This window comes from Ambystoma mexicanum, chromosome 2q (genome assembly GCF_040938575.1).
Source record: "Ambystoma mexicanum isolate Mex_15411 chromosome 2q, UKY_AmexF1_1, whole genome shotgun sequence".
Lineage (NCBI taxonomy): Eukaryota > Metazoa > Chordata > Amphibia > Caudata > Ambystomatidae > Ambystoma > Ambystoma mexicanum.
In genome coordinates, this window is record NC_090924.1 from 1,408,617,144 (window position 1) to 1,409,770,576 (window position 1,153,433).

General features: G+C 49.1%; 1 protein-coding gene across 2 annotated transcripts; it reads left to right on the forward strand.

The window, feature by feature from the left end:
• The first annotated feature begins 14,978 nt into the window (after nt 1-14,978).
• DAZL (deleted in azoospermia like) lies at nt 14,979-905,624 on the forward strand. Of its 2 annotated transcripts, none has more exons than XM_069646760.1 (11): nt 14,979-15,354; nt 241,411-241,557; nt 241,643-241,734; nt 299,975-300,026; nt 369,478-369,544; nt 369,661-369,797; nt 415,784-415,864; nt 488,591-488,641; nt 581,527-581,646; nt 705,222-705,323; nt 904,618-905,624. In XM_069646760.1, the coding sequence occupies exons 1-11, from the start codon at nt 15,352-15,354 to the stop codon at nt 904,675-904,677; spliced, it is 912 nt and encodes a 303-aa protein (XP_069502861.1). In that variant the 5' UTR covers nt 14,979-15,351; the 3' UTR covers nt 904,678-905,624. The 2 variants fall into 2 exon arrangements, with proteins under 2 accessions (XP_069502861.1, XP_069502862.1); XM_069646761.1 differs by lacking the exon at nt 14,979-15,354 and adding an exon at nt 16,134-16,346.
• Nucleotides 905,625-1,153,433: the final 247,809 nt, after the last annotated feature.

Here is a 1,153,433-nt window from a genome sequence, read left to right on the forward strand (position 1 = left end):
AGATCGGGGCTGCCGCTGCGGTTGAGGATAGCAGTTGGGGTGCCGAACAGGAGAAGGAGAACCATCTGGCCCCCCGCCCGTGAAACAGGGCATAGTTGCTGTGAGCCCCAGGAGGAGGAGCGCCTCACCCCGGGGGCATTGTGGTGAGTCGGGGACCCCACGGGGGAGCCTGTGGTGGAGCGGGTGGGTCCCTGGACGTGGGTCCCCGGCCGCCTCAGAGAGTGCAGCTGTCGGAGGCGGCGGGGGGGCCCGGCTGCATCCGTGCTGGAATGCCCACGGGAGGGGACGGCTGCTCTTGAGGAGCTTGTTGTGACCCCCTCCACCTGCTCAGGGCTTTGGAGGCCGATTGAGTACAGCTCTGGGGCGTCGGGAGTGGGGGCGGCGCTGGAGGCGGCAGTGGAGCCCAGCTACATCTGTGTTGGACCTTCTGCGGGAGGAGGGGGCTATACTTGAGGAACCCGCAGTGCCCCTTCAGCTCATGGCCATATGGGCTAAATAACATTTCATCCGGGGCTACGTCTGCTGATGAAGGAGTGCTCCAGGCGGTCTGGCACCCCACATTACCTATAGAAGTTGGGATTGGAGGCTATAGTATCCCCCACAGCATTCTCCCCCCCCCATTGTAGCCCTCCTGCTGGGCTGGAGAGCGGTTCACTGAGGAGAGGACTCCCAGGGCACAACAGCAGCAGGCTTGCACTTACTGGGGGGCCCTGATGGGTGAAGCACCCGGGGGGGGGGGTCATCGGGGTTGTGTTGGCCCGCGCTGGGAGGCGTGTGGGCAGGCGGATCCTCGCGGCGCTGCAAGGGGGAGAGGCGGCCGCATCAGGAGGCTAAGACTTGTGGGGGGAGCAGATACTGGGTCTCGCCCTGAGAGCCTGCAATCGCTGCGATGGTGTCACGGAGCAAGGGGAAATGCGGCAAGTCGACACAGGACCCACGGGACCCGCAGAGTACCCTCCGTTCCTTGTGGTTGGTGCAGGACAGAGTGGATAGCTCGGAGGGCAGTCCCGAGGGACCCGAGGGGACGGGATCCGCGGAGGAGATGAGAGACCTATCCCCAGTCAATAGGCAGGACTTGGTGGGGGAGATTCAGGCCCTCCATACCAGTTTGGCCAAGACTTTTCAGGAACAGTTCCAGCTTATGCGGTCTGACTTAAACGAAGCTCTGGGGGAAATCAAGCGAGACTTAAGGCAGCTAGGGGAAAGGACTGATCTCTTGGAGAGGGGGCTTCAGGAAATGGAAAAGGACTCTACTGCCAACGGTGAAGCCATAGAACGCCTCCATGTGGCAACCCAAAACTTTGAGGTGCAGATGGGGGATTTAGAGAATAGATCTCGGAGAATCAACATTCGGGTGAAGTTGCTGCCTGAGTCGGTATCGGATAAGGACCTAAAGCAAGAAATCCAGTGCCTCTTTGCGGGGATACTAGGGGAGACTGCCCCGAGCGATATTGAGCTGGACCGCGTCCACAGAGTGGGCATGCTGTATGGGAGGCCCTCCTCCAGACCGAGGGACGTCCTTGCGGCCTTCACCAGATATGCTCAGAAAGATGCAGTCCTCCAGGCCTTGAGGAAAAAAGAGCCAATAGAATTTAGGGGCCACCAAATAGAATTGTATCAGGATCTGGCGAATGTCACTTTGATAAAGAGAAGGCAGATGGCACCGGTATTGAAGATATTGAATGAGCGGGGGGTGCGCTACAGGTGGACCTTTCCTTTTGGCCTTGTCTTTGACTGGGGGGGCCGTCAGAGACGGATAACATCGGTCCAGGAGGGAGCGAATGTGTTGCAGCTTGACCTGGACGGGGGGGTCCTCCGGCAGTGAGAGATTGTTTGCAACCAATAAGCCAAGGCAGAGGGTGTGGGAATGGTCGACAGTGGGGGATAAAAAGTGGAAGGGAACGAGAGGGAACGGCGGTTCACCTAAGGAGGGCGGGAGGGTTCCTGTGTGAAGTCTGATATTGGTGGCAAGGGGGCTGATGTACGTGTAATTCAGTGGGCAAGGGGTGGTGGACCCGTAAAGGTGGCAGATGAGCTTGGGGGCTGGGGATGCAACATGTTGGGACCAGGAAGGGCGATGAGGCCCGGGTGGGGGGGAGGGAGGGAACAGAGAGGGCAGCAGCTCTGGGGAGTGGGTAGGGAGGGAGGGTGCGGAGCGGATAGGGGGTCTCACCCTGAGTTGGGGCTTCGGGGGGTGCCATGGGTGGGGGGGAGGTGGTTGGGGGTCGTAGCGTCCGGTGGGTGTTTGTGCTTTAAGGGAATAAGATTTGAAGGTGAGAGACATGGGTGTGATGGAGGCCCAAAACTTTTTGATGAGCGGAACGAAGGGGGGGTATAGGGTATGTCCTGACGCGAAGGGCAGGCTCTGAGCAAGAGACGCGCATTAGTCATCAACCCAGCGCTCAAGTGGTTAACACATAATGTTAGGGGTTTGAACTCCCCTCTTAGACGTGCGAAATTGGAGCAATTCACCAGATCCCAAAGACCAGATGTTCTGGCGATTCAGGAAGCCCATTTGTTGAGGCAGGATCAACATCGCCTGCGGCTGAAAGGCTACTCACAAATATTGTTTGCTTCGTGTCCCACTAAGAAAGGGGGTGTGGCCCTGGCCTTAGGGAGGGGGATGGACTTTCGTGTGCGTGACACCCTCCGGGATAAGAATGGCAGGTTTATCATGGTGAGGGGGGAATATATGGGCATCCCATACACGATTGCTTCAGTATATGGCCCGAATGCGGGTCAGGATCAGTTCCTTCGAGAGACCTTGGGCATTTTGCAGGATTTTGCGAGAGGGCAGGTGGTCTTAATGGGCGATCTCAATATAGCCTCGGAAAGGAGGGGGGATCGCACGCAGCTGGGGAGGGGGAGTGGTGGAGCAGTAGCATCACCTCAACTAATGGGACGATGGGAGGAAGCGGGGCTGAGGGATGTATGGAGGGCGCTAAGGGGAGAGGAGGAGGGATTCACCTTTCTTTCAGAGGTTCATAGATCACAGTCACGAATTGACTACATTTGGGTCTTGGCAAGCTTGATCGGAGGGGTGGAGTCAGTGGAGGTAGGTCCCATGGGGATCGTGGATCATAAGGTTGTCCGAATGGACCTCCGACTGGGAGGGCGCAGGTCAGGGATATGGAGCTGGAAATTTCCGGAGGCGCTCCTGAGGGATCGGGCGATGAGGGAGGAGATAGAGGGTAAGATACGGGATTTCTTTGAGCGAAACAATAGCGTAGATACGAACCTGGGGACTAGGTGGGACGCTTTTAAAGCGACTCTGAGAGGAGAATTGATTGCCCTACAATAAATAGATTATTGAGGAGGCTGGAGGCACAGTTGGAAGAGGAAGTCGAGGCCGCCAGAATGTGCGTAGAGGCGAACCCTACCAGAAAGGTATACAAGGAGTATAGGGCAGCGGAGGGCCACTTGAGAATCTTACGGACTAAAAAGGCAGAAGCGGCTATGCTTCGAGTCAGACAAAAATTCTACGCGAAGGCTAACAAAGCGGGCTCACTCCTGGCGAGGTTACTGAGGGGGAATAGGGAACGGAATGTTATCACGGCCTTGAGGGATAAGAGGGGGGTGCCGTTCACGCGGACGGAGCAGATCAAGGGGAGGTTGGCGGAGTTCTATACAGAATGATATTCTTCACAAAATGCGGCATTGGGACCGCAGAGGGAGTTTCTCAGGGCTCTCCCCCTCCCGCGGATATCCAGGGCCGAGAGGAGCGAGCTAGGCCAAGACATCACGGAGGATGAGGTCAGAGCCACTATAGCGGCTCTTCCCCGCGGAAAAGCCCCAGGTCCTGACGGTTACTCAGCGTTGTTTTTACAAGACCTACTCCCATCTTTGGGTCCCATACCTAACACAATTATTCAATTCATTCGGGTCGTGAGGTGGTATAACCCCATCGACGGAGGAGGCTAAAATAACACTCATACACAAAGCAGGGAAGGACCCGGAGGAGTGTACATCGTACTGGCCTATTGCCCTCATAAATACGGAGGCGAAAATGTATACTTAAATATTAGCTAGACAGCTGGAAAAACTTTTGCCTTCGCTGATCCACCAGGATTAGACAGGATTTGTGGCCGGGAGACAGACGGCTGATAATATTAGACGGGTGGCTCACGTAGTCGAGAAATCACGGAAGACGACCACTCCGGCGATCCTCTTGGCGCTCGATGCCGAAAAGGCGTTCGATCGGGTGGAGTGGTCGTTTCTATTCCTAGTCATGGAATCGATGGGCCTAGGATCCGACTTTATCAATAAGGTTGCGGCGATCTATAACAATCCTAGTTCACGGATCCTAGTTAACGGGGAGGTATCGCATTTAATTAGGCTTCGGCGGGGAACTAAACAGGGATGCCCTCTGTCTCCCTTGCTTTTCGCTATATGCTTAGAACCCCTGTTAATAGCTATAAGGGAGATGGACAGAATTCGGGGCGTACCATTTGGGGGATATCAGCACAAGGTCGCAGCTTTCGCGGATGATATGCTTCTCATGTTGACGCAGCCGAAGGACTCCGTCAGGGCCTGTATGGAAGTGCTGACTGAATTTGGGGAGGTGTCGGGGTTGCGGATTAATTGGCAAAAGTCTGAATTGATGAATCTTTCTTTAGGGGAGAATGAAGCTAAGGAATTGAAGGCACTCTCTCCATTCAAGTGGAGTCCTGGCGGGTTACAGTATTTGGGGTCAGTGAGACCCCGTCCCTAGATGGCTGGTATGGCGCAAATTACTCTCCCATGTTAAAGGCAATCAAGAGGGATCTCAACAGTTGGGGTAACCTCGGAATTTCGTGGCTTGGGAGGGGGGCAGTATTAAAAATGGTGGTCCTCCCCCGCTTACTTTATCTGTTCCAGGCAATTCCTCTTTCTGTCCCCGCGGGTTTCTTCAGGGAATTGGACCGGATGGTCAAACAATTCGTATGGGGGGGAAGAGGCTATGTGTCTCTTGGCGCCTTCTCACGGCGTCCAGGGGACGTGGGGGTCTGGGTCTACTGGACTTTAGGCAGTATAATGAGGCGGCACGTCTTCGGGTGATCAGGGAATGGTTTGCAGCGAGCTATGAGAAGCATTGGGTGAAAATGGATAGGGCAGTTGCCCAACACCACCTGGGTGAAGTACTTTGGCTCCCCCGGGGGTTGAGACCGCCTCATTTATACTTGAGCGATATTACGAAGGGTATGGTAGACACCTGGGACAGGGCAGTGGAGAAGCGGGGGATCTCGTCATTCCCTTCTCCGTTCACTCCGGTATTCAATAATAGGGACTTCACACCGGGGCTGGAGAGAGGAGTGTTCCGAGCGTGGGAAGAGGGGGGATGTAGGACCCTTAGAGATATGTTTCGGGCTCAGGAGGTGAAGTCCTTTGAGGAATGCAAGCTGGAATTTGGAGTGGGCGAGGGGGAATGGTTCAGATATTTTCAAATTAGACATTGGGTCTTGTCAAGGGACATGAGGGAGGCAGCAACACGTGAGATGACACGCTTCGAGCGCTTCCTGCTGACCCACGATGGCTCCTGAGGTCTTATTTCGGACCTATATAAGCTATTGGAGAGCATGACCCCCAAGGATATTTGGCCGTACATGAAAGGGTGGGACCGATGGATGGGGGCGGGGATGGAGTGAGATGACTGGGTGGTGCTATGGAGGTTAATTCCAAAAGTAGCCCGGGCTTCTCAGCTACAGGAATGGCATATTTATGGATGGCATTACACCCCCGCCCGGTTGCATGCAATGTACCCAGGGACTTCTGAGGCTTGTTGGAGGGGATGCGGGGAGGCGGGTACGGCGGTACATACATGGTGGGACTGCCCGCGTATTAGACCCTTCTGACGCGATGTTGCGCGTGCCCAATCCACTGTCTTGGGGACAGGGGGCGGCCAAGACCCTCGCGAGATTTTGCTGGGGAAAAAAGGAAAGGGTGAGGAGGAGTGGAGTCCGGGGAGTCATAAGGTGAAAGTGGTCTTTACCCTTGTGGCAATGGGGCTCATCGCTCAAAAATGGAAAAGCCCGGTGATTCCCGTGGAACAGGACTGGCTTAGGAAAGTGTGGGATATTGTTTCTCTGGAATGGGCCACGTACGCAGCGGAGGGGAAGTTGGAAAGCTTTGCTGCCGATTGTGGTGAAACACTGGGCTATTTGAAGTGGGAGTTCAGGGAGCAATGGTGCCCACAAAGACTAAAGTTGCTGGACTTCCAATGCTGAGGAGGTTGACTAGGGCCCTTGAATGGTAAATCTTACGTACGCTACAACCAGGGCTGGGGGGGTGGGAGGGGGGAGGGGAATGTTCCTGGTTGTTCTTGGTTTTGCATTTGTTATGTTTATATAAAAAAATCAATAAAGAGATGTTTTAAAAAAAAAAACTGAGGGCCACTGGAGAGTTTCCCCAACCTGGGGAATTATACAAGTGCTTCCCTTTTGATTGTCTCTTGTTGCTATTCGGTGCTTAGATAGCCTTATCTGTTGCTTTGCTTTGGGTCAAGGCGGCTTGGATGCTGATGGTGAGCTTAGCTTTACGTATTTCCGTCCTGCTTTGCTCCTCTTTCGCCTTTGTGGCAGCATTTCCGTCTGTGACGACCTCAGGGAGGGGTTCCCCGAGGGCCTATTGGGCCCCTTGCCTCTCCATTCTCTGTCAGATGTTTTAGCACTTGTTTTGCCTCTTCCGGTGTTGTGACTCTGTAGTCTTGTCCTTTGACCTCAAAGATAAGTGCAAAGGGCTATCCCCATCTGTATCTTGTGCTCCTGCTCTGTGAGCCACGTAGTGAGTGGTTTACATTCTCATCATCGGTCCAGGATTGGGCTAGATTGGTCTTGGTACATCCTGACCTTCGAGCCTTGGTATTCGATCACTTGTGCTTGCTTGGCTTTGAGGAGGATTTCCGCTTTCTCCTTGTAGTGGAGAACTTTCACCATCACTGATCTTGGCCCCCCGTTGAAGGCTCTCCCCCCTCTGTGCGCTCTTTCCATCTGAACTTTCTTATCGCCTTCGACCTGGAAGAGCAGGTTCACAATGTCTTGCACTTTCCTTTCAACCTGGGCTGGGGTCTCACCGTCTGCCTCTTCCAGTCCCACTATCCTTATGTTGGACCTTCTTTCTCTGTTTTCAAGATTGTCCACTTTTGGTGTGAGCTCTTCCTCCCTTAGCCCAATGTCCCACATTCTAGCATTTAGTTTCATTTCCATTAGGTCTGAGTTGACCTGATCGTGTTCTAGGTTTTCAAATTTTCCTTCAATGTTTTCCACCTTTCCACCTAGCTCGGTTGTGGACGTCTGGATATCGGTTTGCAGTGCTCTTATCTCTGCCATCACTTCCGCTATGTCTTCTTTAATTGAGGCGTTGTTCACAATGGGGCCTAGTGTGGGGGATTTCCCAGCTTAAGGGGACTCTTCTCTCCTAAATCGTTGCAGCGCCTCTAAGCCTTTGGTGTGAGGTCCCTTTGTCGGCTCCTTTTCCCCTTCTTGCCTCTCTATCTTGTCACCTGCAGGGGCTTATTTTGTCCCTGTTGGGCTCCTGCTTTTTGGCAGTGCGTCTGCTCTGGAGTATTGGCAGTTGTGGTGTCTCTTCTGCCCCTGGGGCGTATGGGGGCTTGGTGTGTCCCTGAGGGGGCTCTCTGGTGCCTGGGTCCTTTGGGTCCTTCCTTTCTGCGGAGCACCACTCTTTCTGGTCTTTTTGCTTTGTTTTGGGGGCTAGTTTTTGGTCCTGCCTTGTGCTTGTCTCGAGACCTTGTTGTTGGGCTGGGGGGTGCGTGGCACTTGTGGTGAGAGCTTCAGTTTCCGTCACACCTCCTCCTCAGGGTCCCCCGTGGTCCTACTCTAGTGGTATGGGTTTTGGGAGACAATTGCAACGATTTCTGGGTTGCTCTTTTATTCCCCTTTATTCCTTGCAGTTTGGGTGCCTCTTATGTAGCGTGGGCTAACTGCGTTCTCAGGCCTAGGGTGTCTTAGTCCTACTTAGCCCTTTCAGGAGCACATCTAGCACCTTCAGGGTTTATTTTATTTTTATTTTTCCTCTACTTTTTTTCTCCTTCATCTTGGGGTGCCTTTGGCTCAGTGGCCCTGCTCCCCCAAGTGAATTGTGTCCCTCTTAGGCGAAGTTGCGCTGGTGCTGTGGCTGAGTAGGGGGGGTCGCGTTTTGGACTCACCCCCCCTCTAGCGCCACCCGCTGTCTAGATCCCTTTTGGTCGGCTCTCGCTGCAGGTGGGGGGCCCCGGGACCAGGGCGAGCGCTCGATCCCTCCTCCTACTGCTGCCCTTCCCGGCCGGTGCCCGGTACAGTCTCATCTTCTGTTCGCTGCCGCTTGTGCCCAGTCCTTTTCTGCCTCACCTCTGCTGGTTTTTGGGCTGGTCCATGTGGTCCGATCATTCTGGGCTGCTTTGTCTCTCGCCTGACGTCTTTGGTGGTGCTCCTCCCGCGCAGGAGAGCCTTGGGTATTGCCAGCTCGATCCGGCGTGCGGAGGAGGTCGGCTTTTCACTCTTGCGGGGTCTCTCACACTCTCTTCTTCGCTCTGGTGCAGTTTTTGTAGATCAGGGGACCCTTTTCACCTCTCGTTTGTTGTGGGGTGCGCTCCTCTCAGCCGTGGCCTCACTGCTGGCGGCTGTGTATCTCCCCCACTTGCTTTGCTTTTCGCACCTGCGGTTCACTTGCCCACACCTCCCAGGCTGGATGGTGAGGATTATCCGCTCCGATTTTGGGTTGCTGTGCTCTCTGCTTCTTCCAGCAACCGTAATGTCACATTTCCACTGATTTAAGTTTGCGAAAGCGCTCGTTTTTCATCTCTTTTTTATCCTGGTATGGGTAGCTGTGTTTCAGGCAGCCATTGCCATCCGAGCCCCCTAGTGGTCTCCCCTCTGTCACCTTTTAATTGCCACCGCTGCAATGAGAGAGCCACAAATAAAATCCTTGAAGGCGTCCCACACCGAATTAGCCGAAACATCAGATGTATTAATATCAAAGTATTCTACTATCTTCGCCTCAATGTTCCCCCTAACCACTCGATCCTGAACCACCTCTGACGGAAATCGCCATGCCCATTCTCGTTGGGTCATCCCTTCTATTTGTATCTGTATTGTCAGTGGTGCATTATCAGAGAGCGCAATAGGATGGCAGGTCATGAATGTGACCCCGCCCATAAGAGTGTTGGAAAGCCACACACAACGAATGCGGGAAAACGAACGTTGAGTGCAGAGACAGCACTCCGGTCCTGAAAGGGGTCCCAAGCTATATTAATATCTCCTAATAGTATAATGTCCCCCTCACAAAACGTTTCCACCTGGGTAATTACTGATTTCAAAAAGCACTCTTGGCCTGTATTTGGAACATATGTCGACGCCACCGTAACTTTTTTGAGGCCTATTTCCAGAATAGCAAACACATACCGTCCCTCTTTTTGAACATGCGTTTACAATATTTTAAGCTGGGGGCCAGGTTTCAAAGCCAACAGCACACCCGCTACTTTTGCCTTTGCGTTTGCCTGTATCACCAGAGGGTGCCGACGAAGATGTAGTTTGTGCTTGTCCCACAGACATATATGCGTCTCTTGGAGTGTCACCAGATCCAGTTGGTGACGCCCCAAAAGAGCATCCAGCTTCCTACACTTCGTTCAAGCCCCTAATGTTCACTTAAATTGACCCACTTGACTGCATTTGGTTTAATTTAGCTTGGATACCGCAAATTCAAACATATTCTCGTATTTAATCCAAAAATACCATGCAGCCTCCCTCTGACCCCCAAACCTCCTGCTTCCCCCCTCCCGTTACACCCCCTAACCCCAACTTGTCACAAACAACCCCCTTCTAAAGTCTCCTGGTGTGAGCGACAGTTCCTAACAAAATCCGAGGCACCTGGCCCTGGCCATGAACCATCCAATCCCCCAGGACAACGTGTGGGGTATCCTAAAAACCCCATCTGTACTATGACAGATAATTCCAAAAAGAAACCCCTGCACGAACAACTCGTCTCATCCTCCATCTTCATATGCTATTAGGGCTTCATCAAATCCATAGGCTTTCTAGTCTTGCATCAATTTCCCCGTAATCAGTTTCTTTGGGAGTTGGGCCTCTGAAACAGGCCTTCCAATCTTCCTTTTGCTGCTGATTCTGCCTCCTTGCACGGCGCAACACTACCGACCATTCCCATGGTTTCGATTGTTGGGAAGTGCGACCCACATCTGAAGCCGTTACACCTTCCCCTCGTCATCAATATGCAGCAAAGCCATTCCTGCCTCTCGAGATGTGACCCTGCGTTGCATGCCCTCAAAAGAGTAGGGAATGCCAAATGGAAATTTCCATCTATACTTAATTCCCCACTCCAGTAGAGCTCTAATAACCGGTTGCATTTCGCACCTTTTCTGGAGAGTGATTTGCAACAAATCCTGAAAAAGCTGAATTTCCATTCCATTATAGGTAATCGTAGTGTGTTCACAGGCTGTTCCTAGAATCTGTTCCTTTTGTTGATATGAGGTACACAGAGACAAGACATTGCGTTGGTGAGCCCCTGGATCACTTCTCTTTGGGCCCGACCTATGTAGATGGTCAATAGATATTAGTGTATTCTCTTCGACCGAGAGCAAGTCCGCAAAAATCTGGGTTATTGCATCTTTTAGCTGTGAGTCCACGACCGTTTCGGGTAGATTTCGCACCCTAATATTTGAGCGACGGGACCTATTCTCCAGATCTTCATATTGCAGTTCCAGGTTTCGTGTTGCCCTGGCCAGTTCCTCTAATGCAATGTCAATCAATTTGCTTTCTTGTGACAGAGCTTGTATTGCCTGTTCGTTGACCTCAACCCGCTCACCGAGGGTAGCAATGTCTTAACCAAAGTCTGTTAACGATTGTTTTATTTCCGTTGAAAAGGACGTAAACTTAGCTTGGAAAGTGGCTGAAAATGTATCTTGAAATGCTTGAAAACTTGAGCGAAATCATCTTTAGCCGCTGCCATTTCCTCTTCTGGGGAGTCAATACTATGGAGCTCAGTAGGTCACGCCACTGGACATGTATAGACTGTCTCTAAGCCTGTTGCTCCGCAGATCTTCTGCAACGGATTGTGTTTACCCTTCAAGTTCCTGGGGGGCGGTGAATGATGTTTTTTTTTTCTTTCCCCTCAGCATATGACAGATTATACCAACCAGAGTGAACCTGTAGGGGTTGGGAGTACTACTACATCCATGCACAGAGGCAGTGTGCTAATGTTTCCACATACATAGTTCATGCCATGCTGCAGCTCTTCTATGTATTGGACTGAAGGCGTATGCTATTACGTGCCGCCACTCCCTATGAAATAGTCTCAATATTAGATTCCACTAGGTTGGCGTATGTTGATAATCAGATGTAGTTCCCCCAGCAGTGATAGTCTGTTGTTGCTAATGTGCCAACAAATACCCCACTGCTGTGCCACTGTCCTCTGCCAAAATTCCTACACTGATATTAGCATTATTCTTGCCACTAGGGCAACGGCAAATAGGCAGTGCTCCCACCTACATCACTTATGGGGCTTATTGCACAGTAGTACGCCGCCGGATACAGAAAGCAACACTGAGGCCTGAAGGTAGTGCTAACCTTAATGTCCCAGAGATCCCCACCTGGCTATGTTATTAGGGAATAGCGCCCCAGCGTGCACCAGTCCCTGTGCAGTAAGTTGCCTCAGTCCTAGCCTGACTGACTCCACATTGGCGCTGCCTGTGCAGAGTTATGCACGTTGCAAAAAGTCTAGTGGCACAAATCTAGTATGCAGGCTAGCGCTGAATGAAAAATTCCTAGTCAGAATCTTACCAGAGTCTCCTGCCGTTGCAGAAATAGAAGATGCAGCCCATCACCTCCGCTTTCCTGATACAGTCTGTTAGGCAAGAATGTATGCAGTACCCTTTGGGTGCACTACAACAACCTTGACCTCCTGGCAATAGGAACACAACCTTTGGTATAAGCCTGTACTACACAGGTTGGTAGTGTAGTCGAGTAGTCAGGCTTATCTCAAGAGGGGTCAATGTGAGCTGTAGGGGAGTTACACAGAGATTCACAGTGACAAGTGTCCAAATAAAATCTAACACAAGGTTTCTTGAGTAGACAATTATAAATGTATTTACAAGTCAGTTATAGGAAGCCTTCTTCAGATTGGCCCCTCATGTCTCATAGCATATGTTACAGTGGCAATTACCCTTTCTACGGCCATGGGTCTCCCCAGAAGATAGCTTTCTGGTATTTTCCTTGAAGAACATGTAGATCCGCCAAGGCGACTCGCCCTTTATAGCTTAGCTCCATTGTGAACTTTCTGTGTTTTCCAACGGGTGCTTTTGCAGCCCACTGAAACACTTTGAGCACGGATGGTGTCAACGTGGGTGGGTGTGCCATCTTGCGGAATTCAGATATATGCACATGATGTTTAACGTGGTTCCAGTGTCGATAACGAACTTGGACGGATGCTGTCCCACTTTGATGTCGATGTCTACTTCTGGGGCAGTCACCACATCTGTCATCATGTATGCATAGTCTTGTTGCCTTCTTTCTTGAGAAGGTGTGGGCGATGGGGTCCGGCCTGTTACTTGTCAGACATGACTCACCAAGTTTCTTCTCGCATCCACATCCCTTCTTGGCCCTGACATGTGCATGTTCGATTCAGGTCTCCTGCTTGGGCTGCTACTTCCTTGCATGCAATTTGGTGGCGTGTTACACACCCTTGCCATGTGATTTTCTCTCCCACAATTAGCACATCTCTTTCCAAATGCAGGACACTTCACCCCTTCATCATGCAGGCATGGTAAACCACACCAGTAACATTTTCCTATGGTTCCATATCTCGTACAGGTGGATTTACACCTGTCATACTCCTTCATCATACTCCTTCCGTCTTGCCTGATTTGTTATGCTTGTTCTCTCACTGAACCCTTTCCAGTCTCTATTTGTGCTGCTTGGGTATCCGCTCTCACTTCTGTTCGCGCCATTTGCAGGATGATGGCAAGAGGGAGAGGTTCACAGAGCACCTTCTTCCTGAATGTTGATGAGAAGCATCCTCCTATAATTCGTAATCTGATAGCTTCTTCATTTGTAAACTTGTGAAATTTGCAATGGGCTACGAGCTTGCGCAGCCTAGTCTCAAAAACGTCCATTGACTCCCCATTCATTTGACTGGCCGTATTAAACATGTGCCTCTTATGGTCGATATTTTTCTAGGGGTCAAAGTATGTGCTTAATGCTTCCTTCAGTCCCCTGTATGTCTTTACCTCCTCAGGCGGGAAAGTGGGGATGAGGTCTTCGACTTCATCTCCTACCAGATTAAGAAGCAGACTCCTGGCAAATTTATCTGGAGCGCTCTCATCATGTGCAGTCATGCGGCTTTCAAATCTCCTGATCCATCGTTCCCATCTCTGCCCGAAAGCTTGCTTGTCCCCCATATCAAATGGGCCTAGGCTGCGAAATGCGACGTGCCCTTCATCATCAAATGTCTCATCTCTGGTGGTATCACGTTCACAGGCAGCTTCTTCAGTCATTTTGTCAAGGATTACAAGTGGAAATGTAATATCTCACTGTGCAGAGATCACTGGAAACACTTGGTGGCAAAGCAGAGTTCAAATCCTACCCTCGTCACCAGTTATTGTGCCCCCTTGGCTTGCTGGGCACAGGGGTTTGGAGCTGTGCATGCAGCATGAGAAAGGTGCGCCAATAAAGCACACACACAGGTTGAGGGAAACGCTTCCTCTTACACACTGCCGTGTAATGGCAGTTCCTGTCCTGCGCATGCCCGCTAACTCTCTCCTCACTGGCTCTGCCTTTGAACAGTTAGTTATCCGTGTCCTGCCTGGACACGACAGTGTGCTTGGAGAATCTTGGAAGTTTGGTGGATTATTTGCCTGGGCATCGCTGTACGTTGTACCCTCGGTCATACTCCAGTAAGTCATTTTTGTGACTGCCAAGCCTGTGTCGCGAGTGACTTAGTCAAGGAAAGACTTTGTATAATGCTGAACGTTGTTGAGAACATAAAGGCATGAGAATGGAGTTCCTTATGGCCTTACAAAAGATTCTGATCTTGCTACAGTCCTCAGTCATTACATGTTGAGAGGTCAAGCTAATAAGACTTCTACTATAACCTGTTCCTCCCTCTGACAACACTTGTTTTTTAGTTTTTTTTCTCTTCACTTAATTAGTTATGGCAGACGTGATATAAAGACACTCAAATGCACCTCTTGGTCTTTATACTGGATATTTGCACATTTCGACTTTCTCATCCTGCTTGAAGCACAGTGTTCAAGTTTCATTAAATGGAACGGGGCCTAGGGGGGTGGGTTGTTCTGGGGTCATGGCCCTGGTTCTTTGGAAGCACCAGTTTCACGTTCTTTTAAACTGCTAATACTCTACAAAAGATATTCTTCTCTTAAATTTAGATTTTCTTGGCTACTGGAAGAGTGGATAAAAGAATATTGCATAGCTCTCACCGATGTCTTAAACAGAATCTTAAACCCCACTCATGATAGTGGGGGGGCGGGTTAGCCATTTGTAGAGAGGCCTTGCCCTAAAAGAAAACTGCCTTAGAAAAGTCGTTCTAGGGCCGGGCATGTTTTTGCCATACTGGTCGGTGTTTCAGCGCTTTAACTTTGATGGCCTTTTTAAGTACTTTTCATTCTTTTTACAAAATGCTACTCTTCATTGGTTCTGAAAATATGGCCACGATATTATAAAATGACGCTGTTACTCCTATAACACTCGGTAGGAAATGTATAAGGCCACAGACATGGACTAAATGTAGAAATGCTGGAAGAAACACGCGGCATGTTCAGAAATAGGTTTATTCGTGGGGTCGCACCAAAAGTATAAAGTGAATGTTGTATTTTGTCACTTTATTGGATCTACCAGAAGGTGTTGGTTGGCATCGCGGGTTCTGGTCAATGCCTTCTTTCCGTGCATTGCCTCGGGGCCCTACTTCTTTCGGTCCCTTTCTGTTAACATGTTGTGCCCACCTTGCAGCTATAAAGTAGTGCCTGGGGTGGGGCTGGGAGGCCACCAAACCCTTTCTACCATGGCGACCGGGCAAGGGTGTGGCACGCGGAGAACCCCTGCGGATGGGTCATGGTTTCCACTTCTCGGACCCCTCACCTAAGGTCCGCGGTGAGGCCTAACTTGGACTGCCCGCTGGCTGAACACCAGCTTGAGCCCACGTTTGAAGCCAGGACTCCCCTACTAATGGACTCGCCCGTCCGCAGTTAGAAAGGGGAGGAGCCTTCGGGCGCGCCCAGTAGGTGGCGCGCAGGGGGGCTTGGAGGAGCCGGCCACCGGCAACAGTTTTGTTTGTTCCGTTTTGGTTTAGTTTATGTTGTTTCTCGTTATTTGTTGTATTTAAAGTTGTTGCGGGTTCCAGTTGAATTTCACGATGGTGAGTAGTAGCGCCGGCTGCGCAAGGGAGGGTTGGAGCAGGGCGGCTTGCCTAGCGCGCGCGCGCGCCCCGTGACGTACTTTCCGCTCCGCGGGAAAAGCGCTTATTTTTCGCACCTTGATAAATGTCGAATGTGTGGATGTATCTGTGCTTAAAGGAGGGCTGGAGAGTAGACCGCACGACAGGGCCTGCAATTAAGCATAATTCATCCTCCTGTTGTGCCTTACAAAATTGTTTTTGAATTATGTAATCAACAGCTAATTAACATTTCAATTTTAACGAAGATGACCGAATTTCATCCATTGTAAAGTTATTTGTGTGGTGTGAAGAAACTTGTTTAAACGGTGATAGAGTTTTTCCAGGTAGTCGCAATCGAAATGAAAATCAAAACGACCGTGTCTTTATCGCATTTTGGACCGATGTGTATATATATATATATGTATATTTTATAACTTATTTTTATTATTTTCACAAAAACAAAGATGTATATTTTATGCTGGCGAAAACAAACTCGGAACGTGATTAGTTAAAAATGGGCCAATATGCATGTCGGTAAATGGGCTTGCGCATGGGCGTGTACGCGGGCTGCCAAATAAGGTGTCGCTGTATCTATAATGGTGAAGTTCCCTGGTACTCGGAGTCTCTGTGCATTCCTGCCAACCCCTCCCTCTTGGGCAAGACTCCATTTTAATGAGATAATATAAGCTGTCGCCGGGTATAATTGGGCGTTGGGCTGAGGCAGTCGGTGTGAAAAGTACGTCTCCAAAATGGCGGCAGTTTCCCGCCCAAAGCCTGTGCAGCGTGTGCAATCATGGCGGCTCAGGAGTGGCCCCGACGTGGACGACACACGGGTTCTCGGCGCTGGCCGCCGGGCTTGCAACCCCATAACTCACCAGGAAAGATATATGACGAGGAACTGTGTCCGAGGCACCATGGTTGATCAACTTTTTTTTTGTCAAAACATCTCAACCAGTTGAGGTGACGGTGTGAAGGTCAATATTTAACCCTTTGGATCGGGGAGGGAGGGCGTCTTAGTGTGACTTTTTGTAGGCGTTTCCCAGGTGTTGGTGCGGATGTAATTGTCCCAAGGCTGGTTACACGCTCCAAATGAGCGCGTCATTGGGGAGGAGAACGGAGGAAAAGCAGTTTTTGGTCCCTACAAATGGCTGTTGGTTGACGGTTTCTCTCCTTTGGGATGACGAGGTTAGGCAGCGTTATAAAGTCCACAAGCAGTGCCTCCCGCCCCTCATTCACTCCTGCCAATGAAACGTTTCGTTTAGAGACGAGTTCATTGGACATTTTAATTTACTCTCGTACACCAGAAGAGGACGAACATGAAATAAATTATATGATAGCTTAAGATTCCCCCTGAGCTGTTAACTGCCTTTTTTTTGTTTGAACTGACATTTTGTTGATCACACTTTACTAAACCTGCACCTGGTCCATTGAACAATCCTTTACAATAGTATCTTGGAACTATTTTTCATAGAACTGTTGACCCCAGCCCCCCTTTGCCCCTTACCACACCTACGTTTGACTCCAAGGCAATTTAAATCAGGTGTGGGTGATCCACGAAAAGTCCATGGGGACTAATGTGGGGTTACTTACTGTTATCTTCATTAATCCTAGTTATGTTATGTTACTTTGCATTTATATAGCACCTTATGTACCATTGGTATGATCTCAAGGCGCTGGCAGGTTGAACGCCCTCGGGAACCGTAGTTCAAGTCAGTAGTGAGAGAGTCATAAGGTGTGTATGTGCACCGGATATGTGTGCAGCAGGTGTGGAACTAGTATGATAGCTGCTTCTTAGCGGTAGGTGTGGTGGTTTGGAGATAAGGAGTATGTGTTCGTTCTGGCAGAGTGATACCAGACTGGCTCTGGCTGCGTGAGGCCTGAGGAGATCGCCTAGGGTGGCGGGTGTGCAGCCAGCTGTGTTTCGTTAGGATGATGGGGAGTATGTGCCTGGTGTTGGTATGAGAACAGCTATACCGAATGTGTCATAGTATCGCTGTCTTCTAGTTGAGTGGTGGTGTAAAGAAGAGAGTAAGCGTGGTGATGTGATATGGTGGTTTTCAGTAGGTGCTTGAGATCGAGCGCCTTCATGCTTCAAGCATTCGCTGCACTCCATCCGTTCCATGCACTCGAACCATTCCATGCACTACTCCTCTTCCTCGTCTCAGTACTCGCATATGGGGTGTCTTACCTCACCCAGGAATCCCTCCTATTTATTTTTTCCTTGGGTCCGTACCCCGCCCCTCCCATGGGGATAAAACCCCACCTCCGACCTGACCATCTCAGTTTTACCTAAAACAATTCAATTTGTCATTCAGCCAGGTCGGCAAGGAGAGGTGGGACTCAAGTACTGGGACGAGAAAGTGTAGGAGTAGGAATATTATTACCAGAATTTTTTCTTTTGCTTATTGTGATTTGGCTCGACAATCGAACCGTACACAAATCCTTAATTGAAATTCATATCAAACATTAAACACTTGCTGATCTCTGTAATCACTCAGTTGCTACTGGTTCCTTATCCTTCTCCCTCAAGCATTCCCTTGTGCGCTCCCTCCTTAAAAAAAAAAGTCAACAGGCCCTACATGTCCAGCCAACTATTGCTCTATCCCCATCACCCTATTCCTGGGGAAACTGCGGGAGAAGTTGGCCCTGTCCCAACTCTCTCACTGAACTAGTTGGTGGTCTCCACCACCATCAATCTGGATTCTGAGCATCCAGAGGCACGGAAACTGCTCTTCTGAACAGCCATGAAGAATTGCTTGCCTCCCTGGATTCCAACTCCCCAGATGTCCTCATCTTTCTTGATCTCTTCTGCATTTGACACAGTCAACCACTCCATCCTCATACAGAGGCTTCACAACACTCTTGGTATCTCGGAGGGGGCACTGGACCGGCTGACCTCCTTCCTTATTGACCGCTCATCTCATCATCCTGGGCACCTTCTCTCCTACTTATCCACGTGTGTTGTCCCCAGGGATCTATCCTCTTGCCTTGGCTCTTTAACATCTACTTCACTCAGCTGGCACTCTTCATCTCCAACTTCCAGTGTTATACTGATGACACAAAACTTCATAAAACTTCCTACTGATCCTCTTGAACCTTCCCCTATGCCTGACTGCCTTTCTGTGATCCAGGCCTGGTGCACTTCCAGTGATCTGTCTCCAGCAAAACAGAGATGCTTCCCATTGTGACCCCTGCCACCGACTTCTTCCCTTCACTCTGGCCTTCCTCCATGGGCTCTCCCCCTGCTCCCTCTTCTAGAGCCAGAAACCTTGGAGTCATCTTAGACTCCCCTCCTTCCTCCCTCCCTCACACTCAGGACATTGCCAAGAAGTCCCACTTTCAGCTCTTTGTTCTTAAAGCAATTCTACCTTTTTTTAAAATTTATTTTTTTATTGTATTAATAGTTTACAGAAAACCTTATACAACATTTAACATACAAAAACAGCAATTCATTTATATAAACGCAAATACTCTATTTCAAAGCCCTACAATATTAAAATGCCATACAGATAAAAAGAAAATTTCATCAAATTACAAATCACAACAAAAGAAATCACATCCAGTTTAATTTAAAGATTTTCCATCCTTAGCCATAATATTACAGTTAACGTATTCCATTATAGAAGCATTACATATTACATTCTTTGTTTTTATCCTCCAATTCTTCCATAATATTTTGCAACAGCAAATTCAATGCAAGAATTAGAGAAATATTTACACCCCACATACAGCGACTCCAAAACAAGTGGATAGACATTTCAAGCTCTCTATTAAATCTATCTTTAAGATAGAGAACTTGTTTATGATAAAAATGGGTGCAAGTTAAAACAAGGTGCTTTAAGGTTTCTACCTCATCAGAATCTCCACAAAACCGACATGTAAGATTAATTTGCTCTTGCATACACACCTTTCCTTTATGTGCCCAATGGTGCATTCTTTCTAAAGTCGGCATCTGATTAAGCCTAAAGCGCATATATGTACCTCTCACCTTCTGACAGGAACATTTCTGTAAATAAAGAGGAATACATTCCCTTGCATGCCCAAAGTTAGCATATTCTTTATAAGTTGAATGGGACTCTACACCATTTACTGTTTCCACCCAATCAGCCCTAAATAACAGTCTCTTAACTAGTCCAGGACGCTGAACCAAATCCTCTAGACAGAGACCCAGGGAATCAAGTAGGAGATTCATTTTATCACTAAATCCTCTAATAGATTTTACTGACCTTGACTTGATCACCTTATTCAGCGACTCATATAGGGTGTTTACCGGTGGATCATTCATCTTTCTATATGAGGAAAGTTGTCTCCACAAATATCTGGCTTTGAGCGAGATAAGGCATAGCTCATGACGGATAATAGCGTTCGGAATTGCCATTGACCGGCCCATTACTTCTTTCCACATTTTCCCCTGGAGCACATTCAGATATGAACTCATATCTAAGTTACAAATATCCAAGCCGTACAGGAGAACTGATACACATTTTTCCAAATAAAAGCGTCTTATAGGTAGAATAGAAAATTTACATACCCTGATTTTCAGAAATTTCATTTGGGTATTCAATTTTGACACTTTTTCTAGAAGACTTAATTTCCACATCTTCAAACTGGACTTATTGGAAAGATTGTAACCCAGATATGTTATAACCTGAACCTGTTCAACCGGATTATTACCCATCTTCCAGATATATGGTTTAGCATTTCTTTTCTTTGTAAATACAATAATTCTAGATGTTGATGCATTGGGGCAAAAATTATTTTGGATTGCGTATTGATAGAATATCTCCATCTTCCTACGAAGACCTCGAGGGGTACGATCAAAAAGTATAAAATCGTCGGCAAAGGCCAACCACTCGATAACCAAACTCCCCAACCTGACCGGGGCAATGGAAGGACCCTGCCACATGCCCTCCACATCGCTAACATACAGGTTGAAGAGCGTGGGAGCAAGTGAACAGCCTTGTTTAACCCCCACTTCAGTAATAATAGCATCAGAAAGCGCACCTTCATTAGTAAGGCACACCCTAACAGAAGTATTCTTATGTAACAGAGCAAGGAGTTGGACAATCTTACAAGGAATGTTCATTGATAACATTTGAGTCCATAATCTTGCTCTTATGACCCGGTCAAAGGCACTAGAGAGGTCCAAAGATGCCATAAAGACTTCACCCATGTGAGATTGATGCACTGTATCTAAGATGGGCAAGAATATTTGAATTCAGATCGGTTCCCAGGCCTTTTCTAAAGCCAACCTGAAATTTACTAAAACAAACTTTACTTCTAATCACTTTATTAAGGTCCCTAAGCAATAAGATACCAAAAACCTTGCTCACCGCATCTTGAAGAGCTATTGGTCTATAGTTCTGGGGTTCATGTACGTCCCCTTTTTTAAATATCGGGACAATAATGCATTGGGACCAGGATTCAGGCATAATATGGGTTTTGAAAATGTCATGAAATATGGGTTTAAGCAGGGATGCCCACATCTCCGGAGCCGCCTTAATGACAAATGGAGGAATGCCATCGGGGCCCGGCGCTCTCGAAGGTTTGAGTTTGTGGATAGCCCACTTAATATCCTCAATATCCCACAAACATACACTCTCCACTCGCGGGCCTTAGTCCAATTCCTGTTCCCCGGAAAAAGCTGGGGGAAAGGCAAACTTTTCCTTATAATAGGAACACCACACCTCTGCTTGAATTGGACTGTCGAGGCGATCTTTAATAGGCCTAAGTGTATTAATAGTTGCCCAAATTTTACGTCTCTACCCTTACAGAGGTTGTTCATCATCACTTGATGAACTTCCAGATATTGATCCATTCTTAGGGATTTAATGAAGTTTTTATGTTTCTGAATAATTTTTTTCTTTTTACGTTGAAATTCAAGAGAAGAGATTGGTAATTTCTGCAATGATTTGATATCCCTATATTTAAGACGTTTAGAACATTGAATTCTAGGATCGGCCACCCTCCCCTTCCATCTCATCCCTTCCTTCCCACTTATTCTACTAATTTTGTAAACCCATGACATAATTACATTATAGTAGGATCCCCACGAATCAACGTTTACTTCCCTTTTGATTTGGTGCAATAATCGTGGCAAATTCTCCAAGACTAAAGTATTGAATTTCTTAATCACTTTCCTGTTCCATATAATCCTTCTGCCATTATTTTCTGCCTTAATGCCCAAAAACATAGGATTAATATGAATACCGACGTTAGGTAATGAAAGGGAGAAACATAGTAGAACATGGTCACCTAAATCGACTTCCAAGAGCGTCAATTTTCCACATGCTTGCTTCCAACTATTGGATGCATAGAAGAAGTCAATTCTAGAGATGTTACTTCTTCTTTTCCAGGTATATTTAGGTAGCTTCCAATCTGGAGCATGATCTAAGAGGCCCAAATCCCATTGATCAAGATAGTTATCCCACCATATACCTCTCTTAAGGTTAGGGTGGAGTAGCCTGGAGAGGACACCTCGTTCATTGACCATAGAACCCTCAGCACAGGCCAAATTAAAATCACCTCCCAAAATAATACGATTTCCATACCCCTTCTGAAACCAATCTCCCAAAATAACTCCAAATCTTCCATGCTTTCAATGGTCGCCGTTCAGGGATTCCAGTACAAATTCAAAAGGAGAATAGATTCTACATTATTCTTTGATGAGAGAGCAATACCCAGAAGCCAATCACTCTTAAAAATCACATTGCCATAAAACCCCAAATTACGATCGACTGCAATAATCAGACCGCCACTCGGCCTACCTGCTAGGCCCCTGGATGCTAGTGAAGAAAAAGTATAGAAACCTTCTATATCCATATCTGACAGCATCATAGTCTCCTGGAAAAAGTAAATGCAGGGGCGAATGCGATTATCCCTTTTTCTCAAAAATGTATTCAAATGCAGTCCCCCACAAGTATTCCAGGAAATCACATCAATGTTGAGACTATTAGGAACATCCCTTCCCCTGACTAAGTTTCTCTAGGGTTTTAAATGCCGGTTGCAACCATGACCAATCTTGGCCCCTTTTAAATAGGCTAGAGATTAGCGCCAACCCTGGATCAGGATTTTTTACATTACTATTACCCAATTGTACCATTTGTAAATTTTGAGTTATTGTTGGCTCTTTATATTCAAGGAAATTATCTGTCTCCTTATCATCTATAAGTGTGCATAGATCATAACCCAAAGAATTGAGGTTATTTTCTTGTGCACGCACCATATCTGCTACCATCACCGAATGAAAGCAGCTTACCATACGTTGATTCTTATGATTCGGCAGGGAAATAGCATCTATACCATCTGATGTTATCGCTCTTAATAGGGGAATTTGTTTGAACAGATTTAGGAGAAATGTTCTATTTAGGCTAACATGAGATTCTGTTTTATTATTATTGCTCCAGCCCAAAATCTTCCCTGTTGTAGCCTTTGATGAGGGCTGGATCAAGATAGATTCCTTTTTTGTGCTATCAGCTAAAGATTTAATCATTGGCTCTCCTTGCAAGTCCTGGATTTTACAAACATGGGTATCTATAGAATTTTCTCCATTAGTGATCAAACCATTCCCATTTTCAGCCGTCACCATCGGCCCCTCAGGAGACAAAGTACTAGAGCATACAATCGATGTTGTTGCTTGCACAATATTATTGGCATTCGTCTGAAAAGGCTTAATTTGTTGAGTTCCTAAAGATGTTCTAGCATGTTTAGTGCTAGTTATTTTACCAAAAGCTGTCATCTTAGTTTGTATCGTCTGAAGGTGCTCTTGTCCACTTTTCAACGACTTCTTCACATTCAAATTGTTATCCATATTTCTTGCTTCCTTAACGGCTCTAATGTTTGAATTACTACCTTTAACCTTAGTGTTGGGCATGTTCTTAGTTTTTTTTATACATCCTAACATGTTTTTTTGTCTTCTTACGTCTATATAAGGGGGATTGAGGTACCTCATTGATATCATAGTCGGAGCCATTAACAGGAACCGATTCATTGGTATTAGTTATTACACCTATATCTAATACCTGATCCACTAACTCTTTTTCTCTGTTTTAGCTTTTGTTTGCATTTCTGCCCCTTGTTAGGAGGAGTCTGTTGGACATTTGTTATATCTTCACTACTAATATTCACACACTCTCCTTCCTTAGATATCTCCATCTCATGCTCCTGAGCACTAAGATTTTCCATATGCTGTTCTTGGATATATCCTCCTGCTGTTCTGGTAATAGCATCCAGAAGTACAGAGGGACTATCCTGACAACTCAATTCCTTACCATGATTATTGACATCAAGCTTATCACTTCCCTGACTTGGGAGATCCAAATGTACTATCTCTTTATGTGAGGAGGAGGGACAGTCCCCTGTAAGCACAAATTCCAACAAAGTTGTAATCTTAGCATCCATAGTTATAAACCTAGCATCTTGTTCCTTTCTGTATTTATCAAATAAATCCTGTTGTTTAATATTCTGTTCCTTAATAGTCTTAGCCTCCACTATACCCTCCAGGAATGCCAAACGGGTCACCAGTTGATTTAAGGCAGCTTGTTGACCTACCATAGATCCACTAAATATCTCCTATGACTCACTTATAGTTTTCAGAGCCAAATTCAGGTTAATGTGTAGATTGGATAAGAGGGGTAAAACAAAGTCCCCTCTCTCTTCACTACCGGGACCAAATGTCTCATGTTTATCCTTAATTGCCGGAAAACTATCTCGTATAATTAGACTAGGATCGGTAGCTCTATCCACTATTTTGGGACAATGGTTCCCTTCCCTGTCCTCAGTCTGAGTGTAGCCTATCTTTTTCTGTGTGCAGGTTATAGCTGATTCTTGATAAGGATGAGTAGCACTATCCACTGTTTTAGGACATAGGTTCCCTTCTCCATCCTCAGTTTGAGTATTACGTGTCTTTTTGTATGTGGAAGTTGTACCAATCATTTGGCTCACTTTGGATGGGGATTCCAACCTACCATCTTGTTGTTTCCCTATCAAGGTACAGTTTCTAAATTGTACGGGTGCCACTCTCGATGCTCCTTCTGATAAACTCCTTACCCCCTTATCTTTAGATAGAATTCTCCCTGGTGGTATCTCTAAATCAATAATTTCTTTAAGCAAATCACCCGTGGCATCTGCCATAAGTAGAAACGAATCATCCAACTCACAGTCCCCCATAGGTTGATTAAAAATAAGCTTAGAATTACTAAGGGTTCCTTTAAATTGTTCCCCCCAACTAGCATGCTTGTTAGACACCACCTGGGCAGTTCCAAGGTCACTTTGCATCTTATCGTGATCATCCTTCCCAAAAATGAATATCGCTGGTGAAATATGATTGGGCTGCTTAATACCGTACGGGTATGCCCCCTCGTTATTGCTTTTCGTAATTGATTTTGTTAAATCCAATCCTTGAGTTTACCCAACTAGCCTTTTTTCATTAAAAAGCCTTCTCTGGAGAGGGGTGGAGGCATGAAAACGTACCACCCTTTTATTACCATTCATATTTTGTTGAAGACATTCCTCATCTGTGAGTTCCTGTCTCGACTCCAACCCGTCCCTATAGATTCCTGAAGCCTCTATACCCAAACTATTTGGATTTCCCCTTATAGCGACTAGAGACTCAGGGACTGCAGGACCAACAATCGGATATTCCCCCATACACCCTTCAGATATAGATTTAGGATTACCATTACTATTTTCAACCAATATGTTTGAGGCACTCATATTTTCCATATGCTCTTTAACAGTAGGTTTTTCAGATTCTATAGGTGCCCCCAATTGGGCTCCTGCTATCTTAGTTTCTTGACTCTCAATCGTTTCAAACCCACTTCTAAGTGCCGGCATAGTTAAAAAAAAAAATCAAACTATTTCCGTAAAAGCACGTAGGGAAAAATTAAGAAGGAAAGAGGAGAGTATAGCTCGCAGCCTCGATTGGAAAAAAAAATGACGAAGTAAGAACCAACAATTCCTTTAAGTATTAAAAGGCTGGATATGGGATAAAAAGTAATAAAAAAATCTGTATGGCAAGATATAAAAAATATATAACCTTCAGTTGAAATCCAATAGCCATAAACAGAATAAAGTCATGTTAATCAGCAATAGTCCAACACAGAAAAGAAATATAGTTGGCCAGTCACAGGGTAAGGAACGCCCGACAGCTTAAGGAGCTGCCAGAGTCCGACCCCCCCCCCCCTTACCCTGAATGCCGGCTGGAGTACAGTCAAAATGCGAAGTCAACAGGATTTCTCATTCAAAAGTACTCGCAAAGCTACAGCACTGACACAGATCACAGCTAAACAGCGGATCCAGCCCTTACTGCCTCCAGAGCTTAACGCCGCAAGGGTGGTTGGGCCGGCTATTTCAGGCCGAGAACAGTCACGTGATACGTCACGTGGGCGTGCAGGACCCCGCCTCCTCCAGGAAGCAGGGGGAGCAGCAAGAGCTCGGCTCGCAGTGCTGCAGGGAGCAAAGATGTAGGAATCAAGTTGGAACATTAATACGTTCAAAAACACAAAGCGCTCCTCACACAGAACATAAACCACGCCGCTCGGGCGGTTGGGCCGGCTATTTCAGGCCGAGAACAGTCACGTGATACGTCACTTGGACGTGCAGGACCCCGCATCCTCCAGGAAGCAGGGGGAGCAGCAAGAGCTTGGCTCGCAGTGCTGCAGGGAGCGAAGATGTAGGAATCAAGTTGGAACGTTAATACTATCTTTTCTCACCTTCCCCCAGAAGCTCAATATTACCAGAACCCTGGTTCTCTCTAGGTTTGACTAGGCTTGACTATTGCAATAGCCTCCTCCTCAATCTTCCTTCATCCATTCTGCGACCTCTCCAGCTAATCCAGAATAGGGCAGCAAGACTTATCCTTGGCCTCAAGCCTAGGAACCGCATCTCATGCCCTAATAAGTCTTCACTGGCTCCCGGTTGCTTCACGGATTAAATTCAAATCCCTCTGTATCATCCACAAGGTTGTCTGGGGCGGGGGGACCACAATATCTGCAACTCTCTCTTGCTAAATATTCCCACTCTAAACCCTTGTGCTCCTCTGGCACCAACGCTATGTGTGTAAAGCGTTCCGCTAAATGGAGTGCAGCTCAATCGCTTTCCTCAGCTGGCTCCCTTCTTGGAACAGCCTCCCTCTTCATCTTGAGCAGGACTTTAAGCTCCGGAAGCACCTCAAGACTTTCCTCTTTACCCCCCCCCCACTCTCCTCTGCTAATCTCACAGTTGCTTGTTTGGTGTGCAGGCCCCTTACGCATTTTCAACGCCCTGACCTCCTACACCTTCGCCCCCGCTTCTGTCTATCCTCAGCACTTGCTTCGGCTGACCCTCCTCCCTGGAGGCTCGCACTTACACTTCATTGCACTTCACCTGTTGCTCACCCATGAGCCCCACAGCACCTACCCCATTCCCCCTCCCTTCTGCACTTGCACATACTGAACACTCACAAGGCATAGTAGGTATGCCTCCGCCACCCCCACCCACTGTATTTAATATTTCTTTATGTATTTAATTTGTATTGTTTAATATTGCCTTGTCCCCTCCCTGTTGCCCTGTGGGCGCTATGAAACGGTATTTAATTCCTGTATAAGCCCCTAACAAGCAAACAATAAATACAATTAGAAACTACATGTAAAAGTATTAACGTAGATGCATATTAAAAGAAAAGAACACTAAATAATGCACAAAACAGCAAGACTGATCTTGGTCTATTTGCATTCCCACAGGCACTGAATACTTATGATTTTTTAGGAAAAATACGATCAAAAAACCTAATGGCTGCTATTTCCAAGCAATTTGGGGACCTATGATTATATACCAAAGGATCTATGGCGAGATAATTATGAACCTTTCAGAAGCCAACCAAAAGGTTGAAGATTATCGGTAAGTAAACCCCCCCCACCCTAACTTCACGTCCCTCTTCCTTGTCCCAGTACTCGCATATGAGGAATACCATAGGCATGTGCTAAATGATGAAGGAACACACAGACCAGGAGAAATCGTGAATCCCATCACCAATCCATTAAGAACAAAAATGTAGCAGACCGCATGAATGGTACCAACCCACAGAACCCTGTACCAAAGGCACCTCAGCTACTGAGGCAGCCACTGCTCCAGAAGAACTACCGGAAAGCCCAAGGGGGTAGGAGTACCAGCAGATGGAAAGCCATGAAACCAGCCGTCCACACCCCTCTATGAACTGTAGGAACAGAGGGCATGTAGCCCAGACAAAGTCCTCATAAAGCAACAACGAGACTGCCAGTCCCTCAAAGGGACTGCAGCGCGCAGGACAAACCAAACCCGCTCACCGGGCAGGAAGAATGCTCCAGCCCCCTCTAACTGCGACGGGGCCTACAGGACAAGACGCACATGTCCCCAACCCCCTAGCCAAAAAAGATGCTACGAAGCAAAAAAAGAAAACTGGGGAACCACCCGGGGTAGCACAAAAAAGGCCTGCCAGGATAGCCCACAAAACAAGCTGGAGGCTCAAAGGGGGCAACCCAGGGGGTGGTACAGGGAGTGACTGGGAGAACTGGCCAGCAACCTAGACAGCAGAGTGAACAAAGCTGCCCCTGACCTCTCGGCCCATGGAAGACGCCAATGTCGGCCCACTAAGTCTGCAAGGCAAAGACTACCAAGCCCAGAACAAGACCCACCTGCATGAACAGGAGAAAGTCAGGAGCAGGGCAGAAGCTGTGGATCAAACAATTCTGCAGGCACCAGCCCCTAACACTCCTCTCTGCATGGAGCCGTCACAGATTGAGGCATACCTCCCCTTATGGAGCCATGCCTGGGCAACTGCGAGACCCCCCAGGAGTGGACCAACCCCAGAGCCAGAGGTACGGGAACAACCGACTGAAGAAAACAATGGGGCGACGGCCAGAACAGAGGACATGAGAGAAGACCAGCAGCTCTACTGCTAAAACGGGGCTACCAGAAGAACCACTGCCCCCAAGACTTCAGCTGCCAAGAACACCTCCTTCAGGAGAGGCTGCAGGGGGAATTAACTTAAAAGACCCACTGGCAAAAGGGGAAATCGCGTCCAGAGGAGGAGGCAGCATATCCAGTCAGCAAGGTCAAAGCTTGCAGATAGAGCGGAAACTCCTCCTGCAGTACCCATTCTGTACCTTTTCAAATGTTTAGCGTTTTCGATCTGTTTTAAACGTTGCCTAAGCCCGGATTCTAACCCACGCCCTAATGACCAGGGTTACAAAAGTCAAAGTTCACCTGTGACAAGTCGGTGCCCGGTTTGGCACCGAAGTTTCCAGTTGTGAAGAAGAAACTTCTACTTGTTAGGCCGAATTGTGGAGCCACTGGAGAAGAGGCAGGCACCCCAGGCTCGTGCCGAGAAACACTACCCACACCTTCCAAAAAATGGACCTGAACATCATCTACCAAATAATTAGAAAGTACCAGAGCATCAGGACAACTCTTGGGGTTTCGGGATCTTCAACACTCTTCCCTGAGTGTTGACAAGATGCCTCTGGATTCCAGAGACTAATTTTTGTTGATCGAATGTGAAGACTGCCTCTTGTGCTGAACCGAGCTCCCAGGGACACCATGACAGGTTGCTTGGAGTGACAGGCATTGCTTTAGGGATGCTACACCCCTGACGTCTGACATGACTTACCTGTGTGATTGTGTCCATCAGTAGGGCGTTTATGTTTTCAAATCTTTTTAATGGGCCTTACTCTGTTCCAATGGTAAAAGTAAATCACTTGGTGGTTTTGATGGTTGTATTTTTTATACTCAACACCCAGGTATTAGCGTTTTGGAAAAGTACAGGTTGTACAGTTTCAGCGTTTGATTACTCTTCTCTCAAGTACCAAACTAGCTAGTTTTATTATGTTATGCACCTCTTTAATGGAAGCATGGGTTTTGCTTTCGTTCACTATTTCATCATACTATAAACTGGTGATTACACAAATTGAACCCCTTCACTAGTTCGTACTCTACTCTCAGCCCTTCCTCCCCTTACTACTCCCACCCCCCACACACACACACACACACACATACACGTCCAAAGCCCCAACTTGATGTCAGTGCTGTTACTACTTATGAAAATGGATTACCACGACACTTTACTGAGGTTCTGCACCCCTCTTCATCTCTCTGGTCTCTGCCCCCAACAGGGCTAACACTGCTTCCCAATCTATAATTTCACGGCCATTTCGGCCAAAGCCCATTTCTTCATATGCGTCACCACTCATCCACAGCTGGACTCCTGGGGGACTTCCATGCCATAGCGATTCTGCGTTTGGCCAATATATACGCCAGATCCTTAAAATTGGTGATTTGTCTTGTCCCTCTAGGGTGTGGGAAACAGCCTAATACACCTGCTGCCGGGGACCCCGCATTCAACTCCAGACCCCCCTTATTCATTCTACTCGCTACCTCTCGCCAGTATTGTTCCACTATTGGACACGTCCAGAACATATGGAGCATGCCCACCTCCGCTCCTTTGCACCTAGGGCATACGTGCGCTGCAGCACCTGGGAACATTGAAATTCACGGGGGCGTCATATAGGCTCTGTATGTAATCAGTAACTGTTTCAATTGCAATCTCGCGGTCTGCCACACCTTTTAATATACCCATACCCCTGTCCTTTGTGTGTCTGTGAAAGGGGCCCCTAGATCCTCTTCCCATTTACCCCTTATTGATAGGGGGGTGGGAGTCCTATTAGTTAACAGGAAGTCATATTCTAGATATGGCATGCCTACCTTCCGATATGTCATACAAGATATCTACCATGGCATGCTGTTCTTTCTATTCATTATATACACTGCTGCATTATTTTTCCTTTACTCGTGTTATGCAAGAAGTATTGGCCTTTGTGCAAGCCTTTGTGGTCAGCCAATTGTTCAAAGGGTATAACTGAGGCATCATGCAGTTGGTTCCCTATCGTGGCCACCCTGTGGAGATCCCAGTACACTTGTATCTTCTATCTCGCCTGCAATGAGGTGGCCACTATGGTGACCAGGCGAATCTGTACCGAGAACAGGTCTGTGAGTCCTAATGTTGATGCTCTATCCCACATCCTTACCCCCAACGTCACTAAGTGCGATCAGTGTTCTCCCTGGGGCTTTTTATTCCACACCAGCTCCTTTAAGTAATATTGGGACCCCACAGGTTGCAGCATCAATGTATCTGAAGTCTCGTCATCTGCAAGCCAGTCCCCCACAAATTGCAGCTGTCCCGCTATATAGTATTGATCAAAGCGCAGGACCCTAATGCTGTCCTCTTTGTATGGTCTGTGTAACATGTAGAGTCCTCCTGCCATTCAACAACAAGCTTCTACTAACGCTGTCTAGCGTTTTGAAGGACTGTGGTATATAATATGGAACATTCACAAAAAAGTGCAATAGTCAAGGCAGCACTACCATTTTCAATAATGCTGCCCTCCCCATCAAGGAGAGAGGCAGCTTAGTCCAGAATTTCATGGAGCCTTGGATGCCCTCTAGGGCCTTTCGCATGTTGTGTACATGCTCTTTAACCAGGTTGCAATATATATTGAACCCCAAATATTTGAACATGGACTCTTTCCATTGTAGTGCTAAAACGGGGAGCGCCCCCTGTCCTACCATGCACAGTTTTGCTAACGGGAACAGCGCAGATTTATCAGTGCTGACCGTGATCCCTGTTAATCTCGCAAATAACTCTAGCGCCTTCAACAATATCTCTGGGTTGTCTTCCGGGTTCTATATATATATATATAACATGTTGTCGGCATACATCGATATCAGGTGCACAGCTCTGTGTATTTCTATGCCTGCCCCTATGTATAAGTATTGTGCAATTGGTTCCATAGCCAGGCTATAAAGAAGTGGGGACAGTGGGCAACCCTGTCAAGTACCTTTACCCAATTCCCCTGCTTCCGAGATACATCCACCAGTTTTAACTCTTGCAATCGGTCTAGTGTACACCAACTGAACCCACTTAATGTATACCTCCCCGAATCCACAACTGCGCAGTGTTGCGTTGCATACAACCAGCCCCATCTCACCGAGTCGAACGCCTTCACTGCATTCATCGTGGCTATGGCGCATAGGGTCTCCCAGTCAGCTGTGCTATATATCACATGGTGCAGCCGCCTCAGATTACAAGACCTGCTACGTCCTGGCACATAACACTTCTGGTCTGGCTGCACCAGTGTGTGTATTACCTTCTTCATTCTATCCATTAGTATAGATGTCAGCATTGTGTTACCTTGATTAAGCATTGATAGGGGCCTAAAGAGCTACATTCCGCGAGGAGGAGACTAATAACAGATTCCCTTAGGCTTGGAGGGAGGACACCCGCCTCATAAGAGTCGATAAAGGTGTTAAGTAGATGCAGGGCCAGCTCATGGGCATATTCCTTATAGTATTCAGTGGCCAGTCCATCTGTGCCGCCCAGTGTCTTCCCTGTCGGCAAGGACCTGATCATCCCTAGTATTTCCTCTAACGTGATGGATCCCTCCAAACCGTTCCTGGCCTCCTGATCTAGTTTAGGGAGGTCTATCCCATCCAGCACCTCTTCCAAGTGCTCTTGCAATATCAAGGGCCCTTCTTTGTTCAGACCTCATTTGTTTTTATATAGCCAGGCCAATAGTCGACCTATTTCATCTCCTTCTTTATGCTGCCTTTTGATAAATTTAGAGTAATTATGTTTGCCCAGCCTCTCCCAGAATTCGATGCATTTCTGTCTTAATGTCGCTACCTTCACTGCATCCCCTATTTGTCCTGTGGGGGACTGTTTCAGTTCTCTAAGTTGGTCCTTCTGCAGAGGTCAGCTCTCTATTAATTGTAGCTTGGATGTTCCCAGGGCCTGCGATTGCGGCTCCTATAACTACAACTTTCAGTGCTTCCCAGAATATTCCTGCACTGGCTACACTTCCTTCATTGTATATGACACCGTCCACACTGCTTCTCCTGACACAATCTCGAAATGGGAGGTCTTGCAGAGATTCCCCCCTGAGTCTGAATGTGAGTATTGGGCTCTAGAGGGCTTGAGCTGCCATTGTAGACTCAGCGCGGTGTGATCCGACAGGACCCTCCCTTCATACTGTGCCCTAGTAATTACATAGGTAATTTCCTGCCCTACAGAGAGTAGTCTAATCTAGTATGCACTGCAGGCAGTGCTGAGTAATGTGATTAGTGTCACTATGGAGTACTCGCCAAATGTCAATGAAGTCAAATGCCCCTAACGTCGTTCGCAGAGCCTTGGCTGGTGGGGCTGGCTTACTATACTTAGCATCTGATCTGTCTAGGGTTGGATTAAGCGTGCAGTTGAAATCGCATCCCCCATATAATATTACTATTCCTATATGGACTCAGCCACAGGTATAGTTAATGGAAGAATACTGCTGCATTGTGGTGGGTGTGTACGTATTAATAAGACAGGTGTCAACGTGTTCGAGGCGGCCCTGTACTAGGACCATTCTCCCTTGTCCGTTTTAATGTGAGTCATCTTAAATGGTACCGTGGGCGCTATCCACATTAGAACCCCCCCCTGGGCATAGGCGGTTGACAATGAGCCAAACGCCTGCCCACTCCATTTACTTGCTAATAGTGTCTGCTTTTTGGGTGTTAGGTGTGTCTTCAGCAACATTACGATATCTACCCTACTTCTCTTCAGGTACGCATAAACCCTGTTCCGCTTGACATAAGCATTTAGACCCCTTAAAAACCATTATTGTTCCAGCTCTAAGCATCTTATCCGTTTGAAAAGGCATCTGCCCCTGCCACTATAGGAGTTACCCCTTTGCTACTATTTGGAAATCTATTTAAGTTTGATATGCTACTGTTCTTCGTTGACACTCGGGTGGACAAACCCCAATCCCCTTTAACTCTCCCAACTTCCAATACCAATAACAACTGCCCAACATGATCTTCCATGTTCGGGCATATCCGCTTCCCGCATGGACCTTTGGTGTTCATACCCCAGGCCGGTGCACAGCGGGTGGGCGCATAAAACAAGAGCCCTCTACAATAGAGCTCTGAGGAAGTGGCGTAGCCCAGCTGTAAGTCTGCTCTCTGTACACGTAGTTTGTGTTGTTAATCAATGGCATCTCCCGCCATGTAAATCTGATAAAACATTCGCAACATGTTTTCAGATACAAATAAGCTCCTTGGCCAGGCGTTTTATGCTTCATAAGATCCCGTTTGTCTTGGGGCTCTCATGATAACTCTGGTGTCGCCCTGGGCGTGCTGATGATCTGCTGACTTTGGGGGTGGTACGTCTGACGACTCCTATTGCTGGTTAAGACCTGTCATGTTTGCACCACCCGTGATCCTCTTTCTCCTCTCTTTCATAGGGACCTATTTTCTCCCTGTGTATCCATGTTTGCGCGTCCTCCGGGAGGTCAAAGAACCAGGCTCTGTTTTTGTGTATAACTTTCAGTTATGCTGGGTAAATTAACATGCATTTTAGGTCCGCTGCTCTGAGTCTGGCTTTGGCCACTGTGAATTTTACCGGCTTTTCTGCACCTGGAATGTGTAGTCCGGGTAAACCGCCAGATCGGCTGAGGCTCTCCTCAGTACCCCTCCTTGTCTGGAGTAGGCCAGTACCTTCTTGTGATTCAGGACCTTTGCAATTATTGGTCTGGGAGGCGCTCCAGGAGGCGGGCCTTTGGTCAGCGCTCTGTGCTCTCTCAATTGTAAATCCTTGTGTAAGGTTGCCAGGCCCAATTTCCTGAAGTAGCAGGTTTTCTATATATGTGGTGGGGTCCGCGCCTCTCCCTCAGGCAGTCCCACTAAATGGATATTGTTCCTCCGGGCTTCTGCTTCCTCTACTGTTTTCTAGGAGGCTTACCTTCTGCTGTAAAATGTGGACGTTAGCATGCATCTCTTGAAACTCGTCTGTGTTCTTCTTCATTTGACCCTCAAGTGTAGTGGAGCGCTCTGCCAAACCGCAAACGTCTTGGCGCAGTAGTCCCACATCTAGTTGTACTGCTTCAATCTGTGTCCCTAAAGAGGCCTTGAGGTCTGCAATGGCCTGCATGACTTGGTTATGCAGTTCCATAGTGTCACCAACTGTCACCTGTGGGGGCTCCGTGTTCCCTTTTGGGTCCTGTTGCACCACCCTAGCATAGTTGTCTATCGATGCTTGTCCTGCCTTCATCTTAGTCTGTTTTAGAGGAATTCAGTCTGCAGGGCTTTGTGGTGGTCTGCAAATATCCGTGCAATGTACAGCTGGCAAGTATTGGGGTGCAATTTTTGGCGCTTTAACCGGGGTCCACATTACATATGGGCCTCCTGAGGCGCTGCCGTTATCCGGGATATTGATTGGGTTTTATTTCAGTTATGCCCAGGCTGTCTCTTTCCTCTTCAGTGTCTTAGCCTTCTTCCCCAACTCCTGCTATCCTTGTGCAAATGTCTGCGCTCTGTAGCCTCCTGCAGTCATCACTGCTTCATAGCTGAGGGGTCCCTGAGTTCAGCCTGCCTTGCTCGGGTAGAGCTTTTTCTGGTGCAGTGTGAGATGCTTTAATTGAATGCTACAGGGCATCTTGGCCTTCCGCTGGCATTGCTGCTGTGCGGACCATGACTATTAGCTGCTTATGTCTTATTTGGAGTGTGCTCCACCTCTTTGTCGCCTTTGTCTGTGCCTCAGCCCTCCTCTTCAACCTCACGTTGTCCTTGCAGGGATGTCTGCTTTTAGTTGGGCCCCTTGCCGTAGTTGCCACCCTCTACTGGAGTGGCCACCGGGTTCTGCTGGCACTCTGCATTCTTTGGCGGTAGGGGGATATGTTCTCCCGACAACACCGCACTGCGTAGCCCTGGTTCGCCCAGGTGACCCTCCGCCTCCACGACCTTACTACAGAAGTTATGCAGCCCAAAAGGGTTTATGCGCTGGACCGTCTGCGGTTCCCATGCGTCGCCTTTATCGGTGTTGTCCCTGGCGTCTTCTGCGTTCCTTCCCAGGCACCGGCAAATGTTGCAGTGCGCACCTCCTCCTCGACGCTGTGGGTGCTTCTCTTCTTCCTGGGTCGGCCGCGCTGCCCAAGATTGTTTCTCTTCACTTCTACGAGAGTACACACCTTTCCAGATGTTCCCGGCCACAGTCCCGCAGTCAGCTCTAACACCTTCTCACGCCGCCATCTTAATTTGGGGTCTGTTGTCAGTTCCGTTTTTCGGCGTGTTGTAGCCGGCGTTCCGTGAAAGAGACCTGTCCATGCTTTTGACAATGCACTCCCGGAACCTTACTGCAGTTGCTTAATTTCGGGGCAAATGTCAGCTGAGGAGTTGTTTGTTTTAACGGATCATGAAGGATCCGGCGGGAGCTAGCTCTGTAGACGACCTACTTCATGGTGGCTAGCCACGTCCGAGATCTTTTGGATTAATAGTTATGTGCGCTTTAAATGACATGAGGAATATGGACCAGGACAAGTCTGTCCCCCTTGCACAACAAACACTATTATTTACCTGCTCTGAGACAGGCATTGTATCAAGAAAGACACAGACTCCAAGAAGCACATTTCAAAACCTTTATTTACTACGGTTCCTGGGTTGGTTTAATGCCTAACTGGCCCTAACTCTATAGGGATGCTTCCCTAACTGATGTTTCTAAAGGCCGTCGAAGTCTGATAGTCCAAAATAAAAGTCAGTCTGTGTCTAAACCTATGCTTGCCCTCACTCATTAAAAAAATATGATAGGAAGTCTTTAAAAGGGAAGAAAACAGTGGTTCAACAGAAAATAGGAAACCAACGTTGGTTTCAGGTGGTCTTTGCACCAGGTGTAGTTTGGTCAATGTCACAAAAATTAGTTTGTGAGACCACCTTCTTCACAGAGCCCTTGCAATATTCTCAAATACCTTCAGCGTCTTTGGTTCCTTGGGGTCCCCTTCCCCAAGCTTCAACTTGTTCAATCTCGAAACAACACACACGCAATATAACAGTTCCTTTTGAAACTTTTCAGGGCTCCCTTCCCCAAGCTTCAATCCTTTCAACACTACAGAACAATGTCTCCCAACTTGCTTAGGCCTCTCAGGGTTCCCTTCCCCAAGCCTAGGCTCCTTTTGGTTTCAAACACAAGTTCAGCTTGTCCGGATGTACCATTCCTTTCAGATACAGTTCTTTCACACACACTTCACCTGTGGGGTACAATCGGAGACTTTCGAAACCGCCTGGTTCTTTGCTCCTCCTAGGCGTGACCACTCTGATCTGTAACCACTCTCTTCATTCCTTACTCCTCCTTTTAAACCTTTGACATTTAGGTGCTTCCTGCACCCCTTCTTGTTCTCCTTTGCTTTTTCCTTGTGCACATTTGCACCTTCCCTTTGCTTTCTTATCGTGCCTCTTGCGCACCTTGTATACTTTCTTTTCGCTTAACTTGCACTTTATGTGTCCTTCTCGTGCTTCCTGTCCTCTCTTTACTATGCACACTCACCACTCTTTAAGTCTTTATTCCACTTTTCCTTCTTTGCACTGTTCAAATGCCTTTCTTTCACTTTACTTTTCTTACACGCCACCAGCAGCTACCTTCTATTTCTATTCTGATTATCTCTTACACTTTTCTGTCCTTCATACACTTTATCTCATTTTCTGCTCGGTACAGCTTTAAAACTGTCTTTATCTGGCTCCACTTCAGTCAAACGCACGCTCCCGAGTTTCTCACACTCACCGGGCAGTGCAGGTGTTGACAGGTGGCCCCTCTGGATACACAGGGTTGAGGCCAGGGTCTCACCACCTGCCTCACGGACACCCTTGGGACCGGCACACGTCCCAAGGGAACAAGCATTTTGCTGAACGCCAGGATACAGGCTGCTTTAATCCGGCTTCTTGGGGGTATGGCTTCCTACCCATGCTGCAGCCCCTCACAAACACCGGGCCAGCATTTTGGCATGTCGTTCTCCTCCAGGCTTCCACTCCTGCTCCTTGGCGGCTCGGGTCCGGACATCATACCCTCACTGTTTTTGTAAAAAACCACACCTTTTTATAGTTGAAAAAAGTCAGGTGTGAATGGTCATTATTACATGCCTGACTCGTATTAGTCGGACAACTTGTACTGCTCTTAGTTGCTTCCTCCTCATCTCAGTTTTTGTTGGAAATGTGGTGGGGGAGATGGGGTGAGGTTGAAAATACCCCATGAAGGCTGAGGGAGAGTGGGTTGGGGTATTATTGCAATGGGGGCATACAATGCCTCGCCCTTTAGTATCCTCCTAATCCCTTGGGACCCTCCACCCAGGTGATCCTCCATCGCCTGTCCACCCCTAGGGTCGGGATCCAAAAGGGATGGGCCATCCCTGGCTACCTGAATGGAAGATCCCAAGGGAGTAGGTGGGATAATACCGTCGGGTTACTCACTCTTCTTGGATAAAAAGATGCACCCCTTGGAAAAATTGCTTTTCATTCTGTAACATGGACCATAAGCTTAGTTGTGTTCGTTTTGAGCGTTTGCGACTTCATGCAAAGCTCAGTGTCTCTTCATGCTCCGTGTCTAAGAATGCAATTTGATTGTTAGTGAATATCATTGTGAGCATTAGTACGTGGTCCTGTTCGTTTTGATAATTCAGTTCTTTAGGTTGTCCTTGTTGCCTCTCCAAATCCCTGCATCAGCATTGTAACATTTCAAAATGAAGCTACCATGCCCAGTCCAGTGACCTCTATGGATGCAGTGGTACAAGGATACCTTGCCTTTGTGCACCCACACTGACTTGCAAGGCGATTAGGGTCTTTCTGCAAGTGTAAGTTATCGGAAGCCAGTTCCTCTGTGCATATTCAGGTGTCTAGACAGTTGAACTTGCTTAGAAGTGCTGTCCCTCAAAGGGTTGGGAATTGAGGTCAGCCTACCCATGAGGTTTCAGGGGGTGCATGTGCAGTGACAGACTGTCCCTCCAAATTACATTTTGCATTTCCACCTCCTTTAGGAATGTGGAAATGCAAAACAAAATTCTTGTTTGAAGTGTGTTAAGGCAGAGTAATGATACACCTGTCGCACTAAGGGTATGTTTTTAGCAATCAGCTATATTAAGGGTTTTCAAGGAAGGGGTTGGTCAAAATGCTTATAGGTTCTTGGGAAAACTATAAACGGGAATGAAGTATTTGTAGTAAACAGTGTCGGGATTGGACAATGTAAAGTGAGGCTTGTTCCAAACGTTAATCGCCTTCTGAGTTCTGGGTTCATATGCAAACAATTGAAAACCTAGTCTTAGAAGTCCATGCCCTTCCTTTGGACACCGTATGTTACAAAGTAATGTTGAATGATGTGGTCTTCAGAAAGTCTCCAAACAACCTTATCAGGTATTTTAGCCTCCTGGCAACTGTAGGCTTCAAACACCATGTTTCAAAGTTCGCCCATCAATCATTTATCAATCTTAACCTTAAAATGTCCATCCATAAACTACTAAAGCAAAACAAACAATTCCTTCTAGGAAGGCTCTTCCAGTGTTCGCCCAGTTTTGTCTCTCGTCAGTCTTCCTGCTTTCTCTGACTCTCTAGTCTTCCTGCTTTCTCTGACTCTCTAAAGACCTCTTCCATGTATCTGGTTCTTGTGACAAGACCAGTAACCTGACCTTGTCAAAAGGGGTTGGGAACCGTTTTCAGAGTGGAATGGGAGGCCTACCAGGGATCAATCCAATGCCATTCCTACCCCACAGTGTGGCAGATAACATTTGGCAGGGTCTCAATTCCTATTCCGCCTCCTCATGTGCCAACTTGTGTATGTGTGGTACCAAATTACATCACCATATGCCTGTGACCCAAAATTCTGGCAGAATGTTCTCTTCTCATTTCAGAAGTGTAACAAATCATGAAGGCAAACGCCCACAAGGAGATCGCCCCTGCACACGGGACTTGTGAACTTTCTGGCCAATAAAGAAACCCTCCAGGGGCGAGCAGAAGGTGCCTGGGGTAGGCAAGAGAGTGAAAATATGGAATTACTGGAAGATTCTTTTTACTCAGGTTCTATAGTCCGACCAGGGAAGAGGTGGGGCACTGGTAGATGCCTTATTCAATAGGGGATTGGAAACAATGGATATTTCTTTACGCTGGGATATACTTGCTCAAGCTCAAAGTGTGGCAGAAATCTCATTCAGCCCCAGCGGCCAGTTAAAAATAAAAGTTACCTTCTGAAAAGGTACTTGCATAAAATGTTCAACCTTTGTCTTTGAAGGTGGCGACTATTGCCTTTTACTCCAAGCTATTGCCTCTGCCTCCGCTCATTAACGAGGATACATTTGCAGAGTTGGAAGGCAAAAGTGTGTCTCCGAACCCTACTCTGCATCCTTCACCACGCTACTGGATTCTGTGTTTGCTGCATCGAATTGTAAGCTCTGGCAGGAGGTTGTAAACGTATACCAGAAGATAAATGCAGCTGGGTTGCTGAAGCCTGTCTGGTGGCTCAATGCCTTTTTAGCTTCTGCAGCTCACCATGTGGACACAGTGGCTGGGGGCATCTTGCTCGGCACAACATTAGGCACCAGGTTTGGATGCATGCAAGCAATTGAATTTAATCCAGTAGTGTATGATACAATCTTGGATTTGCTTTTTGTTTGCTTGTACCCAGGGGTAAACATTTCAAGTTACAAGCTACTAGCCAGGCATAAAAAGTTAATTGGCCCACCAGTTCCCAACCTGCATGCAGGAAACCATTTTTTAACACTCAACAATGGCTAGTTGTGAGTGACAATGTTGAGACTTGTAGTTGTTCCTTATTGGGCTTATGTTTAAAACAAATCTTGCGCAAAAAGTGTGAAACAAACAAAGGCAATAGTCTATTTCTCAGCACATTTCATAATTAATGCAACTATATAAATATTATTTTGAAACACACAGTTACTAAAATAATTCCCAACACCAATACTGGTTTAATGGCCTATTTCTCAATTCATTAACATTAAAAAAGTGTTTCTACGAAACGCACTGTTGTTAAAGTGAAAGAAAGTTGTGTACCATTATGTTTCTGCCCCTAAAAGCAGAACGTGTTTAACTTACGTACAGAACTAGTAAACTAATAAGTCTTGGCTCCATCACAACAGGACAATACACCACAAGATTTTCGCAAGTTTCCAAAGAGGCATCACGGTAGTGTGACAAATCGCAGGATTCAGTCACTTCTCCCCAGGGAGGTGGGGTCTTTACCTGTGAGGCTAGGGAGGTGATCCCACTACACAATACCCTCCCTAGGGGTAGAGGCAAGTGGAACCTCTACGGGAGACCCTCCCTAGGGGTAGAGGCAAGCGGGACCTCAACGGGAGAAACTCCCTCCTGCAACCCTCACCCCCTTGGGGACAGGGACTCACTCCCTACCCAATTCATCTGGACACCTGGAGTGACAACCTTTTGAAAGAGAACAGTAAGGACCAGTGGATGTATGTTACTGTTATGCTGAAACTTTCATAAAACCTGAAGAAAATTACTCAGCTGGTACTTCAGCGAAGAAAACTACTGGAGTAATATTGAATACTAATAAGACACAGAAGAAGAACATCTATGCTCTACATGGGAAGTCCCAGCGCAGCATCATAAATGTGGGAGGAGAGATAATCCCTGGAGTTCCAAATCAGCTGTTGGAACAGAACTGAGGCACACAGGGAAACGCTGCTTCCCGGGCTGAAAGGAAGCTGGCATATGCAGGTGCCCGTATTGCACTGCCAGAGAGGTTATGTTTATTTGGGGACATATTGGTGAAATCTAGGGGGAATGAGATGGACTCTCTGCGCCGGGACCACTTAGGGAGAGGCACAATCAAATGTGCCAAAATGAGGAATAACAAGTAATGACGCCGTCTTAACAAGAAGAAAAAACGCATTTGAGAAAGCTCACCCGTTGACGCAGCCCCATTATTTAGAAGGTAATGGGCAAAGTGGGAGAACCGGGGAAAGCGCAGAATAGAGCAATTGGATAACTCACACTCGTCCCAGTGAGGCACAAACTGTTGAGAAGAGTGAGAATTAACACTGGGTTGTTCATACTCGGCCCAGTGTGGCACACATGGCTGAGAAGAGTAAGAAAAACACATAGAAGGTACTTTTGAATGCCAACCTGATAGAACTAAATGGAAAAGGTGATTTGTGCTGCAATTCTCCTGACATGAGACGTCAGTTGGGGGAAATCTGGGACCAGCATTGCCTAAGTCAAGAGACATTGTTAAAAGAACCCTCAGGGCAAATAGGATGCAATTCTCCTGACTTAAGAAGCCAGTCGGGAGAAATCTGGGACAATCATTGCCAAGAGTGAAAAGAGATTGAAAGAGAGATTAAAAGTCAAAGATTGGACAAGCCCTCAGACATGGGATGTCGGTTTAGGGGAAATTGGTACAAGTAACAATGGAAGTCAACAAAAGGGTGCTTGTGAGAAAGCACTGTTATATGATACTTGAAAGTGAATGTGTAGGGAAGCCTGCTAGTATCTGGTAGTGGGCCCTTTTTGGCAACAGATACCTGGCAAGGGAGTAAAACCAGGGGGATCTGGGTGAACCAAAAGGTGATATTCCTGGCAGGAGAGTAAACCAGGATATCAAGAGTTCTCCAGCATGGGGTCTGGCCTGGATTCACATGCTCATGAATATTCCCCGTCGTCCAGATGGGAATACTCGGTAAAAGAAAAAATCAGTTTGTTTAATTTCTGAACTGTCTTTCTCCTAACAACGAATCACTGAGCGCTGGGTCATACTGCCCCCAGCCAATGACTGCTCTCTAACTAAGCCCCTCCTCAGGCAGCCATCTTCAGATTATTACCACACGTTCAAGTGTTGGGAGTCCTCATGCTTTGCTCTTCAAGCTTTTGCTTTGTTTTTCTTTTTTTGAGAGTTAAATACTATTTTTCGGTCAAACGAGTGGGTGCTCCCATCGATCATCCTTCTGACTAAAAGGGAACCGGTATTTGGATTTTTCAACACCCCTCAAGGGCTGTCTTCGTCGATGCTTCTTCTTGGAGGCTTCCAGAAGATTCTTCAGGCCTACACCGCTTGGATCATGTCGGAAGAAAAGAATAACCCTTCCTTCTTGAAGCTGTGCTCCGACTGCAGTTTGTGGAATGCATACATGGACGACAAGCATTCCCAGTGACTGTATTGCCTGCATCCGATGCACAAGGAGGTAAATTGTGTGTTTTGCCGTGGCTTCTCAAAGCACAAGGTGAGGGACCAACATCAACGGTTGGAAGCGTGGCTGCAGGCCAAGGCCTCTGCACCGGGTGGTACCCAGGGGCATGCCTCTCTCGGATACGGGAAAGTTGAGGAGGCTTCTAAGTCCTTTGAGGGTGCCCCATTCGTGGGGGTCCAACACAAGGCCAAGCACCATGAATCCGCTTCTGTCGGGGTCGCTGCTGCTGCGGGTTCCGCGAAGGTCACGGCGCGCCCATCATCTCCATCTATGACAATCTCCAGTCAACACTCTAGTTCCTCATCCAAGAGAAAGTCGGATAAGCTACGGGAGAACCTGGAGAAGACCAGACAGGAGAAGGCCAAGCATGGTACGGTGTCCAGCCTACCTGCAGCAGAGAAGGCCAAATGGTCTGTTCCGGCTCTGAAGGCGAAGGCCAAACAGGACACGACCCCCGAAGGTGAAGGCCCAGGTGCACCAGGAGAAACCTTCACCCTCCCTCGAGGTGGTGGCGGCGTTGCTTTCAAAGGCTGTAGGGGCAGTCCCGCAGAGTGCCCCGGCGACGGCAACAGCTTCCAGGACGGAGGCTTCGAATATGCCTGCTGATAGGACACTGGAGAAGAAGATGCCTGAGACCGACCTCTCTGTACCCAAAGAAAGGGACGGGTCGGTGTTGAAGGTCTTCAGGGGATGGACATTTCTTTGGCTGAAGAGGAGGACAAGGTCATTTCCGTCCATACCGTCCAAGAGGGCGATGATGACGACAGAGGCGCCAGGGACTCGCCCCACGACAAGGGCGATGACGATAGCGACGACGAGGGACGGTGATGGAAGCCCAGCCCCTTCTCCTACCCCCTAGAGACTTTGCACTGGATATCATCTCGGCCCTAAATTTGCTGGTGTCTGAGTTACAGTGAAGGATAGCGGCGATCCCGCTATCCGCCCCGCCAACGGCTCCAGTGCTGGTCGACCTGTTCACATAGGGGGAACCACCGACCAAGAAAAGGAGGAGACACCTAATGCTTCCATGCCACCCTTTTCCACCCCCAAAGGGAGAAGGAAACGGACACGGCGACAGCAGGCATGGATGGCGACGGCGGCATGGGGGACCTCCCGTCACCTCTGCCCAGAGCCTTTCCCCTGTACAAGATGGGATCGTTACACGTGATGATCTCCCGAGCATCAGAGCTAGCTTTTCCAGCTTACGCCAGAGGAAAAGAAGGAGGGTTTCTTGTATCGGTGCCGAGAGGCGAAGAGGAAGACCATTCTCTCGGTCCCTCTACTTGACGATGTTTGGGACGAAGGGCTGGCTCTGATGAAGAACCCCGCCACAGCGAAGGGATACCAGCTGGAGAAAAAGTACAGGGTGCCGGACTCTGCACCCAAGTGCCTGCGGTCTCAACCGTCGCCCGACTCAGTGGTCTCAGCGGCCACTAGGAAAGAATTGGCGGGCTGGCCATCTTTTGCTTCTTCCACCCCTCCAGACAGCGAGGGGAAGAAATTGGACTTTTTGAGTAGGAAGGTTATCTACTCTGTGGCGACCATGATCAAGGCTGCCAACGTCCTCGCCATCGTAGCCAGATAAGACCGGGAGTTGTGGTTTAAGCTAGCTCCTCTCCTGGACTTCCTCCCCGACGACAAGCGGGTTGAGGCCTTGGAACTCCTTCAAGAAGGCGAGATGGCATCGGATCATGCCATTACGATGGGAATGGACCATATGGGGAAACTTTGTCTGCCTTCGATGTCGTGGCTGGCTCAGGGCCACCAAATTTAGGCAGGAGGTCCAGACAAGGGTTTTGGACATGCCCTTTGACAGGGACAACCTATTAGGAAAAACAGTGATGAATCCCCCCAGTCCATCAAGATGGGCACATAAACAGAGACGGCACGTGCCTCAGGCACTCTACAACGACGGAAGTCCTTTCGTTCCTCAGGAAGGAAGTGTAGCGGATCTTCAAGGGTTTTCAGCAGGGGCACATCTTACCGCCAGCCCTCACGCTCCTCGACCCAGGAAGCCAACAGGGGTCGCTCCAAGGCTTAGGGGGCAGACGCCTTTGTCGTCAGGGGCTGCAGGGCGTCCCGTCGACCTCCAAACAGGATTGAACCGACCAGGGCGCAGGTTCCCCACCCGTGCACCCCGGTGGGAGGCCGGCTGGCAAACTTCGTCAGCGTGTGGAAGACGCTCTCCACCGACTATTGGTTGCTGGACGCTCTCGCCCTCGGACACACACTAGAATTCCAACAAAAGCGTCCCAAAATACCACCGGTGGCCCCGCAGGAAAACCAGGTTCCTCAGCTGGAGGTGCAGGCCATGTTAAGGAAAGGGGCAATAGAGCTAGTTGCAAAGCGGCTCTGGGGTTCCGGTGTTTACTCAAGATACTTCCTCGTATGAAAGAAGACTGGGGGCTGAAGGCCCATCCTCGACCTACGACAGCTGAACAAATACATAAAGTCCCAGCAGTTCAAAAGGGTCACTCTTTAACATGTGCTCGGACAACTGGAAGAGGGAGACTTTCTGTCGTTGTTAAGCCTTGAAGATGCGTACTTCCATATTCCAAACCACAAAGGACACTGCAAGTTTCTGCGCTTCGTCGTTCAAGGGAAGCATTACCAATTGAAGGCCCTTCCTTTCGGACTGAAGTCGGCACCCAGAGTTTTCACCAAGTGCCTGGCTCCGGTGGTGGCCCATCTACGACTACAAGGGATCCACATCTACCCTTACTTGGACGACTGGCTCATCCGGGCCAGATCAAGAGACATTGCTGTCGCCCACACGGCGAGGACCATCTGCTTACTGACGAATGTGGGCTTCTCAGTGAGTTATGCCAAATCCTGCTTGACTAATTCGCAGAACACTCTGTTACCTGGATCCTGGGTCAACACTGTATCATGCCTGGCGTCACCGTCGGAGGAGAGGATAGCGGCCATCCTGGGCAAGGTGCAACGGTTGTTAGCACTGAAGATCGCCACAGTGAGGGCCATCAAGTATCTTCTCGGCATGATGTCGTCATGTATTTACCTCATTCGACTCTGCAGGTAATGGATGTGCCCGCTACAGGAGTTCCTCGACGCCTGTTGGGTCTAGCTCTCCGGAAGCTTCCAGGACAGGATCGCGCTCGAGGAGGAGTTCGGTCGAGCGATCAGGTGGTGGGGCATGCGCTCTCATCTAACCGGAGGCAGGGATTTCCAGACCTCCCCGTACCAGGAGACGGTCACGACGGATGCTTCCCTGGATGGATGGGGAGCCCACAATGGGTGTCTTCACGCCAGAGGCCTGTGGTTACCGGTGGAGAAGACTACATTACACATTGATGTCCTGGTACTACGGGCAGTATTTTGAGCCCTCGGGTCATTTCTGCCGTCCTTCAAGGACAAGGTGGTGAGGGTCTTCACGGACAATACCACCATGATGTTTTACATCCGGAAACGGGGGCACCAGATCCCCAGCACTCTCCAAAGAGGCACAAGACTTAAGACACTGGGCTGTCGCCCAGGGGATGTTCCTTGTTCTATTTCACCTGGCAGGAGTAAAAAACATTGTCCCCGACTCCCTCAGCAGGGAGCTACGCTCCTTCCACGAGTGGGAGCTTCTACAGGATCAGGTGGACTACCTTTTCCTCAAATGGGGCAATCCCAGATCGATCTGTTTGTGTCACGACCCTCGCCCAAACCCCCCTCTGGCAAACCCATTGGCCAGTTGGAGTCAGGACTCGGGCCTCTAAAGCCTGGCATCCTCTTCAAACGCCCTCATGGGGCCAGTCCTGGCGCCTATGGCGCTAGGCTCATACACCATGAAAAACAATGTGCTTGGAAACTACTTTATTGTATTGTCAGCCAACATGGAGGCATCCACATAGCTTGGTACCTAAGAACCAAGCTATGCGGTCTAGTGTTTTGGCCGTGGTAACCTAGGGACTAATTTACCTGGACTATTTTGTTGGGGCTATTTAAACCACACCGGGGCAAGACAACACGCTTCGCGTTACTTTGCAGCTTGCAACGTGACGCTCACCGTGTCCGGCTATTCCCTCAAACCTCGGAGAAGCAGAACCTGCAAGGAGACAAAAGGAACATCATTAGCAGCAGCATCTTACCTGCAGTCTTCATCTTTAAACACTCGCAGCTACTGAGAACAGCTTACTCGAATCTGCACGCCTCCCGGACAGAACGACCTGAAAGAGGAAGATAGAGGCAACATTAAAGAAAGCAGTAGAGACATTTACAAATTACGAACTGCTCAAAAGGCTTACCTGGCTGGTCGCCTCTCGGCTGGCACCACTCCGGACATTCCACTCGCGCTGAAGAACACTGCGACCTACAAGGAAGGAAAACACTGGTTCGCAAAGGCAAGACTTCGCAGCGCTGCGCATAGCGCTTACCTATCGCATCATAGCACTCTTAATGCGCCATCATTTATCAGTGGGGCTCAACCAAGCCAGATCGCCGCGCTGAAGCTCCGCATACCTAAGGGAGAAAAAAGAGGTATTTTAAACAAAGAAAGGCATGCAGACTAGCAACAAAACTAAAGAACAGCAATAAGACCTACCTGAACAATATCAAACGGGCCGGCATCAGTGAAGTAACTGGACCGCACTCGCCCATGAAAGACAACGCGCCCCTGCAAAGAAGGCAGGACGGAGAGCACGCCTAATTCTACCACAAGGTGAGGAGAGGGCGCCAGAGGGACTGAAATCATACGGGGGCAGAGGGAGGATACTTGAACACAGTCCTCCTGTATTTTCAGGCAGAACCTTCCCCGCAGACAACATCAGGGCAAAGCTGAGAAGCATACCAGCGAGTAACCCGGCTGGGTGGCGTCCCTGTTGATACGTAACAGTAAGTGAGCGTAACAGTTTGCGACGGCGACGAACACCAAGTTTTGTAGGTTTGCCAGCAGGTTCCTCCACCCGGGGATCATGGGGGATGCATTCACATTCCCTTGGGAAGGCCTGTTTCTGTGTGCGTTCCCTCCGTTGCTGTTGCTTCTTCGAGTCATCAATCAACTCAGACGGTACTGGTGCAGGAGGATCCTCGTCGCGTCAGTGTGGCCGAGACAGATCTTGTACCCCGTCCTTCTCAGCATGTCAGCGTCACTGCCAGTTAAGCTGCAGTGGTCGCGGATATTCTCGCCAGGGAACGAGGCGCCATTCTTCCCCACGACCTGGGGTCTCTGAACCTGAAGGCCTGGCTCCTGCAGCATTAGAGTTCAGTGGCTACGATATTCCGGTGGACTGCTAAGAGATTCTCGACCAGGCCAGAGCATCATCTACTTAAAATGCTACAGACACAAATGGAAGCGCTGTGCAATTTGGTGCCGTTCTCAGAAGATCAACCCTCCGTGGGTCATGGCCCCTCAAGTACTTCCGTATTTCCTGTCGTTGGCTAAATCGGGACTGGCTCATGCCTCCATTAAGGTTCTTCTGGCCGGCTATCTCCCGCTACACCAGATCTCCGGGACGGTCTTCTCTGTGGTCGCACCGTCTGGTTAAGGAGTTTGTCAAAGGATTGTTCTGCTAGTTCCTGCCGGTGAAGGCCCCACCCCCGGCGTGGGAAGTGTGGTGGTGACTAGGCTCATGTGGGCCCCATTCGAACCTATGCACTCGGCTTCGCTCAAGTTTCTGTCATGGAAGACAGCTTTCTTTGTGGCCATCACCTCTGCAAGTTGAGTAGGTGAGATCCAGGCCCTGTCATGCAAGCCGCCTTACTTGACTTTTCACGAGATGAGGGTGGTGCTGGGGACGCACCCCTCCTTCATGTCCAAGGTTCTGTTGGAATTTCACCTCAACGAACCCTTGGTTTTACCTGTGTTTTTTCCAACGCCTTCGTCGCCGGCTGAAAGGACTTTGCACTCGCTGGATGTGGCATGAGCGCTGAAGTTTTAAGTGGCCCGCACAAAGAGTTCCTAGAAAACACCTCAGCTTTTTGTGAACTTTGGTCTTGTGAACCATGGAAGGCCCTGTCCAAGGCTTCCATTTCCAGGTGGCTCTAAGGCTGTATCACTCACTGTCACTGGTTGGCAAACTGACAGCTGCCTGGTCGTCCGAGAGCCCATTCCAACACAGCGATCGCTGCTACAATGGCGTTCCTGTCTGGCATTCCCCTACTGGACATCTGCAGGGCTGCTACGTGGAGGTCGACACACACCTTGACCCAGAGCTCAGTGATTGGTTGTTAGGAGAGACAGTTCAGAAATGAAACTGAAACTGATTTTCTTCTTTTACTGAGGATTCCCAGCCTGACGACGGGGAATATTCATGAGCATGTGAATTCATGCCAGACCCATGCTGGAGAACAACAGTTATAGGTAAGCAACTTTTGGGATATTCCTGGCAGTAGAGTAAACAGCATATCAATAATTTTCTGTTGAAGTTGGGATATCCCTTGCAGGAGAGTAAACCAGGATACCAAGATTTTCAAGTGATGCATTTCCTGGAAGGAGTTTCCTGAGAGATTCAGTTTGTTTCAAATGTTGGAAAGAGACGTGGTCCTATGAAGTTCTTGTTTTCTGTGAACATTTTGTCAACCCTAAACTTTGAAAAGACTTTCCTTTTGCCTCACTTTAACATCTGTTGTGAAAGAGTCATTTGTTCTGCTATCCTGAAAAGTACTAAAGAATTTCCTTTGCCTTATTCCAATTAACTTGGTGGAAAATATACTTTGCTTTGCTATCCTTAAAGACTAGCAGAGACATTCTCTTTTGAAAAGCAGTCCCATGGAAAGAATATTTTTTTTGTCATCTCAAGTAGAGTGTTAGGCGAAAGAAACACTTGTAAGAACTTTAAGAAACTGGTTTTGAGACAGAACATTGTGTATAGTATGTGTGATACAATCCAGGGGAAGGGAGTCAACCCTTGGATACAAGAAGTTTTTTGATTGAGGTTATATATTTGAATTGTTGCACTTTGAAGTATTAACATTGTACATTTAATTTGACTGAATTCGTGTGAGGGGTAGACTGAGTTTGGACACTAGGTCGCCCTGCTTTTGTTTTAGTTCATAGGAAGGGATGCTTTTTAGGATGGGGAAAGTTAGGCATTTATCCAAACCCTTTTTATGATAATAAAATATCTGAACTTGAGAAAAGTATCTCTTTGTGACTGCCTCTCATTGCTGACCCTTCACGTTCTAACCCAAAGATTGTCTCGGCTTCCTCTGTGGTAAACCCTAAGGTCTCTGCTTTTTTTGTTAGTTAATAGTTTGTCTTCAAAAGCCACGTTAGCCTCTGCCCAAAGTATTTGCGAGAAAATATAATCAATAAAGACTTGGGTAGGCAGGCATCACCTTCACGTTATTCAAATGTGCACGACTACTAACTCAAAATACAATATTAATATTTGGACAATTTATACATATACAGCAAGGACCAAGGGAACAAAAAAGACAAGTAGTGAAGTACCTCCTACTGACCGGGTGGTAAAAAGACGTCTCTGAAGCTGCTAGTACAGTGCAGGATGGGAGTTAGGACCTCCTGACTGCTTTTAAGTGGCAGTGGCATTTTTTTCACTTTTATGGTCTAGTCCTGTTAAGACTTTTGATGTTAGAATGTCTCCTTTAGGTCCACAAGTGCATTTTGCTTAGGGAATGCAACAATGGGTTTCTCACTATAGAGACTGATACACTCCTAGTCCCAATTACCTTTATCAGACTAGAACCCTCATTTTTCTTCTACAACAGGCTGTATAGCATGGTATGAAATTAGGACTGGCTTTGGGAGTCGACAGCAAGCCAGCAAGGAAGGATTTGTTCTGTGCTTGGTCTTGTGCCCGGCAAGTCTGTTTTCTGTCTAGAATGCTGTTTTGAATCCTTCTCTAGTGCCGTTTCCATTGGGGGCAATAATCTGCAGGTTTGGAGGGAAGGGAACTATGCTGTAGGAGTACAGTAGTGACTACTGTGAGATATTGTTATAGAACTACTTGGGTTTTTACGATATTAGACTATTTTGTCTCATGATCTCCACCAACAATTTTCATCCAATTTGCAAGCTTTGGCCTATTTGGGATCAAAATATTGTTTGGCAGTATGGCTCCTGTGCTGAATAAAATATAAGTTATTCATCGACTTTAAACTTGTCTATTTATGCGATTGCCTTCGGTTGCTGTTTCCTTAGCCCGCAGGCACAATGTGTTACGTGCCTGGTTTTCTTTGGCTCTTGAGAGCTGAAGTATCTTGCTTACCTTTTTCCTCAAATAGAATTTTATTGAGTTTTGTAGAGCAGATCTCAATCCAACTAATTCAACAGTACCATTTGATGAGAAGAATAAAATAATCTCCCATATCTCGCAACAGTCTGAGACATCTGTAATATAACATCACACGATAAGCATACCCAGTCTGCAACCTGCAACACTCAAGTAAATGATTCAAACTCATCAAGCTTACAAGAAGCCTACACCAGGTCTTTACCCTAATATATTCTACATTAATCAATTCTGTCAGAAGTTCCATGGTATAAATATCCCTGTCGATCCGAGTAAGGCTTTTTGGAAGTTCCCTTGTTCTACAATGCCTTGCTGTCCTAGCTGTCAAAAGCAGGTTCTGGGTCACATTTTTCGTGGGACATACTGGTCTTCCTCCTGCCCCTGTCCGAAAAGAACTAGGAGAGTATGAAGGGCCCTGCCAAATCACCCAGTCTCCATATTTATGATGGGATCACCCTCCGATACAATTGAATATGAGTACAGGCCCACCACAGGTGCCAGTACGTACCAAGGACGCCAAAGACCCTGCATCATTGCAGATCCACGTTGTTATATTTTTGATAATTGTGCAGCAAGCAGTTTCAACTTAATGGTGTTCAGCCTATGATGGGATGATATGGAGATCGGTTTGGTCGACCTGCACACATAGACGGATTTACAGTAATGCCGACTAGATCCAGGCCCAGGGCAGCAGATTGCCAGAGGAGCAGCATTTTATTGCAGATTACTTCTAATTTACTGGTTGTCATTTTTTAAATTTAAAGCCAATTTTGTTGAGTCTAGCTGATCCACAACGAGTAATGTTCAGTGGTTATCAGTCATTCCACTCTGACAACTAAAGTCTTTGATGGCCAAACTTGAATAATATGCTTGATGTTTACAAAAACGTTATTGTTAGGATGACTTTTGTTTATTAATAAAGAGAGAAAAAAAGGAAGGACTTACGAAACCTAGCGTGCTTTATGTATTTAACGATTCAGTCATACAACTCTCATAGACCTATATATGGCTAATATAAAGCTCATTGGCCATTCTCATCTTCCCAATATGGAAAATAGCCACACAACTCCATTGGTTTTATTGCTGCCACTTCACATTGTCTTTGGAGTTCTTTCTAGTCAGTACACAAATACTCTGTGTTAAGCAATCACTTTTATATTCCAATACACAACATGGACTTTTGACACCGTTGCAAAAATTGGGGTTTTACCTTCAGAAAAGTAAAGGTCGAAAATGATGCATCATTTTACAAAATTAAACGCATACTTATGCTTAGGTCAAGCACAGAGTTCCCACAGGTGGTACAAAAATGATGTTCAGAAGCAAGCACTCCTTTCCCTCCCTGGCCCGACATTTCAGAGGTCTGTGGCGACCCAAAAGGTGCAAGCATGATATAGATCATAGAGAAGTTAAAATGGAAAGGAGTAAATCTGAATGCGCAAGTTTATCACGAAACATGTGAAAGGATACCCAAAGCTACAGAAGGGTGAGAACATAAAACGGTGTGCCAAAGGATTCACAGCTGTAAAGGTGTCCCGTAAAGATATCCATTCAGCAATATTTGCAGAAGCTGCTCCGTGCTAAGCAGGCAAATTGCATCCCTGCTGTGTTAAACAAGTGTCCTTGATGCTGCACACCTTGCACTACCAGGGGAACCAAGTGCAAATTATGTCACACAATGCATAACTGATGTTTATAACTTATCTGCACGTTAATTGTATTTTAAGTACATGCTAGGACATTTACTGTTAAACAGTACTTCAAATGACAAGCAGGACATGTATATATATATATATACCCTCAAATCTCAAAATGTTCCTATGTATTGTACAGTCCAACCAACTTTACGAGTTAACAAACATTTTACCATTGGCGTGTTGGGTATTCTGCACAATTGCACAAACAGCACACTTTTTATAAAAGGTGACTGCATTGTGCAGCTACGAAGAAAGCTGTTGCTTCCCACACTCCACCGTGAGAATGCACAGCCAAAGATTTCAAGAACTTTCTTTAAGTATCTTTACTCTACTGAGGTGTCTATGCCCAGCAAGAGTTTACCAACTTCACTTGTGATTTTGCCATATTTTAATGGCGTTCTAGCCCAAGGGAATGAATGTACATCGGCAGCACCAGGCAACTCTTATTTCTATTTTGCACCCTGCTAACACCACAGCTGTAACCAAGAGAAGGGGGTTGACATAATTTTAATCTACATTTCTAGATGTGCCTTTACCACTTGCATATATTTCATATGTAAACATTACCATTTCACAAGAGAGCATGAAGAAATTTAGTTTTGTTACATTAATATTACAGACCAGTCTAGGTGCTTCTCATAGAGTGACAACAGGCACTTTGTTAGCGAAACCAGATATTAGCATTGAAAACAGAATTCCTTGTCTCAACTTTCTCTCACTTGTGTCCAGTTGGTGACAGATTATCCAGTTGGTATTAGCTTATATTCTTGTCGCTTCCTCTAAAAGATGTTTTTGGACCTTACCAAAAGTAGACAATTAGCTGCAACAATGACCTCTAGTGCACTCAACGGTAGAACACATAACCTCCAAATCTTGGCAGCAGAGATCTGAAAACACTTTCAACTGACATAACATAGAATATGACAGGTCTGAATTAATAGAGATAAAGCAATAACTTTCTAACCCCTGCAACCTTAAACACGTCTTTATGATGTTATGGAGCGCACATGCTGGTGAAGGGCCGTAGTTTGGAAAACGCAGACATAGTTTGTTGAAGGGGCTGAATCTGGTGAAGGTGCGGAGTCTGGCAGAGGTAGAGAAAAGGTGGGGGGCATGCACCTATTTGGGCGTAGGGAAGCAGAAAGCCTACATACGCCACTGCCTGCACATAATAAGCCAAGTCTCATCCTATAATTACCCTCCCAGGTTCTGTTCCCATTGTAACTTCATCTTGAGATCTTCTAGTGGCTCTGCCTGCCTGTAATAGAATTCAATATCCTTAAAATCTTACCCCTTTCCAAATCACCTGACACCAGGATATTTTCGAAGGCAGTGAACTCCCATGCCAGATTATTTCCCCATTGCTTGTCAGTGAGTGCCCCTTTCAAACTGAGATATAGAAATACTGAGAGGTGTCCCACATGAAGAAGCTCCTTAAGCCTGTGAATGGATTTGAATTTCCCATTATCCCAGAACTTTACTGCTCTGCCTATTCCCCCTCATACCACAATTCGTATTGGCTTGGTTCCGGTATACAATCTCTTAGGGGAGGGGGCCAGATGGCATTAGGAGAGGGCCACAGTGAAAGCCATCTTGTGTCTGCCCTTTCCTTCCCCAGGTCCCATTCGACCCTCAAAATCAGGTGGGTCAGAATCCTGTGAGAGATATACCTCTGCGGTACCCATAGCCATTCATGCAGTGACACTGGGAGGAGTATTTAGTTATCCAAACCCCCCCAAAACCCATGCCCCCCATTTTCTTCTTGATCTGGGGATTTAAATGGTCGGCCAACACCCTCTGTTGTGAAGTATGAAAAGAGATATGGAAAACCCACCCCTCCTTGGGTCGGATGAATGCCTCATAGGCGATTGTAGGCCGCAAACCCATCCACAAGCAGTGTTTTCAGGATCCATGGAAAAGGTTGGTTACTGGGATTGGTAGCATTTGGAACAAATACTAATATCTCTGTATCTCTGTAAATCTTCATTATTTTAAGTCCTGCTATCCAGGATAGAACCATTCCTCCACACCTCTCTCAATTTCCTCTCACCTTTCCCCAAAGTGGATGATAGTTTACATGGTATAAGTCGCTTAAGGGAAACGTTATCTGTATACTCTAGTATTTCATTGAGGCCATCTCAACGGTGAACTGGGACTCATACACTTGCACCTTGGCAGAGACCTCCCCCACTGGAAAGAAAACATATTTGCAATATTTAACTTGAAAACCAGACTGGGTGCCATATTCTGCCAGTTCTTTGGCCACCAGTGGCATTGTCGCCATAGAAGAGCGGTTGTTGGCAAATGGAGCTACGTTATACTGGACCTTGCAGAGTGGAATCCCCTTATCTCAGTTATTTTGTATGTATGAAGCGAGGGGTTCCATAACCAGGGCGTACAGAAGGGGAGAGAGACACATCCCTGTCTAGTAACCTTCTCAAAGGCAAGGTGTCGGATTGTGTACCATTCAGAAAAATTCTGGCTGTCAGCGAGGAATATAATAATTGCAACCACGAGCCATTGGGAGCAAAACCAAATTTTGCTCCCATTGGCTCATGGTGCAGGAAAGTCCAGTGGACACTGTAAGGGAGCCATGGTATCACAAGTAGACACTGACACAAGAGCTGCAAGTTTCAAAACCTTTATTGATGGCTTAAAAGGGGTTGAAAAACTCCCATCTTGCCCTATAAATAAGATCGGAGTATTCTCGACCATCAAACAAAAAGAAAATACAGTCCTAGTCAGTCCTTCGTCAAAATGAAATGGCCTATCCTAGTAAAACTAATGCCTGCCCTCTTTCTAATACAATAAATGTGTAAAGGGAATGCGTAATACAAAAAGGAAAATCAGTGTTCAAAAGAAATGTCATTATGGCTGTGTAAACTCCCTTCCCCACGTTTTGTAGCACGGGTTACGGTGGCACACTTGGACCTTGCGACACCCTCTGGCTTTGAACACAAGGATGCAGTTTGTTTTGTGGACCTGGGCCCACTTGGCATTCCACAAAAAAGTCGCTAGTTTATCTGCTAGACCTCTCGGCTTTCTCTCACTCCAGCCCAGGTTACCTTTTAGCTTATGATACAGTTCAACAAAAGTTTGTTTCCTTCTGATAACCATAATTTAGTACAGGATTCCCTCTGCCGGGCTTAAATCACTATTTATATTGGTTCCTTTCCACAAGCTTCAATCACACTTTCATAGGCTTCCCTCAGTCGGACTCAAGCCTCCTTTCACTTTCCTTCCGCTTTCGAAGACTTTCGAAGCTGCAAGGCTTTTGCTCTTATCTTGGCATGACTACTTAGACCTTCTTTCCTCAAACGTCACTTTTTCTCTCCTACACCAAGGTCTCTTGATAAATGTAGTTTCGAGCACAGTACTTAGTTCAAAGTTCAAAGATATATCGCTCAAATCCAGGTTCCCCAATGCCAGGATCAAATCTAACAGTTCAAATCTTGCATCTCAGTTTCTTTCTCTGCCTGCCGCTTCTACTGCATTAGACATTTCACAGAGTCTTTCGATTGTCGGACCACTCTGTTACTTTGTATCTGTAATGTACAGTTCTTTACAATGCTTTGCTTTCTCAAACGTTTTATCGGCACATGTGCAACCTTCATTCGTCGGATATGTGAGAAATCAAAAGGTGTCGGACTCACTAGTCGCCAGGGATCTGTCATCCAGGTGGCCAGGAGACGGCCATCGCTTTTCGGTCCAGTTCTTTGGGGTGGACCAGTGCGTGAGGATCACGTGGGTGAGGGCTCTTTGGGGCGTGGGATGAGCGAGGCAAAGCACTTGAGGAAAGAGCAGTTCCAAGATGGCAGTTTAATGAGAGGAGAAACACAGCGAAGCACAAGGGGGTTGCAAGAAGGGAAGTTCCCTTGACCTCTTCGACACAGGACCGTTATTTTCACAAAACCTTGAGAGAAAGCGTAAAACCAGGAAACCAGGTTGAAGAATCCTGCATTGTGTGTCTGAGCTACCTGGGGCCCTCACGCATCGGTAATGAAAGCAGGGGGAATCTCCAGCCACCGTGGTACTGTCCTTGGCTCCAAGAACAAAGCCGCTTCAGTGGAAGAAATGCTGCTGGTAAGTTGTCGAGAACGATACAAGACTGGTCTGTGTTGAAGCCAACGTTGAAAGCAGCAACATTGTATTGGGAGCCCTGGAACGAACATTGTTAAAACATGTGTGATAAGAGTTGCGAATTAAGCTAACCTGCTGATGAGTGATTGAACTTTTAAGGAAGTCGAAAGTCTCTGTAAGGTACCCAGCTAAGAAGTGATAAAAGTAGATGGATTTGTTCCGACAGAGGGAGATAAGACTAATAAATGCGAATCGAAGTGGTCCTGCGATGGGTCAAACCCCACGCACAGTTGAAGTCTCCGATTCTGATGAAGTAGATGTTTGGAAAAGTGTGTGAATTTGGTCCGAACCCGACAGAGCAATTGAAAGCTTTGTGTTAAAGTGGGTCTGAGCCCTGCGGAGTGGGAATGAAGTTATACATGAGAATCCTGAGGAGAAAGGAGACTTTGAATGGTAAAGAGACTTTGACATATAAGGCCCTGATACTGAGATTTGAACTGCACCCTCGTGTTAGGCAGGGACGGTGCTAAGCTCGAGTGTGCCTCCTTGTCCCGAGCTGAAAATGCGGCGAAAGGAGGCCAACAGATTATGACATATTATTTCTTGAACACTTTCCTTTTGCATAACATTGTTTCTCATACTTTGTATTTAGAAGTAAGCATAGGCAATAGGCTTATTAGCGTAGGCCCTTTTATTTTGACAATACACCACTAGGACTGCGTTATCATTATTTAATGGTCGTTGCTTTCTCCCATCTTTAGATTTAGGATTAGATTGGTGTTTTTCAAACCTGATTGAAGTTCAATAAACACGCTGGAACTTTGATCACGTGTGTCTGTCTTACTGTTTGATACCATGGCTTCCTTACAGATACTGTTGCCGTCAAGTTTCATTTAACACAGCCCGGACTTTCATTGCTTTCATCAACTCACTAGCTGATTCCTATTCTTCTTACGCAGCTTTGATCCTTAAGTCAAGGCTGATACCACAACTACCGCTGCACTTCCCCAACTCTGCCGGGAGGGTCGCTGGTGTCCTTGAAACACAAGAGGTTTGTCTCTTCTCTCTAGCTGGGCTTTTTTGCGCAACTTTCAAGGCCCTTCGGTGGTAACGATCTCTCGCCGGGGTGTCCAAGGTTGCTCCGTACATCGGCAACCCTCAGCCTGTCGCTCTGTTCCGTCTTGTTTGCCGTCACCCTGGAAGACCTGCTCCTTCTCGTGCACCGCCTTGTTCAAAAGTTTAGTCATTTAAAAAAATGTCTCTGAACTTCGAGTCCCATAATACAGTGTTCTTGTTTTGCCTCCATTTCGCCAGCTTCCCTAAAACAGCAAGCTGGTGGTTTTGGGAGCTGCAGGTTTTAAAATAGGATGATCCCTAAGATCAGGGTCTCACAACCTGCCCCTCAAAGGCCTGGGCTTTAGTATCTGATCCAGGGGAGGAGCTCTGGCTTGGGCACTGCCAGGTAAACCAACCTGCCCCTGGTTTGGCTCCCTGGAGACAGAGCTTTCTCGCCATACTGCAGCCATCCCAGTACTCCCATGCTCAGGTATTTTGGCAGTCCTTCTTCATCCAGTCCTTCCAGTGTTCCTCCAGCTGCAGTTCCTTCCTCCTGGCCTCTGTGCTTCCTCCAGCATCCCCAGGTCGCTCAAAGTGTGCCTGTATCCTCCACCTTTTTATACTGCCTGGGGGAATTAGCTGGAGTCAGGTGTGAGTTGTCCAGCCCTGTCCGACTCTGCCTGACCTGGTTAACGGAACAAGATGGAGACTGCCCATAGGAATACATGGTACATTGGTTCCAATGTGTAATCTTCATAGCTCCAGTTTGCCTCTTCTTCATCCCAGTGATATTGGGGAAAAACGGTGACGAGGAATTATAGGAGTTGTAGTGTTTGAGTGGTGGTAGGAAAATTACAAAATATGCTGTTAGGAGAAGTGAAACAATCTTGGTGCTGTAAAACATGGGATGATATATGTATTCTCCTTTTCCTGGTTCTTCTACGCCTCCCTTTTGTGTAGATACCTATTGGAATTGGGGAGGAAGCAACGGTATAGGATTCAAAATGGTGTTTGGTAGAAGGGGGAATGTCAGGTAGGGAGGTGTTCAGAAAAAGGGGACACCATGTCAGACACCATATCTCACCTTGGGACGATTCCTCCCTCTCTGGTCCACTCCCCGGGTCCGGACCAAGTGGCGATGGCCGTGAACTGACCACCTGAGTAAGGGATCCCCGAGGTTTAGGTAGTGAAACACCCTATGGTTTTTCACAACCCTGTCAAAGGCATTCTCTGCGTCCATTACCAAGAAGAGAGTTTTGTATTGTAACCTGTATCAATGCCATCATGTTGAGGGTCTTCAGAAGATTATCTGCCCTGCCTGTGCCGTATAAAGCCCATCTGGTCGGCGTGGACCAGTTTCGGAAGGAAGGACTCCAGTTGAGCCTCCAAAAGCTTGGTAAAAATGTTTGCATTCAAATTCAGCAATGAAATCGGCCTATATAATGAGCATCAAGTGGGGTCTACACACTCCTTAGGTAACCACCACTATTATGGCCCTAATAAGAGGGCAAGAGATCCTGGGCCTCATTGAAGGTTCTATAGAGCCTTGCGAGAAAAGGGGACAGGCCCCCCGAATATGTCTTGGAGAACTTTTCCTCTCCCATTGACTTCCCCACCTGCAGGCCCCTAATTGCCTGTCCCACCTCGGTTTGGGATATTGGTTTATCTAATTCAGCCCTATCTTCATCAAGGTTAGGAGGTTCAACATAAACAAATATTGTACATGATATTCGCCATCTAAGAGGCATTCTGGGGTATACAGCTCATTTTTAATATTCAGAAAAACAGTGCTATCTCCTCCGGCTGATCACCTACATCTTGCTTTTATTGTGACATTTTTCCTCTACCACCTTCCAATACCCTTTGTTTTATGCAAAACCCTCTATAACCTTGATGCCATGGCGAAATTGGGATGGCATTTAGTTCAACTTATGAATTAAAGTCTCTTCATTGATATTTGTAAGCATAGGAAATATCGGCCTATGTGCAGGATTCTGAAACACTTTTTCCCCCCAAATGTCTTTGACTCCAGTCATACCGACAATAGAACAAAACCCCCTCCTCATCACTGCTCTCTTCCCCCCCAGCAACCCATCACCAGGATTTGTGCGTTTCTGGTTAGCACATCTGTGCCATCATTAATTTTGTCGATGCCCTACCTCTGCCTGTTTGCCCCTGAACACCATCATCTTTCGTACTACCACAATAAGCCCACCTTCCCATAAATACAAGATCAAAGTATGGGACAGCTATTCAAATAAATGTAAAGCCCTAAAATGTTGAGGACAATATAATTCAAGGTGTTCCTTTGTTTCATAACCCAGCAAAGGGCTTTGAATTTCTTGGAAAGTGGGCATGAGATTGAGTACATTTATTGTATTGATAAAATGTCCCATTACTTTGCATCTACAGAACCAAAGAGGGTGAATCCTTTTTTTTCTAGAGTGTAGTGATGGCAATTTTTGTGCAATAGCGAATATAAAGACTGTTCATCGTTTTCCATAGTTTCTAAAGCATGACACTGGAGACCCAAAATGAAAAACGACTGGTTATTCAGAATTGGAAAACCTTAACTATTCTCTTTGACATCTAGGACCGTCTTCCAAAATATGGTATGCTTTGGACATGGCCTCCAGATATGGATTTTATCCCCTCCAATATTGATTGGAATAATCTGGGAACCATGTATGCAGTTTCACTGTGGTTTGATACCAGTACTACATTTTTTTATTTTTTGTATCGTGCACCTAACTCTGAGGTAACTGGGCGCTGGAAAACTTAACAAGTTACAGGAAACATACTAATAGACATAAACATACATAGGTGTTCAACAGGTGGGTCGACCAGATGTTAGAAGTAGGTCTGAGAGTCAGGATAGTAAGTACAGTTTATTTTTTTAACACTTTTTATTTATTTTATTTCAACAAACAACATAAACCAAACTTGCAGTGCATATAATAACATTTTAAATTTACATCATTTTCTCCTTGTCCACTGCTTCACCCCTCCCCCCCGTTCAAGCCTATTCTCCTTCATATTCTATTCCTTCATCTTGCCGTAGGGATTCATCTCCTGTGGTCTCTGCTGGGTCCCGGTAACTAGCCCAGTTGTGCGTGGGCCAAAATAACGTGGCTATTAGATGTTTCCAGGCTATCAAGGTTTCAGCCTCCTCCTCCACTCCAACATTACTAGCTTCCTGCCAAACTGTGGTTTCAGCTTGTGCCCATTTCTGTAGGTCTTTCCACCATACTTCTATTCTTGGACTATGGCATGCCTTCCATCCCATGGCGATTCTATGCTTTGCAAGTATATATTCCAGGTCTTTTAGTTTGCTTATCTGCTTGAGAGTTTACATGGTCTGGGAAATCCCCTATCAGGTATGCCCACGCTGTTTCCACCACTATCTTAATCCCTTTTTCTTCCAACCTATGCGCTATTTCTCCCCAGAATCTCTCAGTTACTGGACATGTCCAAAACATATGTACCATACCAGCATTTTATTCATCACATTTGGGGCATTGTTGCCGTCCTACATTTTTGAATTTGGCTATCCTCAGGGGTGTCGTATAAGCCCAATGTGTTATATATAGTTGTATCAGCTGTAGCCTTGCATTCCTTGACACTTTCATATGGTACCCTTGGGCTCAATCCCACATCCCATCACTCATTGGGACACCCACTTCCTCTTCCCAATCCTGTCTCAGTTTTACCATTTCATTCCCCACTTTGGACATCATCAGCTCATATATTTTAGATATCTCGTGTCCTTCTGCTATGTCATACATTGAAGCTATGGTGGTGTCCGGTTGATCTTCTAGTACTACTTCGGACCATGTCTTATTAATTCACTGCACCACCCTATGGTATGTAACATATTGTCCTTTATGTAACACCGTTTCCTCCTCCAACATCTCAGTCTTTTATCTTCCCCTCGCCATGTCTCCCATTGTTGCTATCCCAACTGGTTCCCAGTGCTTCCTGATCGTCATCCTTAGTTGCTTTTCTTTTCCTGACAGTGCAACTAGTGGCACTTGCGGGGAACACGGGAATGGATTCTCCATTACCTGACAGGCCCTACGCCACACCTCCCACCCCAATATCATCATCTTTGGGCGCCCTTCCATATCCGATCTGGGCAACCACATAATTTCTTTAAAAGTGGGGCACAGTCCCGTCGGAACAACCTGGATTCTGTGGTTGGTTCTTCCGAAAGCCATTTTGCTACATATTGTAGCGGGCTTTCTATATAGTAAATTTCGTAGTTTGTCAATTTTATTCCCCCTCTTTCGTATGAGCTTTGTAGCTTCCAAAGGGCAACTCTGGTCCTTGTTCCATGCCACAGAAATTCCCTGCATATGCCATGTATCCTAGCAATAATTGCCTTGGTATCAGATATGGGATGTTCCCAAAATAATGCAGTAGTCTTGGCAGGACCACCATTTTCAGCATTGCCCCTCGTCCCATTATCGCCAAGGGGAGCTTTACCCAGAACTTCATGCTATTTTCAATACTCTTGATCGCTTTCTCTGTGTTATGGTTGTGCTCTGCCTCCACCGTGTGATAGATGTCTATCCCAAGATATCTGAACTTATTGACTTCCCATGGTATCTGTAAAACAGGTAATCGATCTAACGGGGTGCCCTTGTATCTGCCCAGTGGAAATGTACAAGATTTTTTAGGATTCACTGCTATGCCAGACAGCCCTGCAAACCGCTCCATCACTTCCAGAACATATTGGAGATTTTCATCAGGGTACTGTAGATACAACAGCATATCATCTGCATACAATGAGATTAGGTGCGGTTCCCCTTTTATGGTGATGCCTATGTCATACTGCTGCCTCCGGTATATCGCCAGGGGTTCTAGGGCTAAGATATACAGCATAGGGGACCACGGGCATCCCTGTCTAGTGCCTTTGCTGAGTTGCCACCTCTCTGATATTACTGCTCCCATTTTAACCCTGGTCAGCGGCGTGCTGTATAATAGTTTGACCCATTTGAGATACCCAGGTCCTATTCCATAATTGGTCAGTGGTGCAATCAGCCAAGGCCATTTGACTGAATCAAAGGCCTTTATTGCATCTAGCGATACAATTGCCATTTCGCCCGCATCCTCATTCGCGTGTTCAATAACACAGTGATGTTGTCTGAGGTTGTTGGATATATTCCTATTCGGGACATAACCGGTTTATTAATGATCCTCCTCATTCTGATGCCAGGACTGCCTTTAGCATCTTGCTGTCCTGATTTAGCATTGACAGCAGTCTGTATCAGCCACAATCGTTGCCAGGCTAGTTGGGTTTAGGGAGCGGTATGATAATCGCCTCTCTGGTCGCCTTCCCACTTCGTACGCCTCATGTAACATCACCAAGAGCGGGGGTGGGGGGGAGAGAGCAGCTCATTTGTATACATTTTATAAAATCCGCTAGGGAGTCCATCGGTCCCCGGAGTCTTGCTGGTGGGTAGTTGCTACTACCTCTTCTAGTTCTTCTAGAGTAATCGGGGCATCCAGCTCCTCCCGCTCCTCTGCGCTAATTTGTGGCAACCCAATGTCTTCCAGTGTGTCCCTTATTTTCCTGCAATCGCTTCCCTCTATATCTCCATACAGGAGTCTGTAATAGTCTACAAATTCCTGATTAACGCCTTCTTGGGTGTCCACTATGCGACCATCTTCCTTCTTTATTGTTCTGATTGTGGGTCTAGGGGTCTCGCTTTTATATAACCATACCAGGGCCCTCCCTGGTTTATCCCCTCCTGCATGCTGTCTCTCTATGTACTTTTATAGTTGAGATTACACAACCTCTCCCAGTGCACAGCACATTTCTGTTGCATCCTAAGTACTGCTTCGTTATCTTCCTTGGTATTGCCGCCTCCTCTTAGCGCTGTTTCTAAATCTTTTTCTGCATCTTGTAGTTCAGCTAATATCCCTCCTTGTAGTCCCTTGGACTTAGCTATGGCTATCCCCCTCACTACCACTTTAAAGGCTTCCCAGAGCACACCCGCTGTCTCCACACTGCCAGTATTGATCTCAAAATAGCTTATGATTTCCTCTCTCAAGTCCTCCCTAAAAATCATATCTTTCAACTCCTCTGCTCTGAGGCGCCACATTGGTATCCTTGCTCTAGGACCCTCGCTTTATATTCTATCTGCGTTATTTCTGCCATTAGCCCCTATGTGGCAAACATGTAGTCCAACCTAGTGTGTACATTTTGTGGGGCACCCTCCATGCATCCTCGAGCCCAAAATCCGTTAACAGTGACTGCAACGCCCTGGCGGCTGGGGTGGGTCTGTCTATTTTACCATCTGATCTATCCATTTTTGGGTTTACTGTGCAGTTAAAGTCTCCTCTCCAGATCACTGACCCCCATAAGCACATGCTGTTTTTTTAAAAAAATTTTAACAACTTTATTTATATTTGCACACAGGTTATGCACATACTTTAGCAGCTTACTTTGATTATACAGACATATTACTTATATAGTTTATTAGCCTTCTGTGTTCAGGTTCTCCGATTCACTGAGGTCAGCCAGATATTGCTTGTATCGCGCCCATATGTTTCTGGGTCTACTTTGTGGTGTGACCAAGTCAATATACAGTTCCTCAGTGTCATTAATCCACACCATATCTCTGTTCCAGTCCTCTATTGTAGGGGGTTGTACGTTCTTCCATCTCATCAATATGACTCTTTTGGCTATGAGCAAACTCAGATTCAATAATTTCCGCCACGTCGGATTCAATTTCCCTTCTGCCCCCAACATACAAATCTGTGGTGTCCATGTCACCGGCTGGTCTGCCATCTTGTCTAGCGCCCAGCATACCCCTGACCAATAATGTCTCAATTTGGTGCAGTCCCACAGCATATGGAATATATTAGCGTTTCCAGCATTACATCTTGGACAGGCACCATTCGATGTGGGGTATATCTGCTTAAGCCTTAATGGAGTGTAATGTATCCTGTGCACTATTTTATAGTGTATCAATTTGAACCTTGAGTTACACGATATCCCTTTAGTCAGTGCGCAAATCCGAGACCACTCTTGATCGTCTATCAGTTGCCCCAAATCCTGTTCCCATCTCCCTTTAGCTGTGTGGTTTATCGCAGGGCGTGTTTGTATTATAGTTTTGTACAGCATAGAGACAGTGACCTTTTGGGTACCTCCTGTGACTATATAGCCTAATGCCATATTTATTTCTTGTTCTTCTGGAAATGTTGGGTGGGTTTGTTGTGCCATGGCTGCAACCTTGTGGTATTGCTGTTTGTGTGTATGTGTGTCTCCCAGTGTATCCTTAATATCCTCCCAAGATATAAAATGTTGGTCCAAGAATAACTGGCCCCACTGTGTGATGCCTTTAGCGCTCCAGTGCCTTGCTATTTCACTATCAGCACTGAGTGATGTGTATGGATTTCCCCATATTGGCATGCTTGGATGATATAGTTTACTGGCACCATATATGTCAGTGATTCTGGACCATGCCGTGGATGTGACTTTGGGGGGGTTAATTGTATTGTATTGTTTCGGGGTGGGTCTGGACATTCTTTGCAGCGCCCCTATCGCCTCTCTCTCTTGTGGCGACAGGGAAACATCAGCAGGGTTAAGAAAGAATGTGGCCCATTTTCCCCCCTGTTGTGCCGGTGCCGTCAAGTAATAAAGTTCCATGTCCGGTGCCATCAGTCCTCCCCTTGGATATGTGTCTGTCAGGACTCTCCAGCTTAGTCTGGGGTGTCCGCCCCAAGCAAAATTTGCACAGGCGCTATTGACTTTGGTGAACAGAGCGCGGCCGCACCGGAAAAGTGCTAAAGAGGTAGAAAAGTTTCGGTAGTATCACCATTTTGTTTAAGGCTAATCGTCCCGCCATTGATATTGGGAGTACACTCCATCGTTTCGTTTTAGTGCAAAGGGTGTCTGCTAGTGTTGTGTAATTTAATGCTCGGGATAGTTGGGCCGTTCTGGCTATGTGGGCCCCTAGAAACACTATGTGTATCGGACTCCATATAAGTCTGTGAAGATTCCGGGGTTGTGGTGTGGCGTCTGTGAGCGGGAATATTTCAGATTTGTGGGGGTTGAGGTGTAGTCCTGAGTATTCGCCAAATCTTTCTACTTCTGCCAGGATCTTGCCGAGCGTTCTGTCCGGGGTTTTTAGGTATAAAAGAATGTCATCTGCATATAGCGTTATAATTTGCAGTTTGCCTTCAAGCCATATCCCAAACGAGCTGTAACGAGACCTGAGGATATCTTCCAGTGGTTCTATAACTAGGGTAAAGAGCAAGGGGGAGAGCGGGCAATCTTGTCTGGTGCCTCCCAACAGCTCCAGTATGCCCGTGAGGGCTCCATTCACTCTTATCCTCGCATGAGGTCGAGTATATATCACCCTGATCCACTTTATAAATTGTGGGCCAAACCCGTAGTTTCGCAGTACTCCAAATAGAAAGGGCCATGAGACTGTATCGAAGGCTTTTCTCATGTCTAGGGACACCGCTATCCCTTGAGTGGTGGCAGGAATGGAGGTCATTATATGATGGCATCGTCTAATATTAGTGGCTGTGGATCTACCTGTTATAAACCCGGCCTGGTCTTCATGTACCATGTATGGCATATATGGTGTGAGTCTCGTAGCAAGTATTTTGGCCAGGATCTTGGCGTCAGTGTTTATTAGTGATAATGGGCGATACGATCCACATTCTGTAGCTGGTTTACCGGGCTTCAGTAGAAGCGTGATTATTGCTTCTCTGGTGCTTTCGGGGAGTTCTCCTATTTCCAGAGCTTCCTTCCAGACAGCGTGCAGTCTGGGTGTAAGGACTTGACTAAACTCCTTATAGAACTCTGCTCCTAGCCCATCTGCGGCCGGAGCTTTTCCATTGGGAAGAGCTTTAATTGCTTTATGTATTTCGGCCTCCGTAATGGGTGCCTCTAGTAATTCTCTAGTAGATTCTGATATAAGTGTTGTTGGTATCTTGGAGAGGTATTGTTCAATCTCAATGTCTGTGACCGTGCCCTGGGGGGAGTATAATTCTTTATAGAATTTATAAAACGTGCCTTTCACTTCATTCTGGTCTGTGGACACCGTACCATCATCTATTTGTATACAGGGTATGCTAGTGGGTCCCCTTTCTCCACGTACTGTTCTGGCCAGTAATTTCCCAGGGCGCTCTCCCTCCCCGTATCTACGTGCTGCTATAGGCCTATCAAAGTATCTTATCTCTTGGTCTGCCGCATCCCGGTACTGCTCCAGTCTTAATTTCAGCACCCAATTGGGGGGTCGGGGTTGCGGCATATTGGGTTTGTAGTGATGCTAATTGCGTCTCAAGCCTCTCTAATCTGGCCCTGATGTCTTTGAGGATTCTCCCTTCGATGGATATCGATTGGCCCCTTATACAGACTTTAAACGCTTGCCAAAGTGTGGCCTGAGTTGAGACTGAGTGCTCGTTGTTCTCAAAATAGTCCTGCACATATTGCGCCATCGAGTTTTTGTATACTACGTCCCTTAGTGCTGCTGGTTTAAACCTCCATGGCGGTCTTGGAGTGGCCTTGTTCATGATTTGCAATGTTAGTTGTATCGGTGAGTGGTTGGAGTAGGTTCTGGGGTATATGAGAGATTTAGTAACCCAGGGCATGCTATCCGTGTCTATTAACCACAAGTCGATCCTGGAATGCATATCGTGGACTGTTGAGTAGTATGTGTATTCTCTGCCAGTAGGGTTTAGCGTTCTCCAGACATCTTTTAATTGCAGATCTGTCATTTGTGTGTTTATTGTCTGTGCTGCCTTGGTTAGGGTTCTGGTTTTTGTTGACGTACGATCTAACTGTACGTCCAGTATTGTGTTGAAGTCCCCACCACATATTACCCGAGCTGTGGGGTATCTCGCTAATTTTTCAAACACTGTGGCGTAGAATTCGGGTTGGTCAATATTTGGGCCATATATGTTCAGAAAAACTATTTCTTTGTCGTATAGCATACCATGTACTATAACATATCTCCCTTCGGGGTCGCGATCAGTCCCTTTACATACGAACGGAATTGTTTTGTGTATTAGTATCGCCACCCCCCTTTCCCTAGTGGAGTAGGTCGTGAAGTATTGATGAGTGCCCCAATTCGAAATCAATTGGTCGCCCTGTCGAGGGCCTATATGTGTCTCCTGGAGGAAAATTATCTTGGCTTTTTGTCTATTGAGGTAAGCCATGATCTTCCTTGTCTTAATCCTAGATCCCAACCCCCTGACATTCCAGCCTCGAGCATTGATAGTTTCGGTGTTAGGCTTATCCATTATCTATGTAGTATTTGCGATGTTGTGTGTCTCTATATGTCTGTATTTTGGCCTGAGAGTTTCTGTGCCTGGTACCTGTGTGCTTTTTGTGCTTACAACCTTGCTTTTTTAAACAATAATCAAACTCCCCCAGTCTTTTCCCTCCCTCACAGTTCCCCGAACTTCAACCGTGCCTTGATTTCCTCCCATCTTCCCACCCCACATCTTCTCTAGCACCTGCTACAGGGGGGGCTGCAGCGTTTCCTGTGCCCAAGCCATCCATTATTATCAGTGTTGTCTCCAGTTCTGGTCTGTTGCTCTCCTTTAGTTGGCATCTTCAAATCAGCATTTGTGTTATGTTTCTTCTTGTTGTTTCTCGACATCCGTAGTATACGGCTCCTGACTTGGAGCTGTCACTTCGCTGGTCCTGTTTTCTTCTTGATCATAATGTCTGCGAAGTTGACTCAAATTTCTCCTTTTGATTTTACTTCCATTTCAGGATTGTCCTTTATTCAGCGGTATGTGCGTCACTATGCAGGTCGCGGCTTCCTCAGGAAATGTAAAAAAGTACGCTTTATTTTGATGTTGGATCTTGAGTCTGGCAGGGTAGAGCATTGCATATTGTATCTGCTGATCACGCAGCATCTTTTTGATTCCTGTGAAAAGCTTTCTCTCCTGCTGGACTGCTAGGGTGAAGTCTGGGTAGATGCGTATTGTGCTGGTTTCCCATTTAAGCTCTTGTTTTTCTCGTGCAGTTTTTAGGATCAGGTCTCTGTCTCTATAATTAAGTATACGAGCTATAATGGGCCTGGGGTATGCTCCTGGTTTCGGTTTTGGGGCCAATGTTCTGTGCGCCCTTTCCACCATGAATACTGGCGACCATCCTGGTTCTCCTAGCAGTGTTCGCAGGAGATTTTCCACCGCTTTCTCCATCGTTCCTTTAATTGCCTCTTCCGGAACACCTATTATACGGATATTATTCCTCCTTGATCTCGCCTCTAGGTCTTCACACTTAGATTTAACTGTCCCCAGTTCAATGGCCATCGTGGACACAGTGTTCTGCAGTGTTTCCATCTTGTCTTCTACTCCTGATATTCTGGTTTCTGCCTCTGTCATGCGAGACGTCGTTTTGTCAAGCTGTGTTTTGATGCTTGCAACACTTGCCGTGATTCCGTCCAGCTTGTCTGTTAGCGTTGCAAATCCCTGTTGCATAGCTTGGCACACCGCTTGTGGGTCCATCATGGAGGCAGCAGGGGTCTGTTCAACCTGAATTAGCATTACCTCTTCTTCCTCGGGCACGGAACCTTTCGGCATTGTGGTTGTGTATTTCTCAATTGTACCCTTGTTCCTTTTCGGGCCAAAGCTTTTGGGCATTGTCTCCGGTCTGGGAGCTATGCCGGTGTATGTCTCCTCTGTATACCTTGTTATTATATTCACGTAGCATTCGTTTGGTCTGTGTCCCGATATTCCTTGCGTAGTTCTCTGCCAGGATCGGGGTGTTATTGGCCGACCGGTGGATTTGTTCAAGTCCAGTTCAGTGTGGGTTGCATTAGCTTCACTCCGTGGGGTCGCCGAGGCGCGGGTTTGTGTAGTATCGTGTCACCTCTGTGGCAGGGGGGGAGGCAATGTTATTTGCGCCCCTTATTTAGTCACTCTTTAGATGCGGGGGGAGCTGTCCCAAACCGGCCTTACCCCGGTTCAATCATCAGTCTCTTAAGGCCAGCACCGGTAGGTCGACAGTCGTCCGCCCGCCCGCCTGCCTTCCCAACTCGTCAGTTGAACCGCGGTCCCACCCGCAACCCAGCGGTGACACGCTGCAACGGCCGTGCGGCCTACCTTTCTGCTGTGGGCCGGGTTCTCGGATATTCTCCTCTTGTGTGGGGAAGTCGCTTTGTTGTGGGCGGCAGGGGGTCGCAACACTTCCCTCCGCGCCGAGCGGTCTCCGTGCATCGGGTTCCGCCTCCGCTTTTACTGCTCCCGCGCCGGGCTCCTCCTCTCGATCTTGTGCGAGTCCGCCACACCGAGTCCCACTCAGCTACGGAGTCCCGATCCTGCGAACCGCTGTACCTTTTTTCCCAAGATTTCGTGTGGGTGGTCTTGGTTCACTGAAGCATGTTTCCCTTAAAATTTGTGCCGAACCGGAGTGTATAAATGTTATAAGCAGGCTTTGTGGCCCAGGATATCGCCGGAGCTTACTAGGACGCCGCCATTTTGTTCCGTGCGCAACAGCGCCCGCATGCTGTGTTTTTTGTATAGGGTCCTAAAGTATGCCGCTGTATCCTGATTCTGGGCATATGTGTTTATAATACTTATTTCCTTGTTTTCCACCAGCCCTCTTATTATAACCATCCTCCCGTCTGCTTTGGCTGTAGATTGTAGTAGCTGGAATGGGACATGCAGCCCTACCCAGGTAATCACCCCTCTAGCATAGGCCGAATATGTTGCGCCCACACCGGTCCCCCTCCACTTCTTCCGGATCACCTCCAACTTTTCTCGTATGAGGTGAGTCTCCTGTATCAGGGCTATGTCTATTTTCTGTCTACGCAGATACATCATTACCTTATTCCTCTTTAGATAGCTATTGAGCTCTCTAACATTCAAAGTAATTACTTTAAGGTCCCCCATAACGTATAAGGATCCCGCTCCTCCCTCCGCAAGTGTAGTCCATGTCTACATTTTTTCTCATTTCGCATAGGCTCGTTCCCCTACATAAAATTCCCTTAACTAGAAACACATCAACTTCTCCCACCTCATTTCCTCCCTCTTCCCATCCCTTCCTGCATCTTATCATTTAATCACTTATCGTGTTCTCCACGGCCTTGCTCCTCATCATGCTACGGGCAGCCATGTGCGTCCAACCATGTAGCCACCTCCTCCGGGGTGTCAAAAAAGTACGCTTTGCCTTTGTGTAGAATTCTGAGCTTTGCGGGATACAAGAGCATGTATTTGAATCCGGCTGTGCACAGTCTCCTCTTGATCGCCACATAGCTATAGCGGTGTCTCTGCACCAGCATGATGTAATCAGGGTATGCAGTGATGGTCGCAGATGCCCTCGTTTTTTTATTTTATTTTAATTTTTTAATTTATTTTATTATTTCAACAAACACTGCAAACATTACAATTTTTTAGGACGTTCATGATCAATTTTCAGACATCATTTTATTGCTCTCCTCTGTCTTCCCCCTTCCTACCCCACAAACTTGAGCCGTCGTATCTGTGCCACCACCTTGGGCATCTACAGGTGACTCGGTTATTGCCAACACCTCCTGATTTTCCACACCCCGATCCATCTGGTGGGGATTTGCCATTGAGGCCACCAGCTGTCTCCAGGCTATCAGGGGGCCTACCTCTTCCTCTCCCCCACTCATGTCTGCTTCATACCAGGCCGTGGTTTCTGCTTCAGTCCATTTCAGGAGGTCTGCCCACCACAACTCCACTCTAGGCCTGTGGGCAGCTTTCCAGCTCATCGCAGACGCCCTTATTATCGTTCCTCCTTTACGAAAGAATTCCAAGATCTTCTCTCTGTCCCTGTATTTCAGGATCTTTGCTATGATTGCTCGAGGGGCTTGCTGCTATTTCTTGTGTAATCATGTTCTCCACGTAGTCCGTAGGGTCTTGGCCTTCTTCCCCCTCCAGCAGGCCAACCACACGTATGTTATTGCGTCTCGCTCTTCCTTCGGCTTCCTCTGCTCGGTTCTCCAGTTTGGCCACCCGTTGCTTCAGTATGTGGACTTCCTGGGCATTTTTTGTGCTAGTATCCGTGTTGGTTTTCACTGCGCTCTCTAGGCCACTTGTTCATTCCGCAAGCGCTCTCACGTCTTGTCTTAGCAGATTAACCTCTATCCCCACTGCATCTATTTTGGTTTCAAGTCAGTTCTCAAGTCTGCCATTGCTGTTCCCCACAAGGTTTTCAATTCCGTGATGGCTGTTAAGATCAGGTGGTCTTCTCTTGGCGAAGCCGCGGCTGCGGGTGCGGCAGCCATACCCTGTGCTGGGTTGGTGGGGGACTGCTGCAACTTAACAAAGATGTCCATTGTGGGCTGCTTGCCCTTGGTTTTACCTCCCTTCACAGACATTGTGCCACCCTCTCTTCACCTTGGGATCCGTTTCACTAGTAGTGTGCAGGTCTTTTGTCCCCTCGCAGCTTCTTCTCCATGGCTGCAGGCCTTCTATGGCACTGCCCGTCTTGAACTTGCCTGCGTGCTGTTCCAGTCCGCCTTGTTGGGGATTTTGCAGCTCTCACTTCCTGTGTGCCTCGTGCGGGCTGGCCATTATCAGTATTGTCTTTGGACACTTATTCCTGGGTCCCTAATTCCTTGGTCCCCCGGCCAGCTATTCCGTTTGCATTCAATTGTTACAGGTGTTCGCTTTTCCTAGGCAGTGTGCCAGCACCTGCTCATGAGCTGCGCCTTCTCCTTGCTGCAGTATAATTGGTGTCTCACACCACGCCACAGCATGCACTCCAGCCAGCCCGCCTCCTCAACTCTTTATGATGCGTGTTGTTCGTGGCTCACTTTTGTCCTTGTGTCCACCTCCACTGCCTTTTATCGACTATTCCTGGTCTTTTGTTATGAGCCTCAACTTGGGGGAGTGTAGTTCCAGGTGCATCCGCTCCCTCCAGGAGATGCCCGTGTCTGGTGATTCGCTCGGTGATTCGCTCGGGTCTCCAATGCAGTCCAGTTCTGCTCTAATGCTACCTTGTTATGCTGCTTAGCTTCTCTGCCTTTGTTACTTGCAGAACCTTCCTCAGTGTGGTGCTGCACGCCCTATAGAATTTGGGCTTTGCCCCCCCCTCTTTGGGCAGCGTGTTATGGCAATATGACTGACCTGTGCCATCCGCTCAATGGATCTGCGTTGCCACAACTGTGAACAAAGCCTTTCCCAAAGCTCCCAACGCTCGGGCAACGTTATATATTCATATATATATGTGTTGTGCGCACTTCGCCTCTTCCGCTTCCAGCACTGGAGACGCACACCTGATTTAACCCCTGACGTGCGTGTCGGCGGGCTCCTGTTAGTCAAATGCAGCTGCGTACAGGCTTTGTTTGTTTGCTCCCCACCGTCCGTGTCTTGTGGCACCATTCTTTGTCTCCGATGGCTTGCCGCTAGATGTTTGTTTGCTCCCCACCGTCCGTGTCTTGCGGCACCATTCTTTGGCTCCGATGGCTTGCCCCTTCCTTAATCACCCATGCGCCCAGGCCGACACCCTTATTCATACAGTGCCAAGTTCGTTGCTCTTACTGGCGAGAGTGCTCCCAGGGTTCCCCCCACCTGGTTGCCGTTTGTTAGCCTCCTCTGATACCAGCGATCCACAGTGCCGGGTCTTCGCAAGGAACTTGCAACAATTTTTCACTGTGATTTGAACACTGTATCGGGCTAGTCATGCGCTCTCAATGTGTTCTGGCTCGCCGGCTCAATGCAGATCCTTCGCGCTGTACGTTGCGCACTGTCTTCAGTCCATCGGGTGCACTGGCGAGTCCCTTTGTTCTTCTGCATCCACCATCTTGGTGTCGTCCTCGCCGGGTCGCGTCTCTGCCTTCATGAGGCCATATCCGACTACTTGCTCGTTCGTTTCATTTCATCATGCGCTTATTCTGCGCTCCATGCGTTTCGACGACTGCATGTGCTTTTTCTATAATTTCAGCTTCCCTTTTTAGTCTTCTGCATCAGGATCACCGTCGGATGTATAGGAGCTCACGGGAAGAGCTGCCTACTCCATGGCTCTTAAGCCACGCCCCAGGACAGTAAGTACAGTTAAGGGCAAATCAAGGTCAAGTCAATAATTACAGTTAAGGTGAATCAAGAAGCAGGACAGCGAGGATAGAATATAGATCCGCGGGCAGCCGGGAGTTATTTTAGGAGGGCCAGTAGAAGGGATGCCAAACCTCTTACATACATCTGTTATGATGGTCGAGTTTTGTTTTTTTCCCCTCCAACGTATTGCTACAAATGGTGCAGAAAAAGATGCATCCCCTTCAAGAAATGCAATTGGAAAAAAAAAGATGAAGGTAAGTTAGGTTCTGCATGAAAAGAATACTGGTGAACAAAATAAGCAGAGCTGCTGCTTCCTGCTACGGATGGGAAGAAATGAAGAGACCAGTAGCAGTTGGATTGTTGAAGGTTTCTGTGAAGAGGGAGTGTAGGAATCATCCTGTTCTTCACTGGTCCAAGTAGAATGATCCCACTGTTAATGTGTGCTACCGAAACATTCCCACCCATGACTGAGGTTTAAATCACCCATGATTAAACTATGATAGTCGGTAGATTAGCAGTCTAGTCAAACATTCGTTTAGAAAGGAGGTACATCTTCAGGTACCACCAGGTCACGACCGCAGAGTGAAACGGTTGGAACAAGGCATTTGCAAACCAATGATTTGAAGGAGGTTGAGGTATTGGTGGGGAGCACATCAGTGGGAACGGGTAGGCGGCCCCCACTGGAACTTGCAACCTTTAGGAAACCGGGCATTAACCAAGCCTACAAAGTTGGAGTACCAACAATCTGGCAACGCAGGAAATCTATCATTTTTGTCTGACTATATAACAAGATTCCCTCGATTACATACTAGTGTTAAGCTTGGGGATATCACACCACTTCAGAACTCGATCTTATTTTTGTACCTGCCCCCCCCTTTACCTGTGATATCTCACTACAAGTTGGTCCAAAAGTGCCTATTGTTTGTTTGAGGCACCCTGTGTCCATTTGATTGTAATGCACGATTGTGCAGCATCAAAGTATACTCTGAATTCTGGGAAAGCCAAACTCCCCCCATTCTGATGTTCTGGACTTCTCAGCAGTTTCTTTGGAGTTTAGATGCTTTTTTAACCCCAAACAATAGTGGGCCTTTCCAGATTGTGCAACAAAGTGTGTGGTATCTAAAACGTTAGGGCCTGAAAATGGTAGAGCAGCTCAGGCAGAACCACCTTTTTACTTTTTCTTCACATTCTAATCCCTGATATTCTCCAGCGTGCAAGTTACATGCAAATACATTTAAGGATAGTTTCCCGGATACAGAACTGTATAATCTCTCCCTTCAGGTTAATGTGCTCCTTTGTGCCCTTCTGAGGTGAGACCCCCTTCACACTCGTACCTCTTGGAAAGGAAGATTTAGGTTTAGAAACTCTGACTTAGAATGGTTAATCTTAAATCCCCAACCCCTCTTGTACTTGACTAGTGCGGAAATGCGCCAGGTCCGACAGAAAGACCCATATATAATCCACAAACATAGTATGTTTATGCTCTATGGTCCCAAATAGATTTGCTTATGTGGATGTTCTTCTAATTCTCTCAGAGATTACAGAGCACAAATAATGGCAGGGAAAATTGACATTTATATTAAGTGCCGCTACTTATCACATACTTCTCTGAGCTTGTGCCATTGAATAATCATACCTGTGCGCCTAGTGGCATATGCTGGGATCGAATTTGTTTCAGATAGCTCTCCTAAGCCCATAAGAGGTAATCTTTTAAATTGGAAAGATTAATCTTCCTGTTTAAAAGCTTCTTCCAGTGCTGGGGGAGAGTAGGTTGATAAGGTAATTTTGTTTTAGTAGCCTTTTCACCCAAACGTGTGCTTTTTTTTATATTGCCAAATGTTTGATCACCTTATACAAACTCGGATTGATTCGATTTCACTGTATAAGGGAGTAAACCATCCATGCGGATGACGAAGAGACATCTTCGTCATCTGCATTAATGCAGGGCTATGAGCACGCATGTAGGACACAAACTCAGAGGGGTTTGAGGTAGCCCTGGGTATAGGTAGATTTTCCATGAACCCATCAGTCTTTCTCTTTAAACATTTTAGTTACTTACGAACCTCATCCAGGGGTGCCGAGTATGTTGGGGGCTCTGGGGCCCGGTCACCCCCCCCTGGCAAAATCAAGTCGAGGCTGATCCCCCACCCCCGGGCCGGAGTGTAGTGATGCAGTATCGATGGCCCTTTCCATCAATACTGCATCACTTCTCTCCGGCCGGGTAAAAGAGCAAAATTGTCCAATTAAGCCCTCCCCTCTAGGACTCCTATTGGTGTATGGTCCTGGAGGGGAGGGCTTAGGGGCTACCGGAAGCTTCTGTGTTTTGCTTCCGGTTCGCCCGTGTTTAATGGAGCGTCAGGAGCAGCAGACACTATTCCAGCCAGGGAGGCAGAGAGCAGCACCTTCGTCGGAAAACAGCATTCTTTTTCTTTTTCATTTGCCATTTTCAAAATGCCTCACACCTGTCTCGCCGGTCTGCTAGAATCTGTATTTCCTAAATAATTCATTTGATTTTATTCGGCAGTGCAGAGTCAGCGCCAGCGTTTGTCTTTTCCTCTGGCATGCCATCTGTTGGGACTGTGACTCTTACATCTTTTTAAAATGCATCTCACCTCGTGGGGATTAGTGGTCTAGAATAGTGTGGGGATTGGGGGGGCTTTGAAGGTAAGCATTGTGTAGTTATGGGGTCACCTTGACCCAAGATCTATCTATCCCAATGTAAAGTGACACTTCCTGGAAACTGGAACTATTGATGGGCAAGTCCCCTGAGCAATAGGTATTTATTTATTGTGTTTATGTATTTATTGTGCATTTGTAAGGCACTTCAACCTCAATAAGGTATGTTTCAAAGCGCCCACAGGGCAAAGGGGAGCGAACATGGGAGCAAAGGCATAGAACAGACTGATGAGCAGGAAAGGGGCGGTCCTACCGGGCCTTGGCGCATTCAGAATGTGCAAGTGTAGGTATAGAGAGCAGGGAGAGGGAAGGGGGGGTAAGTGCTAGTAATTCCACAGAGGGAAGTGCCAGGGGGGTGAGTTGAGTGCAGCAGTAAGTGCCTGACAGAGATCACTTTTTACAGAGTGATCACCTGCCAATAGTGAGTGCTGACCTGTGAGGACACAAGCCAGTGCGTGCATGGATTAAGTTCAAAACCCTATGCATTATCCGCAAGGCCTTCTGTGGCCTGGGGCCAAAATACCTTCAACTCTATCTTCCTAAATATCTTCCTTCCCGAGCCCTTCGCTCATCCGTCTCCAACTCCCTCAGGGTCAGCCGCTTCTCAAAGCAACGAGCTGGGGGTAGATCTCTCTCTGCGGCAGGGGCCTCCCTCTGGAACAGCCTTCCTGCCTCCCTGAAACTTGAGGAGAACCATCTCCGGTTCCGGAAGCACCTCAAAACCTTCCTCTTTGCTTCTGCTTTCTCTGTCCCTCTCCCCTGCTAAATTCTACACTGAAATTGCACTGAATCTGCAACTGGGCCACTCTCACCGACCTCGGTCCTGGGCCCAGCCACTCTCCACTTGCACTATCACCCTGGCATCCCCTGCACTGCGGGACTGTCTCTGTATCCCTACAGCCCCCCCTTCTCAGCACTTGTCTGCACTTACCTAGCACTTGCCACCAGCTGGCCCTATTTATTTATTTATTTCTATTCTACTTACTTGTACTGCACTTCCCCCTCCCCTTCCCCTTGCACTTTTCCCTTCCCCTACCCCTGCACTTGCGCGGTCTGAATGATACCTGGCCTAGTAGGATCGTTGTCTGTCTTCCCCTTGTTCCCCCCTCCCTGCCTCATCGCGCCTTGAAACACTTGTGTATAGGCGCGTTACAAATGCTACATCATATCATATATCATATCATATCATGAAGGCAAGTGCTGGGATGGGGCGGAAAACTCAGGGCGAATGGGCGGAAGGGCCGGACCCAGAAGAGCACATAAGGTCCCAAGCCACCAATCTCAGCGACTGTGGGCTATTAGCACAGGGGGAGGAGGTGAAGAGGAAAGTCTTTTGGAGCTTCCGGAATTTGAGGCGATCCGGCTCAATACTGAGAGGAAGGGGAGGCTGTTCCAGAGGAGAGAGCCAGGCGAGGAGAGAGATCTGCACCTGCTCGCTGCTTGGAGAAGTGCCTGTTACACAGAGAGTTAAAGCAGGAGGAATGTAAGGGTCTGGAAGGAAAGTATTTAGTGAGTGCAAGTTCTAGATAGATTGAACCTCAGCCCCAGACAGCCTTATGGATGATGCAGAGGGATTTGAATTTGATCCTTGCAGCAACTGGGATCCAGTGGAGAGATTTTAGGGTTGGAAAGATATGGTCCCTGGGTTTTAGGCCAAGAATAAGTCTTGCAGCCCTTTTCTGGACAAGCTGGATGGGGCGGAGAGAGGAAGAGGGTAGATTAAGGAAGAGGCTGTTGCAAAAGTCTAACCTTGAGAGTACCAGAGCTCTAGAAACATTCCTCTTCTGAAGAAAAGTGAGGAAAGGAAGGATACCTCTGAGGAGGTGGAGTTGAAAGTGGGCCTCCTTGGCAAAGTCCAAGATAAGAGGCAGGAAAGAGAGAGAGGAGTCTTAAGATGACTCCAAGGTTTCTGGTTTCAGATGCAGGATGAAGGGTGGTGCCCAAACAGGGTGGCCAGTGTGAAGTGAAGAGGGAGTGTGAGTCCCAATAGGAAGGATCTCCGTCTTGCTACCATTGAGGCAGAGGTCGTTCGAAGCACACCAGGATTGTATGGCAGATAGACAGTCAGGAATGGTAGAGGAAGTGGGGTGAGCAACAGAGGGAAGTGTGGAGAAGAGTTGGGTGTCATCTGCATAGCACTGGAAGTGAGGGGATAAGGTAATAAGGTGTGCGAGCGGATCAAGATAGACGTTAAAGAGCCAGGGTGAGAGGTTGGAGCCCTGGGGGACACCACAGGTGGAGAATGGAGGTAGGAGAGGAGAAAGAGCCCAGGATAACCTGGGAGGGATGGTCAGTGAGGAAGGTGGTCAGCCGGTCCAGTGCTCACTCCGAGATACCAAGGGTATCATGGGGCAGTTTTATGAGGATGGAGTGGTTGACCGTATCAAATGCAGAGGAAAGATCGAGTAGAATGAGGACAGAGGGAGAGTTAGTGACAAGAGATGGCAGCAGTTCTTCACAGGTGTTCAGAAAAGCAGTTTCCGTACCTCTGGATGCTCGGAGTCCAGATTAATGGTCATTTAGGCAACCAACAAGCTCAGTGTGCTGGCCAATCGGCGGAGAACCAGCTTCTCCAGAAGTTTCCCAAGGAAGGGAGTCATGGAGATGGGATGGTAGTTAGACGGACATGAGGGGTCGGCTGAAAGGCTTTTTCAGGAGGTGCACACAAGAGAGTGCTTGAGGGAAGAGGGGAAGACCAGTAGCAAGAGAGTGGTTGCATAAATCTAAGCGCAGGTTTCAGGGTAGCCATAGCATTCAGATGAATCTTTGAGGGCATCACATGTATTGCATTTAGATGAATGTTTAGGGTAGCCAATGTATTTTGTTTAGATGATTTCTTAAGGGAAGGGAATGCATTGCATTTAGATGAATTTGTGAGGGTAGCCAATGCATTGCTTTTAAATGAATTTGTGAGGGTAACCAATTCATTGCATTTAAATGAATTTGTGAGGGTAGCCAATGTATTCCATTTAGATGAATTTTGAAGGTACCCAATGCATTGCATTTAGATGAATTTTGAAGGTAGCCAATGCAATGCATTTGGCACATCAAAACCTACCTGAGAGCTACAATGGGCCAAGCTGGATTAAATACTGTTGCTTTGCTACATGGCCACAAAGATGAAGCTGCACATCTGGATATTGAAGCCAATGCAGATGAATGTATTCAACGAACTGTTGTCCGTAAAAATACATTTAGCCTTGGGAAGGTGCTGCAATGAAAACCGTTCACCTGTTCTCTTGGCTGGCCAATCTACAGCATCACAATTGTAAGTTTGAATTGTTGATGTTTTACTGAACTATGGCACCACACACGTCTTGCTTGGTAGTTTTTAATCGGGAAGCGTCTTTACTTCTCGTTTCCCTTGAATTGGGAACTTCTTTTGGGTGGTGGTGGTACTCCATCTTGCAGCTGTTCCTTCTGTTTAGCAAGCATTTCATTCTCCCATCCTAGTTGTGTTGCTCTGCCTTTTGAGGGAGGGCTACTACAGCCTGGATGATTATAAAGGGGTAGAGTAGGGGCAGTGATGGCTTATTGGAATTAACTCAAAAGGCTTAAATCTCCTTCTTACTTGACTTTAGTATATGCAGTACACGCTAGCCAATGTTTCCACTGTTCTGCGCTGCATGCACCCCCACGCCTCCGCTGTCATGAACTACAGAACACGTCCCTTTTGGACTTCCTGGTCCTTGTCACAATGGGGCTTGCACTCCATAATACTCCCAACATGGTCGTCCAGCGTGAAACCCCTTTCTCGCTCCACGCTCTGGACATAATGTATTCTATTAATAGACCACGCCTTCCGCGGCTCCGCGCGTCTCAATGCTATTGCAAAGTAGCGATCCGACATGTGTCCCGTAGCTCGCGGCTTTGTTTCCTTGTACCTGTATATCTACCCGTTCCTTGCCCCTTCCTTTCCTCCTATTTCCTGGACTCGTGTGCTAGTTGCACCTTTCCTAGTTGCCCGTATTCCTGGACCCGCGTCCCGGAAACTGAACGTACTCTGGAGTCGGAAGAGACTCGGGCAGCTTTGTTCAAAACCAGGTCCGTCCGCAAGAAGGCAGCGACCAAGGACTCCAGCAAAGAACGGACCCAGGTGAGAAGGGGGGATCTCCTTGACACCCTCGTGCCGTTGCACCAAGTTGGCAACTACATGCAAATTTGCGGTCATCTAACTCCAAGTGATGTCACCTCCTGTATTTGCCCCCCGCCCCGGAAATTCATAAGTCTGATCCCCTGACCTCATCCTTCGTAGTGTTTAAAGTCGAGCACTCATTTCAGAGTTCAGCGAAGTGACCGTTGCCACTTGTTGATGTGGTACTTGGCCCTCCCACAAGAGGCTCTCCTTAGAAGAGAGGTTGCTATTAAGGATTCCAAATATTATTACTGTCAGAGCCTCGTTGGTCATCCAGAATTCTAATATCTCACATATTTCTTAGTAGCAACACCTGTCTGCCACTATCTTTCTGCTTTATTGCATTATTCTCAGAACTTCTTTCAAGTCTTGTGAAGTAGCAGCTCTGCTTTTTTTGTTCACCAGTATTCTTTTCATGCATTGCATTTCTTGAAGGGGATGCATCTTTTTCTGCACCATTTGTAGCAATACGTTTTGTCATCTGTTTGCTGCTGTAAAGTAGAGCTTTGATGAAATGCGTGTTAAATAGGAGTCTGCGTTGTCAGACAAGATTCTTGCTAGGATGGGCTCCTTGAGCGTTCTGCTATTGGAAGGGCCATCAATCTGTCCCACCCACTCTGGGAAAGATGCCCACATGCAGGCTCACAGAGGCATGGTCCGATAAGAGTGATGCACGCATTCTTTGCCCCTTCAGTATACTGTATAAAATGTGAAGAAGTATATGTACAGTCCACATGATAAGGGAAGGTATAGTCCCTTGCCATAAGCCTCCCTGCAACTATCTACCAGTCCCAATTCCAGATTAGATTTCAGTTTCTTGAATGCTGCAAGCATGTTATGATTTGGCTGTGTTTCCATTCAGAAAGGGATCCCAAAGTAGATTAAAATATTTTTTTTTTTTTAAAAACTTTTGTTTATTGGCAGGAAGTCAAGACAGGAATAGCATAGTTTACACAGAAATTCACATATTCGCATTAGTACAGTCAGGTATTACATCATACATTTCTGAACGGCTCAGGGAGGGGGGGGGGTGTTGACAACTTAGGAGGAGGGGGGGGGGGGCGGCCGCCCCCGTCTTCATGGTAGCGTGTCCAGAGGAACGGTCAAGGGCACCGAGTCCTCGATCTCATCTTTATTGTTCAAATAGGTGCAAAATTCCGTCCATACATTTTTGGGGCGAGATGGTGCTGGCAGAGACCCAATGTATTCCTCCTCACAGGTCTGAACCCAAGTAAGGGCTCTGAGCCACATTTCGAAGGTGGGGGGAGAGCGGCGTTTCCAACATTGTAAGATGCACCGTTTAGCAACCATGGCGCCCACATTCAGGAATCTGGACATTTTTTTAGCGTTCTCCCCTGTCCATATTCCAAACAACAGGGCCTGTGGGACGGGGTCTACGGGGGATCCAATTATCTCTGTGAGCGCTCCCGTTACCCCCTGCCAGAATGCGCTCAGCGCAGCACAGGACCAGAACATGTGAACATGATCTGCCTCTTCGGAGTCGCATTTCGGGCATTTGTGGGCAGAAGAGCGTGTGAAATTCGCTACTCTAAGCGGTGTGTAATATAGTCTATTGAGTAGCTTATACTGTATGCAACGGAATCGAGCGCTCAGGGAGACTTTGCGTGTGTGCGCGCACATGTTGTTCCACAGCTCGTCAGTGATCTCTATTTCCAGCTCCCTGGCCCAGGCCTCCCTTGGTTTTAGGGACGTATTCTCACGCTTACCTAGCTGCATTTTATACAGGGAGGAGACCACCCCTTTGCCACCCACGGAATTTGCCATGAACTGGAGTTCGGGCGCGTCAGGGGGCTCATTTGGGTATGATGGCCACATTGCCCGGACCGCCGCTCTCAGCCTGAAGTATTGTAGTAGTTCCAGAGCTGAGTTAGAGTGCCCTGGTTTCCATGTTTGGGGGGTGATGAATTTGCCCTCTGGATACAGGTCTGCGAGTGCGCGGTATCCCAGGGCCTCCCAATGTTGGATGAAATGGTGGTCATGTGTGGGGGACAGGCCTGGGAATTGTCGCAGAGGTAGCCATTTGTAGTATGGGCGGTGCCCATCTGTGGGGGTCAAAATCATATTCCATGCCCTGATCGTGGTGGCCACCGGATCCGCAGGGGCGTCAGTTTGGAACGTGTGGTGTAGTAGCAGGGTCATTATGTTAGTGCCGTCTCCCGCCAGTTCCTCTAGTTTGACGTGTGAAGGTGGGTTCAGGTGTGCATACCAGTGCGTGGCGTGTTGGGCCTGTGCCGCAATCCAGTACATAGTGAGGTCTGGGGTTGCAAAGCCCCCTTTTTCGTAGGGGGGGGGTCATGTGAAGCCACTTTTTCCGGACTGCCCCGGAGTGCCAGAGAAATTGGGCACACGCGGCGTGGAGCCTCTTAAAGTACTGCTTCCCGGGCCATACCGGCACGTTAGCGAAGACGTAGAGGAGCTTAGGAACCGCTATCATTTTGATCAGTGACAGTCTGCCTGCAAGGGATAAGGGGAGGTTGCGCCACTTGAGCAATTTGGATTCGACGTGCTCTGCTGTTGCCTCATAGTTGTCCGCCAATAGGGAGGTCTTGGTCCGCGACACCCGCACTCCTAGGTACTTGATGCCTCCTGGTGACCATCGCAGGGGGAATTCACATGTCAGCTTCTGGGTCGCCGCAGTGAGGGGAAATATCTCGGATTTTGAGTAGTTGATGGTGAAGCCTGAGTATGTTCCTATTTTTGTTATGTCTCGAATTATTGGGTCGAGATGTGTTGAGGGGTCTCTGACATATAGGAGAACATCATCGGCGTATAATGAAATGATTTCCGGCGTGCCCCGTAGGCGGATACCCTTGCGGGTATGCCTGTGCCTGATGTGATCCGCCATGGGCTCGATGGCGAGCGCAAAAAGGATGGGGGAGAATGGGCAACCCTGTCGGGTGCCCCTATGTAGCACAAAGGGGGAGGAAACAACAGAGTTGACCAGCACCTTGGCTCGTGGGTCAGTATACAGGAGTTTAATAAAGGAAAGCATGCTCGGGCCTATCCCCATTTTTTCCAGCACCGCCCACAGGTATCTCCAGGAAACCATGTCGAACGCCTTCTGGGCGTCTAGCGTGACTGCCACTGCGTCTGCTTTTGGGTCAATTCTGGACATTATATTGAATAATCGGCGGATGTTAAGTGCAGTGGAGCGGCTCGGGACGAATCCGCTTTGGTCTGCATGGATCATATGGGGCATGAATGGGAGGAATCTATTCGCGATTACTTTGGCAAAAATTTTTGTGTCCGTATTGATAAGCGATAGGGGCCTGTAGGATCCGCACTCATCTGGAGGTTTCCCTGGTTTGGGAAGGACGACAATTAGGGCTTCCCTTAGGAAGGGAGGGAGAGACTCCGCTAGGAGGGATTCGGTCCAGACACCGTGCAGAATGGGGGCCAGGATGGCGATGTGTTCGCGATAGAATTCAGCTGTGAGCCCGTCGGGGCCCGGGGCCTTGTTCTTCGGAAGGTCGGAGATCACCTGGACTATCTCGTCCAGGGTGAACGGGTTGTCGAGCTGTTCCCTGGTGCTCCGGGAGATGATGGTCATGGGGATGTGTTCCAGCATATCGTCTAGGTCATGCGTGTTGTGTTCCGGCTGGGGGCCATAGAACTTGGCATAAAAGCCAGAGAATATATCAGATATAGCCTGGTCCGACCAATGTCGCTCGTTATGCTCGTCTAGGATGCTGTCTATTCGGGATTTGCCACTTTCCGCCCGCACCAGTCTGGCCAGGGTCCTGCCAGGTCTGTCACCTTCGCCGTAACGGCGGGCGGCCACGGGTCGGGCCAGATACCGCAATTCACTCTGGGCATGAGATTCAAACGTTTCTAATTCCTTTCTGATTTGTGCAAGGGTGGCTGGAGTTGGGGCGGAGGTGTGTTGTTGTTCAAGCGTTTTGAGCTTCGCTTCGGAGCTGTGTAAGGCTTGCCGTATAGCTTTGAGAACCCCAGCCTCCCTCGAGATACACATCCCCCTAATGTAAACCTTAAATGCTTCCCAACGAGTCCCCTCAGTTGTATCCTGCGTGTTGTTGTTTTCAAAGAAAGCATTTATGTCAGACAGTATCTCGGCCTTGAAGACAATATCAGATAAGGCCTCCGATTTAAACCGCCATGCGGGCCGGGTGGTCATAGCGCTACCCAGTTGAATCTGCAACAACACGGGGGAATGATCGGAGAGTGTGCGGGGGAGTATCCCAACATCCAGCACCCTGCCCACCCGGCAACCCGACAACAAGAACAAGTCTATACGGGAAGAGCTGTCATGCACCGTGGAGTAAAAGGTGTAATCTCTAACCCGGGGATGGAGCGTCCTCCACACATCATGTAGGTTCAGGGAGCTCATGTGTGTAAGGAGCCGCCTGGCGGCTCGGGACACCACCCTGCGGGTCGAGGTTGTCCTATCCATGTCATTATCCAGTATGAGATTCATATCTCCACCCCATATAATGGGCACCGCCACATATTTCATGACAATGGCCATTACGGCGTCTACAAATTCAGGGGAGTCGGTGTTGGGACCGTACGAATTTACAAGTAGGCACTCCTCGCCCGCTAGGGTGCAATGGAGGATCACATACCTGCCCCCCGTATCGATGTGGGTTGCATGGAGTTTAAATTGTATAGATTTGTGAATGAGTGTTAGGACTCCTCTGGATTGGGTAGAAAATTGGGTATAAAATCTATTGGGGCCCCAGGACGGTGCGAGGTTGGACGATAGGAGTTTCTGGGCATGTGTTTCTTGTAGCAGGAGTACTGTGATTCCGTGTCTTTGTGCGTACGCTGTGATCCTACGGGACTTTGTAAAGTTTGTCAGTCCCCGAATATTCCATGTCATTATTTTGAGAGCCATGTTGACATTTTATGGGACATCCCAACTGTAGGTGCAAGGGGATCTGTGTCTGATTGCCATGAGATGTGTGTCTGTGGTATTGTCATGCATCAGTACACACCCGGTCATCGACTTCCTGCCAGTTTTCTCATAACTTCCCGCAACTTCCCCACCCCCCTCCCTCACCGCCCAGGCAGAGCCAGCAGTGTAACATAACCCACCCCCGGTATAACCAACCGCGTGCCATTTGAAGTTAGGCAACGCTTCACCAACAGCCCAACAGGGGCTAAACCATAAACTCTTTGTCGCAAACGGCATTGCAGCTGCAGTGGGGGCTACCGCTGCCGACGACCCACATTTGTTTACACATATCATGATGGTACATCATACGTATTCTGCACGGCTGTTGAAACAGAGGGTTACAAAGAAAGCAAGTGCGTACTTGGGTCCCAAAGTCTGCATTGTTGTCGGAGTGATTTGGTGCCTGGTCTCTAGGCTGGGGTGGCGAGGTTCAGGACCAGGGGTGTTATCCTGATCACGAGTCGCGGTGGCGCACCCCTATCCGGCATATAGCGCGAATGGAACCTTCAGGTTTAGCTGGCAGGGTCTGGGATTCAAACATCGTTCACTGGTTCTTCCATTTGGTTCACTGGCGGGATTTGCGCCTCGATAAATTTGACTGCTTCATCTGGGACGGTGAAAAAGTATTTTTTGTTACGATGAGTGAATTTTAGGCGCGCCGGGAAGAGCATAGCATATTCAATTTTTCTGTCTCTCAACATCTTTTTGACTCCTCCAAATTGGCGACGTTCCATTTGTACTCCCACGGAGAAATCGGGGAAGATTCTGATTGTTTGGGAGTCTAGCCTTAGTTCCCCCTTTTCTCTAGCCAGACGCAATATGTGGTCTCTGTCTTTGTAGCTGAGCAATTTTGCGATTATTGGTCTGGGAAAGTCTCCGGGCTTGGGTCGTGGGGCCAGTGACCGATGTGCCCTCTCCACCGTGAAGAATGGTGATAGCTCAGGGTTGCCAAGTAGGTTCTTGAGTAGCTGTTCGACCGCTGGCTCCATACGCCCTTTTAGCGCAGCCTCGGGAACCCCGACAATGCGGATATTGTTTCTTCGCGACCTCGATTCGAGGTCGTCGCACTTGGCTTTGACATATTTCATGTCCCGGACGAGTCCTGCGACAGTGTCTTGTAGTGTGTGGACGTTGTCCTCGTTTGTCCCTATTCTTTGTTCCGCCTCCGTGATCTTTGCGCCATGTTGGTCCAGTTTGGCCCTTAGAGAGGCCACGTTGGCGTTAATATCGTCCAGTTTTTCGTGGAACGCTGCAAAGTTTTTTGCCATGGACTCCATCATTACCGTCAGGTCGGGCTGTGGTGGATCCGGCTGGGCCTCATTGTCGTCTTGTATGGTGGACGAGGATGCCTGGTCCGGCCTGGGCGCCGCCTTGGCGAACTTGTCCATAGCTCCTGTCTTGTTTGCTCCCCGCGATCTGTTCGACATCCCTATCTCGGATGGGCGGTTTCGCAGCGGAATTGCCGTGGCAGGGGTGGCAGCCGGCTAGTAATTTGGCAGGTATCTGCCGAGTGTCGCAGGTGTTGCCCCAGTCTGTATTTTGTAGAGGGAGGCTAGCCAGGGGGGCCCGTAGGGTGCAGCTGGAGGGGATGATGGTCTCCGGGGAGGCTAGTGTTGTGCCCGGCGGTGTTCGGGGCTTTCTCGGGTAGAGTCTATGAGCGGGCAGTCCGTGGGGTCTTCTGGGTAGTTGATCGTGCTGCCGGAGTCGCCAGCGTCGGGTGCCCGTGGTGTTGTTGTGGGCCGGGAGCCTCCACAGGGAGGCTAGTGTTGTGCCCGGCGGCGTTCAGGGCCTGCTGGTGTACAGTCCACGAGCGGGCAGTTCGTGGGATCTTCTGGGCAGGGGTCCGCGCTGCCGGAGTCGTCAGTGGTGGGTGCCCGTGGTGTTATTGTGGGCCGGGGGCCTCAACAGGGCGCTTCAGGGCGCTTCAGGGCTCGCGAGCTGTCTCTGCGCCGTTCCCCGCCTCCGGATGAGTGAGGAGGGAGTCCGGCTCCCGTACCGCGGAGGGCCGCGGCCAGGGCTCGCGAGCTGTCTCTGCGCCGTTCCCCGCCTCCGGATGAGCGAGGAGGGAGTCCGGCTCCCGTACCGCGGAGGGCCGCGGCCAGCAGGATCCAGGATTGCCAGAGGCCGCCGCCGCACTCGGAGGGAAGGACAATCGAAGTGAGGGGGGGAGGGAGCGAGCCGCAGCCACCTAGGAGGTGCCGCCGGGCTTGGGGGAGCCCCGGCGAGGTAGCGGATGGCTGGCGGCCCGCTCGACCGTCCCCAGGCACTCACCTTACACACCCACTGTCCGTGGGTTTAGCGGCTCAAGGCAGCGGCCCGGCAGGAGCTCTCCTCGCGGCTCGGTTCTTCGGCGCCCTCGGATGGCCAAGCAGTCCGTCCTCGCTCCACGTCAGCGCAGGCCCGGCCGTCACCGTCGGTCGTATCTTGGCCGCCGCTGGGTCTCGGGCGGCGGGATTTCGACGGCGTATGCCCCACAACTAGGGGAGTCAGCTGGTGCTGGTGTCGGGGTCAGTGATGTGCGGATTCCGCCGTTTTTTATCGCTCGTTGTCTGTGGGTCTCGGAGCTCCGTAGCTAGGCGGCCATCTTGTCGGCAGCTCAACAGCGCCCCCCCAGATTAAAATATTCTATCAAATTGATATTCGGGCCTGCAAATGCAACTAGATATTTAGAACCTCAAAGAGCTCCCATGTCGAGTATCTGGAGCATTCAGCGTAGCCAGAATATCACCTCTATTTGCCACTGTTCCTCTAGCAATGAGAAATATGTAGCAGTTCTTAATCTTTAGTCCTTGTTGGTCAATGAGGCAGTCCAAATGAAATGCTAGCAGTACCCAATGTGTTTTCATTTTTGCCTGGACTCTGAAGGGTTGTGTTGTAAAACATAACCTGGTCACTTTAGAGTAATTATGTTTGACGAAGGGCAAAATCATCAGGGGCTCGTCACACAGAAACTCAAGTTCAAATGGATTGTGACCTCCCACGTATTCCTCATCTTAGATATACCCTTACCTTTAGCTTGCTGGTTCAAAAAAATGTTCTCCTTTGCACCAGAGGGCGCTCCCCTCGAGGCCGCGGCGTCGATGTCCCTCGGCGGCACCCGTCGAACACCGACGTCATTGCCTGTATAAGAGCCTCGAGTGCACCCGCTGGCTTCAGTTCCGTTTTTCCATTAGCTTCGCTTCGGATCGTCTCAAACGGCGCTTTAATCTTTTGTGAAGAAAAAGCTATGTCGTCTTCTTCGAACCCTTCTACGCCGAAGACTGGATTAAAAAAATGTCTGAAGTGTGGAAAGAAAATGTCTCTGACAGATCCACACAAAAATTGTCTTTGGTGCCTCGGTTTCCGACCACCGAATTGAAGACTGTGGTTCGTGCCAGTGGATGACCCATAAAGCCTTGAAAGAACGCAGAGGTAAATTGGCGATGGGGGAGGGTTCATCGAAGTCTACTTCGAAAGGGAAAGACTCGGCTGAGTCTTCGAAAAAGGATCGTAAAAAGCATAGGTCGAGGAGTAGATCGAGAAAGTCTTATTCGTTATCCAAAAAGGCAAAGAAAAGACGCATCGATCTCCCTCATCCTCCTCGGCGTCTTCGGAGGATGAAATAGCATGACTCCCCGAGTAAATGGGAAGCTTTTTGAGTTTCCATGCTTAACATTTTTGAGAACGCGACCCAGACCCCCTCAAAAAAGGCTAAAGAAGCCCATGCCCTTACTCGCGGAAAACGTGACCGAGGGAGGTCCAAAACAAGAAAAGTCATCGAGGGTTTCATCGAGGGAATCTTCTCGATCACGTCAATCTTCTCAACCTTTTGGTGCATAAATCGAAGGTAGAGGGAAACAAAATGGGGTCGAAACATCATACGCCATCGAAGTCGATATCAACGCCATCGAAGACTTCGAAGGCCCTCGAGTCAAATTCCTTCGAAGGAAGCTACGTCGAGTTCACGTTCGATAACTCGAAAGCTCCTTCGACAGCTTCCGCAACCCCCTCAACGATTACATCGAGGTCATCGAAGATTCCCTCAACGACGGATGTGGTTATGACATCAGCGCCATCGACGTTTACGTCAACGCCCAAGCCTTTTATAAGGGAAAAACCCACACTACCAGAAAAGGTTTTTTAACCTGAGAATAGACATGACTTTTTCTTTTCAGGATCATGTCATCTATCTATGGGGGAGAATCATCAGAAGAGGAAGAAGTCGCCTCTGCTGGTGTTAAATTTAGCACAAGATCTGTTCCAGAGGAATTAATTAATCCTCAATCAGAAATTGAAGATCTACAAGAATGTTTACAGACTGCAAGTGGTCTGGACACTTCTCCAGAGTACGAATTTGACAAGCCAGGCCTATCTGAGCAGGCTGATGCGGGTTACAGAAAACTCATTAATAGAGTTACAGAATGTATGGGGTGGGGTACGAGTTCACCAGTCTTTCAAGATGATGACATGACTGATATACTATCAGGAACTCCTCAGCAAGACCCCATTCTCCCTTTTCACATTTCCTTGCAGAGAAGGGTTAGTTCTGCATGGGAACACCCTGAAGCCATCCCGGCAGTTAATTAAACATTTGTGTCTAAATATAGACCCTGCAATTCTGATCTAGAATACCTGAGTAAACATCCAACTCCAGAAAGTCTGGTAGCATAAGCAGCCACTTCCACAAGAAATGCTGCATACCCTACAATCCCTCCAGATAGGGACGATAAAAAGGTGGATTCATGCTCTAGGAAGATTTTTACATCCGGGAGTATGGCTTTGAAATCTACTAATGTAACCTGCACCTTGGCAAGGTTCACATATACCCTGTGGGACTGCATGTCAGCGGCAGCTGAACACATCCCAGAAGGTGAAGAGCGTGATGGATTTCTAGCCATAATAAGGGATGGAAAGGAGGCTTCGGGAGAATGCCTTCAATCAGGTTTGGACACAGCTGACCGTATCAGTAGGTCCATGGCAACTAGCACAGAATTTGTATGAAGTTGTTCTTGTGTACTCGCTGTATATTAGAACCGTATGTGCCCGCCTATGGAAGTTTAACTGTATTCAAATAAGTACTGTGGATCACAAAATGTATGCCGTTGCAAAGTTTGTGCCATTAGGTTTTCTAAATGTTCAAAATTAAGTTCTATACGTGATTGACTTGTTTTTGCAGCCAGCCAAGCCTTGGTTCATTCAATCTTGTGCACCACAGGGAGTCTGTCCTATGGGGCCTTTTTATTCCGTCAATATGGCGCTATATATGCATGCACATATATATATAGGGCTCCTTTTTGAATTCCTTCTTTACTTTCCCTGGTTCCTATGTAGAATACGTAAGTATGTGCTTAAGCTCCATCGGCATTGCTGAGACGTGGACGCGGCCCTATCTAGGCCGGGGGTAGGTGTTTTTTAAGTAAGTTTGAATTTGTACGCTGGTATGTTCTACTGCTTCTACTAACGCAGCTGGTGTTCGCCGTAATGCCTGACGCACCTGCCTGTGATATCCATTACGCCGGGTGTCATGCTATGAGATACTGTTTTTGATATATGCAATAGTCTGAGATATATCGTCCCCCCGTTTGCTTAAACACGCTGGCTAGTTTTCCAATTTTGCCAGCATGCAATGTTGAGTTGAAGCTCCGATTTAGGTCCCAATGTGGGGGGCAGTATAGTAACAGGGTTTGTTTCCATTGTTTTCAGATTTATGAACACCTCCGAATTCACTTTTTCCAGTGAACCTACTGTATCCTGACGTAGTTTGGGACTACCTCATTTAGGTGATCTCATTGTTGGATCACGGATATTGAGCAGGGATATTATACTGCCAGGTAATGTTTAGATGTGTCTTGCCATTCTGGTATAGCTGGTAATTTCCCACAGTACTTCTTTCGCAAAATTTCTCTCTTTCCCGTACACTTCGGGTGATAGTGTGCTCTACTTACCTTAGGTGATTCATTCACCTTCTATATTAATTTGACCACATTCCAAGTGGTCAGGCGAACAAATAGTATGTTTTGTCGCCCGGAAAGTGACTATTGATAGTCCTCCGTTTGAAGATTGTGAATCTGGTTTCACGCCGAGGGTGATTGTCTAGACTCTCGGTAAATGTGGTCATGGTGACTTTTTTTCTTACCCTCTGTTTCACGTTCGAGGCCATGGACCTCGGCTTTTATAGAGATGGTGAATGTTGTTGAGTTAAGGTTTTGTGATTACTGAGTACTTAGGTTTTTGTGTCCCTTATATCTTGCAGCTGGTGTGTACTACATCTGTTGGTGGATGTGCTTAGGACCCCTACTGCACAACATTGAAAGAATTTTAATACTACAGGAAAGAAGTGTTTGTTTTCCCCTGAAGAGAGTTCAGCCATTGTATGGCAATAAGAACTGAAACATGTTACATGTCGGGATTATGTACATCGTTGAGAACACATTTGTTCTCCAGCATGGGGGTCTGGCATGGATTCACATGCTCATGAATATTCCCCGTCGTCAGGCTGGGAATCCTCGGTACAGAAAAAGATCAGTATCAGTTTTGTTTCTGATCTCTTTCCTAGTAGTAACCAATCACTGATCTCTGGGTCATACCGCTCACAGCCAATGACTGCCCTCTCCCTAAGCCCCGCCTCCGGCAGCCATCCTCAGATTTTTACCGCACGTTCAAGTGTTGGGAGTCCTCGTGCTATAGCTCTCGAGCTTTTGCTGCGTTTTCACGCTTTTTCAAAGAGAATTTGCCATTTTTCGGTTAAATTGAGTCTCATGCTCCACTGTCTTTACATCCGATCAACGGGGACCCGTTTCGGAAGTTTCTACGCCCCTCAAGGGTGAAGATTTCTTCAAACAACTCTTTTGGAGGATTCCAGAAGTTTCTGAGGCCTACCTCGGACATGGCCCAGGAGAAAGGCAGCTCGACACCCGGGAAGCTGTTCAGGGCCTGCCCTGGATGCCAGCTGCAGAACGTGTTCAAGGAAGACGAGCATTCCTTATGCCTCTACTGTCTTCACGCTGACAAAACGCACGTGGAGGAGGACTGTGCGTTTTGCGGGAACATGTCAGAGCGGACCATGAGGGACCGCCATCTTCGTCTCGCCAACTGGCTGGAGGGAAAGAGCCCGTCAGGTGAGAAGAAAAAGAAGAAATCTGAGCGGTCTTTTAAGTCCTGTGAGGGCGCCCCAGCGACAAGGGCCCAACAGAAGGCTGCCTCCTCAGGCTCCTCGGCTGCCAGGCAGGGTGCATCCTCCCCGGTGCCATCGACCACGAGCCAACGCTCTGGCTCGCGTAAGAGGAAATCCGAGAACCCGGCCAAGCTTCTGGAGAGGCCTCGGTCGATCTCGAAGATTTCGGCTGATGGGGTGCGAGGCGGGAGCCCTCCCCCAAGGTGAAGGCCACAAGTACGCAGTCAGTGACTAAGGCCGTGATTCACCCAGCCAAGGCCTCTATCGAGGAGGTCGCGGCAACCCTGGCGCAGCCTGCGGAGGTTACACCTGTGGTAGCGGCCTCGGGGCCCAGAGTCTCCCTGCCACCTCGGAGGGAGTCCTCTTTCAAGCACATCGAAAGAACCCCCACGAAGCCCCTGGTGGAGAAAGAGGGGGGCCAGTGGCCGTTGTGGATTCAGACACAACCTCCGAGGAGGAACTTGTCGAAGTCCCTGAGAGCCACAACGCGGCGGGCATTAAGGGAGGACCAGCCCGTCGAGAGGCATCCCGACGAGCGGGACGACGGAAGCGACGGCTGCACCGACAGGACCCCAGACCAACCGTTGCGTCCGTCGCTGCCAGTCCCGCAGGACAATTTGGCAGCCATTTTGATGGCAATTAAATCCTTATGCTCTGAAATAAGGACTAGATTTCCTTTACCCCCGACGGAGGAACCGGAGCCAGGCCCGACGGAGGAGCCAGGGGCAGGCCCGTTGGGAAGTCCACCACCCAAGAGGAGAAGAATACATCCTCCTACACCCTTCCAGCCCTCGAGGCCTGCTCAACCCTCCTCCCCGTCCACGGTCCGCGGGGATGACACGGGCATGGACACGGGCACGGACGACGAGGGCGGCGACGGCGGGTTGGACCTCCCATCGTTCCCCCCGTCTCCAGGCTTCCCCACTCAATGAGATTGGATCCTTCCATGCGATGATCGCCAGGGCATCCAAGCTTTTCCAGCTCTGCCCCGAAGAAAAGAAGGAGGAGGGGTTTGTCTATCAACGTCGAGAGACCAAGAAGAAGACGGTCCTTGCGGTACCTCTACTGGATGACATCTGGGACGAAGGGCTCTCCCTCCTCAAGAACCCGTCCACGACGCCAGCAAAAAGGGACCGATACGAAAAGAAGTACCGGGTCCCTGACGCGGCCCCTCTATGCTTTAGAGCACAGCCGACCCCGGATTCAGTCGTCTCGGCGGCGGCCAGGAAGAAGGCGGGGGCGTATCGGCATCGACTTCACCGCCGGACGGCGAGGGAAAGATGCTCGACGCGATGGGACGAGTCATCACGTCAGCGGCGACGACGATTAAGGCGGCCAACGCCCTGGCTATCGTTGCACGTTACGACAGGGAACTTTGGTAGAAAATCGCTCCCTTGTTGGACTTCCTGCCAGACGACAAGAGGGCAGAAGCCCTGGAAATCTTGCAAGAAGGCGAGGTGGCGTCGGACCACGCCATAACGGTGGCGACAGACATCGCTAACACCGGTTTTCGCCAGTTGGGCAACAGTGTTTGCTTCAGACGGCGCGGATGGCTTAAGGCGACGGATTTCCGCCAGGACGTACAAGCCAAAGTGTTGGACATGCCCTTCGACGGGAACAACCTGTTTGGGAAGACAGTCGATGAGTCCCTGCAAGCCATCAAAACGGACACGGAGACAGCCCGGGCCCTGGGAGTTCTCCAGCAAAGACGGCCATCCTTTCGGAACATCGGAGGCAAGCAAGGGGCCTCTAAAGGTTCCTGGAGCATCTCCTCTACCTACCGTCAAGCGGCCCATTCCTCGTCGCAGGAGGCCTATAGAGGACGGGGCAAGTCTGGAGGTTCCCGCCGTCGTCGCCAGGGAGGTCAAGGCGGCAAGGCGGGCCTCGAAAAAGGACTGAACCGACCGTGGTGTCGGGGGCCCCCACCAAAGCACCCCAGTGGGAGGCCGGCTGGCGAAGTTCGTCAGTGTCTGGGAGTCCATCTCCACTGACCGATGGGTGCTGGAAACCCTGGCCCAGGGGCACGCCCTCGAGTTTCTAAAGAAGTGCCCTCGCGTGCCACCCGTGGCCAGGAAGGAAAACCACGTAACCCAGCTGCTGCTGGAGGTAAGGGTGATGCTCAAGAAAGGTGCCATCGGGCTCATCCCAAAGACACTTCGGGGCTCCGGGGTCTACTCAAGATACTTTCTCGTAAAGAAGAAGACAGAAGGTTGGCGTCCCATCCTGGACCTGCGGCGACTGAACAGTACATCAAGGCTCAGAAGTTCCGGATGGTCACCCTCCAGCACGTGCTGGGACAGCTGGAGGGGGGCGATTTCCTGTCGTCGTTGGACTTGGAGGATGCCTACTTCCACATCCCCATTCTAAAAGGACACCGGAAGTTCCTCAGGTTCGTGGTCCAAGGATGGCACTACCAGTTCAAGGCCCTCCCGTTCGGATTAAAGTCGTCACCCAGGGTATTAACCAAGTGCCTAGCACCAGTGGCGGTGTGGCTACGCCTGCAAGGGATCCACGTCTATCCCTACCTGGACGACTGGCTCATCCGAGCAAGGACAAGGGAGCTCGCCGTAGAACACACACCGAAGACCGTCCAGCTACTCACGGACCTGGGGTTCTCCATCAACTTCGCCAAATCCCACCTGGTCCCTTCGCAGGTGGCCCTCTTCCTGGGAGCTAAGCTCGACACTGTGGCACGACTGGCCTCGCCGTCTGACGAAAGGATGAAGGCCATCCTGGGCAAGGTGCAACGCCTGCTAGCCACGGACGTAGCCAGGGTAAGATCCATCAAATCCGTTCTCGGGATGATGTCCTCCTGCATCTATCTGGTACGACTGTGCAGACTTCGAATGCGTCCACTGCAAGAGTTCCTCGACGCACGCTGGATCCAGGCGAGGGGCAGCTTCGAGGACAGGATACTGCTCAACGAGACCTTCCTACGAGCGATCCGGTGGTGGGGCACCCGCACTCATCTGACGGCGGCTGCAGACTTTCAGACCCCAGCTCACCAGGTAACGGTGACGACGGATGCCTCCCTGGAAGGGTGGGGAGCGCAAACCGGAGATCTCCACGCAAGAGGCCTTTGGCTCCCGGAGGAAAAACAGCTTCATATCAACATTCTGGAGCTCTGCGCAGTGTTTTGGGCCCTCAGGTCTTTTCTTCCGTCCCTCAAGGGCAAGGTGGTGAGGATCTTCACCGACAACACCACCACGATGTTCTACATCAGGAAGCGAGGTGGAACCAGAGCCCCAGCCCTGTCCAAGGAAGCCCAGGATCTGTGGCACTGGGCCGTCGACCAGGGGATGTTTCTGGTACCCTTTCATCTGGCAGGGATAAAGAACACCATTGCCGACTCACTCAGCAGGGAGCTGCGCTCTGCCACGAGTGGGAGCTACGCCAGAATCAAGTGGATCGACTCGTCAGGCTGTGAGGCAGACCCCAGGTCGATCTCTTTGCGACGGCAACAAACTCCAAGTGCCAGAGGTTCGCCAGCAGGTTCCCCCAACCGAGGAGCATGGGCGATGCTTTCTCGTTCCCCTCGGACTCTATGCTTTCCCGCCGTTGCCACTGCTACTCCGGCTAGTCAACCAGCTCAAGAGGTCCCGGTGCAGGATGATCCTCGTTGCACCAGCGTGGCCGAGACAGATCTGGTTCCCGGACCTTCTGGACTTATCTGCGTCCTCACCAGTCAGACTGCCTGTGGACGCGGATCTTCTCTCCAGAAAAGGAGGCACCATTCTTCATCACGACCCAAAGTCGCTGGCCTGGCTCCTGCAGCACTAGAGTTTGGGGGATACGATATACCGGCCGACTGCAGAGAGGTTTTTGCAAAGGCCAGGGTGTCCTCAACTCTCAAGTGTTACGGACACAAATGGAAGAGGTTCTTTGTCTGGTGCCGGGCCCAGAAGTTTAACTCTCTATGGTTTACGGCCCCTCAAGTACTGCCGTACCTACTGTCGTTGGCCAAGGCAGGTCTAGCTCACGCCTCCATCAAGATACATCTGGCTGCCATCTCCAGATACACCAGGACAACAGGACGGGTGTCCTTGTGGTCTCATCGCCTGGTGAAGGAATTTGTGTAGGGACTATTCCGCTCGTTCCCGCCGGTGAAGGCCCCAGCCCCGGTGTGGGAGCTCAACGTGGTGCTGACTAGGCTCATGGGGGCTCCTTTCGCGCCTATGCATATGGCACTATTGAAGTTCCTATCGTGGAAAACAGCTTTTCTTGTGGCCATCACCTCCGCACGGCGCGTGAGAGAGATTCAGGCCCTATCTTGCAAGCCTCCATACTTGACTTTTCACGACACGAGGGTGGTGCACAGGACGCATCCCTCCTTCATGCCCAAGGTGCCGTCGGACTTCCACCTCAACGAGCCCTTGGTGTTACCAGTTTCCTTCCCGTCGCCTTCATCGCCGGCCGAGAGGACTTTGCACTCGCTGGATGTAGCTAGAGCGCTGAAGTTCTACGTGGACCGCACAAAGAGTTTTCGGAAGACGTCACAGCTTTTTGTGAACTTTGGGCCTGTGAATCAAGGGAAGGCTCTCACGAAGGCTTCCATTTCCAGATGGCTCTCCGGCTGTATCATGCACTGTCACCGGTTGCAAATCGACCGCTGCCCGGCCGTCTGAGAGCCCATTCGACCAGAGCGATCGCTGCTACCACGGCGTTCTGGTCTGGTGTGCCCCTGCTGGACATCTGCAGGGCTGCTACGTGGAGGTCGACACACACCTTCACGAAATTCTACTGCGTCAATCAGGATTCCAGGGAGGAGTCCAGGGTCGGCCAAGCAGTGCTGCGCAACCTGTTCTCCTGAAGGGCCTGGTGAGGAGGTAAGAGTTGCTTAATGTTGAGTTTATGTATTGCTTAATGTTGAGCCTTTTGCCACCTCCCGTGGTTGTGCATGTGTGTACTGCTATGTAATCTTATATTCATGAGCATGTGAATCCATGCCAGACCGCGTGCTGGAGAAGGAACAAGTTACTTACCTGTATGGCATGGATTCACATGCGAACCCTCCCGCCTACCCCTCTGCGGCTCTTCACTTGGTCATATTGCCACTTAACGTGCTACCAAATCTGAGGATGGCTGCCGGAGGCGGGGCTTAGAGAGAGGGCAGTCATTGGCTGTGGGGCAGTATGACCCAGAAATCAGTGATTGGTTACTACTAGGAAAGACAGATCAGAAACAAAACTGATACTGATTTTTTTCTGTACCGAGGAATCCCAGCCTGACGACGGGGAATATTCATGAGCATGTGAATCCATGCCAGAACCATGCTGGAGAACAACAGTTACAGGAAAGTAACTTATTCCTTTTATGATATTGTGATTTGCTGCTAATGTTGTGTCTGTGTATGTGGTATAAAAGTTTTATGAAGAATGGAGTAATTGAACTGTATTTTTATGATCAGTTGTTGGGGGGTCTATTTTTCTAGTTTTTCGAATTTTTCAATGTTGATGTATAATTTATATTTTTGTATTTTGTTGTACTTTTCATTCAAGATATAAGTATGCATTTTCTATTTAGGAATACGTGAAGGGTCTCAGTATTAGACTTGTATTTTATTAGTCTTGTGTCCTATCGCTTTGTTTAAGTATATTGCAATAGAACATGTACCTGTAGCAGAGAAGAACAAGGGTTGGTATTCACCATATTTCCTCATCCCAAAGAAGGACGGAGGACTGAGACCCATCTTGGACTTGAAAAAACTTGAGCAAGTTCCTAAGGAAGGACGAGTTCAAGATGGTCACACTTTCTCAGATCCTTCAGGTTCAAGATGGTCACACTTTCTCAGATTCTTCAGGCTCTCCAACTCCAGGATTGGTTGGTATCATTGGACCTTCAGAATGCTTACTTTCATGTGCCAATACATCTCAAGCACAGGAAGTACCTAAGGTTTGCGATTGGCAAGTCTCACTATCCGTTTTGAGTTCTGCCATTCGGGTTAACCTCCGCCCCAAGAGTTTTCACCAAGTTCATGGTGGTGGTGGCAGCGAGTCTCAGGAGAGGGGGGATTCATGTCTACACCTATCTGGACGATTGGATGATCAGAGCACGTTCCCGGGAGCAGGTCCAGGATCATCTGTCCAAGACTTGTCACTTCCATTACAAACTAGGGTTTTCTCTGAATTTAAAAAAGTCAAACATTATACCATCACAGAAACTACAGTTTATTGGCGCAGTCCTGGATACTTGCTCGGGCAAAGCCTTGCCTCCCGAAGAGATAGCTCACCACATTCTGCAGATGGTAAAAATATTCCAGAATGCCCAGTATCTCCCGGCCTTCGATTTTCTCAGGTTGCTCGGTCTGATGGCATCCTGCATTTTTCTGGTGCCAGAAGCCAGATTGAGAAGGAGATCCCTTCAATGGGCTCTCAGAACTCAATGGTCTCAATTCTCGGGGGAAATGTCAGATCGGTTGCAGGTTCCAGCCAAAGTAGCATAGGGTCTGCATTGGTGGGCTTGCAGACATCATATTCTCAGAGGAAAATCTTTTTGGCAACCATGGCCGGAGATAACAGTAGTGACGGACGCCTCACTCATCGGAGTCCAAACTATACATCAACCTTTTGGAGTTGAGGGCAATCATACTAGTTCTGAAGGCCTTCCTGCCCTCTGTACAGGGAAAGAATGTCCTGATAATGACGGACAACACAGTGGCCATGTACTACCTCAACAAGAGAGGAGGAGTGAGGTCACTGCCGCTGTGCAGAGGGGCGATGCAAATCTGGTTCTGGGCAATACAAGAAATGATCTCTCTTTCGGCAATTCATCTAGCTGGAGAGCAAAACACAGCAGCGGACGCTCTGAGTAGGCAGAGTACAATCTCCCACGAGAGGGAACTAGCTCAGGAAGTGTGGGTGCGATTTCTCGCCTTCACCATAACCAGTACAAGAGGGACCCTAAAAAAAACTCAAACAGAAAAGAGTTGAGTAAACATTGCTTTATTAACACACAAGCATTCGCGAATGGGCCACAAGTTCAACCGTCTCGCAAAGCAAGTCGTCAAAGTGCCGCCCTTTCCCCTGCACATCGTGGTCCTTTTATACCCATCTGTTTTACATTGTCATACATTGCTGCACATAGATTATGTCCACCACAAGGCGGTTCCTCCCAGTCATGACTTTGCATCAACGGTCAACAGTTCAACATCTGCTATTGTGGTTTCCTGTTATCTGTTATTCGCTCTCTCTCGTGCCCCTCTGTGTCCTTATCTCTGTGCACGAGGCTGTGCTTACTCATTCCTTCCCCCCACCCGCATCCTGCAGACAGTTTCAGTTAGACTCAGCTCATTTCGACACACATGGACCAAGCACAATCCTTCTGCAAAACAAGCTCTTGTCAGGTTAAACAGGCCTCTGTCTAATTTACAATTACTATCCCTATATGGACATTCTCAACAACTCATGCTAGTCTCGGCATCTTCAAGTATCGCCATCAAAAGTTAAGCCTCTTTTCTTTTATAAACGCACATTCATTTAGCGCACATAGTGAAAAATACAAAACTCCAAGTGTGAGCACAATATTACACATGCGGGCTCACCTTCAGAAGTCCTTCAAGAGCTCTTCGCCCTTTGGGGAACCCCACAGGTGGATCTGTTCGCGACCAGTGTCAACAGGAAGTGCAAACTGTACTGCTCAAGGGAATTTCCCCCGAGAGGAGCTATAGGAGACGCATTCGTAGTGGAATGGGAGTTTCCTCTTCTGTATGCGTTTCCTCCAGTCCCTGTGATTCCTCAGGTAATAAGGAGGTTTAGAAAGTTCAGTCAAACCATGATCCTAATTGCCCCGGATTGGGCCAGGAGAATGTGGTACCCGGACCTTCTGGACATGTCCATCTGCCCTCCAATACGTCTTCCAAGAAGAGAGGATCTTCTCTCGCGAGAGGAAGATTATGTTCTCCATCCGGAGGTCAACACACTCAACCTTCACGCATGGCTTCTGAGAGGTTGAGATACAAGGTTTGGGCTCTTCTGGGTGATGTGATGGAGATTTTGCTTTCGGCCAGAAGGCCAGCAACCAAATCTCTGTATGAGTGTCAATGGAATAAGTTCAGTAACTGGTGCAGAGAAAAGAATGTGGACCCATTTCAATGTAATATCCCCACAATTTTATCTTTTCTGTTACATTTAGCTAATCTGGGGCTCCAGGTTGGTTCGATAAAAGGATACTTAGCAGCGCTATCCATTTTTAAGCGCTCTTCAGAAGAAGAATCTTCAAGATACCTTTTTAATAATTCAATTCTTGAAAGGGTTAAACAATATATTTCCACCAATACCTTTCCAGGTTCCAGTATGGGATTTGATCTTAGTGCTAACATTTCTCACATGTATTCCATTTGAGCCTTTGCACTCTTGTCCGCTAAGGCTCCTTACTTGGAAAACAATACTACTTGTAGCATTGACATCAGCCCGCAGGTTAAGTGAGTTGCAGGCGCTCTCTAGCGGTCCTCCTCACACTATCTTTTATAAGGACAAGTTAAACCATCTTTTTTGCCAAAAATTGTTTCGGACTTTCATCTGTCACAAAAAATAACTTTACCTACTTTTTGCCCTCCTCCTCATGCAAGCAAAGAGGAGCGGCTACATAGACTAGATCCCAGAAGAGCTCTTAGTTTCTACATTTCAAGATTGGCAAAAATACGTCAGTGTGATCAACTTTTTGTGGGGTACACTGGACGCAAATTGGGACTGGCGGTAACCAAAAAAACATTATCTAGATGGATAATTTTGGCTATGACAGAATGTTATAGATTGGCTGGTAAAGAACCACCTGATGGATTGAGAGCTCATTCAACCAGGGGCATGGCAATTTCGACAGCACTAAAAAGGGGTGTCCCTGTACAAGACATTTGTGCAGCAGCCACATGGTCATCCATGCATACCTTTATAAAACATTATGCTCTGGATTCGACTTTTTCTGAAGGAAGTCTGTTTGCTAAATCTGTACTCCATTCTGTACTCCCGCCTCCGAGACAAAACTGCTTTGGGAGTCTATCTAAGATGAGCAATATGTGGGAGGACACAATCCATTCGAAGAACAAGTTACTTACCAACTGTAACGTTCATTCGATTGGATGTTCCTCCCACGTATTCCTCATTGACCCTGCCAACCAACCCCAAAGTACAGTTTACATGTGTTACACACTGTTCTTTTAAGGCTTGGGCCAAAAAAGGCACGCCATTAATCAAAATCAATTGACTACAATATACGAAAAAACAGAACTGAAGCCAGCGGGCGCGCTTGAGGCTCTTATACAGGCGATGACGTCTGTGTTCAACGGGTGCCGCCGAAGGACATCGATGCCGCGGCCTCGAGGGGAGCGCCCTCTGGTGGAAAGGAGAACATTTTTTCCGAAGCAGCAAGCTGATGGTAAGGATATATCTAAGATAAGGAATACGTGGGAGGAACATCCAATCGAAAGAACGTTACAGTTGGTAAGTAACTTGTTCTTCTCACCTAATTAGATGCCCGTGGGACCAATTCATGAATCAGACTGTGCAAGCCCAGACCCACCTAGTGGTTCCTCCCCAAGAGCTCGAGGAGCAGGTGGCTCACAGGCCCCTGTAATGTGTCCACTACCATCTGTAGCATATATTCGGCAGTACATTTTTCCTACAAGGAAAACAAAAAAGAATTAAAAAAATAAAATGAGCTATATGAGACAGGCATGGTATCAAAAGAGACAGACTCAAAGATACATTTTCAAAACCGTTATTTCTTAGGGCCAGTTATGCATTACACCAACCCAGGGGCTCTAACACTAAAGGGATGATTCCGTTAACGGATGTCTCTAAGGGCCGTCGAAGTCTAGAAGTCCAAAATCAGTCTGTTTGTGTCTAAACCTATGCTTGCCTCACCCTTTGATAAAAATGGGCCGGGAAGTCTTTCAAAAGCAAAAGGTGTTGGTTCAACAAAAAGGGACTGTTCATTGGACCTTGTCTATAGTCCAAACAATGTAATGCCTCTGGGGTCCCTTCCCAAGCTTCAGTTCCTTCAGTAACACAAATTCCTCTTTGATGTCTCTCAGGTTTCCCTTCCCCAACCCCCGGCCCCTCTTGAGCTTAAAAGAAACCATACGTTCAGTTTGTCTGGATGTACCTTGTTTTTCATAAACAGTTCTCTCTTAGCAATATGATATGATTGTTTATATATATAGTGCCTATACACAATGTGTTTCAAAGCCCTTAAAGGCAAGGGAGGGAACAAGGGAAAATACAATGACATTCTTACAGGCCATGAACAGTAAGGATGTGAAATGAACGATCGTACTCGGCCTGGCGACATTTCAGAGCGTGCAAGAGCTAAGACAAAGTTAAGGAAGAGAGGGGGAGAGTGGGAAGGAAATGGAAACAGACAGGCGACTACCGAACTAGACCTGATGACATTTCTGGTAGAGCTGGAGAAAACAAAAGGTGAGGGAGAGGGGTGCAGAAAGGGAGGGGAGGAGGAACAAAACACGTGACTATCGTACTAGGCCTGATGACATTTCAGATAGTCCTGGAGAGGGATGGGGAGAGGAAAAAACAAGTAAGGGGAGGGGGAGGAGACAGACGAGGTTGCTATCATACTGGGGTCAGGGACAATTCTGATAGACAATTCTGATGTATAGATAGATTGTGCATAGAAGAAAGCAAGGGGAGGAGGGGAGGAGATAGGAAAAGGGAGAGGAGGAGAGAACAGAGAGTAAGCAGTCAAAAAGAGTGAAGCAAGAGGGGAGAGTGAATACAATTGCAGATGTATGTAGTAACACATAATGTTGCAAGCCTGGATACAAGATGAAGATGGGAACAGCATGATTCAGGGCCACCATGAGAAAGGGTGACGCACCGTGAATCAATTAAGTCCATAAAAGTCAAATCCAGCATTGGCCACAAGACGACGATGGTGAAACCAGAATGTATCAGGACACGCTCCTGTAGAAGTAAGCTGGAGGGTGGCGAGGAGGAGCAGGGTAGAAGAATCAAGCAAAACAGGCAACTCCTGTGTGCAAGAAGGGGAGGCACAAGGGAACATCACAGGGGATGAGAGGGTTGGGGATGGCCTGTGGTGTCAGAGGGAGTAAACACATGTTGGTGCATGCTTACCAGCTGTCTGAGCAGGGGTTCGGGCCTTGGATCCTCCTGGTCCAAACAGGTCCAAACAGAAATTGCCCTTTTCTTCGACTGCCCTTCACTTCAGACGCCCCGAGCGAGAGACACCCTTGATCTAAAATTTAAGAGCGGGAAGGAAGAGGCAGGGCTAAGAAGGTGGGCGGTGCTTAGGGGAGGTGACCAAGATCCACTTGCACCTGCTCCCCATCCGCAAAGGAAGTTAGCATCAGAGACCGCCTGGTTATTTTCTCCTCCTAAGCGGAGTGATTATAAGGACAGGAGCCTTGCAGAGGTTCATGACTCAGACAGAGGATGAGGGATCTCAATACAGGAACTCTGCCCTTGTGTCACTTGAGTCTTCTTCCTCCCCTTTTCTCAGGCAACTGACTCCCCTCTTTCTCCTTTTTGGGTCACAAATGATAGGAAAGGAATCGCAGGCCACGACTCCTGAATACAAGTTGTAGGAATCATCACAGCCCAAAAAGCTGTCGGGGATTTACATTTTTCCCCCCTATTGCCTTGTTAGGATACCACGTCTCCACTAGGGTATCACACTTCAGACCGCTCTGGGTTCCTCTATCCAGGTGATCCTCCCTTGCTCGTCTACCCCCAGGTTTGGGATCCAAGAGTTTTGGCCCTCCCCCTGCCACCTGAATAGAGGACTTTTGGGGTTTAATGGGGGAACATAGACATATCTTTCTCCAAGAAGATTGGCTACCCGATGTAGGACCATTGGAAGGGTATTTTTTTTTTTGTTTGTTTTTGCGATCTGAAGGCCACGTCCAGACCTGTGTTGGAAGGAGAAAGCCTGTCTTGCCAGTGGTAGCAAGGAGAACTTTCGGGCCTCTAGTCTGCATGTTATGGATGAGGGAGGAGAACTCTGAAAAATCTCTTCTGATTGTTACTTCTTCTGCTAGACCTGGTATCACTGCAGTTGGGATGGTGTTATCTTGATCTCAAATTCGGATGGATATAGGGATCTTGGGATAGATCTCCTGATCCCCGTGCACACAAGTGATACAAAACCCTTTCCCTTGTTTGATGTTATCTGGGAGACCAGGTCAGATCTTACTGTGGTCTGCTTTCTAGCTGAGTCAATGAGGGCCTGTACTGCCTACCCATTTATTATAATAGGTTCATGGACAGTTGGATTTGGGATGTTGGAGTAACGTGCTTTGGGTTTCTATATCTTCTCCATGTTCTTCCCTTTCGTCCTCTATTAAGCATCCGATTTCCATCGGTTCTACCTTTCAGTTCAGGGGACCGTTCGGAGCTACATGTCCGGGCTCTTTGCAAGAGAAGCTAAAAAATGGGAAGGACTTACTGGGTTTGCTCTCCTACTTTTTCATCTCTTCCTTGCTACAGAACTCTGGTCTCTTTTCTGATTTTTCTCGGGGGTGGGGGGGTAAGGCTCTCTACTCCTCATAAAGGTCCCTGTCTTATCCTGTGGAGAGGGATAGGGGCGAGTACCGCACCGGTGTAAGGAATGAAAGTGCCGGTTGGCCTGTGCGTGGTTTTGAGCGGCTTCAGTGGCTAAGGTGAGAGTGGGTTTATTAAGGTGGAGTACTGCCCTTTCAAGATTTGGAGGTAAGTAATTTATAAACTGCTCCATAATTAACTTCTCCAGTACTAGGGACAGGGTATTCTGTATTTATTCCCTTAATTCAATGGGTGTCTCCCCGGGCCCAGTTTCAAACTCCGTAATTTGTGGCAATAAAAAATACTAGTTTGTCCTACCCTTTGCAAGAGAGCCTCCTTGATCTCAAGAAAGGAAGCGCTTCCACAGAGATTTAAGAGCTGATGAGTCTGAAGCTCGCCTTTTAGAAGGGGTTCAAAATAGCAGAGCTTTAAATCCTCCCTCCACTGAAACTGGGTGGTAAGTCTCTCAAAATTAGAAAATCTTTTCCTAAACCTTCTCCTTCTTAATAGGGTTGTAGGACTCCTTGGGGAATGCTAGGTTTTTACCTGTACCACTATCAGTCTTTCCAACCCCTCCTGAAACCGTTTTTCCGCCTCAATCTGGTGGTCTGCTGAACATGTTAAGACTGTTAGGGCGGCCATATTTGTAGGTAGCGTGATTGTTTTCTCTGTTTTCCCTAGAGTGCAAAAATCTTTCGGAGCTGGTGTCTTCTCCAGCATGGGGTCTGGCATGGATTCACATGCTCATGAATATTCCCCGTCGTCAGGCTGGGAATCCTCGGTAAAGAAAAAACCAGTATCAGTTTCGTTTCTGATCTGTCTTTCGTAGTAATAGCCAATCACTGGTCTCTGCGTCATACTGACCACAGCCAATGACTGCCCTCTACCTAAGCACCGCCTCCGGCAGCCATCTTCAGATTTTTACCGCACGTTCATGTGTTGGGATCCTCGTGCTATTGCTCTCGAGCGTTAGTGCTATTTTTTCGCGCTTTTTCACAAAAAACTTCGATTCTTTCGGTCAAAAGAGCCTCAAGCTCCACCGATCCTACATCCGATCAACGGGGACCCGTGTCGGATTCGTCTGTGCCCCTCAAGGGTGAAGATTTCGTCGAGCTACACTTCGGAGGACTCCAGAAGCTTCTCAGGCCCGGTCTCGGAGATGGCCCAGGAGAAGGGAAGCTCGACGCCCGGAAAGCTGTTCAGGGTCTGCCCTGGATGCCAGCTGCAGAACGTCTTTAAGGAGGACGAACACTCTTTCTGCCTTTACTGCCTTCATGAGGACAAAACGCACGTGGAGAAGGACTGTGCGTTTTGCGGCAACATGTCGGAACGGACCATGAAGGACCGTCATCAACGTCTCGCCAACTGGCTGGAGGGTAAGAGCCCGTCTGGCGAGAAGAAGAAGAAATCTGAGCGGTCTTCTAAGACCTTTGAGGGTGCCCCGGCGACGGGGGCCCAACATAAGGCCAAGCACCGCGAGTCCGCTGGCACCGGGAGCGCCGAACGGTCGGGCTCTACGGGCGCCAGGCAGGGCGCACCCTCCCCGGCACCATCAACCACGAGCCAACGCTCTGGGTCGGGTAAGAGGAAGGCCGAGCACCCGGCGAAGCTCCTGGAGAGGCCCCGGTCGAGCTCTAAGGCAGAGGAGGAGCGTGGCAGTGCCCCCTCCCTCAAGGATAAGGCGGTGAGCGCACCTAAGGTGGTGAAGGCCTTGATCCATCCGACCAAGCCCTCTATCGAAACGGTCGCGGCGGCCCTGGCTCAGCCTGTGGAGGCTGCACCAGTGGCGGCGACCTCAGGGCCCAGAATCTCCCTGCCTCCTCGGAGGGAGTCTTCTTTTGTGCCCATCGATAGGACCCCCGTGAAACCCTCCGTGGGGAAGAAGGGTGGGGCAGGGCGTCGTCGTAGATTCGGCCTCAACCTCAGAAGAGGAGCTGATCGAGGTCTTAAGCCACGGCCTAGGCGTGGAACAAGGCCAGCCCGTCGGAATGGACCCCGACGCAGGTGACGACGACGACATCGTCGAGGATACCGACGGGGCCCCTGCTCGCCCGTCGGATTCCCCTCTGCCAGCGCCGCAAGACAACTCGGCGGCCATTTTGTTGGCCATACAGTCCTTATGCTCCGAGATAAGGACGAGGCTACCGTTACCGACGGAGGAACCTCTCCCGTCGGGGGATCCAGAACCGGGACCTTCTGGTGTTCCCCCTACCAAGAAAAGAAGGATCCATCCACCACCTCCTTTTCAACCGTCGCGCCCCGTCCAGCCCTCCTCCCCGTCCACCCGAGGGGATGATACGGGGACTGACACGGCAGCGACGGGTACGGACGACGAGGCATACGACGAGGATATTCCGTCGTCGCCTCCCACCAGGGCTTCTCCGCCCGACGAGATCGGATCTTTCCACTCCATGATCTCCAGGGCTTCCGAGCTTTTCCAACTCTGCCCTGAGGAGAAGAAAAAGGAAGGCTTCCTTTATCAGCGGCGCGAGGCCAAGAGGAAGACGGTCCTCGCAGTGCCTCTGTTGGACGACATTTGGGATGAGGGCCTTTCTCTCCTCAAGAACCCTTCCACGACGCCAGCTAGGAGAGACTGGTACGAGAAGAAGTACCGGGTCCCTGACACGGCCCCCCTATGCCTCCGGGCGCAGCCTACCCCGGATTCCGTCGTCTCCGCGGCAGCCAGGAAGAAAGCGGGGGGGGGGGTGCGGCCTCCACATCGACTTCCCCTCCGGACGGCGAGGGAAAGAAATTGGATGCTATGGGGCGTAGAGTCATCTCGTCGGCAGCGACGACGATTAAAGCGGCCAACGCCTTGGCTATCGTGGCCCGCTACGACAGGGAGCTCTGGTACAAGATAGCTCCCCTGCTGGATTTTCTGCCGGACGACAAGAGGGCGGAGGCCCTGGAGATCCTGCAGGAAGGTGAGGTGGCCTCGGACCACGCCATCACCGTGGCGACGGACATCGCCGACACTGGGTTCCGCCAGCTGGGCAACGGCGTTTGCCTTCGACGTCGTGGATGGCTCAAAGCGACGGACTTAAGGCAGGACGTCCAGACCAGAGTCCTGGACATGCCCTTCGACGGGAACAACCTGTTTGGCAAGACAGTGGACGATTCCCTTCAGGCCATCAAGGCGGATACTGAGACGGCCCGGGCCCTTGGAGTCCTGCAGCAACGACGGACGCCCTTTCGGAGCGGCGGAGGCAAGGGCGCCTCCAAAGGTTCCGGCGGCGGTTTCGCTTCCTACCGTCAAGCGGCCCGCTCGTCGGCGCAAGAGGCCTACAGAGGACGAGGCAAGTCTAGCGGACCCCGCCGTCGTCGCCAAGGAGGTCAAGGCGGCAAGGCCGCGTCCAAGCAGGATTGAACCGGCCGTGGGGTCGGGCCCCCACCGAAGCACCCCGGTGGGAGGCCGGCTGGCGGGCTTCGTCAGCGTGTGGGAGTCCATCTCCACCGACCGTTGGGTGCTGGACGCCCTGGCCCGGGGCCACGCGCTCGAGTTTCAAAGAAGGTGCCCGCGCGTCCCCCCCGTGGCCAGGAAAGAACTTCACGTCCCTCAACTTCTCCTGGAGGTAAAGGCGATGCTCAGAAAGGGCGCCATCGAACTCGTCCCAAAGAGGCTTCGGGGCTCCGGAGTCTACTCGAGATACTTCCTCGTGAAGAAGAAGACGGGAGGATGGCGCCCCATTCTAGACCTGCGACGTCTGAACAAGTTCATCAAGGCGCAGAAGTTCCGGATGGTCACCCTCCAGCACGTCCTGGGTCAGCTGGAGGAAGGAGACTTCCTATCGTCGTTGGATTTGGAGGATGCCTACTTCCACATTCCCATCCTAAAGGGGCACCTAAAATTCCTCAGATTCGTGGTCCAAGGGCGTCATTACCAGTTCAAAGCCCTTCCCTTCGGACTACGGTCGGCACCCAGGGTATTCACCAAGTGCCTCGCACCGGTGGCGGCGCAGCTGCGCCGCGAGGGGATTCACGTCTACCCCTACCTGGACGACTGGCTCATCCGCGCCAAGACGAGGGAGCTCGCCGTGGTCCACACGGCAAGGACCGTCCAACTCCTCACGGACCTGGGATTCTCCGTGAACTACGCCAAATCCCACCTGGTGCCCGCGCAAGTCGCACTGTTTCTGGGAGCGAGGCTCGACACAGTGTCTCTTCTGGCCTCCCCGTCGGAGGAGAGGACCAGGACCATCTTGGGCAAGGTGCAACGGATGTTGGTGGCCGACGCGGCCAAAGTGAGGTCCATCAAGTCCCTCCTCGGGATGATGTCTTCCTGCATCTACCTCATTCCCATGTGCAGGCTCCGGATGCGCCCGTTGCAAGAATTCCTGGATGCGCGCTGGATCCAGACGACGGGCAGCTTCGAGGAAAGGATCAAGCTCGACGAGAGTTTCCGACGAGCGATACGGTGGTGGGGCTCCCTCGCGCATCTGACGGCGGGCATGGACTTCCAGACCCCAGCCCACCAGGAGACTGTGACCACGGATGCCTCCCTGGAAGGGTGGGGAGCGCACACCGAAAATCTGCACGCAAGGGGACTCTGGCTCCCGACGGAGAAGTCCCTGCATATCAACGTCCTGGAGCTCCGTGCAGTGTTTTGGGCCCTCAGGTCCTTCCTTCCGTCCCTCAAGGGCAAGGTGGTGAGGATCTTCACCGACAACACCACCACCATGTTTTACATCAGGAAACAGGGCGGAACCAGGTCCCCAGCGCTGTCCAAGGAGGCGCAGGACCTGTGGCATTGGGCCGTCGCCCAAGGGATTTTTCTGGTGCCTTTTCATCTGGCAGGGATAAAAAACACCATCGCCGACTCACTCAGCAGGGAGCTGCGCTCGTGCCACGAGTGGGAACTACGGCAGGATCTGGTGGATCGCCTCTTCCGACGGTGGGGCACACCCCAGATCGACCTGTTCGCGACGGCGACGAACACCAAGTGCCGGAGGTTCGCCAGCAGGTTTCCCCAGACGAGGAGCATGGGCGATGCTTTCTCGTTCCCCTGGGAGGGCCTGTTCCTCTACGCGTTCCCTCCATTGCCTCTGCTAATCCGGCTCGTCAACCAGCTCAAGAGGTCACGGTGCAGGATGATCCTCGTCGCACCTGCGTGGCCGAGGCAGATATGGTTCCCGGACTTGCTGGACTTGTCAGCGTCCCCGCCGATCAAGCTGCCGGCGGACGCGGATCTACTCTCCAGGGAAGGAGGCGCCATCCTCCACCACGACCCGAAGTCGCTGAACTTGCAGGCCTGGCTCCTGCAGCGCTAGAGTTTGGAGGATACGACATACCGGCCGATTGCAGAGAGGTTCTTGCAAAGGCCAGGGCGTCCTCGACTCTTAAATGCTACGGACACAAATGGAAGAGGTTCTCTGTCTGGTGCCACGCACAGAAGATTAACCCTCTACGGATTACGGCTCCCCAAGTACTGCCGTACCTGCTGACGCTGGCCAAGGCTGGTCTGGCACACGCGTCCATCAAGATTCATCTTGCTGCGATCTCCCGATACACCAGAACCATGGGGCGGACGTCCTTGTGGTCTCATCGTCTGGTGAAAGAGTTCATGAAGGGACTGTTCAGATCGTTCCCGCCGGTGAAGGCTCCGGCCCCGGCGTGGGAGCTCAACGTGGTGCTGACCAAGCTCATGGGACCTCCGTTCGAGCCTCTGCACTCGGCCCCGTTGAAGTTTCTATCGTGGAAAACAGCTTTTCTTGTGGCCATCACCTCCGCACGACGAGTGGGAGAGATCCAGGCCCTTTCCTGCAAGGCCCCGTACTTGACTTTCCACGACACGAGGGTAGTGCTCAGGACGCACCCCTCCTTCATGCCCAAGGTACCGTCGGACTTCCATCTCAACGAACCCTTGGTGTTACCTGTGTTCTTCCCGTCGCCTTCGTCGCCGGCTGAGAGGACTTTGCACTCGCTGGATGTAGCTAGAGCGCTGAAGTTCTACGTGGACCGCACGAAGGGTTTTCGGAAGACGTCACAACTCTTTGTGAACTTTGGACCTGTCAATCAGGGGAAGGCTCTCTCGAAGGTTTCCATCTCCAGATGGCTCTCCGGCTGTATCATGTACTGTCACCGGTTGGCAAACCGACCGCTGCCTGGCCATCCGAGAGCCCATTCCACCAGAGCGATCGCAGCTACCACGGCGTTCCTATCTGGTGTGCCCCTGCTGGACATATGCAGGGCTGCTACGTGGAGGTCGACGCACACCTTCACGAAATTCTACTGCGTCGACCGGGATTCCAGGGAGGAGTCCAGGGTCGGCCAAGCAGTGCTGCGCAACCTGTTCGCCTGAGGTGAGCCTGGTGAGGAGGTAAGATGCTTAATGTTGAGTTGATGTGATGCTTAATGTTGAGCCTTTGCCACCTCCCGTGGTTGTGCATGTGTGTACTGCTATGTATTCTTTATTCATGAGCATGTGAATCCATGCCAGACCCCATGCTGGAGAAGGAACAAGTTACTTACCTGTAACTGTTGTTCTCCAGCATGGGTCTGGCATGGATTCACATGCGAACCCTCCCACCTACCCCTCTGCGGCTCTTCACTTGGTCATACTGCCACTTCACTTGCTTCCAAATCTGAAGATGGCTGCCGGAGGCGGTGCTTAGGTAGAGGGCAGTCATTGGCTGTGGTCAGTATGACGCAGAGACCAGTGATTGGTTATTACTACGAAAGACAGATCAGAAACGAAACTGATACTGGTTTTTTCTTTACCGAGGATTCCCAGCCTGACGACGGGGAATATTCATGAGCATGTGAATCCATGCCAGACCCATGCTGGAGAACAACAGTTACAGGTAAGTAACTTGTTCCTTATCCCTTTTCCGAGACCTCTTTACTCTCCGGTTTTTTTTCTGGTGGATAAAGGGGGATTTTGTCGAGACAATGGAAGGTCTATGGCCACCAAAACCTTCCCCCACAAGTGCTGCTCCCAATCCACTAAGTCTAATATATGCATGGGGATATCTGACTTTCAGGTTGAGGTGGTCCCACTGCTTGAGCTTGAGGTAATAGTAAGACAGAGGAAGAGGATCAATGAGATGTTGACCTGAAAGAATAAGTCTTGATGATGAAACAGGATGTTTGTTTTGCCTAGAATATGCTGTTTGATTACCGAGACTCTGGTCTGACCTTCTACCTGTACAACGATTTTATCCCTGCTAGGCGGAAATACTATAAACAGCATGGGAACTTTTATCAATTGAACTGCATCCCATTTCTGACAACAAATGTGAGACAGGCATGGTATCAAGAGAGACATAGGGCCTCATTACAACTCACCCGGTATGGAAACAACGGTGGCGGTAAACCCGCCGCCACTGTTGTTTCCATACTGGGTGATCACGACTCCTAGAGGCGGAGGTGTCAATCCTGCCAGGTCTGACCTGGCGGGTTTAGCACTGTCCGCCTGCAGGCGGACGAGGAAACACCGGCACCATCACGAGATGGTGCCGGTGTTTCCATGAACCCCATTCCCGTTGAGTCCTATAGGACTCAATGGGGATTTACACCATTCCGGCTCCGGAATTCCCGGGTCATCGGGGTTGTAATGCCCCAGTAATTCCTGGAATCACGGAGGCGGAATGGTAATACGAGTCCTGCGGTAACCAGGCAGTTTTACCGCCTCGGTTACCGCCGGACTTTTCAAAACCTTTATTTCTTCAAGCTCCTGGGTTGGTGCAATGTCTAACTGGCCCTAACACTAAAGGGATGATTCCCATAACTGATGTTTCTACGGGCCGTCGAAGTCTAGAAGTCCAAAATAAAAGTCTATCTGTATCTAAACCTATGCTTGCCCTCACTCGTTAACAAAAATGGGTTAGGAAGTCTTTCAAAAGCAAAAGGTAGTGGTTCAACAAAAATAGGAAAATCAGTGTTGGTTTCAGGTGGTCTTCTCACCAGAGGTAGGTTGGACAGCCTCAAAAGGATGAGTTCAATCAAATGGGACTGTTCATAGGACCTTCTCCATAGTCCAAACAATGTCTATGTCCTTAATGCCTCAGGTTCCCTTCCCCAAGCTTCAGTGACTTCAGGAACACAAAAAAGTTAAGATGCATCTTTGGTAGGCCTCTCGGGGCTCCCTTCCCCAAGTGTAGGTCACTTTCCAGTTCCAGCACAAGTACACCTCTTGGGCCTCTCAGGGTTCCCTTCCCCAAGCTCAGGCCCCTCTTGATCTTAAAATAAAACACAAGTTTAGTTTGTCAGGATGTACCTTGTTATTCATATACAGTTCTCTCAAAGGTTTAGCAACAGAGACTTTGGAATACGCCAGGTTATTTTCTCCTTGTAAGCACGACCACTCCGAGCCTCAACCCCTCTCTTTAATTTTCCTGCTCTTGACCTTTTCCTTCAGGGGCTCTCTGCATCTATTCCTGTTCTTCTCTGTTTTCTTGGCTTTCCTTCTTGTGCCCCCTGGCACCTTTTCCTTCGTCCTGCACTGTTCTCTTCGTGCCCACAGGCACCTTTTCCACTCTGCTGGGTTGCTCTCACCCTTCTCTTTCTTTTTGGGTCGTTTGCACCCTCTAATAGAGTCCTTTTCCGTCTCGTCCCTTGCAAACTCTTGATTTCCGACTTTCTCCCTTTGTCTCAGTCTTGTTACTTTTCTCTCAATATGCTTTCTTTACTAGTTTCCTTTTTTTCCACTCCGTGCCGCTTCATACAGTCAATCTCAGGCTCCCGAGCCACTCTAATCTCTCTCTACTAGACTCAAGCGGGCAGCAGCACAGTGACAAGCGCTGCTTCCTGGCTGTGCTGGCCTGAGGCCGGGTCTCAACACCTGCCCCTCAGACATCCTTGGGGCCGGCAAAGGTCCCAAGAGAACTGGCAATGTTTTACCCGCCGACAGCAGCCTTCAAGATACTTCACCTCTTTCCCAACACTGTCTAAGTTCCTTCTGCCCACATTAGTTGCAGTGTCCCTTCATTCATGCAATCTCCGTTTATGTTGCTGTGAATCAGATGAGCCTACAGGTCCTAGATGGGATAGGCTGATTGCTCTGGGTGGCGTCTTCTAATCCTTTGGTGCTTTAGTGCTGCTCAAGTTTGGTAGTATTGTGCACAAAATTACCCAGAAGGTGTACAGGCACACAGATAACTCAGGAATCCAAGACATCGTTTAGGTTACCACACCTTCCCCAGGTTTAGTGGGATGGCACCTCTTAACATATGATCGGGCTAATCCTAAGATTGATGACTACTACTGAAGGTGTATTCCATCATTTTCTATACAGGATTTTACTATGTGCAGGATAATACCACTTACAAAGCTGCAGGCCCTTTTCAGCCTCCAAAGCAAACGGGCATACAGACCTACCCCCACCAGGATCTCCTCTTTCCCCAGGTCAACAACATGGAATCTGTGGACAAGATAGCCTGCATTCTTTTTTTCTCCCACTAAAATGTTATTTTTTTAAAAAAAAAAATGTTTTTATTGAAACGTCAGTCTGAAATGTCACAGCGTTATCGCTGTGGCATCAGACTTTTATTACAACATTTGTTTACAGTTGATCACAGTGATCCTCCTAAAAAAAGACGACAGAAAAAGAAAAAAAGGAAGGGAAACAGCCAGTGCCAACATTCAATCGCTCATCAGCATCTTAGTTAAAGATGTTGTAGTTAATCAGTTGCCTCCAATTCTAATGAGTCCACAAAGTCAACTATCGCACAGCATAATTTCACGGAATTGCCAGCCATGGCATATGACCACCAATCTCGAGACTCTCGCAGAACTAAAGTTTCCAAGGTGCAACATTCGTTTTGACGTAAGCTTCGTGCATTTTGTTAAGAGATGTTCTATGGATTCAGTTTCGTTCAGACAAAAGCGACACTTATCATCAGTTATATTTTTTAGATGACGAAGGCGCAGCGTCGCTCTAGTATTTATAGCATTTAGGCGAATTTGCAAGAACTGTTCACGGTGATGTCTAGACGGGCAATTTATTAGGTAGCTACATGGAGCACCCAGCTTGTGTTCGCCTATTCCGGAATCCAAAGTTGAAGCCATCTTAAGCCGTAGCTCATTATTCTGTATCCAATTCGCAATTTCAAACTTTTTTTTCACTGATTGCGGTCTCATTTTCAGATCATCGATTTTCAACTCAGCACAAGCTAAGATCTGTACCAGGCATTGTTTCCACTCTTCAATAAGATTTGATTTACGTGTTCCAGATCTTGTTGAAAAAATCTGATAAGCAGGTGGAATGGGCGTAGTAATCATCTTCTAGAGTGTCATCAAGGATTTCCACATGACTCCGGCATGTAAGGAAATTAAGGACAGCTCATATCTTAACTGGATCATTGAGATGTAAGTTGGCAGCTTCAAGACACGCCGCCAGAATATGCCTTCCAGTTTCTGCCAAAAAGTGACATCAGTGCTCCAACCTGCTTCTGATCCGAAAGTGATTGCCGTAACTACTTTTTGAGAGTAGAATGTCAATATCGGGGTTAGAGTAAATTTCCCGTAGGATTTATTTAACAACTGAGCTTGAATACTGAATTGAATCATAGGATTTGTCAAAACAGTTTTCCAATGATGTTCACATAGTGAGTTGTTAAAAGAATTTCCCAAATATCTTATTGAGTCCACTACGTCAAGATGTTTCTTATCAGCTTGCCACGTAAAAGAACGTTGTTTTTTGGGGTTTGTTTTGCCAGTGATGATGATCTTTGTTTTTTCAGTGTTTATTGCCAAGTCGTTGTTATTAAGATATTCATGTAAGTTTGCCAATTGCCGTTGTAGGCCTATCTGGGTCTTATCTAAGAGGACCACATCGTCAGCGTAAATGAGGCATCCAATTTCTCTGTTTAAAATTGGTGGAAAGCATCTCACGTTTTTAAGGTGCGCTGGAATATCGGCAATAAACAGTTTGAATAACTCGGCGGCTAATTTCTCACCCATATTCGTAGATATTTGTTTGGATAAGGTCCCTTGATTGTTTAATCTTATACTAATGACTGTATCTGAGTATAGTGCTCGTATTGGCTCAATCAATTTACTTGGACAGTTCCAATTTTTTAGTTTTTGCCATAGTTTTGACCGATTGATACCGTCGAAGGCGCCACGTAGATCGATAAACGCTACATACAGTCGTGTTTTGGCCCTTATACTTTTGAGGTTTAATATGGTCATTATCAGCAAATTCACTTCAACCCCAATGCCTTTAGTGAATCCAGTTTGTCGAATGTCGGGAATTTGTTCCACTACTGACCATTGTACTAACTGTTGACGTAAAAAAGACGCAAAGATTTTACCAATGGTATCCGACAGGGCAATCGGGCGATAGTTGGTTGGATCTGCCCGATTGCCTTTCTTGTAAATGGGAATTATTATTGCTTTGCGCCAAGACGCCGGTATCGTCATTGTTGATGATAATATTGAGAATAAAGATTCTATGAAAATCACCCATTTGACTTTGTTGTTTTTCAGCATTATATTGGTTATTAAGTCTAGACCGGCGGCGTTTGAAAGACCGAATGGCCGTTTTTATATCTTCAGCAGATATTTGCATACCCCATGAAGGAAGGTTTTGTTCAACGCAACCTTCCTCTTCGTATTGTGGGTTGCTGAAAATTTTTGCAAAATGAAGTTCCCATTGCGCTGAATCAATCCCGTTTGTTACGATGGACTGATATTTTGAGTTACCAGTGTTGAGGATTGCCCATATTTCGCATGTGTTCCTCTGGACTATCTGTTTCATTAGTAACTCTGCCTTGTCTTGTTTTATTATGAATTTCTGAGATTTTAGCCAATTTCGATACATTTGGCGACGTTTGTGGATTGCGATTTTAATGGAGGTTGTGACGTTGGCGATCATATGCCACTTCTTCAGGTTCCTCACGTCCCGTCGCATCGCTTTTTTGGCTTGCGTCAGTATCATTGATGATAGATGTTTATGTTTTTGACCCATAATAGAGTTTGACGCTCGTACAGTTACAAAATCTGAAAACAAGGGAACGTACTCAACCGACGATTCTTCGTCATTAGTAAAATTCGGATTGATTTTTTGTATTTTTGATCTATCGATCCTAAGACGATTTCCGCCAGCATTCACTAAAACAGGAATGTCGTGGGATCTAGTTTCTGTTGACCATTCCTCTGTACAGGTGAGCCGCATAAGATTGTGGTCACTATCTGGCATAGGTAGAATTGATAATGACAATTCTTTTTCAATTAGATTTTGCGAAACCCAAAAGTAGTCAATGATTGAGTGAGCCTTGTTGTTCGACCATGTTTGTCTGGGTGGTTGATCTCCTGACACATGTCCATTGACCATTTCACAGTTCCGAATATAAAGCGCCTGACTCCACTTGTGCCCACGACAGACTATTTCGTTGGTCGGAGCTAAGTTATATATCTGGTTAGCATGATCGTATTTAAACCATGTACAGTTTAAATCACCGGCGCAAATGATTGAAAGATTCTTGTAGTTCAGTATGGCTTTATCAATGATATAAATCATTGAATCAAGGAAGGATTTTGTGTTGATTTTATTTGGGTTCCAATACCCTTTTAAAATGAGCAAGTGCTTCCTTGTCCCTGTACTTTGGTTGTTTGATTGCAGTAAGGCTCCTTGCACAAACGGGTTGGGAGTAAATGAGTCTATAAGCTGCCACCATGTGTTTATCCTGATCATCATCAGTAGGCCAGAGGAAGGACGACCCTTTGCATTTTTAATTGCTGGATTTAATAAGATCACAAATCCATCTCTGACCGGGGGCACGCTTATCCATGTCTCTTGTAGGCAGATGACAAATACCTTTCCCAATTCCACGTCAAATTGATTTAATAAATGGGTGAACCCTCTGGTATTCCAAGAAAGAAATTCTCGCAAACATTCACTTGCGCGATGGCTGGTGTCTAATGCCGGTTTACTTTTCCGTTTCGCATGTTGTGTTTTGCGGTCTGATTCGAGCACGAACTTTGAGAATCCGCGTTATGCAGGTTGCGGCATAAATCAACACATCTTTGTTCCGCTTTGTTGAGAGCGACGTGCTCTGGACTGGACTTTGACATGGCGGAGCCGGAACTAGATGGTTCAAGTGAAATGTCGAATCCAAAGCTCAGTAATTCATCTGCAGCATTCAAGATGGTGTTACGAACTAGAGCTGACGAGATGTGCAGTAGAACTTGGTCGCAGCATCGTTCAGTTGCATACTCCACAATTCGTATGTCGTCAGACGTGATTGTTCGAAGTGAAGGAATGCAGTTATAGTTTCATCACATTGCTGCGATTCAAGTTCAAGTCGTCGTCGTCCTGATGGAGATTTTGCAATCTCAGTTTACAATTCGCAAAGTTGTTTCCAGATCCCAATGATGTAGAGGCCCGTGATATGTAGTGTGCTGGCTTGTTTCTTTGAGAGCTAGTGTGTTTTGGATTCAGTCGTGATGGCATCTTTTCCTTTTTTTCCTTAGACGTCCCTGGCCTATGATCAGGCTTCTTGTTCCTGTTTGACTCAGAGGTTAAAATCGATGGGCGTTGAGCTTGAGGGGCTTCCCAGGCCACACCAGAATTAGATGTAGGTTGTTCATTCGCTACATCATCGGAATATGTGGAAAGATCACAGATGTTGATCGTAGATCTGGGAGAATTGCTTGTGATACTTTCCAGATCAGAGTCAACTCTTTGACGCTTACTAGGAGGAACTGCATATGAGCCAAGGTCCTTTGTTGGATTTTCTCCATCCTTTATGATGTTCGGGGCGTTCAGATTAGACGTCTCGACCCGGTCAAATAGACCTGACTTGGCGTCTGCAGGTAGATTTCGAATAAAATTTCGAGGTTTCTGAGACCGTGTTCCTTTCCTGATTGCCTGCCCTCCTTTTCCATGTCTTGTTTGAACCAATGGTCGCTTCGAAAAACTGTCAACCTTCTTTAACGGTTCCTCTAATGATTTTGCTGGTCCTTGGAAAATTACAAAGGACACAGTAGACATCGTAGATGTGTGTTTTAAAGGTTGTTCATTCATTGGTTGACATGTTGATTGAACTGGAACTTAGTCATTACAAGGTATATCAGAGTTTATTTCGCTTGCAAAAGAACCTAGACCAGAATGAGAAGTTGTTTTAGAAATCACCTTGGATGTTAATTTTATTTCAGGTCTATTTATAGACCGTTCTTGTGAATTATTTGGGTCCTGAGTCGTGGGTTCAACAGTGAGGGTTGAAGTTACATCAAATCTTCCCTCGCACAATGGGACAGTTGGTCAAGATTGGTGTTAGGCAGAAACCTGTGCAGTTCCCTTGGGGAACACTGCAAAAGATTTAAGACTACAGGTAGAGCAGTAAACCCCTTTGGTAGCAGTCCGCACCACCCAGATTTACCTGGTAGCTGTGGCTGAGCAGTCAGACTTCTCTCAAGAAGAGTTAGGTAGTATGCAAAGTATACACAATATGTACCAAAACACAATAGCACAAGCAAACACTGACCAGAGCTTGGTTTCAAAAGTATATAGTTATTTATTTAAAATACACATAAGTTAAAAACACTCTAGCAAAATATAGTAAACACTTCAAACACAGTTATAATGAAAGTAGATTCAATCCTTTCTCCTATCTAGACAACTCTAGGTTAACACCACTTAATTAAAACAGAGGTGAGTGCTTAACGTTAGATGACACTCTAGTAGTTTCCAAGAAAGGGAGAGAAAAAGCAGAAATGGGTTAAACACACCACTCTAAGGTCCAGAACACTTGCAATGGGCTCAAAGAAGCACAAAGTCACAGGTGAGCAAAAGTCACTAGGCAGGGCCCACTCTTAGAGTAGCCGGAGCGAAAATGTGCCCAAGATCACACTGTTAGTTAGAGATTCAAAGTCTTGCAAAGAGTCAAAAAGAGTTTAGAGTGGCTCAGAAAGTTTAGCCAAAGTGTCCCAGGCACTCCCAGGTTCGAAAGCCGGGGACTAAATCTACCCCGTACAGTCGGTGGCAAGGGAAGCCAGGCGGAACACAGTACCTTAAGCGGAAAGGATCCTCCAGCGGGGGCAGTTGTTCCAGGCAGCGACAGCAAGGCTCGACGTCGGTCAGGGGAGAAGAATATCTCGCTGAAGAGCAGAAGAGAAAGGTCGTAGCACTGCCCGGGAAGAAACCAGCCGCGGAGTCCTCCGGTTAAAGGGTTGGTACCGACTTTCGCGGTATGGGGGTAAAGTGTGGTATTCCGGATGCCGGGGTGCTTGGCACAGGCAAGGCGGCCACGAGATACCTCAAAGAACGGAAAGAAGGCGAAAACTGGTTGTCCCCACCAGTCAAGGGAAGGAGCCACTCCGTTAAGAGTTCTCCTCGGTCGTCGGGAAAAAAGTGGTGAGACGGTTCAGCAGGGCTCCACCGGGTGGTGTCGTCGAAGCAGATCGGCTCAGCTCTTCCCTCGTCGGATTCTTGGTCCTGTGGCGACTTCTGAAGTCCCAGTCCCCAAAGCCCTGCTTTTATGCAGCAAGCCCCCATTCACCCAGCCTAGCTGTCACTCAAACATGCTAAGTGGTGAGCCGGGCGGCTCACCACTTGGGCCAATCAGGACGGAGTGCGACTTGAGTTACCAAGGTAACTCAGTCCAGGGTGCCTAAATCCCCCTCCACCCCTCCTAAGTACCCCAGACAGAGTGGCACCACTTTGGAGGGCTTCTGTGGAGAAGCCCGCCAAAAGTGGAACAAAGGGCTCCACTTTGGGTCAGAGTTACAGAGGCGAACACCAACGCCATTTTAGAATCAAGTTTTGGCAAAAAGTCCCAACCGGAGTTATAAAAATAAATATATAAACCGGCGGTATGTTTAAGGCTACCGTAAATAAATAATTAAATGTGTTAGCCTAAAACAATGGGAAATCCCATAGGGAAATATTCGCGGTCGAATATAAAAAGTAGTTTCCACTGCCACCAGCCAAAACTCGATCAGGGGGGACGGAGACGTGCCCCCTCGACTAACAGACCCTGGGGCAATCGAATTGCCCCAGCCAGTACGTCCACAATATGATGGTTTGTACTGGTTCTGTTCAGGATTCAAGACTAGCAAAGTCTTTGGTGACTTTACATGCCCTGGGAGACAGTAGTCAGTCCCAGGGTATGGAGTCTATGTTGGGGAGTCCCTAGGACACCCCGGGGTCACGGCACAGAGGGTGCTGTGTGACCCACATCACAAAAATACATGAGGCCCTATGGAGTAAAAGACCCCATAGCCCATTCAACACAAGGTTTAACCAAGAAAACACACTTCAACATGTCCAAGAGTGAGGGTAAAAGAGTCTCACTCTTGGCAGGAGAAAAAAATTAAACCCCAGAAATCCAGCAAAGCTGCTGGGGGACTCACTAGGTAGGGAAATTCAGCCTAAACAGAGAATTCTCCCTAACACTCGCCCCCCCCCAGACTAAGGGACAGGAGGATTTAATCCACTCCTGGATGAACCTCATACCTCTAGTCGATGATATACATCCTAGAGAGTCCATCAGCATTTTGATGGTGACACCCTGACCTGTGCTCAATGGTGAAATCAAACCCTTGCAGGCAGATTGACCATCTCAATAGTTTTGGATTTTCCCCTTTCATTTGCATTAACCATCTCAAGGGTTGGTGGTCAGTCTGAATAACAAAAGTAGAACCATACAAGTATGGCCTAAACTTCTTCAGTGCCCACACAATAGCAAAGCATTCTCTTTCGATAGTTGCCCACCTTGTCTCAGGATCCTTCAGTTTCCTACTGATGAAGCAAATGGGGTGCTCCCTACCCTTCTCATCCAGTTGGCTTAGAACTGCACCTATACCTACATTGGAAGCATCAGTTTGTACAATGAAAGGTTGGTGGTAGTCAGGAGCTCTCAATACTGGAGCCTGGCAAAGAGCTCTCTTCAGTTTTTCAAAGGCCTGATTGCACTCCTCATTCCATTTTACCTTTTTAGGGAATTTGGGAGAGGAGATTACATTCAGTGGAGAAGCTATGGTCCCATAGTTCTCAATGAAATTCCTGTAATATCCAGTGAGGCCTAGAAAAGCTCTCACTTGGGTTTGAGTAGTTGGTGTTGTCCAATTTTGCACAGCTTCAATCTTGCTGGGCAAAGGCCTTATTTCTCCACCTCCTACCTCATGTCCAAGGTAGACCACTTTACTTTGACCAATCTGGCACTTACTGGCTTTGATTGTCAAATGGGCCTGTTCCAGAGCCTGCAACACATGTCCTAGGTGGTTCACATGTTCTTCCCAGGAGTGGCTGAAGACTGCAATGTCATCCAAGTATGCCATGCAGAAATCTTCCATCCCAGCCAGAACTTGGTTCACCATCCTTTGGAATGTGGCAGGTGCATTTTTTAGTCCAAAAGGCATGACCTTAAACTGGTACAAGCCAACTGGGGTTGAAAATGCAGTTTTCTCCTTGGCATGGTCTGTCAGGGCTATTTGCCAATAGCCTGACGTCAGGTCAAATGTGCTGAGGTACTTGGCTGCACCAAGTTTATCCACCAACTCATCTGTCCTGGGCAAAGGGTGGGCATCAGTCTTGGTGACTGCATTTAGAGCTCTATAGTCCACACAGAATCTCAAGTCTTTGGATCCTGCCTTTGGTACTAACACAACTGGGCTAGACCATGGACTAGTAGAGGGCTCTATTACCCCGAGATCAAGCATCTTCTTGACCTCTCCTTTGATGTGGGCTCTGATATGTTCTGACATTCTGTATCCTCTGCTTTTGACTGGCAGACAGTCACCAGTGAGTATCTCATGCTGGCCCCAAGGGGTCAAGCCTGGTGACAGTGAGAACAGGGAGGCAAACTGATTTAACATAGATTTGCACTCCTCTTGTTGCTCAGGTGTCAGGTCTGAAGAGAGATTGACTCCTTCAACTTTTTCATCTAAAGGTACACCTCTGAGGAGATCAGGGAGAGATTCACTCTCTTCCTCCTCTGCAGCTGAAGCTAGAAGCAAGGCTCCTACATCAGGTCTGGAGATGTATGCTTTTAGTCGGTTGGTGTGGAAGACTCTAGGAGCTTCCCTGGGTCTGCCCAGATCCACCAGATAGTTGACCTCTCCAAGTTTTCCCACAACCTTGAAGGGTCCCATCCATTTGTCTTGCAAGGCCCTCTGCCTTGTTGGGAGCATAACTAGAACTAGCTGGTCTTGAGTAAACTCAACCATGTTAGCCTTCTGGTCGTGCCAATGTTTGACCAGGGCTTGACCAGCTTTCAAGTTGTCACTTGCTTCTGCCATCATGTGTGACATTCTCCTCCGGAGACCTATCACATAGTCAGTCACTCTGACTGGCTTGAGGGGAGGAGCACCTTCCAACCCCTCCTTAATCAGGGCCAATGGACCTCTGACTGGATGGCCATAGAGAAGCTCAAAGGGAGAATAACCTACTCCCTCCTGAGGGACTTCTCTATAAGCAAAGAGAAGGCATGGCAGTAGAAGGTCCCACTTTTTCTTAAGGGGTTCTTCCAAAGCACCTATCATGCTCTTCATGGTTCTGTTAAACCTTTCAACCAACCCGTTTGTCTGAGGGTGGTAGGCGGTTGAGAACTTGTAGGTAACTCCACAGGTTTTCCACATGGCCTTCATGTAGTGGGACATAAAGTTTGACCCCCTGTCAGAGATTACCTCCTTAGGAAACCCAACCCTGGTAAAAATACCAAGGAGGGCCTTAGCCACAGCCGGAGCTGTAACAGTCCTCATAGGAATGGCCTCAGGGTATCTAGTAGCATGGTCTACTACAACAAGGATAAACCTGTTGCCTGAGGAGGTTGGAGGATCAAGGGGACCAACAATGTCAATCCCTACCCTCTCAAATGGGACTCCCACAACTGGGAGAGGCACTAAAGGTGCCACATTCTTGGAACCAACCTTACCAGAAGTCTGGCAGGTATGGCAGCTCTTACAATATCTATCTACTTCAGCCCCCATCTTTGGCCAATAAAAGTAGAGTGAGAGCCTTTCCTTGGTCTTCTTGAAACTCAAGTGGCCAGCCAAAGGTATCTCATGGGCTAGTTGTAAGAACTGTTGTCTGTTTTCTTGTGGGACTACAAGGCGTTTGTAGTCTCCAGGTTCAGACTCAGTGGGTTCACTGTAGAAGAGGCCATCTTCCCAGTGCAACCTATACTTCCCAGGCTCTTGCCCATCAGCTTGAGAAGCTGCCTGGTGGCGGAGACCTTCCAGAGTTGGACATTCTCTTTGCCCCTTACGAAAAGCTGCCCTGCTAGGCCCACCTTCTGCCAGTAAAGACTGCAGCTCAGGATGGTCCTCAGGGTCCAAATCTCCAATAAGGTTGGGGCCTCCTTCTAGCTCTTCCTCAGAGTCTAGCTCAACCACACAGGGTTGTACCTCCCTCTCAGCCTCAGCTGGAGGGGGAGTTACAGGTGTAACTTTGGACAACCTAGGGGAAGTCCTTGTTGGAAGCACTGGAGTGCTTGCTGCTGGCTTTTTCCTAGGAGTCTTGGGTTGCCCCTTTGCTCCTGATCTGGTAGTTACTGCAGTAAGTTGCTCCAGTGGTAGAGGAGTGATTTCTGTCATCATCTCCTGAGATAACCCTCTCAGGGTTTTCTCCCTTGCAGGTTTTGTGAGTTCCTGGAACCTTTTGCTAGGAGGTCTGGGGGTATGAGATACAACTCCAAGAGCTTTGAGGTCATTACCCAACAGAACCCTACCTGGCACTTCACATTGTACACTGACAGGTATTTTTACAGCCATGTCATTACATTGGATGAGAACTGGTAACTGGGGACACATCTGCACAGGCCCACCAGCTAACTTGGTGAGGCATTTGGGTGCCTTAGCAACATCCTCTGCCTTGAAAAATGATTCATCCACCACAGTTATGCTGGCTCCAGTGTCCCTAATGGCAGGAGTCTCCTGACCATTCACCTGGACACTGTCCTTATAATACTCTTTAGTATTATCTGGGATAGAGTTATAGACATCTAAATTCTGTTGCTCCCACAACCCCAGAGAGACTAAAGAAACACTAGCTGAGACTCCAGTGGGTTCATCAGCTAGTAATAGAAAGTTTCCACTTGCCATATGTACTTCCTCTTCTGGAGCGAAGGCTAAGGAGGCAAGCTGGACCCCTGAAGGTTTACCCTTACATCTGGGATCTCCTTTCACATGGTCAGTAGCCTTACAAACAAAGCATGAGCCAAAGGCTCGCTGGAATGGAGGCTTGTTCTGACCTCCTTCTGGTCTGGGACCAGAAGGTACACTAGCCTGATTTGGTTTCCCTTGTGGCTTACCCTTATAGTTTTGTTTGGGGCCCTCTTTGGAATTTGTAGTATTAGAATTCTCTTTGGAGTCCTTCTTAGACTGTTTTTCCCCATCCTTCTTCTGAGTTACCCCAGAATCCTTGTGAGTGGCCCTGTTGGCAACCCACAAGTCAGCAGCCTTAGCTAGTTTCCGGGAATCCAATTCCCTGGAATCAGCCAAGTGTTGTCTGAGCTCAGGAGAGCAGGCATCATAAATAGTCTCCAACATAAACAAATTCTTCATACCTTCATAAGTGTTCACCTTGTAACCCTTAATCCATCCCTCTAAGTTTTTCAAACATTCATTCACCCAGGTAGCCCAAGGGGTACCATCATGCTTTTTGAGGCTCCTAAACCTCTTAAGATACTGGGAAGGGGTCTTCCCAAACCTAGCTATCAAAGCTAGTTTCACACATTCATAGTCCTTCCTATCCTCCTCCCCCATCTCCATTACCACATCAGTTGCAACAGGGGGAAGCCTAGAGAACAACCAGGTGAGTAAGTCATTTCCTGTGATGTTCTGGAGCCCATGATTATATTCAAACAGAGACAACCAATCCAACACATCCAACTTAGGCTCATACATACCAACCAATTCTTTAGGCATCCGGGGTCTTTTAGGACTGGAACTTCTAGAGGAGCCAGAGAGAGAAACATTCTCAACAGATAATTTCTTCATTTCTAAGTCATACTTGAGCTCCATTTCCCTTAGCCTTAGTTCTTTGTCAGTTTGAGCATTAAGTTTCTTATACTCCAATTCTAGCTTCATTTTCTCCAGTTCAAAGTACTGAGGACTAAATGTGGGACCTGGTAAAGGTCCAGTAGGCACAGCAGGTAGAGCAGGCAGAGGCCTAGGGGGGGACAGTTACAACAGCCTCACCCTCCTCTTCTGACTCTTCCTCAGAATCATCAACATTTTGCTCCATGTTAACTTCAATACTGTCATCTACAGTTGCTGGAGTGGTAGGTTCCTCTGAACCATCACCCAGACTTTGGTTAGCCAACAATCTTTCAATCAGCTCCATTTTCTTGCCCTTAGTCAGGAGATCCTTATGTTTACAGAGCACTCTTAAACAATCAGCAGTTTTGGCTGCAAGGGACTCTTGACTATAGCTTTCTATAACTGACATGTTAGAGGATTACTTTTACAGTGCTAAGCTTTGTGGTTAGTTGCACTAAGGTATCTAAAGCACAATAAAATGTATACTCAATACAAATCCCACCGCTGTACACCAGTGTTAGGCAGAAACCTGTGCAGTTCCCTTGGGGAACACTGCAAAAGATTTAAGACTACAGGTAGAGCAGTAAACCCCTTTGGTAGCAGTCCGCACCACCCAGATTTACCTGGTAGCTGTGGCTGAGCAGTCAGACTTCTCTCAAGAAGAGTTAGGTAGTATGCAAAGTATACACAATATGTACCAAAACACAATAGCACAAGCAAACACTGACCAGAGCTTGGTTTCAAAAGTATATAGTTATTTATTTAAAATACACATAAGTTAAAAACACTCTAGCAAAATATAGTAAACACTTCAAACACAGTTATAATGAAAGTAGATTCAATCCTTTCTCCTATCTAGACAACTCTAGGTTAACACCACTTAATTAAAACAGAGGTGAGTGCTTAACGTTAGATGACACTCTAGTAGTTTCCAAGAAAGGGAGAGAAAAAGCAGAAATGGGTTAAACACACCACTCTAAGGTCCAGAACACTTGCAATGGGCTCAAAGAAGCACAAAGTCACAGGTGAGCAAAAGTCACTAGGCAGGGCCCACTCTTAGAGTAGCCGGAGCGAAAATGTGCCCAAGATCACACTGTTAGTTAGAGATTCAAAGTCTTGCAAAGAGTCAAAAAGAGTTTAGAGTGGCTCAGAAAGTTTAGCCAAAGTGTCCCAGGCACTCCCAGGTTCGAAAGCCGGGGACTAAATCTACCCCGTACAGTCGGTGGCAAGGGAAGCCAGGCGGAACACAGTACCTTAAGCGGAAAGGATCCTCCAGCGGGGGCAGTTGTTCCAGGCAGCGACAGCAAGGCTCGACGTCGGTCAGGGGAGAAGAATATCTCGCTGAAGAGCAGAAGAGAAAGGTCGTAGCACTGCCCGGGAAGAAACCAGCCGCGGAGTCCTCCGGTTAAAGGGTTGGTACCGACTTTCGCGGTATGGGGGTAAAGTGTGGTATTCCGGATGCCGGGGTGCTTGGCACAGGCAAGGCGGCCACGAGATACCTCAAAGAACGGAAAGAAGGCGAAAACTGGTTGTCCCCACCAGTCAAGGGAAGGAGCCACTCCGTTAAGAGTTCTCCTCGGTCGTCGGGAAAAAAGTGGTGAGACGGTTCAGCAGGGCTCCACCGGGTGGTGTCGTCGAAGCAGATCGGCTCAGCTCTTCCCTCGTCGGATTCTTGGTCCTGTGGCGACTTCTGAAGTCCCAGTCCCCAAAGCCCTGCTTTTATGCAGCAAGCCCCCATTCACCCAGCCTAGCTGTCACTCAAACATGCTAAGTGGTGAGCCGGGCGGCTCACCACTTGGGCCAATCAGGACGGAGTGCGACTTGAGTTACCAAGGTAACTCAGTCCAGGGTGCCTAAATCCCCCTCCACCCCTCCTAAGTACCCCAGACAGAGTGGCACCACTTTGGAGGGCTTCTGTGGAGAAGCCCGCCAAAAGTGGAACAAAGGGCTCCACTTTGGGTCAGAGTTACAGAGGCGAACACCAACGCCATTTTAGAATCAAGTTTTGGCAAAAAGTCCCAACCGGAGTTATAAAAATAAATATATAAACCGGCGGTATGTTTAAGGCTACCGTAAATAAATAATTAAATGTGTTAGCCTAAAACAATGGGAAATCCCATAGGGAAATATTCGCGGTCGAATATAAAAAGTAGTTTCCACTGCCACCAGCCAAAACTCGATCAGGGGGGACGGAGACGTGCCCCCTCGACTAACAGACCCTGGGGCAATCGAATTGCCCCAGCCAGTACGTCCACAATATGATGGTTTGTACTGGTTCTGTTCAGGATTCAAGACTAGCAAAGTCTTTGGTGACTTTACATGCCCTGGGAGACAGTAGTCAGTCCCAGGGTATGGAGTCTATGTTGGGGAGTCCCTAGGACACCCCGGGGTCACGGCACAGAGGGTGCTGTGTGACCCACATCACAAAAATACATGAGGCCCTATGGAGTAAAAGACCCCATAGCCCATTCAACACAAGGTTTAACCAAGAAAACACACTTCAACATGTCCAAGAGTGAGGGTAAAAGAGTCTCACTCTTGGCAGGAGAAAAAAATTAAACCCCAGAAATCCAGCAAAGCTGCTGGGGGACTCACTAGGTAGGGAAATTCAGCCTAAACAGAGAATTCTCCCTAACAATTGGGTTTTAGAATTCGTCACAGCAGACGAATGTCGCATCCACTTCACTGCCTCAAGTAAGCCGTCAGATAAAGAATCCTTTTGACAATGATGGCGTGCAGCAAGATCGCTTAGGCGTTCTTGCCACCGCAATGTTCGTTCAGCTTCCTGCGTCAGCTGAGCTTGTAAGAAGTTTGTGGCTGAGTCAAAACTGTCCATCTTTTCTTTTAATGAAATTATACGTGAGGTCTGATTCTTATGAGCCTCATGAAGGGACTCATACATCTTCAAGAATGGCAAGAGAGCTGCAGATGAAGCAGCCAATACATTATTGTATATCTGCATAGCAGCGGCTGATGAGAGACTGGGTTTCGACTCAACACCGAGCTTGTCTGCTGAATTTGAGTGAATGCTGTTTGCTGATTCTGACTGGGGATCAGATGTTAATAATGAATCCCCAGTTGCATTCATTGAAGCGACTTTTGATGAGTGTAATTGAATTGAACGCGTTCCCCTGATTCTCGGTACACACACTAGAGGTGTCTTGTGATGTTGAATGCAAGATTTATGTGACGAGTGGCTTGTTTCCTGGGTTACTCCATCATTGGAGGCACGGTTGTTGCCTGTTGATTGACCGGTCAGAATGAAATTCCCCGTTAAGACGTCCCTCTGCACCCCACAAGATGATTCCGAAATTTCATTGCTGGATTTGAGTTTGTGATGAAGTGAATCAATTTGAGGTCTTTGATCTACACGAACGGATATTGAACTGCTTGTTTGTTTCATAACGTTGACTTTCTCAGAAAAATGGGGCCGTGGATATGTGAATATAGCACATGTCAGTGATTCTGTAATTGTTTTTGTTTTAATTTCTCGACGTGGCACTACTCTTAGTTCTTTGTTATCAGAATCCATGTGTTTCTTGGTGTTTAAATTGGCTACTGATGAACTGCCAGCCAGGATTGTGTCGTCGTTGTCGGCGATGAAAGTTGCAAGTACTGATGAGGCCTTCGGCAATGTTCCGGCCGAGTCATTCAGTGATACATTATCCTCCTCATGTTGCGAGGCTTCCATTAACTCTGCATCTGTTAGATCGAATGCAGTGAAAAACTCATCACCCATTTCAGATTGGTTTTGATTAGATGGGGCTGGCCTCACTGCACTCCGTTCAAAAGGTCGTAAATCAAGTAGAGATAATAATGGTCTTTGTTGAGGACTGGCAGGGTGAGCAGCCTCATTATGCAAGTCTGCCGTTGCAGCTGTGGCCTCGACTTCGCTCTCAGAGGCGAAATCGGACGCACAAGGATCCGCCGGATTATTTACCTGACTCTGCCGCACCTCATCGACAACGAGATCGTCAGCAGACGTTGCGCCAATACTTCGGTCAGCGTGGTCATACAGCGACGGACAGTTTAAGGTGTCAGCATTATCGAGTGGAATGGTAAGACTCATTGAGCCTGCAGTTTCGGCCCGATTCTCAAATATGGATGTTTCTGCACTGGCTTCAGGTACGTTAGTAGATAAACCTTCCAAAGATTTTTTTATTATTGCAGGGGGCGTACCGTCTGTGTGCAATTTGTCACAATCAATGGAGGTCAAGTGTGTGCAAGACTCCAAATGTTTCTTTGGCGCACGTTTACGTGACGCAGAGCTTACCTTCAAAGTCTCGAGTGACGAGTCCGCTTTAAGGGCAGTCCAGGGATTCTGCATCCTACTTTGCTGGATGGTCTTTCGTTGGGTTACAGGGCCATCCTGGCCTGCTATGCCTGATTGAGCCATCATGACAGTCACAACACTCCATTGTGGTCAGCTTAAATAAGCCACCTAACAGCCACACAACAGTCGTCGCCCTTTACCCCTGACGGGCTTAACGCCTCAACGGTGACTGTGGCTGGCTTTTACAGCAGAAAAAAGTCACGTGATACAGCACGTGACTGCCAATAGGCTCCACCCCCTCCTCGGAGCGAGCACAAGGCAGCAAGAGTCTCGGAGACTCACAGTGCTGAGCTGGATTCAGTGAACACTCGCACACGTTCCTTCCTGCAGCGTAAGTACAATTAAACAGTTATTGTAACAGTCAGAAAATAGGGTGTGGGTACTGTGACGAATCAAGTGAATTATTCCCTTCTCCCCAAAGGTGTGCCCCTTCCTCTGAGGCTAGGGAGTTGAGCCTGCTCCGCAATACCCTCTCTAGGGGTAGTGGCAAGTGCGACCTTACCAAAGACTCCTGTTCCCAAGAGGAACTCTCTCAGGCTAGGTATAGCATGGCATACATTTGATGTATTACAACACAAGAAGATATGAACTGTTACAACTGGGATGAAGACGCTGTTCAAGGATATCCTATCGAAAAGGATCATGTCCCTTTAATTCAAGACGTTCACCATACTGGGACGAGTTAAGACACAGGTCCCGTGAATGAGGAGAGAGCAGCAGCTGATGCAGAGAGAGTTGCAGACACAAGCTGAGCGATGTGCTCAACAGCATGACCAGTGATGTGGAGAGCGAGGAAGCCTGCAAGTTTCGAACTCACTTGCAAGGGCAATATGGGACACCGAACAAGCAGCGGACCCAAACGCTGAAAAGGCAGCATGGCAGGAGCCCAAGAAGAGGTGGTGGTAAGACCATGGGAGCCAATCCGTGGTGGACAGCCGGTCTACCTGGTAACGGGAGGTCTCACGGCATCCAGGCATGCTGTCGCGCACAGGGATCCCGAGACAATGAACGAGAAACCAGAGCCGAACGCCCGAGAACAGACAGTGTCTGTGTTGCCTAGAGCGAGGTTGAATCCCAGAGAGAGAAACCCTCCAAAACCATCATCCGTCAAGATCGAAGGTAATCAGGAGACCAGGTAGGTACAGGAAGATTCTGAGCAACCATTATCTCGCCTAGCTAACTTGTCGCAGTAGGGGATGTGAAAGAGAGTTGACTTTGAAGACAAATTACTAAGAAAGTTGTGAGTGACAAGACAATCATTATAACATATAGATAACTCGGTGCAGTAAAAAATATGAAACGAAGTTAAGTTTGAAACAAAGTAGATATGAAGATTGCGAATTCAGAGACAAATCATTATTCTCCTGCATGGGGTCTGGCATGGATTCACATGCTCATGAATATGACTCCTCTGTAAAAGAAAGAACATACTGTCATGATGTCTACCCCCGGGCATCCAGATCAAGCCCATCAGCCCCGGGAGGAGGCATCCAGACATTTACAAAAACCCCAGCAGCCCCAGCTAGGGGCTGTCTGGGTTCAGTCCTGGCGCCGTAGGCATCAGGCGCATAATAAAAATCAGTCCTGGTGCCATAGGCGCCAGGCTCATAGACTTTACTTACCTCATGTAGACCATGCTGCAAATAAATCCAAGACGACGTGAGGCCTGGATGGGACTATTTTACTACAGGGACTATTTTTTACTCGGGTGTGGTCCTGGGGAACTTCTTTCCTGGGACTACTTTGGAGGCTATTTAAACCACGCCCGAACAGCAGCACAGGCTTCGTGTTATTCTGCATCCAGCAGCGTGACTCTCACCGTGCCTGCAGCCTGCAGCCAGCATCCAGTCTTCTGCCACGCCCGCGTGCCTGCAGCCAGCATCCAGTCTTCTGCCACGCCCGCCTCGAATCCGGAGCTCCTAGAATACAGAGGAAGAAAAGGACAAGGTTAGAAAACTAACTTATTTCAAATTCCTCACCTGATTCCGGATCCATTTCATCTCCCGACTTGGAAAGTACATCAGTACTGCACGCGTCGCTTCGCCAGTTCCAGCACGGCGCCATACTTACCAGTTCTCACAGCATCTTTCGATCCGGCACTGTCTCCATCATTTCTTCGCCGTACTCCGGCACCTAGGGGCACAAGAATAACAAGGTGAGCCAAGGGAATCAACAAATACCTCTTACCACCATAGACTTACCTGATTTACCACCAGCGGTATTATTCTCCATATCTTCATATGCCGCATCTGTAAAGAGGGAGAAAAACAACATTTTAACGCATGCAATAGTTAGCGGACAGTGTTGGGTAACACAGACTCTTACCTTACTTACTGGAACTCTCCCAACGCCTTCAAACCAGTGAAGTAACTGGTATCTACGTGCCCCTGCAAGACACGCAGGATGGAGAGCTCACCTTTTACAAACATAAGGTGAGGTTACTAAGGGGATATCAGAGGTGATTAGTGGGAGAGAGCGAGAACAGTTGGGAGGCCATCACTAAAACCCACAGGTGGCTAACACCTGTCTCCACTTGCAGGAAAATACTTGTTCGGGTCCAGCAGACAAGACTAGGCGGGCCAGTCCAGACAGTCATCTCTGCACTACGCATCACGTTGACGGAGACCGCAGCTGTCCGGGTCCGATCGACACCCCTGTGGGGTCCAAGTGAGCGTAACAGAAAACGAAGCCTTTCTAAAAATACCCACCCGGGTGTTATGGAAACCCCGGAAACCGACCAACTGGCCCAATTATTGAGGGAACTTTGGCGGAAGTACATGCCGTTTACCAAGAGACTAATGCCCTCAGGAGAGAACTGATTGTCTCAAAGGAACGCACTGATGATCTGGCTAGGCAACTACTGCAAAACCAAGCTGGGCAAACCCCCCTACCTGGATATGGGGGAAAACCAACCCCCGTTTCATCAAGCAATCCTGTGCAAGTGGTTTTACCAGGAAATATTCCGTTAGCTACACCTGAACGCTTTGCTGGGGACCCTAAAAGGTTTGCCGTGTTTATGAACCAATGCCGCTTGCACTTTTTATGCAGACCGGGAGCCTTTCCAAATGACCAAGCCAAAGTAGCCTTTGTATTGTCATATCTTAATGGCAGCGCAGCGGATTGGTCCATTCCGTTAGTCAACCAGGATGATCCTCTTCTCCAGGATTTTCAGGGTTTTCAAAGGAGCATGGAAAAACTATTCGCCAGACACTCACAGGGTCAAGCCCTGGACAACAAACGTTTATCCTTACGACAGGGTAGCCAGGATCTGCTAACCTATATTGCAACCTTCAATAGGTTGGTGGTGGAAACCGTGTGGCCGGAGGAAAAACGAATTACATTGTTTCATCGTGGACTTCGGGGAGAACTCAAAGACGTCTTGGCTCAAGTTGTGAACCCACCTCAGGATTGCACAGAATTTATAGACTTAGTGGTCCAGCTAGACCACCGACTTCAGAACCGAAAGACTGATCGAGCTAAGTTCGAGAATCGGGTATTGGTTAAACCAAACGTTGCCCCAAGGGAACAGATGCATCTGAACCTATGCAGATCTGGGGGGTTAAAGGACCCTTAACTCAAAAGGAAAGAGAAAGAAGACGACAGATGCAGTTGTGTCTGTACTTTGGAACCTCAGGACATTTTCTACGGGATTGCCCTACAAAACCACCCAAGAATTTGGTAGGAGTTGCTGATAAAAGCCACATAGAGCCTGATTCGGGAAACGACCACGCCCGACAAGCGTACAGGTCCGCTTGCCGAGTTTAAAGTAGGACACTCGGACCTCGCATCTGATCATCCCAATGGTCCTACTTGATTCTAGGCAGCCATCACGTATGTACGCAGTAAGGGCATACATAGATAGCGGGGCCGTAGGAAACTATATGGACCACAAATTGGTGTCAAGGATGAATCTACTTCTTTGAAAAAAGACCACTTCGGATGTCATCACCACAGTTGATGGAACAGAGATTGCCTCAGGGCCTGTAACTCATTCCACTACAGAGATGACACAGTTGAGTCAAGATGGGCATCGAGAGACTATTGTGTTTGATCTAATCAAAGCCCCACAGTTCCAGATAATACTGGGGATGCCATGGTTGGAAACACATAATCCTTGTATAGAATGGCGAGAGAAGAGAATAACCTTCCCGGATTGTGCGCACACCTGTTACCCGGAGAAAACTTTGAACAAAGGCCTGGCTACAGTCGTTAACCCAATCGTGCAGTTACCTCAGGAATACCAAGAATTTCAGGATGTTTTTCAAAAAGAACAGGCCAATACATTACCTCCTCACAGATCATACGATTGTCAAATCGACCTCCTACCCGGTGCACAACCCCCATGCAGTAGAATCTACGCCCTCACGGAACCTGAAAATCTTCACCTACGGCAATACTTGGACCAATACCTTGCTAATGGCTTTATTCGTCCTTCCAAGTCTCCTGCATCCTTAGCTTTATTCTTCGTGCCAATAAAGGAAGGTGACCTTAGAACGTGCATAGATTACCGGGCATTAAATCAGATTACGGTAAAAAACTGATACCCATTGCCTCTGATCCCAGAATTACTAGACCAAGTAAAGGATGCTTGTATCTACACGAAGTTAGATCTCCGAGGGGCATATCATCTGGCACATGTCAAGAAAGGCGACGAATGGAAGACTGCCTTTCGCACCAAGTGCGGATTATTTGAATATCAGTTGATGCCCTTCGGGTTGTGCAATGCACCAGCAGCCTTCCAGTATTTTATGAACAATGTCCTTCGTGAACTCATTGAAGTCTGTGTCGTCGTATACATAGATGATAGTCTAATGTACTCCTCCTCAGAATCAGACCATGTTAAGGACGTGCCTGCAGTCCTTGAGAAACTATGCCAGCACAAGTTATATGCAAAATTGGAAAAATGTGTTTTTCATGCTACGGAAGTTGAATTTCTTGGATTTATCGTGACTCCAAAGGGAGTCCGAATGGACTCTCGAAAGGTGGACGCAATTCTCAAGTGGCCATCACCCAGTTCAGTCAAAGGGGTACAAAGCATGCTCGGATTTGCTAATTTCTACCGCAGATTCATTCCGGACTTCTCCCATGCTGTACACCCCATCACAGCACTTTTGCGAAAAAACAAACGCTTCTTGTGGACCGAAGAGGCTGAAAAGGCCTTCCAAGAGCTGAAAGCGAAATTCACATCAGCACCTGTCTTAAAGCATCCACGCCCTGAGCTTCCATACATAGTAGAAACTGATGCATCCAGTTTAGCCATGGGAGCTGTCCTGTCCCAGAAGGATCCTGAAACCGGTCAACTTCACCGAGTAGCGTTTTGGTCCAGAAAGTTCTCAGCACCTGAGTTAAACTATGCGATTACCGATAAAGAGCTATTAGCTATCAAATCCGCCTGGCGGCACAACCTTCTTGGTGCCAGGCATACCATTACCGTAATCACTGATCACCGGAAGCTGCAGTATTTAAAAACAGCCAAAGCCCAATCATCACGACAACTTCGATGGGCATTGTTCTTTGCCGAATTCGATTTTGTGATCACTTATCGACCAGGCCGCAAAAATGGCAAAGCAGATGCCTTATACAGCTGGGGGCTGTCTGGGTTCAGTGCTGGCGCCGTAGGCACCAGGCTCATAATAAAAATCAGTCCTGGCGCCATAGGCGCCAGGCTCATAGACTTTACTTACCTCATGTAGACCATGCTGCAAATAAATCCAAGCCAACGTGAGGCCTGGATGGAACTATTTTACTAAAGGGACTATTTTTTACTCTGGTGTGATCCTGGGGAACTTCTTTCCTGGGACTACTTTAGAGGCTATTTAAACCACGCCCGAACAGCAGCACATGCTTCGTGTTATTCTGCATCCAGCAGCGTGACTCTCACCGTGCCTGCAGCCAGAATCCAGTGTTCTGCCACGCCCGCGTGCCTGCAACCAGCATCCAGTCTTCTGCCACGCCCACCTCGAACCCGGAGCTCCTAGAATAAAGAGAAAGAAAAGGACAAGGTTAGAAAACTAACTTATTTCAAATTCCTCACCTGATTCCGGATCCATTTCATCTCCCGACTTGGAAAGTACATCAGTCCTGCACGCGTCGCTTCGCCAGTTCCAGCACAGCGCCATACTTACCAGTTTTCACAGCATCTTTCGATCCGGCACTGTCTCCATCATTTCTTCGCCGTACTCCGGCACCTAGGGGCACAAGAATAACAAGGTGAGCCAAGGGAATCAACAAATACCTCTTACCTCCATAGACTTACCTGATTTACCATCAGCGGTATTATTCTCCATATCTTCATATGCCGCATCTGTAAAGAGGGAGAAAAACAACACGTTCACGCATGCAATAGTTACTGGACAGTGTTGGGTAACACAGACTCTTACCTGAACGCCAGCAGCAGCTACGAGACCTTCTTCTCACGAACTCAGTTGCAACTTAAGGAAGGAAGGGGACAAGAGTGAACATCGGGCACATTGAACACTTTGAACTTGATACTTACCAATTCCGCCTGCGACTTCAGAGTCAATGCTTACCGGAACTCTCCCAACGCCTTCAAACCAGTGAAGTAACTGGTATCTACGCGTCCCTGCAAGACACGCAGGATGGAGAGCTCATCTTTTACAAACATAAGGTGAGGTTCCTAAGGGGATATCAGAGGTGATTAGTGGGGGAGAGCGAGAACAGTTGGGAAGCCATCACTAAAACCCACAGGTGGCTAATCCCTGTCTCCTCTTGCAGGAAATTACTTCTTCGGGTCCAGCAGACAAGACTAGGCGGGCTAGTCCAGACAGTGTTCTCTGCACTACGCATCACGTTGACGGAGACCGCAGCTGCCCGGGTCCGATCGACACCCCTGTGGGGTCCAGGTGAGCATAACACATAATCCTACGTCCCGTCCCCTTTCCTCCATACTTGTGGACATCTCTCCGTCCTGTGGGACGGGACCAGAGCACTTTGTAAAAAGCATCCACATTTTTCACAAAATTTGTCCTTCCTCTCTTTCCTGCGCGGGGCCCGGCACGCGGCTGTAACCCCGCCCACCTTGGCTCCGCCCCGCGCATCACCCCTCAGTCCTTTTCTCCGCTCGATCGGGGCTGGACGCACTTGCATCCTCGGAAGATTTTCCTCCCTGTTTTCCTCTCTGGCTCTCGCTAGCATTCGTCTTCTAGTCTATGTCTTTTAAATTAGACTTTCCAGACTGTTCTTCGTGTCATCGTCGCTTCGCGAGAGCGGATCCCCATCCTCTTTGTTTAGAGTGTTTGGGTCTGGAACACCGTTGGGACTCCTGTTTTTACTGTGACTCCCTTTCGGTCCGGGCTCTTCAACGTCGGTTGGAACGGTGGGAGGAGGTGTTCCGACGCACTCCCCCATCTCATTTTCAGGCGTTCATCGACGAGAAGAAGAAACGCCCGGTAAGTTCTTTACTTCTCCAGCATGGGGTCTGGCATGGATTCACATGCTCATGAATATTCCCCGTCGTCAGGCCGGGAATCCTCGGTATAGAAAAAAATTACTATCAGTTGCGTTTCTAATATGTCTTAGAAGTAACCAATCACTGGTCTCTGGGTCATACTGCCCCCAGCCAATGACTGCCCTCTCCCTAAGCCCCGCCGCTGGCAGCTATCCTCAGATTTTTACTGCACGTTCAAGTGTTGGGAGTCCTCGTGCTGTAGCTCTCGAGCTTTGCTGCATTTTCGCACTTTTTTCAGGAGATTTTTCTCATTTTTTGGTTAAATAGAGCCTCAAGCTTCACCGTTTCTACATCCGATCAACGGGGATCCGTTTTGGAGTTTTCTACGCCCCTCAAGGGTGAAGATTTCGTCGAGTTACGCTTTTGGAGGATTCCAGAAGTTCCAAGGCCTACCCCGGACATGGCCCAGGAGAAAGGAAGCTTGACGCCCGGGAAGCTGTTCAGGACCTGCCCTGGATGCCAGCTTCAGAATGTTTTCAAGGAGGACGAGCATTCGTTATGCCTCTACTGTCTCCATGAGGACAAGACGCACACGGAGAAGGACTGCACGTTTTGTGGGAACATGTTGGAGCGGACCATGAAGGATCGCCACCTCCGTCTCGCCAACTGGCTGGAATGGAAGAGCCCGTCAGTCGAGAAGAAGAAAAAGAAGTCCGAACGGTCTTCTAAGTCCTGTGAGGGCGCCCCGGCGACGGGGGCCCAACAAAAGGCTAAGCACCGCGAGTCCGCTGGCACCGGGAGTGCCGAACAGTCGGGCTCCTTGGGTGCCAGGCAGGGCGCATCCTCCCCGGCGCCATCAACCACGAGCCTGACTCGGGTAAGAGGAAGTCCGAGAACCCGGCAAAGCTTCTGGAGAGGCCCCGGTCGATTTTGAAGATTCCGGAAGAGTGGGAGCGAGGCTTGGACCCTCCCCCCAAGGTGAAGGCCCCAGGCATCCAGAAGGTGACAATGGCCTTAATTCACCCTGCTAAGACCTCGATTGAGGATGTCGCCGTGTCCCTGGCTCAGCCTGTGGAGGCTACACCAGTGGAGGCGCCCTCAGGACCCCGAGTCTCCCTGCCACCGCGGAGGGAGTCGTCTTTCAGGCCCATTGAGAAGACCCCCACGAAGTCCTCGTTGGAAAAGGTGAGGGGCTGGTGGCCATTGTGGATACGGACACGACCTCTGAAGAAGAGCTCATCGAAGTCGTGGAAGAGGCCCAGCCCATCGGGAGGGATCCCGACGAGGGCGACAACGAGAGCGACGGGGTCGCCGACAAGGCTCCTCAAGAGCCCTCGCCGCGCCCGTCGTTTCCGGCGCCGCAGGACACTTCGGCTGCCATTTTCTCAGCGATTCAGTACTTTTGTTCGGAGATAAGGACAAGGTTGCCCCTCCCCCCGACGGAGGTACCTGAGCCAGACCCGACAGGGGTACCGGAGCCAGGACCTTCGGAAAGTCCACCGCATAAGAGGAGGACGACGCATCCTACGCCACCTCTTCCACCTCTGCGGCCTGCTCTGCCTTCCCCCCGGTCTACTACCCACAGGGATGATACAGGCACGGACACGGCTACGACAGGTACAGATGACAACGGAGGGGACGACGGGACATGTCGCCCCCTGCTCGGGCGTCCCCGCCCAACGAGATTGGATCCTTTCATGCCATGATTTCCAGGGCATCCGAGCTCTTCCAGCTCTGCCCAGAAGAGAAGAAGAAGGAAGGGTTCCTTTACCAACGGCGCAAGGCTAAAAGGAAGACGGTGCTCGCCGTACCGCTTCTTGATGAAATCTGGGATGACGGGCTCGCCCTCCTCAAGAACCCTGCCACGGCGCCGGCAAAGAGGGACCGGTACGAGAAGAGGATTTCCGCCAGGACGTACAAACCAAGGTTTTGGACATGCCCTTCGACGGGAACAACCTGTTTGGGAAGGCGGTTGATGAGTCCCTTCAGGCCATCAAGACAGACACAGAGACTGCCCGGGCACTGGGAGTGCTCCAACAACGACGGCTGTCCTTTCGGAGCTCCGGAGGCAGACAAGGTGCCTCCAAGGGATCCGGCAGTGGCTCCTCCACGTACCGCCAAGCGGCAAGATCTTCGTCCCAGGAAGCCTACAGGGGACGCGGCAAGTCAGGTGGTGCCCGTCGTCGTCGACAGGGAGGTCAAGGAGGCAAGGCGGCCTCCAAACAAGATTGAACCAACCGTAGGGTCGGGCCACCGCCGAAGCACCCCGGTGGGAGTCCGGCTGGCGAGGTTCGTCAGCGTGTGAGAGTCCATCTCCACCGACCGTTGGGTGCTGGACGCCCTGGCCCAAGGGCACGCCCTCGAGTTTCAGAAGGGCACGCTCTCGCGTTCCACCCATGGCCAGGAAGGAAAATCACGTCCCTCAACTACTGTTGGAAGTAAGGGCGATGCTCAAGAAGGGTGCCATCGAGCTCGTCCCAAAGAAGCTTCGGGGCTCCGGAGTTTACTCAAGGTACTTACTCGTAAAAAAGAAGACAGGAGGATGGTGTCCCATCCTGGACCTACGACGCCTGAACAAGTACATCAAGGCACAGAAGTTCCGTATGGTCACCCTCCAGCACGTGCTGGGACAGCTGGAGGAGGGCGATTTCCTGTCGTCGTTGGACTTGGAGGATGCGTACTTCCACATCCCCGTTCTAAAAAGACACTGAATGTTCCTCAGGTTCGTGGTTCAAGGGCGGCACTACCAGTTCAAGGCCCTCCCGTTCGGATTGAAGTCGGCACCCAGGGTGTTCACCAAGTGCCTCGCACCAGTGGCGGCGCGGCTGCGCCTACAGGGGATCCACGTTTACCCCTACCTGGACGACTGGCTCATCCGGGCAAGGATAAGGGAGCTCGCCGTGGAGCACACTGCGAAGACCGTCCAGCTGCTCATGGACCTGGGATTTTCCATCAACTTTCCAAAATCCCACCTGGTTCCGTCGCAAGTCGCCCTGTTTCTGGGAGCCAAGCTCGACACAGTGGCGCGGCGGCCTCGCCGTCGGAGGAAAGGACCAGGACCATTCTGGGCAAGGTGCAGCGTCTGCTGGCCACGTACATGGCCAGGGTAAGATCTATCAAATCCCTCCTCGGGATGATGTCCTCCTGCATTTATCTGGTGCGCCTTTGCAGGCTTCGGATGCGCCCCTTACAAGAGTTCCTCGACACCCGCTGGGTCCAGTCGACGGGCAGTTCGAGGACCGGATCCCTCTCGACGAGACGTTCCGTCAGGCGATCCAGTGGTGGGGTACCCTCTCCCATCTGTCGGCGGGCACGGACTTTGATACACCAGCTCACCAGGTGACGTTGACGACCGACGCCTCCCTGGAAGGTTGGGGAGCGCACTCTGGAGATCTTCACACGAGCGGCCTTTGGCTCCCGGAGGAGAAGTCTCTCCACATCAACATCTTGGAGCTCCGCGCAGTGTTCTGGGCCCTCAGGTCCCTTCTTCCGTCCCTCAAGGGCAAGGTGGTGAGGATCTTCACCGACAACACCACCACAATGTTCTACATCCGGAAGCAGGGCGGAACCAGGTCCCCTGCCCTATCCAAGGAAGCCCAGGATCTGTGGCATTGGGCCGTCGCCCATGGGATGTTTCTGGTGCCTCTTCATCTGGCAGGAATAAAAAACACGATCTCTGACTCACTCAGCAGGGAGCTGCGCTCGTGCCACAAGTGGGAACTACTCCAGGATCAAGTGGATCGACTCTTCCGACGATGGGGCGAACCCCAAATCGATCTCTTCGCGACGGCGACGAATTCCAAGTGCCGGAGGTTCGCCAGCAGGTTCCCCCAGCTGAGGAGCATGGGTGATGCTTTCTCGTTCCCCTGGGACGGCCTATTTCTTTATGTGTTCCCTCCGCTGCCATTGCTGCTCCGGCTCAACAACCAGCTCACGAGGTCCCAGTGCAGGATGATCCTTGTCGCACCGGCGTGGCCGAGACAGATCTGGTTCCCAGACCTTCTGGACTTGTCAACGTCCCCAACAGTCAAGCTGCCGACGGACGCAGACCTTCTCCCCAGAGAAGGAGGCGCCATTCTTCACCACAACCCGGAGTCGCGTGAACTTGCAGGCCTGGCTCCTGCAGCACTAGAGTTTGGAGGGTACGACATCCCGGCCGACTGCAGAGAGGTTCTTGCAAAGGCTAGGGCGTTCTCAAGTGCTACGGACATAAATGGAAGAGGTTCTCTGTCTGGTGCCGTGCACAGAAGATTAACACTCTGCGGATTACGGCCCCTCAAGTACTGCCGTACCTACTGTCGCTGGCCAAAGCTGGAGTGGCTCACGCCGCCATCAAAATACATCTGGCTGCAATCTCCCGATATACCAGGACTACGGGACGGGCGTCCTTGTGGTCTCATCGCCTGGTGATAGAATTCATGAAGGGACTATTCCGATCATTCCCGCCGGTGAAGGCTCCTGCCCCGGCGTGGGAGCTTAATGTGGTGCTGACCATGCTCATGCGGGCCCCATTCGAGCCTATGCATTCGCCGCCTTTGAAGTTCCTGTCATGGAAGACAGCTTTCCTCGTGGCCATCACCTCCGCACGACGTGTGGGAGAGATCCAGGCCCTATCTTGCAAGCCTCCATACTTGACTTTTCATGACACGAGGGTGGTGCTGAGGACACACCCCTCCTTTATGCCCAAGGTGCCGTCTGACTTCCACCTCAACAAGCCCTTGGTGTTGCCAGTTTTCTTCCCGTCGCCTTCGTCGCCGGCCGAGAGGACTTTGCACTCTCTGGATGTAGCTAGAGCGCTGAAGTTCTGCGTGGACCGCACAAAGAGTTTTCGGAAGACGTCACAGCTGTTTGTGTACTTTGGGACTGTGAATCAAGGGAAGGCTCTCTCGAAGACTTCCATTTCCAGATGGCTCTCCGGCTGCATCATGCACTGTCACCGGTTGGCAAACCGACCGCTGCCCGGCCGTCCTAGAGCCCATTCGACCAGAGCGATCGCTGCTACCACGGCGTTCCTGTCTGGTGTGCCCCTGCTGGACATCTGCAGAGCTGCGACGTGGAGGTCGACGTACACCTTCACAAGATTCTACTGCGTCGATCGGGACTCCAGGGAGGAGTCCAGGGTCGGCCAAGCAGTACTGCGCAACCTGTTCGCCTAAGGTGAGCCTGATGAGGAGGTAATAGTTGCTTAATGTTGAGTTGTTGTATTGCTTAATGTTGAGCCTGTTGCCACCTCCCGTGGTTGTGCATGTGTGTACTGCTATGTATTCTCTTATTCATGAGCATGTGAATCCATGCCAGACCCCATGCTGGAGAAGGAACAAGTTACTTACCTGTAACTGTTGTTCTCCAGCATGGGTCTGGCATGGATTCACATGCGAACCCTCCCGCCTACCCCTCTGGTCATACTGCCACTTTACGTGCTACAAAATCTGAGGATGGCTGCCAGAGGCGGGGCTTAGGGAGAGCAAAACAAAAGAGGTGATGGCTGGAAGGTTTAGAATGAATCTTAACCTCTGGCATTGCTCTAGGCAACCCTCCAGACCATCGTTCTTCGCCTGCCAAGCCATTACAGAAGGGGAAAGACCATATGCAAATCAGGCTTGGCTCCACCCCCAAAGGGGTAGTCCAGCCTGAACTGCTAGGTCACATCCCTTCTGCACGAGACCACAAGCATCCCCAGACATGTTTCAGCCTTGTTGGGCGTCATCAGTGAGGAGTAGCTTGGGTCTCTAGGCACAGCAGGCACGGGACCCACGTCTGGGAATACCGGTCCCACTCGGGGTGACAAGAACAAAACAAAAGAGGTGATGGCTGGAAGGTTTAGAATGAATCTTAACCTCTGGCATTGCTCTGGGCAACCCTCCAGACCATCGTTCTTCGCCTGCCAAGCCATTACAGAAGGGGAAAGACCATATGCAAATCAGGCTTGGCTCCACCCCCAAAGGGAACCAGGCTGCACCTCACCGAGGAGGTCCAACAAGGCCGAAACATGTCTGGGGTTGCTTGGTTTTCTGTGCAGAGGGGACCTGGCCTAGCAGTTCGGGCTGGGCTGTTACCATCGGTGGCGGCAGCTGCTGACTGGTTTGCACATGGCTGGTCCCCTTTTGCAATGACGCAGACGGGCTAAAAACGGTGGTGTGGAAGGTTGTCCAGAGCAATTGCCAGTGGTTTAGATTCATTCGAAACTTTCCACCCATCTCTTTTGTGGCCGGGGCTTAGGGAGAGGGCAGTCATTGGCTGGGGGCAGTAAGACCCAGAGACCAGAGATTGGTTACTACTAAGAAAGACAGATCAGAAACAAAACTGATACTGATTTTTTTCTATACCGAGGATTCCCGGCCTGATGACTGGGAATATTCATGAGCATGTGAATCCATGCCAGATCCATGCTGGAGAACAACTTGTTCCTTTTCAGAGCACCCCGGCCGGGTGATACCTTTCCGGGTTCCTCTCGAGCCGGGAGGGGCGTTGATCGCTCTGTCACCGGGGTTCGCCCTGAGGTGCCTGTCGCGCCTAATAATTCTACCGGAATTTTCTCTGAGGATCTCCGTAAGGGGCCTTTGTACACCGGAGTATCTTCCGAGGCCCCTCCTGTGGGGGCTGTGTGTAGACCCAGATCTGCTGAGTCACAGGGTACCGGAGCTTGCTCTGAGGCCTCTCTTTTGGCTTCCCTCAAAAACAAGACCGGGGTGCGCCCCAAGGCCTTGGCTGGGCTTGTGTTTACCGAACGGATGTTCGAGGCCCGTGCCGATAAGGCTATTACCGGGCCTAGGCCCGAGGTCCCTCGTACAGAGGCTAACGCTACCAACAGTTCTGAGGGACCGGGCAGGGCCCCGTCGGTGAAAGCGGTTTCTCACCGTTCCCGCTCTTGTGGTGATACCAGATCTGTTGAGGGGGCAAAGAAGCAAGGTTCTTCTTTTACCGGCAGTGCCGAGGTCCTTCCTTCGAAGGCTCAGTTGGCGGTTGGTATGTCGCAGAAACATTCCAGGCCTCACAGAACGGGCTCTGCCGAGGTTCCTTATGTTAAGGCTAAAATAAAGACCCCTGATCCATCGACGGGGACCCTTGCCTCACCTACTCACGTGCCGCAGTTCCCCTCAAATGAAGACAAAATGGCGGTCGTTCCCGCCACGACCACGGCGGCCATTTTAGGTACTACCCCTACAACTACGCCATCGGTCCCTGGTGTAGGGTTCGGTCCTTTGGGTAAACCTAAGGTCAGTTGTGTGTATCCTTACCGGCCCGTTTATGATTGGAACGCCCGGATGTCTCTTCCGCACAATGTTTCGTTGCCTGCAGGGGCGGCCCCTTTGATTTATGTGGATACGTCGGCGGAGGGCCCGGCGTGGCACCCTTCTCCGTTACGTCCCTGGGTTTGTCCACCTCATGAGAGGCCTCCTCAGGTTCCGAAGCAATCTCCTGAGGACGCTTTTTTCGGTAAATTTCAAGCGCTTATGCGCACCGACCCCATGAGGGAGTATTTCAAAGGGCTTTTTAAGGAAATTTGTCCACCAGCGCCCCCGGCTCCACCCGTTCCTCTGGTGGTTCCGCCGGCGCCTCCTTTGCCTGTGGTGCCTGCCCCTGCTCTTCCGCCTTTGCCACCGTTGTCCCCAGTGGACACGGCAGGGCCTGACACGGTTTGGCAGGATCCTGACCTGTCAGATGACCCTCAAGGCGAGCATGACAACGAGGACCTTCCCCTGCTCTGTTAGAGATTTTCATGACCGGTTACTGGTCATGATGAATTTATTAGATGTTCCCGAGGCACCTGCTCCACAGGAGGGCGTGCTTTCTGGGGTGTTCACCCTGTCTCCTTTGGAGTGTACCAGCCTTTTCCTGCAGAAGGATGTTTTGGCCGAGGCCCGAAGAGTCTGGGAGAAGCCACACTCGGGACTTTTTGTCAATAAAAAGATTGACGCGAGGTACAGGCTGCACTCTTCGGAGGAAGTGGCCTTGTCGTCTTGTCCACCTCCCTCCTCCACAGTGATGGCTGCGGCCATGTTGCAGTCTAGACCTGCAGCATCCTCTTCCGCGACAGCTACTCAGGTCTTGGGAAAGGACAAGCTCCTGGACTCCCTAGGGAGGAAGATCTTTGCCAATTTGGCCTTGAAGCTCAGGCAGGCCAATGCTGAATTGATTTTGGCGGGAGCTTACATGCGGATGTGGAAAGGTCTGTTGGAGTTTGAGGAGCACATTCCGGTCGAGAAGTTGGAAGACTTCAGAGGTGGCCTTTCCGATGCCAGGGTCTTGTCCCAGGATCTCCTGGAGGCTGCGGCTCATCACGTAGACACCTCGGCTCGGGGCATGATGCTCCGGGTTGATACCTCAAGGCAAGCGTGGTTGCATGCCACTAAGTTTTCGAAGGAAGTGCAAGACAAAGTATTGGACCTTCCATTCGATGGTAAGGAGCTTTTTCATTCTTCTACTGATGTAGAGCTCAACAAAACCAAGGATAGCACTCAGACGGCTAAATCATTGTCTGTTCTGGTTAAACCTCCCTTCAAGGCTTAAAGGCCGTTGTCGCAAGGGCGACCTTCCTCTGGTTTTAGGGGATTCCTTGACCGCAAGAATCGCAGAGTGGATACTCCTGCGGGGAATAACCGCCGTAGACAACAGCGTACGTGGTATTTCTCCCGCTCCTCAGCCTCCTCATCAGGTTCAGGTGGCACCGCCACTGATAAACCTGCCAAATGAGGGTTTTCTGCGCTCGCACGAGACCCCGGTCGGAGGGCGCATTGTGTCTCATTGGGAGGCGTGGCAGACCATCACAGAAGACAGATGGGTCTTGTCAGTCACTCGGGCGGGCTTCCGCTTACCATTACCCCCTACCCCACCCCTCAACCCTCCTTTTCAGCCTTTGGGCTCGCCCTCCCTCAACGCCGAGGTTCAGAAACTCCTGGACGTCAGGGCTGTGGAACCCGTTCCCTTTGGGGAGCGAGGGGAGGGCTTCTACTCCCGGCTATTTACGGTGCCCAAACCCAACCAGGCTGGCCTGCGCACCATCCTAGACCTTTCCCAGTTCAACCTCTTTCTACCCCAAGAGAAATTCAAGATGGTCACGCCCAGCCAGATACGCTCCTCTTTGCAGATGGGCGACTGCTCACGTTTCTCTTTGGGAGAGGAGCACTTCCAGTTTCGGGTGCTTCCTTTTGGCCTCAGCTCGGCGCCGCGTGTCTTCCCGAAGATGATGTCGGTGATTGCGGCCTATCTTTGTCTTCAGGGTATCCATGTGTATCCTTATTTGGACGATTGGCTTTTACGCAGCCCTTGTCCGCTGGCAGCAGCGGGCAACCTCCAGTCTCTCCTTCAGCTCCTGTTCCATCTTGGGCTGTCGGTGAACTGGTGGAAATCCTCCATGACGGTCTCTCAGGACCTGATTTTTCTGGGTTTTCGTTGGAACACGATCGACTGCAGAGTATACCTGACCGGGGACAGAATGGCAGATCTTTTGGCCATGTGTCAGATGTTTGCGCAGTCGGAGAGTATGTCGGCCTGGTGGTTCCAGAGGCTTCTGGGCCTCATGGCCTCGTGTGCGCTTGCTCTTCCTCTTGCTCGTCTCAAAATGAGACGGACTCCGATGGCCCTTCGGAATTCATGGCGTCAGGCTCTGGACCCAGACTCCATGCGGATAATGATTCCGGATTCCATGAGAGTGGACCTAGACTGGTGGTCATCTCTCAGCAATCTGTCTGGGGGCGCGAGGTTTCAGGACGCGGTCCCTATGGTGACGATCACAACGGACTCCTCCCTCCTCTGGTGGGGTGCGACGTTAGACCTCCTTCAGGTCTCGGACCTCTAGTCGCCTCAGGTCAAGCTCCTGCACATAAATCATTTGGAGCTTCTGGCGATTTTTCTGGCGCTCAAGGCGTTCAGACCTCTCATTGTCAACAAGGTGGTCCGCATAAGAACGGACAATGTGGTGTCAATGTACTACATAAACAAGCAGGGGGGAACGAAGACTCCCCCTCTCGTGGATCTGGCCATTCAGATTTGGGAGTGGGCCGTGCTTCATGGGTTCTGGCTGCTTGCAGTGGACCTCCCGGGCCGGCTGAATGTCACCGCGGATGCCCTCAGCCGGCGGACAGTGGTCAGCTACGAGTGGGAGTTGAAGGCGGAGATCCTATCATGGATTTTCTCGCGTTGGGGCACACCGGAGGTGGACCTCTTCGCCACAGCGATGAACAAGAAGCTTCCTCAGTACGCCACCAGAGGGAGGCTGGGAGCCTCCTCTCTGGGGGACGCACTCGAGATCCCATGGCACAACATGAGAGCTTACGCCTTCCCGCCTCTTCCTCTGGTTCATCGAGCAATTTGGAAGTTGAAGGGTTCTGTCAACTGTTCTCTTCTACTGATAGCTCCGTGGTGGCCGGCCAGGTTTTGGTTCTCAGAACTTCATCACCTGTGGTGTGACCGCCGATCAGGTTACCAGTAACTCCCGATCTTCTTCACCAAGGGGAACAGCAGATGTGGCACCCCTCCCCACAATCGCTCAGCTTGGCGGCATGGTGCCTGAGTTCAGGTCTTTAGAGCATCTGAATTTGTCCGCGGATAACATGCGTATTATCCAGGCAGCCAGAAAACCCTCGATCAGATCTCCGTACAAGTGTAAATGGCTCAGGTTCTGTCATTGGTGTCTAGAGAAGAAATTGGATCCAAGGGGGGCCACGGTTGACACGGTGTTGTCCTTCGTGTCCTCCCTAGCAGAGTCAGGGGTTCATGTTCTGTCATGCAGGACTTACCTTTCAGCGGTCTCCGCTTATCTTTCTACGGATCAGTGTTTGTTTTCTCTGACTAACCCAGTGGTAAAGAGGCATTTCACTGGTTTAACACGCCTTTACCAGTTCGTAATCCGCACCCGCCATGGGACCTGAATGTTGTCCTGACGGCGCTGTGCCATAAACCCTTTGAGCCAATGGCTACTGTGGACCTGAAGTACTTGTCTTGGAAAGTGTCCTTTTTGGTCGCCGTCACATCGGCAAGGAGAGTGAGTGAGCTCCAGGCATTGTCGGTGGAGCATCCTTTCTTGGTCTTTCACAAGGACAAGGTAGTCCTTCGAACTAATCCGGCTTTTCTGCCGAAGGTAGTGACCGAATTCCATTTGAATCAATCGATCTCCCTACCGGTCTTTTTTCCGAACCCCGCCTCTGAGGCGGAGAGGGTTCTACACTGTCTTGATGTCCGAAGAGCTCTTAAGTTCTACCTGGATAGGACTTCCGAGCTTAGAAGTTCTTCTCAACTTTTTGTGACTTTCGGCAACCCTCAAGGCAAGCAGGCGTCTAAGGAAACTATTTCTAGGTGGATTGCCGCCTGCATCACGGAGTCTTTCACTATCCAAAAGCTGAAACCTAAAGGTATTCATGCACACCTGGTGCGGGGCAAGGCAGCTGCGGTTGCTTTTCAGAAGTATGTTCCCTGGGAGTCCCATCGCTAGGGCAGGTACTTGGGCCTCTCCATCTGCTTTCTGTAAGCATTATTGCCTCGATATGAGTTCTAGAGCTGATGCTCAGTTTGGTCAGGCTGTGCTAAAGAACCTTTTTCAGTAAGGGGTATTTCCATCCACCTGTAGTTTCTGTAAGGAGTGCTTGGGAATCTCCCACAAGTATGGAGGAGAGGGGACGGGACGTAGGAGTATTACCAGGTTACTCACCGTAGTGACCACCTTACTCCTAGTCCATAGTCCCCTTTCCTCCATACGCCCGCCCGCCGTCCCCTCTAATAAGGTTCCTCTGTTATTGGTAATTGGTCTCTGACCTGGCAAAGAAAAGGACTGAGGGGCGATGCGCGGGACGGAACCAAGGTGGGCGGGGTTACGGCCGCGTGCCGGGCCCTGCGCAGGAAAGAGAGGATGGACACATTTTTGGAAAAATTTGGATGCTTTTTACAAAGTGCTCCGGTCTTGTCCCACAGGATGGAGAGATGTCCACAAGTATGGAGGAAAGGGGGCTATGGACTAGGAGTAAGGTGGTCACTACGGTGAGTAACCAGGTAATTTTCACTTTCACTTACAAACTGTCTTTCTTCTAAACCAATCACTGATCTCTGGGTCTTTCTGCCCCCAGCCAATGACTACCCTCTCCCTGGGCCGATTTCCTGAACTTGTACCCACGGTACTACTGTCGTTTTAGTGGGCCATCATAATAGTTCCCTATTGTTTTAGGGTGTTTGGGCTTGCTGGCTGTTGACAGACAGAACTTCGGAAGGAAGGCTGTGGGGGATGGTCATTTTGCAAGCTTCTGCCCTATTGTATATTTCTTTATTCCGCGAAGTGTGCAACCTCTTTGGAGTATAAATAAACTGTTGAGAACTCAAGAATTGCAGGAGAGGCACAGCCAGAATGGTCTTCCTCTTGGCCTCATGACGTTGGTAAAGGAAACCTTCCTTCTAGGTCTCTTCTGGTGTCAGCTGGAAGAGCTCAGCGGGCGACCATGGCATGGAACGACCCCACTTCATCCGGGGAAGAAGCCCTTGGCGGCGGAGAAACGCTGTTGTCCGTGTCCGTAGTCACTGTGTCTGTCCCCATATCCCTCGGGGGGTGGTGGGGGGTGGAGGGTGGGCATGTGCAGTGGTTGATGAGACGGCGTAGAGTGCTGTTTTCTCTATGCCGCCGGGGGTGCCGGCGGCATCCTCTTCTGGATCTCCGACACCACTTCTTCCCAGAAAACCTTGACAGGGGGGCAGTCCCAATTTCAAATGAATGGATTTTGCCGTGTTAGTGTTACATTTGGGGCAGGTTGCCTCCCAGGTAGGGTCGAACTTGGAGACCTTGTGTGGTGTTGTATGCAGATGATTCAGGACTTTAAATTGAATTAATCTAAAATTAGAGTTGAGTAAGGTGGAGTTGGTATGTAGACAGTATTTGGTCCATTTGGAATCCTCGATGGTAATACCTGAATCCTGCTTCCATTTCTGTTTTATGCAGTTTCTGGATGGAGTATGCTCCTGCGCTGCCCTATACAGACTGGATGTTGTGCCTGTAAACCCATCTTGTGTCATAGTACCCATTAAGAATTGGTGTGTCTCGGGGCCTCGGGAAATGTAGGCCATTTTCTTTTGCATGCTGCTTTTCATACGGTAGTACTGTAGTGTAGTGGTGAGACCCGACCCCACCTTACACTGCACAACCTCCAGTGAGGCAAACCTGCACTCCGGGTATAAATCCCCTACACTCATTTCCTTATCAGGGTCCCATTTTCTTTGTAGTGCAGTGTCAAATGTGGGTTCTAGGTCTGGATAGTACCACAAGAAGATAAACGGCCAATATGGGTTATCTCAGCCAACCCTAGCAAACGGGCTAGACCATGCTTGTACTGTTGTGCCCACTGGGTCCACCTCCTTAATGTTTCCCTTAATTTTAGCATATTGCATCGCCTGTATGTTTATAGGGGCTTCTGCAAACCTTTCCGCCCGCACATGTGCGTGTGGTTCGGCTGTGTCCACCCAGTATCTTGCGAAGTGTGCCTGTGCTGCGTGAAAATATAATGTCGATAATTTCTGTAGTTTCTGAAAGAAGTCCCTGCCCGGCCATATAGAGATAGAGATGCCACAAAACAAGTACAACTGTTTGGGGGCCACAACCATTTTAAGTAGGGCCACCCGCCCATAGAGGCATATTGGCCGTGCTCCACATATTTTGAGTTTATGTTCCAGAATTTGCAAGTATGATTCATAATTGTTTGTGTAAAGGGTCTGTCTATCTGTGGCCATTACTATGCCCAGGTAGCGTGCAGAGGTAGGAGCCCATTTGAAACCAGTAGTAGCCTGTGATTGCCTCGTAGTTGGCATCCGTGGGATGATCTCAGACTTGGTCTAGTTGATTTTATAGCCTGAGTAGGTTGAGAACATAGATATTTCCTTCATAATACGGGGAAGGTGTGTTTCAGGGTGCCTAACGTATATCATTGTCATCCGCATATAGCGAGTGGAGTTGGGGGGGTCCCTCTGATACGGATGCCCCTCCAGGTATGTTCATGTCCTACCTTATCCGCCATCCCCTCTATCGTAAGGCCTTGCCGGGTGCCCCTCCCCAATGTAAAAGAGGATGACAGGGTGTTATTTGTCCTAACCATTGCAGCTGGGTTCTTATATAACACTCTGATGAAACCTATGAATGTCAGTCCAAACCCCGTTTTACCCAGAGTCGAAAATAATTCCATGATACTGAGTCAAACGCTTTTTCAGCGTCCAGAGATACTGTGGCAGCTTTGGCGTTTGGATCCAGTTGTTATGTAATGGCGATGAACCTCTGTAAATTCAGTGCAGTTGATCGGGAATTTACTGCCGCGAAGCCAGCTTGGGGAGCTGCCATATATGGTTCTGTTGGGTCATCCGTCGGGCACTGAGGCATCGGCGTGCCGGCTTGTGGCGCTTCATCGCTCCTGCCTTCCACACCAGCGTTGGGCCTCTTTTGTTTGCCTTGTTGCCTCTGGGATTAACTCACACAGTAGTTATGCGTCGGCTAGGCTGCAGGAATCCGAATGGGTAGTGGTGTACAGCTGTGGAGGCTGGTCACTTAGTTTGTTGGGTTATGATGCGCAGGTCTGAGTAAATTCAGTCAGTTGATCGGGTCGGGATAAAACCCGATTGGTCTGTGTGGATTAGTTTGTTCATGTGAGGGATCAGTTGGTTCGCCATTGTTTTGGCATACATTTTTGCGTCCGTATTGATTTGTGATAGGGGGCGATAGGATGAGGGATCCTGAGGGGGCTTGTGTGGCTTAAGCAGGACAGTTATTACTGCTTCTCTCATGGTGTTTGGCAGTTCTCCCCTCTCGAGTGCTTCCTCCCAGACCTCCAGCAATATCGGGCCATCTCGGACTTGAATACCTTATATAGATAGTCAGGAATGCCGTCTGAGCCCGGTGCCTTTCCTGCTTGTAGATCAGCGATGGCTTCTTCGATTTCCTCGGTCGTCAGTGGGAGTTCCAGCAGTGCCCTTTCCTCTTCTCCTAACGTGGGCAATGGGATGGACTCTATGTATTCTTTGAGTTCCTCGGGGTTCACTGTGTCTGCATTCGTGTAAAGCTTGGAATAGACCTGTTTGAACACTTCGTTAATTGTTTCTGGGGACGTCTGTACCGACCCCGGAGAACCGCAAATGCAGGTAATTTGTCTCTCTCTCTGCTCAGTTCTGATAAGGGTTGCCATTGATTTGCTGGCCTTGTTCCCCTCTCCGCATCTCCTAGCCCTCGTAGGTTTTGTTATGTGGTACAATTCTCTATCCGCCAGGCGTTTGAATTTGTCCATTTGAGTGTGTATTTTCCGTCGGTGTTCTTTCTCGTCATTCATGGGTTGTTGAGTCTCGAGACCTTAGCTCACACTCAGCCTGGAACAATTCCTTTCTTATGTCACTCAGCATGACGTAGGAAGTCCCCATCAGTTGGCCTCTCAGCCAGACTTTAAATGTCTCCCATACTGACATTTGAGTTTGCATAGATCCTTCGTTTCAGGCAAAGAAGTCTTCTATTTGGGTTCGAAGTGGTTCTATTACTGATTCATCTCACAACAGTATGTACTGTATTCCTCGGAACCAGCTGCAGGAGGACCGGGGACTGGTCCGACAACATATGAGGGGTATGGTGCATTGTTCCACCTCTGTGACCAGCTCAGGGGAGCATAGCCAGTAGTCGATCCTTGAACTGGACCCATGTGCCCCGCAGTAGAATGTATATTCCCTTGTTTGAGGATATAATTCACGCCAAGTGTCTACCAAGGGCAATGTGGTCATTGCTTGCCTCAATGTCATCGCTGCTTTGGTGTGTTGTCTGCAGCTTCCCTTTGAACGGTCCAGGCCCAGGTCCAGTATTACACTGAGGTCGCCCCCTAAAATCACAACCGCCGTGCCCAGGGGTGGCAATGGTTCCACAATTTGCAAGTAGAACTCTGGAATGTCCAGACTAGGGCCATATGTATTTATCAGGATAACGTCTTTGTTATGATATTGTCCCCATATGATCACATAGCGGCCTTCATCATCTGCTATGGATTTGAGCATCTGGAAATTGAGCCGCCTGTGTACAACTGTGAGTACTCCTCTCTCCATTGAGGAGTAGTTTGTGGCAACTTTCACGGGCCTCCAGTTTCGCGCAAATGTGTCCGTGATCTTTTTAGTGGTGCGTGTCTCTTGCAGAAGAATATCAACCTTGTGCCGACTTGCGCATGCTATCCTTGCCTTTATTGGGTGTGCCAGGCCCCTTAGGTTCCAAGTGAGTAACTTAATCCCCTGTCCTTTCGGCGACATTGAGGTTGGTGTCATGGGCTTGCAGGTAGCTTGCGTTTTATTATCTTTGGTGCCTTACTCTTTAAGCTTCTCCCGTCATTGTTTTTGCAATTTTCATACCATTTCTGGTTCAGCTTGTTTCCCATGTCAGTATATTTCCTCTTGTTTCTTGCTCTGTGAAGTGGATTGTCCCTTTTAACTTTCGGGCCCCGTATCCTACCGCCCCTCATCCCCCCCCTCACCCTCACTATCCCCCCAACTGGACAGTGTATTTCCCACTTTAAACTTCAACTTTTGCAAAAAAAAAAAAAATTATTGGGCGGCTCTGTTTGGATAGTCTTTCCTTTTTCCACTGCCGACCAGACTGACCCGAGGGCCGCCACACAGTTATTGTATAAATCCAGATGGCTTGACCAAATTCATCCCTCCGTGCTCTTACTGTGCCTTCAAGTGTTTGAGCCGGACTGGGGGTTCTTATCTTACTGTCATTGCGGGATATTGTGTTCAATATATCCCATGGCTTCTTCTGGGGATTCAAAGAAATGTGTCTTCCCGCCGTGCTACAGGCGGAGTTTGGCGGGGAACAACATTGCATACGGGATGGAGCGTGTCATGAGTGTTCTCTTGACCTGATCAAAGATGCGGGTTGCGGCCTGTACTCTGTTGGAAAAGTCAGGGTATATGTGTATCCTGTTGGAGTCATATAGTAGAGTTGCCCTTCTCCCTGGAGAGGCGCAGGATCATATCCCTGTCGCGGTAGTTACGAAGGCGGGCAATGACTGCGTGGTGGTGCACCCGGTTTAGGAGGAGCCATCAAGGCTCTATGGGCTCTCTCAATTAGGAATTGTTGCGTAAACTGTGCTTCTGGGAAGACAGCACGGATCACTCCTTCCAGGTACACCTCCATTGTGACGTTCAGCTGCTTTTCTGCCAGCCCGACTACTCTTACATTGTTGTGGCATGATCTCGATTAAAGGTCATCGCACTTTATTTGTACCTGGGTTAAGTTCTTTTTGATGGCTTCTATGTCCTTGCCATGGTTTGTTATGACGTCCTCCACCGTACTTATGCAGCTCTCCGCCTCCACCACGCGCGCATTCACCTGATGTAGCTTTGCTTTTATGGACGACATAGTGGTCCCCATATTGTCCAGTTTAGAATTTACTGCCGCAAAGCCAGCTTGGAGAGCTGCCATATATGGGTCTGTTGGGTCATCCGTCAGGCGCTGAGGCATCGGCGGGTCGCATTGTGGCGCTTCATCGCTCCTGCCTTCCACACCAGCGTTTGTGAATGCATCCATGGGGCCTCTTTTGTTTGCCTTGTTGCCTCTGGGCATAACTTACACAGTAGTTATGCGTCGGCTAGGCTGCAGGAATCCGAGTGGGTAGTGGTGTACAGCCGTACACGTCAGTTTGTTGGGTTATGATGCGCAGGTCTGAGTAGTAGTCTATGGTTTCAGTCCTGACTGATTGTAATTTTGGAATATGGTAGATCAATTATCCATTTGCCCCATGGGCAGCAGTGTGTGTCCCACCCAATTGAACCTTTTATCTTCAGCGGCGTTGTCCAACACCCGGAGGGGTTCCACGAGGGTAAACAAGTGGTCACAGTCTCACAATTAACCCACCATCCCGATCAGCCATCCCTGTGATCGGGCGCAAGTATCAATTAAACTCGTGTTATGGGCTCAGTTCGGCGTGTATGGCATGTAGGGCTGTGTTTCTGCCCTTATGATTATTCCACCTACCTGGTGGATCGAGTATGGAGAGTGGCGGGAGGGCTCTCCCTCTACCCAGCAGGCCGTGCCGTTCGCTCACTGCGCACACGGCGGCCGCCGGGGAGAGGAAGCCCTTCTTCCCGCTTTCAGCTGCAGAATCAAGGTCTCCACGCAGGCGGGGAACTAACTCCGTTTGTTTCTGCGTTTTCTCCTATCGCCTCTCCCTCAAGCAGACACAGACTATCGCCAGAGCTGGGGCTCTGAGGTGACACACTCGGCCTACTAGCAGCTGTTCTCCAGAGCTTGCACAGTCTCCCCGCTCCTGGACGCAGGCAGCAGGTTTGCCGCGGTGTTGAGGGGAGCACGCCAAGACCACGTTCTTCTCTCATGGGAGCCACAGGTATTTCAGCACAAAATTTCTTCTTAGGCACTTCTTCTTAGGGTCGCTCCACGGGCGTCAGCAGACGCTTTGGTGTTTCAGCTGTCCAGTCTGATGCTGTATATGTAATTTGCCTCTCTGGATTCGCAGGATTTCAGTACGGATATACTTTCAACTGCGCAGCTACTCATTCAGGCAGCCATTACCGCCGGCGTCGAACAGCGCCCCCTCCACCCCCAATATATAATTGATTTAATATCTTAAACTGGATCCCTCTAAAGTTGGCATTCATGGAAATGTATCTGGTATAGTAACAGTATCTTGCCCATTGTTGGTCGTCTATTGTACAGCGTGGATATGTTGCCTCTAAATCCCTTATGCATCAGGACGTCCGTCAGGAACTGGTGTGGGGTCGGCGCAGTTGGAAATGATGGCCACTTCTTTCTGCATGCAGCCTTCAGCTGTCAGTACTGTAGTGCTGTGGTTAGGTTTGCGCCCACTCTCCCTTGGACTTCCTCTAGTGACACAAATCTCTCATTGGGGTAGAGGTCTCCAAGCCACATTTCTTTCCCAAGGTCCCACTTCCTCTGTAATGCCGCATCTAGTGTGGGCTTGATAACCGGGTAGTGCCAGAGATGGATGGAAGGCCAATAAGGTTCTCTGCACCCCACTCTGATAAATAGTTTCGTCCAGTCTCGTACAGTGGCGGCCAACGGGTCTACCTCGCCCATCTCTTTTATCTTTTTTTAACTGTGGAGAATGTCATGGACTGTAGGTTTATGGGGGCAGCCACAAACTTCTCTGATTGTATGTGTGCATATGTTTCTGTTGAGTTTCCCCAAAGTGTGCCTGCGCAGTGTAATAGTAAAGCAGGAAGTTCGGCGCTGCTATGTCCCCTGTATTGTATCTCTCACACATTTTGGACCACTCTAATCTAACTGTGCCCCGCCCCCATACAAAGTTCGCGGCAAATTTTTGGAGGTTATCAAAACATTTTCAGCCAGGCCAGATCGGGTGTTACTAAATAAATATATAAACTTCGGTACCAGCAACATTTTTAGTAGAGCATTGTGGCCACTTATGGATATTGGGAGTTTGTCCCAGACCCTCAGGTTGCATTCAAGCAGCGATAGATATGGTTCGTAATTTGAGGTGTATAGGGTATATTTGTCTGTTGTCATAATGACACCAAGGTACCGTACGGATGCCGGGGGGCCACTAAAACGGCACTGTAGCTTGTGATTGTTTAGTTGCTTGTGTTATGGGGATGACTTCAGATTTAGCTTGATTAATCTTCTATCCTAAGGATTTTGCAATTTCTTATATCTCGTTCATTACCGGGTGTAGATTTATCTCAGGGTCTCTTGGATACAGCATGGTGTCGTCTGCATAGAGCGAGATAAATTTGGAGGGCGCCCTATTACGGATTCCAATACATTTGTGTTTATATCTTAGTCTTGCAGCCATGTCTTCTATGGTTAATGCAAAGATGAGGGGCGAAAGGGGACATCCCTATCTGGTACCTCTTTGGAATTTGAACCCCGTTGACATGGTCCTATTGGTTCTAATTTTGGCCATCGGATCTTTATATAATAGACGTATATAGCTCAGGAAGCCTGGTCCAAATCCCATCTTACTGAGGATAACGTACATATACCTCCATACATGGATCAAATGCTTTCTCAGCATCAAGAGTGACTGCCTCGGTCTTGGCCATTGGATCTAATTGTGAGGTGATGGTTAAAAATCTACAGAGATTCAAAGCGGTGGATCGAGTAGGGATGAACCCTGATTGTTCTGGATGGATTGATTTGTTCATATGTGGCAGCAAGCGGTTGGCTATTAGCCTGGCAAATATTTTAGTGTCCATGTTTATTAGGGGCAGGGGCCGGTATGATGTGGGTTCATGCTGGGGTTTAGAGTAGGACCGTAACTATGGCCTCCCTCATGGATTTTGGTAGTGTTCCGTTCGTCAAGGCCTCGGACCATACCTCCAGTAGCCTATGGGTGAGTTCTGTGAAGTTTTATAGAGATCTGCAGGGATACCTACCATTTGCTCGAGAGTCTTAACCAGTTGTAAATCTTTAATAGCTTGCCCAATTTCTTCTGCACCCAGGGGGAGTTCTAACACATCCTTATCTACCGTCTCCAGCATGGAAACGAGTCCATGTATCCTTGGAGTTCTTCCGCCGTTACCAGATCAGCATTGGCATACAATTTGGTATAGAAACCCAGGAATATTCCATTTATTGCTCGGGCGTCTTTTACCCCCTGTAAACTGCCTTACTCCTTGTTCAGCCTTGATGAGATTCGCCAGGGATCTACTAGCACTGTTCCCCTCTCCATACCTTCTGGCCTTTATCGGTTGTGTCCTCTAATGACCTAAATTTAGTTAACTGGTACTGCAATGGCTTCAGTGTATCAGTCCCCATCCTCTGTACATATGTTTTTTCTAAGTCCTTTAGTGTGAGCTCAGTTCGATTTATTTCCCTCCTTATGTCCTTTAGGGTCCCATGTGAGCACGATAGATGTTCCCTCACCCACACCTTAAAGGTTTCCCATACCGTGGCCGGCAAGCCCACCGACCCCCATATTGCGATCAAAGACATCTGTTCTGTCTTATCTCAGTGGTTCTATCACTTACTCATCTTTCAGTAATGATGGAGGCATCTGCCATTGGTGTATATTCTGGTCGTTGGTTGCCAGCTGTAGGTCTAAGAGTACTGAAGAATGGTTGGACCACGTGCGGGGTAGTATAGCAGTGTCTCTCACACTTGGAGTAAGTTCAGGCGAGCACAGCCAATAGTCTGAGGGAGCTGGACCCATGTACGTATGAATGCAATGTATATTCCCGCAGGTCAGGATGGAGTTCTTTCCATGTATCTGCAACTGGCAGAGTAGCCATGGCTTGGAATATAATCAGCGCTGACTAAGTGTGGTTCCTCTGCCCTTCGGATGACCTATCTATACTCCCCATAATATTCTAGCATCTCCCACTGGCGTGATCAGCTCCAATATTTTTAGGTAGAAATTGGGAGAGTCTATGTTAGGCCCATATGTGTTGATTTTAAGATTAGTTCTTCGTAATGCATTGTCTGCACACTACTATGTATCTTCCTTCCACATCAAACATTGACTTGGACATCTGGAATCCTGGTCGTTGGTGTATTATAGTTAGTACCCCTCTAGCATGCGAGGAATAGTCCATCGCTATTTGTAGCTGGCCCCAGTTGAAAGCAAATGTGTCTGTGACCCACTTGATGGCGTGTGTTTCCTTCCTGTATAAGGAGAATGTTGATTTTGTGTGATTAGCGTAGGCCAGAACTTGCCTTGCTTTTATGGGGTTTTCCAGCCTTCTAATATTCCAGGACATAAGCTTGATACCCTGCATCATCTTGGCTGTAGCCATTAGTATTGTGTTACCTTGTTTGTTGTGTAGATCTGAACTCGACCGGGAATCATTTTAACTATATAATCGTCAGACTTTTTTGTTACCCAGCATTTCCCCCAACCCCTTCCCATCCTATCGCGTTTATACATAAACAGTGTTAGCTGCACATCTTTTCCCATTATGTATCAATTTTTGCCAACAGGCCTTCCCCTTCCCACCCTCACCATTCCCCCAAATGGTTAGTGTAGCCCCATGTTCAAACTGCAACTTCTGCAACTGTGGTGATGCTGTGTGGGCGTCGCTGTGATTCTCAATACAATCCGCTCTTGGGAGCTCTGCTCTTTTGAGCTGCTGCGCTATCTTCTATCGGATTCGGGTACAGTTTTCTTGCTGATAGTATCCTAATGCTTCGTTGTGTATCTTATGGCTGGATAGGTTTGAGGATCCATTCCGTAGTGGATTGTTGTTTTATGTATCCCATCGCTTCTTCAGGTGTCTTGAAGAAGTGTGCTCTTGCGGAGTATTGTATCCGGAGCTTTGCCAGGAATAGCATGGCATAGGGTATGGAGCTTGCTCGAAGTGCCTTTTTCACTTGATCAAAGGTGCATCGGGCTGCCTGGAACCCGTTGAATAAGTCGGGGTAAATATGCACCCGGGCAGTCATAAGACAGTGTTCCTTTTTCTCGGGAGTGGCGCAGGATCAAGTACCTATCCCGGTAATTGAGTAGCTGTGAAATGATGGTTCGCGGCAGAGCCCCTGGTTTGTGTGGGGGAGCGAGGGATCTGTGGGTCCGCTCAATGAGAAATTGCTTAGAAAACTGAGCATCTTGCGTATCACCGCCTGTAGGAAGGCCTCCATTGGCACATTCCGGGGCTTTTCCGCCAATCCCACCACCCTAATATTTCGGCATCATCTGCATTCTAAGTCTTCGCACTTTGATTGGACCAGCTTCAGGTTTTTCTTGATATCTTCGATGTCTTTACTTTGTAAGGTAGATGTGTCTTCCAGCACCTCTATTCTTGATTCGGCTTCAGTGACCCTTGTGTTCATCTTTTGCAGATTTGCTCTGATTGAGGCTATGTTGCTGTCAATTTCAACAACCTGCTATTTACCGCTGCAAATCCTTCTTGTACTGCCGTCATGTAGGGGTCCATTTCCTTTTCCATAGACGCTGGGGCATTCATGGTGCTATTCCGCCCAGCCCCTGCCCCCTCCTCCGCCATATTTGGGTTAGTGAACGCATCCATGGGGCCTTTCTTATTTCCCTTGTTTCCCCTAGTCATGACCGGAGTCACCAATGGTTTTTGTACTACAAGTATGTAGGTCCCAGCCCAGGCTAGTCAGTCACCCCTCAGTCTTGCAGTCTAATTGCTATGTACCGGCTAGGTTACCACGAAGTAGAGGTTGTCGGTATGGCGCGGTAGGAATACTTGTTGGGTTCTTGCTGCAGTGCAGAGGGAGGGCTCACTGCCTTCATGCTCCCAGCTACAGAGCTCCTTTGTTATTCAGATGATCAGGGGGAAGGGATCAGCACCAAGTAGCTAATACCTGGCGATGCTTATGCACACGTTGAAGTCTCTGTTGCACTTCCTATCATTTACCCCTCAACGATCTGGAGGACTTGAAATGACTGCTTGGAGTTGAGCATCTGCCAGTCAATAGGGCATGTATGTAAGATTATCTTGCCACGTATATACGTCTGTGAGCAAGTCCCAGCCTTCTTGCACGCCCCAGGCTCTCGTGTTCGATCTGGGTGTGCAGGATATTTGAATTATCAGCAGCCCGCCTCTGCCCGGTTCTCTGAGGCTGCCGCTTATTCGCAGAACGTGTTTCCTGGGCAGAGGCCTGCTCTGGTGTTAAGGCAACAGTCTTTCCGGCTCCCAGATCCTCTGTGTTGAATAGGGCTGCCCATCTTCAGCTTGATCGTGTTTCCGTGTGCCCTTAGGCTCTGTTTCACCATGGGCTGTGTAACGTTATGCTGATGGCGCCCCACGTACCTTAGACACCGCTCGCCCACAGCGCATACGGTCCTCGGCCGGGGAGAGAGTTCCACCGCACTCCGCCCGGATCTGTTGGTAGTTCTCGGGCTGAGGGTCTGCTGAGAGGTCGGCAGGTCCTGTTCCTCTCCCGTACAACCTCTCGCTCCTCTGCAGCATGTATACTTGTCCAACGCTGCGGTACAGTTTATTTCTATACCCGGCGCTTCTGCGTTCCGTGACTTCGCAGTGGCGGAGCTTGCGCTCTGCGAAGGGGATATCCATTGCAGGTTCTGTTTCAGCTAACTGCGGGGGGCTGGGCAGGATTCAGGAAGTTCGCGCTCTCCGCCGCACGTCCTCGCTACGAGCGTTCCCTTTTCAGCACCCAGATCTAAGTGTTATTACCACTGATCTGCCTGTGAGCTGATTCGCAGATGCCCAAAATCTTGAGCTACCCAAATCTGCTTCTGTATTCCTTCCAAAGTTCCCCGTTCCGCAGGATTTTCTTATAAGGATTTGTGACTCGGCGCCGCTCTACACCTTGGCAGCCATATTAGCTGGCGTCCAACAGCGCCCCCTCCTTTTTTGATGTATTTGCGCAACATTTGTTTGGTCCACCAGAGATCGAGTTCAAGGAGTTCACATCTTCATCAGTGCATCGATCTCTAGAACACTTTGTACCATCGGTGAGAAAATCTCTTATTTGATGCTCATTAAATAACTCACAACGCATACTTCTCGGAATAATAAACTATACAATAGGGTACTAGCTTGCCAACAGCCAGCCAGCAAGCCCAAACACCCTAAAGCAACAGGGAATTATTATGACGGCCCACTAAAACTACAGTAGTATAGTGGGTACAACAAATTAAGGAAATTGGCCCAGGAAAATGTATTTTTTATAAAACTCTATCTAGGGAATGGTGTTCCTGAGCACCACTTTCGTCATGGCAGGGTCTGGCCGGTCGAGACTCACATCGTAGTATTAGATCTGTTTGGTGTGTCAAATCCCTCAATGTCGTCACTTCTCCCACTTGGGGATGGTTTTCAGTACAAGGATCCGATGGGTTAGGACTCCCTCTAGGAGAAGTGAGGACTGTTAAGGGAGAGCGTGGTATTCACACCATCAATATGCTACACATATTTCATCCAACCGTACAAATGGGGCTCAGACACCCCATCCTCTCTGTCTCCTCTTTCTTCTACTAGTTCCCTTATACATTGCAATTATGTAGATCAGGCAGCTCATACTGTGACGAGGAAGAATGAATATGGATGACTCCAAAACTACTGCCACGAGGAAGAAAAAGACAATGCAGAGCCCTATGCGGAACCGATACGAACATACTAGCCATTGGAAGCTAAAAAGACAATTTGATATAAAAACTGACGAAGGACTCAACTCAATATCAGTCCTGCCCTGGAGCAGCTTCACACTGGGGAGAGGAGCAACATGGAGAGGAATTACTGCAGACCTGAACGCCTGGAGCAAGAAGGGGGGGCAGAGAAGGCAGAGAAGAGCCACGACCTACCTGGTTGTTGGGGAACCCGGGGTCCGGTGGCAGAAACCAAGCCAGCAGAGTGGTCCAGGCGAGACCAGACGTGCAGTGAGATCTGTGGGTCTGGGTCCCACAAAACGAAATGAGAAGATCGAGGAAGGAGTCCCTTGGCACAAGTCACGAGACGTCCAGCGGGGAAAAGATCCTTTGGCACAAGACAATAAAAGCCCAAGGGGAGAAAAGATATTTTTGGCACAAGTTACGAGAAGATCGGTGGAAGGGGGATATACAATTTGGCAGAAGATAGAACTGTGATAAATAAGGCTATTGGAAAAGAGAGCCTGATTAAGGCTCGTGGAAGGCAGACACCTTCCCAATATTGTTTAGGAAATTGAAACTTTGCTGAGAAGGTCTGGAGAGAGACACTTCCCCGATCACAGGGTACAACACATTAAAACCTAGTGATAGCTAGGGGAACAAGGATATTCCCCCACATTTATGAACTGCCTGAAAAAATCTGAAGGAGGGCGCCATCATGCTATAAGCGGGTACAATCTAGTTCTAGGTTTTGGTTGAAGTGTAAGGGACGGAAATAGGTTTGGGGGCATAGGAAAGCGGACTATTTACTTTTGACGAACATTCTCACGTTAGCATTAGTTTTGTTTGAGGCAGTGAAACCCCTCTTAGTTATAGGGCTTACTTTAGTTCAATAAAGGCTTATGCCAACAAACATTCCACTTGTGTGTCCTGCGTCTACTTCTGTACCCTTACATAGGCCAGGTGGCCTCCTGCGACTCTTGATGGCCTACAGTGGTCATAGAATTCCTTGTGGCCTCAGGGTTCTGGAACGGGCAAGTGCGTGGTTCGCTGTCATGCTCTACAAGTCTCCCTTATGCCTGGCATAGGCCAGCTCATAGAATGGTCAGATGTGTAGTTCTCCCTCCTGGCCTATGTATCTCTTTGGCTGAACTTTACTGCTTGGGACAATTTGTGGTGTTAGTCTGCCCCCTCCCTACCTATGGTATCCACGTGGTGTTGGCGTCCTGCTCACTGCCACGCTGGTCTTAATCTAACCTTGTGTTTTTGGTATAGCTGAAAAAGGGGGTATTGTGCACTTTATTTGTTTCACCAATTGTATTGATACTCTGTTCGCCTCCAGCCAGCTACTTTCTTTCAGGTCCTCAGTAGGCTGTCTGCCTTGTTCGGAATTCTTCTACTGGGCATGGGATTACTGGGGTCCTGTGAAACGGATGATCTACTGGTCTCTGGTTCTGCCATCTGGTGGCTCTGGCTCCTTAGGCTCCTTACTTTTCAGCATGCAACTCTTTCCCATTTTATTTTTCCTTCAAATATGTCTTTCCTGTGATTAACTTCAATCTTTTTCTGCTCACTCTCCTCATTTCTACTCTTTAGCACATCTTGCCCTTTTCTAGCTCCAACCTCTCTTTTCCTTTTTGTAGATTTCTGATCTACTATAGTGGTGCCCTGAGCATATCTCCTGGCACCGTGTCTCCTAATAGACTACCAATTTATAGTCTGTAGTGCCTGGTCGTCAAAAATTGGCAGAGAGACTAGACTGGTCAACAAGTCTACCTGATGGAACAGTTAATGCCAATCAGATACCAAAGATGGGGGGAGGGACGAGGAGAATTTGTGGGGTACATGTCTTAAAGGTAATTGCTCTGGGGGCAGGCGAGGGGCCGCTTGTAGTGCGGGATGCTGGGACACCCCGATAAACTTATCAGCTGACTGATTTGAGACAATGGCCTGTTTTTTGGCAGTGAGGTCTTTTAAACTTCACCTCCTGGATTAACCCACTGAAGTCTGTCCTTAAGGCTACCAGTGAAAAGGTACCCTGTCTTCTATCTAAGTCTATTGCATTGCTTCGTCTTTTAAAGAAATGAATGCAGGGAAAACTGATCTCCCTTTTTTTCTGGGCTATAGTGTATTTATTCCATGGTGAGCGAAGACCAGACAGGCTAGTGGCAGTGGTACCACTATATTTACCTTTTTGGGTGCATTCTTGTGTGTGTTTTGTTTTTAGTGCGCAGTAGCACTTTTTGCACTACAGTGCTCAAATTTGCTGGCCCTGTTTTTCTAACCCTTGTCTCTGTGCATCCCTGTCCTTTTCTACATCTTTCTTCTGGACAAGGGCATGAGGTGGCAGTATATGAGTAACCTCTTAGGTGCTGGCCAGAAGGATGTGTAAATTCTAAAGTGTAGTGGGTATCCCGTTTTGGGTACTTATCTGGATTGTATGTGCAAATATTGTTTTACTTATATTTTTATATTTTGACGTAATACATCTGTGTTGCTAAAGAAGTGTACTTGTGTGGATATTCTATTGTTTGACATCTCTTGCCTATGTTAACTTTACTTTACACCAAGGCTCTGATCACTGAAGTGTAAGCCTTACTCATCAGCCTTGTTATCAGGTGACAGGTTTGTTAGTGTTTTGTGGAAAACCTTTCCAGCTCCACTAAGGTCGGCGTCTCAGAACTTTTTGACAAAAGTGGTTCAGAAAAAGATTCTTATGTCAGTCCTTTTCTCTTCTCATCTGCTCGTCCCTCCTTGGCTGCAACACCAGCTCCGAGGAACACCATCCGTTCTCTTACCAAAGTTGTGGAAACTGTCTTTTTATACAGCAAGTAATTGTGTCATTTGGACAATAAGAGCTCCGACCGGTTTCTTTCTGTTTTCTCTTGCTCTGATTGACCCTGCCTCTTTTGCCTCTTTTCCCTCTTCCTTGCCTACAGTGAACAGAAATGTTCCTCTGTTTTGGATTGTTTGTCGCAATGTTGGTGTAATGTAGATGGGTCGTGGTTGCTGTCTGAGACGTTTGCAGGAAAATGTCTGTCCATCGATCTGTGTATATGTGGGATTTTTTTAAATGGTTATGGCTTCTTCATCTGTATGAGACACCAGTGCTCTAGGTCTCTGCCGACTGCCTTGGGAAGACTGGGGGAGTTTGGTGAGATCCCCCACTTTCCAACTCTTAAGGATTGCATCATAGAGTGGGGGCTGTCGTAGCTGGTCTGGCTATGGTGGATTTGTCACATAAAATACATTTTTGATATTTGGCTTCTGTATTGTTTTCCAGTGTCACCTCCATTAAGCACACTTGTGGCATTTAAAACTACCCCTTGCGCTTTAGGAGTTGCAGAGAACTCAGAAAAAGTGTGATGAAAGGAACTAATGATACCAAAGAAGGACGCAAATTGGAAGTATGTTTTCCTTTTCAGTACCACATGACCTGGGCTGTGGTAACAACGAAATTAAAAAGCCTGGGGTAAAGAAAGTAGTGTGATCTACTACTTGGTGTGGGGAAGCTGTCCAGAGGAGGGGGAGGAAGGGCGCAGCAGCTATGACGAAGAGAGGGAACGTGCAGTGGCCATGCAAGAGTTCTTGCCATGTGAAGGGTCAAAGAAGCAGAGAAAGGATTATTTTCTTTTTCTCTGGTTCATAACTCTCATTCAAGATTGGACTACTTATTGATTTCGGAGAGATTGGTCGATGTAGTAACTGATGTGGAAATAGGGGAGCAGTGCCTTTCTGATCATTCATTGGTGTAGTTGATCATGCATCAGAGTATGTTTAGACCCACTAATAATACATGGAGGCTTAAAATGTTTATATTGCAGGAGGAGAAAATATGTGATGCAATCAATACTTCCATTGTTCATTTCTTTGAGGATAATGTGGACTCTGCTGATTGTTTGGTGTTGTGGGACGCCTTTAAAGCTACTATACGTGGATAATTGATTAACTGGACAGCCAGAGCGAGGAGGGAGGGTGAGATGAAAGTTAAAGATCTGGAACCTGACCTAAAGAAACTGCAGCAAACATATGCTTTATCCGGTAAAGGTGCCGATAGGTTAAAGATGGAGTGTGTTATGGATAGGTTGAAGAAAACCTTGGATGAACAGGCCGAGAAAGGGTTATATTTTATGAGGCAAAAGTTTTGGGAAGAGGGGGATTAGGGATGACGCTTATTGGCTAGAAAGCTGAAGAATTTGTCAGAGAAATCATTTATACAAAAGATTGTGGATGAAACAGTTGAGGATTAAAAGCATTGATGCCCCTGTTTACTCGGTTGTGTCACAGGTTGAGGAGGACAAAATGACTGAGTTTTTGTTTGCTAACATTGACATTCCCTGTTTGTCAGAGGAAGGTAGAGAGGCACTTGATGCTCAGATTTCAGAAATGGAAGTAAGGGAGGCCATTTCACAACTCAATTTGGGTAAGTCTCTGGATTTAGATGGATTACCTGTGGAGTTTTATAAGTCCTTTGATTCTGTTCTGGTACCCAAGTTGTGTGCTTTATTTAATCGGTTTCTCTCAGATGGAGTATTATTTACCTTGATGTAGGAGGCGATTATTACATTAATTCCCAAGCCGGGGAAAGATTCTTCAAAATGTGCTAATTATAGTCCTATTTCTCTGCTCAATGTAAAGATTTTTGCAAAAGTTATGGCTATGAGGTTACATAAATATATAGGGGAATTAATAGGTGGTTCACAAGTGGAGTTTATGGACAATAGATATGGATATGATAACATTAGGACATTATTGAATATAATAGGTGTGTCTCGTGAGAAGGTGGAAGAAATACTTATTTTATTTGATGCTGAAAAAGCATTTGATTGCGTGAATTGGTCATTTCTTAACTTTACATTACTTCGAATGGGCTTGGGCCAAAATTTTTAAATGCAGTAGGCGCTCTGCAGTGTAATATTTCAGCAAAAATTTGGATTAATGATATTTTATCTCAAGCTTTTCGGTTATTCAGAGGAACTAGACAGGGTGGTCCACTTTCGCCCTTTTTATTTAATTTAGTTCTTGAACCATTGTTGATATCTTAGACAGGAACAGAATATTCATGGGTGGAAGTTAAGGGATGGAGAGGTGAAGGTTCTGGCTTATGCTGATCTGACAGTGGTTTTGACAAATCCGGAGATGGGGGGGCCGTTATTAAGACATATGCTACAGGAAGTAGGGGTGTTGTCTGGGTATAAGGTAAATTGGGGGAAAACGGTGGTCTTTCCACTTAAGATAAATCCACTGAATGGAAGATCGTTATACTGGGATTGACAGTGGGCTGATGCGTCAGTGAAATATTTGAAATATTTAGGTATATATTTAGTGCGTAACATTAGAAGATATGTTGAATATAATGTGGATAAATTAACGGAAGTGTTGATTAAGGATATACAACGATGGGATAGATTGCCTTTGGGTATTTTGGCTAAAATAAATGCAATAAAATGATGTTGCTGCCAAAGGTTTTTTTTTTAATACTTTATTTGTGTTTGTTCCAAATGGAACTATAGAAAGCTCTTGATCTTATGATTATCAAATCTTAAGTTTCCTCAGCCTAACATTTTCAATGTTTCTTGTATGATCTTCACCGGGGCAATTTGCCATGTTGTTCTGTCGCCACCGATTAGTCTGTGCCACCATTGGTTGGTGACGAAAGGTCCATTTGCCCGGAGTGGATCGAGGTAGGCTGATCTTATATTTTGGTTCTTTGGGCAGGACATTAGTAGATGACATATAGTTTCCTTTTCTGCTCCACAAAAACGGCATTCACATGTGTCTGAGATACCTCTGATGTAATGGATCTCGTTGGTTTCTATTAGGTTTAGTCTTATCCTGAGCAAGTAATTCCGGGATGGTCTATTTGGAAATTTTTTAATGTACCTTTGCAGTTCGTTTACTTTGCACAGAGTCTGTGGAAGGTGAGCTAGGAGTTTGTTGTCTGATGCTTCAGTCTGAGTGTTGGCACAGTCGAGGTTTTTGAGTTTTTCGCACACTTTGACTGGATTTGAGTGGAGGTCATCTTCAGAGCATGCGACTGAGTCCAGAAGGGCTACATTTTCCTCACTCCATTTTGTCAGCATTTTCACCGAAAGGGATTTTGTTTCTTCAGCTATCATTGTGTAGATGTTCTGGACGTCCTGGCAAATGCACTTTCGGTAGAGCAATATTGATGGTTACCGTGCCTGCTAAGGCTAAGTTTGTGGCGGATTGCTGGCATTGAGGTTGAGTTTGGCAGGCACAGGACCTTTTTCCAAAAGAGGCATTCTAGTTTTGGCCAGAGGTTTTTTGGTATCTCAGGCATGGCTTCTGCTCCGTAAGTAATTGAAGGCACTACTTTTTTCTTGTAAAATTCAATTACTGGGATCATTGAGAATTTTCCATATTTTAGGTCGATGGCTTTTCCTTGTGCCGCCAACTTTTTGGTTTTGAGTTTCAGACTGTCTTGCATTGCACTTTCTGAGCGGGAACTGTCTAAGGTCACACACAAGTATTTGAAATCTTTTATTCTCTCGATTTCTGTGTTTTCCAGGTACCACTTGTACTTATCAGATTTTTTTGGCGCTGATTCCAGAATTAATATTTTAGTTTTTCCTTTGTTGATTAGAAAGTTGTTTTCCTCTGTGTAGTGAGAAAGGTTTGTTAATTGTCTCTGCAATCCAATTTGAATCTGATCGAACGGAACAAGGTTGTCAGCGTACATGAGCCTGCTGATGTGTACTTTGGCCAATTTCGGTGGAAAAGTTTTTGTGAGATCTTCTGTTTCTCCGAAGTCACCCATGTATGCTAGGAATAACTCCGGAGCAAGAGGGCAACCCTGTTTAACCCCACTGCTCATCATGATTTCTGCAGAGACTTGGCCTTGTGGAGTCAGTCGCACTTGCAGAGAAGTGTTTGTGTGCAGTGCTTTTAGCGGCAGAAGAATTTCCTTTGGGCATTTCCATCGTTCAGGTTTTGCCCAGAGTCGAGACCTATCTACCAGGTCAAACGCCTGAGAAAGGTCGACAAAGGCCATGAAGCATCTGGATTTTCCTTCAATGGCTTTGCTCTTCAAAGTGCTGACAGAGAAGATATTCGCTGATGTACCAACGTTTTTCTTGAAACCTGTTTGAAATCTGTCGTAGCATGGTGCCTGTTTGACCCAGGCTTGGAGTCTTTTCAGCAGCAATGCTCCAAAAACCTTTCCGATACAATCCAAAAGTGCGATTGGTCGGAAGTTCGAGGGGTCACCCACATCCCCCTTTTTGTAGATTGGGACTATAGTCGCTTTAGTCCACGAAGATGGAATAGATTTCGTTTTTGCACAGCGGTCGAAGATCTTTTTTAAGAGGGTTCACCATTCTGTTGGGGTTTTTTTTAGGTCCATGTTAGAGATCCCGTCTGGGCCGACCGCTCTGGAGTTTTTCAGATTTTTCCGGGTTTCAAGAATTTCTTCGTAGTCATCGAAGTTTAACCAATTCGAGAGGTCGTTTTCGGTGTGGTTGTCGTTTTCGTTGGGGGCAGCTTTGAAGAGGGTTTGGAAGTGGTCAATCCATTTCTGCTCCCCAATCGAGTTGATGATGGAGTTTTTGATCGATGGATTTGTAGATTTTATAAGGGACCAGAATTCCCTGGCTTTGTTGCCGCAGATCATTTTCAAGACTTTTTCTGAGTCTTGCTGGTAAAGGAAAGCCCAATGGTTTTTTATCTAGTTTCTGGTGATTTCTGACAGCCTTTGCTCCTGTTTGCTGGGCGATGATCATTTCAGCTGTCGCTCGAGTCTTCGAAATTCGCGTCTTTTTAGGACCAGCTGTTCGTTGTAGCTGTGTTTGTGTGATTTCAGAATTTTGAAAGTTCCTTTTCTTTGTCGCGAAAGCCACGAGTAGAGGCACATAGTCTGGTTTGGGATGCTTCTCTGACAGGCCCTCTTCTGAGTATCTTTCTGAGAGCAACCCCACTGCTGATGTTGAGAGTTTTAGGCGGTTGCCTTGGTTGTTTACTTCCGTACCGTATGGTTCATCCTTGGCTTTCTGAAAGTTGGTTGACCAAGTTGTTGTTAAATGATTGTGGTCACTAGTCGTCGTTTTGTGGATCTTGAAAGTTGTTATAGTCTCTAAGAAAGGACGGGACACGTATATGTAGTCGATTCTTGCTTTTGACATTCCCTGTTCCCATGTCTGGGGACGATCTTTTTCTTTGAAGATCGTATCAAGGTTTAACATGTGTCGTGATGACATCAGCTTACACCAGAGCTTTCCTCTCTGAACTGCAGATGTGGATTTAGGGTTTTTTTCCCCTCTCCTGTGCCTGGTTGAGTGCATGTTATATTGAGGTCTCCACAGATGATGAGAAATGGAACCAGGCGAGTTGACTGGATTTTGTCAATGGTATCTTCCATCATTTGAATGAAGTCCTTCGAGTCTGTGTTTGCAGGATTCCAGTAGGAGTTTAGGATTACAATTTCTGAGCTTGACTTCTTTCCAGGCTCTTCAAGTTTGTAAGGACTGCCAGTATAGATAGGTTTGTCAACAAAGTTTCTTTCATTTTTATGCCTACACCATTTCTGCAGGCCACAAGCAGACCCGAAGATGGACGGCCAAACGGACCCTTTTTTGCAGGTGCCAAGACTAGATCATATCCATCTAGGATCGGTTTGTCGGTAAGCCACCTTTTCCTGAAGGCAGATCACGTCACATGATGCTAGGTCCGCATCGTTCTGAGTCGTCAGGTGTGTATATCCGCGTGTATTCCAAGAGCAAAGTTTTAGCATAGTCTGGGACTGGTCGGCTTGCAAGATGTCATTGACGTCACTCTGCCGACCTTCGCATTTCTATTTGTTCATAGGTTTTGAGAGTGCTTTTGGCATCCAGGACCAGATTCCCTGCGAATTTCCTTTCAGTTTAGAAGTTTCTGGCATTTTCGATCGATCTGGATTGTTTGTTTGCGGCTCTGTAGGTGTTTGTTTATTCCAGTTTTCTTAGTTCACCTGTTTCCGTCGGTTGTTGCATGGACTTTTTTCTCCGCTTGTCGATGGTCTTCGGTTTCTTCTTCGGGGGCTTCTTCTTTGTTCTTGGGACGATTTCTTTTTGTGAAAATGATCCTCGCTCTTCTTCCTTGTGTGGTCTGGGCTTGCAAGCTTTTCTGGCACATTTGTCTGCGTTTCTCTGTGTTCTGTGGGTGACGATGGAATTTCAGTCACCCTGAAACCAAGTTCGTGAAATTTCTCTGTTTCTTCGATTATTCGAGAATGTATTGTCTTCGAGAAGATGTACAGGTAGGTTTTTGCTCTACGGTTCGAGTGGTAGCGATCCACTAATTTCAAATCCTCCGATTTGATCTGACGTAGCACTGGGATGATGCCACACAGGGTTAGGACCCCTCGTCTGTTGAGGATAACTTTGTCGCGGTTTTCTGACCGCTGTTCAATTTTTAAGTAGCAAACGCTTTTTTTGCTGGAGTTTCGTCTGTCATGGTAAGATTCAGTTTTTGATTTATAGTGAGTTCTCCTTTTGGGGTCCTTAACCCCGAGCAGGTGGTCATTCGGGCTCTTTTTGTCCGCCGGGCGGCACAGATCCTGCTTGGCAGAATTTCTGGCTCTTTCTCTTAGTTTGTGTTGAGGTTCCGATTTTGGGGTCCCTCGATTTGGTAGGGGAGACTCTGGATTTGTGGAGAATGAGACTTTCCTATGGTCGGGCTTGAATTGGTTTGCATTTGAGGGCTTGTGAAGAATGTTTCTTTGCTCTTCCATGGTTCGGAAAGGTGGACTCTGTAATTCGTCGGGCAAAAAGCTGAACTGTGTTTTGTGTCTGTTCTTCTCTAGTGGGGATACTGCTTGTTGGTTCCTCCTCCAGGTGTTCACTGATGTTCATGAGCTGATTGTCCTCTAGGAAATCTTCAACTGTTTTAGGAGAATAGTTTTTTCTCGAGTCGTTTGGGATCTGAAAAACAAGCAGAGGTTGCTGTGGAGTCGATAGACAACCCTTTTTAATTTGGTTCTTCTTTGGGTTCTGCAGTGTTGGCCCTTATTTTCGCTTTTCTGTTTTTGCCGGCGATTAACCTTTTTGTGGGCAAAAAATTGGATAAGCCTGGTCGTTTTCGATTGATTGCGTTTGGATTGTCTTCAGGCTCGGTACTGCTTCTTTTTTGCTTGGCTGAGCTTGGGTTTCTTTTGGTCTTGGAGGAGTTTCTTCGCTGATGTGGATGACTTCACTTTGGGCATACGATACGGCACCATGTTTGTTGGATGGGTGGGGTTCGTTGATCACTTACGGTCGTCGGTGAAGGTGTTGGTTGGTTTTGTGTTTGCGTTGAGGAAGTAGACCTCTCTTGGTCAGGCACATTTTCTCCTTTCGATTTTTCTTTTGAAGACATTGTGTGTGTTTTCAGACGTTCGTCCAGTGCAGTGATATAGCCTTCAAGAAAGATCAGTTTTGTATACATCATTGCCTGCATGGTAGTGTGATCTTTCAAGTTTTCGCTGATTGATTCATATAACTTTGCAAAGGGTGCCAAGTCTATCGATACTGCAGACATAATTGAGATGAAGTCTAGTTTCTTTTTTGCTGGTGAATCGTTTGGAGCCCCTGGTGGATGTCTGTTTGAATTTTGCTCGTTGGTTGTTGACATTCTTGCTGAGATGTTGGTAAATGGCTCTGTAGAATCCAGCCTGACTCTGCTTTGTCTACCTCTTGGTGTTTTACTCGGGTCGGCCCATTGGAGAGGTCCACTCGTCCGTTTTCTCTGATCGTTGTTGTAGTTTGGCTCCGTGTTGTTGGGTGTTAAAGGGTCATAGGAGTATTTTCAGGGTGTGGCAGTGGACTTCTAGGGGTCGGTCCTCGAGGGGCCCTTGTGGGGGTTGGCGGTTTAGCAGACGGGCTCTTGATCTGGGCCCGTGGCCCCCCCCCCACATAGTTCTGGATTGATTTCTGGGCAAATGGGAGCCCGGGGGGACTCCCCTAGGGCCTTTTCAGTTTGAGTCACTTGGGTTCTTGGAGGGTTTTGTTGGTGAGGTGCATCCGCACTTGGGGCACTTTTTTGTGGTGGGGCAGGAGAATCCTGCATTTGGGCATGCGGTTCGTGTGGTACTGGAGCTGATGGATTCGGGGGAGGTGCGGATTTTAGAACGGTGCTAGTAGGGAAGTCAGTTTTCCTGGATTTCAGAGGTGGTTGACAGGAACTTATGGTATCTCCGCATCTGTAAGGTTTTCTTGGGTGCCCCTTGCTGTCGGGGCAAATGCGGTGAAGAAATCTGTTACCAGATTGGCTACTGGGGTTTTGCCCTGGTCCAGTGCCCACAGTTTTGTTTATAGTTTTTGCCCCAGGATTTCCACTTTTCTGAGAAAGGTGTGTCGAGAGTTTCTTTTTCTGGGTTTTTGACTTTGTGTTTACTTTTGTCTTTTGTCTAGGGTTTTCCCCCTTTTTTGGTGATGCCGTCTGGCTCCTGCACCGTTTCTTTTTGTTGCTCATATTTTCGAGCACAGGAATATAGGGTAAATCCTTTTCCAGCTTCTTTCCCTGCTGTGAGAAGAAAGGGTCGGCCCCATGGAGCCGTGATAAGTTGTGTGATTTTGCTGGTATCTTTGCACACATTTTTTTTTGTCTGGTGTGCATGAATCTTGGCGCTGATTTGCACTGTATTTCCTTCACTAGCTTCTGTTTGGAGCACTTTTTTGAGTGTTGCAATGGGCAACTGACCCTCTGTGGACTCCAGGTCTATGGCGGGCCTCCATGCTGTGGGAGCCCCCACAGCGATTCGGGGTACCGACGAGGTCGGGGATATTGGATACTTGGGGCCGCCGTCTCCACATTGGAGTCTGTCGCTCGCGTCTCCATCGCTGGGCCGACATTCGGCTCTCCTTGTCAGCGCACCCGTGTCCCTCCCCTCAGGCTCACCACGCCCGCCCCTCCCTCCGGAGGAACCAGGGAGCGGGAGCGAGAAGGAGGAGGCAGCGGGGGCCAGCGTAGTATTCGGAAGAACTTCTGGGGGCCGTGGCGACCGTCCGGGGGTCCGTGACTCGAATTCGGATCCTCCGCAGTCCCCTGCCGGCTGCTCCTCTATGGTGACGGTCTCTGGCGACGGTAAGAATGGAGGATTCGAATTGTCTTCGGCTGGCATGGTGGAAATGTCTTTTTGTGTTTTTATTGACTGTGGGCAATTTTTCTCAGGGTAACACATTCCCAGTTTGTCAGGTGCTGCAGTTTGACAAGCGCGGGCATTGCGTAGGAGACACCCTTCTTCCGGGTCCTGGGTCAGAACCTCTTGGGCCGCAGGCTTAGCGGAATTTGCGGACCTGCCAGCCATGACAGGCTGAACCAGGCTGGACCTGCAGTCTCCGCACCAGAGTCAGTGGTTGCACCAGACAGTGCAGCCAAACAGTGCAGTAGGAGATGTGTTTCTTTGTTGTGCGGTCATTGTTTTCTCTCAGGTGGCCGCTTCCACCAGTTTTCGTGCATCTACAGGATCAGTATCAGTAGGGTGTATATAGGGTTACTGTGCACGGCTCGCATGCGTTCGTGGATGATTATTGTGATTTACCATTGGTACTTAGTGTGAACGTGTTATACAAGGGCAGCGTTTGTCAGTTTGCCGGGTGTTTTACCGGAGTTCAGTCGTGCTCGATGACCTTGGTGATCTTATTCTTCTCCAAACTCGCGATGCGGGGGGGTTAGAACAGCCGTTTAACCTGCGAAAACCCGTCAAACACCGGCAAACACCACTTTCCCTCCACTTTCATTTTATATTACATCCAGTCTCTCCCTCAGGTTTACTAAGAAGGTGCTCAAGAGTATTGATAGGCTTTTAATTGATTTCTTATGGGGGAAAGGAAATAGGCTGAAAATTCCACGATTTATTATGATACGTAGAGTTAAGGATGGGGGTTTTGGTTATCCAGTTTTGGAAAATTATTATCAAGATTTCTTATTAAAAAAGGCTTTGTACTCCTTCAGAGAAAGTAGGGAATTAGATCCTTATTGGCTTTTGATAGAGAGGGAGAATTGTTTATTTTCCTATGGAACAATACTAAAATCTGTGACAAAAGTGGAAACAAATTGGAAACAATGGTAGTTTCGAAATCCGCTCTTGCTTCTTGGATCGATTGGATTGAAGGGTATGGACAGTCTTTATTTTTTTCAGCGTCAATTTTGCTGAATCCAGGTTTGCAATTTGAAAATAAAATGCTTAATTGAAGAGGTTTTGCCAACAAAGATATCTTGAAGATAGAAGATGTTTGGAAGGGAGGAACGATGGTTTCGTTTGAGGATCTGGTTAGTTGTTATGGTTTGAACAATAGGGAGTCAAGGAGATATAGGTCTCTAGAGCAGTTGCTGAGGGAAAGGTTACAGATGTTGAATGGACCTTTGAGTTGTAAACCTCAAATTTGTGAATTATTTACCACTCCACCAGGGGCGGTTTCGACCTCTATTAAGTTGATGCCTTTACAGAAAAGTATGTGGAATTATTGGGACAAGCTGAGAATGGATTGGGAGTCAGATGGGAATGGAATTGTCCGAGGAATCGTGGAATTATGCATGGAGAGTAGCGGTGAAAGCCAAGGTGGATATAAACCTGAGATACATCCATCACTGCATTTTAGGACGTATTTATTGGACACCTTTGGGAATGAATAGGAGAGAATTGGTAGATACGGACTTATGCTGAGGGGTGTAATTGCGTAAGTGAGACTTTCCAACATATGTTAAAGGAGTGTAGTAGAGTGTTAGATTTTTGGAAGGATGTTTTAGATCGGGCTGATTTGGTGGTGAATTATTTGTTCTCTCGGACTTTTAAGTCAGTAATATTTCTCTCAGTTGATAGAAGTGTAAACATATGTGATTCCTTGGATTGGATTGATAGGGCATTGTTAATGGCTATCAAGCATATAATGAAGGTGTGGAAATCTAGAAAAAAAAACACACTATGAAAATTGGATATTGGATATGCGAACACTTTCATGGTATGAAAAAACACAAGCTCTGAAACGCAATAGGGCGTTTGAATATGGTAATTGTGGGGATCATTTAAAAGTTTGTTTGATTAAAATGTAGGACTTGCTCTGTAGATGTGACAATGATATTGGGGTGGGGTGATGGGAGGGTGTTTGTCTTGTTTATTATGTTGTCTCTGCTATGAAATAGTTGTAATATTTGGGGGTGGGTATCTTATAGTAATGTATTATGACAATTGGTAGTGATGTGTTATGTAGATATTGATTTAATTGTACTACCTACGGATCTGTTCTCACATGTATTTTCTTATGTATTATTTTGTGAAAACATGTTAAATACAATTGGGGAAAAAAAGCACAGACTTGAGTGGGAGCCCCTACATGCTAGACAACGAGGCCATAAGTCAACAAGTAAGAGCAAGAGGCCATGCCAAGTGGAGACCAACAGCAGAAAGCTGATGACTGAAGCTCTTTGCCAACAGAGCGAGAATGCAACATCACACATAATCTGAGCATCCCGTAGGCAAGAGAACAATTTGCATCAAGGAGAGTGGGAGAAAAAGCGAGGAGAGATGGTGAGTAAACTCCAGTGGATTACAAACCTTAAAGGAAAAACGAAGTGGATCCTGGGAGTACCTCTCGACCGGCCTATATTCCGGGAGAGTCTCAACCAGATTATTTAGCTCGCTCTCTTTTACAGAATAGAAATTTCCATTACATGGCAGTCCAGTTCCGAAATACCAGGCAATTCTCTTCTGAACAAGAGTACCAACAACAATCCCAGACACATGTTTCGGCCTGCTTGGGCCACGTCAGTGAGGTGGAGCTTTGCCTCTCAACAAGGGGTCCACGTCTGGAGTACCCTAGTAACATAGGCTGGGTACCCAAAGCTACTTAATATGCACAAACAAGGGGTCCCTCTCTACCGGCCTATATCCCCAGAGAGTCTCAACCAGATTATTTAGCGCACTACCCCTTTCACAGAAGAGACATTTCCATTACATAGCAATCTTTGTTCTGCCCAAGGACAGTCCAGCACTGAAATGCCAGGCAATTCTCTTCTGAACAAGAGTACCAACAGCAACAGCAGACACTTGTTTCGGCCTGGTTGCGCCTTGTCAGTGAGGTGTAGCTGTGCCTCTCTAAGAACAGTGAGCAAGGGGCCCACGTCTGCATTATCCTCGTAACTTGGGGTCGAAATCCAAAGCTACTCAATATGCTCAAACAATGGGGGACCCTCTTTTGCTTAAAGGAAACAAGTCTGCGATAACCAAGAAGTCTGCATGAAAAGTATTACGAAACCGGCAGAGCCAGAGGAGATGAGAAACCATCTCCAAATACAAGGAGTACATCTGCTGAAAAGGCATGTTTGGAGATACCAGAAGAAACTTGCAGCAGCAAACTGTTATTTAACATTGCATAATGGGAACATAAGGCCTTAAAACTATTTTGAATTGAAATGCGAATTGCACAAAACACCAACAGTGAACAGAATAGTTTTATGGAATTCTGAATTGTGGTAAAGAAAGTGGTGATGGCCAAAGTGTTGACACGAAATAGAAATTTTGGACAGAAAGAATCGAGGCTTATAGTGCATATAATCATTAAAAAGTTAAAATGCATGAACTGTGGCCTAGATTACGACCATTGAGTGTCTTTTTTAGCCAAGCCCGGTGGATATATTTGGCTATAAAAAACATGACCTCCATCTCCGGTGCTTTTGCAAAATTTGATTGCCTCTGATAAGTTGTGGATCTTATATAATAACAGGGGTTTGAGATACATAACTTAGGTATGTCAACCCTTCACATACGTACATAAAATGGATGATATATTATTTACGCGCATCACAAAATACCAATTCTGTATTCAATATAAAGTGCCCTTGCTTAATTTGGAGTAGTTATGTCCAGGTTTTTTCATAGCCAAATGAATCCTTAGAAGACAAAAAATCCATATCGCGGGATAGGGAAAAACGCACATTTACCATTGTGCTTGACCTGAAGTCAACCCATGCTTTTTTTCACCCTGGGGAGGCTGTCTTTTGAAATGAGTTTGGGATTGTGAAGTAACAAACCAAATCCAGTCCTGTTAAAAGGTTTTTTATATGTAAGAACCACCTTAAGTTTCGCCCCTTCGCTATTCAATTGACAGGGCATAGCTTCACGGTACTGTCAGTGGCAGCATTTCCTCATAATCTAATCCAGTGGAGAACAGGTATTCATGCAGCTTTGTCACCAATTTTACATATATTGTATTCCATGCGCCCTACTGCTGTCCATGCGCTTTGCAAGAGTAACAAAATACCTTCTAAAAATGTGTTTTCAGATATTGTCAGTACTTTGCTTTTTTTAAATCTCCCAAACTTTTGCACCGTACAAGACAGCCGACTTGCGATTTGTAAACTTCCTATACAGGGCGTATCGCACCACCACTATGCTTAAAAGAGAATTTTGTCTAAGTACTGCAGCTTTTATCAAGGGCGATGTTAGAGGTAATCGTACCAGGTAACTTGCTCTACTTTACAGCTTCCCACTTTCAGGTGCAAGAGTTATGTCATTTTATGCTTTGTATGAAAGATCATAGATTTTGTTTTTCCAACATTCAAATTCTAGGCCAATATCAGCACAGTTCTTTACAAAACATGATGCACATCCTTTCAATCCTGACGGTGTAGTGGATAGGAGGACTGCATCGTCTGCAGATAGTAGTGCCAGTAATAAACGCGGGGCATCAAAGTTTGTAAAAAAAAAAAAAAAACAATTTGTCTCAATTGTTTTTCTGTTTTATACCCAACTATCCCGCCTCTTACACATAACTGCCTCCTACATGCTCGATTCCACTTCCGTGGGGCTGTCCGTCGACTCAGCTTGTGTGGTGCATGAGAGTTTAGCTACCACGTGTCTCCAGGCCATTAGCGTCTTTCCCTCCTCTTCCCCGCCCCGGCCCACTGCTTCACTCCATATCGCTGTTTCTGTGTTTGCCCATTTCAGCAGGTCCCGCCACCAGGCCTCCACCCTCGGTCTATTGCTAACTTTCCAGCTCATTGCAATACTGCGCTTGGAAAATATGTATGCTAGATCTTTAAGTTTACTCACATGTTTGAGTTTACGCGGCCTTGAAAATCCCCCAATCATTTACATGCCCACAACGAGCCCACCTCTAAGTTTATTTCCTTCTCCGCTAGGAGGTGCGCTACCTCCCCCCAGAATCTCCTTATTTCTGGGCATGCCCAAAAGTGCAACATTCCTGCGTCCACCTCCCCACATTTCGGGCATTTCTGTATACTGGCCCCGTTAAACTTAGCTATCTTCTTAGAGTCATATACGCTCTGTGAGTAACATACAACTGGATCTGCTGTAGCCTCGCGTTTCTGGACACCTTCTTGTGGTATCTTTGCACCTTAGCCCACAGTGCATCTTCTATCGGCTACCCCGCCTCCTCCTCCCCCCACCCTTGACGTGCCTGGGTAACCTCTTTTCCAACTTAAGACATCACTAATTCATATATCCTGAATACCTCATGGCCCCCTTCCGACATATCACAAAAGGTCTCTATGGCAGTGTCTGGTTGAAGGGTTAAAAAAGGTCTCTATGGCAGTGTCTGGTTGAAGGGTTAATGCTTCCTCTGGCCACATGTTTTTAATCAGTTTCCCCCAATCTAGCGTATGTAATATATTGCCCATGATGTAACCCTGCGGTCTCTATCAATGTATCAAACCCTATGAGTTCCCCCGTCTTGCCACACATCCCCCAGGGTCGCAATGCCTGTCGTCTCCCAATGTGATCTTATGATCTTCCTCATTTGCATGTCTATCCCTTTGAACGCCAATAGCAGCGTTTGTGGGGAACATGGTTACGGGTTTCCCATAAACCGGCAGGCTCCCCGGCAAATCCCTCCGCCCAGCCTCAGCAACCCAGTGCCCTTCTTTTGTTGTGCGTCAGGTAACCGCATCCATTCTCTCAGAAGATAAGGAGCGCACTCTGCCCTTGACAGTCTAGCTTCTGGGTTAATCTCCTTAGATTGCCACCTAGCTACAAACTGCAATTGGCTAGCTAGGAAGTGTGCTTCAAAGTTAGGCAGCCTAATGCCCCTTTGTTCATATGGGTTCTGTAACTACCATGGTGCTAACCTATTCCTGGTGCTGTACCATATGAACTCCCTACATACACTCTTAACTTTGGCAAAGAACCTCTTGGGAACCATAAATGGAATGTTTAGAAAGTAATGCCGTAGCCTAGGAAGCACCACCATCTTCAAGAGTGCCACCCTCCCCGTCATGGTCAGCGGTAGCTTAGCCCAGAATGACCTACTGTTTTGGATTCTAGACACCGTTTTTTCTGTATTTTGTTCGTGCTCATATCATGATACACTTCTATTCCCAGGTACCTGAACGTTTCAGTTGACCACCCGATCTGCAATATTGGAAGAGTGTTTTAGCATCCCAACATATCGGCCCAGGAGAAATATACAGGATTTCTTGGGATTTACTGTTATACCTGACAGTATGGCGTAGCGCCCCATCACTTCCAAGATGTATTGATATGATATGATATGATATGATATTTGTAACGCGCCTATACACAAGTGTTTCAAGGCGCGACGAGGCAGGGAGGGAGGGAAACAAGGGGAAGACAGACAAACGATCCTACTAGGCCAGGTGTCATTCAGATCGCGCAAGTGCAGAGGTAAGGGGAAAAGGAGAAAGTGCAGGGGGAGGAGGTGGGGGGGAAGTGCGGTACAAGGTAAGTAGCGTAAAAAATAAATAAATAATAAGTAATAAATAAAAGGGCCAGCTGGTGGCAAGTGCGAGGTAAGTGCAGAGCAAGTGCTGGGAAGGGGGCTGTAGGGATGCAGTGACAGTCCCACAGTGCAGGGGGAGCCAGGGAGGCAGTGCAAGTGGAGAGTGGCTGGGACCTGGACCGAGGTCGCTGAGAGTGGCTCAGATGCAGGTTTAGTGCAGAATTCTCTTCGGGGTATTGCAAATACATGAACATACCATCTGCATACATAGATATCAAATGTTGTCCTCTCTTAGTGTTAATCCCCACTTCACCATTTTTTTGTCTCAAGTATAATGCCAGGGATTCAAGTGCTAATATGAACAGCATCGGGGACCACAGGCATCCTTGTCTAGTACCTCTACCTAATATCCATTGGGCTGATATAATTGCTCCTGTTTTCACCCTGGCTATTGATTCGCTATATAACGATTGCGCCCACTTCAGATAGACGGGTCCCAGGCCATTTAACTGAGTCAAATGCTTTTACTGCATCCAATGAGACCACTGCTACCTTTTGAGCACTCCCTTCCGTCTGATCTATAACATGATGTAGCCTTCTAGGGTTGTCGGAGATACATCTGTCTGGAACATAGCCTGTTTGATCCGGGTGTATAAGCCTGTTTATGACCTGTTTTAGACTGTTGGCCATCACCGCTGTAAGGATCTTGGTGTCTTGGTTCAGCATCAACAGCGGTCTCTATGATCCGCAGTCCGTGCTCAAATTATCGGGTTTAAGGAGCAGTATGATGATTGCTTCTCTGAATGACTCCAGCAACTGGCCTCTCTCAAATGCCTCATTTAGCATTGCCAACATCGGGGGGAGCACCTCTGTCTTATATGTCTTGTAGAATTCACTCGGGAGCCCATCCATCCCTGGGGCCTTATTAGTTGGCAGAGATTGTATTACATGTTCTAGCTTTTCTAGCGTGAATGGTGCTTTTAAGGCCGGGGCATCAAAGTTATGTTGAGGTAGTTCTTCCACTACTGTATTAATAAAAAATGAACAACGAAGGAGCTAAAACACATCCTTGCCGGACTCCTCTTTCCACTGGAAAGGGTGCAGTAATAGCGCCTGCCAAACTCGGCGTACTGTAGCTACGTTATCTGGATGCAGTAGCTGGATTGACGTTCATGTCTCTGGGATATCCTTTATCAACGCATTACACAGGAGGCTCCGCAGACACTACCAAAGGCGAAGATAGGATACAATTTTGTCATTATAATTGCCACCTGTTTTTGGATATGCAAATATAAAAGAAATTCCTGGTCCACGGAACTCATGTCAGACCTAAAACCTGCATGTATGTGTGTAAGAAGGCCTTCGCTATATACATATTCCTGGAGTTGTCTTAGTAGGACCTTGGCAAACCGCTTCCCCGAAATGTTCAAAAGTGAGATCGGCCTTTAATTTTCTGGATTTTCCCTGCCACCCATTTTGTAAATTGAGACTATTTCGGCAGACCTCCAAGACAGGGTAATCATCCTCAGAGCGATTATGGTATTGAATATCTTTGTTAATACTGGGGTCCATATTGTTGGTTCCTCCTTGAAAATATCTCCCGGTATTTTCTCAGGACCGGCTGCTTCCCCGGATTTAAGGATTTCAAAGCGTTGTATACCTTATTTCTCCAGCATGGGGTCTGGCATGGATTCACATGCTCATGAATATTCCCCGTCGTCAGGCTGGGAATCCTCGGTAAAGAAAAAACCAGTATCAGTTTCGTTTCTGATCTGTCTTTCGTAGTAATAACCAATCACTGGTCTCTGCGTCATACTGACCACAGCCAATGACTGCCCTCTACCTAAGCACCGCCTCTGGCAGCCATCTTCAGATTTTTACCGCACGTTCATGTGTTGGGATCCTCGTGCTATTGCTCTCGAGCGTTAGTGCTATTTTTTCTCAAAAAACTTCGTTTTTTCGGTCAAAAGAGCCTCAAGCTCCACCGACTCTCCATCCGATCAACGGGGACCCGTGTCGGATTCGTCTGCGCCCCTCAAGGGTGAAGATCTCGTCGAGCTACGCTTTTGGAGGACTCCAGAAGTTTCTCAGGCCCGGACATGGCCCAGGAGAAGGGAAGCTCGACGCCCGGAAAGCTGTTCAGGATCTGCCCTGGATGCCAGCTGCAGAACGTCTTTAAGGAGGACGAACACTAATTTTGTCTCTACTGCTTACATGAGGACAAGACGCACGTGGAGAAGGACTGTGCGTTTTGCGGCAATATGTCGGAGCGGACCATGAAGGACCGCCACCAACGTCTCGCCAACTGGCTGGAATGGAAGAGCCCGTCATGCGAGAAGAAGAGGAAGAAATCCGAGCGGTCTTCTAAGACCTTTGAGGACGCCCCGGCGACGGGGGTCCAACACAAGGCCAAGCACCGCGTGTCCGCTGGCACCGGGAGCGCCGAACGGTCGGGCTCTACGGGCGCCAGGCAGGGCGCACCCTCCCCGGCACCTTCAGCCACGAGCCAACGCTCTGGGTCGGGTAAGAGGAAGGGCGAGCACCCGGCGAAGCTCCTGGAGAGGCCCCGGTCGAGCTCGAAGGCCCCATCGGAGGGGGAGCGAGGCAGTGTCCCCCCCTCAAGGATAAGGCGGTGAGCGCACCTAAGGTGGTGAAGGCCTTAATCCATCCGGCCAAGCCCTCTATCGATACTGTCGCGGCGGCCCTGGCTCAGCCTGTGGAGGCTACACCAGTGGTGGCGACCTCGGGGCTCAGAGTCTCCCTGCCACCTCGGAGGGAGTCCTCTTTTGTGCCCATCGATAGGACCCCCGTGAAACCCCCGGCGGGGAAGAAAAAGGGGGGGCAGGGCGTCGTCGTAGATTCGGCCTCAACCTCAGAGGAAGAGCTGATTGAGGTCTTAAGCCACGACCTTGGCGTGGAAGGAGACCGGCCCGTCGGGATGGATCCCGACGCAGGTGACGACGACATCGTCGAGGGTGCCGACGGGGCTCCTGATCGCCCGTCGAATTCCCCTCTGCCAGTGCCGCAAGACAACTCGGCGGCCATTTTGTTGGCTATACAGTCCTTATGTTCAGAGATAAGGACGAGACTACCGTTGCCGACGGAGGAACCTCTCCCGTCGGGGGATCCTGAACTGGGACCTTCTGGTGCTCCCCCGCCCAAGAAAAGAAGGATTTACCCTCCACCTCCTTTTCAGCCGTCGCGCCCCGTCCAGTCCTCCTCCCCGTCCACCCGAGGGGATGATACGGGGACTGACACGGCAGCGACGGGTACGGACGACGAGGTATACGACGAGGATCTACCGTCGTCACCTCCCACCAGGGTGTCTCCGCCCGACGAGATTGGATCGTTCCACTCCATGATCGCCAGGGCATCCGAGCTTTTCCAACTCTGCCCTGAGGAGAAGAAAAAGGAAGGATTCCTTTATCAACGGCGCAAGGCCAAGAGGAAGACGGTCCTCGCGGTGCCTCTACTGGACGACATTTGGGATGAGGGCCTCGCCCTCCTCAAGAACCCTTCCACGACGCCAGCTAGAAGAGACCGGTACGAGAAGAAGTACCGGGTCCCGGACGCGGCCCCCTGTGCCTCCGGGCGCAGCCTACCCCGGACTCCGTCGTCTCCGCGGCGGCCAGGAAGAAAGCGGGGGGGGGGTGCGGCCTCCACATCGACTTCCCCACCGGACGGCGAGGGAAAGAAATTGGACGCTATGGGACGCAGGGTCATCTCGTCTGCAGCGACGACGATTAAAGCGGCCAACGCCTTGGCTATCGTGGCCCGCTACGACAGGGAGCTATGGTACATACTGACTCCCCTGCTGGACTTCCTACCGGACGACAAGAGGGCGGATGCCCTGGAGATCCTACAGGAAGGCGAGGTGGCGTCGGACCACGCCATCACTATTGCGACAGACATCGCCGACACTGGCTTTCGCCAGTTGGGCAACGGCGTGTGCCTTAGGCGGCGTGGATGGCTCAAGGCTACGGATTTCCGTCAAGACGTACAGACCAGAGTCCTGGACATGCCGTTCGATGGGAACAACCTGTTTGGGAAAACAGTGGACGATTCCCTTCAGGCCATTAAAGCGGACACTGAGACGGCCCGGGCCCTTGGGGTTCTGCAGCAACGACGGACACCCTTTCGGAGCAGCGGAGGCAAGGGCGCCTCCAAAGGTTCCGGCGGCGGTTTCTCCACCTACCGTCAAGCGGCCCGCTCGTCGTCTCAGGAGGCCTACAGAGGACGAGGCAAGTCTGGCGGACCCCGCCGTCGTCGCCAAGGAGGTCAAGGCGGCAAAGCCTCGTCGAAACAGGATTGAACCGGCCGTGGGGTCGGGCCCCCACCGAAGCACCCCGGTGGGAGGCCGGCTGGCGGGCTTCGTCAGCGTGTGGGAGTCCATCTCCACCGACCGTTGGGTGCTGGACGCCTTAGCCCGGGGCCACGCGCTCGAGTTTCAAAGAAGGTGCCCGCGCGTTCCCCCGTGGCCAGGAAAGAGCTTCACGTCCCTCAGCTTCTCCTGGAGGTAAAGGCGATGCTCAGGAAGGGCGTCATCAAACTCGTCCCAAAGAGGCTTCGGGGCTCCGGAGTTTACTCGAGATACTTCCTCGTGAAGAAGACGACGGGAGGATGGCACCCCATCCTAGACCTGCGACGTCTGAACAAGTTCATCAAGGCGCAGAAGTTCCGGATGGTCACCCTCCAGCACGTCCTGGGGCAGCTGGAGGAAGGAGACTTCCTGTCGTCGTTGGATTTGGAGGATGCCTACTTCCACATTCCCATCCTAAAGGGGCACCGAAAATTCCTCAGGTTTGTGGTCCAAGGGTGTCACTACCAGTTCAAAGCCCTCCCCTTCGGACTACGGTCGGCACCCAGGGTATTTACCAAGTGCCTTGCATCGGTGGCGGCGCAGCTGCGCCGCGAGGGGATCCACGTCTACCCCTACCTGGACGACTGGCTCATCCGAGCCAAGACGAGGGAGCTCGCCGTGGAGCACACGGCAAGGACCGTCCAACTTCTCACGGACCTGGGATTCTCCGTGAACTACGCCAAGTCCCACCTGGTACCCGCGCAAAACGCACTGTTTCTGGGAGCGAAGCTCGACACAGTGTCCCATCTGGCCTCCCCGTCGGAGGAAAGGACCAGGTCCATCCTGGGCAAGGTACAGCGGATGTTGGTTTCCGACGCGGCCAAGGTGAGGTCCATGAAGTCCCTCCTCGGAATGATGTCTTCTTGCATCTACCTCATTCCCATGTGCAGGCTCCGGATGCGCACTTTGCAGGAGTTCTTGGACGCGCGCTGGATCCAAACGACGGGCGGCTTCGAGGAGAGGATCACACTCGACGAGAGTTTCCGCCGAGCGGTCCGGTGGTGGGGCACCCGCGCGCATCTGACGGCGGGCATGGACTTCCAGACCCCAGACCACCAGGAGACAGTGACCACGGATGCCTCCCTGGAAGGGTGGGGAGCGCACACCGAAAATCTGCACGCGAGAGGCCTCTGGCTCCCGACGGAGAAGTCCCTCCATATCAACGTCCTGGAGCTCCGTGCAGTGTTCTGGGCCCTCCGGTCCTTCCTTCCGTCCCTCAAGGGCAAGGTGGTGAGGATCTTCACCGACAACACCACCACCATGTTTTACATCAGGAAACAGGACGGAACCAGGTCCCCAGCACTGTCCAAGGAGGCGCAGGACCTGTGGCATTGGGCAGTCGCCCAAAGGATGTTTCTGGTGCCGTTTCATCTGGCAGGGATAAAAAACACCATCGCCGACTCACTCAGCAGGGAGCTGCGCTCGTGCCACGAGTGGGAACTACGGCAGGATCTAGTGGATCGCCTCTTCCGACGGTGGGGCACACCCCAGATCGACCTGTTCGCGACGGCGACGAACTCCAAGTGCCGGAGGTTCGCCAGCAGGTTTCCCCAGGCGAGGAGCATGGGCGATGCTTTCTCGTTCCCCTGGGAGGGCCTGTTCCTCTACGCGTTCCCTCCTTTGCCACTGCTAATCCGGCTCGTCAACCAGCTCAAGAGGTCACGGTGCAGGATGATCCTCGTCGCACCTGCGTGGCCGAGGCAGATATGGTTCCCGGACCTTCTGGACTTGTCAGCGTCCCCGCCAATCAAGCTGCCGGTGGACGCGGATCTACTCTCCAGGGAATGAGGCGCCATCCTCCACCATGACCCGAAATCGCTGAACTTGCAGGCCTGGCTCCTGCAGCGCTAGAGTTTGGAGGATACGACATACCGGCCGACTGCAGAGAGGTTCTTGCAAAGGCCAGGGCGTCCTCGACTCTTAAATGCTACGGACACAAATGGAAGAGGTTCTCTGTCTGGTGCCACGCACAGAAGATTAACCCTCTACGGATTACGGTTCCCCAAGTACTGCTGTACCTGCTGACGCTGGCCAAAGCTGGACTGGCACACGCGTCCATCAAGATTCATCTTGCTGCGATCTCCCGATACACCAGAACCGCGGGGCGGACGTCCTTGTGGTCTCATCGTCTGGTGAAAGAGTTCATGAAGGGACTGTTCAGATCGTTCCCGCCGGTGAAGGCTCCGGCCCCAGCGTGGGAGCTCAACGTGGTGCTGACCAAGCTCATGGGACCTCCGTTCGAGCCTCTGCACTCGGCCCCGTTGAAGTTTCTGTCGTGGAAAACAGCGTTTCTTGTGGCCATCACCTCCGCACGACGGGTGGGAGAGATCCAGGCCCTTTCCTGCAAGGCCCCGTACTTGACTTTTCACGACACGAGGGTAGTGCTCAGGACGCACCCCTCCTTCATGCCCAAGGTACCGTCGGACTTCCACCACAACGAACCCTTGGTGTTGGCTGTATTCTTCCCGTCGCCTTCGTCGCCGGCTGAGAGGACTTTGCACTCGCTGGATGTGGCTAGAGCGCTGAAATTCTACGTGGACTGCACGAAGTGTTTTCGGAAGACGTCACAACTCTTTGTGAACTTTGGACCTGTCAATCAGGGGAAGGCTCTCTCGAAGGCTTCCATTTCCAGATGGCTCTCCGGCTGTATCATGTACTGTCATCGGTTGGCAAACCGACCGCTGCCCGGCCGTCCGAGAGCCCATTCCACCAGAGCGATCGCAGCTACCACGGCGTTCCTTTCTGGTGTGCCCCTGCTGGACATATGCAGGGCTGCTACGTGGAGGTCGACGCACACCTTCACGAAGTTCTACTGCGTCGATCGGGATTCCAGGGAGGAGTCCAGGGTCGGCCAAGCAGTGCTGCGCAACCTGTTCGCCTGAGGTGAGCCTGGTGAGGAGGTAAGATGCTTAATGTTGAGTTTGATGCAATGCTTAATGTTGAGCCTTTGCCACCTCCCGTGGTTGTGCATGTGTGTACTGATATGTATTCTTTATTCATGAGCATGTGAATCCATGCCAGACCCCATGCTGGAGAAGGAACAAGTTACTTACCTGTAACTGTTGTTTTCCAGCATGGGTCTGGCATGGATTCACATGCGAAACCACCCACCCACCTACCCCTCTGCGGCTCTTCACTTGGTCATACTGCCACTTGGCGTGCTACCAAATCTGAGGATGGCTGCCAGAGGCGGGGCTTAGGGAGAGGGCAGTCATTGGCTGGGGGCAGTATGACCCAGAGATCAGTGATTGGTTACTACTAAGAAAGACAGATCAGAAACGAAACTGATAATGATTTTTTCTTTACCGAGGATTCCCAGCCTGACGACGGGGAATATTCATGAGCATGTGAATCCATGCCATACCCATGCTGGAGAACAACAGTTACAGGTAAATAACTTGTTCCATTTGCCACGTCCACTACCCAACTCCATGGGACTTAGAATATCCATTGCAAGATCTTGCCACACACCTCCCGGCAACTCCACTTTAATAATAGGTTGCCATTTTGCCTGAACATTTTTCCCTGACTCAACACTTTCTCCACACATTCCGACCACTCTCTCCACATCACGATCAAAACCTGGCAACCAATAATCTGCCTTGATCATCTCCATGGTTCTAATAATCCCAATATGACCTTCGTGACCGACATCGATCAGTCTGTTCCTCAACACATTGGGCACCACGAGGCGATCCCAACTATACAACAATCCTTCCTTCATGCTTATTTCCAACCTCACTTCCCACAACGCCCTTTCTTCACCACTTAACAATCTCTTCTCAGGGCAGCCATTCTGTACAAAACCTAAAACTCGCTTCCACATTCCATCGCTCTCCAAAGCCCTAACCCACTCGTCTTTGGTTATCACACCTTCCCGAATGACATACACCATGGCTGTCATAATATCACTATGACTGTCCGAAACACCATCTGTATTGATATTTTTCCACGTCGAAACATGATACGCTTGTACATTTTTCTTGCCGGGTATGACTTCTATCTTGAATTTATGGCATTGCAATCTAGTCACCCAACAAGCAACCCTCCTTGAAACTTTGTCTAGGCCTTTGCTCTCAAAGATTGCCTTGAGCGGTTTATGATCAGTGCGTATGATAAACTCCTTCCCCCACAAAATTTCTTCAGCTTACTTCTCGAGCACAGAATAGTTAAGCTCAGGACCGCTTAACATCCTGGAAGCATGTGTCACCTCCACCTCATTTCCATCCGCACCCACTTGTGACAAAACAACTCCCACACCCGACTCACTGGCATCAACAGCCAAAATGGTTTTCTTGCGAGTGTCAAACATAGCCAAAGCCTTCGACATGTCAATATTTCTTTTCATATCCTGGAACTCGTTTTCACATTCAACATCCCACTTAAAATCCACACCCTTCTTAAGTAACCTTCTCATCTTAATCACACCATCAGTAAAGTTATCTACGAACCTATGATAGAATTCCATCATCCCAAGAAAAGATCTCAACTCTGCTTTGTCCCTCGGAGACGGTATTCTCTTGATCCCCTGAACCAGTTCCTTTTTGGGTTTGAGATCTTCCTCTGAAATTTCATGTCCCAAATAGTCTATTACCTTGGTAGAAAACACACATTTCTCTGCAACCAGCGATATCCCTCGTTCTCTGAAGAGCTTCAAGACTTTCGTCACATTCCTTTCAAGATCATCTTAATCTTCACCAAATATCAACACATCATCTTGAAAACACCATACCTTATCCACACCACCTGGAATCTAATCCATAACTTTTTGGAAAACAGATGATGCTGAAATTAAGCCAAAGGGCATACGCCGAAACTGAAAAATATCATTGTGCGTAATAAATGCGGTGAGTTTCCTAGACGCACGATTCAACTCTACTTGGTGATAGGTGCTAGCCATATCCAACTTGATGAATAACTTTGCTTACCATTGCGATTGAGCAGCTCATCCATGTTAGGCAAGGGATGACGCTCAGCAACAACGCATTTCTCCAGCATGGGGTCTGGCAAGGATTCACATGCTCATGAATATTCCCTGTCGTCAGGCTGCGAATCCTCGGTAAAGAAAATATCAGTATCGGTTTCGTTTCTGATCTGTCTTTCTTAGTAGTAACCGATCTCTGGGTCATACTGCCTCCAGCCAATGACTGCCCTCTCCCTAAGCCCCTCCCCTGGCAGCCATCCTCAGATTTTTACCGCACGTTCAAGTGTTGGGAGTCTTCGTGCTTTAGCTCTCGAGCTTTTACTGCGTTTTCACGCTTTTTCAGGAGATTTTCTCATTTTTTCGGTTTAATCGAGCCTCAAGCTCCACTGTTTTTACTTCCGATAACGGGGACCCGTTTCGGAATTCTTCTACGCCCCTCAAGAGTGAAGTTTTTGTCGAGTTACGCTTCTTGGAGGATTCTAGAAGATCTGAGACCTACCTCAACGGACATGGCCCAGGACAAGGGAAGCTCGACGCCCGGATCCAAGCTGTTCAGGAGCTGCCCGGGATGCGGATTGCAAAATGTTTTCAAGGAGGACGAGCATTCGAGATGTCTCTACTGCCTTCATGAGGACAAGGCGCACGTGGAGAAGGACTGTGCGTTATGCAAGAACCTGTCAGAACGTACCAAGCAAGATCGTCGTTCCCGCCTCGCCGCCTGTCTGGAGAAGGGCACAGCAGGTGACAAGGCGAAGAAAAAGTCTGAGCGGTCTTCTAAATCCTGTGAGGGCGCCCCGGCGACGGGGGCCCAACAGAAGGCCAAGCACTGCAAGTTCGCGGGCACCGGGAGTGCCGAAAGGTCGAGCTCTTCGGCTGCCAAGCAGGGCGCGACTTCCCCGGCACGATCAACCACGAGCCAGCGCTCTGGTTCGTGGAAGAGGAAGTCCGACAACCATGTTAAGCTTCTGGCGAGGCCCCGGTCGATCTCGAAGGGAGCCGAGGGGGAGAGAGGCGATGACCCTCCTCCCAAAGCGAAGGCCCAGGACGCACCGAAGATGGTGAGGGCCTTGATCCACCCGGCAAAGGCCTCTATCGAGGTTGTCGCAGCAGCCCTGGCGAAGCCGGCAGAGATTATGCCAGTGGAGGTGGCCTCGGGGCCCAGAGTTTCCCTGCCGCCGCGGAGGGAATCCTCTTTCCAGCCCATCGTTAAGACCCCTGTGGAGACCCCAGTGGAAAAAGAAGGGGGGGCAGTGGCCATTTCTGACTTGGATTCAGCCTCCGAGGAGGATCCGGTGGAAACCGTAAAAGGCCTCAACGAGAGGTTCGAAGGCCTCAACGAGAGGTTCGAGAAGGTTCGATCCCAGGGGGAGGTTCCTGCTGATGTGATCGAAGATAGCGGCGATGGCGACGACGAGGGCCCAGTGGAGCAGCCATCCCGCCCGTCGCAGCCATTGCCTGAGACGCAGGATAGCTTGGCGGCCATTTTGTTGGCATTCCAATACTTAAGTACTGAGATAAGGACGAGGTTACCACGGACCCCGACGGAGGACCAAGAACCAGGTCCGTCGGGTAGCCCACTGAACAAGCGGAGGAGAGTCCACCCCGCGCCGCCCACGAGGCCTGTGGACCCCTCATCCCCCTCGCCGGTCCCTCGGGATAATACAGAGACGCATACAGCGACGGGAACGGACGACGACGGCGGCGATGATACAACGGACATTCCTTCACCACCACCCCCTCCCTCGGGCCTCTCCGCCCGAAGAAATTGGCTCTTTCCACGGCGTGATAGCCAGGGCATCCGAGCTCTTCCAGCTCTGTCTTGAGGAACAGAAAAAGGAAGGCTTTCTTTACCAACGACGGGAGGGCAAGAGAAATACGGTCCTCGCGGTACTGTTGCTCGACGACATCTGGGATGAGGGGTTGGCTACCCTGAAGAACCCTTCCATGACACCCGCCAAAAGGGACAGGCACGAGAAGAAGTACCAGGTCCCTGATGCCGCCCCCTTGTGCCTCAGGGCCCAGCCTACGCCGGACTCGGTCGTCTCGGCAGTGGGCAAGAAGAAAGCGGCAGGTGCGGCGGCTTCAACTTCCACTTCCCCGCCGGACAGTGAGGGCAAGAAGTTGGACTCAATGGGACTGAAGGCAAGTGTCCCCAACCAGCACGATCCTCCCCGCAATGAGAGACAATAAAGGACTCTCCCAAATCGGGAATAAAGCCAAGACAGAGTGCGGGTGAGCTTAAATGGGAGTTTATCAATCAGAATAGGTCATGCAAAGAACTCTGCAAACTCCGAGAGCGCTCTGTCTGACAATAGCAAAGACAGGCGTATATATTTACAAAAAACGTCATAAGAACCTACACACTATAGGGGGCACAAGTTCAATTGGATTGGGTGGCGACGACTAATTATAGGTGCTGCTGCGATGTGGTTGGCCGTGGCTGGAGAATGTCACTGGTCGGCCTCGTGGGTTGGGCTGGGCCTGGCAGGTTGGCAGAGTTCATCCGGGCGGTGTTGTTGTGCCCTCGCGGCCAGTGTCAGAGATGAATGTCTTTTCCTGACTTATTTGCCCTAGGCCATGCACACCGTAGTCATTCAGTTATTGCAATATTATCTTCTTTGGTAAATCTTCCAATAGGTTATTCTACAGGTTAATGCAACACAGGAGGAATGCACCTTGTGAGGGGACTGGTGGCAATACGTCAGGACATGGTTACCAGTGTCCTGTTGACCGGGGCCACAGGTCGAGGTGCTAAGCTTCAGGGCCTGGGACGGGCGGTACAGGTCTTTCTGCCTTGTTAGAAGTTGTTATAGATGTGCCGCTGTGTGTTGTCAAAGTGTTGGGTGTCCTGATTACACAGGGCCATAAGTCTAAGATGATCCGGTGGGTTGTGGGGTTTACGAGGGGGCGCCTTTGGAAGTGTGTGTTCAGGCAGAGGTTTACTGCTGTGCTGTAAATAATGCAGGTGGCGGGCCGTGGCCTTGGATGCTGCAGAGGGGGCTACAAATCTTTGAAGCAGCTCCAGTCTGGTTGGGGGAGGTAGAACAGCGCGGCGCGGGCCTCTGTTCTCATGTTTGGCAGTCTTCGCAGGGTGGTAGGGGAAATGGCCTTGCACATATTCACAAAAGGTATCTTCCTCGTATGTTGCCGACTTTAGGTAAAAACATCATAAACATTTGAACATTCTGTACTATTTATTCGAATCACTTTAAAACATGCATTTCAACTTTGCTGGGTGTGTCTTGATTATATCCAGCCTGAGCACCTTATTCGTACACTATGTTTTAACAATTGCAGTAATTAGTTCTGTGCATATACATTTGCAGTAAGTGAGGTAGTATTACGGTTGGTGGAGTACATAGAAAATGACCCGCCACTGTACGTGACGGTGGTGGCACATATTGGGCTTAGACATACACACATGACAAGTGCATTCTCGCGCATCCTTCACATGAGCCCTCTGTATGGTTAAATTTGTCTTCTCGTGTACTCTAGCAGCATTAGTTCGGTTATGGCGCAAAACCATGAAGTGTAAGTTCCCCAGTGATACACGTAACAAATAGATCCCTGGAGCGCTCCTTCTTTATCAGTACCCAACTGCAGTGGTGTGGGTTCGCCATTGTTTATATCATGGAAGCATGCTTTCTATGTTTATACACTTTACAGGTTTTTGTAATATAAGAGATTTTGTGGAGAAAAGCATATTTTGCCAGTGGTCTTGGCATTAATATGTAAAGAGTTTCTGCCATCTGATGACCATTTTACCGTTCTTTTCATCGCTCAGGCCTGCTGGCCGGGTCATGCTGGGAGCGATGATACACTGCGGAAGGTGAACTGTTACAATGTTAGTTTCTTAGGCTAGCTCATGTCCGTCTTGTTCGTGGGAACGGGCTCACAGCGGATCTGCCAGGGTGCTGCGGCGACAGGGATAACTGAAACTCTCCGAGGGTGGGGGCCGCGCTGCAGTGCGCTAAGCTCACACCATGTTTAGTAGAAAAAATGGTTTCTGAGGCCTAGCCAAATTTAATGCGTGCGGGCAATGTCTTCAGCAGGTGAGCCATCCACCACCTGGGCCCTGGTGGTAGGAGGGGACGCCCGATGAGCCATGGCCCTCACCTGGGGTGGAGATGTAGGCAAGGGGGGGTCTTTTGGATGAGTCATCTCGTCGGCGGCGACAACGATTAAGGCGGCCAATGCCTTAGCAATTGTGGCCCGTTACGACAGGGAGCTTTGGTTCAAGATCGCTCCCCTGCTAGACTTCCTACCGGACGACAAGAGGGTGGAGGCCCTATAGATTCTGCAGGAAGGTGATGTGCAGTCAGATCACGCCATAACGGTGGTGACGGACATTGCCGATACCGGATTTCGCCAGATTGGCAACAGGGTTTGTCTTCGAAGAGGAGGATGGCTCAAGGCGACAGACTTTCGCCAGAACGTCCAGACCAGAGTGTTGGACATGCCGTTTGACGGCAACAACCTGTTTGGGAAGACGGTGGATGAGTCCCTCCAGGCCATCAAGACCGAGACAAAGACAGCCTGAGCTCTAGGAGTCCTTCAGCAACGGCGGCCCTTTCGGAGCTCCGGAGGCAGAAAGGGAGCCTCCAAGGGATCCATCGGTGGCTCCTCTACGTACCGCCAGGCGGCCCGCTCCTCGTCCCAGGAGGCCTACAGAGGCAGCGGCAAGCAAGGAGGGTCTCGCCGCCGTCGCCAAGGAGGCCAAGGCGGCAAGGCCTCTTCCAAGCAGGACTGAACCGGCTGTAGCCTTGGGCCCCCACCGAAGCACCCCGGTGGGAGGCCGGCTGACGAAGTTCGTCAGCGCGTGGGAGTCCATCTCCACTGACGGTTGGGGGCTGGACACCCTGGCCCGCGGACACTCGCTAGAATTTCAAAAGAAGTGTCCTCGCATTCCTCCCGTGGCCAGGAAGGAGAATCACGTCCCTCAACTGATGTTGGAGGTAAGGGCGATGCTCAAGAAAGGTGCCCAAGAGGCTCCGGGGCTCCGGAGTATACTCAAGGTACTTCATCATCAGAAAGAAGACAGGCGGTTGCGCCCCATTCTGGACCTGCGTCGGTTAAACAAGTACATCAAGGCACAGAAATTCAGGATGGTCACCCTCCAGCACGTGATGGGACAGCTGGAGGCGGGCGACTTACTATCGTCGTTGGACCTGGAGGATGCTTACTTCCACATCCCCATTCTAAAAGGACACCGAAAGTTCCTCAGATTCGTAGTCCAGGGGCGTCACTACCAATTCAGAGCCCTGCCGTTCGGATTGAAGTCGGCACCCAGGGTGTTCACCAAGTGCCTCGCACCGGTGGCGGCGCGGCTGCACCTGCAGGGGATCCACGTCTACCCCTACCTGGATGACTGGCTAATCCGTGCAAGGTAAAGAGAACTCGCCGTCGAACACACGGCGAGGAGCCCTGCTCACGGAACTGGGATTCGCCATCAACTACCCCAAATCTCACCTGGTTCCTTCGCAGGTGGCACTGTTTTTGGGAGCGAAGCTTGATACAGTGGAGCGATTGGCATCTCCGTCGGAAGAAAGAACAAAGGCCATTTTGGGCAAGGTGCAGCACCTGTTAGCCACGGACGTGACCAGGGTGAGGTCCATCAAGTCCCTCCTCGGGATGATGTCCTCATGCATCTACTTTGTGCCCCTTTGCAGACTTCGGATGCCTCTGCTACAAGAGTTCCTCGACGCCCGCTGGATTCAAGCGGCGGGCAGCTTCGAAGACAGGATCCCGCGTGACGAGGAGTTCTGTCGGGCGATTCTATGGTGGGGTACCCGTGCGCACCTCATGGCAGGCATGGACTTTCAGACCCCGGCTTATCAGAAGACGGTGACGACGGACGCCTCCCTGGAGGGATGGGGGGCCCACACCGGAGATCTCCACGCAAGAGGCGTCTGGCTCCCAGAGGATAGGCCTCTCCACATCAACATCCTGGAGCTACGAGCCGTGTTCTGGGCGCTCAAATCGTTCCTTCCGTCCCTCAAGGACAAAGTGGTGAGGATCTTCACCGACAACACGCCACGATGTTCTACATCCGGAAGCAGAGGGGCACCAGATCCCCAGCCCTATCCAAGGAGGCCCTGGATCTGTGGCACTGGGCCGTCGCCCAGGGGATGTTTCTGGTTCCCTTCCACCTGGCAGGAATAAAAAACACCATTGCTGACTGACTCAGCAGGGAGCTGCGCTCGTGCCACGAGTGGGAACTACGCCAGGACCAGGTGGATCGGCTCTTTCAACCATGGGGCAAACCCCAGATCGACCTCTTCGCGACGGCAACACGCTCCAAGTGCCAGAGGTTCGCCAGCAGGTTCACACAGCCGAGGAGCATGGGCAATGCTTTCTCGTTCCCTTGGGACGGCCTGTTCCTGTACGCGTTCCCTCCATTGCCGTTGCTGCTCCGTCTCATCATCCAGCTCAAGAGGTCTAGGTGCGGGATGATCCTCGTCGCACCGGCGTGGCCGAGACAGATCTGGTTCCCGGATCTTCTGGACTTGTCAACGTCCCCACCTATCAAGGCGGCGACGGACGCGGATCTTCTCTCCAGAGAAGGAGGCGCCATTCTTCATCACGACCTGGAGTCGCTGAACTTGCAGTCTTGGCTCCTGCAGCACTAGAGTTTGGAGGATACGATATCCCGGCTGACTGCAGAGAGGTTCTTGCAAAAGCCAGGGCGTCTTCAACTATCAAGTGCTATGGTCATAAGTGGAAGAGGTTCTCTGTCTGGTGCCGTGCACAGAAGATTAACCCTCTGCGGATTACGGCCCCTCAAGTATTGCCGTACCTACTGTAGCTGGCCAAAGCTGGACTGGCTCACGCCACCATCAAGATACATCTGGCTGCCATCTCCCGATACACCAGAACTACAGGACGGGCGTCCTTGTGGTCTCATCGCCTGGTGAAGGAATTTATGAAGGGACTATTCCGATTGTTTCCCGCCGGTGAAGGCCCCTGCCCCGGCGTGGGAGCTCAACGTGGTGCTGACCAGGCTGATGGGGGGCCCCATTCGAGCCTATGCATTCGGCGCCGTTGACCTGGTGAAGGAATTTATGAAGGGACTATTTCGATCGTTGCCGCCGGTGAAGGCCCCTGCCCCGGCGTGGGAGCTCAACGTGGTGCTGACTAGGCTCATGGAAGCCCCATTCGAGCCTATGCATTCGGCGCCGTTGAAGTTCCTATCGTGGAAGACAGCATTTCCCATGGCCATCACCTCCGCACGACGAGTGGGAGAGATCCAGGCCCTATCTTGCAAGCCTCCATACTTGACTTTTCACGATACAAGGGTGGTGCTGAGGACGCACCCCTCCTTTATGCCCAAGGTGTCGTCGGACTTCCACCTCAACGAGCCCTTGGTGTTGCCAGTTTTCTTCCCGTCGCCTTCGTCGCAGGCCGAGAGGAGACTGCACTCGCTGGACGTAGCTAGAGCGCAGAAGTTCTACGTGGACCGCACAAAGAGTTTTCGGAAGACATCACAGCTGTTTGTGAACTTTGGACCTGTGAATCAAGGGAAGCTTCTCTCGAAGGCTTCCATTTCCAGATGGCTCTCCGGCTGCATCATGCACTGTCACCGGTTGGCAAACCGACAGCTGCCCGGCCGTCCGCGAGCCCATTCGACCAGAGCGATCGCTGCTACCACCACGTTCCTGTCTGGTGTGGCCCTGCTGGACATCTGCAGGGCTGCTACGTGGAGGTCGACGCACAGCTTCACAAGTTTCTACTGCGTCGATCGGGACTCCTGGGAGGATTCCAGGGTCGGCCAAGCAGTGCTGCGCAACCTGTTCGCTTAAGGTGAGCCTGGTGAGGTGGTAAGAATTGCTTAATGTTGAGTTTTGGATGTAATGCTTAATGTTGAGCCTTTGCCACCTCCCGTGGTTGTGCATGTGTATACTGCTATGTATTCTTTATTCATGAGCATGTGAATCCATGCCAGACCCCATGCTGGAGAAGGAACAAGTTACTTACCTGTAACTGTTGTTCTCCAGCATGGGTCTGGCATGGATTCACATGCGAACCCTCCCTCCTTCCCCTCTGCGGCTCTTCACTTGGTCATACTGCCACTTTACGTGCTACCAAATCTGAGGATGGCTGCCAGGGGAGGGGCTTAGGGAGAGGGCAGTCATTGGCTGGGGGCAGTATGACCAGAGATCAGTGATTGGTTACTACTAAGAAAGACAAATCAGAAACAAAACTGATATTGATTTTTTCTTTACCTAGGATTCCCAGCCTGACGACGGGGAATACTCATGAGCATGTGAATCCATGCCAGACCCATGCTGGAGAACAACAGTTCCAGGTAAGTAACTTGATCCTTAGTCAGCTCCCCTAGATCCACACATACCCTCAACTCATAACTCTCCTTCTTCACTTCACAATGACCAAGGGTGAAACCCACTCGGCACCTTTCGCTGGCTCAATAATTCCAGCCTTTTTCAACTTCTGGAGTTCATCATGAACAGCATTCCTCATAGACAAAGGCACAGACCGTAGTTTGGCACAAAAAGGTTTACTACCCTTCTTCAACACAATCTTGTGTACCATTCTCTTAACGCAACCCACTCCATTGGTGAAAACTTAAAGAAATTTCTCAATTAAATTTCCCCTCTCTCCCACATGAAGAACTTGTTCCTTAGTGTTCGGATCCAATTGTATACTCAAACCTCTCTGTTCCCTCCAACTTAAAAGGGTCTCTCCACACCTTGTGACATACACCTTGCCTCAAGTTTCTCTCCCCTTGAACTCAAAATGAGCATCACAACATCCAATTACATCTATCTTACTACAATTGTAACCTTCCAGCCTTTTGTCCGATGGGAGTAGATCCGCAATTCTTCCTCCAACGACATTCTGGTACACATCCCGGCACATGAGGGTTATTTTGGAGGCAGAGTCTGCCATCATTCTCACCAACCATCCATTCACATCAATCCACGCAAAAGGATGATCGCAATCGTCCTCCTCCACACACTTCACCATGTTGACTGTAGCTACTTCGACCTTCCCATCATCATCATCTTCTGATGAGGGTCCACTACCCTCACCAACATACATCACTTTTCAGACATCACCAATCGAATAATTTTTACAGCAACTGTCAAAATGACCCCATCTTTTGCACCTTTCCACACGACTTCCTCCCAGGACAAATGGGAGAGGCGGACAGATGTCTAGCACTGCCACAGTGAAAAGACAAACGATCTTCTCGCTTCCCCCCCTTCCACTCACATCTCTTTGAGGTATACCAAATCCATTTATTGCCCTCTCGGGGTCACCATCAGGACCTCTTCCCCCTTTATCCTTTTTTCTTATTATTATTCTTGCAAATATCTTTCTTTTGATCACCCACTCTCAAAACCTCAACACCCGGAAGCTAAGCTTCGCTTCCTTGATTATTAACTTGGCAACACATTGTAGGTTATGTTCTACTTTTTTAGCTATACCAATCACCTCTTCAAGATCAGGGTCATCCATTAGCTAGACCTCTTTGCGTATCTTATCAATGGAGCAATGTAGCATGAATTGATCACGGATATGTTCATCAAGTTTTGCCCCAAAATCAGCGATAAGTGTCTCAAGGCAGTAACAAACTCCTCAACAGATTCACCCTCCTTTTGTACCCTTCTGCCAAAATAGTAACGTTCAAGAACTGTATTGATCTTGGTTTCAAAATGGTTATCTAACTTCAATAACGCCATGTCAAAATCATTAACCACACCCTTTACATCCAATTCATCAATGTCAGGCAGTGTGTCATAAATCCTTTGACCCTCGTAGCCTAAAAAGTGCATCAACATAGACAATTTGCGATCCGATGAGACTTTGTTCCCACAGGCAGCCTTCATGTAGTGAAGAAAACCTTTTTTCCATGGCGCCCATTTGATCTTGGGCTGGCCTGGGACGGGCATGAACATTTGTTGACCTGGCATACCAGCCATTGCCATGTTGATTCAATTAAAGAAAGTGAAACCCGCTGTTCAGGTTAGATTAACCCCATAAGAAGAGAATATCTAATTCTAAACAATATATATAAAACACTTCACCTCACACAAAACCAATAGTTGGACAATAAGTTCAGTCTATAAGTACTTCAGAGTGTATGGTACCAGATAAGAAAAAAAAATGACCATCAAAAAGATATATGCATCCTGGTTTGTGTGTGGAGAAAACATACAGTGGTGAAGTCGCCTCCCCTGACGGGCCCTGGGCGAGACAAATGCTAGAAAACAGCAAACGATCCAACAGACTGCACCGTACTTCCCCGAGCAGGCACGCCCACACAGATTGCCCGCTGCCTTTCCGGTAGAGGAATATGGTCTCACAAGATGCCGGCGATCTCACATCAGCCCTCAAGATATGCCTTATGCCAACAAACTGTTGCAACAGTCCCAGAGCAGTAGTGGCACGGTCTGGATGCGAGACAGATGCTCTCCTCAGTAAACGTACGTGCAGTTCTATGTTGTAGGGTCCTTTATTCCAAACCCTTCGCGCTCCACTAGTGTATCCGCTCCAGCCCACCCTACGACACAGCACCGAACTTCTACTCAGCAGGCATTGGAGCGGATCACCAACACTGGCAGGTAGCCTTATTGCGTCATCATTCTTCTCACTGCCGCAGCAGTCCACAGAGCTCGTCCGCTCCAACCGTAAAGGAAAATGGTACGCGGCACAGATACACCCTCAGATATGGGCAGACTCATGCACATAGATCACCGCAGGTACACATACCGAGCGGGGCGATGGCGGGTTCTCTTCTTTTAGGAAACAGCTTGAACTTTGCTTGTCAGTTGCGCCTCGGCGAGCAAAGCTGCGCGTTGAGCAAGAATATCCGCTTATATTGTTGAAATGGATACATCCAACTTCGGCACAGGTAGCCTCACGGAGCATGTGTAGCAGGGCCCAGGTGGGTGTGGGGGTCTTTTGCTCGCCCCTGCTACGGCACCCGAATCCAAATCCAGCGGGTAGTTCAATGGGGTTGGGGGTCCACCGGTTCCTCGTCACCAATGAAAGGATGCATGCAGACGCCTGTAGGTGGGCTGACAAGTAGGCTTTATTCAAGATAAGTACAGCACACAAAGGACCCCCAACCCACTCTCTCAGCCTCCTTGTCCAACTGCCCAACTTCAACTACAAACATTCCTATACAGAACTACTTGACATCACTATCCTACATCATTCTAAGCATCACTACAGAGCTCTACATAACAGTTCCCATGGCGGACCTGCCTATACTGGACAACGTTCCAAGGGTCACCTGTTAGGTGCTAAGATACAGCCCAGTTCGTCTGCGGCTCTGGATACCGGGGTTCGCCCTGAGGCCTCAATTTCTGGAGCTTTCCAAACTGACACCAGGGTATGCCATGAGGTCTCAGTTTCTGGAGCTTTCCATGCCAAGCAACGGCTTGAGGCCCCTCTTGAGGGAGCTATTAGTACCGGGGTGAAACCAGAGGTTCCTCTTCTTGAGGCTAAGGTCACTACCGACAGAACGGACAGACCCGCTTTGATGGTCTTGTCTGTGAGGTGGATTCCTCAACATTCCCGCGCTCAGGGTCGCGGTGATACCGGTTCATTCGAGGGTGAAAAGAGGGCAGTCACGGACACTCCTCCACTACGGCTCGTCCGAGGTTCCTCCTCTGGAGGCTATATTTGGGGCGATCTCTAAGATGTCTAGTAAACATCCAAGGCCTCCCAGTACCTGCCGAGGATCCTTGTGTCAAGGCTAAGGTGTTGCTTAAGTCCCCTGACTCGCCTGAGGAGACAATTGCCTCATCTACACATGTAACGCAGTTCTCTTCAGGTGTCGACAAAATGGCGGTCCAACCGCCTTGGTCCACGGCGGCCATTTTGGACACCTCCCTTACACCCAAGTTCACGACGTCTGGTGCTGGGAGCATTCCTTTTGGGGCTGAGCAGCTGTTTCCATGCCTTAGAGATAACAAAAACCTGTTCTGCCCTTCTTATGACTGGCAAGCTCGGACACCGCTGCCTCATACAGTCTCGCTTCCTCCTGCTTCTGCTCCACTCGTCTGTGTGGACCCGGCCAGTGGTGGGCCTTCCTGGCAACCATCCTCGTTGTGTTCTTGGTGGTATACCCATTGTGAGCGGCCTCTGCCTGCCCCAACTCCAAAACCACCTTCTGAGGATGTTTTTTTTTGTTGGAAGTTTCAGATGCTCATGCATTCTGACCCCATGAAGGAGTATTTTAGGGGTCTTTTCAAAGAAATTTAGCCTTACCCTCTTGTTCTGCGTTCCGCCCCGTCTGTTCCTACATATCCGACGGTGGTTCCACCTCTTCCTCTTGGCCCTTCTCCGCCTCTTCCTCCGTTGTCCCCTATAGAGAAGACACCGGCAGAGCGGGATAGCACTTTAAAACCTGAGGCGGTGGCCGGGGTGGACCAAGCGTCCTTTTCTGCTTCACCGGATGACCCTGAAACGTATCAGGATAGCGATGAGCAGCCCCGCTCTGTGAGAGCTTTTCATGACGGGGTCCTGTGTAAGATGGCCCTCCTCGATTTTCCAGTACCTGAGGCCCCTGCTCCGCAGGAAGTGGTGCTTTCATGAGCATTTACCCTGTCATCTCAGGAGTGCACCGGCCAGTTCCTCCAGAACGATTTTTTGGCTGATGCCCGTATGGTCTGGATTAAGCCCCACACCGGGCTACACATCCTCAAGAGAATTGACGCTCGATACAGGCTTCACACCTCCGAGGAAATAACCTTATTGTCTTGTGCGCTCCCTTCTTCAACGGTGCTGGCTACGGCCACTTTTCAGTCTAAGCCGGCCTCTGCATCTTCAGCGGCTGCGGCTCAATTACTGTCCAAAGAAGACAACATTCTGGACTCTTTGGGCAAGAAAGTCTTTGCCAATTCGGCGCTCCAACTTCTTCAAGCGAACACCAAGTTTATCTTGGCAGACGCCAGAGTCTTGCACAGGATCTGCAGGAAGCTGCGATACACCACGTAGATTCCTCAGCTCGAGGCCTTCTGGTGGGGATTGACACCCCCCGCCAGGCGCAGCTACATGCAACAAAGTTTTCGAAGGAGGTGCAAGACAAAGTTCTGGACCTTCCCTTTGACAGCAAGGAATTGTTTCATTCTTCTACGGATGAGGAAGTCCCAAAGATTAAAGCGAGTACCCAAACTGACAAATCTTTGCCGGTCCTGGTGAAGGCCCTGGCTAAGGCCCCTTATACACAGAGGTCAGGGTCTCGGACTCCTTCTATGAGTTCAGGGTGTTTCAGGACCGCCATGCGGGCCAAACTGAAACTCTGGTTGGTGGCACCCGCCAAAACCCAACAACATATAGCTGGCCGTTTTTTCTCTCAGACATCAGCCTCCTCTCCAGGGGCAAGTAGTCTCTCTGCCGACAAATCAGCCAAATTATATTTTTTGTCGGTCGCACGAGACTTCGGTGGGAGGACGAATCTCGTCTCATCTGGAGGCATGGCAGACCATCACCGACGACCGCTCGGGCGGGCTGTAGTCTGCCCCTCCCCCAATCCCACCTTTCAACCTTCCCTTTCAACAGATTGGATTGCCCTCCCTCAGCCGAGGTACAGAAGCTTCTAGACCTCAGAGCGGTGGAACCTATTCCCATCTGTGAGCAAGGGGAGGGTTTCTACTCGCGTCTGTTCACAGTGCCCAAACCCATCCAGGCTGGCCTGCGCACTCTCCTCGATCTTTCCCAGTTCAACCTTTCTCTTCCCCAAGAGAAATTCAAGATGATCACGCTTGTCAAATAAAGCCCTCTCTTCAAAAGGGGGATTGGCTCAGTGTGGTGGACCTTCAGGATGCTCACATGCACATCCTGATATGGAGACCGCATCGGAAACATCTGCCGTTCTCCATTGGAGGGGAGCATTTTCAGTTCTGCATGCTCCCTTTTGGACTCAGCTTGGCCCTGCGTGTCTTTACGAAGATGATGTCGGTCGTCGCAGCTTTCCTCCGCCTGCAGGGCGTTTGTGTATATTGGAATTTGGACGAATGGCTCCTACGCAGCCCTTGCCCACAGACGGCATGGAGCAATCTCCAGTCCCTCCTCCAGCTCCTGTTCCACCTTGGGCTGTCGGTGAACTGGTGGAAATCTCCCAATGACGGTCTCCCAAGACCTGATTTTCCTAGGTTTTCGTTGGAATACGATCAATTCCAGGGTATTCCTAACAGTGGACAGGATTGCGGATCTATCCACCACATGTCTGCTCTTCCTTCAGTCAACGCACGTGACGGCTTGGTGGTTTCAGAGACTTCTAGGCCTCATGGCTTTGTGCATGCTTGCCCTTCCTCTTGCACGTGTGGAAATAAGGTGTACTCACACTGGCTCTTCGGAGCTCTTTGTCTCAGGCGTTGGACTCGGATTCCAAGATGATCCCAGTTCCTTCCTGCATGAAGGCGAATCTACTAGGGTGGTCCTCGACCAACAGTCTTTCCGTGGGGGCCTTCTTTCAGGAGCCCTACCCACAAGTGACTATTACCAAGGACTCCCCCTTCTCGGGTGGGGCGCGACGCTGGTTCATCTCCAGGTATTCATCTATGGACACTTTAGGACAGGCAGTTTCATATCATATCAATTACCTGGAACTTCAGTCTGTTTTTCTGGCGCTAAAAGCTTTTCAACCGTCCATCACGAACAAGGTGGTCCGTATCCGCACGGACCACTCTGTGACCATGTCTTATATCAACAAGTAGGGTGGCACCAAGTCACCTCCCCTTGTGAACCTTGCCATTCACAATTTGAGAATGGGCCATCCAGCACGACATTTGGCTGCTTGCTGTACACATTCCGGGTCACATCAATGTAACTGCAGACTCGCTCAGTCGTCAGACAACAGCCTGCTACGAGTGGGAGGGAACTGAACACTGAGGTTCACTCTACCATTTTTCGCCAATGGGGCACTACAGAAGTTGACATTTTTGCGACTTTTACGAACAGGAAACCTCCTCTTTATGCTTCCAGGAATGGTCTCTGGGTCTCCTCCCTAGTGGACGCTCTCGAGATTCCATGGTACAACATGAAGGCCTATGCTTTCCCGCCAATGCGTCTCATTTATCGGTCACTCTGCAAGCTCAGGAGTACATCGAATTGCACTCTCCTGTTCAGCCAGATTCTGGTTCTCGGAACTTCAGCATCTGTCGATTCTTCCTCCGATCTGACACTGCCGTTGATTTCCGACCTGCTTCACCAGTGGGATCACCAGATGTGGCAGCCCTCCCTACAATCGTTCAGCTTGCTAGCCTGGTGCTTGAATTCAAATCATTAGCGCAGTTTAACTTGTCTGAGGACATTATGCGCATTATCCAAGCCACCAGGAAACCTTCTACAAGGTCTCAATATAGGAGCAAGTGGCTCTGGTTTTGCCGCTGGTGTTTAGCTAAGCAGCTCGACCCCAGGCATGCTACGATTGACACTGTTCTTTCGTTCATATCTCATCTTGCAGGTTCGAGCCTCTATGATTTGTCTTGTAGGACTTACTTGTCGGCTATTGCCGCCTACCTGTCCACTGACAGCTGTTCCTTTTCTTTAACGAATCCAGTCATTAAAAGGCATTTTGCTGGTCTATTACATCTTTTTCCACCAGTACGCAGTCCTCATTCCAAATGGGATTTAAATGTGGTCCTTATCCCCTTATGCATAAACCATTTGAACCCATGGCCAATACTGATCACAAATACCTTTCTTGGAAGGTTGCCTTTTTTATTGCAGTGACATCTGCAATGTGAGTAAGCGAGCTCCATGCGCTGTCTGTGGAACATCCTTTCCTCACCTTCCATAAGGATAAGGTTGTGCTCTGCACTCATCCTTCTTTCCTGCCTAAAGTGGTTACCGATTTTCATTTGAATCAATCAATCTCATTACCTGTCTTTTTTTCTGAATCTGGCCTCAGATGATGAGAGTGTCTTACATTACTTGGAGGTCAGGCGAGCCCTGAAGTTTTACCTAGATAGAACGAGTGAACTTTGGGGGCTCCTCACAACTCTTTTCACCGTCGGAGACCCGAAAGGGAAACCTGCTTCAAAGGCTACTATCTCCCGATGGATTCCCTCCTGCATTTCTGAAGCATATACCATTTAGGGCCTTCAACCTCCGAAGGGCATTCATGCCCATCTTGTACGTGGCAAAGTGGCTGCTGTTGCCTTCCAAAAGTATGTTCCCTAGGAAACCATTGCCAAGGCGGCTACGTGTGCTTCCCCATCAGCTTCTTGTAAGCATTACTGCTTGGACCCGAGCTCCAGGGCCGTTGCCCAATTCGGCCAGGCTGCTCTGAAGAATCTTTTTCAGTAGAAGTTTCCATCCACCCATATTACCTGTGATGTGTGCTTGGGGAATCTCCCACAAATATGGAGGAAAGGGGATGGGGCATAAGGGTATAACTGTATGGATGTCCCACAAGTATGGATGAATGGGGTCTATGGACTAGGAGTAAGGTAGTCACTTAAGTGAGTAACTTTGTAATTCTCTAACAATGAGCTGTCAGTGAGAAAGTGTTCGTGTTCGAAAAGGGGGTATGTTGAGTTCCTAAGTATTCTACCTGCTAGGATGGGACAAAGGTGCCACAGGATAGAGGATTCTGCGTCTTGCTGTCCTGTGTTCCACTTCCAGTCCCCGAGGACCCATCACCCAGGTGATCCTCCTGCACTCGTCCACCCCTAGGAACTGCGTCCAAAAGCGATGCCGTGTCCTGGCCACCGGAATGACAGATCCCCGTGGACCAGCGGGTGAGACCCCTTCAGGTTTCTCACAGGGGGATAGCTCAGAGGGCAACGTGTTTGTCTTGGAAGCAAGACAACACAGTGCATCGCAGGTTTGAATCCCGATCCTGCACTTATAAACCAATCTCTTGTATTAAGCATGTTATAAAAGAATAATTCTCCAGCATGGGGTCTGGCATGGATTCACATGCTCATGAATATTCCCCGTCGTCAGGCTGGGAATCCTCGGTAAAGAAAAAACCAGTATCAGTTTCGTTTCTGATCTGTCTTTCGTAGTAATAACCAATCACTGGTCTCTGCGTCATACTGACCACAGCCAATGACTGCCCTCTACCTAAGCACCGCCTCTGGCAGCCATCTTCAGATTTTTACCGCACGTTCATGTGTTGGGATCCTCGTGCTATTGCTCTCGAGCGTTAGTGCTATTTTTTCGCGCTTTTTCACAAAAACTTCGATTCTTTCGGTCAAAAGAGCCTCAAGCTCCACCGATCCTACATCCGATCAACGGTGACCCGTGTCGGATTCATCTGTGCCCCTCAAGGGTGAAGATTTCGTCGAGCTACGCTTCGGAGGACTCCAGAAGCTTCTCAGGCCCGGTCTCGGAGATGGCCCAGGAGAAGGGAAGCTCGACGCCCGGAAAGCTGTTCAGGGCCTGCCCTGGATGCCAGCTGCAGAACGTCTTCAAGGAGGACGAACACTCTTTCTGCCTTTACTGCCTTCATGGGGACAAGACGCACGTGGAGAAGGACTGTGCGTTTTGCGGCAACATGTCGGAACGGACCATGAAGGACCGCCATCAACGTCTCGCCAGCTGGCTGGAGGGTAAGAGCCCGTCTGGCGAGAAGAAGAAGAAATCTGAGCGGTCTTCTAAGACCTTTGAGGGCGCCCCGGCGACGGGGGCCCAACATAAGGCCAAGCACCGCGAGTCCGCTGGCACCGGGAGCGCCGAACGGTCGGGCTCTACGGGCGCCAGGCAGGGCGCACCCTCCCCGGCACCATCAACCACGAGCCAACGCTCTGGGTCGGGTAAGAGCAAGGCCGAGCACCCGGCGAAGCTCCTGGAGAGACCCCGGTCGAGCTCTAAGGCAGAGGAGGAGCGTGGCAGTGCCCCCTCCCTCAAGGATAAGGCGGTGAGCGCACCTAAGGTGGTGAAGGCCTTGATCCATTCGACCAAGCCCTCTATCGAAACGGTCGCGGCGGCCCTGGCCCAGCCTGTGGAGGCTGCACCAGTGGTGGCGGCCTCGGGGCCCAGAATCTCCCTGCCTCCTCGGAGGGAGTCTTCTTTCGTGCCCATCGATAGGACCCCCGTGAAACCCTCCGTGGGGAAGAAGGGGGGGCAGGGCATCGGCGTAGATTCGGCCTCAACCTCAGAAGAGGAACTGATCGAGGTCTTAAGCCACGGCCTAGGCGTGGAACAAGACCAGCCCGTCGGAATGGGCCCCGACGCAGGTGACGACGACGACATCGTCGAGGATACCGACGGGGCCCCTGCTCGCCCGTCGGATTCCCCTCTGCCAGCGCCGCAAGACAACTCAGCGGCCATTTTGTTGGCTATACAGTCCTTATGCTCCGAGATAAGGACGAGACTACCGTTACCGACGGAGGAACCTCTCCCGTCGGGGGATCCAGAACCGGGACCTTCTGGTGTTCCCCCTACCAAGAAAAGAAGGATTCATCCACCGCCTCCTTTTCAACCGTCGCGCCCCGTCCAGCCCTCCTCCCCGTCCACCCGAGGGGATGATACGGGGACTGACACGGCAGCGACGGGTACGGACGACGAGGCATACGACGAGGATTTTCCGTCGTCGCCTCCCACCAGGGCTTCTCCGCCCGACGAGATTGGATCGTTCCACTCAATGATCGCCAGGGCATCCGAGCTTTTCCAACTCTGCCCTGAGGAGAAGAAAAAGGAAGGCTTCCTTTACCAACGGCGCGAGACCAAGAGGAAGACGGTCCTCGCAGTGCCTCTGTTGGACGACATTTGGGATGAGGGCCTTTCCCTCCTCAAGAACCCTTCCACGACGCCAGCGAAAAGAGACCGGTACGAGAAAAAGTACCGGGTCCCGGACTCAGCCCCCCTATGCCTCCGGGCGCAGCCTACCCCGGACTCCGTCGTCTCCGCGGCAGCCAGGAAGAAAGCGGGGGGGGGGTGCGGCCTCCACGTCGACTTCCCCGCCGGACGGCGAGGGAAAGAAATTGGATGCCATGGGGCGCAGAGTCATCTCGTCGGCGGCGACGACGATTAAAGCGGCCAACGCCTTGGCTATCGTGGCCCGCTACGACAGGGAACTCTGGTACAAGATAGCTCCCCTGCTGGATTTTCTGCCGGACGACAAGAGGGCGGAGGCCCTTGAGATCCTGCAGGAAGGTGAGGTGGCCTCGGACCACGCCATCACCGTGGCGACGGACATCGCCGACACTGGGTTCCGCCAGATGGGCAACGGCGTTTGCCTTCGACGTCGCGGATGGCTCAAGGCTACGGACTTTCGGCAGGACGTCCAGACCAGGGTCCTGGACATGCCCTTCGACGGGAACAACCTGTTTGGGAAGACAGTGGACGATTCCCTTCAGGCCATCAAGGCGGATACTGAGACGGCCCGGGCCCTTGGAGTACTGCAGCAACGGCGGACGCCCTTTCGGAGTGGCGGAGGCAAGGGCGCCTCCAAAGGTTCCGGCGGCGGTTTCGCTTCCTACCGTCAAGCGGCCCGCTCGTCGTCGCAAGAGGCCTACAGAGGACGAGGCAAGTCTGGCGGACCCCGCCGTCGTCGCCAAGGAGGCCAAGGCGGCAAGGCCGCGTCCAAGCAGGATTGAACCGGCCGTGGGGTCGGGCCCCCACCGAAGCACCCCGGTGGGAGGCCGGCTGGCGGGCTTCGTCAGCGTGTGGGAGTCCATCTCCACCGACCGTTGGGTGCTGGACGCCCTGGCCCGGGGCCACGCGCTCGAGTTTCAAAGAAGGTGCCCGCGCGTCCCCCCCGTGGCCAGGAAAGAACTTCACGTCCCTCAACTTCTCCTGGAGGTAAAGGCGATGCTCAGAAAGGGCGCCATCGAACTCGTCCCAAAGAGGCTTCGGGGCTCCGGAGTCTACTCGCGTTACTTCCTCGTGAAGAAGAAGACGGGAGGATGGCGCCCCATCCTGGACCTGCGACGCCTGAACAAGTTCATCAAGGCGCAGAAGTTCCGGATGGTCACCCTCCAGCACGTCCTGGGTCAGCTGGAGGAAGGAGACTTCCTATCGTCGTTGGATTTGGAGGATGCCTACTTCCACATTCCCATCCTAAAGGGGCACCGAAAATTCCTCAGATTCGTGGTCCAAGGGCGTCATTACCAGTTCAAAGCCCTTCCCTTCGGACTGCGGTCGGCACCCAGGGTTTTCACCAAGTGCCTCGCACCGGTGGCGGCGCAGCTGCGCCGCGAGGGGATTCACGTCTACCCCTACCTGGACGACTGGCTCATCCGCGCCAAGACGAGGGAGCTCGCCGTGGTCCACACGGCAAGGACCGTCCAACTCCTCACGGACCTGGGATTCTCCGTGAACTACGCCAAATCCCACCTGGTGCCCGCGCAAGTCGCACTGTTTCTGGGAGCGAGGCTCGACACAGTGTCCCTTCTGGCCTCCCCGTCGGAGGAGAGGACCAGGACCATCCTGGGCAAGGTGCAACGGATGTTGGTGGCCGACGCGGCCAAGGTGAGGTCCATCAAGTCCCTCCTCGGGATGATGTCTTCCTGCATCTACCTCATTCCCATGTGCAGGCTCCGGATGCGCCCGTTGCAAGAGTTCCTGGATGCGCGCTGGATCCAGACGACGGGCAGCTTCGAGGAAAGGATCAAGCTCGACGAGAGTTTCCGACGAGCGATACGGTGGTGGGGCACCCGCGCGCATCTGACGGCGGGCATGGACTTCCAGACCCCAGCCCACCAGGTGACTGTGACCACGGATGCCTCCCTAGAAGGGTGGGGAGCGCACACCGAAAACCTGCACGCAAGGGGACTCTGGCTCCCGACGGAGAAGTCCCTGCATATCAACGTCCTGGAGCTCCGTGCAGTGTTTTGGGCCCTCAGGTCCTTCCTTCCGTCCCTCAAGGGCAAGGTGGTGAGGATCTTCACCGACAACACCACCACCATGTTTTACATCAGGAAACAGGGCGGAACCAGGTCCCCAGCGCTGTCCCAGGAGGCGCAGGACCTGTGGCATTGGGCCGTCGCCCAAGGGATTCTTCTGGTGCCGTTTCATCTGGCAGGGATAAAAAACACCATCGCCGACTCACTCAGCAGGGAGCTGCGCTCGTGCCACGAGTGGGAACTACGGCAGGATCTGGTGGATCGCCTCTTCCGACGGTGGGGCACACCCCAGATCGACCTGTTCGCGACGGCGACGAACGCCAAGTGCCGGAGGTTCGCCAGCAGGTTTCCCCAGATGAGGAGCATGGGCGATGCTTTCTCGTTCCCCTGGGAGGGCCTGTTCCTCTACGCGTTCCCTCCCTTGCCTCTGCTAATCCGGCTCGTCAACCAGCTCAAGAGGTCACGGTGCAGGATGATCCTCGTCGCACCTGCGTGGCCGAGGCAGATATGGTTCCCGGACCTTCTGGACTTGTCGGCGTCCCCGCCAATCAAGCTGCCGGCGGACGCGGATCTACTCTCCAGGGAAGGAGGCGCCATCCTCCACCACGACCCGAAGTCGCTGAACTTGCAGGCCTGGCTCCTGCAGCGCTAGAGTTTGGAGGATACGGCATACCGGCCGATTGCAGAGAGGTTCTTGCAAAGGCCAGGGCGTCCTCGACTCTTAAATGCTACGGACACAAATGGAAGAGGTTTTCTGTCTGGTGCCACGCACAGAAGATTAACCCTCTACGGATTACGGCTCCCCAAGTGCTGCCGTACCTGCTGACGCTGGCCAAAGCTGGTCTGGCACACGCGTCCATCAAGATTCATCTTGCTGCGATCTCCCGATACACCAGAACCACGGGCCCGACGTCCTTGTGGTCTCATCGTCTGGTGAAAGAGTTCATGAAGGGACTGTTCAGATCGTTCCCGCCGGTGAAGGCTCCGGCCCCGGCGTGGGAGCTCAACGTGGTTCTGACCAAACTTATGGGACCTCCATTCGATCCTCTGCACTCGGCCCCGTTGAAGTTTCTATCGTGGAAAACAGCTTTTCTCGTGGCCATCACCTCCGCACGACGAGTGGGAGAGATCCAGGCCCTTTCCTGCAAGGCCCCGTACTTGACTTTCCACGACACGAGGGTAGTGCTCAGGACGCACCCCTCCTTCATGCCCAAGGTACCGTCGGACTTTCATCTCAACGAACCCTTGGTGTTACCTGTGTTCTTCCCGTCGCCTTCGTCGCCGGCTGAGAGGACTTTGCACTCGCTGGATGTAGCTAGAGCGCTGAAGTTCTACGTGGACCGCACGAAAGGTTTTCGGAAGACGTCACAACTCTTTGTGAACTTTGGACCTGTCAATCAGGGGAAGGCTCTCTCGAAGGCTTCCATCTCCAGATGGCTCTCCGGCTGTATCATGTACTGTCACCGGTTGGCAAACCGACCGCTGCCTGGCCGTCCGAGAGCCCATTCCACCAGAGCGATCGCAGCTACCACGGCGTTCCTATCTGGTGTGCCCCTGCTGGACATATGCAGGGCTGCTACGTGGAGGTCGACGCACACCTTCACGAAATTCTACTGCGTCGACCGGGATTCCAGGGAGGAGTCCAGGGTCGGCCAAGCAGTGCTGCGCAACCTGTTCGCCTGAGGTGAGCCTGGTGAGGAGGTAAGATGCTTAATGTTGAGTTGATGTGATGCTTAATGTTGAGCCTTTGCCACCTCCCGTGGTTGTGCATGTGTGTACTGCTATGTATTCTTTATTCATGAGCATGTGAATCCATGCCAGACCCCATGCTGGAGAAGGAACAAGTTACTTACCTGTAACTGTTGTTCTCCAGCATGGGTCTGGCATGGATTCACATGCGAACCCTCCCGCCTACCCCTCTGCGGCTCTTCACTTGGTCATACTGCCACTTCACGTGCTTCCAAATCTGAAGATGGCTGCCAGAGGCGGTGCTTAGGTAGAGGGCAGTCATTGGCTGTGGTCAGTATGACGCAGAGACCAGTGATTGGTTATTACTACGAAAGACAGATCAGAAACGAAACTGATACTGGTTTTTTCTTTACCGAGGATTCCCAGCCTGACGACGGGGAATATTCATGAGCATGTGAATCCATGCCAGACCCATGCTGGAGAACAACAGTTACAGGTAAGTAACTTGTTCCTTCATCAACCTGTGGGATCTGGCTTTTCTCCTACCTCAACTGATTGTATTATGAATTATGAACACTCACTTCCTGTAATTACACGTATATTAAACCGACATATCAGCTGTTCCTCAAAACCTCTTGTAACCATATACCATCCCCAAAACCTAGTCAAAAGCCTTCAGTGAAGAATCTGGATTCCTTTTGTAAACCTACACATACGATGAAGGAAAGTCAGTCTACCTAGTAATTGTAATGAAACCACCAGAAGCATCATATGAACCTACAAGTGGCACGTTAGAAAATCAGTATCAATCTAAGTGTAATAATATTGATGCAGGTAATGCAAAGGTATCGGACGCCTCCCAAAAAGAGTCGCAAATAGGCCCAAATACCTTTTTAGAGCTATTTCATGAACAAATAGGTAACTCTAAATCATTGCCCGTAACAGCTTGTCATTAAAAAAAGCCAAGCTCAAGAAAATGGTACACACTTAAGTTCATGTGTTGCTAGTGGGAGCACTATATTAGTTGATGGTTTAGATATTGATCAATTTACATGGGAATCTCTTATTAAACGTACTATTGAACAAACATTATTACAGTATCCAATCCCTAAGCAGCCGATCAGGGACTTGGAAGCTATAAAATGTAATGGCGAGTCCACTAGCACTGTAACCCAAATAGAGCAAACCTTGTACAGCTCTCAAACCCCAAGCGGCTGTTAAGGGACACGGAAATTATTAATGCCGAGTCCACTAGCACTGCAACTCACATTTTACGTGTTCCGGGAACGATGGAGCCTCAGAAAGAGGTGAAATCCTTGGAATCTGAAAAACATAGCAATAAGGTTCCACTAGTAGGGCAAGTGGCATATACTATTCCTGCCGACTTTTCTATTAAACCAATTTCTACATCAACAACGGAAGATCTGAAGAGAATTCAGTGGCGTAAGCCAATATTCACCGCTAGTCCTAGTATTTTTCTATCTTTCCTATTTGATTATGGGCCCACCCTCTTTACATAGAACTTGTGTGCTATCATTATTTAAAGAGATACCGAATCTGAGACTCCTGACTTCTGCAGATCTAAAGTTAGTCGATTTTATCCATCCAGAGCAGTATGACTTTGTATGTATTGTTTTTCACTCTCTAACGGTCCACAATTTGGTGATTAAAGAAACGATGGAATTAAATAGGCTGTGATATGATGTTAAAGATTTTTCTCTCTCTCTCTATAAAAACAACTAATCAGGGAATTGAATTGATTGAAAACAAAAGAGAGTAGACTGGACCGACAGGGATGACAAGTATAGTCCGAATTATGTGAAACAAGAATATGGTCAACCAGACAATGGGAGAGATCATTTGAGTGAAATTGCTCCTTTGCATAACCAATGGAATCCTCCAAAACGAGACAACGTTCAATCGTGGACGTGGCTGGCATTATTCTTAAGGGACTCAATTGCCTAGCTTAAAAATCTAAGGCCTGATATTTAGTACCAGCAATGATATATTGTTGGTCTGTTTGAAATCTAGGGGTTTTTCCCATTTATCTTCTTCAAATGAGTTGTGTGCCAAATTAATTAAAAATATTATATGTATCCAAGCATCATGGATGACACAAAAATATCATATAAATGGTTACGACTCAAGGTTCCAATTTGCAAAAAAGTAATCTAGAGGCTGCCCATCTGGCAGCCTTGTTACCGCAGTAAGGTCAGGAGAGGGCCTGAAAATCATTGAATCGTTCTCTGTGGTAATTTGGATTTTGGCATTTTTGGTGGAATTAACAATTATTTTAATTGTAAATATATATTGGAATCCTCTGTATGACCTACCATGTACGGTCAAGAAGATGGATTCTTTCTTGGATATGTCCAGCAAATATAAAGGTCTATATTTTATAGTAGTAGGTGACCTAAACGTCCAAATCCCCACTGTAGATCATCTGAATAGCAACCTCGAATCGGACCTCAGTATCTTGTCCATTGTAACAGGAAAGGGCAAACAACACATTGAAGGAGGACCTGTGAGATCCACTATGAAATGTCTACAGGGACGACATATATGGTACTTAGATTAATGGAAATAGTAATTAACATCAGGATGGACGTAACCACGGGTGGTCATTATAAAAATAGAAGTACATGGCACAATGGTAACGTGGAAAAGTTAAATGTGGTCGTTATGGCAGATTGCCATCATCTGCAGCTTGAAGAAAGGCACCAGATATTTAGTTGTGTGCATTTTCCTGCTTATGTAGAAAGAATGATTAGGAGATCAATCAAAACGGGTCTGGCACGTAGAATTATACACACATGTTTTTGATCATCTCGTGAACTCACACAAGAATAACACACAAGAGATATTTTAATTCACCTGCACGTGGGATCTTTGATTCAGGTACGCTTAAATGGGGAAGGTAAACTTTCAGTCCCTATTAGAAAAATGGATGGCCTGCGCCAAGGCTGTATTTTTGGCCCTACCCTATTCATTCTTTTTGTATCCTACGCAGGGAAACCTCTAGACCTTGCATCATTTATTTCTCCCCAAATTGAGGGGGTGAAATTAAACTGGTACGCTTACGCAGACGATTTCTTATTAATCGATAAAACTCAAATAGGTCTGCAGCGTTTGATAAATGCTTTTAAACACTATATTGACCTAAACGGGCTAAGTATAAACGAGGAGAAATCCTAATATTGGGATCTAAAAAAAAAAAATCAGCATTCAATTGATATCTAAACAATTCTGAATTGGTAATTAGAAACACGTTGAAGTATTTAGGCTACCCTGTTTTTACAAACTTTAAAAAATGTAATTACCTGAATGTGTTGGAAGAACGCACGGTTTCACTCACTATACAAATGAAAAGAATTAACGAAATGTCATGACTACTGTGAAGGGGGCACAAGTTGTGCCAAAAGCAGGCTCCCACCAGAACCCTGAGGGCCTTAAAACCATTGCAAAAGGGCTCCTGGAGTCAGTCCTGGCGCCTTTGGCACCAGGCTCATATGTAGGAAAGAAGGGCTGTTCAAACTAGGTCCCATTTATGTACATGGGCCTTTAAATCCAACATGGAAGCACCCACACAATCTAGTTCTAAGAAACAAGCCATGCGGTCTAGTGTTTTGGGTGTGGCAGGCCTGGAACTACTTTCCCTATGAACCACACCCTGACTGCAGAACACACTTTGTGTTATTCTGCAACCCGCAGTTTGACGCTCACCGTGTCCAGCTCCTGGTCTTCAGCATCTTCCTGTAATCCTGCAATAACAAGAACAAGATTATTCTGTCTTACTCTGAGAAAACACCATCCAGCACTCAGCATCTCAAATGGGCGGCAATCTATGGAAAGCGAGAGAAGAAACATCACTCACCTGTGAGTACTAGCTTAAGGACTTCCGGCAAACTGCTACCACAGCTGCTGTTCGAACATTGCGACCTACAATAACGAGAAAGGGAAAAACAATATTAGAAGGCGCGCTTCCAAAACATCAAATTCCATCAGTCTTACCTGAATTCCATCGCGCTACGCCACGCTTCCATCCGGAACACCACAGCAACATCTGCAAAGGAAAAGAGACATATTCAGGTTTGCTTTCAATATTAAACAACCGCACAGCGCGTACTTACCTTAACGGATTCCGGGGGCCTGTTTTTCATCGCGCTCTCATCCACTCACAGCACCACAGTGACCTGTGAGGAGAAGAAGAAAACACAGGTTAGCTTTAAAAGACAATAAAGGCGCTGCATTTCGCGCTTTCTCTTACTAGAAAACGTGCCTCTCCATCCGGCACGCCAGCATCAAGACCTTCGCACCTGAAAAGAAGGAGAAAGACATTAACGAATTCCCACTATTAACATAACAAAGACTTAGAATTAACAAATCTACCAGCAGATTCGGGTTCACAGCAGGCCTGGGCCCAAGGAAGGCGTACTGCACCAGTGAAGCAACTCGGGCAGCTCTCCAACAAACGTCAAGCGCCCCTGCACAAGAAACACAGGACGGATAGGTCACCCTTCAAATAACTAAGATTCATTATTCAGCACTGGGCAACTACGCATCCAGGTTTCCAGATCTCAGAGCCTTCCAGGCGCCCTTGGGGATATCAGGTGAGCGTAACATGAAATGTATTGCAGATATTCGAAGCAGCCACTACTCCTTTTTTACAAGTTGAAAGTCATCCCTCAACTGAGTTACGGTCTCAACTTCTTTCCATTACGTACACAGTATTGTTTCAGTAGGATGGAAGCAAAAATATGGTGAAGTTTCTTATATTGTCTTCCAAAATGTATTCCGCTTCCAGCTCTTAGGTATGAGTTAAGTCTCCAGTCTCTTAAGTATCGTTGATTGGGAAAAAACAGCACTTTTCAGAAAATTGTTTCTTGCAACAGGTAACAATTTATATGCGGCATTGGGAACAAAATTGAGAGCTGGAAATACAAACTTCTCATTTACTCATAGCGATGTATGAATGTTGTCGACTATCATTGGACAGAATTGATGTGGAGATGGAACTCTTGAACACAAATCCAATTAAAGTAAAACGTATACTACAGTACTCAAACTGACTCGAAATTAAGAATCTGCTCGGTGTTTGGGCATTTGGTTTCAAATTGTAAGAATCTGGGAACTATGGAACCATATCTTAATAGGTTTCCTGATAGGAAGTGGAGGAATCTTGTTATGCAATTCCGATTTAATGTGTTGCTAACAGGAAATTTGGGAAATTGGAGACCCTTCTGGGGGCGGGCATGTGCCTTGTCGATTCTGTAAGAGTTTACCCATAAAGGAAACTGTCAGGCACCTATTAATTGATTGTGAATCTCTTTCCAAAAAACGATTTGAATATTTTGGTAAATTTGTGTGTAACAAAGAGAAAGTGCTTCCTGAAATAATTTGGTGGAATATGTTACGTGGGAAATCTTTATCTTTGAAACTAGCAATAGTGTGATTTCTATCAAAAGTCTGTGGTTTGATGGATATTGAATGATTTAACGAAATGAAATTGGTATCTGAATCTTTATGTTAAATGTATGGTTTGACGGTTATTTAAAGTAATTAATTGTAAAGATATGTCTATTTTTAAAATGTTATGTGATAGAAAATTGTAATTGGATTAGTAAATTGTACTATCTTTGTAAATTTATTTTTTTGAAAAGCCATAAACAATAAAAAAAAAAAATGATATTCAGAGAGAAAGGCCGTAGTGAACCCGACACAGGGAGGCGCATGTTGCAAGAAGGATCCGAGCCCGGCGGAGGGATATCCAAGGGGCAAAGCTTAATCGCCCAATGTGCAAGATTATCTAAATCTAAAACTTTTGTTTGTTTTTTATTTTTTTGTTGATCCAGCAGGCCTTCTAAGGCAAGAGACTTGGCCCTGAAGGTTCTGGTATTGTTGAATGGAATTGTGAACCTCCTTACTGTGCTCAGGACTGCCGCCTGTAAGACCATATATGGAATAAAGGCACTGTAGCCATATACAGCCCTACAGATAAGGTGTGTATCGGCCACTTTTACGCACAAAAAATTGGCAAAAACTCCCAAAAAATAAAAATAGGGAGTAAAAATACTCCCAACAAAAAATATGAAAAAGACATGTAGAATCGTGTGCTCCTGCTTTCACCCATACAGCTCCATGGATATGTTTGCACCAGTAGCTCACATAGTACTACAGGAAGAAACTACTATTTCAACAGCCTAATTGGAAGAAGTAAACATGTCTCTTTTAATGTGTATGAATACCAAAGGGCAAAGAAATACATATTACAAAAAATATTCAGTTTTTCAGTTAAAACATATTTGTACTTGCTTATAAAATACTCTCATTGGGAATTGGACTTACATTTTTACTCCCATAAAAATTATTTTCTCCAGCATGGGGTCTGGCATGGATTCACATGCTCATGAATATTCCCCGTCGTCAGGCTGGGAATCCTCGGTAAAGAAAAAACCAGTATCAGTTTCGTTTCTGATCTGTCTTTCGTAGTAATAACCAATCACTGGTCTCTGCGTCATACTGACCACAGCCAATGACTGCCCTCTACCTAAGCACCGCCTCTGGCAGCCATCTTCAGATTTTTACCGCACGTTCATGTGTTGGGATCCTCGTGCTATTGCTCTCGAGCGTTAGTGCTATTTTTTCACATTTTTTCTCAAAAAACTTCGTTTTTTCGGTCAAAAGAGCCTCAAGCTCCACCGTCTCTCCATCCGATCAACGGGGACCCGTGTCGGATTCGTCTGCGCCCCTCAAGGGTGAAGATCTCGTCGAGCTACGCTTTTGGAGGACTCCAGAAGTTTCTCAGGCCCGGACATGGCCCAGGAGAAGGGAAGCTCGACGCCCGGAAAGCTGTTCAGGATCTGCCGTGGATGCCAGCTGCAGAACGTCTTTAAGGAGGACGAACACTCCTTTTGTCTCTACTGCTTACATGAGGACAAGACGCACGTGGAGAAGGACTGTGCGTTTTGCGGCAATATGTCGGAACGGACCATGAAGGACCGCCATCAACGTCTCGCCAACTGGCTGGAAGGGAAGAGCCCGTCAGGCGAGAAGAAGAGGAAGAAATCCGAGCGGTCTTCTAAGACCTTTGAGGACGCCCCGGCGACGGGGGTCCAACACAAGGCCAAGCACCGCAAGTCCGCTGGCATCAGGAGCGCCGAACGGTCGGGCTCTACGGGCGCCAGGCAGGGCGCACCCTCCCCGGCACCTTCAGCCACGAGCCAACGCTCTGGGTCGGGTAAGAGGAAGGGCAAGCACCCGGCGAAGCTCCTGGAGAGGCCCCGGTCGAGCTCGAAGGCCCCATCGGAGGGGGAGCGAGGCAGTGTCCCCCCCTCAAGGATAAGGCGGTGAGCGCACCTAAGGTGGTGAAGGCCTTAATCCATCCGGCCAAGCCCTCTATCGATACTGTCGCGGCGGCCCTGGCTCAGCCTGTGGAGGCTACACCAGTGGTGGCGACCTCGGGGCTCAGAGTCTCCCTGCCACCTCGGAGGGAGTCCTCTTTTGTGCCCATCGATAGGACCCCCGTGAAACCCCCGGCGGGGAAGAAAAAGGGGGGGGGGCAGGGCGTCGTCGTAGATTCGGCCTCAACCTCAGAGGAAGAGCTGATTGAGGTCTTAAGCCACGGCCTTGGCGTGGAAGAAGACCGGCCCGTCGGGATGGATCCCGACGCAGGTGACGAAATCGTCGAGGGCGCCGACGGGGCTCCTGATCGCCCGTCGGATTCCCCTCTGCCAGTGCCGCAAGACAACTCGGCGGCCATTTTGTTGGCTATACTGTCCTTATGTTCAGAGATAAGGACGAGACTACCGTTGCCGACGGAGGAACCTCTCCCGTCGGGGGATCCTGAACCGGGACCTTCTGGTGCTCCCCCGCCCAAGAAAAGAAGGATTCACCCTCTACCACCTTTTCAGCCGTCGCGCCCCGTCCAGCCCTCCTCCTCGTCCACCCGAGGGGATGATACGGGGACTGACACGGCAGCGACGGGTACGGACGACGAGGTATACGACGAGGATCTACCATCGTCACCTCCCACCAGGGTTTCTCCGCCCGACGAGATTGGATCGTTCCACTCCATGATCGCCAGGGCATCCAAGCTTTTCCAACTCTGCCCTGAGGAGAAGAAAAAGGAAGGATTCCTTTATCAACGGCGCGAGGCCAAGAGGAAGACGGTCCTCGCGGTGCCTCTACTGGACGACATTTGGGATGAGGGCCTCGCCCTCCTCAAGAACCCTTCCACGACGCCGGCTAGAAGAGACCGGTACGAGAAGAAGTACCGGGTCCCGGACGCGGCCCCCCTGTGCCTCCGGGCGCAGCCTACCCCGGACTCCGTCGTCTCCGCGGCGGCCAGGAAGAAAGCGGGGGGTGCGGCCTCCACATCGACTTCCCCACCGGACGGCGAGGGAAAGAAATTGGACGCTATGGGACGCAGGGTCATCTCGTCTGCAGCGACGACGATTAAAGCGGCCAACGCCTTGGCTATCGTGGCCCGCTACGACAGGGAGCTATGGTACAAACTGGCTCCCCTGCTGGACTTCCTACCGGACGACAAGAGGGCGTATGCCCTGGAGATACTACAGGAAGGCGAGGTGGCGTCGGACCTCACTATTGCGACGGACATCGCCGACACTGGGTTTCGCCAGTTGGGCAACGGCGTGTGCCTTAGGCGGCGTGGATGGCTTAAGGCTACGGACTTCCGTCAAGACGTACAGACCAGAGTCCTGGACATGCCGTTCGATGGGAACAACCTGTTTGGGAAAACAGTGGACGATTCCCTTCAGGCCATTAAAACGGACACTGAGACGGCCCGGGCCCTTGGGGTTCTGCAGCAACGACGGACGCCCTTTCGGAGCAGCGGAGGCAAGGGCGCCTCCAAAGGTTCCGGCGGCGGTTTCTCCACCTACCGTCAAGCGGCCCGCTCGTCGTCTCAGGAGGCCTACAGAGGACGCCGTCGTCGCCAAGGAGGTCAAGGCGGCAAAGCCTCGTCGAAACAGGATTGAACCGGCCGTGGGGTCGGGCCCCCACCGAAGCACCCCGGTGGGAGGCCGGCTGGCGGGCTTCGTCAGCGTGTGGGAGTCCATCTCCACCGACCGTTGGGTGCTGGACGCCTTAGCCCGGGGCCACGCGCTCGAGTTTCAAAGAAGGTGCCTCCCCCGCACCCCCCGTGGCCAGGAAAGAGCTTCACGTCCCTCAGCTTCTCCTGGAGGTAAAGGCGATGCCCAGGAAGGGCGTCATCGAACTCGTCCCAAAGAGGCTTCGGGGCTCTGGAGTTTACTCGAGATACTTCCTCGTGAAGAAGAAGACGGGAGGATGGCGCCCCATCCTAGACCTGCGACGTCTGAACAAGTTCATCAAGGCGCGAAAGTTCCGGATGGTCACCCTCCAGCACGTCCTGGGGCAGCTGGAGGAAGGAGACTTCCTGTCGTCGTTGGATTTGGAGGATGCCTACTTCCACATTCCCATCCTAAAGGGGCACCGAAAATTCCTCAGGTTTGTGGTCCAAGGGCGTCACTACCAGTTCAAAGCCCTCCCCTTCGGACTACGGTCGGCACCCAGGGTATTCACCAAGTGCCTTGCACCGGTGGCGGCGCAGCTGCGCCGCGAGGGGATCCACGTCTACCCCTACCTAGACGACTGGCTCATCCGAGCCAAGACGAGGGAGCTCGCCATGGAGCACACGGCAAGGACCGTCCAACTTCTCACGGACCTGGGATTCTCCGTGAACTACGCCAAGTCCCACCTGGTACCCGCGCAAAACGCACTGTTTCTGGGAGCGAAGCTCGACACAGTGTCCCTTCTGGCCTCCCCGTCGGAGGAAAGGACCAGGTCCATCCTGGGCAAGGTACAGCGGATGTTGGTTTCCGACGCGGCCAAGGTGAGGTCCATCAAGTCCCTCCTCGGAATGATGTCTTCTTGCATCTACCTCATTCCCATGTGCAGGCTCCGGATGCGCCCGTTGCAGGAGTTTCGGGACGCGCGCTGGATCCAGACGACGGGTGGCTTCGAGGAGAGGATCACACTCGACGAGAGTTTCCGCCGAGCGGTCCGGTGGTGGGGCACCCGCGCGCTTCTGACGGCGGGCATGGACTTCCAGACCACCAGGAGACAGTGACCACGGATGCCTCCCTGGAAGGGTGGGGAGCGCACTCCGGAAATCTGCACGCGAGAGGCCTCTGGCTCCCGACAGAGAAGTCCCTCCATATCAATGTCCTGGAGCTCCGTGCAGTGTTCTGGGCCCTCAGGTCCTTCCTTCCGTCCCTCAAGGGCAAGGTGGTGAGGATCTTCACCGACAACACCACCACCATGTTTTACATCAGGAAACAGGGCGGAACCAGGTCCCCAGCACTGTCCAAGGAGGCGCAGGACCTGTGGCATTGGGCAGTCGCCCAAAGGATGTTTCTGGTGCCGTTTCATCTGGCAGGGATAAAAAACACCATCGCCGACTCACTCAGCAGGGAGCTGCGCTCGTGCCACGAGTGGGAACTACGGCAGGATCCAGTGGATCGCCTCTTCGGTGGGGCACACCCCAGATCGACCTGTTCGCGACGGCGACGAACTCCAAGGTTTCCCCAGGCGAGGAGCATGGGCGATGCTTTCTCGTTCCCCTGGGAGGGCCTGTTCCTCTACGCGTTCCCTCCTTTGCCACTGCTAATCCGGCTCGTCAACCAGCTCAAGAGGTCACGGTGCAGGATGATCCTCGTCGCACCTGCGTGGCCGAGGCAGATATGGTTCCCGGACCTTCTGGACTTGTCAGCGTCCCCGCCAATCAAGCTGCCGGTGGACGCGGATCTACTCTCCAGGGAAGGAGGCGCCATCCTCCACCACGACCCGAAATCGCTGAACTTGCAGGCCTGGCTCCTGCAGCGCTAGAGTTTGGAGGATACGACATACCGGCCGACTGCAGAGAGGTTCTTGCAAAGGCCAGGGCGTCCTCGACTCTTAAATGCTACGGACACAAATGGAAGAGGTTCTCTGTCTGGTGCCACGCACAGAAGATTAACCCTCTACGGATTACGGCTCCCCAGGTACTGCCGTACCTGCTGACGCTGGCCAAAGCTGGACTGGCACACGCGTCCATCAAGATTCATCTTGCTGCGATCTCCCGATACACCAGAACCACGGGCCGGTCGTCCCTGTGGTCTCATCGTCTGGTGGAAGAGTTCATGAAGGGACTGTTCAGATCGTTCCCGCCGGTGAAGGCGCCGGCCCCGGCGTGGGAGCTCAACGTGGTGCTGACCAAGCTCATGGGACCTCCGTTCGAGCCTCTGCACTCGGCCCCGTTGAAGTTTCTGTCGTGGAAAACAGCCTTTCTTGTGGCCATCACCTCCGCACGACGGGTGGGAGAGATCCAGGCCCTTTCCTGCAAGGCCCCGTACTTGACTTTTCACGACACGAGGGTAGTGCTCAGGACGCACCCCTCCTTCATGCCCAAGGTACCGTCGGACTTCCATCTCAACGAACCCTTGGTGTTGCCTGTGTTCTTCCCGTCGCCTTCGTCGCCGGCTGAGAGGACTTTGCACTCGCTGGATGTGGCTAGAGCGCTGAAGTTCTACATGGACCGCACAAAGTGTTTTCGGAAGACGTCACAACTCTTTGTGAACTTTGGACCTGTCAATCAGGGGAAGGCTCTCTCGAAGGCTTCCATTTCCAGATGGCTCTCCGGCTGTATCATGTACTGTCATCGGTTGGCAAACCGACCGCTGCCTGGCCGTCCGAGAGCCCATTCCACCAGAGCGATCACAGCTACCACGGCGTTCCTTTCTGGTGTGCCCCTGCTGGACATATGCAGGGCTGCTACGTGGAGGTCGACGCACACCTTCACGAAATTCTACTGCGTCGATCGGGATTCCAGGGAGGAGTCCAGGGTCGGCCAAGCAGTGCTGCGCAACCTGTTCGCCTGAGGTGAGCCTGGTGAGGAGGTAAGATGCTTAATGTTGAGTTTGATGTAATGCTTAATGTTGAGCCTTTGCCACCTCCCGTGGTTGTGCATGTGTGTACTGCTATGTATTCTTTATTCATGAGCATGTGAATCCATGCCAGACCCCATGCTGGAGAAGGAACAAGTTACTTACCTGTAACTGTTGTTCTCCAGCATGGGTCTGGCATGGATTCACATGCGAACCCTCCCGCCTACCCCTCTGCGGCTCTTCACTTGGTCATACTGCCAATTCACGTGTTTCCAAATCTGAAGATGGCTGCCAGAGGCGGTGCTTAGGTAGAGGGCAGTCATTGGCTGTAGTCAGTATGACGCAGTGACCAGTGATTGGTTATTACTACGAAAGACAGATCAGAAACGAAACTGATACTGGTTTTTTCTTTACCGAGGATTCCCAGCCTGACGACGGGGAATATTCATGAGCATGTGAATCCATGCCAGACCCATGCTGGAGAACAACAGTTACAGGTAAGTAACTTGTTCCTTACTCCCAACTTCAAAAAATGGGGCGTAAAATACTCCCATTTCCAAATCTTATCTGGAGCACTGGCCATATATATATATATATATATATAAAACACCTTATTTTTGGATCAAAGGCATACAGGTACAATAAATGGTTCAGAAATATTAAGTTATTGTTCAGCCTCTCTATCTTTCTGATATTGTCCATAGATGATCGAAGTCTCTTAGACTTTGAATGTTCTCATTTTTCAGTTCCTTCACCCCTTTCCTTGCCCCTCCCTCCGCATTCCTACCCCCTCCCTCCCCATTCCCTCCACCTCCCTGCTTTAACCATCACTTCAAAATACTACAGAGATCAACACCATGGGTAGGGTTTGATTTGTGTTCATTCCCTCTTGCTGTTGATGGAACTTATGACGTGTGCTCCTGAGAAGACGAGGTTTGAAGTTTTGGGCCTCTCTGTCGCTCACGCACTCGTGGAATGGAGTCCAGACCGTCAACAATTTTAGTCTTTTTCCCGCAGTGAGTGTGTATATTTTGGCCATGGCCATCACTCCCCAGACCTTGACCCACCTTCATGCTATTATGGGGCCCTCTTAGTTTTTCCAGTTTTGCGCTAAGGTCATCCTTGCCGCTGATAGCAGGTGAGTGATAAGAGTAGCTGTCACCCCTGACACCTAGCAGGATGGTTTTCGAGGAAAGCGGGAGTTCGATGCCAGTGATGTCTTTAATGTGGCTCAGTATTTACTTCCAGTAGGCCACAGCTTTGGGGCATGTCCACCACACGTGGATTAGGTCTCCTCTCTCTCTGCAGTTTCTCCAGCAGTTTGGCGAATAGGTCTTAGTGATCTTATGCAATCGGTATGGGCGCATATATCACCTGAGGCATAGTTTATAGGCGGAATCTTTAATCGTGGTGCATTTGGAGGCACCATGTGCTTGTGACCATATTTTGCACCATTCTTCTTCCGTTAAGGACTCTTGCAGGTCTTTTTTCCAGTTTACTTGGTATGGGAGGCGGTCTGTCGTTTGGGAATTTGAGAGGAGTTTGTAGAGTCTGGTAACACCTTTTTTTGTCTGATCCTCCTGCAAGGTTAGCTCTAGGCCGGACGGTGGTCGTGTGCCCGCCCTTTTCACCGTTGGGTGGGTTATCCAATGCCTTATTTGCGTATATCTGTAGCGCTCCCTTTCCCCTATGCCGAACTTCTGCTGGCAGTTTGTGAAAAGTAGTGGCGAACCATCTTTGTACATCTCAGCAAGGATCAGGGTCTCGGCTCCATTCCAGCCCTCCCAGTCTTTCTTCTGGAGGCCTGGAGCGAAATCCGGGTTATGCAGTATAGTTGAGTATGGGCCCAGACCTTGTGGGGTACGTTTCTGTTTCCTGGCTGCATCCCAACTCTGCAGTGACCCCTTTGTTGATTCCTGGAGAGCTCCACCTCTTACTCTGTGTTCAACTTTCAAACCCAGAAGTGTGATCAGAGGGATCGACGTGACTGATTGTTCTATTCTGCACCATCCTTTGTGATTCTCGGGTCTGGCCCAGTGCAGCATAGGGGCTAGTCGTGCAGCTAGTATGTGTCTATCCACGTCTGGTACTCCCAGGATCCCCTGGAGTGGTGGACACATTAAGATACCCTTCTGGATCCTGAGCTTTTTACCTTGCCATATGAATTTGAGGATTGCACTTTGCAACTCTCTGAACTTGGTTGGAGGGATGGGCCCCGGTATTGAACCCAGCACATAGAGATGTGGGAGGATGGTCATCTTGACTGCAGTGATCCGGGCAAGCCATAATAGTACCTGGGGCTCCCATTTGAGCATATCGTCCTGTAGTTGCTTCGATAGGGGTGGTGATGTTCGCCTGTAATAGCTTGCTTGGTTCCCTGGTGAGTTGTATTCCCAGGTATTCGAGAGAGTCTTCCACCAATATTAACGGGAATGATTGCTCTAGCATTTCGATCGTTTCCCTCTTTGCCGTGATGTTCATAGCCTTTGATTTGGAGAGGTTTATGGAGAATCCTGAAACCTGCCTGAATTCCTCCAGCCGTGCCATCACTCTGGGCATTGTGTCACCTGGATCTCCCATGTAAAGAAGGATGTCATCCGCGTATGATGCTATTTTATGAGTCTCCGAACCTAAGGTCACGCCTTTCATGTTGGCTTCTTGTCTGAACTGCGTGGAACATGGTTCCATTGCCATTGCAAATATTAGCGGGGAGAGAGGACACCCCTGTCTCGTACCTCTCCTAATCTTCACAGGGTCCGTTTTCTGACCATTGATCATGAGGTTTGTCGATGGGGTTTGGTAGTTACCTCGCACCATCTTGGTGTACTCCGGGCCACAACCGAAACGTTCTAAGATTAGAGTCAGATATCTCCAATCCATACTATCAAATGCCCGGGAAGCGTCCTGGGCGGCCACTGCAAACTCTTGTTGTGTCCTTCGCCCCACATCTGTAACGTCTATTTACCTTCTTATATTGTCCTGTGTGTTGGGGTCCGTGATGAAACCCGCTTGATCATCATGTATTATGTACGGCAGGATGGCAAGTATCTTCTCATAAATTTTGGCATCAGTGTTCAGTAACGCTATGGGACGGTAGCTTGCATAGTTGTAGGGATCTTTTCAGGGCTTCAAGGGCAGTATTGTGGTGGACCTTTCCATGTCAGGTGTTACCCTCCCATCTTCTCTGATACTGTTAGTCAATGGACCGAGTAATTGAGTATGAAAGGTTTTTTAGTACCCATTGCTGAAGCCAACTGGGCCCGGAGTTTTATTTGCCGGTAGAGCTGAGATGGTGTCACTGAACTCTTGAGTCAGGATCGGGCTCCCAAGGCTGATTCTGTCTTGTTCTGTTATCTGGGGCAGGGGGAGAGAGTTTATATAAGAGATTTGCTGCGTGGGGTGCAGTTTTTCGTTACCTAAGAGTGCCTCATGGAAATGTTTCATTATCTTTATTTTATCTGGCTCTGCTGTGTGTGGTTTCCCGTGTTCATCGCTCAGTTGTACTGTGTAGTTACGGGCTTTACGTTTCCTCAGTTTTGCCGCTAGAAATCGGTATGCCTTACCCCCGTGGATGTAGTAGGACTGTTTCGTGCGGAGTATTGATTGGGCCATCTGATCCGCTGTCTGGTTCTCGAGCTGGGCTCTGATTTTCCGGAGTGCTCGTAGGGATTTCCTTGAGCGGCAAGCTTTGTGTTGTGTTTCTGCATTTTTCACCTCCGTTTCTAACCGGTGTGTCACTACTGTTCTTTCTCTGTAATATGCCGCTTCCTGTGACATAAATTCTCCCCTGATCACCGCCTTCCCTGCATCCCATATTGTCCCCCAACTAGTTTCCCCATTATCGTTTTTCTTGAAGCAGTTGTTTATGGAGGTCTCAATGTGTGCTCTAAGTGCTATGTCTCTCAGTAGAATTTCATTTAGTCTCCAGGGTGAGGTTCGTTTCCCAAACAGGTGTGGTTTATTTTCAGAGTATCACAGTTGGCCTACCAGGTCTCAATGCCGCACGACGTGTTCCCAGACACCATGAGAGGAGAGAGCGAACCGCGGTAAATCAGTCATATATATATTTCTGAGGCTTGTGGAATCTGCTTAGATCACATGCTGTGCATAGGCCGACATCTAGTGGAAGCTGCGGAGTATTACAGTTTGTTTTTCGAAACTCGAAAATGGGCGTCGACACAGGCGTGCCAGTAATACTATCCCTAGTGTGACGTCCACTGTACCCAAGATCCCTCACGCGTCTAGGATCCTCAGATTGTTTTTTTCCGCCATACTGGTCGGAAGCATCTTGCGGAGTTCCCTGGCCTTAGATATACTTTTGCTTATTATTGAAGTTTAAAATTATTTATTAACATCCTTCCCCACCCCAACGTCGACCCTCGACACTCGACGACGGCTGGAGAAGACATCGACCGTCGGTTGCTGCACGACGGATCTGGGCCTCGGAAGGCCGCTGGCCTCGGCCCGGGCCTAGTAGGCCGCTGGCCTCGGCCCTGCAAGTAAGGAGAGTGGGGGGTGGTACATACTCTTCACTCTTGGTATATAGGTACACCGTTAGGTACCCCTTATATATTTCCTACACTTACCAGCCCGCTGCCTCAAATTGCGTATGGAGGGTACCCCTTTCCAATTCTGCCCCAAGTGCAACCGCAAATACCCTTGGGTCGATAGGCACGCCACGTGCAATCTCTGCTTGCCGAGGGACCACCCGAAGCGAACTGCAGAGCGTGTAGTCGGTTTAAGCCTAAGACACTTAAGGACCGTTCGACAAAGCGTTGGGCCCACCACGCCAGGCAGGCGGCCATGGCAGCGGAGGGCGCCTTCAGCGATGGCAGCGACGCCGTACTTTCGGACGGCGAGGGCATTACGGCGTCGAAAGACTGCCGAGCGCAGGTCCCCGACCTCGGAAGGTTGTCCGGCAGGGCGGCTATGGGGAAGACCCCCGGCGACGCAAGCGCTACACACCCTACACACACTAAGCACACTAAGTCCAACCGAATCTCGACAACGTCGACTTCTCGGAAAGAGGCACAGATAGAACGGTCCGACTCGGTGTCCTCTGGGCGCTCTCGATCGAGATCGCCTCATGACGCAAGGCAATCATCCACTCTTGCCAAGAGTGCCTCGCTCCCTAGATTAACGGAAGTTCGATCGTCGGAAGACGAAGACGACTTCCACCCCCAGGCCGCGCTCCAGGAGACCGAGGCCGCAGTTATCACCAGCGAGGCCCCACGCTTGAAACACACAGATACCTCCCCAGACCCTCGACGACAGCCGTCGAAAGTCTCTGGGGCCTCCAAGGGGCAGGGAAAACATTTTTCCACGCATGGGGAGAGGGGGAAACAGCGGAAAGCACAGCCTTCCACTCCTCTAAGACCATCCTTCCACCCTAAGCAGACAGACAAACACAAATCTACTGGGACATCAACATCCAGCAAGGGTACCCTTGAGTCCCCTAAGTTGCCTACTAAAGTCACTACTAAAGTCATACCCTGTTCCAAAGTATGGTCCAGTGAAGACATAGACAGGGTCATGTCAAGGAAGTCTTCCTTAGCTGATTTTTATGAAAAAAACCCAGAACATTTCCTTTCGTATGACCCTCGAGGGGCCACACCCTCAGGCTCCTCTGATCCTATCCCCCTAAGTAAAAAGGCCCGGTTCGAAAGACCTGAACCCTTCGAGGTGCAGCCTTACTCTACTCCATACTCTACTCCACAACAGGAGTTTGAAATTATGGAGGAAGAAACCGGGACTGAATACTATGCGGATGATGAGGACCTGGAGGAGATAGAAGATGAGCAGGAAATTTACAGAGTAGATTCCCCGGTAGAGAGCGAAGCCCCAGTTACCGACTCGCCAGTCGATAACCAGCCCCTCCTTAATGAAGTTCTCGCTCGCGCAGCAGAACATTTTCACATCGACACCCATGGTGTACAGGAGGAAAGGGACTTCGCAGAAGAGTTGGTGGGAGAGAGGAGGCCGGTCGCTCAGACCATCCCTATCCTTAAATCCATCCAACGTAGAATAGATCCATCCCTGGTGAATCCTAACCTCACCAGAGCCGTCAACCCCAGAGTCGAAAAACTTTTTCGGGCAGCCCAGTCTGACCCTCTTTATATAAGAGGACATCTCAAACCAGACTCCCTAGTGGTTACCAACACTCGGAAGAGGGCTGGGACACCCTTATCGTCATCAGAAGCTCCTCCCGACAAGGAGAGCAAAAAACTGTACGGGTTTGGCAGGAAGGTAGCCTCAACGTCCGCCTACCAAGCAAGGATTGCAAACTCCACCACCCTGTTGGCAAGTTACAACTGCCATCAATGGGAAGAGGTCGCGGCGCTTATAGCCTCTGCTCCTGAACCGTTAAAGGGCCAGTTGGCTCGGATCTCGGCAGAAGGGAGAGCCGTGTCTGGTTGTGGTTACGGCAGTCGGGGTTCAAAACAGAAACCCAGGCTTCATTAATAGACAAGCCGGTGGAACCCGATCTATTGTTTGGAAAAGCGGTCGAAGACGCACTTAAGAATGCCAAGGACGAATACGAGACTCTCAAATCCCTTGGCCAGCTTACCAACAAACCCCCTAACCAGAGGGGGAACAGTAATTTTCGTCGCCCACGCGGCCAAAATTCACAAAGAGGCAACTATGCCCAAGGACAGGGTACACAATGGAACAACAACCAGCAGTCTACCCAAAGTTACGGCAGGGGTAACAAGAGAGGTCGTGGAAGAGGCAGAGGCAGCCCCAACAAGGGAGGTGGCACGCCTCCACCAAAGCAGTGACGCTCAGTTCAGGGTCCCTTCTCACGCAACCCCAGTAGGGGGACGCATTTCCAACTTCACCCAGGCTTGGGAAGGGATCACCTCAGACAGATGGGTGCTGTCAACAGTGTCCACAGGATATTGTATAGAATTACTGCAGCGTCCCCGGAACCACCCTCCACGACAAAGAATACACTCCTTAGAACATCAGAAGATCCTTCTCGAGGAGATCGCCATTCTGCTAGAAAAGGACGCGATAGAACTCGTCCCAGGACACCAGGTAAACAAGGGTATCTATTCAACTTACTTCCTTGTGCCAAAGAAAGATTTGACAATGCGCCCAGTATTGGACTTACGGCCTGCCAACAAGTATGTCAAGCCCCAAAAATTCCGTATGACCACGCTACAAGAGGTAATCCCCCTCCTAAAAAAGGGGGATTACATGGCAACCTTGGATATGAAAGATGCTTATTTTCATATTTCCATGCTCCCAGCGCACAGAAGATACTTGCGCTTCAAGGTGGACAGCCGCCACTACCAATTCAAGGTACTGCCCTTCGGGATAGCTTCAGCACCAAGGGTGTTCACCAAGGTACTGGCGGTGGCAGCTGCACACTTACGCAGGGAGGCAATCCCAGTGTACCCTTATCTGGACGACTGGCTCATAACGGGGGAAACCCCAGGAATTTGCAGGTCAAACATTCAGAGGACAATCGACCTACTCCACGAATTAGGCTTCTCTATCAACGAGAAGAAGTCAAGTCTGGTGCCAAGCACTTCAAAACAGTTCCTACGAGCAATCCTAGATACTCAAAAAGGGTTGACCTTCCCTTCGGAAGAGAGAATTCGGAATATACTACTGCAAATTCCACATTATCAGTCAGGTCAACAAATAACGGTACGCAAAGCAATGCGGTTACTGGGCATGATGCCGTCATGCATTTACCTGGTCCCCCACGCGCGTCTGCGCATGCGTCCCATGCAGGAATGGTTGGCGAAACAGTGGTCTCAGGCAAGTGGTCAGTGGGACGATCTAGTGGTCGTTTCGCCAACACTCGTACAGAGCTTAGACTGGTGGACAAGAGAGAATCTCGCAAGGGGAAAACGCTTTTACGATCCAGAAGTACAGGCAGTGGTGACTACAGATGCATGCCTGACTGGGTGGGGAGCTCACCATCTCCACCACACAGCTCAGGGTCTCTGGTCTCACTCAGTAGCCAAGAACCACATCAATCTGCTAGAGCTTCTGGCAGTATTCCGAGCGCTTCGGGCGTTCGAGCACCATCTGCTAAACTTGTCGGTGCAGATCCGGACGGACAGCACGACAGCCATATTCTATCTGAACAAACAAGGAGGGACTCGTTCGTCAAATCTGTCCAAGCTTGCCCAGAAAATCTGGATATGGGCACTCAGACGGAACATCTTCCTGTCATCACAACATGTTCCAGGGGAGCTCAATTCCCTAGCGGATGCCCTAAGCAGAGACTCCCTCCCAGAAGAACACGAATGGGTCCTTCACAGAGATAATCGTAGAAGATCTCTTCTCTCGGTGGGGTTTCCCCACTATAGACCTATTCGCCACAAGCGAAAACAAACAATGCCCAGGATTTGCATCCAGGTTCCCCCAGCCAGACTCCCAAGGGAACGCCCTGTGGATGAACTGGTCAGGGATGTTTGCGTACGCTTTTCCACCAACCCCTCTCATCAGGAAGGTGGTGTACAAGATGAACAAGGAATCGATAACGCTCATTCTAGTTGCTCCCATGTGGGCGAGACAACCATGGTTTCCACACCTACGCAGGATGGCGGTGTGCAAGCCCATCAAACTCCCAGCCTGGTACAACCTACTGTCCCAGCAGCAAGGTCAAACAGTGCACCAGGAACCCAACTCAATGAACCTGGCAGCATGGCTCCTGAGGTCATAGAGTTTGGCCATCTCAATTTACCACAGAGGTCCTAAAAGAATCCAGGAAACCAAACACAAGGCACTGTTACTTTGACAAGTGGAAGAGATTCGTTATTTGGTGCCAGAATAAACAAATCAACCCAGTTGATTGCACTCCTTCCAACGTTGTAACATACATGCTCCACCTGCTGGACGCAGGTTTGGTTTTTAACTCTCTGAAAGTACACCTGGCAGCCCTCTCGGCTTACACCACATCCCATAACAAAGTATCGTGGTGGAAAGTACCAGTAGTTAAAGCCTTCATGGAAGGGAGTAAAGAGACTTCACCCTCCTATTTCGAACCCACCGCCAGGATGGGACCTCAATGTGGTGCTAGCTAAGCTCATGGGCCCCCCTTTCGAACCCATGCATAAAAGTAGTCTCAAACACCTGACTTATAAAACGGCCTTCTTAGTAGCCATTACCTCTATAAGAAGGGTCAGTGAAATTCAGGCTCTGTCAGTGCAGGATCCTTTCTTTACTATCCACAAAGACAAACTGGTTTTACGCACACACCCTAGGTTCTCACCTAAATTTATATCTAAGTTCCATGTAAACCAGTCCATCGAGCTTCCGGCTTTCTTCCAGAACCCGCAAAGCTCAGCTGAGGTGAAACTACACACCCTTGATGTGCGTAGGGCGGTCCTCTACTATGTAAATAAAACCAGACCGCTAAGGAAAACAGATCAACTGTTTGTCTCCGTAGCTACAGGCAGAGAAGGGGATCGCATCTCTAAAGGCGCGATCTCGAAGTGGATTATCAACTGTATACAGCTGTGTTACTCTCTTTCTGAAAAAACTCTGCCTTTTACGCCAAGGGCCCATTCTACTAGAGGCATTGGGGCCACTCTGGATTTCATTGCAAATGTTCCCCTCGACACCATTTGCAAAGCAGCTACTTGGAGCTCTATTCACACTTTTACTCAGCATTACTGTATTGACACTCATTCCAAGACAGATACACAAGTGGGACAAGCGGTTCTAAGACACCTGTTTGCTCATGACCCTTCTCACATCCCACCTCCTTCTTCTGGTACTGCTCGCTAATCTATGCACAGCATGTGATCTAAGCAGATTCCACAAGCCTCAGAAGGGATACTTTACTCACCGTAATCGTATTTCTGATGCTTGTATCTGCTTAGATTCACATGCGACCCACCCTTCCTCCCCTCCGAGAGAAGGCGCATGATTGCTTGTAGTCTTACCTCTGTCTATCTGCTTGGATTATCTGTACTCACGCTACTCCTCATGCTTCCTCATGTCAGAAAAAATACAATCTGAGGATCCTAGACGCGTGAGGGATCTTGGGTACAGTGGACGTCACACTAGGGATAGTATTACTGGCACGCCTGTGTCGACGCCCATTTTCGAGTTTCGAAAAACAAACTGTAATACTCTGCAGCTTCCACTAGATGTCGGCCTATGCACAGCATGTGAATCTAAGCAGATACAAGCATCAGAAATACGATTACGGTGAGTAATGTATCATATATATATATATATATATATATATATATATATATATATATATATATATATATATATACATAATACATCATCATTCTACAGTATTATTCGGTCCGCCCCTATACGTGACATACAAGCTAGGGTTCGGTAATTGACAGTTATGCACATAACGTCATTCAGTCTAAACATTAGTATTTCTAGCCGAGGCTGCAGAGACAGTTTTCTGTTATGGGGAACACAGGGCATCGGCACAAGGAAGGATATCATGTTCTAGCAGGAAGACATTCCAACCAACGTTATCTGTTCGCTGCGCTCATGGGCTAAGGGTCAGGCAGTTCTGAAGCAGAGAAATACCATTCTCCTTGAAGGAGCACCGTTAGTTGCATATAATTCTCATTTAACTGCCTTTTACAACAGCACTTGCAAGAAAGGCTGGCACCTGGGCTTCTGATCAGCCGCAGCGTTTGTACAGCTTCAAGGCTTTACCGAATAAGAAAACAATGTATTTCTGCAGGGTTTCACATTCCTGGCTTATATTAGCATTCAGAGTTCAAGCTATGGCTTCGCACCGTGTGTGGGTCTGAAGCATAGAATATGTTTGCAAAGCGTTACAGAAAAGAAAATGGAAGGCATTTACAAAATGGACTCCCAATGTTCACATTCAGGTTTCATAGTTTGCAATGTTTGTCACATGATTCGATTTGCTTCTGGCCAACATACTTTTCATACTATTTGTGTCACAGGTTTCCCCCCTTCTCACCTGTCTGTATTGTTGGTTCGTGATCTTCGAAGATGTCTTCTTTCGCACTGTTCGTGTTTTGTATAACCCTGTACGTGGGTCCTCGGGTTCCAGCATGCGGTTCGTGACCCTACTCCAGGAAGCGTTCAGATGTCCGGGAAGAAGTCCAGGAAATGGCGAGGTGCGCACTCGGAGATACGACTGTGATGGCAATCCAGGGAATGCAAGGTGAGGAAAAAAAAGGGGAAGGATGAAAGAAGAGGAAATTCAGGGGACCGGGAACCAGGAATCGGAGGTAATCGCTGTACGAACTCCGGCAGCACGCGTCTGACTACTGCAAGCGGTAGCGTTGAGACGTGCAGGGCCGCAGGGGCATGTCTGCTTTGTAGAACGTAGAGCGAACTACGTGGAGACTGGCAAACAGTGTTCCGCGATCAGCGGCCATGCTGGGAGTACTGCTGAGCTCAGTCCCCTATAGGTCAGGGACCACGAAGTCCAGAAGGGACGCGTACGATGGTTCATGACAATTTGGGCTATGTGATTACATTTACAGTTTCACACGCCTTGTCCCATGCTTAAAATGTGCGGAAGTGAGACCCAGCTAGGGTTGTCACGTTATTGTTTTTATGGCGGTATGATAACCTTCTTGACTGTATATCATGGTTATTGCGGTATAGCAGGTGGAGTTAACTAATCTTAACAAATATTTTCTTAAAGGACATAAATTGTCAGCATTTTGAAACTTTATTTTTAGCTGATCCTCCAGGAACTCTAAGGCGGCTGCAGATTTGGCCTTTCATGGCGCTCACTCGTTGATCCCCTTGAATGAAAGAGTGACTAGTGGAAATGTTAAAATGCACATTTTGAGCAATGAGCTTGCTGCTCAGTCACAGGTCATCGCTTTGAAAATCGGCCTCGACCTGCATTATTTTGGAACCACATTGCATGGGCATCATAACCCCTCGCTGCGATCAGTCATAAAAGTTTTTATTTTTTTATTTGTTTTGGTTTCTATGGTTTACAAATTGAAAACCTTTAACCAAGTTATTCACATGAAAAAGCCTTAAAAAAAGATACAAAACAACATAATAAAGGAAAAGAAGAAGAGAAAAAAAAGAATAGAAAAGAGCAATTTCCTTCCATCTCATAGATATTCATTGCAAACTTTTTAAACAAAACTCCATCAGTACATTACAATTACAAGAAAAAAAACTTCCCACTTTTTCCATGTTCAGATATCCTTACAGGTACTCAACATTTTCCTTCAGATCATAGTCATAAAAAGAGGACCTGGACCAACCATTCCTCTACCAATATCCCACCAAAAAGAAAAGACAAAAAAGAAAAAACTAAGAACTCTGGGATCTTAATCGGCAACTGGATTAGCTCCAAGGAACCAAGACTGATTGTACCGTCTTAAATTGTTTCTCCCTCTCATTTTCCCACTAGACCATGATCTTCAAACATTTCTTCAAACATTTTTTAAAGATGGCAACTATGAGTCTTAACAGGGCTAAATTGAGACTTATTTTGTCACCCTCTATCAGGATTCTCCATCATTCGTCCACATTTCTGGTGAGGTTTGTTTCAAGGTTTCAGAGATTCTGTTATGTTTTGTTCTTTACATAGTCTACAACCTAGTTGACATTTATTCTTCTTTCGTCTCTGTGTTACTTCTCTTGTCTCTAAGATGTTAAAGCGAAACCGCATGTACAAAGACGTCAGATACCAGTTGGGGAACAATTTCAGGTAACTCGGTATGTGTTCAGCCGTCGAGGTTCCATCCAGAAATTCTTGTACTTCCCGATCTCTTCCTGCTTCTCTATCCAATCTCTGGTACATAATTTGTTTTGGTTTTAACAGGTTTCCACAATAAATCTTCTTCTGTTTCGTTCAGGTCCTGTAATATTGCTTGGTAAATACTCTACTATTCCTTCAAACCTTCGTCCGACCTGTCTTTCATTGCTCTCTTGACCACCTTAAAGCCCTCTGTCAATGCTTCTTCCAAATATTTGCGATAAAATTGAATAGCTTTCCATTCGGCTATGGATTTTAAAGAGGTTAGTGCCAGTTCTCTCCTTATGATTTGGATTAGGAAAGACTTTGGGAGTTGGAGAACAGAATTCCAAAAACCCCTTTTAAGATCGACCATGCTCGAAAAGGGAGAAAGATAGACGTTTCCGCTGCATAAGAAAATATCTGTACTACTTTCATCCTGTAAAAGGAGACTAGAGGGCTAAGACTGAATCTACAGTACTTTCTTAACAGGATCTTCCCTTGGGATGCCAGGTTAACAACTTTTCTTCTTAGTTCCAATATTCCTGGAGCCTCCCTCTTGCTGTTGTTGATGCAAACTCCTAGATAAGTGACAGAGTTAACCTCCAAGATCTTAGGAACCATGCATACTTATTCTTCCTTTGGATTTTACACTCCCCGCAAGCCTTAGAATTCTTGAATTGTCCAGGTTGATAATCAATTTGTTAGTTTCTACATACCCAACTGGGTTCTGATCTATAAGCACAATATCGTCTGCATAAAGTAATCTCCCAATTTTTGCTCCAGCAAGCTTCAGTGGAAAACAACTGATTTCTGAAAATGCTTCCTTGATGTCTGAAACAAACAGATAGTAAAGTTCTGGGGCCAGTGGGCAGCCTTGTTTCAAGTCCCTTTTTATGGATATTGGCTCAGATAGCAGTCCCGTTTTGTCCAGCCTGATTCTAATAACTGTATCTGAATATAGGTCTTAAATATTTTCTGTAATGATACCCGGACAGTTCCATCTTCCAAAATCATGTTTTCCAGCCATTGTACTCCAAGCTATTATGGGTTTCAGCAGAATTGCTGCGAAGACCTTGCCAACCACATCCAAGAGAGAAATGGGCCTATAAATTCCTGCATCTGATATAAGCCCTTTTTTAAAAATAGGCACAATCACCGCCTCTTTCCAAGTAGTAGGTATTTTCTCATTTCTTACAATGTATTGAAAGAGGCGATGAAGATATTTTGCCCATTCTGGGATGTTACTTTTCAGTATTACATTTGTCTGCCCCTCCGTACCCGGCGCTCTGGAATGTTTCAGTGTGTTTAGGATGGTTTCGATTGCGGTAATATCAATGTCCAACACATCTTCCGTCTCTTGGAGGATTTTATTTCATTTTATCTCTGCAATTTACACCATGCCATCTCATTGTAGAATTTACAGCACTCCGACATTTTTATCGGATTTGCCATCATTGCATCTTGTGAGGCCTCTATTTCATTAATTGATCGCCAGATTTCGGTAGTGTTTTTTGTTTTTGTTTGTTTTGATAACGCTTTATCCCATTAAAGGGAGAAAAGTCACTCATGTGAGGTCTGAAAGACCATGTCATTGTGTTTCTTTTGTCAAAATGTCATAGCCAACATACACTAACCGAAAGATTGCATGTTGATCAAATCACTATAGCGTGTTTACCATCTGCCTGGTCTATTATAAAGGTATGATGTTGGAATCACCACTGACCATGTAATCCTAACAGGACAGCGTTCAGTGGGCGCAGTTGATATCTTTCAATACATGTTCATTTACCTTCTTAAAGATAGTGGCACAAAAACATTTTGAAAATGACAGTTAAAATAGATATCGGCACATATATGGCCTAGACCACCACATCACCATAGCCCCATCATTACCATTTTCCCCAGTTCTGAGCGCATTAATACCCTTGTCATGTGAGTTGAGACAGAGGAATGCTTTCATGGATGGTGTCACAAATCGAGGATAGACCTGAGAAATGTCTCACCTCCATTGCTCTGGATACTTCAAATTGAATGTCGAATCTGTCCTGCATGCTTGAGTCCAGTGCCATATGCAGAAGGCAGGTAAAAGGATCAAGCGAAGCAACAACTCTAGTGCCAATGTACAAATCTACAGGGAGGACAGTTGGGGGAGAGGGGGGGCAGTTTATAGCACAAAACACTGCTGGGCCCAGTATTCATACAGTCTACAGAGCTAATGTTTTTTGTGAACATGCATCAGAAGGGCATCCAGTTCATTAACCTCCTCCACCCCACCTCCTGCCCCCCCCCATTGAATTCTGGGATGTGTAGTTCCCCATCTTTCAAATTGGTGCCAAAACTACAAATTGGATGATCTTTTACCCGACTCCACTGATCACAGAGAGCGAGCGGTCACAGCATCAAAGCTGCATTTAATAATGTGGCCTCACTTTCCCTATGCTCTTGTTTGCCAAACAAGGCCCCCTTGGCAAGACGTCACATCCCACAGTGCAGGATCCAGACTGCGCAGCACTTGCTTACTGCAGCCTTTCCAAATCAGATTGAAAAGCTCACTTAATAGCTGCAGGCCCTAAAACGGTTTACCGGTATAAACAACGTGACGGTTATTATAATTCATTTAAGCTGTTCAGGCTATCTATAACAGTATGCCGGTATACTGTTACACCCCTAGATCCAGCCATACCATCCTGACTTATCATTTTGTGAACACATCTTTCTCTTCTGGTGTTTAGATGCACAAGGTGTGGATGTAATGTTTCCTTACTGCAATTGCTATTGTACTTCTAGTTCATAGTGTCCCATTCTCATATGAATCCCCCATTATGTATTATTTCCTTCTAATCCTTTATTATGACTGGAGAGCTAAGAAATGTGTGGTAATCATGAGTAGGAGTACCATGAACTCTAAACAATTGTGGTTCAAAAAGATGGCTGTGTTTAGTATTTTGTTAAGTCGGGTTAGACCAAATTCCTATAGGAACTAGAGAAATGTCTACAAACAGAAAGATGTACCTAAAGGTTGTCAATGATGGGCCCACACAAAGCGGATTTTCCTAATGTGTCCAATCCCCAAAGTTGTTAACTTATCCTTTACAGTCCTTGTCCCACCTGAGACATCCTGCTCTAGAAATCAATGGCCAAAGGATGTGGCAAAAAGAAAGTTCCAAATCCTAGTCTTTACAAGTATTTAGCCCCATGGCTACACTCTTATTTCTGAACAATTGTTAAAAGACTTAGCCAGCAGAAGAGTTCACAAATCCTTCTTTCAAGTGTTTAGCCCTACCCTAACCAAACATAAGTGATCCTGGGAAGTTTCTTCACTGTCTGTACCCATCTTTGGTCTTCCTGCTTTCATCTTGTCTCTAAGATCTTTCCAAAGTATCGGGCATCTCCGGGTTCCTTTTCTCAGACTCGAGTAGCACCTGATTTCTCCGGCTTGGACTGGGTGTCCTGCAACACCTTTTGCGGGATGAGGGTTCTCGGAATTGTTCTTGAGATCTTTCCTAGATGTTTGGTTTCTTCTGCATTCTCTTGAACGGGAAAGCCAGGGAGTGGAGCACAGTTGTTCCAGTGAATGCCCAAGAAACCCAAGCTCTGGGAGGGATCTCAAGAGAACAATGAAGAAACCCAAGCCTTGGAGGAAGCCCCAAGTGAATGATGAGAAACCTGATCCTGCAGAAAAGCTTATGGGAAATCCCCACAAGAAGAGATAGTGTGCTGCAAGCTTTCAGATTTTCTAAAGAGCTGTAACTGCGCAGCACCTAAGGGCTCTAGTCATGCGCTGGAAGAAATTTTAGATTATGGACTAGGGCTACAATGTTAAGTACAGCAAGTCACTTGCACACATTATATCGTTTGATTTGGAGTGTTTTAGTTGAACACTTTTGTGCAGAGTTATTCTAATGTGTTCCTTCTCATATTTAGTCTTCTACAGTCTCCGAATCACCAAATGCAAATATTGCTAGAGAGGATGAGACTCACTCCTCGCTGACCACTACAAGCCAGGGATATGTTTTACCAGAGGGGAAGGTCATGCCAAATACAGTCTTCGTTGGTGGAATTGATATCAGGGTAAATAACTTTTTTTTATTAACTTATTTCTCTTTGCATGGATGTTTGTCATGTCTCTGCATTTCATAGTCTGTCTGTTTTTCAGATGGATGAAATTGAAATTCGTGATTTTTTTGCAAGATTTGGTGCTGTGAAAGAAGTTAAAATAATCACTGACCGGACTGGTGTGTCTAAAGGGTGAGTGGTCCTTTATCTTTCCCAAAATAAATGGTGCATTTTTTATTGCTGTTCTTGCTTTCCGCATAATACTCAAACTCATGCCGCATTAAAGAACTAGTTCCGTAGCCTTGTATTTGTTTGTTTCAGGGGTGTGCCCTACAATTTCCTTTTGATAGTTTTCCATTCCACCAGTCCTTGAAATAATACTGATAACAATTCCTAGGTATCACCAACTGAACGGCATTCCAAGTCATTTGATTTTCACTCCCACTGGTGTTTAAGCCTAGGGAACGATATCTCCCCAAATCTAATACAACTTATTCTTTTGAAAGGTAAAGCAAACAAGAAGAGACAAAAATATGTAGAATAAAACAGATGCTACATGTTGTGGGCGGAGGTCTATAATTGCGTATTTTGTCTGTATTGATGCATATGTGGGTAATGAAAAAAACATCTTATTAGATCCCAATGATTGGCTGAGATTTGTGGCCACCGGTTCACCCATACATTCTTATGTGTCCCACACAGTAAAACCTCTGCACAGAAACTGTGGTTGAGCTTCTTAGCTCACGTGTTGACCCCTAAAGATGAACATTTAGATCCACCATGCTTACTAAGTTGCAACAAGTGGATGTAAGTGGATGTACGTGCAGGTTTGGGCAAGCCATGAAGAAACAATCATCTCCTGATTTTTTTTATTAACTTAATTTCTGAATCTGTGAATCTGCTTAGAATCGCATGCTTTGCATATAGTCTGACATCTAGCGGAAATCGCGGAGTATTGCATCTTTTTTTTCGAAGATCGAAAAGGATACGTTGACATGAGAGTGACTGTAACACTATCCCTACTGTGACGTGTTGTATACCCCAAAATCCCTCGCGCGTCGAGGTCCCTCAGATTTCTTTTTTCTTCCAACCTAGTTGGGCGCCTTTGCGGAACTCGCAAGCGTTCGTGTTGCTAACTTTGTCCCCACGACCTCCTGTCGTCTACTCTCCTGACTAATCTTCTCGACGACTGCCTCGTGAGTTTCCTGTCGCCGAAGACATCTTCAACCTGCTCGGCGACTGTTCAACTGTTCGACAACTGTCGACCTCGTGACCTCGGCCCTCTGGCCAGGCCCTTACCATAGGGAGAGTGGGGCCCTGGGTTTACTCTTGTCTAAGAATGTATTTCTTCAGCATGGAGTCTGGCATGGATTCACATGCTCATGAATATTCCCTGTCGTCAGGCTGGGAATCTTTGGTAAAAGAACAGTTTCAGTTTAGTTTCTAAACTGTCTTTCTCCTATGAACCAATCACTGAGCTCTGGCTCATTCTGCCCCCAGCCAAGGACTGCCCTCTACCCAAACCCCTCCTCTGGCAGTTTTCTTCAGATTTTTACTGCACGTTCAAGTGTTGGGAGTTCTCGTGATTCGCTCTTCAAGCTTTCTTGCTGCTTTTTCAGTTTTTGAGAGTTAAACTCTATTTTTCGGTCAATGAAGCCTGTGTGCTCCATCGATCATCTGACAAACGGGGACCAGTTTTACAGATTTTTCAGCGCCCCTCAAGGGATGTTTTCGTCGAGTTTTCTTGGCTTCCAGAAAATTCTTCAGGCCTACACCGCGCGGATCATGTCTGACGAGAAGGACGGCGCTTCCCTCTTCAAGCTTTGCTCCGACTGCGGTTTGAAGAATATATACATGGACAACAAGCATTCTCAGTGTCTGTATTGCCTGCACCCGACACATAAGGAGGAAGACAGTGTGATTTGCCGTGGCTTCTCGAAGCGCACGTTGAAGGATCGTCACCAACGGTTGGAATTATGGCTGCAGGCCAAGGTCTCTGCACCGGGTGGTACCCATGGGCATGCCTCTCCCGGATCGGGAAACCTGAGCGTGCTTCGAAGTCCTTTCAAAGCGCCTCACCCGTAGGGACCCAACACAAGGCCACGCACTGCAAGTCTGCTTCCGTCGGGGCCGCCGCCGCTGCTGCGGGTCTCACGATGGTCAGGGCGCGATGTTCATTCCCATCTGCATCGATAGCCAGTCAACGCTCTGGTTCTTCATCCAAGAGAAAGTTGGATAACCCAGGTAAGCTGAGGGAAAATCTGGAGAAGACTAGACAGGAGAAGGCCAAGCAGGGTATGGTGTCTGGCCTACCCATGACGGAGTAGGCCAAACAAGGGGTGCAATCTAGCTCCGAAGGAGAAAGCCAAACAGGACCAGGCTTCCAACCTGGCCGTGAAGGAGAGGGCCAAGCAAGACGAGTGGTCTGGTCTTTCCCTGAAGGCCCAGGTACACCAGGCGAAATGTCACCCTCCCTCGTGGCGGTGGCGTCTCTTTCAAAGGCGGTATGGGTATACCTGCAGGGTACCCCGGTGACGACAAGCGAGACCCTTCCTCCCAGCAGGGAGACTTCAACCAAGCCATTTGAGAAAACCCCGGAGAAGAGGATGCCAGACCTTGGCCTGAGATCGACTCCTCTGGACCCGAAGAAGGGTGGGGCGGGAGGCGTTGACGGCCTTCAGGGAACGGACATTTCTTTGGCTGATGAGGATGAAATCATTTTCGTCCATAACATCCAGGAGGGTGATGCCGAAGAGGGAGATGCCGTGGACTCGCCCCACACCGGCGGTGACGACGACTGGGTTACCGTTTATGGAGGTGATGACGAGGGCCCCGGACCCCACCTTTACGCCCCAGATACTGCCTAGAGATCTTTCACTGGACAACCTCTTGAACCTTCACACTAGGTACAGAGGATGCCAGAGACCCCACCGCCCGATCCTCTGTGCGCCATTACCGGCCGCCCCGTTGACACTGCGATAACCGCCGGCCAAGAAGAGGAGGAGGCACCTTACGCCTCCATGCCACCCATCGCCTCCCTGTCCACTGCTCCCCCTCCCCCAAGGGAGATGGAGTCGGATACAGTGACAACAGGCACAGATGACGACGGGGTGGGGGACCTCCTGTCGTCTCTGCCCAGAACCTCTCCTCCGGATGAGAGAGGATCTTTCCTTGCACTGATCGCCCGAGCATCAGAGCTTTTCCACCTCACGCTGGAGGAAAGGAAGAAGGAAGGCTTCTTATATCCGCGCCAGGAGGCAAATGGGAAGACAATCCTTTTGGTCCCGCTCCTGGACGATGTTTGGGATGAAGGGCTGGCTCTGATGAAGAACCCCTCTACAGCCCCATGGAAGAGACACCAGCTGGAAAAGAAGTACAGGGTGGCATACTCTTCATCCAAGTGCTTGCAGTCTCAACCGTCACCGGACCCAGTGTTCACGGTGGCCGCCAGGAAGAAACCGTTGAGTTTGGTGTCTTCTGCGTCGTCCACTCCTCTGGACAACGAGGGGAAGAAATTGTGATTTGATGCATAGAAAGGTTATCTACTTGGCGACGACGGTCAAGGCTGCCAACGCCCTTGCTATCATAGCCAGATATGACCGGGAGCTGTGGTTTAAGCTGGCTCCACTCCTGGACTTCCTCCCCGACGACAAGCGGATAACAGCTTTAGAGATCCTTCAAGAGGGCGTGGTGGCGTCGGATCACGCCATCACAGTGGCCATGGACATTGCAGACACAGAATTCCGCCAGATGGGAAATGGCGTCTGCCTTTGGCCATGTCCTTTAACAGGGACAACCTGTTTGGGAAGGCTGTAGACTAATCCCTCCAGGCCATCAAGATGGACATGGACACGGCATCAGGAGGGACGTATAGCCGGTCTTTAAGGGATTTCATTGGGGGCTCTTCCTCTTACCCCCGGCTCTCACGCTCTTTGACTCAGGCAAGAGGGGCCACTTCAAGGCCTTAGAGTGGACACCGTCGTCATCAGGGACCGCAAGGCGGCTCGTCGACCTCCAAGCAAGATTGAACCGGCTAGGACGTCGGGCCCCCACCCGTGCACCCTTGTGGGAGGCCGGCTGGCGAACTTCGTCTGCGTGTGGAAGACCATCTCCACCTACCGTTGGGTGCTGGAAGCTCTCGCCCACGGACACACTATAGAGTTCCAACAAAGTGTCCTTGAATACAATGCTGCCGCTGGAGGTTCAGGGCAGGCCATGTTAAAGAAAGGGGCGATGGAGCTAGTTCCAAAGGAGATCCGGTGCTCAGAAGTTTACTCAAGGTACTTCTCGTACGAAAGAAACCCGGGGCATAGAGGCCCATTCTCGACCTAAGAGGACTTTGCAAATATACTAAGTCCCAGAAGTTCAGAATGGTCACTCTGCAGCACGTTGTTGGCCAGCTGGAGGAGGGAGACTTTCTGTTGTTGTTGGACCTAGATGAGGCTTACTTCCACGTCCCCATCCAAAAGGGCACTGCACGTTTCTGCGTTTTGTCGTTCAAGGAAAAAATTACCAGTTCAAGGCTCTTCCCTTCGGACTGAAGTCGGCGCCCAGAGTCTTCCCCCAAGTGCCTGGCGACCGGTGGCGGCCCATCTGCAACTGCAAGGGATCCATGTGTACCCTTACCTGGACGACTGGCTCATTCGGGCCGGATCAAGGGACGGTCCGGCTGCTGACGGACCTGGGGTTCTTGGTGAATTATGCAAAGTCCTGCTTGACTCAATCGCAGGAAGAGCTATTCCTGGAATTCAGACTAGACCCGGTGGCCTGCCTGGCGTCACTGTCTGAGCAGAGGATATCGGCCATCCTAGGCAAAGTGCAGCGACTGTTGGCGCTGAGGGTCGCCACGTTGAGGACCATCAAGTCTCTTATCAGCATGATGTCGTCATGCATATAACTGATCTGGCTCTGCAAGTTGTGGATGCGCCCTCTACAGGAGTTCCTCAATGCCCGTTTGGTCCAGGTGTCCGGAGGCTTCCAGGACAGGATTGCGCTTGGCGAGGAGTTCCGTTGAGCGATAAGATGGTGGGCCGTGTGCTCCAATATCGCCGGGGGCATGGATTTCCAGAGCCCCCCGTAACAGGAGACGGTCACGACAGACGCTTCCCTGGAAGGATGGGGAGCCCACACCGGACGTCTTCACGCCAGAGGCCTGTGGCTGCCGGAGGTGAGGACGTTGCACATCAATGTACTGGAACTACAGGCAGTGTTTTGGGCTCTCAAGTCGGCCTGCCGTCCCTCAAGGGCAAAGTTGTGAGGGTCTTTGCGGACAATACCGCCACAATGTTTTACATCCAGAAACAGGGGGGCACCAGATCCCCAGTGCTCTCCAAAAAGGCTCAGAACTTATGGCACTGGGCTGTTGCCCATGGGATATTCCTCATTCCATTTCACCTGGCAGGAGTAAAGAACACCGTCGCCAATTCTCAGCAGGGAGCTGCACTCTTGCCACGAGTGGAAGCTTTGGCAGGACCAAGTGAACAACCTTTTCCTCAAATGGGCTCTCCCCAGATCGATGGCGAAGACCAAGTGCTGGAGGTTTGCCAGCGAGGGGAGGGCTTCTTCTCCTGGCTGTTTACGGTGCCCAAACCCATCCAAGCTGGCCTGCGCACCATCCTAGACCTTTCCCAGTTCAATCTTTTCCTACCCCAAGAGAAATTCAAGATGATCACGCCCGGCCAGATACGGTCGGCCCTGCAGATGGGCGATTGGCTCAGTGTGGTGGATCTTCAGGATGCCTACATGCTTATCCTGATCTGGGGTCCACACAGGAGATATCTCCGTTTATCTGTGGGGGAGGAGCATTTCCAGTTTCGAGTGCTACCTTTTGGCCTAAGTTCGGCACCGGGTGTATTTACGAAGATGATGTCGGTGATCGCGGCCTATCTTCGTCTGCAGGGTATCCATGTATATCCGTATCTGGACGACTGGCTCTTGCGCAGCCCTTGTCCGCTGAAAGCTGCCTGCAATCTTAGTCTCTCCTACAGCTCCTGTTCCACCTCGGGCTGTCGGTGAACTGGCAGAAATCTTCCATGACGGTCTCTCAGGACTTGATCTTCCTGGGTTTTCGCTGGAACACCATCGACTGCAGAGTGTACCTGACCGGGGACAGAATGGCGGATCTGTTGGCCACGTGTCAGATGTTTGCGCAGTCGGAGAGCATGTCGGCCTGGTGGTTCCAGAGACTTTTGGGCCTCATGGTCTTGTGCTTTTTGGCTCTTCCTCTTGCTCGCCTCAAGATGAGGCCGACTCGGATGGCTCTTGGGAGTTCTTGGCTTCAGGCTGTGGATCCGGTCTCCCAAGTTGATAACGATTCCGGATTCTATGAGAGCGGACCTGGACTGGTGGTCGTCTCTCAGCAAACTGTCGGTGGGGCGGGGTTTCAGGACCCAGCTCCGACGGTAACCGTCATGATGGACTCCTCCCTTCTGGGGTGGGGTGCGACGTTTAATCTTCTGCAGGTCTCGGACCTTTGGTCGCCTCAGGACAAGCTCCTCCACATAAATCATCTGGAGCTCCTGGCGATCTTCCTAGCGCTCAAGGCGTTCAGACCGATCATAGCCAACAGGGTGGTTCGGTACCGCATTGTCCGTGCGAATCCGATGTTCTACATCAACAAGCATGGGGGCACCAAGTCTCCCCCGCTCGTGGAACTGTCCATCCAGATTTGGGAGTGGGCGGTTCAGCATGGTGTTTGGCTACTTGCAGTACACATTCCGGGCCAGCTGAATGTCACGGCAGGTGCCCTCAGTCGGCGACGATAGTCAGATACGAGTGGGAACTGAAGGTGGATTATCCTGCGCTGGGGCACTCCGGAAGTGGACCTCTTCGCTACGGTGGCAAACAAGAAGCTTCCTCTTTATGCCTCCAGAAACGGTCTGGGAGCCTCTTCTCTGGGGGATGCTCTTGAATTCCATGGGACAACATGAGGGCTTATGCTTTCCCGCCTCTGCCTCTAGTTCATTGGACGATTTGCAAATTGAAGAACTCGGTGAACTGTTCGCTTCTGCTCATTACCCCGTGGTGGCCGGCCAGGTTTTGATTCTCAGAACTTCAATACCTGTCAGTATATCCTCCGATCAGGTTACCGGTGATCCCTGTGCTTCTTCACCAGGGGGAACAACAACTGTGGCACCCCACAATCACTCAGCTTGGCGGCGTGGTGCCTGAGTTCAGGTCTTTAGAACACTTGGTCTGTCCGTGGATAACATGCGCATTATCCAGGCAGCCAGGAAACCTTCAACTAGGTCCCAGTAAAAAACAAATGGCTTCGTTCTGTCATTGGTGTTTAGACAAAGAGATGGACCCAAGGCGGGCTATGATTGACACAGAACTGTCCTTTGTATCCCATCTAGCAGAGTCGGGAGTTCACATTCTGTCATCTAGAACTTATCTCTCGGTGGTTTCTCTCTACCTATCTACGGACCAATGTTCTTACTCTCTGTCTAATCCAGTGGTTGAGACATTTTGCGGGCTTGATGCACCTTTATCCTCCGATTTACAGTCTGCACCCGGCGTGGGATCTAAATGTGGTCCTGAAGGAGTTGTGCCATAAGCCGTTCGAACCAATGGCCACGGGGTTTATAGTCATAATCTCGAATACAAATATGTCGAAAGTCAAAAAGTCGAAAAAAAAATGTCGAAAACAAAAATGTCGAATTTATTTTTTATGACGTTTTTTTTTCGAAATGGGGGGGTCCCACAGCCAACCCCCGTTTTTTCTTTTTTTTTTATATAAACTAGAGCCCAAAAAAAAATATCGAAAAAAAAAAATAATTCGACATTTTTTTTTCGACATTTTTGATTCGACTTTTTTGCCATTCGAAATTTTGTATTCAATATTATGACTGGACACCTGGCCCCGGTGGACCTCAAGCACCTCTCATGGAAGGTGTCCTTTTTGGTGGCCATCACTTCGGCAAGGCGCGTGAGTGAGCTCCAAGCTTTGTCGGTGGAACATCCCTTCTTGGCTTTTCACAAGGATAAGGTGGTCCTACGGACAAACCCCGCTTTTTTGCCAAAGGTGGTTTCTGAGTTCCATTTAAACCAGTCTATTACCTTGCCAGTCTTTTTCCCGAATCCCGCGTCGGAGGCGGAAAGGGTTCTACACTGTCTGGATGTGAGAAGGGCTCTTAAATTCTATCTTTACATAACTTCCGATCTTAGGCGCTCTTTTCAACTGTTCGTCGCCTTTGGCAATCCGCAAGGTGGTAAGCAGGCCTCTAAGGCGACCATATCCCGATGGATCGCGGCCTGCATTACGGAGTCTTACACCGTTCAAGGGCTGAAGCCTCCTAAAGGTATTAAATGCACACCTGGTGCGGGGCAAGGCAGCCTCAGTTGCCTTTCAGAAATATTTCCCCTGGGAGACCATTGCAAAGGCGGCTACTTGGGCCTCCCCATCAGATTTTTGTAAACATTATTGTCTGGACCTGAGTTCAAGAGCTGATGCCCAGTTTGGTGAGGCTGTGCTGAAGAACCTTTTTCAGTAAGGGTTTTTTTCCATCCACCCATAGTTCTTGTAAGGAGTGCTTGGGAATCTCCCATAAGTATGGAGGAAAGGGGACGGGATGTAGGAGTATAACCAGGTTACTCACCGTAGTGACCACCTTACTCCTAGTCCATAGTCCCCTTTCCACCATACCCCCGCTCGCCGTCCCCTCTAATAAGATTCCTCTGTTATTGCTGTTAGGGAGAATTGTCATTTCATGGCTAATTTCCCTTATCTAGTGAGTCCCTCAGCAGCTTTGCTGGATCTTTGGAGTTGTTTCTTTCCACTTGGTAAGAGTGTGAGCTTTTCACCGGTCTTACTTGTGTTTTGCTATGTGTTTATACCTGTTTTTGTGATTGTGGACTCTGGAGTACACCACTTCAGTAGCCCCCTTCTTTTGTGTGTCACACAGCACCGTCTGTGCAGTGACACAGAGTTGTCGTTCAGACTTCCCTCCGACTCCATTTCTGAGGCTGACTACCGTCCCCCAGAAAAGGGTAAAGTTACCATTAACTTTACTTAGTCAAATCAACCACAGAACCAGTACACCCTATCATCCATGGAGTACTGGAAGGGTTAACTCTTAGCCCTTTTTATCTGTACCTCGTAGAGCATTGTTTTGCTCTTTTCATATTTAGACATGGCTGGTGGCAGTGGTATCTACCCTAATTTTCTACCGCGGTTATCTTATATAACCATGGTAATATTGTAGGCTATTGTGTTAGCCTCGAACTTAAACCCGCTCGACCAAATACTTTTTTGTTTGGCTCCGGTGCAGTTTATTCGCCAAGAAGCCCTCCTCAAGGCGCCTGGGTGTCTAGGTGGGCTGAATGTGAGGGAGGGGTGCAGTCCTCCCTGCACATGGTATCCTAAGAAACCCAAGTCGCACTTTTTCATGATTGGCTGAGGTGGTTGTCCGGGCTGGACAACCCCCGTGCTATGTGATTGACAGCCAGGCTGTCTGAATGGGGGATTCTTGCACAAAAGGCAGGTCTCTTGGGCTGGAAGTCTGAGAGTCGCCACTGGAACTAAAAGGTACCGAAGAGAAGCGGAGGCGAGGTCGACTGCTGCAACTATCCCGTACCGGTGAAGCCCTGCTGCAGTACTGAGCTATCTACCCTTCCAACGACTAAGAGGAGATCCAGTCTGGAGTCTTCTTCCCTTGAGCCTGGTGTGGATAACCACCTCATCTTCTTCAGCCAGAGGTCGCCTTCGTGGTCGAAATTGTAGTGGTCCGGATAGCCACCTGAAGAGCCTCTCCTGTTTTTAAGGAGCGCACCTTTTATTCATCGTCGCTGCTGCCAGCCTCATCCCTGTGTGGTGTAGACCCCCTTCATCGTCCTTCTTGGTGCCGAGCCAGGAACGTGGGTCTACAGGACACTACCAGGAACAACTGCCGTGGCACCAGCTTCTTCTTTGAAAAGGTACTGTGTCCTGCTTGAGGAATTTTGGGTGAAATCCCTATTTCTCACTTATAAGGCTTGCCCTTATTTTTCCCTCCTTCTTATAACTTTTGCTTCCGAACATTTGACAATATCTAAAGTACTCTTGGCAACTTTGAATCCCAAACTATCGAACGTGTGATCCTCGACACAGGAACCCGGTTCCAATTGACACTGGCTCTGGCCTCTTGACTCTTGTATTTCTGTCTGAGTTTTTTTCGATTCTGTCTGCCTATCTAACATATTGCCTATGATTTTTGACCCCAACTCTCTCTGGGTATCCCAGGTGCTAAGTGTGTTTTTGCCCCGGTAGCATTTCTTGCTGCGGATACGCGTTTATTTAGTAGACCGAACTGTCAAAAAGTGATCGCAATCGTATTCACGGTAACGTGTATTGTTTCGTAACACCGGTTCTCTCAAACACAGGGTACTTACCTTGATGTATACCGTACAAAGTGAATTGGTCAGGGGTAGTGTATTTAACGTGTGATTTTACATTTTTATAGAAGTGTTGCGTTAATAACAAATGGTTTAAAAATAAATGTACTTATATTTTTTTACCTGAAACCTTGAGTCAATGTTTGCTTGAGCCACAGTAATTGTGTCCCTTTATGTAATCTCTGCTACTGCTCCTATACTCTTGAGATAAGCCTGGCTGCTCTGCTACTGCTACCTCTCTAACATAGTAGTACAGGCTTGGTACCAAAGGTAAAACTTGTATTGCCACCTGTGGTCTTAATTGTGTGTAGTGGTCCCTAAGGGCACTGCACAGGATTCTGCCTAAGAATTGCTAAAAGGTCTCTGACCTGGCGATAGAAAAGGACTGATGGGCGATGGGCGGAGCCGAGATGGGCGGGATTACACCGCGTGCCGGGCCCCGCGTACAAAGAGAGGAAGGACTAAAAAATGTTTTGAAATTTTTGGATGCTTTTACAAAGTGCTCCGGTTCCATCCCACAGGACGGAGGGATGTCCCATAAGTATGGAGGAAAGGGACTATGGACTAGGAGTAAGGTGGTCACTACGGTGAGTAACCTGGTTATTCATGAGCATGTGAATCCATGCCAGACCCTATGTTGGAGAAGGAACAAGTTACTATCCTATAACTGTTGTTCTCACAAATAGGTCCGGCATGGATTCACATGTGAACCCTCCCGTCTGCCCCTCTGCGGCTCTACTCTTGGTCATGCTGCCACTTTACTTGTTAACAAATCTGAAGATGGCTGCCAGAGGAGGGGCTTATGTAGAGGGCAGTCATTGGCTGAGGGCAGTATGACCCAACGACCAGTTATTGGTTGTTAGGAGAAAGACAGATAAGATATTAAACTGAAACTGATTTTTTTTTACTGAGGATTGCCAGCCTGACGGGGAATATTAAATAAAAAAACTAATATTATATAAAAAAAGCTGAGTGAGGCTAGTCGGGCGCCCAGACACATGCCGGTGCAGTGGGTGCTTCCGCTGCCTAAAAGGACATAAAATATGCCAGAAAGCATAAACAGAGCAACTAACAGTACTCCCAACAGATGGAGGCTGTCTGCTTTAGTTTGAAACATTTGAACCAGGACAAGTTGCTACTTTGAAGTCTTGGGGAAGCGAACCCTGAGACTGGATGAACTGTGAATAAAGTCTTGAGCACGGAGCCTTAAGAACCCCTTTCGTTTGAACTGTGTTGGATTGAACTTGGGGAAGGGTACCGCGAGAATTGTGTGGAACTATAGTTCCTTGAACTTGGGAAAGGTAATCCTAAGACTTACTTTGGAACTGTCTTGAACTTGGGAAAGGTAATCCTAAGACTTACTTTGGAACTGTGCCTGAACTTGGGGAAGGGGAACTGATAAGGAAGCAAAGAGCTGGAAGAAGCTCAGAACTTTGTTTTAATCACAATTTCTTTGATTATTGACATCCTTACACATTGTTTAGCTTTAGATGTGAGAGCAAGGAAAGATTTTGGACACAGACAGACTTTTAAGGTGAACTCTATGTCTCACACTTTCCTTAGTTTTGTTGAGGTAGGGAAATCCCTCCGCAGTATAGCGCAAGATAAGCCTTCAACCATCCTGACATTTGATTTAATAAATCATTTGAGTTTGAACTTCAAATCTTTTGTCTGTGTCTTGCTTCATGATGCCTTCTCATCTGCACCATAGTGGCTGCAGGGGAGCTTCTCTGGCTGCAGGATTGTACAGTACCACTTGGAACAGGCAGATTTCAACCTGCATCTCCCTCTAGAAAAATTCTTGATGATTACTCCAGCCCAGATTTGGTTTCCCCTTAATAGGGAGACTGGATTTGTGCAGTGAATCAGAAGAATGCTTATACCCACATAGAGATTTGAGCACTTCTCCTAGTTTTCAGTGTTTTTGCGTCGGGGCTCTCCACTTCCAATATTCAGTTCTTTCCTTTAGCCCCAATTCTTCAACCAGGGTGTTTCCCAAAATGATGTTGGCTGTTGCAGCCTCACTTCGTTTACAGGGGGTACATGCATTGTCTTAATTGGATAACTGGTTGGTGAGGGCATGGTCTCCACAGATGGCGGAAGCACAGCTCATATACCTATTGAACCTGCTCTAATATCTGGGTCTGTTGGTCAACTACATGAAGTCTTTTTTTGCGGTCACCCTATACCTGTCATTCATAGGCTTCACTGGGAGATGCACCTGGCGGGATGTTTGCCAACAGCGGAAACAATCACAGACTTTCAAAACACATGCTTCTTGTTCCGGAACTCTCGCACTATGAGTGCATGGTGGTTTTAGAGGATAACTGGTCTTGTGGCTTTGTCTGTACAAGCTGTGGCCGGATTGAAGATGCACATATCTAAATGGTTTTAATCCTTTAACTGCGAAGGGTGTGTATGTGGAACAGCCTTCCTGCCTCCCTGAAACTTGAGGAGAACCATCTGCAGTTCCGGAAGCACCTCAAAACCTTCCTCTTCGCCTCTGCTTTCTCTCCCCCTCTCCCCTGCTAAAGTTACTGAAACTGCACTGAATCTGCAACTGGGCCACTCGCCGTTCTCGGTCCTTGGCCCAGCCACTCTCCCCTGCACTGCCTCCCTGGCACCCCCTGCACTACGGGACTGTGTCTGTATCCCACAGCCTCCCCTTCCCAGCACTTAATCTGCACTTACTCGCACTGCCACTAGTTGGCCCTTGTTATTTCCTGTATGCTATTGACCCCGTAATGCACTTTCCCCTCTCCCTTTCCCCCTCGCAATTCTCCCTTTCCCCTCTACCCTTGCATTTGCGCGATCTGAATGGCCTAGTAGGATCGTTGTCTGTCTCCTTTTGTTTCCCCCCTTGCCTCGTCGCGCCTTGAAACACTTGTGTATAGGCGCGTTACAAATGCCATATCATGCCATATCATATCATATGTACTTTCTGAATTCTCCTAAGGAATTATTGTAGGCTTCACCCGCTTCCTCGTGTAAGTGGTTAAGAGGTGCCTGACATCGGGGTGTCCGATCCGCAAAACGAACAATGCAACATGACCTGATTTAGTTGTCAATTACTCGAAATGTACTGCTGGGAATGCACTTTGTGCATCTCGCACCTCAAGCCTGCATTACACCAGTTTCTTCCCTTATTAGGTTGGGGGAGTGAAAGGTAGCCCAACTTACAGGGGTACCCCTTAATTAAACGGTTTCCCCAAATCACGCTCATAAATGCACCCCTCTAGGGAAGCAAGGCCAAGAGTCTTATCTTGCAAGGATAACAAGTTTAATCTTTACAGAAATGAGGATAGCGGGGGCAAAGGACTCTGCTCCCTGAACAGCCTTCTGTTCTTCCGTTCCAAGCTCCTCCTGACTGGTACCAGGCAGGAGCCTTATATACTATTAACTTTCTGTAGTGACATTTCTGGAAACGGGCATGGATCCATCCCACACTATTTCCATACAAGGGATACTTCAGTCTTTCATCATGGTCGGATTTCCGTTTAGGACATATGCTAGCCTATGCAACAATACACTGTAGCTTCATTTTTATCATTTTGCTATATTTATGAACATTTATATATAAACACATTTCAGATGCTTGTTAATCTGCTTCGAATCACATGCTGTGCATATAGTCCGACATCTAGTGGTAACCGCAGAGTATTGCATCTTATCTTTCGAGGATCGAAAAGGGGATGTCGACATGGGCGTGCCTATAACACTATCCCTAACGTGACGTGTAGTTTACCTTTAAAGTCCCTCATGTGTCGAGGTCCCCAGATTGTTTTTTTCTGCCCAGCAAGCTGGTCACCTTATGCGGAGCTTGTACTTATTGTGAAATTGTTGCATCTTCCCGACCTCCGGTAATTTCTTGTTCTTCGTCCCCTCTTCGACAATTACTTCCTGAACCACCGCCGAATACCGCAAAGAACAGACTTCAACGGCTGGTTCTCCGTCGGCGCTGCCGACCGCGTGGCCAGCCCTTCTGGCCGGCATATACAGTAGGGAGAAGTGAGGTCTGGGGGTTTATATTCTTTTCAAGAATGTCTTTCCTTCTCCCTTCTCTTTGCCCTTTTGGTCTTGCCGTCGCTGTTACACTTCTGAGCTATGGACAGGACACCATTTAAATTTGCCCTTTCTGTAAGGGAAAATACCACTGGAAAGACTAGCACCGTCGGTGCAATAAGTGACTTCCCCTCAATCACAACGAGGTGTCCTGTAAGTACTGTCTACTCCTGCGTCCTAAAACGGTCAAGGAGCGTTGATTGAAGCGGTGGGCAGCCTATGCCATGTCGCAGGCTGAGGGTAGCTCCTCTGCCGCAGCAGTCGCTGAAAGTGATGAGGAGTTAAGCGACGGCCATGGCTCCGATCCGGCTGCCATCGACCTCACATCGGAACACGTGCGCTCCACGACGTCTGTCCCTGGCCCCACCAGGCACAACGATAGTCCTCCTATGGGGAAGGTACACCCCAGCGACGGGGACGCACACAATGCCCTTAGGACCAGAGTATTTAAGCCCCAGGCCCAGCACCAGTCTTCAGGACCTGGGAGCCAGCCACTGAAGACAGAATGCTGGTCGGAAATGGCAGAGTCCTCTGCAATTTCCCCCCAATCCTCATGATCTGTAAATATTAAAGTTAGTTATCTCTTGAAAGATGGGTCCGCCACGCCCAACTAAAGTGATCATACCCCTAAATCAAAAAACCCATGTATCCTGAGCGACTTTAGTAGAAGCCATTTTAAAAGAAATATTTTCTGCTCACTGGAGTAGGGTGAGGCTCGAGAACAACAGGCATTGGAACTTTGTAATAGAGGGAAACTTAAGTGAACAACGCTCACGTGAGTATACTCTTGCAAGTGATAACAAAATGGGAACATGTATTTATGATATGGTGATGTGTTGTGAATGGTATGGTGATGTGAACAAAATATCTGGTGATGTGAAAGATTATGGTGATGTGGATGTTATACGAGGTCGATGGAATAGGACTTGGTGATGTATTATGGCATAGGACTTTTGGTGATATAGTATTTGTGAAGTATGAAATAGGACTTTTGGTCATAAGGAATAAGGAATTGGATTGATTTCAGGTGATGTGTAAAGGAGCAGATTGGATAAGAAGTGGGTTATGTATTGAAATTGTCGCATAATTCTGTTTTTCTACTTTTTATAATGGAAAGTAAAGGGATCCCCAGCTTATAAGGACTGGGAGGTAAGGGCACCACACATTATTCCTCTTATGATGATAAAAGCAATAAGTGGTATTACAAATGTAGTGGCTCGGTACAAGGAATGAGCCTGATTTTAGTCCATTTTTTATATTTTCTCTTGCTGTCGTTTGTGGTAAAAAAGGAAGGAAGGTGGATGAAGTTGCGGTGTATGTGAAATCGGAGTGATGAAAGTGTAAAAGGGGGTGTGGAAAAAAGTGGGTTGATCTATATTTTTGAAGCATGTTCAGCATAGCAGTAGGGTTTAAGTGAAGCATTAGGGACGCGCGCAACATTATGGATGAAGAAACTCCAGTAAAACACATGCATAGGGTTCTGCCACTGTATTATAAACAATTGATAGTAGAAACAAAGGAAAGGGGGACGTCCTGCTCCTATACAGAACAAGGCTCCCATAACAGAAATATGCTAGAAAAAATGTCCATCTTTGTAGCAGCAAAATATGAAGGGAACAAGTTCCAAAAAAGAGAAGACATTCTAGATCTCAGACAATTAGTTGTGGATATGGAAGATCAGGAAGGTGAAAAAGAGATCCAATGTAAGGGGATATACCCCATGACGCCTAAATCTCCAACAGGGTATAAAAACCCAGCCTATAAACCTCAAGTAATAGAGAGAGGTTCCACAGGATTATCAGGATTAGCAACTGGGGGGGGGGAGGGACACGAGAGGTTTTTCACCTCCATATAACCTATCCACAAGCATATGCCCGTAGCAGTGGTGTACCCAGAAGGTCCACAAGTAGACATAGACAGCGAGTTAGGAGCATTGCAGGAAAGGTTGGTCAGGTTACAAGAAGCTGAAGTAGTATCACCAGAAATAAGGGTACCGGTGCAGAAAACAGGAGATTGGAAGTTAGAAGATGTTTATTTAGATTCAACCCTGGGGCAACAAGAAATGTTTGTGTTGAACAAGATTATGGGTAGAGGGTATGGACAGTCCTGGGACAAGAGGTAGAACAAACGAGCAAAAATGGAGGGGAAGATCAAGGTGGTAGAAATAATAAAGGGGCAGGGCAAGAAGGAGATCAAGCAGAGGAGGTGTTGAGAAACCCGTCCCTGCCACAAGAGGCAGCGGGGAGGGACATACTAAGAAATAGACCAGATTTAATCATGGTAGTTCAATATCACAAGAATACTCAAGGGGTAGAAAACAAAATAGATATGCAGATGCCTCTTATACATAAAGGAGTAGGGATAACGCAGTATGTGCCATGGTCTCAAAAGGACAACAATAATCTGACTAAAGCTCTTCAGCATATAGACGGAACTAGTACATGAATCATTGAATTTGAAAAACAAACAGCAGGGGTAGCCTTAGCACTGGGAGATTGGTTTACTGGTCACCGTAGGTGGGGAACAGGCTGGGGACATAATTGGAAGGGCTGGGGTAAGTCTTGCAGATAATGAACATGATGGAGCAGCCTTTGAAGAGGTAAGGGAAAGGGTATGGGCTGCGCTACGAAGATTGTACCCAGATACCCCTGACTTATATTCTTTAATGTAATGCACAATGGGTGATGATGAGGACCCAGTTAAGTTTATTCCTGAGTTACAGGAAATGTGGAGAGTTGAGACCGTACCATTTTTCTATTTTATTGTAAAGAGTGGACTACCAAAAGAGGTCCAGAAGGCACTAGATAAAATTGTGGGAATTGAAGCCAAAGGGTGGGCAGAGATACAAAGTGTAAACATTTTCAAAGAATCAAGGAGGGGGATAGGGAGACAGCCCAGAAGCGGCAAATTGACGAGGCAAAACTAGTGAAAAGAAACTAAATAAGGTTGTCGTTCAAGCACCAGTGAAGGCACCGGCTCAGGGGGCCAGAACTACAGCACTATGGGGTGAAGGAGGTCAGAGACAATGGGGTGGGGTGGACAGTACCGCAACCCACAGTGGCAGTATGAAGGAGCACTAAGGGGAAATGGAGGATTTCGAGGAGCAAGAGCAGGAGGCTTTGGGAGGATAGGGTCTCGGGGAGGAGGATTGGGAACATCACTGTGCTGGTATTGCGGGAAATGGGGGCATTTCGCATGGGAATGCGGGAACAGGCCTGGAATGAGATTTAATTATGGGCCATCACCTCCAGGGCAGGGATTCCAAGGGCATCAAGGAAGGTGACAACAGCAATTTTGGCTAGGGGTAAAAAATCATCAGTTCCCTTATGGAGCTGATAGACAAGGGTACCATGGGCAACAACTACAGCAGGATGAGGGAACACAGTTTAACAGAATGATAGGGGGAACAGGCACCCCATTTCAACAATGACGAGGCGGCCCCTTTTCCGTTGCCAGGACAAATACATATTCTGATTAGGACAGCCCACAGAAAGAACTTGCATGTCCAATCCTATTGATAACTGCACACCCTGAAGGGGAGCCCTTGGTGGAGGTGGAAATAGGAAGCAGGCAATTTCTATTTATGGTAGATTCAGGTGCAAATAAATCATGCCTCATGGAGGGGACCTTTCCATTATCGGGTAAAACTCTTTACATGCAGGGATTCTCTGGGGCTATTTCGGCAGTTCCATACACTGTGGAGCTGGATATAAAAGTGGGAGGGGAGGTAGTTGAGCCCCCTTGTTATATTCAGAGAGTACCCCAGGGATTTTGTTGGGTAGGGATCTGCTCAGTAAACTAGATAGAAATGTATCAATCACATATCAAGGGGTAGTGTGTTCAGCTCCAGGGATGTGTGTAGCTCAAGCAATGGTAATAATCAAGGGAGTCAGTAGTCTATGGGGTTCCTGTGGTCCTAGATATATTTATTTTTATGGTATTAAGGTATTAGTAAAAGCAGTGCCTCAAATTGCGACGAAGTGGAGAGCCTACAGATTTTATTTTCTGACCCATGGTGCCACCCGAGGTGGTGGCAGGGACAATATTGTCATTAGATTTGCAAGGACGAGTAGCATCAATAAAAGAGTAGTCCTGATTCGACCAGACCTTCGAAGAATCCTTCCATTCCTTCGACGAAAACTCAGGAGGAAGAGAGGAGATTTACGCCATTACCAAAATCAGACTTTTGGAGGATGAGGAAATTTCTCCTTTTGGAGTGCAATGTGGCACTAGACAAGTTCCAGATGAACTTATAGACCCAGAATCTAAAATGAGGGACCTGTGCGAGACTCTGCATTCTGCTAGTGGCATTGACACGTCACCTGAATTGGAGTTTGCCAGACCTGACCCTGCAGAACATGTAGATTTAGGGTACAGGAGTTTAATGAACAGAGTGGTAGAATATATGGGCTGGGGTAGAGCCTCACCCACTTTTGAACAGGACGATATGATGGACATAATTGGTCTGGGCCCCCAGAAGGATCCAGTTCTCCCCTTCCATAGGGCGCTTCAGAGAACAGTGGCAAAGAACTGGGAAACCCCTGACAACATTGCTGCGGTAAACAGCAATTTTCCGAAGAAGTAAAGAACGTCTGCTTCTGATCCAGAGTATCTGAATAGTCATCCCACTCCAGAAAGTCTGGTTATTCAGGCTGCAACTACTTCAAGACAAACTGCATATCCAACCATACCTCTGGATAGGGATAGAGAGGATAAGAAGTAAAGTTTTCACTTCGGGTAGCATGGCCTTAAAGTCAACTAATGTCACATGTACCCTAGCCAGGATCACACATACCCTGTGGGAATGCATTTCGGCGGCGGCTGAACATATTCCAGAAGGCAAGGAAAGGGAAGGCTTCCTGAATATTGTCAAAGACGGGAAGGAGGCAATGGGGGAATGTCTCCAGTCTGGACTGGATACTGCTAAAAGTATTAGCAGATCCATGGCATCAACCACAGTGCTACGCAGATTTGCGTGGTTGAGAAAGTCGGGGTTTGCACCAGATGTGGAAGTCAGGCTTCTCAACATGCCTTTGGATGGCTCGAGGCTGTTGAGTAGTAAGGCTGATGAGAGCCTAGAAAAACTACAACCTCAAAAGCGGCAGCTAAATCCCTTAGTGCCTCCATGTGACAACCTCAAAAGCCCTATTCGGGCTCATCTTCCTGGATGGGTCGTCCTTTTCGGTACTTCTCCTCTTTTGGTAGAGGAAGAGGATGGGCTTTTCAAAGGGGCAAAAGAAATGTCACTGGTGGTGGACGAGGAAAGACTACAAAGCCATCTTCAGGAACGGCATCTTTACCCTCAGCCGCCTCCAAATCTCTCTGCGGCCTTAACAAACAAAACATCAGTGGGAGGCAGAATCTCTCAGCCTGTGAAAGAATGGCAGGGCATTACTTCAGATGCTTGGGTATTGAAAACAGTAGGCCTCACGATCATCCACCGGAAACCAACTTGATCAAAACTCCAGTCCCGCTCCTTTTGCAGGAAATTTTAACCTAGCTAGATAAAGGTGCAATAGAACATGTACCTGTGGCGGAGAGGAACAAGGGTTGGTACTCCCCTTATTTCCTCATCCCAAAGAAGGACGGAGGATTGAGACCCATCTTGGACTTAAGAAACTTGAACAAGTTCCTCAGGAAGGACAAGTTCAAGATGGTAACTCTTTCTATGATCTTCAGGGTCTTCAACTCCAAGACTGGTTGGTATCATTTGACCTTCAGGATGCTTATTTTCATGTGCCAATCCATCCCAAGCACAGAAAGTACCTGAGGTTCGCAGTTGGCAGTTCTCACTATCAGTTTTGAGTTCTGCCATTCGGGCTGCTCTCCGCCCCAAGGGTTTTGACCAAACTGATGGCGGATGTGGCAGCTAGTCTCAGGAGAGGGGGGATTCACGTCTACCCCTACCTAGACGACTGGTTGATCAGAGCACGTTCTCCCGAACAAGCTCAAAAACATCTGTCGATCACCTGTCACTTCCTTCACAATCTGGGCTTCTCCCTCAATTTCAAGAAGTCCTACATGATACCATCCCAAAAACTCCAGTTTATCAGAGCAGTCTTGGACACTTCCTCGGGCAAAGCTTTGCCTCCCGAGATAAGAGCTCTCCACATTCTGCAGATGGTAACAAAATTCCAGCATCTGTCGGCCTTCGATTATCTGAGGTTGTTCGGCCTTATGGCATCCTGCATTTTTCTGGTGCCAGAGACCAGATTGAGAATGAGATCCCTTCAATGGGCCCTCAGGACTCAGTGGTCCCAATTCTCGGGGATGATGTCTGATCTTCTGCAAGTCCTGAGCGCAGCTGCTCAGGATCTACTATGGTGGGCTTGCAACAACAATATCCTCAAAGGGCAATCTTTTTGGCAACCATGGCTGGAGAAAACAGTAACGACGCCTCACTCACAGGCTGGGGAGCTCATACCAACAATATGACCATCAGTGGTCGTTGGTCTCCATCGGAGTCCAAACTACACATCAACCTGTTGGAGCTGAGGGCAATCAGACTAGCGCTGAAGGCCTTCCTGCCCCCTGTACAAGGAAAGAATGTCCTGATAATGACGGACAACACAGTGGCCATGCACCAAAAGAGGAGTCATATGATCACTACCACTGTGCAGAGAAGCAATGGAGCTCTGGTTCTGGGCAATATGGGAAGGAATCTCTCTATCGGCAGTTCACCTAGCCGGAGAGCAGAACACGGCGGCAGACGCTCTGAGCACGGTAGGAATTAGCTCAGGAACTCCTGGAGATCTTCAACCTTTGAGAAACCCCTCAAGTGGATCTGTTCGCGACCGAGGTAAACCGGAAATGCAAGCAGTATTGCTCAAGGGAATTTCCCCGGAGAGGAGCTCTAGGAGACACGTTTGTGGTGGACTGGGATTTCCCCCTACTGTGCGCGTTTCCTCCAGTCCCTGTGATTCCTCAAGTAATCAGGAGGTTGAGAAAGTTCAGGAAAACCATGATCCTAATTTCCCCGGATTGGGCCAGGAGGACGTGGTACTTGGACCTTCTGGACATGTCCATCTACCTTCCAATAGGTCTTCCGCAAAGAGAGGACCTTCTCTCGCAAGAGGAAGGTCGGGTTCTCCATCCAGAGGTCAAGACACTCAACTTTCACACATGGTTTCTGAGAGGTTGAGAAACAGAGATTGGGACCTTCCGGACGGCTTAATGGAAATTTTGCTTTTGGCCAGAAGGCCAGCAACAAAATCCTTGTATCGGTGTCGTTGGAACACATTCAGTAACTGGTGCAAAGATAAGTATGTGGACCCTTTTCAATGTGACACCCCAATGGTGCTTTCTTTTCTATTGCATCTAGCTAATCTGGGGCTCCAGATTGGAACAATTAAAGGATATCTTACTGTTCTTTCCATTTTCAAGCGCTCATCGGAAGAGGTTTCTTACTTCAAAATTCCATTAATCATTCAATTCCTGAAAGGACTTACCAATGTATATCCACCAGTACCTTTTCGTGTCCCAACTTGGGATTTAAACCTAGTACTTAAATTTCTAACTTGTATACCATTTGAGCCTCTGCACTCCTATCCATTGAGGCTTCTAACACAAAAAATTGTCCTTTTTGTAGCATTAACATCAGCCTGCAGGGTTAGTGAATTAGAGGCTCTCTCATGTAAACCTCCATATACCACATTTTTCAAGGATAAGGTAGTTCTTAAGGATAAACCATCTTTCTTACCAAAAGTAGTTTCTGACTTCCATTTGACACAAAAAATCATATCCTCATTTGGGTAAAGAAGAGGAGAGACTGCATAGACTGGACCCTAAAAGGGCCCTCAGTGTTTAGATTTCAAGAATGTCAAAATTACGTCAAGATAACCAACTCCTTGTGGGGTATACAGGTCGTAAATTGGGGTTAGCGGTGAGAAAACAATCTATATCCTGCTGGATTATTCTAGCTATATTGGAATGCTACAGATTAGTAGGAAAAGACCCACCGGATGGGCTACGGGCTCATTTCACTAGGGGAATGGCTACTTCTGCGGCTTTGAAGAGGGGAGTCCCTGCAAAAAACATTTGCTCGGCTGCAACATGGGCAGCAATGCATACCTTCATCAAGCATTACTGCTTAGAACGCTCCTCCTCCAATGAGGGTTTATTTGCCAGGGCGGTACTTCATTCTGTCCATAAAAACAATAACTAGCACTCCCACCTCCAAATTGATCACTGCTATGGGAGTCTATCACAAGATGAGGAATATGTGGGAGGATACAATCCATTCGAAGAACAAGTTACGTACCAACTGTAACATTCGTTCGACTAGATGTTCCTCCCACGTATCCCTCATCGACCCTCCCAGCCTTCCCCACAGTACAGTTTCCTTTTTCTTACACTTTCCTCTCACGATGGCCTATCAGTCACAGAAAACGCCTGGGTGTTCCACGAGTATTTTCTCGAAAAAACAGAACTGAAGCCAATGGGCGCGGCTTGAGCTATTTATACCAGCAGTGACGTCGACACGGAACGGAGGCCGGCGAGGGATAATCAACACCACGACCTCGAGCACAGCGCCCTCTGCCGAAATATTTTTTCCCGAAGCATCGAAGCTTGCGATAACGAATATCACAAGATGAGTAATACGTGGGAGGAACATCCAGTCGGACGAAGGTTACAGTTGCTAAGTTCTTGTTCTTCTGATGATTGTATCTGCTTAGATTGACATGTGCCCACCTTCTTCCCTGCTCGGATTGAAGGAACATGGACATCTTACTACTTCTTCTCTCTTTCTGTACTCACTCACGATAGTCATAAGGCTCCCTCACGGCAGACAAAATACAATCGGAGGGACCTTGATGCGTGAGGGAGTTTGGGTACACTACACGTCCCGTTAGGGATAGTGTTACAGGCACGCCCGTGTTGACGTCCCCTTTCGATTCTCGAAAGACAAGATTCAGTGCTCTGCTTTTAGCCGTAGATGTCGGACTATATGCACAACATGTGAATCTAAGCAGATAAATCATCAGAAATGCTATTACGGTAACTAATGCGTGTCTTTCCTGTCATGCTCTCCATACTTCACTCATTTGACTAATATTTTTATCTGCTCCTGCAATTTCCCTTAAAACCTTGTTTTCCATAATTCTGTATGTCGTGCATTGAGCATGTTAAAATCCCCATTTAGCATACATGGGCTTTTGACAGACAGCAAGCAGCTGCTCAGCCACTTCGTGTGCTCTGCCAGAGCCTAGCCTCAGTGACGCAACACTGCATGCACTGCAATCTATTTTTAGCGCAGGCCACATTACTTTTTTTGCAGAGAGCCTGCTGCTCTCTATCATGCTTTGTGAAAAACTAAACAGAATTTAACATTTACAAACATATTCAGCTAATAGTTATTTGCACCTTATAGTTAAATAACTGCCTTCTTTTAGTCCCCGTCCATGTCTGTGTGTGTGATTTATATTTGCATGAAAAAGGCTTTCTCAGTGGTCTACCACTTGGAAACACTCAAGAAGTTTCGCCTGATTCTAAAGCGTTTGGGAACGAAGTTCTGTGCTAGCTCCTTCTTAAAAGGAGCAACCTTGCCATCTTTGAACCTTAAAGATCAGAGTCAACACCTTCTCTGGAATAATATTTTAGGTTCTAAGGGCTTTCTTGACAAGTATTACAAACAAAATAGTATTGTTAAAAACGGACAAAGGTGTGTCAATGTTTTATTTCAACAAACAAGGTAGCATGAAGTTGAGACTGCGTATCTGCCTAGCTGCTCAGATTGTGTAGTGGGCTTTGCAGTATAACATTTGGAGCTGTGAGAAACCAAAGGGTTGCTCACCCACTCGTCCTTGGGGACTTGTCATCCAGGTGGCCAGGACACGGGCATCCCTTTTGGATCCAGTACCTGGGGGTGGAACAGTGCGGTGGGTTCACTTGAGTGAGGGGTCTTTGGGGAGTGGGGGTGAGGCAACTGATGTTGAGACGGGGTATTCCACCCTTTCCCATACCCATAACCCGTCGTATTTTGTAGTATCTTCCAACATCCCAACTCGCCCCCCATCGCCCCACCTTTTCTACACAAACGCTGGTCTCAGGAAGAGGGCGACTGAGAGCAAAGAGACTAATCCTTACATATCTCATTGGACATGTCTCGCTAATCATTTAACATGAGAAGGAGCAGAACTTCCGGGGGCAAAGGCGAACGTACTGGAGCAGAGCGATATACTGAGGAATGAGAGCAAATGGTAAAGAAACCCAGGAGAACCATGCTGGAGGTTGTTGCCTCCTAAGAGCCGTGAACGATACACAGAGAAGTCCAAATCTCAGACAAGAAGACTGCATTGTATTTTAAGGGCGTCAGCGACCCTCCCGGGTGAACGACGGAGGTGGGGAGGCGAGACCAATGCTGTGTTATTAACCTTGACTCGTGAATTAAAACCATGAAGACAAGAAAGGAACGCTCACTGCCGGTGCTTTGGCAAGCAACATGAAAGACTGGTGTGTGTTAAGGAAAGATAGAGGTTGCAACAGTATATCTCATAATAGAAATCTATACACGTGTGTATGAGACGCAAAGGAAGGCAGACCTATGGTGACCTTTGAAATTACCGATAACTGTGACGCCAGTGATAGAGTAGCAGAGTGGTCCGGCGAAAGGAAGTAGCCCACTCGAAAGTCTCAGCGAAAGGTGAAATGTTTTTGTTATAAAGCGATAAAGTAAATGAACTCTAAAATGAGTAATGGTCAAGATTCACCCCGGAAAAAGGGGAAGCGAAACGGTGAATGTTTAACTTTTGTGTTTATGATGACCCAGACCAAGAGACACTGGGGCAAATAGCACAAGAGTGTGAGCTGAAGGAAAGTTGAAGTGGTCCTGCGGAGGTCTCAGTAAAAGCCTTGCACCTTCGAAAGTCTTTGACATCAGAAAAAGGTCAAGAAGTGTGATAAGTTAGGGGAAGGGAACTCCTAAAGAGTGTGAATTAAGCTTGGGCAAGGGAACCCCTACAAGGGAAACCCATGCAAGTGCTGTGATTGAAATATCTGAGTCTGACCCCGGGAGACCTGGGTGAACTTTTTGTTGAACTGTGAAAGAACTTTTGAAAGCCTTAATAAGTGACTTTAACGTGGAAGGCCAAGCATGCCTCGATCCATGTTTTGAACTGCATTTGTTTTGAGAGCCTGAGCCAGTGTGCGTCATCCTGGCTACGGGGCCGCCTTTCTCCGTGCTGTCCATCGTGGGGAGGAGAGCTGACTCACCCACATTGATTCTTTATATTCTAATACTGATTTTCCTTTGCATTCATATTCCCTTTACACACTTTTTGTATAGGAGATAGGGCCGCATTAGGTTTTGTAGGCCATCTTTGATTTGACAGAGACTGACTACGACAGTGTTTTCTTTATTATTTGATGGTAGAGACTACTCCCATTGTAGTTAAAGGGCAAAGCGGGAGTTTTTCCAAACTCCAAAAATGTAATAAAGGTTTTATAAACTGTACCTCTTGTGTCAATGTCATACTTGTGATACCATGCATCCCTTACAGAACCTAGTGGTCGAGGTAGCAGTAGTATCTAACACAGAGCTGTATCGCTGAAGCCAGTTAACGATAGCCAATCACCAATGGGAACTGCCTCCAGAAGCCAATCACCAATGGAAACTGCCCCCAGAAGTGACTCAGTCCCTCTTCTTTTTTATTTTTATTTATTTATTTATTACATGCCCAGACCCTGAGGTATCGCAGCAAGGTTAAAGGTAGCTTGGTAAAAATTAGTCTGATCAAGTCAAAATCAACACATATATACAATATTGCAGTCAAAAATGACAGTGCGCCTTTGTACATTAGTGAAAGACGGTCAAAAACTACACGGTTATACAGTATTGCAGCCAAAAATTACAGTGCGCCTACATTCAAGCATATGAAACATTATTTATACATTCTAAGATTCTATAATTATTGGTATTGGTTAAATAACCAGGTTTTTAGCAGTTTTTTTTTACCTAGTGAGGGAACCCTCTTTTTTGATGTTGAGCTGGAGGGAGTTCCAATGTTTGGGGGCCAAACTTTGGAAGCTACTGCCCCCCGGCTCTGGTATTTCTGTAGCGGGGAGTTTTCATGAGTAGAAGGTTGTTAGATCTGAGGGATCTGGTCGATTCTTTATTAACTAAAGCATTGTTCAAGTAGATAGCAGCTTTTTTGTGGTGACATTTGAAGGCGATGCATAGAGTTTTGAAGATGATTCTGGCTTTGATGGGCAACCAGTGTGAATCTCTCCTTATCTTAGCAATATGATAGAATTGTTTTGTGCCTAGTGCGGCCCGTAAGGCTTTGTTTTGTATCAGTTGCAGTTTGTTGATGTTAGAAGTAGATGTTCCGAGTAGTAGCACATTGCAGTAGTCAAGATTTGATAATATCAGAGCCCTGCACAGTGTGATGCAATTTATCGGTGTCAGGAATTGTGGGCTTAGGGCAATTAGTTTGGCGGTGTACGATGTAGAAGCGGAGAGTGTCCTTATGTGTTTAGTCATTGTGAGGCTGTCGTCAAGGTAAACCTCTAAGGTTTTAACTTGCTTGAGTAAGGGTATTATCGAACCGTCAATATTGATGACGGAGTAGTCTGGTTCAAGGGCACCTATTTTAGCTTGGGTGTCAACAACGAGAATCTCTTGTCTTCTCATCATTGAGGCAAGGGCTGTTCAGGGCCATCCCATTTTGTGTAATGTCTTGGGCATAGTTGCCTGAGAGAGGTATAAGGATCTCAGTGTCATCTGCAAAATTAGTGTAGAGGACACCCATTTCATCTCGGGCCGAGAAAAGGAGCTTTGTATATGCATTGTAAAGGGTTGGGGATAGGCAAGATCCTTGGAACTCCGATGGGGACTGGGATGGGGTCGCAGCTTCTTTACCTATTGAGACTCTGGGTGTACGTTCTGCTAGGAATGATTTCATCCACGTAGTTGCCTCAGATGAGAAGAGCAAGTTGATTGAAGAATGCAGAGTTTTCCTGAGTGCCTAATAGTGTCCATTTGGATCTTCAAATCAAGGAAAACTGTTTCTCCAGCATGGGGTCTGGCATGGATTCACATGCTCATGAATATTCCCCGTCGTCAGGCTGGGAATCCTCGGTAAAGAAAAAACCAGTATCAGTTTCGTTTCTGATCTGTCTTTCGTAGTAATAACCAATCACTGGTCTCTGCGTCATACTGACCACAGCCAATGACTGCCCTCTACCTAAGCCCCGCCTCTGGCAGCCATCTTCAGATTTTTACCGCACGTTCATGTGTTGGGATCCTCGTGCTATTGCTCTCGAGCGTTAGTGCTATTTTTTCGCGCTTTTTACAAAAAACTTCGATTCTTTCGGTCAAAAGAGCCTCAAGCTCCACCGATCCTACATCCGATCAACGGGGACCCGTGTCGGATTCATCTGTGCCCCTCAAGGGTGAGGATTTCGTCGAGCTACACTTCGGAGGACTCCAGAAGCTTCTCAGGCCCTGTCTCGGAGATGGCCCAGGAGAAGGGAAGCTCGACGCCCGGAAAGCTGTTCAGGGTCTGCCCTGGATGCCAGCTGCAGAACGTCTTCAAGGAGGACGAACACTCTTTCTGCCTTTACTGCCTTCATGAGGACAAGACGCACGTGGAGAAGGACTGTGCGTTTTGCGGCAACATGTCGGAACGGACCATGAAGGACCGCCATCAACGTCTCGCCAACTGGCTGGAGGGTAAGAGCCCGTCTGGCGAGAAGAAGAAATCCGAGCGGTCTTCTAAGACCTTTGAGGGCGCCCCGGCGACGGGGGCCCAACATAAGGCCAAGCACCGCGAGTCCGCTGGCACCGGGAGCGCCGAACGGTCGGGCTCTGCGGGCGCCAGGCAGGGCGCACCCTCCCCGGCACCATCAACCACGAGCCAACGCTCTGGGTCGGGTAAGAGGAAGGCCGAGCACCCGGCGAAGCTCCTGGAGAGGCCCCGGTCGAGCTCTAAGGCAGAGGAGGAGCGTGGCAGTGCCCCCTCCCTCAAGGATAAGGCGGTGAGCGCACCTAAGGTGGTGAAGGCCTTGATCCATCCGACCAAGCCCTCTATCGAAACGGTCGCGGCGGCCCTGGCTCAGCCTGTGGTGGCTGCACCAGTGGTGGCGACCTCAGGGCCCAGAATCTCCCTGCCTCCTCGGAGGGAGTCTTCCTTTGTGCCCATCGATAGGACCCCCGTGAAACCCTCCGTGGGGAAGAAGAAGGGGGGGCAGGGCGTCGTCGTAGAGTCGGCCTCAACCTCAGAAGAGGAACTGATCGAGGTCTTAAGCCACGGCCTAGGCGTGGAAGAAGGCCAGCCCGTCGGAATGGACCCCGACGCAGGTGACGACGACGACATCGTCGAGGATACCGACGGGGCCCCTGCTCGCCCGTCGGATTCCCCTCTGCCAGCGCCGCAAGACAACTCGGCGGCCATTTTGTTGGCCATACAGTCCTTATGCTCCGAGATAAGGACGAGGCTACCGTTACCGACGGAGGAACCTCTCCCGTCGGGGGATCCAGAACCGGGACCTTCTGGTGTTCCCCCTACCAAGAAAAGAAGGATCCATCCACCACCTCCTTTTCAACCGTCGCGCCCCTTCCAGCCCTCCTCCCCGTCCACCCGAGGGGATGATACGGGGACTGACACGGCAGCGACGGGTACGGACGACGAGGCATACGACGAGGATTTTCCGTCGTCGCCTCCCACCAGGGCCTCTCCGCCCGACGAGATCGGATCTTTCCACTCCATGATCTCCAGGGCTTCCGAGCTTTTCCAACTCTGCCCTGAGGAGAAGAAAAAGGAAGGCTTCCTTTATCAGCGGCGCGAGGCCAAGAGGAAGACGGTCCTCGCAGTGCCTCTGTTGGACGACATTTGGGATGAGGGCCTTTCCCTCCTCAAGAACCCTTCCACGACGCCAGCTAGAAGAGACCGGTACGAGAAAAAGTACCGGGTCCCGGACACGGCCCCCCTATGCCTCCGGGCGCAGCCTACCCCGGACTCCGTCGTCTCCGGCAGCCAGGAAGAAAGCGGGGGGGGGTGCGGCCTCCACATCGACTTCCCCGCCGGACGGCGAGGGAAAGAAATTGGATACTATGGGGCGTAGAGTCATCTCGTCGGCAGCGACGACGATTAAAGCGGCCAACGCCTTGGCTATCGTGGCCCGCTACGACAGGGAGCTCTGGTACAAGATGGCTCCCCTGCTGGATTTTCTGCCGGACGACAAGAGGGCGGAGGCCCTTGAGATCCTGCAGGAAGGTGAGGTGGCCTCGGACCACGCCATCACCGTGGCGACGGACATCGCCGACACTGGATTCCGCCAGCTGGGCAACGGTGTTTGCCTTCGACGTCGTGGATGGCTCAAAGCTACGGACTTCCGGCAGGACGTCCAGACCAGAGTCCTGGACATGCCCTTCGACGGGAACAACCTGTTTGGGAAGACAGTGGACGATTCCCTTCAGGCCATCAAGGCGGATACTGAGACGGCCCGGGCCCTTGGAGTCCTGCAACGACGGACGCCCTTTCGGAGCGGCGGAGGCAAGGGCGCCTCCAAAGGTTCCGGCGGCGGTTTCGCTTCCTACCGTCAAGCGGCCCGCTCGTCGTCGCAAGAGGCCTACAGAGGACGAGGCAAGTCTAGCGGACCCCGCCGTCGTCGCCAAGGAGGTCAAGGCGTCAAGGCCGCGTCCAAGCAGGATTGAACCGGCCTTGGGGTCGGGCCCCCACCGAAGCACCCCGGTGGGAGGCCGGCTGGCGGGCTTCGTCAGCGTGTGGGAGTCCATCTCCACCGACCGTTGGGTGCTGGACGCCCTGGCCCGGGGCCACGCGCTCGAGTTTCAAAGAAGGTGCCCGCGCGTCCCCCCCCGTGGCCAGGAAAGAACTTCACGTCCCTCAACTTCTCCTGGAGGTAAAGGCGATGCTCAGAAAGGGCGCCATCGAACTCGTCCCAAAGAGGCTTCGGGGCTCCGGAGTCTACTCGAGATACTTCCTCGTGAAGAAGAAGACGGGAGGATGGCGCCCCATCCTGGACCTGCGACGTCTGAACAAGTTCATCAAGGCGCAGAAGTTCCGGATGGTCACCCTCCAGCACGTCCTGGGTCAGCTGGAGGAAGGAGACTTCCTATCGTCATTGGATTTGGAGGATGCCTACTTCCACATTCCCATCCTAAAGGGGCACCGCAAATTCCTCAGATTCGTGGTCCAAGGGCGTCATTACCAGTTCAAAGCCCTTTCCTTCGGACTACGGTCGGCACCCAGGGTATTCACCAAGTGCCTTGCACCGGTGGCGGCGCAGCTGCGCCGCGAGGGGATCCACGTCTACCCCTACCTGGACGACTGGCTCATCCGCGCCAAGACGAGGGAGCTCGCCGTGGTCCACACGGCAAGGACGGTCCAACTCCTCACGGACCTGGGATTCTCCGTGAACTACGCCAAATCCCACCTGGTGCCCGCGCAAGTCGCACTGTTTCTGGGAGCGAGGCTCGACACAGTGTCCCTTCTGGCCTCCCCGTCGGAGGAGAGGACCAGGACCATCTTGGGCAAGGTGCAACGGATGTTGGTGGCCGACGCGGCCAAAGTGAGGTCCATCAAGTCCCTCCTCGGGATGATGTCTTCCTGCATCTACCTCATTCCCATGTGCAGGCTCCGGATGCGCCCGTTGCAAGAATTCCTGGATGCGCGCTGGATCCAGACGACGGGCAGCTTCGAGGAAAGGATCAAGCTCGACGAGAGTTTCCGACGAGCGATACGGTGGTGGGGCACCCGCGCGCATCTGACGGCGGGCATGGACTTCCAGACCCCAGCCCACCAGGAGACTGTGACCACGGATGCCTCCCTGGAAGGGTGGGGAGCGCACACCGAAAATCTGCACGCAAGGGGACTCTGGCTCCCGACGGAGAAGTCCCTACATATCAACGTCCTGGAGCTCCGTGCAGTGTTTTGGGCCCTCAGGTCCTTCCTTCCGTCCCTCAAGGGCAAGGTGGTGAGGATCTTCACCGACAACACCACCACCATGTTTTACATCAGGAAACAGGGCGGAACCAGGTCCCCAGCGCTGTCCAAGGAGGCGCAGGACCTGTGGCATTGGGCCGTCGCCCAAGGGATTTTTCTGGTGCCGTTTCATCTGGCAGGGATAAAAAACACCATCGCCGACTCACTCAGCAGGGAGCTGCGCTCGTGCCACGAGTGGGAACTACGGCAGGATCTGGTGGATCGCCTCTTCCGACGGTGGGGCACACCCCAGATCGACCTGTTCGCGACGGCGACGAACACCAAGTGCCGGAGGTTCGCCAGCAGGTTTCCCCAGACGAGGAGCATGGGCGATGCTTTCTCGTTCCCCTGGGAGGGCCTGTTCCTCTACGCGTTCCCTCCCTTGCCTCTGCTAATCCGGCTCGTCAACCAGCTCAAGAGGTCACGGTGCAGGATGATCCTCGTCGCACCTGCGTGGCCGAGGCAGATATGGTTCCCGGACCTTCTGGACTTGTCAGCGTCCCCGCCGATCAAGCTGCCGGCGGACGCGGATCTACTCTCCAGGGAAGGAGGCGCCATCCTCCACCACGACCCGAAGTCGCTGAACTTGCAGGCCTGGCTCCTGCAGCACTAGAGTTTGGAGGATACGACATACCGGCCGATTGCAGAGAGGTTCTTGCAAAGGCCAGGGCGTCCTCGACTCTTAAATGCTACGGACACAAATGGAAGAGGTTCTCTGCCTGGTGCCACGCACAGAAGATTAACCCTCTACGGATTACGGCTCCCCAAGTACTGCCGTACCTGCTGACGCTGGCCAAAGCTGGTCTGGCACATGCGTCCATCAAGATTCATCTTGCTGCGATCTCCCGATACACCAGAACCACGGGCCGGACGTCCTTGTGGTCTCATCGTCTGGTGAAAGAGTTCATGAAGGGACTGTTCAGATCGTTCCCGCCGGTGAAGGCTCCGGCCCCGGCGTGGGAGCTCAACGTGGTGCTGACCAAGCTCATGGGACCTCCGTTCGAGCCTCTGCACTCGGCCCCGTTGAAGTTTCTATCGTGGAAAACAGCTTTTCTTGTGGCCATCACCTCCGCACGACGAGTGGGAGAGATCCAGGCCCTTTCCTGCAAGGCCCCGTACTTGACTTTCCACGACACGAGGGTAGTGCTCAGGACGCACCCCTCCTTCATGCCCAAGGTACCGTCGGACTTCCATCTCAACGAACCCTTGGTGTTACCTGTGTTCTTCCCGTCGCCTTCGTCGCCGGCTGAGAGGACTTTGCACTCGCTGGATGTAGCTAGAGCGCTGAAGTTCTACGTGGACCGCACGAAGGGTTTTCGGAAGACGTCACAACTCTTTGTGAACTTTGGACCTGTCAATCAGGGGAAGGCTCTCTCGAAGGCTTCCATCTCCAGATGGCTCTCCGGCTGTATCATGTGCTGTCACCGGTTGGCAAACCGACCGCTGCCTGGCCGTCCGAGAGCCCATTCCACCAGAGCGATCGCAGCTACCACGGCGTTCCTATCTGGTGTGCCCCTGCTGGACATATGCAGGGCTGCTACGTGGAGGTCGACGCACACCTTCACGAAATTCTACTGCGTCGACCGGGATTCCAGGGAGGAGTCCAGGGTCGGCCAAGCAGTGCTGCGCAACCTGTTCGCCTGAGGTGAGCCTGGTGAGGAGGTAAGATGCTTAATGTTGAGTTGATGTGATGCTTAATGTTGAGCCTTTGCCACCTCCCGTGGTTGTGCATGGGTGTACTGCTATGTATTCTTTATTCATGAGCATGTGAATCCATGCCAGACCCCATGCTGGAGAAGGAACAAGTTACTTACCTGTAACTGTTGTTCTCCAGCATGGGTCTGGCATGGATTCACATGCGAACCCTCCCGCCTACCCCTCTGCGGCTCTTCACTTGGTCATACTGCCACTTCACGTGCTTCCAAATCTGAAGATGGCTGCCAGAGGCGGTGCTTAGGTAGAGGGCAGTCATTGGCTGTGGTCAGTATGACCCAGAGACCAGTGATTGGTTATTACTACGAAAGACAGATCAGAAACGAAACTGATACTGGTTTTTTCTTTACCGAGGATTCCCAGCCTGACGACGGGGAATATTCATGAGCATGTGAATCCATGCCAGACCCATGCTGGAGAACAACAGTTACAGGTAAGTAACTTGTTCCTTCTGTGCTGTGGTTCTGTCTAAAGCCAGACGGTCTAGTTCCAAGGAGTTGGTTTTGTTCCAGGTGGGTTTGGACTTGGGTGTAGGCTATTTTGTCTAGGATTTTTAGAAAAAACACGACTGTTGTTATTGGTCTGTAGTTAGTGGCACAGGCGGATCTAGTGGAGTTTTTTTAGGATAATCCAGGGTTCTTTAATACTTGCTGGGACCAGATTAGAGTTGAAAGATGCATTAACAAAATTGGTTATAATCGGTTTGAGAGTATGGGCGCATGATTTGACAGCTTGTACTGGGACAGAGTCGCATTTGCAGTTTGAGGCTTTAAGTTTGGTAGTAGTGTCAAGCACTAGTTCTTGGGTGACTGGGGTGAAATGGAATGGGGTTAGAATTCTCACTAGGTGTTGTGTGTGATTTGCTAGTGATGCATTTATCAGCTACTAGTTGCCTTTGTACAGTTATTTTGTTTTGTAGAAGGTCGATTTTAGCAGCTAGGGCATCTTGAATGGTGGTGCACCATTTGTTACGCTCACCTGGTTCCCACAGGGGCGTCGATCGGACCCGGACAGCTGCGGTCTCCATCAACGTGAAGCGTAGTGCAGAGATGACAGTCTGGACTGGCCCGCCTAATCTCGTCTGCTTGACCCGTAGAAGTATTCTCCTGCAAGTGGAGAAAGGGATTTAGCCCTGTGGATTTTAGTGATGGTCCCTCCCCACTGTTCTCGTTCTCCCCACTAGTCACCTCTGATATTCCGAATTAGTATCCTCACCTTATGTTTTTCAATTATGAGCTCTCCATCCTGCGTGGCATGCAGGGGCGCGTAGATACCAGTTACTTCACTGGTTTGGGGTACTGGAAGAGGTCCGGAGGAATATTCACTCGGGGGTTTATAAAGTTCAAAGAGTTCAATATGTACGATGTTCACTCTTGCATCCCCTTGTTGAATTGCAGATAAAAATATTGTCCCAACACTGTCCAGTAAAAGTTGCGTGAGTTTAACTTGTTGTTTTCTCTCCCTTTATGGATGCGGCATAAGAAGATGTGGCATATTGAAGGGTAATGCCTCCGGTGGTAAGTCAGGTAATCCTGGTGGTAAAAGTGATTGTATTTGTCTCTAGGCTCACCTTGTTATGCCTTTTGTTTTGCCCCAGGTATTGGAGTTCGCCGAAGAAAATCATGGAGACAGCGGCGAGTCGAAACATGCTGTGGACTGGTGAGTATGGCGCGGCGCTGCAGCTGGCGATGCAACGTGTGCTGAAGTAATGTCCTTTCAGGCTCGGAGTCGTGCTAGATCCAGAATCAGGTAAGGAATTAAAATAATGTCCGTGATGTAACCTTTTCTCCTTCTTTCCCCTTTTTTTAGGAGCTCCGGATTCGAGGCGGGCGTGGCAGAAGACTGGATGCTGGCTGGCAGGCACGGTGAGCGTTACGCTGCAGAATGCAGAATAACGCGAAGCGTGTGTTGCTGGTCGGGCGTCGTTTAAAAAGCCTCAAAAGTAGTCCCAGGTAAGAAGTCCCTATAACCACACCCGAGTAAAAAATAGTCCCTGTAGTAAAAAAGTCCCCTCCAGGCTTCACGTTGGCTTGGATTCATTTGCAGCATGGACTGCCTGAGGTAAGTAATGACTATGAGCCTGGCGCCTTAGGCGCCAGGACTGATTTCTATTATGAGCCTGGCGCCTAAAGCGCCAGGACTGAACCCAGATAGCGCCTAGCCGGGGCTGCTGAGGTTTTAATAAATGTCTGGATGCCTGCTTCCGGGGCTGATGGGCTTGGTCCAGATGCCCAGGGGTAGGCATCATGACACCATTCTTTAATAGCAGTGGCTGTGTCCGGAGTGCGGTTTTTCATTTCTCTCAGGATAGAGAAAAGTACGACGCTGCATTACTAATCTAAGTACTGTACGCATTGGCGTTGTGAGCGATGATAGCAGTTTTATAAGTTTTGTTTCCCGTCTGAAACGCGTTTTCGGACTCAGCAGAGGGACGTCTTTTATGGGCATGTTCCAGGGCACGTTTGGTTTTTAAGTAATAATAGGTCTTCGTTGAACCAAAAACAGGTTTGTTTATCTGAGCGTCGTGTCTTGGTAGTTTATGGCGCTACAGTATTGATGGTGGAGGTGAGACATTAATGGTAGGAGTGGGCAATGGTGCAGGACTTGTCACTAATAGCCGAAATGGTGTCTAACGCTTAACTTTGTATGGGAGCAAAGTAGTCAGGTGTGAGTTTACGCATATTTCTAGTTGTGTAGGTATATGTTGTGTTAGTTTTAGGGGGGCAGGATTCCTCAGTGCTAATTGTGAACTTTATGCTGAAGTGGTCAGTCCAATCTAGGGGTGAGATTGAATCAACAGAAATGGCCGTATTAAGGAAGAGGATTCAATCTAGTGTGCAACCTTTTATATGGGTGGGTGCATTCACCAGTTGTGTGAAGTTCATATCCTTAAGAGAGGAGTGTAAGGCTTCTGCTTTACGGTCTTGGTTATCAATGAATCCTAGGTTCATGTCTCCAAGGATAATACATTTGGAGTGAGTGGAGCTAGTAGCAGTGGGATGTCTAACTCTGGGTGGCTGTTGCAGTTGGGGGCTCTATAGACCACCACAAAGTTGATTGTAGTTTTTTCATTAATGGTGAATCTGGCTAGTAATAGTTCATAGACTGCAATGTTTTCGATGGGGCAGGATCTTAATTGGAGTTTGGTCTTAGCTATGATGGCTTCGCCACCTCCATGAGAGTGAGTTCTATTGGTCCTGAGAATGGTAAAGTCAGGTGGGATTGTGAGTGTCAGTAGTGGTCCAGAGGCTTGATGAAGCCAGGATTCTGTGACAACTAAAAGGTCTCATTGTTGTTGAACAATAAAATCATGTATTTCGATGACGTGAGCCCTTAGGGAGCATGCATTAATGAGGGCACCTTTCTCCAGCATGGGGTCTGGCATGGATTCACATGCTCATGAATATTCCCCGTCGTCAGGTTGGGAATCCTCGGTAAAGAAAAAACCAGTATCAGTTTCGTTTCTCATCTGTCTTTCGTAGTAGTAACCTATCACTGATCTCTGCGTCATACTGACCACAGCCAATGACTGCCCTCTACCTAAGCCCCGCCTCTGGCAGCCATCTTCAGATTTTTACCGCACGTTCAAGTGTTGGGATCCTCGTGCTATTGCTTTCGAGAGTTAGTACTATTTTTTCACGTTTTTTTCTCTCAAAAACTTCGATTTTTCGGTCAAAAGAGCCTCAAGCTCCACCGTTTCTTCATCCGATCAACGGGGACCCGTGTCGGATTCGTTTACGCCCCTCAAGGGTGAAGATTTCGTCGAGCCACGCTTTTGGAGGACTCCAGAAGTTTCTCAGGCCAATCTCGGACATGGCCCAGGAGAAGGGAAGCTCGACGCCCGGAAAGCTGTTCAGGGTCTGCCCTGGATGCCAGCTTGAGAAGGTCTTTAAGGAGGACGAACACTCCTTTTGTCTGTACTGCCTACATGAGGACAAGACGCACGTGGAGAAGGACTGTGCGTTTTGCGGCAATATGTCGGAGCGGACCATGAAGGACCGCCATCAACGTCTCGCCAACTGGCTGGAAGGGAAGAACCCGTCAGGCGAGAAGAAGAAGAAATTCGAGCGGTCTTCTAAGACCTTTGAGGACGCCCTGGCGACGGGGGTCCAACACAAGGCCAAGCACCGCACCGGGAGCGCCGAACGGTCGGGCTAAACGGGCGCCAGGCAGGGCGCATCCTCCCCGGCACCATCAACCACGAGCCAACGCTCTGGTTCGGGTAAGAGGAAGGCCGAGCACCCGGCGAAGCTCCTGGAGAGGCCCCGGTCGAGCTTGAAGGCCCCATCGGAGGGGAGAGCGAGGCAGTGACCCTCCCCCCAAGGAGAAGGCGGTGAGCGCACCTAAGGTGGTGAAAGGCTTAATCCATCCGGCCAAGGCCTCTATCGAGACAGTCGCGGCGGCCCTGGCTCAGCCTGTGGAGGCTACACCAGTGGTGGCGACCTCGGGGCTCAGAGTCTCCCTGCCACCGCGGAGGGAGTCCTCTTTTATGCCCATCGACAGGACCCCCGTGAAACCTCCGACGGAGAAGAAAAAGGGGGGGGCAGGAGGTCGTCATGGATTCGGCCTCAACCTCTGAGGAAGAGCTGATCGAAGTCTTAAGCCACAGCGCTGGCGTGGAAGAAGACCAGCCCGTCGGGAGGGACCCCGACGTGGGAGACGACGATAACGTCGAGGATGCCGACGGGGCCCCTGACCGCCCGTCGGAATCCCCTCAACCAGTGCCGCAAGACAACTCGGCGGCCATTTTGTTGGCTATACAGTCCTTATACACAGAGATAAGGACGAGACTGCCGTTACCACCAGCGGAGGAACCGCTCCCGACGGGGGACCCCGAGCCAGGCCCTTCTGGGAGCCCTCCCCCTAAGAGAAGAAGGATTCATCCTCCACCTCCTTTTCAGCCATCGCGCACTGTTCAGCCCTCCTCCCCGTCCACGACTCGTGGGGATGATACGGGGACTGACACGGCCGCGACGGGTATGGACGAGGAGGTTTATGATGAGGATCTGCCGTCATCACCTCCCATCCGGGCTTCCCCGCCTGATGAGATTGGATCGTTTCACTCCATGATCGCCAGGGCATCCAAGCTTTTCCAGCTCTGCCCGGAAGAGAAGAAGAAGGAAGGTTTCCTTTATCAACGGCGCGAGGCCAAGAGGAAGACGGTCCTCTCCGTACCTCTACTGGACGATATTTGGGATGAGGGCCTCGCCCTCCTCAAGAACCCATCCACGACAACAGCTAGAAGAGATCGGTACGAGAAGAAGTACTGGGTCCCGAATGCGGCCCCCTTGTGCCTTCGGGCACAGCCGACGCCGGACTCGGTCGTCTCTGCGGCGGCCAGGAAGAAAGTGGGGGGGGGCGCGGCCTCTACGTTAACCTCCCTGCCGGACGGCGAGGGAAAGAAATTGGATACGATGGGACGCAGGGTCATCTCGTGTGCAGCGACGACGATTAAGGCGGCCAACGCCTTGGTTATCGTAGCCCGCTACGACAGGGAGTTGTGGTACAAACTGGCCCCCCTGCTGGACTTCCTACCGGACGACAAGAGGGCGGATGCCCTAGAGATCTTGCAGGAAGGAGAGATGGCGTCGGACCACGCCATTACGATTGCAACGGACATCGCTGACACTGGATTTCGGCAGTTGGGCAACGGCGTGTGCCTTAGGCGGCGTGAATGGCTCAAGGCTACTGACTTCCGTCAGGACGTGCAGACCAGAGTCTTGGACATGCCGTTCGACGGAAACAACCTGTTTGGGAAAACAGTGGACGATTCCCTTCAAGCCATCAAGGCAGACACGGAGACGGCAGGGGCTCTTGGGGTTCTCCAGCAACGGCGGCCGCCCTTTCGGAGCGGCGGAGGCAAACAGGGTGCCACCAAAGGTTCCGGCGGCGGATTTTCCACCTACCGTCAAGCGGCCCGTTCGTCGTGGCAGGAAGCTTACAGGGGACGAGGCAAGTCGGGCGCACCCCGCCGTCGTCACCAAGGAGGTCAAGGCGGCAAAGCCTCGTCGAAGCAGGACTGAACCGGCCATGGGGTCGGGCCCCCACCGAAGCACCCCGGTGGGAGGCCGGCTGGCGAGCTTCGTCAGCGTGTGGGAGTCCATCTCCACCGACCGTTGGGTGCTGGATGCCCTAGCCCAGGGTCACGCGCTCGAGTTTCTAAAGAGGTGCCCGCGCGTCCCACCTGTGGCCAGGAAAGAACATCACGTCCCTCAACTTCTCTTGGAGGTAAAGGCGATGCTCAAGAAGGGCGCCATCGAGCTCGTCCCAAAGAGGCTTCGGGGCTCCGGAGTTTACTCAAGATACTTCCTCGTGAAGAAGAAGACGGGAGGATGGCGTCCCATCCTGGACCTACGACGACTGAAAAAATTCATCAAGGCACAGAAGTTCCGGATGGTCACCCTCCAACACGTCCTGGGTCAGATGGAGGAGGGCGATTTCCTGTCGTCGTTGGATTTGGAGGATGCCTACTTCCATATTCCCATCCTAAAGGGACACCGAAAGTTTCTCAGGTTTGTGGTCCAAGGGCGTGACTATCAGTTCAGAGCCCTTCCCTTCGGACTGAGGTCGGCACCCAGGGTGTTCACCAAGTGCCTCGCACCGGTGGCGGCGCAGCTGCCCCGAGAGGGGATCCACATCTACCCCTACCTTTACGACTGGCTCATCCGAGCGAAGACGAAGGAGCTCGCCGTGGATCACACGGCAAGGACCGTCCAACTTCTCACGGACCTGGGATTCTCCATAAAACTACGCCAAGTCCCACCTGGTGCCCGCGCAAGACGCACTGTTTCTGGGAGCGAAGCTCGACACAGTGTCGCTTCTGGCCTATCCGTCGGAGGAAAGGACGAGGGCCATTTTGGGCAAGGTGCAGCGGATGCTGGTTGCGGACGCGGCCAGAGTGAGGTCCATCAAGTCCCTCCTCGGAATGATGTCTTCTTGCATTTACCTCATCCCCCTGTGCAGGCTCCGGATGCGCCCGTTGCAGGAGTTCCTGGACGCGCGCTGGATCCAGATGACGGGCAGCTTCGAGGAGAGGATCACACTCGACGAGAGTTTCCGACGAGCGATCCGGTGGTGGGGCACCCGCGCGCATCTGACGGCGGGCATGGACTTCCAGACCCCCGGCCACCAGGAGACAGTGACCACGGATGCCTCCCTGGAAGGGTGGGGAGCGCACACCGAAAATCTGCACGCGAGAGGCCTTTGGCTCCCGACGGAGAAGTCCCTCCATATCAACGTCCTGGAGCTGCGTGCAGTGTTTTGGGCCCTCAGGTCCTTCCTTACGTCCCTCAAGGGCAAGGTGGTGAGGATCTTCACCGACAACACCACCACCATGTTCTACATCAGGAAACAGGGCGGAACCAGGTCCCCAGCCCTGTCCAGGGAGGCGCAGGATCTGTGGCATTGGGCCGTCGTCCAAGGGATGTTTCTGGTGCCGTTTCATCTGGCAGGGATAAAAAACACCATTGCCGACTCACTCAGCAGGGAGCTGCGCTCGTGCCACGAGTGGGAACTACGACAGGATCTAGTGGACCGCCTCTTCCGACGGTGGGGCACAGCCCAGATCGATCTGTTCGCGACGGCGACAAACTCCAAGTGCCGGAGGTTCGCCAGCAGGTTTCCCCAGCCGAGGAGCATGGGCGATGCTTTCTGGTTCTCCTGGGAGGGCCTGTTTCTATACGCGTTTCCTCCATTGCCATTGCTGATCCGGCTCATCAACCAGCTCAAGAGGTCACGGTGCAGGATGATCCTCGTCGCACCTGCGTGGCCGAGGCAAATATGGTTCCCGGACCTTCTGGACTTGTCAGCGTCCCCGTCAATCAAGCTGCCAGTGGACGCGCATCTCCAGGGAAGGAGGCGCCATCCTCCATCACGACCCGAAGTCGTTGAACTTGCAGGCCTGGCTCCTGCAGCGCTAGAGTTTGGAGGATACGACATACCGGCCGACTGCAGAGAGGTTCTTGCAAAGGCCAGGGCGTCCTCAACTCTTAAATGCTACGGACACAAATGGAAGAGGTTCTCTGTCTGGTGCCACGCACAGAAGATTAACCCTCTACGGATTACGGCTCCCCAAGTACTGCTGTACCTACTGACGCTGGCCAAGGCTGGGCTGGCGCACGCGTCCATCAAGATTCATCTTGCTGCGATCTCCCGATACACAAGAACCACGGGGCGGACGTTTTTGTGGTCTCATCATCTGGTGAAAGAGTTCATGAAGGGACTGTTCAGATCGTTCCCGCCGTTGAAGGCTCCGGCCCCGGCGTGGGAGCTCAACGTGGTGCTGACCAAGCTCATGGGACCTCCGTTCGAGCCTCTGCACTCGGCTCTGTTGAAGTTCTTGTCGTGGAAAACAGCGTTTCTTGTGGCCATCACCTCCGCACGACGGGTGGGAGAGATCCAGGCCCTTTCCTGCAAGGCCCCGTACTTGACTTTTCACGACACGAGGGTAGTGCTCAGGACGCACCCCTCCTTCATGCCCAAGGTGCCGTCGGACTTCCACCTCAACAAACCCTTGGTGTTGCCTGTTTTATTCCCGTCGCCTTCGTCGCCGGCTGAAAGGACTTTGCACTCGCTGGATGTGGCTAGAGCGCTGAAGTTCTACGTGGACCGCACGAAGTGTTTTCGGAAGACGTCACAACTCTTTGTGAACTTTGGACCTGTCAATCAGGGGAAGGCTCTCTCGAAGGCTTCCATTTCCAGACGGCTCTCCGGCTGTATCATGTACTGTCATCGGTTGGCAAACCGACCGTTGCCTGGCCGTCCGAGAGCCCATTCCACCAGAGCGATCGCAGCTACCACGGCGTTCCTATCTGGTGTGCCCTTGCTGGACATCTGCAGGGCTGCTACGTGGAGGTCGACGCACACTTCACGAAATTCTACTGCGTCGATCGGGATTCCAGGGAGGAGTCCAGGGACGGCCAAGCAGTGCTGCGCAACCTGTTCGCCTAAGGTGAGCCTGGTGAGGAGGTAAGATTTGCTTAATGTTGAGTTTGATGTGATGCTTAATGTTGAGCCTTTGCCACCTCCCGTGGTTGTGCATGTGTGTACTGCTATGTATTCTTTATTCATGAGCATGTGAATCCATGCCAGACCCCATGCTGGAGAAGGAACAAGTTACTTACCTGTAACTGTTGTTCTCCAGCATGGGTCTGGCATGGATTCACATGCAAACCCTCCCGCCTACCCCTCTGCGGCTCTTCACTTAGTCATACTGCCACTTCACGTGCTACCAAATCTGAAGATGGCTGCCAGAGGCGGGTCTTAGGTAGAGGGCAGTCATTGGCTGTGGTCAGTATGACGCAGAGATCAGTGATTGGTTACTACTACGAAAGACAGATCAGAAACAAAACTGATACTGGCTTTTTCTTTAGCGAGGATTCGCAGCCTGACGACGGGGAATATTCATGAGCATGTGAATCCATGCCAGACCCATGCTGGAGAACAACAGTAACAAGTAAGTAACTTGTTCCTTACGGTGGATGAGTCCCTCCAGGCCATCAAGACCGACACAGAGACAGCCCGAGCCCTAGGAGTCCTTCAGCAACGGTGGCCCTTTCGGAGCTCCGGAGGCAGACAGGGAGCCTCCAAGGGATCCAGCGGTGGCTCTTCTACGTACCGCCAGGCGTCCCGCTCTTCGTCCCAGGAGGCCTACAGAGGCCGCGGCAAGCAAGGAGGGCCTCGCCGCCATCGTCAAGGAGGCCAAGGCGGCAAGGCCTCTTCCAAGCAGGACTGAACCAGCCGTAGCGTCTGGCCCCCACCAAAGCACCCCGGTGGGAATTCGGCTGACGAAGTTCGTCAGCGTGTGGGAGTCCATCTCCACCGACTGTTGGGTGCTGGACACCCTGGCCCGCGGACACTCTCTAGAATTTCAAAAGCAGTGTCCTCGCATTCCTCCCGTGGCCAGGAAGGAGAATCACGTCCCTCAACTGCTGTTGGAGGTAAAGGCAATGCTCAAGAAAGGTGCCATCGAGCTTGTCCCTAAGAGTCTCCAGGGCTCCGGAGTATACTCAAGGTACTTGCTCGTCAGAAAGAAGACAGGCGGTTGGCGCCCCATCCTGGACCTGCGTTGGTTAAACAAGTACATCAAGGCACAGAAATTCAGGATGGTCACCCTCCAGCACGTGCTGGGACAGCTGAAGGAGGGCGACTTCCTATCGTCGTTGGACCTGGAGGATGCTTACTTCCACTTCCCTATTCTAAAAGGACACAGAAAGTTCCTCAGATTTGTCCAGGGGCGTCACTACCAGCCCTGCCGTTTGGATTAAAGTCGGCACCCCGGGTGTTCACCAAGTGCCTCCCTCCAGTGGCGGCGCGGCTACTCCTGCAGGGGATCCACGTCCACCCCTACCTGGACGACTGGCTAATCTGTGCAAGATCAAGAAAATTCGCTGTCGAACACACAGCAAGGACCGTCCGCCTGCTTACGGAACTGGGATTCGCCATCAACTACCCCAAATCCCACCAGGTTCCGTCACAGGTAGCACTGTTTCTGGGAGCGAAGCTCGATACAGTGGAGCGATTGGCATCTCCGTCGGAAGAAAGGACGAAGGCCATTTTTGGCAAGGTGCAGCGCCTGTTAGCCACGGATTTGGCCAGGGTGAGGTCCATCAAATCCCTCCTCGGGGTGATGGTCCTCATGCATCTACCTTGTGCCCCTTTGCAGACTTCGGATGCGTCAGCTACAAGAGTTCCTTGACGCCCGCTGGAATCAAGCAGCGGGCAGCTTCGAAGACAGGATCCCGCTTGACGAGGAGTTCCGTCGGGCGATTCTATGGTGGGGTACCCGTGCGCACCTCACGGCAGGCACAGGCTTTCAGACCCCGGCTTATAAGGAGACGGTGACGACGGACGCCTCCCTGGAGGGATGGGGGGCCCACACCGGAGATCTCCACGCAAGAGGCCTCTGGCTCCCAGAGGAGAGGTCTCTACACATCAACATCCTGGAGTTACGAGCCGTGTTCTGGGCGCTCAAATCGTTCCTTCCGTCCCTCAAGGACAAAGTGGTGAGGATCTTCACCGACAACACCACCACGATGTTCTACATCCGGAAGCAGGGAGGCACCAGATTCCCAGCCCTATCCAAGGAGGCCCAGGATCTGTGGCACTGGGCTGTCGCCCAGGGGATGTTTCTGGTTCCCTTCCACTTGGCAGGAATAAAAAACGCCATCGCCGACTCACTCTGCAGAGAGCTGTGCTCGTGCCACGAGTGGGAACTACGCCAGGACCAGGTGGATCGGCTCTTTCAACGATGGGGCAAACCCCAGATCGACCTGTTCGCGACGGCGACGAACTCCAGTGCCAGAGGTTCGCCAGCAGGTTCACACAGCCGAGGAGCATGGGCGATGCTTTCTCGTTCCCTTGGGACGGCCTGTTCTGTTACAGCTGTCCTGTGGAATCGCACTGCTGCACCCTTTCAGGAATCGATACCCGTGACATCCACGGTTAAACCCGGAATTGGAACACTCAATGTGGAGGATCCAGAGACTGTAAGCCGCGCTCTAGTTGTTCCCGCTCCTCGGACCGCGGGATTAGCTCCGCCCCCAACTTCCGGAATGGTATTTCCGGCAACAGGAACCTCAGCACTACGCGTTGCTTCTCTACTCAGAGTCGTGCTGCGCATCGTAAGTTCGCTACCTTCTTATCTGAAGTTATTCCTCTGCTACTTTTCAGTGGATCGTTTTCCTTGTAGCTTCAATCCCTTTTCTTCTTACCTTTCCGTTTCCTGAAACTTAGAGATCTCGATTTCCTTCCGAGCCCAGCGGATCAACAGGAAGTCACCTCTCTGTGTTCCCGTCTGTTCTCTCTGGTAGTGTTTTGTTGTGTCTAGCTATTTGTTTTTTCCGTGTCTCTCACAGGGTTTCTCTCTCTAATTTTGCTTATCTATTACGTCAACATTAGATTTCAACTTCAGCCTTATTCAGTCTTCAGTCCCCTCGAGCTCAAGCCCTCCATCCAGCTCTTTACAATTCCTCCCTTGGGCCTGGTAAGACTCCCTGTTGGTAAGACTCCAACCCCTACAACATTCTTTACATCTTGTGTCCTTACTTTTGACATATCCTAACCTCTTTAACATCATATAGGAACATAGCCAACTGTTCACATCTGATTGAAAAGAAAGGCTTAGAAGGGAATAGGCTTGTCAGGGTAAGCTTCTTTTCTTTTTCCTACCACTCTACTTTATTAGATTCGGTATCTTTACTTATCTGAAATTCTATTCTGTTTCTATCAGAATCCTCCATGACAAGATTAACAGCCCAACCAGTGTGACCCTCCACCAGCCGCTGCAGGAATCTACGCTCCCCAGCAGCACCTCACGGGGTTTTTTCCCTTCGGGGTTTCCCCTGGAGACTTCACTTCAATCTAGCCTTGGGCTGGGTTTGAGAGGAGTTTTCAGGTAATTCCCTCCTGCTTCTAGTTCAAAGAGAGCTGACCATCACGGAGGTAGGTGTCATTCTCATTTGCCGAGAGATAATTTGATTCAAGTACTTTGTTAGTATAAAGTTATAACATGTTCCTGTACGCGTTCCCTCCTTTGCCGTTGCTGCTCCGTCTCATCAACCAGCTCAAGAGGTCCAGCTGCAGGATGATCCTCGTCGCACCGGCGTGGCCGAGACAGATCTGGTTCCCGGACCTTCTGGACTTGTCAACGTCCCCACCTATCAAGCTGGCGACGGACGCAGATCTTCTCTCCCGAGAAGGAGGCGCCATTCTTCATCACGACTCGGAGTCGCTGAACTTGCAGGCTTGGCTCCTGCAGCACTAGAGTTGGGAAGATACGATATCCTGGCTGACTGCAGAGAGGTTCTTGCAAAAGCCAGGGCGTCCTCAACTCTCAAGTGCTATGGACATAAGTGGAAGAGGTTCTTTGTCTGGTGCTGTGCACAGAAGATTAACCATGTGCTGATTACGGCCCCTCAAGTATTGCCGTACCTACTTTCGCTGGCCAAAGCTGGACTGGCTCACGCCTCCATCAAGATACATCTGGCTGCCATCTCCCGATACACCAGAACTACAGGACGGGCGTCCTTGTGGTCTCATCGCCTGGTGAAGGAATTTATGAAGGGACTATTCCGATCGTTCCCACCGGTGAAGGCCCCTGCCCCGGCGTGGGAGCTCAACGTGGTGCTGACCAGGCTCATGGGGCCCCATTCGAACCTATGCATTCGGTGCTGTTGAAGTTCCTGTCATGGAAGACAGCATTTCTCGTGGCCATCACCTCTGCACAACGAGTGGGAGAGATCCAGACCCTATCTTGCAAGCCTCCATACTTGACTTTTCACGACACGAGGGTGGTGCTGAGGACGCACCCCTCCTTTATGCCCAAGGTGCCCTCGGACTTCCACCTCAACGAGCCCGTGGTGTTGCCAGTTTTCTTCCCGTCGCCTTCGTCGCAGGCCAAGAGGACTCTGCACTCGCTGGACGTAGCTAGAGCGCTGAAGTTCTACGTGGACCGCACAAAGAGTTTTCGGAAGACATCATAGCTGTTTGTGAACTTTGGACCTGTGAATCAAGGGAAGGCTCTCTCGAAGGCTTCCATTTCCAGATGGCTCTCCGGCTGCATCATGCACTGTCACCGGTTTGCAAACCGACTGTTGCCCGGCCGTCCGACAGCCCATTCGACCAGAGCGATCGCTGCTACCACGGCGTTCCTGTCTGGTGTGCCCCTGCTGGACATCTGCAGGGCTGTTACGTGGAGGTCGACGCACACCTTCACAAGATTCTACTGCGTCGATCGGGACTCCAGGGAGGAGTCCAGGGTCGGCCAAGCAGTGCTGCGCAACCTGTTCGCTTAAGGTGAGCCTGGTGAGGAGGTAAGAGATGTTTAATGTTGAGTTGTCGTATTGCTCAATGTTGAGCCTGTTGCCACCTCCCGTGGTTGTGCATGTGTATACTGCTATGCATTCTTATATTCATGAGCATGTGAATCCATGCAAGACCCCATGCTGGAGAGGGAACAAGTTTCTTACCTGTAACTGTTGTTCTCCAGCATGGGTCTGGCATGGATTCACATGCGAACCCTCCCTCCTTCCCCTCTGCGGCTCTTCACTTGGTCATACTGCCACTTTACGGGCTACCAAATCTGAGGATGGCTGCCGGAGGCGGGGCTTAGGGAGAGGGCAGTCATTGGCTGGGGGCAGTATGACCCAGATATCAGTGATTGGTTACTACTAGGAAAGACTGATCAGAAACGAAACTGATATTGATTTTTTCTTTACCGAGGATTCCCAGCCTGACGACGGGGAATATTCATGAGCATGTGAATCCATGCAGACCCATGCTGGAGAACAACAGTTACAGGTAAGTAACCTGTTCCTTATCTCATCCTGCATCATTCTTAATTAAAGTAAATTCAAGTTTATTCTGACATTGTAGGTGGCCATGCATCAGTTTTATGAATATTGGGAATAGTTACTTATTTTATTGCAAATGTTTAATTGTTTTTAGGAAGTAATTGCATATATTTTATGGATTTATTTTGTTTTTCTTTTCTGATGACTTGTTTCTAACTGTATTCTGTGATGTATTATTGTGTGTAAAGTTCAATACAATCTAATCACATTAATAAATAATAATAAAGTAAATTCCATCCTCCTTAGGTTAGATCAGTGCGTTATACTGTCCCCAAAGTATGGAGGAAAGGGGATGGGATGTAGGAGTTGAGGAGGAAAAGTTAATCACTGACGGTATTAGCATACTTGATTGTGACTCAATTGATCCTTTCTGAATTGAGTGAATATTTTTGGTCGAATTCTTTAGGATTTTCGGTCAGTTTTAATTAAATTTACATGTGGGCTGGGGAAAGGCAATAGGTTAAGGTGGGGCAAGGGGGAGTAACACAAAATCAAACAAAAGAAATTCAGGCAAATCGGAAAAGGTACATTTTTGTTCGAACAAATCAACCTAAACCTTAGTGACTACTGTACTCCTAGTCCAAAGTCTAATTTCTTCCATACTCCTGCCTTCCCCATAAACTAATCCACCCGATCCTTTTGGCGGTTCAGGGTCTGAGTGGAAAGAGCCTGGTTGGCGGGGAGTATGGAATGCCCCTGCTATCAAATTCTAAAAGAGGCTGTGTGCGAAGGCTTCCAATGTTCTCTGGTCGCGTCTCTGCTCGGCGGGAACTCCTAAAAGTATGGAGGAAAAATTGTGCTTTGGAAGTAGAGTAGTTACTGCAGTGAGTAGCTTTTGCTATATTGTTCAGCAGCACGGAAATACATTCTGAATGTGTTATTTGGGGTTTGCAGCAGATGTCCAAACAAGTCTGGCTGCAATTTAATTCCCATCAGGCCTTGCAAAATTTACTCAACCACTAGCACAGCCAATTCGTTTTTATGACGGTAGAGTAACATTTGCATGTTAATCTACCTTGTTGGCGAATATAGTGACATTCTGGGAACTTTGAAACTTTAACTGCGAATTACCATTGTAGTAAATGTCAAATAAAGGTTTCACTGTGCGTGGCTTGCTTATTTTCGGCAGCAATGCGCCATCATGAAGTGTTCTTATGGTGACATGCATTATTTTACAGAAAGTGCATGTCATCAAGGGTGGAGAACATTTTATTTTAGGTTGAGTAGTGAGAGACACAGGGCCTCATTACGACCCTGGCGGAAATGGAAAAATGATGGCGGAAATGCAATACCGCCATCGAACACCGCTCGTTGCGATTATGACCCGTCACCGTAAAGTACGATGCCATTAGCGACACCGCAGTGAACGGCAACGCTAACTGCACCAAGTACGCGCACGCGCGCCTTGCAAAACCGGAATCACCGCCATGGCGCAACGGTACGCGAATTCTGACCCTAGCGGACATGTACTGAACGCCATCAAGCACGTCGTAAAGTACCATTCCGCCATGGCGAGAAATACGGCATCGTGAACCAACCGTAAATGGCCCACTGAGTGCCTGTACTCCACTCCCTGGCCACATTGCACAACTCCTGGCAGGCGCAATGTACTCACACTATGCAACCAGTGAAATCTACAATTCACCCATGCATGCCAACGTAGAAAAGCATGCAGGGGCTCAAAGCGCCCCGTGAGTGGGCATCCATGTACGGCATGTCACCATAGCCGTACTGATGCAGCACAGGCATGTGAAGGTACAATACATCAAAATGAAAATCAAGAACACATGACACAAAACAACAGTAGTCCCCCATCGCTTGCCACCAGCGCAAGGCAACATCCAAAACAGCATCCTGAGGGGGATTGCACCAGCCCTGTACTCTTGCCAGTAAACAAACCAACCATCAGCAGAAGCATGTACCACACAAGTTGGCAGAGTGACTGAGCAGCCAGGCTCATCCCAAGAGGGGCCGATGGGAGCTGCAGGGCACAGATGGCATCAATACAGAAGCTATTCCAATGGACATGACCCCAGTCCCCCTCCAACAAACGCACGCAAACACAGTCACCTGTGACCAGCCACATTCTGAACATCCCATCATTCCACCAATCGACCTGGCTGACAGGCACCAGTCGGCCAAAAGCCAATCCCCCGCCCCTGAACAGCACATCATGTAAACAGTCACAATGGCAGCCCCTATCCGTGACCATACTGTGCTACGTAGGCAAACGCGGCCAGTACTGTACCACACAACTCAACTCAGAAGGCGGAACACAATGCAGATCATCTCGCAATACATACCGCCACAAATCGAAAATCGCCACATCACCTGCAAAGAACAACGCAACACGACAAATATCGGAATACAATTTAAATGCACATCCAAATGACAAAGGCCCCACAGCAATTTGCAAAATAACACCAAAACAACCATCATCACCGAGGGCTGCATCTGCAATAATTGACCAGCTTCCACTTGTGTGACGCCCTGTACCATCATGGCACACAGGGCCTACATCAACGTTCAAAAAGGCAACATGGAAGCGGCAAGAACCGCAGGTCCGTCCCATGAGGCAGGCACTAGTCGAGCTGAAAGGCCGAAATGTTGCACCTAGCCACCAGTACAGCGTAAGGGCATGTGGCCCATTGGCGATCGTCCCATAAGATCGAAATGGTGCTCCACTGATTCACCCGAAGCTGCAGGAGTCGAGAGTAAAAACCATCTGGAGGAGTGGCGTAGAGATGGCATCTGCAATAGGGCAGGAGATACCTGTCACCCAAAAGAAACACAAATTAACCGATTGCATTACGGGACTCATGATGCATTACAATCTTCATTCAACACACCAAATCCACACCCATATGCATGCTAGCCCACTCCAAAGGAATATACAGACCCCTAAATCAGTATCGAATCATAACGAAATCAATCGAGGTAAATACACCATTGGCAACGTCGGTTACTGTGCATGCGTCCGTCAAGATAGAACCCATGACATGGGATTAGTAACGTGCCTAGACACAAGTGTATGAAGGCGCGTCGAGACAGGGAGGATCCGACAAGGGCAGATAGACGTAAGTCCCACTATGGCAGCCTTGCATCACATAGCGCAGGGGAAGGGGAGTGATTCAAAAAACCCATGTACATGGCAGACCCTAAACGGAATCATCTGTCCATGCATCCATTCATCATTCCCTCATCCCGCAATGAAAACGCATGAATATTCACTCACATAATATGTGAAACTTCCATCGCGTCTGTGCGTAATGCAGTCTGCAAAAACCACTGTGCTCCTGGCCGGATCTGTAGTGTTGTGAAGCAAGATGGATTTGGGAACGTCCTGCCTTATCGTCCACTACGCTATTGCGCATCCCATTCAATTCATATCATTCATTGCCTGCTCGTTATGGGCCATGTCCCAAGGACATTCTACAATAGAACGTTACATTTCCAGCCAGACCTGTGGGCGTATCCTCGCCGCTACTTCAAAACCAAAAATGCTGGCCTTCGAATTCCTCACTTGCAACATTACGTCGAAAAGGCTTCTGTGAACGCTTGCATTCACAATTACATCAATGTAGTGCGGCTGTGTGTCATAATGCTAACTGGCTGCAATCACAAATGGGACGCCACGCCCGTCGGTGAAGTACGTTACTGTGCTGCATGAGGGTCGGCCATCGATCGAGCCCTACATACCACTGACTCTTCACAGGTATGTAAGCGGCTGCAATCATAGCATGTGTAACAATGGGAGCATAGCATGAAAATCAGTCAAAGTACATCACACTGCCATCGGGATTTGATACATGATTCCAATCCCAAGATGCCATGCGGCCAAATGCAGCCTTACGTGCGGGACGTGCTCGGCCAGAAGGGATTGCATCTGCCACAGATTCATTCAATCAGCACAGGTGGAGGCCATACAGGCCGACAGCACATATATAGCAGACCCAAACCCCTCCCACAACCACTCCCACTCCAAAATGCTACCGGCAGGACTAGCGATGTTGGGCCTGGGGGACCAGATAGCACTGCAAGTGCTACAACTACAAGAAGACGACGAACAACAACAGGTACAACAACCGGGCGCACAGGGGAGACGGAGGAGAAGGAGGAGGAGGAGGGCAAGGCAGGGTCAGCAAGGCCCACAAGCACTGCCACTACCACCACGCAGGCGGCCCGCAATCCCACGCCTCCGAGCCGATCCGTTCAACCTCACTGCTGAGCAGATCCACACCCTCTACCGTTTGGACCGGGACACCATAATCGCCATTGTGGACATGACACATGCTGACCTCGTGAGCATGATAGATAGCCCAACCGCCATCCCACCCCTACTGAAGGTGGTGTCTGCACTCCACTTCCTGGCCACAGGCACCTACCAGCACACAGTGGGACAGTTGCATGGCATTTCACAGCCACTGTTCTCACGGACACTCTTCCAAGTGCACGATGCCCTCCTGAAGCACGCCGACGACCACATCACACTACCACGCACGTACCAGGAGATTACCAACGCAAAAGTGGGATTCCATGCACTTGGCGGCATCCCGGGTTGCATTGGTGCCATCGACTGCACCCATGTTGAATTGGTTGTCCCACATGCCATGGAGGTCCAGTACCGCAACCGGAAACAGTTTCATTCAATCAATGTGCAAATGGTGTGTGACTCCAACAAGATATTTACGCATTGTTGTGCCAGATTTCCAGGATCTACCCATGATTCTATGGTCCTGAGGAACACAAGAATACCACGCTACATGGAGCGACACGCAGGGCACAGATCCTGGCTACTCGGTGAGTCTCATTCCATGCATGACATCGTGGCCCATTTGATGCGTCAATGACCTTGCAGGAGGGGGGGGGGGGCTACTTAGCACTATCATTCCACTGACACCCTTTATTCGTCTCATACAGGTGATGCCGGGTATCCACTGAAGAGATGGCTCCTTACACCAATCCGGAACCCACAGAACGAGCATGAGGAGGACTACAACCATGCCCACTCACGTACCCGTGTGGTCATTGAACAGGCATTCGGCCTACTGAAGGCTCGTTTCCGCAGCCTCAGCAGGTCTGGCGGGGCACTCATGTACAGCCATGAGAAGGTTTCTAAGATGGTCATGGCATGTGTCATGCTGCACAACATGTGCATACGTAGGAATGTGCCCATGCCCCCTGACGCAGTACTGCATGCACCTGAAGATGATGATGATGATGAGGGTGGGGATGTGGAGGCACCTCAAGGAGTCCATGAGGCACAGGATGCACGTGCAATCCGACAGAGCATCATAGATGCATGCTTCTAGCAACCACGCATGGTGCCTATTACACGGAAAGGGGACCTGTGGCACTGTGTGTGTGTAGTACAGGCACATTGTGGACTGTACGCCTATGAAGGCCTCGTACGCAAATATCAATGTCCACACATGTCATTGGATGATAATGAGATGCTGTATTGTTAATGTGATTTGATTTATACACCCTATGGACCCGCCACCCAGTGAAGCCCAACACACCCCCTCCACCCTACTACCTCCCCCCCCAACACCAGTGTCCAAATATGCATGCTGTCCGTGGTTGGACGCTATTGCAAGCCCCCTCTACGGGTATCAGGGGCACCCCTGCCCGTGGAGCGCAGGTTCCTGCCAGATCTGCGTTGGGGGCTGCCCTGGACGGAACTTGCCACGGATGATGTCTCTGCCTGCTCGCGTCCATGCATGTCTCTGAGGGTTTGTGAGAGCTCCGAGAGCACACGGCGCACAGCAGCGAGTTCAGCACAAACGTCTTTGGACGTCGCATGCAGTTCCCCCCTCAGGCTCTCGGTGCTTTTCTCCATTTGTGCTCTCAGGCTCTCGGTGCTTTTCTCCATTTGTGCTCTCAGGCTCTCGGTGCTTTTCTCCATTTGTGCTCTCAGGCTCTCGGTGCTTTTCTCCATTTCTCCCCTGAGGCTCTCACTACTTTTCTCTATTTGTGCCCTGAGTGTCTCGGTGGATGTTTCCATGGCTGCCCTGGAACCCCCGCATTCATTTGCATGGTCCTTGAGTAGCGTGGACACTTCCTGCTGTTGCTCGATCAGCAGGTCGAGGGACTGTTGCCTCTGCTGGGCCATGGACATTTGCGGTGGTGTGACAGGGGGGCTGCTCAACACATGTTGCCTTGGCACAGGACTTGTGGGGGTTGGCCAGTCGTTGTCTTCAGGGTGCCCCTGCGTGGTTTCGTCATGGTGTAGGGGATGGAACATGCAGGGGGATTGGGAAAGGTCATGGATGGTACCTACGTCGCCAGCACTGTTTTCCGTGTCGGAGCATGCTGGCATGACAGCTGTGTCACCTATGGTGCTGCTACCACCAGAGGCAGTGCCATCAGATACGTTCTTTGGGGGGACCTGTGGTGCTGGGGTTGTGGACTTGCTGGCTGCTGGGGTGCCTGTTGCAGTCCCCTCCAGTGTGCTGCCACTTGATTCCTGCTGCTGCCGTGTCTTGATCCTTGCACCTGAGGTGGAGGCTCTTGGGACGTTGGTCCTGGCCCTCTTTGCAGGCGTGCTGGTAGGGGTGTCCTGCAGCTCGTCATTGGTATCGGACCCTGTGGTGGAGTAAAGAGGGGCGAGCGTTAGTTATGGGTCTGTCGGATTTGGAATGGCAACGTATCAAATGCATTGGGGTGGTACATGAGGCTGATTTGGGACTGGGCCTTGGAGGTGGTCTCATTTTCGTGTGGATTGAGGATGCATTCATTTGGCTGCCTGCAGTTAGGGGGTGCATGCTGCACATGTAGGGGTTGTTTATGGCATCTTGATTGATTTGTTTATTCATTCTGACTTTTAGAGGGCGCTGTCAGGGCAAAGTATGTATTGCACTATGGGGTCACATGGTACTGCACATGTTCGTGGTTTGTGGATTTCGCATTGTTTCTCTTGGCCAACCTACCTGATTCTCCGGATGTCGGCACTCCTTTCTCCATCCCTCCGACTCCCTCTATGCTCTCCATTCCTATGGTGGAGGCGCAGATATCCTCCCAGGGGGTCAACTTGATGGGCGACTCTGAACCCCCCCCGGTAGCTGTGGCAATGTTCCTGTTCGCAGAAAGTATGCTGCGTACGCGGATCCGCAGGTCGTCCCACCGCTTGCGACATTGCTGTGGCGTGCGGGGTGTTGTCCCCACCGCACTTACGCGCTGTGCCACCAGGGCCCATATGGCCTTCTTGTTGGCAAGGGCCGTCCTGGTCATTTGACTGGAGAAGACGACGGCGGCATTTTCCTGGAGGGTCTCGGTGAGCACGGTCAGTTCCTCTCGGGAGAAGTGTACCTGCCGCTTGCGGTCACACGCTTTCTTGGCTACCTTTCCCATATTTATTTTTTTAACTGGGGTTGCGAACGGGTTGGGATGTGTGTCAGGGTCGGATTTTTAATGGTTGTGTTGGGATTCGGATTTTATAGTTGTGCGGCGTGCTGTTTCCCATTCCGGCCACATGCTTTTACTTCCGTTTCCGTATATTAACGGTGCCCGTAATTTGCGGTGCCCGCTCGTTACGGTGACCGCTCGTTACGGTGACCGCTAAGATGGGTGGCGGTATTGCACCTGGTGCAGCGTACGGCGGCGGTAAGGGCCGTTTTGGGGTCATTTCCGCCATCGCAGCCTTTCGGATTCCGCCATGGCGTAATGCTCGTGCCCGATGGGTCGTAATTAGCCGCACTTTGCTCCTTCGTGCAATGGCGGAAACGCTATTTACGCTGTTGCGGTCCGGTCAGTCACTTTCCGCCAGGGTCGTAATGAGGCCCACAGACTCTAAGGTAACAGTTTCAACACCTTTATTTAATACAGTTCCGGGGTTGATGTAATACCGAACTGGCCCTACCTTTAAAGGGATTGTTCCCTCAACAGATGTTTCTTTAAGGCTTATGAAGTATTCAGTCTGTAGACAATATCTGCTTTAAAGTAAATGTCCTTTATTTAGGTTAAATAAAAAGAAAGGTACCAGCTCGCTGTGGAACGTGATCTTTCAAGCTGTTTGTGGGAGGCTGCATTTGAGGTCTGGAATATGGATGTTGCCTTTTTGCTTCCAGGAACGGCAGCTCAGTATGCCCAGTGGAATCCTTCGGTTCTTCTCTCCAACGCTCCGCTACACTCGCTCGGACGATCCAAGGAAAAGAAAAGCATTTGCAGCCCAGTTATCAGCTCCATAGCCAATCGGTGTGTTTCACGGATGCCACGGAACGTACATTGTTCCAGTTGACTCAGTCCCTCCCCATAGAGGCGTTCACACCAGTGAGTCTTGCAACACCATCCAAGCTTAGCCCAACTCCGGAGGACAACCCGATCCCAAAAGTGGTAGGGATAGCAGCAGTGATGACACAGTGAGCCACACAGGGCACGGATCGACTTCCCCCCTACCCCGCTGGCCACCCACCACTAACCCTAAGTAAGGACTATTCGTATCTCAGCAAGGTCGGGTGCGTTTTGTGCGACAGGGCCCATAGGGGATCTACGTCTTCTGCACCAGCGGTCGGTTAGGGGTTGGCTGGACCTGGGGTATTGCTGATGTAACCCCACAGGGACGTCGAAGTCTGAAAGTCAAAATCCAAAATCTTTCAGTATCTAAACCTATGCTTGCCCTCACTCTTTGACAAAATTTGAAAGGAGGTCGTCTTAAATAAAAGTAAATTGTGGTTCAAAGAAAGGGAAATGTAACCCACAGCTGGTTTCAGGTAGTCTTACCAATAGCTGTTCTGCCAGTTCAGAATGGTTCAACGCAAATGTGTTGCCCTTGGAACCTTCCATGTAGGGCTCTTGCAGTAAGTTAATGGAGTTTACAGTGCATCTGGGTCTCTTGGGGTTATCTTCCCCAAGCTTCGATCTTTTAGGCCTCACGGTTCCCTTCCCCTAGTCTAGGCCTCTCTTCACAAAGTTCAAAACAAAATAAAACACAATTCTAATTAGGCCTCTCATGGTTCTCTTTCCCCAGCTTAGGTCCCTCTAGTTTCAGACACAGGTTCAGCTTGTCAGGATGTACCATTTTTTAATATACAGTTTCTTTCACATACAATCCTTTGATGGGCTAGAATCAGAGACTTTCAAAAATGCCAGGCTCTTTGCTCCTCCACATCGCGATTCGCCTCCCTTTATTTCTTGTACTTTTCCTTTTAACCTTTTATCTTCAGGTGCTTTCTGCACCGCTTTTTTATCTCTGTGTTTATTTGACTTTGTCGACCACACTTTCACTTTTTTTGCTTTGCTTTCTCAGTGTTGTTTATGTTGCACAATTACCTCTTTCTATCGTGCACCCTTGCACCTGTCAGTTACCTTATTGTGCCTCTTGCACATTTCTTTCACTACTGTCATGCACACTTGCACTTTTTTACTCTGGATGTCGCTTTATTTCCACAACGATAGAACGTTTAAACTTCTTTACTCCAGACTTGGCTTTATTTCTATTCTTCTAGCGTGCTTTCTCCTTTCCAGTTTCCTTGTTCTTTCTTTGGGTAATGTTATGCTTTTATTTTCGCTTTCCGCTCCGTGCCTCTTTAACAAATCTTGTCTTTCGCCATTTCCGTTCCAACCAACGCACGTTCCCGAGTTTCTGTCCCTCTCATTTGTTTGAAACTCACTGGGTAGCGGAACGCTCGCGAGCAGTCTTTCCTGGATGCATTTGTCGAGGTCAGGGTCTCGCCACCTGCCCTCAGACATCCTTGGAGCCGAGCATCTATGTAAACACCGCCAGCAGTTTACAGGTGGCCTTGCTCCAGCTCCCGTCAGACATGGCTCCCTACCACGCTGCAGCCCCTCGTGAACACCGGGCCAGCATCTAGGCACGCCCCTTTCCTCCGGATCCTCCAGGCTTCTCTTCCTGCAGCTCCCTGCTCCTTGACTCCGCTGTTCCAATCAGCATCCACAGCCTGCTCATACTTTTGGCAGAACCACACCTTTTATACTGGTGTAAAGAGTCAACTGGAGTCAGGTGTGAATAGTCAGAATAAAGTGCCTGACCTTGCCTGACTATTAGTGGGACAATACAATGGTGTTACATGCTAGCTCTAACTTTGTATTCCCATGTTGATTCTATGGGTAATCCTCATTGCTACTGATCGCCTCTTGTATATCCCAGTACTTATTGGAAATTGGGAGCGGGAGATTGGAGGGTAGATCTATGTGCTGAAACATTATTCCATGATTAACAGAGGAGAGGGGGGAATCCCCTAGCCTTGTGTTGAGTGGCTTCCCTTTGTGGTAGATTACATCTTATTCCTGACATCCTGTTCTGCCAGCACAAGTCTGGGTTAGAGGGATTTAAAGGGATATTCATTTTAATGTCATGTCTGTCTCTTTTGATTTTCCTTATCCAGTTTCATGTACTTGTACCTCCTACGTCTCCCCTTTGGATCAGTTACAACAGACCCGGCATATCCCATAAAGGCCTCTGGAACTCCCCCCTCCTCTCCTACAGTTCTTTAGATGTACTGCGTACAACCCCAAACTGCCCTTTCCAGATCATCCTCCGTTGCTTGTCCACCCCCAGGGTTGGGATCCAAAAGTGAAGGCCCTTCCCTGGCCATCTGAATAGAGTATTCTTGGGGTCTGCATGGGAGAATATCCCTAGGTATCTCGCAGTAGGTAAACTGCATGTCTCGTTGAATTTGAAAGGATTTGCAGTTCCACTGAGTTGTTCTTAAACATTTGAAATTGCATAGGATCCAACATCTAGAATGTGGTTTTATGTGAAGTATTTGACACTGTTAAAAGACTTCAAGCTGCACAACTAGTGTTCTGACAAAGTACTTTTTCCTTAGTTCACATTGATGTTAATTTAACTGTTTCAAATATAATGCCTTGTGTGTGAAAGTGTACATGATATCTTAGAAGTGTTTTACACTCTGCATGTGTGTGCCTCATTATATTTAGATCTTTCTGTCTTTACATGGTATTTGTGTCACATAAACTGTAGAGATTTACATTAAACACTGTTTCACCAAATTCCTGCATCTGTTTTAGGTATGGATTTGTTTCTTTTCATGATGATGTTGATGTGCAGAAGATTGTTGACGTAAGTGACAATGCCAATGGGCCACATTTCTTTGACAATTTCAAAATACCCTTTGTCTGTTATTTTAGGAGTTTAACAACCTGGATCAATGTCTTGCCTCTGTCTACAATCACCTCTTATCTATGTATTGACATGTTCTCCAGAGCATGGACCGGAAGTCAGTCTTTCAATCTAATTGCAAACCCCAGAGAGGCCTCATAAACTGTGTGGCCCCACCCAATCACAGGTGTTGCCATTGGCATGTTCATAAGCATCCCAGCCTCAAAACCCTGCGGCCAATTTGTATCTGCTACAGAGCTTCTCTAGCATTAGATCTTTCATAGATTCACATGCTTGAATATTCCCCGCCTTTAAACTGGGAATCCTCGTAAATATATTTTTTAGGCTTGTAGGTCTGCTTAGAATAACATGCATTGCATAGGCTCACATCTAGTGGACGTTGCAGAGTATTGCACATGAAGTTTTTGGAAGTTTCAAAAGGGTCATAGACAGGTCGTGACTTGTATTACCATCCCTAGTGTGTCGTACCCTGTACCCATGATCCCTGACGCCTCGAGGTCCCTCAGATTATTTTTTTCTGCCATTGTGGCAGGTTGTTTCTTAGCAGGGTCCATAACTGTGCACTTCTACTGTACTGTTATATTTCTACAAAACATTCTCTTGTTGTTTGCATTCGACGCAATAATTATACAGCTGCTACTTGGAGCTTCTTGACGGCGGATCCCGGCTTCCGAACCAGCTGTCTACTCCACCGACGGGCTTCGGCCTACACCCAGCTTTGGCCAAAACCAGTTGGGAGACTGATCCTTTCCTTTCGGAGAATGCATATCCCCATTTCCTACTACTTTGTCTTGCTGCTTCCATCATGGAGCGTACTCCTTTTAAATTTTGCCCTAAGTGCAATGGTAATTCCTGTGGATAGACGAACAGAGTTTGTAACTGTAAAAGACCGAAGGGGGGTGTCTAGAGGCACAGAGGACCCCAGCCAAGATTCTCTATTATTGGTAACGTAGTAGAGCAATCAAGGCCTAGCTTCTCAGGTGGTGATGCAGGCTGGTTCTTAAGTACAGTGTAGTCCCCAAGCACCCACAAAGGAATGTCCGCACACTGTATCGGTTAAAACACAGTCTTTATATAATTAATATTTAAGGTTATATACAATATCACGATAACTCACTTTGTGCTCAGGAAATCAACAATGGTAAATATATACAGTTCTAAAGTGGTACCACAAATATTATCATATCTCATTAAAGTGCATCAACTATACTGTCAACATGTCACACAGATCAATAAAGAGGAAACCAGCAGTAGAGAGAGGAAGGAAAGCAAGATGGTTGAACAATTGGCAGAATACTGGTCACTACTGTTAAACACAGGTCTGTGTGGAGATCCCCACCACCTGGGCAACATGTAGAATAAAGATACAAGCCCAGTCCATGTATTGTTCACACTAGACTTCCCAATAGTTCTGCAACACCAAAGTACCTTGCGTTGTAGCGTTCCTCGTCGGGGAATCAATGGCCCTTCTTGAGTACCCTCCCTTTAAGGCAGGAGTCACGGGTCGTCGAACATCCGACGGAGAACAGGGTGAGCTATGACGGTGAAGTGGCACCTTTGATCCTAGCGGTGCTCGTTGACGGGGGAAGTGTAAACGTCCTGCAAGGAAGAGGCGTGCGGGGCACCTCGGTGTCGATAGCTCTGGACCGCAAAGAGTTTGAAGAACTGTGGCCCAGCAAGGGCATCGAGTCGTCGGAGTCTCTGTGGTCTTTGGGTGGCGGGAAACCCACCGGCGGATGCTCCTCGGCACCGTCGACGGTTAGGCCTTCTCCAGCAGGATACAGCGACGACGATGCGGACGAGAGCATCCTTGGATCAAATGAAGTTCTTAGGCAAATGGGAGCACGGCGGCTCCAGTCGTCGACAGTGGCGGACAACAGTCGTCCGCTTCTCCTTGGGATTCCGCAGCAGTCCCCGACTCGGGTCGGCAGCCTGTCGAAGGTCTGTCTACCAGGGAACTTTGACAAAGATCAGCTGGTGCACGACGGTCCCTCGTAGCTCGGGAAGAGGGCGCCTTACCAAGTCCTCTATGGGTCAGTCCTTGGAGACACACCAGCTTTCGGATTGTGAAGGAGAGCAACAGCAATTCTTATCGTCCAGCAGGGCTTCAAGGTCAAGCTTCAGTTACTCCAGTTACTCGTCGAAGTGGACTTCAGCTTCTGAACACGATTCCTAGCAGTGAGAAGTCCCCAGATATACTGTTGATCTACCATTCATTCTGCTGGGTCATACTCCAGCATCCAATCACGACTAAGGGCATTCATGCATGCAGGCGGCCAATCAGGCACACTGCATTCAGGCCTTTCACTTCTCTCCAGCCACTCGCAACAAGTTATATGTATTGGGACAAGTACCCAGCCATTCAACACTCCACACTGCATTCACACCGGTTTCGGGCAGGGCTGTCTCAGTCGTGTCAAACACCAGATACTAGACACCCACAACACATAATGCATATTCGTCACACACTCCATTCACCCAGGTCCCACCGGCAGGCGTACTCACAACATACGGTCGTTGGGAAGGCTCCAGGCAGTCTGGTCAGCACTTCCCCACACTACCCTATATGGAACTTCCACCCAACAGCCAGTCAGGGGGAAGGGACAGTCAGGGCTTCCCGGGACTTCGGGAAGATCAAGGTAACAGGCGATGGAAGGCAGGAGGCCAGGGGGGCCATCTTGTCTCCATCAGGAATCTACCGATTCCAATGACAGGGCCTGGGCATCCCAAAATGGAGGACGCACAGGGCACCAGTTTATTCAGCACAGAGCTGCCACCAGCTCGAACCCTGCTCTGTGGGTCACACACAGGTGCCCAAAACATACACTAGGGGCACAGCGCTGTACCCCTACCCATGGGTGCCATAAGGGTATCCCATGGGTCTGTTCAACAAAACCCACAGTCCCACATGAACTCCTGTGCGGAAAACACGACAGAACACACGATAAAAAGCAGTAAAGGACAAGGATACGGAGGCCCTGTCCCTCCAATGCATTTCCAGCATCACAGTAACCACTGTCTTCCTCGTGATGTGTGCTGCGTGTAAGTTCTTTAAGCCCAGGACTCTAAAGGAGCGCAGAACCAAAACGTGGGTGGCATGCGCCATGTCGGCGGGGTCGGAGACTGCCACTGGGATGTTTGCGTCAGACCCAGAAGGTCTAGGCACCCGAGACTCAGACTCAGAGCACTGAGACACTACTGCTGAACCCTCCGTTTCTCATATGCCTGTCCCCAGCCTTGATAGGTGCTGCTGTGAGGAAGGCCTCTGACGCCACCGGCGTACACATCCAAACACCTTCCCATAAGCACATCCCCCATGAGCTGTCCTATTACTCTGTCGACTGATGGCTGCGCACTGTCAGTTGATGCCTCTCGATATTATGCCGAACTCGCCCCCTAGGTTCCGCCAAAGCATTTACCACATGACGACCATACACTCCGGCGATGAGTGCACATAAACACCGCTCGACGGCTTAGGATTAAAACGCTGAAACAGCCGTCATCATATTCTCACTCAGTAAATCATCATAAGGAACACTCGAGACCACTGAAGAATATGTAGAAGAATTCTCACCTCTTGAGTCTTCCCTCAGCAAGAAGCACTGTAGGGAGAATCCCAATTACATACCCAGTGGCCCTTGTCAGAAAGAAGCTTCTTCGAATGGATTGTGTCCTCCCATGTATTCCTTATCTTTGATATTTCCAATATCCCAGCTTTGCTGCTTCGGAATTCTGTGCGTCAATGCCTGTCGAGTCGATGTCCATCAGAGGCCTCGTCTCGACGTCACCGCAGGTATATGTAGCACATGCAGTGCCCGTAGGTCTCAGTTCTGTTTTCCAAGCTTACAGCTTTGGATGCGGTACGCCTCGTTCCTCACAGAAATATCTTCGAATCTTCTTCAAAATGTCTTCTCTACCTCGAGTTCCGACGGGAAATGGCTTTGTCTTCGGCTTCGTCCACTCTTCGATCCAAATTCAAAAAATGCTGTGACTGCGGAGCAAAGATGTCTGTGACAGACTCTCACAGGTTCTGCCTGGGGTCGACTCATTCATCGTTTTAATGCGAGGACTGTATATCTGTGACGGGCAAAGCCCTTCAAGAGCGTAGAGGGAAGCTCGCGGCAGGTCCCCTTCTACTCCACCAAAACTAAAAACCTTTCCCCCCTGGAATACATCTAAAGGCGATGCACTGGTTTAAAGACCTCGGAAGCACAAGAGCTGTGTACCCTCGGACCCGGCTGCCAAGTCTTCTTGAGAGCGATCCCATCCCTCGAGTTGAGAAAAAGTCACCTCGAAGACTAAACATCATTGATGCTGATAGACCTGAATCAGACAGGACCGCAAAGTGCGTCATCGACGCATTAGGTGTCTACCTTCTCGATGCCTCGAGTGTCGGACTCCTCGACGGCACATGTGTCGAATTCATCAACGCTATCGTCGAAGCCATCGATGCAACCGTCGAAGCATCGACGTCCACGTTGACAATTTCGGCACCTGTGACAATAAATATGTCAACTGTGGTTGAAAAGACTCATAATCCTTTACCAAGCTCAGAATTCTTCATATCCTTGTCTTCCATTTATGAAGATGCAGAGGAATCCTCGATGAAAGACCTTTTGGGTTACAATTTGGTACACTGGCAGTGCCTGATGAACTAATATCAAAGGACGTGCATATCAAAAACCTACAAGAATGCAGGCTAGTGGAATTGACACCTCTCCTTATGTTGAATTTGAAAGAGCAGACCCTGGTGACCACGCTGACGTTGGATTTAGACAACTAATGTCAAGGGTCATGGAATACATGGGGTGGTCAAGACCTACACCTGTTTTTGGACAGGATGATCTTACGGACATATTGCACAGAGGACCCAATTGTCCCTTTTCATCAAACCGTACAAAGGGGAGAGGTTTCTAACTGGGAGGCACCAGAGGTTATTCCAGCTGTAAATAAAAAACTGACGGCCAAGTACAGAGTTTCTATCTGACCCTTTTTACCTCTCCAAGCACCCAACTCCATAAAGCCTGGTAGTTCAGGCAGCCGCCTCCACGAGTAGGCAAAATGCCTAGCCTATGATACCTCAGGATAGAGACGACAAACACTATGACGCTATGGCCAAAACATTTTTTTCTGATGTTTGTTAATCTGCTTAGAATCACATGATGTGCATAGGTCCGACATCCAGTGGTCACTGCGGAGTATTGCATTTTGTTTTTCGTAGTCGAAAAGGGACGTCGACAAGGCGTGTCTGAAATACTATCCCTATAGTGACGTGCGTTGTACCCACAATCCCTCACGCGTCGAGGTCCCTCAGATTGTTTTTTTCCGCCCAGCTACTGGTCGCCTTTACGCGAAGCTCCTCGAGAGACATTGCAGATTCCATCTCCTCGACCTTTGGTCGTTTTCCTATTTAATATATAACATATCGATCCCTCCCTCAACGCAGTTGTGAAGCTGTCTCCGCCGAGCAAGATCTTCGACGGAGGGGACGAGCGGAGGAGATCCTTCGGCGTTGCCGAACACGTGGCCTGGCCTCGCAGGCCAAATACAGTAGGGAGAGTGGGGTCGTGGGACATCTCTGGTTCTTTTCTGAGAATGCCTTTCCTTTTCCCCTTCCTTTCCCTTGGGGTCGTTATCACGATTTATTGCCTCGGCTATGGAAGGACACCCTTTAGGTTTTGCCCACTTTGCAAGGGCAAGTTTACTTGGAAGGACAAGCATTCACGGTGTAACCGCTGCTTGCCCCTCGATCACAAAGAGGAGGGTTGCACGGCTTGTCGGCTTCTGAAGCCAAAGACTCTAAAAGACCGTAGGGTCAAGAGGTGGGCGGCCTACGCTATGTCGAAGGCCGATTCTTCACCGGCCGCTGCTACCACCGACAGTGACGAGGAACGTGATAACACGACCTCCGCTACGGAAGTCGTACACCTCTCTAAAAAGCGCTCGCGCTCTTCGTCGTCTGTCCCCGGCCCCGACGGGCTCGGCTCACGCCCTGCTTATGGGGATGAACACCCCGGCGACACTGACGCACACGATACCACACATAAGCACACAACCCATAGCTCTTCTTCGTCGAAGACGAAGAAAGCATCAGCGCCCAAGGAGACGCAGGTTCCGCCGGCGGCCTCCTCGGACCGTTCAGGTTCGAAGCCCCTCTCGCAACCGCAGCCGCGACCAGCGACTGGGCTTTCGGCAAATAAGGGCACCGCCCCCAAACCATCGGCCGGCGCGCACCAGCAGAGAGCGCACGCCGCCGTAGAACGATCGACACCCGTAGCATCGAAACCACAGCCCTCCGCTGACAAACGAGTCGCAGAGAGCTTGTCGAGGATCGTTGTAGCCGACGCCCAGAAGCGTACGCCGAAAGACACGTCGAGCGCTACGCAGAGGTCGAAAGACACGCCGAAAAAGCCCGAAGAAAGACAAGGGACTACCCCCTTCAGTCGGGGGGACCCTCAGCACACCGGAAGGCTTTTCGGAAGGCGACGGGACACTTTCCTCGACGTTATGGGAGAGGTCGAGCGGTTTTCAGCTAGATGACACTAATTTTCCCCCGCTAGACCGCTCAGGGGTACCCCATGAAACCATGGAAAGGCTCCATCTCTGCATGGAGAGAATGGAGAGGTTTATGAAGACCCAGAACCCTCCCACTCCCAAGAGAACAAGAGAAGGGCCTCAGTAGGACCCCAGGGCCAAATATCCGAGACTAGTCAATCCCCAGCAGGACACAGCCTCAGACTTCCATAATGTGTATGACCTCACTGGTGAGGAACAATACTTGGAGGAGGAGGATGAATTTGTGGACGATGAAGAGGGACAGAACCAGGAGGAAGGTCTGGAAGACAGCCCAGACAAGGTAGGAGAAGGCTTCGGAGAAAATCCAGAAGAAGGACCTTCTCATCCCTGGCAATCCCCATCAGTATATTCGGACACTGATGTCCTGAACCTAAATCCTCCTGACAATTCACCTGTTAGAAACACGTCTCCCATTGACGATCAGCCCACATTCAACGCCCTGTTGCGCAGAGCAGCAGCACATTTCGAACTGCACACTGGGGAGATCTCTCCTGAAATAGACTTTGTGGAAAGAGTAATTAAGGAGAAACCCCCAGTCAGCCAGACCATTCCCCTCCTCGCTTCGGTGAAGAGAAGAATCATCCCTTCGCTATCCACACCCGCACTAATCAGAGGAGTTAATCCAAGAATTGAAAAACTTTTCACTCCTTCACCCTCAGACCCGCTGTACATCAGGGGACATTCCATTCCGGATTCCCTTGTAGTAACTAATACAAGGAAGAGGGCAGGGGTGCCGCTTTCCACCAGAGAGGCACCACCTGACAAGAAGGGCAAGAGGTTATATGCCCTTGCAAAGAGAGTCACATCTTCGGCTGCCTTTTCGGCAAGAATTGCGAACAACAATTCTTTGCTAGCTAGCTACGCGGACGCGCAGTGGGCCAAACTGCGCAAAGACGCCGAAGAAGCGCCGGAACCACTACGTACACGCCTGCTATCAACTATTGGCGAAGGAACCCAGGTCAACCAGAGTATTGTAAAGAACTCTCTGGATGCTGCAGAGACAGCGGGACGTTCCCTGGTTCAGGGAATACTCCTAAAACGCCATGTATGGCTGCGCAACTCAGGGTTCAAACCGGAGACACCGGCGTCTTTAATAAATAAACCTGTTGAAGACTCAAACCTCTTCGGTAAAGCGGTGGATGAGGCTCTGGAGATGGCTAAAAAAGAGTTTGATACTATCAAAACTCTTGACCAGATCTCTAAGCCCACTACCAGACGCGGCTATGACAACAAACGCTTTTTTCGTGGCCAACGCCAACAGCAGAGTCAGCAGCAACAGTACCCTGCCACCAATTACCAGACCAATAGTGGGCAGTACAGCCGAAGAGGCCAGCGCCCGGGCAAAGGGAGAGGTCGGGGGTCCACCCCCAGAGGCTCCCAAGCCCCCAACCACACCAAGTGACGCGAAGATTCGCGTCCCCTCCCATGCAACACCGGTCGGGGGCCGGATAACATCCTTTCTTCCAGCATGGGAGGGAATAACGTCAGACCGCTGGGTACTTTCCACCGTAGCTAACGGATACTGCATCGAATTCAACAGTTCCCCAACATACAGACCCCGAGGGGACGACGCATGACACCGGAACACCTTGCTATCCTTCTCCAAGAAGTACAACAACTGCTGGAAAAAGGAGCCATAGAGGTCGTGCCTCTATCTCAGGTAACGGAAGGTATTTATTCAGTGTACTTCCTTGTACGCAAAAAGGATCTAACCATGCGCCCTGTATTAGATCTGCGCCCAGCGAACAAGTTTATCAAACCCCAGAAGTTTTGTATGGTGACCTTACAGGAAGTGATCCCACTGCTATCACAGGGAGATTACATGACAACATTGGACATGAAAGATGCATACTTTCATATTTTAATGTTGCCAGCGCACAGAAGATACCTCCGGTTAATGATAGAGGGCAAACACTACCAGTTCAGAGTGCTACCCTTCGGCATAGCATCAGCACCAAGGGTATTCACGAAGGTACTGGCAGTGGCAGCGGCCCACCTGCGCAGGTTGTCCATCCCAGTTTACCCTTACCTTGACGACTGGCTCATAACAGGGGATTCTTACTAAACATGCTTAGACCTTTTGTTCCAGTTGGGCTTCTCCATCAACGAAAAGAAGTCCAGCCTAGACCCAGCCAAGTCAAACAATTCCTAGGGGCTCTAATTCAAACAAAGGACGGCCTCGTCTTCCCCTCCAACGAGAGGGTCCAAAACATGCTGTTTCAGATCCCTCAATATGTGACCGGTCGAGAGGTGACGGTACGCAAAGCAATGCGCTTGCTAGGCATGATGGCGTTTTGTATTTATTTGGCACCTCGCGCGCGCCTGCGCATGCGCCCTATTCAAGAGTGGCTCAACAGCCAGTGGTGTCAGGCCAGCGGACTATGGGATGATCTAGTGGTGGTCTCGCAGGCCTTGGTTCTCTCGCTACGGTGGTGGACAAAGGAAAACCTGGAAAGAGGGAAACCCTTTGCCACACCCGCGGCGGAAGCCACTCTAACCACAGACACATCCCTCACAGGATGGGGGGCTCACCTATCCCATCAGACTGCTCACGAAGTGTGGACTCCGAACGTAGCATCCAAGCACATAAATCTACTCGAGCTACTAGCTGTGTTGAAGGCGCTAAAAGCCTTCCAGGAACACCTACAGGGCAGGACTGTGTTGGTCCTTACAGACAGCACCACAGCCATGTACTACATCAACAAGCAGGGGGGCACCCACTCTCCAGGACTTTCCAAACTGGCCCAAAATATATGGAAGTGGGCTCTCAAACAAAACATGTTCTTACTGTCACAACATGTACCAGGGGAACTCAATCTGCTGGCAGACAAACTCAGCAGAGATTTCCCCCTGCCCGAAAAGTACGAATGGCGCCTGCACGAAGACATCGTCTTCGACGTCTTCACACAATGGGGATTCCCAGAAATAGACCTATTTGCAACCCTGGAGAACTCACAATGCCTAAGTTACGCCTCCAGGTACCCCCAGAACCAATCCAAGGGGAACGGTCTGTCGATGCAATGGCCAGGGAAATTTGTTTACGCTTTTCCCCCGACTCCCCTTCTCAACAAGGTGGTGCACAAGATGCACCAGGAACAAGTGACCATGATACTGGTGGCCCCAATGTGGGCCCGACAGCCATGGTTCGCTCACTTGATGGAGATGTCTCTATCTCCCCCAATGAAACTCCCCTGCCCGTACAACATGCTGTCACAAGACAAGGGCAGGACTCTGCACCCATGCCCCCAGAACATGAACTTAGCAGCTTGGCTCCTGAGATCATAGAATTCGGACATCTACAGCTCCCGCAGAGAATCATGGACATCCTCAGGGAAGCCAGAAAACCTAACACTCGCCACTGCTATTCTAGCAAGTGGAAGAGATTTGTCATCTGGTGCAGAGGAAAAAGCATCAACCCGATTGACTGCTCTCCCACACATATTGTTCTATACCTGACCCACTTATTGGATTCAGGTCTAGTGTTCTATTCCATTAAAGTCCACCTAGCGGCACTTTCTGCATACACCACTTCCCAACTCAAGGTGTCGTGGTGGAAGATCCCTGTTATAAAGGCCTTCATGGAGGGAGTAAAGAGAATACACCCCCCGATAGATGACCCAGCTCCCGGATGGGACCTTAACGCGGTACTTACCAGACTCATGGGCTCACCATTCGAACCCATGCACAAAGCATCTCTTAAAGACCTCACTCTGAAGACTGCTTTTTTAATAGCTATCACCTCCATCAGGAGAGTAAGTGAACTACAGGCTCTTTCTGTTCTAGACCCTTTCGTTACAGTTCACAGAGATAAGGTGGTTCTACGCACGCACCCAAGGTTTGCTCCGAAATTCATCTCGAAATTCCACGTAAACCAGTCTATAGAACTGCCAACGCTCTTTCAAAATCCTTCCAACTTGGGAGAAAAAACTCTGCACACACTAGATGTGCGCAGAGCGGTCATGTTCTACATGGAAAGAACCAGACCACTGAGGAAGACTAATCAGTTCTTCGTCTTGGTGGCAGCAGGAAGAGAAGGGGATGCAGTTTCAAAGTCCACTATTTCTAGATGGATTGTTCAATGCATCACTCTCTGCTATACTCTTGCTAAGAGAGAACTGCCCTTTAAGCCAAGAGCACACTCTACTCGAGGCACTCATTGATAGCATTCATTCCAAATGTTCCCCTTGAGTCCATCTGCAAAGCGGCTACCTGGAGTTCTGTGCACACCTTTACAAAACACTACTGTCTAGATGCACACTCGAGATCTGACTCCCAGGTGGGACAGGCAGTATTAAGACATCTTTTCTCTACTGTTCCTTCTCATAACCCACAGCCAACTCCTGGTACTGCTCGCTAGTCTATGCACAGCATGTGATTCTAAGCAGATTAACAAACATCAGAAGACAATGCATTACTTACCGTAAAAGCATTTCTGATGGTTGTATCTGCTTAGATTCACATGCGCCCACCCTTCCTCCCGCTCGGATGGAAGGAACATAGAATTCCTTTTATATCTCTCTTTTCTGTACTCACTCACTCACGTCTAGAAGGCTCCCTCAGGGCAGAAAAATACAAACAGAGGGACCTCGACGCGTGAGGGATTGTGGGTACAACTCACGTCACTATAGGGATAGTATTTCAGACACGCCTTGTCGACGTCCCTTTTCGACCAGAATACCCAACATCGACAGGCCTTCTATTTTCTGAGGTTGTTTGGCCTCATGGCATCCTGCATTTTTCAGTTGCCAGAGGCTAGCCTGAGAATGAGATCTTTCCAGTTGACTCTCAGGACCCAGTGGTCACAATTCTTAGGAAGAATGTCAGATCTCCAACAAATACCGAACAGTCTCTCTCTGGATCTTCAGTGGTGGGCCTCTCAGGAGAACATCTTGAAAGGAGAACTATTTTGGCAACCATGGACGGAAATAACAGTAGCAATAGACGACTCAATCACGGGGTGGGGAGTCCATACCAATGATTTGACCATCAGCGGCCGTTGGTCTCCATCGGAGTCCAAACTACACATCAACCTATTACAGCTGAGAGCGAGCAGACTAGCGCTGAAAGCTTTCCTGCCATCAGTACAGGGGAGAAATGTCCTGATAATGACGGACAACACGGTGGCCATGCACTACCTCATCAAAAGAGGAGGCGTAGGATCACTGCCACTGTGCAGAGAGGCGATGCAGCTCTGGTTTTGGGCAATCCAAGAAGTAATCTCTCTATCGGCGGTCCACCTTGCCGGAGAGAAGAACTTGACTGCGGAAGCTCTGAGCAGGCAGAGCACAGTCTCCGACGAGTGAGAGCTAGCTCAGGAAGTCCTTCAAGAGATCTTTGCCCTTTGGGGAACCCCTCAGGTGGATCTGTTCGCCACAAACACCAACAGGAAGTGCGATCTGTTCTGTTCAAGGGAATTTCCCGCAAGAGGAGCTCTAGGAGATGCGTTCGTAGTGGACTGGGAGTTTCCACTCCTTTACGCGTTCCCACCAGTCCCTGTTATTCCTCAAATGATCAGGAGGTTGAGAAGATTCTGGAAAACCATGATCCTAATTGCCCCGGATTGGGCCAGGAGAACGTGGTACCCGGACCTTCTAGATATGTCCATCTGTCCTCCAATCTGTCTTCCACTCAAAGAGAATCTTCTCTCGCAGACGGGAGGTCAGGTTCTCCATCCAGACACCAGAACTCTCAACCTTCACGCTTGGTTTCTGAAAGGTTGAGGTACAAGGATTGGGATCTCCCTGATGACGTCATGGAGGTGTTGCTTTCGGCCAGAAGACCAGCAACAAAATCTTTATACCGCTGCCGTTGCAACAACATTTGCAGCTGGTGTAGGGAACAGAATATCGACCCTTTTTCATGTGGTACACCAACGGTGTTATCGTTTCTACTCTACTTGGCAAACTCAGGCCTTCAAGTGGGCACTGTAAAAGGCTATCTTGCAGTGCTTTCTATCTTCAAGCGCACTGCGGAGGAACCATTGCATTAGAAAATTCCTCTAGTAGTACAATTTCTCAAGGGACTAACAAATGTTTACCCTCCAAAACCATTCCAGGTTCCTTCATGGGACTTAAATTTAGTCTTCAACTTCTTAATGGGCTCTCCATTCGAACCACTTCACTCTTGCGCGCTGAGATTTCTCACGCTTAAAACTGTCCTATTGGTAGCACTAACATCTGCTAGGAGGGTGAGTGAGCTACAAGCTTGCTCCTGTAAACCCCCACATACAATCTTCCACAAGGACAAAGTTGTCCTACAGGTGAAGCCTAATTTCCTCCCAAAGGTGGTTTCTGAATTTCATATTACTCAGAAAATTACCTTGCCTTCGTTCTATCCTCCTCCCGATGGGGAGGAGGATAGAACGAAGGCAACGTAATTTTCTGAGTCGGGGAAAGAGGAGGAAAGGCTACATAGGCTGGACCCTAGGCGAGCTCTCAGCTTTTACATCAGCAGAATGGCTAGGATCAGGCAAGCAGACCAACTGTTTGTAGGATACTCAGGTCACAAGTTGGGACTACCCATAACAAACACCATCTCCAGGTGGATTATTTTGGCCATCCGGGAATGTTATAGACTAGCAGGGAAAGAGCCACCCCAAAATATCAGGTCTCATTCAACCAGGGGTATCGCAGCCTCTTCGGCTCTCCAAAGAGGGGTACCGGTCCGGGTCATATGTGTGGCTGCCACATGGTCGTCCACTCATGCATTCACAAAATTTTATAATCTGGATTCCTCCACTGCTCAAGAGACCAGATTTAGCAAGGCCGTATTACATTCGGTCCATCCCTAAAGGGATACATAACACTATCACTCCCACCTCCAATTACATGCCACTGCTATGGGAGTCTATCAAAGATAAGGAATACGTCGGAGGACACAATCCCTTCGAAGAACAAGTTACTTCTTACATGGTAACGTTCTTTCGACGGGATGTTCCTCCGACGTATTCCTTATCGCCCCTCCCAACCATCCCCGCAGTGATAACTTCCCTTGTGGTTGCAGTTTACGCTCCTTCAAGGTCACTAACCAATTCAGGCATGACTTTTCTTATGCTACAAAACGGAACTGAGCAACGGACGCAGCGCGTGGCTATTTATGGGCATGGTGATGTTGGCGCCGATACGGTGGCCGTCGAGGGACATCGACTCGGCAGACATCGACGCGCAGCGCCCTCTACAGAAAAAATTTCCGAGGCCAGCAAGCTGGAAACGTATTATCAAAGATAAGGAATACGTCGGAGGAACATCCCGTCGAAATAACGTTACCATGTAAGAAGCAACTTGTTCTTCTCAAGCATGGGTCTGGCATGGATTCACACGCCTTGTCGACGTCTCCTTTTCGACTACGAAAAACAAAATGCAATACTCTGCAGTGACCACTGGATGTCAGACTATGCACAGCATGTGAATCTAAGCAGATACAGCCATCAGAAATGCTTTTACGGTAAGTAATGCATTGTCTTCTCAAGCATGGGTCTGGCATGGATTCACATGCTCATGAATATTCCCTGTCGTCAGGCTGGTAATCCTCGGCAAAGAAAAAAACGGTTTCAATTTCATTTCTGAACTGTCTTTCTCCTAACAGCCAATCACTGGTCTCTGGGTCAAACTGCCCCAGCCAATGAGTGCCCTCTACCTAATCCCCTCTTCTGGCAGCCATCTTCAGATTTGGTAGCATGTAAAGTGGCAGTAGGACCAAGAGAAGAACCGCAAAGCGGTAGGCGGGAGGGTTTGCATGTGAATCCATGCCAGACCCATGCTGGAGAACAGTTAAAGGTAAGTAACTTGTTCCTTCTCCAGCATGGGATCTGGCATGTATTCACATGCTCATGAATAAAGAATACATAGAAGTGCACACATGCACAACCACGGGAAGTGGCAAGGCTCAACATTAAGCATCTCTTACCATCTCACCAGGCTCGCCTTCAAGCGAACAGGTTGCGCAGCTCTGCTTGGCTGACTCTCGACTCCTCCCTGAAATCCCTGTTGATGAAGTAGAATCTTGTGAAGGTGTGCCTTGACCTCCACGTAGCCGCCCTGCAGATGTCCAGCAGGGGCACACCAGACAGGGATGCCATAGTTGAAGTGATCGCTCTGGTCGAATGGGCTCTCGGACTGCCAGGCAATGGTCGGTTTGCCAACCGGTGACAATGGGTGATGCAGCCGGAGAACCACCTGGAAATGAAAGCCAGGGAAAGAGGACCTTCTGATGGCTCACAGGACCAAAGTTCATGAACTGCTGTGAAGTCTTCTGCAAACTCTTTGTGCGGTCCACAAAGAGCTTCAGCGCTCTAGCCACATCTAGCAAGTGCAAATTCCTCTCAGCAGGTGACGAAGGTGTCAGAAAAATACAGGCAACACCAAAGGCTTGTTTGGATGAAAGTCCGACGGCACCTTGGGCATGAAAGATGGGTGCGGCCGCAGCACTACTCTCGTCTCGTGGAATGTCAAGTAAGGTGGTTTACAAGAGGGGGCCTGGATCTCTCCCACTCATCGTGCGGTGGTGATGGCCACAAGAAAGCTGTTTTTCCCAACAAAAACTTCAGTGGCACGGAATGCATACGCTCGAATGGAGGACCCATGAGCCTAATCAACACCACATTCAGCTTCCACTCCGGGGCCGGAGCCTTCACCGGCGGGACCAGAACAGAATAGTCCTTTGACAAACTCCTTTACCAGACGGTGTGACCACAGCAACGACTGTCTCAGAGATCTGGTGTAGCGTTAGATAGCCGTCAGATGGACCTTGATGGAAGAATGGGCCAGTCCAGCCTTGGCCAACGACAGCAAATACAGCAGTACCTGTGGAGCCGTGACTCGTAGAGGATCGATCTTCAGTGCAGGGCACCAAACGGCGAATCTCTTCCATTTATGTCCATAGCATTTAAGAATAGACGATGCTCTGGCCTTGGCAAGCAGTTCCTTACTGTCCGCTCAGAGATCGTAGCCCCCGAATTCTAGCGCTGCAGGAGCCAGGCCTGCAGGTTCAGCGATCCCGGGTCTTGGTGCAGAATTGTGCCTCCTTCTCTGGTGAGAAGATCTGCGCCCACCGGAAGCTAGACTGGAGGGGCCGCTGACATGTAGAGAAGGTCAGAGTACCATATCTGTCTCGGCCACGCCGGTGTGACGAGGATCATCCTGCACCGGGGCCGTCTGAGTTGATTGACAGTCGAAGAAGCAACGGCAACGGGCGGGACGCATACAGAAACAGGCCGTCCCAGGGGAATGAGAATGCGTCCCCCATGGTCCCCGCCTGGGGAACCTGCTGGCGAACCGCCGGCACTTGGTGTTGATCGCCATTGCAAAGAGCGCCGGGGATCTGGTGCCCCCATGCTTCCTGATCTAGAATATCGTGGTGGTGTTGTCCGGGAAGACCCGCACCATCTTCCCCTTGAGGAAGGGAAGGAGGGCCCAAAACACTGCCTGCAGCTCCAACACGTTGATGTGCAACACCTTCTCCTCTGGGACCCACAGGCCTCTTGCGTGGAGACTTCTGGTGTGAGCTCCCCATCCTCCCAGGGAAGCATCCGTTGTAACCGTCTCCTCCGCAGCCTGCACAGTCGAATGAGGTATATGAATGACAACATCATGCTGAGGAGAGACTTGATGGACCTCACCCTTGCGATCTTCAGGGTCAACAGCCGTTGTACCTTGTCCAAGATGGCCGCTATCCTCTCCTCCGATGGAGACACCAGGCACAACACTGTGAGTCGGGATCCCAGAAACAGCGCGTCCTTTGATGGAGTTAAGCAGGACTTTGCATAGTTCACTGAGAACCCAACATCCGTCAGGAGCCGGACGATCCACGCAGTGTGGTTGACAGCAATGTCCTTTGAGCTTGCTCGGATGAGCCAGTCGTCCAGATATCTGTATACGTGGATGCCTTGTAGACGCAGCTGTGCCGCCACCGGCGCCAGGCACTTGGTGAAAACCCTTGGCGCCGACTTCATTCCGAAGGGAAGGGCCCTGAACTGGTAATGTTGCCCTTGAACCACGAAGCGAAGAAACTTGCGGTGTCCCTTGTGGATGGGGATGTGAAAGTAACCATCCTCCAAGTCCAGCGACGATAGGAAATCCCCTTCTTGTAGCTGTCCTAGAATGTGTTGAAGAGTCGCCATCCGGAACGTTTGGGACTTGATGTACTTGTTCAGATGACAGTGATCTAGAATGGGCCTTTTGCCGGCGGTCTTCTTGTTGGCGAGGAAATAACGAGAGTACACTCCGGTACCCCGGAGCCTCTTTGGGACGAGTTCTATCGCGCCCTTTCTTAGCATGGCCCGCAACCTCCAGCAGCAGCTGAGCGATGTGGTTTTCCTGCCGGCCCACTGGTGGTATACAGGGATACATTTGTTGAAATTCCAGGGTGTCCATGAGCGAGAGCATTCAGCACCCAACGGTTGGTGGAAATGGTTTTCCACATGCTGAAGTAGTTCGCCAGCCGACCTCCCACCGGGGTTCATGGGTGTGGGCCCGATGCCATGGCCGATTCAATCCTGTGTTTTTTTTTTTTTTTAACTTTTCTTTATTGGCAAGAAGTAGCAGCTAACACATCACAAGTTACAACAAGCCAAAACACACAGTTCGCATTTAAATCGTGAATGAAAAGCACAAATTCTAAAGATGGTCGCATATAATCTTAGCAGAGGTCAAATACAATAGAGGCATACATCATGTAGTACGATCTGACCCCCGATCAGGAGAAGGGGGAGATGACAAACGCTCCAGGTCCACTTTGCGGTTCAAGTAGCTACAAAACTCCGTCCATATGTTTTTAGGACGAGCATTACTGGGCAACATATTAATGTAGTCTTCTTCACAAGATTGCGTCCAGGTGAGGGCTTTCAGCCACATTTCTTGGGAAGGGGGGGGATCTGCGCTTCCAGCATTGCAGAATGCATTTCTTGGCCACAATCGCCGCCACATTCAGAAATTTAGCCTCCCGTTTCACTCGGCTCCCTCCCAGAGCCCAAACAAAAGAGACAAGGGGTCAGGGTCAACACAGAACCCCACTATTTCGGAGAGAGTCTCAAGCACCGCATTCCAGAACGGTTCCAGTGCCCCACAGAACATATGAGCGTGGTCCGCATCGTCGGATCTGCATCTTTGACAGGGGTGGGATTGATCCCGGGCAAATTTCCCAATCGAATGGGGAGTGTAATACAGGCGATTGAGTAGCTTGTATTGAACACATCTAGCTCTAGAATTAAGAGAAACCTTGCGTGTATGCATGCACATTTTTGTCCACATACCATCCGTGATGTCTAATCCCAGATCTCTCCTCCAGGCATCCCGAACAGTGCGGGGGGGGGGGGGGGGGACGCTTTTCTACAGCTCGCGCCATCAGAATTTTATGAAGGGAGGATACAATGCCCCTACCACCAGCGGAATTGGAGATGTAGCAGACCTCAGGGGACTCAGGGGGTTCGTCCGGATATGAAGGCCACATGTCTTGGACCTCCGCCCTAATTCGAAAGTATTGTAGCAACTCTAGGGAGGACTTGGAGTGCCCTGGCTTCCACATATCTGGGGTGATGAATTTCCCATCAGGGAACAGGTCGGAGAATGATCTGTATCCCAGGTCCGACCAGTGACGCATGAGGAGCTTATCTTGTGTGGGGGTTAGGCCAGGAAACGACCAGTGGGGAAGCCATTTGTAGTACGGGGGGGAGCCAGAACCAGGCTTCAGAATCTGCCGCTACGCCCTTATAGTGGAGGCCACTGGGTCAGCAGGGGCTTCCGAGCGGTATGAGTGAAAAAGGATCAAGGACATGACATTCACCTCCTTGGTCGCCAGGATTTCAAGCTTAACATGCGGGGGGGGGTGGGTCCTGGTGATGGTACCAGTATGTAGCATGCTTGGCCTGAGCGGCTATCCAGTACTGGGTGAGATCCGGTGCACTGAAGCCACCCCTCTCATACGGAAGGGTCATATGCTGCCACTTTCTGCGCACAGCACCAGAATGTCATAGAAAACCTGCACATCCCGCATGCAGGTCTGCAAAGTACTGTTTCCCGGTCCAGAGTGGAACGTTAGCGAATCTGTAAAGGAGTTTCGGAACTATGATCAATTTTCTTTAGGGACAGTCTCCCTGATAGTGAGAGGGGGAGGTTACACCATCTTTCCATCCTGGCGCCGGCATATTGCGCGGCAGCCCCATAGTTATCAGACAATAAGGAGGCTTTTGAGAGGGATACCTGGACCCCTAGGTATTTGATGCCCCCCGGTGCCCATTTGAGAGAAAATTTGCATGCAGGTTGGGGCGTTGCGGGCGTAAGGGGTAGGATTTCTGATTTAGTGTAATTTATAGTGAAGCCCGAAAATGTGCCAATTTTGATAATTTCACGCATGATCGGGTCGAGGTGGACTGAGGGGTCTCTAATGTATAGAAGCACGTCATTAGCGTACAGTGATATAATTTCGGGGGTATCCCGCAGACGAATCCCTTTGCGCACGTGGTTGTTCCCTACACAATCCTCCATGGGCTCAATGGCCATCGCAAACAGCAAGGGAGAAAACGGGCACCCCTGTCGCATCCACCTGTGGAGGGAGAAGGGAGCCGACAGGTGAGAGTTAACTAGGACCCTGGCCACGGGGCTAGTGTATAGGAGTTTGATGCAGGACAACATGTATGGGCCAATCCCCATCCTCTCGAGCACCGCCCACAGATCCTGCCACGAGACCATGTCGAATGCTTTTTGGGCATCCAACGTCACGGCCACCGCGTTGGCTTGGGGGTCTATTCTAGAGATGACGTTAAATAGTCGCCGCATGTTTAAGGTAGTGGAACGGGCCGGGACAAAACCACTTTGGTCTGGGTGGATCAGGTATTTCATGATGGGGGGAACCTATTTGCGATGATTTTGGCGAAGATTTTGGTATCAGTGTTAATCAGTGACAGAGGTCTATAGGAGCCACATTCATCCAGAGGCTTTACCCGGCTTGGGGAGCACGGTGATGACAGCCTCACATCGGGCCCAGGGGAGGGTAGCAAGACGCAGCGACTCCAACCCAAACCTTGTGGAGGGCCACATATTCCTGATAAAACTCGGCGGTCAGGCCGTCCGGACCGGGGGCTTTACCCTTGGAGTGGGCCGAAATAACAGCGGTGATTCCGTCAAGGGTGAAGGGAACATCTAATTGTTCTTTGGTGGCTAGAGATATAAGGGACAGTGGGATGCGGTCTAGGAGGTCGTCCAGATCCTGCGGGCTGTACTCAGGTTGCTGGGCGTAGAGGGTTGCATAGAAGTCTGCAAAGGTCTCGAGAATGGGCTGGTCAGACCAATGTCGTACCCCGCCATCGTCTATGATACTGTCAATTCGACTCTACCTCCCTCGGCCCGGGCGAGGCGGGCAAGGTTCCGGCCCGGCCTCTCTCCTTCACCATGCTTTCGGGCCGCAATGGGCCGGGCAAGGTATCTGATCCCACTGCGGGCAAAGGACTCAAACGCATCTAGTTCGGTTCTTATCTGTGCAAGCTTGGGTGGAGAGGGGTTGGTCGCATGCTCGCGCTCTTAATTCCCCAAGTCTGGACTCAAGAGCGGCGCATGGAATTTCTAATACCTTTCAGGACTCCAGCCTCCCTGGAGATACACATGCCCCTGATGTAAACCTTAAAGGCCTCCCATCTCACCCCATCAGTTGTGTCTTGCCGTTTATTACTATCAAAAAACGAGGTGACGTCTGCTAGGATGTCAGCTCTGAAGACAAAGTCATGCAGTGCGTCTGACTTAAACCGCCAGTTAGAGTGCTAGGGGAGGGCCGGGTGCAGGGCAATGTCCAATGTGATCGGGGCGTGATCAGATGGCGTGCGCTGCAGAATCTGTGTGGTAAGGGTTTTGCCCATGAGCCCTGCGGAGAGAAGGAAAAGGTCTATCCTGGAGTGGCTGTCATGGACAGAGGAGTAGAATGTAAACTCTTTCGACATTGGGTGGAGTTCTCTCCAGGCGTCTACCAGACCGGCAGAGAGCATATGCGCCTGGAGACGACGAGCGACTCTGGACAGTGTTCTTGGTGCAACACCAGATCTGTCCAAGTCGGAGTCCAGGATGAGATTCATGTCCCCCCACCCTCCAAATAATGGGAACCCCCACATAACCTAGGAGGATTTCAAGGATGTGGTCGAACAAATCAGGTGCATCGATGCATGGGCATACGTGTTAACCAGGAGGCACTCTGTATTAGCAAGGAAACAGTGGAGAATCACATATCTACCCCGGGCATCAATATGGCTGGTGCGAAGGGAGAACTCCACGGACTTGTGAATCAAGGTGAGGACTCCTCTGGACTGTGAAGAGAACACCATGTAGTATTTGTTGTGCCCCATGCTGGAGCAAGAGAGGCCGAGAGATGTGCGAGGGCGTGGGTTTCTTGTAATAGAAGTATTTTGACCCTGTGTCTCTGGACATAAGCCGTGAGACTTTGTGAAATTGCTGAGCCGTCTGATATTCCAAGACATTAGCCTAATGGCCATTCAGTAGGGCTTTAGGGGGGATCAGAGTAATGTGTGTCATAGCTTGTCGAACAAGTGCCGGCCCCTAATACAGTGGCCAGATACGTCATTCCAGAAGCTACTACAGTCTCACCATTTTTGTTAAAACATTCCCCAACTGAACCTCCCCCCTCCCTCACTGCCTTCCCCAACACAGCAGTGCTCAAGAACCCACCCAAAGTCTCATGGCTTCTGTGCCAAGCCCAACGGGGCAGGCCGAGCCCCCACACCAAACAGGGGAGCAACCAGTGAACAAAACGAGCCAAACTCGGCGTTGCAAATGCAGTGGGGTAAGCTGCTGCCATGTGCCCGACTAAGATGATTGACGGCGGAGTACACCAAATAACTTGCAGCAGTAACTAAATAAAATTTTATCCAAGGAGACAACATAGTAGAGTACGATAAGTAGGGGGTATAGGAATAGGGGATATGTTTTAAGTGCAATGAACCATAGACCCTAAGCCTTTGACCCACATTGTGTTTCATGAATCTGCACAATGAGTTACAACAATGAATGAATGAATGAATGAATGAATGAATGAATGAATGAATGCACAAAGGTAAGGATACATGAGATTACAAAAGAATGCATATGACGAGTGGTAGCGATACCACAATAATTCAAGTAATGGGTACAGGGGAGGCCGGCTTAACCCTCATCCACAGGGTCACCCGCCGGCCCAGGGACCGGAATATGGGCCTCAATAAATGTCACCACCTCCTCTGGGACTGTGAAAAAGTACAGTTTGTTGTGGTGGGTGAGCTTCAGCCTTGCAGGGAACAACATGGCGTATTCCACTTTCCTCTCTCTAAGCAATTTTTTCACACCATTGAACTGTCTGCGCTCCATTTGAACGTTGACCGAGAAATCGGGAAATATGCGGATAGTCTGGGACTCAAATTTCAGTTCCCCTTTTTCACGGGCCAGACGTAGAATGTGGTCGATGTCCCTGAAGCTGAGGACCTTGGCAATAATTGGTCTGGGGAAATCACCCGTCTTGGGGCGCGGGGCCAGTGAGCGATGGGCGCGCTGAATAGTGAAAAACGGGGAAAGTTGAGGATCACCCAGGAGGTCTCTCAGAAGGGTCTCGAGTGCAAGTTCCATTTTGCCCTTGAGGGCTGTCTCGGGAAGTCGTTGCACTTAGCTTTCACCTGCTTCATATCTCGCACCAAGTCAGAGACCGTATTCCGGAGCACATGTACCTCAGTGGCCCCAATCCTGGTCTCGGCCTCCACCAGCCTGGTACCATGCTGAGCCAGTTCGGTGCGTAGTGATGCCACATTGGCGTCTATGTCGTCCAATTTCTCATGAAATGCCACAAAGTTTTTTGCCATAGAGTCGTGAGGTCTGGCTGGGGAGGACATGAGGATGCATCCAGGTCGTCCTGAGGGAGGGCAGCCCCACTCTGGTCTTGTTTAGCAAGTGATTTGGCAAACTTGTCCATTGCTCAAGCCTTGTTGGCCCTGCGTGCCTTGCCGGACATGTTTGGGGTGTACACCAAGAATAGTAGGGAGTGCAGGGCAGAAAGGCAGCAATAGGGCCCTGGGGGATTATAAAGGGACTACAGCCCACACTCGGCAATAAGCCGACAGCTGCTCAAGGGACAGGAGCGAGGAGCACTCCCAGTAGGCATGTTATAACGCACTACGCCCACTCCAAGAGGGAGGCAGGGTGTCAAAGCAGCAGTGAGCAGCGGCCTGGAAGGGACTGTGTCCTGCGGCGCCCTCCCCGGAATCAGGACAGCCCAGGCAGTAGGAGCCAGTAATGGAGGGCAGCACCGTCCAGGGTGCCTGGTGCGCTCAGGGCGTAGCAGATAGACGCACAGTCCGGTGAAAAGAGAGTGGCGGAACTCCCAGAGCCGCACCGGCGTAAGATGAGTGGTCACGGGGGAGTCTGGAACAATTGGGGGCCACAGACACTCGTGGAATGGGGCAAGCGTAGCTCGAGGATAAGGCAGAGAAAAATAGACGTATCTTGCAGCGTTCTGCACCCCCAACCTCCTCACCTCAGAGCACTGCAGGCCCAATATGTGGATGGTGATCCCGGCAGGAGCGGACCCCCACGCAGAGCATGGTGATCCGGGCGGTAGCAAGACTTGAATCGGTATCAGGAGGCCAATCCCAGGGCGGCCCGAGCACCGCAGCCCAGCCCTGGCCCCACCACTGGACCAGCGATGTTGGTGGCAGCCCGCCAGGCAGGAATTTTGGGATGTTCACTGGACCAGCAATGTTGGTGGCGGTCCACCAGTCAGGAATTGCGGGATGTGCACAGGACCAGCGATGTTGGCGGCGGACCGCCAGGCAGGAACTGCTGGGTGTTCACGGGACCAGCGATGCCAGCGCCCAGCCGCCAGGCAGGAATTGCGGGATGTTGTGGCTGCGGGGGGCTGCTCCAGCAGCCCCCGCGATTTTGCGGAGAGAATTGGCCCACCGCCACCACCACCGGCCAAGAGCAGGAGCGGGCAAGCGAGGGAAGCCGCACCGAAGGTCGGCGAGCCCAGGCGCATCCCCTCCAGAGAGAGCGGGGGCGCGGAGGGCAGCGGCGCCCAGCCGTGCAGAATAGTAGAGTCCAGGGCGGGAGGGCGGAGGAGGGGGGACCGCGGCGCACCGGGCGGCCGTGCCCCCCACAGGCAGCTGAAGGAGCCGGGCGGCCGGCCGCTGCAGTAAAGCGGGTCTCTGAGGGCGAGGGGGGATGGGCCGCTGAGGGATCACGCGGCCCAGGAGGACCCAGCTGGCAGCTAAGCAGCGAAAAAGCTCCGGTTTCGGCCCAAACCCGGTCCGGACATTGTAGAAGCCTTGGGGTGCAAGTGTTCAGGTTCCAAGCTCCAGGATATTCATGTAACCGTTGATTCAGACGGATTCGTTGCAGACGGGCCACGGAGCATTAAGACTAGGCAGCCAGCTTGTTGGCTGCTCAGCAGCGCCCCCAATCCTGTTTTGACATTGAAGGGCTGCCTTGGGGACCCTGGCGACAACTGCATCCCCCTCCGAAGGCCTTTGAACAGCCCCCGTTGTTCTCCTAGGTCGATGAGCGGGAGGGTAGACTGTAAGACGAGGCACCTCCACTGAAACCTTTGGAGGATCCTTGGGATTTGCCGCCTGAGGTCCGAAAGGACAGCCGCTGCTGTTGAAGCGTGCACATGGCACGAGCCATCTCTGTGTCCGTCTTGATGGCCTGAAGGGACTCATCCACGGCCTTCCAGAACAAATTGTCTCTGTCGACGGGCATGTCCAACACCCTCGACTGCACGTTCAGATGAAAATTGGTGGCCTTTACCCAGTTCCGTCGATGAAGGCAAACGCTGTTGCCCATTTGGTGGAACCACGTGTCAGCGATGTTCATGGCCACTGTGGTGGCGTTGTCCGACGCCACCTCGCTTTCCTGCAGGATCTCCAAAGCTTCAGACCTCTTGTCGGTAAGGCAGTCAATGAGGGGAGCCATCTTGAACCACAGCTCCCGGTCGTAACACCCTACAATGGCGCGGGCATTGGAGGCCTTGATGGTCGTCGCGGCCGATGCGATGACTCGTCGCATCAAACTTCTTCCCCTCCCTGCCGGGAGCTGGAAAGCTCTGAAGGCCTGGAGATCATGGCTTGGAACGAACCTATCTCGTTGGGCGTCTAAGATCTGGGAGTTAGAGACCGGAAGTCCCCCGACCCGCCTTCGTCGCGTCCGGATCCGTCTCGTCCCTTGTAGTAGGGGGGAAATGGAGGCGAATGGTGGCAAGGAGGTGGAGGATGAACTTTCCTCTTCTTGGTCGGTGGACCCCCCGTCAGTACCGGCGCCGCGGGAGGGGCTGCTGGTGCAACAGGCATCCTCATCTGGATCTCTGACACCAGAGTATGCAAAACTAAGAGAATATCCGCTGAGATACTTCCGGGTGGCTGCTGAGGTGGCAGCGGTTTTGGAGGCGAGACCAGAGACGGAGGCGCAGGCTGGTCGTCGAGGCTCCCACCACCCTGCTGTTCCTCGGTCTCTTCGTCATCGCCCTTATCGTCTCCCTCGTCGGAATCCTTATAGTAGGGCCTGCCCTTGACGCACCTCTCCTCCTGGATGGTGGGAGGCCGTGAAGCTCCTCCTCTGAGGAGCTATCCATGCCCTGTAGGGCTACTGGACTACACCCCCCCTTCTCTGCGAGCAGAGGGGACGGTTTCGCTGAAATTACTGGCATCTTCTCCAGTGTCTTCTTAGTGGGCTGAAAAGAGGACTCCCTCCTGGCAGGCAGGGATACTCTCTCAATTCGGGGTCGCATCCTGCGATTACGCCACAGCTGCCTTCCCGAGTGACGCCACCACTCCTTCGATGGAAGGCTGGGTCTTCGTCGGATGTACTTGGGACTTCACGGCCGTGGTCAAACCCGCAGCCTTCTCCTTAGGGGGAGGGTCAGCAACCCGCTCCCCCTTGGCCTTCTACGGCAGGCCAGTCTTGGGCTTCTCCTTGAGCTTGTCTGAATGGTTAGTCTTCCTCTTTGACGACTATCCCAAGCGTTAGCTGGCGACCGAAGCCGCTGGGGACGCTATACACGCCCTGGCCGCCAAGGAGCCCGTCGCAACGGAGCTCCCAGTGACAGTGGGCTAGCGGTGCTTGGCCTTTTGTTGGGCCCCCGTGGGAGGAGCGCCCTCAAAGTTCATAGTAGACAGCTCAGTTTTCTTGGTAGCAGGGTGTTGGGAAGAATTCTCAAAAATGGCTTATTTCCCTTACCTAATGAGTCCCTCAGCAGCTTTGCTGGGTATCCAGGGATTATTTTCTTTCACCTGGATAGAGTTTGAGCCTTTTTTCCCACTCTTGCATGTGTTTTGCTGTGTGTGTTTTTACCATTTGTGTGATCTTGGGTTCTGGAGCCTCACCTACTCCATGAGCATCATTTTTATGTGTTACACAGCACCTTCAGTGCAATGACACAGGGTTGTCTTTTAGACTTCCCACCGACTCCATTTTTCTGGGACTGACTACTGTCTCCCAGAAACATGTAAAGTTGCTGTTAACTTTATGTAGTCTCTTTACATGACAGACCCAGTACAACCCATTTTACATGGGTTTTGGGAAGGGTTAATTCCTATCACCTTTTGTCTGTTTCTTTTGGAGCACTGTTTCGCTCCCTTTACATCAAGACTTGGCTGGTGGCAGTGGCAACTACCCTAATTTTTCTACCGCTGTTATCTCACATAACCATGGTATTGTTTTAGGCTATAATATTAGCCTCGAACATAAACCCGCTTGACCAAATACATTTTATTTTGGCTCCGGCTGGGTTTAGTCGCCATTTCTTTTTGTTGAAGTCTTTCTCGTGTTTTCTCTGCGCGCCAAACCGGGGTTGATTCCTTTGCTGGTCGTCCTTAGGGCGCCTGAAAGTCTGGGTAGGCAGGATGTGAGGGAGGGGTCTTTGGACCCCTGCCAATGGTTCCCTTGGTATCCCAAGTCGCACTCCTTTTTGTTTTGCTGGGTGACTGTCCTTGCCAGGACAGCCACCCTGCTGTGTGATTGACAGCCAAGCCGTATGAATGAGGGTATACTGCATAAAAAGCAGGTCTCTGGGACTGCAATGGCAGAGTCGCCACTGGAACGAAAGAACCAATGAGGAGCTGACAGAAGAGGACCCCTACAACTACTGAACCGCCCCATGAAGCCCTGCTGCAAGTCCGAATCTTCAGAATCCGACGACAGAGAAGATCCTCCAGGAAACCTCTTCCCTTGAGCTGATGGAACTAACCAGTTTGCCCAAACTGCAAGCCAGGACCCCTCCTCTGGTTGAATTCACTGTACAGAGCTACAGTGGGCCGGATAGTCAGGAAGGTCAGACCCTGCTTGGGTTTTAAGGAGTGCTCCTTTTATTTGTTGCTTTTCTCTGCTGCTGGTTTCTTCCCTGGGTAGTGCAGGACCCTCCAGTCTTCCTACTTCTTGTCAGTCCGACAGTCGCTTCAGGAACCGTGAGCCTGCAGGAACTACCAGGAACATCCGCCTCAGCTACAGCTTCCTCTCTGTTTTAAGGTACTGTGCAAATCCGGTTGTTCGTTTCGTTCAGCCGCAGTGAAAGTGTTTGAAATCTTTCTCCAAACCGAGGGCGTGTCCTTCTCTTTTCTTTGAACTAACTTTTCTACCAACCAACCTCATCCGGAATCAGTGGCACGAACTTTACCTCAAACTACCCTGAACCGTGTGATCTTGAGCAAAAGACTTTTGACCCATTTACTTTGGCCCCAAGACTTTTCTACCTGATTCTATCACTGTAGTTCCTCTTGCTTAATTGCCCTGAGTACTTACCTGTTGGTGTGGTTAGATTTCTATTAACTTTGTCTTTCCCTCCCTTTTAAATTGCTGGAGTGCCATTTTTCTCCCACTTCATTTTTTGAGCTTAACTTGTCTGGAACTTATTGGGAGTGGTGTGGTGTATTAAAAGTGTGATTTTTAAACTGCTTGTAATAGGGTAATGTTATACAACTGAAGAGTAAAGTGTATATACTTTTACTTGGAAACCTTGAATCAGTGTTTGCCTGAATCATAGTAGTTGCTGTTCTTTGTGTAACTATTTTATACTGCTCACTTGCTCTTGAGCTAAGTCTGGCTGCTCAGCCATCGCTACCACTTTACTGTGTAGTACAGGCTTGTACCAAAGGTGAATTTTACTGTCACTTGAAGTCTTGATGGTGTGTGGTGTTCCCAAAGTGCACTTGTTACTCATCACACCAAGGATCGGAAGATTGGAACCGGACCTCGAAGACAGAAGTGGTGGAATTCTCGGAGCAACCAGTCTTAACCTCAGCTACCCTGATTTCAGTGAATCAGGCTTGCAGTGTTGATAAGACAGACAGAGGTATCAATCCAATAAAAGAGCGGGGAAACACACACGGCTAGACCAACAGCTGAAAAGAAACCACAGAAAGGGTTATATGCGGTACAGATAATAGCAATTGAAGGACAATCAACAATTCAAAAATACCTGAATAACAAGTTGGTTGGAGTAGCGGAGTATGTACAGAGCCTAGAAGGACAATGCAAAAGACAATAAGGAACTAGCTTAACTGACTTAAGGACTCCCCTTGAACTCTAGAGAATGCACAACTAACCTGGAAGGAGATTGTTAAGGAGCAAAAAGGGAAATCCTGCTGGAAAGGACACAACGACAGGAGAAAATAATAAACAGGGAAGTTAGTGAGGGAAGATACACCCGAACGGCACGAGGGACGCGCTAGGTACGGGTTGGTGTATGCAACTGGAAAGCGTCCTTGTAAGATAAGAGTACAAATCCAGCACAATGTCCGAGGTAACGTGTAGTTTTCTTCACAGTGAGGGTAGGCAGTATTTATCCAAGAACAAAAATCACAGGAAGCAATGATCACAGATTGAAATGAAGGAACACTTACTGAAGGCAGTTAACCCTATATTGCCAGGGTTGTCCGCTCCGATGCAGCCCTTGCGGAAGGAACCAAAAAGGCTACAGAGCGTAGGAAAAACGACTTCTGACAGGAAGCCGCCAACAATCCTGGAAACGATCCGAGTCGTAACAGTGTGTAGAGCCAAAGACAACAGGGCAATCCGTAAGCAGTCCGAGTGGAAGGCAAAGTCGAAAACCAGGGAACGCACGTTGGAAGGTTGAAGAAGGAAATTAGCACGGGGGCTAAATACCTAAGGGCACGTGTAGACTACAATTAGCAGCACCGAGCCCTGAGAGGAACCGGGTTAAGAAGGGAAGGGGCGGTGCATCGGTGTACGCGTTGTGCATAATGAACGTGTCAGCTGACACGGTCGATGCCGGCGTCCATACAGTCTCCATGGAAACCGATAACGCTGCCACACCAATGTCTTTCCCCGGACTGTGTGAGCCGGTGTAAATACTGAGTGAGATTGGCGAGAGCAGCGCTGCCGAAGCATAACAGCACTGCATATAATTCTGCCTAACACAGGGGAGGCATGCTGCTGGGAACCACCCAGTAACCACTAATAGAGCCACCAATACCGAACCCTCAGCTTGTGGGGCACCATCTCCTGAGAATAACGTACAATCCTCCTCCACATGCGTTGGGTCCGGGTACAGGCAGTAGAGAGGCACTTAGAATACCTGTCGTCCGAGAAGACATTCCGCAAGCTGCAGTCAGAACAAATCTTGAAAAGGGCAGCCAAATCCTTCTTTTTCTCCGACATGTCCCCGCGACGTAGGCCTTGAAGAAACCTCTGGAATCCTCCATGAAAAAATTTGCCGAATATTCACCCTTGAGGGTCGGTGAAGAATCCGAAAAATGGGTCCCCTTTAATTGGAAGGATGATCGATGGAGCACAAGACTTGATTGACAGAAAAAATATGGTAAAACTCTCTCAAAAAGCAAAAAACGCAGTAAAGCTCGAGAGCTAAGCATGAGGACTCCCTAACTTGAACGTGCGGTAAAAATCCGATGATGGCTGCCAGAGGAGGCGCTTAGGTAGAAGGCAGTCATTGGCTGGGGAAGTATGACCCAGAGACCAGTGATTGCTTGTTAGGAGAAAGACAGTTCAGAAATGAAACAGAAACTGATTTTGTCTTTACTGAGGATTCCCAGCCTGACGACGGGGAATATTCATGAGCATGTGAATCCATGCCAGACCCCATGCTGTAGAACTTTGTACCGCCGCAGCTCGAATATGTTCTGCAGCTGGTGTAGATAAAAGAATGTTGACCCTTTCTCATGTAATACACCTATGGTGTTAATTCTTTCTATTACATCTGGCAAATCTGGGGCCCAAGATTAATACCATCAAGGAATATCTGGCTGCGCTTTCTATTTTTAAGCGCACTCCAGAGGAAGTCTCCTTTTTTAAGATTCCTCTAATAGTGCAATTCTTAAAGTGACTGATTAATGTTTTCTCTCCAGTACCATTTCAAGTCCCACTGTGGGATCTCAATGTGGTTTTGAACTTTTTGATGGGAGCTCCTTTTGAGCCTTTACACTCTTGTTCCTTAAGACTGCTAACTCTGAAAAACATCTTTTTATTGGCAATTACATCAGCCCGAAAGGTGAGTGAGATACAGGCTTTATCCTGCACACCTCCCCATACTGTCCTTTATAAAGACCGAGTGGTACTTAAGGTGAAGCCAACTTTTCTCCCCAAAATTGTCTTTAAGTTTCATATTACTCAGAAGATAATGTTCCCATCTTTTTATCCTCCTCGACATCCTGTGAAGGAAGAGGAAAGACTTAACAAGCTTGACCCTTGACGTGCACTGATCTTTTACATCTCCAGATTGACAAAATTATGGCAGGATGACCAGTTGTTTGTGGGCTATACATTGTACAAACTGGGACTGGCCATTACCAAGCAGACTATATCCAGATGGATTCTATTAACAATATTGGAATGCTACAAAATGGCAGGTAAAGATTCTCTAGAACACCTAGGAGCTCATTTGAACAGGGGCATTGCAACTTCGTCTACCCTGACGAGGGGAGTTCTGATAAAAGATATATGTGTAGCTGCCACATGGTCGTCTGTGCACACTTTTACTAAACATTACAGTTTAGACTCTTCCTCGGGCCAAAATTTCACTTTTGCAAAAGCGGTGTTGCAATCAGTGCATACACCACCATAAAATTGTCATGCCATACTAATTTCTACTCCCACCACCATATTACATTAACTGCTTTGGGAGTGTATCAAAGATAAGGAATACATGGAAGGACACAAGTTACTTACTCCTGGTAAGTTCTTTCGACTGGATGTTCCTCCCACGTATTCCTCATCGCCCCTCCCACCCTACCTTGCAGTATAAATTCCCTTGCTGTTGCAGTCTACGGTCTCTCGGGGAGTAACCGTCGAACACAAGGTAATGCTCCATTCGTAAAAACAGAACTGAGGCCAACGGGCGCTGCGCGTGCTACATATACCTGCAGCGACGTCAAGATGGAGGCCACCGAAGGAAATTTACCTGACAGGCATGGACGCACCGCGCCCCCTGCTGAAATTTTTCAGCAAAACTGGGATATTGCCAATATCAAAGATAAGGAATATGTGGAAGGAACCTCCAGTCTAATTTTTTTTTACCTGGGGTCTTTGTCGACCCTGTTGACGCTTCGGGAGTGGAATGACGTCACTCCCTCACCAACGAGCTGCTAAAAAAAGCTGTTCACCACTTCAGCATAAACACTGACAAATCCAGCACTGCAGGGACTGACTTTGTTGAGAATATTGTCAACCAGAAGAAACCTGTTTGCCAATCCATTCCTCTTTTGGAGTCCATTAAAAAGATGGTCTCCCCATCACTGTCTCTCCTAGAACAATTTTTCAGGGCCTCTCTTTCAGATCCCCCTTTACATCAGGGGCCACTTCAAGCCAGGCTCCTTGCCTGTTGGTGACCACTACATGGAAGAAAGCTGGTGTCCTACTCTCAACCTCTGAGCAACCTCCCAACAAGGAGCGCAAAACATCGTACATGCTGTCAAAAAGCATCACAACCTCTTCTGCGTTCCTTCCCAGGATGGCAAACAATTCCACCTTGCTTCCCAGCTAAAGCAGCACCTAATGGGATGAGGTCTAACGTCATCTGAACTCAGTACCAGAACCAACAAGATCCCATTTCTTAAAAATGCCTCTGCGGGAAAGCAAGTCTCCTCCAGCATAGGGTCTGGCATGGATTCACATGCTCATGAATATTCCCCGTCGTCAGGCTGGGAATCCTCGGTAAAGAAAAAATCAGTATCAGTTTCGTTTCTGATCTGTCTTTCGTATTAGTAACCAATCACTGACCTCTGCGTCATACTGACCACAGCCAATGACTGCCCTCTACCTAAGCCCCGCCTCTGGCAGCCATCTTCAGATTTTTACCGCACATTCAAGTGTTGGGAGTCCTCATGCTTAGCTCTTGAGCTTTTACTGCGTGTTTCGCGGTTTTTCAGGTGATTTTTCTAATTTTTTTCGGTTAATCGAGCCTCAAGCTCCACTGTTTCTACTCCCGTTAACGGCTACCCGTTGCGGGATTTTCCTATGGCCCTCAAGGGTGAAGATTTCGTCGAATAAACTTCTTGGAGGATTCCAGAAGATTCGCGGCCTACTTCGAGATGGCCCAGGATGCGAGTTCGTCACCCGGACCCAAGCTGTTTCGCAGCTGCCCTGGATGCGGGCTGCAGAATGTGTTTAAGGAAGACGAACATTTGCGATGCCTCTACTGTCTTCATGGGGACAGGACTCATGTAGAGAAGGACTGCCAGTTCTGCAAGAACTTGTCGGAGCGGACCATGAGGGACCGTCGATCCCATCTCGCAAGCTGGTTGGAGAAGGGCTCGACGGGTGAGAAGAAGAAGAAAGGGTCCGAGCGGGCTTCTAAATCCTGTTTGGGCGCCCCGGCGACGGGGGCCCCAACACCAGGCCAAGCGCCGCGAGTCTGCTGGCTCCGGGTGCGCTGAAAGGTCGGGCTCTTCGGTCGCCAGGCAGGGCGCACCTTCCCCGGCACCATCAACCACGAGCCAACGCTCCGGTTCGGGGAAGAGAAAGTCTGAGACCCCGGGTAAGCTTCGGGAGAAGCCCCGTCCGATCTCGGAAGAGGGGGAGCGAGGCGTGGCCCCTCCCCTGAAGGAGAAGGCCCGGGATGCACCTAAGGTGGTGAAGGCCCTATTCAGCAGGCGAAGGCCTCTATCAAGGCTATCGCGGCGACTCTGGCCAAGCCGGCAGAGACATCGCCAGCGGAGACTGCCTCTGGGACTAGAGTTTCCCTGCCGCCAAGGAGGGAATCCTCTTTTCAACCCATCGTTGTGGCCGCCATGATGGAAGAAGCGAGGGGGGGGGGGCAGGGTGCCCTCCTCGAGCTCGGAGTCAGCCTCGGAGGAGGAACTGACCGAGGCCGTGGGGAACCTCGAAGTCCAATTCGAGAAGGTTCAATCCTGTCAGGAAGATCCTCGGGACATAACCGAGGAAGACGACGAGGGTGAGGAAGAGCGGCCTTCCCTTCCGGCACAGCCGGATCCTAGGCCTCAAGATGGCTCGGCTGCCATTTTGTCTGCAATCCAGTCCTTATGCTCTGAGATAAGGACGAGATTCCCACGGCCCAGGCCTGATGACCTGCATCCCGGCCTGTCGGGAAGTCCTCAGAACAAACGACAGAGGACCCACTCTCCTCCGCCTGCCCCCGTAAGGCCTACAGTTCCCTCCTCATCCTCCCACGAGTCGGGAGATGACGGTGCGTTGGGATCGGGGTCTGAGGGCGACGGCGATGACGACGGAACGGGTCTCCCGTCGCACGGGCCTCGCCGCCCGACGAGTTTGGCTCATTCCACGCCATGATTGCCAGGGCATCCGAATTGTTTCAGCTCTGCCTGGAGGAGCAGAGAAAGGAAGGTTTCCTCTATCAGCACCGGGAGGCCAAGAGGAAGACGGTCATCGCGGTGCCCCTAATCGATGACATCTTGGAGGAGGGCCTGTCGGTTCTCAAAAACCCCTCCGCGGCACCAGCCAAACGGGACCGGTACGAGAAGAAGTACCGGGTCCCCGAAACCGCTCCCCTGTGCCTCAGGGCCCAGCCAACGCCAGACTCGGTCGTCTCGGCGGCGGCGAAGAAGAAGAAAGCGGCGGGGTCAGGAGCCCCCCAGACGGCGAGGGAAAGAAGTTGGACGCCATGGGGCGGCGGGTCATTTCGTCGGCGGCGACGACGATCAAAGCGGCCAACGCCCTGGCGATCGTGGCCCGTTACGACAGGGAGATCTGGTTTAAGCTGGCCCCCATATTGGACTTCCTGCCGGACGACAAGGGATCCGAGGCCCTGGAAATACTGCAAGAGGGCGAGGTGGCGTCGGACCACGCCATAACGGTGGTAACCGACATTGCCGATACCAGGTTCCGCCAGCTGGGCAACGGTGTTTGCCTACGACGACGGGGTTGGCTCCGGGCGACCGACTTCCGTCAGGACGTCCAGACCAGGGTGTTGGACATGCCGTTCGACGGCAGCAACTTGTTCGGGAAGGCGGTGTACGAGTCCCTCCAAGCCATAAAAACGGACACGGAGACGGCCCGCGCCCTAGGAGCCCTTCAGCAACGACTGCCCTTTCGGAGCTCCGGAGGCAGACAGAGTGCCTCCAAGGGATCCTGCGGTGGCTCGTTGTCCTACCGCCAGGCTGCACGCTCCTCGTCTCAGGAGACCTACAGGGGCCGCGGCATGCAAGGAGCACCTCGCAGTGCCCTCACGTTCCACCTGTGGCCAGGAAGGAAAGTCACGTCCCGCAACTGCTGTTGGAAGTACGGGCGATGCTCAGGAAAGACGCCATCGAGCTGGTCCCGAAGAGGCTCTGGGGCTCCGGGGTGTACTCAAGTTACTTCCTCGTCAGGAAGAAGACGGGCGGCTGGCGCCCCATCCTGGACCTTCGTCGTTTGAACAGATACTTCAGATCACAAAAGTTCAGGATGGTCACCCTCCAGCACGTACTGGGACAGCTGGAAGAGGGCGACTTTCTATCGTCGTTGGACCTGGAGGATGCATACTTCCACGTTCCCATCCTCAAAAGTCACCGAAAGTTCCTCAGGTTCGTCGTCCAGGGACGCCACTACCAATTCAGAGCACTGCCGTTCGGACTGAAATCGGCCCCCAGGGTCTTTACCAAGTGCCTAGCACCAGTGGCGGCGCGGCTGCGCCTGCAGGGGATCCACGTCTACCCCTACCTGGACGACTGGCTCATCCGCTCAAGGACGAGCGAACTTGCCGTCGAACACACTGCGAGGACCGTCCAGCTACTCACAGACCTGGGATTCGCCATAAACTATCCAAAGTCCCACCTGGTGCCGTCGCAGGTGGCCCTGTTTCTGGGAGCGAAGCTCGATACAGTCAGGCGCCTGGCTGCCCTGTCGGAAGAACGGACGAAGACCATTCTAGGCAAAGTGCAGCGCCTGCTAGCCACGGACGTGGCCAGGGCGAGGTCCATCAAGTCCCTCCTGGGGATGATGTCCTCTTGCATCTACCTGGTGCGCCTCTGCAGACTACGGATGCGCCCTCTTCAAGAATTTCTCGACGCCCGTTGGATGCATCAACGTCCTGGAACTTCGAGCCGTGTTCTGGGCTCTCAAATCGTTCCTCCCGTCGCTCAAGGGCAAGGTGGTGCGGATCTTCACGGACAACACCACAACAATTTTTTACATACGGAAGCAGGGAGGCACCAGATCCCCAGCCCTATCCAAGGAGGCACAGGATCTGTGGCACTGAGCGGTCGCCCAGGGGATGTTCCTGGTTCCCTTCCACCTGGCAGGAGAAAGAAACACCATCGCCGACTCGCTCAGATGGGAGCTGCGGGCGTGCCACGAATGGGAACTGCGCCAGGATCAGGTGGACCAACTCTTCCGACGATGGGGCAAACCCCAAATCGACCTGTTCGCAACAGCGACAAACTCGAAGTGCAAGAGGTTCGCCAGCAGGTTTCCCCAGCCAAGAAGCATGGGCGATGCGTTCTCGTTCCCCTGGACGGCCTATATCTGTATGCGTTCCTTCCGTTGCCGTTGCTGCTTCGACTCATCAGCCAGCTCAAGAGGTCCCGGTGCAGGATGATCCTCGTCGCACCGGCGTGGCCGAGGCAGATCTGGTTCCCGGACCTTCTGGACTTGTCAACGTCCCTTCCCATCAAGCCGTCGGCGGACGCGGACCTTCTCTCCAGAGAAGGAGGCGCCATCTTCCACCATGACCCGGCGTCGCTGAAGCTGCAGGCTTGGCTCCTGCAGCGCTAGTGTTTGGAGGCTACGATATACCGGCCGACTGCAGAGAGGTTCTTGCAAAGGCCAGGCCGTCCTCAACTCTCAAATGCTAACGCTTAAGTGGAAGAGGTTCTCTATCTGGTGCCGAGCACAGAAGATCAACCCCCTACGGATTACGGCCCCTCAAGTGCTGCCGTACCTGCTATCGCTGGCAAAGGCTGGACTAGCCCATGCCTCCATTAAGATTCATCTGACGGCGATCTCCAGATATACCAGAACCACGGGACAGACGTCCCTGTGGTCCCATCGACTGGTGAAAGAATTTATGAAAGGACTGTTCAGGTCGTTCCCGCCGGTGAAGGCCCCGGCCCCGGCGTGGGAACTTAACGTGGTGCTGACCAGGCTCATGGGGCCCCCATTCGAGCCGATGCACTCCGCACCGATGAAGTTTGTGTCGTGGAAGACTGCGTTCCTGGTGGCCATTACCTCCGCACGACGAGTGGGAGAGATCCAGGCCCTATCCTGCAAGGCACCGTACTTGACTTTCCATGCCTCGAGGGTGGTGCTTAGGACGCACCCCTCCTTTATGCCCAAGGTACCGTCGGACTTCCATCTTAACGAGGCCTTGGTGTTACCTGTTTTCTTCCCGTCTCCTTCGTCGCCGGCCGAGAGGACTTTGCACTCGCTGGATGTGGCTAGAGCGCTGAAGTTCTACATGGACCGCACAAAGAGTTTCCGGAGGACATCACAGCTGTTCGTGAACTTTGGACCTGTGAATCAAGTGGAAAGCTCTCTCGAAGTCTTCTATTTTCAGATGGCTCTCCGGCTTCATCATGCACTGTCACCGGTTGGCTAACCGACCGCTGCCAGGCCGTCCGAGAGCCCATTCGACCAGAGCGAGCGCTGCTACTACGGCGTTCTTATCTGGTGTGCCCCTGCTGGACATCTGCAGGGCTGCTACGTGGAGGTTGACGCACACCTTCACGAGATTCTACTGCGTCGATCGGGATTCCAGGGAGGAGTCCAGGGTCGGCCAAGCAGTGCTGCGCAACCTGTTCGCTTAAGGTGAGCCTGGTGAGGAGGTAAGAGATGCTTAATGTTGAGTTTTTGTATTGCTTAATGTGGAGCCTTTTACCACCCCCGTGGTTGTGCACATGTGTACTGCTATTTATTCTTATATTCATGAGCATGTGAATCCATGCCAGACCCCATGCTGGAGAAGGAACAAGTTACTTACCTGTAACTGTTGTTCTCCAGCATGGGTCTGGCATGGATTCACATGCGAACCCTCCCGCCTACCCCTCTGCGGCTCTTCACTTGGTCATACTGCCACTTCACGTGCTACCAAATCTGAAGATGGCTGCCAGAGGCGGTGTTTAGGTAGAGGGCAGTCATTGGCTGTGGTCATTATGACGCAGAGGTCAGTGATTGGTTACTAATACGAAAGACAGATCAGAAACGAAACTGATACTGATTTTTTCTTTACCGAGGATTACCAGCTTGACGACGGGGAATATTCATGAGCATGTGAATCTATGCCAGACCTATGCTGGAGAACAACAGTTACAGGTAAGTAACTTGTTCCTTCCAAAACCTCCTGAACAACTTACCGGACTATGCAGACAGCTCAGGAAGAGTCATTGCAGAAGGTACCCTTCTTAAAAGACATTCCTGGGTCAGAGACTCAGGATTTAAGCAGAGAGATAGGCGGGCCTCATTAAAATGCCCATCGAGGAGGGTCTCCTCTTCGTCAAAGCTGTCGTCGACCAGCTGGAAACAGCAAAAAAGGAGCACGGGACCATTAAGACTCTTTGTCAAATTTCCAATAAGCCCTTTGTCCCCAGGGGAGCCTTTAACACGCCGAAAGCTTCAGGCGCAAGGCTCTGGTAAACAAGGCCCAGCGGTAGCAAGCACGTCTGGTGCCTCTTTCTATAGCCCACACGCTCAGTCATCCTACCAATACCAGCAGAAGGGGTTTCGCCGCAGAAAAGGACGAAGCAGGGCTGCAGCCCCTGCCGCCAAATGACGTTCCGATCCACCTTCCTTCCCATGCGCCCCCCAATCAAGGGTTGCATAACACTCTTCCCTGCAGCGGAAAGGAATAACGTCATACTGCTGGGTTCTATATACAGCATCCAAGTGATACTCGATAGAGTTCACAGAAACACCTTGCCACCGTCCATCACGCGTAGGACGCATGTCCTCCGCCACCTTGACTTCCTCAAGGAGGCGATCCAAATTCTGTTACAAAAAGGAGCCATCGAGCTGGTGCCCCTCATGGAACAAATCAAGGTATTCAATGTACTTCCTTGTTCCAAAGAAAGTTCTGACAATGCGCACAGTGTTGGGCCTGCGCCCTGCAAACACGTATGTCCAGCCTCAAAAATTCAGGATGACATTGCATGTCATAACACTATTAATAGTAGCAGATTACATGGATATGAAAGATGCATTCTCTCATATTTCAATGTTGCCGGCACACACAAAATACCTCTGATTCAAATTGGGATACGAGCACTACCTATTCAAAGAGCTACCATTCGGCATTGCATCGGTCCCCAGGATATTCACAAAGGTCCTAGCAGTGGTGTTCGCACACTAGCAAAGCCAGTCGATTCCAGTGTACGCTTACATGGACGACTGACCAATTACTGGGGATTCTCCCCATAGGTGCCTTCAAAAAATGTAGCAAATAGTCAATCTGCTGTTCCACTCGGGCTTCTCCATAAACGAAAAGAAGTAAAGCCTAGTGCCCAGTCAAGTAAAGCAATTACCCCTCCTGGGAGAGGTCCAAAACATGCTGTTTCAAACACCTCAGTACGTAGCCGGTCGTCCGGTGATGGTAAAGAAGGCAATGCGCCTGATGGGAATGATGGCTTTCTGCATCTACCTTGTGCCTCGTGCCAGGTGGCGCATGCGTCCAATGCAAGATTGGCTGGCGAAACGATGGTCACAGGCAAGTGGGTTGTGGGACAATCTAGTGGTGGTTTCCTAACCTCTGGTTCAGTCACTACAGTGGTGGAACAGAGAAAATCTGCTAAAGGGAGAACCCTTCCACACACTGGCAATCAAAGCCACTCTCACAGTAGACGCGTTTATGACAGGGTGGGGTGCTCACTTACTTTACCATACCGCTCACGGCCTGTGGACTCGAGCACTGTTCAGGAAAAACATGAACCTTCTGGAACTTCTAGCTGTTCTCAAGGCACTGCAAGCCTTCAGGACTCTGCTAGCTCATAAAACAGTCCTAGTCCTCACAGACAGCACCACAGCCGTGTTTACATAAACACGGGGGAACACATTCTCCAGGGCTGTCTAAACTAGTCCAGAACATCTGGCAGTGGGCACTGTATCATGACATGTACTAGTTGCTCAACATGTTCCAGGGGATCTCAATTCTCTGGCAGACGTGCTAAGCAGGAGTACAACCCACCTCCTATTAGTTCTAATCTATGCAAAGCATGTGATTCTAAGCAGTTGCACAAGCCTCAAAAGGGAGACATTACTCACCGTAGTCGTATTTCTGATGCTTGTATCTGCTTAGATTCACATGCGTCCGCCCTTCCTTCCTCCCCTCTTTGAGTAGAAGGTTCTTGGGAAAGAGGCATGGATCTTTCACACCTCATGGTCTCTATCTACACTTCACACTGTATGGAAGGCATGGTATCAACTGTAAGACCGACACAAGTGACCACAGTTCAAGGGTTTTTATTGAACTTTGAAAAGGTTTTGAAAAATGCCCATCTAATTCTAAATCTAAAGATGGGATCAAGCTCCGATCATCAAATAATAACAACAGTGTCCTAGTGGTGTCTTTGTCAAAATAAAAGGGCCTATACTAAAAAAACTATTACCAATTTTTAACTCTAATTACAAATAGTGTGGGAAACATGTTATGTAAAAGAAAGAAGTTGTCACGCTCACCTGATATCCCCGCGGGTGTCTGGAAGGCTCTGAGATCTGGAACCCTGGATGTGTAGTATCCCAATGCTGAATAATGAATCTTAGTTATTTGTAGGGTGAGCTATCCGTCCTGCGTTTCTTGTGCAGGGGCACTTGATGTCTGTTGGCAAGCTGCCCAATTTGCTTCACTGGTGCAGTGCCTGCTGTGACCCTGAATCTGCTGATAGGCAGGTAGGTTTGTTAATTGTAAGTCTTTGTTCTGTTTGTGTTGGGAATTTGTTAATGTCTTTATCACCTTATTTTCAGGTGTGAAGGTCTTGATGATGGCGTGCCGGATGGAGAGGCACGATATTAGGGAAGAGAAAGTGAAGCGCAGCGCCTTTATTATCTTTTAAAGCTAACCTGTGTCTTCTTTTTTCTTCACCTTACAGGTCGCTGTGGTGCTGCGAGAGGATGAGTGTGTGATAAATATAAACTGGCCCCTGGAATCCGTTAAGGTAAGTTTCTTTTCCATTGCAGGGTTTTGCTGTGGTGCTCCGGATCGAAGCATGGTGGAGCGTGATGGAATTCATGTGAGACTGGCGGAATTTGATGTTTTTGGAAGCGTGTGCGTTCTTATATTGTTTTCCCCTTTTCTCGTTATTGCAGGTCGCGAGCGGTTCGCCGGAAGTCCTTAAGCCAGTACTCACAGGTGAGTGATGTTTCTTCTTCTCTCGGTTTCCTCAGGTTGCAGCCCGGTTGAGATGCTGAGTGCTGGATGGTGTATTCTTAGGTAAGACTGAATAATCTTGTTCTTGCAGCGCTACATGAAGATGCCGAAGACCAGGAGCTGGCCACGGTGAGCGTCCCGCTGCTAGTTTCAGAATGATGCAAAGTGTGTTCTGCAGCCTGGGTGTGGTTTATTCAGCCCATGAAAATAGTCCTAGGTAAAGTAGTTCCAGGCCCAGTCACACCCAAGACACTAGACCGCATGGTTTGGTTCACAGGAACTGAGTCATGTGGTTGCTTCCATGTTGGATTAAATGATGAGGACGCACCCCTCCTTCATGCCGAAGGTGCCGTCGGACTTTGGTGTTACCTGTTTTCTTCCAGTCGCCTTTGTCGCCGGCCGCTTGGACTTTGCACTCACTGGATGTTGCTAGAGCGCTGAAGTTTTACGTGGACCGCACAAAGACCCTTCGGAAGATATCAAAGCTATTTGTGAACTTTGGACCTGTGAACCAAGGGAAGTCTCTCTCGAAGGCTTCCATTTCCAGATGCATCATGCACTGTCACCGGTTGGCAAACCGACCGTTGCCTTGCTGTCCAAGAGCACATTCAACCAGAGCGATCGCTGCTACCACGGCGTTCCTGTCTGGTGTGCCCTTGCTGGACATCTGCAGGTCTGCTACGTGGAAGTCGATGCACACCTTCACGAGATTCTACTGCATCGACCAGGATTCCAGGGAGGAGTCCAGAGTCGGCCAGGAAGTACTGTGCAAACAGTTTGCCTGAAGGTGGGCCTGGTGAGGAGGTAAGAGATGCTTAATGTTGAGTTGATGAAATGCTTAAATTGAGCCTTGCCACCTCCCGTGGTTTTGCATATGTGTACTGCTATGTATTATTGTGTTCATGAGCATGTGAATCCATGCCAGACCCCATGCTGGAGGAGGAACGAGTTACTTACCTGTAACTGTTGTTCTCCAGCATGGGTCTGGCATGGATTCACATGCGAACCCTCCCTACTACCCCTCTGCGGCTCTTCTCTTGGTCCTACTGCCACTTTACGTGCTACCAAATCTGAATATGGCTGCCAGAGGAGGGGTTTAGGTAGAGGGCAGTCATTGGCTGGGAGCAGTATGACCCAGAGACCAGTGATTGGTTATTAGGAGAAAGACAGCTCAGAAACGAAACTGAAACTGATTTTTTTTTTCAGAGTATTCCCAGCCTAACAACAGGGAATATTCATGAGCATGTGAATCCACGCCAGACCCATGCTGGAGAACGCAAGTTACAGGTAAGTAACTTGTTCCTTCTGACTTGGAGCCTGCATATGAAATATCTGCAGTGCTCCGTGGGAGCAGAACTCTTCAGACAGATTTGGGTACTACTTTTGGTCTTGGCTCAGCGAGATGCACTGGAAACTCCTCTGAGGGGCCCTGCAGTAGTCTCTCCATACCGGACCTTCTTCCACGGTTTCCCATTTGGGTCTAAGGTTGACCCCAGTTCTGCTGTGGATTTGGATACCAGGGTTCACCCTGTACCTTCTCCATCTGGAGCTAACTGTAACAAGTCTTGGCTCGAGGCCCCTCTCGAGGTGGCTATAAAACCAGGGTTAGACCTGAGGTTCCCCTGCTTGGGGCTAAATCGGTCCCAACAGAATTGAGAGTCCCTCAACGAGGGTTCTGTCTGTAAGGTATATCCCTAAGTCTTTCTGCGTGCACAGCCCTTGTGATACCAGTTCTGTTGATGGGGCGAAAGAAGACAGTCTCGTAAAGCAGACCTATCGGTACCGGCTCTGCCGAGGATCCTCCACTAGAGACTAATTCTGGGGAAGCCCCTGACGTGTCGAATAAACACCTTAGATCTGCCAGTACCAGCTCTGCCGAGGCTCCTTGTTTCAAGGCTAGGATGCCACGCAGGGCCCCTGACTGCACTGGGGAGACTAATTCTCCACCTGCTCCTCTGACGCAGTTCGCCGCTGGTGTGTGACAATGGCGGCCCAACCTCTGCGGGCCATAGCGGCCATTTTGAATACATCCCTTTAAAGCGCAAGTTTTTACATCAACAAGCAGGGCAACAGGCTCTCCTCTTCTTGAGGATCTTGATGATCTTGCCATCCAGTATATTGTTTGGCTCCAGACTCCACACATCCCAGGTCACCTAAATGTGACCGCAGATTAATTCAGTTGCCAGTCGGCACCGGTTAAGAGTGTGCGATGAATAGCGATATCATTTCCAACCTTTTCCAGAAATGGGGCACGCCACAGGTACTCTTTGCAGCTTGTGGGTCAATATAAAAGCTTATGCTTTCCCCTCATTGCCTCCTATATATTTGTCGCTCTGTTAGCACATCGAACCGTTGCCAAAGCAGCTGCGTGGGCTTTCCCACCAGCTTTTGGTAAGCATTTCTGTTTAGACCTGTGCTCCAGAGCCGATGCTCAATTCGGCCAGGCTGTTCTTAAAAACCTTTTTCAGTAAGGAGGTTCCATCCACCCGTATTTCCTGTGAGGAGTGCTTGGTAATCTCCCAAAAGGGGACGGGACGTAGGAGTATAACAAAGTTACTCACCGTAGTGACGGTCTTACTCCTAGTCCATAGTCCCCTTACTCCTATGCCCTGTCCCCTTTCCTCCATACTTAAGGGACATTCTACCGTCCTGTGGGACGGGACTGGAGCACTTCGTAAAAGCATCACATTTTTCAAAAATGTGTCCTTCCTCTATTTTTACGCGGGGTACCGCACACGGCCGTAACGCTGCCCTCCTTAGCTCCGCCTAGCGCATCCCCCATCAGTCCCTTTCTCTGCACCTTCGGGACTGGACGCACTTGCATCTTTGGAAGATTTTTTCCTTCCAGTGTCCTTCTCTCCTGCTCGGGCTTAGCGGTCGAGTGGTAGTCCGTCTATGCTGTTTTGGTTACATTTTCCTTATTGTTCTTCCTGCGAACAATGCTGCGCTAGGGCAGATCCCCATCCTCTTTGTTTAGAGTTTTTGGGTCCGGACCATCGGTGGGACTCGTGCTTCTACTACGATTCCCTTTCAGTCCGGGCACTTCAACATCGTCTGGAGCAGTGGGAGGAGGTGTTTCAGCATGTTACTCCTCCGCATTTTCAGAGTTTCATTGACAAGAATAAGAGACGCCCTTTAAGTTATTTAGTTTTTACGGCACCCTGACTGGGGGACTCCTTCCCGGGGTCTTCCCGGTCTGGGAGGGGCTTCAAAAGCTCTGTTAACTGGGTATCCCCTGAGGCCTAAGAAAAGTACCAGAGTTTTCCCCCCCCAGTGCCTTCATAAGGGGCCTGCTCACACCGGATTGCAATACGAGGCCCCACCTGTGGGGGCTATTTAACGGCCCAGTTGTACTGAGGTGTTGGGTACTTGTGCTTGCTTCGAGGTCTCCTTGTCTGCAACTTCCCATACAGACACCGGGGTGGACCCTGAGGCATCGATTGAGGTTTTCTGTACCGAACCAATGTTTCAGGCCCCTCTGAGGCAGCTGTTACCAGACTCTGGTCCGAGGTTCCTCTATCAGAGGCTAAAGTGACCAACAGAATTGAGAGGCCTGTTAAGGTCTTGTCGGTGAGGTGGGCCCTCATTGGTCCCGCTGTAGTGATGATACCGGTTCTGTCGAGGCGGCACAGAGTGAGATCGCTGACCATAATTCCTCTTGTTACCGGTGTGGCCGAGGTTCCTCTTTCACAGGCTAATTTGGCTATTAGTATGTCTCAGAAACATCCTAGGCCACACAGTACCGGTTCTGCCGAGTTTCCTTGTGTCAAGGCTAAAGTCAAGACCCCTGACCTGACTGTGGAGACCTCTGCCTCACTCACACATGTGACGCATTTCTCCTCAGGCGTTGACAAAATGATGCCCGTTCCTGCGTGTACTACGACAGCCATTTTGGACTCTTCCCTTATACCTATGCCATCAGCGTTGGGCGCTAGGAGTATTTTTTCGGGTGAACATCGTTTTCCTTGTGCACCGTTTCGTCTAGTTTATGACTGGAGCGCTCAAATGCCCTTACAGCACTTGGTCTCGCTACCTGCGGGGTCTGCACCATTGATCTATGCCCACCCGGCTGGTGAGGGCCCCTCTTGGCAGCCTTCTCCGTTGCGGCCCTTCAGCTACTCCTCTCAGGAGGCTTCCTCCTGCCACAGTGTGTAAGCCTTCGGCGGAGGATGTCGTCTTTCGAAAATTTCAAAAGCTCATGCACTCCGACCCCATGAGTAATATTTCAGAGGTCTTTTTAAGAAAATCTGCCCTCCAGGGCCAAATTCTGTGCCAACTGTTCCCGTCGCAGCACCGGTTGTTCCGGCAGCTGTCCAACCTCTACCAGTTGGCCCACCTCCAGCCCTTCCACCTCTTCTACCCTTGTCTCCAATAGACATGTTTTCGGCGAAGCCGGACGTGACGCAGGTCGATCTGGACACGTTAGATGACACACAAGGGGATCAGGATGGCGATGACCAGCCCTGCTCTGTTAGTGCGTTCGATGCGGTTACTGGCCATGACTCTTCTGGATGTTCCTGTACCTGAGGCACCCCCTGCGCAAGAAGGGGTTCTTTTGGTGGCGTTCACCTTGTCTCCTCAGGAGCGCACCGGCTTGTTCTTATAGAAGGACGTTTTGGCCGAAGTCCGCAAGGTCTGGGATAACCCATACTCTGGACTGCACGTTAACAAAAAGATTGACGCTCGTTATAGGCTTTATACTTCGAAGGAAGTAGCCTTAGCATCTTGCCCGCTTCCTTCCTCCACAGTGGTGGCGGACGCCATGCTACAATCTAGACCGGCTTCAGCATCATCTACAGCGGCAGCTCAGTTTCTGTCCAAAGAGGACAAGCTGCTTGACTCTTTGGGGAGGAAGATCTTTGTTAATTCGGCCCTGCAGTTGTGCCAGGCGAACGCAGATCTCATATTAGCGGGGGCGAATATGAAAATGTGGAAAGATCTGTCATAATTCATTCCTGCGGACAAGCTGGACGATTTTAAGGCTGGCTTGTCAGATGCCAAGAGTCCTGGTGCGGGATACGCTTGAGGCTGCGGTGCATCATATCGACAAATCGGCTCAGAGCTTAATGCTTGGCGTGGACACCCCGCTTCAGTCTTGGCTTCATGCCATAAAGTTTTCTAAGTAGGTTCTGGATCTGCCTTTTGACGGCAAATAACTATTTCATTCGTCAACGGATGTAGAGCCGACTAAAACTAAGGACAGCATTCAGATGGCCAAGTCTTTGTCCATTCTGGTAAAACAACCTTTTAGGGCTTAGAGAACGCCCTTTCAGCCTTGGTCTACCTCTGGGTTTTGGGGTTTCTAGATCGAAAGAGTCCATCCTCCAGCTGGAAACGCCCATCGGTGTCAGCAGCGAGGCCGTTTTTTCTCTCGGTCCTCTGCCTCCTCTTCAGGATCTGGGATTCTCGCCACTGAGAAGCCCGCTAAAATGAGGGTTTTCGGCACTCGCACGAGACTCCGGTGGGAGGGCGCATTGCGTCTCAATGGGAGGCGTGGCAGACCATCACCGAGGACCGGTCGGTCTTGTCCGTCAATCGGGCGGGCTTCCGCTTGCCCCTTCCCCACCCATCAATACTCCCTTCCAGCAGTCGGGGACGCCCTACCTCACAGCCGAAGTCCCAAAGCTTCTGGTCCTCAAGGCGGTGGAACCCGTTCCCTTAGAGGAGAGAGGGGAGCGCTTCTACTCCCGTCTGTTCAGTGTCCAAACTCAACCAGGCTGGCCTGCTCACCATTAGACCTTTCCCAGTTAAACCTTTCTCTGCCCCAAGAGAAATTCAAGATGATCACCCCAGGTCAGATAAATTCCTCTCTAAGGGCGGCTGGCTCAGCATGGTGGACCTGCAGGATGCTTATATGCATATCCTCGTTTGGAGCCAGCATCGGAAATAGCTACGGTTTTCCATGGGGGAGGAGCATTTCCAGTTTCGTGTTCTCCTGTTTGGTCTCAGCTTGGCACCGCGTGTCTGAAGATGATGTTGGTCATCGCAGCTTATCTTCGGCAACAGAGTATCCATGTGTATCCATATTTGGACGTGTGGCTGCTGCGCAGTCCCTGTCCACTGAAAGCCTTGAGCAACCTTCAGTCTCTCCTCCAGCTCCTGTTCCACCTCGGGCTGTCGGTGAACTGGCAGAAATCCTCCATGACGGTCTCTCAGGACTTGATTTTCCTGGCTTTTCGTTCGAACACAGTGTACCTGACGGGGACAGAATGACGGATCTGTTTGCCACGTGTCAGGTGTTTATGCATTCGGAGAGCATGTCGGGCCTGGTGGTTCCAGAGGCTTCTGGACCTCATGGCTTTGTGCGTGCTGCCTCTTTCTCTTGCTTGTCTCAAGATGAGGCGGACACGGATGGCTCTTCGGAGCTCATGGCTTCAAGGATCAATATTCCAAATTGATACTGGTTCCACCTTTCATGAGGACGGACCTCTTTTGGTGGTCGTCTCAGCAATCTGTCGGTGGGCGCACCCGTCCAGGACCCTTGCCCACTATTGACTGTCACAACAGATTCCTCCCTTCTGGGTTGGGGTGCGACGCTGGATCATCTTCCAAGTTTCAGATCGCCACAGTACCGACAGCTTCATATAAATTATCTGGAGCTCCTGGCGATATTCCTAGCGCTGAAAGCGTTCAAACCGGGTATTTTTAACAAGGTGATCCGTGTCCGCACGGACAATGCGGTATCCATGTTCTATATCAACAAGCAGGGGGTAACCGGTCTCCTCGTTGTGGCTCTTGCCCTTCAGATTTGTGATTGGGCCATTCAGCATGGTATCTGGCTGGTAGCAGTACACATTCCGGGCCAGCTGAATGTCACTGAAGGTGCCCTCAGCCGACGAGCAATTGTCAGCTACGAGTGGGAACTGAACACGGAGATCCTCTTGGATATTTTACGCTGTTGGGGCACTCCAGAAGTGGTTTTTTGCGACATCTACAAACGGGAAGCTTCCGCTGTATCCCTCCAGGAACGGGCTCGGAGCCTCCTCACTGGGGGATGCTCTCGAAATTCCATGGCACAACATGAAGGCCTACGTTTTTCCGCCTCCTCTGATCCATCGGGTGCTTTGCAAGCTAAGGAACACAGTGAATTGCTCCCTGCTGTTCATAGCCAGTTGGTGGCCGGCCAGGTTTTGGTTTTCGGAGCTTCAGCATCTATCGGTGTGCCCTCCGCTGAAGCTTATGCTGGTACCCGACCTGCTTCATCAGAGAAATCAGCACCTGTGACACCCCTGCCCACAATCGTTCAGCTTGGCGGCCTGGTGCCTGAGTTCAGATCTTTGGAGCCCTTCAATTTGTCTGTGGATAACATGCGCATTATTCAAGCGGCCAGGAAGCTCTCAACAAGATCTCAGTATAGAAGTAAATGACTACGGTTCTGTCACCAGTGTTTGGCTAGGCAGCTGGACCCCAGGGAGGCTACTATCGTCCTGGTCCTGTCTTATGTTTCACATCTCGCAGTCTGGCATCCATGTCTTGTCCTGCAGGACATATTTATCGACTGAATGCGCTTATTTGTCCACTGACCAGTGCTCTTTTTCACTGTCTAATCCAGACATTAAAAGACACTTTGCGGGCCTGATGCATTTTTATCCTCCTGTTTGCAACCTGCATCCAAGGTTGGATTTGAATGTGGTCCTTACGGCCTTGTGTCATAAGCCTTTTGAGCCCATGGCTACTGTCGATTTTAAGTACCTTTCGTGGAAAGCGTCCTTTTTGATTGCAGTGACTTCGGCAAGGCCTAGCTGTAGCTGTAAGTGAGCTTCAGGCCTGGTTGGTGGAGCATCCATTCCTTACTTTTCATAAGTCTTTTGAACAAACCCTGCCTTTCTGCCGAAGGTGGTCTCTGATTTTCATCTGAATCAGTCAATTTCATTGCCTGTATTCTTCCAGATCAGGCCTCGGAGGCCGAAAGGGGTCTGCACTGCCTGGATGTTAGAAGAGCCCTTAAATCTATCTGGTCCGAACATCTGAGTTTAGGAACTCTTTGCAGATTTTTGCGGCCTTCGGAAATCCGCAAGGAAAGCCGGCCTAGAAAGCGACCATCTCCAGGTGGATCGCAGCCTGTATTTCGGAGGCGTATACCATTCAGGGTCCTTGGGCCCCAAAGGGAATTCATGCTCCTCTTGAGCGGGGCAAGGCGGCTGCCGTTGTCTTCCAAAAATATGTTCCCTGGTTGACCACGCCTCCCCATCAGCTTTTTGTAAGGATTACTGTCTGTATCTGATCTGGGCTGATGCTCAGTTCGGTCCAGCTGTGCTTAGGACCCTGTTTCAGTAAGGAGTTTCCATCCACCCATAATTCCTGTGAGGAGTGCTTGGGAATCTCCCATAAGTATGGAGGAAAGAGGACGGGACGTAGGAGTATAATAAAGTTACTCACCGTAGTGACTACCTTACTCCTAGTTCATACACCCCTTTCCTCCATATGCCACCGTCCCCTCTAAAAAGTTTCATCTATTACTTAAAGGTCATAGACCTGGTGATGGAAAAGGACTGATGGGCGATGCGCTGGGCGGAGCTAAGGAGGGTGGGGATACGGCCGCGTGCGGTACCCCGCAAAAAAAGTGAAGGACGCTTTTTTGAAAAATGTGATGCTTTTTACGAAGTGTTCCGGTCCCGTTCCACAGGACGAAAAAATATCCCTTAAGTATGGAGGAAAGGGGACAATGGACTAGTAGTAAGGTAGTCACTACGGTGAGTAACTTTATTATTCCTCCATACGCCCGCCCGCCGTCCCCCTCTAATAAGTATCCTCTATTATTGCTTAAAGGTCTCAGACCTGGCGATAGAAAAGGACTGAAGGGCAATCCCTGGAGCGGAGTTTAGGAGGGCGGGGACGTGAGGTACCCCACGTAAAAAGAGAAGGACACATTTTTCAATTTGATTTTTATTTTTTATTTTACAAAAGTTCTCCGGTCCCGTCACACTGGACGGAATGTCCCATAAGTATGGAGGAAAGGGGACTATGGGCAACACAGTTACTTACCGTAGTGACTATCTCACCCCTAGTAAGATAGTCACTACGGTGAGTAACTTTGTTATTAATCATGAGGCTAAAATATCAGCCAATTGCAAGGAAAATCTGCCATATTAATGGGCGGTCGGTAGACCAAAATAATATCAATGGTGTATTAGGATTCACGAATACATAACAGCCAGGCTTAAGTTCTCAGGAGGTGATGCAGGCTAGTTCATAAGTACAGTGATTCCCCAAGCCTCCACAAAGGAATGTCTACACACTGTTATGTGACAACAGATACGGTAACTCCCCAATCCCATGGAGTCCGATTGGACTCCCCGGGAGTGGGGAGACGGAAGCACAGGCACCGTTCCTGACTGTGCTGGTGCTTCCGTGAAAATTCTGCCAGCAGGGGCCGTTGCGGCAGGCAGGTCTGACCCTGCGGAGCGCAACGACCCCTGCAGGCAGACGCGTAGTGTGGCAGTCCAGAAACCCTTGTTTCCGGACCGCCACACTTGGAATGATGCTCAAAGTCTTAATATAGAAGAACTACCTATTGTAGAAGAGGATATTGGAAGAAATGAGGTGAACAAGAATAATCGGGAGATTTTCAAGTTTGTACCTATATCTACTATAGAAATGAAGAATATACTAAAGAATATGCACCCATCCTCCTGCACAGTCCACATTATGCCATCCTATATTTTTCTGAAGAATATAACAATCTTTGCTCCATTTCTCTAGATATTTGTGAATGCCTGCTTTTCTCCACCAGTTTCTACAGTAATCAAAGTTGTAGTGGTGACCACTTTAAAAAAAAAAAACAGGGTTTGCCCCAAAAGAACCATCTAATTTAAGGCCCATTGCGAACACTCCCTTCTAACTCAAGATAGTGGATAACATTCCTGCCATACAATTACAAAAGTATCTAGAAGTATCACAATACTTGCATATGAAACAATCAGGTTTCTGCAAAGTCACAGGACAGAGTGCCCGCCTGGATTTACAAAACCAGATGTTGGGCTTCTTCTGAATCATCCCATATATACTATGATGTGCCAAAAGGCGCTTGCCTATTTTCTGCGTTAACTATTAAACCATTATCCGTTGAAATGGAACAGATGGGCTTGCAGTTTACTAATTACGCGGATAAAATGCAGCTGACGATGGAACTTAGTGGGAATTACCCACAGGACTTAGGGAAATGAAACAGTATACACGGCGGCATTAAAAAGTGGATGACCAAAATTAGCTATGCTTGAATAGCTCATAAAACTGAGATTATGATCTATGGATCCAAGCAACCTAGGGCTAAACTAGGACAAGAATATAAGGGGTTTGAATTGGAAGACTGTGAAATGTCTATCAGCTAAAGTTAAGACCTTAGGTGTGTACATGGAAGTCTCCTTTGGGGCTGTTGCCCATGTTCTGAACTATTCTCAATGTTGCCTAAAGGTACTAATTTATAAATTACCCTCAAGTTAGCAAGGGTCAGCTAGTTTCAGTCTATTTTTCTGCTGCTTAGAATTGTTCATTTTCAAAATCAATTTCTTTGGGCCTGTTATATTACTATATAGATTAATTATTTCAATTCTTTTATGTGTAACTTGTTTTTTTGTTGTATATTATATTTGGTGTTGCAATTTTGTTTTCTTTTCTCCCCTTTGCTTGTGAATGATTTTGGTTGCTTTTTGTTTTGTTTTTTTATGTATATTTGTTCATCAAATTAACTATTGTGCATATTTGTAGCCATTTATTGGCTGAACTGATTTTCTTTTTTGCATTTAATAAAACCTTGTAAAAATAATTATTTTTCAGAATTTCTTGAATCATGTCTTATGACACTGACTGATGAGGTATAAGTGTATATATACGAATAATTGTTTGTTTTAATCTGTTTTAGCTATCAGTTGAATATGTACTGACAGTTCCTGAAATAATATTAGAATTATAGGTAGCTCGGGAACATCTTTGTGTCTTAACCTAAAGGTACTACGACAGATTAGCCCTCTGGTTACCCGACAAAATTGTGGAACCCTAGTCTGTGCGAATATTATGCCGATATTGGACTATTGCAACTCCTTGCTTGGCGGGGCCAGTAAGGAATGTGTAAAAAATCCAAAATTACGCCAAAATTACGCCATTAGGATCGTATGCAATGTCCCCAAGAGGGAACATGTAACCGTGTCCCGGAGAGAACCTCAGTGGTGATCGTGAGGGTCCACTTTAAGGTACTTACCCTGGCTCACAAATGTGTTTTTGGGGAAGCTCCCTGTTATCTGAAAGAAAATTTGGTTCAGTACAAGCCTCAATGATCCTTCTGATCTAGTACGGTCCCCGGGTGAAAAGAGTAAGGGGGAATTGTAGACTGTTCCCAGTGCTGGCTGCTCAAGCCTGGAAAGATCTCCCTATGGATTTACGTCTGTAAGAATGACATCCCTTTTTCAGGAGATGCCTGAAAATCCTTCTCTTTGAATAAAGCTGGATGAAAATCTTCCTTTTTTGTGTTGTGTCTTGTCAAGCTAATGCTTCCTCATGTTTATGGCGCTCCCTGATGCCTATGGGCTTTGGTGGTAGTCAAATAGATATACATAAATAAATAAGTACAAATAATAACACTTTGTACTATTCTAGTAATGGCAAAAATATATATTATCTCTGGTATCACAATTCTTAGATTCATTAATAATGCAGCAACTACTGATAGTTTTTAAAAAGCATGTGAATTGCTAAGCAAGGTGCAACAGCACAGATCAAGGAAGAAATGTATTTTAGTTTCAGAACATAGGCTGTATACCTGCTTTAGACTTAAATAGTTATACTGTGAAGATCCCACCTGGGCAACCTGTAAGGGAAAGGTTAGGGTGTACCTTATCATGTCTATTACAGCCCATTCTATAAATGCTCAGACATTTTCAGTTTTCTGCTTTTCTTCTACAGGTTCCACAACCCCCAAAGTACCTGAGATGCTACCGGAGAACAGGATCCAAGATGGTACCGGGACCCCCTGGATGATTCCTGAGGGTGGAAGAGGCACCTCCTTGTCACAGTACCTTCAGTGCTTTGGCAGGCAAAGTGTTGGGAGTTTCTTGGCGTTGGTCTACAGGACTGCTTGAGGATGGAGCACCTTTGCACAAAGGAGTTGCTGGGATGCTGAGGCCAAGAGAAAAAGAGTAACCAGACCTTGTTGTTACTTTGACTGTGGATGTTCCACAAAGATGACACTTGCTGTGGACTATGAAAAGGCTGACTGAAGAGGATAAGACCCATGGGGACTTTGGATGCCTTTCGATGACGATGGGTGCAGCGGCAGAAGTAGATGTCGGGTTTCAGTATTTCACCGTTTACCGACTTTTGGCTCTTGGGTGCTGCAGCCGCAGCATGGACCTCTAGATGGACTCTGGCGACCTGGACTCGACAACAGGACTACGGGCCATCTCCAATGCTGGACCCTCTGGACTTGTTCTTCAGATTTGGTGTCGGGAAACCCACTGGCGGACCTTCCTCCTCACACATCGAATTGGGATCTTCTTCGGCAGGAAATAGTTATTTGATGTTGTGTCAGGGATGTTGCTTGAAAGATTCTTTGATCAGGTGGAAAGTTTGCAGCTCCGATTGTCAAGCAGCACTATTCCAGGTTACCCCCTCTTCTGGGTAGTAGACAGCAGCAAACTTGACTCCCAGCGGTCATAAACCCTGGGCGACGCAGCTGGACTTCTTCGTATCAAGATGTCCAAATACTACAGGGTAATTTTGATGAAGAGTAGCAGGTGCATGATGGGCCCTTTCAGCTCAGGAAGAGGTCGACTAACCAGGGCCTCTCTTCGTTCCACCATTCTGTCAGCTGAGCAGTCTTTGAATTTGTTGATGAGATGTAGCTGCAGACTCCTTCGTCCGACTGGTCCCAGGATTCAAGCTACAGGTTTCAGCTTTAGCTCCAGAACACATTGGTGAGTGAGGTCCCTAGTTATACACATTTGGTCCCCCTTCACTCAGGCTGGTCCAGGCTCAGGCAGTCGGTCATACACGAGTGCATTCATGCAGGCATACAGCCAATCAGGCTCACAAGCGTTCATGCCACTCAGCCAAACCACCCATAACGCAAAATGTGGATTGGAGTATGCAGCCAGCCTTTCAGAACACTACACTGCATTCACTCCAGTTTCAGTCAGGGCTGTCTCAGGCATTGCGTCACAGAAACCAAAACTAGACACCCACAATACAGAATGTGAGTCGTCATCAGACTCCATTCATACAGGTCCTGAACGGCAGGCCACCCCTTAAATACATTAGGGTACCCCTGATCACGCTCACACCAGAGAAAATGCACTGCTAGGGAATTAGGCCATGAGTCTATCTTGCAAGAGATAACAAACTTTAATCTTTACAAAGATGAGGATTGGGGGGAATGGCAGAGGACTCTGCCATTCCGACCAGCATTCTGTCTCCCTTGGCTGGATCCTGCAGACTTAATGGCAAGCAGGCACCTTTATACTCTTCAACTTGGCCACTGGATACCGACAGAGCTCATCCAAGACTGTTCTTCTTGCCATACAAAGGGTGCTGTAGTCTCTAGTGTTGCATGGCCAGGTTTACATTTAAACCAACCTACTTTAACTTACTGCTGCCTCTGCAGGAATACATTGTGGCTCTTATTTAGCATCATTTGCTATGTTATGAATAATCATACATAGACACATCTTCCCGCCATTCTCTCAACACTTCACTCAGCATAATTATATTTGAACTGGTCCAATAATTTCTGCAAAAAAACCCTGTTTACTCATATTACTCTGTATGTCGTCATGAATCTTTTTTAGTCTCCATTGGCTTATGATGGACAGGGACAGCTACTCAGCCACTGTGTGCTCTGCGATGCTTGTAGTCTATTTTTAGCACAGGCTGCATTCACTGTGTGTATTGAACAAAGCTAACTACAATTCTAACAGTTTTACAAATATATTCATCTTAATAGTTATTTGCACCTTATATTTCAATCCTAACTATCGTTATTTAGTGACCCTCCTACCCCCTGGACTCTTGTAGTGTGTAGAAAACAGTTAACAGAAGTTTTGCCTAGTTCTAAAGTACTTGGGAAACTTGGGAATGAAGGAGAGCACTAGTCTCCTTCCCAACATACACAATGGTATACCACCAACACACACACAGTCCCTGGGAAGGCTCCAGTCAGTGTGACAGGAGGCAGTCCAAGAACCATATATGGTCTTTCCACCCAGCAGCCAGTTGGGGAGAAAGAGACAGAGTCAGGGCTTTCCAAGAGTTTGGAAGAAAAGGTGTAAAGGCAGTAGAAACCAAGAGACTACAGTGGCCATCTTGTCTTTGTCTAGGAATCAATGGATTCCTATGGCAGGGCCTGAGTGTCTCAACAATGGAGGACACTCAGAGCCACTGTCAAGTGAGCATGTAGCTGCCAACACCCATACCCTGCACTGTGGGCAACACACAGGTGCCCTCAAACACACAAAGGGTACAAGGATGTTCCCCCCACCCAGGGATACCATGGATGATGGTCACCAAAAGTAGAAAATTAAGAGTTGCACTGCCCCAGTGGTCTAGGCTGCACCTGAGGGTGTAGAAAACACACACATAGAAGTAGTAGGACAAGGACTAGGAGGCCCTGTACCTCCAAAAGGCATTTTCAGCATCACAGTCCCCCTTTGAAGTTTGTCGTGGAAAACCGCTTTCCCCGTGGCAATACACTTGGCCAGGTGGGTCAGGGATATACATGCCCTTTCCTGTAAGCAGCATTCCATGTCACAAAAGTGGTTCATCACACCTTCATTGTGATGCTGGAAATGCATTCGGTAGACAGGGCCTCACTGTCCTTGTCCTGTAGTCCTTTTTCATTTGTGTTCTGTATTGTTTTCTGCCCAGGAAGCCATGTGGGAATCCTGGCCGTGCAGCTCTTCCTGTTTTTGGTTTGGTGTACAGACCCATGGGATACCCTTATGGCACCCATGGGCGGGGGTACAACAGTGTACCACCTAGTGTATGTTTATGGGCACCAGTGTGTGGCCCACAGAGCAGGGGATGGGCTGGCGGCAGCTCCATACTGAATTTGACAGGTGCTCGGAGTATCCTCCATTTGGGAATACCCAGACCCTGCAATTAGAATCAGTAGATTCCTGATCGGGAACAAGATGGCCCCTGTGGCCTCTTGCTTTCTATTGCCTGTTACCTTGTTTTCCCAAAGCCCTGACTCTGTCCCTTCCCTATGACTGGCTGTTGGGTGGAAGTTCCATAAATGGTGGTGTTGTGAAGTGCAGGCCAGTCTGGCTGGAGCCTTCCCAGTGACTGTATGTTGTAGATACACCCTGTGGGTGGGACCTCGGTGAATGGAGTGTGTGACCAATATGTACTTCTTGTTGTGGATGTCTGGTTTCTGGTGTTTGACACAATGAATGAGACATCCCTGCCCAAAACTGGTATGAATGCAGTGTGTAGTGTTGAGTGGCTGGGTACTTGTCCCAATACACATTCCCTGCTGTGAGTGTCTGAGAGGGCGGAGTATGGCCTGAAAGCACTGTATGCCTAATTGGCTGATTGACCGCTGAATGCCCTTCTGATTGATTGGTTGCTTGAGTGTGACCCAGCAGAATGAATGAGAGATCAACTAGTATATCTGGGGGCCTCTCACTGCTAGAAATCATTCAGAAGCGGAAGTTGAAACTGGCGCTTAATCTTAAAGCCGAGCCTGAAGAAGAAGGTTGACTGCCGTCTCCCTTCGCCAAAATAGAAAGCCGTCGAGACTGATCCAAGAGAAGACCTGGTTAGGCGCCCTCTTCCCATGCTCTGAGGGACCATCGAGCACTGCTAACCTTTGCCGAAGCTCCCTGGAAGCCAGACCCTCGAAAGGCTGCCGACCGGATACTGGGACTGCCGAGGAGAACGAAGATAAGCACCAGACATTCCATCCACTGACGTTGACCAGGGTTCGCATTACCGCTGGAGGCCCGTCGAAGCCGCGTTGCCCAGAAGAGGGGACCGATTTACGCCGTGCCACTGACGCCTGGAGCTGCACGCTCCTTTGCCTAAGACTTTTGATTCACAGACGCGCTCATCCGCACCGCCACCCGCTTTATCTCGCCGGAGAAGGCCAGGCTGTTCTCGCGCTGAGGAGCATCCGACGGTGGGTTTCCCGCCACCCAATGACCATAGAGACGCCGGACGACTCTACTCCCTTGCTGGGCCACAGTTCTTCATAAACTCTTTACTGTCCTGAACTATCGACATCGAGGTGCCCCGCACGTCTTTTCCTTGCAGGACGTCTTCGAATCGGTGTCGACGAGCACCGCTGGGACCGAAGCTGCCGCCTCAATGCCGAGTTCACTTTCTTCGATGGATCATGACGATCCGTGGCTTTAAAGGGAGCAGCTCAAGAAGGATCTGTTGACAACCCGATGTCGAACTCTGCTATTCCAGGTACATTGTAGTGGTAGAAACTTTATAGATGGAAATAACAATATATGGACTGGGCGTGTGATATATCTTTACTTTACAGGTTGCCCATTTGGGGGGATCTCCACACAGACCTGTGTCTAATGGTAGAGGCCAGTATCCTGCCAATTGTTCTAACCAACTGCTTTCCCTCCTATATATATTGTTATATGATATGATATGATATGATATGATATGGCATTTGTAACGCGCCTATACACAAGTGTTTCAAGGCGCGATGAGGCAGGGAGGGGGGAACCAGGGGAAGACAGACAACGATCCTACTAGGCCAGGTGTCATTCAGACCGCGCAAGTGCAGGGGTAGGGGGAAGGGAAAAGGTGCAAGGGGAAGGGGGACGGGAGGGGGAGTGCAGTACAAATAAGTAGAATAGTAATAAAATAATAAATAAATAGGGCCAGCTGGTGGCAAGTGCAAGGTAAGTGCAGACAAGTGCTGGGGGGGGGGGCTGTAGTGATACAGAGACAGACCCGCAGTGCAGGGGTTGCCTGGGAGGCAGTGCAAGTGAAGAGTGACTGGGCCCAGGACCGAGGTCGGTGAGAGTGGCCCAGTTGCAGAATCAGTGCAGTTTTGGTGAAGAATTTAGCAGGGGAGAGGAAGAGAGAAAGCAGAAGTTGGTTATCTTTATTAAGTGATTTGTGTGACATTTAACCAGAGTACAGTTGATGCAATTTAATGAAATCTGATAATCATTGTGGTACCAGAACTGTATATATTTGCCATTGTAGATTTACTGAGCACAAAGTGAATTATTGTAATTGTGTATATAACCTTGAACATTAATTATATAAAAATAGTTTTTTAACTAATACAGTGTTTGGACATTCCTTTGTGGGGGCTTGAGGACGACACTGTACTTAAGAAGTTATATGTGGCACACACACAAGATGTCTCAGTTGTTCATCAATTTTGAACCTGTCGGACACGGAAAGGCCCTGTCTAAGGCTTCATCTCCAGGTGACTCTCCGGCTACATCATACGTTGGCTTCCTCTGGCCAAAAGACCCCTTCCTGGCCGACCGAGAGCCCACTCCACCGGGCCATTGCAGCAATGACCACGTTTCTCTCTGGTGTCCTACTGCTCGACATCTGCAGGGTTGCTACGTGGTGGTCTACCCACACCTTCACAATATACTACTGTTTCGACAGGGACTTCAGGGAGGTTTCCTGGGTCTGGCAAGTGGTGCTACGCAACAGGTTTGTTTGAGTCGAGTCTATTTCAGGGGTACGTTTATTGCTTTTGCGAGCCTTGCCACCTCCCGTGGTTGTGTATATGTAGTGCTTTATTATCGTATTCATGAGCATGTGAATCCATGCAAGACCCCATGCTGGAGAAAGAACAAGTTAATTACGTGTAACTCTTGTTCTCCAGCATGGGTCTTGCATGGAATCACATGCAAAACCTCCCTCCTTCCCCTCTCTGACTCTTCTTGGCTTATTTTGAAACTTTAGGTGCTTTATCAAATCTGTAGATGGCTACCAGGAGTGGAGCTTATGAGGACAAGTGTCATTGGATGGGGGCAGTATGACCCAAAGGACACTGATGGGGCTATAGAGGAGACAACCAGTTTAAAGCTAAACCACTTTCGTTTTACAGAGGATTCCCAGCCTAGCGTCGGAATATTGATGAGCATGTGAATCCATGCAAGTCCCATGCTGGAGAACAAGAGTTACAGGTAAGTTACTTCTTCCTTATGTTCCAACTTTTTTGCAGATGGAATCCAACAGGAACACAATGTGGATTAGTTGGTCACGGATATTTGCTTATACATTTCCTCCAACCCCACTATTAACCTGAGTAAGGCACAAAATGCACCAGGAGAAATTAAAAATGAACCTAATTGCTCCTATGTGGTTTTCCCACCTCCTCAACATGTCCTTTGCCCACGAATGAAAAGACAATATCCTTAACATGTTGCCACATAAAATAGGGTTAACTCCCCCATGCAACCAATTTAGCAACTTGGCTCCTTAGGTAATAGATTTTGGTCACCTTAATTTGCATATCGGATGCATGGAAATTCTTACAGAAACCCGTAAACGCAACATTAGACACTGCTATTTTAACAAATGCAAGCGATTTGTAGCATGGTGTAAAACGTCAAATGTCGACCCTATTGACTGTTCTCCATCACATATGCTGCACTAATTATGGTACTTATTAAACTCTGGTCTAAACTCTGGTAAGAAGAGTCCATATCGCAGCTCTTATCTGCTAATGCCACTTCTCACAGTAAGATATCGTGGTGGAGAGTACCAGTTGTCACAGTTTTCATGGAAGGATTCAAGTGATTTTACCTGCCTATTGCACACCCGTCCTACGTTTGGGTTTAAATATTGTCTTAAGCAACCTCATGGGCCACCATTTTTAACCATTGCATAAAGCAAGCCTCAATGATCTCACTTACTAGTTTGATTTTCTCATAGCGTTTATATCTATTTTAAGAGTAAGTGAGCTTTAGGTGTTATCCGTGGCAGAACCCTTTTGTCACCATACACAAAAACTAGGTGATATTAAGAACACCTCACGATTTTCACTTAAATACATTTCTTAGTTTCATGTCAACCAATCATTTGAACTGCCAGCATTCATTCAAAATCTGCAATAGTTTGGAGTGAGGGCACTCCACGCTCTGGATGTAGTCTTGTACTACCTCAACAAATCTGAGCCACTCAGATAAACGGTGCTAGGTAGAATCCTGGGCAGTGCCCTTAGGGACCACTACACAAAATTAATACTACAAATGGTAATACAATTTCAACTTTGGTACAGTCCTGTAATACACAGAAAGAGTGGTAGCAATGGCTGAGCAGCCAGACTTGCCTCAAGAGCAAATGAGCATTAGTAGAGGAGACACAAAGGACTACAATTACCGTGACTCAAGCAAACACTGACTCAAGGTTTCTGGTTAAAAAATATAAGTACATTTCTCCAGCATGGGGTCTGGCATGGATTCACATGCTCATGAATATTCCCCGTCGTGAGGCTGGGAATCCTCGGTAAAGAAAAATCAGTATCAGTTTCGTTTCTGATCTGTCTTTCGTAGTAGTAACCAATCCCTGATCTATGCGTCATACTGACCACAGCCAATGACTGCCATCTCCCTAAGCCCCGCCTCTGGCAGCCATCTTCAGATTTTTACCGCACGTTCAAGTGTTGGGAGTCCTCGTTCTTAGCTCTCGAGCTTTTGCTGCGTTTTTGCGCTCTTTCAGGTGAATTTTCACATTTTTCGGTTAATCGAGCCTCAAGCTCCACCGTTTCTACTCCCGTTAACGGGTACCCGTTGCAGGATTTTCCTACGCCCCTCAAGGGTGAAGATTTCGTCGAATCAACCTTTTGGACGATTCCAGAAGATTTGCGGCCTACTTTGAGATGGCCCAGGATTCGAGTTCGTCACCCGGACCCAAGCTGTTTCACAGCTGCCCTGGATGCGGGCTGCAGAATGTGTTTAGTGAATACACTACACACAACCAATTCCCCTTGTGTAAATAAATTCAAGGTAAGTACATTGGGATTTGACAGACAGGTGTTGTGAAACAAAGGCGTTACCTGGAGTACATATGCGATCACTTTTTGACAGTAATGACAGTTCGGTCTTACTAAAGATAAGCGTACCCGCGGGAGGAAATGTAACCGTAGTCAAACACATGAATTCACACAAGAAAATTGGGGATACAAATCATAGGCAATACTTTTGTCAAGGCAGATAGAATCTGAGGGCACCTTCTATCCAGTAGATAAGTCAATAGGCCTGCGCCATTGTCAAGTATAACAGGGGCCTGTTGCTGAGGATCACACTCTTAGTATAGTTCATGATTCGAGATTGCCAGGAGTACTTCGATATTGTCACGCAAGGAGGCAAAAGCTATAAGAGGGAAGGAAGAAAAGGGCAAGCCTTTGGTGAGGAAGAATGGTTCACCCCAATTCCTCGAAGTTGGACATAGTACCTTATTCCTTGAAGAAAGCTGGTGCCATGGCAGTTGTTCCTGGTAGTTTCTGCAGACTCACAGTTCCTGGAGCTTCAGTCATGGAGACAAGAAGGAGGACATCTGGAGCAATCTGCACTACCCAGGGATGAGGCCAGCAGCAGCGAAACAACGATGAATAAAAGGTGCGCTCTTTTAAAACAGGAGAGGCTCTTCAGATGGCTATCCAGACCACTAAAGCCGTGTGCAGCGATTTTGACCACGAAGAGGATCCACTGGCTGTGGAAGTTGAGCTGGTTGATCCCACCAGGCTCAGGGGGAAGAAGACTCCGGACTGGATCTTCTCTTGTCGTTTAAGGGTAGATAGCTCAGGACTGCAGCACGGCTTCACCGGGACTCGGTCGTTGCAACAGCCGTCTTCTTCTCCGCTTCCCTTCGGTTCTTTGCAGTTCCAGTGGCGACTCTTAACTTCCAGCCCAAGAGTCCTGCCTTTTATGCCAAAATCCCCCATTCACACAGCCTGGCTGTATATCACTCAGCAGGGAGGGTCGTCCAAGGAGACCCTGTGCAGGTGGTGACTAAACCCCTCCCTCACATTCAGCCCACCTAGACAGACACCCAGATGCCAAAGGAGGGCTTCTGGACAGAAGCCCGCCAAAGGTCGGCGAACAAAGTAGGCAAACCTGGTTTCGCGCGAAAAGTATAACACAAGAAGGACTTTAACAAAATGAAATAGCATCTAACCCCGACCGGAACCAAAATAAAAAGTATTTTGTCAAGTGGGTTTATGTTCGAGGCTAATATAATAGCCTAAAACAGTACCACGTTTATATAGTATAATCGCGGTAGAAAAGTTAGGGTAGATACCACTGCCACCAGCCAAGTCTTAATGTTAAGAGAGCAAAACAAAGCTCAGAGAGGCACAGACAAAAAAAGGTAGTAATTAACCCTTTCCAATACTCCATGTAAGATGGGGTGTACTGGGTCTCTAGTTTAAAGGGACTATACACATGGCAAAACACATGTAAGAGTGAGAAAAAAACTCACTCTCCTACCAGGTGGAAAAAATAAACCTCAGAAATCCAGCAAAGCTGCTGAGGGACTCACTAGGTGAGGGAAATTAGCCATAAAATGAGAATTCTCCCTAACAAACATCACAGTTCGTAGTTCTTTGTTTCCTTTGCAGCTAGAAGACAAGGGGACCCTGTCTCAAAGGCTACTTTTTCTTTTTTTTTTATAAGATCATTTTTATGGATTTCAAATACAAACGAAACAACATTACCCCCATGCCCCTTCCTTCCGAAGAGTGGGCTCTTGACAAACTGGGTTCATGACGCAAAGATGCTCAGGATTCTGATATTGTGTGGGCACCACTGCACCATATAGTCCGATTGTAGTTAATCTAACACCATCCCCCACTCATTCACAAAGGATCCCCCCGTGTCTCGCAGGTTATGAGATAGTTTTTCCATCGTTATCGGTGACCAAACCTGTAGCCATCCGAACGTTAGAGGAGGATCTCGCTGCCTCCAACACTGGGCTATCGCCGCCAACGCCGCTATTAGCAAACCCATGAAGCTTCCCCACTGTGCACTCGTGAGCTTTTTTGCCGATGCATCCCATAGCCCACACAGCCACACCATTTCCCCCATCTGCTGGACGTTTGGGAACATCCCCTTCATTTGTGTTTTTACCTCCTCGCACTCCTTCAGGTTAAAGCTACGCTTGCATGTCTTAAATGACTGAACCTCTAGCTCCTCATTCATTTTCCTGATTTTCGTGCACTCTGCCTTTTCCCAGCTCCCATACGCCCCTCTTTCCTGTCCCAGAGGAAATTCAGGATGCCCAAACTTTGGAGTGAACGGACCTGGGATCCCTGTAAGGGTACCAATCCGCGCTAAAGTATCTCATACCTCCAACGGGGTCCTCATAACTTAACTGATGCGTAAGTTGGGGTGTCTAGACCGTCTCCCTAACCACAGCAATTCCCTCATTTGGGCTCTCGCCACCACCCTATTCTGCTCGGCCCACACTTTCTGATAACCCCCCTGCAACCCTTCTTGCAGGGTCCACAATTGTGCTGCTTGGTAATACCTTAGAAAGTGCAGCAACACCATTCCTCCTTCTTGGGTTGGCGCTGAAAGTACTGCCCTCGCTACCCTTGGGGCCTTCCCTCTCCAAACAAATGTTGAAATTGCCCTAGACAAGGCCCTGAAAAAGGACCTAGGGACCCTAACCGGAAGAGCCTGGAACAGATACAATAGTTTAGGGAGTATAGTCATTTTCACCGCCGGGATTCTTCCCCACCAAGAGATTACCAACGGGCTCCACCTCTCCAGTTCCCTTTTGATTTCCCCCATGAGAGCCGGGTACTTCCCTCCCTACCCCCATATAGCTGGTCTACCCTGGTCGTAAGGGTCATGCCCAGGTATCTTATTCACTCCTGTGCCACCTTCAGCCCGAGGGAGTCCACCCTGCTTTTAATTTCCTCTCTCTCCCCCGCCAACAGAAGAATTTCTTACTTATTTCTATTAATCTTCAGCCCTGAGATCCCCCCAAATCCCTCTATTTCCAGTATAACCTCTGGAAGAGTGCTAATAGGATCTGAGATGGCTACCAAAAGATCATCCGCATACGCCACCACTTTGTCGCCTTCCACCCATTTCAATCCCTTGCATCACTGCAGACTCCCTTATCCTAACTAGCAGAGGTTCCAGGAAGATAGCAAATATTGGGGGCAAGAGAGGGCACCCTTGTTTGGTGCCTCTTGCTGCACTGTACCCGTGACCTCGCCATTTATGGCTATTCTTACTGAGGGAGAATTATAGTTGCCCTAATCATGCTTAAGTATTTCTCCCCAAAGCCCATCCGCGCTAAAGTTCTAAACAAGAAGGACAATTCCACCCGGTCAAATGCCTTTTCGGCATCCACTTCTAGTAGTAATGCAGGGGCCTGCGTGAGTCCTATTTTCTCCCCTTGGTGAGTTATACGCCTCAGGTTATCATGAGTTTGTCGCCCGGGGACAAAGCCTGGTCTTCATTAATTAAGACTGGCAGGAGTTGGGGACAACCTAGTGGCAAGGATTTACCCGGGAAGTGCCTGATCCTTCCCCGCCTTGTGAAAAACCAGAACCTTAGCCTCGTTCATCGAAGGGGTAACATTCCCTTCCTCCCTGAAAGAATTATATAACTTAGTCAGGAAGGGGGTCAGTTCTTTCACATGTTTTATAGAAGGCGGCGGTAAACCTGTCTGACCCGGTGCCTTGTTCGCCCCGAGTCCCTTGATTGCTGACCACACTTCCTCTTCTCTCCTCCTCCAGCTTCCCCCTATCCTCATTTGTAATCCGTGGCAGGGAGATGGTGTCCATAAAAGCATCCTGGTCTGTCCCGCCTGGGTTCTCTGTAGTATACAGTTCCCGATAGAAATCCCTAAAGACCTCACCAATATCACTTGAGCACGTAACTTTGATCCCTGTGCACTACAAATCTCCTTAATGGTACATTTATGTTGTTTTGCCCGCAATTGCCTAGCAAGAAGCTTGTCAGCTTTATTAGCCTTCGTGTAGAACCAGTGTCTGAGGGGTAACAGGGATAACTCAGCCCGTTTTGTACGAAGAGCGTCCAACTGACCTTGCACGTGTCTCAATGCCCTTTTCAGAGCCCGGGTGGGATTCCCCTGGATTTCCCCCTGTATTTCCGTGAGCTACCTTTCCAATTCCCTTTCCCACCCCCGCCTCTGCTTATCCTTCGGGACCTTCATAGCAATCAGATGACCCCTTAGAACAGACTTAAAGGCTTCCCATACTGTTCCCAACATAACTTCTCCCGTGTCATTATGGGCGAAATACTCCTAAATAATTTTCAGGATGGGGTCCTGGATAACGTCGTTCGGAAGCCTCCACCTCCAAAGACCTCTGTTGCTGGCCGGGGGCTTTCAATACCAACCACAATGGGGCGTGATCTCATAGAGAAATTGAGCCAATGTCTATTCCCTGAACTTCCCCCATTCTTGACATAGAATTGTAAACATGGGAGAAGTGGGTAAACCCTCTCTGTTGGCCTTTGAGTACCTGCCACACATCCCTAAGTGCCAATTGATCTACCATGCGATGTAGAGATTTGGACAGAGCTCCCTGGCCCGTGTGCCCTCCAGAATTTCTATCTGTTGCCGGGTGACAGGCCAGGTTTAGGTCCCCTCCCAAGATGATCTCCACTTTAGCGAACCCCTATTTCCCCAGGGTCACTCGCAGGGAACCATCTTGCCCCGATTTCGGAGCGTAAACTGACGCCAAGATGAGCCTAAGGCCTTCCAATGCAACGTTCACAAATGCATATCTGCCCAATTTATCTACTAGGGAGTTCTGTACTTGTATGAACTTGCCTTGGTGGACCGCTATCAGTACCCCTGCTCTCTTATCTACGGCATTGGATTGCTCAATGACCTTATAACCCATTAAACGCATCTTTGCCCTGTCCCTCTGCCTAATGTGAGTTTCTTCCAGCAAAAGAACATCCCCTTTTTCCCCGCTTAGCATCCCTTCAACTTTCCTCCTTTTCACCGGGGAATTTAGTCCCCTAATGTTAAATGAGAGGATCCTCAGTTTACTCATTGGCTCCTATAACCCACAGAAGCTTCCCCCTCCCAACGTGACGTCCCGAGCCTACCCCCAACACCCCTCCATCCCCTTACCCCCTAGCCCTCTCCCCCCAACAATAATCCCCCCCAACAACAGAACAAACCCAAGCAGGCCCACGTACCTAAGTCTGCTAGGGCGCCCTGCCCATCGCTCCTGGCCCTCAGATAACTCAGTTATAACTTCCCGGGCAGTCCTAAACTCCACTTTACCTTTGTGCTCCCATACCCCCCCGACCAACGACTGACCCTAAACCCCCTCCCCCCCAGTCAAAGCATTTAGCTCGACAACCATGGGTGCAACCCAACCTTCATCATTTCCTGACGCCAGACTGCTTGCTTTTCCTCTGGACCGTTTTCCACTCCCATGCTTTCCTAATGACCTCCCTTCTGCTGCTGGCTCCAGAATCCTGAACCTCCTCTTGCAGGCCCAGCACTTGCAGGCCCTCATCACATGTCGTCACTCATATTTGTCTCCCCTCCCACCTGAAGAGGAGTCTAAACGGGAAAGTCCACCGGTATTTATTTTCCCTTGAAACCAATTCTTTAACCACCGGGCCCATTGCCCTTCTCTTCTGCAACGTGACCTGTGCCAAGTCCTGAAATACTTGGATTTCCCTGCCATTCATCCAAATGTGATCCAGACCCCTCGCTTTCCTCAGGATCTCCTCTTTCTGTGGGTACAATGACCTTGCCACTAGCACATTTCTCGGCCTCTCCCCTGGCTCTCCCGTGCTCTTGGGGCCCACCTGATGCACACTGTCGATTTTAATATCTTCCGTCTCCTCAGCGGCTATAATATCCCTTAAGACTTCCTGCACTGCCTATTTAAGGTCCTTATTCTCCACCAATTCTGCCATATTTTTGATCTGTATGTTCGCCCTACGTGACCTGTTTTCAAGGTCTTCTCACTGCTTCTCAAAGTTATGGGTGAGCCGCACCAACTGCTCCTGCGTTTCGGCCCATTGCAGCCCTTCCTCCTCCGCATTCTGTGTGATCTTCTGAAGGGTGTCGGTACGTTCTTCCAATTTGAGGACATCCGTACGCAGGTTCTGCACTGCCTGTTCCATGTCCTGCTGCAGCGTTGTAAATTACTTCTGTACTGTGGACATGAACTTATCTTGCAGCTCCCTGAACTATGAATGCAAGTCCTCCTTCGTGGCCTATTCTCTTGAGAGGGGGACCGCGCTCGGTCCTCCAGTGGTTCTCCAGGAGTTTTCCCTCTTGTATGCACCGAGGTATCTGTTGTCCAAATTTGAGTCGGAATAGCTTCATGCCTGGGTGTCTGGGCTGGGGGTGGCCACAGTTCCCCCCCTTCCCCTTCGTCTTAGACATCCTGTCTGGCAGCTCTTATTTCCAATCTTCCCCTATGAGAGCTGTCGTCTCCGCCGTTCGCTCTGGATGTAAGTCAGTCCTGCTGTGACCTGGCCTGGGACTCCGCAGTACGGGCCTGCAATGTCCACATCCATCAGCCACCGGGAGCCACTGCTGGAGGCCCCTACTTCTTCTCCTTGAAGTGCCTTCCCCAGTGACAATGGCAAGAGCCCTCCAGGGCCCCCTTATGTGCTCCTCAACCTCTGTCCTTGCCTTCTGAGAGCAGCCCCAATCCGGCCGGCGAAACTGTGTCGGATAAAGCTTGACCCCACTTCGAAACCTCACATGTACAGTTCCATACGATGCAGTCGGGATCGCGCTCCTGCTGGTGGGGTACCTCAACACTCCACTCCCTGCTGTCTCCCCACAGAGGGGTGGGAGGGCCTCCCTCTGCACCTGCAGTGCCGCTGATGCCGGGCCTCCCTTGCCCACGTGCCCTCACTTCTTCACTGCAGTGGAGCGAGTGGATGAGAAGAGGGGGGCCTGCCTCTTCTCCTACAGCCCCGATATCTCCTGGCCTTAGTCCTGGGCCTCCCGGGTCTCTTCCTCCAGCCCCTCTGCTATGGTGGATCTTCCCGCTTGGTTGCCGGTGGTCTTTTCAGGCTCCCCTCTGCCCGCCGCTTAGGTAGCTTCGGGTCCCGCACGAGTGACGGGCCGCCTCTCCCTACCTGCGCGCTCTTAGCCTGGTTGCTGCTCCGCTGGAGCTTCTTCTTCTGCTGACGGGGGCTGCTCCACTCTAACACTGCAGGGTCTCTGGCAGCGAAGACCTCGTCCCCGCTGGCCACACGGCGCTGTAACTCTCCCTTGCGGGCGGCGATCCTCCACCCCACTGGGAAGCGCCTCCGCTCCTCGCGATGCGGTCCTTCACGGCTCGGCCAAGGAGTGCAAACATGCCAGCCCCCGGCAGTGGCGCAGTGCAGAAACAATGCACACGCGATCAGGAGCTGCAGGAATTGTCGCTCTCTCCTCTGTTCATCTGGCCTCTGTGGAGCTCTGGCCGCTTGTCCGGATAGCAGCTCCCGTTCCGCTTCTAATGTGTGCTGAAGTCGCGGCCCGACGTCTCCTCACCGTGGCCGCCATCTTGGAATTAAAGGCTACTATTTCTAGATGGATTTTAAGGTGCATCCAGCACTGTTAAAAATTGCCAAACAAGAGACTGCCATTTACACTTATGGCTCGCTCCACACGTAGCACAGAGGATACATTAGCATTCATTGCTAATGTGACACTAAACACTCTGCAAAGCAGCCACATGGAGTTTAGTACGCACTTTCACACAAAATTGTGTTGAAACACAGGTAAGAAATGAGTCACAGTTGGGACAAGCTGTGCTAAAATATTTGTTTGTCTCGCTTCACCCCACCATCTTCTGGAACTGCTTAGTAGTCAATTCAAATCATGTGATTTTAAGCAGATGCACAAGCCTCAGAAGGCAAATACTGCTTACCTGTAAAAGTCTTCCTGATACTTTTATCTGCTTATGTTCACATGCGCCCAGCAAGCCCCCCCTCGTTTGGAGTAGAAATACCATAGGCAACGTGTCTTATCAGTTTTTTCCAAAACTACTTCACATTCACACTTTACTATATACTCACGCAACCGCAGGTCAGAAAAAATAAAAATCTGAGGACCTTGACGTGTTAGAGTACACGTCATCATAGGGATCGTATCATGCCCTGTCGATGTCCGTTTTCAAACATGAAAAAACTATTATGCAGTACTCTGCACCAAACTCTAGATTTCGGTTTATGAGCAAGTGAATCTGAGCAGATACAAGCATCGGAAAAAAGATTACAGGCATGTAATATTTGTTTTATTAGGGTGTTTATTGAGCGTGATTGTAGCTTGGGGTAGCAAAGTAGCGTTTTGCTAGTCATTGGGGGAAAGTACAGTGAGGGAAGCTGAGATACAGGGTAGTTGACGGCGCTGGAGGGGAAAGGTGAGAAATTTGGCAGCTAGGGATCTACCCGTAACCAGGGGAGGTAGCAGTCTCAGGTTAGGTGGGGGGAGTGTGTCTGTTTACCTAGGTGTTTGGGAAGAACATACCTTGAAGATGAACGTCTTGAGCAGAACAGATCTAAATCTTACACAATGGGGCCGTTGAGATGCATATTCTGCGTAATTCCTTTTTGAGCTGTTAGGCATGGTCCATATATCCTTTTGTACATTGAAGGGTTTGTGGGTGATATAAAGAATAGGCACTTTAACAATATATTATCATTTGTCTTGCCTTTCATCCTTCAGTGTCATGCAAGCAATATTTGTTCTTGAAAAAAACTGTTTATTGTTGTGTTATTCCAAGCAAGTAGCAAATGTGAGAACTGAGTATTCTTTGTATGAGTCATTTGTCATTAAAGAATATCTTAAATCAAATTATTAGTTCTAAATATAACTGATAAGGATTCATAAAAAAACAGTCTTGTGGGTTAGAAGGATCGTTCAAGTCATCAGTTGAGGCATATGTAGATTTTCGCCAGTCAAACCAGTGAACGTGTTAAGCTGCTTTGGATGCAATTTCTCCCTTTAAAAACATTGCAAAGTGAATATATGTATGTGTTATGAGCGGCAGCATGACAGGAGCTTGGTATTAAAAAAAAAAAGCCAACTACATTAATGCAGCATTAACCGTTCCAGGTAAGTACAGTAGGTCTTCACTTGAACTAAAAAGAAATGTGCTAATTCAAACACTGATTTGATCTATTCCTTTATTTCGCAGTCACAAATTAATTTTCACGGAAAAAAACTTAAACTGGGACCAGCAATAAGAAAACAGCAGAACCTATGTGAGTATGTCATTGCTGTCCATTTTTCTGATTAGCTTCCTTTCCCTCCATGCCATAAATCTACGTCTTTTGAAAACTGTTGGACCAATTATTTCTGTTTCATTCCTGTAAATTAGGTGCCTATCATGTACAACCAAGACCTATGGTGTTAAATCCACCTGCCCCACAGTTTCACAGTATGTGGAGTAGTCAGAATGCTGAAACGTACATGCAGCACCCACACATGATCAGCCCAGTTCCTCAGTATGTACCGGTAAGAATTATTTTCTCTTCTTTAAATGCATGCTCATTTTCTCCATGAATCGCGCATTAGAAGCGCTTAGCGGTTTATTATAAATATTTCTGATTTAGCATCACTTACAATTTGATGCACTGCAACCCCATAGACATCTAGTGTTAACATAGTCACACAGATGCGCAATAACATTGTCTGCCCTGGCGACACAAACCAATGGAAACATCTACTCTGGTGTTTCCTTCGGCAGCTGTAGCAGAACGTTCTCAAATATTTATGCAATCGGGTTTCACCACGCAAATACAGCAGACCGATTGCTTCTACTGAATATCAACATTGCCCTTTTCAGTTCATCCCCCAATCTTATTTTCCAATATTTTATTCATGAAATAATGAAAGCTGCTTGCATAGTAATATAATTTCAGGATTTGCATTAGCATGTAATTGAAAAAAATGTACACCTCTGCAATATTATTCTATAACCACATTGCTCTGAAATGCTAAACCAAAAATGTATATGGCATGTTTGTCATTGGGGGTCATTAGGAGTTTGGTGTTACCCACTACTTCAGTGATGAAGTTCCTTCTGTCGGTGGCCTTGTCAGGCCTTCAGGTTGCAACATTCAAAGGATCCTTGCCGGCTTTGTCTCTTTTCAAGCATTCTCCAGCATTGGATCTTTCATGGATTCACATGCTTAGAATATTCCCCATCGTCAGACTGGGACCCCTCGGTACACATATATAGCCTTTTCCTATAGGAAAACTTCTGACACTTTTGTGTCCTATTTACGTCCTTTTGGGGCCCGCATACGCATGCCCCGTAGGACGTCGCGGTATAATAGCCCCGCCCCCGCTGCTCCCTTCAGATTTCAACCGTCTCCAAAGTAGTGGGATCCCCTCGCGTCGTCTTACTATTTTGTACAGGGTTGTGTACTTGAAGTTGGAGTTAGGTGAATTTTTCCTTCATGTCGGGAAACGCGCTGTTCCGTCCGTGCGCGACGTGCGGCTTGAAAAAAGTTTACGAGGGGATGGACATATGGATAATATATACTGTCTCCACCCTCATCATTCGGCTGATAACTTTGACATATGCAAAGGGTTTTCTCAAAAGACCCTCAAAGACCGAAATCGACAACTGGTGGCATGGTTGAATGATGGAGCGGGGGCATACCCCCCTTCGGAGGTAGGCTCCACACAATCGGCAAAAACATCACACCACGTTGTATCGTCGGAACCACCGGCGAAGAAATCTTGACCGGCGGAGAAAGAGTAATCTCGGAGACATTCAGCTAAAGAATCTTCAACGAGAAAATCGTCATCTTCGTCAAAAAAGCATGACAAGGAAAGGCCGAAATCCTCCCTGGGCGATCACCATAGATCGACCACGAGTCGAGAGTCAGGTAAAGCAGGCCAAGTGCAGAAAAGGCGGGACCGCCTAAACCTACTGCTAAGCCACCGTCGTCGACGGCGGTCCAGTCATCGGCCTCCTTCGTACCACTGACGCACGTGGTATCTACCGTCCCGCCGACAACGACAGCAACGGGGGCCTCGTCACCAGAGGTTCTACAGGAAGCCTGGAGGCCTGAAGTTTTCGATCCGATCCCTCCGGATACTTTACTGCAGGAACAGGCAGTGTTGCTGTCATCGGGAGAGGACGAGAGCGGGGGAATAGCTGGCCCGGCAGACCTCGGGCTACGAGTGGTTGACAAGTCGTCGACGAGGGGATCCGGAGTTCCGGTGTCTGCCCCTCTTCTCAATCCTCAATCTGTTTTGTCGTTGGATGTTCTGTCCACGCTTCAGTCTTTATTAAAGTCGTTGGACCAGAGGCTACCTCAGGTAAACCTGCCACAGTCACCCGTTGACGAGCCGGGCCCGTCCCGTCCACCAACTCCCTTACGCACGCCAGTCTCAGCACCACAGGCACCCCAAGAGGAAGGTGAGCTGCCAGATTCGGAGTCTGACAGAGGAGCCATGTCGGATATCTCCTCATCCCCCTCCAGCGATCCAGCCTGGGAGTCAGAGGTGGAATTAGAAACCCCAAGGAGCCCGGCTCAGCCGTCCCCCCGGATGATATTGCATCATTCCATTCTATGATGGAGAAGGCGTGTAAGGAATTCGGTTTGCACCAGGAGGAACAGAAAAAGGACTGTTTTCTTTTCGATCACATGGGTAAGAGAAGGAGGTCAGTGTTTTCAATACCCATCCTAGATCATGTGTGGAAGGAGGGTTTGCAGACAATGCGTCACCCCTTTTCGAAACCAGCGGTAAAAGGTTGCCTTGAGAAAAAATGTAAGGCTCCACAGTCTACCCCCAAGTGCTTATCCTCCCAACCAACGCCTGAATCGGTGGTGTCGGCGGCAGCGGCGAGGAAAGCTAAGGCCCAGCACAAGTGCACGACTACGCTTGAAAACGAGGCAAGACGTCAGGATGCCTTTGGCAAAAAAGTGCTATCTGTGGGAGCAACTACAGTAAAGGCTGCAAACTCTCTGGCTATTGTAGCCAGATACGACAGAGAAATGTGGCACAGGCTGGCTCCGTTGCTGGATCATCTTCCGGAAGAGCATAGGAAGGCGGCGATGTTACTCGTCCGAGAAGGTGAGGAAGCCTCCAATCACGCAATAAACATTGCGGTGGACCTCGCTGAATCGGGCTTCAAGCAAGTCCATAATGGGGTCGTGTTACGACGACAGTCATGGCTTAAGTGTACCTACTTCAGACTGGAGGTACAATACAAAGTATTAGACATGCCCTTTGAGGGCGCCCTTCTATTCGGAGAGAAAGTAGATGAGGCCCTGAAGGGAATGAAAGAGGACTCTTGACACGGCACGTTCATTGGGTGTCCTCCAGAGTGGCCGAAGCTACAAATCTTTTCGTCCCTTTAGAGGGGCTTCAGGTAATTCCAGATTCTCTGCGTCAGTAGACAGATCCTTCAGTAGGTCGGCGTACTCCTCCCAGGGATACAGGCGTGCTTCTCAAGCAGCAAACCGACGCCGGAACTTCCAGACCTGCAGGAAGAGAACATCCTATCCGCCGTCGTCGAGAGAGAAGCAAAACAAAGATCAGCAATGACGAGCAACACACCGTTCTGGGAGGAAGAGTATCAGCCTATGTCAACGAATGGGAACGAATAACGACAGATCAATGGGTGCTGGACAATAAGGAACGGACATTTTCTACAATTCAAGCGCAGCCCTCCGCACATTCCACCTGCGTTCGTCGCTCAATCCCATCTGAGGGTACTGCAACAGGAGGTAACACTCATGTTAGCAAAAGGTGCGGTAGAATTAGTTCCAGCATCACAGAAAGGTCAAGGGGTTTACTCAAGATACTTTGTCGTGAAAAAGCCAAACGGAAAATGGCGTCCCATTCTAGATTTACGCGATCTCAACAAGTCCTTAAAGAGCCTAAAATTCAAAATGCTCAAGCTCCAGGAAGTGATCCGAGCCGTTCAAGAAGGGGATTTTCTGGCGTCCCTGGATTTGCAGGACGCGTACTTCCATATTCCAATGTGTCGGAAGCACAGGAAGTTCCTGAGGTTTGTGATAGGGCGGACTCACTGCCAGTTCACGGTTCTTCCCTTTGGGCTCAAAACCTCCCCCAGAACGTTCACGAAATACCTGGCCCCAGTAGCGGCCTGGCTAAGAAGGCAGGGCCACCATGTATACCCATATCTCGACGACTGGCTGGTAAGGGGATCCTCCCCAGCGTCGACCAACACAAGTTTGCAAGCCACCATGCAGCTTCTGCAACAGCTGGGATTCGCCATAAACTTAAAAAATCCTTGTTGATGCCATCGAGAACGTTGGCGTTCCTGGGGGCACTGTTTGAAACCCAGTCGGGGCTAGTGAAGCCTTCCCTCGACAGAATCTCAAAACTCAATCAACTGGCGGGTCGACTACGGCAAAACACCAAGCTTTCAGTGAGAAAATACATTTCGGTCCTAGGGGCCATGGCATCCTGCATCCATCTGGTGGCCAACTGTCGCCTATTCATGAGGCCAGTTCAGGAGTTCCTGGCGGACCGGTGGACACAGGCCCAAGGATCATGGTCAGACAAGATAATCATCGACGACGACAAACTGCTTCGGACTCTTCAGTGGTGGCAGAGTTTCCACAACCTGAACAGTGGTGTACCCCTACAGGAGCCGGAGTTCCAGCTAACCATAGTCACGGATGCGTCTCTAACCGGCTGGGGAGCTCACATGGGCACTCTTCAAACGCAAGGTCGTTGGTCTCAAACGGAGTCACTCCTACACATCAACGTGTTAGAGCTCAGAGCAGTGCGATGGGCCTTGAAGGTGTTCCTACCACACATCAAGGGATCGAGAGTACGAGTGCTGACGGACAATACGACAGCCATGTTTTATGTGAGAAAACAAGGGGGGACGCGATCCAGGACCCTTTCCATGGAGGCCCAGAAAGTGTGGCATTGGGCATTAAAGCACAAGATATCCATCGTGGCTCACCATCTCCCGGGAGTGAGGAACTCGCAAGCAGATTCCCTCAGCAGAAGGATGGCCCAGATACACGAATGGGAAATGGACACAGTTCAGCTGGGGAAAGTTTTCGAGAAATGGGGTCACCCCCCACTGGACGTCTTCGCAACAAAGGAAAACAAGAAATGCGAGCAATTCGCAAGCAGATGGCCTCAGGAGGGTTCCATGGGGGAGGCGTTCTCCTTCCCATGGACGGACAAGTTCCTTTACGCTTTTCCTCCGTTCCCCCTCATACGGAGGACGGTGCAGTGGATACGTAGGTACAGTTGCCGGGTAATTCTAGTGGCACCGTACTGGCCGAGGCAACCGTGGTTTTCCGACCTGCTTCACTTGTCGCTGGAACAACCAATAGCGTTTCCGAGGGTCCCGAACCTACTGTCCCGGGACAAAGGTACGGTGTGGCATCACGACCTGGACAGTCTCAACCTCACAGCCTGGCTCCTGATTTTTCGGAATTTGGTACCTTAGACGTTTCGGAGGATTGCCAGAAAATTCTGCAAGCGGCTCGGGCCCCTTCTTCCAACAAATCTTACACCTATAAGTGGCGAAGGTTCTGTGAGTGGTGTCGAGGACTACACCCGTTAAGGGTGACTCCGGAGCAAGTTGTGCCTTATCTGCTTCAGTTGGCAGAGGGGGGTTTATCTTTCACATCGATAAAGGTGCACCTGGCGGCCATCTCTAGGTTCACGAGGAAGAGACAGTCGTCTCCTTTATTCAGCGACAGGTTAGTGAAACACTTCATGAGGGGTTTATTTCAAACTTTTCCCCCAATAAAACGTTTTCCACCAACATGGAGTCTCAACGGTGTGCTGGCAAGCTTAATGAAACCACCCTTTGAGCCTATGGCCACCTCGGCCATGAAATTCATATTGTGGAAGTTGGCGTTCTTAATTGCTATCACGTCAGCTAGGAGAATCTCGGAACTGCAAGCGTTGGTTGTAGACCCTCCATACCTAAGATACTTTAAAGACAAGGTGGTTCTGGCAACTAATCCTACTTTCGTTCCGAAAGTTCCTACAGTCTATCACAAACACTCGTCCATTGTCCTCCCTACTTTCTTTGCGCCCCATCATCGGCAGCGGAAAAAGCTCTTCATATCTTGGACGTTAAGAGGGCCCTAAAATTTTACCTACATCGTACACAAGAGCTCAGGTCTACTCGACAACTGTTCATCGCGTATGGTCCGTCGACGAGAGGAAATGCAATTTCTAAGCAAGGACTGGCTCGGTGGGTCTCGTTGACGATTCCGTTTTGCCACTCCAAGGCCGGAAGGCCGCTGCAAGGGCATCCTAGAGCCCATTCTCCAGCATGGGGTCTGGCATGGATTCATATGCTCATGAATATTCCCCGTCGTCAGGCTGGGAATCCTCGGTAAAGAAAAAAACAGTATCAGTTTCGTTTCTGATCTGTCTTTCATAGTAATGACCAATCACTGGTCTCTGCGTCATACTGACCACAGCCAATGACTGCCCTCTACCTAAGCACCGCCTCTGGCAGCCATCTTCAGATTTTTACCGCACGTTCATGTGTTGGGATCCTCGTGCTATTGCTCTCGAGCGTTAGTGCTTTTTTTCACGTTTTTTCTCAAAAACTTCGTTTTTTCGGTCAAAAGAGCCTCAAGCTCCACCGACTCTCCATCCGATCAACGGGGACCCGTGTCGGATTCGGCTGCGCCCCTCAAGGGTGAAGATTTCGTCGAGCTACGCTTTTGGAGGACTCCAGAAGTTTCTCAGGCCCGGTCATGGCCCAGGAGAAGGGAAGCTCGACGCCCGGAAAGCTGTTCAGGGTCTGCCCTGGATGCCAGCTGCAGAACGTCTTCAAGGAGGACAAACACTCTTTTTGTCTTTACTGCCTACATGAGGACAAGACGCATGTGGAGAAGGACTGTGCGTTTTGCGGCAACAAGTCGGAGCGGACCATGAAGGACCGCCATCAACGTCTCGCCAACTGGCTGGAAGGGAAGAGCCCATCCGGCGAAAAGAAGAGGAAGAAATCCGAGCGGTCTTATAAGACCTTTGAGGACGCCCCGGCGACGGGGGTCCAACATAAGGGCAAGCACCGCGAGTCCGCTGGCACCGGGAGCGCCGAACGGTCGGGCTCTACGGGCGCCAGGCTGGGCGCACCCTCCCCGGCACCATCAACCACGAGCCAACGCTCTGGGTCGGGTAAGAGGAAGGCCGAGCACCCGGCGAGGCTCCTAGAGAGGCCCCGGTCGAGCTCGAAGGCGGAGGGGGAGCGAGGCACTGTCCCCCCCTCAAGGATAAGGCGGTGAGCGCACCTAAGGTGGTGAAGGCCTTAATCCATCCGGCCAAGCCCTCTATCGAGTCTGTCGCGGCGGCCCTGGCTCAGCCTGTGGAGGCTACGCCAGTGGTGGCGACCTCGGGGCTCAGAGTCTCCCTGCCACCTCGGAGGGAGTCCTCTTTTGTGCCCATCGATAGGACCCCCGTGAAATCCCCCGTGGGGAAGAAAAAGGGGGGGCAGGGCGTCGTCGTAGATTCGGCCTCAACCTCGGAGGTGGAGCTGGTCGAAGTCTTAAGCCACGGCCTCGGCGTGGAAGAAGACCGGCCCGTCGGGATGGATCCCGACGCAGGTGACGACGACATCGTCGAGGGTACCGACGGGGCCCCTGATCGCCCGTCGGATTCCCCTCTGCCAGCGCCGCGAGACAGCTCGGCGGCCATTTTGTTGGCTATACAGTCCTTATGCTCAGAGATAAGGACGAGACTACCGTTGCCGACGGAACCTCTCCCGTCGGGGGACCCAGAACCGGGACCTTCTGGTGTTCCCCCTACCAAGAGAAGAAGGATCCACCCTCCACCTCCTTTTCAGCCGTCGCGCCCCTTCCAGCCCTCCTCCCCGTCCACCCGAGGGGATGATACGGGGACTGACACGGCAGCGACGGGTACGGACGATGAGGTTTACGACGAGGATGTACCGTCGTCGCCTCCCACCAGGGCTTCTCCGCCCGACGAGATTGGATCGTTCCACTCTATGATCGCCAGGGCATCCGAGCTTTTCCAACTCTGCCCTGAGGAGAAGAAGAAGGAAGGTTTCCTTTATCAGCGGCGCGAGGCCAAGAGGAAGACGGTCCTCGCGGTGCCTCTATTGGACGACATTTGGGATGAGGGCCTCACCCTCCTCAAGAACCCTTCCACAACGCCAGCTAGAAGAGACCGGTACGAGAAAAAGTACTGGGTCCCGGACACGGCCCCCCTGTGCCTCCGGGCGCAGCCTACCCCGAACTCCGTCGTCTCCGCGGCGGCCAGGAAAAAAGCGGGGGGGGGGGGGGGGGGGTGCGGCCTCCACATCGACTTCCCCACCGGACGGCGAGGGAAAGAAATTGGACGCTATGGGACGCAGAGTCATCTCGTCTGCAGCGACGACGATTAAAGCTGCCAACGCCTTGGCTATCGTGGACCGATACGACAGGGAGCTCTGGTACAAACTGGCTCCCCTGCTGGACTTCTTGCCGGACGACAAGAGGGCAAAGGCCCTGGAGATCCTGCAGGAGGGTGAGGTGGCGTCGGACCACGCCATTACCGTTGCGACGGACATCGCCGACACTGGGTTCCGCCAGTTGGGCAACGGCGTTTGCCTTAGGCGGCGTGGATGGCTCAAGGCTACGGACTTCCGTCAAGACGTTCAGACCAGAGTCCTGGACATGCCCTTCGATGGGAACAACCTGTTTGGGAAAACAGTGGACGATTCCCTTCAGGCCATTAAAGCGGACACCGAGACGGCCCGGGCCCTTGGAGTTCTGCAACAACGACGGACGCCCTTTCGGAGCAGCGGAGGCAAGGGCGCCTCCAAAGGTGCCGGCAGCGGTTTCTCCTCCTACCGTCAAGCAGCCCGCTCGTCGTCTCAGGAGGCCTACAGAGGACGAGGCAAGTCTGGCGGACCCCGCCGTCGTCGCCAAGGACAAGGCGCTAAAGCCTCGTCGAAGCAGGATTGAACCGGCCGGGGGGTCGGGCCCCCACCGAAGCACCCCGGTGGTAGGCCGGCTGGCGAGCTTCGTCAGCGTGTGGGAGTCCATCTCCACTGACCGTTGGGTGCTGGACGCCTTGGCCCGGGGCCACGCGCTCGAGTTTCAAAGAAAGTGTCCGCGTGTCCCCCCCGTGGCCAGGAAAGAACTTCACGTCCCTCAACTTCTCCGGGAGGTGAAGGCGATGCTCAAGAAGGGCGCCATCAAACTCGTCCCAAAGAGGCTTCGGGGCTCCGGACTCTACTCGAGATACTTCCTCGTGAAGAAGAAGACGGGGGGATGGCGCCCCATCCTGGACCTGCGACGTCTGAACAAGTTCATCAAGGCGCAAAAGTTCCGGATGGTCACCCTCCAGCACGTCCTGGGTCAGCTGGAGGAAGGAGACTTCCTGTCGTCGTTGGATTTGGAGGATGCCTACTTCCATATTCCCATCCTGAAGGGGCACCGAAAATTCCTCCGGTTTGTGGTCCAAGGGCGTCATTACCAGTTCAAAGCCCTCCCCTTCGGTCTACGGTCGGCACCCAGGGTGTTCACCAAGTGCCTCGCGCCGGTGGCGGCTCAGCTGCGCCGCGAAGGGATCCACGTCTACCCCTACCTGGACGACTGGCTCATCCGAGCCCAAGACAAAGGAGCTCGCCGTGGTTCACACGGCAAGGACCGTCCAACTTCGCACGGACCTGGGATTCTCCAAGAACTACGCCAAATCCCACCTGGTGCCGGCGCAAGACGCTCTGTTTCTTGGAGCGAGGCTCAACACAGTGTCCCTTCTGGCCTCCCCGTCGGAGGAGAGGACCAGGACCATCCTGGGCATGGTGCAGCGGATGTTGGTGGCCGACGCGGCCAAGGTGAGGTCCATCAAGTCCCTCCTCGGAATGATGTCTTCCTGCATCTACCTCATTCCCATGTGCAGGCTCCGGATGCGCCCGTTGCAGGAGTTCCTGGACGCGCGCTGGATCCAAACGACGGGCAGCTTCGAGGAAAGGATCACACTCGACGAGAGTTTCCGACGAGCGATCCGGTGGTGGGGCACCCGCGCGCATCTGACGGCGGGCATGGACTTCCAGACCCCAGCCCACCAGGAGACAGTGACCACGGATGCCTCCCTGGAAGGGTGGGGAGCGCACACCGGAAATCTGCACGCAAAAGGCCTTTGGCTCCCGACGGAGAAATCCCTTCATATCAACGTCCTGGAGCTCCGTGCAGTGTTTTGGGCCCTCAGGTCCTTCCTTCCGTCCCTCAAGGGCAAGGTGGTGAGGATCTTCACCGACAACACCACCACCATGTTTTACATAAGGAAACAGGGCGGAACCAGGTCCCCAGCACTGTCCAAGGAGGCGCAGGACCTGTGGCATTGGGCAGTCGCCCAAGGGATGTTTCTGGTGCCGTTTCATCTGGCAGGGATAAAAAACACCATCGCCGACTCACTCAGCAGGGAGCTGCGCTCGTGCCACGAGTGGGAACTACGGCAGGATCTAGTGGATCGCCTCTTCCGACGGTGGGGCACACCCCAGATCGACCTGTTCGCGACGGCGACAAACTCCAAGTGCCGGAGGTTTGCCAGCAGGTTTCCCCAGGCGAGGAGCATGGGCGATGCTTTCTCGTTCCCCTGGGAGGGCCTGTTCCTCTACGCGTTCCCTCCTTTGCCACTGCTGATCCGGCTCGTCAACCAGCTCAAGAGGTCACGGTGCAGGATGATCCTCGTCGCACCTGCGTGGCCGAGGCAGATATGGTTCCCGGACCTTCTGGACTTGTCAGCGTCCCCCCCAATCAAGCTGCCGGTGGACGCGGATCTGCTCTCCAGGGAAGGAGGCGCCATCCTCCACCACGACCCGAAATCGCTGAACTTGCAGGCCTGGCTCCTGCAGCGCTAGAGTTTGGAGGATACGACATACCGGCCGACTGCAGAGAGGTTCTTGCAAAGGCCAGGGCGTCCTCGACTCTTAAATGCTACGGACACAAATGGAAGAGGTTCTCTGTCTGGTACCACGCACAGAAGATTAACCCTCTTCGGATTACGGCTCCCCAGGTACTGCCGTACCTGCTGACGCTGGCCAAAGCTGGACTGGCACACGCGTCCATCAAGATTCATCTTGCTGCGATCTCCCGATACACCAGAACCACGGGGCGGAAGTCCTTGTGGTCTCATCGTCTGGTGAAAGAGTTCATGAAGGGGACTGTTCAGATCGTTCCCGCCGGTGAAGGCTCCGGCCCCGGCGTGGGAGCTCAACGTGGTGCTGACCAAGCTCATGGGACCTCCGTTCGAGCCACTGCACTCGGCCCCGTTGAAGTTTCTGTCGTGGAAAACAGCATTTCTTGTGGCCATCACCTCCGCACGACGGGTGGGAGAGATCCAGGCCCTTTCCTGCAAGGCCCCGTACTTGACTTTTCACGACACGAGGGTAGTGCTCAGGACGCACCCCTCCTTCATGCCCAAGGTACCGTCGGACTTCCACCTCAACGAACCCTTGGTGTTGCCTGTATTCTTCCCGTCGCCTTCGTCGCCGGCTGAGAGGACTTTGCACTCGCTGGATGTGGCTAGAGCGCTGAAGTTCTACGTGGACCGCACGAAGTGTTTTCGGAAGACGTCACAACTCTTTGTGAACTTTGGACCTGTCAATCAGGGGAAGGCTCTCTCGAAGGCTTCCATTTCCAGATGGCTCTCCGGCTGTATCATGTACTGTCATCGGTTGGCAAACCGACCGCTGCCTGGCCGTCCGAGAGCCCATTCCACCAGAGCGATCGCGGCTACCACGGCGTTCCCTTCTGTGGTGGGTCTGCATTCCGAAGTGAGAACAATTTTGGCAACCATGGCCGGAGATTACAGTAGTAACTAACGCCTCACTCACGGGGGGGGGGACCTACACCAACAATCTGACAGTCACCGGTCGTTGGTCTCCATCAGAGTCGAAACTACATATCAATCTTTTGGAGCCGAGAGCAATCAGACTATCGCTGAAGGCTTTCCTACCCTCTGAATGGGGAAAGAATGTCCTGATAATGACAGATAACACAGTGGACATGTTCTACCTCAACAAGAGAGGTCATCTAGGGTCACTACCACTGTGCAGAGAGGCAATGCAGCTCTGGTACTGGGCAATACAAGACGGAATCTCCCTATCAGCAGTTGACCGGCAAGGAGAATACGGCGGCGGACGCTCTGAGCACAAGTGGGAACTTGCTAAGGAAGTTATTCATTCAAGAGATCTTCACCCTTCGCTGAACCCCTTAAGTGGATCTGTTAGCGACCAGTGTCAACCGGAAGTGCGAATTGGACTGCTCTGGGGAATTTCCCCCAAGATGAGCTCTAGGAGATGCGTTTGTTATCAGCAGTTGACCGGCAAGGAGAATACGGCGGCGGACGCTCTGAGCACAAGTGGGAACTTGCTAAGGAAGTTATTCATTCAAGAGATCTTCACCCTTCGCTGAACCCCTTAAGTGGATCTGTTAGCGACCAGTGTCAACCGGAAGTGCGAATTGGACTGCTCTAGGGAATTTCCCCCAAGATGAGCTCTAGGAGATGCGTTTGTGATGGACTGAGAATTTCCACTTCTGTACGAGTCTCCTTCAGTCCCTGTTATTCCTCACGTGATCAGGAGGTTGAGAACATTCGGGAAACACATGATCCTAATTGCCCCGGATTCGGCCAGGAGGACGTGGTACCCGGACCTTCTGGACATGTCCATCTGTCCTCCGATGCGTCTTCACAAAGACGAGGACCTTCTCTCATGAGATGAGGGTGGGTTCTCCATCCAGAGGTCAAATCACTCAACATTCACGCTTGGTTTCTGAAAGTCTGAGATACAAGTATTGGGAACTCACGGATGACGTAATGGAGATTTTGCTTTCAGCCAGAAGGCCAGCAACTAAGTTTTTGTACCATTGACGTTGGAATAAATTCTGCGACTGGTGCAGAGAAAGGAATGTAGATCTCTTTCTGTGTAATACACCAGATGTTTTATCCTTTCTACTCTCTTTAGCCACTATTAAAGCCCATTTGGCGGTGCTGTCCATGTTTAAGCGCTCGTCAGAGGAATGTTCATACCTCAGAATTCTACTGGTGACACTGTTTCTAAAGGGGCTCACCAATGCGTCCCCTACCACCACCTCCCCTATCTATTTTCCAGGTTCCTGTTTGGGTCCTTAATCTGGTTCTAAAATTCCTAACGTGTACCTTTTGAACCTTTACACTCATGTCCTTTAAGGTTGCTAACCTTTAACACCATTCTATTGGTAGCTATAACATCAGCCCATAGAGTGACTGAGTTTCAGGCACTTACGTCCAAGCCACCCTTTACTATCTTTCATAAGGATAGGGTTGTTCTAAGGGTTAAACCTTCATTTATACCCAAAATCATTTCTGATTTTCACGTAGGGCAGAACATTGTTTTACCTTCTTTCTATCCCCCACCTCATCCTAACGAGGAGGAGGAGAGGTTAAGAAACTATAGGTTGGACCCTCACAGAGCTTTAAGCTGTTATACGGGTAGACTTCCAAAACTCTGTATTGATGATCAACTTTTTATTGGCTATACGGATCACAAACTGCCTCAAGCTGTTACTAAACAGATCTTACCCAAATGGATAATTCTGCCTATCTCAGAATGTTACAGGCTGGTGGGAAAGGATCCTCCTGAAGGTGTAAGGGCCCATTCCACCAGAGGCATGGCTACCTATACAGCCGTGCAAAGATGTGCACCGAAAAAAAGTATTTTTGAAGCACCAACATGGTTTACAAGTCACAAGTTCAGAAAGCATTACTGCCTGGAATATTCCCTCGGTCAGGATGGGAGCTTTGGAAAAGCAGTCTTGCACTTGGTTCATGAAAAACATTAAAATGTACGTTCTGCTCCCTCCACCAAATCAAACACTGCTTTGGGAGTCTATCAAAGATGAGGAATGCGTGGGAGGACACAATCCATTCAAAGAACAAGTTACTTACCCCTCGTAACGTTCTTTCGACTGGATGTTCCTCCCAAGTATTCCTCATCGGCCTCCCAACCTACCCCACTGTAGAATTTCCCTTGCAGCTTTTGTTCCTTCAAGGCCGAATACGGTAATTCCCGTGGTTAAGCAGGTATTTCTAATGTTAACTAAAAACAGAACTTAAGCCAACGGGCACTGTGCGTGCTATATATGCCGCAGGCCTTCGAGGGTCATCGAATCGACGCACAGCGCCCTCTGCTGAAAAAAAGATTCTGAAGCAGCTGAAGCTGGATATCTAATATCAAACATGAGGAATATGTGGGAGGAACATCCAGTCGAAAGAATGTTAACAGGGTTAAGTAACTTGTTCATCTTCACTTTTTCAAAGAAGAAGGTTTCTCTTAAGGTACAGCCTAAACGAGTGTCAGCTCTGCGCGCCTCATCCAGGCAGTAATGTTTGGTAAAGGTAGGCAGTGAGGACTAAGTGGCCGCTCGGCAGACGTCTCATACTGGCACCCCCCTTTGTAGAGCCGAAGATGCTGCCCCACACCCCTGGATAAATACACCAGAAAAATGGCTGCCCTCTTCCTAAGCCCCGCCCCTGGCAGCCATCCTCAGATTTTTACCGCACGCTCAAGTGTTGGGAGTCCTCGTGTTTAGCTGTCGAGTTTTTTGTTGCGTGTTCACGCTTTTTCAGGAAATTTTCTCATTTTTTCGGTTTATTCGAGCCTCAAGCTCCACCGTTTCTACAGCTTCTACGCCCCTCATGGGTGAGGTTTTCGTCGAGTTTACACTTCTTGGAGGATTCCGGAAGATCTGCGGCCTACCTCAACGGACATAGCCCAGGACAAGGGAAACTCGACGCCCAGATCCAAGCTGTTCAGGTGCTGCCCTGGATGCGGATTGCAGAACGTTTTCAAGGAGGACGAGCACTCGCGTTGTCTCTACTGTCTTCATGAGGACAAGACGCACGTGGAGAAGGACTGTGCGTTCTGCAAGAACCAACCTTTCGGAACGGAGCAAACAAGATCGTCGTTCGCGCCTCGCCGCCTGGCTGGAGAAGGGCACGGCAGTTGAGAAGGAAAAGAAAAAGTCTGAGCGGGCTTCTAAGTCCTGTGAGGGCGCCCCGGCGACATGGGCCCGACAGAAGGCCAAGAACCGCGAGTCCGCGGGCACTGGGAGCGCCGAAAGGTCGGGCTCTTCGGCTGCCAGGCAGAGTGCTACTTCCCCGGCACGTTCGACCACGAGCCAGCGCTCTGGTTCGGGGAAGAGGAAGTCTGAGAAGCCGCTGGAGCGGACCCGGTCGATCTTGAAGGGGGAGCGAGGCGCTGATCCTCCACCCAAGGCGAAGGCTCAGGACGCACCTAAGGTGGTGAGGGCTTTGATCCATCCGGCAAAGGCCTCTGTCGAAGTGGTCGCTGCGACCCTGGCGAAGCGGCTGAGACTACGCCAGTGGAAACGGCCTCTGGGCCCAGAGTATCCCTGCCGCCGCAGAGGGAATCCTCTTTCCAGCCCATTGTTCAGACCCCCGTGAAGCCCCCGGCGGAAAAAGAGGGGGGGAGGTAGCGGTGGCCATTACAGACTCGGAATCAGCCTCTGAGGAGGAGCTGGTGGAAACCGAGAAGAGCCTCAACGAGAGGTTCGAGAGGGTTTGATCCCAGGGGGCAGCCACTGCTGACGTGATCGAAGACAGCGACGATGGCAACGAAGAGGGCCCAGTGGAGCAGCCATCCCGTCCGTCGCAGCCATTTCCCGAGCCCCAGGATAGCTCGGCGGCCATTTTGTTGGCGATCCAATCGTGAGATAAGGACGAGATTACCACGGACCCCGATGGAGGATCCAGAACCGGGCCCATCGGGAAGCCCTCCGAACAAGCGGAGGAGAGTCCACCCCGCTCCGCATCTCACGCCTGCGAGACCTGTGGACCCCTCGTCCTCGCCGGACCCTAGAGAGGATCCGGCGACGGACACAGCAACGGGGACGGATTAGGACGGCGGCGATGACACAGCGGACATCCCGTCATCACCCGCTCCAAATTCCCCCCGCCCCCCGAGGCGGGCTTTCCCAGCCGACGAAATTAGCTCTTTCCACGCCATGATAACCAGGGCATCCAAGCTCTTCCAGCTCTGCCCTGAAGAACAACAAAAGGAAGTGTTTCTGTAACGACGACGAGAGGCCAAGAGGAAGGCGGTCCTTGCGGTACCTTTGCTCGACGACATCTGGAACGAGGGGATTGCGGTCCTCAAGAACCCCGACACGACACCCGCCTAGAGGGACAGGTACGAGAAGAAGTACAGAGTCCCCGATGCCGCCCCACTGTGCCTCAGGGCCCAGCCCAAGCCAGACTCTGTCGTCTCGGCAGCGGCTAAAAAGAAGGCAGCTGGTGCGGTGGCTTCAAATTCCACTTCCCCGCCGGACAGCGAGGGCAAGACATGGGACGACGTGTCATCTTGTCGTCGGCGACAACTATTAAGGCGGCCAATGCCTTAGCGATCGTGGCCCGCTACGACAGGGAGCTCTGGTTCAAGATGGCTCCCCTGCTAGACTTCCTACCTGACGACAAGAGGGCGGAGGCCCTAGAAATTCTGAAGGAAGGTTAGGTGGCATCGGATCACGCCATAACGGTGGCAACGGACATTGCCGATACCGGATTTCGCCAACTGGGCAACAGAGTTTGCCTCCGACGACGAGGATGGCTCAAGGCGACAGACTTCCGCCAAGACGTCCAGACCAGAGTGTTGGACATGCCGTTCGACGGCAACAACCTCTTTGGTAAGGAGATGGACGAGTCTCTACAGGCCATCAAGACCGACTCGGAGACGGCCCCTGGCCCTAGGGGTGCTCCAGCAGCGACGACCCTTTCGGTGCTCCGGAGGCAGACAGGGTGCCTCCAAAGGTTCCAGCGGTGGCTCCTCCACTTACCGCCAGGCGGCCCGCTCCTCTTCCCAGGAGGCCTACAGAGGTCGCGGCAAGCAAGGGGGATCACGCCGTTGTCGCTAAGGAGGCTAAGGTGGGAAGGCCGCCTTCAAGCAAGACTGACCCGGCCGTGTTGTCGGGCCCCCACCGAAGCACCCCGGTGGGAGGCCGGCTGACGAAGTTCGTCAGCGTGTGGGAGTCCATCTCCACCGACCGTTGGGTGTTGGACACCCTGGCCAACGGTCACTTGCTGGAATTCCAGAAGAAGTGCCCTCACATTCCTCCCATGGCCAGGAAGGAAAATCACGTCCCTCAACTGCTGTTGGAGGTAAGGGCGATGCTCAAGGAAGGTGCCATCAAGCTCATCCCCAGAAGGCTCTGGGGCTCCGGAGTGTACTCAAGGTACTTCCTCGTCAGGAAGAAGACAGGCGGTTGGTGCCCACTCCTGGACCTGCGTCGCTTAAACAAGTACATCAAGGCGGATAAATTCAGGATGGTCACCCTCCAGCACGTGCTGGGACAGCTGGAGGAAGGCGACTTCCTATCGTCTTTGGACCTGGAGGATGCTTACTTCCACATCCCTATTCTAAAAAGGCACAGGAAGTTCCTCAGGTTCGTGGTTCAGGGGCGCCACTACCAATTCAGAGCCCTACCGTTCGGATTAAAGTCGGCACCCAGGGTTTTCACCAAGTGCCTGGCACCAGTGGCGGCGCGGCTGCGCCTTCAGGGGATCCACGTTTACCCCTACATGGACGACTGGCTAATCCGGGCAAGGACAAGGGAACTCGCCGTCGAACACACGGCGAGGACCGTTCGGTTGCTCACAGAGCTGGGGTTCGCCATCAACTACCCCAAATCCCACTTGGTTCCATCGCAAATAGCACTGTTTCTGGGAGAGAAGCTCGATACAGTGGGGCAATTGGCCTCCCCTTCGGAGGAGAGGATCAAGTCCATCCTGGACAAGGTGCGGCGCCTGTTAGCTACGGCCGTGGCCAGGGTGTGGTCCATCAAGTCCCTCCTCTAGCTGATGTCCTCTTGCATCTATCTTGTACCCCTTTGCAGACTTCGGATGCGTCCGCTACAGGAGTTCCTCGACGCCCGCTGGCTTCAGGCGAGGGGCTGTTTCGAGGACAGGGTCCCTCTCGACGAGGAGTTCCATCGGGCGATCCTATGGTGGGGCATCCGTGCTCACCTCACGACAGGCACGGACTTTAAAACCCCGGCGTTTCAGGAGACGGTGACGATGGACCCCTCTCTGGAGGGCTGGGGGGCCCACACCGGAGACCTCCGCGCAAGAGGCCTTTGGCTCCCAGAGGAGTGGTCTCTCCACATAAACATTCTGGAGCTCCGAGCAGTGTTCTGGGCTCTCAAGTCGTTCCTTCCGTCCCTCAAGGGCAAAGTGGTGAGGATCTTAACCGACAACACCACCACGATGTTCTATATACGGAAGCAAGGAGGTACCAGATCCCCAACCCTATCCAAGGAGGCCCAGGATCTGTGGCACTGGGCCGTTACCCAAGGAATGTTTCTGGTTCCCTTCCATCGGCGACTCAATCAGCAGGGAGCTGCGCTCGTGCCACGAGTGGGAACTGCGCCAGGATCAAGTGGATCGACTCTTCCAACGATCGACCTGTTCGCGACGGCGACGAACTCCAAGTGCCAGAGGTTCGCCAGCAGGTTCCCACAGCCGAGGAGCATGGGCGATGCTTTCTCGCTCCCTTGGGACGGCCTGTTTCTATACGCGTTCCCTCCGTTGCCGCTCCGCCTCATCAACCAGCTCAAGAAGTCCAGGTGCAGGATGATCCTCGTCGCACCGGCGTGGCCGAGGCAGATCTGGTTCCCGGACCTTCTGGACTTTTCAACGTCCCCACCAGTCAAGCTGCCGGCGGACGCGGATCTTCTCACCAGAGAAGGAGGTGCCATTCTCCATCACGACCCAAAGTCGCTGAACTTGCATGCCTGGCTACTGCAGCACTAGAGTTTGGAGGGTACGATATACCGGCTGATTGCAGAGAGGTTCTTGCAAAAGCCAGGGCGTCCTCAACTCTCAAGTGTTATGGTCATAAATGGTGCCGTGCACAGAAGATTAACCCTCTGCGTATTACGGCCCCTCAAGTACTGCCGTACCTACTGTCGCTGGCCAAAGCTGGACTGGCTCACGCCTCCATCAAAATACATCTGGCGGCCATCTCCCGATATACCAGGACTACGGGACGGGCATCCCTGTGGTCTCATCGCCTGGTGAAGGAATTTATGAAGGGACTATTCCGATCATTCCCGCTGGTGAAGGCTCCGGCCCCGGCGTGGGAGCTTAATGTGGTGCTGACCAGGCACATGGGGGCCCCATTCGAGCCTATGCATTCGGCGCCTTTGAAGTTCCTGTCAAGACAGCGTTCCTTGTGGCCATCACCTCCGCACGACGAGTGGGAGAGATCCAGGCCCTATCTTGCAAGCCTCCACACTTGACTTTTCATGATACGAGGGTGGTGCTGAGGACACACCCATCCTTTATGCCCAAGGTGCCGTCGGACTTCCACCTCAACGAGTCCTTGGTGTTGCCAGTTTTCTTCCTGTCGCCTTCGTCGCCGGCCGAAAGGACTTTGCACTCGCTGTATGTAGCTAGAGCGCTGAAGTTCTACGTGGACCGCACGAAGAGTTTTTGTAAGACATCACAGCTGTTTGTGAACTTTGGGACTGTGAATCGAGGAAGGCTCTCTCGAAGACTTCCATTTCCAGATGGCTCTCTGGCTGCATCATGCACGGTCACCGGTTGGCAAACCGACAGCTGCCCGGCCGTCCGAGAGCCCATTCGACCAGAGCGATCGCTGCTACCACCTGTCTGGTGTGCCCCTGCTGGACATCTGCAGGGCTGCGACGTGGAGGTCGACGCACACCTTCGCAAGATTGTACTGTGTCGATCGGAACTCCAGGGAGGAGTCCAGGGTCGGCCAAGCAGTGCTGCGCAACCTGTTCGCCTAAGGTGAGCCTGGTGAGGAGGTAAGAGTTGCTTAATGTTGTGGTGTTGTATTGCTTAATGTTGAGCCTGTTGCCACCTCCCGTGGTTGTGCATGTGTGTACTGCTATGTATTCTCTTATTCATGAGCATGTGAATCCATGCCAGACCCCATGCTGGAGAAGGAACAAGTTACTTGTTGTTCTCCAGCATGGGTCTGGCATGGATTCACATGCGAACCATCCCGCCTACCTCTCTGCGGCTCTTCACTTGGTCATACTGCCACTTTACGTGCTACCAAATCTGAGGATGGCTGCCGGAGGCGGGGCTTAGGGAGAGGGCAGTCATTGGCTGGGGGAAGTATGACCCAGAGACCAGTGATTGGTTACTACTAAGAAAGACAGATCAGAAACAAAACTGATACTGATTTTTTTCTACACCGAGGATTCCCGGCCTGACGACGGGGAATATTCATGAGCATGTGAATCCATGCCAGACCCATGCTGGAGAACAACAGTTACAGGTAAGTAACTTGTTCCTTCCCATAGGACCACTAGGCCGCCATTTTAGGTAATGAGGAAGTGTCTTTTGCCATATAGCCTAGACATGGTTTTTTCCTTGTTACAGACCAAGCATGATAAGCCGTGGTCCACGAATTCTTAGAAGCTAATCTAGGGGCATGACCCATGCCCATGACACACGGCCCCACAAATTCTTCCATACTTTCTCTGCTTGGCGAAGGATGGCCTGGCACACAATTCTATCAAGGAGCATCTGGCAGCTTTCTCCTGTTACACCAGGTCACCAGTAAGGTCTTCACTGTGTTCTCACCGACTTTTCAAGGAGTTCCTCAAAGGACTTTTTCGATCTTTCCCGCCAGTGAAGACGCCTGTCCCGGCATGGTTCTTACGAGGTTCATGGAGGCCCCCTTCGAGCCTTTGCATCAGTTCCGTCTCAAGTTCATCTTGTGGAAAGCGGCTTCCTTGTGGCCATCACCTCTGCCAGGAGAGTAGGTGAGATTCAGGCCTTATCCTGTAAACAGCCATACCTGATTTTCCACAAATCGAGGGTGGTGCTGCGGACGCAGCCCTCTTTCATGCCGACGATTCCATCGGAATTCCACCTCAACGATCCTTTTGATTTTACCTGTTTTTTCCCCGAAGACTTTGTCACCTGCTGAAAGAGCCTTGCACCTGCTGGACATTGCTCATGCCCTGAAGTTCTGCGTAGCATGCACAAAGGGTTTTCGGGAGACTTCACAGCTGTTACTGAACTTTGGTCCTGTGAACCATGGGAAGGCCTAGTCCGAGGCTTGCATCTCAAGGTGGCTTTCTGGCTGCATCATGCAGGGTCATCGGTTGGCAAAATGAGTGGTGCCCAGCCGTCCGAGAGCCCACTCCACCAGAGCGATCGCTGCGACGACCGCGTTTTTTGCTGGTGTGCCTCTGTTAGCCGTCTGCACGGCTGCTATGTGGAGGTCCACGCACATCTTCACAAAGTTCTACTGCATCGACGGGGATTCCAGGAAGTAGTTCAAGGTCGGCCAGGCAGTGCCACGCAACCTGTTTGCTTGAGGCTAGTATGTTCTGGAGATAAGAGTTAATTACTTCTGTTGAGCATTACCACCTCCCGTGATTGTGTAATGTTGCACTGCTATGTATTTGTCATTCATGAGCATGTGAATCCATGTCAGACCCCATACGGGAGAAGCAACGAGTTACTTACCTGTAACTATTTTTCTCCAGCATGGGTCTGGCATGGATTCACATGCAAATCCTCACTCCAACCACTCTTCGGCTCTTCTTGGGCATATTGCCACTTTACGTTCTTACCAAATCTGAAGATGGTTGCCGAGGAGGGACGTAGGGAGACGACTGTCATTGGAGGAGCAATACAGTTTGTTAGTGAGAGTGAAACTGTTTTTTCTTTTACAGAGGATTCCCAGCCTTACCACGAAATATTCATGAGCATGTGAATCTATGCCAGACCCATGCTGGAGAGCAATAGTTACAGGTAAGTGACTTGTTCCTTCTTTTCAGTGGCTATTTAACACAGAAGTGTACTCCCTCTAGGTGCAGTTATCGGGCTACACAATCCACCCATCACAGGTCATGCAACTGATACCCCTTCTAAGCTACTTTTCCATCAATTCGATGTCACTGCTTCAACTTGATATCGAAATTTGTTTCATTGATCTGTGTCTGTCTCTTCTGACATTGTGTTGTGGCTTGTTTGGTCACATTGCATTTATAACACTTTCTTGCACTCTCCTGGCTGTTGCCAATAGTTGTTTTCTCATATAATACACAGTTTCTTGAATGCTCTTGGCTATTGCGAATACTTGTTTGCACAGTTCCTTTAATCAGGCAGATTCCGAATTTTTCTTTCACTATGCTCAATGTTAAAGAATGCTCACAACTTGCATCCGCACTGTAACAGTAGTTCTTACTTACGCTGTCCTCCTCCTCAACACAGTACACAGCTGAGGCTGATATTTGGTTGTATTCTCCAGCATGGGGTCTGGCATGGATTCACATGCTCATGAATATTCCCCGTCGTCAGGCTGGGAATCCTCGGTAAAGAAAAAACCAGTATCAGTTTCGTTTCTGATCTGTCTTTCGTAGTAATAACCAATCACTGGTCTCTGCGTCATACTGACCACAGCCAATGACTGCCCTCTACCTAAGCACCGCCTCTGGCAGCCATCTTCAGATTTTTACCGCACGTTCATGTGTTGGGATCCTCGTGCTATTGCTCTCGAGCGTTAGTGCTATTTTTTCGCGCTTTTTCACAAAAACTTCGATTCTTTCGGTCAAAAGAGCCTCAAGCTCCACCGATCCTACATCCGATCAACGGGGACCCGTGTCGGATTCATCTGTGCCCCTCAAGGGTGAAGATTTCGTCGAGCTACACTTCGGAGGACTCCAGAAGCTTCTCAGGCCCGGTCTCGGAGATGGCCCAGGAGAAGGGAAGCTCGACGCCCGGAAAGCTGTTCAGGGCCTGCCCTGGATGCCAGCTGCAGAACGTCTTCAAGGAGGACGAACACTCTTTCTGCCTTTACTGCCTTCATGGGGACAAGACGCACGTGGAGAAGGACTGTGCGTTTTGCGGCAACATGTCGGAACGGACCATGAAGGACCGCCATCAACGTCTCGCCAGCTGGCTGGAGGGTAAGAGCCCGTCTGGCGAGAAGAAGAAGAAATCTGAGCGGTCTTCTAAGACCTTTGAGGGCGCCCCGGCGACGGGGGCCCAACATAAGGCCAAGCACCGCGAGTCCGCTGGCACCGGGAGCGCCGAACGGTCGGGCTCTACGGGCGCCAGGCAGGGCGCACCCTCCCCGGCACCATCAACCACGAGCCAACGCTCTGGGTCGGGTAAGAGGAAGGCCGAGCACCCGGCGAAGCTCCTGGAGAGACCCCGGTCGAGCTCTAAGGCAGAGGAGGAGCGTGGCAGTGCCCCCTCCCTCAAGGATAAGGCGGTGAGCGCACCTAAGGTGGTGAAGGCCTTGATCCATTCGACCAAGCCCTCTATCGAAACGGTCGCGGCGGCCCTGGCCCAGCCTGTGGAGGCTGCACCAGTGGTGGCGGCCTCGGGGCCCAGAATCTCCCTGCCTCCTCGGAGGGAGTCTTCTTTCGTGCCCATCGATAGGACCCCCGTGAAACCCGCCGTGGGGAAGAAGGGGGGGCAGGGCGTCGTCGTAGATTCGGCCTCAACCTCAGAAGAGGAACTGATCGAGGTCTTAAGCCACGGCCTAGGCGTGGAACAAGACCAGCCCGTCGGAATGGGCCCCGACGCAGGTGACGACGACGACATCGTCGAGGATACCGACGGGGCCCCTGCTCGCCCGTCGGATTCCCCTCTGCCAGCGCCGCAAGACAACTCAGCGGCCATTTTGTTGGCTATACAGTCCTTATGCTCCGAGATAAGGACGAGACTACCGTTACCGACGGAGGAACCTCTCCCGTCGGGGGATCCAGAACCGGGACCTTCTGGTGTTCCCCCTACCAAGAAAAGAAGGATCCATCCACCGCCTCCTTTTCAACCGTCGCGCCCCGTCCAGCCCTCCTCCCCGTCCACCCGAGGGGATGATACGGGGACTGACACGGCAGCGACGGGTACGGACGACGAGGCATACGACGAGGATTTTCCGTCGTCGCCTCCCACCAGGGCTTCTCCGCCCGACGAGATTGGATCGTTCCACTCAATGATCGCCAGGGCATCCGAGCTTTTCCAACTCTGCCCTGAGGAGAAGAAAAAGGAAGGCTTCCTTTACCAACGGCGCGAGACCAAGAGGAAGACGGTCCTCGCAGTGCCTCTGTTGGACGACATTTGGGATGAGGGCCTTTCCCTCCTCAAGAACCCTTCCACGACGCCAGCGAAAAGAGACCGGTACGAGAAAAAGTACCGGGTCCCGGACTCGGCCCCCCTATGCCTCCGGGCGCAGCCTACCCCGGACTCCGTCGTCTCCGCGGCAGCCAGGAAGAAAGCGGGGGGGGGTGCGGCCTCCACGTCGACTTCCCCGCCGGACGGCGAGGGAAAGAAATTGGATGCCATGGGACGCAGAGTCATCTCGTCGGCGGCGACGACGATTAAAGCGGCCAACGCCTTGGCTATCGTGGCCCGCTACGACAGGGAACTCTGGTACAAGATAGCTCCCCTGCTGGATTTTCTGCCGGACGACAAGAGGGCGGAGGCCCTTGAGATCCTGCAGGAAGGTGAGGTGGCCTCGGACCACGCCATCACCGTGGCGACGGACATCGCCGACACTGGGTTCCGCCAGATGGGCAACGGCGTTTGCCTTCGACGTCGCGGATGGCTCAAGGCTACGGACTTTCGGCAGGACGTCCAGACCAGGGTCCTGGACATGCCCTTCGACGGGAACAACCTGTTTGGGAAGACAGTGGACGATTCCCTTCAGGCCATCAAGGCGGATACTGAGACGGCCCGGGCCCTTGGAGTACTGCAGCAACGGCGGACGCCCTTTCGGAGCGGCGGAGGCAAGGGCGCCTCCAAAGGTTCCGGCGGCGGTTTCGCTTCCTACCGTCAAGCGGCCCGCTCGTCGTCGCAAGAGGCCTACAGAGGACGAGGCAAGTCTAGCGGCCCCCGCCGTCGTCGCCAAGGAGGCCAAGGCGGCAAGGCCGCGTCCAAGCAGGATTGAACCGGCCGTGGGGTCGGGCCCCCACCGAAGCACCCCGGTGGGAGGCCGGCTGGCGGGCTTCGTCAGCGTGTGGGAGTCCATCTCCACCGACCGTTGGGTGCTGGACGCCCTGGCCCGGGGCCACGCGCTCGAGTTTCAAAGAAGGTGCCCGCGCGTCCCCCCCGTGGCCAGGAAAGAACTTCACGTCCCTCAACTTCTCCTGGAGGTAAAGGCGATGCTCAGAAAGGGCGCCATCGAACTCGTCCCAAAGAGGCTTCGGGGCTCCGGAGTCTACTCGCGTTACTTCCTCGTGAAGAAGAAGACGGGAGGATGGCGCCCCATCCTGGACCTGCGACGCCTGAACAAGTTCATCAAGGCGCAGAAGTTCCGGATGGTCACCCTCCAGCACGTCCTGGGTCAGCTGGAGGAAGGAGACTTCCTATCGTCGTTGGATTTGGAGGATGCCTACTTCCACATTCCCATCCTAAAGGGGCTCCGAAAATTCCTCAGATTCGTGGTCCAAGGGCGTCATTACCAGTTCAAAGCCCTTCCCTTCGGACTGCGGTCGGCACCCAGGGTTTTCACCAAGTGCCTCGCACCGGTGGCGGCGCAGCTGCGCCGCGAGGGGATTCACGTCTACCCCTACCTGGACGACTGGCTCATCCGCGCCAAGACGAGGGAGCTCGCCGTGGTCCACACGGCAAGGACCGTCCAACTCCTCACGGACCTGGGATTCTCCGTGAACTACGCCAAATCCCACCTGGTGCCCGCGCAAGTCGCACTGTTTCTGGGAGCGAGGCTCGACACAGTGTCCCTTCTGGGCTCCCCGTCGGAGGAGAGGACCAGGACCATCCTGGGCAAGGTGCAACGGATGTTGGTGGCCGACGCGGCCAAGGTGAGGTCCATCAAGTCCCTCCTCGGGATGATGTCTTCCTGCATCTACCTCATTCCCATGTGCAGGCTCCGGATGCGCCCGTTGCAAGAGTTCCTGGATGCGCGCTGGATCCAGACGACGGGCAGCTTCGAGGAAAGGATCAAGCTCGACGAGAGTTTCCGACGAGCGATACGGTGGTGGGGCACCCGCGCGCATCTGACGGCGGGCATGGACTTCCAGACCCCAGCCCACCAGGTGACTGTGACCACGGATGCCTCCCTAGAAGGGTGGGGAGCGCACACCGAAAATCTGCACGCAAGGGGACTCTGGCTCCCGACGGAGAAGTCCCTGCATATCAACGTCCTGGAGCTCCGTGCAGTGTTTTGGGCCCTCAGGTCCTTCCTTCCGTCCCTCAAGGGCAAGGTGGTGAGGATCTTCACCGACAACACCACCACCATGTTTTACATCAGGAAACAGGGCGGAACCAGGTCCCCAGCGCTGTCCAAGGAGGCGCAGGACCTGTGGCATTGGGCCGTCGCCCAAGGGATTCTTCTGGTGCCGTTTCATCTGGCAGGGATAAAAAACACCATCGCCGACTCACTCAGCAGGGAGCTGCGCTCGTGCCACGAGTGGGAACTACGGCAGGATCTGGTGGATCGCCTCTTCCGACGGTGGGGCACACCCCAGATCGACCTGTTCGCGACGGCGACGAACACCAAGTGCCGGAGGTTCGCCAGCAGGTTTCCCCAGACGAGGAGCATGGGCGATGCTTTCTCGTTCCCCTGGGAGGGCCTGTTCCTCTACGCGTTCCCTCCCTTGCCTCTGCTAATCCGGCTCGTCAACCAGCTCAAGAGGTCACGGTGCAGGATGATCCTCGTCGCACCTGCGTGGCCGAGGCAGATATGGTTCCCGGACCTTCTGGACTTGTCGGCGTCCCCGCCAATCAAGCTGCCGGCGGACGCGGATCTACTCTCCAGGGAAGGAGGCGCCATCCTCCACCACGACCCGAAGTCGCTGAACTTGCAGGCCTGGCTCCTGCAGCGCTAGAGTTTGGAGGATACGACATACCGGCCGATTGCAGAGAGGTTCTTGCAAAGGCCAGGGCGTCCTCGACTCTTAAATGCTACGGACACAAATGGAAGAGGTTCTCTGTCTGGTGCCACGCACAGAAGGTTAACCCTCTACGGATTACGGCTCCCCAAGTGCTGCCGTACCTGCTGACGCTGGCCAAAGCTGGTCTGGCACACGCGTCCATCAAGATTCATCTTGCTGCGATCTCCCGATACACCAGAACCACGGGCCGGACGTCCTTGTGGTCTCATCGTCTGGTGAAAGAGTTCATGAAGGGACTGTTCAGATCGTTCCCGCCGGTGAAGGCTCCGGCCCCGGCGTGGGAGCTCAACGTGGTGCTGACCAAACTCATGGGACCTCCGTTCGAGCCTCTGCACTCGGCCCCGTTGAAGTTTCTATCGTGGAAAACAGCTTTTCTCGTGGCCATCACCTCCGCACGACGAGTGGGAGAGATCCAGGCCCTTTCCTGCAAGGCCCCGTACTTGACTTTCCACGACACGAGGGTAGTGCTCAGGACGCACCCCTCCTTCATGCCCAAGGTACCGTCGGACTTTCATCTCAACGAACCCTTGGTGTTACCTGTGTTCTTCCCGTCGCCTTCGTCGCCGGCTGAGAGGACTTTGCACTCGCTGGATGTAGCTAGAGCGCTGAAGTTCTACGTGGACCGCACGAAAGGTTTTCGGAAGACGTCACAACTCTTTGTGAACTTTGGACCTGTCAATCAGGGGAAGGCTCTCTCGAAGGCTTCCATCTCCAGATGGCTCTCCGGCTGTATCATGTACTGTCACCGGTTGGCAAACCGACCGCTGCCTGGCCGTCCGAGAGCCCATTCCACCAGAGCGATCGCAGCTACCACGGCGTTCCTATCTGGTGTGCCCCTGCTGGACATATGCAGGGCTGCTACGTGGAGGTCGACGCACACCTTCACGAAATTCTACTGCGTCGACCGGGATTCCAGGGAGGAGTCCAGGGTCGGCCAAGCAGTGCTGCGCAACCTGTTCGCCTGAGGTGAGCCTGGTGAGGAGGTAAGATGCTTAATGTTGAGTTGATGTGATGCTTAATGTTGAGCCTTTGCCACCTCCCGTGGTTGTGCATGTGTGTACTGCTATGTATTCTTTATTCATGAGCATGTGAATCCATGCCAGACCCCATGCTGGAGAAGGAACAAGTTACTTACCTGTAACTGTTGTTCTCCAGCATGGGTCTGGCATGGATTCACATGCGAACCCTCCCGCCTACCCCTCTGCGGCTCTTCACTTGGTCATACTGCCACTTCACGTGCTTCCAAATCTGAAGATGGCTGCCAGAGGCGGTGCTTAGGTAGAGGGCAGTCATTGGCTGTGGTCAGTATGACGCAGAGACCAGTGATTGGTTATTACTACGAAAGACAGATCAGAAACGAAACTGATACTGGTTTTTTCTTTACCGAGGATTCCCAGCCTGACGACGGGGAATATTCATGAGCATGTGAATCCATGCCAGACCCATGCTGGAGAACAACAGTTACAGGTAAGTAACTTGTTCCTTACTAAAATAAGGTTATGTGTTTGCATTAACAAAATGATGATGTGCCTTAGAAGTTGGTCTCTTCCTCGTTCCGTTATTAAGCTGGTGTTTCTTGGTGACCGTTTGGGAGGAGGAGCAGTGAAAGTGTTGACAATAGCCTACAAAGGCTTGAGGGATAGAGGGTTCATTACAGATGGAAATGGGGTACACCATGTCTCACCTAAGGACGTCCTCTGCCCAAGTCTCCTCCACCCAGGTGATCCTACCTCACAAATGCATCCACATGGTCGGGATACAAAAGGGATGACCTTTACATGGCCAACCGAGAAGAGGAGTAGAAGAAATGGGGCAAAACCCTCTTTTCTGTTATCGGGGTGCCTCACTCAGGAGGGTGAGGGAGTATTAGAAAAGAACAACCGAGAGTCAATGGCTACCCCTCTCTTTGACGTGCAGGAGGTGCAAAAAACCTACATGAAGCTAGATATAATTATAAACTAGCTATATGAACATAAAGAACAATAGATACTGAAAAAAAATGTATTCACATTATGAGTACAATACATTAGCAGTACATATCTACTGTTGACACAAAAAACTAGTGTTTCTGGTTCGGATAATGATGCTTGCATCATGTTCTCATAGTGACACTGGAATGTGATGCTCTGAACTGTCTTCAGGACGTTGGAAAGTGCTGCTAGCATAAAACCAAATGTGTCTGGGTATCTTATTTTATCTAGTGGCGTCTTGAGATGAGTATGCTACAGGACTGTCACAGATACAGGCCACGATTTCTTGAGTATTCAAGCAGTTATCCTGGTATGCGGGACACGGGTGCCGCATCTGGAAGGTGGAGCTGGTGGCATCAAAGAACACGAAGAATGGGAACCAGAGGAGTGGAAGACCAGGCTTCTTCTCAGTGCACACGTGCGGCCGGATGGGTTGCTGTATACTCAGATCAGTGGCTCAGAGGAGCACAAATACTCGATCAGTGGCTCAGAGGAGCATGCATGCTCACATGTGACGTCATCGTATACAGTGAAAACTTGTGTGGCTGGTTGGTGCAACCCTACACATGGTCAACCTGCTCCATAGGGGATGCCAGGTCATTGGTTCCATCCCAGCCCAGTCCATCCGTCTTCCACCATCACGTGGGTTCTGCTGGGCTCATAGTCTGCAAGAAACCAAGGGCGAAAGAAGCAATTAGCAACATTTGTGAACAGTGCTACTCTTATCATTATACAGTGCACCTGGCAGGCTCGAGGACTGGCACATGTGGAGTTTCGAGGTTGAGTTGACCCACACATACTTCACTCATTCACGATCGCGTCATCCTCTCCCGAGGCTTTCACCCTCGCTTTTTTTTTATAACTTCTTTTTATTAATTTCAACATATAAACAAACCAAAGCATCATCAACTAGACACCACCCCCCTACAACCTCCCCTCAACTTCGGTCGTAGCGCCCGGAGGTCCTTCTTTCCTATTGGCCCCCTTCCAGCAGCTTAACCATGAATGTCCAGTAGCTTTAGTCTTTGGGAGCGCCATTGTTCCCTAAACTCCCCTTTCACGTAATCCAGCATCTCACCCCAATCAGCTGAGAAACTCCCCAACTTATCCGCCGCATATGTTGCCAATTCCAGCGAAACAATGTCCCACATTTTTCTTAACCAGTCTTGCTCTGTAGGTATCGTTGGGCTCTTCCATTTCTGTGCAATTAGGGCCATTGCTGCCAAGGTAAATACCACTTTTACCTTGGTGCTCCCTCTCCTCTCCCCTTCACGCCCAAATGCCCGCTTCCCCAGCAAGATCTCCTGGGGGTCCTGACTGCTTCCCTCCCCGTAAGCCTTGGACTGAGCACATGCAATTTCACGCCAGAAAGGCCTAATACGGGGGCAGTCCCACCAAATGTGTGTAGCCATACCCATTTTCCATAACCTGAAACGGGAACGACCACTTCACACGATCAAACGCTTTTTAACGCTAAAAGGATCGCCAGAGTCTTCTGTGTTTTCTCCACCATGTGGGCCACCCGCCTGATATTGTCAGCAGTCTGCCTCCCTATCTCAAACTTTGTCTGGTCCTGATGGACCAGCAAGGGTAAGTACTTTTCCAGCTGCTTCGCCAATATTTTAGTGCAGATTTTTGCCCCCGTGTTTATGTGGGCAATAGGTCGATACGATGTGCAATCTTCAGGATCCTTACCCACTTTATGTACGAGTGTTATTTTAGGCTCTTCCATCGAGGGGGTAATGCTACCTCTGGGCCCAAAGGAGTTAAATAGTTGTGTTAAATGCGGAACCAGCAGATGGGAGTATGTTGTATAAAAATACGCTGCATAGCCTTCCGGACCCGGGGCCTTGCAACGGGGTAGTGCCATTATGGTTGCTCTTACCTCGTCTTTGCATCTCCAGGTTTTGGGTCGCCACGTTAATGCGCTGTATGGCCTCACTGTTAGCGGTAGTTTCCTTTTCCATTTCCTGGAGACCCCTTTCCAGTTGATCTGTTCTTTAGCCTAGTTGCCTAAGGTCCCGCTTAATCTCCCCGAGGGCTTCATTCAAATCCGTGCGCATAAGCTGAAATTGCTCCTGGAATGTCTTAGCCAAATTAGTTTGAAGCGCTTGAATCTCCCCCAGGAAGTCCTCTCTCGTGACCGGAGTGGGCTCCTCTGGCTCTTCTGGTCTCCCCTGTCCTTTCGCCGCTGCCCTCTGAGCCTTCTGCCATATCCAGTACCGGCCACCGAGAGTGGAGGGTGCCTTGGGTATCCCTCAGGTGCTGCCCTGACTTTCCACACTTCCCTTTATTTCGTGAGGCCATCAGTTCAGTCCCTTGCATGCAGGGAAAGGCTCAGCCGGTTTCTTTCCTCTTGCTTCCTGTTCACTTGCTGGTGCCAGTCCTCTACCAAGATATCTCTACTGGGGCCTGCGTTCTCGTGCCGGGCCTCCAGCAGGCCTGCGCTGCCCTGCCGACCCCTCTTCTGCCCCTGATACTTATAGATTCACTTAATGGGCCTCGCAGGATTACAACGCCCCAGTGGTGCCTTGATTGGGGCCTGATTACTGGAGAGCCACAGGGTCTGCCGTCTGCTGTGCCTCCCCGCTCCAGCGTCCACCCCTTGTTCCTCAGTGGGCGGCCCAGAACGTTTGGAGCCCGGGCCGCATTGCCGAAGGAGCAGCTTCTGCTTCTCGCTCCGTACTCCTGGTGGCCGAGGACCCGCTTGCCCCTCCACAAGCCGCTTCGCAAGGTCCTCGACTCCCCGTAGCACTCCGCCTCAACTCCATCGCCAGACCTTCGAGCCGCGGCCCTGATCCCGCAGGGGCTGCGCTGCTCCTCCCCCCCCTTCTGTGGGTGCGGGTGCCCGCGCGTAGCAGCTGGGCCCCTCCGCTCTCCTCACACCGGCAGCGTGTTGTGGTCCGCTCCTCCAACTTCGCTCGGAGCGCTGCTTCTGATCCGGACTCGTGCAGTAGTGCCCAACAAGAGCCTCCTCCTCTGCCCGGCCCCCCGAATCCGGCCTTTCGCTCTGTCGGGCAGGCTCTCTTCTCCCTCCTCAAGCCAACCCGACCCGGGGAGCACGCACAGCTGGGGGGGCAATGTTCTCCCTCTCTGCCCCTCACCGCCTCCTCAGGGGCACTCCAGGAGCCTCAAAGCTACTTTTTCAGGGGTTTGTCAGATATTAGCAGGGTGGTGGACCGCTGAAATCCAGTACGGGGCTCGGGAGCACACTGCCGACACGTCTAATCCCTGCCGGCCACCACCTTGGAATCACCCTCGCTTTTGAACTTTAATTCATCCCTCCCTGTACCTTGCACTGCAAACCATGTCATTAGAACTTTTAGGTGGGATGGCCATACTCTTCGATCTTTATGGTTGATTGCTTTATGGCCGGTGGTGTGGGGTCAACTGATGCCTTGGAATTCCAAGGTTTTGGGACTGGGCAGTTGTAGGGGCTATAACACATGTTTAGCTGTGTCGGCATTGGAGGCCTACCTTGGTCTGTTTGTGATAACAATACATCAAGGTGCCCAGCTCTGTCTCATGGTCTTGCAGGGGATATTTTTAGAACTAACATAATGGTAACAACCTTAAAACAAAGAAGGGTTTCTGTAGAAAAGTCAGCCTGTTGGTCTCTCTCATCAGTGCTTGGGCCTATCCAGATTTCCTCATCCCCACTGATTTATTGTCATGCTGTCAATGGGGCCTGTCTTACCTTGAGGCGCCTAGGGGACGAGATGGGCTTGGTCCCTTCCCACCACTTCCTTGATCTTCTATTATCCTTCACATTCTTAACGTTCACAATCTTACTTTCTAATAACTGTTCTCCAGCATTGGATCTTTCATAGATTCAGATGCTTGAATATTCCCCGTCGTCAGACTGGGAATCCTCGGTGATAAATTTAATAATAAAGTTTTTTTTAAAAAAAAAAAAATATACACACATTGCTACATTGCTACCTAGCAGTGCATGTACATAGCCCGTTATGGCCTATGAGCCATTTCATTGTGTAGTCCCTCCACCTCACTTTGGTCCCTTATGGCCCCAGCCAATGAGGTGGCAGGGCTTAAGCTCTGCCCCCTGCAGCCATCTTTAGATTTTTCACCGCAGTCTAACAAACACAGGGAATCCTCAAGCTCTCTTGAGCTTTTTCAAATTCTTTCTACTTTTGTGTGGAATATATTTGGTAAATATATTCCATTTTGTTCCCCTTCTCAGGGGCTTTGTTTCCAATTAACCTGGGAGACAAAACTTGTTGTTTTCCTCTCAAAATCGTCGACTGAACTTCTCTTCAAAAATGGAGGCACCTCAGGCTGTCAGGAAGCCTTTTCTGTTTAGGGACTGCACGAGGTGCAAAAAGAAATTGGTTTACAACAAAGAACCCCACGAGCATTGCATTTATTGTCTGTACCCACATGACATTAAAAAATGCGAGATTTGTAGAACCTTTTCCACCAAGACCCTTCATGACAGGCATAGAAGACTCCTTTCTTACCTGGAATCCAGGGATCAATCTTCGGACGAAGAGTCTGTCAGAACAGCTCCTGTCCAATTAGGCACTCCATCTGAGAGACAAACTTCAAAGAGAAGGGACTCTTCAGTGGAAAGGAGTTCCTCTCCCAAGTCAAAAAAGAGGAAGCTGGAATTGATACCTTTTCTGCCTCCAGTTGACTTACCAAGCCAGAAAAAGTCAGCAAAATCTGCCTCCAGAGGTAAGGAGGAGTTTGCAAAAAACGGGGGGGGGGGGCAGTCGTCGGCGGGGAAACCGCCCACGAATGAAGGGAAAGGTAAAGGCCCGTCATCGGCCATACCGTCGATGAAAACAGCGACGACCACGCTTAAGACATCGTCGACAATAAGATCATCGTCATCGGACACGTCGACCGCGAAGCAATCGTCGACGAGCAAGAAACACCACTCGTCCACGAAGCATTCATCCATGACGCAGTCGTCCATGGAACGCATTCCACATTCGTCAAAGAAGCTCTCGTCGACGGTGAAGCCCTCGCCGACGGGAAAACCTCACTCGTCGACGGGAAAACCTCAGTCGTCGACGGCGAAGCCCTCGTCGACGGGAAAACCTCAGTCGTCGACGGCGAAGCCCTCGTCGACGGGAAAACCTCAGTCGTCGACGGCGAAGCCCTCGTCGACAGGAAAATCTCAGTCGTCGACGAAATCTCATTCGGGATGCTTGTCGACGAAGATAGCATCTCCATAACCCCTTAGCACCACAAATTTCGGCAGTTACGGAGGAATTGCTGCCTTCCACATTTGAAACTCCTGTCATTGAAAGCAATGTCATTGAGAAGAATACTGAGACTGAATCACTGGTACAGCAATTTTCACCTTTGGGTCACATGGCAGAACTTCCGGATGTAATTCTTCAGGAAGAATTCTCTGATGCGGAAGTGATGGAAGAGTCCACCGGTCCCTTACCGAAACAATACAGCCCTCCTTGGCAACCGTCCACGGGAGAATCCGAATACCCTCATGACCCGATACTCATGTTATCCGTGCAGAGGATTGTAGAAGAATTTTACAGGCGGCAAAAGGAGAAGCAAATCCCGATTGATCCCATAGAATCAGGAATTATTCCTAGAGAGTCATCTTCGATTCCAGGCACATCTGGTTGTTCTCCTCACAGGAGTAGACCGCAAAAACGGATGAGATCACCGGAACCTGCTCGAAGACCAAGGAGCAGCACCCACAGTGCTTCACCTACAAGAGTCCCGTCGCCACAGTCATCGCACAGACCGCGATCTCCGGATGTGGACACTACTATGGTACAGTCCACCATCTCGGTATCAGACTGGCAGGAGGATCCTTTTAGAGAATTCTCGGAACCAGAAGAAGGAGAAATAACACAGGAGCCAGACGCATCCAGTGAGTGGGATGACTACGTAGTCGAGAAGCCCCGGAGGAGAGACTCGCCGGGCAAGGCCTCACCGCCGAATGATCTCGTCTCTTTCCACACCATTATAGGTAAAGCCGCAGAATTGTTTAAAATTCAGGTTTCTTCTGAGGAAAGAAAATCAGTGCTCTATGAGCACAGGGACAAACGAAGGAGGATAGTGACCACTATTCCTCTCCTCGATACCATCTGGGATTCCGGATCCAAGATCCTATCCACACCCTTATCGACTCCGGCGCTGGTGTCCAGGCCAGAAAAGAAATATAAAGCTCCGGATTCGGCACCTCTTTGTTTGAGAGGTCATACGAAACCGGACTCGGTTATCACAGTGGCGGCCAGAAAGAAACTCGCCAACCCCTCCTCACCGTTGTCGGCACCACCGGATAAGGACCGACGTAAACTGGAAGCCATGGGCAGGAAAGTATCATCTTCTGCATCGCTTACAATCAGAGCGGGCAATGCGCTGGCCATGACCTCAAGGTTCGATCGCGAGCTTTGGCTCCGCATGTCTAAATTGGCGAAACAATTACCACCAGAGCTCCAGGAGGAGGCAAAATCGATAATCGCGGATGGTGAAGCAACATCGGATCACATGATCGACGCAGCGGTTGATGTGGCCGAATCAGGCTTCAGGCAGATGGCGCACGGTACAGTGCTCAGAAGGCAGGCCTGGATGAAGGCTACGAACTTTAGACCTGAAGTCCAGGCGCAGATATTAGACATGCCGTTTGATGGACAAGATCTCTTTGGAAAGAAGATAGACGATCATTTGAAGGGAATCAAGACAGACACGGACACAGCCGGAGCCATCAGTTCTTTAAAGGACAAAAGTAAGGACCATCGGTCTTTTCGTCCCTTTAGAGGCTCATCTTCCAAGTTCAGAGGATACGGTCGTTCCTCGTATGGTCAAAAAGCACAAGGCGGCACGTACCAAGACAATAAATATCAGTCATCCAACAGATACGCCCATAGAGGCAGACGTGGCTCCGCCCAAGGGAAGTCACAAGGCAAGCAAAACTGACGACCAATTTTTTTCCCCTCTTCACCACACCCCGGTGGGGGGGAAGGGTGAGCCAGTTATTCCAGCGCTGGCAATCAATTACATCAGACAAATGGGTGTTACAGGTGATCCGAAAGGGTCACACCTTAGAATTTCTGGACCAACCTCCTTCCCTGCCTCCAACATCTCGCAGAGTGCATATGCTAAGACAGGTCATGTCCGAAGTGCAAAAACTGCTCCAGAAGGCAGCAGTAGAACCAGTTCCTTATTCTCAGAGGGGAAAAGGTTTCTACTCCCGATTCTTCCTCGTCAGAAAGAAAAACGGTCAATGGAGACCCATCTTGGACCTGAGGGCACTCAACAAATTTATCAAGCGCATAACATTCAAGATGGTAGCTTTACAAGGGGTGCTACCTTGGTTAAACAAGCACGACTTCTTAGCCACTTTAGACTTGGAGGACGCATACTTCCATATACCGATCCATCCAGCGCACAGGTAGTTCCTCAGGTTCACGGTGGGAGAGCTTCACTTTCAGTTTCAAGTGCTCCCGTTCGGGCTAAAATCGGCTCCGAGAGTTTTCACAAAATGCTTGGCGCCGGTAGCGGCAAGTCTCAGGAGGGCAGGAACGGACGTTTTTCCATACCTGGACGATTGGCTGATAAAGGCAAGTTCCGCTGCAAAGGCTCGCTCGGCAGTGTCGAGGACTGTCAACCTCCTAAAAGAGTTAGGTTTCTCCATAAACCAGACAAAGTCCTGCCCCGTTCCCAGCAAGGTAGCTCTCTTCCTGGGAGCCGAACTCGATACCAGCATTCCCAGAGTGAGGCCATCCGCAGAAAGAATAGCAGCGATTCTACGCTCAACTTCGAACTTCCTACAGAAAGAGACAACATCCGTACGCTCTTACAAATCCCTATTGGGCATGATGTCATCATGCATATTCCTCATACCGAACTGCAGGCTTCGCATGAGACCTGTGCAGGAAGCTCTGGACCACCAATGGAAACGAGCTTTCGGAGGCTGGGAAGACATTGTCCAGATTCCATCGACGTTGCACAAGGCCCTTCGATGGTGGAATGTTCTGAGGAATCTTCTGCAGGGGATGCCGTTTCAAGCACCGACATCGCCCCTTCTGCTGAGGACGGACGCTTCCTTATCAGGTTGGGGCGCTCATCTTGCGGACCTCCAAACCAAGGGCTCTTGGTCGACACAAGAGTCCCAGCTCCACATCAACGTGTTAGAGCTCAGGGCCGTAAGGTTGGCGCTGAAAGCCTTCCTACCGGTGATAGCTGGTCAAGTTCTTACAGACCAGACAGACAACACGACCTCCATGCACTATACAAACAAGCAGGGAGGCACGAGGTCACAGATCCTGTCGCAAGAAGCCCCACAGCTTTGGGCATGGGCCTTGCACTACGGGGTGCAGATCAGGGCAGAGCATCTTCCAGGAGTGGACAATGTCCTAGCGGACAGGCTAAGCAGAGAATACACAGCGTCCCACGAGTGGGAGCTGGACGAAAAAGAAACCCAACGGATATTTGCCTTATGGGGCCATCCGCAGATCGACCTTTTTGCCACCAGGAACAACAAAAAATGCAAGAGATTTGCTTCAAGATACCCGGAGCACCAATCACTGGGAGACACGTTCTCAGTGAATTGGTCGGGGAAGTTCCTCTATGCCTTCCCACCCATTCCCCTCATGTCGAGGGTACTTCGCAGGGTAAAAGAACAGGATTGTTCTTTGATACTATTTGCACCGGATTGGGCACGGCAAGTCTGGTACCCGACGCTGAGGCATCTATCCTGTCAACCCCAGATTCGTCTCAAGACACATCAATATCTACTGACACAACAGAACCGCAAGGTCCTCCACCACGACCCGAGGAGCCTGTCTCTCAAAGCATGGTTCCTGAGCAGCGCAAACTGATGCACCTAAAGTTACCATCAGAATGCTGGGATATCATCAGGGCCGCTAGAGCCCCGTCCACGCAAGTCACCTGCACCAGGAAATGGACCAGGTTTACCAAATGGTGCGAGACCTCTGCAATCGATCCCCTCACGGCCTCGGTTAATCAGATTCTGCCCTACTTGTGGCACCTGGCTACGTCAGGGCTCTCACTGTCCTCTATCAAGGTCCATCTGTCAGCCATAGCGGCTTACACAGTAACCGCGGAGACGCAAGCCTTACTTTCCTTACCAGCGGTTAAAATCTTCCTAAAAGAACTGATGCGTACTTATCCACCTACACCAGTTCCGGACTGGAGCCTCAACACCGTCTTAACAGCCCTCATGCAACCTCCCTTCGAACCCATACACAGATGCGAAATGAAATTCTTGTCCTGGAAGACATCTTTCCTGATAGCCATCACATCAGCCAGAAGGATCAGTGAGTTACAAGCTTTGTCTTCTTAACCCCCGTTTACTTTGTTCCAGAAGGACCGCGTCATCTTAAGGCCTCACCCGAAGTTCCTCCCCAAGGTACTTTCGGAGATGTCGTTCACTGAGCGCATTGTTTTACCAACCTTTTTCCAGAATCACGCTTCTGAAGCGGAAAGAACATTACATTCTCTAGACGTTGCTAGAGTGTTGAAGTTTTACTTGCAAAGAACCAAGGAGTTCCGCTCCTCAAACCGGCTATTCATTTCTTTCTCTGGCCGTACCAAGGGTCAGCATATATCTAAACAAAGTCTGGCACGCTGGGTATCGTCCTGCATCACCCACTGCCATCAGTTGAAAGGCGACCCTTTAACTAGACCGCCGTCTGCGCACTCCACCAGAGGAAGGGCGGCGTCAACAGCATTCCACGCAGGGGTGGCATTGAAGGACATATGCAGAGCCGCCACGTGGAGCACTCTGCATACTTTCGCCAAACACTACTGCCTGACTGAAGATACCAACAAAGAAGCTGCAGTTGGACAGGCAGTGCTCCGCCATCTCTTTGTATAAGGTAGGACCAGCCTCCTTTCCCACCTTTCCCGAAGTATGTAACCGTTGTGTTGCTGCATGGTAAAGGTTTGATCAGAAATATGTTTTTTCTGTATTTATGCATATATATATTTCTGAGGCTTGTGGAATCTGCTTAGATCACATGCTGTGCATAGGCCGACATCTAGTGGAAGCTGCGGAGTATTACAGTTTGTTTTTCGAAAGTCGAAAATGGGCGTCGACACAGGCGTGCCAGTAATACTATCCCTAGTGTGACGTCCACTGTACCCAAGATCCCTCACGCGTGTAGGATCCTCAGATTGTTTTTTTCCGCCATACTGGTCGGAAGCATCTTGCGGAGTTCCCTGGCCTTAGCCATACTTTTGCTGTTATTATAATTTTAATTCTTATTCATTCCCTTCCCCACCCCAACGTCGACCCTCAACCTCGACGACGGCTGGAGAAGTCATCGACCGTCGACTGCTGCACGACGGATCTGGGCCTCGGTAGGCCGCTGGCCTCGGCCCGGGCCTAGTAGGCCGCTGGCCTCGGCCCTTACAAGTAGGGAGAGTGGGGGGTGGTACATACTCTTCACTCTTGATATATAGTTACATTTATATATATTCCTACACTTAGCAGCCCGCTGCCTTAAGGTGCGTATGGAGGGTACCCCTTTTCAATTCTGCCCCAAGTGCAATCGCAAATACCCTTGGGTCGACAGGCACGCCACGTGCAATCTCTGCTTGCCGAGGGATCACCCCGAAGCGAACTGCAGAGCGTGTAGTAGGTTTAAACCTAAGACACTTAAGGACCGTTCGACAAAGCGTTGGGCCCACCACGCCAGGCAGGAGGCCATGGCAGCGGAGGGCGCCTTCAGCGATGGCAGCGACGCCGTACTTTCGGACGGCGAGGGCATTACGGCGTCGAAAGACAGCCGACGAGCGCAGGTCCCCGACCTCGGAAGGTCGTCCGGCAAGGCGGCTATGGGGAAGACCCCCGGCGACGCAAGCGCTACACACCTAACACACACTAAACACACTAAGACCAACCGGACCTCGACGACGTCGACTTCCCGGAAAGAGGCACAAAAAGAACGGTCCGACTCGGTGTCCTCTGGGCGCTCTCGATCGAGATCGCCTCACGACGCAAGGCAATCATCCACTCTTGCCAAGAGTGCCTCGCTACACACACTAACGGAAGTTCGATCGTCGGGAGACGAAGACGACTTCCACCCCCAGGCCGCGCTCCAAGATACCGAGACCGCGGTTAACACCAGTGAGGCCCCACGCCCAAAGCACACAGATACCTTTCCAGACCCTCGACGCCAGGCGTCGAAAGTCTCTGGGGCCCCCAAGGGACAGGGAAAACATTTTTCCACGCACGGAGAAGGGGGGAAACAGCGGAAAGCACAGCCTTCCACCCCTGTAAAGCCTAAGCAGACAAGCAAACACAAGTCTACCCTTGAAAATAAATCACCTGCTAAAGTAATACCCTGTTCCAGGGAATGGTCCAGTGAAGACATAGACAGGGTTATGTCTAGGATGTCTTCCTTGGCTGATTTTTATGATAAGAACCCAGAACACTTTCTTTCATATAACCCTCAAGGGGCCACACCCTCAGGCTCCTCCGATCCTATCCCGCTAAGTAAAAAGCCCCGGGTCGAAAGACCTGAACCCTTCGAGGTTCAGCCTTACTCCACTCCATATTCTACTCCACTCCCCAGTTATCAGGGACAAGTTTTCCCTGAAGAGGACCAGGAGTTTGCAATTATGGAAGAACAAACCGGGACAGATTACTATGCAGAGGATGAGGACCTGGAGGAGGGAGAAGATGAGCAGGAAATTTACAGAGTAGATTCCCCAGTACAAAGCGAAGCCCCAGTTACTGACTCTCCAGTGGATAACCAGCCCCTCCTTAACGAGGTTCTCGCTCGAGCAGCGGAACACTTCCACATCGACACCCACGGTGTACAGGAGGAAAGGGACTTCGCGGAGGAGTTTGTAGGAGAGAGAAGACCGGTCGCTCAGACCATCCCTATCCTCAAATCCATCCAACGAAGAATAGATCCTTCCCTGGTGAATCCTAACCTCACCAGAGCTGTCAACCCCAGAATTGAAAAGATTTTCCGGGCAGCCCAGTCTGACCCTCTGTATATAAAGGGACATCTTAAACCAGATTCCCTAGTGGTGACCAACACTAGAAAGAGGGCTGGCACGCCCTTATCTTCATCAGAAGCTCCTCCCGACAAGGAGAGCAAAAAACTTTACGGGTTTGGCAGAAAGGTAGCCTCAACGTCCGCCTACCAAGCAAGGATTGCGAATTCCACCACCCTGTTGGCTAGTTACAATTGCCATCAATGGGAAGAAGTCGCGGCGCTCATTGCCTCTGCTCCAGAACCGTTTAAGGGCCAGCTGGCTCGGATCTCGGCAGAGGGGAGAGCCGTGTCTGGTTGCATTTTAAAAGCAACTTTCGACGCCGCTGACAACGCAGGGAGATTGATAGCAGAAGGTACTGTTATCAAGAGACATGCGTGGTTACGGCAGTCGGGATTCAAGACAGAAACCCAGGCTTCTTTAATAGACAAGCCAGTGGAACCCGACCTATTGTTTGGGAAAGCGGTCGAAGACGCACTTAAAAATGCCAAAGATGAATATGAGACTCTCAAATCCCTTGGCCAGCTTACCAACAAACCCCCTAACCAGAGGGGGAACAATAATTTTCGTCGCCCACGCGGCCAAAATTCACAAAGAGGCAACTATGCCCAGGGACAAGGTACACAATGGAATAACAACCAGCAGTCTACCCAGAGTTACGGCAGGGGTAACAAGAGAGGTCGTGGAAGAGGCAGAGGCAGCCCCAACAAGGGCGGTGGCACGCCTCCACCAAAACAGTGACGCTCAGTTCAGGGTCCCTTGCCACGCAACCCCAGTAGGGGGACGCATTTCCACCTTCACCCAGGCTTGGGAAGGGATCACCTCAGACAGATGGGTGCTGTCAACAGTATCCGCAGGATATTGTATAGAACTACTGCAGCGTCCCCGGAATCATCCTCCACGACAAAGAGTGCACTCCCTAGAGCATCAAAGGATCCTTCTCGAGGAGATCGCCATTCTGCTAGAAAAGGACGCGATAGAACTCGTCCCAGGACACCAGGTAAACAAGGGTATCTATTCAACTTACTTCCTTGTGCCAAAGAAAGATTTGACAATGCGCCCAGTATTGGACTTACGGCCTGCCAACAAATATGTCAAGCCCCAAAAATTCCGTATGACCACGCTACAAGAGGTAATCCCCCTCCTAAAAAAGGGGGATTACATGGCAACCTTGGATATGAAAGATGCTTATTTTCATATTTCCATGCTCCCAGCGCACAAAAAGTACTTGCGCTTCAAGGTGGACAGTCGCCACTACCAATTCAAGGTACTGCCCTTCGGGATAGCTTCAGCACCAAGGGTATTCACCAAGGTACTGGCGGTGGCGGCTGCACACCTACGCAGGGAAGCAATCCCGGTGTACCCTTATCTGGACGACTGGCTCATAACGGGGGAAACCCCAGGAATTTGCAGGTCAAACATTCAGAGGACTATCGACCTCCTCCACGAATTAGGCTTCTCCATCAACGAGAAAAAGTCAAGTCTGGTGCCAAGCACCTCAAAACAGTTTCTAGGAGCTATCCTAGATACTCAGAAAGGATTGACCTTCCCTTCGGAAGAGAGAATTCGGAATATACTTCTGCAAATTCCGCATTATCAGTCAGGTCAACAGATAACAGTACGCAAAGCTATGCGGTTACTGGGCATGATGGCGTCATGCATTTACCTGGTCCCCCACGCGCGTCTGCGCATGCGTCCCATGCAGGAATGGTTGGCGAAACAGTGGTCTCAGGCAAGTGGTCATTGGGACGATCTAGTGGTCGTTTCGCCAACACTCGTACAGAGCCTACACTGGTGGACAAGAGAAAATCTCGCAAAGGGGAAACCCTTTTACGATCCCGAAGTACAAGCCGTGGTGACTACAGATGCATGCCTGACTGGGTGGGGAGCTCACCATCTCCACCACACAGCTCAGGGTCTCTGGTCTCACTCAGTAGCCAAGAACCACATCAATCTGCTAGAGCTTCTGGCAGTATTCCGAGCGCTAAGGGCGTTCGAGCCCCATCTACTGAACTTGTCGGTGCAGATCAGGACGGACAGCACGACAGCCATGTTCTATCTAAACAAGCAAGGGGGGACTCGTTCGCCAAATCTGTCCAAGCTTGCCCAGAAAATATGGATATGGGCACTCAGACGGAACATCTTCCTGTCATCGCAACATGTTCCAGGGGAGCTCAATTCCCTAGCGGATGCTCTAAGCAGAAACTCCCTCCCAGAAGAACACGAATGGGTCCTTCACAGAGACGTAGTAGAAGATCTCTTCTCTCAGTGGGGTTTCCCCACTATAGACCTATTCGCCACAAGCGAAAACAAACAATGCCCAGGATTTGCATCCAGGTTCCCCCAGCCGGACTCCCAAGGGAATGCCCTGTGGATGAACTGGTCAGGGATGTTTGCGTACGCTTTTCCACCAACTCCTCTCATCAGGAAGGTGGTGTACAAGATGAACAAGGAATCTATGACGCTCATCCTAGTTGCTCCCATGTGGGCGAGACAACCATGGTTTCCACACCTACGCAGGATGGCGGTGTGCGAACCCATCAGACTCCCAGCCTGGTACAACCTACTGTCCCAGCAACAGGGTCAAACAGTGCATCAGGAACCCAACTCTATGAACCTAGCAGCATGGCTCCTGAAGTCATAGAGTTTGGACATCTCAAATTACCACAGAGGTGTATGGACATTCTAAAGGAGTCCAGGAAACCAAATACAAGGCACTGTTACTTTGATAAGTGGAAAAGATTCGTTATCTGGTGACAGAATAAACAAATCAACCCGGTTGATTGCACTCCTTCCAACGTTGTGACATACATGCTCCACCTGCTGGATGCAGGGTTGGTTTTTAACTCGCTGAAAGTACACCTGGCAGCCCTCTCGGCTTACACCACATCCCATAACAAGGTCTCGTGGTGGAAAGTACCAGTGGTTAAAGCCTTCATGGAAGGAGTAAAGAGACTTCACCCTCCTATTTCGAACCCACCGCCAGGATGGGACCTCAACGTGGTGCTAGCTAAGCTCATGGGACCCCCATTCGAACCCATGCATAAAAGTAGTCTCAAACACCTGACTTATAAAACGGCCTTCTTAGTAGCCATTACCTCCATAAGAAGGGTCAGTGAAATTCAGGCTCTGTCAGTGCAGGATCCTTTCTTTACTATCCACAAGGACAAACTGGTTTTACGCACACACCCTAGGTTCTCACCTAAATTCATATCCAAGTTCCATGTAAACCAGTCCATCGAGCTTCCGGCTTTCTTCCAGAACCCGCAAAGCTCGGCTGAGGTGAAACTACACACCCTAGATGTGCGTAGGGCGGTCCTATACTATGTAAATAAAACCAGACCGCTAAGGAAAACAGATCAACTGTTTGTCTCCGTAGCTACAGGCAGAGAGGGGGATCGCGTCTCTAAGGGCGCTATCTCGAAGTGGATTATCAACTGTATACAGCTGTGTTACTCTCTTTCTGACAAGACTCTGCCTTTTACGCCAAGGGCCCACTCTACTAGAGGCATTGGTGCCACTCTGGCTTTCATTGCAAATGTTCCCCTCGACACCATTTGCAAAGCGGCTACTTGGAGCTCTATTCACACTTTTACTCAGCATTACTGCATTGACACTCATTCCAAGACAGATACACAAGTGGGACAAGCGGTTCTAAGACACCTGTTTGCTCATGACCCTTCTCACATCCCACCTCCTTCTTCTGGTACTGCTCGCTAATCTATGCACAGCATGTGATCTAAGCAGATTCCACAAGCCTCAGAAGGGATACATTACTCACCGTAATCGTATTTCTGATGCTTGTATCTGCTTAGATTCACATGCGACCCACCCTTCCTCCCCTCCGAGAGAAGGCGCATGATTGCTTGTAGTCTTACCTTTTCTGTCTATCTGCTTGGATTATCTGTACTCACGCTACTCCTCATGCTTCCTCATGTCAGAAAAAATACAATCTGAGGATCCTACACGCGTGAGGGATCTTGGGTACAGTGGACGTCACACTAGGGATAGTATTACTGGCACGCCTGTGTCGACGCCCATTTTCGACATTCGAAAAACAAACTGTAATACTCCGCAGCTTCCACTAGATGTCGGCCTATGCACAGCATGTGAATCTAAGCAGATACAAGCATCAGAAATACGATTACGGTGAGTAATGTATCCCATATATAATGGTGGCATGTTTTAACTGCTTGGTATTCTATTCAAGCATCTGAATCTATGAAAGATCCAATGCTGGAGAAGTCTTAGTTACTTACCTGTAACTGTATTTCTCCAGCATTGGTATCTTTCATAGATTCACATGCGCCTGCCCGCCTCCCCTGAGAGGCTGCTTCTATGCTCGGCACCCATCATACTGTAATCTCTACGGTTCAAAATCTAAAGATGGCTGCCGGGGGCGGAGCTTAAGCCCTGCCACCTCATTGGCTGGGGCCATAAGGGACCAAAGTGAGGTGGAGGGACTACACAATGAAATGTCTCATAGGCCATAATGGGCTATGTACATGCACTGCTAGGTAGCAATGTGTGTATATTTAAAAAAAAAAAAAAAAAAAAAAAATTATTATTAAATTTATCACCGAGGATTCCCAGTCTGACGACGGGGAATATTCAAGCATCTGAATCTATGAAAGATACCAATGCTGGAGAAATACAGTTACAGGTAAGTAACTAAGACTTCCTCGGCACCCGTGACACATCCCCCCCGCCGTGTCTGGTTGTTGATCTTTTGCTTTGCAGGCCCCTAAAAATTGTAATTCACTTCCTCTCTCTCTACTCTCTATATCTTCATTTCCTTTCTTCAAAACTTGACTCAAGACTTATCTTTGTACTCATGGATATGTTGGTTTAATGTTTATATCTGAATACTTGTGTACCATCCTTTGATTATTCTGTGAAGCGATTAAGCCTCAAGCACTACAGAAATAAATAAAAATACAAATACTGGGTTTCAAAGAGATTTGTAAGTCTACCTTCTAGAAGCACTCACATCTGCTCACTATTGTGTTAATATTGAAGTGTAATGCAATGTTTGTAGTTAAGGTCTGTTTTGTAATTATCTGAAATTTCCACTAAGGTTGACACAGTTGTAGGAATGGTTTCAAGAATGATTATCTGCACATACCGCCTGAAAGTGAAAAAAGGGTTACTTTCTTGTTTCGATGGACAACATTCTTCTGGTGTTGCTGCTTGCCAGCATTGCTTTTACCTAAAACGTTTAGCTATTGTGATTGTCTGTTGGATGTTTGAAATTGATAGAATAGCTAGTTGGTCCTTTGGAAATTACTACTTTAATCAGGAAGAGCATCATTCAGTCAAAAATGGGATCCAATGGAGTGAATATGATACTGGAATGATAGTGCATTCATTGTAGGGGCACGTACAAATATGCATTGTTCTTCCATGTAATTAGGAATCCAACCTTTAATAGATCAGATATTAAAAGAGTAGTTGCATGCATCCCCAAGAAAGTTTAGTGCTCCATTGTCATAGATAACTAGCGTATGTATTTGTTCATATAGTTGGAAATGGCAAAACAAGCATTCTGTTTAATGTGCTGAGTAAAAGTGTGGGAATGAAATGCAGTCTTGGTGAACTGCAGAGCTGTGATTGAAGTCACAATTTGTATACATCATTATTATTGGCTATAACTTTTTGTCTTTAAATCCAGGCATATCCATACCAGAGTTCTCCACCAGTAATAATTCAGCAAATTCCAGTAGGATATCAGCAGCCAACTTACAATTATCAGGTATTATTACATTTCAAATGCATCATGTAACCAGTGTTTTCACATATGTAAAATCCATTGAGTTCTTTTTTGACAGGAATGTGGTTAGGAGTGTATTGCATACACCATATTTTTGGTAGATTTGTATTCTTTCAAAGACTCCACAGGAAAGCATTTAATTACTTTGGAAAGGCAGGAAGAGTTTCATTTATTTCTGAGATCCTCAACCCATGGACCCCAAACCATGAATGGATAGATTTATGTGGTGGAAACAGTTATTTGCATGAATTATGAGGAATAATGATTTAAAGAACTAATGCAAATTAAATTAAAGCCCTGCAGTTTGGAAGTAATACAACTTGAATGCACCATTTGCAAACATTCTACATTGGTAAGAAGATAAAGAGATTATTGTTCTGTGAATCTGGTCTCCTTGCTAAGTTGGTGATTTACCCTTACAACATGTATTGTTTTATGGAGTAATAAGGACCATATGATTTTGCACGTTGTTGGAATCTCACACCTCTTAAGGAGTTGATGGAAAACTATGGTCTCTCTGCTTAAAAGTTACTATGTAATGATGTTTCTCCAGCATGGGGTCTGGCATGGATTCACATGCTCATGAATATTTCCCGTCAGGCCGGGAATCCTCGGTATAGAAAAAAATCAGTATCAGTTTCGTTTCTGATCTGTCTTTCTTAGTAGTAACCAATCACTGGTCTCTGGGTCATACTGCCCCCAGCCAATGACTGCCCTCTCCCTAAGCCCCGCCTCTGGCAGCCATCCATTTTACTGCACGTTCAAGTGTTGGGAGTCCTTGTGCTGTAGCTCTCGAGCTTTTGCTGCGTTTTCGCGCTTTTTTCAGGAGATTTTTCTCTTTTTTCGGTTAAATAGAGCCTCAAGCTCCACCGTTTCTACATCCGATCAACAGGGATCCGTTTCAGAGTTTTCTACGCCCCTCAAGGGTGAACACGATCGCCGACTCATTCAGCAGGGAGCTGCGCTCATGCCACGAGTGGGAACTACGCCAGGATCAAGTGGATCGACTCTTCCGACGATGGGGCGAACCCCAAATCGATCTCTTCGCGACGGCGACGAATTCGAAGTGCCAAAGGTTCGCCAGCATGTTCCCCCAGCCGAGGAGCATGGGCGATGCTTTCTCGTTCCCCTGGGACGGCCTATTTCTTTATGCATTCCGTCTGCTGCCGTTGCAGCTCCGAGTCATCAACCAGCTCAAGAGGTCCCGGTGCAGGATGATCCTCGTCGCACTGGTGTGGCCGAGACAGATCTGGTTCCCGGACCTTCTGGACTTGTCAACATCCACACCAGTCAAGCTGCCGACTGACGCAGATCTTCTCTCCAGAGAAGGAGGCGCCATTCTTCACCACAACCCGGAGTCGCTGAACTTGCAGGCCTGGCTCCTGCAGCACTAGAGTTTGGAGGGCACGACATCCCGGCCGACTGCAGAGAGGTTCTTGCAAAGGCCAGGGCGTCCTCAACTCTCAAGTGCTACGGACATAAATGGAAGAGGTTCTCTGTCTGGTGCCGTGCACAGAAGATTAACCCTCTGCGGATTACGGCCCCTCAAGTACTGCCGTACCTACTGTCGCTGGCCAAAGCTAGACTGGCTCACGCCTCCCATCAAAATACATCTGGCTGCAATCTCCCGATGTACCAGGACTACGGGACGGGCGTCCTTGTGGTCTCATCGCCTGGTGAAAGAATTCATGAAGGGACTATTCCGATCATTCCTGCCGGTGAAGGCTCCTGCCCCGGCGTGGGAGCTTAATGTGGTGCTGACCAAGCTCATGGGGGCCCCATTCGAGCCTATGCATTCGGCGCCTTTGAAGTTCCTGTCATGGAAGACAGCTTTCCTCGTGGCCATCACCTTCGCACGACGAGTGGGAGAGATCCAGGCCCCATCTTGCAAGCCTCCATACTTGATTTTTCATGACATGAGGGTGGTGCTAAGGAGGCACCCCTCCTTTATGCCCAAGGTGCCGTCGGACTGCCACCTCAACGAGCCCTTGGTGTTGCCAGTTTTCTTCCCGTCGCCTTCGTCGCCGGCCGAGAGGACTTTGCACTCACTGGATGTAGCTAGAGCGCTGAAGTTCTACGTGGACCGCATGAAGAGTTTTCGGAAGACGTCACAGCTGTTTGTGAACTTTGGGACTATGAATCAAGGGAAGGCTCTCTCGAAGACTTCCATTTCCAGATGGCTCTCCGGCTGCATCATGCACTGTCACCGGTTGGCAAACCGACCGCTGCCCGGCCGTCCGAGAGCCCATTCGACCAGAACGATCGCTGCTACCACGGCGTTCCTGTCTTGTGTGCCCCTGCTGGACATCTGCAGGGCTGCGACGTGGAGGTCGACGCACACCTTCACAAGATTCTACTATGTCGATCGGGACTCCAGGGAGGAGTCCAGGGTCGGCCAAGCAGTGCTGCACAACCTGTTCGCCTAAGGTGAGCCTGGTGAGGAGGTAAGAGATGCTTAATTGAGTTGTTGTATTGCTTAATGTTGAGCCTGTTGCCACCTCCCGTGGTTGTGCATGTGTGTACTGCTATGTATTCTCTTATTCATGAGCATGTGAATCCATGCCAGACCCCATGCTGGAGAAGGAACAAGTTACTTACCTGTAACTGTTGTTCTCCAGCATGGGTCTGGCATGGATTCACATGCGAACCCTCCCGCCTACCCCTCTGTGGCATATTCACTTGGTCATACTGCCACTTTACGTGCTACCAAATCTGAGTTTGGCTGCCAGAGGCGGGGCTTAGGGAGAGGGCAGTCATTGGCTGGGGGCAGTATGACCCAGAGACCAGTGATTGGTTACTACTAAGAAAGACAGATCAGAAACGAAACTGATACTGATTTTTTTCTATACCGAGAATTCCCGGCCTGACGAAGGGGAATATTCATGAGCATGTGAATCCATGCCAGACCCATGCTGGAGAACAACAGTTACTTGTACCATGCTTCCTGACCCTATGGATGTATATGGGGCTGACTATGTACTTGCCACCTTACTCGCTATGTGATGTTAATCCAGCGGGCATTGCCGGAAGGATCCCCCAGGTCTCACCCACAACTCTAGGGGCCTAGTGGAGCGCACCGCCACTGGTGCTGTTGTGCTTTTATATAAAAATTCCATCTGTAGGTAAGAGCAGTGGATCCGACTAACGCGGACCATCATCGTTTGATAAGGATATATATGAATAATGGATCTTCTCACTTCCCAATGGTAGGCATAGAGTCCCACACCACAGAGATCGGGAGCAGGAGGGACTTGAAGGTAAGCAACTGTAGCAGTTTCCAGGTAGGATATTGTACCTGAGCACCCCAAAGCACATACCTGATTCCAAACTGGGGGACTTTTTAGAGGATCGATCACGCAATTAAACCTCCAGTTGTAGGAAATGTGTGTGCCAGTAATTACGAGGCACAGCTGCAGATTATTAAATGAATTATGAAATGAAGCCAATCCCAAGAGAAGTGGTCAGAGTCATATAAAATCCTTGTTGGGGAAGTGAATATTGTCAGTGTTTGGAGCAGCAGAGTTGCAAGGATTGGCGAGGAGATGAGCGCGGAGAGATGAAGGTGTTGGAGCAGAGAGAGATGAAGTTGCTGTTAAAAATTGTATAAATATACCTGTTATTTGAAACACCCACTATCCAAGTCGAACTTGGTACAATTGAAACAGGAGTGCAATAATGCCTATTAACTAGTACAGGATTTGGTAAACACATTGAGAGAGCCATATTCACATATATCCTTCAATAAATATTGGCTTGGATATGTTTTTCTTACAGACAAAAGTACGATATACAAAACCATGTTTAAAACCTTTTTAATGGCATTTGTTGCCAGTAAGGAAAACAAATGTTGACAGTAAGTGACTTGGGTTTTGCTGATATAATGCCAGAAAAGCTATTTTATATTTAGAATAAAACAACATTTTGCACAGAACATGAATTCCTGGAAAGGGTTTTTTTTGACAAGATATTTTTTATTGAAATCTTGATCATCATGTGATACATCTGACATAACACATCAGTAATAAAAGCATTAGTATAGCCGCATGCCTATTCCTCCTAACGCTACTATTAGGCTTACAAGAACCGGTTAAAAGTAAATAACATGAACTCGGGGAAGAAGGGGGAAAAGAAAAGGAAGAAAAAGAAAGCGAAACCTCCCCCCCACATAGTCCAACAGCGCCCCCCATATGCGGGAGAACTTAAGGAGCTTCCCTTCAAGCGTGGCTGTAAGCTTTTCCATTCCCAGTAACTCCCAAACCTTTACCCACCAATATGCTATGTCTGGTCCCTCCACCTCTTTCCAAAAGCTAGCCCGTGTGAGCGGGGCTGCTGAAAGCAGCTGTGAGATCAGTACAGCCCTGGGACCAGACATTGGAAAGGATCCTTCTTAAGGAGCATCTTCTAGCAGGAAGATAAGCGAGTCCATGGGGAGCAAGGCGCCAGAGACCTCTCTAATACTAGATCTTATCTCAAGACAAAAAGATTGTATGATTGGACAACGCCACCATAATTGAGCTAGATCACCCCTTCCCCCACATCCGTGCCAGCATGTCTCTGGGTAGTTTGGGTTCATTGCGTGCTGTTTATGTTGGGAAATGTACCAACAAAAGTAAAGTTTAAGGGCACTCTCCCTCACGGATGTGTTATGCAGAATCCTATGCAGTGCCCTTAGGGACCACTGCACAGAGTTAAGACCACAAGTAGTAATACAAGTTCACCTTTGGTACACGCCTGTACTACACAGAAAGAGTGGTAGCAGTGACTAAGCAGCCAGACTTCGCTCAAAAGCAAATGAGCAGTAGTAGGAATCACACACAGGACTACAATTACTGTGACTCAAGCAAACACTGACTAAAGGTTTCTGGTTAAAAAAATATAAGTACATTTATTTTTAAACCATCTGTTCATAAAACACTTCACTTCTAGTAACATAAAAACCACACTTCAAATACACTACACACAACCAAAACTCAAGGTAAGTACCTTAGGATTTGACAGACCGGTGTTATGAAACAAAAGACGTTACCGGGAATACTTATGCGATCACTATTTTGACAGTAATGACAGATCGCTCTTACTAAAGATACGCGTAACCGCGGGAAGAATTGTTACGGGGGTAAAAACACACTTAGCACCTGAGTTAACACAAGAGAGTTGGATACAAAAATCATAGGCAATACTTTTGTCAAGGCAGACAGAATCGGAGAACACTTTCTAACCCGAAGATAAAAGTCAATAAGCCTGCGCCAGTGTTGGGTGGAACAGGGTCCGGTTGTCCAGGATCACACAGTTAGATAGTTCACGATTCAAGGTTGCCAGTAGTACTTAGATATTGTCAGAAGAGGAGGCAAAAGTTATATGAGGGAAGGAAAAAAAGGACAAGCCTTTGGTGAGGAGAAAAGGGTTCACCCTAGTTCCTTGAAGTCGGACACAGTACCTTATTCTTTGAAGAAGCTGTTGCCACGGCAGTTGTTACTGGTGGTTTCCTGCAGACTCTCGGTTCCTGGAGCTTCAGCCATGGTGACAAGGAGGACAACGCCTGAAGCGATCTGCACTACCCAGGGAGGAGGCCAGCAGCAGTGACGGTGAATAAAAGGTGCGCTCCTTTAAAACAGGAGAGGCTCTTCAGATGGCTATCCGGACCACTACAGCAGTGTGCAGCGATTTCGACCACAAAGAGGATCCTCTGGCTTTGGACGATGAGCTGGCTGACCCCACCAGGCTCAAGGGAAGAACACTCCGGAATGGATCGTCTCTGTTCGTTGAAGGGTAGTTAGCTCAGGAGTGCAGCAGGCTTCACCGGGACTCGGGGTTGTGGCAGCCGTCTTCTTCTCTGCTTCTCTTCAGTTCATTGCAGTTCCAGTGGCGACTCTGACATCCTGCCTTTTATGCGAAAATCCCCCATTCACACAGCCTAACTGTCAATCACCCAGCAGGGGGGTTGTCCGGCCCGGACAACCACCTCAGCCAGTCATGCCAAAGTGTGTTTTGGGTTACCATGGAGACCCTGTGCAGGAGGTGACTACACCCCTCCCTCGCATTCAGACCACCTATAAACCCAGGCGTCTAAAGGGAGGGCTTCTCTGTACAATCCCGCCAAAAGACGGTGAACAAAGAAGGCAAACCTGGTTTGCCGTGCAAAGTAAAACACAAGAAGGACTTTAACAAATGAAATGGCGACCAAACCCAACTGGATCCGAAATAAAAAGTATTTGGGCAAGCGGGTTTAAGTTCGAGGCTATCACAGTAGCCTGGAACAGTACCACGTTTATATAATATAATCGCGGTGGAAAGGTAGATACGACTGCCACCAGCTAATTCTAAATGTTAAAAGAGCAAAACAAAGCTCAGAGAGTCACAGACAAAAAGGCGTAGAAGTTAATCCTTTCCAAGACTCCATATAAGATGGGGTGTACTGGGTCTGTAGTTTTAGAGTGACTACATAAAGTTAATGGCAACTTTACATCATGTTTGTGGGGGACAGTAGTCAGCCCCAGAAAAATGGTGTCACTGGGAAGTCTAAAAGACAACCCTGTGTCACTGCACTGAAGGTGCTGTGTAACACACACAAAAAGCGGGGCTCATGGAGTGGTGTGCTCCAGAACCCAAAATCACACAAACAGTAGAAATACCCATGGCAAAATACATGTAAGAGTGGGAAAAAGGCTCACACTCTTACCAGGTGGAAAAAATAAACCCCAGAAATCCATCAAAGCTGCTGAGGGACTCACAAGGTGAGAGAAATTAGCCTAACAGGATGTACATCGGGAGGCCTTATGGGCTCCACCCCATGTTCTTTGCCAAGGTTCTCCAGAAATGTCCACCCCCAGCTCCCTCTCCCACGACCTCATGTAAGGGAGTTTCTCATCCCCCGGGATGTTTTCTAGGAGACGTTAACATGTGGCTATTCTATGGGATTGTTGTCCCTCCAGAGCAGTCTTACGGCCTGATTAGTTACCCAGTGGTGAAGCTGTATATATGTGAATCTTCGTCTCCGGGAGTTTGAATTTCTTTTTGCATTGGTCAATGGTTAGGGGCATGTCGTTTTCATATAGGTCCCGTAGTCTTAGAGGTGTTCCCGATTACCGGAAACGATAGAGTTGGGTGGAAGCCCTGGGGTGAAAGCCATGTTCTGAGTGATAGGAGAACAGGGACCCAGGCCTTATGCAAATCCTCGTTGCGAGCATGCTTTGTCCGTGCATCGGAGTGTTGTTGTTTTGATGGGCAAAATAGGATTTTGCTGGTTATGTGCTTCCCTTGGGAGAAATGGGCGATAATTCAAGGGGAAATGAGATGCTGTAAGTTCAATGCTGTGCCATTTGGGCGATTCAGCTGCGTTGGCCCAGCTCAATATTGCAGCTACTTAGGCTGCTCGGTAATAAATCGGAATTGAAGGGAGCCCCAGGCCACCCTCCACTTTTCCTCTCGTGAGGAGCTTGCAAGGCAGTCTAGGTTTTTTACCCTGCCATACAAATCGGCATATTACCTTCTGCAGCTCAAGAAGGTCCCGTTCTGGGATCATTACTGGAAGGGTATGGAACGTGTATAGCAGTCTCGGGAGAAGCGACATTTTGGCTGCGCTGATTCGTCCCAGCCGTGATGTCTCTTGTGAGGTCCACCTTTTGTAAGCACTCCTTGGCTTCTTTCAGCAGATTGGGGATATTAGCTTTCATTAGCCCTGCATATGTTAGGATCAGGGGTATTCCCAGATAAGGGATATCTGTGAACGTCCAGTGGAAGGGGAAAGCGCTCTGGAGCGTTGTGTAAGAGCATCAGGGGATGCCGACAGGCTCGTGCCCATTGATTTTGCTGAATTTACTGTGAAACCAGAGATCGCTGCGAATTGGGCTAGCAAATCCATAAGGACGGGGATAAAGCGGAGTTCATTATTTAGGAAGCAGAGCACATCATCTGCATATAAAGCAATTTTGTGGCATTGCCCTTCAAATTGAAAGCCCTGTATGTTTGGGTGAAGGCGGACCTGTTGAACCAAGGGTTCCATTGCTATTGCGAACACCATTGGGGATGGGGGTCAACCCTGCCTAGTTCCCTTGCCTAACGCTATATGAGTTGCCCTTTGCGAGTTGACCTGCACCTGAGTTGATGGAATTTGGAAGGTCGAGAGGATCAGTCTAGAGAACTTAGAGCCAAAACCGAACCCCTTTTGGACCGCTTTCAAGTATTCCCATGACATGCTGTCAAAAGCTCTGTGAGCACCTAGGTATATTAGCAAGAGGTTGACTGGGATCTTGAGGACTTGGGCTATTAGGTCAATAGCCCGGCGAATATCGTTGTGTAGACCGGTTTTGAATTAAACCTGTCTGCTCTTTATAATAATGGGAGGCCGTCTCCAAGGCGACGGGCTATGATTTTACTGTAAATTTTCCATTTGTATTGAGCAGGGCTATAGGGCGGTAGGACGTGCATTCTGTAGGGTCTTTCCCCGATTTCAAGATCGAGAGTCGTGGCCGACTAGGCCATCGACCGTGTGACTGATCCAACATCCAAGGAAAAGTTAGAGTTTTGTAAGGTGGGGTATTAGATCTGCACTAAAAGTTTAGTAAAATGTATTCGTAAAGCCATCAGAGCTTGGGGCTTTCCCGAAGGGGAGGGATCTGATAGCATATTTGACTTCTTGGGCTGTTATAGGCTCTTCCAAGGGATCGCAAAGGGTTTGTGGGATCTGCAGTAGCTGGGCATTACGTATACATTTTTTGGTGGTTTGTGAATCATCAATGTGGGGGGCATCTTATTCCCTATAGAAGTCCTCCACAATTTGGAGTTTGCCCTCTTCAGAGGATACACATCTGCCTTTACCACCTCGCAGGCTGTCTATTTGGTTTCGTTTTGATTGTTTTTTCAATTTAGTCACTAATAGTTTACTAGCTATGTTCCCCTTCGTGTAAAAGTGTTGTTTGGTAAGCAACATAAAATATGCTGCTCTTCCCGTATGATGTGCTTCTGATGCTTTCCTCGCAACACGCAGGTCTCTAAGGGAGCGTTGTGATCCCCTTTCTTTATGTATCGCCTCATGTCTGCGACTTTCTCCCTCTAACTGGGCTTGTAGCTTCTTTCGGACCCTTCCCCTTGTTGCAACCTGTTCGATAATATGTCCTCTAATAACCGTCTTACCCGCATCTTAGACTGTATCGTATCCCATATCTCCTGTGTCATTTTTGCTGAAATATACCAAATTGAGGGATCTTCCAGTAAGAGATTGTTTAGCCACCAAGGTTGGCGGGTGGGCGCTGTTGCCTATGGGGTGGGGTGTAAGCATCACCGTGGCGTGATCTGACCAAGCTTTTGGCAGAATTCCGATGTCGATTGTCAGAGGTATCAAAGTATCAGAGACAAGGAACATGTCCAATCTAGAGAACCCTCTATGAACAGCTGAGAAGAAGGTGTAATCCCGCTCTTCCCGGTGGAAAAACCACCATGGTTCCATTAGTGATTGCTCCCGCAATAATGTAGTGAGGGCTATACAGTTTTTCTTGTTATTGGTAGTTGGGGGCAGTGTTTTATCAACTAAAGGGTTAATCACAGCATTAAAGTCCTCTCCCAGGATCAATCCTCCCTCAGCATGTTCAACCAGAGTCTTGGATAACCTGGTGAAGAATAATTCCTGCTGGGGGTTTGGAGTATATAGTGAGACCAGGGTCACCTTACGGCCGAAGAGCATTGATACCACCAAAACATACCTCCCCTCCTTGTCCCGCACCCCCTTCATCACTTTTAGGGGGGTTCCCTTGCACACTAGAATGGTAACCCCATGTTTTTTTAGACCGCTGGAAGAGCAGAATTTTGTAGGGTAAAGCCTGTTGTTCAGGCGAAACTCCTCTGCAAGTTGGAGGTGAGTTTAGTGGAGGAACCGGAGCGCTGAGTCAAGCGTCGCCATTCTGTGAAATAGTGCGTTGCACTTCAGGGGTGAGTTCAGGCCTTGAAAGTTCACCGTCAGACACTTAACGTCTGGGGTCGCCATTCTGAGGTTGATCACAACTTTTTAGCATGCCCCAGAACCCTCCTTCCTCAAGGCAAGCCCCCCAACTTCCCCTTCTCCTATGCCCCCAGATTCAGGGCTTCACCTATGTGTCGAGGTGGAGTAAGGCGGTGGCATGGCGATGGGATTCAGACACAGAACCTCTCAGAGGTCCCAATGTCACATAATATCCAGTGAGTGGTAAGACGTGTCAGGGCCCATAAGGTAAGCATTGTGGTAGAGTGCACCAAAAACATGGTTAAACTAAAACAAACTAAAACAAACTAAAAAGAACAAACATGCTGCTACAGGCGAGGCTCCTAGTGGCCTACCAACATTGACAAACCGTCAACAGACGCGGATGTAATCTGCTGTAGGCGCCCAAACATTGATATCTTTCCTCATCCGTCATCTGCGGAATATGCTTGCTATCTGGCAATCGTCACCAACTTCTTACTGGTTGAGCAGTTTTCCTTTGCAGCCCTTGTGTCGCAACTGTCCCGGGTCTCGCCGGCTCAGAGAAGCAGTACTGATCTCATCAGGGTTAAGGTTTGAAGAAGTTTCGGGTCAGCTGAGAAACGTTGTACTTTCGGTGGGTTCCGTGGTTTCCGTTTCCTGGTGTGTGGTGGAGCCGTCAGCGGTTTGTTGCAAGTCCACACCTACCGTGGCTTCCGTTTCATAGCTTTCACCATCTGCGGGAGTGCGGTTTCTGTCCAACGCTCAACTTTAAGTTCTTTCCAGGTAGGTGGTTTTCAGTTAGAGCTCTTGGGTTGCGGATAGTTAGAACTTTACCAACTCGGAGAGGCTGTGTTGGTCTCCCTGGTCTTAAAGTTGGAAGACTTCTCGGGTCAGCTGGGAGTAGCCGAGCTTTCAGCGATTTCCTTAGGAACCACTACACACAATTAAGACTACAGGTGGCAATACAAGTTTTACCTTTAGTACAAGCCTGTACTACTATGTCAGAGTGGTAGCAGTGGCGGAGCAGCCATGCTTATCTCAAGAGTGAGCAGTAGCAGAGATTCCACAAAGGGACCACAATTACTGTGACTCAAGCAAACACTGACTGAAGGTTTCAGGTATAAAAGTAAAAAGTACATTTATTTTTAAACCATTCGTTATAAACACAACACTTTTATGAAACTTCAATAAAAACCACACGTTAAATATACTACAACTAACCAATTCACTTTTTACAGTAAGTCTCAAGGTAAGTACCCTGTGTTGGAATGAACCAATGTTAGGCACAAAAACACGTTACCGCGAATACGAATGCGATCACTTTTTGACAGTTTGGTCTACTAAACAAACGCGTATCTGTGACATGAAATGCTACCGGGGCAAAAACACACTTAGCACTTGTGATGCTCACAGAGGGAGTTGGAGGCAAAAATCACAGGCAATATTTTGGTTAGGCAGGCAGAATCAAGAAACACTCTAGAGACAGGAGGTCAAAAGTCAAAGGGCCGGAGTCAAGGTCGAAAGACACCGGGGCCAGTTGCCAAAGATCACACGGTCAGACAGTTCGAGATTCAATGTAGCCAATAGTACTTGGATATTGTCAATGTCCGGAAGCAAAAGTTATAAGTAGGAGGGAAGACAAGGGCAAGCCTTGGAAACGAAGAAAAAGGGATTCGCCCAGTTTCCTCAAAAGAACACAGTACCTTGTTCCAGTGGTGCAGCTGGTGCCCTGGCAGTTGTTCCTGTTGGTTTCCCGCAGACCCACGATTCCTGGAGCTTCGTTGTGAAGGCGGACGTCTGAAGGGGGTCTGCACCACACGGGGATGTAGCCGGCAGCAGCGACAAGGAATGAAAGGTGCGCTCCTTAAAAAGATGAGAGGCTCTTCAGGTGGCTATCCGGACCACTACAGCAGTGTGCAGCGTTTTCAACCAAGCAAGAGGATCCTCTTGCTGTAGAAGATGAGCTGGTTATCCCCACCAAGCTCAAGGGAAGAAGACTCCGGACTGGATCTTCTCTGAGTCATTGAAGGGAAGATAGCTCGGGACTGCAGCAGAGCTTCACCGGGATGGGGTAGTTGCAGCAGCCGTCGTTCTCTCCGCTTCTCTTCGGTTCCTTGTAGATCCAGTGGCGACTCTCTGACTTCTAGCCCAAGAGACCGGCCTTTTATGCGAAAAAACCCCATTCACACAGCCTGGCTGTCAATCACCAAGCAGGGGGGTTGTCCAGCCCGGACAACTACCCTGACCAGTCATGACAAAGTGCAACTTGGGTTTCCTAGGATTTCCTAGGATTCTCTGTGCAGGCGGTGACTACACCCCTCCCTCACATTCAGCCCACCTAGACACCCAGGCGCCTGGTGGAGGGCTTCTGAACAGAAAGCCCGCCAAAAGACGGTGAACAAAGAAGGCGATCCTAGTTTCTCGCGCAAAGTAAAACACAAGAAGGACTTTAACAAAAAGAAATGGCGAATAAACCCCACCAGAGCCAAAAGGAGGACGATTTGGTCAAGCAGGTTTATGTTCGAGGCTAATATAATACCCAAGAACAGTACCACGTTTATCTAATATAATCGCGGTAGAAAGGTTAGGGTAGATAACACTGCCACCAGCCAAGTCTAAATGTTAAAAGATTAAAACAATGCTCTAGGAGGTACAGATAAAAAGGGATTAACCCTTTCCAGTACTCCATGGAAGATGGGGTGTACTGGATCTGTGGTAGATTGACTAAGTAAAGTTAATGGTAACTTTACCCTTTTCTGGGGGACAGTAGTCGCCTCAGAAATGGAGTCGAGGGAAGTCTTAAAGACCACCCTGTGCCACGGCACTGAAGGTGCTGCGTGACACACAAAAGGAAGGCGGCTACTGAAGTGGTGTACTTCAGAGTCCACAATCACAAAAACAGATAGAAACACGTAGCAAAACACAGGTAAAAGTGGGGGAAAAGCTCTCACTGTTACCAAGTGGAAAAAAATAAACTCCAGAATTCCAGCAAAGCTGCTGGGGGACTCACTAGGTGAGTGAAATTAGCCATAAATGAGAATTCTCCCTAACACCTTTGGATTGAAGTCAGCGCAAAGGGTCTTCACCAAGTGCCTGGTGCCGGTGGCGGCACATATGCGACTGCAAGGGACCCAAGTCTACCCTTACTTGGACAATTGGCTCATTCGGGCCAGTTCAAAGGACATCGCCGTCGACCACACAGCGAGGACCTTTCCGCCTACTGATGTGGGATTCTCTGTGAATTATGCAAATCCTGCTTGATTCCATTGCAGGACGCACTGTTTCTGGGATCCTGCTTCAACACGGTGTCGTGCCTGCCGTCACCGTCGGATGAACGGATCGCGGCCATCTTGGGCAAGTTGCAACGGCTCTTGGCACTGAAGATCGCCACAGTGAGAACCATCAAGTCTCTTCTCGGCATGATGTCATGCATGTATCTCATTCGACTTTGCAGGCTACGGATGCGTCCATTAAAGGAGTTCCTCGACGACCGTTGGATACAAGTGTCAGGAAGCTGCCAGGACAAGATCACACTCGATGAGGGCTTCCTTCGAGCAATAAGGTGATGGGGAGTTCACTGTCATCTGACCGGAGGCGCAGATTTCCAGACCCTACTGTACCAGAAGATGGTCATGACAGACGCCTCCCAGTAAGAATGGGGGGCTTAACCCGGAAGTCTCCACACCACAAGCCTATGGCTGCCAGAGGAGAAGTTGTCGCACATCAAGTGCTGGAGCTTCGAGCTGTGTTTTGGGCCCTCAAGTCCTTCCGTCCCTCAAGGGCAAAGTGGTGCGGGTCTTCACAGACAATACTACCACAATGTTTTACATCTGGATGCAGGGGGGCACCAGATCGCCAGTTCTCTCCAGAGAGGCGCAGGACCTGTGGCACTCGGCCGTCGCCCAGGGGATGTTCCTCATTCCATTTCATCTGGCAGGAGTAAAGAACACTGTTGCCGACTCTCTCAGCAGGGAGCTACGCTCGTGCCACAGGTGGGAACTTCGGCAGGAGTAAGTGGATGTCCTGTTCCGCAGATATAGCAATCCCAAGATTGATCTGTTTGCGACATCGACGAACACCACATGGGATGTTCGCCAGCAGGTTTCCCCAACTGGGGACCATGGGACACGCTTTCTCATTCCCCAGGGACAGCCTGTTTCTGTATGCATTCCCTCGGTTGCCGTTGCTTCTTCGACTCATGAGACGGTCCCGGTGCAAGATGATCCTTGTCGCACCGGCATGTACGAGGCAGATCTGGTCCCCGGATTGTCAGCGTCCACTTCAGTCAAGCTTCTGGTGGTTGTAGATCTTTTTGCGAGGGAAGAAGGTGCAATTCTAGCCCACGACCCAGAATGGCTGAACCTGAAGGCCTGGCTCCTGCAGCGTTAGAATTTGGGGGCTATGATCTCGTGGCGGACTGCAAGGAGGTGATTGCCAAGGCCAGGGCATTGTTTACTCTAAAATGCTGCAGACATAAATGGAAAAGTTTTGCTGTTTGGTGCCGTGCACAGAAGATCGACCCTCTATGGGTCACAGCTCCGCAGGTACTACCGTATTTGCTGTTGTTGGCCAAAGCAGGACTGGCCCATGCCATCAAAGTTCATCTGGTGGCTATCTCTCGCAACACCAGCTCTCCGGGACAGTCGTCGTTATGGTCCCACCGTCTGGTTACAGAGTTCATCAAAAGAATGTTCAGTTTGTTCCCGCCGGTGAAGGCACCAGCCCCGGCGTAGGTGTTCAATGTGGTGCTGACTAGGCTCATGGGTCCTCCATTCGAACCTATGCAGACACTTCCACTGCAGTTCTTGTCGTGGAAGACAGCGTTCCTCGTAGCCATCACCTCTGCATGACGGGTGGGTGAGATTCAGGCCCTGTCCTGTAAGCAACCTTACTTGGCTTTTCACGACACGAGGGTGGTGCTGAGGACGCACCCCTCCTTCAGGCCCAAGGTGCCGTCGGACTTTTCATCTAAACGAGCCCTGGGTGTTATCTGCGTTTTTTCTGATGGCTTTGTCACTGGCTGAAAGGACTTTGCACTCGCTGGATGTGGCTTGAGCGCTGTAGTTCTATGTGGACTGCACGAAGAGTTTCCGGGCGACGTCACAACTTTTTGTGAACTTTGGCCCTGTGAACCATGGAAAGACCCTCTCCAAGGCTTCTGTTTCTTGGTGGCTATCCGGCTGTATCACCCACTGTCAATGGTTCATAAACCAACGGCTGCCTATCCGCCCGAGAGCCCATTCCACCAGAGCGATTGCTGCTACAACGGCGTTTCCGTCTGGGGTGCCCCTGCTGGACATCTGCAGGACTGCTACGTGGAGGTCGACACCACCTTCATGAAATTCTACTGCATCGACAGGGATTCCAGGGAGGAGTCCAGCGTCGACAAAGCACTGCTGCGCAAACTGTTTGCTTGAACGTGAGCCTGCTGAGGAGGTAAGAGATGCTTATGTTGAGCCTTACTACCTCCGGTGATAGTTCATGTGTGAACTGCTATGTATTTTTTATTCATGAGCATGTGAATCCATGCCAGACCCCATACTGGAGAAGGAACAAGTTACTTAACTGTAACTGTTGTTCTTCAGCATGGGTCTGGCATGGATTCACACGCGAACGCCCCCACTACCACTCTGCGGCTCTTCTCTTGGTCCTACTGCCACTTTACGTGCTACCAAATCTGAGGATGGCTACCAGAGGAGGGGCTTAGGTGAAGGGCAGTCATTGGGTGGGGGCAGTATGAACCAGAGCTCAGTGATTGGTTGTTAGGAGAAAGACAGTTCAGAAATGAAACTGAAACTGATTTTTTTCTTTACCGTGGATTCCCAGCCTGATGACGGGCAATATTCATGAGCATGTGAATTCATTTCAGACCCATGCTGGATAACAACAGTTACAGGTAAGTAACATGTTCCTTATGAGGTGTAATCTACAGATGTTCATGCGGGCCGATTTATCCGGCATGAAGCCACTTTGGTCTGAGTGGATCAGTGACGAGATTACTGCCTGCAGCCTGCTTGCAAGCACTGCCAAGTATTTTAGCTTCACCGTTAATCAGTGAGATCGGTCTGTAAGATTTGCACAGTTCTGGACACTTGTCCGGTTTGGGAATAACCACAATACTGGCCTTGTGCAGGTCGTAGGGAAGAGTGCCTTTTTCTTAAAGAGGAACAGAAACCAAATATCAGAAAGTGTTATTCCAGTATGTCGAGACGTATTGTCATTTGGTGTGGTACCTGCAACATCAACCCAATTAATTCTCCACTCGCACACATAGTCATTTATCTAACACTCCTTTTAGACTTTGGACTAGTTTTTAACTCACTGAAGGTCCACCTTGCTACCCTCACTGCTTGCACCACCTCTCAGAAAGTCCCGGTAATCAAGGCTTTCATGGCAGGGGTGAAAAGCATTCACAACCTATTTCTAATCCAACTCCGAGATAGGACTTGAATATTGTCCTTATTAAACGTAAAGGTCCTCCTTATGAGCCAATGCACAAAGTTAGTCTAAATACTCTCACCTATAAAACAGCTTTACTGGTGGGTATTACTTCCATTCAGAGAGTTGGTAAACTGCAAACTAAGTTCAAGACCCATTTGATACTATTCATAAGGACAAAGTGATTTTGCGCACACATCCACGATTTGCACCTAAATTAATCGCAAAGTTCCATGTAAACCAGTCCATTGCACTTCCATCTTTCTTTCAGAATCCTACTAACTCATCTGAAAGAAACCTTCATACACTAGATGTTAGCTCAGTGATGTATTACATCAGTAAGACACAACCACTTCGAAAGGAAGATCAATTCTGTGTCTCTGTTGCCACTGTTAGAGAAAGGGATTCTGTCTCTAAGTTGGCAGTCTCTAAATGTATCCAAATGTGTTTCTCTCTGTCAAAGCTGGCCTTACCTTTTACTCTTGGAGCACATTCTAATGAGGCACAGTGACTACTATAGCTCTAATTGCAAATATTACTCTAGATTCTATTTGCAAAGCAGCTACCTGGAGCTCTGTTCACACTTTTAAACAACATTACTGCTTCGATACACATTCTATGACTGATTTTCAGGTGGGTCAGGTCGTGTTAAGACAGCTCTTTGCTGCTGTTCCTTCAAACATCCCACCACCGTCTCCTGGTACTGCACCCAAGTCTATGCTCAGCATATAATTATAAGCAGATTCACAAGCATCAGAAGACATACATTACTCAACATAATCGTATTTCTGGTGCTTGTACCTGCTTTTATTCACATGCGCCCACCCTTCCTCCCCTCTTGGATTTGAAGGAACACTTTCTTTTCTTCTGTACTCATTCTCTTCAGGCTCCCTCGTGGCAGAACAAAAATAACCTGGGGGACCGAGACGCTGAGGGATCACTGGTACACTACACTCCACAGTATGGATAGTGTTAGAGACATGCCCAGATCTTGGAGAAAAAACGATGCAATACTCTGATTACCACAAAATGTCGGACTATATGCACAGCATGCGAATCTGAGCAGATGCAAGCACTAGAAATAGGATTACGGTTATTGCTGCATGTCATATACATAAAACCGTATCTTGCATTTAGAAAGCGTCAGATAAGCAAAACAAAATCAGTATTAGAGCACTAAAAATGTCCCAATACAGTTTACCTTTTACAATATTTTTGGCGATAGTTCCAATCAATCTCTGAATAAATAATTGGCGATCACATAAACTTAAGACATGCATTGAAGGTTTTTATGAAACTCCAGCGCCCCTGCCTTTGTATTCATATTTTTATTTTATGGTTGGAACATGCCATCTTTTTCTAAGATCGCTCAGAAGAGGCAGAAAAAGAAGAAATAATAGTCAGCCTGCCTTTACAATTAGTGTGATTGAGTGGACTGTTTTATGGTTTTAAAATCTAAGGGCAGAGTACCCAAGCGTAACTGATTTCTTGTATCTGTTATTCTGATCCAGAAGAGAGCTACTGCTCCCAGCCTACTTCCAGCTTGGTTCTAATACATTTTTGAAAAGTGCTGTTGCGCTCATTTTTACAGTAACAATTTGTTAATGCACAACCCAGTGAAATTCCTTTTAACATTCCTTAATCAGTCAGGGCCAATAGTACTGGGTTGTACCAAAAGGAACTAAGCCAACCTTTATCAAGATGTTCTTAGCATTCTGGAACCAACCATACCCAGCATGGTTGTTTGCAAGAATATGTATCATTATCCCCTTATAGTTATTTAGTTCTTAATTCGACCACCGTTTAACACAAAGTAAAAGAGGCTTTAATGGTGCATGGTAATCTATACCTGTCTGTCCTAATTGCTGGTTAACGGCTATGCTCGTAGGTCCCCCTAGCAGCTTTTGGAAAAGCTTATTTTCACAAACTGTCAACAAAGGTAGCTTGCAGCCACCCACATGTTGCTACATACAAAACAGCCTATTTTGTTGGAGCAATTTTGTACCACTAGGACAGAATCAATTACAGACCCCACACATTTTTTGGAAAAACCCATAAGTATCCCAGTATGCTGGTTTATAGTCGGTGGGCATTTCTGTAGACGGGAACTCCAGTCCCCATATCTGTTGAACCGTACACCCAAATAGTCGTAACAATCTACGTTTTTCTTTTCCCTCCATTTAGTTCCAAGTCAATAGTCTGTGGTGTTTTTTTTAACAATGATGGGCTGTGCACGTTCTGAACTGAAAGTTCTTATTTAAGTATTTTGCAAAACTTCATATTTTTTCAATGGACCAGTGTGTCAATTTATTTGGCTTTTTATCATGGAGATTCCCCTTTTGGGATTTTGGGGTGGGAACAAGCCTGATTTGCATATGGTCTTTTCACTTTTGTAATGGCTTGGCAGGTGAAGAACGATGGCCTGGAGTGTTGCACAGAGCATTGCCAGAGGTTAAGATTAATTCTAAAGTATCCATCAATCACCCTTTTTGTTTTAGTGTAGTCAACCCTAGTGGAACGGAATGCCTAGACTTGGGTCCCGTGCCTGCTGGGCCAGGAGACCTAGATATTCCTCATGATGAGGCCCAATCGAAGGCTGAAACAAATTTGGGGATACTTCTAGTCTCGTATAGAAGGGATGTGACCTGGCTGTTCGGGCTGGACTGCCCCTTTTGGGTTCGGAACAAGCTTGTTATGCATGTGGTCTTTCCTTTGTGTAATGGCTTGGCACGCGTAGAACAATGGTCTGGAGGGATGCCCAGAGCAATGCCAGAGGTTAAGATTAATTCTAAACCTTCCAGCCATCACCTCTTTTGTTTTGCTGCCGTCGATAAGAAACTTAATTGTGCCGTCACTGTTCTTGGGAGGCGATTCTAAGAGGGAGGTCAGTTGAAATATAAACACTTTGCAAAGGTCGTGGCATTTCAATGGAAAACTAATGGAATGTCGGTAGCAGTAGATCAAAACTAATGTTTAGAAGAAAACTAAAATTAGTAGAATCGTGAAGACCTGAAAAGTGATCACATTTTAGCAACTTCTAGGCACTTTTCATCACAACACCAGGCTGATGAGCCGAGAGGGACACAATAGGCAAAGTGACGCTGCAGCCTGACATGATGTACACTGCTCATGTACTAGGGACTATGCTGCATTTATCTTGGAGCACCAGGTACTTAAATGTACGCTACCACCACCAAACGAGACAACTTAAATTGGAGGTAGCCAAACCAAGGCCACCTAATATGAATGTGGACACTGTGCAGCACTTGCTGCGTTTCCTGCTTCATAGCGTCCCCGTACAGAAAAATAGAGGCTGGGCTTAACCTGTTATTTGGAATGTTTTCTTTTTGTAGCTCTTCCCTGTGGGGGAGGCGGAGAGGCAGGTCCAAATTGTCCAGTGCCAGTAGTCCTATTGGGGTGGATGGGGGAGGATAAAAGCACAACAGGAAGGAGGAGGTTGTGGGTTGTTCGAGTGAGGTCAGCGGAGGAGGAGGTGTCGGACCAAGAGAACAGCAGGAGGAAGGATGATGGATTGGAATTTTGAGGCGACTTAGAGAAAATGTGAGAGAGGAATATGAGTGGTACTGCGTTCTGAGTGTTTATGAAATCTAGGTTAATTGTAATGTGGTAGGCCATACATAGGAGACTAAAAACTAGAAATGGTTCAAAGTGTTTCACTTTGAAGTAAAGAAAATGCCTCTCCTACCCTAATTGCAACAATAAAAGTTCCTTATTCTAGAAAATAAAAAAAAATCCTCGTCAGAATGTCTTGCAGAAATCAAAACCTGACCTCTTTCCAGATCTATGCCATGGTACTAACTGGCCCTACCACAGATAACGGAAAACAACATTAAACCTAGAGTAGTTTTCTTTACTCCACATGACCCCTTCCTCAAGGTGGCTCTTTAAATGTTCCTTGCAATTCCTCCTGCTTTTGCTTTCTTGTACAGTTCACAACCAACATGTTCCTTAGTTTTCAATATATACAATAAGGGGGACTCCTGCAACCCTCCGAAAAGTATGGATTCAACTGCAGCAGTTCAAAAACAAATTCCTTAGATCGACTGTGATAATAATAATGCCTTTTGGATCGACAGGGCATCCTTGTCCTGCCACATCTCTGTGTGTGTTTTCTATATGTTTTCTGCCACTGAGGTCCAGCCTGGACCTCGGGCAGTCCAGCTTTTCATTTTTACGTTATAGTGAACAACACCCATGGGATACCCTTATGGCGCCCATTTGAGGTGGTACTCCTTTTTACCTCTTGTGTGTGTTTTTGAGGAGCTGTGTTGCCCGCAGAGCATGGTATGGGCTGGTGGCAGCTACATGGTGGCTTGACAGTGGCTCTGAGGTCCTCAGTTTTTGGGACACCCAGGCCCTGCCAAAGGAATCAATTGATTCCAGGACAAAGGAAAGATGGCACCTGTAGCTAGCCTCTTGGTTTCTATTGCATTTTATGCTTTGTTTCCCAAAGTCTGGGGATGACCTGACTCTGTCCCTTCCTCCCTGACTAGCTGTTGGGTGGAAAGACTATTTCTGATGCTTGTGGATCTGCTTAGAATCACATGCTTTGCATAGTCCGACATCTAGTATAAGTTGCGGAGTTTTGCACATGAGGTTTTCGAAGTTCGAAAAGGGACTTTGACAGGGCATGACTGTTATACTATCCCTAGTGTGGCGTACCTTTTACCCATGATGCCTCATGCGTCGAGGTCTCTCAGATAATGTTTTTCCGCCATCGTGGTAAGTTGTTATTTTACAGAATGAGCTACTTTGGGAGTTCATCTTATCCAAACTTCTCTTGTCGATTGCGGTCGACAAACTTATTGGACGGCTGATCCCCAGAGTATCTTGACGGCTTATTCCGCCTTCCGAAACAGAGGTCTGTTCCGACTACAGGCTTTGGCCTTTACCTGGCTTCAGCCTAACCAGTTGGGAGAGTGGGGTGACTGATCCTTTCTTTTTTTAGAGAAAGCATGCCCCCATTTCCTACCCCCACTACCTTTGTCTTGCTGCCTCTGTGTCCATCTTTCACTGTGAAGTGCACTCCCTTTAAGTATTGCTCCAAGTGAAACTGAAAATTCCTGTTGGTAGACAAACACAACAAAGCTTGTAACCACTGCCTTCCATGTGACCACCTCGAAACCCATTACTCTACATGCAAGCTCTTTAGACCCAAGACCATAAAGGACCGCCGAACAAAGCGTTAGGCGGCATACGCCATGTCGTCAGAGTCAGAAACCGCTGATGGGATCTTCGAGTCGGACCACGAAGGCTGAGGCAACCTAGACACCTAATTCGGAGCTCGAAGACAGTACCGTGGAACTATCTAGTTCCTGCATGCCTGTACTCGGCCTCGAACGGCAATCCCAGTGTGCTGCTAGGAGGAAGGCCTCTGGCGATGCTGGTGTACACGTGCACAGTTCCTGTCATGAACACACACCCCGAGCCGTCTATTGGCACACCCTCTGACCGAGTGCTGCGCTCCGGCGGTTGGTGCTTCTCGGTCCACTGACCTTATGCTGACTGCCCCCGCTTTGGTTCCTCCTATGTGCTTACCACAAAGCGACAATGAAGACACTCTGAAGGGCGCGCATTATCACCGCTTGATGGCTGAGGCGCATGTGAATCTATGAAAGATAGCAATGCTGGAGAAATACAATTACAGGTAAGTAACTTAAGACTTCTCCAGCATTGGATCTTTCATAGATTCAGAGGCTTGAATAGAATACCAAGCAGTTAAAACTTACCCACATCATGTATACAGCAACACCAAGGTTACATTTCCAGGGAAAGGTGGGAGGGAGGCTGATCCTACCTTATGCAAAGAGATGGCGGAGCACTGCCTGGCCAACCACAGATTCTTTGTTGGTATCTTCTGTCAGGCAGTAGTGCTTGGCAAACGTGTGCAGAGTGCTCCAGGTAGCAGCTCTGCAAATTTCCTTCAAAGCTACCCCTGCGTGAAAAGCCACTGAAGCTGCTCTCACTCTGGTGGAGTGCGCCGAAGGTCTGATGAGGCGTCGCCTTTGATTTGATGAGAGTGTGTGATACATAGAGAGACCCAATGTGCCAAGATTTGTTTTGAAATATGTTGTCCTTTAGTGCTTCCAGCGAAAGCAATGAACAATCTGTTGGAGGAGCGAAACTCCTTAGTTCTTTGTAGGTAAAACTTTAGGACTCTCGCCACATCTAAAGAGTGTAGAGATCTTTCGGCCTCAGATGTGTGATTCTGGAAGAAAGTAGGGAGGACAATGCGCTCCGTGAGAGTCATCTCCGACAAAACTTTGGGAAGAAATTTTGGATGTGTTCTCAGAATGACTCGTTCTTTGTGGAACAAAGTGAAAGGAGATTCTGAGGATAAAGCTTGTAACTCGCTGATCCTCCTGTCAGATGTGATGGCTATCAAGAAAGCTGTTTTCCACGATAAGAATTTCATGTCACATCTATGAATAGGCTCATAAGGTGGTACCATTAGAGCTGTCAGTACTGTGTTTAAGATCCAGGATGGCACCGATGTAGGCGTAAGAGGGAAAGTATGCATAAGCCCATTTAAGAAGATCATAACCGCTGGTAGAGTAAGGAATGAATGTTTATCTGGGTTCGTTGTATATGCCGCTATGGCCGATAGATGAACCTTGATAGAGGATATAGATAATCCTGTTTTGGCCAAGTGCAGTAGGTATGGTAGCACTTGCTTGACCGATGCTGTAAGAGGGTTCACCAAGGATGTTTTGCATCACTTGGTGAAACAAGTCCATTTTCAGGTATAGGTAATTCGAGTTGAAGGAGCTCTACATGCCTTAATAATATCCCAGCAATTTGCAGGTAAGTGTAGATTCATTAATTTTCGCTGCTCAGGAACCAGGCCTTGAGAGACAGGCTCGCTAGATCATGGTGGAGGACCTTGCGTTTCTGCTGCGTCAAAAGCTCCTGATGAGCTTTGAGGTAAATTGGGGGACAACTGGAGAGGTGTTGTAGAGTACCAGATCTGCCGGGCCCAATCTGGAGCTATCAAGATCATTGAACAATTATTATTATTATTTTTTTTTTTTGAGGTTATGTCTGTGAGGCACAGCTCACTGCTCGTGTACTTTGTAGATCCCAACAGACACAGAAACAAGTCCCCTTCTCTTGGGGTTCTCCAGGAACAGAACACTGGCCACATGACTTGGGGTTTCTCAGAATATACTCAGAATAGCTCTAGCAGAGATCACCGGTAGAGGTGAACAGCAGCCGCAAACCCCCATCCACAACCTCAGCCTCACACACTCATGCTGGGATTACAGGCGCGCGCCACCACGCTGTTCTTTCAGTCTGCATAGCACTCTCGATATGACAGGGATGGGGGGAAAGGAATAAAGGAGTTTCCCTGTCCAATCCACCAAGCACGCATCTCCTACTGACCGATGTTCTGGGTACCTGGAGGCAAATTCGTGGCATTTCTTGTTGGCTTTGGTGGCAAACAGGTCGATCTGCGGATGACCCCATTTGGAAAATATTAGTTGGCCTTCTTTCTCGTCTAGTTCCCACTCGTGAGAAGTTGTGAACTCTCCACTTAGTTTGTCCGCTAGGACGTTGTCCACTCAGGGGCGATGTTCCGCTTTGATTTGTTCTCTGTGGTGTAGTACCCATGCCCATAGCAGTTGAGCTTCTTGTGACAGGATTTCTGACTTGGTACCTCCTTGTTTGTTCATGTAATGCATGGAGGTCGTATTGTCTGTCCGGATGGTTACCACCTCGCTGGCTATCAATGGAAGGAAGGCTTTCAGTGCCCATCGTATTGCCCTGGGTTCTAAGACGTTGATGTGCAGTTGAGATTCTTGAGCAGATCAAGTTCCCTTGGTTTGAAGTTCCTCCAGATGGGCCCCCCCAGCCGGACAGAGATGCATCTGTCCTGAGGAGAAGGGTAGATGTTGGTGCCTGAAAGGGCATTCCCTGTGACAGGTTCTGAGGTGAGTTCCACCATCAAAGTGCTTTGAGTAATGTCTGCGGTAGTTGGATTGTACCCTCCCACGAGCTGCGTGCCTGTTTCCATTGGTGGGCAAGGGGCTCCTTGATCGGTCTCATGTGAAGCCTGCAATTTGGTATGAGGAGTATACATGAGGACATCATGCCCAGGAGAGATTTGTAAGAGCGTACTGTGGTTGCCGTTTTGTTTAGGAACCATGAGGTCAAGTGTAGAACAGCTGTTATTCTGTCCGCAGAGGGTCTTACCCTTGGGATGCAGGTGCTGAGGTCCGCACCCAGGAAGAGAACTGTTTTGCTGGGAACTGGGCAGGGTTTCGTTTCGTTGATGGAAACCTAACCTTTTTAAGAGTTTTATTGTTCTTGAGACTGCCAAGTGTGCGAGTTTGTATTTGCTTGCCCTTATCAACCAGTCGTACAAATATGGGAAGACTTCTGTTCCTGTCCTTCTGAGTTTTGCCGCTACTGGTGGAAGGCACTTGGTAAAAACTCTTGGAGCTGACTTTAGGCCGAACGGGATAATATAGAATTGGAAGTGTAACTCCCCTATTGCGAACCTGATGAACTGTCTATGGGCAGGATGAATGGGATGTGGAAGGTAGGCGTCTTCCAAATCTAGAGTGACCAGGAAGTCGTATTGGTTTAGACAAGATAAGAAACTTGGTAGGGATAGCATCTTGAATTTGATGCGGTTGATGATCTTTTTGTGCGCTCTTAGATCCGGAATAGGTCTCCACTGACCGTTTTTCTTCTTGATTAGGAAGAAATGGGAGTAAAAACCTCTTCCCTTCTGTTGGTCTTGTACTGGTCGATGGCTGCTTTTTGGGGCAGTTTTTGAATCTCGGATAAGACATGTCTTAAAAGATGTACCTTGCGAGGTGTGGGAGCAAGGGATGGAGGTTGATCTAGAAATTCTATAGTGTGACCCTTTCGGATCACCTGTAACGCCTACTTCTCCGATGTCATTGACTGCCAATGATAGAGAAATCGGCTTACTCTTCCCCCCACCGGGGTGTGACGTTGAGGGAAAAGTATGATTTGTCAATTTTCCTTACCCTGGGACATGCCCTGGGTAGAGCCACGTCTTTCTCCAGCATGGGGTCTGGCATGGATTCACATGCTCATAAATATTCCCTGTCGTCAGGCTGGGAATCCTCGGTAAAGAAAAATCAGTATCAGTTTCGTTTCTGATCTGTCTTTCGTAGTAGTAACCAATCACTGATCTCTACGTCATACTGACCACAGCCAATGACTGCCATCTCCCTAAGCCCCGCTTCTGGCAGCCATCTTCAGATTTTTACCGCACGTTCAAGTGTTGGGATCCTAGTGCTATTGCTCTCGAGCTTTAGTGCTTTTTTCGCGTTTTTTCCTAGGAAAATTTTCTCTTTTTCGGTCAAAAGAGCCTCAAGCTCCACCGTTTCTTTATCCGATAAACGGGGACCCTTGTCGGATTCTTCTACGCCCCTCAAGGGTGAAGATTTCGTCGAGCCACGCTTTTGGAGGACTCCAGAAGTTTCTCAGGCCCATCTCGACCATGGCCCAGGAGAAGTGAAGCTCGACGCCCGGAAAGCTGTTCAGGGTCTGCCCTGGATGCCAGCTTCAGAATGTCTTTAAGGAGGACGAACACTCCCTTTGCCTCTATTGCCTGCATGAGCACAAGACGCACGTGGAGAAGGACTGTGCATTTTGCTGCAATATGTCGGAGCGGACCATGAAGGACCGCCATCTGCGTCTCGCCAACTGGCTGGAAGGGAAGAGCCCGTCAGGCAAGAAGAAGAAGAAGAAGTCCGAGCGGTCTTCTAAGATCTTTGAGGGCACACCGGCGACGGGGGTCCAACAGAAGGCCAAGCACTGCGAGTCCGCTGGCACCGGGAGCGCTGAACGGTCGGCCTCTACGGGCGCCAGGCAGGGCGCATCCTCCCCGGCGCCATCAACCACGAGCCAACGCTCTGGCTCGGGTAAGAGGAAGGCCGAGCACCCGGCGAAGCTCCTGGAGAGACCCCGGTCGAGCTCGAGGCCCCATCGGAGGGGGAGCGAGGCGGGGACCCTCCCCCCAAGGAGAAGGCGGTGAGCGCACCTAAGGTGGTGAAAGCCTTAATCCATCCGGCCAAGGCCTCTATAGAGACAGTCACGGCGGCCCTGGATCAGCCTGTGGAGAATACACCAGTGGTGTCGACCTCGGGGCCCAGGGTCTCCCTGCCACCGCGGAGGGAGTCCTCTTTCATGCCCATCGACAGGACCCCCGTGAAAGCTCCGACGGAGAAGAAAAAGGGGGTGCAGGAGGTCGTCGTGGACTCGGCCTCAACCTCTGAGGAGGAGCTGATTGAAGTCTTAAGCCACGGCGTTGGCGTGGAAGAAGACCAGCCCGTCGGGAGGGACCCCGACGTAGGAGACGACGAGAACGTCGAGGATGCCGACGGGGCTCCTGACCGCCCGTCGGACTCCCCTCAACCAGTGCCGCAAGACAACTCCGCGGCCATTTTGTTGGCTATACAGTCCTTATGCTCGGAGATAAGGACGAGATTGCCGTTGCCACCAACGGAGGAACCTCTCCTGACGGGGGACCCGGAGCCAGGCCCTTCTGGGAGCCCTCCTAAGAGAAGAAGGACTCATCCTCCACCTCCTTTTCAACCATCGCGCCCTGCTCAACCCTCCTCCCCGTCCACGACCCGTGGGGATGATACGGGGACTGACACGGCCGCGACAGGCACAGACGACGAGGTTTACGACGAGGATCTCCCGTCGTCACCTCCTCCCCGGGCTTTCCCGCCCGACGAGATTCGATTGTTTCAAGCCATGATCGCCAGGGCATCCAAGCTTTTCCAGCTCTGCCCGGAAGAGAAGAAGAAGGAAGATTTCCTTTATCAACGGCGCGAGACCAAGAGGAAGACGGTCCTCGCTGTACCACTACTGGACGATATCTGGGATGAGGGTCTCGCCCTCCTCAAGAACCCATCCACAACGCCTGCGAGAAGGGATCGGTACGAGAAGAAGTACCGGGTCCCGGACGTGGCCCCCTTGTGCCTTCGGGCACAGCCGACCCCGGACTCGGTGGTCTCCGCGGCGGCCAGGAAGAAAGCGGGGGGGAGGGGCCTCGGCCTCTATGTCAAACTCCCCGCCGGACGGCGAGGGAAAGAAGTTGGACACGATTGGACGCAGAGTCATCTCATCGGCAGCGACGACGAATAAGGCTGCTAGCGCCTTGGCTATCGTAGCCCGCTACGACAGGGAGTTATGGTACAAAATCGCCCCCCTGCTGGATTTCCTACCAGACAAGAGGGCGGTGGCCCTAGAGATCTTGATGGAAGAAGTGGCGTCGGACCACGCCATCACGTTAGCGACGGACATCGCTGACACTGGATTTCGCCAGTTGGGCAACGGCGTGTGCCTTAGACGGCGCGGATGGCTCAAGGCAACGGACTTCCGTCAGGACGTGCAGACCAGAGTCTTGGACATGCCGTTCGACGTGAGCAACCTGTTTGGGAAAACAGTGGACGATTCCCTACAAGCCATCAAGACGGACACGGAGACGGCCCGGGCTCTTGGTGTTCTCCAGCAACGACGGCCGCCCTTTCGCAGCGGCAGAGGCAAGCAGAGTGCCTCCAAAGGTTCCGGCGGCGGTTTTTCCACCTATCGTCAAGCGGCCCGTTCGTCATCGCAGGAAGCCTACAGGGGACGAGGCAAGTCGGGCGGACCCCGCCGTCGTCGCCAAGGAGGACAAGGCGGCAAAGCCTCGTCGAAGCAGGACTGAACCGGCCGTGGGGTCGGGCCCCCACCGAAGCACCCCGGTGGGAGGCCGGCTGGCGAGCTTCGTCAGCGTGTGGGATTCCATATCCGCTGACCGTTGGGTGCTGGACGCCCTGGCCCAGGATCACGAGCTCGAGTTTCTAAAGAAGTGCCCGCGCGAACCCCCAGTGGCCAGGAAGGAACATCACGTCCCTCAACTTCTCTTGGAGGTAAAGGCGATGCTCAAGAAAGGCGCCATCGAGCTCGTCCCAAAGAGGCTTCGGGGCTCTGGAGTTTACTGAAGATACTTCCTCATGAAGAAGAAGACGGGAGGATGGCGTCCCATCCTGGACCTACGACGACTGAACAAATTCATCAAGGCACAGAAGTTCCGGATGGTCACCCTCCAGCACGTCCTAGGTCAACTGGAGGAGGGCGATTTCCTGTCGTCGTTGGATTTGGAGGATGCCTACTTCCAAATCCCCATCCTAAAGGGACACCGAAAGTTTCTCAGATTCGTGGTCCAAGGGCGTCACTACCAGTTCAGAGCCCTTCCCTTCGGATTGAGGTCGGCACCCAGGGTGTTGACCAAGTGCCTCGCACCGGTGGCGGCGCGGCTGCGCCTGGAGGGGATCCACGTCTACCCCTACCTGGACGACTGGCTCATCCGAGCAAAGACAAAGGAGCTTGCCGTGGAGCACACGGCGAGGACCGTCCAACTACTCATGGACCTGGGATTCTCCATAAACTACGCCAAGTCCCACCTGGTGCCCGCTCAAGACGCACTGTTTCTGGGAGCGAAGCTCGACACAGTGGCGCTTCTGGCCTCTCCGTCGGAGGAAAGGACGAGGGCCATCTTGGGCAAGGTGCAGCGGATGCTGGTTGCGGGCGCGTCCAGGGTGAGGTCCATCAAGTCCCTCCTAGGAATGATGTCTTCTTGCATTTATCTCATCCGCCTGTGCAGGCTTTGGATGCGCCCGTTGCAGGAGTTCCTGGACGCTCGCTGGATCCAGACAACGGGCAGCTTCGAGGACAGGATCACACTCGAGAGCTTCCGACGAGCGATCCGGTGGTGGGGCACCCGCGCGCTTCTGACGGCGGGCATGGACTTCCAGACCCCGGACCACCAGAAGACAGTGACCACGGATGCCTCCCTGGAAGGGTGGGGAGCGCACACCAAAAATCTGCACGCGAGGGGCCTTTGGCTGCCGACGGAGAAGTCCCTCCATATCAACGTCCTGGAACTCCGTGCAGTGTTTTGGGCCCTCAGGTCCTTTCTTCCGTCCCTCAAGGGCAAGGTGGTGAGGATCTTCACCGATAACACCACCACTACATCAGGAAGCAGGGCGGTACCAGATGCCCAGCCCTGTCCAAGGAGGTTCAGGATCTGTGGCATTGGGCCGTCGCCCAAGGGATGTTTCTGGTGCCGTTTCATCTGGCAGGGATAACAAAAACACCATCGCCGACTCGCTCAGCAGGGAGCTGCGCTCGTGCCACGAGTGGGAACTACGACAGGATCTAGTGGACCGCCTCTTCCGACGGTGGGGCACACCCCAGATCGATCTGTTCGCGACGGCGACAAACTCCAAGTGCTGGAGGTTCGCCAGCAGGTTTCCCCAGCCGAGGAGCATGGGCGATGCTTTCTCGTTCCCCTGGGAGGGCCTGTTCCTATATGCGTTCCCTCCATTGCCGCTGCTGATCCGGTTCATCAACCAGCTCAAGAGGTCATGGTGCAGGACGATCCTCGTCGCACCTGCGTGGCCGAGGCAAATCTGGTTCCCGGACCTTCTGGACTTGTCAGCGTCCCCGCCAATCAAGCTACCGGTGGACGCGGATCTTCTCTCCAGGGAAGAAGGCGCCATCCTCCACCACAACCCGAAGTCGCTGAACTTGCAGGCCTGGCTCCTGCAGCGTTAGAGTTTGTAGGTTACGACATACCGGCCGACTGCAGAGAGGTTCTTGCAAAGGCCAGGGCGTCCTCAACTCTTAAATGCTATGGACACAAATGGAAGAGGTTCTCTGTCTGGTGCCACGCACAGAACATTAACCCTCTACGGATTACGGCTCCTCAAGTACTGCCGCACCTGCTGACGCTGGCCAAGGCTGGGCTGGCGCACGCTTCCATCAAGATTCATCTTGCTGCGATCTCCCGCTACACCAGAACCATGGGACGGACGTTTTTGTGGTCTCATCGTCTGGTGAAAGAATTCATGAAGGGACTGTTCAGATCGTTCCCGCCGGTGAAGGCCCCGGCCCCTGCGTGGGAGCTCAACGTGGTGCTGACCAAGCTCATGGGACCTCTGTTCGAGCCTCTGCACTCAGCTCCGTTGAGGTTCTTGTCGTGGAAAACAGCGTTTCTTGTGGCCATCACCTCCGCACGACGGGTGGGAGAGATCCAGGCCCTTTCCTGCAAGCCCCCGTACTTGACTTTTCACGACACAAGGGTAGTGCTCAGGACGCACCCCTCCTTCATGCCCAAGGTGCTGTCGGACTTCCACCTCAACGAACCCTTGGCGTTACCTGTTTTCTTCCCGTCGCCTTCGTCGCCGGCTGAAAGGACTTTGCACTCGCTCGATGTGGCTAGAGCGCTGAAGTTCTACGTGGACCGCACGAAGAGTTTTCGGAAGACGTCACAACTTTTTGTGAACTTTGGACCTGTCAATCAGGGGAAGGCTCTCTCGAAGGTTTCCATTTCCAGATGGCTCTCCGGCTGTATCATGTACTGTCATCGGTTGGCAAACCGACCGCTGCCCGGCCGTCCGAGAGCCCATTCCACCAGAGCGATCGCAGCTACCACGGCGTTCCTATCTGGTGTGCCCTTGCTGGACATCTGCAGGGCTGCTACGTGGATGTCGATGCACACCTTCACGAAATTCTACTGCGTCGATCGGGATTCCAGGGAGGAGTCCAGGGTCGGCCAAGCAGTGCTGTGCAACCTGTTCGCCTAAGGTGAGCCTGGTGAGGAGGTAAGAATTGCTTAATGTTGAGTTTTGGATGTAATGCTTAATGTTGAGCCTTTGCCACCTCCCGTGGTTGTGCATGTGTGTACTGCTATTCATTCTTTTATTCATGAGCATGTGAATCCATGCCAGACCCCATGCTGGAGAAGGAACAAGTTACTTACCTGTAACTGTTGTTCTCCAGCATGGGTCTGGCATGGATTCACTTCGAACCCTCCCGGCCACCCCTCTGCGGCTCTTCACTTGGTCATACTGCCACTTCACGTGCTACCAAATCTGAAGATGGCTGCCAGAGGCGGGGCTTAGGGAGATGGCAGTCATTGGCTGTGGTCAGTATGACGCAGAGATCAGTGATTGGTTACTACTACGAAAGACAGATCAGAAACAAAACTGATACTGATTTTTCTTTACCGAGGATTCCCAGCTTGACGACGGGGAATATTCATGAGCATGTGAATCCATGCCAGACCCATGCTGGAGAACACCAGTTACAGGTAAGTAACTTGTTCCTTCCCTCTTCGAGTATCTGTTAGAGGTGTCAAACTTATATGGAGTAGGGATCTCGATCCCCTCCTCCGAACCACAGAAGCCAAATAGATTGACCCCTCCCACCGTGGTTGGCACGGGCGCCTGAACGTATATCACATGGAGCCACGTGGCAGCCAATGGGGGGAAGATGGAGTTAGGGAAAGGGGATGGAGTCACAAAGGAAAGGAGGGGAACATAACAAACCAATACATACAACAGCAAATCCTCCTGTACCTGAAACCGTAATTCTAAATCACCTAGCCTAATCTCTTATTCCTGAAGTAAACATGCTACATTATAATCATGGTGGCTTTACAAGTCTTCCTAGAACACAGACCTTGAACATAACATGGTTTTGACACAAATGGCACAAACATGGCCCGTTGGGCACAATGAACCACAAACAGAGTCTTGGGACCAAACATAACACATAACAGGCCCTTGTGATAAGTGAACTCCAAAGACCATACACATTAGGATAAACATGGTTTTATCAGTCCTGAGTTCTTATAACATGTTTCCTCTCACATGGCGTGTATCAAGTGGGACGTGTTACCTAGAGCGTGTTACCTCACACACTCACTGCATAATGGATAATAAATCACTACATGAACATCAACATATTATAACCCCAGTATGTGAGCACCGAGGTCCAAAAACACTTAACTGATGGCCCGGATGCCTCACGAGGACATCCGGACCCTGAAGAGCGATGCCCAACACCGGGTAGTAGGAACAGCTTCACCGCCGCAGCACGCGACAGACTTTCTGGTGTTCTTCAGCGCTACCGTCGAGGCCCGGGGAGAAGGGAAGCTCAATAAGTCCTTCGGCGTCGGATATGCTCCCACATGCCTGCTCCTACACTGCTGCCGACTATGCTGATAATCAGTAATTACCTGCACCGAGGCACGGGCGGCGGCGGGTTTTAACAGTTGCTGCTAATGAGCAGCTGGTGCCGCGCGCGATAGAGGAGAACTACACTCTTCCTAAAGCCTAATGGGAAATGTAGTTTATCTCCTCCTACCAAGCGCCGTCCTCGGCCTTTCCACAGATTCCTGACAGTACCTCCTCTCTAAGGGCCTCTCCCAAGTTTTGTTGTCTTTGCCTGCTGCAAATGAAACTGTCGAACCAATCTAGGAGCATGCACCGCACTGGCCGGTTCCCATGAACAATCCTCAGGTCCATATCCTACCCACTGTATGAGATACCATAACTGCTTCTGTCTCCATCTTGAGTCCAGTATCTTCTTGACTTCATATTCTGTCTGCCCATCCTTAATAATTGCTGGTGGTCTCTGTACTCGTGTTCCCGGAGCTGCGGGTTTAAGCAGAGACACATGGAACACTGGATGTATCTTTAACATGTGAGGCAACTTTAGTTTACATGCCACTGTAGAAATACATTTCACAATTTCGTAGGGGCCAATAAACCTGGGGGCAAATTTCCGGGGTCCCTTTAAAGGCAGATTGTGTGTCGAAAGCCATACCTTATCCCCCACTTTATACTGAGGAGCCTCCCGCCTTTTTCTGTCGGCATATTTCTTATACTGTTTCTTAGCCTGATCTAAATTGGCTCGTGCTTTCTGTCTGAGTTGTAATAGTAACTCTTTTCTATCCTGAAGCATAGGGATATTCTCCATGTCAGGTAGATGTTCTGGTAACATATTCTGTGTCTGACCATACAAACATACATTTGGAGACATTCCCAACGAGGCATGTTCAGTGTTATTATAAGTGAACTCGGCCAACCATAAAGATTGTACCCACGATTCACGACCATCACTTAAATAACATCGTAAATATTGTTCAAGCGTCTGATTGACTCTCTCAGTTTGTCCGTCTGTCTGTGGGTGATAACTGGTGGACACAAAGCACACTCCATGCCTAACATTTTACAAAAAGCACGCCAAAATTTGGAAGTAAATTGTGGTCCTCTATCAGATACAATACTTTGAGGCAGACCATGTAATCTGACCACATGTTGTAAAAACAATTCTGCCAATCTGCCTGCTCCAGGAATACCTTTACAAGGTACGAAATGGGCTTGTTTAGAGAGATAATCCACCACCACCCAGATTGTGTCATACTGATTATCCGGAGGCAAATCAGTGATGAAATCCATGGATATATGTGTCCAAACCTTCTCCGGAGTGGGTAGCGGCTGAAGTAACCCTGATTTCTTTTGATGATCTGACTTACTGCGTACACAGGTTTCGCATTCTTGAATATATTTAATAGAATCTTGTCTTAACTCTGGCCACCAGAAATATTTCTCCAGCAACCCTTGTGTCTTTTTGCTTCCTGAATGTCCTGGTAAAGGTGAATTATGACACCAATGCATCGCCTTCCTTTGTAAAGCGAGCGTCGGTAAAAACAATTTCCCTGCATAATATGGAAGTCCCTTGTGGAATTTTTCCGCGGGATTCTCTCCCCATTTCAATTTGACCTTTCCTTTCATTTCCTGTTTAACCTGTCTTAGTAACTGAGTCATTATTGTTCCTACTACCTTTTCCGCAGGAATGATAGTTTTAACTTCGGTTATCATGCTTTCCATATGTTGCTGCCGAGATAGAGCGTCAGCTTTTCCATTTTTTCTTCCTGGTCTAAACGTGACTACAAAATTGAACTCATTAAAGTACTGTGACCATCTTAACTGCCTTGGACTTAATGTATGCGCTGTCTTGAAATATTGCAAGTTCTTATGATCAGTGACCACTGTAACCTGATATTTGGCCCCCAGCAAATAATGTCGCCACTCCAAAAAAGCTGCTCTAATTGCCAATAACTCTTTATCGGTGATTGAATAATTTTGTTCACAGCTAGTGAGCTTGCGAGAGTTGAAAGCTACAGGATGCCATACTCCTTCTTCATCCTTTTGAGACAATATAGCTCCCACAGCCACATTGGAAGCATCCGTTTCTACTTGGAAAGTTTTTTCCGGATTAGGGTGTCTCAATACCGGAGCTGATGTAAATGCTTTCTTTAACTCTTGAAAAGCTACTTCTGCCTCATAATTCCAATCAAATGTAGTGGCCTTCCTTAATAATTTGGTAATAGGTGTAACGATTTGTGAAAAGTTTGAAATAAAGCGCCTATAAAAATTTGCAAAACCCAAAAAGGATTGGATATCTTTGATGCATTGAGGCGCTGGCCATTCCGTAACTGCTTGTACTTTCCTTTTGTCCATCACAATACCAGAGGGAGTCAAAATAAAACCAAGGAATTCCACTTGAGTGGTATGAAAAGCACATTTTTCCAGTTTTACATACAACTGATGTTCTTGTAATCTTTTTAACACTGCTCTTACATGATCTCGATGCTGCTCTTCCGAAGATGAATAAATCAAAATGTCATCAATATAAACTATAACAAACTGATCTAGAAACTCACTCAACACTTCCTGCATAAAGTATTGAAATGCAGCAGGAGCATTACATAAACCAAAAGGCATCACAAGGTATTCAAACAAACCAAACTTAGTCCTGAAAGCTGTCTTCCACTCATCCCCTGCTTTCACACGGATCAAATGGTAAGCCCCTCTTAAATCCAATTTGGTGTGAACCACTGCTGTCTTTACTTGATCTAATAACACTGAAATCAAAGGCAAGGGGTACCTATTTTTCACTGTCACCTTATTCAATGCTCTATAGTCAATGCATGTCCTAAGTGTTCCTTCTTTCTTTGGAACAAAAAATAAGGGTGACGACACCGGTGAGGTGGAATGTCTAATAAATCCCTTATTTAACATGTCATCCAGATAGTCACGTAAATGCTGGTTTTCTTTTTCAGTCAACGCATAGATTCTACTGCAAGGTAACTTAGCCCCTGGTTCCAAATCAATTACACAATCATAAGATCTATGGGGTGGTAACTTGTCTGCTCCCCCTTTGTCGAATACCTTAGCTAAATCTTGGTACTGATTTGGGATACTCACAGCCATTGCTCCCACCCTCTGTGGTTCTGCCACTTGATCTGCTAAATACAATGCGGGTCTCACCTCTTCCTCAAGGTGACTCTCGCATTCCACTCCTGCAAAAACCACCTCCCGCTTAATCCAATCAATCCTGGGATTGTGCTTAAGCAACCATGGCATGCCCAAAATGAGCCCAAATTGAGGTGCCGCAATTAAATCAAAGACAATTTCCTCTGTATGTCCCGACTCACACCTCATTATAAGTGGCTCAGTTTGTTGACAAATAGGTCCTGACACCAGTGGTGAACCATCCACTGATTGTACTCCCTCAACCTAAGATTTTTCCTTCAATGGTAAACCCAATCTTTTCGCCAAACCAATGTCAATAAAATTACCAGTGGCGCCTGAATCCACCATTGCAGACACTAGCTGCTTAGTACAGGCAAACAGTAAAGTCACCAGTATGTACAAATGTGAATTTCTTTTCCCTGTCGTATTTGCACTCCAATTGGGGAACCTAGTTGTGTCTGGGCCTGTCGCCTGAGTTCCCCCTAAGGCCGGCCCAATCCTTTTCCCGACTCAACCTTGTTTCTATCCACCCCTGCTCCTTTCTTGGGAGTATTCGGGCAAGTTCTAATAAAATGTCCTGGTTGTCCACAATAGAGGCACAAATTATTAGCCCTTCGTTGCTCCTTCTCAGCAACAGACAAAGGCCCCCTTATTCCACCAATTTGCATGGGTTCTCCTTCTGTATTCCTGTTTCCCTTCCCCCGATCCAATCTAGCAAAAGGCAACACTTCTGGTCTCTTCTTCTCACCCCTGCGCTCTCCAATACGATGATCCAATCTTAGAGCTAAATCAATCATGGCGGTACATGTCATGGGCTGGGGTTCTACTTGAGCGATAGCATCCTTCAATTCCTCTTTGAGCCCTTGATAAAACAACACAGTCTGTTTCTTTTCAGGCCAATCTGTCTCAATAACCAACCTGTTAAATTGTGTAACATACGAAACCAAGTCGCGGGTTCCTTGTCTTAAAGCTAACAATTCTTTGTCTTGAGCCAAAGAAACCTCCCGGCGGTCAAATAACCTTCCAAATTCCCCTAGAAACCCATCCCAATCATATAATAAAGGATCATCCTTTTGCACCAAAGGCATTGCCCATGCTGCCGCATCTCCTGTTAAATAGGAAATAACAAATGCCGTTCTAGCTTGTACTGTCTCAAACGCCTTAGGTTTACACAAAAAATGAAGTCGGCACTGCGTTAAAAAGGTCAAATATTTCTTAGGGTCTCCTGTGAATCTTTCAGGTGTGGCCAAGGGCACACTACTAGAGGGCTGCACAATCACAGTAGACGTGGCTCTACCAGTTTGCCCTCCAGTAGAGGTTCCAGCCCCATCAAGCGGGGTGCCTTGTGCGACCAAACCCTGTACCTGAGCTTTCAATATACTCGAATCCTGTCTAGTCTGTACCAATTCTACTTGTATGTCCTGTAGTGCCTTGAGCACATCCGCTAAAGAGGGAGGGTTCGTATCCATTTGGCCTGGGTGGTTCAATTACCCCGAAATCGGGGGCAGGTAGTTCTGTCAAACTTATATGGAGTAGGGATCTCGATCCCCTCCTCCGAACCACAGAAGCCAAATAGATTGACCCCTCCCACCGTGGTTGGCACGGGCGCCTGAACGTATATCACAGGGAGCCACGTGGCAGCCAATGGGGGGAAGATGGAGTTAGGGAAAGGGGATGGAGTCACAAAGGAAAGGAGGGGAACATAACAAACCAATACATACAACAGCAAATCCTCCTGTACCTGAAACCGTAATTCTAAATCACCTAGCCTAATCTCTTATTCCTGAAGTAAACATGCTACATTATAATCATGGTGGCTTTACAAGTCTTCCTAGAACACAGACCTTGAACATAACATGGTTTTGACACAAATGGCACAAACATGGCCCGTTGGGCACAATGAACCACAAACAGAGTCTTGGGACCAAACATAACACATAACAGGCCCTTGTGATAAGTGAACTCCAAAGACCATACACATTAGGATAAACATGGTTTTATCAGTCCTGAGTTCTTATAACATGTTTCCTCTCACATGGCGTGTATCAAGTGGGACGTGTTACCTAGAGCGTGTTACCTCACACACTCACTGCATAATGGATAATAAATCACTACATGAACATCAACATATTATAACCCCAGTATGTGAGCACCGAGGTCCAAAAACACTTAACTGATGGCCCGGATGCCTCACGAGGACATCCGGACCCTGAAGAGCGATGCCCAACACCGGGTAGTAGGAACAGCTTCACCGCCGCAGCACGCGACAGACTTTCTGGTGTTCTTCAGCGCTACCGTCGAGGCCCGGGGAGAAGGGAAGCTCAATAAGTCCTTCGGCGTCGGATATGCTCCCACATGCCTGCTCCTACACTGCTGCCGACTATGCTGATAATCAGTAATTACCTGCACCGAGGCACGGGCGGCGGCGGGTTTTAACAGTTGCTGCTAATGAGCAGCTGGTGCCGCGCGCGATAGAGGAGAACTACACTCTTCCTAAAGCCTAATGGGAAATGTAGTTTATCTCCTCCTACCAAGCGCCGTCCTCGGCCTTTCCACAGATTCCTGACAGTACCTCCTCTCTAAGGGCCTCTCCCAAGTTTTGTTGTCTTTGCCTGCTGCAAATGAAACTGTCGAACCAATCTAGGAGCATGCACCGCACTGGCCGGTTCCCATGAACAATCCTCAGGTCCATATCCTACCCACTGTATGAGATACCATAACTGCTTCTGTCTCCATCTTGAGTCCAGTATCTTCTTGACTTCATATTCTGTCTGCCCATCCTTAATAATTGCTGGTGGTCTCTGTACTCGTGTTCCCGGAGCTGCGGGTTTAAGCAGAGACACATGGAACACTGGATGTATCTTTAACATGTGAGGCAACTTTAGTTTACATGCCACTGTAGAAATACATTTCACAATTTCGTAGGGGCCAATAAACCTGGGGGCAAATTTCCGGGGTCCCTTTAAAGGCAGATTGTGTGTCGAAAGCCATACCTTATCCCCCACTTTATACTGAGGAGCCTCCCGCCTTTTTCTGTCGGCATATTTCTTATACTGTTTCTTAGCCTGATCTAAATTGGCTCGTGCTTTCTGTCTGAGTTGTAATAGTAACTCTTTTCTATCCTGAAGCATAGGGATATTCTCCATGTCAGGTAGATGTTCTGGTAACATATTCTGTGTCTGACCATACAAACATACATTTGGAGACATTCCCAACGAGGCATGTTCAGTGTTATTATAAGTGAACTCGGCCAACCATAAAGATTGTACCCACGATTCACGACCATCACTTAAATAACATCGTAAATATTGTTCAAGCGTCTGATTGACTCTCTCAGTTTGTCCGTCTGTCTGTGGGTGATAACTGGTGGACACAAAGCACACTCCATGCCTAACATTTTACAAAAAGCACGCCAAAATTTGGAAGTAAATTGTGGTCCTCTATCAGATACAATACTTTGAGGCAGACCATGTAATCTGACCACATGTTGTAAAAACAATTCTGCCAATCTGCCTGCTCCAGGAATACCTTTACAAGGTACGAAATGGGCTTGTTTAGAGAGATAATCCACCACCACCCAGATTGTGTCATACTGATTATCCGGAGGCAAATCAGTGATGAAATCCATGGATATATGTGTCCAAACCTTCTCCGGAGTGGGTAGCGGCTGAAGTAACCCTGATTTCTTTTGGTGATCTGACTTACTGCGTACACAGGTTTCGCATTCTTGAATATATTTAATAGAATCTTGTCTTAACTCTGGCCACCAGAAATATTTCTCCAGCAACCCTTGTGTCTTTTTGCTTCCTGAATGTCCTGGTAAAGGTGAATTATGACACCAATGCATCGCCTTCCTTTGTAAAGCGAGCGTCGGTAAAAACAATTTCCCTGCATAATATGGAAGTCCCTTGTGGAATTTTTCCGCGGGATTCTCTCCCCATTTCAATTTGACCTTTCCTTTCATTTCCTGTTTAACCTGTCTTAGTAACTGAGTCATTATTGTTCCTACTACCTTTTCCGCAGGAATGATAGTTTTAACTTCGGTTATCATGCTTTCCATATGTTGCTGCCGAGATAGAGCGTCAGCTTTTCCATTTTTTCTTCCTGGTCTAAACGTGACTACAAAATTGAACTCATTAAAGTACTGTGACCATCTTAACTGCCTTGGACTTAATGTATGCGCTGTCTTGAAATATTGCAAGTTCTTATGATCAGTGACCACTGTAACCTGATATTTGGCCCCCAGCAAATAATGTCGCCACTCCAAAAAAGCTGCTCTAATTGCCAATAACTCTTTATCGGTGATTGAATAATTTTGTTCACAGCTAGTGAGCTTGCGAGAGTTGAAAGCTACAGGATGCCATACTCCTTCTTCATCCTTTTGAGACAATATAGCTCCCACAGCCACATTGGAAGCATCCGTTTCTACTTGGAAAGTTTTTTCCGGATTAGGGTGTCTCAATACCGGAGCTGATGTAAATGCTTTCTTTAACTCTTGAAAAGCTACTTCTGCCTCATAATTCCAATCAAATGTAGTGGCCTTCCTTAATAATTTGGTAATAGGTGTAACGATTTGTGAAAAGTTTGAAATAAAGCGCCTATAAAAATTTGCAAAACCCAAAAAGGATTGGATATCTTTGATGCATTGAGGCGCTGGCCATTCCGTAACTGCTTGTACTTTCCTTTTGTCCATCACAATACCAGAGGGAGTCAAAATAAAACCAAGGAATTCCACTTGAGTGGTATGAAAAGCACATTTTTCCAGTTTTACATACAACTGATGTTCTTGTAATCTTTTTAACACTGCTCTTACATGATCTCGATGCTGCTCTTCCGAAGATGAATAAATCAAAATGTCATCAATATAAACTATAACAAACTGATCTAGAAACTCACTCAACACTTCCTGCATAAAGTATTGAAATGCAGCAGGAGCATTACATAAACCAAAAGGCATCACAAGGTATTCAAACAAACCAAACTTAGTCCTGAAAGCTGTCTTCCACTCATCCCCTGCTTTCACACGGATCAAATGGTAAGCCCCTCTTAAATCCAATTTGGTGTGAACCACTGCTGTCTTTACTTGATCTAATAACACTGAAATCAAAGGCAAGGGGTACCTATTTTTCACTGTCACCTTATTCAATGCTCTATAGTCAATGCATGTCCTAAGTGTTCCTTCTTTCTTTGGAACAAAAAATAAGGGTGACGACACCGGTGAGGTGGAATGTCTAATAAATCCCTTATTTAACATGTCATCCAGATAGTCACGTAAATGCTGGTTTTCTTTTTCAGTCAACGCATAGATTCTACTGCAAGGTAACTTAGCCCCTGGTTCCAAATCAATTACACAATCATAAGATCTATGGGGTGGTAACTTGTCTGCTCCCCCTTTGTCGAATACCTTAGCTAAATCTTGGTACTGATTTGGGATACTCACAGCCATTGCTCCCACCCTCTGTGGTTCTGCCACTTGATCTGCTAAATACAATGCGGGTCTCACCTCTTCCTCAAGGTGACTCTCGCATTCCACTCCTGCAAAAACCACCTCCCGCTTAATCCAATCAATCCTGGGATTGTGCTTAAGCAACCATGGCATGCCCAAAATGAGCCCAAATTGAGGTGCCGCAATTAAATCAAAGACAATTTCCTCTGTATGTCCCGACTCACACCTCATTATAAGTGGCTCAGTTTGTTGACAAATAGGTCCTGACACCAGTGGTGAACCATCCACTGATTGTACTCCCTCAACCTAAGATTTTTCCTTCAATGGTAAACCCAATCTTTTCGCCAAACCAATGTCAATAAAATTACCAGTGGCGCCTGAATCCACCATTGCAGACACTAGCTGCTTAGTACAGGCAAACAGTAAAGTCACCAGTATGTACAAATGTGAATTTCTTTTCCCTGTCGTATTTGCACTCCAATTGGGGAACCTAGTTGTGTCTGGGCCTGTCGCCTGAGTTCCCCCTAAGGCCGGCCCAATCCTTTTCCCGACTCAACCTTGTTTCTATCCACCCCTGCTCCTTTCTTGGGAGTATTCGGGCAAGTTCTAATAAAATGTCCTGGTTGTCCACAATAGAGGCACAAATTATTAGCCCTTCGTTGCTCCTTCTCAGCAACAGACAAAGGCCCCCTTATTCCACCAATTTGCATGGGTTCTCCTTCTGTATTCCTGTTTCCCTTCCCCCGATCCAATCTAGCAAAAGGCAACACTTCTGGTCTCTTCTTCTCACCCCTGCGCTCTCCAATACGATGATCCAATCTTAGAGCTAAATCAATCATGGCGGTACATGTCATGGGCTGGGGTTCTACTTGAGCGATAGCATCCTTCAATTCCTCTTTGAGCCCTTGATAAAACAACACAGTCTGTTTCTTTTCAGGCCAATCTGTCTCAATAACCAACCTGTTAAATTGTGTAACATACGAAACCAAGTCGCGGGTTCCTTGTCTTAAAGCTAACAATTCTTTGTCTTGAGCCAAAGAAACCTCCCGGCGGTCAAATAACCTTCCAAATTCCCCTAGAAACCCATCCCAATCATATAATAAAGGATCATCCTTTTGCACCAAAGGCATTGCCCATGCTGCCGCATCTCCTGTTAAATAGGAAATAACAAATGCCGTTCTAGCTTGTACTGTCTCAAACGCCTTAGGTTTACACAAAAAATGAAGTCGGCACTGCGTTAAAAAGGTCATATATTTCTTAGGGTCTCCTGTGAATCTTTCAGGTGTGGCCAAGGGCACACTACTAGAGGGCTGCACAATCACAGTAGACGTGGCTCTACCAGTTTGCCCTCCAGTAGAGGTTCCAGCCCCATCAAGCGGGGTGCCTTGTGCGACCAAACCCTGTACCTGAGCTTTCAATATACTCGAATCCTGTCTAGTCTGTACCAATTCTACTTGTATGTCCTGTAGTGCCTTGAGCACATCCGCTAAAGAGGGAGGGTTCGTATCCATTTGGCCTGGGTGGTTCAATTACCCCGAAATCGGGGGCAGGTAGTTCTGTCAAACTTATATGGAGTAGGGATCTCGATCCCCTCCTCCGAACCACAGAAGCCAAATAGATTGACCCCTCCCACCGTGGTTGGCACGGGCGCCTGAACGTATATCACAGGGAGCCACGTGGCAGCCAATGGGGGGAAGATGGAGTTAGGGAAAGGGGATGGAGTCACAAAGGAAAGGAGGGGAACATAACAAACCAATACATACAACAGCAAATCCTCCTGTACCTGAAACCGTAATTCTAAATCACCTAGCCTAATCTCTTATTCCTGAAGTAAACATGCTACATTATAATCATGGTGGCTTTACAAGTCTTCCTAGAACACAGACCTTGAACATAACATGGTTTTGACACAAATGGCACAAACATGGCCCGTTGGGCACAATGAACCACAAACAGAGTCTTGGGACCAAACATAACACATAACAGGCCCTTGTGATAAGTGAACTCCAAAGACCATACACATTAGGATAAACATGGTTTTATCAGTCCTGAGTTCTTATAACATGTTTCCTCTCACATGGCGTGTATCAAGTGGGACGTGTTACCTAGAGCGTGTTACCTCACACACTCACTGCATAATGGATAATAAATCACTACATGAACATCAACATATTATAACCCCAGTATGTGAGCACCGAGGTCCAGAAACACTTAACTGATGGCCCGGATGCCTCACGAGGACATCCGGACCCTGAAGAGCGATGCCCAACACCGGGTAGTAGGAACAGCTTCACCGCCGCAGCACGCGACAGACTTTCTGGTGTTCTTCAGCGTTACCGTCGAGGCCCGGGGAGAAGGGAAGCTCAATAAGTCCTTTGGCGTCGGATATGCTCCCACATGCCTGCTGCTACACTGCTGCCGCCTATGCTGATAATCAGTAATTACCTGCACCGAGGCACGGGCGGCGGCAGGTTTTAACAGTTGCTGCTAATGAGCAGCTGGTGCCGCGCGCGATAGAGGAGAACTACACTCTTCCTAAAGCCTAATGGGAAATGTAGTTTATCTCCTCCTGCCAAGCACCAAGCGCCGTCCTCGGCCTTTCCACAGATTCCTGACAAGAGGTTTGGTGGTATCTGTTGTCCTGGTAAGTGTTTCCCTGTGTTTTCTGGCCATATGAAGGACGATTGAAACCTCTGAATTTGGAGGATGAGCCTCGAAAGGAATGAAAGGATCTGCAGTCTTTGTCCTTGTCATTAAGGGAACTGATGGCTCGAGCTGTGTGTGTGTCTGTCTTAATTCCTTTGAGGTGGTCATCGTTCTTTTTGCCAAATAAGTCTTGCCCATCAAAAGGCATGTCTAATATTTGAGCTTGGACTTCCGGTCTGAAATTTGTAGCCTTCATCCAGGCCCGTCTCCTCAGTACTGTACCGTGAGCCATTTATCTGAAACCTGATTCCGCCACATCCAATGCTGCGTCAATCATATGATCTGAGATAGCTTCCCCTTCTGCTATGATTGATCTGGCTTCTTCCTGATGATCAGTTGGCAAATGTCTGGCTAGTTTAGACATACGCAACCATAGTTCGCGGTCAAAACACGCTGTCATGGCTAGTGCGTTGTGCGCTCTGACGGTGAGAGAGGCCGACGAAGATACCTTCCTGTCCAGGGCCTCTAACTTACGACCCTCCTTGTCAGGAGGTGCTGATAAGGGCGATGCAGGATTGGCCAACTTTTTCCTCGCTGCCACTGTGATAACAGAATCTGGTTTTGGTGTGTCCCCTTAGAAAAAGCGGCACCGTGTCTGGAGGTTTTTATTTCGTTTCTGCTCTTGAAACCAGAGCGTGGGTAGATAAAGTTGTAGCCAATATCTTTGACCCTGATTCCCTTACGGTATCAAGAAGAGGAATGGTCATGACAGTCCTCCTGCGTTTATCCCTGTGCTCATAAAGCACTGACTTTCTCTTCAGATGTGACTTGAAACTTGAACAAGTCTGCAGCTTTGAGAATAATGGTATAGAAAGATACCAAGTCGTCTGGTGGTGAAGAATTACCTGGAGAGTCTTTCTTACATGGATTTTCAACTATGTAATTATCCCATTCGCTCCCGAGTGTCAGGTTCATGAGTGATCTCCCCTTCTTCGGGTGTCAGAAAATTCTCTGAATGGATCCTATTGCCAGTCTAAGTCCGATGCGGATGAAGGCACAATACTAGGATCTCGAACCAGTGACCTTGGCCTAGGTGATAATCTAGGAGATGGGACCCTTGTCGGTGAAGCACTGAGCGTTCTGCTCCTATATCTGTGAGGAGGTTCAGGTGAATGTATCTCTTTACGTGGCCTGCTCCTGGAAGGAGACTGTCTAGGCGTGCTATGCTGAGGTGAAATGCTCTGAGGAGATGTTACCTCTTTTGGTATGGATGACTTATTCTTTTCCACTTGATGTCTGTTGAATTCTTATATGATCCTTTGCATCGATTCTATGATGACTGGATAGTAAGAATCCAAAGACCAAAGAGAGGTAAAGCTGCTACTGACCAGGTTCATCCCCAATTTTTGTCAATAAATGAAACCACTATATCATGGTATTGGAATCCTGGTGTATGGGTACTAGTGGATGAAATCCCTAAGTCTATAAAAAGGGGGTTGAACAAGGAAACTCACATCCAACAAAGGCTGTGAATATATGTGGTTGGTATTGAAACAAAGAACATTCAAGAAAAAAAACATTTATGAACAACATACATATGGCAAAATCCAATAGTCTTAGCATAAATAAATAATGAAATCAGAAATTAAACTTTTGCTTCAGTACGTAGGTAAATTTGGAGTACTGAACATACACCGTACGGGCTCTTTTGGTGCTTGCTAAATGAAAAGAACAAAACATAACCCGTAAGGGAGAGATACACAAATGATTCTAAGTGTACAGTATAATCCATGTGTAACACGTGGAAATCTAAGATAGCTTGTGTTCAATAAAATAGCTTGTATTCAAGAAAGCATCTCATCTTGCAGGTGCCAACGTGACAGGGGGAACGTAGTCAGATTCTTGTTATCGAGTACTGGCCTAACAATAGTTAGTTCATAGACCCCAAAGGGACTTTTTGGTGTGAGTAACCCCCTTGCGCATGGTACACGTTTCGGCGGAACTATTATCCAACTTCAAAATGCATCAGTCGGAAAAGTGTTTTTCTACAAGAACCGCCTTCATCAGGGCAAATAGGTGGCCCCTGTAACAAGAAAATCAAAACAAGAAAAAAGTAATAAGTAAGAAATTCTTGTGTGTCAACACCTTAATTCTTTCTGGACATAACTGGGTTAGATAGTACCCACAACTATATTGTGCAAAGGGAACCGTGTTGCCGGTTACTTTGAAAACACTCGATTAAATGGATGGGCACATCAGTGCAGTAACAAGGGTGCAAGAAAATGCTGGTAAAATTTGAACGTGGTGGTGGAAAAACATGCCTAACTCACCACTGAAACCTTGTCATGAATCTCGCTGTGAGGCAGGTTCCCCAAACAGACCGGACCAATCAGTCAGCACTATTTGTTGCTAGTTGTGACAAAGTGTGGCTGGTCCCGGTCCACACACGTGAGTAGCCCAAGGGCCGGCTTGCTCTACAAGGGAAGTAAAGAATGAATGAAAAGTGCCATACTAGCACTGTATGTGAATGTGTCAGCAAGTGGGTGCAGTGGGGACTCGGTAAGAACTGCGGGATATATTAAAGATCCTGCACCCCCAGGGGCATGGTGAATATCTAATCTTGAAAAAGCCTATATGCCCCATGGTAAGAGAAAATAATCATTTATGGACATGAAATACCTGAGCTGGAAGTAACTGGCTCCCTGGAAATATATGCCGATCATTGGATGCAGCGAGGCGGGACCATGCCGTCAACGTGTCCGGAGTGGGGATCTGAGAGCTGAAGGGTAGGTGTCCCGTTTGTCCTGTTGGTGCGGACGAAAATGAAAAAGGGCAAGGCCCTGAATATTCAGTTTAAATATAGAAATATTGTTAGAGTTTAGCTAGAGCTCTAAAAACTAGTGTTACCTGGGACGTAATCCGTGAGGTACTGTCCTAGTTGTGCCGTTTGGACGCGAGTATGTGCACACAGGCGCACGTACGTTTTACTATGGCGAGTGACTGCTGGGCGGCTGCATCCCTGGCATTTTATCATTCTAGAGTGTGTGTGTGTCTCAAGGCCAATGGGAGCGCGCCACGTATTGTGGCCTGGTTGGTTACCGCCACAAGAATGCGGAACCGAATGCAGAAAGTACGTTGAGCCAACGGGGGCGGAGTCCCCCGTTTCGGCAGGCCCTGGCCGTCCAGAAGGGAAGAGAGATTTGTGAAAGTGAGAGGAACACAGAGCGGTGAAGGGCTAAAATTGTGCACCCATGTAGAAGTGCCACGAAAGGTTGTGGTGCTCCGGCGGGGGAAAGAATGGTAGAACGGCACCGTGGCATCCGAACTTCCATCAGTGAGATGGAAGTGGGTGTGCGGCAATGGTCCAATCGTGGCGGGCCTAAATCCCACCCGATTGGAAATCAGTGCCGTATAGGCAGAGGGTAGGAGCTGCATTAGTCTCCATGTTGATGTAAAACAGAAGGCAGATATTGTCGGTTCTGCACTAGCAGAGCAAATGTTCGTGGTGGGATGTAATACAAAAAAGAATATTTTTGAATGCTGATAGTAAATTATATTCTGATGTTTGTTAATCTGCTTAGAATCACATGCTGTGCATAGGTCCGACATTCAGTGGTGACTGCGGAGTATTGCATTTTGTTTTTCGTAGTCGTAAAGGGGACGTCGACAAGGCATGTATGTAACACTATCCCTATAGTGACGTGCGTTGTACCCATAATCCCTCACGCGTCGAGGTCCCTCAGATTGTTTTTTTCCGCCCAGCTTCTGGTCGCCTTACGCGGAGCTCCTAGAGAGACATTGCAAATACTTACTACGGACCTCGGTCCTTAATTATACTTATTATATTGTTAAAGATTCCTCCCCTCGACGTTAGCTGTGAAGCTGTTTCTCCGCCGAGAAAGTTTTCGACGGAGGGGAAGAGACGGAGGAGATCCTTCGGCACTGCCGAACACGTGGCCTGGCCTCGCCGGCCAACATACAGTAGGGAGAGTGGGGGTTCGAACTTTTATCTTCTCTTTGAGAATGTCTGTCTTTCTCCCCTATCTTTTTCCTTGGGGTTGTTATCACCAGTTATTATTGCCTCAGCTATGGAGAGGACACCTTTTAGGTTTTGCCCACGCTGTAGGGGCAAATACACTTGGAAGGACAAACACAAGCTCTGTAATCGTTGCTTGCCCCTCAATCATAAGGAGGACAGCTGCGCGGCCTGTAAGCTCTTGAAACCAAGAACTCTTCAAGAACGCAAAGTTAAGAGGTGGGCGGACTACGCTATGTCGAAGTCAGGTTCCTCACCCGCCGCCGCTGTTACAGAAAGTGACGAGGAGGGTGATAACTCGACGTCCGTTACGGAAGTCATTAACCCCCAGAAGGAGCACTCGCGCTCCTCGACATCCGTCCGCGGCCCCGACGGGCTCGGCTCACGCCCTGCTCATGGGGATGAACACCCCGGCGACAAGGACGCACACAGACCCCATAGGCCTAAGCACACAACCCACGGCTCTTCTTCGTCGAAGACGAAGGATCCATCAGCGCTGAAGGGGACGCAGGGCACTCCGGCGTCTACCTCAGACCGTAAGGGTCTCAAGCCCCACCCGCAAACGCAGCCGCGACCAGCGATTGGGCTTTCATCAAACACGGGCGCTACCCCAAAATCATCCGACGTAACGCTCCATAGAGCGGCCGTCGAGGAACAACGCGTAACGCAGGCAACGTCGACACCAGAGTCCTCTACTGAGAAACTCGTTGTCGAGAGCCTGGCGAGAATTGTTTCCGAAGACACACGTAAGCGGACGACGAAACAAACGTCGAATACCGCACAAAAAGCTATAGAAACGCCGAAAAAGCATAAGGAGTAGCCAGGAACTGCCCCTTTCATCTAAGGGCACTTCGGAAATACCGGAGGGCTTTTCAGATGGCGACGGAAACCTTTCTTCGACGTTGTGGGAGCGTTTGAAGCATTTTGAAGGTGAAAACACTGATTTCCACCCTCTAGACTATTCAGGGGTCCCCCATGAGACCCTTGAAAGACTCCATTCTTGTATGGAGAAAATGGAAAGGTTTTTGGGAAACCAAAACCCACCCACACTCAAAAGACTAAGAGAATGGCCCCAGGATGACCCTAGGGTCAAAATTCCTAGGCTGTTTCCCCCTTCTACAGACGTATATGACCTCACGGAAGAGGAGCAATACCTCCAGGAGGATGATGAGTGTTTGGGTGGAGAGGAAGAACATGAGGAAGAGGGGTTTGAAGAAGATCCTTACACTAGTGCAGGAGCTTTCAAAGAAGATACAGCTACCTCGCAGCCTTGGCAATCCCCATCAGTGCACTCAGACCCTGATGTCTTTCACCCTTCTCCTCCCAAGGATTCACCTATTGGAAACACCTCTCCCATAGATGACCAACCTTCACTTAATGCACTATTGCGCAAGGCAGCAGCGCATTTTGAAATAGACACAGGGGAGACTGTTCCTGACATAGACTTTGTAGAGAAAGTTAATAAAGAAAAAGCCCCTGTTAGTCAGTCTTTTCCGCTCCTGGCTTCTATAAAGAGAAGAATAACTCCTTCCCTTTCCAATCCTGCCTTAGTCAGAGGGGTCAACCCTCGGATAGAAAAGCTCTTCAGCCCTTCGCCCTCTGACCCGTTGTACATCAGAAGCCATTCTATTCCGGACTCCCTCGTAGTTACTAATACAAGGAAAAGAGCAGGGGTACCACTATCCACTAGTGAGGCACCACCTGACAAAGAGGGCCGAAAGCTCTACGCACTTGGGAAGAGAATCACGACGTCCGCCGTCTTTTCAACTAGGATTGCAAATAACAATTCCCTACTAGCTAGCTACGCAGATGCACAGTGGAGCAAGCTGCGCAGCGAAGCAGAGGACGCACCAGAACCCCTGCGTTCACGCCTGTTAGCTACTACCTCAGAGGGAACTCTTGTAAACCAGGGCATCGTAAAGAACTCCTTAGATGCCGCAGAGACGGCTGGCCATTCCCTGGTTCAGGGAACACTTCTCAAACGCCATGTCTGGCTGCGCAATTCGGGATTTAAGCCGGAAACCCAGGCTTCCCTGATAAATAAGCCCATAGAAGAAACACATCTGTTTGGGAAAGCAGTTGATGAGGCCCTAGAACATGCGAAGAAAGAGTTTGATACCATCAAAACTCTTGACCAAATTTCTAGGCCCCCCTAACAGACGCGGCTATGGCAATAGACTCTCCTTTCGTGGCCAACGCCAGCAGCAAAACCAACAGCAATTTTACTCTGCTACCAACTGGCCCTCTAACCAGGGTAACAACACCCAGTTCAGTCAAAGAGGCCAACGCCGTGGCAGGGGAAGAGGTCGCGGCTCCAGCCCCAAAGGTTCCACGCCCAATACCAACAAATGACCCGAAGATTCGGGTCCCCTCCCATGCATCACCGGTCGGGGGCCGGGTAACATCGTTCCTTTCAGCATGGGAGGGAATATCGTCAGACAGCTGCGTATTGTCCACCATAGCCCACGGATACTGCATCGAATTCAACGGTTCCCCGAAGTACAGACCACCACGGAACCGACGCATGACACCGGAACACCTCACCATTCTTCTACAAGAAGTAGAAGAGCTACTGAAAAAAGAAGCTATAGAGGCTGTCCCCCTATCTCAGGAAACAGAAGGTATTTATTCAGTGTACTTCCTTGTACCCAAAAAGGACTTAACCATGCGTCCTGTATTAGATCTGCGCCCAGCGAACAAGTTTGTCAAACCCCAAAAGTTTCGTATGGTGACCTTGCAGGAAGTAATCCCACTGTTATCACAGGGGGATTACATGACAACACTGGACATGAAAGATGCATACTTTAATATTTTAATGTTACCAGCGCACAGAAAATACCTCAGGTGCAAGATAGAGAACAAACACTACCAGTTCAGAGTACTACCCTTCGGGATAGCATCTGCACCAAGGGTATTCACGAAGGTACTGGCAGTGGCAGCGGCCCACCTGCGCAGGTTATCCATCCCGGTATACCCTTACCTCGACGACTGGCTCATAACAGGGGATTCTTACGAAACATGCTTCTCCAATACCCAAAAGACCGTAGACCTTTTGTTCCAACTGGGCTTCTCCATCAACGAAAAGAAGTCCAGCTTAGACCCCAGCCAAATTAAACAATTCCTAGGGGCTCTAATTTGAACAAAGGACGGCCGCGTCTTCCCCTCCAACGAGAGGGTCCAAAACATGCTGTTTCAGATCCCCCATTATGTGGCAGGTCGAGAGGTGACGGTACGCAAAGCAATGCGCTTGCTAGGAATGATGGCGTCACGTATTTATTTGGTACCTCACGCGCGCCTGCGCATGCGCCCAATGGAAGAGTGGCTCAACAGCCAGTGGTGTCAGGCCAGCGGACAATGGGACGATCTAGTGGTGGTCTCGCAGGCCTTGGTTCTCTCGCTACGGTGGTGGACAAAAGAAAACCTGTTATTAGGGAAAACTTTTGCCACACCCACAGTGGAAGCCACTCTAACCACAGACGTATCCCTTACAGGATGGGGGGCTCACCTATCCCATCAGACTGCTCACGGAGCGTGGACTCCGAGCTTAGCATCCAAGCATATAAACCTGCTGGAACTACTAGCGGTGTTCAAAGCACTGAAAGCCTTTCAGGAACACCTACTAGGAAAGACAGTGATGGTCCTCACAGACAGCACCACAGCCATGTACTACCTCAACAAGTAAGGGGGCACTCACTCTCCAGGACTGTCCAAGCTGTCCCAGAACATCTGGAAGTGGGCTCTCAAACACATGTTCCTACTATCACAACATGTACCAGGGGAACTCAATCTGCTAGCAGATAAACTCAGCAGAGACTTCCCCCTGCCCGTAGACTACGAATGGCGGTTACAAGAAGACATCGTCTTCGACGTCTTCACACAGTGGGGTTTCCCAGAAATAGACCTGTTCGCATCTCTGGAAAAGTCTCAATGCCAAGATTACGCCTCCAGGTACCCCCAGAACCAGTCCAAGGGGAACGGTCTATCGATTCCATGGTCAGGGAAATTTGTTTACACTTTTCCCCCGACTCCCCTTCTCAACAAGATAGTGCACAAGATGCACCAGGAACAAGTTACCATGATACTGGTGGCCCCTATGTGGGCCCGACAGCCATGGTTTGCTCACTTGTTGAAGATGTCTCTATCTCCTCCAGTAAAACTGCCCTGCCCGTACAACATGCTGTCACAAGACAGGGGCAGGACACTGCACCCATGCCCTCAGACCATGAACTTAGCAGCCTGGCTCCTGTGGTCATAGAATTTGGACATTTACAACTTCCACAGAGGTGCATGGACATCCTCAGAGAGGCCAGAAAGCCTAACACTCATCACTGCTATTCTAGCAAATGGAAAAGATTTGTCATCTGGTGTAGAGGGAAGAGTATCAACCCCGTTGACTGCTCTCCCACACAAATTATTCTGTACCTGACCCATTTACTGGACTCTGGTCTAGTATTCAATTCTATTAAAGTACACCTGGCAGCGCTTTCGGCTTACACCACTTCACAACTCAAAGTATCGTGGTGGAAGATCCCAGTAATCAAAGCCTTCATGGAATGGGTAAAAAGAATACACCCTCCAATAGCAAACCCAGCTCCTGGCTGGGATCTAAATGTGGTACTCACGAGGCTCATGGGGTCACCCTTTGAACCCATGCACAAGGCAACTCTTAAAGATCTCACTCTTAAGACTGCTTTCCTAATCGCTATTACCTCCATTTGGAGAGTAAGTGAACTACAGGCCCTTTCGGTTTTAGACCCCTTTGTAACAGTTCACAAAGATAAAGTGGTTCTACGCACACACCCAAGGTTCGCACCGAAATCTATCTCCAAATTCCATGTCAACCAGTCTATAGAACTACCAACGTTCTTTAAAAATCCTTCAAATATAGGAGAAAAAAGCCTGCATACACTTGATGTGCGCAGAGCTGTCATGTTTTACATGGAAAGAACTAGTCCACTGAGAAAGACTAATCAGTTCTTTGTGTCGGTGGCAGCAGGAAGAGAAGGAGATGCAGTTTCAAAATCCACTATATCTAGATGGATTGTACAATGCATCACTCTCTGTTACACTCTTGCTAAGAGAGAACTACCCTTTAAGCCAAGAGCACACTCTACTCGAGGCACTGGGGCATCCATAACATTCATTGCAAATGTTCCCCTTGAGTCCCATCTGCAAAGTGGCAACCTGGAGTTCTGTACACACCTTTACAAAATACTACTGTCTAGATGCCCACTCTAGATCTGATTCCCAGGTGGGACAAGCAGTATTAAGACATCTTTTCTCTACTGTTCCTTCTCACAACCCACCTCCAACTCCGGGTACTGCTCGCTAGTCTATGCACAGCATGTGATTCTAAGCAGATTAACAAACATCAGAAGACAATGCATTACTTACCGTAAAAGCATTTCTGATGGTTGTATCTGCTTAGATTCACATGCGCCCACCCTTCCTCCCCGCTCGGATGGAAGGAACATAGACATCCTTTTCTATATCTCTCTCTTTTCTGTACTCACTCATGTCTAGAAGGCTCCCTCAGGGCAGAAAAATACAAACAGATGGACCTCGACGCATGAGGGATTATGGGTACAACGTACGTCACTATAGGGATAGTGTTACAGACACGCCTTGTCGACGTCTCCTTTTCGACTACGAAAAACAAAATGCAATACTCCGCAGTGACCACTGGATGTCGGACCTATGCACAGCATGTGAATCTAAGCAGATACAACCATCAGAAATGCTTTTACGGTAAGTAATGCATTGTCATACGTCCACGTGTGTTGAAAGTGTCCGAATGGGATCCTAGCACTCCATGATCGACATGGATGTGTACCGTTTGGCCTCATCCAAGGGCTGGAGCCTATTCGTCACAGGGTGGAAGCCCGCCTGGGGGCTGCAACACGAAAAATGGGCAGAAACCCTCTAAAACTTTTAGAGGTAAAGCACGTACTCACGGTGGGGGAATGGCACATATTTGGGGCGGGCGCTCAGGGAACTAATCACGCCCATTAGTATGGGAAGATTTATTGTTTGTTGAGGCCCTGTTTCACCGAGTCCAATCTGTGAAGCCATCTACATTCTAGGTCCAACAGTCGTCCTTGAATGTTGGACCATTCCGCTTTCTTTCAAGAACCCACCATCTAATGTCTTGTGTGGTGTGTTTTTTGTCCAAATAGTGTTGTACCAAGGGGGATGTAAGGTTTTTACACCTGATCCGTGACCGATGTTCGGAGATTCGTGTGCCTATGTTGTGCATGGTTTGCCCAAAGAACCGTAACTTGCAGTGGCATTCTATGCAATAAACCACTTGGTTAGTCTTGCAATAGGAGATATCGTTTAGAATCCAGGTTTTTTGTCCCACTTGGAATTGTTGTATTTTGGACATAAACTGACAGACCAAACACGACCCGCATGGATAGTACCCTTTTAATGGTCTTAGGTTCCAAAGATTGCTTTGTGATGATTTCTTGATATGCATAGAGTGCACCAGGTGTTCTTTAATGTTCCATGCTCTTTTGTACGCAAATCTCGGTTTTTGTTGGTCAGGGAGACATAATCTGGCGATGGACCAGTACTTATGAATGATTTTTTTATTTTGGAAGACATGTTGACCGTGCATAACCACACATGTGATTTGGTTCTGAGGTTCCTCTCGGGTTTTGGGGGTGAGGAGTGAATCCCGGCAGGTGAATCGTGCCCTCTTCAAAGATCTGGACACCAACTTCCGGGGATACCCTCTTTCGTGTAGTCTGTTGCTGAGTAAATCAGTGTCATGATAAAAGACATCTAGGGATATGCAATTTCTGTGTAACCTCAGGAATTGCCCATATGGTAGATTCTCTTTAATGTGCTTGGGGTGATCGCTCTGTAAATGAAGTAGGGTATTGCGGTCAGTTGGTTTGCGAAAAGTGTTGCAGATTAATTTACCCTGGGTGTGTCCAATCGTTAGATCCAAAAAATGAATCATGGTGTTACTAAATGTCGCCCCCATAGCAGTTCCCTTGGTTTGCAGATAAAACTGTTTATCAAATTCAAAGAAATTTTTACAGAGAGCAAGTGTCGTTATTTCAATAATGCATTCAGGATGGGCTTTAGTCTCTCTTGGTTTCCATGAGATATTCGTATATGCAATCTATCGCGGCTTGTTGCGGAATACTCGTATATAATGACTTAATGTCTAGAGTCACTAGAAGATGTTTTTGAGGGTCAAATTCCAAATTTTCGGACATTTGGATTGTGTGCTTTGTGTCTCTAATGTAGGATTCCGTGGTGATGCTTATGTGTTTGAGGAAATAATCCACAAACTTGCATAATGGTTCTAAAATAGATCCACATCCCGACACGATAGGTCTTCCGGGTGGATTAGTGGAGTTTTTATGGATCTTAGGTAGCGCGCACAGGCAGGGAGTTCTTCCACCTGTGGTAACAAGAAAGTTAGATTCTTTTTCCGTGATCCAATCTCTTTCAAGAGCGAACGAGACCATGGCGGCAATTTCGGTAGTCAGTTCTTTCGTGGGGTCTTTTTTAAAAGTTTGTAGCTTTGTGTGTCATTTAGGAGGTCCATGACCATGCAAAAGTACCGTTCGGAGTTCATTATAACAATTCCTCCGCCTTTGTCGGCGGGTTTTATCGCTAGCTCCGATTTGTTCGCTAGTTCAATCAGGGCTTCTCTTTCTGCTCGTGTGATATTCTGTTCTCTGTTAATATGTTTTTTCTTGCTCAAGTTTCTAAGGTCTCGCAGGACGCATCTTCCAAAAGTTAAGAGGTCAGCGTGGACTTGGTTCTCAGGGTGTGAAGGTGGACTTGGGGTGTAATCCTGTGTCATTCAAATCTTCACTGGTTTCATGGTCATTGAAGAAGGTGCGTAAACCAATGGTTCGTAAGAATCGACAGGTTCCTCCACTGTTGGTTGCCAGGGAGGACTATGTTCCTTGGGGGTGAGGCAAGGTTGCCTGCCAACAAATTCTGCTGTCTTGGGAGTTCTGCCATGTCTCCCAATGGAGAAAGGCGTGCTCCTATCGGTTCATCCGATAAAGGGAGTACTGTCTTTTCATTGGATGGTGCAACAGTGGCGTCTGCGGCGTCTGTTTTGGGTTTTGGTTTCTCCGCAGAAGTTGATTTTGTCATTGACGGGCTTCGTCGACTGTGGTTTCGTAGACGACAATGACTTTGTCGAAGGTGTATTTGTGGGCGGTGACTTTGTCGACGGGTGAGCGGGTTTATCCGTTGACGGGATCTTTGTGGAGAGAGACGTGGACGAATGATGGGACTCCTTCGTCGACGAGTGCTTCGTGGAAGCTGATTACGATGACGAGGATTTAGTCGTCGACGAGGTTTGAAGTGTCGTCGTGGACGCTACGGGTTTCGTCAATGCCTTTGGCCGTGAATGGACCTCTCTGACTATGACCGCTCGTTGACGGTTTATCTGTTGACGATTGCCCCACCCCCTCACCCCAATCCCAACCGGGTTTTTTTAAACGCTTCCTTACCTTTGGAGGTGGTTTTTTCCATCAAGATGCCGTTTTTTGTGATCCCCAGATTTCAAAGGAGGTATAGCCACCTTATTTTTACTTTTGTGAGAAGGAGAGACACTCGTTTCCACTGAGGAGGCCCTTCTCTTAGAGGTTTGTCTCTCAGATGTTTTAGAAGAATGTACATTGGCCGTTTTTGCAGATTCTCCATCAGAAGATATACCTTTGGCTTCTACATGGAGAAGTCTTCTGTGTCTATCCTGCAGAGTCTTGAAGTCCTGCAAATGTCACATTTATTTAGATAAAGGGGATATAAACAGTAGATGCATTGATCATGAGGATCCTTCATGTAGACAAGTTTCTTCATGCACCTCGTGCAGTCCCTGAATAGGGAAGGCTTCTTAGCAGTTGTATGTTCAGCCATGGCGATTAAAGCAGCATTCAAGGCCTGGAGAAATTACCTTCTTGGGGCGAACATACGGTCACTGTCATCACTGACCACCGTAACTTGCAATACTTGAGAACTGCCAAAGCACAATCCTCGCGTCAACTCCGTTGGGCTCTCTTTTTCACGGAATATGATTTTTTTTTTTTTATCACTTATAGAACTGGAGTACGCAATGGGAATGCAGACGCTCTATCATGCATGAGTGAAGAAAAAGAGGTTTTTGCAGCATCCAACCCCGTGGCCATAATTCCTGAGGAAATTATTCAAACCAGAATAGCTGCCACCACGTTTGTGGATGACCAAAGAACCAGTTTGCAATCCCTGATGGCTCAAGCAACACTACAGGAATGGCTGTTAAAAGGTGACCAGTACACCATCGAAGACAATCTACCGTATTTCCAAGGACAATTATATTTCTCCAGCATGGGGTCTGGCATGGATTCACATGCTCATGAATATTCCCCGTCGTCAGGCTGGGAATCCTCGGTAAAGAAAAAACCAGTATCAGTTTCGTTTCTGATCTGTCTTTCGTAGTAATAACCAATCACTGGTCTCTGCGTCATACTGACCACAGCCAATGACTGCCCTCTACCTAAGCACCGCCTCTGGCAGCCATCTTCAGATTTTTACCGCACGTTCATGTGTTGGGATCCTCGTGCTATTGCTCTCGAGCGTTAGTGCTATTTTTTCACGTTTTTTCTCAAAAACTTTGTTTTTTCGGTCAAAAGAGCCTCAAGCTCCACCGACTCTCCATCCGATCAACGGGGACCCGTTTCGGATTCGTCTGCGCCCCTCAAGGGTGAAGATTTCGTCGAGCTACGCTTTTGGAGGACTCCAGAAGTTTCTCAGGCCCGGCCATGGCCCAGGAGAAGGGAAGCTCGACGCCCGGAAAGCTGTTCAGGGTCTGCCCTGGATGCCAGCTGCAGAACGTCTTCAAGGAGGACGAACACTCTTTTTGTCTTTACTGCCTACATGAGGACAAGACGCACGTGGAGAAGAACTGTGCGTTTTGCGGCAACATGTCGGAGCGGACCATGAAGGACCGCCATCAACGTCTCGCCAACTGGCTAGAAGGGAAGAGCCCGTCTGGCGAGAAGAAGAGGAAGAAATCCGAGCGGTCTTCTAAGACCTTTGAGGACGCCCCGGCGACGGGGGTCCAACATAAGGCCAAGCACCGCGAGTCCGCTGGCACCGGGAGCGCCGAACGGTCGGGCTCTACGGGCGCCAGGCAGGGCGCACCCTCCCCGGCACCATCAACCACGAGCCAACGCTCTGGGTCGGGTAAGAGGAAGGCCGAGCACCCGGCGAAGCTCCTAGAGAGGCCCCGGTCGAGCTCGAAGGCGGAGGGGGAGCGAGGCAGTGTCCCCCCCCCCTCAAGGATAAGGCGGTGAGCGCACCTAAGGTGGTGAAGGCCTTGATCCATCCGGCCAAGCCCTCTATCGAAACTGTCGCGGTGGCCCTGGCTCAGCCTGTGGAGGCTACACCAGTGGTGGCGACCTCGGGGCTCAGAGTCTCCCTGCCACCTCGGAGGGAGTCCTCTTTTGTGCCCATCGATAGGACCCCCGTGAAATCCCCCGTGGGGAAGAAAAAGGGGGGGCAGGGCGTCGTCGTAGATTCGGCCTCAACCTCGGAGGACGAGCTGGTCGAGGTCTTAAGCCACGGCCTAGGCGTGGAAGAAGACCGGCCCGTCGGGGCCCCTGATCGCCCGTCGGATTCCCCTCTGCCAGCGCCGCGAGACAACTCGGCGGCCATTTTGTTGGCTATACAGTCCTTATGCTCTGAGATAAGGACGAGACTACAGTTGCCGACGGAACCTCTCCCGTCGGGGGACCCAGAACCGGGACCTTCTGGTGTTCCCCCTACCAAGAAAAGAAGGATCCAACCTCCACCTCCTTTTCAGCCGTCGCGCCCCTTCCAGCCCTCCTCCCCGTCCACCCGAGGGGATGATACGGGGACTGACACGGCAGCGACGGGTACGGACGACGAGGTATACGACGAGGATGTACCATCGTCGCCTCCCACCAGGGCTTCTCCGCCCGACGAGATTGGATCGTTCCACTCAATGATCGCCAGGGCATCCGAGCTTTTCCAACTCTGCCCTGAGGAGAAGAAGAAGGAAGGTTTCCTTTATCAGCGGCGCGAGGCCAAGAGGAAGACGGTCCTCGCGGTGCCTCTATTGGACGACATTTGGGATGAGGACCTCACCCTCCTCAAGAACCCGTCCACGACACCAGCTAGAAGAGACCGGTACGAGAAAAAGTACCCTGTGCCTCCGGGCGCAGCCTACTCCGGACTCCGTCGTGTCCGCGGCGGCCAGGAAAAAAGCGGGGAGGGGTGCGGCCTCCACATCGACTTCCCCACCGGACGGCGAGGGAAAGAAATTGGACGCTATGGGACGCAGAGTCATCTCGTCTGCAGCGACGACGATTAAAGCTACCAACGCCTTGGCTATCGTGGCCCGATACGACAGGGAGCTCTGGTACAAACTGGCTCCCCTGCTGGACTTCTTGCCGGACGACAAGAGGGCAGAGGCCCTGGAGATCCTGCAGGTAGGTGAGGTGGCTCCGGACCACGCCATTACCGTTGCGACGGACATCGCCGACACTGGGTTCCGCCAGTTGGGCAACGGCGTTTGCCTTAGGCGGCGTGGATGGCTCAAGGCTACGGACTTCCGTCAAGACGTTCAGACCAGAGTCCTGGACATGCCCTTCGATGCGAACAACCTGTTTGGGAAGACGGTGGACGATTCCCTTCAGGCCATTAAAGCGGACACCGAGACGGCCCGGGCCCTTGGAGTTCTGCAACAGCGACGGACGCCCTTTCGGAGCAGCGGAGGCAAGGGCGCCTCCAAAGGTTCCGGCGGCGGTTTCTCCTCCTACCTTCAAGCGGCCCGCTCGTCATCTCAGGAGGCCTACAGAGGACGAGGCAAGCCTGGCGGACCCTGCCGTCGTCGCCAAGGACAAGGCGCTAAAGCCTCGTCGAAGCAGGATTGAACTGGCCGGGGGGTCGGGCCCCCACCGAAGCACCCCGGTGGGAGGCCGGCTGGCGAGCTTCATCAGCGTGTGGGAGTCAATCTCCACCGACCGTTGGGTGCTGGACGCCTTGGCCCGGGGCCACGCGCTCGAGTTTCAAAGAAAGTGTCCGCGCTTCCCCCCCGTGGCCAGGAAAGAACTTCACGTCCCTCAACTTCTCCTGGAGGTGAAGGCGATGCTCAAGAAGGGCGCCATCGAACTCGTCCCAAAGAGGCTTCGGGGCTCCGGAGTCTACTCGAGATACTTCCTCGTGAAGAAGACGACGGGGGGATGGCGCCCCATCCTGGACCTGCGACGTCTGAACAAGTTCATCAAGGCGCAAAAGTTCCGGATGGTCACCCTCCAGCATGTCCTGGGTCAGCTGGAGGAAGGAGACTTCCTGTCGTCGTTGGATTTGGAGGATGCCTACTTCCATATTCCCATCTTGAAGGGGCGCCGAAAATTCCTCAGGTTTGTGGTCCAAGGGCGGCATTACCAGTTCAAAGCCCTCCCCTTCGGTCTACGGTCGGCACCCAGGGTGTTCACCAAGTGCCTCGCACCGGTGGCGGCTCAGCTGCGCCGCGAAGGGATCCACGTCTACCCCTACCTGGACGACTGGCTCATCCGAGCCAAGAAAAGGGAGCTCGCCGTGGTTCACACGGCAAGGACCGTCCAACTTCTCACGGACCTGGGATTCTCCGTGAACTACGCCAAATCCCACCTGGTACCCGCGCAAGACACTCTGTTTCTGGGAGCGAGGCTCAACACAGTGTCCCTTCTGGCCTCCCCGTCGGAGGAGAGGACCAGGACCATCCTGGGCAAGGTGCAGCGGATGTTGGTGGCCGACGCGGCCAAGGTGAGGTCCATCAAGTCCCTCCTCGGAATGATGTCTTCCTGCATCTACCTCATTCCCATGTGCAGGCTCCGGATGCGCCCGTTGCAGGAGTTCCTGGACGCGCGCTGGATCCAAACGACGGGCAGCTTCGAGGAAAGGATCACACTCGACGAGAGTTTCCGACGAGCGATCCGGTGGTGGGGCACCCGCGCGCATCTGACGGCGGGCATGGACTTCCAGACCCCAGCCCACCAGGAGACAGTGACCACGGATGCCTCCCTGGAAGGGTGGGGAGCGCACACCGAAAATCTGCACGCAAAAGGCCTTTGGCTCCCGACGGAGAAATCCTTACATATCAACGTCCTGGAGCTCCGTGCAGTGTTTTGGGCCCTCAGGTCCTTCCTTCCGTCCCTCAAGGGCAAGGTGGTGAGGATCTTCACCGACAACACCACCACCATGTTTCACATCAGAAAACAGGGCGGAACCAGGTCCCCAGCACTGTCCAAGGAGGCGCAGGACCTGTGGCATTGGGCAGTCGCCCAAGGGATGTTTCTGGTGCCGTTTCATCTGGCAGGGATAAAAAACACCATCGCCGACTCACTCAGCAGGGAGCTGCGCTCGTGCCACGAGTGGGAACTACGGCAGGATCTAGTGGATCGCCTCTTCCGACGGTGGGGCACACCCCAGATCGACCTGTTCGCGACGGCGACGAACTCCAAGTGCCGGAGGTTCGCCAGCAGGTTTCCCCAGGCGAGGAGCATGGGCGATGCTTTCTCGTTCCCCTGGGAGGGCCTGTTCCTCTACGCGTTCCCTCCTTTGCCACTGCTAATCCGGCTCGTCAACCAGCTCAAGAGGTCACGGTGCAGGATCATCCTCGTCGCACCTGCGTGGCCGAGGCAGATATGGTTCCCGGACCTTCTGGACTTGTCAGCGTCCCCGCCAATCAAGCTGCCGGTGGACGCGGATCTGCTCTCCAGGGAAGGAGGCGCCATCCTCCACCACGACCCGAAATCGCTGAACTTGCAGGCCTGGCTCCTGCGGCGCTAGAGTTTGGAGGATACGACATACCGGCCGACTGCAGAGAGGTTCTTGCAAAGGCCAGGGCGTCCTCGACTCTTAAATGCTACGGACACAAATGGAAGAGGTTCTCTGTCTGGTGCCATGCACAGAAGATTAACCCTCTACGGATTACGGCTCCCCAAGTTCTGCCGTACCTGCTGACGCTGGCCAAAGCTGGACTGGCACACACGTCCATCAAGATTCATCTTGCTGCGATCTCCCGATACACCAGAACCACGGGACGGACGTCCTTGTGGTCTCATCGTCTGGTGAAAGAGTTCATGAAGGGACTGTTCAGATCGTTCCCGCCGGTGAAGGCTCCGGCCCCGGCGTGGGAGCTCAACGTGGTGCTGACCAAGCTCATGGGACCTCCGTTCGAGCCTCTGCACTCGGCCCCGTTGAAGTTTCTGTCGTGGAAAACAGCGTTTCTTGTGGCCATCACCTCCGCACGACGGGTGGGAGAGATCCAAGCCCTTTCCTGCAAGGCCCCGTACTTGACTTTTCACGACACGAGGGTAGTGCTCAGGACGCACCCCTCCTTCATGCCCAAGGTACCGTCGGACTTCCATCTCAACAAACCCTTGGTGTTGCCTGTATTCTTCCCGTCGCCTTCGTCGCCGGCTGAGAGGACTTTGCATTCGCTGGATGTGGCTAGAGCGCTGAAATTCTACGTGGACTGCACGAAGTGTTTTCGGAAGACGTCACAACTCTTTGTGAACTTTGGACCTGTCAATCAGGGGAAGGCTCTCTCGAAGGCTTCCATTTCCAGATGGCTCTCCGGCTGTATCATGTGCTGTCATCGGTTGGCAAACCGACCGCTGCCCGGCCGTCCGAGAGCCCATTCCACCAGAGCGATCGCAGCTACCACGGCGTTCCTTTCTGGTGTGCCCCTGCTGGACATATGCAGGGCTGCTACGTGGAGGTCGACGCACACCTTCACGAAGTTCTACTGCGTCGATAGGGATTCCAGGGAGGAGTCCAGGGTCGGCCAAGCAGTGCTGCGCAACCTGTTCGCCTGAGGTGAGCCTGGTGAGGAGGTAAGATGCTTAATGTTGAGTTTGATGCAATGCTTAATGTTGAGCCTTTGCCACCTCCCGTGGTTGTGCATGTGTGTACTGCTATGTATGCTTTATTCATGAGCATGTGAATCCATGCCAGACCCCATGCTGGAGAAGGAACAAGTTACTTACCTGTAACTGTTGTTCTCCAGCATGGGTCTGGCATGGATTCACATGCGAACCCTCCCGCCTACCCCTCTGCGGCTCTTCACTTGGTCATACTGCCACTTCACGTGCTTCCAAATCTGAAGATGGCTGCCAGAGGCGGTGCTTAGGTAGAGGACAGTCATTGGCTGTGGTCAGTATGACGCAGAGACCAGTGATTGGTTATTACTACGAAAGACAGATCAGAAACGAAACTGATACTGGTTTTTTCTTTACCGAGGATTCCCAGCCTGACGACGGGGAATATTCATGAGCATGTGAATCCATGCCAGACCCATGCTGGAGAACAACAGTTACAGGTAAGTAACTTGTTCCATCTAAGACCAAGAACTGCAAAAGCAAATCATCACAAATTACCAAGATTCATTAGTGGAATGACACCCAGGAATAGCCAAAACACATGATACAGTAAAAAAAGACATCGCCCAGTTCATTGAAACCTGCGGTTCCTGTGCACAACACACGTCTCTTAAACAGAACCCGCTAGCTTACTACAATCCATAACAGTACCGCCAACACCTTGGCATACCCTACCGACGGACTTCATCACAGACCTTCCACCCTGCAATGGATACAACACCATATTAGTCGTTGTGGATTTATTGTCCAAAATGGCCCATTTCATCCCTCTGAAAACACTCCCAACTGTGTCATCTCTCTCCTCTGTGTTCCTAGAGCAAATTGTTCAATTGCATGGATTTCCATCAATATTAGTATCTGATCGCGGAACACAATTTGTTTCTGCCTTTTGGAGAAAGTGTTGCCAAAATCGATCTCGTTTGTCCACAAGCCATCACCCTCAAACTGATGGGCAAACTGAATGAACCAACAAACATTAGAGCAATATCTCAGGTGTATGTTGCAATAGTCAGAGGATTCTTGGAAAAATATACTCTGGATAGCTGAGTATGCATACAACAACTCAGTTCACACAAGCACAGGGCAAACTCCATTCTACACTGCTTGGAAGCCATCCGAGGACATCAGTATTTGATCCACCCGATGCCCTGGAAATGCCAGCCATAAAAAACCTGCATAAAACCATGTCTGGTTCTTAAGGAGGCGACAGAGCATCTGACCAAGGCTAAGGAAAGACAAAACTGTTTGCTGATCGACATCGGAAGGAAGCTCCCGCCTACCAGATTGGAGAAAAGGTGTGTTTAGCATCCAAATATGTTCCCCTGAAGGGGCCCAAGATACCTGGGCCCCTTTACTATAAAGTCCATAATCAATCCTGTCACCATGAAATTGGAGTTACCATCTCACATGAAAATTCACCCCGTATTTCATGTCTCTCTCCTCAAACCAATGAAGTCCAATAAGTGGCTTAGTTCTCAGTAATAGATGGAGAACCAGAATATGAAGTAAAATCCATCCTGGGCTCCAAGGTGGTACGATCAAAATTGTATTACCTAATTGACTGGAAAGGTTAAGGACTTCAAGCCCTAACTTTTGAACCCAGTGAACAGCTCCATGCTCCGCGTTTAATCAGACAGTTCCATCGCAATAATCTCACCCAACCAGGACCGGCAGAAGAACCACCCTTGAGAGGGGCCTTGAGGGGGAGTGATGTCATGGTCATGAAGTCAGGGGCACAGGCATGCAGGGGTCGCATGCACAGGAGACCTGGGTGGACACTGTCCTGGCGCCTTTCGCGCCAGGCTCATGAACAAAAGTAAACAAGAACATCAATTTAACACCAAAAAGCTTTTATTATCGACATAGCACTTCAGATGCATTAACCTTGAACATTCCATCCATTAAGCAGGATGCATTAACCTTGAACATTCCATACATTAAACAGCCCCAAGTGTATTCTTGGGTGTGGGTGCTAATGGATTGCCTTCAGACTTGCTCTCTCTAGGAGTGGCAGGGTGTGGCTGCTAAGCTGACCTTAATGGGCGTGCCGCTATATAAACTACCCCGATCCTCAAGACAGATGCTTCGCCTTATTCTGCACTTGCAAGCAGCGTAACGCTCACTGTTGGCCAAGGTCAGACTTACCTTTGGATCCTGCTTCTCCAGCATGGGGTCTGGCATGGATTCACATGCTCATGAATATTCCCCGTCGTCAGGCCGGGAATCCTCGGTAAAGAAAAAATCAGTTTCGTTTCTGATCTGTCTTTCTTAGTAGTAACCAATCACTGATCTCTGGGTCAGACTGCCTCCAGCCAATGACTGCCCTCTCCCTAAGCCCCGCCTCCGGCAGCCATCCTCAGATTTGGTAGCCCGTAAAGTGGCAATATGACCAAGTGAAGAGCCGCGGAGGGGAAGGAGGGAGGGTTTGCATGTGAATTCATGCCAGACCCATGCTGGAGACGGGGGCCCAACAGAAGGCAAAGCACCGCGAGTCCGCGGGCACCGAACGGTAGGGCTCCTCGGCTGCCAGGCAGGGCACATCCTCTCCAGCGCCATCAACCACGAGCCAACGCTCTGGCTCGGGGAAGAGGAAAACCAAGAATCCGGCGAAGCTTCTGGAGAGGCCCCGGTCGATCTCGAAGGATCCAGCCGAGGGGGACCGAGGCGATGACCCTCCCCCCAAAGTGAAGGCCACAGGCCCGCAGAATGTAGTGAAGGCCTTGATTACCCGGCCAAGCCTCTATCGAGGAAGTGCGAGCAACCTCGGGGCCCAGAGTTTCCCTGCCACCGCGGAGGGAAGCCTCTTTCAGGCCCATCGAGAAGACCCCCGCGAAGACCCCGGCGGAAAAAGAGGGCGGTTGCTGGTGGCCATTGTGGACACAGACACAGCCTCCGAGGAGGAACTGGTTGAAGTCTTGGGAGGGCCTCCACAAGGGCGTCGAAGAGGCCCGGACCCACGGGAGGGATCCCAACGTAGGGGACGACGAGAGCGACGGCGGCGCCAGCGAGGTTCCTAGTCAACCGTCACGTCCGTCTCTTCCGGAGCCGCAGGACAACTCGGCGGCCATTTTGTTGGCAATACAATCCTTATGTTCGGAGAAAAGGACGAGATTGCCCCTATCACGGACGAAGGAGCCGGAACCAGGCCCGACGGAGGAGCCGGAGCCAGGCCCGTCGGGAAGTCCCCCAAACAAGAGAAGACGGACCCATGCTGCCCCGCCTTTTCAGCCCTCACGGCCTGCTCAGCCTTTGCCCACATCCCCCGTACCTGGGGATGACACGGGAACAGACACGGCCACGACGGGTACGGATGACGACAGCGGCGACGACGGGATGGAGCTCCCATCGCCCCCAGCCCGGGCTTCCCCACCCGACGAGATTCTTTCCACGCTATGATCGCCAGCGCATCTGAACTATTTCAGCTCTGCCCAGAAGAGAAGAAGAAAGGTTTCCTTTACCAACGGCGCGAGGCCAAGAGGAAAACAGTCCTCGCCGTGCCTCTGCTGGATGACATCTGGGATGAGGGTCTCACCCTTCTGAAGAACCAGTCTACGACGCCTGCCAAGAGGGATCAGTACGAGAAGAAGTACCAGGTCCCCTACGCGGCACCTTTGTGCCGTAGGGCGCAACCGACCCCTGACTAGGTCGTCTCAGCGACGCCAAGAAGAAAGCGGGGGTTGGGGGGGCATCGGCCTCAACGTCAACTTCCCCAACGGACGGCGAAGAAAAGAAGCTGGATGCAATGGTACGAGTTATCTCGTCAACGGCAACAACGATTAAGGCGGTCAACACCCTCGCGATCGTGACCCGCTACGACATGGAGTTATAGTACAAGATCGCCCCCCTGTTGTACTTCCTACCGGACGACAAGAGGGCTGAGGCCCTGGAGATCTTGCAAGAAGGTGAGGTGGCGTCGGACCACGCCATTATGGTGGCAACGGACATTGCCGATACCGGTTTCCGCAGCTAGGCAACGGTGTTTGCCTCAGACGACGAGGGTGGCTCAAGGTGACGGATTTCCGCCAGGACGTACAAGCCAAGGTTTTGGACATGCCGTTCGACGGGAACAACCTGTTTGGGAAAACAGTGGATGAGTCCCTTCAAGGCAGACATGGAGACAGCTAAGGCCCTTGGAGTTCTCCAGCAACGAAGGTCAACCTTTCGGAGCTCAGGAGCCAAGCAGGGTGCCTCCAAGGGATTTGGCGGTGGCTCCTCTACGTACCACCAAGCGTCCTGTTCCTAGCCGCAGGTAGCCTATAGAGGAAGAGGCAAGTCGGGTGGAACCTGCCGTCGTCGCCAGGGAGGCCAAGGCGGCAAGGCGTCCTCCAAGCAAGATTGAACCGACCGTGGCATCGGGCCCCAACTGAAGCACCCCGGTGGGAGGGCGGCCGGCTAAGTTCGTCAGCGTGTGGGAGTCCATCTCCACCGACCGTTGGGTGCTGGACGCCCTGGCCCAGGGGCACACCCTCGAATTTCTAAAAAAGTGCCCCCGCATTCCACCCGTGGCCAGGAAAGAAAACCACGTCCCTCAACTGCTGTTAGATGTAAGGGCGATGCTCAAGAAAGGTGCTATCGAGCTCGTCCCAAAGAGGCTCTGGGGCTCCGGAGTATACTCGAGGTACTTCCTTGTGAAAAAGAAGACAGAAGGGTGGCGACCCATCCTAGACCTGCGACGACTGAACAAGTACATCAAGACACAGAAGTTCCGGATGGTCACCCTCCAGCACGTGCTGGGGCAGCTGGAGGAGGGCGATTTCCTGTCGTCGTTGGATTTGGAATATGCATACTTTCACATTCCCATTCTAAAAGGACACCGGAATTTCCTCCTTCGTGGTCCAAGGACGGCACTACCAGTTCAAGGCCCTCCCATTCGGATTGAAGTCGGTACCCAGGGTTTTCACGAAGTGCCTCGCTCCAGTGGCGGCGCGGCTGCGCCGGCAGGGGATCCAAGTCTACCCCTACCTGGACGATTGGCTCATCCGTGCAAGGACATGGGAGCTCGCTGTAGAACATACAGCGAAGACCGTCCAGCTGCTGGCGGACCTGGGAGTCTCAATCAACTTCCCCAAGTCCCACCCGGTCCCCTCTCAAGTCGCACTGTTTCTGGGAGCCAAGCTCGACACAGTGGCGTGTCTGGCCTCGCCGTCGGACAAAAGGACAAAGGCCATCCTAGGCAAGGTGCAGCGTCTGCTGGCCACAGACGTGGCCAGAGTGAGGTCCATCAAGTCCCTCCTCGGGATGATGTCCTCTTGCATTTATCTTGTGCGCCTGTGCAGACTTCGGATGCGCCCTCTACAGGAGTTCCTCGATGCCCACTGGATTCAAGCGACGGGCAGCTTCGAGGACAGGATCCCTCTCAACGAGACCTTCCGACGAGCGATCCGGTGGCGGGGCACCGGCGCTCATCTTGCGGCGGGGACAGACTTTCAGACCCCGGCCCACCAGGCAACGGTGACGACGGATGCCTCCCTGGAGGGGTTGGGGTACCACACCAGAGATCTTCACGCGAGAGGCCTTTGGCTCCCGGAGGAGAAGCCGCTCCACATCAACATCCTGGAGCTCCGGTCAGTGTTCTGGGCCCTCAGGTCCTTTCTCCCGTCCCTCAAGGGCAAGGTAGTGAGGATCTTCACCGACAACACCACCACGATGTTCTACATCCGAAAGCAGGGGGGAACCAGTTCCCCGGCCCTATCCAAGGAAGCCCAGGACCTGTGGCATTGTGCCGTTGCTCAAGGGATGTTTCTGGTGCCGTTTCATCTGGCAGGGATAGAAAACACCATTGCTGACTCACTCAGCAGAGAGCTGCGCTTGTGCCACGAGTGGGAACTACGGCAGGATCAAGTGGACTGACTTTTTCAGCGATGGGGCAAACCCCAGATGGACCTGTTCGCGACGGCGACTAACTCCAAGTGCCAGAGTTTCGCCAGCAGGTTTCCCCAACCGAGGAACATGGGCGATGCTTTCTCGTTCCCCTGGGACGGCCTGTTCCTATATGCGTTTCCTCCGTTGCCGTTGCTGCTCCGACTCATCAACCAGCTCAAGAGGTCCCGGTGCAGAATGATCCTCGTCGCACCGGCGTGGCCGAGACAGATCTGGTTCCCGGACCTTCTGGACTTGTCAGCGTCCCCACCAGTCAAGCTGTCGACGGACGCAGATCTTCTCTCCAGAGAAGGAGGCGCAATTCTTCATCACGACCAGGAGTCGCTGAATTTGCAGGCCTGGCTCCTGCAGCACTAGAGTTTGGAGGATACGATATCCCGGCCGACTGCAGAGAGGATCTTGCGAAGGCCAGGGCGTCCTCAACTCTCAAGTGCTACGGACATAAGTGGAAGAGGTTCTCGATCTGGTGCCGTGCACAGAAGATTAATAACCCTCTGCGGATTGCGGCCCCTCAAGTATTGCCGTACCTTCTGTCGCTAGCCAAAACTGGACTATCTCATGCTTCAATCAAGATACACCTGGCAGCCATTTCCCGATTCACCAGGACTACAGGTCGGTCATCCCTGTGGTCGCATCACCTGGTTAAGGAATTTATGAAGGGACTGTTTCGATCATTCCCGCCGGTGAAGGCGCCAGCCCCGGCGTGGGAGTTCAACGTGGTGCTGACCAGGCTCATGGTTCTGCCATTCGAGCCATTGTATTCGGCCCCGTTGAAGTTTCTGTCATGGAAAACAGCGTTCCTGGTGGCCATCACCTCCGCACGACGCGTGGGAGAGATCCAGGCACTATCCTGCAAGCCTCCATACCTGACCTTTCACGATACGAGGGTAGTGCTGAGGACACGCCCCTCCTTCATCCCCAAGGTGCCGTCGGACTTCCATCTCAACGAGCCCTTGGTGTTAGCAGTCTTTTTCCCGTCACCTTCGTCGCTGGCCGAGAGGTTTTTGCACTCACTGGATGTAGATAGAGCACAGAAGTTCTACGTGGACCGAACGAAGAGTTTTTGGAGGACATTACAGCTGTTAGTGAACTTTGGACCTGTTAACCAATGGAAGGCTCTCTTGAAGGCTTCCATTTCCAGATGTCTCTCTGGCTGCATCATGCACTTTCATCGGTTGGCGAACCGACCGTTGCCCGGCCGTCTGAGAGCCCATTCGAGCAGAGTGGTCGCTGCTACCACGGCGTTCTTGTCTGGTGTGCCCCTGCTGGAAATCTGCAGGGCTGCTATGTGGAGGTCGACGCACACCTTAACGAGATTCTACTGCGTCGACCGGGATTCCAGGGAGGAGTCCAGGGTCGACCAAGCAGTGCTGCGCAACCTGCTTAAGGTGAGCCTGGTGAGGAGGTAAGAAATGCTTAATGTTGAGTTTAATGTATTGCCTAATGTTGAGCCTTGCCACCTCCCATGGTTGTGCATGTGTGTACTGCTATGTATTGTTATATTCATGAGCATGTGAATCCATGCCAGACCCCATGCTGGAGAAGGAACAAGTTACTTACCTGTAACTGTTGTTCTCCAGCATCGGTCTGGCATGGATTCACATGCAAACCCTCCCTCCTACCCCTCTGCGACTCTTCACTTGGTCATACTGCCACTTTACGTGCTACCAAATCTGAGGTTGGCTGCCAGAGGCGGGACTTAGGGAGAGGGCAGTCTTTGGCTGGGGGCAGCATGACCCAGAGACCAGTGATTGGTTACTACTAAGAAAGACAGATCAGAAACGAAACTGATACTGATTTTTTCTTTACCGAAGATTCCCGGCCTGACAACGGGGAATATTCATGAGCATGTGAATCCATGCCAGACCCATGCTGGAGAACAACAGTTACAGGTAAGTAACTTGTTCCTTCCTGCACATCCTGCTTTGTGCCAGCATAATTACCAACTGAGGGAAGCTGTTCTTACCTGTACATCTCTTCGGCGAACGAAGTATTTATCTTTACACTTTCCGGAACGCCGAAATTTTCATCTTGGCACCGCAGAACGACATGCTCCATCGTCGACACCAGCGCCTGCAAGGAAAAACCGAAGACAAGGTTTGAATTGAAAAAACAGTCAGTTTAAGGTTGCTCTTCGCCATACTTCGCGCTTTCCTTAAACAATCACTTACCTGCTGTCGATCATTGCGGTAGCATCCATTTTGTTGCCTGTCTTGTCATCTTGTTGCTATCCCTGTGGACCCATGTGCCGTTCCAATCTTTTGCACCTGTCCATCGCCATGCTCCGACATGGCAGCTAAATGTGCTACTTGCCAAGGCTTATGAGGCCAGCCTTTAAGCTGATTAACCAAGCATCCATTAGACACCTTTCCTGGAAAAAAGCATTATTGGTGTTCATCACATCCGCCAGATGAGTGGGTGAGACCCAGACGTTTTCATCCAAGCCGCAGCCATTTCACAAGGACAAGACGATTCTGCGTACTAACCCAACCTTTATGCCAAAGGTGACATCCTCTTTCTAGCTTATTCAGCAGGTGGTTTTGTCAGTATTTTTTGGCATACGTCTCCCCTGCACATGCTGGATGTTGTCCATACCCTCAATACTATGTGGCACATACTAAGTCTTTCCGTACAACGGATCAATTGTTTGTTTCATTTGGACCTTGGTGGCCTCGGAAGGCACTCTCCAAGTATTCCATTTCAAGATGGATTGCAGCCTGCATCTCTTTCTGCCATCATCAGGCAGGCCCTGAGCGCACTCCACCAGAACAGTGGCTGAAACTACTGCATTTCTCTCTCTGGGATTCCGCTGCCTGGATATCGGTGCATACATTCATCAGTTTCTACTGTGTCGACAGATATTCCACAGAAGATGCTAGAGTCGGCCAATCGGTTCTCCAGAACCTGTTTGTGCGAGGTTGGTAGGTGTCCAGTGGTAAGTTATGCTGGGAGCTTGCCTCCGCCCATGTGTATTGTTGTAATACCGCTTTGTAATTTATTCACAGCATGTGAATCTATGTAAGATCAAATGCTGGAGAAGGAATATGTTATTTACCTGTAATTCGGGTTCTCCAGCATTGGGATCTTTCATAGATTCACATGCGAACCCCTCGCCTACTCCACATTGCTCGTCTTTTGGCTCTTACTGCTAGGCATGTGCGCTTGCCAAAATCTGAAGATGGCTGACAGGAAAGGAGCTAAGGGAGGTTTCCGATTGGCTGTAGCAAGTAGGACCCAAAATAGAGCACAAAAATGACAACGTTTTCAGTTTTAAGTGTAAACCGCTCTATCTTACCAAGGATTCCCAGCCTGATGACAGGGAGCATTCACAACATTTGAATCTATGAAACATAACAATGCTGAAGAACCGGGCTTACAGGTAAGTAACTTATTCCATCTAAGGTGTCAGGATGATCTCCCCATCTCTGCCTGGCAATGGAAATGTCTGAGCTGCCCAGTGAATATTTCTTGTGGGGATCGTGGAAGAATGATAGCTTGTATCACGTGCGCTGTAACTGTCTTGTTTGGCGCAATTGACATGTTTCTCAGTGTTCTCTTTTAGTCATTAACCCTTTTATATTTTGAAGGGTTGGCCCAGCGACATGGTGATTTTGCCACTGATTAACGTATCGCTGGATCCCAAGTCCTGCATCTCAAAGAAGGGGCTCTACCACCTAGTGATTATTTTGTGTAGGAAATAAGTCGTTTAGGTCACCTGGTGCTGCTGCCTCCTTGTAAGGCAAGAATGCTTCATTCAACATCTGTGATTTGTTTGGACAGCTACAGGAACTTACTTTTCTAAGTCTGGAGATCTTGGGAGATGGTTTTGTTTACTTACACTTGTTTAATGGATTGTTTGGGTGGCTACAGCTAGGGGGTGTAAAAGCCCCAAGGGCTCCCGATGGGTTTCATTTCCCTCGTTGGATGCTCCAGGGTTCACTGACTTATATACATCTATTTTCTACTTTTATCTTTTCTGATCCTTGACACTCCACTTTCCCAAAACATTATTGTTCTTGTCAGACATGTGGACTAAAAACATCTACATGGCAGATTTATATATGTACTGCATCCACCCTCATAAAGCTGAGGACTGTGAAATCCAGTATGTTGTACGTGTCCTGAAGAACCATTGTTAAGTGTTCAGTGCTTTTCATTTTCTCTTTTTTTATCTAGATGTCAATTTATCAGAAAGCTTTTCTTGAGAATTGCAACAGTCTTTGAAATCATTAATAATGGATGCTGACTAAATTGTTTCTTAGTTGTCTCCACAGTGGGCACCAGGAGAACAGAGGGGTTACATCATTCCACAGGTAAAATCAATCAATTTTATTTTGTTCTATTCTGTAGTTAATTTAACAATTGTGATGTACATTTGTGTTTTTATCCAAACCTGCTAAAAGGTATGTTGATTTTATTTATCTTTAGATTTCTTCATCTCATTATTTACGCATAATGTATATACTCTTATATCTTTGGCTCCCTTCATGCCAACAATACTTCCATTTTAAGAGGGATGGATTTATAGATTGAATACCTAATCTTTATTTTCGATAGATCTCTTTTTCACTCCTTGAGGAAATAGACCATTGTAGATTATTCTTTTGGGTTTATTTTGTTTTCTCGAGCGGAGGTTCAGCATCATGTGAACTTTATTCACAACTGCTGGCTTAATAAATTAATACCTTTTGGTACTGTATGTTCCTGGAACACATATTTTAAAGAGATTGTAGAATTTACTGAAAAACAATTTGTTTCTTTTACATTTTATTTTTGTTGAAACTTCCCTTTATTGTTTTAACAATGGTAAGAAACAGCAACCCCCAACAATTTACCCCGCCTCCCTACCCCCCTTCCCCACCTGGAGCCCTTAACACTAATGAACCCCCATCCCCTTCCCTTCCGGCATTTAGGCATGCTAGTCCAAGAGTCTCAATCTGTGGGGTCGCCACTGCTCCCGGAACTCTCCCTTTAAGTAGTCCAAAGTTTCTGCCCATTCCGCCGCAAAGCGGCTCAAATTGTCATGAACCGCGAATGTAGCCCACTCCAACAAAACTATCTACCACAGCTTCCTCAACCAATCCTGTTCCGTTGGAATTGTGGGGCTCTTCCACCTTTGGGCAAGGAGAGCCATTGCTGCCAAAATGAAGACTACCTTTGCCTTGCAAGGTCCTCCCCCCTACCTCCTCCCCAGCTCACTCCACCACCCCGACAGGATCTCACGAGGGTCTTGACTCATGCCTTCTCCAAACGCCTGATCCAGCGCACGAGAAATACTCCTCCAAAAAGGTCCATCACTAGGGCAATCCCACCAAATATGAGCTTCTGTGCCCTCCCCTCCACAACCTCTCCAACATGCCCCGGATGTTGTTGGGAAAATTGCCCGAAGGCGCGCCGGGGTATAATGCCAGCCCAATAGATACTTGTACCAGGCCTCCTGTAGCTGGGCAGCCTTAGCCACCTTTGGGATCAGATTCCAAAGCCTCTCCCAGTCCTCCCATTGCATCCCCACCCCCAGGAGCCCCTCCCACCTAGACATATATGGCCACTTCGTGGTAGGGCCAGAAGCTTATAAAGGTCTGGAATCAGCCCCCTGGACCCCTCATGCATCATCAGGAATCGTTCGAACTGTGCCAGTCCCCGCGTTGCCGCCCTCCGGACCTCCATGGACAACACCCAGTGCCTCATCTGGAAGTATCTAAGCCGCTCCCCCTCGCCTACCCGAACTCCCGTTTACAGTCTTCAAAAGATTTCACCTCCTGTCCTCAAAAAAGGTCTCTAATGAACCTAAACCCCTGCCCCCCCCCACCCCCCTGCGCTCTCCCATTTCCGGAAAGCCCCGTTTTCCAACCCAGGGGTGAAATATCCATTGTTAAATATGGGGTGAACGGCGACGGAAAGGTAGTGATCCCCGATTTCTCCACCGCCCTGTCCCAAATATCCACCAGCCCCTTAGTTATGTTACTCAGATACAAATGAGCCGGTCTCAACCTACGCGGAAGCCATAATACCTCTCCCAGATGATGTCGGGCTACCGCTCTATCCATCTTGGCCCACTGTTCGTTGTATTCCGCTGAGTACCACTCTCAGATTAACCTGAGCAGCGCCGCCTCGTAGTAGCACTGAAAGTCCAGTAAGGCTAGGCCCCCCACCCCCTTGGATGCTATCAAAAGCCGTTTCGTCAAGCGCAGCGTCCTGCCTTCCCAGATGAATTCCTTCACTGCCTTGTCCAATTCCCTGATGAAGAGTGTGGGGACAGGCAACGGAACTGCCTGGAAAAGGTAGAGCAATCGTGGGAGAACCATCATCTTGAGCACTGCGCCTTTTCCCAACCATGATATCTTTAGAGAGCTCCACTTCCTGAGATCTTTTTTAATCGACACAAGAGTAGGGATGTATTTTGCCCCGTACCAACCCGACTGCTGAGGGGTGACCCTGACCCCCAGATACCATATCCCACCTGGACTCCACTTTAACGGTGAGGAAGCCCTCAAGGCCCTTATCTCGTCACCCTGCAGCGACAGATTCATTATTTGAGACTTTTGCACGTTCATCCGCAGGCCGGAAATTTCCCCAAAATTTGACAATAGTGCCATACATGCCTCTATGGACTCCCTTGGGCTCGTCAGAGTGAGGAGCATGTCGTCGGCGAAATCCGCCACCTTCTGCTGAATCCCCCAAAGGGAATTCCCTGGATATCCTCCGCCTCCCGTATTGCCACGTGTAGGGGCTCTAGATATAGGGCGTACATGAGTGGGGAAAGAGGGCACCCCTGCGTTCCGTGTCCGAGCCTGAAGGGTCGGGACATTGCGCCATTTACAAGTAACCGTGAGGTGGGAGCTCTATAATTTGCCCGTACCATGTCAATGAACTTTTTGCCTATACCCATTTGTTCCATGACCAGAAACAGAAAGGACCACTCCACCCGGTTGAACGCCTTCTCGGCATCCAAGGCTAAAAGAATCGCCGGAGTGGGGGTCTTCTGCGTCTTCTCAACCAAGTGGTTGACTCGCCTAATGTTATCGGCCGTTTGCCAACCCTGTACGAACCCAGTCTGGTCCTGGTGGACCAGCTCAGGAAGGTGTACCTCCAATTGCTTTGCCAGAATTCTTGTGTAAATTTTTGTGTCCGAATTTATGAGAGCAATTGGCCTATAGGAGGTACACTCCTCCGGGTCCTTGCCCATCTTCTGTAAGAGTGTAATTTTGGCCTCCTCCATAGGAGTGATACTGCCTGTAAAGTTGAGTCAGGTGTGGGACCAGTATGGTGGAATAGGTTTTGTAAAAGGAGACCGGGAAACCGTCAGGGCCCGGAGCTTTATTGCTAGGGAGCAACATAATGATGGCCCGCACCTCATCCTCTGTGATGGCCCGTCCCAGATCCTCCCCCACTTCCCCAGAAAGACGCGGAAGCGGCAGGGTACCCAAGATGTCCTCCTGTAGCTGAGTTGCTGGGCCCTGAGATGTTTGCAGGGCTTCATAAAACCTAGCTAGCCGATCCCTGATTTCCTCAGTTCTGGTGAGCCTCTCCCCCCTTTCATCCTTTAAGGCTGTGATCGTATTTCGTTCCCTGCTACCCCTCGGCAGGCGTGCTAAAAGCGAGTCCGCCTTGTTGGCCTTAGCGTAAAACCTCTGTCTGACCTTTAACATAGCACCCTCTGCTTTCTTGGTCCTCAGGATTCTCAGCTGCCCCTCTGCCAACTTGTACTCCTTATAGGCTTTCCTTGAGGGGTCCTCCTTGAGCCTAACCCTCGCAGCCTCCACCTCCTCTTTCAGCTGGTTCTCCAACAACCGTAATGGTTTATTCCTCTCTGCCTTTAGGGCTATGAGTTCCCCTCTCAGAGTGGCTTTGAACACATCACACTTTATGCTGAGACTTGTGTCCATGTTATTATTTCTTTTAAAGAAGGCTTTGATGTTATTACCTATCTCCTCCCTAATCACCTTGTCCCTCAGGCGATCCCCGGGAAAGTGCCAGCTCCAAACCCCTGGCCTACGCCTACCCAGCCTCATTTTCATCTGCACCACCCTGCGGTCGGCGATTCCCATGGGGCCAGTCTCAACCCACTCTAATCCTCCCACTAAGCTAGCTGTTATGCTCACCTGGTATCCACATGGACGCCACCCAGTTGGGTTACTCGCTGGTATGCTTCTCAGCTTTACCCTGATGTGGTCTGCGGGGAAGGTTCTGCCTGAAAATACCGGAGGTCTGTGTTCAAGACTGACCGACTGGGGTAAGTATCCTCCCTCCGCCCCCGTATGATTTCAGTCCCTCTGGCGCCCTCTCCTCACCTTGTGGTAGAATTAGGCGTGCTCACCGTCCTGCCTTCTTTGACAGGCCCGCGTTGTCTTTCATGGGCGAGTGCGGTCCAGTTACTTCACTGACACCGGCCCGTTTGATATTTTTCAGGTAGGTCTTATTGCTGTTCTTTAGTTGTGTTGTTCGTAATAGTACTGTGATTGGGTGCACAACCTGAGAGAAGTCTGGGATGAACCGGCAGTAGAGGTTCGCAAAGCCCATCATGCTTGGTACCCCCTTTCAGAGACGTCGGTGAAGGCTATTTCAGAATGGCATCTACCTTGTGCACGTCCATTCTGATGACTCCAGGAGTAAGGATAAAACCAAGAAATTCTACTTCGGTGACGTGAAAAAATAATTTTTCAAGCTTTGCAAACAAGCGATGTTGACGGAGCTTGGTGAGGACTGAACGAACGTGCCTGACATGATCTTGTTCCGAGGCTAAGCATCCTAAGATGTCTATGTACACTAAGGCACACACATCAATTAACTCCCTTAAGACGTCATTCATGAAATATTGGAATGCTGCAGGAGCGTTGCATAACCCGAAGGGCATGAATTGATATTCAAACAAGCCGTACTTAGTACGGAAGGCTGTTTCTATTCATCCCCTTTTCTGACTAGGACCAGGTGGTACGCTCCTCGAAGGTCCAATTTGGTATAAATCTGGGCATCTTTAATTTGGTCTAGCATCTCAGGGATAAGTGACAAGGGGCAGTGGTTCTTCACGGTGATCTAGTTCAATGCGTTCTAGTAAATACAGGTCCTCAAGTATCCTTCCTTTTCAAGTGGATTGTGTCCTCCAACGTATTCCTCATCTTAGATGTATTCCATCCAACTTTGCTGCTCTTCGGAAATTTTTTCGGCAGAGGAAGCCGTGCGTCACTGTCGTCGAGTTGATGGTCCCTCGAAGGCCTCCGTTGAGGGGTGACATCATCGGATATATAAGTAGCACGCGCGGCGCCCGTTGGCCTCAGTTCCCTTTTTTCTGCAGTATACGTTGCTTTGAGTTCTGTGAAGAATAATAAATATACCGAAATTTGTCCTCGTCATCGACGCCGACCACGACCCCGAAATCGGGTTTCAAAAAGTGCAAGTCGTGCAGTTCAAAAATTTCGATCACGGACCTGCACTGAGAGTGGTTGTGGTGCCTCGGAGAAGGCCACAACATGGAGGCCTGTACGAAGTGTCATCGATCTAGGTCCCGAAGCGATTCCCATCGCTTGTCATCTTCGACAAAAAAATCGAAAACGCCACAGGTCTCCCTCCACCTCGTCGTGAGACAAGTCTCCGAAAAGGATGAAATGCCCCACGAAACATTTGTCTCCCGAAGAGTGGGATGCATTCAGGGTCAAAATGATGGAGGTGTTTGAGAAAGCGAAGCCTTGGTCCGCGCCTTCTTCGGAAGCCGACCGGGAGCGTCATCGATCTGACACTCGCACGCCCTCGATCCCGGGTGATAGAAAAAGGAAGGATAGGAAACCTTCCAGGACGCTGAGCGAAAAACCCTCGAGTCGACCGTTCGAGGTCACCGACGCCATCTGAGATCCATCACACCTCGAAGGGAAAATCTTCGAAGAGCGCCTCGACGCCCTCGAAACTGACCCCGTTGACGACCACTATGTCGTTGACGCCCTTATAGACGCCAAATCCCTCGGTGCCAAAGGCTCCAGCCAAGCCAGGGCAGCCAGAAAAAGGGAAAGATAAGGTTACAAGACCTGTAATATACTCAGAGCCCTGTAACACATCTCTTCCTCCTCCTCTCCCAAAGAAGGTTTTCAAGCCTCTCCCCAGGAAGGAGTTTTTCAAGTCCCTGACCTCAATTTTTGAGGAACAGGAGAGATCTGATGAGCATGTACCTTTTGGGCTAGAATATGGCACCCCAAATGTCCCAGAATGCTTGATTTCAGATGAAAGCAGAATGAGGGCATTGACACATCTCCTGAGAATGACTTTGGCAGACCAGAACCAGGAGAGCATGCCAGTCCATCATACTGTCAATTAATGATGAAGGTAGTAGTTTACTTAGGATGGGCTAGACCATCAGCCCAATTCATTCAGGATGATTTAACAGATATATTGGACCATGGTCCCACCGAAGACCCAGTACTACTCTTTCATGTAGCCCTGCAAAATAGGGTGGCCAAGAATTGGGAAACTCAGGATTCTATTCCTCCGGTAAATAAATCCCTCACCTCAAAATACCGCCCGGCCAGTTGCGACCCCGGCTATCTGTCCAAACATCCAACTCCCGAGAGTCTGGTCATACAGGCAGCCACAGCTTCTAACAAACTTGCGTACCCTACTATCCCTCCAGACAGGGACAATAAGCGTGTGGATGGCTGGGCACGGAAGGTAATTTCAGCTGGGAGTATGGCTTTAAAATCTGCCAACTCCACATGTGCCTTGGCAAAATTTTCGTACGCTCTGTGGGAGTGCATCGCAATGGCGGCGGAGCACATACCAGAAGGGGAAGAAAGGGAAGGGTTCCTAGCCATCGTTAGAGATGGAAAGGAAGCCATGCAGTAATCCCTTCAATCTGGATTGGACACTGCGGATAGTGTAAGCAGGTCCATGGGCACTAGCACGGTAATGCGCAGATTTGCGTGGTTATGGAAGTCGGGTTTTGCACCGGACGTACAGAACCGCCTTCTGAACATGCCTTTTGACGGGTCTCACCTTTTTGGCAACAAGGCTGACGAGAGCCTTGAGAGGTTGCAGACCTCTAAAGCAGCTGCCAAATCTTTAGGAGCTGCTATTAGGCAACCTCAGCCTTTTCGTGCGCAAGGACAATCGTGGAGGGGACGATCCTATCGTTAATACTCCTCATATGGAAAGGCGAGAGGAATGGCCAGTTAAAGGGGCCAGAGACAGGCCACTTGCGGTGGACGAGGAAAAAGTGCAAAGCCAGCTCCAGCTATAGCCTCTTTGCCATCAGCGGTTGCAACAACCGCCACAAAACCACTTTGAGGGCTTGCATCACAAAACACCTGTAGGAGGCAGGCTGTCACAGCATCTGCAAGAATGGCGAGCCATTACTTCAGATGTTTGGGCTCTAGAAATAATAGCCCAAGGCTACTGCCTTCCTTTTCTATCGCAACCTCAAAGCAATCCACCAGGGAGACACCCGTTGAAGTTTTCGAACCTGCTCCTACAGTAGGAAGTTCTAACCCTGCTGGAATAAGGTGCTATAGAACCAGTACCTGCAGCGGAAAAGAACACGGGATGGTACTCCCCGTATTTTTTGATCCCCAAAAAGGACGGAGGACTGAGACCCATCTTGGACTTAAGAAACTTGAACAAGTTCCTCAGGAAGGACAAGTTCAAGATGGTTACCCTTTCTCGGATCCTTCAGGCCCTTCAACTTCAGGACTGGTTAGTGTCATTGGACCTCCAGGATGCTTATTTTCGTGTTCCGATTCATTTCAAGCACAGAAAATACCTGAGGTTCGTAGTTGGCGACTCACACTATCAGTTTTGAGTCCTGCCATTCGGATTGACCTCCGTCCCGAGGGTCTTCACCAAGTTATTGGTAGTGGTGGTAGCACACCTCAGGAGAGGGGGGATTCATGTCTAACCCTACCTGGACGATTGGTTGATCAGGGCACGTTCTGCCGAGCAAGCACTGGATCATCTGGAAGTCACCTGCCACTTCCTCCACAGACTGGACTTCTCCCTAAATTTCAAGAAGTCGCAAATGCCACCTTCCCAACAGCTTCAGTACATATGAGTTGTATTAGACACATCCTTGGGAAAGAGCTTGCCTCCCAAGTCGAGGGCTCAAGACATTCTTCAGATGGTTTCCAAATTCCAAAAAAATGCCCAAAATCTCCAGGCTTACGACTTTGTACGGTTGCTCGGCCTCATGGCATCCTGCATCTTCCTAGTGCCAGAGGCATGCTTGAGGATGGGATCCCTTCACTGGGCTCTAAAGACTCAGTGGTCCCAGTTCTTGGGTCAAATGACGGATCTTCTCCAGATTCCGAACAAAGTTCGACAAGATCTTCTATGGTGGACTTGTACAGAGAACATCCTAAAAGGAGAACCTTTTTGGCAACCATGGCCGGAGATCACAGTAGTGACGGACGCCTCACTCATGGGGTTGGGAGCTCATGCCAACGATTTGACAATCAACGGTCGTTGGTCTCCATCGGAGTCCGATCTACACATCAACCTTTTAGAGCTGAGGGCCATCAGACTAGCGCTGAAGGCTTTCCTGCCATCTGTCAGGGGAAAGAATGTCCTGATAATGACGGACAACACAGTGGCCATGTATTACCTATAAAAGAGGAGGTGTGTGGTCACTACCTCTGTGCAGAGAGGCAATGCAGCTCTGGCATTGGGCAATTCAGGAAGGAATCTCTTTAATGGCAATTCATCTAGCTGGGGAAGAGAATATGATGGCAGATGCTCTGAGCAGGCAGAGCACGGTGTCCCACGAATGGGAACTGGCTCAGGTAGTCATTCAAGAGATCTTCGCCCTTTGGGGAACCCACAAGTAGACCTATTTGCAACCGGTATCAACCGAAAGTGCGAACGGTATTGCTCAAGGGAATTTCCCCCGAGCGGAGCCCTGGGGGACGCGTTCGTGGTGGAGTGGAATTTCCCACTTTTGTATGCGTTCCCTCCGATTCCCGTCATTCCTCAGGTCATCAGGATGCTGAGACGCTTCGGGAGCCGCATGATCCTAATTGCCCCGGATTGGGCCAGGAGAATATGGTACCCGGACCTTCTAGACATGTCCATCTGTCCTCCAGTACGTCTTCCTCAGAGAGAGAACCTTCTCTCTCAAATGGAGGGTCAGGTTCTCCATCCAGAGGTCATAACGCTCAACCTTCATGCTTGGTATCTGAAAGGCTGAGATACAGGGATTGGAACCTTCCAGATGATGTTATGGATGTGTTGCTTTCGGCAAGAAAGCCAGCAACAAAGTCTCTATACCGTTGCCGTTGGAAAAAGTTTTGCAACTGGTGCAGAGAAAATAATGTTGATCCTTTTCTATGTTCTATTCCGGAAGTACTATCTTTCCTTCTGACCCTAGCACATAGAGGTCTGAATATTGGAACAATAAAAGGTTACCTTGCAGCGCTTTCCATTTTCAAGCACTCGTCGGAAGAATGCGCCTACTTCAAAATTCCTTTGATAATACAATTCTTAAAAGGACACACTAATGTGTTTCCTCCTCACCCATTTCAAGTATCGATTTGGGATCTCAATTTAGTCCCAAAATTCTTAATGTGTGCTCCTTTTGAGCCTATGCACACGTGTCCATTAAAGGATAGTTCCGGGACTTTTTTTTTATTGTCCCTACGGGTCGGCCATGTGTTTGTAAGCATAAATCGGTAGATCGTAGGAAACTTTCCTATGGACCTTACCCGACTTTTCGCCCATTATCGCACTCGAAATCAGCCTCCATTTTGTGATAATCCTATCATTCCGCCGCATCGACCTGGCTCACCTGCCTTTGCGGCACTAAATCAAATCCCCCGCCCCTGAAACAGACTTTATCAAAACATTCATATTCCCCGCCTCTATCCGTGACGTGACTGAGCTGCGTAGGCAAACGCGCCCAGGCGTCTTCTACGCGACTCCACACAGACCCCGGAAATCAACACAGATCAGCTCACAATACAGCGCACCACAATTCGGAATATGAAACTGTACTTTGAAATCAAACCGCAAGATTGTAAATGTGGTAAAGTACATTTATTTGACATCAAATGTTTAGAGAATATTCAGCGATTTGCATTTTTATTTGCTCATGTTCCAAAAAGTTCGTATTGAGGAACGCGATGGTCCTTTGCTGTACACAGGGTCTTAGAGCATCTCACAATACAGCACCACAATTCGGAATGTGAAACCGTGGTTTAAAAGCAAACGGCAAGATTGTACATTTGGCAAAGTACGTTTATTGGACATCAAATGTTTAGAGAATATTCAGCGATTTGCATTTTTCTTTGCTCTCGATCCAAATTAGTTCGTCTTGAGGGAAGCGATGTTCGTGTGCAGTACACAGGGTGTTGGTTTACGATAAAAATAAGCTCTTCTGTCGCACTGATAATCGCATGGCTGTTCCAACAACGAGGCACTAGGCCACCACAACGGTAGGTATGTTGCATCTAACCGTTAGTACCGCGTAAGGGCATACTTGTACTTGGCGATCGTCCCATAAAATGGTCAGGGTGGTAACGTTGTTCACGCGGAGAAGCAACTGGCGGCTGTAGAAGCCGTCCGCCGGTGTCTGGTACTCGTGACACAGACAGTAGTGAATGATGTACCTAAAAACATAAAAAATGAAATTAGTCTCACCATCAGATCCTTATTAAAATTATTCATTTCATAGCGAGGACAGCGCTACTGGGTGTACACAAGTGTTTAAAGGCGTGGCGAGGCATGGAGGGGGGGGGGAGTGGAGTACAAGGTAAGTAGCATAAAATAATAAATAAATAGGGCCAGCTGGTGGCAAGTGCAAGGTAAGTGCAGAACAAGTGCTGGGAAGGGGGGGCTGTAGGATACTGAGACAGTCCCCCAGTGCAGGGGTTGACAGGGAGGCAGTGCAGGTGGAGAGTGGAAGGGCCCAGGACCGAGGTCGCAGACAGTGGACCAGTTGTAGCAGGGGAGAGGGAGAGAGAAAGCAGAAGCAAAGAGGAAGGTTTTGAGGTGCTTCAGTAAAAGCAGATGTTTCTCCTCCAGATAGTGCGCGGTAGAAAACACTATGCCACATAGAACGAACAAGTACAACTGAACCCGTCTTTAAAGCCACTGTATAGTAATGAAATTGCGGTATAAACTCATCAAAAGTTACTTACATTATATTTGCATTTTCCATTGTGTCTCTGTGTAGGGCAGACCCGAAACACCACTCCTTCTTTGCCGACGTTACTTCTTCTAATGAACGTGGCTCATCGTTTCGTTTCTGAAATTTTATTCATTATCTTTTCTTAGTCTTTCAGGATGGTCCCGGCCTGTCAAGGTCAAATCACAATAGAACCTTATATTGGGTCGTGGGCCGTTCCGCCACCCGAGCAAAACATCAAAGCAGCTGACCTTCACTTTGAGCGAGCACACATTTCTAGTTAGCTCCAGTTAGTGTAAGGGCATCTTGTCTGCGTGCCTTTTTTTTTATTGTCCCTATGGGTCGGCCATGTGTTTGTAATACGGAAACATTCTATAATGTTTGTAAAAATGATTTATATTACTGTTTGGTTTAATTGCAATGGGCCTGCAACATGAGGAGACTCGAGAGAACAGACAATCGAATTACAATCATTTAAACCGTGATGTGTATTTCTCAATGAGCTCTGCTTTAGGTGGACATGGAACAGAGGCAATGTTGGGTGGCAATGCAGTTGTCCCCTGCATAGGTTCGTTCACCACTCCATGTATGTGCCTATCGAGGACATCTACGATAAGTCTCTCAATAAACTCATATTGCATATCCTCAAACACTGGTTTGATCACCCATTGTTTACTTCTTTTAGTGAAGGCCTTATTGTAGCGAAGCGTCCCTAAAGTTCCGGTCGTCCTACTTTGTTGACGGCCAACATTATGGTTATGTGCCAAGACCGCTAGAAGAGTCCGATTTATCATGCCTTCCATGCCAAAATGCAATCTTTTGGGCCTGTACTTTAGGCACATATTGTGGAACACCTCCAAATCTCCTGTGTGGCAGAATTCCGTGAGTCCCCTCAAATCTCTTGTTATAGTTTTATCAAATACAATCTTTTCAATGGCTTTGTGAGTGGGTGATGAAGGAATCAACCACTTCTTCTTCCGTGCCTCCTCTGTGGACAAATGGCCATGTTCACATTTGTGGAAATGCTCATTTGTCGACCATCGATGTACGTTGCTACAGTGCAACATTACTGACCGCCATTTTTCCAGTAGAATTTCCAACGACCCTTCACATGTTTTTGAGCTCCACCAAAGATGGTTGCTGATTGACTTGGACCACTGTGAAATGCCTTGCATATCTTTTTTTTTTCCTGCAGCCGACAATTTTTTATTGATTGATTTTGCAAGATGCCAAACGTCAAATTGGTGATTTATATTTTTGTACTGTTCTCTCATTGTCTTGGCAATTGAAACGTGTCTGTCCGTGGCTATCAGGTCGATCACCATTCCCCGCGATTGTAGTTCTTGCAATGATGCTACAAAGCCAACTTTCTCCATGGCCACTGAGGATGTACTTTGTGACACCTGCACGACCACCGAACTCACAATTTTCTTACTTTCCATGTCCTGAAAGTGGTAGGTGCAGTACTTGGCTGAAAATCCTGGACTGTCGCATTGTCCATCACCGGCTAGCCTGAAGCGTTTGCCCGCGAATGTACTTTCCATTGACATTTTTTCCATTCTCCAAGCTTCGCTGATGGCTGGAAATAGATAATCGGTTTGGTATTTGTAGAACTGACTTTTCGCAATGAAATGGATTCCCACAAACTGAAAGAAATACTGTAACTTTTTAAAACTTGAACCACTAAAAAGTGCGGCCGCTGCACAAAGTAGATTGCCTGCTGGCAGTTGCCCCAGCATGGGTTGTGCAGACCATGCGAACGGATGATATTGTGTACAGGTGGCATGTATTTTAAGGTTAGTGCCTCGAATTGCACGAGTCACATTAATCAATGGCTCCCCACATACTTCCCCACCAACCCAATGCCCACATTTCATCATCATAATAATATCCATCAAACAGCTATCGAATACAATGAATTTGGCCTCTTTCCTTATACTGTCACTCTGCATCCCAGCTGGTTTGGCCTGTAACGTTGAGGACATGTCACTCGCATGAAAGGTACAATCTCTGATATCGTCTTCCGCTATGCTGAGTGATATTGATGGTGTTTCATTGTCGTCCACTTCATTCTCTTCCATTGCAACATCTGTTCCTTGTCCGGAGATGGGAGAAAAAAAACAATGTCTTCAACTTTCGCGTGCTCTTATTTTTTGCGGGTGTGGATTCTGTGAATTGATCTACGACTGCATCCAAACTACCAGGAGGACATTCACTATCAATGGCTGGTGGTGGTATAGCTCCGTTGTCAATCACTTCATATTCTTCCCATTGGCACGATGCATCTCCAGTCTCAAGTCCCTGCCAAAAGGTTTGACAAGCAACATCTCTCGTTCGCTTCACTGTCTGTGTAGATCTAGTTCTTACACCCACTCGCAACTAGAGGACAGATTAGAAAAGGGATGTTCAGTTTAAACACAACTTACAGTATTGAACTATTGACAGTGAAAGACAACATAATATAGTGAACAGGACACTAACCTTCTTTTGCTTTCTTTTCTTTGAAACTTTCTTTCCTCGAACTTCAACATCTGGACGCTGTTGCTCCGACTCGTGTGTGCATGTCTCCACTTCCTCTCGCGCTGCAACGACTATACTTTCATGATAAGCACATCCATCACTCACTGAGGCTCCATCGACTCGCTGAAACATAGAACTTTCATTAGTATGTATAATAATATTGAAAACACAAAATGTACTTGGGGACCAATACCCATACGTACATCTCAATAGCAAAACACGAATGAACGCATTGTGTAGAACATTCAAACGACAATAGTTCACGCATTGTTGATCTAGTTAGATTGAACTGTCAAGATCCATACCTCGGGCTCCGCATAGACTTCCATTGATGATATTATTGAAGATGAGGCTTCAGCAACTCCCTGAAACACAGTAATTGCATTAGTATGGTTTTGTATTTTGTTTAAAAGAACATAAACTTTCTGCAGGCGTCAACGGCTCATCTAAATAGACCTGCACAAATGATCAGTTGTCTAAAATAAATAATGGATATCTAAATATGATTCGATTTGCTCCATCGTTGGAAGTGTCACCACCCAGAGATCTGCATCAACTACTAGGGGTGATGTTCTTGTTGAAGAAGCTCCGTCAGCTCCCTGAAACATAGTACTTGCGTTAATAAAGAAGGAAGTATAGCGGATGTAATCACGTCATTTGATCTCGCATGATTGATCTGTCAGTATCCATACCTCGAAATGCATAAGAACATCAAGGGACGCTGTAACTGCGGTGCACACTTCTGCAAGCTGTTGCGCCGACCCGTAACTGCATGCTCCCCCTTCCTCTTGGACTAATGCTCCATCGACTCCCTGAAACATAGGACTTTCATTAGTAATGAACACAATATTGAAAAAAGAAGACACATAGGAGGGCGACGACAGAAGGACATACCAATGGCTAAAAACGAAAGAAACATTGTGTGTAACAATCACGCTACAAGAATGCAAGATCTGATGATCTCCATCGATGGAACTGTCCGGAAACGTACCTCGAGCATCTGAGTGACATCTACGGTTGTCGTCAATGCGTTGGACTCCTCAGCATCTCCCTGAAAGACAGTACTTGCATTATTTTGGATAACAATAATTATAACTGAAAACAAAGACTAGAGGACGAGTACTGTGGTGTACCATTAGGTAAAATAATTACACGATCAATTAAAACTATTGATTTACATGCCTAAAACAAGTCAGTGTCAGAATAGCTAAGTAAGATTACCCGATAGGCGCTTGAAGTGGCTGATGACTGCAATAACGACACGGATGGAGAATCTTCAGCCTTCATATTGAGTGGATACATAAATGGGGAAATTATTGTTAGCTAATGCTACACACTACCGCAATGCCGAGAGATAAATACGTAAACTTGACTCACCAGTGGAGGGATGTGGACGAATAGAGTGGGAATAGCGGTTGAGAGCAATTTTCGCCTCGCTCGCGGTGTTTTCGTCCTTATTAGCAATGATGTGGAGTACATGTCTGGGCTAAAGTGCCTGCTGCAGATGCGGTATCGATCACCCCTCTTGTCCGCAAAGACTTCTAGGACTCTACTTTCTATCTCAGAGGCTGGATATCCGCAATATCGGACCCATTCTCTTATCTGATCTATTGTCTTAGGGAAAACATGCATTATAGTACCTTCAGATTTGTTATGGGTCTTCGAAGGGCAACCGCCAATGGAACAGGCAGGCATTATGGAAAGTTCTGAAAAGTAAAGATCAACAATTCTCTATGAATACCAATGTGTTAAAACATTAAATGACACATAAAAGGTTCAATGCAAGGTCCGTTTTGGTTCTTGGAACTATACACGTTATTCACATGCGGATAAGTATTTCAATAACTTTCAAAAAATAGAAAAAGTAATTTGACTAAACTCAGAACATGTGACTAGTTCCTTGCATGTACTGTCGTGAACGAAAAGAAAACATGGATGCAATTTGATGACTACTAGCAAATAGATATAAATTAAAAAATTGGACGCAAAATGATTATGGTACATGGACTTACCTTGACGAACAAACAGTTAGATGCAGGGATCAGAGTAGTTTCTTGTCGTAGAACAGGGAGCAGTTCACAGGTTGCAAACTGACGAGTTTGCTCAAAGTGGTCACGGAAGTTCACAGAGACGAAGAGCAGATAACCAGCACCTTCACGGGTTGACTAGCAAAGCGCAAAGAAGTTCTCATTAGAAATATGAAGTGGGTTATAAAGAATTCGAAACAGGGGTGTGTTTGTGAATGAATGACGTGTATATGTCGTGGCATTATGCGGTCTGCAGGGGGCCGTCCAGCGTGAGGGGGGATGCTTGGCAGGAGACACGGGGTCTGTAGGTAGACATGGGAACAACAACCCATGCTCTATAGACCACTTTGAAGTGTACATGGTCTTTGGCACCTCTTGGCCTTTATCGCTCCCTGACAGCTCCACTTGCCAGCACAAGTACCCCGGTGCGAACTGCCTTTGATAGGGCGGGGGGTGGATCGGGGCGGTGGTCGTGCAGACAAGACACAGGAAGACTCGTGAATGGAGACACACTTATGTGGATTGCAGGGGGCCGTCCAGCGTGAGGGGGGATGCTTGGCAGGAGACACGGGGTCTGTAGGTAGACATGGGAACAACAACCCATGCTCTATAGACCACTTTGAAGTGTACATGGTCTTTGGCACCTCTTGGCCTTTATCGCTCCCTGACAGCTCCACTTGCCAGCACAAGTACCCCGGTGCGAACTGCCTTTGATAGGGCGGGGGGTGGATCGGGGCGGTGGTCGTGCAGACAAGACACAGGAAGACTCGTGAATGGAGACACACTTATGTGGATTGCAGGGGGCCGTCCAGCGTGAGGGGGGATGCTTGGCAGGAGACACGGGGTCTGTAGGTAGACATGGGAACAACAACCCATGCTCTATAGACCACTTTGAAGTGTACATGGTCTTTGGCACCTCTTGGCCTTTATCGCTCCCTGACAGCTCCACTTGCCAGCACAAGTACCCCGGTGCGAACTGCCTTTGATAGGGCGGGGGGTGGATCGGGGCGGTGGTCGTGCAGACAAGACACAGGAAGACTCGTGAATGGAGACACACTTATGTGGATTGCAGGGGGCCGTCCAGCGTGAGGGGGGATGCTTGGCAGGAGACACGGGGTCTGTAGGTAGACATGGGAACAACAACCCATGCTCTATAGACCACTTTGAAGTGTACATGGTCTTTGGCACCTCTTGGCCTTTATCGCTCCCTGACAGCTCCACTTGCCAGCACAAGTACCCCGGTGCGAACTGCCTTTGATAGGGCGGGGGGTGGATCGGGGCGGTGGTCGTGCAGACAAGACACAGGAAGACTCGTGAATGGAGACACACTTATGTGGATTGCAGGGGGCCGTCCAGCGTGAGGGGGGATGCTTGGCAGGAGACACGGGGTCTGTAGGTAGACATGGGAACAACAACCCATGCTCTATAGACCACTTTGACGTGTACATGGTCTTTGGCACCTCTTGGCCTTTATCGCTCCCTGACAGCTCCACTTGCCAGCACAAGTACCCCGGTGCGAACTGCCTTTGATAGGGCGGGGGGTGGATCGGGGCGGTGGTCGTGCAGACAAGACACAGGAAGACTCGTGAATGGAGACACACTTATGTGGATTGCAGGGGGCCGTCCAGCGTGAGGGGGGATGCTTGGCAGGAGACACGGGGTCTGTAGGTAGACATGGGAACAACAACCCATGCTCTATAGACCACTTTGAAGTGTACATGGTCTTTGGCACCTCTTGGCCTTTATCGCTCCCTGACAGCTCCACTTGCCAGCACAAGTACCCCGGTGCGAACTGCCTTTGATAGGGCGGGGGGTGGATCGGGGCGGTGGTCGTGCAGACAAGACACAGGAAGACTCGTGAATGGAGACACACTTATGTGGATTGCAGGGGGCCGTCCAGCGTGAGGGGGGATGCTTGGCAGGAGACACGGGGTCTGTAGGTAGACATGGGAACAACAACCCATGCTCTATAGACCACTTTGAAGTGTACATGGTCTTTGGCACCTCTTGGCCTTTATCGCTCCCTGACAGCTCCACTTGCCAGCACAAGTACCCCGGTGCGAACTGCCTTTGATAGGGCGGGGGGTGGATCGGGGCGGTGGTCGTGCAGACAAGACACAGGAAGACTCGTGAATGGAGACACACTTATGTGGATTGCAGGGGGCCGTCCAGCGTGAGGGGGGATGCTTGGCAGGAGACACGGGGTCTGTAGGTAGACATGGGAACAACAACCCATGCTCTATAGACCACTTTGAAGTGTACATGGTCTTTGGCACCTCTTGGCCTTTATCGCTCCCTGACAGCTCCACTTGCCAGCACAAGTACCCCGGTGCGAACTGCCTTTGATAGGGCGGGGGGTGGATCGGGGCGGTGGTCGTGCAGACAAGACACAGGAAGACTCGTGAATGGAGACACACTTATGTGGATTGCAGGGGGCCGTCCAGCGTGAGGGGGGATGCTTGGCAGGAGACACGGGGTCTGTAGGTAGACATGGGAACAACAACCCATGCTCTATAGACCACTTTGAAGTGTACATGGTCTTTGGCACCTCTTGGCCTTTATCGCTCCCTGACAGCTCCACTTGCCAGCACAAGTACCCCGGTGCGAACTGCCTTTGATAGGGCGGGGGGGTGGATCGGGGCGGTGGTCGTGCAGACAAGACACAGGAAGACTCGTGAATGGAGACACACTTATGTGGATTGCAGGGGGCCGTCCAGCGTGAGGGGGGATGCTTGGCAGGAGACACGGGGTCTGTAGGTAGACATGGGAACAACAACCCATGCTCTATAGACCACTTTGAAGTGTACATGGTCTTTGGCACCTCTTGGCCTTTATCGCTCCCTGACAGCTCCACTTGCCAGCACAAGTACCCCGGTGCGAACTGCCTTTGATAGGGCGGGGGGTGGATCGGGGCGGTGGTCGTGCAGACAAGACACAGGAAGACTCGTGAATGGAGACACACTTATGTGGATTGCAGGGGGCCGTCCAGCGTGAGGGGGGATGCTTGGCAGGAGACACGGGGTCTGTAGGTAGACATGGGAACAACAACCCATGCTCTATAGACCACTTCGAAGTGTACATGGTCTTTGGCACCTCTTGGCCTTTATCGCTCCCTGACAGCTCCACTTGCCAGCACAAGTACCCCGGTGCGAACTGCCTTTGATAGGGCGGGGGGTGGATCGGGGCGGTGGTCGTGCAGACAAGACACAGGAAGACTCGTGAATGGAGACACACTTATGTGGATTGCAGGGGGCCGTCCAGCGTGAGGGGGGATGCTTGGCAGGAGACACGGGGTCTGTAGGTAGACATGGGAACAACAACCCATGCTCTATAGACCACTTTGAAGTGTACATGGTCTTTGGCACCTCTTGGCCTTTATCGCTCCCTGACAGCTCCACTTGCCAGCACAAGTACCCCGGTGCGAACTGCCTTTGATAGGGCGGGGGGTGGATCGGAGCGGTGGTCGTGCAGACAAGACACAGGAAGACTCGTGAATGGAGACACACTTATGTGGATTGCAGGGGGCCGTCCAGCGTGAGGGGGGATGCTTGGCAGGAGACACGGGGTCTGTAGGTAGACATGGGAACAACAACCCATGCTCTATAGACCACTTTGAAGTGTACATGGTCTTTGGCACCTCTTGGCCTTTATCGCTCCCTGACAGCTCCACTTGCCAGCACAAGTACCCCGGTGCGAACTGCCTTTGATAGGGCGGGGGGTGGATCGGGGCGGTGGTCGTGCAGACAAGACCAGTTTGCCGCAGGGCCTCACCAAGGAGAGGCCATCTAACTGAATGTAAGAGGATGGCTGCAGGATCTACTACATGGAATGCAGGGGGGTGAGTTTATAAATACCTCACCCTCCCAGGAGAATATACACTAGATTCATTTAAAAAATCAAAACAACCATTGTTAAAATATATGTTGGGCTTTATTTTAGATTTTAATTAAACATAAATAATAAACATTACACATTGTAAAGTTGAGGTTGCAGCACATCGAGGGAAAATCCGCGGTATTGTCCACTGTCACTGGGGAAATGTTGTCTAATGGCAAGTACCGCACAGGCAGGTATTACTCTCCGAACGCGGTGTCCGAGCATCCCGTGAAGCCACCAAGTGAAGCAACGATAGGCCACCAGCCTGTACCACCTGTGAAAAAAAAAGATGCAAACTGTATTAAACTGACCAAACTTTCTTATCAATGTCGATTCAGGTAACACATGTCATTTTTCTTAGAAAAAAATTATATCTAGAAAATGCACTATATGGAACAAATTTACATGCGTTCGAATGATATGTAAATGTAATTTTATATGTGGGAGACGACCATGAAATAGTGGTGGCATCACTGACATCACAAACAGAGTATACTTACTCGTTACTCGGATTACGCGGACGAACAGTGCCGCGAAGTTCGTGCATAAGCACCATCATCATCCTCAACACGGTCCGTGAGAGGCAGGCTTCCCTGAACTCTGGCAGCTCGGTGATGCATTGCGGACTTTGCTCGCCTTCCTGCAGACTTTGCTCGCTTTCCGAAATGTAGGCCAAGCACCCGGAATTTTCACGGCAGCAGCAGTTCTCCTCCTCAGTTGGCATTAGCTCGCACCGATTGCACGTGCACCAGGTGGAGACGCCGTCCATGCGACATGGTCCAGGCTCTTCATCCGTTGACTGGTCCTCCCAACTGCCGTCCGAATCCCCATCGTTTTCGCGTGCTTGACTTTCCAGTAGTTCTTCCTCGGTGTACTCGGGCTCGTACATATACGGCATTATTGTGGCCATTGTGCGGTAAAGATAGTAAAATAATTTACAGAGATGGTACAGGTGTTCACACGGGCTACAAGCGGCGAAGGTAGCTGACCAGAGCACTGAAACGAGTCACAGAATACTCAAAGTAACACAGAGAGAGGAATGGAATCGAAAATCTGCTGCTGTGTGTTGTGAAACGGTCTGTTTATACTTATTGGGGAAAGAGGCGTCCTGCCATTTCCATGGCAACACGTCAATAGCTGAGGCGCAGCGATTGTTGACACGAGACGTGCTTGAAATGGGCAGTACGCGTCTGCTGATGTCAGGCTCAGGGGCGGGGGATTTGATTTAGTGCCGCAAAGGCAGGTGAGCCAGGTCGATGCGGCGGAATGATAGGATTATCACAAAATGGAGGCTGATTTCGAGTGCGATAATGGGCGAAAAGTCGGGTAAGGTCCATAGGAAAGTTTCCTACGATCTACCGATTTATGCTTACAAACACATGGCCGACCCGTAGGGACAATAAAAAAAAAGTCCCGGAACTATCCTTTAAGATTACTAACATGGAAAACTGCCTTCTTAGTTGCTTTAACATCTGCAAGAAGAGTGAGCGAATTGCAGGCACTGTCTTCTGTGCCACCTTATACGGTGTTCCATAAGGACAGAGTTGTGTTGAGGGTAAAACCATCATTTTTACCAAAAGTAATATCTGATTTTCATTTAAGTCAGAACATTGCTTTACCCGCATTCTATCCTTCACCCCATCCTACTAAGGAGGAGGAAAGATTACACAGGTTAGATGCAAAAAGAGCTTCAAGCTTTTACATCTCTAGACTTTCCAAACTTAGAGTGGACATCCAGCTGTTTATAGGTTACACAGGAAGGAAACTGGGTCAATCTGTGACAAAACAGACAATTTCACGCTGGATTGTGCTTTGCATTTCAGAATGCTTAAGACTAGCACAAAAAGACCCACCAGAAGGGTTAAGGGCTCATTCCACAAGAGGCATTGCCTCATCGACAGTCCTTCAAAGAGGTGTTCCAATAAGGTCCACTTGTGAAGCAGCAACTTGGTCTTCACTACACATCTTTTCATAATTCTATAGCCTGGATGCTTCCCAGTCTAAGGAACTGAGTTTTGGGAAAGCAGTGCTTTATTCTGCCAGCGTTCTTTCGATTGGTTGTTCCTCGAACATATTCCTCATCGCCCTCCCAGCCTACCCCTCTATAGATTTTTCCGGGTTATTGCCAACTCAAATCTCGCAAGGCTGATACCTGCCTGCCGGCACAATCTACACAGTAAAAAATCAAAGCTAAAAAGGGGAAAAACAGAACTGAGGCCAACGGGTGCCGGGCGTGCTACTTATATACCCGATGACGCCACCCTCGACGGAGGCCTTCGAGGGACCATCGACTCAACAACATCGACGCATGGCGCCCTCTGCCAAAAAAAATTCGGAAGAGCAGCAAAGCTCGATGGAATACATCTAAGATGAGGAATACGTTGGAGGAACATCCAATTGAAAGAACATTACCAGTTGGTAAGTAATTTTTTCTTTCGGTACAAAGAACAAAGGACTGGCTGCGGGGACTTTGAAGGACGGATAAATCCGTTTGCAAGGTACTGGTCTAAATAGGATTTCAAATGAAGGATTTCTGAGAGCGTAATGCCTGCCGCAAGGGATTTGTGCACCAGGAACAAGGTTGATCTGACAGTCATAGGGCCTGTGCGGCGGCAATGTATTGGCTTGGTCCTTTCGGAAAACATCCTGGAAATCATGGTATTCACTTGGCTAGGTATTAGTTGCTCCCAGGGTTGATACTGTCGCTCTGGGAGTCATGGGGATACAGACGTCGGGTTTCTCCTTTTGGTAATAGCAGGCAGGGGAGAAGTCACCGGGGAAGGTTAATTTTTAGAACACAACGAAAGCCCCATCTCTGCTGCCAGTTCTTGATCAATATAATTTCCAACTGCTCCGCTATCGATGTATGCTTCAACGGCATCCATTCTTTTTTTTTAATAACATATTTTATTGGTTTTACAGCACAAAAACCGCTGGTCCTAGTCGGGCCAGCACATAACATTACAACAACATTAACATTCAATGGTATATGTGCTCATATAGGTTGCATACATTGTATATTATTTCACATGCTGAGATCTCTGCTACCTGTCTTCGTAGCTCCTGTTAACAGGTTGTATGGTTCAAGGGTTCATACATTGTCCTCCCAGCGTTGCCAGATCTTTTCTGCCTTTTCGGGACATCCCCAGGCTCTATATACTCTTTTTTCAATGGCTATGCAGATTTGTACGTCTGTGATCCACTGGTTCACCTGTGGTGTCTGTGCTGCACCCCAAAGCTGGGCTATATTTCTTTTGATTATTGCAGTCGTGGTCATAAAACATAGTTTCTCATATCTAGGCAGATCTATTTCGCTGTCAGCTCCTAGTAGCATCAGTTTAGGATCTCTGGGGATTGTTTGCCGCAGTACCTTTGTGAGGATATCGCAGCACTGTTGCCAGTAGTGACTAATATGCGGGCATTCCCACAGTATGTGAAAGAAAGTTCTTACTTCTTCACGACAGCGCAGGTAATTGGGTTCCGTTATTTTGCCCCAACTGTACAGGGCTACTCTCGGGTAATAGACTCTGCAGTATTTTAAGCTTACCAATCTTAGCCTAGTTGAGATGGCGGTTTCACGGGGGTGCATGAGAATTTGGACCCAGTCTTCTGGCATGATTTCCCCAGCAGTTCTGGTGTGGCAAAGGAGGTTATAACATTGTACATTACTGTTGTGACCTTTGCTTGGATTCGATCTTCAATTATGTTGCGTTCTAGTGGGGTACTATCCGGCATGTTGGAAAGGGCAGGGAGATGTTGTTGTAGTGCATGTCGCAGCTGTGTATAGTGATATCGTTCTGACTCTGGGAGGCTGAAGGACAAAGCCAGGTCTTCATAAGGTCTAATGTTGTCATTTTCTACGATGTCTCCCACTTTTCCTATATCACACCTCATCCATGTGGGCCATTCTGGCAGTTTGGTTATCTTTGGGAGGTTCCTATTGTGCCATAGGGGCTGTAACGGTGTGACCTTGTCGTCCCATCTCATAAAAGCGTGCGACTCCCTCCAGATGCGAGGTGCCTCCGTAGCCATGTCTCCGGGATCTACTCTGGGTGTTGCAGCATATAGCCTCAGGGGGGGCGATGCTCTCACATGTGGCAGCGTGGGTTCTGCATGCAGTGCGTCGTTAATCACCGACATTTGGCCGGCCCAGTAGTAGGATTGCAGCCTCGGTAGGCCAATGCCACCCTCCCATATCGATCTCTGCAGTGTTTGGAGCGCTATTCTTGGTCGTCCACTTCCCCTTAGAAGTGTTCTGAGTATACACACTATTTTCTGAAACATTTTCCCTGGTATGTAGAGTGGGGCGTTTTGGAGGATGTATAGGTATCGAGGGAATGTTAGCATTTTAAATAGTGCTGCGCGACCTAACAGAGTCCCTCAAACCGGTCTGTAATGGGTTGTAAATTATTGGACGTGTATTCCTTAAGGTTTCTTGTGATCTTGATACCCAGGTACTGAAAGTGATCTGGGGGCATTCTACATGGGCAGCGGTCTGGGGGTTCCATGCCTAGCTGGTGTAATGCAAATATTTTAGATTATGACCAGTTTACCCTCAGGCCACTGAAGGCCCCATATTTCTGGAGTAGTTGCGTCACCACTGCGCATGATGACCTGGGATCACGCATATATATCAACAGTTTGTCTGCGTATAATGACACCCTATCTTCCCAGTCTAGTCCGCCCAGGATTCCTCTGCATGTGGGTGCATCCCTCAGGAGTTGGGCAAGTGGTTCCATGGCCAGTGCAAAGAGGAGGGCCAATAGGGGACAGCCTTGTCGCGTCCCTGTTCCCAAGGGGAAGGAGCGAGATGTCCAACCATTCACTCGGACCTCCGCCATCAGTGCGTTGTATAGTAGTTGGACCCAGGATAGGACTTGTTCCCCGAACCCCATTTTGCGCATGATCTCCCAGAGTGACTCCCAGCGGACAGAGTCGAATGCTTTTTCGAAGTCGATTGCAAGACCTCCTAGGGGGATGTTCAGGGTCTGGGCGCATTCAATGGCTAAGTGTAATCTTCGGATATTCATTCTTGTAGACCTGCCAGTCATGAAGCCACACTGGTCTGGGTGAATCAGAGATGTTATGACCCGTTGCAGGCGTGTAGCTAACAGTTTGGCCAGTATCTTCGCCTCAGAGTTTATAAGGGAGATTGGTCTGTATGAACTGCACTTATCTGGTGACTTATTTGCTTTGGCTATCACAATTATGGTGGCCTTTCTGAGGTCTGCTGGTAGGCTGCCTGTGGTTCGGGCTTGCTGGTACATTTTGAGTAGATGAGGAGCCAGTTCATTACTTCCTATCTTCTTCCATGTTTCAATGGGAAAGCCATTCGGCCCGGGTGCTTTCCCGGATTGGAGTTGCATCATGGCAGTTATGATTTCATCTTCGGTAATTTCTGTTTCTAGGGCAGCAGTTTGTTCAGCATTTAAGGAGGTGAGAGAGATCTGTTCCAACATGCAGGTGTCAGGGGCAGGCGCTGGTGCTTTATATAGGTCCTCGTAGTACCTTGCAAACTCTTCGGCTACCTGCGCATCTGTTAGGCATGGTCCCGCCTGTTGGGTTGTGATCATTCTCACTTGGCTGTGTCCTTCATCTCTCCGTTCGAGCCAGGCAAGCATCTTCCCTGCTTTGTCAGCCGTTTCGTAGATTCTGGCTTTCATTGCATTATGTGCTTGTTTTGCATTGTCCAGTGCAATGTCTTGGAGTTTTTTCTGTGCCAGGGTTAGTGCCCTGTTCGTGTCAGCAGTCTTGGCATAGATGCTCTGCCTCTGCTTTCTCTACATTTGCTTCTGCCTCCTTTATTGATTCTAGATGTTGTTTCTTTCGTGCTGTAGTCCAGGAGATAATTTCTCCTCGTATCACTGGTTTATAGGCCTCCCATAGTGTGATAGGGCACTCTACCGATCCTTCGTTTAGCTCAAAGTATGTCGTGCTAGCTTCTTGCAGGCGTTCTACCAATTCAGGAGAGCCTAGGTGATAATTGTTCAGTCTCCACACAGGCGGAGGTTTTGGTTTGCATGTTGTTATTGATATGAGTAGAGGGGAGTGGTCTGAAATCCCTCTTGGGAGGTATTCCGCTTGTGTTGCTGTGTGTATTATCGCTGCGGGTACAAAGAAATAGTCTAGGCGCGATAACGATGCGTGTACCCCGGAATGATAGGAGTACTGTCTCTCCCCAGGATGCAGGTCGTGCCACACATCCCTGACTCCAAGTGCCTCTGCAAATGAAGCCAAGTTGGTTCGCCGGGTGGGGTCTCTGCTGCGAAGATGTGTGCGATCCTCTGTGTTATTTATGACATCCTTAAAGTCCCCTCCAAGGATCAGGACATCGGAGGCGTCGTCGGACATCAGAGGCATTATGTTCTCAAGCAGGATTGCCTGCAGTGCGGGCGGGGCCTAGATCGCCAGTAGGGATAGCGATTTATTCCATAATGTGCCTGTGGCTTGTGCGAACCTGTCCCCGGTATCCTGCGTTATTTTTTGGTAGGGTGAGTGGCAATCTTTTATGTACAAGTATCAGTACTCCTCTGGCCCCCATCGTGGAGCCGGTCTGTGCTGCTGTATGGTAGTTTGAGCGATCAAACAGTGCGTTGGAAGTGCCTGCTAAGTGAGTTTCTGTTAGGAAGACTATGTCTGGGCCATGCCTGTTCAACAGCTGTCGCACCAGTCGCCTTTTTAGGCTGTTACCTAGCCCGTTCACGTTCCAGGTAAGAAGTTTTAGAGTACGAATTTTGTCAACCTGCAGCGGTATTTCAGTGCTCGCGATCCTGGGTGCCATCACGTGTTCCTGGGATAATGGTGTCGCCTATATCCATTTTGTGGCAGAGTCATCAGCCGATATTTGATTATTTTCTAATGTCTGTATGCTTTGGTATTCTGTTGAGCTTTCCCATCTTCTAAGTTTACATCCAACGCCCCCCTCCCCACACTTCGTCCCCAACTGAAGTATCTGTCGCCCTTTCATAACTTGGTAACTTAGTCCAAACTGAACTGATTGAGTATTGAGTATTCTGCGGTTTCTTCTTTATTAGGGGGATGGTTCTGGTGTGGCCGTTAGCCGTTGCGTGTTCCTGGCTACTTATTTACCGTTTGTGGTATGAGCTTCTTTTCATTTCATTGTGCGGTGATGGGGCCAGCTCTGGTTGATAACAGATGATTATTGCGTGTTGCATTATGGCGGTATTTCTTTCTGCTGTTTCGGGGGTCTGTCCCCTGGTCGTCTCCCAGGATGCAGCCCATTCCTTTCGCCTCCTGTTTTCTTTTTAACGGACCAGTCGCCTGCTATGTGTCACGGCCCGGTTCCACGCTTCTTTTGGATCTGTGAAATGGACCATTGTGGAATATCTTAAGTTGGGCGGGAAAGATTAGACCATACTTTGTTCCCAATGCCTGCAGCTGTTTTTTGAGTGGCTCAAATGAATGGCGCACTTTTTGCACTTCCCTGGTGAAGTCCGGGAAGAAAGCGATTTTCGATCCATCATAGGTGATGGCCCCTTTCGACCTCGCCATCTGAAGCACAGCATCCCTGTCCCTATAGTTTAGGAATCTTGCGATGATTGCTCGTGGGGGTGCCCCCGGTGTTATCCTGCCAGTTGGGATACGGTGTGCACGTTCTATGGAGAAGAACTTGGAAAAGGATTTTGCATCGTATATATCCGTGAGTCATTACTCGAGGAACAGCTCCATGCTTTCCCCTTCAGCCTTTTCAGGGAGGCCGAGTATGTGAACATTGTTGCGCCTGGATCTCCCTTCATTGTCGTCGATTCTCGCTGCCAGGGTTTTTATTCGGTCCAACATTCCAGACATGCATCTATTAACCCCTCGAAGGCTGTCTTCTGTTTCTGAGATGCGGGCCTCGGCCTCACAAGTGCGGGAGGTCAGTTTCTGCAAGTCGTGTCTCAGCAGGGACACATCAGCCCCAATACTGTCCATCTTCTTCTCCATCGATGCTCTGGAGCTGGCAATAGCACTGATCACATCTCTAAGGGAAATGTCATTCTCCATGTTGTCAGGATCCATCGATGCCGGACGTTCCGGTGAGCGGGACATGGGTGTCGTTGCGTATTGCTCTATCCTGCTCTGTGTGGATGTCTTTCTTGGTCTATCCTTTCCCATGCTTGATCAGTATCGTGACAGATGTCTTGCGCTACAAGGGGGTTTTTAAAGAGGGGGCACGTAGGTGCGATGCGAGGATCTGTAAATTTGGGGATTGCAAATATGAGATGTTTCCAAGTCGTGGTGTTTAGGGCGGGATGCAGCCGTTTTCTCCCCTTTCCCTTGTGTTCGTGTTGCGTGTATCCCGTTCCTCCCCCCTCCTTACCGGCCTTTTCCTCCGCTGCGACGGATTGAAATCCGCACCGTTGCAGCCTACGGGTCTTCGGCAGGCGCTCTACGTTAGATAGAGCGCCCGCGGTGGCTCGCTCCCGAGCAGCGGACCAGCAGTCTGGGTCTTCCCGCGCCCTCAGCAGCGATCCCGCTTCTCCCGAGTCACGCCGCCTTTTTCGTTCCTTCTCCTTCTCGTTCCTTCTTCTGCGGGTGTGCGCTAGAACACACCCCTGTCTTGGGTCTCAGGGTCCTCGGGTCCATGGTCGGAGACCAACGCCTGTTTCCCGCGCTGCTCGTCTCCTCAAAGCCGGGTCGCTAGGCAGGGGTCCTCGTTCCAGCTTCGTGGCGGTTTCTCTCACAGGGGCAGAGTGGAGCGGTGCAGGGAAATCACGCCACACCCTCTCCGCTCGGCCCTTCACCACGGGCTCTGTTTCAGTGCCGTCGGCCCACAGAGTCACTGGTGTGCGCGGCAGCCCCTCCGTTTCAGTGCCCGCCGGCCAACTTGGATCTGCTCCGGTGCCAGTCTCCTTACTTTCTAGTAGCAGATTTCTTCGTATTCCGGTCGCGGCTACGCCCCGAAAACACACCTGGTTTTCGGCTGGGATCATACACTTCGATTTAAGGCAGGTGTATGCTCATTTCGTTGTGTTTCTCATCAGGATAATGTAAGATTTTGCTGGCGGCCCGGGAGCTCGCAGAGATCACGTCTGCATGCCGAGCCCGCTGGCCACGCCCCCCAACAGCATGCATTCTTGACGACTGTTGGTGGTTAATTAAGATCACTGGTATTGCAACGTGCGAGGTCAACAACTCTTTCTTCTCACTCGACAAACTGACCTCTACGTTTGTCGAGCTTTGTAGTTTTCAGATTCCTTAGTTTCATCCTTCTCTGTGGCCCCGACTGTTCTTCTTGGTGGTTTTACTGGACAGTCCTTCAGGAAATGTCCTGGTTTCCCACAATACAAACAAAGCTGTTGTTGTCTTCTTTTGTCCCGCTCTTGTTTTGTTAATGGAGGCCGTATCCCTCCAATCTGCATTGATTCTACAGCATTTTCAGGTACACGGGGTGTGTTTTCCCTTGGTCGAACATACACGGGCTGAGGGTCCGTCTTAGACCGGTCTGCCTTTCGGTCCTGCAACCGGTGGTCTAGCTGCACAACCAGATTTATGAATTCTTTTCAGTCTCTGGGTGGATCAATCACCTTGGCTAAGACGTCCTTTAATTCGCCTCGTAAGCCTCGATGGAATAACGTGGTACTTTTGTTTTCTGGCCACCTAGCTTCGGCAACCAGTCTGTTGAAGGTAGCAATGTACGTTAACAAGTCCTGATTCCCCTGTCGGACGGACAAGAGTTCATTGTCTGCTGCTTGTTCCTGGGTATGGCAAGCAAAAAGTTTTTCCATTTCTCCCTGGAACCCCCCAAAGTCATGTTATAGAGGATCGTCATGGGTTACCAACGGCACCGACCAATCTGCTGCACTACCGCTCAGGTATGATAAGACAAAAGCTACCCGAGCTTGGTCGTTTGGAAATGCTCCATGCCTACAAAGAAAATGAAGGCGGCACTGATTGATGAATGCCACATACTTCCGTGGGTCGTCTGAGAACCTTTCTGGTGGTGTCAGGGGCAATGATCCAGGTAACGTGATCTGTACCGGAGTGGGTGGTATGGCGGGGCTTTGCATCGTTGGATTGCTTCCAGGTAAAGGCGTCTGTCCTGCCTATGATTGCAAGTATTGCCTGCTAATCTCTTAGGTGCGTTCTTTAGTTACTATTAGGTCTCACCGAGGGCATTAGTCTCTTGTCGGGCAGAATGAACCTCAGCACGAAGCTCTCCTAGTAATTGGGCCAATTGGTCCATTTCTGATGCCTCCATGGCGCCCAAGTGGATTTGTTATGGTAGATTTCGCTTTCTGATACGCTCACCTGGTATCCACAGGGACGCCACCGAGTTGGGTTACTCGCTGGTATGCTTCTCAGCTTTGCCCTGATGTGGTCTGCGGGGGAGGTTCTGCCTAAAAATTCAGGAGGACTGTGTTCAAGACTGACCGACTGGGGTAAGTATCGTCCCTCCGCCCCCGTATGATTTCAGTCCCTCTGGCGCCCTCTCCTCACCTTGTGGTAGAATTAGGCGTGCTCTCCGTTCTGCCTTCTTTGCAGGGGCGCGTTGTCTTTCATGGGCGTGTGCGGTCCAGTTACTTCACTGACGCCGGCCCGTTTGATATTGTTCAGGTAGGTCTTATTGCTGTTCTTTAGTTTTGTTGCTATCCTGCATGCCTTTCTTTGTTTAAAATGTCTCTTTTTTTCTCCCTTAGGTATGCAGAGCTTCAGCGCTGCGAACTGGCTTGGTTGTGCCCCGCTGGTAAATGATGGCGCATTAAGAGCGCTATGATGCGGTAAGTAAGCGCTATGCGCAGCGCTGCAAAGTCTTGCCTTTGCTAACCTGTTTTTTCCTTCCTTGTAGGTCGCAGTGTTCTTCAGCGCGAGTGGAATGTCCGGTGTTGTGCCAGCCAAGAGGCGACCAGCCAGGTAAGCCTTTTGAGCAGTTTGTAATTTGTAAAAGTCTCCACTGCTTTCTTTAATGTTGCCTCTATCTTCCTCTTTCAGGTCGTTCTGTCCGGGAGGCGTGCAGATTCGAGGAAGCTGTTCTCAGTAGCTGCGAGTGTTTAAAGATGAAAACTGCAGGTAAGATGCTGCTGCTAATGATGTTCCTTTTGTCTCCTTGCAGGTTCTGCTTCTCTGAGGTTCGAGGGAATAGCTGGACACGGTGAGCGTCACGTTGCAAGCTGCAAGGTAACGTGAAGCGTGTTGTCTTGCTCGGGTGTGGTTTAAATAGCCCCAACAAAATAGTCCAGGTAAAGTAGTCCCTAGGCTACCACACCCAAAACACTAGACCGCATAGCTTGGTTCTTAGGAACCAAGCTATGTGGATGCCTCCATGTTGGCAGACAATACAATAAAGTAGTTCCCAAGCACATTGTGTTTCATGGTGTATGAGCCTGGCGCCATAGGCGCCAGGACTGGCCCCATGAGGGCTTTTGAAGAGGATGCCAGGCTTTAGAGGCCCGAGTCCTACCTCCACCTGGCCAATGGGTTTGCCAGAGGGGGTTTTGGGCGAGGGTCGTGACACTATCCGACACCCAAATATAGTCATTTCGAGATTGAGTTTGGTGTACATGGAAAGATACGTAAAACCTTCTTCCTCCCCCCTCAATACCCGCCACACGTCCCTCAAGCCTGCCCCCTTGTATCGCTTCTTCAACTGTGGGGAAGCCACCATCCCTGAGCATGCTGCGTCCGATCTAGCCGCCTGTCCCAGGCCAGGTTGAGATCTTCCATTAAAATGACCTGCCCTCTTGCAAACTCTTCCAGCGTACTCAGGGTCTCCCTCGCAAAGTTGTCCTGTCCCGTGTTTGGGCCATAAACTGAGGCAATCGTGTAAGTGTCACCCATATGATCCCCCCTTACCATGATGAATCTCCCATTTTTATGCCTCTGACCTGAATATCCTGGATTCTAAAGTACATACCGCTCCTAAATGCCAACACCACCCCCCTTTCTTTGAGGGACCTGACGCGAAGAGGATTTGCGAGTAACCCTTCAGGCACAGGCGGCCCTGATCTGCCTGCAGCAACTGGGTGTCCTGCAGGGCCAGGACATCCGGAGCATGCGTTAGGATGAAATGTTCTAATTTCGCCCTCTTAAGGGGAGAATTTAGTCCTCTCACATTATGAGTTAGCCACTTGAAACCGAGATAGTGAGATACTTTGCTCCCGTGAGCTGCCCTCCCATTATCCTCCCAGACCCCCCACTATTCCCCCCAAAACCCCAACCTTCCCTGTTAAGCATAAGGGTCCCTACCCCCTCCCGTCCCCCACGACCCACCCCTCCTGCCCCCGAAACTGTCCCGTCTTTGCTTGTTCCAATATGTTTTAAACTCCGCCTCCCCCGGCTCAACATGCAGCCCAATAGACCACCACCCTCTAAAAAAAAGAAATTTAACGGAGGCACATCTGGGGTCACCCATCCCCTTCCAGATTCCGACCCCGCTCCACCAAGGAGCTCTGTGCGAGTGCCCCCCGCCCCCACGAGGCCCTGCAGCGCCCTCCTTCTCCTGCCCCGCTCCCCCACAGATGCCCACTCCCAGGGTCTGCTTCCCTCCCTCAGGATCCCGCTTCCAATCCGATAATGTTGGCCACCTCCTGGACCGTGTTCGCCCGCTTCTGAATCCCCTCCCATGCAAAATTTAAGCCAAAAGGGAAGGTCCACCTATATTTTATCCCCTTTTTTGACAGCTCCTTCCGAACCGGGCCCATAGCCCTTCTTTTCACAAGGGTGCTCGCGGCCAGATCTTGGAACAACAATATCTCCTGCCCTTTGTAGAGAACTGGCTCGCTTTGTTTAGCCGCTCGCAACACCGCTTCAGTCTGACCATATCTGGCAAAGGCAACCACCACTTCCCGAGGTCTGGCGTTGGGACCAGCCGGGGCTCGGCCAACTCTGTCGGTCCTGTCCAGTGATATCTAATTCGGGTCCCCTTCGCCCAAGAGTTCCGCAAATATGCGCTGGCATTCCTCCTTCAGGAGTCGGTTTCTCACCGACTCAGGGATCGCCTTGATCCGGATATTAATCCTCCGGGATATATTTTCCAAGTCCTCAAGCATCGCCTCCATGTTCCTCGTCGCGTTGTCCAGTCGATCTATGGCCTCACTATTAGCCGTGGTGTCCCTCACTGTGTCCTGGAGTCCCCTTTCCATCAAATCAGTCCTTTCCCCGAGTTGGGCCACTTCATGCCGGATTTCACCCAGCGCCACATTGAGGTCAGATCTCATAAGCTGAAACTGGTCCTGAAAGGTTTGCGCCAGAGACTCTCGCAGGGCTTGCATTTCTCCCCTGAGGTCTTGTCTCGTCATCCGTTCCACGTCCACCTCCGCCGCCACTCTCCTACTCTCCTTAGATTGGCCACTAACCGATTTGTTGGTATCTTTGCTCTCCATTGTGGGCCAGAGTAGTGTAAGCGTTCCCTGGGGCTCCTCAGAAGAGAGACTGGCCTTTCCAGACTTGCTCTTGGACCTGGTAGACATCCGTTTGGGACCCCGGAGCGGCCCATCCCATGTCTGGGATAAAGATTCAAAACACCTGTCGCAGCCAGGAGTGCCAGAGGACCCCCACCCCGGGATCGCTCAAGGAACCAGACCTCCTGCGCAGTCAGTTCTTCAGGCGGGCTGCCACAAGTGGATGAGCCGCTGCCGCAGAAAGAGGTCCAGGGCTCCAGAACCCCACGGGCGAGTCCCAGCCCGAGGGCGCTGCCCTCAGGTGCCCACACCCCTGCGGCACAGGTTACTGTCTTGTTTCAGCCCCAGACAGGGAACAAATCCAGTCAACCGTCACAGTGGCCCCTCTGCCCGGGGCGCTCCCCCGGAGGATGTTTCTGTTGAAGGGGAGAGCTCTCAATGAACTGTGCCGCCACTCTAATCACCACCAAACTCCAAACAGCTCCCTAGGGGGAGCCCACCATCGTAGGTCCTACTCTCTCAGATTCCGCCCGGGGCCCCTCTTCGCTCCTTCGCTCCTGGGGTCGGGCTGGTTGCCGTCTCCACCTCCTCTGGTCCCAGCGCTCCCCTGTTGGATGGGGGCAAGATGCACCATCGCCTCCCTCTGTGTGCACTCCAAGCTGATGGGCCCGCTCCCCTTGGTCCCGGATTCACACGCCTTACAACTCTTTGGGAGCCGCCACCGCAGGATGAACGACAACCCCGCCGCTTGCTGCCCTCTCACCTGGAGTGCGGCTGGCGTTTGTGTCCTGGTTCCGCGCTGAGTGTGGGGGAGACCTGACTCCTTCGCGGCCGCCCGCTTGGGCCGCCACAGTCACCCACCGCCAACACCAGGGTGGACCCGGCTCTTCACGCGTGGCGGCCAGCTGTGTCCCCATGCCTGCTGCTATGCGCTGCCCTCACAGGAGGTTGGGGGGGCTGGGGCCGCACTGCACTGCTCCTCCACCGCACCTCGGACCGAGGCTGCAGCCCGGAGCCCGATCGCCGTGGGGGGGTGGTGGATCCTCAAGCAGTACAGGCCCGGGGGTCTCAGAGCTGCCGTTGGCACGTCAGTCGTTGCTGGTGGCCATCTTGGAATTCCAGAATCACTTTTAAGCACATGCGACCAGTCTTTCATCTGTTTTCTTCAGTTTAGTATTCAATTTGCATGATTCAAAGAGTTTCACTTATATGCTACTTTTGTTAGCAATTAACTGTTGGGTTAATAATGATTTCACTCGCAGGCAAGTGATTCTCCTTGACTACAGTCGTCTGCCTTTGTTCGCGCAAGGGATCAGAAAGCTCAGTCTTCTTTCTTCGCTCCCTTCACATGCTGCAGGACTAAAACTGCGTCTGGCTCCTTTTCAACAGACACATCCTCTATGAAGTTGTCTTCGTTCCTGCCACTCAGTTAGTGCTTGTCTTGCTCCCGAGACCCCCGGCTGCACACCAACTTTCAGGCATGGTCTCTCGCGCACTTTCTGCTGCACTGTCGCTACAATCAGGTTCACATGCCGAAAAAGCAGCCTTTCATGCTTTCCGCTGCGCTATCATTGCACTTCAGGTTCAGGGGGGGGAAGGACCCTCTTAGGACTGGCAGCTGGAATCTGCTTCACAATGATCCCGGCGCCCTCTTTCCACCTACTTCTGTTTGGACTGCTAAAAATGTGCTCTCCTTCTGCTGCTACCGCTGCTTCTACTCTAGCTCTTCCTCATGGCCTGCACCGTAGGAGGCCTTTTAAGCCTCTGCCTTTCTCAGGTGTCGGGTTATTGGCTTTAACAAGCCGACTACTTCTGCAACATTGCTCTTGAGCCTTCTTCCTCATCCAAGTACTTTGGGAATTAATTCCCATTAATTAATTCCCAAACAGAATTGGGCTTTTTAGACAGCTTTCTACCTTTACATGTAGGTTTACTTCTCTTGAATGTACTTAAGGAAAGATCACAAGAGTTAATTTAAAAGGGGGAAGGCAGTTCATGTAAGACATTATTAACAGATTTCCTTTCTCTGTACTTCTGTAAGTTAGTTTTTTTTCTTTTTCTTTAGAAGTCTGACAGATGTTAAGAATTTTATCTTCACTTTACCGACATTAGAATGTCCAATTTGTTGATTAGACAAATCATGACTACAATATGCTATTACATGTCTTACTACTTGTGAAAGGTTCTTCCCTTTTAAAGACAAATGCTGTGTCTCATCCCACAGGATCGCTTCACCGCCCCGAGCCTTGTCTCCTCCCAGGTGATTCTCCCACAGTGTACCACCATCAAGGTCAGAATCGGGAAGCTTCTGACTATACCCATGCTACCTAGGAAAGGACTCTAGGCAGGGGTTTAGTGAGGGATCCACAGGGTTGATCACAATAGGTATTTCGTGATCACTATGCTAAACTCTAAATGAACTGAGATAAGCCCTTTCCCTTCTCACTAAACTTACTTGGGGACATCCTAACCCTCCCTACTCCAGCCAGTTGTTGATGATCTAAAGGGCTGTTGAATTTCAGCCTTTCAGATACCTGGCTTGATCTGGTCTTTTACTCTCATGCTCACTTTTCTCCTCTCCATCTCTCTCCCTTTCTACTCCACTTCTCCCAGTCCACCTACCTCTACTCTATTCCTTCTCTGTCCCACCGATGTCTCTCATACCTTCTAAACCTCACTTACACCCTTTCAAACATCAACTCCCTCACTACTACGCTCTCCTCCACACTACTCCTCCATGCCCCCTACTGCTTTCGTGCCCTGCACCCCCTACCACGCTGGCACCCTTGTGCACACTACCACTCCTCCCACCTCTAACCCAGACATTCCTTATTCATTCACACACACACTTCACATTCACCCTTACTCTTTCTCATAAGCATACTTGCCACACTTTCACTCATACTTAACAATGCAGTAGTACTTTCACTCACTAGCCAAAACCTGACCTTCTCTAGAAATCACCTACAAACTCTGTTGCACCTTCCTCCCGCCTGCTGGTCTCTTGGTCTTCTTCCTTCTCCTCCTCTGACCTCACCCACACACTTCCTATCATCTCCTTTTATCTCCCTCCTCCCTGGACTGGTTATCAGTCCCTGCCCAATCTGACCCTACTTTATGTGCTGAATTTAGGGAATTTGTACCCTCCCGCCAAGGGTGAGCCATCCTCTTAGGGACTAGGGAGGTGTCCGCGTCAAGCTTGTCACCCCCTAGGGGACAGGGCACGCGAGATCCCACTGGGGGTGACCCAACCCCCCACCCTTGGAGGACAGACAATCCCCAAATAGGGATGTCTTATCCTCCCTTTTCTCAGGGATAGAATAGTTTTGTTGGTTACATCAGAATTGAATTTTCTGATGCTTGTGAATCTGCTTCGAATCACATGCTGTGCATATAGTCTGACATCTAGTAGTAATCCGAGTTTTGCATCTTTTTTTCGAAGATTTAAAAGGGACGTCGACTTGGGCGTGTCTTTAACACTGCCATTTAGTGTGCCCAAAATCCCTCACACGTCAAGGTCCCCCCAGATAGTTTTTTCCACCATTCTGGTCGGTCGCTTTCATATGACGCTAGTGTTAATGAGTAATATTGCTGTTCCATGCGCCTTCAACACATTCTGTTCCACGCATCTTCAACGCATTCGTCAACAAATTCTTCAACAACTGTTCCTGTTTATGTTGCAAAACACAAAGATAGGCTTGTTTCCAATAGGCAGCCTTACCCTTTAGGCTGCCCTGTTGAACACCCCCACCCCCTAAATAAAGACAGGAATCTGTTGTTTAGGCCCTACCTTTTTCAATACATGCTCTTTTTACGTCTATATATTTTTTTCATGTTTGCCCCTACATCCTTCTTTCAAAAATATGATTTTGTGCATTGTTTGCCTATTTCTCTTGCTTTGATGGCCATTATGAGTGTTAGGCAGAATCCTGTGCAGTGCCCTTAGGGACTGCTACACACAATTAAGACTACATGTGGTAATACAAGTTCACCTTTGGTACAAGCCTGTACTTCTATGTTAAAGTGGTAGCAGTAGCGGAGCAGCCAGGCTTATCTCAAGAGTATATGAGCAGTAGTAGAGATTACACAAAGGAACCACAATTACTGTGACTCAAGAAAACACTGACTCAAGGTTACAGGTAAAAAATATAAGTACATTTATTTTTAAACCATCTGTTATAAAACACTACACTTAATTCAAAACCACATGTAAAATACATTACAAACAACCAATTCTCTTGGCACAGAACAATTCAGGGTAAGTACCTTATGTTTTGGCGGACGGGTGTTGTGAAACAAAAGACGTTACTGTGAACACGTATGTGATCACTTTTTGACAGTTCCGTCTTACTAAAGATACGGGTATCTGCGGCAAGAAATGTTACAAGGGCAAAACACACTTAGCACCTGGGCTAACCAGAGAGAGTTGGAGGCAAAAATCATAGGCATTACTTTTGTCAAGGCAGACAGAATCAAAGAACACTCGCTGACAGAAATACAAAAGTCAATATGGAACCGGGTTCCTGTTTTCGAGGATCACAGTCAGACAGTTCAAGATTCAACGTTGCCAGGAGTAGTTGGATATTGTTAACAGAGGAAGTAAAAGTTATAAGAGGGAAGGAAGACAAGGGAAAGCCTTGGAAGAGGAGAAAAGGGATTCACCCTAGATCCTTGAAGCAGAACACAGTACCTTATTTAATGAAGAAGCTGGTGCCACGGCAGTTGTTCCTGGTAGTTTCCTGCAGACACGTTGTTCCTGCAGCTTCGGTCGTGGGGACGAGAAGGAGGAAGTCTGGAGGGGACTGCACCACTCGGGGATGAGGCTAGCATCAGCGACGGTGAATAAAAGGTGCGCTCCTTTAAAACAGGAGAGGCTCTTCAGATGGCTATCCGGACCACGGCAGTAGGGTGCAATGATTTCGACCACGAAGAGGATCCTCTGGCTGTGGAAGATGAGCTGGTTGACCCCACCAGGATCAAGAGAAGACGACTCCGGACTGTTTCTTCTCTGGTCGTCGAAGGGTAGATAGCTCAGGAATTCAGCAGGGCTTTACCGGGACGGGGTAGTTGCAGCAGACGTCTACTTCACTGCTTCTCTTCGGTTCCTTGTAGTTCCAGTGGTGACTCTGACTTCCAACCCAAGAGACCTGCCTGTTATGCGAAAATCCCCCATTCACACAGCCTGGCTGTCAATCACGCAGCAGGGGGATTGTCCAGCCCGGACAACCACCTCAGCCAATCATGGCAAAGTGCGACTTGGGTTTCCTAGGATACCCTGTGCAGGGGGTGACTACACCTCTCCGTCACATTCAGCCCACCTAGACTCGCAGGCGTGCAGAGGAGGGCTTCCTGGCAGACGCCCGCCAAAAGATAGTGAACAAAGAATGCAAACCTGGTTTGCTGCGCAAAGTAAAACACAAGAAGGACTTTAACAAAAAGAAATGGTGACTAAACCCAACCAGAGCAAAAAGAAAGAGCATTTGGTCAAGCGGGTTTATGTTCGAGGCTACTATAATAGCCTAAAACAATATCACATGTGTATAGTATAATCGCGGTAGAAAGGTTCAGGTAGATACCACTGCCACCAGCCAAGTCTAAATGTTAAGAGCAAAACAAAGCTCAGAGAGGCACAGACAACAAGGGGTAGGATTTAACCCTTTTCAGTACTCCATGTAAGATGGGTCGTACTGGGTCTGTAGTTTTGTGACTGTGCAAAGTTAATGGCAGCTTTACCTGTTTCTGGGGGACCGTAGTCCGCCCCAGAAAAAGGAGTCATTGGGAAGTCTTAGAGACAACCCTGTGTTAACGCACTGAAGGTGCTGTGTAACACACACAACAAGTTTGGCTCATGGAGTGGTGTGCTCCAGAATCCAAAACCACACAACAAGTAGAAATGCACATGACAAAACACAGGTAAGAGTGGGGAAAAGAAGCACACTCTTACCAAGTGAAAAAATAAACTCCAGAAATCCAGCAAAGCTGCTGAGGGACTCACTAGGTAAGGGAAATTAGCCATAGAATTAGAATTCTCCCTAACAATGAGAAAAAGCTATGCCCAGTGCAGTGATCAGATTGAAAAGGAGAAATGGCTTTCAAAGAGCCTGCTCTGCCTTTTTGAGGTGAGTTTACATTGGCTTTATCGACTACTGGAAACATGTTGGTTCATTAAGATTTCTTAAAACTTTTATTACACCACATCTAAGTTGTATAACTTTTATTTTGGTATCTTTTATGGATTTAGAAGCCTATTGGAGTTGAATACAATAAAATCTTTGTCCTTTAATCATCAACGGGCATCAAGTGGTTTTGGATAACCAAAGATTCCTGTTAAATGAGGGTTGCACAGAGCCAGAAAACAAAGTCAAATTACTGGATTGAATTCTCTCTTTCCCGGCACTCTACCATGGGAACCGTCATCCTGCATTTTCTTCAGTAAAATTATACGGTACCCTGCAATGACATGTGCCGGCTAATGTAGTGCTGCAGCTATATATTGCCTGATAACAGTGCTTCGGCTGTATTATAATATTGTAAAACTACTGTTAAATGCGCAATGACCACAGGTGGCCTCTTGACACTAACAGCTGCTTGAAAGTAACCAAAAAAATAGAGATTCAAGGAATGCCAAGAAATAAACAATTTCCCTATTATTAAGCCAAGAAATGCATGCAGAAAGGTAAGGAACCTAAAATATTATGCAAGCCCATCACCACACTTAATTAGTCAATACTTCAAAGGGTCAACTCCAAGTTAGGGTTCATTTTATTCTGTTGAAAACCAGGTTGTTTGAAGAAGATGACTGTAGGTTTCATAAGAGATGATAGTGGTGGAAGAAGGAGCTTTAACCGATGGTACAACTTTATGGACTAATCTACGAATCAAACACACGGCCATCGCTATTGGATCCAATTCCTGGGGGGAGAACCAGTGAGGTAGGATCTCCTGGATGGGGAGTCCTCGGGAAGTGGAAGTGGGACACTGGGTGAGATGCGGTATCCCCCTTCTTTGCTCACCTTTTCCCCATTCTCTTCCGCAGGACATTCAGAAACACTGCCCCCATACCCCCTTCATTATTAAACAAACACTTTCGCACAACATGAAAGACAACGGACTAACACCAAGCCGTTTACCTGACTTGTCCCAATACCAGGGTCAGGCAAAGTGAGGCAGTTTACCAAAATAACACACGCCTGACAGCCCTTTCCTTTCCCCACAAGCGTAAAGGGTGGAGCAGAAAAGCACAGTACATGCAAGGCAGACCACATGACGACACAGCTATCCAGGCCCGGCAGTTCAAGAGGAGGAGAAAGACTGCAAATATCGAGAGGCCAACAAGTACGGACACAAACTTGCTCTTTTCGACACAGACCCACGAAGGCTCGGCAGAAGGATTTGTGAGACCGAGCACAATAGCCCAAATGTGTTGCAGCAGATGCCGGCAATACACGGAGCGTGCCTACGCTGATAAGCAGGGAAACTCCTGCTACCGTGGTACCTGCCTTGACTCTAGATACAAGGAAAGCCATGCGATGCATCACAGCCAGCGAGTCGAAGGGAAAGTCGATAAGAACCGAACTGTGTTGAATGAAAGTGGCAAAGTGGCTATTTGAAGAAAGTTCAAAAGAACTGTAAATTGTACAAGGGAAAGCCAGCTGCAGATTGAACCGGCACCAAATGGGTGCCTCTGGTCAATCCCTTGTTTAGTAAAACTACAGATACCGTGGAGAGCCGCCAAGATAGGTCAAAGTGGTCCTACAGGACGTCAAGCAAAATCACTGTACATTCGAATACCTTTCAAAGAACTGTAGTGAAAGCTAAGGGAAGTGAATCCTGCTTGTTGAAAAATAGCAAATTGGCTTCAGGAACCAATGGGGCCCACGGTTGACATCGCAGTGCCCAGGAATTATACCATCTATACCAATAATAGAGCGACAGGAAAAGGCGTTGGAGTAGCCATAGTCACCAAACAAGACCTTAATTTCTTACCTGCTCCTATAGAATGTACAGGTTGCGAGATCCTTCACCTCAAACTGACACACACTCCAAATGATTGTATCAACCTGATAGTCATTTACAGACCCCCTTCGCTTGCATCAGATTTCAATGATGAATTAACCCAACTATTGAACAATCTGAAAACATCTAATTCAGGGACAATACTGTTAGGAGACTTAAATCGATGGAGAGGTAGTACCAAAGATCCTGATGCCATAAGCCTAGAGGAAGATCTATCGAACTGCTCCTACACCATAATAAATAAAGATCCCACAGCCGTCACAGGTAACCAGCTAGACTGGATAGTTACTAATAATACAGACATGACGATGCTAGGTACATATCCCTGCATATGTCAGACCACTATAAAATTGAATCTAAGTTAGTGCTCAAACCAAAAGCAGCTAAACCTAACAATTCTCCAAAAATGGTATTAGATAGAAATCTAAAAAAAATCACGCCAAGCATCCTTTCGGAAGGCATTACGCAAATCATGCTTGATACTAAGGACGCAGATTCATGTGAGGATATTATCTCCGCGTATAACAAACACATGAAAGACATATTAAACAAACATGCTCCCCTAAAAAACAAGCAAGTCCGACCTAATATTAACAACCAGAAATGGTTTAATTCTGAAGCTTTGAACATCAAAAGGAAAAGCGGAAACTAGAAAGAATATGGCTAAAAGACCCTACAGAAAACAAAAAAAACCTGGCAAACCGCTGACATAACATACAGGACTAAAATAACTAATTTAAAGAAAAATCACTATAATGAACAAATTGCTACTGCATCTAATTCAACTGGGAAACTGTTCCAGATACTTAAAAATATTGAAAAACCTGCAGCACTATCTCCCCCTTTTCAACCCACTCAAAAAGACTGAAGCAGTTCAAACTGCGTTTCACAATAAAATCATCAAGGCAAGAGAAACAATCTCCAATTGTAAGGTAACTAATATCCCTATTCCAGACAACACGGACAGATAAGATCGACTCACAAAGCCCAAAATTCCATTTCAAACCCATATCACTGGAAGGTATGAATAAAACCCTCTCAAGTATCAAATGCACTTCATGCACTGAAAATGTACTGCCCCCAAAACTAATCCTTGACAACGCTGCTATTTTTGCACCATTTCGGACAAGAATGGTAAATGCGTCATTTAGAGATGGTAACGTTCCAGCCGCTATCAGAACGGTCACGATAACACCACTACCAAAAAAACCTGAACTTAACCAACAAGACCCCGCAAATATAAGGCCAATTACCAACTGCAACATTTTACTAAAAATACTTGACAGGATTGCCACCGAACAACTCCAGGAATTTGTGGATGACAACAACCTACTCCATCCACAACAATCGGGCTTTAGGACAGCCCACAGCACAGAATCTTCGCTTTTAGATCTGCAGACAGAAATGCTAAGCATCCTCGACCAAGGTAAATCTGGTTTGCTGGTCCTACTGGACCTCTCGGCAGCCTTCGATCTGTTGGATCACCGGAGGCTCAGAGAGGCCCTAGATCAATCAGGAAATTGCTCTGATGACGCCATAGACTGGGTGTCATCATTTCTGCAGGATAGGCAATCTAAGATCGTCTGGAGCAAACACTCTAATAAATCAAAACCAGTTAATTGTGGAGTCCCACAGGGCGTAAGCTTCTCCCCTCTACTGTTTAATTTATACATGCAATGCCTATGCTCACTTCTGTCCCAACTCGGTATATTTTTCACCAACTTTGCCGACGACACCCAATTAGTGTTCGAACTTAATGGTAACTACAAACAGGACAGCGAAAAACTCTCGAGAATCTATAATATCATTGAGAGTTGGATGAAGGACAATTGGATGTGCTTAAATGCCTCCAAGACGGAACTTATGATCGGTTCTCCTTATGCTAGGAAAAAACTTAGTCCACTAGAAAACCGAATTCAAGATCAAAGAGACACAGATAGCTATAGCAGAAAAAGTTAAAACACTAGGCGTCTATCTTCAGGCATCCTTGGGAGCAGAAGCCCACACTGCCTACCTCAAAAGGAATTGTCAATATTATCAGAAACTATTGAAAAAAATTAGACCCCTGCTGAGCCCACAAAACAGTACTACAATAACAAGAGCCACAATTCTCTCCCTTTTGGATTACGGAAATTCCTCACTCCTAGGCGCAAGCAGTAAATGTTTAAAACAATGCCAAGTGGTGCAAAATAACGCAGTTAGAACAATCACCAATAAACCCAAGAGAGAACACATCACAAAAGACAGAAAGGATTTACATTGGCTGGCGATCGAGGATCGCATCACATTTAAAGCCATTACCCTAGTACACCGATGCTTATATGGAAAAGCACCGATTTACCTAAAAAAGCAATTTGTGTGGTACGAATCACATTGCAACTAGAGGTCTAACAAATCTGGCCTCCTGCCAGTTATTCCTACTAAAAAAGCTAAAGGATTAGGTAGGGCATTCACGACCAAGGCAGTCCTCATATGGAATAAACTCCCTCCTGTGCTGAGATTGGAAACTAACCATCTACTCTTCAGGAAGCAACCCAAGACACTTCTCTTTAAATAAGATCCCTACTTCCGTTAGCCAGCTAGCCCAACTCTGTTACATATGTCTGTTACATGTGGCCTTTGTCCGTCCCGTTTCTATACTCTAGTTTGTCTTTTTGTGAAGCGCTCTGATGGCTGCGGGCTGCAGCGCTATACAAATATATAAATAAATAAATAAATAAGCAAATGAACTGTGTTTTTTGGAGATTAGCAGGAGTGTACCCGGCTGAGGGATGCTAACGGAAAGGGCCAAGCCTAAATGCCCTATGAGGAATTGTTGGTGAAGATTTGTGCAAGCAAGAAGCATTGCATTTTGGGGTCTTGAGCCCAGCCGAGGGAGATCCTGGTGTAGAAAGTCCACGCCCACAAGTTCATTAAGAAAAGAACTGTTTCAGATAAGTTGTTGAATAAGACTTGCGAATGGTCAGTGCCCAGAAGAGGGGGATCCAGGGGTGCAACCATCACCTCAAGTGCAATCCAAAAGGAACTTTTGTTGTTGTTCTTATTAAACCGGTCAGGTCCTCGAAACCAGGAGAAACAACCACCAAAGGCCGTGATATCGAGAAGAATTGTTTTAGGATCCAAGCCAGGAAAATGGAAGTCCTCGGGGTGAAAAACTATCACCCACCATTACAAGGAACAAAGGGTCATCGTGGAAGAGGGGGATGCAGGGGTGAGCGATTATCACTCGAAAATATCATATGAAAGGAAGTTTTTGGTTTATTTTCTGACCCTCAAATGACTTTTATTGAAAAAGAGACTTGGCCATCAAGGCTCCTGATAAGCTAAGAACGGAACTGTCATCTCGTGCTGGGAAAGCCAGAGAAGTGTGCTGTGCTCGGAGTTGGCACCTATCCACATTCTCAACAGGTGGGGAAGGGAAACCCTGACTACTGCATCCTGACATTATTTTGTGAACACGTTTCTTTATTTTAAAAACGATCCTACACTCTTTTGTATTTAGCGTAAGGAATTGGCAATAGGTTTTTCTTATTATAGGCCCTTTTATTTTGACACTACGCCACAAAGACGGCCTTATTTTACATTTGATGGTCGGCGCTTGCTCCCATCCCAGATTTAGATTTAGTTAAAGCGTTTGTCCACCCTGCATTAACAGTTTAATAAATGTCTTTACTGTTGCCAGCATGAGTTACTTGAAATGTGAAGTTTAGCCAAGATCTGAAAGTTTTGAAAGTTTTTCTGGCTGCTGCTAGTTGTGCTGAAACATTTATCACCCTTTTTAGGGGCATCATGGGTTTCTTGATGACTCATAGAGTCCATTTTTGTAGTGTACTAAGTAGGTCAACTAGGGCTGGAACAATTGTAAGTCAGTGGGAAGAACTGCTAATTATTTTTGGAGCCTATCCAGACTGAAAAGAATGGCTGCTAAGATATGCAATATGGGCATTTGAGCCCAGTAGACTGTGTGAAAATGTTTAAAGAAGATAAAAGGCACTCTAACACAACTTACTTTGCTTTGGAATGGAAGTGGTCCTTCCTGCGATGTCATGAGGTCAGTCAATTGCTCAACTGAGACGGTATTCACATGCTTCCTGCATATTAAAACCTTTAATTGATCTCTTTTTACAGTGCTGGTAGTTATGGACTTGGACTATTCCTCGTTGAGGATGTCAATTCCTGCCTAGGAAGTTAATGTGGCCCTTTCTGAACTACTTTTTAACAGATGCAAAAGACTGACAAACCACATTTAACCTTAAAAGTAATTGCTAACTTGCAAAGTAATCGCTGTTTTAGCAATCACTTTGGCCAAAAGGATCAGTACGAATTAGGCCAGGCTCCGCCACTCGCATGAGCCATTTACAATGTTCTATAAGAAAAAAAGTGGTTCTTAGAACATACTTGACATTCCTTCCCAAGGTTATTTCAGATTTCTAAATCAGTCAACTCTAGCTTTCTTTCCTCAATTGGACTCCCCTGCTTAGAGGTCTCTCCACACTTGATGTCAGTTTGATTTCCTATTATTATTCAGATAAGACTGAAGAAACACAGAAAACCAAGCAACTATTAACTATGGCAATTCATTAAACTATGAAGGTTTCCTTCATATAAACAAACCATCTCTCTGTGGATTGTCTCTTTAATTCACTCTGTTTCCAGATTGGAAAAAAGCACCTTCATCTGCCCTTCTTATAAGGTTCCCTGAAGCCAGGATTTGCAATCTAATTGCAACATGAATATCCACCAGCACATTTGCCAGGCACTACTGTCTGGAGTTGTCTGCTAACCAAGGTGCCCAAGTGGGTTGGCATCCTTCACAAATATATTTCTCCAGCATGGGGTCTGGCATGGATTCACATGCTCATGAATATTCCCCGTGGTCAGGCTGGGAATCCTCGGTAAAGAAAAAACCAGTATCAGTTTCGTTTCTGATCTGTCTTTCGTAGTAATAACCAATCACTGGTCTCTGCGTCATACTGACCACAGCCAATGACTGCCCTCTACCTAAGCACCTCCTCCGGCAGCCATCTTCAGATTTTTACCGCACGTTCTTGTGTTGGGATCCTCGTGCTATTGCTCTCGAGCGTTAGTGCTATTTTTTTCGCGTTTTTTCACAAAAAACTTCGATTCTTTCGGTCAAAAGAGCCTCAAGCTCCACCGATCCTACATCCGATCAACGGGGACCCGTGTCGGATTCGTCTGTGCCCCTCAAGGGTGAAGATTTCGTCGAGCTACACTTCGGAGGACTCCAGAAGCTTCTCAGGCCCGGTCTCGGAGATGGCCCAGGAGAAGGGAAGCTCGACGCCCGGAAAGCTGTTCAGGGTCTGCCCTGGATGCCAGCTGCAGAACGTCTTTAAGGAGGACGAACACTCTTTCTGCCTTTACTGCCTTCATGAGGACAAAACGCACGTGGAGAAGGACTGTGCGTTTTGCGGCAACATGTCGGAACGGACCATGAAGGACCGTCATCAACGTCTCGCCAACTGGCTGGAGGGTAAGAGCCCGTCTGGCGAGAAGAAGAAGAAATCCGAGCGGTCTTCTAAGACCTTTGAGGGCGCCCCGGCGACGGGGGCCCAACATAAGGCCAAGCACCGCGAGTCCGCTGGCACCGGGAGCGCCGAACGGTCGGGCTCTACGGGCGCCAGGCAGGGCGCACCCTCCCCGGCACCATCAACCACGAGCCAACGCTCTGGGTCGGGTAAGAGGAAGGCCGAGCACCCGGCGAAGCTCCTGGAGAGGCCCCGGTCGAGCTCTAAGGCAGAGGAGGAGCGTGGCAGTGCCCCCTCCCTCAAGGATAAGGCGGTGAGCGCACCTAAGGTGGTGAAGGCCTTGATCCATCCGACCAAGCCCTCTATCGAAACGGTCGCGGCGGCCCTGGCTCAGCCTGTGGAGGCTGCACCAGTGGTGGCGACCTCAGGGCCCAGAATCTCCCTGCCTCCTCGGAGGGAGTCTTCTTTTGTGCCCATCGATAGGACCCCCGTGAAACCCTCCGTGGGGAAGAAGAAGGGGGGGCAGGGCGTCGTCGTAGATTCGGCCTCAACCTCAGAAGAGGAGCTGATCGAGGTCTTAAGCCACGGCCTAGGCGTGGAACAAGGCCAGCCCGTCGGAATGGACCCCGACGCAGGTGACGACGACGACATCGTCGAGGATACCGACGGGGCCCCTGCTCGCCCGTCGGATTCCCCTCTGCCAGTGCCGCAAGACAACTCGGCGGCCATTTTGTTGGCCATACAGTCCTTATGCTCCGAGATAAGGACGAGGCTACCGTTACCGACGGAGGAACCTCTCCCGTCGGGGGATCCAGAACCGGGACCTTCTGGTGTTCCCCCTACCAAGAAAAGAAGGATCCATCCACCACCTCCTTTTCAACCGTCGCGCCCCGTCCAGCCCTCCTCCCCGTCCACCCGAGGGGATGATACGGGGACTGACACGGCATACGACGAGGATATTCCGTCGTCGCCTCCCACCAGGGCTTCTCCGCCCGACGAGATCGGATCTTTCCACTCCATGATCTCCAGGGCTTCCGAGCTTTTCCAACTCTGCCCTGAGGAGAAGAAAAAGGAAGGCTTCCTTTATCAGCGGCGCGAGGCCAAGAGGAAGACGGTCCTCGCAGTGCCTCTGTTGGACGACATTTGGGATGAGGGCCTTTCCCTCCTCAAGAACCCTTCCACGACGCCAGCTAGAAGAGACCGGTACGAGAAGAAGTACCGGGTCCCTGACACGGCCCCCCTATGCCTCCGGGCGCAGCCTACCCCGGATTCCGTCGTCTCCGCGGCAGCCAGGAAGAAAGCGGGGGGGGGGTGCGGACTTCCCCGCCGGACGGCGAGGGAAAGAAATTGGATGCTATGGGGCGTAGAGTCATCTCGTCGGCAGCGACGACGATTAAAGCGGCCAACGCCTTGGCTATCGTGGCCCGCTACGACAGGGAGCTCTGGTACAAGATAGCTCCCCTGCTGGATTTTCTGCCGGACGACAAGAGGGCGGAGGCCCTGGAGATCCTGCAGGAAGGTGAGGTGGCCTCGGACCACGCCATCACCGTGGCGACGGACATCGCCGACACTGGGTTCCGCCAGCTGGGCAACGGCGTTTGCCTTCGACGTCGTGGATGGCTCAAAGCTACGGACTTCCGGCAGGACGTCCAGACCAGAGTCCTGGACATGCCCTTCGACGGGAACAACCTGTTTGGCAAGACAGTGGACGATTCCCTTCAGGCCATCAAGGCGGATACTGAGACGGCCCGGGCCCTTGGAGTCCTGCAGCAGCGACGGACGCCCTTTCGGAGCGGCGGAGGCAAGGGCGCCTCCAAAGGTTCCGGCGGCGGTTTCGCTTCCTACCGTCAAGCGGCCCGCTCGTCGGCGCAAGAGGCCTACAGAGGACGAGGCAAGTCTAGCGGACCCCGCCGTCGTCGCCAAGGAGGTCAAGGCGGCAAGGCCGCGTCCAAGCAGGATTGAACCGGCCGTGGGGTCGGGCCCCCACCGAAGCACCCCGGTGGGAGGCCGGCTGGCGGGCTTCGTCAGCGTGTGGGAGTCCATCTCCACCGACCGTTGGGTGCTGGACGCCCTGGCCCGGGGCCACGCGCTCGAGTTTCAAAGAAGGTGCCCGCGCGTCCCCCCCGTGGCCAGGAAAGAACTTCACGTCCCTCAACTTCTCCTGGAGGTAAAGGCGATGCTCAGAAAGGGCGCCATCGAACTCGTCCCAAAGAGGCTTCGGGGCTCCGGAGTCTACTCGAGATACTTCCTCGTGAAGAAGAAGACGGGAGGATGGCGCCCCATTCTAGACCTGCGACGTCTGAACAAGTTCATCAAGGCGCAGAAGTTCCGGATGGTCACCCTCCAGCACGTCCTGGGTCAGCTGGAGGAAGGAGACTTCCTATCGTCGTTGGATTTGGAGGATGCCTACTTCCACATTCCCATCCTAAAGGGGCACCGAAAATTCCTCAGATTCGTGGTCCAAGGGCGTCATTACCAGTTCAAAGCCCTTCCCTTCGGACTACGGTCGGCACCCAGGGTATTCACCAAGTGCCTCGCACCGGTGGCGGCGCAGCTGCGCCGCGAGGGGATTCACGTCTACCCCTACCTGGACGACTGGCTCATCCGCGCCAAGACGAGGGAGCTCGCCGTGGTCCACACGGCAAGGACCGTCCAACTCCTCACGGACCTGGGATTCTCCGTGAACTACGCCAAATCCCACCTGGAGCCCGCGCAAGTCGCACTGTTTCTGGGAGCGAGGCTCGACACAGTGTCTCTTCTGGCCTCCCCGTCGGAGGAGAGGACCAGGACCATCTTGGGCAAGGTGCAACGGATGTTGGTGGCCGACGCGGCCAAAGTGAGGTCCGTCAAGTCCCTCCTCGGGATGATGTCTTCCTGCATCTACCTCATTCCCATGTGCAGGCTCCGGATGCGCCCGTTGCAAGAATTCCTGGATGCGCGCTGGATCCAGACGACGGGCAGCTTCGAGGAAAGGATCAAGCTCGACGAGAGTTTCCGACGAGCGATACGGTGGTGGGGCACCCGCGCGCATCTGACGGCGGGCATGGACTTCCAGACCCCAGACCACCAGGAGACTGTGACCACGGATGCCTCCCTGGAAGGGTGGGGAGCGCACACCGAAAATCTGCACGCAAGGGGACTCTGGCTCCCGACGGAGAGGTCCCTGCATATCAACGTCCTGGAGCTCCGTGCAGTGTTTTGGGCCCTCAGGTCCTTCCTTCCGTCCCTCAAGGGCAAGGTGGTGAGGATCTTCACCGACAACACCACCACCATGTTTTACATCAGGAAGCAGGGCGGAACCAGGTCCCCAGCGCTGTCCAAGGAGGCGCAGGACCTGTGGCATTGGGCCGTCGCCCAAGGGATTTTTCTGGTGCCGTTTCATCTGGCAGGGATAAAAAACACCATCGCCGACTCACTCAGCAGGGAGCTGCGCTCGTGCCACGGGTGGGAACTACGGCAGGATCTGGTGGATCGCTTCTTCCGACGGTGGGGCACACCCCAGATCGACCTGTTCGCGACGGCGACGAACACCAAGTGCCGGAGGTTCGCCAGCAGGTTTCCCCAGACGAGGAGCATGGGCGATGCTTTCTCGTTCCCCTGGGAGGGCCTGTTCCTCTACGCGTTCCCTCCTTTGCCTCTGCTAATCCGGCTCGTCAACCAGCTCAAGAGGTCACGGTGCAGGATGATCCTCGTCGCACCTGCGTGGCCGAGGCAGATATGGTTCCCGGACCTTCTGGACTTGTCAGCGTCCCCGCCGATCAAGCTGCCGGCGGACGCGGATCTACTCTCCAGGGTAGGAGGCGCCATCCTCCACCACGACCCGAAGTCGCTGAACTTGCAGGCCTGGCTCCTGCAGCGCTAGAGTTTGGAGGATACGACATACCGGCCGATTGCAGAGAGGTTCTTGCAAAGGCCAGGGCGTCCTCGACTCTTAAATGCTACGGACACAAATGGAAGAGGTTCTCTGTCTGGTGCCACGCACAGAAGATTAACCCTCTACGGATTACGGCTCCCCAAGTACTGCCGTACCTGCTGACGCTGGCCAAGGCTGGTCTGGCACACGCGTCCATCAAGATTCATCTTGCTGCGATCTCCCGATACACCAGAACCACGGGGCGGACGTCCTTGTGGTCTCATCGTCTGGTGAAAGAGTTCATGAAGGGACTGTTCAGATCGTTCCCGCCGGTGAAGGCTCCGGCCCCGGCGTGGGAGCTCAACGTGGTGCTGACCAAGCTCATGGGACCTCCGTTCGAGCCTCTGCACTCGGCCCCGTTGAAGTTTCTATCGTGGAAAACAGCTTTTCTTGTGGCCATCACCTCCGCACGACGAGTGGGAGAGATCCAGGCCCTTTCCTGCAAGGCCCCGTACTTGACTTTCCACGACACGAGGGTAGTGCTCAGGACGCACCCCTCCTTCATGCCCAAGGTACCGTCGGACTTCCATCTCAACGAACCCTTGGTGTTACCTGTGTTCTTCCCGTCGCCTTCGTCGCCGGCTGAGAGGACTTTGCACTCGCTGGATGTAGCTAGAGCGCTGAAGTTCTACGTGGACCGCACGAAGGGTTTTCGGAAGACGTCACAACTCTTTGTGAACTTTGGACCTGTCAATCAGGGGAAGGCTCTCTCGAAGGCTTCCATCTCCAGATGGCTCTCCGGCTGTATCATGTACGGTCACCGGTTGGCAAACCGACCGCTGCCTGGCCGTCCGAGAGCCCATTCCACCAGAGCGATCGCAGCTACCACGGCGTTCCTATCTGGTGTGCCCCTGCTGGACATATGCAGGGCTGCTACGTGGAGGTCGACGCACACCTTCACGAAATTCTACTGCGTCGACCGGGATTCCAGGGAGGAGTCCAGGGTCGGCCAAGCAGTGCTGCGCAACCTGTTCGCCTGAGGTGAGCCTGGTGAGGAGGTAAGATGCTTAATGTTGAGTTAATGTGATGCTTAATGTTGAGCCTTTGCCACCTCCCGTGGTTGTGCATGTGTGTACTGCTATGTATTCTTTATTCATGAGCATGTGAATCCATGCCAGACCCCATGCTGGAGAAGGAACAAGTTACTTACCTGTAACTGTTGTTCTCCAGCATGGGTCTGGCATGGATTCACATGCGAACCCTCCCGCCTACCCCTCTGCGGCTCTTCACTTGGTCATACTGCCACTTCACGTGCTTCCAAATCTGAAGATGGCTGCCGGAGGAGGTGCTTAGGTAGAGGGCAGTCATTGGCTGTGGTCAGTATGACGCAGAGACCAGTGATTGGTTATTACTACGAAAGACAGATCAGAAACGAAACTGATACTGGTTTTTTCTTTACCGAGGATTCCCAGCCTGACGACGGGGAATATTCATGAGCATGTGAATCCATGCCAGACCCATGCTGGAGAACAACAGTTACAGGTAAGTAACTTGTTCCTTATCCAGGTGTACCTCCTTCCCAAGCTGGAGATACGCTTGCAATTCTATTTAAGAGCTTATGAATATTAATGATTGCATGCTGGAGAAGGAAAAGTTACTTACTTGCAGTCCTAGTTCTCAGTAATTTGTATTATTTCTGATGCTCTTTAATATGCTGTGCATATAGTGTGACATCCAGTGGTCACTGCAGAGTATTGTATCTTGTCTTTCGAGAATCGAAAGGGACGTTGGCATGGGCGTGCCTGTGACACTATCCCTACGTGACGTGTAGTGTACCCAAAATCCCTCACGCGTCGAGGTCCCTCAGATTGTTTTTTTCCGCCCAACATACTGAACGCCTTATGCGGAGCTCGTCCAGAGACATTGCTATTGTTCTCCAGCATGGGGTCTGGCATGGACTCACATGCTCATGAATATTCCCCGTCGTCAGGCTGGGAATCCTCGGTAAAGAAAAAATCAGTATCAGTTTCGTTTCTGATCTGTCTTTCGTAGTAGTAACCAATCACTGATCTCTGCGTCATACTAACCACAGCCAATGACTGCCCTCTACCTAAGCCCCGCCTCTGGCAGCCATCTTCAGATTTTTACCGCACGTTACAGTGTTGGGATCCTCGTGCTATTGCTCTCGAGCGTTAGTGCTTTTTTTCACGTTTTTCTCAGAAAAATTTCTCTTTTTTCGGTCAAAAGAGCCTCAAGCACCACCGTCTCTTCATCCGATTAATGGGGACCCGTGTCGGATTCATCTACGCTCCTCAAGGGTGAAGATTTCGTCGAGCCACGCTTTTGGAGGACTCCAGAAGTTTCTCAGGCCCATCTCGGACATGGCCCAGGAGAAGGGAAGCTCGACGCCCGGAAAGCTGTTCAGGGTCTGCCCTGGATGCCAGCTTCAGAATGTCTTTAAGGAGGACGAACACTCCCTTTGCCTTTACTGCCAAGACGCACGTGGAGAAGGACTGTGCGTTTTGCGGCAATATATCGGAGCGGACCATGTAGGACCGCCATCAACGTCTCGCCAACTGGCTGGAAGGAAAGAGCCCGTCAGGCGAGAAGAAGAAGTCCGAGCGGTCTTCTAAGACCTTTGAGGGCGCCCCGGCGACGGGGTCCAACAGAAGGCCAAGCACCGCTAGTCCGCTGGCACCGGGAGCGCCGAACGGTCGGACTCTACGGGCGCCAGGCAGGACGCCTCCTCCCCGGCGTCATCAACCACGAGCCAAAGCTCTGGCTCGGGTAAGAGGAAGGCCGAGCACCCGGCGAAGCTCCTGGAGAGACCCCGGTCGAGCTCAAAGGCCCCATCGGAGGGGGAGCGAGGCAGTGACCCTCCCCCCAAGGAGAAGGCGGTGAGCGCACCTAAGGTGGTGAAAGCCTTAATCCACCCGGCCAAGGCCTCTATCGAGACAGTCGCGGCAGCCCTGGCTCAGCCTGTGGAGGCTACACCAGTGGTGGCGACCTCTGGGCCCAGAGTCTCCCTGCCACCGCGGAGGGAGTCCTCTTTCATGCCCATCGACAGGACCCCCGTGAAACCTCCGACGGAGAAGAAAAAGGGGGGGCAAGGGGTCATCGTGGATTCGGCCTCAACCTCTGAGGAGGAGCTGATCGAAGTCTTAAGCCACGGCGTTGGAGTGGAAGAAGACCAGCCCGTCGGGAGGGACCCCGACGTAGGAGACGACGAGAACGTCGAGGGTGCCGACGGGGCTCCTGACCGCCCGTCGGACTCCCCTCAACCAGTGCCGCAAGACAACTCAGCCACCATTTTGTTGGCTATTCAGTCCTTATGCTCGGAGATAAGGACGAGACTGCCGTTACCACCAACGGAGGAACCGCTCCCGACGGGGGACCCGGAGCCAGGCCCTTCTGGGAGCCCTCCCCCTAAGAGAAGAAGGATTCATCCTCCACCTCCTTTTCAGCCATCGCGCCCTGTTCAGCCCTCCTCCCCGTCCACGACACGTGGGGATGATACGGGGACTGGCACGGCCGCGACGGGTACAGACGACGAGGTTTACGACGAGGATCTCCCGTCGTCACCTCCCACCCGGGCTTCCCCGCCCGACGAGATTGGATCGTTTCACTCCATGATTGCCAGGGCATCCGAGCTTTTCCAGCTCTGCCCGGAAGAGAAGAAGAAGGAAGGTTTCCTTTATCAACGGCGCGAGGCCAAGAGGAAGACGGTCCTCGCTGTACCTCTTCTGGACGATATTTGGGATGAGGGCCTCGCCCTCCTCAAGAACCCATCCACGACGCCGGCTAGAAGGGATCGGTACGAGAAGAAGTACCGGGTCCCGGACGCGGCCCCCTTGTGCCTTCGGGCACAGCCTATCCCGGACTCGGTCGTCTCCGCGGCAGCCAGGAAGAAAGCGGGGGGGACGCGGCCTCTACGTCGACCTCCCCGCCGGACAGCGAGGGAAAGAAATTAGACACGATGGGACGCAGAGTCATCTCGTCTGCAGCAACGACGATTAAGGCGGCCAACGCCTTGGCTATCGTAGCCCGCTACGACAGGGAGTTGTGGTACAAACTGGCCCCCCTGCTGGACTTCCTACCAGACGACAAGAGGGCGGAAGCCCTAGAGATCTTGCAGGAAGGAGAGGTGGCGTCGGACCACGCCATTACGATTGCAACGGACATCGCTGACACTGGATTTCCCAGTTGGGCAACGGCGTGTGCCTTAGGCGGCGTGGATGGCTCAAGGCTACTGACTTCCGTCAGGACGTGCAGACCAGAGTCTTGGACATGCCGTTCGACGGAAACAACCTGTTTGTGAAAACAGTGGACGATTCCCTTCAAGCCATCAAGACGGAGACGGCCCGGGCTCTTGGGGTTCTCCAGCAACGGCGGCCGCCCTTTCGGAGCGGTGGAGGCAAACAGGGTGCCTCCAAAGGTTCCAGCGGCGGATTTTCCACCTACCGTCAAGCGGCCCCTTCATCGTCACAGGAAGCTTACAGGGGACGAGGCAAGTCAGGCGGACCACGCCGTCGTCGCCAAGGAGGACAAGGCGGCAAAGCCTCGTTGAAGCAGGACTGAACCGGCCGTGGGGTCTGGCCCCCACCGAAGCACCCCGGTGGGGGGCCGGCTGGCGAGCTTCGTCAGCGTGTGGGAGTCCATCTCCACTGACCGTTGGGTGCTGGACGCCCTAGCTCAGGGTCACGCGCTCGAGTTTCTGAAGAGGTGCCCGCGCGCCCCCCTGTGGCCAGGAAAGAACATCACGTCCCTCAACTTCTCTTGGAGGTAAAGGCGATGCTCAAGAAAGGCGCCATCGAATTTGTCCCAAAGAGGCTTCGGGGCTCCGGAGTTTACTCAAGATACTTCCTCGTGAAGAAGAAGACGGGAGGATGGCGTCCCATCCTGGACCTACGACGACTGAACAAATTCATCCAGGCACAGAAGTTCCGGATGGTCACCCTCCAACACGTCCTGGGTCAACTGGAGGAGGGCGATTTCCTGTCGTCGTTGGATTTGGAGGATGCCTACTTCCATATTCCCATCCTAAAGGGACACCGAAAGTTTCTCAGGTTCGTGGTCCAAGGGCGTCACTACCAGTTCAAAGCCCTTCTCTTCGGATTGTGGTCGGCACTCAGGGTGTTCACCAAGTGCCTCGCACCGGTGGCGGCGCAGCTGCGCCGAGAGGGGATCCACGTCTACCCCTACCTGGACAACTGGTTCATCCGAGCAAAGACGAAGGAGCTCGCTGTGGAGCCCACAGCAAGGACCGTCCAATTACTCACGGACCTGGGATTCTCCATAAACTACGCCAAGTCCCACCTGGTGCCCGCGCAAGACGCATTGTTTCTGGGAGCGAAGCTCGACAGTGTCGCTTCTGGCCTCTCCGTCTGAGGAAAGGACGAGGGCCATCTTGGGCAAGGTGCAGCGGATGCTGGTTGCGGACGCGGCCAGGGTGAGGTCCATCAAGTCCCTCCTCGGAATGATGACTTCTTGCATTTACCTCATCCGCCTGTCCAGGCTCCGGATGCACCCGTTGCAGGAGTTCCTGGACGCGCGTTGGATCCAGACGACGGGCAGCTTCGAGGAGAGGATCACACTCGACGAGAGTTTGCGACGAGCGATCCGGTGGTGGGGCACCCGCGCACCTCTGACGGTGGGCATGGACTTCCAGACCCCCGGCCACCAGGAGACAGTGACCACGGATGCCTCCCTGGAAGGGTGGGGAGCGCACACCGAAAATCTGCACGCGAGAGGCCTTTGGCTTCCGACGGAGAAGTCCCTCCATATCAACGTCCTGGAGCTCCGTGCAGTGTTTTGGGCCCTCGGGTCCTTCTTTCCGTCCCTCAAGGACAAGGTGGTGAGGATCTTCACCGACAACACCACCACCATGTTCTACATCAGGAAGCAGGGCGGTACCAGATCCCCAGCCCTGTCCAAGGAGGCGCAGGATCTGTGGCATTGGGCCGTCGCCCAAGGGATGTTTCTGGTGCCGTTTCATCTGGCAGGGATAAAAAATACCATCGCCGACTCGCTCAGCAGAGAGCTGCGCTCGTGCCGCGAGTGGGAACTACGACAGGATCTAGTGGACCGCCTCTTCCGACGGTGGGGCACTCCCCAGATCGATCTGTTCGCGACGGCGACAAACTCCAAGTGCCGGAGGTTCGCCAGCAGGTTTCCCCAGACGAGGAGCATGGGCGATGCTTTCTCGTTCCCCTGGGAGGGCCTGTTTCCATACGCGTTCCCTCCATTGCCATTGCTGATCCGGCTCATCAACCAGCTCAAGAGGTCACGGTGCAGGATGATCCTCGTCGCACCTGCGTGGCCGAGGCAGATATGGTTCCCGGACCTTCTGGACTTGTCAGCGTCCCCGTCAATTAAGCTGCCAGTGGACGCGGATCTTCTCTCCAGGGAAGGAGGCGCCATCCTCCATCACGACCCGAAGTCGCTGAACCTGCTGGCCTGGATCCTGCAGCGTTAGAGTTTGGAGGGTACGACATTCCGGCCGACTGCAGAGAGGTTCCTGCAAAGGCCAGGGTGTCCTCAACTCTTAAATGGTATGGACACAAATGGAAGAGGTTCTCTGTCTGGTGCCACGCACAGAAGATTAACCCTCTACGGATTACGGCTCCCCAGGTACTGCCGTACCTTCTGACGCTGGCCAAGGCTGGACTGGCGCACGCGTCCATCAAGATTCATCTTGCTGCAATCTCCCGATACACCAGAACCACAGGGCGGACGTCTTTGTGGTCTCATCGTCTGGAGAAAGAATTCATGAAGGGACTGTTCAGATCGTTCCCGCCGTTGAAGGCTCCGGCCCCGGCGTGGGAGCTCAACGTGGTGCTGACCAAGCTCATGTGACCTCCGTTCGAGCCTCTGCATTCGGCTCCGTTGAAGTTCTTGTCGTGGAAAACAGCGTTTCTTGTGGCCATCACCTCCGCACGAAGAGTGGGAGAGATCCAGGCCCTTTCCTGCAAGCCCCCGTACTTGACTTTTCACGACACGAGGGTAGTGCTCAGGACGCACCCCTCCTTCATGCCCAAGGTGCCGTCGGACTTCCACCTCAACGAACCCTTGGTGTTGCCTGTTTTCTTCCCGTCGCCTTCGTCGCCGGCCGAAAGGACTTTGCACTCGCTGGATGTGGCTAGAGCGCTGAAGTTCTACGTGGACCGCACAAAGTGTTTTCGGAAGACGTCACAACTTTTTGTGAACTTTGGACCTGTCAATCAGGGGAAGGCTCTCTCAAAGGCCTCCATTTCCAGATGGCTCTCCGGCTGTATCATGTACTGTCATCGGTTGGCAAACCGACCGCTGCCTGGCCGTCCGAGAGCCCATTCCACCAGAGCGATCGCAGCTACCACGGCGTTCCTATCTGGTGTGCCCTTGCTGGACATCTGCAGGGCTGCTACGTGGAGGCCGACGCACACCTTCACGAAATTATACTGCGTCGATCGGGATTCCAGGGAGGAGTCCAGGGTCGGCCAAGCAGTGCTGCGCAACCTGTTCGCCTAAGGTGAGCCTGGTGAGGAGGTAAGAATTGCTTAATGTTGAGTTTGATGTAATGCTTAATGTTGAGCCTTTGCCACCTCCCGTGGTTGTGCATGTGTGTACTGCTATGTATTCTTTATTCATGAGCATGTGAATCCATGCCAGACCCCATGCTGGAGAAGGAACAAGTTACTTACCTGTAACTGTTGTTCTCCAGCATGGGTCTGGCATGGATTCACATGCGAACCCTTCCGCCTGCCCCTCTGCGGCTCTTCACTTGGTCATACTGCCACTTCACGTGCTACCAAATCTGAAGATGGCTGCCAGAGGCGGGGCTTAGGTAGAGGGCAGTCATTGGCTGTGGTCAGTATGACGCAGAGATCAGTGATTGGTTACTACTATGAAAGACAGATCAGAAACGAAACTGATACTGATTTGTTCTTTACCGAGGATTCCCAGCCTGACGACGGGGAATATTCATGAGCATGTGTATCCATGCCAGACCCATGCTGGAGAACAACAGTTACAGGTAAGTAACTTGTTCCTTATCCTCGACCTTTGGTCGTATATTATTAAAGTTATTGAATATTATCCTACCGTCCCCTTCATCAACGGCTGTTTCCAGGTCTCTGCTGAAGACTGTTCAACGGACCTTCGAGGGACAGTGTTCTGGTTGGCGCTGCCCACCACGTGGCCGGGCCTTCTGGCTGGCCTACACAGTAGGGAGAGTGGGGTCGAGGTGGACATTTCCTTTTCTGAGAGTGCCTTTTCCTTCCCTCTCTCTGTTTCCTGGATCTTTTTGTCACTATTTCCTCAGCTATGGAGAGGACTCTGTTAAGGTTTTGTCCTTCTTGTAAGGCCAATTTCCCTTGGAAGGATAAACACCGTAAGTGTAATCAGCGTTTGCCCCTTAATCACGAGGAGACGGTTTGTGCGGCTTGCAAGCACCTGCGTTTGATAACTCTGAAGGAGTGCCATGTTAAGCGGTGGGCGGCCTATGGAATGTTGCATGCTGAGTCTAGTTCTCCCACTGCCACAACCGCTGATTGTGACGAGGGGCTGAGTGACGAACAAGCCTCCGATTCGGATGCGATTGACCTCTCGGAGCATTCTTGCTCCGCGTCGTCTGTCCCCGGCCCTGCAAGGCAAGACTCGGGTCCTGCTATGGGGACTGTACACCCCGGCGACAAAGATGCACACGTTTCATACACTAAAAACACAACCCCAGGGACGTCTCTGAAGAAACAGTTGAAGCGGTCCATAGCATCAAGGGATACACGGACAACTTCGGCCTTGCCCGCCGATCATCAGGATCGGCAGCCTTCCCCGCCACCGCAGTTGCGTCTTGCGAGTGGGCCCTCTAAATCGAAGGGCGCTGCCCCCAATTTTCAGGAATCCGTCGAGACGCATCAGAAGAAAGCATCTACGGCCGAGAAGGCCCCGGTTCTGCTGAAAGTAATCGCGCAACCACAGGCCCGAACCTTACAAATTTCCAATTCTGAAGTGATTACCGAAAGCATCGCTATGATCATTTCGGCAGATTGTCAGAAGTAACGGTCCAAGGATTCATCGAAACTCAAGGAAAAATACTAGGGTCCGTCGAAATCCAGGGATAGGGCGAAGGATTCATCGGAACCCACGGAAAGGCCCACAGACAAACGGAAGGACACGCGTCAAAAGTCGGTCCCCCGAAAAGACGTCGGATGGCACTGGAAGGATTTCTTCGACGTTAAAGGAGAAATCTCGACGTTTGGTGACAGAAGATCCATTACAAGAGCCCTTTCCAACCCTGGACCGCTCTGGTTCATTTATTTGGACAAGATAAAAATTTGAAGGATGTATGGACAGGCTGTAGAGGTTTGTAGAACTCTCTGAGAAGTCCACACCCAAGAGACCTCTCCCTATGGCTAAGCTTCAGAAGGTCTAGACCCTACTCAAGTTGAAGAAGGAGAAGAATATAATTATGACCTCAATAAGGAGGAGGTTCAAGATGAAGATTCCTTTGCTGACACTGAGGATGTTCATTTGGACCCCACAGATGGTTGGGGAGACTACCCCAGACCCCATTGATTCTCGCCCTTGGCGTCACCTACTCCCAACACCGGAACCTGATGCCTTGTGCTTGAACTTCCCCCCCTGCCCCCTGCTCCCCTCCTGCCCCCCCTCAACCTCCCTCCCCCACTCGGCAAGCCGGCCTGCTCGATGACCAAATGGCTTTCAACGCCATATTGAGGAAAGCAGCGTAACATTTTCATATTGCTACCCAGGAGGCTGTTCCAGAAGCTGATTTTGTGGAGGAGATTTTTTAAAACGAAACCACCGGCCAGCCAAGCTATTCCTCTGTAAAATCGGAAGCGGTTGGCCCCTTCTTTATTGATTACTGCCCTTACTAGAGCAGTAAATCCTAGGGTAGAAATATTTTTTTCGGCCCTACCCATCCCACCCCCTTTACATCAAGGGTCATGCTACTCCAGATTCACTGGTAGTAACAACAACCAGGAAGAGAGTAGGGGTTCCCCTATCAACTGGGGAGGCACCCCCTGACAAGGGGTGTAAGAGGCTTTACGCTCTGGGAAAAAGGGTCCAGATGGCTGTGACTTATTCCACTCGCATCGCAAATAATACAACCTTGTTAGCCAGCTATGCTGGTGCACAATGGGCCATGCTACAGGAGGACCTTCAAGAAGTCCCTGAACCGCGGCAAGCCTGTCTGCTCTCCACAGTAGCAGAAGGAAGGCAAGTTTTCAGAGTATCCTAAAAAATACATTGGGTGCAGCAGAGACAGCCGACAGGTCCTGGCTCAGGGTACCTCCTGAAGAGGCACGCATGGGTAAGGTGGTTTCAAACGAGAGACTCAAGCTTCACCTATAAATATGCCGGTGGAAGACGCTAATTTATTTGGAAATTCAGTTGATGAAGCCCTCGAAACTGCAAAGAAGGAACATGACACCCTTAAGACTCTATCAAATCACCCAGAGACCTTCACAAAGGAGGGGGAGCTGGAATAGATGTTCCTTTCGTGGCCAACGTTTCCCTCAAAATCAATACGGCTCGGTAAATAATTGGTCCTCTCCCAAAGGAACCAGCAAATACACCACCCCATATCCCACAAGAAGTCAATGACATGGTAAAGTAAGGGGCCGGAATTCTACCACTCGTGGCTCCCCGGCCAAAAATGACCCCCAGATCCAGGTCCCCTCCCATGCATCCCCTGACGGGGGCCGGCTAACATCATTTCTTCAAGCATGGTAGGGAATAACTACAGACCAGTGGGTACTCAAGACGATTGCCCACGGGTACTGTATTGAATTCTGCCGGAACCCCAATTAAGACCGCCACGATCAAGACGCCTGACGCCAGAACATCTGCCCATCCTGCTACAAGAAGTCGAGACCCTGTAGGAAAATGGCGCCATAGAAGATGTACCTCTTCTACAGATAAACATGGTGAAATCCTTTTTTGGGTACAAGGAAGTACACTGAATAAATTCGACATGCATTACATACCGTAAAAGCATTTCTGATGTTTGTGTCTGCTTAGATTCACATGCCTCCCCGCTCGGATGGAAGGAACATAGACATTTTATTACTTTCTCTCTTTTCTGTACTCACTCACGTCTAAGAAGGCTCCCTCAGAGCAGAAAAAATACAGAGCGACCTCGACGCGTGAGGGATTTTGGGTACACTGCACGTCACTATAGGGATAGTATTACAGACACGCCTATGTCGACGTCCCCTTTTTGACTACAAAAAACAAAATGCAATACCTTACCTCGACGACTGGCTCATAACAGGGGACTCCAGCGAATCATATCTGTCAAATTCCCAAAAGACAATAGACCTTTTATTCAGCCTGGGATTCTCCATAACGAGAAGAAATCCAGCTTAGACCCCAGTCAATTCAAGCAGTTCCTAGGGGCTCTAATTCGAACATAGGACAGTCTAGTCTTCCCCTACAACGAGAGGGTCCAAAATATGTTGTTTCTAATCCCTCAATATGTAGCCAGTGGAGAGGTGATGGTACGCAAAGTAATGCGACTGTGATGACGGCGGACCTGAAGGCTATTGAGCGAGGCACAGTAGGCCTACCATCCCGACCCCTCCGAGGGATGTATCGCTGGACCTCCTTTCCTGGTGTCGTAGATACAGAAACTGATGCCTACAACCCTGCCGGCCCTGGCCCCGTTGGACCCGGACCAACCTCCTGCAAACGAGGAATCGGCACCCTATGCCGCTGCATCAACCTCCTCACGTGTCCATTGGAGGCCGTTCCAAGGTTTTCAGTGGAGGTGACCGACGTCGCTCTCAAGGTGGCACACAAGTCCCGAAGCAAGAATGAATGCGTGATGCAAGGGTGGGGGCCAGGTTGTAGGGCCCCCACCCATGCATCCCGGCGGGAGGCTGGCTGGCGGGCTTCGTCAGTGAGTGGGAGAAGATCTCCACAGACCAATGGGTTCTGGACCCTCTCGCCCATGGACACACACTAGAGTTCCAGCAGAAGTGTTGTCGAATATCTCCTGTAGCCCGGCAGGATCAGCACATCCCTCAGCCCCTGTGGGAAGTACAGGCCATGATTTAAAAAAGTGGCAGAAGAGCCGGTTCCAAAACGACTCTTGGGCTCCAGAGTCTACTCCAGATAATTCTTGGTAAAGAAGAAGACTGGTGGCTGGAGGCCCATTCTAGACCTGCGGCGTCTCAACAAATACCTCAAGTTCCGAAAATTCAGGATGGTCATGTTGCAGCACGTGCACGGCCAACTGGAGGAAGCAGACATCTTGACGTTGCTGGATCTGAAGCACGGATACTATCCCATTCACGAGAAGCATCGGAAGTTCCTGCGCTTCGTATTACAGGGAAGGCACTACCAATTCAAGGCCCTCCCCTTTAGGATTGATGTCGGCACCCAGGATGTTTACGAAGTGCCTGGCATAAGTGGAGGCCCACCTGCGTCTACAAGGGATACATGTGTACCTGTACCTCAATGACTGACTCATCTGGGCCAAGTCTCAAGGGAAGTAGACGTCGAACACACGGAGCGGACCGTCTGGCTACTGACAGATCTGTGGTTCTCCGTCAACTATCTAAAGTCCTGCTTGATACCATCACAGAACGCGCTGTTCCTGGGGCCAAGGCTCAACAAGGTCTCCTGCCTGGCGGCCCCCTCAGAAGAGAGGATAGCGGCCATGCTGGGCAAGGTGCATCGGTTGTTGGCACTGAAGCCCACCGCGGTGCAGACCATCAATTCGCTGCTCAGCATGATGTCGTTGTGCATTTACCTGATCCGGCTCTGCAGGTTGCGGATGCGACCCCTTCAGGAATCCCTGGATGCGTAGTTGATCCAGGTGTCCGGAAGCTTTGCAGACAAGAGTGCCCTCGATGAGTAGTTCAGTCGAGCGATAAGGTGGTGGGGCGTGCCCTCCAACATCGCATGGGGCACAGATTTCCAGAGCCCCTGTACCAGGAGATAGTCACCAAGCACGCTTCCCTGGAGGGTTGTGGAGCCCACACCAGACATCTCCACGCCAGAAACCTGTGGCTGCTGGAGGAGTGGGATCTCCACATCAATGTCCTGGAACTGCGGGCAGTGTTCTGGGCCCTCAAGTGGTACCTTCCATCCCTCAAGGGCAAGGTGGTGAGGGTCTTCATGGACTAAACCACCACAATGTTCTACATCAGGAAGCAGGGCGGCACCAGGTCCCCAGCACTCTCCAGAGACCCCAGATTGATCTGTTTGCGACAGTGACAAATTCTAAGTGCCAGAGATTCGGCAGCAGGTTGCACCAGCCGAGGAGCATGGGGTAGCCGTTTTCCTTCCAGTGCGAAGGCCATTTCCTGTACGAGTTCCCTCCGTTGCCTCTCTTGCTGCGAGAGATCAATCAACACAAAAGGGGCCGATGCAGAATGATCAGATTTGGTTCCTGGTTCTTATCAGCCTGTCAACGTCGCCAACGGTCAAGCTGCCAGTGGTCGCGGATCTGCTCGCCCAGCATTGCTGTTCCTGAAGGCTTGGCTTCTGCAGCCTTAAGGCTTTGGAGGGTACGAACTACCAGCAGACTGCAGGGAGGTCCTTGCCAGGGCAAGAGCGTCGTCGACTCCGAAGTGCAACAGACACAATTGGAAATGTTTCGCGACGTGGTCCCATACGCAGAAGATCAATCCTCTGAGGGTCACAGCCCCGCAGATTCTTCCGTAATTGTTCTACTTGGCCAAGGCGCACGCCTCTATCAAATTGCATCTGGCGGCTAACTCCCGCTACACCAGGTCTCCAGAACGGTCTTCTCTTTGGTCCTACTGTCTCGTCAAGGAGTTCCTCAAACAACAGTTTTGATCGTTCCCACCGGTGAAGGTGCCGGCACTGGCGTTAGATCTCAACGTGGTACTGACGAGACTCATGGGGGCTCCCTTTGAGCCTCTGCATCCAGCCTCTCTAAAGTTCCTCCTAGGCAAAACATGTCTAAAATATGGATGTGTGACAGCTCCCAAAGTAGATTGGTGGTATTATATGTTTCACTGTCTCCAAATTCAATAAAATTTAATTTACCACAAAAAAAACTCCATTACTCCATTACTTCATTTACAAATTTTCGGAATACAATAGCTTTCACAAGCTCACCCTTGGCCATCGAAAAAAAACAAGTGAGCAATGTTTCATGTTACCCATTCATATTAAATAATTTAGGATAAAAAATCCCTCTATTGATTTTCCATCGAGTTAATAGGGAAAAGAACCATCACTCACAATTAATTGCTTATATGGGTACGCATTGTGGCAATCACAAGAAATATTTCCAAACGTGACCTTCAAGTTGATGAAGCCACTTCACCACCATATCAAAATAAGGTTCCAATCCATAAAGAATACTAGAAACCAGACAAGATTTATACAATTTGACCATAGCCTAAACGGAGAACTACCCTTATGAGACACACAAGATTTAATTACACCAAATTTCTTGCACAGTCTTGGAATATATATAGTCACGCAGGGGATCTGAACATAGTCTCTGATGAACCGGAACACCGAGATAAACACATTTATCAGTAGCCTTAATGGACAGTTTACCAAGTTTCCAAACACAACTTTTCCTTCACCTTTTCTGTTCCAATTACCAAAATCTTAGTTTTTAAAGGATGAATTATAAGAAAGTTAGATATAGAATATTTCTATATAGCTGCTATACTTCTTTGTAAGCCGATCGCGGTGCTCTCTATAAGCACTGTATCATCGGCATAAGCAAGCCAGCCAAGAGGGCTTTGGTTGATGATAGGTGGAAAAATGCGACAATCCTCAAAACAGAGCGGCCTATCTGCAACGGATAAATTGTAAAGCATTGGTGCCAGAACACACGCTGCTTTACCCCACAATCTGTTCCAATTTCAGAAGGGACAGTCCTACCATCGACCGATCTCACACAAATAGTTGTATCTTGATAAAGTTGTCTCACTATATATAAGGAACAAGTTACTTACCTGTAACTATTGCTCTCCAGCATGGGTCTGGCATGGATTCACATGGTCCAAGCTGGGACTCCTTAGTAAAAGAAAAAAGTTTCACTTTCACCTACAACCTGTATTTCTCCTCTAAACCAATCACTGATCTCTTGGTCATACCACCCCAAGCCAATGACTGCCCTATCCCTAAGCCCCTCCTCTGGCAGCCATCTTCAGATTTAGTAAGCACGTAAAGTGGCAGTATGACCAAGAAAAGCCAAAGAGGGGACGGCGGTAGGGTTTGCATGTGAATCCATGCCAGACCCATGCTGGGGAACAATAGTTACAGGTAAGTAACTTGTTCCTTCTCCAGCATGGGTTCTGGCATGGATTCACATACTTGTGAATAAAGAATACATAGCAGTACAACATTACACAACGACGGGACGTGGTAAGGCTCAACAGAAGCAATTACTCTTACCTCCGGAACAGGCTCACCCTCAAGCGAACAGGTTGCGTAGCAGTGCTTGGCCGACCCTGGACTCCTCTCTGGAATCCCTGTCAACGGAGTAGAATTTGGTGAAGGTGTGCGTGGATCTCCACGTAGCAGCCCTGCAGATGTCCAACAGAGGCCCACCAGACAGAAACGCCGTTGTCGCAGTGGTCGCTCAGGTGGAATGGGCGATCGGGTGGCTGGGCAGCGGTCGGTTTGCCAACTGGTGACAGTGTGTGATACAGCCGCAAGGCAACCTGGAGATGGAAACCTTGGACAAGGCCTTCCCATTGTTCACAGGAACAAAGTTCACAAACAGTTCAGACGTCTTCCGGAAACTCTTTGGGCATGGCACAAAGACCTTCAGAGCACGAGCCACATCCTGCGAGTGCGAAGACCCTCCAGCCGGTGACAAAGGTTGCAGAAAGAAAACAGGCAACACCAAAGGCTTGTTGAGGTGGAATTCCGAGGGAACCTTTGACATGAAGGTGGGGTGCGTCCGCAGCACCACCCTTGTGAAGTTAAAAAGTCAAATAAGAGTTGATGGGCACTAGGAAAGCAGTTTTCCACGAAAGGAACTGTTAGGGAGAATTCTCAGAAATATGCTAATTCCCTCCACCTTAGAGACCCCTAGCCACTTTGCTAGATTTTGAGGACTTGATTTTTTAACCTGGAGATCCCTTTTCCCATTCATGTATTTTAATGTGATTTCTGAACTTTGTTTCTTTTGGTTGAGGAGCCTGACAAACTCCATAGGTATCATCTTTTACATTGTAACACATTGTATCACACAGCACCTTCAGTGCAGTGGCACAGGGAAAGCCTTCAGATTTCCCAAAGGTTTAAATACCTTCTCTGGGATAAACTACTGTTTCCCATAGCAGTAAAGTGAAATTGACTTTACTTACATTTGTAACTTTCTAGACCCAGGACACAGTATCTTACAATAGGGTGATGGAGAGGTTACTTAGTATCCCCTTTGTCTAGCTTCTCATGTAACATTTTTATGTTCCCCTTTCCTCACTGAATGGCTGGTGGCAATGGTTCCGTTTTAACTACCGTGGTGTGCATTTACCGCGGACTGGGTTCGCAGCTACAGAAAAGCACTCAAGGGTGCCATTTTTGTCAATTTGGCCCTAGTCTTTTTTCGCCATTTCTTGTGGAAAGGTCTTTCTTGAGATTTACTCTGCGCACTGTTAGGGAGAATTCTCTGTTTAGGCTGAATTTCCCTACCTAGTGAGTCCCCCAGCAGCTTTGCTGGATTTCTGGGGTTTCTTTTTTTCTCCTGCCAAGAGTGAGACTCTTTTACCCTCACTCTTGGACATGTTGAAGTGTGTTTTCTTGGTTAAACCTTGTGTTGAATGGGCTATGGGGTCTTTTACCCCATAGGGCCTCATGTATTTTTGTGATGTGGGTTACACAGCACCCTCTGTGCCGTGACCCAGGGGTGTCCTAGGGACTCCCCAACATAGACTCCATACCCTGGGACTGACTACTGTCTCCCAGGGCATGTAAAGTCACCAAAAGACTTTGCTAGTCTTGGATCCTGAACCGAACCAGTACAAACCATCATATTGTGGACGTACTGGCTGGGGCAATTCGATTGCCCCAGGGTCTGTTAGTCGAGGGGGCACGTCTCCGTCCCCCCTGATCGAGTTTTGGCTGGTGGCAGTGGAAACTACGTTTTATATTCGACCGCGAATATTTTCCTATGGGATTTCCCATTGTTTTAGGCTAACACATTTAATTATTTATTTACGGTAGCCTTAAACATACCGCCGGTTTATATATTTATTTTTATAACTCCGGTTGGGACTTTTTGCCAAAACTTGATGCTAAAATGGCGTTGGTGTTCGCCTCTGTAACTCTGACCCAAAGTGGAGCCCTTTGTCCCACTTTTGGCGGGCTTCCCCACAGAAGCCCTCCAAAGTGGTGCCACTCTGTCTGGGGTACTTAGGAGGGGTGGAGGGGGATTTAGGCACCCTGGACTGAGTTACCTTGGTAACTCAAGTCGCACTCCGTCCTGATTGGCCCAAGTGGTGAGCCGGTCGGCTCACCACTTAGCATGTTTGAGTGACAGCTAGGCTGGGTGAATGGGGGTTTGCTGCATAAAAGCAGGGCTTTGGGGACTGGAACTTCAGAAGTCGCCACAGGACCAAGAATCCGACGAGGGAAGAGCTGAGCCGACCTGCTTCGACGACACCACCCGGTGGAGCCCTGCTGAACCGTCTCACCACTTTTCCCGACGACCGAGGAGAACTCTTAACGGAGTGGCTCCTTCCCTTGACTGGTGGGGACAACCAGTTTTCGCCTTCTTTTCGCTTCTCGAGGTATCTCGTGGCCGCCTTGCCAGTGCCAAGCACCCCGGCAACCGGAACCCCACCACTTTTACCCCAACCGCGAAAGTCGGTACAACCCTTTGACCGGAGGACTCCGCGGCTGGTTTCTTCCCGGGCAGTGCAACGACCTTCTTCTTCTGCTCTTCTGCGAGAACTTCTTCTCCCTTGACCGACGTCGAGCCTTGCTGCCACTGCCTGGAACAACTGCCACCGCTGGAGGATCCTTTCCGCTTAAGGTACCGTGTTCCGCCTGGCTTCCCTTGCTACCGACTGTACGGGGTAGATTTAGCCCCCGGCTTTCGAACCTGGGAGTGCCTGGGACACCCTGGCTAAACTTTTTAAGCCACTCTAAACTCTTTCTAACTCTTTGCAAGACTTTGAATCCTTAACAACAGTGTGATCTTGGGCACATTTTCGCTCCGGCTACTCTAAGAGTGGGCCCTGCCTAGTGACTTTTGCTCACCTGGGACTTTGTGCTTCTTTGAGTCTATTGCAAGTGTTCTGGACCTTAGAGTGGTGTGTTTAACCCATTCCTGTTTCTTTTTACCCCTTTCTTGAACCTACTAGAGTGTCATCTAACGTTAAGCGCTCACCTCTGTTTTAATTATGTGGTGTTAACTTAGAGTTGTCTAGATAGGAGTAAGGGTTGGAACTGCTTTCATTATAACTGTGTTTGAAGTGTTTTTACTATATTTTGCTAGAGTGATTTCAACTTATGTGTGTTTTATAAATAAATAACTATATACTTTTGAAACCAAGCTCTGGTCAGTGTTTGCTTGTACTATTGTGTCTGGGTACATATTGTGTATACTTTGCATACTGCCTAACTCTTCTTGAGGGAAGTCTGACTGCTCAGCCACAGCTACCAGGTAAATCTGGGTGGTGCGGACTGCTACCAAGTGGGTTTACTGCTATACCTGTAGTCTTAAATCTTTTGCAGTGTTCCCCAAGGGAACTGCACAGGTTTCTGCCTAACACGCACCAAACCAGGTTTAGTCCCATTGTTCGCTTTGCCTTTGGCGGGATTCACAAGTAAAGCCCGCCTCTGGCTCCAGGATATCTGGGATGGGCAGGAAGTGAGGGAGGTGCCCGAATCTCCCTGTGCTTAGTCTCCTTGGAGACTCAAATGCACTCAGTAGTGATTGGAGGCTGACTGTCGGGCAAGGACGGCCCCCCTGCTGAGTGACTGACAGCTAGGCTTGAATGTATGGGAGAGAACTGAATAAAAAGGCAAGGCTTTTGGCTTGGAAGGCAGAGTCGACCACTGGACGAAGGAACCGAAGAAGAACTTGAAGAGTGCGCCTTCTACAACACCTGGACCATTGGTTTGCCCTGTGAAGCCCTGCTGCTGTGCTCAAACTCCAAATTTGTATCAACAGAGAAGCCCCTGTAAGGACGACATCTCCCTTTGAGTTGGTGGGACCAATCAACTCCAAAGTAAGCCACCTGGACATCCTTTTCAGAGCTGGTTGAATTTCCACAGAGTTGCTGCTGGAAACCGTATAGCCAGGTAGAGGAACACCAGATTGTGTGCATTGCTTTTAAGTTGGCCAAGAGCTCCTGGAAGATCCTCCGGACTCCCAGGCAGCAGGACTGAGAGAGCCTGAGCCCCTTCAACAGTGTGCGGGACCACAGAAGCAAGGAAAGTCCATCTAGACTGCTAAGAACCACAGTGTTGCTATTTGCGGTAGTCGGAAGGAGCTGAAAAACTGAAGTGTCACTTTTTGGAAAGATTGCCGAGTGCGAGCAGTGACCGTCCCATTGCTGTGCAGGAGTCCCCAGAAGTCCTCCCTCTTGTCCCATGACTGAGGCCCCGGAACAGTGAGATCTGCAGAGCTGCTGAGGAACAGAAGTCATCTGGTGCACTTTTTCTTCAATACAAAGGTACTGTAACAGTCTGAGAGAACGTACCTCTCATTGTAGAGTTGCTTGCATCTTCTACCACTCACAAGTCTAAACAGCTTGTGGCCCTATATTTGATTCTTCCTTTCTTCAAAGACTTCTAAAACATTGTGCAAAGATGTGTCTACTTACCTACTCGAGGTGCTTCATCATGTATGAGACTTTTGTCCATTGATTTTGGCCTAGCCTATTATACTGAATGCTTAGGGTATCCAAAAGTATTTGCCTGCTTACGAATATGTGTGGTCTCTTGTTTGTTCTAATAACCTTTCTCTTTTACCAACTTAACAGTGCTCTAAATGGATACAGTAAGACATTAATGTCCCCAGCACCCTAGCTATTGAAGTAACCTGAGGGTGTAGGTTGTGTCTGTGGGCTATCCTAAATGGGTCTTTACTGATTTAGAAACTAAGAGTGTATAGTATTGAAGTATATTTGTGTGTTACTTTTTATGTTGCGACCTTCTGAAGAAGGCTTATTCTAACAGACTGATAAATTAATAATTGTTTATTCAAGAAACCGTGTGTGTAAGTGTTTATTTGAAAACTTGTCACTGTGAATCACTGTGTAACTCCCCTACAGCTCACATTTACCCCTCTTGAGATAAGCCTGGCTGCTCAACATGCTACCAAACTGTGTAGTACAAGCTTATACCAAAGGTTGGGTTTCCTATTACCTGTAGTCAGACATCCTGATGTCCCCACTAACCACCTCCCATAACCCTGCCCGCCCCCAAGAAAAAGTGAGACGCCCTGCTCTCAAGGTGTCCAGGTTCCAAACATCATAAACAATTCACACGGTATCCAAGTGTTTACAGTTACACTGTATGCAACATAACTTTCACAGGAACATAAGTAATACAGTCGAAGTGCATCGTGGTTGGGCCAAGTCATACCCTGCATTCCACCAGTCTCCCAGCACTTCACCAAAAAGTGTCCTGGAACGGCTGCCACTCGATTTCTATGGTGGCACCCCCTTCCCACCTCCCCATGGATTGCTGCTGTGATCTTTTCCATCAGATACAAATCTCTTGCAGGCCCTCTCCCCATTCTTTCACCGGTGGGAGTGTCACCCTCTTCCAGTGCCTAGCACAGACTGCCCTGGCTGCCAGTAGGAGAAAGTGTTCCAGTTGGGGGAGTCCCCCTGTCTCTCAAGTCCAAAAAGTACCAACATCGGATCTGATATGCATTCCCCCCCACCCGTATCCCTGATCCAACCCAGGACCTCAGTCCAATACATTTGAATTCTGTGGCAACCCCACCACATATGCCAATAGTTTGCCACTTCCCCACAACCATGGCAGCACTGAGTATTCACAATGGGAGAACATCTTGGAGAGGCGTACCGGATCATATTGCCAGCGGTGTAGCAGTTTCACCTCGTGAAGCTTGTACTGGCAAGATATCTACGTCTTAAATGCCCTCCGACACATCGGTCACCAGAGGTTTTCATCCAACTCCATACCCAGGTCTCTCTCCCACTTCGTCAAAGTCCCTGAACTGCATCCACCTTTGATTCCAGTAAAGCCCCATAGAGCCGTAAGATAAGTGCTTTCATTTCCGTGTGTCTATCAGGGACCCTTTCTACTGGTGTGAGATCACTATGGACCGCCTCCCTCCATTTCTCAGCTGTTAATGTACCCTTCAATCTAAGATAGAGTGGGGACAGTGTCCCAATGCCCAGGGCCTCTTCGAGTTCTTCAATGCTAATTAATTTCCATCCCCTCCATAGTTGGCCCACCCGTGCCAGTCCTCCCTCTAACCATGCCTGATGCCTTTCAACCTCAGTTATTGCGTCCCGTACTGGGAGGCAAAAATGTGACTCATCGGTGAGGGCAGTTAAGTGATCCTTCCTCCCTGTCCTAGCACCTCCCAGTAAACCCCCAGGAATGGGTGTTCTCTGATTCTCTTTGGGAGTATTGCCTTAGTGACCCAGAGCCATTCCCCCACTGTAGCCGAGAGAAAATGTTGATTTTCCAAATAAACCCATTGTTTCCTGTGGTCTTCTCTCAGATGTGGGACCATTACTCTAATTTGTGCAGCTCTGTAGCATAACATCAAATCTGGGAGTCCAACACCTCTGCGATCCTTTGGTAGGATCAACGTTTCGTGGCTCAACCTAGGTTTCCGATTCTGCCAAAGGAACCTTAAAATCAGTGATTATTTATTTATTTTTGTTTTATTATTTGTTTGTAGTCGTACAACGACCTTTACAAAATGGTGTCATTAAAATAAGTAGAGTACTTTTGATTACAGTATTCAAATCGCAAAATGTACATTATATTCAAAGGCATTGATTAATAGTTAACAAATAGCAGAAAACCAATTGGTTAATAAACAAAAATAATAAAAAATAGCAGAAAGAAGTATTGATTAGTAGGATTGTGAGCAGACAAAACCATATATACTGTGTTTGTCGGCTGTCGTCCTCTTGCAGAACACCGATTTCTCTTAATTTCCATTCAGCTCTCTTCTACTCAATGTTCCTTAATGTGTAACAGTTGAAGTCTGCTACTTTATCCTCTAGCTGGCTTTTAAGTCATTGGGCCTCATTACAACCTGCCAGTCCGGGACCGTGCAAAATCCGTGACGGCGGTAAAAACGTTTCCGTGTCCGCAAGGTTGCGGAAAAACCGTCCGATTACACGCTGTCGGTCGCGCGCACCACACGGACTCGGAAACGTTACCGCCGTCACAGAAAACCCCACGGAAATGGAAATAACGCAGCCACAAGTGGCGCAAAACCCGTTTCCGCCTCTGCCGCCACGGACACGGAACCGGAAATACCATGATCGCCAAAACAGGAAACAGAGGCGGCCATCATATAAAAGCACAATCCATTGCCATCCAGAGCCAGCACAATCCTAACTCTGAGAAGCCAAAAGGGACCACCAGCATGTCTGCCAGGATTCCTGCTCAGAGGCAGCGCAAACAGCGCTTCAGCGAGGCGGAGCTAACCGTCTTGGTGGAGCACATTGTGGACAATGCAGAGATGCTGTTCAGCGCCGACCAACGGCGTGCCACACAGCAGCGGAGGAAGGAGGTGTGGGCCGAAGCTGCACTCAAGTGCACCGCTGTGGGAGTGGCAGTGAGGAGCGTGAAGGACTGCCACAAGCGGTGGGACGACCTGAGGCTGAGGGTACGCAACCTCATTTCCACGCACCGCCAATGCAGCAGTGGGACAGGCGGAGGACCCCCTTCCCCGCTGAGGCTGCAAGCATGGGAGGAGCGTTGCAGCAGCGTCCTCCACCTAGAGGGAATCCATGGGATCGGAGAGGCTGAGGCAGGAGTGAGTACACCTGCAGATGCCAGTAAGTGCCCAAACATGAATGCCACATGTAAATATGCAGTTGTGAGTACTGGGCCAAAGGACCCATTAAACCCCCCCCCCCCCAACCAGGCAGTGCATGTGTGGGCCAAAGGACCCATTAACAACCCCCGCCCCAGGCAGTGCATGTGTGGGCCAAAGGACCCATCATGATCCGCATGGCAACCAATATCATGGTGCCATGCGGATACACCAGCAAACAGATGCATGTGACCAACACTATTCAATCCCTTAACTCTGCTAGTCGTTCCTCCAAAATCTCTTCCTTTTGACGTAACAGCTCTTCCCCTGTCATTCCACTCTCCCTATTATTATCCTCGTCTATTTTCCTTACTACCTCCTTCTCTTCTCCTGTTAATGGACCTCGTAATTTTAATAATATCTGCGCGGCTACCCACTCCTCATGTCCTATTTCCACAGTTTGTTCTTCTCCAGTCCTCTTCTCCCCTGCTGTCATCTTCCTATGAGCCACATATGGTGGCAGGCTGTATGCCGGGTTCGAGTACCCCTCAGCCGCCCTTAACTGTCCTCTTTCTATTTCTCCTAATTCTCTTAAAGGGTACAACCCCCCTCCCTCTGTTTTCACTACCTTTGCTAGGGGTATATCGTTGCTCTGTTCCTTTTTTATTTCATTTACTTTTGAGTTATTATTCTTTTCTCCTCCCTCTTGTCCATTCCCCGTGTTCTTTGGGTCTTCACTCCCCTTTTTCCCATTCTCTCTTTCCTCCTTAATCTCTTTTTCTTCCCGTATTTTCCCCACAGTGAACATTCCATTTGGTCCTGGTCGGGACCCCTGGAACATCCTCCATAAGTTAAACACCTCCACGTGGTTTGTCAACTTCTTCCCTTTGTATGTATTATGCAAATGGTTTAATAGTGAATGTTGGGTATATGGATCGAAGCTACCATTAGGCGGCCATGGTGTTACCATTTTGTTGTCCGTCCCCTGTGTCCATTCTATGCTATACTTGATCAGTTTCTCCCTATGGGGTGACAGTGTGGTACATATGTGTTGTAGTGGGGTAGTGAGGGTGTTCCCCCACCCTCCCGATCCTGTCCCGTGTGATATAGTAGCGCTCCACTTGTTACCCTTCCCCTATTTGGTTATCTCACTAGCAGTTTACAATATACAGCCTTATATCGTTACCTGGCCCCGTAAGTTTGGGGACTTGCGATAGTTCGCTAAGGAAAATTATAAAAATATAGTATTTACATTTGTATATTTTCTTCTGTCTTTCTTCCTTTACACGACACCCTTACGGCCTCCTGCGGCCGAGGCGCACGTAGCCCCCTGCGGCTGCGTACCCCTTGTGACGTTCTTATACAGTCGTCCTATTTTTCACTTGCTCCTCCTCCTTCTTCTACACTTGCCGTGGCCGGCGTTCTCCGTGCGCCGCCACGTCCCCCATTTCGCCTTTCCTCGATCAATTCATTACCGTTTATCTCCGTTTCCACTCCCTTACCACAGTTCTCTTCCCCACCACTCTCAGAAAGAAAGATGCCTTGTACTCGGGATATCCTATGAAAGCCCTACTGGTGACGTCACCGATCTCTTCGAGCTACTGGTAAGTTCTTCATATATTCTTTAAGTTCAAAATACACTTGCAATCTCCCCCCGTTAACCTCACAGCTGTCTTCCTGTCACTCCTGGAACAAGGTAATCAATAATATAATCGGACTGCGCACGCTGCGTTGCCTCGCATGTTATACGCCCCTCGACAGGAGGGCTTAACCAGCCAATTATCTTCCGTATTGGGCAACTAACTAGCTACCGCCTACAGGCAAACGTCATCTACCTATCGAGTTTCTTGCTCGAACAATAGGGATCCTCATCTACTCATTGATCAATAAATGCCAAATCGTAGGAAACCACACACACACACACACCCTTACACGTAGTCGCGACCTAGGCCAATCAGTGTCTACGAGAGGCCGCACGTGATGTTTTCGTGCTCCACCCCCCTCTCTCGCGCAACGTAGCCGACTGCTCTCACACTCGTTCGGCTACCATTCATTTCATTGCCAACACTAAATTGTCAAACCTTCGCCACGCACCTGTGCAACACCTCCCACCTCCTGTATTTAATTCCTCCCCCCTCCCTCACAATTTCACATTGCTTGTTGTGCGTGGCATGCTCACCAAGTTCTCTTGATGCGGGGCCGCTCGACTGCGTGCACCCCTCCAAGCGGCTCGCCACCTCCCCTCGTCTGGACCACGTCTGGACACTCGCCAACCGTGGGCGGGATACTTCTCAACCGGCTCCCGAAGGCCAATATCCGGATTGCGCTGTCCGGTCTTCTCGCAGTTCCGTGATTGAGGCGCCATCCTCCACCACGACCCGAAATCGCTGAACTTGCAGGCCTGGCTCCTGCAGCGCTAGAGTTTGGAGGATACGACATACAGGCCGACTGCAGAGAGGTTCTTGCAAAGGCCAGGGCGTCCTCGACTCTTAAATGCTACGGACACAAATGGAAGAGGTTCTCTGTCTGGTGCCACGCACAGAAGATTAACCCTCTACGGATTACGGCTCCCCAAGTTCTGCCGTACCTGCTGACGCTGGCCAAAGCTGGACTGGCACACGCGTCCATCAAGATTCATCTTGCTGCGATCTCCCGATACACCAGAACCAAGGGACGGACGTCCTTGTGGTCTCATCGTCTGGTGAAAGAGTTCATGAAGGGGACTGTTCAGATCGTTCCCGCCGGTGAAGGCTCCGGCCCCGGCGTGGGAGCTCAACGTGGTGCTGACCAAGCTCATGGGACCTCCGTTCGAGCCTCTGCATTCGGCCCCGTTGAAGTTTCTGTCGTGGAAAACAGCGTTTCTTGTGGCCATCACCTCCGCACGACGGGTGGGAGAGATCCAGGCCCTTTCCTGCAAGGCCCCGTACTTGACTTTTCACGACACGAGGGTAGTGCTCAGGACGCACCCCTCCTTCATGCCCAAGGTACCGTCGGACTTCCATCTCAACGAACCCTTGGTCAGTATGACGCAGAGACCAGTGATTGGTTATTACTACGAAAGACAGATCAGAAACGAAACTGATACTGTTTTTTTTTTTCTTTACCTAGGATTCCCAGCCTGACGACTGGGAATATTCATGAGCATGTGAATCCATGCCAGACCCATGCTGGAGAACAACAGTTACAGGTAAGTAACTTGTTCCTTACGCGTTCCCACCAGTCCCTGTTATTCCTCAAATGATCAGGAGGTTGAGAAGATTCCGGAAAACCATGATCCTGATTGCCCCGGATTGGGCCAGGAGAACATGGTACCGGGACCTTCTAGATATGTCCATCTGTCCTGCAATCCGTCTTCCACTCAAAGAGAATCTTCTCTCGCAGAAGGGAGGTCAGGTTCTCCATCCAGACACCAGAACCCTCAACCTTCACGCTTGGCTTCTGAAAGGGTGAGATACAAGGATTGGGATCTCCCTGATGATGTCATGGAGGTGTTGCTTTTGGCCAGAAGGCCAGCAACAGTCTTTATACCGCTGCCGTTGGAACACATTTTGCAGCTGGTGTAGGGAAGAGAATATCGACCCTTTTTCATGTGGTACACCAACAGTGTTATCGTTTCTACTCTACTTGGCAAACTCAGGCCTTCAAGTTGGCACTGTAAAAGGCTATCTCGCAGCGCTTTCTATCTTCAAGCGCACTGCGGAGGAACCATCGTATTTCAAACTTCCTCTAGTGGTACAATTTCTCAAGGGATTAACTAACGTTTACCCTCCAAAACCATTCCAGGTTCCCTTATGGGACTTAAATTTAGTCTTAAACTTCCTAATGGGCACTCCATTCGAACCACTTCACTCTTGCGCGCTGAGATTTCTCACGCTTAAAACTGTCCTATTGGTAGCACTAACATCTGCTAGGAGGGAGAGCGAGCTACAAGCTCTCTCCTGTAAACCCCCACATACAATCTTCCACAAGGACAAAGTTGTTCTACAGGTGAAGCCTAATTTCCTCCCAAAGGTGGTTTCTGAATTTCATATTACTCTGAAAATTACCTTACCTTCGTTCTACCCTCCTCCCCATCCGGGGAAAGAGGAGGAAAGGCTACATAGGCTGGACCCAAGGCGAGCTCTCAGCTTTTACATCAGCAGAATGGCTAGGATCAGGCAAGCAGACCAACTGTGTTTGTAGGATACTCGGGTCACAAGTTGGGACTACCCATAACAAAATAAACCATCTCCAGGTGGATTATTTTGGCCATCCTGGAATGTTACAAACTGGCAGGGAAAGAGCCACCCCAAAATCTCAGGGCTCATTCAACCAGGGGTATCGCAGCCTCTTCAGCTCTCCAAAGAGGGGTACCGGTCCGAGACATATGTGCGGCTGCCACATGGTCGTCCGCACATACATTCACAAAATTTTACAATCTGGATTCCTCCACTGCTCAAGAGACCAGATTTGGCAAGGCCGTATTACATTCGGTCCATCCCTAAAGGGATACATAACATTCTCGCTCCCTCCTCCAATTACATGCCACTGCTATGGGAGTCTATCAAAGATGAGGAATACGTCCCAATCCCACAATCTCTTCGAAGAACAAGTTACTTCTTACCTAGTAACGTTCTTTCGATGGGATGTTCCTCCGACGTATTTCTTATCGCCCCTCCCAACCATCCCCGCAGTGACACTTCCCTTGTGGTTGCAGCTTACGCTCCTTCAAGGTCAATAACCAATTTAGGCATGACTTTTCTTATGCTACAAAACAGAACGGAGCAACGGACGCAGCGCGTGGCTATTTATGGGCATGATGACGTCTGCGCCGATACGGTGGCCGTCGAGGAACATCGACTCGACGGACGTCGACGCGCAGCGCCCTTTACAGAAAAAATTTCTGAGGCCAGCAAGTTGGAAACGTATTATCAAAGATAAGGAATACGTCGGAGGAACATCCCGTCGAAAGAATGTTACCAGGTAAGAAGTAACTTGTTCATCTACCCGATTGAAAGCCTTCTCGCCATCTAGGGCTACCAAATACTGGGTACTCTTCCCTCCCTGAGGAAGCCGGAAGCATCCATCAAATGCAATGTCTTGCACACTGTATCGGCCCCTTGCTTCCCCTGAATAACAAAGACTAATTTTGGCATTATCCCCTCCATCCGCGTAGCCAGGATTCTGGTGTATATTTACGCGCCCACATTGAGCAGAGAAATGGGGCGATAGGACTTACAACACCCTCGATGGGATCTCTGCCTGCTTTCGGTATCACTGTTATCAGCGCCAGCCCGAAAGATGTGGGGCCCTCCCTGTGGTCAGGATATGATTAAATAGTTTTGCCATGTGTTGTGCAAGGGAGCCTGCAAAGGTCTTATCAAACCTCACTGAGTATCTGTCTTCCCTGGGGGCCTTGCCCCGCTTGAGTCCTGCTATCGTTTTTAATACTTCTTTCCGTGTGAAGCACCTTTCCATCTCTACCTTCTCATGACGTTGAAGACACGGCAGGGACACCTCCCCCAGGTATCTAATCATGTCCTCATCACTGAACTCGCATTGCCTTCCATACAGTCGTTCATAGAATCTGGGAAATTCCTGAGCCACTTCTCCTGCCAGGGAGCGCAGCTGACTCTCCGGATCCCGGACCCCATGGACCCATTCCGCTGTTCGTTAACCCTGGAGCCTTGCTGCGAGTAGGGCGACAGCTTTGTCCCCTTGTTCGTAAAAAATTGCAGGCCAGCCACCACCTTCCTTACCTGCAGGTCTCTCAGCTCCTGGCGCTTTTCCCTTGCCAATCCCAGGTCGACCTCCCTCTCCCTTACCCGTTTACACTCCCAACAACTCAAGTCTGCGAATCTCACCCCTTAGTTTTCTCGGCCTGTAGTGTCCTTATTATCTTCTTGGCCGCCCCCTCTCGGATAATGAGGCCCGCCATGCCGCTTTAGCTGCAACCCATGTCAAACCCATCTCCAACTCCCCCGTATCGTTCAACTGGAAAAACTCCCCAATTGCCTCTTGCATATCTTTCACAAACACGGGATGCCTCAATAGGCCATAGTTGCCACCATCACGATTCCCGGGGCCTGACAATGCTACGTCAACAACCACCATGTTGCGGTCTGACCAGCTAACTGGTGAGTGGTCACTGTCAATGACTCTACCAATATGGCACTGGTGTAGGAACTAATAATCCTACTTTAGCAACCATGAACTGGGGAGAAGAAGGTATAACCCTGTTTCATTGGGTGCATTCCCTCCACACATCGACCAGCCCCTGATCTAACATATATACCATAAAACCTTCCTCTTGTGGGCCCTGTCCTCTACTCCTAGGGTCCTGCCCTCCGCTACGGTCCATGGCACGATCTGCCCACATGTTAAAATTCATCCCCCCTGCCCCCCAGCAGGAACAAGCATGTTGCCCGCCCAAGGACGTCTCACATGGTCCCCCGGAGGAATTACATCTGCCCTGTGTTTGGGCTATATACTGCAGCAACGGTCAACTGCACCCCCTCTAACGACCCAGAGATTAGCAACAACCTCCCATCCGATCGCCTCCAAACTGATGGGTTAGTTACCCAAAATATTTTGTTGAGGATGATGGCCACTACACTTGGGATTGCCACAATGCATTCCCATAGAAGCAAAGAATTGTGAGCGAAGGTTATCTTCCCTAGTAACTCGATGGAAAATAAATGGAGGGATTTTTTTTTTATCTTAAATTACTTGATATGAATGGGTAAGATAAAACATTGCTCACTTGTTTTTTTTTCTTGATGGCCAAGGATGAGCTTTTGAAAACTTTTGTATTCCGAAAATGTGTAAATGAAGTACTTGAGTTTTTTGAGGCTGTTGATTTTTAAATAGTTATGAACTTAATATTGGGCATAACTATTGGAGAATTGAAAAGTAAATCTTGTAACTGGGATAAACTTAATATTATTGACCTCTTAACAACCAAAATTCTGTTCAAGAATTATGTTGAGCAAGGATTCCACAATTAAGAACATATTTGCTGGTGAGTAAGAATAAGGGTGTGCATGATTTTATACTACGATTAAGGTTGGATCAGTTACCTTCATTTGAAGTGGCGAGTCCTAGACCGAGTGGCCTTATGATGAGTGGCTCTGTAGACACTGTGGTAAAATCGAATCGCCATATCCATACTTCCTGTCCAGGATTGTGTTAAGCTTATATTAGTGGCTATGGTTCACTTGTTAGCCATGACACCAGCATTGTCACAGACCAATTCTGGTGTATGTTATTTTCAAGGGATATTATGATGGTACTGGCAGCTTCTTTTTATGTATGGAAATAGTTTTTAAAATGTTTGGAATAGAGAAGAAAAAGAATGAAAAATGTCTTAATTTTCTATTTATTTGCACTTTCGTATTTTATAACCTTTGAGGAAGTTTAATAGTTAATTGTATTTTATTGTTGATTATATTAAATGTCATGTGATGATATTGAAACTGATGAATTTGTATTTTGTAATACGTGTTTAAGGTTTGTAATAAACCAAGATAAACAATTAGAAAACAGTACTACGAATATACAGAGAGGGCACAAGATCTAATGGATTAAACTGTCAGTTTATTTCCAAACTGGATGCCGATAGCAAAGTGTTTGCGGTTATACTGTTGCAACACGTTGAGCTATCAGCCAATGAATTGGGTTTCATTAAGAAATGGCAGACTGGGTTCAGTATGCGCATGGGAACATCATTGAACATCTTCATCCTAAAATGTATTAAAAATCTAGTCTCGACGGGGAAATATGATTCAATCTATATGGCCTCAATCAATCTTTCGGCTGCATTTGATGAGGCACATATTCTGGGTCAAACTAGCAAAATGGGGAATACCACAGGGACTATTGTGTTTGATGATCGGTTTCTGCTGAAAAAAGTCCTCTAAGAAATCAAACTCCATTGTTAGGCTAAATCAACATGGGTCACTCTGCAGGAAAATTGCAACATCTCGAGGGATTAGGCAGCGGTGCGTTCTTGACCCTTGCTTTTTTAACCTCTCCATGGCCGATATGGGAGATTACCTGGAACCAGTTATGTTGTCCCACCGAAAATATTTGGAGCCTGTCTGAATGAAAATATTCGACTGCACCTAGATAGGCCTAGGACGCATAATTATTGGTTTTATAGAGTTTGTTTACACCAGTACACACAATCTAAATACAGTGAAAACTAAAATCGTGCATTGTAGAAAATGAAATGTGCAATTTACCAGTGGAAAGTGGGGGACGACATATTGGACAAAGTGAGGACTTTTATGTACCTGGGATTTCCAATTACTGCTAGACCAAAGAAATTGGAAATTAAAGATTGGCTGAAAAATCGAGCGATATCGCTACCTAGTCGGCTGAGTTGGGTGGACGCCAGAAACGGCAAGTACTCTGTGTTTCCTACCATTGGGTTTTATGAGGGGAAATTTATCCCCAGAATTTTGTATGAAATTGAGATACAAAATGTGTATTTGCTGTGCCGCTTGGCAGTGGATTGGAGGAGAGCTTTGCGGATCCCATGAGCTGTGCCTCTAGTTGCCATTCAGTACTAGCTTGGCACCTGCTCAATGCTCCACACAATGGAAGTTGCTCTTACGGTATAGTAAAATCCTATGTCCACTTGAAAATTCTTTATTTGAATATCTGAGAGACATTGTAAAAGTGAATCGTAATGGCCTAATAAAGGAGTTCTCTGAATTGTATTTTCGGCACCTCAGTAAAAATGAACTCCGCTTTGGAACTTACTGAGATCCAGGTCTTGTGAAAAAGATGTTGTTTTAATTGGACTGATGTAGAAGGACGGCATAATTACAAATCACTAAGCCACTTGGCTCTAGATTATAAACGGTTGGGAGTGCTAGCCCCCGTATCTTGCAATTTACCCTACAGGAAAGGCAGGAGACTGTCTTGTGATACCGATGGAATTTTATTAGGGAGAATTCTCAGAAATGTGCTTCTACGTTAGAGACCCCCAGCTCTTTTTATGGACTTTAGGGCTTTTTATCTCTCATGTATTTTAATGTGATTTATTCTATGTGTTCCCTTTGACTTTGGAGTCTGACCAACTCCATAGGCATCATCTTTACATAGTGACACACTGCACATTCAGTGCAGTGGCACAGGGTTGTCTCTTAGATTTCCCAAAGGTTTAAATACCTTCTCTTGGATAAACTACTGTTTCCAAGCGAAGTGAAGTGAAATTAACTTAACTTGATTTTGTAACTTTCGAGATCCAGCGCACACTATCTTACCATAGGGTGCTGGAGGGATTACTTAGTATCCCCTTTGTCTAGTTTCTCTTGTAACATTTTTGTTACCCTTTTTACAATTCATGGCTGGTAGCAGTGGTTTACTTTTAACTACCAATGTCTGTTTTTTTACGGCAGGTTGCGTTCGCAGCCACAATAAGGCACCCATGGGTGCCCATTTCTTCAAAATGACTGGGTCTATTTTTTCGCCATTTCTTGTTGGAAAGTTCCTTCTTGAGATTTACTCCACGCACCAAACCAGGTTTGGTCCCTTTGTTCGTTTTGTCTTTGGCGGTATTCACGGGTGAAACCCGCCTCTTGCTCCAGTATATCTGGCAGGGGCAGGAATGCTTCCAAAGGTGATTGGCCGGCTGGCTGTCCGGCAAGGACAGCCACCCTGCTGTGTGACTGACAGCTAGGCTGGAATGAATGGGCAAAACCTGCACAAAAAAGGCAAGGCTTTTTGGCTTGGAAGGCCAAGTCGACCACTGGACGAAGGAATCTGAAGAAGAAATTAGAAGACGCCTGCTGCAACTTCTGGACCATTGATTTGCCTGGTGAAGCCTTGCTGCTGTGCTGAAGCTCCGAATTCGCCTCGACTAGAGAAGCCCTGCAAGGACGACTTCTCCCTTTGAGTTGGTGGGACCAATCAACTCCAAAGTAAGCCCGTCTGGACATCCTCTGGGAGCTGGCTGTATTTCCACTGCTGCTGGAACCAAAGTGCCAGGGAGAGGAACACCAGATTGTGTGCGTTGCTTTTAAGTCGGACCCAAGCGCTAGGTAGATCCTCCTGACTTCCCTGATGCAGGACTGACCAAGTCTGTGCCATCTTGACCCCAGAAGCAAGGACACTCTGAAGTGTTATCCGAGATCCCTGGTGTTGCTATTTTCTGTCATACGCGAGGAGCTGAAACACCGAAGGACCGCTGAATTGAAGTTTGCCCATTGCTGCCGCTGACCTTCCCACTGCAGAGCAAGAGTCCCCAGACGCCCTCCCTCTTGTCCCCAAGGCTGAGGATCAGGAACAACAGGATGTTCAGACCTGTAGGAACAAAAACCAGCTGGAACCATTTTTTCTAACCAGAGGTACTGTAAAGTCTAAGAGAACTTACCTCTTGTTGTGTAGCCTTACCTGCTCTTAGTTGATTGAGACCTGTCTTGGTTACCTTGTAGAGTTGCTAAAGCTTTGCCTCCCAGCTTGTGGTCTTCAATATTCTGTTTTCTGCAAACATTGTGCAATACTTTTTACCTACCTGCAAAGAAGATCTTTCAGCTCCCTTAGACCTTGTGCAATTACCATTGGCTGTCCTGGGTCCCTGAGAGACTCCTCTTGACCTCTGACTGTGCTTTGGCCTTTCCCCCAGGAAAGGGTTACTGTCAGGAATCAGGGGTGGAAGTTATGGAGCCGCTGGAGGTACTAGTAGCTGTGTTTACGCTCTAGTCCTCAACCATTATGGCGGAGTATTCTATAAATGCTGACGCCGCCCCGTGAATCGGTGCATTGTATCTGTGCTTGTTCACTCGAATGCTCCGTAGCTCTCAGTGCTAGACTTTTTTCCTTTGGGTTTCTTAGCCATTTTTTTCAGCCTTCTAAAGTCTGCCTGCACTGCCCTGCTTCAGTCGCAGGTTTCTTATCTCTTTCCTTCCGAAATCTTTCCCCTTGCGGTCCTTTCTGCTCTGCTTACTTTCTCATCTTGGCGTCTCTGCCGTTCCACCTTTCCGCCTGCGGTTCCTCTTTACGTATGCAGTGCTATTCTTAGCCTTACCTGCTTGGCATCTTGCCGTATCGGCTCCGCGCCCACGGCCCTTCTGCCTGTACTCCGCTTCGCTGCATTCTCCCTCTCGCCCGCTCTGCCGTTCTTTTTTCCTTCCGCTGCAGACATTCTTGCTGTGTGCGGTTGCTAATTGCTCGTCCCCTCTACTTCCGCGTGCCCTGCTGTTACCAGCGCTTTTACACGGCTTTCTCTTCACTGCTCTAGGGTCTAATTTCTGCACCATTATAGTCAGTCCTCCTTTCTTCCACCTGGGTGCCGTCCTTCATTCTGTTCTTTGGTGTAATATTCTATCACAGTTTCTGTTGTACTTTTGCTGTATAATTCTTCTAGCTGCAATTCTTTGATGCCTCTCTTTGTGTCAATCCTCCTTTCTCCTGGAATGAAGGATTCTTGTTACTCCATGTTCCTTTGCCGATATTAAGGAGTCCACTCCTGAATTCCTGCTTATATATTCCACTGACCTACCCGTCAACCACCTTCTGTGCCTTCATTCGACATTTACAGCTGTCAAGAGGTGTTTCCATCACTCACTTTTGGAACCTAAAGACTGAACATCTCATCTCCTACAATCAAGATCCACAGGGTTTTTTCTGCCTTTTGGCTTTTTCCCTGGGTGTGAGGCTGGCCCCCCTGGGAGCCCCCAAGACCGGTATCCTTCACTGTCAAGGTGGCCTCCGGAGGGAAGAGACCTTATTTACACGAGAAGGTTTGTGCTCCTAAAGACAAGACTTCAAGTAAGAAGAAGAAGCTTCCTAAGATAAGACTAAGTCGCATCTCCAGAAACAAACGTCCGAAGAATCAGGTGAGGAGCAAGGGGAGGTGGAACCGGAGTCTGACAGTTACTTTCTCCAGCATTGGATCTTTCATAGATTCAGATGCTTGAATATTCCCCGTCGTCAGACTGGGGATCCTTAGTGATAAAAATAATTATAAATTATTTTTGAATACACATACATTGCTACATAGAAATGCATGTACGTAGTCCATTGTGGCCTATGAGCCATTCCATTGTGTAGTAGCTCCACCTCACTTTGGTCCATTATGACCCCAACCAATGAGATGGCAGGGCTTAAGCTCCGCCCCAGTCAGCCATCTTCAGATGTTTCACTGCAGTCTAACTGACACAGGGAATCCTCAAGGTCTCTGAGCTTTTTCGATTTTTCTTCTATTCTACAGCTGTTTATATTTTTTTTTAATATTTTTAAATATATTCTACCGCATTCCCCTTGCTATGGGCTATCTTCACTGATTTTTGGGCTTCAAAAAACTATAATTTGAACCATAATTTGTCGAGTGAATCTTCTCAGATGGCTGAACTTCAGGCTACCAAGATCCATTCCCTGTTCAGGGATTGCACGAGGTGCAGGAGGAAGGTGGTTTACATGAAGGACCCCCATGATCACTGCATATACTGCCTATATCCTCATGACATCCAGAAATGTCTTATTTGCAAGTCCTTTTCAACTAAGACCTTACAAGACAGACATAAAAGACTTTTTCTGCATCTGGAAGCCAGGGGACTTTCTTCTGATGAGGAATCTGCTAAGACAGCTCCTGTTCACTCCAGCAAATCATCTGAGAGGCAAACTTCTAAAAGAATGGCCTCTTCAGTGGGAAGGAGTTCCTCTCCCACTCCCAGGAGAAAGAGGAAGATGGAAATACATTTCCTACCTCCCCTGGACTCTACAAGCCATAAGATGAAGCACTCTACTGCAAAAACGACCTCCAAAGGTAAGGAGGAGTTTGCAAAGAACCAGGAGAGGAGGGGGGGGGACATTCGTCCACGGAGAAGCAGTCTACGAGCAGCAGTAAAGATAAGGCCCGTCGTCCACCAAGCCGTTGACGAAACCCTCATCAGCACCACGATGGATAAGTGCAAGCTACGTCTATGAAATCGCAACAGAAAATATGGCCCAAAACGCCCCTCGTTGAAGCCACTGTTACGCCATCCAATGAAGACAGTTCCTGAGTCTGTGGAAGCACCGCCTCAGTTTGTAGAAGCTCTTGAACCAGTGAGAGCACAATTATCTCCCTTAGGAGAAATGCCAGAGCCCCCTGACGTCATCCTACAGGAGGAGTTTTCAGACAGAGTTTGTTGAAAAACACCATTGTCTTACACCTAAGGAACACAGCCCTCCCTGGCAACCTAGCACAGAGGTGCCAGCTGATCTTTATGACCCTGTACTCATGTTATCAATGCAAAGGATCATTGAAGAGTTCAACAGACGTCAAAATGAAAAGAACAGGTCAGCTGTGCCGAGGGAGCCAAACTTCCCACAGAGGGATTCCTCACCTCGGTAACGCAAGCCAAGACCTTTGCCTCCCATGAGTAGGCTATAGAAAAGAGTACGTTCACCTTAGCCACCCGCAGGTCTAGGAGCAGGACACTCACTGCTTCACCGACAATGGTCCCTTGTCCAGAGTAGTCGCATAGACCACGATCTCCAGCTAAAGATCCAATGACAGTACCATCCTCTGTTTCGGTCTCAGACTGGCAGGAAGATCCTTTCAGGGAATTTTCTGACCCGGAAGAAGGCGAGATCACACAAGATCCTGATACTAGCTAATGGGATGATTATATTGTTAAGAAGCCCAGAAAGAAAGATTCTCCAGGTGACTCTTCACTGCCGGATGATCTAGTATCCTTTCACACTATTACCGCAGACTTGTTCCAGTTGCAGGTCCCATTTTTGGAAAAGAAGTCGATGCTTTATGAGCACAGCGACAAACGTGGGAGAACTGTTCCTACCATTCCTCTCCTCGAGACCGTTTGGTAGTCCGAATCCAAGGCATTGGCCACACCCTGATCCACTTCGGCTCTAGTTTCCAGGCCTGAGAAAAAATACAAGGTTCCTGAGTTGGCACCTGTTTGTCTACGAGGTCATACCAAACCTGACTCAGTCATTACAGTGGCAGCTAGGAAAATGTTGGCCAATCCGGCATCACCTCTGTAAGCCCCACCGGACAAGGACGGTCGTAAGGTAGAGGCTATGGGCAAGAAAGTGTCTGGATCAGCATTGCTTACCATTGGAGCGGGCAATGCGCTGGCCATGACGGAGAGATTTGACTGCGAACTTTGGCTCTGCATGTCCAAGCTGGCCAAACAGCTACCTGTAGAGCTCCAGGAAGAAGCCAGGTCGATTATCGCCGATGGAGAAGCAACTTCGGATCACTTGATTGACGCAGCAGTTGATGTGGCACAGTCAGTTTTCAGGCAGATGTCCCACGGCATAGTGCTGAGAAGACAGGCCTGGATGAAGGCTACCAATTTCAGGCCCGAGGTCCAGGCTCAGATATTGGACATGCCCTTGGATGGTCAAGAACTCTTCGGGAAAAAGATCAATGACCACCTCAAAGGAATCAAGATGGACATGGACACAGCCCATGCCATCAGTTCTTTGAAAGATAGGATCGCTGGTCTTTTCGTCTTTTTTGAGGTTCGTCCTCAAAGTACAGAGGTTTTAACTGTTCCTCCTATGGTCAGAAGTCGCAAGGTAACTCATACCAGGACACCATGTACCAGTCTTCCAACAAGTACACCCAGAGAGGGATGCGGGCCTCCGCTCAAGGGAAGTCGCAGAACAAACAAAACTGACAGTCCAGCTCCTCCCCCTGAATGTCTCGCCCCAGTGAGGGGAAGGGTGAGTCAGTTCTTTCAACTCTGGCAGTCAATAACATCGGACAAATCCGTTTCACAGGTGGTCCGCCAGGGACACACCTTAGAATTTCTAGACCAGCCCCCTTCCCTGCCCCTGACTCCGCGCAGGGTGCATAATTTAAAACAAGTCATGTCCGAAATCCAAAACCTGCTGCAGAAAGCAGCAATAGAGCTAGTATCTTATTCTCTAAGGGGAAAGGGTTTCTACTCCCGTTTCTCCAGCATTGGATCTTTCATGGATTCACATGCTTAGAATATTTCCCGTCGTCAGACTGGGACCCCTCGGTACACATATATAGCTTTTTCCTATAGGAAAACTTTCGACACTTTTGTGTCCTATCTACGTCCTTTTAGGACCCGCCTATGCATGCTCCGTAGGCCGTCCCAGTATAAGAGGCCCGCCCCCGCGGTTCCCCTTCAGATTTCAACCGTCTCCAAAGTAGTGGGATCTCCTCGCGTGTCTTACTATTTTGTATAAGGTTGCGTTACTGGAATTTGAGTACAGAAAATGTCCTCTGTGTCAGGAAAAGCGCTGATCCGCCCATGCGCGACGTGCGGCTTGAAAAAAGTTTACGAGGCGGGCGGATATATGGATTGTATATCAAACGCATCAAATTCAAGATAACTGTACAAGGAGTGCTCCCTTGGCTTGCATGATTGTTTAGCCACTCTAGACTTGGAGGGCGCATACTTTGACGTACCGATCCACCCTGCACACAGACAGTGTTCCTCACGTTCACTGTAGGCTATATTCATTTTCAATTTCAAGTGCTCCTGTTCGGTCTGAAATCCGCACCGAGAGTGTTTACAAAATGCCTGGCACCAGTAGCTGCAAAACTCAGGAGGACAGGAACAGAAGTCTTTTAAGAGCGAGTTCTGCCGCAAGCCGGCGCTTGGCAGTTTGAAAATCGACAAATCTTCTGAAAGGGTTAGGTTTCTCCATAAACAACGCAAAGTCCTGCCCAGTTCCCAGCAAGATAGTCTTTTTCCTGGGAGCCGAACTCGATACCAACATTCCCAGAGTGAGACCATCGGCAGAAAGAGCAGCAGGGATTATCCGCTTGACCTTGTGTTTCTTAGTGAGAGAGACAACATCGGTGCGCTCTTACAATCCCTCCTGGGCATGATGTCCTCATGTATATTCCTCATACCAAAATTCAGGCTTCGCATGAGGCCTGTCCAGGAGGCACTGGACCACCAACGGAAACAAGCTCTCGGCTCTTGGGAGGACATTGTCCAGATTCCAACGATGCTGCACAAGGCTCTTCGTTGGTGGAACGCTCCACAGAACCTATTACAAGGGATGCCGTTTCAGACACCAACGTCGACCCTTCTCTTGAGGACGGATGCATCTCTTTCGGGCTGGGGCGCTCATCTTGCGGACCTACAAACCAAGGGCTCTTGGTCAGCCCAGGAGTCCCAACTCCACATCAATGTGTTGGAACTCAGAGCCATACAGTGGGTGCTGAAAGCTTTCCTTCCTGTAGTAGCGGGGCAGGTACTCACTGTCCAGATAGACAACATAACCTCCATGTACTACACAAACAAGCAAGGAGGCACGCGGTCAGAGATCTTAACTCAAGAAGCTCAACTACTATGGGCATGGGCCTTGCATCATGGAGTCCAAATCAAGGCGGAACATCTCCCGGGAGTGGACAATGTACTAGCGGACAAACTGAGCAGGGACTACACGTCTTCTCACGAGTGGGAGCTGGACCTAAAGGAAGCTCAACTGATCTTCGCCTTATTGGGCCATCCACAACTCGATCTCTTTGCCAACAGGGCCAACAAGAAATGCAGAATGTTCTCCTCCAGGTACCCAAAGTGTCAGTCAGTAGGAGACGCTTTCTCAGTGGATTGGACGGGGAAATTCCTATATGCCTTCCCCCCCTTTCCCCTCATTTCCAGGACACTAAACAGACTGAAAGAGTAGGAGTCTTCAATGATCCTAATTGCACCGGACTGGGCACAGCACGCCTGGTACTCTACCCTACAGCACGTATCCCGATGGCCCCTGATTCGCCTCAACACGCATCAGTATCTATTGACACAACAGAACCGCAAGGTCCTCCACCACGACCCAGCGAGCCTGTCTCTCAAGGCTTGGTTCCTGAGCAGAGTAAACTGATGAATCTTTATCTGCCTGCGCAATGCATGGGATATAATCAGGGCCTCGAAGGCCCCTTCTACACGCATCACCTACACTAGGGAATTGACCTGTTTTTCCAAGTGGTGTGAGACGTTTGCTATTGATCCTCTCACCGCTTCGGTTGAGCAAGTACTTCCTTACTTGTTGAATTTAGCCAAAGCAGGACTTACACTGTCTTCAATCAAGGTCCACCTATCAGCCATTTCGGTATTCACGACGACTCCAGAGACACAGTCCTTACTCTCCCTTCCGGCTGTCAAAGTCTTCTTTAAAGGACTTATGCATACTTATCCTCCTAAGCCCACGCCGGTTCCAACCTGGAGTTTGAATACTGTGCTAGCATCCCTCATGGAGCCGCCTTACGAGCCCCTACACAGGTGCGACGTAAAATTCTTGTCATGGAAAACAGCTTTCTTAATAGCCATTACTTCGGCCATGAGGATCAGTGAGTTACAAGCCTTATCTTCTGAACCTCTCTTCACCTTGTTCCATAAGGACTGTGTCATTTTAAGACCACACCTTAAGTTCCTTCCGAAGGTAGTATCGGAAATGACGCTCACAGAACGCATTGTCCTGCCAACTTTCTTCCAGAATCATTTTTCGGAAGCACAAAAACATTGCATTCTTTGGACATAGCAAGAGTATTAAAGTTTTTTTTGCAAATAACTGAGGAATTCCGTTCTTCAAATAGACAGTTCATCGCTTTGTCTGGCCACACAAATGGCCAACATTTTTCCAAACAAGTTCTGGCGCGCTGCGTTTCTTCTTGCATCACCCACATCCATCAAACGAAAGCGACCCCCTTTTCAAGCCATCCTCCGCGCACTCCACCAAAGGGAGAGCGGCGTCAACAGCATTACATGCAGGGGTAGCCTTAAAGGACATATGCAGAGCAGCCACGTGGAGCACTCTGCACACGTTCGCTAAACACTACTGCCTGGCTGAAGATACCAACAAAGAAGCTGCAGTTAGACAGGCAGTGCTCCGCCACCTCTTTGCATAAGGTAGGGCCAGCTTCCCTTTCCCACCTTTCCGAGTACGTAACCGTTGTGTTGCTGCATGGTAAAGGTTTGATCAGAGAGAGGTTTCTGTATTTATGCATATGTTTATATGATGGTGGCATGTTTTTAACTGCTTGGTATTCTGTTCAAGCATCTGAATCTGAAAGATTCAATGCTGGAGAAGTCTTAGTTACTTAACTGTAACTGTATTTCTCCAGCATTGGTATCTTTCATAGATTCACATGTGCCCACCCGCCTCCCCTGAGAGGCTGCTCCTACGCTCAGCTTCCATCATCGTGTAATTCCTAAGGTTCAAATTCTGAAGATGGCTGACTGGGGCAGAGGTTAAGCCTTGCCACCTAATAGGTTGGGGTCATAAAGGACCAAAGTGAGGTGGAGGGACTACACAATGGAATGGCTCATAGGCCACAATGGACTATGTAGATGCATTTCTATGTAGCCATGTAGGTATATTTAAAAAAATGTAAGAATTATTTTCATCACCGAGGATTCCCAGTCTGAGGACAGGGAATATTCAAGCATGTGAATCTATGAACGATACCAATGCTGGATAAATGCAGTTACAGGTAAGTAACTAAGACTTACTGTGTATTGGAAGGTTTTAAAAGTACTTACCTGTTTGTGAATTATTTGTTAACCATTGTTTTATTCTTCTATTCTGTCTTTTACACCAAACTCAGTATTGCTCTAAATGTACCAGTGATAAATCAATGTCCACAGTGTTCTAGCTATTGAAGTCACCTGAGGATGTTGGAAGTGTCTGTGTGCCATCCCCAATGGGTACCATCTGATTTAGAGAAACAGTGTGTTCTGAAGTGTATTATAAGTGTTATATATATTACTCTTAAGTCCCTTTTTCACCAGAAAAAAAACCTTCACCTTTAAAATTAGAGGCGCGCGGCCCAGGGAGCGTGTGTTGCCCTGACTCCGCCCTCCGGCGTCACACCTCAGTCCCCTTTTCCGTGTCGAAAACAGCTTGTCGTTTTTAATAAAGCTGGACCCATTGGCGCGTTGTAAGTGCTATTTAATTTATGATTTGTGAATGTTTTTTATCGGTCCTGATCAAGAAAGTCTTCTTAATGTGGGCAAAGCCAGTAATTAGACTGTAATGCAGTGCTGGTAATGCATACCGCAGTGTTGATCAAGTTCCTCACAGCCATAGCGAGGTGAACCCTGTGTTCTATTGCTCATGTTTTAACCCTGACAGCCTCACCGCCTAGTGTGAAGCAGTGCTCGCCTTCACAAAGCTCTCCTTTGATGTATTCGCCTTTTGCCATTAGAAAGTGTATTGTAGACTGCTTCGATCCTTAGGCAAGGTGGCTTTAGTACACAGGATGTCATATATTAAGCAAACTTGCTTACTCGATCCATGTGAGATCTGTAGATGTAGCTTTCTTTGCATGAATTACTGTAACATTATATGTCTTCCTGGTTGTATTATGCAGAACGTGAGCATACAGCAGTTGCCTCAGACTCATAAGCTGAGTCACTGTCCTTCCACATGGCACATTGTTTCTGTAAGAGAACTTGTCATGTGTACACATCCCTCTACATTAAGCACAAATACTTATCATATGTTTTTAATATACGACCAAATGCAATATTTGTAACAACAGTATGATTTCTTGTAGTATTCATAATGTGTCAACAATCACTATCATGTGTACCATGTAACTAAGTTATTGCAAGTAACAGCGCCTCAATGCCCCTGGGCTGCTTGCGTGCTATATAAATATAAATAAATATGGGTGCTCTATTGAATAAAAGTCCACGCCTGGAGGAGTTTGAGCTTGTCGCATCGAGTTTTGTATTGCCATTGATTTGTTGTTGTCCTGTGTCTTTGGTAATGCTAATAAAATCGTTAACCAATCCATCAGAATAGTTTGTTGGCATTTTTCCACGACATTGAAATTGAGGTTATTTAAGTATTTAAAGAACACAGAAATTGTTGAGGTCTGGATAAATGATGGGCTTTTAAATATAGACCGATTTGTTTTCACTTGTGCTCTGGATTCTCATCAGATGTTACAGGTAAGTAACTTCTTACCATTGAAAGGTTGTACATCGTGTTTTTTATTTTCGCGATGAACCATAATTGAATTTTGTTTTTCTGTACTTGGTACCATGATGATTCCAATGCCATATTCAGAATAACTTTTTCTTGTCATTGTTCAAGCGGTACATTTATTTTATACTAGGCTTATGCTGCTGTTAATTATCACTGTACTGAATTGGATCAACCAGGAGCTGAACTTATCCAAGCAGAATTTCCTGTTCATGAACCTGCTCAGCCATCTTCTGGAAACAGCCCTCAAAAAGTAAGTGCATACAACTACATACAAATGCTGTACCCCAGGGTAAATGAAATGTTATTTTATTTATATCGCGCTCGTACACAAGTGGTTCAGAGCGCGACCAGGCAAAAAGGGAGGGGAAAAAAGGAGAACAAACAAGTAAGTGTATGGAAAAGGATAGTCTTCACAGCTAATAGTTGCCACATTAATTTTACACATACATACTGATGGGAATATTTTTCATGCTTGTTATTGTCTTCTACCCTGTTAGGTGATGTAATATGTGTTGCTTTAGTGTCTTCAAGGTTCGACATTCTTCAAGGTTCGACATTGAGGGCACAGGGTGGGGAGCTATTTGAGTCCTGCTTTAAGCTTAGAATAGCCTGGTTAGCTTGACGGCCAACAGCTACCAGGAGCTACTTTTGGCTTACCAGGCTACCAAACGCACCTATTGTGAATTTAATTATGTGTGTTTGGGACAATCTATAAATAAACATTAGGACTCATGTATACAACATTTAAAGCCCACAGGGTCATACATTATGGACATAATGCAATGTTTCCATCTTATGTAAACATAACATTTTAGGATGCAGTGTAGTAGCTCCTCATTCCCCATGGTAGCACCTAGTCATGGTTAAAGACGCCTAGGACACTAGGAATGCACCAGCCGCACTCGGATTGTCCAACGCTTTACCAGTGCCCAATTAATACCTACCTTTCAATCTCCTTTTGGGAATCAGTGTGACCAAACTCCTGTAACATTACGCCCCAAGTCGTTTTTGCGACATACAACCTGTATTATGTATGCCCTATTTTTATTTTCCACCCTTCTGGCTGCCAGCCAACAGGCCAAAGTGGTACTCACCACCCACCCAGACCACCAGCATCTAAACATGTCCAATTTTAGCCAGGCCATACCTGGGATCAAACCTACAAACTTCTTGCCTTTGCTTAAGCAGGCTACCAGCATACAACTATAAGACCGACTAAGTTCTTACCCAAGTTGAATTTAGATTTAAAGTGTGCCAACTCAGAACCTACTAGCTGTGAAGACCCCTTCCCGCTACTTGCGTCTAACCAAGGCCCTCCTACAAAATATGTACCAAACAAATCTTGCTCTACCACAGCCAGAAACAATAGACTCGGCTCCATATTACCCAAACGCTATGAGATATTGAGCTATTCCTCAATGAATGATAATGTACCAGCCACTTGGAATACATTTAGCATTATAACTAATACTACCAACAAAAATAGTGATCTACCTAACACGCACAGGCCTATAGTCGAGGACAACTTCAATAAAAGTCTTAAAACAGAGTAAACTTTGTGCCAATCGATCTAAATCCATCTAAAATGAATACTCAAGCCATCAAGGGGGCTTTAATCAACGAAGATTTCCAGACCCCACCGCACCAGGAGACGGTCACGACAGATGCCTCCCTGGATGGTTCGGGAGCTCACACCGGAAGTCTTTACGCAAGAGGCCTGTGGCTACCGTAGAAGAAAATGTTGCACATCAATGTGTTGGAGCTGCGGCCTGTGTTTTGGGCCCTCAAGTCTTTCCTTCAGTCCCACAAGGGCAGGGTGGTGCGGGTCTTCATAGACAATACCACCACAATGTTTTACATCAGGAAGCGGGGGGGCACCAGATCCCTGGCGCTCACCAAGGAAGCGCAGGACCTATGGTACTGGGCCCTCGCCCAGGGGATGTTCCTCATCAGGTTTCATCTGGCAGGAGTGAAGAACACTGTTGCTGGTTTGCTCAGCAGGGAGCTGTGCTCTTGCCACAAGTGGGAGCTTCGGCTGGACCAAGTGGATCACTTGTTCCGCAGATGGGGAAATCCCCAGATCAATCTATTTGCGACAACGAGGAACACCAAGTGTTGGAGGTTCGCCGGCAGGTTTCCCCAGCTGGGGTGCATGGGGGACACATTCTCATTCCCCTGGGACGGCCTGTTCCTGTATGCATTCCTTCCATTGGCATTGCTTCTTTGACTAGTCAATCAACTCAGTCGGTCCCGGTGCAGGATGATCCTTGTCGAACCGGCGTGTCCGAGCAGATCTGGTACCCGCACCTTCTCGACCTGTCAGCGTCCCCTTCAGTCAAGCTTCCGGTTGTCGCAGATCTTCTAGCCAGAGAAGGAGGTGCAATTCTGCACCACGACCCAGGATCGCCAAACCTGAAGGCCTGGATCCGGTAGCTTTAGAGTTCGGGGGTTATGACCTCTCAGGGGATTGTAAGGAGGTGTTTGCCAAGGCCAGGGCATCATCTACTCTTAAATGCTACTGACATAAATGGAAGAGGTTTGCCGTTTGGTGCCGTACACAGAAGATCGAGACTCTGCGAGTCGGGGCTCTGCAGGTGATATCTACCATATTTGCTGTCGTTGGCCAAAGCAGGACTGGCCTATGCTTCCATCAAAAGTCATCTGGCGGCTATCTTCCGCTACACCATATCTCCGGGACGGTTGCGTCATTGTGGTCGCACCGTCTGGTTAAGGAGTTTGGCAAGGGACTGTTTTGCTCTTTCCCGCGGGTGAAGGCTCTAGCCCCAGCGTGGGAACTCAATGTGGTGCTGACTAGCCTCATGGGTCCTCCATTCGAACCTATGCAGACAGTTCAACTGAAGTTCTTGTCGTGGAAGACAGCGCTCCTCATGGCCATCACATCTGCACGACGAGTGGGTGAGATTCAGGCCCTGTCCTGTAAGCCACCTTATTTGACTTTTCATGACATGAAGGTGGTGCTGCGGACTCAGCCCTACTTCATGACCAAGGTGCCATTGCACTTTCATCTAAACGAGCCCTTGATGTTGCCTGTGTTTTTTCTGACACCTTCATCACCGGCCGAGAGGACTTTGCACTCGCTGGATGTGGCTAGAGCGCTGAAGTTCTACATGGAACGCACAAAGAGTTTCTGTAAGACGTCGCAATTTTCGTGAACTTTTACCCTGTGAATCATGGGAAGGCCCTCCAAGGCTTTCATTTCCTGGTGGCTCTCTGGCTGCATCACCCATTGTCACTGGTTGGCGAACCGCCCGTTGCCTGGCCGTCCGAGAGCCCATTCGACCAGAGCGATCCCTGCAACTACGGCGTTCCTGTCTGGTGTGCTCCTGCTGGACATCTGCAGGGCGGCTACCTGTATGTCGACGCACAGCCTCACGAGAATCTATTGCATGAACAGGAATACCAGGGAGGAGTCCAGAGTCGGCCAAGCAGTGCTGCGCAACCAACTTGCCTGAATGTGAACCTGGTGAGGAGGTAAGAGTTAGTTATGTTGAGCCTTTGCCACCTCCTGTGGTTGTGCATGTGTGTACTGCTATGTATTCTTTATTCATGAGCATGTAGTTCCAGGCCATACCCCATGCAGGAGAAGGAACAAGTAACTATTCTCCTGCATGGGTCTGGCATGGATTCACATGCAAACACTCCAGCCTACCCCTCTGCGGCTCTTCTCTTGGTCCTATTGCCACTTTACGTGCTACCAAATCTGAAGATGGCTGCTAGAGGAGTGGCTTAGGTAGATGGCAAATTAACAAGGGGGTCCTGGGAGTCCCTCTGCCAGACATTAGTCCTGGTTACGAGAGACCTACCCAGAGCCTTTAGCTCACTATCTTTCACAGAGAAGAAATATCCCAAACATATCAGTCTTTGTCCTGCCCTGGGGCAGTCCAGCACCGAAATACTAGGCAATTCTCCTCTGACCAGGAGTACCAACAGAAACCCCAGACACGTGTTTCGGTCTGGTTGGACCTCATCAGTAGGGTGGATCTGTGCCTCTCTAAGTATAGTGAGCAAGGGGTCCACGTCTGGATTCCCCTAGTAACTTAGGGTGAGACCCAAAGTTACTTAAATATGCAAATTAACAAGGGGGGTCCTGGGAGTCCCTCTGCCAGACATTAGTCCTGGTTACGAAAGACTTACCCAGAGTCTTTAGCTCACTATCTTTCACAGAGAAGAAATATCCCAAACATATCAGTCTTTGTCCTGCCCTGGGGCAGTCCAGCACCGAAATACTAGGCAATTCTCCTTTGAACAAGAGTACCAACAGAAACCCCAGACACCTGTTTCGGTCTGGTTGGACCTAATCAGTAGGGTGGATCTGTGCCTCTCTAAGAATAGTGAGCAAGGGGTCCACGTCTGGATTCCCCTAGCAACTTAGGGTGAGACCCAAAGTTACTTAAATATGCAAATTAACAAGGGGGGTCCTGGGAGTCCCTCTGCCAGACATTAGTCCTGGTTACGAGAGACTTACCCAGAGTCTTTAGCTCACTATCTTTCACAGAGAAGAAATATCCCAAACATATCAGTCTTTGTCCTGCCCTGGGGCAGTCCAGCACCGAAATACTTTCGCAATTGTATAAATTCAGGTTGTTTATCGCTACCTGGCATAAAGCCTGCTTCAATAATGTGTTTTGACATTACATGGCAATATACTATGTCTCAAGTATAACTCCTTTCTCTTACAATTGTTTAAACTTAACGGTGTATACACAGGTGTTTACTTTGTTTAAGTTTTGATCTAACAAACACATTGAATGTGTGTCACTTTTCCTGTGAATGTACAATTTTTCTTCTGAATTAAAAACCAGCTGAACATATTTGTGACCACTTCCCCACCCATGTTTGTGTAAATTTACAACATCCAGTGGTTTCTGTATGGTTATCAAGCGCAGCCTGTGTTGATGGTAATCCTCAACAGTTTGATTTACTTTAAGGTGATAGTGGTAGATCACCTTACCACTTACACGACAGCAGCTCAACCATTACTTAACTTCCTTTTGAATAATTGCAGTTGTGCGCATTCCTGTTTAGGGCCCTACTCCCACAACCTCTCCTCTTCACAGTTAAAAGACAATTTGAGTTCTTTAAAAGTTTAAGTGAAAGCAAAGAAAACAAATATTAAAAATGTATAAATAATATGTAAAGAAACAGAGGAAAAAGTTAGGAGATAGAATCCTAGAAGAACTCTTAATTTAAAACAGTTTGAAACGTATTTAAAAGCAAATGTCTCAGAATTAGATGCACGAGTATGCAGCTGAGAGGAAAAGCTACAGCAGAAAACAGAGAAGCAATTCAATAGCAAGTCTTCTTTACCCAAAATAGTAGTCTCCAGGCCTTGGGCAGAGGCAGTCAGGTAAACTAGAAGGAGAGTAGAAAAATATATTTTAGTAAAGTGAAAATAATGTTTAAGAATATGTTTAAACTGAGAGGCATTTATTGCAGGTTTTCCAGAAGTTAAGAGATCCTGCAGTTGAAAGGAGTTGGAGGAATCCTGATCATTTGTTATTTTATCCACTTCCCCTTTCCCCCGTGCTGGTCTTCACAGTAGTTGTAGTAAATACCTGCTGGGCAAAGTAGTTTGGGGGATCTGGTGGGCTATTTGTTTGCTCCTGCAGGATTTCGACGCTGGGACCTGATAGAATGAAAGGCCCATGTTAAATATCTGCCTGAGCAGAGATGGAGTCTGAGGCAGATGTGTCACTAGCTTCCCTTCCTAAGATGTTTTCTGAAATGAGGGAGGGGATGTTAAGTTCCTGGAAGGAGACTACAGAGTTAAGTGCAAGGATGAAGGATTTGAGTCTTTTGCTGAGCAAGGGATGTGAAGAGGAAGGAACAACTAGAGTCTCGGGATTGAATCTGGTTAGGGAACCACCAGTGTTGTACCACCCCGAGTCTGAGGGTGGTGGAATGGCATAAAGAGTTAGAGAAGTAGATAAGTGGAGAATTGAGGTGTGCGTTTGCCTGCAATTTCATTTGTAACATCCCCATTGGCTCCACCAAAGCGCTCCTCTGGAGATGCACAAAGGTTCAAGGCTTTTTTAATGCAATGTAAATTGCATTACATGTGTGGACCTGAGTTTCCCAATGAAAAGGCTAAAGTAGCTTTTTAAATTTCTTATTTGTCAAGCGAGGCTGCTGCCTGGTCTGTTCCTTTGATAGGAGGTGGTGCGAGAGAGTTAAGAGAGTTGGGAAGTATTTAAAGCTGAGTTCAGTAAACTGTTTGACAGGCGAACTTTTAGAGTGTTGACAGTGAGCTATTAGAACTGAAACAAGGGAACAAGGGTTTATCCGTTTATATCACCCAATTTCGAGCATTAGTGTTGGAGAGTGCTTGGCCGGAGGAGAAAAGATCTTCACTTTTCTATAGAGGTTTGCAAGACGAATTAAAAGATGCTTTGATGACAGTAGTGGAGAGGCCAGTCACTAGTGAGGAGTTGATTACTCATGTATTGAAGTGAGACGCTAGATTAAGTGAGAGACGTCAGGAGCGCAGGAGATCAATTCCTGACTGAAGTTCTTGGGTTCGAAGTGCGCGACTTAAGGTGGATGTAGTTCAGGGGGAAGTGAAGGGTCTGGGAAGAGAAATACAGTATTAGCCTTCATTAACTAAGGAAGAGACGGAGAAAAGGCAAAAGGAAAATCTTTGTCTATATTGTGGGGATAGTGGCCATTTTGTAGGAAATTGTCCCAGAACCCCTTGAAGATTCTTAACATCCACAGGAAGAGGTCAGATGGTGGCGAACACAATATAGGTATCAGTACCGCACATTACAATTAACGTATCCTTGTTCCGGAAGGGTGGATTGAAATGTGGGGGTCCTTGTGTGTTAGGTTCTGGGCGACTGGCAATTTCATAGACACGTCTCTGGCCCTTCGCTTAGGGATTCCAACTATGGCTAAGGAAGTTCCAGAAAAGGTTAGGCCAGTAGATGGGACACAACTTAGTTCAGCACTCATTACACAAACCACAGAAGTCCTTGGGTTGAACATTTCTGAAGGTCATTGGGAGTAGATCATGTTTAAGTTAATTGACACAGCTCAACTGCATATAATCTTGGGTATGCCTTGGTTGACCTTACATAATCCTCTAATTGACTGGGCCAAGAGGACAGTGGGATTTAGATCAGAATTTTGTTCAGAACACTGTGTTAAGGCAAGGGAGGAGTGTGACAAGGGTGAAAAAGAGAGCCTGGGAGAATGTTTGGCTGGTGTAAATGCTGACGAACATGTGATTGGGGCAGTGGTAGGAATTTTGGCTGAATGCCATCGGGAGTATGAGGATGTCCTCAGTGAACGAGAGGCAAATGAATTATCACCCCATCGTCCTTATGACTGTAAGATCGATTTGGAAGAAGGGGCACCAATTCCTTGTGGCAGAATGTATGCGTTAACTGAGAGGGAGAATGAACATTTGAAGATAAACTTGAAGGAAAATCTTGAAAAAGGATTTATTTGTCATACTCAATCGCCAGCTGCATCGCCATTATTTGTCCTGCCTAAGAAAGATAAGAATCAGGTGTTGGGTAGATAAGGAACCCAACGCAACTTCCAGCATTTGAGAATCAACAAAGTCAATTAGTATATGGCCAGAGGTTTCAGGGGCCACGCCTTGCGAAAGCACCATGCTTCTGGAGTTGGACGATGAATCTACAAGTACAGCAGCGTGGGATTTTACTCTGCAGAAACCTTGAATGTAACTGGTTGGGGATAGCGCTTGTTTTACAGCGCAAACAGGTCCCTGTCGCAAAGCTGGTTTATAGGGCTCATTCCCTGCACATTTGGTGGAAGGAGGGATCGCACTAATGGCCAAGGTGTTTAAAGCCGTCATAGCTGATTTCATATTATACACGTAACTCATTTACAAATAAAAATTAAAAGAAATAAAGAGTTTCTAAATACTAGAAAGCTCTTATAGGCAAAGTTTAACAGTTAAACAGATGTACCACCCGCAGCCCCCTGCCAAACTGCACAACTGCACTCGCCAAGGTAATGCGCATGTGACCGTTGTTTGTATAGGCAATTGGTCGCAATGGGGCCGGAGCAAAAGTGGCAGTTGTATACAACGTCCATAAAGTTCAGAAACAGTTCAAAAATAGTTCAAAATGAATGCTGTAGAGGTGGCCACTAGAGGGCACAGAGATGCAGTAGCCGCTCTGTGTAGCTCCCATCCCACAAGGCATTGAAGGGACCTGAGCCCCTGCGAACAGTGCCGGTGTCGCAGAAATTGGGCCCACTTTCCCCCAGAAAGAGGAGCCCTGAAAGCATATCTGGTCAAAATCCCAGGCTTCTGAGCCCAAAAACAACAAAGATATGGCTGTGTGGGGTGCCAACGCAGAGGCCTCACACAGTTGCCACTCGAAAAGCTCATTGAGTTGAACAGGCCAGGAAGGAGACCTGCACCATCTGGGAAAGCCGAAGGGCCGAGTCCTTTTAGGCCCACTGCACCGGAGGATAAGACTGGCAAAGGTGCGCACAGGTGAGCGGAGTGACCCCACTGAGTGCATGGGACCCGGGGACTGGAAGACAACGGAATCCACAGCGCTTGAATGGGGGACACACCGCCATAGACCCAGTGGCAGCCCACCAACTGGAAACCGCCATACCGCCCCGTAATAATCCCCAAAGACCTGCCACAGGGAGCGTTGAGGTGGCGGAGACTAGCATGCCAGTGTTAGTGACAGAGGGAAAACATTGTTGCACCCTCCTTTTAGAGGAGTCACTTTGCTGAGGCCTTAGTAGGGCGTTGTCGGGGTGATCTCTCGGGGGTCGGCAGGGCCGTCTGCGGACCTCTGGGGGTACGGAGGACCCAACTCTTACCCGCACACCCCAATGAGTATGAGACACATGCAAGAGCAAGGCGTTACTGCTGTTTATTAGAAACGGCAGGGACAGGTTCCGGTTCCTAGGTCATCCAGGAACTAAAGAGTGGGCTCGCAGGTCCCTTTTCAGCATGTGTGACGCTTCATCGTGCGACACCTGGGATACCTCTCCCAAACCCTAGTATAGGAAGATATAGGTAGGTTATTGTATGGCGGAGAAGAGGTCAGGTGGTAAGCTTGGGTCGTCCTTATAAATGGTTACACCACAAATGCTACATGGAACAGGTTAGTGATTGGCAAGGTTGTAGTGCCGTCAGTGGTTAGCCCCCGTGCCCTGATTGGTTTATCCGTGAGCCCCCAAGCCTGGGACCATTGTTGTTCCCAGCTCGCAGTGTACCTGATGTTAGAAACAATGTGTCAGCGGAGGACAATGGACAGGTCTGCCATTAGCTGCAGGAGCACTTCTTCTCACCGCCGTCAGTGTCCAATTTGTCACTTCATTGTTGCAGTTTGTGTCCCAAACGTGAGATCCCAGAGCTTCCCTGGTCCTTGATACTTGGCACTGCATCAGGTCGGCTTGGTCATGTGTGGTGAGACCATGGCTGGAGCAGAATTATGAGCATTTGATTTGTATTTTGGCTCTGAGGGGCGGTTTGCCGCAGCAGTTGTAACCTTGGCTCGGGGTGCGCTGCGTCGACATTGAAACTTCGTGGCCTTGGCTGTGAATCCCTCGTCAGGGTTTGTTTTGTATGATCAGCACTTTGCAGATCTGTCTGAACTGCTCTCGGCCTGTAGCTTTTGAGTTTACGGCCTACTCTGGGGCTGAGGCCTACGTTGGCCTGATCCATGAGAGGCAGCATATGGTTCACAACACGGGGGTTGTGGTGAGCGGCAGGGGTCCTTATACATGAGTGCCTTATGTCGTTGTGGTTATAGTAGCGATGAAGCATTTGCAAGCATGTACACAAGCTCTTCGTTTCTGCGGTGTTGCAGCTTAGCCTATGTGAAAAATAACAATGATGTATCAGTGTGTGTAAACGGTCCATTACGTCATGGTAGTATGTTCTTCGTGTGAGATTGGTGTGGGTGTGACCAGTTGTGCATGGTGGCACGTGTGTTACCGTTGGTCGGCTATGTCTTCATGGCATCTCGAACGATGGTGACTTTCATTCTCCAGCATGGGGTCTGGCATGGATTCACATGCTCATGAATATTCCCTGTCGTCAGGCTGGGAATCCTCGGTATAGAAAAAATCAGTATCAGTTTCGTTTCTGATCTATCTTTCTTAGTAGTAACCAATCACTGGTCTCTGGGTCATACTGCCCCCAGCCAATGACTGCCCTCTCCCAAAGCCCCGCCTCTGGCAGCCATCCTCAGATTTTTACCGCACGTTCAAGTGTTGAGAGTCCTTGTGCTGTAGCTCTAGAGCTTTTGCTGCGTTTTTGTGCTTTTTCAGGAGATTTTTCTCATTTTTCGGTTAAATAGCGCCTCAAGCTCCACCGTTTCTACATCCGATCAACGGGGACCGTTTCAGAGTTTACTACGCCCCTCAAGGGTGAAGATTTCGTCGAGTTACGCTTTTGGAGGATTCCAGAAGTTCCGAGGCCTACCCCAGACATGGCCCAGGAGAAAGGTAGCTTGACGCCTGGGAAGCTGTTCAAGACCTGCCCTGGATGCCAGCTTCAGAATGTGTTCAAGGAGGAAAAGCATTCGTTATGCCTCTACTGTCTCCATGAGGACAAGACGCACTAGGAGAAGGACTGTGTGTTTTGTGGGAACATGTCGGAGCGGACCATGAAGGATCGCCACCTCCGTCTCGCCAACTGGCTGGAAGGGAAGAGCCCGTCAGATGAGAAGAAGAAAAAGAAGTCAGAGCGGTCTGTGGGGGCGCCCCGGCGACGGTGACACAACAAAAGGCTAAGCACCACGAGTCCGCGGGCACTGGGAGCGCCGAACGGTCGGGCTCCTTGGTTGCCAGGCAGGGCGCATCCTCCCCGGCACCATCAACCACGAGCCAACGCTCTGGCTCGGGTAAGAGGAAGTCTGAGAACCGGGCGAAGCTTCTGGAGAGGCCCCGGTCGATCTCGAAGATTCCGGCAGAGGGGGAGCGAGGCTCGGACCCTCCCCCAATGTGAAGGCCCCAGGCGTACAGAAGGTGACAATGGCCTTAATTCACCCGGCTAAGACCTCGATTGAGGATGTCGCAGCAGCCCTGGCTCAGCTTGTGGAGGCTACGCCTGTTGAGGTGACCTCAGGATCCAGAGTCTCCCTGCCAACGCGGAGGGAGTCGTCTTTCAGGCTCATTGAGAAGACCCCCACAAAGTCCTTGTTGGAAAAGGAGGGGGAGGGGCAGGTGGCCATTGTGGATATGGACACGACCTCTGAGGAAGAGCTCATCGAAGTCGTGGAGGAGGCCCAGCCCATCGGGAGGGATCCCGACGAGGGCGATGACGAGAGCGACGGTGTCACCGACGAGGTTCCTCAAGAGCCCTTGCGCCCGTCGTTTCCAGTGCCGCAGGACACTTCGGCGGCCTTTTTGTCAGAGATTCAGTCCTTAAGCTCGGAGATAAGGACAAGGTTGCCCCTCCCCCCGACAGAGGTACCTGAGCCAGACCCGACGGGGGAACCAGAGCCGGGACCTTCGGAAAGTGCACTGCATAAGAAGAGGAGGACGCATCCTCCGCCACCTCTCCCACCTCTGCGGCCTGCTCTGCCTTCCCCCCCGGACTACTACCCACAGGGATGATATAGGCACGGACACGGCTACGACAGGTACAGATGACGACGGAGGCGATGACGGGACGTGTCCCCCATCGCCCTCTGCTCGGGCGTCCCCGCCCGACGAGATTGGATCCTTCCATGCCAAGATTTCCAGGGCATCCGAGCTCTTCCAGCTCTGCCTAGAAGAGAAGAAGGAGGAAGGGTTCCTTTACCAACGGCACAAGGCTAAAAGGAAGACGGTACTCGCCGTACCACTTCTTGATGACATCTGGGATGAGCTGCTCGCCCTCCTCAAGGCGCCTGCAAAGAGGGACCGGTAGGAGAAGAAGTACCGGGTCCCCGACGCTGCCCCCTTGTGCCTTCAGGCGCAGCCTACCTCGGATTCGGTCGTCTCGGCGGCGGCAGAGAAGAAAGCTCGGGGTGGCGTCGGCCTCGACATCAACTTCCCCGCCGGACGGCGAGGGCAGGAAACTGGACACGATGGGACGACGGGTCATCTTATCCGCAGCAACGACTATCAAGGCGGCCAACGCCCTGGCTATCGTAGCCCGCTACGACAGTGAGTTGTGGTTCAAAATCACGCCTTTTTTGGACTTCCTTCCGGACGCCAAAAGGACTGAGGCCCTTGAAATCTTATAGGAAGGTGAGATTGCTCCACGCCATCACGGTGGCAACGGACATCGCCGACACCGGTTTCTGTCAGTTTGGCAACAGCGTTTGCCTGAGACGACGAGGATAGCTCAAGGCGACGGATTTCTGCCCGGACGTACAGGTTTTGGACATGCCCTTCGGCGGGAACAACCTGTTTGGGAAGGCGGTTGATGAGTCCCTTCAGGCCATCAAAACAGACGCGGAGACTGCCCGGGCATTTGGAGTGCTCCAACAACGACGGCCGTCCTTTCGGAGCAAACAAGGTGCCTCCAAGGGATCCGGCAGTGGCTCCTCGACATACCGCCAAGCGACAAGATCTTCATCTCAGGAAGCCTACAGGGAACGCGGCAAGTCTGGTGGTTCCCGCCGCCGTGGACAGGGAGGTCAAGGAGGCAAGGCGCCCTCCAAACAAGATTGAACCGACCGTGGGGTTGAGCCCCCGCCGAAGCACCCTGGTGCGTGGCCGGCTGGCGAGGTTCGTCAGCTTGTGGGAGTCCATCTCCACCGACTGTTGGGTGCTGGACGTCCTGGCCCAAGGGCACGCCCTCGAGTTCCAGAAGAAGTGCCCTCGCGTTCCACCCGTGGCCAGAAGGAAAATCGCGTCCCTCAACTACTGTTGGAAGTAAGGGCGATGCTCAAGAAAGGTGCCATCAAGCTCGTCCCAAAGAGGCTTCGGGGCTCCAGAGTTTACTCAAGGTACTTCCTCATAAAAAAGAAGACAGGAGGATGGCACGTGCTGGGACAGCTGGAGGAGGGCGATTTCCTGTCGTCGTTGGACTTGGAGGATGCATACTTCCACATCCCCATTCTAAAAAGACACTGAAAGTTCCTCAGGTTCGTGGTCCAAGGGCGGCACTACCAGTTCAAGGCCCTCCCGTTCGGATTGAAGTCGGCACCCAGGTTGTTCACCAAGTGCCTCGCACCGGTGGCGGCACGGTTGCGCCTGCAGGGGATCCACGGCTACCCCTACCTGGACGACAGGCTCATCCGGGCAAGGACAAGGGAATTCGCCGTGGAGCACACTGCGAAGATCGTCCAGCTGCTCACGGACCTGGGGTTCTCCATCAACTTTCCAAAATCCCACCTGATCTCGTCGCAAGTCGCCCTGTTTCTGGGAGCCAGGCTCGACACAGTGGCGCGGCTGGCCTCGCCCTCGGAGGAAAGGACCAGGACCATCCTGGGCAAAGTTCAGCGTCTGCTGGCCACGGATATGGCCAGCATAAGATCTATCAAGTCCCTCCTCGGGATAATGTCCTCTTGCATTTATCTGGTGCGCTTTTGCAGGCTTCGGATGCGCCCCTTACAAGAGTTTGTCGACGCCTGCTGGGTCCAGTCGACGGGCAGCTTCGAGGACAGGATCCCACTCAACGAGACGTTCCGTCAGGCGATCCGGTGGTAGTGTACCCGCTCTCATCTGTCGGCGGGCACGGACTTTCAGACCCCAGCTCACCAGGTGACGGTGATGACGGATGCATCCCTGGAAGGTTGGGGAGCGCACTCCGGAGATCTTCACGCGAGAGGCCTTTGGCTCCCGGAGGAGAAGGCACTCCACATCAATATCTTGGAGCTCCGCGCAGTGTTCTGGGCCCTCAGGTCTTTTCTTCCGTCCCTCAAGGGTAAAGTGGTGAGGATCTTAACTGACAACACCACCACGATGTTCTACTTCCGGAAGCAGGGCGGAACGAGATCCCCTGCCCTATCCAAGGAAGCCCAGGATCTGTGGCATTGGGCCGTCGTTCAAGGGATGTTTCTGGTGCCTTTTCATCTGGCAGGAATAAAAAATACCATCGCCGACTCACTCAGCAGAGAGCTGCGCTCGTGCCACGAGTGGGACCTACGCCAGGATCAAGTGGATCGACTCTTCGCAAACCCCAGATCGATCTCTTCCCGACGGTGACGAACTCCAAGTCCCGGAGGTTCGCCAGCAGGATCCCCCAGCCGAGGAGCATGGGCGATGCTTTCTCATTCCCCTGGGACGGCCTATTTCTTTATGCGTTCCTTCTGCTGCCATTGCTGCTCCGGCTCATCAACCAGCTCAAGAGGTCCCGGTGCAGGATGATCCTCGTCGCACCGGCGTGGCCGAGACAGATCTGGTTCCCGGACCTTCTGGACTTGTCAGCGTCCACACCAGTGAAGCTGCCGACGGACACGGATCTTCTCTCCAGAGAAGGAGGCGCCATTCTTCACCACAACCCAGAGTCGCTGAACTTGCAGGCCTGGCTCCTGCAGCACTAGAGTTTGGAGGGTACGACATCCCAGCCGACTGCAGAGAGGTTCTTGCAAAGGCCAGGGCGTCCTCAACTCTCAAATGCTACGGACATAAATGGAAGAGGTTCTCTGTCTGGTGCCGTGCACAGAAGATTAACCCTCTGCGGATTACGGCCCCTCAAGTATTGCCGTACCTACTGTCATTGGCCAAGACTGGACTAGCTCAGTCTTCCATCAAGATACATCTGGCCGCCATCTCACGATACATCAGAACTAAGGGGCGGGCGTCCTTGTGGTCTCATCGACTGGTGAAGGAATTTATGAAAGGATTGTTCCGATCATTCCCGCCGGTGAAGGCCCCTGCCCCGGCGTGGGAGCTCAACATGGTGCTGAGCAGGCTCATGGGGGCCCCATTTGAGCCTATGCATTTGGCACCGTTGAAGTTTCTGTCGTGGAAGACAGCATTTCTCGTGGCCATCACCTCCGCACGAGTGGGAGAGATCCAGGCCCTATCTGGCATGCCACCATACTTGACGTTTCATGACACGAGGGTGGTGCTGAGGACGTACCCCTCCTTCATTCTCAAGGTGCCGTCAGACTTCCACCTCAACGAACCCTTGGTGTTGCCAGTTTTCTTCCCGTCGCCTTCGTCGCCAGCTGAGAGGACTCTGCACTCGCTGGACGTAGCTAGAGCGCTGAAGTTCTACGTGGACCGCACAAAGAGTTTTCGGAAGACATCACAGCTGTTTGTAAACTTTGGACCTGTGAATCAAGGGAAGGCTCTCTCGAAGGCTTCCATTTCCAGATGGCTCTCCGGCTGCATCATGCACTGCCACCGGTTGGCAAACCGACCGCTGCCCGGCCGTCCAAGAGCCCACTCGACCAGAGCGATCGCTGCTACCACGGCGTTCCTATCTGGTGTGCCCCTGCTCGACATCTGCAGGGCTGCGACGTGGAGGTCGACCCACACCTTCACGAGATTCTACTGCGTCGATAGGGACTCCAGGGAGGAGTCCAGGGTCGGCCAAGCAGTGCTGCGCAACCTGTTCGCTTAAGGTGAGCCTGGTGAGGAGGTAAGAGATGCTTAATGTTGAGTTTTTTTTGTATTGCTTAATGTTGAGCCTGTTGCCACCTCCCGTGGTTGTGCATGTGTATACTGCTATCTATTCCTATATTCATGAGCATGTGAATCCATGCCAGACCCCATGCTGGAGAAGGAACAAGTTACTTACCTGTAACTGTTGTTCTCCAGCATGGGTCTGGCATGGATTCACATGCAAACCCTCCCGCCTACCCCTCTGCGGCTCTTCACTTGGTCATACTGCCACTTTTCGTGCTACCAAATCTGAAGATGGCTGCCAGAGGCGGGGGTTAGGGAGAGGGCAGTCATTGGCTGGGGGCAGTATGACCCAGAGACCAGTGATTGGTTACTACTAAGAAAGAAAGATCAGAAACGAAACTGATACTGATTTTTTTCTATAGCGAGGATTCCCGGCCTGACTACGGGGAATATTCATGAGCATGTGAATCCATGCCAGACCCATGCTGGAGAACAACAGTTACAGGTAAGTAACTTGTTCCTTGCTGCTGCGTTAGTCGAGTTGATCCATATGGCCTGTGTCAGCTTCGCCAGTGGTCCCAGCATGTGGCTTGACTGACGGGCAGTTTCCCTGTCCACGTGGGGCGTGGCCACGGTAGATGTTGATGTCTGGGGCATCTGGAGCGGGTCAAAATCCTCTCGTGGTGGGTGCTTAGGCCGTGACGATCGAGGCCGTGGTCTGGCTGAGAATCGGGGGAAGGGGACGTCCAATTTTCCCTCTTCAACGTGGTCCAGGGACCCTTAACACAGAAATGGCGAGGAGACCAGGAGCAGTTAGGGTTTTCACGGGAGTACGAAAATTGTCAATGTATTGAACGTTGGGAGAATTGGGCTCAAAGGCGACAGGCTTAGGATATGAAGGCGGATCAACAAAAATGCTGAACAGCAGAGCCTCATTGATTTCTTAATAGGTTGAAATGCTTAGCCAGGAGAATATTATGGCAATGGGTTCATTGAATGTTAGACGGTTACATTGCACGAATAAGAGATCCCTAACAATCAAAGAGTTCAACCACTTGAAGTTAGAAGTCATGTTCCTACAGGAGATGCACTGGCAGAAGGGGTGGAACCAGCATTTAAAATCGATAGACAAGGTATACTATGCTTCGAACACTGAAAAAGCAAGGGGTGGCAATTATAGTGGCTAGTAGGCTGCACTTTGTGTTTGTTGCCCAGATGAAAGACCGTAGGGACGGTTTGTGATGATAAAGGGGACAATCAAAGATGATTTGTTAGCCCTGCTCTCGTTGTACTGCCGAACTTGGGGCAAGTTCAATTTTTGGATACAGTAAAGAGCTTCATCCAAACTTTTGTGCAAGACACTTTGGTCATTTTTTGGGGGGGGTGGGATTTCGGGACTTTAACATGGCCGTAACACCTGGACCTGGACAGTAAAGGAGTGAACCCCCACAGGGTGTAAATGAATTGGAATACAGGAGGGCTTGCCGATTTCAATAAATTAAAACGTAATTGGTGGTAGATTCATTTACTAGGGTTCAGTGCCGCAGTCCCCTGTTCACCTACTAGTCTGTGACACGTTCTCGAGAATAGACGATCTCCTCATTGAGAGTTCCTTTAAAAAAAAAAAGTGGTGGGCCAACCACGGAAGCAGTACCGTGGTCTGACCATGACCATGTGCTCCTTACCCTGGGAGATTGCTTTGTGCAAAAACTTAGCGGTAGATGGTCCTGTAATGACCTGTTATTTAAAGACAAGGAACTAGCCCTAATGCTACTGGAGATGATCAGAGAATTCTTTAAATTATGCTGGCGAAACCGGGATCCAGACCATATGGGAGGCTATTAAGGCTACGATTTGTGGGGTCCTAATAGGAATGGGGCAAGGAGGAACATAGAGAGAGCTGAAGAAGAAGCAAACCTCCAGGGGAACATAAAATCCACAGACCCAGGCGGGAAACTGAATTCCCAGATGTTTCCTTGGGACCTGGAAAGACTCCAGAAATGTGAAGTGAAACTGAAGGCCATTATGATCCACCAAACGGAGTGTAAACTTGTGTTCCTAAAGCAGAAATACATGGTGGGGGTAGCGAGCCGATAAGATCCTGGTCTGGAGACTAAGAGAACAACATAACGCCAGAAGGGTCACTGTAATTCAGCCAACTGGGGGGACTAGGAGGAAGAGGTGGGATGATGCACAGAAAGCAGAGGTGTTCCGTACATATTACGAAACCCTCTATGAAACAGAATATGAAGAAGAGGGGCCACATTTGGACAAGGTTTTAATCTCCCTCCACATCCCGAGTCTCTAGGGAGACAATATGACTGCTCTGGAGGCCCCTAGCATGGAGGAGGAAATAGCTGACACCATCGGCAGTATGAAGTGGAGGACGGACCAGGGGAGGATGGTTTTACCATTCGATTTTACAAAATCTTTAGGTCGACGGTGGCTCCATTAATGGCAAACATTTTCAATAATGTTCTGGATACAGTACAGCTCCCCAGATCTATGCTGTCGGCTCTAAATAATAGCAATCCCGTCGGAGGGTAATGACCCATCCCAATGCCAATCACATTTCCCTATATCCCTGCTGAACACTGATGTTAAGATCTTGGCAAAGGTGCTAGCCTACAGACGCCAGCCTCTAATGCTCTCGTTAATCCATGGGGACTAGGTGGGAGTCATCTCCGGTCGGCAAGGCTCAGACAATATAAGAAAGACAATCAACTTAATGCACAAAGCGCAACAGCGGGATTCAAGGGGATATCTGGTTAATATTAATTCCGAGAAGGCCTTCGACTGAGTGGAATGGGTGTATATGGGGAGCGTCCTGAGAAAGATGGGGTTTGGTCAGAATTTTAGGAGTTGGATCTCTGCCCTATATGAGGGCCGGGTGGCTAGGTTTGCAGTGAATGGGGTTGTATCGTCTCGTTTCCATCTTTCGAGGGGAACTAGGCATGCTTTCCCATTTCCCCTCTGATATACGCATTGACGATGGAACCACTGGCAATTGCAATTGGGGGATTCCGGGGATAAAAAGGAATTCAATGCAGGGATATCAATTTCAAGCTTTCATTGTTCGCCGATGACATTGTGTGTTACCTAACAGAGGTGGCCAGATCCCTTCCAGAGCTTCTTAAGCAAATTAAGGAGTTTGGCCGTTTCTTTGGTCTGAAAATGAATGTCCCGAAATGAAATGTGATGCCAATTGAGAGGCGTGGGGGGGAATCCCACTGGAATCCAGGGGTAAGGGAAGTATTTGTGGAATGAGAGTGGAAAACTCAGCAACATCGTATCTGGGAGTCATTCGGCCCATGAACCTGTTTCCGCTGGTGGAAACTAAATTTTACCCCATGTTGGAAAGAATTAGTTCAGACCTCCATAGATGGGCCCCCTTAACGCTCTCCTGGTGTGGGCAAATGGTGATGGTGAAAAGGAATGTCTTGCGCAGGTTGCTTATCTTTTTATGGCTCTCCCTACTCCTCTCCCAGAATCTTTCTTCTCCTATTTGAACTGTATGATAAAGACATTCGTTTGGGTGAGGGAAGAAGCCCAGAATAAGGAGCACCTTAACCCTGCCTTGGGAGTTGTGGGGTTCGGCCTTTCAGTTGTACCACAAAGCAGCCCAGTTGTGGGTCATGTTGGAACACCTCAGGGATGACTTGGGCACATACTGGACATACATCGAAGATCTACACACTCAACCAAAGTCAGCGACTTTCTCTGGTCCCTGAGGAAAGCCATTTCAGACAAAATTAAAAGACATCTGACGCTACCTGTGCTCTTGAGCCTTTCTAAAAATTGTACATTTTTTTAGCTTCTTTCCTCCTGGCGTTCCCCATTGAGCTTGGTGTGGTGAGCACCACTAGGCAATGGGAGTATGGGCTTAACACATATGGTCGAACGGGGTGTTGGAGAGAGTGGGACAATTATACTCTGGTGATAAATTTCTGGAATATGAACCTCTGTCGGAGGTCCTGGGAGCGGGATCATTGAGTGCATTTGCATATCTCCGATTGATAGGAATCAGGTCGGACCCAAAATGGCGCTCAAAGCTCATTCAACCCCTAACCCCATTTGAACGAATTCTTAACAAAAGCCACTTCAAGAAAGGGAATTCTTTCCAAATTATACAAGGTGATGGTTACGTCAGATTTGGAGGGGTGACAGACCTTCAAGTGTACTTGGGTGTAACAGGCTGGTGGGGAAATTTCAGAAGCTACCTGGAGTGGGATATTCAAACTTAAGTTTAGTATGGAGCAAAAATTTAAATTATTGCATGCTTGCTACCTCCCGCCCCTGAGGCTGTCCCAAATGTATGTGGGATTTTCCCCGCCTTGGCCCAGGGAATGCGGCCAAACCGGCTCGTGGTTCCATTTTTGGTGGACATGCCCTAGAAGGAACAACTTACACAGACATCTGTTCAGATTCGTTTATCGACAAATGTTTAGTTATCAGAGTCCATCTCAACATTCAGAGGTCTGAAACAGTACTGTATTGTAGCGTCTTCCCTCTTTAATTTATTTACATCGGATATTGGTCACTAATTTAAGTCTGTAATCTCTGATTCTCTGTAAATTGACTATACTGCTTTGCAGTGGCTATTACATGCTAACCACCTCATACTTCTCTCTAAAACTCTGAGAGGTTTACAAAATTTGCTATCAGAGGTGGAGTTATATCATGCTACAATCAATTGGTCATAAATCTGGATAAAACCAAGATACTGATTTGTGCCACTAAATGGCAAGCTAACAAGTGCAGGTTTACTTGGAATCTCCATGGATCCCTCATAGAGGTAATACATGAGTATTGTTATCTTGGCTTAAGTACAAACAATCATCCCTTGGACTTTCCGTACCATTTGGTGGGGAAAAAGAAAAGTACAGACTGCAGCTGCTTAAGTGTCACTGATTCACCGAAAATATGGTAAATTCTCATTGGAGCCACTTTAAAAATTTTACAAGCAAAAAGACCAGGGCTCATATGGATTCACCCCTCTGGACTAGGATTGAAAGTCGCTTCTGGAAGAAGGTTCTGTTTCTTCAAGGTTTATCTGCTTAGAAACCTCTGGGTATTAAGCGCGTTATAAATAAACTATCCTGTCAATCCAGCATACCAATGTGTATTTGCTATGCATATAGTCCGACATCTAGTGGTAACCGTGGCGTATTGCATCTTGTCTTTCAAGGATCGAAAGGGGACATCGGCCTAGGCGTTTCTTTAACACTATCCCTAAATGAGGTGTAGTGTACCCAGAAATCCTCACGCGTCGAGGACCCTCAGATTGTTTTTTTCCATCCAGCTAGTCAGTCAACTTATGCGGAGCTCTATCAAAAATTGCAATTTGTAAAACCCCTGACCGTTGGTCATTTATACAACATTCGTCCCCTCTTTAACGTTTACTGAACTGCCGCCGAAGACAGAACAACAGACTTCGACGGCTGGCATTCCCGTTGACGCTGTCGACCATGTGGCTGGCCCTTCTGGCCGGCCAACACAGTAAGGAGAGCGAAGTTTGGGTGTTCCCGTCTTTTAAGAATTTCTTTCCTTCTCCCCTCTCTTTGCCCCTTTGTCAACACAAGAAGCTCCTTCGTTCTAAGACTGTAAGGGAGCGTTGTGTAAAACGGTGGGCAGACGGAGGGTAGCTCCACCGCCGCCACGGCTGCCGAAAGCAATGAGGCACATAGTGAAGACCATGGCTCAGACACGTATGCCATTGACCTGACAACGGAGCACGCTCGCTCTAAGACGTCTGTCTCCTGCCCCGATAGGCACGCCGCAAGTTATGCTATGTGGAGGTTACACCCCGGCGACGAGGACGCACCCACAGCATATGGGACTAAACACACAACTCCCGGTATCGTTGCAGCCTATCATTGGAAACGATCCAAGGCGTCAATTGGTGTGTTGGGGGCCTCTACGACATTCGCAGATTCACAGGATCGGCAGCCCTCTCTGCAACCGCTTCAGCGGCATTTGTCCCGGCATTCTGTAACTAAGGGCGCCAGCACCAAATGCCTCATCGACACGCCTTCTAAGAGCGCACCAATGATTAAGAAAACTCTGAACGCGCTGAGAATTTCGATGCAGCCGCCCTCTCAGCCTAAACACCATCCCGTAACGCCGAGCATCAGCGAAAGCCTTGCAAAGATTTTCTCTGCGGCTGGTAAACGCACGGATACATCGAAAGACTCAACCGAACGTCTGGAAGGGCGCCAGAACACCCCAAAGAGCGTCAGGACTTTACAGAGAGTCCCCAGTCTTTGTTTATGACTCAGTTAAAAAGTTCGACGTTCTAATCTACAGTATCCTCTACAGGATTCTTTTTCCCCTTTAGACACTTCTTGGTCATCCAAATGGACGAGGGAGAAATTAGGGGTGCATGAACAGGCTAGAGAATATTGTAGATTTTTCAGAGAGGTTTACCCCAAAAAGGCTTTGTGAGGAGATCCCTTGTGTTGTACCCTCTGAAACTAAATATCAGAGGACCTAAGACCCCCTCCAGGAGGAGGCCTTCGATCTTTCAGACCCTGAAGAGGTTCCTCCTCACTCTTATGCACAGGACCCTTATGCACAAGACCCTTACACACGGGGGATGATCTTTTTGATGAACCTCGTGATCACACCCCGAATTGGGGAGATGACCAACCTCTTGGTGAGAAACCACCATGGCTATCCGTAACTCCAAACCTGGACCAGGATGCCATTGACTTTGACTCTCCATAGTCTCTCCCTGTGCTTCAGGCTTCTGCTGTGGACAACCAAATGCTGTTTAATGCCATTCTCACGAAGGTAGCAGAGCACTTCCAGATAGCCACACAGGAGGCTGTTATTGACTCTGATTTCGTGGAGGACATCTTAAAAGAGAAGCCTCCGACTAGCCAAGCTATTCCCCTTCGAATTCCATCAAGAGGCGTATAGCCCCCTCTTTATTAAAACCCTCTCAGACTAGAGCTGTTAATCCCAGAGTGGAGAAACTATTTCGAACCTCCCTCACCGATCCCCTATATATCGGAGGTCATGCTACGCCAGACTCTCTAGTGGTCACGACTACGAGGAATTTGTCTACATGCGAGTCGCCACAAGACAAGGAGTGTAAGAGATTATATGCTCTGGGGAAACAAATAACCACTGCTGCAGGTTACTCCACGCGCATAGCCAATAATAGCTCCCTATTGGCTAGTTATTCAGGTGTACAGTGGAACCTACTGCAAGAGGGTCTGCAGGAAGTCGCAGAACCAGTGCGCACCTGCCTACTTGTAATCATAACGGAGGGCAAACAAGTTAATCACAACATTCTCAAGAATACCTTGGATGCTGCTGAAACAGCTGGTCGCTCCCTGGTACAAGGTATCCTGTTAAAGCGCCATGCCTGGCTGAACAATTCTGGGTTTAAATCCAAGACTCAAGCATCATTAATTAACAAACCTGCGGAAGATTCCGATCTGTTTGGAAAAGCGGTAGACGAGGCACTGGAGACCACCAAAAAAAGAGAACATGAGACCCTCAAGTCCTTGAACCAAGTTACACAAAGATCTTTTCAAAGTGGGGAGAAGTTTGTGACGCCCCTTTCACGGCCAATCCTATCAACTCCCCCACCCCTCTCCCTTATCAGTATGGCTCAGGAAACAACTGGTGTTTGGGACAAGGTTCGAACACTCATACTACCTACCCTCCCAGAACACAACGTCAGGGAAAGGGGAGGGGGTCGCAACTCCACCCCTGGTCAAAAATGATTCTAGAGTCTGTGTGCCCTCCCATGCCTCCCCGGTCAGGGGATGATTAACATCTTTCCTGCATGCATGGGAGGGGTTCACATCGGACCAGTGGGTGCTCAAGACCGTCACCCATGGGTACTGTATAGAGTTCAGCCCGCCACCTCGGTACAGACCCCCAAGATCCATGTGCCTGCCATTGGAACACCCCCAGATCCTGCTACAAGAGGTCAAGATCCTGCAGGAAAAGGGCGCCATCAAAGACGTCCCAGTTCTACAGGTAAAGAAGGATATTTATTCAGTGTACTTCCTTGTACCCAAAAATGATCTAACCATGCGCCCTGTGCTAGACTTTCGCCCAGCGAACAAGTTCGTCAAACCCCAAATGTTTCATATGGTGACACTGCAAGAAGTCATTCCTCTTCTCATGAAGGGGCATTACATTGCAACATTGGACATGAAAGCTGTATACTTTCATATTTCAATGTAGCCGGCTCGCAGAATGTATCTAATGTTCATGATAGAGGGCAAGCACTATCAGTTCAAGGTCCTTCCCTTCGGCATTGCCTCAGCCCCAAGGGTATTTACAGAGGTATTGGCAATGGCAGCGGCTCACCTGCGCAGGCAATCCATACAAGTTTATCCTTACGTTGATGACTGACTCATAACAGGAGACTCCTACGAAACATGCCTAGCAAATGCTGAAAGGACGGTCAACTTTTTATTCAGTCTGGGATCGTCCACAAACGAGAAGAAATCCAGCCTCGAACCTTGTTAAGTCGAGCAGTTTCTAGGGGCTCATATTTGGACAGAAGACTGGCTCGTCTTCCCCTCCAACGAAAGGGTTCAGAACATGCTGTTTCAAATCCCTCAGTATGTAGCCGGTCGCGAGGTGACGGTACACAAGGCCATGCGATTGCTAGGTATGATGGCATCCTGCATTTACTTTGTTCCTCACTCGCATTTGCGAATGTGCCCCTTGCAAGAGTGGCTAAACAGCCAATGGTGTCAGTACAGCAGACTATGGGACGATCTAGTGGTTGTCTTGGTAGCCCTCATTCTCTCTGAGGTGGTGGTTGAGGGAAAACCCCTTGAAGGGGAAAACCTTCACCACCCCCGCAGTAGAAGCCACTCTCACGACGGACGCATTCCTCCCGGGATGTGGGGCTCGCCTTCTTCAACAGACGGCGCACAGGGTTTGGCCTCTAGCGGTAGCTTCCAACCACATATATCTGTTGGAGCTACTAGCGGTGTTCAACGCACTGAAAGCCTTTTAGACACAGCTACTGGGAAAGACAGTACTGGTCCTCACGGACAGCACCACAGCCAAGTACTACCGGAACAAGCAGGGAGGTACTCCTTCTCCAGGGCTGTCCAAACTATCTCCGAACATTTGGATGTGGGCTCTCAAACACAAGATGTTTCTATTGTCTCAACACGTTCCACGGAAACTCAATCTTCTGGCAGACTTGCTCAGCTGAAACTTCCAACTGCCCTTAGAGTACGAATGGCGACTACATGAAGACATTGTCTCCAACGTTTTTGCAGAATGGGGTTTCCCAGAGATCGACTTGTTCGCAACTCTGGAGAACTCACAACGCCCAGATTACGCCTCCAGGTACCCTCAGAACCGGTCCAAGGGGAACAGTCTCTGGATAACATGGTCAGGGAGATTTGTTTACGCTTTTCCCCCGAACTCCCCTACTCAACAAGATTGTGCACAAGATGCACCAGGAAACAGTGAACATGATTTTGGTGGCCCCATTATGGGCACACCAACCCTGGTTCTCCCATCTGATGGAAATGTCTCTTTCCTCCGATGAAACTGCTCTGCCCTTACAACATGTTGTTTCAGGACAGGGGGGAGACACCCCATCCGTGCCTGAAAAGTCTCAACCTTGTTCCTGAAATCTTTTGGGCAATCCAATTGAATGTTCCACTACACATATTGTGTTATACCTGACTCACTTGCTGGACTCGGTCTTGTATTCAATTAAGTGAAGTATCACCTAGCTGCGCTTTTAGCCTACACTACGTGACAATAGCATAGGGTGTGCAGATTCTGTTAGGAAAGATTTCCATTTGATGTATAATGTTGCTTCTAGTTGTGTACTCCCCCAACTTTTTGCTGCTGTTAAACATCATAGTCTTAGTATGCCAGAGGAGCGCAGCCTTCTTCTGCACTTCCCTGGGCTTTTTGCTCACTTTATTATGGGGAACCTGTCATGCCCTTAAAGACAGTCAGTACTGGGAGACTCTGTTTCCCTTAGTCCTTTGTCAATGTTGCAACTTTTCTGCAACATGTTGCAAGTGTACAATGTACCTTCCAGTATAGTGCCATTAGGTCTTGCTGTCATTTCTAAAGGCTCTAGAACCTCTTGAAGGATTTTTTAGGAGATGTGCAGATGTGCCTTGGATTGGGCTTGTGGCTGCTTATCTTTTCATGTATTTTTAAACGTTTCCTGCCATGTAATCCGCTATTCCCGCGTTTGGCACAAATAGGTGGCCTGGCTATAAAATGGCCATGCCACGAGGTACTTTGTCCTGTCCTTTGGGCATCTTGCCCCTTCACCTTCCCCAGGTCGAGCCGACCCGGATCAGTCCTTATTTGGGAATGCATTCTCCCACAAAACGCCAAGGTTTCGCTGGCTTCTGCTTGAATTGTGTGTTTGCTTCCTGGATGTGGGCTGGACTGTCAGGTTCCAATACACATCATGGCTGCTGGAGAGTTTGGTGTGCTGTTAATGCCTGGGACCACTGTGGTCCATGGTTGGTCCATGTATGGTGTGTCTGTATGTGAGCTGAGCTTCCATTGGGTCCTCTTCGTTTTGGTGCGAAGGAGATTCTGGATATACCCATACCATGTCGATCTCTTGAGTTCTCACTGAACGAAGAATGGGATCCAAGTATCCTGAAACTAAGAAGCCGAGTCGTGGAACCGCTGGTGACCCGCTGTATGGTTTGGCACCCTGAGCCTGCTGTCGTCCCGCTGGAACCCTCTGCATCTGATCGAATTAGAAGGATTGCGAAGGCGCTTCGATCGATTGGAATAGTGGGGCTACCTATTCTCGGCAACTTCATCAACCCCTGCAAGTAAGCCTTCTCGGAAGTGGCCCTGGGCCAACCAGTGGGCTGACTAGCGCAGGACCTTTCCTCTGATCCCGCTGCAAGCTGTGTTCACAGCACTCTCACACCGAATTTCATACACTTGGCATTCCCAGATCTGAAGTAAAGTGAGAGCGCATGAACCGGAGTACACGCGGTACTGTGTCGCCCAGCCGTGGTGACAAACTTTGAAAGTGCATTGCAGCTGCGCCCCTCTGTGCCATGAAGCCTGCTACAGTGAAACTGGCCTGATCCATCCACCAGGAGCGGAGAAATCACCACTGTCCCATTTGGGATTCAACGTTGTAACTTGACCGCTGAAAGCCGCAGAGCCAAGAGATTTCCTCATTTGAACCTGCAACCAAATTGGACTCGACTGCCGAAGTTTGGTCCGGAGTGTGCTGGGGGTCGGTGAGTAATTGCAACCCTTACCGGTGGCACCTAGCGCATCCATCCATTTTGACGCATGAGTGGCCCCTGAGAGCCCCTCCCCTTTCCACAGATAGCCGGAGCTATCAAACTATTCCCAACTCCTGGAACCTCTTCTGCCCTCAAGGGGAGACCTTCCAATAGTGGGAACCTATTCTGCATCACCTCACTCAACTTCCTGAGCTACTACAGACCCTACAAGAGACCCCGTTTTCGCCCATCTGCACTCCTGCGTGTGCCAGCATAGCAAGTAAATTTGAGCAATAGGCTCCCCTCTTCTTAGGGACTGGGCTGCCTTTCAGTTAAGTTTGGGATTACTGCAGAACTGCCTAAAGACTCTTTTACTTTTTGCACTACCTGCGTCTTTCCCTTCTCCAGCATGGGGTCTGGCATGGATTCACATGCTCATGAATATTCCCCGTCGTCAGGCTGGGAATCCTCGGTAAAGAAAAAAAAAACAGTATCAGTTTCGTTTCTGATCTGTCTTTCGTAGCAATAACCAATCACTGGTCTCTGCGTCATACTGACCACAGCCAATGACTGCCCTCTACCTAAGCACCGCCTCTGGCAGCCATCTTCAGATTTTTACCGCACGTTCATGTGTTGGGATCCTCGTGCTATTGCTCTCGAGCGTTAGTGCTATTTTTTCACGTTTTTCTCAAAAACTTCGTTTTTTCGGTCAAAAGAGCCTCAAGCTCCACCGACTCTCCATCCGATCAACGGGGACCCTTTTCGGATTCGTCTGCGCCCCTCAAGGGTGAAGATTTCGTCGAGCTACGCTTTTGGAGGACTCCAGAAGTTTCTCAGGCCCGGCCATGGCCCAGGAGAAGGGAAGCTCGACGCCCGGAAAGCTGTTCAGGGTCTGCCCTGGATGCCAGCTGCAGAACGTCTTCAAGGAGGACGAACACTCTTTTTGTCTTTACTGCCTACATGAGGACAAGACGCACGTGGAGAAGAACTGTGCGTTTTGCGGCAATATGTCGGAGCGGACCATGAAGGACCGCCATCAACGTCTCGCCAACTGGCTAGAAGGGAAGAGCCCGTCCGGCGAGAAGAAGAGGAAGAAATCCGAGCGGTCTTCTAAGACCTTTGAGGACGCCCCGGCGACGGGAGTCCAACATAAGGCCAAGCACCGCGAGTCCACTGGCACCGGGAGCGCCGAACGGTTGGGCTCTACGGGCGCCAGGCAGGGCGCACCCTCTCCGGCACCATCAACCACGAGCCAACGCTCTGGGTCGGGTAAGAGGAAGGCAGAGCACCCGGCGAAGCTCCTGGAGAGGCCCCGGTCGAGCTCGAAGGCGGAGGGGGAGCGAGGCAGTGTCCCCCCCCTCAAGGATAAGGCGGTGAGCGCACCTAGGGTGGTGAAGGCCTTAATCCATCCGGCCAAGCCCTCTATCGAAACTGTCGCGGCGGCCCTGGCTCAGCCTGTGGAGGCTACACCAGTGGTGGCGACCTCGGGGCTCAGAGTCTCCCTGCCACCTCGGAGGGAGTCCTCTTTTGTGCCCATCGATAGGACCCCCGTGAAATCCCCCGTGGGGAAGAAAAAGGGGGGGCAGGGCGTCGTCGTAGATTCGGCCTCAACCTCGGAGGAGGAGCTGGTCGAGGTCTTAAGCCACGGCCTCGGCGTGGAAGAAGACCGGCCCGTCGGGATGGATCCCGACGCAGGTGACGACGACATGATCGCCCGTCGGATTCCCCTCTGCCAGCGCCGCGAGACAACTCGGCGGCCATTTTGTTGGCTATACAGTCCTTATGCTCTGAGATAAGGACGAGACTACCGTTGCCGACGGAACCTCTCCCGTCGGGGGACCCAGAACCGGGACCTTCTGGTGTTCCCCCTACCAAGAAAAGAAGGATCCACCCTCCACCTCCTTTTCAGCCGTCGCGCCCCTTCCAGCCCTCCTCCCCGTCCACACGAGGGGATGATACGGGGACTGACACGGCAGCGACGGGTACGGACGACGAGGTATACGACGAGGATGTACCGTCGTCGCCTCCCACCAGGGCTTCTCCGCCCGACGAGATTGGATCGTTCCACTCAATGATCGCCAGGGCATCCGAGCTTTTCCAACTCTGCCCTGAGGAGAAGAAGAAGGAAGGTTTCCTTTATCAGCGGCGCGAGGCCAAGAGGAAGACGGTCCTCGCGGTGCCTCTATTGGACGACATTTGGGATGAGGGCCTCACCCTCCTCAAGAACCCGTCCACGACGCCAGCTAGAAGAGACCGGTACGAGAAAAAGTACCGGGTCCCGGACACGGCCCCCCTGTGCCTCCGGGCGCAGCCTACTCCGGACTCCGTCGTCTCCGCGGCGGCCAGGAAAAAAGCGGGGGGGTGCGGCCTCCACATCGACTTCCCCACCGGACGGCGAGGGAAAGAAATTGGACGCTATGGGACGCAGAGTCATCTCGTCTGCAGCGACGACGATTAAAGCTGCCAACGCCTTGGCTATCGTGGCCCGATACGACAGGGAGCTCTGGTACAAACTAGCTCCCCTGCTGGACTTCTTGCCGGACGACAAGAGGGCAGAGGCCCTGGAGATCCTGCAGGAAGGTGAGGTGGCTTCGGACCACGCCATTACCGTTGCGACGGACATCGCCGACACTGGGTTCCGCCAGTTGGGCAACGGCGTTTGCCTTAGGCGGCGTGGATGGCTCAAGGCTACGGACTTCCGTCAAGACGTTCAGACCAGAGTCCTGGACATGCCCTTCGATGGGAACAACCTGTTTGGGAAGACGGTGGACGATTCCCTTCAGGCCATTAAAGCGGACACCGAGACGGCCCGGGCCCTTGGAGTTCTGCAACAGCGACGGACACCCTTTCGGAGCAGTGGAGGCAAGGGCGCCTCCAAAGGTTCCGGCGGCGGTTTCTCCTCCTACCGTCAAGCGGCCCGCTCGTCATCTCAGGAGGCCTACAGAGGACGAGGCAAGCCTGGCGGACCCCGCCGTCGTCGCCAAGGACAAGGCGCTAAAGCCTCGTCGAAGCAGGATTGAACCGGCCGGGGGGTCGGGCCCCCACCGAAGCACCCCGGTGGGAGGCCGGCTGGCGAGCTTCGTCAGCGTGTGGGAGTCCATCTCCACTGACCGTTGGGTGCTGGACGCCTTGGCCCGGGGCCACGCGCTCGAGTTTCAAAGAAATTGTCCGCGCGTCCCCCCCGTGGCCAGGAAAGAACTTCACGTCCCTCAACTTCTCCTGGAGGTGAAGGCGATGCTCAAGAAGGGCGCCATCAAACTCGTCCCAAAGAGGCTTCGGGGCTCCGGAGTCTACTCGAGATACTTCCTCGTGAAGAAGACGGGGGGATGGCGCCCCATCCTGGACCTGCGACGTCTGAACAAGTTCATCAAGGCGCAAAAGTTCCGGATGGTCACCCTCCAGCACGTCCTCGGTCAGCTGGAGGAAGGAGACTTCCTGTCGTCGTTGGATTTGGAGGATGCCTACTTCCATACTCCCATCTTGAAGGGGCACCGAAAATTCCTCAGGTTTGTGGTCCAAGGGCGGCATTACCAGTTCAAAGCCCTCCCCTTCGGTCTACGGTCGGCACCCAGGGTGTTCACCAAGTGCCTGCACCGGTGGCGGCTCAGCTGCGCCGCGAAGGGATCCACGTCTACCCCTACCTGGACGACTGGCTCATCCGAGCCAAGACAAGGGAGCTCGCCGTGGTTCACACGGCAAGGACCGTCCAACTTCTCACAGACCTGGGATTCTCCGTGAACTACGCCAAATCCCACCTGGTACCCGCGCAAGACACTCTGTTTCTGGGAGCGAGGCTCAACACAGTGTCCCTTCTGGCCTCCCCGTCGGAGGAGAGGACCAGGACCACCCTAGGCAAGGTGCAGCGGATGTTGGTGGCCGACTCGGCCAAGGTGAGGTCCATCAAGTCCCTCCTCGGAATGATGTCTTCCTGCATCTACCTCATTCCCATGTGCAGGCTCCGGATGCGCCCGTTGCAGGAGTTCCTGGACGCGCGCTGGATCCAAACGACGGGCAGCTTCGAGGAAAGGATCACACTCGACGAGAGTTTCCGACGAGCGATCCGGTGGTGGGGCACCCGCGCGCATCTGACGGCGGGCATGGACTTCCAGACCCCAGCCCACCATGAGACAGTGACCACGGATGCCTCCCTGGAAGGGTGGGGAGCGCACACCGAAAATCTGCACGCAAGGGGCCTTTGGCTCCCGACGGAGAAATCCTTACATATCAACGTCCTGGAGCTCCGTGCAGTGTTTTGGGCCCTCAGGTCCTTCCTTCCGTCCCTCAAGGGCAGGGTGGTGAGGATCTTCACCGACAAAACCACCACCATGTTTTACATCAGAAAACAGGGCGGAACCAGGTCCCCAGCACTGTCCAAGGAGGCGCAGGACCTGTGGCATTGGGCAGTCGCCCAAGGGATGTTTCTGGTGCTGTTTCATCTGGCAGGGATAAAAAACACCATCGCCGACTCACTCAGCAGGGAGCTGCGCTCGTGCCACGAGTGGGAAATACGGCAGGATCTAGTGGATCGCCTCTTCCGACGGTGGGGCACACCCCAGATCGACCTGTTCGCGACGGCGACGAACTCCAAGTGCCGGAGGTTCGCCAGCAGGTTTCCCCAGGCGAGGAGCATGGGCGATGCTTTCTCGTTCCCCTGGGAGGGCCTGTTCCTCTACGCGTTCCCTCCTTTGCCACTGCTAATCCGGCTCGTCAACCAGCTCAAGAGGTCACGGTGCAGGATGATCCTCGTCGCACCTGCGTGGCCGAGGCAGATATGGTTCCCGGACCTTCTGGACTTGTCAGCGTCCCCGCCAATCAAGCTGCCGGTGGACGCGGATCTGCTCTCCAGGGAAGGAGGCGCCATCCTCCACCACGACCCGAAATCGCTGAAGTTGCAGGCCTGGCTCCTGCAGCGCTAGAGTTTGGAGGATACGACATACCGGCCGACTGCAGAGAGGTTCTTGCAAACGCCAGGGCGTCCTCGACTCTTAAATGCTACGGACACAAATGGAAGAGGTTCTCTGTCTGGTGCCACGCACAGAAGATTAACCCTCTACGGATTACGGCTCCCCAAGTTCTGCCGTACCTGCTGACGCTGGCCAAAGCTGGACTGGCACACGCGTCCATCAAGATTCATCTTGCTGCGATCTCCCGATACACCAGAACCACGGGACGGACGTCCTTGTGGTCTCATCGTCTGGTGAAAGAGTTCATGAAGGGACTGTTCAGATCGTTCCCGCCGGTGAAGGCTCCGGCCCCGGCGTGGGAGCTCAACGTGGTGCTGACCAAGCTCATGGGACCTCCGTTCGAGCCTCTGCACTCGGCCCCGTTGAAGTTTCTGTCGTGGAAAACAGCGTTTCTTGTGGCCATCACCTCCGCACGACGGGTGGGAGAGATCCAGGCCCTTTCCTGCAAGGCCCCGTACTTGACTTTTCACTACACGAGGGTAGTGCTCAGGACGCACCCCTCCTTCATGCCCAAGGTACCGTCGGACTTCCATCTCAACGAACCCTTGGTGTTGCCTGTATTCTTCCCGTCGCCTTCGTCGCCGGCTGAGAGGACTTTGCACTCGCTGGATGTGGCTAGAGCGCTGAAGTTCTACGTGGCCCGCACGAAGTCTTTTCGGAAGACGTCACAACTCTTTGTGAACTTTGGACCTGTCAATCAGGGGAAGGCTCTCTCGAAGGCTTCCATTTCCAGATGGCTCTCCGGCTGTATCATGTATTGTCATCGGTTGGCAAACCGACCGCTGCCCGGCCGTCCGAGAGCCCATTCCACCAGAGCGATCGCAGCTACCACGGCGTTCCTTTCTGGTGTGCCCCTGCTGGACATATGCAGGGCTGCTACGTGGAGGTCGACGCACACCTTCACGAAGTTCTACTGCGTCGATCGGGATTCATCGCCTGAGGTGAGCCTGGTGAGGAGGTAAGATGCTTAATCTTGAGTTTGATGCAATGCTTAATGTTGAGCCTTTGCCACCTCCCGTGGTTGTGCTTGTGTGTACTGCTATGTATTCTTTATTCATGAGCATGTGAATCCATGCCAGACCCCATGCTGGAGAAGGAACAAGTTACTTACCTGTAACTGTTGTTCTCCAGCATGGGTCTGGCATGGATTCACATGCGAACCCTCCCGCCTACCCCTCTGCGGCTCTTCACTTGGTCATACTGCCACTTCACGTGCTTCCAAATCTGAAGATGGCTGCCAGAGGCGGTGCTTAGGTAGAGGGCAGTCATTGGCTGTGGTCAGTATGACGCAGAGACCAGTGATTGGTTATTACTACGAAAGACAGATCAGAAACAAAACTGATACTGTTTTTTTTTTCTTTACCGAGGATTCCCAGCCTGACGACGGGGAATATTCATGAGCATGTGAATCCATGCCAGACCCATGCTGGAGAACAACAGTTACAGGTAAGTAACTTGTTCCTTTTCTAGGGTGTGTACCCATTTTGTGCATTAACCCTTTACAAGTGTTCAAAGACCTTGAATCAATGTATTTGGATTTTTATATATATATTTCTGATGTGTGTTAATCTGCTTAGAATCACATGCTGTGCATAGGTCCGACATCCAGTGGTCACTGCGGAGTATTGCATTTTGTTTTTCGTAGTCGAAAAGGGGACGTCGACAAGGCGTGTCTGTAACACTATCCCTATAGTGACGTGCGTTGTACCCACAATCCCTCACGCGTCGAGGTCCCTCAGATTGTTTTTTTCCGCCCAGCTACTGGTCGCCTTTACGCGGAGCTCCTCGAGAGACATTGCAGATTTCATCTCCTCGACCTTTGGTCGTTTTCCTATATTAATATAGAACATATCGATTCCCCCCCCCCCCCCCCCGACGCTGTTGTGAAGCTGTCTCCGCCGAGCAAGATCTTCGACGGAGGGGACGAGCGGAGGAGATCCTTCGGCGTTGCCGAACACGTGGCCTGGCCTCGCAGGCCATATACAGTAGGGAGAGTGGGGGTCGTGGGACATCTCTAGTTCTTTTCTGAGAATGCCTTTCCTTTTCCCCTTCCTTTCCCTTGGGGTGGTTATCACGATTTATTGCCTCGGCTATGGAGAGGACACCCTTTAGGTTTTGCCCGCTTTTCAAGGGCAAGTTTACTTGGAAGGACAAGCATTCACGGTGTAACCGCTGCTTGCCCCTCGATCACAAAGAGGAAGGTTGCACGGCTTGTCAGCTTCTTAAGCCGAAGACTCTAAAAGACCGTAGGGTCAAGAGGTGGGCGGCCTACGCTATGTCGAAGGCCGACGCTCCACCCACCGTTGCTACCTCCGACAGTGACGAGGAACGTGATACCACGACCTCCGCTACGGAAGTCGAAAACCCCCCTAGAGAGCGCACACGCGCTTCGTCGTCTGTCCCCGGCCCCGACGGGCTCGGCTCACGCCCTGCTTATGGGGATGAACACCCCGGCGACATTGACGCACACAAGACCACACATAAGCACACAACCCATGGCTCTTCTTCGTCGAAGGCGCCTCCAGGTACCCCCAGAACCAATCCAAGGGGAACGGTCTGTCGATTTAATGGTCAGGGAAATTTGTTTACGCTTTTCCCCCCGACTCCCCTTCTCAACAAGGTGGTGCACAAAATTCACCAGGAACAAGTAACCATGATACTGGTGGCCCCAATGTGGGCCCGACAGCCATGGTTCGCTCACTTGATGGAGATGTCTCTATCTCCCCCAGTGAAACTCCCCTGCCCATACAACATGCTGTCACAAGACAAGGGCAGGACTCTGCATCCATGCCCCCAGAACATGAACTTAGCAGCCTGGCTCCTGAGATCATAGAATTTGGACATCTACAGCTCCCGCAGAGATGCATGGACATCCTCAGGGAAGCCAGAAAACCTAACACTCGCCACTGCTATTCTAGCAAGTGGAAGAGATTTGTCATCTGCTGCAGAGGAAAGAGAATCAACCCAATTGACTGCTCTCCCACACATATTGTTCTATACCTGACCCATTTATTGGATTCAGGTCTAGTGTTCAATTCCATTAAAGTCCACCTAGCGACACTTTCTGCATACACCACTTCCCAACTCAAAGTGTCGTGGTGGAAGATCCCTGTTATAAAGGCCTTCATGGAGGGAGTAAAGAGAATACACCCCCCGATAGGTGACCCAGCTCCCGGATGGGACCTTAACGTGGTACTTACCAGACTCATGGGCTCACCATTTGAACCCATGCACAAAGCATCTCTTAAAGACCCCACTCTTAAGACTGCTTTTCTAATAGCTATCACCTCCATCAGGAGAGTAAGTGAACTACTGGCTCTTTCTGTTCTAGACCCTGTTAGGCAGAAACCTGTGCAGTTCCCTTGGGGAACACTGCAAAAGATTTAAGACTACAGGTAGAGCAGTAAACCCCTTTGGTAGCAGTCTGTACCACCCAGATTTACCTGGTAGCTGTGGCTGAGCAGTCAGACTTCCCTCAAGAAGAGTTAGGCAGTATGTAAAGTATACACAATATGTACCAAAACACAATAGCACAAGCAAACACTGACCAGAGCTTGGTTTCAAAAGTATATAGTTATTTATTTAAAATACACATAAGTTAAAAACACTCTAGCAAAAATATAGTAAAAGCACTTCAACACAGTTATACTGAAAGTAAATTCAATCCTTTCTCCTATCTAGACAACTCTAGGTTAACACCACTTAATTAAAACAGAGGTGAGTGCTTAACGTTAGATGACACTCTAGTAGTTTCCAAGAAAGGGAGAGAAAAAGCAGAAATAGGTTAGACACACCACTCTAAGGTCCAGAACACTTGCAATAGGCTTAAAGAAGAATAAAGTCACAGGTGAGCAAAAGTCACTAGGCAGGGCCCACTCTTAGAGTAGCCGGAGCGAAAATGTGCCCAAGATCACACTGTTAGTTAGAGATTCAAAGTCTTGCAAAGAGTCAAAAAGAGTTTAGAGTGGCTCAGAAAGTTTAGCCAAAGTGTCCCAGGCACTCCCAGGTTCGAAAGCCGGGGACTAAATCTACCCCGTACAGTCGGTAGCAAGGGAAGCCAGGCGGAACACAGTACCTTAAGCGGAAAGGATCCTCCAGCGGGGGCAGTTGTTCCAGGCAGCGACAGCAAGGCTCGACGTCGGTCAGGGGAGAAGAATATCTCGCTGAAGAGCAGAAGAGAAAGGTCGTAGCACTGCCCGGGAAGAAACCAGCCGCGGAGTCCTCCGGTTAAAGGGTTGGTACCGACTTTCGCGGTATGGGGGTAAAGTGTGGTATTCCGGATGCCGGGGTGCTTGGCACAGGCAAGGCGGCCACGAGATACCTCAAAAGGACGGAAAGAAGGCGAAAACTGGTTGTCCCCACCAGTCAAGGGAAGGAGCCACTCCGTTAAGAGTTCTCCTCGGTCGTCGGGAAAAAGTGGTGAGACGGTTCAGCAGGGCTCCACCGGGTGGTGTCGTCGAAGCAGGTCGGCTCAGCTCTTCCCTCGTCGGATTCTTGGTCCTGTGGCGACTTCTGAAGTCCCAGTCCCCAAAGCCCTGCTTTTATGCAGCAAACCCCCATTCACCCAGCCTAGCTGTCACTCAAACATGCTAAGTGGTGAGCCGGGCGGCTCACCACTTGGGCCAATCAGGACGGAGTGCGACTTGAGTTACCAAGGTAACTCAGTCCAGGGTGCCTAAATCCCCCTCCACCCCTCCTAAGTACCCCAGACAGAGTGGCACCACTTTGGAGGGCTTCTGTGGAGAAGCCCGCCAAAAGTGGAACAAAGGGCTCCACTTTGGGTCAGAGTTACAGAGGCGAACACCAACGCCATTTTAGAATCAAGTTTTGGCAAAAAGTCCCAACCGGAGTTATAAAAATAAATATATAAACCGGCGGTATGTTTAAGGCTACCGTAAATAAATAATTAAATGTGTTAGCCTAAAACAATGGGAAATCCCATAGGGAAATATTCGCGGTCGAATATAAAAAGTAGTTTCCACTGCCACCAGCCAAAACTCGATCAGGGGGGACGGAGACGTGCCCCCTCGACTAACAGACCCTGGGGCAATCGAATTGCCCCAGCCAGTACGTCCACAATATGATGGTTTGTACTGGTTCTGTTCAGGATTCAAGACTAGCAAAGTCTTTGGTGACTTTACATGCCCTGGGAGACAGTAGTCAGTCCCAGGGTATGGAGTCTATGTTGGGGAGTCCCTAGGACACCCCTGGGTCACGGCACAGAGGGTGCTGTGTGACCCACATCACAAAAATACATGAGGCCCTATGGAGTAAAAGACCCCATAGCCCATTCAACACAAGGTTTAACCAAGAAAACACACTTCAACATGTCCAAGAGTGAGGGTAAAAGAGTCTCACTCTTGGCAGGAGAAAAAAATTAAACCCCAGAAATCCAGCAAAGCTGCTGGGGGACTCACTAGGTAGGGAAATTCAGCCTAAACAGAGAATTCTCCCTAACACTCGCCCCCCCCAGACTAAGGGACAGGAGGATTTAATCCACTCCTGGATGAACCTCATACCTCTAGTCGATGATATACATCCTAGAGAGTCCATCAGCATTTTGATGGTGACACCTTGACCTATGCTTAAGGGAGAACTCAAAGGTTTTCTTTTGCAAGCTAAAGGACCTACAAACCCTTTGAGGAACATCAGTCTTTTTGTTATAGGGGATCTGGTTGACCAGTCCCTCAGAAGTTGGGACAACTTCTGAACCTATGTTAGGCTTTTTGAAGGGGTCCTTATAAAGGATTCCCTTAGATCTAGAGGGGCCTCCAAGGTTCCTCACCACCTCTCTTGTGGGAGCAGGTTGGGTCTTAGGCCTCTTGGTTGGAGGGGTTGGGGTTAGGCAATGTACCTGCTTCCCCTTCCTCTTAGATCTACCCTTACCTATTTTAGGAGTTTCCCCCCTAATATTAGGATTTGAGTTGGGGTCTTCAGTAGAAGGTCCAACAGTCTGAAGGTTTTTGGCCTTAGACTTTTCTTTTCTGGTTTTCCACCAGCACTGAGAATTACCAGTTCTCTCAGGTCCAGATAGGGGCCTAGTTGGTCTATCCACCTCTTCCTCAGAAGCAGGGGGGGTCAGAGACTCGGAAACTAGGGGAACAAGGGTGGAGCTTGGTTGGGGCTCCCATGTTCCTAGCATACTATCCTGAAATGTGCCTGGGTTAGAGGTCAACTTACTAACACCAGGGCTTGTAGTGGGGTTCTCAGTAGAGGGTCCCACAGGCTTAGAAGGGTCCTTCAAGGTAGCCTGTCTAGCCAATTTGGTTAAGTTCTGCTTCTCCATACTGGGAGGCCTGGGGGTATGTGACACTACTCCTAGAGTTCTTAGGTCATTCCCCAACAGGACCTTCCCAGGTACCTCAGTCTGAACACTGACAGGGATCCTCACTGTCATGTTGTTACACTGAATGAGGGCTGGTAGAATAGGAACCATTTGGACAGGGCCTCCAGACATTTTAGTGGGACCTTTGGGTGCTTTGGCCACATCCTCAGGTTGAAAGAAGCTTTCATCCACTACTGTTCTGCTGGCCCCAGTGTCTCTCCTGGCAGGAGTATCCTGGCCATTGACAAGAACACTGTCCACATAATACACCTTAGAGTTAACAGGTAGGGAGTTATACACAACCCTATTCTGGGGACTAACCAGACCCATAGGCTCTAAGTTTACAGTTGCTTGAAGACCCAAGGGTTCTTCAGCAAAGAGTTCAAAGTGGGCACTAGCCATCTGTACTTCATCCTCAGGAGTGAAGGCTAAGGAGACTGTGCTGATCCCTGCAGGTTTACCCTTGCACTTGGGATCTCCTTTGATATGGTCAGTACCCTGACAGACATAGCATTGTCCAAATGCTCTCTGGAAGGGTGGCTTGTTCTGACCTCCTTCTGGCTTGTGGCCAGAAGGTACAGTAGCCTGACTAGGTTTCCCATGGGGCTTACCCTGGTTATTTTGTGGTTTGGGGCCCTCTTTGGGATAGGAATTATTAGAATTCTCTTTGGAGTCTTTTTTAGGCTGTTTCTCCCCATCCTTCTTCTGAGTTACCCCAGAATCCTTGTGAGTGGCCCTGTTGGCAACCCACAAGTCAGCAGCCTTAGCTAGTTTCCGGGAATCTAATTCCCTGGAATCAGCCAAGTGCTGTCTGAGCTCAGGAGAGCAGGCATCATAAATAGTCTCCAACATAAACAAATTCTTCATACCTTCATAAGTGTTCACCTTGTAACCCTTAATCCATCCCTCTAAGTTTTTCAAACATTCACTCACCCAGGTAGCCCAAGGGGTACCATCATGCTTTTTGAGGCTCCTAAACCTCTTAAGATACTGGGAAGGGGTCTTCCCAAACCTAGCTATCAAAGCTAGTTTCACACATTCATAGTCCTTCCTATCCTCCTCCCCCATCTCCATTACCACATCAGTTGCAACAGGGGGAAGCCTAGAGAACAACCAGGTGAGTAAGTCATTTCCTGTGATGTTCTGGAGCCCATGATTATATTCAAACAGAGACAACCAATCCAACACATCCAACTTAGGCTCATACATACCAACCAATTCTTTAGGCATCCGGGGTCTTTTAGGACTGGAACTTCTAGAGGAGCCAGAGAGAGAAACATTCTCAACAGATAATTTCTTCATTTCTAAGTCATACTTGAGCTCCATTTCCCTTAGCCTTAGTTCTTTGTCAGTTTGAGCATTAAGTTTCTTATACTCCAATTCTAGCTTCATTTTCTCCAGTTCAAAGTACTGAGGACTAAATGTGGGACCTGGTAAAGGTCCAGTAGGCACAGCAGGTAGAGCAGGCAGAGGCCTAGGGGGGACAGTTACAACAGCCTCACCCTCCTCTTCTGACTCTTCCTCAGAAACATCAACATTTTGCTCCATGTTAACTTCAATACTGTCATCTACAGTTGCTGGAGTGGTAGGCTCCTCTGAACCATCACCCAGACTTTGGTTAGCTAACAATCTTTCAATCAGCTCCATTTTCTTGCCCTTAGTCAGGAGATCCTTATGTTTACAGAGCACTCTTAAACAATCAGCAGTTTTGGCTGCAAGGGACTCTTGACTATAGCTTTCTATAACTGACATGTTAGAGGTTTTACTTTTTCAGTGCTAAGCTTTGTGGTTAGTTGCACTAAGGTATCTAAAGCACAATAAAATGTATACTCAATACAAATCCCACCGCTGTACACCAGTGTTAGGCAGAAACCTGTGCAGTTCCCTTGGGGAACACTGCAAAAGATTTAAGACTACAGGTAGAGCAGTAAACCCCTTTGGTAGCAGTCTGTACCACCCAGATTTACCTGGTAGCTGTGGCTGAGCAGTCAGACTTCCCTCAAGAAGAGTTAGGCAGTATGTAAAGTATACACAATATGTACCAAAACACAATAGCACAAGCAAACACTGACCAGAGCTTGGTTTCAAAAGTATATAGTTATTTATTTAAAATACACATAAGTTAAAAACACTCTAGCAAAAATATAGTAAAAGCACGTCAACACAGTTATACTGAAAGTAAATTCAATCCTTTCTCCTATCTAGACAACTCTAGGTTAACACCACTTAATTAAAACAGAGGTGAGTGCTTAACGTTAGATGACACTCTAGTAGTTTCCAAGAAAGGGAGAGAAAAAGCAGAAATAGGTTAGACACACCACTCTAAGGTCCAGAACACTTGCAATAGGCTTAAAGAAGAATAAAGTCACAGGTGAGCAAAAGTCACTAGGCAGGGCCCACTCTTAGAGTAGCCGGAGCGAAAATGTGCCCAAGATCACACTGTTAGTTAGAGATTCAAAGTCTTGCAAAGAGTCAAAAAGAGTTTAGAGTGGCTCAGAAAGTTTAGCCAAAGTGTCCCAGGCACTCCCAGGTTCGAAAGCCGGGGACTAAATCTACCCCGTACAGTCGGTAGCAAGGGAAGCCAGGCGGAACACAGTACCTTAAGCGGAAAGGATCCTCCAGCGGGGGCAGTTGTTCCAGGCAGCGACAGCAAGGCTCGACGTCGGTCAGGGGAGAAGAATATCTCGCTGAAGAGCAGAAGAGAAAGGTCGTAGCACTGCCCGGGAAGAAACCAGCCGCGGAGTCCTCCGGTTAAAGGGTTGGTACCGACTTTCGCGGTATGGGGGTAAAGTGTGGTATTCCGGATGCCGGGGTGCTTGGCACAGGCAAGGCGGCCACGAGATACCTCAAAAGGACGGAAAGAAGGCGAAAACTGGTTGTCCCCACCAGTCAAGGGAAGGAGCCACTCCGTTAAGAGTTCTCCTCGGTCGTCGGGAAAAAGTGGTGAGACGGTTCAGCAGGGCTCCACCGGGTGGTGTCGTCGAAGCAGGTCGGCTCAGCTCTTCCCTCGTCGGATTCTTGGTCCTGTGGCGACTTCTGAAGTCCCAGTCCCCAAAGCCCTGCTTTTATGCAGCAAACCCCCATTCACCCAGCCTAGCTGTCACTCAAACATGCTAAGTGGTGAGCCGGGCGGCTCACCACTTGGGCCAATCAGGACGGAGTGCGACTTGAGTTACCAAGGTAACTCAGTCCAGGGTGCCTAAATCCCCCTCCACCCCTCCTAAGTACCCCAGACAGAGTGGCACCACTTTGGAGGGCTTCTGTGGAGAAGCCCGCCAAAAGTGGAACAAAGGGCTCCACTTTGGGTCAGAGTTACAGAGGCGAACACCAACGCCATTTTAGAATCAAGTTTTGGCAAAAAGTCCCAACCGGAGTTATAAAAATAAATATATAAACCGGCGGTATGTTTAAGGCTACCGTAAATAAATAATTAAATGTGTTAGCCTAAAACAATGGGAAATCCCATAGGGAAATATTCGCGGTCGAATATAAAAAGTAGTTTCCACTGCCACCAGCCAAAACTCGATCAGGGGGGACGGAGACGTGCCCCCTCGACTAACAGACCCTGGGGCAATCGAATTGCCCCAGCCAGTACGTCCACAATATGATGGTTTGTACTGGTTCTGTTCAGGATTCAAGACTAGCAAAGTCTTTGGTGACTTTACATGCCCTGGGAGACAGTAGTCAGTCCCAGGGTATGGAGTCTATGTTGGGGAGTCCCTAGGACACCCCTGGGTCACGGCACAGAGGGTGCTGTGTGACCCACATCACAAAAATACATGAGGCCCTATGGAGTAAAAGACCCCATAGCCCATTCAACACAAGGTTTAACCAAGAAAACACACTTCAACATGTCCAAGAGTGAGGGTAAAAGAGTCTCACTCTTGGCAGGAGAAAAAAATTAAACCCCAGAAATCCAGCAAAGCTGCTGGGGGACTCACTAGGTAGGGAAATTCAGCCTAAACAGAGAATTCTCCCTAACAGACCCCTTTGTTACAGTTCACAGAGATAAGGTGGTTCTACGCACTCACCCAAGGTTTGCTCCGAAATTCATCTCAAAATTCCACGTAAACCAGTCTATAGAACTACCAGCGTTCTTTCAAAATCCTTCCAACTTGGGAGAAAGGACTCTGCACACACTAGATGTCCGCAGAGCGGTCATGTTCTACATGGAAAGAACCAGACCACTGAGGAAGACTAATCAGTTCTTCGTCTCGGTGGCAGCAGGAAGAGAAGGGGATGCAGTTTCAAAGTCCACTATTTCTAGATGGATTATTCAATGCATCACTCTCTGCTATACTCTTGATAAGAGAGAACTGCCCTTTAGGCCAAGAGCACATTCTGCTCAAGGCAAGGGGCGTCCATAGCATTCATTGCAAATGTTCCCCTTGAGTCCATCTGCAAAGCGGCTACCTGGAGTTCTGTGCACACCTTTACAAAACACTACTGTCTAGATGCACACTCTAGATCTGACTCCCAGGTGGGACAGGCAGTAATAAGACATCTTTTCTCTACTGTTCCTTCTCATAACCCACCGCCAACTCCGGGTACTGCTCGCTAGTCTATGCACAGCATGTGATTCTAAGCAGATTAACAAACATCAGAAGACAATGCATTACTTACCGTATAAGCATTTCTGATGGTTGTATCTGCTTAGATTCACATGCGCCCACCCTTCCTCCCCGCTCGGATGGAAGGAACATAGACATCCTTTTCTATATTTCTCTCTTTTCTGTATTCACTCACGTCTAGAAGGCTCCCTCAGGGCAGAAAAATACAAACAGAGGGACCTCGACGCGTGAGGGATTGTGGGTACAACGCACGTCACTATAGGGATAGTGTCTGACACTCACTCACTCACTCACTCACTCTCTCACTCATCCCCCCCCCCATATCACTGCAAAAAATAGGCTGTTTGGTTAACTTAACCTGATTAGTTGGCAAATGTTGCACCAAGCGGTTATAACATGTCACAGCTCCTTTTTTGAACCCTGTTTGGAAACTGTAAACGCAGCCAGTACTATTAGACCAGTTCTGCAACTCCCTGAACAATAGGGTTGCAAATATTTTATTTGATGAATCTAGTAATGAAATTAGGCAATAGTTTAAGGCTTGAGAGCGGTCCCTGTTTTTATAGATTACGATGGTAATAGTACTATTCAAAGAGGGCAGAATTTCCTGCTTAGATAAGTGTTGGGCCAGTACTTCTAAAGTCGGACTAAAGGCTTCATAAAACCAATATCTGAGGCAGTACAAAACTCCACTCTTAGTATAAGGCTGTACCACCTGAGAACATTTGGTAGCGTAGACAGAGCAACTAGGCTTATCTTAAAAGGAAGAGGGCTTTAGCTTGGTACAAAGAAATTGTAGCATACATATGGTCCAAAATAACACTATGTATTGTAAAAAATAATGATTTATTATAAATACATGTAGGGCAAGAGAAATGTTGGGAAAGGTAAGTACTATCACACATCACATAAACACAGTTATAACAACTCATATACAAACAAAAGTATAAACCTTTTAGAATTTCATAAAGCAAGTCAATGTGAGTCAAACCTAAAGTTATACATTCAGAATGGCAGAAGGGTATTCTTGGCGAATAAGACCAAGTTTGTTATACTTTTAGAATTCCAGAAGTAATTCAAGGGTAGCAGAGCCTATTGGTCAGAACATACAGTGCTATTCATTTTCCGAATCACTTAATTAGACCAACACTGTAAGACATATATATTGTAACATATGTAACTTTCTTCTATTATGAAGGGATACAGATACAATGCCAATGATCCTTTCTAGAGGGTCCTAAAACTGCTCATGGACAAGAAAAAACCTAATAAACTATTTTAGAAGTGCACTAAAGCAATTCAGGGAAAGCATAACCGAGTTACAGTTTAAGAAGAGGAAAAGTCTAATATACAGTTCTAAGGTAAGTAGAAACTTGACTATTTTAAAAGTGCTCTAAAGCAGTTCAGGGAAAGCATAGCCCAATTATACACGTGTAGCATGGCAAAGCTATTCAAGTTAAGTAAGTAATCTATTAAATATACTTACTTTTAAGAATGGTATTCAGCAATTCACAGGTAAGTATTAACTCCAAGACTGTAAAGCACTAAAGCAGATCAGGGAAAGCAAAACCCAATGGTACACTTTAAGAAGAACACACTGTTATTCAAGGTAATTAAACTCTACTCATAAGTGTGTACTCCCATTCAGTTAAGAGTAATAAAAAGAGTACCAACACTATTACTTTTAAGAAGAGTAGAACACTATTCAAAGTTATTGTCAAGACCGGTGGGGGGGTCTGTACTTCCGCTCTCTATATGGTAGAGGAGAGGCACAGAAGACCCCAGCCAAGATTCTCGATTACGGTAGCGATGGACGAGCAATCAAGGCCTAGCTTCTCAGGAGGTGATGCAGGCTGGTTCTTAAGTACAGTGTATCCCCAAGCCCCCCACAAAGGAATGTCCACACACTGTATTACTGAAAACACAGTCTTTATATAATTAATATTCAAGGGTTATGTACACTTATCACAACAACGCACTTTGTGCTCAGGAAAACCAATAATGATAAATATCTACAATTCTAAAGTGGTACCACTAATATTAGACCTCATTAAAGTGCATTCACAATACTGTAAAAATGGCACACAGATCAATAAGAAGGAAACCAGCAATAGAGAGAGGAGAGATAAAAGATGGTTGAAACAATAGGCAGAATACTGGCCCCTACCACTGGACACAGTTCTGTGTGGAGATCCCCCCACCTGGGCAACCTGTAAAATAAAGAGATATAACACAAGCCCAGTCCATATATTGTTCAACAGTCTTATTCTCTCCTACAATGTTTTTACCCCCCCAATGTACCTGGTGGAGTCGAGTTCTTCGAAGAGGCGTCGACAGATCCTTCTTGAATGACCCCCTTTAAAGCAGGAGTCACGGATCGTCGAGAGGCGTCGAGAAACGTCGAAGACCTCGGGGTTCGGCGACGGGGAATCGACGGCCCTTCTTGAATGCCTTCCCTTTCAAGCGGGAGGCACGGGGCGTCGAACGTCCGTCGACAAACGAGGTAGAACGATGTCGAAGAGGCGGCAGCTTCGTCCGAGCGGTGCTCGTCGGCGTCGGGGCGTCGGCGTCCTGCAAGGCGGAGGTGTGCGGGGCACCTCGATGACAATAGTTCTGGACCGCAAGGATTGTAGAGACGGGAGCCCAGCAAGGGCGTCGAGTCGCTCGAGTCTTTGGGGTCGTGAGGTGGCGGGAAACCCACCGGCGGATTCTCCTCGGCGCGTTGGTCGTCCTCGACTTTCTCCGGCAGGACAAAAGCGGTCGACGGTGCGGACGAGGGAGTCCTTCGAGTCAAATGTTCTTAGGCAAGGAGCGGACGGCTCCGGTCGTCGGCGGCTCGGCGTCAAGTGGTTCCCACGGCTGGGCAACACAACTTCGACGGGCCTCCAGCGGTTGCACAGACCTGCGAACCCTGGTCGACGGCAATGGACTTCGACAGCGTCGATGTCCGGGTGCTTTACTTCGGTCTCCTCGGCAGTCCCCTTCTCCGGTCGGCAGCCTTTCGATGGTCTGGCGTCCAGGGAGCTTTGGCGAAGATTCAGCGGTGCTCGATGGTCCCTCGGAGCACGGGAAGAGGGCGCCTTACCAGGTCCTCTCTCGGGTCAGTCCTCGACGATTTCGACAACCTTCAGTTCCGTCGAAGCAAATGCCACAGCAAGTCTTCTTCTTCCAGCTGGACGTCGAGGATCAGCAAATCCAGTTACTCTTGAGTGGAGACTCAGCTTCTGAATGCTTCTGAACAATTTCCAGTGGTGAGAGGTCCCCAGATATACTATTCTGTCTCTCATCCACACTGCTGGCACACACACAGCAGCCAATCACACAGAAGGGCATTCATGCAGTCAGTCAGCCAATCAGGCACACAGTGCATTCAGGCCACACTCCTCCCTTTCAGACACTCACAACAAGGAATGTGGATTGGGACAAGTACCCAGCCATTCAACACTACACACTGCATTCAGGCCAGTTTCGGGCAGGGCTGTCTCAGTCTTTGTCTCTCATGCCAGAAACCAGACAACCACAACAAGGAGTGTATATTGGTCACACACTCCATTCACCCAGGTCCCACCCACAGGAGGTACCCACAACATACAGTCACTGGGAAGGCTCCAGTCAGTCTAGCTGGGCCTTCACAACAACACCATATATGGAACTTCCACCCAACAGCCAGTCAGGGGGAAGGGACAGAGTCAGGGCTTCCCAGGACTTTGGGAAAAACAAGATAACAGGCAATAGAAAGCAAGAGGCCACAGAGGCCATCTTGTTTCCTATCAGGAATCAACTGATTCCAATGGCAGGGCCTGGGTATCCCAAAATGGAGGACACCCAGAGCACCTGTCAAATTCAGCATGGAGCTGCCACCAGCCCATACCCTGCTCTGTGGGCCACCCACAGGTGCCCAAAAACATACACTAGGGGCACAGGGTTGTACCCCTACCCATGGGTGCCATAAGGGTATCCCATGGGTCTGTTCACCAAACCAAAAGAGAGCTGCACTGCCAGGAGTCCCTCATGGACTCCTGGGCAGAAAACATGACAGAACACACGGTAAAAACAGAAAAAGGACAAGGATTCAGAGGCCCTGTCCCTCAGATGCATTTCCGGCATCACAGTTATGTACTATTCAAAGGAGCAACCAGCAACTTAAAGGTACGTATACACTTTCAGACACATAGTAATTTATTCTATTACAGAGATACAGTTACCACACAAACCTCTTTACAAGGAAGTACTTTCAACAAGACAGAAGCCTTATCTTTTAAAGTCCTTCCCTAGTCTATAGTATGATTTTTTCTCAGAGGCGGATATGGGACCCTAGTCTAGGAGCTAGATGGAGGCAGGCCAGGATAGGGTTCAGTTGCAGGAAGGTCAGAGTTCCAGAGGATCTCTCTTCAGACAAGTAAGTATTCACTTTAGAGTTAGTTAAAAGTGTAAAGGGACTTCACAGAAGGATCCTCTATATGCGTTCCGGCATTAGGCCTGAGCGAATGGTATTGGCCAACTCCCAAACTCTCGAATCACCCACTCAGCCTCACAGGATACACACAAGACTTAAGGCAAGTATTGCCCAAGACTACCCAGTATCTCAGCAGAAAAGAAGAGCTTCTGGGCAGATGACTTCAGGATGCAGCAGCACAGGACCCTGTCCCTGACTTCTTGGTCTGGAGACGAAAACAGACACTGGATGGGAACTTGCAGCAGCAGTCGCCAGAGGAGCCTTCCAGCAAACAATACATCAAGGCTTCTCGCGCCTCTGTGAATTTTGAACCCTTTTACAGTAACCAAATGAAGAACAAATATCGCTGGTCGGAATCTCTTCACTCTATCGGTCTTACAATCTGGTGACAGGGCTGCAGGGATTTGAATCGTGTCTTTGGAAGTCCAGCAAGAGTCCATCGATGTTTCAGTAGGAATCCCACTTCAGAAGACGTTGCACTGTACTAAGGCTCGAGGTACCCTCGTATTGGCAGTTTGCAGCCAGCAAAGGTCACAGTATGTCATGGGTTGGCTCGTTTTGCAGGTCTTCACACGACTAGTGGATCTCATCAGCCTCTGTGCAGGAGTTGTTGCATTCGGGACCCCCAAGTTGATTGGAAGGAAGAGTTATATCGGGGTCTGGTTGCACATCAGGCTCTCCGGTCGCTGGAAATCATTACAGCCATAATTTCTTCATCTTCCTCTTCGGATTCAGCACTAGTGGTCGACTTGTCAGCAACTTCCAGAATCTGAAACTTTATCAGGAACTACGGCAACACTTCTGCAAACTCACTGCAGTTTTCAGACAGGTGTGGCTGGCTGTCCAATCTGAATAGCCAGCTCCCCAGTAAGAACTGTTTCCTTTCAGGCAAGATGAAAGACAAAAGGCTGGAGAGTTTTGAACTCCTCCTTCGCTTCTTGCCTTCAGACACTCAGGAGCCCCAGCAGGGAATGCAAAGGACTTGCACCGTAGACAAAACTACTACCAAGATCTTTCCTGCCTAGGACGGCAGAAGAAGACCTACGCAACAACAAGGATACTTAAAAATGAAAAAAAAAGAAGAAACCCACCGTTCTAGCAGTGGCCCTCCTATGCATTAACGTGGCTTATTTGACAGCCTGCAAGTAATATGACTAACAGTAATTAAGGTTAAACCACTGCCACCAGCCATTAAAGTCATCTTCCAATTGTATCAAACATGTTAACTGGTAAGTGAGAAAGGGGATGCAGTGTATCTTCCCAGCACTCCACAAAGTCGGGTGTGTGGCTCACTATAAAAAATGTAAAGGGGGAGGGGAATCCTACTTTGCTTCTTGGTAACAGGAGTTCACCCAAGAGATAATGAGTAGTGAAGGCAAGCGTCCCCAACCAGCACGATCCTTCCCGCAATGAGAGACAATAAAGGACTCTCCCAAATCGGGAATAAAGCCAAGACAGAGTGCGGGTGAGCTTAAATGGGAGTTTATCAATCAGAATAGGTCATGCAAAAAACTCTGCAAACTCCGAGAGCGCTCTGTCTGACAATAGCAAAGACAGGCGTATATATTTACAAAAAAGTCATAAGAACCTACACACTATAGGGGGCACAAGTTCAATGGGATTGGGTGGCGACGACTAACTATAGGTGCTGCTGCGATGTGGTTGGCCGTGGCTGGAGAACGTTCATCCGGGCGGTGTTGTTGTGCCCTCGCGGCCAGTGTCAGAGATGAATGTCTTTTCCTGACTTATTTGCCCTAGGCCATGCACACCGCAGTCATTCAGTCATTGCAATATTATCTTCTTTAGTAAATCTTCCAATAGGTTATTCTACAGGTTAATGCAACACAGGAGGAATGCACCTTGTGAGGGGTCTGGTGGTAATACGTCAGGACATGGTTACCAGTGTCCTGTTGACCGGGGCCATAGGTCGAGGTGCTAAGCTTCAGGGCCTGGGACGGGCGGTACAGGTCTTTCTGCCTTGTTAGAAGTTGTTATGGATGTGCAGCTGTGTGTTGTCAAAGTGTTGGGTGTCCTGATTGCACAGGGCCATAAGTCTAAGATGCAACGGACTCCCGCGGATAGATGAACTGCAGACGGGAAATTCCAATGTAGCCAGATGGGCACAGACGGCAAAAGGCCTCAACCTGCATATGTTAAATGGTCAAACGCGCGGCGATATTCCAGGTAAACACACGTGGTCGAATGGACAAGCAGCTACAACAATTGACTACATTTGGGTCTCGCTGCCCCTGATGTTGGAAATAGAAAATTTTGAAATCCAACAACAAAATGTCAGTGACCATAACATCCTTAAAACATCATGGAGGAGAGAGAAACCTACAAAATCTCAGGGAAACAGCTCAACTCTGGACTTAAATCCATCAGCAAATCGAATAAAGCTAACAACGAAAAATATCCTAAAGCTGAAAGAGATCTTCGTAGAAGCTGATAATAATGTGACGGGCCATCTTAACTACGAAACACTATTAGAAGCCTATAAAACAGCAAGATCAGGACTTAAATCTGATGCTTTAATACATAAGCATAAGTACAGTAGTGAACTAGTGGAAAGGAGGAAACTACTAAGAAAGGAAATAAGAGCTAGCAAAAAAAGCAAAAAAAATTCAAACATAGACAAGCAAAGGAATATCAAAGTACACCGAAATCAATATAAAAACTGGCTCACTGACTTTAAAACAAGACGACTTCAAGAACAAGGGGAATTAATGGTGAACTCCCTACAAAAGTCCAACACCAGAGAAACATGGGACTTAATAAATAACTGCACCCTGAACCATCGAAGTAGACTTATATGTGGGGTCTCCGAGAACGATTGGATTAATCATTATACTGATGTCTTCTCTGCTAGATCTGACGATGTAGATTTACCAGACGAGATCTCAACACTTCCTTGGAGGAACATGATGGATGAAGGAGAAATTGAAACTGCAATTCGGAAATTAAAAGATTCCTCCGCGGCAGGTCCAGACGGACTGACGAATATCCATTTGAAGAAAGATCCAAAATCATGGGCAGTGATAATAAACATCTTATTCACTAGCATTGTACTAAAAAGAAAGATTCCAGAAACATGGACAAAAAGTATAACAGTGCCTATTTATAAAAAGGGTCAACGTGATTTGCCTTCAAACTACCGACCTATCTCGCTACTAGCAACAACAGGAAAACTGTTTGCAGCAGACTTACAGAAAAATCTGACAAAATGGGCAGAGACGAACAACATCATCGACCCGCGCCAAACAGGGTTCACAAAGCGGACAGGAACGGATTTAAACCTATTTATAATATCCATGTTAAAAACCAACGCAATAGAATTTAAAAAAGAACTACACTTGGCTTTTATCGATCTAAGTCAAGCATTTGACTCTGTCAACAGAAGAAAGTTATGGGAAAAACTAAAATCCTGGTCTTGTCCTGCGGACCTATTGAACCCGATAAGGGCGTTACATCAAAACACGACTACCCAAATCAGAGTAAACGATCGAGGAGATTTGACGGCCAACATCAGTATTAACAAGGGAGTGAAGCAAGGCTGTCCGCTTGCAGCAACACTGTTCAAATTGTTCATAGCCGATATTTCAGAAATCACTTCATGTACAAGACACTTCAGTCCAAAAATTAATAATCAAGAAGTTGCGATAATATGCTATGCCGACGACATAGTATTACTAGATGAAACAAGAATAGGGCTGCAACGACTTATAAACAACCTACAAACCTACATGCAAAAAAATGATTTGACGATCAATGTGGGAAAATCAAAGATCCTGACTATAAACGGCAAGAACAACGCCATAAGAAAAAAATTTAAATGGCATATAGAAGGTGAACCTCTCGAACGAATACAGATGATAAAATATTTAGGAATCGGACTCAATTCCTCGACAGTGGAAAAGAGTTGGATAGAAACGCTGCTAGTAAAAATCAGAAATCTAAGTGCACAAGGAAGGGTTCTGGACGGCAAATACGGAAAATTTTCACTGGTACCAGTTAGATTGTTCTATGTTCAAAAAGTCATGCCCTCCTTAGCATATGGAAGTGAAGCTGGTCTGAATCTAACACACAAACTATGGTCGAAACTGGAAAGTGGGTTTTGGAAAACAGTATTGAAGCTTCCAAGGTGTACTCCGATAGTGGCGATTAGAGCAGAACTGGGCCTCGAGTCACTCGAAGCTACAATGAAATGGAAATCATTATGCTTATTGAGGAAAATATGTGAAACCAGTCCGGCTGAAAGCTACAAACTACTGGCAACTAAAGGAGTAGATAAAAGCTCAATCTACCTTAATCATTGGAAAAGAGAATGGTCCCAGGTACTAACAAAAATGGACTCCTCGAAAGAAGAACTGATTACCAATCCCAGCAAAGTAAAAGAAAAGCTCATGAGACAGGACTGGATTGCTACAAGAGAAGCCAAAATGAAGCTATCGAATATAAACTCCTTGGCAGTCGAACATAGAAAAAGAAATATGCTTCCGGAGTACCTAGTAAAATTTCCATCATATACACATAGAGCAACACTACTAAAAATTCGATTAGGAGTCTATCCAACAAATGAATATAAACACAGAACTGGAGGAAGAGGCGTTAACGAGGGTCGCTGCAGGTTCTGCCAAGTAGATTCGCAACTAGAGACTCCGGTACATCTCTTGATGAACTGCACCGCCGTTTCAAAAGACAGAAAGCGTTTGTTATCCAAATATATGTCAACAACAACCCATTGCAACGATGAGGAACGATGGGATTATTTTATCCAAGGACACAATCCACGTTTCTCATGTGCGGGTATAAACTTTCTGGATAAAATCCTCAACGATAAAAATAATGACCTAGCAGAGGGAATCCGCAATTCATCCGGTTGCATTAAGTGAGGAAAAGAAAGGAAAGGAGTCGGACTGAATTGAATTGGAAAGTGTGTTAAAAGTTTTAAATGAAACTAAAAAAACGACACTATAAATAAAAAAAAAAAAAAAAAAAAAAAAAAAAAATAAGTCTAAGATGATCCGGTGGGTTGTGGGATTTACGAGGGGGCGCCTTTGGAAGTGTGTGTTCAGGCAGAGGTTTACTGCTGTGCTGTAAATAATGCAGGTGGCGGGCCGCAGCCTTGGGTGCTGCAGAGGGGGCTCCAAATCTTTGAAGCGGCTCCAGTCTGGTTGGGGGAGGTGGAGCATGTTTTGGCAGCCTTCGCAGGGTGGGAGGGGAATGGCCTTGCACGTATTCACAAAGGTATCTCCCTCGTGTGTTGCCGATTTTAGGTAAAAACATCACAAACATTTGAACACTCTATAATACTTATTCAAATCATTTTAAAACATGCATTTCAACTTTGCTGGATATGTCTCGATTATACCCAGTCTGAGCACCATATTCGTACACTATGTTTTAACAACTACAGTATTTAGTTGTATGCATATACATTTGCAGTAAGTGAGGTAGTAGTCGGGTTGGTGGAGTACATAGGAAATGACCCGCCACTGTATGTGACGGTGGTGGCACATAAGGGGCTTAGACATACACACATGACAAGTGCATTTCTTGCGCATCCTTCACATGAGTCCACAGTATGGTACATTCGTCTTCTCGTGTACTCTAGCAGCATTAGCTCGGTTATGGCGCAAAACCATGGAGGGTAGGTTTCCCAGTGATACACGTAAAAATAGATCCCTGGAACGCTCCTTTATTATTAGCACCCAACTGCAATGGTGTGGGCTCGCCATTGCTCATATCATGGAAGCATGCTTTCTTATGTTTATGCATTTTACAGGTTTTTGTAATATAAGAGATTTTGTGGAGAAAAGCATACTTTGCAAGTGGTCTTGGACTTTCTGCCACCTGAGGACCATTTTACTGTTGTTTTCATTGCCCAGGCCTGCTGGCCGGGTCATGCTGGGAGCGATGATACACTGCGGAAGGTGAACTGTTACAATGTTAGTGTATTACGCTAGCTCATGTCCGTCTTGTTCGTGGGAACGGGCTCGCAGCGGATCTGCCAGGGTGCCGCGGCGACAAGGATAACTGAAACTTTCCGAAGGTGGGGGCCGCGCTACAGTGCGCTGAGCTCACACCATTTTTAGTAGACAAAATGGTTTCTGAGGCCTAGCTGAATTCTATACGTGCGGGCAATGTCTTCAGCAGGTGAGCCATCCACCACCTGGGCCCTGGTGGTAAGGAGGGGACGCCCGATGAGCCATGGCCCTCACCTGGGGTGGAGGTGTAGGCAAGGGGGGGTCTTTTGGACCACTCCTCCCCTACATTTCCCCCCTTTCGTTACTTAAGTAACGAATACTTTAAGTCCTCCAGCCTTCTACATTCTTCTTCGTCCATCACTGCCTCATCCCATGCAGGTGTGCCTTTTATGGGCATCCATGCTCTGCAGACTCCCCGTAAGCTTTCCCCTCTTCTGGCATATTCATCTGGGGTACAAGTCAGGTATATGCATCCGCCATCTCCCGCCAAATCTACCCACACCTCCTGGTACCATTCTAGTACACGGGGCTCTCTAATGGTGGTGTGCCATGCTTTATCTATGATATCTTTGTCGTGATAGATAGGCACTAGCTGATATCTTGGTGTGTCGTCTGTTCCTGTTTGTACCTGCACTTCCTGCATGTTTTGTATTGTCCCACGGGTGTTTCCCATTGTCACCATCATCATTGCACCACTTGGTACTGCGTTAGCACAAACACGAAGACCTACCTGGCACAGACAAAAAATTAAAAGGAGGAACACCACAGCTGGCATCAAAAATTTCACATTTGTTCCAAGCCATGATGGGACCCAGGAGAAGATGTTATCGAACCATGTACTGTCTTTTGCTCCACCTTCCATTTTCATTTTTTCTCCTAGGTTGTGGACTGCTTCGATCACATGGGACAGGGAGCCATTTTCTGCGTCTTCAGAAGGTACGAAAGTGCAGCAGGCATTTCCTATTTTTTGGCAAACACCTCCATCCATTGCCGTGAACAGGTCCAGGACATACCTGTTTTGCATGGTCATCAGTCGTAAAGCCCTTAGTTTCACTTTTATTACGTTGAACCCTTCTTCAGTGTCGTTGGCCAGCTGAATCAATTCCCAGCGTGTTATCTGGAGCCATTTTGCATTTGCTCTTGCTTGGACGCTTGAGACGAGTGAGGCAAAGAATGTTTCTGCTGAGCTGAATAATCGATATTTATCTGGGATCTCAGCCAATAGTTCTAATGATTCCTTTGATATGTAGTTTGATGCACGTCGGTTACGGGTCAGCACTTCTCCCTTGTTTCCGGAAGACAGGACATACATTTGTGACTCCGCAGTTGGCTGGGCTGCACTCTGTTGCAGGCGTTCCTGTGTCTTTTTGCTCCTGTCAATGTGGCTTTCTGGTATTACCATTAGGGCTGAGTGCAGAGTGGCCATTGAGCAGCTGCCACTCCATGACGGGGAGAGGTGTAGGTATGCCTGGTTGCCGCATACCCAGTATGTGTCCATAAGGGCCGCTGTCCCTTTTCTCAGATCTGGGATGGTGAGGGTCTTGTTACAGTTCTTGTTTGTTCCCATGGAGGTCTTCCCCTCTCCTTTAAAACACAGTTCATAGTCTATTTCGTTCTGTAGTTTGAAAGGTTTTTCAATGGCGGTTACCCAAGTTAGTTTTGAAATGTGTTCTTTCCATACTGGTGTGCATGTTTCTTCTATCCACTGCAATTTCTCTGGTGCCACACCTCTCAGTGCTTCCGCTTTGCACATTACTTCTTCATCCTTCCACTTGTTATCAGAAAAAAGTGTCCCTTGTATTACAAAAAACGGTTCTTTCAAACATACCACCCCTGCCGTCTTTGGATAGCACGTTTTCTCGTTCTGCAGCATTTGAAAAATAACTGTGTGCCTGGAAGGTGTTCTTAATCCTGCATAACGTGAGATGAAGGAGACATTGGGCATCTATAATTGGCAACTCTTTGGGTAACAATACTTTGGGTGTACCTGAAGCGTGAGGGATGAGGGAGCAGACATAACAGCTCTCGTTTGTTGTTTGTTTAGCTGTGGCACTCATATCCGCATACCATTTATTTGTTTGGTGGGGGTGACGTGGGTCTTCCATCTTATCTAGACCTAACCCATAGTACTCATCGTACTTCCTCCTCCCTGCTTCCCTCTTCCGTCTGTTGTTCTTGTTCCTAATGTACTTCCCAACTTACTGGGCGAGGGATAAAATAGACCCCCCTTTCTCATTCCCGCCCCCCGTGGCCCATGCATCATATAATATTTCGTGTATTGCTAGCAGCTTTTCCTTTTCGTCCCTGACGTTATCTTGCAGGTTCTTTTTTAGGGTGGGGGCAGGCTGGCTGGTGGGGGTGTTATACAACCATGATATGGCAGACGGGTTTCGGTCATTTAAACTGCGGGCATTGTAATTAGATATCCCGGGTGGAGACACTGTGTTATTTTGCACTCCACCCTGTGGCTTTTTCTTTTGTAAGATGACAGCACTGGATGGTGTGGTATGATAACCTCATACAAGTTTAGTTCCGTCCCACACCAAAAAATCACCTTCCCTAGTATTGACACTTGCAGTTGTATTGGTCTCAGTAGTGCTGTTAATCCCAGTGCTGTTAATCCCTCCCCCTCGTTCATCTCGATAGAGATGAACGCTACAAACCAATATGTAACCAGGCCAGACATTAGTATAAAAAACAACGTAATGCACACAGATAATCCACACTCATACGAATATCTGCATCTCTCATGTAGTAATTCTCTCGTTCTACTAATTCTATCCGTTGCAGGCTGCCCGTTAGATGCCATGGTAGCTCCTGTTTGAGATATAAAAGTGCATTAAGTGCATTTATGTAAACATTTTGTTGGCACTATTAGTGCCAATATATATTGACGGGTAGTGGAAGCGGGTAGGGTTGTAGGAAAAGGCGCTCACAGACAAGGGTGTAAACATGTCATAATTTGATCACTTCATTAATCACATATAAGTCCAAAACAAAAAAAGAAACCCCCCCCTTTTTTGATCAGTAATATATATAAAAAGAGAATGCAGCAATACTTCATCAGTCACTTTCCCATTCACGTTCATTGCTGACGCGCACACACAAGTCAATATTCAGACATTTTGTTCAGTTGAATTGGTTGCTGTTGTCTGTGCCTCCTCATCTGCCTCCTCTGCACATTATTATAAGCTCTTCGCACATCTGTCAAGTGTACCCAGTACCTCAAGCCCTTCACTTTTACAGCTGTGGGCGTGCAGTACACTACCTCGAATGGGCCGTGGAACCGTGGTGCATTCCATCGACGCACAAAACTCCTGACATGAATTAGTTCGCCTGGCAGTAGCTGTAGCTGTTCCTCAGGCTCTGTGACAGACCCTGTTAGTTCTCCAGCATGGGGTCTGGCATGGATTCACATGCTCATGAATATTCCCCGTCGTCAGGCTGGGAATCCTCGGTAAAGAAAAAAAAAACAGTATCAGTTTCGTTTCTGATCTGTCTTTCGTAGTAATAACCAATCACTGGTCTCTTGCGTCATACTGACCACAGCCAATGACTGCCCTCTACCTAAGCACCGCCTCTGGCAGCCATCTTCAGATTTTTACCGCACGTTCATGTGTTGGGATCCTCGTGCTATTGCTCTCGAGCGTTAGTGCTATTTTTTCACGTTTTTATCAAAAACTTCGTTTTTTCGGTCAAAAGAGCCTCAAGCTCCACCGACTCTCCATCCGATCAACGGGGACTCGTTTCGGATTCGTCTGCGCCTCTCAAGGGTGAAGATTTCGTCGAGCTACGCTTTTGGAGGACTCCAGAAGTTTCTCAGGCCCGGCCATGGCCCAGGAGAAGGGAAGCTCGATGCCCGGAAAGCTGTTCAGGGTCTGCCCTGGATGCCAGCTGCAGAACGTCTTCAAGGAGGACGAACACTCTTTTTGTCTTTACTGCCTACATGAGGACAAGACGCACGTGGAGAAGAACTGTGCGTTTTGCGGCAATATGTCGGAGCGGACCATGAAGGACCGCCATCAACGTCTCGCCAACTGGCTAGAAGGGAAGAGCCCGTCCGGCGAGAAGAAGAGGAAGAAATCCGAGCGGTCTTCTAAGACCTTTGAGGACGCCCCGGCGACGGGAGTCCAACATAAGGCCAAGCACCGCGAGTCCGCTGGCACCGGGAACGCTGAACGGTCGGGCTCTACGGGCGCCAGGCAGGGCGCACCCTCCCCGGCACCATCAACCACGAGCCAACGCTCTGGGTCGGGTAAGAGGAAGGCCGAGCACCCGGCGAAGCTCCTGGAGAGGCCCCGGTCGAGCTCGAAGGCGGAGGGGGAGCGAGGCAGTGTCCCCCCCTCAAGGATAAGGCGGTGAGCGCACCTAGGGTGGTGAAGGCCTTAATCCATCCGGCCAAGCCCTCTATCGAAACTGTCGCGGCGGCCCTGGCTCAGCCTGTGGAGGCTACACCAGTGGTGGCGACCTCGGGGCTCAGAGTCTCCCTGCCACCTCGGAGGGAGTCCTCTTTTGTGCCCATCGATAGGACCCCCGTGAAATCCCCCGTGGGGAAGAAAAAGGGGGGGCAGGGCGTCGTCGTAGATTCGGCCTCAACCTCGGAGGAGGAGCTGGTCGAGGTCTTAAGCCACGGCCTCGGCATGGAAGAAGACCGGCCCGTCGGGATGGATCCCGACGCAGGTGACGACGACATGATCGCCCGTCGGATTCCCCTCTGCCAGCGCCGCGAGACAACTCGGCGGCCATTTTGTTGGCTATACAGTCCTTATGCTCTGAGATAAGGACGAGACTACCGTTGCCGACGGAACCTCTCCCGTCGAACCGGGACCTTCTGGTGTTCCCCCTACCAAGAAAAGAAGGATCCACCCTCCACCTCCTTTTCAGCCGTCGCGCCCCTTCCAGCCCTCCTCCCCGTCCACCCGAGGGGATGATACGGGGACTGACACGGCAGCGACGGGTACGGACGACGAGGTATACGACGAGGATGTACCGTCGTCGCCTCCCACCAGGGCTTCTCCGCCCGACGAGATTGGATCGTTCCACTCAATGATCGCCAGGGCATCCGAGCTTTTCCAACTCTGCCCTGAGGAGAAGAAGAAGGAAGGTTTCCTTTATCAGCGGCGCGAGGCCAAGAGGAAGACGGTCCTCGCGGTGCCTCTATTGGACGACATTTGGGTGAGGGCCTCACCCTCCTCAAGAACCCGTCCACGACGCCAGCTAGAAGAGACCGGTACGAGAAAAAGTACCGGGTCCCGGACACGGCCCCCCTGTGCCTCCGGGCGCAGCCTACTCCGGACTCCGTCGTCTCCGCGGCGGCCAGGAAAAAAGCGGGGGGGGTGCGGCCTCCACATCGACTTCCCCACCGGACGGCGAGACGGCGAGGGAAAGAAATTGGACGCTATGGGACGCAGAGTCATCTCGTCTGCAGCGATGACGATTAAAGCTGGCCCGATACGACAGGGAGCTCTGGTACAAACTGGCTCCCCTGCTGGACTTCTTGCCGGACGACAAGAGGGCAGAGGCCCTGGAGATCCTGCAGGAAGGTGAGGTGGCTTCGGACCACGCCATTACCGTTGCGACGGACATCGCCGACACTGGGTTTCGCAAGTTGGGCAACGGCGTTTGCCTTAGGCGGCGTGGATGGCTCAAGGCTACGGACTTCCGTCAAGACGTTCAGACCAGAGTCCTGGACATGCCCTTCGATGGGAACAACCTGTTTGGGAAGACGGTGGACGATTCCCTTCAGGCCATTAAAGCGGACACCGAGACGGCCCGGGCCCTTGGAGTTCTGCCACAGCGACGGACGCCCTTTCGGAGCAGCGGAGGCAAGGGCACCTCCAAAGGTTCCGGCGGCGGTTTCTCCTCCTACCGTCAAGCGGCCCGCTCGTCATCTCAGGAGGCCTACAGAGGACGAGGCAAGCCTGGCGGACCCCGCTGTCGTCGCCAAGGACAAGGCGCTAAAGCCTCGTCGAAGCAGGATTGAACCGGCTGGGGGGTCGGGCCCCCACCGAAGCACCCCGGTGGGAGGCCGGCTGGCGAGCTTCGTCATCGTGTGGGAGTCCATCTCCACCGACCGTTGGGTGCTGGACGCCTTGGCCCGGGGCCACGCGCTCGAGTTTCAAAGAAAGTGTCCGCGCGTCCCCCCCCGTGGCCAGGAAAGAACTTCACGTCCCTCAACTTCTCCTGGAGGTGAAGGCGATGCTCAAGAAGGGCGCCATCGAACTCGTCCCAAAGAGGCTTCGGGGCTCCGGAGTCTACTCGAGATACTTCCTCGTGAAGAAGAAGACGGGGGGATGGCGCCCCATCCTGGACCTGCGACGTCTGAACAAGTTCATCAAGGCGCAAAAGTTCCGGATGGTCACCCTCCAGCACGTCCTCGGTCAGCTGGAGGAAGGAGACTTCCTGTCGTCGTTGGATTTGGAGGATGCCTACTTCCATATTCCCATCTTGAAGGGGCACCGAAAATTCCTCTGGTTTGTGGTCCAAGGGCGGCATTACCAGTTCAAAGCCCTCCCCTTCGGTCTACGGTCGGCACCCAGGGTGTTCACCAAGTGCCTCGCACCGGTGGCGGCTCAGCTGCGCCGCGAAGGGATCCACGTCTACCCCTACCTGGACGACTGGCTCATCCGAGCCAAGACAAGGGAGCTCGCCGTGGTTCACACGGCAAGGACCGTCCAACTTCTCACAGACCTGGGATTCTCCGTGAACTACGCCAAATCCCACCTGGTACCCGCGCAAGACACTCTGTTTCTGGGAGCGAGGCTCAACACAGTGTCCCTTCTGGCCTCCCCGTCGGAGGAGAGGACCAGGACCATCCTGGGCAAGGTGCAGCGGATGTTGGTGGCCGACTCGGCCAAGGTGAGGTCCATCAAGTCCCTCCTCGGAATGATGTCTTCCTGCATCTACCTCATTCCCATGTGCAGGCTCCGGATGCGCCCGTTGCAGGAGTTCCTGGACGCGCGCTGGATCCAAACGACGGGCAGCTTCGAGGAAAGGATCACACTCGACGAGAGTTTCCGACGAGCGATCCGGTGGTGGGGCACCCGCGCGCATCTGACGGCGGGCATGGACTTCCAGACCCCAGCCCACCAGGAGACAGTGACCACGGATGCCTCCCTGGAAGGGTGGGGAGCGCACACCGAAAATCTGCACGCAAGGGGCCTTTGGCTCCCGACGGAGAAATCCTTACATATCAACGTCCTGGAGCTCCGTGCAGTGTTTTGGGCCCTCAGGTCCTTCCTTCCGTCCCTCAAGGGCAGGGTGGTGAGGATCTTCACCGACAACACCACCACCATGTTTTACATCAGAAAACAGGGCGGAACCAGGTCCCCAGCACTGTCCAAGGAGGCGCAGGACCTGTGGCATTGGGCAGTCGCCCAAGGGATGTTTCTGGTGCGGTTTCATCTGGCAGGGATAAAAAACACCATCGCCGACTCACTCAGCAGGGAGCTGCGCTCGTGCCACGAGTGGGAACTACGGCAGGATCTAGTGGATCGCCTCTTCCGACGGTGGGGCACACCCCAGATCGACCTGTTCGCGACGGCGACGAACTCCAAGTGCCGGAGGTTCGCCAGCAGGTTTCCCCAGGCGAGGAGCATGGGCGATGCTTTCTCGCTCCCCTGGGAGGGCCTGTTCCTCTACGCGTTCCCTCCTTTGCCACTGCTAATCCGGCTCGTCAACCAGCTCAAGAGGTCACGGTGCAGGATGATCCTCGTCTCACCTGCGTGGCCGAGGCAGATATGGTTCCCGGACCTTCTGGACTTGTCAACGTCCCCGCCAATCAAGCTGCCGGTGGACGCAGATCTGCTCTCCAGGGAAGGAGGCGCCATCCTCCACCACGACCCGAAATCGCTGAAGTTGCAGGCCTGGCTCCTGCAGCGCTAGAGTTTGGAGGATACGACATACCGGCCGACTGCAGAGAGGTTCTTGCAAACGCCAGGGCGTCCTCGACTCTTAAATGCTACGGACACAAATGGAAGAGGTTCTCTGTCTGGTGCCACGCACAGAAGATTAACCCTCTACGGATTACGGCTCCCCAAGTTCTGCCGTACCTGCTGACGCTGGCCAAAGCTGGACTGGCACACACGTCCATCAAGATTCATCTTGCTGCGATCTCCCGATACACCAGAACCACGGGACGGACGTCCTTGTGGTCTCATCGTCTGGTGAAAGAGTTCATGAAGGGACTGTTCAGATCGTTCCCGCCGGTGAAGGCTCCGGCCCCGGCGTGGGAGCTCAACGTGGTGCTGACCAAGCTCATGGGACCTCCGTTCGAGCCTCTGCACTCGGCCCCGTTGAAGTTTCTGTCGTGGAAAACAGCGTTTCTTGTGGCCATCACCTCCGCACGACGGGTGGGAGAGATCTAGGCCCTTTCCTGCAAGGCCCCGTACTTGACTTTTCACTACACGAGGGTAGTGCTCAGGACGCACCCCTCCTTCATGCCCAAGGTACCGTCGGACTTCCATCTCAACGAACCCTTGGTGTTGCCTGTATTCTTCCCGTCGCCTTCGTCGCCGGCTGAGAGGACTTTGCACTCGCTGGATGTGGCTAGAGCGCTGAAGTTCTACGTGGCCCGCACGAAGTCTTTTCGGAAGACGTCACAACTCTTTGTGAACTTTGGACCTGTCAATCAGGGGAAGGCTCTCTCGAAGGCTTCCATTTCCAGATGGCTCTCCGGCTGTATCATGTATTGTCATCGGTTGGCAAACCGACCGCTGCCCGGCCGTCCGAGAGCCCATTCCACCAGAGCGATCGCAGCTACCACGGCGTTCCTTTCTGGTGTGCCCCTGCTGGACATATGCAGGGCTGCTACGTGGAGGTCGACGCACACCTTCACGAAGTTCTACTGCGTCGATCGGGATTCCAGGGAGGAGTCCAGGGTCGGCCAAGCAGTGCTGCGCAACCTGTTCGCCTGAGGTGAGCCTGGTGAGGAGGTAAGATGCTTAATGTTGAGTTTGATGCAATGCTTAATGTTGAGCCTTTGCCACCTCCCGTGGTTGTGCTTGTGTGTACTGCTATGTATTCTTTATTCATGAGCATGTGAATCCATGCCAGACCCCATGCTGGAGAAGGAACAAGTTACTTACCTGTAACTGTTGTTCTCCAGCATGGGTCTGGCATGGATTCACATGCGAACCCTCCCGCCTACCCCTCTGCGGCTCTTCACTTGGTCATACTGCCACTTCACGTGCTTCCAAATCTGAAGATGGCTGCCAGAGGCGGTGCTTAGGTAGAGGGCAGTCATTGGCTGTGGTCAGTATGACGCAGAGCCCAGTGATTGGTTATTACTACGAAAGACAGATCAGAAACGAAACTGATACTGTTTTTTTTTTCTTTACCGAGGATTCCCAGCCTGACGACGGGGAATATTCATGAGCATGTGAATCCATGCCAGACCCATGCTGGAGAACAACAGTTACAGGTAAGTAACTTGTTCCATTTCCCTCCTCTCTAGTGAAGGGTGGGGAGAGCTGCTTTGATATTGCGCGCGCTGCCCTTGTTAATTTTTTCAAATAGTCTGTGAATTCTTCTCCCAATATCGCGGCGCTCCTGTGTGCATCTGAGTGTTCGCGCAATGGGGAGTGTGCTGTGTGCATTCGTCTCCCAGTCACAATCTCGTGCGGGGACAAATGGTGGTCTTTACTTGGCTGATTTCTCAGTTCGAATAGCGCAAGGGGCAGACAGTAGATCCAATTCTTCTTCAATGAAAAGCATAGTTTTGATAACCTGCCCTTTAACAGTCCGTTCATCTTTTCCACTAGGCCATTACTTTGAGGATGATAAATCGAACACAATTTATGTTTTATTCCCAATAATGTAGTGACTTCCTTGAAAAGTTAATTCACAAAATGAGTGCCATTGTCTGAGCGAATCACGTCACAAATTCCCCAGCGCGGGAATACTTCCCTCACTAGGAACTTGGCGGCGCTTTTGGCATCTGGTCGTGCACATGGTCCAGCTTCCACCCACCTTGAGAATGGGCACACAACCACGATCATGTACCGTGCACCATTACACCTTTCCCCCATGTCTGCGTAATCAATATGCAGTTCTCTGAATGGGCCAATGGGTTTAGGAATTGTTCCCCGGAGTGTGCGTAATGTCATTCATGAATTGTAGATCTGACATGTTGTGCATTCCATTGCTAATCGAGATACGTGCTCCTGGAGACAGGGCACGAACCATTCTTCCTGTATTTCTGCTGCAATGTGCTGTTTGGTATTATGTGCGGGGAAGTGTTGTTGAAACGCAATTTCTAGTAACTGGATGGGCATTACCACTTTCCCTGAGTTATTTTGCCGCCACAGCAAGTCTGTTCCCGACTTGCTGCACCCTCGTTTTGTCCACATCAATTTTTCGTCTGCACTAGCTCCTTCCTGCAATTCTAGTATTTGTGATATGGGCATCATGTTGTACCCTTCTGGGGGCTCTTCGTTTGTCTTATGCTGCAGCATGTACTCACCTGCGTCATATTTCTGAAAATAGGAAGCCTCCTTGGCGGCAGCGTCTGCTGCCGCGTTCCCCAAAGACACAACGTCTGTGTTGGATGTATGTGCTTGGCACTTTACTATTGCTACTGCAGTAGGGTCTTGTAGGGCCTCAATTAACTCTTTCAACAATTCTGCATGCTGTACTGGTGTGCCGTCTGCCCGTCGAAATCCCCTACGCCCCCATCTTGCTAGACCTCCATGTACTGTCGTCGTCATGTAAGCTGAGTCTGTGTATATTGTCACTGCGCAACCCTTTGCTGCATGTAGTGCTTCTATGAGCGCAATCAGTTCTGCTGCTTGTGCGGAGTAATGTGATGGGAGGCGGTATTGTACTAGTGTTTCATACTCACCGTCTTCTAACCTCACTACTGCCATACCAACATGTTTTTCTCCCGTGTCCACGTCAATCGATGCAGACCCATCCACGAAGTACATTTCCCCCTCACTCAGAGCGTTCTCACACACCACTGTGTCCTCCCCTCTTTCTCCTGTGTAGGTTGCGCAATCGTGGTCCTGCATGTCCTCTAGTGTGCACGCTTCTGTAATGAATGTGGCGGGGTTCACTGTCTTGCATCCCACCACATGGATGTTGGCGCTAGACAATATAATCTCGTAGGCTGTCGCCCGCTGTGTTGTCAGTGTGCTTTTTGACCTCTCAAGTATTGCAAATAATGAATGTTCCACAAACAATGTCACAGGGCAACCCATTACTATTGTGGCACTTTTCTCAATCGCGAACGCGGCTGCAGCGAGTGATTGCTCGCACGCGAAATGCCCTTGCATCACGGCATCAAAAGTACCACTATAGTAAGCCAATGGCTTGTGTCCTAGGGACGTCTTTTGTGTCAGTACAGCTGTCATGAGTGTTCCCTTGCAGTGTGAAAATAGGTAAAATTTGCGTCCATAATCAGGGTTTGCTAGCACTGGAGCGCTTGAAATTAGCTCTTTTAATGATTGAAATGATGTGCTCATTTCTTCTGACCATTCTATTTTTTTGTTCTCCTGTTGTGCTTCCTTGAGCGCTTGTAGGAGGGGCCTCGTGTATGCTGCATAGTCTAATATCCATGCTCGGCAATAGTTGCACATCCCCAAGAATTTCTGCATGTCTTTCACTGTTGTGGGTTCTCCTACTGATCTTATTGCTTCTACCCTGTCGGGAATTATTCTTTTTCCATCTTTTGATATCAGCTGTCCCAAGTATAAGACCTCTGTCAGGCAGTACTGTAACTTCTCCTTGTCTACCTTGTACCCCTTGTTGGCCAGTAGAGTCAGGAACGTTGTTGAATCCTTTCTACATGTTACTTCGTCTTGTGCACACACTAATAAATCGTCTACATACTGAATAATCGTACTCTCAACTGGTAGGTTTCCCAAGTCTTCATGCAATATGCGGTTGAATATGCTCGGGCTCTCACAATATCCCTGGGGTAGTCTGCAGTGTTCATATCTTTTACCCCCCAGTGTAAATGCTGTAAGTTATTTACTCTCTTCAGCCAGAGGTATTGAGAAAAATGCGTTTTTCAAGTCTACTACTGTGAAATGTGATGCCACTTTCGGGATGCTGCATAGTATTGATGCAGGATTCGGGACTAGAGGGAACTCCTTCTGAATTACATCATTTAGGGGGCGTAAGTCCTGTATCATCCTCCAAGACCCTCCTTTCGCTTTTTTGATTGGATAAATACATGTGTTACATGGGGCGTTTGAAGGCACTATTATCCCTTGTACTAGTAATGCATTTATTGTCTCTTGTATCCCTTCTTCAGCTTCACGGGACAATGGATACTGTTTAACTCGGGGTAAAATTGCTCCTTGCATTAGTTTTATTACCACAGATTGTACTCCGTGCAACAGCCCTACATCATGGGGGCCTGTGGTCCACAGATTACTTGGTACGAGCCTCATGTCGTCATCAAAAAATGACGGCGGTGCTCCCACCACTGCCATCAATTGGACGGGGGTTTCCCTGGCTTGAATCAAAATGTCACAGGGCATCGCTATTTCCATTACTATCTCACCATCCCCTTCTGTGTCTGAAAAGAGATCCTCATCTGTTAGCTCTCGTAGGGCGATGTTGGCATTTATACACAGCACTGTACGCAACTCACATCCTTCCCTATCCATTCCAATTGCAGCGATCCTTTTCGCTGACACCTGTACAGCGTGCAAATCTAATGATACCACCGATCCTGGTGCTGTGTCGGGACACACTATGGGGCGGAAGAGGAACTCCGCTGGGATCCTCCAGTCCATTCTTCTTAGTTCCGGAATTATGAGGGCCAAAGTCTTTAGCCCTTCGATAAACATTTCCTCATTTTCCGGCAGCCCTCGTACTTCCTGTGTGGTTGTGTAGGCTTGCACTACCAACATTGCACGCAAGGGGCATATCCCGGGTGTAGAACACACTATTCCTCTCTCGGTAAATGATATGGTCATGTTAAGTTTACTCAGGAGATCCCTCCCTAACAAATTTATTGGGGAATTTTCATAATACAGTAAGGGTGCCTTCACAGTTTTACCCCCCACTGTTACAACCAAAGCTTCTGTGTAAGGAACTTCAATTACAGCCCCAGAGAACCCCAGCGTCTCTAACTTCCGGTTAGATAACGGGAACCGGCCCTCTCTGATACATGATTTCTCCGCTCCCGAATCAACCATGAATATGAACTGCTTGTCTCCTATCTGCGCCCCTACCAATGGTTCCTCTGCTGCATTGTAGGTGGTAGATAGAACTGGACACGCAAGTGTTCTCTGTGGGCTGTCCTATGCGGGGTGTCTCATCGCCCCCCCGATTAAAGACACTTCCTGAAACCACTGACATGCCGTTGTAAGGTGCTGGTGCGGGGGCCCCGTTTGCTGTTGTCGCGAAAGGGTTGCCTGGCGTATACTGCATACTGTCATTGTTTTGTGGGTGGTTCTGTGTTCTATACTGGTGTCCCTGTTGCTGCTCAGCATTACCTTGGCCTGGGTTTCTCAGTTGTTGTTGTCCCATTGGAAGACCATATGGGCTCCCCGGGTGGGGATGGCCATATTGTTCTACCTCTTGGAACCCGTTGTTGGATCTAGCTCTGCACTCCCTAGAGTAATGCCCCCACCTTCCGCAGTTCCAGCAACTCCCTTGTGCACCTCTAGGGCCCTGCCATCCATTTCCTCCCATTCCTCCGTATCCCGGTCCACCTCCTATTCGGCCACTGTACCTACCCCGTCCCCCTTGAGGGGTCCACTCTTGCCACTGCGGACCTCCGCCTTGCTCCTGCTCATTCCACTGCCGCTGTCCTGCCCCAACCCAATTAGTTGCCACCCTTCCTTGTATTGCTATCAGCCCCTCCTCCTCTTCGTCTCCCTCCCTACTGTGTGGGAGCGCGGCTACTGCTGCTCCGACCTTCACCAACTTTGTCTGTACTAATTTTGCTTCGTCTGCCAATCTTTTCTGCGCCACCTCTTTCTCCCTTTCCTTTATTCGTTTACAATGGTGTACTATTATGCTCTGAATCTCAGGCCATCCCTTTGCTTCAATACCTGCTATCTTGTCGAGCGCCTTCTGCACTTCCTTTGGGAGCCCTCTTTTTATAATGAAGTAAAATAAAGATGTCGATTGATACCAGGGCGTGCCCGTTTCTGCTCTCCACATCTCTTGGACCCGGAAAATGTAATCCATAGCCTCCTCCCCGTCATTCATTGTACACTGCATCACTGACTGTAAGTCTGGCGTATCTGGGAATGTTTCGCTTAAGGCATCCCACACCCTGGCACGCACTGTGTTAAAGGAGGCCCCATCATGGCGGTCACAGTCTAATGTTACTCCCGGGAAGCCGGCCTTAACCCATACTCTCTCAGCCTGATCTCCCACTGCTGATACGAGTAAGCTCTTCACATCTCCTATTGCTAGGGGTACCCCGGCAGTATGTTTCTCAAAAGCGTATATCCACTTACTTGCCCCTCCTGATAACGGGGGCAATAGTTTTAATAAATTGGCTTTATCCATCTGAGCCCATGGGATATAATTCGGCCTCCCTCCTCCCCTATGTATCAATGGGAGCTGTAGCCTTCCTTTTGTCGTTGCATCTGCACCTGTTTTGGCTGCTGAGGTTCCCAGTGCTGCCATTTTCCCCACCCTGTTCCTTAATCGCCCCGTCCACTCATCCATCATCCAGTGTTCTCAGTGAACATGTACCATCCACCCCTTCACTTCCCCCTCCCATTGCCATGCTCAACCTGTCGCTTTCTTCTACATCGTCCCTTATATCACATAGTAGTTCCTCTCTGTCTCCTGTAGGCCTCTCTTCATTATCGATACCTCCTTCTCGTGCCCCTACTTCAATTATTCGCGTTGGTTCTTCCTCAATTCTGAACAGTATCTCGCCTTTTTTCCACCCGTCTTTAAGTGTTCTATTCTTACTCGGCGCTCTAGACGTGCGCCCTGATCTTGCAGCATTAAGTGCTGTTTGTTCACATATGTCTCTTATCCTTGAGAGCTCATCTTTTGCTATCGAGAGCCTTGATTGTAAATCATCTGTTAGCTTTTCTATGTCCACCCTTTGTGTACTTGTCTGGGCTCGCTCCCTTGTGCTTTCATATGGCGGGGGTGCCGTTGGTCGGTGGGGTGTAGTAGTTGTCGGGGGAGGCACATAAGTGGGGTCACTGTACCCCTCTGCGGGCACAGGTTTGTTCAATATCGGGTACAAACTTATTACCCCATTGGTGGCTCTACTTTTGACACTTCTTTAGTATCTTTCTGTATCATCAGTGGGTTGTCTGTGGTGGATGGTAGGTCAGGGTTTACTGCTGGTGCCTTAGGCGGTGGTATCTCTTCAAATAACCTCCAGAGATCCAATATTTCCCTCCTATTATGCAAGTGCTTCCCCTTGTATTTCAAACAAATGCATGTGGCCACCATATCCAGAACACTTTTATCAAAGGACCCTCCCTCTGGCCATATCTGGGGTAGCCCCTATCCCTTCAGCTCTGTTATCCATTGATCGTGATATTTCTTAATCTACTCCGCGTACCCTGGTAGATTCGTACAAATATGCGATAAGGGTGTTTCGGCCCCCATCTCTGTGCCCTCCTAGTATTTGTGTGTCCCTGTGTGTCTGCAACTACAATGTAGATGTATTATCAATATTATTTTTCGTTTCTACTTCACATTCAATAATGGGCTCCTTTGTGCTCCCCCCCCCCCCGCACAATACAAAACTGGCTGTACACAGTTTCTATTCTATTCTCTTTGGGGGGCACATACAAGAGCAACCCATCATTTATTTTGACAAGATCAACCCGGAAATCAAAAAGGTACCCACTCACTTCACCGTATCATTTTTGTCTTCAAAAAGTTCTATCCGGTCACACTTACCATGACCATTTAACTACTATACATTTACAGCCGTTTTACACATTCACAACATCAAATTGTCGTCTGACACATACGAGGTGCACACACCTCTTGGTAACACTATTCACAATTCAAGCTGCCCTCCCTTTCCTCCCTAGCCTGCTGTCCCTGTCCGTCTTACTTGGATATACGGATGCGTATATATATATATTGGTCTGCTCTTCCCTCTTCTAGTAGGACTCTTTCCCTCTTACTTTCTCCCTAAGTTTGTGCTAATCTCACTTTTTATTTTCCCCCTAACCCTAAAGAAAAGAAAAGAAAGAAGTAATAGCGGTCACTGATATATTCTCAGCGCCCCCTTTTGCTGGACACTTTTATCTTATATTCCACTTCTTCATATATTCCCAGTACTAGTCAAGATAGCACTATGCGGCGCCGCCTTCCACCCCCTTTCGGAGCTAGGTTCCCGTCACTTTTATCTCTTATTCACCTCTTAATCCTAATAGCCATATGCAAAGAAAAAGCAAGGAAATTTTAGGATGATCCTTAGTAGATCTACGTACCCCCTCTTCGTTCCCTGTCCTACACTTCTTTCCCCACTCCCTTTACAATCGCTCGCACTCAATACTCACGTGCCCGTCTCGAACCGATAGTCTCCGAAACTGGGTCCGTCCAGGCAGTGTTGCCGTCAGCTCAACAGTCAGCCCCGGCTCCGGCGAGCGGTACTCAAAGGGGATTTTTCAACCGGGATCCCGTACCCTCTCTCTATTGAGTGCGCACTTCTTAGTGTACCGGTCGCCGTTGGCGGGCAGCTTCCCGGAGCCGGCTCACCGTGCGTATCCCTTTTCGACCGGAGATTCTCGTGCCAAAAGGGGACGGTAATGTTAGGTCGGGAAAGAATAATAATAATAATCACGCTTTCGGGGTCACCACTGAAGGCAAACGTCCCCAACCAGCACGATCCTCCCCGCAATGAGAGACAATAAAGGACTCTCCCAAATCGGGAATAAAGCCAAGACAGAGTGCGGGTGAGCTTAAATGGGAGTTTATCAATCAGAATTGGGCATGCAAAGAACTCTGCAAACACCGAGAGCGCTCTGTCTGACAATAGCAAAGACAGGCGTATATATTTACAAAAAACGTCATAAGAACCTACACACTATAGGGGGCACAAGTTCAATGGGATTGGGTGGCGACGACTAACTATAGGTGCTGCTGCGATGTGGTTGGCCGTGGCTGGAGAACGTCACTGGTCAGCCTCGTGGGTTGGGCTGGGCCTGGCAGGTTGGCAGAGTTCATCCGGGCGGTGGTGTTGTGCCCTCGCGGCCAGTGTCAGAGATGAATGTCTTTTCCTGACTTATTTGCCCTAGGCCATGCACACCGCAGTCATTCAGTCATTGCAATATTATCTTCTTTAGTAAATCTTCCAATAGGTTATTCTACAGGTTAATGCAACACAGGAGGAATGCACCTTGTGAGGGGTCTGGTGGTAATACGTCAGGACATGGTTACCAGTGTCCTGTTGACCGGGGCCATAGGTCGAGGTGCTAAGCTTCAGGGCCTGGGACGGGCGGTACAGGTCTTTCTGCCTTGTTAGAAGTTGTTATGGATGTGCCGCTGTGTGTTGTCAAAGTGTTGGGTGTCCTGATTGCACAGGGCCATAAGTCTAAGATGATCCGGTGGGTTGTGGGATTTACGAAGGGGCGCCTTTGGAAGTGTGTGTTCAGGCAGAGGTTTACTGCTGTGCTGTAAATAATGCAGGTGGCGGGCCGCAGCCTTGGGTGCTGCAGAGGGGGCTCCAAATCTTTGAAGCGGCTCCAGTCTGGTTGGGGGAGGTGGAGCATGTTTTGGCAGCCTTCGCAGGGTGGGAGGGGAATGGCCTTGCACGTATTCACAAAGGTATCTCCCTCGTGTGTTGCCGATTTTAGGTAAAAACATCACAAACATTTGAACACTCTATAATACTTATTCAAATCATTTTAAAACATGCATTTCAACTTTGCTGGATATGTCTCGATTATACCCAGTCTGAGCACCATATTCGTACACTATGTTTTAACAATTAAAGTATTTAGTTGTATGCATATACATTTGCAGTAAGTGAGGTAGTAGTCGAGTTGGTGGAGTACATAGGAAATGACCCGCCACTGTACGTGACGGTGGTGGCACATAAGGGGCTTAGACATACACACATGACAAGTGCATTTCTTGCGCAGCCTTCACATGAGTCCACAGTATGGTTACATTCGTCTTCTCGTGTACTCTAGCAGCATTAGCTCGCTTATGGCGCAAAACCATGGAGGGTAGGTTTCCCAGTGATACACGTAAAAATAGATCCCTGGAACGCTCCTTTATTATTAGCAGCCAACTGCAATGGTGTGGGCTCGCCATCGCTCATATCATGGATGCATGCTTTCTTATGTTTATGCATTTTACAGGTTTTTGTAATATAAGAAATTTTGTGGAGAAAAGCATACTTTGCAAGTGGTCTTGGACTTTCTGCCACCTGAGGACCATTTTACTGTTGTTTTCATTGCCCAGGCCTGCTGGCCGGGTCATGCTGGGAGCGATGATACACTGCGGAAGGTGAACTGTTACAATGTTAGTGTATTACGCTAGCTCATGTCCGTCTTGTTCGTGGGAACGGGCTCGCAGCGGATCTGCCAGGGTGCCGCGGCGACAAGGATAACTGAAACTTTCCGAAGGTGGGGGCCGCGCTACAGTGCGCTGAGCTCACACCATTTTTAGTAGACAAAATGGTTTCTGAGGCCTAGCTAAATTCTATACGTGCGGGCAATGTCTTCAGCAGGTGAGCCATCCACCACCTGGGCCCTGGTGGTAAGGAGGGGACACCCGATGAGCCATGCCCCTCACCTGGGGTGGAGGTGTAGGCAAGGGGGGGGTCTTTTGGACCACTCCTCCCCTACAGTAGTCAAAAAGGGATGCCCAAAAGAGCAACCCAGTCTAAGCTCAAAAGTTATAGGCAACTATAAATCCATACATACACTATGGAGGGACATAAAAAGGCCACCCACAAAAAGAGTAAAAGTGGTGTACAAGTGGTGTTGTCCGGTGTCTGGTGTTGGGCTCTGCTACATGACATTTAATTGCTGGAGGAGGAGCTGTTTCCGGACCGTGTGACCTGACCTGAAGCAACCATTTAAAAACACCATTCCCCCGCGAAAGCGGAGCGAAAGTGGTGTGCAAGTAGTGTTTTCCGGTGTTGGCCAGTGTTTACTAGAGAGGAGCTGAATGACGATGAAGAGACTAGAAGGTGCTTTACTTCAAAGAGGGAGCCGCTGGGAACGAGAAACAGATTGCACGTAAAACATCCGATTAACTTGTTTCCAGCCTAAACACCCCTAAAGTCTGTTAACTATTCTAAACCAGTCTTATCTGAAATTTAGTGCTTGCGAGCCCAACCACCAACCCCCCGTCGCGTAGGAAGATCTCTCCGAACGAGAGTAAAAATAAAAGTAATAGCATGAACAGTGATCAGAGGAGGTAGAATGCTGCGTATCCCCCCACGCTTTCCCCCGTATGCTCGGATATGAGCTCTACTCCCCCAAATAAAGTGGCTGGTGGGGGACGTGGAAAGAAGATAGCGAGAAGAGGAAAATAAAGATAGATTGGACGACCTCGTACATATTCAAAACAAAGTAATGGCAGCACTATCAGTCACCTTCGCACCCTTTTTAAAACTTTATGAGAATATTAACTCCTCCTTACAAGACCTCTATACAGCGTCTGAGAGAAACAAGGCTCAGATGCAAGGCTTTAGAGCCTTTGCTGAACAAAATTGAGCAGCGATTGAATAAAGAAGTGGAAACATCCAATGTATGTCAAAATCGACTGTGATATAGCTAGAAGAGAGACAAATGATACATCGCTTTTGATGGACGTGATTATCGGGGACTGTAAATGGATGAGATCACTATACAAAAAGGAAGTAAGCCTCACCAGACTGGAAAAGAGAAAAGATCCTTTGATAGACTCACCGGATGAAGTCAATATGAATGCAAATTCTGTGACTAAGGATAATGTAACGCTAACAGCCCTAGGAATCAAGTCGATAAATATAAAGGATATCTTCCAACAATCAACGGAGAAGGTAAATAAGAAATTACAGACGGTCGACATGTCAAAGCAAAAGTCAAAAGAATCAGAAGGATGGAAAATTCAACAGCAGGAAAATATAAAAGTACTGGAAGAAACTCACTTCTCAATATTCCAGGGTTCTGTGCCTCTAGATAAAACAAAAGACATAAGCGAGAAGAGTTCTCTCCCGTAAAAGTCAGGTGGGGGGGGGGGGGGTGGGGAGAGTGGAAAAAATCAAAAAAGTGGAGACAATTGCCAAAAAGGAAAGTCAATGGATCTAGATCTTAAGAAATATAAGAACTCCACCAAGAATTGACATGACACAATGTGCAAAGAAGGCCAGACATTGTGGAAGAAACGCCTAAAATACAGGTACTGGACAACTCTTGTTCCTCAACAGAAAGCTTCACTTCCTGAAATTGAAAGCGAACCCCAATTTACTGGGGTGCCCCTTAAATACAGGGGACCCATAATCACCATAAACCAGAGTAAAATGCACCCCGCTAGGGAATTAAAAGCAATGAGGCTGTCTTGCAGGTGATGACAAGACTTTAATCTTTACAGATCATGAGGATTGGGGAAATGACAGAGGGCTCTGCCATTTCAGACACCATTCTGTCATTGTCCTTCGCTGACTCCCAGGTCCTCTGGATACTGGTGCTGTACCTGGGGCTTGCTGTACCTGGGGCTTAAATACCCTTCACTTGGTCACTGGATACCAGCAGAGCTCCTCCAAACTTGTTCTTCTTGCCATACAAGGGATGCTGCAGAGGCTACAGGCTTGCATGGTCATGTTCCCTACTTAACATTAATGCTGTATTAGCAGGAATACTTTGTCGCTCTTGTTTAGCATAATTTACTGTGTTATAAACATTGTGTAACGCTCGACTGGTATCCACGGGGATGCCACTCAGCCTGTTCTGACCTCTTACGACCTGAAACCCTTCCCTGGAGTCTACTCGACTGGAGACTGGGCCTGAAACACAGGAGTGGTAGAGTTTAACTCCCTATTGTCTCTGTGTGCTTGAACCCCTTCTTCCCCCGGTTTCAACCCTTCCCTTTGATCCACAGCTCAGTTTCTTTTCTTGGATAGTGTGCTCTCCGTCCTGCTTTCAGCGCAGGGGCGCGTTGATTGATGCAGGCTCGTCGCTGCCTAGTTACTTCACTGGCAAGAGTCCGACAGGTAAGTATAATGAGTTTTTTGAACAGTTCTCTAACTTCGTTACTTACTTCCTTAGATGATGGCTGGCGTCCGGGGATGGCCGCACGCTGCTCAGATGAATAGTGCTGAAGGTGAGTGAGAGCGCAATGCGCGATGCAACCCTTTCGTATCTGTATTGAACTGAGTTCTTTTTCTGTGTCTTTTAGATGCCGCAACGTTTTCAGTGGGGATGCCGGTTAAGAAGGTGAAATGTGGAGAGTAAGCGCGGTATTCGCGGCTCTAGATGTGTCCACGCTAGCCTGGAGTGTCTTTTCCTTCTTGCAGATGGAGGAGAAGTTCCGGAGACAGAGTTCTCCCAGAGCGACTGGAATTCAGGTAAGCGTTTGAAGCTTGTACAGTCTTTAAAGTAAAGGAAGATTTGCTGAATGCTTACTAATGCCTTTTCCTGTTCTTTCCCCTTTGAAGCGGTGTGACGGGATGGGAATGACACCGCCGAAGATGCCTGCAGAACTGAAGAAGCGATGAATGATGGACAGAAGCACCGCAAAGATAAGGCTGTTCCTAACGGTGTTCTTGTTCTTGCAGGAGATGAGCGCAGAAGAAAGATGCAGGCCGACTGGAGACCGAACCAAACACGGTGAGTGTCACGCTGAGGGTGCAGAAAACGCAAAGCGTGTTTCTCAGCCTGGGTGTGGCTTAAATTGTCTCTGGGTATCCCAGGTGTCTCTGGGCTGAACCACACCCAAAAGGCTAGGCTGCATATGCAGTTCTGGGAACCGAAATATGTGTGGGCATCCATCTTGCCCCCATCAATGCACTACAAGTCCAATCCCCAATGCTATCCTATGGGTGTGAGTGAGTCTGGTGCCACAAGCGCCAAGTATGACTCCAAGTGAGTCTTTGAGGGGATGGAGAGGCCCTTGAGGGCCATGTAGGTGATCGTGGCCTGGCTCCAGCCTGACATCTTGGAGGGCTGGGTACATGAGGGCAGGAATCATGACACATTCATACATAAACACCTCTTCCCGCCATTCTCTCAACATTAACTCCATAAAATTATATTTGATGCGGTCCAATAACTTATACAGAAAAACACTTTTCTAATGCTATTACTATGTCGTGCTGAATCTTCGTCTCCATTGGCCTGTGATTGATAGGACCAGATGGTCAGCCACTTCATTCTCTCTTCAAGCCTGCATGTAGTCTATATTTAGCACAGCTTGACTTTACTGTGTGCTTTGACATTTGATTTTTAAAACTACAAAGACTATCATTCACACATGTTTTTCAATTAATTTATTTGTACATTATATTTGAAATACTACCTATCTATATTTAGTGACTGGCCATGCCTGTGTGTGATTACATTTGCATAAAAAAAGCTTTCTCAGTGCTATAGTGCTTAGAGAAGTCTTGCCTCATTTGTAAAGCGCTTGGGACAGTTTGGAAATGTAGGAAAGCACTAGGCTCCTTCCCAACATTCACCCCTTTCGTTACTTCTACAGTAACAAACTCATCCGTACCCCACATTTGTACAACCCTAGAAATATTAGTTTGATTTTCTCTGTTTATTGTATGGCAAGGTGTTTTAGATTCCCCCAATTGATACTATCATGTTTGCACTATACGTGACTATAGGAACACCTCATCAGAGACCCCTATTGTCATGTGTAGAAGAGAACCAAGAAGAACATGATCACAGGAACCAGTATTTTTACAGCTGCCCCCAGCCATGACATGACCCAGTCCATCAAAGACAAGCGATAGCCAATCTGTGTTCTGAACTCCACCTTCTTCCTTCATTTGAACACCTATATTGTGCACTGCCTTGATGATGTGGGATAATGACCCATTCTCAGCGTCCTCCGGGGGTGGAAAGAAAAGTGCAGCAGTTGCTTGTACCCCAGGAGCCAAAAAAGATCAACAAGAACGTCTCTGCTGAACTAAAAAGTCAATACTTGTCAGGTAGTCCTCTGAGCAGTGCGGAACAGTCTTTTGACATTTTGAGCTTTTCTTTCTTCCCCGCCATTGAAATCGTCCTTTTTCTGGCAGCCTACCAAATCCTTGTGTGATCTGCAAGCTTTTTTCTGTTTTGTTCAGGTGCTTGAGTGACTGTTGGCACCTCGACAGGCATTTCTTCTTCCTTCACATGTCCTTCCAGGATTACTAGTAGCACTGAGTGCAGGGTGGCCAGTGAACACTTGCCCCTCCAAGATGGTAGGAGTTGCAAGTAGGTTTGTCGGCCACAAACCCTGTAGTAATCAATCACTGCCGCTGTACCTTTTGTCATACCAGGGATCACAAGAGTGTGGTTGCACAGTGTGTTTGCCACACCAGGAACTGTTCCTTCATTGCTAAAACAAAGTTCAAAATGTTTGCCCCAATCTATTCGCACTGGTTTCTTCATTGTTGCAATCCGTGGCAGTCTTGTGATGTATTGGGACCTTATTTGCGCGCACATAGTCTCTATTCGTCATATTGCTTCTCCACTTTACTCGATCAGCTCATCTGCCAGGCACATCACTGTGGTGCCCCGTCATTTGTCATTGTCATTTGAGTAACCTCCCAAGAAGAGATATGGTCCTTATAGACACGGGCAGTATTTTGTGTTGTTGTTGCGTAACGTTGGGTCTAGATAAATGCTTCTCAACTGGACACTATGTGCCTGGAATGTTCCCTTTATCCCTTATAGTGCATGATGTGCCTCTGTAATTGGGACTGGATGTGGACCTAAAAACATTAGGAGACCCTGATGTGTGCGGGATAAATGCACACATGTAACATCTTTCATTGATTTCCTTCCTGCAGTGCGCTCATCAGAGTACTAGCTATTCAATGTTTCTACATTCTGGACATCAGAAATAGTGCCAAAGCCCAACCCCTTATTTAAATCGTACGTCATTCATACTTCCCGTTTCAATCGTCTTAAGAAACCTTGTAGGGGTTGCTGTCAAAAATGTTGTATTTCATTTTTTATAGAGATATTAGCATTTCTTTCTTTCCCAACTGTCCATCCCCCCCTTTATATGGCCACCCCATACAACAAACATCACTTCATCCATTCCAACAACCACAACCAGTGTCATACAAAACATCAAAGTACTACTACATTTGTAGACTAAAGAAAATCTTTATTATTATCACTACATAACAGAGAGGTCGGTCAGCCATCTTTGCTTATTCCTGGAAAGGAGAAAAAAAGGTTATCAAGAAAGAGAAGAGAAAAAGAAAGAGAAAGGGAGAGAGAAGGGAGACATAGAGAGAGAAGGGATGACGGAGAGAGAGAGAGACATGGGGAGAGAGACATGGCGAGACACGCAAAGAAAGAGACCCTTTTCCCACCAGGGCCGACCGGATCCTGGACCTTCCAAAAAAAAAAAAAACAGAAAACAAAAAAACAACAAAAAACAAAAATAAAAATTAAAAATGGACAAAAGAAAAAACAACTAAAAATTAAAACATTTAAAAAGAAAGAAACAGGCGTGTGCCACTGCACCCCACCCTGGCATGAATCCTCAAAAATGTCTCTTTTGGCTATGCCCTTACTAAACATAGCCTTTTCTCAAGTGCTCTTAGAACACCCGAGAGATGCTCCCAATATCTAACTCCTTCATATGGACAGCGAGAGGAGTACATAACACCACCTCAAGTGGACCTTTAAACCTGGGACTGATCAGTTCCCCAGATAATAATGGTCCCCGTTGTAATATGGGCAATTATGTGTATGGAACCATGGTCTCGCTTTCTACAGGGGAAATCACTATTTCACCCCCTTTTACTGTGTCACACTACCGCCCCTTTGTGCTTCCGTCCCGTCCCCTGGTCAATTATTTATGACCCATCACCATATATGTCTCCTCCCGTCAATGCATGAGCCATTCATCAGAGTGAGAAAATAAATAAAACTCCTGTAAATATCCGAAGTTGCTAAAACAGGGGCTGTGCAAATAGCTTAAGTCCTCAAATTATCTAGTCATTTTGTCAATTAATTAAAATGTACTTTAAAGTCTTCTGCCCTTCCCTTAAACTTTGTTACAGTGGCTTTGTGTAGACTCCGTAGTCTAGGATCCATGCCCTACAAAAATTACATAAGCCCAAAAACTGCTATATTTCCTGCACAGTACTGGGCCTAGGGGCGGTGCGTACTGCCGCCGCCCTATCTGATAATTTATTTTCCCATTAAAAAAATGAGTTGTCCCAAGTATATGCAACAGAACCCCTCCTGCACTGATGATCCTTTTCACTACATACCAACCCATCATCCACATACTGGATGATTTGTGCTAAGCCACTTACTTCAATTTAATTAATCTGTATAGGGGTCACAGCTCTCAGTAACCCAACATCGTGTGAATTAACAATCCATAATTGTGCTGGCACATATCCCATGTTCTCCTAAAAAATAAAAAACATCTGAGTTACTACTGCCATCAGGGGGCACTGTACCTCCCTATACTGCACTATGATATCACATGGGATGCTGATTCTCAAAATAATCCCCCCATTTTGTCCCATTGTCCTCAAATAACTCCTTATCCGTCATTTCCTTTCAATACACTGTCGGGTCTATACATAATATTGGGCGCCACTCGCATCCATTCTGGTCCGTAATCAGGACTACTCTTTTTCTGACACTACTAGTCCTTGCAAATCTAATGACAATATTGTCCCTGCCACCATCTCGGGTGGCACCATGGGTCGGAAAATAAAATCTGTAGGTACTTGCCAACACTTTGTTGCAATTTGAAGCACTGCATTTACTAATACCTTAATGCCATAACAAAACATATATCTGGAACCCCTTGTACTACTGACTCCCTTGCTATTGCATTGATTTGAAGCCCTTTGAAACACATTGTGTATAGGCGCTATACAATTAACAAATCAATCAATCAATTATTACCATTACTTGAGCTACACACATCCCTGGAGTGGAACACACTACCCCTTGATCTGTGACTAATGCATTTCTGAGCAGATCACTACTCAACAAGGTCACAGGGGAAGTCTCTAAATATAACAAGGGGGCTCGTACTATCTCCCCTTCCACTTTTATATCTAGTTCCTCAGTCAATGGAACTGTAGAAATAGCCCCACAGAATCCCTGCATGTAAAGAGTTTTTACCTGATAATGGAACGTTCCCTTCCATGATGCATGATTCAGTTGCACCTGAATCTACCATAAATATAAATTACCTGTTTCCGATTTCCTCTTCTACCAAGGGGTCCTCTTCAGGGTGTGCGGTTATCAATAGGATTGGACATGCAAGTGATTTCTGTGGGCTTTCCTTATCAGAATGTTTTTGTCCTGTGGAATGAAAAAAAGCCGGCCCTTCATTGTAACTCCTTGGAATGGGGCATATGTTCCTTCTGCCATTCTGTTAAACTGTGTTCCCTCGTGCTGTAGTTTTTGCCCATGTTGACCTTGCCTGTCAGCCCAATAAGGGGACTGTTTTTGAGACCCTCGCCCGAATTTCTATTGTCTTCTTCCATGAGGCCCTTGGAATCCCTGCCCTGAAGGTAGAGGGCCATAATTAAATCTCATCCCTGGCCTTTTCCTGCACTCCCTTGCAAAATGCCCCCATTTCCCGCAACACCAGTACTGTGATAGTCCCAATCCTCCTCCTCCCTGAAGCGCTAACCTCCCAAAGCCTCCTGCTCTTGTTCCTTGAAATCCTCCTTTTCCCCTTGGTGCTCCTTCTTTTCGCCACTGTGGGTTTGGGGTACTCACCCACCACCTTCCCCCATTGCCCCCGTCTTCCTACACTGCATAGTGCCGCAATTGTGGCATTCCCAATTTGTTGAGTATTTCCTGTCCTTTTTCCCTGAGCCGGTGCCTTCACTGGTGCTTGAACGACAACCTTTTAGTTTCTTTTCGCTAGTTTTGCCTCATAAATTTGCCGCTTCTGGACTGTCTCCCTATCCCCCTCCTTGATTCTCTTAAAATTGTGGACTATTATACTTTGTATCTCTGCACACCCTTTGCCTTCAATTCCCACTTTTTTATCTAGTGCCTTCTGGACATCTTTTGGTAGTCCCCTCTTTACAATAAAATAGAAAAATGGTACTGTCTCAACTCTCCACATTTCCTGTAACTTAAGAATAAACCTAACTGGGTCCTCATCACCCATTATGCACTGCATTAAAGAATGTAAGTCAAGGGTATCTGGGTACATCCTTCGTAGGGCATCCCATACCTTGCCCTTACCTCATCAAAGGCTACTCCATCATGTTCATTATCTGCAACTTACCCCAACCCATGCCCATATGTCCAGAGCCTGATTGTCAGATGTAAGTTGCCCACGTCGTGTAGCCGATGAGTTCTTCCTCCTGATGGAACCCTCTGGCTCCAGGAATAGACAGCCAGAGCGATCAATCAGAGGAAAGAAAGGATGCCAGATGAGACCCAGACGACCCAGATGAAGACACGTGCCGCAGGAGTTGTTATCGGTGAAGCCAGGGTGGTACGAGTGGCCGTTTTAGTCCTGATCAACGCCGGGGAGAGTCAGGTGGAAAAAGGCAGGGAGGCAAAGCCAAATCCGAAATCCACAATCCAGAATCCAAGATAAGCCCAACCACCTATCCCTCCGGCACGAGGACGCCTAATACACACTTGGCAGTTTTAAGTTAGTGTACGTAGCAAGGAAATCCAAGTTTCAAGTTTGAACAATCCAAAAAGTTCAAAAAGTTCCAAAGTTCAACAATCCCAAAAATTACCCAGATGCAATCCAGGTGAGTGAGGATCCAGAAGACAAACGAAGAGCAACCAAAGCAAATGGGCGAAGGTAAAGAGGTCCGTGAGCAGTCCGAGGTCGAAGCACGATACAGGCAACATACAAGAACGAAGCAGTCCAGAATCAAAGCCAGGTTACGGTCCGGGTCGAGGAAACGAGGCAATCAGGAACACAGGAGGGAATGGGGGGGAAGAAGGGTACTGCAAACGGAGTTCAAGGGAACATGATACAAAGTACAAGGTACGAAGCGCCACCAATTCTCAAACAGAAGCACCGATACGAAGTGAAGGCGGTGCCTAAAAAGGAAGGGTCACATGACAGCGTTCCGCGGATTCCGGCGTCGGCCGTAGGAAACGCTGAGAGGACGCCAGCGTTGCCATGCCAACTTCCAGGCACCTGGTTGCAGCGTCCTTAAAGGGCTATGCAGCCGTTTCTTAGCACTGCTTTGCACGCTTGTACATGACACTGGTCCCTGACTATGGTGACCAGTAAACTCTTAAAATCTCCTACTGCTAAGGCTACCCCTGCTGTTTGTTTTTCAAATTCATAGATTGATTTACTAGTTCCATCTATAAGCTGGGAGCGAGCTTTAATCACATTATTTTTGTCCTTTTGAGGCCATGGAACATACTGCGTAATCCCTACTTCTTTATGTTTTAGAGGCATCTGCATATCTTTTTTGTTTTCTACCCCTTTAGTATTCTTCTGATCTTGTAGTACCATGATTAAATCTGGTCTATGTCTTGTTGTGTCCCTCCCCACTGCCTCTTGTGGCAGGGATGGGTTTCTCGCCACCTCCTCTCCTTGATCTCCTCCTTGCCCTGCCTCTTCATTATTTCTACCACCTTGATCTTCCCCTACATTATCCCTTGCTTGTTCTACTTCTTGTCCCAGGACTGTCCATACACTCTGCCCATCATCTTTTTCAACACAAACATTTCTTATTGCCCCAGGGTTAAACCTAAACAAAAACTTGCTTGAATTTCAAACCCTGTTTTCTGCACTGGTACCCTTATTTCTGGTGATACTTCTTCAGGTTCTTGTAACCTTACCAACCTTTCCTGCAGTGCTCTAAGCTCATTGTCAATGTCTACTTGTGGACCCTCTGGGTACACTAATTCTACTGGCATATTAGAGCTTGTGGATGGGTTATATGGAGGTTCAAAGCTCTTAGGTCCCCCCTCCTATTTGCTAATCCTGATAATCCTGTTGACACTCTCTCTACCTCTGAAGGCTTATAGACTGGGTTGTTATACCCTACTGCAGGTTTAGGCATTACAGGATATATCTCCTTACATTGAATCTCTTTTTCACCTTCCTGATGTCCCATATCCTCAACTAATTTACAGAAATCTAGAATCTCTTCTCTTCTTTGGGACTTATTCCCTTCATATTGTGCTCCTATCAAGATGGATATTTTTTCTAGCATGTTTCTATTATGGCCAGGAGCAGGACGCCCCCCTTCCGTTGTTTCTGTTGTTTCTACTATCAATTGTTTATTCTGTCACAACACAGTGGCAGCACCCTATGCATCTATTTTATGGGGATTTTCTTCCTCCATAATATTGCGTGCGTCCCTAATGCTTAACTTAAACCCTCCAGCTATGCTGCACGTGCTTCAAGAATACAGATCAACACACTTTTTCACCCACCCCCTTTTACACTTTCTCCACTTTGATTTCACACATACACACACACCGTGACTCTTCCCCCTTCCTTCCTTTTTTACCACAAAAGACAGCAAGAGAAAATATAAAAGACTAAGATCCAGACCCATTCCTTATATACTGAGCCACTATGTAATACCACTTATTACTTTTATGGTCATGAGAAGAATACTGTGTGGTACTACCTTCTCAACCTGTATGGCGGCTGAGGATCCCTTACCTCCCAGTCCTTATAAACTGGGGATCCCTTTCCTTCCCATTTTAGAAAGTAGAAAAACAGAAATACGTGACATTTTCAATACATGACCCACTTATCACCAAAAGTACTTAATCCCCAATACTACATCACCAAAAGTCCTATTCCATCTATTCCACTGACCTCTTACAATAATCACATCACCATAATATCACCCACATCACCAAATCCCCCCCCATCACCACTATCACCAAATCACATACATGTTCCCATGTTATCACCTGCAAGAGTATACTCACGTGGGCGTTGTTCACTTGAGTTTCTCTCTGTTAAGTCCCCATGTCGGTCGTTCCGGAGCCACGTCCAGCTCTGGTGAGCAGAAAGGATTTCTTTTAAAATGGCTTCTACTAAAGTCGCTCAGAGATACATGGTTTTTTGAAGTTCGTAGTCTGATCGCTACAGTTAGGCGTGGCTGACCTGCTTGGGGCTTCACAAAGCAGAGGAAACAAAGTATCACGTCGGGGTCACCACTGAAAGCAAACCCCAATTTACAGGGCGCCCCCTAAATACAGGGGACCCATAATGACCATAAACCAGAGTAAAATGCACCCCTCTAGGGAATTAAAAGCCATGAGTCTGTCCTGCAGGTGATGACAAGACTTTAATCTTTACAGATCATGAGGTTTGGGGAAATGACAGAGGGCTCTGCCATTTCAGACAGCATTTTGTCGTTGTCCTTCGCTGACTCCCAGGTCCTAGGGTTACTGGTGCTGTGTCTCGGGCTTAAATACCCTTCACTTGGTCACTGGATAACAGCAGAGCTCCTCCAAATGTGTTCTTCTTGCCATAGATCCTCAGGATGAAGATGCAGATGCAGAGCTAAGTGATTTGATAGACTGTATCGCAGAGAACCAAGAGAAAGATGAATGGGACAATACGTTCCTTGGAGTGGGAAGAAATAGGTGCATAACCTCTCACCAATATTAAATAATGAGACGACCCCTCTGAATAGGAAAACAGAGGTGAATACAAAAAATGTTAGAGGGAAGGATATTATCAACGAGAATCGTCATGTCTTATCTGGGAAGGAAAGAAATTCAAATCACTTCAAATTCCTGGAAAAAAGAAGAATAGAATCTTTAAAGAATTATGGAGCGCAATGGCAAGAAAAACAATTGGAGCATCAGAAAACCCTCAAAGGAAGAAGAAAAGATTCCACAAAAAACTGGAACAAAAAGGAAAGCTCAAGAATCGACTTTTAAAGATGATAGAGGGATTAAAAAGATGAAGATTGATTCACAGCCAATGAGAAAGGGAAGTTACGGGGAGAAAAAATATCAGAGAGAAGAACGTGTTTACAAGGTAAAACTGAAGAGAACAGGCAAAGCCTCGAAATGGTCAATCCTAAACAGAGAGAAAGTGGTGAATCTTCTCTGGGAGATCCCGGCGACTAGATTCATATCCTCGGACGATATTTTCATAGTAGAATTCATCAATGAAGAAAGTATGGATCGGGTGATCCTCCATCTGAAATAGCTGGTGGTTAGACTAATTGATAGAGGCGGTGGAGAAATTTGCTCTGTTGGGCTATGAAATGAGTGATGTGAAGGATCAGGGTAGAAACTCCCAAAGTCTCACCAATGTAGTGAAGGAAAGAGATTCATTGAAAATAGTGAAAGACATCTCAAAATCTGGAAAGCTGGACAATACAAATTTTGACAAAGAAAAGGGGTTCCAAACGAGGTTCGAGCCAAAGAGCATAGGAAAAGAACAGAAGAAGCCCTGCATCAAACAAAGGGAAAGTATACAAAATAACGAGAAGGAAAGAGGTGGACAAAGCCGCCCAACCACCCATTGAAGAACTGGGGAATTCCTTAAAATTCACTATTGACGATTCTTGAAAGTAATTGAAAGCGTTAAAACCTATGTAACAAAGGGATGAGAAGAAACCAGATTGGTCATGGATGGCAGGAGTGCTTGCTAGAAACGTGAAACATTAGAATGAAAGGAATGAGGATAAAGGGAGCCTCAAGTGTGCCTCATGAAACACATGAGGATTTAAACATCTGTACACAAATGAGGATAGCTCTCTGGGGGAATATGAAGTGTTATGCCTACAAGAAACATGGCTAAGGCAAGAAACAATATGTGAAGTTTATAAAGATTATGTTAACCCAGCTTGAAAAGGAGTAAAGGGCAGGCCCTATGTAGGTCTGGCTACCTTGATCAAAACCAACAGGGAACTGAAGGTTATTGAACATTGTATACCCAACCCATTTGTACAGATTTTAACAATTAATAAACGATTGGAAGAGCGTTACTTAAAAATATTAATTAATACATATTGGAGTCTTAATAAGTGCCCAATTGAGAAATACATCAAAGGTATAATGGATGAAGTGGACAGGTCGATGTTAGAGGAAAAGAACTAATTAATATGGATTTGTGGAGACCTAAACATCAAACTGCTAAATGAAGATCGTACTCCCAAATCTGTATGGAGAGAAGAGGTCTAAGATGGACAAATGAAATGGGAATTAGAGCAATAAGGATGTTAAATGGTCTGACTAAGGGAGATTTACAAGGGGCCGACACTTGGGCAAGGGGTAGTAGCCGTGCGTGTTTGGACTGTTGTTTTGTATCCAGGAATACTCTACAATTGATGTCATTCGAAATTAAAAAAACGAGCAGCAAGTGACCATGACCTATTAAGGATTGAAATTAAACTGTTGGGAACAAAGTCAGTCGGGCCTAAGATGGACCAGGTGGAAGTGGTGGAAGTAACCTGGGGGATAAATCAATTAAGAATGAGGCAGAAAGAGACACAGAATCTGACTGTGAGATATGAAAGATAAATGTGTGATAATCCAGAAGTAGTGGAATATAGATTTTTACTAAAAGAGTTTGAAATTAAAAATAACAGTGATCAGGAAGCACACCTACAACAAGCAAGTGGTGGCTAGTAGGAAAACGTATAGATCCAATGTAAGAACATTAAGAACAATAGATTGCCCCAATTAGTTGGAGAAGATCAAAAAATGTAAACAAGAACTGGCTTTGTATTAACAAGGCTAAAAGAGTCCAATGTGATTCTGAAAAAATGCTTGGCGCAGTCCGCACATGTAATTCGAGGTATCTATGGGACATTATTAATGGTAGAGAGGATTTCCACGTAGCAGCTGCAGTGGTGCAAGTATCGAAAGAGCTTTGGGTATATCGTTACACAAAACTCTTTAAGAGTAAAAAGGCTACTAAGCAATCTGAGCATAGCAAACAATTAAAAAGATGGGAGATAAAATGTGACCATAATTAAATTATACGGATGATCAACAACTTAAGCTCTTGAAGGGCGGCAGGCCCAGATGGCATATCAAACTACATACTGAAGTTTAATAAGTAAAGTTGGGGAGATTTCATCACCCTATTATTTCCTCAGATATTAAAAACACTGTCTGTGCCATCATCCTAGAAAGATGCATTAATATTACCGATCTATAAGTAAGGAGACAGTGGAGATCCGAGTAACTATAGGTCAATAGACCTATTAGACTTGATAGGCAAACCATTTGCTTGATTACTATTCAGGAAGCTAAACTCTTGGGCAGTGAACGCAGGAATACTTAATCCCCAGCAAACGGGATTCATAAGTGGAGTGGGAACATCACTAAAGTATTTATACTGAACCTGCTAAAAGAGTGAGCATTGCAATCAAAGTCCAAAATCTACTTGGGGTTCATTGACCTCGAACATGCATTCGACAGAGTAAGCTGCGACCGACAGTGGCTCAAATTGATGCGGTGGAATTGCCCAGAGGACCTGCTTACAGCTAGAGGGATACCGTACAAGAAAAATTAAGACCTACGCTGTTATGAAACAAGGGTGTGCGCTGGCCCCCACCCTCTGTATATGGCTGATATGGATGAGACACAAAGGAATATGAAGGCATTTCCTCCGAAACTGGAAGAAGGTGTGATCCCATGGATCCTTTATGCGGATGACATAGTCTTTATTGACCAGACGGTAATAGGACTAGAACAGCGACTTACAGCATTTAACGGGCATCTGGTCGAAAACGAGATGAAGTTGAATGTGGGAAAATCAAAGATTTTGATAATGAATTCAGCCCTGGGCAACTTAAAGATTGAAAAAACTTTTAGCAGGACTATAAGTAATCAGAAGTTGGAAATGGTAAACTCCATAAACTATCTAGGTGTACGGATTAGTATAAACATTAACTAACAAGGGGAATATGTGTTAATTAAAGAAAAACAAATGAAACTAACAAATCAGGGGAGAGCTCTTCACAGATGATCTGGAACGTTATCTCTGATCCCGATATCACCTTTTATAAACAAAAGGTGGTGGCAGGTTTGACATATGGGTCAGAGACTTTATTAAATCTATCTTGGAAAGTTTGGGCAGTGTGGAGGCTTTTTTTCTTTTGGAGAAAGTTCTTAAAGCTGTCAAACTCTACTGTAAATACTATAAGGCATGAACTAAGGCTTCAAATGCTATCTCCAATGGTCATGTGGAAAACCATCTGCCTATATCGTAAATGTTAATAGACCCCATACCGGAGTCATTTAAGATCCTGAATGGACGAACGCTAATAAGATAAAAAAAAACTCTTCAGGAAAGAGATTGGATGAAAACTTTGGAACTAATGAGAACTAACCCATGTATTACCAACCTCACTTGGGAATTGAAGAAGCTAAACCACCCACCGAAATACCTAAAAAAAATGCCCATCCGCCTATTATAGAGATCTACTTATGCGATGTAGATTGAACATTTTACCCATCCGAGAAGTTCTGCTAAGAAGGAAACTGATAAAGCAGGAGGAGGCGATATGCTGATTCTGCAATGCACAAGAGCAGATTGAAATAATACGCCATCTGATGTTGAATTGTACCTCTTACTGAATTAAGAACTAAATCTTTGTGGCCTTATGTTCTGTTGTGTACTCAAAAGTCGAATGAAATAATGATGTTGGAAAAAATAGGTCTAACGATCAATGCACTTAAATTTGTGGAGATAGTTCTAAAAATGAATACTCCTTGAAGACGATATATGTAATTTGGGATTGCCCTTGGATTAACGAAGATTTCTGAGATAATTGGACTTGACTGTTTTTATAAGTGCTAAAAGATGTAATGTTAAAGGTTTAAACAATGTATTTAACCAATAAAACATAAAAAAATATAAAAAAATGTGCGGGGGGGGGATCCCCACTCACCTAGGGACAAGGAAAAATAATCACCAAGTCCAAGCAAACTTCTGTGATTGACCAAATTCAGGGAACTAATATGACATTTTTACCTAACAAAAGGTTGTTATTAAACAGTCCCTACAATACACTAGACCATAAATGGGGGTGGGGCTTTAGTGTAGCAGTAGACAATCCATCAGGTCCAGGAACATTGGAGAATTTGCACTTATGGATTCTAAATCTAAAGGGATTGAATTTCCCCACCAAACATTAGCGTTACTAAAAAACTGCTCACTCTGCATGTTTTTGAAGTTAATCATAAAGTAGTTCTCCCATATAGCGGCTGAAATCGGTTGCGCCTGATGAGAGACCTTTGCTAGGGGTTTAATCAGTGCCCAAGAGGAAGTACAATCCCGGCCTACTAGACACCACAGAATTTGTATCTGTTCCTTTGATTATCAAACTAGCTAGCTAGCTTGCTTTCCTTAAATTTTCCCTTAGCTCTTTCTTTTTCATAATTGACCCTTACGTCGTAAGAATGTCTAAGACTCCTCTTACAGGCATTCTGCTTCCAGGCATTTATTCTGAGATTAACCCTCTAAGTATAGCCTGTAATCTCGGTACAAACGCACAGGGTTCAAACACAACTGCATTTTCCCTGCAACACCATTATTCTATAGATCATTTGAAACAATTATTCAATGCTGGACGCAAAATTACTGCACATCTCTAGCTCTAATCTGAACTTGGGGAAACTTTCTCTCCCCAATATCGCTACATGCAATCCCTGCTAAAGACAGGGCTAATAAATTATGATCGCTATTAGGGCATCTAACAACATTTAGGCTAGAGCACACCTCTGTTGAAACAAATGTATAATCTCGAGTTGTTTTTGTATCAGAACCATACTATGTAAACTGAGGTAACCAGAGGCGTTTCAAAGGGGGGCTGAAGGGGTTATATAGCCCCTGGTCTTGTGGTTGTAGCCCTAGATGAAAGCTCAGGGGATACAAACAAAAGGCTAACTAGCAAAAGTCCTGACAGTACCGACTAGCTTTGCCCCGGATCTTTTCCAGACATAGCAACCCCCTTGGTCATAACCCCTATCCATGGTATTCAAAATTTGCGAGAGGACCGATAAAGAAAATGCATGCATTGTTTGTTCAACTTTCGATTATTAATAGGACTGTTAGAATTATGTTACAATTATCCACTCCCTCCCAGTTATACTTATTTAAAGAGTGAGAGAAGGACATCAGGGAACAGGCCAATTTCACAGTCCCTCGAAATAACGGTGTCCCAGATTACTGTCGTGCCCCGGTCGAGTCCTCAAAAGGACCAGGAGAAGACGCCCTGCCTTGTGGCACAAACGGCCTGTGGAGAACAAACTCTTCTTTATTGTCAAAATGGGGAGAATTTGCCAGTCTCAAACCCAAAGAAAGGTGAACCGTTTTTGGCTATTGTTTCCTGAGAAACAATAGGAGCCAGGATGGATTCATCCGCAATCAAATCTACATTTGGACAGTTGTGTAATTCCTCTGGGTCGATATGTTCTAATGAGCATAAATCTGTGGATATTTCCCTTTGTCAGGCTTGAAATCCTCAGTAACATTGAGCCGTTTAAACTTAAACTGAAACTTTCTGTCACTTTTGTGCTCTCTCAGTCATTTTGGGACATGCTGCTCACAGCCAATAAGAACAAGTCCCTTAACTCCTCCCCTGTCGGCCATCTTCAGATTTCTTTACCGCACATTAGTGTAGGGAGTACTCAAAAATCGTCTCCTCAACATTTTAAGATTAATTTGGATTTTCCAGGAAGAATATATATTTTTCGACATCAACTAGACGACCAGCTTTGACGGCAGCATTGCTAACTCCGTAGACAGTTCCTGCCACTGGTAATCTTCAACAAAGTTTTGTCCGCACAGTTGTGCCTACCTCATGGCGGAATCCACGGGGAAGAGGCTGTTAAAGGCCTGTGCCCGCTTTGGACTGCAGAATGTCTACGTGGAGGAGCACCACAATGACTGTCTCTACTGCCTTCATCCTCACCATGTCATCCAGGACAGCGAAATCTGCCATTTGTTCTCCAACAAGATGGAGATGGATAGTCAGTGGTGTCTCGTTGCTCGAGGATACCGGTGGGGCGCTGACTCAGCTTCAGTACAGAGTCCTGTCTCGTTAGAGTGGAGCAGGAGGGCCCAGCAAACCACCTCTAGTAATAGGTCTAAGTCACATGAAGTCCAGGCGACCTGCAAGAAAAGGCATAAAGACACAGCTGGTGACAAGCCCAGATCCTCGCACAAGGACTGGTCTTCGCCAAAGGTCAGTGTCCAAGGGATGTCGGCAGGGGAGGAAAGCCAAGGCCCTTTCCAACGCCCCATTGAGGCAGCATCACCGCAAAATCTGGTGGCCACTCTTTGCCTTCCATGTCGAAAACTGGCTCGTTGAAATCGTCGACGACCAAGCCACCTTCCAGGTCGTCTACCCCAAAGCCATTAACGCCGTCTAGCGGCAGCCCATCAACAAAGCCGTTTACGGCCACGACCCCAACTACTTCGCCTCAACCGTCAACAAAGCTGCTATTGGCCGCGACTAGCGAGTCATCGACAAAAACTTAAACGGGCACAAGGGTCTCATCGACGACATTGACGTCCACGGCTTTGATACCCTCCAAGACCCCGTCTACATCCAAAAGTGGTTCCTTCCATACCATTGTTGCCACTGATGTTTTACACCCACACCAGCACAGTGTCTGCACTGCCGACCCGTCCACTGCCATCATTCCCTAAACGTGGGGTGGCCTTGCTGCCGGGTGGTATTGTGTCCTAGCAGAGTCTCTCACAGTCAGAGAATGTGGAGGAAGCAGAGGAGGAGGCTATCATGTCATAGCCGTCTTCGCCAGCACGCACAACATCACCTTTAAATTCACTGGCGGATGAGGCATGCTTGATCAGGCTACCACTTCTCCCCCCTCTGAATTCAGGTTAAGCCATCAGTCTACCAGAGCCATCGCACTCTCCACAAAGAGACATGTCACTGGGCATTTTATCCACTTAAACCACTCTAGTGCCGCCCTTGCAACAATGGTTGCCTGCACCAGCCCCGGTTGCTGAGCCTATTACGCGACCTTGTACAGCTGTCCCTGGGCCTTCTAGGGGAATGGATGATATCCATTGTCCCTCCAGAAGGGGTAAGCACCATTTAGTGCCGTGGAGGCTGTCTGATACTGAGACAGACACAGAACCCCGATGACGTGGTCTCCACACACTCGACCCACACTGATAAATGTTTGCAATTTCAACACCGCTGATGGGGAACCAGATGACATTCCAATCAGAGACTTCACCCCCTGATGACGTATGGGCCTTCCACACTCATATCCAGGATGGCCACTATGTTCGGCTGGAGGAGCAGCAAAAGTAGAGTAAGCTTTACCAGCACAGAGAGCAGCACAGGCATCTGTCATGTCTTCCCACTGTTGGAAGACATCAGGGAGTATGGCCTGATCACCTTAGCGCATCCTGTGACTGCCCCGGCTAAGAAAGACTGGTTCGACAAAAAATACAGATCCCTAGAGAGAGCTGCCTCCGCACTCAACCCACACCATTTTCTCTGCGGTGGCCAGAAAGAGGTTGGCCACCCCAACATCATTCTGCTCTGTGCCCCCAGACAAGGAATACACTGGCCATGCTCGCACATTACGATCGTGAGCTGTGGTACAATTTGGGATTCCTGCTGGAATTCCTGCCGGATGGCAAGAAGCAGGAGGCTTTGGACATCTTCCATGAAGGCGAGTTGGCATGAGATCATGCCATTACGGTTTCTGTGGACATCACCAAAATTGGTTTTCACCAGCTTGGGAATTATGAGAAACCAGAAGGTGTCTCACCCACTAGTCCCCCAGGATCTTCCACCCAGGTTGCCAGGACACCCCCATCGCTTTTATTCCCAGTTCCTGGGGGTGGACAAGTGCGAGAGGATCACCTGGGTGAGGGGTCTTTGGAAATAAGGACACCGGATGGTGAGACGCGGTAGCCCTTTTCCTGTCACATCTTTTCCCCATCCTACCAGCTAGGATACTTAGGAACTCAATCCCCCACGCCCCTCACCCTTTTCACAACACAAACACTTTCTCTCAGACAGCCCGCTATGAGAGAAAACAGACAATCTCCCTTAGCCATATACCTGATGTGTCCCAATACAGTGTTCAGGCTAGGTCAGGCAATTACTGACCATCACACACACCTGACTTCCATTACACTTCCCCACACGAATAAAAGGCGGAGCACAAGAGCACACTCTGAGTGAGACAAAACACACAAGGAAACAGAAGTTCCAAGATGGCAATTTAACACGAGGAGAAAGTCGGCGAAAACGAAGGGGATCACAAGTAGGGAAGTTCTCTTGACCTTTTCTACAAGGAACCTTTACTATCATGGAGCCTTGAGAAAAGAAAGCGGAAGACTAGGAAACCAGGTTGAGGAATCCTGCGTTGGGTGTCAGAGGTACCCGTGGCCCTCCCACGTTGATAATTGTTAGGGAGAATTCTCCTCATAGAGCTAATTTCCCTCACCTAGTGAGTCCCCCAGCAGCTTTGCTGGATTTCTAGAGTTTATTTTTCCACCGGGTAAGAGTGTACATCTTTTTTTCCACTCTTATGTGTTTTGGCCTATGTGTTGTTACTCATTGTGTGATCTTGGGCACTGGAGCACACCACTCCATGTGCCCCTGTTCTTGTATGGGTTATACCGCACCTTTAGTGTAGTAACCCAGGGTTGTCTTTTAGACTTCCCTCTGACTCCATTTCGCTGGGGCTGACTACCGTCCCCCAGAGAAAGGTAAAGTTGCTATTTACTTTACATAGTCATTTTTACCACAGACCCAGTACACCCCATCTTACATGGAGTACTGGAAAGGGCTAATCGGTACCCCGTTTATGTCTGTACCTCCCTGAGCATTGTTTTGCTCTTTTAACATTTAGACTTGGCTGGTGGCAGTGGTATCTACCCTAACATTTCTACCACGATTATATTAGATAAACGTGGTGCTGTTCTTGGCTATTATATTAGCCTTCGAACATAAACCCGCTTGACTAAATCGTCTTTCTTTTGGTTCCCGTTGGATTTATTCGCCATTTCTTTTTGTTAAAGTCCTTCTTGTGTTTTACTTTGCGCGGCAAACTAAGTTTGCCTTTTTGTTCACCGTCTTTTTGGCGGGTTTCTGCAGAGAAGCCCTCCTCAAGGCGCCTGGGTGTCTAGGTGGGCTGAATGTGAGGGAGTGATGTAGTCACCCCCTGCACAGGGTATCCTAGGAAACCCAAGTCGCACTTTGCCATGATTGGCTGAGGGGGTTGTCCTGGCTGGACAACCCCCCTGCTGCGTGATTGACAGCCAGGCTGTGTGAATGGGGGTTTTTGCGCATAAAAGGCCGGTCTCTTGGGCTAGAAGTCAGTCGCCTCTGGAACTACAACGAACCGAAGAGAAGCGGAGAGAACGACGGCTGCTGCAACTACCCCGTCCCGGTGAAGCCCTCCTGCAGTCCTGAGCTATCTACCCTTCGACGACTAAGAGAAGATCCAGTCCAGAGTCTTCTTCCCTTGAGCCTGGTGGGGATAACCAGCTCATCTTCTTCAGCCAGAGATCTCCGCCGTGGTCGAAATCGCTGCACACTGCTGTAGTGGTCCGGATAGCCACCTGCTGAGCCTCTCCTGTTTTTAAGGAGCACACCTTTTCGTTGTCGCGGCTGCCGGCTTCATCCCTGTGTGGTGTAGACCCCCTTCAGACGTCCTCCTTCACAACGAAGCTCCAGGAATCGTCGGTCTTCGGGAAACCAACAGGAACAACTGTCAGGGCTCCAGCTGCATCGTGGAAATAAGGTACTGTGTTCTACTCGAGGAAACTGGGTGAACCCCTTTTCTTCCTCTCCAAGACTTGTCCTTGTCTTCCCTCCTTCTTATAACTTTTGCTTCCGAACATTGACAATATTCAAGTACTCTTGGGCTATACAGAATCGTGAACTGTCTAATGGTGTGATCTTCGGCACAGGCCTCCGGTGTCATCTAATCCTGGCTCCGACCCGTTGACTTTTGAACTCCTGTTTCTGAGTGTTTCTCGATACTGTCTGCCTAACCTAAATATTGCCTGTGATTTTTGCCTCCAACTCCCTCTGGGTATCTCGGGTGCTAAGTGTGTTTTTGCCCCGGTAGCATTTCATGTCACGGATACGCGTTTATTTAATAGACTGAACTGTCAAAAAGTGATCGCAACCGTATCGGCGGTAACGTGTTTTGTTCATAACACCAGTCCATTCAAACACAGGGTACTTACCTTGAGACTTACTGTACAAAGTGAATTGGTTAGCTGTAGTATATTTAACGTGTGGTTTTGTTTAAAGTTTAATAGAGGTGTTGCGTTTATAACTGATGGTTTAAGAATAAATGTACTTATATTTTTTACCTGAAACCTTGAGTCAGTGTTTGCTTGAGTCACAGTAATTGTGGTCCCTTTGTGTAATCTCTGCTACTGCTCATATACTCTTGAGATAAGCCTGGCTGCTCTGCTACTGCTACTGCTACCACTATAACTTAGTAGTACAGGCTTGTACCAAATGTAAAACTTGTATTGCCACCTGTAGTCTTATTGTGTGTAGTGGTCCCTAAGGGCACTGCACAGGATTCTGCCTAACTGGTGTACATCAGTGAGGATTTGGAAGTAGAGTGATTACACTTGGAGTGCTGCTATTGCTTGGGTTCAACTAACCACAAGGCTAACACCACTAAATCTATTTAACTAAAAAATCATGTAAAATATGGAAAACTACACTGAAGAGAGTCTTTTACTATATACTGCTGAGGTTCTGAAAAACATGCGTAGAGATAAGAATCTCTGGTAAAAGAAAAAAGTCTGAACTGGTTGCAAAGTTAATGGGAACAAGTCTGGAGAGTGGGTCAGAAGGGCCTACCACTCCAGCCAATGTGGATTTTGATGTTTCTGATTCTGAGAGTGTTAATTTAGAAAGAAGTAGATGAGTCCTTGCTAGGAAACCCTACAACTCCTTTGACTGCTCAGAATGCACAACCTCTGTCCACAGGGACCCCCACAGGTCCTACACTTACTACTGAATTTATTGCACTTGAGAAAATGAGACTTGAATTATAAGTGAAACGTATTGATGCACAAACTGCCATGAAACATCAAGAGTTAAGGCTCAGAGAAATGGATCTGAATCATGAACTAGAGATGAAGAAACTGTCTCTAGAAAATGCTTCTCTCCCAGAGTCTTCTAGGTCTTCCAGCCCTAAGAGACCCTGTATGCCAAAGGAAATGATTGGTATGTATGAGACTAAACTTGGTGTTTTGGATTGGTTAGCACTGTTTGAGTACAATCATGGGATTCAAGGTATCTCAGGGAATCGGTTGATTCCTTGGCTTTTCTCTAGGCTTCCCCCTGTTGCAAGTGATGCTGTAATGGAGTTAGGGGAGGAGGATAAGCAGGATTATGAGTGTGTGAAACTAGCATTAATAGCTAGGTATGGGAAGACCCCTTCCCAGTATCTTAGAACCCCCAAAAAGCATGATGATACCCCTTGGGCTACCTGGGTGTGTGACTGTTTGAAAAACTTAGATGGTTGGGTTAAGGGTTACAAAGTGAACACATGAAGGTTTGAGGAATCTTGTAATGTTGGAGTCTATTTTTGATGCCTGCTCTCCTGAGCTTAGACAGCACTTGGCTGATTCATAGGAGATAGATCCTAAGAAGTTAGCTAAGGCTGCTGACTTGTGGGTTGCCAACAGGGCTACTCGCAAGGATTCTTGGGCAACTCAGAAGAAGCAAGAGGGAAAGCAGTCCAAGAAAGACAACAAGGAGAATTCCAATAATTCCAATCCAAAAGAGGGCCACAAACATAACCAGGGTAAGCCACACAAGGTAGACAGAATCCGGCTAGTGTACCACCTGGTTCCACACCAGATGGAGGTCAGAGCAAGCCCCCATTCCAGAGAGCATTTGGGAAATGCTTTGTTTTTGGATTGCCTGGCCATGTGAAAGGAGATCCCAAGTGTAAGGGTAAACCTTCAGGGATCAACACTGTCTCCTTAGCCTTCTCCCAGGTGGATGAAGTACCTATGACAAGTGGAAACTTTCAGCTACTAACTGATGAGCCCATGAGAGTCTCAGCTAGTGTTTCTTTAGTGTCCTTAGGTCTTTGGGAACAACAGAACATAGATGTCTATAACTCAATCCCAGATAATACTAAAGAGTATTACAAAGATAGTGTTCTTGTGAATGGTCAGGAGACCCCTGCCATCAGAGACACTGGAGCCAGCATAACTGTGGTTGTTGAATGTTTATTCAAGGTGGAGGATGTTGCTAAGGCACCCAAACACCTAACCAAGTTAGATGGAGGCCCTGTGCAAATGGTTCCCCAGTTACCAGCTCTCATCCAGTGTAATGACATGACTGTCAGAATACCTGTAAGTGTGCAAAATAACATACCTGGGAGGGTCCTGTTGGGTAATGACCTTAAAACTCTTGGAGTTGTGTTTAGTACCCCCAAGCCCCGCAGCAGAAGGAAGTAGGAGCTCACAAGGTCTGCAAGGGAGAGAACCATAAGAGGCTCTCCTGGGGATATGATAAAGGAAGCTATCACCCCAAGTCCACAGGACTTACTTACTGCCATTGCAGGGCAAGAAAAGACAAAAGGGAAACCTAAGTCTCCCAGCGAGAAAACAGCAAGCACTCATGTGCCCAGAAGGACATCTCCAAGACTGTCCAAAGTCACACCTGTGTGTGTGAGGTTCAACCCTGTATGGTCAAACTAGATACTGAGAAATCAGATCTAGAAGAGGATCTTACCTTGGTAGGAGATCTTGACCCTGTTGACCACCCTGAGCTGCAGTCTTTACTGGCAGAAGGTAGACCCAACAGGGAAGATTTCAGCAAGGGACAAAGAGAGTGTCCTACCTTGGAAGGTCTTCGCCAACAGGCCACTTCTCAGCTCAATGGGACTGAGCCTGGGAAGTATAGGTTGCATTGGGAAGATGGCCTCTTCTACAGTGAACCAACTGAGTCAACCCCTGGAGGCTACAAAAGACTTGTAGTACCTCTAGTGATCTGGCTCCAGTTTCTGCAGTTAGCCCATGAGGTACCTTTGGCTGGTCACTTAAGTTTTCAGAAAACCAAAGAAAGGCTACCTCTGCACTTCTACTGGCCTAAGATGGGTAGAGAAGTAGACAAATTCTGCGGAAGCTGCCACACTTGCCAAACCTCTGGCAAGAGTGGGTCCTAGAATATGGCACCCTTAGTGCCTCTCCCAGTGGTGGGAATTCCTTTTGAGAGGGTGGGGATTGACATTGTTGGTCCTCTTAACCCTCCCACATCTTCAGGCAACAGGTTTATCCTGGTTGTAGTGGACCATGTCACTAGATTTCCTGAAGCCATACCTATGAGGACTTTTACGGCCCCTGCTGTGGCTAAGGGCCTACTTGGTATTTTTACCTGAGTAGGTTTTCCTAAGGAGGTGATATCTGACAGGGGATCACATTTTATGTCCCACTACATGCAAACCATGTGGAAAACCTGTGGAGTTACCTACAAGTTCTAAACTGCCTACCACCCCCAAACCAATGGACTGGTAGAGAGGTTTAACAGAAATATGAAGAGCATGATAGGTGCTTTAGAAGAACCCCTTAGAAGAAAGTGGGACCTTCTACTGCCATGCCTTCTTTTTGCTTATAGAGAAGTCCCTCCCTTCGAACTTCTCTATGGCCATCCAGTGAGATCCATTGGCCCTGATTTCGGTGGGGCTGGAGAGTGCTCCTTCTCCCAAGCCAGTCAGAGTGACTTGACAATGTGATAGGTCTCCGGAGGAGAATGTCACACATGATGACAGAAGCAAGTGATAACTTGAGGGCTGGTCAAGCTCTGCTCAAGCATTGGCATGACCAGAAGGCTAACATGGTTGAGTTCACTCAAGACCAGCTTGTTCTTGTTATGGTTCTTGTTATGGTCCCCACAGGGCAGAGGGCCTTGCAGGACAAATGGATAGGACCCTTCAAGGTTGTGGGTAAACATGGAGAGGTGAACTATCTGGTGGATTTAGGCAACCCTAAGGAGTCTCCCAGAGTCTTTCACGCCAACCGTTTAAAGGCTTATGTCTCTAGACCTGACATAGGAGCTCTGCTTCTAGCTTCAGCTCAGGAGGAGGAGGAGAGTGAACCTCTGCCTGACCTCCTCAGAGTCTTACCTTTAGATGAGCAAGTGGAAGGAGTTAATCTCTCTTCCAGTCTCACATCTGACCAGCAGGATGAGTGCACGTTACTGTTAAATCAGTTAGCCTCCCTGTTCTCCCTTTCACCAGGCTTGACCCCTTGGGGCCAGCATGACATACACACTGGTAACTGTTTGCCTGTCAAAGGCAGGGGATACAGAGTGTCTGACAATATCAGATCTCACATAAGGAATGAGGTCAACAAGATACTCGAACTCAGGGTTATAGAGCCCTCTACTAGCCCATGGTCTAGCCCAGTTGTGCTTGTACCAAAGGCAGGATCCAAGGAGTTGAGATTCTGCGTGGACTATAGAGCTCTAAATGCATTCGCCATGACTGATGCCCATCCTTTGCCTAGGACAGATGAGCTGGTGGACAAACTTGGTGCAGCCAAGTACCTCAGCACATTTGACCTAACGTCAGGCTATTGGCAAATAGCCCTGACAGACCATGCCAAGGGGAAAACTGCATTCTCCACTCTAGCTGGCCTCTACCAATTCAAGGCATCAGCCTTTTGGGTTAAAGAATGCACCTGCTACATTTCAGAGGATGGTCAATCAAGTTCTGAATGGGATGGAGGACTTCTGCATTGCATACTTGGATGACATTGCAGTGTTGAGCCCTAAATGGAAAGAACATGTTGAACACCTAGGTTATGGAACAGGCCCATCTGACCATAAAGGCAAGCAAATGTCAAATTGGTCAGAGTTCAGTGGTCTACCTTGGGCATGAGGTAGGAGGAGGTGAAATAAGGCCATTGCCTAGCAAAGTACAAGCTGTACAAAACTGGGCCACCCCTACTACTCAGACCCAAGTAAGAGCCTTCCTGAGTCTTACTGGGTACTATAGGAACTTCATATAGAACTATGTGACCATAGCTTCTCCCTTGAATGTCATCTCCTCTCCCAAATTTCCTAAAAAGGTCAGGTGGAATGAGGAGTGCAATCAAGCCTTTGAAGGTCTTAAGAAAGCCCTTTGTCAAGCTCCAGTCCTAAGATCCCCTGACTATCACCAACCCTTCATTGTACAAACTGATGCTTCTAATGTAGGTATAGGTGCAGTCCTTGGTCAACTGGATGAGAAAGGTAGGGAACACCCCATTTGTTTCATCAGCAGGAAGTTAAAGGGTCCTAAAACAAGGTGGGCAACAATAGAAAGAGAATGCTTTGCTATTGTGTGGGCACTGAAGTGGTTTAGACCATACTTGTATGGATCTACCTTCATCATTCAGACTGACCACCAACCCTTGAGATGGCTGATGTAAATGAAAGGGGAAAACCCAAAGTTACTCAGATGGTCAATCTGCCTGCAAGGGTTTGATTTTACCATTGAGCACAGAGCAGGAAGTCACCACCAAAATGCTGATGGTCTCTCTAGGATGTTTATAACCGACTAGAGGTATGTCATCCATCCAGGAGTGGATTAAATCCTCCTGCCCCTTAGTCTGGGGGGGCGAGTGTTAGGGAGAACTCTCCTTCTCTCTGGAAATCATAGCAGACTCAAACCAGAAATTTGTATTGCTTCATATTGCTGAGAAAAAAGTTGCCGAACGGATAATGACGGGTGAGAGACAATTGTTGAACGCTGGCTATCAAGTGTATGAGGTTGACAATGCACTAGGAGGAAACGACTGTGACAATGAAAATGAAAAAGGTGCTCAGCTGACAACCAAAAAAGAAGCGCAAATGAAAAGCCAACAGGAGAAAAACACAGCAAATGAAGCACAGGAAAACAAAATTGAAGAAACCGAGGAAGGTAGCGGCACACAACCCTCGCTGGAAGAGATAAAGCAGAAAAAAATCAGAATAACAGTGGAGAACTTCCAGGATCCAAAGAGGACAAGATGCAAAAACACACTGATCACTGAAGAAGACTCCCAATCATGGAGATGGATAGCAAAATCCTTAAATGAGGCACCTATGAGCTAATGCCAAAAGGGAAAACTGGTAATAACCTCCTGGAACACGAGGGGGTTTAACCACCTACTGAATTCAACACCAGAGGCCTTGAGAAATGCCGACATTGTCTGTATGCAAGAAACATGGCTATCTTGTATACCTTACATAGAAGGCTATGAAATAGCTTTCAATCCGGCGATCTGCAATGGAAAAGGTCGCCCAATGTCAGGACAACTAACTCTAATTAAAAGGAAAAGAGGTATGAGAATTAAAGAAACGTGGAATCTATCATCCCACTTACAAAAAACTAGTATTGAAGCAGTGTGTTCGTCAAAAACTAACAACCAGACAATCTATGTTATAAATGTGTACTGGAATACAACAGCGAATTCACATCGACAATTTGAGGATGACATCTTAGACGCAATCGACAGCACACTAGAAGGTGGCCCAAACGCACTACTAATACTGTGTGGAGATCTCAATATGAAGCTGATTGAGACCGCGAAAGCTAAGGTATTAGTAAATCATAGAGAAAAAACAAACTGCGAATGTTGGCTCAACGAAATGTCCCTGAGAAACCTAGGTAATGCTGAACGGAGCGATAAATGGTGACACCCCAGCTAAACCAACCTGGAAACGAGGAACACAAAAATCAATACTAGACTACATCTTTGTCTCTGATAACATATTCCAGGAAATCGACTCCTTCCAGGTAGTCTTGACTAACCACAGCGACCACAACATAGTAGTAGCTGAATGGAACAAGAACATCTCTGAGGAGCGGAAGCAATGGAGACAAGATCCGTCTGTGGTGCCTGGCCAAAACAGATTGCGCTTGAAACGACGCGATATTGAGACAATCACAGAGTTAGTAGGGAGATCGTACGAACAGAATCTTCCGACGGCAACAGAATACCAACAATTGCTTGAAATCTATAAAGTCAAAAAGAAAACGTTGTCGTTGAGACTAGAACACAGAAAGCATCAGTTTGATCCGGAAGTCGCACGAAAAAAAAGAGAATTAAGGAAACTAATACGGAAATGCAGGGCACATCAGGCAACCGACATGGAAACTCAGATAAAAAAGGCGAAAAACAAGTATAATAACTGGAACAAACAACGTAGAGCAACAGCAGAACAAAGAGATGCAGAGTCAATGCTGATGGCACTAAACCGAAAGAACACCAGAAGATTTTGGGACATTATTAATAACACACAGAACTCCGACAAGGCACTGCTAGCAAGCATGGTGCAAGAAAAAGAGTGGGTACAACACTACACAACGTTATTTCAAAGGAGAAAAACATCAGAGACATCAATTGAAGGCACTAGACAGCCGTGGGAAATTGAGATGGAAAAAGATGAAATTCGAGCGACCATCAAAAGATGTAACAATTCCCGTGCGCCGGGACCTGATGGCCTGTCAAATGCAGACCTAAAAGAAAACATCGACGAATGGTCAAATTTTTGTTATACACTGTTCAAAGCAATAAAAAAAGAAGGAAAAATCCCAGGGACATGGAAAGCCGGGATTATAGTTCCAATTTACAAGAAGGGCGCTCGTACTGACCCCGCCAACTATCGCCCAATAGCCCTACTCGATGTTGTGGGAAAAGTGTTCGCATCGATGTTATTAGCCCAGTTGACTAAGTGGATCCAACAAAACAAAGTATATGACGAACGCCAATCAGGCTTTGTCAAAGGTACAGGCTGTAGTATAAACTTGCTGATACTGAACCTGTTAAAAATTGACGCCATAAGATCAGGAAGAAAAATATATCTCGCCTTTATCGACATGGCGAACGCATTTGACGGTGTGGATAGAGAAATCCTATGGGAAAAACTTAAAGAAAGAGGATGTAATGAGAGCCTCATCCATGCCATCAAAGATCTATACTCTGACACCTATATACAGGTGAGATTAGATCGTGAAGGAAATCTCACCAACCCCATACCAACAGAGAGGGGTGTGAAACAAGGGTGCCCGCTAGGAGCGACCCTGTTTAACTTCTACATATTGGAAGTTGGAACAGCATTATCTTCAGTGGTCGCATTCCCGCCACTCATAAACGGAGTCCCAATAAACCACATCATGTACGCGGATGACATGGTAATTATAGACCAGACTCCCATAGGGCTTCAAAGAAAACTCACAGCTCTAAGAACCTTTGTTGAAGAGTTAGGCCTTGAGATTAATGTGGCTAAATCGGAGATCCTAGTATTGGAAAACCAAAGGGGAAGACTCACAAATAAAAAAAAAACAACATGGTCCATAGGAACAAACAAATTAAACAAAGTGCCGCACACAAGATACTTGGGGACAATAATCAACTCGAGTATAAATGACACCCCAATGACAAAAAAACTCTTAAACAGCTGCAAATTATTAACAGCACAAGGCACCATTCTACAGCAAAAATATGGCAAATTCTCCTATGAAGCGGTAAGAAGATTCTACCAAAGTAAAGTATGCCCAATTCTCACGTATGGTGCCGAGAACATGTTCGGGTGCGACCACAAAATATGGGCCCGTTGTGAAAGCATCTTCTGGAAAAAGATTCTCCAGATCCCACTAAGCACACCTACAGCGTGCGTACTGTTTGAGATGGGTCTCTCCACTCTTAACGCGAGAATCACCTGGAACAAACTAGCGCTATTCAGAAAAACCCATGAAGCGGCAAATTTACCCCCCGCCAAATTCCTGACCGAAGACAAAGGACAACGAAAATCAGCATTAGGGGAGTGGAAACACCAATGTAAAGAAATCTTGGCGCAGTTGGGTTCAGATGAAGACACCCTATGGCAGAATCCAGAGCTAGTAAAACAAAAACTACTAGACAGGGACTGGATAGAAACCTACGAAAAAAGAGCTTCGCACAAAAGTATGCTGAATACTCCACCGGAAGCAAAAAGACGTAACACAATAGCGAAATACCTAATGCTATCACCATGCAAACGACTGCGAAGACTATACTTGAAATTTCGCTTAAACATCTATGAAACGAAAGAGATCCTAATAGATCGAAGGAAGATCGCGGCAAGAAATTCGAAATGCAGGTTATGCGCAGAAGAAGATGAAAACCTAAAGCACCTAGTCCTGCACTGTCCTGAACTCAAAGTTCAACGAGAAATATGCTTAAAGAAAGAGAGATGTCGAGTCTTGTCATATGGGATGGAGGAATGGTGGACACACCTCCACATCGGAGAAAGCAAATCCCTGCTGTTCTCAATGATGCGATTCCTCGACCAAATGCAAATGCGGCTAGAGGAAATCTCTCCACACGATAAGGACAAATTAACTACAAACGAATGATTAGACGACCAGTGGAGACACGGATCAAGGAAGTCATCAATTCTACATTCAGAGTTCTGAAAACGGAAGGCACAAAGCGTACAGAACGAAAAGAGAACTAGAAAAATCGCCAGAATATAGAGACATTAATGTGTAGGCGAGACAAGTAAAGGGGAAAAAAAATGTCTTCCAGTTGCAATGTACACTCTTGCTTTTAGAGGCAATTGCTACATTTTAAAAAGTGTTTTGCGATTTTGTAAGAAGTAAGTGCTTAAAAAAGAAAAAAAAAAAAAAAGTTTTCAAAAAGTTTGTAAAAACTGAATGAAAAAAATAAATAATTAATAGTAAGTATCTGGCTATAAATTCTCCTTCTAGGGCTAATTTCCCTCACCTAGTGAGTCCCCCAGCAGCTATGCTGGATTTCTGTAGTTTATTTTTCCACCGGGTAAGAGTGTACATCTTTTTTTACACTCTTACATGTGTTTTGGCCTATGTGTTGTTACTCATTGTGTGATCTTGGGCACTGTAGCACACTACTCCCAAGTGCCCCTGTTCTTGTATGGGTTGCACCGCACCTTTAGTGTAGTAACCCAGGGTTGTCTTTTAGACTTCCCTCTGACTCCATTTCGCTGGGGCTGACTACCGTCCCCCAGAGAAAGGTAAAGTTGCTATTTACTTTACATAGTCATTTTTACCACAGACCCAGTACACCCCATCTTACATGGAGTACTGGAAAGGGCTAAACGGTACCCCTTTTCTGTCTGTACCTCCTTGAGCATTGTTTGCTCTTTTAACATTTAGACTTGGCTGTTGGCAGTGGTATCTACCCTAACTTTTCTACCGCGATTATATTAGATAAACGTGGTACTGTTGGCTATTATATTCTCTTGGCTATTATATTAGCCTCGAACATAAACCCGCTTGACCAAATCGTCTTTGTTTTGGCTCCATTTGGGTTTATTCGCCATTTCGCATAAATGTTGTAGTCCTGTTTTTGTTGTAGTCCTTCTTGTGTTTTACTTTGTGCGGCAAACTAGGTTCGCCTTCTTTCTCCAGCATGGGGTCTGGCATGGATTCACATGCTCATGAATATTCCCCGTCGTCAGGCTGGGAATCCTCGGTAAAGAAAAAACCAGTATCAGTTTCGTTTCTGATCTGTCTTTCGTAGTAGTAACCAATCACTGGTCTCTGCGTCATACTGACCACAGCCAATGACTGCCCTCTACCTAAGCACCGCCTCTGGCAGCCATCTTCAGATTTTTACCGCACGTTCATGTGTTGGGATCCTCGTGCTATTGCTCTCGAGCGTTAGTGCTATTTTTTCACGTTTTTTGCTCAAAAACTTCGTTTTTTCGGTCAAAAGAGCTTCAAGCTCCACCGACTCCATCCGATCAACGGGGACCCGTGTCGGATTCGTTTGCGCCCCTCAAGGGTGAAGATTTCGTCGAGCTACGCTTTTGGAGGACTCCAGAAGCTTCTCAGGCCCGGACATGGCCCAGGAGAAGGGAAGCTCGACGCCCGGAAAGCTGTTCAGGGTCTGCCCTGGATGCCAGCTGCAGAAAGTCTTTAAGGAGGACGAACACTCCTTTTGTCTCTACTGCTTACATGAGGACAAGACGCACGTGGAGAAGGACTGTGCGTTTTGCGGCAATATGTCGGAGCGGACCATGAAGGACCGCCATCAACGTCTCGCCAACTGGCTGGAAGGGAAGAGCCCGTCAGGCGAGAAGAAGAGGAAGAAATCCGAGCGGTCTTCTAAGACCTTTGAGGACGCCCCGGCGACGGGGGTCCAACACAAGGCCAAGCACCGCGAGTCCGCTGTCACCGGGAGCGCCGAACGGTCGGGCTCTACGGGCGCCAGGCCGGGCGCACCCTCCCTGGCACCTTCAGCCACGAGCCAACGCTCTGGGTCGGGTAAGAGGAAGGGCCAGCACCCGGCAAATCTCCTGGAGAGGCCCCGGTCGAGCTCGAAGGCCCCATCGGAGGGGGAGTGAGGCAGTGTCCCCCCCCTCAAGGATAAGGCGGTGAGCGCACCTAAGGTGGTGAGGGCCTTAATCCATCCGGCCAAGCCCTCTATCGATACTGTCGCGGCGACCCTGGCTCAGCCTGTGGAGGCTACACCAGTGGTGGCGACCTCGGGGCTCAGAGTCTCCCTGCCACCACGGAGGGAGTCCTCTTTTGTGCCCATCGATAGGACCCCCGTGAAATCCCCGGCGGGGAAGAAAAAGGGTGGGCAGGGCGTCGTCGTAGATTCGGCTTCAACCTCGGAGGAAGAGCTGATCGAGGTCTTAAGCCACGGCCTTGGCGTGGAAGAAGACCGGCCCGTCGGGATGGATCCTGATGCAGGTGACGACGACATCGTCGAGGGTGCCGACGGGGCCCCTGATCGCCCGTCGGATTCCCCTCTGCCAGCGCCGCAAGACAACTCGGTGGCCATTTTGTTGGCTATACAGTCCTTATGCTCAGAGATAAGGACGAGACTACCGTTGCCGACGGAGGAACCTCTCCCGTCGGGGGATCCTGAACCGGGACCTTCTGTTGTTCCCCCGCCCAAGAAAAGGATGATTCACCCTCCACCTCCTTTTCAGCCGTTGCGCACCGTCCAGCCCTCCTCCCCGTCCACCCGAGGGGATGATACAGGGACTGACACGGCAGCGACGGGTACGGACGACGAGGTATACGACGAGGATCTACCGTCGTCACCTCCCACCAGGGCGTCTCCGCCCGACGAGATTGGTTCGTTCCACTCCATGATCGCCAGGGCATCCGAGCTTTTCCAACTCTGCCCTGAGGAGAAGAAAAAGGAAGGATTCCTTTATCAACGGCGCGAGGCTAAGAGGAAGACGGTCCTCGCGGTGCCTCTACTGGACGACATTTGGGATGAGGGCCTCGCCCTCCTCAAGAACCCTTCCACTACGCCGGCTAGAAGAGACCGGTACGAGAAGAAGTACCGGGTCCCGGACGCGGCCCCCCTGTGCCTCCGGGCGCAGCCTACCCCGGACTCTGTCGTCTCCGCGGCGGCCAGGAAGAAAGCGGGGGGGGTTGCGGCCTCCACATCGACTTCCCCACCGGACGGCGAGGGAAAGAAATTGGACACTATGGGACGCAGGGTCATCTCGTCTGCAGCGACGACGATTAAAGCGGCCAACAATTTGGCTATCGTGGCCTGCTACGACAGGGAGCTATGGTACAAACTGGCTCCCCTGCTGGACTTCCTACCGGACGACAAGAGGGCGGATGCCCTGGAGATCCTACAGGAAGGTGAGGTGGCGTCGGACCACGCCATCACTATTGCGACGGACATCGCCGACACTGGGTTTCGCCAGTTGGGCAACGGCGTGTGCCTTAGGCGGCGTGGATGGCTCAAGGCTACGGACTTCCGTCAAGACGTACAGACCAGAGTCCTGGACATGCCGTTCGATGGGAACAACCTGTTTGGGAAAACAGTGGACGATTCCCTTCAGGCCATTAAAGCGGACACTGAGACGGCCCGGGCCCTTGGGGTTCTGCAGCAACGACGGACGCCCTTTCGGAGCAGCGGAGGCAAGGGCGCCTCCAAAGGTTCCAGCTGCGGTTTCTCCACCTACCGTCAAGCGGCCAGCTCGCCGTCTCAGGAGGCATACAGAGGACGAGGCAAGTCTGGCGGACCCCGCCGTCGTCGCCAAGGAGGTCAAGGCGGCAAAGCCTCGTTGAAACAGGATTGAACCGACCGTGGGGTCGGGCCCCCACCGATGCACCCCGGTGGGAGGCCGGCTGGCGAGCTTCGTCAGCGTGTGGGAGTCCATCTCCACCGACCGTTGGGTGCTGGACGCCTTAGCCCGGGGCCACGCGCTCGAGTTTCAAAGAAGGTGCCCGCGCGTCCCCCCGTGGCCAGGAAAGAGCTTCACGTCCCTCAGCTTCTCCTGGAGGTAAGGGCGATGCTCAGGAAGGGCGCCATCAAACTCGTCCCAAAGAGGCTTCGGGGCTCCGGAGTTTACTCGAGATACTTCCTCGTGAAGAAGAAGACGGGAGGATGGCGCTCCATCCTAGACCTGCGACGTCTGAACAAATTCATCAAGGCGCAGAAGTTCCGGATGGTCACCCTCCAGCACGTCCTGGGTCAGCTGGAGGAAGGAGACTTCCTGTCGTCGTTGGATTTGGAGGATGCCTACTTCCATATTCCCATCCTAAAGGGGGACCGAAAATTCCTCAGGTTTGTGGTCCAAGGGCGTCACTACCAGTTCAAAGCCCTCCCCTTCTGACTGCGGTCGGTACCCAGGGTATTCACCAAGTGCCTTGCACCGGTGGCGGCGCAGCTGCACCGCAAGGGGATCCACGTCTACCCCTACCTGGACGACTGGCTCATCCGAGCCAAGACGAGGGAGCTCGCCGTGGAGCACACGGCAAGGACCGTCCAACTTCTCACGGACCTGGGATTCTCCGTGAACTACGCTAAGTCCCACCTGGTACCCGCGCAAAACGCACTGTTTCTGGGAGCGAAGCTCGACACAGTGTCCCTTCTGGCCTCCCCGTCGGAGGTAAGGACCAAGTCCATCCTGGGCAAGGTACAGCGGATGTTGGCTTCCGACGCGGCCAAGGTGAGGTCCATCAAGTCCCTCCTCGGAATGATGACTTCTTGCATCTACCTCATTCCCATGTGCAGGCTCCGGATGCGCCCGTTGCAGGAGTTCCTGGACGCGCGCTGGATCCAAACGACGGGCGGCTTCGAGGAGAGGATCACACTCGACGAGAGTTTCCGCCGAGCGGTCCGGTGGTGGGGCACCCGCGCGCATCTGACGGCGGGCATGGACTTCCAGACCCCAGACCACCTTGAGACAGTGACCACGGATGCCTCCCTGGAAGGGTGGGGAGCGCACAGTGGCTCCCGACGGAGAAGTCCCTCCATATCAACGTCCTGGAGCTCCGTGCAGTGTTCTGGGCCCTCAGGTCCTTCCTTCCGTCCCTCAAGGGCAAGGTGGTGAGGATCTTCACCGACAACACCACCACCATGTTTTACATCAGGAAACAGGGCGGAACCAGGTCCCCAGCACTGTCCAAGGAGGCGCAGGACCTGTGGCATTGGGCCGTCGGCCAAAGGATGTTTCTGGTGCCGTTTCATCTGGCAGGGATAAAAAACACCATCGCCGACTCACTCAGCAGGGAGCTGCGCTCGTGCCACGAGTGGGAACTACGGCAGGATCTAGTGGATCGCCTCTTCCGACGGTGGGGCCCACCCCAGATCGACCTGTTCGCGACGGCGACGAACTCCAAGTGCCGGAGGTTCGCCAGCAGGTTTCCCCAGGCGAGGAGCATGGGCGATGCTTTCTCGTTCCCCTGGGAGGGCCTGTTCCTCTACGCGTTCCCTCCTTTGCCACTGCTAATCCGGCTCATCAACCAGCTCAAGAGGTCACGGTGCAGGATGATCCTCGTCGCACCTGCGTGGCCGAGGCAGATATGGTTCCCGGACCTTCTGGACTTGTCAGCGTCCCCGCCAATCAAGCCGGTGGACGCGGATCTACTCTCCAGGGAAGGAGGCGCCATCCTCCACCACGACCCGAAATCGCTGAACTTGCAGGCCTGTCTCCTGCAGCGCTAGAGTTTGGAGGATACGACATACCGGCCGACTGCAGAGAGGTTCTTGCAAAGGCCAGGGCGTCCTCGACTCTTAAATGCTACGGACACAAATGGAAGAGGTTCTCTGTCTGGTGGCACGCACAGAAGATTAACCCTCTACGGATTACGGCTCCCCAGGTACTGCCGTACCTGCTGACGCTGGCCAAAGCTGGTCTGGCACACGCGTCCATCAAGATTCATCTTGCTGCGATCTCCCGATACACCAGAACCACGGGGCGGACGTCCTTGTGGTCTCATCGTCTGGTGAAAGAGTTCATGAAGGGACTGTTCAGATCGTTCCCGCCGGTGAAGGCTCCGGCCCCGGAGTGGGAGCTCAACGTGGTGCTGACCAAGCTCATGGGACCTCCGTTCAAGCCTCTGCACTCGGCCCCGTTGAAGTTTCTGTCGTGGAAAACAGCGTTTCTTGTGGCCATCACCTCCGCACGACGGGTGGGAGAGATCCAGGCCCTTTCCTGCAAGGCCCCGTACTTGACTTTTCATGACACGAGGGTATTGCTCAGGACGCACCCCTCCTTCATGCCCAAGGTACCATCGGACTTCCATCTCAACGAACCCTTGGTGTTGCCTGTGTTCTTCCCGTCGCCTTCGTCGCCGGCTGAGAGGACTTTGCACTCGCTGGATGTGGCTAGAGCGCTGAAGTTCTACGTGGACCGCACGAAGTGTTTTCGGAAGACGTCACAACTCTTTGTGAACTTTAGACCTGTCAATCAGGGGAAGGCTCTCTCGAAGGCTTCCATTTCCAGATGGCTCTCCGGCTGTATCATGTACTGTCATCGGTTGGCAAACCGACCGCTGCCTGGCCGTCCGAGAGCCCATTCCACCAGAGCGATCGCAGCTACCACGGCGTTCCTTTCTGGTGTGACCCTGCTGGACATATGTAGGGCTGCTACGTGGAGGTCGACGCACACCTTCACGAAATTCTACTGCGTCGATCGGGATTCCAGGGAGGAGTCCAGGGTCGGCCAAGCAGTGCTGCACAACCTGTTCGCCTAAGGTGAGCCTGGTGAGGAGGTAAGATGCTTAATGTTGAGTTTGATGTGATGCTTAATGCAACCTCCCGTGGTTGTGCATGTGTGTACTGCTATGTATTCTTTATTCATGAGCATGTGAATCCATGCCAGACCCCATGCTGGAGAAGGAACAAGTTACTTACCTGTAACTGTTGTTCTCCAGCATGGGTCTGGCATGGATTCACATGCGAACCCTCCCGCCTACCCCTCTGCGGCTCTTCACTTGGTCATACTGCCACTTCACGTGCTTCCAAATCTGAAGATGGCTGCCAGAGGCGGTGCTTAGGTAGAGGGCAGTCATTGGCTGTGGTCAGTATGACGCAGAGACCAGTGATTGGTTACTACTGCGAAAGACAGATCAGAAACGAAACTGATACTGGTTTTTTCTTTACCGAGGATTCCCAGCCTGACGACAGGGAATATTCATGAGCATGTGAATCCATGCCAGACCCATGCTGGAGAACAACAGTTACAGGTAAGTAACTTGTTCCTTCCACATCCCCATCCTAAAAGGACACCGAAAGGTCCTCAGATTCGTGGTTCAAGGACGCCGCTACCAATTCAGAGCTCTGCCATTCGGATTGAAGTCGGCACCCGTGGCGGCGCGGCTGCGCCTGCAGGGGATCCACATCTACCCCTACCTGGACGACGGCTCATCCGTGCAAGGACAAGAAAACTCGCCGTCGAGCACACAGCGAAGACCGTCCGCTTACTCACGGAGCTGGGTTTCTCCATCAACTACCCGAAATCCCATTTGGTTCCATCGCAGGTGGCTCGATACAGTGGAACGATTGGCGTCTCCGTCGGAGGAAAAGATGAAGGCCATCTTAGGCAAGGTGCAGTGCCTGCTAGCCATGGACGTGGCCAGGGTGAGATCCATCAAGTCCCTCCTCGGAATGATGTCTTCATGCATCTACTTAGTGCACCTGTGCAGGCTACGGATGCGTCCTCTACAGGAGTTCCTCGACGCCCGCTGGATGCAAGCGGCGGGCAGCTTCGAAGACCAGATCCCGCTCAACGGGGTTGTCCGTCGGGTGATTCAGTAGTGGGGCACCCGTGCGCACCTCACAGCGGGCACATACTTCTAGACCCCGGCACATCAGGAGACGGTACCGACGGACGCCTCCCTGGAGGCATGGGGTGCGCACACCGGAGATCTCCACGCAGGAGGCCTTTGGCTCCCGGAGGAGAGGTCTCTCCACATCAACATCTTGGAGCTGCGTGCTGTGTTCTGGGCGCTCAAGTCGTTCCTCCCGCCCCTCAAGGGTAAGGTTGTGAGGGTCTTCACCGACAACACCACCACGATGTTCTACATCCGGAAGCAGGGAGGCACCAGATCCCCAGCCCTATCCAAGGAGGCCCAGGATCTGTGGCACTGGGCCGTTGCCCAGGGGATGTTTCTGGTTCCCTTCCATCTGGCAGGAATAAAAAACACCATCGCCGACTCACTCAGGAGGGAGCTGCGCTCATGCCACGAGTGGGAAATACGCCAGGATCAAGTGGATCGGCTCTTCCAACGATGGGGCAAACCCCAGATCGACCTGTTCGCGACAGCGACGGACTCCAAGTGCCAGAGGTTCGCCAGCAGGTTTCCCCAGCCAAGGAGCATGAGCGATGCTTTCTCGTTCCCCTGGGACGGCCTGTTCCTGTATGTGTTTCTTCCGTTGCCGCTGCTGCTTCGACTCATCAGCCAGCTCAAGAGGTCCCAGTGCAGGATGATCCTCGTCGCACCGGCATGGCCGAGACAGATCTGGTTCCCGGTCCTTCTGGATCTCTCAGCGTCCCCACCAGTCAAGCTGTCAACAAACGCAGATCTTTTCTTTAGAGAGGGAGGCACCATTCTTCATCACAACCCGGAGTCGCTGAACTTGCAGGCCTGGCTCCTGCAGCACTAGAGTTTGGAGGGTACGATATCCCGGCTGACTGCAGAGAGGTTCTTGCAAAGGCCAGGGCGTCCTTAACTCTCAAGTGCTACGGACATAAGTTGAAGAGGTTCTCTGTCTGGTGCCGTGCACAGAAGATCAACCCTCTACTGATTACGGCACCTCAAGTGCTACCATACCTACTGTCGCTGGCCAAAGCTGGACTAGCTCATGCTTCCATCAAGATACATCTGGCAGCGATCTCCCGATACACCAGAACTACAGGACGGCCGTCCTTGTGGTCTCATCGACTGGTGAAGGAATTTATGAAGGGACTGTTCCGATCGTTCCCGCCGGTGAAGGCTCCAGCCCCGGCGTGGGAGCTCAACGTGGTGCTGACCAGGCTCATGGGGCCGCCATTCGAGCCTTTGTATTCGGCTCCATTTAAGTTCCTGTCGTGGAAGACAGAGTTCCTTGTGGCCATCACCTCCACACGACGCTTGGGAGAGATTCAGGCCCTATCCTGCAAGCCTCCATACTTGACTTCACGATACGAGGGTGGTGCTGAGGATGCACCCCTCTTTCATGCCCAAGGTGCGTCGGACTTGTATCTTAACGAGCCCTTGGTGTTGACAGTTTTCTTTCCGTCGCCTTCGTCGCCGGCCGAGAGGACTTTGCAGTTGTTGGTTGTAGCGAGAGCGCTTCGTTCTGGAGGGAACAAAGAGTTTTCGGAAGACATCACAGCTGTTTGTGACCTTTGGACCTGTGAACCAAGGGAAGGCTCTCTCGAAGGCTTCCATTTCTAGATGGCTCTCTGGCTGCATCATGCACTGTCATCGGTTGGCAAACCGACCGTTGCCCGGCCGTCCGAGAGCCCATTCGACCAGAGCGATCGCTGCTACCACGGCGTTCTTGTCTGGTGTGCCCCTGCTGGACATCTGCAGGGCTGCTACGTGGATGTCGATGCACACCTTCGTGAGATTATACTGCATCGACCGGGATTCCAGGGAGGAGTCCAGAGTCGGCCAAGCAGTGCTGCGCAACCTGTTCGCTTAAGGTGAGCCTGGTGAGGAGGTAGGAGACGCTTAATGTTGAGTTTTTGATGTAATGCTTAATGTTGAGCCTTTGCCAACTCCCGTTGGTTGTGCATGTGTGTACTGCTTTGTATTCTTATATTCATGAGCATGTGAATCCATGCCAGACCCCATGCTGGAGAAGGAACAAGTTACTTGCCTGTAACGGTTGTTCTCCAGCATGGGTCTGGCGTGGATTCACATGCGAACCCTCCCTCCTACCGCTCTGCGGCTCTTCACTTGGTCATACTGCCACTTTACGTGCTACCAAATCTGAGGATGGCTGCCAGGTGCGGGGCTTAGGGAGAGGGCAGCCATTGGCTGGGGGAAGTATGACCCAGAGACCAGTTATTGGTTACTACTAAGAAAGACAGATCAGAAACGAAACTGATACTGATTTTTTCTTTACCGAGGATTCCCAGCCTGACAATGGGGAATATTCATGAGCATGTGAATCCATGCCAGACCCATGCTGGAGAACAACAGTTACAGGTAAGTAACTTGTTCCTTCTTTTGGGCACTCCAGCCAGGCAACACTACTACCTGGGAGTGAAGTATGTTTTGAAGGTCTGTTCTGGCTCTGTCGTGGCTAGCCACCTCACCACTGGTGTCCCCTCCAAGGCCTCCACTGAGGGGACCCCAGTGTTCACTAAGGGTCTTTTGTGATCTGTTACTGTACCTGGATCTTGGGGGATTTGGTCTCTGCAAGGGCTCGTATCTGGACTACGTCCCCAAGGGCACTTTGCCTCATACCAGAACTTGTCCCGAAGCCCATACTGCATATGTTACCGTGTCTTTCCCCCAGTTCACCCTAATGGGTCTCCTGCGGGGGAAAGTACCTGCAGCAATCCCCCAAAGGTTGCGCATGAACTTGTTCGGTTCTCATATCAGTGGCACAGTTGCATGATACGTTGGTGCATCGTCTACCAGTGATAACTATAGCAGGTTCAGATTCATGCCAATCACTGGGTGATGTCTCTCCGGCAGGTTCAGATGCCACAATAGCAGGAGGCTCTGACAGGTTTCTGCCCTGACTATCCGGGCATGCTCAAACTGAATCCCTTTCCAACCAGAGTGGGTCTCGTCTCCCATTGGAGTGGGTCTCGTCTCCCATTATCGGTTTCACTGCTTTCGGTGCTCCAAAGCACTTGGGACAGAGTCTTCCACAAGTTTGTGCCTTAACCATGCCAAGAGGGCCGATTGCTTATTTTGAGAGGTTTCAGGACCTCATGCATTCAAATCGCATGAGGAAATATTTCAGAGGCCTTCTGCAGAAAGTGCTCTTGCTAGTTAGGACCTCTCAGCTGTTTTTAACCACATGGGCCAACGGCAAGCCTCAAGTGACTTCAAATATACTACATACAACCAATTCCCCTTGTGCAGATCAATTCATGGTAAGTACATTTGGATTTGACCGACCGGTGTTGTGAAACAAAGACATTACCGGGAGTACATACGCTATCACTTTTTGACAGTAATGACAGTTCGGTCTCACAAAAGATAAGCGTACCCGCGGGAAGAAATGTAACCACAGTCAAAACACGCTTAGCACATGAATTAACACAAGAGAATTGGGGATAAAAATCATAGGCAAGTCTTTTGTCAAGGTAGATAGAATCAGAGGGCACCTTCTAACTAGTAGATAAAGGTCAGTACGCCTGCGCCAGTGTCAAATGTAACAGGGGTCCTATTGCCGAGGATCACACGGTTAGAACAGTGCACGATTCGAGATTGCCACGAGAACTTAGATATTGTCACAAGGGGAGGCAAAAGTTATAAGAGTGAAGGAAGAAAAGGACAAGCCTTTGGTGAGGAAGAAGGGTTCACCACAATTCCTCGAAGTCGGACACAGTACCTTATTCGTTGAAGAAAGCTGGTGCCACGGCAGTTGTTCCTAGTAGTTCCTGCAGACTCGCGGCTCCTGGAGCTTCAGTCGTGGGGACAAGAAGGACGAAGTCTGGAGCGATCTGCTCTACCCAGGGATGACAGGAGAGGCTCTTCAGATGGCTATCCGGACCACTGCAGCTGTGTGCACCGATTTCCACCAAGAAGAGGATCCTCTGGCTGTGGAAGGTGAGCTGCCTCTGGCTGTGGAAGGTGAGCTGGTTGATCCCACCAGACTCAAGGGAAGAAGACTCCGGACCGGATCTTCTCTGTCGTTGAAGGGTAGTTAACTCAGGACTGCCCCACCGGGACTCGGGAGTTGCAGCAGCCGTCTTCTGCTCTGCTTCTCTTCGGTTCTTGCAGTTCCAGTGGCGACTCTGACTTCCAGCCCAAGAGTCCTGCCTTTTATGCCTAAATGCCCCATTCACACTGCCTGGCTGTCAATCACTCAGCAGGGGAGTTGTCCAGCCTGGACAACCACCTCAGCCAATAGACACAAAGTGCGACTTGGGTCTCCAAGGAGACCCTGTGCAGGGGGTGACTAAATGCCTCCCTCACATTCAGCCCACCTAGACACCCAGACGCCAAAGGAGGGCTTCTGGACAGAAGCCCGGCAAAGATCGGCGAACAAAGAAGGCAAACCTGATTTGGCGCGAAAAGTAAAACACAAGAAGGACTTTAACAAGAAAATTGCGACTAAACCCTACCGGAGCCAAATAAAAAGTATTTGGTCAAGCGGGTTTATGTTTGAGGCTAATACATTAGCCTAAAACAGTACCACGTTTATATAGTATATGCCTAACACAATACCAGGTTTATATAGTATAATCGCAGTAGAAAAGTTAGGGTAGATACCACTGCCACCAGCCAAGTCTAAATGTTAAGAGAACAAAACAAAGCTCCAAGAGGCACAGACAAAAAGGTGTAGGAATGAACACTTACCAATACTCCATGTAAGATGGGGCGTACTGCGTCTGTAGTTAAAAGTGGCTATATAAAGTTAATGGCAACTTAACATGTTTCTGGGGACAGTAGTCAGCCCCAGAAAAATTGAGTCAGTGGGATGTCTCAAAGACAACCCTGTGTCCTTGCACTGAAGGAGCGGTGTGGCTCCCAAGATCACACAATAAGTAGTACACATGGCAAAACACATGTAAGAGTTGGAAAAAGGCTCACACTCTTACCAGGTGGAAAAAAATAAACCCCAGAAATCCAGCAAAGCTGCTGAGGGACTCACTAGGTAAGGGAAATCAGCCATAAATCAGAATTCTCCCTAACACCGGTTGCCGAAGATTACCCCTCAGAGGGTTACGGCCCCGCAGATTCTTCCGTACTTGCTATCCTTGGCCAATACTGGACTGGCTCATGCCTTGATCAAAGTTTATCTAGCGGCTTTCTCCCGTTAAATCAGGTCTCCAAGAAGGTCTTCACTTTGGTCTCATCAGCTCAAGGAGTTCCTTAGAGGAGTATTTTTTGATCTCTCCCGCTGGTGAAGGCACCTGCCCCGGCGTGGGTGCTCAACGTGATTCTGACGAGGCTCATGGGGGCCCCCTTACAGCCTATGCTTCAGGCCCCTCTCTCAAATTCTCCTCTTGTGGAAAACTGCCTTCCTCAAGGCCATCACATCCGTCAGGAGGGTGGGTGAGTGTTAAGGATTTCTGAACTCTGACCTAGAGGGGCAGAGGTTCAGAAGGCCAACCTAGTTTCTTTGAACAGGGTAACCTCTGGACAAGCCAGACCAATCAGGGTAGCTACGGCAGGCGGTCAAGACTAAGTCTCAGGAGGGGTGAGGGTGACTTGAGCACACTGAGCAAGGACACTTACAAAATACTCCAGACAGGTGTTATATTAAAAATATAGGCACATTTATTACAAGGCCTTTGTAACATAGACCATAGCAAAAGAATCACAGTAACACTGCGTAAACCAATACATCACACTCAATACAATATATATACAAGAACAGGGGGGTCTAAAGGGGTGACTGTATGAAGTATGTCGACAACCTAGAGGGGAAGGAAACGGGCAGTGCAGGTAGTCTTTAGGGCCAGTTCAACATCACTAATACACCTAACTAAGAGGCAGTCCAAGCCCTATGAAGAGAGGAGCCGTGTGCTCAATAGTACATGCACACGCTTGTGCCAATGGGCGGAATAGGGTCTCTTCAGTGGTCTCTAGCAGCTCAGGAAGGTGGATGAGGCGATGCAGAATAAGTTTCCACTATTTAAGTAGGACCTCCACTTGAGGGCAGAGGCAGTTTGAGAGTGCAGGATGGATTTGCTATTTCGCAATAGCTATGAAAAGGAGAGGGGCCCCCAGGGGCCACTCAAATGCGTAAAAATTGACTCTTGCACTAAGGGCCAACTGTTAAGGTAAGGAGTACTCACCGGTCCCCAATGCAAGCAGACCAAAACTTCGTCAGTTCAGTCCACTTCTCTGGCAGGTTCGAATGCGGCAAAAAGGACGTCTCGGCACCTTTCAGTTCCTAAGATACAGCGATGATTCCCAAATGGGACAATGGCGATTTCTCCGCTCTGGGTGGAGGAATTGGCCCATTTTCACTGCAGTAGGCTTCAGGGGCAAGAGGGTCACAAATGCAGCGAACTTGCACAGGTCATTGCCGTGGCAGGGCAACACGTTAACCGCGTTTACTCCGGTCCTGGCGCACTCGTCTCACTTCAGACCTGGGAATGCCAAGTGTACGAAATTCAGTGTGACGGTGCGGGGATACAGTGCTAGCAGTATACCAAGTTTTGAGGGCCTCGGCAGTGACAGAGCAAAGCAACTGGTTAAGCTGGTCAGTCCACTGGTTGGCCCAGGGACACTTCAGAGAAAGCTTACTTGCAGGGTTTGATGACGGTGCCGGGAATAGTTGGTCCCACTATTCCAATGAGTCAACAGATGCAGAGGGGTCCCACGGGACGACAGCGGGCTCAGGGTGCCAAACCTTCCAGCGGGTCACCAGCAGTTCCTCCACTCGGCCTCGTAGTTGCAGGATACTTGAATCCTATTCTTTGTTCGGTGAGAACTCAGGTGATCGACATGGTAGTGGTGTTTTCAGCCTCCTCTTACCCAAAGTTTCCTTTGTGCCAAAAAGGAGAGGACCCAATGGGAGATCTTCCCACAAATACACACTCCATACGTGGACCAATCACGGACCGCAGTGGTCCCAGGAATTCATGGCACTCCAGACTCTCTGGCACCTAGGATGTGTATTGAAATCAGACATTCCAACCCACATGCTGGAGGCACACACACAAGGCATGTAGAAGCCCGCGAAAGCATTGGGATTCGCAGGAAAGTGCATGACCAAATAAGGACTGACCCGGGTCGATTCGATCTGGGGAATGTGAAGGGGCAAGATAGCCAAAGGACAGGACAAAGAACCTCGTGGCAGAGCCATTTTGGAGCCAGCCCACCTATTAGTGGCAAACGCGGTTAACATGGCAGGAAATGGTTAAAAATAATGCGAATAGATAGATGCCACCAGTCCTGTCCATGACACATCTGCACAGTTCATAAAATGTCCAGTGAGAGTATCTAGGGCCTTTGGAAAATGACTATAGACCCAAGTGTGCTGTATGGTAAGATACATTGCACACTTGTTACATGTTGCACCAAAGCAAAGGAAAGGGAAACAAAAGTCTCTCAGGACTGATGAGCATGTCAGTTTCCCCATAAAAAGTGAGCGAAAGCCCATTGCAGTGCAGCTGAAGGCTGTGCTTCTCTGGCAAAGTCGGTCAATGGTGTCTAAACAGCAGCAAAAAGTTTGGGGGTTGACACATGGAGGGAAAATTGCATACAACTATAAAATCTTTCCTAACATTTTCCACGTCTTAATCACGTGTGAGGAGACTGCCAATTTGTCCATTTACTGCTATTTGATTTAACAATACTGGGTGTTCTTGCTCCTCTAGAGACTTGCTCACTCCATCTTGTGTAGACCGTATTCACTGTTAATTGTCCAATACTTGCACATTTTTTCCCCTTCTTTGATCTTAACAGAAATATGTCCTAGGTACATGGCTCATCCGTCTGCCTTCCTTTATGCCTTGTAATTATTCCTTAAAATAGCATCCTTCATCCCAGGCGAACACAGACTGCTCTCTATTCTGCACCCAAGCTATTTCTCCAAGGTCTCCTGACTCTGCATCCCTGTTCTGATTCTGAGGTAGCTGGATTGATTCTTAACACAAGCCAACGTCATCTTCCTATCATGGCCGTCCTAGCCACGTTATATTATCCTCTAGCAAACTTCTTTATATCTCATCTACCTTGCATTACTGCGTATTTACACATATTGGTCATCAAGTTACTTTATCCCCCTTTTATATATGTTTACTTTATCCTTTCGTACATGTTTGGCTTGTCACTGCAGTTACATCATCACTCTTTTGTATTTTCATATTGTTTCTGTATGTCCTCGTATATCTTCATGACATAACTCTGCCCTCCTCAGATATCCAATGGTGCGTACTGACATCCTTCCACTCTTTCAATACAAGGGTTCATTCGGTATGGTTGCCTGAGTGCATATCGTCTCTCATACACGTGATGTGGTAAAGGAACAACACATGGGGTCTCACGTACAGCTCTTCTTTTGCTGTTCCAATATGACGGCGGTGAGTGGGTGGGAACTGTGGAAAAGGCATCCACCTGCTCCTCTGTACAGTTTACAATCCTTCTATTTGGAGAGTGATAGATGGCTTTGTACTCTCCCATACACAGGGAGGAGAGGGGATTCAATGTTGGAGTAAGGGAAACGTTTTCACCGTAATGACTACAATACTCCTAGTCCAAAGTCCCCCTCTTCTCCATGTACCCATTTTTCTTCCCCCCCAAATGTGTAGGTAGTGCTTCTGGCCTGCTGGATGGATAAAGGGAATAAGGGTTTGGAGCGTGTGAGGGTGGAAGACATGGATGCTTTTTGCGCTTGCAGCCCAATATCTGCATGCACGTTTTTAAAGGGAAAGCGTGCATCGCTGTGCTCATGCTCTGGTCCCATACCAGTGGCAACTCATATAAGTATAGAAGAAAGGGAACTTTGGACTAGGAGCACAGTGGACACTATGAGTAAGCTTTCCTTTCTCCATTATTAGTATCTTCATCTTATTCATAACTGACCTTCGTTATCCTGGAAGCAGGTGAGTGCTGACCTCTGCGCTGCCCCATTGTGCGCTTTATTTAAAAAAAAAAACAGGGTCTCCAGGCCTCGTGTGCCCGCATCCCCTTGCAGCGTCTCCCGTTCGTGCTTCCCCTCTCCCTCCCACCTACCGACCCTCCCACCGGCCCTGATTGGCTGCTTAGGCCCACTGCCTGGAGCCTAGCCCTCGATGAGCAAGCCCCCTGCTTCCTTCGTTATCCTGGAAGCAGGTGAGTGCTGACCTCTGTGCTGCCCCATTGTGCGCTTTATTTTATTTTTTTAAACGGGGTCTCCAGGCCTTGTGTGCCCGCATCCCATGAAATGGATCATCTGGGTATCGCCTACCAGAATTACGCAAAGGGTACCCAGATCCTCCCTCCGCTATAAGGAGACTACGTCAAGGATCTGGCCCGAGAGAATAGAATCTACAGCATCATTCAGGCATGGATGGCCACACACGGCTTATGCCTGAAAGATGACAAAACAGAGCTCATTATCCTAAGCACCCCGACATACATATCCAAACTCAGTCCTGACTATGCCAATTTCATTATCGATGGGAATAACATAAAAGTAGCTAAGGAAGTGAAGACCCTAGGCCTTTACCTAGATGCCAGAACTTTGCTAACTAAGTTAACTCTCTGGCCTCAGCTACTGCATACACATGCAAACTTATCAGAGCTAGCAAACAGACAACTGCATCTCTCTACAGACAGCTGCATCACACTTGCCAGAGCCCTTATACTTTCCAAATTGGATTATTGTAATGGACTATACATTGGGGCTATTAAACGGACCATTCATAAAACTTTTCCTCCAGAATAATGCCTTATGAGCAGCTCTCAAGATTAACAGAAATGAGCATATATCTTCGGTAAGAAGATAATTCAAATGGCTATCCACTTCTGATAAAATTAAACTCAAAATCGCTTCCCTTACCCACAAGTGCCTCAACAACAAAGCACCACCCTAGCTCAAGGATAGGCTACGTATAAGAACCTCGACCAGACCTACAAGAACAGCGAACGCAAACTGCCTACAAGTCCCGCGATTTAAACTCGCTACTATAGGAGGACACATCTTCCCAGTCAAGGCTGCGCAGCTGTGGAACTCCCTACCCCATGGCATTAGATAACCCCAGCCCTTTGTGAAATTCAGACAGAACTTGACCAATTGGTTGAGAGCAAATGAAACCTAACTACCCTGACATGCTTGTATCCGTTGACGCACCAACCTGAAGCTCTACTTGCACCCATTACCAGGCTATTTGAATCTGCTTCTTTCTCCTTGCAATGTAATGCTCCTGGTGCCTGTATATTATTACTGTGTATATTATTATCTTATATCCTCTCAAGAATACCTGCACGTGTAAAACTTTGTTTCTGGACCTAGATCCTGCCTTGTATATATCTGTCTACTGTAACTTGTCTGATGTCCCTGTACTGTCCTACTTACCATGTACCTGTAACTAAGTTGAGCATATTCCTGTCATTTGGGCCCTGATGCCCCAGGGTCTGGCTCGCTCTACAAATGATAAACTAAACTAATCCCCTTGCAGTGTCTCCTGTTCTTGCTTCCCCTCTTCCTCCCACCTCCCGACCCGCCCATCTACTCTCCGATTGGGCCTGAGCCCTTCATCACTGGTCCTCCCAGGGCAGCCCTCTGCCTGTGCTGCCCTGCAGCTAAGGGCCCAAGGACAAGGGCGGCTCCCACATTGGCGGCTCCAAGATGTGTCTGCAGGTGTCTGCAGGGGAAGCCAATGAAGCCACCAGACACCAACAAAACTGTAAGTGATAGCATGGGTGGGGGGTAGAGCAATTACTCTACTCCAGAAAGCTCCTCCCACAGTAACTTACCTTTGAATGGCCTAGACTGCTACAGACCTACACCACGCATTATTAGAGAGATGTGGGACTACCAGCCTAAACCTACTCATGGCTGGACAGCAAACACTGCCTACAGTATAATGTCACCTAGTACCATACCCCGAGAGAACCACAAAGATTAGCCTGCGCTAAATCTAGACAGAAATGTGATTGTTAGCATATGCCACACTTAGATGGAATTCTCAAGCTTAGCCCGCATCGCATCTAGATAGAAATATGATTGTTGGCATATGCCATACTCAGATGGAATTCTCAAGCTTAGTCTGTGCCAAATCTAGACAGAAATGTGATTGTTAGCATATGCCGCACTTAGATGGAATTTCAGAAATGTGATTGTTGGCATATGTGACTCTTAGCATGCACCACACTTAGAATTCTGAACCTAGCTTGCGTCGCATCTAGATAGAAATGTGACTGTTAGCATGTGCCACACCTAGATGAATTCTCAAGTTTAGTCTGTGCCAAATCTAGACAGAAATGTGATTGTTAGCATATGCCACACTTAGATGGAACTCTCAAGTTTAGCCCGCGTCGCATCTAGATAGGAATATGATTGTTAACATATGCCACACTTAGATGGAATTTTCAGAAATGTGATTGTTAACATATGTGATTCTTAGCATGCACCACACTTAGAATTCTGAACCTAGCTTGCGTCGCATCTAGACAGAAATGTGATTCTTAGCATGCACCACACTTAGAATTCTGAACCTAGCTTGCGTCGAATCTAGATAGAAATGTGACTGTTAGCATGCACCACACTCAGGATTCTGAACCCTAGCTTGCGTCGCATCTAGACAGAAATGTGACTGTTAGCATGTACCGCACCTTGATGGAATCCCACAACTGCAAGGACAGCAATGCCAACTAACCAACCAACTAACAATTCCATCCCTCTGCATACACCTCTCAAACTATAACCAAACACAATGACAAGCCTAAAACGCAGCAATCCGCACAAACTTCACAACAATGCAACAACAAAACAAACCACACATAGACTTGCACAACAGCACACGACGACTACGGGCCATAAAACACCCCAAGCCCAGCCAACGGACCCCAGGGCTGAGGCTGCCAACAGCACATCACTGCTCTCTTGCACTTTTCCAGCTTATTCCCACTAACCCACCCCCTCCCGTCCCATTTTTCAGAGCGCCAGGGGACCACTTCGGTGGCGATAGTGCGCGGTACAAATATCCTTCAACATTAACATTAACCTCTCCAATCTTCCCCATTCAGGGAAGTGAATGCTATCTTTCATTGATCTTCAAATGAAAATGGTAAAGTGCCATTTTGTGTCCCTTCTGTAGACAGCTTTTGAAAACCCCTGTGCATCCTCATCCTGTGTAGTATTCCTCTATTCCTCTAAATCTGCAAGACTACCCTAACAGTTATGAATATGATGAGATTTACTGTTACAAGTAAGTAACATTTGCTTAATTGGTTTATACCAAAATGAGGCGTTCTTCTTTGATGGATTACTATGCAATTCCAAAGTGCTAAATGCTCTCTGGTAGTGGTGTGTGAACAGTGTCTTTTGTCAGTTGAGCAGTTTGGAACTTATGCAGGAATCTGACAGTCAGTATAAGAACATTTCTGTATGGTGCTATTTAGGGCACTAACTGTCATAAATGAATGTAATTGAGACTGAAATAATGCATCATAATGTTGACATTCTAACTGAAGTCATGGGTCAGAAACAAAATCCATAGTTAGCCTGAAATGGTCATCCAAAATAATAATCATTTTGAATAATATTTTCTTGCATTAATAGAGGGAAATGATTTTAGAGAAAACAAGTTTAAAAACAAAGGTTTAGACTGTAATTCATAACAGTTGTCCGAATATATAGTTAAATAATAACTTTGGAATGTGTAGAGATAATTGGCCAATTACTGTCTTAATATGACAATGGGGTTTTATGTATTCATATAGACTGGTGTCTTGTTCATATGACTGTGCTTTAAATTGGCAGTTTTCTGGTCCCAAAACATCTTTTTTCAGAAATCTGTGGACCGAAGCATTCAGACAGTCGTATCCTGCTTGTTCACTCCTGAGAACAGACTGCCGAGGAACTCTTTTGTATCTCAGGAGGAATACATGAAGGTAGGTCATACACCTACTCTAAGTGCCGTTCTACTACACTGAGTTTTATTTAACTTTCTATGGCTCATTATTCTGAGCTGCTTACGTTTTTTTTCCTAGGTTTTTTTTCTCATATACTTTCCTTATTCGACCACCTAGGCCTTTTAGATATCCAGCAACCTTTTTCAGGCCACTTCAATCAGAACACGTCTTCAGGTCACCTTTCATCTAGGGGGTACCCGGAGATGTCCAAAAACGTGCTGCTAAAAAGTTGTAACTGTTATTAAAATACAAAGGCAAGCCATATGTATGATTTTCTAACTGACATTTTCCTCCAACATACATTCCTTATCTTCTCAAATATTCTCTCACGTAGTAGTCTCCAGAATGTTTTTTCTTACCACTAGGGGCCACTTTTCAGCTCCCGCGTCATCTCGTCATTGCCCTCCAATGCCGGGTGATGTCATAGGAATATAAGATCGAAGCGCCAGTTTTCCTCAGTTGCTTGTTTCTGCAGCAACGGTCAGAAACCCTCAAGGGCACTCAAAGTTCTTTACAAATTTCAACATGTCTCCACTGTGAAAAACCCAGGGATTTGACCCACCTTCTTCGCCAGGGTTCTACTACATTACCACATAAAGAAATTCTCTCTCTCTCAAGTCACGATTCTGACGGCAGAATAAAAAGGGACAACTAACAGAGTGGAGAATTCGGGGGAGAATGTTCAAAGGGGAGACACGATATTTGGCCTTTTGTAATTCCCATCATCCCCCCACCCCCTTTTCTACCATCAGGGATTTTTCGAGTTCACACCCATTCTCACCCTCCCCATTCCTAAGAAACACTGGGAAGGAAAGAGGCAGGTGTGAACCAATGGGATTGCCCATGGGAACACATGGGCTATGGATTCCTATGAGCATTCTCCGTGTTCTCCCAATAACGAGATCAGGCTGGGTCAGGCAATTCTCCAGCCTGGGGTCTGGCATGGATTCACATGCTCATGAATATTTCCTGTCGTCAGGCTGGGAATCCTCGGTAAAAGAAAAAATCAGTTTCAGTTTCATTTCTGAACTGTCTTTCTCCTAACAACCAATCAATGAGCTCTGGGTCATATTTCCCCCAGTGAATGACTGCCCTCTACCTAAGCCCCTCCTCGGGCAGCCATCTTCAGATTTTTACCGCACGTTTAAGTGTTGGGAGTCCTTGTGCTTTATTCTGCGTTTTTCGCTTTTTGGAAGAGTTTACTCTATTTTTCGGTCAATCGAGGCTCGTGCTCTATCGATTATACTTCCGATTAATGGGGACCTGTTTTTGGATTTCTTCTGGCCCCACAAGGGCGGATTTCATTGAAATTCTCTGGAGAAGCTTCTAGAATATTCTTCAAGGCCTACACCGCATAGATCATGTCGGACGAGAAGAAGGATTACCCTTCCCTTTTCAAGCTTTGCTCCGACTGCGGTTTGAGTAATGTTTACATGGAAGACAAACATTCCCAGTGCCTGTATCCAATGGATAAGGAGTAAGATTGTGCATTTTGCTATGATCTCTCAAAGCATACGTTGAAGGATCGGCGTAAGCGGATACAGGCCAACGCCTCTGCACCGGGTTGTTCCCAGGAGCATGCCTCTCCCGAACCTGGAAAGCTTTGCGTGCTTCTAAGTCCTTTGAGGGCGCTCCTTTCTCGGGGGTCCACAAAATGCCAAGCACTGCAAGTCCGTTATTGTTGGGGCTGCCGTTGAGGCGGGCTCCTTGGTGGCCAGGGAGCGTTTGACATCGCCAAATACTTCAGTCAACGCTCCGGATCTTCATCCAAGAGGAAGTCTGATCACCCAGTCAGTCTGAAGGTGGCCCCTGAGACGACCAAGGAGAAGACCAAACGGGGTACGGCGTCCGGCATACCCTCATCGGAGAAGGCCAAAGGAGTCTGGGCCTCCGAGCTGGCCCCTAAGGAGAAGGACAAGCAGGACAAGGTGCCTGGGGCGACCACAAAGGCCAAGCAGGACAAGGGGACTGGCCTGACTGTTAGGGAGAATTCTCCTTCTATGGCTAATTTCTCTCAGTGAGTCCCCCAGCAGCTTTGCTGGATTTCTGGAGTTTATTTTTCCACCTGGTAAGAGTGTGAGCCTTTTTCCCACTCTTACTTGCGTTTTGCCATGTGTATTTTTACTGTTTGTGTGATCTTGGGCTATGGAGCACGCCACTCCATGAGCCCCACTTTTTGTGTGCGTTACACAGCACCTTCAGTGCAGTAACACAGGGTTGTCTTTTAGACTTCCCACCGACTCCATTTTTCTGGGGCTGACTTCTGTCTCCCAGAAACATGTAAAGTTGCCATTAACTTTATATAGTCACTTTAAAACTACAGACCCAGTACACCCCATTTTACATGGAGTATTGGAAAGGGTTAACTCCTACCCCTTTTTGTCTGTGCCTCTCTGAGCTTTGTTTTGCTCTTTTAACATTTAGACTTGGCTGGTGGCAGTGGTATCTACACTAACCATTCTACCGCGATTATATTATATAAACGTGGTACTGTTCCAGGCTATTGGGGTAGCCTCGAACCTAAACCCGCTTGCCCAAATACTTTTTATTTCGGCCCCGTTCAGGTTCAGTCGCCATTTCTTTTTGTTAAAGTCCTTTTTGTTTCTTACTTTGTGCGGCAAACCAGGTTTGCCTTCTTTGTTCAATGTCTTTTGGCTGGCTTCTGCAGAGAAGCCCTCCTCTTGGTGCCTCGGTGTCTAGGTGGGCTGAATGTGGGGGAGGGGTGTAGTCACCATCTGCACAGGGTCTCCATGGAAACCCAAGTCGCACTTTGTCATGATTGGCTGAGGTGGTTGTCCGGGCCGGAGAACCCCCCTGCTGGGTGATTGACAGCCAGGCTGTGTGAATGGGGGATTTTTGCATGAAAGGCAGGACTCTTGGGCTGGAAGTCGGAGTTGCCACTGGAACTGCAAGGAACCAAAGAGAAGCTGAGAAGAAGATGGCTGCTGCAACCCCGAGTCCCGGTAAAGCCCTGCTGCAGTCCTAAACTAACTACCCTTCAACGACCAGAGACGATCCAGTCCGGAGTCCTATTCCCTCGAGCTTGGTGGGGTCAACCAGCTCATCTTCTACAGCCAGAGGACCCCCTTCGTGGTCGAAATCGCTGCATCCTGCTGTAGTGGTCCGGATAGCCATCTGAAGAGCCTCTCCTGTTTTAAAGGAGCGCACCTTTATACACCGTCGCTGCTGCCGGCCTCATCCCTGGGGAGTGCAGATCGCTCCAGATGTCCTTCTTATTGTCACCACGACTGAAGCTCCAGGAACCGTGAGTCTGCAGGAAACTACCAGGAACAACTGCCATGACACCAGCTTCTTCAAGGAATAAGATACTGTGTCTGACTTCGAGGAACTAGGGTGAACCCTTTTCTCCTCACCAAAGGCTTGTCCTTTTCTTCTTTGCTTCTTATAACGTTTGCCTCCTCTTCTGACAATATCTAAGTACTCCTGGCAACCTTGAATCGAGAACTGCCCGATTGTGTGATCCTCGACAACAGGAACCCTGTTCCACCTAACACTGGCCTATTGACTTTTATCTTTGGGTTAGAAAGTGTTCTCTGATTCTGTCTGCCTTGACAAAAGTATTGCCTATGATGTTTGCCTCCAACTCTCTTGTGCTAAGTGTGGTTTTACCCCGGTAACATTTCTTCCTGCGGATACGCATATCTTTAGTAAGACCGAACTGTCATTACTGTCAAAAAGTGATCGCATATGTATTCCCAGTAACGTCTCTTGTTTCATAACACCGGTCTGTCAAATCATAAGGTACTTACCTTGAGTTGTTCTGCACAAGGGGAATTGTGTCACGACCCGGCGAAATTGCCCCTTCTGGACCTCATGGTCATTGTCACGAAGGGCTTGTACTCCTTGTTCCTCCCAACATGGCTGTACCAAGCTCTGTGCTACGCACTAGCTTTTCACGTCGTGGCACGTACTATAAATTGGTCACGCCCCTGCGGGTCGGCGCGTCTCCACGCTATCTTCGGTAGTGACCCAACGTGTGCTTACCTGCTACATTGGTTCCTTTGATCCTCTTACTTCCTTCCTTGCCTTTTATCCTGTTCCTGGATTTCCCCCCCTACTTACTCGTTCATCGCTAAATCCTGGATACCCTGGAACCACGAACTTCCCGGAACTCGAGCCTTTTCAAGACCCGAACCATCCACAGAAATAGTCCTGCGGCCGAACAAGGGAGATCCCGATCACAGGTTTGACGGGCGGAGATTTACGACAGTTTGAGACGCGCCAAACGATCAATACGGATTTTACCATGGAGATTCAGGACCTGATGCGCGGAATGCAAGAACTTTCCACAGAGATGCAGAATTTAAAAGCCGAGAATGCGGCGCTAAGACAGCTTGTCTTGTCACGTGACTCCGCGAACAAGGACAGCGTATTATTGGGAGGAGTGGTTGATAAATACGACGGTTCAACAAAGACCTTACGTGGATTCCTGGATTCTTGTTTGGTACATTTTACCTCAAGCCCTACTATTTCTCAACTCCTATGGCTAAGGTGGGCTTTATAATATCGCATCTTTCCGGTAATTCCCTTACATGGGCCACTCCTTTACTCAATTCAGGGGATGCTCTCCTGGATGATTATGAAGGGTTTATCACGGAACTCAAGACCATGATCGAACGTCCAGAGCTGGTCCACGGTGCTCAAGAGAAGTTACTTGACTTCCAGCAAGGATCCCAAGACATGGTGACCTATGTTACAAGATTCAAACAGCTAGCCAAAGACGCGGACTGGCCCCTGGAAGCCAGTTTTACCTTGTTTCGCAGAGGTCTAAATGAAGCGATTAAGGACGAATTATCCAGAGTGGCACGTCTTAGTTCATTCCAGGCCCTCCTGGACTTGTCTATGCAAATAGACTTCAGAATCCAAGAAAGAAAGGCCGAAAAGAAAAAGAATAAAGTCTCAATTCAAAGAAACTCCCCAGAGAATACTACAAGGACCGAATGTGCCAAGAATCCGAGCACTGATTCTGAACCCATGCAACTTGGAGCCTTTCGTGGACCAATTTCCCCACAGGAAAGTTTAAGAAGGATACACACAGGCTTATGCATGTATTGTGCCTCAGATAAACATTTAGTTAAGGAATGTCCTCTGGCTCCTCCCCGACGCTCGGGAAACGCCAGCTCCCGATCCTAAATGGAGCAAGGTTTCGGGAGAGCGATTTTTGCTCCACATCAATTCCATCCTTGAACTCTCCTGGACAAAATAAACTGGTGATATTACAGGCCTTTTTATCGCCATTCAAGGACAAGGTCTACCCCATACTGGCCTTGGTGGATTGCGGAGCAATGGGAGTCTTCATTGATCAAGATTGGGTCAGAAGTCATAACATTCCTTATGAAGCAAGACATTTTTCACAGCCAGTGGAAGCAATTGACGGAATACCTCTTTCCTCAGGACCCATAAATCTGCAAACAAGGGAGATCCATCTTTCCATAAATTATCATCAAGAAAGGATTGTGTTTGACATTATAAAATCAGCCTATTCCCCCTTGGTTCTGGGCATGCCCTGGTTACAAAAGCACAATCCATATATCAACTGGACGGCCGGATCCTTATTCCTGGGCTCGGAGTTCTGTATGAACCATTGTTTAAACCTGGATACTTCAGTGTCAGCTCCCATAAGTCTACCAAGGTGTCCAGAGACACCACTCATGGTTTCCAATATTGTACAAGTTCCAGAGATCTATCAAGGGTATGCTGATGTATTCTCTACTGCCATTGTGCAAGCCTAACCTCCACATAGACCCGAAGACTGTGCCATAGATACTGAACCCTCAGCAGTGATTCCCTTTGGCAGGATGTTTATGCTTTCAGAACCCGAAAAGAGAGCCCTCCGGGAATACCTAGACACTAATCTTGAGAACGGCACCATAAGACCTTCAAAATCACCAGCTGGTGCTTCATTGTTCTTCGTTCCAAAAAAGGATACCAAAGAGCTCAGATATTGCCTGGACTATCGGGGCCTAAATCAATACACCCTTAAAGACAGATACCCAATACCCTTGATCTCGGATATCCTTGAAGCTGTGAGAGGTGCAGTGATATTCACGAAACTGGATCTCCGAGGTGCTTACCATTTGATCCGTATCCGGGAAGGAGACGAATGGAAAACAGCCTTTAGAACACCCTTTGGTCACTTTGAATACCTAGTCATGCCCTTTGGTCCGACTAATGCTCCCGCAGTCTTCCAGCGTTTTATGGATAGGGTGTTCTCTGACATGTTATTTCTCAATGTTATCGTCTACTTGGATGTCATATTGATCTTCTCCAAGGACTCCTTGAAACATGAAGAACATATAAAAGCAGCACTTCAACGTCTCCGTGAAAATCAACTCTTAGCCAAACCAGAAAAATGTTTGTTTCATGTTACATCAGTTCACTATCTGGGATTTGTCCTCAGTTCAGAAGGAATTAGTATGGACCCTTCAAAGGTGAAGGCCATACTGGCTTGGCCCGCCCCAACATCTGTTAAGCAAATGCAATCCTTCCTGGGGCTTGCCAACTTCTACCGGAAATGTATTCCCACCTTTTCTGAGATTGTTCAACCCATTGTTAATCTCCTGAAGAAAGACGTTCCATTTAACTGGTCTATACCACAAGACAAGGCATTCCAACGCTTGAAAGAAGAATTCACTCAGGCCCCCATCCTGGCCCAACCTGACATAAATCGTCCTTTTCTAGTGGAAACTGATGCCTCCAATTACGCCATAGGAGCAGTTTTAAAACAAGAATCCGATAAGTTGGAACATCCCATTGCTTATCTCTCACGGACCCTGACCACCAGCGAGACCCACTACTCAGTTCTGGAGAAGGAGTTATTGGCTATTCGTCATGCCTTCACTGAATGGAGACATTTACTCCTGGGTGCTAAATATCCAGTTCAAGTCCGTACTGATCACCGAAATCCTCAGGTCCTACAATCCATGGAGTGCAGGAACAGTAGACAAGCTCGATGGGCCTACTTCTTTGCTCAATATCAATTTCAAATTTCACATGCTCCTGGATCGCAAAACTTGATTGCAGATGCCCTTTCTCGGCGTCCCGACTACGTTCCCTTGGAGGATAAGATCTATCCTAAAATGTTTCCACCCACAATCTTTGTAGCTCAAGCGATCAATCTCCTGGAAGAAATCAGAGCACAGACTCAATTATCTGAACTCTGGAAGGACATATCGAAGAAATCTCCCTGGCGTCTTACAATCAAGGAAGGATACTTATTCAAGAACAATTCAGTGGTCATTCCGACAAAAGAACTTCAACAGAAGGTAATGAATCTATGCCATGATACTCTTCACTCCGGCCATCGAGGAGTAACCAACACCTTCCGTCTTATACAAAGACAGTTCTGGTGGCCAGGGATGAAGTCCAGTGTAGTTCAATACATCAAGACCTGTGCTATTTGTAGTCAGAACAAATACGATAATCAGAGGCCGGCGGGTCTGCTTCTACAACCTACGATGCCAACCAGACCCTGGGAAGTTATTGCCACTGACTTCATTGTTGAATTACCACCTTCCCGAAGATATACAACCATCATGGTAACCATTTACTTGTTCACTCATCTAGCTCAATTTACACCATTGTATAAACTACCATCTTCCTCAGAACTTGCTGGAATTTTCCTGGAACATATTTTTCATCTTCATGGCCTTCCTTCCAAGATTATTTCGGATCGGGGACCTCAGTATATTTCACAATTCTGGAAACATCTCTGTCGTGTTCTAGGAATCCAACGTGCCCTTTCTTCAGGTTATCATCCACAAACCAATGGGGCAACGGAACGAATAAAACAAACCCTGGAACAATATCTTTGTTGTTTTGCCACCAAGGTTCAAGACGATTGGTCTCTCCTTATACCTTTAGCCGAATTCTCCTACAATAATTCGGATCATTCAGCTCTCAAGATCAGCCCCTTTTATTGCAGACAAGGTTATCACCCCTCTGTTTTACCATCAGTTCTTCCAGAATCTACTCCGGTACCTACCCTTGACTCTTGGATTCAGACGCTGATCGACTTACAAAGAGAGGCAAAGGATCAGTTAGAACAGGCCCAGACTCGAACCAAAAGACATGCGGACTCTAAGAGAAGACCATCACCTTCCTATTCAGTTGGCGATGAAGTCTGGTTAGCCTCAAAAATGTTACCTCGACATCTACGACCAAACAAATTAGCTCCTCGCTATTATGGTCCATGTTCTATAAAGGAGATCATCAATCCTGTCTCCTTCCGACTTAAGCTCCCGCATTCCTGGAAGAAGATACATGCAGTATTCCATACTTCCCTGTTGAAACCCTACGTTAGTTCTACTCGAAAACCCTTCAAACCCACACCTGTTGTTGTGGACGACCAGTTGGAATATGAGGTGTCCAGGATATGTGATTCCAGGTATAGGAGGGGTCGACTACAATATCTGGTCGAGTGGAAAGGCTACCCCCCTAGCGAGAGAACATGGGAACCAGTTTCTAATTTAAAGACTCCTCTTTTGCTCAGAAGATTCATCTTATTCACCCAGGCAAACCTGGAGGAACCAGTCTTCGGAGGGGGCATACTGTCACGACCCGGCGAAATTGCCCCTTCTGGACCTCATGGTCATTGTCACGAAGGGCTTATACTCCTTGTTCCTCCCAACAGGGCCGCACCAAGCTCTGTGCTACGCACTAGCTTTTCACGTCGTGGCACGTACTATAAATTGGTCACACCCCTGCGGTTCTGCACGTCTCAACGCTATCTTCGGTAGTGACCCGACGTGTGCTTACCTGCTACATTGGTTCCTTTGATCCTCTCACTTCCTTCCTTGCCTTTTATCCTGTTCCTGGATTTCCCCCCCTACTTACTTGTTCATCGCTAAATCCTGGATACCCTGGAACCACGAACTTTCCGGAACTCTGAATGCATCCTGCAACCTGACGAGGCTCGGGCGAGCCTATTCAAGACCCGAACCATCCACAGGAAGAGTCCTGCGGCCGAACAAGGGAGATCCCAATCACAGGTGAGACGGGGGGAGAATTACGACAAATTGGTTGTGTGTAGTGCATTTGAAGTGTGATTTTTTTTTTCTTTTATATATTAATAGAAGTGAAGTGTTTTACAAAAAGATGGTTTAAAATAAATGTACTTTTGCTTTTTAACCAAAAACCTTGAGTCAGTGTTTGCTTGAGTCACAGTAATTGTAGTCCTTTGTGTAATCTCTACCACTGATCATTTGATCTTGAGATAAGCCTGGCTGCTCAGTCACTGCTACCACCCTCTCTCGGTAGTACAGGCTTGTACCAAAGGTGAACTTGTATCACCACTTGTGGTCTTAACTCTATGCAGTGGTCCCTAAGGGCACTGTATAGGATTCTGCCTAACACTGGTGTACTGCGGTGGGATTTTCACTTAGAGCCTCCTATTACATTGAGTGAACTAACCACAAGGCTAAACACCACTATAATCTGATAACTGAAAATCATCTCAAATTTGGAAAGCTACAGTGAAGAGAATCTCTTAAACTACAGAGACTCTCTGGCAAAGGCAAGAAATCTGAACTCGTTGCTACGTTGTTGGGAAAGCAAAATCTGGAGAGTGGGTCAGAAGAGCCTACTCCTCAAGCAAATGTGGATAATGATGTGTCTGATTCTGAGAGTGTTGGTTTAGATGAAGTAGAAGAATCTTTGTTAGGAGATCCTGCCACTCCCTTACCTGCTCAGAAACTACAACCTCTGTCCACAGGGACCCCCACAGGTCCTACACTCACTCCTGAATTTATTGCCCTTGAGAAAATGAGACTTAAATTCGAAGTGAAACGTATTGAGGCACAAACTACAATGAAACATTAAGAGTGAATGCTTAGGGAAATGGAGCTGGCTCATGCTTAAGAGATGAAGAAATTGTCTTTGGAAAATGCTTCTCTCCCAGAATCTACTAGGTCTTCCAGTCCTAAGAGACCCTGTATGCCAAAGGAAATGATTGATGTGTATGAGACTAAACTTGATGTTTTGGATTGGTTAGCAATGTTTGAGTATAATCATGGGGTTCAGGGTATCACAGGGAATCAGTTGATACCTTGGCTCTTCTCTAGGCTTCCCCCTGTTGCAAGTGATGCTGTAATGGAGTTGGGGGAGGAGGATAAGCAGGATTATGAGTGTGTGAACCTAGCTTTAATAGCTAGATTTGGGAAGACCCCCTTCCCAGTACCTCAAGAGGTTTAGGACCCTCAAAAAGCATGATGGTACCCCTTGGGCTACCTGGGTGTGTGAATGTTTGAAAAACTTAGATGGTTGGGTTAAGGGTTACAAAGTGACCACTTATGAAGGTTTGAGAATCTTTTTATGTTGGAGTCAATTTCTGATGCCTGCTCTCCTGAGCTTAGACAGCACTTGGCTGATTCAAAGGAGATAGATCCTAAGAAACTAGCTAAGGCTGCTGACTTATGGTTTGCCAACAGGGCTACTCACAATGATTCTGGGGCAACTCAGAAGAAGGATGAGGGAAAGCAGCCAAAGAAAGATAACAAGCAGAATTCCAATCCAAAAGAGTGCCACAAACATAACCAGGGTAAGCCACAAGGGAAACTAAATCAGGCTAGTGTTCCATCTGGTGCCAAACCAGATGGAGGTCAGAACAAACCCCCATTCAATAAAGCATTTGGGAAATGCTTTGTTTGTGGGTCAACTGACCATGTGAAAGGGGATCCCAGATGTAAGGGTAAACCTTCCGTGGTCCAAACTGTCTCCTATGCCTTCTCCCAAGTGGAAGAAGTACCTATAGCCAGTGGAAACTTTTAAGTTACTAGCTGATGAGGCCATGAGAGTTGCAGCTAGTGTTTCTTTAGTGTCCTTGGGTCTTTGGGAACAACAAAACTTAGGTGTCTATAACTGGAGACCCTGTGCAAATGGTTCCCTAGTTATCAGCTCTCATCCAGTGTAATGAAATGACTGTCAGAAAACCTGTTAGTGTGCAAAGTGACGTACCTGGGAGAGTCCTGTTGAGTAATGACCAAAAAACTCTTGGAGTTGTATCTAGTACTCCCAGCAAAAGGAAGCAGGAGCTCACCAGGTCTACTAGGGAGAGAACCTTGAGAGGCTCTCCTGGGGATTCGATAGAAGAAACTATCACCCCAAGTTCACAGGATTTACTAACTGCTATTGCAGGACAGAAAGAGACCTAGGGCAAACCACCCAAGTGTGCCAGCAAGAAACCAGCAAGCACGCCTGTGCCCAGAAGGACATCACCAAGACTGTCCAAAGTCACACCTGTGACGACTCCACCAGCTGAGGATGAGTGTGAGGTTTAACCCTGTATGGTTCAACTAGATACTGAGAAATCGGATCTAGAGGAAGATCCTACTCTGGTTGGAGATCTTGACCCTGTTGACCATCCTGAGAGCTGCAGTCTTTACTGGCAGAAGTTGGACCCAACAGGGCAGATTTCAGCAGAGGACAAAGGGAGTGCCCTACTCATGAGGGTCTTCGCCTACAGGCTGCTGCCTGGGAAGTATAGGTCACAATGGGAAGATGGCCTCTTCTACATTATGCAAGTCATGCTTGACTCCATTGCAGGACGTGCTGTTCCTGGGATCCCGGCTCAGCACAGGGTCATGCCTGGCGTTACCGTCCGAGGAGAGGAAGCTGCCATCCTAGGCAAGGTGCAACGGCTGCTAGCTCTGAAGATCTCCACGGTGAGGACCATCAAGTCTCCGCTCGGCATGATGTCATCATGTATTTACCTCATTCGACTCTGCAGGTTATGGATGCGCCTAATACAGGAGTTCCTCGACGCCCGTTAGATTCAGGTGTCAGGAAGCTTCCAGGACAGATTCACGCTCGACGAGGGATTCCGTAGGGCGAAAAGGTGGTGGGACGTGCGCTCTCACCTGACTGAAGGAGTGGATTAACAGGGCCCCACCGCACCAGGAGACGGTCACGACGGACGCTTCCCTGGAAGGATGGGGAGCCCACACCAGAAGTCTTTATGCCAGAGGCGAAGATGTTGCACATCAACGTTCTGGAGTTACGGGCGGTGTTTTGGGCCCTCCAGTCGTTGTCAAGAATGTCAATTTCACTTCCCGATTCAGACCCCTCACTCCCTTCCTCACCTGAGGAGACTGCCTTGTTTGACTTCTTTTTTCTTTCTCTGAATATAGATTTCTTTTTATGCAGATATGGCCTGCCGCGGAACGATGCCACAATGGTTGTCGGGTAAATCTGGAAACCAATGGCCCCGGATCTGCAGCAGCCGGTGGGGAAAAGGCCAAACGGGCAAAAAACAAGAATTCCTCCGAGTAGCGGTGCTTGAAGGTCCAGGTGCAGACTGAGAGATGGTGAATGAGCTCAGTTCAATCCAATAGTTCTCCAGCATGGGGTCTGGCATGGATTCACGTGCTCATGAAAATTCCCCGTCGTCAGGCTGGGAATCCTTGGTAAAGAAAAAATTAGTTTGTTTCTGAACTGACTTTCTCCTAATAACCAATCTCTGGTCTCTGGGTCATACTGCTCCCAGCCAATGACTGGCCCTCTACCTAAGCCCCTCCTCTGGCAGCCATCTTCAGATTTTTCCCGCACATTCAAGTGTTGGGAGTCCTCGTGCTATAGTTCTCTAGTTTTTACTGCATTTTGCGATTTTTCAAAGAGTTTAATCTCATTCTTTCAGTCAATCGAGCCTCAAGCTCCACCGTTTCTACTTCCGATCAACGGGGACCCGTTATGGAATTTTCTACCCCCCTCAAGAGCAAAGTTTTCGTCGAGTTCTGCTTCTTAGAGGATTCCAGAAGATCTTTGTGGCCTACACCGCGTGGACATGGCCCAGGACAAAGGGAGCACGACGCCCAGATCCAAGCTGATCAGGAGCTGCCCTGGATGCGGATTGCAGAATGTCTTCAAGGAGGACGAGCATTCTAGATGCCTCTACTGCCTTCACAAAGGCAAAACGCATGTGGTAAGGACTGCGTTTTGCAAGAACATGTCCAAGTGGACCATGAAAGATCGGCGTATCCGTCTCACCAACTGGCTGGAGGGGAAGAGCCCAGCAGCAGGTGAGAAGAAGAAGAAGTCCGAGCGGTCTTCTAAGACCTTTGAGGGCGCTCTGGCAACGGGGGGCCAACAAATGGCAAAGCACCGCAAGTCCGCGTGCACCGGGAGAGTTAAACGGTCGGGCTCCTCGGCTGCCAGGCAGGGCACACTTTCACCAACACCATCAACCACGAGCCAATGCTCTGGCTCGGGGAAAAGGAAGTCGGAGAACCCAGGCAAGCTTCGGGATAAGTCCCGGTCGATCCTGACGGAGACAGCCGAGAGGGAGCGAGGCAGCGACACAAGCCCCCCCCCCACCCAGACCCCCTAGGTGAAGACCTCAAGCGCGTCCAAAGTCGTGAAGGCCTTGATTCACCCGGCTAAGGCCTCTATCGAGGGAGTCGTGGCGGCCCTGGCGAAGCCTGTGGAGGCTACCCCATTGGAGGCGACCTCGGGGCCAAGAGTTTCCCTGCCACCGCAGAGGGAATCCTCTTTTCAACCCATCGATAAGATGCCCGTGAGAACCCCAGTGGAAAAGGGGTGGGGGCGGTGGCCATCACGGACACGGATACAGCCTCTGAAGTGGAGCTAGCTGAAGTCATGAAGATCCTGGACGAGAGGTTCGAGGAAGTCCGGTCCGCGGGAGGGATCCTGACGAGGCGGACAAAGAAAGCAACGGTGGCGCAGACGACGTTCCCGTGGAGGCGGAGAAGTCCTATCCCCAACCGTTGCAGCTGGTATCTGGGCCACAGAACAACTTCGGAGCAATCTTGATCTCGATCCAGGCCTTGTTTACAGAGATGACGACAAGGTTGCCCTTACCCCCAATAGACGACCCAGCAGAGCCTGGACCGTCGGGAAGCCCTCCAAGCAAGCAGAGGAGAACTCATCCCCCACCGTCCTTCCAGCATGCACGGCCCTCACAGCCTTCATCTCCTTCCCCGAGGGATGACACGGGAACAGAGACGGCTACGGATGACGACGGTGGTGACGACGGGATGGGCCTTCCAGCACCACCTCCACGGGCCTCCCAGCCCGACGAAATTGGCTCCTTCCACGCCTTGATCGTCAGGGCATCCGAGCTCTTCCAGCTCTTTCCCTCGTAGAACAGAAGAAGGAAGGTTTCCTCTATCAACGGCGTGAGGCCAAGAGGAAGACGGTCCTCTCGGTCCCGTTACTGGACGACATCTGGGACGAGGGGCTGGAGCTCCTGAAGAACCCGTCCACAACCCCTGCCAAGAGAGACCGGTATGAGAAGTAGTACCGGGTCCCGAATTCCGCCCCCATGTGCCTTAGGGCGCAGCCGACCCCGGATTCGGTCGTCTCAGTCTCGGCCAAGAAGAAAGTGGCAGGGGCGACTGCTTCAACTTCGACCTCCCCGCCGGACGGCGAAGGGAAGGAATTGGACACAATGGGACAACAGGTCATCTCGTCGGCGTTGGCGGCGACGCCGATTAAAGCGGCCAACGCCCTCGCTATTGTGGCCCACTACGACAGGGATCTGTGGTTTAAGATCACTCCTCTGCTGGACTTCCTGCCGGACGACATGAGGGCTGAGGCCCTGGAGATCCTGCAAAAAGGCGAGGTGGCGTTGCACCATGCCATAACGGTGGCCATGTACATTGCTGACACCGGCTTCCGCCAGGTGGGCAACAGTGTTTGCCTTCGCCGGCGTGGTTGGCTCAAGGCAACCGATTTCCGCCAGGACGTGCAAACCAGAGTTTTGGACATGCCTTTAGAAGGAAACAACCTGTTTGGCAAGACAGTGGACGAGTCACTGCAGGCCATCAAGGCCGACACGGAAACGGCGCGGGACTTGGGAGTTTTGCAGCAACGACGGCTGTCCTTTCGGAACTCCGAAGACAAGCAAGATGCCTCCAAAGGATTCGGCGGTGGCTCGTCAATGTACCGCCAGGCTGCCCGCTCCTCGTCGCAGTAGGCTTACAGAGGACGCGGCAAGTCAGGAGGATCTCGTCGTTGTCAAGGAGGCCAAGGCGGCAAGTCCGCTACCAATCGGGACTGCACCGGCCGTAGCATCGGGCCCCCACCTGAGCACTCCGGTGGGAGGCCGGCTGGCGAAGTTCATCAGCGTGTGGGAGTCCATCTCCACCGACCGATGGGTGCTGGATGCCCTGGCCCGCGGACCCACTCTCAAGTTTCTAAAGAAGTGGCCCGCATTCTACCAGTGGCCAAGAAAGAAAACCATGCTCCTCAGCTGCTGCAGGAAATAAGGGCGATTCTGAAGAAAGGAGCCATCAAGCTCGTCCCAAAGAGGCTCCGGGGCTCTGGAGTGTACTCGCGATACTTCCTCGTAAGAAAGAAGACCGACGGCTGGCAACCCTTCCTGGACCTTTGTCGTTCAAACAAGTACATCAAGTCCCAGAAGTTCCAGATGGTCTCTCTCCAGCACGTGCTGGGGCAGCTGGAGGAGGGCGTCTTCCTATCGTCGCTGGACTTGGAGGATGCCTACTTCCACATTCTAAAAGGACATCAAAGGTTTCTCAGATTCGTAGTCCAAGGATGGCACTAACAGTTCAAAGCCCTCCCCTTTGGATTGAAATCGGCGCCCAGGGTATTCACCAAATGCCTAGCACCAGTGGCGGAGCGGCTGCAGGGGATCCACGTCTACCCCTACCTGGACGCTTGGCTCATCCGAGCAAGGACAAGAGAACTCGCCGTCGAGCACACAGCGAAGACCGTCCAGCTGCTCACGGATCTGGGATTTTCCATCAACTTTGTAAAATCCCACTTGGTTATGTCGCAAGTCGCACTGTTCCTGGGAGCCAGGCTCGACACAGTGACGTGATTGGCCTCTCCTTCGGAGGAAATGACGAAGACCATCCTGGGCAAGGTGCAACGGCTGTCGACCATGGACGTGGCCAGGTTGAGGTCCATCAAGTCCCTTCTCGGCATGATGTCCTCTTGCATCTACCTCGTGTGCCTGTGCAGGCTGCGGATGCGCCCACTGCTAGAGTTCCTCGACGCCCTTTGGATGCAAGCAGCGGGCAGCTTCGAAGACAGGATCTCGCTCAATGAGACCTTCCGCCAAGCGATCCGGTGGCGGGGCACCCGCGCGCATCTCGTGGCAGGGCAGCCGCGCGCATCTCGCGGCAGGTATGGCCTTCCAGACCCCGGCACATCAGGAGACGGTGACGACGGATGCCTCCCTGGAGGGATGGGGAGCGCACACCGGAGATCTCCACGCAAGAGGCCTTTGGCTCCCGGAGGAGAGGTCACTACACATCAACATCCTGGAGCTCCGAGCCGTGTTCTGGGCCCTCAGGTCGTTCCTTCCGTCCCTTAAGGGCAAGGTGGTGAGGATCTTCACTGACAACACCTCCCCGATGTTCTACATCCGGAAGCAGGGAGGCACCAGATCCCCAGCCCTATCCAAGGAGGCCCAGGATCTGTGGCACTGGGCTGTCACCCAAGGGATGTTTCTGGTACCCTTCCACCTGGCAGGAATAAAGAACACCATCACCGACTTACTCAGCAGGGAGCTACGCTCGTGCCACGAGTGGGAACTGCGACAGGATCAAGTGGATCTACTATTCCAACGATGGGGCAATCACCAGATGCCTTCTCATTCCCCTAGGACGGCCTCTTCTTCTATGTGTTCCCACCGTGGCCATTGCTGCTGTGACTCATCAACCAACTCAGACGGTCGCGGTGCAGGATGATTCTAGTCACACCGGCCTGGCCAGGACAGATCTGGTTCCCAGACCTTCTGGACATGTCAGCGTCCCCCCTAGTCAAACTACCGACGGAGACACGGATCTCTCCAGAGAAGGAAGCGCCATCCTTCACCACGACCCGTGGTCACTGAACTTGCAGGACTGTTTCCTCCAGCACTAGAGTTTGGAGGGTATGATGTCCCGGCGGACTGAAAGGAGGTGCTTGCAAAGGCCAGGGTGTCCTCAACTCTCAAGTGCTATGAACACAAATGGAAGAGGTTTTCTGTCTGGTGCCGGGCACAGAAGATAAACCCTCTGCGGATCATGGCCCCTCAAGTGCTGTCATACTTGCTATCGCTGGCCAAGGCGGGGCTGGCCCATGCCTCCTTCAAGATCCATCTGGCGGCTATCTCCCGCTGCACCACAACTCTGGGACGCTCATCCCTGTGGTCCCATCGCCTGGTGAAGGAGTTCATGAAGGGACTGTTCTGATCGTTCCCGTCGGTGAAGGCTCCGGCGTGGGAGCTCAACGTGGTGCTGACCAGGCTCATGGGCCCGCCATTTGAGACTCTGCATTCGGCACCGTTGAAGTTCCTGTCGTGGAAAACAGTGTTTCTTGTGGCCATCACCTCCGCACGACGAGTGGGAGAGACCCAGGCTCTAGCCTGCAAGCCCCCATACCTCACTTTCCACGAGACGAGGGTGGTGCTGAGGATGCACCCCTCCTTTATGCCCAAGGACATCCATCTTAACGAGCCCTTGGTGTTACCTGTTTTCTTCCCGTCGCCTTCGTCGGCTGCCGAGAGGACTTTGCACTCTCTGGATGTAGCTAGAGCGCTGAAGTTCTACGTGGACCGCACAAATGATTTTCGAAAGACATCACAGCTGTTTGTGAACTTTAGACCTGTGAATCAAAGGAAGGCCCTCTCGAAGGCTTCCATTTCCAGATGGCTCTCCGGCCGCATCATGCTCTGTCATCGGTTGGCAAACCGACCGTTGCCCGGCAGTCCGAGAGTCCATTCGACGAGAGCGGTCGCTGCTACCACGGCCTTCCTATCTGGTGTACCCCTGCTGGACATCTGCAGGGCTGGTATGTGGAGCTCGACGCACACCTTCACGAGATTCTACTGCGTCAACCAGGATTCCAGGGAGGAGTCCAGAGTTGGCCAGGCAGTGCTGCGCAACCTGTTCGCCTGAAGGTGGGCCTGGTGAGGAGGTATGAGATGCTTAATGTTAAGTTGATGAAATGCTTAATGTTGAGCCTTGCCACCTCCCGTGGTTGTGCATGTGTGTACTGCTATGTATTCTTGTATTCATGAGCATTTAAATCCATGCCAGACCCCATGCTGGAGAAGGAACAAGTTACTTAACTGCAACTGTTGTTCTCCAGCATGGGTCTGGCATGGATTCACATGCAAACCCTCCCTCCTACCCTGCTGCGGCTCATCACTTGGTCCTACTGCCACTTTATGTGCTACAAAATCCGAAGATGGCTGCCAGAGGAGGGGCTTAGGTAGAGGGCAGTCATTGGCTAGGGCGCAGTATGACCCAGAGACTAGTGATTGGTTATTAGGAGAAAGACAGTTCAGAAACAAAAGTGAAACTGATTTTTTCTTTACCGAGGATTCCCAGCCTGACGACGGGGAATATTCATGAGCATGTGAATCCATGCCAGACCCATGCTGGAGAACAACAGTTACAGGTAAGTAACTTGTTCCATACATCCGGAAGGAGTGGGTCCACTGACGACAGAGGGAGGTAAGTTAAGGAGAATAGCCCGCTGAAGAAGCCCTGAGAAACCAGCGAGAGGAGGCAAGCGGAACGCCAGGGAAGGACACAGGTAACAGGCACCGGAGTTCTAGAAGGTACAGGAAGGAAAGAACGTGAGAGTGAGAAAAAAGCAAAGAGGAAACAGAGAAGCGGTACCTGAATAGGGTTCCAGGGGGCAAGACAGGAAAGAAGGGCTCACCAGAGCCAAGGGGAATCACAGTGAGCGCCACAAAAACAGTGGAAAAAACAGCACAGTTGCAACGCAGCGGCCATGATGGAAATAGTCTAGACCTCAGCCTGACGTTAGTATGAGTAGCATGATGGAACAATCCCATGCCGACCGCATCTCCATCAGTCCCATAGGCGCAAATAAAAGGGACGCATGACAGTCGTTCCTGCCATCCCTCAATTGCAAGGTGGTTCGGGTCTTCACAGACAATACCACCACAAAGTGTTACATCAGGAAACGGGGCACCAGATCCCCAGCGCTCTCATAAGAGGCGCAGCACTTATGGAATGGGCCGTCGCCCAAGGGATGTTCCTCAGACCGTTTCATCTGGCAGGAGTAAAGAACACAGTCGCTGACTCTCTTAGCTGGGAGCTTCGCTTTTGCCACAAGTGGGAACTTCTACAGGACCAAGTGGAGAAACTTTTCCTCAAATGGGGCAATCCCCAGATCGACGTGTTTGCGACGGCGACGAACACCAAGTGCTGGAGGTTTTCCAGCAGGTTCCCCCAGCAGGGGAGCATGGGGGACGCATTCACGTTACCACGGGACGGCCTCTTTCTGTATGCATTCCCTCCTTTACCGTTGTTACTTCAAGTCATCAGTCAACTCTGATGATCCTTGTCGCACCGGCATGGCCGAAGCGGATCTGGTACCTGGACCGTCTAAGCATGTCAGCGTCCCCACAAGTCAAGCCACCACTGGTCAGGTATCTTCTCACCAGGGAAGGAGGCGCCATTCTTCACCACAATCCAGGGTCTCTGAACCTGAAGGCTTGGCTCCTGCAGCGCTAGAATTCGGTGGCTACGATCTCCCAGCAAACGGCAAGCAAGTTCTCGTCCAGGCTAGAGCATCATCTACTTTGAAATGCTGCAGACTCAAGTTGAAGAGATTTGATATTTGGTGCCATTCCCAGGAGATTGACCCTCTGAGGGTCACGGCTCCTCAGGTACTTCCACGTTTGCTGTCGTTGGCCAAATCAGGTCTGGCTCATGCCTCCATCAAGGTTCATCTGGCGGCTATCTCCCGCTGCACCAGATCCCCAGCACGACCCTCCTTCTCCAGCATGGGGTCTAGCATGGATTCACATGCTCATTAATATTCCCCGTCATCAGGCCGGGAATCCTCGGTAAAGAAAAAATCAGTATCAGTTTCGTTTCTGATCTGTCTTTCTCAGTAGTAACCAATCACTGGTCTCTGGGTCATACTGCCCCCAGCCAATTTCTGCCCTCTCCCTAAGCCCCGCCTCTGGCAGTCATCTTCAGATTTTTACCGTACGCTCAAGTGTTGGGAGTCCTCGTGTTTAGCTCTCGAGCTTTTGCTGTGTTTTCGCGCTTTTTTAAAGAGAATTTCTAATTTTTCGGTCAAATAGAGCCTCAAGCTCCACCGTCTCTACATCCGTGTCGGATTTTTTTCTACGCCCCTCAAGGGTGAAGATTTCTTCGAGTTACCCTTCTTGGGGGGAAATCCAGAAGTTTCTGCGGCCTACCCGAACATGGCCCAGGAGAAAGGGAGCTCGACGCCCGGAAAGCTGTTCAGGGCCTGCCCAGGATGCCAGCTACAGAATGTGTTCAAGGTGTACGAGCATTCGAAATGTCTCTACTGCCTTCATGAGGACAAAACGCACGTGTAGAAGTACTGTGCGTTTTGCAGGAACATGTCAGAACGGACCATCAGGGACCGACACCTTCGTCTCTCCAACTGGCTGGAAGGAAGGAGTCGGTCAGGTGAGAAGAAGAAGTCCGAGCGGTCTTCTAAGTCATGTGAGGGCGCCCCGGCGACGGGGGCCCAACAGAAGGCAAAGCACCACGAGTCCGCGGGCACCGGGAGCGCTGAACGGTCGGGCTCTTCTGCTGCCAGGCAGGGCACGCCTTCCCCTGCCCCATCGACCACGAGCCAACGCTCTAGTTCCCGAGAACCCGGGTAAGCTTCTGGAGAGGCCCCGGCCGATCTCGAAGGATTCGGCCAAGGGGGAGCGAGGCGGTGACCCTACCCCCAAGGTGAAGGCCTCAAGCACGCCTAAGGTGGTGAAGGCCTTGATTCACCCGGCCAAGGCCTCTATCGAGGGAGTCGCGACGGCCCTGGCACAGCCTCTGGAGGCTACACCAGTGGAGGCGACATCAGGGCCCAGAGTCTCCCTGCCTCTGCGGAGGGAAGCCTCTTTCAGACCCATCGATAAGACACCTGTGAAGACACCGGCGGAAAAAGAGGGGGTGGGGGGTGGTGGCCATTGTGGACATGGACACAGCATCCGAGGAGGAGCTGGTAGAAGTCTTAGAGGGCCTCGACGAGGGTGTCGAAGAGGCCCGTCCCCACGGGAGGGATTCGACAAGGGTGACAACGAGAGCGACGGCGTCAACGGCGAGGGTCCTAGTCACCCGTCGCTTCCGGGGCCGCAGGATAGCTTGGCGGCCATTTTGTTGGCAATTCAATCCTATGTTCGGAGATAAGGGCGAGATTGCCCTCACCACTGACGGAGGACCCGGAACCAGGCTCGACGGAGGAACCAGAGCTGGGCCCGGCGGGAAGCCCCCCCGAACAAGAGAAGACCGAACCATCCAGCCCCGCCTTCTCAGCCCTCGCGGCCTGCTCGGCCCTTACCCACGTCCCCGGGGATGATATGGGAACAGACACGGCCACAATGGGTACCGACGACGGGACGGAGCTCCCATCGCCAGCCCGGGCCTCCCCTTCCGATGAGATCAGATCTTTCCATGCAATGATCGTCAGGGCATCCAAGCTTTTTCAGCTCTGCCCTGAGGAGAAGAAGGAAGGTTTCCTTTACCAATGGCGCGAGGCCAAGAGGAAGGCAGTCCTCGCCTGGATGACATCTGAGACGATGGGTCTCACCCTTCTCAAGAACCCGTCTACGACGACTGCCAAGAGGGATTGGTACGAGAAGTACCGGGTCCCCGACGTGGCCCCTTTGTGCCTTAGGGCACAACCTAACCCTGACTCGGTCATCTCAGCGGCGACGAAGAAGAAAGGGGGGGGGCGGCATCGGCCTCAATGTCAACTTCCTCGCCTGACGGCGGAGGGAAGAAACTGGACTCAATGGGACGACGAGTTATCTCGTCGGCGGCACAACGATTAAGGCGGCCAACGCCCTCGCGATCGTGGCCCGCTACGACAGGGAGTTATGGTACAAGATCGCCCCCCCTGTTGGACTTCCTACCGGATGACAAGAGGGCCGAGGCCCTGGAGATCTTGCAAGAAGGCGAAGTGGCGTCGGACCACGCCATTACGGTGGCAACGGACTTTGCCGACACCGGTTTCCGCCATCTAGGCAACAGCGTTTGCCTTAGACGACGAGGTTGGCTCAAGGCGACGGATTTCCACCAGAATGTACAAGAAGGTGCATGCCGTTTGACGGGAACAACCTGTTTGGGAAAATGGTGGATGAGTCCCTCCAAGCCATCAAGACGGACACAGAAACAGCTAGGGCCCTAGGCGTTCTCCAGCAACGAAGGCCGTACTTTCGGAGCACCGGAGGCAAGCAGGGTGCCTCCAAGCGGCCCGCTCCTCGTCACAGGAAGCCTATAGAGGACGAGGCAAGTCTGATGGGCCCCGCCGTCGTTGCCAGGGAGGGCAAGGCGTCCTCCAAGCAAGATTGAACCGACAGCGGTGTTGGGCCCCCACAAAAGCACCCCAGTGGTAGGCCGGCTGGCGAAGTTCATCAGCGTGTGGGAGTCCATCTCCACCGACCGTTGGGTGCTGGACGCCCTGGCCCAGGGGCACGCCCTCGAATTTCTAAAAAAGTGCCCGCGCATTCCACACGTTGTCAGGAAGGAAAATCACGTCCCTCAACTGCTATTGGAGGTAAGGGCGTTGCTCAAAAAAGGTGCCATCGAGCTCATCCTGAAGAGGCTCCGGGGCTCCGGAGTATGGTCAAGGTACTTCCTAGTGAAAAAGAAGACAGGAGGATGGCGCCCCATCCTGGACCTGCGACGACTGATCAAGTACATCAAGGCACAAAAGTTCTGGATGGTCACCCTCCAGCACGTGCTGGGACTGCTGGAGCAGGGCGATTTCCTGTCGTCGTTGGATTTGGAAGATGCGTACTTCCACAACCCCATTCTGAAAGGACACCTAAAGTTCCTCAGGTTTGTGGTCCAAGGACGGTACTACCAGTTCAAGGCCTTCCCGTTCTGATTGAAGTCGGCACCCAGGGTGTTCACCAAGTGCCTCTCACCATTGGTGGCGTGGCTGCGCCTGCAGGGGATCCACGTCTACTCCTACCTGGACGACTGACTCATCCTTGCAAGGACAAGGTAGCGCGCCGTGGATCATACAGCAAAGACCGTCCAGCTGCTCAGGACCTGGGATTCTCCATCATCTTTCCCAAATCCCACCTGGTCCTGTCGCAAGTCGCACTGTTTCTGGGAGCCAAGCTCGACATAGTGGCGCTTCTGGCCTCACCGTCGGAGGAAAGGACGAAGGCCATCCTGGGCAAGGTGCAGCATCTGCTGGCCACGGACGTGGCCAGGGATGAGGTCCATCAAGTCCCTCCTCGGGATGATGTCCTCCTGCATATATCTTCTGCGCCTGTGCAGGCTTCGGATGCACCTTCTGCAAGAGTTCCTCGACTCCCGCTGGATCCAAGCGAAGGGCAGCTTCGAGGACAGGATCCCGCTCGACGAGACCTTCTGACGAGCGATCCGTTGGTGGGGCACCCGCGCTCATCTGACGGCGGGCACAGATTTTTAGACCCCATCCCACCAGATAACGGTGACGACAGATGCCTGTCTGGAAGGGTGGGGAGAACACACCGGAGAACTGCACGCGAGAGTCCTTTGGCTCCCGGAGGAGAAGACGCTCCACATCAACATCCTGGCGCTCCGTGCAGTGTTCTTGGCCCTCAGGTCCTTTCTCCCATCCCTCAAGGGCAAGGTAGTGAGAATCTTCACTGACAACACCACCACAATGTTCTACATCCGGAAGCAGGGAGGAACCAGATCCCCAGCCCTCTCCAAGGAAGCCCAGGATCTGTGGCATTGGGCCGTCACCCAAAGGATGTTTCTGGTGCCCTTTCATCTGGCAGGGATAAAGAACAGCATCGCCGACTCACTCAGCAGGGAGCTACGCTCGTGCCACGAGTGGGAACTACGTCAGGATCAAGTGGATCGACTCTTCCGACGATGGGGAAAACTGCAGATCGACCTGTTTTCGACGGCGACAAGCAGGTTTCCCCAGCCGAGGAGCATGGGCGATGCTTTCTCGTTCCCCTGGGACGGCCTGTTCCTACATGCGTTCCCTCTGTTGCTGCTCTGACTCGTCAACCAGCTCAAGAGGTCCCGGTGCACGATGATCCTAGTCGCACCGGCGTGGCCGAGGCAGATCTGGTTCCCAGACCTTCTGTACTTGTCGGCGTCCCCACCAGTCAAGCTGCCGACGGACGCGGATCTTCTCTCCAGAGAAGGAGGTGCCATACTTCATCACGACCCGGAGTCGCTGAACTTGCAGGCCTGGTTCCTGCAGCACTAGAGTTTGGAGGGTATGATATCCCGGCTGACTGCAGAGAGGTCCATGCAAAAGCCAGGGCAACCTCAACTCTCAAGTGCTACGGACATAAGTGGAATAGGTTCTCTGTCTGGTGCTGTGCACAGAAGATTAACCCTCTACGGATTACGGCCCCTCAAGTGCTGCCGTACCTACTGTCGCTGGCCAAGTCTGGACTGGCTCACGCCTACATCAAGATACCTCTGGCTGCGATCTCCCGATACACCAGAACCACAGGACAGGCGTCCTTGTGGTCCCATCGCCTGGTGAAGGAATTTATGAAGGGACTGTTCCGATCGTTCTCGCGGGTGAAGGCCCCTGCCCCGGCGCGAGAACTCAACGTGGTGCTGACCAGGCTCATGGGGCGCCATTCGAGCCCCTGCATTCGGCACCGTTGAAATTCCTGTCGGTGAAGACTGCGCTTCTTGTGGCCATCACCTCTGCACGCGAGTGGGAGAGATCAAGGCCCTATCCTGCAAGCCTCCATACTTGACTTTTCACGACACGAGGGTGGTGCTGAGGACGCACCACTCTTTTATGCCAAAGGTTCCGTCGGACTTCCACCTCAACGAGCCATTGGTGTTACCTGTTTTCTTCCCGTCGCCTTCGTCACCGGCCGAGAGGACTTTGCACTCGCTGGATGTGGCTAGAGCGCTGAAGTTCTACGTGGACCGCACAAAGATTTTTCGGAAGACATCAAAGCTTTTTGTGAACTTTGGACCTGTGAACCAAGGGAAGGCTCTCTCGAAGGCTTCCATTTCCAGATGGCTCTCTGGCTGCATCACGCACTGTCATTGGTTGGCTAACCGACCATTGCCTGGCCGTCCGAGAGCCCATTCGACCAGAGCTATCGCTGCTACCACGGCATTCTTGTCTGGTGTGCCCCTGCTGGACATCTGCAGGGCTGCTACGTGGAGGTCGACGCACACCTTCACGATATTCTACTGCGTCAACCGGGATTCCAGGGAGGAGTCCAGGGTCAGCCAAGCGGTGCTGCGCAACCTGTTCGCCTAAGGTGAGCCTGGTGAGTAGGTAAGAACTGCTTAATGTTGCGTTTTGATGTAATGCTTAATGTGAAGCCTTTTTTCCACCTCCCGTTGGTTGTGCATGTGTGTACTGCTATGTATTCTTATATTCATGAGCATGTGAATTCATGCCAGACCCCATCCTGGAGAAGGACCAAGTTACTTACCTGTAACTGTTGTTCTCCAGGATGGGTCTGGCATGGATTCACATGCGAACCCTCCCACCTACCCCTCTACGGCTATTCACTTGGTCATTCTGCCACTTTGCGTGCTACCAAATCTGAGGATGGCTGCCAGAGGCGGGGCTGAGGGAGAGGGCAGTAATTGGCTGGGGGCAGTATGACCCAGAGACCAGTGATTGGTTACTACTGAGAAAGACAGATCAGAAACGAAACTGATACTGATTTCTTCTTTACCGAGGATGCCCGGCCTGACGACGGGGAATATTCATGAGCATGTGAATCCATGCCAGACCCATGCTGGACAACAAAAGTAACAGGTAAGTAACTTGTTCCTTGTGGACGCACCGGTTGGTTAAGGAATTCGTCAAAGGACTATTCCGCTCGTTCCCGCCGGTGAAGGCTCCGGCGCTGACATGGGAGCTCAATGTGGTACTTACTAGGCTCATGGGACCCCCGTTGGAGCCTATGCATTCTGTTCCACCCAAGTTTCTGTTGTGGAAAACAGGTTTTCCCGTGACCATCACCTCTGCACGATGGATGGGTGAGGTCCAGGCCCTCTCTTGTAAACCACCTTACTTGACTTTCCATGAGATGAGGGTGGAGCTGCGGACGCACCCCTTCTTCATGCCCAAGGTGCGGTCGGACTTTCATCTAAACAAACCCTTGGTGTTGCCTGTGTTTTTTCTGACGCCTTCTCCGCAGGCTGGAAAAACTGTGCACTCGCTGGATGTGGCTAGAGCGCTGAATTTTTATGTGGCCTGCACAAAGAGTTTCTGGAATACTTCTCAGCTTTTTGTGAACTTTGGTCCTGTGAACCGTGGGAAGGACCTCTCCAAGGCTGCCATTTCCAAGAGGCTCTTCGGCTGTATCACCCACTGTCACCGGTTGGCAAACAGACTGCTGCCTGGCCGTCCGAGAGTCCATTCCACCATGGCGATCGCTGCTACAACAGCGTTCCTGTCTGTTGTGCTCCTGCTGGCCATCTGCGGGGCTGCTACGTGGAGGTCGACGCGCACCTTCACGAAATTCTACTGTGTCAATAGGGATTCCAGGGAGGCGTCCAGAGTCGAGCAAGCACTGCTGCACAACCTGTTTGCGTGAAGGTGAGCCTGGTGAGGAGGTAAGAGACGCTTATGTTGAGCCTTGCCACCTAGCTTGCTAGATGGCTGCCAGAGGTGGGGCTTAGGTAGAGGGCAGACATTGGCTGGGGGCCGTATGACCCAGATCTCAGTGATTGGTTGTTAGGAGAAAGACAGTTCAGAAATGAAACTGAAACAGATTTTTTCTTTTACTGAGGATTCCCAGCCTGACAACAGGGAATATTCATGAGCACGTGAATCCTTGCCAGACCCATACTGGAGATCAACATTTACAGCTAAGTAATTTGTTCCTTACTAACAATTACTCACACTTAACTTCCTTTAAACTTCTCCACACGGATAAAATCAACGCACGGGAGCCACACTGAGCGGTCTGAAACTACACAGAGGGCCAGGAGAGCGCAGAAGGAACTGTCATAAGAGTCCAGATGAGAACAGCTGAGAAAGAAAGCACTGATCCCGTGCTTATGAGAGGCTGCATCTTAACAGGGGAACCAGAGGAGGCAGACTACAGCCTTCTCGCTGTGTCCTGGTGGGCTTGTTTCCCCTGGGCTAAAGAAGGAAAGCTCAGGAAAGCTCAGGTGTCAGAGAGACAGGTGGAATACCCTGACCTCGAACCAGAGAGCTGCAGAGAGGTACCTCGCCAGCGCAGCGCCAACCAACTGAGTCTCGTGGAACGAGACGCGAAATCCATGTAAGCGTGCGTGTTGCTGGAGCAAGAACCTAAATAGTGAATTTGAGGAAGAAAACAAATAGGAAAAAAGGCCCATGAAAGGCATTATTTTTAAACTTATTTTGGTAAACTGAAGGGAGCGCTGGAACGAACAGTGTTAAGAAGCATGTGATGAAAGACGCAAGAAAAGTTGTACTGTTGATGAGTAAGTGAACTTTTAAATCAAAATACAATACCCTTGATAGAGTGGTTCGGCACCGCGTGGGTGCACAGTGAAGGTCTCGAGGGTATCTAGCTAAGAAGTGGCAGAACTTTGTCCTGCGACGGGTCAAGCAAAATCCTGTGCACATTTGAAAGTCTTTGATCTTTCATACAGAAAGGAATGTTTTGTAATTGAGATGAAATGTTCCGAGCCAGGCGGAGTGTTCCGAGCCAGGCGGAGGGAGACTAATTGAGAATATCGTGTTAAACTGTGTCTCAGCCCGGCAGAGGGGAACCCGGGGTGAAAAGACACACCCAAAATTGAAGTGTATGTTAAAGTGGGTCTAAGTCCGGCGGAGGGGGGCCAACGGTGAATAATGAATCAGCTGAGAAATTGTGTATGTGTGAAATTCTAAGAGGAAAGGAACTTTATTGTTTGTTTGTCGCATCAGACCCTCTGAAAGAAGAGACTTTGAAAGGAAAGGATGCTTGGCCACAGAAGGCCCTGCTTGTAAAGACTGGAGTGGGGGTCTGTACTTCTGCTCTCTATATGGTAGAGTTGAGGCACAGAGGACCCCAGCCAAGGTTCTGTACTGTTGGTGGCAATGGACGAGCAATCTGGGCCTAGCTTCTCAGGAGGTGATGCAGGCTGGTTCTTAAGTACAGTGTAGTCCCCAAGCCCCCACAAAGGAATGTCCACACACTGTATTAGTTAAAACACAGTCTTTATATAATTAAGGTTCAAGTTTATATACACAATCACAATAACTCACTTTGTGCTCAGTTAATCTACAATGGCAAATATATACAGTTCTAAGTGGTACAACTATTATCAGATTTCCTTAAAGTGCATCAACTGTACTCTGGTCAAATGTCACACAAATCAATTAATAAAGGTAACCAACAATAGACATAGGAGGAAAGCAGTTAGTTAGAACAATTGGCAGAATTCTGGTCCCTATGAGATAACCCCCCCACCTGGGCAACCTGTAAAGTAAAGATATATCACAAACCCAGTCCATATATTGTTCTATGAGTCTTATTCCCTTCTATAATGTCTCTACAACCCCAATGTAACTGGAATAGCAGAGTTTGTCAAGGAGGCGTCGAGGGATCCTTCTTGAGTGACTCCCTTTAAAGCAGGAGCCACTGATCGTCGATTGGCCTCGAAGAAAGTGAACTCGGCGTCGAGAATCCTTGATGGAAGATTGACGGTGTCGAGGCAGCAACTTCGGTCCTGGCGGTGCTCGTCGACGACGAGTCGAAGACGTCCTGCAAGGAAGAGGCGTGCGGGCCACCTCGATGTCGAGAGTTCAGGACTGCGAAGAGTTTGTGAAGAACTGTGGCCCAGGAAGGGAGTCAAGTCGTCCGGCGTCTACGGTCTTTGGGTGGCGGGAAACCCACCAGCGAATGCCCCTTGGCGCGTCAACGGCATGGCCTTCTCCGGTGGGATAAGTGGAGCGGCGGTGCGGACGAGCGCGTCCGTCAATCAAAAAGTCTTGACCAAAGGAGCATGCGGCTTCGGTCGTCGATGGCACGGCATCAAGCGGTCCCCGCCTCTGGGCAACACGACTTTGATGGACCTCCAGCGGTTACAGCAGACTTGCGAACCCTAGTCGACGACGGTGGACAGCGTAGGTTAGCAGTGCTCAAATGGTCCCTCGGAGGAGGGGAAGAGGGCGCCTAACTAGGTCCTCTCTTGGATCAGTCTAAACGGCTTTCGGATTTCGGCAAAGGGGGTCAGCAGTCAAACTTCTTCAGGCTCGGCTTCGATATTCAGCTTCAGTTTGAATGTTAGTTTTAACTCTAGCTCCTGAACGAATTCTAGCAGTGAGAGGCCCCCAGATATACTAGTTGATCTTTCATTCATTCTGCTCGGTCACACTCTGGCAACAATTCACAGTGCATTCAGGCCATACTCCTCCCTCTCAGACGCTCAAAACAAGGGATGTGTATTGGGACAAGTACCCAGCCATTCAACACTACACACTGCATTCATGCCAGTTTCGGGCAGGGCTGTCTAAGTCATTGTGTCATACACCAGAACCCAGACATCCACAACAAGAAGTGCATATTGTTCACCCACTCCATTCACCCAGGCCCCACCCACAGGGTGTACCCACAACATACAGTCACTTGTAAGGCTCCAGCCAGTCTGGCCTGGACCTCACTACAATACCATATATTAAATTTCCACCCAACAGCCAATGGGGCATAAGGGACAGAGTCAGGGCTTCCCAGGTCTTTGGGAAAACAAGGTAACGGGCAATAGAAAGCAAGAGGCCACAGGGGCCATCTTGTTTCCTATCAGGAATCAACTGATTCCAATGGCAGGGCCTGGGTATCCCAAAATGGAGGATACTCAGAGCACCTGTCAAATTCAGCATGGAGCTGCCACCAGCCTAATTCCTAGCTCTGTGGGCGACACACAGGTGCCCAAAAACATAAACTATGGGCCTAGGGTTGTACCCACTCCCATGGGTGCCATAAGCGTATCCCATGGGTCTGTACACCAAAATAAAAACAGGAAGAGCTGCACTGCCAGGAGTCCCACATGGACTCCTGGGTAGAAAACAATACAGAACACAAATAAGGACGAGGACAGGGAGGCCCTGTCCCTCCAATGCATTTCCAGCATCACAGTCATCCCCCCAGACTGAGGTTAGGGTGCCTAATCTCCCACGAGATAGAGACCCTCATCCAGAATGTCAACATACCTTCTGGAAAGGCCATCTGCATTATCGTGACTCTTCCCTGCTCTATGCTCTATGGTGAAGCCCAGCCCTTGCAGGCTAATGGACCACCTGGGCAGTTTCAGGTTTTCACCGTTCATCTGAATAAGCCAGTTCAGGAGTTTATGATCTGTTTGGACCTTGAACGTAGACCCTGTAAGGTAGGGCCTAAAACGTCTAAGGCTCCAAACTATGCTAAACTATGTTAAAACATTCCTTTTCAACAGTAGCCCACATACGTTCTCTACCCTTGAGTTGTCTACTAATGAATATGATCAGAGGTATCCTCCCTATATCATCTAACTGGGACAAGACAGCTCCAATTCCGGTGTCGCAGGCATCCGTCTGGACGATAAAGGTTTTGCTGTAGTCAGGCGCACACAACACAGGTGCCCTCACAGACCTTTAAAGCCATCAAAGGCTCTCTGACAGTCTTCAGTCCAGTTAACCTTCCTAGGCTGTTTGGGTTAAGTCAGAGCTGTCAGAGGTGCAGCTATGGTTCCATAGTCCGCCATGAAATTTTGATAATACCCAGTGAGGCCCAAAAAGGCTTTCACCTGGGTTTGAGTAGTTGGAGTCTCCCAGTCATGTACATCCTGTACTGTACTTGGGAGAGGTTGGATTTGACCCCCTCCTACCTCATGACCAAGATATGCAACTTTCCCCAGAGCTATCTGGCACTTGGTGGCATTGATAGTGAGGTTAGCCCTTTTCAAGGCCTGCAACACCTTATCCAGATGTGTCAAATGCTCTTTCCAGGTGGAACTGTAGATGGCATTGTCATCTAAGTAGGCCACACAAAAGGGTTCCAGCCCACTGAGCGCATAATTGACCAATCTCTGGAAGGTGGCACAGGCGTTCTTCAACCCAAAAGGCATGACCCTAAACTGGTAGACTCCCTCAGGTGTTGAGAACGCTGTCTTTTCCTTGGCATGATCCGTCAGAGCTATTTGCCAATAGCCTGAGGTAAGGTCAAAGGTGCTCACAAATTTGGCAGCACCTATGGTGTCCATGAGCTCATCAGCCCTGGGCAAAGGGTGGGCGTCAGTTTTGGTGACGGCATTGACTCCTCGGTAGTCCACACAGAACCTCCAATCCTTGGTACCTGCCTAGGAACTTACCTTGGGGACAAAGACCACAGGACTGGACCAGGGACTGGTTGAAGGTTCAATAACACCCAGATCTAGCATCTTTGCAACCTCAGCTTGGATGTGGTTCTTAACTGTATCTGACATACGGTAGCACCTGCTTTTGACAGGCACACTGTCACCAGTGTCAATTTCGTGGCTACACCACGGTTTAAGGCCTGGTGTCAGTGAGAAAAGAGAGGCATACTGCTGGAGCAAAGCCCTGCTGGCCCTCTGCTGCTCTGTCGTCGGATCGGGAGAGAGATGTACTCCCTCCACTTAGCCATCCTGAGGGTTGCTATGCATCAAATAGGAAGGGGCTCACTCTCATCCTCTTCTTGCTCTGAAGCTTTCAAGAGACATGAGACGTCCGCTCGTCTATGAAAAGGCTTGAGCCTGTTGACGTGGAATAAGTATTATGAGGGGCTACCCCATAAACTCCTGTGTCAACCAGATAATTGACTTTGCCCATCTTGGGGATTATCCTGAAGGGTCCAGTCCATTGGTCTGCCAAAGCTTGAGGCTTGGTAGGCTACATCACAAGGATCTCCTGGCCTGGAGTCCATTCCACTTGCGAGGCTTTAAGGTCATGCCAGTATTTATTTAGTTCCTCGCTGGCCTTGAGATTCGCTGTCTCCTGACCCATCATCTGTGTCATCCTCGGTCTGAGGCCTAACACATAGTCCTTCAGTTGCTTGGCAGGACCTGGACGGGTGACTTCCAAACCTTCTCTGATCACGGCAAGAGTACCCCTCACAGAATGTCCCAAGAGTAACTCAAAGGGGCTGAAACCAACACCCTCTTGAGGTACCTCTGTATGCGAAAAAGCAGGCATGCAGGAGGAGATCCCATTTCTTCCTTAGGGGCTCTTCCAAAGCACCTATCATGCCCTTGAAAGTTTTATTAAATCATTCAACCACACCACTGGCCTGGAGATGGTAAGAGGTGGAGAACTTGTAGGTTACCCCGCACACTTTCCAAATGGTTTGTTGGATCCTCTGTCAGAGACAACCTCCTTAGGGAATCCAAGACGGGTGAAAATGCCCAGAAGATTCCTGGCAACCACCTTGGCAGTAACACTCCGAAGGGGTATAGCCTCAGGGTACCTGGTGGCATGATCAACCAAGACTAGGATGAATCGATGTCCACCTGAATTGGGAGAGTCAAGGGGACAGACAATTTTGATGCCCACCCCCTCAAACTGTGTGCCAACCACTGGCAACTGTTGCAGTAGGGCAATGACACTGCCTCCAGTCTTGCCAGACGTCTGACAAGTTGGGCAGGTCCTGCAGTGGCATCCCACTTCTACTCCCATCAGGGGCCAGTAGAAATGGGCAGAGAGCCTCTGCTTAGTCTTCTTGGTCCCAAGATGACCAGCTAAGGGCACCTCATGCGCCAACTGCAGCAAGAAGGGCCTTTAAACCTGGGGTACCACCAACCTCTTCAGGGCACCAGCTTCAGGCTTAGTGGGCTCACTAACAAGGAGCTCACCCTCCCAATAGACACAGATTGTCCTAGGCACTTCTCCTGGTGCCTGGGACAGGCCCTGTTTCCTCAGACCCTTGAGAGAGTGGCACTCTCTCTGTCCCTTACAGAAGTCCGTCCGGGAGGGTCCCCCTTCAGCCAACAGGCATTGAAGGTCGGGGTGGTCCTACGGGTTGAGCACCTCTCCCGCAGGAGGGTCTTTTGCCTCTTCTCACTCAGAAGTTGAGTTTGGGTTTTCCACTGGACCCAGCCCGTCCAGAGCATGGATCCCAATGGGTGCTGTAGGAACAGCAGGAAGAGCAGGATCCCCGTTCACAGAGGTGGCCTTCTTGTTTTTCCGTCTTCTTGCCTTAGGCCTTGCCTTTGGCTCGGGTACCTGACTCACAGTCAGACCCGGTTTCACCTGCGACCTAGTGACTGCAGAAGCAGTCAGTGGTAGACCATCTGAGATCAACCCTGACTCTACTAGATAATTCCCTAACAGAATGTTAGCAGGGACATTGTCCTGAACCAGGACAGGAAGTGTTGCTGTCTTGTCTCCAATCATGAGTGTGAATAATGCTACCGGCGATAATTTGGGAGGCCCAACAGCTAACCTGATGGTTCTCAAAGGAGCACCTACATAGTCCTCTGGCTTGAGCAGGGCCCTGTCCATCAATGTCATGCTTGCCCCAGTGTCCCTCAAAACAGTAGAAGGCTGGCCATTCAAGAGGACTCTTCTCAAAAACCTACAGGTGTTCTGTTCGATTGTCACCAGTACATCTTCGTACTGGTCCCAGGCCCCAAGGCACCCTAGGGAAATCTCTCCAGGTGTACCGAATGTGATCCCTGTAGAGGAGGGGAGGATAGTAGCCTCCACCACAGACATGGGGTAAGGGTAAGTCAGGCTGACAGCCTGGACTCCAAGTGCCTTATCTTTACACTTGGGGTCACCCTTGTTGTGATCCAGAGCTCCACAGTCCCGACATGTGCCCGGTATGCGGGTTCGGTACTGGAACCACTGGGAGCCTGCTTTGCAGCAGGTGGACCACTACTCTTAGTTCCCACCCAAAGATGACTCATCCCCACTAGATATTTGGGATTTAGGAGAGGAAGGTTTTGGTTTACCCGACTGATTGCTTTTGGGAGTCCTCAGCTTTCTGAGAGGTCCCCTTTTCTTTGTACTTCCCACTGAAGTCCTTAGGGGACACCCGGTGGGAGACCCATTTGTCAGCTAGCCTGGCCAGCTTAAAGGGATCCATGTTCTGGTCAGCAACATACTGACGCAGATCCGGTGAACAGGCTTCAGAAAAATGCTCAAAAAAGGTGGGACAATTCAACAAATGTTTTCACCTTGTACCCATCAATCCACCCCATCATGTTCATATGTGCAGCACTCACCCAGTCAACCCAAGACACATTCTCTCTTTTCTTAAAATCCTAAAACCTTTTAAGGCATTGGGTCAGTGTCTTGACAAAATTAGCAATCAAAGCAGACTTCATGCACTTTCATACTGACCCCTTTCTTCCACACTCAGTTTCAGAATACAGTCATAACCAGTCTATGGCACTCTGCTTAACAAACATTTAGCCCAATCTCTCTTATCAACATCATGAATTGCACAAGCCATTTCAAACGCTTCAATCCACTGGAGGTTATCGGAACCCTCCACATACACACCCACCAAATCATTCATAAACCTGATGGCTGGGGACCTGACACTCTGAACTGGTTTAGCTGAAGGCTCTACTCTAGCTTTCTCTAACTGGATTCTCTTGACATTCAGTGTCCTTGTCTTTGAGTTCAAGATCCCTATTCTCGAGTTCCACTTGCTGTGCCAGCTCCTCTTTCTTAAGCTCAGCTTCTATTTCCAACTTGCAGTATTCAAAGGCCAATAACTCAAGTTGCACAGAATTGCTGGGGGTCGGAACAGAGGCAGCAGGAATGGTGGCATTCCCAGAATCAGATTGAGCAACAACCCCAGGGGCAGAGTCCTCATTGGTTGCATCCCCCCCTTCAAGAACTTCACAATCAGTCTGGTAGTCCACCAGGGCAGCTATCAGCTCAGCCCTAGACTTGCCCTCAAATTCTAACTCCCTGGCTTCACAAGCACTCTGGAGAGCATATAAGCTCATCCTAGTCAACTTAACATTTGCAATAGATTTCATTGCTTGTAATGCAGTTATCTAGCACACAACTAATAATAAAGACTCTCTTTCGTACAAGTGCGCCACACTAATATAGTGATGACTCAAAAGTTGAGATTTATTTGTGAGCGCCCTTCATGGTAACACGTGTTTCGGCGACATTACATAGTGCCTTTCTCAAACCAGGCTGTTGGAATATACATTTACACGTTGGGTAATGAAATGCATAAAGTGCACACATCATGATATAACATTAAATAATAAGGATAGATCATAATTAGTCATGATTTCCAACAAAAATATCATTTACGTCAAACATACATTAGTAGACAGAAAGCATAAGGGATGGCCGTAGGGGAGGATATGTGGGGTAAAAAGAATATGCATAGAGAGAAAAAGAGAAACAAATCGGGAAAAATGGAAACAACATAGTCAATTAGAATCATCATTTTGTTTACAAATTGTTTGTATATTACTTAAAACACTCTACTGAGTTCAATGATGTCACAAACATCTAATCTTGTATTAATGTGTTCTTACTTTCCCATTAACGTATGCGAATCGAGCAGGATATTGTCTGAATTCCTCCAAAGTAATTGTATTGGTTTGTCACAGTGTACTATGAACCACAAGTCAGTACTTAAAAATAATAAGAGCTCGAAATAAACCCCCCTTCCTTCATTCCCTTCTTTCTTACCAACACCATTTGACAACGATTTATACCAATCTTATCTGTTGGAATGATGCAACTTGATTTTAACTTTCCGTCTGTGCTTGATCCCTGTAAGGAAATGAGTCTCGTTATTCACCTAATTATGCTATCATGTTCTCGGATATGGGCCAATGTTGCCGTGTTGAATTGGAACTACATTTTTTTAAAATAATTATACATGCATAGTTATTCTGCACTGGATATGCTGCTGACATCTTTCTACTCATTGAAAAACGCACCCGACATTGTTAAGTGTTTAGGGAGCATCGTTGTCACATATAACGAAATTTAATTGCGTCATGGGCTGCACAAACCGTAAATTGACATTTTTCTGTTGCATTATTATGTCCTTGGCTAAATGCTGATATTGCTTGTTAATTGGAACAACATTTCTAAAAAGTAATTAAAAATGCATTGTTGTTCTGCACTAAATATAATACAGACATGATTCTGGACTTTGAAAAGCGCACCCGATATCGTCAAAGACATTGCTGATTGCTTGTGAAGCATCTTTGCACTGATTGCATACTCTCTTTTAATCGTGGGCTACACAAAACGTTAGTTAGCACTTTTGTGTCATGTACGTGTCATATGGACGCATCATCTGTGCTGCCGAATGCCGCGATATGATCGCGAGTGCTCGAAGTCAGTGTATGACCTGAAATTGAGATCGGATGACTTACCAGATTGTCGGGGACGTCCTGTAGGGTACCGATCAACCCGCATACTGGCTACGTTTGTGCTTTATACAAACTCGGAGTTCGTGTTGTTCGCCGGAGTCATGGCAACCAAGGTAGTCCCTCCTTGATTGTCATGACCGTGTCGGCCATCTTTTGGGCAAATTAGTGTTTACTAACCTGGTGAAACGTCTTCTCAGTACTGCACTGTCGCTTAAAGTTGCGATTACAAGGTGTGCATATACAAATTGGGATTGGTACTATATTTTGTATTATCGATATTTATTGTTTACTTTATTGACACCATTTTATTTAGAATGTCTTTAGCCTTACAGTAGTTTGAGTGTATAAATACTTATGTACTGATCGTCAAACAGTGCATTACTATGAGTTTAATAAGCAGTACACGTGCAAGATACCAGTTGGCATTGGATTTTACATGGAATGCATTAAGACAGGTACCGAATATGGAAGTTTCATGTGTCACATAATATATTTTGAAAGTTGAGTCTATATCAACCCAAAAAATGGGTAGGTCATTTTTGTGCAAATTTGTAGTCTTGAGTCAATAAAGTGGGCAATTTCTTCCAGTGTCTCTATGCACCTTTTTGCGTTCTGATATGCAGATTTGTACATTAAATCATGTTTTTAATTAGAATTATAGAAAGCAATACATTTCGCTATCGGTGTACAAACCAAATTTCAATGTCTGAAAATGACAACTAAGTCTGGCTTCTGATTGTCTCAGGGCTAACTCAAGGTTTCCTCCTCCGATACCAAGTTTCACCTGTTTCAAACCAATGAACCTGATCCCTTTTTTGTCGAACATTTGGTGTTCTTGTTGCCAATGTATGGCTAGTGATAAGTTTTGATTTTGACTTCCAATGCTTGCCAAATGTTCGCGAATTCTTATTCGGAGTTGACGGATCGTACTTCCAATATATACTTTGTGACATATGCATATAATAGCATAAACTACATGTTTGGTTTGGCAATTAATGTTCTGTTGAATGTTCAAACAAGTTCCATGATGATCCTGACATTTTTTCGCTGGTGCGTGTGCATAAGGACACATGGAACATGTCCCACATTTTCTGAACCCAAAGTTGTCTGGGGTGAGCCAGTTAGGTGGCTGACTGTCACTAATGCTCGGAAGCAGCGAAGGGCTAACAATATTCCTCAATGTTTTCGCTCTAGTAAACACGATTTGAGGCTTCTTCTGTGTGAAAGACGTTAGGTCAGGATCCATTTGTAATGAGTGCCAATTCCGATTCAGTATTCGCCTGATCTTGGAGTGGTCATTCGAGTATGTTGTAATGAATCTCACATTGTCAGATTGACGTTTAATAATTACAAGAAACGTAAGTAGGTGAAAGGCCGAACACATGCGCTGTGCACGTTGCAAATTAGAAAATGTGGAGTTGAGCTGCGCCGCTGTGGTCAGTACTGTGTGCACCTACTACACGGTATATGAAATACAATAGTACTGAAATTGACCCGCAGATCGCGTTCCTCCTGATTAATGATGTTAGTGAATTATATACAATTATACAAATATATTTAAAAAAAGGGAAAATTGCTCAAAAGTCCATATGTCGGTGCACTTTATTAACACCCTGCGTCAGCCGACACGTGTTTCGACAAAACGTCGTTTTCAAGGCTGTGTGAGTCAAACAATAATTCCAATCGCATGAGATAAATCAATTTCATATTCATAGAAAATTGTAAAAACAAATTGATTAAATATAAAACCGATTAGTGTGTGAAATTCATCAACAGTATTGCGAATTAAAGAAAAACGATCCATGAATAAATAAATGAATAATGGGATAAACATACCCAATTTGAAGGTCAATGCGTGCATTATGGAAGAGGAGCAGGGAGAGAAAGAATGGTATTATATTACTATAATTGTTGATAATATTAGACCATAGAACAAATAATATTGATATGTCAAATAGTCACATTAATCATGCATTGTTTGTTTGTACAGCAACCCAAAAAACACCATTTGTCCTCCTCTATCCAGTTTGAATCTGTACAGTAAATATAAGTAACTGTCTAGTTCTTAAGTAAAGAATATAAAATTGTTTTAATGTAAGGATACATTCTCACCTATCTGCTGTAGATTGTATTGTAGACAGAATCCATACGAAATTTACTTTCCAAATAATGTCCAAATATGCTTTTGTCGTACAAAGTATATTGCACTATTGTTGCCTGTGAACATGGGAGTGAAGACATTATGTAATTCCTTATTCATATTGAATTCTTAAAACCTTATTTTATAAACATTTCCCTTATTCATGATATGCTTACCATCCGGCTATCGGTGTGGTTTGATTTTACGAGTCACGTATATGTTTCAAATTGGTTAGATGTTTCCATTATATTCTGTCCATTGTAGTTTACCTATTTATTAAATATGAGGCTGCCTTTTAATAGGTAGAGATTTGTGGTTTAACCTGTAAGAGTATTAATAAAAATTGTTCACTTACCATATATGCGGGGTCAATCCTGTGAACAATTATTCTGAAGGAGTCAAAGACGCGTCCGAAGGGCTCAGCGTCTTAAATACTGTATGGGAAATGCGCGCAATCTAATGTCATTGCGCCTGCATCTATGTCCATTCACTATACAGATGCGCATGCTCTGTAAGGAGAATAGTGCTCAGAGAACGCGCAGACGTTCGTTGTAATGTGAATAGTGTTCCTTGTTGTGCGCAATTGCGCATCTAATGTTTCCATATTAGTGTATGTGAATAAGTACATCGTTCTCTATTCCAATCACTAATAGCGATCTATATATAGGGCAAATAAAATATATGGTAATATGTGATGATGACCACAAAATATTATTGTAAATATCTTTATTCGTAATATGGTGTTGTTGAGTTTGCTGCCCGAACTAAACAATGCACGATGCATGTTCATCAGAATGTACAAGGATGTATTCTACAGTATTAAATATCTACGAAGAAGTGCTGTTTTAAACATCCGACTTCAACTCCTGATATATATATATATGACTTTGTGGTTTACCCACTGACAAAGAAGTATAGATTGGGTGTCTCTCAATAACCCAGATGTTTGAACAAATTACAATATCAATTTGACTAAAGCATGTGAAAAAACAATGACATATTAATCATAAAAAGACATGTATCTCGTGGTCTGAATTGAGACCTAACTCTGTGCAGCGGAAACGGCATATGCATTTAGCTTCCATTTGTCGAAGTTTGAGGGTGATATCTCCCCCTCGTGTATTCAATCTTGCTCTCTTTAATCCAATAAAGCGTATGCCCATCTTGTCATCTGTTGGATGTTTGGTTTGCCAATGTATGGCAAGAGGCAGCCTGGCATCCTGGCTGCCCAAACTTGAGAGATGCTCACAAATCCTAAATCTCAATTGTCTAATAGTAGATCCTATATACGTTTTGTCACAGATGCATTTTAATGCATACACTACGTATCTCGTTCTACAATTGATGAAATCTGTGATTTGTGTTGTGTATCCATATGGTACGCTAAGTAACATTATCTTCTGCATATTTGCACATTGAACAGGGTCCACATTTGTGGAAATCTGTTATAGGAGTTAGCCATGTTTGGCTTGTATTTTGTGCCTCATTTTTAATCTGTAAAAATGACGGGCTAGTTTTATCCCTAATTGTCGTTGATCTAGTAAATACGAATCTCGGTTTGTCTGTCAAGTAAGCCTAATATCTTTGTCAAGTAAAAGGATGTCCCAATGACGTAGTAATAACTTGTACAGATACTTGGTATCCTTTGAATACTTAGTAATGACATCTATGGTCGAGTGAATTTTGGTTTCATGATTTTTAGTCTGCAAGGTTGTAGCTCTGTCTAACGTGCAATATCTATTGAGGCTTTTGTTGATGTTAACTTTGGAATAACCTCTTTGATAAAACCTAGTCGTTAAAAGTTCACATTCCCGTTGAAAGTCTTCATCTTTTTTGCAATTCCTGCGAGCCCTGTAAAATTCCCCATTTGGAATATTCTGTATGGTCGAAGTCCGGTGACAACTAGTGAAGTGCAAAGTGGAATTGGCCTCAGAAGGTTTCCTAAAAGTTTTGGTGTTGATAACATTATTCTCTATAAATATTGTGAGATCTAAGAAATCTATATTGCAGCAACTATGTTGTGCTGTGAATCTAATACCATAAGTATTATTGTTAGCATGTATGAGAAAATCCGATAACTCCTGAATTGTTCCTGACCACATCATGAAAATGTCATCTATAAATCTCTTCCAGAGTACAATTTTGAAATTATATTGTGTGTTATTTAAGATGTGATTTTCTTCCATCTGTGACATGAATACGTTTGCCAGTGAGGGGGCATATTTGGCCCCCATCGCTACACCTTTTACCTGAGCAAAGTATTTGTTCTATGGTCTAATATTATCAACAATTATAGTAATATAATACCATTCTTTCTCTCCCTGCTCTTCTTCCATAATGCACGCATTGACCTTCACAAATTGGGTATGTTTATCCCATTATTCATTTATTTATTCATGAATCGTTATTCTTTAATTCACAATACCGTTGATGAATTTCACACACTAATCGGTTTTATATTTAATCAATTTGTTTTTACAATTTTCTATGAATATGAAATTGATTTATCTCATGCGATTGGAATTATTGTTTGACTCTGACAGCCTTGAACACGACGTTTTGTCGAAACACGTGTCGGCTGACGCAGGGTGTTAATAAAGTGCACTGACATATGGACTTTTGAGCAATTTGCCCTTTTTTTGTATATATTTGTATAATTGTATATAATTCACTAACATCATTAATCGGGAGGAACGCGATCTGCCGGTCAATTTCAGTACTATTGACTTTTAATAATCTGTTTTTTTTCACAAGGTTTCCGACTGTTTCAACGTTGAAGCTTTGTCTTGTGCTTTTTTGATATGCTTGATGTAGCTTCTTTGTTTGAATCTTGTGGATAATAACTCACATTCTCTTTGAAACTGTGAATGTTCTTTGCAATTCCGTCTTGCACGTATGAACTCTCCTGCCAGAATGTTGTCCTTCATCCTTTGTAAGTGAGAACTGGTTGCACATAATGTTGAATTAAGTTAAGTAGGTTTGCGAAATGTTTTAGTATATATTTGGTTGTCCTTTATGTATATGGTGAGATCCAGGAAATTGATGGATGCCGCATCTATTTCTGATGTAAACTGTATTTCATATTTGTAAGTGTTGATACGCTCTATGAAATGTTCTTGTATCTGCTTCTCTCCTCTCCCAGATCAGGAGAATATCATCAATATAGCAAGCCCATACCATTACATGCTCACTGTATAGGCTGTCATTGTAGACTAAGTCATCCTCTAGCATCCCCATGAATAAAATGGCTAATGCCGGTGCATATTTTGTGCCCATTGCCACTCCCTGTCGTTGGCGATAGTACTCTCCATTGAATATGAACACATTTAGTTTCCAATGTTGCTTTCAACATTTCCTTTAAAGGATAGTTCCGGGACTTTTTTTTTATTGTCCCTACGGTTCGGCCATGTGTTTTTAAGCATAACTCGGTAGATCGTAGAAAACTTTCCTATGGACCTTACCCGACTTTTCGTCCATTAACGCACTCGAAATCAGCCGCCATTTTCTGATAATCCTATCATTTCCCCCCATCGACCTGGCTCACCTGCTCTTGCGGCACTAAATCAAATCCCCCGCCCCTGAAACAGACTTTATCAAAACATTCATATTCCCCGCCTCTATCCGTGACGTGACTGTGCTGCGTAGGCAAACGCGCCCAGGCGTCTTCTACGCGACTCCACACAGAACCCGGAAATCAACACAGATCAGCTCACAACACAGCGCGCCACAATTGGGAATATGAAACTGTACTTTTAAATCAAACCGCAAGATTGTAAATTTGGTAAAGTAGATTTATTTGACATCAAATGTTTTGAGAATATTCAGCGATTTTCATTTTTATTTGCTCACGTTCCAAAAAGTTCGTTTTGAGGCACGCGATGTTCCTTTGCTGTACACAGGGTCTTAGATCATCTCACAATACAGCGCCACAATTCGGAATATGAAACTGGTTTAAAATCAAACGGCAAGATTGTACATTTGGCAAAGTACATTTATTGGACATCAAATGTTTAGAGAATATTCAGCGATTTGCATTTTTCTTTGCTCTCGATCCAAAATAGTTCGTCTTGAGGCAAGCGATGTTCGTGTGCAGTACACAGGGTGTTGGTTTACGATAAAATAAGCTCTTCGGTCGCACTGATAATCGCATGGCTGTTCCAACAACGAGGCACTAGGCCACCACAACGGTCTGTATGTTGCATCTAGCCGTTAGTACCGCGTAAGGGCATACTTGTACTTGGCGATCGTCCCATAAAATGGTCAGGGTGGTAACGTTGTTCACGCGGAGAAGCAACTGGCGGTTGAAAAAGCCATCCGCTGGTGTCTGGTACTCGTGACACATACAATAATGAAGGATGTACCTGTTTTAAAAACATAAAAAATGAAATTAGTCTCACCATCAGATCTTTATTAAAATTATTCAGTTTATATATTAGGTCGGGAAATTATTTCATAGCTAGGACAGTGCAACTGGGTATTATACGTCATTTCCAGTAACCCACCCCCTCTCCTCCGCCTTTTTCAGAGCCGCCTGAGCGCCAGTGGACCACTTCGTCACTGATATGATATAATATGGCATTTGCAACGCGCCTATACACAAGTGTTTCAAGGCGTGGCGAGGCAGGGAGGGGGGGGGACAAGGAGAAGACAGACAACGATCCTACTAGGCCAGGTGTCATTCAGATCGCGCAAGTGCAGGGGTAGGGGGAAGGTAAAAGTGCAAGGGGAAGGGGAGGGGGAAGTGGAGTACAAGGTAAGTAGCATAAAATAATAAATACATAGGGCCAGCTGGTGGCGAGTGCAAGGTAAGTGCAGAACAAGTGCTGGGAAGGGGGGGCTGTAGGATACTGAGACAGTCCCCCAGTGCAGGGGTTGACAGCGAGGCAGTGCAGGTGGAGAGTGGAAGGGCCCAGGACCGAGATCGCAGACAGTGGACCAGTTGTAGCAGGGGAGAGGGAGAGAGAAAGCAGAAGCAAAGAGGAAGGTTTTGAGGTGCTTCCGTAAAAGGAGATGGTTCTCCTCAAGATAGTGCGCGGTACAAAACAATATGCCACATAGAACGAACAAGTACAACTTAACCCGTCTTTAAAGCTACTGTATAGTAATTAAATTGCGGTATAAACTCATCTAAAGAGTTACTTACATTATATTTGCATTTTCCATTGTGTCTGTGCGTAGGGCAGCCCCGAAATACCACTCCTTCTATGCCGACGTTATTTCTTCTAATGAACGAACATTAAATGGCTATCGTTTCTGAAATTTTATTCATTATCGTTTCTTACGTTATTGCACCACACCCCCAAAAAGAAGTCTTTCGGGATGGTCCCGGCCTGTCAAGGTCAAATAACAATAGAACCTTATACTGAGTCGTGGGCCATTCCGGCACCCGAGCAAAAAATCAAAGCAGCTGACCTTCACTTTGAACGAGCACACATTCCTAGTTAGCTACATTCAGTGTAAGGCCATCTCACAGGACTTGAAATTTACACTCCATCTTTGCATTTTGTCTGCGTGCTTTGCAGCCCCAGAGAACCATAAATACGGAGACATTCTATATTTTTTGAAAAATGATTTATATTACTGTTTGGTTTAATTTAATGCGCAAATGAACAAGGTTGGATAGACACATTGCATGTACACTGAGCAATCACTTTTATTTACACAATACATAGCTACACATATTCAATGGGCCTGCGACATGAGGAGACTCGAGAGCAAAGTCACAGGTGACACCCGGGTGGTTCGGACTACTGCACGGTGAAGGGAGGGGCAAGAGTGGAGAGACACATTGCATGTACACTGAGCAATCACTTTTATTTACACATTACATAGATACACATATTCAATGGGCCTGCGACATGAGGAGACTCCAGAGCAAAGTCACAGGTGACACACGGGTGGTTCGCACTACTGCACGCTGAAGGGAGGGGCAAGGGTGGAGCGACACATTGCATGTACACTGAGCAATCACTTTTATTTACACAATACATAGCTACACATATTCAATGGGCCTGCAACTTGAGGAGACTCGAGAGAACAGACAATCAAATTACAATCATTTAAACCGTGATGTGTATTTCTCAATGAGCTCTGCTTTAGGTGGACATGGAACAGAGGCAATGTTGGGTGGCAATGCAGTTGTCCCCTGCACAGGTTCGTTCACAACTCCATGTATGTGCCTATCTAGGACATCAACAATAAGTCTCTCAATAAACTCATATTGCATATCCTCAAACACTGGTTTGATCACCCATTGTTTACTTCTTTTAGTGAAGGCCTTATTGTAGCGAAGCGCCCTAAAGGTCCGGTCGTCCTACTTTGTTGACGGCCAACATTATGGTTATGTGCCAAGACCGCTAGAAGAGTCTGATTTATCATGCCCTCCATGCCGAAATGCAATCGTTTTGGCCTGTACTTTAGGCACATATTGTGGAACACCTCCAAATCTCCTGTGTGGCAGAATTCCGTGAGTCCCCTCAAATCTCTTGTTATAGTTTTATCAAATACAATCTTTTCAATGGCTTTCTGAGTGGGTGATGAAGGAATCAACCACTTCTTCTTCCGTGCCTCCTCTGTGGACAAATGGCCATGTTCACAATTGTGGAAATGTTGGTTTGTGGTCCAGCGGTGAACGTTGCTACAGTGTAGCATTACTGACCGCCATTTTTCCAGTAGAATTTCCAACGACCCTCCACATGTTTTTGAGCTCCACCAAAGATGGTTGCTGATTGACTTGGACCACTGTGAAATACCTTGCATATCTTTTTTTTTACCTGCAGCCGACATTTTTTTATTGATTGTTTTTGCAAGATGCCAAACGTCAAATTGGTGATTTATATTTTTGTACTCTTCTCTCATTGTCTTGGCAATTGAAACGTGTCTGTCCGTGGCTATCAGGTCGATCACCATTCCCCGCGATTGTAGTTCTTGCAATGATGCTACAAAGCCAACTTTCTCCATGGCCACTGAGGATGTGCTTTGTGACACCTGCACGACCACCAAACTCACAATTTTCTTACTTTCCATGTCCTGAAAGTGGTAGGTGCAGTACTTGGCTGAAAATCCTGGGCTGTCGCACTGTCCATCACCGGCTAGCCTGAACCGTTTGCTCGCGAATGTACTATCAATAGACATTTTTTCCATTCTCCAAGCTTCGCTAATGGCTGGAAATAGATAATCGGTTTGGTATTTGTAGAACTGAGTTTTCGCAATGAAATGGATTCCCACAAACTGAAAGAAAGACTCTAACTTTTTAAAACTTGAACCACTAAAAAGTGCAGCCGCTGCACAAAGTAGATTGCCTGCTGGCAGTTGCCCCAGCATGGGTTGTGCAGACCATGAGAAAGGATGATATTTTGTACAGGTGGCATGTATTTTAAGGTTAGTGCCTCGAATTGCACGAGTCACATTAATCAATGGCTCCCCACATACTTCCCCACCAACCGAATGCCCACATTTCATCCGAATAATAATATCAATCAAACAACTATCGAATACAATGAATTTGGCCTCTTTCCTTATACTGTCACTCTGCATCCCAGCTGGTTCGGCCTGTAACGTTGAGGACATGTCACTCACATTAAAGGTAGAATCTCTGATATCGTCTTCCGCTATGTTCAGTGATATTGATGGTGTTTCATTGTCGTCCACTTCATTCTCTTCCATTGCAACATCTGTTCCTTCTCCGGCGATGGGTGAATAAAACAATTTCTTCAACTTTCTTGCGGTCTTAGTTTTTGCGGGTGTGGATTCTGTAAATTGATCTCCGACTGCATCCGAACTACCAGGAGGACATTCACTATCAATGGCTGGTGGTGGTATAGCTCCGTTGTCAATCACTTCATATTCTTCCCATTGGCACGATGCATCTCCAGTCTCAAGTCCCTGCCAAAAGGTTTGACAAGCAACATCTCTCGTTCGCTTCACTGTCTGTGTAGATCTAGTTCTTACACCCACTCGCAACTAGAGGACAGATTGGAAAAGGGATGTTCAGTTTAAACACAACTTACAGTATTGAACTATTAACAGTGAAAAACAACATAATATAGTGACCAGGACACTAACCTTCTTTTGCTTTCTTTTCTTTGAAACTTTATTGCCTCGAACTTCAACATCAGGATGCTGTTGCTCCGACTCGTGTGTGCATGTCTCCACTTCCTCTTGCGCTGCAACGACTATATTTTCATGATAAGAACATCCATCACGCACTGACGCTCCATCGACTCCCTGAAACATAGAACTTTCATTAGTATGTATAATAATATTGAAACCACAAAATGTACTTGGGGACCAATACCCACGTACATCTCAATAGCAAAACACGAATGAACGCTTTGTGTAGAACAATCAAACGACAATTATTCACGCATAGTTGATCTAGTTAGATGGAACTGTCAAGATCCATACCTCGGGCTCCTCATAGACTTCCATTGATGATATTATTGAAGATGATGCTTCAGTAACTCCCTGAAGCACAGTAATTGCATTAGTATGGTTTTCTATTTTGTTAAAAAGAACATAAACTTTGTGCAGGCGTCAACGGCTCATCTAAATAGACCTGCACAAATGATCAGTTGTCTAAAATAAATAATGGATATGTAAATATGATTCGATTTGCTTGATCGTATGAAGTTTCACCACCCAGAGATCTGCATCAACTACTAGGGGTGATGTTCTTGTAGAAGAAGCTCCGTCATCTCCCTGAAACATAGTACTTGGCGTTAATAAAGAAGGAAGTATAGCGGATGTAATCACGTCATATGATTTTGCTTGATCGAACTGTCAGTATCCATACCTCGAAATGCATAAGAACATCAAGGGACGATGTAACTGCGGTGCACACTTCTGCAAGCTGTTGCGCCGACCCGTAACTGCATGCTCCCCCTTCTTCTTGGACTAATGCTCCATCGACTCCCTGAAACATAGGACTTTCATTAGTAATGAACACAATATTGAAAAAAGAAGACACATAGGAGGGCGACGACAGAAGGACATATCAATGGCTAAAAACGAAAGAAACATTGTGTGTAACAATCACGCTACAAGAATGCAAGATCTGATGATCTCCATCGATGGAACTGTCCGGAAACGTACCTCGAGCATCTGAGTGACATCAATGGTTGTCGTCAATACGTTGGACTCCTCAGCATCTCCTTGAAAGACAGTACTTGCATTATTTTGGATAACAATAATTATAACTGAAAACAAAGACTAGAGGACGAGTACAAGGGTGTACCATTAGGTAAAATAATTACACGATAAATTAAAACTATTGATTTACATGCCTAAAACAAGTCAGTGGCAGAATAGCCAAGTAAGATTACCCGATAGGCGCTTGAAGTGGCTGATGACTGCAATAACGACACGGATGGAGAATCTTCCGCCTTCATATTGAGTGGATACATAAATGGGGAAATTATTGTTAGCTAATGCTACACACTACCGCAAGGCCGAGAGATAAATACGTAAACTTGACTCACCAGTGGAGGGATGTGGACGAATAGAGTGGGAATAGCGGTTGAGAGCAATTTTCGCCTCGCTCGCGGTGTGTTCTTCTTTATTAGCAATGATGTGGAGTACATGTCTGAGCTAAAGTGCCTGCTGCAGATGCGGTATCGATCACCCCTCTTGTCCGCAAAGACTTCTAGGACTCTACTTTCAAGCTCAGACGGTGGATATCCGCAATATCGGACCCATTCTCTTATCTGATCTATTGTCTTAGGCAAAACATGCATTATAGTACCTTCAGATTTATTATGGGTCTTCGAAGGGCAACCGCCAATGGAACAGGCAGGCATTGTGGAAAGTTCTGAAAAGTAAAGATCAACAATTCTCTATGAATACCAATGTGTTAAAAAATTAAATGACACACAAAAGGTTCAATGCAAGGTTCGTATTTGAATAACTTTAAAAAAATAGAAAAATAATTTGACTAAACTCAGAACATGTGACTAGTTACTAGTGACTAGGACGCAAAATGTTTATGGTACATGGCCTTACCTTGACGAACAAACAGTTAGATGCAGGGATCAGAGTAGTTTCTTGTCGTAGAACAGGGAGCAGTTCACAGGTTGCAAACTGACGAGTTTCCTCGAAGTGGTCACGGAAGTTCACAGAGACGAAGAGCAGATAACCAGCACCTTCACGGGTTGACTAGCAAAGCGCAAAGAATTTCTCATTAGAAATATGAAGTGGGTTATAAAGAATTCGAAACAGGGGTGTGTTTGTGAATGAATGACGTGTATATGTCGTGGCATTATGCGGTTTGCAGGGGGCCGTCCAGCGTGAGGGGGGATGCTTGGCAGGAGACACGGGGTCTGGAGGTATACATGGGAACAACAACCCATGCTCTATAGACCACTTTGAAGTGTACATGGTCTTTGGCACCTCTTGGCCTTTATCGCTCCCTGACAGCTCCACTTGGCAGCACAAGTACCCCGGTGCGAACTGCCTTTGATAGGACGGGGGGTGGATTGGGGCGGTGGTCGTGCAGACAAGACACAGGAAGACTCGTGAATGGAGACACACTTATGTGGATTGCAGGGGGCCGTCTAGCGTGAGGGGGGGTGCTTGGCAGGAGACACGGGGTCTGGAGGTAGACATGGGAACAACAACCCATGCTCTATAGACCACTTTGAAGTGTACATGGTCTTTGGCACCTCTTGGCCTTTATCGCTCCCTGACAGCTCCACTTGCCAGCACAAGTACCCCGGTGCGAACTGCCTTTGATAGGGCGGGGGGGTGGATTAGGGCGGTGGTCGTGCAGACAAGACTCGTTTGCCGCAGGGCCTCACCAAGGAGAGGCCATCTAACTGCATGTAAGAGGCAGGCTGCAGGATCTAGTACATGGAAGGCAGGGGGGTGAGTTTATAAATACCTCACCCTCCCAGGAGAATATATGGGTGCAGTTCACCCTGGAGACCCTGGATGCCTAGGCAGTTAGTCAGCAGCAGGCTGGCCTGTGGTGGCAAGGCGGCAGGGGCCAGAGGGGGTCATCTCTGTACCCGGTGCCCAAAAGGATGATTTATTATGATCAACCATATTGATTATTTACCTATAACCATGTTTTGTATCAATAAAATCCAACGGCCTTTTATTGCCAACGCTTGACCAAAGTGGTGTGGTAAGTATTTTTGGGGGAGGATGCAAGGCCGGGAGGCTTGATGCCAACCCGCAAAATAACATATGTATGTCTGCTGCATATGGGTTCAACGGTTATGTGGATTGAAGGTGGGCGGCCAGCGTGAGGGAGGATGCTGGCCGGAGACATGTGGTGTGACAAGACAAGGCACAGGAAGACTTTTCAATGGAGACACTAGATTCATTTAAAAAATCAAAACAACCATTGTTAAAATATATGTTGGGTTTTATTTTAGATCTTAATTTCAATTGAACATAAATAATAAACATTACACATTGTAAAGTTCCGGTTGCAGCACATCCAGGGAAAATCCGCGGTATTGTCCACTGTCGCTGGGGAAATGTTGTCTAATGGCAAGTACCGCACAGGCAGGTATTACTCGCGGAACGCGGTGTCCGAGCCTCCCGTGAAGCCACCAAGTGAAGCAACGATAGGCCACCAGCCTGTACCACCTGTGAAAATGAAAGATGCAAACTGTATTAAAATGACAAAACTTTCTTATCACTGTCGATTCAGGTAAAAAATGTCATTCTGCTTTGAAAAAAATTCTATCTAGAAAATGCACAATATGGAACCAATTTACATGCATTCGAATGATATGTAGATGTAATTTTATATGTGGGAGACGACCATGAAATTGAAGTGGCATCACTGACATCACAACCAGAGTATACTTACTCGTTACTCGGATTACGCGGACGAACAGTGCCGCGAAGTTCGTGCATAAGCACCATCATCATCATCCTCAACACGGTCCGTGAGAGGCAGGCTTCCCTGAACTCTGGCAGCTCGGTGATGAATTGCGGACTTGGCTCGCCTTCCGAAATGTAGGCCAAGCACCCGGAATTTTCACGGCAGCAGCAGTTCTCCTCAGTTGGCATTAGCTCGCACCGATTGCACGTGCACCAGGTGGAGACGCCGTCCATGCGACATGGTCCAGGCTCTTCATCCGTTGACTGGTCCTCCAAACTGCCGTCCGAATCCCCATCGTTTTCGCGTGCTTGCCTTTCAAGTAGTTCTTGCTCGGTGTACTCGGGCTCGTACATATACGGCATTATTGTAGCCATTGTGTGGTAAAGAAAGTAAAATAATTTACAGAGATGGTACAGGTGTTCACAAGGCCTAGAAGCGGCGAAGGTAGCTGACCAGAGCACAGAAACGAGTCACAGAATACTCAAAGTAACACACAGAGAGTAATGGAATCGAAAATCTGCTGCTGTGTGTTGTGAAACGGTGTGTTTATACTTATTGAGGAAAGAGGCGTCCTGCCATTTCCATGGCGACACTTCATTAGCTGAGGCGCAGCGATTGTTGACACAAAACGTGCTTTGGCGTTGGGAAATGGGCGGTACACGTCTGCTGATGTCAGGCTCAGGGGCGGGGGATTTGATTTAGTGCCGCAAAAGCAGGTGAGCCAGGGCGATGGGGGGAAATGATAGGATTATCAGAAAATGGCGGCTGATTTCGAGTGCGTTAATGGACGAAAAGTCGGGTAAGGTTCATAGGAAAGTTTTCTACGATCTACCGAGTTATGCTTAAAAACACGTGGCCGAACCGTAGGGACAATAAAAAAAAAAGTCCCGGAACTATCCTTTAACATGTGAATTTGCTGAAAATGCGATGTGTTGGTATCTCTATATACATAGTCTATGGTTTGGATGGCTTAATGGTGTTGTATAGAAGTGTAGAGAGCTCGGACATCAAATGATGCAAGGATCAATTCTGGTTGCCACTGAACATTATTCAGGATCTGAATTGCATGGGTGGTGTCATTTGGTGCAGCCCATGACGAAATTATATTTTTGTTATATGTGACAACGATGCTCCCTAAACTCTTAACAATGTTTTGGGAGTATCGGGTGCGTTTTACAATGAGTAAAATGATGTCAGTAGCATATCCTTTGCTGAATAACTATGCATTTATAATTATTTTTTTAAAATTTAGTTCCAATTCAACACGGCAACATTGGCCCGTAGCCGAGGACATGATAACATAGTTAGGTGAATAACGAGACTCATTTCCTTACAGGGATTTAACCCATTTAATATATCAAGCACAGACAGAAAGTTAAAATCAAGTTGCATCATTCCAACAGGTAACATTGGTATAAATCGTTGTCAAATGGTGTTGGTAAGAAAGAAGGGAATGAAGGAAGGGGGGTTTATTTCGAGCTCTTATTATTTTTAAGTACTTACTTGTGGTTCATAGTACACTGTGATAAACCAATACAATTACTTTGGAGGAATTCAGACAATATCCTGCTGGATTCGCCTACGTTAATGGGAAAGTAAGAACACATTAATACAAGATTAGATGTTTGTGACATCATTGAACTCAGTAGAGTGTTTTAAGTAATATACAAACAATTTGTAAACAAATAAATGATTACTCATTGACTGAATGTTGTTTCCATTTTTCCCGATTTTTTTTCTCTTTTTCTCTCTATGCATATTCTTTTTACCCCACATATCCTCCCCTACGCCCATCCCTTATGCTTTCTGTCTACTAATGTATGTTTGACGTAAATTATATTTCTGTTGGCAAATCATGACTAATAATGATCTATCCTTATTATTTAATGTTATATCATGATTTGTGCACTTTATGCATTTCATTACGCAAAGTGTAAATGTATTTCTGATGTTGGTTAATCTGCTTAGAATCACATGCTGCGCATAGGTCCGACATCCAGTGGTCACTGCGGAGTATTGCATTTTATTTTTCGTAGTCGAAAAGGGACGTCGACAAGGCGTGTCTGAAATACTATCCCTATAGTGACGTGCGTTGTACCCACAATCCCTCACGCGTCGAGGTCCCTCAGATTGTTTTTTTCCACCCAGCTACTGGTCGCCTTTACGCGGAGCTCCTCGGGAGACATTGCAGATTCCATCCCCTCGACCTTTGGTCGGTTTCCTATTTAATATATAACATATCGATCCCTCCCTCGACGCAGTTGTGAAGCTGTCTCCGCCGAGCAAGATCTTCGACGGAGGGGACGAGCGGAGGAGATCCTTCGGCATTGCCGAACACATGGCCTGGCCTCGCAGGCCAAATACAGTAGGGAGAGTGGGGTTGTGGGACATCTCTGGTTCTTTTCTGAGAATGCCTTTCCTTTTCCCCTTCCTTTCCCTTGGGGTCGTTATCACGATTTCTCCAGCATGGGGTCTGGCATGGATTCACATGCTCATGAATATTCCCCGTCGTCAGGCTGGGAATCCTCGGTAAAGAAAAAACCAGTATCAGTTTCGTTTCTGATCTGTCTTTCGTAGTAATAACCAATCACTGGTCTCTGCGTCATACTGACCACAGCCAATGACTGCCCTCTACCTAAGCCCCGCCTCTGGCAGCCATCTTCAGATTTTTACCGCACGTTCATGTGTTGGGATCCTCGTGCTATTGCTCTCGAGCGTTAGTGCTAATTTTTTCACGTTTTTTTTTCAAAACTTCGTTTTTTCCGGTCAAAAGAGCCTCAAGCTCCACCGACTCTCCATCCGATCAACGGGGACCCGTGTCGGATTCGTCTGCGCCCCTCAAGGGTGAAGAGTTCGTTGAGCTACGTTTTGGAGGACTCCAGAAGCTTCTCAGGCCCGGACATGGCCCAGGAGAAGGGAAGCTCGACGCCCGGAAAGCTGTTCAGGGTCTGCCCTGGATGCCAGCTGCAGAACGTCTTTAAGGAGGACGAACACTCCTTTTGTCTCTACTGCTTACATGAGGACAAGACGCACGTGGAGAAGGACTGTGCGTTTTGCGGCAATATGTCGGAGCGGACCATGAAGGACCGCCAACGCCTCGCCAACTGGCTGGAAGGGAAGAGCCCGTCAGGCGAGAAGAAGAGGAAGAAATCCGAGCGGTCTTCTAAGACCTTTGAGGACGCCCCGGCGACGGGGGTCCAACACAAGGCCAAGCGAACGGTCGGGCTCTACGGGCGCCAGGCAGGGCGCACCCTCCCCGGCACCTTCAGCCACGAGCCAACGCTCTGGGTCGGGTAAGAGGAAGGGCGAGCACCCGGCGAAGCTCCTGGAGAGGCCCCGGTCGAGCGCGAAGGCCCCATCGGGGGGAGCGAGGCAGTGTCCCCCCCCCCTCAAGGATAAGGCGGTGAGCGCACCTAAGGTGGTGAAGGACTTAATCCATCCGGCCAAGCCCTCTATCGATACTGTCGCGGCGGCCCTGGCTCAGCCTGTGGAGGCTACACCAGTGGTGGCGACCTCGGGGCTCAGAGTCTCCCTGCCACCTCGGAGGGAGTCCTCTTTTGTGCCCATCGATAGGACCCCCGTGAAATCCCCGGCGGGGAAGAAAAAGGGGGGGGCAGGGCGTCGTCGTAGATTCGGCTTCAGAGGAAGAGCTGATCGAGGTCTTAAGCCACGGCCTTGGCGTGGATGAAGACCGGCCCGTCGGGATGGATCCCGACGCAGGTGCCGACGACAGCGTCGAGGGTGCCGACGGGGTCCCTGATCGCCCGTCGGATTCCCCTCTGCCAGCGCCGCAAGACAACTCGGCGGCCATTTTGTTGGCTATACAGTCATTATGCTCAGAGATAAGGACGAGACTACCGTTGCCGACGGAGGAGCCTCTCCCGTCGGGGGATCCTGAACCGGGACCTTCGGGTGTTCCCCCTCCCAAGAAAAGAAGGATTCACCCTCCAACTCCTTTTCAGCCGTCGCGACCCATCCATCCCTCCTTCCCGTCCACCCGAGGGGATGATACAGGGACTGACACGGCAGCGACGGGTACGGACGACGAGGTATACGACGAGGATCTCACGTCGTCACCTCCCACCAGGGCGCCTCCGCCCGACGAGATTGGATCGTTCCACTCCATGATCGCCAGGGCACCCAAGCTTTTCCAACTCTGCCCTGAGGAGAAGAAAAAGGAAGGATTCCTTTATCAACGGCGCGAGGCCAAGAGGAAGACGGTCCTCGCGGTGCCTCTACTGGACAACATTTGGGATGAGGGCCTCGCCCTCCTCAAGAACCCTTCCACTACGCCAGCTAGAAGAGACCGGTACGAGAAGAAGTACCGGGTCCCGGACGCGGCCCCCCTGTGCCTCCGGGCGCAGCCTACCCCGGACTCTGTCGTCTCCGCGGTGGCCAGGAAGAAAGCGGGGGGGGGGGGGTGCGGCCTCCACATCGACTTCCCCACCGGACGGCGAGGGAAAGAAATTGTACGCTATGGGACGCAGGGTCATCTCGTCTGCAGCGACGACTATTAAAGCGGCCAACGCCTTGGCTATCGTGGCCCGCTACGACAGGGAGCTATGGTACAAACTGACTCCCCTGCTGGACTTCCTACCGGACGACAAGAGGGCGGATGCCCTGGAGATCCTACAGGAAGGTGAGGTGGCGTCGGACCACGCCATCACCATTGCGACAGACATCGCCGACACTGGATTTCGCCAGTTGGGCAACGGCGTGTGCCTTAGGCGGCGTGGATGGCTCAAGGCTACGGACTTCCGTCAAGACGTACAGACCAGAGTCCTGGACATGCCGTTCGATGCGAATAACCTGTTTGGGAAAACAGTGGACGATTCCCTTCAGGCCATTAAAGCGGACACTGAGACGGCCCGGGCCCTTGGGGTTCTACAGCAACGACGGACGCCCTTTCGGAGCAGCGGAGGCAAGGGCACCTCCAAAGGTTCCGGCGGCGGTTTCTCTACCTACCGTCAAGCGGCCCTCTCGTCGTCTCAAGAGGCCTACAGAGGACGAGGCAAGTCTGGAGGACCCCGCCGTTGTCGCCAAGGAGGTCAAGGCGGCAAAGCCTCGTCGAAACAGGATTGAACCGGCCGTGGGGTCGGGCCCCCACCGAAGCACCCCGGTGGGAGGCCGGCTGGCGAGCTTCGTCAGTGTGTGGGAGTCCATCTCCACCGACCGTTGGGTGCTGGACGCCCTGGCCCGGGGCCACGCGCTCGAGTTTCAAAGAAGGTGCCCGCGCGTCCCCCCCGTGGCCAGGAGAGAGCTTCACGTCCCTCAGCTTCTCCTGGAGGTAAAGGCGTTGCTCAGGAAGGGCGCCATCGAACTCGTCCCAAAGAGGCTTCGGGGTTCCGGAGTTTACTCGAGATACTTCCTTGTGAAGAAGAAGACGGGAGGATGGCGCCCCATCCTAGACCTGCGACGTCTGAACAAGTTCATCAAGGCGCAGAAGTTCCGGATGGTCACCCTCCAGCACGTCCTGGGTCAGCTGGAGGAAGGAGACTTCCTGTCGTCGTTGGATTTGGAAGATGCCTACTTCTATATTCCCATCCTAAAGGGGCACCGAAAATTCCTCAGGTTTGTGGTCCAAGGGCGTCACTACCAGTTCAAAGCCCTCCCCTTCGGACTACGGTCAGCACCCAGGGTATTTACCAAGTGCCTTGCACCGGTGGCGGCGCAGCTGCGCCGCGAGGGGATCCACGTCTACCCCTACCTGGACGACTGGCTCATCCGAGCCAAGACGAGGGAGCTCGCCGTGGACCGCACGGCAAGGACCGTCCAACTTCTCACGGACCTGGGATTCTCCGTGAACTACGCCAAGTCCCACCTGGTACCCGCGCAAAACGCACTGTTTCTGGGAGCGAAGCTCGACACAGTGTCCCTTCTGGCCTCCCCGTCGGAGGAAAGGACCAGGTCCATCCTGGGCAAGGTACAGCGGATGTTGGTTTCCGACGCGGCCAAGGTGAGGTCCATCAAGTCCCTCCTCGGAATGATGTCCTCTTGCATCTACCTCATTCCCATGTGCAGGCTCCGGATGCGCCCGTTGCAGGAGTTCCTGGACGCGCGCTGGATCCAAACGATGGGCGGCTTCGAGGAGAGGATCACACTCGACGAGAGTTTCCGCCGAGCGGTCCGGTGGTGGGGCACCCGCGCGCATCTGACGGTGGGCATGGACTTCCAGACCCCAGACCACCAGGAGACAGTGACCACGGATGCCTCCCTGGAAGGGTGGGGAGCGCACACCGAAAATCTGTACGCGAGAGGCCTCTGGCTCCTGACGGAGAAGTCCCTCCATATCAACGTCCTGGAGCTCCGTGCAGTGTTCTGGGCCCTCAGGTCCTTCCTTCCGTCCCTCAAGGGCAAGGTGGTGAGGATCTTCACCGACAACGCCACCACCATGTTTTACATCAGGAAACAGGGCGGAACCAGGTCCCCAGCACTGTCCAAGGAGGCGCAGGACCTGTGGCATTGGGCAGTCGCCCAAAGGATGTTTCTGGTGCCGTTTCATCTGGCAGGGATAAAAAACACCATCGCCGACTCAATCAGCAGGGAGCTGCGCTCGTGCCACGAGTGGGAACTACGGCAGGATCTGGTGGATCGCCTCTTCCGACGGTGGGGCACACCCCAGATCGACCTGTTCACGACGGCGACGAACTCCAAGTGCCGGAGGTTCGCCAGCAGGTTTCCCCAGGCGAGGAGCATGGGCGATGCTTTCTCGTTCCCCTGGGAGGGCCTGTTCCTCTACGCGTTCCCTCCTTTGCCACTGCTAATCCGGCTCGTCAACCAGCTCAAGAGGTCACGGTGCAGGATGATCCTCGTCGCACCTGCGTGGCCGAGGCAGATATGGTTCCCGGACCTTCTGGACTTGTCAGCGTCCCCGCCAATCAAGCTGCCGGTGGACGCGGATCTACTCTCCAGGGAAGGAGGCGCCATCCTCCACCACGACCCGAAATCGCTGAACTTGCAGGCCTGGCTCCTGCAGCGCTAGAGTTTGGAGGATACGACATACCGGCCGACTGCAGAGAGGTTCTTGCAAAGGCCAGGGCGTCCTCGACTCTTAAATGCTACGGACACAAATGGAAGAGGTTCTCTGTCTGGTGCCACGCACAGAAGATTAACCCTCTACGGATTACGGCTCCCCAGGTACTGCCGTACCTGCTGACGCTGGCCAAAGCTGGACTGGCACACGCGTCCATCAAGATTCATCTTGCTGCGATCTCCCGATACACCAGAACCACGGGCCGGACGTCCCTGTGGTCTCATCGTCTGGTGAAAGAGTTCATGAAGGGACTGTTCAGATCGTTCCCGCCGGTGAAGGCGCCGGCCCCGGCGTGGGAGCTCAACGTGGTGCTGACCAAGCTCATGGGACCTCCGTTCGAGCCTCTGCACTCGGCCCCGTTGAAGTTTCTGTCGTGGAAAACAGCGTTTCTTGTGGCCATCACCTCCGCACGACGGGTGGGAGAGATCCAGGCCCTTTCCTGCAAGGCCCCGTACTTGACTTTTCACGACACGAGGGTAGTGCTCAGGACGCACCCCTCCTTCATGCCCAAGGTACCGTCGGACTTCCATCTCAACAAACCCTTGGTGTTGCCTGTGTTCTTCCCGTCGCCTTCGTCGCCGGCTGAGAGGACTTTGCACTCGCTGGATGTGGCTAGAGCGCTGAAGTTCTACGTGGACCGCACAAAGTGTTTTCGGAAGACGTCACAACTCTTTGTGAACTTTGGACCTGTCAATCAGGGGAAGGCTCTCTCGAAGGCTTCCATTTCCTGATGGCTCTCCGGCTGTATCATGTACTGTCATCGGTTGGCAAACCGACCGCTGCCTGGCCGTCCGAGAGCCCATTCCACCAGAGCGATCGCAGCTACCGCGGCGTTCCTTTCTGGTGTGCCCCTGCTGGACATATGCAGGGCTGCTACGTGGAGGTCGACGCACACCTTCACGAAATTCTACTGCGTTGATCGGGATTCCAGGGAGGAGTCCAGGGTCGGCCAAGCAGTGCTGCGCAATCTGTTCGCCTGAGGTGAGCCTGGTGAGGAGGTAAGATGCTTAATGTTGAGTTTGATGTAATGCTTAATGTTGAGCCTTTGCCACCTCCCATGGTTGTGCATGTGTGTACTGCTATGTATTCTTTATTCATGAGCATGTGAATCCATGCCAGACCCCATGCTGGAGAAGGAACAAGTTACTTACCTGTAACTGTTGTTCTCCAGCATGGGTCTGGCATGGATTCACATGCGAACCCTCCCGCCTACCCCTCTGCGGCTCTTCACTTGGTCATACTGCCACTTCACATGCTTCCAAATCTGAAGATGGCTGCCAGAGGCGGGGCTTAGGTAGAGGGCAGTCATTGGCTGTGGTCAGTATGACGCAGAGACCAGTGATTGGTTATTACTACGAAAGACAGATCAGAAACGAAACTGATACTGGTTTTTTCTTTACCGAGGATTCCCAGCCTGACGACGGGGAATATTCATGAGCATGTGAATCCATGCCAGACCCATGCTGGAGAACAACAGTTACAGGTAAGTAACTTGTTCCTTATTGCCTCGGCTATGGAGAGGACACCCTTTAGGTTTTGCCCGCTTTGCAAGGGTAAGTTTACTTGGAAGTACAAGCATTCACGGTGTAACCGCTGCTTGCCCCTCGATCACAAAGAGGAGTTTTGCACGGCTTGTCGGCTCCTTAAGCCAAAGTCTCTAAAAGACCGTAGGGTCAAGAGGTGGGCGGCCGAAAAAGCCCGAAGAAAGACTGGGACTACCCCCTTCAGTCGGAGGGACCCCCAGTACACCGAAAGGCTTTTCGGGAGGCGACGGGACACTTTCCTCGACGTTATGGGAGAGGTCGAGCCGTTTTCAGCTAGATGACACTAATTTTCCCCCGCTAGACCGCTCAGGGGTACCCCATGAAATCATCGAAAGGCTCCATCTCTGCATGGAGAGAATGGAGAGGTTTATGAAGACCCAGAACCCAACTACTCCCAAGAGAACAAGAGAAGGGCCTCAGGAGGACCCCAGGGCCAAATATCCGAGACTATTCAATCCCCAGCAGGACACAGCCTTAGATTTCCATAATGTGTATGACCTCACTGGTGAGGAACAATACTTGGAGGAGAGGATGAATTTGTGGACGATGAAGAGGGACAGAACCAGGAGGAAGGTCTGGAAGAAAGCCCATACATGGTAGGAGAAGGCTTCAGAGAAAATCCAGAAGAAGGAGCTTCTCATCCCTGGCAATCCCCATCAGTATATTCGGACACTGATGTCCTGAACCTAAATCCTCCTGACAATTCACCTGATAGAAACACGTCTCCCATTGACGATCAGCCCACATTCAATGCCATGTTGCGCAGAGCAGCAGCACATTTCGAACTGGACACTGGGGAGATCTCTCTTGAAATAAACTTTGTGGAAAGAGTAATTAAGGAGAAACCCCCGGTCAGCCAGACCATTCCCCTCCTCGCTTCAGTGAAGAGAAGAATCATCCCTTCGCTATCCACACCCGCACTAATCAGGGGAGTTAATCCAAGAATTGAAAAACTTTCACTCCTTCGCCCTCAGACCCGCTGTACATCAGGGGAAATTCTATTCCTGACTCCCTTGTAGTAACCAATACAAGGAAGAGGGCAGGGGTGCCGCTGTCCACCAGCGAGGCACCACCTGACAAGGGGGGCAAGAGATTATATGCCCTTGGAAAGAGAGTCACATCCTCGGCTGCCTTTTCTGCAAGAATTGCGAACAACAATTCTTTGCTAGCTAGCTACGCAGACGCGCAGTGGGCCAAACTGCGCAAAGAAGCCGAAGAAGCGCCGGAACCACTACGGACACGCCTGCTATCAACTATTGGCGAAGGAACCCAGGTCAACCAGAGCATTGTGAAGAACTCTCTGGATGCTGCAGAGACAGCGGGACGTTCCCTGGTTCAGGGAATACTCCTAAAACGCCATGTATGGCTGCGTAACTCAGGGTTCAAACCGGAGACACAGGCGTCTTTAATAAATAAACCTATTGAAGACTCAAACCTCTTCGGGAAAGCGGTGGATGAGGCTCTGGAGATGGCTAAAAAAGAGTTTGATACTATCAAAACTCTTGACCAGATCTCTAAGCCCACTACCAGACGCGGCTATGGCAACATACGCTTTTTTCGTGGCCAACGCCAACAACAGAACCCTGCCACCAATTACCAGACCAATAGTGGGCAGTACAGCCAAAGAGGCCAGCGCCGTGGCAAAGGGAGAGGTCGGGGGTCCACCCCCAGAGGCTCCCAAGCGCCCAACAACACCAAGTGACGCGAAGATTTGCGTCCCCTCCAATGCAACACCGGTTGGGGGCCGGCTAACATCCTTTCTTCCAGCATGGGAGGGAATAACGTCAGGCCGCTGGGTACTTTCCACCGTAGCCCACGGATACTGCATCAAATTCAATGGTTCCCCAACATACAGACCCCCGAGGGGACGACGCATGACACCAGAACACCTTGCCATCCTTCTCCAAGAAGTAGAACAACTGCTGGTAAAAGGAGCCATAGAGGTTGTGCCTCTATCTCAGGTAACGGAAAGGTATTTATTCAGTGTACTTCCTTGTACCCAAAAAGGATCTAACCATGCGCCCTGTATTAGATCTGCGCCCAGCGAACAAGTTTGTCAAACCCCAGAAGTTTCGTATGGTGACCTTACAGGAAGTGATCAACCTGTTATCACAAGGAGATTACATGACAACACTAGACATGAAAGATACATACTTTCATATTTTAATGTTGCCAGCGCACAGAAAATACCTCAGGTTCATGATAGAGGGCAAACACTACCACTTCAGAGTGCTACCCTTCGGCATAGCATCTGCACCAAGGGTATTCACGAAGGTACTGGCAGTGGCAGCGGCCCACCTGCACAGGTTGTCATTCCCAGTTTACCCTTACCTCGACGACTGGCTCATAACAGGGGATTCTTAAGAAACATGCTTCTCCAATACCCAAAAGACTGTAGACCTTTTGTTCCAGCTGGGCTTCTCCATCAACGAAAAGAAGTCCAGCCTAGACCCCAGCCAGATCAAACAATTCCTAGGGGCTCTAATTCAAACAAAGGACGGCCTCGTCTTCCCCTCCAACGAGAGGGTGAAAAACATGCTGTTTCAGATCCCTCAATATGTGGCTGGTCGAGAGGTGACGGTACGCAAAGCAATGCGCTTGCTAGGAATGATGGCGTCGTGTATTTATTTGGTACCTCACGCGCGCCTGCGCATGCGCCCAATGCAAGAGTGGCTCAACAGCCAGTGGTGTCAGGCCAGCGGACTATGGGACGATCTAGTGGTGGTCTCGCAGGACTTGGTTCTCTCGCTACGGTGGTGGACAAAGGAAAACCTGGTAAGAGGGAAACCCTTTGCCACACCCGCGGCGGAAGCCACTCTAACCACAGACGCATCCCTCACAGAATGGGGGGCTCACCTATCCCATCAGACTGCTCACGAAGTGTGGACTCCGAACGTAGCATCCAAACACATAAATCTACTGGAGCTACTAGCTGTGTTCAAGGCGCTAAAAGCCTTCCAGGAACACCTACAAGGCAAGACAGTGATGGTCCTTACAGACAGCACCACAGCCATGTATTACATCAACAAGCAGGGGAGCACCCACTCTCCAGGACTGTCCAGACTGGCCCAAAATATATGGAAGTGGGCTCTCAAACAAAACATGTTCCTACTGTCACAACATGTACCAGGGGAACTCAATCTGCTGGCAGACAAACTCAGCAGAGATTTCTCCCTGCCCGAAGAGTACGAATGAAGACTGCACGAAGACATCGTCTTCGACGTCTTCACGCAATGGGGATTCCCAGAAATAGACCTGTTCGCAACCCTGGAGAACTCACAATGCCAAAGTTACGGCTCCAGGTACCCCCAGAACCAATCCAAGGGGAACGGTCTGTCGATTCAATGGTCAGGGAAATTTGTTTACGCTTTTCCCCCGACTCCCCTTCTCAACAAGGTGGTGCACAAGATGCACCAGGAACAAGTGACCATGATACTGGTGGCCCCAGTGTGGGCCTGATAGCCATGGTTCGCTCACTTGATGGAGATGTCTCTATCTCCTCCAGTGAAACTCCCCTGCCCGTACAACATGCTGTCACAAGACAAGTGCAGGACTCTGCTTCCATGCCCCCAGAACATGAACTTAGCAGCCTGGCTCCTGAGATCATAGAATTTGGACATCTACAGCTCCCGCAGAGATGCATGGACATCCTCAGGGAAGCCAGAAAACCTAACACTCGCCACTGCTATTCTAGCAAGTGGAAGAGATTTGTCATCTGGTGCAGAGGAAAGAGCATCAACCCGATTGACTGCTCTCCCACACATATTGTTCTATACCTGACCCATTTATTGGACTCAGGTCTAGTGTTCAATTCCATTAAAGTCCACCTAGCGGCACTTTCTTACACTCAAAGTGTCGTGGTGGATGATCCCTGTTATAAAGGCCTTCATGGAGGGAGTAAAGAGAATGCACCCCCCGATAGCTGACCCAGCTCCCGGATGGGACCTTAACATGGTACTTACCAGACTCATGGGCTCAACATTTGAACCCATGCACAAAGCATCTCTTAAACACCTCACTCTTAAGACAGCTTTTCTAATAGCTATCACCTCCATCAGGAGAGTAAGTGAACTACAGGCTCTTTCTGTTCTAGACCCCTTCGTTACAGTTCACAGAGATAAACTGGTTCTACGCACGCACCCAAGGTTTGCTCCGAAATTCATATCGAAATTCCACGTAAACCAGCCTATAGAACTACCAACGTTCTTTCAAAATCCTTCCAACTTGGGAGAAAAAAGTCTGCAGACACTAGATGTGCGCAGAGCAGCGGTCATGTTCTACATGGAAAGAACCAGACCACTGAGGAAGACTAATCAGTTCTCCAGCATGGGGTCTGGCATGGATTCACATGCTCATGAATATTCCCCGTCGTCAGGCTGGGAATCCTCGGTAAAGAAAAAACCAGTATCAGTTTCGTTTCTGATCTGTCTTTCGTAGTAATAACCAATCACTGGTCTCTGCGTCATACTGACCACAGCCAATGACTGCCCTCTACCTAAGCACCGCCTCTGGCAGCCATCTTCAGATTTTTACCGCACGTTCATGTGTTGGGATCCTCGTGCTATTGCTCTCGAGCGTTAGTGCTATTTTTCGCGCTTTTTCACAAAAAACTTCGATTCTTTCGGTCAAAAGAGCCTCAAGCTCCACCGATCCTACATCCGATCAACGGGGACCCGTGTCGGATTCATCTGTGCCCCTCAAGGGTGAAGATTTCGTCGAGCTACACTTCGGAGGACTCCAGAAGCTTCTCAGGCCCGGTCTCGGAGATGGCCCAGGAGAAGGGAAGCTCGACGCCCGGAAAGCTGTTCAGGGTCTGCCCTGGATGCCAGCTGCAGAACGTCTTCAAGGAGGACGAACACTCTTTCTGCCTTTACTGCCTTCATGAGGACAAGACGCACGTGGAGAAGGACTGTGCGTTTTGCGGCAACATGTTGGAACGGACCATGAAGGACCGCCATCAACGTCTCGCCAACTGGCTGGAGGGTAAGAGCCCGTCTGGCGAGAAGAAGAAGAAATCCGAGCGGTCTTCTAAGACCTTTGAGGGCGCCCCGGCGACGGGGGCCCAACATAAGGCCAAGCACCGCGAGTCCGCTGGCACCGGGAGCGCCGAACGGTCGGGCTCTACGGGCGCCAGGCAGGGCGCACCCTCCCCGGCACCATCAACCACGAGCCAACGCTCTGGGTCGGGTAAGAGGAAGGCCGAGCACCCGGCGAAGCTCCTGGAGAGGCCCCGGTCGAGCTCTAAGGCAGAGGAGGAGCGTGGCAGTGCCCCCTCCCTCAAGGATAAGGCGGTGAGCGCACCTAAGGTGGTGAAGGCCTTGATCCATCCGACCAAGCCCTCTATCGAAACGGTCGCGGCGGCCCTGGCTCAGCCTGTGGTGGCTGCACCAGTGGTGGCGACCTCAGGGCCCAGAATCTCCCTGCCTCCTCGGAGGGAGTCTTCCTTTGTGCCCATCGATAGGACCCCCGTGAAACCCTCCGTGGGGAAGAAGAAGGGGGGGCAGGGCGTCGTCGTAGATTCGGCCTCAACCTCAGAAGAGGAGCTGATCGAGGTCTTAAGCCACGGCCTAGGCGTGGAAGAAGACCAGCCCGTCGGAATGGACCCCGACGCAGGTGACGACGACGACATCGTCGAGGATACCGACGGGGCCCCTGCTCGCCCGTCGGATTCCCCTCTGCCAGCGCCGCAAGACAACTCGGCGGCCATTTTGTTGGCCATACAGTCCTTATGCTCCGAGATAAGGACGAGGCTACCGTTACCGACGGAGGAACCTCTCCCGTCGGGGGATCCAGAACCGGGACCTTCTGGTGTTCCCCCTACCAAGAAAAGAAGGATCCATCCACCTCCTCCTTTTCAACCGTTGCGCCCCGTCCAGCCCTCCTCTCCGTCCACCCGAGGGGATGATACGGGGACTGACACGGCAGCGACGGGTACGGACGACGAGGCATACGACGAGGATTTTCCGTCGTCGCCTCCCACCAGGGCTTCTCCGCCCGACGAGATCGGATCTTTCCACTCCATGATCTCCAGGGCTTCCGAGCTTTTCCAACTCTGCCCTGAGGAGAAGAAAAAGGAAGGCTTCCTTTATCAGCGGCGCGAGGCCAAGAGGAAGACGGTCCTCGCAGTGCCTCTGTTGAACGACATTTGGGATGAGGGCCTTTCCCTCCTCAAGAACCCTTCCACGACGCCAGCTAGAAGAGACCGGTACGAGAAAAAGTACCGGGTCCCGGACACGGCCCCCCTATGCCTCCGGGCGCAGCCTACCCCGGACTCCGTCGTCTCCGCGGCAGCCAGGAAGAAAGCGGGGGGGGGGTGCGGCCTCCACATCGACTTCCCCGCCGGACGGCGAGGGAAAGACATTGGATGCTATGGGACGTAGAGTCATCTCGTCGGCAGCGACGAAGATTAAAGCGGCCAACGCCTTGGCTATCGTGGCCCGCTACGACAGGGAGCTCTGGTACAAGATAGCTCCCCTGCTGGATTTTCTGCCGGATGACAAGAGGGCGGAGGCCCTTGAGATCCTGCAGGAAGGTGAGGTGGCCTCGGACCACGCCATCACCGTGGCGACGGACATCGCCGACACTGGGTTCCGCCAGCTGGGCAACGGCGTTTGCCTTCGACGTCGTGGATGGCTCAAAGCTACGGACTTCCGGCAGGACGTCCAGACCAGAGTCCTGGACATGCCCTTCGACGGGAACAACCTGTTTGGGAAGACAGTGGACGATTCCCTTCAGGCCATCAAGGCGGATACTGAGACGGCCCGGGCCCTTGGAGTCCTGCAACGACGGACGCCCTTTCGGAGCGGCGGAGGCAAGGGCGCCTCCAAAGGTTCCGGCGGCGGTTTCGCTTCCTACCGTCAAGCGGCCCGCTCGTCGTCGCAAGAGGCCTACAGAGGACGAGGCAAGTCTAGCGGACCCCGCCGTCGTCGCCAAGGAGGCCAAGGCGGCAAGGCCGCGTCCAAGCAGGATTGAACCGGCCGTGGGGTCGGGCCCCCACCGAAGCACCCCGGTGGGAGGCCGGCTGGCGGGCTTCGTCAGCGTGTGGGAGTCCATCTCCACCGACCGTTGGGTGCTGGACGCCCTGGCCCGGGGCCACGCGCTCGAGTTTCAAAGAAGGTGCCCGCGCGTCCCCCCCGTGGCCAGGAAAGAACTTCACGTCCCTCAACTTCTCCTGGAGGTAAAGGCGATGCTCAGAAAGGGCGCCATCAAACTCGTCCCAAGGAGGCTTCGGGGCTCCGGAGTCTACTCGAGATACTTCCTCGTGAAGAAGAAGACGGGAGGATGGCGCCCCATCCTAGACCTGCGACGTCTGAACAAGTTCATCAAGGCGCAGAAGTTCCGGATGGTCACCCTCCAGCACGTCCTGGGTCAGCTGGAGGAAGGAGACTTCCTATCGTCGTTGGATTTGGAGGATGCCTACTTCCACATTCCCATCCTAAAGGGGCACCGAAAATTCCTCAGATTCGTGGTCCAAGGGCGTCATTACCAGTTCAAAGCCCTTCCCTTCGGACTACGGTCGGCACCCAGGGTATTCACCAAGTGCCTCGCACCGGTGGCGGCGCAGCTGCGCCGCGAGGGGATTCACGTCTACCCCTACCTGGACGACTGGCTCATCCGCGCCAAGACGAGGGAGCTCGCCGTGGTCCACACGGCAAGGACCGTCCAACTCCTCACGGACCTGGGATTCTCCGTGAACTACGCCAAATCCCACCTGGTGCCCGCGCAAGTCGCACTGTTTCTGGGAGCGAGGCTCGACACAGTGTCCCTTCTGGCCTCCCCGTCGGAGGAGAGGGCCAGGACCATCTTGGGCAAGGTGCAACGGATGTTGGTGGCCAACGCGGCCAAAGTGAGGTCCATCAAGTCCCTCCTCGGGATGATGTCTTCCTGCATCTACCTCATTCCCATGTGCAGGCTCCGGATGCGCCCGTTGCAAGAATTCCTGGATGCGCGCTGGATCCAGACGACGGGCAGCTTCGAGGAAAGGATCAAGCTCGACGAGAGTTTCCGACGAGCGATACGGTGGTGGGGCACCCGCGCGCATCTGACGGCGGGCATGGACTTCCAGACCCCAGCCCACCAGGAGACTGTGACCACGGATGCCTCCCTGGAAGGGTGGGGAGCGCACACCGAAAATCTGCACGCAAGGGGACTCTGGCTCCCGACGGAGAAGTCCCTGCATATCAACGTCCTGGAGCTCCGTGCAGTGTTTTGGGCCCTCAGGTCCTTCCTTCCGTCCCTCAAGGGCAAGGTGGTGAGGATCTTCACCGACAACACCACCACCATGTTTTACATCAGGAAACAGGGCGGAAACAGGTCCCCAGCGCTGTCCAAGGAGGCGCAGGACCTGTGGCATTGGGCCGTCGCCCAAGGGATTTTTCTGGTGCCGTTTCATCTGGCAGGGATAAAAAACACCATCGCCGACTCACTCAGCAGGGAGCTGCGCTCGTGCCACGAGTGGGAACTACGGCAGGATCTGGTGGATCGCCTCTTCCGACGGTGGGGCACACCCCAGATCGACCTGTTCGCGACGGCGACGAACACCAAGTGCCGGAGGTTCGCCAGCAGGTTTCCCCAGACGAGGAGCATGGGCGATGCTTTCTCGTTCTCCTGGGAGGGCCTGTTCCTCTACGCGTTCCCTCCCTTGCCTCTGCTAATCCGGCTCGTCAACCAGCTCAAGAGGTCACGGTGCAGGATGATCCTCGTCGCACCTGCGTGGCCGAGGCAGATATGGTTCCCGGACCTTCTGGACTTGTCAGCGTCCCCGCCGATCAAGCTGCCGGCGGACGCGGATCTACTCTCCAGGGAAGGAGGCGCCATCCTCCACCACGACCCGAAGTCGCTGAACTTGCAGGCCTGGCTCCTGCAGCGCTAGAGTTTGGAGGATACGACATACCGGCCGATTGCAGAGAGGTTCTTGCAAAGGCCAGGGCGTCCTCGACTCTTAAATGCTACGGACACAAATGGAAGAGGTTCTCTGTCTGGTGCCACGCACAGAAGATTAACCCTCTACGGATTACAGCTCCCCAAGTACTGCCGTACCTGCTGACGCTGGCCAAAGCTGGTCTGGCACACGCGTCCATCAAGATTCATCTTGCTGCGATCTCCCGATACACCAGAACCACGGGGCGGACGTCCTTGTGGTCTCATCGTCTGGTGAAAGAGTTCATGAAGGGACTGTTCAGATCGTTCCCGCCGGTGAAGGCTCCGGCCCCGGCGTGGGAGCTCAACGTGGTGCTGACCAAGCTCATGGGACCTCCGTTCGAGCCTCTGCACTCGGCCCCGTTGAAGTTTCTATCGTGGAAAACAGCTTTTCTTGTGGCCATCACCTCCGCACGACGAGTGGGAGAGATCCAGGCCCTTTCCTGCAAGGCCCCGTACTTGACTTTCCACGACACGAGGGTAGTGCTCAGGACGCACCCCTCCTTCATGCCCAAGGTACCGTCGGACTTCCATCTCAACGAACCCTTGGTGTTACCTGTGTTCTTCCCGTCGCCTTCGTCGCCGGCTGAGAGGACTTTGCACTCGCTGGATGTAGCTAGAGCGCTGAAGTTCTACGTGGACCGCACGAAGGGTTTTCGGAAGACGTCACAACTCTTTGTGAACTTTGGACCTGTCAATCAGGGGAAGGCTCTCTCGAAGGCTTCCATCTCCAGATGGCTCTCCGGCTGTATCATGTGCTGTCACCGGTTGGCAAACCGACCGCTGCCTGGCCGTCCGAGAGCCCATTCCACCAGAGCGATCGCAGCTACCACGGCGTTCCTATCTGGTGTGCCCCTGCTGGACATATGCAGGGCTGCTACGTGGAGGTCGACGCACACCTTCACGAAATTCTACTGCGTCGACCGGGATTCCAGGGAGGAGTCCAGGGTCGGCCAAGCAGTGCTGCGCAACCTGTTCGCCTGAGGTGAGCCTGGTGAGGAGGTAAGATGCTTAATGTTGAGTTGATGTGATGCTTAATGTTGAGCCTTTGCCACCTCCCGTGGTTGTGCATGTGTGTACTGCTATGTATTCTTTATTCATGAGCATGTGAATCCATGCCAGACCCCATGCTGGAGAAGGAACAAGTTACTTACCTGTAACTGTTGTTCTCCAGCATGGGTCTGGCATGGATTCACATGCGAACCCTCCCGCCTACCCCTCTGCGGCTCTTCACTTGGTCATACTGCCACTTCACGTGCTTCCAAATCTGAAGATGGCTGCCAGAGGCGGTGCTTAGGTAGAGGGCAGTCATTGGCTGTGGTCAGTATGACGCAGAGACCAGTGATTGGTTATTACTACGAAAGACAGATCAGAAACGAAACTGATACTGGTTTTTTCTTTACCGAGGATTCCCAGCCTGACGACGGGGAATATTCATGAGCATGTGAATCCATGCCAGACCCATGCTGGAGAACAACAGTTACAGGTAAGTAACTTGTTCCTTCTTCGTCTCGGTGGCAGCAGGAAGAGAAGGGGATGCAGTTTCAAAGTCCACTATTTCTAGATGGATTGTTCAATGCATCACTCTCTGCTATACTCTTGCTAAGAGAGAACTGCCCTTTAAGCCAAGAGCATACTCTACACGAGGCACGGGGGCGTCCATAGCATTCATTGCAAATGTTCCCCTTGAGTCCATCTGCAAAGCGGCTACCTGGAGTTCTGTGCACACCTTTACAAAACACTACTGTCTAGATGCAGACTCGAGATCTGACTCCCAGCTGGGACAGGCAGTATTAAGACATCTTTTCTCTACTGTTCCTTCTCATAACCCACCGCCAACTCCGGGTACTGCTCGCTAGTCTATGCACAGCATGTGATTCTAAGCAGATTAACAAACATCAGAAGACAATGCATTACTTACCGTAAAAGCATTTCTGATGGTTGTATCTGCTTAAATTCACATGTGCCCACCATTCCTCCCCGCTCGGATGGAAGGAACATAGACTTCCTTTTATATCTCTCTTTTCTGTTTTCACTCACGTCTAGAAGGCTCCCTCAGGGCAGAAAAATACAAACAGAGGGACCTCGACGCGTGAGGGATTGTGGGTAAACGCACATCACTATAGGGATAGTGTTTCAGACACGCCTTGTCGACGTCCCCTTTTCGACTAACAAAATGCAATACTCCGCAGTGACCACTGGATGTCGGACCTATGCACAGCACATGAATCTAAGCAGATACAACCATCAGAAATGCTTTTATGGTAAGTAATGCATTGTCATTCCAACAGCCCTGGTTTGAGAAAGGCACTATGTAATGTCGCCGAAACACGTGTTACCATGTAGGGCGCTCACAAATAAATCTCAACTTTTGAGTCATCACTATATTAGTGTGGCGCATTTGTATGAAAGAGAGTCTTTATTACTGGTTTCCACTATAGAGGTTGGAGTGTGTACCTCTATCTCTCTTGCCAAATGCAACATTTATAATGATAAGTCAACTCTCGTGAAACAAATCCCAGGTCGCAAAAGGTCAAGGTCAGCGTCAATCCACTCCATCACGTGTGTTCATAGCACACAAGTAAGCCTCAATTTAACAAAGTGCAGATATTTTGTAAGTGGCCCAGTTATACACTGATTCTTAAAACCATAAGCATCCCACCGCTGCCGCCAGTGTCTTGACGGGGTGTCTGTACTCCTGCTCTCTATATGGTAGAGGAGAGGCACAGAGGACACCAGCCAAGATTCTCTATTATTGGTAGCAATGGACAAGCAATCAGGCCTATCTTATCAGAGGGTGATGCGGGCTGGTTCTTAAGTACAGTGTAGTCCCCAAGCATCCACAAAGGAATGTCCGCACAATGTATTTGTTAACAGTCTTTATATAATTATGGTTCAATGTTATATACACAATCACAATAACTCACTTTGTGCTCAGTTAATCTACAGTGGCAAATCATACAAACCCAAAGTTACAACAATCTCAAATAATTTGTTTCCAAGAGACATGGTTGTCCCATCCTCCTACGTGTGAAGGATAATAACATCTTTACTAATCCAGCCATCACACAACAGAAAGGAAGACTGTCATCAGGACAGATTACTATGATAAAAATCACCTCCCTTTGGTCGCTGATTGAAGCAAGAAAATTGAATCCATGGATCCAATATGTAGTGTTACACAAACAAAATAAATCCCACTGTAATGTAAACAGTCCGCAAGGACTGTTATATTTAACATGTACTGGAGCCCTTTAGCGGTTAATGAAAAACAATACTTAGATACATTTCTGACAGGTCTCGATAATCTTGTCAACAAGTTTCCAGTAATTGACATAATAATTTGTGGAGATCTAAACATACACATTTTTGATAAATCTGGAAATCAAAAAGAGAAGAAAGAGCTGTCCCAGAGAGCTAAATCTTGGATGTAAGAAATGAAAACAAGAAACCTTATCCTTATTGGCACCCATCAGAACTTCAAACATCAATTAATTCCGACATGGTCACAGGGTACATCGGAAGCAGTACTAGACTATATATATATTTCGGAGAACATTGCGAAGACAGTAATTAAAACAGATTACAGTGAATATCAATAGCGACCATTGCATGATGTCAATGACATGGCTAAAGCAAGGCGTAAACCAAGAGAAAATTACACTCCCACCCATGGAACTGAATGCAAAAGCCACAAGATTGAGATTAAAGTCAGTTGTCACATTAGGTCTAAACCAGATCTATCAAGCCACAGAAAAAAAACATCTGGAGAAAATAACTACATTAATCAACCACAAAAAGATTGTAAAAAACAACACTTGCCTCACACCCCTAGTTACGCTCCGCTGATTGCAATGAAAAAAAGAGAGCTACAAAAACTATGTAGCAACCTAAATAAGTTAATAAATAAAGAATCACAGCTTGCAATCTACACAGCCAAAAATAATATCGGAATTGGATAAAATCACATAAAAGCTGCATGTTAAGTGTTTCAGAGCAAATGCGATCATGCCTTACTAACCGTAACACCCGAGAATTATGGAGTTTACTAAACCCAACACAATTTGCCCAACATCGGAAGATACAAAATGTTACTGAAGTCTGTTGGCTGGAACATTGTACTGTTCTATACAAGAAGAGTATCCTTGAACTCACAGTTCATCCGAAAATGAACAAATGGCAAATCACAATAACAAGACAACAAATTCTACAAATAATCATGAAATTGAATAATCCACACGCACCAGGGCCAGATGGCCTCACAAATGCAAAAATCAAAAACTCACCAGAGGTATGGGCGGACATGATACTACAAATTATTACATTGATTAACCAATTGAATCAATTTATTTTGAAATCTCTTTATTGGCATTTATGATAGATACAACAGCAGTATGGCATTAGAGTGCCCACTGCGACACAAAGCAAACTGTCAGATGTTTCAGTAAACCAAAATTACAATTATAACAGAAACCAATAACATGAACAACGATTGTCTCCAAATGACCTGCAATAAACTGCATTGTAAGAGTAGGCACGAGGAAAGAAGTGGGAGCACAAAGAGGGAAGGGAGGACGAGAGGGAGGATCAAGGAGTGAAAGGGGGGCACAAGCATCTCAAGGCAGTGGTATATACCAGAGTTTTACGATGTAAGGGGCATTAAACCTGGAGGTGAATTGTTCAGGGGGGTTTGTCATCATTGGAGGGATGGAACAGTTCACATGTGAGTGCCTTCCAAGATTCAAAGGCCTGGCTCAAGTCATCGGGAGAGTTGGCGATTACATCTTCCCAGGCCGCAGTTTCTGCCCCCACCCAGCGTTCCAGCTCGCTGCGCCACACAAGGAAACATGGCCCATCAGGTCACTTCCAGGCCATGGCAATAGTCCTTTTAGCAAGGATGCAGGCCAGATCCATATGCTTCACAGTATGCTTTATTTTAGCTAGTCTGGGATAAGTTCCCAGGAGGCATTCTCCAGGAGTCCAATCATACCTGGTCATGCCGGCACTCCTGCAGGTCTCCTCAGCCGCAGCCCAGATCTGTCGGACCTTGGTACAATCCCAGAACATGTGGATGAGATCTGCATTATCTCTGTTACACCAAGGGCAACTATTTTGGGGTCGTTCATAAATCTTTGCTATCCTGTACGGTGTCAGGTATGAGCGGTACAGTACGTTGAGTTGGATCAGCCTGAAACTTGAGTTCCTGGAGACCTCTTTAGGGAATACCAGTGCCCTCTCCCATTCCCCACCCGATGTCCCTCGACCTAGGTCCCCCTCCCTTTTGATTCTTTGATCTGGGCTGCGGGAGTTAGGCTTGTCCATGAGTTGACAGTATATTTGGGACACTAGTCTCTGCCCCTCACCCAGGTTATATAGAAGTGTCACGAAGAGGCTGGCCTCAGGCTACTCAGGCCACGTGTCCCATTTGGTTCTTGCTAATTTCCGGATTCTCAAATACCAAAGGAATTCGCCAGCGGGAATACCATCTTCCAATTGTATTATTTATTTATTTATTTATTCAGATTTGTAGAGCGCACATCAGCCCGGGGGCATCGTGGCGCTAGTTACAGACAATATCTTAGTTACATAGGATACAGTAATACATACAAGTACAGTATTTACAGTGGACATGAATACATTAGCAATGCAGTATATTTACATGGATTCCTGAGTTTCTTATTTATTATACTAGGAAGGAGGTTTTCAGTTTCCTGCGAAAAATAGGGAGTGAGTTTTCCGCTCTAATGTCAGCAGGAAGAGCGTTCCAGGTCTTGGCTGCAATGTAGGGGAAGCTTAGGCCTCCGGCTTTGGGTTTTTTGATGCGTGGGATGCAGATTAGATTGGAGTAATGCGATCTAGTGGGACGGGAGGAGGATGGTTTGAAGATGGTTTCTGATAGATAGGACGAGGCAGAGAGAGACAGGCATTTGTGAGTGAGGGTGAGGATTTTGATAGTGATCCGCTCTTTTGACCAGGAGCCATTGGGCTGAGACCCTGGCCTGGGTGATATGCTCTCTTCTTGGGATACTAAGAGCAGTCCGGAGAGCATTGTTCTGCGTGACTTGGTCTGTTTAGGTTTTTGGCTGATGTGCCTGCTAGGAGTGCATTGCTATAGTCCAGTTTTGCTCCAATGGTTGCCCTTGCTATAGAGAGGCAATTGGGTTTAGAGAGGTAGGGCTTGATGGCGTTTATGAGTTTGGTGGTGATTGCAGATGCGGAAGTGATTGCGCTGACTTGTCTGGTCATCGATAGTGATGAGTCAAGGTATACTCCCAGGGTCTTTACAGCTGTGGATACGGGGATGATGGAGTTGTCAATGGAGAAGTTAGCGTACAGTTTGTCAAGTTTGTCTAGGATGTTCTGTTGACCTAATATCATGATTTCCGTCTTGTCTCCATTGAGGCAGAGGCCATTAACTGCCATCCATGCCTTGATGACGGAGTAGATTGTGTGGAGTGCCTTGACGTCTTCTTTGTATGATCCTGAAAGGGGTAGAAGTACTTGTGTGTCGTCCGCGTAGTTCGTGTATGTGATACCGTATGAGTCAAGTTTGTCAAAGAGGGGCTTGGTGAACAGGTTATAGAGTGTGGGTGCAGTGCATGATCCTTGAGGGACCCCGCAGTGGATTGTCGTGGGAGTGGCGTTGGCGATGTCCGAGAAGACTTTCATGGCTCTTCCCTCTAGGAAAGAGGTGATCCAGAGGGCTGCTTCTTTAGAGAAGTTGGCTGAGTGTGTGAGGTGAGAGTCTTGTGTTCAACCAGATCAAAAGCGGCTGAGAGATCTAAAAGGAGCAAAAGAGCGGGCTTGCATTTGTCCATGATTTGAGTGATCTGATTCTTGAGATCTACCAGAGCTGTTTCAGTGCCATGTCCTTTCTCCAGCATGGGGTCTGGCATGGATTCACATGCTCATGAATATTCCCCGTCGTCAGGCTGGGAATCCTCGGTAAAGAAAAAACCAGTATCAGTTTCGTTTCTGATCTGTCTTTCGTAGTAATAACCAATCACTGGTCTCTGCGTCATACTGACCACAGCCAATGACTGCCCTCTACCTAAGCACCGCCTCTGGCAGCCATCTTCAGATTTTTACCGCACGTTCATGTGTTGGGATCCTCGTGCTATTGCTCTCGAGCGTTAGTGCTATTTTTCGCGCTTTTTCACAAAAAACTTCAATTCTTTCGGTCAAAAGAGCCTCAAGCTCCACCGATCCTACATCCGATCAGCAGGGACCCGTGTCGGATTCGTCTGTGCCCCTCAAGGGTGAAGATTTCGTCGAGCTACACTTCGGAGGACTCCAGAAGCTTCTCAGGCCCGGTCTCGGAGATGGCCCAGGAGAAGGGAAGCTCGACGCCCGGAAAGCTGTTCAGGGTCTGCCCTGGATGCCAGCTGCAGAACGTCTTTAAGGAAGACGAACACTCTTTCTGCCTTTACTGCCTTCATGAGGACAAAACGCACGTGGAGAAGGACTGTGCGTTTTGCGGCAACATGTCGGAACGGACCATGAAGGACCGTCATCAACGTCTCGCCAACTGGCTGGAGGGTAAGAGCCCGTCTGGCGAGAAGAAGAAGAAATCCGAGCGGTCTTCTAAGACCTTTGAGGGCGCCCCGGCGACGGGGGCCCAACATAAGGCCAAGCACCGCGAGTCCGCTGGCACCGGGAGCGCCGAACGGTCGGGCTCTACGGGCGCCAGGCAGGGCGCACCCTCCCCGGCACCATCAACCACGAGCCAACGCTCTGGGTCGGGTAAGAGGAAGGCCGAGCACCCGGCGAAGCTCCTGGAGAGACCCCGGTCGAGCTCTAAGGCAGAGGAGGAGCGTGGCAGTGCCCCCTCCCTCAAGGATAAGGCGGTGAGCGCACCTAAGGTGGTGAAGGCCTTGATCCATCCGACCAAGCCCTCTATCGAAACGGTCGCGGCGGCCCTGGCTCAGCCTGTGGAGGCTGCGCCAGTGGTGGCGACCTCAGGGCCCAGAATCTCCCTGCCTCCTCGGAGGGAGTCTTCTTTTGTGCCCATCGATAGGACCCCCGTGAAACCCTCCGTGGGGAAGAAGAAGGGGGGGCAGGGCGTCGTCGTAGATTCGGCCTCAACCTCAGAAGAGGAGCTGATCGAGGTCTTAAGCCACGGCCTAGGCGTGGAACAAGGCCAGCCCGTCGGAATGGACCCCGACGCGGGTGACGACGACGACATCGTCGAGGATACCGACGGGGCCCCTGCTCGCCCGTCGGATTCCCCTCTGCCAGCGCCGCGAGACAACTCGGCGGCCATTTTGTTGGCCATACAGTCCTTATGCACCGAGATAAGGACGAGGCTACCGTTACCGACGGAGGAACCTCTCCCGTCGGGGGATCCAGAACCGGGACCTTCTGGTGTTCCCCCTACCAAGAAAAGAAGGATCCATCCTCCACCTCCTTTTCAACCGTCGCGCCCCGTCCAGCCCTCCTCCCCGTCCACCCGAGGGGATGATACGGGGACTGACACGGCAGCGACGGGTACGGACGACGAGGCATACGACGAGGATTTTCCGTCGTCGCCCCCCACCAGGGCTTCTCCGCCCGACGAGATCGGATCTTTCCACTCCATGATCTCCAGGGCTTCCGAGCTTTTCCAACTCTGCCCTGAGGAGAAGAAAAAGGAAGGCTTCCTTTATCAGCGGCGCGAGGCCAAGAGGAAGACGGTCCTCGCAGTGCCTCTGTTGGACGACATTTGGGATGAGGGCCTTTCCCTCCTCAAGAACCCTTCCACTACGCCAGCTAGAAGAGACCGGTACGAGAAAAAGTACCGGGTCCCGGACACGGCCCCCCTATGCCTCCGGGCGCAGCCTACCCCGGACTCCGTCGTCTCCGCGGCAGCCAGGAAGAAAGCGGGGGGGGGTGCGGCCTCCACATCGACTTCCCCGCCGGACGGCGAGGGAAAGAAATTGGATGCTATGGGACGTAGAGTCATCTCGTCGGCAGCGACGACGATTAAAGCGGCCAACGCCTTGGCTATCGTGGCCCGCTACGACAGGGAGCTCTGGTACAAGATAGCTCCCCTGCTGGATTTTCTGCCGGACGACAAGAGGGCGGAGGCCCTTGAGATCCTCCAGGAAGGTGAAGTGGCTTCGGACCACGCCATCACCGTGGCGACGGACATCGCCGACACTGGGTTCCGCCAGCTGGGCAACGGCGTTTGCCTTCGACGTCGTGGATGGCTCAAAGCTACGGACTTTCGGCAGGATGTCCAGACCAGAGTCCTGGACATGCCCTTCGACGGGAACAACCTGTTTGGGAAGACAGTGGACGATTCCCTTCAGGCCATCAAGGCGGATACTGAGACGGCCCGGGCCCTTGGAGTCCTGCAGCAACGACGGACGCCCTTTCGGAGCGGCGGAGGCAAGGGCGCCTCCAAAGGTTCCGGCGGCGGTTTCGCTTCCTACCGTCAAGCGGCCCGCTCGTCGTCGCAAGAGGCCTACAGAGGACGAGGCAAGTCTAGCGGACCCCGCCGTCGTCGCCAAGGAGGTCAAGGCGGCAAGGCCGCATCCAAGCAGGATTGAACCGGCCGTGGGGTCGGGCCCCCACCGAAGCACCCCGGTGGGAGGCCGGCTGACGGGCTTCGTCAGCGTGTGGGAGTCCATCTCCACCGACCGTTGGGTGCTGGACGCCCTGGCCCGGGGCCACGCGCTCGAGTTTCAAAGAAGGTGCCCGCGCGTCCCCCCCGTGGCCAGGAAAGAACTTCACGTCCCTCAACTTCTCCTGGAGGTAAAGGCGATGCTCAGAAAGGGCGCCATCGAACTCGTCCCAAAGAGGCTTCGGGGCTCTGGAGTCTACTCGCGATACTTCCTCGTGAAGAAGAAGACGGGAGGATGGCGCCCCATCCTGGACCTGCGACGGCTGAACAAGTTCATCAAGGCGCAGAAGTTCCGGATGGTCACCCTCCAGCACGTCCTGGGTCAACTGGAGGAAGGAGACTTCCTATCGTCGTTGGATTTGGAGGATGCCTACTTCCACATTCCCATCCTAAAGGGGCACCGAAAATTCCTCAGGTTCGTGGTCCAAGGGCGTCATTACCAGTTCAAAGCCCTTCCCTTCGGACTACGGTCGGCACCCAGGGTATTCACCAAGTGCCTCGCACCGGTGGCGGCGCAGCTGCGCCGCGAGGGGATTCACGTCTACCCCTACCTGGACGACTGGCTCATCCGCGCCAAGACGAAGGAGCTCGCCGTGGTCCACACGGCAAGGACCGTCCAACTCCTCACGGACCTGGGATTCTCCGTGAACTACGCCAAATCCCACCTGGTGCCCGCGCAAGTCGCACTGTTTCTGGGAGCGAGGCTCGACACAGTGTCCCTTCTGGCCTCCCCGTCGGAGGAGAGGACCAGGACTATCTTGGGCAAGGTGCAACGGATGTTGGTGGCCGACGCGGCCAAAGTGAGATCCATCAAGTCCCTCCTCGGGATGATGTCTTCCTGCATCTACCTCATTCCCATGTGCAGGCTCCGGATGCGCCCGTTGCAAGAATTCCTGGATGCGCGCTGGATCCAGACGACGGGCAGCTTCGAGGAAAGGATCAAGCTCGACGAGAGTTTCCGACGAGCGATACGGTGGTGGGGCACCCGCGCGCATCTGACGGCGGGCATGGACTTCCAGACCCCAGCCCACCAGGAGACTGTGACCACGGATGCCTCCCTGGAAGGGTGGGGAGCGCACACCGAAAATCTGCACGCGAGGGGACTCTGGCTCCCGACGGAGAAGTCCCTGCATATCAACGTCCTGGAGCTCCGTGCAGTGTTTTGGGCCCTCAGGTCCTTCCTTCCGTCCCTCAAGGGCAAGGTGGGGAGGATCTTCACCGACAACACCACCACCATGTTTTACATCAGGAAACAGGGCGGAACCAGGTCCCCAGCGCTGTCCAAGGAGGCGCAGGACCTGTGGCATTGGGCCGTCGCCCAAGGGATTTTTCTGGTGCCGTTTCATCTGGCAGGGATAAAAAACACCATCGCCGACTCACTCAGCAGGGAGCTGCGCTCGTGCCACGAGTGGGAACTACGGCAGGATCTGGTGGATCGCCTCTTCCGACGGTGGGGCACACCCCAGATCGACCTGTTCGCGACGGCGACGAACACCAAGTGCCGGAGGTTCGCCAGCAGGTTTCCCCAGACGAGGAGCATGGGCGATGCTTTCTCGTTCCCCTGGGAGGGCCTGTTCCTCTACGCGTTCCCTCCCTGGCCTCTGCTAATCCGGCTCGTCAACCAGCTCAAGAGGTCACGGTGCAGGATGATCCTCGTCGCACCTGCGTGGCCGAGGCAGATATGGTTCCCGGACCTTCTGGACTTGTCAGCGTCCCCGCCGATCAAGCTGCCGGCGGACGCGGATCTACTCTCCAGGGAAGGAGGCGCCATCCTCCACCACGACCCGAAGTCGTTGAACTTGCAGGCCTGGCTCCTGCAGCGCTAGAGTTTGGAGGATACGACATACCGGCCGATTGCAGAGAGGTTCTTGCAAAGGCCAGGGCGTCCTCGACTCTTAAATGCTACGGACACAAATGGAAGAGGTTCTCTGTCTGGTGCCACGCAGAGAAGATTAACCCTCTACGGATTACGGCTCCCCAAGTACTGCCGTACCTGCTGACGCTGGCCAAAGCTGGTTTGGCACACGCGTCCATCAAGATTCATCTTGCTGCGATCTCCCGATACACCAGAACCACGGGGCGGACGTCCTTGTGGTCTCATCGTCTGGTGAAAGAGTTCATGAAGGGACTGTTCAGATCGTTCCCGCCGGTGAAGGCTCCGGCCCCGGCGTGGGAGCTCAACGTGGTGCTGACCAAGCTCATGGGACCTCCGTTCGAGCCTCTGCACTCGGCCCCGTTGAAGTTTCTATCGTGGAAAACAGCTTTTCTTGTGGCCATCACCTCCGCACGACGAGTGGGAGAGATCCAGGCCCTTTCCTGCAAGGCCCCGTACTTGACTTTCCACGACACTAGGGTAGTGCTCAGGACGCACCCCTCCTTCATGCCCAAGGTACCGTCGGACTTCCATCTCAACGAACCCTTGGTGTTACCTGTGTTCTTCCCGTCGCCTTCGTCGCCGGCTGAGAGGACTTTGCACTCGCTGGATGTAGCTAGAGCGCTGAAGTTCTACGTGGACCGCACGAAGGGGTTTCGGAAGACGTCACAACTCTTTGTGAACTTTGGACCTGTCAATCAGGGGAAGGCTCTCTCGAAGGCTTCCATCTCCAGATGGCTCTCCGGCTGTATCATGTACTGTCACCGGTTGGCAAACCGACCGCTGCCTGGCCGTCCGAGAGCCCATTCCACCAGAGCGATCGCAGCTACAACGGCGTTCCTATCTGGTGTGCCCCTGCTGGACATATGCAGGGCTGCTACGTGGAGGTCGACGCACACCTTCACGAAATTCTACTGCGTCGACCGGGATTCCAGGGAGGAGTCCAGGGTCGGCCAAGCAGTGCTGCGCAACCTGTTCGCCTGAGGTGAGCCTGGTGAGGAGGTAAGATGCTTAATGTTGAGTTGATGTGATGCTTAATGTTGAGCCTTTGCCACCTCCCGTGGTTGTGCATGTGTGTACTGCTATGTATTCTTTATTCATGAGCATGTGAATCCATGCCAGACCCCATGCTGGAGAAGGAACAAGTTACTTACCTGTAACTGTTGTTCTCCAGCATGGGTCTGGCATGGATTCACATGCGAACCCTCCCGCCTACCCCTCTGCGGCTCTTCACTTGGTCATACTGCCACTTCACGTGCTTCCAAATCTGAAGATGGCTGCCAGAGGCGGTGCTTAGGTAGAGGGCAGTCATTGGCTGTGGTCAGTATGACGCAGAGACCAGTGATTGGTTATTACTACGAAAGACAGATCAGAAACGAAACTGATACTGGTTTTTTCTTTACCGAGGATTCCCAGCCTGACGACGGGGAATATTCATGAGCATGTGAATCCATGCCAGACCCATGCTGGAGAACAACAGTTACAGGTAAGTAACTTGTTCCTTCCGGAAGCCTGATTGCCTAGTCCCGAGGATGGAGTGTGTTTCCAGAAAGTGTTGGATTTGGCAGTGTGCAGCTTTGTCCAGTAATTTCAGCAGGAATGGCACAGTGGTTATAGGTCTGTAGTTGTTTGGTTGTAAGGGGTCGAGAGTAGGTTTTTTTAGGAGAGGCCGGACCCAGGCCTCTTTGAGGTTAGCTGGGATGATGCCTGTTTTAAAGGACGCATTGATGAAAGCTGTGAAGAGCAGCGCAAAGCTGTCTGTGCAGTCTTTGACTAGTTTTGGTGGGCAAATATCGCCTTAACAGGGGGAGGGTTTGGAATTTTTTTAGTAGGTTGATGACTTCTGATTCAGTGACGTTTCTGAAAGAGAAGCCGGGTACGGTGGGCTTTGACGTGGTGGGTGGGGTGTTGGTAGGGCGTAGAATTCTCAGAAAGAACACTCGTTGTACAAGTCCCCCCATGTGTACACCCCCAGCCCTTCCCAACATCGAATAACACAGTGCTTAGCAGGCGAACACTATTCTTGTTATCTAGGACATAGTTCACAAGGAATTCTCGGAGATCCTCCTTAAATGCAGAGTCTTTTAGCGCTTCAATAGGCATTCTCTGTGTGGGTATCGGAGATCTGGGCCCAGCAGTGCACCATTCTATTGCCAAGGGGGGGTGATCGGAAATAGTCAGCCCAAATATTGCGCTGCTTCAATTTGGGGAAGGCTTTCTCTGCCAATGAAGATGTGGTCTATCCCGGTGTAAAGTTTGTGTGGGGAAGAATAGAAGGAGTAGCCCCGGTCTTCCGGATGTTGCTCACGCCAAACATCCACCCGGTCCAGGCGGTTCAGCATAGCGTTCAGTGCTGCGGTGGATGCTGGTGGGCCTCTGGGGAGTGGGGTGGACCTGTCGAGTTGCGTGTTGCAGACACAATTAAAATCGCCCCCCCATATGAAAAATCAATTTCTATACTGCGTGACCTTGGCATACATCAGATCCAAATGTGCTGGTATGTTACTGTTGGGGAGGTAAGAATTTACAATACATATTTCGGTTTGCTCGATGCTGCCCCACAATATTACATACTTTCCTTCCGGGTCTATTTCAGCACAATTGAGTTGGAAGGGGATTTGGGGGCTGATCCATGTGAACACCCCTCTGGCATATTTGGAGTAGGAGGACCCAAACCCTTGTCCCCCCCCAGTGGGTTTGAAGCGTTGCCATGGAGTCCTTCATTAGATGGGTTTCTTGCAAGAGGGCAATTCCCACTCGTTTCCTGCGGAGATAGGATTTAATTCTGTTGCGGCGAAGGTAGGTACCCAGACCCCTCACGTTCCAGGTTACAGTCTTGATATGTGTGTTGACATGATAGTGAGAGGCAAAGCCTGCGAGCCCGCTTGAAGCCAGTCCTCCTCGTTTCTCCCTTAGACGTGTACTTCGAGCAGCAGCCATCATGACTGGTTAATATTAATGCGTGGGCCATTCCACCTCGTGCCTTTAATGATTGGGTCGATTTGGAAAGTGGAGACATGGTAACAAGTTCAACTCCCATTCGAAATGGTGGGCTAACAAAAGAGAACAACTGTGAACTGCCCCCAGCAGCTGCTTCGAGGGAGCAACGCTCGGCGGCTTCCTCGTCTCGTCGGCCTGTCCAGGTCATGAGATGCGGATGTAGTGCCAGCGTGTCCGACGTAACATATTTGCCTCTTCGAGGAGGGTCACCTCTGAGAGCAGTGGCTAGGTATTGCGATTGAGTGAAATTTCATTCTCGGCGGTCGTGATTTCTGCGTAGATCCTTTGCTGCTGAGACCTGGTCATCACCCTCAGCTAGGTTGTTGTGCTCCAGCCACATGGCGGCTGCAGCTGGGGAATCCATGAAGAACGCTTTCCCATTATAGAGGATCTTGAGGCGCGAGGGATATAGAAGCATATACTTGAGGTTGAGCTTGCGTAAACGGGCTTTAATTGGTATAAAGGAATTTCTAGCTCGTTGTACATTAGGAGTATAGTCGGGATAGTTGACTATCCGAGAGCCGTTCCGCTTGATCTCCCCTTCCTCTCTGGAGAACTTAAGTATTGTTTCCCTGTCGTGGAAATTTGGGAACTTCGCAATCATTGGGCGTGGGTGTGATCCTGGTGGGGGTCTTTTTTGTAGGGAGCGGTGGGCCCTCTCAACTGAGAATCCCTGCGTGAGTTTGCCGGCCTCTACCTCCTGTAGTATCAAGGACTCAACAAATTCCGTTGGGTCAGTGCCTTCCATCTCCTCCGGAATGCCAAGGATTCGAATATTGCTGCGACAGGCATTGCCCTCTGCCTTCTCCGATCTCGCCTCTAGGTTAGCCACCTGTTTCTCAAGCGCGTTGACTTTAATTTTCAAGTCTGTGGCAGTGTCTGTGGTATCTTGCAGGTTGACTTCTACCTTGCTTACCCACTCGGTTAGGTTGCGGGCATCTTGATGAATGAGCTGCATATAAACTTAAAGTTCATCTATCTTGGTCTCCATGAATGTTTGGAGTGTTGCAATAGCCTGCAGCACCTGAGCGTTGCTGGGGTCTTCCACGGGAGTGGGAGGTTCCGTCTGCGTAGGGATCTCATGTTGGAGGGGATGTTTGGGTTTCGTCCCCGAGAAGGAGTCCATGATTGTTGCCCCTTTATTCTTGTTCCGTGAGTTAGACATTTGCCCCTCGTTGCGTGAGTGATGCTAGCGGTTAACACCCCGGTCAGTATGGCGTAAGGTAGTCCTCAATGGCGCTTTATGCGCCCACCGTTACGTGTTATAGGAGCAAGCCTTCCACCGCACAAACAGTACTTCTGTCACCTGAGAGCCTAAGAGAGTGAGGATTCAGGTTCACAACTCCGCCAAGAGAAAGAGAATGATGAGCACCGGCTGCTCGCCCAGGGGTCTGCGTCTTCGAGCCGTGTGGTAAGGCACCCGATCATCTCACGGCGCACCAGGCCTTGGACCCGGTGTTTTCCGTGGGCCAGGAGGACTCCCAGAGCAGGAAGCCGATTCGTAGGACGCCGGCAGCGCAGTGGCTAAGTTGCACAAGCAGTGCCCAGGTGGGAGCTTTCCCGGGTATTGTGGGTGCCCCTCAAAGGTGCCTTGGAACTTTCTGCATTCTCGAGCAAGGAAAGGCGTTCCCAGTTCAGGAGTTCAAACACCCACACACATGCCCCGTGGATCCCGGGGAGATCTTGGCCACCAGCAGTGCAGGACCAGGGCGTGCTTGATTCACGGCAGGAGGATGCCGTGCTGGGCCTCACCTCTCACTCTGTGTCGTTCTGGCAGCCTCCACTCCCTCCTGTGTGTCCACGGAGACAGCGATCCGCGGCGTGCCGACTCAGTTTCACCTCCTTCCAAAGCGTCAGGCCTTCACAAGCCCAGAATGCCACAAAGTCTCCCTGTCGCTGCTGCCGTGGGCCGTTGCTCAGTGACTGCGGGCAGTAGGGCCAGGCCGCTGCACAGGCCACGGGCGCGGTGACCAGCCCAAGTGGATGTGCGCCGTCCGCCACTTACATGCCGCCAGATGAACGCCGCCTGGGCCCCTCGTCACCGCCTCTCGGATCCGCCGCATCAGCATACCGCCCGGCACCCCCGACAGGCACCACCCCCACAACTACCCACGAGGAGCGGGCTCCGGCGCACGGCCGATCAGGCAGGGTAGAGGGAGCCAATGTCCCGTTCAGGCTTAGTACGCCTTGATCTTCCTCCGTTCCCGGGTGCGCAGCAACTCGCACATGGCACTTCAGCCGGCCCACAGCTCCGCCTAACCGGCCGCGCTTGATGTCGGATCATACGCGGGCTTATCGCAGGGCAGGCACAGGGAGGAGGCGCCGATCCGGAGGAGCAGGCTGCTGTGACTCCCCGTCTTCACAAGAGGTTCGCGCCCATGCCCGCCATTTTGTCAGTCCAGCGGGCCCCTGTTCAGAGGTCGCTTGCCAGAGATTGCAGGCTCCGATTTTCTCCAAATTAGCGGCGATTCTGTGCGGAGTTGCTTCTACTTTGTTGTGGTGATATTTTTGAAGTAATAACGTTTCTTGCCTGACGACGCAGGATCATATAGAGGAGCCCTAGGCCACACCCCCTAACCAATTGAATCAAATACCTTTAACTTGGAAACTAGCGGTCCTTATTCCAATCTTTAAACAAGGAGACAAACATATTCCCTTTGGGTTAAATATTTGCTACTATCCTTTTGAGGGCACTAACGGAATGGGCTACGGAAAATAAACGGATTGCGCCTCGACAAACTGGTTTTGTCTGCGCAGTTGGTACTAACATCAATCTTTTTCTCCTTAACCTTATAAAACATTAAGCAAAGACCTCCAACCAACAGGTCTGGATAGCTCTTGTGGACTTACACCTTGCTTTCGACTGTGTGAACAGACAATTGTTATGGAACAAATTGGAAAAGTGGAACTGCCCTACACATATATTACAACCAATAAGGTTACTCTACTCTTCAACAAAAATACGAGTAAGGTTAACTGAAGATGGGAAAATGACCTCCTATATTGAGACCTGGAGTGGGCTAAAACAAGGTTGCCAGTTCGCAGCCACCCTTTTCAACCTGTTCACATCAGATCTTGCATGTGAAATGATGTCGGATAGAATATATCCCCCAAGAATAAACTCAGTAAAGATACCAATAATTATGTATGCTGACGACATCGTATTGCTTCATAAAACATTGAAAGGTCTACAGGAGAGTCTTGGATTGCTGGCAGTCTATATGGCAAGAAATGACGTAAAAATAAATATAGCGAAAACCAAAATCATGGCTATTATGAAACCGAAACAAAATGAAAAGAAAGCAGTGATCCACATCAATAACTGCCCAATCAGCATTGTATCCTCTTACAAATACCTGGGAATTGTGATTAGTCAGACAATGGAAGAAAAAGAATGGGAGATGCATCTAAAAAATTTTTTTTAAAAAGTAATGGTATTGTCGAGACGACCAATTATTACATTCTATAGGAGCAAGGTTATTCCGATCCTTACATATGGAAGTGAAACACTACTAAATTTGCCTGAAAAAATATGGCCTATACTGAAAGCTACTTTCTGGCGGAAAATAATGAGGCTGCCTAAATCATTTCCAACAGCCCGAATTCGAGCTGAAATAGCAGTTCAATCACTTACCTCTGTGGTACGCTGGAAAAAATTTGATCTTTACCGAAAAATAACATGAGAACAAAAAGTGCCAGCTTTGCAAATTTTTCTGTCAAAACCGAATCCTATAAATGCAAGGGCATTACTAAAATGGAAACAACAAATAATAATAGCATTAACAAAAGAAGATATAACAGAAGAAATGCTACAAATGAGATGCCATGGTGCATGCTCCTAAAACCCCGAAACTGGTGAGCCCATCCCGGAGTTTGGCTTCCTTGGGGACTTCCCAGGCCCCAGCTAGGCTCACCTGGACTCAGTCCTGGCGCTGCTGGCGACAGGCTCATGGTAGGTGCTAAATACATGGGCCATATACTTGGCTCTGAGAGGCTGAGCCATTCAGTATAGGGTGTGGCTTGGGACTACTTTATTTGGAGACAGGATACGGTTAAGGGGGACTATTTTCCTCGGACTCCTTGCAAGGCTATTTAAACCGCACCCAGCAAACTGAACACGCTTCGCGTTATTCTGCACTCCTGCAGCATAACGCTCACTGTGTCGGCTCAGCTCTTGCTTCCCTTCTGCACGCCCGTCCCGAGTCTTCCTTCCATCGGCACCTGAGAAAAGAGAAGAACAGGAGTTAGAAAAGCATTGAAGGCCTTAGCTGCAGAACAACCTCATCTCGCCTTCAGCTTGCCCACGGACCGCCGCATCTATAGAAGAGCAGAACTGAAGGTACCCTCCTGGTTAGCTATTCACCTGAAAGCGGCCACTTCTAGAAACTCCATGAAGCAGTTCTTCATTCCAGCATCGCGCCACAACTCAACCCGTTGAGCGGCTCTTCCATCATCTTCCTGGAACTGCGCCACACCTGTCGAACAGAACAGACAAAGCAGGTTAGTCGCAAACAGCACGGAAAGCTAAATACAGCGAACAATTAGCTTGCCCCGCACAGTGCTATACTTACCAGCTGGAATCCTACTCATCATCGTCAGGAGAGTCATCCATCATCCGAAAGCCGCTTAGAGCCGCACCTGAATGACAAGAACGAACATTAGATATTTCGGGCAAAAACTTAAGTCAGCTATTTCAAGGAGTTATTGGAATAGAGACTTACCTGCTTACACCGGCCTTTCCACTTAAGCAATCTCCATTGGATAAGTGAAGTAACTAGATCCTGGAAAGACTGTGAAACCGCGCCCTTGCCAGAGTGTGCAGGACGGAGAGCTCGCCCATTAAAAAACCAAGGTGAGCCAGAGGAAGAGAAGGGAAAATAGGAAGGAGCGGAAAACCAAAATTAGCTCCATTCAATTGGCTAAAATCTTATTTCGACTTGCAGACGAACATCTCCTGAGGCAAGAGCGAAGGGAAGACGCAAGCTAGCACCTTCTGTTAAGCAGAGCAACACCAATGCAGACATCATCCTTCGAACACGAGCACGCCCCCCTGGAGACCAGGTGACAGTGACCTGAGACCTCAACATGCCAAGAAACAATTAATGTATAATGACTGGATAAACACGAATGAATATATAACCCGGTATAAAGAAAATCAGATAAGTAAAACTGAGATCAGAGCCATCAATGAATTGCCACCGTACTTGTTTATATTCCCTGATAAAGACATAAGAATGTTTTTTGTGAAACTTGGGTTAAACATATTACCCACAAGAGAAAGATTAGTAAGAACTAAACTGAAAGTAAACAAAGAAATCTCTTGTCGGATATGCAAAAATCAAGCGGAAATAGCAAGCTTGTATCATCTTATTATGTCCTGTCCTGCTCTCGACCAAGAGAGAAATGTATGTCGATCCTACTTTGAGATCGCACATGAGACATTGAGCTCGGAGGAAAGATGGGCCTGGATATTGATAGGGACTGAGAAACGGATGATTTATATAATTTTTCCTTTTTTGGAAGAAGATTATGGACAAAATTGAAAATAAATGAGAATTGATTGAAATGTATGACTCAAATGTATGATGTTTGATAAGACAAAATGAAAAGTTTATTTTAAACGGAAACATTTTAATTTAAAAAAAAAGAAAAATGCCAAATATTTACAGTTCTAAGTGGTACCACAATTATCAGATCTCATTAAAGTGCATCAACTATACTCTGGTTAAGTGTCACAGATCAATTAATTAAGGTAACCCACAATAGACATAGGAGGAAAAGCAGTTGGAACAACTGGCATAGTAGGACTTTAGCTACTAGGTCACAACTCTGTATGAAGACCCCCCCCCACCCATATATTGTTAATTAAGTCTTATTTTCTTTTACAGTGTTTCTACCACCCCAATGTAGCTGGAATAGTAGAGTTCGCCGACGGATCCTTCTTGAGTGGCTTCCTTTAAAGCAGGAGCCACGGATCGTCGAGATCCCTCTAAGAATGTGAACTCGGCGTTGAGGCGGCAGCTTCGGTCCCGGCGGTGCTCGTCGACAACGGGTCGAAGACGTTCTGCAAGGAAGAGGCATGCGGGGCACCTCGATGTCAATAGATCAGGACCGCAAAGAGTTTGTGAAAGACTGTGGCCCAGCAAGGGCGTGAAGTCATCTGGTGTCTCTACGATCTTTGGGTAGTGTGAAACCCACTGGCGGATGCTCCTCGGTGCGTTGGCGGCCTGGCCTTCTCCGGCGGGATAAGGCGGTCGGCAGTGCGGGCGAGCGCCTCCGGGAATCAAATGGTTTAATCAATGGAGCGTGAGGCTCTGGGTGTCGATGGCACAGCGTCAAGCGACCCCGGTTCTGGGCAACACGGCTTTGACGCGCCTATAACAAACCTGCAAGCCCTACTTGACGGTTGATGGAATGTCCAGTGCTTATCTTCGTTCTCCTCGGCAGTCCCCCTCTCCGGTCGGCAGCCTGTCGAGGGTCTGACTTCCAGGAAGCTTCGGCGAAGGTTAGCAGTGCTTGATGGTCCCTCGGAGCACAGGAAGAGGGCGCCTAACCAGGTCCTCTCTTGGATCAGTCTCAACGTCACCGCGGTTCTCAGATTGCGATTAAGGTAACAGCAGTCAACAGGTGTAAAAAACATAAACTAGGTGCACAGGGTTCTACCTCCACCCCTGGGTGCCATAAGGGTATCCCATGGCTTTGTACACCAGAACCAAAAACAGGAAGAGCTGCACTGCCAGGAGTCCCACATGGACTCCTGAGCAGAAAACAATACAGAACACAAATGAAATAGGACTACATGACAAGGACAGGGATGCCCTGTCCCTCCAATGCATTCCCAGCATCACAAGGAGGGTATCTATTCAGTCCTTGTAACGAAAAAGGATCTCACCATGCACCCTGTACTAGATTTGTGCCCAGCAAACAAATTTGTCAAACCTCAAAAATGTTGTATGGTCACTCTGCAGAAAGTAATTCCCTTGCTCACACAGGGACACTTCATTGCAACATTGGACATGAAAGACGCATACTTTCATATTTCAATGTTGCCAGTGCACAGAAAATACCTCAGATTCAGGATAGAAGACAAGCAGTATCAGTTCAAGGTACTACCCTTCGGCATTGCCTCAGCACCAAGGGTATTTACAAAGGTACTGACAGTGGCAGCAGTATGCCGGCGCGGATTATCCATCCCAGTTCATCCTTACCTCGACGACTGGCTAATAACAGGGGATTCCTAGGGAACATGCCTGTCAAACACCAAAAAGACGATAGACCTCTTATTCAGCCTGGGATTCTCCATCAATGAGTAGAAATCAAAGTTAGACCCCAGTCAAGCCAAGCATTTCCTAGGGGCTCTAATTCGAACAAAGGAAATCCTTGTCTTCCCCTCAGAGAGGGTCCAAAACATGTTTCAAATCCCTCAATATTTAGCCAGTCGGGAGGTGACGGTACGCAAGCCATGCGACTGTTAGGAATGAAAGCGTCCTGCATTTATTTGGTTCCTCATGCGCGGTTGCGCATGGTTCCAATGCAAGAGTGGCTGAACAGCCAGTGGTGTCAGGCCAGCCGACAATTGGACGATCTAATGATTGTCTCGCCAGCCCTCGTTCTCTCTCTGCATTGGTGGTCGAGGGAAAACCCCCTGAAAGGTAAATCCTTCACCACACCCGCAGTAGAAGCCACTCTTACTACGGACACATCTCTCTCACAGGGTGGGGGGCTTACCTGCTTCAGCAAACGGCGCACATAGTCTGGTCCTCAGAGATAGCATCCAACCACATAAATCTGATGGAGCTATTGGCGATATTCAAAGCTCTGAAAGCCTTTCAGACACAACTGCAGGAAAGACGGTCCTGACCCTTACAGACAGCACCACGGCCATCTAAACAAACAAGAGGGCACTCACTCTCCAGGGCTGTCCGAACTGTCCCACAACATTTGGAAGTGGGCTTTCAAACACAACATTGTCCTGTCAATCTTCTGGCAGGCATACTCGGCAGAGATTTCCCACTACCCATGGAGCAAGAATGGCGATTACACAAAGACATTGTCTACAATGTTTTCGCAGAATGGCGATTCCTAGGGATCGACCTGTTCGCAATTCTGGAGAACGCTCAATGCCAAGACTATGCCTCCAGGTACCCCCAGAACCGTTCCAAGCGGAACGGACTCTGGATCACATGGTCAGGGAAATTTTTTCTGATGCTTGTTAATCTGCTTAGAATCACATGCTGTGCATATGGTCCGGCATCCAGTGGTAACCGCAGAGTATTACATCTTGTCTTTCAGTGACGGAAAAGGGGACGTCGGCATAGGCGTGTCTGTAACACTATCCCTATTGTGACGTGTGTAAGTTCGGAGCCCGATGCTTCGACGATTTCCAAGGCCTCAGTAGGCCAGAAAAGTACGGCTAGGCCTCTACCCGGAAAACCGACCGCTAGGCCTCCTGGTGCCAAGGACGGTATTTCTACTGCTGAAAAATCATCTGAGCCTCTGTCTCACGACGATTCAGTGACTATCCAAAGTCGCATCGGAAGAATCGCAGCGGCGGTGGGCCTTATTCCGGTTCCGCCTAAAGTGATGGGCCAAGCCGCAGAAAAGATTTCGGCGGATTTGTGCATCGATTCCGATGACCCTTCCGTAGATAGCCAAGAGCCTCTCTCCGACACCCTGAGAGGCTCCTTATGATGCCACAGTGCAGAGAACGTTGTTTCTCCTCGCATAGGCCAGTTTGGGTCCTCTGGACTACAGAAAAGTTTGAGGGTTATATGGATTGGCTGGAGCAGATTATGGGTTCTCCTGATCATCCTCCTCCGAAAAGGGCTCTGGTAGACCGTAACCCCCAAATGCAAGAAGTCCAGTCTCATGTTTTCCAACAAGAAGACGTGGTCCATATGGACACACATAGAGACATCTATAGTGAAGAGGAAGCTTCTTTTCTCGAAAATTATGAGGAAGATCAACAGGATACGACGGACAACTGGGAGGAAACCCAGCAGGAAGGTGAAGACCCTTGGACAGCAGCAAGATCAGGACACTGATATTTTGTGCCTAGACTCTCCTCCGTCCATCCCAGCTCGCCAGGCCTCCCCTGTGGATGACCACGTGAGGGATTTTGGGTACACTACAGCTCACGTTAGGGATAGTTTTGCAGGCATGCCCATGTCGACTTCTCCTTTCGATTCTCGAAAGACAAGATGCAATACTCTGCGGTTACCATTGGATGTCGGACTATTTGCACAGCATGTGAATATAAGCAAATACAATCATCAGAAATGCTTTTACGGTAAGTAATGCATGTCATATGGCTGTTAAATAACCTTTTACTGTATTTACATATAGGCCTGATTTTGCCAATGAAATTAAAAATCCCCAGCAATTTGTCAGTGGAGCACGACAACTGAACAAGCTCTCGGTCCAGGCATCAACTTACAACCCTTCGCCGGAAACAAGTGTAGATGACTTGGTGGGTGGGCTTCCTGCGGAGAAGATCACACCAAGAGCCACCTCAGAAAGATGCCCTTCCATACACCACCAACACAACTTTTCAACATCCAGGCATGAAGGTTCAGATTCCTGATGCTGGGGTGAATGCTACTTGATTGGGTCAGTCAGTCTTCCCTGCCGGGATTTTCTAGGAGAGGACACTGCACCATGTTCAAATCACAGGACCAGGTCTTCTGTGCAGAGTCTGTACAATTAAGAGAATGGTTGTGGCACTCCACTTCAATAGCACCAGATTAATCAGTAGAAATTGGGGGAACACGTAAACCGGGTTGACTGCTCAGTGCATCACTAATGCATTGCCCAGAGAGTCACCTTGTGAAAGTTACCTGGAGAAAAAGAAGTTGTACTTCTTGTTTTAGTTGGTTGTGACTCCAGTGTCCACCACAATTTACCCATTCAGACTGAGAAGAAAGTTTCTGTGGCTACTGTAACAGGAGGATAATTCACAAGATGCAGAATATGTTGGAGAAATCAACATATCCTCCAGAATGCACACTACAGTAGGGTAAGTAATTTGTTCATCAAGTCACTCGCTTTTCTGAACCATGATTACCCAACAGTCCTGTTTGATCTTGAAGTGTGTATAGATAACTGCAGCCCTTTCTCATCTGCAATTTTCTAATGGGATGTAGTAACAGGAAAAGACTTTCAAATCAGTCCAATCATAGCTTCTGGGCCCCTCTCCCATCCCTCACCTGCCACTGCTCCCTCTGCCTGTGCTGTGGTATTATGAACATAACAAACATACACCCACAAACCCACACAATCAAAACAGACATCTCCTTCCCCGACCAGACACCCGGACACCCACTTCAGACACCTTCGTTAGATGCTTCAGATCATTTCGTACACTCAGCCCACACCCCAAGACAATAATTCCATTGTTAGAAATCCTATGCAGGCTGGCGGCATGCTAATGAAAGGACACCCATGTTGTTTTAGGCCAAATTATCTGTCATTCAATTGTAAGAAAAAAGCTTCATGCTGGCTGTCATAATATATGCCAGTATAACTATGTAATCCTACCTAGGACTGTATCATGATAGACCAAGGGGAGAGTAACCTGCCATGATTCCTCAGAAAAAACAAACATTCACTGTCCGCATTATCCCATTTGAAAATTGTTTTAAGCTCTTTTTAATGTTCCTTTGTTGGTAGTTAGGCTGCTTCAAACTAAATTATTTTGTAGGTTTAACCATTTCTGATGCTACTGGACATTTTATAAACATCTGTTATTGCTGATTTCATTGTTCTGAATTCTGTTCTTTTTTGTTGTCTTTCAGCGCTTAAATACCTTCGGGTTGTAGTGTGTCAGAAATAAATACAAATATGAAGTAAGAACACACTTCACTTTTCTTTCCCATCTCATAGCAGTACTACCTTTTTTAATAAGACCTTTTCACACTGGCTATTCCTAAATATATGCCAGCATGCCACTGCAAGTTACATGTCTCTGAAGCCTCTGTCTTCAGCATTACCAGCACGTCTCTGTAAAGCACTTGCAACATTGAATAGTGATGGCTGAAAGGTTATGAAATAATCAAACACTATTGGTAAATCTCTTACTCTAGGCAACCTGCCAGACCAATGTTTTTCAACATACTATGCTATTACAGATGGGAAAAGACCTTATGAACCCCAAAAGAGGCACAAACCACTAGATCACACCCCTGTGCAAGATCATAAGCAACCCCAGATATGTTTTGGCCTAATTGGACCACGTCGGTGAGGAGAAGCTTTGGTCTTTCTGAGGCAGGGCAACCTGGTAGTCCAATTTTGGGCATACCAAGCCCATTCAGGGTGACTTAAGCAGTACTCAATGATGAGGACACCACTGCCAAAGTTCTGGGCAAGCTTTCAGACTATCATTTTTCAGCCTGCCATACCACTTTAGAAGACCATATGCAAATCATGAGTGGTGTAAGGGATCAAGAGTAAGACTCTGACACAATGGCATTTTCAGTGTTGGCTATAGACTTTTATTAAGAAAAGAAAAGAAGGGTTCCCTTGTCTAAACATAACAAAGGAACATCTTTATCAGAATGTCCACTACAAAATGTTTTATTTCTTGTGGCCAAAATCCTAAACTGACCCTCACACTCCAATCTTAATATAACGTGCCTTTCCAGATTTCCAAAACACAGAAAGTTCTACAGTGTCAAATAAATCAATAACGTTTCACCAGAAAAGTGTGTCTTCCCTTCCTCTGGATTTCTCTGGCTTTTCAATATCTCATGAATATATTCAACAATGTCAAAGAGGAGGGGGTGACTTGGCGTGCCTGTAACACTATCCCTAATGTGACGTGTAATGTACCCAAAATGCGCGATAGAGCTCGTCCCAGCGCTGCTGCAGAGTGTACTCAACGTACTTCCTCATGAAAAAGAAGACCGGGGGCTGGAGGCCCATCCTCGACCTCTATCGACTAAACAAATACATCCAAGTCCTAAAAGTTCTGAGTGGTCACTCTTTAGTTAGATGTTTTTTAAGGCCGGCAACCTTCTTCATCTTGCCACTCTGAACTCACGCTCTGCTGTCAAACATTCCTCTGACATCTGCCACCTCCTTGACGAACTGGATCTTGATGTCCTCGGTCTTACGGAGACATGTTTCACGGCCAACTCTGTAACAAGATTTGACACTCTACTCCCTGAGGGCCTACAAGATCCTCACCACACCCAGATCCACTCGACCTGGAGGGGGCGTAGCCCTGATCTTTCCTGAGTGGATTCCTGCTATTATTCCCATTCAGATTTACTCCTCTTTTGAATGACTTGTCATCGGCTCTCAATCTCTCCTTGCCACTCTCTTACTGTTGCTACTCTGTAACGGTCCCCCGGGCAAATCACCTCTTTTCTCGCTTGAGTGGGCTGACCTCTCCTCCTCCCTCCTGGCCTCAACCACTCAACTCCTCCTCCTTGGTGAAGTCAACCTCCACCACGATTCTCACTGTCCCTCATCTCTGCTCTTTAGCAACCTCTGCGATTTCCTCTCCCTCTCTATCCTCCCCTATGGCCCGAAGCACTGTGCAGTACACACACTTGATGTCTTGATCTCCCCTGGCCTCCCCCTCTACCTCCGACCACTCCTCTCTCCTAGAGTGACCCCTGCCTACTCTCCTCCCATCTCTCACTCTCTTCCCCCAAGCCAACCCCACCCCAATACTGACACTTAATTTCTCGGATATCCGACCTATGAAGCTTGTGTCAGCTTAGGCTTTCGCTGCCACCTTCTCTACCCTGCCTCCGGCTGACTCACACCCTGACACAACCTTATCCCTTCTCTACTCTTCTATCTCTGATACTCTTGATGCTCTTGCCCCTGTCATGAGGATCCGCTTGAAGTCCAAACCCAAGTGCAATTCCTGGTATGACTCTGACATTGCTACACTCAAATGTAAGTGTAGGGTGGCTGAGAGGAAATGGAGGGCTTCTTGCTCATCCGCTGACAAACTGGCCTGTCGGCTGCGCCAATGGCAATACTGACTCTCTATCCGCACTAAGAAGAGCCCAAATTCAAGCCTGTGTGTCTGCGGCATCTAACTACTCGGCCAAACTCTTTAAATCTGCATGGAGCTTGCCAACCCTGCGGCAGTCTCCACCCCTCCTCTTGCCTCTCTGCAATGCCCTTGCCTCGCACTTAATCTCAAAAACCCAGGACATCCTGTCCACCCTCTCTTCCCCTGCCCCTCCTATTCCCTCTCAGTCTGTGCTTGCAGACCCCCTTTCTTTCCACTTAAATTTTATTGAACATTTGCCAAACGCAAGTTACAAATCATAAACAATAGACCAACAATAGAATCAATAAACATAACAAATAGAAGACCCCTCCCCACCACCCTCGCCATCCCCCCCCGCTCAGAAACAACCGTATTCAACAGATTAATGGAGTCACATATTCAAATCAATCAAGGACCAAACACTTCACGACGGCTGACATATCAGGCTCAAACTGAAAGTGAAAATGAAATAACAGACACTAAAAGGCACACACATAATGAGCATCAATCTATACCAAGAGGATTCATAGTCTCATCGATTCACAGCTCTCCTGATGCAGAACCACCATCCATTCTTGGAGGAAAGAGTTCATAGTATCTTGAGTCAAAGTTGAAAGTTTCTCATAAGTAAATATCGCCCAGAGCTTGGCCATCCAGTCCGACTTCACTGGCACCAAGCTGCTTTTCCACTTCTTTGCTAAAGCCACTCTCCCTGCACGGAGCATGGCCTGAACCACCCTGGGTAAGGTAGCCGAGACCTCATCCGGGGACGAGATGCCAAAGAGGAGTTTGAGGGGGAGCAGGGACAGAGGAACACCCGTAATCTCATTAATCCAGCTCTGCAGGTCTACCCAAAATTCCTGAATAACAGGGCACTCCCACCATAAGTGGAACCATGTCCCATGTTGACCACACTTCCTAGGACAGGCTGGGGGCATCCCAGGAAACATTTTAGAGAGTCTCTCTGGCGCAAGGTGCCACGGGTTTAACATTTTTAAGTTGTGCTCCATCCCTGCCGTGTACAAGTGGCCCGAGAAAAGGGATTTAAAGATAGCTGCCCAAGTATCTTCCTCCACCACCATCCCCAACCTAGTCTCCCACTTTTTCTTGAACCTCTGTCTTCTCTCCACCTCCGCTGTAAGTAGGACCTTATAAAATCTAGACAGGGACCCTCTCCTTGATGAGGATTCAACAATGATTTTCTCAAGTGGCATAAAGGGTCGGGCCAGACCTTCCACTCAATGGCTATCCATCAAGATCCCCTTCACTCGAATTTAATCAAAAAATGACACCAGAGAATCTTCCATGGCCTCCGCCAGGCTGGCATACTCAATGAATTCACCCTGCTGGAAGAACTGCGCTGAACGTTCGAGGGCCCCCATCCGACCAACCCTGTGTCCCCCGCGGATCTCTTTTGCCCAGGTCGATTGGGGGGGGCCCACAGCGAAGACAAAGGAGAGGACCAGGAAGAGAGAGCAGAGTTTTCTCTTGTCCCTCCTTAGCTCCCACAACACATACCTGGTTGGACGATTCTTAATTTTATACGGGAGGTCCTTTGTAGGGGACCACAAGAGATCTCTCACCTTCCTGGGGTGAGCTTGCACATCTTCTATGTAAGACCAATAGGTTCTCAAGTCATCTCTCGAGTGCTCCAACATCGCTCTTAATTGAGCGGCTTTGTGGTAGAGCCTTAAGTCTGGTAAAACGAAACCCGATAACGCTCTCGGGAGCATCAAGGTCCCATGCTTAAGCACTGGACCATTAAATAGAGGGATCTAAAAAAAGACCTTGGAATGGTGATTGGGAGGGCAAAAAAAGGTAAAGAAGCCTAGGCAAAATATTCATCTTGACTGACACCATACTCCCAAACCTCGAATGGGTCAGAGGGGCCCAACGAAGTAAATCAGACTTCATCTTGGCTAGGATGGGAGGATAATTTACTTCGAAGAGGAGGGACAAGTCTTTTGGGAGAAGAATCCCCAGATAGGATGTAGTCTTACGCTCGACTCTAATAACCCCCAATGACTCCCTCCCCTTAACTTCCACATTGGCTCTACCCATTGGCATCAAACATGATTTCCCTGGGTTGATTTTCAGCCCCGGAAAGAGGCCTAACTCTTGGATCAAGTCTATGAGGTTTGGAAGCGAAGTCTGAAGGTTGGTCAAGTAGGCTAGGACGTTATTCGCTAATAAGGAGAGCTTAAACTCGAGATCCCCACAGCGAACACCCGTAATCCCCTGATGCTGCCTTATGGCTATCGCCAGAGGTTCCATCGCCAGACCATAGAGAAGGGGCGAAATCGGACATCCCTGACGGGTCCCCCTGGAGAGCGAGAATATGGCCGAGACAGTCTCATTCACTGCCACTCTGGCCGTTGGGCCATTGTAAAGTGTTGAGATCCAACCACAAAACCTAGCCCCCAAACCCACCTTGCCCATGTAAGCCCACTCAACCCGGTCAAAGGCCTTCTCGAGTCCAAAGACAGCAGATGGGCCCCCTCACCTGTAACCGCTACTTAATGCATTAAGTCCAGAGATTTCCTGATGTTGTCCTCCCCCCTCCTGCCCCCCCCACCCCCGCCTCCCGGGAATAAAGCCCACCTGATCCCCGTGCACCAGCGAAGGGAGAAGCAGGGCCAACCTATTAGCCAGGAGCTTGGCCAACACCTTCACGTCCGTGTTGAGTAGTGAAATGGGACGGTAGGATTGGCATGACTACAATGCGAGCTGAGAGCATTGATTGTGGGAGACGGGCTGACTCCAAGACTACATTGAAGAGCTTAGCCAGGAAGGGTCCAAGGACGAGGTGAAAGGACTTGTAGAAGAAGACCGTAAAACCCTTGTCCCCTCGGTGTCGTACCTGACTTCATTGAGCTGATTGTATCGATTACTTCTTGCGGAGTAATGGGTCTCTCCAATGGGTCCGACTTCTCTGGGGAGAGACCGGGAAGCAGTATGGAGTCCAGGAACCTATCTATATCCATCCCAACTCCACCATATTCTGAGCTATACAGGCGTTCGTAATATAGACGGAACTGCGCCGCCATCCCTGGATCATCCCTACAACTTGCCCCGCCCGGAAGGATCAGCAAATCCACCCTCTTATTATTTCTAAGCTCCCGAAGCCCCCAGGCTAGGATTTTGTCAGCCCTTTCCATATAGCTTTGCTTAAGGAGGGAAAGCTTCCTCTCCGTTTGCCCAACTGATAGGGAGGCGAGTTTCGCCTTTAATTGTTGCAGCTCAGCCCACTTGCCTGGGAACATCTGAGACCTAAGCTTACCCCTTGGTTGCAAGGCCTCGATTTTGTCCCTGAGAAGCTTCTCCTTCTCCAGCATGGGGTCTGGCATGGATTCACATGCTCATGAATATTCCCCGTCGTCAGGCTGGGAATCCTCGGTAAAGAAAAAACCAGTATCAGTTTCGTTTCTGATCTGTCTTTCGTAGTAATAACCAATCACTGGTCTCTGCGTCATACTGACCACAGCCAATGACTGCCCTCTACCTAAGCACCGCCTCTGGCAGCCATCTTCAGATTTTTACCGCATGTTCATGTGTTGGGATCCTCGTGCTATTGCTCTCGAGCGTTAGTGCTATTTTTTCACGTTTTTTCTCAAAAACTTAGTTTTTTCGGTCAAAAGAGCCTCAAGCTCCACCGACTCTCCATCCGATCAACGGGGACCCGTTTCGGATTCGTCTGCGCCCCTCATGGGTGAAGATTTCGTCGAGCTACGCTTTTGGAGGACTCCAGAAGTTTCTCAGGCCCGGCCATGGCCCAGGAGAAGGGAAGCTCGACGCCCGGAAAGCTGTTCAGGGTCTGCCCTGGATGCCAGCTGCAGAACGTCTTCAAGGAGGACGAACACTCTTTTTGTCTTTACTGCCTACATGAGGACAAGACGCACGTGGAGAAGAATTGTGCGTTTTGAGGCAACATGTCGGAGCGGACCATGAAGGACCGCCATCAACGTCTCGCCAACTGGCTAGAAGGGAAGAGCCCGTCCGGCGAGAAGAAGAGGAAGAAATCCGAGCGGTCTTCTAAGACCTTTGAGGACGCCACGGCGACGGGGGTCCAACATAAGGCCAAGCACCGCGAGTCCGCTGGCACCGGGAGTGCCGAACGGTCGGGCTCTACGGGCGCCAGGCAGGGCGCACCCTCCCCGGCACCATCAACCACGAGCCAACGCTCTGGGTCGGGTAAGAGGAAGGCCGAGCACCCGGCAAAGCTCCTGGAGAGGCCCCGGTCGAGCTCGAAGGCGGAGGGGGAGCGAGGCAGTGTCCCCCCCCCCTCAAGGATAAGGCGGTGAGCGCACCTAGGGTGGTGAAGGCCTTAATCCATCCGGCCAAGCCCTCTATCGATACTGTCGCGGCGGCCCTGGCTCAGCCTGTGGAGGCTACACCAGTGGTGGCGACCTCGGGGCTCAGAGTCTCCCTGCCACCTCGGAGGGAGTCCTCTTTTGTGCCCATCGATAGGACCCCCGTGAAATCCCCTGTGGGGAAGAAAAAGGGGGGGCAGGGCGTTGTCGTAGATTCGGCCTCAACCTCGGAGGAGGAGCTGGTCGAGGTCTTAAGCCACGGCCTCGGCGTGGAAGAAGACCGGCCCGTCGGGATGGATCCCGACGCAGGTGACGACATGTCGTCGAGGGTACCGACGGGGCCCCTGATCGCCTGTCGGATTCCCCTCTGCCAGCGCCGCGAGACAACTCGGCGGCCATTTTGTTGGCTATACAGTCCTTATGCTCTGAGATAAGGACGAGACTACCGTTGCCGACGGAACCTCTCCCGTCGGGGGACCCAGAACCGGGACCTTCTGGTGTTCCCCCTACCAAGAAAAGAAGGATCCACCCTCCACCTCCCTTTCAGCCGTCGCGCCCCTTCCAGCCCTCCTCCCCGTCCACCCGAGGGGATGATACGGGGACTGACACGGCAGCGACGGGTACGGACGACGAAGTATACGACGAGGATGTACCGTCGTCGCCTCCCACCAGGGCTTCTCCGCCCGACGAGATTGGATCGTTCCACTCAATGATCGCCAGGGCATCCGAGCTTTTCCAACTCTGCCCTGAGGAGAAGAAGAAGGAAGGTTTCCTTTATCAGCGGCGCAAGGCCAAGAGGAAGACGGTCCTCGCGGTGCCTCTATTGGACGACATTTGGGATGAGGGCCTCACCCTCCTCAAGAACCCGTCCAAAAGTACCGGGTCCCGGACACGGCCCCCCTGTGCCTCCGGGCGCAGCCTACTCCGGACTCCGTTGTCTCTGCGGCGGCCAGGAAAAAAGTGGGGGGGGGGGGTGCGGCCTCCACATCGACTTCCCCACCGGACGGCGAGGGAAAGAAATTGGACGCTATGGGACGCAGAGTCATCTCGTCTGCAGCGATGACGATTAAAGCTGCCAACGCCTTGGCTATCGTGGCCCGATACGACAGGGAGCTCTGGTACAAACTGGCTCCCCTGCTGGACTTCTTGCCGGACTACAAGAGGGCAGAGGCCCTGGAGATCCTGCAGGAAGGCGAGGTGGCTTCGGACCACGCCATTACCGTTGCGACGGACATCGCCGACACCGAGTTCCGCCAGTTGGGCAACGGCGTTTGCCTTAGGCGGCGTGGATGGCTCAAGGCTACGGACTTCCGTCAAGACGTTCAGACCAGAGTCCTGGACATGCCCTTCGATGGGAACAACCTGTTTGGGAAGACGGTGGACGATTCCCTTCAGGCCATTAAAGCGGACACCGAGACGGCCCGGGCCCTTGGAGTTCTGCAACAGCGACGGACGCCCTTTCGGAGCAGCGGAGGCAAGGGCGCCTCCAAAGGTTCCGGCGGCGGTTTCTCCTCCTACCGTCTAGCGGCCCGCTCGTCATCTCAGGAGGCCTACAGAGGACGAGGCAAGCCTGGCGGACCCCGCCGTCGTCGCCAAGGACAAGGCGCTAAAGCCTCGTCGAAGCAGGATTGAACCGGCCGGGGGGTCGGGCCCCCACCGAAGCACCCCGGTGGGAGGCCGGCTGGCGAGCTTCGTCAGCGTGTTTTAGTCCATCTCCACCGACCGTTGGGTGCTGGACGCCTTGGCCCGGAGCCACGCGCTCGAGTTTCAAAGAAAGAGTCCGCGCGTCCCCCCCGTGGCCAGGAAAGAACTTCACGTCCCTCAACTTCTCCTGGAGGTGAAGGCGATGCTCAAGAAGGGCGCCATCGAACTCGTCCCAAAGAGGCTTCGGGGCTCCGGAGTCTACTCGAGATACTTCCTCGTGAAGAAGAAGACGGGGGGATGGCGCCCCATCCTGGACCTGCGACGTCTGAACAAGTTCATCAAGGCGCAAAAGTTCCGGATGGTCACCCTTCAGCACGTCCTGGGTCAGCTGGAGGAAGGAGACTTCCTGTCGTCGTTGGATTTGGAGGATGCCTACTTCCATATTCCCATCTTGAAGGGGCACCGAAAATTCCTCAGGTTTGTGGTCCAAGGGCGGCATTACCAGTTCAAAGCCCTCCCCTTCGGTCTACGGTCGGCACCCAGGGTGTTCACCAAGTGCCTCGCACCGGTGGCGGCTCAGCTGCGCCGCGAAGGGATCCACGTCTACCCCTACCTGGACGACTGGCTCATCCGAGCCAAGATAAGGGAGCTCGCCGTGGTTCACACGGCAAGGACCGTCCAACTTCTCACGGACCTGGGATTCTCTGTGAACTACGCCAAATCCCACCTGGTACCCGCGCAAGACACTCTGTTTCTGGGAGCGAGGCTCAACACAGTGTCCCTTCTGGCAAGGTGCAGCGGATGTTGGTGGCCGACTCGGCCAAGGTGAGGTCCATCAAGTCCCTCCTCGGAATGATGTCTTCCTGCATCTACCTCATTCCCATGTGCAGGCTCCGGATGCGCCCGTTGCAGGAGTTCCTGGACGCGCGCTGGATCCAAACGACGGGCAGCTTCGAGGAAAGGATCACACTCGACGAGAGTTTCCGACGAGCGATCCGGTGGTGGGGCACCCGCGCGCATCTGACGGCGGGCATGGACTTCCAGACCCCAGCCCACCAGGAGACAGTGACCACGGATGCCTCCCTGGAAGGGTGGGGAGCGCACACCGAAAATCTGCACGCAAGGGGCCTTTGGCTCCCGACGGAGAAATCCTTACATATCAACGTCCTGGAGCTCCGTGCAGTGTTTTGGGCCCTCAGGTCCTTCCTTCCGTCCCTCAAGGGCAAGGTGGTGAGGATCTTCACCGACAACACCACCACCATGTTTTACATCAGAAAACAGGGCGGAACCAGGTCCCCAGCACTGTCCAAGGAGGCGCAGGACCTGTGGCATTGGGCAGTCGCCCAAGGGATGTTTCTGGTGCCGTTTCATCTGGCAGGGATAAAAAACACCATCGCCGACTCACTCAGCAGGGAGCTGCGCTCGTGCCACGAGTGGGAACTACGGCAGGATCTAGTGGATCGCCTCTTCCGACGGTGGGGCACACCCCAGATCGACCTGTTCGCGACGGCGACGAACTCCAAGTGCCGGAGGTTCGCCAGCAGGTTTCCCCAGGCGAGGAGCATGGGCGATGCTTTCTCGTTCCCCTGGCAGGGCCTGTTCCTCTACGCGTTCCCTCCTTTGCCACTGCTAATCCGGCTCGTCAACCAGCTCAAGAGGTCTCGGTGCAGGATGATCCTCGTCGCACCTGCGTGGCCGAGGCAGATATGGTTCCCGGACCTTCTGGACTTGTCAGCGTCCCCGCCAATCAAGCTGCCGGTGGACGCGGATCTGCTCTCCAGGGAAGGAGGCGCCATCCTCCACCACGACCCGAAATCGCTGAACTTGCAGGCCTGGCTCCTGCAGCGCTAGAGTTTGGAGGATACGACATACCGGCCGACTGCAGAGAGGTTCTTGCAAAGGCCAGGGCGTCCTCGACTCTTAAATGCTACGGACACAAATGGAAGAGGTTCTCTGTCTGGTGCCACGCACAGAAGATTAACCCTCTACGGATTACGGCTCCCCAAGTTCTGCCGTACCTGCTGACGCTGGCCAAAGCTGGACTGGCACACGCGTCCATCAAGATTCATCTTGCTGCGATCTCCCGATACACCAGAACCACGGGACGGACGTCCTTGTGGTCTCATCGTCTGGTGAAAGAGTTCATGAAGGGACTGTTCAGATCGTTCCCGCCGGTGAAGGCTCCGGCCACGGCGTGGGAGCTCAACGTGGTGCTGACCAAGCTCATGGGACCTCCGTTCGAGCCTCTGCACTCGGCCCCGTTGAAGTTTCTGTCGTGGAAAACAGCGTTTCTTGTGGCCATCACCTCCGCACGACGGGTGGGAGAGATCCAGGCCCTTTCCTGCAAGGCCCCGTACTTGACTTTTCACGCAACGAGGGTAGTGCTCAGGACGCACCCCTCCTTCATGCCCAAGGTACCGTCAGACTTCCATCTCAACGAACCCTTGGTGTTGCCTGTATTCTTCCCGTCGCCTTCGTCGCCGGCTGAGAGGACTTTGCACTCGCTGGATGTGGCTAGAGCGCTGAAGTTCTACGTGGACCGCACAAAGTGTTTTCGGAAGACGTCACAACTCTTTGTGAACTTTGGACCTGTCAATCAGGGGAAGGCTCTCTCGAAGGCTTCCATTTCCAGATGGCTCTCCGGCTGTATCATGTATTGTCATCGGTTGGCAAACCGACCGCTGCCCGGCCGTCCGAGAGCCCATTCCACCAGAGCGATCGCAGCTACCACGGCGTTCCTTTCTGGTGTGCCCCTGCTGGACATATGCAGGGCTGCTACGTGGAGGTCGACGCACACCTTCACGAAGTTCTACTGCGTCGATCGGGATTCCAGGGAGGAGTCCAGGGTCGGCCAAGCAGTGCTGCGCAACCTGTTCGCCTGAGGTGAGCCTGGTGAGGAGGTAAGATGCTTAATGTTGAGTTTGATGCAATGCTTAATGTTGAGCCTTTGCCACCTCCCGTGGTTGTGCATGTGTGTACTGCTATGTATTCTTTATTCATGAGCATGTGAATCCATGCCAGACCCCATGCTGGAGAAGGAACAAGTTACTTACCTGTAACTGTTGTTCTCCAGCATGGGTCTGGCATGGATTCACATGCGAACCCTCCCGCCTACCCCTCTGCGGCTCTTCACTTGGTCATACTGCCACTTCACGTGCTTCCAAATCTGAAGATGGCTGCCAGAGGCGGTGCTTAGGTAGAGGGCAGTCATTGGCTGTGGTCAGTATGACGCAGAGACCAGTGATTGGTTATTACTACGAAAGACAGATCAGAAACGAAACTGATACTGGTTTTTTCTTTACCGAGGATTCCCAGCCTGACGACGGGGAATATTCATGAGCATGTGAATCCATGCCAGACCCATGCTGGAGAACAACAGTTACAGGTAAGTAACTTGTTCCTTACTGCATCTCTACCATTTTCTTGCCATCCCCAACCCTATGAGAACGCCTCTAATTGTGGCCTTAAAGGGCTCCCAAACTGCCTCTGTCCCCACCTGCCTGTCATCATTGATTTAAAAAAACTATTTAATGGAGACAAGGATGGACTGGAATAACTCCTTATCCTTCACCAGGAGATCATTGCTGGTCCATCTCCCTGGGCCAGGGATTCACCTTGGCATCCCCAATTGAACCTTAACTAAGCCATGGTCTGACCACGGCGTCACTTCAACTTCCGTTCCTGTGATCCACTCACAGAGTGCCTTGTCGACTAGGATATAGTCAATTCTAGAGAATGACAAATGGGTTCTAGAGAAGTATGTAAATAAAGGGTCTTGGTCCCCACGGGCCGAGTGAGAATCCCATAGCCCCAACTCGTCATTAGTGCTCTGGAAAGAAGCTGCTAGACGTCTCTGCGTCAGAGAATCTGTGCAAGCACGCTCGGACCTTCTGTCTCGATCTGGGTCGAACACCATATTAAAATCCCCTCCCACCAAAAGGGCGCCCTCAGTAAAGGACATGATTTTGGACTTCATTTCCAACTAAAAGCGTTGAGGGCATAGATAGAGGCTAAAGTCACCTTGGATCCCCTCACTTCCCCTTTGACCATTATAAATCGACCCTCAGGGTCCCTACTTTGGACTTTCGGGGTAAACTGAACCTTCGACGAAACCACTATTACCACCCACCTCTTCTTGGCATGACAGGACGCATGAAAAACCCTCTGAAGCGACCTAGCTTTTAGGGACGGTTCCCCACCCCTAACCCAGTGGGTTTATTGAAGATAGAGAAAATCAAGCTTCAACCTATTGAATTCCTTCACAACCAGGGATCGCTTCCGGGGAGAGTTGAGACCACGTGCATTCAATGAGCCCAGAGTCAGCAAGAGATCGGATTCAGCCATCGGGGAGAAGAATCTAATCTTCTACTTCACTCGGAGTGCAAAATCCCCCAAGACCTCTCCATTGATTGATTCGCCAATGGTTCCCCAATAAACATTTCTCTCACCATTGAACCGAGATTCCAAACGGTTGATAGCAACAGCTATACCCTACATTAAAAAGAAACCCCCCCCCTCAACCGCCCTCCATCCCTTTCCCCGAGCACATGGATTACCTGCGACATTGAACCTGACGCACAACCAGGCCACCAGAGATCGCCTCCACCAGGACGATTTACAATAATACAAGCCCACAACATTCTGAGCCCTCCCCCCCACCAACATTGAGAACAAATCAAACTGCAACTGCATCCTCCCTCCCCACCCCTCTCCCCCTAGAAGGCATTGATAACGAGTTAAACAGGATCCCCTTGCCAGGGACCAAGAGACCGGCTTACTCCTCCCGCGACTCGGGCGGGAATCCCTTGAATCAAACCTCACTCCCACTCAATCCAATTAAGAGCAGCATGAACACAGGAACAGGTCAGGTTGCTGGCTGCTCGGGAGAGGACGGCACCACCTTTCTGAATTTTCTATGGTCTCGAATCCGACGCCTTTCCCCAACATTTTTGACGGGTCGTGGCTCTGATAAAACTTACGCTCTATTCAGTTCTCCCACCCGCATCGCGGGATCACCCAGGAGCTTCTTGGTCACTCTGTATATCGACCTCGGTAACCAGTGAGTACTTGTAACCTTCCACTTCAAACTAGAGGGGTAAAGGATGACCCCATCTGTATCTCACGCCTCTGGACTGGAGCCACTTTGTTAATGGGCTGCAGAATTGCCTGCGCTACAATGTGAGGGCCGATAGATCTTGGTAGATTGAGACTTTGGAGCCTTCCCATTCAATGGCCCCCTTCCTCCGTGCAAGCTCCTAATGAAATTTCACCAGGATCGAATGGGCCCTCTCGCGGGCACACCTGCCCTGTGGGCTCTATCAATTGTTGGCTCACTGGTGTTCCCCTCATCAAAGAGCTTACTTATAACAGCATTTACTATTCTTGTAATGTCTGCTGCCGTCTCCCCATCCCGATCAGGGACACCCAAAAATCTCAGATTACAGCCCTGCTCCCTGTTTTCTAAGTCATCCAGCTTAAGGGCGACATCCTTCTCTCTCCTCTACAGCTCCGACAGACGTGCGTCAAATTGAGACTCGAGGATTTCGACTGAAGATCGGTTGGCTTCCAAGGCTTGGACTCGGTTGTCTAGGGAATCTACTTTTTTGTCTAATGAGTAAAGTCTTTTACTGATGTCAGCCCTGAATCCGCGAATCTCCTCTAACAGGGCCACCATAGCTCTACTCATTGTTTGGGTTTCCTTGTCTTCTGGATGGCCGATATCAGACATGGAATAGCTTTCCTTTGCCGCACAGGAGAGTGGCGGAACCTTTGCAGAGATTTTGCCCAGTACATTGGGGGCAGGGTGGAGAAAAATCGACACAGATGCTCACGAGGCCCTCAGGCGAGTCACAAAGGGGATCTGGTGAAGCGAAGGGCCCCCAGTGCAAAGCCAAAAAACCCAGAAACCGATAGGCACTGGGGACTCGAATACCTCACCCTCAGCCCAGATTCCAGCACAATTTCAAAGGGTATGAGCCTGGAGGTAAACTGAGAGGAGGCCGCACCGCCAGGGGAAGGCTTTTACAATGAGAAGTGACTTGGCTGATGGGGGGGGAGGGACACTGCAGCACTCCCGGGGCAGCAATTCACAGACCGCTCACATGTCCCCACCTTTTAAATTTGTGTCCAGTGCAGCCAGTGGAGAACGGAGGCAATCCTAGGGGTAGACAGACAGTCTAAAGGTAGACAGGAGTAGGGTGTTGATTTAAAGTGGTAGCTGAGTAATTGGCGCTGGTGGGAGGCAAGTCCGAGAGCGAGCCCAGCCCCTGGTTGTTCCCAGTGCCCACTCAGGGGCTAAGGCCGCCACCTGTTAAGGGCCGTCAATTGGGGCGACGCCAGAGGCCAAGGAGCCAGTGGGAATCCAATTGCCCAGAACGAGGATCTCCCGGAGGATAAGGCAGGGGGGCCCTCCTCCACCACAGCGACACCACCCTTGACTCCGCAACAAAGGGTGAGTGACCTCCAGCGCCGCGGCACCCCGCTCTCTCCAAGTAGGCTCACACCAGGGACGGCCGAACACGAGAGCAGACCCCCAGGTGAAGAGGCACTGCCGCAACAAAGATCCACACCAGTCCTCTCTTCAACTGCGTCTCCCCAGCTCCGCACTACAGGCGCCTCTAGTGCCCGCCCGCAGCAGCCAACCCTCCAGGGCACACACTACACTGGCCGCTATGACTGGGCGGGCCTCCTTGGAGATTTTTGCAACCACTCCTTTGCCTCAGGGTCCTTCCCCTCCCCTCTGAAGCACTCCCTTTTGCATCCTCTTCTCAAGAAACCCACAGCTGATCCTTCCTCTCTTGCTAACTATCGCCCGATTTCCATTACCCCCTTTCTGAGCAAACTCCTGGAAAAGCTGGCCATCTCTCAGCTTAACCTTCTTCAGATTCTGTTGACTGTCCCCATGACCACCAGTCTGGCTTCAGAGCGGCCAGAAGCACGGAAACTGCTTTCCTGAACATCCATGAAGATCTGCTCTCCAACCTGGACTCTAACATTCCCTCTGTCCTCATCCTTCTTGATCTCTCTTCTGCCTTCGACACAGTCAACCACACCATTCTGCTCATCCGTCTCCGTGATAGGATGGGTATCACTGATCAGGCTGTGGCCTGGCTGACCTCTTTCCTCTCTGATCGACCCTCCCAGGTCCAACTGGGGTCCTTCCTATCATCTATCTTCCTCTCTTCCTGTGGGGTTCCCCTGTAGTCTAACCACTCACCCTGGTCAGCCAATACCTGACAACTCTCCCCCACTACTTTCTGCTCAAATTTCCAGTGCTACGCTGATGACACTTAACTCATTTTCCAGCTGCCTTTGGTCACCTCCTCCCCTTCTCTTATCACTGACTGCCTAACTGCCATTCAAGATTGGTGTGCCGCTAATGATCTTTGTCTGAATGCCAGCAAGACTGAGATCCTCCTCATCGGCACACCATCACCATCCTTCCCCCTCACTCTCTGGCCGGCCTCCCTTGGCCCTCCTACTACTACCTCAGGGTCATCTTTGACTCCACACTTTCCTTCTCCACCCATATCTCTGAGGTCTCTAAAAAGTCAAACTTCCTACTGCACCTCCTCAGAGGTACTCTGCCTTTCCTCTCCTTCCCTCAGAAGCTCACTGTCTCCCAAGCTCTGGTTCTTTCTAGGTTGGACTATTGTAACAGCCTCTTTCTAAATCTACCTGCCTCTACTCTCCGCAACAAATCCAGAACAGGACTGTGAAACTTGTCCTTGGCCTCAAGCCCTGGGATCGTATCTCTCCAGCTCTGAAATCTCTCCATTGGCTGCCAGTGGATGCAAGGATTAAATTCAAAAGCCCATGCATTGTTCACAAGGTTTACTGGGGCCTGGGTCCGAAATACCTTCAGCTATCCCTCCGTAAATACCTCCCCTCTCGAGCTCTTCGCTCCTCTACCTCTAACTCTCTCCGAGTCAATCGGTTTTCAAAGAATGAGCTGGGGGTAGATCTCTATCTTCGGCTGGGGCTTCACTCTGGAACAGCCTCCCTGCCTCTCTAAAACTTGAGGAGAACAATTTCCGGTTCCGGAAGCACCTCAAGACCTTCCTCTTTGCTTCTGCCTTTGCTCCCCCTCTCCCCTGCTGATCTGCTCTCTCTTGGCACTGTGCAACTGGCCACCCTCTGTCCGGTGGGCCCAGGTACCTGTTCACCCTACCACCCTTCTACCCTCCTGCACTGCCTCCTGGCCACCTCTTGCACTGGGGACTGTATCTGTACCCATACAGCCCCCCACCCCAATGTTCTTCTTTTTCTGCACTTATCAGACGTACCCAGTCTGCTGCCTTAAACACAGCACTTGTCACTTGCTGGCTGCACTACCACTGTTTATATTGCCTCCTTTTTCTATTTATTTTTATTATTCATCTGCTCTCCTCTGCTCCGCACTTTCCACTCTCCCCTTTCCATGCACGTTTTACCTTTCCCATGCACTTGCACATTCTCAATGTCACTGGGCCTAGTAAGATCTTTGTTGTGTTCTACCATGTTCCCATCCCTTGCCTAGTCGCGCTATGAAAACACGTGTACGAGCGCGATACAAATTTCATATCATATCATAGCACATGCTTTTGACAGCTCGAAGAGCGAGACTTTCTGTCTTCGCTGGACTTGGAGGATGCATACTTCCACATCTCAATTTACAAGGGACACAGCGTTTCTGCGCTTTGTTGTTCAGGAGAAGCATTACCAATTCACTGCCCTTCCCTTCGGACTGAAGTCAGCACCAAGGGTTTTCACCAAGTGCATCTGCGACTACAAGGGACCCACGTCTACCCTTACTTGGACAACTGACTCATCCGTGCCTGTTCAAAGGACATCACCATCGACCACACAGCGATGACCGTCCACCTGCTGGCGGATGTGGGGTTCTCGGTGAACTATGCAATTTCCTGCTTGAATCCATCGCAGGATGCGCTGTTTCTCGGATCCGGACTCAACACAGTGTCGTGCCTGGCGTCACCATCAGAGGAGAGGATAGCGGCCATCTTGGGCATGATGCAACGGCTGTTAGCACTGAAGATCGCCACGATGAGGACCATCTGCTGCCATGATGCTGTCATGCATCTATCTCACCGACTTTGCAGGCTATTGATGCGTCATTTACAGGAGTTCCTCGACGGCCGTTGGATACAAGTGTCAGGAAGCTTCAGGACAAGATCATGCTCGACGAGGGCTTTGGTCGAGCGATAAGGTGGTGGGGAGTGCACTCTCATCTGTCCGGAGGTGCGGATTACCAAACCTCAACGCACCAGTAGATGGTCTTGACGGATGCCTGCCTGGAAGGATGGGGAGCTTCCACCCGAAGTCTTCACGCCAGAGGCCTGTGACTGCCGCAGGAGTCGTCGTTGCACATCAATGTGCTGGAGCTTGGGGCAGTGTTTTGGGCCCTCAAGTACTTCCTTCCGTCCCTCAAGGGCAAGGTGGTGCGGGTCAACGTACAATACCATCACAATGTTTACATTCGAAAGCAGGGGGGGACCAGATCCCCAGCGCTCTCCAAAGAGGTGCAGGACTTATGGCACTGGGCTTTCGCCCAGGAGATGTTCCTTGTTCCTTTTAATCTAGCAGGAGTAAAGAACACTGTCCCGAATGGTACCTGAATGGTGTACTAACTAGACTAATGGGATCTCACTTTGAACCTATGGTTCCATGTGTTAATGTCCCGGCAAAAATTTGGCGATACAAAAATAACGCCATATTTTGCGCGGGGGACACCCCGCAATCCCCACTCCCACAAACTATCCCCCGTCACCCCAAAATATCGCCTATGGCGAGACAAACAACCATATGTACGGCAATATTTTTGGCGGGGATAATATATAGGGATACCGATCCTATGCATAAGGCTAGCCTTAAAGCACTCACTTACAAGACCGCCTTCCTGGTGGCAGTTACATCAATAAGGAGAGTTAGTGAACTACAGGCCCTTTCAGTTCAAAACCCATTTGTCACGATTCACAAGGATAAGGTGGTCCTGCACACCCATCCACGGTTTGCGCCTAAATTTATTTCAAACTTCCATGTGAGCCCATCAATCGAACTACCCACTTTTTTCCAGAACCCCACTAACGTGGCGGGAAAAATCCTCCACACACTTGATGTGAGGAGAGCGGTCATATATTATCTGGAGAAAACAAAAGCATTAAGAAAGACAAACCAGTTTTTTGTTTGTGGCAGCTGGTAGAGAAGGGGTGTCTAAAAACTGCATCACGTTGGACTACACTCTGGCCAAGAGAGATCTGCCCTTCAAGCCTAGAGCACACTCTACTCTGGGCACTGGAGCTTCCATAGCTTTCATTGCAAATGTTCCTCTTGAGTCCATTTGTAAAGCAGCAACCTGGTGTTCTGTACACCTTTACACAACACTACTGCCTAGATACACACTCTAGGTCTGACCCTCCAATGGAACTAGTGGTGCTAAGACATCTCGTTGCTACTGTTACTTCACACATCCCACCACCATCTAAGGGTACTGCTAGCTAGTCTATGAACAGCATGTGATTCTAAGCAGATTAAAAAGCATCAGAATTCATGTATTCATTACCGTAATAGCATTTCTGATGATTGTATCTGCTTAGATTCACATGTGCCAACCCTTCCTCCCCTCTTGGAGGAAAAGGAACATCGACATCTTGCATCTCTATTTCTGTACTCAAGATAGTCATGGGCTCCCTCATAGCAGAAAAAACACAATCGGAGGGACCCCGACACGTGAGGGATTTTGCGTACACTACATGTCACGTTAGGGATAGTGTTACAGTCACACCCATGTCGATGTCCCCTTTCAATCCTCGAAGTAAAGATGCAAAGATTACCACTAGATGTCGGGCTATATGCAAGCATGTGAATCAAAGCAGATGTAATATTCAGAAATGCTATTACGGTAAGTAATGCATGTCATATAATGCATCCATGTCTAGGAGATCATTTTTGACAATCTCGATTTCCGCCAGCATATTTAGCATTTCCGTGGTATCTTTCACGAACGACCGCATTGTATTTACAAATAGTCTCGGGAAAATATCTGAATAAATTGACAAAGGTTCTAAAATAGAACCTGTTGCCCATACGATCGGTCTGCCTGGGGGGTATCCTGCAGTTTTTATGAATCTTGGGTAGTAAATAAAAAGCCAGTATGATGGGATGTGATCATGTTAGGAAAGCTTGCTCATCATAGTCTATTCATCCCTGTATGAAGGCATGGGAGGCCAAGCTACTTATTTATTTTTTCAGTCTTTGTGTTCGGTCATGTTCTAATTTCCTGTAAAACATAGGGTTAGCCAAATGCATTTTAGCCTCAGCTGTATATGCTTGGCGTGACCTTAGAACAATCCCTCCACACTTGTCGCCAGGTTTTATCACAAATTCTGAATTCTGGTGTACTTGTTTCAGTGCTCCCCTTTCCTCTTTGGTCAAATTGTCTCGATGAGTTATGGGAGGAAAGTAAAGATTTTGATATACATACAATTCTATTTTCAAAAGCCACAATTACTGCACTCACCCTGTTTGTGTAGGGAGGAATGCTGAAGGGAGTTTTGAGCCAGTGATCCTTCCTTATTCTGGTCTTATTCTAAGAAATACCTCAATCGTATTGATCCGAAACACCTTCTTAATTCAATCTCTGTTTCAAAGTCATTTGCTTGTGCAGTATGGAAAAAGCTGAGTCTTTCCTGGGGACTGCAATTTCTTGTTCAGATAATTTATACTTGGTCAGATTAAAAATAGGAATCGCCAATTCTGTTGTTGCATTGGGTTCCACTGACGGGTATGCATCCGAGGGGCTCGTCCTGTCTGGTTCTGCATCGTCCTTGAAAAGACATTGTGGGGTTTGCGGTATGAGGGGCCCAGATATTGTTGGCACAGTTGGGACACTTGTGTTATCAGTTTCACTTCCGCTTAGGCGGAAGTGAAACTGATAAGAGTCTCTCCTGTTTTAAAGGAACACATCTTTTATTCACCGGCGCTTCTGCTGGCTTCATCCCTGGGTAGTGCAGATCACTACAGACGTCCTCCTTCTTGTCATCACGACTGAAGCTCCAGGAAACATGAGTCTGCAGGAAACTACCAGGAAAACTGCCCTGGCACCAGCTTCTTCAAAGAATAAGTTATTGTGTTCGACTTCGAGGAACTAGGGTGAACCCTTTTCTCCTCACCAAAGGCTTGTCCTTTTCTTCTTTGCTTCTTATAACGTTTGCCTCCGCTTCGGACAATATCTAAGTACTCCTGGCAACCTTGAATCGTGAACTATCTGACTGTGTGATCCTCGACAGCAGGAACCCTGTTCCACCTAACACTGGCACAGGCCTATTGATTTTTATCTGTGGGTTAGAAAGTATTCTCTGATTCTGTCTGCCTTGACAAAAGTATTGCCTATGATTTTTGCCCCCAACTCTCTTGTGATAACTGAAGGCAAGCGTCCCCAACCAGCACGATCCTCCCCGCAATGAGAGACAATATTGGACTCTCCCAGGATGGGAATAAGGCCAAGACAAAGTGCGGGTGAGCGTAAATGGGAGTTTTATCAATCAGAATAGGGCATGCAAAGAACTCTGCAAACTCCGAGAGCGCTCTGTCTGACAATAGGAAAGACAGGCGTATATATTTACAAAGAACGTCATCAGAACCTGCATACTATAAGGGGCACAAGTTCATTGGGATTGGGTGACGACGACTAGCTATAGGTGCTGCTGCGATATGGTTGGCCGCGGCTGGAGGACGTCACTGGTTAGCCTTGTGGGTTGGGCTGGGCCTGGAAGGTCAGCTGGGTGCATCCGGGCGGTGTCGTTGTGCCACTGTGGCCAGTGACAGAGATGAATGCCTTTTCCTGACTTCTTTGCCCTAGGCCATACATACCGCAGTCATTCAACCATTTGCAATATTATCTTCTTTAGTAAATCTTCCAATAGGTTATTCTACAGGTTAATGCAACACAGGAGGAATGCACCTAGAGTGGGGTTTGTTGGCGATTTATCAGTACATAGTTACCAGCGTCCTGTTGACCGGGTACCACAGGTCGTGGGGTTGGGTCTCGGGGCATGGGGCAGGCGGTACATGTCATCATGTCTTGTTAGAAGTCATTATGGATGTGTTGCTGTAATGTTGCCATAATATTGGATGTCCTAATTTTACAGGGGCCATTAACCTAAGGTGAGCCAGTGGGTCGTGGGGCTTAAGAAAGGGCGCCTCTGGATTTGTGTTTTCAGGCTGAGGTTTACTGCTGGGTTGTAAATAATACAGGTGGCGGGCCGTGGCCTTGGGTGCTGCAGAGGGAACTACAAATCTTTGAAGCGGCTCCAGCCTAGTTGGGCGAGGTGGAGCAGCGCAGCGCGGGCCTCTGCTCTCTCGTCTGGCAGGCTTCGCAGGGAGGGAGGGGGAATGGCCTTGCATATACTCACAAAGGTATCTTCCTCGTGTGTTGCCGATTTTAGGTGAAAGCATCATAAACATTCAAATAATATACAATACTAATTGAGTCATTCCAAAGCTCACATTTTAACATTGCTAATGCCTCTCAAATATGGCCAGTCCAAGCACATTTTTTGTACACTATGTTTTAACAACTACAACAATTTGTTATATGCATATACATTTGCAGTAAGTGAGGTAGTAGTGAGGTTGGTGGAGCGCATAGAAACGACTCGCCATTGTACGTGACGGTAGTGGCACATAAGGGGCTTGGACATACACACATAAATGGTGCATTCTCCAGCGCCCTTTACATGAACCCTCAATATGGTTGCATTTGTCTTTCTCTGCACTCTAGCAGCATTAGTTTGGTTATGGCGCGGGACCGTGGGGTGTAAACTTTTCAATGATACGCATAACAAATAATCCCCCGGGACGCTTTCACTATTTGTACATAACTGCAGTGGTGTGGGTGCTTCATTGCTAATGCCATATGAACGTGCATTCTGCCATATCTATACATTTTACAGGTTTTTTAGTCAAAGAGGTTTGTGGAGAAAATGCGACCATCGCAGGTAGTTTTGTCTTTAGTATTTGGGAACTTTTGCTTTTTTCTGAGGGCCATTTTACAGTTCTCTTTCCACCCAGGCTCTGCTGGCCGGATCATGCTGGGAGCAGTGATACACTGCGGAAGGTGAAATGTTACAGTGTTGGTATCTTACACTAGCTCATGTCCGTCTTGTTCGTGGGAACGGGCTCACAGCGGATCTGCCAGGGAGCTGCGGCCACGGGGATAATTGAAACTTTTCCGTCTGTTATTTCTTTGTCTAATGTATTTCCCGGCTTCATGGGCGATGGACAATGTGGGACCCCCTTTGCCCAATCATCATATAATATTTCATATGTCGCTGTCATTTTTTCATTTTCTTCCTTTATGTTATCTAACAGTGTGTTTTGGGTTGCGGGGGCGGGCTGGCTGGTGGGGGGTGTTATATAACCAGGATATAGCAGAGGGGTTACGATCATTTAGACTGCGGGCATTGTAATTAGATACTTTTGGCGGGGACACTGTGTTGTTTTGCATTTTTCCCTGCAGACCTTCATTTTTCGAGATGACAGCATTGGATGGTGTCGTGTAATATCCCCATACAAGTTTAGTTCCATCCCATACCAAAAAATCACCTTCTTTAGTATTTACAATTGCTGTTTCATTCGTCACATTAGTTCTGTTAATCCCTCCCCCCTCGTTCATCTCGATAGAGATGAACGCTATGAACCAATACGTAAACAGGCCAAACATTATTGTAAAAAATAATGTAATGCACACAGATAATCCACACTCATACGAATATCTACATTTCTCAGCTAAGAATTCTCTATATCTAATATATCTATCCGTGCAGGCTGCCCGTTAGATGCCATGGTAGCTCCTGTTTGAGATATAAAAGTGCATTAAGTGCATGCATGTAAACATTTTGTTGGCACTACCAGCGCCAAGATATCATGGAAGGGGAATGGAAGTGGGTAGGGGAGTGGGGTTGGGGATGTACAGACAATGGAGCAGACACTATACATTTTTATCACATTATTATTTACACATAAGTCCAGATTTTTTTTTCAATCTTTTCATCTTTATAGATACCCTTAAATGTAATAGTTCTCATCAACTTTCTCAATCATCTGCATTTCCGTCACACACATGTTCACATTCACTCATTATTTTCATTTGTATTGTTTGCTGTTGTCTGTGCCCCCTCATCCACCTCTTCCTGCACACTATAATATACCCTTCGTACATCCATCAAATGTATCCAGTACTTAAGGCCCTTCACTTTTACAGCCGCAGGAGTACAAAATGGTCCGTATGGTCGTATGGTCCGTGGAACCGTGGTGCATTCCACCGGTGCACAAAGCTCCGGACATAGATGAATTCTCCCGGCATCAGTTGTACCTGTGTTTCAGGTTCCGTAAAGGACCCCGTTGTGTTCCCTTCTTTTCTTGTGAATGGTGGTGAGAGCTGCTTTGATATGGCACACGCTGCCCTTGTTAGCTTTTTCAAGTAGTCTGTGAATTCATCTCCCAATATCGCAGCGCTTCTATGCGCGTCTGAGTGTTGGCGCAGTGGGGAGTGTGCTGTGTGCATTCGTCTCCCGGTCACGATTTCATGTGGGGACAAATGGTGGTCCTTGCTTGGCTGATTTCTCAGCTCAAACAGCGCAAGGGGCAAACAGTAAATCCAGTTTTTCTTTAATGAGAAGCATAATTTCGATAGTCTTCCTTTTAACAGGCCGTTCATCTTTTCTACCACGCCATTACATTGAGGATGATAAATCGAGCACAATTTGTTTTATTCCCAATAGGGTCGTTACTTCTTTGAAGAGCTAGTTCACAAAGTGAGCGAACTACGTCACAAATTCCCCAGCGCGGAAATACTTCCCTTACTAGGAACTTTGCTGCGCTTTTAGCATCAGGTCGTGCACATGGGCCTGCTTCCACCCATCTAGAAAATGGGCATACAACCACAGTCATGTAGCGTGCCCCATTACACCTTTCTCCCATGTCTGCGTAGTCAATGTGTAGCTCTCTGAATGGCCCAATCGGTTTTGGAATTGTTCCCCTGAGTGTACGTAATGTCATTCTAGAGTTGTATATCTGGCATGTTGTGCACTCCATTGTCAATCTAGATATGTGCTCCTGAAGACAGGGCACGAACCACTCTTCTTGTATCTCTGCTGCAATGTGTTGCTTCGTGTTGTGTGCTGGGAAGTGTAATTGTTGAAACGCTATTTCTAATAGTTTTACTGGCATTACCACTTTTCCTGAGTTATTTTGTCGCCAGAGTAAGTCTGTCGCTGATTGGCTGCACCCTCGTTTTACCCACATCATCTTTTCATCCTCACTTGCTCCGTCCTGTAACTCTAGTATTTGTGATATAGGCATCGTATTGTTCCCTTCTGGGAGCTCTTTGTTTGTCTTGTGCTGTAGCATATACTCACCTGTTTCATGTTTTTCAAAGTATGAAGCTTCCTTGGCAGCAGCGTCTGCTGCCGCGTTTCCCAAAGACACAACGTCTGCGTTGGATGTATGTGCTTGGCACTTCACTATTGCTACCACTGTGGGATCTCGTAGGGCCTCAATTAACTCCTTCAGCAATTCTGCATGCTGCACTGGAGTTCCATCTGCTCGTCGAAACCCCCTCCGTCCCCATCTTGCCAGACCTCCATGTACTGTTGTCGTCATGTTAGCTGAATCTGTGTAGATTGTCACTGCACAACCTTTAGCTGCATGTAATGCTTCTATTAGGGCAATGAGTTCTGCTGCTTGTGCTGAGAAATGTGATGGGAGGCGGTACTTCACTAGTGTCTCATACTCACCTTCTTCTAATCTCACCACTGCCAATCCCACATGTTTCTCTCCCGTGTCCATGTCAATCGATGCTGACCCGTCCACAAAGTACACCTCCCCCTCGCTCAGAGCATTCTCGCACACCACTGTGTCCTCCCCTCTTTCCCCTGTGTAAGTTGCACAATCGTGTTCCTGCATGTCCTCTAGTGTGCATGCTTCTGTAATGAATGTTGCCGGATTCACTGTCCTGCATCGTACCACATGGATATCGGCGCTGGACAATATTATTTCATAGGCAGTTGCTCGCTGTGTGGTCAGTGTACTTTTTGATCTCTCAAGTATTGCAAATAATGAATGCTCCACAAACAATGTGACAGGGCATCCCATTACTATTGTGGCGCTTTTCTCAATTGCGAACGCAGCTGCAGCGAGTGATTGGTCGCACGCGAAATGTCCTTGCATCACCGCATCCAAAGTGCCACTATAGTAAGCCAATGGTTTGTGTCCTAGGGAAGTCTTTTGTCTCAGTACAGCTGTCATGAGTGTCCCCTTGCAGTGTGAGAACAGGTAAAACTCGCGTTCATAATCAGGATTGGCGAGTACTGGAACACTCGAAATCAACTCTTTTAACGATTTGAATGAGGCGCTCATTTCTTCTGACCATTCTATTTTCCTGTTCTCTTGTTGTGCCTCCTTGAGTGCTTGCAGTAAGGGTCTGGTGTAAGCTGCATAATCTAATATCCAGGCTCTACAATAGTTGCACATTCCCAAGAATTTCTGCATCTCCTTCACTCTCACTGATCTTATTGCTTCTACCCTGTCAGGGATTATTCTTCTTCCGTCTTTTGATATTAGCTGTCCCAAGTATAGGACTTCTTTCTGACAATATTGTAGCTTTTCCTTGTCTACTTTATACCCCTTATTTGCCAACAGGGACAGGAGTGTTGCTGAATCTTTTCTGCATGTCTCTTCATTCTGTGCGCAGACGAGTAAATAGTCTACGTACTGAATGATTGTGCTTTCAACTGATAAGTTGCCTAAGTCTTCATGTAGTATGCGGTTGAATATGCTTGGGCTCTCACAGTATCCCTGTTGTAATCTGCAATGTTCATATCTCTTTCCCCCTAGTGTAAATGCTGTCAGGTATCTACTTTCTTCTGCCAAGGGGATGGAGAAGAATGCGTTTTTCAAATCGACCACTGTGAAATGTGATGCCGTTTTTGGGATACTGCATAATATTGATGCAGGGTTCGGGACCAAAGGGAACTCTTTCTGTATTACGTCATTTAGGGGTGTAAATCCTGGATCATCCTCCAAGCTCCTCCCTTTGCTTTTTTGATCGGGTAGATACATGTGTTACATGGGGAGTTTGAAGGCACTATTATCCCTTGTGCTAGCAGTGCATTTATTGTTTCTTTTATCCCTTCTTCAGCTTCGCGGGACAATGGATATTGTTTCACTCGGGGTAGAATCGCCCCTTGTTTGAGCTTTATTATCACTGGTGTTACTCCATGCAACAACCCTACGTCATGGGGGCCTCTTGTCCACAAATTGTTTGGTACTAGTCTCATGTCATCATCAAAAAATGACGGTGGTGCTCCCACCACTGCCATCAACTGGACAGGAATCTGTCTAGCCTGGATCAAAATGTCACAGGGCATTGCTATTTCCATTATTATTTCGCCATCGCTTTCTAAATCGGAAAAGAGATCTTCATCAGTTAAGTCTCGTAGGGCAATGTCGGCATTGACGCACAGTACTGTGCGCCATTCACACCCGTCTATGTCCATTCCAATCACAGCGATACGTTTTGCAGATACCTGTACAGCATGCAGGTCTAATGATACCACTGATCCTGGTGCTATGTCTGGGTGCACTATTGGGCGGAAGAGAAACTCTGCGGGTATTCTCCAATTCATCCTTTTCAGCTCAGGAACTATGTGGGCCAGCGTCTTTAATCCTTCGATAAACATTCTCTCGTCCACTGGCAAGCCACGTATTTCCGGTGCAGTTGTGTGAGGATGTACTACCAGCATTACACGTAATGGGCATATTCCTGGTGTTGAACACACTATACCTCTCTCAGTGAATGATATTGTCATGTTGAGTTTAAATTTATTGGCGAATGTTCATAATACAGTAAGGGTGTTTTTACAGTTTTACCTCCCACTGTCACATCCAAAGCTTCTGTGTAAGGAACTTCAATTACAGCCCCAGAGAACCCCTGCGTCTCTAACTTCCGGTTAGATAACGGGAACCGGCCCTCCCTAATGCATGATTTCTCCGCTCCCGAATCCACCATGAATATGAACTGCTTGCCTCCTATCTGCGCCCCTACCAATGGTTCCTCTGCTGCATCGTAGGTGGTAGATAGAACAGGACACGCAAGTGTTCTCTGTGGGCTGTCCTATGCAGGGTGTCTCATTGCCACCCCTTGGTTGAACACACTCCCTGAAACCACTGACACGCCACTATAAGGGGCAGGTGCCGGGGCTCTGTTTGCCGTTGTCGCGAAAGGGTTGCCTGTCGTGTAGTGCATAGTGTCATTGTTTTGTGGGTGATTCTGTATTGGTGTCCCTGCTGTTGCTCATGGTGCCCCTGCCCTGGGTTCCTTTGTTGTTGTCCCATTGGGAGACTATATGGGCTCCCTGGATGGGGATGGCCATAATGTTCTACCTCTGGAAATCCGATGTTTGTTCTACTTCTGCACTCCCTGGAGTAGTGTCCTCACCTCCCGCAGTTCCAACAACTCACTTGCGCACCTCTGGGACCCTGCCATCCGTTTCCTCCCATTCCCCCATACCCTTGTCCACCTCCTCTTCGGCCCCTGTACCCACCTCGTCCCCCTCGTGGGGCCCACTCTTGCCACTGCGGACCTCCACTCTGCTCTTGCTCGTTCCACTGCCACTGCCCTGCTCCTGTCCATTAGTTGCCATCCTTCCTTGTATTGCTACCAGCCCCTCCTCTTCCTCATCTCCCTCCCTGCTGTGTGGGAGCGCGGCCACTGCTGCAGCGACCTTCACCAGCTTTGTTTGTACTAGTTTTGCTTCGTCTGCCAATCTTCTCTGCGCCGCCTCCTTCTCCCTCTCTTTTATTCGCTTACAGTGGTGGACTATTATGCTCTGAATTTCGGGCCATCCTTTTGCTTCAATACCTGCTATTTTGTCAAGTGCTTTTTGCACTTCTTTTGGGAGCCCCCTCTTTATTATGAAGTAGAATAATGATGTCGATTGATACCAGGGTGTGCCCGTTTCTGCTCTCCACATCTCTTGGACCCGAAAAATGTAATCCATAGCATCCTCCCCGTCATTCATTGTACATTGCATTACTGACTGCAAATCTGGGGTGTCTGGAAACGTTTCGCGCAAGTCATCCCACACCCTTGCACGCACTGTGTTGAAAGAGGCACCATCATGGCGATCGCAGTCTAACGTTACTCCCGGGAAGCCAGCTTTGACCCATACTCTGTCAGCCTGATCCCCAACTGCTGATACTAGCACACTTTTCACATCCCCTATCGCTAGAGGTACCCCGGCTGTGTGTTTCTCAAAAGCATATATCCACTTGCTCGCCCCTCCTGATAACGGGGTCAATAACTTTGACAAATTGGCCTTATCCATCTGAGCCCAGGGTATGTAATTCGGCCTCCCTCCTCCCCTATGTATTAGTGGGAGCTGCAACTTTCCCTTTGTCGTTGTATCTGTACTCACCTTCATTCCTGATTTTCCTAACGATGCCATTTTTCCCAACCTGTTCCTTAGTCGCCCTGTCCACTCCTCATCCATCGTTCTCATCGAGCATGCGCCATCCAACCCTTCGCTTCCCCTTCCCATTGCCATACTTAGCCTTTCACTTTCTTCTAAATCATCCCCTATATCACATAGTAGCTCCTGTCTGCCTCCTGTGGGCCTCTCTTCGTTATCAGTACATCCCTCTCTTTCCTCTAGTTCAATTCGTGTTGGTTCTTCCTGTATCCTAAACAGTATCTCTCCTTTTTTCCACCCTTCTTCAAATGTTCTACTCTCGCTCTGCACTCTGGATGCATGCTTTGATCTAGCTGTATTGAGTGCGGTCCGCTCATATATGCTTTTTATTCTCGAGAGCTCATCTTTGGCTATAGAGAGCCTTGATGCTAAATCGCCTGTTAATTTTTCTATATCCACCCTTGGTGTGCTCACCTGTTCTCGCTCCCTATGACTCTCGTACGGCGGGGGTGCTGTTGGCCCTAGGGTGGTGGTAGTTGTCGGTGGGGGTACATAAGCTGGGTCACTGTATCCCTCCGCGGGTACTGGCTTGTTTAGTATTGGGTAGAACCTAGTTACCTCTATCGGTGGCTCCTCTTCTGGCAATACCTTATCATCCTTTTGTATCATTAGTGGATTGTCAGTGGTAGATGGTAGATCAGGATCTAATTCCCTTGCCTTAGGCGGGGGTATCTCTTCAAACAGTCTCCATAGGTCCAATATTTCTCTCCTATTGTGCAACTGCTTCCCCTTGTATTTCAAACAAATGCATGTGGCTACCATATCTAAGACACTCTTGTCAAACGATCCCCCTTCGGGCCATATTTGAGGTAACCCCTCCCCTTTCAACTCTGTGATCCACTGGTCATGATATTTCTTAATCCGTTCTGCATACCCAGGTAGGTTCTTACAAATGTGTGATAAGGGTGTTTCTGCCCCCATACTTCGTGCTCACCTGACACTGATGTGTCTCTATATATCTCGGTATCTCAATATAAACGTATCACCATGTGAGTTTGCGTATTTCTCTATTCAGTGACATACTGGTGAAACACTTCACGCGGGGTTTATTTCGAGCTTTTCCCCCGGTGAAACGTTTTCCCCCGGCGTGGAGCCTCAACACAGTGTTGGCAGGTTTGATGAAACTGCCTTTCGAGCCTATGGCCACGTCCGACATGAAATTCATTTCGTGGAAGTTGGCATTCCTAATAGCTATCACATCAGCCAGACGTATCTCGGAACTACAAGCGCTGGTCGTGGACCCGCCCTACCTAAGATTCTTTAAGGACAAGGTAGTCCTGGCGACTAACCCTACGTTCGTCCCTAAGGTTCCGACGGTATATCACAAACACTCATCCGTGGTTCTGCCTACTTTCTTGCCACTCCATCGTCGGCAGCAGAAAAAACTATTTATACCCTGGACGTTAAGAGGGCTCTGAAATTCTACCTACATCGCACACAAGACATCGGGGCTACTCGGCAACTGTTTGTCGCATATGGTCCGTCGACGAGAGGTAAAGCAATCTCAAAACAGGGATTGTCCAGATGGGTCTCGTCGACGAATGCTTTTTGTCACTCTAAGGCCGGAAGGCCACTGCAAAGACATCCTAGAGCCCATTCTACAAGGTCGATGTCATCCTCAACAGCGTTATGGGCCAGAATTCCGCTGATGGACATATGCCAAGCTGCGGCATGGTCAGTGCCCCACACGTTTACCCGCCACTACTGCCTTGCCAGGCAGAATGCGGATGAGGCGCAGATGGGAAGAGCTGTCCTGCGCCATCTGTTTCAGTAAGGTAAGCTCCACGTTGTGGAGGGTGTGTTTTCTACCTTTGATGACAGTATACGTTCGGTGGGAAAGGTTATATGAGTAAACTTATTACTGCTGCGCATATGTGTTGAGTAGTAGGGTGAGGGTACGTTACATTGCATTCTCACCACCGTCTCAAGTGTTACTGCTATACAATCTATTCTAAGCATGTGAATCCATGAAAGATCCAATGCTGGAGAAGGGAATAGTTTCTTACCTGTAACTCCATTTCTCCAGCATTGGTATCTTTCATGGATTCACATGCGCCCGCCAAGCCTCCCCGGGACTGTAATGTAGGTGATGGATAAGTTTAACCCTTCCTACTTTGGAGGGGCAGAAATCTGAATGGGAACCGCGGGGGCGGGCCTCTTATACTGGGACGGCCTGCGGAGCATGCATAGGCGGGTCCTAAAAGGACGTAGATAGGACACAAAAGTGTCGGAAGTTTTCCTATAGGAAAAGGCTATATAAGTGTACCGAGGGGTCCCAGTCTGACGACGGGGAATATTCTAAGCATGTGAATCCATGAAAGATACCAATGCTGGAGAAATGGAGTTACAGGTAAGAAACTATTCCCTTATGTTTTATTGAATCGTGGGGGCTTGTGTATTTTCCCTCCCCCTGCACACCATAAAAATGGCTGCGCACCGCCTCTATTCTATCCTCTTTGGGGGCACGTACAAGAGCAAACCATCAGTAATTTCGACAATGTTACCCAACAAATCAAAAAAAAAAAAAAAAAAAAGGTTAACACTCACTTCACCACATTACTCTCTTCTTTATGATATTTCGTCTGGTCACACTTACCATGACCATTCCATAGCTATGCATTTCTGACCACTTCTACACACCCATTATAACAAAATATGTTCTGACACATACGATGTTCACATACTCATATGTAGCACTCTATTCACAGTTCAGTTTGTCCTCCCTTTCCTCCCTAGCCGGCTGTCCCTGTCCGTCTTATTCTGATATACATATTTCTGATGCTAAGAACAGAAAGAATAGCAGTCACTAATATATTCTCCGTGTCTTCCTTTACCAGACACCTTTATCTAATTTTCCACTTCTTCGTATATTCCCAGTACTAGTCAAGATAGCAGTATGCGGCGCCGCCTTCCACCCCCTCACGGAGCTAGGTTCCCGTCACTTTATCTCTATTCACTTCTTAGTCCTAATGGCCATATGCAAAGAAAAAAGCAAAGAAAGTTTAGGATAGTCCTTAGTAGACCCAAAGTGCACCTTTTTAACCAGCCTCGTTCCCTGTCCTATATTTCCTCCTCTACTCCCTTTATGGTCGCTCGCACTCAATACTCACGTGCCCGTCTTGAACCGAGAGTCTCCGAAACTGGGTCCGTCCAGGCAGTGTTGCCGTACGCTCAACAGTCAGCCCTGGCTCCGGCGAGCGGTACTCAAAGGCGATTTTTCAACCAGGATCCCGTACCCTCTCTCAGGTGCTAAGTGTGTTTTTACCCTCGTAACATTTCTTCCCGCAGATATGCGTATCTTTAGTAAGACCGAACTGTCATTACTGTCAAAAAGTAATCGCATATGTATTCCCGGTAACATCTTTTGTTTCATAACACCGGTCTGTCAAATCATAAGGTACTTAACTTGAGTTGTCTGCACAAGGGGATTGGTTGTGTGTAGTGTTTGTTTGTTTGTTTGTTTGTTTGTTTATTTTATTTATATAGCGCCTCAGACCCAGGAGTAAAAGGGCGCTTAAGGACAGGTTACAAAAGTACAATATACATAGAATTTGCAGTTATACATTTAACGAAGAGAAAAATATACAATATATACAGTCAAAGGTGGTTAGAACTAGCAGTTAAACATTTATGTGGCATGTACAGTATATATAGTTTGTGATGGGCTTAGTCTAACTTGGGATTGGTTTTATCCAGTAGCCAGCCAATGACTAGTTTCCTGAATAATTGGAAGGGTTCCATTGATTTGAGGTACAGAGGCAAGGTATTCCAGAGTTGAGAGGCGAGGACTGTGAAGCTCGAGCCACCGGCTCTTTTAGTGGTGAATCTGGGCACTGTGAGGCATAGAGTATTAGAGGATCTGGTGATTCTGGTGTTCGGCTTCAAAATGAATTTGTTAGTGAGGTATGGGGGGGCTAGGTGGTTTAGGTCTTTGTAGGTGAGGCAAAGAGTTTTTAGGCCGATATTATTATTATTATTATTATTATTTTTGTACGGAGAGCCATTTGCAGGATATTCTGATGGCAGAAATGTGCTCTCGCCTGGGAATGTTTAGTGCTGCTCGCAGCGCATTGTTTTGGAGAACCTGTAGTTTATTGATTATAGATTGGTTGGCGCCTAGCTAAAGGCTATTGCAAGTCTAGCTTCGATTGTATGAGAGCCCTGGCCAGCAGAAGGCAACTGTTGGTGGATAAGAAAGGTCTGTAGGCCCTAATTAGTTTCACAGTGTAGGCGGTGGTTGAAGCAGTCATGTTGACTTGCTTAGCGAGGTTGGTATTGGCGTTGAGATGAAAACCTAAGGTTTTCACATTTTTAACAACGGGGATGGTGTTACCATTGATGATGATGTTGGTGTAGTCAGGGCTGAGCTTCTGTAAATTGTTGTGTGATCCGACAAGGAGGAGCTCAGTCTTCTCATCATTCATGCAGAGGCCATGTGTGGCCATCCATGCCTGAATGATGGAGAAGATTTCGTTAATCCTGGTGACGTTGACACTGTAGTTACCAGAGATTGTGATGAGTATCTGGGTGTCATCCGCATAGTTGGTGTAGGTGACACCCAGATTGTCCAGTTTGTCAAAGAGCGGCTTTGTAAAGATGTTATATAAGGCGGGAGAAACACAAGATCCTTCTGGGACACCACAGGTAATGGGGATGGGGTCTGCTGCTGCCGCAGATGAAAAAACCCTCATGGTTCTGATATGATTGTATCCACATGACAGCAGAAGAGAAGTGGGCAGCAGATGAGAGGTGGTTGCAGAGTATTTTATTGTCGACCAAGTCGAAAGCTGCTGAGAGGTCTAGAAGGAGTAGGATAGCGGCTTTACCTTTGTCTTTGATGTCATCAATCTGACTCTTGAGGTCAACAAGGGCAGTTTCCGTTCCATGTTGCGGTTGAAAGCCAGATTGACGTAATCTTAGCAATTGATTGGTCTCTAGGTACTCCTGAATTTGCAGGTAGGCAACTCTATCAAGGATTTTTAGCAGGAAGGGGACCATAGTGATGGGCCTGTATTTAGTGGGAATGGCAGCGTCTAGGGATTGTTTTTTTAGGAGAGGGAGAACCCATGAGTGTTTCAGGTTGTTAGGTACGGAGTTGGTGGTGAAGGATAGGTTTATTAGCTTGGAGATGAAGGGGGAAATGTCTCGCTGCATCTTTGATGATCTGGGTGGGGCAACTGTCCCCTTTGCAATTTGAGGGTTTGAGGGATCTTATAATTTTTTGGACTTCCGGTATAGTGACCTTTTTGAACGTGAAGCCATTGGTGGTATTGGTAGGGGTGGATATGATAGGGGTGGAAAATTTGTCTTTCACACAAGTGTCCGTCGATGGGTTAGGATTTTCTAATTCCTTCAGAATGGTGAAGAGTTCCTTGGCACAGGATTCTGCATTTTTTGTTCTGAAGTTGTAAGCTTCCTTCTTAGTACGGATTATCTCTTTTTTGTAAAGGGCAGAGAGTCGTGAGATTGGTTTTATTTTCAGCTGATGGAGTTGTTTTCCATAAGGTTTCCAACTTGGCTTTCTTTTTTCTGAGTATTTTGAGTTCAGGAGTATACCAAGAGTTCAGATGGGTTTACCTTTGCGTAACTTTAGTGGGGCAACGGCATCAATGGCGTTAGTAGTGGCGTCATTGTAGGTACTGACTAGTAGGTTGAGGTCAGCCATGGCGGGGAGCGTGTTTAGGAGGAAGGGAACCAGAGGTGTAAGGGTATCCGCAATAATGTTGCACTGATTTTTGGTCAGACAGGCTGGTGCGTGGGGGCACTGTTTGGGGTTAGGGTTATTAATGCTGATGTCGAATGGTATGAGGAAGTGGTCAGTCCATGCAAGAGGTTAAGGGGCTTGAAGGTGTATTTGAAGTGTGATATTTTTATATTACTAGAGGTGAAGTGTTTTGTGAACAGATGGTTTAAAAATAAATGTACTTATATTATTTTAACCAGAAACCTTGAGTCAGTGTTTGCTTGAGTCACAGTAATTGTAGTCCTTTGTGTAATCTCTACTACTGCTCATTTACTCTTGAGATGAGTCTGGCTGCTCAGCTACTGCTACAACTTTAACTGTGTAGTACAGGCTTGTACCAAAGGAGAAATTGTATTACCACTTGTAGTCTTAACTCTGTGCAGTGGTCCCTAAGGGCACTGCACAGGATTCTGCCTAACACTGGTGTACAGCGGTGAGGATTTTAAGTATATTGATTTCACTTGGAGTGCTGCTATTACCTTGGGTCAACTAACCACAAGGCTAAACACCACTATAGTCTAATAACTGAAAATCATGTCAAATATGGAAAGCTACAGTGAAGAGAATCTCTTAAACTACACTGCTGAGGTTTTGAGAACCATGTGTAGAGAGCAGAAACTCTCTGGCAAAGGCAAGAAATCTAAACTGGTTGCTAAGTTGTTGGGAAAGCAAAATCTGGAGAGTGGGTCAGAAGAGCCTACTCCTCAAGCAAATGTGGATAATGATGTGTCTGATTCTGAGAGTGTTGGTTTAGATGAAGTACAAGAATCTTTTTTAGGAGATCCCGCCACTCCCCTACCTGCTCAGAAACCACAACCTCTGTCCACAGGGACCCCCACAGGTCCTTCACTCACTCCTGAATGTACTGCCCTTGAGAAAATAAGACTTGAATTGGAAGTGAAACCTTTTGAGGCACAAACTGCCATGAAACATCAAGAGTTAAGGCTCAGGGAAGTGTAGATGGCTCATGCTTTAGAGATGAAGACATTGTCCTTGGAAAATGCTTCTCTCCCAGAATCTACTATTTCTTCCAGCCATAAGAGACCCCGTATGCCAAAGGAAATGATTGGTATGTATGAGACTAAACTTGATGTTTTGGGTTGGTTAGCAATGTTTGAGTATAATCATGGGATTCAGGGTATCACAGGGAATCACTTGATTCCTTGGCTTTACTCTAGACTTCCCCCTATTGAAAGTGATGCTGTAATGTAGTTGGGGGAGGAGGATAAGCAGGATTATGAGTGTGTGACGCTAGTTTTAATAGCTAGATTTGGGAAGACCCATTCCCAGTACCGTAAGAGGTTTAGGACCCTCAAAAAGCATGATGGTACCCCTTGGGCTACCTGGGTGGTTTAAGGGTTACAAAGTGAACACTTATGAAGGTTTGAGGAATATTGTTATGTTGGAGTCTATTTATGATGCCTGCTCTCCTGAGCTTAGACAGCACTTGGCTGATTCAAAGGAGATAGATCCTAAGAAACTAGCTAAGGCTGCTGACTTGTGGGTTGCCAACAAGCGTACTCACAAGGATTCTGGGGCAACTCAGAAGGATGGGGGGAAGCAGCCAAAGAAAGATAACAAGGAGAATTCCAATAATTCCAATCCAAAAGAGGGCCACAAAAATAACCAAGGTACGCCACAAGGGAAACAGAATCAGGCCAGTGTACCGTCTGGTGCCAAACCAGATGGAGGTCAGAACAAACCACCATTCAATAAAGCATTTGGGAAATGTTTTGTTTGCGGGCCAACTGACCATGTGAAAGGGGGATTCCAGATGTAAGGGTAAACCTTCAGGGGTCCACACTGTCTCCTTAGCCTTCTCCCAGGTGGAAGAAGTACCTATGGGCAGAGGCAACTTTCAGTTACTGGCTGATGAACTCATGAGAGTCTCAGCTAGTGTTTCTTTAGTGTCCTTGGGTCTTTGGGAACAACAAAACTTAGGTGTCTATAACTGAATCCCAGATAATATTAAAAAGTATTATAAAGATAGTGTTCTTGTGAATGGTCAGGAGACATCTGCCATCAGCGACACTGGAGCCAGCATAACTGTGGTTGATGAATGTTTTTTCAAGGTAGAGGATGTTGCTAAGGCACCCAAACTACTAACCAAGTTAGCTGGAGGCCCTGTGCAAATGGTTCCCCAGTTACCAGCTCTCATCCAGTGCAATGACATGACTGTCAGAATACCTGTTAGTGTGCAGAGTGAAGTACCTTGGAGAGTTCTGTTGGGTAATGACCTGAAAACTCTTGGAGTTGTGTCTAGTACCCCCAGATCTCCCAGTAAAAGGAAGCAGGAGCTCACAAGGCTTGCAAGGGAAGAACCTTGAGAGGCTCTCCTGGGGACTTCATAGAGGAAGCTATGACCCCAAGTCCACAGGACTTACTTACTGCTATTGCAAGACAAAAAGAGACAAAGGGGGAAACCCAAGTCTACGAGCAAGAAAACAGCAAGCACCCCTGTGCCTTCAAGGACATCGCAGAGACTGTCCAAAGTCACACCTGTGACTCCAACACCAGCTTAGGCTGAGTGTGAGGTTCAACCCTGTGTGGTTCCGCCAGATACTGAGGACTCAGATCTGGAAGAAAATCTTACTATGGTTGGAGATCCTGACCCAGTTGAACATCCTGAGCTGCAGTCTTTACTGGCAGAAGGTGGACCCAACAGGGCAGACTTCAGCAGAGGACAAAGAGAGTGTCCTACTCTTGAAGGTCCTCGCCTACAGGCAGCTTCTCAGCTTGATGGGGAAGAGCCTGGGAAGTATAGGTTCCACTGTGAAGATGGCCTCTTCTACAGTGAACCGACTGAGTCAACCCCTGTAGACTGCAAAAGACTTGTAGTACCTCTAGTGAACCGACTCCAGTTCCTACGGTTAGCCCACGAGATACCTTTGGCTGGCCACTTAAGTTTTAAGAAGACCAAGGAAAGGCTCTCTCTTTACTTCTACTGGCCTTAAATGGGTTCAGAAGTAGACAAATTCTGTAGGAGCTGTCACACTTGCCAAACATCTGGCAAGAGTGGAGCCAATAATGTGGCACTCCTGGTGCCTCTCCCAGTGCTGGGAGTTCCTTTTGAGAGGGTAGGGATTTACATTGTTGGTCCTCTTGATCCTCCCACATCTTCAGGTAACAGGTTTATCCTGGTTGTAGACCATGCTACTAGTTATCCTGAAGCAATACCTCTGAGAACTGTTACGGCTCAGGCTGTAGCTAAGCTCCTACTATTTTTTACCAGAGTAGGTTTTCAAAAGGAAGTGATATCTGACAGGTGATCAAATTGTATGTCCCACTACATGCAATCCTTGTGGAAAACCTGCAGAGTCACTTACAAGTTCTCTACTGCCTGCCACCCGCAAACAAATGGACTGGTGGAGAGGTTTAACAGAACTATGAAGAGCATGATAGGTGCTTTAGAAGAACCCCTTAAAAGAAAGTGGGACCTTTACTGCCATGCCTTCTCTTTGCTTATAGAGAAGTCTCTCAGGAGGGAGTAGGTTACAGCCCCTTTGAACTTAACTATGGCCGTCCAGTCAGAGGTCCATTGACCCTGATTAAGGAAGGGTTGGAGAGTGCTCCTTCCCCCAAGCCAGCAAGAGTGACTGACTATGTGATAGGTCTCCGGAGGAGAATGTCGCACATGATGGCAGAGGCAAGTGAAAACTTGAGGGCTGGTCAAGCTCTGGTCAAACATTGGCACGACCAGAAGGTTAACATGGTTGAGTTCACGCAAGACCAGCTTGTTCTTGTTATGGTGCCCACAAGGCAGAGTGCCTTGCAGGACAAATGGATAGGACTCTTTAAAGTTATGGGTAAACTTGGAGAGTTGAACTATCTGGTGGACTTAGGCAGTCCTAAGGAGGCTCCCAGAGTCTTTCACACCAACTGTTTGAAGGCTTATGTCCCTAGACCTGAAATGGGAGCTTTGCTTCTAGCTTCAGCTCAAGAGGCTCAAGAGGAGGAGAGTGAACCTCTGCCTGACCTCCTCAGAGGCTTACGTTTAGATGAGGAAGTGGAAGGAGTTAATCTCTCTTCCAGTCTAACATCTGACCAGTAGGAGTGCAAATTACTGTTTAATTAGTTTGCCTCCCTGTTTTCACTTTCACCAGGCTTGGCCTCTTGGGGCCTGCATGATATCTTCACTGGTGACTGCCTGTGAAAAGCAGGGGGTACAGAATGTCAGACAATGTAAGAACCCATAAGGAATGAGGTCAACAAGATGCTTGATCTCGGGGTTTATAGAGCCCTCTACTAGCCCATGGTCTAGCCCAGTAGCAACGGCAGGATCAAGAAATGAGATTCTGTGTGGACTATAGAGCTATAAATGCAGTCACAAAGACTGAAGCCCATCCTTTACCTAGGACAGATGAGCTGGTGGACAAACTTGGTGCGGTCAAGTACCTCAGCACATTTGACCTAACGTCAGGCTATTGGCAAATAGCTCTGACAGACCATGCCAAGGAGAAAACTGCATTCTCCACCCCAGCAGGCCTCCACCCATTTAAGGTAATGCCTTTTGGACTAAGGAATGCACCTGCTACATTTCAGAGGATGGTCAATCAAGTTCTGAATGGGATGGAGTACTTCTGCATGGCATACTTGGATGACATTGCAGTGTTCAGCCCTACATGGAAAGAACATATTGATCACCTAGGATATGTTTTGCAGGCTCTTCAGCAAGCCCATCTGACCATAAAGGCAAGTAAATGTCAAATTGGTCAGAGCACAGTGGTCTACCTTGGACATGAGGTAGGAGGGAGTGAAATAAGGCCATTGCCTAGCAAAGTACAGACTGTACAAAACTGGGCCACCCCTACTACTCAAACCAAAGTGAGAGCCTTCTTAGGTCTCACGGGGTACTACATGAACTTTATAGAGAACTATGGGACCATAGCTTCTCCCTTGAATATGATCTCCTCTCCAACATTTCCTAAAAAGGTCATATGGAATGAGGAGTGCACTCAAGCCTTTGAAGGCCTGAAGAAAGCCCTTTGTCAAGCTCCAGTCCTAAGAGCTACTGACTACCACCAACCCTTCATTGTACAAACTGATGCTTCAAATGCAGGTATAGGTGCAGTCCTTAGTCAACTGGATGAGAAAGGTAGGGAACATCCCGTTTGTTTCATCAGCAGGAAGTTAAAGGATCCTGATCCTGAGACACGGTGGGCAACAATAGAACGTGAATTTGTTGCTATTGGGTGGGCACTGAAGAACTTTAAACCATACTTGTAGGGATCTACTTTCATTATTTAGACTGTCCACCAACCCTTGAAATGGCTGATGCAAATGAAAGGGGAAAACCATAAATTACTAAGATGGCAATCTGCCTGCAAGGATTTCATTTTACCATTGAGGACAGAGCAGGAAGTCACCACCAAAATGCTGATGGTCTGTCTAGGATTTTTATAACCGACTAGAGGTATGAGATCCATCCAGGAGTGGATTAAATCCTCCTGTCGCTTAGTCGGGGGGGGGGGGGGGCGAATGTTAGGGTGAATTCTCATTTATGGCTAATTTCCTTCACCTAGTGAGTGCTCAGCAGCTTTGCTGGGTTTCTGTCCAGAAGCCCTCCTTTGGCGTCTGGGTGTCTAGGTGGGCTGAATGTGGGTGGGAGGGGGGTTAGTCACCCAAGTCACACTTTTTGTCGATTGGCTGAGATGGTTGTCCGAGCCAGACAACCTCCCTGCTGAGTGATTGACAGCCAGGCTGTGCAAATGGGGTGGGGTGGGTTTGGCATAAAAGGCAGGACTCTTGGGCTGGAAGTCAGTCGCCACTGGAACTGCAAGAACCGACGAGAAGCGGAAAAAAAGACGGCTGCTGCAACTCCTGTGTCCCAGTGAAGCCCTGCTGAAGTCCTGAGCGATCTATCCGTCAACGACAGAGAAGATCCAGTCTGGAGTCTTCTTCCCTTGAGCCTGGTGGGATCGACCAGCTCGCCCTCAACAGCCAGAGAATCCTCTTCATGGTCCAAATCGCTGCACACCACTGTAGTGGTCCGGATAGCCATCTGAAGAGCCTCTCCTGCTTTAAAGGAGCGCACCTTTTATTCACTGTTGCTTTGCTGCTGCTGGCCTCATCCCTGGGTAGTGCAGATCGCTCCAGACATCCTCCTTCGTGTCTCCACGACTGAAGCTCCAGGAAGCGTGAATCTGCAGGAACTACCTGGAACAACTGCCGTGGCACCAGCTTTCCTCAACGAATAAGATACTGTGTCCGACTTCGAGGAATTGGGGTGAACCCTTTTTCCTCACCAAAGGCTTATCCTTTCTTCCTTCCCTCTTATAACTTTTGCTTCCCTTTGTGACAATATCTAAGTACTCCTGGCAATCTCGAATCGAGAACTGTTCTAACCGTGTGATCCTTGGCAACAGGACTCCTGTTACATTTGACACTGGTGCAGGCCTATTGACTTTACTTGTTAGAAGGCGCCCTCTGATTCTATCTGCCTTGACAAAAGTATTGCCTATGATTTGTATCCCCAATTCTCTTGTGTTAATTCATGTGCTAAGTGTGTTTTGACTTTGGTTATATTTCTTCCCACGGGTACGCTTATCTTTCGTAAGACCGAACTGGAATTGGTTGTGTGTAGTATATTGGAATTGTGGTTTTATTTTAATAGAATTCAGTACAAAAAAGAAGGTGGGTGAGGCGCGCACTCCCGGTGCTGGTCAATTGAACCTGTTGTAAAAAATAAGTAGCTGGGTCACATCCCAAAATGGACAAATATTCACAGGGTTAGATCCCTTCTGCTGCAAATCAGGTACTCAGTATTAACAGGGTTAGATCCCTTGCTGCAAATCAGGTACTCTGTAATAACAGGGTTAGATCCCTCAGCTGCAGTTTTCACTACAGCTACCAGAATCCTTTGAGTCTAATTAGACACACCTGCTCAACAGCCTCCCTGATGATTATTTGAGATAAGAAAGCGCTAGGAGGAGAACAACTACAGACCACAGAAATGCAGCCGAGGGATCTAACCCTGTTATTACTGAGTATCTGATTTGCAGCAAGGGATCTAACCCTGTTATTACTAAGTACCTGATTTGCAGCAGAAGGGATCTAACCCTGTGAATTTTTGTCCATTTTGGGATTTGACCCAGCTACTTATTTTTTACAACAGGTTCAATTGACCAGCACCGGGAGTGCGCGCCTCACCCACCTTCTTTTTTGTACTGAATGCTATGGGAGTCCCGGGCTCCAGAGGCAGCGCCATGGGGTGACTGTGCCCCACTTTGGAGAATCATAAAGATGGTTCTCTCCCCTCCCCCAAATTTGGGAAGGACTTGTGCTTTGGAGGGGTGTCGGTTGCTGGTCACCGAACAGAAAAAAACGTTTTCACTACAGCTACCAGAATCCTTTGAGTCTAATTAGACACACCTGCTCAACAGCCTCCCTGATGATTATTTGAGATAAGAAATCGCTAGGAGGAAAACAACTACAGACCACAGAAATGCAGCCGAGGGATCTAACCCTGTTATTACTGAGTACCTGATTTGCAGCAAGGGATCTAACCCTGTTATTACTAAGTACCTGATTTGCAGCAGAAGGGATCTAACTCTGTGCATTTTTGTCCATTTTGGGATTTGACCCAGCTACTTATTTTTTACAACAGGTTCAATTGACCAGCACCGGGAGTGCGCGCCTCACCCACCTTCTTTTTTGTACTTATTTTAATAGAAGTGAAGTGTTTGTGAACAGATGGTTTAAAAATAAATGTACTTATATTTTTTAACCAGAAACTTTGAGTCAGTGTTTGCTTGAGTCACAGCAATTGTAGTCCTTTGTGTAATCTCTACAACTGTTCATTTGCTCTTGAGATAAGTCTGGCTGCTCAGCCATTGCTACCACTCTTTCTGTGTAGTACAGGGTTGTACCAAAGGTGAAATTGTATTACCTCTTGTAGTCTTAATTGTGTGCAGTTGTCCCATATGATTCTGCCTAACACTCCCATATGGGGCGACCATCCCCAAGTGCAGCGGCTGTTCCAAGGAGACCAGGCAGGGTCCCCGTCCCTTCCCCACAGGAAATTCTGTAACGCAGTGGAGACAAAGATCCAGGATTTGTCGTGGTTGATGTCCCTGATCTTGGGTGGCTGTCGACCGTCCCCAAGTCCAGTGGCAGTTCCGGCAGTGTCCCCATTCCTCCCCGGAGGGAAAGGTTATAACGCAGCCCAGCCAGAGCTCCAGGCTGGGCTTGGGGATGGTCATACCACATGGGAGAAGGGTGCCCAAGGCCAGAGACATCACCCACGAGCATCCTGGAGGTCTGGCTGGGATGCGTTACAGAATTTACCTCTGGGAATGGAGGGGGATCCTGCCGGGGCTCCCTGGGACTGCCGCTGCACTTGGGGATGGTCAACCCACATGGGAGATGGGTGCCCAAGGCCAGGTACATGATACCCAAACATCCTGGTATTCTGGCTGGCCTGCATTACAGCTTCTCCCTCCGTGAAAGGAAGGGGAATGTTCCGAGCCTCCCGGGAACCACCACTGGGCCTGAGGATGTTCAACCCACATGGGAGTCAGCCGACCAAGGCCAGTGATATGACCCCCTACTACGCTGGAGCTCTGGCTGAGTTGTGTTACAGCTTCTCCCCTATGTGAAAGGACGGTGACCCTTCCTAGGCTCCCTGGGACTGCCGTTGCGCTTTACAGCCGCCCAAGGCCAGGGACATTACCTGAGACAAACCCTGTAGCTCTGGCTCGGCTGCGTTACAGAATTTTACTCAGTGAAAGGTTGTGGCCCCTGCCGGTGCTCCCTGGAACCGCTGCTGGGGGTGGGGATGGTCAACCCACATGGGAAACAGGTGCCCAAAGCCAGGGACATCACCCTCGACCATCCTGGAGCGCTGCCAGGGCTGCGTTACAGATTTCCCTCAGCGGAGGGAAGGGGACCCTGCCGGGGTTCCCTGGAACTGCCGCTGTCCTTGGGGATGGTACACCTACATTGTAAACGGATGTCCAAGGCCGGTGACAACACCTCCACCCGTCCTGGAATTCTGGCTGGGCTGCGTTACAGTTTTTCCCTTCGGGAAGGTATTGGCACACTGCCCGTACTTCATGGTGGGGAAAAGTTGTAACACAGGCCAGCAAGAACTCCAGAGCTGTTGGAGGTGATGTCCCCGGCCATGGGTATCCGTTTCCCATGTGGGTGTATCATCTCCAAGCACAGCGGCAGCTACAGGGACCCCCGGCAGGGTCCCCCTCCTTCCCCTGAGGGAAATTCTGTAACACAAACCAGCCAGAGCTCCAGGGCTTTAGGGGGTCATATCCCTGGCCTTGGGCGGCTGACTCCATTGTGGATTGAATGTCCCCTATCCCAGCGGTGGTTCCCGGGAGGCTCGGGACATTCCACGTCCTTTCTCGGAGGGAGAAGCTGTAACACAGGCCAGCCAGAATACCAGGATGGTTGGAGATCATGTACCTAGCCTTGGGCACCCGTCTCCCATGTGGGTTGAACATCCCCAAGTGCAGCGGCAGTCCCAGGGAGCCTCAGTAGGGTCCCCCTCCCTTCCCAGAGGTAAATTCTGTAACGCTTCTCAGCCAGACCTCCAGGATGGTCGGGGGTAATGACCCTGGCCTTGGGCATCCGTCTCCCATGTGGGTCGACCATCTCCAAGCCGCCCAGCCTGGAGCTCTGGCTGGCCTGCGTTACAGCCTTTCCCTCCAAGGAAGAATGGGGACTCTGACGGAACTGCCACTGGACTTTGGGACGGTCGGCGCACATGGGAGACAGCCGACTAAGGCCAGGGACATCACCCATGACAAATCCTGGAGCTCTGGCTTGGCTGCGTTAAAAGATTTCCCTTGGGGAAGTGATGGAGACCCTTCCAGGACACCTTGGGACAGCCGCTGCACTTGGGCATGGTCGCTTCATATAGCCCACCAAGGACAGGAACATTACCCCTGGCTATCCTGGAGCTCTGGCTGGCCTGCGTTACAGCTTTTCCCTCCAGGAAAGGTCGGGGTCCCTGCTGGGGCTGCCAGGAACCACTGCTGGGCTTGGGGACGGGAAACCACATGGGAGACAGCCGCCCAAGGCCAGGGACATTACCCCCGACCATCCTGGAGTTCTGGCTGGGCGGCTTCACAGCTTTTCACTTTGGGGCGGTATTGGCAAACTGCTCGGACTCCGTGGTAGGAAAAAGCTGTAACACAGACCATCAAGAACTCCAGGGCTGTTGGAATTGATGTCCCCGGCCGTGGGCATTTGTTTCCCATGTGGGTATACCATCACCAAGCACAGAGGTCCCCTTCCCTCCCCAGGGGGAAATTCAGTAACGCACCCCAGCCAGCGCTCCAGGATGGGCGAGAGTGATGTCCCTGGCCTTGGTCGGCTGTCGCCCATGTGGTTTGACAGTCTCCAAGCCCAGCAGTGGTCCCAGGGAGCCCCGGCAGGGTCCCTGACCTTTACCAGAGGGAAGAGCTGTAATGCAGGCCAGCCAGAGCTCCTGGAAAGTCAAGAGTAATGTCCCTGGCCTTGGGCGGCTGTCTCCCATGTGGGTTGACCATCCCCAAGTGAAGCGGCAGTCCCAGTGAGCCCTGGCAGGGTCCCCGACCTTTCCCGACGGGAGAAGCTGGAACGCAGGCCAGCCAGAGCTCCAGGATAGTCAGGGTAATGTCCATGGCCTTGGGCAGCTGTCTCCCATGTGGGTTGACCATTCCCAAGTGCAGCGGCAGTCCTGTTTCATTTGTGTTCTGTATTGTTTTCTGCCCAGGAGTCCATGTGGGACTCTTGGCAGTGCAGCTCTTCCTGTTTTTGGTTTGGTGTACAGACCCAAGGGATACCCTTATGGCACCCATGGGTGGGGGTACAGCCCTGTGCCCCTAACATATGTTTTTGGTCACCTGTGTGTGGCCCACAGAGCAGGGTATGAGCTGGTGGCAACTTCATGCTGAATTTGACAGGTGCTCTGAGTATCCTCCATTTTGGGATACTCAGGCCCTGCCATTGGAATTATTTGATTCCTGATAGGAAACAAGATGGCCCCTGTGGTCTCTTGCTTTCTTTTGCCTGTTACCTTGTTTTCCCAAAGACCTGGGAAGCCCTGACTCTGTCCCTTCCCCCTGACTGGCTGTTGGGTGGAAATTGCAAATATGGTGGTGTTGTGAAGTCCAAGCCAGACTGGCTGGAGCCTTCCCAGTGACTGTTGTGGGTATACCCTGTGGGTGGGACCTGGGTGAATGGAGTGTGTGACTAATAAGCACTGCTTGTTGTGGATTTCTGGTATCTGGTGTTTGACACAATGGCCCTCATTACGACCCTGGCGGATTTTTTCCGCCATCGGCGGACTTTTCCGCCATGGCGCAAAGTCCCTTTACGCCATGGCGGATGGCGGACTTACCGCCCCATTCCGAGGTCGGCGGGGCGGTAAGTCCCCATTGACCCATTTACCCTTCCCCATTCCCATTTCGGCCCCATAGGGCTCAATGGGAGTGGGGAAGGTGTTAATTACGCCACCGTACACTACGGTGGCGTAATTAACACCGAGGTCCCATAGCGCCATGGATTTTTACGCCCGCAAAAAGCGGGCGGAAAAATGACCATGGCGCTATGGGAACTCGTAGTTGGCGGTAAGGGGTCGGCGCAGCTAACGCTGGCGCAAACCCCTTAGCGCCAGGGTCCTAATGAGGGCCAATGACTGAGCCAGCTCTGCCCGAAACTGGTATGAATGCAGTGTGTAGTGTTGAATGGCTGGGTACTTGTCCCAATACACATTCCTTGTTGTGAGTATCTGAGAGGGCGGAGAATGGCCTGAATGCACTGTATTCCTGATTGGCTGACTGACTGCTGAATGCCCTTCTGAGTGATGGTTGCCTGAGTGTGACCCAGCAGAATGAATGGGAGATCAACTAGTATATCTGGGGCCTCTCACTGCTAGAAATCGTTCAAAGGCTGGAGTTGAAACTGACATTGAAACTGAAGCTGAATCTCGAAGCAGAGCCTGAAGAAGAGGTTGACCGCCGTCTCCCTTTGCTGAAAGCCGCTGAGCCGTCGAGACTGATCCAAGAGAGGACCTGGTTAGGCGCCCTCTTCCTGTGCTCTGAGGGACCATCGAGCACCGCTAACCTTTGCCGACGCTCCCTGGAAATCAGACCCTCGACAGGCTGCCGACCGGAAACAGGGACTGCAGAGGAGAAGGAAGAGAAGCACCGGATATTCCGTCCACCGTCGTCGACCAGGGTTCGCAGGTGTGCTGTAACCGCTGGAGGCCCGTCGAAGACGTGTTGCCCAGAAGCGGGGACCGCTTGACGCTGTGCCCTCGACGACCGGAGCCGCAACGCTCCTTTACCTATGACTTATGATTCATGGATGCGCTCATCCGCACCGCCGCCTTCCTTATCCTGCCGCAGAAGGCCAGGCCGTCGACGCGCCAAGGAGCATCCAATGGTGGGTTTCCCGCCACCCAAATCGACATTGAGGTGGCCTGCACGTCTTTTCCTTGCAGGATGTCTTTGCTCCGTCGTCGACGAACACCGCTGGGACCGATGCCTCTGCCTTGACGCCAAGTTCACTTTCTTCGAGGGATCTGGACGATCCATGGCTCCTGCTTTAAATGGAGCCACTCAAGATAGATCCTTGACGACTCGTCGTCAAACTCTGCTATTCCAGGTACATTGGGGTGGTAGAACCATTTTAGATGGGAATAAGACTCATTGAACAATATATGGACTGGGCTTGTAGTATATCTTTATTTTACAGGTTCCCCAGGTGGGGGCGGGGGGGTCTCGACACAGAACTGTGTCGTCGGCCAATTGTTCTAACCAACTGCTTTCCTTCTATATCCATTGTTGGTTACCTTTATTAATTGATTTGCGTGACATTTGACCAGAGTATAGTTGATACACTTTAATGAAATCTGATAATAATTGTGATATCACTTAGAACTGTATGTTTGCCAATGTAGATTAACTGAGCACAAACTGAGTTATTGTGATTGTATATATATAACCTTGAACCTTAATTATATAAAGACTGTGTTTTAACTAATACAGTGTGTGGACAATCCTTTGTGGGTGCTTGGGGACTACACTGTACTTAAGAGCCAGTCTGCATCACATCCTGAGAAGCTAGGCCTTGATTGCTCATCCATTGCTACCGTAATAGAGAATCGTGACTGGGATCCTCTGTGCCTCTCTCTACCATATAGAGAACAGAAGTAAAGACACCCACTCCAGTCTTTACAAGGGAGACCTTGAGGTAATCACATCTTGACTTAATTTTTGTGAACACTTCCTTCCTTATTTTGAATACCATATTTCACACTCTTTCTGTAATTAGTTGTAAGGAATTGGCAATCGTTTTTTTTTAGTACAGGCATTTTTGTTTTGACAAGACGCCACAAGGACCCTTATTTTTTATTTGATGGTTGACACTTGCTCCCATCTTAGATTCAGGTTTAGCTTAGGCGTTTTTGCACCCTGCATTTACAGTTTAATAAACACGCTTGAACTGTGATTACTTGTCTGTCATGAAAAACCGGAAAAGCCTAGAGGACTTACCTATCCTGGGATGAGAAGACTGTGGACATACTTTTACTTTCCGTTCACTTTCCCCCATAATGCATGGGCGTCCCTTCCAAGGGACGGGAGACAGAACCTTTTTCACCAGAAAAATCTTCTTCCCCTTTAAATTTAGAGGCGCACAGAGGTGCACCCCTGGGAGCCTGCGCTCCGGCGCCACACCCTTGTACCCTTTTCCGCATCGACGGGAACGGGCCGAATTCACCAGTGCTCCTGCGTTTGGCTTCGGCCATGTATTTCCACGAGCGGATACTTCTTCTCTTTGTCTTTTTTTTGTGTCTTTCTTATCATTGAGGTACTCGGTCCTCGGGCGTCATGCTCCTCTCCGGTGCATTTTGACTTCCTCAGGGTTCAGCAGGTGCCCATCCTGAAACGGGCTCTTCCCAACTTCAGACCCCCATGCCCGTTGCCTTACGTTGCTTTAGCCCAGACCACGGTTGGCAAGCTTGTAGAGCGTGCAACACTCTGTCTTCGAAATCGCTGAAGAACAGACTAGCCAGGTGGAGGGAGCTCTTCCAAAAGTCTCCTCCACACGACCTCAAGAACTTCGTGAAACACTGAGCCTGGCCCAAGGTAGGGCTGCTATTTTCATCTCACCCGCTCCTTCCCAAGGACTCGACCGAGCGGAAGGGGCCGCTCAGGTCCTTGTACCAGCACATGCTCCGAGGCTGCTGCAGCTACCGGCATTGGGGCGGAGTGATCCTTTGATCCTCCCGGTGTCAGTTTTGAGGGACCGGAAGGTTCTTGTATCGGATTGTCATCTGAGGGACTCTGCCCTTGTACCGGCAGTTTGGCCAAGGGGCTATGCCCTAGTACCGGCAACGCCCCTAAACGCAGCTCTACCGACCCCTGGGTCGAGGGTGTCACACCTACCGGGTCTGGGCCCATGGAGCAGGTTAGACCTCGTGATCCACACGCAAGAGTCTTGGAGGAGGCTGGGCCCAGCGAGTCGAGCAACAGGTGGCAGGCTCGTGGCAGGAAGCTCGACAAGATGGCCACCGCACAAGACAGGGGCACCCGTCTGACGCCATTCCAGGAATTTGTGAAGAACGAGTGTCATGGTGGGCCTGGCCTCATCCAGGTACGTGGCCTACAGCCTATCCTTCTTATGCGCAGGGCTGTTTTCCACTGCGTCCATACGGGCAGCGTATGCAGTGTCTCCAGCAGCCTCTGGCTACCCCGGTCGTACCCCATACCACCTCTCCGGCCAGTGAAAAGGGGTTCTTTGAGAGGTTCCTCGGGTTCATGAAGTCACCTTGGATGGGGGTTATCCTCAAGGACGTCGTCAGAGAGGTCCTCTTTGCGATGCTACCGGCACCATAAGCTCCTCCGCCGGCGCTCCCGGCCCCAGTGCAGCCGCTGCCTCCGGCTCCCCAGCCGATTTCTCAAGCGGTTCCGTACCAACCTCCACCTCCTCCTTTGCCTCTGACCAGGGTCCCTGTACCAAATCCTCCGGCTCCAGCTGCTCCTCCACCTCCTCAGGATTCTCCTGATGCATAGGATACGGATGACTAAGAGGATCCTGTCATGCCATCCTCAGCCAGGGCCTTCCACAAACATCTTGCAGGGCAGGTGAGTACCTGGAACGACCCCAAACCGAGGTTGAGCAGCCGGCAGAGGGGGTTCTGGCTGAAGACCTCACGCGACGCACCTCTGCCAAAAAGGGTATTCCGCTGCCAACCAATGTAGTCTCCCTGGCCAAAAAGGGTTGGCTCAAGCCCCACTGAGTCCTGCCGATCAATCAACGCCTGCCCGGCAAATACAGGCAGGTGGAGAGGGATACCCTCTTGAAATTGGCCCCCAGAGCGTGTTTCCTGAACAGGTCATACTGAAGCATCTGAGCCTGTCTCAGGCTAACCTGGACATCATTCAGGGCACTAGGAGCAAGTCTACTAGGAGCCAGTACAAGAGTAATTGGACCAGGATCTGTCACTGGGCGGACTCAACCCCTTTACCTGCACATTGGACGATGTGCTCTCATTCTCGGCACACCTTGCTCACTCAGGGGTGCAAATTGACACCTGCTGCACCTTCTTGGCAGCCATAGGGGCCTTTAGGAATTCCGAGGAGGTCTTTTCCTCCTACAAAGCAGTGGTTAAGAGGCATCTGGCAGGCCTCACCAGGCTCTACCTGCGCATCAAGAAGCCATACCCCTTGTGGGAATGTTAATGTAGTGTTGGGCGCCCTGGCGCACAAACCTTTCGAACCAATGGCCTCCATAGACATCAGATTGGTCACAAATAAAAAAAAAGCTTTGTGGGTGGGTCTCACCTCTGCTCGCAGATTCAGCGAGATCCAAGCTCTGGTGGCATCAGAACCCCATACTACTTTTCATAAGGATAAGGTGGTCCTGAAAACACACCCCACGTTCCTATCTAAGGTAGTCTCTGCTTTCCATCTATACAAAGATATAGCCCTACCTACGTTTTTTGCCAATCCTAAGGATGATGCCCAGAGGTTTTTCGACTGTTTGGATGTCGCACGCGCTCTGAAATTCAATCTGGACAGGGCCAAGAGCTTCCGCAATTCGGAAGCTGTTTGTAACCTTCCGGGGGTCAAGGCCACGTTATCTGGCATCCAAGACCTCTATAGCAAGATGGATGGTTTCGGCCATCAAGGAGGCCTATGAGGGATACACCGATGCCGAGGGTGTCCAGCCTACCAGAAATTGCTCAGAGGTTGTGAGTCATGGCGTTGCTACTACCGGTCTGCCGGCCAAGGGCTCACCGCCTAACAAAGTGATCTCTGAGGACGACACTTACCCTTAGGCTTCGGGTGCAGGACCAGAGCAGTGTCCTCCCATGTCTGAGGCCTCTCGTGGCTCAGGGCCTTCGCGCCCTGATGCCCAGGGTGTGGCGCAAGGCTTCAAAATGGCGGAAGGCACATGGTGGAGCCTGGCAGGCCAGTACATTTTGGATCCAACTTGGACCCGCCCGTGCTCTCGCCCATTGAATAGGTTTGATCTCAGTCCCCTTGTTAGGCAGAATCCTATGCAGTGCCCATAGAGACCACTGTACTGAGTTAAGACTGTACAGAGTTAAGAGTACAAGTGGTATTACAAGTTCACCTGTACTACACTGTTAAAGTGGTTGCAGTAGCGGAGCAGCCAGACTTATCTCAAGAGAAAATGAGCAGTAGTAGAGATTACACAAAGGACTACAATTACTGTGACTCAAGTAAACACTGACTCAAGGTTTTTGGTTAAAAAGTAAAAGTACATTTATTTTAAACGATCTGTTTGTAAAACACTTCACATCTATTAATATAAAAATCACACTTCTTCAAATAAACTACACACAACCATTTCCCCTTGTGCAGAACAACTCAAGATAAGTACCTTATGATTTGACAGACCGGTGTTATGAAACAAAAGACGTTACCGGGAATACATATGCGATCACTTTTTGACAGTAATGACAGTTCGGTCTTACTAAAGATATGCGTATCCGCGGGAAGAAATGTTACCGGCGTAAAACCACACTTAGCACCTGAGTTACCACAAGAGAGTTGGGGATAAAATTCATAGGCAATACTTTTGTCAAGGCAGACAGAATCGGATAACAATTTCTAACCCACATATAAAAGTCAATAGGCCTGTGCCAGTTTTAGGTGGAACAGGGTTCCTGTTGTCGAGGATCACACAGTCAGATAGTTCACGATTCAAGGTTGACAGGGGTACTTGGATATTGTCAGAAGAGGAGGCAAAAGTTATAAGAGGGAAGGAAGAAAAGGGCAAGCCTTTGGTGAGGAAAAAACGGTTCACCCTAGTTCCTCGAAGTCGGACACAGTCCCTTATTCCTTGAAGAAGCTGGTGCCATGGCAGTTGTTCCTGGTAGTTTCCTGCAGATTCACAGTTCCTGGAGCTTCTGTCGTGGTGACAAGAAGGACGACGTCTGGAGCGATCTGCACTACCCAGGGATGAGGCCAGCAGCAGCGTCAGTGAATAAAAGGTGCGCTCCTTTAAAACAGAAGAGGCTCTTCAGATGGCTATCCGGACCACTACAGCAGTGTGTAGCGATTTCAACTACGAAGAGGGGTCTTCTGGCTGTGGAAGATGAGCTGGTTGACCCCACCAGGCTCAGGGGAAGAAGACTCCGGACTGGATCTTCTCTGGTTGTTGAAGGGTAGATAGCTCAGGACTGCAGCAGGGCCTCATCGGGACTCAGGGTTGCAGCAGCCGTCTTCTTCTCTGCTTCTCTTCGGTTCCTTACAGTTCTAGTGCAACTCCGACTTCCAGCCTAAGAGTCCTGCCTTTTATGCGAAAATCCCGCATTCACACACCCTGGCTGTCAATCACCCAGTAGGGGGGTTGTCCGGCCCGGACAACCACCTTAGCCAATCATGACAAATTGCGACTTGGGTCTCCATGGAGACCCTGTGCAGGGGTTGATTACACCCCTCCCTGACGTTCAGCACACCTAGACACCCAGGCTCCAAGAGGAGGGCTTCTGCAAAAAGACGGTGAACAAAGAAGGCAAACTTGGTTTGCCGCGCAAAGTAAGACACAAGAAGGACTTTAATAAAAAGAAATGCCGACTAAACCCGACCGGAGCCGAAATAAAAAGTATTTGGGCAAGCGGGTTTAAGTTCATGGCTACCACAATAGCCTGGAACAGTACCACGTTTATATACTATAATCGTGGTAAAAAAGTTAGGGTAGATGCGACAGCCACCAGCCAAGTCTAAATGTTAAAAGAGCAAAACAAAGCTCAGTGAGGCGCTGATAAAAAAGGGGTAGGAATTAACCCTTTCCAATACTCCATGTAAGATGGGGTGTACTGGGTCTGTAGTTTTAAAGTGACTATATAAGGTTAATGGCAACTTTACATGTTTCAGGGGGACAGTAGTCAGCCCCAGAAAAATTGAGTCAATGGGAAATCTAAAAGACAACCCTGTGTTACTGCACTGAAGATACTGTGTAACACACACAAAAAGTGTGGCTCATGGAGTGGTGTGCTCCATAGCCCAAAATCACACAAACAGTAAAAATACACATGGCAAAACGCAGGTGAGAGTGGGAAAAAAGGCTCACACTCTTACCAGGTGGAAACATAAACTCCAGAAATCCAGCAAAGCTACTGGGGGACTCACTAGGTGAGGGAAATTAGTCATAGAAGGATAATTTTCCCTAACACCCCTTCCCTCTGGAAGCGGCAGCGGATTGTACGGTACAGGCATCTGGTCTCATCAGGGATACATCTAACCACTGCAGCCTTACGGCTACAGGCCTCACGTGCCTCAGTGCTTTGACCAGGTTCAGAGTCCCAGTGCCTCGGAAGGTCGGGCCCCTAGGTACCGGGTGGCTTGCGATGACCGCTTCGACTTCGTCCTCATGCGTTCCCATCGCCGGATGAAGGGGCTCATGAAGGGTATAGTGAAGGAGGTCCTCTCGCAGGTGGCACCTCACCAGGCCCCGCCTCTGGGCACTCCTCCCGCTCCCTGAGTGCTGCCGTTTCCAGTGCCGGTCCCTTCCCCAGTTCAGGCCCTAATGTTTGTTCACACCCCTCCACTGCCTCCTGTGCCACCAACTGCACCCACTCAGCAGCCGTTGGAACTGTGTTGGGCACCAGACTTAGGGGGGACCCCATCGGCACCTGTGTCCCAGTCCCTAATCCCCCTTCGGTCTGCAAAAAAAGCTGAGGGGCGCGGGAGTGCAATGAGGCCCAGGGTGATGAACCCCGGGCATCCATTAAGGCCTTTCATTACTGCCTTCAGGGACTGGCAGAGTTCTTGGGGGTCCCTCTGCCTGAGGAAGCTCCCCAGTAGTCGGGCGTGCTAGCAGAGGTCTTGGATAAGCTTACCACGATCCGGTCTAGCATCTCTCCAGAAGGTTACAGGTGGTGCAAAAGGATGGGAGAAGCCCAGGACCAAATTCACAGATGAACAAGAAGTTGGATAGCAGGTTCAGGCTGACGGACAGGGAGACAATCCTCCTAGCCTCCCACCCGCAGCCGCATTCTTCAGTGGTGTCTGCGGCCTCCTTATATTCTAAACTATCGTCTTTGCCGTCTTCCTCCGCAGGAGCCACCTCAATTTGTCTTTCCAAGGTGGGAGGACATGGACCTCGAGTCTTTGGCAAAGCGCTGTTATTCCATCTCCGGACTGCATATGCGGCAAGCCAACGTAGAAGCCCACTTGGCTGCGGCCAACCATAAACTGTGGTTGGAGCTGGGGAATTCCTGTCCAACCTCGCTTCAGACAAGCAAGCCTCCTTCAAGGCCGGTCTGTCAGATGTCCGGGCTATTGCGCAGGACCTCATGGAGTCTTCCGTCTCCCACTTCGACACAGCCAGCAGAGAGCTGTGCCTTGGTGTCCAGATGAGAAGGCTGGCATGGATGCATTCCACTTCCTCTTCTGACGTGCAGGAGCGGATCGTAGATCTGCCTTTCGAGGGCTTACACGGTTTTGATGTGTCAACCGATGACTAGTTGACAAAGAAGAAAACCTCCACTCAAACCTCCATGTCCTTGGCCAAACTGCCAAAACCTGGATAGAATTCCTTCCCTCGGTCCCAGGGCAGGACCGATTTCAAGCCCCACGCTTTCTACAGCTTCAAGGGGTTTCAGGACTGCAGCACACGGAGGACTGACAGGTCTCACAGTGACAACAGGAGGAAGCAGTAGAGGACATTTTTGGCTGGTTTTTCTGCTCCCCTTCCTCTGCCCCCACGAAGCAGTGATGTCAATGTCGGGGAACACGGTTTGCTTATGGGAGGCCATTTCGCTCTTTTCCAGGACACCTGGAAGTGTCTTTTCAGCAACCCCTGGATCCTATCTGTAGGCTCCACAGGCTTCAGTCTTCCTCTTCCTTTGCCTCTACCATCCCCTCCTCTTCGTCAGATCGGGTCCCCGGCTCTTTTGTGGGAGGTCCTTTCGCTCTCGGAGATGCAGGCGTTAGAACCCGTTCCTCTTTCAGACAGGGGCTTAGGGCACTATTCCAGGATTTTTGCAGTACCCAAGAACAACCAGGCTGTCCTGAGGGTTGTTCTGGACCTGTCATTTCTAAATCTGTCCTTACCGCTGGAACGCTTCAAGAAAGATGAGAATTCCCACGCACAGAGCCGACTCTTGGTATGCAGGGGACTGGATGTGTTCCCTAGACCTCGGGAATGCGTACCTGTACGTACCCATCTACCAACTGCATCAAAGGTTTCTGCGTTTCACGTTTATGGCGTACCACTTTCAGTACAAGGTGCTGCTCTTTGGCCATCACAGAGTTGATGAACGCACTGAATGGCCTTCTCCGTTTCGTCATCATCTGTACCCTTATTGGATGACTGGCTGGTGAGTGCGGTGTCACCCGAGGGGGTGTTACACTCCTGCCAGAGATTGGTGGATAGCCTTCATCAGAGTTGTGCCCATCTCAGGATCTGGTCTTCCTAAGGGTGTGTTGGGACACTATGATTAAGTGGGGGGAGGGTTGGTTCCTTGCGGGCACTTTATGCACAACCACCTCGGCATGTTGGGTCCAGCATATTCTGCGCCTGATGGTCTCCTCATTGCTCACTGTACAGCATGTTGCCCTCAAGATGAGGCGCTGCTAGCTCCACCTTGCGGCCAATTGGGATCAGGAGACGGGGTCTTAATCGGACAGTATCCCAGTACCATCGCTCCTGCTGCCCGATCTTCGCTGGTGGCTGATGGGTGGCAATGTTTCAGTGGGAGCCCCCTACACCCGACGACAGAGTCCTCTCTTTTGTGCTGGGGGGCTACACGATTCCTGGAGCATGGTCCAGGTTGGAAGCCCGCCTGCATATCAATCTGCTCTAGCAGTGGGCTTGGCCCTCAATGCTTTTTCGCCCCCTCATCAGGGACAGGTCTATTCTGGTGGTGACGGACACTTTTACTGCAGTGTTTTACCTGAACAAGCAGGGTGGCGCCCATTCCCCCTCTTCTGCATGGAGGCGGTATCGATATGGGAATGGGCCCTGATGGAGGGAGTTTGGATTTCAGCAGTCCATCTCACGGGAGACAGTAGTGCAGAAGCAGATCAGCTGAGGCGCTTGGGGATCAACGCCTATGAGTGGGAATTGCACACCGACTCCTTGTTGCCCCTGTTCGTGGACCTGGATTTGTTTGCATCCCCCCCCCCCCATCCCCCTAGTTTGCTTCATGGGCAGGACGGTGTCTGGGGTCTCTGAGTGATTCCTGCCAGATATGTTGGCACAGCTACAGGTGTTAGGCATTCCCACCCACTCCTCTAATCCAACTGATTTTCAGTGGGTTGTCGCCTCATCCTGATTGCCCATGGCAGCCGAAACTCTGGTTTTTGGAGCTGCTGTTGTTGTGCTCCCAGGGTCCTGCCCACCTTCCGATCTCCAGCCGGACGGGTGGTGCAAAATCCGGACCCGGCTAAGCTGGCGGCCTGGTACCTGACCAGCTGAGGCCTCAACATGCTCAATTTGAGGATGACAACTGGGACATCATTTACCAGGCCAGCAGGCCCTCTACTCGGTCCCAGTATAAGAGTAAATGTAATAGATTCTGCCATTGGGCTTGTGGCAATGGTGTGGACCCTGTCCTCTTGATGTACATGCTTGTTTAGCACACCTGGCTCCTTCTGGATTTCAGGTTGATACTTGCCGCACTTACTTTGCGGCCATTGTGGCTTAAAAGAATTTCCCTGAGCATGTGTTTTCTGCGGCCAACCTTAAGGGGTTGTCTAGGCTTTTTATGTGAATGCATAGGCCGTACCCGATCTGGGACCTCCGTCTGCTTCTTGCGGCTTTGCAGTGCAAGTCTTTGGAGCCGATGGCCTCGGTTGACATCCGCTTGGTGACGCTAAAGACAGTTTTACTGGTGACTCTCGCCTCTGTGCACAGGGTTAGTGAACTGCAGGCATTGTCCGTATGCAAAGCTTTCACCAAGTTTCACAACAAATTCCTCTTGCGCACTCACCCAGATCTCTTGCCCAAGGTGGTCTCTCCATTTCATCTGAATCAAGAGGTCTGCCTGCTGGTGTTCTTCCCAGACCCAGTCAGAAGCAGAGAGGGTACTGCATTCTTTGGACCTCAAGAGGGTCCTTAAGTTTTATTTCCCTGGATGAAATCCTTCAGGAAGTCTGAGGCATTGTTTTTGACTGTTGGCGGCTCCTCCCCTGGCTCTATCTTCCAAGGCTTCTTCCATCGCCCGTTGGATGGTTCATGCCATTTCGCAGACATGCACTGCAATGGGCAGACCTGCTCCTGAGAGGATTCATGCCCATGCGGTCAGAGCCTATGTTGGTTGTCCTGACCTACGTTTGGACTATTATGCTGCAACATTTGGTGCTGTGGGCTTAGGAAATCCAAGATGGCGGAAAAGCCCACATCTGCGCCAGAATCTAGGAGAACCGTGCAGTTTTGCGCACACCAAAATGGTCCCCCGACCTGTCACCCACCAGTGCAAAGAATGATGGTTCTGTTCAAAACCCGTTTTTATTAATGTCAAAAATTGCTAAGGTCATGGGCCCGAAACCACCAAACAAAAATCCAACTATGGTTGAGTGTTTTACTTTACTCTACTACAGATCCACATCAATGCCATGTCAAGCAAGGATCATATACTATCAAGTAAAATCCTTTCTTTTTGAAATGTATTAATTCAAGACAGCTGTCAAAAATAGGTGCAGTACCGTCATTGGACACTGACCGGCGCTGGCGCTCTATAAATCCGGACAGGAGAGCTGTCTTGCAGAACTGTGCAGTGGACAGAAGGGGGTCTTATGTAATTAAAAGTTCAAAAGACTTGCCTTTCCTGAGAACTCTTAACACCCCAGAGACCCACACCAGGAGGCAGGATATCACATGGCCCTGTTGATTGATTGAGAGGGAGGGGACTTCCCTGCAGCCTGCTGGACCTAACACATTAGACCCTTTCAATTGAATGGGGTATGCTGATTTTGGGTGTGGACTGTAAACAGAGCTCTGCCTGGAAGGAGAGACATGTGATCCCTGACTCCCCCAGTTCCTAGGGGCGGGCCAGACAGGACTGTGGATTCATATTGCAGCAAATATATGTTTAAGTTAAATGCTTCTAAAATCTTGTATTAAGCTCACAGAAATGTACAATTTGGGGATCCTGAAAATGAAAAATGCCCTCACGCTTTGAGCCCAAATTCCATTTTGTGCGGTGTTCTGGGACCGAACCCCGCTATTTATTAATATTGCAGACACTGTGTTTAGGATAGAGACATAGTAATTTCCAGTAATATGCTCAGGGAAGGGGTGCAGGTCTGTGTAAATTTTGAGGAAAAACCAATATGGCGAAAGTCACTAAAAAGCACAAAATGTTGCCATTTGTGAACCCAGGCTCTGAGGGGGATCAGAGTTGGGCGAGAGTGTATCTTAAATTGATCTGTGAAATGTGTATGTAATTTCAACGACGTGTGTATCTGGGAAACCTGTTATTTATGAAAAATTCATTTTCTAAGTAAAAGCAAAGGGGCGTTTCTTCAATAGACTGTAAGACTCTGACACACTATCCCTTCACAAATCAGGTCACAGAGAATCCTTGACCTATCAAATCATGAGAGAGTTGGGTATGAGCCGACCCACCCACTTTCAAAACACATAAAAAGAGACTGCTTGGACAGGCAAGACATTCACTTTCCATTTTCTTGCGGAGCATTTTGCCGGACCACACAACATCTAGGAGGAACATCCAGAACTTAGACTCCAGATAGACTACAGAACTTAAAGCAAAGGCCTAACCCACAAGTTGAGAACACTTCTCAGCAGGCCTTCAGAATCCAGCAATCCAACCAAACTATTCTACAGCCGGGCGAGCTGTTGGATCTTTGCCAAGAACTTTTGCCAGAACCGGTAGCAGACCCAGAAATCAGTGCTGTATCCAGAGAGACCAGAACCAGAGAGACCCAGACCAGACCGCTGTGAAGTGCATAGCAGAGCTGACCCAGAGAGCTGTGACTTCAGAACCACCCGCCCGGAGTCCAGTCCAAACCTGCTGACCAGGCCCTGACGGCCTATTTCAAATTCATAGTGTGAGTACTCAGCCAGAACTGTGCAAAACCAATATCTTAGTCTAAAATAATCTGATCCAAACCATTTTAACCTGTCCAGAACTGCATCATAGGAATCGTGTGTCCCTTCTCCGATTTTAAACCTGTAAAAGTGTCATTTTGCCATTTTGAATCATTATTTCATTTCTGAAAATGTCATTACTGAATCCCGTTTTCAACCTGATAACCATCCCTGAATCATTGATAGGGCTGACCTGAACTGATTTAAAGTATCTCTCACTCACCCTGAGCCTCTAGGGGGAATTAAAATGCATTTTCAGCATAGTTTTCACTTCATTGCCACCACATTTAAAAGGATCCTGCCTGCTTTAAAATCATACCTGTTTTCCTCTAAGCTCGCTGGGGGGAACTGGAAATTTGTATTGAATTTGGTATTCCTGAGAATTGTGTGCTCTTCTTCCATCTCCTTATCTTGCATAGGGGGGTGAGGGGGGAATTGTCAAAGAAAAAGTGATCATATTATCTTTTGTTGAAATCATATCAAGTTTATTTCTGTGCTGCATTTTTCCCTCATTGCTTTTCCTTGAAACCATAAATGTATTTTCTGCTACCTTGTCCTTCCTATACTAACTCCTCATTGATTGTAAAGAAGTGTGCTAGTGTCACATTATCTATTGTCGATCAACATTATATTCATATGCCTAAGTGTGATATCAAATATTAATTTATTATAAAAGTGTGATATATATATATATATATATTGTTTAATTTTTCCAATAAATCTTTTAAATTGCAAAACAAACCTACTTCTTGGCTCAGTGAAGTCAGGGGGATTCAAAGAGAGGGGCGTTATATAAGAGTTTATCATCCAGAGTATAACTTGTCATAAAAATATATAAATAAGGGCTTCCCTTGAGCAATCCCAGACAAGGCACTGACTTAGTGGGAGTGCTTAATTGGAGTCACTTAACAGATTGGGGGCTTGTGCCGGGGATTCTGGATTAGATCTATCACTTGTGCAGATTAATACAGTGTGCTAACTGACAGGATATATAAATTCTGTTGGATCACCACGCCGTGTTACACTTTAAAAACACCCCTCAAAGGAACGCTCTAAAGAAACGGTCTGTTTTGCAAAATAAAATACAAACTTCTGTAAGTCAGGAAGGAAATCAATTTCAAGAATGACGACCTTGGTAGATATCAAAATAGCCAGAGAACACCTCTTACATAAGCTATTTGTGAGAGGTGAGTGGGCTCATCAGGACCAAGCGGTCTGGTTGCAGGCAATCGCACCCCAGATCACTGAAACAGGGTCAGATATATGGAGAGATCAGGGTCCCTTACATGTGGCCCTGAGTGAACTATATATGGCCCCTAAGGCCAAGGATGAGCACAACAAGATTGCCTGGGTAGCAGCATGTTTATATTTATATATGGGAGCCATACAGGACAAATGTGCTGAAGGCCAAGATCTGGCAAATAGGCAACTGATGGCATTAGAGAAGGCCCAATCTGACCTGGTCTCTTCTGAGCAGAGGCTGCTGAGGAGCCAGGAGTCAGAAAATGATAGTAGGCAGTATATTATTAATATAAAGGAGGATATGGATATCCTGCAACAGGAAAAGTCTGACCAGGATAACTGATTTCTGGCCTTGCAGAAGGAGTACCAAGAAGGTTTGGACACCCTACTGCAGAGCCAGAAAAAGCTGGAGCAACAACAGGACTTCAATAGGGCATGCGCAGAGCAGGTAGCCACCCTACAAAGCCACCTACATAGTGAGAAGGCAGAGAGAAATAAACTGATTTTGAAAGACCTGGATACCCAGGCAGAGTTTGATCAAGAACGCCAGAAAGCTGGTGCCTTTCAAAGGCAGAGGGACGACCTGGCGGCACAGATGCAGGCTCTTAGTCAGGAAAGGGACACCTTAGGCCAGGAAGTCTGCCAATTAAAAGAAAAAATTGAAGGAAATCACCTGGCCCTCCAGGGGCTGGGTGACCTCCAACAAGAGCATCAGAACTTGTTAGAGCACACCAGGAGGGTGTAAGATGCTCTGGCAAGAAAGCAGCAGGCCAGTATGGATGGGACTCAGGAGGTAACCCTCCTGCAGCAAAGAGTGGCCCAGTATTCCAGGACTAACCAGGAAGCGCAGAGAGAAAATGAGGCTCTCTGTCAGCACAATGATAGGCTCCAGCAACAGGTAGCCATGCAGGAGAGACGAGTCTAGTAAGTCCTTAACTGAGGAACTGAAAGTGCAGGCTCTTGCATTGCAACAGGGAGCAGGGGCTGACAGAGATGAAGTTCGCTGGGAAAGGGAAACACCTGAGAATAACCTCAGGAGCCCTAGTACCAGAGGCCTTCATCTCTCCCAGTCCTTGGACTCTGCCACCCCCATGTCCCCTGGCGCACATGAGCACAGGGCCACAGGGAGGGAAGATTACTATCCAGCCAAAAGTATGTGGTTCATAGGCCAGTACCTCCCAGGAATGGATGGGCGGGAATCCGGGTATGGGCACCCAAGCACAGTGCAATTTAGTTGGGAACCCCAGGAAAGTAGGCCCACAAAGGGCATCCTAAAAACCTCTGCCCAGTTAGGTCAGTGGAGGGGGACTCCCCTCAACCAGCGCCGCAAGACAACTCGGCGGCCATTTTGTTGGCTATACAGTCCTTATGCTCGGAGATAAGGACGAGACTGCCGTTACCACCAGCGGAGGAACCGCTCCTGACGGGGGACCCGGAGCCAGGCCCTTCTGGGAGCCCTCCCCCTAAGAGAAGGATTCACCCTCCACCTCCTTTTCAGCCATTGCGCCCTGTTCAGCCCTCCTCCCCGTCCACGACTCGTGGGGATGATACGGGGACTGACACGGCCGCGACGGGTACGGACAACGAGGTTTACGACGAGGATCTGCCGTCGTCACCTCCCAACCGGGCTTCCCCGCCCGACGAGATTGGATCGTTTCACTCCATGATCGCCAGGGCATCCGAGCTCTTCGAGCTCTGCCCGGAAGAGAAGAAGGAGGGTTTCCTTTATCAACGGCGCGAGGCCAAGAGGAAGACGGTCCTCTCCGTGCCTCTACTGGACGATATTTGGGATGAGGGCCTCGCCCTCCTCAAGAACCCATCCACGACGCCGGCTAGAAGGGATCGGTACGAGAAGAAGTACCGGGTCCCGGACTCGGGCCCCTTGTGCCTCCGGTCACAGCCGACCCCGGACTCCGTCGTCTCTGCGGCGGCCAGGAAGAAAGTGGGGCAGTGCGGCCTCTACGTCGACTTCCCCGCCGGACGGCGAGGGAAAGAAATTGGATACGATGGGACGCAGGGTCATCTCGTCTGCAGCGACGAAGATTAAGGCGGACGGGCCGCTTGACGGTAGGTGGAAAATCCGCCGCCGGAACCTTTGGAGGCACCCTGTTTGCCTCCGCCGCTCCGAAAGGACAGCCGCCGTTGCTGGAGAACCAGTGGTACAAACTGGCCCCCCTGCTGGACTTCCTACCGGACAACAAGAGGGCGGATGCCCTTGAGATCTTGCAGGAAGGAGAGGTGGCGTCGGACCACGCCATTACGATTGCGACGGACATCGCTGACTCTGGATTTTGCCAGTTGGGCAACGGCGTGTGCCTTAGGCGGCGTGGATGGCTCAAGGCTACTGACTTCCGTCAAGACGTGCAGACCAGAGTCTTGGACATGCCGTTCGATGGAAACAACCTGTTTGGGAAAACAGTGGACGATTCCCTTCAAGCCATCAAAGCAGACACAGAGACGGCCCGGGCTCTTGGGGTTCTCCAGCAACGGCGGCTGTCCTTTCGGAGCGGCGGAGGCAAACAAGGGTGCCTCCAAAGGTTCCGGCGGCGGATTTTCCACCTACCGTCAAGCGTCCCGTTCGTCGTCGCAGGAAGCTTACAGGGGACGAGGCAAGTCAGGCGGACCCCGCCGTCGTCGCCAAGGAGGTCAAGGCGCAAAGCCTCGTCGAAGCAGGACTGAACCGGCCGTGGGGTCGGGCCCCCACCGAAGCACCCCGGTGGGAGGCCGGCTGGCGAGCTTCGTCAGCGTGTGGGAGTCCATCTCCACCGACCGTTGGGTGCTGGACGCCCTAGCCCAGGGTCACGCGCTCGAGTTTCAAAAAAGGTGCCCGCGCGTCCCCCCTGTGGCCAGGAAAGAACATCACGTCCCTCAAGTTCTCTTGGAGGTAAAGGCGATGCTCAGGAAGGGCGCCATCAAGCTCTTCCCAAAGAGGCTTCGAGGCTCCGGAGTTTACTCAAGATACTTCCTCGTGAAGAAGACGACGGGAGGATGGCGTCCCATCCTGGACCTACGACGACTGAACAAATTCATCAAGGCACAGAAGTTCCGGATGGTCACCCTCCAACACGTCCTGGGTCAGCTGGAGGAGGGCGATTTCCTGTCGTCGTTGGATTTGGAGGATGCCTACTTCCATAATCCCATCCTAAAGGGACACCGAATGTTTCTCAGGTTTGTGGTCGAAGGGCGTCACTATCAGTTCAGAGCCCTTCCCTTCGGACTAAGGTCGGCACCCAGGGTGTTCACCAAGTGCCTCGCACCGGTGGCGGCGCAGCTGCGCCGAGAGGGGATCCACGTCTACCCCTACCTGAACGACTGGCTCATCCGAGCCAAGACGAGGGAGCTCGCCGTGGAGCACACGGCAAGGACCGTCCAACTTCTCACGGACCTGGGATTCTCCATAAACTACGCCAAGTCCCACCTGGTGCCCGCGCAAGACGCACTGTTTCTGGGAGCGAAGCTCGACACAGTGTCGCTTCTGGCCTCTCCATCGGAGGAAAGGACGAGAGCCATTCTGGGCAAGGTGCAGCGGATGCTGGTTGCGGACGCGGCCAGAGTGAGGTCCATCAAGTCCCTCCTCGGAATGATGTCTTCTTGCATTTACCTCATCCCCCTGTGCAGGCTCCGGATGCGCCCGTTGCAGGAGTTCCTGGACGCGCGCTGGATCCAGACAACGGGCAGCTTCGAGGAGAGGATCACACTCGACGAGAGTTTCCGACGAGCGATCCGGTGGTGGGGCACCCGCGCACATCTGACGGCGGGCATGGACTTCCAGACCCCCGGCCACCAGGAGACAGTGACCACGGATGCCTCCCTGGAAGGGTGGGGAGGGCACACCGAAAATCTGCACGCGAGAGGCCTTTGGCTCCCGACGGAGAAGTCCCTCCATATCAACGTCCTGGAGCTCCGTGCAGTGTTTTGGGCCCTCAGGTCCTTCCTTCCGTCCCTCAAGGGCAAGGTGGTGAGGATCTTCACCGACAACACCACCACCATGTTCTACATCAGGAAACAGGGCGGAACCAGGTCCCCAGCCCTGTCCAGGGAGGCGCAGGAACAGTGGCATTGGGCCGTCGCCCAAAGGATGTTTCTGCTGCTGTTTCATCTGGCATGGATAAAAAACACCATTGCCGATTCACTCAAGCAGGGAGCTCCACTCGTGCCACGAGTGGGAACTACGACAGAATCTAGTGGACCGCCTCTTCCGACGGTGGGGCACACCCCAGATCGATCTGTTCGCGACGGCGACGAACTCCAAGTGCCGGAGGTTTGCCAGCAGGTTTCCCCAGGCGAGGAGCATGGCGATGCTTTCTCGTTCCCCTGGGAGGGCCTGTTTCTATACGCGTTCCCTCCATTGCCATTGCTGATCCGGCTCATCAACCAGCTCAAGCGGTCACGGTGCAGGATGATCCTCGTCGCACCTGCGTGGCCGAGGCAGATATGGTTCCAGGACCTTCTGGACTTGTCAGCGTCCCCGTCAATCAAGCTGCTAGTGGACGCTTATCTGCTCTCCAGGGAAGGAGGCGCCATCCTCCATCACGACCCGAAGTCGCTGAACTTGCAGGCCTGGCTCCTGCAGCGCTAGAGTTTGGAGGATACGACATACCGGCCGACTGCAGAGAGGTTCTTGCAAAGGCCAGGGCGTCCTCAACTCTTAAATGCTACGGACACAAATGGAAGAGGTTCTCTGTCTGGTGCCACGCACAGAAGATTAACCTTCTGCGGATTACGGCTCCCCAAGTACTGCTGTACCTACTGACGCTGGCCAAAGCTGGACTGGCGCACGCGTCCATCAAGATTCATCTTGCTGCGATCTCCCGATACACCAGAACCACGGGGCGGACGTCTTTGTGGTCTCATTGTCTGGTGAAAGAGTTCATGAAGGGACTGTTCAGATCGTTCCCGCCGGTGAAGGCTCCGGCCCCGGCGTGGGAGCTCAACGTGGTGCTGACCAAGCTCATGGGACCTCCGTTCGAGCCTCTGCACTCAGCTCCGTTGAAGTTCTTGTCGTGGAAAACAGCGTTTCTTGTGGCCATCACCTCTGCACGACAGGTGGGAGAGATCCAGGCCCTTTCCTGCAAGGCCCCGTACTTGACTTTTCACGACACGAGGGTAGTGCTCAGGACGCACCCCTCCTTCATGCCCAAGGTGCCGTCGGACTTCCACCTCAACGAACCCTTGGTGTTGCCTGTTTTCTTCCCGTCGCCTTCGTCGCCGGCTGAAAGGACTTTGCACTCGCTGGATGTGGCTAGAGCGCTGAAGTTCTACGTGGACCGCACAAAGGGTTTTCGGAAGACGTCACAACTCTTTGTGAACTTTGGACCTGTCAATCAGGGGAAGGCTCTCTCGAAGGCTTCCATTTCCAGATGGCTCTCCGGCTGTATCATGTACTGTCATCGACTGGCAAACCGACCCGTGCCTAGCCGTCCGAGAGCCCATTCCACCAGAGCGATCGCAGCTACCACGGCGTTCCTATCTCGTGTGCCCTTGCTAGACATCTGCAGGGCTGCTACGTGGAGGTTGACGCACACCTTCACGAAATTCTACTGCGTCGATCGGGATTCCAGGGAGGAGTCCAGGGTCGGCCAAGCAGTGCTGCGCAACCTGTTCGCCTAAGGTGAGCCTGGTGAGGAGGTAAGATTTGCTTAATGTTGAGTTTGATGTGATGCTTAATGTTGAGCCTTTGCCACCTCCCGTGGTTGTGCATGTGTGTACTGCTATGTATTCTTTATTCATGAGCATGTGAATCCATGCCAGACCCCATGCTGGAGAAGGAACAAGTTACTTACCTGTAACTGTTGTTCTCCAGCATGGGTCTGGCATGGATTTACTCTGCGACTCTTCACTTGGTCATACTGCCACTTCACGTGCTACCAAATCTGAAGATTGCTGCCAGAGGCGGGGCTTATGTAGAGGGCAGTCATTGGCTGTGGTCAGTATGACGCAGAGATCAGTGATTGGTTACTACTACGAAAGACAGATCAGAAACGAAATTGATACTGGTTTTCTCTTTACCGAGGATTCCCAACCTGACGACGGGGAATATTCATGAGCATGTGAATCCATGCCAGACCCATGCTGGAGAACAACAGTTACAGGTAAGTAACTTGTTCCTTTTGCGCAGACTACAAAAAGGGTACGCACGGACAGTAAAGAATTTGTTAATATGTTTTTCCATGCCTTACCCAAATACATAATGATCCAGCTCGTGAGAGACTTTCACAAGAAAAGATCTTTAGACTGGGTCATTGAGCAAGCCGCCCGCATCTATGAGGTGCAGAAACCAGTGGAAAAGAATCAGCCTAAAAACCCCAAAACCAAAAGCACCCCTGCTGCTGCCAAGGTGGCAGAGGTAAGGTTTGCCCCCGTTTTAGATTTGGAGATGGGGGGGCCTAAAAACCTGCCTGCACCGATTAATTCTATGCCCAGAAGGCCCTCGGGCCAGTCACAGACAGGGAGTCAAGGAGGTAGTCCCACAAATGGGGTCCCTCGCTCCCCTGTCTATTTAAGTCCCCGCTATAAGTGAAACAGTCCAATCCTAGGTTGTGTGTGGACTCCTCCGGCCCAAGGGGGGGGATCCAACCAAGCGCCCAACCCAGAGAACGTCCCTCCACACTTCCCCCCCAGGAGGGCAGAAATTCACCAAATCCTGGGCAGAACTTGTTCCCCAGGTATCCACCCAACTTCCACCCCCAAAATCATCCATCCTTCTTTCTCCAATTCCCTGAGCCCAGACAACCGAATCCGGGAGAGGGGAGGCCAAGGGTGGAGGGGTACCCAAATCTTCCCAACCCGGGGTACTACCAGAGAAGGGATAGCTACCCTTCCCGGGATCAGCCCAGGGGAGAAAATAGAATCCCGTATCAGCCTGAGCGGGTTTCACAGTTAGAGCCCCAGGTCCAAAATATGGGACAGGATCTGGGTCACATACTGAGGGCTCAACAGAACCCTCAGATGAGCATGCCACCGCAGAATGCCCCAAACTCGGGGCCTGGTGCTCCAGAAAAATGACAGGGGCAGCACCCCGATAACCCACCGGTTCCCAGGGAGGAGGCACAAGGGGAAGGGGGGTGTAAAGTCTTGGAGGAAGCTTCCTTCCCCACTTGTAAACAGCCTCTGGAAACCCAGGAACCGGAAACAAAATCTCCTACCCCTGGAAGTCTGCCACCCAAGGAGCAGAGAGGAGGTAGGAGAAACAAAGGACCCAAACAGACCCATTTTGTGGAGGAGGTACAGGTCTTCAAATTTGAGGGGGAGGGATCCTCAGAGGATCCTGGGAAAAGGATCTTCTCCTTCAGAGATGGGGGAACTCCTCCCAAGGAAAAATGGGTCCCAAGGGATTCCAACCCAGACTGGGTAGATGTGGGGATTGAGCTGTCGCCGCCCATCATTCTATCCCAGAACCAACAACATCAAAATCCATGTGTTCAAACCCATTCTGGGGACGGCCTCCAAAAAGGGGGGGCGGCCCAGGACCGGAACCAGGGGAACTCGAATATCCTCTTTCAAGTTGCCAACTTTTTCTTGCAGATTCCCATGACTCTCCACAGAATTCTGCCCAAATCACTTCTCTCGCAATGTCCAAAACCAGAAAATTAGCCCACCAGTTGTGTAAAAAATGTGTATTATCTGTGCCCCTTTGAGGAGAAGGAGGGAAGATACTATGCCCCGGTACAAGTACAGGGGCAGGGTACCATTTTGGCACTGGTGGACACTGGATCCCAAGCTACTCTTCTGTCCAAAAGGGCCTTTGATGAACTAAATGCAGGAAGGGGGGAGAATTACTGTATTCCTCTCACCTCTCTTCCTGGACAACTCCAGAACTTTGACGGGAAGGAAATTCCCATCGAGGGGACTGCAAATTTGGACATCAAAATTGGGCGACACAAGGTGAAACACCCGGTCATAGTACTGACTCCAGAGGGCACCCCTTCTTTACTAGGGAATGACCTCCTGAGAAGGTTGTCACACCTAATAGATTGTGTAAACAAGGTCCTCTGGACTCAGACTAGCCGACCATATTAGTTTAAACGGCACATGCCACATGGTTGAACAAAAGTCTGACCAAGTAGAATTTCACTTCGCGAACAACCAGATTCCAGATGTGACAGTAATAGCAGTAGGACAACAGACTGGTGATGGGGGGGTCCTCTCTATTTCTGAAAATCAACCTTCCTTCCAGTTTAAGGTGGTATTCCACAATCCACAATCAGACATTCCCACTCCTATAGTCCAGAAAGATGAGAAATCAGCTCAGAGCCTGGCTGATATTCAGCAAATTGGAGATCAGTTGTTCATCCCTGTTCAGTTAAAGGATGGGAAGGACTCTGTTCTTGCTCGAGTATGTGTGAACAATGGTAAGAGCTTCATCAGCGAAGCCATGTTCCGCCAACTCCAAAAAGATCCAGCCATTCCCACATTCAAACTGATAGACAAATGGGAAATGGATCTGCAAACACCCAATTCCAAACATCTCCTGACAAGCAGTTGTATGCTCAAAATCTCCATTTGCAACAAGAGCTTAGTCCATAAGTGTTGGCTCGTGCGAGACGTCATAGGCAGTGATATTCTCAATCGCTTTGCCATTAGTTTGGACCTAATAAACTTCAAAGCTTGGTCCCGACTAGCGGATAATTCCATTGGCTTTGATGATCCAGAAAAAGCATTTAGGTCAGCTCAATTGCTACCTTATGCAGTTGAAATTCAGGTTAAAGAGGAAGTCATCATCCCAGAAAGGACCCGACAATTCTCCCTGCAAGTGAAAGTTAAAAGAGGACAAAAATTGAAAAACCCTGATGCTTATATTCATTTAAATGCTTCTCTCCAACAGCAAGGGTTGGGGGTGAACCGTACACCATTAGTCAACATAGAACATGACACCATTCCAATAGAGGTGGATAACAGTGACTTAAAGAGTATTACTCTTGCCGCAGGCACCATTATTGGAATGGCGTTTGATGACCGACATTTCTCCATTGATTTAGGGAATTAACTGTTAGGACCGATCCCCAAGGACTGTTTTGAGAGTGACCGTGAGGACAATACAACACCAGACAGGATCTTTACCGGCATGGGGGGAACTTCCTGGTGTACACTTCCTGCCCTTATGGCATGGAAGATGTGACTTGTGACTTCAGAAGGGATGAGGTGATTTTCCAGGTCCATGAGGGCTGCCTTTCCCACCTGAAGCCACCAGTCCAAATCAGCACTCTGACCAGGGACTTCTCCACCCAGCTGGAGGAGGCCGCTGAGATAGGGAAACCAGAAGTCTTTCCAGGCGTCAGGCAGATGGCGGAAGAGAGAGTCAACCTAGCTGATGCCTGCGTGACTCTGGAACAGAAGCAAAAGTTGAAACAAGTTTTCTTGGATTTCCAAGATCTCTTTGCGGTAGACTCATATGACTGTGGTCGCACCGACATCCACACAACAACAATTCCCATGGACCCTGGCATGACTCCAGTGTTTGTGAAGCATTATCGTTTGCCCCTCGCATCCATGGAATCCCTTACTGAAATAATTAAGAACCTTGAGTCCCGGGGAATAATCCGTCCAGTCCACAGCACCTTCAATAATCCGGTGCTGGGAATATTGAAGCCAAACGGCCAGTGGAGACTCTGCGCCGACCTTAGGGAGCTCAACAAACTGGTCCATACTTCCTGATGGCCTCTGCCCTACATTGACCAAGGGCTGGCCCAGATTCAGGGGTTACAGGTATTCACTGCAATAGACCTGACCAATATATACTGGACCACGCCTGTCAGTAGGGAGGACTAATACAAACTGTCTTTTACCTTTGGGGGCCAGCAGTACACATGGACCGAACTCCCTTCGGATACCTCGACTCCAGCAATGAATTCAACATTTTCCTACATAAGGCCATGCCCGACCTGGGTGCGAGGGGTAACCTGGCTTATGTAGATGATGTCCTCATCAAAAGTTCGTCTGTGGAGGAACATATAGCGGAGATCCGTTATGTTCTGACACAGTTGTGGGCCGCCGGAGCAAAACTTTCCTTTCAGAAAGCACAGTGGTGTAGAACCTGTGTTAATTTCTTGGCATGAGATTACTCCACAGGGTCTCTGTCCCCAAGAAAAGAAAGTGGAAGCACTTCAGAAACTGAAAGACCCCACAACTCTGCAGGAACTAAGGAGCCTCCTTGGACTGACCAATTACAGCAGAAAGTTCATTGAGGGCTGCGCAGAGATCACCAGACCCCTGATTCATCTCTTGAAGGGGGGAGAGGGGTAAAGTGGGAATGGGGTCCAGAACAATCCGAGGCAGTAAGACAGCTCAAAAGAAGCCTCTCACAAGCACCCTGCCTAGCTTACCCTGTCAGAAACAAGGAGTTTTTCCTGGAGACAGGGTTCTCTAATACGTGCTTGACGGCTGTATTATACCAAAAGCATGACAAGGTCAATAAAGTAATCTCCTATGCGAGCAAAACTTTATCCTCTGTGGAGGAAAAATTCAATGATTGTGAGAAGGCACTCCTGGCAAGGGTGTGGGCATTGAAGAATTACCGCCCGTTCATCCATGGGGAACACATCAAAGTGGAGACTCCACACCAGCCTCTGCAATATCTCCAAAGTGACTGAATCCGGGCCGGAAATGTGAGTAATTCCCCATTTACTTCCTGGATTCTGTCAATGCAAGGCTTTCCTGTGGAGGTCAGATATGGCCAAAACAAGAAGAGTCCCCTTGTCAAGGTCTGGCTGACTTGCACTCGAGGACGAAAGTCTAAAAATCAAGGACAACATGGAGGCATACCTTAATCACCCACACAAAGTCTTTGAAGAGGACAAGTGTGAGGGAATGCCACTGTCTATGATGATGGATGCTCTTACCATGTTGACAACAACGGGGAAAAAGAACTGGTGGCCGTCGTAGGGAAAGCATGGGTGAAGGAGTCCCCAGAACCCTCCGCTGGGTACAAAATTGGTCCCCGAAGTAGTCAGGTGGCAGAATTGATGGCTGTGCATCAAGCCATCCTCACTGCTGTCCAACATCAACTCCACGAACTGGACATAATCACAGATTCAGATTATGTACGGAACGGGTTCGTGGAGCACCTGGTTAATTGGAAAACCAGAGGCATGATATGTGCTAATAACAAACCCTTGAAACATGGGAAGTTAATTCATTGATGATCTGGTCACCTCGAAAGGGATGACCATCTACTGGAAAAAGATCAAGGGTCATTCCAAAGTAGAGGGACCAGACAAAACTGGAAATGACTTAGCTGATCAGCTGGCCAAAACCGGGGCCATCCAAGGGGATCTAATAGAGATTGAGTCCCTGTTGGGGGAGATCCAGGTCACTGCTATCACTAGGTCCCAGACAAAAGCTCACAATGATCTTTCAACTGCACAATGGAGTAAGGAGACCCCGGATGCTGATTTGATTACGGCTCAAAAGGGGGATCCAATAATTGGTAAGTTTTACCAACACATTGAGGACCCTGAGAAATTTCCCTTGACGGATACCGATTACATTGGAAAAGAGGACCTTAGAGTGTTGATGAAATGTCCAAAGATGTTCCGAATCCAAGACGGTTTGTTGGTAAGGAAATCCCAAGCTGGCCATGATCAGTGGGTGGTTCCTACCTCATTCCGAAGCCTGATGTTAAGTCACGCCCATGATGCGGCCACCGCCGTTCATAGGGGGTTTCATACAACACTTGAAATCTTAAGAGAGGTTGCATACTGGCCACACATGGGGCAGGACCTCTACCAATACTTGAAGGGGTGTCTTGTGTGTGCACAATTTTAGCCAACAGCCCTCACACATCATGCGCCTCTCCAGAAGAGGGGGATGACACTGCCATGGTCAGATTTACAAGTCGACTTTATAGGCCCCGTGATTCGCTCCGCTAGGGGGAATAAGTACATGTTGACAGTGACATTCTTGTTTACCAAGTGGGTGGAATGTCTCCCGGCCCCAAACTGCAAGGCAGAAACAGCATCTGCCCTGATGATTAACTACATCTTTTCCCGTTTTGGTCTGTCAGACAGAGGTAGCCATTTTACCAGCGAAGTAATGACTAAGATGTGGGAGATACTGGGGGTTAAAAGGAAGCTACATATTGCTTACCGGCCAGCCTCTTCTGGTGCAGTGGAGAGATACAACAGAACCATAGTGAGAATCTTGAAGTTTTCGGCAGTGAGTTCAGTGTGCCCCAGACTCTGTTGGTGTGAGGAACTGCAGCGACTGACTGGAAATCTCTGCTGGACTAATCTTCTTTTTGGGTTACTGCACCTTTAATTTCTAACCCAACCTACATAATCCACAGCCGGGCGCGGCACGGAGTTCGGCAGTGAGTTCAGTCTGCCCCAGACTCTGTTGGTGTGAGGAGCTGCAGCGACTGACTGGAAATCTCTGCTGGACTAATCTTTTTGGGTTACTGCACCTTTAATTTCTAACCCAACCTACATAATCCACGGACGGGCGCGCAGCGCGGCGCAGAGTTCAGCAGTGAGTTCAGTCTGCCCCAGTCCGCCCCGGTTCCTGCACCGGCCGCTGCACCAGAAAAATGACTTGTGGAGCCCTGCCCATTACCGCCCCCGTGGCTTCCAACAAACAGTCACGGTCATCGTCATCTGGCCCCCAAACGCAGCTTAAAGTGATGTAGCTATTGCAGAATCCTACTATTGAGACAGTGTCAGAGGTAAGCAACAACTTACTTAACGAAGTAACCGTTGCCTCATCCGCAAAGGACACGAATGTAATACCAACTTTAAAACTGTTAACTAAAGCGGTATTAGACAAGGTAGCTCCCGCTGCCCTCAATGTGCCACAGGACTCTCACGAGGTAGAGACGCAAGTAGACCATGACTCTTGTCAAACCGAAACTGAAATCGTGAGAGCAGCTGCGATGATTCTACCATGCGGGCTCCCGGAAACGCGCAAAACATCCACGGCTTCTGTCTTACCTTTGCCGTTAGTATACATCGATGCGAGTGAGTCTCCCTTTGATGTAACTGACTCGGAACTACTGGCGCTGCGACTGGAGCATGAGAATAACTCTGAAGAAATTCTCGCAACGCACGACAAGGCTGTACACCTAGTCGATGACCCCTTAGTCCTTTCCAATCCAACTTATGAACGGACTCTTCAGGTGGCGAGTGGGCGGGTGGTCCATAATGAAGGCAATACGAAAGAACCTGATGCCTTCATATTTCCACAAGCGTTTAATCTAAAGAAGTTGGCCCCTTTGACACACCAAAAAAACAAAAAAGAAAGCACCGAAAACCATCTCCAGAAATTCCCTCACTTCAAGGAACAATGTGGAACCAATAGTTGACACCAGACCTACAAAACGGCTGCATGCTCATGGTACTAAACCAAAGGACTCTCCCGCAAAAAAGCGTGCAAGGCTTGATTCAATCAATGAAACTCCTAAAAAAGTGGGAAGTGATTCAGGAAGCTCTAAAACATAAAGAGAGAACTGCGTCTGAGTTGGCCGTGAGAGAAGCGCGCCTAACTGAGAGATTAAAGGCTGACTTTCTGACGATGCGAGAGAAACTTGGAGAGTTTCATTCACAAATATGGCAAGGTTTGTGAGACCACCCACCCTGACAACATAATGGTTTCGAATGTGCCGCTTTCAAAGACAAGTACGCCTCACAGGAACACACCTGTGAGAGGTAAAACCGCCAATGATGAGACAAGGAATATAACCACACAACTGAAAACAAATGAGACTTCAACAGCAAGTCAGCAATCTTCCAACGCCTCAGCTGTACTTGATAGTGATTCAGACCTTGACGCTAAGAACAAGGCGCATTTATATACAGCCGCAGGCCTGCAAATTCATAACAACGTTTTAGCAGCAACTTCGATTGCTCTGCTCCCATTTATGAAGCTGTACGAGACCATGCACGATTCTCTAAATGATCAAATTTAATTGCTGGCGACGAGCAAAATGTGTAAGATCGAAACGCTATCACAAAACATTACTCAGAGTCTTCATTATGAAGCGGAGGCATCACGTTGCTGGCAATCCCGATTAAGCGATATTGCCAGACAAGAATCCAATGACAAAGCTGATCTAATGCTTGCTGTCATTGATTGTACAAAATGGATGCGCCATAACATGCCAACAAAGTACGATCTCACGGCTGATACAGCAAGCAGCTCAAATGGAAAAATGCCTGCTAGGAAGCCAATGCTAAAATCAAATGGGCCAAGTCGCATAGCAAAAGAGCCCCCAAGTATTGGGAAAACTGCTACGCAAGATGCACCAAACTCCTCAGGCCTGAACCCAACGACAACGAATCGAGTGTCATCAACGTTCCAGCCGGCCACAAAAGAGGGAACAGACTATCTAGTTCAGAGAAGACAATACCGGAGCAAGCGCCAATGTGCCCCGCAAAGACCCCGATTGATGACACAGAGAAAGCAAAATCAAAGGAAACCACAGACTCAAATATGACGGACTCCCAAGCAACATCCGATCCAGGCCTGCAAGACTTGACCACCAAACTATCGTCTGGAATATTCTCGGGTCAAGCAAAAACGATAAAGGTCGCGGACGACAAAAAAATGCAACCATGATCTAAAGCAAAAGTAAAAACTGGAAAAACGAGATTGGAACCGAAGGCAAAGAAACCACGAACCAATGAGGCAAAAAGATTCATAAGAAATCTCACAACCCCACCATCCCTCAGCATGTTCAATAGAGTACCGAAGAAGGGAAATACTTCAAACAAAACAAATAAAGACAACAAATTGAACATGGAGGTGCCAGCTCATACCAAGAGAACGAGAGAAGAGCAAAACGTGGAGGAAGACACAGAGAGCGAATCGTCGATTGATCTCTGTGATCTATCGACACACTCTGTTGATGACGACGAAGAGGAAGAAATAAGTGAGAAGCAGGACACGACAACTAGAGAAAGAAAAAATCTGCCCCAGTTTAGTGAGACGATAGCCGGAAAGAAGGATGAATCATCGGTTGGAGAAATGAGGACTAAGGTCATCAAAAGTCATGCACCGGTAGAGACTAACAAAGTAGCAAATAACGAAAATTGGCGGAACGGAAACAATGGGAGCAATAAACAAACCTCACTTGCAAATTTAAATCCAAAACAGACAATGGCTCAAAAAGCGAAAACTGTGGGACAAAATAACACAAGCTCTGAGCAATTTGTGAAATCTATAAAGACAAACAGCTGGAAAGTACAACTTGAGAACATTTTAAATGAACAAAATGACGTGAACTTAAACCGTCGAAATATAATCAAGCTCCTACATGGTATACCCAGCCTACGCACAGTCCAATCTGTCGACATATTAGTCGTTGAATACATGTCGGAAACACACCTGGACTGGGTCACCCTTCATCTCAAGTCAAAACTAATTGCCAAGCAACTGATTGATGCCAAGGAAGACCTGTTGTTTTTTGGCTTTGATGTTCAATACTTAGACGAAGGTTCTTCACAGCAAAACAGCTCAAACCCAAATCGACTCAAACAACAGAACAATGAACAAAAACGCTCTGATTTAAGAGAGCAGTTGAGAGCTTCACTGGCGCCTGCCTCAAGAAACTCCTCAAACCCACGACGGATCTCTCTAAGACAAAAGAGAGGTGACCACTAGGATAACATCTCCGGACAAACGGTTATCCATCGTTTGGCATCTTGGAACACAAGAGGATTCGCCCACTTGTTTAAGGAGAAATGGCCACAAATAGACGAATGTACAATCATATGTCTACAAGAAACTTGGCTTACAAAGGAACCAACAAGTGATGGATACACATTATTGTTTAATGAAGCTGGAAAGAACAAGCTCGGTCGTCCTTATTCTGGGCTAATCACTATGATTAAAAATAACGTAAAATGGATGATTGTAAAGGCTGTAAATCCGAACCTGTTCACTCAAGCAACAACGATAAAATTTCCGACAAGCAAGGATGGCCCTGAGCGTCACTTGTTGATAATCGACATATACTGGAATCCAGCTATGATTTCTCAAAACAATCTGATAGCTACTGTCACTGAATTAATTGATGAGTGCCTACTCACCTACAATGATCCAATGATAATAACATGTGGTGATCTAAATTACTCTTGGTTCGAGGAGCGAAACACATTCCACAAAATTAAGACCCCGACAAGTAACCAACAAATCGACAGAGGCGTCTGCTGGTTGAAGGAAATGAAAATAAGAAATTGTTCTATGCTAAATGGATGCACGAATGGAGATATCGAAGCCGCTCCCCCATGGCATTGTGGAACCAATACTAAAACATTCGACTACATTCGACTATCTAGGAACCTAAAAAGCAAAATCAGCCACCTAACAGCAAAAACCACAAAAAGTGACCACGATGCACTGGTGATGACGTGGAACGAGATGGTAATGCTGAGTCCTGAAGTCACACACAGGGAACCCATAACAACAAATTACTCAGGATCAAGGCTGAGAATTAATACCAAACAACTGAATACGTTCACTGAAAAATATGTGGCAAACCCCACATCGTCAGTAAACATCAATTATAGCCCGCTCCTGATGCTGTTTAGAGTGGAAACAAAAAATCAAAGATACATCAAATATCCAACAAACACGCTTTCAGTGAAATTGTCTGCCAAGCGAAGAAACAACTTCAAAGTGACCTACTGAAGATAAAAAAGGGAAAAGGCAATGAAACTGCCATCGATATGAAAAAACGACGGCTGAAATACAAAAACTGGCTAAAAGCCTTTAATACGAAACGTGAACAGGAGCAAGCGGAAACCATGCTGCAGCTTATCATGCGAAAAGACACGAGATTGCTATGGGAAATAATCAACACCGGCTCCGTAAAAGCAACCCATGACATGGCAAATGGAGTAAATGATGCCAGATGGGACGCCTATTATACCGCTGCCTTTACCTTACAGTACGAAATACCTAATACCAGAGATTCCAAACACCTCCAACTGGCACATCATTGAAACATCGGAAGACATAAAAGATGCCATTCAAAAACTAAACAACTCCAGAGCAGCCGGTCTGGACGGCATATCCAATGTAATGCTGAAAACAAACAGTGCTTTATGGGCAAAGAGGATTGCTGTATTATTCAAAAGGATCGCTGACATCAAGACCTTACCTGAATCGTGGAACACAGCAATAGTCGTGCCCATTTTCAAAAAGGTCGACCGCAACGATCCAGCAAAGTATTGTCCGATTACGCTGCTCGACACAAATAGGTAAAGTGTTTGCTGCATTTCTGCAAAAGAAATTAGCACTCTGGGCCGAGCAGGCAAAGAAAATTGATAAACGCCAAACAGGATTTACCAAAGGGGTCGGCGTTGAAGTGAACTTGATAATTCTGAACACCATAAAACTAGAATCCATGAAGAAAGGCAAAAATGTTTTCCTTGCCTTCATGGATTTGAAGCAAGCATTTGATATCATCAGCCACCAAAAACTATGGAGGAAATTACTATCATGGGCATGTCCTCTGGAAATACTGCAACCCATAATGGCATTATATTCTAACACTTCCTTTCGTGTAAGATTAAACGCAAAAGGTGACCTATCGGATGTCATACTTACAAAGAGGGGAGTCAAACAAGGATGCCCATTGGCAGCTCTACTGTTAAAACTGTTTATATCAGATTTACCTAGTGCCCTAATGGAGCCTAGGTCTTTCCCCCCAAAGATAAATAACCAGCATGTCTCTTGGGTCACATATGCCGACGACATTGTCCTGTTGGATACTACACAAATCGGGCTACAACGTTCACTAGATGCATTCCAAAAGTACTGTAACAACAATTATCTAATAATCAACACAAAGAAATCAACGATCATGTCAATCAGCAGTGGATGTACACGAAGTAAAAAAAAGCTTTAGCTGGTTCCTAAATAATGAAAAAATAGAGGCTATTCATTCCATTCGATACTTAGGAGTACAATTTAACGTGTCAATACGTGAATGGAACTGGACACAAGAGCTGTTTTCACGTATAACAATGTTTGCCTTGCAAGGTCTGAAACTCCATGCAGCATATGGCAAATTCACACTAAAACCGTTACTTTCCTTCTACTTACAGAAAGTTGTACCAGCCATAACGTTCGGCAGCGAAGGTGGTTGGAACATACCAGCAGCCATCTGGTCTAGGTTAGAAGGCAAATTCTGGCAGAAAGTATTACGATTACCTCAGAACCTTTCACAAACAGTGATTCGCTATGAACTGGCCATAGAGTCACTATACGGCACAGTGCTGTGGAAATCCATCTCTGCCTGGCAAAAAATGAGAATGGTTCCTGTAGCAGGTCCTTATGAAATTCTCAAAAAAATCCTAACTCCGACACCCCAGATTTAATAAACGTGTAGGAACAAAAACTGCTCGAGATTATGCGAGCTGCAGACCTGTCGGAAGAGCTTGTTATGAGAATGCCACAGCGAGCTAAAATAAAACTGAGATGCTGGAATTGGATTCCGAACGAAGAAAAACAAAAAAAACCTGACTTCTATTCAAGAGCTGGGAACGTCGTCGCATGGCCTCAATGAAACGCCAAAATACCTGTGCAAATTTCCCTCACGACATCATCGTAACCAATTCATGAGACTGCGTTTTAACCTTTATAAGACCAAAGCAGTCTTAATAATGAGGCGCGACCCCGAAACCATCAATGATCAATGCAGATATTGCAATAATGCAGTGGAAACAACCAAACATTTGATAATCAAATGCCCAGCTACGAAAGTACAAAGGTCTTTACGTTTAGCAAGCCACGCTCCAATGGATAACAACTTAGAAGAGTGGTGGAGCTACTTAATCACTGGAACAAATACACGGCTGTCATGTGCAGTGATAAACTACATGGACTCTATACTGCCAGAAAGCTGATGAGGTTTAGACAGAATGTAAAAGCAAAAAGTGATGGACTGAAAAGTAAATTAAAGATGAAATGGAACGGTGTAATAAAAAAAGAAGTTTGTGGCAGATTCTGGGCCAAGTTGGGATACCCGATTATCTATGGTCCTGATGGCCATCAGATCTACCCCTTCATCTGCAACCAAAATTTCACCATTTGAGCTGATGACTGGACGCAAGATTGTGCTTCCCCAGCATTTGCTCTACAGGACCCAAGAGCAGACATTGATAAATGCCTCCACAACTCATGAGTATGTGGAGAATTTACGGAAACACCTTCAACATGCTTTTGCCTATGCTCAGCGGAATCTAGAAAGATCAGCTAATAGCATGAAGTCCCATTACGATTTGAAAACTACTAGGAAAGAGTACAATGTAGGAGACCGGATTTATCTATACAATTTCCAAAGAAACCAGGCCAAACAGCGAAAATGTTTGCCTACATGGAAGGGACCTTTTGAGATTATAGACAAGATCTCCCCAGTCGCTTACAAGATCTGCATCCCCAAAGGTAGTTTGACAGAAGGGGAAGACAAGTGGGTCAATATAAATCAGTCAAAGTGTTGCCATCCCAGGCACACTCAGCAGCAACTGGAGGAGCCCTCCGCAATACCAGAGGGGGCCGCTCCAGAGTAATTCAGTTCCAACCCTAAAATATCCCACGTATAGTCTCTAAAATATTATGATTCTTGAATGAAAATGTCTTCTAATTATATCTTGTTTTTTTTTAAAAAAAAAAAATAAGAATGTAAATGTGTATTGATTTATAAAATGTATATGCCGACCCACTATATCAAGAGTGGGGGAGAAATGTCTACGAATAGGTATTGCCGCTTTGCTATGTCATCCTAGGAGAAAGAAAACCTGGAGACTGACCACGGAAGACGACCTGGGGACCGGGAGCAAAGATCCGAGGGGCCCGGGGTACCGCCCAATACTCCCATCAGGACCGGCTAGGAGAACTGATCAAGCCACCCTGATGGAGGAAAAGATGCTGAACTTTGTCATCTGCGGAATCGGAAGAAGATGATGCGCACATCCCAGCGCGTGGATCAAAACATCCTTTGCACCTGACTCCCCCTCGACTCGAAATCAAAGCGCATTTGGGTGTCCTGACCCACGTTTGGACTATTATGCTGCAACATTTGGTGCTGTGGGCTTAGGAAATCCAAGATGGCGGAAAAGCCCACATTTGCGCCAAAATCCAGGAGAACCGTGCAGTTTTGCGCACACCAAAATGGTCTCCTGACCTGCCACCCACCAGTGCAAAGAAAGATGGTTCTGTTCAAAAACCATTTTTATTAAAGTCAAAAATTGCTAAGATCATGGGCCCGAAACCACAAAACTAAAATCTAACTATGGTTGAGTGTTTTACTTTACTCTACTACAGATCCACATCAATGCCATGTCAAGCAAGGATCATATACTATCAAGTAAAATCCTTTCTTTTTGAAATGTATTAATTCAAGACAGCTGTCAAAAATAGGTGCAGTACTGGCATTGGACACTGACCGGCCCTGGCGCTCTATAAATCCTGACAGGAGAGCTGTCTTGCAGAACTGTGCAGTGGACAGAAGGGGGTCTTATGTAATTAAAAGTTCAAAGGATTTGCCTTTCCTGAGAACTCTTAACACCCCAGAGACCCACACCAGGAGGCATGATATCACATGGCCCTGTTGATTGAGAGGGAGGGAACTTCCCTGCAGCCTGCTGGACCCAACACATTAGACCCTTTCAATTGAATGGGGTATGCTGATTTTGGGTGTGGACTGTAAACAGAGCTATGCCTGGAAGGAGAGACGTGATCCCTGACTCCCCCAGTTCCTAGGGGCGGGCCAGACAGGACTGTGGATTCATATTGCAGCAAATATATGTTTAAGTTAAATGCTTCTAAAATCTTGTATTAAGCTCACAGAAATGTACAATTTGGGGATCCTGAAAATGAAAAATGCCCTCAAAATTTGAGCCCAAATTCCATTTTGTGCGGTGTTCTGGCACCGAACCCCGATATTTATTAATATTTCAGACACTGTGTTTAGGATAGAGACATAGTAATTTCCAGTAATATGCTCAGGGAAGGGGTGCAGGTCTGTGTAAATTTTGAGGAAAAACCAATATGGCGAAAGTCACTAAAAAGCACAAAATGTTGCCATTTGTGAACCCAGGCTCTGAGGGGGATCAGAGTTGGGCGAGAGTGCATCTTAAATTAATCTGTGAAATGTGTATGTAATTTCAACGACGTGTGTATCTTGGAAACCTGTTAGTTATGAAAAATTCATTTTCTAAGTAAAAGCAAAGGGATGTTTCTTCAATAGACTGTAAGACTGACTCACTCTGACACACTATCCCTTCACAAATCAGGTCACAGAGAATCCTTGACCTATCAAATCATGAGAGAGTTGGGTATGAGCCGACCCACCCACTTTCAAAACACATAAAAAGAGACTACTTGGACAGGCAAGACATTCACTTTCCATTTTCTTGCGGAGCATTTTGCCGGACCACACAACATCTAGGAGGAACATCCAGAACTTGGACTCCAGATAGACTACAGAACTTAAAGCAAAGGCCTAACCCACAAGCTGAGAACTCTTCTCAGCAGGCCTTCAGAATCCAGCAATCCAACCAAACTATTCTACAGCCGGGCGAGCTGTTGGATTCTTTGCCAAGAACTTTTGCCAGAACCGGTAGCAGACCCAGAAAGCAGTGCTGTATCCAGAGAGACCCAGACCAGACCGCTGTGCAGAGCAGAGCTGACCCAGAGAGCTGTGACTTCAGAACCACCCGCCCGGAGTCCAGTTCAAACCTGCTGACCAGACCCTGGCGGGTAGTGTGAATACTCAGCCAGAACTGTGCAAAACCAATCTGATCCAAACCATTTTAACCTGTCCAGAACTGAATCATAGAATCGTGTGTCCCTTCTCCGATTTTAAACCTGTAAAAGTGTAATTTTGACATTTTGAATCATTACTTAATTTCTGAAAAACTACCTTCATAAAATCCATATGTTCAAAGGGGACTGAGGTGAGGCTCCTGAGGGCGAGGCCTTGGCAGGGTGTTCCACGCACGAGGCTGCACCGCTGCACGCTACACTAAATTTAAAGGGTATGCTCAATTCTTCACTGCCAGAGGAACCGGTACCTTCCACATGTTGAGGGATGCCCCACAAGGAGGGAGGCGTATCTTTAGAATCGTAGGTGCTTGGAACGTGGTTTAACTTCCATTTTAAAGCTACGATTCTAAGCTTTCCAACAAGCCTAGCTACTCCTTATAGTTCCTCCGCAATCGCGATTGACACACAAGGAAAAAAGTGCCGCGAATTGACAGTTTGCTTCATTTCAACCACGTGTAAAAATATCTGTCTTTTGCTTCCATTACTGAATCCCGTTTCCAAGCTGATAACCATCCCTGAATCATTGGTAGGGCTGACCTGAACTGATTTAAAGTATCTCTCACTCACCCTGAACCTCTAGGGGGAATTATAATGCATTTTCAGCATAGTTTTCACTTCATTGCCACCACATTTAAAAGGATCCTGCCTGCTTTAAAATCATACCTGTTTTCCTCTAAGCTCGCTGGGGGGAACTGGAAATTTTATTGAATTTGGTATTCCTGAGAATTGTGTGCTCTTCTTCCATCTCCTTATCTTGCATAGAGGGATGAGGGGGGAATTGTCAAAGAAAAAGTGATCATATTATCTTTTGTTGAAATCATATCAAGTTTATTTCTGTGCTGCATTTTTCCCTCATTGCTTTTCCTTGAAACCATAAAAGTAGTTTCTGCTACCTTATCCTTCCTATACTAACTCCTCATTGATTGTAAAGAAGTGTGCTAGTGTCAGATTATCTATTGTCGATCAACATTATATTCATATGCCTAAGTTTGATATCAAATATTAATTTATTATAAGTGTGATATATATTTCTGATGTTTGTTAATCTGCTTAGAATCACATGCTGTGCATAGGTCCGACACCCAGTGGTCACTGCGGAGTATTGCATTTTGTTTTTCGTAGTCGAAAAGGGGCCGTCGACAAGGCGTGTCTGAAACACTATCCCTATAGTGACGTGCGTTGTACCCACAATCCCTCACGCGTCGAGGTCCCTCAGATTGTTTTTTTCCGCCCAGCTACTGGTCGCCTTTACACGGAGCTCCTCGAGAGACATTGCAGATTTCATCTCCTCGACCTTTGGTCGCTTTCCTATTAATATATAACACATAGATCCCTCCCTCGACGCAATTGTGAAGCTGTTTCTCCGCCGAGCAAGATCTTCGACGGAGGGGACGAGCGGAGGAGATCCTTCGGCATCGCCGAACACGTGGCCTGGCCTCGCAGGCCAAATACAGTAGGGAGAGTGGGGTCGGGGGACATCTCTGTTTCCTTTCTGAGAATGCCTTTCCTTTTCCCCTTCCTTTCCCTTGGGGTCGTTATCACGATTTATTGCCTCAGCTATGGAGAGGACACCCTTTAGGTTTTGCCCGCGTTGCAAGGGCAAGTTCACTTGGAAAGACAAGCATTCACGGTGTAACCGCTGCTTACCCCTCGATCACAAGGAGGAGGGGTGCACAGCTTGTCGGCTTCTTAAGCCAAAGACTCTAAAAGGCCGTAGGTTCAAGAGGTGGGCGGCCTACGCTATGTCGAAGGCCGATTCCTCACCCGCCGCTGCTACCACCGACAGTGACGAGGAACGTGATAACACGACCTTCTCTACGGAAGTCGTAGACCCCTCTAAAGAGCGCTAGCGCTCTTCGTCGTCTGTCCCCGGCCCCGACGGGCTCGGCTCACGCCCTGCTTATGGGGCTGAACACCCCGGCGACACTGACGCACACGATACCACCCATAAGCACCCAACCCACGGCTCTTCTTCGTCGAAGACGAAGAAAGCATCAGCGCCCAAGGAGACGCAGGTTCCACCGGCGGCCTCCTCGGACCGTTCAGGTTCGAAGCCCCTCTCGCAGCCGTGACCAGCGACTGGGCTTTCAGCAAATAAGGGCGCCGCCCCCAAACCATCGGCCGGCGCGCGCCAGCAGAGAGCGCACGCCGCCGTAGAACGAACGACACCCGTAACGTCGAAACCACAGCCCTCCTCTGACAAACGAGTCGCAGAGAGCTTGGCGAGGATCGTTGTAGCCGACGCCCTGAAGCGTACGCCGAAAGACACGTGGAGCGCTACGCAAAGGTCGAAAGACATGCCGAAAAAGCCCGAAGAAAGACAGGGACTACCCCCTTCAGTCGGGGGGACCCCCAGCACACCGGAAGGCTTTTCTGAAGGCGACGGGACACTTTCCTCGACGTTATGGGAGAGGTCGAGCCGTTTTCAAGCGGAAGACACTAATTTTCCCCCGCTAGACCGCTCAGGGGTACCCCATGAGACCATGGAAAGGCTCCATCTCTGCATGGAGAGAATGGAGAGGTTTATGAAGACCCAGAACCCTCCCACTCCCAAGAGAACAAGAGAAGGGCCTCAGGAGGAACCCAGGGCTAAATATCCGAGACTATTCAATCCCTCCCAGCAGGACACAGCCTCAGATTTCCATAATGTGTATGACCTCACTGGTGAGGAACAATACTTGGAGGAGGAGGATGAATTTGTGGACGATAAAGAGGGACAGAACCAGGAGGAAGGTCTGGAAGACAGCCCAGACATGGTAGGAGAAGGCATCGGAGAAAATCCTGAAGAAGTGCCTTCACATCCCTGGCAATCCCCATCAGTATATTCAGACACTGATGTCCTGAACCTAAATCCTCCTGACAATTCACCTGTTAGGAACACGTCTCCCATAGACGATCAGCCCACATTCAATGCCCTGTTGCGCAGAGCAGCAGCACATTTCGAACTGGACACTGGGGAGATCTCGCCTGAAATAGACTTTGTGGAAAGAGTAATTAAGGAGAAACCCCCGGTCAGCCAGACCATTCCCCTCCTCGCTTCAGTGAAGAGAAGAATCATCCCTTCGCTATCCACGCCCGCACTAATCAGAGGAGTTAATCCAAGAATTGAAAAACTTTTCACTCCTTCGCCCTCAGACCCGCTGTACATCAGGGGACATTCTATTCCTGACTCCCTTGTAGTAACCAATACAAGGAAGAGGGCAGGGGTGCCGCTGTCCACCAGCGAGGCACCACCTGACAAGGAGGGCAAGAGATTATATGCCCTTGGAAAGAGAGTCACATCCTCGGCTGCCTTTTCTGCAAGAATTGCGAACAACAATTCCTTGCTAGCTAGCTACGCGGACGCGCAGTGGGCCAAACTGCGCAAAGACGCCGAAGAAGCGCCGGAACCGCTACGGACACGCCTGCTATCAACTATTGGCGAAGGAACCCAGGTCAACCAGAGCATTGTGAAGAACTCTCTGGATGCTGCAGAGACAGCGGGACGTTCCCTGGTTCAGGGAATACTCCTAAAACGCCATGTATGGCTGCGTAACTCAGGGTTCAAACCGGAGACACAGGCGTCTTTAATAAATAAACCTATTGAAGACTCAAACCTCTTCGGGAAAGCGGTGGATGAGGCTCTGGAGATGGCTAAAAAAGAGTTCGATACTATCAAAACTCTTGACCAGATCTCTAAGCCCACTAACAGACGCGGCTATGGCAACAAACGTTTTTTTCGTGCCCAACGCCAACAACAGAATCAGCAGCAACAGTACCCTGCCACCAATTACCAGACCAATAGTGGGCAGTACAGCCAAAGAGGCCAGCGCCGTGGCAAAGGGAGATTTCGGGGGTCCACCCCCAGAGGCTCCCAAGCCCCCAACAACACCAAGTGACGCGAAGATTTGCGTCCCCTCCAATGCAACACCGGTTGGGGGCCGGCTAAAATCCTTTCTTCCAGCATGGGAGGGAATAACGTCAGACCGCTGGGTACTTTCCACCGTAGCCCACGGATACTGCATCGAATTCAACGGTTCCCCAACATACAGACCCCCGAGGGGACGACGCATGACACCAGAACACCTTGCCATCCTTCTCCAAGAAGTAGAACAACTGCTGGAAAAAGGAGCCATGGAGGTCGTGCCTCTATCTCAGGTAACGGAAGGTATTTATTCAGTGTACTTCCTTGTACCCAAAAAGGATCTAACCATGCGCCCTGTATTAGATCTGCGCCCAGCGAACAAGTTTGTCAAACCCCAGAAGTTTCGTATGGTGACCTTACAGGAAGTGATCAACCTGCTATCACAAGGAGATTACATGACAACACTAGACATGAAAGATGCATACTTTCATATTTTAATGTTGCCAGCGCACAGAAAATACCTCAGGTTCATGATAGAGGGCAAACACTACCACTTCAGAGTGCTACCCTTCGGCATAGCATCTGCACCAAGGGTATTCACGAAGGTACTGGCAGTGGCAGCGGCCCACCTGCGCAGGTTGTCCATCCCAGTTTACCCTTACCTCGACGACTGGCTCATAACAGGGGATTCTTACGAAACATGCTTCTCCAATACCCAAAAGACTGTAGACCTTTTGTTCCAGCTGGGCTTCTCCATCAACGAAAAGAAGTCCAGCCTAGACGCCAGCCAGATCAAACAATTCCTAGCGGCTCTAATTCAAACAAAGGTCGGCCTCGTCTTCCCCTCCAACGAGAGGGTGAAAAACATGCTGTTTCAGATCCCTCAATATGTGGCTGGTCGAGAGGTGACGGTACGCAAAGCAATGCGCTTGCTAGGAATGATGGCGTCGTGTATTTATTTGGTACCTCACGCGCGCCTGCGCCCAATGCAAGAGTGGCTCAACAGCCAGTGGTGTCAGGCCAGCGGACTATGGGACGATCTAGTGGTGGTCTCGCAGGCCTTGGTTCTCTCGCTACGGTGGTGGACAAAGGAAAACCTGGTAAGAGGGAAACCTTTGCCACACCCGCGGCGGAAGCCACTCTAACCACAGACGCATCCCTCACAGGATGGGGGGCTCACCTATCCCATCAGACTGCTCACGAAGTGTGGACTCCGAACGTAGCATCCAAACACATAAATCTACTGGAGATACTAGCTGTGTTCAAGGCGCTAAAAGCCTTCCAGGAACACATACAAGGCAAGACAGTGATGGTCCTTACAGACAGCACCGCAGCCATGTACTACATCAACAAGCAGGGGAGCACCCACTCTCCAGGACTGTCCAAACTGGCCCAAAATATATGGAAGTGGGCTCTCAAACAAAACATGTTCCTACTGTCACAACATGTACCAGGGGAACTCAATCTGCTGGCAGACAAACTCAGCAGAGATTTCCCCCTGCCCGAAGAGTACGAATGGCGACTGCACGAAGACATCGTCTTCGACGTCTTCACGCAATGGGGATTCCCAGAAATAGACCTGTTCGCAACCCTGGAGAACTTACAATGCCAAAGTTACGCCTCCAGGCACCCCCAGAACCAATCCAAGGGGAACGGTCTGTCGATTCAATGGTCAGGGAAATTTGTTTACGCTTTTCCCCCGACTCCCCTTCTCAACAAGGTGGTGCACAAGATGCACCAGGAACAAGTGACCATGATACTGGTGGCCCCAGTGTGGGCCCGACAGCCATGGTTCGCTCACTTGATGGAGATGTCTCTATCTCCCCCAGTGAAACTCCCCTGCCCGTACAACATGCTGTCACAAGACAAGTGCAGGACTCTGCTTCCATGCCCCCAGAACATGAACTTAGCAGCCTGGCTCCTGAGATCATAGAATTTGGACATCTACAGCTCCCACAGAGATGCATGGACATCCTCAGGGAAGCCAGAAAACCTAACACTCGCCACTGCTATTCTAGCAAGTGGAAGAGATTTGTCATCTGGTGCAGAGGAAAGAGCATCAACCCGATTGACTGCTCTCCCACACATATTGTTCTATACCTGACCCATTTATTTGACTCAGGTCTAGTGTTCAATTCCATTAAAGTCCACCTAGCGGCACTTTCTTACACTCAAAGTGTCGTGGTGGAAGATCCCTGTTATAAAGGCCTTCATGGAGGGAGTAAAGAGAATACACCCCCCGATAGCTGACACAGCTCCCGGATGGGACCTTAACGTGGTACTTACCAGACTCATGGGCTCACCATTTGAACCCATGCACAAAGCATCTCTTAAACACCTCACTCTTAAGACAGCTTTTCTAATAGCAATCACCTCCATCAGGAGAGTAAGTGAACTACAGGCTCTTTCTGTTCTAGACCCCTTCGTTACAGTTCACAGAGATAAAGCGGTTCTACGCACGCACCCAAGGTTTGCTCCGAAATTCATATCGAAATTCCACGTAAACCAGCCTATAGAACTACCAACGTTCTTTCAAAATCCTTCCAACTTGGGAGAAAAAAGTCTGCACACACTAGATGTGCGCAGAGCGGTCATGTTCTACATGGAAAGAACCAGACCACTGAGGAAGACTAATCAGTTCTTCGTCTCGGTGGCAGCAGGAAGAGAAGGGGATGCAGTTTCAAAGTCCACTATTTCTAGATGGATTGTTCAATGCATCACTCTGCTATACTCTTGCTAAGAGAGAACTGCCCTTTAAGCCAAGAGCATACTCTACACGAGGCACGGGGGCGTCCATAGCATTCATTGCAAATGTTCCCCTTGAGTCCATCTGCAAAGCGGCTACCTGGAGTTCTGTGCACACCTTTACAAAACACTACTGTCTAGATGCAGACTCGAGATCTGACTCCCAGCTGGGACAGGCAGTATTAAGACATCTTTTCTCTACTGTTCCTTCTCATAACCCACCGCCAACACCGGGTACTGCTCGCTAGTCTATGCACAGCATGTGATTCTAAGCAGATTAACAAACATCAGAAGACAATGCATTACTTACCGTAAAAGCATTTCTGATGGTTGTATCTGCTTAAATTCACATGCGCCCACCCTTCCTCCCCGCTCGGATGGAAGGAACATAGACTTCCTTTTATATCTCTCTTTTCTGTATTCACTCACGTCTAGAAGGCTCCCTCAGGGCAGAAAAATACAAACAGAGGGACCTCGACGCGTGTGGGATTGTGGGTACAACGCACGTCACTATAGGGATAGTGTTTCAGACACGCCTTGTCGACGTCCCCTTTTCGATTACGAAAAACAAAATGCAATACTCCGCAGTGACCATTGGATGTCGGACCTATGCACAGCATGTGAATCTAAGCAGATGCAACCATCAGAAATGCTTTTACGGTAAGTAATGCATTGTCATATAATTGTTTAATTTTTCCAATAAATCTTTTAAATTGCAAAACAAACCTACTTCTTGGCTCAGTGAGGTCAGGGGGATTCAAAGAGAGGGGCTTTATATAAGGGTTTATCATCCAGAGTATAACTTGTCATAAAATATATAAATAAGGGCTTCCCTTGAGCAATCCCAGACAAGGCACTGACTTAATGGGAGTGCTTGATTGGAGTCACTTAACAGATACGCCATGGCCGTCGCGTTTCAGAGACTTGCATTTCAGCAAGGTGGCTACTTGGGCCACTCTGTCAACCTTTTGTAAGCACTACTCACTGGACACCGGCTCCAGGCGCAATGCAGAGTTTGGTCAGGCGATTCTTAAGAACCTTTTTGCTTCATCCTAAATATGCGACAGTTTATCACAGCTCCACCCTATGTTCTTGTTCGGTGGAATCACCCACAAGGAGGGAGGAAACGGATGGGATGTATGAGTAATTAAAGTTCCTTACTGTAGTGGCAAGAGTATTCATAGTACATAGTACCCTTTCCTCCATATGCCCCAACGGCCTTCCCCCACTAGCATGCCAATGGCTAATATGTAATAGGGGTAGCCGGGTATCTAAGCATTCATATGTTCAAAGGGGACTGAGGTGAGGCTCCGGAGGGCGAGGCCTTGGCAGGGTGTTCCACGCACGAGGTCGCATCCCTCCACGTTACACTAAATTTAAAGGGTAAGCTCAATTCTTCACTGCCAGAGGTCCCGGTACCTTCCCCATGTTGAGGGATGTCCCACAAGGAGGGAGGAAAGGGGACTAAGAGTACTCGAGCGACTCCAGTGAGTAACTTTAATTTCTGAAATATATTTTGCTTTTGTTGATTTCACTCTAGCCTTTGACAGTGTGGTCAGAGAATTATTATCAACAATTTAGGTACAATTAATCGGGTTTTATTTATTGACTTAAAAACTGCCTTTGTGGGGTTCCTCAAGTGAAGGTAAGGGAACTGTTTAATGCGTTTTCTTTTCTTTACACAATCAATGAAGCGACCATCAGATGGAGTTTGGCTTGTGAGGTAACACCTCCATTCCAAGTCCAGAGAGATATCGGACAGGGCTATAGAATAGTCTCCTACCCTTTCTTGCCTCTTTATTAATTATTAATGGTGTGATTGACAAAATGTTGTCTTCTACTGGTGCCCCTCCAGCGGACAAATTTCCATTACTTATATTTTTTTATGGCACAGTCCTAGTGTCTCTCACCCCAATTGGGCTAAATAAACAACTTGCTCTTTTGTGATTTTTTTTTTTTGTTTTTGTTAGTGACAATGACCTTGAAAATAATTGTCCCAAAACTAAATATATGGTTTCTACTTCTCTTGGCGAGAAAAACGGCCTATGCTTTTCCTAGCAATCGATGGAGTTGCTATCAAGCATGTTAAAATGTACTTCTAGTTAGCTATCCAGTTCATAGATTCTTATAAATGGAAAAACTTAACCTGGCAAATGATAGGTTTCCCAGGGAGCATGGACATGGCACTGTGTACCCATGTCTTAAAAAGCATGGGCTTCTGGTTTGACAGGCAGCCCTTTACTGCTCTGAGCTTTAGATTATCTCCCTTGCTCTGTGATGACTATTGTATCTCGTGGTATTGCATTAAAACCACTTATATTGGATACGAATCTGAAGCAGCACCTACCTAGGCAAGTATAAAGATGCCTTGGTCCTTGGTGCAAGTATGTTAAGGATTTAACACATTATGTAAAACAACTGTTAACTGAAAATAACTTGCAAGGTGCAAATCTCATCACTGTTACCAAGGTACTGGGAATGTAAGGTAACATTTCACTATGAAGGCTATCTTGACTAAACTAAGCCTCAGAATGCATGTTCCCTCTACATTAATTTTAGGTTTGGCATTCTAAGCTGCTGCATCTTATTAAATCACGGGTTGTGTCCTCATCACACTTCAGCTTCTATCGCATTAGTACAAAAGGAACTTAGCGACATGTTATGATAATTTGTCCCGTGTATAATAGATACAGGAGTTTGTATTTAAAACCTACGTTGAATACTAAAGCTGCCACAGTATTTTGTCGAATAAAGGCAATTAAAACGTTCTACGCTCCTTCACAACTCTCTTTGTTGGGCACTTCGGATAACAAGGACACAAAACATATGTTGTATTCAATGTTTGTCTTTGTATCATTCAGGTTTTTTTTGTTTGACTTATTTATTGCTCATATTGTTTGTTAGCGCCTTGAAGCCTATGGCTTAGCTATGGCGCTATATAAATAATAAAACTAAACTAAAACTAATATTGCAGAAATGGTCATGCCCTGTTCACCTTCTAGAAAATCATATAGATCTTCATACAGCTACAACTATTTGTGTATGATTGAATCAGGATGGGCAATTATCCCAACATACCGAGGTCTAAAACAGGGATTTATGCTAGCCCTGCTTCTATTTAATATATTTATATGGGACGTAGTACAGGTTTTGAGTACGGCTAGAAGCTTCCCGCCTCGTATTGGTGACCAGGTTATTAGTTATCTGCTTTATGCAAATGACTTGGTGTTAATAGATCAAACAACAATAGAACTTCAAAATCAGCAATGTGCATTATTAAAGTACGTATTAAAGTACGCTGAAGACAACTTCTTGTCCATAAATGTATTTAAAACAAAAATTCAGATCATAAACCCCTTCAAGAAATAAAATGAAAGGAGATATTGTTGGTATTTGTAAAGATTGGAGGAGGGTATCAGTACTTCTGCACTCTATGTGGTTGGGGCAAAGGCACAGGGCATCCCGCCAAGGTTCTCAATATGGTAGCTTGGACGAGCAACCGAGGCTTAAGCGCTCAGGAGGTGATGCAGGCTGGTTCATCAACACATACATATAAATAATACACTTTGTACTTTGGCAAGAATGGCAAATATATATACACTATGCAGTTTCACACTATACTTAAATTCAGTAATAAATGCACCAACTGCGGACAGTTTCAAGTGGGCATGTGAATTCTTAAGTGATGTGTAATAGCATAGATTAGGAAGAAAGTCAGGTTATTTCTGAACAGTAGCAGAATGCTTTCTTTAGACTAGATAAATCATTCTGTGTGATATTCCCACATGGACAACCTTTAATAGAAAAGTTAGGGATACACTTAATCTTGTCTTTTACTGCCTAGTCTAAAAACGTTCAATTGCCCTCTTCTTTCTTCTGAAAGGTTCTACCACTCCAAAGTACCTGAGAGGCCACAGAAGAACAGGATCCAAGACGAATCTAGGACCCCTGAACGACTCCTGGCGGTAGGGGATGCTCTTTCTCGTCACTGTACCTTTGGTGCTTTGGTATGCGAAGTGGCAGAGTTTGTCGGTTTCACTTGATGGTTCCCTCCAAGGATGAACTCCCTCTCCCTCACACCCCTTGGAAGAAGTCTTCCAGAAGTACAGCAGTTTGGCTCTTCACGGTGCTATCTGTTAGTCGATGATTTGTCTGACTCTAGAAGTCCTGGGAAGATGAAACTTGCTATGGGCTCCTTAAAGGCTTGGCAAATGAGAATAGGACCCCGGGGGTCCTTCGATGACATCTGGCGGCGATGGGTGCAAAGGTCACTTTTGGTATCGGGTTTCAGGTTTACGCATTATTCCAGCCTGGCTGACCTCTAGTAACCTGCACTCGACCACTGGATTGGACTACGGCCCCTCACTAAGTCTGGACCCTCAGGATGTCTTTGTTGGGTTCTGGTGGTGGGGAAAGAATCCGGCGCACCTTCCTCTCCACTCAGCAACCCTGGATCTACTCGGGCGGGAAAAAGTGGTCAGTGATGGTAAGGATATCCCTTGAAGTATTATTCAGCAGTTTGGAACTTTAGTAGCTACGAGTGTCAATCAGCACTATGCCAGGGTACCCACTCTTCTGGGCGGTAGACAGCAACAGGCTTCCAGCGGTCACAAACAGTCCTCCAGACTCTTGATGACACCAATGGACTTCTTCGATGCGAGATGTCCAGGCACTCCTTCAGGACTAAAGAAGACCCCGTCTCCAGACGGCAGGCACACAGAACCGGTTTCGGTACTTCGGATGAAGAGCAGCAGGTTACACAAGGGTCCCTCGTAGCTCGAGGAGAGGTCTCCTTTTCAGGTGTTCTCTTGGATGAGTCCTTGGAGCGGCACAGCAGCTTTTGGATTTCAGTGAAAAGTAGCAGCCGCGATCATCTTCCTGCAGCTAAGGAATATGGATTGGGGTAAGCACCCAACCTTTCATAGACTGCATTCATGTCAGTTTCAGGGCTGTCTCTGGCATTATGCCACACACAGAAACCAGACACCCATAACACAGAATGTGAGTTCACTTCAGACTCCATTCATGCAGGTCCCACCCCAAGGGTATACCCACAACACATCGGCCCTTGAAAGGCACCAGTCAGTATGACAGGAGGCAGTCTCAGAGCCATATATGGTATTTAAACTGAACAACCAGTCAGGAGGAAGGGACAACGTTGGGGCTTCCCAGGACTGAAACAAGGTATAAGGCAATAGAAACCAAGTGGCCCCAGTGGTCATCTTGCCTTCCTTCAGAAATGCGTTGATAACTATGGCAGAGCCTGGGTGTCCCAAAAATGGAGGACACTCAAAGCCACTGCCAGGTCAGCATGTAGCTGCCACCAGCCCATACCCTAATCTGTGGGCAACACACTAGTGCCCAATAACACACAAAAGGCGTACAAGGGTGTGCTCCCACCCATGGGTGCCATAAGGGTATCGCTTGGGTGTTGTTAACCAAAAGGAAAACAGGAAGAGCTGCAATGCCATAGGTCCAGGATGGACCGCAGTAGCAGAAAACATAAAGTAAGCACACCAAGAGAAGTAGTAGGACAAGGACTAGGAGGCATTTCCAGCAACACAATATTTAAACCAGGATGTTTTGGATAGATGGAACTCTTATCTATTTATGTTTCTGATGCTTGGTGATCTGCTTAGAATCACATGATGTGCATATGGTCCGACATCCAGTGGTAACCGAAGAGTATTGCATCTTGTCTTTCGGGGGACCGAAAGGGGGCGTCGGCATAGGCGTGTCTGAAACACTATCCCTATCGTGACGTGTGTAGTACCCAGAATCCCTCATGCGCCGTGGTCTCTCATATTGTTTTTTTCCGCCCAGATAACTGGTTGCCCTATAGCGGAGCTCTTCATGAGACATTGTTTATCTTTTACCGAATTGTCGGTTTAATTCCCGTTAAGTCACTTCGCCTATCAAGAGCATCTTCGACGAAGACTACGGGGGAATCATCTACGGCTGTGGGTTCCGACACCTAAGATCCGGCGTTCGGACCTCCACGTGGTCGGGCCTTCTGGCCGGCCTACACAGTAGGGAGAGTGGGCTCGGGGTTTGCCAATTTGCTATCATGTCGTTCCTCTTTTCCACTTCTTTCCTTTTGGTCTGGTCACCCTTCCCTTCTGCTATGGAAAGGACTCCATTTAGATTCTGCCCTGTGTGAAGGGTCAGATATCCGTGGAAAAGATTAGCACACGTCGTGTAACGTTTGTCTCCCCCTAGAGCACTAAAGCGGTGTTCGGCGTATACACTCTTAAACCTAAAACCTTTAAGGAGCGCCGGTTGAAGCGGTGGGCTGCGTACGGAATGTCACGTGTGGAGCCTCCCTCCCCTGCCGCGACACCAGCCGAGAGTGACTGGGGTACATCGGATGACCAAACGTCCATTGCGGACGTTCTAGACCTTGAGGCGGACTATTCTAGAGCCGCCACGCCCTTCCCTGACCCTTCCAGGCTCGACTCCGGTCTTGCTACAGGGACCACACCCGGTGACAGGGGCGTACAATTGCACCGCACAAAGCACACAACCCAAGCACCCTCCTCGACGACTTCGTCGAAGAAGGCGAAAGCGCCATCGGATCAATCTGATCCGAAGCCTTCCCCGCATCCGCAGCAGCGCATGACGACTGGGCTTAACAAACAAAACAAGGGCGCTACTCCCCAAACTACACACGCTGAAGTTTCTGAACAAGAAACCTCGACGAGTTTCAAGGTTTCCAAGGCCCCTGCAGGCCCGAAAACTACGAGTAGGCCTCTACCCGAGAAGCCCTCCCCCACTGACCCGCTTTATATCAAAGGGCACGCAATCCCAGACTCGCTGGTGGTGACCAACCCTCGCAAGAGAGCAGGGGTTCCCCTTGCCACGGGAGAGTCACCCCCGGACAAGGAGTCCAAAAGGTTGTATGCCTTAGGCAAACAGGTCACGTTGGCGGAGGCTTATATCCCGGTCGGATTGCCAATAACACGATGTTACTGGCAAGCTACGTTGACGCCCAATTCACTCCAGGAAGGCCTTCAGGAGGTTCCGGAACCAACCAGAGCCAAGCTTCTCGCCATTGTCTCGGAGGGCAAGCTTGCCAATCAAAATGTTGTAAATAATACCCTGGACTCCGCAGAGACGGCAGGCAGGTCTCCCGCACAGGTTACTCTCCTAAAGAGAACCGCGGGGCTGCGCACGTTGGCTTCAGGCCTGAGACCCAGGCATCCATCATCAACAAACCCATAGAAGAGGCCAACCTCTTGGGAAGGCGGTAGACGATGCGTTGGAGACAGCCAAGAAGGAGCACAAGACTATTAAGTCGCTGCACCAGATTTCCCAAAAACCCTCTTCACAGAGGGGCAGCAATTCTCTGCTGTCCTTTCGAGGACAAGCCCGCGCCGCTCAAAATAATTTCGGCACAGGCAACTTCAACTAAGTCAACCAGCTGCAAGCCCCACTTACTACCCCAAGAGGGGTCAGAAGCACGGAAAGAATAGAGGCAGAGGCTCCAATTCCAGAGGTGCGTCAACCTCGGGTCAGAAATGACCACCAAGTTCAGGTCCCCTCCCTTGTCTCCCCGGTCGCGGGGGCATTAACACCGTTCCTCAAGGCATGGGAGGGGATAACTTCAGACCAGTGGGTATTAAAGACGGTCGCCCATGGTTACTGCGTGGAATTCGCCTGACCCCCACAGTTCAGACCGCCGAAACATCGACGCCTTTCACTGGAACATCTGCAGATCCTGGTCCAAGAGGTGGAGGCGCTGCTGGGAAAGGACGCCATAGAAGCCGTCCCGATTCTTCAGGTTAATGGGGGTATCTATTCAATATACTTCCTTGTACCCAAAAAGGATCTCACCATGCGTCCTGTTCTAGACCTGCGCCCAGCGAACAAGTTCATAAAGCCCCAGAAGTTTTGCATGGTAACACTGCAAGAGGTGATCCCATTGCTAAAACCAGGGGACTTCATGACATCATTGGATATGAAATATGCATACTTTCATATTTCAATGCTGCCAGCGCACAGAAAATTCCTAAGGTTCGTGATTCAGGACAAACACTACCAGTACAAGGAACTCACCTTTGGCATAGCCTCGGCGCCAAGGGTGTTTACCAAGGTCCTGGCAATGGCAGCAGCACACCTGCGCAGACTTTCAGTTCCAGTTTACCATTACATCGACGATTGGCTCATCAAGGGGGACTCGTTCGACGTTTATTTTTCGAACACCCAAAAGACAGATGATCTACTGTTCAGCCTGGGATTTTCTATCAACAAAAAGAAATCCAGCTTAGTCCCCAGCCAAGTAAAACAGTTCCTGGGGGCTCTAATTCGTACGGAAGACGGTCTAGTCTTCCCTTCCAGCGAGAGGGTTCAGAACATACTCTCTCAAGATCCTCAGTATGTAGCCAGTCGGGAGGTGACGGTACGCAAAGCTATGCGTTTACTAGGAATGATGGCGTCATGCATATACTTGGTCCCCCATGCACGGCTGCACATGCGTCCCATGCAAGAGTGGCACAACAGCCAGTGGTGTCAGGCCAGCGGACAATGGGAAGATCTGTTGTCTCGCCAGCCCTCGTTCTCTCTCTGCAGTGGTGGTCGAGGGAGAACCTCTTGAAAGGGAAAACCTTCACCACCCCTGCAGTGGAAGCCACTCACGACAGACGCATCTCTCACAGGGTGGTGGGCTCACCTGCTTCAACAGACAGCGCACGGAGTGTGGTCCCCTCAGGTAGCGTCCAACCATATAAACCTACTGGAGCTACTGGCAGTGTTCAAAGCATTGAAAGCCTTTCAGGAGCAACTGCAAGGGAAGACAGTGCTGGTCCTAACCGACAGCACAACAGCAATGTATTACCTGAACAAACAGGGGGGCACTCACTCTCCGGGGCTATCCAAGCTGTCCCAAAACATCTGGATATGGGCTCTCAAACACAAGATGTTTCTGATATCCCAACATGTTCCAGGGGAACTCGATCTTCTGGCAGACGTACTCAGCAGAGATTTTCCTCTGCCAGAAGAATACGAATGGCGTCTGCACGAAGACATTGTAGCCAATGTCTTCGCAGAATGAGGGTTTCTAGAGATCGACCTGTTCGCTACTCAGGAGAACGCCCAATGCCCAGATTACGCCTCCAGGTACCCCCAGAACCGATCCAAGGGGAACGGTCTCTGGATAACTTGGTCGGGGAAATTTGTTTACGCTTAACACCCACCGACCCCCCCCCCCCCCCCCCCCCCCCGACTCCACTTGTGAACAAGATAGTACACAAGATGCACCAGGAACCAGTCACCATGATTCTGGTGGCTCCCATGTGGGCTCGCCAACCCTGGTTCGCGCACCTGATGGAAATGTCCCTCTCCCCACCAGTCAAGCTGCCCTGCCCGTAAAACATGTTGTCTCAGGACAGGGGGGAGACTCTGCACCCATGCCCCCAAACTCTGAACTTAGCAGCCTGGCTCCTGAGATCATAGAGTTTGGGCATCTGCAACTCCCTCAAAGATGCATGGACATACTGAGGGAGGCAAGAAAGCCTAACACATGTTATTGCTATGCCAGCAAATGGAAACGTTTTGTCATCTGGTGCAGTTCCAAGGGCGTCAATCCCACCGATTGCTCCCCTGCACACATTGTGTTATATCTAACCCATCTGTTGGACTCTGGGTTAGTCTTCAATTCCTTAAAGGTTCAACTAGCGACGTTGTCAGCCTACACCACGTCATAGCAGAAGGTGTTGTGGTGGAAAGTACCTGTGATTAAAGCCTTTATGGAAGGGGTTAAAAGAATGTATCCCCCATCACTCACCCAGCCCCTGGGTGGGATCTAAATCTGGTTTTAACTAGGCTCATGGGACCCCCTTTTGAGCCTATGCATAAAGCTAGTCTGAAAGACCTGACTTACAAGACAGCCTTTCTAGTAGCTATCACTTCTATCAGAAGAGTTAGCGAACTACAGGCCCTCTCGGTCTTGGACCCCTTTGTTACAGTCCACAAAGATAAGGTAGTTCTGCGCACTCATCCCAGATTTGCACCAAAATTTATTTCGAAGTTCCATGTGAACCAGGTAATCGAACTAACCACGTTCTTTCATAGACCTACTAACATGGCCGAAGGAAGCCTTCACACACTAGATGTGTGCAGGGCAGTCATGTTCTACATGGATAGAACCAAACCACTGACTAAAACTAAACTAAACAATTCTTTGTTTCAGTGGCAGCTGGTAGAGAAGGGGACCCTGTCTCTAAATCAGCAATATCAAGGTGGATTGTCAAATGCATCACACTATGTTACACTCTTGCAAAGAGAGAACTGCCCTTCAAGCCTAGAGCACATTCTACTCGAGGCATTGGGGCATCCATAGCATTCATTGCAAATGTTCCCTTTGAGTCCATTTGCAAAGCGGCAACCTGGAGTTCTGTACACACCTTTACAAAACACTATTGCCTAGACACTCATTCTAGGTCTGATTCTCAGGTGGGACAAGCAGCAGTACTAAGACATCTTTTTTCTACTGTTCCTTCTCACAACCCACCTCCAACTCCGGTACTGCTCGCTAGTCTATGCACAGCATGTGATTCTAAGCTGATTAACAAGCATCAGAAGACCTGCATTACTTACCGTAAAAGCATTTCTGATTATTGTATCTGCTTAGATTCACATGCGCCCTCCCTGCCTCCCCGCTCGGGGTGGAAGGATCAAAGACTGCTTACTACTTTCTCTCTTCATGTATAGCCTTGGGCTCCCTCATTGCAGAAAAAATACAATCGGAGGGACCTCGGCGCGTGAGGGTTTTTGGGTACTACACACGTCACAATAGGGATAGTGTTTCAGACACGCCTATGCCGACGTCCCCTTTCGGTCGCCCGAAAGACAAGATGCAATACTCTGCGGTTACCACTGGATGTCAGACCATATGCACAGCATGTGAATCTAAGCAGATACAATCATCAGAAATGCTTTTATGGTAAGTAATGCATGTCTTTTGTATTATGGTTTTCTCGCGGGTTCCCCAAATTTTAATACTTTGAACGAGATTTTAAAATAAAAAAACGAACAAAGTGTTTGGCTGCCCTGGCATGAAAGCTGAATAAAAAATTCTGAAAATGTTCCTTATTAGCGGGCATGCTTTTACGAATGAAAGGTTGTTATTTAATTAATTTACAGTAGTGAAACATTATGCTCCAGCATTGGATCTTTCATGGATTCACATGCTGTGAATATTCCCTGTCGTCAGGCTGGGAACCTCGGTCATTTTTTACTTAGTGTTTTCCTATAGAAAACTTCCGACACTTCAGTGTCCTATCAACGTCCTTTTTGGGCGCATTAGCCACCACCAATAGGACGTAGGGTATAAATAGCCCCGGGGCTTCCCTTCAGATTTCAGCCGGCTCCAAAGTGTTGGGATTACCTCGGGCTCGTTGTAATTTCTGCACGTATTGGTGCGATTGGTGATGATGTCTTCAGGAAAATCGTTCCGGACCTTTGCGACTTGCGGGCTGCGGAAAGTGTGTGAGGGGGACAGACATATGGACTGCCTTTATTGCCTCTACCTCCATCATTCGGCCGTATCTTGTGAGATCTGTAAGGGGTTCTCACAAAAGACGCTTAATGACCGCAATCGGCGGTTGGTGTTTTGGCTGAACGAAGGTACCTACCCTGCCTCGGAGGTGGGGTCGGTGCGTAGCTTGGCATCGGAGAGGCCACCCAAGCGGCGGAACATCGCCGATCAGCATCGGCTGAGCCTCCGACTAAAAAATCCCGGCCTGTCCCAGTGGTCAGTGAGAGTGGTGCCCCTTTTCAAGTAAACATCTGTCAAAAGGGAAGTCTTCGTCCAAGCATGGTCGGTTGGACCAGTCACAAGGGTCTGGAAGTAGGCCTGAGAAGGAGTCTCGGGTGAAGGTCAAGAAAGACTCTTCTTCGAGACGCTCCTCTTCAGGGGACCATCACAAGTCCTCCTCCAGTAGAGAGTTGTCAAAACATCGGTCCAGTGGGGCCAAGCAGATGGGATCGCCTGAAATAGTTGTCGTCGACAATCCTGTTGTCAACTCTGATTCTGTCGTAGACGGTGATGGCTACGGAAGGAGAAAGAGACACGATACTGTCGTTGTCGAGCAATTTGCTACCGACAAGGGAGCTGTGGCAGGCTTCTGCTTTTGACTTGTCTACCAGACACTATTCTACAGCAAGAGACTGCATCGGAAGTGGAGGACGATGGGGATCCAGTGGCGGATTAGTCGGCCCTATGCCTGCAGTGTGTTGGTCCGGCGACATCGATGAGTATGGGGGCTGGTCCGACCAGTTACCCTTTGGTGAACCCACAGGTGATGCTATCGCTCCAGGTGCTGTCCATGTTAGAATCTCTATTGGGCCAACTGGATTCCAGATTACCTCCTCCGAACGTAGCTCCGGTAGGGCATACCATCGACGCTTCAGGTGTTCCTCCACATTCGACGGCTTCGGCTAAATTGCTGTCACCCCTATAGGTGTTGAAGATCGCCCACGTTCCCATCCTGAGGAGGGTGAGCTGCCGGATTCTGAATCTGATAGTGTGCCTAGGGAGACCGTGTCTGCTGGCTCACCATTGAGAGACCTGGCGTGGGATCCGGTCGTTGAAGTGGAACCACCTCGTAGTCCGGCGCAGCCGTCCACACTCCTGCACACCCCCAAAATGAGGATGGAGGATGATGTGAGGGTGTTTCATGCAATGATGGCTAAAGCATGTGCAGAGTTTGGGTTAGCTCCTGAAGGGGAGGCGGAAGGAGTACTTCCTGTTTGACCACATGGGCAAGAGAAGAAAAGCGGTGTTCTCTGTGCCTATCCTGTACCACGTGTGGCAGGAGGGTCTACGCACGATGCAACACCCCTTCTCGGAACCAGCTATCAAAGAGAGGCCCCGAACTCGGCACCGAAGTGCTTGGTTTCACAGCCAACTCCTGAGTCGGTGGTTCCAGCGGCAGCTAGCTGAAAAGAAAGGAGTCAGCACAAATATACCACCCCTCCCGATAACGATGCCAGGAGACAAGATGCCTTCAGTAAGACGGTTTTGACTGTGGGTGCTACGACGGTGAAGGCGGCCAATTCTCTAGTGATCATGGCTCGCTACGATCGTGAGATGTGGCATCGGTTGGCTCCTCTGCTTGAACATCTACCAGAGGAACATTGTAAAGCTGCTATGATGTTGGTCCACGAAGGGGATGAGGCGTCCAATCATAGTATTAACATTGCTGTGGACTTGGCAGAATCTGGTTTTAAACAGATCAACAACGGCGTAGTTCTGCATCGCCAGACTTGGCTTCAGTGTACAGACTTTCGGCTAGAGGTGCACTATAAAGTTCTGGACGTGCCATGCGAGGGGGGGCAGTTGTTTGTCTAGAAAATCGATGAGGCCCTTAAGGGTATGAAAGAGGACTCTGAGACTGCCAAGTCGTTGGGAGCCTTGCAGAGTGGGTGCTCGCTTCGTCCCTTCCGTGGGGCTTCGGGAAATGCCCGCTTTGCTTCCCCCCAGAGACCGGGGCTACGGACGATCAGGTTACTCCTCTCAGGGGTATATAAAGTCGGCGCAGTCGATGCAAAAAAGTTGAGATTTTCAGGCGTCCAGGAAAAGTGTGGCAGGCCTCTTTGTCCGAAGGGAGGCAGGCTAAGCCACAGCAATGACTATCATGGGGAAAGTCTGCTGGGGGGCAGGATGACACTACACGTGGATGAGTGGTGCAAGATAACGACAGACCGTTGGGTATTGGACACGGTGCGCATGGGCCAATCCCTAGAGTTCAAGTGTTCCCCTACCCACATTCCTCCAATATATGCCATACATCCCCACCTTCACATTCTTCAACAAGAGGTGGTACTTTTTCTGCTGAAAGGAGCTATAGAATTGGTTTCTGTAGCTGAGAAAGGCCAGGGGGTTTATTCCCGGTACTTTGTAGTGAAGACGCCCAATGGCAAAATTTGGCCCATACTGGATGTTCGGGCGTTGAACAAGACTCAGCAACGCCTGAAGTTCAAGATGCTCACGCTTTAGGAGGTCGTTCGGTCTGTACGACCAGGCGAGTATCTGGCCTCGTTGGATCTGCAGGACGCATATTTCCATATCCCTATGCGTCGACGGCACCGCAAATTCCTGCGGTTTGTCGTAGGAGAAGATCACTACCAGATTCGAGTGCTTCTGTTCGGATTAAAGTCGTCCCCCATGACTTTTACAAAATGTTTGGCGCCAGTGGTGGCATGGCTCAGACAGGAAGGTCATCATGTTTACCCATGCCTAGATGACTGGCTGGTACGCGGTTCGTCTCCAGGGGAGGCACAGGAAAGTCTCAACGCTACCATGCAGCCGTTGCAACGGCTAGGCTTCGTCGCAAACTTCGAGAAGTCCTTTCTGCCGCCTTCCAAGGACTTGGGTTTTCTGGTGGCAGAGTTTCAGACTCAGCTGGGGCTTGTGAGGCCAGGCGAGAGGGTTTGGAAGCTCAAGCAGAAAGCAGCAGAGTGGAAGATCGGTACAAGGGTGGGTGTCGGTCCGCACCTACATGTCACTGCTGGGGGCATGGCGTCCTGCATCCCTCTGGTGAGAAACTGTCGTCGCTTCATGAGGCCCGTACAGGAATTCCTCTCCGACCGATCGACTCAGAGTCGTGGATTGTGGTCCGACAAGGTGGCGATCGATGGCGAGCTGGTGGAAGCACTTTGATGGTGGCAGTGCTCAGACAACTTGGTTCCGGGCATGCCGTTGCTTGAACCGGAATTCCACTTCACAATAGTGACGGATGCCTCTCAGACAGGATGGGGGCACATCTCAGAGACTTGCGGTTCCAAGGCCTGCGGTCTCGGGTGGAATTACATTTTCACATCAATGTGCTCGAACTAAAGGCGGTGCATTGGACCCTAAAATCGTTTCTGCCACGCATACGCAGGTCGGTGGTGAGGGTGTTGACGGACAATACCACCATACTGTTTTACCTCAGGAAACAGGGGGGCGCGCATTCCAGAGTACTGTCGAAAGAAGCACAGGACCTCTGGCATTGGGCTCTGTTGCACGACATCGGCATTGTGGCCTTTCATCTACCAGGAGTGTTGAATGTGTAAGCAGATGCTCTCAGCAGGGAGGTGAGCCAACTACACTAGTGGCAGCTGAAGAAGCAGCAGGTGTCCATGCTCTTCCGAAGTTAGGGCCGTCCTTCGTTGGACCTCTTCGCAACTAAGGAGAACAAGCAGTGCAAGGAGATTGCCAGCAGATGGCCTCATCCCAAGTCTCTAGGGGATGCGTTCCTGTGGACGGACCGGTTTGCTTATGCGTTTCCTCCGTTTCCGCTCATTCAACTGACAATCCAGCGGATTCGGAGATACCAATGTCGTGTGATTCTGGTGACTCTGTTCTCGACCAGACAACCGTGGTTCTCGGATCTCTTTTTCCGTGGCGGCACCGATTCGCTTGGCGGTGACGCCAGACCTGTTGTCTCAGAGCAAAGGCGCAGTCTGGCACCACGATCTGGGACCTCTTAGCCTGATGGCTTGGCTCCTGACTTCTCTGAGTTTGCACTCCTAAAGCTTTTAAAGGGGCTGTTTCGGAGCTTTCCACCAGTCAAGAAGTTCCCTCCGGTGTGGAGCCTTAATGTGGTTCTGTCGGGTCTGATGAGACCTCCGTTTGAGCCAATGTCATCGACTCCTTAGCAATTTGTGTCTTGGAAAGTGGCTTTTCTGGTGGCCATTACTACGGACAGAAGGATATCAGAGTTGCAAGCTTTGGTAGTGGACCCTCCATACGTGAGGTTCTTCAAGGATAAGGTGGTGCTGGCTACCAATCCGCACTTTATCCCCAAAGTGCCAATGACTTTTCACAAACTCTCTTCTATTGTGTTACCTTTGTTCTTTGCCTCAGCCTCCACGCCTGCAAAGCGGTCTTTGCATTCGCTGGATGTGAAGAGGGCGTTAAAGTTTTATTTGACTCATACGCAGGACTTCAGACTGTCTAAGCAGTTGTTTGTAGCTTATGGACCTTCCGTCCGAGGACGGGCAATCTCCAAACAAGGACTGTCCCGTTGGGTGTCGTCTGCTATCTCATTCTGCCACGCAAAAGCGGGGAAGCCTTTGCAGAAGATACTGAGGGCACAATCGACGAGGGCTACAGCTTTGTCGGAAGCATTATGGTCGGGGTTCCGCTGGTGGACATACCTCCTGGGCGATGCCGCATACCTTTACTCTACATTACTGTCTGGAGAGGCAGCATGGTGAGGATTTGCAGGTGGGATGGGCAGTCCTGCAACGCCTGTTTCAAAAAGGTAAGCCCCGCAGCTTCGGGGTATTTGTTTTGAACTTGATCACTGTATGGGTTTCTTGTCTCATGTTTGTTATTTTGTTTCTATATTGGTTTGCATTTCCACTCCGCCATGAATGATGGCTACTGCTATGTAATCTATTCACAGCATGTGAATCCATGAAATATCTAATGCTGGCGAAGGGAGTAGTTTCTTACCTGTAACTCCATTTCTCCATTGTTGGTATCTTTCATGGATTCACATGCGCCCTCCGTCTGTCCCTGCATGCAAACCTGAATTGGGTTGCCTCCACTTTGGAGGTTAAAATCTGAAGCGAAGCCACTGGGGCGGGACTATTTATACCCTACGTCCTATTAGTGGTGGCTAATGCGCCCAAAAAGGACCTTGATAGGACACTGAAGAAGTTTTCCATAGGAAAGCGCTAAGTTAAAAATGACCGGGGTTCCCAGCCTGACGACGGGGAATATTCACAGCATGTGAATCCATGAAAGATACCAACACTGGAGAAATGGAGTTACAGGTAAGAAACTACTCCCTTCACACTGGTTTTCGACCTATGGGGCTGTCTGGAAGGAATTTCTTGGAGCAAACATGTGTTCCTTTTTAATGGGGTCTTGATTAAAGATGTGATATTTGAGTTAGGTGTGATGTCTATGAAGGTTATGATAAGGTGAATTGTGTTCCTATTAATCACTTGCCTAGTGGCTGAAGTGTATTACCAACTATACAAAGCTTTGCTGCAGAAAAATACCTATTTTTTAATGGATTTATTGAATAGATCATTGTTGATTCTAGAGCATGCAAATAGAATGATGGACACTAGTGAAAAATCCCCTTCAGGTGAAAAGAAAACTATTGTATAATGACTGGATAAAATCTTGTACAGATATAAAACAATACAAGTTATTTTATCATTTTTATAATATAGTAAAAGCTTTTAATCGGACAACTAAATAGAAACTCCTTTTTAAGGTTCCATTTAACGTTGTAGCCAACTAATGAAGTTTTAGGAGCACGTTTAAGGGACCAACGTTTTTGTAGATTTTGTAAATGTATGAATGTAGTGGAGAATTTAAAGCACTTGTTGATTAATTGTAAAAGTTTAACAATCTTGAGGCAAAAGCACTTTGATCTTTTCTTACAGTACAATTAATATGGAAGTTCTTTGGTTAATTTTGTGAGTTGTGTGCAGTTATCTGTATCATTGGCAATTCTAAGATGAGATTTCCAAATGACTTCGAATTGAATTTTATTATACAAGTTAGGAGATTTTAATCGTATTCTTGCTGATGTAATTGAATTGTTTATCATAACAATTTTAAGAATTGTAATGTTTTTCTTGTCTTATTTTTATATTTTTTAATTGTGAAAGATTTGTTTTCAAATCAGACACATTAATGAATAACAAAAATGTATTTATTAAGATTGCCAATCCGCACACATCATATGTATAAATATCTCTATATATATTTGTGTGTTTCATTTTTCTTTAAAGGACAAGAGGGTGCACCAGTTTCGTAGAAGTAAAGCTGTGTTCAAAACTGTGCCAAACTGAAGTCTGTGGTAAACCTAAGCAACCAAAGCCTTCCAAGAAGTAGATTATCACCTATAATATACTGGGATAGGATAATTATGAGACTTTCTTCAAATTTCCATTATGTACATTTTATTGAGATGTTAAGATTTGACAAGCGCAAGGGCTTGGTTTTATTACTTTTCCAGTTGAATGTTCACTACTTGTGGAAGTTTGTGGCGAGTAGCCTTTTAGCAATGTTTATATCACTCATGTTCTGAGTGACTGTTGAAGTAATGTGTTAGCTAAGCAGTTAAAGCACTTATATGTTAGATCACTGTAGGTTGTTGTTTGCTCTTGTTCAGTTTGGTTAATTACAATCAAAATTTCCTAAATATAGTCTTCACATTGCAGCTTTTAAATTATATTTTCATATGGTTGATTGTATGTGCCTGTCTCCCAGTAAACCACAGTGTCTGTTTTTTACTTCACAGTAACCTTGTGGTGTGTTACAGATTTGCGAGTGCAAAACAGTTTTGAAACTGTACTTTGGTCAGTAGACCTAAACATATCAAGTCACATGGAACAATTGAAGTTTTTCATAGATCAGTGCTGAATTGATGGCACTCAGCAAATAATATGATCAGGAGAAGTTGTGCTTATTAGCTGTTGTGATTTTCTAAAGTCGAGAATCAGAACATCACTTTTATCAACTTAGCATTATAATTGCAAGGCCTTTGACACTGATGTACTGTGATTAGAAGACCCTGATGTACTGAATGTATGGAGCTTGTATAGGTGGGCCACATTTTTTACTGTCTATATTTGTATAATGGCTGTGTATGTACCTAGCATTCAAGTACTGTATACTTCCTTTATTTTATTTGTTAAATCACAGACAAATCTTTATAAAGAACTGGTTTTATAGAAATTATGTAGATTTTAGTTTTGTGCGTTAATAAGAGAGAAATAAAGATTTTTACAATTTGTTTCTGACTACCTCATTACATTAATGTTTACAAATTTAATATGAATACCACAATGGCTGCAGAAAGGAACTAAACACAGCCACAACAGATGTCTCATATACATTTGGCACTATCTCTAATTACATCCCAATTGACATTGCATAGTCTGCAACCGGAACTTCCATACCCATGTTTGCATGGACTTCACATATCTGCACCATCTCGCAATCAGTATCGGTAACATTGGGATCCCTCACGACTTCTCTATATTGCACATGCTATTGTACATTAGGTCTCCTTTAGGCCACTCGTCTGGTAACAGTGACATACCTTCCACTCAGCCTTCTTATACTATATCAAATTACAAGTCCACAGAACCACTGTTGGCTTCAAACTTTGATTATGCGATCATCCTGTCAGCCTAAAGGTGATTTGTTTGCACAAACTATGCTGTGCAAGATCTTCGCATTAAATACCGGCTAGGAGTGTGCCAGTACATCAAAGCCTCTTCTGATTGTCAGAGGGATGCACTCACGTACGCAGGCCCTGGTGCAGCCTGTTCATACATCTGGCATGATCGTGTGCAGGCGCGACATAGGGAAAAGGCACAAACTAGACTGAGGTAATTACGGAACCAGGCAGGCCTTGTTGTGCTTTGTACTGCCAAGCCAACTCTAGCACTGTCCTCTACCTTCTCGGTTATCTGACCCATGAAACATTTGTCAGTTGAGGCTTTCGGCGCCATTTTCTCACCCCTCGCGCCCCCATTCGGCTGAGTCACACTTGACCCAGCCCTTTCTGTGCTCCACTTTGCTATATCCGATAATCTTGATGCTTGAAGCCCGAATCCGTCAAGTGCAACTCTTGGTACGACTCAGACCTCGTCCCCCTTAAACGCAAGTGCAGGGTGGCTGAGAGGTAATGGTGTGCTTCCTATACATCCTCTGACAAACTGGCCTGCCGCCTGCTCCAAAGGTAATAGCGACTCTGTCCGCACCAAGAAGAGAGCCCTTATCCAAGCCTGCGTCTCTGCGGCATCCAAAAACTTGGCCAAACTCTTTAAAATCTGCAAGGAGCTGGCCAATCCTGCTGCAGTTTCTACCTCTCCTGTCCCCTCCCAGACCCTTGCACGGTTCTGGCTTCTGATTTCATCTGGTAAACTCAGGACATCCTGTCTTGCCTCTCTTACTCTCCTCCTCCCTCTACTCCCCGCTCTTCCTCTGGCCCTTCTGTGGCCACATCACCTTCCTCCTTCTCTGCCTTTCCCCTGTTCTCCCCAGACAAGGTGTCATGCTTCGCCGCCCCTGGCGAGTATGGAATAGATGGCGCCTTGGGCGCTATTATTGACACACTACGTTCTTTTTATACGTAGTTAGTGGTCTAGTTGTTTTCAACATAGCCACCGCTAGCCCTGCACCGATTCAGTACGAACCAGCGTTCGGCGCGTTTCAACCCCCGAGCTTTCCTCTTTCCTTTGGGTTCTATGCTGCCAGTTTTCCCCTTGGCTCAGGTGACCCCCGCTTTCCTGTACTTCTTTTTCCTTCTTTGTGTTCGCTTTCGTATCCCTCTGGATTTCCCTTCTCAGTTTGTTTTTCTGCCTTACTTTCGTTCCGCTCCTGCTCTCAGAACGGGCTGTTTTCTCCTTCTCGTTTCCTCGCCCTTTGTTCTCCCTAGGTCCCTTTGTTATTGTGCTCTCCCTTTGTCCGCTCTATTCCTTTCTGACCTGCCCGTCTTGGTTCATGCCAGTGCTCTTCTTCATTTTCTTTGCTCCCTTTTCCGACCATCCCTTTTGTCGGCTTGCTTGGTCACTTTCCTTTGGTTCAGGAGATTACTACCTGCTGCCCCACTTACCTCCTGAGACTTGCGCCTGGGTATCGCTACAGGTTCCTCCATTCTACATGCCCACAGGAGTCACATTGGACCTCGCTACAGACTCTTCCGTTCTACTTGTCTACTGAAGTTATACAGGATCTTGCTACTGATTCCTCTGTTCCACTTACCTACTGGATTTATTTTTTGGAGTACATCAATTCCGGGCCTCTTCTTCAACACTAGGTGTTTTTATGCCTGATTGGCTTTTTCCCCTTGTTGGCTTATCTGGGAGATTCGCCGCTGGACTACTTGTCCCATAAGAACTCACAGTGGCGAACTCTACACGAAAAGAAAGACTACCGAAGAAGACTGAATCCTACCACAAGCCCCGCCTACACAAGTGAGGAGTCGGGGAGACATTTTCAGACAATGAGTCTGACACAAGGTTTCTAGACAAGTCTCATCTATGAAAGTCTCATCAAAACAAGTCCTCCCCTGATCCTCTAAAACCACCAAGGACCACATTGACACCCTGGCTCCTGATTTGGCTGATGTCTGCAACCATTCCTTTGCCACTGGAGTCTTCCCTTCCCCACTGAAGCACTTCCTTGTGCGCCCTCTTCTTAAGAAACCCTCAGCTGGTCCCTCCTTCCTGGCTAACTACCACCATCACTCTTTTCCTGAGCAAACTCCTGGAAAAGCTAGCCATCTCCCAGCTTAATCTTCACACTGAATCGGTTGCTTGTCTCCATGACCATCAGTCTGGCTTCAGAGCTGCCAGAATAACAGAAAGTGTTCTCCTGAAGACCTGCTCTCCAACCTTGATTCCAATACCTCCTGTGTCCCCATCTTAATTGATCTCCCTTTTGCCTTTGACACAGTCAGCCATGCCATCCTCCTCAACCATCTCTGTGATATCATGGGTTTCACTGATCAGGCCCTGGCTTGACTGACCTCTTTCCTCTGATCGACCCTCCCAGGTCCAACTTGGATCCTTCCTCTCCTCTATCCCTATCTCTACCTGTGGTGTTCCCCAGGGGTCTAACCTCTCTCTCTTACTGTTCAACCAATACCCGGCACTTTTTGCTCACCGCATTGCCACTCTCTGCCCCAGCTTTCATTTTCAGGCCCCCTTCTGCCACCTTCTCTCCTCTCTGACTGTCCGCTATCCAGTAGTGGTGTGCTGCCAATGATATCTGCCTTAATGCCAGTAAGACTGAGATTCTCCTCATTGGCACACCTGCTCCCTCCTTTCCTGTTGCACTCTAGCTTGCCTCTCTTGGCCCTCTTCCTTCTTCCACCTGTGAGGCTAAAAACTTTGTGGTCATCTTCGACTCCACTCTCTCCTTCTCTCCTCACATCGCTGATGTCTCTAAGAAGTCACACTACCAGCTGCACCTCCTCAGAGGTATTCTTCCTATCCTCTCCTTCCCCCAGAAGCTCACTGTCTCCAGAGCTCTGGTTCTCTCAACGCTGGACTGCTGCAACAGCCTCTTTCTAAATCTGCCTGCTTCTACGCTCCGCCTTCTGCAACTCATCCAGAACAGTACTCTGAGACTTGTCCTTGGCCTCAAGCCCAGGGATCGTATTTATCCAAGACTGAAACTCCTGACTGAAACTGCACTGGTCACCTGGCTACCCTCTGATCTTGGGCCCAGGACCCCTCCCCCGCCAACTGCATACCTGCACGGCCTCCTGGGAAAACCCTGCAGTTGGGGGCTGTTTCTGTATCCTTAACAGTCCCCTGCCAGCTCTTGACACTTGATGTCTGCATTTACCCCTGCACTTCCCACAAGCTGGCCACACTTTTTACCTATTGTTTTTATTTATTTTTTACTGTTGATCCTATGTAGCACTTCCCTCTTACCCCCCAGACTTTTCCCTTTCCTCTCTCCCCAGCACTTGCGCGATATCCATGTCACCTGGCCTAGTAAGGTTGTTGTCTTTGCTTCCCTCTTTTCTCCCTCCCTTGCCTCGTCGCGCCTTGAAACACTTGTGTATAGGCGCGTTATAAATGCCATATATCATACTGCAAGGCATTTGGTGCATAGACGTGCGCATGTGCCTAGCATGCGCATTACTATAGTTTCATAGCCTTGGTTTGAGGTAGAAGTGCAAAGCCAGTATTAGCATGGGTCTTCAAGGACTGTCATCTTAAATGCTATTAAAGCTCCATTCAAGTGCAGTATTGGGGTCCTGCTGACGTCTAGAGGTCTTGGCTCTCAGCGCCATGTGTGCTGCGATCCATTGTGCTTCTAAATAACTGGTGGACGCTCACTCGTTACGTTTGCAGATAGGACCCTGCCACAATGCCTCAGGTCCAGATTTTACTAACCCGCAGAACCTTTTTCTCCAGAAAAAATCTTCTTCCCCTTTAAATTTAGCGGCCCTTCGAGCATGTGCTCCACCCCCATGCCCCGGCGCCACTCCTCAGTCCCCTTTTCCGCGTCTACGGGAACTGGCTGAATTCACCAGCGCTCCTGGGTTTGGCTTCAGCCATGTAATTCCACGTGCAGATACTTCTCTTCTGTGTTTTTATCATTCAGGTAATCGGTCCTCAGGCGTCATGCTCCTCCCCGGCTCATGTCGTTTTATACAGGGTTCAGCAGGTGTCCTCCTGCGACGGGCTTTTTCCAACTTCAGATCCCCGCGCCCTCTGTCTACGTTGCTTTGGCCCTGACCATGGCAGGTGAGCTCATACCGCGTGCAACACGCTTTCCTCAAGGTCTCTGAAGACAGACTAGCCAGGTGGAGGGCGCTCTTCCAGAGATCGCCTCCAGAGGACCGGAAGGACTTCGTCGATCATCCATCCAGGCCCAAGGTAGGGCCACGCTTTTCCAGCGCACCCCGCGAGCGAGACTCCTTCCAAGGACTCGCCCGCACGTGGAGAACCGCTCAGGTTCTCATACCAGCACAAGTACCGAGTCAGCTACCAAGAGTCAAGCTATCAAGAGTCAGCTCTTGCTTCAGTTTATCGTCAACCGCACTCTTCTGTGATAGCTGCGCTATCACTCTATGCCAAGCCTCAGTCGTCCTCGACCACCTCGTCCTCGACGCTGCTAGGCAAGGAGAATATATTGGAGGCATACGGGAAGCAGCTGTACTCCGCCACCTTGCGGAAGGCCAACGCAGATGTCATGTTGGCAGCCTCTAACCAAGGGCTCTGGTGGGAAAGGCTGGACTTCCCCAGAACTTCCGACACAGAGCCAAGCGCGCTTCAAGGCTGGACTAGGAGAATCCAGGCTGGTAGTGCAGGACATTATGGAGTCCACCAGCGGAAACACTGGACATGGGAGGCTGGATGTGCTCCCTGGATCTGAAGGACGCTTACCTACACGCCCCGATTTGTTTTTACCCATTTCCAATACAAGGTGCTAACCTTCAGCCTCAACTCAGCTCCCAGGGTATTTACCAGGTTGAGCCCAGGGGCACCACGTCTACCCATACCTGGACTGGCTCTTCGTCCCACCTCTCCGGAAGCGGTTCAGCATACTGCCTCCGCACTGAGGGAACACACTCCATGACCTGGGGTTCACTATCGATCTCAAGAAGTCTCAGCTGCAGCCCACACAGATCCTTACCTTCTTGGGCCTCATCTGGGACACAAGCTCTGTGAGAGTCTTCCCTCGGAGGACAAGATTGCGGCCATCAAGAGAGCTACAGCTCACTTCTCTCGAGGCCTATGACCTCGGCCCTTGGTACCAACACCTACTGGGGTTTATGGCAGCCATCCTTTTGGCCGTGCCCCACGAGACTCAGGAGGTGAAGATTGCAGCTGCACTTCGCAGCCTCATGGAATCAGGAGAAGGGCTCCCAAGAGGAGCCAGTAAAAACTCCGCCCTTTCCCCTCTCAGACCTCCACTGGGGGTCCGTGGACTTCAACCTGAGGCAGGACAAGCGCTTCCTGCAGCCGGCCCCTCAGGTCACAGTTACTACGGACTTGAGGGCCATGTGGTTGGCTCTCAAGGCCTTTCTCACTCTTTTCCAGACCGACAACTCCACCACCATGTACTATGTCAACAAGCAGGGGGCACCAGATTCCCTCTGCTGTGCAACTTAGCAGTCGGCATATGGGAATGGGCTCTGGAGAACATCTACCTCAGGGTTTGTCCACCTCCCGGGGGAATCCAACCTGGAAGTGGACAGGCTGAGCAGACTGGGGTGGCCTACAATTACGAGTGGTAATTGAACGACCTGGTCTCCGAAATGAGATCTTCCTCAGATGGGGGCACCCCAGGTGGATCTTTTTGCCTTCCAGGACAACAGGAAATGCCAACAGTGCGCCTCCTGGCAGGCCCAAGGCTCCGGCTCCCTGGACGACATATTCCAGATCTAATGGAACAACATGACAGCATATTCCTTCCCGCACACAACCCTAGTCGATAGGGTGATCATCATCATTTTGATAGCTCCCTGGTGGCCGGCCAGACCGTGGTTCTCTGAGCTCCTCAGCCTTTCGGACAGACCACCCATTCACCTACTTCTAGGCCCAGCTCCTTTCCTGGCCCAGCGGGGAACATGGTATGCCACCCTGCTCCTCACAAGCTAGCCCTCGCAGCGTGGCTTCTGAGCAGGTCCTGCTGAAACACGTAAGCCTATCTCAGGCTAACCTAAAGATCATCCAGGGCGCTAGAAGCAAAACTACTAGGAGCCATTATAAGAGTAAATTCTGCATCTGGCGGGCCTCCACAGGCTTAACACGCCTATAAAGAAGCCACATCCGGTGTGGGACCTTAATGTTGTGTTGGGCGCCTCAGCGCACAAACCTTTTAAGCCTAGGGCCCCCGCAGACGTCAGGCTGGTCTCCATAAAGACAGCTCCTTAGCTCTCTAGAGTCAACTCCAGGCTCTGGGGCCATCAGAACCATACACCACTTTTCACAGGGGCAAGGTCGTCCTGCGGACGCACCCTGCCTCCTACCCAAAGTGACCTCCCCCTTCCATCTCAAAGAGGAAACAGCGGACGGCTTGTTTGTCACTTTCGGTGTGTCAAGGCCAGGTTATCCAAAGGCTTCATAGCAAGGGGATGATTGCGGCCATTAAGGAGGCCTATGAGGGGCAGAACAAACCTGTGCCAGCTAACTTGACATGCCCATGCAGTCATAGCCAAGATCACGGCCACTGCGTTCCAACGGCTTCCTGGTCAGCCCTTCTGTTTTCTGTAAACACTACTGTTTGGACGCCGCCCCTAGGTCAGACACAGCATTCGGGCAGGCAGTTCTAAGAAACCTGTGTTCTCAAGGAGGGGCTCCTCTCTACCCTGGGGCTACATTGTTGTAATCGCCCATACAGTATTTAGGACATGGGACGAGACGTGAGAGTAATTCATAGTTACTCAATGTAGTGACTAATGTACTCTTAGTCCATAGTCCCCTTTCCTCCATACGTCCCACCCCCCCCTAATAATACTGGTTTCATTAGGCAGTGCCTATCATTGTCGACGCGTCAATCGGGACTGAGGAGTGGCGCCTGGGGGCAGAGTCAGGCAAGCGCATGCTCCCAGGGCCGCATCCCTGCGCGCCTCTAAATTTAAAGGGGAAGATGATTTTTTTCTTGGGAAAAGGGTTCTGTCACCTGTCCCTCATTATGGATGCCCATACACTATGGAGGAAAGGGGACTATGGACTAAGAGTATGGCAGGCACTACGGTGAGTAACTGTTAATTTATTTACGTAGCGCTTTCACCAATGTGTTGTACATGGAACATATATACCTACTATGATCACGGAAAGTCGGGAGCTAGGAAAAACCAAATGCTAGATATGGGCAGATGACAAACGGAGGCCCAGCTAAAGCAAGCGTATTAGAAGACCAAAGGGTTTTGGGGAGTCTGAGAAACACAAAACATACCGAGCAAGGCTGGGAATAGAAAAAAACCTGGTGGGTTCCCGTGCTCCAACCCAAAACAGAAACTTCCTCAACACCAGGTCATAAATGGTGGCATTGCGTTAAGGAGACCCTTTTTCCATGCAAAGAAGGAAGCTGGCAGAAGTATATAATGACTGAAGACTTGCCATTCAGAACCTGCAGAAAGGCTGGAACACTACATTGTGAGAAGTTGACGAACTTTTAAAACCTTTGGAAGGAGATCATAGTAGTGAGCAAAACCCTAGGATAGATAGAGGGCATTGCTCGGGTCTATATTTTGGTTACATTTTTTTTCGAAGTGGTAGTGGCGTATAGTTCGACTAAGCTATTTTTTTCGTTACTTTACAGTCACCGTTAGTTTAGTTTGATAGGTAGGGAATTTTCTTCAGTGGTAGGGCTAGATCTGCAGCTTTCTTATTAATAAACACCCTTGAACATGTCACATCTTGGTCCGACTCCTTCTGGTTTGCCACAATGTTGAACACAGGTAGATGTGCTGGGAAGTTTGTGAGTTGAATATTTATGCAGGGCAGTACCAAGATGTGTTGGGAGTTGTAGCTCAGACCCTGTGATAAGGTTCATGCACAACAGAAGAGTGCCTTTCAACGTTTATCAATGCCCTGTCTAGATAAATGACAATCCGTACACTGTTTATCCCTTGCTGTAAATGGAAGCCCCTCTTACACCTCCAAGATATAGCTCACAACCACTAGCGCTGCTAAGTAAGATCCGCAAAGCAGTGCCCCCGGGCTGTAGCAGAACAGAGTCGTAACCCTCTGATCGGTCATTGCCGATTCAGACAAAAAAGAAATGTATGGCTTTCTGCATTCAGTAATCGTATCTAATACATTGGTTTGCCTTGGTTACTCTTAATGTTAGTACCATCAGTTGTCTAGCATTGCATCTTTCATAGACTCACATGCTTAAAATATTCCCAGTCACTAGACTGGGAAACCGCAGTATATACGAAAATAACATATAAATATATTGCATACATATGCTACAGAGAGACTTTAACTTACAGCCTCTTCACCTCATTTTGTTACGTTTGTGCCTTAGCCAACGAGGTGGACAGGCTTCAGCTCCACCCAGAGCAGACCTCTTCAGATTCTTCAACATAGGTTTTGTGGTGAGAATATTCCTTAACTCTATGAGCTTTCTAATGATTTATTCAGCATTTTCTGGCTACTTGAGCAAGTATTTCATGAATTTATCCTGTTCAAGCCTGCCTGTGCTTTATACTGACAGCCTTTGTTCCTGCAAAGAGGCATCCTGGGCTTGCGAAACGTTAAGTGCTCACTCAGCAGAACCATGTTAGCAGAGGATCAGAATTAAGAGCCATCAAAACCTAAAAAGTCCATGTTTAAGGACTGTTGCAGTTGTGGAAAGAAAAACGTTTTTCTGATACTAGGACTGCATTCATCGTTTGCACTCGTACATGTCTGAAGACTGAAATCTGTCAAAGGGTCGAACAAAAATGCTTCAAGATAGGCATAGAAGACTTGTTGTGTTTAGATGGAAATAATGGCGAGACAAGACTATCAAAAGAGCTCCTGCCTCTCTACTTTCCAGGACCCTTGAAAAGCAGGATCCTCAAAAAAGAAAAGTGTCTTCAGTTGAAAAGGCTGCATTGCTTGCTTCTAGGATTAAAAGCAACACTCGAGGCCATCTCCCTTGAAATCATGTGCTGGAAAGCACCAGTCGACGGCCTCCTTATTGAAAAAGCTGTCCATGCACAATCCTTCTATGAACTCCATCAAAAACGTATTCGTCCATAGGCAAGTCAGTTCCATCTACTGAAGCATAGATATCCATGGGAAAAGCCACGTCCACAAATCTATCCGCGATCGTCAGTGGTTCATTTGTCCACACACATTATTAATGAGGAAACACAAAATGTCAACGGATAACACTTGCGCTTCAATGATCAAACGTTCTCCAGCATGGGGTCTGGCATGGATTCACATGCTCATGAATATTCCCCGTCGTCAGGCCGGGAATCCTCGGTATAGAAAAAAATCAGTATCAGTTTCATTTCTGATCTGTCTTTCTTAGTAGTAACCAATCACTGGTCTCTGGGTCATACTGCCCCCAGCCAATGACTGCCCTTTTCCTAGGTCCCGCCTCCGGCAGCCATCCTCAGATTTTTACCGCACATTCAAGTGTTGGGAGTCCTCGTGCTGTAGCTCGAGCTTTTGCTGTGTTTTCGCGCTTTTTCAGGAGATTTTTCTCATTTTTCGGTTAAATAGAGCCTCAAGCTCCACCGTTTCTACATCCGATCAACAGGGATCCGTTTCAGAGTTTTCTACGCCCCTCAAGGGTGAAGATTTCGTCGAGTTACGCTTTTTGAGGATTCCAGAAGTTCCGAGCCCAGGAGAAAGGGAGCTCGAAGCCCGGGAAGCTGTTCAGGACTTGCCCTGGATGCCAGCTTCAGAATGTTTTCAAGGAGGACGAGCATTCGTTATGCCTCTACTGTCTCCATGAGGACAAGACGCACAAGGAGGAGGACTGTGCGTTTTGTGGGAACATGTCGGAGCGGACCATGAAGGATCACCACCTCCGTCTCGCCAACTGGCTGGAAGGGAAGAGCCCGTCGGACGAGAAGAAGAAAAAGAAGTCTGAGCGGTCTTCTAAGTCCTGTGAGGGTGCCCCGGCGACAGGGGCCCAACAAAAGGCTAAGCATCGCGAGTCCTCGGGCACCGGGAGCGCCGAACGGTCGGGCTCCTTGGCTGCCAGGCAGGGCGCATCCTCCCCGGCGCCATCAACCACGAGCCAACCTAGCTTCTGGAGAGGCCCCGGTCGATCTCGGAAGATTCCAGCAGAGGGGGAGCGAGGCTCGGACCCTCCCCCAAGGTGAAGGCCCCAGGCGTCCAGAAGGTGACGATGGCCTTAATTCACCCTGCTAAGACCTCGATTGAGGATGTCGCCGCGGCCCTGGCTCAGCCTGTGGAGGCTCAGGACCCAGAGTCTCCCAGCCACCGCGGAGGGAGTCGTCTTTCAGGCCCATTGAGAAGACCCCCACGAAGTCCTTGTTGGAAAAGGTGGGGCTGGTGGCCATCGTGGATACGGACACGACCTCTGAAGAAGAGCTCATCGAAGTCGTGGAAGAGGCCCAGCCCATTGGGAGGGATCCCGACGAGGTCGACGACGAGAGCGACAGTGTCGCCGACAAGGCTCCTCAAGAGCCCTCGCGCCCGTTGTTTCCGGCACCGCAGGACACCTCGGCGGCCATTTTGTCGGCGATTCAGTCCTTATGCTCAGAAATAAGGACAAGGTTGCCGCTTCCCCCGACGGAGGTACCTGAACCAGACCCGACACGGGAACCGGAGCCAGGACCTTCGGAGAGTCCACCGCATAAGAGGAGGAGGACGCATCCTACGCCACCTCTCCCACCTGCTCTGCCTTCCCCCCGGTCTACTACCCACGGGGATGATACAGGCACGGACACGGCTATGACAGTTACAGATGACGATGGAGGCGACGACGGGATGTGTCCCCCGTTGTCCCCTGCTCGGGCGTCCCCGCCCGACGAGATTGGATCCTTTCATGCCATGATTTACAGGGCATCCGAGCTTTTCCAGCTCTGCCCAGAAGAAAAGAAGAAAGAAGGGTTCTTATACCAACGGCGCGAGGCTAAAAGGAAGACGGTCCTCGCCGTACGCTCGCCCTCCTCAAGAACCCTGCCATGGTGCCGGCAAAGAGGGACCGGTACGAGAAGAAGTACCTGGTCCCCGACGCTGCCCCCTTGTGCCTTGCGGCACAAACTACCCCGGATTCGGTCGTCTCGGCGGCGGCAAAGAAGAAAGCTGGGGGGGCATCGCCCTCGACATCAACTTCCCTGCCGGACGGCGAGGGCAGGAAGTTGGACACGATGGGACGACGGATCATCTCATCCGCACCGACTATCAAGGCGGCCAACACCCTGGCTATCGTAGCCCGCTACGACAGGGAGTTGGGGTTCAAAATCACCCCTCTGTTAGACTTCCTTCCGGACGCCAAGAGGGCTGAGGCCCTTGAAATCCTACAGGAGGGGGAGATCTCGGTGGCATCGGACATCGCCGACACCGGTTTCTGTCAGTTGGGCAATAGCGTTTGCTTGAGACGACGAGGATGGCTCAAGGCCACGGATTTCCGCCAGGACGTACAAACCAAGGTTTTAGACATGCCCTTCGACGGGAACAACCTGTTTGGGAAGGCGGTTGATGAGTCCCTTCAGGCCATCAAGACAGACACAGAGACTGCCCGGGCACTGGGAGTGCTCCAACAACGCCCAGGCCCAAGGGCACGCCCTCGAGTTTCAGAAGTGCCCTCGCGTTCCACCCGTGGCCAGGAAAGAAAATCACGTCCCTCAACTATTGTGGGAAGTAAGGGCGATGCTCAAAAAGGGTGCCAATGAGCTCGTCCCAAAGAGGCTTCGGGGCTCAGGAGTTTACTCAAGGTACTTCCTCGTAAAAAAGAAGACAGGAGGATGGCGCCCCATCCTGGACCTACGACGACTGAAAAAGTACATCAAGGCACAGAAGTTCTGTATGGTCAACCTCCAGCATGTGCTGGGACAGCTGGAGGAGGGCGATTTCCTGTCATCGCTGGACTTGGAGGATGCATACTTCCACATCCACATTCTAAAAAGACACCGAAAGTTCCTCAGGTTCGTGGTCCATGGGCGGCACTACCAGTTCAAGGCCCTCCCGTTCGGATTGAAGTCGGCACCCAGGGTGTTCACCAAGTGCCTCACCCCGGTGGCGGTGCGGCTGCGCCTACATGGGATCCACGTCTACCCCTACCTGGACGACTGGCTCATCCGGGCAAGGACAAGGGAGCTCGCCGTGGAGCACACTGCGAAGACCGTCCAGCTGCTCACAGACCTGGGCTTCTCCATCAACTTTCCAAAATCCCACCTGGTTCCGTCGCAAGTCACGCTGTTTCTGGGAGCCAAGCTCGACACAGTGGCGCGGCTGTCCTCGCCCATTCTGGGCAAGGTGCAGCGTCTGCTGGCGACGGACATGGCCAGGGTAAGAACTATCAAGTCCCTCCTCGGGATGATGTCCTCCTGCATTTATCTGGTGCGCCTTTGAAGGCTTCGGATGAGACCTTTACAGGAGTTCCTCGACGCCCGCTGGATCCAATCGACGGGCAGCTTCGAGGACAGGATCCCTCTCAACGAGACGTTCCGTCAGGCGATCCGGTGGTGGAGTACCTGCGCCCATCTGTCGGCGGGCACGGACTTTCAGACCCCAGCTCACCAGGTGACGGTGACGACGGACGCCTCCCTGGAAGGTTGGGGAGCACACTCAGGAGATCTTCACGCAAGAGGCCTTTGGCTCCCGGAGGAGAAGTCTCTCCACATCAACATCTTGGAGCTCCGCCCGGTGTTCTGGGCCCTCGGGTCCTTCCGTCCCTCAAGGGCAAGGTGGTGAGGATCTTCACCGACAACACCACCACGATGTTCTACATCCGGAAGCAGGGCGGAACCAGGTCCCCGGCCCTATCCAGAGAAGCCCAGGATCTGTGGCATTGGGCCGTCGCCCAAGGGATGTTTCTGGTGCCTCTTCATCTGGCAGGAATAAAAAACACGATCGCCGACTCACTCATCAGGGAGCTGCGCTCGTGCCACGAGTGGGAACTACGCCGGGATCAAGTGGATCGACTCTTCCGACGATGGGGCGAACCCCAAATCGATCTCTTTGCGACGGCGACGAATTCCAAGTGCCGGAGGTTCGCCAGCAGGTTCCCCCAGCCGAGGAGCATGGGCAATGCTTTCTTGTTCCCCTGGGACGCCCTATTTCTTTATGTGTTCCCTCCGCTGCCGTTGCTGCTCCGGCTCATCAACCAGCTCAAGAGGTCCCGGTGCAGGATGATCCTTGTCGCACCGGCGTGGCCGAGGCAGATCTGGTTCCCGGACCTTCTGGACTTGTCAACGTCCCCACCAGTCAAGCTGCCGATGGACGCAGACCTTCTCTCCAGAGGAGGAGGCGCCATTCTTCACCACAACCCGAGTCGCTGAACTTGCAGGCCTGGCTCCTGCAGCACTAGAGTTTGGAGGGTACGACATCCCGGCCGACTGCAGAGAGGTTCTTGCAAAGGCCAGGGCGTCCTCAACTCTCAAGTCCTACGGACATAAATGGAAGAGGTTCTCTGTCTGGGGCCGTGCACAGAAGATTAACCCTCTGCGGATTACGGCCCCTCAAATACTGCCGTACCTACTGTCGCTGGCCAAAGCTGGACTGGCTCACGCCTCCTTCAAAATACATCCGGCTGCAATCTCCCGATATACCAGGAAGACGGGATGGGCGTCCTTGTGGTCTCATCGCCTGGTGAAAGAATTCAAGAAGGGACTATTCCGATCATTCCCGCCGGTGAAGGCTCCTGCCCCGGCGTGGGAGCTTAATGTGGTGCTGACCAAGCTCATGGGGGCCCCATTCGAGCCTATGCATTCGGCGCCTTTGAAGTTCCTGTCGTGGAAGACAGCTTTCCTTGTGGCTCCATACTTGACTTTTCATGACACGAGGGTGGTGCTGAGGACACACCCATCCTTTATGCCCAAGGTGCCGTCGGACTTCCACCTCAACGAGCCCTTGGTGGTGTTAGTTTTCTTCCCGTCGCCTTCGTCGCCGGCTGAGAGGACTTTGTACTCGCTGGATGTAGCTAGAGCGCTGAAGTTCTACGTGGACTGCACAAAGAGTTTTCGGAAGATGTGCCAACTGTTTGTGAACTTTGGGACTGTGAATCAAGGGAAGGCTCTCTCGAAGACTTCCATTTCCAAATGGTTCTCTGGCTGCATCATGCACTGTCACCGGTTGGCAAACCGACAGCTGCCCGGCCGTCAGAGAGCCCATTCGACCAGAGCGATCGCTGCTACCACGGCATTCCTGTCTGGTGTGCCCCTGCTGGACATCTGCAGGGCTGCGACGTGGAGGTCGACGCACACCTTCACAAGATTCTACTGCGTCGATCGGGACTCCAGGGAGGAGTCCAGGGTCGGCCAAGCAGTGCTGCGCAACCTGTTCGCCTAAGGTGATTCTGGTGAGGAGGTAAGAGTTGCTTAATGTTGAGTTGTTGTATTGCTTAATGTTGAGCCTGTTGCCACCTCCCGTGGTTGTGCATGTGTGTACTGCTATGTATTCTCTTATTCATGAGCATGTGAATCCATGCCAGACCCCATGCTGGAGAAGGAACAAGTTACTTACCTGTAACTGTTGTTCTCCAGCATGGGTCTGGCATGGATTCACATGCGAACCCTCCCGCCTACCCCTCTGCGGCTCTTCACTTGGTCATAGTGCCACTTTACGTGCTACCAAATCTAAGGATGGCTGCCGGAGGCGGGGCTTAGGGAGAGGGCAGTCATTGGCTGGGGGCAGTATGACCCAGAGACCAGTGATTGGTTACTACTAAGAAAGACAGATCAGAAAAGAAACTGATACTGATTATTTTCTATACCGAGGATTCCCAGCCTGACGACGGGGAATATTCATGAGCATGCAAATCCATGCCAGACCCATGCTGGAGAACAACTGTTACAGGTACGTAACTTGTTCCTTCTCCCATGGCACAAGGCTCTTCTACAAGTGCACATAAACACACGTCCATGAATCACACCCCATTGACGACTCGGTGTAAGGATTTCTTGTCACCGGAACTGAATGTTATTACACTGTCTACCATTAACGAGAGGCCTAACCATCCAGACCCTATCTATAGGAAAACTCTAAGCCGTCCAACCACGAGTAAGACCCTGCAGTTCTTTCAACAACCCCAGGGACAGATAGTCTGGATTTGCCAGTGCCAGTTTTACCCTTACCTGGGGAGAACACAATGACCCATTCCACCTGCCTTTATATACAATCGTTGGAAAACATCCTTTCAGAATTCCAACTAAATCAATGCTAGCGTCAGGCAGAGAATTTGCGCTCCCAACAAAATATGCCATCACTGCTGACCAGCCCCCTTGGTGGAGACATAAGAAGACTGCAATACATGGAAACAGCCCATGTGGGATCCATATCATGATTACTCAGATGATCAATGACCAGCTGCCCCTCTGGACAAACAGCTGAAAACTGTGGAGGCCATCGGCCACAAGGTATCCATGCTAGTGTCTTTAACCATTAGAACCACCAACACCTTGGTAATGACAGCTTGCTACAACAGAGAACTTTCACATAGGATGAACAAATTCATGGGACACATACCGGCTGATCTGCAATAGGAGGAAGATGACATTTAACCATGCCATTGATTCTGTCGTCCATGCTGCAGACTCGGGATTTAGGCTGATGGTGCTTGGTCAGTCCTCAGAAGGCAGGCGTGGATCAAAGCCACTACATTTCTCCCCAAAGTTTAGGTCAAGTTGGCGGGCAGAACCTTTTTGGTAGAAAAATTGATCGCCACGTAAAGGGAATGAAGTCCAACACTGATACAGCAAGCCTATACAATCACTTTGATATCAGGATCAATGATCTATTCCATCATGTTGTGGAAGCGTCATTAGATTCTGCCTTTCTGAAAGCAGTTTTCAATGGCCACATGCTCGGTCTCTTCAAGGTGCTAGCATCCACCACCAAGTACACTTCCCTTAGTGGCCGCCCGAGGATCGGGACACACCTGGCCCCAGGCATCTAATTAACCTAGGCTCCCTTGTGACCCACCTCTCAAAGAGCACCCCAGTTGTAATCAGCCCATGAGTCAGTGGAATGACATTACCTCAAGCAGTTGGGAGCTAGACATAGGCCCTCATTAGAAGTCTGGCTGCCCGGTAATACCGTGTACCGGCACTATTACCAGATCGGACAATTGTGAGCCAAAATGCTGGTAATGGCACACTCTGTGCTGCAAGTGCCAGAGACAGACATTGGAAGTAGCGGCATCCCCAAGACACCTGCCGGAAAAACTGGCACTACAGAGCCACCGGCGCATCACGAACATTGTCTTTCCGGTAATACCAGCATGAAAATGGTGGTAGTACCGGAAAAGCCATACCCAAAACATTGGCATCGCAGACCAGGTGGTAAATGGCCCCAGGTGGGGCCAAATAGGCCACAGGTACACCCAATACAACAAGTAACACTAGAATTGGCTCACAACCATGCTGCCCCTCTCAGTAGTAGCAATGGACATAAAGGTACTGCACGCTGCAGTGCAGCTGTACGAGCTGGGGCAGCACCAATGTCAGCAGGAGGTGTAAGGGACACATGGTGGCAATAGTAATAGAGGCAATTGACCATAGTTTAAGGATGTTTTTTGAACTTTTGCATGGGTGTGTCTATCTAAACCTAAATCTACAGATGGGAGCACGCTACGACCATCAATTAATAATAATGCAGTCCTAGTGGAGTCTTGTCAAATTATAAGGGCCTATACTAAACAAAACTATTGCCAAACCTTACCACTAAGCTACAAGATAATGTGGGATCATGTTCATGAAAAAGAAAGAAGTGTTCACAAAATAATAGGTCAGCGTGCTCGGCTGTTGGTCTCCCTTCCCCATGTTTTCAGAACGGGCACGGTGGATGGAGCAAAGCACACACTCTGGCTTCTGCAGCACAACAATACAGTTCTTAGTTCGGGACTTTCTGTGTCCAAGTCTCTATTTCTTGCAAGTCTCTTGCTGCAGTGGGCCTGCTGTACCAGAAACAACACATACATGTTGTCTTCAATATTCAACTTGGGTGTTCACCCTGGATCTCCCTGCACCAGGCTGAGATCCTTTTCATAAGCGAAAACAAAAGTTCAACGTTGGAACCCCTCTGCTGGGTCAGGTCCCTTTTCATAAACAAGGTTCAATTTGTCTCCCTCAGCCAGTCTTTTCTATTAACAGTGTAGCAGTGGCGATGACTCGCAGACAAGCTGCGAGTCCCGCGACTTCTGGATCTAAAGCTATGCTGTAGTAGGATACGGGCAGATGCTTATCAGAGTGTAACTGAGTCAGCAAACCTTGTGCAAACCTGTTGCCCTCGTCACAGTAGAGCGCAGTGGGCTTACTATAATCTGGCAAACCAAATGCCAGAGCTATTGTGAATGCATGCTCAATGGTGACAAGGCATTTTCTGCTTCCTGAGACCATGGCAGGGGTTTGGGGGTTGAATCATGCTTGATGTTCTGAAGGATCTTAACTATGGATACATATCCCAGAACCCACTGTCTACAGTAATTTACCATCCTGAGGAACCCTCATCTGCTTTCTAATCTGGAGTTTGGGGACCTTCTGGATCATTCTAAGCCAATCTTTGGACAAATGTCTTTCCCCAGCTGAAATCTCATGGCCCAGGTATCGCACACGGGCAGTCAAAACTGTAGCTGGTCCTTGGATGCCTTGTGCCCCTTTTCAGCGAGAGCTTTCAACAGAATGAGAGAGTCTTCCTCACATGCTTCCGGGGGGTGGGGGGGGCTGGAAGCAAATCCCCTACATACTGCACCAGTGTTGCTCTCCTGGGAACTGAACTAAATCAAGATATTTATTTGGAATGTGGGAGAACAGAGTAGGGCATTCTACATATCCCATTGAAAGCCTAATGAAAATTTGTTGCGTGGATTTATGGATAAATGTGAACAAATACTGGCTAACAAGGTGTATGGGTATGGAGAAAAATGCTGAACACAAATCCACAACAGTGAAATACTTAAAGGAGTAAGGTGTATATGACAGGATAGTGGCGTATAGAGGAGCAGGTGGATGCCTCTTTTCTAGTCCCCTCTCCACAATCTTATTGGAGTAGCAGATGAAGAGCTACAATTGGGATCCCTTGCACAAGTTTATTCAACATGTCCATACCCAAGACAATATGCACTCAGACAGCCATTCAGAAGATGCCCTTATGTTGAGACAGTGGAAGGAAGTCACCAAGAAGGATGCCCACTGTCAAAGTGTCAAAATGTGGATCTTGGAATTAGGAATGAACGCTAAGTAAAAGTCTGACGACAACAGAATGTCATGAAGAAAATATATAAACCTATGCTGAAACAATATGAAAATACTGAAGACTGATGATGTAACTGAAGCACGAAGAGAAACATGTATCTAAAAATGAAGTAATTATGCAAATAAGACAAAGTAACTTTCTGGCCAATAACTAAATAGGCTGTAACGCAAGGTAGAAATAGCATATAGAGACTTGCTAGAAAGAGGTATATATAATGTTTAGGACAGCCATTGGAAGAAAATGGACAACGACCAGGTTAAAGAATGAACCCAGCTACCTCAAAATACGAGCCTAGGATTGCAAAATGTAAGAATGAATGAAGAAGCTACTTTTGTGTGCCGAATAAGGGAGTACCTTGGCCTGAAGTCAAGGAGGCTATTTCGAGAGATGGGTTCAAGGCACAAATGGAGTCGAATGAACAGACCCCGTGCAGAAGACATATTTCTTCTAGGATTATGAGAGACAAGGACATTTGCAAATGCCAAGTGTTGGACAAATACGAAGGCAAAAGCCTATGTGAGGTGGAATGAGCACGCGTTTAAAGGCCAGAAGGGGTAATGACACCCTGTTTAATAATATCAAATAGTATTTGAGAGGCTGAAATTAACAAAATTGTTTGTCTCCTGACACATGATGAAGAACTCAAAACAAAGACTATTCATTAGAGCTTGAGTTAGGATAGTGGTGTGCTCACACTCCCTCGAATGTCACAGACCGGTGAGCAGACTATGAGGTCAACTACAAATGATAGACCTTGGCTAAGGATCAGGTCGATGAAATGCAATCGACTGATTGGGAAAACAAGAGACCAAGTTAACGCAGCTTGAACACCTAGGTGTTGTTCTGTTCACGTGCTGCTAATGAAGCGAAGGTCCAAGGTTGTATAGGGTTGCCAACCAATCAAAATGCATGCCATACACTTTCATACACAATATTGCAGTTATTAGCCCACTGCCATATTCTCTGCTATAATCAGTATGTGACGTACGTAGAAGTAGCTTGGGGCATGTCCTACAGACAAGGGGAAGCCAATGAGATATTTATTTACCCATATATGATTGTATAAGTAGATATGTTCCCCTATTCTAATCCCTCCCGGCGATATGTTTTATAAAATGCCACGTAGGACGATGTCATAAATGGACGTATGTGAAAGTATAAACTTTGTACAAGCAAAATTATGTGTGAACATTGAGCATCTACTTTGATAGCTATCATATCACCCTGCTTTCTTCCATTGAGATTAAAGCAGTATTTTACCATCTTCCTTTGGTCTTTCCGGTTATTTGGTCTGAGATGATTACTGATAATTCCATCTAGCAAATAGAAGAAGCTTCAAGGTGCTAGAGCACAGGCTGGATTAAGTACATCAGCAAAAGCCAGTAACACGGCTGCATTAACTGCACATAGGTCATAAACGATAAACCTCTTTACCTGACTTCTTTGTGGGCAAAATTAGAGTATTGCAGGGACTGCGGGTTGGTACAATAATGCCTTGTTCAAGAAGATATTTTAATGCTGGGCGATTGCCTTCTTCAGACTGTCGAGAATTCGGACACTACTGTACTCATTGCAGGGGCTTGGCAGGATTTAAAGTAATTTTAGAGTAATTTTGTCTGTGTCAGCATTGACCATATAACCAGCGTCATTTGTATGGGTTGATGAGGTGAGGTCCAGAAGTCAAGGTAAGTTTCTGTTATTTCCTTTCAAAGGCGGTTTGTTGGTATATGTATTTCTGATGTTTGTTAATCTGCTTAGAATCACATTCTGTGCTTAGGTCCGACATCCAGTGGTCACTGCGGAGTATTGAATTTTGTTTTTCGTAGTCGAAAAGGGGATGTCGACAAGGCGTGTCTGTAACACTATCCCTATAGTGACGTGGTGACGTGTGTTGTACCCACAATCCCTCACGCGTCGAGGTCCCTCAGATTGTTTTTTTCCGCCCAGCTACTGGTCGCCTTTACGCGGAGCTCCTCGAGAGACATTGCAGATTTCATCTCCTCGACCTTTGGTCGTTTTCCTATATTAAAATAGAACATATCGATCCCCCCCTCGACGCTGTTGTGAAGCTGTCTCCGCCGAGCAAGATCTTCGACGGAGGGGACGAGCGGAGGAGATCCTTCGGCGTTGCCGAACACGTGGCCTGGCCTCGCAGGCCAAATACAGTAGGGAGAGTGGGGGTCGTGGGACATCTCTAGTTCTTTTCTGAGAATGCCTTTCCTTTTCCCCTTCCTTTCTCTTGGGGTGGTTATCACGTTTTATTGCCTCGGCTATGGAGAGGACACCCTTTAGGTTTTGCCCGCTTTCCAAGGGCAAGTTTACTTGGAAGGACAAGCATTCACGGTGTAACCGCTGCTTGCCCCTCAATCACAAAGAGGATGGTTGCACGGCTTGTCGGCTTCTTAAAACGAAGACTCTAAAAGACCGTAGGGTCAAGAGGTGGGCGGCCTACGCTATGTCGAAGGCCGACGCTCCACCCACCGTCGCTACCTCCGACAGTGACGAGGAACGTGATACCACGACCTCCGCTACGGAAGTCGAAAACCCCCCTAGAGAGCGCACACGCGCTTCGTCGTCTGTCCCCGGCCCCGACGGGCTCGGCTCACGCCCTGCTTATGGGGATGAACACCCCGGCGACATTGACGCACACAAGACCACACATAAGCACACAACCCATGGCTCTTCTTTGCCGAAGGCGAAGAGAGCATCAGCGCCCAAGGAGACGCAGGTTTCACCGGCGGCCTCCTCGGACCGTTCGGGTTCGAAGCCCCTCTCACAGCCGCGACCAGCGACTGGGCTTTCGGCAAATAAGGGCGCCGCCCCCAAATCATTGGCCGGAGCGCATCAGCAGAAAGCGCATGCCGCCGTAGAGCGATCGACACCCATAACGTCGAAACCACAGCCCTCCGCTGACAAACGAGTCGCTGAGAGCTTGGCGAGGATCGTGGTAGCCGACGCCCACAAGCGTACGCCGAAAGACTCGTTGAGCGCTACGCAAAGGTCGAAAGACACGCCGAAAAGACAGGGACGATCTCCTTCAGTCGAAGGGATTCCCAGCACACCTGAAGGCTTTTCGGAGGGCGACGGGACACTTTCCTCGACGTTGTGGGAGAGGTCGAGCCGTTTTCAGCTACAAGACACCAATTTTCCCCCGCTAGACCGCTCAGGGGTACCCCATGAAACCATGGAAAGGCTCCATCTCTGCATGGAAGGAATGGAGAGGTTTATGAATACCCAGAACCCTCCCACTCCAAAGAGAATAAGAGAAGGGCCTCAGGAGGCCCCAGGGGCAAAATTCCAAGACTAGTCAATCCCCACCAGGACACAGCCTCAGACTTCCATAGTGTGTATGACCTCACTGGGGAAGAACATTATTTTGAGGAAGAGGATGATTTTATGGACGAGGAAGAGGGACGGAACTAGGAGGAAGGTCTGGAAGATAGCCCAGACTTGGTAGAAGAAGGCTTCGGAGAAAATCCAGAAGAAGGACCTTCTCACCCCTGGCAATCCCCATCAATATATTCCGACACTGATGTCCTGAACCAAAATCCTCCTGACAATTCACCTGTTAGAAACACGTCTCCCATTGACGATCAACCCACATTTAATGCCCTGTTGCGCAGAGCAGCAGCACACTTCGAACTGGACACTGGGGAGCTCTCCCCTGAATTAGACTTTGTAGAAAGGGTAATTAAGGAGAAACCCCCGGTCAGTCAGACAATTTCCCTCCTCGCTTCGGTGAAGAGAAGAATCATCCCTTCGCTGTCCACACCCGCACTAATCAGAGGGGTCAATCCTAGAAAAACCTTTCACTCCTTCACCCTCAGACCCGCTGTACATCAGGGGACATTCCATTCCGGATTCCCTGGTAGTAACCAACACAAGAAAGAGGGCAGGGGTACCACTTTCCACCAGTGAGGCACCACCTGACAAGGAGGGCAAGCGGTTATATGCCCTTGCAAAAAGAGTTACATCCTCGGCTGCCTTTTCGGCAAGAATTGCCAACAACAATTCTTTGCTCGCTAGCTATGCGGACGCGCAGTGGGCCAAACTGCGCAAAGACGCCGAAGAAGCACCGGAACCATTACGTACACGCCTGCTTTCAACTATTGGCGAAGGAACCCAGGTCAACCAGAGTATTGTAAAGAGCTCTCTGGATGCGGCAGAAACTGCGGGACGTTCCCTAGTTCAGGGAATAGTCCTAAAACGCCACGTATGGCTGCGCAACTCAGGGTTCAAACCGGAGACACAGGCGTCTTTAATAAATAAACCTGTTGAAGACTGAAACCTCTTCGGGAAAGCGGTGGATGAGGCTCTGGAGATGGCTAAAAAAGAGTTCGATACTATCAAAACTCTTGACCAAATCTCTAAGCCCTCTACCAGGCGCGGCTATGGCAACAAACGCTTTTTTCGTGGCCAACGCCAACAACAAAACCAGCAGCAACAGTACCCTGCCACCAATTTCCAGACCAATAGTGGCCAGTACAGCCAAAGAGGACAGCGCCGGGGCAAAGGAAGAGGGCGAGGGTCCACCCCCAGAGGTTCCCAAGCCCCTAACAACACCAAGTGACGCGAAGATTCGCCTCCTCTCCCATGCAACACCGGTCGGGGGCCGGATAACATCCTTTCTTCCAGCATGGGAGGGTATAACGTCAGACCGCTGGGTACTTTCCACCGTAGCCCACGGATACTGCATCGAATTCAACAGTTCCCCAACATACAAACCCCCGAGGGGACGACGCATGTCACCGGAACATCTTGCCATCCTTCTACAAGAAGTACAACAACTGCTGGAAAAAGGAGCCATAGAGGTCGTGCCTCTATCTCAGGTAACGGAAGGTATTTATTCAGTGTACTTCCTTGTACCCAAAAAGGATCTAACCATGCGCCCTGTATTAGATCTGCGCCCAGCGAACAAGTTCATCAAACCCCAAAAATTTCGTATGGTGACCTTACAGGAAGTGATCCCACTGCTATCACAGGGAGATTACATGACAACATTGGACATGAAAGATGCATACTTTCATATTTTAATGTTGCCAGCGCACAGAAAATACCTCCGGTTCATGATAGAGGGCAAACACTACCAGTTCAGAGTGCTACCCTTCGGCATAGCATCAGCACCGAGGGTATTCACGAAGGTACTGGCAGTGGCGGCGGCCCACCTGCGCAGGTTGTCCATCCCAGTTTACCCTTACCTCGACGACTGGCTCATAACAGGGGATTCTTACGAAACATGCTTCTCCAATACCCAAAAGACTGTAGACCTTTTGTTCCAGTTGGGCTTCTCCATCAACGAAAAGAAGTCCAGCCTAGACCCCAGCCAAATCAAACAATTCCTAGGGGCTCTAATTCAAACAAAGGATGGCCTCGTCTTCCCCTCCAAAGAGAGGGTCCAAAACATGTTGTTTCAGATCCCTCAATATGTGACCGGTCGAGAGGTGACGGTATGCAAAGCAATGCGCTTGCTAGGCATGATGGCGTCGTGTATTTATTTGGTACCTCACGCGCGCCTGCGCATGCGCCCAATGCAAGAGTGGCTCAACAGCCAGTGGTGTCAGGCCAGCGGACTATGGGACGACCTAGTGGTGGTCTTGCAGGCCTTAGTTCTCTCGCTACGGTGGTGGACAAAGGAAAACCTGGAAAAAGGGAAACCCTTTGCCACACCCGTGGCGGAAGCCACTCTAACCACAGACGCATCCCTCACAGGATGGGGGGCTCACCTATCCCATCAGACTGCTCATGGAGAGTGGACTCCGAACGTAGCATCCAAACACATCAATCTTCTGGAACTACTAGCGGTGTTCAAGGCGCTAAAAGCCTTCAAGGAACACCTACAAGGCAGGACAGTGATGGTCCTTACAGACAGCACCACAGCCATGTATTACATCAACAAGCAGGGGGGAACCCACTCTCCAGGACTGTCCAAACTGGCCCAAAACATATGGAAGTGGGCTCTCAAACAGAATATGTTCCTACTGTCACAACATGTACCAGGGGAACTCAATCTGCTGGCAGACAAACTCAGCAGAGATTTCCCCCTGCCCGAAGAGTACGAATGGCGACTGCACGAAGACATCGTCTTCGACGTCTTCACGCAATGGGGATACCCAGAAATAGACCTGTTCGCAACCCTGGGGAACTCACAATGCCAAAGTTACGCCTCCAGGTACCCCCAGAACCAATCCAAGGGGAACGGTCTGTCGATTCAATGGTCAGGGAGATTTGTTTACGCTTTTCCCCCGACTCCCCTTCTCAACAAGGTAGTGCACAAGATGCACCAGGAACAAGTAACCATGATACTGGTGGCCCCAATGTGGGCCCGACAGCCATGGTTCGCTCACTTGATGGAGATGTCTCTATCTCCCTCAGTGAAACTCCCCTGCCCGTACAACATGCTGTCACAAGACAGGGGCAGGACTCTGCATCCATGCCCCCAGAACATGAATTTAGCAGCCTGGCTCCTGAGATCATAGAATTTGGACATCTACAGCTCCCACAGAGATGCATGGACATCCTCAGGGAAGCCAGAAAACCTAACACTCGCCACTGCTATTCTAGCAAATGGAAGAGATTTGTCATTTGGTGCAGAGGAAAGAGCATCAACCCAATTGACTGCTCTCCCACACATATTATTCTATACCTGACCCATTTATTGGATTCAGGTCTAGTGTTCAATTCCATTACAGTCCACCTAGCGGCACTTTCTGCATACACCACTTCCCAACTCAATGTGTCGTGGTGGAAGATCCCTGTTATAAAGGCCTTCATGGAGGGAGTAAAGAGAATACACCCCCCAATAGCTGACCCAGCTCCCGGATGGGACCTTAACGTGGTACTTACCAAACTCATGGGCTCACCATTTGAACCCATGCACAAAGCATCTCTTAAACACCTCACTCTTAAGACTGCTTTTCTAATAGCTATCACCTCCATCAGGAGAGTAAGTGAACTACAGGCTCTTTCTGTTCTAGACCCCTTTTTTACAGTTCACAAAGATAAAGTGGTTCTACGCAGTCACCCAAGGTTTGCTCCGAAATTCATCTCTAAATTCCACGTAAACCAGTCTATAGAACTACCAGCGTTCTTTCAAAATCCTTCCAACTTGGGAGAAAGGACTCTGCACACACTAGATGTCCGCAGAGCGGTCATGTTCTACATGGAAAGAACCAGACCACTGAGGAAGACTAATCAGTTCTTCGTCTCGGTGGCAGCAGGAAGAGAAGGGGATGCAGTTTCAAAGTCCACTATTTCTAGATGGATTGTTCAATGCATCACTCTCTGCTATACTCATGCTAAGAGAGAACTGCCCTTTAGGCCAAGAGCACATTCTACTCGAGGCACGGGGGCGTCCATAGCATTCATTGCAAATGTTCCCCTTGAGTCCATCTGCAAAGCGGCTACCTGGAGTTCTGTGCACACCTTTACAAAACACTACTGTCTAGATGCACACTCTAGATCTGACTCCCAGGTGGGACAGGCAGTATTAAGACATCTTTTCTCTACTGTTCCTTTTCATAACCCACCGCCAACTCCGGGTACTGCTCGCTAGTCTATGCACAGCATGTGATTCTAAACAGATTAACAAACATCAGAAGACAATGGGCCTCATTCCGAGGCTGGCGCTATCCATGGAGTAAATAGCACCATGGTAAGCAACCATGGAGCTATTTACTCCATGGAAATCCGGCATGGTGAATGGAGTAATTACCGGTCCATTCCAAGGTTGGAGGGACCGGTAATTCCCCATTCACCATACCGGTTCCCCATCCCCATTCCTGCCCCCATAGGGCTCAATGGGAATGGGGAAGGAGTAAATTACGGCACCGTAAATTACGGTGCCGTAATTTACTCCAAGGTCTCTTTGCGGGTTGGATTTTTAACGCCTGCTAAGAGCAGGCGTTAAATGCCAACCCGCAAAAGGGAACTCGGAATATGGTGGTAAGTGTTAACGGTCACCGTTGCCATTAACGGTGACCGTTAACCCTTACCTCCAGCCTCGGAATGAGGCCCAATGCATTACTTACCGTAAAAGCATTTCTGATGGTTGTATCTGCTTAGATTCACATGCGCCCACCCTTCCTCCCCGCTTGGATGGAAGGAACATAGACATCCTTTTCTATATTTCTCCAGCATGGGGTCTGGCATGGATTCACATGCTCATGAATATTCCCCGTCGTCAGGCTGGGAATCCTCGGTAAAGAAAAAACCAGTATCAGTTTCGTTTCTGATCTGTCTTTCGTAGTAATAACCAATCACTGGTCTCTGCGTCATACTGACCACAGCCAATGACTGCCCTCTACCTAAGCACCGCCTCTGGCAGCCATCTTCAGATTTTTACCGCACGTTCATGTGTTGGGATCCTCGTGCTATTGCTCTCGAGCGTTAGTGCTATTTTTTCGGTCAAAAGAGCCTCAAGCTCCACCGACTCTCCATCCGATCAACGGGGACCCGTTTCGGATTCGTCTGCGCCCCTCAAGGGTGAAGATTTCGTCGAGCTACGCTTTTGGAGGACTCCAGAAGTTTCTCAGGCCCGGCCATGGCCCAGGAGAAGGGAAGCTCGACGCCCGGAAAGCTGTTCAGGGTCTGCCCTGGATGCCAGCTGCAGAACGTCTTCAAGGAGGACGAACACTCTTTTTGTCTTTACTGCCTACATGAGGACAAGACGCACGTGGAGAAGAACTGTGCGTTTTGCGGCAACATGTCGGAGCGGACCATGAAGGACCGCCATCAACGTCTCGCCAACTGGCTAGAAGGGAAGAGCCCGTCCGGCGAGAAGAAGAGGAAGAAATCCGAGCGGTCTTCTAAGACCTTTGAGGACGCCCCGGCGACGGGGGTCCAACATAAGGCCAAGCACCGCGAGTCCGCTGGCACCGGGAGCGCCGAACGGTCGGGCTCTACGGGCGCCAGGCAGGGCGCACCCTCCCCGGCACCATCAACCACGAGCCAACGCTCTGGGTCGGGTAAGAGGAAGGCCGAGCACCCGGCGAAGCTCCTGGAGAGGCCCCGGTCGAGATCGAAGGCGGAGGGGGAGCGAGGCAGTGTCCCCCCCCCCTCAAGGATAAGGCGGTGAGCGCACCTAGGGTGGTGAAGGCCTTAATCCATCCGGCCAAGCACTCTATCGAAACTGTCGCGGCGGCCCTGGCTCAGCCTGTGGAGGCTACACCAGTGGTGGCGACCTCGAGGCTCAGAGTCTCCCTGCCACCTCGGAGGGAGTCCTCTTTTGTGCCCATCGATAGGACCCCCGTGAAATCCCCCGTGGAGAAGAAAAAGGGGGGGCAGGGCGTCGTCGTAGATTCGGCCTCAACCTCGGAGGAGGAGCTGGTCGAGGTCTTAAGCCACGGCCTCGGCGTGGAAGAAGACCGGCCCGTCGGGATGGATCCCGACGCAGGTGACGACGACATCGTCGAGGGTACCGACGGGGCCCCTGATCGCCCGTCGGATTCCCCTCTGCCAGCGCCGCGAGACAACTCGGCGGCCATTTTGTTGGCTATACAGTCCTTATGCTCTGAGATAAGGACGAGACTACCGTTGCCGACGGAACCTCTCCCGTCGGGGGACCCAGAACCGGGACCTTCTGGTGTTCCCCCTACCAAGAAAAGAAGGATCCACCCTCCACCTCCTTTTCAGCCGTCGCGCCCCTTCCAGCCCTCCTTCCCGTCCACCCGAGGGGATGATACGGGGACTGACACGGCAGCGACGGGTACGGACGACGAGGTATACGACGAGGATGTACCGTCGTCGCCTCCCACCAGGGCTTCTCCGCCCGACGAGATTGGATCGTTCCACTCAATGATCGCCAGGGCATCCGAGCTTTTCCAACTCTGCCCTGAGGAGAAGAAGAAGGAAGGTTTCCTTTATCAGCAGCGCGAGGCCAAGAGGAAGACGGTCCTCGCGGTGCCTCTATTGGACGACATTTGGGATGAGGGTCTCACCCTCCTCAAGAACCCGTCCACGACGCCAGCTAGAAGAGACCGGTACGAGAAAAAGTACCGGGTCCCGGACACGGCCCCCCTGTGCCTCCGGGCGCAGCCTACTCCGGACCCCGTCGTCTCCGCGGCGGCCAGGAAAAAAGCGGGGGGGGGTGCGGCCTCCACATCGACTTCCCCACCGGACGGCGAGGGAAAGAAATTGGACGCTATGGGACGCAGAGTCATCTCGTCTGCAGCGACGACGATTAAAGCTGCCAACGCCTTGGCTATCGTGGCCCGATACGACAGGGAGCTCTGGTACAAACTGGCTCCCCTGCTGGACTTCTTGCCGGACGACAAGAGGGCAGAGGCCCTGGAGATCCTGCAGGAAGGTGAGGTGGCTTCGGACCACGCCATTACCGTTGCGACGGACATCGCCGACATTGGGTTCCGCCAGTTGGGCAACGGCGTTTGCCTTAGGCGGCGTGGATGGCTCAAGGCTACGGACTTCCGTCAAGACGTTCAGACCAGAGTCCTGGACATGCCCTTCGATGGGAACAACCTGTTTGGGAAGACGGTGGACGATTCCCTTCAGGCCATTAAAGCGGACACCGAGACGGCCCGGGCCCTTGGAGTTCTGCAACAGCGACGGACGCCCTTTCAGAGCAGCGGAGGCAAGGGCGCCTCCAAAGGTTCCGGCGGCGGTTTCTCATCCTACCGTCAAGCGGCCCGCTCGTCATCTCAGGAGGCCTACAGAGGACGAGGCAAGCCTGGCGGACCCCGCCGTCGTCGCCAAGGACAAGGCGCTAAAGCTTCGTCGAAGCAGGATTGAACCGGCCGGGGGGTCGGGCCCCCACCGAAGCACCCCGGTGGGAGGCCGGCTGGCGAGCTTCGTCAGCGTGTGGGAGTCCATCTCCACCGACCGTTGGGTGCTGGACGCCTTGGCCAGGGGCCACGCGCTCGAGTTTCAAAGAAAGTGTCCGCGCGTCCCCTCCGTGGCCAGGAAAGAACTTCACGTCCCTCAACTTCTCCTGGAGGTGAAGGCGATGCTCAAGAAGGGCGCCATCGAACTCGTCCCAAAGAGGCTTCGGGGCTCCGGAGTCTACTCGAGATACTTCCTCGTGAAGAAGAAGACGGGGGGATGGCGCCCCATCCTGGACCTGCGACGTCTGAACAAGTTCATCAAGGCGCAAAAGTTCCGGATGGTCACCCTCCAGCACGTCCTGGGTCAGCTGGAGGAAGGAGACTTCCTGTCGTCGTTGGATTTGGAGGATGCCTACTTCCATATTCCCATCTTGAAGGGGCACCGAAAATTCCTCGGGTTTGTGGTCCAAGGGCGGCATTACCAGTTCAAAGCCCTCCCCTTCGGTCTACGGTCGGCACCCAGGGTGTTCACCAAGTGCCTCGCACCGGTGGCGGCTCAGCTGCGCCGCGAAGGGATCCACGTCTACCCCTACCTGGACGACTGGCTCATCCGAGCCAAGACAAGGGAGCTCGCCGTGGTTCACACGGCAAGGACCGTCCAACTTCTCACGGACCTGGGATTCTCCGTGAACTACGCCAAATCCCACCTGGTACCCGCGCAAGACACTCTGTTTCTGGGAGCGAGGCTCAACACAGTGTCCCTTCTGGCCTCCCCGTCGGAGGAGAGGACCAGGACCATCCTGGGCAAGGTGCAGCGGATGTTGGTGGCCGACTCGGCCAAGGTGAGGTCCATCAAGTCCCTCCTCGGAATGATGTCTTCCTGCATCTACCTCATTCCCATGTGCAGGCTCCGGATGCACCCGTTGCAGGAGTTCCTGGATGCGCGCTGGATCCAAACGACGGGCAGCTTCGAGGAAAGGATCACACTCGACGAGAGTTTCCGACGAGCGATCCGGTGGTGGGGCACCCGCGCGCATCTGACGGCGGTCATGGACTTCCAGACCCCAGCCCACCAGGAGACAGTGACCACGGATACCTCCCTGGAAGGGTGGGGAGCGCACACCGAAAATCTGCACGCAAGGGGCCTTTGGCTCCCGACGGAGAAATCCTTACATATCAACGTCCTGGAGCTCCGTGCAGTGTTTTGGGCCCTCAGGTCCTTCCTTCCGTCCCTCAAGGGCAAGGTGGTGAGGATCTTCACCGACAACACCACCACCATGTTTTACATCAGAAAACAGGGCGGAACCAGGTCCCCAGCACTGTCCAAGGAGGCGCAGGACCTGTGGCATTGGGCAGTCGCCCAAGGGATGTTTCTGGTGCCGTTTCATCTGGCAGGGATAAAAAACACCATCGCCGACTCACTCAGCAGGGAGCTGCGCTCGCGCCACGTGTGGGAACTACGGCAGGATCTAGTGGATGGCCTCTTCCGACGGTGGGGCACACCCCAGATCGACCTGTTCGCGACGGCGACGAACTCCAAGTGCCGGAGGTTCGCCAGCAAGTTTCCCCAGGCGAGGAGCATGGGCGATGCTTTCTCGTTCCCCTGGGAGGGCCTGTTCCTCTACGCGTTCCCTCCTTTGCCACTGCTAATCCGGCTCGTCAACCAGCTCAAGAGGTCACGGTGCAGGATGATCCTCGTCGCACCTGCGTGGCCGAGGCAGATATGGTTCCCGGACCTTCTGGACTTGTCAGCGTCCCCGCCAATCAAGCTGCCGGTGGACGCGGATCTGCTCTCCAGGGAAGGAGGCGCCATCCTCCACCACGACCCGAAATCGCTGAACTTGCAGGCCTGGCTCCTGCAGCGCTAGAGTTTGGAGGATACGACATACCGGCCGACTGCAGAGAGGTTCTTGCAAAGGCCAGGGCGTCCTCGACTCTTAAATGCTACGGACACAAATGGAAGAGGTTCTCTGTCTGGTGCCACGCACAGAAGATTAACCCTCTATGGATTACGGCTCCCCAAGTTCTGCCGTACCTGCTGACGCTGGCCAAAGCTGGACTGGCACACGCGTCCATCAAGATTCATCTTGCTGCGATCTCCCGATACACCAGAACCACGGGACGGACGTCCTTGTGGTCTCATCGTCTGGTGAAAGAGTTCATGAAGGGACTGTTCAGATCGTTCCCGCCGGTGAAGGCTCCGGCCCCGGCGTGGGAGCTCAACGTGGTGCTGACCAAGCTCATGGGACCTCCGTTCGAGCCTCTGCACTCGGCCCCGTTGAAGTTTCTGTCGTGGAAAACAGCGTTTCTTGTGGCCATCACCTCCGCACGACGGGTGGGAGAGATCCAGGCCCTTTCCTGCAAGGCCCCGTACTTGACTTTTCACGACACGAGGGTAGTGCTCAGGACGCACCCCTCCTTCATGCCCTAGGTGCCGTCGGACTTCCATCTCAACGAACCCTTGGTGTTGCCTGTATTCTTCCCGTCGCCTTCGTCGACTTTGCACTCGCTGGATGTGGCTAGAGCGCTGAAGTTCTACGTGGACCGCACGAAGTGTTTTCGGAAGACGTCACAACTCTTTGTGAACTTTGGACCTGTCAATCAGGGGAAGGCTCTCTCGAAGGCTTCCATTTCCAGATGGCTCTCTGGCTGTATCATGTATTGTCATCGGTTGGCAAACCGACCGCTGCCCGGCCGTCCGAGAGCCCATTCCACCAGAGCGATCGCAGCTACCACGGCGTTCCTTTCTGGTGTGCCCCTGCTGGACATATGCAGGGCTGCTACGTGGAGGTCGACGCACACCTTCACGAAGTTCTACTGCGTCGATCGGGATTCCAGGGAGGAGTCCAGGGTCGGCCAAGCAGTGCTGCGCAACCTGTTCGCCTGAGGTGAGCCTGGTGAGGAGGTAAGATGCTTAATGTTGAGTTTGATGCAATGCTTAATGTTGAGCCTTTGCCACCTCCCGTGGTTGTGCATGTGTCTACTGCTATGTATTCTTTATTCATGAGCATGTGAATCCATGCCAGACCCCATGCTGGAGAAGGAACAAGTTACTTACCTGTAACTGTTGTTCTCCAGCATGGGTCTGGCATGGATTCACATGCGAACCCTCCCGCCTACCCCTCTGCGGCTCTTCACTTGGTCATACTGCCACTTCACGTGCTTCCAAATCTGAAGATTGCTGTCAGAGGCGGTGCTTAGGTAGAGGGCAGTCATTGGCTGTGGTCAGTATGACGCAGAGACCAGTGATTGGTTATTACTACGAAAGACAGATCAGAAACGAAACTGATACTGGTTTTTTCTTTACCGAGGATTCCCAGCCTGACGACGGGGAATATTCATGAGCATGTGAATCCATGCCAGACCCATGCTGGAGAACAACAGTTACAGGTAAGTAACTTGTTCCTTCTCTCTTTTCTGTACTCACTCACGTCTAGAAGGCTCCCTCAGGGCAGAAAAATACAAACAGAGGGACTTCGACGCGTGAGGGATTGTGGGTACAACACACGTCACTATAGGGATAGTGTTACAGACACGCCTTGTCGACGTCCCCTTTTCGACTACGAAAAACAAAATGCAATACTCCGCAGTGACCACTGGATGTCGGACCTATGCACAGCATGTGAATCTAAGCAGATACAACCATCAGAAATGCTTTTACGGTAAGTAATGCATTGTCACACACACACACACACACACACACACACACACTCACTCACTCACTCACTCACTCACTCACACTCACACACTCTCACGAGGCTTGTGGAATCTGCTTAGATCACATGCTGAGCATAGGCCGACATCTAGTGGAAGCTGCAGAGTATTACAGTTGTTGTTTTCGAAACTCGAAAAGGGACGTCGACATGGCGTGCCAGTAATACTATCCCTAGTATGACATCCACTGTACCCATGATCCCTCACGCGTTGAGGTCACTCAGATTGTTTTTTTCAGCCATGCTAGACGGACGCGTATAGCAGAGTTCCTTTCAGCGATAAGCCATTGACTTTATATAATTACAATAGTTTTTCTTTCTATCCTTTAATCGACTGCTGTAACACAACGCAGAGGAAAGAGAAAGAAAACTCCCCGTCGGAGACCATTGCGACGGACCGTACGGCTTTGGAAGGCAGTAGGGAGAGAGGGGGAGGCCATTTTAGAATGCATATTCTCCCCTTCCTACACTTTATTCGCCCAGCTACCGTTTCCATAGCCCATAATTATGGAAAATACATCATTTAAGTTTTGTCTTAAGTGTAATCGCAAACAGTCCCATGGGTCGACAAACACTTAGTTTGCAATTTGTGTCTCCCGAGAGGACGTCGAAATGTCTTGTCGAGCGTGCAGGCTCTTCAAGCCATAGACATTGAAGAACTGTTCAACAAAACGCTGTGCCCACTAAGCCTGGCAACTCGAGGCCATGGAAGTGGAGGGAGCCTTCAGCGATGGCAGTGACCCCGTACTTTGGGACAGCGAGTGCTCTGGAGTAACTTCATCTGCTCAAGCGCCGGCCCCCGACCCCGTAGGACAGGCCGGCGACCATGTTGTGGGGACTACACCCGGTGGCGGCAGCTTTACAGAAACACACACCGCCAAGCACATAAGCCCCTGTCGCCATTCGACAGATGAATTGAATACTTGACAACGTTCGACACCCAGTGAACGGTCCACAGAGTCGTGGTCCTCTGGGCAATCTCGTTCAAGATCACCACACAACAGGGTTCAGACGTCGATAGACGGAAAGTATGTCGCACGGAAAACTCCTTCCGAAGGCCATTCGTCCGCAGACAAAGCCTCGGCTCCCACACCCGAAGTTCGACGTTAATCATCTGATAAAACGGCAGGCCCTAAAAAGTCTGTTAAACACTCCTCTGGGTCCCAGGGTGGGGAAAGACACCATAAAAAATCCTCTAAGACCCCTCATAGGGACAAAAGGGAATATTGTCCAAAACCATAGAGAAACCTAAGGACTCTAGGCCAAAGGTTATACCTCCCACTAATGAAGATATGGGTATTCCCACTCAATCTATCGTAATCCCAAATTCAAAAGAATGGTCTTCTCAAGATATCGATAGGGTTATGCAAAGAATGACCTTTATGGCAAATTTCTTTGAAAAAAATCCAGATTACCTTCAAAGCTTCCAATCCACTCCTCGCACCTCTGCCCCTTCCGGCTCTCAAGCCTCTGCCTCACAACCCCCTGCTAAAAGGTCTTGCTCTGATATCCCTGTACAAAGCAGAGTTATAGATCTGTATGACCCTGAAATGGATACAGAAGAACAGGAAGATCTTTCATTTGTGGAAACATCTGACCCTCAACTTATTGGACAGGATACAGATGAAATGTATTAATGGGATGATGAGGACCCAGACATAGACCAGGAGGCAAACATGTACTCCTTAGATTCTCCTATTAATCAAGACCCTCCAGTGTTAGATTCCCCTGTCGACAATCGCTCCCCTCCTCAATGAAGTCTTGTCAAAGCGGCGGAACACTTCCGTATTGAGACATAGGAGGTACCAGAAGACAGAGACTTTGCTGAACAACTATTGGGGACAAGAAAACAGTAGGCCAGTAGCCCACTGCTAAAATCAATGCAATTCATCCTTACTTAGAAGCACCCAGTCACACCCAGGCTGTTAACCCGTGTGTGGAAAAACTGTTCTCCAGCATGGGGTCTGGCATGGATTCACATGCTCATGAATATTCCCCGTCGTCAGGCTGGGAATCCTCGGTAAAGAAAAAACCAGTATCATTTTCGTTTCTGATCTGTCTTTCGTAGTAATAACCAATCACTGGTCTCTGCGTCATACTGACCACAGCCAATGACTGCCCTCTACCTAAGCACTGCCTCTGGCAGCCATCTTCAGATTTTTACCGCACGTTCATGTGTTGGGATCCTCGTGCTATTGCTCTCGAGCGTTAGTGCTATTTTTTTCACATTTTTTCTCAAAAAACGTCATTTTTTCGGTCAAAAGAGCCTCAAGCTCCACCGACTCTCCATCCGATCAACAGGGACCCCTGTCGGATTCGTCTGTGCCCCTCAAGGGTGAAGATCTCGTCGAGCTACGCTTTTGGAGGACTCCAGAAGTTTCTCAGGCCCGGACATGGCCCAGGAGAAGGGAAGCTCGACGCCCGGAAAGCTGTTCAGGATCTGCCCTGGATGCCAGCTGCAGAACGTCTTTAAGGAGGACGAACACTCCTTTTGTCTCTACTGCTTACATGAGGACAAGACGCACGTGGAGAAGGACTGTGCGTTTTGCGGCAATATGTCGGAGCGGACCATGAAGGACCGGCATCAACGTCTCGCCAACTGGCTGGAAGGGAAGAGCCCGTCAGGCGAGAAGAAGAGGAAGAAATCCGAGCGGTCTTCTAAGACCTTTGAGGACGCCCCGGCGACGGGGGTCCAACACAAGGCCAAGCACCGCGAGTCCGCTGGCACCGGGAGCGCCGAACGGTCGGTCTCTACGGGCGCCAGGCAGGGCGCACCCTCCCCGGCACCTTCAGCCACGAGCCAACGCTCTGGGTCGGGTAAGAGGAAGGGCGAGCACCCGGCGAAGCTCCTGGAGAGGCCCCGGTCGAGCTCGAAGGCCCCATCGGAGGGGGAGCGAGGCAGTGTCCCCTCCCTCAAGGCTAAGGCGGTGAGCGCACCTAAGGTGGTGAAGGCCTTAATGCATCCGGCCAATCCCTCTACCGATACTGTCGCGGCGTCCCTGGCTCAGCCTGTGGAGGCTACACCAGTGGTGGCGACCTCGGGGCTCAGAGTCTCCCTGCCACCTCGGAGGGAGTCCTCTTTTGTGCCCATCGATAGGACCCCCGTGAAACCCCCGGCGGGGAAGAAAAAGGGGGGGCAGGGCGTCGTCATAGATTCGGCCTCAACCTCAGAGGAAGAGCTGATTGAGGTCTTAAGCCACGGCCTTGGCATGGAAGAAGACCGGCCCGTTGGGATGGATCCCGACGCAGGTGACGACATCGTCGAGGGTGCCGACGGGGCTCCTGATCGCCCGTCGGATTCCCCTCTGCCAGTGCCGCAAGACAACTCGGCGGCCATTTTGTTGGCTATACAGTCCTTATGTTCAGAGATAAGGACGAGACTACCGTTGCCGACGGAGGAACCTCTCCCGTCGGGGGATCCTGAACCGGGACCTTCTGGTGCTCCCCCGCCCAAGAAAAGAAGGATTCACCCTCTACCTCCTTTTCAGCCGTCATGCCCCGTCCAGCCCTCCTCCCCGTCCACCCGAGGGGATGATACAGGGACTGACACGGCAGCGACGGGTATGGACGACGAGGTATACGACGAGGATCTACCGTCGTCGCCTCCCACCAGGGTTTCTCTGCCCGACGAGATTGGATCGTTCCACTCCATGATCGCCAGGGCATCCGAGCTTTTCCAACTCTGCCCTGAGGAGAAGAAAAAGGAAGGATTCCTTTATCAACGGCGCGAGGCCAAGAGGAAGACGGTCCTCGCGGTGCCTCTACTGGACGACATTTGGGATGAGGGCCTCGCCCTCCTCAAGAACCCTTCCACTACGCCGGCTAGAAGATACCGGTACGAGAAGAAGTACCGGGTCCCGGACGTGGCCCCCCTGTGCCTCCGGGCGCAGCCTACCCCGGACTCCGTCGTCTCTGCGGCGGCCAGGAAGAAAGCGGCGGGGGGTGCGGCCTCCACATCGACTTCCCCACCGGACGGCAAGGGAAAGAAATTGGACGCTATGGGACGCAGGATCATCTCGTCTGCAGCGACGACGATTAAAGCGGCCAACGCCTTGGCTATCGTGGCCCGCTACGACAGGGAGCTATGGTACAAACTGGCTCCCCTGCTGGACTTCCTACCAGACGACAAGAGGGCGGATGCCCTGGAGATCCTACAGGAAGGCGAGGTGGCGTCGGACCACACCATCACTATTGCGAAGGACATCGCCGACACTGGGTTTCGCCAGTTGGGCAACGGCGTGTGCCTTAGGCGGCGTGGATGGCTTAAGGCTACGGACTTCCGTCAAGACGTACAGACCAGAGTCCTGGACATGCCGTTCGATGGGAACAACCTGTTTGGGAAAACAGTGGACGATTCCCTTCAGGCCATTAAAACGGACACTGAGACGGCCCGGGCCCTTGGGGTTCTGCAGCAACGACGGACGCCCTTTCGGAGCAGCGGAGGCAAGGGCGCCTCCAAAGGTTCCGGCGGCGGTTTCTCCACCTACCGTCAAGCGGCCCGCTCGTCGTCTCAGGAGACCTACAGAGGACGAGGCAAGTCTGGCGGACCCCGCCGTCGTCGCCAAGGAGGTTCAGGCGGCAAAGCCTCGTCGAAACAGGATTGAACCGGCCGTGGGGTCGGGCCCCCACCGAAGCACCCCGGTGGGAGGCCGGCTGGCGAGCTTCGTCAGCGTGTGGGAGTCCATCTCCACCGACCGTTGGGTGCTGGACGCCTTAGCCCGGGGCCACGCGCTCGAGTTTCAAAGAAGGTGCCCGCGCGTCCCCCCCGTGGCCAGGAAAGAGCTTCACGTCCCTCAGCTTCTCCTGGAGGTAAAGGCGATGCTCAGGAAGGGCGTCATCGAACTCGTCCCAAAGAGGCTTCGGGGCTCCGGAGTTTACTCGAGATACTTCCTCGTGAAGAAGACGACGGGAGGATGGCGCCCCATCCTAGACCTGCGACGTCTGAACAAGTTCATCAAGGCGCAGAAGTTTCATATGGTCACCCTCCAGCACGTCCTGGGGCAGCTGGAGGAAGGAGACTTCCTGTCGTCGTTGGATTTGGAGGATGCCTACTTCCACATTCCCATCCTAAAGGGGCACCGAAAATTCCTCAGGTTTGTGGTCCAAGGGCGTCACTACCAGTTCAAAGCCCTCCCCTTCGGACTACGGTCGGCACCCAGGGTATTCACCAAGTGCCTTACACCGGTGGTGGCGCAGCTGCGCCGCGAGGGGATCCACGTCTACCCCTACCTGGACGACTGGCTCATCCGAGCCAAGACGAGGGAGCTCGCCGTGGAGCACACGGCAAGGACCGTCCAACTTCTCACGGACCTGGGATTCTCCGTGAACTACGCCAAGTCCCACCTGGTACCCGCGCAAAACGCACTGTTTCTGGGAGCGAAGCTCGACACAGTGTCCCTTCTGGCGTCCCCGTCGGAGGAAAGGACCAGGTCCATCCTGGGCAAGGTACAGCGGATGTTGGTTTCCGACGCGGCCAAGGTGAGGTCCATCAAGTCCCTCCTCGGAATGATGTCTTCTTGCATCTACCTCATTCCCATGTGCAGGCTCCGGATGCGCCCGTTGCAGGAGTTTCTGGACGCGCGCTGGATCCAAACGACGGGCGGCTTCGAGGAGAGGATCACACTCGACGAGAGTTTCCGCCGAGCGGTCCGGTGGTGGGGCACCCGCGCGCATCTGACGGCGGGCATGGACTTCCAGACCCCAGACCACCAGGAGACAGTGACCACGGATGCCTCCCTGGAAGGGTGGGGAGCGCACTCCGGAAATCTGCACGCGAGAAGTCCCTCCATATCAACGTCCTGGAGCTCCGTGCAGTGTTCTGGGCCCTCGGGTCCTTCCTTCCGTCCCTCGAGGGCAAGGTGGTGAGGATCTTCACCGAAAACACCACCACCATGTTTTACATCAGGAAACTGGGCGGAACCAGGTCCCCAGCACTGTCCAAGGAGGCGCAGGACCTGTGGCATTGGGCAGTCGCCCAAAGGATGTTTCTGGTGCCGTTTCATCTGGCAGGGATAAAAAACACCATCGCCGACTCACTCAGCAGGGAGCTGCGCTCGTGCCACGAGTGGGAACTACGGCAGGATCTAGTGGATCGCCTCTTCCGACGGTGGGGCACACCCCAGATCGACCTGTTCGCGACGGCGACGAACTCCAAGTGCCGGAGGTTCGCCAGCAGGTTTCCCCAGGCGAGGAGCATGGGCAATGCTTTCTCGTTCCCCTGGGAGGGCCTGTTCCTCTACGCTTTCCCTCCTTTGCCACTGCTAATCCGGCTCGTCAACCAGCTCAAGAGGTCACGGTGCAGGATGATCCTCGTCGCACCTGCGTGGCCGAGGCAGATATGGTTGCCGGTCCTTCTGGACTTGTCAGCGTCCCCGCCAATCAAGCTGCCGGTGGACGCGGATCTACTCTCCAGGGAAGGAGGCGCCATCCTCCACCACGACCCGAAATCGCTGAACTTGCAGGCCTGGCTCCTGCAGCGCTAGAGTTTGGAGGATACGACATACCGGCCGACTGCAGAGAGGTTCTTGCAAAGGCCAGGGCGTCCTCGACTCTTAAATGCTACGGATACAAATGGAAGAGGTTCTCTGTCTGGTGCCACGCACAGAAGATTAACCCTCTACGGATTACGGCTCCCCAGGTACTGCCGTACCTGCTGACGCTGGCCAAAGCTGGACTGGCACACGCGTTTATCAAGATTCATCTTGCTGCGATCTCCCGATACACCAGAACCACGGGCCGGTCGTCCCTGTGGTCTCATCGTCTGGTGAAAGAGTTCATGAAGGGACTGTTCAGATCGTTCCCGCCGGTGAAGGCGCCGGCCCTGGTGTGGGAGCTCAACGTGGTGCTGACCAAGCTCATGGGACCTCCGTTCGAGCCTCTGCACTTGGCCCCGTTGAAGTTTCTGTCGTGGAAAACGGCGTTTCTTGTGGCCATCACCTCCGCACGACGGGTGGGAGAGATCCAGGCCCTTTCCTGCAAGGCCCCGTACTTGACTTTTCACGACACGAGGGTAGTGCTCAGGATGCACCCCTCCTTCATGCCCAAGGTACCGTCGGACTTCCATCTCAACGAACCCTTGGTGTTGCCTGTGTTCTTCCCGTCGCCTTCGTCGCCGGCTGAGAGGACTTTGCACTCGCTGGATGTGGCTAGAGCGCTGAAGTTCTACGTGGAGCGCACAAAGTGTTTTCGGAAGACGTCACAACTCTTTGTGAACTTTGGACCTGTCAATCAGGGGGAAGGCTCTCTCGAAGGCTTCCATTTCCAGATGGCTCTCCGGCTGTATCATGTACTGTCATCGGTTGGCAAACCGACTGCTGCCTGGCCGTCCGAGAGCCCATTCCACCAGAGCGATCGCAGCTACCACGGCATTCCTTTCTGGTGTGCCCCTGCTGGACATATGCAGGGCTTCTACGTGGAGGTCGACGCACACCTTCACGAAATTCTACTGCGTCGATCGGGATTCCAGGGAGGAGTCCAGGGTCGGCCAAGCAGTGCTGCGCAACCTGTTCGCCTGAGGTGAGCCTGGTGAGGAGGTAAGATGCTTAATGTTGAGTTTGATGTAATGCTTAATGTTGAGCCTTTGCCTCCTCCCGTGGTTGTGCATGTGTGTACTGCTATGTATTCTTTATTCATGAGCATGTGAATCCATGCCAGACCCCATGCTGGAGAAGGAACAAGTTACTTACCTGTAACTGTTGTTCTCCAGCATGGGTCTGGCATGGATTCACATGCGAACCCTCCCGCCTACCCCTCTGCGGCTCTTCACTTGGTCATACTGCCCCTTCACGTGCTTCCAAATCTGAAGATGGCTGCCAGAGGCGGTGCTAAGATAGAGGGCAGTCATTGGCTGTGGTCAGTATGACGCAGAGACCAGTGATTGGTTATTACTACGAAAGACAGATCAGAAACGAAACTGATACTGGTTTTTTCTTTACCGAGGATTCCCAGCCTGACGACGGGGAATATTCATGAGCATTTGAATCCATGCCAGACCCATGCTGGAGAACAACAGTTACAGGTAAGTAACTTGTTCCTTCAAAGACAGATACACAAGTGGGACAAGCGGTTCTAAGACATTTATTCGCTCATGAACCTTCTCACATCCCACCACCTCCTTCTTCCACTGCCCGCTAATCTATGCACAGCATGTGATTAAGCAGATTCCACAAGCCTCAGAAGGGATACATTACTCACCGTAATCGTATTTCTGATGCTTGTATCTACTTGGATTCATATGTGATCCACCCTTCCTCCCCTCAGAGAGAAGGCACATGGATGCTTATGAGCTTGTCTGAAACATATCTGCTTGGAAACAACTTTACTCGCGCTACACCTCATGCTACCTCATGTCAGAAAAATAACAATCTGAGGGACCTCGACGCGTGAGGGATCATGGATACAGTGGACGACACACTAGGGATAGTATTACTCGCAGGCCCTGTCGACTTCCCTTTTTTTCGAGTTTCGAAAGCAGCAACTGTAATACTCGCAGCTTCCACTAGATGTCGGCATATACACAGCATGTGAATCTAAGCAGATACAAGCATCAGAAAAACGATTACGGTGAGTAATGTATCCCATATATACAGGCTTGTGGAACCCTTCGAAGGTTCCATGTCTTCTGGGAGACCACATAACTTGTTGACAAGAGTTTGGCACATGAATGGCAACAACAGAAACATATAATATTTAAATGTGGCATGTTTATGCCCTTATATGGCACAGATAACAAAAATATGCTTATTACTTACTGTTGGTTGCTAATGCCTCTATAGATGCATTTTGTTTTAACTAACTGTAATTTCCTAATAAGGTAATACAAGTTAACGTGTATGCAAACCTTAATTTTGCACTAAAATATAGTGACTAAATCCCACTAAGATTATCGCTAAATACTTCACATATATAATACACCTCCCTTTCTATCACCAGGGGTGTCTTTTAGTTCACAGGAAGCACGGCAGTCCTAATCTTATTCCATGTACGACCATCATATCTAGAACTCTGCCCACTTTGAATGGACCGCTAAATTTGCTTTCACCTTTTAATACGCCTGTTGGCCGTCACACCCATACTTGATCACACTGATCCACTCTTGATAGTCTAGTATTACATAATGGTTGCAGTGTATAAAAGGAAGAGAGACCAGCATGGGAGAGGCCAGCAGGAGAGAAGCCGGGCAGAGCCAGGCAGGGCTGAAGGAAGAGAATTCTGTGGAGGAGTCCGCCGAGGAGGGTCCTGTTGGTAAACCGGGATGCTGGCAAGTTCCTGGGAGACACTTTGGTTCCAAGGCCCAGGCGGGCCGTGAGAGGATCACAGTGGTGGAAGCCTCCATGGTCAAGTGGACCAAGGGAAGGAATACAATTGTTGCACGCTACAAGCAGCGTCCGTGGGAAGCAAGCGTGCTGAAGGCAACCCACCGAAAGAAAACTGTAGTGCAAGCAGGACTCCGCAGTACAGCCGAAATGTGTATGCAGAGCTGATGAAAAGGAAAGGAGCTGCCATGGACTGTTGAGCGAATACAAGGGAACTCTCAAACCGTGGCGCTTCTGGGGCTGTGAAAGGGCAAAGGTAATTACTGAATAAACAAAAGGAGAAGTCCAAGGTGCTGTGAACCCAAAGTGAAGGGTTGTGATGAACAATACGAATAAGATGAACTGTGAACAAAAGAATAAGAGTTTGTCATTATTGAATACCGAACTAAAGGGAAAGATTTTGACAAGCCTATGAACGCTTTTGATAAGACGATGAACAGAAGATAAGTTTGTGTGACGTACACGTACAATATATTGAAAGCAAATAACTCTTATGAAATGCAGAGAAAAGCAAGTATTGAATGTTACTAAAGTGTGTGAATGTAATGTGGTGAAGGGAAAAGAGCACCATGGAGTGAACTATATGAAAGAACACATTGTGGCAAAGTCAAGAGACTGGCAAAGAGGAAAACACTTTGTGGCAAAGCCAAAAGGCTAGCAAGGAGAAAGCCAAGTGAATGTGAACCAGAACACATGGTTAGTTATGAGAGAACCTGTGTGGGAAAGAAAGCCTAGGTTTCTAATTGCGTGGCTTGTAGTGGGTGGTCCATGTGGTCTGAAAACTGTGCCTAGACAGGGGATACCCTGTCTGTGAAAGCCAAGGAAACATACAGAAAGCCAAACCAAATATATGTAAGAGATTGCTGAAATGAAACCGAAATGAGCAATTTGTGTGAGGTGTCAAGAAACCAGAGGAAGTGTAAAGTTGACCTGGAACTGGTTTTGAATATTGAGAAAATGAAACTAAGTATATGTTGGCAAGCTGGAAAAGCTGACATTTCGGGAAGGGGAACCCTAAAACCCTATGAGCTTTGTTGCTTTCTTGGCGAAAGGAACCCCAAGATCCCTTTGTAACTGTGTTGTCTTCTTGGGGAAGGGAGCCCTGTGACTTTGTGGAACTGTCTTGACCTTGGGAAAGGGGAGCTGGAAAGCAAACACAGAGCTGGAAGAAGCTCAGAACTTATTTTAAAACACTTTTTGACAGATGCTTAAGTTGAACTTACTGATTCAGACTTTCCTTAGTTTCTTTAGGTAGGGAAATCCCACCTTAGCATAACACAACCATCCTGACATTTAAGTTAATAGAGCTATTTTTGTTTGATCTTTGAATCTGTTGTCTGTGTCTTACTTCATGATACCTTCACAAATGGTGTAAGGTGTGGGATGAGGTTCAACCGATACAAATTGGGGTGCCCTAAAATTTGAGAAGTAAGGTGCCAGAGCATCAGACCCATCAGTGGCAACAAAGGGCTTTATTGGGTTTGATATTTGTAGTAGTAAGTAGGACATTATTTCCCAATGTGAAAGAAGACCGATACCCACTGATTTGAATCTAATACCTTTCCGATACCTCCATCAGACTAGCACCCAAGTCCAGGTTAGCATGGAGGTTTGGAATTGACTTATTAGCTGGATCTATAGACCCAGACACTCTAGAGGTGCTATTAAGGTGGTGTTACAGAATCACAGGAAGAATCCCTTCCACATCCATCAGGGGGATAAAATTGCTCAAGCGGTGCTTTAAAAAGCAACGTTCCCCAGGGTTAAAGAGGAGTCTGGGAAAGAAAGGACAGGGGTACTTGAGGTTTCAGAGAGGCAGATGAAACACCTGATGCCCCTCCCAACCTGAACCCAGAAAAGCTAAAGAGGAAGAACCCGAGACACTTCCAGATCTAGCCTTTGCCCAAAAATCCTCTGACGAGATGTCAAAGACTCTTTTATATAATATTGATAACATCTCAAATTCATAGGCTCCACTAAAACAGAGAATGTGCAAGGAAGGCAAAAGAAATAATCCCTGTTTCTCCCCGGAATTAAAAAATACTCAAAACTTTCACACTTAACCATTTTTATGTATAAACTTAACCCCACCCCTTTAGCATTGGCAGCCTACAAAGGAGCAGCCAAAACATATAGGCTAGCGAGAGTAGATGCTAAAAAAAATTCCTTTAATACTAGAGTACAGAATGCACAGTCTGATGTAAAAGAGCTTGTTAGGTTCTGAAGGATCAAGAAACTACGCATACTCCTGACTCTGGTCTGTCAGTGAAGGATGCAGCGTGGTTCTCGGCGATTCAGGAAGCCATGCAGGGCAAGCTAAATGGTATCATGGTAGATATTGCTGGCAAAAAAGAAAACCAAACTATAGTTTTAGGCAAAGGTTCTAATGGGGACCCTGTTAGATGCCCTTCCATCCCTCAATTTAGATTTTCTGCGTTAACGATCACCAAATTGTCTATTATAGTGCAACAGTTAAAGGCCACAAAGTGTAAGGGTGTTCCTTGCTTGCCTGTTATCAAAAATTGCTCACCCATACTCTTAAGTCCCGTCCCCTTTCCTCCATACTGTATGGGCGCCCCTCACGAGGGATGGGAGACAGAACCTTTTCCACCAGACAAAATATTCCCCTTTAAATTTAGAGGCATGCAGGGGCGCGGCCCCGAGAGCATGCGCTCGCCTGGCACTGCCCCCACGGTGCAACTCCTCAGTCCCCTTTTCCGCGTCGATGGGAACGAGCCGATTTCACCAGCACTCCTGGGTTTGGCTTCGCCCATGTAATTCTATGCGCGGATACTTCTTTTCTTCTGTCCTTTTATCATTCAGGTACATTGTACTCAGGCGCAACACTCCTCCCCGGCGCAAGTCGACTTCTACAGGGTTCAGCAGGTGTCCATCCTGCTATGGGATCTTTCCAACTAAAGACCCCCACACCCTCTGCCTACGTTGCCTTGGCCCTGACCACGGCTGCCAAGCTTGTACCACGTGCTACGCGCTCTCTTCGAGGTCTCTGAAGAATAGACTAGCCAGGTGGAGGGAGCTCTTCCAGAGTTCACCTCCAGAGGACCTAAAGGACTTCATCTATCAACAAGCCCAAGGTAGGGACGCTCTTTTCCAGCACACCTCACAAGGGAGACTCCTTCCCATGGACTATCCCGCGCGAGATGGACGGCTCAGGTCCTCATACCAGCACAAGTCCTGAAGCCGATGAGTCAGTGCATCCTCCCGGTGACAGTGCTGAGGGACTGGAAGGTTATTTTACGAGGTCTTCACCCGAGGGGCCATGCCCTAGTACCAGCAACATGTCCGAGGGGGCACCTATATGCGGTACAACAGGCAAAACGCCTACCGGGTCTCGGTCTGAAATACCGGGTTTTATCCGGCGGGCAATGCCCTAGTACCAGTACACATTCCAAGGCTAGTCCAGCTACTGGCCTCACGGCTGAGGGGTGTCCAGATTCTTCCAGTGTCAGTGCTGAGGGACCGCAATGTTCTTTTACCGGGGTTACTACCGAGGGGTAACGCCCTAGGACCGGGATCATGTCCAAGGGGGCGCCTTCACGCAGCACTACCGGCAGCTCTGCGGAGGGCAACATGCCTTCTAGGTCTTGGCCAGAGGTGCTGGATGAGCCTTTTGTTCCAACACCAAGTGTCTTAGACGGGGCTGATTCCATCAAGCCAGGCACCGCGACTTTGGCACGTGGCACACGCCAGACAAGATGGCTGCTCATCCGATACCCCCCCTTGCAGAGCGGGTGGAGAAAAGAGTCACAAGGTGGGGCTGGTGCCTGCCAGGTGCGTGGCCTACAGTTTATCCATCAGCAGTGCAGGGCAGGTTTCTCCTGCACCCCAGGCAGAGTGTGCCCTGGCCCCAGCTGCCCTTGGGCACACCATCAATATCACCTGCCACCTCTTCAGCCTCCGATGACAGGTTATTTCAAAGGTTCCTAGGGCTGATGCAAACTCCCAAGATGGGGGCCATCCACCTGGATGCCATCAGGGACATGCTCCCTCAAGTCACCCCACTGGCATCCATAGTCATGCCTCCGATGGCTCCGGTACCACAGGACTAAGTGCAGACGCCGCTGCCCCAGGCGGCTCCTCCGATTCCGGCCGCCCTGCCTCTTAGCAGAAGTCCACACCCTAAGACCCCATACCAAAACATGGATCCCGATGCAGAAAGATGTAGTTGCCCTGGCCAAGAAGGGATGGCTAATGCCGCACTCGTCCCACCCTGTCAATCGGCATCTCGACGCCAAGTACAGGCAGATGAGGGGGACACACTCTTGCTTTCAGCGCATCCTCAACCGCTCATCTGTGATAGCTGCGTGGTCGCACTATTCCAAGCCTCAGACGTCCTCAGCCTCCTCGTCCTCGACGCTGCTAGGCAAGGAGGAGAAGATCTTGGAGGGGTACGGGAAGAAGCTGTACTCAATGCCTTCTTGCACCTGCGGCAGGCCAACACATATGTCATGTTGGCAGCCGATAACCAAAGGCTCTGGCGAGAAATTGCGGACGTCCTCCCAGAACTTCCCGCACATAGCCAAGCGCGCTTCAAGGTGGGACTAAGAGAATCCAGGCTGGTAGCACAGGACATTGAGTCCATGACCCACATCGATACCTCTGCCTGGGCCATCTGCTGCGCCACGGACATGAGAAGGACGGTCTGGCTCCGGGCTACTAAGTTTAAACCAGATGCCCAGGAACGCATATTGGACCTTCCCTTTGAAGGGCAGTGACCTCTTCCTCTACACCACGGATCAGGAATTAGATAAAAGGACAGCTCGCAAACCGCAAAGTCTTTATACTTACAAAGGCCATGCTCAAGGCCTACACCCAGTCGCAGTGACGCTCCGACAAGGGACGGGCCTTTGGCGGGTCCCGAGACTTCCAAGAATGGAGGTCCAGACAACCGGACAGTTCTCCGAGTCAGCATCGGAGGAAACAACAAAAGGGGGCAAGGGGTTTTCCAATCCCCCTCCTCCATAACAGCTTCAGACAGTAAAAAAGGCATGACACGCCCTTTTGGGTCGACGTGTCTCCAAAGGGGTTTGGGTGGAGGCATTTTTGCCTTTCACATTAAATATTTTCAGACCACTGGACCCTCTCTAGTCTCCACGGGGTGCCACCTACCAGTACCTCTCCTCCCCTTCTCTCCCACAGATGGGGACAACAACTCTGCTGGCGGAGATCCGGTCGCTCGTCGGGAGCTAGGCTGGGGAAGAAGTCCCGACCACCGAGCGAGGCTTGGGCTTTTATTCCAGGATTTTTGCAATACAGAAGAACTAGGCTGGCCTGAGAGTTGTGTTGGACCTTTCCACCCTCATTCTCTCCCTCACTCTGCAAAAATTCAAGATGGTTATGCCAGCTCATATGGCGCACTGCGCAGGGGACACTGGATGTGCTCCCTGGATGTGAAGGACGCTTACCTACACGTCCCGATTTGGCAGCCGCATTGTTCCTTACTGCGCTTCAGGAGCATGGACTTCCATTTCCAATACAAGGTGCTACAATTCGGCCTCAACTCGGCTCCCAGGGTATTTACCAGGTTGAGGAATGCAGTGGCCATACCTGGACGACCGGCTCGTCCGGGCCACCTTTCCGGAAGCGGGCCAGCATAATGCCTGTGCACTGATGAACACACTCCAAATAAGTCTCGGCTGCAGCCCCCACAGAGCCTAACTTTCTGGGTCCTCATCTGGGACACAAGCTCTGTGAGAGTCTTTCCTTCGGAGGACAAGATTGCAGCCATCAGGAGAGCTACAGCTCATTTCCTCTCCAGGACCTTGGCCTGGTGGTACTAGCACCAACTGGGGCTTGTGTCAGCGGTCCTTCTGGCCGTGCCCCGCGCAAGACTTAGGATGCAGACATTACAGCTGCACTTCACAGCCTCATGGAATCAGGAGAAGGGATCTCAAGAGGAGCCAGTCAACATTCTGCCCTTTCTCCTCTTAGACCTCCACTGGTGGTCCGCAGACTTCATCCTGAGGCCGGGCAAGCCCTTCCGGCAGCCAGTCCCTCAGGTCACAGTTACTGCGGACTTGCAGGCCATATGGTTGACTCTCAAGGCCTTTCTCCCTCTTATCGAGGGCAAGTCAGTACTTATCCAGACAGACAACGCCACCAGCATGTACTAGGTCAACAAGCATGGGGGAACCAGATCCCCTCCGCTGTGCAACTTAGCAGTCGACAGGTGGGAATGGGCTCTGGAGAATGACATTTACCTCAGGGCTGTCCTCCCAGGGGAATCCAACCTGGAAGCGGACAGGCTGAGCAGACTGTGGGCTTACAATTACGAGTGGCAATTGAAGGACCTTGTACTAAGGGAGATCTTCCTCAGATGGGGACATCTCCATGTGTATCTATTTGCCTCCCGGGTCAACAGGAATTGGTAACAGTGCGCCTCCTGGCAGGGGCAGGTCTCCGGCTCTGGCTCCCTGGGCGACGCATTACAGATCCAATGGAATGACAGGATGGCATCTGCCTTCCCGCCCACACCCCTATTCCTAGGGTGATCTGCAAGATAAAGGAATCCCAGCACCTCAGCATCGTTTTGATAGCTCCCTAGTGGCCGGTCAGACGGTGGCTCTCCGGGCTCCTCAGCCTTTTGGACAGACCACCCATTCACCTACTGCTGGGCCCAGCTCCTCTCTTGGCCCATCAGTGGGGCAGGGTACTCCGCCCTGCTCCTCACAAGCTAGCCCTCGCAGCGTGGATCCTGAGCAGATCACTCTGAAACACTCAAGCCTATCTCAGGCTATCCTAGAGATCATCCAGGGCGCTAGACGTAAGGCTACTAGGAGCCAATATAAGAGTAAATGGTCAAGCGAAATCTGGCGGGCCTCCACAGGCTGAACACGCCTATAAGGAAGCCACACCCGGTGCAAGACCTTAATGTTGTGTTGGGCGCCTCAGCGCACAAACGTTTGGAGCCTATGGCGTCTGCGGACATCAGGCTGGTCACCATAAATACAGCTCTGCTTGTGGGCCTCTCCTCAGCTCGCAGAGTCAGCGAGATTCAGGCTCTGGTGGCTCAGAACCCTACACCGCTTTTCACAGGGGCAGGGTCACCCTGCGGACGCAACCTGCTTTCCTACCCATGGTGACCTCCTTCCATTTCAATGTGGAAATAGCTGACACCTTGTCGGTCGGTCTAGGCCTAGTTATCCAAAGCCTCCATAGCAAGAGGATGATTGTGTCTATCAGGGAGGCCGATGAGGGGCAGCACAAACCAGTACCAGCCTACTTACATGCCCATGCGGTCAGGGCCAATGCCACGGCCATCGCGTTCCAACGGCATGTGCCTTGGCAGGTCATCAGCAGGGCGGCTTCCTGGGCCACCCCTTCGGCTGTCTGTAAGCTCTGCTGTTTGGACGGCGCCTCTAGGTCAGACGTGGCATTCGGGCAGACGGTTCTAAGAAAGCTGTGTTCTTAAGGAGGGGCTTCTCTCCACCCTGGGGCTACATTCAGTTGTAATCGCCCATACAGTATGGAGGAAAGGGGACGGGATGTAAGAGTAATTAACAGTTACTCACCATAGTGAATAACGTACTCTTAGTCCATAGTCCCCTTTCCTCCATACGTCCTACCATCTTCCCCCTAATAATACTGGTGTCATTAGGCAATGCTTATCATTGTCGAAGCGTCAATGGGGACTGAGGAGTGGCGCTGGGGGGCAGAGTCAGGTGAGCGCCTGCTCCCGGGCTGTCCCCCTATCCCCCTCTAAATTTAAATGGGAAGAAGATTTTTTCTGATAAAAAAGGTTCTGTCTCCCATCCCTCGTGCGGGATGCCCATACAGTATGGAGGAAAGGAGTCTATGGAGTAAGAGTATGTTAAGTCACTACGGTGAGTAACTGTTAATTTCTGCTAGAAGCCATTGGTAAATTTGTGAATACATCCCTCATGGTGGGCTTGGTGTCCCAGGAACTAAAGAAGGCATGGATAACCCCATCTTGAATAAACCTCGGTTACCCATGGATGTGCTGCTTCACTATAGGACGATCACCAACACCCCCTTCCTGCTCAAATGTTTCGATCGGGTGGTGTATATCCAAATTGCGGATCATCTTAACGAATTTCCCATTCTTAACAACCGTCAATCTGGGCTTAGGCAGGGGTTTGGGACAGAGACCGCGCTGCTCGAACTCAAGGCTAGGCACTTGGAACGTTTGGACAAAAAAAAAAGCATCCATGCTGATGCTGCTAGATTTGTCATCGGCCTTCGACCTGGTGGACCACTCCATCATTGTCACCAGGTTGAGGGACATTGCAAACCTTTCGCCGCTCAGTGGATATCATCGTTCCTAAGTAATCAGCAGAATTTATTTTGAGGAGGCAGTAGCTCTGCCTATAACCCTAAAATTCGATGTTCCACAGGGATCTTGCATCTCGCCTTGCCTATATAATATCTTTATGGCACCCTTCTTTGCCCTTTTGGAACAAGAGGAGGTGGTGTTTACAAACTATGCCGATGACACGCACTGTGTGATCCCTATTTCTGGGACACATGTAACCGATGAAGCACAGCTCAACAGGATTTACGCCCTCATAGAGAGCTGGATGGTTCAAAATAATCTGGCGCTGAATAGAGATAAGACTGAGCTTCTGATTGTTGCATCCCCTAGTATGATAAAGAAACTTGGTCCGGCCTACGAGTGCTTTCATATTGGGGACTCAAAGATAGTGCGTCAAAATAAGGTCAGGACATTAGGCGTCATATTTGACCAACACCTTAATATGAAGACACATGTTGGGCGCCTGGTGTCAGTCTCAGCTTATTATATCAAGCTTCTGGCCCACCTTTGACCTTTTATCACCCAAACGAATGCCGAGACCATCGCAAGAGCAATTGTAGGGGCCAAGATAGACTATTGCTGGAGCCTGCTTGCAGGTATTAACAAAACAGATTGTAATAGGCTGCAGATGGTTCAGAATGTGGCAGTGTCTGTTGTTATGGGACTCGCCCGGAGAGACGATGGCTTGACGGGCGCTGCATTGGCTCACAGTTTAGGCAAGGCTCCTGTTCTGCCTATTGGTTATCACACGCAAATGTAGACAGGGCAAAATGCCTGTCTACCTTCAGAATGTTCTAATAGAAAAAACCCACAGGAGAGCTCTCAGATCCAGTAACCAGAAGTAGCTGATGCTTCCTAGGTGTAGGACCATAAGAGCCGAAAAGGGGGCCTTTCATAATGCAGTCCCTAAGGCTTGGAATGACTTGCCTTTGGAACTTAGGTGCCAAAAGTCGACAGATCTCTTTAAGAAGAAATTAAAAATGCTTCTGTTTGCTTGAATCTGCAAGTATGAATTCCTACGATCAGTTTGTTACTGAATAGCTTTCTGTTCTGTCTCTTCGCTTGTTACACAATGATGCCCACGGGTACAAAGGTCTGCGCAATATAAATATCTAAAGTAAAGTAAAGAAACAACACCTTATTGGCTGAAGCATTTTAACAAGTCATAGCTAAGCCAGAGGGTCGTGAGAAAGTGAGGCCTTTTTTTTGTTGAAACATTTGGCCTCATTACGACCCTGGCAGAAGACCATGGTGCTATTAGCACCATGGTCCATGCCGGTAAATTACCGACTCCGCCATGGAGAAAGGGGGAATTACCACCCCATTACAAGGTTGGTGGGGCGGTAATTCCCCCTTCCTCCATGGCTCTTCCCCATTCCCATTTTTGCCCCATAGGGCTCAATGGGAATGGGGAAGGCACTAATAACGGTACTGCAAGTTGCGGCACCGTTATTAGCACCAAGGTCCCTTTGTGTGTCCCTACTTTAACGGTTGGTCTACACCAGCCATTAAGGTCGGGTCCTGCAAAGGGACCTCGTAATTAGGCGTTAATAGGTTAACAGCGCCACAGCCTTTTACAGCGTTGTTAACCCATTAACGCCTGCGTCGTAATGAGGCCCATTGCCTTCTATATAGAAGAGACACCACTTCAGAGGGCAAGTCAGGGGGCTGGATCTGGTGATGGAATGCATCACAGCCGCAGGAGCTGAGATCAACAGAAGGCAGGCACATCCCGGCTGGAACAACGAGGTAGGCTGCGGCCAGGAGAGCAATCTGAGGCTGAAAGGGCAGGGTGTCTGGTCAGATACCTGGAGTGGGAGCTCACTGGGACTTTCCCTGCCCGTGCCGGCAGGTGGTGAAGTCTTGTCCCAGCCGTATGCCACCGGGCAGCGGCATTAAACTATAAAGCAAATCCTGGGGTCAGGAGGCCTTGTCCCCATGGCAGGAGAAGGACTCACATTGCCCTGGTGAGCAGGGAGGAGAAGGGGGCTGCTTGGACTGGGCCCTGCCACGGTCTACCCGCAGGAAACGTGGCATGAGCAGGCGGGGGGATGCTCCCCCCTAAAGAAGCAATCAGGACAGCAGATAGCAGCCAACCATGAGAGGAAAGGGCTGGAGACACGTGCAGTCTGCTGGAGGAGACTCGGGACACGCAGGAAGGAGCGGAAAGAAGCTAAGAAGTGGGCTGCCCTGGAGCAAGGGTGTGCACTGTTCCGCACTCCTCGCAGAAGAGAAGGAACAAGAGAGACCCTGGAGCAGGGTAGCCAAGCTGCATCCAGTAGTAGGAGAGAGCCGAGGCCGGGGTGGTCAATTGGGAAGGAACCCCACCCCATTGGGAACGGGGGAGACAGAACCATCCCACTGGATAGACAGGAGGTAAGGAGGGGAGCTGCAGGAGTGGGGGGAGTGGGGGAACCCAGCCTGACCTCCCCCATAAGGGGGAGGCGCACCCCCAATGGGCAGGGGCCCAGATAGGGGAGGAAACTGACTGTGGGAGGATGTCTCACTGGAGGATCCACCCAGGGAGGTCCAAAAACAGTCACACTGGACGATAAAAGGCACCCAAAGCTGCTGGAGCAGTGATCAAAGGCGTCACCTGGGAGACAGACCCAGCGGAGTGTGCCCCTGCCCAACCCAGGACTAGAGGGGGAACACTGGGCACCTAAAAATATACAGGACGCATGGACCGACTACTGGACGGAAAGAGAACCCCCTGGGACCCCATTACAAAAGACTACCAGAGGCCTGCATCCTGGGGGAATTAGGCAGATGTCAAAACCCAAAGCGAACACCTAGAAACAGGCAACAGCCTCTGGGGACGCGCTGGGCACCTTCCCCTCCATATGGGGCCCAAGGGAGACAAGGGGACCAAAAAAGGCAACCCATGACATTGCGGACCATTGGGTGCCTGTAGGGACAGGCGGTCAAGCCCATTTCATGGTATGACCTCCACAGCAATCTGATGTCCCTCCAAGCGTTGCTCACTAAAGCATTTAAAGAACAATTCCAATAATGAGATCAGACCTCGACCTTTACAGAAATAAGACAGGAGTTTGGGCAGCTGGCTGAGAGGCTGGATCTCCTCAAAAGGGGACTCCCGGAAGTGACCAAGGACACGGCAGCGCACAGTGAAGCCATAGAGTGACTCAATGTGGCAATCTCGAATTGTAGATGGAAGGCATGGAGGATCAACATTAGGGTCAAAAATCTGCTTGAGACTGTCACTGCCCTCCTGGGAGATATGAGCTCGCAAGAAATTGAACTGGACTGAATTCATAACCAGCAGAATGGCAAGGTGCCCCAATGGCAGGTCAAGGAATGTTGTGGCTGCCTTTTTGCACTATATGCAGTCCTGCGAGCAGAGAAGATACCAATGTTCCTCGATATCCTTATTTCAAGATCTGGCAGGCAGCACCCTCATCAAAAAGAGCCAGATGGGTCTGGTGGTGAGGAAGCTTGCCCGCAGAGGAATCCGCTATCAATGGACTTTCCCTTTTGGAATGGTTTTTGAATGGGGTGGGGGCAAAAGCGCATCACATCTACCCAGGAAGGAGACTACCTCCTGCAACTGAAAGCAGCCCAGGGCCACCTAGAAGATCATCTTCCCCAGCTGGAAAACCAGACGAGACCTCGACCCTGGGAATGGTTGACAGCGGGCATTAGACGCAAGCGAAGAGCCACCTTGTGGGGCCCGCAACCAAAGGCTGTGGGGAAGCAGGGTTATATATTGAACGATGAATCGCAGCAAATGATGTAGTGCATGGTTTGAAAGCACTGGAGGACATTCCATCTTGGTTTCAGTTAGGGCGGCAGCATCCGGGGGTAGAAATAAGGCATGGAAGAGGCTTGAGGGGCATGGGGGTGGAGTGCACCGAAGTTTGGGGACCGGAGCCGGGGGGGAGCTGGGAAGGGGCCACACACTCAGCAGGGGATGGGGCAAATGCAACTGTATAGAAGTGGGGGGGCGTTGTAAGGGGGTAGCCAAACATGGGGGAACCCGAGAGAGGCACTATAGAGCGAGATGGGGGGAGAAGCACCAGGATGATAACCATTCAAGTCGTCGACACATGGGGGTCATCGTGAGTTGGGCGGTAACCCTTAAATCCGCCGGAACTGGTATTAGCACCACCAATCCCGCTCCGTGGGATCACAACTGTAAATCCCGCCGGTGCTATTACAGCTGGCGGTACCACAGCCGGCTGTAATAGCACCGGCACCCAAAAGCGCTATTACAGAGTCATCACAAGTCTGACGTTGCCGCTCTTAGCACCAGATAACCGTTGGGAAAATCGACAAAAATACCACTGGCCAAATGCTGGAGTTAAAAGAACACATGAGACAGCAATAAGGGCCAGGTGAAAACTAATTCAAAACGGAGGCCTACAGAAGACCCACCCATACACAACACACCCTTCACAATACCATTTCACCATCGGGAGCAGCGAGGAGACAGCAATAAGGGCACAGGTGAAAACAATGCACACCAGAGGCCTACAAAAGACCCACCCATGCCCAACACACCCTTCCCAACACCATGTTTCCATTTCGAGCCGGGATTCTCGATGTGGACATGTACTTGCTCCGGCTGGAGCTACAGAGGCCTGCCAACCAGCCCAGGGCCCTGTGAGCACAGGGGGTGGTGGGGATAAGGAGGAGCAGACCAGCACCAGCAAGGCAGCCAGCTATCCCCAGGGTCAGGCCAAAACCCTGGGCCCTGACTGATGGGCAGCTGGGGAGTGTGTACAGGCTGGACAGGGCAGCTGTAACCCAGTTGCTGGACACAATCCAGGCTGACATAGGCAGCCGTATAGCCATCAGCACTGCTGTGCCCCCACTTGTGAAGCTTGTGTCAGTTCTACAGTACCTCGGGACTGGCAGCTTCAACACACGGTTGCCATGATGCATGGTATGGCCCAGTCCACCTTCAGTGCCGTGATGAGACAGGTGCTAGATGCACTGCTTCTCCATGTCAATGAGCACCTTGCGTTGCCAGCCACACAGGCACAGGTCAACCAGCTCAAGGCACAGTTCCATGCCATTGCCCAAGTCCCCAGCATCATTTCCTGGGGTGTCAGATTATATCTACTTTTCGAAGGGATTGTGTCTTCCGACGTATTCCTTATCTTTGATAATAGATCATCTCCCAGCTTGCTGTCCTCTGAATTTTTTTTTCAGTATATCGTGCTGCGCGTCAACGTCCCTCGAGCCGATGTCCCTTGACAGCTTCTGTATCAACGCCGACGTCATCACGCATATAAATAGACTCGCGCAGCGTCCGTTACTCAGTTCCGTTTTTCTGCGCTTCGTGGGACCTCGGAATATCATTGCTCAGTTCTTCAGTCAAATATATCAATATTCCTTGTGAATACCGACTCGTATTCAATGGCTTCCTCACCCGAACCAACGCCTCCACGGTCCGGCTTAAAAAAATGTCGAGACTGTGGAAAGAAAATGTCGTTGACGGATCCTCACAGGATCTGTTTAGGATGCCTGGGAATCGAGCACCATTGTTCGGAGTACGAGGACTGCATGTCCATGACGGCGAAAGCCTTGAAGGAGCGTAAGGGGAAGCTCGAGAGAGGTAAGGCAGTTAAAACTTCTTTGAAAGTATCCTCGGCGTAGTCGAGACATTCGTCTCCTCGCCATCACAAAAGACATTCTCGTTCTAGGTCACAAAGCAGTTCCCATCACTCTTCGAGATCTAAGCATTCAAAAAAGAGATGTCGAAGATCCCCTTCTTCGTCTTCTTCCGTTTCCCCAAAAAGGGTCTCCTGCCCCACAAAACATAGCTCTCAGGCTGAGTGGGAGGAATTCAGGAAAAAGATGCTAAGCGTCTTCGAGAAAGCGTCCTCGACCCCCTTGAAGACTGCTGAGGTTGATACCCTGGGTGAAAGACCCGAAAAATCAAAAAGCTGCGAGTCGCAGCACCCAACGAAAGAAGCCACTCGAGAGCATCACAAACCCTCGAGTAAAGGCAAAGTTGCGTCTTCGACGCCGTCGTCGAAGATCCCTTTGACACATAGATCGGCGTCGTCGACGCCGTTATCGAAGGGTTCTTCGACGCACAGTTAGTCGAGTCGAAGCCGTCTTCGACGTCGACGCCGAGAAAGGATAAACCCACGGCCACCTCACAGCCAGTGGTCATACCCAGAGCCTCGAGCACGAGAATGTCGTCGACTACCTCAAGTAGAATCACGATACTCTCGAGTTCATTGAGGCATCTGCCACCTTTCTCAACGCCTTTTTTGATGGCTTCGATGGCTTCGAAGCCTTTAACGTCCACGTCGACATTTTCTCAGCCAATCATGACAAATTTGGTTCCTTCTGCTCTGGAAATGGGATTTATACCATTTTCAAGACCTGATCACTCTAGAGTCTTACCTTCTATTTATGAAGAAGGGGATGATTCAGATCAGGAAAGACCTTTTGAGTTGCAGAGACCTGCGACTCCTGCACCAGAGGAATTTGCCTCTGAGGAAGGTAGGTTTAAAGACCTTCATGAATCCCTACAGGAAGCAAGTGGGTTGGACACTTCCCCAGAAGTGGAATTTGCCACACCAGACCCAGGGGAACATGCTGAAACCCTTTATAGAACCTTGGTGGCAAGGATAATAGAGTTTATGGGGTGGTCCACACCCTCACCTGCTTTTCAGCAAGACGACCTCACAGACAGATCCTCTGGTGCCATTTCATGCGGCATTACAAAGGAGAATATTGGCAAACTGGGAAACAACTGAGGTAATCCCAGCGGTTAACAAAAAGTTGTCAGCTAAATATAGGGTGTCTTCTGCTGACCCTGAATATTTATCCAAACACCCAACTCCGGAGAGTCTGGTTGTTCAGGCAGCTACTTCAGCAGGTAGTAAATCGGCTTACTCTACTGTTCCACAGGATAGGGATGATAAGAGATATGACTCTATGGCCAAAAAAGTGATTTCTGCATGTAGCATGGCATTGAAATCCATCAATGCTAGTTGTACGCTCGCTAGGTTCAGCCACACACTTTGGGAGTGTGCTTCATCAGCGGCTGACTGCCTCCCGGAGGGAGAAGAAAGGTAAGCGTTCCTAAACATCATCAAAGATGGTAAAGACGCTATGTGCGAATCCCTTCAAACTGGCATCGAATCAGCAGAGCCATGGCGGCAAGTACAACAACCCGGAGATTTGCTTGGTTGCGAAAGTCTGGTTTTGCTCCAGATGCGCAAAGCAGACTCTTGAATATGCCCTTTGACGGCTCTTCTTTGTTTGGTAAGAAGGTAGATGACAGTTTAGAAAAACTACAGACATCTAAGGCAGCAGCAAAATCCCTAGGAGCTGCAATCTGTAAGACACCATATCGCCCCTCAGGAACCTCTTGGAGAGGTAAGTCCTTTTGCTTCTATTCCGCATTCGGAAAGGGCAGAGGACAGCCGGTTCAAAGGGGTCAGAAAAAATTCACCCGAGGTTGACGGGGTAAAAACACAAAAGCGGCAGCAGCAGCAGATGCCTCTTTACCCTCGGCATCTGCATCAGCCGCCTCCAAACCGCTCTGAGGACTCTCCTCACAAGACACCAGTAGAGGGAAGGTTAATTCAACATCTGACAGAATGGCAGGATATTACGTCAGATTTTTGGGCATTGGAGACAGTTGCCCAAGGTTACTGCCTGCCTTTTCTACGCATCCCTCAGTCATCCACCGGGGAACAGCTCTCTGAAAGTTCCAGATCCGCTCCTCTTGCAGGGGATTGTAGACCTGCTAGAGAAAGGTGCCAGAGAACCGGTACCTGTAGCGGAGAGGAACAAGGGCTGGTACTCCCCCCTACTTTCTCATACCAAAGAAAGACAGAGGACTGAGACCTATCTTGTACTTAGGAGAATTGAAAAAGTTCCTCAGGAAGGACAAGTTCAAGATGGTAACTCTCTCTCAGTTCCTTCAGGCCCTCCGGCTCCAGGACTGGCTGGTATCTCTGGACCTCCAGGATGCTTATTTCCATGTGCCAATCCATCTCAAACACAGGAACTACCTGAGGTTCGCAATTGGCGGCTCTCATTATCAATCTCGAATTCTGCCATTTGGGCTGACCTCCGCCCCGAGGGTCTTCACCAAGCTAATGTCGGTAGTGGCTGCAAGTCTAAGGAGGGAAGAGATCCACGTCTACCCTTACCTGGACGATTAGCTGATCAGAGCTGTAACTTCGGAACAAGTTCAGATCCAGCTAGATTATGTCTGCCACTTCCTTCACAAACTGGGCTTCTCCCTCAATTTAAAGAAGTCACAGATGATACCATCACAGAGACACCATTCATTGGAGCGGTGCTGGACACTTCCCTGGGAAAAGCCTCGCCACCAGAGGCGAGGTCTCAAGATATTCTGCAGATGGTCACCAAGTTTCAAAATGCCCAACGTCTCCCAGCCTTCGACTTTTTGATGTTGCTAGGCCTCATAGCATCCTGCATCTTCCTTGTGCCAGAGGCTCGCCTGAGAATGAGATCTCTTCAGTGGGCACTGAGAACTCAGTGGTCGCAATTCTTAGGGAGAATGACAGACCTCCTTCAGATTCCGAACAAGGTGGCTCGAGACCTTCAGTTGTGGGCCTGCCAGAAAAACATATTGAAGGGGGAACTGTTTTGGCAACCATGACCGGAGATAACAGTAGTCACGGATGCCTCACTCACAGGGTGGGGAGCCCATACCAATGACTTGACCATCAGCGGTCGTTGGTCTCCATCGGAGTCCAGACTACATATCAACCTGTTAGAGCTGAGAGCAGTCAGACTAGCGCTGAAAGCTTTTCTGCCATCTGTACAGGGGAAAAATGTCCTGATAATGACGGACAACACAGTGGCCATGCACTACCTCAACGAAAGAGGAGGCGTAGGATCACTGCCACTGTGCAGAGAGGCAATGCAGCTCTGGTTTTGGGCAATTCAAGAAGGAATCCCTATCGGCAGTTCACCTAGCCGGAGAGAAGAACTTGACGGCGGACGCTCTAAGCAGGCAGGGCACAGTCTCCCACGAGTGGGAACTAGCTCAGGAAGTCCTTCAGGAGATCTTCGCCCTTTGGGGAACCCCTCAAGTGGATCTGTTTGCCACCAGTACCAACAGAAAGTGCGATCTGTTTTGTTCAAGGGAATTTCCCCCGAGAGGAGCTCTAGGGGACGCGTTCGTAGTGGACTGGGAGTTTCCACTCCTGTACACGTTTCCACCAGTCCCTGTCATTCCTCAAATGATCAGGAAGTTGAGAAGATTCCGGAGAACCATGATCCTAATTGCCCCATACTGGGCCAGGAGAACGTGGTACCCGGACCTACTGGACATGTCCATCTGCCCTCCAATTTGTCTTCCACTCAAGGAGAATCTTCTCTCACAGAAGGGAGGTCAGGTTCTCCATCCAGACATCAGAACCCTCAACCTTCACACCTGGCTTCTGAAAAGTTGAGATACAAGGATTGGGACCTCCCTGATGACGTCATGGAAGTGTTGCTTTCGGCCAGAAGGCCAGCAACAAAGTCTTTATACCGCTGCCGTTGGAACAAATTTTGCAGCTGGTGTAGAGAAGAGAATATCGACCCCTTTTCATGTGGTACACCAGCGGTGTTATCCTTTCTACTCTACCTGGCAAATTCAGGCCTTCAAGTTGGCACTATCAAGGGCTATCTCGCAGCGCTATCGATCTTCAAGCGCACTGCAGAGGAGTCTTCGTATTTCAAATTACCCTTAGTAATACAATTTCTAAAGGGATTAACTAATGTCTACCCTCCAAGACCTTTGCAGGTTCTTTTATGGGACTTAAATTTAGTCTTAAATTTCCTGATGGGGACTCCTTTCGAACCACTCCACTCTTGTTCGCTAAGATTTCTCACCCTTAAAACTGTCTTATTAGTGGCTTTAACATCTGCTAGAAGGGTGAGCGAATTACAAGCTCTATTTTGTAAACCCCCTCATACAATTTTTCATAAAGACAATGATGTCCTACAGGTGAAGCCTAATTTCCTCCCAATGGTGGTTTCTGAATTCCACATCAATCAGAAAATTACCTTACCTTCATTCTATCCGCCTCCCCATCCGGGGAAAGAGGAAGAAAGGCTACATAGGCTGGACCCAAAGCGGGCTTTAAGCTTTTACATCAGCAGACTTGCTAGGATTAGGCAAGCAGACCAATTGTTCGTAGGTTACTCAGGGCACAAATTAGGACTACGGATAACAAAACAACCCATTTCCAGATGGATTATTTTGGCCATCCTGGAATGTTACAAACTAGCAGAGAAAGAGCCTCCTCAAAATCTTAGGGCTCATTCAACCAGGGGTATCGCAGCCTCCTCGGCCCTCCAAAGAGGGGTGCCGGTTCGAGACATATGTGCGGCTGCCACATGGTCGTCCGTACATACCTTCACAAGATTTTACAGCCTGGATTCCTCCTCTAGTCAAGAGACTAGGTTTGGCAAAGCCGTATTACATTTGGTTCATTCCTAAAAGGAAACATGGCGTTTTACTCCCACCTCCAATTGCACACCACTGCTATGCGAGTCTATCAAAGATAAGGAATACATCGGAGGACACAATCCCTTCGAAGAACAAGTTACTTCTTACCTTGTAACGTTCTTTCAATGGGATGTTCCTCCGACGTATTCCTTATCGCCCCTCCCATCCATCCTCGCAGTAATACTTCCCTTGTGGTTGCAGCTTATGCTCCTTCAAGGTCAATAACCAATTCATGAAACAACTGTTAACGTTAAAACGGAACTGAGCAACGGACGCTGCACGAGTCTATTTATACGCGTGATGACGTCAGCGTCGATACAGAGGCCCTCGAGGGACATCGGCTCGAGGGACGTCGACGCGCAGCGTCCTCTACTGAAAAAAAAATTCTGAGGCCAGCAAGCTGGGAGATGAACTATTATCAAAGATGAGGAATACGTTGGAGGAACATCCCATCGAAAGAACGTTACAAGGTAAGAAGTAACTTGTTCTTCTTTTTCTAGACTGCACACATGTAGCACTAGTAGCACCGTGGGAACATGAGGCAGCCTAGAGGAATCCTAAGAATTACCATTCCATGAACGTGCAGCTGACGTGTAGCCCCGACCTAACCTTCACCCACTGCTGCGCCCGCTACTCAGGATCCACCCTTGACTCCATGGTCCTGTGCAACAGTACCCTGCCCGCCTACATGGAGAGGCACCTAGGCCAAAACACCTGGAAGTTGGATGAGTACAAATGTATACTGAAATGCATGCCAAATTACACCTGTTGGGGAGGGAGTCATACACACAGGAATCCCTGCATGCTAGCAGGAGATACAGGCAGCACTAGCACAGCACCATATCCATGCAAGTGCCACGCACGAGAACCCTTGCACACGTTCCACACAGCAGAACACACCCAGTCTGAATAGCACACACTTGTGAAAGCACAGTCACATATGGATGCCCAACTACCACAAAGCATCTTGTATGTGTCGCATTGCAGCTCCTCACCCTGACACAGAAGAGATATCCCAACCTGGCCACCAGACAGTCATGCCAATAGAGTCCTAATGTAGCACATCCACAAAAGCACCATACACGAGTAGTTGGAGTCACAACAATGAGCATCCCTGAGACAGTGGCCCCTGATTGGCCAATCCCATACCTTACAAAATGTACATGATTGTGCCAAGTAGCAAACACAACGCAGGCCATGGCAAATGCCACAACTCATGACCTAACAAAATGTTGCCTGAACATGTAGATATAAGAGTACCCTCATTCAGAAATAAGGGACAGAGTACTGTGGCATTTAGACTCGGGTGGTGCAAGCAGTAAGTACTCCATTGATTGAATACTGCACCTTGATCAGCACAATGAAAGTAGGTATATGAAAAGTAGCGTACGTGTACTACATGAGTGTGACACACATAAGCATTGACATGTAATTGATACACTGCTGCATGTAAACCTCAGCCCATGCATGTCCCGGAAGGTGAAGGATGTATGACAACATTGCACTGAGACAGCATGGGCCTTTTCAACACATACTTCATTCTGCTGCCAATGTCACTGATGTCTGTGCTTTGTACACCCACTGAACCAACCTTGGCCTAATGTCTGCATTCCCTCCCCTGCAGGTGATTCAGGATACCCGCTGTAGACATGGCTCATGACCCCTGTGTGTAATGCGTAATCCACACACTCCAGTTGAGCTGGCTTACAACATTGTCCATGGGCGTACACGCATCTATCTGTGTGGAAATGGCATTTGGATTGCTGAAGGCACGCTTCCGGTGCCTAGACCGTACGGGAGGGGCATTAATGTATGCACCAGAGAAAGTTGGACAATCATACTTACCTGTGCCATGCTGCACAACATTTGCTGTTGCAGGCAGTTTTAAGGGTGAGAAATCTTAGCGAACAAGAGTGCCAGTGCCTCCCCAATGCTGATGGCCAACCACCTGGGGATGGGAGTGATGATGAAAATGTTCTGGAGGTCGGGGCACATGCACACAGGAATGCGGGAGGGAGGGGAGGATGGCCAGACAGGCCCTGGTTGACAATTATTTTTGATCTGGTGGATGGGTACATGTAACACATATCAGTAAAGAGCACTTTAACACAATCATGAATGTCCATGCTTTGTATGCATAATGAACGAGATTTATTATTAGTTGAACAATCCCCCCTCTGTTAACTCCCCAGCACACAAGCCCCTCTCCCCCTGTGAACTCTCCAGCACACAATCCCCCCTGTGACCTCCCCAGCACACAATTCTACCCTCTCCCCTGTGAACTTCCTAGCACACAATACCCGCTCCCCCCTGTGAACTCCCCAAAAAACAATGCAAGTGGGTCTATGTGCCCAGGGTACAGCACAACTGAGCTATGGCCATCTAGGATGTTTGTGGGCGCTTCCCACGTCCAGGGATCCCTCTGTGGGTCTTGTAGAGGTAGATGGAATAGCTCCTGAGGACTGCAGCTGCTGTCGGAGCAGATTGGCACTCACACAGCTTGCGTCCACATCCTGTCATGGCCGCTGTACAGCCCTCCGCCACTCTACGGGTGCACGCATTATCATGTGCCATGGTCTTGGCAGCATTGTGTATGGCTCGGCTTATTGCCTTGATGTGACGTTTGTGCTCAACAGACATGGCCTCAATTCTCAGCTGTCGAGCCTCCATCACATCCAGCCGCCCCATTACAGCAGGTACCGTGGCAATGGGTATGTCCGGTGTGCTGTTGACTGGACTGGCAGGTCTGCGTGGGGCGGCAGGGAAGCTGTTGGGGGATATGTCAGCATCTATGATGGGGCTGCTATGCTTGGAGGGGGTGTCTTCAGGGGAACCATAGGAAGGTGTGTCCATATCAGTCACGGGTGTGCGGGCACGACGTACACACACAGGTACATGGGGAGTGTGTGCTTCCACTGGCCCCTGCTCCGGGCTCCCTTGGGGTGTGCCCATCTCATGTGTGGCACTGTGGCTGGGTGAGGACACCAGTGCAGTGTGCCGTGATGCAGTGGTGTGTGGCCCTCATCTGAGTTAGACCTACTGGTGGCTTCCTCCACATCCTGAATGCCCGTGGTGGCTCCTGGTGTTTGTGGTGGTGAAGCCCTGCGGCCTTGTGGACATTGCGCTGGTCTCAGCAGGCTCCGGTGGGGTGACCTAGGATGTGTCCTGCGTCTTTCCTTCTCATGCCAGTCCGTGTGCGGGGGGGGCGGCATCAGAAAAGAACACCTGGTAATTCCCTGCACCCTTTATATTTCAAAAAGGAAAAAGAAAATCTGCTGGAAACATGTTATTTGTATTTGCAGTAGTTCAAAACAAAACATTTTTCAGTAACATGTTGCTTCGTTTGTTATGAAAGAAATTTGAAATGTTTCATTTTGTATAGATCTTAGCATATAAACACTTTTCATAACATGTTGCTCCACTTGTTATGAAAGAGATTAGTAATTTTAAATTTGTGCAGATCTTTGCTTTGCTTTGTTTTCCAAGATAATTCAATTTGCATATAGATGCCTTTACAGTTTTAGATACATGTTGCTGCACATGTCTATAGTCCTCAACAAAGAGTTTCTTCAATATAGGAGTTAAGCTAGTGCCCTCTCGACACGTGTTTCCCCAGATGTCATAATCTGGTTCTTCAGGAGAGGTTTTAAAAAGGAGCTGTGGATAAATACATCATATAATTTTTGAGTACTTGGTGGTCGGTATAGCAATTAAGACAGAAATAGTAGAGATTATAAAGATGTTAGAGAGATGGGATGGAAGGGGCATGAGTAACATTGTAGGGGGAGTGATATCTCAAGGTTTAACCTTATTGGTACTTAGATTTAGTACTCAGAGTAATTTGTTCAAAGGGTATTTAGATTCCCATGTTGTCAATAATCAATTTTGTAGAGTTTCTTTCCTTTATGGTGATTATTTGTTAGGTATGATAACCTAGACTATTGTGGTTCCTTTAGAGTTGCTCTAGTAAGGCAAGAAAAGGGGATATATTTAAATATAATGATAGTAACTGAATACTGAATCTACATCATTGCCTTAAGTGCTCAAAACTATTTGCATTGGTCTGTCTTACCTTAATAAGTAGGGTGGATTCTCATCTAGCTGAGTATTCATGCAAAAGCTGATTTGGATGTTCAGACGGCCTGATATCCGTTGCTGTGTTGTCATGTACAGTTAAAATGGCCGCTATATGTACTGACGCGATGACGTCGGGCGTTTTTAGCATGACGCGATGAGGTCATCACGTCAGGCGCCATTTTGAAACACTATCGTGTTGGCATTGGAAGTAGCCTGCTTGTGTATTTCGTGTAAATTAATTATATTCAAGTGTTTAACACTTTGGACACTGTAAATAGTGTTACTGTGTAAGTATATTACACTGTGTTCCTTAAAGCAGTTGTCTATTCATAATTCGAGATGAATGAATGAAATGGAAGGCATACAAACGTAGGAGAGGACCTTTAGGATGTAATAATGATAGAAATATCAGGTGATGCAATTGTTACTATATCTCGTTAAAGAAGCATTCTTGTCTCTGAGCTGACACTGGTAAAAAGAAAAGGCATTGGACTGGGAAATAGAGAAAATTTAATGGAAAAAAGTGATGATTATTAGAAAGATGAAGGGGGGAAAAATTATAGATACAGTATATAGACAAAGTTATCAAAGTACTGGAGTATCATAATTGATAAGGTTATAACAAACAAACATTAGGATCACAAATGTTGTGTTATATAAGTACAGTTTCAGTGCTCGTAGAGGTGTGAACACTTGATACTACATGCTATAATTTATTTTTTTATTTATTTAATTAATGTGATACAATTTACTTAATAAACTTTACACATGATGATAAATAAACAACACTTACACATAAAATACTTAAGAGCAGATATTATAGCACCGCAATAATATATAAAAAATAATCAAAATACTCAAGTATCATATCATACACAAGCTAAAATATAAATAAAAATCGCAATGAAAGTTGGGCAATAACACCCACAATAATATACCACCTTAACTGCATACAGAAACAAGCAGAGATGTGCAAGAATTAGACCCTTACTCAGAGCAACAGTACCAAAGGTACTCAGATCACAACAGTCTACATCCACCCAGGTCAAAGGCAGTATCTATTTTTGGATGATGACACTGGATTCAGATCTTGATGTCCAATACTTCTTCTATCCTAAACCAGATATTATACAAAGCAATCATAACTCGCATACTCTCAGAATTCATGCAATGATGCCAAAATAATGGGGCACTGATTGCTGCCAGGTCATGGGAGTACTTCCCAAAATGGCGATGGATTATATTGATCATACTACCACATTCTGTCAATACATGTCTGGCTGACTCGGATACATTGCTTACTTTGCACAACCGACAGATACACTGTTCCATTGGTATCTGCTCTCTTCTGCCCGTAACCAACAACGTCGGAAGCTGGTCCAACCTTAAAAGAAGAATAAAACGTTGCAATCTTTTAGAGGGGCAGAGTTTGAGATATGCTTGTGGTTTCATAAATGAATATAACCTTTATTGCACAAATGTGTAACCTTTCAGCGTGCTGAGGTGGGCAAAGTTCTCCAGCCAGTACCACATTTCAACCTGCTTGTCAAGAGCATTCTGAACCCGCTTAGAGTACACCCCTTCTTGCCAAGTCCAGCCAATATCCGCAAGATATTTAGTCATCTTCGCGGATGGTGACCGGGGATTTTGTTTTTTACAAAGTTCTTGATAGATAGTAGTCAGAAGAGGGTTGGATATTCCACTATGCATTTCCAGAAAATACCCGGACCTTCTTTTCATAACGATGGCATTCAGCAAGGGTAATCCCAGTTCCAATCGTAAAATAGCCATTGGAACACCCTGAGCTAGACCAAGTACACAGCGCCAGAATTTCCCCTCGATAACCTGGAGCCAGCTGAGATTTAAATCAAAGAGTGCTTCTAGGCCATAGGTCATCATGGGGATAAATATTTGTAAATACAATTGTCGTGTTCCACATAGCGTGAAGCCTCCTTGCTTATTTGTGAAACTAGCTATTAGGGCTGTTACTTGCGCCGCACGCGTTGTATGGGAGAATTTACACGCCACATATTCCCCACTGGGCTCAAAGTCAATACCCAGATAGCGATATTGAGGCGCGTAAGGGATTGTGACATTATCCACCAAAAGGTTGACACAGTAAACTCTTTTGCTGGTAAATCTCAATACCTTGGTTTTATCAAGGTTAATGATAAGGCCATTGCATTCAGCATATTCCCATAACGCCGTGGCAGATCTACGGAGACCACTGATAGTATGATCAAAAATGACCAGATCGTCTGCGTATGCCAAGACGGAACAAACAGTAGCCCCAATTTTAGGTGGGCAATTACGGGCGGCAGTTAGGGCAAACGGTATATCATGGACATAGAGGTTATATACTAGCGGGGCGGTCACACAACCCTGTTTCACCCCCCCTGTTCTGCTGCACTTTGCCACTCAGGTGCCCCGCTTGATCTAATTTCAACCTGACCGAGGTGTTGTAATGTAGCAATCTAAGATAGTCAGTATGCCAACAGGGCAGCCCAGAGCGGCGAGTTTTGACCATAATCGTTCTTTAGGGACCCGGTCAAAAGTAACTTTAAAATCAATGTAAAGTGCATAAAGCGGAGGCTTATCCCTTTTGCAAGCCCTTGATCTCAATAGATTCATAACCATAAGATTATGCCCCGTAGAATAACCTTTTCTAAAACCACATTGGAATTTAGACAAAATATCAGCCTCGTCAACCCATGATTGAAGGTCCTTGAGCAGCAAGGAGGCAAATAGTTTGCCTGTCGTATCCAGCATGGAGAGTAATTTTGGAGAGTATCCAGCAGTAATGTTGGATAAACACGGCTGTCTGCCATGACTTTGGAATTAGCCCCTGGATCATTATCTTCTCAAACATAATCGCCAACAAACTGCCCCAAAACTCGGGCTGGCCTTTGATGACTTTGTTGGCTAGGCCGTTTCGGCCAGGGGCTCTAGAGGATTTCAAAGTCTTTATCTTACTGAGTATCGCCGTGTATGATATATCAAAAGATACACTAAGTCTAGGAGGTTTCGGTGGAGGCATATCCTCTATCTGCAAGATGGCATTACGATTCTGCAAAAAATCCTCCCATTCCTCGGCTTTAATGGGATTAACCAATTGACCCTTAACAGTCTCCCTTACTTCACCAAGTAGTGACCAGATGCTTAGTGCATTTTTGGAACAGGTGAAATATACTAATTCCTGGTATGCCAAGTATCTTTCCATGAGCCGTAGGTTTTTAATATTGGCTCTATATTTGTTTTTAATTTTCCTAGCAGTCACCCTAAGATCTTCTATAGGGCCGTGCCTTTTCTTGATCATACGTAACTCCCTTCTCAAGTCCCTCTTAGCATCTCTGATATTCTTGTTGAACGGGAGTGACCCTCCCTCTGGTCTAATCATGCTCCGAGTGGGGGCTGAAGCATGGGTGCTAGAGAAGACATTGATCCAATTTTCTATTGATTCAATAGACATGTCATTAAAGTTAGGGCCATTTTTCAATCTTAAGTGCTTCTGACGTCTGATGTATATTCTTGGCAGTCCACTTAATACTGGAACCTACTTTGTTTACCTGTACTGTGCCCATATTGGTCTTATCTAGAACTCTTTGTGAGATAGTTAATACACACTGGAGTGCCGCATGATCGCTCCATTTATTCGAAGAGACCGTCAAATCATCAACACACAACAACATGTTTGGGCACATGAATATATAATCAATTATACTAAAGGAAAAACCATTAGTCCATGTATGTTTCCCAGGATGGCCACTAGCAGTGTAGCCGTTCAGCATCTACAAATCCCAATCGTCAAACAAATGGCGTCATCGTGGGCCTTCCACATCAGTTTTAATATGTGTCAATAAACGTTTGTTTCTTAACTTAGGATTTTGTGGATATATCCCTCCCTCCCCCGGAATGCAGCAATTGAAGTCCCCCACTACAATTACCACTCTGTTTCCCAGGGTGGCTGACCAGGAGGCTAATAGCTGTTATACGAGGCGTCACGAGAGCTTGAGTTACCTTTCTTTCCTGGAGAGCGCTGAGTTGAGGCTGCCAGTATGTCGATGAATCACAGCCGAGGAAAGTGCAACGCTAGGAACCGACCCAACCCCCTCCTGACAATAAACGACAGGATGGGACTGAATCAGCTCCCAACGCCACGAGGGGCTCTTCTCTGTATTAGCGTGACGTTGGGACAGTGTAACCACTGACAGAGAAGGCCAAGCTGAGTCCAGTATGATGTTCCAGAAACGGGTCTTCAGTGCTCCCACGGTCATTATTGGCACTGGTACCGGCAGGGCACACCACAAGTAGGAGGAGGCAGGGTACCGGCAGGGCACAACACAGGAGAAGAGAGTAGGAGGGAGGAGCAGCCCACCCAGGGAAGGAGCACTCCAAGAAGTAAGAGCTGGGTAAGATAATAGCCCAGGCTGGCCAGCAAAACCCAGCAACCGAATCAGGGGGCAGGCGAGGGCTAAGGAGCAGGGCAGAGGGCAGGAAGGACTGGGACTGGGACCCAAGGGAGGAAGCAAGTAAGCAGGCGAGGGCTGGCAAGCAGAAAACAGGAAGGGAACTGGAGTCAGAGACAAGCAGGGCTCCAGCAGCGCACACACGGAAAAACCACGTTGAGACGTATGTTTCCGTGTGTGCAGAGCCTCCTTATAGTCCGGGGCCAATGCGAGGCCTGGAACACAAGCTCCCGTTACTGCGCATGCGCAGAACGTCGGATACTGACGATCCACGCATGCGCAGCACATTCAAGATGGCCGCGCCCATGGAGCCGGACCGGACCGCGGGACGTCGCGCGGAAAGACGCCAGCGCGGATACAGTCTCCATGAGGGAGACCTCCGTGGCTGAAGAACCGGGACCCCAGAACAGGTAAGTGGTGCGTGTGCGCGTAGCGTGAAAATAGCTCATGGAGGGCTTCTTGCAGTGGCTCGATTATCAAGGCGTGAGGAGGATTGAATAAGTATATCAGCAAAAAATGTTCCCCTTTACCCTTGGGACCATACTCGACTTCCACTGCCACCAGGTTGTTGTCTTGATTGCAAAGTATCCGCTTCGAAGGCAAAAAACTAGCCACCCCTATCAGCAGTCCACCAAATGGTCTGCCTTTCTCCCCCCTTTTAGCAAAAGATTGATAGATCACATAGCCATCCAATAGCAATGAGTCCATCGCCCAGGTCTCTTGAAGACATATTAACCCATGCTTAGCGACAAAATTTACTGATCCCTCTGAAGACAAAAGATGTGCAAATCCTCTACAGTTCCAGGATAATAGTGACAAGTTTCAATGTTTAGGTAAAACCTCAGGTAAGGCTTCCGCTAACCATTTTAGAACAAGTTGGACATCCGCAATTTCCACTTTCTTTCCCTTGGGTACCATGGGGCAGACAACCGATTTAGCCGGCCCACTTGTTTCCTCGTATTCGATACTGGGGTCACTTTCATCCATATCTGCATCGATCTCAACACCCACTGCCCACAGCTTGTCTCGATATTTCCTGATAATCTGTGCAGTGGATAAGAATTTACAATGCAAGGCAGAGACACAGGGATTTCGGCCATTCAATGGCTCCACAAACTGAAAGTCATCAGATTTCAAGACACGCAATTCCGGGACTGAGTATAGTCTGATCAGAAGCTCCGAACGAGACAGCCATCTGCGTTCACCATTTTTATACAGGTTCTTGATCAAACAAATCCTATTAGTTGAATTGACTGTCCCGACCTCTGCTGGTATAATAGGAGGATTAACAGCTTTAGCTGACGGCAGCAGGAGATGGGACAGTTTCTCCAGGTTCCTAGATTGACTTTCCTCCACCAATTGGTCTTCAATCTTGAGTAGTTCCCACTCTACTGCCTGCTCCACCAGTTCATCTGCGGTCAGCATACCTTCATCCTCTATACTGACTTCCTCCCTTGCTGGCTGTACCAACTCCGTCAGCCGGTCTTTGCTCTTTTCTTGATCAGTTACCAGCCAGCTGGACAGACAGCCGCCTCCAGAACTGTTCTTTTTCTTAGCTCTGGCAGCCCTTTTTTTGGCTTTCTTTGATCGGCCACCAATGTTCGCATTTTTTCCCACTAACGGGCTCAATGTAAGCTTTTTCCTGTTCTTTTGTGTCTTCTTTGCCAATTAATGTTGTTTACGAGAAAAGAAGACCACCTCTCTCAGATCCATAATTACAGAGACTTCTTCATCTGGTGTAGCGTTTATCTCCTCAGCTATAACAATGGCTTCCGATAGATTGATTTCTGCCTCTACTTCCTCATGATTTTCATAAGTCCGGGCCGTGGTCAGTGAGTTGGTATTAGCTAAGATACGCCCTGTCATTTGAAGCAAAATTTTTAGGGCAAATTGAAGAGAAGCAATAGAAGATTGAATCTCTGCTAATTCGTTTGCTCCAGGGAACGAAGAGGATAAATCTCCTTCCTCTGTGTCCGGGACGTCCTCCATTGAGACCATTACCATATTTGGGGATGCAGACAGTCTGCCCATCGGAGTCGCGTGGCCCAAGGCACTGAAAGGAGAGGCCACGGGATTAATATCCTGTGTCAGATCTTTATCTCCCGACAGCCTGGTGATCTGGGGGGGTCATCCCTCGTTGAATGTTCAGGCAGAGTTCTAGTAGAGAGTTGTTATCAATGTCGTCAAAGTTAGTAGAACTCATTGGATCCCCCCTCCAGCTCCTGGGGGTACGGGTTCCTCAATGATCATGGAGTCGATCTCAGGTATGGGGTGTGTAGGGAAAAAGCCATTGATTACCCCTTGACCTGGAAGGGTGGTCTTTTTGGGGTTCTTCTTGGTGATTTCCTTGGGGCTTCCCATCTCCTCACTCCGCAGTACATCTGCCTCCTGATGTTTCTTCGTCTTCCGTAGATTATATTTGCTTTGTGCCAGCTTTTTCCCTGGGGGCATTTTGAGATGTTAATTAGACCAGTGTCCAGAAGAAGGCTAGTTTGTACTAACTTTATTTGGCTGACAGCCCCCCACACCAACTAATCTAGGTACTCGCAAGAGTAGGGACTGAAGGGCTCCAATACACCCCAGTCTATGGAGAAGCCCGTGCGCTTGATAATATTCCTGCCCTACAGCCAACAAGACTTCCAGGCGTACCATCAAGCCGCACTTCAGTCCCGCTATCGCTTGCAGCCACTTCCAACGAAAGCCTTCCACACTCCAACTGTAAATTCAGTGGGTGCTGTGCTTGGTGGCCGCAGCAAAGTAAGACAGGCAGACACGGCAATGTGATAATGCGGCAGTGCAGCCCCGGCACTTTCTGGTAGCACGTATGTCAAGAGCCTCGGGACCCAGACCTCAAAAGCAGGTTGCGTTGGCTTCCTCATAGAGTTTAGAGGAAAGGACCTCGCGTCAAGCCGCACCAGGTTCAGAGTTCAGGCAGCACACTCAGAACTGCCCACCTCGGACGCAATCCAACCTGCAATGATGACAATTTGTCTTAAAGATCGCCACCTCGTGCTATAATGAAGTGTACATTGAAATGTTAAATATGATGAAATAGTTCATTGTCGTGTTTAAATCGACTTGGCAACAGTCTGATAGGCATATCCATTTGGCTTCGCACTCTCGCAGTATCTTTTCTCTATTTCCTCCTCTTGCTGGTTTGGCAATTCTTTCAATGCCAAAGAACGAAATTCCCTTAGGGTCATCTTGGGCATGGTTTTAAAAAAAAAATTATTGGCAAGTGTGAATCTTAGATCCTTGTTTTTTAGTGTTCCATTATATGTGTTTTCAAGTGTCTTATTTTACTGCCGATGTACATTTTCTGGCATGTGCATATTATGCCGTATACAACATAGTTTGAATTACAGTTGATAAAAAGGTGGTGTTCTTGGCCATTAGGCAGGGTCATTTTTTTTTGGAGTTAACTGAGAAGTTGCAAACCGAGCAGGATCCACACTTGTAGTTGCCTTTTAGTTTGGGCATATTCCTTCTCCAGCATGGGGTCTGGCATGGATTCACATGCTCATGAATATTCCCCGTCGTCAGGCTGGGAATCCTCGATAAAGAAAAAATCAGTATCAGTTTCGTTTCTGATCTGTCTTTCGTAGTAGTAACCAATAACTGATCTCTGCGTCATACTGACCACAGCCAATGACTGCCCTCTACCTAAGCCCCGCCTCTGGCAGCCATCTTCAGATTTTTACCGCACGTTCAAGTGTTGGGATCTTCGTGCTATTGCTCTCGAGCGTTAGTGCTTTTTTTCACGTTTTTTCTCAGACAAATTTCTCTTTTTTCGGTCAAAAGAGCCTCAAGCTCCACCGTTTCTTCATCCGATTAACGGGGAACCGTGTCGGATTCGTCTACGCCCCTCAAGGGTGAAGATTTCGTCGAGCCACGCTTTTGGAGGACTCCAGAAGTTTCTCAGGCCCATCTCGGACATGGCCCAGGAGAAGGGAAGCTCGACGCCCGGAAAGCTGTTCAGGGTCTGCCCTGGATGCCAGCTTCAGAATGTCTTTAAGGAGGACGAACACTCCCTTTGCCTTTACTGCCTACATGAGGACAAGACGCACGTGGAGAAGGACTGTGCGTTTTGTGGCAATATGTCGGAGCGGACCATGAAGGACCGCCATCAACGTCTCGCCAACTAGCTGGAAGGAAAGAGCCCGTCAGGCGAGAAGAAGAAGAAGTCTGAGCGGTCTTCTAAGACCTTTGAGGGCGCCCCGGCGACGGGGGTCCAACAGAAGGCCAAGCACCGCGAGTCCGCTGGCACCGGGAGCGCCGAACGGTCGTGCTCTACGGGCGCCAGGCAGGGCGCATCCTCCCCGGCGCCATCAACCACGAGCCAACGCTCTGGCTCGGGTAAGAGGAAGGCCGAGCACCCGGCGAAGCTCCTGGAGAGACCCCGGTCGAGCTCGAAGGCCCCATCGGAGGGGGAGCGAGGCGGTGACCCTCCTCCCAAGGAGAAGGCGGTGAGCACACCTAAGGTGGTGAAAGCCTTAATCCACCCGGCCAAGGCCTCTGTCAAGACAGTCGCGGCGGCCCTGGCTCAGCCTGTGGAGGCTACACCAGTGGTGGCGACCTCGGGGCCCAGAGTCTCCCTGCCACCGCGGAGGGAGTCCTCTTTCATGCCCATCGACAGGACCCCCGTGAAACCCCCGACGGAGAAGAAAAAGGGGGGGCAGGAGGTCGTCGTGGATTCGGCCTCAACCTCTGAGGAGGAGCTGATCGAAGTCTTAAGCCACGGCGTTGGGTGGAAGAAGACCACCCCGTCGGGAGGGACCCCGACGTGGGTGCCGACAGGGCTCCTGACCGCCCGTCGGACTCCCCTCAACCAGCGCCGCAAGACAACTCGGCAGCCATTTTGTTGGCTATACAGTCCTTATGCTCGGAGATAAGGACGAGACTGCCGTTACCACCAACGGAGGAACCGCTCCCGACGGGGGACCCGGAGCCAGGCCCTTCTGGGAGCCCTCCCCCTAAGAGAAGAAGGATTCATCCTCCACCTCCTTTTCAGCCATCGCGCCCTGTTCAGCCCTCCTCCCCGTCCACGACACGTGGGGATGATACGGGGACTGACACGGCCGCGACGGGTACAGACGACAAGGTTTACGACGAGGATCTCCCGTCGTCACCTCCCACCCGGGCTTCCCCGCCCGACGAGATTGGATCGTTTCACTCCATGATCGCCAGGGCAGCCGAGCTTTTCCAGCTCTGCCCAGAAGAGAAGAAGAAGGAAGGTTTTCTTTATCAACGGCGCGAGACCAAGAGGAAGACGGTCCTCGCTGTACCTCTACTAGATGATATTTGGGATGAGGGCCTCGCCCTCCTCAAGAACCCATCCACGACGCCGGCTAGAAGGGATCGGTACGAGAAGAAGTACCGGGTCCCGGACGCGGCCCCCTTGTGCCTTCGGGCACAGCCGACCCCGGACTCGGTTGTCTCCGCGGCGGCCAGGAAGAAAGCGGGGAGGGGGCGCAGCCTCTACGTCGACCTCCCCACCGGACGGCGAGGGAAAGAAATTAGACACGATGGGACGCAGAGTCATCTCGTCGGCAGCGACGACGATTAAGGCGGCCAACGCCTTGGCTATCGCGCCCGCTACGACAGGGAGTTGTGGTACAAACTGGCCCCCCTGCTGGACTTCCTACCAGACGACAAGAGGGCGGAAGCCCTAGAGATCTTGCAGCGTCGGACCACGCCATTACGATTGCGACGGACATCGCTGACACTGGATTTCGCCAGTTGGGCAACGGCGTGTGCCTTAGGCGGCGTGGATGGCTCAAGGCTACTGACTTCCGTCAGGACGTGCAGACCAGAGTCTTGGACATGCCGTTCGACGGAAACAACCTGTTTGGGAAAACAGTGGACGATTCCCTTCAAGCCATCAAGGCGGACAGGGAGACGGCCCGGGCTCTTGGGGTTCTCCGGCGGCGGCGGCCGCCCTTTCGGAGCGGCGGAGGCAAACAGGGTGCCTCCAAAGGTTCCAGCGGCGGATTTTCCACCTACCGTCAAGCGGCCCGTTCGTCATCACAGGAAGCTTACAGGGGACGAGGCAAGTCAGGCGGACCCCGCCATCGTCGCCAAGGAGGACAAGGCGGCAAAGCCTCGTCGAAGCAGGACTGAACCGGCTGTGGGGTGGGGCCCCCACCGAGGCACCCCGGTGGGAGGCCGGCTGGCGAGCTTCGTCAGCGTGTGGGAGTCCATCTCCACCGACCGTTGGGTGCTGGACGCCCTAGCTCAGGGTCACGCGCTCGAGTTTCTAAAGAGGTGCCCGCGCATCCCCCCTGTGGCCAGGAAAGAACATCACGTTCCTCAACTTCTCTTGGAGGTAAAGGCGATGCTTAAGAAGGGCGCCATTGAGCTCGTCCCAAAGAGGCTTCGGGGCTCCGGAGTTTACTCAAGATACTTCCTCGTGAAGAAGAAGACGGGAGGATGGCGTCCCATCCTGGACCTACGACGACTGAACAAATTCATCAAGGAACAGAAGTTCTGGATGGTCACCCTCCAACACGTCCTGGGTCAACTGGAGGAGGGCGATTTCCTGTCGTCGTTGGATTTGGAGGATGCCTACTTCCATATTCCCATCCTAAAGGGACACCGAAGGTTTCTCAGGTTTGTGGTCCAAGGGCGTCACTACCAGTTCAAAGCCCTTCCCTTCGGATTGAGGTCGGCACCCAGGGTGTTCACCAAGTGCCTCGCACCGGTGGCGGCGCAGCTGCGCAGAGAGGGGATCCACGTCTACCCCTACCTGGACGACTGGCTCATCCGAGCAAAGACGAAAGAGCTCGCCGTGGAGCACACGGCAAGGACCGTCCAACTACTCACGGACCTGGGATTCTCCATAAACTAAGCCAAGTCCCACCTAGTGCCCGCGCAAGACGCACTGTTTCTGGGAGCGAAGCTCGACACAGTGTCGCTTCTGGCCTCTCCGTCGGAGGAAAGGACGAGGGCCATCTTGGGCAAGGTGCAGCGGATGCTGGCTGCGGACGCGGCCAGGGTGAGGTCCATCAAGTCCCTCCTCGGAATGATGTCTTCTTGCATTTATCTCATCCGCCTGTGCAGGCTCCGGATGCGCCCGTTGCAGGAGTTCCTGGACGCGCGTTGGTTCCAGACGACGGGCAGCTTCGAGGAGAGGATCACACTCGACGAGAGTTTCCGACGAGCGATCCGGTGGTGGGGCACCCGCGCGCATCTGACGGCGGGCATGGACTTCCAGACCCCCGACCACCAGGAGACAGTGACCACGGATGCCTCCCTGGAAGGGTGGGGAGCGCACACCGAAAATCTGCACGCGAGAGGCCTTTGGCTTCTGACGGAGAAGTCCCTCCATATCAACGTCCTGGAGCTCCGTGCAGTGTTTTGGGTCCTCAGGTCCTTTCTTCCGTCCCTCAAGGGCAAGGTGGTGAGGATCTTCACCGACAACATCACCACCATGTTCTACATCAGGAAGCAGGGCGGGACCAGATCCCCAGCCCTGTCCAAGGAGGCGCAGGATCTGTGGCATTGGGCCGTCGCCCAAGGGATGTTTCTGGTGCCGTTTCATCTGGCAGGGATAAAAAAACACCATCGCCGACTTGCTCAGCAGGGAGCTGCGCTTGTGCCACTTGTGGGAACTACGACAGGATCTAGTGGATCGCCTCTTCCGACGGTGGGGCACACCCCAGATCGAGCTGTTCGCGACGGCGACGAACTCCAAGTGCCGGAGGTTCACCAGCAGGATTCCCCAGCCGAGGAGCATGGGCAATGCTTTCTCGTTCCCCTGGGAGGGCCTGTTTCTATACGCGTTCCCTCCATTGCCATTGCTGATCCGGCTCATCAACCAGCTCAAGCGGTCATGGTGCAGGATGATCCTCGGCGCACCTGCGTGGCCGAGGCAGATATGGTTCCCGGACCTTCTGGACTTGTCAGCGTCCCCGTCAATCAAGCTGCCAGTGGACGCGGATCTTCTCTCCAGGGAAGGAGGCGCCATCCTCCATCACGACCCGAAGTCGCTGAACTTGCAGGCCTGGCTCCTGCAGCGTTAGAGTTTGGAGGATACGACATACCGGCCGACTGCAGAGAGGTTCTTGCAAAGGCCAGGGCGTCCTCAACTCTTAAATGCTATGGACACAAATGGAAGAGGTTCTCTGCTGGTGCCACGCACAGAAGATTAACCCTCTACGGATTACGGCTCCCAAGGTACTGCCGTACCTTCTGACGCTGGGCAAGGCTGGACTGGCGCACGCGTCCATCAAGATTCATCTTGCTGCGATCTCCCGATACACCAGAACCACGGAGCGGACGTCTTTGTGGTCTCATCGTCTGGTGAAAGAATTCATGAAGGGACTGTTCAGATCGTTCCCGCCGGTGAAGGCTCCGGCCCCGGCGTGGGAGCTCAATGTGGTGCTGACCAAGCTCATGGGACCTCCGTTAGAGCCTCTGCACTCGGCTCCGTTGAAGTTCTTGTCGTGGAAAACAGCGTTTCTTGTGGCCATCACCTCCGCACGAAGAGTGGGAGAGATCCAGGCCCTTTCCTGCAAGCCCCCTTACTTGACTTTTCACGACACAAGGGTAGTGCTCAGGACGAACCCCTCCTTCATGCCCAAGGTGCCGTCGGACTTCCACCTCAACGAACCCTTGGTGTTGCCTGTTTTCTTCCCGTCGCCTTGCGAAAGTCTCTGTTACTGAACTATGAAGTAAAGAGGTGCCTTGTGTGAAAGCCTCACTGACAGGGTGGACGCGCACACGGCTGATGAATACTGTGCATTTGCGATAGTCTCTGTCACATTTACCATGGAAGGATTGTTGAAAAGCTGGGGAAGGGAACCCCAGTATGAAACCAGTATTGAACTGTGGTGGAAGGGAAGGGAAACCATTGTGAAAACATGCCAGGCAAGGGAAGAAGCCTAAGCGAACTGTGTGCTGATAATCAGTGTGAATTCCGAAACAGGCAAGGGAAGCCTGGAAGAACTGTGCCTCATTGAACTGTGTGAACTAGCCAGCCAAGCTTCTAATGAACTTCCATTATAAAGGCTTAGGGAAGGGAGTGTTATTTAACTCCATTGCCACAAAAACATAACACCAAGATAGCAATATGATTCAACCACATTTATATTCACATTGCCTATGGACCTATTATGCTTACTTTTATTAGTACCAAACACCACTATCTTTGTTTTCTCCAAATTCAATTTTAAACTGTTAGCTTTGAAATAGCCAGATGCATAGTGCAAGCTATTGGCCTGTCCATTTTGCGTCAAATCCAATAAGATGGCGCCGTCTGCATATAAAAGGGTAGGGTATGTGACCCCATTTAGGCGCGGAGGAATTGTACCTATCTGATGTGGGCCAGACATAAAATCTGATAAAGATGATAACCAGCAGGAGAGCCAGAGGACAACACAGATGCATGCCTTTATTAGTTGAAAACTCACTAGTAGGCCCACCTCTAGAATGACCTCTAACAGAAGCCCTGGAGTTAGAGTATAGGCAGATAATCAGTTGCAGAGGGGGGGTTGAGACGCAGCTGGAGGAGGGCGATTTCCTATCGTCGCTGGACTTGGAGGATGCCCACTTCCACATCCCCATTCTAAGAGGACATCGAAAGTTTCTCAGATTCGTAGTCCAAGGACGGCACTACCAGTTCAAGGCCCTCCCCTTCGGATTGAAGTCGGCACCAAGGGTATTCACCAAGTGCGTAGCACCCGTGCCGGTGCGGCTGCGCCTGCAGGGGATCCACGTCTACTCCTACCTGGACGACTGGCTCATCCGAGCAAAGAGAACTTGCCGTCGAGCACACAGCGATGACCGTCCAGCTGCTCGCGGATCTGGGATTTTTCATCAACTTTGCGAGATCCCACCTGGTTCTGTCGTGAGTCGCACTGTTCCTGTGAGCCAGGCTCGACACAGTGGCGGGATTGGCCTCTCTGTCGGAGTAAAGGACGAAGGCCATCCTTGGCAAGGTGCATCTGCTGTCGACCATGGACGTGGCCAGGATGAGGTCCATCAAGTCCCTTCTTGGCATGATGTCCTCGTGCATCTACCTCATGCGCCTGTGCAGGCTGCGTATGCGTCCACTGCAAGAGTTCCTCGACGCCCATTGGATGCAAGCAGCGGGCAGCTTCGAAGACAGGATCTCGGTCGACAAGACCTTCCGCCAAGCGATCCAGTGGTGGGGCACCCTCGTGCATCTCGCGGCGGGTATGGACTTCTGGACCCCAGCACATCAGGAGACGGTGACGACAGATGGCTCGCTGGAGGGATAGGGAGCGTACACCAGAGTTCTCCACGCAAGAGGCCTTTGGCTCCCGGAGGAGAGGTCGCTACACATCAACGTCCTGGAGCTCCGGGCCGTGTTCTGGGCCCTCAGGTCGTTCTTTCCATCCCTCAAGGGCAAGGTGGTGAGGATCTTCACCGACAACACCACCACGATTTTCTACATCCGGAAGCAGGGAGGCACCAGATCCCCAGCGCTATCCAAGGAGGCCCAGGATCTGTGGCACTGGGCCGTCGCCCGAGGGATGTTTCTGGTACCCTTCCACCTGGCAGGAATAAAGAACACCATTGCCGACTCACTCAGCAGGGAGCTGTGCTCATGCTACGAGTGTGAGCAGCGACGGGATCAAGTGGATCTGCTATTCCAACGATGGGGCAATCGCCAGATCGACTTATTCGCGACGGCGATGAACACCAAGTGCCGGAGGTTCGCCAGCAGGTTTCCCCAGCACGGGGGCATGGGCAATGCCTTCTCTTTCCCCTGGGACAGCCTGTTCCTCTATGCGTTCCCGCCGTTTCCATTGCTGCTGCAACTCATCAACCAACTCAGGCGGTCCCGGTGCAGGATGATCCTCGTCGCACCGTCGTGGCCGAGACATATCTGGTTCCCGGACCTTCTGGACATGTCAGTGTCCCCCCAGTCAAACTGCTGACGGACGCGGATCTCCTCTCCAGAGAAGGAGGTGCCATCCTCCACCACGACCTGGGGTCACTGAACTTGCAGGCCTGGTTCCTGCATACTAGAGTTTGGAGGATACGATATCCCAGCGGACTGCAAGTAGGTGCTTGCAAAGGCCAGGGCGTCCTCAACTCTCAAGTGCTATGGACACAAATGGAAGAAGTTTTCTGTCTGGTGCCAGGCACAGAAGATTAACCCTCTGCGGATCACGGCCCCTCAAGTGCTGCCCTACTTGTTATCACTGGCCAAGGCGGGGCTGGCCCATGCCTCCATCAAGATCCATCTGGCGGCTATCTCCCGCTACACCAGAACTCTGGGACGCTCATCCCTGTGGTCCCATCGCCTGGTGAAGGAGTTCATGAAGGGACTGTTCCTATCGTTCCCGCCGGTGAAGGCTCCGGCCCGGCCCCGACGTGGGGGCTCAATGTGGTGCTGACCAGGCTCATTGGCCCGCCATTCAAGCCTCTGTATTCGGCACCGTTGACGTTGCTGTTGTGGAAGACAGCGTTTCTTGTGGCCATCACCTCCGCACGACGAGTGGGAGAGATCCAGGCCCTCTCCTGCAAGCCCCCATACCTGACTTTCCACGAGACAAGGGTGGTGCTGAGGACGCACCCCTCCTTCACGCCCAAGGTGCCGTCGGACTTCCATTTCAACGAGCCCTTGGTGTTGCCTGTTTTCTTCCCGTCGCCTTCATCGCTGGCCGAGAGGTCTTTGCACTCGCTGGATGTAGCTAGAGCGCTGAAGTTCTACGTGGACCGCATGAAGAGTTTTCGGAAGACATCACAACTGTTTGTGAACTTTGGACCTGTGAACCAAGGGAAGGCCCTCTCGAAGGCTTCTATTTGCAGATGGCTCTCCGGCTGCATCATGCACTGTCACCGGTTGGCAAACCGACCGTTGCCCGGCCGTCCGAGAGCCCATTCGACCAGAGCGATCGCTGCTACCACGGCGTTCCTATCGGGTGTGCCCCTGCTGGACATCTGCAGGGCGGCTACGTGGAGGTCGACGCACACCTTCACGAGATTCTACTGCGTCGACTTGGATTCCAAGGAGGAGTCCAGAGTCGGCCAGGCAGCGCTGCGCAACCTGTTCACCTGAAGGTGGGCCTGGTGAGGAGGTAGAGATGCTTAATGTTGAGTTGATGAAATGCTTAATGTTGAGCCTTGCTACCTCCCGTGGATGTGCATGTGTGTACTGCTATGTATTCTTGTATTCATGAGCATGTGAATCCATGCCAGATCCCATGCTGGAGAAGGAACTTACCTGTAACTGTTGTTCTCCAGCATGGGTCTGGCATGGATTCACATGCAAACCCTCCTTCCTACCCCTCTGCGGCACTTCACTTGGTCATACTGCCACTTTCCGTGTACCAAATCCGAAGATGGCTGCCAGAGGAGGGGCTTAGGTAGAGGGCAGTCATTGGCTGGAGGCAGTATGACCCAGAGACCAGTGATTGGTTATTAGTAGAACGACAGTTCAGAAACGAAACTGAAACTGATTTTTTCTTTACCGAGGATTCCCAGCCTAACGACGGGGAATATTCATGAGCATGTGAATCCATGCCAGACCCAGGCTGGAGAACAACAGTTACAATTAAGTAACTTGTTCCATTTTTCTGGTCTAATGCCGTCCGGATCCGGTGCCTGACTTAACACCAGTAATAGCCATCAACACCTCATCTGCTGAGAAGATAAGGCTTGTATTATCGTTAAAGGAATACTTAAATTAAAAAAAAGTGGAAGATGCACCATCTTCAAACAAAATGGACAAAAAATGCTGAAGCCACATAGAATCTGAAATTGGGCAGATGGAGTCCTCTGCACCCTTGCGGAATCCACTTGCCACCAAATTCCAAAATACTTTTATTTCTCTATCAGATATGTTCTCTTCTATCCTTTCCCACTATGATTCAAAGAACAATCTTTTCTTCAACCTCAGGAGTTTTATATGGTCATGCTTAAGCAGATGTTTCAACACAGATGTATTATTTTTTGTTCTAGCAGCAAACCCCAAACCAAACTTTGCTCTGCGACATTCCACGTGAAACAACGGAGCATCATTACGTATAAATGGGAACATTAGATTGGTGTGTCATATCTGCGTGAGCCAATAATAAAACCTAAAAATATTCTACACTTCACAGTGCTATAAAACTGACAGCTTCCTCAAAATACATGACTAACAGAGTCATCACTGAGCACACGCTCTATGGATTATATTGAGGAGATATGCCCCGAGGTGGTGGGCCCTCCCTGTGGGTAACGGCCCGCCATCCAAGTTAAGAGCCAGAGTTAGGGGAGGGTCCCCTAACGAGGCTGGCGGGCCATTACCTACAGGGTAGGCATAGCCACCTTGTGGCATATTGCCATTAGCACCCGTGTAGCATTGTACGCAGGTGCTATTGTTTTTTTTTTAAATGGAAAGTATGTTCTTTTCCTGCACGGGACACCTCGCGGTGTCCCGATCATGGAGAGAAAATACTCTACCAACATGGCCACCATGAAATAGGAAGGCGGGATTCCACATGGAGCCCCCCTTTCATTTCCATGGCAGCCAGAGCAGGGACTCCCCACTGCAGCAAACAGGTAAGTGGGGTCGGGTGGGGGGAAGATGGCGGATGGGGGAGCTGACCATCAGGTGATATAGAACACAGGCTTTGACTGGTAGTGTCAGTCCACCTTCCTAGGCACCTGATTGGCTGGCTCCCCTGCCCAGGGTGCTAATATATTTTGATGCAGAGGTGGAAAGTTGATGTAAGTGAGCTGATTTCTGAGCCTGCTGTGATCTTACCATTAGCACCAAATAGAAGTGACAGATTGGACATTGGGGGTGCCCAACATACTAGGTGTTTGCACCTAGTGTGAATAAGTGGAACAAATTTTAGTTTGTGGTTTCCTGGGACTCAGGTTTTATTGACCCTTTCCGGATTGACATATATATTTTTGGGATCTTGACTCATATCACATCCTTTCAGTTGACATAAAAGGTTTTAGACTGCTCTCTGGTTTCAGTGTTGGTGTATCTTCCTGGTACGGGCCATCACGCTTATTCTCTCCTGATTCCAATTCCAGATTTGTTCCATCCAGAGAAATCCTATTATGTGTTTCTACTCTGAGTATGATGGTAGGGGGATGTTCTTCTTGATCTCCCTGCTCTGGGGGTGGCTATCTCCTCAATGGACACTCGTTGGTATTAAGCGCGTTTTTAATGAACTATTATATGGGGCAGTAGATTACCAACTACATAGTGCTAAATTTAATCCCCATCTCATCTAAAAGGCTTGCAATCTGTACTTATACTGCATAGGTGGCAGGGATGGTTGTGAATCTAGTGCTGCTGAAAGTGAGTTTGGACTGTAGCCTTCTACCCTTCCTGCCCTTTGTTGGTTCTGGATTGGCCATACCTATTCTGGGACCTATTTCCTGACCAAGGCATCATTTCCTTCCTTTTCTAGGCTCTGAGTCCCCTAAGCCTCTTGTTTTGGGTGGCAATTATAGATACTTTCCTGGGTTAGGCAAACTTGTGACATGCTATCTATCCCCTGGTTCACACCAACTCGCTGGATGTTCTGCAGTCTTGTTTTGTGCCTGGTGTTTTTATGCTCATGTTTTCTATGGGACAGACACTTTTTATTTTGCTTTCCCGGGTTTGGTTATGGATAGGCAGTGATAGCTTGTGGGCCTTTTGCTATCTGGGGAATTCTGGCTTTTTCTAAGGGTGATTGATTGTGGTCTCCTGAGGGGCCACTTTTCAATACTGTAATAGGTGTCAGAGATGGCTTCTCCTGGGGTATCTTTTTTAAAGATTGTATTATTGCATCAGATGACCTAAATAAGTAGGTCTTAACACAAAAATAATAAATTTGATTTTATATTACTTTTCACACAAAGCAAACAAGCATAAACATTTTTCAAACACATAATAACAATTCCAACCTATAGGGCCTCATTACAACCCTGGCATTAAGGGGTTAACGGCGTCGTAAAAGGTTGCGGCGCCGTTAAACCCTTAACGCCAGAATCACACTTTAACGCCTGCTTTTTGCAGGTGTTAAAGTCCAACCCGCTAAGGGACCTTGGTGCTAATTACGGCACCGTAATTTACGGTGCCGTAATTAGCGCCTTCCCCATTCCCATTGAGCCCTATGAGCCGAAAATGGGAATGGGGAAGTGGCCATGGTCAATGGGGATTTACCGCCCCGCCAACCTTGGAATGGGGGCCGTAAATCCGCCATCCACCATGGCGGAATCCGGCATGGACCATGGTGCTAATAGCACCATGGTCCAACGCCAGGGTTGTAATGAGGCCCATACTCAACTAAAATAAATACTCATTAAGACCAATTCAATTTCCTTAAAAATGAATGCAAAGCCAACAATGTTGATCTCAAACAAAAATCTGAAGGAACAGTTTGCCGGAAGGACTCCCAAGGTTCTAGTGCCGAATAGTTAAAATTTTCCCCAGAAAACTATTGGTAAGCGAGCTTAGAGCTGGACATTCACAGATCAGATGCATCAGGACTCAATCGGCCCAACACAATGCCCACATACTGAGTCATGAATACCCGTCCGTTTCCATCTAAACCCAATTTATTTCGTCGGCAGTACATTCATGCGAAAGCTCAGTAGACATCTGGCATTCTGGCAAACCCCCATGATGGATATCAAAGTAAATGGGGGCACAGCTTCCTCTCTCTTTTCATGTGCATTTCCCAATGTCTTTATCTAGTTTATATGGCCTAGCTCTATCTCTGGTCTTAACCCAGTCAAATTCTCTAAATTTCTTTCTGACCAATGTATTGTTCACCGCTAGTTCGTCTAAGCTAATTGATGCGGCCTCAAGAAAATTACGACTTGACCGAGCCAGGACGCTTTCTTTTAATGCCCTTGATGGGTCAATTTTCTGGGAAATGTAGTATTTTGGGGGTTGACACATTTTTGCACATAAAAGTGCTCTATCCCAACAAATCTTATAATTTAGTGCGTTTAAATCTAATATGGTATAATTTATATAGGAACTGAGCTTAGTAAGCCAAGAATGTTCTTCAACAAGAGCCCCTCTAAGTGATCAAAATCATACGTTGTCAGCTGGTAAATGATTTCTGAGCCGTAGCATACAGTTGGCACCACTTTTGCTTCGTAAAATGTAAGCAAAGGTTTATGGGAAAATCTTATTAGCTGATGTTGGAAGGTTTTCATTTGGCACGCCATTTGCTTTGCTCTTCTAGTGACTTGTTCAATTAGCAGTATTTTGTACCCCCACCATGAATATCGTATCCTAGATATTTTACTTAGCGCACATCTTCTAAATTCATTGAATTAAGGTGTCAACTAGAATACAGCTTTCTCAGCCCTGCGTGAATTATCAGCATTTTTTATTTTTTTGGTTGTTAAAAGTCAGGGCATTACTTGTGGCGTAGTGACCAAAGGCTACCAATGGTTCACTGAAAGGTTTTGCTTATTTGTTTGATTGTGTTGTTGTCTGTCTTGTCCGCGTGCTTCTATGCCTAAGGGCGTTGTCCCAAATAAATTAAATAAATAAATACAAAATCCAAGCCTTTATGGTAAGCACATGTCTGAAGCGCAATACCACAAAGATGGAATTTGTTGACCTTGGTCACCCATCTCAGCAGGATACCATTCAAGGATGGCAAACAAGCCTACACCTTGATGACTTCACATTGCAACTGGTCCTGACTGCCAAATCCGCTTCAGTTCCCAGTGCACAGTACTACCTACATCAGATAACATATCAACAAAAAGGCCCAAACTGCCTGGTACCAGCTATTCCTCCTCTGGAAGATGAAACCCATCCTTCTACCTGAGAGCTTCAGATCCACAGTCCAGCCCCTGGTAATCTTCCACATCAGTGGCAGTAACATCCTCTTCATTTGTGTTCCAGTGACAAACTTAGCCCCACATATAGCCTCTCAACAAACTGTGACATGACTAATAACAGGAAGCAAGACATTCAACTACATTTCTCCCATCCTAAGGGAGCTTCACTGGCCTCCTGGCCCAGGCAGACTACTGAAAAGGAGGTACCGACAACTGAATGCAGTGGGGGTAGCCCCCCACCACTTAAACTAGGCATAGAAATCTGTGTGGGGTGAGCTATGCCTTAGAATATGCAAAAACCGAAATCATAGTGCTTAAAAATGTGAGTGCTCTAAATTATGTTATGTTTATAAAGTCCAAAATGCTTTAAATCATGAATGGTGCAGTAAGTAGGGCAGGATACCGAATATGCACTATAAAAATCAGGTAGAAAATGACCAAGTGCTAAAATATGACCAGACATAAAAGAATGCATTATTTGCTGGCCACCCCTTTAATTCGAACCTCACCTTTAATGACCAATAGAAGGTATTTAATGAAGCTCATCTTTATAGACAGTGTTAGAATGAGTCAGCCCCTTGTATGAAATGTTTCAAGGGCACAGAGCCCTAATCTTGCCAATGTTGCCTGCGGAATCAGATAGCAGCCTGGGACCAGACAGCCAACGATGTTGTATCTGGGTTTCCTGGCAAGAGGACGCAGCTGCATGACCAAATAAGGGTCGCTGAACCGGGAAATCCAGTGGCAAGTGCCAAAATGTATCTCAAATCGAAGGTTAAGCATAAAATGACTAATCGCCAGGTGTGAGATTAATGCCAATGGAGAGCTTTTGCTTTGGCATGTATTAAAAAAAGTTTGGGGCTGACTCTCACTCTCAGAATACGTATAAAAACAGCTCCGTCTTCAGCACGGGGCCTGAGTTCCTGTACTTGACAACGATGCAGTGTGTGTGTCAGTCTGGCGTGAGTAAACCTGATGTCCATGAACAAAGCCTGTCTCCGTCTCATGGTATGAGGAATATTTGTCTGAGTGTTGAGAGCCCAGCCGAGCATTGCAGAGTCAGCAGAGTCCAGCAGAGGTGCAGAAGAGCAAAAAGAGGGTCCCAGTACACATGGCGAGCCAGCCAGGACCTGGACATTCAAGATTAAGGTGAGCTATACTGTTCTGCCAAGATGAGAGTGGAGTAAAGGGAGCAGGAAATAAGATGGGCATAGGGCAGTCTGCAGCTGCCCTAGCCGATAGAAAAGAAGCGATAGGGATGCAGAACAGTATGGCAGAAGGGGACTATATATTTTTGGCAAATTTTCAGGGAAAAATAGTCCAGATTTGGGAAAAAGCCAAGAAATCCAAAAATGTGTAAAAACCTGAGGGTCTTGCAGGCCTGATAGCATGACAGAGGGCCTTGCCACCTGCGTATAGGGGAGGAAATTATTTGTGTACCCCCTCTACAAATTATTGGGTTACCCCCCCTGAAATTATTGGGGCCATTTTTTGTGGGGCCATTTTTTGGCAGCCATTTTTAGAAATCATTAGGAGACCACTTTTAGAAAAGTATTTTTCAGTTATAGTTTTAACAGCTTTTTAGAAACAACTGTAAAGCATTCATGGGGAACCCCCTTAAAAGATAACAGAGGGAGGTGGGATATGAACACAAATAACATCAGAGTAAGAGTATAATGTATATATAAGGGAAAAGAAAATATTGACTCGAGGATGGCCGAGCAATAGAGAGATAACAGGAGGATACCCGAGCAATAGAGAGAAACCAGGAGGATACCTGAGCAATAGAGAGAGATACCGGGAGGATACCCAAGCTACAGAGAGATACCGGGAGGATACCCGAGCTAGAGGATACACCCAGATACCTAGGTTTTAATATAGCGCTAGAAGAAGCCTGCATTTAAAGTCCTGAAAAAAATAGGACGCTATAGGAGACCAAAATGATTAAAGACGTTCTTGAAAGAAATGGGTTTACATTCCATATCGGAATGTTAATAGGGGCATGATGCATCAGGCAGAGATGGAATAAGAGGTGCACATATATGTGGCTAGCTGAGTTAGTTTGTTTTTTGTTTATATGTCATGTTATATGTCATGTAGTTTGTTTGATTTCGTTGTTTGTGTCATATTGTGTGTGTGCCCTGTATGATATTGTTTATGACAAAAATTGTGTTTTCAATATGATCTAAAAGACTTGGCTTTTAGCCAAAATTTGAAAGTGCTCAAAATTAAAAAATGTTCAGATGGCTAGATACTATAATTCAAAGTGAACAGAATCGTGGTGGTCCCACTTCAAAATAATCAAGTATGTCTGAACTAAATTAAAAAGAACTGTTCCCCTTTTTAAGCCATTATAAATAAATTAAAACCAACTACGGAGTAACATTTTTGACTTCCTAACACTATGCAAGATAATTAATGAATTGCGTCAGGAACGATAGAGGTTTGCATTCAAATAACTGAGTTACAGTGATTTAGAGAAGTGGTGTTGTACATGAGCGCGCTGAAACGATACAGATAAGGAGCGCGGTACTGTGAAATTCCAGTCTGGTTTTGTTTCTAGAACTAAGCATACTTTTTTAGAGATGAATTTAAGGTGTTGACAAGAGTGTCTCGTAGATTGGAAAAACTGTGTTTATGGAACAATGGGCAGGAAAAAATGCATGTGAATATAAAGTTAGAGAAAACTGCCTAAGAGCGCACATTGAGAGAAATATAGCTGAAATTTAAATGGTGTTTTTATGTGCAGAATGATTGAAATAACGTGATTTTTGAAGTCGGAAAACTGGCACATGAATAGCAATTATTTTTTTGTTTTGCTCAGAAGCAAGGTTAAGAAAAAAAAACCATGAGGGCTGGGACGGAGAGACAGGAATGCGCACAATGTCAGCCTTGAGATAACATTGCCGAGTTCAGGAAATTGGCCCATGTTGAAGGAATGCAAAATGCGCATCGCGGGCCACATTTTAATCATGTACAAACAAGTGCATTACAGACAAGCTTGAGTTATCAAAAGCATGTGCCAAATGCAGATTATAGATGCAAAGGGTTTCGTTTTCTGAGCATTTTCGGGCAGTATGAAACACCCGCAAGCACTTGAAAGTATAGGAGTTTTGGAATCATTTATAAGTGCTATTATCCGAGCATGTAAGATTGGGGGAGAGCTTCCAAACCAGTCAGGGAAATTCTCAGAATAACCAGGGTGAGGTTTTTAAATGTGCAGAAAGACAATTGAAAAAATGCAGATGGATGAGTAAGGAGCCTTGCTCTTGTACACTGCACATATGATTAGAATATATTTGTATACATGTATGAAAGCTAGGGATTCATTCAGAGTGAAATTGAAGAAATATTTGTGCTGTCAAAGTACAATGCACATATGTAGAGACTCATGTTAGGGTGAGCTTCATGTGCCCTAGATGGGGGATACTTCCCTTGTGATTAAAAAGGACAGACGCTGATTATGCAAGTATGAGGGCTGACTGCACGAAGATAAGATTTGGTTATTTTATTTTCATTTGCATTTTTTAAGTGCTGCATGAGTCAGGCTTTCTAGGTGCTGAACGATTTTGTGACACAATGTACTGGATATATTAAGAAAAGATGGGGGTAAAATGATTTCTCCAAAGGCTGTTGCCCATGAGGAGATTGCGGTAAACTGACGAGCAAATGGGAAGACATAGAAAAGGAGAATTCTGCCAGGGGCACAGCAAAAAATGCGCTGTCAGACAATAAGCAAGTTCATGAATGTTGGCATTTTGAGAACTTGTTTGATGAATTCCATAAGGGGAAGGACAGCAAGGACGATTTTCCTTTCCTGATGGTTTTTTGAGAAGTAGTGAAGTCAGTCGAGAGAGATGGTGTTGTATGGTGCTTGGGTGCACCAGTTATGTGTGCAGCTGGTGTAATTGTTGGATGGGAGCTGCTTTCTAGCGATAGGTGTGGTGCTGGAGAAATCAGCTGGATGTGTGCAGTCAGGTGGGTAGACACTCAGTCTGGTTTCTGGCTGTGTTAGTCTTGAGGAACACCTCTGTGAGCATATAGGCTGAAATGTGCTCAGCAAGTTGTGTTTTACAGGGTGCATTTATTGTGAAAATAAAGTGCATTACATGCAAAATGAATTTGTTGCAGAGGACGAGTAAGTAAGCTTACATGTACGCTCACCAATATGTAAACACAGGATACACAGAGACACGTGGGAATAAAAGGTGTCAACCTAAAAATAAGGAATACTTTTGCAAACAGAAGAATTAATGTGTTCACAGTAGGACAGCCTCATGGGGTGACCTGATGTGTTTAGACATGTTAAGTGGCACTAGGGTGCAAGGAGAAATATGGCAAAAAAGAGAAATGTTTGGTCTAATGATAGACATTGGGACTGTGTGTCCATAGAGAAACTACAGAAAAAATGATCCATTAATATTAAAAGGCTGAGGATGGCCTTTTAAGATTACAAATGTGGTGTTGTTTCAGCAGTTTTTGAGGAGAATGTGTTAGCCATAGTATAGTTGCAATAGGCACTTACCAGTGGTGGTTATTTGAATCTGTAAGGCGCACTTCAGCCGAGGGGCATTGTGGCGCTGGTACAGAAGGTTCAATGGTACAGGTGCAGGAATACATTGAACAAGGGAATAATTAGCACATGGATGGCATTGTTGTAGCCAGCTTAGCTATTCATCATGGTGAGATCACGAAGAGGCTTGGTTGAACAAGACGGTTTTCAGCAGTTTGAGGAAGGCAGTGTAGGATTATTCATTTCCTAGTGCTGTGGGCAGTACATTACAGCTCTTAGGAGCCAGGTGTTGAAAGTTCGACCCCCCAGCTTTGGTTCTTTTAAAGCAGGCGCATATTGTGGACTAACCAGGTGAGACCTGATGGGTCTGGTGGATTAATGAGAGTGATTCACTCTGATAAGTATGAAGGAGCGTCGACAAAAAGGCATCTTTGTGTGATGACCATGGGTCTGAAAAGGATGTGTTCATTTACTGACAGCCAGTGTGCTTCTTTCCTAGCCTATGAGTGGCTTCCTTATGAGGATATTAAGTATCGCCCTAGAGGCATTATTCTGTGTGACTTATAATTTGTTGAGGTTTTGGGCATGGATGCCCAGGAAAAGGGCATTGCAGTAATCCAGTATTGGTGCCTACTGTATTTTTGGCAATGGATAAGTAATTCCTGGTAGAGAGTAAAGGCTTAAACGGATGGATAACCTTTTATTTATTTATTTACTAGAATGTATAGAACACACAGCAGCCCTTAAGCTTTGTGGTACTGTTACAAAGAAGAGACTTGCCGGTTACAAAGAAAGTGGAGTACATAGTGGTTGTATGCCACAGCATTGCTTGCGGTTTCAGGACAAAAAATATACAATGCAGTCACAGTGGATTAGTTACATGTTTAGCTTACAATGAATACAGTAGACGTTGAGTAAATACATGGCATAGTGGTTAATTGAGCAGCAGAGGGAATTATTTACAGATCACCATTTAAATATGGGCATAATTCTGAAGGCATGAACAAGGCAGATGGCCGTTGAGACTGTTTGGGAAAAAACTAAAGGATTTTATTATTGTGGCAAAAGAGCGGTAATATAGACAGCTCTGTGACCTAGTGGAAGCATGATGAAAATATTTAATTAATTTAGGCGCATGACATGAACATCTATGAACTAGAGGAGGAGACAGATGACCTCCATGTAATTAGAGGCAGCCATAACTTAGAGAAACATGGCGAATGATTACGGGGCAAACAAAATGAAATAAGAATCATGAAGGACAGTAATGGTTCAGATAAAAAGATTTAGGTTAAACAACATTGTAGATGACGGTATACCTAGACAGGGCTTAATGGAATATAAAGGGGTACTTTCCTTAAAGCATCATACAATAAAAAGAAAGGAAGTATGTTTTAGTATACATGACAAAAATGAAATGAATACTCAATATACATGATAGACGATTAGAAAAAGGATTAAAAACGTTGGGTAGAATTTGGGATTTTTTGGCACAAGACAAAAAAATGAATTTGGAAAAGATGAAAATAATTGATTATCTTAAATAAAAAATGAATAAAAGAGAAATTGCAGGAGGGAATGATTGGACAAATGAATTAAGGGATAGGGAATAAACCCAGAAGCATAAAATGGGCAAAAAAACCCAGAAAATTGAAAACAAATAGCACGGATGAAACATTTTGGCTGACAATTAAAAATTGCGTAGAGTAATAAAAGATATCGGTAACCATGGAAAATGAGGAAAAGGGTATGGTTGACCAAAAATTGTGACAACCAAACAAGGAAGAATGTGCACAAAGCCAATTTAAGAAAATATACTGAGGTGAGTAAAAACAATTTTTTTGAGTGCCTGTAATGATTTTGATTTATGTTACAGATAACAGTCGTGGATCTTGCACGGAAGCACGGGAAATGTCTGCATGGCCTTAATTAGGGGAAAAAAAAGAAAAAGCTAAGTCCTAGTTCACGCGAAATCGGTGTGAACACAGTTCATCAGTACTAAAAGTAAGAGGATCCAAGTGAGTAACAGGAAAAGAGGTAGTAAGAGACACTATGTCTTCAAGTGTGTAGCTGTTTTTCCCAGGAAAGGTGCAATCGGGTGTTGAAAGAGTAGAAAATAGATGACACCAGGGCCCTTTCAGACAACCGCAGAAAACAGAAGTCAAATTGAAGGTGGCTAATTATTTTTGTGCTCATAATGCCAAACAGGGTTGATTTGACAGGGGTATACAATTATTTTGAATATGCAAACACTGTTGGAGGCACATAGTAAGAATTGGAGGCACATAGTAAGAATTGGTGCCATAATCTCAAAAAACAGGGGTAGACTAGAGTAAGTTAGGCAGGGACGGTGTGCAGTGAAACGCTTCTGTTCGTCTCAACAGGATGAAAGTAAAGCACAAGAAGGAAAGACCATGGTCCGACACAACCGGGAAAAGGATGAAGAAGCGGAAAGCAGCAAGAATTAATGCTAAGGAGAAAGTATTTACAGCTGACCGGCTAGAACGTGCTGCTACGCTGAAGAAGCACATGCAGCAAACCAGAGAACCACTGATTAAGTAATGTAGTCCCCGAATGACCTATTGTCTTTCTTTCGATTTTCGACAGAGAGCGGGGATCCCCAAGAACATCTTCATCTACTACGGATGTGCCTAGAAGACAAGAAAAGAATAAGACGTCGTCCTTTAGTTGTTATTTTTATTTCCTTAGGGTTACATATGTCACCCTCAGGAGAAAAATGTGTCCCATGAAGGAAAATGTTTTAAATGACAAAAAACAAACCAGGTTCCAGCAGACTGACACACAGTGAATGATGTGGGTGTAGCTTGTCTAGGAGGCAGGAATGACCCATAAAATGTTTTCAATGAAAAATGCAAAAAATCTATTCTGTTCTAGGAGGCAGGGAAGTTCAAAAGACATGATAAACTGTAGTGTGTTTAGGAGGTATGGTAGGATTTCTAGAATATGCAACCAAAGTTTTTTTTTTTTTTAAGGGATGGGTTGGTAGGAAATGTGATATTAAAAAAGAAATGCTTAATTTGCAAAGGAAACTCATTCAGTTTTATATTGCAGATGGACAATGAGGGACCTATGTGGAGCAGCAAAAGTTGGCCGTAGGAGCAGAGCGAGGTCATTGAGAAAACTCACACAGTTCCCAGCAGTACAATCCCATTTGCTAAACCTGCAGAAACTCAACCATTCTTGTGTCTCCGGTGCAAATGCAAGTGTTCCATGCTTAATGTCAATGGTGCTAAACTTGAACTTTTTGTGAAAAAGAAAAAAAAGAAAATGGACTCCTGGCCTAAGCATCAAAAAGGCCTGTGAGACTGGCTGTGAAACAGCTCAAAAGAAAGGTCAAAGGCAACAGGACACAGACGGTCCACAGATGCCAAACAGAGATGAGTCAGTTGTTGAAAGAGTAGAAAATAGATGACACCATGGCCATTTCAGACAACCGCAGAGAACAGAAGTCAAATTGAAGGTGGGTAATTATTTTTGTGTTCATAATGCCAAAGAAGGTTGATTTCACAGGGGTATACAATTATTTAGAATATGCAAACACTGTTGTGTACGATAAGAATTGGAGGCACATAGTAAGAATTGGTGCCATAGTCTCAAAAAACAGGGGTAGACTAGAGAAAGTTAGGCAGGGACGGTGTGCAGTGAAACGCTTCTTTTTTTTTTTAAAAAGAAAAAAAGAAAATGGACTCCTGGCCTAAGCATCAAAAAGGCCTGGTAGACTGGCTGTGAAACAGCTCAAAAGAAAGGTCAAAGGCAACAGGACACGGACGGTCCACAGAGGCCAAACAGAGATGAGTCATGTACAAGATTCATCAACAGCAAGAGAATAAAAAATGAACTCTCACAACGTGGGAACAACTGCATGGATAAGCATGATGCAGGGAGTAGCAGGAACAAACGGGGACAATATGCTGCTATATGGCTAAAATGTATGATGGGACTGTTGGGTTGCCTTAAGTTAATGACTATCTCTCAAAAAATGCATAACGGCTATAACATTTTCTGAAACATATAGTTAGTTTAAAATACATTGAGAAATGGAGGTAGGGTTCAAATAAAAGAAGATGAAGGAAGTTTAGGGACACACATGTTTTTGTTTTAAGAAGGATAATATGTTGGCATTGAGAATTGCAGAATTGTGATAGAATATTTTTAGATAAGTATAAAGGACAGTGGACATGGGCATGGTTGAAAGTAATTGTTTACAGCCAAGAACTTTCAAAATGGGGGACTGAAGAGGAGGTACCGACAACTGAATGCAGTGGGGCAGCCCCCCCATTTAAACTAGGCATAGAAATCTGTGTGGGGTAATCTAGGCCTTCATATATGCAAAAGCTGAAATCATAGTGCTTAATAACGTGAGTGCTTTGAATTGTGTTATGTTTATGAAGTCCAAAATGCTTTAAATCATGAATGGTGTAGTAAGTAGGGCGGAACCAGATAGCAGCCTGGGACCAGACAGCCAACAATGCCGTGTCTGGGTTTCTTGGCAAGAGGACGTTGCTGCATGACCAAATAAGGGTCGCTGAACCGGGAAATCCAGTGGCAAGTGCCAAAATGTATCTCAAATTGAAGGTTAACCATAGAATGACTAATCGCCAGGTCTGAGATTAATGCCAATGGAGAGCCTTTGCCTTGACATGTATTAAAAAAAGGTTTGGGCTGACTCTCACTCCCAGAATACGTATAAAAACAGCTCTGTCTTGAGCACAGGCCCTGAGTTCCTGTACTTGACAACAATGCAGTGTGTGTGTCAGTCTGGCGTGAATAAACCTGATGTCCATGAACAAAGCATGTCTCCGTCTCATGGTAGGCTGTCTGAGTATTCTTCTGAGTGTTGAGAGCCCAGCAGAGCATTGCAGAGCCAGCAGAGTCCAGGAGCAGAGGAGCAAAAGGGGGGGCCCAGGACCTCCAGAACACTAGTCTTTAAGACTGTCTTCATTACATAAAAGGCAGCCACCACTTGCACATCGACTGACCTAGCTGCAAAACTCTGTAGCACAGGTGGATCGTGCGCCTCCCGGAGTGAGGTAACTACTAGGCTTCAGAAGAAAATGGCAGGTAAGGAAAAAAACAGGAAAGAAGCTTGATATTGCTATGCCCCCACCTATTGAAACATCAGCCCGGTGGCAATGCACACTGCACCAATGCTCTTGCTGTTGAGCAAGGAACCTAAGATCTTATTCTTCAGTCAATACCTAGGTGCCACCTAGGTTCCTTGAGTTCCTGCATCACATTCCATGCCACATAATGTAACCTTCACTACTTACATTATATTTTACCCTCAACAACATCTATAGCACTCCGTTGCTTGACAAGTAGATTTGCAGTACATAAAAGCCAAATACAAATTTCCATAGTGTGGTGACAATGTGTGTGTTTCTGGGGGGGGTGAGAATCCTGAGGGTGTTCTCACTTCTTTCTCCCTGATATCCTCTGCTAAGATAACCATGGAAAGGCCATCACCTTTCGATCCCGACCCAGGGGTTGAATATGTGAGGGCGGATCACCTGGGTGGAGGAGAATTTGGGAAAGGAGAGAGATGTCCTTGGGTGTGACACATTATTCCCCATTCCCATTTCACAATGAACCTTCAGTCACAGAGGCCTTTATAGGGTACTGTCAACCCCCCCCCTTTCTCCCTTTCAGAATAACTCTTGGAAATACCATTTCTATAGAGGGAAAGGGAAGAGATCAACTAGGAGGACACCTCTGTATATGGGCAGGTTAAACCCACATCATCCTCCTCTTCTTCATACAGAGAAATGTTAGAGCCATAACAAACAGTGATGAAACAATTGGGAATTCCAGTCAGTCTTTTCCCATTTTACACACACCAACTGTCCCACAATCATACCCCTTTAAGACTGGGACAAGGAAGAGGCAACCCAGTAGATATGCATAGTTCCAGTCTTTCATATCACTTTGGTACTGAGGCAAGGAAGCAGAGTATTGAGTACCATTACAATGGCAGGTATGTCCCACTAATAGAATTAACTATGGTCAGGAAAATGACTTGTACCTGCAACAAATTGAGAGGCTACAGGTGCATAAAAGGAGAAACGGGCAGGAGCGAGGGAGAATCCCGCCTGTGAAGAAGGATGCGGAAACCTGACGTGGAGCAGGCTGGAGAAGGGCCGGTGAGAAGGATGCCGAATGCTGCAGAGGGGAGAGAGAGAGAGAGACACGCTCGGGCCTGAGTGGGCCACGAGAGAGTCGCCATCCCAGCAGTCCCTTGTGCCTTATGTCCAGATTTGAATTGACTGTGATTTTGAAGCTTCTTGGGGAAGGGAACCCAGAGACTTTGTGAACTGTGTTGACCTTGGGGAAGGTAACCTCAAGGTCTTCTGGATTTGTTTTGAACTTGGGGAAGGGAACCCAGAGGCCCTTTGTGTGAACTGTCTTGACCTTGGGCAAGCTTAACAGTAGGCCAGGAGCTGGAAGAAGCTCAAAACCTTATGTTGAACACTGTTTCTTTTGATGCTGACATCCCTACACATTGTATATCTTTAATTGTGAGTGCAAGTATAGGTTTTGGACTCCGACAGACGTTTGAGTTTAACTGACACAGACTATCCTTAGTTTCTTTAGGTAGGGAAATCCCAATTTAGCATAGGGAAAGTTAGGCCTTACTCCATCCTGACATATAAGAAAAAGAAACCTTTTTTTGTAGAAAAGTGAATCTGTTGTCTGTGTCTTACTTCATGATGCCTTCACAAAGGTAATGCAATTTGGCATCTGTGTGGGTTTTAATTATATTTACGTGTATGGCTTCATTTAAGGATGACTTTTGTATGCCTTCTATGAGTGAGTAATGGGATTAGAAGAAGGAACCCGCGAACTACGCCCTGATTACATATGAGTCATCATTTGTTTATTTCAGATATGCACAGAACATTCCATAAAAACAGTGCGAAATACAAAAATAGATTTCATAACACAGTAACATAAAACATCACAAATAGCCACTAAAAACATAGAGCCCAGATCGTTAATAGTTGTGCATAATTTCATTTCATAAAACTCTACTTAGCATTTGTTTCCACAGATAAATTGCTGATTTCAGATATGAGAGCAAAGACCAGCCCACACGTGGTGAGTCCGCCCACAGTAAGCATATTGGGGCAGGTTGATATTGTGCAAAACCCAATTTCTACAATAGGGGTCATAAGAACAAGCTTCTAGCCCTCACATAGGCAGGACAAAAAATACCAAATGGGCCAAGTCTACAGGCTAGGTCTGGTTAGCATCCCTCCCGTTCCAGGCTGTCACCACAGCCCATAGAGGGATACAATTATACTGTGCCCTGGATATGAGTATGCGATCCGCTGGGAACTCTGCCGACAACAGAGAGCTCTGAACACGCAAGGGCATGATTGTCATTAGCCCTCGGTCCTTAGGTTTGAATAATTCCGTACTTTCTCTGTTCGTGCTCATCAACTCATGGAAACGAGCTGTCCATAGTTTTATCCCTCTTCGAGAAAGCATGCTACAGGCTAAATACAGATGCCTGATGTTAATTGCCATCAGCTGTTTCTTAATATGTGACAGCCAGGGGACCCTGCCTCTCGAATCCTTGTCAATCATAGAGATAATCAATTCATGGGTGTGTATAGCTTTCCCAATGCCCCATAACCTAAACCAGTGCAATACTGGCTACAGAGAAACCACATCCCCAATCAGCATATAGCCCAATTCCGCATATACTCCAAAATTTGGAGCCGAGGCTGGCAAGCCCAACAGTCTCTTGAAGAAATGGTTCTCTGCTGTCTGAACCGCACTAACATTAGCGGAGCCCCACAGTTCCATCCCGAATCTGGCAACAGAGGCCGCCTTGCTTTGTACAGTTGCAACAATGGATCAATTGGTCTAGCTCTAACCATGGACATAGCCCTGGAGACCCCACCCAGAGCCTGCTTAAACCACACCACCTGTTTAGTTATGTGGGCGTGGTGCAGAAACTAGCAGAGAATCTAACCCCCAGGGTAGTCGAAAGAATTGACACACTGCTCCTACAGCCCTTATCCCTGAATTTGGTCTTCCGTCTCCCCTTCCAGCAGGCCATCACCGCCGACTTAGCTGCATTCACCTCTAGATCTCCCCCCTCCATGAAGTCAGCATAGTCAGAAATGAGGGCTTGCAGAGATCTCGGGGTACGTGCCATCAGAACAGAATCATCTGAGTACACAAGGACCGGTAAGGACCAACCACCCATCTTCGGGACATCAGGAGAAGATTTTAATGGATGGTTATAGAGACCATTTATATATAGACAGAAAAGTAGAGGCACCAGGATGCATCCTTGGCATATCCCCAATTTAACTGAGAAAGAATCTGTGCAATGCCCATTAGCAGCACTCCTGACACACTCTTGCGTGGAGTCATGCAACCTAGCCAGGAGGTTCACCAGGGCCAGAGGGCAGTTCATAGACCTGCGCATGCCCCACAGCTTTGCATGATTGACCTTATCAAATGCTGTGCTCAGATCCATGAACTCCAGATAGACAGGCTCCTCCTTCAGATAGAGTGAGTGTGCAGTCACCAGATAGAGGTTGAGCACCTGCTTGGCCGTTCCCAGCCCTCGCCGTAATCCCAGCTGGACCGGGTATAGGATCCCACTACTAAAAACCCAGTTCTCTAGACGGGCCAAAATGGCATGGCCTAACATCTAGGAGTGATCTAGGTCTATATTAGGTCCCTTCTTATAAATTGGCTGGATAATAGCTGTGGACCATTAGGGCGGTATGACACCACCCGCACATATTGCATTGAACCCCCGTGACAATACCGGTGCCTAGAGATCCGGGGCCATGATGAATAAGTCTGCCAGGACATTGTCGGGAGTCGGGACCTGGGGCTCGGTTACGGCACTGGCAGCCTATGGCCCTCTTAATCTCATCCACCAAGAAAACAATACTTGTCTCAGTGCCCTCCCCAGCTAGACACCCCAAACGGCCCTCAATTGCTAACCCACAGTGCGCAGCCCCCTCCTAGCACTGTATAAAAAGATAAATGCTCCAAACAAGCCCTATCCGGTACATTGCTAATCGCAGCGTCCAGTTTAAATTGACCCCGCTGGGCAATCTCCCAGAACAATTTGGTGCCATTGTCCCTGGAGGCGCCCACCCAGGTCTCCCATGCTTCCTCCTCAATTGCCCTTTTTCTAGTAGCCAAACCTTCTTGTAATTGGACCCAGCACCAATAATGGCATTTTGTGAGACCACTGCACAGCCCAAAGTATAAAGATGATTCGCCCTAGCTCTGGTACATTCAGAGTCTACTCCCCCCCCCCTTGCTTGTCCTGTTCATTTGCCAGGGGCACCAGAGAACACCAGGGAGAGCTTGGTCAACAAGGATCCAAAGTCCCCTGAGATAGTGACCTTTTCCAAATTTCCTGACAGCAGATTCTCCAGTTCATGTGCGCTTGATTGGACTGACTTTCTTAATAGATCCTCCTTCCTATCCTCCCTCCATTTGAACCTACACCAGGAGGCATCCAAAGACACCTCCAACGGATACGCTTGGCTCAGCATAACCGTTCTTGGTGCCGAGTGGATATCGAGCTTGATGGGGATATGGTCACTGCAGATGTTATCCACCGCACTGAATCCCTTTAGATGGTCCCAGTACTCAACTGGGACACAAAAGTAGTCCATCGTGGAGCTTCCCATTGTGGAAGAATAAGTAACCCTACCCGCACCAATTTGCCCATTTACAGCATGCAGCCCCCATTCTTCTAGAAAATGCCATAGCGCAGCTTCTCCACACAAAGCCTAGAGTCCATCATAATGGGTTAGGGCATCCCCACCACAACGTCTTCTGTGTCATCATACAGTGTGTTGCATGCCCACACCCCAGTTTTGCATTACAATCACCCCCCAACAACAAACACACATTGCCCATGTACAACCCAGGGGAGAGCTGCGCCAGACTGAAGCCTACGCACCCAAACAGTTCTTGCCATGCAATGTGTGTGGGCTGTTATAAAGATTCACCACGAATAGGTCTACCTGACCATGTCTGTGGATCTTTACCAATAATATATATGGCACCAGTATCTTCAGGACCACCTGCTCATTCCAGATACATTTTAACCAGAATACATAGACCACCATTGTTTCTCCCACGGTTATTTCTCTCCACCAGCACCAAATATGAGACAATGCCATCCACATTAATCTCGTCCAGGGACAACGTGTCTTGAAACCGGACATCTACCTCTCCCAATGTGGACTGTGTCTCCAAACAAGCCAGCTTTGTTTTCATTCTGGCCACGTTCCATGACAGTAATGACATGTGCTTGCCCCCCCCCCCCCCCACATGGCCCACATTGGGAGAGCCCAGAGCAACACTATGTGCCACCCCCAAAACTCTCTGTGGCACGCCCCTGGCGACTGGCATCATTCAATATCGTCCATATCGGCCAAGCAAGCAAATTGGTTCTGGGCACACATGGAGTCAGAGACACTGCCCACATGACCAGTTGGACCTTTTCCATGCGACCTGGCCCATATTGGTGCTGAGCTACATGGTTTGCAGTTTGACGTGAACCAGGGGGCTCTTGTGGGAAAACAAAACCTGTGCCCCTGGTTGCAGCACTTCCCGCCCACATACCATATATGATATGATATGGCATTTATAACTTGCCTATACACAAGTGTTTCAATGGGGATAGAAGAAATGTAATGGGACCAACCAAGCCCTGCGATTATGGCTGGGGTACCCAGGTTAGACTCATCCATATACTTAGTCATCTCTGCATGTTTAAAAGTCACCACCACACAGTCCCCAGCTGTTGATGTGGGTGTGGAACCCACCCACGGTACTCTGCGAGTCATTAGTATCAAATGGGGAGCAATAGAACTACCCGGATATTTGAATTGACCCACTGGGTTGATTTGTTAATCAGGGCCCCACAGTCCTCGTTACACCCAGCTTCCATTATGGGTACATTGAATATCACACCCACCAGTGGTAAGGCCTCTGGGGGCAGCTAAAGGGGTACCGTCTCAGGTCACCCTTTTCCTGTGCCGGCAATGTCACCCCCGTTGTTGGAAGCTGATCCCTTCGGGGAGTACCCAAAGGTTTCAACTGCTGAAATGGTAGACAGTGTCGCTGTAGCATCGAGGGGAGCATACATTGGCGGGGGTGGTGATTAGAGGGGGCATGTATTTCCATTGGGACCACAAGGTCTTGAGTCTTAGCGCTCTCCATACACTTTCCCCCAAGCCCCCAGAGTTACGAGACTGCCCAGTTGGTAGACTTACGACTCTTGGGCCAGCCACCTTCCCAGATAGATCACAGTTCAGACATTGTCTATTTGGGATGCTTAATGCCCCAACCTCCTTTTTAACGACCTTACCAGGTCATCTAAAATCAACAGTGTATTCATGATACTCGTTTAAAATCATAAAATTCACCAGGGGTAACAGTAGTTCACTAGTTACTACCTCAACGCCCGACCCTTTGGGAAAATCTTGTGGTCCCGCTATCGGCAAGGGAGAATATCATTGCCCTCAGGGATGCACTGGCCGGGCCAACCTGGTTAATGCCACCCATTACAGGGGGCAATGAAACCAGGACTGGGCAACAGCCAAGTCAGGCACCGAGTTAAGATCACCCGATTGGCATGGACCATCTTTCAGCCGGAGTACCGGTCTAGCTGTTTCTAGAGTACTCAGTGTGGGGGCCTTGCGCAGGGTGGCCCGCCTCTCAGAAGAAGTAATTGCCACCTCTGCCACCCTAATCTGTTCATCCAATCGAATTACTTTTTGAAGATAAGAATCCAGTTTCCCTGCTCCCCCCCTTAGAGACCTGCGACACCCCAAGTGCTCCCTCTACCAGTGCCACTATATTCTCCAGCAAAGGAGATTTTTCCTTCTTTTTGACTTTCCTATGTTTCTTCGGCCCCTGGGTAGCCATAAGACTTGAGGTCGCTTTGCATTTCACCGTAGGCACTGCCCCCTGTGGCCCAGTAACTGTAGTATTTTCAAACTCTATAGCCCTTAGGTTATAGTTAATTCTCCACGGGCCAGGCACTATAGGATTTGCTAAATTAGCAAAAAATTGGTTAAGAACCACCAGCAACAAGAACATCCAGAACAACGATCACTATACAAATATCTGGTTTGGTGGCTCTTAACAGCGGTTAGCCTCGTAGGTGAATTCCTCTTCCAGCAGGGGACTTGGTGCACCCCACTTCATAGCTTCACTGCTCGGAGGACAACGTGAGGCAAAACAGCATGGAGCGAAGGATAGCAAAGCTATCTGACACAATAGAATCTCCTTGGTGCTATGTGGCGATGCAGCAAACCCAGGATACAATCAATTATGTGCTGTAACGGCTGCACAACATATTGCAAAAGTCTACCTCCAAATTTTTGATCCAGTTCTCGCCAACTACCATCCACCTATGCGGGCCTCCCTCAAGCCCGTAGTCAGCAACGTTCGCCAAAAGTAGGCATGGAGTAGGCAATAGGATCGAGATCAGGATCGAGATCAAAATGAAAGGGAAAATCCCTCCTCGCCTCACCTCAACTGTGGACTGCAGACTGCTTGCACTTGGCCGCCACTTTGCGGTCCACTTCGCGGGACCTGGTGATTTTGTGAAGATGTGGGGTGGGGCCAGGAAACAGCATGGAGCTGGAGCAGCAATGAGGGCAGCCTCCCACCTGCAGACTGCTTACACTTGGCAGCCACTATGGTAATCTCTATAACTCCTGGTCCTACTCTTCCTCGTCCCAATACTTACAGACCGCCTTTCTTCCAATGGTTATGGTCCATCAAGCCGCTCAGCCTTGGATTGGGTTTGTTTTTTGTACGAGGGGGTGGACCTGTCCTCAGATGTTTGCGAACTACAGTGATTTGTTGCAGTAATTATTCAAAAACTCCAAGGTTTAGTAGTAATACATCTCAACAAGTATGAGTTACTAAAAAGAGGTATGTAATATAAAAGCACACGCCAGGCTGCTCTAAGTAGCTTCTTAATGAGTTTCCTTCAGTTCCTTAAGTTACATGTTACAGGACAAGACATCAAATATAAGACAATAGATCACCGGCACCCATCACCCAGGGAGGAGGAGGGACCAACTGAGCAGTTACAGAGCACTCAGCACATCCTTCTCACACTCATACATCAACATTCCAATTGGTGCTTGCATGACATCACTGAGCAAATGCCCAGACTAGGCAGACTCCATTAGAAACACACTCAGGCACGATATAACAAGGTAATAATCCAATTACTGGAAAGAAACTACTGTTGCCTTTATTTTAATTAGGCCACACATGTAGATATTAAAATGGAAAGCAAATAAACAAATAAACAAACACTTTGCGTTAAATCAATGACAGGTTTTTCAAGTGTTCTATACACATACATTTCAAAGGTGCATGGACAGTTTGTAACAGGCGGACACTGAACAGCACACTTTAAAGCAAGTAGAAAGCAGAGTTCTAAAGTGTCCTGTAGAGATACATTCAGAATTCAAAAACACACATAAGAAGTCGTCTAGTGTGTTCAAAACACACATGAGCAGTTGTGTGGTGTGGTCTCTCCTGTACACAGTTTGGCTAACTATTACTTCATATTAGTCAAGAGCAATGTACTGGACAGTTAAACAATGTAGTGAGAGAATCAAAGCCAGTTGCTTTGGATTGGCTCTTTTATAGATGTCAGGTGACTGGAAGGAGTCTGAATTTAGAGGAGCAAGGTGCGACTTGCCTGTTGTGGGATGTGGGCATCCTTCATTAGCTAGGTAATGGGAAAAGGAATGGCTGGACCAGGAGTAATGGATATTACCTCCTCATCCATCTTCCTCTTCCCAGTCCTTAACCTTGGAGTGTACTCTGTATTTTTCCTGCTCAGGATTACAATAATGTACACACAGTGGAGGCTATATTATTCCCTGTGACTGGTGGTCAGTCTAGTGCAGAATGCAAGACTGGGTGACAAGAACTTTGATCAGCCTGTCCAGGCAGCTGCAGGGGATAATGGTGTACACACGTCAAAGTGATCCATGTGGCAGCTCTGCAAATGTTCTGGATGGAGGCTCCTCCCGCCTCCTCCTATTAAATGCCCCCAGTACAGTGACTCTGGATTCCTGCTGTGCACTGCAGCCCCCTCTGATGGAATGTTTACATTATAGTTCCCAAGCACTGAACACATGTTTCTTCCTTTATTCTCTATGGCTTCAGTAAACTACTTAGAAAATGGTAACTGACTGCTTCATTTGGAGAATTTACATTTTTTGTCACCCGTACTTGCTTGGCTAAGGCTTAGTTAAAAATTAAATAATGTATTTTGGAAGCATTTTCCTGCTTAGTCAATGCTTAAGACACCCCTTCATTTTGAGTAGGACACCTGTACCGGGTCCAAATCCCAGTGCCCTAATATAACATACTAGCAAAAAGTACCCGCACTCCGCATGGGTTCTGTAGACATACATGATAACACACTCATCAATTGTTGAAAATCAATGATCCTGTAGGCCACTTGATGTGCTTTGCACTCTGTAGTGAACGGCACTGAGAATTGGGTGACATACCCCTGTGCAGAGGCGGAGAGGAGGCAAGAGTTGGCATTCTGCATCATACTTGGACCGTCTGTGCTCTCTCCCCACCCTGGTGCGTGCAGTGCGTTACGAAGCGTTTTGCACAGTATAGCAGTGCAAATATCTCAGAAACAACGCGTTGAAACGCTGAAAAAATTAGCTCTGTCCGGTTCTTCTACGCCAACATTGATGTCTCGCCTATTGCAGGCAACCCTCTCATGTGTGAAGGGGCTGAAATCCGGGCGAATGGTTGGGATGTTCAAATGTCATGTAGAGAGCGCCGCTAGGAGAGTCCTAACAGGTAACTATGCAAATTGTGATGCAGATTGGTTGGACGGTGCGCTTTATATATGGATAGAAGATAGATAGATATACACTTGGCATCCACAGTCATAATCGGGGACTGTAAACCGAATTCCAGAGGGGGCCGCTGCTGGGAAGCCTACTCTTGCCAGTAGCTGTCCTCGTCCACTATAAATTGCAGTGAAATGTATGTGTTATCTACATTGTCCACTAGATGGCAGCAACAGCTAAGGCTTTAACTGTAACAGAGCGCGCTGCCTCATTTTGTGATTCTGTGCCTCATCTTTTCAAACAGACCATGATTACAGCAGGAGTGCCTTATAATGGCGCCATTAGGGATGCATACTTGCAGCCCGACAAGAGAAGTGGACGTGCAGTGCATTGATTTAATCACAGAGATCCTGCAATCATACGATGAGAGCTACTAAATGGTTGGGTGCGTGTGTCGTTAGGCTGGCCCTCTCTATGCCCCCACTTCACAATCGGCGCCCCCCCGGTATAATAAGTTATTTTTCCCAGGGCTCAGCTCACTGATGTACTTCAGGTCCCTCAGTCTGGGTTCCCTCTAACCTTGGATGACCAGATTTCCAAGACAAAAACCGAGACAGCCATTAAAGAAGGACTAAGCCGCTCACCCCTCTCTTATGACTCCGATCCCGAGCTTTCCCCCCCATCCCCCGCAGTCCCCCCTCCCATAGTATCTGCAAACAAATTGTGCGGTTTCTACTGGTGATCAAAGCATGTAAATAACAAGCATGATATATTTTAATATTGATTGAATGATGTATTTTAATGTTATATGTGTAGAAACACCTTGATTGTTATTGGTATTTAGTGTGAAAAGTTGAGCGTTTCAACTATAACACACTTGACTTTTCTTTTTTTTTTTATTTTAAAGCACTTGAATAACAAAGGAGCTGTTTCTTAGTTTGACATGTCTTGCTGTTTACTTGCTTCTCACCCAGTCGGTCTCTGTGGCGCAACCAGTTAATCCATCCAGCTTGTGCCAGGAATGTTGTGGGTTCGCGCCCACCCTAAAACGGCTTATTTAAAAAGGCTACAGAGGTCCCAAAACCGGGGTTCTGGTCACCATCATCTAATCCTCTGACCCACTCAGTCCTGCCACTCATGTATTCCCCTGAGAGGCGTCTGTGATGTCATTTCGCCCATAGGAAGCAAATCAAGAGGCAGTCTGTAGTAATATGGCTTACAGAGTAGCAGTGTGTGTGAGGTTATCTGCTAGTGGAATGTTTGGGTGGAAGTCTTCTGCTGGGTGACGGTTGGTCAGTGAGAGAAAGCTGTGAGCACAGAAGATGGGTGTGGGGGTGAGCCCGGTGTTTCCCTCGTCATCTTGCGTCCCCTACAATCCCCGTGTGTTGTGGAGGAGTACAGGACAAGGACAATAAAGAACCTGAGAACTTACCTGGAGTACTGGCGGTCCATCATTGTTACACAGCCCCATGGTAGTTTACCTTTAAAATGGAGGGAGGGCATCTTGAAATGAGTGGCCGGTTGTTGAGGCGAACTAGAATACAGAAACCTGGCACATTTGACAATTAGCAAAATAGCTACTAAGATTCTGTGTATGTAGAATGTGGAACTGGATTCTGGAACTGGATTCTGGAACTGGATTCATAGAGAAGCAAGTGAAACAATGAGCTGCAGATGGGGTGGGGGTGAGGGGCGTCAGGGTTAGGAGCTTTGTACTGCATAAACAAGATTACTTGAAGTATCTTCTGTTATTTCACTAGCAGATATCACATAAAAAGCTGGGCATAGAAATGTTGCGTGCGGGGAGCCCCTCGCAGGACACAAAGTGGAGAAAGTGTTCAAGAGATGGATGGATTTGCTATGGCAAGGCCACGGGATGAGCCAGGGCCAGAAGTGGGTGGAGCTGCAGGATGGAGGGGTTAGGATGTGAGACAGAATGTAGGGTGCGTGATGGAGTGTACAGTGCAATGCAGCCACCAAGGAGGGGGGTGGGAGAGGGAGACCGTGAGTGGATTTGAAGACAAAAATAGGGAATGTCAAGAGATTGATTTATGAAATCAGAGGCAGCTGGCATGGTGGCCCTGTAGAGTGGCCGGCGAGGATGAGTTGCAGAGAGTGCAAATAGCAGGACTCTGTTGAGGTGAGAGATGGAGTGGAAGGCCAAGGAGCAGGCTCGAGCAGTAGCCCGGTTCAATGAGAACAAGCCTGGACGTGATGTCAGGTTGGAGTCTCCTAATGTGGGGGATTTTGCCTGTCGCAGTGGTGGGCAGTGGCCGTAATAAACTGATGTGGTGTAACATGGCTTTCAAAGAGGACCCCAAGGTCATGAGTTTTTGGGTGAAGGATTGGGGATGCCTGGAGTGGGAGGGAAGGAGATGGGAGAGTGGGATTAGCATTGGAGGTGGGGAAGATTTGATTTCTGTTTTGGAAGCATTCAAAGATCATAGTGACAAAGTAATATTTTACTTTGACGATGTTGGACAATGACATTCAAACTGAGACATACTCTTAGGACCTCATTACGAGAATGGAGGTAGCCATGGAGCTATTAGCTCCATAGCAGCCTCCGTTCTGGGCTACATTACCGGGTTCCTGCAATGGGGACTTACCGGGTTACTCCTACATAGGAGGACCCGGTAATTCGTCCTTGCAGGAACCCATCCCTATTCCCATTTGAGCCCCCATAGGGCTCAATGGGAATGGGGAGGGAGGTAATAACGGGCAGATTACATCTGGCACGTTATTGCCCGCCCTCTTCCCCTCATGGGACCCGGAAAGCACGCCTGGTTTTACCAGGCGTGCAATCCGGGTCCCGCGATGGGAAGCTCGTAATCGGCACTCCCGGAATGAAGGGGGCCGGTCTCGTACCGGCCCCCTTCATTACGGCAGCGCCAGCCTTATAATGAGGCCCTTAGAATCTAAACGCAGAGCTGACAGTTTAGTGTTACTTTAAAATATAGTTATTGCAAGGTCTTGCACAACCCATGAATAGGTGCAACTAATGTACATATAGTTAAGAAACACTATGTTAAGAAGCAAGTGTTCGGTAACAGTGTGATGATTCAACAAACTAAAATACTCATTTATGCGTTTATACATGTCTGTTTCCTCCCATCCCCATCTCCCTCCCATCCCCATCTCCCTCCCATCCCCATCTTCCTCCCATCCCCATAGTCCTCCCATCCCCATCTCCCTCCCATCCCCATCTTCCTCCCATCCCCATAGTCCTCCCATCCCCATCTCCCTCCCATCCCCATCTCCCTCCCATCCCCATCTTCCTCCCATCCCCATAGTCCTCCCATCCCCATCTCCCTCCCATCCCCATCTTCCTCCCATCCCCATAGTCCTCCCATCCCCCTCCCATCCCCATCCCCCTCCCATCCCCATCTTCCTCCCATCCCCATCTTCCTCCCATCCCCATTTTCCTCCCATCCCCATCTTCCTCCCATCCCCATAGTCCTCACATCCCCATCTTCCTCCCATCCCCATAGTCCTCCCATCCCCATCTCCCTCCCATCCCCATCTTCCTCCCATCCCCATAGTCCTCCCATCCCCATCTCCCTCCCATCCCCATCTCCCTCCCATCCCCATCACCTTCCCATCCCCATCTTCCTCCCATCCCCATAGTCCTCCCATCCCCATCTTCCTCCCATCCCCATAGTCCTCCCATCCCCATCTTCCTCCCATCCCCATAGTCCTCCCATCCCCATCTCCCTCCCATCCCCGTCCCCCTCCCATCCCCATCTTCTTCCCATCCCCATCTTCCTCCCATCCCCATCTTCCTCCCATCCCCATCTTCCTCCCATCCCCATCTTCCTCCCATTCCCATAGTCCTCCCATCCCCATCTTCCTCCCATCCCCATAGTCCTCCCATCCCCATAGCCCTCCCATCCCCATCTTCCTCCCATCCCCATCTTCCTCCCTTACCACTTGATTGGCATAACGCATCAATTATGAATGGAAAATTCTTTTTCTGTATGGGACATCATCCTCTAACGTTATTTTTGTGATATTATTGGTTTGTTTTTATTTTTCATGACATACTGATAATATGATGATGACATGTTTAATTGCTTTAGCCTTGTTTTGTTATAAACTAAGACATAAACACTGTTAACTTGCCTTGATAAAGACAGCAGAGGTGGAAACATGCGCTGGCATTGAGAATGAACCAGAAAACCAGAAAGTCACTCATCTCTTGTCTCATAACATTGTTATATACCCTTGCAGCCTATAGGAAGGCAGGTGTACAGGACTTTGTATTAGCGCATTGATTGTGGCACTACGTGTGTCTATGGTTTACCTATACTAGGCCGGGGCTAGCCTAGTTGGGCCTCATTCTGCAGCTGATCGCCGTTTTATACTTACAATACTCACTTTGAGCCACATCGCCCGCGTTACCTGGTATACCCTCACATTATCCATAATCATAATATTGGTGTAGTGTCTCCTTCGCAGGCTCTCTATGATTATTTGTCTAATTATTTCACAGAGAAAATCTCTGCCAGTCGCTAGAAAATGGTGACGTCAAGTCTTAGGACAGGTGACCCTGTGCCAGGTCCTGGGGCGGCTCACTATGCCACCGCCTGGTCTAGCTTCCCTCGCTTCACCTCTCTGGATGTTATTGCCGCCATTAGCCGCCTGAAATCAGCCTCCCCTTACATGCAGGATCTTGAAAAGAGTGGTAACCACTGTCACATCACTGGTTGCTCAAGTGGTAAATCAATCTTTCAGCTCAGGATACACCCTGCACTCTCTGAAACACGCTTTGGTGATCCCGCTTTTAAAAAACCTACCTTGGAACCTGTCCTTCTGGCCAATTTCCATCCAATCTCGCTGCTGCCATGTCTGATGAAATTGATGGAATCCATGGTTACTCCTTTATTGAGTAGGTTTCTTGAGAACTCACTTTTCTTTAACCCCTTTCAATCTGGTTTTTGACCCGGTCGGGGTACAGAAACAGTGTGGTTTCAGTAGTCGACGACCTCACCTGCCTCTGCGACCAGGTTGGTGTTGGGGCTCTGATTCTGCTTGATTTGTCTGTGGCGTTTGATAGCATCAAGCATTCCATCTTGCTCGATCGTCTGGTGCTGGCAGACATCACAGGCTCTGTGCTATCTTGGTTCCAATCCTTTCTCTCGGATCGGGCTCAGACGCTCTCCCTTGTACCCTATCAGTAAACTGCAGCTCTACTGACTTGTGGGGTTCTCCAAGGTACTGCCCTCTCCTCCATTTTGTTTAATGTTTACATCCAGCCCCACGGCTTCCAGTGCTGTTCCTATGCCGACGATACTCAGATCATCGTCAGGCTAGATCTTTCTAAGCAGGACACTGCTTCTTGGCTTAGGCTGTGTTTTGAATCCGTTGATAGTTGGATGATAACATCTGGCTGAAGCTTAATGGGGCAAAACCGAGGTGCTGGTGATCGGCCCCCCGACAGCTGACTCTTGTTGTTCTAAATTCCATTCCCATCTTCCTCCTTCTGCAAGTTATGTTAATGTTATGCAAGTTGGCATTTGCATAGCGCCTTTCACCATTGGTATGGTCTCAACGTGATGCAGGTTGAACGCCCTCGTCGACCGGAGTTCAGATCAGCGGAGAAAATAGTGCGTTTTTGCACTCTGTTTGTTATCAGTTAGATCACATTTTTTGTGGTGGATCGCTGCTGCATTCTAATGCTGGAAGTAGTGTGTAGAGTATGGTCTATGAGACAGGTAGTATGTGAGCAGCTAGGCCGAATGGTCGTGGGGGTAGCTGCATTCTAGTGGAGGTGGTGCTAGTATGTGAGATTATATGTGCAGCTAGGCCAAATTTACTGTGGGGGATAGTTGCATTCTAAAGGTTGTTGCAGGGTGCAAGGTGCTATAGAATTATTGTTTCAGCTAGACCAAATTGATCGTAGGGGATAGCCAGTCTCAGACTGGCCTATAGGGCAACAGGGCAAAAACACAAAATGCTGACGTGGGCCAGTTTCTTGGGTCAAAGTCGACCCCTTTTTTGGCCATTGTGTGCCAGTTTGATGAGCTACTTCACTATGCGGCTAGTAGTGTTGACCAGTGTTGCTGAATTACAATTTGCATCACATTTTATCAAAAAACTCCCCCTTTGGTACTATTTAAACAGTCTGTCACAAAAGGAATGTGTCACTTTTTCTATGATGCCTGAGACAATTTTATGACTCAATTCGACGCTGGCGATAGCTGCATTCTAGTGTTGTAGTGTTGTAGGTGCTAAGCGGAAAGTCAGTGTAGTGGGAGATATGTGCGAGTATCCGTGGGGTTGGAAGAGGCCTCCCTCTCCCCGATTGCCTCCCTGCGCTTACCGAATTAACGATGCTCCCCTTTATAGGCATCTGGTGTGTCAGGAACCGCTAAATCTAGTATGAACGCAGCTCTATCTGCAACCCAGTAACTCAGGCAAAATGTCGTTTTAGGCTAATTTGCTGAATCCGGTGAAATGCAATGTTAGGCCAACGCGCACAGCCCGGCAAAAGCAAACAATCAGAGATGCACAGCAGTGGGAAGAGCACCAAGATTGGAAACATACAGTAGTGGAAATGCAGCTAGATTGAAACAAACAGCCATGGACAAATGTACCTAGATTGAAACACACAGCTGTGGATAAATGTACCTAGATTGAAACACACAGCCATGGATAAATGTACCTAGATTGAAACACACAGCTGTGGATAAATGAACCTAGATTAAGACACACAGCCGTGGATAAATGCACCTAGATTGAAACACACAGCCGTGGATAAATGTACTTAGATTGAAACCCAGAGCTGTGGATAATGAACCTAGATTGAGACACACAGCCGTGGATAAATGCACCTGGATTGAAACACACAGCCGTGGATAAATGTACTTAGATTGAAACACACAGCTGTGGATAAATGAACCTAGATTGAGACACACAGCCATGGATAAATGTACCTAGATTGAAACACAGAACAGTGGATAAATGTTCCTAGATTGAAACCCACAGCTGTGGATTAATGCACCTAGATTGAAACACACAGCCGTGGATAAATGTACCTAGATTGAAACACACAGCCGTGGATAAATGAACCTAGATTGAGACACACAGCCGTGGATAAATGCACCTAGATTGAAACACACAGCCGTGGATAAATGTACCTAGATTGAAACACACAGCCGTGGATAAATGCACCTAGATTGAAACACACAGCCGTGGATAAATGTACCTAGATTGAAACACACAGCTGTGGATAAATATACCTAGATTGAAACCCACAGCCGTGGATAAATGCACCTAGATTGAAACACACAGCCGTGGATAAATTTACCTAGATTGAAACCCACAGCTGTGGATAAATGCACCTAGATTGAAACACACAGCCATGGATAAATGAACCTAGATTGAGACACACAGCCGTGGATAAATGTACCTAGATTGAAACACACAGCCGTGGATAAATGTACCTAGATTGAAACACACAGCTGTGGATAAATGCACCTAGATTGAAACACACAGCCGTGGATAAATGTACCTACATTGAAACCCACACCTGTGGATAAATGCACCTAGATTGAAACACACAGCCGTGGATAAATGTACATAGATTGAAACACAGCAGTGGCAAAATGCCGCTAGATTTGAGACACACAATAGTGGAATAATGCAGCTAGATTTGAAACTCACATATAATAATCAGTGTAATGAAAACTACTTAGATTCAAACTTTAGCAGTGTAGCAGTGTAGTGAAACACCAGTCACATTGGCAAGATGCGAGTAGGTTTAGGGTAATTAGATAAAAAGAGTGGTGTGGTTTTACTGGAGTACAGTAATGGCTGTACTCCTCGCCCACACCATACTTACCTTATCCATTGCTGTAGGTTGTCTGCATCAGGCATTCCGGGCAAACACAAAGTGGAGCTGCTCAGTATGAAGCTGCCCTTTGCCTCTGGTTCTTAGCAAATGGCTGCCCGGGCAAAGGCTGCCCAGGGTTCCTCTGTGAAATGAGCATCCAGCAACACTACCGGCCCAATCACGAGTAGGGGAGGCGTGTGGCAGGCAGAATCACTACAAGGCAGGGTCTGGGAGGAAGCAGCAGCGGGACTGGAATCCAGGCAAAAAGGGGTAATAAGAAGATGAAAGCGGTAGTGCTTTTTCAGTTGCAAGCTCCCTCCCGCACTTCGTGCCACAGAGGATCACCTTCAGATTCGCTGTTGTTAAAGCCCTGTCTGTTTTAGGTAACCGTTCAGTAGGTGTATCTGCTGGGGACTTATCTTGCTCCAAGTTGCCTTTTGGTGTAAGCTGTGCTCTACAAAAACCCAGCATAGAACACTTCCCTTCCGCATCCAGAACATCCACCAACACAAACAGGTACCCCAGTGTCTTACTCTGAAATGTAGAATTGCAGCATCCATTTTAAGGGAAAGCCTGATGCTGAGTCGCATGAGCTCCAAGTCCGAAAAAAGATATTAAGCTCCGTGGAGAATGAAGCACGACAGCAGCTAGAGGGATAAGGTACGAGGCAGCGGCGGAACTAACTTCACCACTTGCATTTGTTGCAGGAAGGTCACAACATGATGATAGTCAACATTGTAGAAGAGAAAGCACTTGCCCAGGACACACATCCCCTAGCCAGTGTTATCCTGACTCCATACAGAAGAACTTGAACCTCTCAAGAGAAGACAAGACATCCGGTATGACCAAAACCAGAGCACAATTGATCAATGCCACTACTCTCCACCAGATATCACTGTTCCGGGAGGATAGCTCAGCTGCAACATGCTCGCCTTGGAAGCAAGACGACACGGAGCAACACAGGTTCGATCCCCGGGTCCGCTCTTAGAAACGTCTGGGTATTAAGAATGTTATAAATAACCTATCATATCATATCAGGTGTAGATATGTAGGGATTCCAGCAAGTGGCAAAGCTCCAGCATGGCACATAACTTCTCACAAATCGAGAAAGCCCACTAATTCTAAATAGCATCTTCTGCCAAGCTAGAGCCTCTTATGGCATAGGTAGGCATTCAAGGAGATCTTTTGGCCTAGCTGCCTCCTTCCCATACTCACTCGAGGGAAGGAGCCACAGCAACTTCTGTTTCTTACTTAGGAAGATCCCCAGCTGGCAAAACCTGTAGTCAAAGACCATCTCCCACTGCACGTCTCAGCTGAAATAGTGGCATAATTAGCCTGATATATAACTAGGGGTGTAGAGAGAACTGATGCTCGTGGAAGCACCCCACAATGCCAATAGAACCTAGGGTCTTGTACAAACACATGGATATGGCTATAAGCCCAAAGGGGAGCCCAGAGAATTGAAATGATGACTTTGCACTCTGAATCTGGGATATCCTTTTATAAAGGAATATAATGGTAACATGGCGGCCTGCATCTAACATGCACCTTTCCCTCCCAGAGAGACTGAGGCAATGCGGAGATTGGGATCCCAAAGTCAAAAGAAAGACTATAGACCTGCGGAGAAAGACCTTCATGTATCGCATAATGGAAATAAAGTGTCACCAATCCGGCAAAGGTCCTCGGACATTCTTAGCATAGGTGGGATCCTCAATACCTCTTTCATGGTGGAAGCACGAGGCTTGACAACAAATGAGAGCGTGAGAGGATCCACCTTTTGGCCGCCTTTGCTCCTGTGGCATCAATGAAGGCTGATGATGTGGGTGTTTTAGCTGTGAAACCCTAAAGGGAGAGGAGCTCCAATGAACCCGCCCAGGCCTGAAATGAGAAGGCCTCAGCTGAAGGTTATTACCCTGGCAGAAGGCACCTCCAGAAGAGACACCGTCTGAACCAGATCCTCATGCCCTACACTGACGCTTACTTGATGCCGGGGTTCCACCAAGCAAATAAAACAGGCTCCTTCCGAAGCTGCCGGAAGAAGGCACACACATTCTCCAATGAGGATGGGGAGGTTTTTTCCTCATAGAAATCCACTCACAGAAGAGAAAAGATCCAATTCAAGAGAACACCAGATGTTCCTGATGATGGAGCCATGTTGGGGGAAAAGCAGCTGCTAATGACAGAGGCCCAGATGCGCATGAACAAGGAGAACCAACACGCGCCCGATTGGCCAGGAGTCATCCACCTGGCCAGAAACAAGAACCAATCCAAACTCCAGGACTTCTTCTATAGCCATTGCAGTTGCAACGTTGTACGCTTGAACCCATGTCTAGAAGTGGAATGAGAATTGAGTAACAGTTCTCCTTGGCCTTATGACTGTGCCTGAAAGAGCCAGCCTCTTTACCATACATCCGGGGTAAGGGATTTCTCCATCTGTACGCAGGCTCTTGTACTTGGATAGTGCTTGGTCTCCTTGCATGTGCGCCCTTGAGGGATGTCTATGGCATTCCCAAGGTGCCCCTGAATAGATCAGAGGGAAATGGTTGGAATGCAAGTTGCTCCAGTCCCAAATACCCGCACCAGGAGCCTTCAGATTTATGTCTAATCCAGTGTCCAATCCGCTGGCCCGGAGCCCGGGCACACTCCGTACACAGGACGGTGTTGCCACAACCAAAGAATGTGCTGTCGTGTGGGAGAGGGAGGTAAGGGTATTTACTGAGTGAGCCCCTGGCAATGTCAGTGTTGGTCCTCTTTCAACAAATATGAGTATACTGTACATTACCTCAAGTGACACAGACTAAGACTACATGATCCAAAATTCACTAGCATGGCAAATCAAAATCAGGACCGGAAATGACACTTCTCTATGATTTAGATCAGCCCCCAAAAAGTGTTAGACGAATATTGGCGAGTCGCAGAACATTTGGCCCGGTGACCCACAAAAATGGGCTGCTCACTTTTTGGGACGTTTCTGCCACTTCCCTGCCACCCATTAACAATAAAATACAAGTTGAACAGATAAATAAACCTAAGACTATATCACCCATAATGCAGTTATTTACTAGGGTAAAATCAGGACCGGGAAGAAATATTCTGGTCATAATTTATGCTTACCGGTCATTTCTCGCTTTTCTGTCTGTAAAAGCACTCCCAGATTCGTAGAGTCAGAACATGGAAAGTAATGTCCATGGAAGCAAAATTTGGCCAACCCAACTAAATGTTGTTTCCAGACTCATCTCTGCTAGGTCTCCCCAGAGGCGTAGAGAGGGTAGGGCCTGAGCAGGCTAGGCCCACCCAAAATGTGCAAATACCCTCTCAGTAGCACTGTGCGGGCATTTACAGATGTTAGTCACTGCAGTGGGCCCAACTACTTTAGCTTTGGGACCCACTTGTTAGACTATTCTGGCTATGCCTCTGGGTCTTCCCCACATCCATGGTTGAAGAGAAACCACCAGCCACTGTTTAACCGGAGCCTCTTACCCAACAAGGGAGGAGAGAGAAAACTTTTTTTTTAAACTTTCTTTATTAAAGCAGTTGGTAGCATAACATACATAAGCAATGTATACATATCAAAGTAAGAGTTGATAACAGCACAAACATAAATGCAGTCAGGCAGTGGAAGAAATACAAAGTCAACAGTATCTAAAAAGACACAAAAGTAGGGGAACAAAGGAAAAATAGAGAACAGAGAGGGTATTGGCAGAGGCCGATGGGGCCCCCCCTGGGGTACAAAAAATGTAGTAGAGGATCAGGCATCGGGCAGTTAAGTAGGTTGCCTGAGAATCCTCCTGCGTTCGTAGTAGATGGCATTGGAAAGGCTGCCATATGTCTCTGGGGCCTGCTGGCTGTATGGAAGCAGATTGGTCCGCCGTATCGCTGACCCGGGTGACGTCTTGCAGCCATTGCTTGAATGATGGGACAGTGAGGTTAAAGCAGTGTAGCAGGCACCTTACCGCCAATAGCAAACATATACTAACCAGTTTACGCGTGGGGCCGGTTAAATCATCAAACACATGGAGCAGGCAACGCTTGGGAGTGGCCTCGAATCTGCCGCCAATCCTATCAGATAGTATGGTACATACCTCCTCCCAATAACCCACCAACCTTGGGCATATCCACAACATATGAGAATACCAAGCATTATTATCCCTGCATCTGGGGCAGCAGCCTGTGTGTGTCTGAGAGAACACTGTAGTGGTACCTATGCAGAATTTAGAGTTGTATTAGGCGCAGTCAGGAGTTAGAAGAAACCGTGCGGGTTTGCGCACACATATCCCCCAGGTGTCCTCTGGTATTTCGAGATCATGTCCCTCACACATTTGTCGTTGGGGACTTTGGGATCCGGCTCCGAACTATGCTGTATAAAGGCATCGATGTCCGGTTCAACACGGAGTTCCGCCCACAGTGCTTTGAAAGCTCTACGCAAACCAACAGATCGCAGCCACCGCGAAGATCTGTGTTGCGCAATAACTAGGATATCATCTGCCGCCTTAAAGTTCCCATCCCGGTACATGCTACACAGCCAGCCAAAGCCACCCTGTGCCCACCGCTTCCCGGTAGCTGTATCTACCCTCGGAGGGCTGCCACACAGTTCCACAAGGGGACGGCAAGAGAGAAATCTCTTAAAGGTCAGGTTGCACTCCATCTGGGAGAGGAATGGAAAGAAACCTTCCAGCTTTAAGCATGCCTCAAATCAACAAGCCCTCACGCGAGGCTAGAGAGCTCAGGTCCTCCTAAAATGCAACAGAGGAGACAAGAAACAATTGATTGCGGCATAAAGTTGTTGCCAAGAGGAACGAGTAATAGTGTTGCACAAGAACGAAAGACAGCCAAGGTTCATAGAAGCTGTAACTCTGTGTCACAAATTCTTGTGGTCCATGCAGATCCCACAGTCCTCAGAGATCTTGATAATAATGAGGACACCTACTGCTTTACGCATATATATATCCAGAATTCACACATGAAAAAAGGGGGTGTCCACATACCACCAACAGACTTGGAATCCAGAGCTAAACCCTAGCTATCACGCTCTCCCCAGGTGCGAGCATAAGAAGGGCAAGGACTGCGCGCACAGGTACACAAGTAACTGCATCAGGCGAGTATTTCCCCATGGCATCAATCTATGTTTCTCCAGCATTGGGTCTTTCACAGATTCACATGCTGTAGTGTGAATATTCCCCGTCGTCAGGCTGTGAATCCTCGGTAACATAGAGCAGTTTAAATTTAAACTGAAATTTCTGTCACTTTTGTGCTCTAGTATAGTCGCTTTTGGGTCATACTGCTCACAGCCAATTGCAAAGGCTCCCTTAGCTCCACCCCTATCGGCCATCTTCAGATGTATTACTGTTCGTGTTGGGATTTCTCAAAAATCTGGAGGCCTGCAGTGATGATTCCTTTAAATATAGCACAATTGCTATGCAGCGGATGTGTGTGATCTGCTTCTAGTAGGTTCATATATGGGGTACAGGGGAGGCACTGACTTTCTACTTTTTCTTTAGATTTCCTAAAGCAAAGAATTTTGAGAGCTTGATCAACACCTCACAGAATATTAATGCAAGGTAGATCAAAGTGGAAAGAGACGGATTTGAGGCATTTCTTGAGGAAAGTGTGATTACCCACAGCCTTTGGGTTCTGAGACAAGGAATTCCAAAAGTCCTTATTCTTGCTAAGCTGATGAAAGAAACTGAGAACATTTTTTTGTGCCTTCTCCTGCATCCCTTTCCTATCACACATTATCGCAATAACCCATTCCCTTCAGAAGAATCTAGTCCATTCCTGGTTTTATGTTTGCCTTGTGGGACTTGTAGTTCTGGATTTCTCTGTTATTAACCCAAGATTTCATCTCCCAGAGTGCAAAGTTAAAACCAGGGCTGTACTAGCCACTCCCGAATTGAAAGGATAATGTTAGCAAGTATGTTCTAGTGAGGGCCAGGAGGATTTGCCACGTGCTGAAGGATCCCCGCATTGAATCGCTGAACCAGAGTTTCCTCCTGGGATTCTCGCACCATAGAAGGACTCGTCAAGCTAGTATGTGCGAATCAGTATCCTGCTCACTGCGTACTGTTTTGATTTCAACCGCCTGAAGCTGCTTTTCCTGGGCTAGCAACAGGCAGGTGCAGACTGTTGAAATCAACGGCACAATAATGACCGCCATGTTTTTTCATGGAGATCACTATTGCAACTCTCTGATGTGTGCTGGCAGCAGAGAGACTGTCTTTCTCACTGCACCCGTGTGGTGAAAGGAACAGAAACACAGGCAGTCCCAGGTCTTTTACCACAGGTCTGCGGTCATTCTCTGTCTCTGATCCGTCTCTGCCAAATTTGGAGAGAGATCAGAATCTGCAGCAAACAACCCTGGCTGCTACAAGGAGGCTCAAGCGGTCGGGTTCTTAGCTTATACTGATCGGGCTGTAGCGAGTGAGGCCTTTTTTAGTTGGGCTTGGAGGAAGTTGTCCGGCGGTGTGTCACAGAGCCCAGAGAGTGCTAACCAGAAATAGCTGCACAGAGCTACTGATAGATTTCCAATGACGGTGCCCTAACGGGGCGGGTCCTTTTCTCAAAATGCATCTATATGTTACTGAGAGTGATGCTCTGATTACTTACCGGTAATCTTCATTACTCCTAGTCCTACTCTTCCTCGTCACAGTACTTACTTCATGAGGCACCTGCCTCCGACACAGGACCTTCTTCTATTTCTTTAAATCTCTATAACTCCTCCCCCATATCCATGTCACTCAGTTTCATATTACCAAGCCGGAGCATGGGACCTTCCCCGGAGGGAGGGTGAGGAGGGTCGTCAGTACTGTGACGAGGAAGAGTAGGACTAGGAGTAATTCAAGATTTTCGGTAAGTAATCAGAGCATTACCTCCACGTCCACTCTTCCTCGTCCCAGTACTTACTTCATGAGGTATACCAAAGCAGCAACGGGGAAAAGGTCCCAATGAGACACAGAGCCAAAAACAGTGCAGCAAAACACACCTACAATAACTCTTAAATCACATCCCCACAGACAAAACTCCAACCACGAAGGAACCAACCCCCGAGTGGGAGAAACTCAACCCATAGCGGTTGATGAAAATGCCTAGACCAGCCAAGGCGGCAGCCATACAAATCTCTTGCAGAGAAAAACCCTCCTTGCATCGGCCCAGGAAGCCGCCAAACCCCTGGCAGACCGCCCCTGATTGTGCGCAGGCACAGGCAGGCCAGAAGCCACATAGGCCCTAGAGATCACAACCCGGAACCACCGGAAAATGGAAACCACAGATGCGTTATGCCCAGCCCCAGCCGGACCACAAGCAATCAGAAGACTATCAGATTGGTGGAAAAAGCAAACCAAGCCAAATACTCCAACGCGTCCCGCCGGACATCAATGTTAAGCCGAGCCACCTCCTCAGGCGTCTTGGATCATGAAAGAAGTCCGGGAGAACCAGATCCTGAGAGGTGTGAAAACCGAGAGACAACTGAAGGGAGAAACATCGGACCACACCCCGGCACCACCGAGTCTGGCAGCACCCTCAGGAAAGGAGCGTGACATAAGAGAGCCCCAATCTCCCCAAGCCTACGGGCAGAAGTGAGGGCAATAAGAAAAGCAGATTTCAGTGTAAGATGTTTGATATCAATCTCGGAAATGGGCTCAAAAGGAGGCCCGTGAAGGAACCGTAATACAAGAGGGAGATCCCTAGAGGAAATTTATCAGCACAAGGACGGGAAGAAGAAAAACCCTGGATCAATTTCCCCACCAACACCTCCCCATCCAAGTGACCGTCAAGAGTTCCCCAAAAGTAATTTCATGGAGGCCCACTGAGAGCGAAGCCTGGAAAAACTGCCAGGCCCCTGTCAAAACCCCTCCTGGAGGAACTGAAGGATAGCAGAGGCCAGAACGCAGGGGAGGGATCCCAGACCGCCCATACCAGTCTCGGAAATGGCCCCAGCGTCTGCCTAACACCTTCAGAGTGGAGGGTATTAGAGCATCCATTTGGACCCAACTACAGGATCTGAGAACCCCTGAGATATCAACCTAGACTGAGCAATAGCCACACTGCCCATTGCATCTGGTGGAATTCCAACCGCAGATCCCCTTGAAGGGGACACGGCCACCTCGGAACCAGCCAAGGTTCCTAGGACCGAAGCTCCAACAGAGAGGGGAGCCAACTCCGGCGGGACCAGAACGGAGCTAACAACAACACAGTCACCCTGGACACTCTGATGCGCCAAACCACCCGGGGCAGAAGGGGAATAGGCGGAAAGGCATAAAGGAAAACCCCAAGGCCACTGTACAGAGAGGGCGTCCATCCCCCAATCCCCTCAGCCTGAAACCTAGAGCAGAAGAGGGGAACTTCTGCTGAGGCCGGGGATGCAAACAGGTCTAGAACCAGGGACCCTAATCTGACACAGGTCACCGCAAAGACCTGGGCCAACAGGACCAGTTCCGCAGAGGAGTGAAAACCGGCGTCTGAGAAGATCCGCTTGAACATTGTCCACCCTTCTGATACGTGAGGCCACCAGAGACACCAGACGAGAGTCCTCCCAGGTGCCTATCAGCGCTGCCAGAGCATTCAAGGAGTGGCCGGAACCCCTTTTGCAGTTGACATATGCCAAGGCCGTCGTATTGTCCGATCGGACCAAAAACCGCCGACCGTCCAGCAACTCCTCGAAGTACACCAGAGCTTGGACAATGGCACAACTCTTGCCAATTGGATGATCGCCGGCTCTCCCCAGATCTCACAACCCTTGAGCTGAGAGGACCCCCAATGTAGACCCTTTCTGCTGGTGTTGGTAGTAGGAGAGGCCACAGGAGGAAGGACCAAGCACACCTCAGCCTGTAGACCTGAAACCCCCTGCCACCATAACAGGGACACTCGCAGCGCTGGGGACACTGAAAACAAAACTACGAAAGCTGAGATGTCGGGAGCCAGTGGGAGAGAGTATAAGACACCAGGAGACGTAACCGAAGACGGGCTCAAGGAACTGGAAAACATGCAAGACGCCACGTGCCCCGTAACATCAGCAACAGGCGAGCCGAGACATACTGCCTTCTGAGAACCCAGCCCAGAACAGCCAGCAAGCGCCCCCCCCTGCACAACATCCAGAGTACGCTCTCCCCAGACGTCCGGACAAGCAGTGCAGGGTCTTGAGACCCATAAGCAGGTGACACATCCTAGAAGGCATAGGGACCAGGAACACCCGCAAGTAGAAAACTTGACCCTGAACAGGGAGAGGAACAGGCAAGACGGTAACCCACAACAACCGTTCGGAGAGAACGGATCCCATGGCCAACTACTTGGACCGTGAGCTGGGTACCAAAGTCCTAACCATGCAAACCTGGACAGGAGGAGACAGGAACGGCAACTGATACCCCCTCCAGAAGGAGCCCATTACCCAGGAAGCTGAACCCCACCGGTCCCATACACCTCCGAGAAGATAGAGACGAGGAGCCAGGGAAAACCGCCAGTCACTGCACTTGCACCAGAGGGAAATCACAGGACGTTGAAACAGGCCTGCGCCACAATATAACAGCATGCGTGTCATCCCACAAAAAGATCTGACCTATCAAAAGGAAGATACTGGACAGCCCAGAAGTCCAGCAGACTATGGCCCCCTCAGCTGACAGAGGAGCCACCAGGCTGGCGTCAAAAGGGCAGAGTACTGTCACAAAGTGGGGCAAAGCAATCCATCCCGGATAGCCGACATCAAAGGCAACCCCCTACCTGAGGTATGCCTATACTGGAAAACCCACTGAAGTGACATCCCCCTCCACCGGCACCAGGGGCTCTGAGAACCCCTCTAAGCACAGACATGTGCCACCATGTGCCCTATCACTTTCCACAAGTCTGAGAGGAGGCGTGAAAGCAACACGTCGGCACCGGAGGACCTAGGCCCTAAAAGAAGAGACACTGGGAACCCCCTGCATGGCCGTTACTTCCATGATGCATTTTCCATAATCCCATGCCGGACAAGGGAAAAGCAAATCAACTCCTTCGACTTTCCCTCGCGCAGTTTAGAGGAAGAGGACAGGACAAGGAGTCTGCGTCCATAGCTAGCACAGACCCAAACACACCACTAACACGCCACATGACTGAGAGGTGGCTTGAGCCCTGTATCCAGTAGCTGGTAGCCCCATGCTCTAGATCGTTCCAATGCGTCGGTCTAGGAAGGTTGAAGGACCGAGTCAGCACCGCTGATACTCGAACCCGAAGTGTAGACTATGCCAGGCCGGTACCCTTCCGGCCGCTTGCAGACGTGTCCAAATCTGCGCCGTATTCACAGGCAGCACGCAAGGAATGCAGCCAACATCCGGTGCATCCTGGGCTGTGTGTGTCTGAGGAGCGGGTGGTATGTGACATGCCTGTGACAGTACAGAGCCCCCACACTTTCAAATACTCGGTCACAGACACCCCACGACAAGAAGCAGAGAGGCCTCACAACAAAAAGGGAAGGCTAGCCCATACTGCCAAGTGCTTGCCATCATTTCCAATAAAGATGTGTACACAGAGCACGAGGTAACGGCCTTTCGAAGGAGTCAAGATGGCCATACCAGCAAGAGAGGGGAAAACATCAAGCACAGTCCTCCCCTCTCCTTACCTTCCCCCAGATAATGCAGCTAACATCCGGTGCATCCTGGGCCGTGTGTCTCTGAGGAGCGGGTGGTCTGTGACATGCCTGCGACAGAACAGAGCCCCAGCACTTTCCAATACTCTGTCATAGTCACCCCACGACAAGAAGCAGAGAGGCCTCACAACAAAAGGGAAGGCTTAGCCCATACTGCCAAGTGCTTGCCATCATTTCCAATAAAGATGTGCACACAAGGCACGAGGAAAACGGCATGTTGAAGGAGTCAAGATGGCCATACCAGCAGGAGAGGGGAAAAATATCAAGCACAGTCCTCCCCTCTCCTTACCTTCCCCCAGATAATGCAGCTAACATCCGGTGCATCCTGGGCCGTGTGTCTGAGGAGCAGGTGGTATGTGACATGCCTGCGACAGAACAGAGCCCCCGCACTCCCAAAGACTCTCTGCCACTGTTACCCCACGACAAGAAGCAGAGAGGCCTCACAACAAAAGGGAAGGCTAGCCCATACTGCCAAGTCGAATCAAGACGGCCAAAACAGGAGGAGAGGGGAAAAACATCAAGCCCAGTCCTCCCCTCTCCTTACCTTCCCGGGGCCGTGCAGGACCCGGGACACAATGCTCACGCTGCGGTCCGGAGCCTAGCAAAGAACCGAGCGAGGCAATCCAGCTCAACTGTGACCCCAAGCCCCGCAGGGGGCCCAGGAGCAGCGCCGCACCTGAGGGAGCCGAGGGCCCCGCCACACAGCCCCCCCCATGGGGCCAGCAATCGGTGCTCCCTGGTGCCCCGCACCGGGAAGAAAAAGTCCAACCTGCCAGAGGCAGGAAAAATTAAAACTGAGTGACATGGATGTGGGGGAGGAGTTATAGAGATTTAAAGAAATAGAAGAAGGTCCTGTGTCGGAGGCAGGTGCCTCATGAAGTAAGTACTGGGACGAGGAAGAGTGGATGTGGAGGTAATGCGTAACACCTTGCATACAGAAGCATTGTGTCACAACATCCCTCTTAACCCATATCTAACATCATGTAGTCTTTCCTCCTTGGCAGTGGTGTGTGGTCTCCTCGTCTTGGGTACCTCCATTCAGCAGGGCGTGTTGGCACTGGTATGAGTGCAGCACGAGTGGGGACACTGCAGTGAGGATCTAAGTGAGTGAAGGAACATAGTGGGAGGATGAAAAGGGCGACGATCAACTGGAACTCGAGAACGACAGAGGTATCTCTGTCGTTTTCGAGTTCCAGTTGATCGTCGCCCACCTCAGGTACATCCTCACCCAGATTGTCATGTTGTGATATGAGGCCTATTAGCCTCCTTATGTGGGAGGGGCCTAGTTGGGGTGTGGGGTTGAAAGGAGAAGTGACGAGCGAAGGCAGGAAGTACTCAGTTGTAGTTAAATAAACGTATGTGAACAGTCAAACGTTTCTGACCCTCTTATTGTGCCCGACACATGGTGCGGCCGGCGGGCCTGAAGTTGAAGTAAGGGAAGCAGCGAATGCCCAGCTGCTCTATGTCTCATTGGTAACAAAGGGTAACGCACCCGTGCGTGTTTACTGGAAGACAAGCCGACACAAGCCTATACGGCGACATTCAACACGCATTGACACTGCGCTCCGGCGGCGGCGGATGCAGCCAGGTCGGCCATATGTGGGGGCAATCCGGGAGCCGACCCCACCATCTGACAGTCTGGAAAGCCCTGGCCAGCGGAAAAAAGTCCCGGTCTACCGGCAAACACCAGCGTTCCTTCACTGGCGAGGAAACGAGGAGCCAGGCCGCAGCGGTATGTGCAGCCAACCACAGAGCCTTTGAAAAGGCTAAATCAATACAGGGACATAGACTGATCACCCTGTACATAAAGGGTTCTGTTCTCCCCGAAGGCAATGCTGGAGTAGGGAGAGGTCCAATAGGAGGGGACGTGAGGAGCCCTGTTTTGATGCCTGACGGCAGCCCCAGGGAAAACAGGGAACCAGAAAATGTTCACCCCTCCATCGCAGGAAATATATGTGCAGTGCCACCTGACCCTGCCACGAAGTGACAGGCACAGGCGAAGGGTGTCTCACAGCCACACAGGACCTGGTGACCGCACATTCCTGTCAGAAGAAGGCATCCCGGCCAACGCATCAACGCGCCCCTCAGGAACATTGCAAATGGTGCAGAGCAAGACCATACTGTGGCAGGTCCGCATGGCATATGACCTGACGGACACAAGCAATGGGCCCGTGATGGATACAGTGGTCAAAAGACTTCAGAGTGTAGATGGGGTGATGGGGTTCATGGATGACGAGAGAAAGAAGAATCTGCTGACCCTGGCAGTGGGGGCAGCAGCAGGTGACATCCTATATGAGCTGGTGGATGAAGAGAAGGCAAACCTTTCAAGAAATTCAAGATGCTCTGGTCACATACTTCGACCCCACACACCAATGTCGACTATGAACGTCACACACAATGACTCAAGAGGTGGGGGAGACTCGACAACTTTGTTATAAGGCTATGGATCTGCATGAAACATTGCGCTTTTCACTGGTACTCCAATGAGGAGTCACTCAGATCCCAAGTAATATCAGGGTGCAAATCCTCAGAATTTCGGAAAAAGCTCATACAAAAAGAGATGTGGCTAGACGAAATACTGGCTATAGCCAGATCAGACTCTGCCATCTCCCTACAAGTCCTCAACATGGGCACACTGAAGACACTTCCAATGACCAAAGAACGTGAGTCCGTCGAGAAACTGCCACCCATACAAGGAGAGGGAGCAAGGAGAACGGCCGTGATGTGCTACCGGTGTGCCTATGAATACCCACTTGAAGGCACCTGCCCTGCCCTGGGTCAGAAAAGCGTGGCATGTGGAGTAGAGGACCACTTTCAAGCTGTGTGCAGGAACGTCACACAAACCTCACCACACGCCCCCTCACTAACCAGTGGCAGACGACACGCAAAATACCAAAGGGAAGAACGCAGAAGCACCTGTGAACCCAGAAGACACAAACCCATGGTGGGAGAATATGACAAATATAACGAAATGAAACCACACATATCCTCAGAGAGGAGGAGCTCACGCTGCCCAAGTCATAACCTCCGGTACGTAGCAACAGGTTCCCAGTCAGAAAGTGAGTCATCAGGCTCCTCCACAGGCCAAAGGAAAAAGGGCTATGTATGGACGCTGAATAACGAAACGGATAAAGAGCACATCCCCACACTAACTCTACCAAGTTCTTAATACACCCACGAAATTTCTTATTGACACAGGGGTGACTGTGAACGTCATGAGTGAAGAGACATACAACATGCTTCCACACTCCCCGTCGATGGTGGACAAATACCTATATGGATCCAACACCCGCACTCCTGCAAGGGAATATTTACTACTGTATGTGCGCAGAAATCACACACAGCTCGCATCTAACTGCATGCATTGTCAACAGCAACTAATAGTGGATGCACCCTGAGTTTTAAAGCGGCATTTTGGACATGGGTTTAGTACACATTCTATATCGCATCATGGCACACAAGAACATGGCCCCAGGAAGTGATGTAATCAAGATGTTCCCAAACATCTTCAAGGGCCTGGGAATCTGAAGAACTGCAAAGTAAATTTAGATATCGACCCCACGGTCAAACCTGTTGCCCAGTACTATAGAGGAATTCCGATTAACATACAGAGGCAAGTGGAGGAGGAGATCCGCCGTTTACTGGACATCAACATCATGTAGCGGGCGGGCGGCCTCACTCCATGGATCTCCCCCACAGTGTCAGTGTCAAATAAATTGGCGGAGGGGTCCAATAACCTGTGTGTGGACATGTGCAGACCAGACGAGGCCACCCAAAGGGAAAGGCACCAGGTCCCCAGGATCACCGACATGATCCACCTCCTAAACGGATCCACCATATACTCCAAACTCGACCTTAACAAGGGATGCCACCAATAAGAACTGGCTTCTGAGTCCCGTTACATTACTACTTTTGTCACACAGTTGGTTTTGTTTCACTACAAGACACTCAATTTGGGTATATCATCTGCAGCAGGAATATTTCAGGAGGAAATACAAATGATTAAACATATACTAAATTGTCTGAACAATAGTGACGACATTCTTGTCTTCAGCAAAACCATAAGTGAACATAACGACACCTTACATCAAGTCTGTTTGGGCACTCGAAGCAGCAAGAGTAACACTAAACAAAGATAAATGAGAGTCTCGGAAGCACACACTGAAATTCTTTGGGCACATATTCTCGAAGCAAGAGATGTGACCAAACCCAGAGAAAGTGGTGCTTTGACCGAGAACTCCAGACCAACCACAGTATCAAACCTAAGATCGCTCCTGGGTCTGCCCAGTTACTGTTCCAGATACTTGGAAAATTACACCACCATCAGGGCACCACTATGTGAACTCACCAAGGAGGGTCAGGAATTCATTTGGTCCCGGAATGCCAGGGCAGCTTTGAGGCCAATCACTCATGGATTGCATCGGCAGCAAACATGGCTTCTTCAGCTCCTAGAAGGACACACAGGTGACGGTGGACGCCAGTCCCGTGGGGCTTGGCGCCATCCTGTCACAATTTGACCCACGGACACCTCACACCAAACAGGTGGATGCGTACGCAAGCCGCAGCCTCACTGATACGAAACAGAGATACTCGCAGGCCGAGAATGAGAGTCTGGCGGTGGTCTGGGCTTGCGAATACCTCTACCTCTTTCTATATGGCAAGACTTTCACCATCATCACAGACCACCAGGCCCTTCTCACAATCTATGGCAACCTAAAGGTAAGGATGCCTCCACGAATTGCACAGTGGGGTCTTTGTCTACAGGACTATACATTTACAATCCATCACAGGCCCTGGAAGGACAGAAATCTGGCGGACTACCTATCATGCCCTCCAAGGGAGGCGACCGGCAGGAACACTCAATAGCGGAGGAATACCTGAACCATGTCATTCATCAGATGAAGCCAATCGCCTGGACCACACTCCAACAAGAGTCGGAAGCAGATCCCACCCTCGTCATTGTGTCCCGGTGTTTGCAGACAGGAAGGATGAAACATGCCAAAGACATGGCAAAACACCTGGACCGGGCCACCCAAAATGAGATAAAAAGCTTGTGCCTCGTTCTAGAAGAACTCACCGTCACAGAGGACAGCATCGTTCTAAAGGGCTGCAACACTGTACTACCGCAGTCACTATGCCAAAGAGTCATTGATCTCGCCAATGAGGGCCATAGAGGGATAGCATCGGATAGCATCTACCAAGAAACTGCTCTGCTTGTGGACTACATGGGGTTCAAGCACCATAAGGTAACTCCCCTCTGGCCGCAGGCCAATGGCATAGTTGAATGCTTCATGTCTAGTGTCAAAAGGACTTTACAGGTAGCACACAATCGAACAGGTGCCCGACTGATCTCATTTTTGGTCGCCGAACACGGCTACCACACAGCCCAGAGGAGGAAGTGTTACTCCCCAAAAATCTCGACACCAGGTCACGAGACTCTGCTGCAAAACAGACGATGAAAGACGCTGCTGATTTCCGCAGAGGTGCCAAGGATACACCACTGGACATAGGAGATCAAGTGCTAGTGAAACAGGTGAAACAACGAAAGGAAGATTCCACGTTCACCCCTAAGGCCCTCACACTTACCCAAAGAGATGGTACGATGGTCATGGCTAGTGACAGCAAGGGGTGGACCATCACACGAAACATTCCTCATCTCAAGTAGTCTTGTGGCGACACCCTCAGTGGACATGACGAGGAAGAGGAAACTCACTGGGATTCATATGAGCCATACCTGGGCGACAGTGAGGCGTTGGAGGAAGAATAGGACCGATCTGAGGGATCTCGGCCATGCACGCCACTAAGTCCAGAGTGTCAGACTGCAGGACGCCCTGAGAGAGTCAAAATAAAGCCTGCGAGACTGATTGAAGAAATGGACTGAACCTCACTTCATGTTTAAGAAGAGGGAGGTGTCATGTTGTGATATGAAGCCCGGTACCTTCGTTATGTGGGAGGGACCTAGTTGGGATGTGGGGAGGACCCGTGCCCGACCCGTGGTAAGGGCCGCAGTCCCGAAGATGAAGTGAGGGAAGCAGTAAATGACCTGCTGCTCTATTTCACACAGATGTCTGTTTCAGCCAGCAGGTCCTTTATGGCCAGATCATTCTGTTCGCCTTCCGACATCTTTATATCCTCAGTTGGAAGATCATCTCGTAGCTTGCGAAACTAGTTGGTGTTGCGCGTCACACCCTTGAAGTGCTGAAACCATAGAGCCTTTTGTGGCAGTGACTGCACAGGGTAGTCTCAGACAGCATGCCCAGTTTGTGGCCTGGGCGTCTGTTGCGAGCTAGGACTTTAATGCCCACCTTCAAGAAAAGGGTGTGGAGATGTCTGCTCTTGCTCTTCTTCTCATGTGAATCCCTTGGCTGTTGCACAACTTTCTAGATGTACACAGTTAGTGTAGGCCTCGACCCTTGCTCCGGTATAAGAGTGGTCTTTCTGAACGAGGAAAGCTTCCACAGTGCAAGGTCATGAGGAAAGAGTCTAGTGCTTCCTGAAGGTTGTTGCCTTTTTCAAGTGTTATTCTAAAGGCCTTTTTCAATATTCGCATAAACCCTCCGACATCCGCATTCACCCATGCCAGCAGGGAGTGATTTGCTTGTGTGTTAACCCCTAGAAAGTCAGAAACGAGAGGAAGCCTCTGCTTTGGAAGGGTGGTCTATTGATGGTCAAATGGACTTGGGAATGTCCTGGGCCGCAAATATCTCGTCAAGAAGTGGAATGGATTATTCTGCCGTTGGAGACGGCGAGACAATGCTTTCCAATGGTTCAGGCAGGCAGTGAACGGGTCAGCGGTCAGACGAGGGATCATAATGAGTCGACTCGATGTTCGTGATGGCGAATTTGATGGCTTCCAGCAGGTCCAGTCAGCACTTCAATCAGTTGTTTCAAGACGGTTTGCGTAGAGTGCCAAAAGCAGCACCATCTGTCCTGTGGTGTCATGAGGGGCATCGAGCTAGGTGATGTGGCTCGGAAATGTCTCGAGACAGATGAAACAAGATTCCAGTTCCTCTTTCATTGCTGGGTTTCTGGGAGTCTCAATTGAGGGGCTCCAAAACTAGTGGAGTGCTTCTTTTTTGCACTCCCAATCGCAGCAGCTTGGCTGACACTGGCAGCTGCAGAGGATCCTTCTCCTCCACTGAAAATGGGCTTCCACTGCAGCCAGCAGTGACGCTCTGGTCCAACAGCAATTATCTCCACTGTTCCCTGGGGATGGTTAGGAGACGAGAGCTCTCCTCTGCCTTGGATGCCTTAAGTGTTCACCTCTAAGGCAGAGGACTTTGAAGGATCCACTACTTCCAAGTGAGGTCCAGTGCATTCATCTTGTCCTTGTTAGAGTCCAAAGATGGTCTCTAAGAGCTGAACCATCCTTCTGGACCTTCCGCAAACATCTGAAAACCTGGCTTTTCTGCTTGTAACCAGTCAATCTGATTATCACACCTTGCAATGCCAAGTTCCTGTTACATTATCTCTCTGTATCGTTACCACTGTTTGAATTCTTTTGAATATGTACAAGCGCCCAGATCCCTCAGGGTTCAGTGTGCTATATACATGCCATAAATATATACATTTAAAAAAATGAAGGGGTGCCAATCTCCGTACAAAGGTAGGATGTCAACGGGGATTGGTCCAAAGCAAGCTTGCTTTAAAGAATCCAATTCAGGTCATTGTTGCAAGTGCCCTTCCCTTACCAAATCACATCCAGAGTGCCTTGCCAGCCATTATCTCTCTGCAGCCTTCTTGACCCTTCATGTCGCCTAACCTCGACATGTCACAGCGCCCTGGCAGCGTTAGCCAGAAATAAGTGTACCGAGCCATCTATGGATTAAAATGACCACGCCCATGGTGGTCATTTTGGTGGTGGTCCATTTTTCCACAAGATGGATATACATCACTGGTAGTGACGAGTGGTGTCTGCAACGCAGATGCTTAGTGTCACGCCAAGGCCCAAAGATAACAATATGGCTGGCATCTCCGAAGATTGCATTTTACGGCCTTCGAGAGTGAGTGCAAGTTCTTGTTCAGCACTGAGAACCTTGAAAGCACAGGAACAGTAGCCACTAGGGGTCGACAGAAGGAGGGACGTTCTGTGGTGTGGCTCATCTGGAAAACAAGGAGCAGGAGCTAGATAAACAAGCAATGGCAATGGCAATAGTTTTGGCTTTTGTGTAGGCATTGGAAAGGCTCTTTCCAGGCTCTGCTCTAGTGCTGTTAACTGGATATTGATGGTAGCAGATGGTGTGAGTACTTGGGCATCTCATAGGAGGGCCTGGCAAATGCCTACTACTACTCACACACAAGCCAAAACAGGACTTCAGTGAAGGACACACATTATGCTTATAAATCGAGGGTCAGAAAGCAGACCTGGTTAAGACATTTTTATTATGCCAGTAGCTTGTTTACAACTCCAAATAAGTCATTAACTCTCATAAGACTGCTTTGAAAAGGCACCAGCAGGCACTTTGAGCACAAGGGCTGATGGTAAGGCTTGATAAAGCTAGCTCAAAGAGATTCCAGGAGAATGTGTTTTTGGCAGAGGATGGTGGGAAGTGGGTGGGAATGGCCATAAGGATTAGCATGGCCATGGGCAGTCCATGGGTCGGCAAATAACCAAACAACACCTACAAGATGTGTGCCCCTCCTCATATGTCATTTCTTCCTGTCTGTACTTTGATGCAATAGTTTTGGGCATATAGATGCCTCTAAAGCGCCACCTGATAACCCAAACTAAAAAAAGACGTTTGTGTAAAAAAGCACCAAAAAAAGCAATCTTGGAAGGATGGGGCCTGGATTTGGCTGACGCTCATATTTTTGCGATTGCTAGCTTTCAGGAAAGTGTTGCTATAACATGCAATCTGGCACTGACAGAGGAGACTTAGAAGTGATGATTTCTAATTGCTGTTGTCACATTGGATATGGATGAGTAGCCCACAGCAACAGTTGAGTGAAATGCAGGCTGGCATCTCGAGAATATACCTGCAGGGAAGCGGGGGTGCTGCCCTGCCTGCGCTTTGCAGAGACGGAAACTGTGTGTGTAGTGTTTAACGGCTGTGGGTAGCTGTCCATTCATGTGTGTCCGGGTTTCGTTTGTGTAGACTGTCTGTGTGTGGTGGCTGGGCTGCTGCTGCAGGGACTACGAGGGTTGCATGCCGGGTTATGGATTTATTTTGGCGGGCTGTTTATCATCTGGCAGCCACGTCAGATCACGTGTCCACTGGACGGCAGATTGTCAAGATGGCGTTTGTTTCTCTGGCTGGACTGAACAGTTTTGCCCGGGAATACCCAAATGGCGACTCCCCGTCCCTTAAGAGAGGGGGCGGGGATGCTCAGGGGTTTGGCCAGTCTTTCTTGAAGAGGCCATCAGCAGGTGTTGAACTGCAAACCAGTGCTGGTGGGGCTCGACTTATCCGCAGAGGCGTGGCCCGGTTTGTCTAACAAGTGGGGCTTGACGCTAATGTAGTTGGGCCCACCTGCAGTGACATGAACTCTCAGCTGATGATCCGAAGGCCTAATTGGCAAACCGGCCAAAATCACACAACGTACGTCGTTTGTGGACCAACTTTTCCACTTGGCTAAACCTTATTTTTGGTTGCATGTCATAATTTCGCCCGAAAAAAGTTTCGAGGAAGGCAACTTTTTTTCCTAACCTTTAAAATACTTTCCCCAAATATCCTAGGAGGGGTATAATTTTACATGATAAACTCCCATTGTAGAATATTTGGGGAAAGTGTTTGATTTTAATGAGGGTGTATTTTTCCGTTTCCCAAGCGACTTTATCACTTGACACCCTTTAAATGGGCCGGTCCTACCCGGCCACCAGTACCTGCACTTATTATTCTTGAGCATTTAAGGGCCTGCACTTCTTAAAGGCTGAAAGAGAGTGCAGGTACTTGACTACGTAGCGATGTGAAAATAGAAGAAGTTTCATTTCCTACTTTCACAATGAAAGATGAAGCTCCTGTAGACTTTGCTGGCGAAACCAGTGCCCCCTCCCTCCACCACCATACCCATAGCTCCCAACCTTTTGTGTCACCACGGCGGGTGAAAGCACCCGATTTTCTTTTTGGTGGGTGAGAAGTGAATGGGCGTATGAGGGACTTGGCAGGTGATTCAGCTGCTTGTAAGGGGGGGTGACACCTGCCAAAAGCGGGTGCTTTGAGAGCTATGCCATACCCCCTTCAGGGTCTATTCTGCAGACCCACGGGCATACAGCTCTGGCGCGCTCAGGACACTAGGTCAGAACACCATTGTGGGCTTCACCTGTTATGCATGGGGCCAGTGGAGAGTTGCCATATGGATCACAGACAGGGGTCGAAGTGAGCGGGAGTGGTCAGGAGCGGTGCTCCTCTACTTATTTTAATTATCTTTTACAGCTCCTAGACTTTTATTTTAAAAAGAAACCGTTCCGAAATCGTTTTCTTTTAAATAAAATTGTAGGAAGAAGTTGAAACCTTCACTTTCAGTGCACTGCACTGAACGTTCCCTTAAACATCAGGTGCAAGTGTTTGGGGGGGTGTATTGTGTGTGGGAGGGGACGTGGTGATGGGGTTTGTGGGGAGTAGGTGCAGGCCAGCAGGGAACATAGTTCCACTACTTCTTTTCGTACACTTCGACCACTGAATTCACAGACTGATTTGGAAAGCCTGGTGAATTACTTTAAAACAGAAACACGGTTCTTTGTTATTAGCCTTTCTAATGTGTAAATGTTTAAGCACCTGAAGTTGTGAGTGAACGTTTTGGAATACAGACCTGTCCACAGCTCCATTACCTCCCAAATTCCTTATCGTTACACAATGAAAGTGATCAATAATAAACTCCCCTTTTAACGCTTTGTTTACAGATAAAATATCTGCTAGTTTGACACGCATAAAAGGAAGTCTCAATTAATATGGATATTCAAATGTTCTTAACACAATGCATAATAACACACTGAAGATTTTTAGGAAAGAATCCCAGATACACTGCTTAACTGAAGTGTGTGTGATCCGTGGCAAATAGTTCAACCTCACTGTCCATTACCTGCAAAAATTGGGAGTTCTAAAAGCCTGCCAGCTTGTATACATGACAATACCAAAGTCAAAGCAGGTCAAAATCAGTCTGTGATTGACATGCGTCTTTGAGAGATTGTTGCCTTAGGCTGACAGAATCAAATGTAAGGTAATGACTTAACAGTAAACCATGATACTGACATTTTGGTTGGAAACACTGAGATGTTTCAGCAGAGCTTGCTCCCAAGGCCACAGTCCACAGAGTTGGAGGGGGTGAGAACATAACTAAAGGGTTGACTGTCTGGAGAGAGACATAGAGATGTACACAGAGAATGAGATACGAAGAGCGAGGCGCATAGAAAGTGAGACAAATGAACATGAGATGGAGAGGTACATGCAGTGCAAGACTGTACAATTTGGAAAGTACTTTTATTTCACAATAAACACTCCAAGAACATCTGGCTATTGCCATATTCATTCAAATTGTATTTTGTTTTCTTTTCTCTCGATCCACAAATGTTTATCGTGAGTCACGCGGTGTTCCTTTTGGGTAAAAGAAGTGCTTTGGTTGCACAGTGAATTGCAAGGCTTGTGCATCAACTTGGCGCTAGACCACCGTAAAGGATGTTGTGTTGCTCCTAATCGCTGGTACCGCGTAAGGGCATATCGGCCCTTGGCAATCGTCCCAAAAAAGAGTCAAATATATCCAGTTATTGACATGTATCTGCAGCTGCCGTTTGAAAAAGCCATCAGTTGGTATCTGGAATCGATGACAATTGCAGAATGGCAGGATGTACCTGTTTGGAAAACATAATAGAAGTATGTCTCAGTAGCCGATCTTTATTACATTTTGTTTTACTTATTAATTCAGCATCGAGTTAAAACTAACGATTAGCACATAAGTGAAACAATGAGAACAGAGAGAAAACAACGTGGAAAGTATTCCACAATTTGCTTCTGAGGATAGTGCTATGTAGTATGTTCAACTCTAAACGGGATGTGGAAGCTGACGCTATAATTCGAGGTGCACATAGATGGCATTTTAATGAAATATTAGCGTTGAACCTGGGGGAACCGAGTGGTGGTCTACATGCATCTCGATGCTGGACTGCCCATGTGCCCGGTAGAAAGACCAGTACACACAAAGGTTGTACTTGCGTTTCATTGCAATATGCCACACAGAACAAACGAGTACAATGTAACCCAGCAATAATGGTCAGCTAATGATAAGTTGACTCGTTCGGGTATAAAATCACAAAACAACAAGAGGTGCTTGTGCGTCGTGGATTGGCACTATTAGGTTTAAATTATTTCAATGCAATTACCTGATCCAATCCTCTTTAGCCACAAAGGTCATTCTAACTACATTCAATCATACAGAACAAAGAACACCTTGTCATCACTTGGTCTTTCAAAAAACGGAGTGATATTATTGAAAAAACAATCAAATCAACAAAACACAAGAATGAATGAATATCATTTTACATGTTATAATTACAAAAAAATGCTGGAGAGAAATTGTATACAGTGAAATCCAACATATAAGGGTGCATTAAAACAACATTAACATCAACAAATAACCATTCTTAGACATAGACATGAAATACATAAATTAAAGATCATAAACTCAAAACAAAAATAAAGAAAAGATCGAGCATGGAGAGAGGCATATATCAATTTCACGCTCAGTTTATCTGTTCAATCAGAAATAAGGCTTGTTATTTTTCAAATGTACAGCGGAAACCCAGAATTGGGATTGTTCAAATCTGGGGTTGGGTCTGCCAACGCAAAAGGGGGAAACTTGAAAAGAACCTCAAGGGATATTCCTTCAAATGGTGGACTTTCAGTGGACCAAGGTCCAAATTGGAAGGTTCCCCTCTTTTCAAAGTGTGTTTCGGCGGTTATTGACAGATGGATTCTTTCATTCAAACTAGAAGAAAGTGGTCCGCCTTCATCAGGGCAGTGGGTGACAAGACCCTATAATCAGTGAAGACCCGCGTACAAACATCGAGGTCCTGGTAAGCGGGTGCTTACAAATACTGCCACACATGTAGGAGGTCGCAGTGGTCTAACGTCTGAAAATCGAACGTCAGATATTGTGCACCTGTATTGTATCAGCTGTCTACTATCTGCTATCATATGTAGTGTGGACAACAGATTGTTTTGTTTGTTTGTTTGTTTATTTATTTGTATGGCGCACCTTACCCAGGGGCAACAGGGCGCAGGCAAAAGATAATTCGAAGCTTACAATGTTGCAGAAATATACACTTTGAAGTAGTAATAAAAATAATCAGAATTACAGGAGTAAGAAATATACAAATCTTCATGCATACAAAGTCAATATCTATGCAGCGGTAGATATACAGATATGTACAGGGCTGTTAGAGGCGGGTAATCCTGAAAAAATATTCAGGATTACAGGAATAAGAGGTATACAAATCTTTAAACATAAAAAGTCAATATCTATACAGGAGGTAAGTGTACAGATGTGTGCAGGGCTGTTAGAGGCGAGGGCAGAATCACAAACAAAAGTATCACTATCTATTCATAGGTGTAGAAAGTGCAGCTAAATACAAGGGTTATTGGAGTTAAGGTGACTGATGAGGTGTCTTCTAAAGTGCAAATATGGTTGGTCAGCTCTTAGGTTGTGTGGCAGAGAATTCCAGAGCGTGGCAGCTTTCACCGGGAAACTGCTCCCGCCAATGGTGGAGAGTTTGAATCTGGGAATTATCAGACAGTTGGAATTGGTAGTTCTTGTTTGTCGGATGGAGGACTTTCTCTTTACCTTGTCCATCAGATAACTGGGGGCGGCATTGTTGAGGGCTTTATGGGTTAGGGAGGCCAACTTTAGTTTGATTTTGTTGTCTGTGGAGAGCCATTTCTGTTGGCGTCTGGTGGTTGAGATATGATCTCTCTTATTAATGCCGAGGGCAGCTCTCAAGGCATTGTTTTGTAAGATTTGAAGCCTGTGGATAATGGCTTTGTTGGCACCGCTATAGAGGGCATTACAATAATCAAGCCTAGATAGTATGAGTGCTCTTGCCAGGATCAGGCAGCTGTCATTGGATAGGAATGGTCTGCCTGCCCTTATTAATTTGCACGTGTACGCAGTGGTAGATGCTAGTGAGTTGACCTGTTTAGTGAATGACATAGTGGCATCCAGATAAAAGCCAAGGGTTTTTACTTCCCTGGATACTCTGATGAGATTGCCATCTATGTTGAATTCGGCATATTCAAGGCCCAGTTTCTTGATATTAGCAGGGGTACCTAAGATGATGAGCTCTGTCTTGTCATCATTCAGGCATAGACCATGAGATGCCATCCATGCCTGAATGATGAGATATACCCTATTCACCAACTCTCTGTCCTTACTGTGATCCCCTGAAAGTGGGAGGAGAATCTGAGTGTCATCAGCATAGTTAGTGTAGGTGACACCCAGATGGTCCAAATCGTCGAACAGGGGTTTGGTGAAGATGTTATATAGTGTGGGGGAGACGCATGAGCCCTGCGGGACTCCGCAAGTGATAGGAGAGGGGTCTGCTGCTGCTGAAGGGGAGAAGACTCTCATAGTTCTCTCACTCAGAAAGGATTCAATCCATTTGATAGCTTCTGGGGAGAAATGAGCAGCTGAGTCAAGGTGTCTGCAGAGGACCTTGTGGTCGACGAGGTCGAAAGCCGCGGAGAGGTCGAGTAAGAGGAGGAGTGCTGTCTTGCCCTTGTCCCTCAGATCATCAATTTGGGTTTTCAGATCGATGAGGGCTGTTTCCGTGCCGTGTAATGGGCGGAAACCTGATTGTCTGGCGCCTTCTGGCAGATTGTATCCTGCACCCTAAATCGGGCGAGTCAGGGAAGTGTTCGGCCTGTTGGGTCCTCCAATACAGCATCCACCAAGTGCTAACAAACAGCAACGTGGAATGTCTGATGGAACGCAAGGAGAGCAAAACTTTTTGTGGTGTTCAGGAGTCAAAGTTGCTGTGGCTGCGCAGTCCTGGGTTCCGAGTGTAGCGGCTTCCAAAATTTAAATCTCGTTCGGGTATAAAATCGTTGAAAGTCAAACTTACATCATATTCAGCATTTCCATTCTTTCGGCGTAACGCAGACCGTAAAGCAGACTCCGTTTGCATCGACGATTTTTCATAAACTGAACTTACATGTTCCTTAGTCCAGTTTTGGAATGGAGAACCTTATCATATATTACGTTATTACACCCCTCCTTTAATTCAATTCCTTTCGGAATGGTCCCTTTCTCTCAAGGTCAAAAAACAATTGAACCTTATACTGTGTGTGCGATGCGTGGGCTTCCTCAGCTCGCAAGCAAAAATTCAAAGCTGGTTACCTTCACTAAGAATGAAGATACATTCTTAGTTTGCAACATCTGGTCTCACCGCATCCATGAGAACTGGAATTGTGAAGCACGGACACAGGAGGAAAAATGAGGGGGCTGTAATTGCTCGCTGTTCCTGGCGCTGCTGAGGGGTAAGGGAAACTTGGCAATGACAGAATGCGCCCTACTCCAAAATTGAAGTCGAGAGTACACAAAATGGAGTCAAAGTGTGTCTAGCAATAGCCCCACCTCTGCTTATGTCACGGTCTCCTTCCCCATGGCAGTAGATTGGCAAAGGAGGCACCCACTGCGAGTGCAAGATCAGGATGCCACTTTCACGTATAATGTATGTTGGCCGGGGGCTCAACTGACCCACCCCTTCCTTACATTAGAAACGACCCCCAACACATGCCTCCATGAATATATTGGTCAGAGTGCTTCTTTTTCTCACCAACAACGCACTTTGATGCACTGTTTTGTTCACAGTCAGTACTTCTTGCGTGCCGAGTATCTTATGTAGCCTAGGTCCCATCCCTTTTATGGGACAAATAGTTATTCAGCTATTTGGGCAACTGCCAAACCCCAAAGTTTCTTTCACACTGTTATCCATCTGGCCCTCCCACGATCAGTTAAGGTCCCACAGTAGCTCGACGAAACTGTGAACTGTGAAAGCACAGCGTTACATGTTATGGCAATCGTAAAAATGGTACTAGTTGAAAAAAAACAAAGAGGATACATTTTAAATGACAAATTGGATGCTTTATTTGGACACTTCATAAAAATATTGCTGATCAAAAAAACAGATGGTAATCATTTGTACCTGGATTTGAACTGGTTTAGGTGGTCTGGGCACGTTGGCAATGTTTTGTGGCAATGTATGCGTACTCGGAACAACATTGCGTGCAATTCCGTGCATATGCAACTCCAAAACATTAGTAATAAGATCTTTCACAAAATCGAATTCCATTTCCTCATATACTGGCTTGACGACTCATTTTTTGCTTCTTTTCGTAAAGGCCATAGTGTAGCGAAGCATCCCAAAGTTTCCTGCGGTCCTCGCTTGTTCACAGCCTACATTCTGGTTATGCGCTAATACCGCTAGTAATGTCCTATATTTCATCCCTTCAATGCTAAAATGCAATCTCTTTGGCCTGTACTTTAGGCACATATTGTGGAACACATCCAAATCTCCCGTGTGACAGAATTCTGTGAGTCCCTTCAGATCTCTTGATAGAGTTTTATCAAACACAATCTTCTCAAGGGCTTTGTGTGAGGTGAGATGGAATCAACCACTTCTTTTTCCGTTCCTGCTCCGGCGATAAAGGGCCATGTTCACATTGGTGGAAATGTTGGTTTTCTGTCCAAGAGTGAACATTGTCTTGGCTATTGAAACGTGTCTGTCTGTGGCTATGTGGTCGATTTGCATTCCCCTCGATTGTAGATCTTCCAGTGATTTTATGAAACCAAGTTTCTCCATGGCCACTGAGGATTTACATTCGGACACCTGCACGACCACCAAACTCACAATTATTTTACTTTCCATGTCCTGAAAGTGGTATGTGCAGTACTTTGCTGAAAATCCGGGGCTGTCACACTGTCCATCGCCAGCTAGCCTGAACTGTTTTTCGGAGAATGTACTTTGAATAGACAATTGGTCAATTTTCCAAGCTTCGCTAATGGCAGGGAATAGATATTGATGTTGATATTTGTAGTACTGTGTTTTAGAAATGAAATGGAGTCCTACAAATTGACAGAAACTTGACAACTTAATTAAACTAGAGCCACTGAAAAGCAAAGCTCCTGCACACAGTGAATTGCCAGCTGGCAGTTTCCCCAGCACTGGTTGAGCGGACCATGAACATTTTCCATGTAACATTTCACAGGTGGCATGTATTTTGAGGTTATTGCTTTGTGATAGATGAGTCACATTCAACAATGGCTTCCCACATACTTCCCCTCTCACTGAATGTACAGATTTCAGCATCTTTATAATCTCCATCAAGCTGCTGTTGAATACTATGTATTTGGCCTCCTTTGTTAGACTGTCATCCTGCATTAACATTGTTTCTGACTGAACTGTGGGTGACATATCAGCCAAAATGGACATATTGTAGTCGAGATCTTTGTCTAGTTCCTCGGTCAATTGTATTTATGCTTCAGTCTCTGTCATTTGAGCGTCTGTTACTTGAACCTGAATCGGAGAAAACATCAATGTCGACTGGTTTTTGGGTGGCCCTTTTTGGCGGGTGTGGATTGTGTCAAGTGGTCTGTGACTAATTCAAAAGCATCTTCATACATTCAGTTTCATATTCATCTGGTGGAGCAGTCAAATTGTAGCAATGGTCATGTATTGACCGCTGTCACTGGGGAATGTGTTTCTAATGGCACCAACGACACAGGCGGGTATTACTCGTCGAACGTGGTGTCCAAGCCTCCCATGAAGCCACCATGTGTATTAACAATAGGCCATCAGCCTGTACCACCTGTGAAAGAGAAAGATACAAACTGTTTTTAAATGACCAAGATAAGTGTATTAAACCTAAGTTGCCAATGACAATTATTGTATCCAATGGCATTGTTGCCAGTACAAATGCTACCTAGAGAATTGATATATTGAAGTTATGACAATATAGGAGACAACCATGAAATAGTAGTGACCTAAGTGACATCACAACCAGAGTATACTTACTCCTTATTTGGAATCCGAGGGCGAACTGTTGCGCAAAGTTTGTGCATAAGCACCATCAAAATCCTCAACATGGACCGTGTGAGACAGGCAGCCCTGAAGTCTGGCAGCTCGGTAACGCATTGTGGCCGTGGATCGCCTCGCGACATGTAGGATAAGCATCCAGAGTTTTCTCGGCAGCAGCAGCTCTCCTCCTCAGGTGGCATTAGCGCGCACCGATTGCAGGTATACCAGGTGGAAACGCCTTCCATGCAACTAGGACCAGGCTCTTCATCTGTTGATTCGTCCTCCCAACCCCCATCATTTCCGCATTTTTCTCTTTCGAGTAATTCCGCCTCGGAATACTCCGGCTCGTACTGGGAGGGCTGTATTGTTGCCATTGTGGGGGAAACAAACAAAAATAATTTATAGTAATGGTACTGGTATCTGTTCGCACGGGCTACAAGCAACGAAGGTAGCTGATCAGAGCACAGAAACGACTCACAGAATACTCAAAGAAATACAGTGAGAGGAATGGAAAAGAAAATCTGATGTTGTCTGTTGTGAAGCGGTCTGTTTATACTTATTGAGGAAAGAGGCGTCCTGCCAATCCCATGGCGAAACGTCATTAGCTGAAGCGCAGAGAATGTTGACACGAGACATGCTTTGGCGTTGTAAAATGGGCGGTACGTGTCTAGTGATGTCAGGCTCAGGGGCAGGGGATATGATTTAGTGGCGCAAGGGCAGTCCTGCTTGGGCAATGCGGCAACGGATAAGATTATAAGAAAATGGCCGCGCCCTGTTGCTTGATTCCGCATGTGTACAAAAGTGGAAAGCTACGGTAAGGTGCATAGGAAATGTTTGTACGATCGATCAACGTACGCTTAAAAACACATGCCCGAACCCTTGGGACAATAATATTTCTTAGCGCACTATTCCTCTAAGGCGCAAACCATAACAATCCTCCTTTACCATAACAAACAAAAGAATTGGATGAACAATCAAAAGTTGATCATTGCATATCAACATGGACGTTACGTACAAGACGTGACAAACACATTAAACTATTGATCTACTATATAGCCTTTTACAGTTTGTTGCGTGTTGTTCTCTTCGGATATCATGTTTCCTGAATTATATCGATTGGTAGCGCCCCTGCAGTATTCGGGACATCCGCCGGATATTTAGGTGCTGCTTCCCTTTCTCCTGACTACGCTACTCGTGAAGGCCTGGTTTCAGGCACTGGCAGTTCACACAGTCACTCATCACATGCATGCACTGTGTTCGTCATCGCAGGGTAACATGGTAGCCTCTCCAGATTTTTAAAGAGACTATGTTTCCTGTTGTAGTTTGTCTTCCATCATATGCAGTAATCGTGGGACCTTTTTTACCTGCTACCTGTAATGGATGGGCTTCGTAAGCACGTTTTTCAGTCTGCTTGTGAGTCTCACTATACAGTGTCCCCCATGCCTATATCCTCATGTAGGCCTTTTCTATTAATTTCTCAGCTGCTTGTCTCTTCTCTGGAAGTAACAGTAATAACATCACCAATTTTCCTGGTATCCCTCAACACATGATGCGGCATTAGCCCTCTGGGGCTTTTTCCAAACAAACCCTCTACAGCAGCCTCCCCAGTTGAGGAATTAGTAAGGAGACGAATTCCATTAGGAAAGGGTTCATTCAATGGTTGTCCTTTGGCCCTGTGTGATTCCGAACACCTTGTTTAGTGTCCTCATTAATCGTTCCACGTCCCATTAGCACACAGTAGTTCTCTTAATATGAATAATTCCTCAATCTGCGAGACATTGTCGTAGTTTGATTCCTCAAAATTGCAGTCCATTATCTGATTTCAGATCTACCGGGTAACCATGTGTCGCAAAAACATTGTCTAATACCGGAATAACATCACAGGCCACCGTTGAAGAAAAAAACTCAGCCTCTGGATGTCTGGACCATTGGGCCACCACCACCAGTAAGTGTTCTTCTGCACTGGTGGCTCCAAAGTCAATGCTTATGCATTTAATAATAATAATAATTTGGCATTTATATAGCGCTACAAACCCTCAGGTATCTGAGCGCTGCTTATTATTACTCACGGTGTGGGGTGCTCATTTATCGACCTCGGAAGGATGAAAGGCTGAGTTTGGCCCCGCCGGGATTCGATTGCTCTAAGGTGAGTGCGCACTACCTGTTGTTGGTAGATTGATCTTCTTGATCATCAACTTACTTTAACTAAATTCAGGGTGCAAACCCGCTGTGAGGAGTGCCTCCGTGGAATGGCACTGTGGGAGACTGTGTTCAATGACCTTGGCCGTGAAGCCAGCGGTGCGGGCTGCACTCCTATAGCCACTAGTAAGTGGAGTCTTTAAACTTCAGGTACGTAATCTTTCAAAAAGACAAACAAAAAGAATCTCTTTTCAAGTGTGGCTGTATTTTATTCTTAACTCTCACGAGATCTTAGGTCTCTTATTCCTGCAGATGCCTATACGGGTGGCCAATGCATTTCGGAATAAATTCCTTCATCAGGGCCTGGTAAAAATCAATGCAACACCCATTTAAGTTGAAAAATCACCAAAGAGTTAAAGAGAACCCCCATTTTAGACCCAATGTTGTGTATCCATTATGCACCAGATTGAAAAGAACCCCATATATTTCACATATAAGAGCACAGTTCAGAAATGCGCGTGTGTATATATATCATTAGATAAAGCATTCCATAGACATTACATTATATCAGCATGTAAGTACAAAAGAAAAGTACATACGGTTAACGATGGAAGTGTGTAAAGACAGCCCAGCGATTTGGAAACAATAAGCAAGAACAGAAAAAACAAAACGAAAGGAAATCAAGAGTTAGCAATCACTCTTTACATTAAACGCTATCTGTGTTTATCTTCCGTTCTAGCACAAAGAAAATTAAATCTGACCTGGTTTCCTAGTGAACTTGTATGCCAGCGTTTGTTTCGCTAGTCGTGTAATCACTCAGCTTAATCTGGTCTGTGAATACGTGGTAGACTCGTGCTCGTCACAAATCCTATAGAAGACATAAGAACGAGTATCTTTAGCCTATCTAATGGCTCAGCGTTACAGAACAACGCGGAGCTTACCTTGTGTCAAATCACAGTGCCACGAAACTTACAGAGAATCGCGGGTGCACGCGTTCCTCTGTATGTTAAAAGTTACCATGGTAACTTGATCATGTTAAACAAGGAGGAACCGCCGGTGCACACGGCGGCCATGTTGTAATGGACTCGATCACTTAAACGGTCAGTAAAACTATTGAGCACAGCGGCCTAATGATTACCTTTCCACTATTGCAGGTCGCTCTATATTTAAATGAAAGTATGCAACATGTCATTACTATAAATATAGTGACCGGTACTGTGATTAATTTCTCTAAACAACTTCTGTTAACAATGTGTATGGCTACACTTTTTACGTTAATTTATGTCACAAATCATGCTTCAAACCTTTAGTTTATCTGATAAATTTGGTTCAAGCATATTCCAAATCTAAATACCCTATATTTGACACGTGGTCTACTCCATTATTGTGTAGAATGCGGTTCTGCATAATCTGTCATGTGAATGTACATAATGAAAGAAAAATTAGTCATGGATACAATTACAAAAAACAACTCAAATCAAACTCTTCATTAATTCCATCCGGTGCTAGGGAATCCAGTTTGTCAATCCAAAAAGCTTCCTGTTGAGCCCTCCATTTCTTCATATCCTTGTCACACTTCCTGGTGGATTGTAGCTCTAGTACTGCGAATTTCAATTGCGTCACAGAGTGCCCTTTTTCTTTAAAATGTCTTGCTACTGCTGAAGTCAAGTTGTTGTTTCGAATGCAGGACTTATGTTCGTTTATCCTCACTCTTATTTTCCCTGATGTCTCTCCCACATAATATATACCGCATGGGCACTTAATTGCGTATATTACGTTTTCTGATAGACAAGTAGCATGGTACCTAAGCTTGATTTTGGCTCCAGTTTTGGGATGCGTAATGCAGTTGCCTTTGATCACGTTATTGCAATTGCTGCAACTCATGCAGGGATACGTGCCCGGATGTTTGTCTGGCTTTCTATTAGAGTTCTTGTCTCTCGTATTCTCCAACATGTTGCATAGGTTGTTGCTTCTCTTGTAGGCAAAGACCGGTGGTTGGGGAAACAGATCCTTGGTTCGTGCATCGCTTGTGAGTATACTCCATCTATTCCTGATAATATCTTTGATTTTATTGCTTTGTATCGCATATGTGGTGATAAACACCAAATCTGGATTTTTTCGTTCGGTTCTTTTAGTGAGCAGTTGTTCTCTTGTCCGTGTACTAGTCTTTTCTCTTGCTGTTTGTAAATTAGTTTGAGGATAACCTCTTACTTTCAACCTTTCTTGAAGTAGGTCCAATTGCCTTTCACAGTCTTCTGTGTCACTAACGATCCGCTTTATTCTCAGCATCTGCCCGAATGGTAAATTACGTAACAGATTTGGCGGGTGGAAACTCATGCGGTGTAGTAGGTTGTTTCGATCCGTTTGCTTTGTATACAGTGTAGTGTTTATCCTGTTTCCATTGATTACTGTTTGCACATCTAAATAATGTACGTTAGGGCCACCAACTTCTAGGGTGAATTGTAACCGTGCATCTATCCCATTCAGGTATATCAAAAACATATCCAATTCTTCTCTTTCTCCAGACCATACTCCAAAGATGTCGTCAATGTACCTCACCCATGTTTTCAAGTGAGGCTTCCATCTGGCATTTTCCAGGATGTATTTACTTTCAAAAATATACATAAAGCTGTTGGCATACGCGGGTGCCATGGTAGCCGGGATTCGAACCTGCGTCAGCAGACTCTGCACTGATGTCAAAGCGAGTACTCGCTGTGCCACTTGACCGGCCCACTTCCATGGGATGCAGCTTCTCTGGGTTGATGGAATAGGAGGTGCTTGTATTGCTGGCACTGCTGCCTGAGAGAACACTCTCTTTGATGTATTGATTGACTCGGCTTTCCAGCAATGGAAACCAGACCTTCTGGCTCAGCTTCAACTTCGTTTTGGCTTCCCCTTGGTGTTCATGATTACCTAGATCCACAGGTTTGGGAATCAGACATCGGAGCAGTCACTATCCGTGAATCTCTCAGGATTAAACCTTTGAGGCCCAGTGTCAATTCACGTTTTACTCACCATCTCAATTCCAGAGTCATTATGGCCTCACGAGTTCGGCAGTCCAGTGACTGAAGTACCGGTCTCCAATCACCACACTTGATAGCTTGGATTATTATTTCTAAACATGTGTCACCTTTCGAAGCCTCAGCAATTTCTATTAATGACGTAGATTTTGGAACTGCTGACTTGTGGATCCTGTTCACATGCTGTTCAGTCTCGTGTTCTCCTTTCAGATCTTGCTGAACTCTGGACTAGGGATGCCTTGATAGGTAGTCCGCTGGCTTATCGCCTCGTGGCCTGTATGTAAGCGAAAAAACGTACTGCTGCAGGTCCAACATCCATAATTCAACCGCCACCAGAGGATGCAGGGAAGCACACGTCACAAGGGTTATTTTATTTTCTGTGATCCGTGACAACAGAAGTGGGCTTACCATATATGCAGAAGTGGTAGTGCTGACATTCCCTCAATACAGCTAATGCCTCCCACTCTATCTGGGAATGTCTGTGCTCTGTTGCCGATAAGGGAAGGCTTACATAAGCTTCAGGCCAAACTTGATCCCCAAAACTACTTTACACAAGGATTGCCCCAAGGCCAAAAGGACTGGCATCGACTATTATTTGTGACCATCTTCTTGGGTCGAAAAATGCTATGGCTGCACTTGAAATTAGAGCATGCTTTATTTCATGCAACACAAAATCTTCAAGCGCGTCTATTGCGAGGGACAATCCATCTTTGGAAGATGCCTTAGCAGTTCAGACAAGGTTACCAACTCTTTGAAGAATCTCACACAGTATGTCACCATTCCTAGGAAACGTCTGACTTTAGAAGCCGTCTATAGAGCCAGTGTGTCGTGGGGGTCATGCACCTTCCTTGGGCCTGGTAAGATCCCTTCCTCTTGAAAAATGTAACTAAAGAAATCAAGTCTTGTTTTTAAGAAGTCACATTTTTCTCTGAGTAAGGTAAAACCAAGCCCCTGCAATCGCTGTAAAACCAATACCCAGCATTCTAAATGCTTAGTTTCAGAGGCAGGAAAAAACAAGTATATCATCATTAATATTGTGCACTCCTAGGAGGCGTGATAACGCCCCTCTAATAGCATGTTGGGACACTTCAGCGGCTGAGGATTTGCTGAAACGTAGACTTTTGTACCTGTACAGTCCTCTATGCGTAGTGAAGGATGTATTATGATGTGCGTCAGGCTGTAGCATCACCTGATGATAGTCTTTCTATACATGCAGTTTAGATGTCATCTATTGTAGGTGTATTGTGCCTCTCTCTTGATGGCTTTCTTTAGCAATCTCATCTTTACACAGATACTCATGGATCCCAGCTGCCTGGGTTTGTCTGCTACCACAATTGGAGACACCCACAGTGTGGGACCGTCCGTTTCTTTAATGATGTGCTCTGCAACCAGTTTGACCAGTTCTTCCTCCACCTTGCCTCTCATTTGGAATGGCACCCTTCTGTGCTTGAGAGCCACAGGCTGTATTATATCATCTATAAGGCATTGTATAGGATTCCCTTTCAGACGCCGAATACCAATGAATAACAAGTTGTTTTTGTTTTACTAGGGTAAGGACATCTTCAACCTGCACTCCATAGGCAACATTGACAATGTGAAGGGGCTTCCACTGCCTCACATCCCAGCAGAGAATCTTCGCTAATTGTAGTGGCATAGAATCGTGCCCTTATTTCTGGGATCCATGTTGGAAACCGCAACAAATTCTCCATTCAGTGGAATGGGATTATAGACCCCAAATGTGAAACTTCAGACTTAATGGTGAATCTACCCAGATTCAAACTACAAAAAGCAAAGGGTAACTGTTTCCCGGTGTTAGCAGCTAAACTTTGGAATTCTTTGCCTCTTGCATTAAGAGCTGAACTGTCCTTTTGGACCTTTAGAAAAAAATTAGAAAACCTGGCTCTTCGCACAAGAGCAGTAATGTACTATTGCTTTTTGCCATCTCCAATCACACGGTTTCCTTAAAGTTGACTCTATACCAATGTTTATATATCTCTTACAAGACTACCTTACACGTTGTTCGTTATCTAATTGTATCTTCACCGTAATGTAATGTCTGTACCCACTGTAACAACACTGTAATTTTCAAGAAATGCGCCCAGATACCTTCTGGTTAGGTGCGCTCTATGAATGCACAAATAAATAAATAAGAAATAAATCAGTGGGGAGGGCTCACGTAGGCTTCTGTAGTGCGACTGCGCATCAAAACAGGCGTATTAGGGTCTTGGATTTTGACTACGTACCTGGGATGCGGTTTTTGGTTCCTATCTGCACCCAGGATGCTTGAGACGGCCATCTTATTCTGATCCTTTCACCTCAGAATCCTGTAATGAGATGTCAATATTAGCAAGATTCGTGTGTTGTTTAGTGAAGAATGAATATTGATTTGTTTTGTTTTTGGGAAGTTGCCTGAGAAAATTGTGCACGACAGGCCTTGTCAAAATGATTTATTGGGTGCAGGGCCCACCTCTATGGCCTTTAGCCGGACATACTCCAGTGTGTGGGAGCGCATATCTTCAGTAATGCTGTTGTAATGTCTTCTTGTCACGTGCGTAGCCATATGATGTGGGAGGGCGCCGGAAGGCAGGGGTAGCGGGTGGGCAGAAAGGGAGGGGGCACAAAAGGGGCAGTCTTGATATGTAACCTGAAGAATAAAGATGTGGGTTACCCATCCTCGTGTCCGCGCCTTAGTTATATATAGGGCGCCGTGCAGGAGGCTGTGCGAGCCCAGCGACCCAACAGCCGTTCCCGCTTGTGTCACCGGGCCGTTCTATTTTATTCATTTTTGGTCATTGCAGAGTCTTCCTCAATGTTGTTCAATCCATTCCGGAAACCCTTTCCCATGCCAGTTGGACTCTGGTTAGACTGATGACTGGCACCCTTAGGATTTATTTTCCTTATATGATGGAAAGATGCCCTTGGATAACTTGAGCTCTAATTTCAACCTCTTCGTTTAAGAGGATACAGGGGAAAGCCAGGTCAGACCAGCGTGAAAGGCGTCCTCCTTCTTTCACATCAGGCAGTAGAAATCGTTCTTAACCAGCATTCCCCATTGGGTTTAAGTAATTTTCATGAGTTCCTTTGGCAGCTTGGTAAGAGTTATCCACAGGACTCAATGGGCCTCATTACAACTCCGACGGTAGCTGTGCCAGTAAAACCGGCAGGCTGGCACCGGAGTTGTGATTTTTTCCAGCGCCTGGCTCCATGGAAAGACCAGGGGATTACGACCCCGTTGTTCCTGGAAGTCAGGCGCCTGAAAAATGTAAATCCCCATTGCCATTTGAGTCCCATAGGACTCACTGGGAATGGGGATGAGGGAAGCACCGGCACCGTTAGTAACGGTGCTGGTGCTTCCCAGAAGGTCTGGGGGCATGTACCGTCCCGTACGCCAGGTTGGATCTGGCGGGAGGGACGGCAGCCTGCCCGCAGACTCAGAGTGTGCCGGTCCGCTAACAACGGTGCCGGCATGCTTACTGGCACTGTTGTTACCGGACCGGATTGCTCATAATGAGGCCCAATATGTTGAATACCCGGTGTACAGCTCGACCTACCAAATACAGTAGCTCGAACTTTATGCAGGGTCAGATAGACCCTTCGGCCCATGGCCGGGCCGAAAACATGACGAGGCCCCCTGGGGGCCTGTTCCTGAGCCCACGCTTGGGCCGACTCCGGACCTGATGTGTGCTTCACTTCATGAACCGGCCCCCAGGGCCTCGTCGGACGCAAGTTGCAAAGGACAGTAAGTAACTTAAAGATCCTTTGAAGCCCAGCCGGCCTACCGAGGATGCAGAGAAAGGTAACACCAAACTGTTACCTTTCTTTGATGAGGGTGGCAGGCCATCGGCCAACTGCCACGGCCTGTGACACCATGGTGCCAGCAGCAGTCCGTGCTACAAAAACACTGGGAGGGAGCGGCAGGGCTGGGCGGGGCTGGGGCTGCCTCAATCCGGCCTGCTCCCTCCCAGTGATTTGTATTACAGACTCTGCCAGTGCCGCCACAAGTTGCAGCAGTGAGCTGCTTTCGTCGGCAGTGTGGGCTAGGATTTCTGTGTCCCTAGTAAGCGATTTCCGATCGCAGGCGGCAGGCAGACCCCAACGGTAGGCGGGATCTCCGTAACTATGTATTTTGCTTTTCGCCAGTTGCAGTAATAGCATGTTTTTTCTGCCGTTATCTCTGTTACGATCATCACAAGACATTCCATCTCGGTGTCCTAGGTCACTTGACAAAATCCTTTTGCCTAAAAGCTTGTGTACAGTGTAGACATATTTGACCATAGCACATTAAGTGGCTTACCACTGACTTCATTGTGCCACAATGAATGCTTTGTTGTAATGTGTCTATCTTTCCCAACTCCCTGGCATGCTGTTCAGGATGTTTGTTTGCATGTATGAGGTAACAAGTGCTCAGAGTATTCGATGTCCTGCGAGTGCGCTGCTTTTGCCAACCTCTGAAGCCTTCCTTGTACCCGTAATTCTTGTTAAAGTGTATGTAACTTTCTGGCGGACACTTGGGAGCACGTCTATAATGACACGATGGGCTCACAAAGAGAAAATGAAAAGTCTGCAGAGATGGTGGCTCGAATTCACGCTTGTTGGCTCTTTGGGAATGTCCGGAGGTTTACGTAGGTCATTTTCCCTTCTCATCAGGGGTTCCATATCTTTACATCTGTGGTCTTTTTTCTGTATTTGCCGTTGCATTTCATGTTTTCTTTAGCTGTATTGAACGGGGAGAGGCATTTACCCCTTACGTTCACCCGTTACTATTTGCTTTACCTCGTTCATAGCTACTTGCTTTGTGGAGCTTTTTGTGCTTTCTAGTGACCCCCGATTTATAAACACAGAAAGTACAGGCACCAATTAAGAAATCCCTGTTGGAAATCATGTTAAATTAATATTATTTGGCTATTTATAAATCCCTAATTCGCAGCTGGCGTGGCTTCATAGCGCTAAGTGAAGTTTGGTAGTGCTTTTCTACACCTAAGTGGGATTCTGTAGTGTCTAACAGAGTACACATTGCATACACAATGCTAGACCAATGACAACATTAAAAGACAGTCCTAAGGTTGCCCAGATATTTTGGCAGTAGGCTGGAAGGAGGAACCAATGGGTTGTAAACAATTATGTGAGGGTAAATATGTGGGTAGTGTTGGTAGTGTGAGGCGATTTAAATGTTGTGTAACATGGCTGAGTAGTTGTATGAGCAAGAGGAGTGAAAAGTAGGTGTGCTTGGTATACCTACAAAGTTGTTTTCAAATTGCTGTAGCTGCCTTTCTTTGCTAACAACAGTCCCATAATGACTGATGATGATGAAAAGTAGATCCCCGCAGGCTTGACATGCGGCCAAATTTGCACCAGACGTGCAGATGAACTTCACTGGTCTGCTGTTAAATCTCAGTTACCAGTTTAATGGTATCCGCACTACAGAATAATTGCTCATTTTACTATAGCCGATATGATAGCTCAGTGGGTTGAGCGCTCACTGCTGCGATGATTGTGTGATCTGCAGGTTGCAGGTTCGAACCATCTGAGCCTTTCTTTCTTCCGAGGTTGATAAATGAGTATCAACACAGGTTGGGTGATATTGTATGCATATTTGTTCTATAAGAAAGAGCTTAAGCGTAAGTGCTATGCAATAATATATTATCATTTGGCCGTGGACGTCTGCTTGCATTCACAGTAATTTGTCAATATGGATCTATACACATAGATATTAATGATACATATGGTGATCCATTCTTGTATGAAATGTATATCACATCAGTGAAATCATAACCATATTATTCGTGGTGTACTTAGGAACAATGCTATTTGATGCCACTTCCTGCTTTGTCAAGGGGTGAAAGGTCATGTTCATGCCACTCCTGTACATCGGAGCTGTGGACCCTGTCATAGAACTGTATGCAAGGATGTTATTTTGTGAGTTGTGTTGTAATGTAACAGACACATGAACCCTCCATAAGTAACATTTTCTGTAAAGTCGTGAATTGACGTGATTCACGGATGATGGTTTGAGGGCCACTTTTTTTGAGGCGCAGGGTGGGCCCCTTTTTGTTTGGGTGTCCAGGCCTATTTGTTGTCCCAATCCGACCCTGGCTTTTTGGCCATATCATTTCCTTCTCTAGTGGCATCAAAGTACATTTCTAGTCTTTCCAGCCCAAGTGCCCACTGGCCTTGACTGGATGGGGCACCCAGCACATCAAATTCCGACAAGGGTCTAGAGCCGCCTGCTGCCCGGGATACATGCCAGGTCCCAGGCCTCCACCTGCTTTATCTGCATCATGAATGGTGGCACTTGGGGCCAGTGGTAACTATATGCTAGAGTGGCCCACCAGGTGCTGATGAAAATGTCACAGCCTTTTTTCCAGGCTGGGGGGGGAGGGCACACTCCGTCTCACTGCCATGAAGGCTCAGGCTGCAGAGCTATTCCCTAAGTTAGATGGGTGTCACTAGTTCCAACAGCAGAGCTCTCTCCTAAGCTAGATATTTCTTACAAGCTCAGACAGCAGCGCTATCACAGGCCATACAGCTTGAGACATCAGAGCTATTCCCTAGGCTAGACGGGTCTCACTAGTTCAGACAGCAGAGCTCTCTCTTCAGCTAGATAGGTCTTACAGGCTCAGACAGCAGCGGTATCACAGGCCATACAGCCTGAGATATCAGAGCTATCCCCTAGGTTAGACGGGTCTCACTAGTTCAGACAGCAGAGCTCTTTCCTAAGCTAAATAAGTCTTACATTCTCTGACAGCAGCGCTATCACAGGCGACCCAGCCTGAGACATCAGAGATATCCCCTAGGTTAGACAGGTCTGACTAGTTCAGATCGCAGAGCTCTCTCCTAAGCTAGATAAGTCTAACAGGCTCAGACAGCAGCACTATCACAGGCCATACAGCATGAGACACCAGAGATATCCCCTAGGTTAGTCGGGTCTGACTAGTTCAGACCGCAGAGCTCTCTCCTAGGCTAGATAAGTCTAACAGGCTCAGAAAGCAGCACTATCACAGGCCATACAGCATGAGACACCAGAGATATCCCCTAGGTTAGTCGGGTCTGACTAGTTCAGACCGCAGAGCTCTCTCCTAGGCTAGATAAGTCTTACAGGCTCGGACAGCAGCGCTATCACAGGCCATACAGCCTGAGACATCAGAGCTATTCCATATGTTAGACAGAGCTCACTAGTTAAGACAGCAGAGCTCTCTCCTATGCTAGATAAGTCTTACAGGCACAGACAGCAGCGCTATCACAGGCCATACAGCCTGAGACATCAGAGCTATTCCCTAGATTAGACAGGTCTCACTAGTTGAGACAGCAGAGCTCTCTCCTATGCTAGATAAGTCTTACAGGCACAGATAGCAGCGCTATCACAGGCCATACAGCCTGAGACATCAGAGCTATTCCCTAGGTTAGGCAGGTCTCACTAGTCCAGACAGCAGAGCTCTCTCCTAAGCTAGATAAGTCTTACAGGCTCGGGCAGCAGCGGTATCACAGGCCACACAGACTGAGCCATCAGAGATATCCCCTAGGCTAGATAGGTCTCACTAGTTCAGACAGCAGAGCTCTCTCCTAAGCTAGATAAGTCTTACAGGCTCGGACAGCAGCGGTATCACAGGCCACACAGACTGAGACATCAGAATTATCCCCTAGGTTAGACGGGTCTCACGTGTTCAGACCGCAGAGCTCTCTCCTAAGCTAGATAAGTCTTACAGGCACGGACAGCAGCGTTATCGCAGGCCACACAACCTGAGACATCAGAGATATCCCCTAGGTTAGACGGGCCTCACTAGTTCAGACCGCAGAGCTCTCTCCTAAGCTAGATAAGTCTTACATGCACAGACAGCAGCGCTATCACAGGCCACACAGCCTGAGACATCAGAGCTATTCCATAGGTTAGACAGAGCTCACTAGTTAAGACAGCAGAGCTCTCTCCTATGCTAGATAAGTCTTACAGGCACAGACAGCAGCGCTATCACAGGCCATACAGCCTGAGACATCAGAGCTATTCCCTAGGTTAGAAAGGTCTCACTAGTTAAGACAGCAGAGCTCTCTCCTATGCTAGATAAGTCTTACAGGCACAGATAGCAGCGCTATCACAGGCCACACAGACTGAGACATCAGAGATATCCCCTAGGTTAGTTGGGTCTCACTAGTCCAGACAGCAGAGCTCTCTCCTAGGCTAGATACGTCTTACAGGCTCGGGCAGCAGCAGTATCACAGGCCACACAGACTGAGACATCAGAGATATCCCCTAGGTTAGACGGGTCTCACGAGTTCAGACCGCAGAGCTCTCTCCTAAGCTAGATAAGTCTTACAGGCACGGACAGCAGCACTATCGCAGGCCACACAGCCTGAGACATCAGAGATATCCCCTAGGTTAGACGGGTCTCACTAGTTCAGACCGCAGAGCTCTCTCCTAAGCTAGATAAGTTTTACAGGCTCGGACAGCGGCGCTATCACAGGCCACACAGCCTGAGACATCAGAGATATCCGATAAGGTTAGATGGGTCTCACTAGTTCAGACCGCAGAGCTCTCTCCTAAGCTAGATAAGTCTTACAGGCTCGGACAGCAGCGCTATCACAGGCCACACAGCCTGAGACATCAGAGATATCCCCTAGGTTAGACGGGTCTCACTAGTTCAGACCACAGAGCTCTCTCCTAAGCTAGATAAGTCTTACAGGCTCGGACAGCAGCACTATTACAGGCCATACAGCCTGAAACATCAGCGATATCCCCTAGGTTAGACGGGTCTCACTAGTTCAAACAGCAGAGCTCTCTCCTAAGCTAGATAAGTCTTACAGGCTCGGACAGCGGCGCTATCACAGGCCACACAGCCTGAGACATCAGAGATATCCCCTTGGATAGGACGGGTTGGACGGACTCAGACAGCAGAGCTATCACTTGGGGGACAGAGATCTTTGAGGGTGGGACGGAAGACATATCCTTTAGGTTATGCCAACCAAACAGTCCCATGCATTGGATAGGGGGGCAAGGCGAGGGGTTGGGGAGACAGAAATGTATATACAGTAGTAAAATAATGGTCATAAAGCGCTATCAAGATAAATCATGACATGGCACCAGTTGAGTCATTAAATAACCACCATTAGCAGAAATATGCACTTTAGCACCACTGATCTGATACCACAACAGCATGCAGCCTGAATTATCACTCACGTATCAGCTGGAAACATGTCATGTTCTCTCCAGACACCAACCTTTCATTTTGAGTAAATAAACACCTTTTGTACCCCAAACAAAAATAGCATGCCAATTTCTGAACTTGCATATTTTCTGGCCTCCAAATACCCGTATTTCAGATTAATTGTGTCCCCAATAGCAACATATTATTTTCCGAAAATACCCCAACGTTGTCTCCATGTTCCACCTCAAATGTCAATTTACAGCTGACTATGGCCATGTACCACTAACATATGTCAGAAGCAGCTCCCTATGCTCACATTCCACCACACATGCCAATGTACAGCCAGCTCCGATCACTTAATGCCATCATATTTCAGTAGTAGCTGCATATACTCATGTTTCGCCTCACATGCCAATGTACAGCAAGCTCCGATCACTTAATGCCATCATATTCCAGTAGTAGCTGCATATACTCACGTTTCGCCTCACATGCCAATGTACAGCCAGCTCCGATCACTTAATGCCATCATATTCCAGTAGTAGCTGCACATGCTCACATTTCGCCTCGTATGCCAATGTGCAGCCAGTTCAGATGACTCAATGCCATCATATTCCAGTAGTAGCTGCATATGCTCACATTTCGCCTCGTATGCCAATGTGCAGCCAGTTCAGATGACTCAATGCCATCATATTCCAGTAGTAGCTGCATATGCTCACATTTCACCTCACATTCCAATGTACAGCCAGCTCCGAGCACTTAATGTCATCATATTCCAGTAGTAGCTGCATATGCTCACATTTCGCCTCACATGCCAATGTACAGCCGGCTCTGATCATGTAACGCCATCCTATTCCAGAAGTAGCTGCACATGGTCACATTTTGCCTCACATGCCAATGTAAAGCCAGTTCTGATCACTCATGCCATCATATTCCGGTAGTAGCTGCATATGCTCACATTTCGCCTCACATGCCAATGTACAGCCAGCTCTGATCGCGTAACGCCATCATATTCCAGTAATAGCTGCATATGCTCACATTTTCGCCTCACATGCCAATGTCCAGCCGGCTCTGATCATGTAACGCCATGCTATTCCAGAAGTAGCTGCACATGGTCACATTTTGTCTCACATGCCAATGTACAGCCAGCTCTGATCTCTAATGCCATCATATTCCGGTAGTAGCTGCATATGCTCGAATTTCACCTCACATTCCAATGTACAGCCAGCTCCGATCACGTAACGCCATCATATTCCAGTAATAGCTGCATATGCTCACATTTTCGCCTCACATGCCAATGTTCGGCCGGCTCTGATCACGTAACGCCATGCTATTCCAGAAGTAGCTGCACATGGTCACATTTTGCCTCACATGCCAATGTACAGCCAGCTCTGATCTCTAATGCCATAATATTCCGGTAGCAGCTGCATATGCTCACATTTTGCTTCACATGCCAATGTACAGGCAGCTCCGATCACTTAATGCCATCATATTCCAGTAGTAGCTGCATATGCTCACATTTCACCTCACATGCCAATGTAGAGCCAGTTCCGATTACGTAATGCCATCATATTCCAGTAGAAGCATCATATGCTCACATTTTGCCTCACATGCCAATGTACAGGCATCTCCGATCACATTCCAGTAGTAGCTGCACATGCTCACATTTTGCCTCACATGCCAATGTACAGCAAGCTCTGATCACTTAATGCCATCATATTCCAGTAGTAGCTGCACATGCTCACATTTTGCCTCATATGCCAATGTGCAGCCAGTGCAGATCACTCAATGCCATCATATTCCAGTAGTAGCTGCATATGCTCACATTTCGCCTCATATGCCAATGTGCAGCCAGTTCAGATCACTCAATGCCATCATATTCCAATAGTAGCTGCATATGCTCACATTTCGCCTCACATGCCAATGTACAGCCAGCTCCGATCACGTAACACCATCATATTCCAGTAGTAGCTGCACATGCTCACATTTTGCCTCACATGCCAAAGTACAGCCAGTTCAGATCACTTAATGCCATCATATTCAAGTAGTAGCTGCACTTGCTCACATTTTGCCTCATATGCCAATGTACAGCCAGTTCAGATTGCGTAATGCCATCATATTTCAGTAGTAGCTTCATATGCTCACATTTTGCCTCACATGCCAATTTACAGGCAGCTCCGATCACTTAATGTCATCATATTCCAGTAGTAGCTGTACATGCTCACATTTTGCCTCACATGCCAATGTACAGCCAGCTCTGATCACTTAATGCCATCATATTCCAGTAGTAGATGCACATGCTCACATTTCGCCTCACATGCCAATGTACAGCCAGTTCAGATCACTCAATGCCATCATATTCCAGAAGTAGCTGCACATGCTCACATTTTGCCTCATATGCCAATGTGCAGCCAGTTCAGATCACTCAATGCCATCATATTCCAATAGCAGCTGCATATGCTCACATTTCGCCTCACATGCCAATGTACAGCCAGCTCCGATCACGTAACGCCATGATATTCCAAAAATAGTAGCTGCATAAGCTCACATTTCGCCTCACATACCAATGTACAGCCAGCTCTGATCACGTAACGCAGTCATATTCCAGTAGTAGCTGCACATGCTCACATTTCGCCTCATATGCCTATGTTAATGTTATTGTTAAAGGACATTTGTACCGCGCACTATCACCACCGAAGTGGTCCTCTGGCGCTCTGGCGGCTCTGAAAAAGGGGAGCAGAGGGGGTGGGTTAGTGGGAGTAAGCTGGAAAAGTGCAAGAGAGCAGTGATGTGCTGTTGGCAGCCTCAGCCCGGTGGGTCCGTCGGCTGGGCTTGGGGTGTTTTATGGTCCGTAGTCGTCGTGTGCTGTTGTGCAAGTCTATGTGTGGTTTGTTTTGTTGTTGCGTTGTTGTGAAGTTTGTGCGGAATGCTGCGTTTAAGGCTTGTGGTTGTGTTTGGTTATAGTTTGAGAGGTGTATGCAGAGGGATGGAATTGTTAGTTGGTTGGTTAGTTGGCATTACTGTCCTTGCAATTGTGGGATTCCATCTAGGTCCGGTACATGCTAACAGTCACATTTCTATCTGGATGCCGCGCAAGCTAGGTTCACAATTCTAAGTGTGGTGCATGCTAAGAGTTACAAATGCTAACAATCACATTTCTGAAATTCCATCTAAGTGTGATATATGCTAACCTTCACATTTCTGTCTAGGTTTGGCGCAGGCTAAACTTGGGAATTCCATCTAAGTGTGGCATATGCTAACAATCACATTTCTGAAGTTCCATCTGAGTGTGATACATGTTAACAATCACATCTCCGTCTAGATTTGGGGCAGGCCGAACTTGAGAACTCCATTTAGGTGTGGCATATGCTAACAATCACACTTCTGTCTAGATTTGGCGCAGGCCAAATTTGAGAATTTCATCTAAGTGTGGCACATGCTAAGAATCACACATCTGTCTAGATTTGGCGCAGGCTAAATTTGAGAATTCATCTAAGTGTGGCATATGCTAACAATCACACTTCTGTCTAGATTTGGCGCTTCTATCTAAGAGTGGACATGCTAATATTCACAATTCCGTCTAAGAGGGGACATTCTAACAATCACAATTCCGTCTAAGAGTGGACATGCTAATATTCACAATTCCGTCTGAGAGTGGACATGCTAATAGTCACAATTCCGTCCAGCCAGCTCTGATCACTAATGCCATCATATTCCAGTAGTAGCTGCATATGCTCACATTTCGCCTCACATGCCAATGTACAGCCAGCTCCGATCACGTAAAGCCATCATATTCCAGTAGTAGCTGCATATGCTCACATTTCGCCTCACATGCCAATGTACTGGCAGCTCTGATCTCCTAATGCCATCATATTCCAGTAGTAGCTTCATATGCTCACATTTTGCCTCACATGCCAATGTACAGGCAGCTACGGTCACTTAATGCCATCATATTCCAGTAGTAGCTGCACATGCTCACATTTCGCCTCATATGCCAATGTACAGCCAGTTCAGAACACTCAATGCCATCATATTCCAGTAATAGCTGCATATACTCACGTTTCACATCATATGCCAATGTGCAGCCAGTTCACATCACTCAATGTCATCATATTCCGGTAGTAGCTGCGTATGCTCACATTTCAACTCACATGCCAATGTACAGTCAGCTCTGATCACCAATGCCATCATATTCCAGTAGTAGCTGCATATGCTCACATTTTACTTCATATGCCAATGTACAGCCAATTCCGATCACGTAATGCCATCATATTCCAGTAGTAGCTTCATATGCTCACATTTCGCCTCACATGCCAATGTACATGCAGCTCCGATCACTAATGCCATCATATTCCGGTAGTAGCTGCATATGCTCACATTTCGCCTCACATGCCAATGTACAGCCAGCTCTGATCACTCAATGCCATCATATTCCAGTAATAGCTGCATATGCTCACATTTCGCCTCACATGCCAATGTACAGCAAGCTCTGATCACTCAATGCCATCATATTCCAGTAGTAGCTGCACATGCTCACATTTTGCCTCATATGCCAATGTGCAGCCAGTTCAGATCCCTCATTGCCATCATATTCCAATAGTAGCTGCATATGCTCACATTTCGCCTCACATGCCAATGTACAGCCAGCTCCGATCACGTAAAGCCATCATAGTCCAGTAGTAGCTGCATATGCTCACATTTCGCCTCAAATGCCAATGTACAGCCAGCTCCGATCACGTAACACCATCATATTCCAGTAGTAGCTGCACATGCTCACATTTCGCCTCACATGCCAAAGTACAGCCAGTTCAGATCACTTAATGCCATCATATTGCAGTAGTAGCTGCACTTGCTCACATTTTGCCTCATATGCCAATGTACAGCCAGTTCAGAACACTCAATGCCATCATATTCCAGTAATAGCTGCATATACTCACGTTTCACATCATATGCCAATGTGCAGCCAGTTCACATCACTCAATGTCATCATATTCCGGTAGTAGCTGCATATGCTCACATTTCAACTCACATGCCAATGTACAGTCAGCTCTGATCACCAATGCCATCATATTCCAGTAGTAGCTGCATATGCTCACATTTTACTTCATATGCCAATGTACAGCCAATTCCGATCACGTAATGCCATCATATTCCAGTAGTAGCTTCATATGCTCACATTTCGCCTCACATGCCAATGTACATGCAGCTCCGATCACTTAATGCCATCATTTTCCAGTAGTAGCTGCATATGCTCATATTTTGACTCACATGCCAATGTACAGCCAGCTCCGATCACATAATGCCATCATATTCCAGTAATAGCTGCACATGCTCACATTTTGCCTCACATGCCAATGTACAGCCAGCTCTAATCACTAATGCCATCATATTCCGGTAGTAGCTGCATATGCTCACATTTCGCCTCACATGCCAATGTACAGCCAGCTCTGATCACTCAATGCCATCATATTCCAGTAATAGCTGCATATGCTCACATTTCGCCTCACATGCCAATGTACAGCAAGCTCTGATCACTCAATGCCATCATATTCCAGTAGTAGCTGCACATGCTCACATTTTGCCTCATATGCCAATGTGCAGCCAGTTCAGATCCCTCATTGCCATCATATTCCAATAGTAGCTGCATATGCTCACATTTCGCCTCACATGCCAATGTACAGCCAGCTCCGATCACGTAAAGCCATCATATTCAAGTAGTAGCTGCATATGCTCACATTTCGCCTCACATGCCAATGTACTGGCAGCTCTGATCTCCTAATGCCATCATAGTCCAGTAGTAGCTGCATATGCTCACATTTCGCCTCAAATGCCAATGTACAGCCAGCTCCGATCACGTAACACCATCATATTCCAGTAGTAGCTGCACATGCTCACATTTCGCCTCACATGCCAAAGTACAGCCAGTTCAGATCACTTAATGCCATCATATTGCAGTAGTAGCTGCACTTGCTCACATTTTGCCTCATATGCCAAAGTACAGCCAGTTCAGATCACTCAATGGCATCATATTCCAGTAGTAGCTGCATATGCTCGCATTTTGCCTCATATGCCAATGTACAGCCAGTTCAGATCACTCAATGCCATCATATTCCAGTAGTAGCTGCATATGCTCACATTTCGCCTCATATGCCAATGTACAGCCATCTCTGATCACTAATGCCATCATATTCCGGTACTAGCTGCACATGCTCACATTTCGCCTCACATGCCAATGTACAGCCAGCTTCGATCACGTAATGCCATCATATTTCAGTAGTAGCTTCATATGCTCACATTTCGCCTCACATGCCAATTTACAGGCAGCTCCGATCACTTAATGTCATCATATTCCAGTAGTAGCTGCACATGCTCACATTTTGCCTCACATGCCAATGTACAGCCAGCTCCGATCCCTTAATGCCATCATATTCCAGTAGTAGCTGCACATGCTAGCATTTCGCCTCACATGCCAATGTACAGCCAGTTCAGATCACTCAATGCCATCATATTCCAGAAGTAGCTGCACATGCTCACATTTTGACTCATATGCCAATGTGCAGCCAGTTCAGATCACTCAATGCCATCATATTTCAATAGTAGCTGCATATGCTCACATTTCAACTCACATGCCAATGTACAGTCAGCTCTGATCACCAATGCCATCATATTCCAGTAGTAGCTGCATATGCTCACATTTTACTTCATATGCCAATGTACAGCCAATTCCGATCACGTAATGCCATCATATTCCAGTAGTAGCTTCATGTGCTCAAATTTCACCTCACATGCCAATGTACATGCAGATCCGATCACTTAATGCCATCATTTTCCAGTAGTAGCTGCATATGCTCATATTTTGACTCACATGCCAATGTACAGCCAGCTCCGATCACATAACGCCATCATTTTCCAGTAGTAGCTGCATATGCTCATATTTTGACTCACATGCCAATGTACAGCCAGCTCTGATCACTAATGCCATCATATTCCGGTAGTAGCTGCATATGCTCACATTTCGCCTCACATGCCAATGTACAGCCAGCTCTGATCACTCAATGCCATCATTTCCAGTAGTAGCTGCATATGCTCACATTTCGCCTCACATGCCAATGTACATCAAGCTCTGATCACTTAATGCCATCATATTCCAGTAGTAGCTGCACATGCTCACATTTTGCCTCATATGCCAATGTGCAGCCAGTTCAGATCACTCATTGCCATCATATTCCAATAGTAGCTGCATATGCTCACATTTCGCCTCACATGCCAATGTACAGGCAGCTCCGATCACGTAAAGCCATCATATTCCAGTAGTAGCTGCATATGCTCACATTTCGCCTCACATGCCAATGTGCTGGCAGCTCTGATCTCCTAATGCCATCATATTCCAGTAGTAGCTGCATATGCTCACATTTCGCCTCAAATGCCAATGTACAGCCAGCTCCGATCACGTAACACCATCATATTCCAGTAGTAGCTGCACATGCTCACATTTCGCTTCACATGCCAAAGTACAGCCAGTTCAGATCACTTAATGCCATCATATTGCAGTAGTAGCTGCACTTGCTCACATTTTGCCTCATATGCCAATGTACAGCCAGTTCAGATCACTCAATGGCATCATATTCCAGTAGTAGGTGCATATGCTCGCATTTCGCCTCATATGCCAATGTACAGCCAGTTCAGATCACTCAATGCCATCATATTCCAGTAGTAGCTGCATATGCTCACATTTCGCCTCATATGCCAATGTACAGCCATCTCTGATCACTAATGCCATCATATTCCGGTAGTAGCTGCACATGCTCACATTTCGCCTCACATGTCAATGTACAGCCAGCTTCGATCACGTAATGCCATCATATTTCAGTAGTAGCTTCATATGCTCACATTTCGCCTTACATGCCAATTTACAGGCAGCTCCGATCACTTAATGTCATCATATTCCAGTAGTAGCTGCACATGCTCACATTTTGCCTCACATGCCAATGTACAGCCAGCTCCGATCACTTAATGCCATCATATTCCAGTAGTAGCTGCACATGCTAGCATTTCGCCTCACATGCCAATGTACAGCCAGTTCAGATCACTCAATGCCATCATATTCCAGAAGTAGCTGCACATGCTCACATTTTGCCTCATATGCCAATGTGCAGCCAGTTCAGATCACTCAATGCCATCATATTTCAATAGTAGCTGCATATGCTCACATTTCGCCTCACATGCCAATGTACAGCCAGCTCCGATTACGTAACGCCATGACATTCCGATAGTAGTAGCTGCATAAGCTCACATTTCACCTCACATACCAATGTACAGCCAGCTCTGATCACGTAACGCAGTCATATTCCAGTAGTAGCTGCACATGCTCACATTTCGCCTCATATGCCTATATACAGCCAGCTCTGATCACTAATGCCATCATATTCCAGTAGTAGCTGCATATGCTCACATTTTGCCTCACATGCCAATGTACAGCCAGCTCCGATCACGTAAATCTATCATATTCCAGTAGTAGCTGCATATGCTCACATTTCGCCTCACATGCCAATGTACTGGCAGCTCTGATCTCCTAATGCCATCATATTCCAGTAGTAGCTTCATATGCTCACATTTTGCCTCACATGCCAATGTACAGGCAGCTACGGTCACTTAATGCCATCATATTCCAGTAGTAGCTGCATATGCTCACGTTTCGCATCATATGCCAATGTGCAGCCAGTTCAGATCACTCAATGCCATCATATTCCGGTAGTAGCTGCATATGCTCACATTTCAACTCACATGCCAATGTACAGTCAGCTCTGATCACCAATGCCATCATATTCCAGTAGTAGCTGCATATGCTCACATTTTACTTCACATGCCAATATACAGCCAATTCCGATCACGTAATGCCATCATATTCCAGTAGTAGCTTCATATGCTCACATTTCGCCTCACATGCCAATGTACATGCAGCTCCGATCACTTAATGCCATCATATTCCAGTAGTAGCTGCATATGCTCACATTTCGACTCACATGCCAATGTATAGCCAGCTCCGATCACGTAACGCCATCATATTCCAGTAATAGCTGCACATGCTCACATTTCGCCTCACATGCCAATGTACAGCCGGCTCCAATCACGTAACGCCATCATATTCCAGTAATAGTTGTATATGCTCACTTTTCGCCTCACATGCCGATGTACAACCGGCTCCGATCACGTTACGCCATCCTATTCCAGTAGTAGCTGCACATGGTCACATTTTCCTCACATGCCAATGTACAGCCAGCTCTGATCACTAATGCCATCATATTCCGGTAGTAGCTGCATATGCTCACATTTCGCCTCACATGCCAATGTACAGCCATCTCTGATCACTCAATGCCATCATATTCCAGTAGTAGCTGCATATGCTCACATTTCGCCTCATATGCCAATGTGCAGCCAGTTCAGATCACTCAATGTCATCATATTCCAATAGTAGCTGCATATGCTCACATTTCGCCTCACATGCCAAAGTACAGCCAGATCCGATCACGCAATGCCATCATATTCCAGTAGTAGCTTCATATGCTCACATTTCGCCTCACATGCCAATGTACAGGCAGCTCCAATCACTTAATGCCATCATATTGCAGTAGTAGCTGCACATGCTCACATTTCGCCTCATATGCCAATGTACAGCCAGTTCAGATCACTCAATGCCATCATATTCCAATAGTAGCTGCATATGCTCACATTTCGCCTCACATGCCAATGTACAGCCAGCTCCGATTACGTAACGCCATGATATTCCGATAGTAGTAGCTGCATAAGATCACATTTCGCCTAACATGCCAATGTACAGCCAGCTCTGATCACGTAACGCCGTCATATTCCAGTAGTAGCTGCACATGCTCACATTTCGCATCATATACCAATGTGCAGCCAGTTCAGATCACTTAATGTCATCATATTCCAGTAGTAGCTGCACATGCTCACATTTTGCCTCACATGCCAATGTACAGCCAGCTCTGATCACTTAATGCCATCATATTCCAGTAGTAGCTGCACATGCTAGCATTTCGCCTCACATGCCAATGTACAGCCAGTTCAGATCACTCAATGCCATCATATTCCAGAAGTAGCTGCACATGCTCACATTGTGCCTCATATGCCAATGTGCAGCCAGTTCATATCACTCAATGCCATCATATTTCAATAGTAGCTGCATATGCTCACATTTCGCCTCACATGCCAATGTACAGCCAGCTCCGATCACGTAACGCCATGATATTCCGATAGTAGTAGCTGCATAAGCTCACATTTCACCTCACATACCAATGTACAGCCAGCTTTGATCACGTAACGCAGTCATATTCCAGTAGTAGCTGCACATGCTCACATTTCGCCTCATATGCCTATATACAGCCAGCTCTGATCACTAATGCCATCATATTCCAGTAGTAGCTGCATATGCTCACATTTTGCCTCACATGCCAATGTACAGCCAGCTCCGATCACGTAAAGCTATCATATTCCAGTAGTAGCTGCATATGCTCACATTTCGCCTCACATGCCAATGTACTGGCAGCTCTGATCTCCTAATGCCATCATATTCCAGTAGTAGCTTCATATGCTCACATTTTGCCTCACATGCCAATGTACAGGCAGCTACGGTCACTTAATGCCATCATATTCCAGTAGTAGCTGCATATGCTCACATTCGCCTCATATGCCAATGTACAGCCAGTTCAGAACACTCAATGCCATCATATTCCAGTAATAGCTGCATATGCTCACGTTTCGCATCATATGCCAATGTGCAGCCAGTTCAGATCACTCAATGCCATCATATTCCGGTAGTAGCTGCATATGCTCACATTTCAACTCACATGCCAATGTACAGTCAGCTCTGATCACCAATGCCATCATATTCCAGTAGTAGCTGCATATGCTCACATTTTACTTCACATGCCAATGTACAGCCAATTCCGATCACGTAATGCCATCATATTCCAGTAGTAGCTTCATATGCTCGCATTTCGCCTCACATGCCAATGTACATGCAGCTCCGATCACTAAATGCCATCATATTCCAGTAGTAGCTGTATATGCTCACATTTCGACTCACATGCCAATGTATAGCCAGCTCCGATCACGTAACGCCATCATATTCCAGTAATAGCTGCACATGCTCACATTTCGCCTCACATGCCAATGTACAGCCGGCTCCAATCACGTAACGCCATCATATTCCAGTAATAGTTGCATATGCTCACTTTTCGCCTCACATGCCGATGTACAACCGGCTCCGATCACGTTACGCCATCCTATTCCAGTAGTAGCTGCCCATGGTCACATTTTCCTCACATGCCAATGTACAGCCAGCTCTGATCACTAATGCCATCATATTCCGGTAGTAGCTGCATATGCTCACATTTCGCCTCACATGCCAATGTACAGCCAGCTCTGATCACTCAATGCCATCATATTCTGGTAGTAGCTGCATATGCTCACATTTCGCCTCATATGCCAATGCGCAGCCAGTTCAGATCACTCAATGTGATCATATTCCAATAGTAGCTGCATATGCTCACATTTCGCCTCACATGCCAAAGTACAGCCAGATCCGATCACGTAATGCCATCATATTCCAGTAGTAGCTTCATATGCTCACATTTCGCCTCACATGCCAATGTACAGGCAGCTCCAATCACTTAATGCCATCATATTCCAGTAGTAGCTGCACATGCTCACATTTCGCCTCATATGCCAATGTACAGCCAGTTCAGATCACTCAATGCCATCATATTCCAATAGTAGCTGCATATGCTCACATTTCACCTCACATGCCAATGTACAGCCAGCTCCGATTACGTAACGCCATGATATTCCGATAGTAGTAGCTGCATAAGCTCACATTTCGCCTCACATGCCAATGTACAACCAGCTCTGATCACGTAACGCCGTCATACTCCAGTAATAGCTGCATATGCTCACATTTCGCCTCACATGCCAATGTACAGCCAGCTCCGATCACGTAATGCCATCATATTCCAGTAGTAGCTTCATATGCTCACATGTCGCCCCACATGCCAATGTACATGCAGCTCTGATCACGTAACACCATCATATTCCAGTGATAGCTGCATATGCTCACATTTCGCCTCACATGCCAATGTATAGCCAGCTCCGATCACGTAACACCATCATATTCCAGTAATAGCTGCATATGCTCACATTTTGCCTCACATGCCAATGTAGAGCCGGCTCGGATCATGTAACGCCATCCTATTCCAGAAGAAGCTGCACATGGTCAAATTATGCCTCACATGCCAATGTACAGCCAGCTCTGATCACTAATGCCATCATATTCCAGTAGTAACTGCATATGCTCACATTTTGCCTCACATGCCAATGTACAGCAAGCTCTGATCACTTAATGCCATCATATTCTAATAGTAGCTGCACATGCTCACATTTTGCCTCATATGCCAATGTGCTGCCAGTGCAGATCACTCAATGCCATTATATTCCAGTAGTAGCTGCATATGCTCACATTTCGCCTCATATGCCAATGTGCAGCCAGTTCAGATCACTCATTGACATCATATTCCAATAGTAGCTGCATATGCTCACATTTCGCCTCACATGCCAATGTACAGCCAGCTCCGATCACGTAAAGCCATCATATTCCAGTAGTAGCTGCATATGCTCACATTTCGCCTTACATGCCAATATACTGGCAGCTCTGATCTCCTAATGCCATCATATTCCAGTAGTAGCTGCATATGCTCACATTTCGCCTCAAATGCCAAAGTACAGCCAGCTCCGATCACGTAACACCATCATATTCCAGTAGTAGCTGCACATGCTCACATTTCGCCTCATATGCCAAAGTACAGCCAGTTCAGATCACTTAATGCCATCATATTCCAGTAGTAGCTGCACTTGCTCACATTTTGCCTCATATGCCAATGTACAGCCAGTTCAGATCACTCAATGGCATCATATTCCAGTAGTAGCTGCATATGCTCGCATTTCGCCTCATATGCCAATGTACAGCCAGTTCAGATCAATCAATGCCATCATATTCCAGTAGTATCTTCATATGCTCACATTTCACCTCACATGCCAATTTACAGGCAGCTCCAATCACTTAATGTCATCATATTCCAGTAGTAGCTGCACATGCTCACATTTTGCCTCACATGCCAATGTACAGCCAGTTCGGATCACTCAATGCCATCATATTCCAGAAGTAGCTGCACATGCTCACATTTTGCCTCATATGCCAATGTGCAACCAGTTCAGATCACTCAATGCCATCATATTTCAATAGTAGCTGCATATGCTCACATTTCGCCTCACATGCCAATGTACAGCCAGCTCTGATCACGTAACGCCATGATATTCCAATAGTCGTAGCTGCATAAGCTCACATTTCGCCTCACATACCAATGTACAGCCAGCTCTGATCACGTAACGCAGTCATATTCCATTAGTAGCTGCACATGCTCACATTTCGCCTCATATGCCTATATACAGCCAGCTCTGATCACTAATGCCATCATATTCCAGTAGTAGCTGCATATGCTCACATTTCGCCTCACATGCCAATGTACAGCCAGCTCCGATCACGTAAAGCCATCATATTCCAGTAGTAGCTGCATATGCTCACATTTCGCCTCACATGCCAATGTACTGGCAGCTCTGATCTCCTAATGCCATCATATTCCAGTAGTAGCTTCATATGCTCACATTTTGCCTCATATGGCAATGTACAGGCAGCTACGGCCACTTAATGCCATCATATTCCAGTAGTAGCTGCACATGCTCACATTTTGCCTCATATGCCAATGTACAGCCAGTTCAGAACACCCAAGGCCATCATATTCCAGTAATAGCTGCATATGCTCACGTTTCGCATCATATGCCAATGTGCAGCCAGTTCAGATCACTCAATGCCATCATATTCCGGTAGTAGCTGCATATGCTCACATTTCAACTCACATGCCAATGTACAGTCAGCTCTGATCACTCAATGCCATCATATTCCAGAAGAAGCTGCACATGCTCACATTTTGCCTCATATGCCAATGTGCAACCAGTTCAGATCACTCAATGCCATCATATTTCAATAGTAGCTGCATATGCTCACATTTCGCCTCACATGCCAATGTACAGCCAGCTCTGATCACGTAACGCCATGATATTCCAATAGTCGTAGCTGCATAAGCTCACATTTCGCCTCACATACCAATGTACAGCCAGCTCTGATCACGTAACGCAGTCATATTCCATTAGTAGCTGCACATGCTCACATTTCGCCTCATATGCCTATATACAGCCAGCTCTGATCACTAATGCCATCATATTCCAGTAGTAGCTGCATATGCTCACATTTCGCCTCACATGCCAATGTACAGCCAGCTCCGATCACGTAAAGCCATCATATTCCAGTAGTAGCTGCATATGCTCACATTTCGCCTCACATGCCAATGTACTGGCAGCTCTGATCTCCTAATGCCATCATATTCCAGTAGTAGCTTCATATGCTCACATTTTGCCTCATATGGCAATGTACAGGCAGCTACGGCCACTTAATGCCATCATATTCCAGTAGTAGCTGCACATGCTCACATTTTGCCTCATATGCCAATGTACAGCCAGTTCAGAACACCCAAGGCCATCATATTCCAGTAATAGCTGCATATGCTCACGTTTCGCATCATATGCCAATGTGCAGCCAGTTCAGATCACTCAATGCCATCATATTCCGGTAGTAGCTGCATATGCTCACATTTCAACTCACATGCCAATGTACAGTCAGCTCTGATCACCAATGCCATCATATTCCAGTAGTAGCTGCATATGCTCACATTTTACTTCACATGCCAATTTACAGCCAATTCCGATCACGTAATGCCATCATATTCCAATAGTAGCTTCATATGCTCACATTTCGCCTCACATGCCAATGTACGTGCAGCTCCGATCACGTAATGCCACCATATTCCAGTAGTAGCTGCATATGCTCACATTTCGACTCACATGCCAATGTACAGCCAGCTCCGATCACGTAACGCCATCATATTCCAGTAATAGCTGCACATGCTCACATTTCGCCTCACATGCCAATGTACAGCCGGCTCCAGTTACGTAACGCCATCATAGTCCAGTAATAGTTGCATATGCTCACTTTTCGCCTCACATGCCAATGTACAACCGGCACCGATCACGTAACGCCATCCTATTCCAGTAGTAGCTGCACATGGTCACATTTTCCTCACATGCCAATGTACAGCCAGCTCTGATCACTAATGCCATCATATTCCGGTAGTAGCTGCATATGCTCACATTTCGCCTCACATGCCAATGTACAGCCAGCTCTGATCACTCAATGCCATCATATTCCAGTAGTAGCTGCATATGCTCACATTTCGCCTCAAATGCCAAAGTACAGCCAGCTCCAATCACGTAATGCCATCATATTCCAGTAGTAGCTTCATATGCTCACATTTTGCCTCACATGCCAATGTACAGGCAGCTCCAATCACTTAATGCCACCATATTCCAGTAGTAGCTGCATATGCTCACATTTTCGCCTCACATGCCAATGTTCAGCCGGCTCCGATCAAGTAACGCCATGCTATTCCAGAAGTAGCTGCACATGGTCACATTTCACCTCACATGCCAATGTATAGCCAGCTCCGATCACGTAACACCATCATATTCCAGTAATAGCTGCATATGCTCACATTTCGCCTCACATGCCAATGTAGAGCCGGCTCGGATCATGTAACGCCATCCTATTCCAGTAGAAGCTGCACATGGTCAAATTATGCCTCACTTGCCAATGTACAGCCAGCTCTGATCACTAACGCCATCATATTCCAGTAGTAGCTGCATATGCTCACATTTTGCTTCACATGCCAACGTACAGCCAGTTCCGATTACATAAAGCTATCATATTCCAGTAGTAGCTGCATATGCTCACATTTCGCCTCACATGCCAATGTACTGGCAGCTCTGATCTCCTAATGCCATCATATTCCAGTAGTAGCTTCATATGCTCACATTTCGCCTCAAATGCCAATGTACAGCCAGCTCCGATCACGTAACACCATCATATTCCAGTAGTAGCTGCACATGCTCACATTTCGCCTCATATGCCAAAGTACAGCCAGTTCAGATCACTTAATGCCATCATATTCCAGTAGTAGCTGCACTTGCTCACATTCTGCCTCATATGCCAATGTACAGCCAGTTCAGATCACTCAATGGCATCATATTCCAGTAGTAGCTGCATATGCTCGCATTTCGCCTCATATGCCAATGTACAGCCAGTTCAGATCAATCAATGCCATCATATTCCAGTAGTATCTTCATATGCTCACATTTCACCTCACATGCCAATTTACAGGCAGCTCCGATCACTTAATGTCATCATATTCCAGTAGTAGCTGCACATGCTCACATTTTGCCTCACATGCCAATGTACAGCCAGTTCAGATCACTCAATGCCATCATATTCCAGAAGTAGCTGCACATGCTCACATTTTGCCTCATATGCCAATGTGCAACCAGTTCAGATCACTCAATGCCATCATATTTCAATAGTAGCTGCATATGCTCACATTTCGCCTCACATGCCAATGTACAGCCAGCTCTGATCACGTAACGCCATGATATTCCAATAGTAGTAGCTGCATAAGCTCACATTTCGCCTCACATACCAATGTACAGCCAGCTCTGATCACGTAACACAGTCATATTCCATTAGTAGCTGCACATGCTCACATTTCGCCTCATATGCCTATATACAGCCAGCTCTGATCACTAATGCCATCATATTCCAGTAGTAGCTGCATATGCTCACATTTCGCCTCACATGCCAATGTACAGCCAGCTCCGATCACGTAAAGCCATCATATTCCAGTAGTAGCTGCATATGCTCACATTTCGCCTCACATGCCAATGTACTGGCAGCTCTGATCTCCTAATGCCATCATATTCCAGTAGTAGCTTCATATGCTCACATTTTGCCTCATATGGCAATGTACAGGCAGCTACGGCCACTTAATGCCATCATATTCCAGTAGTAGCTGCACATGCTCACATTTCGCCTCATATGCCAATGTACAGCCAGTTCAGAACACCCAAGGCCATCATATTCCAGTAATAGCTGCATATGCTCACGTTTCACATCATATTCCAATGTGCAGCCAGTTCATATCACTCAATGCCATCATATTCCGGTAGTAGCTGCATATGCTCACATTTCAACTCACATGCCAATGTACAGTCAGCTCTGATCACCAATGCCATCATATTCCAGTAGTAGCTGCATATGCTCACATTTTACTTCACATGCCAATTTACAGCCAATTCCGATCACGTAATGCCATCATATTCCAATAGTAGCTTCATATGCTCACATTTCGCCTCACATGCCAATGTACGTGCAGCTCCGATCACGTAATGCCACCATATTCCAGTAGTAGCTGCATATGCTCACATTTCGACTCACATGCCAATGTACAGCCAGCTCCGATCACGTAACTCCATCATATTCCAGTAATAGCTGCACATGCTCACATTTCGCCTCACATGCCAATGTACAGCCGGCTCCAGTTACGTAACGCCATCATATTCCAGTAATAGTTGCATATGCTCACTTTTCGCCTCACATGCCAATGTACAACCGGCACCGATCACGTAACGCCATCCTATTCCAGTAGTAGCTGCACATGGTCACATTTTCCTCACATGCCAATGTACAGCCAGCTCTGATCACTAATGCCATCATATTCCGGTAGTAGCTGCATATGCTCACATTTCGCCTCACATGCCAAAGTACAGCCAGCTCCAATCACGTAATGCCATCATATTCCAGTAGTAGCTTCATATGCTCACATTTTGCCTCACATGCCAATGTACAGGCAGCTCCAATCACTTAATGGCATCATATTCCAGTAGTAGCTGCATAAGCTCACATTTTCGCCTCACATGCCAATGTTCAGCCGGCTCCGATCAAGTAACGCCATGCTATTCCAGAAGTAGCTGCACATGGTCACATTTCGCCTCACATGCCAATGTATAGCCAGCTCCGATCACGTAACACCATCATATTCCAGTAATAGCTGCATATGCTCACATTTCGCCTCACATGCCAATGTAGAGCCGGCTCGGATCATGTAACGCCATCCTATTCCAGTAGAAGCTGCACATGGTCAAATTATGCCTCACATGCCAATGTACAGCCAGCTCTGATCACTAACGCCATCATATTCCAGTAGTAGCTGCATATGCTCACATTTTGCTTCACATGCCAACGTACAGCCAGTTCCGATTACATAAAGCCATCATATTCCAGTAGTAGCTGCATATGCTCACATTTCGCCTCACATGCCAATGTACTGGCAGCTCTGATCTCCTAATGCCATCATATTCCAGTAGTAGCTTCATATGCTCACATTTTGCCTCACATGCCAATGTACAGGCAGCTACGGTCACTTAATGCCATCATATTCCAGTAGTAGCTGCACATGCTCACATTTCGCCTCATATGCCAATGTACAGCCAGTTCAGAACACTCAATGCCATCATATTCCAGTAATAGCTGCATATCCTCACGTTTCGCATCATATGCCAATGTGCAGCCAGTTCACATCACTTAATGTCATCATATTCCGGTAGTAGCTGCATATGCTCACATTGCAACTCACATGCCAATGTACAGTCAGCTCTGATCACCAATGGCATCATATTCCAGTAGTAGCTGCATATGCTCACATTTTACTTCATATGCCAATGTACAGCCAATTCCGATCACGTAATGCCATCATATTCCAGTAGTGTCTTCATATGCTCACATTTCGCCTCACATGCCAATGTGCATGCAGCTCCAATCACTTAATGCCATCATTTTCCAGTAGTAGCTGCATATGCTCACATTTCGACTCACATGCCAATGTACAGCCAGCTTCGATCACGTAACGCCATCATATTCCAGTAATGGCTGCACATGCTCACATTTTGCCTCACATGCCAATGTACAGCCAGCTCTGATCTCTAATGCCATCATATTCCGGTAGTAGCTGCATATGCTCACATTTCACCTCACATGCCAATGTACAGCCAGCTCTGATCACTCAATGCCATCATATTCCAGTAGTAGCTGCATATGCTCACATTTCGCCTCACATGCCAATTTACAGGCAGCTCCGATCACTTAATGTCATCATATTCCAGTAGTAGCTGCATATGCTCACATTTCGCCTCACATGCCAATGTACAGCCAGCTCTGATCGCGTAACGCCATCATATTCCAGTAATAGCTGCATATGCTCACATTTTCGCCTCACATGCCAATGTTCAGGCTGCTCTGATCACGTAAAGCCATGCTATTCCAGAAGTAGCTGCACATGGTCACATTTTGCCTCACATGCAATGTACAGCCAGCTCTGATCTCTAATGTCATCATATTCTGGTAGTAGCTGCATATGCTCGAATTTCACCTCACATTCCAATGTTCAGCCAGCTCCGATCACGTAACACCATCATATTCCAGTAATAGCTGCATATGCTCACATTTTCGCCTCACATGCCAATGTTCAGCCGGCTCCGATCACGTAACGCCATGCTATTCCAGAAGTAGCTGCACATGGTCACATTTTGCCTCACATGCCAATGTACAGCCAGCTCTGATCTCTAATGCCATAATATTCCGGTAGTAGCTGCATATGGTCACATTTCACCTCACGTGCCAATGTACACCCAACTCTGATCACTAATGCCATCATATTCCAGTAGCAGCTGCATATGCCCACATTTTGCTTCACATGCCAATGTACAGCCAGTTCCGATAACGTAATGCCATCATATTCCAGTAGTAGCTTCATATGCTCACATTTCGCCTCACATGCCAATGTACAGGCAGCTCCGATCACTTAATGCCATCATATTCCAGTGATAGCTGCATATGCTCACATTTCGCCTCACATGCCAAAGTAGGTCTAGCTCCGATCACGTAACACCACCATATTCCAGTAATAGCTGCATATGCTCACATTTCGCCTCACATGCCAATGTAGAGCCGGCTCGGATCATGTAACGCCATCCTATTCCAGTAGAAGCTGCACATGGTCAAGTTATGCCTCACATGCCAATGTGCAGCCAGCTCTGATCACTAATGCCATCATATTCCAGTAGTAGCTGCATATGCTCACATTTTGCTTCACATGCCAACGTACAGCCAGTTCCGATTACGTAATGCCATCATATTCCAGTAGAAGCTTCTTATGCTCACATTTCGCCTCACATGCAATGTACAGCCAGCTCTGATCTCTAATGTCATCATATTCCGGTAGTAGCTGCATATGCTCGAATTTCACCTCACATTCCAATGTTCAGCCAGCTCCGATCACGTAACGCCATCATATTCCAGTAATAGCTGCATATGCTCACATTTTCGCCTCACATGCCAATGTTCAGCCGGCTCCGATCACGTAATGCCATGCTATTCCAGAAGTAGCTGCACACGGTCACATTTTGCCTCACATGCCAATGTACAGCCAGCTCTGATCTCTAATGCCATAATATTCCGGTAGTAGCTGCATATGGTCACATTTCACCTCACGTGCCAATGTACACCCAACTCTGATCACTAATGCCATCATATTCCAGTAGCAGCTGCATATGCTCACATTTTGCTTCACATGCCAATGTACAGCCAGTTCCGATAACGTAATGCCATCATATTCCAGTAGTAGCTTCATATGCTCACATTTCGCCTCACATGCCAATGTACAGGCAGCTCCGATCACTTAATGCCATCATATTCCAGTGATAGCTGCAAATGCTCACATTTCGCCTCACATGCCAAAGTAGGTCTAGCTCCGATCACGTAACACCACCATATTCCAGTAATAGCTGCATATGCTCACATTTCGCCTCACATGCCAATGTAGAGCCGGCTCGGATCATGTAACGCCATCCTATTCCAGTAGAAGCTGCACATGGTCAAGTTATGCCTCACATGCCAATGTGCAGCCAGCTCTGATCACTAATGCCATCATATTCCAGTAGTAGCTGCATATGCTCACATTTTGCTTCACATGCCAACGTGCAGCCAGTTCCGATTACGTAATGCCATCATATTCCAGTAGAAGCTTCTTATGCTCACATTTCGCCTCACATGCCAATGTACAGGCATCTCCGATCACATTCCAGTAGTAGCTGCACATGCTCACATTTTGCCTCGCATGCCAATGTACAGCAAGCTCGGATCACTTAATGCCATCATATTCCAGTAGTAGCTGAACATGCTCACATTTTGCCTCATATGCCAATGTGCAGCCAGTGCAGATCACTCAATGCCATCATATTCCAGTAGTAGCTGCATATGCTCACATTTCGCCTCATATGCCAATGTGCAGCCAGTGCAGATCACTCATTGCCACCATATTCCAATAGTAGCTGCATATGCTCACATTTCGCCTCACATGCCAATGTACAGCCAGCTCCGATCACGTAAAGCCATCATATTCCAGTAGTAGCTGCATATGCTCACATTTCGCCTCACATGCCAATGTACTGGCAGCTCTGATCTCCTAATGCCATCATATTCCAGCAGTAGCTGAATATGCTCACATTTCACCTCAAATGCCAATGTACAGCCAGCTCCGATCACGTAACACCATCATATTCCAGTAGTAGCTGCACATGCTCACATTTCGCCTCAAATGCCAAAGTACAGCCAGTTCAGATCACTTAATGCCATCACATTGCAGTAGTAGCTGCACTTGCTCACATTTTGCCTCATATGCCAATGTACAGCCAGTTCAGATCACTCAATGGCATCATATTCCAGTAGTAGCTGCATATGCTCGCATTTCGCCTCATATGCCAATGTACAGCCAGTTCAGATCACTCAATGCCATCATATTCCAGTAGTAGCTGCATATGCTCACATTTCGCCTCATATGCCAATGTACAGCCATCTCCGATCACTAATGCCATCATATTCCGGTTGTAGCTGCACATGCTCACATTTCGCCTCACATGCCAATGTACAGCCAGCTCTGATCACTAATGCCATCATATTCCAGTAGTAGCTTCATATGCTCACATTTCGCCTCACATGCCAATGTACATGCAGCTCCGATCACTTAATGCCATTATATTCCAGTAGTAGCTGCATATGCTCACATTTCGACTCACATGCCAATGTACAGCCAGCTCCGATCACGTAACACCATCATATTCCAGTAATAGCTGCACATGCTCACATTTCGCCTCACATGCCAATGTTCAGCCTGCTCTGATCACGTAAAGCCATGCTATTCCAGAAGTAGCTGCACATGGTCACATTTTGCCTCACATGCAATGTACAGCCAGCTCTGATCTCTAATGTCATCATATTCCGGTAGTAGCTGCATATGCTTGAATTTCACCTCACATTCCAATGTACAGCCAGCTCCGATCACGTAACGCCATCATATTCCAGTAATAGCTGCATATGCTCACATTTTCGCCTCACATGCCAATGTTCAGCCGGCTCCGATCACGTAACGCCATGCTATTCCAGAAGTAGCTGCACATGGTCACATTTTGCCTCACATGCCAATGTACAGCCAGCTCTGATCTCTAATGCCATAATATTCCGGTAGTAGCTGCATATGGTCACATTTCACCTCACGTGCCAATGTACACCCAACTCTGATCACTAATGCCATCATATTCCAGTAGCAGCTGCATATGCTCACATTTTGCTTCACATGCCAATGTACAGCCAGTTCCGATAACGTAATGCCATCATATTCCAGTAGTAGCTTCATATGCTCACATTTCGCCTCACATGCCAATGTACAGGCAGCTCCGATCACTTAATGCCATCATATTCCAGTGATAGCTGCATATGCTCACATTTCGCCTCACATGCCAAAGTAGGTCTAGCTCCGATCACGTAACACCACCATATTCCAGTAATAGCTGCATATGCTCACATTTCGCCTCACATGCCAATGTAGAGCCGGCTCGGATCATGTAACGCCATCCTATTCCAGTAGAAGCTGCACATGGTCAAGTTATGCCTCACATGCCAATGTGCAGCCAGCTCTGATCACTAATGCCATCATATTCCAGTAGTAGCTGCATATGCTCACATTTTGCTTCACATGCCAACGTACAGCCAGTTCCGATTACGTAATGCCATCATATTCCAGTAGAAGCTTCTTATGCTCACATTTCGCCTAACATGCCAATGTACAGGCATCTCCGATCACATTCCAGTAGTAGCTGCACATGCTCACATTTTGCCTCGCATGCCAATGTACAGCAAGCTCGGATCACTTAATGCCATCATATTCCAGTAGTAGCTGAACATGCTCACATTTTGCCTCATATGCCAATGTGCAGCCAGTGCAGATCACTCAATGCCACCATATTCCAATAGTAGCTGCATATGCTCACATTTCGCCTCATATGCCAATGTGCAGCCAGTGCAGATCACTCATTGCCACCATATTCCAATAGTAGCTGCATATGCTCACATTTCGCCTCACATGCCAATGTACAGCCAGCTCCGATCACGTAAAGCCATCATATTCCAGTAGTAGCTGCATATGCTCACATTTCGCCTCACATGCCAATGTACTGGCAGCTCTGATCTCCTAATGCCATCATATTCCAGCAGTAGCTGCATATGCTCACATTTCACCTCAAATGCCAATGTACAGCCAGCTCCGATCACGTAACACCATCATATTCCAGTAGTAGCTGCACATGCTCACATTTCGCCTCAAATGCCAAAGTACAGCCAGTTCAGATCACTTAATGCCATCACATTGCAGTAGTAGCTGCACTTGCTCACATTTTGCCTCATATGCCAATGTACAGCCAGTTCAGATCACTCAATGGCATCATATTCCAGTAGTAGCTGCATATGCTCGCATTTCGCCTCATATGCCAATGTACAGCCAGTTCAGATCACTCAATGCCATCATATTCCAGTAGTAGCTGCATATGCTCACATTTCGCCTCATATGCCAATGTACAGCCATCTCCGATCACTAATGCCATCATATTCCGGTTGTAGCTGCACATGCTCACATTTCGCCTCACATGCCAATGTACAGCCAGCTTCGATCACGTAATGCCATCATATTTCAGTAGTAGCTTCATATGCTCACATTTCGCCTCACATGCCAATTTACAGGCAGCTCCGATCACTTAATGTCATCATATTCCAGTAGTAGCTGCACATGCTCACATTTTGCCTCACATGCCAATGTACAGCCAGCTCCAATCACTTAATGCCATCATATTCCAGTAGTAGCTGCACATGCTAGCATTTCGCCTCACATGCCAATGTACAGCTAGTTCAGATCACTCAATGCCATCATATTCCAGAAGTAGCTGCACATGCTCACATTTTGCCTCATATGCCAATGTGCAGCCAGTTCAGATCACTCAATGCCATCATATTCCAATAGTAGCTGCATACGCTCACATTTCGCCTCACATGCCAAAGTACAGCCAGCTCCGATCACGTAACGCCATGATATTCCGATAGTAGTAGCTGCATAAGCTCACATTTCGCCTCACATACCAATGTACAGCCAGCTCTGATCACGTAACGCAGTCATATTCCAGTAGTAGCTGCACATGCTCACATTTCGCCTCATATGCCTATATACAGCCAGCTCTGATCACTAATGCCATCATATTCCAGTAGTAGCAGCATATGCTCACATTTCGCCTCACATGCCAATGTACAGCCAGCTCCGATCACGTAAAGCTATCATATTCCAGTAGTAGCTGCATATGCTCACATTTCGCCTCACATGCCAATGTACTGGCAGCTCTGATCTCCTAATGCCATCATATTCCAGTAGTAGCTTCATATGCTCACATTTTGCCTCACATGCCAATGTACAGGAAGCTACGGTCACTTAATGCCATCATATTCCAGTAGTAGCTGCACATGCTCACATTTCGCCTCATATGCCAATGTACAGCCAGTTCAGAACACTCAAGGCCATCATATTCCAGTAATAGCTGCATATGCTCACGTTTCGCATCATATGCCAATGTGCAGCCAGTTCAGATCACTCAATGCCATCATATTCCGGTAGTAGCTGCATATGCTCACATTTCAACTCACATGCCAATGTACAGTCAGCTCTGATCACCAATTCCATCATATTCCAGTAGTAGCTGCATATGCTCACATTTGCCTCACATGCCAATGTACTGGCAGCTCTGATCTCCTAATGCCATCATATTCCAGTAGTAGCTTCATATGCTCACATTTTGCCTCACATGCCAATGTACAGGCAGCTACGGTCACTTAATGCCATCATATTCCAGTAGTAGCTGCACATGCTCACATTTCGCCTCATATGCCAATGTACAGCCAGTTCAGAACACTGAATGCCATAATATTCCAGTAATAGCTGCATATCAGATTAGATCAATTGAGTCTCACACAGCCTTCCGCAAGGCCTTAAAAACCCAGCTCTTTGTATAAAAGAGCCCCTCAGTCTAGGTCTACACCTTCACTATATCACCTAGCACACGCTCTGTTATGCCTCGTGCTACCTAGGAAAGTATATGAGTAACCACCTGTAACCTTCACTGTATACCCGCTGCAACTATGTAATAGGACTGTATATCGTCTGTAACCCTGTAACTGAATCTACCTAAGTATACCATATGGGGCCGCCTATTGTAACCCTCAAGCAAGCCTTCTTTAAATCTCCTTATAGCGCCTCATTGCCTCCGGGCTGTAGTGCGCTCTACAAATACTAAAATAAAATAAAATAAAAAATAAATATACTCACGTTTCGCATCATATGCCAATGTGCAGCCAGTTCACATCACTCAATGTCATCATATTCCGGTAGTAGCTGCATATGCTCACATATCAACTCACATGCCAATGTACAGTCAGCTCTGATCACCAATGCCATCATATTCCAGTAGTAGCTGCACATGCTCACATTTTGCCTTAAATGCCAATGTACAGCCAGCTCTGATCACTAATGCCATCATATTCCGGTAGTAGCTGCATATGCTCACATTTCGCCTCACATGCCAATTTACAGGCAGCTCCGATCACTTAATGTCATCATATTCCAATAGTAGCTGCATATGCTCACATTTCGCCTCACATGCCAATGTACAGTCAGCTCCGATCGCGTAACGCCATCATATTCCTGTAATAGCTGCATATGCTCACATTTTCTCCTCACATGCTAATGTTCAGCCGGCTCTGATCACGTAACGCCATGCTATTCCAGAAGTAGCTGCACATGGTCACATTTTGCCTCACATGCAATGTACAGCCAGCTCTGATCTCTAATGTCATCATATTCCGGTAGTAGCTGCATATGCTCGAATTTCACCTCACATTCCAATGTACAGCCAGCTCCGATCACGTAACGCCATCATATTCCAGTAATAGCTGCATATGCTCACATTTTGCCTCACATGCCAATGTACAGCCAGCTCTGATCTCTAATGCCATAATATTCCGGTAATAGCTGCATATGGTCACATTTCGCCTCACGTGCCAATGTACAGCCAGCTCTGATCACTAATGCCATCATATTCCAGTAGCAGCTGCATATGCTCACATTTTCGCCTCACATGCCAATGTTCAGCCGGCTCCGATCATGTAACGCCATGCTATTCCAGAAGTAGCTGCACATGGTCACATTTTGCCTCACATGCCAATGTACAGCCAGCTCTGATCTCTAATGCCATAATATTCCGGTAGTAGCTGCATATCCTCACGTTTCACATCATATGCCAATGTGCAGCCAGTTCACATCACTCAATGTCATCATATTCCGGTAGTAGCTGCATATGCTCACATTGCAACTCACATGCCAATGTACAGTCAGCTCTGATCACCAATGCCATCATATTCCAGTAGTAGCTGCATATGCTCACATTTTACTTCATATGCCAATGTACAGCCAATTCCGATCACGTAATGCCATCATATTCCAGTAGTGTCTTCATATGCCACATTTTGCCTCACATGCCAATGTGCATGCAGCTCCAATCACTTAATGCCATCATTTTCCAGTAGTAGCTGCATATGCTCACATTTCGACTCACATGCCAATGTACAGCCAGCTCCGATCACGTAACGCCATCATATTCCAGTAATAGCTGCACATGCTCACATTTTGCCTTACATGCCAATGTACAGCCAGCTCTGATCACTACTGCCATCATATTCCGGTAGTAGCTGCATATGCTCACTTTTCGCCTCATATGCCAATGTACAGCCAGCTCTGATCACTCAATGCCATCATATTCCAGTAGTAGCTGCATATGCTCACATTTCGCCTCACATGCCAATGTACTGGCAGCTCTGATCTCCTAATGCCATCATATTCCAGCAGTAGCTGCATATGCTCACATTTCACCTCCAATGCCAATGTACAGCCAGCTCCGATCACTAATGCCATCATATTCCGGTTGTAGCTGCACATGCTCACATTTCGCCTCACATGCCAATGTACAGCCAGCTTCGATCACGTAATGCCATCATATTTCAGTAGTAGCTTCATATGTTCACATTTCGCCTCACATGCCAATGTACAGCCAGCTCCGATCACTTTATGCCATCATATTCCAGTAGTAGCTGCACATGCTAGCATTTCGCCTCACATGCCAATGTACAGCCAGTTCAGATCACTCAATGCCATCATATTCCAGAAGTAGCTGCACATGCTCACATTTTGCCTCATATGCCAATGTGCAGCCAGTTCAGATCACTCAATACCATCATATTCCAATAGTAGCTGCATACGCTCACATTTTGCCTCACATGCCAATGTACAGCCAGCTCCGATCACGTAACGCCATGATATTCCCATAGTAGTTGCTGCATAAGCTCACATTTCGCCTCACATACCAATGTACAGCCAGCTCTGATCACATAACGCAGTCATATTCCAGTAGTAGCTGCACATGCTCACATTTCGCCTCACATGCCAATGTACAGCCAGCTCCGATCACGTAAAGCTATCATATTCCAGTAGTAGCTGCATATGCTTACATTTCGCCTCACATGCCAATGTACTGGCAGCTCTGATCTCCTAATGCCATCATATTCCAGTAGTAGCTTCATATGCTCACATTTTGCCTCACATGGCAATGTACAGGAAGCTACGGTCACTTAATGCCATCATATTCCAGTAGTAGCTGCACATGCTCACATTTCGCCTCATATGCCAATGTACAGCCAGTTCAGAACACTCAAGGCCATCATATTCCAGTAATAGCTGCATATGCTCACGTTTCGCATCATATGCCAATGTGCAGCCAGTTCAGATCACTCAATGCCATCATATTCCGGTAGTAGCTGCATATGCTCACATTTCAACTCACATGCCAATGTACAGTCAGCTCTGATCACCAATTCCATCATATTCCAGTAGTAGCTGCATATGCTCACATTTTGCCTCAAATGCCAATGTACTGGCAGCTCTGATCTCCTAATGCCATCATATTCCAGTAGTAGCTTCATATGCTCACATTTTGCCTCACATGCCAATGTACAGGCAGCTACGGTCACTTAATGCCATCATATTCCAGTAGTAGCTGCACATGCTCACATTTCGCCTCATATGCCAATGTACAGCCAGTTCAGAACACTGAATGCCATCATATTCCAGTAATAGCTGCATATACTCACGTTTCACATCATATGCCAATGTGCAGCCAGTTCACATCACTCAATGTCATCATATTCCGGTAGTAGCTGCATATGCTCACATATCAACTCACATGCCAATGTACAGTCAGCTCTGATCACCAATGCCATCATATTCCAGTAGTAGCTGCATATGCTCACATTTTACTTCATATGCCAATGTACAGCCAATTCCGATCACGTAATGCCATCATATTCCAGTAGTGTCTTCATATGCTCACATTTCGCCTCACATGCCAATGTACATGCAGCTCCAATCACTTAATGCCATCCTTTTCCAGTAGTAGCTGCATATGCTCACATTTCGACTCACATGCCAATGTACAGCCAGCTCCGATCACGTAACGCCATCATATTCCAGTAATAGCTGCACATGCTCACATTTTGCCTCACATGCCAATGTACAGCCAGCTCTGATCACTAATGCCATCATATTCCGGTAGTAGCTGCATATGCTCACATTTCACCTCACATGCCAATGTACAGCCAGCTCTGATCACTCAATGCCATCATATTCCAGTAGTAGCTGCATATGCTCACATTTCGCCTCACATGCCAATTTACAGGCAGCTCCGATCACTTAATGTCATCATTTTCCAGTAGTAGCTGCATATGCTCACATTTCGCCTCACATGCCAATGTACAGCCAGCTCCGATCGCGTAACGCCATCATATTCCAGTAATAGCTGCATATGCTCACATTTTCGCCTCACATGCCAATGTTCAGCCTGCTCTGATCACGTAAAGCCATGCTATTCCAGATGTAGCTGCACATGGTCACATTTTGCCTCACATGCAATGTACAGCCAGCTCTGATCTCTAATGTCATCATATTCCGGTAGTAGCTGCATATGCTCGAATTTCACCTCACATTCCAATGTACAGCCAGCTCCGATCACGTAACGCCATCATATTCCAGTAATAGCTGCATATGCTCACATTTTCGCCTCACATGCCAATGTTCAGCCGGCTCCGATCACGTAACGCCATGCTATTCCAGAAGTAGCTGCACATGGTCACAGTTTGCCTCACCTGCCAATGTACAGCCAGCTCTGATCTCTAATGCCATAATATTCCGGTAGTAGCTGCATATGGTCACATTTCACCTCACGTGCCAATGTACACCCAACTCTGATCACTAATGCCATCATATTCCAGTAGCAGCTGCATATGCTCACATTTTGCTTCAAATGCCAATGTACAGCCAGTTCCGATAACGTAATGCCATCATATTCCAGTAGTAGCTTCATATGCTCACATTTCGCCTCACATGCCAATGTACAGGCAGCTCCGATCACTTAATGCCATCATATTCCAGTGATAGCTGCATATGCTCACATTTCGCCTCACATGCCAAAGTAGGTCTAGCTCCGATCACGTAACACCACCATATTCCAGAAATAGCTGCATATGCTCACATTTCGCCTCACATGCCAATGTAGAGCCGGCTCGGATCATGTAACGCCATCCTATTCCAGTAGAAGCTGCACATGGTCAAGTTATGCCTCACATGCCAATGTGCAGCCAGCTCTGATCACTAATGCCATCATATTCCAGTAGTAGCTGCATATGCTCACATTTTGCTTCACATGCCAACGTACAGCCAGTTCCGATTACGTAATGCCATCATATTCCAGTAGAAGCTTCTTATGCTCACATTTCGCCTCACATGCCAATGTACAGGCATCTCCGATCACATTCCAGTAGTAGCTGCACATGCTCACATTTTGCCTCGCATGCCAATGTACAGCAAGCTCGGATCACTTAATGCCATCATATTCCAGTAGTAGCTGAACATGCTCACATTTTGCCTCATATGCCAATGTGCAGCCAGTGCAGATCACTCAATGCCATCATATTCCAGTAGTAGCTGCATATGCTCACATTTCGCCTCATATGCCAATGTGCAGCCAGTGCAGATCACTCATTGCCACCATATTCCAATAGTAGCTGCATATGCTCACATTTCGCCTCACATGCCAATGTACAGCCAGCTCCGATCACGTAAAGCCATCATATTCCAGTAGTAGCTGCATATGCTCACATTTCGCCTCACATGCCAATGTACTGGCAGCTCTGATCTCCTAATGCCATCATATTCCAGCAGTAGCTGCATATGCTCACATTTCACCTCAAATGCCAATGTACAGCCAGCTCCGATCACGTAACACCATCATATTCCAGTAGTAGCTGCACATGCTCACATTTCGCCTCAAATGCCAAAGTACAGCCAGTTCAGATCACTTAATGCCATCACATTGCAGTAGTAGCTGCACTTGCTCACATTTAGCCTCATATGCCAATGTACAGCCAGTTCAGATCACTCAATGGCATCATATTCCAGTAGTAGCTGCATATGCTCGCATTTCGCCTCATATGCCAATGTACAGCCAGTTCAGATCACTCAATGCCATCATATTCCAGTAGTAGCTGCATATGCTCACATTTCGCCTCATATGCCAATGTACAGCCATCTCCGATCACTAATGCCATCATATTCCGGTTGTAGCTGCACATGCTCACATTTCGCCTCACATGCCAATGTACAGCCAGCTCTGATCAATAATGCCATCATATTCCAGTAGTAGCTTCATATGCTCACATTTCGCCTCACATGCCAATGTACATGCAGCTCCGATCACTTAATGCCATCATATTCCAGTAGTAGCTGCATATGCTCACATTTCGACTCACATGCCAATGTACAGCCAGCTCCGATCACGTAACACCATCATATTCCAGTAATAGCTGCACATGCTCACATTTCGCCTCACATGCCAATGTACAGCCAGCTCTGATCACTAATGCCATCATATTCCGGTAGTAGCTGCATATGCTCACATTTCACCTCACATGCCAATGTACAGCCAGCTCTGATCTCTAATGCCATCATATTCCGGTAGTAGCTGCATATGCTCACATTTCACCTCACATGCCAATGTACAGCCAGCTCTGATCACTCAATGCCATCAAATTCCAGTAGTAGCTGCATATGCTCACATTTCGCCTCACATGCCAATTTACAGGCAGCTCCGATCACTTAATGTCATCATATTCCAGTAGTAGCTGCATATGCTCACATTTCGCCTCACATGCCAATGTACAGCCAGCTCTGATCGCGTAACGCCATCATATTCCAGTAATAGCTGCATATGCTCACATTTTCGCCTCACATGCCAATGTTCAGGCTGCTCTGATCACGTAAAGCCATGCTATTCCAGAAGTAGCTGCACATGGTCACATTTTGCCTCACATGCAATGTACAGCCAGCTCTGATCTCTAATGTCATCATATTCTGGTAGTAGCTGCATATGCTCGAATTTCACCTCACATTCCAATGTTCAGCCAGCTCCGATCACGTAACGCCATCATATTCCAGTAATAGCTGCATATGCTCACATTTTCGCCTCACATGCCAATGTTCAGCCGGCTCCGATCACGTAACGCCATGCTATTCCAGAAGTAGCTGCACATGGTCACATTTTGCCTCACATGCCAATGTACAGCCAGCTCTGATCTCTAATGCCATAATATTCCGGTAGTAGCTGCATATGGTCACATTTCACTCACGTGCCAATGTACACCCAACTCTGATCACTAATGCCATCATATTCCAGTAGCAGCTGCATATGCCCACATTTTGCTTCACATGCCAATGTACAGCCAGTTCCGATAACGTAATGCCATCATATTCCAGTAGTAGCTTCATATGCTCACATTTCGCCTCACATGCCAATGTACAGGCAGCTCCGATCACTTAATGCCATCATATTCCAGTGATAGCTGCATATGCTCACATTTCGCCTCACATGCCAAAGTAGGTCAAGCTCCGATCACGTAACACCACCATATTCCAGTAATAGCTGCATATGCTCACATTTCGCCTCACATGCCAATGTAGAGCCGGCTCGGATCATGTAACGCCATCCTATTCCAGTAGAAGCTGCACATGGTCAAGTTATGCCTCACATGCCAATGTGCAGCCAGCTCTGATCACTAATGCCATCATATTCCAGTAGTAGCTGCATATGCTCACATTTTGCTTCACATGCCAACGTACAGCCAGTTCCGATCACGTAATGCCATCATATTCCAGTAGAAGCTTCTTATGCTCACATTTCGCCTCACATGCAATGTACAGCCAGCTCTGATCTCTAATGTCATCATATTCCGGTAGTAGCTGCATATGCTCGAATTTCACCTCACATTCCAATGTTCAGCCAGCTCCGATCACGTAACGCCATCATATTCCAGTAATAGCTGCATATGCTCACATTTTCGCCTCACATGCCAATGTTCAGCCGGCTCCGATCACGTAACGCCATGCTATTCCAGAAGTAGCTGCACATGGTCACATTTTGCCTCACATGCCAATGTACAGCCAGCTCTGATCTCTAATGCCATAATGTTCCGGTAGTAGCTGCATATGGTCACATTTCACCTCACGTGCCAATGTACACCCAACTCTGATCACTAATGCCATCATATTCCAGTAGCAGCTGCATATGCTCACATTTTGCTTCACATGCCAATGTACAGCCAGTTCCGATAACGTAATGCCATCATATTCCAGTAGTAGCTTCATATGCTCACATTTCGCCTCACATGCCAATGTACAGGCAGCTCCGATCACTTAATGCCATCATATTCCAGTGATAGCTGCATATGCTCACATTTCGCCTCACATGCCAAAGTAGGTCTAGCTCCGATCACGTAACACCACCATATTCCAGTAATAGCTGCATATGCTTACATTTCGCCTCACATGCCAATGTAGAGCCGGCTCGGATCATGTAACGCCATCCTATTCCAGTAGAAGCTGCACATGGTCAAGTTATGGCTCACATGCCAATGTGCAGCCAGCTCTGATCACTAATGCCATCATATTCCAGTAGTAGCTGCATATGCTCACATTTTGCTTCACATGCCAACGTACAGCCAGTTCCGATTACGTAATGCCATCATATTCCAGTAGAAGCTTCTTATGCTCACATTTCGCCTCACATGCCAATGTACAGGCATCTCCGATCACATTCCAGTAGTAGCTGCACATGCTCACATTTTGCCTCGCATGCCAATGTACAGCAAGCTCGGATCACTTAATGCCATCATATTCCAGTAGTAGCTGAACATGCTCACATTTTGCCTCATATGCCAATGTGCAGCCAGTGCAGATCACTCAATGCCATCATATTCCAGTAGTAGCTGCATATGCTCAAATTTCGCCTCATATGCCAATGTGCAGCCAGTGCAGATCACTCATTGCCACCATATTCCAATAGTAGCTGCATATGCTCACATTTCGCCTCACATGCCAATGTACAGCCAGCTCCGATCATGTAAAGCCATCATATTCCAGTAGTAGCTGCATATGCTCACATTTCGCCTCACATGCCAATGTACTGGCAGCTCTGATCTCCTAATGCCATCATATTCCAGCAGTAGCTGCATATGCTCACATTTCACCTCAAATGCCAATGTACAGCCAGCTCCGATCACGTAACACCATCATATTCCAGTAGTAGCTGCACATGCTCACATTTCGCCTCAAATGCCAAAGTACAGCCAGTTCAGATCACTTAATGCCATCACATTGCAGTAGTAGCTGCACTTGCTCACATTTTGCCTCATATGCCAATGTACAGCCAGTTCAGATCACTCAATGGCATCATATTCCAGTAGTAGCTGCATATGCTCGCATTTCGCCTCATATGCCAATGTACAGCCAGTTCAGATCACTCAATGCCATCATATTCCAGTAGTAGCTGCATATGCTCACATTTCGCCTCATATGCCAATGTACAGCCATCTCCGATCACTAATGCCATCATATTCCGGTTGTAGCTGCACATGCTCACATTTCGCCTCACATGCCAATGTACAGCCAGCTTCGATCACGTAATGCCATCATATTTCAGTAGTAGCTTCATATGCTCACATTTCGCCTCACATGCCAATTTACAGGCAGCTCCGATCACTTAATGTCATCATATTCCAGTAGTAGCTGCACATGCTCACATTTTGCCTCACATGCCAATGTACAGCCAGCTCCAATCACTTAATGCCATCATATTCCAGTAGTAGCTGCACATGCTAGCATTTCGCCTCACATGCCAATGTACAGCCAGTTCAGATCACTCAATGCCATCATATTCCAGAAGTAGCTGCACATGCTCACATTTTGCCTCATATGCCAATGTGCAGCCAGTTCAGATCACTCAATGCCATCATATTCCAATAGTAGCTGCATACGCTCACATTTCGCCTCACATGCCAAAGTACAGCCAGCTCCGATCACGTAACGCCATGATATTCCGATAGTAGTAGCTGCATAAGCTCACATTTCGCCTCACATACCAATGTACAGCCAGCTCTGATCACGTAACGCAGTCATATTCCAGTAGTAGCTGCACATGCTCACATTTCGCCTCATATGCCTATATACAGCCAGCTCTGATCACTAATGCCATCATATTCCAGTAGTAGCAGCATATGCTCACATTTCGCCTCACATGCCAATGTACAGCCAGCTCCGATCACGTAAAGCTATCATATTCCAGTAGTAGCTGCATATGCTCACATTTCGCCTCACATGCCAATGTACTGGCAGCTCTGATCTCCTAATGCCATCATATTCCAGTAGTAGCTTCATATGCTCACATTTTGCCTCACATGCCAATGTACAGGAAGCTACGGTCACTTAATGCCATCATATTCCAGTAGTAGCTGCACATGCTCACATTTCGCCTCATATGCCAATGTACAGCCAGTTCAGAACACTCAAGGCCATCATATTCCAGTAATAGCTGCATATGCTCACGTTTCGCATCATATGCCAATGTGCAGCCAGTTCAGATCACTCAATGCCATCATATTCCGGTAGTAGCTGCATATGCTCACATTTCAACTCACATGCCAATGTACAGTCAGCTCTGATGACCAATTCCATCATATTCCAGTAGTAGCTGCATATGCTCACATTTGCCTCACTTGCCAATGTACTGGCAGCTCTGATCTCCTAATGCCATCATATTCCAGTAGTAGCTTCATATGCTCACATTTTGCCTCACATGCCAATGTACAGGCAGCTACGGTCACTTAATGCCATCATATTCCAGTAGTAGCTGCACATGCTCACATTTCGCCTCATATGCCAATGTACAGCCAGTTCAGAACACCGAATGCCATAATATTCCAGTAATAGCTGCATATCAGATTAGATCAATTGAGTCTCACACAGCCTTCCGCAAGGCCTTAAAAACCCAGCTCTTTGTATAAAAGAGCCCCTCAGTCTAGGTCTACACCTTCACTATATCACCTAGCACACGCTTTGTTATGCCTCGTGCTACCTAGGAAAGTATATGAGTAACCACCTGTAACCTTCACTGTATACCCGCTGCAACTATGTAATAGGACTGTATATCGTCTGTAACCCTGTAACTGAATCTACCTAAGTATACCATATGGGGCCGCCTATTGTAACCCTCAAGCAAGCCTTCTTTAAATCTCCTTATAGCGCCTCGTTGCCTCCGGGCTGTAGTGCGCTCTACAAATACTAAAATAAAATAAAATAAAAAATAAATATACTCACGTTTCGCATCATATGCCAATGTGCAGCCAGTTCACATCACTCAATGTCATCATATTCCGGTAGTAGCTGCATATGCTCACATATCAACTCACATGCCAATGTACAGTCAGCTCTGATCACCAATGCCATCATATTCCAGTAGTAGCTGCACATGCTCACATTTTGCCTCACATGCCAATGTACAGCCAGCTCTGATCACTAATGCCATCATATTCCGGTAGTAGCTGCATATGCTCACATTTCGCCTCACATGCCAATTTACAGGCAGCTCCGATCACTTAATGTCATCATATTCCAATAGTAGCTGCATATGCTCACATTTCGCCTCACATGCCAATGTACAGTCAGCTCCGATCGCGTAACGCCATCATATTCCAGTAATAGCTGCATATGCTCACATTTTCTCCTCACATGCTAATGTTCAGCCGGCTCTGATCACGTAACGCCATGCTATTCCAGAAGTAGCTGCACATGGTCACATTTTGCCTCACATGCAATGTACAGCCAGCTCTGATCTCTAATGTCATCATATTCCGGTAGTAGCTGCATATGCTCGAATTTCACCTCACATTCCAATGTACAGGCAGCTCCGATCACGTAACGCCATCATATTCCAGTAATAGCTGCATATGCTCACATTTTGCCTCACATGCCAATGTACAGCCAGCTCTGATCTCTAATGCCATAATATTCCGGTAGTAGCTGCATATGGTCACATTTCGCCTCACGTGCCAATGTACAGCCAGCTCTGATCACTAATGCCATCATATTCCAGTAGCAGCTGCATATGCTCACATTTTCGCCTCACATGCCAATGTTCAGCCGGCTCCGATCATGTAACGCCATGCTATTCCAGAAGTAGCTGCACATGGTCACATTTTGCCTCACATGCCAATGTACAGCCAGCTCTGATCTCTAATGCCATAATATTCCGGTAGTAGCTGCATATCCTCACGTTTCACATCATATGCCAATGTGCAGCCAGTTCACATCACTCAATGTCATCATATTCCGGTAGTAGCTGCATATGCTCACATTGCAACTCACATGCCAATGTACAGTCAGCTCTGATCACCAATGCCATCATATTCCAGTAGTAGCTGCATATGCTCACATTTTACTTCATATGCCAATGTACAGCCAATTCCGATCACGTAATGCCATCATATTCCAGTAGTGTCTTCATATGCCACATTTTGCCTCACATGCCAATGTGCATGCAGCTCCAATCACTTAATGCCATCATTTTCCAGTAGTAGCTGCATATGCTCACATTTCGACTCACATGCCAATGTACAGCCATCTCCGATCACGTAACGCCATCATATTCCAGTAATAGCTGCACATGCTCACATTTTGCCTCACATGCCAATGTACAGCCAGCTCTGATCACTAATGCCATCATATTCCGGTAGTAGCTGCATATGCTCACATTTCGCCTCATATGCCAATGTACAGCCAGCTCTGATCACTCAATGCCATCATATTCCAGTAATGCTCACATTTTGCCTCACATGCCAATGTACAGCCAGTTCCGATAACGTAATGCCATCATATTCCAGTAGTAGCTTCATATGCTCACATTTCGCCTCACATGCCAATGTACAGGCAGCTCCGATCACTTAATGCCATCATATTCCAGTGATAGCTGCATATGCTCACATTTCGCCTCACATGCCAAAGTAGGTCTAGCTCCGATCACGTAACACCACCATATTCCAGTAATAGCTGCATATGCTCACATTTCGCCTCACATGCCAATGTAGAGCCGGCTCGGATCATGTAACGCCATCCTATTCCAGTAGAAGCTGCACATGGTCAAGTTATGCCTCACATGCCAATGTGCAGCCAGCTCTGATCACTAATGCCATCATATTCCAGTAGTAGCTGCATATGCTCACATTTTGCTTCACATGCCAACGTACAGCCAGTTCCGATTACGTAATGCCATCATATTCCAGTAGAAGCTTCTTATGCTCACATTTCGCCTCACATGCCAATGTACAGGCATCTCCGATCACATTCCAGTAGTAGCTGCACATGCTCACATTTTGCCTCGCATGCCAATGTACAGCAAGCTCGGATCACTTAATGCCATCATATTCCAGTAGTAGCTGAACATGCTCACATTTCGCCTCATATGCCAATGTGCAGCCAGTGCAGATCACTCATTGCCACCATATTCCAATAGTAGCTGCATATGCTCACATTTCGCCTCACATGCCAATGTACAGCCAGCTCCGATCACGTAAAGCCATCATATTCCAGTAGTAGCTGCACATGCTCACATTTTGCCTCACATGCCAATGTACAGCCAGCTCCAATCACTTAATGCCATCATATTCCAGTAGTAGCTGCACATGCTAGCATTTCGCCTCACATGCCAATGTACAGCCAGTTCAGATCACTCAATGCCATCATATTCCAGAAGTAGCTGCACATGCTCACATTTTGCCTCATATGCCAATGTGCAGCCAGTTCAGATCACTCAATGCCATCATATTCCAATAGTAGCTGCATACGCTCACATTTCGCCTCACATGCCAATGTACAGCCAGCTCCGATCACGTAAAGCCATCATATTCCAGTAGTAGCTGCATATGCTCACATTTCGCCTCACATGCCAATGTACTGGCAGCTCTGATCTCCTAATGCCATCATATTCCAGCAGTAGCTGCATATGCTCACATTTCACCTCAAATGCCAATGTACAGCCAGCTCTGATCACTAATGCCATCATATTCCGGTAGTAGCTGCATATGCTCACATTTCGCCTCACATGCCAATTTACAGGCAGCTCCGATCACTTAATGTCATCATATTCCAATAGTAGCTGCATATGCTCACATTTCGCCTCACATGCCAATGTACAGTCAGCTCCGATCGCGTAACGCCATCATATTCCAGTAATAGCTGCATATGCTCACATTTTCTCCTCACATGCTAATGTTCAGCCGGCTCTGATCACGTAACGCCATGCTATTCCAGAAGTAGCTGCACATGGTCACATTTTGCCTCACATGCAATGTACAGCCAGCTCTGATCTCTAATGTCATCATATTCCGGTAGTAGCTGCATATGCTCGAATTTCACCTCACATTCCAATGTACAGGCAGCTCCGATCACGTAACGCCATCATATTCCAGTAATAGCTGCATATGCTCACATTTTGCCTCACATGCCAATGTACAGCCAGCTCTGATCTCTAATGCCATAATATTCCGGTAGTAGCTGCATATGGTCACATTTCGCCTCACGTGCCAATGTACAGCCAGCTCTGATCACTAATGCCATCATATTCCAGTAGCAGCTGCATATGCTCACATTTTCGCCTCACATGCCAATGTTCAGCCGGCTCCGATCATGTAACGCCATGCTATTCCAGAAGTAGCTGCACATGGTCACATTTTGCCTCACATGCCAATGTACAGCCAGCTCTGATCTCTAATGCCATAATATTCCGGTAGTAGCTGCATATCCTCACGTTTCACATCATATGCCAATGTGCAGCCAGTTCACATCACTCAATGTCATCATATTCCGGTAGTAGCTGCATATGCTCACATTGCAACTCACATGCCAATGTACAGTCAGCTCTGATCACCAATGCCATCATATTCCAGTAGTAGCTGCATATGCTCACATTTTACTTCATATGCCAATGTACAGCCAATTCCGATCACGTAATGCCATCATATTCCAGTAGTGTCTTCATATGCCACATTTTGCCTCACATGCCAATGTGCATGCAGCTCCAATCACTTAATGCCATCATTTTCCAGTAGTAGCTGCATATGCTCACATTTCGACTCACATGCCAATGTACAGCCATCTCCGATCACGTAACGCCATCATATTCCAGTAATAGCTGCACATGCTCACATTTTGCCTCACATGCCAATGTACAGCCAGCTCTGATCACTAATGCCATCATATTCCGGTAGTAGCTGCATATGCTCACATTTCGCCTCATATGCCAATGTACAGCCAGCTCTGATCACTCAATGCCATCATATTCCAGTAATGCTCACATTTTGCCTCACATGCCAATGTACAGCCAGTTCCGATAACGTAATGCCATCATATTCCAGTAGTAGCTTCATATGCTCACATTTCGCCTCACATGCCAATGTACAGGCAGCTCCGATCACTTAATGCCATCATATTCCAGTGATAGCTGCATATGCTCACATTTCGCCTCACATGCCAAAGTAGGTCTAGCTCCGATCACGTAACACCACCATATTCCAGTAATAGCTGCATATGCTCACATTTCGCCTCACATGCCAATGTAGAGCCGGCTCGGATCATGTAACGCCATCCTATTCCAGTAGAAGCTGCACATGGTCAAGTTATGCCTCACATGCCAATGTGCAGCCAGCTCTGATCACTAATGCCATCATATTCCAGTAGTAGCTGCATATGCTCACATTTTGCTTCACATGCCAACGTACAGCCAGTTCCGATTACGTAATGCCATCATATTCCAGTAGAAGCTTCTTATGCTCACATTTCGCCTCACATGCCAATGTACAGGCATCTCCGATCACATTCCAGTAGTAGCTGCACATGCTCACATTTTGCCTCGCATGCCAATGTACAGCAAGCTCGGATCACTTAATGCCATCATATTCCAGTAGTAGCTGAACATGCTCACATTTCGCCTCATATGCCAATGTGCAGCCAGTGCAGATCACTCATTGCCACCATATTCCAATAGTAGCTGCATATGCTCACATTTCGCCTCACATGCCAATGTACAGCCAGCTCCGATCACGTAAAGCCATCATATTCCAGTAGTAGCTGCACATGCTCACATTTTGCCTCACATGCCAATGTACAGCCAGCTCCAATCACTTAATGCCATCATATTCCAGTAGTAGCTGCACATGCTAGCATTTCGCCTCACATGCCAATGTACAGCCAGTTCAGATCACTCAATGCCATCATATTCCAGAAGTAGCTGCACATGCTCACATTTTGCCTCATATGCCAATGTGCAGCCAGTTCCGATCACTCAATGCCATCATATTCCAATAGTAGCTGCATACGCTCACATTTCGCCTCACATGCCAATGTACAGCCAGCTCCGATCACGTAAAGCCATCATATTCCAGTAGTAGCTGCATATGCTCACATTTCGCCTCACATGCCAATGTACTGGCAGCTCTGATCTCCTAATGCCATCATATTCCAGCAGTAGCTGCATATGCTCACATTTCACCTCAAATGCCAATGTACAGCCAGCTCCGATCACGTAACACCATCATATTCCAGTAGTAGCTGCACATGCTCACATTTCGCCTCAAATGCCAAAGTACAGCCAGTTCAGATCACTTAATGCCATCACATTGCAGTAGTAGCTGCACTTGCTCACATTTTGCCTCATATGCCAATGTACAGCCAGTTCAGATCACTCAATGGCATCATATTCCAGTAGTAGCTACATATGCTCGCATTTCGCCTCATATGCCAATGTACAGCCAGTTCAGATCACTCAATGCCATCATATTCCAGTAGTAGCTGCATATGCTCACATTTCGCCTCATATGCCAATGTACAGCCATCTCCGATCACTAATGCCATCATATTCCGGTTGTAGCTGCACATGCTCACATTTCGCCTCACATGCCAATGTACAGCCAGCTTCGATCACGTAATGCCATCATATTTCAGTAGTAGCTTCATATGCTCACATTTCGCCTCACATGCCAATTTACAGGCAGCTCCGATCACTTAATGTCATCATATTCCAGTAGTAGCTGCACATGCTCACATTTTGCCTCACATGCCAATGTACAGCCAGCTCCAATCACTTAATGCCATCATATTCCAGTAGTAGCTGCACATGCTAGCATTTCGCCTCACATGCCAATGTACAGCCAGTTCAGATCACTCAATGCCATCATATTCCAGAAGTAGCTGCACATGCTCACATTTTGCCTCATATGCCAATGTGCAGCCAGTTCAGATCACTCAATGCCATCATATTCCAATAGTAGCTGCATACGCTCACATTTCGACTCACATGCCAATGTACAGCCATCTCCGATCACGTAACGCCATCATATTCCAGTAATAGCTGCACATGCTCACATTTTGCCTCACATGCCAATGTACAGCCAGCTCTGATCACTAATGCCATCATATTCCGGTAGTAGCTGCATATGCTCACATTTCGCCTCATATGCCAATGTACAGCCAGCTCTGATCACTCAATGCCATCATATTCCAGTAGTAGCTGCACATGCTCACATTTTGCCTCACATGCCAATGTACAGCCAGTTCCGATAACGTAATGCCATCATATTCCAGTAGTAGCTTCATATGCTCACATTTCGCCTCACATGCCAATGTACAGGCAGCTCCGATCACTTAATGCCATCATATTCCAGTGATAGCTGCATATGCTCACATTTCGCCTCACATGCCAAAGTAGGTCTAGCTCCGATCACGTAACACCACCATATTCCAGTAATAGCTGCATATGCTCACATTTCGCCTCACATGCCAATGTAGAGCCGGCTCGGATCATGTAACGCCATCCTATTCCAGTAGAAGCTGCACATGGTCAAGTTATGCCTCACATGCCAATGTGCAGCCAGCTCTGATCACTAATGCCATCATATTCCAGTAGTAGCTGCATATGCTCACATTTTGCTTCACATGCCAACGTACAGCCAGTTCCGATTACGTAATGCCATCATATTCCAGTAGAAGCTTCTTATGCTCACATTTCGCCTCACATGCCAATGTACAGGCATCTCCGATCACATTCCAGTAGTAGCTGCACATGCTCACATTTTGCCTCGCATGCAAATGTACAGCAAGCTCGGATCACTTAATGCCATCATATTCCAGTAGTAGCTGAACATGCTCACATTTTGCCTCATATGTCAATGTGCAGCCAGTGCAGATCACTCAATGCCATCATATTCCAGTAGTAGCTGCATATGCTCACATTTCGCCTCATATGCCAATGTGCAGCCAGTGCAGATCACTCATTGCCACCATATTCCAATAGTAGCTGCATATGCTCACATTTCGCCTCACATGCCAATGTACAGCCAGCTCCGATCACGTAAAGCCATCATATTCCAGTAGTAGCTGCATATGCTCACATTTCGCCTCACATGCCAATGTACTGGCAGCTCTGATCTCCTAATGCCATCATATTCCAGCAGTAGCTGCATATGCTCACATTTCACCTCAAATGCCAATGTACAGCCAGCTCCGATCACGTAACACCATCATATTCCAGTAGTAGCTGCACATGCTCACATTTTGCCTCATATGCCAATGTACAGCCAGTTCAGATCACTCAATGGCATCATATTCCAGTAGTAGCTGCATATGCTCGCATTTCGCCTCATATGCCAATGTACAGCCAGTTCAGATCACTCAATGCCATCATATTCCAGTAGTAGCTGCATATGCTCACATTTCGCCTCATATGCCAATGTACAGCCATCTCCGATCACTAATGCCATCATATTCCGGTTGTAGCTGCACATGCTCACATTTCGCCTCACATGCCAATGTACAGCCAGCTTCGATCACGTAATGCCATCATATTTCAGTAGTAGCTTCATATGCTCACATTTCGCCTCACATGCCAATTTACAGGCAGCTCCGATCACTTAATGTCATCATATTCCAGTAGTAGCTGCACATGCTCACATTTTGCCTCACATGCCAATGTACAGCCAGCTCCAATCACTTAATGCCATCATATTCCAGTAGTAGCTGCACATGCTAGCATTTCGCCTCACATGCCAATGTACAGCCAGTTCAGATCACTCAATGCCATCATATTCCAGAAGTAGCTGCACATGCTCACATTTTGCCTCATATGCCAATGTGCAGCCAGTTCAGATCACTCAATGCCATCATATTCCAATAGTAGCTGCATACGCTCACATTTCGCCTCACATGCCAAAGTACAGCCAGCTCCGATCACGTAACGCCATGATATTCCGATAGTAGTAGCTGCATAAGCTCACATTTCGCCTCACATACCAATGTACAGCCAGCTCTGATCACGTAACGCAGTCATATTCCAGTAGTAGCTGCACATGCTCACATTTCGCCTCATATGCCTATATACAGCCAGCTCTGATCACTAATGCCATCATATTCCAGTAGTAGCAGCATATGCTCACATTTCGCCTCACATGCCAATGTACAGCCAGCTCCGATCACGTAAAGCTATCATATTCCAGTAGTAGCTGCATATGCTCACATTTCGCCTCACATGCCAATGTACTGGCAGCTCTGATCTCCTAATGCCATCATATTCCAGTAGTAGCTTCATATGCTCACATTTTGCCTCACATGCCAATGTACAGGAAGCTACGGTCACTTAATGCCATCATATTCCAGTAGTAGCTGCACATGCTCACATTTCGCCTCATATGCCAATGTACAGCCAGTTCAGAACACTCAAGGCCATCATATTCCAGTAATAGCTGCATATGCTCAATTTTCGCATCATATGCCAATGTGCAGCCAGTTCAGATCACGCAATGCCATCATATTCTGGTAGTAGCTGCATATGCTCACATTTCAACTCACATGCCAATGTACAGTCAGCTCTGATCACCAATTCCATCATATTCCAGTAGTAGCTGCATATGCTCACATTTGCCTCACATGCCAATGTACTGGCAGCTCTGATCTCCTAATGCCATCATATTCCAGTAGTAGCTTCATATGCTCACATTTTGCCTCACATGCCAATGTACAGGCAGCTACGGTCACTTAATGCCATCATATTCCAGTAGTAGCTGCACATGCTCACATTTCGCCTCATATGCCAATGTACAGCCAGTTCAGAACACTGAATGCCATAATATTCCAGTAATAGCTGCATATCAGATTAGATCAATTGAGTCTCACACAGCCTTCCGCAAGGCCTTAAAAACCCAGCTCTTTGTATAAAAGAGCCCCTCAGTCTAGGTCTACACCTTCACTATATCACCTAGCACACGCTCTGTTATGCCTCGTGCTACCTAGGAAAGTATATGAGTAACCACCTGTAACCTTCACTGTATACCCGCTGCAACTATGTAATAGGACTGTATATCGTCTGTAACCCTGTAACTGAATCTACCTAAGTATACCATATGGGGCCGCCTATTGTAACCCTCAATCAAGCCTTCTTTAAATCTCCTTATAGCGCCTCGTTGCCTCCGGGCTGTAGTGCGCTCTACAAATACTAAAATAAAATAAAATAAAAAATAAATATACTCACGTTTCGCATCATATGCCAATGTGCAGCCAGTTCACATCACTCAATGTCATCATATTCCGGTAGTAGCTGCATATGCTCACATATCAACTCACATGCCAATGTACAGTCAGCTCTGATCACCAATGCCATCATATTCCAGTAGTAGCTGCACATGCTCACATTTTGCCTCACATGCCAATGTACAGCCAGCTCTGATCACTAATGCCATCATATTCCAGTAGTAGCTGCACATGCTCACATTTTGCCTCACATGCCAATGTACAGCCAGCTCTGATCACTAATGTCATCATATTCCGGTAGTAGCTGCATATGCTCACATATCAACTCACATGCCAATGTACAGTCAGCTCTGATCACCAATGCCATCATATTCCAGTAGTAGCTGCACATGCTCACATTTTGCCTCACATGCCAATGTACAGCCAGCTCTGATCACTAATGCCATCATATTCCGGTAGTAGCTGCATATGCTCACATTTCGCCTCACATGCCAATTTACAGGCAGCTCCGATCACTTAATGTCATCATGTGGAAACATAGAAATTGACATGAGGCCGGGAAGCCCAAAAGGAAACACACCAACACAGGTTACAAAGGACATACAAAGCGCTTTATTTCAAAGTTACAAAGTTACCAAAGTCAATTGACATGCGAATAGCTATTCGGCTCTCTGACTAACACACGAACCTTCAACGTTAGGTTCGCACTGAAAGTGGGAGAGACCGACCATCGGGATGCTTGGGTTTTTATACATTTAGTACTGCATTGGCCAGCCCTCTTACAAGTTAACCATTTCTGGAACCATGGCTAGGGTTCGTAGCCAGGTCGAACACACAATTTCCATACATTAGATCAGTTCCGCTGATACGGTTACATATTTACACATAGGTTAAACAGAGGACAGGGTCTTAGTTCATGACCCTAACAAGTAGCCTACGGACATATTATTCATTCACGTGTGCGGAGGTCACCATGGCCGAAGTCTTACACGAAATGTCATTCGGCCTCCATTTTGTGATTCAGGGTGACTTCCACACTGCAAGAGTACCTAAAATGGCGGCTAGATTCAAGATGGCGGCTTACACGATACATTAAGGTCAAGACCTTGCCGCGGAAACTATGTACATAGTATCCTTTAGACAGCTTGGCGTAGGCCAACATACATTTAAACGATGCGATCGGGGTCATAATATTATATCGATTTCCACAGACCCTCCTTTTGGCCTATGCCAAGTGCTAAAACATTATTTCCTAATACTTTTGAAAATACTTGAAGGCATCAGCATCCATAGGTTCCGCGTCATTGTCTGAAATGTCAATAGCCATAAAGTTGTTCATAAGAACTTCTTGCAACATGAATTCTTTAGATGCTGTCTTCGGGGTATATATTCTACGCCCTATTGCGCTCATAACTTGGGCACAACATCCCCCTATCATTCCGCATATACTCGGGAGGCATTGAAAACAGCAGCAAAGGAATAACAGAGTCCCTAAAATACCTAAAATAACAGAAAGCACCTTCCACCCCCAAGATCGTAAAGAATCCCAAAACCAAGTACTAAGGCTCCAATCTCCTACGGGGATATGGACTTCAGAACTAAGAGTGTGTAAATTCTGAATTGCTTTGAATATTGTTGGTGAAGAATCTGGTACAAAAACACAGCAAGCGGACCCCACTAATTTACATACTCCACCTCGTTCAGCTAAAATGACATCTAATGCCATTCGATTTTGAAGTGCTACCAATCTTATCGCCTTTTGCTCTAAGGTCATATTGTAAAGTATGTCCGTGGTCCGGTTGATTGTTTTCTCCAACACCCTCGCTAATCCCCTGATGTTTTCTGAATTTGCTATTTGTCCCCAGAAGGGAACTACTGATTTGGCTATATCCCCGAACACTTGTCCAGGGGTATCTCCGTCATTATCCCGTCGCGGGCGAGCCTTAGATACCTCTAAGGTACTGGCTATAAATACACCTGGTAACAATATCCCTAAATAACAAGTCCCCTGCCAATCCTTGGGCAACCAGGGAAAAGCTAAACTACCACACACAAAATAAACCGGTCCCCCTACATACAAAGGCCTATTTTCCCCAGTCAAATTTACAATATTTATACAAGGCTCGAAATCTCCCATTGGCCTAGTGCCGTTTCTTTGTACACAGAAAGGGACAGAATCAGGACTGTGATTTACAGAATAAGAAGGAGGCATGGCATCCTTATTGCCTATCGGAGCCATCTTGAAAGAAACTAGATTTTGAAAAGGAAAAGAAAGTTTATCAGACGGCCTAATAGAAGCAATATTAGGTCTACTCCTATTTGCGAAAAGCGAGAATCCCAGGGGAGTCAATTCACGTTTTTCAAATTCATTCAAATTAGTCCCATCGAAGTTCCCTGAGATGCTATCATTCCATCGGCCAAAAAAGAGTGCTCTAAGAGAGGCATAGCAAGAGGTTGTTAAAGGTAAGGGATGTATATACCATCCCAGTCCCTTGTTCCCATGTTGTGGTAAGTGAGTGCAGACCCAACAATTACTCCTATTAACAATTGCATGCGTAGCATTCATCACTATCATCAAAGTGTTATTATAATATTTCTGTCTATGCCGAGAGTCCCTAGGGGACAGAGAGTAAAGGTGTACAGAGGGAGTCAAAACAGTTGGTACAATTTTGGTTGGTAACAGAGGCTTCAAAGGATAAATTTCTTCAAAGTACCAAAGTCCCACGGCAGCAGTTGCAAAACTAACAATAATCAAAACGAGAACACAACAGTACGTTTTCGGGGCCCAGGCACATTGTCCATTGTTCGAATTGGTCACCTCCTTATCTAATAGTTCAATACGAGGAGCAGCGGTGAAGGCGGCAGGCATCATAGTTATCCCGATCGACGGCCCCAATGTTCGTTGCTGGCGGGACTTCGGCCGCGCGACTTCTTAGTCCTTCCCAACCCTAGCCAACAGAACCCTCCTTTTCTGTGTTCCAAAAAGGGAAAGACAATAGTATTTCAATCACTCCTTTTTCTCCCAGATGCACGATACTCGTGCGGCGAGTCTATTTTCGTGGTCGAAGGTTGTACCTGATGGTACCCAAGTTTGTTGAATCCAAAAGCAAAGTATCGTCGCTCCCTGAGGGGAGCGTCGTATCAGTAGCGACGGAAGTCGCAGAGCTCGAAACAAGGTTTTCCGGAAGTGATTGATCAAGGGAGTGCGGAGACAAAATGGACGGCTCCCCGAGCTCCTCAGGCTCAGAGAACTTCTCCGACGCACTCACAACGCTGCCTGCTACTCCGAGATCAGAGAGTGTAGCACCAGCGAGGGGTTCTGTTTCTTCTGTAACGTGTGGCGTCGGGTGAGGGATCTTCTTGATATGTGTTGCATGTATCCAGTTCTTCTTTCCTGCCACCCGCACTGCCGTCCTGGTGACCAATAAAACCTGGTAGGGTCCCCGCCAGCGAGGCGCGAGACAGGAAGACCTTTCGTAGGCCTTCACCAGGACCCAGCTGCCGGGCAATATATCGTGTCCTGGGCCCGTAAACCGAACAGGTAAGGCGGCATTCACCTGGTGGTAAATGAAATACAGATTTTTAGTCAATTGATTACAATAATCTATGAGCAATACATTCTCCACATCCCTTAGGGCTTTAGGTTTAGGGAGACCCCAAATATTAGCAGGCCTTCCCATTACTACCTTGAATGGAGAGAGCCCAGTTCTAGTCTGGGGTGTGGTGCGCATAGCTAACAATACAATAGGTAAAGCATCTGGCCATTTTAATTTAGTGTCGGCACATGTTTTTGCAAGTTTGTTTTTCAAAATACCATTGTGTCTTTCTACCAACCCCGCACTTTGAGGGTGCCTAGCTGAATGAAAACGTTTCTCTATCCCTAAGGCAACACATATTTGCAACATTACGGCTGCGATGAAGTGGGGGCCGTTGTCCGACCAAATTATCCTCGGGAGCCCAAATCGAGGAAAATAGTCTTTTACCAAGATCTTTGCGGTGGTCATGGTGGTAGCATCTTTGACGGGGAAAGCCTCGACCCATTTGCTAAAAGCACAAATGATAACAAGAACATATTTCAAGTTATTACATCGCTCCATTTCAATAAAATCAAGGTGAATGGTTTCAAAGGGGACAGAGGGGGGCCCGAAACTTCCCCTTGGAGTCACTGTCCCTTTACCCACATTGTGCTGCAGGCAAATCATACAGTTCTGAATGTATTTTTTTGCAGTTTCCAAAATTTTATCATTCACCCAAACCTGCTGTAATATCTTCGCAATTTGCTGGGCACACACATGTGTTGGACCGTGTGCCATCGTGACCATTGCTAATACATAAGAATCAGGAAGCAACCATTTCCCGTCAGATGCGTCCACCCAACACCCTTCGTCATCCAATTTCCCCATGCCTTCAGCCCATTTCCTAGATTCTTCAACAGAGGCATCAGTCTGAATATCTCGCACAGACCCAATGCCTTCATCTATTATACAACCATCTCTCACTTCCCTCGAGGTGTACATGTCTATGCTAAGGTCTGTAGCTGTTTGTCTAGCTATCAAATCTGCAAAAGCATTTCCTCTTCCCACATTGTCTATGACCTTGCGATGTGCTGCACATTTCATGATTGCTAATTGTTCAGGGAGTGAGAGCGCAAAAAGTAGTTGTACTATTAAGGGACCATGCTGAATCTTGGTCCCGTGTGAGGTCAGAAACCCTCTTTCCGACCACAGTTTTCCGAAATTGTGAGCCACCCCAAAGGCGTACTGACTATCCGTATAAATGTTAACTCTATGCCCTTGGGAGAGCTCACAAGCGCGGGTCAACGCTATAATCTCTGCGGCCTGCGCGGAGTTATGCGGAATCCTTTTAGTTTCTACGATCTTGTTCAAGGTAGTAACTGCATAAGCAGCTGTAGATGTGCCATTCGGAAGTTTAAAACAGGAGCCATCACAAAACAGCTCCCCTTCCGCATTCTCCAAAGGAGTATCTGAGAGGTCTATTCTGCCCTTTGTTTCTTGTTCGGTGGCATACAGGCAGTCATGTGATCCGTCATCGCCGCAAGCAGTGGTTTGCGGGAGAGGCAAAAGTTCAGCCGGATTGAGAACACAACACCTTTTAATTTGGATATGAGGAGCAAATAGAATTAATTCGTACCTGGTCAACCGGGCAGAAGTAAGGTGTTGTGTTTGAGTTTTATTCAATAGAATATCGACAGAGTGAGGTACCATCAAAATTAAATCGTGGCCTAGGACCATCCCCTCACTCTGTTTTACAGATGCAGCGGCAGCAGCAACAGCGCGCAGACATCGCGGCAAAGCGCATGCAACAGGATCGAGGGCGGAGGAATAATAGCCGCACGGCCTATTCTTCCCTCCATGTTCCTGTGTTAACACAGACAAAGCACATCCATTACATTCATGCACAAACAACACAAAGGCCTTATCGTAATTTGGTGTACCCAGAACCGGTGCTGAACACAGCGCGGCTTTGAGAAGCTCAAATGATCGTTGATGTTCCGATTCCCATGGCAATGGCAGAGAAATGCCCTTCTTCGTCAAAGCCAACATCGGTTTTTTTCCACTAGGGCAAAGTTCGGGATCCACAGTCTACAGTAGGACGCCATCCCTATCAGGGCTCTGACTTCCTTCTGTGTTTTTGGGACAGACATGCCAGAAATGTGTTTTATTCGTTCAGGTGTCAATCTTCTCCCCTCCTTTGACAGGAGGTAGCCTAGATAGGCAACCTCCTGACAACAATATTGAAATTTCTTAAGTGAAGCTTTGTGTCCATGTTCAGCTAAATGAACAAGCAACAATATAGTGCCTTCTTTACAAGCTTTCTCAGAGTCTGCAGCCAGGAGCAAATCGTCTACATATTGTAGCAGCGTGCAAGTAGATGGTAATTCAAGGGTGTCGAGCTGCTCTTTTAAGGCTCTACTATAGATACTAGGACTTTCAGTATACCCTTGAGGTGCCCTTGTGAATGTAAACGAGCGTCCCCCCAAGGTGAACGCAAACAAATACCTGCTCTCCTCATGTATCGGAATACTAAAGAAGGCGTTTTTTAAATCTACAACACTAAAGTGTGTAGCCGTAGCAGGGATCATTGTTAAGATTGTTGTTACATCAGGCACGATTGGAAATTGTGGGGCTACCACCCGGTTAATAGCACGAAGATCTATTATAAACCGGTACAGAATTGCATTGTCGCCTTTCTTATATACTGGCAAGATCGGGCTATTACATAGGCTACCTGTAATCTCTTCGATCACTCCACGATGTACAAAATCGGAGACAATGCATTTCAGAGCGCGCTCTCCTTCAATTGAAATTTTATATTGCGGAATGCGCAGTAGCTTAACCCCATGTTTCAATATTATCTTAACAGGATCGATGTGCAATATCCCGACATCATTATCGTCTATTGCCCACAAACATTCTGGGACAATGTCAAATTCGAGAGGTAGAGGTCGGGTCAAGTATTGGGAGTAAAAGGGTTGCTGTGGTGAAACTGTTAATCTTATTCCGTCAGGGGAACAATGAATCACTGCATTCAGTTTCTTCAACAAATTCAACCCCAGCAAATTTTCTCCACAGTTTGAAGTAAGAAGAAAAGGGCACTGGTCTGTAAAAGGACCCAAAGAAACGGATACCGGCGCAGAAACCGGACAAACAGTTGGTATGCCAGAGAACCCTATAGAGACGTTTGTTTGCCCTGACAGTGGGATGTTTGGAACCCTCGAATGGTCGATGGAGCACTTTTGTGCTCCAGTGTCGATCAAGAACTGATGTTTCCTATTCCCCACCAATAATTCAACATATGGGCCCTTCTGTATAACGGGAATAGGTAAAGGTTCCAAACGCTGCTTCGGGCAATCCTAGTAAGGCAGAACTTCATCAAAGGGAAGTTCCTCAGAAAGATAGGCGGCAGAAGGGTGATCAAATATATTTCTCGAGTCCATACTCGGAGTCTGATTTTCCCGTGAAAAAGGTTGCTGGGGTTCTTGTAGAAGCTGACCCCTATCAGGGCCCCCTGCTCCGCGGCGGCCCCTTGGTCGCCTACCCATACCTCCAAATGTGCCTCCTGACCTCTGACGAAGGGCAGGGCACTGTGCTCGCCAGTGACCTTCCTGGCGGCAATAAGCACACTGATTAATATTTATAGAATTTGGAGGAGTATTTCCTCTTGGAATATACTGACCTCTAGTCTGCGTCATACCTCCTCTGGGGTTTCTGACAATTTGCTGCAACAATACCTTAGTCTTTAGGTCACCCCTTCTTTTTTCGATTTTCTCTTTTTCCTTATTAACCCGATTCTCATAATACTGAGCCATATGCAAAACCTCTGACTGAGATTTTGCCTGCCAAGCGCTCTCTGAGGACATAATTTGTGACTGGATGTCGGGCAACAATCCACGCACAAATTTGTCCACAAACAACCTCTTCCCCGACTCTGTACCTAAATCCTGTCCACTGAAGTCGGAGAACACCTGTTCGAATCTATTAAAGAATTCAGTAGTACCTTCAGTTTTCCCTTGGACGCAGGCCGTAAGCTTGTCCCAAATAATCCTTTTTTCCGGGATTATAGTTTTTAATTTGGCAACTATTCTATCAGGTAAAGTGAGTCTTACCTGGGGTGGTTTCTCACCAGCTGGTCGTTCCCCATCTATTCTAGTTAAGTTTACCCATGTATCCCCTAACCCTGGCACATCATCTATTGTTCGTACCTGTTTCCATACATCAACAGGTAAAAGCACTGGAAACAATAAATCCATGTCACTTAAGGTGAACACAGAAGACTGCAAAAAGGATTCTATTTCTTTGTAAAACCCTGTCGGGTTCTTCCTGATATCAGGGACTGATTGTCTAATCGTGTTCACTTCCTGTCGAGAGAACGGGACGTGAACAAACTGTGATACGTAATGTGCAGGGATATCCACCGCGGCAGCACCAGTCGCCGCGTTGGCGGGGATTTCTAATTTTGGGACAAGGGTCGGAGGGACCTCTCTCATAGGCAACTGAGATATAGGGACCTCCGACCGCTTACTGAGCAATAAGGCCAAATCGAGCGCTAAAGCAGCTGTAGAAGTGTCGGGCGAAAAAGCTCTTTTACAAATACCCAATAACTCTATGGGGCAACCAACCTTCTTCCTTATACATTCCTCCTGTAAGTGCTGTACCATCACTTGGATTACCTTCCTTTGCATCTCTACCGTGTATTGACTATATGTGTCATACACCTCATCTGGCGTTATCGATGAATCCGAGATCCATCGAATCGCGTCTTTGGTACAAATTCGTACTTCCTCAGGTGCTGAACTTCGGCATGAAAGGAACCGTTTCTGTGCATACATCCTGTCGTCCTCATCATCCTCGTTTTGTAACCTTTCAAAATCCCTCCTAAACTCAAACAATCTGTCAACATGTCCATATACTTTCTGCTCTGTATCCCTCGAAAGTGCCAAGGCATTCAGATCTCTCACCCCTTGTGGGAGATCCGAAGTCTGCAATCTACCCCACATTACACCTAAATGAATCCCCAGTCCTTCAATAAAAACGTTTTTCTCGGGAAAATCGTGCAAATTAGATAATGTTGAAAGTACATCAGTTTGATCACCTTTTTCCATGAAATGTTTAGCCCAAGCAAATAGTTCCTGTTTCCTGCCCGCAGGAACAGTACTACGAGTCACAATTTTCGACCCTGCACCGGGATCTGATTTAGTGAACACGGGACTCCCCAGAATCGGAGGTGTAGGTGAACCTAACAAGGGTGCAGGGGAAAGGGGTAATGTAATAGACGAAATAGACAGAGGAGCGACAACCAAAGAACTAGGGGCAGTAGGCTGCGCAGGAGGAGTAGGAATAACGATAGGAGCAATAGCAGGAACGGGCAAGGTGCCCACAACGGGAGCATACGGAGGTGGCGCTGAAGAATCAGGCCTCCGTTCGTTTAATATTTTCTCAATAAACTCCTCGGAAACATGGAAATCTTTAGAGGGGTAAATTTTCTGGACCCCGAGCGAGAAAGCTCTATCCATCTTCTGAGTTTCATCTAATCGTTTTTCCTTGTCATACAACAATGCCTTTTCGGCATTCGTTTTATGACGTCGTGCATGTTTATCCCTACTTTTAAGCTGCTGTAATGCTTCCTTTTTCCAATTTTGTAACACATCAAAGGCTGCTGGCCTAGCCTTCTTTTTAAGCAAGATCGACTCTAAGTATTCAATACGGGGGATCTCAAAGCTACCATTGATTGGCCACTGAAATTCGGAGGCATTTCTGGTCTGTCTGTGCCAAATGTCATTAAATACAATACTACCAATGCCATACTTACAGTACATAGTACACGCCGGCGACCCCTCCTGTGGTGCCGGACGGCTAAATTCCAAAGATTGTCGATCGCTGCGGAACAGAACCCTAAAGCAGCTAGACAATTTCCCAGGCATTTCTCAAAAAATTGGTGTTACCTGGTCCAATAATTGTGTCTGCAGATACAATACGCCAAATTCAAATTGTCAGGGTTAAATTAAGAGCCGGGTCACGACTGCACCTGACCAAACCTAAGGAGGACCGTACGGTTTACAAAGGACTTCAACTAACAAATTTTACCTGCGTTCGGTGGTTTCGGCAAATCTGCCCGCCTCGGAATCGGACCCTCGTCAAGATGCCGTGTCAGACCGCACGACTATCGCCCAAGGATCGGATCGTGCAGCGCTGCCGAGGTATCGCGTCTCGATCGGTCGGGCCCGCAGAATCACACCGTCCTATCCCGATTCGATAGTCTGCGTCAACCTTCAATGATCCGGCATCAATCTTGAGGGTCCCTATTCGGGCGCCAACTGTGGAAACATAGAAATTGACATGAGGCCGGGAAGCCCAAAAGGAAACACACCAACACAGGTTACAAAGGACATACAAAGCGCTTTATTTCAAAGTTACAAAGTTACCAAAGTCAATTGACATGCGAATAGCTATTCGGCTCTCTGACTAACACACGAACCTTCAACGTTAGGTTCGCACTGAAAGTGGGAGAGACCGACCATCGGGATGCTTGGGTTTTTATACATTTAGTACTGCATTGGCCAGCCCTCTTACAAGTTAACCATTTCTGGAACCATGGCTAGGGTTCGTAGCCAGGTCGAACACACAATTTCCATACATTAGATCAGTTCCGCTGATATGGTTACATATTTACACATAGGTTAAACAGAGGACAGGGTCTTAGTTCATGACCCTAACAAGTAGCCTACGGACATATTATTCATTCACGTGTGCGGAGGTCACCATGGCCGAAGTCTTACACGAAATGTCATTCGGCCTCCATTTTGTGATTCAGGGTGACTTCCACACTGCAAGAGTACCTAAAATGGCGGCTAGATTCAAGATGGCGGCTTACACGATACATTAAGGTCAAGACCTTGCCGCGGAAACTATGTACATAGTATCCTTTAGACAGCTTGGCGAAGGCCAACATACATTTAAACGATGCGATCGGGGTCATAATATTATATCGATTTCCACAATCATATTCCAATAGTAGCTGCATATGCTCACATTTCGCCTCACATGCCAATGTACAGTCAGCTCCGATCGCGTAACGCCATCATATTCCAGTAATAGCTGCACATGCTCACATTTTCTCCTCACATGCTAATGTTCAGCCGGCTCTGATCACGTAACGCCATGCTATTCCAGAAGTAGCTGCACATGGTCACATTTTGCCTCACATGCAATGTACAGCCAGCTCTGATCTCTAATGTCATCATATTCCGGTAGTAGCTGCATATGCTCGAATTTCACCTCACATTCCAATGTACAGCCAGCTCCGATCACGTAACGCCATCATATTCCAGTAATAGCTGCATATGCTCACATTTTGCCTCACATGCCAATGTACAGCCAGCTCTAATCTCTAATGCCATAATATTCCGGTAGTAGCTGCATATGGTCACATTTCGCCTCACGTGCCAATGTAGAGCCAGCTCTGATCACTAATGCCATCATATTCCAGTAGCAGCTGCATATGCTCACATTTTCGCCTCACATGCCAATGTTCAGCCGGCTCCGATCATGTAACGCCATGCTATTCCAGAAGTAGCTGCACATGGTCACATTTTGCCTCACATGCCAATGTACAGCCAGCTCTGATCTCTAATGCCATAATATTCCGGTAGTAGCTGCATATCCTCACGTTTCACATCATATGCCAATGTGCAGCCAGTTCACATCACTCAATGTCATCATATTCCGGTAGTAGCTGCATATGCTCACATTGCAACTCACATGCCAATGTACAGTCAGCTCTGATCACCAATGCCATCATATTCCAGTAGTAGCTGCATATGCTCACATTTTACTTCATATGCCAATGTACAGCCAATTCCGATCACGTAATGCCATCATATTCCAGTAGTGTCTTCATATGCCACATTTTGCCTCACATGCCAATGTGCATGCAGCTCCAATCACTTAATGCCATCATTTTCCAGTAGTAGCTGCATATGCTCACATTTCGACTCACATGCCAATGTACAGCCAGCTCCGATCACGTAACGCCATCATATTCCAGTAATAGCTGCACATGCTCACATTTTGCCTCACATGCCAATGTACAGCCAGCTCTGATCACTAATGCCATCATATTCCGGTAGTAGCTGCATATGCTCACATTTCGCCTCATATGCCAATGTACAGCCAGCTCTGACCACTCAATGCCATCATATTCCAGTAGTAGCTGCATATGCTCACATTTCGCCTCACATGCCAATGTACAGCCAGTTCAGATCACTCAATGGCATCATATTCCAGTAGTAGCTGCATATGCTCGCATTTCGCCTCATATGCCAATGTACAGCCAGTTCAGATCACTCAATGGCATCATATTCCAGTAGTAGCTGCATATGCTCGCATTTCGCCTCATATGCCAATGTACAGCCAGTTCAGATCACTCAATGCCATCATATTCCAGTAGTTGCTGCATATGCTCACATTTCGCCTCATATGCCAATGTACAGCCATCTCCGATCACTAATGCCATCATATTCCGGTTGTAGCTGCACATGCTCACATTTCGCCTCACATGCCAATGTACAGCCAGCTTCGATCACGTAATGCCATCATATTTCAGTAGTAGCTTCATATGTTCACATTTCGCCTCACATGCCAATGTACAGCCAGCTCCGATCACTTTATGCCATCATATTCCAGTAGTAGCTGCACATGCTAGCATTTCGCCTCACATGCCAATGTACAGCCAGATCACAGATCACTCAATGCCATCATATTCCAGAAGTAGCTGCACATGCTCACATTTTGCCTCATATGCCAATGTGCAGCCAGTTCAGATCACTCAATGCCATCATATTCCAATAGTAGCTGCATACGCTCACATTTCGCCTCACATGCCAATGTACAGCCAGCTCCGATCACGTAACGCCATGATATTCCCATAGTAGTAGCTGCATAAGCTCACATTTCGCCTCACATACCAATGTACAGCCAGCTCTGATCACATAACGCAGTCATATTCCAGTAGTAGCTGCACATGCTCACATTTCGCCTCACATGCCAATGTACAGCCAGCTCCGATCACGTAAAGCTATCATATTCCAGTAGTAGCTGCATATGCTTACATTTCGCCTCACTTGCCAATGTACTGGCAGCTCTGATCTCCTAATGCCATCATATTCCAGTAGTAGCTTCATATGCTCACATTTTGCCTCACATGGCAATGTACAGGAAGCTACGGTCACTTAATGCCATCATATTCCAGTAGTAGCTGCACATGCTCACATTTCGCCTCATATGCCAATGTACAGCCAGTTCAGAACACTCAAGGCCATCATATTCCAGTAATAGCTGCATATGCTCACGTTTCGCATCATATGCCAATGTGCAGCCAGTTCAGATCACTCAATGCCATCATATTCCGGTAGTAGCTGCATATGCTCACATTTCAACTCACATGCCAATGTACAGTCAGCTCTGATCACCAATTCCATCATATTCCAGTAGTAGCTGCATATGCTCACATTTTGCCTCAAATGCCAATGTACTGGCAGCTCTGATCTCCTAATGCCATCATATTCCAGTAGTAGCTTCATATGCTCACATTTTGCCTCACATGCCAATGTACAGGCAGCTACGGTCACTTAATGCCATCATATTCCAGTAGTAGCTGCACATGCTCATATTTCGCCTCATATGCCAATGTACAGCCAGTTCAGAACACTGAATGCCATCATATTCCAGTAATAGCTGCATATACTCACGTTTCACATCATATGCCAATGTACAGCCATCTCCGATCACTAATGCCATCATATTCCGGTTGTAGCTGCACATGCTCACATTTCGCCTCACATGCCAATGTACAGCCAGCTTCGATCACGTAATGCCATCATATTTCAGTGGTAGCTTCATATGTTCACATTTCGCCTCACATGCCAATGTACAGCCAGCTCCGATCACTTTATGCCATCATATTCCAGTAGTAGCTGCACATGCTAGCATTTCGCCTCACATGCCAATGTACAGCCAGATCACAGATCACTCAATGCCATCATATTCCAGAAGTAGCTGCACATGCTCACATTTTGCCTCATATGCCAATGTGCAGCCAGTTCAGATCACTCAATGCCATCATATTCCAATAGTAGCTGCATACGCTCACATTTCGCCTCACATGCCAATGTACAGCCAGCTCCGATCACGTAACGCCATGATATTCCCATAGTAGTAGCTGCATAAGCTCACATTTCGCCTCACATACCAATGTACAGCCAGCTCTGATCACATAACGCAGTCATATTCCAGTAGTAGCTGCACATGCTCACATTTCGCCTCACATGCCAATGTACAGCCAGCTCCGATCACGTAAAGCTATCATATTCCAGTAGTAGCTGCATATGCTTACATTTCGCCTCACTTGCCAATGTACTGGCAGCTCTGATCTCCTAATGCCATCATATTCCAGTAGTAGCTTCATATGCTCACATTTTGCCTCACATGGCAATGTACAGGAAGCTACGGTCACTTAATGCCATCATATTCCAGTAGTAGCTGCACATGCTCACATTTCGCCTCATATGCCAATGTACAGCCAGTTCAGAACACTCAAGGCCATCATATTCCAGTAATAGCTGCATATGCTCACGTTTCGCATCATATGCCAATGTGCAGCCAGGTCAGATCACTCAATGCCATCATATTCCGGTAGTAGCTGCATATGCTCACATTTCAACTCACATGCCAATGTACAGTCAGCTCTGATCACCAATTCCATCATATTCCAGTAGTAGCTGCATATGCTCACATTTTGCCTCAAATGCCAATGTACTGGCAGCTCTGATCTCCTAATGCCATCATATTCCAGTAGTAGCTTCATATGCTCACATTTTGCCTCACATGCCAATGTACAGGCAGCTACGGTCACTTAATGCCATCATATTCCAGTAGTAGCTGCACATGCTCATATTTCGCCTCATATGCCAATGTACAGCCAGTTCAGAACACTGAATGCCATCATATTCCAGTAATAGCTGCATATACTCACGTTTCACATCATATGCCAATGTGCAGCCAGTTCACATCACTCAATGTCATCATATTCCGGTAGTAGCTGCATATGCTCACATATCAACTCACATGCCAATGTACAGTCAGCTCTGATCACCAATGCCATCATATTCCAGTAGTAGCTGCATATGCTCACATTTTACTTCATATGCCAATGTACAGCCAATTCCGATCACGTAATGCCATCATATTCCAGTAGTGTCTTCATATGCTCACATTTCGCCTCACATGCCAATGTACATGCAGCTCCAATCACTTAATGCCATCCTTTTCCAGTAGTAGCTGCATATGCTCACATTTCGACTCACATGCCAATGTACAGCCAGCTCCGATCACGTAACGCCATCATATTCCAGTAATAGCTGCACATGCTCACATTTTGCCTCACATGCCAATGTACAGCCAGCTCTGATCACTAATACCATCATATTCCGGTAGTAGCTGCATATGCTCACATTTCGCCTCACATGCCAATTTACAGGCAGCTCCGATCACTTAATGTCATCATATTCCAGTAGTAGCTGCATATGCTCACATTTCCCCTCACATGCCAATGTACAGCCAGCTCCGATCGCGTAACGCCATCATATTCCAGTAATAGCTGCATATGCTCACATTTTCTCCTCACATGCCAATGTTCAGCCGGCTCTGATCACGTAACGCCATGCTATTCCAGAAGTAGCTGCACATGGTCACATTTTGCCTCACATGCAATGTACAGCCAGCTCTGATCTCTAATGTCATCATATTCCGGTAGTAGCTGCATATCCTCGAATTTCACCTCACATTCCAATGTAGAGCCAGCTCCGATCATGTAACGCCATCATATTCCAGTAATAGCTGCATATGCTCACATTTTCGCCTCACATGCCAATGTTCAGCCGGCTCCGATCACGTAACGCCATGCTATTCCAGAAGTAGCTGCACATGGTCACATTTTGCCTCACATGCCAATGTACAGGCAGCTACGGTCACTTAATGCCATCATATTCCAGTAGTAGCTGCACATGCTCACATTTCGCCTCATATGCCAATGTACAGCCAGTTCAGAACACTGAATGCCATCATATTCCAGTAATAGCTGCATATACTCACGTTTCACATCATATGCCAATGTGCAGCCAGTTCACATCACTCAATGTCATCATATTCCGGTAGTAGCTGCATATGCTCACATATCAACTCACATGCCAATGTACAGTCAGCTCTGATCACCAATGCCATCATATTCCAGTAGTAGCTGCATATGCTCACATTTTACTTCATATGCCAATGTACAGCCAATTCCGATCACGTAATGCCATCATATTCCAGTAGTGTCTTCATATGCTCACATTTCGCCTCACATGCCAATGTACATGCAGCTCCAATCACTTAATGCCATCCTTTTCCAGTAGTAGCTGCATATGCTCACATTTCGACTCACATGCCAATGTACAGCCAGCTCCGATCACGTAACGCCATCATATTCCAGTAATAGCTGCACATGCTCACATTTTGCCTCACATGCCAATTTACAGCCAGCTCTGATCACTAATGCCATCATATTTCGGTAGTAGCTGCATATGCTCACATTTCGCCTCACATGCCAATGTACAGCCAGCTCCGATTACGTAACGACATGATATGCCGATAGTAGTAGCTGCATAAGCTCACATTTCGCCTCACATGCCAATGTACAGCCAGCTCTGATCACGTAACGCTGTCATATTCCAGTAGTAGCTGCACATGCTCACATTTCACCTCACATGCCAATGTACAGCCAGCTCTGATCACTTAATGCCATCATATTCCAGTAGTAGCTGCACATGCTCACATTTCACCTCATATGCCAATGTACAGCCAGTTCAGAACACTCAATGCCATCATATTCCAGTAATGGCTGGAATGCTCACATTTCGCCTGTTATGCCAATGTGCAGCCAGTTCAGATCACTCCATGCCATTATATTCCAGTAGTAGCTGCACATGCTCACATTTTGCCTCATATGCCAATGTACAGGCAGCTCTGATCACTAATGCCATCATATTCCAGTAGTAGCTGCATATGCTCACATTTTGCCTCACATGCCAATGTACAGCCAGCTCTGATCTCTAATGCCATAATATTCCGGTAGTAGCTGCATATGGTCACATTTCGCCTCACGTGCCAATGTACAGCCAGCTCTGATCACTAATGCCATCATATTCCAGTAGCAGCTGCATATGCTCACATTTTGCTTCACATGCCAATGTACAGCCAGTTCCGATCACGTAATGCCATCATATTCCAGTAGTAGCTTCATATGCTCACATTTTGCCTCACATGCCAATGTAGAGCCGGCGCGGATCATGTAACGCCATCCTATTCCAGTAGAAGCTGCACATGGTCAAGTTATGCCTCACATGCCAATGTGCAGCCAGCTCTGATCACTAATGCCATCATATTCCAGTAGTAGCTGCATATGCTCACATTTTCCTTCACATGCCAACGTACAGCCAGTTCCGATTACGTAATGCCATCATATTCCAGTAGAAGCTTCATATGCTCACATTTTGCCTCACATGCCAATGTACAGCAAGCTATGATCACTTAATGCCATCATATTCCAGTAGTAGCTGCACATGCTCACATTTTGCCTCATATGCCAATGTGCAGCCAGTGCAGATCACTCAATGCCATCATATTCCAGTAGTAGCTGCATATGCTCACATTTCGCCTCATATGCCAATGTGCAGCCAGTTCAGATCACTCATTGCCATCATATTCCAATAGTAGCTGCATATGCTCACATTTCGCCTCACATGCCAATGTACAGCCAGCTCCGATCACGTAAAGCCATCATATTCCAGTAGTAGCTGCATATGCTCACATTTCGCCTCACATGCCAATGTACTGGCAGCTCTGATCTCCTAATGCCATCATATTCCAGTAGTAGCTGCATATGCTCACATTTCGCCTCAAATGCCAATGTACAGCCAGCTCCGATCACGTAACACCATCATATTCCAGTAGTAGCTGCACATGCTCACATTTCGCCTCACATGCCAAAGTACAGCCAGTTCAGATCACTTAATGCCATCATATTGCAGTAGTAGCTGCACTTGCTCACATTTTGCCTCATATGCCAATGTACAGCCAGTTCAGATCACTCAATGGCATCATATTCCAGTAGTAGCTGCATATGCTCGCATTTCGCCTCATATGCCAATGTACAGCCAGTTCAGATCACTCAATGCCATCATATTCCAGTAGTAGCTGCACATGCTCACATTTCGCCTCATATGCCAATGTACAGCCATCTCCGATCACTAATGCCATCATATTCTGGTTGTAGCTGCACATGCTCACATTTCGCCTCACATGCCAATGTACAGCCAGCTTCGATCACGTAATGCCATCATATTTCAGTAGCAGCTTCATATGCTCACATTTCGCCTCACATGCCAATTTACAGGCAGCTCCGATCACTTAATGTCATCATATTCCAGTAGTAGCTGCACATGCTAGCATTTCGCCTCACATGTCAATGTACAGCCAGTTCAGATCACTCAATGCCATCATATTCCAGAAGGAGCTGCACATGCTCACATTTTGCCTCATATGCCAATGTGCAGCCAGTTCAGATCACTCAATGCCATCATATTCCAATAGTAGCTGCATACGCTCACATTACGCCTCACATGCCAATGTACAGCCAGATCCGATCATGTAATGCCATGATATTCCGATAGTAGTAGCTGCATAAGCTCACATTTCGCCTCACATACCAATGTACAGCCAGCTCTGATCACGTAACGCAGTCATATTCCAGTAGTAGCTGCACATGCTCACATTTCGCCTCATATGCTTATATACAGCCAGCTCTGATCACTAATGCCATCATATTCCAGTAGTAGCAGCATATGCTCACATTTCGCCTCACATGCCAATGTACAGCCAGCTCCGATCACGTAAAGCTATCATATTCCAGTAGTAGCTGCATATGCTCACATTTCGCCTCACATGCCAATGTACTGGCAGCTCTGATCTCCTAATGCCATCATATTCCAGTAGTAGCTTCATATGCTCACATTTTGCCTCACATGCCAATGTACAGGAAGCTACGGTCACTTAATGCCATCATATTCCAGTAGTAGCTGCACATGCTCACATTTCGCCTCATATGCCAATGTACAGCCAGTTCAGAACACTCAAGGCCATCATATTCCAGTAATAGCTGCATATGCTCACGTTTCGCATCATATGCCAATGTGCAGCCAGTTCAGATCACTCAATGCCATCATATTCCGGTAGTAGCTGCATATGCTCACATTTCAACTCACATGCCAATGTACAGTCAGCTCTGATTACCAATTCCATCATATTCCAGTAGTAGCTGCATATGCTCACATTTCGCCTCACATGCCAATGTACTGGCAGCTCTGATCTCCTAATGCCATCATATTCCAGTAGTAGCTTCATATGCTCACATTTTGCCTCACATGCCAATGTACAGGCAGCTACGGTCACTTAATGCCATCATATTCCAGTAGTAGCTGCACATGCTCACATTTCGCCTCATATGCCAATGTACAGCCAGTTCAGAACACTCAATGCCATCATATTCCAGTAATAGCTGCATATACTCACGTTTCACATCATATGCCAATGTGCAGCCAGTTCACATCACTCAATGTCATCATATTCCAGTAATAGCTGCATATGTTCACATTTCAACTCACATGCCAATGTACAGTCAGCTCTGATCACCAATGCCATCATATTCCAGTAGTAGCTGCATATGCTCACATTTTACTTCATATGCCAATGTACAGCCAATTCCGATCACGTAATGCCATCATATTCCAGTAGTGTCTTCATATGCTCACATTTCGCCTCACATGCCAATGTACATGCAGCTCCAATCACTTAATGCCATCATTTTCCAGTAGTAGCTGCATATGCTCACATTTCGACTCACATGCCAATGTACAGCCAGCTCCGATCACGTAACGCCATCATATTCCAGTAATAGCTGCACATGCTCACATTTTGCCTCACATGCCAATGTACAGCCAGCTCTGATCACTAATGCCATCATATTCCGGTAGTAGCTGCATATGCTCACATTTCGCCTCACATGCCAATGTACAGCCAGCTCTGATCACTCAATGTCATCATATTCCAGTAGTAGCTGCATATGCTCACATTTCGCCTCACATGCCAATGTACAGGCAGCTCCGATCACTTAATGTCATCATATTCCAGTAGTAGCTGCATATGCTCACATTTTGCCTCACATGCCAATGTACAGCCAGCTCCGATCGCGTAACGCCATCATATTCCAGTAATAGCTGCATATGCTCACATTTTCGCCTCACATGCCAATGTTCATCCGGCTCTGATCACCTAACGCCATGCTATTCCAGAAGTAGCTGCACATGGTCACATTTTGCCTCACATGCAATGTACAGCCAGCTCTGATCTCTAATGCCATCATATTCCGGTAGTAGCTGCATATGCTCGAATTTCACCTCACATTCCAATGTACAGCCAGCTCCGATCACGTAACGCCATCATATTCCAGTAATAGCTGCATATGCTCACATTTTCGCCTCACATGCCAATGTTCAGCCGGCTCCGATCACGTAACGCCATGCTATTCCAGAAGTAGCTGCACATGGTCACATTTTGCCTCACGTGCCAATGTACAGCCAGTTCTGATCACTAATGCCATCATATTCCAGTAGCAGCTGCATATGCTCACATTTTGCTTCACATGCCAATGTACAGCCAGTTCCGATCACGTAATGCCATCATATTCCAGTAGTAGCTTCATATGCTCACATTTCGCCTCACATGTCAATGTACAGGCAGCTCCGATCACTTAATGCCATCATATTCCAGTGATAGCTGCATATGCTCACATTTTGCCTCACATGCCAATGTACAGCCAGCTCCGATCACGTAACACCATCATATTCCAGTAATAGCTGCATATGCTCACATTTCGCCTCACATGCCAATGTAGAGCCGGCCAGGATCATGTAACGCCATCCTATTCCAGTAGAAGCTGCACATGGTCAAGTTATGCCTCACATGCCAATGTACAGCCAGCTCTGATCACTAATGCCATCATATTCCAGTAGTAGCTGCATATGCTCACATTTTGCCTCACATTCCAATGTACAGCCAGCTCCGATCACGTAACGCCATCATATTCCAGTAATAGCTGCATATGCTCACATTTTCGCCTCACATGCCAATGTTCAGCCGGCTCCGATCACGTAACGCCATGCTATTCCAGAAGTAGCTGCACATGGTCACATTTTGCCTCACGTGCCAATGTACAGCCAGCTCTGATCACTAATGCCATCATATTCCAGTAGTAGCTGCATATGCTCACATTTTGCTTCACATGCCAACGTACAGCCAGTTCCGATCACATTCCATTAGTAGCTGCACATGCTCACATTTTGCCTCACATGCCAATGTACAGCAAGCTCTGATCACTTAAGGCCATCATATTCCAGTAGTAGCTGCACATGCTCACATTTTGCCTCATATGCCAATGTGCAGCCAGTGCAGATCACTCAATGCCATCATATTCCAGTAGTAGCTGCATATGCTCACATTTCGCCTCATATGCCAATGTGCAGCCAGTTCAGATCACTCATTGCCATCATATTCCAATAGTAGCTGCATATGCTCACATTTCGCCTCACATGCCAATGTACAGCCAGCTCCGATCACGTAAAGCCATCATATTCCAGTAGTAGCTGCATATGCTCACATTTCGCCTCACATGCCAATGTACTGGCAGCTCTGATCTCCTAATGCCATCATATTCCAGTAGTAGCTGCACATGCTCACATTTCGCCTCAAATGCCAATGTACAGCCAGCTCCGATCACGTAACACCATCATATTCCAGTAGTAGCTGCACATGCTCAAATTTCACCTCACATGCCAAAGTACAGCCAGTTCAGATCACTTAATGCCATCATATTGCAGTAGCAGCTGCACTTGCTCACATTTTGCCTCATATGCCAATGTACAGCCAGTTCAGATCACTCAATGGCATCATATTCCAGTAGTAGCTGCATATGCTCGCATTTCGCCTCATATGCCAATGTACAGCCAGTTCAGATCTCTCAATGCCATCATATTCCAGTAGTAGCTGCATATGCTCACATTTCGCCTCATATGCCAATGTACAGCCACCTCCGATCACTAATGCCATCATATTCCGGCTGTAGCTGCACATGCTCACATTTCGCCTCACATGCCAATGTACAGCCAGCTTCGATCACGTAATGCCATCATATTTCAGTAGTAGCTTCATATGCTCACATTTCGCCTCACATGCCAATTTACAGGCAGCTCCGATCACTTAATGTCATCATATTCCAGTAGTAGCTGCACATGCTCACATTTTGCCTCACATACCAATGTACAGCCAGCTCTGATACTATTCCAGTAGTAGCTGCACATGCTCACATTTTGCCTCATATGCCTATATACAGCCAGCTCTGATCACTAATACCATCATATTCCAGAAGTAGCTGCACATGCTCACATTTTGCCTCATATGCCAATGTGCAGCCAGTTCAGATCACTCAATGCCATCATATTCCAATAGTAGCTGCATATGCTCACATTTCGCCTCACATGCCAATGTACAGCCAGCTCCGATCACGTAACGCCATGATATTCCAATAGTAGTAGCTGCATAAGCTCACATTTTGCCTCACATACCAATGTACAGCCAGCTCTGATCACGTAACGCAGTCATATTCCAGTAGTAGCTGCATATGCTCACATTTCGCCTGACATGCCAATGTACAGCCAGCTCCAATCACGTAAAGCTATCATATTCCAGTAGTAGCTGCATATGCTCACATTTCGCCACACATGCCAATGTACTGGCAGCTCTGATCTCCTAATGCCATCATATTCCAGTAGTAGCTTCATATGCTCACATTTTGCCTCACATGCCAATGTACAGGAAGCTACGGTCACTTAATACCATCATATTCCAGTAGTAGCTGCACATGCTCACATTTCGCCTCATATGCCAATGTACAGCCAGTTCAGAACACTCAAGGCCATCATATTCCAGTAATAGCTGCATATGCTCACGTTTAGCATCATATGCCAATGTGCAGCCAGTTCAGATCACTCAATGCCATCATATTCCGGTAGTAGCTGCATATGCTCACATTTCAACTCACATGCCAATGTACAGACAGCTCTGATCACCAATTCCATCATATTCCAGTAGTAGCTGCATATGCTCGCATTGTACTTCACATGCCAATATACAGCCAATTCCGATCACGTAATTCCTTCATATTCCAGTAGTAGCTTCATATGCTCACATTTCGCCTCAAATGCCAATGTACATGCAGCTCCGATCACTTAATGCCATCATATTCCAGTAGAAGCTGCATATGCTCACATTTCGACTCACATGCCAATGTACAGCCAGCTCCGATCACGTAACGCCATCATATTCCAGTAATAGCTGCACATGCTCACATTTCGCCTCACATGCCAATGTACAGCCGGCTCCAATCACGTAACGCCATCATATTCCAGTAATAGTTGCATATGCTCACTTTTCGCCTCACATGCCGATGTACAACCGGCTCCGATCACGTAACGCCATCCTATTCCAGTAGTAGCTGCACATGGTCACATTTTCCTCACATGCCAATGTACAGCCAGCTCTGATCACTAATGCCATCATATTCCGGTAGTAGCTGCATATGCTCACATTTCGCCTCACATGCCAATGTACAGCCAGCTCTGATCACTCAATGCCATCATATTCCAGTAGTAGCTGCATATGCTCACATTTCGCCTCATATGCCAATGTGCAGCCAGTTCAGATCACTCAATGTCATCATATTCCAATAGTAGCTGCATATGCTCACATTTCGCCTCACATGCCAAAGTACAGCCAGCTCCGATCACGTAATGCCATCATATTCCAGTAGTAGTTTCATATGCTCACATTACGCCTCACATGCCAATGTACAGCCAGCTCCGATCACGTAACGCCATCATATTCCAGTAATAGCTGCATATGCTCACATTTTGCCTCACATGCCAATGTACAGCCAGCTCCGATCACGTAATGCCATCATATTCCAGTAGTAGCTTCATATGCTCACATTTCGCCCCACATGCCAATGTACATGCAGCCCCGATCACGTAACACCATCATATTCCAGTGATAGCTGCATATGCTCACATTTCGCCTCACATGCCCGCCAGCTCCGATCACGTAACACCATCATATTCCAGTAATAGCTGCATATGCTCACATTTCGCCTCACATGCCAATGTAGAGCCGGCTCGGATCATGTAACGCCATCCTATTCCAGTAATAGCTGCATATGCTCACATTTTGCCTCACATGCCAATGTACAGCCAGCTCTGATCACTAATGCCATCATATTCCAGTAGTAGCTGCATATGCTCACATTTTGCTTCACATGCCAACATACAGCCAGTTCCGATTACGTAATGCCATCATATTCCAGTAGAAGCTTCATATGCTCACATTTCGCCTCACATGCCAGTGTACAGGCATCTCCGATCACATTCCAGTAGTAGCTGCACATGCTCACATTTTGCCTCACATGCCAATGTACAGCAAGCTCTGATCACTTAATGCCATCATATTGCAGTAGTAGCTGCACATGCTCACATTTTGCCTCAAATGCCAATGTGCAGCCAGTGCAGATCACTCAATGCCATCATATTCCAGTAGTAGCTGCATATGCTCACATTTCGCCTCATATGCCAATTGCCACCAGCTCAGATCACTCATTGCCATCATATTCCAAAAGTAGCTGCATATGCTCACATTTCGCCTCACATGCCAATGTGCAGCCGGCTCCGATCACGTAAATCCATCATATTCCAGTAGTAGCTGCATGTGCTCACATTTCCCCTCACATACCAATGTAATGGCAGCTCTGATCTCCTAATGCCATCATATTCCAGTAGTAGCTGCATATGCTCACATTTCGCCTCAAATGCCAATGTACAGCCAGCTCCGATCACGTAACACCATCATATTCCAGTAGTAGCTGCATATGCTCGCATTTCGCCTCATATGCCAATGTACAGCCAGTTCAGATCACTCAATGCCATCATATTCCAGTAGTAGCTGCATATGCTCACATTTCACCTCATATGCCAATGTACAGCCATCTCTGATCACTAATGCCATCATATTCCGGTAGTAGCTGCACATGCTCACATTTCGCCTCACATGCCAATGTACAGCCAGCTTCAATCACGTAATGCCATCATATTTCAGTAGTAGCTTCATATGCTCACATTTCACCTCACATGCCAATTTACAGCCAGCTCCGATCACTTAATGTCATCATATTCCAGTAGTAGCTGCACATGCTCACATTTTGCCTCACATGCCAATGTACAGCCAGCTCCGATCACTTAATGCCATCATATTCCAGTAGTGGCTGCACATGCTAGCATTTCGCCTCACATGCCAATGTACAGCCAGTTCAGATCACTCAATGCCATCCAATTCCAGAAGTAGCTGCACATGCTCACATTTTGCCTCATATGCCAATGTGCAGCCAGTTCAGATCACTAATGCCATCATATTCCAGTAGCAGCTGCATATGCTCACATTTCGCCTCACATGCCAATGTACAGCCAGCTCCGATCATGTAAAGCCATCATATTCCAGTAGTAGCTGCATATGCTCACATTTCGCCTCACATGCCAATGTACTGGCAGCTCTGATCTCCTAATGCCATCATATTCCAGTAGTAGCTTCATATGCTCACATTTTGCCTCACATGCCAATGTACAGGCAGCTACGGTCACTTAATGCCATCATATTCCAGTAGTAGCTGCACATGCTCACATTTCACCTCATATGCCAATGTACAGCCAGTTCACAACACTCAAGGCCATCATATTCCAGTAATAGCTGCATATGCTCACGTTTCGCATCATATGTCAATGTGCAGCCAGTTCAGATCACTCAATGCCATCATATTCCGGTAGTAGCTGCATATGCTCACATTTCAACTCACATGCCAATGTACAGTCAGCTCTGATCACCAATGCCATCATATTCCAGTAGTGTCTTCATATGCTCACATTTCGCCTCACATGCCAATGTACATGCAGCTCCAATCACTTAATGCCATCATTTTCCAGTAGTAGCTGCATATGCTCACATTTCGACTCACATGCCAATGTACAGCCAGCTCCGATCACGTAACGCCATCATATTCCAGTAATAGCTGCACATGCTCACATTTTGCCTCACATGCCAATGTACAGCCAGCTCTGATCACTAATGCCATCATATTCCGGTAGTAGCTGCATATGCTCACATTTCGCCTCACATGCCAATGTACAGCCAGCTCTGATCACTCAATGCCATCATATTCCAGTAGTAGCTGCATATGCTCACATTTCGCCTCACATGCCAATGTACAGGCAGCTCCGATCACTTAATGTCATCATATTCCAGTAGTAGCTGCATATGCTCACATTTTGCCTCACATGCCAATGTACAGCCAGCTCCGATCGCGTAACGCCATCATATTCCAGTAATAGCTGCATATGCTCACATTTTCGCCTCACATGCCAATGTTCATGCAGCTCCAATCACTTAATGCCATCATTTTCCAGTAGAAGCTTCATATGCTCACATTTCGCCTCACATGCCAGTGTACAGGCATCTCCGATCACATTCCAGTAGTAGCTGCACATGCTCACATTTTGCCTCACATGCCAATGTACAGCAAGCTCTGATCACTTAATGCCATCATATTGCAGTAGTAGCTGCACATGCTCACATTTTGCCTCACATGCCAATGTGCAGCCAGTGCAGATCACTCAATGCCATCATATTCCAGTAGTAGCTGCATATGCTCACATTTCGCCTCATATGCCAATGTGCCACCAGCTCAGATCACTCATTGCCATCATATTCCAAAAGTAGCTGCATATGCTCACATTTCGCCTCACATGCCAATGTGCAGCCGGCTCCGATCACGTAAATCCATCATATTCCAGTAGTAGCTGCATGTGCTCACATTTCCCCTCACATACCAATGTAATGGCAGCTCTGATCTCCTAATGCCATCATATTCCAGTAGTAGCTGCATATGCTCACATTTCGCCTCAAATGCCAATGTACAGCCAGCTCCGATCACGTAACACCATCATATTCCAGTAGTAGCTGCATATGCTCGCATTTCGCCTCATATGCCAATGTACAGCCAGTTCAGATCACTCAATGCCATCATATTCCAGTAGTAGCTGCATATGCTCACATTTCGCCTCATATGCCAATGTACAGCCATCTCTGATCACTAATGCCATCATATTCCGGTAGTAGCTGCACATGCTCACATTTCGCCTCACATGCCAATGTACAGCCAGCTTCAATCACGTAATGCCATCATATTTCAGTAGTAGCTTCATATGCTCACATTTCACCTCACATGCCAATTTACAGCCAGCTCCGATCACTTAATGTCATCATATTCCAGTAGTAGCTGCACATGCTCACATTTTGCCTCACATGCCAATGTACAGCCAGCTCCGATCACTTAATGCCATCATATTCCAGTAGTGGCTGCACATGCTAGCATTTCGCCTCACATGCCAATGTACAGCCAGTTCAGATCACTCAATGCCATCCAATTCCAGAAGTAGCTGCACATACTCACATTTTGCCTCATATGCCAATGTGCAGCCAGTTCAGATCACTAATGCCATCATATTCCAGTAGCAGCTGCATATGCTCACATTTCGCCTCACATGCCAATGTACAGCCAGCTCCGATCATGTAAAGCCATCATATTCCAGTAGTAGCTGCATATGCTCACATTTCGCCTCACATGCCAATGTACTGGCAGCTCTGATCTCCTAATGCCATCATATTCCAGTAGTAGCTTCATATGCTCACATTTTGCCTCACATGCCAATGTACAGGCAGCTACGGTCACTTAATGCCATCATATTCCAGTAGTAGCTGCACATGCTCACATTTCACCTCATATGCCAATGTACAGCCAGTTCACAACACTCAAGGCCATCATATTCCAGTAATAGCTGCATATGCTCACGTTTCGCATCATATGTCAATGTGCAGCCAGTTCAGATCACTCAATGCCATCATATTCCGGTAGTAGCTGCATATGCTCACATTTCAACTCACATGCCAATGTACAGTCAGCTCTGATCACCAATGCCATCATATTCCAGTAGTGTCTTCATATGCTCACATTTCGCCTCACATGCCAATGTACAGCCAGCTCCGATCATGTAAAGCCATCATATTCCAGTAGTAGCTGCATATGCTCACATTTCGCCTCACATGCCAATGTACTGGCAGCTCTGATCTCCTAATGCCATCATATTCCAGTAGTAGCTTCATATGCTCACATTTTGCCTCACATGCCAATGTACAGGCAGCTACGGTCACTTAATGCCATCATATTCCAGTAGTAGCTGCACATGCTCACATTTCACCTCATATGCCAATGTACAGCCAGTTCACAACACTCAAGGCCATCATATTCCAGTAATAGCTGCATATGCTCACGTTTCGCATCATATGTCAATGTGCAGCCAGTTCAGATCACTCAATGCCATCATATTCCGGTAGTAGCTGCATATGCTCACATTTCAACTCACATGCCAATGTACAGTCAGCTCTGATCACCAATGCCATCATATTCCAGTAGTGTCTTCATATGCTCACATTTCGCCTCACATGCCAATGTACATGCAGCTCCAATCACTTAATGCCATCATTTTCCAGTAGTAGCTGCATATGCTCACATTTCGACTCACATGCCAATGTACAGCCAGCTCCGATCACGTAACGCCATCATATTCCAGTAATAGCTGCACATGCTCACATTTTGCCTCACATGCCAATGTACAGCCAGCTCTGATCACTAATGCCATCATATTCCGGTAGTAGCTGCATATGCTCACATTTCGCCTCACATGCCAATGTACAGCCAGCTCTGATCACTCAATGCCATCATATTCCAGTAGTAGCTGCATATGCTCACATTTCGCCTCACATGCCAATGTACAGGCAGCTCCGATCACTTAATGTCATCATATTCCAGTAGTAGCTGCATATGCTCACATTTTGCCTCACATGCCAATGTACAGCCAGCTCCGATCGCGTAACGCCATCATATTCCAGTAATAGCTGCATATGCTCACATTTTCGCCTCACATGCCAATGTTCATCCGGCTCTGATCACCTAACGCCATGCTATTCCAGAAGTAGCTGCACATGGTCACATTTTGCCTCACATGCAATGTACAGCCAGCTCTGATCTCTAATGCCATCATATTCCGGTAGTAGCTGCATATGCTCGAATTTCACCTCACATTCCAATGTACAGCCAGCTCCGATCACGTAACGCCATCATATTCCAGTAATAGCTGCATATGCTCACATTTTCGCCTCACATGCCAATGTTCAGCCGGCTCCGATCACGTAACGCCATGCTATTCCAGAAGTAGCTGCACATGGTCACATTTTGCCTCACGTGCCAATGTACAGCCAGCTCTGATCACTAATGCCATCATATTCCAGTAGCAGCTGCATATGCTCACATTTTGCTTCACATGCCAATGTACAGCCAGTTCCGATCACGTAATGCCATCATATTCCAGTAGTAGCTTCATATGCTCACATTTCGCCTCACATGTCAATGTACAGGCAGCTCCGATCACTTAATGCCATCATATTCCAGTGATAGCTGCATATGCTCACATTTTGCCTCACATGCCAATGTACAGCCAGCTCCGATCACGTAACACCATCATATTCCAGTAATAGCTGCATATGCTCACATTTCGCCTCACATGCCAATGTAGAGCCGGCCAGGATCATGTAACGCCATCCTATTCCAGTAGAAGCTGCACATGGTCAAGTTATGCCTCACATGCCAATGTACAGCCAGCTCTGATCACTAATGCCATCATATTCCAGTAGTAGCTGCATATGCTCACATTTTGCCTCACATTCCAATGTACAGCCAGCTCCGATCACGTAACGCCATCATATTCCAGTAATAGCTGCATATGCTCACATTTTCGCCTCACATGCCAATGTTCAGCCGGCTCCGATCACGTAACGCCATGCTATTCCAGAAGTAGCTGCACATGGTCACATTTTGCCTCACGTGCCAATGTACAGCCAGCTCTGATCACTAATGCCATCATATTCCAGTAGTAGCTGCATATGCTCACATTTTGCTTCACATGCCAACGTACAGCCAGTTCCGATCACATTCCATTAGTAGCTGCACATGCTCACATTTTGCCTCACATGCCAATGTACAGCAAGCTCTGATCACTTAAGGCCATCATATTCCAGTAGTAGCTGCACATGCTCACATTTTGCCTCATATGCCAATGTGCAGCCAGTGCAGATCACTCAATGCCATCATATTCCAGTAGTAGCTGCATATGCTCACATTTCGCCTCATATGCCAATGTGCAGCCAGTTCAGATCACTCATTGCCATCATATTCCAATAGTAGCTGCATATGCTCACATTTCGCCTCACATGCCAATGTACAGCCAGCTCCGATCACGTAAAGCCATCATATTCCAGTAGTAGCTGCATATGCTCACATTTCGCCTCACATGCCAATGTACTGGCAGCTCTGATCTCCTAATGCCATCATATTCCAGTAGTAGCTGCACATGCTCACATTTCGCCTCAAATGCCAATGTACAGCCAGCTCCGATCACGTAACACCATCATATTCCAGTAGTAGCTGCACATGCTCAAATTTCACCTCACATGCCAAAGTACAGCCAGTTCAGATCACTTAATGCCATCATATTGCAGTAGCAGCTGCACTTGCTCACATTTTGCCTCATATGCCAATGTACAGCCAGTTCAGATCACTCAATGGCATCATATTCCAGTAGTAGCTGCATATGCTCGCATTTCGCCTCATATGCCAATGTACAGCCAGTTCAGATCTCTCAATGCCATCATATTCCAGTAGTAGCTGCATATGCTCACATTTCGCCTCATATGCTAATGTACAGCCACCTCCGATCACTAATGCCATCATATTCCGGCTGTAGCTGCACATGCTCACATTTCGCCTCACATGCCAATGTACAGCCAGCTTCGATCACGTAATGCCATCATATTTCAGTAGTAGCTTCATATGCTCACATTTCGCCTCACATGCCAATTTACAGGCAGCTCCGATCACTTAATGTCATCATATTCCAGTAGTAGCTGCACATGCTCACATTTTGCCTCACATACCAATGTACAGCCAGCTCTGATACTATTCCAGTAGTAGCTGCACATGCTCACATTTCGCCTCATATGCCTATATACAGCCAGCTCTGATCACTAATACCATCATATTCCAGAAGTAGCTGCACATGCTCACATTTTGCCTCATATGCCAATGTGCAGCCAGTTCAGATCACTCAATGCCATCATATTCCAATAGTAGCTGCATATGCTCACATTTCGCCTCACATGCCAATGTACAGCCAGCTCCGATCACGTAACGCCATGATATTCCAATAGTAGTAGCTGCATAAGCTCACATTTCGCTTCACATACCAATGTACAGCCAGCTCTGATCACGTAACGCAGTCATATTCCAGTAGTAGCTGCATATGCTCACATTTCGCCTGACATGCCAATGTACAGCCAGCTCCAATCACGTAAAGCTATCATATTCCAGTAGTAGCTGCATATGCTCACATTTCGCCACACATGCCAATGTACTGGCAGCTCTGATCTCCCAATGCCATCATATTCCAGTAGTAGCTTCATATGCTCACATTTTGCCTCACATGCCAATGTACAGGAAGCTACGGTCACTTAATACCATCATATTCCAGTAGTAGCTGCACATGCTCACATTTCGCCTCATATGCCAATGTACAGCCAGTTCAGAACACTCAAGGCCATCATATTCCAGTAATAGCTGCATATGCTCACGTTTAGCATCATATGCCAATGTGCAGCCAGTTCAGATCACTCAATGCCATCATATTCCGGTAGTAGCTGCATATGCTCACATTTCAACTCACATGCCAATGTACAGACAGCTCTGATCACCAATTCCATCATATTCCAGTAGTAGCTGCATATGCTCACATTGTACTTCACATGCCAATATACAGCCAATTCCGATCACGTAATGCCTTCATATTCCAGTAGTAGCTTCATATGCTCACATTTCGCCTCAAATGCCAATGTACATGCAGCTCCGATCACTTAATGCCATCATATTCCAGTAGTAGCTGCATATGCTCACATTTCGACTCACATGCCAATGTACAGCCAGCTCCGATCACGTAATGCCATCATATTCCAGTAATAGCTGCACATGCTCACATTTCGCCTCACATGCCAATGTACAGCCGGCTCCAATCACGTAACACCATCATATTCCAGTAATAGTTGCATATGCTCACTTTTCGCCTCACATGCCGATGTACAACCGGCTCCGATCACGTAACGCCATCCTATTCCAGTAGTAGCTGCACATGGTCACATTTTCCTCACATGCCAATGTACAGCCAGCTCTGATCACTAATGCCATCATATTCCGGTAGTAGCTGCATATGCTCACATTTCGCCTCACATGCCAATGTACAGCCAGCTCTGATCACTCAATGCCATCATATTCCAGTAGTAGCTGCATATGCTCACATTTCGCCTCATATGCCAATGTGCAGCCAGTTCAGATCACTCAATGTCATCATATTCCAATAGTAGCTGCATATGCTCACATTTCGCCTCACATGCCAAAGTACAGCCAGCTCCGATCAGATAATGCCATCATATTCCAGTAGTAGTTTCATATGCTCACATTACGCCTCACATGCCAATGTACAGCCAGCTCCGATCACGTAACGCCATCATATTCCAGTAATAGCTGCATATGCTCACATTTTGCCTCACATGCCAATGTACAGCCAGCTCCGATCACGTAATGCCATCATATTCCAGTAGTAGCTTCATATGCTCACATTTCGCCCCACATGCCAATGTAGAGCCGGCTCGGATCATGTAACGCCATCCTATTCCAGAAGAAGCTGCAAATGGTCAAATTATGCCTCACATGCCAAGTACAGCCAGCTCTGATCACTAATGCCATCATATTCCAGTAGTAGTTTCATATGCTCACATTACGCCTCACATGCCAATGTACAGCCAGCTCCGATCACGTAACACCATCATATTCCAGTAATAGCTGCATATGCTCACATTTCGCCTCACATGCCCGCCAGCTCCGATCACGTAACACCATCATATTCCAGTAATAGCTGCATATGCTCACATTTCGCCTCACATGCCAATGTAGAGCCGGCTCGGATCATGTAACGCCATCCTATTCCAGAAGAAGCTGCAAATGGTCAAATTATGCCTCACATGCCAAGTACAGCCAGCTCCGATCAGATAATGCCATCATATTCCAGTAGTAGTTTCATATGCTCACATTACGCCTCACATGCCAATGTACAGCCAGCTCCGATCACGTAACACCATCATATTCCAGTGATAGCTGCATATGCTCACATTTCGCCTCACATGCCCGCCAGCTCCGATCACGTAACACCATCATATTCCAGTAATAGCTGCATATGCTCACATTTCGCCTCACATGCCAATGTAGAGCCGGCTCGGATCATGTAACGCCATCCTATTCCAGAAGAAGCTGCAAATGGTCAAATTATGCCTCACATGCCAAGTACAGCCAGCTCTGATCACTAATGCCATCATATTCCAGTAGTAGCTGCATATGCTCACATTTTGCTTCACATGCCAACATACAGCCAGTTCCGATTACGTAATGCCATCATATTCCAGTAGAAGCTTCATATGCTCACATTTCGCCTCACATGCCAATGTACAGGCATCTCCGATCACATTCCAGTAGTAGCTGCACATGCTCACATTTTGCCTCACATGCCAATGTACAGCAAGCTCTGATCACTTAATGCCATCATATTGCAGTAGTAGCTGCACATGCTCACATTTTGCCTCACATGCCAATGTGCAGCCAGTGCAGATCACTCAATGCCATCATATTCCAGTAGTAGCTGCATATGCTCACATTTCGCCTCATATGCCAATGTGCCACCAGCTCAGATCACTCATTGCCATCATATTCCAAAAGTAGCTGCATATGCTCACATTTCGCCTCACATGCCAATGTGCAGCCGGCTCCGATCACGTAAATCCATCATATTCCAGTAGTAGCTGCATGTGCTCACATTTCCCCTCACATACCAATGTAATGGCAGCTCTGATCTCCTAATGCCATCATATTCCAGTAGTAGCTGCATATGCTCACATTTCGCCTCAAATGCCAATGTACAGCCAGCTCTGATCACGTAACACCATCATATTCCAGTAGTAGCTGCATATGCTCGCATTTCGCCTCATATGCCAATGTACAGCCAGTTCAGATCACTCAATGCCATCATATTCCAGTAGTAGCTGCATATGCTCACATTTCGCCTTATATGCCAATGTACAGCCATCTCTGATCACTAATGCCATCATATTCCGGTAGTAGCTGCACATGCTCACATTTCGCCTCACATGCCAATGTACAGCCAGCTTCAATCACGTAATGCCATCATATTTCAGTAGTAGCTTCATATGCTCACATTTCACCTCACATGCCAATTTACAGCCAGCTCCGATCACTTAATGTCATCATATTCCAGTAGTAGCTGCACATGCTCACATTTTGCCTCACATGCCAATGTACAGCCAGCTCCGATCACTTAATGCCATCATATTCCAGTAGTGGCTGCACATGCTAGCATTTCGCCTCACATGCCAATGTACAGCCAGTTCAGATCACTCAATGCCATCCAATTCCAGAAGTAGCTGCACATGCTCACATTTTGCCTCATATGCCAATGTGCAGCCAGTTCAGATCACTAATGCCATCATATTCCAGTAGCAGCTGCATATGCTCACATTTCGCCTCACATGCCAATGTACAGCCAGCTCCGATCATGTAAAGCCATCATATTCCAGTAGTAGCTGCATATGCTCACATTTCGCCTCACATGCCAATGTACTGGCAGCTCTGATCTCCTAATGCCATCATATTCCAGTAGTAGCTTCATATGCTCACATTTTGCCTCACATGCCAATGTACAGGCAGCTACGGTCACTTAATGCCATCATATTCCAGTAGTAGCTGCACATGCTCACATTTCACCTCATATGCCAATGTACAGCCAGTTCACAACACTCAAGGCCATCATATTCCAGTAATAGCTGCATATGCTCACGTTTCGCATCATATGTCAATGTGCAGCCAGTTCAGATCACTCAATGCCATCATATTCCGGTAGTAGCTGCATATGCTCACATTTCAACTCACATGCCAATGTACAGTCAGCTCTGATCACCAATGCCATCATATTCCAGTAGTAGCTTCATATGCTCACATTTCGCCTCACATGCCAATGTACATGCAGCTCCGATCACTTAATGCCATCATATTCCAGTAGTAGCTGCATATGCTCACATTTCGACTCACATGCCAATGTACAGCCAGCTCCGATCACGTAACACCATCATATTCCAGTAATAGCTGCACATGCTCACATTTCGCCTCACATGCCAATGTACAGCCGGCTCCAATCACGTAACGCCATCATATTCCAGTAATAGTTGCATATGCTCACTTTTCGCCTCACATGCCAATGTACAACCGGCTCCGCTCACGTAACACCATCCTATTCCAGTAGTAGCTGCACATGGTCACATTTTCCTCACATGCCAATGTACAGCCAGCTCTGATCACTCAATGCCATCATATTCCAGTAGTAGCTGCATATGCTCACATTTCGCCTCATATGCCAATGTGCAGCCAGTTCAGATCACTCAATGTCATCATATTCCAGTAGTAGCTGCATATGCTCACATTTCGCCTCACATGCCAAATTACAGGCAGCTCCAATCACTTAATGCCATCATATTCCAGTAGTAGCTGCACATGCTCACATTTCGCCTCATATGCCAATGTACAGCCAGTTCAGATCACTCAATGCCATCATATTACAATAGTAGCTGCATATGCTCACATTTCGCCTCACATGCCAATGTACAGCCAGCTCCGATTACGTAACGACATGATATGCCGATAGTAGTAGCTGCATAAGCTCACATTTCGCCTCACATGCCAATGTACAGCCAGCTCTGATCACGTAACGCCGTCATATTCCAGTAGTAGCTGCACATGCTCACATTTCACTTCACATGCCAATGTACAGCCAGCTCTGATCACTTAATGCCATCATATTCCAGTAGTAGCTGCACATGCTCACATTTCACCTCATATGCCAATGTACAGCCAGTTCAGAACACTCAATGCCATCATATTCCAGAAATGGCTGGAATGCTCACATTTCGCCTGTTATGCCAATGTGCAGCCAGTTCAGATCACTCCATGCCATTATGTTCCAGTAGTAGCTGCACATGCTCACATTTTGCCTCATATGCCAATGTACAGGCAGCTCTGATCACTAATGCCATCATATTCCAGTAGTAGCTGCATATGCTCACATTTTGCCTCACATGCCAATGTACAGCCAGCTCTGATCTCTAATGCCATAATATTCCGGTAGTAGCTGCATATGGTCACATTTCGCCTCACGTGCCAATGTACAGCCAGCTCTGATCACTAATGCCATCATATTCCAGTAGCAGCTGCATATGCTCACATTTTGCTTCACATGCCAATGTACAGCCAGTTCCGATCACGTAATGCCATCATATTTCAGTAGTAGCTTCATATGCTCACATTTCGCCTCACATGCCAATGTAGAGCCGGCTCGGATCATGTAACGCCATCCTATTCCAGTAGAAGCTGCACATGGTCAAGTTATGCCTCACATGCCAATGTGCAGCCAGCTCTGATCACTAATGCCATCATATTCCAGTAGTAGCTGCATATGCTCACATTTTGCTTCACATACCAACGTGCAGCCAGTGCAGATCACTCAATGCCATCATATTCCAGTAGTAGCTGCATATGCTCACATTTCGCCTCATATGCCAATGTGCCACCAGCTCAGATCACTCATTGCCATCATATTCCAAAAGTAGCTGCATATGCTCACATTTCGCCTCACATGCCAATGTGCAGCCGGCTCCGATCACGTAAATCCATCATATTCCAGTAGTAGCTGCATGTGCTCACATTTCCCCTCACATACCAATGTAATGGCAGCTCTGATCTCCTAATGCCATCATATTCCAGTAGTAGCTGCATATGCTCACATTTCGCCTCAAATGCCAATGTACAGCCAGCTCTGATCACGTAACACCATCATATTCCAGTAGTAGCTGCATATGCTCGCATTTCGCCTCATATGCCAATGTACAGCCAGTTCAGATCACTCAATGCCATCATATTCCAGTAGTAGCTGCATATGCTCACATTTCGCCTTATATGCCAATGTACAGCCATCTCTGATCACTAATGCCATCATATTCCGGTAGTAGCTGCACATGCTCACATTTCGCCTCACATGCCAATGTACAGCCAGCTTCAATCACGTAATGCCATCATATTTCAGTAGTAGCTTCATATGCTCACATTTCACCTCACATGCCAATTTACAGCCAGCTCCGATCACTTAATGTCATCATATTCCAGTAGTAGCTGCACATGCTCACATTTTGCCTCACATGCCAATGTACAGCCAGCTCCGATCACTTAATGCCATCATATTCCAGTAGTGGCTGCACATGCTAGCATTTCGCCTCACATGCCAATGTACAGCCAGTTCAGATCACTCAATGCCATCCAATTCCAGAAGTAGCTGCACATGCTCACATTTTGCCTCATATGCCAATGTGCAGCCAGTTCAGATCACTAATGCCATCATATTCCAGTAGCAGCTGCATATGCTCACATTTCGCCTCACATGCCAATGTACAGCCAGCTCCGATCATGTAAAGCCATCATATTCCAGTAGTAGCTGCATATGCTCACATTTCGCCTCACATGCCAATGTACTGGCAGCTCTGATCTCCTAATGCCATCATATTCCAGTAGTAGCTTCATATGCTCACATTTTGCCTCACATGCCAATGTACAGGCAGCTACGGTCACTTAATGCCATCATATTCCAGTAGTAGCTGCACATGCTCACATTTCACCTCATATGCCAATGTACAGCCAGTTCACAACACTCAAGGCCATCATATTCCAGTAATAGCTGCATATGCTCACGTTTCGCATCATATGTCAATGTGCAGCCAGTTCAGATCACTCAATGCCATCATATTCCGGTAGTAGCTGCATATGCTCACATTTCAACTCACATGCCAATGTACAGTCAGCTCTGATCACCAATGCCATCATATTCCAGTAGTAGCTTCATATGCTCACATTTCGCCTCACATGCCAATGTACATGCAGCTCCGATCACTTAATGCCATCATATTCCAGTAGTAGCTGCATATGCTCACATTTCGACTCACATGCCAATGTACAGCCAGCTCCGATCACGTAACACCATCATATTCCAGTAATAGCTGCACATGCTCACATTTCGCCTCACATGCCAATGTACAGCCGGCTCCAATCACGTAACGCCATCATATTCCAGTAATAGTTGCATATGCTCACTTTTCGCCTCACATGCCAATGTACAACCGGCTCCGCTCACGTAACACCATCCTATTCCAGTAGTAGCTGCACATGGTCACATTTTCCTCACATGCCAATGTACAGCCAGCTCTGATCACTCAATGCCATCATATTCCAGTAGTAGCTGCATATGCTCACATTTCGCCTCATATGCCAATGTGCAGCCAGTTCAGATCACTCAATGTCATCATATTCCAGTAGTAGCTGCATATGCTCACATTTCGCCTCACATGCCAAATTACAGGCAGCTCCAATCACTTAATGCCATCATATTCCAGTAGTAGCTGCACATGCTCACATTTCGCCTCATATGCCAATGTACAGCCAGTTCAGATCACTCAATGCCATCATATTACAATAGTAGCTGCATATGCTCACATTTCGCCTCACATGCCAATGTACAGCCAGCTCCGATTACGTAACGACATGATATGCCGATAGTAGTAGCTGCATAAGCTCACATTTCGCCTCACATGCCAATGTACAGCCAGCTCTGATCACGTAACGCCGTCATATTCCAGTAGTAGCTGCACATGCTCACATTTCACCTCACATGCCAATGTACAGCCAGCTCTGATCACTTAATGCCATCATATTCCAGTAGTAGCTGCACATGCTCACATTTCACCTCATATGCCAATGTACAGCCAGTTCAGAACACTCAATGCCATCATATTCCAGAAATGGCTGGAATGCTCACATTTCGCCTGTTATGCCAATGTGCAGCCAGTTCAGATCACTCCATGCCATTATGTTCCAGTAGTAGCTGCACATGCTCACATTTTGCCTCATATGCCAATGTACAGGCAGCTCTGATCACTAATGCCATCATATTCCAGTAGTAGCTGCATATGCTCACATTTTGCCTCACATGCCAATGTACAGCCAGCTCTGATCTCTAATGCCATAATATTCCGGTAGTAGCTGCATATGGTCACATTTCGCCTCACGTGCCAATGTACAGCCAGCTCTGATCACTAATGCCATCATATTCCAGTAGCAGCTGCATATGCTCACATTTTGCTTCACATGCCAATGTACAGCCAGTTCCGATCACGTAATGCCATCATATTTCAGTAGTAGCTTCATATGCTCACATTTCGCCTCACATGCCAATGTAGAGCCGGCTCGGATCATGTAACGCCATCCTATTCCAGTAGAAGCTGCACATGGTCAAGTTATGCCTCACATGCCAATGTGCAGCCAGCTCTGATCACTAATGCCATCATATTCCAGTAGTAGCTGCATATGCTCACATTTTGCTTCACATACCAACGTACAGCCAGTTCCGATTACGTAATGCCATCATATTCCAGTAGAAGCTTCATATGCTCACATTTTGCCTCACATGCCAATGTACAGCAAGCTCTGATCACTTAATGCCATCATATTCCAGTAGTAGCTGCACATGCTCACATTTTGCCTCATATGCCAATGTGCAGCCAGTGCAGATCACTCAATGCCATCATATTCCAGTAGTAGCTGCATATGCTCACATTTCGCCTCATATGCCAATGTGCAGCCAGTTCAGATCACTCATTGCCATCATATTCCAATAGTAGCTGCATATGCTCACATTTCGCCTCACATGCCAATGTACAGCCAGCTCCGATCACGTAAAGCCATCATATTCCAGTAGTAGCTGCATATGCTCACATTTCGCCTCACATGCCAATGTACTGGCAGCTCTGATCTCCTAATGCCATCATATTCCAGTAGTAGCTGCATATGCTCACATTTCGCCTCAAATGCCAATGTACAGCCAGCTCCGATCACGTAACACCATCATATTCCAGTAGTAGCTGCACATGCTCACATTTCGCCTCACATGCCAAAGTACAGCCAGTTCAGATCACTTAATGCCATCATATTGCAGTAGTAGCTGCACTTGCTCACATTTTGCCTCATATGCCAATGTACAGCCAGTTCAGATCACTCAATGGCATCATATTCCAGTAGTAGCTGCATATGCTCGCATTTCGCCTCATATGCCAATGTACAGCCAGTTCAGATCACTCAATGCCATCATATTCCAGTAGTAGCTGCACATGCTCACATTTCGCCTCATATGCCAATGTACAGCCATCTCCGATCACTAATGCCATCATATTCCGGTTGTAGCTGCACATGCTCACATTTTGCCTCACATGCCAATGTACACTAGCTTCGATCACGTAATGCCATCATATTTCAGTAGCAGCTTCATATGCTCACATTTCGCCTCACATGCCAATTTACAGGCAGCTCCGATCACTTAATGTCATCATATTCCAGTAGTAGCTGCACATGCTCACATTTTGCCTCACATGACAATGTACAGCCAGCTCTGATCACTTAATGCCATCATATTCCAGTAGTAGCTGCACATGCTAGCATTTCGCCTCACATGTCAATGTACAGCCAGTTCAGATCACTCAATGCCATCATATTCCAGAAGGAGCTGCACATGCTCACATTTTGCCTCATATGCCAATGTGCAGCCAGTTCAGATCACTCAATGCCATCATATTCTAATAGTAGCTGCATACGCTCACATTACGCCTCACATGCCAATGTACAGCCAGCTCCGATCATGTAATGCCATGATATTCCGATAGTAGTAGCTGCATAAGCTCACATTTCGCCTCACATACCAATGTACAGCCAGCTCTGATCACGTAACGCAGTCATATTCCAGTAGTAGCTGCACATGCTCACATTTCGCCTCATATGCCTATATACAGCCAGCTCTGATCACTAATGCCATCATATTCCAGTAGTAGCAGCATATGCTCACATTTCGCCTCACATGCCAATGTACAGCCAGCTCCGATCACGTAAAGCTATCATATTCCAGTAGTAGCTGCATATGCTCACATTTCGCCTCACATGCCAATGTACTGGCAGCTCTGATCTCCTAATGCCATCATATTCCAGTAGTAGCTTCATATGCTCACATTTTGCCTCACATGCCAATGTACAGGAAGCTACGGTCACTTAATGCCATCATATTCCAGTAGTAGCTGCACATGCTCACATTTCGCCTCATATGCCAATGTACAGCCAGTTCAGAACACTCAAGGCCATCATATTCCAGTAATAGCTGCATATGCTCACGTTTCGCATCATATGCCAATGTGCAGCCAGTTCAGATCACTCAATGCCATCATATTCCGGTAGTAGCTGCATATGCTCACATTTCAACTCACATGCCAATGTACAGTCAGCTCTGATCACCAATTCCATCATATTCCAGTAGTAGCTGCATATGCTCACATTTCGCCTCACATGCCAATGTACTGGCAGCTCTGATCTCCTAATGCCATCATATTCCAGTAGTAGCTTCATATGCTCACATTTTGCCTCACATGCCAATGTACAGGCAGCTACGGTCACTTAATGCCATCATATTCCAGTAGTAGCTGCACATGCTCACATTTCGCCTCATATGCCAATGTACAGCCAGTTCAGAACACTCAATGCCATCATATTCCAGTAATAGCTGCATATACTCACGTTTCACATCATATGCCAATGTGCAGCCAGTTCACATCACTCAATGTCATCATATTCCGGTAATAGCTGCATATGTTCACATTTCAACTCACATGCCAATGTACAGTCAGCTCTGATCACCAATGCCATCATATTCCAGTAGTAGCTGCATATGCTCACATTATACTTCATATGCCAATGTACAGCCAATTCCGATCACGTAATGCCATCATATTCCAGTAGTGTCTTCATATGCTCACATTTCGCCTCACATGCCAATGTACATGCAGCTCCAATCACTTAATGCCATCATTTTCCAGTAGTAGCTGCATATGCTCACATTTCGCCTCACATGCCAATGTACAGCCAGCTCTGATCACTCAATGCCATCATATTCCAGTAGTAGCTGCATATGCTCACATTTCGCCTCACATGCCAATTTACAGGCAGCTCCGATCACTTAATGTCATCATATTCCAGTAGTAGCTGCATATGCTCACATTTTGCCTCACATGCCAATGTACAGCCAGCTCCGATCGCGTAACGCCATCATATTCCAGTAATAGCTGCATATGCTCACATTTTCGCCTCACATGCCAATGTTCAGCCGGCTCTGATCACCTAACGCCATGCTATTCCAGAAGTAGCTGCACATGGTCACATTTTGCCTCACATGCAATGTACAGCCAGCTCTGATCTCTAATGCCATCATATTCCGGTAGTAGCTGCATATGCTCGAATTTCACCTCACATTCCAATGTACAGCCAGCTCCGATCACGTAACGCCATCATATTCCAGTAATAGCTGCATATGCTCACATTTTCGCCTCACATGCCAATGTTCAGCCGGCTCCGATCACGTAACGCCATGCTATTCCAGAAGTAGCTGCACATGGTCACATTTTGCCTCACGTGCCAATGTACAGCCAGCTCTGATCACTAATGCCATCATATTCCAGTAGCAGCTGCATATGCTCACATTTTGCTTCACATGCCAATGTACAGGCAGCTCTGATCACTTAATGCCATCATATTCCAGTGATAGCTGCATATGCTCACATTTTGCCTCACATGCCAATGTAGGTCCAGCTCCGATCACGTAACACCATAAAATCCCAGTAATAGCAGCATATGCTCACATTTCGCCTCACATGCCAATGTAGAGCCGGCTCGGATCATGTAACGCCATCCTATTCCAGTAGAAGCTGCACATGGTCAAGTTATGCCTCACATGCCAATGTACAGCCAGCTCTGATCACTAATGCCATCATATTCCAGTAGTAGCTGCATATGCTCACATTTTGCCTCACATTCCAATGTACAGCCAGCTCCGATCACGTAACGCCATCATATTCCAGTAATAGCTGCATATGCTCACATTTTCGCCTCACATGCCAATGTTCAGCCGGCTCCGATCATGTAACGCCATGCTATTCCAGAAGTAGCTGCACATGGTCACATTTTGCCTCACGTGCCAATGTACAGCCAGCTCTGATCACTAATGCCATCATATTCCAGTAGTAGCTGCATATGCTCACATTTTGCTTCACATGACAACGTACAGCCAGTTCCGATCACATTCCATTAGTAGCTGCACATGCTCACATTTTGCCTCACATGCCAATGTACAGCAAGCTCTGATCACTTAATGCCATCATATTCCAGTAGTAGCTGCATATGCTCACATTTTGCCTCATATGCCAATGTGCAGCCAGTGCAGATCACTCAATGCCATCATATTCCAGTAGTAGCTGCATATGCTCACATTTCGCCTCATATGCCAATGTGCAGCCAGTTCAGATCACTCATTGCCATCATATTCCAATAGTAGCTGCATATGCTCACATTTCGCCTCACATGCCAATGTACAGCCAGCTCCGATCACGTAAAGCCATCATATTCCAGTAGTAGCTGCATATGCTCACATTTCGCCTCACATGCCAATGTACTGGCAGCTCTGATCTCCTAATGCCATCATATTCCAGTAGTAGCTGCACATGCTCACATTTCGCCTCAAATGCCAATGTACAGCCAGCTTCGATCACGTAACACCATCATATTCCAGTAGTAGCTGCACATGCTCAAATTTCACCTCACATGCCAAAGTACAGCCAGTTCAGATCACTTAATGCCATCATATTGCAGTAGCAGCTGCACTTGCTCACATGTTGCCTCATATGCCAATGTACAGCCAGTTCAGATCACTCAATGGCATCATATTCCAGTAGTAGCTGCATATGCTCGCATTTCGCCTCATTTGCCAATGTACAGCCAGTTCAGATCTCTCAATGCCATCATATTCCAGTAGTAGCTGCATATGCTCACATTTCGCCTCATATGCCAATGTACAGCCACCTCCGATCACTAATGCCATCATATTTCAGTAGTAGCTTCATATGCTCACATTTCGCCTCACATGCCAATTTACAGGCAGCTCCGATCACTTAATGTCATCATATTCCAGTAGTAGCTGCACATGCTCACATTTTGCCTCACATACCAATGTACAGCCAGCTCTGATCACGTAACGCAGTCATATTCCAGTAGTAGCTGCACATGCTCACATTTCGCCTCATATGCCTATATACAGCCAGCTCTGATCACTAATACCATCATATTCCAGAAGTAGCTGCACATGCTCACATTTTGCCTCATATGCCAATGTGCAGCCAGTTCAGATCACTCAATGCCATCATATTCCAATAGTAGCTGCATATGCTCACATTTCGCCTCACATGCCAATGTACAGCCAGCTCCGATCACGTAACGCCATGATATTCCAATAGTAGTAGCTGCATAAGCTCACATTTCGCCTCACATACCAATGTACAGCCAGCTCTGATCACGTAACACAGTCATATTCCAGTAGTAGCTGCATATGCTTACATTTCGCCTGACATGCCAATGTACAGCCAGCTCTAATCACGTAAAGCTATCATATTCCAGTAGTAGCTGCATATGCTCACATTTCGCCACACATGCCAATGTACTGGTAGCTCTGATCTCCTAATGCCATCATATTCCAGTAGTAGCTTCATATGCTCACATTTTGCCTCACATGCCAATGTACAGGAAGCTACGGTCACTTAATGCCATCATATTCCAGTAGTAGCTGCACATGCTCACATTTCGCCTCATATGCCAATGTACAGCCAGTTCAGAACACTCAAGGCCATTATATTCCAGTAATAGCTGCATATGCTCACGTTTAGCATCATATGCCAATGTGCAGCCAGTTCAGATCACTCAATGCCATCATATTCCGGTAGTAGCTGCATATGCTCACATTTCAACTCACATGCCAATGTACAGACAGCTCTGATCACCAATTCCATCATATTCCAGTAGTAGCTGCATATGCTCACATTGTACTTCACATGCCAATATACAGCCAATTCCGATCACGTAATGCCTTCATATTCCAGTAGTAGCTTCATATGCTCACATTTCGCCTCAAATGCCAATGTACATGCAGCTCCGATCACTTAATGCCATCATATTCCAGTAGTAGCTGCATATGCTCACATTTCGACTCACATGCCAATGTACAGCCAGCTCCGATCACGTAACGCCATCATATTCCAGTAATAGCTGCACATGCTCACATTTCGCCTCACATGCCAATGTACAGCCGGCTCCAATCACGTAACGCCATCATATTCCAGTAATAGTTGCATATGCTCACTTTTCGCCTCACATGCCGATGTACAACTGGCTCCGATCACGTAACGCCATCCTATTCCAGTAGTAGCTGCACATGGTCACATTTTCCTCACATGCCAATGTACAGCCAGCTCTGATCACTAATGCCATCATATTCCGGTAGTAGCTGCATATGCTCACATTTCGCCTCACATGCCAATGTACAGCCAGCTCTGATCACTCAATGCCATCATATTCCAGTAGTAGCTGCATATGCTCACATTTCGCCTCATATGCCAATGTGCAGCCAGTTCAG

Excerpts from the sequence above, each read along its gene's own strand:
- DAZL (XM_069646760.1), top strand. Across the intron at positions 488,642-581,526 it reads GGGGTTACATCATTCCACAG|GCTTATGCTGCTGTTAATTA; the intron begins GTAAAATCAATC and ends ATTTTATACTAG. Across the intron at positions 705,324-904,617 it reads CTCAGGAGGAATACATGAAG|GACAAGAGGGTGCACCAGTT; the intron begins GTAGGTCATACA and ends TTTTCTTTAAAG.